Raw genomic sequence first — 1,108,691 nt, 5'->3', positions numbered from 1 at the left:
CACTTGCTGTGTTTGTCAATTTTGAGGGAGCATTTGATACCGTTTGGATCAAAGCGTTCTTGCCTCACATCGTCACAACTTAACTAAAGGAAAACACAACCGCACTGCTCGACAAATGTATTAGCATTAGTAGGGGCATATGATGCAAAAAAGCAAGCTTATGCAGCATCAGCCAAAAAAAAAAAAAAACCCTTCCACTTCACCCCTCCGTTCGTTCAAAATACCTGTCCAGCTGAGCCTTAATTTTATTTAGGCTATCAACTTCCACAACAAGGGATGGAAATCTGTTCCACCAACCAACTACCCGCTGGCTAAAGGCAAATTTCCGCACATCTACCCTACGTCTGTCTTTCCTCAATTTGAATTTATGCCCTCTCAGGTGATTATTCTGAGCAAGAGGCAGTACCCCATCAGCATTGAGCATGCTCAAACCATTCAAGGCTTTGTACACCTCTATCAGATCACCTCGCCGGTGCCTAGTCTCCAGACACTGTAATTTGCAAAACTTAAGCCTTTCTTAATAAGAACAACCCTTCATTCCGTTCACTAACCTTGTTGCCCTTCTCTCTACTCGTTCCAGCAGGCTCTACATCCTTCTTGAAATGAGACCTCCAGACCTGTACACCGTACTCAAGGTGCGGCCTGACCATTGCCTTATACAATGGAATAATCACCTCCCTATCCCTGCTAGAAAAATTCCTGTATATTATTGATAAGACACCATGAGCTACTCTTGCAGCCCGTCTGCACTGCTCAGAGAACTTCACATCTGCCTGCACAATTACCCCCAGGTCCCTTTCATTCTCTACCACTGTCAGTGTAGTACCACAGAGTTGATACGTTGCTCTGGCGTTCCTGTTTCCCATATGTAGTACTTTACATTTGTCAATGTTAAACTTCATTTGCCACCTCTCAGCCCATCTGCTCAACCTTTCCAGATCCTGTTGCAGCAGCAGCATAGCGTCAGTAGCGTCCTTTACAACCCTGCCAACCTTTGTATCGTCTGCAAACGTGGACATTAAGCTTGATATACATCATCAATATTATTTATAAATACAGAAAACAACAATGGACCCAACACTGAACCCTGAGGGACTCCACTAATAACATTAGTCCACGACGAGCAGTGTTCATTAATTACCACTCTCTGTCTTCTGCCACTCAACCATCCCTTTATCCATAGCAACAATTTGCCACCAATGCCACACTGCTCCAATTTGTGCAGCAGTCTTCCATGTGCAACAGTATCAAAAGCTTTTCTAAGATCCAAATATATAATATCAAAGCTATTCTCTGCATCCAATTCTTTTGTGACTACATCATAGTATCCAATCAAATTGGTCAGGCAAGACATTCCCTAACAAAACCATGCTGTGTCTGAGCTATAACTGAATTCTTCTCAAGATGATCCTGCAGTGCTCCTTTAACCAGTGCTTCCATTAATTTTCCCGGAACAGAAGTTAAACTCACAGGTTAAAATACATGTGTCACCTTTGATCCTCATTTGTGAATTGAGGTTACAATTGCGCATCTCCAGTCTGTGGTTACCTCCACTGAGTCCAAGGAAGCTGTCATTAATGGCTAACGGAATGCTTATTTCCTTTGACTGCACTCTTTTAATATATTAGGATAGATCCCATCCACACCAGTCTGTCCTTATATTTATCTTCAACAATTTCTCCTCACACTTTACTCTCATTTTATTAAAAGATCACTAAGCACAACATCAGTGTTACTTCATCTATGCATCACCTTACTGTATAACTCATCATGTGAATGTAGATGCAAATATATCATTTTAGTTTGTGTAGCTACTGAGCAAGGAACAGTTGAACTATCGATATCTAGTGGACAATCTGATTCATCCAACTTCCTTATAGAGTTTACATAAGTAAATGAACCTTTGCTGTATTTCTTATGCATCCTTTGCATTAGTTATCGTAAATGCCAGACTGACTATCTATACTGTAAACATTATACCTACAATACATATTAAGCTTAGTGTCACATGTAATTTTATATTTAACCATGCGTTGTTCTTCACTTTCACATTCTCATAGTCACACTTACACAATTATCATATAATGTGACATTATTACTTTGTTGGTATGATAAGCCTAAGTAGCTTCAAGATTAAATTGAAATAATCCATTTGTATTGTGCTGTATTCAATGAGTTAAACGTATTATTTATATTAAACTCAAATCTATACTCACATGAAGATCTTACACAGAAACTTACAACTTATTGATTAACTTGATATAATCACTATCAGCAATGTATTAACTATGTTCCATATTCAGATTCTAATGTAATCAAGATACTACTTTATAATCAATATGCAAAGATATTTCAACGATTTATCCAATTAAGACATTGTAATTACATAATTTGAATACACAATAATGAATTGAGTGGTTGTGCTTGAACCACACAAATTCACATATTTATCCATTACATCACCACATTATCAACTCAGATTACTGCCCAACACTATTCCATAACATTGCTTATAAACCATCAAGACTTGTACGTATACAATCTACATTTGATCTCCCAATCAATTACAACATATGTAACTCATAACGATACAACGCACCATCGAGCATCATGGCGTCCTTCATGGAGTTATTTTGAAATGTTTAAATGAAATAATAACTCAACTCCTTACATATCATGAGAGAGTTTGTACTCCAAATTCCAGTATGTAGTACTTGTATCTGTATACATTACCACCTCTGATTATCCAAGTCATATATCTGCTTGATATTGTGCAATCCTACTAATTACTAATTTATAATTAACCAAACTCCTATCAGCATTGTGTCACACGAATTATAACTCAACTTTACTTTTTCTTAGCTAACCCTAACACAACCCATGTTTATACATGTACCCCAATACTCCAGCATTCTCTGAAATACCTGCAATCTATTAATCCAAGCTGGCTAATTCAATAGAAGTCATTGCAAGAACACTTTCACCTCATGCAGTGCTACTGTTAATCTATTAGTCCTGTATCCCCCCAATCTAGCATTTTTCGGGCCACCTAACACTGCCTTCGATATCATAGCAAACATTGCACCCTTCTATTTAATTGTATCCATCTCTGTAGAAGCAGTCTCTCCTGTTAACAATGCGAAGTTACTGAACGAATTAGTTACTTTAACGAGTTGTTCATCTCTCGAAAACTAAATCCCGATTTGAAATCTAGTTATATATCCTTGTAGAGCTCTCAAAAGGCAACAATTTGTTGCTCAATTGTACACAATTGCGTACAATTGAGTTTTCTTGGGCGCATGCGTTATACTTGTTCTTCTTCCAATTACATAACTCTCTGAGGAGCTGTTTTGGACACCAACAAATTCCTCCAACTGCATCGATCGTGTGCTATACGAGCAGCATTGCAAAGTGTCATGCCAGAAGTTCACTGATCCCATCCTTCCACCTAGTTGCATATCTTCCTCTGCACGGCTTCCCCTCGGTTTTTCCTTCCATTATATTCTTCAACAGAAAGTTTTCCCTTCTTACTATATGACCAAAAACTTGAGTTTTCTTTTTTGATGCTATGAAAAAGAATTTTAGGCCTGCCAATTTTATTCAATACCACATCATTTGTTCTTCGATCCAAGTAAGCATTACGCAGTATTCTCCTGTAACATCACATTTCAAATGCCTCAATTTTCTTCCTGTCAACTCTTTCAGATTCCATCCTTCACGTCCAAGTGGCAACTGGAAAAATTAACGAATCAATGATTCGCAGTTTCGTCTTTAGGGGCAGATCATGATCTCTCCATAATTTTATCAGATCAGCGACCAACGTTTTAGCAATTGCCTGTCGTCTCTTTACATCGTTTGAGCAGTCACTATTTTATTTATTCTTGACCCTAAGTAATCAAATTCATCAACTTCTTCGATATCTTGCCCATTAACCTTCACCTTACTTGAATCAAGATTATCATCAATCACCATAATTTTAGTTTAACGCACATTCAGAAACAATTCTTGCCTTTTTCATGTTTTGGGATCCTTTTGGAAAGTTTCCCACTTCCCATTAGAATTACAGCCTTCAGCTGTAATTCTAATGGGAAACCAGTGCAGATTTAGACGCAGAAGTGCTAGACGTGAGACTATTGACTGTCTTGTGCCAAAATAATCGATTTTTTTTTTTTTTTTTGGTAGTTGTTGGCGCATCGGCTTCTGTGGCCATAATGCACCTCCCAAGGTTTTTGCAGTACTTTGATCCAAGCCCGAGGCGGGATTCGAACCTGCGACCTTTGAGTTGCCAGGCAGGCACTTTACCCACCTGGCTAGCCCGGTCGGCAAAAAATAATTGACATGAAAAGCAATATAATGCTTGTTTCTGTTGACTCCAGACAAGCCAGTCTCTTACATGTAGTTCTCCATTGGTGCTTTGAAATTTCAGTATGCTTTCTGGGAAATCTTGATTGCAGGTATTTTTTGGGAACGTTTTATGCAGAGGGATGTGACCATTCGTAACATAATTTTCTATTTCCTTTTGAGATGGAAACTCGGTAGTGATACATCCAATGTCAAGGCCTACATTATGATTACACCTCTCGTTTTCCAAATTCACTTCCACATACGCCTGTATATGCCTGTTTCTTTATGTTTTCCATTTTCATTTTCTGCATCTGCCCCTTCATCAAATTCCTGTGCATGATTACCCAAATCAACTGCTCCTTGTTTAGGGATGAGGTTTCTCCAACAGTTTCTTCTTGCTCCAATTCTATAGGTGAGTTTAATGAAAAATTTTTTGAAGCCGCACTTAATCCAAATTGAAAGAGCATTTTTTGACCCCTTTTTTCATTTTCCTCTCATTCTTTCTTGTCTTTTCTTCTCTGGGCTCCATTTTGGAGAATATACATTTGTAGAGATGATTTATAATTTAAATAAATAAATTTTCTGTTTATACTCCGGCACGACAACCAAATCAGTAGAGTTTACAATCAATCGTCAATACAAATATTTATCGTATTTATTAGTCACGGGCTTGAACTCCGGTCCACTCAAGGAACGCGTACTATGCAATCTCGCTTCTGACCACTCGGCTACTTCAGGCCTGTTTTTATACTTCTATATCTGAAAAAAGGAAAAAAAGACAATAAGACAAAAAATATTATATACTAATAATTTAGTAGTAGAAGAAGTTCTACTACACTAGTTTTAATAGTAGTACTAGTAATAGTACTGCTATAATTAACGAGATGTGCATTGTCATTTAAGAGAACATGCTACTGCAGCTAAGTTCAAGCAATGTCAACATCCACCAACAACGATAAAAGCCATTCCGATTTTTAATATTGTATATTAATATACACTTTACCTTTTCATGATTCACGTACAAATTGCATACCTGCTTAAGTTTCTTTGTAACATAAAATAATTGGCTTATCAGAATGTACAATATGTGCTGCATGATCTTATTGGCTTATCAGAATGTACAATATGTGCTGCATGATCTTTTGAATCATAGTTATCATCATTAGGCCACAAAAGTTCTATATATAAGCCATGAACTGTTGCAATAACGTGTAATATAGGTTACAGTAAATACTTTGGCTCCTTGCACCCCCCCCCCCATCATAGGCCCTGACCTCCTTTGTTACTTAATTACAGACAAGCTTATATCTCCCATAGGCTTCTGTATCACCTGATAATTTATATGCATTCCATACATTTTTTTTTCTTCTCTGCCACGAGTCTCATCAATTCATCTGAAATCCATTTAGGCCTGAACCTTGAACAGTATTTCTTAGTTTGAATGAAAAGCCTAGTAGCCTTCAAGATTAATCCCTGAAGGCTTCCCATTTAGAATTCAACGTTGGTAACATCATCAGTTGATCCACTGACCAGAAGTTAAAAACTGTCTGGGTCCCCTATAGTCACCTTTACGAAAGCAAAAGCACTTCCCTTTAGTCTTGGTAGTTACAATGCTAAAGGGAACGGCTTTTGCTTTCGTAAAGGTGGCTATAGTTTTTAAATTCAGTACAGTGGGATCAACTGATGATGTTACCAACGTTGAATTCTAAATTGGGAGCCTTCAGGAACTTAATATTGGAGGCTACTAGGCTTTTAATTCCAACTAAGATATACTCTTCAAGGTTCAAGCCTAAATGGCTGTCAGATGAATTAATGAACGAACGGAAAATCTACGAAGAAACTGTTGGAGTATTATCCTTCAAAATCGTTATTTAAATTCAAAATAAACAAAGAAGGTTGACTAGGACTATAAAGCTACTTATAGAAAATAATTTAGTATGACAATTAAGTCAATAAAACGGCTAAATATAATTAAAAATTTAGCGTTCGCCGGACCTGCAAAATCTTGTCCAACACGTGGATAACCTCGTACCCAAATAACCTCGTAATGCATTAAGAATCCCTCCTGATAATCATATCAAATGTATTACTCCCTCCAGTTGCCTTCTTGAACATGCTGCTGTATAAAACAATCATCCAATAAATCCACAAAAGCCTTGCTACTGGGCGAGGGACCAATCCACAAGTGTCAGTCAATATCTGGGAAGTAAAATTCCCCCATTATAAGACAATCTGGACAATAAGACAATTTACTCGCCCACTCAATTTCTCTGTACAGTTGTTCATTGCACTCATCAGAGTCATTTGGCCTATAACACACTCCTACTCTCAATTTTGCTTTCCCTGTGCTTATGTCACATCAGACTGACTCAACATTGCACTCTCCACCAATGTCAACTGGATGCACTTCCTTAGATTTGATGTGTTTCTTAACTAACAGCAATCCCCTCCTCCCTTTTTATCCTGTCTATCGTTTCTGTACACATTTTACTTCCCAAATTCCAATTCGGCATTCCTTATATTTGTGTGACACCATGTTTCTGACATCCCAACAATATCCGCCTTTGACATCTTGACCAGCACTTCGAATTCATCAAATTTATTTACTCCTAGCATTTAGTTACCCTAACACAGTCCATGTATTTACTTGTTCCATGATGACTCCCAGCAGTCCAGGGAATCCCCAGCACCTTGCTTTCCAGACTGCTGCTCCTTCCAATAGAAATAGTGCAAGAATCATTTTCACAACTGCCTGCGGCTGCTATTAATCTTTTAGTCTGTGATTCTCCCCAAGCTAGCAGTTTTCTGACCAAATGTTACGAAAAGCACAGAGTATACTGTGTATATCAGACTGTCTGCACGCGTAGCACAGTGGTATCGTCACCGTTCTTTACCTTCCCCCCACCGGGTGGAAAAAGCCTGGGTTCGGAGACGTTAATGACGCGAGGAATTTTAATGGGCTTTTTTCACTCCGTGGCTGAGTTAGTCGGTCTCAGCGTAGTTAGCAATGTTTTCCTTCCAGAAACTGGGGTATTTTGTCCAGCAAAACAGGAATCGACCAGAGAACACACGCAATTTACAGACACAAAACACATGGGTAGATGTAATCAATTAAGGGTGACTCTAAAAAATAATTTGATTTTTTTTAGAGATTTTTTTATATATATTAAAAATAATAAAACTGTATTGCCTAAGAATCAAATTCTCTTCTTTTTTTTTTTAATTTTCAGTAAATATTTTAATAATATTTGTTTTTTCAAGTCTTTCAAAAAACAGAAGGTATACGCTATTCCCCTAGAAGGCGTATACCTGCGTATACCTCCACTACAGCCTTGTTTTAACTTCTATTGGGGGATTTTTGGTTGCTGAGCAGTGGCGTAGCTACCATGTAGGCAGGCAAGGCAATTGCCTCCGGGCCCGGGTCCTTTAGGGACCCAGCGGCTTTGGTTGTTTCCTCTTTTTACAATTTTCATTAATTAAGTAGGGGCCCGAACATGTTCTTTGCCTCCGGGCCTGAAAAAGGGTAGCAACTACTGATGCTGAGTACGGCTCAAGTAGGAAAGCAGACCTAGGATTAACCCTTTTAAATATGCTTAAATTAGCATATTTCATATGGAGAACCTTAGGAAGTATAAATTGACAAGCAAATTTAAGGAATGTATTTTCGTATATTTATTTTCTGGGTTTTTTGGTTTTTTTTTTTTTTTGCTGCCTCTTCAGGGTCCTGAGCTGGATATCATCATTCTTCCCTTTCTTGGTGATTCCCTTCTACTTCTGACTCTCTCTTGGGGTAATTCAGATTTTTTTTTTTTTTTTTTTTTTGTTTGGCTGGTGCAGCATAAGCCTCAGGCTTCCTTGCACCATATGGCTAATAATAATAATAATAACAATACTAAAATTTAGCTGTTGGGGCGGCAGTGCCTCACTGGCTCACTTCACGAACCAGTTTTCGTTGCAGAAGACTACTCTGACTCTGTGGTTGCAGCTGCCAAATTAAGTTAATCAGTGAGTAAGCAGTAATCTTCGTTTATTTATTTTATTTCCGAATAAAATAAAATGACCTATGTGAATATCATATATTTTATTTTATTGCCATTTGTTTAAATTACAGATTACACCGTAGAAACAGATCATATTACAATGGGCATTTTGTTAAAATAGACTTATGACAAGCCCTTTGTCAGGATGTAAAATAATTCACAAACATACACACTTTTATTCATGCCTCTCTTATCACATGATGGTCTTATCTTTCGCTCAACGTAACTTTCCTAACAAACAAGTCTTTGAATATAATAAGACTGTACGGCAATACAGCCGTGTGTTGAAAGACTATTTGTGGTTCCAACTAGAGCCGCTTCCCCTCCCACTTTTAATGCTATCATTGGTTTCTTTGTTTTTATCACAAGTTTGGGTTAGAACTGTATATAATTAACAGACCAAAAAGCACGATCGATCACAGCGTGCGAGGGCGTTTTTGAAATAGGAGCAACATAAAAAAAAAAAAAAAAACGTGATAAAGTGGCTTTTATAATGTACTGTAAACACAGTTGCTAACAGTGGCAAGAATTGGTAAAAATATACCAGCGGTCTCTAGGCATCATAATCGTCGAGGGTAAACCTTAAACGAAAATTTTCAATTGTGCTTCCTTTCCTAATGTCTATCACTGAGTGCATCCACTTAATTTCATGCTAATGTATACAGTATACTGTCTGAAATTATATATGACAGATGAGATAATTATACTAATACTTGGGGTTTGTATCCGTAGTATTAGTACAGACAAAACTGTATTCAACTATTTTTCATATTAATGTTTTTAAAATTAGCATTACATTTAGAGATCTAGATCTTTATTGAAATATGCAGATATAATGTTCCTTTTACTGCAAACAGGAAAGCAGAAATTCATACATATTCTAATTGCATATTGATAGCAGTCATCTCAGAATTTTCTGAAAAGGGGGGGAGGCAGCTAAAGTAGTATTACATTATATATATATTTCAATCTCAAACTCGTAACCAATTCTTTTGATAACATTATATATATATATATTATTATTAATATTATTAGCCATATGGTGCAAGGAAGCCTGAGGCTTATGCTGCACCAGCCGAAAAAAAAAAAATTCTGAATTACCTGAGAGAGAGAGAGCCCAATGGTTTGACTTATGTGGAACCATGAAAAAAAAAATCAAAGGGAAATTCTCCTCAATTTCCTACCAAACAGAAAAAGAGAAGTTGGAACCACACTTTATGGTTTTACAGAAGATATTACTTTGTTATCATACTCTGGTAAAAAAGGAAAGGCCACTGTTTTTCATCTCATCAATGCACCACAGTAGCCAGACTGATCTAGCTACGAATAAACCAGAAATTATATCTTTTTACAATCGAACAAAAGGTGGTGTATACTCACTAGATGAAAAATGTTCTACAAGACGTCGCACAGAAATATAGCCGATGTCAATATTTTTTCAGAATTTTAGATGTTGCTTGCACTTATGCATACCTAGTTCACCAATCTCATAGGACCATTTCTTGAATGCCATAAATATCAAATTTTTTTAAACAACTTACAAGACATTGGTGGAACCACATATGAGAAGAAGGGAAGCAAATCGACATGTGCCTAGAGAAATAAAATTTTGCATACGCTGCGTTCTGGGTATTGAATATATAGCTGTTTTAGATCAGGTGGATGAAGACGTTCTGGAAAAACGCAAAATCTGTTCAATTTGTCCTAGTAAAAAAAGAAGAATGACAAAATACCTCAGAAATTCATGTAAGAAGCCTGTCTTCATAGGCTTCTTGCTCCTTTAAAGCATATGTCTTCAAAGTGCAAAAAGAGTGTGCCTCCGATGTATAGAAAATGTCTAAGAAAGCGTATATTTAGCGTTTGTACTTTATTTAGTGTTTTTTGTATGTAATGCTTACTTTGACTTTTTTCAACATAGTAAAAAAATTTAATCCTTATATTTGTTTGTTTAGGTTTTTTTTTTTTGTTTTTGCGAAATATGGTAGACATGAATTTCTTTTGTATTTTTGAACCTCTAAGTAATAAATATTTTTTTTTTCTCAAAAACAGTGTATTATTTTTATACTTTTTGTGGATTTATATTATCATAAATAAGTATATTATAAGTATCCAAAATATAATTGAATTTCAAATAAAAACAAGTATGAAAAAGTAATTTTATTTCAAGGTAGTCAGTCTCACAGACGACACGTCAGTAGATAGGTCCCAATACTTTTTTGTCAGTACATAAGAGTTAAAAAATGTGCTTTCTTCAATAACTAACATGCACACTTTAATTTCAGACTAGTACGAATCCATCGTATATATCTACGCTGTCTTGTTAAAATGTTTGTGGATTTTTTTTTTATTATTATTAGCCATATGATGCAAGGAAGCCAGAAGCTTATGCTGCACCAGCCAAAAAAAATTTCCCAGTTACCCTGAGAGAGAGAGAGAGAGAGAGAGAGAGAAGCAGAAAGGAATCACCAAGAAAGAGAAGAATGATGACATCCTCAGGACCCTGGGTGTGCCAAGCCCATACTCACCAGATGTGAGCCCTTGAGGTTTATTATTAATTCTATTTTTAAGTATTTCTGTATATAGAAATAAAAAATTAAATAATTAATAAATCAGTAACATACTCGTATATTGTACTGTGCTTTAGTTCACGTAAAACAGTATTAGCATTAGCAAAGGCACATGATGCAAGAAAGCAAGGTTATATAGCATCAGCCAAAAAAAAAAAAAAAAAAACACCCTTATTTCACCCATCCACTCGACTCAAATGTTTGTCAAGTTCTGCCTTGAATCTATTTAAGCTATCGACTTCTACAACGACAGATGCAAGTTTGTTCCACCAATCAACCACCCGCTGGCTAAAGGAAAACTTCCACACATCTATCCAACAACCGTCTTTCCTCAATTTGAATTTATGCCCTCTCAGGCGATTATTCTGAGCAAGAGGAAGAATCCCATCTGCATTGAGCCTGCTCAAACCGTTCCAGGCTTTATACACCTCTATCAGATCACCTTGCAGGTGCCTAGTCTCCAAACACTGTAATTTGCAAAACTTAAGCTTTTCTTCGTAAGAGCAACCCTTGGTTCCATTCGCTAATCTTTTTGCCCTTCTCTGTACTCGTTCCAACAGCTCTACATCCTTCTTAAAATGAGGCCTCCAGACCTGTATACAGTATTCAGGGTGTGGCCTGACCATTGCCTTATACAAGGGGATAATCACCTCCTTATCCCTGCTAGTAAAATTCCTATATATCATTGACAAGACACCATGAGCTACTCTTTCAGACCGTCTGCACTGCTCAGAAAACTTCATATCTGCCTGCACGATTACCCCCAGTTCCTTCTCATTCTCTATCACTGTCAGTGTGGTACCACAGAGTTGATACGTTACTCTGGGATTACTGCTTCCCATATGTAGTACTTTACATTTGTCAATGTTAAACTTCATTTGCCACCTCTCAGCCCATCTGCTCAACTTTTCTAGATCCTGTTGCAGCAGTGTACCGTCATTAACAACCCTGCCAACCTTCGTATCGTCTGCAAATTTGGACATTAAGCCTGATACCATCATCAATATCATTTATAAATACAGAAAACAACAATGGACCCAACACTGAACCCTGAGGGACTCCACTAATAACATTAGTCCACGAAGAGCAGTATCCATTGATTACCACTCTGTCTTCTCCCACTCAACCATCCCTTTATCCATAGCAGCAATTTTCCTCCAATGCCACACTGCTCCAATTTGTGCAGCAGTCTTCCATGTGCAACAGTATCAAAGGCCTTTCTAAGATCCAAATATATGATATCAAAGTTATTATTTGCATCCAGTTCCTTTGTGACTACACCATAGTATCCAATCAAATTAGTCAGACAAGACTTCCCCTTAACAAACCCATGCTGTGTCCGAGCTATAACTGAAGTCTTGTCTAGATGATCCTGCAATGCTTCTTTAACCAGTGCCTCCATTAATTTCCCTGGAACAGAAGTTAAACTAACAGGTCTGTAATTACCTGTGTCTCCCTTTGATCCTCCTTTGTGGATTGGGGTCACATTTGCACATTTCCAGTCCATGGATACCTCCCCTGAGTCCAGGGAAGCTCTCATAATTATGGCTAAGGGTTTGATTACTTCCTTTGCTGCCTCCTTTAATATAACTGGATAGATTCCATCCACCCCAGGTGCCTTTCTTATGTTTATCTTCAACAATTTCTCCTCCACTTTACTCTCAGTTATTACAAGATTATCTAGTTTACTGCCAGAGTGAAATACACATCTGGCATTCCCCTCGCTGAATAACTCCTCATGTGTGAATGTAGATGCAAAATATTCATTTAGTTAGCTACCTGAGCAGGATCATCAACAGTTGAACCATCGATATCAAGTGGACCAATCTGATTCATCCCCTTCCTTCTAGCGTTTACGTAAGTAAAGAGCTTTTGCTGTTTTTCTTTGCATCCTTTGCCAAATATTTTTCGTAATTATTAAAACTATCCCCAAATTATCTTCGCCGGAGATGGGGTCCGCCAGTAAGACTAAACTCTCGAAAGGGATACGCGATTTTTTTGAAATTTTAGTTATTTAACCTAATATTTCCTCAAAATACTAGCTTAAATAACTTAAATAATAGGTTTAATGAAAAGAATTTTTCGTATCAGATGTCTAAACAACGTATTTATGCTACATTCCTAATAGCCAAAATTATGGGAAACAATCAAATCATAAAGATAAAGTTTTAAATCGAAACATTGATAAATAAATGAAATTGTCATAAGTAAAACGATATGTTTCAAGTAATTAATTAACGAATAGGACAAGCATGTAATAGAAGTAAAGTACATACACAGTCTATTATTTGATCTTATGCATAGTAAGTTAAAAGCATTTTGTAAACATAGTACTGTTCTAAGATAAAAACATTCACCTTAAGCAGCTTATAGAAGATATTATTATTATTTATAATTATTGCTCTTATATTATTTCTCCTTGATTGGGGATTCCACCTCGTGACGGGTATTGCTACCAAGTACACAGGGTGGTTGTTATGTCTGGTGTTACTGTTGGTCGAGGAACTCTCTGACTGTCCTACTGGTGTTCAGGATTGCGACTTCCTGGAGCTCCTTGTAGGTGTTCGCTGGGAGATCTATTGCTGCTAGGGTCTTTGGCACCATGTCTTTGGCACCATGTAGGGTCTTTGGCACCATGTCTGTGGATGGTCGTTACTTGTTGCATATGCCACATCTCTTTTATCTCCTGTCTTAGGTTCGTGTACTTCCTGATTTTTCCCCATGGGTTTTCTGGACATTGCTAGTGTTGGGCACCGCTATATCAATCAGGTAGGTAGCCTTTTCCATCTTGTCCACAAGGGTTATGTCCGGTATGTTGTGCGGGATGGTCTTATCCGTTATTATGGCGCGGTCCTAGTACAGCTTGTGGGTTCGGGTCTATAGTACTGCCTGGTGTTCGTACTTGTATTATCCTTGCTACCTGGTCGTGTTTATGAGTGTATTCAGTCTGGGTGATCACCTTGCACCCTGCGGTGATGTGTTGTATCGTTTCTGAGGCCAGGTGGCATCGTCCACATGTGTCATCTGACATTCCGGTCTCCTTTGCGATGTATTTTCTACAGTTTCTGGTGTTGGTTACCTGCTCTTGGATGGCGAGCATGAATCCTTCAGTCTCGGGGAAGAGCGTCCCGCTCGTGAACTTGCATTGGAAGAAATTTTATCTATGTGATCTTGATGGAGATCATTATAGTGTCTGCCATGGAGTGTCTTCTCTGCCCATCTTACTAGTTTCGTTTGTACCTCCTGGTCGGGGGGAACTCCTCGCTTAGGTTGAGTGGGGTATACCGCTTATCTATCTTCCCTATGGCCTGGTGGAGTGCTGCTGTGTGTTTCTGGAAGTAATCGTTCAAGTTTACTATCGCTGTCTTCTGTTGCTCACTGAGATCTATCAAGCCCCTTCCTCCTTTTTCCCGGGCAATTGTCAGTCTCCCCACGGCAGATTTCGGGTGATGTTGGCGTCTTATTTATTATTATTGTTGCTCATATTATTTCTCCCTGATTGGGGTTCCACCTCGTGACGGGTATTGCTACCAAGTACACAGGGTGGTTGTTGTTATGTCTGGTGTTACTGTTGGTCAAGGAACTCTCCGACTATCATACAGGTGTTCAGAATTGCGACTTTCTTGAGTTCCTTGTAGGTGTTCGCTGGGAGAGACCTATTGCTGCTAGGCTGTTTTTTATAGGGACCATTATGTAGGGTCTTTGGCACCATATTTGTGGTTGACACGATGATTGGGATGGTCGTTACTTGTTGGGTATGCCACATCTCTTTGATCTCCTGTCTTAGGTTCGTGTATTTCCTGATTTTTTTCCCCATGGCTTTTCTGCAGGTTGCCAGTGTTCCGTACCGCTTTGTCAATCAAATAGGTAGCCTTTTCCTTCTTGTCCACAAGAGTTATGTCCGGTCTGTTGTGCTGGATTGTCCTATCCCTTATTATGAAGTGGTCCCAGTACAGCTTGTGGGTTGGGGTCTCTAGTACTTCCTGGGGTTCGTACTTGTAGTACGGTACACTTTCTTCGACCAACTGGTATTTTCTTGCTAGCTTCTGATGTATTATCCTGGCTACATGGTCGTGTCTATGGGTGTACTCAGTCTGGGTGATCACCTAGCATCCCGCGGTGATGTGTTGGATCATTTCTGAGGCCAGGTGGCATCATGGACATGTGTCATCGGATACTAAGGGTTCCTTGGCGATGTATTTTCTATAGTTCCTGGTGTTAATTACCTGGTCTTGGATGGCGTGCATGGATCCTTCAGTCTCGGGGAAGAGCGTTCCGCTTGTGAGCCATGCACTGGAAGCAATTTTATCTATGTGATCTTGATGGAGATCATTGTAGTGTCTACCATGGAGTGTCTTCTCTGCCGATCTTTCTAGCTTCGTTTGTACCTCCTGGTTGGGGGGGGACTCCTCGCTTAGGTTGAGTGGGGTATACCGCTTGTCTATCTTCCATATGGCCAGGTGGAGTGCTGCTGTGTGTTTCTGGAAGTAATCCTTCAGGTTAGCTATCGCTGTCTTTTTTTGCTCAATGAGGTCTATCAGGCCCCCTTCCTCCTTCTTCGCGGGCAATTGTCAGTCTCTCCACGGCAGATTTCGTGTGGTGTTGGCCGCTCTTGGTCATCATTGTTCTTGTCTTTCTCATGATATCCTCCAGCTCGGTGTTAGTCCAATCTATGACTCTGAAGGAATATGTCAGGACTGGGACTTATTATTATTATTATTAGTAGTAGTAGTAGTAGTCACATAGTACAGGGAAGCCTGAGGCTTTTTCTGCACCAGCAGATTGAAATTTCCGAGTTACCGAGAGGGGGGGGGAGAGAGAAGTAGAAGGGAATCACCAAGAAAGAGAAAAATGATGATATCCAGCTCAGGACCTGGGTGTGCCAAGCACATATTCACCAGATGTGAGCGGCGACTCCGTAGCCAGGTGGGAAGGAGCAGCAGTGCACAGCACACGTTTCTTGATTAGACCGGGGTTCGAGCCCGTCACCACCAAATGCGGAGGATGCGGAAAGGTCAGGGAATGACCACCGCATATCCCGGAGCAATATGGCCTGAGTTGCTAATGCTCCTAAAAAAACCAAATAACAAACAAATAACCAGATGTGAGCCCCTGGGGTATTTTAATATTCAAAATAGGGCATATAGAATCTTCAGACATGCATAAAGAATATTGTGTTATCAAATATCAAAACTAATTTTTTGATGTAATTAATCTTTGGCAAAGGAAGCTAAGAAAAACACCGAGGACTTCTTTGCTTATACACTGGTGTGTAAAACTTAAGGACCAACACTATTTCTAAAGGTTACAACCACAAAATCAAACGAAACAGCCTGTGGCGATTTGCATAACTGGCCGTTTAGTAGAAAGCTGGTGCACATGCAAAAATTTGAATCTTGATGAGTGAGCTCACATAAACAGGTAAAATCAGCAGTTATTTGCAAATTACCGAATGGTGACCACGATTGTTTCAGACCTTCGATTGGATTTATACAGTGCTAAAGGCAACGAAATGGCCAAGTAAAGTGTAAAGTGTTCGATGTCTAACGGCCCCAGGGGTTTCTCCCATTTCCGCGTTGTGTACTCTGTTTGTGTAGCACAGAACTCTGTGAAGGCCAGAGGTTTAAAAAGTGTAATGTGTGTGTTAGCGTTGTGTAGTGTCATGTTAAGTTGTTCTTCTGAGACATTTAGCCGTTGGGCCCCTTGTGGGACCCTCCGTTGCCCACACTTAGCCTTGAGGAGGCAGGTCAGGCACTAGAAGGATCGCTTAAGTACTCTGGCAGGCCCTGCCACCTAATTTCCGAAGATTTCAGAGGCAAGGGCTTTAAAAAAATAAAAATAAATAAATAAAAATAAATATAAATACATTTTAAAAAATAATAAATAAAATAAATAAATAAATTTTAAAAAATATAAAAAAATAATAATAAAAAAAAGCGAGACAAGTTAGAGTAGGAGTAGAGTCTGAAGGAGGGGGATAGGTAGAAACATGGGGATGATAGGGAGGACAACCCCAACTTGGTCAGTGGAGACAAGCCCCACCAGGAGAAAAGAGGGCAGCAGTGAGGGGAGACGAAAAATCGTTCCCCCCTGCCCAAGGGATGGGGATTAAAAGTGAACTGGGCAAGAGAGCACCGTTCAGGTCGCCAATGTCAGCAGTCACTGTCAGGTAATGGATCCATTAACCCAGACAAGAAGTACTTTCAGGAGGTTGGCATTTGGTGTTGCTTTCTCGGTTGTTTCTTGAACTCTGTTGTTATTTTGCCTCCTCTGGGTGTTTCTTGGGGTTTTCCTTGGGTCTTCCTTGCCTTATCAATGGCCATTGTCTGGAGAGGTCAAGTCCAGTTTAGGTGCCTCTAATAGGGCAAAGTCACAGTTAGGTGTTGATCCCTGTGTGTCTCATTGAAAGCATCATTATTTTGTCAGTTCGTCCAAATGGTTTGTCAATTTCTGGTCGGTGTTCCATGGCATGAATTTAAAAGGTCCATGTTAGTGTCCATGAGCTAACAGTTTCAAGTTCGGGGTTGTTAAGTTGGGTGATGTCATTTTTCAGTTACCTTTCATTAGAAGTATTTATTTTGTTGGTCATTTATGTCAGGTCAGTTGGTCTATTTCCGTTCAGTTTAGTCATATAGTCAATTCCATGGCATTCATAAGTAAGGCCCATGCTAGTGGTCTCTGTGGATGGCAATTAATGTCCTACGTCGTGCAAAACGTTCCTGTGCATACTTAGTAAAAGCCTTGTACTCTTCTGGTGAGTCGAGGAGATGTGATTCCAGATTCAGTGGGATGTAAGTGATTGTTGTCATTAACCGGCAGCGAAGGTCCTCATAATGGGTTCAGTCAAACAGCCAGTAGACAACATCTGAATGACTTTACCCGGGGTCGAATATTTGGGAAGCTCGAAGTGCGAGGAGTGTGGCTGCAGAGTTCGGTATCGCCCATAGCATCGTCTCACGTGCGTGGTCGGCCTAGAAAGATAGGTACAACTGTTCGAAGGACCAGTGGTGGTCCTCGAAAAAAACGCCCAATGATGACCGCTATATATTCCTACAGGCCAAGAGGGATCGACATCAGACAGCGGAATCCATTGCAAACCAGCTGCACAGGACGCAGGATATCGTGGTTTACTGTGGCCAGGCGACTCCACAAAGGTGGACTGTTTGCCCAACGACCAGTACGCCGTGTCCCGTTAACACCTGCCCATCGGAGACACCGTTTACAGTGGTGCATCGAACACAAGGACTGGACAGCAGCGCAATGGGGTAAGGTACTCTTAACTGATGAGAGTAGATTCAGTCTCGGCAGCGATTCTAGACATCAGCTAATCTGGCGAGAGGTTGGCACACGGTATTAACCCGCAAACATAACTGAAAGGGATCGATATGGCGGTCAAGGTGTTCTCGTCTGGGGAGGCATTATCTTAGATGGACGTACACAACTCCAGATGCTGGAAGGCGGTACTGTAACCGTTGCACGCAACTGTACAAGGAATCCTTCCCCACGTGCGTGTGTGCCGAGGTGTCATTGGCCTCGAGTTCGTGTTTATGGATGATAACGCCACAACCCATCACACTGCAGCTGTTGATATGCTTTTGGAAAGTGAGACATTGTTCGTATGGATTGGCATGCGAACGCTCTGGGGACACGCCTAGCGACACGTTCACACCCACCAGAAAATGCTCACCAGCTGAAGATGGCGCTGACAGAGGAATGGACAATGTTACCAACATAACTTATCAACAACATTGTTCTAAGTATGGACAGGCGGTGCAAAGCCTGCATCGACATTTGGGGTGGCCATATCCCCTAGTGAGGACCACCTCTTCCCTTTGTTCCATCTTTGGCAGTGATGCATCTGTATCATGGCGGCCAGTGCTATGTTGCCATTTTTGAATAAAGTCCCTCTGTACCGTTTTGGTTCCGTTGTGTCGGTGTCGTTTCCTTCATCATTTCTGGACTTCACGAGGTTCCTTGATATGCTTTTTCCATATCCAGGCCACTGCTATGAGAAGCTACAGGTGAAAACCTGACTGTTCCTTAAGTTTTGCACACCAGCGCATAAATTCTAGAAGGAAGAGGATGAATTAGATTGGTCCACTTGATAATCAAGACGGTTCGGCTGTTGATGATCCTGCTCAGATAGCTGACAAACTGAATGAGTATTTTGCATCTACATTCACACATGAGGAATGGAATTCGGAAAAATCTAACAGGTAATGTAAAAAAAAAAAAAACTCTAAAAGATAATCTAAAATCTCTGACAGGGAGCTAAACCATTTTGTAATAACGCAGAGTAAAGTGGAGGAGAAATTGTTGAGGTTAAACATAGAAAAGGCACCTGGGGTGGATGGATTCTATCCAATAATATTAAAGAAGACAGCAAAGGAAGTAAGCAAACCCTTAGCCATAATTATGAAATCTTTCTTGGACTCAGGGGAGGTCCCCATGGACTGGAGATGTGCAAAGGTGTCCACAATTTACAAAGGGGAAACAAAGAGAGGCACGAATAATTACAGAGACATGAATAATTACTGTTAGTTTAACTTCTGTTTACCAGGGAAAAGAATGGAGTCACTGGTTAAAGAAGCAATGTAGGATTATCTAGACAAGAAAAGGCAAAAAAAATAATTCTGATATCATATACTTTGATTTAAGGAAAGCTTTTGACACTATCGCATGGAAGACTACTGTACAAATTGGAGCAGTATGGTATTAAGGATAAGTTGCTATAATGGATAAAAAGGTGGTTGAGTGGGAGAAGACAGAGGGTGGTAATCAATGAACGCTTCTCTTCGTAGACTAATGTTATTAGTGGAATCCGCCAGGATTTGGCGTTGGGCCCATTGTTGTTTTGTATATTTATAAATGATAGAGGAGGGAGTATATGATGAGAGCCTTGTCGACCAATTCGGCCCTGGAAAGGTTGTGCAAGGCTCAAGAGGTAGAATTTTTTTCAGCCTGGTCTATACTTGTTAACAGGAGAGACTGCTTCTACAGGTATGGGATACACTTAAATAGAAAGGGTGCAAGAATATTTGCTGATGCCATCGAGGCAATGTTAGGTGGGTCGGAAAACTGCTAGTTTGCGGGGGATACAAGGACTAATAGATTACCAGTAGCCACTGGCAAAGGTGAAAGTGATTCTTGCCCTGCTTCTATTGGAATGAGCAGCAGACTGAAAAACAAGGTGCAGGATATTTCAGAGACTGCTGGAAGTCATTGCGGTACAAGTAAACACATGGGTGGTGCTAGGGTAGCTAAGAATACGAACAGGTACATGTATACTTGCGTGTACACCAATCCTAGGAGTTTAGTAAATAAATTTGATGAATTTGAGGTATTGCTCAAAACATCAAAGGCAGATATTGTTGGGATTTCAGAGACGTGGTGTCACACAGATATAAGGAATGCAGAACTGGAATTTGGGGAGTACAACGTCTACAGAAAGGATAGACAGGATAGGAAGGGAGGAGGGGGTTATGCTATTAGTTAAGAAACACATAAAATCCAAGGAAGTGAAGCCAGTCAACATCGCTGGACAGTGCAGTGTTGAGTCAGTTTGGTGTGACATAAGCATTGGGAGATCAAAATTGAGAGTAGGAGTGTGCTATAGGCCTAATGACTCTGATGAGTATAATCAGAAATTGTACAGGGAAATAAACTGGGCCAGTAATTCAGAGAGTCTTATAATAGGGGATTTTAATTTCCCAGATATTGACTGAAATTTGGGGGTTGGTCACTCGCGCACTACGAAGGCTTTTGTGGATTTATTGGATGATTTTTTTCTACATTAGCATGTTCGTGAAACAACTAAAGGGAATAATACTCTTGATCTGATTATCAGTAGTGATTCTTCATGCATTAAGAATCTGCAGATAAAGGAACCACTAGGTGGCAGTGATCACAGTGTGCTGAAGTGGAATTTACTCAAAGAGGTAACTACCATCAGGAGTAAAGGGAACGGTTTTTGCTTTCGTAAAGGTGACTATGGTGGTCTGAGACAGTATTTAAATTCTGTACAGTGGGACCAACTGATGATGTTACCAACAGCAAATTCAAAATGGGAAGCTCTTAGTTGGTATGTAAAGCTTGGTAGCTTGGAAGCTACCAGGCTTTACATACCAACTAAGAAATATTGTTCAAGGTTTAGACCTAATGAAATTCAGATGAACTAATGAGACATATGGAAGACAAGAAAAATGCAGGGGATACATATAAATTAATGGGTGACATGGAAGCCTATGATAGATATAAGCTGGTCTGGAAACAAGTCACAAAGGAGATTAGGCAGGCAAAGGCAGATTATGAGAAATCCTTGCCAAAGGATGCAAAGAAAAACAGAAAAGAGTTCTTTACCTATGTAAACTCTAGAAGGAAAGGGATGAATCAGATTGGTCCGCTGGATATTGATGGTTCAACAGTTGAAGATCCTGCTCAGGTAGCTAACAAACTAAACGAGTATTTTTCATCTACATTCACACATGAGGAGTTATTCTGAAAGGGAAATGCCAGAGGTGAAGTAAACACTGGCAGTGAGCTAGATGATTTTGTAATAACTGAGAGAAAAGTGGAGGGGAAATTGTTGAGAACAAAACATAAAAAAGGCACCCGGAGTGGATGGGATCTATCCAGTTATATTAAATGAGGCAGCAAAGGAAGTAAACAAACCCTTAGCCATTATTATGAGAGCTTCTTTGGACTCTGGGGAAGTACCCATACACTGGAGATGTGCAAATGTGTCCCCAAATCACAGACAAATATAATTATTTGTGTCAGCCATGTGTCATGGCTGACACAAATAATTATAGACCTGTGAGTTTAACTTCTGTTAAAGGAAAATTAATGGAGGTACTGGTTAAAGAAACACAGCAGGATCATCTAGACTAGACTTCAGTTATAGCTCGGACACAGCATGGTTTTGTTAAGGGAAAGTCTTTCCTGACCAATTTGATTGGATACTATGATGCAGTCACAAAAGAACTGGATGTCGTAAATAACTTTGATATTATGTATTTGGATCTTAGAAAGGCTTTTGATACTGTTGCATATGGAAGACTGCTGCACAAAGTGGAGCAGTGTGGCATTGGAGGCAAATTGCTGCTATGGATAAAGGGATGGTTGAGGGGGAGAAGACAGAGAGTGGTAATCAATGGACACTGCTAATCGTGGACTAATGTTATTAATGGAGTTACTCAGGGTTCAGTGTTGGGTCCATTATTATTTTCTGTATTTATTAACCAGTAAAAAATTATATTGATGATGGTATATCAAGCTTAATGTCCAAGTCTGAAGACGATACAAAGGTTGGCAGGGTTGTTAAGGACACTACTGAAGCTATGCTGCTGCAACAGGATCTGGAAAGGTTGAGCAGATGGGCTGAGAGGTGGCAAATGAAGTATGTATAACATTGACAAATGTAAAATCCTACATATGGGAAACAGTAACCCCAGAGTAACGTATCAACTCTGTGGTACTACACTGACAATGGTAGAGAAAAAAAGGACCTGGGGGTATTGTGCAGGCAGATGTGAAGTTCTCTGAGCAGTGCAGATGGGCTGCAAGAGTAGCTCATCGTGTCTTGTTAATGATATACAGGAATTTTTCTTGCAGGGATAAGGAGGTGATTATTCCCTTGTATAAGGCAATGGTCAGGCCACACCTTGAGTACTGTATACAGGTCTGGAGGCCTCATTTCAAGAAGGATGTAGAGCTGCTGGAACGAGTACAGAGAAGAGTAACAAGATTAGTGAATGGAACAAAGGGTTGCTCTTACGAAGAAAGGCTTAAATTTTGCAAATTACAGTGTCTGGAAACTAAGTACAGGCGAGGTGATCTAATAGAGGTATATAAAGCCTTGAATGGTTTGAACATGCTCAATGCCGATGGGATTCTTCCTCTTGTTCAGAATAATCACCATAAATTCAAATTGAGGAAAGACAGATGTAGGATGGATGTGCAGAAATTTGCCGTTAGCCAGTGGGTAATTGGTTGGTGGAACAGACTTCCATCCCTTGTTGTGGAAGTTGATAGCCTAAAGAAATTTAAGGCTCAGCTGAACAGGTATTTTCGAACGAACAGAGGGGTGAAATGGGAGTGGTTTTTTTTTTTTTTTTTTTTTGGCTGATGCTGCATAAGCTTGCTTTCTTGCATCGTATGTCTCAGTAGTATAAGGTTGGGGTTCTAACCGACTTCGGCTCTATGAATTTTGGCGTCAATTTTCGTGCGTGCTGCCGCGTCGGTCGCTTGTTTTGCCGTTTAGGTTTTGAGCGTCTGCCGGTGAAGCGAGCCGAGGTTTAGGTTTAGCGGTTGCGCCGAGGCTTAGTTGCGGAAAAATATATTTTAGTTCTTATTTCGCCCGCTAGATGGCGCCACTTATTTTCGCCATTAAATTAAAATTTTTTTTTTCTTTACCCAGGCTCGAACCCATGTCATTGCTACTGGTGGTCCGGTGCTTATCCCCACGGCTACCCATTCAGTTGTAAGAATATGTGTAAATGTCGGTCTTATAGTTAAGAGTGGTGTGAGTGTGACGTATGAAGTTGTATTTCGCCTTTTTCTGATTGGAGGGGGATATGAACCGATGTTCTGATTGGTTTGGGGGTATAAACCGACTTCGGCTCTGAGTCTACCGGTGATTTTCTGGTCTGTTGATGCCGTAGAAATCGTCTGCTTTTGCCGCGTTGGTTTTCAAGGTGGCGTTGGAGGGTGCGCAATGAATTGTGGGTTCGCGCACGCACACACACACAAGCCCGAGCTCTTGCGCTTGCGCACGCACACACACACACACACACAAGCCCGAGCTCTTGAGCTCGCGCACACACACACACACACACACACACACACACAAGAAAATAGAGCAGTAGACATTCTTTCCCAAGACAAAGGTTTTGGCGGGAAAAACGTGGACGTTGTAGACATACGGGCACTTGGGGGGGTCACAAAAGTTCGAGCCCAACGATGGCCACGACAACAGAAGCCCACGAAACAGTGCCGCCATCTAGCGAGTCATTCTGAAAGCTGAAATCAAAGATTTTATTTTATTTAAGGTGTTTAAATATATTTTTTTCCTAGGTAGCTATGACTTTGCCGTTTAAATATATTTCAGTGGCTTTGCAATATGTGGCGCCATCTGTGGAAGCAATCTGAAAGCTGAAAATTAAAAGATTTTATTTAAATATATATATATATTTTTTTTCCCTACATACTTCTTGAACGGAGATTGCCACGACATCGTAACAACCAAGAAAATGTGTCGCCATCTAGCGTGTCATTCTGAAAGTTGAAATTAAGGATTTTATTTAAATATATATTTTTTCTCTCACATACGGATACTTGGTGTCACAATACTTCTTGAACGGAGATTGCCAAGACATCGTAACTACCAAGAAACTGTGTCGCCATCTACCGATCTATTCTGCAAGTTGAAAAGCTGAAAAATTAAGTATTTTTATATGTTTAATGTTATGTTATGTGTTTTTTTTGATGGTTAAATTTTTATATGTATATATTTTTACCCATAACTATTTATGATGGTTCCTCTTCAAGTTGAATTTTGTATCCTGATGCTTAGTCTATCTTGAAAAAAAAAAAAAAAAAAAACCTGAAAAGTAAAATGTATTGATGTGTATATATATTTATTTACCTTCTTCGTGATATGGTGGTGCCATCTTCAGATTCTTTCCACAACTTTGAATTTTTTTTTTAAAAATCTATATTCGAAATCATTTCTTTCCTAAAAGTAAATTCTCAATTTTTTTTAAAAAAAGGTTATTGATTAATGGAAAATTAAAACTTAATTTCTACTTTCTACTTTCTAAGAAAAAAGACAGACAATATTTTTCAAATAGACATGTTTTTATTGGTAAGTTTTTACAGATGTTGTTACTAATCACAAAAAATCAACACAAAAACTTACATATGCACATTGCTTTGATCAGAACGGATACTTCATATATTTCGTAGTGTAAGCAGTTTGAAGTTCTTCGATCATCGAAACTACAGCATTGTACAAAGCATAATCGTTGAACTCAGTAACTACACCTTCTTTCGAGCACTTAGCAGAAAAAATTTTAACACTTGTAGATGGTTCAGCATTTCTTACAAAGTACGCATACACGTCGTTAAACGAAACATCGATAGAGCCAGTAAACACATCGTTCTTTATACGTTCTCTAACACAATCAAGATGCTCAAGTATAACTGATTGCATTAACAGAAATGCGGGTTTTTCGTCTTCTAGACGTTGAAGAAAAGAATCTATGTCTATGATTCTATTAGATATAGCTTCAAGTTCAGAAAGGTGGAGAGTCATTCGTCGTTCTGCAGATAGCGAGAATTGTTTCCACTAGAAATCACAAGCACCGACATCTGTATTGATTCGGATCCCCGGTAGATGGATTTCATCTTTAGATCTGGCTCTTACGGAAAGCAAGATATCAGTCATTTTGTTTTTGAATTCTTCCCACTGGTTTCTGGATAGCATCATGTGCGTATTAGTTGTCTCAATCGTAACATGTGGCTCGAATTCGTGACAATAAACACGAACTGTGCTACTATGGCTCAGACGTCTGTAGAAAGTTACATTTGGTCGTCTTATATCATCAAACATTTCGTGCTTTGGCATTTTGGAAAAAAACTGCAACAGTGGAAAAATCCACAACCACACTGAGAAAACTCCAAACTGTAATGTGGTCCACTGGCTATAGCATCATGTGATTAGAATCTAGTCGTGTTGTTACTGGCTCATAAGTTCGTGACGTGTCAGGAACAGGTAGAGGCATGTCGTACAATGGTTATATAATACCATATAGCTAACGCAGGTGTTGCTCCCAAAGTCTTTTGTTCAAATTTAGAGAGGGCTAAAGCAAAAGATAACAAAGCTAGTTCAACTTCAAAGGTGTGGGGTGATCACAGGAGGACACATGGCGTACAAAGGCTATATATCGTCATATAACTAAAGGAGATACCACCCCCAAGTCTGCGCCACCGTTCCCAAACCTTTGTTCAAAACCGCTCCCTTAGTCTTTGTTCAAATGTAGAGTAACAAAAAAAAGCAAAAGATAGCTCACCTTCAAAGATGTCGTTCGGGAACGGCTAGACACATGTCATGCAAAGGTTATATTTCATCATATAACTAAAGGTGATACCAACCCCAAAGTCTTTGTTTAAATTTAGAGTAGTAGTAAAAGCTAGTTCAACTTCAAAGGTGTTGGCTGGGAACAAGTAGAAACATGTACAAAGGTTATATAACTAGCGCTGTTATCGTTCACATGCCCTTGTAGTAACAAAAGGTAAAAGATAACTCAGTTTCAAAAGGTTACCTTCAAAGATACCACACCTACCCTTACTGATGTGTAAGGATTTCGCTCTCATGTCATGGTATTTTCCTATTGGCGGTGACTTTCACATACTATTGAATCTAAGCACTGATTGGCTGACGTCAAATGTTGTTTCAATCCACGAGTTTGCTTTAAAAAGGGGTCAACACGACAACAATTCACAAGTGCCTTTTTTCCTATTACAAGAAATCAAAATGAGTAGTGAAGATATTTTCTTTGGGGACGAAGTAGATTCGAAGTTCATAGATGAAGTTATCAGGGTAGAGAAGGATCATGAAGATGCTAGGATGATTGAGGCTGAGATAGAATTCTGCCAAACTTTGGTGTATTCGAGTGTAAGTATTTCTTTTTTCATTACTGAAAAATTTTTTTATTTGATTTTTTAAAAATGTTTATAGAATTATTGTTTGGTAACTGAGTTTCTTTTACGTTACCCTTTCAGAATGTGGAGTTCTTTGGCTATGGTGATGACGGTATTGAGCATCGACCAGGATGCTCACATGACAACACGTTAGAAGGTGCTGGGGGAGAAGAATTGGAGGCTGAGAGTCCGTCATTACTAGATGGATTTTTGAACGATGACGATGATGATGATGTAAGTATACCTATATATATATATATATATATATTTTTTTTTTTTTTGTTTTTCGCGAAAAACAAACCCCTAAAGCTTATGCGACGTTTTTTTTTAAATTTTAGATGGAAGAGAGAGAAGTAGCCGTACAAGAAAGTTTTGAGCAGTACTACGAAGTACAGGATGGGGTTGCACGTTATTCAAAAAAATATCAGACCTTATTTAAAACGTATGAGGTCCGGTTTACAAACATTGTAAACTTAGCAGACGGGGATCTGTTTTTTTCGAACTTTCGGCGGATGCTAGAAGAGATAATCGCCAATTTAAGTAATCAGGGTGATTATTCTCATGTTAGGTTGTGTTTAGACGCACCCAGTCTAAAAAATCCCATAAACTTGCCATTTATGCCTCTAACCGATCTGACATTTGACCGTGTGATGGCCGCATTTATAGCTGTCGACCAATCAAACAGTGAATTTATGATAACGGACGACTTGAGTCTGGACGTCATTCTTATTAATATCACGAATAGGGGGGATGGTGGTTATCGTTCTGAGAATATTAAAAAAAGGGCAATGTTGAATTTGAATGACTTTTTAAAAAAAAAAAAAGCTGTCATTCAAATCAACAATACCGATAGTTTATGTCTCGCCAGAGCATTAGCTGTTGGTATTTCGGCCCATCAGGACGATGCTAAAACATACAGACAGGTGCGAGAGGATAAGCGTAGTATGCAAACTATCAGAGCTACAAATTTACATGGTATCGCAGGGGTTGCCTTAGAAAGTTGTGGTTTGAATGAAGTTGAGTTGTTGCAGCGAGCGATCCCTGATTACCAACTGGTTGTAATTTCCGCTGAGTGCGGTTTTGAAGTTGCATATCGGGGCCCCGCTGCTGATAAACAGATATTTCTACTCAGTCACGACAGACATTATGATCTTGTGCGATCTTTGAAAGCTCTGTTTGGCAGTGATTATTATTGTCCCCTATGCCTTAAGGTTTTACCTACTCGAGAGAGATTAAACACACACAATTGCTCTTTCAAGTGCAATAGATGCAGAGCTGTCGCCGTTCATAATGAAGACAACCTTCTCCTGTGTAATTTTTGTAATCGTTTTTTCCAAGGCGAAGCATGCATTAACGCTCACAGGGCAAACAAAACCTGCTCTGAAGTGCATCGCTGTGGCGTTTGTATGTGCACTTTTCTTACCAACACAGCACACAAATGCATTGATCCCGACTTCTGTAGCTATTGTAAAACTGTGCACAAAACACAACATTGCTTTGTTCAAAAACCTGAGGACCCGAAGCACGATGTTTCTGTTGTATACTTTGACACAGAAACAGTCTTGCTGGATGGTGAGCATGTGGCTGTGCTCTGCGTTGCTTCTTTTGGCGATCAGGAACGCGTTTACTGGGGCCGCAATTGCATGGTGGAGTTTTTGGATGAGCTGTTAGGAACCCGAGAGACTTTGAAACGAGGTAGTGATGGCCGAAAACTTCGACACATAGAGCCAAAATATAAGAATGTGCGAGTAATCGCCCACAACCTTCGTGGTTTTGACGGTTACTTTGTGCTTTCTTATATTTTCGCAAAACACATAGCTCCTCACACTATCTATGATGGGTCAAAGATTTTGGGTATCTTTCTATCTTCGTTAAACATAGTCTTCTTGGACTCTTATTCTTTTCTAACAGTTCCACTCCGAAAACTGCCAGCTATGTTCGAGCTGCCAGAGGTGCGTAAGGGCTTCTTCCCTCACGAATTCCACAAGATAGACACATTAGATTATGTGGGAGCTTTGCCCGATCAAAAATATTTTAAACCGGAATTCATGAGCGAAGAAACCCGTACGGAATTCGTGTTATGGTACCAAGAGAAGTGTCACGAGATACATACAACCTGAAATGTGAACTTTTGGCCTATGCCTTAGACGACGTGAGAGTATTGCGAGATTCCTGCAATAAGTTCCGTTCTCTCTTTATAGCAGTCTCTCAAGTTGATCCTTTCTGTCAGGATATTACTATCGCCGGTGCTTGTAGTAGGATCTTCGCCAGAAACTATTTAGAACCAAACACAATGGCTATCCTACCACCTGGCGGCTACATAGGGAGTAACACACAGAGTAGGAAGGCGTTGGCTTGGCTTTCGTGGCAGGAACAACAGAACAACATTAAAATTCAACAAGCTCGATCACAGGGTGGTGAAGTTAGAGTAGGTCCTTTTTTATTAGATGGGGTATGTGGTAGCACCGCTTAGGAATTCTACGGTTGTTACTATCACGGGTGCAAGAATTGTTTTCGATCTAGTACTATACAGACACAGAGAAACAAACCTATGGGCGCTCTATATGCTGAAACCATGGATCGCGAGGCCTTCATTAGGTCTCGAGGATATGATGTGGTTTCCGTATGGGAATGCCAGTTTGACAACCAACAGAAAAACGACCCTGCCATGAAAGAATTTGTTGCAGCATTCATAACGTACGAATCGATTACACCACGTAGCGCTCTCAGAGGAGGTAGAGTTGACTGCTTTAAACTTTACCACCAGGTGGCGGATAACGAGGAGATTCACTATGTGGATTTCTGTTCGTTGTATCCGTGGGTTTGCAAATACGGCGTATTTCCTCGCGTTCACCCCGAAGTCATTCTTAGCGACTTTGACTATAGTCACAATGCATACTTTGGTATAATCCATGCTAGGGTGACAGCGCCCGAAAAGGAGTTCTTACCCGTCCTCCCAATAAGCTCCAATGGCAAGCTAGTGTTCCCGCTATGCGGTGCTTGTGCCGAGCAGATGTCTCCCACCTGTAATCACGAGGATCGGAGCTTTTCGGGAATCTGGTGCACGCCTGAGTTTTACCTGGCTGTTGAGAGCGGTTATAAAATTGATAACATCTACGAAGTTTGGCATTTCAAAGAGAGCCATAAGTCTTTATTTGGTGGCTACATAGACACCTTCTTGAAAATCAAACAGGAGGCGTCGGGCTGGCCCAAGGGGGTTTGAACCCGATGCATACATTTCCGATTTTAAAAGTAGGGAAGGCATCTCTATGGACAGGCACGAAATAAAGGCGAACCCTGCTAGACGTTCACTTGCAAAATTATGTCTCAATAGTTTATGGGGTCGGCTCGCAATGAGAACTAATAGGGTGAGCACTGCAGTATGTAACACTTACGAAAGCGTTGTACAGCTTTTTATGGATGACACAAAAATCATCCACGACGCCATGTTAGTGTCGGAAGAAATAATGCAAGTTGCATTTGCCCCGATTGATGGAACGGAAGAACCATACCATCGGGGTAATGCAGTCATTGGCTCTTTCGTCGCTTCCTATGGCCGAATAAAGCTTTACAAAGCTATGGCCCCTCTACGCCAATCTCTTTTATATTGCGATACTGATTCGGTGGTGTTTGTCCAAAAACAGGGGGACGAACGTCCACCCATAGGTCACTCGCTGGGTCAGCTCACAGACGAATTGTCTGGGGACCACATTGTTGAGTTTGCCTCGACCGGTCCCAAATCTTACTCCTTCCGCACCCAAGGGGGTAAAACAGTGACCAAATGCAAGGGTGTGACACTTAATGCCAAAAACGCGAAGTTAGTCAACATGAATGTTATGACCGCTGCTGCAAAAGGCCAACATGTTGACGTTTCTGTCGATGTACCGTTTTCTGTCCGGAGAGACAAACGTACTTCTCGTCTCCTTGAGTCCTCAGTAACAAAAAGGTTTGGATTTACTTTCGCTAAACGTGTGATAGGAGACGACACACGCACTTACCCTTATGGATATTTCCAAGACACATAGCGAAAGCTAACCACCTAGTCATCATACTATCAACATTAGAAAAAAACCCAGTGAAATCCCCATGTTTTTGACACTAAGCAGTTTTCAATGGCTACCTCTGGTGACGTCTCCTTTTTTTTCAGGATGTCGGCGAAGTCGATCGGGCACGTCTTCCCCATCCTATTCCCACCGACGTCACATTCGTGACGGCACTCGGATGGGAATCGCAGGGCGCCGGGGGGAATCGCGGCACCCCTCCCACCCATTACGTTGTGATGGGCGCGCGCACGGGGGGATCGCGGCACCCCTCCCACCCGCCACGAAGTGTCGGGCGCGCTTAGATGGAGGAATACACTTTTTCCGTGTCAAGAATGGTTTCATGGAAAAGACAACTTCCAAAAAAAACCTTTTTCATAACTCACAGTTTTTTAAAAAAGGAGACAATGTTTCGTTTTTCTGGAGACGTCACCTTCTGTCTTTACAGTTGCTAGTCCTACCTCTCGCATCGGCGCGCGAACACACACATAAATACTTGGTCCAGACTAGCGCGCGCTCATTTACATAATGTTTCACCATCCATTCACAGCTATAGTCTCGGGAGCAACACAGAGTGGAAAGACGACGTTTGTATTGTCGCTATTAGAAAATAGTGAAAGTTTAATTTCGCCACCACCTCAAAGAATCGTCTATTGCTATTCAGAGTTTCAAGATAAGTTTCGGTGTTACTCGCAAATCGAGTTCGTGGAGGGTTTAAACATCCCCGAATTCGATCCATCAGTAAAAAATTTACTTGTTTTAGACGATCTCATCAACCAAGCAAAGGATAGTATTGTCGTTTCTGAAATATTTATAAAAGGATCACATCATAGAAATCTGAGTGTTATTTTGTTAACACAAAACCTGTTTTCGCAGGGATCGCAGTTCCGTACTATCAGTTTGAATTCGCACTATCTGATTGTTTTTAAAAACCCTCGCGACTCAAGACAAATTTCACACCTAGCAAGTCAAGGTTTCCCCGGGAGATCACGTGTTTTAGTCGACATATATAAGCATGCAACACGCGATCCTCATTCATATTTACTGTTTGATTTTTGTCAGAACACAGATGATAGGTTGAGACTGCGCTCACACGTGTTACCAAACGAAGGACATACGATTGTTTACATCCCCATATGGCTCTGCGTCTAAAAAACAATGCTAACTTTATAAGGTATCTGTCGGAAGTTCGACCGAAACAGGCAACCGCTTTATTAAGGAGTTCAAATCAAACAGAAATAAATTCACTCTGTGAAATATGTAAAAACATAGTCAAAGGTAGCATTCCGTTGACAGACAGAGTGAAAAGCAAGTTACAACGCAAAAAACGTCTGCTCAGAACGCTAGCAGATAAAAAAGTAGCATTTAAAACTAGGCGGAAATTAATTCTTCAACAAGGAGGTTCACTGTTCCCCCTGATCGCAAGTATAGTGGTTCCGCTCATTACAAGTTTGATTAGAAGATGAGTGAATCTTTCCGTAAATTCTTGCTTGTAGCTGCACCGCCAGAACAAAAACAGATGCTCTCTTTAGACGAGAAAATGTCTGAAATCTTAAAAAGACAGGATTTGCAGCCCGAGTCTAAAGTTAAAATGTATCTTCAGATACTACAGTCATATTTAGGCCTGAAAACTAATGCCGCAAAACAAGTGTCCTCGTCGGCATCAAGCGATATCGAGACCAGCGTATCGAACGTAACGGCGTCGCTACCCACAATTCCCTCCTCTGAAGCGTCGTAGCAACGGTACTCCAAGAGCGAAGTTGTAAAGCCTCTTAAGCAGGTCAAGCGCAGATATACGGCTTTAATATCGCCTCGTCGTTTGAGACGTAAGCATACGTGGATTTCGTTGTGGTAAGTTTTTTTTTCAATAAAACAGACACTTTTTAAAAATAAATAAAATTTTATTTTGTAAGTAAAGGTTCAATTACTGTAATGTGGCTAACAAATCATTTGCCCACAAATCTTTACAATAATATTTGTTTACAATCTTTGACATAGAAATATTTCTACACCGATGAGTCAGGAAAAAAATACAATGTAGTCCACACGCTATAGATTCTGGATGTTGAATCACCACTTTGTTATAAGTCCATTTCTTACTGTTTTGGTTAAGGAACTCTGCAATGTCCGGTGTCGGTGGTCGTGCAAAGCTGTCGAAATATTGACTTTCTCTTTTTCCTAGGAAGATACTCACCTAGTGAGTACCTGGCATGTGTGCCTTGTCTGTATTGATGACTAGCAATGCTGGTTTCCTCTGTATTTTTGACGGTAACTCGTCCCTGGCACAGACACCGATCAGATGTTTTCTCGATTCACTGTCTGCTTCTAAAACCTTTAATATATCTCTAGTGTTCATAATTCACGATGATTGAACGGTCTTTAGTCACAGAAAGAATGTTTTCGAATTCGGCATACAACATCACTGTTACGTTTTCGGGAAGAGGTTCTGCGAATTTCAGTTCAAGTCGAACACCGCCTCGCCGTAAAGAAGTGATGTGCGTGCCAACAGCGTTACTGTCGGGAGTTAGGTCGAAAGCATAAAGCACATTCCCTTCTGTATAATCCAGGATTGATATGTCGTTTCCACAGTCTGAATTCCATTTGTTTAGCGATGTGAAAATAGACAGGTAGGACCGCGTATAATGTCCATTCTTATAATCGGGTGTTAGCGGAATGGAAGGATGCTGCACACCATCAGCCGTCAGAAGTAAATAGCACAAGTTGTAGTGACCAAAATTGAATGGGTTGGTTTTGAGGGAGCCGTTGAAACTATCACTGGACACAATACCGACTATTAAACGAGTGGGGATCTGGCCTAGATATATATTATCTCGGGTAGAGTCTGACATGCCTTTTGGTATTGAATAGTAACTTACATCAGCTCTATTAATAGGATATATAATAGGATGTTTTTCAAGAACACTCATGTGGGCTAACTGTATGCTGGGGTTAAGTTTAACTTTACGCACAAAAAGACAGGCTTCGCGTATATGAATTTTAGCAGTATTGTCGAGAGACAACAGACAGAACTTGGGCGAACTGCGAACCATTCTTAGGCGGAGCGATAAATTATTAATAATATATTTGTCTTGATGGCACAAATCTAGTCTGAGACGACCCAGAAGTTCCACAGTTTTGGTTTTCGAAAAAAACTTCATACGTTGATTCATACCACTGTCAGGCTGAGAAAACATTTGCGAAACATCCGAAAAATTGTCTTTTACGAACAGTTCTGTAGTGAGCTGTGATTTTTTTGCTCCTCTGTCAAAATTCAAAAGCGTTTCTAAATAAGCTCTATAGGGGTATGTGTCGCTGCTTGGATTAATTAATTTGTCTTGAACGAAAAGATTCACATGTTTAAACATGGAGTGAAAAAAGTTGTTGACAACTCCTACACTCGACTGTAATTCTTTTCCGTCGCTTTGAGTTAACTGTACTTTGAGTCGCAAATAAGTTTTTCCCAGGTCCAGATATTCTTCTGATGTCCCCGGTACGGAAAATTCTATTGGGCCCGGCGTATCCACTGAAGCTAAAGGCAAAAAAGTAATGTATGAAGATCGCTCGATGCATAGATTAGTGGCAGGCTGAGCAAACAGGTCTAGTTCTGACATCATAACTTCACCCATCATTGAAAGATGTCCTGATATTTTTTTTTCTTTCGACGTTTACCTCCACTCTGACTACGAACCTTTTGCTTAATGGCCTGTCCTACTTCAGAAGCTCGATTTATAAACGAGCGTTTCACGGGTGCTCCCGAAATGACATCATCTATGATATTACGACCTGCCGATAGCACTTGGCGACCGATGAATTTGGCTGCGGGCTTCAGAAGAGGAGAGAGAAATGTAAATGCTGATCTGAATATACTGCCTAAACCTTGACCTCTCTGGATCGCTGCTCCTACAAAGTAGGGATTTCCCCCCACTTGCACTGAGTAGTAATCAACGTACGCGTTCATTGGGGTCGAAAATGTAACTTAATTAGAGTTTTACCACCTCTGAATGGAAATAACTGACCACTGTCTGTGCGAATTTGAATAGAAATGGATTGAATGTTCGAGAGCAGTACAGGGTAATAATCCAAATGTAAGAATTCACCACTGCTTCCGAACGGTACTACTCGCAAAAGAGGCGCTCTGATATCACCCACGACCTGGTCTTCTATCACACTACTATAAACAAAATAAGAGCCTACACCTCTATTTATATCTCCGGGAAATTTCGATCTCGCTGTTCCTTCGAAACCATCGGGCATACGCTCAAAACCGAGTAACTCACCGAGTCCTGTCTCAGGGAAGCGAAGACGCACATCGCTTTCTATTTCGAAAGAAACAAAACCACGGGCATTAACAGAACCTTTAATTTCGGGGGCTATAAAAGTCATAACCTTTAGAATTTCGGAGATGCTACCGTAATTACCATAAGGAATTTTATGCTCGCGAACATCACAAGTCGGCTGTTGTACGAGTACAAGCTTCCTATCAGCACACTCACTGTTAGGCTTTAATGGTGGTAACACTATTTTACCTTTAGGTATCCACTTTCCTATGTACTCCCCTTTAAAAGTTCTAGATTTGTCAACAGCTTCACTCACTACTACTTTGTGTACTAGTCCTAGAATTCTGGCAGTTCGTAAAGTCATACGCAACTCACAGCCATTTTTAACGCGAATTGTAAATCTCACTTTGAATTCTGTCTCTTCTACTTTAAGCTCTAAATTGGTATTAAGACCACACATATGTTCAATCAATTTAGACGAATTTTCGTACTCATCGTTCAGTATGTAAACCTCAGGGTTCCTAACTGTCGGTTCTTTCTGCAGAATTGCAAACTCGGCTCAACCTTCGGAAATATTGTCCCATGACTTAGGTACGTGTATTTCTGCGAGTGCCACCTCCCATTTGCCTTTGAGAGGTATAGTGTCGGGCAATATAATAGTAAAATTAGCTTGCGTATTCTGGGGATGGAAATCCATGCATGCATTACTCGGTAGTGTTAAGAAGAACATCTTTAGTCGAAACCCAACTGTTGTAGGAAGCAGGGTATCCTAGCCACTTAACACGGAATTGACGTTCTCCTCCCACACGTCGCTCCTTAAGTACTTTTTCAATAAGATATGTATCCAGTGGCAACTTGTCGTGAATATTAACAAGTTGTAACTGTTGCTCATAAAAGGTACCTTCGATAGTGTCGCCTGCTTTGTCTTGTACTCTGTACACAACTGGCTTTCTTCGTTTCAATACTTGAGATATAGTAAAAACCTCACGCGTCCAACTGCCCCAGAATCCTTTGCGGAAAAGATTCGAACCTGTACTTAGAACGACACGATCCCCCACTTTAAATTTAGGAGTCTGTTCTTTGGTTTTTTTCAAGTACAATTTCCTGTAGACATCTTCTTCATTATGCAAAGTGACATCGGCAGGTGGCATTCCTATAGCTCGATGTGGCGTTCGATTATAAGTAGCTACAATGTCGGGAAGAACATGCACATATTTCTTCCTTTCAGAATAAGTTATCCATTTAAATATTTTTTCTTTCAGAGTTCGAATAAAACGTTCAGCGATTGCAGCCTTTTTCTCCGATCTAGTAGTATAAAAATTAATGTTGAGAGATTTAAATAGGGCCCTCACATCTTTGTTTATAAACTCTCTACCTCTGTCACTGTTAAGACTGAATGGCGTTTCTTCCTTGAAAATTGATTTGAATGCTTTTACCATCTGCTTCGATGTTTTATTTCTAAGTGTTCTCACCCAGGCGTATCTAGAAAAAGCGTCTATACAGACGAGTAAATAACGCACTCCACCATTAGCATCAGACAGATTGGAAACTTCTGCTAAGTCACACTGAAACGTATGGTGTAGACCAGGAACTATTATTTGGTTTCTAGGAAAATTAACTCTTTGAGGTTTGTGTCTGACATAAGCAGGTTGAGATGACAAATACTCTTTCACGATACGTCTGGGTAATTTTGTATGTTTTTGTAATGCATTAACACCACTAAAACTTCCAACGACGCGCGGATCGTTGTAATCTTGTAACATTTCTTTTTTTCTTTTCCAGATGGACTTCTACGAAAACCAGGAGTACTTATGGCGCGACCCCTGTTTCTTTGCATCTTATATGGCGAGTTTGGATGCTAATGGTTAAAGATGGGGTAAAAATAGCGATGACCCCACTATCTTGTAATTTTTTTTTTTATTTTTATTTTTTTATTTATTTTTTTTTTTTATTATTTATCAATAAACATATCTATTTGAAAAATATTGTCTGTCTTTTTTTCTTAGAAAGTAGAAATTTAAAAAAAATTCAAAGTTGTGGAAAGAATCTGAAGAAGGTAAATAAATATATATACACATCAATACATTTTACTTTTCAGGTTTTTTTTTTTTTTTTTTTTTCAAGATAGACTAAGCATCAGGATACAAAATTCAACTTGAAGAGGAACCATCATAAATAGTTATGGGTAAAAATATATACATATAAAAATTTAACCATCAAAAAAAGCACATAACATAACATTAAACATATAAAAATACTTAATTTTTCAGCTTTTCAACTTGCAGAATAGATCGGTAGATGGCGACACAGTTTCTTGGTAGTTACGATGTCTTGGCAATCTCCGTTCAAGAAGTATTGTGACACCAAGTATCCGTATGTGAGAGAAAAAATATATATTTAAATAAAATCCTTAATTTCAACTTTCAGAATGACACACTAGATGGCGACACATTTTCTTGGTTGTTACGATGTCGTGGCAATCTCCGTTCAAGAAGTATGTAGGGAAAAAAAAAAAATATATATATATTTAAATAAAATCTTTTAATTTTCAGCTTTCAGATTGCTTCCACAGATGGCGCCACATATTGCAAAGCCACTGAAATATATTTAAACGGCAAAGTCATAGCTACCTAGGAAAAAAATATATTTAAACACCTTAAATAAAATAAAATCTTTGATTTCAGCTTTCAGAATGACTCGCTAGATGGCGGCACTGTTTCGTGGGCTTCTGTTGTCGTGGCCATCGTCGGGCTCGAACTTTTGTGACCCCCCCAAGTGCCCGTATGTCTACAGCGTCCACGTTTTTCCCGCCAAAACCTTTGTCTTGGGAAAGAATGTCTACTGCTCTATTTTCTTGTGTGTGTGTGTGTGTGTGTGTGTGTGTGTGTGTGCGCGAGCTCAAGAGCTCGGGCTTGTGTGTGTGTGTGCGCGAGCGCAAGAGCTCGGGCTTGTGTGTGTGTGTGCGTGCGCGAACCCACAATTCATTGCGCACCCTCCAACGCCACCTTGAAAACCAACGCGGCAAAAGCAGACGATTTCTACGGCATCAACAGACCAGAAAATCACCGGAAGACTCAGAGCCAAAGTCGGTTTATACCCCCAAACCAATCAGAACATCGGTTCATATCCCCCTCCAATCAGAAAAAGGCGAAATACAACTTCATACGTCACACTCACACCACTCTTAACTATAAGACCTACATTTACACATATTTTTACAACTGAAAGGGTAGTCGTGGAGATAAGCACCGGACCACCAGTAGCAACGACATGGGTTCGAGCCTGGGTAAAGAAAAAAAAATTTTAATTTAATGGCGAAAATAAGTGGCGCCATCTAGCGGGCGAAATAAGAACTAAAATATAATTTTCCGCAACTAAGCCTCGGCGCAACCGCTAAACCTAAACCTCGGCTCGCTTCACCGGCAGACGCTCAAAACCTAAACGGCAAAACAAGCGACCGACGCGGCAGCACGCACGAAAATTGACGCCAAAATTCATAGAGCCGAAGTCGGTTAGAACCCCAACCTTATACTACTTGTCTCTACTAATGGTAATGCTAATATTGATGAAGGTATATAAGGCTCAATATCGAAATTTGCAGATGATACAAAGGTTGGTAGGGTTGTTAATGACAGTAATGGCAGTGCTACTGCAACAGGGCTGAGAAGTGGCAACTGAAGTTTAATTTTGAAAAATGCAAATTACTACACATAGGTAGAAGTAACCCCAGAGAAACATACTAACTGTGAGATACTACACTTAGGGTGGTAGAAAATGAAAAACATCTTGGAGTAATATTGCTCTCGGATATGAAGTTTTGAGCAATGCAGACAGGCTGTAAGAGCAGGTCATGGGGTATTGTCAATGATATGCAGGATTTTTGATAGTAGGGAAAAGGAGGTGATTATCCCTTTGTATAAGGCAATGGTCAGGCCACGCCTTGAGTACTGCGCACAGGATGGAAGCCTCATTTTAGGAAGGATGTAGAGTTGCTTGAGCGTGTATAGAGAAGGGCAGCAAGTTTGGTGAGGGGAATGAAGGGGTCCTCTTACCCAGAAAAGCTTAATTTCTTCAAATGGCAGCGGCTGTAGACTAGGCACTTGTGAGGTGATGTAATTGAGGTGTATAAGGCCTTGAATGGGTTGACCACTCTGAATTCTGATTGGATTCTTACGCTTGTTCGAATTACGAACCTGAATGGGCATAAATTCAAATTGAGGAAAGACAGTTGTAGAATAGATGTACGGAAATTTGTGTTTTGCCAGCGTGTGGTTGATTGCTGGAACGAACGTTCACTTGTCGTTGTGAAACTTCATAGCTTAAATAAATTCAAGGAGGACCAAGACAAACTGTTAGAGGGAATGGTTGTGTGAAATTGTTTTTTTTTTTTCTTCACTGTTGCTAGCTAGTTAAGCTCATACGCCTGCTTGATTGCTTGCTTGTGTTAAATGCCTCCCTTTCTATTTTTATTACTATTACTATTAAAGCAGAGCGAAGGAATTTGTAAATATTTTCTGCATTCTCTGTTTGCAACTCTAAAAATCGAACAAGTCTCTCTACAGTGTCATCGTTCTCTGTCACATAATGTAATGACAACGAAAACTGATCTACTATACTAATATCTATCTTGGAATCCACAATTGCTGCATTATATTTGGCATGTTTTTTTCCCCTTCAAATATTATCTTTGACTTCCGCTCAGCAACTGAGATTATATCAGGTCATTTTGTACTTCTGAGCCTGGATATGTGGCATTGCGGTCACTTTTCAAGAGATGTTGCTCAAACACAGAATCATGCTTAGCAAGTAGTTTAATTAGTTCCAAAAAGTTGCCCTCATTGATATCAGTGAGCTTATCACGCCATATTCACGGTACCCATGAAAAGCTGGATTTTGCTTTGCTAAGGTACAGTACATCTGTAATTCGTTTAAGTGTCATCCTGTTATTTTCTATCTTCTTTCTTTCTGCAGCCATCAAATTAGCCACTAATGTTTTGTCTTTCCGTAATCGAAATTAGGTCCAGAAAAGCTCTTTGTCTCCATTTTTGTGACTGGTGCATTTTTCGTGTTTTTCATTCATATTAACGCCTTTGATGAAAGCTTTACAACCAGTTTTGGGATTGCTCCACGAATCAGATCGATCAGCGAAAAGCCAACATTCAAAACCAAACATGTTGCCAGCCCTTGGTGAATACACTAGCCAGTATCACTTGAGTTCACATTCTCCTTTAGCACCCTTTAACGTTTTTCTCTTATACCGGTTTGCACTGAAATGCCGCCCATTGAAATCTTTCGGGAAATCTCTAAATTCGTTAGTATGGCCTGGCTGGCATGGGCCAAGCTCAAGTAAAGTTCTTATGAACTAGGCATTACATTTCTCATAGAAGAGATGTGGATCAGTAGGATACTTCACTTCTGTATTAATGACAGACTTAAAAGATTTGTAAATGGAACGCTTACATTCTGATGATTATGATCTTTACTCTGTAGAATATCTGCTTCAGGCACCTCAGCTTCACTGACATGTGGTCAGGGGTTCACTTCAGGCTGGTGCTCACGCACAAACCGATTAAGGGCAGAGCTGTGCCAAGGGTGAGGCGACCGAAGTTCTTGTCTCAGATTAAATGATGAAAGGGGCGTCAAAAGAAAGATTAAATAATTCCCAACATTGTCATGATTAACAGTAGGGCGTAATTTTTCATTCTTGCCTCAGGTACTAAAATGGTTCGGTTCGGCCCTGGTTAAGGGCAAGGCTACGCTCATGAATTTGGGGCTCTTATTAAGGGCTTGAATTTTGGGCTCTTATTAATTCAGGGTTCTTATTAAACAAATTGTCACCACTTCCTCCGCCCATTTCAGTAACAATAGCATGTCCGACTCATTCAGTGGCTGCCAAAACTGGACATTGGTGGGCTGTGTTCCAACGCTACCCTGGTTCAGAGAACGTAAAAAGCTGGAAAAAAAGTGAACCATCTTTGATATTTTTTTCTTTCTTTATTCGATGATTCGCTTTTACTTTCTTCCTCTCCCACCATGATAACTTGCGTTTTTTTTTCAATAACCGTACTTACTGTACCTGTGCTATTGTCACTACTTTTATTCTTTATTGTAGTCTTTGTTGGTTCAAATAGTTGGTCTTCGTTTTGTTTATCCATCTTTTTTTAAAATTTTTTTTTAATTTCAAAATTCCATTTTTTTTATTATATATACACTGTGCTGACATTTTATTAGGTACACCCCTGCTGTGCACACAAATGGCTTGTTCCACAACGTTGCAAGTCATATGACCACAGTTGTGGATATAAATGCAGCAGAATAACCTTTCTAGTATCAGTTAAGCGTGCAAACCATAGTAAGAATGGGGAAAAGGAGTGATCTAATGGACTTTGAACGTGGTATGGTAGTAGGTGCAAGACGTGCATGGCGCCTCCGTAGCCAGGTGGGAAGGAGCAGCAGTGCGTAGCACACGCTTCTTGATTAGACCGGGGTTCGAGCCCGTCACCACCAAATACGGAGGATGCGGAAAGGTCAGGGAATGACCACCGCATATCCCGGAGCAATATGGTCTTAGTTGCTAATGCTCCTAAAAACCAAATAACAAACAAACAACAAACAAAGCAAGACGTGCTGGACAAAGCATCTCTGAAACGGGAGTTCTCCTGAACTTCTCACGCACCACAGTTTCAAGGGTGTATCGAGAGTGGTGCAACAAACAAACATCCTCTCAACAGAACTCCTGTGGAAGAAAATCGCTTGTTGATAAGAGAGGCCAGAGGAGGATGGCTAGAAATGTGCAAACAAACAGACGGGCCGCAATGTCGCACTTGACGTCAGAATACAAACTTGGTGCGCAGAACAAAATATCGCAACGGACCACTAGTCGCACTTTGTGGCGAATGGGCTACGGCCACATCGCGTACCTTTGTTATCAATGAAGACCAAGAGAGCACGCCTCCTGTGGCCACAGCAACACCAGCACTGGACTATCGAGAATTAGGAGAGGTATGGCATCAAGGGTAAGCTGCTACAATGGATAAAGGGATGGTTGAATGGGAGACAACAGAGAGAGTGGTAATCAATGGACACTGCTCTTTGTGGACAAATGTTATTAGTGGAGTTCCTCAGGGTTCGGTGTTTGGCCCATTGTTGTTTTGCATATTTATCAATGATATTGATGAGGGTATATCAGTTTTAGTGTCCACGTTTGCAGATGATACAAAGGTTGGCAGGGTTGTTAACGACAGTAATGACAGTATGCTACTCCAACAGGAACTAGATAAGTTGGAAAAATGGGCTGAGAAGTGGCAACTGGAGTTTATCATTGACAAATGCAAAGTATTGCATACGGGTAGCAATAACCGAAGAGAAACGTACCAACTGGGTGGTACTACACTCAGGAAAGTGGAAAGTGAAAAAGACCTGGAGGTGCTACACTCAGGGAAGTGGAAAGTGAAAAGACCTGTGCAGCCAAATATGAAGTTCGCTGAGAAGTGCAGACGGGCTGCCAGGGCAGGTCATGGAGTCTTGTCAATGATATAGAGAAATTTTGCTAGTAGGGACAGTGAGGTGATAATCCCGTTATACAAGGCAATGATCAGGCCACTCCTAGAGTACTGTGTGCTGGTCTGGAGGCCTCATTTTAGGAAGGATGTTGAGTTGTTAGAACGAGTAAAAAGAAGGGCAACAAGGTTGGTGAGGGGCACAAAGCGGTGCACTTACCAAGAAAGGCTTAAATTCTACAAATTGCAGCGCCTTGAGCGTAGGCACCTGCGAGGTGATCTGATTGGGGTGTATAAGTCTTTGAATGGGTTGAGCAAGCTGAATGCTGATGGGATTCTTCGTCTTGCTCAGACTAAGATCCTGAGGGGGCACAGTTTCAAATTGAGGAAAGATAGTTGTAGAATAGATGTGCGGAAATTTGCCTTAAGCCAGCGGGTAGTTGATTTGTTGAACAGGCTTCCATCTTTTGTTGTGGAAGCTAATAGCCTAAATAAATTTAAAGCTGAGCTAGACAGGCATTTGGAACTAATAGAGGTATGAAATGGGAGGGTTTTTTTTTTTGGCTGATGCTAATTGGAAAAAAGTTGCTTTGTCTGACGAGTCGAAGTTTCTGGTGCATCATGTTGACGGAAGGCTCAGAATTTGACAAAAAAAACAACATGAATCCATTGACCCATCATGTCTGACGAGTACTGTGCAAGGTGGTGGGGGCAGTGTTATTGTGTGGGGAATGTTTTCTTGGGACACGTTAGTTCCATTGATACCCATAGATTCACGGCTGAATGCTACATCGTACCTAAACATCGTCGCTGACCAAATGCATCCGTTCATGTTGACAGTTTATCCTCAGTCAGATGCTTATTTACAGCAGGATAATGCGCCGGTGCACAAAGCCCGAATCACTATGGAATGGTTCCAGGAACATGACAATGACTTTTCTTTGCTGCAGTGGTCAGCTCAGTCTGCGGATCTCAATCTTATTGAACATCTTTGAGATGAGCTGGAAAGAACTGTTCGCTGCAGGCCTACACCTCCGTCGAATCTCAAGGAACTGCGTGACACACTCATGTTTGCATGGTGTTCCATTCCTGTAGAACATTTTCAGCATCTTGTTTAATCCATGCCTAGACGAATTCAGACTGTTTTGAAAGCTAAAGGAGGCTCAACAGGCTACTAGGTAGGTGTACCTAATAAAGTGGCAGCACAGTGTATATATTTTATAAACAAAAATTTGGATGATAAAATCCCAGTTGCGTTGAGATATAAAGGTTTTTTGAAAAATTTTCGTTTTATGCTACTTTTTCTATCTTACAGCTTTTGATACATTTCATTATCTATAAACAAATTGAAATAATTAAAAAAAAACGAATTATGATAATTGGGTTCCCTGTAAATGATTACATCTACCCATATATTCATTTTGTCTGTAAATTGCGCGTGTTATCTGGTCGATTTGCCTGTTTGCTGGACGAAAAAAACCCAGTTTCTGATGAAAAAACCTTGATATCTACGCCTGAGACCGACTAACTCAGCCAAGGAGTGAAAAAAACCCATTAAAGTTCCTGGCATCATCGACGGTAACACTGTGCTACTGCGCAGACAAGTGCAAATAATAAATAAATAAATACTAAAATACTGTCGGATTTGTCTAAATTTTAGAGAATAAGTCAATAATAGGCAGGTCCTGCCGGTGCCAAGCTATTAGATTTTAGGAAATCGGTAGAAATTGAATAACGAATAATACAAATGAAAAAAAGGGGCTTAGAAAATGGCAGACTGAAATTAAGGGTTTGTAATAATCCAGCATCTTCTATAAGCTTTCTACTATAAATGTAAACTAAAAATGATTTAAAACATTATGCATAGCTCAGAGTTTTCAATATAATAAAAACAGGCCTAGCACACTTGCATCTTCACTTTTCAGCATTCAGTGTTCAAAGTTTACGGCTTACTGCTCGCTCAATACTATTGCTAAACGTTCCAGTTGCTCCCTGGGATGGCATATTTGTAAACAAAAAAAAAAAAAAAAAAAATCGGCAACCGAAGATACGTCTTAAGGATTTATCAGCAAAGACTGTAATAAAAGTTTACTGACCAATAAGAAATGTAACTTTTATTTAAAGGACATTATTTTTTGAAAAAATTGTACCTGAATATGTTATTTTATTGCAAAACTTTCACTTTATGGGCTTTTATCAAGCAATAATTTGCTAAGCATAAACTAAAAATATTACCGTATGCCATTATTCAAATATCTTCAGATGTTCAGTATAAAAAATGGATTCGTTGGGAACTTGGGAAGAAGGCATAATCAGGCGTGGGAAGTAGGACAAAATTTATGATGCGGGGAGCATTCGCTCCCCTTGATACCTGGTTCCTGTTTTGGACAACTCGACGCTGTAATCCCTCTCGCTAGTAGACGAACCCACCGCTTGGCAGGTATATAGGTACACTGCATTAACATAGACGATAATTCCATGTCAGTATGGATAAACGTCGTGAGCTAACCGACTTTGAAAGAGGGATGATAGTGGGTGCCTGTCGCATGGGTCACTCTATTGCGGAGATTGCACTATCGCCGTTCGACAGTATCAAGGATTTATTGGGAATACGCCAATTTCAGAATAACACCTCATTGTGGACAGGGCTGTGGGCGGAGAAAGGTGGTGGATGAACGTGGCCGTCGATGTCTGCCTTGCATTGTTTCAGCAACAGGAGAGCGACAGTGGCACAAATCACCGCCGACTTCGTCTCCACCAAGACCAAGACCATCAGGCGATCATTAGCCGCAATAGGTTATGGGAGCCGCTAACCCACCAGAGTCGCATTGCTAACACCACAACACAGGACTCTACGCCTCAACTGGGTGAACGACCATCGGCATTGGACCATGGATGATTGAAGACGGGTCTCCTGGTCCGATGAGTCCCGTTTCCAGTTATTTCGAACGGACGGAACGGTGTGTATCTGGCGGAAACCGCACGAAGCTATGTACTCACGTCAAAAAGGAACTGCTCAGGCAGGTGGAAGGTCGGTAATGGTCTGTGGCGTGATCAATTGGCACACGTTGGGACCTCTGGTACGTCTAGACGCATCTCTGAACGGTCCAGGTTACATGTCCATTTTTGCAGACCTTCTGCACATATGCATCCCTTCATGTTCATCGTACACCCATAGGGCAATGGACTCTTCCAGCAGGACAATGCGCCTCACCACAGAGCCGCGGTGGCTAGAACATGGTTCAAAGAGCATTTCACAGATTTTACCACCATGGTATGCCCCCCGTTCACCGGACATGAACCTTTTGAAGCATCATTAGGGTGCTGCGGACCTACCCGTTACTCGGTAGGTATCCCATGATTTCTCTGCACTCCGTGTATATTCGACTCGAAAATAAACGAATGGGTTCTGCTCGAAAGCTAATTTGTTAACTCAATTGTTCTGAATGCATTTTAAGTAAATGTCCCCCTTCTCCCGAATGGATTGGTAGCTCCCAAAAGCGATGTTCGGTACTTCTTTCAGAGCGGAAATGATCATTTCATCTAACTAGAGTTAGTGGCACGTACAGCCGTGTTTTCGTGAAGATGAAATCTGATGACATTCAAAATTACCAGCGAAAATTAACATGAAAAAAGAATTTGAATTATATCGTTTCAGTCATTTAAACAGAATAATTTACCATGTTATTTTCGTGTGTATGTGTGTGGTTAGGGTCGTTAATAAGGAATGTCGAGTGTAATTTGTAAATTTCCCATCAGCAAAAAGGCTGATATGAGTAAAGTTAACTTTGCTTTTGAAATTTTATCAGTCCCTGTGATTTCTAAACATAATAACTGTGAATAGAGATATAAGGGTAAAAGTTAACTGTTGACGAGAGAAAAAAATATACTGTATTCTGTATAATTTTTCAAGGGGTAAAATATCCATTTTAATTCCAAAGAAGAGCAATATAAACAGAATAAAATCGAATTGTCTAGTTCTCCATATTCACAAATTACAGTTTTGGAGAAAAAACAATCATTGCAGATTAAACTGACAAGACTTCAAGCACACAGTTTTTATTTTCAGCTTTTGAAGAATAGGTGGAATTTTTGTTCAGAAAACTTTAAGAATGCAGATAGTTTTATTTCCAAATCTCAAAAACAGATGGAAACCACAAGGTGTTTTTATCTTTCAGGGAAAAAAAATTTTTTTTTTTTCATCCGCACACAAGGAAGCAACGGAGACGCGGGGCGAGCGGGCCGTGGTCCTTTCCCCACAGCATAAGCATCCCCAAAATACACATTCCCTATTAACACGCACAATGCATTGCCACAAAATTAACGTTAAAATTATTCACAAAAATTCACTATGACGTCACGATCGATACATTCTAAAGCTACATCTAACCCAAAACTAATGGGGGAACCTGCACAGTCACGAGGTAATGATAATGCTAAATCAGCAAAATAAGTCCTCAATATTTTGTTGTTCCTTCTCAAGTTGCAATTACAGCCTTGGAACGACAAGTGTTATAAGCTGACATAAATCTATTTCATCCATAATGTAACTAAATCAGGCACACAGAAGGTTCTGCATAATTTTCCCTCTTCCCAAATTGCCGAATGTATAAGTAAATTGCAATATGAGTAAATTTTGGAGTCCCTCTGTTCTGGTGAGTATGGGCTTGGCACACCCAGGGTCCTGAGCTGGATATCATCATTCTTCTATTTCTTGGTGATTGCTTTCTATTTCTGACTCTCTCTCTCTCTCAGGGTAACTCAGGAATTTTTTTTGGCTGGTGCAGCATAAGCCTTGTGAGGCTTCCTTGCACCATATGGTTAATAATAATAATAATAAATATCGTCTCGTGTACTGTACTTGTTCAGAAGAAAACACTACCACGATCAGGTTCGCTTAACGTAAATATGTAACCAATGTGAAGCAGTGCACGGTCATATCAACAGAACAACCGTCAGGCGGCGACACTTGTCAAACTAAGGAGTGTCGTCTGCTACTCCGCTTTCTGTAACGATAAGATTGGTAATTGTTCTGTAATAGAACGATGTCAAGATATATTTTTCATAATATTTGGTTCACCTTTTAATATTAAAACTACACTAAAACCAGCAAGAACTACTTAGTCGGTACTTGAAGTTTTATTAAATTTAATAAACTGGTCTTACTGCTCATAGCAGAAGAAACTTTCCCTTCACAATGAGTCACCCTGTTAAAACACGAGTTTCTAACAAACGGCATCGCTAAACAGTTAATCTGTCATTTCTTTAAAAGAAACTACTTGTGTGATAAGCAAATTCTGAAACAAGCTGTCAAAACAGTGTCTCATATTTTAAATAAATGGCAGTGGAGCCATTTTTAAAGTGTGTAATAAGAGGGCAACTCTTTAGGAAGACAAAGTTTATTCTGTTGTGAGTGATAAAACTAGGCATCAGCAGGAGTTAAATTCAATAAGGCCAAGGTAGTTCTCCCAAAGTAATACTATTTCAGTATAACCAAAAATAAAATTAGGTGTTTTATTATTTGCAGTTCTAATTTTGTATAGCTAATTTTAAACATAAGTGATTCTGTACCTTACAGTTTTATATATTTTTATTTTATAGCATAAAATAATAGCCATAGAAAATAAATATCATACAGAAGGGCACATATTTTGGGTTAACCAATTTTTCAGTATCTGGTTAAGTATTGTAACTAGTTCCACTGTACTACTCATTGGAGAAAGCGTTTTGCCCCTTTATCTTTTTCTTGGAATAGTTGTTTCACGAGGGAGATAAAGGGGCTGTAGTCTCCCCCCCCCCATATCAAAATAATGCGGATTTTTTTTTTTTTTTTTTTTACTGCTACATGATGATTGGCTAAAAAATCAAAATCACTGTGGTTTTCAGTGTAATTGCACTTACATATATGGAAACAGTTCATTCATTCTTTCAGTAAAATCAAAATCATTCTACCATTATTTGCATCTCGTACGCAAACAATTAACTGTAACCATACACAGAGATGTTAAATCATAACTGATTAATCGCGCGTTGGTCAACACTATAGTCGCAGATTAGTAAGATAATCTGCTCTTTGACTACAGCTATCAGTGCAGAGTATTAGTGGAGAGAGTACGGTAGTTCTTTAGTATTGCTATAATTTTGTATAACAGATTTTAAACTACACTAAATATTGATGCAATATGTCGCTCGCTTTGGATACGTCAACTTACAGATTCGAAAACCCTCCTCGAAGACGCACACTAAAATATTTGAAAGAAGAAGTGGAAAGAGCAAAAGTATGTTCTTTAGTTATGCTTATTGACATCTGATAAACATAAATAGCCAGTGGTGTTCAGGTTTCCACTTATGTCGGAATTAATTCGCAGTAAAACCTAAGCAGTTCCAAACAGGAGTAAGGGAATAGTATTAATTTCCGTTACAACGAAGAATATTTCAATGAGAATATAACAAAGATATTTCTAGTCCCGACAGACTTACATTATTATGCTATGTAAATGTCGTTTTACTAAATAGTTAACACAAAAAAAAAAAAAAATTATTATGCGGTTCAAATGCATTCGATTGAAACAAAAAAAGAGGAAGTTTTCAGTTATATTCATTCAAAGAAATTTCGGTATAACGAACTTCTCATTTAATTTCGTTCTAACGGCATTTTTTTTTATAGATATTTTCATAAAACAAGCAGATTTATTTTTATTCCAGCAACATATGCTAAGCGACGTAAAATACATTTTTATGAAAATGCATGCATTCAGAACAAAATTGAATAAAAAGAGTGCAGTACAATGTGTAATTTCAACAGTTTTGTTGAAGTTTCATGATACCAAAACTTTCTAAGGAAGTGTTTGGCATGCATTTACAATTTCAGTCAGCTGCACATTATTATATAACTTATTCACAAATGTTGAATATACAAATTGATCTTCCATAGCCCCTAGATGGTATTCAAATTCTTTAAGACTGGCCAGTGTCCTGTTAACCTGAAACTGCACTTGGTTTATTAGTAACTCAGCCTTCTGAAAAACCAAAGAGAACTTCAATGGCAAAAAGAAAAGTCGTGCAGAAAGTGCAGGGTTCTAAGGAATCCTTTAGATGTGTCCTTCAATATGCCTTTCACTTTTTTGGTGTCATTTTCCTTGCCATAATTCAAGTTTTCAAGATGTGTGACTAGGGATCTCCAGTCTTCAATGACAGCATTAACGGTTCTCACTTTGTTGATGACCAAATGTGCACTGTGTAATTTGTGTAACTTCAACAGTTTTCTTGATAGCAGTTCTGCAGTTTCTGCTAACTGCTTTTGCTTTTTACTGGATCTGTTATAGAAATTTAAAATTGCAATAAGGCAGTGATCAATTCCCTCAGTGTAAATACTTTAAATTATTTGAAAGCACTTAATTGCAACTTATGTGCTACACAATGTATAGCTGTGACATGTTTTACACCAATGGTTCCCTACCTTTTTTGACTCACGAACCCCTTTCAACACAATATTTTTTATCGCGAACCCATTTCAGCATAATATTTTTAATGCGAACCACTAAGCCTCTATTCTCTGAAATCATATATTTCTGAATTTTTATTATAAAATATTTCCAGTAATGCATTTTTATAAGTGACATTGCATAATAATAAAAATTATTATTAAATATTATGTATACTTTGTAAAGCAGTTATTAATCAGTCCAAACTAGATTTCGAACAGGCTAAGAGTAGAAAACTTGCTTCTTGACCAAATGGTAGCTGAGCTTTCTGGGTTTTGCTAAAGCTATTGGCCGCAATTTTTGCCCATCTCTGTTCCACCTCTGACAAAACCAGATGGTTCTGTTGCCACATCAGCCAAAGGTAAAGCTGAGCTGCTAGCATCCTATTTTCCTTCCAACTCATGTATTGATGATCTTGGTAAATCACCTCAAACCATTCCCAGTACACTCCATTCAGTGCCTCCTGTGGTCTTCTGTCAAAAGGATGTCAGAAGGATTTTTTTAAATTTTTTTTATTATTATTATTAGCCATATAATGCAAGGAAGCCTGAGGCTTATACTGCACTAGCCAAAAAAAAAAAATTTTTTTTGAATTACCTCAGGGTAATTCAAAAAATTTTTTTTTTTTTTTTTTTTTTGAGAGAGAGAGAGAGAGAGTCAAAAGTAGAAGGGAATCACCAAGAAAAAGAAGAACGATGTTATCCAGCTCAGGATCCTGGGTGTGCCAAGCCCATACTCACCAGATGTGATCCCCAGGGGTTATTTTGATGAATCTAATGCTAAGAAAGCTCCAGGTCCTGATGGTGTTTCTCCACTTGTTCTCAAAACCTGTGCACCTGAACTTACTCCTGTTTTGTGTCGTCTTTTTTCACTTTCTTATTCCAAAGGTGTTTTTTCTTCTGCTTGGAAATTTGCTCATATCCAGCCAGTTCCTAAAAAGGGTGTTAAATCCCTTCCATCCAATTATCGTCCCTTGCGATTACTTCTACTCTTTCCAAAGTAATGGAGAAATCAATTAACCACCAAATCTTAAACTGTCTGGAAATCTTTCATCTAATCAACGATCCCCAGTATAAATTCCCTCAGTGTCGTTCCACTGATGATGTTCTGGCTTATGTTACTCATTATGGGTAACATAATGGACAAATTCAATGGAAAAGTTTGGTGAAACTCAAGCCATTGCTCTTGACATTTCAAAGGCTTTTGATCGTGTTTGGCATAAAGGTCTTCTAAACAAGTTTCCATCTTATGGTTTGCTAACTGTTTTTTGTAATTAGTTATCCAGTTTTCTCTCTGACCGCTCACTGAGGGTGATGGTAGATGGCTCCCTGTCTTCTGACTTCTCCACTAATGCTGGTGTCCCCTAAGGTTAAGTTCTTTCCCCCACTCTTTTCCTCTTGTATGTTAATGACCTTCTTCCATTTACCGGAAATCCTATCCATAGTTTTGCAGACAATAGCGCATTGCATTCCACCTTCTAGTTTTAGAAACCTTGCCCTGCTCAAACACTTCAACTTCTCGAGTATCCACTGCCAAATCCTTAAATACCGATCACCAAGTAATTCTCCAGTGAGGCAAAGCCAACTTAGTTGATTTCAATCCTTCTAAATTCAGTCCTGTCTTTTTCTTGGCACAGTATAACCGCATTCGTTTTTGCGCCAGTAAAATCAAAATCAAATCCAAGTCCTGTTTTATATCTCACAGAAAGAATTCTTCTGCCCCTATGCGTATCTTCGATGATGCTTCGATTTCTAGGCAAGACCATATATCTCTATTGGGAATCACCCTGATCACCTCTTGGCATAAGCACATTACAAATATTGCTTCTTCTGCATCAAAAAAACTGGGTTATCTCTTTCACTCTCGGCATTACTTTATTTCCAAACAGTTGTTGTTTTGGAACCTAGAAGCCTGAGAGAGAGGTTTTGGCGGCGGTGCCCCCAAAATCTCTCTCTCAGGCTTCTAGGCTCCATTCTAAAGAGGGCAATTAAGTTAATGTCTCATCTCTAACAAAGTCTCTCCACTCTCTGGCTCATAGACTTTCTGTTGCATGCCTTTTCTGTAGACACTTGAGTGGGCACTGTTCTTCTGAATTGTCTTCTATAATTCCCACTCTCTCTTTCAAAGCAGTCAGAACACATGCCTCAACCAGTCAACATCCTTTTACTGTCCAAGTTCAAAATCACAGAACCAACTTTTCTTCTTTCTCATTTATTCATTCAACCTCTGTTTTCTGGAACAACCTTCCTTCATAAGTATTTCCTGAAAATTACAATCCACAGAAGTTCAAGTTTAATGTCAACAAGTATCTTCTTTTAACTTTTCGACCTTCAACCCATGCATGGTACTAAGTACTATAGGTTTTAAAAAAAAAGTACCTATACATAACAATGATCCTTGAGAATGATAAAAAGTTTAGTATGGAAAACATATTTATTTAACGTGATATACTGAAAGATAGTAAAATAATTATAAATAATTGTGGGAGAATAAGTATAAAAGAAAGAAATGTGATTTCTTTCTTTGGCAATTCTTTACTTTTCGTTTAATTTTATTTTACTTTATTGTTTATTATCAGTTATATTTTGTAGTTTACAATAATATACCTATGTAAATCTAAGCAGACGGCATTAAAGAATTTTTAGTGCGAACCTGCTGGAACACTTTCGCGAACCCCCATGTGTTCACGAACCACCGGTTGGGAACTGTTGCTCTACACAATCTGTGATTTTCCTTACCAAACCACTAACACCTCCAACCATAGAAGGTGCTCTATCTATTGCTAGTCCAACAAGACATTTTTCCTTTCTCCAATCCACGTGTACCTTCTTTAGTTCTTTGTCAGTGCTGTCTAGGTAGCTTAAAGCACTACTACACTGCTCAACAAAATTTACAGAACAAAATATTTTTCATGAATATATTTTGTGAACAGTGTTGCTGAAGGTGATTTGATATAATAGGCATCCTAGCATGCAAATTCTGAGTATCCATTAGAAATCGATGTGACACCCTACAGAGCCACACATTTTGCAATTTATTCATGCCTATAAAAATACTGGTTGTAACCACATCACTTCATTTCCCATTTTTCGCTTGCTCAGCGGGATAGTAGCATCTCCAGTACTAGAATGGTAAGTCAATATTGTTTAGATGATTCTTTGAGATGGCAGGCTGTTGGATGGCTTGAAGCAGGGCAGTTGCAGGCAGAAGAGGTAGATTGGCTTATGTGTTGTGCACAGTGTCATCTCGGCACTACAGAAGCAGTTCAGGAGACAGGAACCATTACGAGAGCTGGCCAAGGTTGCCCGTCTTGCTGTTAGAGCCAGAAATGTCTGGCTCTAACAGCAAGACGAAACCCTGTGATGTCCTGTCATCAACTGTCTCTTCAGGTTGCTGCAGCCACAGGTGAAAATGTTTCCAGCTGAACTGTGCTAAGAGGGCTCAATTCAAGTGGACTCTATGCAAGGAAGCCTGTGGTTCATATCCCATTAACCCCAAACCACTGTAGAGCTCATCTAAACTGGTGTCATGAACATGTGACTTGGGGTATGGTTCTGTTCTCTGATGAATCCAGTTTTAGCCTACAAACAGATTCTAGATGTTATTTCATCTGGAGACAAAGAGGAAGGCATTATCATCCCTCCAACATCAGAGGAAGGAACACTTACAGTGGAGGCAGGTTCTCGTGTTGGGCAGAATAATGATTACCAGCCGCACCCCTCTTCATGTTTTTGGTACTGTAACTGCGCAGAAGTACCAGTCCGAAGTTTCTCATTATCTCCTCACTTCATCGTTTTTCTACGGTACACTACCATATCAAATTTTGTTTCACTGTGTAGCTACACTAGTTACACAATGTTTTCTATGTGTTCTGTTAATTTTGTCAAGCAGTGTATTTTTCAAGGGAGCAACAGTCAGGAGTGACTCTCTGATACTGCCATCATTTATTTAAAATAAATCTGCAGCTATTGTCAACCCACTGTAGGATGGAGGCCTTCTCAACAAGTCATGTTGAGAGAAATGGATGGTCCAATGCAGATTGACCGTATTTAGCATTTGGACTTTTACCGCGGTCTACTCAAAGAGCATGTGCTATTGCACCCCCGTTCCTGATCACTCAGCTATGGAAGCCGCTATGCATCATTTATGTATCTTACATAAATTATTCATTCTTCTGTTTCTTACCTATCAATTGAGCCATCTAATAAATTGGAAACTAATTCTGATGCTCTGATATTGGCAGCAATACTTTCCTTTACATATGCGGTGTATAAATTCTTTACATTGATTGTTGTGTGGATCCAAAACCTCAATGTTCAGTTTGTTTGCTAATTTGACAGTGAATGGCTCGTTTCTGGCAATGTATTGTGATATGTTAAAACATATTTCCCAATAAGCAAATATTTTCTCTTTTATCTTTTTAACACACTTTGCAGTTGCATTATTTTCTGAATGTTCTTATTGTTGTTGTATTAGGGTTTTAAGATCATTAGTGACTAAGATCACATTGCTCCATATATAGTCTGTAAGTTACGTGTGTTCTGTGATAGAGTTTCTGTTTGCTGAACGAAAAACCTGAGTTTCTGGGAGGAAAAACCATGCTACACTTGCCTGAGATTGACTAACTAACTCAGCCACATTGTGAAAAATGGCCCATAAAAATTTGGATTCACTTTAGCTCCAATTCATTGGCAGGAGAACAGGTCTTGTAATGTTATATGATGTGGTGGCAACTGGGAAAACAATCAAAAATCAGTTAGGCCAAGTTGTGTTCTTTTTAGAACCGATATAAAGAAATGATATTTTTTCAGAAAGTAAAAAAAAAAAAATGTTCTGCATATATCAACATTGGTGAAATATGCAGGATTTAAACTATTAACAGTGGATATTTAAACTTGTTGCAAAATAAGGCAATTACTCTTTAAACTTGTGACAAAATAAGGCACTTACCGCTCTAAACTTGTTATGAAATAAGGCAATTCATTGTGGATATTGTCTTGTTATGAAATAAGTCAGTTGCCACTGTCTGCTATGCATTTATTTTAGGTTATCATATTGAGATTGACTGGCTACTTTGCTGCACACCTAAGCACTAACTATAAAATGATGCAGGCATATCATATCCTTTTATTATCATATTCCATCAGGATAAAATCAGTAAGATAATCGATAAAACAGGCATTTGTAATGACCAGACGTTCCCAATAGGTGTAATAAGTAAAGTAAAAATACAAAAAAATATTTATGACATAAATAAATGCCATAAAATTGGCATTACGTAAGTAAAACTGGCGATTAAACCAAAATTCCTCTTCTGATTTTACTTACCAACTAAAGATTTTCACTCGTCACAGACGAGCAGATGAGTACTTTTTTCAAGCCCAGCAGATGATATTTCGATGTCATGAAGCCAGAGAGCATAACCAACTGGAGGAAAGAGTGCATCAGTAAAGCCAGCTTGCTATCATTAATTGTAAATGAGAGATGCCACTCAGCATGTACATATAATTAGGTTTAACTTAATTCCTGAATTTTTCCTAATTGTGTAATTATTACCACAGATTTCTGAGATTTTCAATAGAGAAATCAAAGGAAATATATATAAAAATAGCTGTTAAAATATTGTATGGGGTTTCATTGATCCTGACTGTCTCAGAGTTAACAAGAGATCATTTTACAGTATTGTAACAGTGAAATTTAGATTAAATATTCATTTAAGTTTTCTAATTAATAAATAATACAAGTTCACTGTTTCATTTTCTGCCAAGCATATTTAAAATACACTTGGTGGAATATCAAAATGAGGTGCTAGCATATTATAAATTACATGTATTGTGTTATCTGTGTGCCTGTTTTTGGGGTGAAAAACTGAATTTTTCTTCAGGAAAAAATTGTGCACTTTCTCCTGAGATCAGCCAACTCCACTATAGTGTGAATAGTCAAGTCTAGTCTAGTCTAATTCCTCCCGTCTAGATGGGTTCCCTCTGTGACAGTGTAGTGGTTTTTCCAATTATCACCGATTCAGATAGGTCTCAGTTTGAATCTTGAATACTAGATAATTCTTAAAGCCTTCTGCAATTGGCAAGCTAGGTTGCCGATGTGAAGCAGAGGAAGTGGGGTTTATGAGTTATTTCCTGTTTTTTTTTTCAGTCTATACAGTCTATACAATGTGAAAATTGGCCTGAGGACATATGCCTATGCAGCTATTATACCAAGTTCAGTATATCATTAGATGCTATTGCACTATTTAATTAATAACAATTTTTGTGACACCACTGCATATAGGTCAAAGTCATGACTGTCTTAGATGAGCAAGCACCTCCAAGTTGTAAGTACTAGTGCACACAGTAGTGTTTGAAGTAATGGCAACGAAAACAGACTTGTTTCTTGGAATCAATCAGTAACAGGCAGAGGTGTAAGTGATACTTGCACTGTTTCTATTGGAACATGCAGAAACTTGTAAAACAAGGTATCGGGAATTTCAAGGCCCGCTAGTGATCCTCATTGTTACTGACAGTGATTGGTTGGTTGGTTATTAGGATTTTTATGGTGCATCAGCATCTAAGGCTATTGTGCGCCAAACTGACAGTGAAAACTGTTGCATATACAAAGTGGGAAAAGACAGAGAGTGGTTATCAATGGGCACTCTTTAGCATTAGAGGCATATGATTCAAGAAAGCAAGCTTATATAGCATCAGCCAAAAAAAAAAAAAACATTTCACCCATCAATTGGCTCCAAAAGTTTGTCCAGTTCTTCCTTCAATTCATTTAAGCTATCAACTTCCACAACGACAGATGGAAGTTTGTTCCAGCAATTGATCACCTGTTGGCTAAAGGCAAATTTCTGCACATCATTTGACAACTGTATTTCCTAAATTTGAATTTATGCCCCCTCAGGTGCGTAATCTGAGCAAGAGGGAGAATCCCATCAGCATTGCACCTGCTCAAACCATTCAAGGCCTTATATATCTTAATCAGATCACCTTGCAAGTGTCTAGTCTTCAGATGCTGCAATTTGCAGAATTTAAGCCTTTCTTGGTAAAAGCAACCCTTTGTTCCCCTCACCAATCTTGTTGCCCTTCTCTGTACTTCTGTACTTGTCCCAGCAGCTCTACATCCTTCCTAAAATGAGGCCTCCAGACCTGTATGCAGTACTCAAGATGTGGCCTGACCATTGCCTTACACAAAGATATAATCACCTCCTTATTTCTGCTAGCAGAATTCCTGTGTATCATTGACAAGACCCCATGACCTGCTTTGGCAGCTGTCTGCACTGCTCATAAAACTTCATATCTGACTGGACAATTACCTCCAGGTCTTTTACGATTTACGTTCTCTTCTCATCTCAGTTGCCCAACTTTTCTATATCCTGTTGTAGTAGTGTACTGTCATTACTTGTATTAACAACCCTGCCAACCTTTCGAGCATCTGCAAACTTTGACACTAAGCCTGGTATACCTTCATCAATATCATTGATTAATATACAAAACAACAATGGGCCCAATGCTGAACCCTAGAAGAATCCACTAATAACATTAGTCCACAAAGAGTAGTGTCCATTGATTACCACACTATGCCTTCTCCCACTCAGCCATCCCTTTATCCATAGTAGCAACATGTCCTTAATGCCATACTACTCCAATTTGTACAGTAGTGTTCCATGTGCAACAGTATCAAAAGCCTTCCTGAAATCCAAGTATATGATATAAAAATTATTTTTTGCGTCCAGTTCCTTTGTGACCACATTATAGTTTACAGTCATAGTGGTCAGACAAGACTTCCCCTTAACAAGCCCATGCTGTGTCTGAATTATTACTGCAGTCTTGTCTGGATGATTCTGCAATGCTTCTTTAACCAATCACTATATTATTCCCCCCCCCCCCAAAAAAAAAAACAGAAGTTAAACTAACAGGTCTGTAATTACTCTTGTCCCTCTTTTATCCTCCTTTGTAAAGTGTGGATACATTTGTACATCTTCAGTCAGTGGGGAACTTTCCCTCAGTCCAAGGATGCTCTCATAATTATTGCTAAGGGTTTGCATACTTCCTTTGCTGCTTCCTTTAATATAACTGGATAGATACCATCCACCCCATGTGCCTTTCTTATGTTTAACTTCAATAATTTCTCTTTCACTTTGCTCTTAGTTATTACAAAATCCTTTTATCTCTCTGTTAGAGTTTGATAAACTTCTAGCCTCCATTTCCCTACTGAATTCCTCATGTGTGAACGTATATGCAAAATACTCCTTCAGTTTGTTAGCTACCTGAGCAGGATCATCAACAGTATAACCATCGATATCAAGTAGAATAATCTAATTCATTCCCTAGCATCTAGAGTTTACATAAATAAAGAAGTCTTTGCTGTTTTTCTTTGCATTCTTTGCCAAGATTTCTTGTAATCTGCCTTTGCTTGTCAAACCTCCTTTGTGACTTGATTACAGACTAGTTTATATCTACCATAGGCTTCTGTGTCACCTGATAATTTAAATGCATTACATGCATTTTTCTTCCCTGCCACAAGTCTTATTAGTTCATCTGAAATCCATTTAGGTAGATCTATAGTTTGAACAGTATTTCTTAGTTGGTATGAAAGGTCAGTGGCTTTCAAGATTAATTCCTTGAATGCTTCCCTTTATTGCTATTGGAAACATTATCAGACAGTCCCACTGTATAGAATTTAAAAACTGTCTGATACCACTTTAGTCATCTCTATGAAAGAAAAAAATCCTTCCCTTTATCTCCCTTATTGTAGTTACTCCTTAGTTAATCCTTTAGTCCTCTCTCCTAGTTAATCTTTTCCCTGATGGTGGCACCTTCTTAGCCAGGTGGGAAGGAGCAGCAGTGCATAGCACACGCTTCTTGATTAGACCAGGGTTCGAGCCCGTCACCACCAAATACGGAGGATGCGGAAAGGTCAGGAATGATCACCGCATATTCACGGAGCAATATGGCCTTAGTTGCTAATGCTCCTAAAAACCAAATAAAAAATAACAAATAATCCTGATGGTAGTTACATCCTTGAGTAAATCCCACATCGATACTCTGTGATCACTGCAACCTAGTGGTTCATTTAGTTGTAGATTTTTAATGCATGAATAGTCACTGCTAATAATCAGATCAAGAGTATTACTCCCTCTTGTTTCTTTCTAATATGCTGCTGTAGAAAACAGGCATCCACATAAATCTTGCTGATGTGCGAGTGATCAATTCACAAGTTCCAGTCAATATCTGGGAAGTGAAAATACCCCATTATAAGATTCTGATTTACTAGCCCACTCTATTTTTCTGCACAATTGCTCATTAATCTCATAAGATTCATTAGGCCTATAACACACACCTACTCTCGTTTTCCCTTTCCCAATGTTATGTCATACCACACTGACTCAACATTGCATTGTTCACCAATGTCAATTGGATGCACTTCTTTAGATTTTGTGTTTCTTAACTAATGGCATATCCCCTCCTCCCTTCCTAACCTGTATGTCCTTTCTGCACACATTGTACTTTCCAAATTCTAATTCTGCATTCCTTAAATCTGTGTGACACTACGTCTTTGATATCCCAACAATATCTGCCTTTGATGTTTTGACCAACACTTCAAATTCATCAACTGTACTCCTAGCATTGGTGTACATACAAGTATGCATGCACCTGTTCTTACTCTTAGTTACCCTAACATGGTCCATCTATTTACTTGTTCCTTAATGACTCCCAACAGTCCTAGAAATTCCCAGCACCTTGCTTTCCAGGCTGCTTCTCATTCCCATAGAAGCAGTGCAAGGATCACTTTTACCTTTGCCTGCAGCTACTGTTAATCTATTAGTCTGTGAATCTCTCCCCAAGCTAGCAATTTTCTGACCCACCTAATACTGCCTTGATAGCATCAGCAAATATTCTTGCACCCTTTCTATTTAAGTGTATCCCAACTCTGTTGAAGCAGTTTGTCCTGTTAACAAGCACAAACCGTGCTGAGAAAAATTCTACCCCACAAGCCTTGCACAATTTCTCTAGGGCCGAATGAATTGGGAAGGTTCTCATCACATACTCCTCCTGTCGTGCATGATTTTTTTCAACATTGACCCACACTTGTTAAGTAAGTCTGCAGATCTCCTACTCTTAATGTCATCTCTTCTTGAACTAATTAGTGGAGTTATTAGTAGAGTTTCTCAGGGTTCAGTGCTGAACCTGTTGTTGTTTTCAGTATTTATTAATGATATTGGTGAAGGCATATCAGGCTTAAGGTTTAATTTTGCAGATGATATGAAGTTTGGCAGGGTATTTATTGACAGTAATCAGGGTATGCTATTTCAACAAGATCTAGAAAAATTAAGCAGATGTGCTGAGAAGTAGTAATTGAATTTGAACATTAAAAAATGCAAGATACTTCATAAGGGAAGCAGTAATTTCAGATTAATGTGCCAACTTATACCACAGTCAGGGTAATGGAGAAAGAAAAACACTAGGTTATATCTGACTGCACAAATGATAATTGTGCAATCAGATATGAAGTTCTTAAGTAATGCAGACAGCTTGCCAGGACAGCTCATGGGGTTTTGTCAATAATATACAGTAATTTTGCCAGTAGGAATAAGGAAGTGATTGTGTTGTACATAGTGTGCTTGAAAAGTTTTAGAACTGATTTTTTTTAAAACATTACTACTGGAACAATACTGTGTTGTACAAGGTGTGTCTGAAAAGTTTTGTGACTAATTTTTTTTAAACAATGCTACTGGAACCATACATTGGCCACTGTTGAAACTATTCACTATTAAGTCTGAACAGACTCTGGGACAAGTTTCATCAGTGTGCACTAAGTGTGTCTGTTTTACTGGAAAGTCATGTTTAACTTGGCACAGTAAAATCACATTATCATGGATTGAAGGACCAAGCAAAGAGTGGTGATAAAATTTTGTTTTAAAGCCGGAAAAGTGCAACTGAAACAGTTGCAATGGTGGATGCAGCTTATGGACACCAAGCACTATCATGATCGAACATTTTTTGCTGTTATGGGTGGTTCTCATGAAGGGAGGAAAGATGTTCGGGAGATGATGTGCGGCGTGGTCGCCTATCCCAGTCTTGTATGAACTTGATCATTGAAAAAGTTTAGCAGCTGTTAATGGAAGATCATTGCTTGTCTCTCCAAATGATAGCAGACCTGCTTCACATCAGCAACGATATTGTGCATTTAATTGTTGTTGAAGATTTGAAAAGAAGGAAAGTATTCTCACACTTTGTACTGCACACATTGATAGCAGAACTGGAGGAGGAATGAATTGCTGCATGTCAAGATTTGATTAAGATGCCCATAGTGTTTGGGTTGGGTTGCCACCGATGGTTTCCCACAACTGCGCCTTTGTTTTGTTGTGCGATAAAACAAACAGAACTCTGTAAAAGCCAGAAGTGTGAGTTGTGTGTTGGGTTATGTTGTCCATCTTACTTTCTGCTGCAGGGCCCCTAGTGGGACCCCACATTTCCCACCACTACCTCTGGAAGCCAGGTAGTCCCATATTCTCGGGTTGATGGCAAACAAACAAACTATTTTTTTTTTTAAGGCCACCCGAATAATTAAATTCATCTGCCCTGCTGTATGTCTTATGTCTGTTAACTGCATGTGTTCTATGGTTGATTTGTCTGTTTTGCTAGACGAAAAACCCCAGTTTCTGGGGGGAAAACCTTGCTATCTATGCCTGAGACCAACTAACTCAGCAACGAAGTGAATAATAAAGCCCATTAAAGTTTTTCGCATCATTGATGGGATTCGAACCTGGGCCTTTTCCACCCAGTGTGGGGAGGACGGTGACGATACCACTGTGCTACCCACTGTGCACAGACGAGGGTTGACGGCAGTGAGCCAGACTTTTTTTTTAAAAAAATCATTACTGGTGATGAATCTTGTTGTCTTGCATACGAAACAGAAACAAAAAGACGATCAGCTACATGGGCTGAAGAAACTCCAGTTCCAAAAGTCTCAAACCAAAATGATGTTGGTGTTTTTTTGAATGGCAAGGAGTTGTGTATAAAGAATTTGTACTGGAAGAACAGACAGTGGACTCTGAATTTTACAGAGGAGTGATTGACTGTTGAAAAGAATTTTACATGTTAGGACAGATGCAGCTGAGTCAGGTGTGTGGTTCTTGTTCATGACAATGCATTTTCACACAAAGTGATAATCACTTTGTGTGAAAATGCATTCTTTTCTTGCATGAAAGGGCTTTACAGTGCCTTGCCATCCCCTGTACTCGTCAGATTTTGCACCTGCTGATTTTCTGTTTCTCAAAGTGAAATCTCACATGAAGGGGCACCATTTTGCCAGTGTTTCAGAGATCTAAACCAGCGTAATGAGAGAGTTAAACAGGGTTCCACAAGATTAGCTCTACAGAGCCATCCAGAAATTGTATGACCATGCAAAGAGGTGTATAAAGTTACTAGGGATGTATTTTGAAGATTAATTGGTAATAAATTTTTTTCCTTGAGATTTTGATTTTTTTTATGAATGTAGTCTTCAAACTTTTCAGGCACACTTTGTATGAGGCAATATTTAGACTACATGCTATGAATTACATACAGGTCTGGAAGCCTCATTTGCAGAAATATGTGGATCTGTTGGAACAGGTGCAGAAAAGAGCAACATGATTATTGAGAGGAAAAAAAAAGGGTAATCTTTCCAGAAAAGACTTCAGCACCATAAATTGAAAAGGGCACCTTAGACTAGGCAACTTTGTGGTCGATTGAGGTAATTAAGGCTTTTAATGAATTAAGTGAGGCAGTGCTAACAGAATCCTTTCTCTCATTCAGATGGTTGTAGGATAGATGTGTGGAAATTTGCCTTTAGCCAACAGGTAGTTATTTGTTTGAACAAACTTCTATCTTGTGTCGTAGAAGTGGGTAGTTCGTATAAATTAAAGGATGAATTGGACAAAAACTGTTGGAGGCAATGGAAAAGTGATATCGATGGTGGTTCCCCCCCCCTGCTGTTTGTCAACAATGGTGTGCAGCATGCTCTAACTACCACTGTTAGCATGTCATCTGATGGTCTCCGCTTTTTGAAATTTTTCCCTTTATTCTTTAACTAGTTATACAATAATTTCATTTTTATTTAAATATAGCGATCCTCTTTTTAACATCCTATGTGGTTGGTCCTGGCCAGTTTCTCATTAATCCACGTTCAGTATAACAACATTGAAAATAAAAGGATTTCTCTATAACGACCATAAATTTCTACTCTTAATCTGAATTTTTACTTTTTTATTACAATATTCGTGTTTAAAAATAACAGAATGCTTCAAATATATTGAAGTAATTGACGAGTTTGCAACTTGACCATGAGAAATCATTTGTTAAGATTTCCCCTGCTCTTTTCTCACAGTGCAGTAGTGAAATGAACATCAGCTAGAAGTTAATTTCATTAGTTAGAGTGTATGTTTATTGGTATGGCTCCAAGAAAGTGGATAGTTTTGTCAATTACAGGTAAAAGTAGGATTTTGCAAGCTGTAGATAATGGTGTGCATTCTAAGATTGACATCGTCAAACAGTTTAGCATTCCTAAGAGTACTCTGTTTGCTATTCAGAAAGAGTATAAAAAGATTGAAAGCTTAGATAAATCTGCTGCACTGATAGGATTTGAGCATGTAAAGCGAAGTGTTCGGATCTTGAAAAGGTACTTTTGGAATGACTAATGATGATGCACACAAAAAATGTTCCCATGCCTGGTAATTCTTTAAAAGCTAAGGCTGGATTGTTTGCACGTCAAATGGATATTGAAGAATATAAAAGTTCAGATAGATAGTTCCAAAAATTTAAAACTTTTTATTGCCTGTCTTTCAAAAAAGTGTGTGGTGAAAGTGCAGCTGTGCACATTGACCCTACAAAGAAATGGAAATAAAATTGTTTAAAAAATGTTTTGCTGACATACGACCACAGTGACATCTTCAATGCTGATGATACTGGATTCTTATTTTTAAATTGCTACCGGATAAAATACTTACATTTAAAGGTGAGATTTACAGTGGCAGAAAAAAAGGCCAAACAATGGATTAATGTTCTCCACAGCAAACATGTCTGGCACAGAGAAGCTTCCTCTTTTAATCATTGGGAAAGTCCAGAATCCTTGATGCATTAAAGGTTTGAAGACATTACCAACTATGTATTGAGCAAACCAAAAGGCATGGATGACATCACAAGCCTACAAAGATTGGATCAGAGACTTAGATTGCAGGATAAATGAGAATAGAAAAATTTTACTGTTAGTGGCTAACTGCACCCCTCATTGTCAAGTAAACGACCTACGTGTAATCACTATCAAGTATCTACCACCAAATATGACGTCAGTTCTACAGCTACTTGATCATAGTGAATCCAGTGTTTTAAGAAAAACTACCGAAAAATGCCATTAAACAAAATTGTGCTGTCCTGGAAACAAAATTCAATGTGGAATAGACATTCTGCAGGCAATGTATTTATGTGTTTCAGCATGGGATGAAAAAGTGATCGGCAACTGCTTCAAACATGCTGGATTTACCGCCTTGAATGATGCAATGTGTGAAGCTTCGCATGCTTCTTTTGCGAAGAGCAGTCCGATAATAGGGAAGAAATATTTGAGAATGTTGTGCGTCATCACCTAAACTTATAGTAAAACTTAAGCTTCAAAGATTACGCAGAAGTGGATACGGACATTGAATATTTCAGGATATACATGAATGGAGAGGAACTCATTGCAGACATAATGGAATCTTTTGAAATTTGTAGTGATGAAGATGAGAAATCTCTTGTGGTTGAACAAGAAGTTTCAGTGAAAGATGCTCATCAAGGATTAGAACTTGTGGGCCAATTTTTTTTCAAGCACAGCCTAACTGCAAAAGTGAAATGACTGCTATTGCACACCTTCATAATTCTCTTTTAAAACATGCTCTACCATTGAAACAGCATGACATTATATGAACAGATTATTTTAAAGTATGAAACAATTCTATTGTTAAGTCTTGATAGGCATGCACCCTATGTAGTGAAATTTACAATTTAATTGTAACCTTATTACAATCTACAATCAATGCAAAATTGACAATCATAATTTTCTTGTTTAATACTGTAGTACATATTATAAATAAGATTACACTATATTGTATTAGTAGAATTACATTAATTAAGCTTTTACCTGTTTTGTTGCTGATTTTATGAACAATCGATTTAATGTTCTTCTGATATAATGACTGTTTTCGTCATTCTCCTGGGGGGGATGTTATATAGAGCTTTGACTGTACTATGCATTTGCTTCTTCTTCCAGTCACATAGTTCCCTGAGGAGCTATTGTGGCCACCAACAAATTCCTCCAACTGCATCATACTATGCATTCATCATCATCATCATCAGCCATTTTCAATCCACTTCATCCTTCATCCTTCGCAGGATGAAGGCCTCTCCAGCAACTTTCCAGTTCCTTCTGTTTTGAGCACTGGACATCCATTTACTACCCACCAACTCACGAATTTCATCTATCCATCTCCGCCTTTGTCTTCCAGGTTTTCTTCTAGCTCCTCTTGGATACCATTCTGTTATTTTCTTAGTCCATCTGTCATCATGTCTTCGAGCTATGTGTCCTGCCCAAGACCATTTTAGTTCTTTAGTTTTGATAAGAATGTCCTTTACTTGAGTTTGTTGCCTAATCCATGTGTTTCTCTTCTTATCTAACAGTCTGATTCCCAATATGATTCGTTCCATTCTTCGCTGTGCAGTTCTCAGCTTCTCTTCCATTCTTTTGGTGAGTGCCCAAGTTTCACTTCCATAAGTCATGGTGGGGAGTATACATTGGTTCATTATTTTACGTTTCAGACAAACTGGGATATTGCTCTTCAGTATGTGACTATATTTCCTGAATGCCATCCATCCAAAATTTATTCTTCTCTTGACTTCCAGCCATTTATCATTATTACAGATAATAACTTGTCCCAGATAAGTATATGACTCCACCTTTTCAATTACTGCTCCTTCAATCATTATTTCCCTTTCTGTGGCATACTTGTTCATCATTACTTTTGTTTTAGCCATATTCATCTTTAGTCCAAAATCCTTACTAACTGTGCATAACTGATTAAGATTTTCCTCTAATTCTTTGGGATCATGGCTTATGACCACAATGTCATCTGCAAATCGTAAATGGTTTAGGTACTCTCCGTTCACATTGACTCCTTTCTGCGACCAGTCTAATTTTCTGAAAGCTTCCTCAAGGGCAGCAGTAAACAGCTTTGGAGATATTGTGTCTCCTTGTCGAACTCCTTTCTCAATTTTAAATTTCCTACTGTCTTTGTCTAGTCTAATAAAGGAGGTAGCACTCTCATATATTTTCTTCAAAATCATAATATATGGGGTATCAATGCCTTGTCTTTCCAGTGCCCGAAACATTGCCTTATGCTGTATGGAGTCAAATGCCTTTTCATAATCCACAAATGCCAGGCATAATGGTGTTTTATATTCATTTGCTTTCTCCATTAGCTGTGATATTACATGAAGGTGATCCATAGTTGAGAATCCTGTCCTAAAGCCAGCTTGCTCTTTCGGTTAATTCTCATCAAGTATTCTTTCTAATCTGTTAGTAATGACCCTTGTGAACAACTTGTAGATGTGGGATAACAAGCTAATTGGTCTATAATTTCCAATTTCTGATTTATCTCCTTTCTTATGCAGCAAAACTATGATTGCATTATTCCACTGCTTAGGCGTCACACCTTTTCTAATGCACTTTGTGAAGAGCCTTGCCAGTTTTTGTGTTATGTCTCTTCCTCCCAATTTTAACAACTCTACAGTAACTTCATCTTCCCCCGGGGCTTTCTGATTCATCATTTTCTTCAATGCATGTTCTACCTCATCAGGAAGAATATTGGGTATGTCGTATGTGTTGCTACTTTGCAATCCATCTTCCCCACTGCAGGCATCATTCCCCTGCTGCTTGTATAATTCTCTATAGTAGTCTTCTGCTATTTGAATTATGCCTTCTCTGCTGTTTATAAGTACACCATCGCTATTCTTCAGTTTCAGTATCATTTGTCTTTCTGTATTACTGCTCATGGCTGCTGATTTAAATCCTTTGTTTTCCCTTAATGCTTGTTCTACTTTTCTTGTGTTAAATCTTCTTATGTCCTCTCTGAGTCTCTTTCTAATGGCTTTGCATAACTCAGTATACTCAATTTTCTCCCTGTCAGTGTTTTTCTTGCTTTTCATTTGTCGTCTTCGGTTCATCATGACAAGTGTTTCTTGACTAATTTTTTCTTCTTTGGATTTCTTTTTCCCTATAGGTTTCTTGGGCTTTATCACTTTCAAAAAGTTGTAATATTCCTCGTCGATATCTTGGTCCTCAGCAGTCTGCAGAAGCTCGTACTTGTTCTTAAGTTCCAGTACATACTGCTTTTTCTCCTCTTCTGTTATCTCAAAGACCTTTGTATTATTTACTCGAGTCAGTTTTTTCCTTTCCTTTCCTACATCTATATCAAGTGTACATCTTACCATTCTGTGATCACTTCCAACATTTACCTTATTCAGGACGGTAACATCATTCACAATATATCTTCTGTTAGTGAGGATGAAGTCAATTTCATTAGTAGTTAATCCATTTGGACTCTTCCATGTCCACTTTCTGTTCACCCTTTTCTTGAAAAAAGTGTTCATTACTGACAGTCCTTGAGATTCTGCAAATTCCACAAGTCTTTCACCTCTTTCATTTCTTTCACCAATTCCAAAATTTCCTATAGTTCCCCTTTCTGCGCTGTTTTGTCTTTTTCCAACCTTAGCATTGAAGTCTCCCATAATAATAGTGTAGTGGGTTTTCTGCTCATCTAGAAGACTCAATTTCGGTGTACATTTCTTCAACCTCTTCATCATCATGACTCGATGTTGGTGCATAAATCATTATAATCTTTAGCTTGTATCTCTTAGAAATCTTGAGTATTAGTCTTGACACTCTTGGTGATGTACTTTTGAATTCCAAAATGTTGTTTTTCTAAAAACAACATTTTGGAATTCAAGATTCTAATCTTTATGGACCAGAAACCCAACTCCACCTTCACTCCTTTCACTGTTTCCATTGGTGTACAGCAGATTTCCACTTGATAAACTTATAAGTGATTCATTTCTTCTTCTTGTTTTAGCCAAACCGATGATATTCCAATTCACATTTTCTAATTCCTTTTCCAGCTCTAATATCCTGTCTTCACCGATGAGTGTTCTTACGTTATAACAGGCCAAGTTCAGTTTCCGTGCATGGCAGCCTGGTCGTACCCAGAGATTCTTAGCACCTTCTGCTTCCACTCCGATCCTCTCGCTGCCGTAAGAGGGAGAGTGAAAGCTGCTGGGGACTGAGGGCCATTTGTTTCGTCGTGCTTTCATATTGCTGGAGGGTTTGGTCTTTTCCTCTTCACGCTGACCAGGCGTCTTGAAGAGAACCACTCTACAAGTTCGTTGCCACCTAAGTGACGTAACAGGGCTTACCATCGAGAAGGTGTGCATGAGTGGATTTTAGGGAGGCAGGCCAACCGGACTTCTCCTAAATCTTCTGTAATAGAGAGATATTGGATCCATCAGTGTTTTAGGCTGAGTGTCTGATAACACACAGGATACCTGTTCCCCTCTAAGCCCCTTACTTGTATACTATGCATTACAAGACATTAAATTTTTGTAACCCCAGGAGCTCACATCTGGTAAGTATGAGCTTGGCAAACACAGGGTCATAATTCTTCTCTTTCTTGGTGATTCGCTTCTACATTTGACTCTCTCTCTCTCTCTCTCAGGATAACTCAGGAATTTTTTTTTTTGGCTGGTGCAGCATAAGCCTCAGGCTTCCTTGCACCATATAGCTAATAATAAAATAATAATAATAAGATGCCAGGGAGCAAAAATATCTACTTTATGTCATGGGTTAAAAGCCTACTTAATTAATTTTTCTTTACTCAATTTTTGTCCTTTGAATATCTGTTTGGTGCCCTGTTTGATTTTACTTATCTGTATCTGGTCTCTATAAATTAATAAATAACTGCTATAAATAAAATTTTTCATTCATTCATGGATATAGTTGGATGTGAGGCAGTGTTTTATTTTAATAATCTGGAGCAGAAATAAAAGCGATAAATAAATAAAATAAATCATTGTTATTTATTATGAATTTGTAGTTAGTATCTACCTAAAAATTCATAATATATGAAATTTTATATATAAAATTCATATTTAACTATTGCACAATTTTTATTTTAGACAGAACTGCATCTTGGGGCAGAAAAGAAACGTCTTGCATTGTAAGTGTTGTGGTATTCTACCTCCTTGATGTTTATGGTTGTCAGTGTTATTTTTGACTAATGTAGAAAGAAGCTTGTTGATTTTTTTTTTAAGTGATTATTTCTAATTATTTAGTGATTGGCAACTGCTTCAAATTATTTAGTGCATGTTGTGATTAGAGTAAACAAAAACAATAATCCACACATCGTTTCTTTAAAAGCTCTTGACATAAATAATCTTGTATGTTTTTATATTTTTGTGTTTATTTTGTATGTACAGGGGGTCTCCGATATCAGAGTGTTCATTATCTGAGTCTCCACAGTTACGCGGTTACAAAAAATACATTAAAAAAAATACGAAAACATAAAAAAATATAATAATATCTATGTAACGCACATGGCATGCACAAATTGGAACTAATACAACATGCGCAAGTGATATACAGAGGGTTAAAAAGTTTACAAAGTTTATTTAATGTTTTTTTATATGATTGAAGATTTCAGTGAAGGGGAATCACATTTCACCATAATAATGTAAAAACAAACCGAATTCCAGCTGTCGGTATTATCGCAAATGCAATAAGATCAAGTTTTCTATCCTTTTATACATTGTACAACAAATTGTACAAACAAAAAAGCCCAATAAACTGAAAACTGCAAATTGTTTTTATTGTTTTATGGTGGTGACCTCCAGAAATGTGTTTTAAAAAAATATCGCAGAGATGTTCAAATTTGAAGCACTTGCGTCCTGTTGACTCGACTCCTTCTACCTACAGTCGGTTTCTCGTTTACTGTTGCTTGTAGTAGTTGCCTCTGATAATTTTTATGTTAAGCGAATTCTTAGTTTTCTTATTTTTATTAAACACGAGTTCAAAGCGAACTGCTGAAGATAAAACATCACGAAAAAAAAGACAATGCAAAAGTTATGGTTTAGTTGTTAAATTAGAAGTTATACGTCGTAAAAGAAGTGAAGAACGAGCAATCAATATTCCCTTGAGATCCCAGAAACAACAATTCACACCATCCTAAATAATGAAGGAGATATCTAAAGCAGAGCAAAGAATATGATTCGGCATTCTGAGGTTAAATTAATGAGAAAAAGGAGAAATGTATTAGAGATTATGGAAAGACGACTAGCTACCTGGATAGAAGCCCTTTATCAACAACACACCCCTGTAAGCTTAGCGCTCATACATGAAAAGGCCTTAAGCTTATACGAGGATATACAGAAAGAGAATGGAGAGAATGCATCCGAAAATTAAAAAATTTGTAACTTCTAAAGGTTGGTTTCATCGATTTCAAAAATGTCAAAATTCAAGGAGAAGCTGCTAGTGCAGATTCAAAAGTTGCAGAATCTTTTCCTTTCGAATTTAAAAGACTCACTGAGGAGGGGCAATATAGTCCTAAACAATTTTTTATGTTGATGAAACCGGATTAAATTGGAAGCAAATGCCTCAAGAATGTACATATCAATCAAAGGAAAGGCAGTACCTGGTTTTTTGAAGGCGTCGAGAGATCGCATAACTTTACTTGTTGGCGGAAATGCAAATGGCAACAAAAAACTAAAGCCTTTACTTGTCTACTAAAGCCTTTACTAAAGAGCTTTAAAAACATACCAAAAAGTTTGCTTCCAGTGATATGGAAGTCCCATTGAAAAGTGTGGATTACAAAAGAAATATTCCACGATTTGTTTATTCATATCTTTGTACCTGAAGTAAAAAAGTATTGTGAGGATTCAAATATAGAGTTCAAGGTCCTTCTTATTGTAGATAATGCCAGAGCTCATAACATTGAAGCTGACAATGACTTGTGCCTTAATGTTAAATTATACCTTGTGCCTTAATGTTAATTGACACAGCATGGGTTTGTTAAGGGGAAGTCTTGTCTGACTAATTTGATTGGATACTATGATGTAGTCACAAAGGAACTGGATGCAAAGAATAACTTTGATATCATATATTTGGATCTTAGAAAAGCCTTTGATACTGTTGCACATGGAAGACTGCTGCCCAAATTGGAGCAGTGTGGCATTGGAGGCAAATTGCTGCTATGGATAAAGGGATGGTTGAGTGGGAGAAGACAGAGTGGTAATCAATGGACACTGCTCTTCGTGGACTAATGTTATTAGTGGAGTCCCTCAGGGTTCAGTGTTGGGTCCATTGTTGTTTTCTGTATTTATAAACGATATTGATGATGGTATATCAGGTGTAATGTCCAAGTTTGCAGACGATACGAAGGTTGGCAGGGTTGTTAATGGCACTAACGACAGTACACTGCTGGAACAGGATCTAGAAAAGTTGAGCAGATGGGCTGAGAGGTGGCAAATGAAGTTTAACATTAACAAATGTAAAGCACTACATATGGAAAGCAGTAATCCCAGAGTAACGTATCAACTCTGTGGTACCACACTGACAGTGGTAGAGAATGAAAAGGACCTGGGGGTAATTGTGCAGGCAGATATGAAGTTTTCTGAGCAGTGCAGATGGTCTGCAAGAGTGGCTCATGGTGTCTTGTCAATTATATACAGGAATTTTTCTAGCAGGGATAAGGACTTTCTGGTTCAAGGTCAAGCCACACCTTGAGTACTGTGTACAGGTCTGGAGGCCTCATTTTAAGAAGGATGTAGAGCTGTTGGAACGAGTACAGAGAAAGGCAACAAGATTAGTGAATGGAACAAAGGGTTGCTCTTATGAAGAAAGGCTTAAGTTTTGCAAATTACAGTGTCTGGAGACTAGGCACCTGTGAGGTGATCTGAGTGAGGTGTATAAAGCCTTGAATGGTTTGCGCATGCTCAATGGGGATGGGATTCTTCCTCATCAGTAATTGCTGTAAATACTTCCATTTAAATACTTTTCTGTAAATACTTCCATGGGCATCTTTAATTTACTGCTTTCCCAACAAGTTCAATGTATGTTACAGTCATCATCCAATCTCCAGCTCCAACCTCACAGTAACAACTTTTTCTCTTTCTCATTTGTGACTTCTACTTTTGTGGAACAACATTCCTTCCCATGTATTTCCCCAAGAATTATAATAATAATTCAGTTTTATCATCAACAAGTATTCTTCAGTCTTCTCAGCCTTCATCCTGTGCACAGTACTAAGTACTGTTGGCTCTAGTGCCTTTCGTGTGTGGAATTTCTTGGAAAAAAAGGAAACTGATCAGGACAATAAGTCATTATAATTCTAAATCTGCTTTATGCATTTTCAAACTGAAAAGGTAACTACTGAAATATGGATGTGAAATATTCTGCTTTACCAAGTAAAATCAAACTGCATTTGTTTCCTTTTTTTGCATGCAAAATTTGGGTTTCTAGTTCCTATTTTTCCACTTTTCAAGCTATTAGATTATTCAGGGCCTATAAAACTACTCTTCTTTTTTTTTTTCTTTTTGTTACTTTACTACATTTATTTCACTCTATTTTCGGGCTTTAGTAATATATATAAAAAAAAAATAAAAAAAAAACAGCCACTTATTGGAACACCATTGTATACATGACTTCGGCTCTTTCCTTGTTAACATACACAAGGATAGGCAGATAGGATTCCTTCATTGTTTCATTTGCTATTTGCTATATTTTTACTGCCACGAATGACATCAGTAATGCAACCCATGGACCAAGGAGTTACTGCTCTTTTGAAGGCTTATTACCTTAACTTATATTTAGAAAATTAATTTCTGAAACCGATACAAGTAATGAAAATAATGTGGATGATTTTTGGAAAAGTTGTAATATTCTGCACAGTATGAAAATGATTGGAGAAGCTTGGAAAGAAATTTCATGTAGATTAATGAATAGCTCATGGAAAAAGATATACCCTGACGCTGTTCGTGAATATGAAGAATGCAGTGTGACCTGGTTACAAAATGAAATTGCAAGTCTTGCAGAAGAAGCGGGATTCTACGAAGCTGATGATGGAGATATTGCACAATTGCTTGAATCAAGTACCAAACCTTACAAATGAGAAGCTAGCAGAATTAGACAAAGTACCCACAAAAATGGCCCTCAGTCCCCAGCAGCTTTCACTCCTCCTCTTACAGCATTGAGAGGATCAGAGTGGAAGCAGAGGGAACAAAGAATCTCTGGGTACGACCAGGCTGCCATGCACGGAAACTGATCCTAGCCTGTTACAACCAAGATCGCTCATTGATGAAGACAGGATATTAGAGCTGGAAAAGGAATTAGAAAATGTGATTGGAATATCATCGGTTTGGCTGAAACAAGAAGAAATGAATCACTTATAAGTTTATCAAGTGGAAATCTGCTGTACACCAATGGAAACGGTGAAAGGAGTGAAGCTGGAGTTAGCTTTCTGGTCCATAAAGATATTAAAAACAACATTTTTGAATTCAAAAGTATATCCCCAAGGGTGTCAAGGCTACTACTCAGGATTTCTGAGAGGTACAAGCTAAAGGTCAATGTCAGTGCTAGGCTGGACATCGCCCGCCTGCAAAGCTGAAATGGGTGCCCCTGCATTGCAAGGTGGGCACCCCCAAACATACTAAACTTCATACTAACACTTCGAAACAGCACCCACCTTGTAGTGGTGCCAACCTGCAATGCAGGCCCGCTTCTGCCAGCCCTGCTAAAGGTTATAATGATTTATGTACCAACGTCGAGCCATGATGATGAAGAAGTTGAAGAAATGTAGACAGAAATTGAGTCTTCTAGATGAGCAGAAAACCCACCACACTATCGTTATGGGGGACTTCAATGCTAAGGTTGGAAGAGACAAAACAGTGCAGAAAGGGGAACTATAGGAAATTTTGGAATTGGCGAAAGAAATGAAAGAGGTGAAAGACTTGTTGAATTTGCAGAATCTCGAGGATTGTCAGTAATGAACACTTTTTTTTCAAGAAAAGGGTGAACAGAAAGTAGATGTGGAAGAGCCCAAATGGATTAACAACTAATGAAATCGACTTCATCCTCACTAACAGAAGATATATTGTGAATGAAGTTACCGTCCTGAACAAGGTAAATGTTGGAAGTGACCACAGAATGGTAAGATGCACACTTGATATAGATGTAAGAAAAGAAAGGAAAATACTGACTAGAGTAAATAATATGAAGGTCTTTGAGATAACAGAAGAGGAGAAAAAGCAGTATGTACTGGAACTTAAAAACAAGTTTGAGCTTCTGCAGACTGCTCAGAACCAAGATATCAACAAGGAATATTACAACTGTCTGAAAGTGATAAAGCCCAAGAAACCTATAGGTCAAAAGAAATCCAAAGAAGAAAAAATCAGTCAAGAAACACTTATCATGATAAACCGAAGACGACAAATGAAGAGCAAGATAAACACTGACAAAGAGAAAATTGAGTATACTGAGTTATGCAAAGCCATTTGAAAGAGACTCAGAGAGGACATAAGAAGATTTAACACAAGAAAAGTAGAACAAGCATTAAGGGAAAACAAAGGATTTAAATCAGCAGCCATGAGCAGTAATACAGAAAGACAAATGATACCGAAACTGAAGAATAGTGATGGTGTACTTATAAATAGCAGAGAAGGCATAATTCAAATAGCAGAAGACTACTATAGAGAATTATACAAGGCGCGAGGGAATGATGCCAGCAGTGGGGAAGATGGATCGCAAATTAGTAACACATATGACATACCTGATGAGGTAGAACATTCATTGAAGAAAATGAAGAATCAGAAAGCCTCGGGAGAAGATGAAGTTACTGTAGAATTGTTAAAATTGGGAGAAAGAGACATGACACAAAAACTAGCAAGACTCTTCACAAAATGCATTAGAAAAGGTGTGATGCCTAAAGAGTGGAATAATGCAAAAATCATAATTTTACTGCATAAGAAAGGAGATAAATCAGAAATTGGAAATTATAGACCAATTAGCTTGTTATCCCACACCTACAAGGGTCATTACTAACAGATTAGAAAGAATACTTGATGAGAATAAACCAAAGGAGCAAGCTGGCTTTAGGACAGGATTCTTAACGATGGATCACCTTCACGTAATATCACAGCTAATGGAGAAAGCAAATGAATATAAAACACCATTATGCCTGGCATTTGTGGATTACGAAAAGGCATTTGACTCCATATAGCATAAGGCAATGTTTCGGGCACTGGAAAGACAAGGCATAGATACCCCATATATTATGATTTTGAAGAAAATATATGAGAACAATATCTCCTTTATTAGACTAGACAAAGACAGTAGCAAATTTAAAATTGAGAAAGGAGTTCGACAAGGAGACACAATATCTCTGAAGTTGTTTACAGCTGCCCTTAAGGAAGTTTTCAGAAGATTAGACTGGTCGCACAAAAGAGTCAATGTGAATGGAGAGTATCTAAACCATTTACGATTTGCAGATGACATTGTGGTCATAAGCCATGATCCCAAAGAATTAGAAGAAAATCTTAGTTAGTTATGCAGAGTTAGTAAGGATTTTGGACTAAAGATGAATATGGCTAAAACAAAAGTAATGATGCACAAGTATGCCCCAGAAAGGGAAAACAAGATGCAGGGTATTTCAGAGACTGCAGGGAGTCATTGTAGTACAAGTAAACAAATGGGTTGTGTTAGGGTAGCTAAGAATAGGAACAGGTGCATGTATACTTGCATATGAACCAGTAGCGTAGCTACCCTTTTTCGGGTCCAGAGGCAAAGAACATGTGCGGGCCCCTACTTAATTAATGAAAATTTCAAAAAGAGGAGACAGCCAAAGACGCCAGGACCGGAGGCAATTGCCTTGCCTGCCTACATGGTAGTTATGCCACTGGTATACACCAATGCTAGGAGTTTGGTAAATAAATTTGATGAATTTGAGGTATTGCTCAAAACATCAAAGGCAGATATTGTTGGGATATCAGAGACGTGGTGTCACACAGATATAAGAAATGCAGGACTGGAATTTGGGGAGTACAATGTGTACAGGAAGGATAGACAGGATAGGAAGGGAGGAGGGGTTATGCTATTAGTTAAGAAACACATAAAATCCAAGGAAGTGAAGCCAGTCAACATCGCTAGACAGTGCAGTGTCGAGTCAATTTTGTGTGACATAAGCATTGGGAGATCAAAATTGAGAGTAGGAGTGTGTTATAGGCCTAATGACTCTGATGAGTATAATAAGAAACTGTAAAGGAAATAGAGTGGGCCAGTAAATCAGAGAGTCTTATAATGGGGGATTTTAATTTCCCAGATATTGACTGGAATTTGTGGATTGGTCACTCGCACACTAGCAAGGCTTTTGTGGATTTATTGGATGATTATTTTCTACATCATCATGTTCAGGAGGCAACTAGAGGGAGTAATACTTTTGATCTGATTATCAGGCGATTCTTCGTGCATTAAGAATCTGCAGATAAAGGAACCACTAGATGGCAATGATCACAGTGTGCTGAAGTGGGATTTACTCAAAGAGGTAAAGAGAAGGGTTTTTGCTTTCGTAAAGGTGACTATGGTGGTCTGAGAGAGTATTTGAATTCTATATGGTGGGACCAACTGATGATGTTACCAACAGCAAATTCAAAATGGGAAGCATTCAAAGAATTTATCTTGGAATCTACTAGGATTTACATACCAACTAAGAAATATTGTTCAAGGTTTAGGCCTAAATGGATGTCAGATGAACTAATGAGACATGTTTGGTATTTGGTTTTTAGGAGCATTAGCAACTAAGGAAATATTGCTCCAGTGATATGTAGTGATCATTCTCTGACCTTTCCACATCCTCTGTATTTGGTGGTCACAGGCTCGAATTCCGGTCTAATCAAGAAGCGTGTGCTACACACTGCTGCTCCTGCCCACCTGGCTACGGAGGTGCCCTAATGAGACATATGGCAGAGAAGAAAAATGCATGGGATACATATAAATTAATGGGTGACATGGAAGCCTATGATAGATATAAGCTGGTCTGTAAACAAAGCCACAAAGGAGATTAGGCAGACAAAGGCAGATTATGAGAAATCTTTGGCAAAGGATGCAAAGAAAAACAACAAGGAGTTCTTTTCCTATGTAAACTCTAGAGGGTAAGGGATGAATCAGATTGATCCACTGGATATTGATGGTTCAACTGTTGATGATCCTGCTCAGGTGGCTAACAAACTAAATGGGTATTTTGCATCTACATTCACACATGAGGAGTTATTCATGGAGGGGAATGCCAGAGGTGAGTTAAACTCTGGCAGTGAGCTAGATGATTTTGTAATATCTGAGAGGAAAGTTGAGGAGAAATTGTTGAAGATATACATAAAAAGGGTGCCTGGGGTGGATGGGATCTATCCAGTTATATTAAAGGAGGCAGCAAAGGTAATCAAACCCTTAGCCATAATTATGAGAGCTTCTTTGGACTCAGGGGAGGTACCCATGGACTGGAAAAGTGCAAATGTGACCCCAATTTACAAAGGAGGAACAAAGTGCGACACAATTAATTATAGACCTGTCAGTTTAACTTCTCTTCCAGGAAAATTAATGGAGGCATTGGTTAAAGAAGCACTGCAGGATCATCTAGACAAGGCTTCAGTTATAGCTCAGACACAACATGGTTTTGTTAAGGAAAAGTCTTGCCTGACCAATTTGATTGGATACTATGATGTGGTCACAAAGGAACTGGATGCAGGGAATAACTTTGATATCATATATTTGGATCTTAGAAAGGCTTTTGATACTGTTGCACATGGAAGACTGCTGCACAAATTGGAGCAGTGTGGCATTGGAGGCAAATTGCTGCTATGGATAAAGGGATGATTGAGTGAGAGAAGACAGAGATGGTAATCAGTGGACACTGCTCATTGTGGACTAATGTTATTAGTGGAGTCCCTCAGGGTTCAGTGTTGGGTCCATTGTTGTTTTCTGTATTTATAAATGATATTGATGGTGGTATATCAAGCTTAATGTTCAAGTTTGCAGACGATACGAAAGTTGGCAAGGTTGTTAAGGACACTAATGACAGTATGCTGCAACAGGATCTAGAAAAGTTGAGCAGATGGGCTGAGAGGTGGCAAATGAAGTTTAACATTGACAAATATAATGTACTACATATGGGAAGCAGTAACCCCAGAGTAAAGTACCAACTCTGTGATATTACACTGACAGTGGTAGAGAACGAAAAGAACCCGGGGGTAATTGTGCAGGCAGATATGAAGTTTTCTGAGCAGTGCAGACGGTCTGCAAGAGTAGCTCATGGTGTCTTGTCAATGATATACAGGAATTTTTCTAGCAGGGATAAGGAGGTGATTATCCCCTTGTATGGTGATTATCCCCATGTTTCCCTATATGCATCTATTGTCTTCATCATTTCCATCTGTCTGTGTGTCTAGCCTGATAACCCACCTGCACGTAACAACTCAACTCCTAGTGAATAGATTTTCATGAAATTATTTTTCGACTTTTACAAAAACTGGCAAAAATTAAGATTTATTAGGCCATTCCAAATTTTATTGAAATCAGACCAATAAGAATTCAACAATTATTATTATTATTATTTATTGTTATTTTTTTCCATTCTCATATAATAATTCAACTTCCAGGATGGATTTTCATGAAATTTTATATTTTGGACTTTTAGAAAGATTTTAGCATTAGTAGAGGCATATGATGCAACAAAGCAAGCTTATATAGCATTGGCCAAAAAAACCAAAAAAAAACCAACACCTTCCCATTTCACCCAGCCATTCACTCCAAAAGTTTGTCTAGTTCTGCCTTGAATTTATTTAAGCTCTCAACTTCCACAACGACAGATATAATTTTCATGACAGATGGAATTTTGTTCCGGCAATCAACGACCCTGGCTAAAGGCAAATTTCTGCACATCTATTCTACAACTGTCTTTCCTCAATTTGAATTTATGTCCCTTCAGGCAATTAATCTGGGCAAGAGGAAGAATCCCAACAGCATTGAGCTTGCTCAAACTATTCAAGGCCTTATACACCTCAGTTAGATCACCCCATAGGTGCCTAGTCTCCAGACACTGCAATTTGCAGAACTTAAGCCTTTCTTCTTAAGAGCAACCCTTTGTTCCTTTCACCAATCTCAGTGCCCTTCTCTGTACTCATTCCAGCAGCACTACTACCTTCCTAAAATGAGGCCTCCAGACCTTAATACAGTACTCAAGTTGTGGTCTGACCATTGCGTTATACAAGGGGATAATCACCTCCTTATCTCCTGCTAGAAAGATTCCTGTATATCATTGACAAGACAACATGAGCTACTCTTGCAGCATGTCTGCACTGTTCAGAAAACTTCATATCTGACTGCACAATATCTTCATATCTGACTGCACAATATCTTCATATCTGACTGCACCCCCAGGTTTTTTCAATTTTCACCTGAGTGTAGTACCACACAGTTGATACATTACTCTGGGGTTACCGCTACCCATATGCAGTACTTAACATTTGTCAATATTAAACTTCAGTTGCTGGCCCAACACTGAACCCTTGGGGGACTCCACTAATAACATTAGTCCACGAAGAGCAGTGTCCATTGATTACCACTATGTCTTCTGCCACTCAATCATTCTTTTATCCATAGCAGTAATTTGCCCTTAATACTATACTGTTTCCATTTGTACAGTAGTCTTTCATGTGCAAGAGTATCAAAAGCTTTCCTAAAATCCAAGTATATGATATCAAAATTATTTTTTGCATCCAGTTCCTTTGTATCCACATCATAGTTTACAGTCAAATTGGTCAGACAAGATTTCCCCCTAACAAAGCCATGCTGTGTCTGAGCTATAACTGCAGCCTTGTCTAGATGATCCTGCAGTACTTCTTTAACCAGTGCCTCCATTAATTTCACCTGAAGAGAAGTTAAACTAACAGGTGTGCAATTACTCGTGTCACCCTTTGATCCCCCTTTGTGAATTGGGGTCACATTTGCACATCTCCTGTCTGTGGAGATGCTTGAACTCAGGGGAACTTCCCAGAGTCTAAGAAGCTCTCATAATTATGGGTTCACTTACTTCCTTTGATATAACTGGATAGATCCCATCTGCCCCAATTGCCATTCTAATATTTAACTTGAACAATTTCCATGAATTTTTATATTTATCGTTCAGAAAGATTCTTTGAGCACATTCTCAAATTTCATTGAAATTGGACCAATAAAAATCTGGTTATTATTTTATTAGTTTTTTCATACATATCACATGGGTTATCCATATACTGAATATTGTAGCTGGAGCACTGGATATTGTTTGTTGCCATGTGCTGGTTGGAGGAATGAATGAGCAATGGCAGATGTGCGGAAATGAAATTTTCTCAGCTTGCACCTAAATGTTCTTGCTTTTTGTTCTTTTTTTTTTTTTTTTTTTTTTTATACACTTGGTGATCACTGAATTATGACTACCCCATCAGTAATGGTCTATGCTACATAGCTCCCAGTATAAAAAGCTGAAGAGCTTCTTGCACTAGAGCAGTGTGGTAATTTGCATTTAGTCATGCAAATCAAAGTGATAAAGTAGCAGTTATGGGATGTAGTAAAGATATCATGAAGTTTCAAAAGGGCAAATTTTTTGGGTGCTCTTGTGTTGGGTGCTCCATATTGGAAACAGCATGTCTTGTCAGTTGCTCATGGTCAACTGTGGTTAAGGTGTACAAAGAATTTTGTATGTCTGGCTTACATTGGGTTTCACAGCAGACAACCTAAGAGATGCCCTCTCCTCGCTGCTTATCATCATTGATGGCAAATGCTGTAGTGTCAACAATATGCTGGAGGACTGGAAACGAATGTGCTAGTTGGTTGAGTCCAAATACATGAACTTATACATCCATCGGCATGGTGCAACATACCGATGTATGCCTTCGTGTGTGGTACAAGCAACCCATGGACCCATCGTGCATAGTGCTCAATATCCAAGCAAGTAGCATTGGTTGCTTAATATGGGACATATTTTGTTAGCAAGAACTAGGATTCCTGGTGTGTATGGACCAACGTTTCACTGGTGAAGTCTACTGGCAGCTCTTAGGAGACCATGTGCACGCTGCCATGTTGCATTTTTTCCTGGACAGAAATGGGATCTTCCAAAATGATAATTTGCCATGTCATCAGGCCCGTACTGTGCATGAGTGGTTTGAGGAACACAGTGAGGATATTACCATCTTGATTGGCCTCCAAATTCACCTAAACTCAATCCAATTGAACACCAGTGGGATGTTTTGGAACTGGAAGTGAAGTGTACGGACACCCAACCATCATCTGTTCTTGTGCTGTGGAAAGTCTTGCAGACAGCATGGCTGCAGATCCCTACAGACATCTTCAGACATATAGTGGAGTCAGTGCCTAGGCAAATAGTGGCTGTTATCTGTGCGAATAGTGGCCCAACACAGTATTAGGTAGGTGGTCATAATTTAGTCATCACTCAGTGTAGATCATGAATTATTACTATTTGCTAACTCACCTGAAATGTAAATCACTGCATATATTAATTAACTTGTCTCACTTTAAGTTTATATTCTCTTCTGTGTATTGTCCATGGAAGAACAAGGATGCCATCTGCATTCAGTTTACTAAGTCCATTCAAAGTCGTAAACACTTCAGGTCTCCTCGCACCTGCCTAATTTCCAAGCACTGCAGTTTGCAGAACTGAAGTCTTTGGTGATAAGAATAACTCTTTTTTTAGCATTAGCATTAGTAGAGGCATTTGATGCAAGAAAGCAAGCTTATGCAGCATCAGCCAAAAAAAAAAATTTAAAAAAAATAAAATAAATAAATAAATAAATAAAAAATAACCACTTCCACTTCACCCCTCTGTTCGTTCGAAATACCTGTCCAGCTGAGCCTTAAACTTGTTTAGGCTATCAACTTCCACGACAAGGGATGGAAGTCTGTTCCACCAACCAACCACCCGCTGGCTAAAGGCAAATTTCCTCACGTTTATCCTACATCTGTCTTTCCTCAATTTGAATTTATGCCCTCTCAGGTGATTTTTCTGAGCAAGAGGAAGAATCCCATCAGCATTGAGCATGCTCAAACCATTCAAGGCTTTATACACCTCAATCAGATCACCTCGTTGATTTTCCGTTGACTAATCTTGTTGCTTCTCTCTGCACCTATTCCACCGTCTCCCCATTTCTTCTATTATGTAGAAGAGTTAAGTCTTTTTGAGATTACAATGGTCGTCATAGTAAGATCCAACATTCCTTACATTGTGAAGATAGAGCTTTAACCCTGTAATGGGTCCATATATTTCTTTAAAAAGATTACTCATGCATTTGAAAAAGGTAACCCATTTTATAACTTAAACATTGCCAAGAAATAATTCAGAATTGTTTACTTTTTGATGACATCTTTATTTTCAATCGATTGTGAACACGAATCTGAAAAAATACATTTTTTGTTTATTAAAAACACATATTTTTAATTAATTAGAAATCATTGCTGTTGCTATGTTTAGAGCAGCTGAAAATGTAAACCAGGGGTTCCCAACCTTTTTCAAGCATCAGTCCCTTACAAGAAAAAAAATTTCCATCGACCGCCCCTTTAAAACTTAATTATTACTATAACTCTAAAATATGTGTATACGATATAAACAGTGTTAAATTTAGATTTTGTTCAGATGGAAGGACAATCTATGTATGAGTAGAATTTTAAACTTTTTTTTTTTAGTCTTCAACACAAAATTTTTGACTTTTTTTTTAATGCCTAATTATCTTCAACAGAAACAAACAGGATTCTCAGAGTGGGCATTTCCCTCTATATAGCACCAAAAACACACATTGTTAAAAATTTCAAGATAATTATGACAAGTGTTTGGATTTTTTAATCAGTGGCGTATTATATTAGCTCTAATAAAATTTTGTTCGACTGATTGAAATAAGCAAAATGTTCCAATAATAATTTATTGTACAAAATAATATTACATACAGGTATGAAGTCAGTAATAGTAAATAGGAAATGTAAAAAAAGGTATTTAATGAACAATAGTACAAAAAGTATATAAAAATAAAAGAAAATAATATCATATTTATACTAGATCGTATGTATAGCTTAGCTTAATTTTCAGCACTCACCTCATAGTAATCCGCTTAGCTGGTGGCGAGTTTTACCACATACCTAGTGGTTATAGGATTCTAATAACTTACAGGGATTATGGGTTTAAAACTAAGTTATGGGCTATAAAAATTTTTTTAAGAAAGGAAAGTGCACCTTCCATTCTATAGTTGCCTAATTAAATTAAATTAAATGTTCGACTGATTGAAATAAGCAAAATGTTCCAATAATAATTTATTGTACAAAATAATATTACATACAAGTATGAAGTCAGTAATAGTAAATAGGAAACGTAAAAAAAGGTATTTAATGAACAATAGTACAAAAAGTATTTTTCTTCATTTAATTTAATTTAATTAGGCAACTATAGAATGGAAGGTGCACTTTCCTTTCTTTAAAAAAAATTTTATAGCCCATAACTTAGTTTTAAACCCATAATCCCTGTAAGTTATTAGAATCCTATAACCACTATGTATGTGGTAAAACTCTCCACCAGCTAAGCCGATTACTATGAGGTGAGTGCTGAAAATTAAGCTAAGCTATACATACGATCTAGTTATTATATTACAGCACATAAGGACTCCTTAAAAAATCAAGTATCATATTTATATTATTAATGAGATGGTTGGGCTTGATGTTTAGATATAATGTTTGAAATGTTTGGTTCAAAATTACTTAATATTATTCGTAAATCTCCGCGTTCTGATATATTTAATCTACTTCTACTTTTTCTTAATAAATTATTCAGGTGGCTAATACCTGCCTCCTAAATAAGAACTCGGAAAGGCTAACAATAAGGGTTCAAATATATGTTTTAATCCTGGGCATTTTTGCTGTATATTTTTTGAATTCCAAAATTTTGCATATCCATTTGTTTTGAACAAAACTTTTAATTCGAGATCTTCTCTAATTTCAATTAATTCTTCTTGTAAAGAAATATCTATTCCGGTTATGTCACATTCAAATGGCTCAACAATCCACGATTGTACATCCAAGTTTTCGAGATCTTTAAAGCGAACATTCATATCTTCTTTCAATTTTTTCAAATAATCTGTATATAATAGTATATCGTCAGCAGAAATTTTATCTTTTTCGAGAATAGACAGTTGTCTTAAATTTTCAAAATAACGAAAATCTAATTGGTTTAGTGTGGATAAAAAATGATAAATTTCAGAACGAAACCCAAGAATAATTGTCCATGCTTGAATAAGATTAATATCTTTTCCTTGTAACTTATTTTGGATATTGTTAAATTGGGAAAACATATCTGCTAAGTAAAATATATGCCTTTTTAAATCTAATAATTGCATTCCCATAAGTTCATCAATTTGAAGGAGAAATTCTACAACTGTATTGAAAATTTCAACTAATCTCTGTAAACAATTGTCTTTGGACAGCCAGTGCACATCTGAGTGAAACAACAAATTATTATGTATTTCGTCATTGCTATCACACAATTGTGCAAAAAGACGATCATTTAAAGATTTCGATTTTATAAATTTATAGTTTTTATGTACAAATCTAGAACATAAAGTTTTTCATTAATTTTTTTTGCAACTAAATGTTGTCTGTTCAAAACACAATGCACTGTTCGAACATTCTGGACTTCTTTCTTCAGATTAGCTAGAAATCCTCTATATTTGCCAATCATTGTAGGTGCTCCATCACAAGCCGCCGCCGCGGCACCTCCGTAGCCAGGTGGGCAGAGCGGCAGTGCATAGCACACGCTTCTTGATTAGGCCGGGGTTTGAGCCCGTGACCACCAAATATGGAGGATGTGGAAAGGTCAGGGAATGACCATCGCATATCCCCGGAGCAATATGGCCTTAGTTGCTAATGCTCCTAAAAACCAAATAACAACAAGAAGCCGCCGCAATTACATTGGAAATAGGTATTTTATATTTGTCTAAAAATTTTTCAAAACAATCAAAAATAATTACACCTGTCATGTAAGTCTCTAATTGCACAGCAGTAAGAAATTCTTCTGTTATTTCTTCTTTTCTTGGGCTATAATAGCGAACATAAATCATCAATATGCTCATTCTTCCGAAAGTTGCCTCGTCTAACTGAATGGCGAATTTATTTGTTTGTAGATCAAATAAAGACTTTTTAATATCCTTGACCATTTCATCGATGTGACGTTGCACTGTGTTATTACTCAGCGGAATATTTTTTAATATTAGATCTGGGTCTATCTTCATTACAGTACTTATTACCTCTCTTACTTCAGGTAAAATTAATTTTTCACCAACTGTATGAAGATATCCTCCTTTTGCAATTAAAAGTGATATGTTGTAAGATGCTTTAATTCCACCTTCAACATTTTTAGAAGTGGATGATTTAAAAAATGACTTAAGTCCCATTTTTGAACGTAAAAGAAATTTAAAAAAAAATTTTTTAAATCTAAATTATTTTCTTTTTTATTAGGATGCATTCTTTCAATGTGCTCTTTCATCTTTGATGGCTTCATAGCATCATTAGTAAATGTTTTTTCACAGATGAGACATAGAGGCATTGTATCATTTTCCGATGGAGAAATAAACCCTAAGCTTAAATATTCTTGGGAATACTGCCGGCACTTTCTTTTTGGTACTGACATATTTATTAAATTCCTTAAAATTAAATAAAAATAATCAAAAATAATGAAGCAATCATGTCTGACAAATAATTGTAAGTATATATATATATATATATATATACTAAATAGATACGTTATAGTGTAAAGTTAATATCTTTAAAGTTTGAAAATCCATATAGCCATAGTCCTGCCATATCTCCAGTATACATGAAAACCAAAATATAAATCATATTAAGTAAATTAATAAAATAATAAAATAATAAGCCCAACACAGGAAAATTATTTTGCAAGGAACTTTGTCGAGGGCTAAACCCTTACAAAATAACCAACCCATGCTAGACTGAGCCATCGGTTTCTGTTATCATCTGCCTGTATACTAACGCCAAAATAATATAATAGTGGAAATGTGGAATAATTTAGTATAACATTAACGTAAGATTTGAGACAAATGTAAGTCTAGAATGCCAAAACAACAAGTGTCGTACCATAATACATAACAACAATTTATAAATGATACAGGCTGGATGATATTTAGCCCGATATATATATATATACTTACAACTATTTGCACAAATTAATATATTTTTATAAACTGCATCTACCATAAAATAAATATAAAACTAATGTATGTTTAAATTTCGACCTTACTCGTTGCACTCTAAATCCATACTATAATTCTGGTCACTGAAACAAGAGAAATTGCACGTGATAGTCACGTGCGGGCTAAACAGTAGGCAGGCCTAAAGGGCCTATATTACATTGTACAACTTGCTAGATGCACAAAAGCACTAAACCAGACTTCTGAACAATACGAAAAATTTAAAATAAATGAATTTAGTTAAGAAAAATGTATAAAAAAAATTAAATATAATAATGCAACATAATCTTATTTAATTGATCCCTAGTTGACCACTAATAGTTCATCGACCCCCAAAAGATCCCTAAAGGTTCATCGACCCCCCAGGGGATCAATATCGACCCTGTTGGGAATCCCTAATGTAAACCATGAATCAAAAAGTTCCTCTCAAGACATCAATTAAATGCACGAATTTCCACTAATTTTATACATCTCATTGACAAATCACAAGAATCAGTTCACATAAATTCTCATAGATTGTATGAGATACATTTCATATTGACATTACAAGATACATTTTGTGTATTCTGATTTTACTGTATACTTGAAACTTGCACAACTGGCACATTCACAGTTTTTACATTTAAACAGATTTTTTTTTCAGAACATAACAAAATTTACCTATGTGTATGTTTACAAAATCATGGTGCAAAAGTAGATATTTATCTACTTTTGCACCATGATTTTGAAATTCACTTTATATTTGTTTTTTGTGTTTTCAGTTAAAACGAGAGCACAGACAAAAGAAAAATCTATTATTACTAGACCTAATTATTGGAGAAAGCAATTTTTCGAACATTAAAAGTATCATTGCCACCATCCATATTTTGTTCATGTGGGTTCATCCAAATTAATGCACACTTGCTTAAAATCATGAAACTTTTCTTGTCGTGACATTTATCAACTTGCGAATTTTTGTTTTAGCTCGAGATTTGTATTACCATTTGTATCCTGTATAAATGTTTACACCTGATATACTGTGGGGGGGGTGTTATTTAGAGAATAGTTTCTAGATTCTGGGGGGATAATTGTTTTTCTTTTTTATTATTATTATTTATTTATTTATTTATAAATCCCGTTATCCTTCCAGACCCACCTCTTTTAATTTTGTATTTCTCAATTAAATTTCCCCCTTAATTTACCTCCCCTCCACGTTAACACCTGACTTGTATACTGCACAGAAGATCACAGATTCTGGGGGAATAATAGTTCGTGTATGTCTCCTCTGGACTGGCTGAGTATTCAGAATGACTCAATACTACACATGATAAACATATACAAATTTGTTTATTTCACAGTATATACATTAAAGAATTGTATCATACAACATCAATTGGTATAATGTTAATAACTGGCATTATATGTGTGTTAAGATGTAAAATTAATAGCAAATGATATAATATGTCTCTTCGTGTCTTTCTGCTTTTTCTCCTTCTGGTTTAGGTTACATCTCATAACATTATTTTTACTTTCTAACAGTTAAACTTCCCAACTGGAATTACCTCAGTGGGCTTAACACCTCTATGGATATTGTCCTAGATTTATAAATCCCCGCTATAATCTTTCATTAATTTATCCCTTCCAAAATAATTCAATCTTAATATCTTGTAACGTTTCAAGTACATAGAACACCTTTACTTCTTAACTTAGAACATACCAGTCTCAAGTACATGTATCTAAATCTTCCTTGCTTTAACGTATCCTTGAGATGAAGTACATACATCTATGAACCCTTTTCTTCCTTTTATACTAATCAATACCAAATCTACTATCAACTAAATAAACATTTTTCTAAAGTCCTTCTCTTCAAATCTACTATCAACTAAATAAACATTTTTCTAAAGTCCTTCTCTTCAAATCTACTATCAACTAAATAAACATTTTTCTAAAGTCCTTCTCTTCAAATCTAGCTTAAAATTATTATCTCGTACTTACATATTAACTTAGGGAATCACTCTTTACACTACCTTTTCTCAGTTCAGGGGCGACTCATCATCAACAGCATAGGGCATCATCAGGCTCCAACTGGAATTATTCATCGGCAAGGGAACTGCTGCTCATCTACAGGGATTCTCCTACGTTCAGGAACTCGCTCTTCCTTCCATACGGCTATTAAATAAGTTGCTCCGGCCTGCTTTTTGGGCGTCTGATCAGTTCGACGAAACTGGGAAGCATAATAGGATTATCAGGACTCTTCTTACTGCTTTATTAAGAAGCCTGGCTATGTAGCTCTTCCTTATCGTTCTATGGTGAGGCTTTTCGATCCTTTTTACTCAACTCCAGCATAGGTGTTTCCATCTTTCAAGGATTATCTCCTTCCTATTTCAACAACTCTTAAACAGCATCTCCCACAACTCATTACTCTGGCCGCTACTTTCTGGCGATTCTCCCGGCACTTCTCGGGATTTCTTTCCAGCCGCACATCACTCAGGCATCTCCACGGGAACTCTCCAAACTTCCACACTGCCAAAACTCACAACTCTCCCACAAAAAACCTCCCTCACTCCTTTCTTGCATCTGCCTTTTGTTTCAGCCGCTCATTCTATTTTGATCCAATCGTCGTTCGTTCTCCATCATCTCATTATTCTCATTCGCTCTCTCCCACTTCTTCCGTTTTTCTTGGCCCTTCCCTCTCCTGGGGTAACTTCCTGTTTACAAATTTCCAGCAACTTCGATGAACTACAGGGCGTCTAGAAATTTCTAGATATTTCCTTGTGATCATTCCCGATTCACTTACCGCTATTAGTCTCCTCTGTTTCTTCTCTACCGCTCCTTGAAATTAGTAAGTGCTCAAGGAGTCGGTCTGTTTCATCTAGCGGCTAGCTATTTCTACATAGTGTATATCGCATCCAGGGTTTTCTTCACCCTTTTAGTTCTTAAAATCTTCCTCTCCACAAGGGGGAGTCGGTTCCCTTGTTCTTTTCTTCCAAAGAGTTGCTCACTTTCTGTTTATGCGACCATGAACTGGCCTTACGGTGCTCCCTTTGTACTAGTGTTCCAGTGCTCCCTTTGTCTTGTGTACCGTCCTGCTACTCCCCGTTGTTACGTTAATCCTCCCCTGCTTGACTGTATGGACAGAGCGATCGCAATCTAAGCTGAAAATCATCCTATGTAAATAATATTATTTACTATATACATCTTTTTTCTTGTTATGTTATAATATTTATAACATAACATTCGCTAGGATAAGTGTAAGAATTTTGTTCTTACAATACCTCATATATATATACAAGTTTGCATGATGTATGCAAATACAAGTTCTGATATATGTATCCATATGTAAATGTAAAGAACAAATAGACTATAGAGTACTATAGGCTCCAGTACTTTTTCTGTGTTTAGGGGCTCCCCATAAAAAAATATTATATTTATTTATATATCATAAAGGTAATTCTGTAATGTGCAATAAAAAATTTGCACATAAAATTTGAATATACAATATTGAATGTAGAACTCAGTAGAAGATCGCAAAATATGTGCATTATATTAGTAATAAGAGCCCATTTTCAATCTCAAAATATATACAAACTCTGTCTTTGTTCTTTCAACTGTCAGAAACACATCTGCTCTTTTAATTTTGGATTTGCTAAAGTGATTAGTTTCCCCTTGATAAAAAAGCATTTCACATCTTCCTTTAAAAAGTTTTGGGTTTAAAATAGGTTTCTGATATGTTGTGTGTGTTTGTGTATATTACTGTACATTAACATGATTTGTATAGTGGAGGTGTGCCATCAGCCAGCGGGTGGTTGAGTGTTGGAACAAACTTCCAACTGGCATTGTCGCAGCGGGCAGTTTGAATAAATTCAAGGAATAACTAGACAAATTATTGGTGGAAATGAACAGGTGATGTGGGATTTTTTTTTTTTTTTTTTTTTTTGTTTTGCTGATGTTTTGTATGCTTGATTTATTTTCATCAGATGCCACTGTTATTACTACTACTACTACTACTACTACTACTACTACTAATAATAATAATACACTCAGGATAATGGAAAATGAAAAGGATCTGGGGTTATTGTGCATTTAGATATGAAGTGCTCTGAGCAATGCGGACAGGATGCCATGACAGCTCATGGGGTTTTGTCAATGATATACAGGAACTTTGCTAGCAGGGGTAAGGTGGTGATTTTCCCATTGTGCAAGGTAGTGGTTAGGCTGCATCTTGAATATTGCATACAGGTCTGGAGGCCTCATTTTAGGAAAGATCTTTAAGTAGATCTTCTAGAGCCAGTGCATAGAAGGGCAACGGGATTATGAGAGTAATGAGATGGTTGCAGGATAGATGTGGTGAGGGTTGCCTTCAGGTAGCGAGTGTGTGCTTATTTGAACAAACTTCCATCTGTTGTTGTGGAAGTGGATAGTTTGAATCAATTCATGAAAGAATGAGACATTGTTTGGAGGGGATGGACAGGTTGTTGTTGTTGTTGTTATTTGGTTTTTAGGAGCATTGGCAACTAAGGCCATATTGCTCCGGGAATATGCGGTGGTCATTCCCTGACCTTTCCGCATCCTCCGTATTTGGTGGTGACGGGCTCGAACCCCGGTCTAATCAAGAAGCGTGTGCTAAGCACTGCTGCTCCTTCCCACCTGGCTACGGAGGCGCCGATGGACAGGTGATGTGGGATTTTTTTTTTTTTTTTTATTTATTTATTTATTTATTTATTTTTAACATATAATATACACAACAGGCATTCGCCCAGTTAAAGTGTATAACAGAGTAAAGGTTGTACAAACATAAAAATAAATGGTAGACTAATATACTTTGTACAATGGAAACGGGAAAAGTTCAATTCACAAAAATAAAAAGATATTCATGACGTCAAGTCCAGCGCTATGTTAACTCGCAGAAAGCAGTTTGCTGCAGGAGACATCATCACACACACACGAATTAATAAGGACATCTTTAGCCCAGAACTCATCCGTCAATCGGTCAACTTACTCCAAATAGTTCTGTGAAATTGTTTCTTGTTCACAGCCATATCCAAGTCAAACTTGTTCATGAGTGCCAATGTTCTTTTGAAGAAGGAGTTCCTGGATATCTCTAATCTGGAGTTTCTGATGTGGAAAGTAGTCTTCTGTCTAGTAACCACCGCTGGAGCGTGAAGGTCAATATGGCATAGAAGATCCGGCAGGTAAGTTGATCCAGCGAAGATGTGGTACAACAGTTTTAAATCAAGAACAGTTCGCCGAGTTTCCAGAGATTGAAGCTTGAAGTAGGAACAGAGATTCCGGTAGAAGATTCTGTGGTAAAACATGGGGTTACGTCTGGAAAGATAGTGGATAAATTTCATCTGGAGCGATTCTATTTGCTGTATCAAGTATGCATAGTGTGGGTTCCATACAGGAGAAGCAAACTCCACTATAGGGAGTATAGTTGTCTTAAATAGGAGCACAGAGAACTGAGGATCTTGAAATCTGTACGTCTGCCGTTTAATGAAGCCAATTTGTTTTTTCGCTTGGTTTAATATATTCCTAACGTGTTTTTCAAACCCACATGTAGCGGTAAAAGTAACTCCCAGATCTTTAACTTCGTCAACTCTGGAAATCGGCATCTCCTTGATGTAATATTCATTAACTAAAGTCTTAGTTTTCCTCGTAGCGGCAAAGGAAATAGAGCTGCACTTCATAGTATTAACCTCCAAACCGTTCAAAGCAACCCAATCAGCAAAAGAGTTGAGAGCAGTCTGAAGGTTAACTGCATCATCTTGACTGCAGATAGGTGAATATAGTTTCACATCATCGGCAAACATTAGTATCTTGATACCACCTCTCTCAACAAATTGCGGTAGATCGTTGATAAAGATGGTGAATAAAAGAGGCCCAAGAGATGATCCCTGTGGTACTCCTCTCGATGGAAAAAATTCCCTTGAGACTTCCTGTCCGATGATCACTGTATGTTTTCGATATGAGATATAACTCATCAACCAGGATAATAAAGGGTCAAGTATTCCATAGTGGCTTAGTTTTTGAGCAAGTTGATTATGCGGGACACTGTCGAAAGCCTTAGTAAGGTCTGTGTAGATCACATCAACCTGTCCCCCGCGATCGACTGTGTCTAGAACCTGTTGCCAGATGGTGAGAAGATTAGTGGTAGCTGATCGGCCCCTGGTGAAGCCATGTTGGCAGTCGCTGATGAAGTGATTAAAATATTCCATTAATCGGTGGTGAATGACAGTGTCCAGAATTTTTGCCAGCGAGTTCATAAGGCAGATGGGACGGTAATTCTCTAGTGAGTGGTTTGCACTTCTCTTTGGGATAGGAATAACATTAACAGTCTTGAAGTGAGTGGGGTAGATACCAGACTTAACGGAAAGATTGAATATATGCAATATTATATATTTAAGTTGTGGAAAGCATTTCTTCCACAAGATAAGTGGAATCTTATCTGGGCCTGCAGAAAAATCTTTTGTTAGTTTCCGAAGCGCTTGAATGATATCGTCTGTGTCCACCGAGAGATTATTCAGTGTATCATCCTTAATGACTTGAAATTGATAAGCTGAAGCAGCAGTAGCTGCTGTTTTCTCTGAAAAGGAGGAGAAAAAGGTTGCAAAAAGATCTGCTTTCGTTTTGTCACAGGTTATAGGCTTGCCATCGGAATCAATGATCTTTGTTCCTGTTGAGCAGTTATTAGAATTCTTTAGCATGTTCCAGAACGGCTTTAGGTCTCCATTTACTGTGAAACTGTGTTGAATTGATTGCATATAACTAGCGTACTGATTTCTGATCATCTTTTTAACGTTACTTCTGTGTTCCTTGAACAGTGCCATATATGATTCATCATGTCGTCCTAAAGAGTTTTCTGCACTGTTCTTTGGCTCGTATAATCGCAATTATGTCTGTCGTCATCCAATGAGGGAATCTATTCCTGTAATTTTTACTGAGAGGTATGAACTCTTGAATGATAGAGGAGATTGTGCTAATAAGATGATCGGTGACTGCGTCAAGGTCATTTATCCGTGGGAATGAGAACCAATCAATGCATTCGAGCTCACGCCCTAATAGTTGCCAGTCTGCTCTCCTAAAGTTCAGCTTGGCTGGAACAGGAGTTGTGCATCTATTTTTCTGTGATATGTTTATTTGACATCTTAAAGCCTTGTGATCAGACGGCAGAAATGAAACTGCTTCTAAAATACGGATCTGTTTGGATGCAAAAATGAGATCCAGCATCGCCTTGCCTCTAGTACAAGTATTGTTATACTGCTTGAGGCCCAGTTCTGACGTGATGTCATATAGCAGCTTAGTTGTAGCGGTTGACTTCTCGATGCCTAGTGGAGAGTGTTGAGTATTGAAGTCTCCAAACAAGTACACCTCATCCGACTGGTGAAAAAACGTTTCAAACTCACAGAGTGCTTGCGACAGCCTCTCCATAAGAAGAAGATCGACCGGAGGCGGAAGGTAGATAGCTGCAATGAGAACAGTTTTATTATGAACCTTCAGCTGACAAAAGATTCCTTCAATGTTTTGGATAGTCCTGTGCATTGTAACTGCAAATTGGTTTGAGATAATAATCGCGACACCACCTCCCCTAGATCCCCTGTCTCTTCTTAGGACAGTATAGCCCACTGCTGCCACTTCCGAATCCAGAATCCCATCGTGTAGCCACGTTTCTGTGAAGATATATATATATCAAACTCCAGAGAGCAGAGCGAGATTCTAAATTTGTCAATTTTATTCACTAAGCTCCTACAGTTCTGATAATATATGTGAAGAGATTGCTGACAGGCAACATCAGCTCTCCCTATATATACAGGATCAGTAGAGGCCTGGTAAAGAAAAGAACAAGAGTTGTTTGTGCACCGTGATTGCTAACTATCATTCTTCTCCAAATTATTTGTACTCTTGTTGTAGATTTTGAACGGCCTGATTATTAATCCGGGAGGCCAATACAGGGAATCCAGTAGTTTTCTTTCATCCAATGCGTTGCAGGTCACCAGGAAAGAAGCGTAGGATGGATGTTTAGTTTTAAGTGCACGAACTTCAGCAACCATTCCGATTTCGTTTCTGATGAATTCATGTAAAACTTCTACTTTTGTGTGTGGACTGAGCCGGGAAATAAATAACTTGGATTTGCGTGGTACTACAGTGAGATTGTATTTGCCTTTGAGTAGGCGATACTCACATTGAGAAGGTGCGTGTGCCGAAGAGAGATAATTGGCTGCACGATAATGAGCTGAAGAGGTGTTGCTATCAATTGGTTCCTTATCATTCTCGTAAGTTCTTCCACCAGTTTCTTTGTTATCATTCCCGTGAGTTCTTCTACTGGATTTTTTGTTATTATTCTCGTTAGTACTTCTACCGGTTTCGATGTTTCTGTCCTCTAATCTGCCTACGTCGAAATCCACCTGCAGTGCCTTATCCTTTGGAACTTTAGACACCTCAGACTCTGATCTCTTGTTACCAATAGGTATGAGATTACTGATGTTGGCTTCGCCTGCAGAGCCAGTTTGTTGTGGTTTCCTCTGTTTTCCTGCTTTAGCCTGAACATCAGACATTTTCTTCCCTTTCCTGAGGGTACTAACTTTTTCATCAGATCTATCGATCTTGTTTGAGGAGGACTGCGGTCTATGATCAGTTGATTTCTTAGCTGGCTGATTCCGTTTTTCTACATCGCAAAAATCTTCTCCTGAAGCCAGTGTGGAGTGGCTGTCAGCATGATTGCGTGCGCAATGAGGGCAGATTGCAATTAAGCTGGATTGGGCATAGTTTTTATAGAATCGGATAAGCTCAGTTGAATTAAGTAAGTTCGTCAGTTTAGCTGGGTCACCAAGATTCCTTAGTTCGATTTTGTTAAATATATCTAGGAGGATAAGTTTGATCCCCTTATTTTCCCTGTGCAGTACCGTGATATAGTCTTTCAGCTCTTGTAATTGAGCTTTAATAAGAACGTTTCCTTGCTCAGGATTAGTAACAAAATCTGAATAAACTTCATCATTGCACTTTCTTTCAGTTTCAAGTATTTTTTTCTCAGATTGCAGGAACTGAGTGCTATCATCGAGGTTGTTTGTCAGTGGCTTCCCATTATGAGACCCCTGTTTTGTCAACTCCATAAGTTCAATTAGTTTATTAGCCATAAGATCGGCTCTATTTAAATGATCTTTCTGGAAGTTGCGGAACTCGTTTGAGAGTTGTTTCACAGCTGTAGAAATCTGTGTTAATCCTTCGTCACTGCTCGCGCTCCGCGTGCCATTCCATGTTAACGACGGAGGGCATGTTAACTCGGCATCATCTAATGAGTCATCATTTATTGAGTCCTTAGACTGATCGCCACCCTTACATAACTCACATTTCCAGAATTTTTTTACTTTTTTAGCGAGTTTTTTCAGATTCGCGTAGGGAGAACAGGATCCGCAATAATGGGCAAGACAGGATGTACATTGAAGTGCATAGTCCACTTGGATGCTACAACTTGTACAGATTAACAATTTCTCCATAGTCTTGTGGAAAAGAAAACAGAAGAACAGAATATGCCAAGCAGCCCTTCCGATGCGATTCGTAGTGACAGTCAGTAATTAGCCGTGACCTTTAGCTTGTCCAGCATAGCTCTAGGGCTTGAAACGTTTGAAAGCATAACACAGTGTATGTAGGCCGGAAGACGCTAACTGCTGACCTTGACCAGCCAGTTGAATGCAGAAGAAAGCTCTTTGTCTGTATTACTGAAATTCGAAAAATGAATAAAATTACCTGAAATCGTCCAAGAGAATCCCTGTAAGTTGCCCAGAGTAGTCACAGCGAGTAGGTGAAACACTTTAACTCGAAGAAATGGAAACTCCTTAAGTTAGATACTTGTTAAAAGCACACTTTTGAAGAGCACAAAATTAAGACACCTGTATGCAGGCGCGCACGCGCAGTGATGCTTTATAAGCTTGCTTTCTTTCGTCAGATGCTACTGTTAATAATTATAATATATAATAAGTGCTATGGATAATAATAATTATTATTATTAACTATATGGTGCAAGGAAACCTGAGGCTTATGCTGCATCAGCCAAAAAAAAAAAATTCCCGAGTTACCCTGAGTGTGAGAGAGAGAGAGAGAGAGAGAGAGAGAAAGAAAGAAAGAAAGAAAGTAGAAGGGAATCACCAAGAAAGAGAAGAATGATGATATCCAGCTCAGGACCCTGGGTGTGCCAGAGCTCGTACTCACCAGATGTGAGCCCCTGGGGTTATAATATTCTGGACCTGATCATCACCTGTGATCCCGATGCTGTATTAACCTTTTTTTGAAAACCATAGTAATTCAGATATGAAGTGTGCTTCATATCTGAATTACTTTAAAAATTATGTAATTTTACTTCAGTTATTTTAGTTTCTATGCTTTATTTATAAAGCTTTTATACATAAACATAGAGAATTAAGTTGAATTCTGAAAGTTTAATTCCTTAGCTAATAGCAAATTTTAATTAAAAATACATGGTACTGTGGAGTTAAAATGTGAATAAATGAACGTTCCCAAGTTTCAATAACTAGTTTTAAATGAGTAGTGAGAAAGTGAAATATTGCTTACAAGTTTGTAGCAGTATGTAGTTATTTGTAGTTTTCTGAAATCTCCAGAATTTTTTGTACTGAATCCATGATCTTCACTTTCCTTTATGACTACATACTGCTAGAAATTATTTTTTATTTTCTTCCCATTAAAAAAAACTTTACACATCAGCTTTATAAATAAACTGAGGCCATTGTTTCAAAGAGTTCTCATTAGCAATAATTAGCAATGTAGGATAGATGTGCAGAAGTTTACCTTTAACCAGCGGGTGGTTGGTGGAACAGACTTCCATCCTTTGTTGTGGAGGTTGATAGCCTAAATAAATTTAAGGCTGAGCTGGACAGGTACTTGGAACGAATGGAGGGGTGAAATGGGAGCGTTTTTTTTTTTTTTTTTTTTTGGCTGATGCTGCATAAGCTAGCTTTCTTGCTTCATAATGCCTCTACTAATGCTAATCAGGCATAAAAATTAATGTGAAAATAAGTTTTTTTTTTTCCCCTTTTTAGAAATAAAGAAGTATGTGCAAACTCTGACTGGTATGAACTTGTACACAAAAGGTGGCAGAAAAAGATAGATGATTTCCACTTGAAAGCACTCAGAGATAATGAAGTTATAGCTAGTGAAACTCTTTTAGTGGTAAGTGATAAATTTGCTCTTTGTTTGATTACATGAGTTTTTTCTTATTAGAAAATTAATTAGAAATAGGATTAAAATTTATAATTTTATTTGCTTCTCTTATTATCAGTCTTAAAATCATTTTGCTGCTTCTATAAGTCAGCCTCACCTTAATAGTTCAACTATTAAGGTGAGGCAGACCTGAATATCTGATTGATGCTATTTTTAAATGGTTTTTCTAGTCAGAAGTTCTTCCTGATACCAACTTTTAAGAAATTCTTCCACAGATATAATGCTACTTCTGCAGAAGAATTTCCTAGCATTAGAGGATTCAACTCCAAACTTGAATTTAGTGATTATATGTGAAGTGATTATACCTCAGATTGTAACTCTCTGTGAAGTCCCTTTTTCGTGATGATCTCAGCATTATGATCTGTAACATTATGCCATCACTTATTTTTCTAAGCCTGGGTTTTTTCCAATAAATGTAATAAGACTATTCAAGCCAAAGTTAATGCATGCAACCATTGGCTTGCAACAAAATATACACTAAAACTTGTTTTAGATACAAATAATTTACAGTATTAATAAATTCAGCGTGATTTTGAAAATTCCTAAAATATAAAGCATACCTTTTGACTAGATAGCTATTTTGATAAAATCTATTGTTGTAACTTTTTTTCATCTTTATTGTTAACTGTTTTTCTAAAGGTTCCCAACCAGCTTGATATCTTCTTTGACTTGTTGGTAGAGGTTAGAAAAATGCTTGAATGGTATTGGTGATGACACGATTGTTAGGCACCTGACTGGCAAAAGGCATAACTGTAGTCAAGTTGAAAGTACAGAATTGTGTTTGAATCCACAAAGTACAGTAATATTTTTGTAGTATTTGTCATACAAACACCCCTTACAAATTCAACTTGAAAATGTATTGCTAAAAATAGCAGCATCTCTGGCATCCATTTGTTGATGCACAATGGCTTCACTACATTTTCATAGCGATGCTCACCGGCTCAAGCAACAAAACTAGTCCTGTTACATGAATGGCACCATGCTTATGTATATAGTAGTATTTTAAGATATATGTTTTCAGTATAAAAAATGCATTATTTATAGATGTCCTGTCTAGTGTTATAAGAAAGGGTGGCATTAAAAGTCAACAGTTTTGAATTATTACTTGCTTATTTAGGTTATAAAATGCTATATTTTATACAAGGATTGCCTCTGTTCATGGAAGTACCCTTGTATAAAGTATGGGGATTCACAGACATGAAATGTGTCTAAAGCCTCTCTTAACCCATTGGCAGGCATGCTAATTATTATCGGAGCAAACTTCCATTTCCTGTTGGTGAAATGGGTAGATAGAATAAATTTTTAAAGAAAAATTAAACAAATTATTAAAAAGGGATGGACAAAGACAAATTAAGTGAGCAAGTTTTTTTTTTTTTTTTGGATGATGCTTTATAAGCTTTCTTTTTAGGATCATTTTACTGCTGCTAATGCTCATACTATTTCTTAGTGCGAGAAATTTTGCTTGTTGGCAGTTTCCAAATTTGTGACAGCTCTTTGTAATACCAAATAGCCAACGTTTCAGACCACTCCAGATATTGTTGTATCATAACCTTATCAATAACAACAGCATTTTATATTTTAAAATACCAAATAGCCAGTGCCCTCATATTTGTATAATAAGAGGGCTGACACTTAAATTATTGATAATATATCCTTTCACTAAAACTAATTGTTGTGCTTCTAGCTTACATATACAAGAGCAGTCTGCATGACATTTGATTGCTTAAACTATGTTTATTATTGCATGTATATTAGGAATACTGTTGGAGTCTGTTTTCTGACTAATGGTCCTAACTTATTATAAAAACTAAACAGCAATTGGACATCAGTATATCTTTAAAGACTTATTTTAATCTTCTAGCCAATTGTACAGTAAACTAACAATACTACAAATGCTTTAAAATACATTTCATTTATATTCATTTGCTTTTGCAATCCCTTTTTATATTTATTCTTGATGTTAATGATTATTTTTTTATGAATTCTTTGGATAACATCAAATTATCTAAAATGCTCTTTTCTGAGAAATGTGTTTTTAAATAGATACTACTCAAAAGAATATAAAGAAATTTTTAAATATATTTATGAATAACTAGCATTTGTTTAATTGAAACTGCTTTGGAATACACAAGGTCAGAACTGACATACAGAAATGCTGATGGGATTCTTCCTCTTGCTCAGAATAATCACCTGAGAGGGCATAAATTCAAATTGAGGAAGGACAGATGTAGGATAGACGTGAGGAAATTTGCCTTTAGCCAGCGGGTGGTTGGTTGGTGGAACAGACTTCCATCCCTTGTCGTGGAAGTTGATAGCCTAAATAAGTTTAAGGCTCAGCTGGACAGGTATTTCGAACGAACAGAGGGGTGAAGTGGAAGTGGTTATTTTTTATTTATTTATTTATTTTTTTTTTTTGGCTGATGCTGCATAAGCTTGCTTTTTTGCATCAAATGCCTCTACTAATGCTAATGAGTTACTGCATTAACCCAATGGTGGTGGCAGATCACCTGACAGGTGATCCTCATAAATAACATTTGCATTAACTGTTAATCATGATTAAAAATCTTAAATTTTTTCTACCTTCCTAAATATAGTCAAACTTTTATTAAAATAATTTCTGAGGTGATTTTTTTTTTAGTTTTCATGCAGAACCTGCATGAATGTGGTATAACCTCCATGCACAAGCACATGGTGGGTGACCACCCAGGTGTGAACCAACATAAGCAGGGGTCGAGGTATGGTGCCCACACCACATGGAGGAATGCCACCCCTCTGTGTTACCAGACAATACTTGGTGGTAGATGACTCTCATCAACCAATGCAATACCACCACTTTGCTTATTGGATTCTTGAAGTGGTGGAACCCATGTTTAGTCTCCAGAACTAAGTTCCGGTCAACCCTTCCCCATCTCTTCCATCATGCAGTATGAGTGATGACTTTTGAGGTTAGAGTGAACATCGTGGCGAAATCCAATCTTCCTTACATTTCGAGGGTACAGCTCTAAAACGGTGTTCGCAGACCGGCCGCTAGTTAGTACACTGGACCAAACCTATTAGTAACTCTTTAGGAGGCTTCTGGTTCAGCTAGTGTATAATCTTGCTACCTCTACTCTGCCAGATAGTGACTGGAGGGAGTCAGAGTAGTGTGTATGCGGGGGGCATTGTCGAGGCCACGTTATGTCAAGGATCTGGATATATTCTTACCATGTGTAAGCCATATCGAAGAATTTCATTACTTCATACAGCATGTCCCCCCCCCCCACTTTTTCTTACTATTGAATACACCATGAATTGTCAAACTAATAGAGCAAGCTTATCTGCGAAAAGATCTAAACCTCCCAAACACTTCCTAGTTCATTTCACAAATATACATGGTCTCAATTCTAAGCTCAACGATGTCCATTTCCACTTGCAGTTTGCCAAACCCCATGTATTTTTTCTGACAGAATCTCAGTTATCGGTTGATTAAACCACTCCTCATCTCAGTTTCCCAAACTATTCGCTGTATGATTTCTTTTGCCTCAAAGATGGTACTTGTGTATATGTCCGTTCCGATGTTCCCTGTCAGAGACTTGATAATTTGGAATCTCCTCTTTTCGATCTTCTCTGGCTTAAAATCTCTCTACCTCATTGTGTAAAATTCATCTGTTATCTCTACCGTTCTCCCAACTCCACTAATCACTTGGAGCTCTTTGACCTCCTCTCTTTGCAACTTGACTTTCTCCAGTCCAACTTTCCTAACAGTGAGGTAATTTTCCTTGGTGATTTTAATGTTCACAACTCCAGCTGGCTTCCATTTTCTAATCACACCAACCCGGCTGGTCGAGATGCTGAGGCTTTTGCAATTACTAATGACCTTTTACAGATTGTTCATTTACCTACAAGAATAGCCGACAATCCTAACCATACAGCCAACACGCTTGATCTTTTTTTCACAAAGAACCCTTCTAAGTACACGATCGAAGTGAGTGGTCCTTTAGGCACCTCAGATCACAACTTGATGATTGTCTCTTCTCCAATAAAGCCTTTATCTCATGGCTATTCCCAACCTCGTATTGTTTGGCATTACAAGAATGCAAAATGGGATGACCTGCGAGATTTCTTTTCTTCTTTTCCTTGGTCTGATTACTGTTTCAAAACTTCTGATGTCAATTTTTGCTCAGATCGTGTCAGTGAAATTATTCTTGTAGGAATGGAATCCTTTATCCCACACTCCACTTTAAAATCTCATCCTTTATCTAAACCTTGGTTTTCCAATAAATGTGCTACGGCTGTTCAAGAGAAGAACGTTTCATATCGTAATTGGCTTGTTTCCAATTCTTCATTTTCATTTTCTGCCTGTACCAAAGCATGCAACAATTGTAAAGCAGACATTAATCAGTCCAAACTAGGACTGATTAATGACTGCTTTACAATTTTGAACAGGCCAAGAGTAGAAAACTTGCTTCTAGCCTTAATGGGAGCCAAGCATTCTGGTCTCTTGCCAAAGCTATTTTCAACAACTTTTGCTCATCTCTGCTCCCACCTCTGTCAAAATCAGATGGTTCTGTTGTCATTTCAGCCAAGGATAAAGCTGATCTGCTATCATCCCATTTTTCTTCCAACTCATGTATTAATTATCTTGATAAAACGCCTCCCACCATTCTCAAAACGCTCCATTCAATGTCTCCTGTGGTCTTCCGTCAAAAGGATGTCAGAAGAATTTTGACGAATCTTGATGCTAAGAAAGCTCCAGATCCCGATGGTATTTCTCCACTTGTTCTCAAAACCTGTGCTCCTGAACTTACTCCTGTTCTTTGTCGCCTCTTTTCACTTTTTTATTCCAAAGGTGTTTTTCCTTCTGCTTGGAAATTTGCTCATATCCAAACAGTTCCTAAAAAGGGTGACAAATTCCTCCCATCCAATTATCGTCCCATTGAAATTACTTCTACTCTTTCTAAAGTAATGGAGAAATCAATTAACTGCTAACTCTTAAACTACCTAGAAACCTTTCATCTGATCAACAACCACCAGTATGGATTCCATCAGTGTCAATCCACTGGTGATGTTCTGACTTATGTTACCTATTTATGGACAAATTCAATGGAAAAGTTCGGTGAAACACAAGCAGTTGCAGGTGCCTCCGTAGCCAGGTGGGAAGGAGCAGCAGTGCGTAGCACACGCTTCTTGATTAGACCGGGGTTCGAGCCCATCACCACCAAATACGGAGGATGTGGAAAGGTTCAGAGAATGACCACCGCATATCCCGGAGCAATATGGCCTTAGTTGCTAATGCTCCTAAAAAACCAAAAAAAAAAAAAAAAAAAACAAGCTGTTGCTCTTGACACCTCAAAGGCTTTCGATCATGTTTGGCATAAAGGTCTTCTAAACAAGCTTCCATCTTATGGTTTGCCAACTGTTTTTTGTAATTGGTTATCCAGTTTTCTCTCTGATTGCTCACTGAGGGTGATGGTAGATGGCTCTGTCTTCTAACTTCTCCACTAATGCTGGTGTCCCCCAAGGTTCAGTTCTTTCCCCCGCTCTTTTCCTCTTGTATATTAATGACCTTCTTCCATTGACTGGAAATCCTATCCATAGTTTTGCCAATGATAGCACATTGCATTCCACTTTCCATTTTGAGAAACCTTTCCCTGCTCAATCAGCTTCAACTCCTCGAATATCCACCACCAATTCCTTAAATGCCTTTCTCCAGGTAATTCTCCAGTGGAGCAAAGACAACTTAGTTGATTTCAATCCTTCTAAAACTCAGTCTTGTCTTATATCTTGCAAAAAGGATTCTTCTGCTCCTATGCTTATCTTTGGTGACACTCCGATTATTAGGCAAGTTGATATATCTCTTTTGGGGATTACCCTGACTTCTAATCTCTCATGGCACAAGCACATTACAAATATTGCTTCCTCTGCATCTAAAAAACTTGATTTTCTCTTTCTCTCTTGGCATTACTCCTCTTCCAGACATCTGTTCACTCTGTTCAAATTGCAAATCCACCCTACCATGGAATATTGTTCCCACATCTGGGGCGGTGCCCCCAAAACCTCTCTCAGGCTTCTAGATTCCATTCAGAAGAGGCCAGTTAGGTTAATTAATGACTCATCTCTAACAGAGTCTTTCCACTTGCTGTCTCATAGACATATGTTTCTGCTGCATGCCTTTTCTATAGATACTTCCATGGGCATTGTTCTTCTGAATTGGCTTCTATAATTCCCGCTCTCTCTTTCAAAGCAGTCCGAACATGTACTGTAGGTTCTAATACCTCTTGTGTTTGGGGGTTTCATAAAAAAAAAAAAAAAAAAAGTTTATTAGCATCTTTACTGTATTATTTTTTGTGATAATAATATTACATATTTAAATATTAAATATTGGTTACTTAAAAACTGTTACTTTACTGTCACATCGAGATGAGCCAAAATACTACTGTAGAAGCCTTCTTAACTGACACTTTCCCCTTCTCTTTAAAACATGCTGTCCAATGCCCATAGCACACCGCTGTGGGTACTGGTCCCATATGCTTGCATCTAGTAGGCTAGTGCAGTACACTGTGCCATCTGCCGAGTTGTATTCTTCCTGAGGGATCAGTTGTGAGTTTGTTCCAAATGTTTTTATTTGTTAATGTAATTAAAGTATGTAAATTAAAGAAATATGGGTGAGAAAAGGAGGAGAGTTATTTCTAAACAAAATTGTTGTTTAATTAGGTGTGAGCAAAGACAGCTGTAAAAGATTTTAAAAAAATTATGAAAAATCTATAAGGATTTTGCACTCAGTTTGTTTCACAGGAGTAGTAAAATTATTTCCCCAGTTTAAAGAAACCAAATTTTGCAGTTAGTGGACACTGCATAATGGATGTGGTTTATGTAAGAAAGACAACATGGAACTCCAATTAGCAAGCCCATAAAAGTAGCATCAAAAGATCAATGGTGCAGAAAGTTTACACTAAGTGATGGATGGCTTGGACATTAGAAAAAATGTCATGGTATTCATGTATTGAGTATTAGTGGGAGAGATATTATCCACTGATCAACCTGCTGCTCAGAAATTTACAGAAGATTTAAGGTCATTTATCAACAGAGAAAAATTGGTTTCTCTGTTGGAGAACAGAGAGAGAACTCTACAATATGGTTGAAACAGTTCTAAATTATAAGATATTGCCTACAAAGTGATGGTCAAACAAAAAGGAGAGCTTGTGGCACTAGGATACAAAAATTGTGTTTCTGCAGGCAGCTACTACTGTCTGCAAAAATGCAGCTGAGACTTACAAAATTGCTTCTTTGTTGTTGACAAATTAACTAATCCTAGAGTTATGAAAAATATAAATTGTTCATCTTTATTACCAGTTTACTACTGTTCATGGAAATCAGCATGGATGGACCATGCATTCAAAGGATGTTTTTTCCTGAATTTGTGCCTTCTGTAAAGAAATTGAAGAAAATAAACTTATTTGAAAATGCTATTCCCTTTCTCGATAACCCTCCTTCACATCCCAATTGTGAATGTAACATATTTGATCCAGCCTATGGATCAAGGGGTACTAGAATGTATAAAGAGATGACACAAGGCAAAAGTTTTTGAGCTCAATTTTGGAAAAAATAGAATATTTGAATATAGGTCTTATAGAATTGTTAAAAGTTATTAACATTAAAGAAGTTTAAAATACAGCACTAGCATGGAAAGAAATTCAAAGTCTAGCATTTACTAAATCTTGGAGAAAACTTTAGCCCAAGGTCAACAATGCTAATGAAAGTTCTAAATTACAAGAAAATAATGAATAACATAGCTTATTAACTGATTTCACATATCGAAGGTTCTTTTACAACAAGAAGACAGACAACAATGAATAATCAAACAGTGTTTTCCAAGAAATTATCAGTTTATCAGAAAGTGAAATTCTGGATGATGCAGAAATTGTACACTCCTGTGACAACAGACAAAGAGATTGAATCAAATCCAGAGCTAAAAATTTCTCCCGCAGCAGCCAAAAATGCCCTATATACAGCTTTACATTACATTGAACAAAGGTTGATTCAACAGTGAGTGATAATGATGCTTATTAAAGGAGGGAGTTTGTTGCAAAGAGTTATACGTATTTCATCATCTAAACAGATGAAAACGACTGATTTTATGTAAATGAATGTACATGTATATGTTTTAAGTGAAAATAAAATTCTTAAGGTACTTTTTTATGATTCCCCATTTTAACTAGTTTTTTTGATTAATTACTAGCCCTAATCATGTCAGATAAGAGGCTTCTACTGTAATCATAATTTAATATGTGATGTCATAGGCTAACTTGATTACTAACTAAATATTTTGACAGCTGTTGATGTAGCAGTTTACTTGCATATTAATATATTTTTAGGCACGGAGAGAAGCACTTAAACGGTTATATGAGCAAGACTTGAAACAGTATGAACAGGAGTTGAAAGCAAAAGGTTTAGCATTTTTTAAGGAAAGAATTTAAATCATAGAATATAAAATAAACCATAATTGCAAAATCTATTGTTCAGAAAAAAGTGACTAACAACTACAATTTAGGAATTTTCTATTTATATATTGCAGAATACTAAATTATAAAAAGCTAAATTAATATATAATTTATAAATTTACATTTTATTTAAAATAAAAAAGTAAAGGAAAACAGCAAGCAGACAGAATAAATTTCATTTGGTTTAGCACTATTTGATTATGAACAAGTATATTAATTTACTTATTGGAAAATGCTGTGTGTTAAATATACTGTAATTTAAAGTTTTCTACCAAAGTATAATTGAGGTTATTCATTGGCATAGGAGAAAATTAGAAAACCCTACCTAAGATAACCTTCCAACCAACACAATACAATCTGTGAGACCTTTTGCTATGCCAGGTTTGTTAACTGTGGACTTGAACTTAGTTCCATAGCCAGAAATTTTTCCTCTCATCAACTATCTATACAAATATCCCTAAACTGTTCCTCTGATATACTTAAGTGCTGTTAAAATTCTGTTTACAGTGGTTGAATTTCCGTTATGGAAAATATGAAGTATGTTTTATATAATGCAGAATATTAAATTATAAAAAGTTAAATTAACATGTAATTTATATTTTATTTAAAATAGAAAAGGGTTCTCTGAGTAATCAGAGAATAAATTTCAGTTTCTTAAGCACTACTTGAGTATGAGCAAGTAATTTAATTTAATTACTGGTAAATGCTGTATATGTTAAATATAATTTAAAGTTTTTCTCCCAAAGTATAATTGAGGTTTATTTGTTGACATAGGAGATAATTGGAAAGCCCTATCCCAGATAATCCTCCCCACCTACATAATGGAAATCTGCATGATCTTTTGCTACACTGGATTTATTAATGATGGACTGAACTGAGTTCCACACTCAGAAATTTTTACTCTTGTTAGCTGTATCTATATAAATAACCGTAAACTATTCCTCTGATGTACTTAAGTGTTGTGAAAATTCTGTTATGAATCAACAGGGCTTACCTTTATTTTTTGATATAGGAAGCTTCTTTTCCAACTCTCCTTGTCCAACTCGCTAATAATTCATGGGGAAGGCGATATCAATTTTGTAAAACATTGTCCTAAAGTTAGATTTTGGAGGTCTAAACGGGCTAATAATTAAGGATCGATTTTTCTTTTTGGTCCTGTGGCTGGAATTTTGAGTTAAATTTAGGGGTCTAATAATTGGGTAAGGGGCGGGGGTGGGGGGTAGGTGTTGGGGGTTATTCTCTACATTCCTTAAGTTGGACTAGAACTTTTCGGGGCATCATGTTCACAGGAAGAGAGATACTAGAGAGCTATTACGAGCACGTAATAGCTCTCTAGTATCAAATCTATTAAATACCATAGAAAATTCTGTTTACAGTGGTTGATTTTCTGTTATGCAAAGTATGAAGGTGGATTGAAAAGTTATAAGCATCACTGCAATTTATACTTTCTGCACTACACCAATTTCTTGTTTACAGATCATTCATTCTGTGCATAATGGACTATCTCAAAAAAAGAAGTGGGTATAGGTATTAAGTAGTATTTTGTAAAGGATTATCAGTGAAGGAAATTCATGATGCTCTGAGAAATACTTTGAGGACTAATTTTCAGTGAAATTTAGCTTAAACACTAAAACATTAATTTTCAAACAAAAATTTTCAGTTCTTTTTTGGAATTGGAAAAAAAGCCTATTTTGTAATAATATTTATTGTTATTATTATTAGCCATATGGTGCGAGGAAGCCTGAGGCTTATGCTGCACTGGCCAAAAAAAAATTTCTGAATTACCCTGAGAGAGAGAAAGAAAAGAAAAGAAAGGAAAGGAATCACCAAGAAAGAGAAGAATGATGATATCCAGCTCCAGCTCAGGACCCTAGGTGTGCCAAGCCCATACTCACTAGATGTGAGCCCCTGGGGTTATAATATAAATTAGCTGAAGACAGAGCTAATTTATATTGGATATGAGATTACTGCTTAAAAAATACAATTATATGGAACCGTATAAGCCACACTTAAGGGAGAATAAACAAAAAGCTTTAAAAATTTTGAAATCTAGGAACATACCATTATCAAAACAGATAAAGGCAATACAGCATAAAGCTGATCATATTAGCAAGTTAAATAATCTTATTAGTCTTAATACAGTATATTGGAAAATTAAAAAAGATTCAATAACCAGCAGAGAAAAAATCTCAAGGGCTACAAAAGACTTATTAGACAAAGGGATAATTCATAAAAGGACATATAGTTTCATCAGACCTACCAACAGTGAAGCACTTACTGTATTTGGCAAAAAAAATTCACAAAGAAAATAATCCTGTAAGGCCCATCATTAGCAGTAAATATAGTGCAGGTCAAAATTTAGGCAAATGGTTTATTTATAAAAAATTCAGTTGACTTCATCAATATTATATGTATTAAAAAAATTAAAACTTTAATAAAAGCACTATCATGGCAAGTATGGATGTGAATAAAAATGTTTACATACATGCCAGTTAGACTAGGCTGGCAAAGGCAGATTACAAGAAGTTAGCATTAGCAGAGGCAGATGATGCAAGAAAGCAAGCTTATACTGCATCAGCCAAAAAAAAAAAAAAAAACCTTAACATTTCGCAAGTTTGACTTCCGCTACAGCAGATGGAAGTTTGTTCCAACTATCAACCATCCACTGGCTAAAGGCAATTTCTGCACAACTATTCTACAATTGTCTTTCCTCAATTTGAATTTATGCCCCCTAAGGTCTAAGCAAGAGGAAGAACCCCATTAGCATTGAGTTTGCTCAATCCATTCAAGGCTTTATACACCTCACTTAGATCACCTCGCAGATGCCTAGTCTCCAGAAGCTGCAATTTGCAAAACTTAAGCCTTTCTTGGTAACAACAACCCTTTGTTCCACTCACCAATCTCGTTGCTCTTTTCTGTACTCATTCCAGCAACTCTACATCTTTCCTAAAATGAGGCCTCCAGACCTGTATACAGTACTCAAGGTGTGGCCTAACCATTGCCTTATACAAGGGGACAATCACCTCCTTATCCCTGCTAGCAAAATTCATGTATATCATTGACAAGACATGCCATGAGGTACTCTTGCAGCCTTTTTGCACTGCTCAGAAAATTTCATATCTGATGGCACAATTATCCTCAGGTCCTTTTCATTCTCCACTGCCCTGAGTGTAGTACCACCCAGTTGGTACATTACTCTGGGGTTACTGCTACCCAAATGCAGTACTTTACATTTGTCAATGTTAAACTTCAGTTGCCACCTCTCAACCCATCTTCCATAAATTAGGCCATAAAGAGCAGTGTCCATTGATAACCACTCTCTATCTTCACCCACTCAACCATCCTTTTATCCATTGTAGCAAATCACCCTTAATGCCATACTTCTCCAATTTGTACAGTAGTCTTCCATGTGCCACAGTATCAAACACTTTCCTAAAATCCAAGTATATGATATCAAAATTATCCTTTGCATCCTTTGTAACCACATCATAGTATCCAATCAAATTGGTCAAACAAGACTTCCCCTTAACAAACCCATGCTGTGTCTGAACTATAACTACAGTCTTGTCTAGATGATCCTGCATCGCTTCCTTAACCAGTTACTCCATTATTTTCCCTAGAACAGAAGTTAGACTAATAGGTCTGTAATTAACCCTGCCACCCTTTGATCCCTCTTTGTGAATTGGGGACACATTTGCACATTTCCAGTCCATGGGGACTCCCCCCCCCCGGAGTCCAAGGAAGCTTTCATAATTATGGCTAAGGGTTTGCTTACTTCCCTTGCTGCCTCCTTTAATATAATTGGATAGATCCCATCCACCCCAGGTGCCTTCCTTACATTTAACTTCAACAATTTCTCCTCCGCTTTGCTCTTAGTTATTACAAAATCACTTAGCTCCCTTAATCACTTAGTTAGGGGATAAACTTTTGGCATTTCCCTCTTTGAATAACTCCTCGTGTGAATGTAGATGCAAAATACCCATTCAGTTTATCAGCTACTTGAGCATGATCAATGGTCAAACCATCTATGTTAAGTGGACCAATCTAATTCATCCCTTTCCTTTTAGAGTTTTCATAAGTAAAGAACTGTTTGCTGTTTTTCTTTGCATCCTTTGCTAAAGATTTCTCATAATCTGCCTTTGCCTGCCTAACCTCCTTTGTGACTTGATTACAGACTAGCTTATATCTGCCATAGGCTTCTGTGTCACCTGATAATTTATATGCATCCCATGCATTTCTCTTCTCTGCCATGAGCCTCATTAATTCATCTGACATCCATTTAGGCCTAAACCTTGAACGGTATTTCTTAGTGGGTATGAAAAGCCTAGTAGCCAGGATTAAGTCCCTGAAGGCTTTCCATTTAGAATTCACTGTTTTTAACATCATTAGTTGATCCCACTTTATAGAATTTAAAAACTCTCTGAAGCCATTGTAGTCACCTTTACAAAAGCAAAAACCCTTCCCCTTACCCCTGATGGTATTTACATCTTTAAGTAAATCCCACATCACTACACTGATCACTGCCACCTAGTGGTTCCTTTATCTGCAAATTCCGTAACACATGAAGAATCACTGCTGATAATGAGATCAAGAGTATCTCTCTCTCTCTCTCTCTCTGGTTGCCTCTCGAACATGTTGCTGTAGAAAACAGTCATCCAATAAATCCACAAAAGTCTTGCTAGTGTGTGAGTGGCCAATCCACAAGTTCCAGTCAATATCTGGAAAGTTAAAATTCTCCCTTATAAGACATTCTGAATTACTGGCCCATTCTATTTCTCTGCAGAATTTCTCATTATACTCATCAGATTCATTAGGCCTATAGCACACTCCTACTCATTTTCCCTTTCCTAGTGCTTATGTCACACCACAATGACTCAACATTGCATTGTTCACCATTGTCAATTTGATGCACATCCTTAGATTTTGTGTTTCTTAACTAACTGCATAACTCCTTCTGTCTGTCCTTTCTGTACACATTGTACTCCTCAAATTCCAATTCTGCACTGCTTATATCCATGTGGCACCACATCTCTGATATCCCAACACTATCCACTTTTGATGTCTTGACCAGCACTTCAAATTCATCAAATTTATTTACTATTCTCCTAGCATTTGGTGTACATGCAAGTATACATACACCTGTTCTTATTCTTAGTTATCTTATCACAACTCATGTATTTATTTGTTCCATGACGGCTTCCAGCAGTCCTTCCAGCAATCCCCAATACCTTGCTTTCCAAGCTGCTGCTCATTGCAATAGAAGCAGTGCAAGAATCATTTTCACCTCTGCCTGTGGTTTTCATTAATCTGTTTGTCTGTGAATCCCCCCAAGCTAGCAGTTTTCCAACCCACCTAACACTGCCTTGATAGCATCAGCAACTATTCTTGCACCCTTTCTATTTAGGTGTATTCCTTCTCTGTAGAAACAGTCTCTCCTGTTAACAAGCACAGACCATGCTGAGAAAAATTCTACCCCATGAGCCTTGCTCAATTTCTCCACGGCAGAATTGATTGACAAGGCTCTCATCATATACTCCCTACTATCATGGCTGGGCAGAATTGCAGACACTTTCAAATTTAACCCCAGGCGCTCACATCTGGTGAGTATGGGCTTGGCACACCTAGGGTCCTGAGCTGGATATCATCATTCTTCTCTTTTTTGGTGATTTCCTTCTACTTCTAACTCTTGTTCTCTCTCTATCTCCCTCTCAGGGTAATTCGGAAATTTTTCGTTTTGGCTGGTGCAGCATAAACTTTAGGCTTCCTTGCACCATATAGCTAATAATAATAATAACCCTAACTCGTGACTTTTTTTCAACATTGACATTTACTTGTTAAGTAAGTCTGCAGATATACTCTTAATGTCATTAGTGCCAACATGTACAACAATATCACCCTTTGTGCCCTGAAAAGATGATATCTGCTCTGTGATGTGGGCAGCTGAGAGCTTGATGGGTTCCCAAATTTAAGTCCTTCAATGGCATCTACCCTGTCCTTTAAACTCTCAGTACAGCCCATTACAATGCTGATTTGGCTCCTAACTTCTTCACACTACTTACATTGAGCACACACACAAAGACATCCCCCTTGGCAACATCATGTCCCATCCCAGAAAGGTCTGCAAACATTTCCCAAGTTGCACATTTCTTTAGGCTGTGATGCTTTGGAGAATCTCCCCCTTTGGTTCTAACCCAAGCCATAGCACTCCCGCTACTTTGTGCATGTTGCTTTGCTGCTCTAGTCTGGGGCATGATTTCCATTTAAATATGATTTAATTAATTAACAATAAAAATTAATAAGGTTAATAAATTAAATTGATTAATTTACTATCCTATACTTGAATATACAATACTATACTAAGCTAATGCAGAAATACGTATTCCGCTATATAGTTTTACGTTATACCTTAGCCAAATACAAAAGTACAATATTTTGAAAACCTTCAAAATACTTATTTATTACAATTAAAACCCTAGTATTCTTCTATGCTACTGACTACGCTATGATATTCCAGCCAAAACACCAATACTTTGCTGTAAGAGTACCGAGTTGCAACTTGCAAAGTTACTAGCTAAATTTAAAAAATAAGTTAAACTCCACTAAGCCTATTTAATCTATTTGTAAAACACAAATTAATACGCTAACTAATTAGAAATACAATAAAATTTTAATGGAAACATCGGCTTGCAGCAGCTACAAAAGTCTACATCTTCACCAAGCGACACCTGGTGGCCAAATATCCAAAGTTGATGGCTAAGAGAGAAAAGAACGTTGACAAGGAATAAGATAAGTCAGACTGAACCCTTGTATAATGGTGTGGAGAAGTCTTAGATAACCCAGCTGATGTTGCAGATGAATTAAAAAGGTACTTTGCATCAATATTTGCAGGTGAAATTAACCTTCATGGTATGGAAAAATTGCAATTGAAGCTGGCAAGCATAAAATTAGTGATGTTAAAATTCCAGATTATATATTAGAAAAAATCTGATTCTAAAAGGTGAGCAAGGCTTCTGAAGTTGAAAGCACACACCCAGTAATTTTGGAGGGGACAGCAAGACAGTGCATGGAACCATTAAGGTTATTTATGATGGCATTACTGGACTTGGCAAAGATTGTAATGGACTGGAGTAGTGTATTGCTTTTCTTTCTAATACATAAAAATAATTTCCAAGAACAAAGTGAGTAACTACCGGCCGACCAGTCTGACTTCAGTGGGGAAATCATGGAAGCAATGATCAAGAGTGCAGTACCGAATCATTTAGGCAGAAATAGAATTCTAAAAGAAACATAGCATTGTTCTATAAAGGGAAAAACATGTTTAACCAACCTAGTTAGCTATTTTGATAGGCACTTGTGAGCTAAATATAGGAAATAATTTAGACATTAATTGCTTTGATTTTGGCAAATAATTTGGCTTGGTCCCATATAAGAGGTTACTATATAAGCTGGAACGCATTAAAATTACAGGGAAAATTTTTAGATGATCAGAAGTTGGCTGCAGGGTAGGAGGCAGAGGGTTGCAATTAATGATTACTCTTCAAATTGAACTAACATAAGTTAGATTTTGGTCACTAGGTCAAACTCTATAGGGATAACAGTAAGTAAAAATGATATAAAAGGTATATATTAAATGAGAGAAAACAACTTTATTGATTTTACATAATTAAAAACAGCTGACACATGATCATTATCAGATAAAATTTGAATGTATAAGGCGTGATGAAACGACTCAAACCAGTAAAATGTAAACTTCATTCACTGATATGAGCAGGGTCAAAATATGATGGATAGTGAGAATTGTACTGCAATTCTCAGGCATAGGAGGTTTACTAGCCTTCAGCTAAAAGGAATACATCAGATGAATGTTCTATATGAAGGTAAGCAAGAACAACTTTCTCCCTATGGTTCCTGTACAAACTAGACTGCCAAAGCTCGATTACAGGCTTTATCTGATAGGACTTGTTTGTCACCCACCTGCACCATGATTGTTGCCATTGATATTCTAAACCAGTACTTTTATCTGTCTGTAGTCTGTATAGGGGACTAGCAACTGTGATTGTTCTTGGGTTGTGCTGATCTAGTAGCAGCATCTGCCAAATCATTACCCCTGATCCCAGTGTGTGGCTTGGGATCCAATAATAGCAGATGTTGGATAAACATTCAGCAGGTGAATGTAGCATATGCTGAACCCAGGACAAGACTGGATGAGAATTATATCTCATTGCCAATAAGGCTTGTAATGCACTTAAATCTGCCTAAACGATATACCTTTGATAATTGTGTTTTAATGTTGTCTGAGGCTAACTCAATAGCATATAACTCTGCAGGGTATATGCTGCATGAGGAATATTCTCAAATATAGTGCTGTCTGGGAAGTGTTCCACAGGGTTCCTTCTGTTTTAACGTGTGTGCTTGCCTAAACAACGTTCTCTATGAATCACTTGGCTTCTGACAAGGCTGCACGCTAATATGTGTTTCCAGAAGACCTGGGTTTCAAATGATAGTCAAGTAGTTGGATTAGGACAAAAATCTTGCACCGTCAAGCCTACTCAGCCTTAAATAAGAGTAAGCCCGCAGCATCAAGATCACGTTGTGATTAACTCAAAGGTTCTCCTTAAGTTGAACCTTGAGCCCGCATAACTCCAACTCAAAATCTACTCAATAATTTACGTAAATTATGTGTATCAGAGAATTGTCATGAGGCAAAATGATCAACAAAACAAGATTTATTAAACATATAAGTCATATACATGATATATTTGAACTGGTCAAAGCTTTAGATTAATTTGTATGTAGTTGCATGGTAAATTAACTGAATAACAAGCATCACCTTGCTATCAGTAGTGTTACAATTTTGAAATGTTCTTCATGTGGCTTTTTCTCTAATTCTTTAGCAAGAATTCACAATAACTGATGACAGTTATGTCATACAATTGTTCCATTATTTGAATAAGAATACATCTGTCAACCTTACAATTAGTATTAAAACAACTAATTGGACAATTCGTGCTTACTGTTAACTTCTAACTATAAAATTCAATATACATTTGTCAGAATGACTTTAATGAGAAGAGAGGTCAGTGTGTGTGTGTGTGTGTGTGTGTGTGTGTGTGTGTGTGTGTGTGTGTGTGTGTGTGTGTGTGTGTGAGTGAATTTAAGGCAAGTGAAAAGTATGATTAATTTCGAATGGTTGCGTTTATGTTGTTTCAGAAAAAGGCTAATCACTTACCGACAAAATGTCTTTCTTTCTCGGCACTCCCTGGTACCACTGTTTGATCCATAATTACGACTTTGGGCTATCTTCCACGATTTTCTTTTTCTGCCGACTTAAACTTTCGCTTAGCTTCTTGAATCCGCTCTCTAACTTTTACAACCTGGAAAACTCCGAAACCTACAGTAAGACTGCCAAAAGATGACTCTCCCTATCCTCTTGTTTTCTTTCCCCTTTTCCTATATATATATATATATCTCTACATTCCCCTACCTTAATTTGCCCTGACCTGTTCTGACATCACAGGTCAATAATGCGGGGCAAAGAACTTCATTTGGAGACTGTCAACTTTGGGAATGGACACCACTAAAAATGAAATATTGTGAGAAGAAAGGAAATCCTGTGTTTTTGTAAGGCAGTTTCTTTTGTTTTAAAATCGCGTCATCGAACATAAATCGATATACTTTTACGAACAGAATTTTAGAATGACAGTCATTGGGTTTATTAGTTTCGATCTCGTAAGGAATTATGTCTCATGTTCTAATTTCTCACTCTCTTCTGTCACAAGTCGCAATCTGCTCTTTTCGTTCCTGAGGCAATTACGCAATACGCGGACTGCCCTTTGCCGCCGGGAAGAGGGGTGGCTGACGTCATTTAATTGCTCTGGGCACTAAACGCGGTGTATCGTTTCAACAACAACTTCCCCCTAGGGAGGCGACTGACCGCCGTTACGAAACTGAAAGTTAAATGGAGTTCATTCTGTCAGATTAATTGTATAGACTGTGGAAAAAGTATAGGACACTTTAAAGAGTAAGTGCTTCTTAAAAGCATGTGAAAGGGATAAAAAATTATAGCATTTTTTAACACTTTAACAGAAGACCTCATTAGACCCCAAGGTAGATCAACTTCAAACCATTGGGGAAGACAGGCAAGAAGTCAAAGTAGTCAACTCAATATGCAGATAGAATTACAGGTGAACAGAAGATGGTGCATTGGCCTTTTCCCAATTATTAAACGAGAAATTGCATGATAGGAGATGATTATGCCAGCCTGGAAAGGTTGTCTTTGTGAGTGTGCAACATTGTCTGCCGTGATGTTAAGACTAAAATCTCAGTATAGCTCTTGGACACAAATGTCAAAGGCCAGTTAGCAGGTGTTATAGAGATTTTCTTAGCATGGTTCAAAATTACATTTCCCTGTGTTGTTGTCTGACAGTGATTTTAGTTTAAAGGTATACTGTAGCGACAACTGCTTTCATTGAAGTCAATGAGATGGTTCACTTGATTCAGCATATAAACTCTGGAAAGGGTAAGTTAGGAATGCTCTAGTCACAATGCAGATGGCTTGATGGATCTAACTACCAAATTATGCTGTTTCTAGATGATACATACAGCTGTGACTTATAATCCAGTTTAAACCAAACAAGTGCACTATAGAGGCAAATTAAGGTGCAGCATTTGTTGCCTAGTTGCTGAATGAGATGGCATGTGGGTGGTCCAAACCCCTTATGCACTTTGTCTATGGTTGACAGATGCATTGGAGGAATGCCAACTTCTTACTGAATGCAAGCCCAGGAATTGTTTCAGGTGCTACTGGAACACCCCACAGGAATTGTTTCAGGTGCCCCCCCCCCCCCCCCCCCGACATATACACTACCCTGACTCCCTCCAGTCACTATCTGGCAGAGTAGAGGCAGCAAGGTTTTGAATTGTACTTATTTTTAAAACAAAATCTAAATATCATTACAGACTGGATGTCACACCTGACATGAGAATTTAGTTTTATACTATCACACCCAACTTTAAAGGACTTTGTGAGACGAAAAAACAACATTTTTCACACTCGTAGCCTATGAGGTATGATTTATTGCGTACTCAAATAGTGACAGTTTAATATTCAGTTATGTTTTGTGTCAGTCTGAAAAATGTAGATTGTGAACGATAATAAATTAGTTCTGAGATATAAATTTTTAATTTTGGATACATATCTTCTGGACACCTCATATTTAAGTGAGCTAGGATGTGAGGATCCATGGTTATTTTTTGAAGCCAAAAAGGGTCCGCAAGCAAAAAGGTTTGGGAAACACTGCACTAGCTGACTCAGAAGCCTTCTAGAGAGTTGCCAATAGGTTCAGTCTGGTGGACTACCTAGCGGCTGGCTTGCATACACCATGTTAGAGCTGAGCTGTACCCTTTAAATGTAAGGAAGATTGGATCTTGCCATAATGTCTATCGTAACCTCAAAAGACGTCAATCATACTGCACGATGGAAGAGATGTGGGGGGTTGCCGGAGCCTTGTTCTGTAGACTAATCATGGGTTCCACCACTTCAAGCCTCCAATTAGCAAATTGGTGGTATTGCACCAGTTGATTAGGGTCATGTACCACCTAGTATTGCTTGGTAACACAGAGTGGCAGCATTCCTCCATGTGTTGTGGGCACCACACCTTGATCCCTGCTTAGTAGAGGCATTATATTATGTTGGTTTGCACCTGGGTTATTACTCCCAGAGTGCTAGGTGCCGTATTTCAGGACTTGCACATGGGGATTATACCCAGGGTTACTAACAGTCCTACCATCATGAAGGTGCAAGCAGAGGATTTGGCTGTCACAGACTGATTGGACTTTGCCGAAATTAGGTCCACTTGACTTGAGTGTCACCCGAATATCAGTTCCATCAGTTCTGAGATATAAATTTTTAATTTTGGATACATATCTTCTGGATACCTCATATTTAAGTGAGCTAGGATGTGAGGATCCATGGTTATTTTTTGAAGCCAAAAAGGGCTAACAAGGGCAAAAAGCTAGCAAGCACAGCTTGGCATGCCTGAGAGAATGTCTGCAACAGCCTCAAGGACGAAATCTTGCATTACTACTTTAACTATTGATTCCACTCGATTATTTTTCCTGGTGCAGAAGTCAAAATTTATTGGTCGGTAATGAGGAGATATTGAGAGACAGCATTGGCCTAGATTCAAACAGTTTCACTGGGACTGCTTTGTCCCTGCAATTCCTTTTTTATATAGTTTCCAAGATCTGGTTCCCTTTACACAATGTCTGTGGCAGGTGATCCACCTGTCCTCACTCTGCATTCCTATGTGTAGTATGGAGTAACACTTCACCCTTTGAATCACCCTTGTGATTAGGTGATATGCTTATGGGATGTCATGTTCACTTTTAATTGCTACAATTTCTCTTTCATCTTCCTTTCAATTATCGTGAAATAATTTAACATGAATCAATATTAGATCACCCCATCTCTAAAAACTTCTATCCCTCATCTCTAAAAACTCTGTGTGGGAATGTAGATGCAAATTTTTCACAACTGTGTACAGGATTATCAATAATAATTATGCTATTCATGTCAAGTGGACCAGTGTGATTCATTCCTTTCCCAGAAAGTGTTAACATGAGCAAAGAAACCCTTGCTACTTTCCTTTGCACTCTTAGCCAAAGACTTCTAAAATACATATATATAATATCTGCCTTGCATGCTGGATCTCTTGAGTAACTTGAATCTAGACTAATTTATACCTAGTATAGTATTCTGTCCCCAATATTTTATAATCCCATGTCACTAAACTTATTAATTCATTTAACATCTATTTTGTTCTAAACCTTCAACAGTTTCTTTTAATTTATATAAAAGGTTTAATAGAATCTACAATTACTTCCCTGACCACTGTACATTTGGCTTTTGCATTTTTTAACATCAATTTATCCAATTAGAAACATCTTTGTAAACAATCTTGTGTTCACCTTTGTTGTTGTCGGGTTTTTAGGAGCATTAGTAACTAAGGGCATATTGCTCCGGGGATATGTGGTCGTCATTCCCTGACCTTTCCGCATTCTCCGTATTTGGTGTTCATGGGCTCGAACCCCGGTCTAATCAAGAAGTGTGTGCTACGCACTGCTGCTCCAGCCCACCTGGCTACGGAGGCGCCGATCACCTTTGTAGAAACAAAATCCTTTTTCTTTACAAGTAATAGAATTAGCATTATTAGAGGCATACAATGCAAGAAAGCAAGCTTATGCAGCATCAGTCAAAAAAAAAACCCTCCCATTTCACCCCTCCATTCGTTCCAACTGCCTGTCCAGCTCAACCTTAAATTTATTTAGGCTATCAACTTCTACAACAAAAGATGGAAGTCTCTTCCATCCATCAACTACCCGCTGGCTAAAGGCAAATTTCCGCACATCTATTCTACAACTGTCTTTCCTCAATTTGAATCTGTGCCCCCTCAGGCATTCAGCTTGCTCAACCCATTCACAGCTTTATACACCTCAATCAGATCACCTCGCAGGTGCCTACTCTCCAGGTGCTGCAATTTGCAGAACTTAAGCCTTTCTTGGTAAGAGCACCCCTTTGTTCCCCTCACCAATCTTGTTCCCCTTATTTGTACTCGTTCTAGCAACTCAACATCCTTCCTAAAATGAGGCCCCCAGACCTGTACACAGTACTCTAGGTGTGGCCTGACCATTGCCTTGTATAATGGGATAATCACTTCCCTGTCCCTGCTAGCAAAATTCCTATATATCATTGACAAGACTCCATGACCTGCCCTGGCAGCCCCTCTGCACTGCTCAGCAAACTTCATATTTGACTACATAATTACCCCCAGGTCTTTTTCGCTTTCCACTTCCCTGAGTGTAGTACGACACGGTACGTTTATCTTCCGTTATTGTTACCCATATGCAATACTTTGCATTTGTCAATGTTAAACTTCATTTGGCACTTTTCAGCCCATTTGCTCAACTTATCTAGATCCAGTTGGAGTAGCATATTGTCTTTACTGTCGTTAACAACCCTGCCAACCTTTGTATCATCTGCAAACTTGGACATTAAACCTGATATACCTTCATCGATATCATTGGTAAATATACAAAACAACAGTGGGCCCAACACCGAACCCTGGGGAACTCCGCTAATAACATTTGTCCACGAAGAGCAGTGTCCATTGATTACCACTCTCTGTTGTCTCCCACTCAACCATCCCTTTATCCATTGTAGGAACTTACCCTTAATGCCATACCTCTCCAATTTGTACAGCAGTCTTCCATATGCAACAGTATCAAAAGCTTTCCTGAAATCCAAGTATATGATATCAAAATTATTTTTGGCATTCAACTTTGTGACCATAGTATCCAATCAAAATGGTCAGACAAGACCTCTTGGTGCCTCCGTAGCCAGGTGGGAAGGGGCAGTAGTGCGTAGGACACGCTTCTTGATTAGACCGGGGTTCGAGCCCGTCACCACCAAATACGGAGGATGCGGAAAGGTCAGGGAATGACCACCGCATATCCTGGAGCAATATGGCCTTAGTTGCTAATGCTCCTAAAACCAAATAACAAATAGACAAGACCTCCCTTTAATTATAGTAGTTATTCCTTTGAATAAATCACACATCAATACACTATTATCACTGCAGCTAGTGGTTCTCTGACTTGAAGATTTTTAATAAATGATCAATTACTACTGATAACAAGATCAAGAAAATTACTTTCTTTTGTAGCCTTTCTTAAGAAATTTGTGCAGACAAATTGAATAGGTATTTTGCATCTAAATTCACACGAGGAATTCTTTAGGAAAAAGCAATGCCAATAGTTTATTGAACTGTAACGGGGAGCTAAATGATTTTTTTTTTTTTTTTTTTTTATGAAAACCCCAAACACGAGAGATATTAGAACCTATAACACTTAGTACCATGCTTGGGTTGGAGGTTGAGAAGATGAAAGAAGATATTTGTTGACATTAGACTTGAACTTCTGTAGACTGTAATTTTCAGGAAATATATGTGAAGGAAGGTTGTTCCAGAAAATGGCAGTTGAATTAATAAACGAGGAAGATGAAAAGTTGGTTCTGTGAGTTTGAAGTTGGACAGTAAATGGATATTGGCTGGTGGCGGCACATGTTCGGACTGTTTTGAAAGAGAGAGTGGGAATTATAGAAGCCAATGATGTGGGAACAATATTCCATGGTAGGGCGGATTTGCGATTTGTACAGAGTGAACAGCTGTTTCGAAGAAAAGTAATGCCGAGAGTGAAAGAAAAAACCAAGTTTTTTTAGAATCAGAGGAAGCAATATTTGTAATGTGCTTGTGCCAAGAGAGATTAGAAGTCAGGGTAATCCCCAAAAGAGATATATCATCTTGCCTAGAAATCGGAGTATCACCAAAGATAACCATAGGAGCTGAAGAATTCTTTTTGTGAGATATAAGACAGGACTGAGTTTTAAAAGGATTGAAATCAACTAAGTTGTCTTTGCCCCACTAGAGAATTACCTGGAGATCGGCATTTAAGGAATTGGTAGTGAATATTGGAGAAGTTGAAGCTGAGTGAGCAGGGCAAGGTTTCTCAAACTGGAAAGTGGAATGCAATGTGTTATCGTCGGCAAAACTATGGATAGGATTTCCGATCAATGGAAGAAGGTCATTAATATACAAGAGGAAAAGAGTGGGAGAAAGAACTGAACCTTGGGAACCACCAGCATTAGTGGAGAAGTTAGAAGACAGAAAGCAATCTACCATCACCCTCAGTGAGTGGTTAGAGAGAAAACTGGATAACCAATTACAAAAAACAGTTGGCAAACCATAAGATGGAAGCTTGCGTAGAAGACCTTTATACCACCAAACACGATCAAAAGCCTTTAAGAAGTCAAGAGCAACTGCTTGTGTGTCACCGAAATTTTCCATTGAATTTATCCATATATGGGTAACATAAGCCAGAATATCACCAGTGGATCGACACTGATGGAATCTATACTAGCAATTGTTGATCAGAAAGAAGGATTCTAGGTAGTTTAAGAGTTGGCAGTTAAGTGATTTCTCCATTACTTTAGAAAGAGTAGAAGTAATTGCAATGGGACGATAATTGGATGGGAGGGATTTGTCACCCTTTTTAGGAACTGGCTGGATGTGAGCAAATTTCCAAGCAGAAGGAAAAACACCTTTGGAATAAGAATGTGAAAATAAAATGACACAAAACAGGAGTAAGTTTGGGAGCACAGGTTTTGAGAACAAGTGCCAAATACCATCAGGACCTGGAGCTTTCTTAGCATCAAGATTCTTCAAAATCCTTCTGACATCCTTTTGACAGAAGACCACAGGAGGCATTGAATAGAGTGTGTTGGGAATGGTGGGAGGTGTTTTACCAAGATCATTAATACATGAGTTGGAAGAAAAATGGGATGCTAGCAGGTCAGCTTTATCCTTGGCTGAAGTGCCAATAGAACCATCTGGTTTTGACAGAGGTGGGAGCAAAGATGGGCAAAAGTTGTGGCCACTAAATATCTTTGGCAAGAGACCAGAATGTAATAACTGAGAGAAAAATGGAAGATAAATTGTTGAAGCTAAACATGAAAAAGGTGCCTGGAGTGGATTGAATCTATCCAGTCATATTAAGGGAGGCAGCAAAGGAGGTAAGCGAACCCTTAGCCATAATTATGAGAGCATCCTTGGATTCAGGGGAGGTCTCTATGTACTGCAGATGTGCAAATATATTCCCTTTTCATAAATGGGGGGGTCAAAAGTTGAGAAGAGTAACTTTAGCAGTATTTTGGCGCAGAAAACGCCTGAAAAAGAATTGGTATTGGAGCAACAAGTAGAACTTTTCTGTGTGGAGATGGAAATGTTTTTACTAACGAGGTTTGTACCATGACAGAGGTAGTGGGGGATGTTCAGGATGTGTCGTTCACGTACAGTGAAATATCTAAATTGTGGAAAGATATAATGAATTTCTTATTAGGAGAAACGAATAAAGTTACAAAAAAGGCTAGAGATATTATAATGGACAAATAGTCAGATTTGGAGACAGTGGCTACTGCGTTACTAATAGAGAGTGAGAGGCTTAGATCAATTAATGAAGAAGTAAATAAGCGTGCCCAACTATTGGACAACGTTTTGTTAATTTTTCCCTTTGTATCAGCACAGGGACAAATAGAATCTAATTTGGAGTTTAGTGCGTAAGATCACATACCAGATGAGTTACCTAAAGATAGAGATAAATTGTTAATGACTCAGCAGAGATCTTTTGTGGATGTTGTTAAAAAACCAATTTCAAGTAAACAGGATAATAATATAATAATATATAATATAATTAATATGAGGGGCCCGTCAAGCTCTCAGCGCCAGAGCTCACTCCTGGGCATCAGCCAACACAGCGGCAATCTCCAAGGCAGAATGCGCTGGTCCCAAAGGATCTAGTTATTGTTGACGACTCTATTGTCAGGGAGACGGGGAATATATTGTGTAAAAAGGATAGATGGAAGAGGACCAGGGTATGTCTGCCAGGGGCAAAAGTTGATGACTTTGTAAAGCATATGTCATCTTTTAAGGGCACAAAAGATGATATTGTTGTACACGTTGGCACCAATGACATTAAGAGTAGATTTGCAGATTTACTTAACAAGTACAGGTCAATGTTGCAAAAAAGTCATGAATTAGGGTTAATTTTGAAAGTATCTGCAATTCTGCCCAGACACGATAGGAGGCAGTACATGATGAGAGCCTTATCAATCAATTCGGCCCTGGAAAGATTGTGCAAGGCTCAAGGGGTACAATTTTTTTCAGCCTGGTCTGTGCTTGTTAACAGGAGAGACTGCTTTTACAGGGATGGGATACACTTAAATAGAAAGGGTGCAAGAATATTTGCTGATGCTATCGAGGCAGTGTAGGTGGGTCTGAAAACTGCTAGCTTGGGGGAATTCACAGATTAAAAGGTTAAAAGTAGCTGCAGGCAGAGGTGAAGGTGATTCTTGCACAACTTCTATTAGAATAAGTAGTGACCTGGAGCGTAGGGTGCTGGGGGTTTCAGGGACTGATGGCAGTCATCGTGAAATAGGTGGGTATATGGGATGTGTTAGGGTAACTAGGAATAGGTACATGTATACTTGCATATATACCAATGCTAGAAGTATAGTAAATAAATTTGAAGAATTTGAAGTGTTGGTCAAGACATCAAAGGCAGATATTGTTGGGATAGCAGAGACGTGGTGTCACACAGATATAAGGAATGCAGAACTGGAATTTGGGGAGTACAATGTGTACAGACGGGATAGGAAGGGAGGAGGTGTTATTCCGTTAATTAAGAAAAACATAAAATCAAAAGAAGTGCATCCAGTTGATATAAATGAACAGTGCACTGTTGAGTCAGTTTGGTGTGACATAAGCACTGCGAAAGCAAAAATAAGATTAATAGTGTGTTATAGGCCTAATGATTCGAATGAGTACAATGAACAGTTGTACAGAGAAATAGTGGGCTAGTAAATCAGAATGTCTTATAATGGGGTATTTTAACTTCCCAGATATTGACTGGAACTTGTGGGTTGGTCACTCACACGCCGTAGCCTAGTGGTTAGGCGCGCGGGTGCATAAGTACACGTGCCTTGAGTGACCGGGGTTCAAGCCCGTGACTACTGAATATGGTGCTGTTTCTTGTATTCTGTCTATCTTGTGAACTCCTCTGACCGTTTGGTCGTCCTGGAGTATAAACAGAAAATTTATTTTATTTATTTATTTTGTGGATTTATTGGATGATTGTTTTCTGCAGCAGCATGTTCGAGAGGCAACCAGAGAGGGTAATACTCTTGATCTGGTTATCAGCAGTGATCATTCTTGTATTAAGAATTTGCAGATAAAGGAACCACTAGGTGGCAGTGATCACAGTGTACTGATGTGGGATTTACTTAATGATATAATTACCATCAGGGGTAAAGGAAAGGGTTTTTGCTTCCGTAAAGGTGAGTACAGTGGCCTCAGACAGTTTTTAAATTCTGTACAGTGGGATCAACTGATGATGTTACCAACAGTAAATTCTAAGTGGGCAGCATTCAAGGAATTAATCGTGGATGCTACTAAAAGTTTCATACCTATTAAGAAATATTGTTCAAAGTTTAGGCCTAAATGGTTATCAAATGAACTAATGAGACTCGTGATAGAGAAGAAAAATGCATGGGATGCATATAAATTATCAAGCGACTCAGAAGCCTATGGCAGATATAAGCTAGTCTGTAATCAGGTCACAAAAGAGGTTAGGCAGGCGAAGGCGGATTACGAGAAATCTTTGGCAAAAGATGCTAAGAAACACAGCAAGGATTTCTTTACTTATATAAACTGTAAAAGGAAGGGATGAATCTGATTCATCCACTTGATATCGATGGTTCGACTGTTGATGATTCTGCTCAGATAGCAAACAAACTGAATGAGTATTTTGCATCTACATTCACACGAGGAGTTATTAAGGTTTGAAAATGGCAGAAGGTTATCAAATTGTAGCAGGGTGCTTACTGATTTTGTAATAACTGAGAGCAAAGTAGAGGAGAAATTGTTGAAGTTAAACATAAGAAAAGGCACGTGGGGTGGATGGGATCTATCCAGTTATATTAAAGGCGGCGGCAAAGCAACTAAGCAAACCCTTAGCCATAATTATGAGAGCATCCTTGGACTCAGGGGAGGTCCCCCATGGACTGGAGATGTGCAAATGTATCCCCAATTCACAAAGGGGGATCGAAGGGTGACACGAGTAATTACAGACCAGTTAGTTTAACTTCTGTTCCGGGTAAAATAATGGAGTCACTGGTTAAAGATGCATTGCAGGATCATCTAGACAAGACTGCAGCAATAATTCAGACACAGCATGGGTTTGTTAAGGGAAAGTATTGTCTGACAAATTTGATAGGATATTATGATGTGGTTACAAAGGAACTGGATGCAAAAAATAATTTTGATATCATATATTTGGATTTCAGGAAAGCTTTTGACACTGTTGCACATGGAAGACTATTGTACAAATTGGAGCAGAATGGTATTAAATGTAAGTTGCTACAATGGATAAAAGGATGGTTGAGTGGGAGAAGATAGAGGGTGGTAATTAATGGGTGCTGCTCTTTGTGGACTAATGTTATTAGTGGAGTCCCACAGGGTTCGGTGTTGGGTCTTCTGTTGTTTTGTATATTTATCAATGATATTGATGAAGGTATATCAGGCTTAGTGTCGAAGTTTGCAGATGATACAAAGGTTGGCAGGGTTTTAATGACAGTAATGGCAGTGTGCTACTGTAACAGGATCTAGATAATTTGGGCAGATGGGCTAAGAAGTGGCAACTGAAGTTTAACCTTGACAAATGCAAAGTACTGCATATGGGTAGAAGTAACCCCAGAGAAATGTACCAACTGTATGGTACTACACTTAAGGTGGTAGAAAATGAAAAAGACCTGGGAATAATTGTGATATATTCCTATATATCATTTTGTCAATGATATATAGGAATTTTGCTAGCAGGGAAAAGGAGGTGATTGTCCCTCTGTATAAGGCAATGGTCAGTCCGCACCTGGAGTACTGCGTACAGGTCTGGAGGCCTCATTTTAGGAAGGATGTAGATTTTCTTGAACGTATACAGAGAAGGGCAACAAGATTGGTGAGGGAATGAAGGGATTGTCTTACCAAGAGAGGCTTAAGTTCTGCAAATTGCAGTGGCTGGAGAGTAGACACCTGCACGGTGATCTGATTGAGGTGTATAAGTCCTTGAATGGGTTGAGCACGCTGAATTCTGATGGGATCCTTCCACTTGTTCAGATTACGAACCTAAGGGGGCATAAATTCAAATTAAGAAAAGACAGATGTAGAATAGATGTGCGGAAATTTTCCTTTAGCCAGCAGGTGGTTAATTGCTGGAACAAACTTCCATCTGTTGTGGAAGTTGATAGGTTAAATAAATTTAAGGAGGAACTGGACAGGCATTTGGTGGGAATGGTGTGATTTTTTTTTTTTTTTTTTTTTTGGCTAATGCTGCATAAGCTCATACACTTGCTTTCTTGCATCACATGCCACTACTACTATAATACTTAGAGCTTCTGATTGTAAGTCTAGTGCTGATGTAAAAAATTTAGTGACCAAAAACCCTTCAATCAGATTTAAAAAGTGTAAAATTTAAATCACAGATTAGTCCATAATCATGGTTTGTTGATTGAGACAGCTTCTAAATCTGATGTTCGGTCTATTTCAGGTTAAAGTCTTTAAGTTCTGCAGAATTATCCTCTGGGGTTCCACGTAAGGGTAACCCTTCAATTTTACTGTATGACATTCTGAAGGAGCTTGGGAAAGATGAAATAATTGAAAATTGATATATGAAGATTGTGGATTTACTTTAGAGGAAATAAAGCAAGGAACTTTTTGATTTTATACTAAAGCTAGAGTATCAGCTAATATCCATTGGGTTTTAAGTTTCACCCCAAAAATTTATAAGTGTATTTCATCCCTTGAACGATTATACATGACCTGGAGTTCTCAAAAATTTAGACCTTTTACAATAGTTACATGCTGCTTTTAATGTCTTGGTTATGGTCATACTACGCAGTTCTGTACTCACGAGTCTCCATTATGTGGTCACTGTGCTCGCAGTGGCTATGTGTTTGTAGATTGTTCTTACGAGGAAGAAGCTATTTGCATAAATTGTAAAAGAAGGAAGCAGGATTGGCACCATTCAGTTAGGGATAGTAACTTCCCTGAATATTTGAGAGCTTTAGAAACTGCAAGATTAAGGACCATGATGAGTAGTGGATCTAATTAAATTGTACATAAAGTAAATTTTATTTCTGAGGAGAATTTTGAGCATTGTAACGACTCTTATTCATCTGTACATAGTGTGAATATCAATTTCTCTAATAGTGGATCTGTGAATATTGACTTGAATTCTGGTTTTGGATCTTCTGTTTCAGATCATTGTAGACTTAACATAATGCAAATAAATGAGCATAGATCCAGAGCAGTTATGGATGAAATTAAGCTTTCGGCTGAGCAAAATTGTATAGATCTAATAACCATATGTGAGCGCTATTGTACTAAAGTGAAATTTAGTACGGACTCAAGGGTCTTGGGTTTTTCCTTGGCAAGTAGAGTCATCCAGCCTTTAAACAGGATCCCAAGAGTTGCATTGTTGTTTTGAATAAGCATCTGGAAATCATAATTATAAATGGTTTGTGTAGTAAATACGCTACTTGCATACACGTTACTTTTAAGTTGCTGAGCTTCTTTCTAATATCCTTGTACTGCCCACCATCTAATGACTTTGAGGACTCACTGAATTATTTAGAACATGCATTAAATGTTATAATTGCGGTGGATATTATTTGTTCTGATGTCAATGCTAAATCAGCTATGTGGTACAGTAGTTCCTCAGACTCTTGGAGTCAAGCTGCTTGGGATTTTATTATAAGTAAAAACCTTAGTATTTTAAAGACCACAACCTTATTTCACCTTTTCTAACCATTCAGTGAAATGAATATTGATGTCTCCCAGGTAAATTCAAGTTTTGCCAACTCCTGTTCGAGCTGGACTCTCCAGCCTTCTTGGACGTTAAGTGATGATTGCGCAATATCCTTTCAGATTTCTCAACAGTACAGGTCCAGAGCTACTTCGTTACAACCATATTTGATCTGCTTCTTGATAAAAAATGTTGATTGGCCTGTATTTGACTTATCTAAATACTGACTTTCCTGGTTAGGGTTCTTTACCTGCTGATACAAATGCCTCTGTTTCGACTGACATTATTCAGAAGGCGATATTTAAAGTATCGTATAAAGCATCCCAGAAAAAATGTATTACAATAAGAACGTGTCCTTGATGGTCCTCTGACCTGTCGGTTTAGGATTTGGTTTTTTTTTTAGGAGCATTAGCAACAAAGGCCATATTGCTCCGGGGATATGCGGTGGTCATTCCCTGACCTTTCCGCATCCTCCGTATTTGGTGGTCACAGGCTCGAACCCCGGTCTAATCAAGAAGCATGTGCTATGCACTGCTGCTCCTGCCCACCTGGCTATGGAGGCACCTGACCTGTTGGACCTTTGGAAGAGAGTTCATTGAGCGAGGAGGGCTTATCAGAGACATAGACTGGCACCACACGACGAGGTTGAAAGGTATTTTTCTGAATTTAGAGATATAAGGCATTATATTAATGAAATTGCAATTTGTAAAAGAAATACCTGGATTGATTTTGTTCGCGGAACTGGAAATGTCAATCCATGGGGTCTTTTATATAAGATCTCTAGAAACAAAAGCTTTTTGCTAAACTAGTGCTCCCATAGTCAGTGATGGATCATAACAGAAAATGTGCATCATCTTGAAAACAGTTCAATTGTGGCCTGATATTCATTGGGGCTTATTTTACTTTGTACTTTTCATCTTTAAATTATTGACCATCATTTTTGAAACACCCTGTATCATGAATAACTGCTATGTTGTTTTTCAAATATTGAAGAATTGAACCACAAAAGGCAGATCACCTTTCTTTGTCAACCTTGGTCAGAGATTGTTGAAAAATGCTTAAAGTGGAAGTTTGTTTTAAACCCAGCTTTTGCAAAAATCATTTCACAGATTTCCTTGGCTACAAATAGTCACTTCCTGTACAGGTGCAGTACTTTCAGGTGTCTTCACTGACTTCTTTCTGCCAACAATATACATTTTATTGTCTACTAAAGAAACAGATTACTTGAACATTTTTATTAATCTGAAAATTCTTCCTGGACCTTTCTGCAACAGAATTTCATGACTGACCTGCCAATTTGATTAAACGTTTTCACAAAAAAATTTTTGGGTCTCAATTCTGTTCAGTACGTGCATTTAGGGTTAAATATAACATTCTTAATATACATAAAACACAATTTTTTTTTTTCTTAAGTGTGCACATCAAATTTCAACATAATCTTTGTGTTCTTGGTACATTTTCTATTAAATGCCTAAGAATCCCTTTGGCACAACACCAATGGAGCTTTTACAAACCAAAGTTTCAAATTCATTCAAATTATAACTATTTGATAATTTTTTTTTTTCTTAAGAATATTGTCACAAAAGAAACCATACTGGGGTAAAACAAGACTCCTTGCTGGGTGCCCTGTTGTGAGCATCATTGCTCAATCATCTGTTGTCCCATTGCTGAGTTTTTTGGAGAACAGTTGGAAGCATTTGCAAGTACCTTTTTTATACTGCAGAGGATGTAATGTCTAGTGAATTGACTATTCTTCACTCTATGGGGGAAATATTCACAAAATTCCATCCTCTTTTCATAATACTTTGGAAACAACTTCAGAATATAATGAGGTTTATACAGTTTTCTTGGAGCTCCCTCTTCAGAATTACTTGCACTTCATGATTCTCTCTCATTTCATCAACTTTTTTGGATAATTTTAATCATGTCTACTTTATCAGTATTTTCTGTTAAGCTTGCTATGGTATATCATATTGATATTTTGACTTGCTTAAATGAAACAGTTAAGTTTTCGGACATCTTAAGAATTGCATTTTATTTTCACTTGTGCATACACATTTAGCATGGTATTCATTTCATATATAATTAAAATAAAACAATTTGTTTATTTGAAAATTTTTACTTTTTTTTTTTTTTTCTTGTGTATATAAGTAAAATGGAAAAAAAAAAAATAAAAATTCATGTTGTTCCTCTGTTATTGTGTGGCCTTGCACAGTTGGCACCTTTCATTCATTTTAATTAAACTCAAGTTTCGATTATCTAATTGAATATTTTGTTATGCATTTTTACCTGTAATCATTTAAAAAAGGAGTTGAGTTGGCAAATACAAGGTGATTGGTAAGTTGCATATTTGTCTGCACATACCAATTTTTTTTAAGCACAGGGTAGTCTGTTCAAGTTGTATATAAGCTGTCAAAGATTATGGTTGCCTTTTCATAAGTGCAACATATTTATTGCTAAACAATAGTTTTGTCTTTTTCTTATTTAGATTGCTAGAATTCATCTTTGAGTTTTCATGTTCTGAATAAATCAGAAAGTGATAAACATTGTAACTTTCTGAGATAATATATTGTTAGTAGGATTTCAGGAGTAACAATGTTTTAGCTAGAGTCTGGCGTGCTGTTTCACATTGGCAAGTAGCTGACCCTCTCTTTGTTCTCAGAGAAATTAACATTATTGGTCGCACAGCAATCAGTTTTAGTCACCCTCCTGTAAAATATTTTTTCTTGCTTTCACTTTAAAATTAACACTAATGAACACAATAGTGTTCATTCAGGAGCAACTTTTAGTGTTCCCCAAATAAACTTTTTGGGATTAAAATTTTAATTGAAAAGGGTCAAAATGATACCACAAGTTGGTAAATTTATTTCGTTATTTGGGGGGGGGGGGTATGAACGAGGCTGCCTCTTCCAGGAAGATGAGACACTTTTGTACGTTTCAAACTCAACAACGAGAATTTTGGAATATTGGTAGTTATTTCTAAGAATTCGTGGTACAAGACCTTTGCAGCTATTGTCACCTGATTTTTTTTTTTTTTTTTTTTGGAAAATTATGTTCATGAGGTAGACAACCCCAAGTAAATTTTATCCCTTTTATGCTATCTGTCTAGCTGAAACTGACAGTATCTTTCAAGAAGGGCATTTTCTTTAGTTTCTCTCTTAAAAATTTAAGAAATAATCATTAATTGTTGTGCAAAGAAAAATGTGACAATATTTTGTTTTAACAACCTCCTTTTTCATAAACTGTAATGTTCAGACAACTCATTTCTGTCTCTCCTGAAATATGACTTAAGATAGTAAATGCATGTTACGAGGAAAGCAGTGCTTATTTACATGCTTAGTAATCGAGTATGAGGTAGTATGTCCTGAAAAACTCCAGATTTCTGCAAATGATCCTTGAATTTTGTAAATGTATCTTATTATTTTAAAAGGCATTGTTGAAGTTCCATAGGAAATTTAGGTTTGCAAGATGGCTCTGTAGCAGAAAATAATAAATATACATTTTATTAAATAATATTCTATAGCTGTAATGGTTTGTGTGACTTTTGAATTGCTATACTAGAGTAGCTCTTCTAGGAAGTTATGTGTTCATGACTGTTCAAGATGGCTGCAATGTACTTACTGCTTCTACTACAAATAGCTCTAATTTTTAAGGAAACAAAGAATAATTGTTTTCAAGCATTTATTAACAGTGTGAAAACAAAAAAGGATTACTTACATAATAAAGGGAAAGTGAAAACAATGAATTTTTATGAAATGATCTATATAACATTACAAAAGTAATTTGATTTTAACATCATTTTATAAAATTTTAAACAATAAATAAGGAAACATTGCACCAGAGTAGTACAAATAAGCAGTATAAATTAGTGGCTAAGTATAAGATTAATAATGGACACAGGACAAATGGAATGCTAATGTGCAGTATATAACTATACTGGAATGCATTTTATTTTGGTCAGAAAGTTGGTGCAAAAGCAGTAGCTTAACACTACTCCTTCCACAAGTAATTAAAATATTTCTTTTTTTTATTTTATTCTTCTCCTGGAGGAAACTGGTAGAAAACTGGTGTAATTACAGCATCACTCTTATGAAATAACTCTTGACATAATAAAGTAAACTATCAGTGCTTTACTGTGGGACAAAAAATGGTACAATAAAATAGTGAGCCTAAATAAATATATATATATTTTTAAAACATTTTATTAGAAGTTGACTTAGACGGCTAACAGGTATGATGGAATATACTAGTGAGTCTTCAGAATTTCCTTCTTACATGCTGATTTTTATTCGAGTAAAAACACTTCAAAGTTGCCAAATGGTCACACTCAGTCTTCAGAATTTTCTTCTGACATGCTGATTTTTATTTGAATAAAACAATTCAGAATTGCCAAATGGTCAGCATCTAGTCTTCATAGCTTTCTTCTCACATGCTGATTTTTATTTTAATAAAAATTCAAAGTTGCTAGTGAAACTGATGATATTATTTTCTGATATAAATAACTTTTAATTTCTTAAATGCAATTCAAGAAGTATAAAACCATAATACAATTCTATGATTATGCATTAATATACTTATAAGAATAAAAGATAGCACTTTTATTCTTATAAGCATATTAATACATAATCATAGAAAATTATGCTAAAAAACAATTTTGTTTAACTAAAATGTAGGCAAACGTTTTAGCAAACTCCAAACAACTTACAAGACACTCTCTGAAATTTACTACAAGGCCGTTATTCATTTCTGTTGATAATTGGAACAGATTTCTATTTACTAGACCAGTCCTCCCCATTAGGTAATGTTTACCTTAATGGAGGAAATTCAATGATAAAGCATAGTTTCTGCTAATACCTTTCATACAGAAATTGTGAATGGCAGCATTGAGGAAGACAATATTTATTCTGATTATGTATATGTAGATTAAATTATGAGAGTGTCTTGTGAAATTTTGTTCTGAAGCTACATATAACAGGATAGATAGGTATCGTTTAATTACACTGAACTATTTTGCAATATCTTTATAGTTTAAAGTTGTACAATGGCTTCACAAAGAATATTATGTATAATAAGAAAACTTAGCCAAATTAGTAAACTAAGTGAAATGTAATTCAATTCAAAGTTTGCAAAAATACATCCTTAAGTAAAATCCTAAAGTTATTACTAAACCATTCATAATATGTAACTTAATGTATCAAACAAAATGTAATGAATCTGATACTAATTTTTTGTAGAACTTATCCACAATATTACAAGCTGTGATGTAATAGGTTTTCACTTTTTTTTAAAATAATTTAGTTAGTTTTGAGCCAAGCCAAGACATGTGAAAGCAGCAGTAAGCTTGCTTGGATAACCTTTAAAGGAGGTATTCTTGTGAGTCATGATAAAAATAGCTCTACAGAAGTAACACTATACACCACATTTAATTGTTAAACAATTTATTCTGGCTATTCCGAACATACAAGTATAATGTTCCAGATCATTGTTACTGGAACAAGATTATGAAGTTTTGCATGCTTATACTGTTATATTTGGAAAAAGAGCAATATCATTAATCAGTAATAGCAGATTACAGTACAGTTTAGGGCCTCAGGTTATGTAAAGAGTTTAACTAATGTACAAGTTACTGCATTTGCATCATTTCAGTACATAGCCAATTACTTAAGTAGTTATAAATTGGCATCATTAAGTATATCTTATATACTTAATTAGTTGGCTATGTACTGAAATGATGCAATTGCACTAACTTGTACAGTAATAGCATTTAACTTATTCTCAGTTCATTTGTTATTATTTCCACTGATATTGTGGACTTGCAGAGTTTGAGAGACTGGTGTAGAGTAACTACGATCAGTGGTCTGTTATATGCTCTGAAATATTGTGCTTATATATTTGGAAAAGCTAGAATATATGTTTAACATCCAGTTGTGGTTTGGAGTGTATTTAATAATACACTAGTCATAACTATAACTTATGATGCTTTTCGCATTAAAAATTGGATATGTTAAATTATTTCTGTTTTTACCAAGCCAGTCATTATTCATCTATGTTTTCCAGTGCTCATTTTTTAAGAATTATGGTATTGTGCTGTATATATGCACGCAACAAGTTAAAAGTTGCAAATATAACTGCCTAATTAAAATAATTTACATGTGCTCTATGCTTTTCCAGTATTTAGTATTAGTGAGTATCAGTTTTAAATATTTAATTTGAAAAAATGCATACATTTTAAATTTTTTTATTTTTATAACCCATGCTTGCTTAAGTAAGTGTATCTCACCATTGGATGAATTTGGTTGCTTTTAGCTATTTAAAATACTGTCTGATAATAGCTGACTTCAGTGCTGACTGGAATGTATTAATATTTTTTTATTTGGATTGAAATGATAAAATTGTTTCTTTAACAACTATGAGTCCAAATATCAATTCCTATGGAGGAGACAGAATGTGATACTCTTCAAACAAGTGAAGACAATGGTAGTATAAATGTCTCTAACGTTATACAGTATTCATTAAAAGCTACTATACATTCCTTTCCTAAAAATTAACAATGTGCAGACTCGCATAGTTCTTATAAATTTAGTTAACCTTAATTATATTTACTTAAAGGCTATGGAGATTTATCTGAAGAATTTTTTTTTTTTTTTTTGTCAGTCATAAAATTACTAAACAGAATAGTGGATGTGAAAATGTGAATATAAATAAAGTAACAGAGCAAAAATATATAAAATTACATTTAATAACACAATGATATTATTTATTAGGTCCCATGAAGCTGAGTATATGTCTAATATGAAAATGCTTGAATCTTAGATGAATACATGTGGAAAAGATTTGCAAAGATGACAATGTGGTGCTATATTTTTGATATATTACATTATATTGTCATCACATGAGTGGTTATTGTGGAAAGAGTAAACACTTTACAAAATGCTAAAAAATATGAAGGTAAAATATATAAACAAAAGGTCATATCAGATGATGTTTGCCAATTGCTTTGCATAAATAAATCCAGTATATCAATATGAATGTCTGCAAATTGTTATTTTTAGTTCAAGCATCACAAAGGATGGCTTTTGTTCCTCAAAACAAAAAACTGGCTGTTGGTGATGCAACAACACAATCTGCATATATTATCTCTCAATGTGCAGCATCTTGTTGCTGGTTTCTTTTAAGTTCCTTAAGGACAGTCTTCTGAACCGCTGTACATTTTCTAAATAAACAAATGTTATGCCAAGAGTCTGGCTAGTCATGGTAGTAAAGCAGCCTAAGTATTTGGGAGAGTGATATCATTTACACAACACAATCACATAAGTAACAACACAAAATAAAGTAAAATCCTAGTCAGTCGTTGAGCATTCAGCAATTCATAAATCTTAATATATTTATTGTCATACCACAGTGTTGTGAGCATCTAAGGCTGGTATGGCAACTTCCTTTGAAGTTCTTTCTTCTCATTATCCCTTATTGTAGTCCTTGATCTCTGAGAAACCAAATCAAAAAACAGAATGCATGATGTGTGGAAGTACACTACCAGAGGCAGACTGATCAGTTCCTGGTACACTATCACAAAAATGATAGATGGTGTTGAGCACTGTGAGCAACACAATCACTTCCTACAAATTTTATAGAGAAGGACTATCTTGATATGTTACATCATTAGGATGAGCCAACTGGCATTTCTGTAAATAAACAAATGCATAAACTTATTGTTTTAACTCTTGAAAAGCAATATTTTAATGTTGTTAGTCATAAACTATTACAATTTTTATTTTTTTAACAGTCCAATCAAAACAGGTCTGAACTTGTAAATTGCAAGAATAATTTATATTACAATTATAAAAAAAAAAAGATTAGCATTAGCCATATGGTGTAAGGAAGCCAAAGGCTTTTTGCTGCACCAGCCAAAATTTTGGCTCCCTCCTCATGTGTCTGTTTAGCTGACCTTGAATTTCCCCCAAGCCATCAGCCTTAACCACCCATAGATGTAACTTATTCCAGTAATTAATAACTTGATGGCTAAAATAAAATTTCCTGCAATTCAGTCTGAACCTCCTTCCCTATAGTTGAATTTATCACCCCTAGTTACAAGCTGCCTGTCTTTGAACTCTTTTGAGAATGTTAAAGCGTGAACGCCATACTTGAACACAGTTTTCTAAGTGTGGTCTTACACACTTAGAAAACTATGTTCAAGCATTGGATTATGACCTCCCTGTCTCTGTGAGCAAATGTTTGATAAATCATCAATAAGACACCATTGGCCCCTCCTTACCACCTGTCTATGTTGCTCAAAGAACTTTGTGTTTGACTGCATCATAACTCCAAATCCTATTCTTCCTCTCGTGTCTTTAATTCAACTACACCAAGTGTAAAAGTTATTTTGGTATTGCTATCCCAAGTGTGGGACCTTGCAATTTGCGGCATTAAAACATACTTCCAATTTTTCTGACCATCGTCAAAGTTTAAGTCATCTTGAAGAAGCTCTGCTTTGCACTATTCATTAACTACTCTACTGATCTTTACATTCTCTGCAAATTTTGCAATCACACCCTCTGTCTTTGTCAATGTCATTTAAGAAAATCAAAAACACAGTGGTGTCACTAATGTTCCCTGAAGAATTCCATTTATAAGAAGCCAAATCTAAAGAATAACCATTAATCATAATCCTCTGCTTCGCAGCCATCCTGCAATCCATCTAAGGATTTTTCCTGTGATTCCAACATGTTCCAGCTTATATAGTAACCTCTCATATTGGACTGGGTTCAGAAACTATGCTGAAATGTCAGGAGTGTTGTCAATAAAATGGCTGAATTTGAATTCCTGGTTTAATGCTGACATAATAGGTCTAACAGAAATGTGGTGCCACCCAGAAATTGAGGATGATAAGTTCCTCTATGGTATACATAATGTATTTAGGGAAGACAGAAGAAGCGTAATGGGTCATACTCCTTATCAAAAGCAGCCAGAGCATGAAAATAGCTTTTGGTGAGTCTGAAGTTTGGTTACATCTGCCAGCAGAGAATCTGTGTGATGAGAGTTAGTTGGAAGCAAAGGTATAATGAGAGTGAGAGTAATCTACATACCAGATAATTGTCAAGAATATGACAAGAGCCTCTACATGCATATGGAATGGGCAAACAAGCATGAATGTCTTATTATGAGTGACTATAATCTGTATCAGATTGATTAGAATATGTGGGAGGGGAACTCACCATGGGGAAATTTTTTTTCAAAATAAACTAGATGATTATTATTTGTACCAACATGCTATAGAAAGTACTAGATGTGAGAATATTCTTGACCTCATCATTACTAATGAATCAGATGACATCACAGCTTTTGTAATTATGGATGATTGTTTATTTGAAACAGGAATCATTATTAGGAAGTGATCATGCAATCTTCAGTTGGAAGATAAGAATGTTTCAGTAGTTAAAGGTAAAGGCACGGGTTTTACCGTATTTCCCCATGTATAAGACGCACCTTAATTTTGGGGCCTGAAATTAAAAAAAAAAAAAAAAAAAAAAAAAAAAGTATTACATAAAGTTATTGAACTCAAGTTTTATTCATCATAAAATTCATACAACTCATCACTGTCAAAACTCCCATCCATTAGCTTGTCCTCATCTGTGTCTGATGACGAATCACTGTCTTCATATATTGCCTCGTCCTCAGTTCCATCTATGGCATTTGAAATGCCACACTTCTTAAATGACTTGACAACGAGCTCAATCTTGATATTATCCCAGGATCTTTTCACCCAGGTACAAAGTTCTCCTATAGTTGGTTTCTTCACTCTTCCTGCTGGTGTCAAATTGTCCCCAGAAGACTTCATTCATTGGTTCCATTCGTCTCTCATGGCAGCTTTGAAGGGTTTGTTAATGCTGACATCAAGTGGTTGGAGCTGGGATGTCAAGTCTCCAGGTATGACGGCAAGTTTTGTTTTTTGCTCTGCAGCAATCTTCTTTGTGTTTTTTGTTATGTGTGCCCTGAACTGATCAAGCACCAATAGGGCAGGTTTGCGTAAGAGCCCACCTGGTCTCCTGCTCCAAACTTTCTCAAACCAGATCTTCATCCCATCCTGATCCATCCAATCCATATCATGAACGTGGACAATCACTCCTCGAGGAATGTCTTCTTTTGGCATTGTTTTGCGTTTGAAAATCTGCATAGAAGGCAGCTTGGTTCCGTCGGCACAACAAGCTAGAACAAATGTATAATGGCTCCTTTCATGTCCACTTCTCTTCACAGTTACAGTTTTCACCCCCTTCTTATCAACAGTTCTGTTACTTGGGACATCAAATTGAAGGGGGACTTTGTCCATATTTTAAATCTGTCCCAACTCAAACTAATGTGTCTTCCGACATTGAAATTCAAGGACCTTCTGCTCATAGCTTTCAGGCATCTTTTGGGCAAGGCTGGTGCGTGTACGCATGCTTAGTCCATTCCGTTTCATGAACCTGAAGCACCAATTGTGCCGCCTTTGAAATCAGTAACTTCTTTTTCATCAGCAATTCTTCTTGCCTCATGCTGAACCATCTTTGTGGACACAGGAACACCAATTGCCCTTTGCTCCTCAATCCATATCTTCAATTCCCTCTCTAAATCAGGCCATTTTGCTGACTTGCCTCTCATGGCCTTCTTCTGCCGTGTCGTTTTCAGTAGGGTTTCTTCTTCCCGTAGCCAGTCTCGGATTGTTTTCTCAAACTTACGTTCAGCAGCACGATTTCCATTCACTTTTGCAAACTGGATCACTTTTAACTTGAATTCAGCATTGTACGAAAATCTTTTCTGAGCCATTTCTGGGCAGAACGTGGCAAAACGTAACCTAATATACCGGTAACAAGTGCGAAACAATGAGCACAAAGACAAGCGCGAAAAACCAGGAAATGCAAATAAAAAAAAATTACAACCACTGTATAAGACGCACCCAGTTTTTAGACCCCAAATTTTTCGAAAAAAGGTGTGTCTCATACATGGGGAAATACGATAACTTCAGAAGAGGGGACTGACAGTTTAAGGCACTATTTGGCATCTATAAATTGGGTGGATTGCTGAGTGAGGCAAATACATTTGAATTAGGGAATACTTTGAAAGAAAAAATCACAGAGGCCATGAATGCATATATACTATTAGAAAAATATTGCAAGAGGAGGATGCTGAAATGGATGACTGTGAAGCTGGCCAGTCAAATAGAGCAGAAAAAGATAGCATGGGATAGTTACAGAGCGATGAAAAGTACTGAAGCTTACAACAGCTGCAAGTTGATCCGTAAAAGTACCATAAATAAGGTTAGGGAGAACAAAGTTGTATATGAGAAAGCATTGGCTAAGAGAGCAAAAAATGGGGACAAGGAATTTTCATGATGTGAATACAACAAAGAAGAAAGCTAATCAGATCACACACCTTGTACACTGGACATTGAAAAGTCTCAGATAATCCAGCTGATGTTGCAGATGAATTGAATAGGTACTTTGCATCATTCTTTACTGACAAAAGACCCTTCATGCTGAGAAGAGGCTGTGCCATATGAAATTAGTGATTTTGTAAATTATGGATGATTGTTTATTAGAAAAAGTTCTTGAGCAAAAAGGGAAGTAAGTCACCTGGAGTTGATGGCATATACTTGGTAGTTCGGAGAGACACTGCGAGAGAGAGTGTACTGAACCATTGAGGTTAATTATGAGGGTATTTTTGGACTTGGGGGAGATTCCTTTGGATTGGATAACTGCCAGCATATCACCAATACATAAAGGTTGTTCTAAGAGTAAAGTTGGTAACTACAGACAGGTTAGTCTGACTTCAGTGGTAGGGAAAATCTTAGCGGCAATATAGCATTCTGAAGGACACACAACATAGTTTTGTTAAGGGGAAAATCATGTTTAACTAACTTAGTAGGCTATTTTGACAGTTACTTCTGAGCTGGATGTAGGGAACAATTTCAACATAGTTTATTTGGATTTTAGCAAAGCATTTGACTCAGTCCTCATAAGAGATTACTGTATAAGCTGTAAGAGGTTGGGATTACTGGAAATATTATAAGATGGGTTGCTAGGGGGTTGTGATTAATGGATATTCTTCAGATCGGTGTAACGTCAAGAGTGGGGTCCCCCAAGGATCGGTTCTTGGACCACTGCTGTTTCTCATCTTCATAAATGACGCTGATGTAAAGATTGGTGGTGTTGTTGGCGATCAATGCCAAGAAGTGTGCCTTCAGGATGACTTGAACAGGCTTTAGGAATGGTCAGAAAAGCAGCAGCCAAGTTTTAACGTAGCAAAATGTAAGGTTTTACATTTGGGGAAGAGCAATCCCAAAATAAATTATACACTTGGTGAAGTTGAATTAAAAACTGTAGAGAAAGAAAGGGATCTGGGCGTCATGATACGGGCAGATATGGAGTTTTTCTGAATAGTGTAAACCGGCAGCTAGGAAAAAGCCCATGGTATCCTATCAATGATTTATCAAACATTATCTTGTAGAGATAGGGAGGTCATTATTCCACTGTATAAGGCAATTGTAAGACGACATTTGGAATACTGTGTTCAAGTATGGAGACCTCATGTGAAAAAAGGCACCGAGCTTCTTGAAATGGTCCAAAGATGAGCAACTTGAGTGGTGAAATCAGCAAAAGGATGACCGTATACAAGGAAAGACTGATTATGTTGGCTACAGAGCTTGGCAACCAGGCACACCTCACAGGTAACCTGATTGAGGTTTATAATGATCTGAGAGGGATTAGTGAAATCAATGAAGGTGGAATTTTCACTGTTATAAAGAATTGCAGAACTAGGGGCAACGAATTCAAATTACAGGGGTTGAGGTTTAGATTAGATTTAGGAAGTTTTCTTTTATCCAGTGAGTCATTGATTGCTGAAACAAGTTGCACTTGGAGGTAGTTGAGGTTTACAGTTTGAATAAATTCAAATGTCAACTGGATGTTACCTGTGTGAGGAAGGAAGCATATAATTTATATTTTCTTATCTACTTGATGTTTTTTCTTTTGCCAGTGTAGCAATAGCTTGTGGCTTCTTTGCACTATATGGCAAATACTATTACTATAAGAGTAACTGTCATCATCAACACTGAAAATTATCAGTCATATAAAATCATAATTTCACCAATCAGAAGACATTTCGAAAATTGTAGATCTCTTAAAGTACCATTTATAACTGACACAATATAATAGCATAGCTTAATTTATTATGATACTCACCTTTTTATAATCTGCATTGATGTTGGAATAAATTGGATGATAATTTTAAATTTAAGTTAGCATGAATAAGTTAGGATTTAAAAACAGAATTAAAAAGGAAGTAGAAGTACATGTCTTCATCCTTGGTTGTCAATGTTGAAATTTGAGATGATTTTAGTTATACGGTTGGAAATAGAAAGCCACTTGTTATGGCTATTGGCTTTCTGTTTCCAACCATATAACTAAAATCATTTCAAATTTCAACATTGACAACTAAGGACGAAGACATACTTCTACTTCCTTTTTAATTCTGTTTTTAAATCCTAACTTATCCATGCTAACTTAAATTTAAAATTATCATCCAATTTATTCCAACATCAATGCAGATTATAAAAAGGTGAGTATCATAATAAATTAAATTAAGCTATGCTATTATATTGTGCCAATCAGAAGAATAATAAAATTAATTGCAGACAGACAAAATCCAGTTACCAATGTTGAAATTATTAAAGAAGAAAAGAAAAATAGTTACTTAAAATCTTTTTTAGGGAGAGGAGGAATGTTTTGAATTAAAAGATTACGCTAATGAAATTATCATGCATAAGCAAGTCTACAAATACATACATTTTACACTTATACCTACAAAGCTCTAGACGGGACTCCATCTCCTAATCCCTCTATCCTGATTTCCAATATTCAGTAGTTTGTTTGTTTGTTTGTTATTTGGTTTTTAGGAGCATTAGCAACTAAGGCCATATTGCTCCGGGATATGCGGTGGTCATTCCCTGACCTTTCCGCATCCTCCGTATTTGGTAGTGATGTGCTCAAACCCCGGTCTAATCAAGAAGCGTGTGCTACGCACTGCTGCTCCTTCCCACCTGGCTACAGAGGCGCCTTATTCAGTAGTTATCCTCCTGACAATGATCCCTGTGTATATCATGCATCCATTAATCCCGAAATTATCCTACTGTGTGTGATCCTTGTGCAGTGTTTCGGCTCCTAAAACAGCGCCGTGTTCAGTGATCCTGTGTCCAGAAGATGCATCTAAAAACAATGCCCTAACACAAAGGAAGCACTCCTGAAATGGGTGTCCAGTGAGGATCCTCAAATCCACCCTTCCTGCATCCAGCTCACAAATGACTATCAAAATAGCTAACCAGGTAGTTACATGATTTTCCCTTTACAAAAACTTGCTGTGTTTTTTTTTTCCCCAGAATTCCATTGCTATCTAAATGAACCTATATTGCACTTTTGATTGTTGCCTAGCTGTGATTTTCCCCTATCAGTGAAGTTAGATCAGCATCAATTGATGTTACATTGAAACTTCCCTAATCCCAGAGAACTTTTACAGCATTCCAGTGATGCCCACATAATTAACCTTGATGTTTCAATGCACTTTCTTGCTGCCTTCCTCAAAATTCCATAGCATATAAGCAATCAACTCCAGATGGCTTACTTGCCTTTAGGCTCAAAAGTTTTTCTAATAACCTCTAATATCTTAATTTCTAATACATCTTGCTTTCGAGCTTCACTCACACAGTTTTTTTCTCGTTATAAGGGTCTTCTGTAAATATCAATGCAAAGTACCTGTTTAATTTATCTGCAACATCAGTTGAGTTATCAAAGATTTTACTGCACCCATTACACAGTGGTCTGATCTAATTTGTATTCAAGCTCCTTGTCTCTGTTCTTTGGTCTCTTAGTTGATGATTTCTCATAATCTTACTTTTCGAGCCTAACCTTTTCTGTAGTACTATTACAGTTAGATCAATTTTTACTTGTTATAGGCTTCATTACTTTTTATTGCTCTGTAACTTTTACTGCTCTATTAAACTGGGTAGTTCGTTATTTATTATTATTATTAGCCTTGTAGTGCAAGGAAACCTGAGGCTTATGCTGCACCAGCCAAAAAAAAATTCCTGAGTTACCCTGAGAGAGAGAGAGAGAGAGAGAGAGAGAGAGAGAGAGAGTCGGAAGTAGGAAGGAATCACCAAGAAAGAGAATGATGATATCCAGCTCGGGACCCTGGGTGTGCCAAGCGCATACTCACCAGATGTGAGCCCCTGGGGTTCTTCCATCTTGTGCTATATTTTCTTAATGGTATACCATTAAGCTTCTATGACTATAGCTATAAAGGTATACCATAATTCTAATTCTGTTGCAACACTCTGAGCTCTCTACCCAGTTGGTAGAAGCCCTGTTGCACCTTAGACTGTCATAATCTTCTTTCCTGAACTTAAAATCCATTCTTTTGCCTTTAACAACTGCTACCTCTCATTATCTCTGTCGGGTAATGATCAGGTCTAGAATATTCAGCAAGTGTTAACTAAATAACATTTTTAATTTCACAGAAAATTTTCCATGAAATTAGCATCATTGATCAGTTAGCTGGCAATCCAACTATAGAACATTTTTCTATTTTTAGTTTTCATTTGTTTCTCATACACATTATTTAAAGTCAACCTCACGTCACAACATACTAATATGATTTATGCATACAGGTAGCTGTCATCGTAATTCTTAGCAGCACACAGCTGGCATTACCTCAGCAACTTCATGAATTCTCTTTATATGAAACTACCTAATTTAACATTATCCCAGGCATACATAATTATTAGTGGAAACCAATCAGAGCTAAAAAGAGACAAAGATCATGGAGTTATATTGTCAACTAATTGACCAATTGCAACAATTTCTTGGGAAAGTTTTCCATGGCATTAAAAAAAAGGTCATTTAGTTGATTCTTGCCACTAGTACTTTCTGTGATATGCTGATATGCAAATAAATTTCTAAAAAAATTTTAAAAATTGTTCTCCATCTCAAGTTTCTCTCCCACTTACTCCAATCAAATTAGGGGGAAATTGAAATCACTCATAATAATACTTGCTTACCCATTCCATTTCCATGTAGAGGTTTCATCATATTCTCCACAATCTTCTGGTTACTAATGAATCTCATTATACTTTTGCTTCCAACTAACTTGCAATATCATATATAATTTCTTAATGTGGAAAAGTGTTGAGCAATATAACTGTGCTGCAGTAGTCAAATTGCACTATATTCAATTCCAACACTACATAATCAAACAAAATAAATGAAGCAAAAAATCTTAAAAATACAGTTTGCTGCAACATATGACATGCATTAATTTGCAAGAAAACTCTGGGAATGTCTTTCATTTTTTGATTACTAAAAGGTGGCAGATATGTAAGTGTTCAATTACATTACATAGAATGTATGGTATATGAGTGGAGGTGAGGTTATTCTGCACCAAAAAGAAATTTTGGCCCATTCTGATTGCATTTTGGATTATTTCCTAAATAGTGATGGTATTTTTGCCTATTTACAAGACCACCATTGAAGAAAATAGTCTTCCCAAACCAGAAAATGTTACTCATAAACTGTCATCTGTTCTCCGAATGTGAGGTCTGTACACCTTCCATTTTAATTTTCAGTTCAAAATTAACTGAAATGCATAACCTGCTCGCTGTTTCCCCCCACTTATCTGATAGCCTTTTGACTAGTTGCAAAAAACATTTTGTGCTGTTTTATTTTCTTTTTATGATAATCCCAAGCACGAGAAGTATTAGAACCTACAGTACTTAGTAGCGAGTATGGGTTGAAATTTGAGAAGATGAAAAAAAGATACTTGCTGACATTAGGTTTGAACTTCTGTAGATTGTAATTTTCAGGAAATGCACAGGGAGGTTGTTTGAGAAAGAAGAAAAGTTTGTTCTGTGAAATTGAAGTTGGACAGTAAAAGGATGTTGACTGATTCCAGCACTTGTTCGGACTGGTTTGGAAGTGGAAATTATAGAAACAAATTCAGAAGAACAGTAGAAAATGCACGTAGCAGAAACAGAATGTCTATGAGACAGAGAGGGGAGAGACTTTATTAGAGATGAGTCATTAATTAACCTAACTGTCTCAGATGTGGGAACAACATTTCATGGTAGTAGTAGTGGCATGCGATGCAAGAAAGCAAGTGTATGAGCTTATGCAGCATCAGCCAAAAAAATTTACAAAACAATTCCCTCTAAATGTTTTTCCAGTTCCTCCTTAAATTTATTTAACCTATCAACTTTCACGACAGATGGAAGTTTGTTCCAGCAATTAACCACCCGCCGGCTAAAGGCAAATTTCCACACATCTATTCTACATCTGTCTTTCCTCAATTTGAATTTATGCCCCCCTTAGGTTCGTAATCTGAACAAGTGGAAGAATCCTATCAGAATTCAGCGTGCTCAGCCCATTCAAGGCCTTATACACCTCAATCAGATCACCTCACAGGTGCCTAGTCTCCAGCCACTGCAATTTGCAGAATTCTAATAGAATAATTCTATTAGAATTTTATTATAAATCTATTAGAATAATTCTTGATTATTCTAATAGAAGTAGTGCAAGAATCTGGTAGTGCAGAGTGAATAGCAACTGCTTGGGAGAAAAGTAATGCTGAGAATGAAAGAGAAAAACCCAGTTTTTTTTTTAGATGCAGAGAATGCAAAATTGGTGATGTGCTTATGCCAAGAGAGATTAGAAGTCAGGGTAATCCCCAAGAAGTATATGATCCTGTCCAGAAATCAGTGTCATTGAAGATAAGATGGGAACAGAAGAATCACTTTATTTTTTTTTTTTTTGTGAGGTACAAGACAGGACTGAAATCAACTAAGTTATCTTTGCTTCACTGGAGAATTACACGGAGATCAGCATTTAAGGAATTGGTAGTGGATATTGAAAAAGTTTAAGTTGTTTGTGAAGGGCCACGTCTCTCAAACTGAAAGGTGGAATGAAATGTGCTATCATCAGCAAAACTAGGGAAGAAGGTCATTAATATATAAGAGGAAAAGAGTAGGAGAAAGAACTGAACCTTAGGGAACACCAGCATTAGTGGAGAAGTTAGAAGACAGAGCCATCTACCATCATCCACAGTGAGCAGTCAGAGAGAAAACTGAATACCCAATTACAATAAACAGTTGGCAAACCATAAGATTGAAGCTTAGAAGACCTTCATACCAAACACAATCAAAAGCCTTTGAAATGTCAAGAATAACTGCTTGAATTTTATGAAACATTTCCACGGATGGGTAACATAAGCCAGTATACCAGCAGATCGACACTGACGGAATCCATACTGGCAATCATTGATCAAATAGAAGGTTTCTAGATACTTTGAGTTGGCAGTTAATTGATTTTTCATTATTTTACAAAGAATAGAAGTGCAATTGGGGAGATTTGTCACCCTTTTTAGGAAATGGCTGGATGAAAGCAAATTTCCAAGCAGAAGTTAAAATATCTGTGGATTAAGAAAGAAAAAAAGGCAACAAAGAACAGGAGTAAGCTCAGAAACACGTTTTGAGAACAAGTGGAGAAATACCATTAGGATCTAAAGCTTTCTTAGCATCAAGATTGTTCAAAATTCTTCTGAAATCCTTTTGACATTAGGCCACAGGAGGCACTGAATGGAGTACGGTAGGAATAACAGGTCAGCTTTATCTTTTGCTGAAGTGGCAGTAGACACTGGTTTTGACAGAAGTAGGATTAGAGATGGGAAAAAGTTGCAGCAATAGCTTTGGCAAGAGACCAGAATCCTCAACTACCATTTAGATAACAAGCAAGGTTTTCTACTCTTAGCCTGTTTTAAGTCTAGTATGAACTGATTAATAAATGCTTTACAATTTTTGCAAGCGTTGGTGAAGGCAGAAAATGAACCTAGAGATTTGGATACAAGTCAGTTGCAATATGCAGCATTCATATCTTGAACAGTCTCAGGAAAACTGAGACTGTTCAAGATATGAATTATTGGAAAACCAAGGTTTAGATGAAGGATGAGATTTTAAGGTGGAATAAAGGATTTGATCCCTATAAGAATAATTTCACTGACATGAGCAAATGTTGACATCAAGGGATTTGAAACAGTAATTCAACCAAGGAAAAGAAATCTCACAGATCATCCCTTTTGCATTCTTGTAATGCCAAACAAGAGGTTGAGATTGGCCACGAGAGAAAGGCTCCACTGGAGAAGAGACTACCAAGTTCTGATCTGAGGTGCCTAGAGGATCACTTGCCTTAACTGTGTACTTAGAAGGGTTGTTTGTGAGAAAAGTTCAAGCGTGTTGGCTGTGTGGTTAGGATTGACTGGTATTCTGGTAGATAAATGAAGAGTCTGTGTGAGGCCATTAGTGATTGCAAAATCCTCAGCATCTCGACCAGCTGGGTCAAGATGTTTCTGTGTAACTAGAAAACTGAAGTTAGCTGGATTTGTGGACATTAAAACACCCAAGGAAAATTACCTCACTGTTAGGGGAAAGTCTAACAGTGAGGTAATTGGACAAAGTCAAATTTCCTAGAAAGGAAGTCAAAGAGTTCCAAGTGATTAGTGGAATTGGGAGAACGATAGAGGCAATACATAAATTTGACAGAATGTGGTAGAAAGATTTTAAGCTAGAGAAGATTCCAAATTAAATTTCTTACATGGAATATCAGAGCGAACATATGTACAAGTGCCACCTTTGAAGTAGAAAGAATCATACAGCATATATAATTCAGACAACTGAGATGAGCAGTGGATGAATCAACCAATAACTGGGATTCTGTCAGAAAAAGTACATGGAGTTTGGTAGAATGGAAATGGACAAAACTGAAATTAGAACTGAGACCATGTATATTTTTGAAATGAATGAGGAAGTGTTTGGATCTTTTGACAGATAAGTTCGTTCTATTAGTTTGACAATTTATCATGTATTAGAGTGTGGCACGGTGCCACATCTCGATCCCTGCTTACTTTGGTTTGCACCTGGGTTGTCACCTCCATTGTGCTGTATTTCAGGACTTGCACATGGAGTTATATATGGGGTTACGAACAGTCTCACCATCGTGAAAGTGCAGGTACAATGTAAATATATTTCTTAATCTCGGGGATCACTGTAGATAATTTTTGGTAATATTGGCATCACCTATGTGAAACTTACTTTGGATGGATATCTTAGGAAGAAGGCAGAGTATATTTTACCACTCACATAATTAGAGAATTCTAAGAGAATATGCTCAACAGTTAGTACAATGTTATTAGGATTTGGCTGTCACACCTGACCATACTTCGCCAAAATTAGGTCCACTTGACTTGAGTATCATCGAATATCAGTTACATCAGTGTTTTAGACTTCCAGATACCAAGCCCAGCTTGACATACCTGAGAGAATGTCTGCTCGAGGACCTGAGATGTGCCACAGTTTCTGATATATACTATTCATATATTGCTTCAAATAGGATTTTCTGATAAATTTAGGAATATCATTTTTATTACTAAATATGTTTCTTGATGTCAAACAGTAGATTTAATACATATAGCTTATTCTAATTGGTGGTTAAATTTGGTAAGCATATTGACTTTGTGTTAAAATAATAATGCTCAATGTTCTTAGGAAGAAGGCAGAGTATATTTTACCACTCACATAATTAGAGAATTCTAGGAGAATATGCTCAACAGTAAGTACAATGTTATATGTGATGCTATCACAGATTTTCTACCCCAAGTGGATAAGAATGAGTGGCATGGGCTGCAATAAACTGTGTTGTATGATTTCCTGAAGGACTAGTGACCATTGGCACCATCTCAGATTACATCTGCCTGAGTTTGTTTCTTGATCGCAATAAATTTTCTGCTACTAAGTCATACATCTTATCTTGTATTGGCACTACTTGCCTCCTCACACACAATACTGTTTTTGATTTTGCTGTGCCATCTGTTTTCATTTCCTGGGAAAGCATGTCCCCGAATCTAACAAATGTAAATATATTTCTTAACCTCGGGGAATCACTGTAGATAATTTTTGGTAATATTGGTATCAACCAATGTGTAAACACTGTGGGCTACGAGATTACTTCTATCTCCATATTTTGTACAGTAATCTGTTAGACCAAGCTATTTGCAAACTGGCCTCCGTAGCCGAGTGGGCAGGAGCGGGAGTGCAGTAGCACACCCTCTTTGAGTAGATCGGGGTTCAAGCCCCTGACTGCTGAATACGGTCGATCTGCCAACCTGCACTGGACCAGTGTGGCAGATTATGGTCCATTTCCCTCAGCATGAATTGTTGAGGAGGCTTCCATCCTGCAGTGGGTTGATAATGGCTGCACTTTACTTTTTTTTTTTTTTTTTTTAATTGCAAACATTTGAGGTGATCTTACTGTGGTATCTTTAATTGAATCTTTTCTAAGTTTTCAGTAAAATATTTTAAACATTACTGGAACCAGTCATGATCCTTTAAAAAAAGAAAGAATGCTCTACCAAGCTTTCAAAAAAATTATTCATTCACAAAGGGGTAATTAAATACTGAAAACAGGACTTGATTATGGATCACCCTATAAATAAATAATTCACCTGCTCTTATCACACTGCAGTATTAAGTTACACAAAATAAATAAACAAATATATAGAAATATACAAATGAAGACTTACTTGTTGTTTATTTTGCCAAGTTTTCATTGCTAACTTGTATTTTTCAAATTCATGACACCAGTCTGAATAGATCTTTCTGTACTCCACTTCAGATGGTGCATTACACGTTTCTACATTAAAAAAGAAGAAGCTGTTTTGATAGTTGGTGGCAGCAAAATCACATTCATAATTATTTGTGTGTCTCTCTATGTTAATTGGGGTTATAGTATTAGTTAAAAAATTTTTTTTTGCAATATTTTAGTTAACTAGGGCATTAGATCTGTACCAAAAATAACTGTGGTTCATACTCTTAACGATCTCATAGTAAGGTGATTGCAAATATTTTTCATATTATTTTATTTTATAACTAATTGTGTCAATTAGTTATAAAATAAACAGGGATTGAAAGAAGGTTGAATTTTTAGACCAAATTAATTTATTTTATTTACCTGCAATGATTACAGAGCTACAGGTAGTGCCCGACTTTACGAGTTAATTCCTTCCTAGTGCACACTCGTAAAGTGGGATTACTTCCCATAGTCATAATGTTAAAAACAGGGGTTACATTCTCAACAATGAAATTAGTTAGCTAATTACGGTAGTTTATCTTTAAACAATGATTGGTTTATCCAAAGAAATGAAAACATAACCTGTAAAATCAAGCAAATTATAATAATAAAGAAATTATTTATGACTTACAAATGTTAAGGAATGTTTATTCTTCATCATCATTGACTAAATGCACACTCATTGATCACTCGTTATTGGCTCAGCACTCGTTGGTTTGTTGCACAAGGAGTCATCTTCTTCAGAAAAGCTTTAGGAGGTATTTGTTTCCAAGATAATCTTCTCTTTTCTTTATAAATTCCATGATAGCATGCATAAGCATTTTTTAATGGTACACACAAATTGCAACTAACACGATTTGTGCAGAGTAACAAGTTTACGAAGCTTAAAAAAAAAAAGAATGAAGAGAAGATTCTAAAAATTTATTTACGTTTTTTATATAATTGAAGATTTCAGTAATGGGGAAACACATTTCGCCATAATAACATCGAGTTTACTACTCATTTATAACTGCTTGCACTAATAGAAAAGCCCAATAAATCAGAAAGTGCAAATTGTTTTTATGGTGTTGACCTCCAAAAATGTGCTTTAGAAAAATATCACAAAGGTGTTTAAAATTGATTCTTATAACAGAACATATAACAATGAAAGTGTAGTGCATTTTAATGATTTTAGTTGGTAACTAATACAATTTACATTATAAAATGACCTTTTAGAGAGATAAATAGCTTAGTAATATAGCGAAAATTTCAACTTCCGAAGTCTTGGAACGAATAACTAAAAAACGTGTTATTTGGTTCACATTATGATATTTTCGCAATACGATGGTGTCTCCTGAACAGATTAATATCATAAAGCGGGTGCACTGTATTGTATAGCTATGTGCGTGGTTTGAAATGCAGTATTTATGAATGTTTAACATTCATTTTTTTGTATTTTATAATTATCATAGGCTGTTATATGCTATCAATTCAGATATGTCAGTTGCATGGAAAGCTCATGTATGTAACTAAAATAAAAATAGGTGAAAATTGTAAGTGTATGAAGGAGTATGTACACTGTCCAGTCAAAACATTATGACTGCCTGCCTAATAGTGGATATGTTCTCCTCTTGCTGCCAGTATCACTACCACACAGCAAGACATGCACTCCACAAGGGCTTTTGAACGTTGCAGGAGGCATGTTGTATGATGCAGCCAGGATTGCATGGTGGAGGATCCAAATGCTATATCTCTTGATTTGTGTAATCCCAGAGATGTTCTATGGGATTCACATTTGGCGAATTTGGCACTGAAGGTAGCATCTGGAAGTCACTTTCATGTTTGGCAGACCACTCTCAAACAATACCAGCAACATGGCAGGGTATGTCATCTGGGAAGACAGTCACCATGAAGAGGTGTAACTGATCAGCCACAATGGTTAGGTAGTATTTAGAGGGCAGATATTTAGAGGTAGTATTTAGAGGGTATGAGGGCTCCAAGAGATACCTAGGAAAACATCCCCTACACCCATCACTGGCCTGTTTCTGTTGGACCAGGACATTGGAGTGATTCCTCTCCAGAGTTTGTTATTGTGTCCAACATCCATTATCCATAGCATAGTAGGAAACATGATTCATTAGAAAAGGCACCCCCCCCCCAGTTGTCAATGATCCAATTACACTATTCAGATGCAAACTTTAGGCATCATCAGCAATCAGTGGCCCTAAGCATAAGTACCTTGACCAGGCACCTTTATGCCCATACAGAGGAAGTTCATTGGATTATGGTCTTGGAAACACTACTGGTTGTCCCCTTGTTAAAGCCTGTGGTTAGTTGTTCCACCATTTTCTGTTTACTGGCTTGCACAAGGCAAGACAGCTTATGTTCGTCATGCCTCACCGATCATGTCCCTTTTTCATGTTGAGTAATTTGTATGGACTGCATGTGATGAACATGCATTATCACATTTACAAGTTTTCATCATGGTAAATTAAATAATTAAATATTGCAAAAATGTATTAAATACAAATAACAATAGTTAACAAGACAACAAATTTGTATTATAAAATTGGTATAAATTATTTTTAATCATAAAATTTCACTGAAATTTTATATTAAAATACAACATAGGATTGTATGTCTGTTTGACATTAACTGATTATGCTTCAAGAAAGATACTGTTGCAGACTACCTCCTTCAGAAATGTCAAGTCAAATTTATAACAATGATTTTCCTGTTTAGACTTGGCTGCCAAGAGCATTTGCAAAGCTTTGTCAAAAAAAGAGAAGGTCCATCTGGCTGAATGTCCTCTCAAGCTCAGCACTTCTATGAAGAATTCTTAAAATGAGAAGCATGGCTTGGGATAATTTTTTGTATTTCAAGCTTCTTTGTGTACTTGTCAGTTCTCTAACCAAGGACCATTTACCGCAAGTCTTTCTTTTTTAGTAATAGTATCTGGTAGGTTCTCATACTAACAGCATTAATACTGCAAAACTACAGAACTGATACTCCTATTTCTTTATCTTCAATGATATTGAGAAGTACTGGAAATTTGTCCGCAAAAACTTTCAAATTTGAAAATGATGATATATGGTGATTATCCGTAGATTAAACAATGTAATGGAACTGTTATGCCATATGAATAGTTCAAAGTTAGTTTATTAAGTACTTGTTACCTAATTACAGTAAATTTGACACAGAGGTGACATTTCAGAACTCTTGTCAGATCCTGTCATCAGAACAATACGTGAGCTGATATCAGCTTCTCACTCCATGGCTGTCAAACTAACTCTGTTTCCTCAGGCAAAACTTGATATAAGAGTGTTTCATTACATTGTTCAATCTATAAATTTTTGCTACTTTGTTACTTATAAGAAAGACAATTTTCGGTCAGAACTTGTGCATCATATAGTCACACACATTTTTCTCCCCACCAAACAAAAAAACAGAATTTTCTCCTCTTCTTTTAGACTCCATGACCTTGGCAACAGAAATACCTGTGACTAAGCCAGAATTGACAGTCGGTCTACTTTTTAAGTAAGTTAGTCTACTTTGTTTATTCACTTCGAAAATGGAAGTAGATTTAAGAAGCTGTTGGTGCAATAAATTCACACATTACATTTTTCAACATATCTAAGAGTAATGACCTTAGTCAACGGATGTGAGCTATGTTTGGATTTTCAAACACTGCCATAACATTTAACGTTTGCTTCTTGAATGCAAACTTGCATCCATTCAATTAGGGTCAATAAATGAGCATTAAAAAAAGAAAGTAACATGAAAGGAACAACTGATCGATATCGGCACAGTGGTTGAACCACATGCTATTGCATTATGGCTGGGATTTTCTTAGTGTCAATCGCACTGTTTAGAGTGCTATAAAAGCTGTACACTCGGTTCACAATTTCATATGTTCTTTGCTTATGTTGAAATTATCTTATCTAGTTTAGTATTTTCCACAAGAAGGAAAGATAAAATTTGTTGAAGATTATGCTTGTTGAAGTTTAATTCTTTAGTTTGTGAAAAACAAAACATCATCCTTAGTGTGTGTCTACTGATCAAATTTTGTGCAAAAAGGTGTTTTCCTATAATTTTTTTACCCTAAAGGGTTGTTATAATAAACAGGGATGGATAGTATTTGATGCTGATGACATTGAATCAGCTCTCTATGATATGTCATCTGATACCAAAATAGAATTATATTTAAATGATATGGATTCTTAATCTTGTTCAAATACATCTATTGATGTTAGAATGCTACAAACAACAGATGCCAGTGTTTTTGATGACTCTTCACAGATGAAATCCATTTACTATAAAGCACTGCATACTTGTTCCAGCACCCCACAGAAGTGCCCCTAGGCACACAGGGATGACCCTTGCAAATTTAAAAGACAGCAAATGTGTTAAAAGAAACAAGAAAATGGAACATGCTTAAAATGATCACCTTGCTTGGCTTGTTTAGGATTGCTCTTTATCTTGAGTTCATTAATTTTTCTTTCAAAACTTCTTTGGGATCATGATATGGATTTGGACACAATCTTGTGCTAATCACTAGTGATTGCTTGTACTTTTCAAATTGATCACTCTGAAAAGTACTCATATGGTTTTTCTCATCATTTCTAACCTCTTCTTTAAATAGAATTGTTGTGTTCTACTAGTGTAGGTAAATATTTAATCAAAGAAGCTCATGTGCACATGTGCTTTAAAATCATGTTTACTTTAGTGGCATGCATTAATTGAAACTGTTAAAATTTCTCTTTCCTTTTAGCACTCTGTTCTAGATAGTAATAAATGTTCAATTTCACCAAATATTCATCTGTTTTCACAGTAAGGAATGTAGGCCCTTTTTCAGACACAAATTAATGAGATGACTTTGACAGCCTGTTACCACCAATCTCCTTCCCTTGCTTACTCCAGTTTTTAGGCCTACCATAATGGGCATTGTCAACACTAACTGCCAGACAGTTTTTTTTTTTATAGGACTCTTGCATGTTGTCAGGTTCAGAAGATGCCCAATACTGTACCCTGTAGAGTCATCTTCCAATGCACTGAGAGCAAGTGCCTTTTATTTGACAACTTTTTTTTATATTAGGAAAGGTCACTACGATGAGATATAAATGGCACATTTTCCAGAGCCAATCCCTATCTCTTCCTTCCCTCTCAGTGCAATTTCAGTAACAATGCTTGCTGTTTTCATTCTTCCACTATTGGGAAACATATTCCTGAAAAACCTACATCTATGTGCTATGACAAACAATGTGAATGAACATTCAGTACGTAAGAGACAGTATTATCTTTATATTTAAATGCTACATCTATTTTTCATTTCTTTCTATGCAGTACATATTTCACATTTACACAGAAAATTTTGCATGTCTTCTGAAATCATCACATTTCTTTACTGAAGGGTGCTGTTAATTATATTTGCATCTCACATACACACAAAAATTATGAAATGCTGTAGTCATATGCAACAGAGAATAATTCTATCTGTATTCAAGATTTCACTGAATTTTTTTAAAACATACCAAATTTAATAATGAAGCTGTAGTTTTACTATTTTTTTTTTTTTTTTAGATTAGCACACGTGACAGTCAATTTGTAAATGAAAATTAGCAGAATTTTTTTTAAACCTTTGCAGTCCAGCATTATTTCCACTTTCTTTCCCATGCAGTCCAGCTCTATCAACCAAAAAACTAACTAGCTGAAATGTTATGTTCAAAAATTATTTTTGGTTTTATATGAGCTAATATAAAAAACAGAATGACAAAACAGCTTAAAAACTCTAATGTAATATTTCTTCCTTGAAGAAAATATTCACAGAACCTTCCAACTGGATAACTGACTGTTTTTTTACTTCGGAGCCCCTACTTTGAATTCCTTGTTTGTCCTTTTGTGGGTGGGCAGAGATGCAACATCCAAAATATCAGCAGAAATCTCTTCCTGCTAAATACAATCTTGAAAAATTGAATTCTGTTTGCCTATTCTTCAGACCAATATTCGCTACATCAATTTTTTTCATTTAGTCCTTAATAACTCAAAAAAATTCCTTTAGTTTGTTTAGTGAAATCTAAATCTAGTCACACCACATGGAACAGTCAGAAACTTCGACTGGTTCTACAGGGATGGGATACACTTAAATAGAAAGGGTGCAAGAATATTTGCTGATGCTATCGAGGCAAAGTTAGGTGGGTTGGAAAACTGCTAGCTTGGGGGGGATACATGGACTAATAGATTAACAGTAACCACTGGCAGAGGAAACTATCTTATTTGTGAGCACTTCCCTTTTTTTCTGCTCAGTTTCTTCATAAAGGTCTAACAATATCTCAATTTTGATATCAGAAAGGTATTTACTAGATCTTGATTGCATATCTAAATACTTCACTCTAACACAGAATATGTTACTTTGACTTCTACACTAAAAAAAAAAAATGCCACATGCTGTTAACAACTGAATATAAACATCAACTTGGGTTTTTGAGAACATTTATATGAAGTATAAATGGATGGTAGGAAGGAAAACAAATTTTATAATAGGAAATGCTGACAGTTGTGCCAGTTTTCACATTGAACTTAAGAAAAGAGGAGAAAAAAATAATAATAGATAAAAAAAATAAACCTGCCTACTATTGAATACAAACATTGATTTAGTTTTTCAGATTGTTTATATGAAGTATAAATATGTGGCAGTACAATAGTTGATCCAGTACACCAGGAAAACAAATTTCATAACTGAAAATACCAATGGCTAAGCTGGTTTGATTGAGACACTTGGACTTCAAGAAGAAAAAAAAAAAAAAACTGCCTGCTGTTAACAATTGAATTTAAATATAGATTTAGTTTTATAGATTCTTTATGTGAAGTATAAATAGATGGTAGTACAATAATTGAATCAGTACAGTGGGAAACCACATTTCATAATTGGAAACACTGATGTTATTGGTGCCACAACATCCAAGTGAAAGAGGACTTAAAAAAAACCAAAAAAAAAAACCGATGCCACCCTTGCTTAATAATTGAATATAAACATCAATAAACATGGAATTAGCTTTTCAGATTGTTTATATGAAATGTAAACAGATGATAATACAATAATTGCACCAGCACATCTGGAAAACAAATTCATAATTGGAAATGCTGATGGGCATGCTGGACGCAACATTCGACTGCAAAGGGTTAAAAGATACCCAAGTAATTTTACTATTCCCCCCCCTAAAAAAAAGAACAACTATATTACAACAATGAGGCAAAGAAGGGGCCAAAAAGATTGATTCTCCAGAGAGTTGGAAGGTATGCATTTTATTTGCTTTGCCTTATTTTTTTCATTTTAGAGTTATTTATACATGATCCTCCAATCCATATAAACTGTTAGTATACTTATATAGAAATGATGTTCTAGTACAACCAGCAGTGGCAAAGTGTTGCAAATCAGCAAAACCATGCATATGAATGGAACACCACTCAAGTTGGTATAGTGTGTGTGTGTGTGGTATACTATATGCATGTATAACTTGTTGATTGTGCACAAAAAACGTTTAAGCTTAGCAAACAGTTGACACTGTTTGCTAAGCTTAAACGTTTTTTGTGCACTAGTTCCACAAAATGCATAATTTACTGTTACATTAAAGTGGCATCATTGCCAGCATCTTTTAACAGATACACCAAGAAGGTAGGAGCATAATGGCTCATCCTAAGTAAGAAATTCCAACACTTAAAATTGGAAAAGCATGATTTTTAAAACTTTTCCTTCCATTGCTTTTCAGTCTTTTGTCAAATAATCAATTTGTATTGAAGCGGGCTTATTATGGGACACCCTGTACAAATTAATAACAACTTCTCCATTTGAACAGGTGTTTTATTTTTTTTATTTATGAACAAAAAAAAACTTAGGGAACTAGGAAATTCGTATTATTAGCAATAAAAACATTGAAGCTACTCCTAACCTGTGGTTACTATATTTTTAAGTGCTAAGTTAAATTATGCAACTACCCTTAATATTAAGTTAAGTATACTTTAATATCATAATTTGGTCAAGTAGCATGACCAAATTATGATAACATTCATAATATACAAAGGGTACTAGGAAAGTTTTGCAAAATGACGCAACAAAGAATCACAAGAAGCTGCTTGTTGCAGCATGTTGAGACATGTTCATACGTGCATAGTAGCCGCCGCGCCAAGTCGATGGGCTCAGTTATTCATTAGTGGTGAGAGTGTAAAGTGCTTGCGATGGCATCGTGGTCACGAAATCAGATAAGGACAGTTTTGCGGTATAATTTCGTGCGTGGTTTAACCATAGACCAGTGCTTAGAAGAAATGACTCTTGCACTAGATGATGATTGTCCACATCGTACAACGATATTCAGGTGGTATAGAGAATTCCAAAGGGGAAATTTCACTCTGGAGGATTCTGAGAGGCCGGGAAGGCCACGAACATCAGTTACAGAGGAAAACGTTACTGCTGTGAGGAAAATGCTTGACGAAAACAGGCGAGTGACCTACCAACAGATAGAGGATACTTTGGGCCTAAATGCACCAGCAATTCGTTCGATTCTGCAAGATCATTTGCACGTGAAGAAACTTTGTTCTCTCTGGGTGCCGCATCAACTGACTGAAGAGCAGATGACACGACGTGTGACTTGGTGCCGGGAGATGTTAAAAAAGTTTGATAAGGGACAATCTCGGTATGTGAACAACATCGTGACAGGTGACGACACTTGGCTGTACTATTACGATCTGCCGACCAAGGCTCAAAACAAAGTTTGGGTCTTTGATGATGACGACACACCCGTAATTGTCAGAAAATCCCGATCTGTAAAGAAGAAAATGATAGCTGTATTTTTCAAATCGAGTGGAATTGTGGAACGTGTCGTTTTGGACACGCAGAAGACAGTCACAGCTAAGTGGTATACTGAACAATGCCTGCCGAAAGTCATTGGATCTATGAAGAACCTGCGGCCAAAGTCAAGAATGGACACCTGGTACCTCCATCACGAAAATGCTCCAGCTCACCGCGCCAAAGCCTGCACCGAATATTTGACCACAACAGGACTGAAACTTCTCGAGCACCCTCCCTACAGTCCAGACCTTGCTCCCTGCGACTTTTTGCACTGTTCCCGCATGTGAAAATGAAGCTAAAAGGGAGGCGGTTTTCCAGTGATGAGGACCTTCTACGGGCATGGGACAACGAGTGTGCTTTACTCCCTAGTGAAACTTGGCAGAACTGGTTTAAAGATTGGTTTCGGAGGATGGAGAGGTGTATTGAATGTAGAGGAAATTACTTTGAAAAAATTAAATAAACAAAGCTGTATTGCAAAACTTTCCTAGTACCCTTTGTAAGTGAATTTCCTTTTGCATACTGATACTATTTTACTGTAATTTTTGTTGGGTTAGTATTAACTTTATATTTTCAGTAAATGATAGAACAAGCTGTGTGGGAAACATTATAACCCATAACCTTGATTAAATGGGGTAAAACGTTACTCCATTTATAACCTTCAAAATCAGCAAGAAATAATTCAAAATTGTTTATATTTGAGATGAGACTAATTTTTAATTATTGTTTTTAGGCACGTGCATATAATTTTCAAAAATAGGCTTGACTTGATTTTGCATTTTTCCTGTTTGTGTGATAATTAATAGAGATTTCTGGAATTTTCAAGAAATCAAAGAAAATACTTTTGTTGAAAAGTATTGGGAGTTTCAGCTATATGGATGCGGTAGATAGACATCACAGCATTGCCAAAATCATGCAGGGTCTTAATGCTTGTCCTATGCAAGCATTAAACCTATGTTCTTACAAACACATGCCAAGGTATAACAATGTGGATCATGATGGCAAAAGGAAAGAATGGCACACATGATGGATCCCAGTATATGCCATCCTGTGTCCCCAGAATGGGATGAATGATTTTATTCCCTTATTGCATTTTCTTCTTCTTCTGTTGCTTTGCTTGTTATTTTCTATAATTTTTTCCTTTCACCTTATTACAAACAGCACTGGTCGCATGTTTATACTATGTTGTTTTTCAAGTTTATAAAGGAGTATAGTAAAATGGACTAAAAGGGGGAAGGAGTGTCTTATTGCTGAATGTCCATTAAATCAAAAGTATTTTTTTTCTCTAGACCATTTGTATCCCAGATCATTGACAATTTAAACAGTTACTCTGTATACATACATATTAGATACATTGAAATAAAATCAAACAATAAAAAAAAAGTTTTCATTTACTTTATTGGTAGATTCATGGTACACAGTTTGAATAAGATAAATTACTGTGACTGTATAGCATTGTTTGGAAAAACTTAATTCAGAGCTTAAGAGCTGGGGCTAAGAACCTGGAGTTGAGGTAGTAGTGAATCTTCAGTCAGATTCCTTAAAACATCTACCACAGTTTGTTATATATGCTGCATACCTCATTGATAGGAAACAGTCAAACGAGAGTCTAACTTCTCTAATAGCTTTAATTTCTGCACAATATTCAGAGATGCATGTGCTTTCTCTTTTGACCAGTTTTATTAGGAACCACGATGATACACTGTAAGTGAAGTTATAATAAAGAAATAGGGCAAAGACAAGCACTTCATGTTATAATGGCGGGCATATCCATAAACAGAATGAGATGCTTGCTGGCACCTGACATCTCACAAGCACACTCTGGTGCCAGTCAAATTTTTTCCTTTGTTAAATTGAGGTCCACATGAATATCACTCTGTTTTCACTGATTTTATTATACTCTATATTTATTTATTTATTTATCTAATAAAGTGTAGATCAATAAATTCAGTCAGTTGTCAGAAGAATATAGTATCCTTATGATAGCCGACTCAGATATTTTATGAAAATGTGACTGCCATTTTCTGAAAGTGGTGTATAAATTGTAGCTTACTTAGTTCTGAATCAAAATAAAAAGAATTATCTTAAATATCACAGTCATAGTAGTGATTACCTCCAATCTCTATCCAAAGTCTGTTAAAAATTCTCAAGGATATACAATTTCAGAAATTGAGAAAGAAAACTTTTCTACTTGTACTTTTAATTACAAAAAAAAAAAAAAGAAGCTTACTATACTAAACTTCTAGCCTTAAATGGTGATCTGGCACAAGAAATTTGCAAATACAATTAGAAACTGTTATTTTTAAGTTAACCTTACTCAAAAAACTGTACATTTCTTATGTATTTAAAAGTAATCATGGCTCTCTGTTCTCCATACTTCAGTTCTTATTTCCTACTGTTTCCCCTCTGGTATATTAATGATCTTCCATTGACTGGAAACACTCATAAAATAGCCCTTAATGGTTGGATAACATGTTTATACTGTAGTTGCACGTACAGGGTGTCTCAAAAATATTGGTACAAACGTTTATGGGAGGTAGGTAACATCTAAAGGAATGTGAATCGCATAGGAACCCATAACCGGAAATGTCACCGTAAGTCGGTTCATGGCGCTGTTCATCAGTTCGCAAGAGGGAAAATTTCTCATTTACTCATTCAAGCAGTAGTCGCTGCATGAAGAGCATGCATCGATATACGAATTGTGAGCTGGCAGACATGCACCTAGTGTATGGATTAGCGGAGGGCCCCCATGCGGCACAACATCGCTTCGCAATAAATGTGTGGGCAGGTATGGTCGGTGACTGCTTAGTCGGCCCATACCTGTTACCATCCCGCATGAACTCCGCTAAATATCGGATCTTTCTTGAACAAGTTCTACCAGGGTTACTTGACGATGTTCCAGCAAATGTGAAACGTAACATTTGGTTTCAACATGACGAGGCGCCTGCCCATTATGGAAGATGTGTTCGTGACAATTTGAACAGGCGTTTTGGGCGTTGATGGATTGGCCGTGGAGGACTCGTTGCCTGGCCCCCATGCTCACCTGATTTATCGAGCCTTGATTTCTTTCTGTGGGGCCCTCAAATCTATCGTGTATGAATCGCCTGTGGAGACGGAAATGGATCTCGTGGCGAGACTAGTCTGTGCTGCTGCTATTGTCAAAGAAACTCCAGGTGTGTTCGACCGTGTCCGCCAATCCATGCTGCGTCTGTGTCACGCATGCATCGCGTCTCATGGTGGAACCTTCGAGCATCTGTTGTAACATTATGAAATGCATCCATCTCATACTCCATTGTTAATATTATGTCAAATAAATGTTTGCCACTAATTACTGTCTTGTGTCATTTCTGCTTCTTGTGCCTCTGTACTACTTTCCCGTGATGTTTCCGGTTATGGGTTTCTATGCGATTCACATTCTTTTAGATGTTACCTACCTCCCCTAAACGCTTGTACCAATATTTTTGAGACACCTTGTATATACACTTACTTATTTCACTGGTGTTTTTCCTTCTGCTCAGAAATTTTCTCACATCTAACCAGTTCCTAAAAAGGATGACTAATCCCTCCAATCCAATTATAGTCCCATTGCACTTACTTCTACTCTTTTTAAAGTAATGGGAAATCCATCAGTGTTAATCTACTGGTTTATGTTACACAACTAGGAACAAATTCGGTGGAAAAGTCTGGTGAAACTCAAGCAGCTCTTGACATTTCAAAGGCCTTTTGATTGCATTTGGCATAAAGGTCTTCTAAATAAGCTTCCATCTTGTGCACTGTTTTTTATAATTGGTTATCCAGTTTGCTCACTGTTTATGATGGTAATTGGCTCTCTGTCTTCTAACTTCTCTGTTCTTCATGCTCCAGTTCTTTTTTCCTACTCTTTTCCTCTGGTATATTAACGACCTTCTTCCATTTAACTGGAAATCCCATGCATAGTTTTGCTGGTGACAGCAAATTGCCTTCTACCTTCCAGTTTGAGAAACCTTGCCCTGAACAAACAGCTTTAACTTCTTGAATATTCACTTGAATTTTTTCTCTGTCATAGATATTTCTGCTGCAGGCTCCTTTTTTATAGATACTTCAGTGGCTATTGTTCTTCTCAATTGGCTTCTATAATTCCCCTCTCTTCCAAACCAGTCCAAACATGTGCTACAACTAGCAAGCATCTATTTGCTGTCCAACTTCAAACTCACAGAATCAACTTTTCTTCTTCCTCATTTATCCCTTCAACTTGCATTTTCTGGAACAATATCCCTTCACGTGCAGGTTATGAAAATTACAATCTACAGAAATTCAAGTCTAATGTATATGTACAGGTTCTAATACCTTTTGTGTTTGGTGGTTTCATAAAAAAAAAAGTTCTAAAAATACTTGTTAAAACATCCAAAGCTTTCTAAAAACAGTTTCTCTCTTCACTGGAATACTTGATATTAACCATCAGACCACATCCTTATAAAGGGGTCTGATGGTTCATTAGAGGTTATGCATATGCTGATTATAATTTCTTGGCAATTTTTGCTAAGAACAATTTGTGAGAACAATTAGAGAAAGAAAGAAAGAAAGAAAGAAATACATACTTGTATCTACAGTAATGTTGTAGCTACATAATGTGCTTGGTCCTAGCTTGCAGTCATAACGGCCACTGTCCCTTTCTGTCACTGACATTATCACTAATCCATGATCAGCAGTATAAATATATTTGTCTTTACGTTGTGTCACTTCGTATTTGCCCTTCTCTCTACTGTAGCGATACCAATGCATTAATCCACTTTCCATTCCTTCTGCTTGTGGTAAGTGAATTGAGCAAGCAAGATGTACACTTTGGCCCCAGAAAACATGAAGGGGTTTATTTTTTACACCTAAAAGATGAAATTTGGAAATTATAAACTTTTATAAAAACATTGGTATATTACATGAAATTATTCATTAACTGTATGACATTGAATTATAGATTTAAGTAATTTTATGTTCATATTAAAAAAAAAACAGTTTTTTGGACATTTGTCCATATACAGAAATATACTGTATATGTAATGGTAATCTTCTGGTTGAACAGATTTTGCTGAAATTAAGGAGCAAAATGTGTTCATCCAGAAGAGTACTGAATTAATTTTGGTACATCATTTTTATGTATACATTTTTATTTAATTAAATTCAGGTATTTTTATGATATCAATATGTGGTTGACATACAAGGTAGTTCAAAAAGTTACGATGATGATTTGTAACTGTACCTGGTTTAAGTACTGTATATCCTTGTGTATAAATTGAACTTTGATGCACTAAAAAATCATCTAAAATTTTAAGATTGACTTTTGCACCAGGTATAAAATCCTAAGCTTGAATAAAAGCATGTGCTTAGAATTAGAAAGACATGAATGTATTAAAATTTATTGAATATATATTTTTCCACAAATTGCACTGTTCTCACCTTTTAAAACCCAAGAATTTGTTCACCTTCATCAGTAGGTGTTATGTTTTTAGCTTTACTTTTGGAGTTGTAAATGTACAGTACTAAATCGGCAACACAGAAGAGCTTGGTTACATAAAGCCTCCCTTGCACAAAGTATCAATAAGAGCAATGTCATATTGTCACCTATGCCTGTAGGTTTTGTGAACTTCTACATATGGGAGTAATGTACGCTTACTGCTTTCTTTATAGTTTACTGTACAGCATAATAAAATATCACAATGTAAATGTTTACAAGAAAGAGCAAACAATTGAATTAAAAAGTAGACATTGCAGATTTTATTGTAAAGTAGAAGTTGACTTATATGCTAAGTCAACCTGTATGCCAGAATATAATGTGAATTTATACAATGTTTTCTTCAAAATACCCCCATCTCCCTTTCTGCTTCTACGCATTTTACTAATGTTGGTCATTTCATCTCCTAGAAGTCTTTGTGGAAATTGAGCATAGGACATTTGTATCCCTTGAAAATCTTAATTCATTCATTCAGCCTTAATTCATTTGAAGAGGTGAAAGTCTAGTAACGATAGGTCGGGAGAGTATGATGGCTAGAGATGAAGTGGTGTGCTGTCATGAAGCAGAAGCCAGTCCCAATCCCCCATAACTCTAACCCCACGCCCCAGTATTAGCCATATAGTATGAGAAAGCCACAGGCTTTTGCTGCATTAAAAGTACACAAGAAAATAGATAAATTATATGCTTCTCTCCTCACATCGGTAACTATCCAGTTGATTTTTGATTTTTTTCAAACTGTCAGCCTCAACAATTTGCCGACTAAAAGAAAACTTCCTACAAATCTAGTCTAAACCTCTTCCTCTGTAATTTGGATTTTTGGCCCCTAGTTCTGGAATTCTTTATGTAACACTGAAAATTTTGCCTTCATTCATTTTACTAACCCTCTCTCAGAGCCTTATAAATAAACCTCAATCACATTCCCTCAATTGTGCCTGGTTGCTAAGGCTGTAGCTCCACATAATTGAAGTCTTTCCTTGTGCATTGCCCTTTTGCTGATTTTCACTATGAGAGTTACTCAACTTTGGACCCTTGCAAGCTCAGTGTCCTTTAAGATGAGGTCGCTATACTTGAACATATTATACCAAGTGTGGTTTCATAATTGCCTATGGGATTATGATCTCTAGAGGCTATTGTTTGATAACTCATTGATAACTATGTGCGTTACTGGCTGCCTGTTTACACTCCTCAGAGAACTTCAAATCTACCTATATCATACCTCCCAAATCCTTTTCTTCCTCTACTGTTTTTAATTCAATCCCACCAAGTGTATAAGTTATTTTGGGATTGCTATTCCCCAAGCGTAAGTCATCTTGCATTTTGCTGATGACGTATACACGTATACAAATTTGAAAATATTTGTTTGGACTTCTCTCAGTTTTTGGTTCGACGTATTTCTGTGGGCAAATATTTTCAATCATGAACTATATTAAAAATAAATCAAGAAACCATCTGAACAATGTGAGTCTCTCAGCATGTTTAAAGATGAAAATTACGGCATACTCGCCTGATGTTGAGAGATTCGCTGAAGAGGAAAATTAATGGAGGCACTGGTTAAAGAAGCACTGCAGGATCATCTAGACAAGACTTCAGTTATAGCTTGGACAGTGCATAGTTTTGTTAAGGGGAAGTCTTGCCTGACAAATTTGATTGGATACTATGATGCAGTCACAAAAGAACTGGATGCAGGGAATAACTTTGATATTATATACTTGGATCTTAGAAACGCTTTTGATACTGTTGCACATGGAAGACTGCTGCACAAATTGGAGCAGTGTGGCATTGGAGGCAAACTGCTGCTATAAGGTTGAGGGGGAGAAGACAGAGAGTGGTAATCAATGGACACTGCTCATCGTGGACTAATGTTATTAGTAGAGTCCTTCAGGGTTCAGTGTTGGGTCCATTATTGTTTTCTGTATTTATAAATGATATCGATGATGGTATATCAAGCTTAATATCCAAGTTTGCAGACGATACGAAGGTTGGCAGGGTTGTCAAGGACACTACTGACACTATGCTGCTCCAAAGGTTGAGCAGATGGGCTGAGAGGTGGCAAATGAAGTTTAACATTGACAAATGTAAAAGTACTACATATGGGGAAACAGCAACCCCAGAGCAACGTATCAACTCTGTGGTACTACACTGACAGTGGTAGAGAATGAAAGGGACCTGGGGGTGGTTGTGCAGGCAGATATGAAGTTCTCTGAGCAGTGCAGACGGGCTGCAAGAGTAGCTCATGGTGTATTGTCAATGATATATAGGAATTTTTCTAGCAGGGATAAGGAGGTGATAATTCCCTTGTATAAGGCAATGGTCAGGCCACACCTAGAGTACTGTATACGGGTCTGGAGGCCTCATTTCAAGAAGGATGTAGAGCTGCTGGAACGAGCACAGAGAAGGGCAACAAGATTAGTGAATGGAACAAAGGGGTGCTCTTACGAAGAAAGGTTTAAGTTTTGCAAATTACAGTGTCTGGAGACTAGGCACCAGCAAGGTGATCTGATAGAGGTGTATAAAACCTTGAATGGTTTGAGCATGCTCAGTGCTGATGGGATTCTTCCTCTTGCTCAGAATAATCACCTGAGAGGGCATAAATTCAAATTGAGGAAAGACAGATGTAGGATAGAAGTGTGGAAATTTGCCTTTAGCCAGCGGGTGGTTGGTTGGTGGAACAGACTTCCATCCCTTGTTGTGGAAGTTGATAGCCTAAATAAGTTTAAGGCTCAGCTGGACAGGTATTTCGAACTAACAGAGGGGTGAAGTGGTTTTTTTTTTTTTTTTTTGCTGATGCTGCATAAGCTTGCTTTCTTGCATCAAATGCCTCTACTAATGCTAAGTTCAGCAGTAAAAGTCACATTAATTTGGTCTTGCATTTTCAACTTATCTATCACCATCCCTTTGTATAAAGCAATGGTCAGGCCACACCTTGAGTACTGTATACAGGTCTGGAGGCCTCATTTTAAGAAGGATGTAGAGCTGTTGGAACGACTACAGAGAAGGGCAACACGATTAGTGAATGGAACAAAGGGTTGCTCTTACGAAGAAAGGGTTAAGTTTTGCAAATTACAGTGTCTGGAGACTAGGCACCTGCGAGGTGATCTGATTGAGGTGTATAAAGCCTTGAATGGTTTGAGCATGCTCAAATGCGGATGGGATTCTTCCTCTTGCTCGGAATAATCACCTGAGAGGACATAAATTCAAATTGAGGAAAGACGGTTGTAGGATAGATGTGTGGAAGTTTGCCTTTAGCCAGCGGGTGGTTGATTGCTGGAACAAACTTCCATCTGTCGTTGTAGAAGTTGATAGCTTAAATAGATTCAAGGCAGAACTTGATAAACATTAGGAGTGAGTGGATGGGTGAAATAAGGGTTTTTTTTTTTGGCTGATGCTATATAAGCTTGATATCTTGCATCACGTGACTTTGCTAATGCTAATGCGTACCTAATTGGATTTTTTTCAGTATCAATAAATAATATTTCAAAATATGTATATTTTTTAATAAAACACCTTCCCACTCTATTCCGTTCCTTAAAAAACTCTCCACCCCCCCCACCTGAGGTATGGCTCTTCGGATTCTCTCTCTCTTTTTATTTAATTATATAAAAAATCTCCAATTTGATAGTATGAACCAGAGCTATAATGCTCAATACGTTCTACATTGATATCAATATTTGTAAAAGAATAAGAGACGTTTACCTCAATATTATACATAGAACACTTCCGTATGATACTCTCCAGAAATTAAAACGAAAACTATTAAAAAATTTAAAAAATCGAAAATCTTACATTACAGTAAAAAAAAAATTAACAATAATAAAAAATCAAATGAACACAATTAAAAATTAAGTCAAAAATTAATTTAACGAAATTGCAATTTTTTTCGTTAAATTAATTTTTAATTGTGTTAATTTTATTTTTTATTATTGTTAATTATTTCTTACTGTAATGTAAGTTTTTCGATTTTTTAATTTCAGGAGAGTACCATACGGAAGCGCTCTATGTATCGTATTGAGGTAAACTTCTCTTATTCTTTTACAAAAATCTCCGGCAAAGGTAAAGAAAGCTAACACGAGAATGACTAGAAACGTCGGATAACTTACGCGGAAAATTAGTTTCCTGATACGGCACTGTAGCACTGCTCGCTCGGTAAATAGACGGTAGGTGTTATCGGTTTGGAGCAAATTTGAGAATTATATATTGATTGATAGGTAGGCGTGGCAAACGATGTGCTGACTGGTGCGCGAACACAACACAACAGTAACATCGGGTTAGTATCATTTTAGAAGCACTAATGGTAATTTGCCCTAATGAACGCTTTCCATAATGGTGAAAAAAGGTCAGGTTACCTCCACTTGAATCCCATGGGAGCTTGAACCCCTCCCAAAGTGGAGGGGGTAACCCAGTGGTTTTCAACCGGGGTGCCACGTAATTTGGGTTTAAGTTACTTAAGCTTATTATTTTTTAAAATTTATGTTTATTTCATTATAAAAAGGTGTACAGTATCTTTTTAATTTCGTGGTGATCTATAATTGATGTTTATTTAGTACCTCTATATAAAGAATAAAATTATTATATACTGTATATATATAATTTGTATTATGAAATGTAATTTTTATAATTATATTGTAATAACTATCATATAACATATTTTAATATATATATATATATAGAGAGAGAGAGAGAGAGAATCAGATCTAACAGACAGAAAATTGAGTATTCAGTAGATTGAGTAGGGGTGCCGTTATTAAAAAAAGATTGAAAACCACTGGGGTAATCTAACCTTTTTTCTTTACAATCATGTGGACTAGCACATAAATTGTTTATTAACAAAATATTATTTTTTTATCACTGTACTTTTATTTTTAAAGACATTTGTGCGGATACACACGTATCATAACGTGAATCAACACCACCTCAACAGCTATTCACTATATATATAGAATCTCTCTTTCTTTTCTTATATTATTTCTTTCCTAACCTAACGTTTAAGGCTAGGTCACTAAATATAACGAAAAATAAAGAAACCTTTTCCTTTTTTTGTAACCTAAATCAACAGTATAGTAAAAACACTCATGAACTCCAAAAAACATAATGAATAACATAAAAATGAACAGAACGAAACTTTTATTAATTTAGTTTTCATCAAAAAATCAACCAACGTTTTATTTTCCTTACAAATTTCTTTCATCTTTAAAAGATTCATCGCTACTATTACCTGTTTACCGTTTATTACAAAACTATTATGCACCGTTCTTTACTCATAAATATACATTATAATGCCAACCAATGACTACACAGTAGCTCGTCCTCTGTCGCGCCCACCACTAATCATTTCATTGTTTGCCATGCCTACCTGTCAATCAATACATCCTTCTCGATTTCAGCTCCAGACCGATAACACCTACCGTCTGTTTACTGAGCAAGCAGCGCTAGAGTCCGGTGTCGGGAAACTAATTTTCTGCGATAAGTTATCCGACGTTTCTCATCGTTCTCGTGTTGGCTTTCTTTACCTTAGCCAAATCTCCAATACAGTGCTTTAAGACTACTTCCAAGGAATGAGTAAAATGTAAAATTCCCTTTGTAACATAGGTTTCCAGAAACATGGTGCTCTTTGATCCATCTGTGAATGTGTTTGCTTGTTAAGCAAGAAACACCACTTTTCATTTCTAGTAATGATTCTGTTTAAGATGGTGTAATCTGTAACTGCTTTAACTGAGATCTTGCTCTCTTCTGTTGCAAGTAAAGTAGTGTGGTATAGCATGTAAAATCTCTGAATCAGACAGTGTCAGGATGGGTTTGCATGAACCATCAGAGACTTTGACAGTTCCTTTAACACTCCAACAAATATCACACACACAATGTTTATTATGTCAATTTCTGCTCTACAGATTGGCTGGCTAGTTGACTCTTTTCTATTGCATATGCCCTATGTTTTCTAATTCCACTCTTAAGTATTCTTCATTACAAAGCCTGTTGTGATTTCTATGTTAATGTTTTGATTAACATAGCTACCCTTTTACTAGGGTAGCTTGAATTAAAATCATGAACCTTACTGAATTTTTTTAAATTTTTTTGCATTGAGCTGTAGTGATTAATATCTTCTACTTTCAAGAGCATGTTGTCTTCAATTTTTAATTTGAATTTAATAGTATTTAAATAACCCCTTTCCTCTATATCCATTTTAACTGCACAGTTCTCTTTACTCTCACCTAAACTAATTAGCTGAGTAGTCACAGTGAAAACCTCAAAATTATCCTGCTAAGACCTTCCAACTTTTGGTACACAGGTCTGAAAAATAATTCTTGAAATTAAATACGAATGAAATTCTAAGCTGTGTACCTTCAATCCTAATCTTAAATAACTTGACATGGTATAATGATAAATAATATAAAGTTTATATTAAGAAACTGCAAACATAGATATCATATTAGATCAACCAGAGGAGTCATCCCTGTATTGCTCAGAAAAATTTATATGCAAAGATAGTCTTATTATTAAAAACACTTTTGGCAAAAGTCTGCAAAGTAAGATCTATAGCAATTTAAAGCTTAACCGAGTTTCTAATTCATAACCAACCCATTCTGTAAAACCTTAATGTTGCAATAGCCATTAAAAGTCTTAATATAGGTGTTATATCATTCTTGGTGAATCTGCTTGACATAAAAAAAAAAATCCTCTCTACCTGAGTGCTTTGCAGAACTTTGTTCTTTACTTGAGTGGTAGTATTTGTATTTGTAGTCCTCTAACAATGGAAGGCTTCACTTATTCCCTGCAAATTCACATGGGAGGCATTCAGGGACATAATCATAGAAGCTACTGAGCTTTTTATACCAATTAAGAGATACAGATCAAGGTTTAGACCTAAATAGGTGGCAGAGAAGAAAAATGTGTGGAATGATTATATATAAATTATCAGGGAACATGGAATCCTACAGCAAGTACAAACCAATCATCAATCAGTTCACTAAGGGGGTTAGGCAAGATAAAGCAGATTACGAGAGGTCTTTGGCTAAGAATACAAAGAAAAGTAGCAAACAGCTCTTTGTTTATGTTAAAACTAGGAGGAAAGAATGAACAACATTGGTCCACTAGATACGAATGGCATAACCTATTGATGATCCTGTTCTGGTTGCTGACAAACTAAATAAAGATTTTGCATCTACATTCACTTGAAAAATTTCTTAGGGATGGAAACACCAGAAGAACACCTGGGGCTGATGGAATCTATCCAGTTATATTAAAGGCAGCAGCAAAAGAGGCAAGCAAACCCTTGGCCATCATTATGAGAGTATTCTTGGAGTGTGCAAATGTGTCTACTATTTGCAGAGGGGGGGGGGGATCAATGGACAATGTGAGAAATTATAGACCTACAAGCTTGACTTTTGTTTAAGCAAAAATAATGGGATCAGAGGTTACAGAAGTATTGCAGGATCATCTTAATAGGAATGGAATTACAGTGAAATCACAACATGGGTTTGTTAAGAGGGATACTGTCTGACCAATTTGATTAGGAACTGGATGAAAATAATAATTTTGATATGATAAAGATTTCAGTTAAGCTTTTGACACTATTTCACATGAAAGATTACAATACAAATTGGAGCAGTGTAGCATTAGGGGCAAGTTACTTCTATGGATAAAGGGATGGTTGAGGGGCAGAAGAAGAGGGTGGTTATAAATGGGTACTATTACCAGTGGAGTCCCTCATACTATTTACAGTATTTATTAATGATATTGATGACATATTAAACTTATTATTCTAAGTTTTCAAATGATCAAAAGTTAGCAGGGTAGTTAATGACAGGAATCGAGGCATACTACTGCAGCAAGGTCTAGATAAATGAGGCAGATAGTTTGAGAAGTGGCAGTTGAGGTTTAACACTGGTAAATGCAAGGTACTCCACCATATGGACAACAGTAATCCCAAAATAACATACCAATTGGGTGGTACCACACTCAGGAGAATGAAAGAGACTTGGGAGTAATTGTGCAGTCTGACATGAAGTTCTCTGAGCAGTGCAGGCAGGCTGCCAGAACAGCTACTGGGTTCTGTCAATAGGAACAAGGAGTTGATTATCCCATTGTACAAGGCAATAGTTAGGCCACATCTTAAGCATTGCACACAGGTTTGGAGGCTTCATTTTAAAAAAAGATGTGGATCTCTTGGATCAGGTGCAGAGAAGAGCAATCAGATTAGCCAAGAATGTAAAGGGATACTCTTACCAAAAAAGACTTTGGTTTGAGGAGACCTGAACAACCTGCCATTTAAAGCTTTAAATGAATTGAGTAAACTTAATGAGAGTATTCTAACCCTTTCTTAGACAGTGCATAGAAGGGGACATCTACTTAAACTGAAAAAAGGGTGGCTACAGGATTGATGTGTGAAAATTTGCTTTCCACCTGAGTGATTGATTATTGGAACAAACTACCCTTTGGTGTAGTGGAAAGGGGTAGTTTTAATAAATTTAAGGAAGAATTAGACATGTTATTAGATGGGATGTAGAGATAAGATGGGTAGTGGGGGATTTTTTTTGGCTGATGCTGTATAAGCTTGCTTCCTTGCATCATTTGTTAGTACTAATAATAAGTTATAAAATTTAACCTTTTTTATATTAACACATGTAGACCACAGAAATTCACTAACTAATTACAATTATTTTGACACACATATCAGAATGCCGACAGGGCTAGCTGGGTGGGTAAAGTGCCTGCCTGGCAACCTAAAGGTCGTGGGTTCAAATCCTGCCTCAGGCTTGGATCAGAGTACTGCAAAAACCTTGGGAGGTGCATTATGGCCACAGAAGCCGATGCGCCAACAACTAACTAAAAAAAAAAAAAAAAAAATCAGAATCTTTTCTGTTGCCTATAACAACATGCTGTTGTACTTTTTAACTTTCATGATTACAGTCAGTTCTGCTTTAACGAATTACATGTTCCTAAAAATCTACGCATTATGGTATTTCGAGCATTAAAAACAACAGGGCTTATGGGGAAAATAGGGATAGGGGCAGAGCACTGAAAAAAAAAAAAAAAGTTAGAAACCCAATAAAATTGCTAACTCAGATTTAAACATTTTAAATTTCTAATAAATAAATAAATATTACAGTAAATGTAATATTTACTGTAAAGTGCTACATTTACTACAGTAAATGTAGCACTTTAACTTGACAAGATACCTTGTATTGGTCAGAGACTGTGTACGCTAAGGTACAAAGCTTAATTAATACTGTAACATATGCATACTAATTGATATTTTTGTTCACTGACATTTTTTTTTTTTTTTTTTTTGGATTGTAAAATTTAAAACAGTAAAAAAGATTAGCAATCAAAAACAATGAACATGCTTGCACAAGTGAGGTATGGAGTAGCAAGTTTATGAAGCTTAAAAAATAGGAATGAAGAGATCATGGAATTGGAAACACATTTCACCATAATGTAAAATCCCACACAATTCCAGATATCGGTATTATTGCAGATGCAATAAGATTGAGTTTATCACCTGTTTATAATTAGAATTGCAAATTATTTTTTATTGTTTTATGGTAGTGACTTCCAGAAATGTGCTCCTGAAAACATGAGTCGGCCTGCAATATCACCTGTTATCTTGTAAATACAGCGAATGACAATGGTGTGTCTCCGACTACTACAACTACAGTAAATGTGAAATATATCTCTATACACATTTGACATTTTTTAAAGCTTCATAAACTTGTATGTATTGCTGTGCAGGTTGCTACATTCAGCTTGGTGCAGGGTTTTGTGTTCACCTGGTGTTACTTGCAGATGAAATCGTGCATGAGCCAACTCGACAATTGCTATGTTCCCTAATATGTCAGCTGCATTTGAGCAAATTCATGTTTCTAAAATGCAGGTTATAGCAGAACTAATTATACTTGGATTACAGGTACCTGTATGTGATCTGCAGTTGACCACCCTTACAAATGTCTAAAGCTACTGTAGCAAGTTACCTAAAATGACCGAAAACCATCTATAAAGGGGGGGATGCATTCCCAAGGCAAATTTTTGGACTCTCCAATTTTTGTTTTTAATGAGTATTTAAGTTTCAGTTAAATACTCATTAAAAAAAAGGCCTCCGTAGCCGAGTGGGCAGGAGCGGGAGTGCAGTAGCACACGCTCTTTGAGTAGACCGGGGTTCAAGCCCCTGACTGCTGAATACGGTCGATTTGCCAACCCGCACTGGACCAGCGTGGCAGATTATGGTCCATTTCCCTCAACGTGAATTGTTGAGGAGGCTTCCATCCTGCAGTGGGTTGATAATGGCTGCACTTTACTTTACTTTTTTAAAAACAAAAATTGAACCAATCAATATTAAAACAGGAAAGCATTAAAAATTATATACATATGTACTATGCTATATACATAAACATTTATTATTTACACACTGTATTAGTCATACCAAATTTTCATGTTTTAAGCCAAGAATAGAAGTTTGAACAGATATTTCTGCTGCTTCTCTTGATACAGCAGTGTAAAAGACTACTTAATCCTTAATTGAACTTTGCTGTTCCATATGTAGATTACCTTAAATGAGAATGGCCATTCTTTTGTCATGAGTTGCTTTACTTGTGATGCTGGCTGGTTTTGTCTTCCTCCATTACTCTTATCCTTTATTACTCCAAAACAATCAAATCCTTGTTAGGTCAGCCTTAGTATCTTCACCACATTACTTTTATCTACTTTGTCAATTCTACAATCTATACTGAATTTCAGGGACAGTGAACACTGAGGATGCACTTCTGCCACATACCATTCACCACATTCCAAGTGAATTCCCCTCCAGAAGTGAGCTGGTCCTCTCCATCTGTCTCAGTGATTAGCTGTCATATAATCCACCACACAAAATAGGCTTTGAATGTCACTTTCACTCCGTGTTATATCAGTTGCAACTGATAGATCATGGAGATGCATTTGTTGTTGACATGAAAATGACTTGTACATTGTCATCAAGTTTTTCAGTTAAGTAGATGGTGGGCACATTGTCAAAATTCTGTTTTCTACAACATTTCTTGAAAAGGGAAGGGAAGAAGTGTATTTTTTAAATTTTAAAATGAATAATTTTTAAATTAAAAATGTCATTGAAGTGGTATAATTAGTTCATCAGTACTACTGTAGCTAACATTATGTATCAAGCATTAACAACTGACAGTATTCATACAAATTACTAAGCCTAAACTGTTTTAATAACAGCTTTGTTAAATCAAGAAGCTCGAACATAGTTCTTTTCATTCTTCCAACACATCTTTAGTAAGAACATTAAGTTGAAGGAGCCCTAGTGGTTAATTTGAGCATATGTGGTTTGAATTTTCCTATTTCAATCTGTCCATTTTCCTATGTCGAAAACACATCATCTCCCTAATGGTCCATAAAGTTAGTTTCAAGGAAGCCTGTCACAGAGCTTTATCCTTAAAGACTTCAATAAATAGATTTGCCATTGGGGCAAAAGCAGGTTCCTCATTGTGAGACCTGATTTTCGAATATACATCTTACCTTTGAATTTGAAGCATCCTGCCTCAAGGGCTAATTTTGATAAATCAACAAGTATCCTGTTGGATAGCTGTTTGTTTGCATTATCATTAAATACCACTCTATTATCCATTTCTTACCACTCCTATTGCTTCGCTAACTGGAATGTTTGTAAAGATGTCCATGTCATATAGTTATCTGTTATTGATTTATAATGCTGATAAATTGTTTTTTTTTTTTTTTTAACATGGTTACATTTGAGGAGTTAGACCCACACAGGGCAGATTATGTTGATGAAATGGAAGAGCGCTTATAAGACAGGGTGGTTTACAAAGTAATTCATAAGGATGATTCCACAAGTAGATGGTAGAGAAAAATTACAAATGGCATAAACACACTACTCGATAAAGAAATTATAAATAAGAGGGCATGCAATTTCACTAGGTCCATGAAAAGCAAAGCTGCAGTAATTTTTGGCAACATAAAAAGGGGACATTTCAATAAGACTAATTATCAGTAGAAAATACAGCCAAATGGTTGGTGCATATCAACTCCTCTCAAATGTAACACACACACACACACCAAATTAATCAGTATTATAAAATAAGAGTGAATAATTAACAACATTATCTTAGCTACATGAACAAGTTGTTTATATACATTCTGGTTAATGAAGTGATAAAAAAACAGAACAGTGGAGTGACATGTAATGATAGCACAGATTAAAATTGGTGTTTGAGGTACGCTACTTCAAATTTGATATCAGCATGGGTAATCCACTTTCGTCCCTCATGGAAGACCTGTCTATGTGAAGGCCTTGGAGAAGAAAACTATTAGGCAGGCCCTTGATGCTGACGTTGTGGATGACAGGTTTTCAGCATGTGAATGTGGGTAAATCAAATCAGAAAAATTCAAACTACAGTAGACTGTCGAAATAGTGGCACCTCAAATAACGGAACATTGCGATTAGATGTTTATGTACAGCGCAGATGTCTTGCAATGCCTAAAAAAGAAAACGGCAAGTCACATGATTATTGTGTTTGTTTACATTTGCCATTTTGAAAGTGAATTCTGTAGTGATGTCACGGATAGCTCCTAAAGTTAATAAACCTCATACAGGGAAGAAAAGAAGAACAACATTAAAGCTTAGTGGCAAACTTGATATAATCCAAACTATTACATTAGGGTCACCTGGAAAGTTAATTCATATACCCATGTGTATTGTGTTTGTTTTCTAGACGAAAAATCACACTGACTGAATTCAAACCTGGGCCTTTTCCACCTGGTTTTTGGGAGGACGGTAACAGTACCACTGGTTTTTTTTTTTTTTTTTTATGAAAACCCCAAACACAAGAGGTATTAGAACCTATAGTACTTGGTACAGTGCTTGGGTTGGAAGTTGAGAAGACAAAAGAAGGTATTTGTTGACATTAGACTTGAACTTCTGTAGACTGTAATTTTCAGGAAATACATATGAAGGAAGGTTGTTCCAGAAAACAGCAGTTGAATGAATAAACGAGGAAGATGAGAAGTTGGACAGTAAATGGATGTTGGCTGATGGCGGCACGTGTTCGGACTGTTTTGAAAGAGAGAGCGGGAATAATAGAAGCCAATTCAGAAGAACAGTGCCCATGGAAGTATCTGTAGAAAAGGCATGCAGCAGAAAAAGTACATCTATGAGACAGCGAGTGGAGAGACTCCGTTAGAGAGGAGTCATTAATTAACCTAACTACCCTCTTCTAAATGGAATCTAGAAGCCTAAGAGAGGTTTTGGGTGTTGTGTTATTTGGTTTTTAGGAGCATTAGCAACTAAGGCCATATTGCTCCGGGATATGTGGTGGTCATTCCCTGACCTTTCCGCATCCTCCGTATTTGGTGGTGACGGGCTCGAACCCCGGTCTAATCAAGAAGCGTGTGCTACGCACTGCTGCTCCTTCCCACCTGGCTACGGAGGCGCCAGAGAGGTTTTGGGGGCACCTCCCCAGATATGGGAACAATATTCCATGGTAGGGCGGATTTGCGATTTTTACAGAGTGAACAGCTGTTTGGAAGAAAAGTGACGCCGAGAGCGAAAGAGAAAACCAAGTTTTTTAGATGCAGAGGAAGCAATATTTGTAATGTGCTTGGGCCAAGAGAGGTTAGAAGTCAGGATAATCTCCAAAAGAGATATATCAGCTTGCCTAGAAATCGGAGTGTCATCAAAGGTAAGCATAGTAGCAGAAGAATCCTTTTTGCGAGATATAAGACAAGACTGAGTTTTAGAAGGATTGAAATCAACTAAGTTGTCTTTGCCCCACTGGAGAATTACCTGGAGATTGGTATTTAAGGAAATGGTAGCAGATATTCAAGAAGTTGAAGCTGATTGAGCAGGGCAATGTTTCTCAAAATGGAAAGTGGAATGCAATGTGCTATCGTCAGCAAAACTATGGATAGGATTTCCCGTTAATGGAAGAAATTTATTAATATACAAGAGGAAAAGAGTGGGGAAAAGAACTGAACCTTGGAGCACACCAGCATTAGTGGAGAAGTTAGAAGACCTTTATGCCAAACACGATCAAAAGCCTTTGAGATGTCAAGAGCAACTGCTTGTGTTTCACTGAACTTTTCCATTGAATTTGTCCATAAATGGGTAACATAAGCCAGAATATCACCAGTGGATCGAACTGATGGAATCCATACTGGCGATCATTGAACAGACAGATGGTTTCTAGGCAGTTTAAGAGTTGGCAGTTAATTGATTTCTCCATTACTTTAGAAAGAGTAGAAGTTTGTTTGTTATTTGGTTTTTAGGAGCATTAGCAACTAAGGCCGTATTGCTCCGGGATATGTGGTGGTCATTCCCTGACCTTTCCGCATCCTCCCTATTTGGTGGTGACGGGCTCGAACCCCGGTCTAATCAAGAAGCGTGTGCTACGCACTGCTGCTCCTTCCCACCTGGCTACAGATGCGCCAAGAGTAGAAGTAATTGCAATGGGACGATAATTGGATGGGAGGGATTTGTCACCCTTTTTAGGAACTGGCTGGATATGAGCAAATTTCCAAGCAGAAGGAAAAACACATTTGGAATAAGAAAGTGAAAAAAGGTGGCAAAGAACAGGAGTAAGTTCAGAAGCACAGGTTTGAGAACAAGTGGAGAAATACCATCAGGACCTGGAGCTTTCTTAGCATCAAGATTCGTGAAAATCCTTCTGACATCCTTTTGATGGAAGACCACAGAAGGCATTGAATGGAGTGTGTTGGGAGGTGTTTTACCAAGATCATTAATACATGAGTTGGAAGAAAAATGAGATGCTAGCAGGTCAGCTTTATCCTTTGCTGAAGTGACAATAGAACCATCTGGTTTTGACAGAGGTGGGAGCAAAGATGGGCAAAAGACCAGAATGCTCAGCTCCCATTAGGGCAAGAAGCAAGTTTTCTACTCTTGGCCAGTTCAAAATCTAGTTTGGACTGATTAATAACTGCTTTTCAATTGTTGCGAGCTTTGGTGTAGGCAGAAAATGAAACTGAAGAATTGGAAACAAGCCAATTACGATATGCACATTCCTTCTCTTGAACAGCCTTAGCACATTTATTGAAAAAAAAACAAGGTTTAGATAAAGGATGAGATTTTAAAGTGGAGTGTGGAATAAAGGATTCCATTGCTACAAGAATAATTTCACTGATACGATCTGAGCAAACACTGACATCAATCAGAAGTTCTGAAACAGTAATCCAACCAAGGAAAAGAAATCTCACAGGTCATCCCATTTTGCATTCTTGTAATGTCAAACAACACGAGGTAAAGGCTCCATTGGAGAAGAGACAATGACCAGATTGTGATCTGAGGTGCCTAAAGGACCACTCACTTCGACCGTGTACTTAAAAGAGTTGTTTGTGAGAAAATGATCAAGCATGTTGGCTGTATGGTTAGGATTGTCTGGTATTCTTGTAGGTAAATGAACAATCTGTGCAAGGTTATTAGTAATTGCAAAAGCCTCAGCATCTTGGCCAGCTGGGTCAGTGTGACTAGAAAACGGAAGCTAGCTGGAGTTGTGAAAATTAAAATCATCAGGGAAAATTGCCTCACTGTTAGGAAAGTTGCAAAGAGAGGAAGTCAAAGAGCTCCAAGTGATAAGTGGAGTTGGGAGAATGGTAGAGACAACAGATGAATTTGACACAATGAGGTAGAGAGATTTTAAGCCAGAGAAGGTCGAAAAGAGGAGATTCCAAATTACCAAGTCTCTGGCAGGGAATATCGGAACGTACATATGCACAAGTACCACCTTTGAGGCGAAAGGAATCATACAACGAATAATTTGGGCAACTGAGATGAGCAGTGGTTGAATTGACTGATAACTGAGATTCTGTCAGAAAAAGTACGTGGGGCTTGGTAGACTGCAAGTGGAAATGGACGTCATTGAGATTATAATTGAGACCATGTATATTTGTGAAATGGACTAGGAAGTGTTTGGGACATTTAAATCTTTTTGCAGATAAGCTTACTCTATTAGTTTGACTATTCATGGTGTATTCAATAGTAAGAAAAAGTGGGGGGGGGGACATGCTGTATGAAGTAATGATAGTTTTGGATATGGCTTACACATGGTAAGAATATACCCAGATCCTTGACATATTGTGGCCTCGACAATGCCCCGCCCCCATACACACTACTCGGACTCCCTCCAGTCACTATCTGGCAGAGTAGAGGTAGCAAGATTATACACTAGCTGATCCGGAAGCCTCCTAAAGAGTTACCAATAGGTTTGGTCCAGTGTACTAACTAGCGGCTGGCCTGCGAATACCATTTTAGAGCTATACCCTCAATGTAAGGAAGATTGGATTTCGCCACGATGTTCATCATAACCTCAAAAATCATCAGTCATACTGCATGATGGAAGAGATGGGGAAGGGTTGACCAGAACTTAGCTCTGGAGACTAAACATGGGTTCCGCCACTTGAAGCCTCCAATAAGCAAAGTGGTGGTATTGCACCGGTTGATGAGAGTCATCTACCACCTAGTATTGCCTGGTAACACAGAGGGGTGGCATTCCTCCATGTGGTGTGGGTGCCACACCTCGATCCCTGCTTACGTTGGTTCACACCTGGGTGGTCACCCACAGTGCTTGTGCATGGAGATTATACCCAGGGTTACTTTTAGTCCCACCATCGTGAAGGTGCAAGCAGAGGATCAAGTCAAGTGGACCCAATTTCGGACTTTGCCTAAATTGGGTCCACTTGACTTGAATGTCAACCGAATATCAGTTCCATCAGCGTTTTAGACTCCCAGGTAGCAAGTACAGCTTGTCTGGCATATCTGAGAGAATGGCTGTGACAACCTCAAGGACCAAATTTGCTACCTGCACAGACTAAACTTGATAGGATAAAGAAAACAGAACTGGGTGTAAGCAGGAGTGTATTAATGGCAGTATATAATATTGAATGGTCAACATGTTAGTTTCTTATGTGCAGTTAATAAAATCACATTCTTAATCTCTCTGTTTCTTATTTAGCCTCATTATTTCTACATTAAATATATTAAAAATAAAACTTTCTAGGTAACAGAACAATCAAAATAACGGCACCTTGAAGGTGCCTTTATTCTGGAAGTCCACTGTAGTTGAATAACAAAAACAGGATAAATAACTTAAAATTAAAAGTTGAATAAAACACACTAACTTTCTTTGATGTTAAAATCATGAAAGTGGTCTAATTTCATGTGTGGTATTTTGACACTTGTGTCTCAGAAAGCAAAAAAAGAGATTATCAAAACATTCACCTGCACAGCAGAATTAGAAAACAGTACATTTTAAGCAAAACCAGGCTCACTGGAAAGAAGGTCACTAGGATGAATGTTTATATATATAAAAGGAATTTTAGATTACTGAGATCAAATAGGACTGCATTAAAGAAGTTATGTATATCAGAAAATTTCAAAATTATATGATTATTAATCATAGGTTAATCATAAACAGTAGGGGGTTATTGATGTAACATGGGTTAATCTTTTCAGCAATAAAGTGAACATGCCCATTGGATAACACTAATTAACGCGAGTGGGCAAACTGTGGAGTTGCATGATGTTGCTTCAATGAGCTATTCATTTTGTATCCTTTCTTGAAGTTATTAGCATGTGATCAAGCAGCTGTTTTGAAATGTGATACTCTAATAAAATTGTTTTTATTGTGGAGTGAAAGTGTCATTAATCACCTATTATCCACATGGAAGATTTTATACAAACATTGGAATGAGAAAACATTTTTAGTCATTGCCAAACCTGGCAAACTGTGGTCCTCATTTCACAGTTATTAATCTATTAATACCACCAAATGGTAGCATCAATTTTCTTGCTACTAATTAGGGCTGTATTAAACTGGAAATATACTAAGAAAAACATTAGAGGGCCTTGGTCTCCTGTGGTGCCTCACTAAATCCATCCAAACAGAAGTACCTGTATTTTCTCAAATGGCAGCTAAACATTTCTTGCTTCTAATCAGGGTTGAAGTGGAACAGGAAGACATCATGGAAAACTTGTGATGAGCTCACTAAGGTAATTGACACAGCCATTGTTACTCACAGATCCAAACAAAAATACCCTTTCTTTTCAGTTTAGTTCTTCTTCTAGTTTGTTGATACTTTCAAAGTGCACAATATCACATTATGATCAGATATATATTAGCATCTTTGGTAGTATGTTGCACAATACAGTTGGTGGTGAAAGCATTAATGTAACTGTATCCTCAGTGTTTCTGATATCATTAAATATTAAAAACTTGTCAAAAATTTCTTATGATACTAAGGTGGGGAGGATGATCAACAATAATAACTAGGAGACAAGACTTGGATAAATAATTAAGATGGCTTGGGAAATGTTCAGTTGCACACACTGGCATTTGGGTAATCCCAATAATCTCATATTAACATATACACAAATTAGCCTATTACGTAATAAGTAACAAATAGATGACAGTTGAAGGTAAAAAATTTAAGGTAACAGTATAATATAATACCATAAAGTTCTTTCATCAATATAGATGGCTGCCAGTACGGTACGTGAGGTTCTATCAATGATTACACAGGAACTTTGCCTAATAGAGACAGTGAGATAATGGTTCCACTGTGCAAAGCAAAGGTTAGGGCATATTTTTAGTACTGTATACAGGTCTAGAAATTCCATTTTAGGTTAATGCAGATCTGCTGGAAGGGATATAGAGGAAGAACAAGGTTATGTATTGAAATAGGCTCATTCCTATGGGAAGAGGCCTCCAGTTTTGGAAAGTCTAGAAATCATTAAGGATTTAAGACTTTAAAAGGGTGGGGTAATCATATTTTTCTTTCTCAGGTTACACAGACTAGGGACATAAATTAAGGAACAAAATTGCAACTAAACACTGTCCATTTAGAAAGCTTATAAGTTTATAGCAGGATTAGGTAGTTGGAAGAAACAAATTATAACTTGTAACTCGGGATACATGGTTGAAGTTTGTTTTATTTATATTTTTTAATGATAAAAAAAATATAATATAAATTTATATTTTATAATTTTTTTTTTTCAAAGAAGCAGAGCTGGTGTAGCATGAGCTACACCAGCTCTACTTTGTTGATACTAATGCATGTCTGAATTTCCTAAATCATTTAATGACTTACTACATGTGGTAAGATCAACTGTGAAAACTGGAATGTTGTTACTTCAAATTATATAAATTAAAAGATTAAAATATTTTTATTCATTTCTTTTATGATTGCAACTATTATCAGTTAAGAGACTAGTAAAAAAAGAAAACACTTACAGCTATCGCATATACCAGGTGTAGCATTTGTCACATCCTGTAACAGCCTGTTTTAGAAAAGAAGAAAAATAATTGAATCTTATTAGGTGGGGGAGAAAAACAAAGCACAAAAAAAAAACCCTACTGCAGAAAGCAATTTTCATAAATTAATTTTTTAGTCATAATGTAACATAAATTAGGTGGATGGCAGTACATGCATAACAGTTGGTAGTATCAGCTGCCTACAGAGAACAACAGTCGATTCAAAATGAAGCTACCTATTGTAGGAGTGGTCCATTATTCAGATTTGACCAATTCAGGAAGCTGTTGCCATGTAAGGTATAGATTCCATGACATTCCAGGATGTTAGTCACGTAGTGTTGTGAATTTCAAAGTGAATGCATAAATGTCACAGATTTTCCATGGTTGGGGGATCATCATCAAACATGTAGATTAATGCCCTGCATGTTTGATGGGTGAAGCTGCAAGGACTGTATATTGCGCTAGGTATCTCATATTAGCATTTTGCTTCAATATTGGAAAGCATAAATGTGATGAGCAAAGTTCTTTCACGATAAAATCAATAAATTGATATACTAGTGGGATAAGTATTTCAGTATTCATGGTGATTATCTGGAAAAGTGGCGCGTCTCCGTAGCCAGGTGGGAAGGAGCAGCAGTGCGTAGCACATGCTTCTTGATTAGACTGGGGTCTGAGCCTGTCACCACCAAATACGGAGGATGCGGAAAGGTCGGGGAATGACCACCGCATATCCCCGGAGCAATATGGCCTTAGTTGCTAATGCTCCTAAAAACCAAATAACAAACAAACAATCTGGAAAAGTGACTTTATTGTGAACTACAATCGAAATGTGTGATATGTTGGTTTTAAGTTTGATCTGTTACAAATAAAGTTATGAGAGTAACCATTCAATTCATCCTTGTGTGCATGTGTATTTATATACAGTAGAGCACCGATAATCCGAACTAATTGGGACCGGGGTAGTTTGGACTTCTAATTTGTTAGGATTTTCAAACTTATCAAAAATACTGTTCTGGAGATGAAAAAAAAAAAAAAAAAAAAAAAAAAAAAAAGGGTTAGTAAGTTTAGAAATAAAATCACCAAGTTGTACTTACGTATTTTTTTTTTCATAAGTAACAAAACAAATGGAACTTTCAGCCACAATAACACACATGTATAAGCTTTAATGAAAATAATTACATATTTTTTGATTCCCACACGTCAGCTAACATATAGCAGCTGTCTTTGAGACTGAGCTTTTTCGATAAAGCTATGATGCCTTCTGCTAAAAATAAACAACACAAGACTTATTTTTTGTAGATTCTCTTCAATCTTTTCAATGGATCTCTGGTCCATTGGTTGGAGCAGTACGGTAAAACATGACCTCAAATCCGTCGTCTATTCCATTTAATGCTTCCACTGGATGTGATGGCGCATTGTCTAGGATAAGCAAGACCTTGCTCATGATACTTCTTGACATTCAGAATAAAATTGTTGGTAAACCATAACAGATTACAAAGTGTTATGTTTAGTTAGTACTGTATGTATATCAATTAAACTATATATGTAAGTGTAACTTTCCCCCCCCCTAACTTGTGGATAATATTCTTCCAATTTTCATATATAATTTAATTTTGTTAATTGGTAAGGTAATAAAAGTGTAAGTTTGTGCTTTATATCTTCATTTTTATAGCCTGTGGATAATATTCCTCAGGTTTTCGCTTATTAGAATTGCCATTTAATAGAATCAAAATTCAATTCACAAATGTGATCACAATAACTGGCGCTTACTGTAATTATTTGATGGTACCAGCATTAAAAAAAAAAAAATAAATAATAAATGCTGGCTTGTTCAGATTTTCAATGCTCTACTGTATCTGTAATTAATATGCGCTGGTGTTCAAAGAAAGTGCATCACCCGTTAAAATTGTAATTGTTGTACAAATAATGTAAGTATATGGCAATATTTCTTATAGATTGCATCAGCCATTCCTTTCAGCTATATAAGCATGCTGTGCAAGATTTGCAGTCATTCCTTGCTTGTGTCAGTATGGTGATTTACATGCAGTTGACACCACAAAGAAAGAGTGCTATTGTTGCTTTACTTGAGGAAGGATGTTCTTCCCATCGTATTGCTTATAGAGTGTCTTGTAATCGGTTGACAGTGAGTAGATTTCTTTCCAAACTCAAGAATACTGGTTCTGCTGATAGGAAAAAAGGAACCGGATGTAAATGAGTCTCTATGCCAAAAGGACCATGTTTTGAAGCACTTATGCCTTAAAAATCATAAAGTTTCTTCATCTGAGCTGAAAAGAGAATGGGAAGAACATACAGGAGTGGTAGCAAGTGTAGTAACAGTCAAAAGACGCCTCTTCAAAATTGGATTTGAAGCCCATTGTCCTAAAAAGAAGCCCCTCCTCACACAAAAAATAAAAAAAAGGCCCGATTAATTTGGTGTAAGGAGCATGTCAAAAGGACACCCGAGCAGTGAAAGTCAGTTATTTTCTCAGATGGGAGACAAACGATTCGTCGTAGACGTAGTGAAGAATACCATCCAGACTGTATGGCGTCTACAGTGAAATTCCCTACCAGCCAAATGATATGGGGGTGCATTTCGTATTGCAGAGTAGGTTACCTGCAGTTTATAAAAGGTTCTGTAAATGCCAATGGATACCTGGCTATATTGTAAGGCAAACTGCTGCCAACCATTAGAGACCATTTCAACCCGCCAAGTAACTGCATCTTTCAGGATGACTCTGCTCCTTGTCATCGGGCGAAAAGTGTAACTAGGCACTTCTGTAGTAACTTTAGCTTCATTTCTGCATTAGAGGTTCAACAGTAATGTGTTTACATTTGTTACAGGTGATAAAATGGTTGGAAGAACAGTCCATTACAACTGTTGGAATTGTGTGGAATCTGCAGTTGCCAGAAAGAAACCAAAGACCCTTCGAGAACTTCAGGAAGCCATAATTCATGTTTGGAACCACGAACTATCAGTTGATTATCGTCAGAAATTGATCTTGTCAATGCCTCAACAGTGTGCTGCTGTCATCAGGGCCAGAGGTGGTTCAACTAAATATTAGTTTGCACCTGGTAAACTTTTCATTTTGTTTTCTATTTAAAATGATAAACTGAAGCAAACTGAGGGCTTCTGATAACATTTCAGCCATAATCGTCGTGTTTACCAAAACTGTTGTATAAAGGTTGCAAAAGCTCATTTTGGAATATTTTGAGAGCACCTGTCAAATATTACTTAGCTTTGCCTTAACTATTAATAAATATCTTTTGTTTATATTTATATTTGTGATGCTAGTCATTAATGTAACATACCATCGCGAAAAAAGGGTTACAAATGCGAAATTCCTAGGTGATGCACTTTCTTTGAACACCAGTGTATATAATATAAATTAAAACTAAATATCTGAAAAACAAATAACTAATACATTGTTTATTAATTTTCTTATTATTTTAATATCTTTCAGAAGTTAATCTTAATTTTTATATACACAAAGAAATCATTTAGCATTATTTTTGGGATGAATTCTTGTAAAACAGTACACTGAGAATCAAAAGCACAAAAATGCCCTAACTTTTTTTCCATAAGAGTGTTATAAATAAGAGAAGTATTATTTGAAGGAAGCCAGAAATTGTGTGTGTGTTTTTTAAATATGATTCTAACAACTGCTTAAATCAAATATTCCATTGCAATCATTATTTTACTTTGATAATTCCTAACGCAGTTGCAGTTAGTAGTGTTCTGACTTACTGTTTTTTTTTTTTGGCAGCTCAGCCAGTTATTATCATTGTTGAGAGACCAAGGAAAGAAAGTGGCCTTCTCCATTCTCAAAATGTTTGGAACTTTAGATCTCCACTTTTCAATATTATTCATTTCCCTTACGTCAGCCTTTATTCAAACTGCTAAGCATAGATGCAATACAGTTTTTAAGTGTTTTGTTACTGGTTTGAATTTTACACTGGCTGGACGTAGAGTCAATGTAAGTGTTGGCATTTGAATCCCCCCCCCCCAACAAACCACAAGGTTAATGTTTGGGAACTCACATGATGCTAAGAATGTTCATGAAGCAAGCAAAGATGGTCATAATGCATATAAATGTAAAACCAAAATAAGCACTGATGGTTAGTGTATTGAGGTATTCCTGTACAGTAAAGGATATCTGAATTACTAATGATTTCTTATGGGTTCATTGTATAATTTATCATTTAAACTTTATCCATAACTGTTCCTTGACTGCATGCACAACAGAGCACAATAATCTATGCACTAGATTGCATCTAGCACATAACCGATGAATTGGATACTAAGAAAAAACAATGGTGAATGCTGTTACCGATGTCACGAAGTGTATTCTAAAAAAGCAATCAAAAATGTTTATGTTTAGCTAAGTTAGTGGAACGGTGGCAACTGCTAACAAGTCTGCTTTTTTGAAAAAAAATAAATAAATAAAATAAAATGTCAGAAGTGGCGAGAAAAGCTATACGAGTGCTTTTCAAAGTTCACCTGAAAAGTACAACAAGCAAAGTGATTGGCACCGACTCATGTCCAAAATAAGTTTTGAAAGAATTTGATTAGCTTGAGAGAAAGAAAAAAAAAAACTGTACATATGAGGATAAGCAAGTTATCCTCATATGTACAGAAAATCTGTTCAGGTTCCTCTCTCCTGGCCTGAATAAAGCATTTCGCTTGTTCCTTTCAAATGATGTGCTAAGTTTGAAAATCCAGACACAGCTCTTCAAGCAAATGTGCCTCATTTCCATATACTTAAATCATTACTTCCTGATATGCAATGTGTAAATTCAGTACACTAATGGTTGTTAAGTTTATTAACATAGTAAATTAAACCAGAAGAATAGCTCTGACTTAGTCATAAGTAACTATACAGTCAATGTCATGGATAGTCTGAAATCAGAAGGGATTCTATTCTTTTGTTCAGCAAGGAAGTACTTTAATGATGCATATAACTACACATTGCACAAATTTCAGCAACTGACAGTGAATCATTTTCAAATTTGAAATTTTTTGTGGTCAAGTTTCCAGGGATTTTCAGTATATCTGAAGATAAAGCAGTAGATATTTCACAGGCTGATTTTTGCCAATTTCAGTGCAAGAAGAAGGAAATGATGTGAGCAGTCCATGGTTGGGGGAACTGACAGGAGGAAACTTGAAATATAATAAATTATATGAAGTCACTGGCATTTTAACAATTAATCACAGAAGTGCTACATGTGAAAGGATATTCATCCAGGTGAGGGAGTACTTCGGATCCTCTTTTTGATGAAAATTTCAAAATGTCCTAAACAGCAGAACCTAGCCCTAAACAAAACTTCGACCCATTTCTGAAGAAAGCAAAGTCTGCAACAGTATCTTCCTTGAAGCAATCATAATGAATTAGTATCTAACAGATAGTCCACAAAGAAATATCCTGTGTATGCTAATATTTGAAAGCAAACTGTACTGATAAACAACCTTATGGCTGTATCTTAATATAAAGTATTCAACTTTCAGTGAAATTTAATTTATATATATATATACATGCTGCTTTCCTGTGACGCATTCCTCCTGTTTCTTTCTTATAAAAATAAACCTAAGCATGCCTTCAGACAAAAAAAAAAAAAAAAAAAAGTGCATTTATGGTCTGAAAAATGTATACGATACTTGTGGCATCTATGAAGTCAGGCACCAAACTAGTTTTCCGTTTCTGGAGTGGCTCAGTTTTAGATTTAGATCTATATATATACTGATTATAAATTTGTACCATGCAATATTAAATAGGTGAGCACATACATATACAATTCAGAGTGATAAATAAATGACTTTGAATATGGCATGATAGTTGACTCGAGTATCCCCAAAACTGTAACTCTGCTGGGATTTTCACATATGGCTATGTCTTATGTATACAGAGATTGGTCCAATAACCAAATAACATCCAGCAAATGGCAAGGCTTGTGGACAGTAACAGGCTAGTTAGTCAGTCAAATAACCTGGTACAACAGTAGCAAAAGAAAAAAAAAAGCACTTCAGAATGCACAATTTGTTGTTTGTCACAGAAGAATTGCAGCCGATAATAAAGCTGTGTTCCACTCCTGTCAGTAAAAAATGAGAAGGTATGGTTATGGTGGACTAATGCAGGCAGCATTTAATGGTGCACACTGAGTCCCTTGATACTGGCTGAGCAACATTTTGGTACTATATGTTATCTGGAAATTGTTCCCAACCAGGTACATCCCTTCATATTTGCAAATGGGTTCTTCCAATAGGATAATGGACTATGTCACAAGACCAGAATTGTACAAAACTAACTATAGGAACATGACTGCAGTGGCCTCCACTTCATTCCCTGTTATGACCTTGGAAAGGGTGTTTCTGTACACAGAAAGCTAGTTCTGTTTGTCACTCAGCAAACAGAGAACAAATTTTGCAGCAATATGTCTCATGTTTAAATTTTCAGTTAAAATGTATTGGCATATACCTTACAATGTCATGTCAGAAATATTGTTAATTGTATATTGTCTGTCATTGATGGTGGATTATGCCCGAGCTCTCAAAATTTTCGAATGAAGTTTGGCCTGCTTGGAAATGTAAATACTACTGAGAAGTTTGTGTTCTACCCATATCATCACCAAATGCCTGTTTAAGCATTTCAAAAGTCTCCAGAGCTGTTTTCTCAAGTTTGACAAAATTTTATGCAAATATGCTATCTTACTCAGCTAAAAATATTGCAAGAAACACACTTAAAAACACCAATTGCACAATGTCCTACTGATGCAAAACTTGCTACACTAACTCATAACGAATTAGTTCAGCCCTATCTAAGTGCACTGCTATGTTACATGTGGTTAGCCCTCCATGCAGCCAGTCCAGAAACCTTTGGTTTGCACCTCGTACATATGTAATTTGCAAAATACATGGCCTGCCAACCAACTTCCCTAAATCTACACTGAACATCTGTGAAATGAAGTCAAATGTACAATATATGAATCCAACATGGGTTATCTAATTGTGGGATGGTCCACAGGCAGCATAACTGATCATGCCTCAGGATGTAATATTGTGACATCCATGTTTTCATATTTAGGCCAGTATACAAGGTCTGGCATGTCTGACTACAAACTGTACAATTAAAACATGTTAAGGCTCTAAAAAATTTTATTTTTGCACTTGAAAGCAAAAATCAAAAAAAAAAAAAAAAAAGTCAACGTAGACATGAATTCCATCACTTTATTAATCTGTGTATTCCATCTATTTCAGCTGACAATAGAACTGGTCTTTGATGGTTGTTTTGACTTAAATGGAATTTAAATCATTTTCAATGAACCAAAACCACGAAAATCACACAGTAACAAATCTGGACTGCAGACAGGGTATCTCAGTGCCTCTCAGCACATCTTTGGAAGTAAGGCCCAAATCCAGCTGGCAACATGTGGATGTGCATACTTGCCAACTCTTAAAATTTAGGTGTAAGTTTTTTGATAATCAGGTGTGTCTTCTAGTTTTTTTTGATAGTTTAGTTTTTCCTCTAATTTTCAGTCAAATTTGTATTATTTTTCTAAAATACTAATTATGAATTACTGAATTTAACAATGTACACTTGGGTGGGTTTTGGAATAGCCAACCTAAGTACAATGGCCCAAATCCAGTTACCCAAAAACCAGATATTAAGTTTTGTGTGAACTGACATATCAGTTTATTAAAAAATTAGTTGTCTGAGTAGCACTTCTGGTTGACAAGTTTTGTTCTTGAAATACAGTTATATTTAGCTACAGTCTTCCAAACTCATGATATAAAGTCAGCTGGCTGCCATACTAGGTTGAGAATTTTGGTCCCAATTTTTGCTTATTCCCAGTGTTCAAGACTACATACTGTTCAGAAAGATGGAAGGTTCAGTTTTCCTTGTCAGAAAACAATTACCATAACTTTTCCTGTAAAAATTGGGATCAAACATTTTTTCATTCCTGGGGACTGAGGATGTTTCCATTGCTTTCTTGACCACTGTCACATCACAGTAGTGGTTTTTGAGTAACAACCTTCCCCATACATATTGCTCTATGTCTTACCTTTCAGCAGTGAAAAACTGAATGAATGCAGACTGATCCATTCTGATGCTCTGTCTACTTACATTTCCACACAAATAACCCCAACAAAAGCAGACAAAGTGAATTGGGTCTCATTACAAAATACCAAGTCAATCCATTTGTTTAAGTATACGAATATCCATTATCCCTACCTACTGACTGAAAAATCTCTAAAACTTCTAATTAAACACGACTTTTCTTATATTTAATTTGAAGTTTTTTTGTGTACCTTTAACACCTAATGCTAAGCCATGTCTATCCTACACAGCAAAGTAGTAAAGTTTACAGAATTATATTTTAGTGCAAGCATTAAAATAAGTTAAAAGCATATATCCTTTGTTTATTATGGATTTAACTGGAAGCTTTTCCCCCCCACACATCACTTAGCTGCTCATTTGAATTCTATACATTATTTGCTAGTCAGCATAAATTTGTTAATAGAAGCCATCTGTTGTCCGATGAGAGATCAGTAAATTTCGAAGCAGGTGTAATAACAGATTCACTTTTTATGGTGATGATATTATAAACTAAAATCAATTCATGGATAATGGTATCATCTCTAATGTGAGCATAAGCACAAGCCATGAAGGTTCTATCTGTCACTGGAGGGAGGAGAGTATTTCAAAGACAGAAAATTAATGAAAAATGCATACAACTTTTGCATATAATATTAAATTATTTCACTGCCTGCACTGAAATATAATCTGGCAAACTTTATACTTTGAAGTAACACAAACTGCCATCTGATGGCAATGTATACTATGATTTATTTACAGGATCAAAATTAATCAGTAAAAATAATTATGCCATTCAGTCCAAAAAAAAGTTGGAATTAGTATGACTGGAAGTAAAATATAACTAAAACCTTATTAACACTTATAGACAGACATTACTCAGAAATTATAATAATAATAAACCTCTAAAAGGAAAATAATGTAATCACTCAAATGTTTAAAAGTAAATACCTTCAGATATATAAAAAAAGTTTATATTGAGTGGATGAAAGAAAAATTCATTGTATATTTACCCTGTGACATATGGTTTACATTCATTATGATCTTTATCCCAACCACAATATGGATCCTGTATGCATCGTAAACAGTTATCATATCTTCCTTTACACATCACTAAATCAAACTGTCGTATCAAGGAGTCTGATGACACATACAAAGACTTGTGCTATAAGAAGTAAAAACAATTTGCTTAATAATCTTTTTTTTAGAAAGAGGGACAGTTGATCAAATATTTGCCACATAAAGCTAGTTTACATTTATTAACAGTTACTTATTAGACTTCTAAATAAATAGGGTTGACGTAGCTGAGTGGTTAGGAGCGCAAGTGCAATAGCACACACTCTTTGAGTGGACCGGGGTTCAGGCCTGTGACTGCTAAATACGATTAACATTTGTTGTTGTTGTTATTTGGTTTTTAGGAGCATTAGCAACTAAGGCCATATTGCTCCGGGATATGCGGTGGTCATTCCCTGACCTTTCTGCATCCTCCATATTTGGTGTTGACGGGCTCGAACCCCGGTCTAATCAAGAAGCATGTGCTAACGCACCGCTGCTCCTTCCCACCTGGCTACGGAGGCGCCTTTAACATTTGTATTGATTGATTTATTGTAAACTCCACTGACAGCATAAGTCAATTTGGAAAATTTTAATATTTTCCAAATTTAAACCATACTATTACTAATACTTGCTATTCTTGATTCATCTCTGCTGACCTAGTCGAATTCTTGTTAGATTCTAGTGTGTCACAACTTGTGTGGAAGATTTTGTAGCAGAGATTTCACACAAGCTATGTACAGTTGGGAAAAAAAAAAAAAAAATCTCCATATTCCTATCTATTTTACCTTCACTGAGCAATGGCTTCTCTTTTATGCTGGCTTTGTTATAATAGTCTTCTGTAACAATTTATCATTATCAGCATGCATCTGCATCAAGAAATAACTCCTATTTTATTACGTGTAACTTTTGTAAATGTTAAATGTTATCAATGACAAACATGATAATACTGTAATGAAACTAGGCATAATATTTTAAGAGTTTAAGATTATCTATATAATATCAGCGTAGATACACCATAGACTCTTAAAAAAAAAAAACTAAGATAGTAGTGTAAAGGGCATAATTTTATCTGGATCTCATATAAGTAATGCTTCACTAATAGAGAAGACTATTGTCACTTATTCTCGGTGGGCACCACAATATGAGAGATGACAGAAGGTGTACGCCTTCTGGCATCTCTCATATTGTGGGATTAACTTCATAACTGGGTTGCCGTGTTTGCAATACCAGGGTACCTGCCCACCCACTGATGAAAGGCCAACAAGCCTTGAAATGGTGTCGTCTGGGTGGTGGTGCCCACTGAGAATAAGTAACAAGAGTCTTCTCTATTAGTGAAGCATTACTTATTCGATGTAGGGCAATACATGGTAACTTGTAAAGGATGAGCACAATATGAGATACAGATGAAATGATGCCCTTTACACTACTATCATAGCTTTTTCTTTAACAGTTGTCAATGGTGTATCTACACCGATATTATATAGATAATCTTAAACTCTTAAAATATTGTGCCTAGTTGCATTTAGTTTTATTAAAGTATTATCATGTACACCTTTTGGGATCTCTCATATTGTGGGATTAACTTCAAAACTGGGTTGTCATGTTTGCAATACCAGGGTAGTGATGCCCACCCAGAATAAGTAACAATAGTCTTCTCCAGTGCTTTTTTTGGGATGCAACGGTATGGCGTATTGGCACCTTTATCAGCAGTGACATTTGAATTTGGATTCAGTGCACTTAGAAATTTGTAATATTCTGTAAATTTTTTTCACATATTTACCCACTATTCAAAAAAGCTTAAACTAAATTTGCATTTTTCACTGTCTATTGTTAAGATATTTTCTATATAACACTGTATAATCATTTTTATAATTTTAAATTGCTCAGTCGGACCTCTCTTTAACGAAGTCCTTTTATAGTAAATTATTTTGAATTCCCTTTGGAAGTTACATTTAAAATACTTTCTATCGAGCGAAGAAAATTTTCATATAGCGAACAGATTAGGAGAGAATTAACTCGGTATGCACTGTTTGCATTTCTGGCCTTCAAGCAATTAGTGCTGCTGCACGAATTAAGAGCTAAAGGGATTACCATTCTACAACTTAGTGGTACCTGGTAAAACCTATCCGACCACCTGTCTCACATACGGAGAAGTTGCGCTGGTCAACAGATCAAGGGGTATTCCCAATGGGCTCTGGTCCACCCGTACAGGGACCATATTCAAAGTTAGATTTCTTTAGTGTGTTACATTTTCCGTATCTTGTTGCATGTAAAAGTAAAATTTAAAATATTTGAAAATTTTATTAAGTACAATACACAATTACATTTACTGAACAAAACATTTAATGAGAGCATTTTTTTGATAATTAACAAAATTTAAGATGCAATTTTAGTTCACTTTCCAGGCGGGCCGTAGGTTGGACACCGCTGTGAATCAACTGTAAGCGCCCCATTCGAGAATTAGGAGAGAGTGATGTTATTTTATGCTGACAAATAACCTGTTGTTTTGCAGAAGTGCATCCCCCCCCCCCCCCCATCCACATTTTTCCCTATCTCTGCTGGCATGGTCACAGTACCTGAATGACACTGACATTTTGGACAGTTTCAAAAAAAAAAAAAAAAAGAAAAGAAAAAATTCAAATTTAAGAACTAGTGACAATACCGACGACGAGAGAAGGAGACCGAGAGCAACAAAGGTATTAAACCTTCTAAACATGAATTGTTGGCATTTGGTGAAAGTGAAGTTAGAAAATTGTCAATTAGGTTACAGTTAAATGAATGAGATACATTCATTCATACCTGTGGATTTCGGGAATACCTAATTGAAAAGATGGTTTTGGAAGAATTGAAGCATTTGATGGACGCTCTGAGTATGATACCAATTTCATCGAGTGAATGTGAACAAGGATTTTCACAAATGAATCTGATCGCCAACCCAACCAGAGCTTCATTGATGACAAAAACAGGTTCTTCGCTACTGTTTCTTAAAATTGTAGGCCCACTGCTTTGTATGCTGACCCGCTTTGTTTCAGCAAAATATGTCGATTCGTGGCTGTTTTGGAAACTTCATTCAGCAAGAGACACACAAAGAGGAAAAAAAGAAGTCGGCATAGGGTGTCCGGATGAGAACTTAATAAAAATTTGGAATATTCTACAAAAACTGTATTACGAAATTATTTTTACTTATGTTATTTATTTTTATGGTCCGTAGTCTAACGAAGTAATGTAATGTCACTCGGTTGTCCATCTGTCAGTCACAGCATTATATCTCCGGAACCACTCAACCTACTGACTTGAAATTTTGCATGGGTTTGTACATCATGTGGGCCAACATAACGCCATATTGATCGTTGTTGACAAAAATTTGTCTGAGAAATGGGGGGGGTAAAATGTGTTGTCAACAACCTATAGCTTATTATACACCATTGGAAAGAGCTCAATGAGTAGGTTTAAAATTAAAACTGGCAGCGCCAGACAGGAAAATGGTTCATTTTCGTGTCCCCCACCCCAACCCTATATTTCCGTCACTAATGGAGCTAAAATTTTAAAATCACATTAGCTAAGCATTATTCAATGCTTATCAAGGGAAAACTATTCTGGTTGAAATCTATCATTTACTTTTTTGTGTTAAAATTAAAAAACCAATTTTTTATTGCACTTCGATAGCGTGCTTCTTTGTATTAAGTAACTCTCCTAAGTTGCTAAATAGTTAGCTAATAATTCTATAAATAAAGGCAATTTATAAATTTCGTGATGAGAAGTATTTTTTAACAATTTTCAAAGCTAGAGTTGTCATGACAGTGGTGGAGAGGCACCTCCGCAAAGTCTTGCATGAAGAAGTCTGAGTCGCTTCTCCACCTTTGTCATTCACAACAACTGGAAAGACTCAAATAATGACTGTTATTTATAATTTCAGATATATTACTGAGATGCAGGGATGTGAACGTTTGTTCCTGAAATCTGTATTTCTTTCACACCAAAAGATTAATATGTCTAGTAGTTAGGCCATTGCTTAGTTTCTAATTGTTCATTTCTTACTTGCCACCAATGTTTCTGATAAATTATTTGATAACTACCATGTAACTTACTGTAAAAAAAAAAACTGATTGAATTTGGAACAAGATACATACTGTATATACCTTATTCTCTTCTCAAATTTTAACAACTGTTTTATTGCTTTTACTTCACACATTTATTTTTTGGTGTAACTAACATATCAGCTACATCCTAGTCAAAACTCAAATAATGACACACATGAACAATGATTTTAATTTTTGTTTAATAACGCTATATAAATTTACAAAAAATTAATCTATTATAAATTAAGATTAAATGAATATATAGTCATTACACCTAAATTTAAAGCCAGTATCCATGTGTCATTGTGTGAATTTTAGCCACAATGCAGCTGAAATGTTCTTTACATCAAATTTCCAAGGCTCACATTCTCCCTCAAGATACCTTTTAGTTTTATTTTCTCCTGAAATGTATAAAAGATTTTATAAAAATTTAAAAATTATGGAAATTTAAAATTTCCATAAATTTCGTACTGTTTTTATCTCTTTCTTGACTCTAGTAGCCTCTTAGAGAAATAACCGATACAGAGACATGATTCATTACACATAATTAAAAAAGTGATTTAATCACAAGAAATTAAGTTGACAACTTTTTCTTGTCTTTAATTTGAAATGTATGTAAGAGAGAGATAACTGGAGGCAATAATACTGTATCCCATTGCTCTTACTAACAGTTATATAACCTTTTTCTTATCATACTTCAGAAATGGCTTCACACTCTTTTTACTTTAATTTTGTACTGCAATCTCAAATAATGTAATAAATTGGCAAGTTTTACAAAACATCACTTTCACACTTCCTACTTTCCTACTTTCGCACTTCCTACTGGCTTTTCTGCTATTAGAAATGTAGTCTATTTACAAATAAATTATTGTTTCCACTTTCTCACTATTTTGCTAAAACTATTGAGAAAATACACTAAAAACTGAGCAAAAATTTTCCTTAATGAAGGCTACTCTACATTCTAGAACTAATAAACATATTAGTTCTGGAATATAGAGTAGTGGAGAATTACTTTATAAATTTGGTAAATAAAGGATATGAACTTAGAATTTAATAAACTTACTTTACTGGAGATTTCCATAGCTCTTATTGGATCTGGTGTAGTAGCTTCAAATATATCTACAAGATTAGAATGCTCTTCCCCATCTCTATTATACCATTCTACTAGTTTATAGATAATGCCTTCATCTAAGAGAAAAAAAAAATTAACACTGTATTACATCTTAACTGGAAATTTGCAAGGTATATAATTTAAGTAAATTAATAAACTATTTAAAGATCCTACCCAAGATTTAAAGAATTAATTTCAGCATTATAAGCAAGCCTCACACCCATATGTAAAAATAATGAGTTGTCTCATGAAAAAATCTGATATACAGCCACTCACCGGCTTACGCAATACTTGACTTATGGAAATTCGACTTTATGCAAGTTTTTGCCAGCCAGTGCAAACTTAAAAAAAAATCATGGAAAAGTATTTTGCATACCATAGGTATAAATGGAAGTATCATGAAAATATCGTAATGTGAACTCAATAACACATTGTTGTTTTTTTTTTTTTTTTTTTTTTTTTTGGTAATTCGTTCCAAGACCTGAGAAGTTGAAATAGGGCTCACATCTGGTGAGTATGGGCTTGGCACACCCAGGGTCCTGAGATGGATATCATCATTCTTCTCTTTCTTGGTGATTCCCTTCTACTTATGACTGACTCTCTCTCAGGGTAACTAAAAAAAATTTTTTTTTTTTTAGCTGGTGCAGCATAAGCCTCAGGTTTCCTTGCACTATATGGCTAGTAATAATAATAATAATAACTAAGCTATTTATCTCTCTAAAAGGTCATTTTTATAATAGAAATTGCACTACACTTTCATCGTTATCATATGTTCCGTTATAAGAATCAATTTTGAACACCTTTGTGATATTTTTCTAAAGCACATTTCTGGAGGACTATTACCACAAAACAATATGCACATTCCGGTTTATTGGGCTTTTCTTTTAGCACAATCTATTATAAATGAGTAGTAAACCAGACCTTATATATTATCGATCGATAATAAGATATCAGTATTATTGCATTTGCAATAATACCGATAACTGTAATTCTGGGGGTTTTTATGTTACGGTATTATGGTTAAATGAGTTCTCATTCATTGAAATCTTCAATCATATAAAAAACAAATAAATTTTCAGAATCTTCTCTTCATTCCTATTTACTTATTACAATGGTGAAGGGAAAAGGACCAACAGAAAATGCAAGTGCTGGCAGTGCTAGGAAACAAAAAATTGATTTAGAAATGAAGATGATTAATTAAGAAGTACGAAGCAGGACCAAGTTTGTCATCTATTGCATGGAATTAGGTCTCACTGCTTCAACAGTGAATACTATTTTAAGGGACAGTGGTGTGTGTATAAAAGAACATGTTAAAGGATCAACACATTTAAGATCAACAGTGATCACAAAACAGCGTTCAGGTGCTATATGGAAGATGGAAAAACTTCCAAAACATTAACGTATGCGGTGAAGTCGCCAGTGCCGATTCTGCAGCTGCAGAGAAATTTTGTGATGTGTTGGTAAAAACTCCTTCTAAATCTCCACACTCCTCTATTTCTGCAGCGGCATGCTTATCAGGTGGAGAGTGAATTCTGGAAACAATGCTCGAAAGGTAGTAGTAGTAGTAGTGGCATGTGATGCAAGAAAGCAAATGTATGAGCTTATGCAGCATCAGCCAAAAAAAAAAAAAAAAAAAATCACACCATTCCCTCCAAATGCCTGTCCAGTTCCTCCTTAAATCTATTCAAGCTATCAACTTCCACAACAACAGATGGAAGTTTGTTCCAGCAATTAACCACCCGCTGGCTAAAGGCAAATTTCCGCACATCTATTCTACATCTGTCTTTTCTTAATTTGAATTTATGCCCCCTTAGGTTCGTAATCTGAACAAGTGGAAGGATCCCATCAGAATTCAGCGTGCTCAATCCATTCAAGGCCTTATATACCTCAATCAGATCACCGCGCAGGTGCCTAGTCTCCAGCCACTGCAATTTGCAGAACTTAAGCCTCTCTTGGTAAGAGGATCCCTTCATTCCTCTCACCAATCTTGTTGCCCTTCTCTGTACCCGCTCAAGTAAATCTACATCCTTCCTAAAATGAGGTCTCCAGACCTGTACGCAGTACTCAAGGCGTGGCCTGACCATTGCCTTATACAGAGGGATAATCACCTCCTTTTCCCTGCTAGCAAAATTCCTATATATCATTGACAATACACCATGAGCTACTCTTGCAGCCTGTCTGCATTGCTCAGAGAACTTCATATCTGACTGCACAATTACTCCCAGGTCTTTTTCACTTTCTACCACCTTAAGTGTAGTACCACACAGTTGGTACGTTTCTCTGGGGTTATTTCTACCCATATGCAGTACTTTGCATTTGTCAAGGTTAAACTTCAGTTGCCACTTCTTAGCCCATCTGCCCAAATTATCTAGATCCTGTTGCAGTAGCAGACTGCCATTACTGTCGTTAACAACCCTGCCAACCTTTGTATCATCTGCAAACTTCGACATTAAGCCTGATATACCTTCATCAATATCATTGATAAATATACAAAACAACAGTGGACCTAACACCGAACCCTGTGGGACTCCACTAATAACATTTAGTCCAAGAAGAGCAGCACCCATTGATTACCACCCTCTGTCTTCTCGCACTTAACCATCCTTTTATCCATTGTAGCAACTTACCCTTAATACCATTCTGCTCCAATTTGTACAATAGTCTTCCATGCGCAACAGTGTCAAAAGCTTTCCTGAAATCCAAATATATGATATCAAAATTGTTTTTTGCATCCAGTTCCTTTGTAACCACATCATAATATCCTATCAAATTTGTCAGACAAGACTTTCCCTTAACAAACCCATGCTGTGTCTGAATTATTGCTGCAGTCTTGTCTAGATGATCCTGCAATGCATCTTTAACCAGCGACTCCATTATTTTACCCGGAACAGAAGTTAAGCTAACTGGTCTGTAATTACTCGTGTCACCCTTCGATCCCCCTTTGTGAATTGGGGATACATTTGCACATCTCCAGTCCGTGGGAACCTCCCCTGAGTCCAAGGATGCTCTCATAATTATGGCTAAGGGTTTGCTTAGTTGCCTTGCCGCTTCCTTTAATATAACTGGATAGATCCCATCCACCCCAGGTGCTTTTCTTACGTTTAACTTCAACAATTTCTCTTCCACTTTGCTCTCAGTTATTACAAGATCATTAAGCACCCTGCTACAATTTGATAACCTTCTGCCATTTTCAAACCTTAATAATTCCTCACGTGTGAATGTGAGGTAAAACTTGCTGACGCTATGCTTGTCTCCTCTCTCTTTTTGTAATTTTTCCTGTGCATGAGATAAAAAAATTGAATAAATAATTCTATTTCCATGTTTGTCGAACGTGTAAATAGAATTATTTACTTTTTTGCTTCAATTAAATTCAATCAAATTTGCGAGTGCTGCATAAGCATTTAGGGAAATTCGACTTACATAGAGTTCCACGGTACGCAACCCTTACTTAAGTCGGGGAGTGGCTGTACAATAGGATTTATTATACACCCCTTCTACTTTGACTAATACAAGAATGCATTCCTGTGGGCTTCACTTTTGGTACCTCTGTAGCCAGGTGGGCAGGAAGCAGTACGTAGCACACACTTCTTGATTAGACCAGGATTCGAGCACGTGACCACCAAATACGGAGGATGCAGAAAGGTCAGGGAATGACCACCGCATATCCCCGGAGCAATATGGCCTTAGTTACTAGTGCTTCTAAAAACCAAACAACAAGCTTCACTTTAGTCATGTACACAAGCTGAATAATTTTACTCCAATAAGCAAAATGTTATAATGAAAGGTTGTGTACCTGATGGATGTCAAAAAAGAAATTAGCTATAAAATATTTATGGAAATGGTTTAAACCTTACTTCCCAAGTTGCTACTCATAAAAGATTGACCTAATCCCCTTAGCTCAGCAATTCTTAATCTTTAATTACCTGTAGGCCCCTAAGCATATATCAGTACTATTTAGGTCTAGGTTTAGATACTCCAAGCTTATCAGTATTACTTAAAATTTAAACATCTTAGCCAATTTTTGAATTCAAAGTTTAAGTTTTAAATGTCTCTCACACACACACACACACACACACACACACACACACACACACACACACTATAAAAATATGTTTACTAAGAAATTTCTGTAGAAACTCACATAATGGTAGCATCACTCTATTTTTTTTTAAATAAACAGGTTACTCTTAATCTTTTAAACACAGTAAATAAGAATAACAGTAGCAGTTTCCTTAATTTTTAACAACCAATTCTGCTGAACCAGTACAAACTAGGTGGGTGACACCACTGAACTTTTGTATTATTTTCTTTGTAAAATAATAAGAGAAGTTTACCTCAATATAGTACGTAGAATACTTCCGTATGATACTCTCCAGAAATTAAAACAAAAAACTTACATTAGAGTAACAAATAATTAAAAATCAATTTAACACAATAAAACATCAATTTAACGCAAATAAAAACAAGAAAATTAATTTAATTCCTGTGATCACATCATACGGTCGAAAAGCATTGTCAGCTTCAGGAAGGAAAATCGTTTTGCAATTTTTTCGTTAAATTCTTTTAATTAATTTTCTTTTTTTTTTAATTGCTTTAAATTGAGTTTTATTGTGTTAAATTGATTTTTAATTATTTGTTACTCTAATGTAAGTTTTTCGATTTTTTTGTTTTAATTTCTGGAGAGTATCATACGGAAGTATTCTACGTACTATATTGAGGTAAACTTCTCTTATTATTTTACAAATATTGATATCAATGTAGAACGTATTGAGCATTATAGCTCTGGTTCATACTATCTAATTAGAGTTTCTTCATCTGAGAACCCCAGATGAAGAACTTCCTTTATAACACTGTAATGGAAGAAGTAAAACTGAGGCGCCTCCGTAGCCAGGTGGGCAGGAGCAGTAGTGCATAGCACATGCTTCTTGATTAGACACGGGGTTCAAGCCCGTGACTACCAAATATGGAGGATGCAGAAGGTCAGGGAATGACCACCGCATATCCCCAGCCTGGATAAAGGGTGAGGGTTGGCGTCAGGAAGGGCATCCGGCCGTAAAAATTGCATGCCAAAACAATAAAAAAAAAACATGCTGACCCCATATATAATAGGAAAAAGTGAGGACAAAAAAAAATAGAAGTAAAACTCACCTGCTGTTGAAGGATAATTCCCAAAGTAACCAGATAAATTTAGGGGGGGGGGGGGAGAGAAGTGTGTCATTTCACCCTTTTGATGTTTGTGGAGCAATTAGGAATGGGACATGATATTCCCAAGGGGAATGTCTTTGTGTGTGCGTGATGTAAGGAGTGTGAGAAAATCAGGTACCAACTCAGTGTTGTTATGGGCCTATATGAGAGCTTGAAGGACAGGGTGGATGCCCTCGAAGGATTTAAACTGAATGGCCCATCAAGCTCTCGGCTGCCCACATCAATGCCAGAGCTTGTAATTGAACATCACGCGACACAGTGGCAACCCCCCAAGGCAGAATGCACTGGTCCCAAAGGAACAAGTTGTCGGTGACTCTATTGTCAGGGAAACGAGGAACATATTGTGCAAAAAGGATAGGCGGAACAGGACCAGGGTATGTCTGCCAGGGGCAAAGGTTCATAACGTTGTAGAGCAGATATCATCTTTTAAGTATACAAAGGGTGATATTGTTGTACACATTAGCACTAATGATATTAAGAGTAGGAGACCGGCGGAATTACTTAACAAGTACAGGTCAATGTTGAAAAAAACCCGTTAGTTAGGGTTGAATTTGAAAGTGTCTGCAATTCTGCCCAGACACGATAGGAGGGAGTAAATGATGAGAGCCTTGTCGATCAATTCAGCCCTGGAGAGATTGTGCAAGGCTCAAGGGGTAGAATTTTTCTCAGCCTGGTCTGTGCTTGTTAACAGGAGAGACTGCTTCTACAGGGATAGGATACACTTAAATAGAAAGGGCGCAAGAATATTTGCTGATGCTATCGAGGCAGAGTTAGGTGGGTCGGAAAACTGCTAGCTTGGGGGGGGGATACACGGACTAATAGATTAACAGTAGCCACTGGCAGAGGTGAAATTTACTCTTGCACTGCTTCTATTGAATGCAATTGAGCAGCAACCTGGAAAGCAAGGCAATAGAGATTCCCAGGACTGCTGAGAGTCATAGTGGAACAAGTAAATACACGGGCTGTGTTAGGGTAACTAAGAGTAGAAACAGGTGCATGTATACTTGCATGTACACCAATGCTAGGAGTATAGTTAATAAATTTAATGAGCTTGAAGTGCTAGTCAAGACATCAAAGGCAGATATTGTTGGGATATCAGACACATGGTGTCACATAGACATAAGCAGTGCAGAATTGAAATTTGGAGAGTAAAATGTGTACAGAAAGAATAGACAGGACAGGAACGGATGAGGGATTATGTTGTTAGTTAAGAAACACAAAATCTAAGGAAGTGCATCCAATTCATGTTGGTGGACAATGCAATGTTGAGTCTGTTTGGTGTGACATAAGAACTGGGGAAGGAAAAATGAGAGTAGGTGCGTGTTATAGGCCTAATGAATCTAATGAGTATAATAAGCAATTGTTGAGAAAAATGGAGTGGGCCAGTAAATCAGAGTGCCTTATAATGGGGGATTTTAATTTCCCAGAGCTTGACTGGAATTGTGAGTTGGTCACTCACACACTAGCAAGGCTTTTGTGGATTTATTGGATGACTGTTTTCTACAGAAGCATGTTCGGGAGGCAAGTAGAGGGAGTAATACTCTTGATCTGATTATCAGTAGCGATTCTTCATGCATTAAGAATCTGCAGATAGAGGAACCACTAGGCGGCAGTGATCACAATGTGCTGAAGTGGGATTTACTCAAAGAGGAAACTACCATCAGGGGTAAAGGGAAGGGTTTTTGCTCTCGTAAAGGTGACTATGGTGGTCTGAGACAGTATTTAAATTCTATACAGTGGGACCAACTGATGATGTTACCAACAGCAAATTCAAAATGGGAAGCATTCAAAGAAATAATCTTGGAAGCTACTAGAATTTTCATACCAACTAAGAAATACTGTTCAAGATTTAGGCCTAAACGGATGTCAGATGAACTAATTAGACGTGGCAGAGAAGAAAAATGCATGGGATACATATAAATTAACAGGTGACATAGAAGCCTATGATAGATATAAGCTGGTCTATAATAGTCACAAAGGCGGTTAGGCAGGCAAAGGCAGATTACAAGAAATCTTTGGCAAAGGATGCAAAGAGTTCTTTACTTATGTAAACTCTAGAAGGAAGGGGATAAATCAGTTTGGTCCACTTGATATCAATGGTTCAACTGTTGATGATCCTGCTCAGGTGTAGCTAACAAACCAAATGAATATTTTGCATTGACATTCACACATGAGGAGTTATTCAGGGAGGGGAATGCCAGAGGTGTATTAAACTCTGGCAGTAAGCTAGATAATCTTGTTGTAATAACTGCGAGTAAAGTGGAGGAGAAATTGTTGAAGATAAACATAAGAAAGGCACCTGGGGTCGATGGAATCTATCCAGTTATATTAAGGGAGGCAGCAAAGGAAGTAAGCAAACCCTTAGCCATAATTATAAGAGCTCAGGGGAGGTACCCATGGACTGGAAATGTGCAGATGTGACCCCAATTCACAAAGGAGGATCAAAGGGAGACACGGGTAATTACAGACCTGTTAGTTTAACTTTTGTTCCAGGGAAATTAATGGAGGCACTGGTTAAAGAAGCACTGTAGGATCATATAGACAAGACTTCAGTTATAGCTTGGACACAGCATGGGTTTGTTAAGGGGAGGTCTTGCCTGACCAATTTGATTAGATACTATGATGTAGTCACAAAGGAACTCGATGCAAAAAATAATTCTGATATCATATATTTGTATCTTAGAAAGGATTTTGATGCTGTTGCACATGGAAGACTGCTGCACAAATTGGAGCAGTGTGGCATTGGAGGCAAATTGCTGCTATGAATAAAGGGATGGTTGAGTGGGAGAAGACAGAGATGGTAATCAATGGACACTACTCTTCGTGGAGTCCCCCAGGGTTCAGTGTTGGGTCCATTGTTGTTTTCTGTATTCATTAATGATATTGATAATGGTATATTAGGCTTAATGTCCAAGTTTGCAGGTCGGCAGGGTTGTTAATGACACTAATGACAGTACACTGCTGCAACAGGATCTAGAAAAGTTGAGCAGATGGGCTGAGAGGTGGCAACTGAAGTTTAACATTGACAAATGTAAAGTACTGCATATGGGAAGCAGTAACCCCAGAGTAATGTATCAACTGTGTGGTACTACACTGACAGTGGTAGAGAGTGAAAAGGACCTAGGGTAATTGTGCAGGCAGATATGAAGTTTCCTGAGCAGTGCAGACAGTCTGCAAGAGTAGCTCATGGTGTCTTGTCAATGATATACAGGAATTTTTCTAGCAGGGATAAGGAGGTGATTATCTCCTTGTATAAGGCAATGGTCAGGCCACACCTTGAGTACTGTATACAGGTCTGGAGGCCTCATTTCAGGAAGGATGTAGAGCCGCTGGAACGACTACAGAGAAGGGCAACAAGATTAGTGAATGGAATAAAAGCTTAAGTTTTGCAAATTACAGTGTCTGGAGATTAGGCACCTGCGAGGTGATCTGATTGAGGTGTATAAAGCCTTGGATGGTTTGAGCATGCTCAATGCTGATGGAATTCTTTCTCTTGCTCAGAATAATTGCCTGAGAGGTCATAAATTCAAATTGAGGAAAGGCAGTTGTAGGATAGATGTGCAGAAGTTTACCTTTAGCCAGCAGGTGGTTGATTGCTGGAACAAACTTCCATCTGTTGTTGTAGAAGTTGATAGCTTAAACAGATTCAAGGCAGAAATGGACAAACATTTGGAGCAAGTGAATGGGTGAAATGAGAAGGGGGGGGTTTGGCTGATGCTATATAAGCTTGCTTTCTTGCATCATGGGCTAATGCTAATGATTAAGCACATCAGAGATTCATCAGTTTATAACAACCTTTCTATTCAACTATAGTGAAATATTTGCAGATTATCTCATTAGAATTCTTCATCACAATTTACGAGCGACTGAATTTTGTCATGCTGTGCTGCACATACCAAACTGTTACATTCTCCTGCTCTTGGAACCTGTCATCTAGTCGTGGGAAAATTTGAAAAATCAGTAAAAAATAATTCAAAATTGTTTATATTTTTGATCGCATCTATATTTTCAATATTTTCTGAACACAACTGTGAAAAGTCCAGATTCTATTTTAAAAAAATATATATATTTATTTAATTTTAGAAAATTAGAACTCCCTTTAAGACTTGTTTGTGAGTAAATGCAAATTTAAAAATCACATGCTTCAACGAACAGTTTGATTTCAGATGATGTGTCAATGTCACGAAGCCAGATAGCATTATCGATTGGAGAAAAGTGTGCAGCAGTAAAGAGAGTAGAATTTTTCCAAATTGTAAATAACAGAATTTTCTGCAGATAATTCAAAGAAAAGATTTTGAAAAAAAGCTATTAGGAGTTTCAGGTGTGTGGATGGAATAGAGAAAGCATGAATTGCTTAAACATTGTCAGGGTTGAACTGATCCCATGTGACTGAATCAAGGTTAACAGATAAACTCCAGTATATCTGTTAACCTTGTAACTGAGGATGTTCCTTATAGAATATGCTACCCTTAGAGAAAATCTTGGAAAGGCAAAAATACTCTACAGTCCATTCCAAATCAAAATTGTGCAAGCAACTTAAGTGAAAGAAAAGGGGAACTGATAAACTATAAAAGAGAGAATGCAGTTCTTCTAGCATATTTTATCCATATTTTCTTTGTTGATGGAGTTAGGTGAGTATAGTATTATGATAAGATAATAACAAAGAATGTTTCACATCTCAAGTATAGATGCACCCATGTGACAGTGTATACCAATTCTCTTAGTTATGCCACTCCATCCACCACAGTGATTATGCCATTCATCTGGTTCCTGTTGGAAGACAGAGTGATTTATTTGTCATTTACAGTAAGAACTAGTAAAGGACTTAGAGCTGTGAAGCTGTGGCTGAATTAATCAGTCAGCCTTTAGGAGGGGAAGAGTATAAAGTTATTTATTGTGGCAAGCAACCTAAATTTTACATCCTGTGAAACATAAAACAATCAAAGAATATGTACAATTTACAAAATATACTGACATCTCAGGACCTTAGTTGTCTTAGCATGTATTCAGAACACAACCCCATTTACCACTGAATTATGATTGAATGTAGCATAAATTTTTGATGGGCCTGTCTAATGGAACTATTACTACAATTAAGCAATAATTTTCATTATTATGATTCACTGTTTTCTATACAATAGATTTTCTTTGTCATCCAACAAAAAAAAAAGTAATTTCAATGCATACTCATGCTGGTCTATTATAATCAACAGCTAAATAAATCTTTTAACTTGAATACTTACTGGTCCCAACATAAAATACAGTAAAGTGAACACCGTCAACTTCTAGTCTGTCAACAACAAGACGAGTAAGAGTAATATCTCTCTTATAAAATACTGGTTTACCATTGTCATGAGCAACAGCAGAATCCATTAAAGGATGACCTCTAATAAAATTTAATACAGAATCAGGTAGAGTTTGGGTGTCATTAACACAGAGTCCTGGGCGAGGTTCTGGTACTTTGCTACTTAGAACTGGAAGCCAGGCAGAGGAGGATGTTGCCTGCTCTTTAAACTTTCCATTGAAGACCTCTTGTATGGATTCCAAACTGAAGGTGCACACTGCTGATCCCATTAAACCATTCCTGAAAAATCAACAAAGCTGATATGTTACTTTTCCTGGATGTAGGAGAGTAAATAAGAACTAGTTAATAATATTACAGTAGATAATAGCTAATAGCACAAACCATCAGAAAAATAGAGTTTTCTTAAAAGGCCTTAACAGAACATTACACTTCGATTACAGGTAACACTAGCTGTCTACTTATCAACACCAACCTGAAATGTTGAGTGAAAAAAACTCATGTGAGCAGGAGATCATATGACATTTACAATTATGAGTAAGAACATGGGCTCACCAGTAAAAACATATGAGTTGGGTGATCTTTATCCAATAATAAGCTGCTAGCACTGTGTGTTGTTGTTGTTATTTGGTTTTTAGGAGCATTAGCAACTAAGGCCATATTGCTCCGGGGATATGCGGTGGTCATTCCCTGACCTTTCCGCATCCTCCATATTTGGTGGTCACGGGCTCTAATCAAGAAGTGTATGCTATGCACTGCTGCTCCTGCCCACCTGGCAACGGAGGCGCCCCAGCACTGTGTGACCCATGTGGAAAGCTAATAGAAACAATCCTCTCTGAGGACTGTGCTTACTCATAACTGTAAATTGCTGAGTATTATCTGCTCAAATCCCTTCCTGTGTGTTGTATAATCTGTTAATTCATATGTGTAACAGTGAAAATTGATACACATAATACTGGTTTAAACAGGTTAATGCATTTGAAGCATTAGCCTGTTTAAACTAGTATATGTTTAAACTTTTAGTTTATAAAACGAAGGAATAAAACATTCTCTTCCTAAATGTGAACTTTTGGTAAGATCTGCAAAAAGGTACCTACTTTAGGTACCTTTTTGAATGAAGGCAAAATTTTCACTGTTATAAATGATTCCAGAACTAGGGGCCATAAATTCAAATTACAGGGCAAGAGGCTTAGACTGGATTGTAGGAAGTTTTCTTTTAGCCAGCAAGTTGTTAATTACTGGAATAAGTTATCTGCATGTTGAGGGAAACGTAGAAGTATAGCCACGAATTTTGACACTATGGCCAAATATCTGAAACGCACCTTTGTTTTCATAAAAATAATTAAATCTGTTTATTTCCGCTTGAAATTTATATATAGATTATAATTAGATTCCTTCTTCAGTGACTGCACAGACAGCAAATAAATGGGAATAGAGTCAAATTATTAATTACATAAATTTAAAATTAAAAAATAGATCAATTAAGGTTGGATATGATTATGGAATAATCATATCCAACCTTAATTGATAGAATATGTGCTTACTTGTTGATGCTGCCACTTCACCACTACAAAGAAGAGAATGACCAAAGATTTAACCTACATGATTTAACTAACCTAGGTATTAAATGGCATATACACTGTAGACATTTTCAGAGATATGTCTAATAATAATAATAATGCACAGAAGCATGGGTGCCAGCAGGATATTTTGCAAGATGCTGGAGAATGACCAAAAATTTAACCTACATGATTTAATTAACCTAGGTATTAAATGGCATATACACTGTAGACATTTTCAGAGATATGTCTAATAATAATAATAATAATGCACAGAAGCATGGGTGCCAGCAGGATATTTTGCAAGGTGCTGCATGTGGGAATAAATTTTTTGTTCACCAAAATTTCAAATACATCCAATATTTTAATTAAGTCAAGTTTGGCTGATTTACGTGTACAGCTGAGCCAACATTTCCTGATTGGTGGGAGAAAGTACTTGTGTTTTAATGAAAATTTGTAAAAGAATAAGAGAAGTTACCTCAATATGATATGTAGAACACTTCCGTATGATACTCTCCAGAAATTAAAATGAAACAATTAAAAATCAATTTAACGAAAAAATTGCAAAACGATTTTCCTTCCTGAAGCTGACAACGCTTTCGACTGTATGTTGTGATCACAGGAATGAAAATTACCAAATAGGGGTGAGCATAAAACTTAAATAGGGATTATTTGTCTTCGCGATCCTCGTAAAAGACCACGAATCGGAGATTAGATATGGCTGGCAAACATTAACAGAATTCTCATGTAATTTAATTTTGATGGTTTCTGTAATTAATAGTCTTGTATAATTACGTTGGACACTAAGTATTTTGTCCTCATTAAATAAAAAAGTATGTTTTTCATTAGCATCACGAAAAGCTACTAATTCTGATGCTGCTGAACGAGAAGCACGAACTGAGGCCACATGTTGATTCAGAGAAAACCGCATAGAACCTTGATAAGACAAGTTGAAATCGCAGCAAGAAATTATACCAGGTCATTTATTTGTGTTGCAAATGAGGAAAGGACTGAGCAATTTTTCAGTATAACGTGTAATTTCCATATTGGCCTGGCCACAATTTTAAATTCAGTATCTTTAGAGAATCTCTTAAGCTGTTTGTGCCACTGTTCAACACATGGGACAGAAATAAAGTATTTTTTGATATTACTATTGTTGGTTGGTGTATCCTGTCCTTAGCTTGTACTGTAATTCGGTTTATTGTAGCAAGAGGGTAAACCCCTGTTTAAGAATCTGCTGGTTAATATTTGTATTTCTGTGCCCAAAGCAGATTCCGTCATTGAATATTTATAGACATTGAGAAATTGATTAAAGATAATAGATCTTTTGTAGGTGAACGGGTGGTAGCTGTTATAATGCAGAAGCATACCAGTGTTTGTAGGTTTATGATAGATGTTAAATTGGATTTTATTCGAGTCCCGAGTAAGCGTGAAATTTAGAAAATTTAATGACATAATATCCATATTCTTCCTTTCCAATGTAAATTTGAGTCTAGAATGAATATTATTAAATGAATGTAAAATGTCTTGGATAGTGCTACTATCAGTAATAACTAGAACATCATCTAAATACCTCCCATAGTATGCGATACGGGGTAGAAAAGGCATCAAATGTATACGCTCAATCGCTGAGAGATAGATCTCCGATATTAAGCTACTCAGGCTTAATACCATTGGCAACCCAAAAATTTGTTTGTATACTTTTTCTCGATAGGTGATATAGTTGGCTTCAACTAAGAGTTTAATTAAATGAAAAATTTCCTTAATAGGAAGCTTCTTATAATTAATCTTTATCAAGTTATTATTTAACGTATCCCAAAGAATATCTAATGTGTATTCAACGTTTACATTCGTATATAACGAGGTAACATCTAGTGAGAATAAATTATCATTATCGCCAAGTCTACAGTCCTAAAGGTTATTAAATAATGTATCGTAGTTCTTAATCCCAAATTGTATCGCCTGTCTGAAAGTTTTTATAATGCTATATATATATATATATATATGTGTGTGTGTGTGTGTGTGGCCAAGGATGAAAATGCTGAGTTTCTGTAGGAAGAATAGGCCGAATAGGAAATCCAGTCTTATATAATTTCACCTGACCGAAAAGTGCAGGAATATTGAATGTTCTGGCCTTTAACTGAGCCATAGTAATGTAGTCATTTTTTCGATACGTGGTTAATGTTTTACTGTATTGATTGACCAAATTGGTAAATAGTGCCGGATCTACTTCAAGATAAGTGGAGGTATCTGATACAACTGAATCTCCTTTATCTGCCCTCTGAATAATAATGTCTTTATTTTCCTGAAGTTCACATAAAGCTGAACTGTCATTAGCATTCAATTTAGAAAGTTGAGTTTCTTTTATGTTATTCGTCACTTGGTTAACTTGTTGAATAAATAAATCTTTTTGTGGAACGTTACGAAGTCCAAATTCAATATCAGTTACGCACTGTTTTTTTAGATAGTTTCCAAGGTGGCAAATTATAATTTAATCCTTTGGATAAAAGAGAAATCTGGTCCTGTGATAGCGTATACGAGTAAAGATTTGTAACCTGTTGATATGTTGGCTCGTTGAATGTTGGGCGGGGGGGGGGGGGGTGTTCGTGAATTAGCATAGAAATACAAATATTTACCAGCAGATTCTTAAACAGGGATTACTCCCTTGCTACAATAAACCGAAGTAGGGTACAGGCTAAGGATAGGATACAAAACACTACACCATCCAACAATAGTAATATCAAAAAATGAATTTATTTCTGTCCCATATGTTGAACAGTGGCAGAAACAGCTTAACAGATTCTTTAAAGATACTGAATTTAAAATTGTGGCCAGGCCAATATAGAAATTACACACTATACTGAAAAATTGCTTAATCCTTTCCTCGTTCGCAACACAAATAAACAATAAATGACCTGGTATACAACATTTCTTGCTGCAATTGCGACTCATCTTATGAAGGTTCTAAGCAGTTTCCTCTCAATCAACATGTGGCCTCAGTTCGTGCTTCTCGTTCAGCAGCATCAGAATTAGCTTTTCATGCTGTTAATGAAAAACATACTCTTTTATTTAACAAGGCCAAAATACTTAGTGTCCAACATAATTATGAGACTATTAATTGCAGAAACCGTCAAAATTAAATTACATGAGAATTCTGTTAATGTTTGCCAGCTATATCAAATCTCCGATTTGTGGTTTTTTAAGTAAAAGTGCATGCGTGAAGACAAATAATCCCTATTTAAGTTTCATGCTCACCCTTATTCGGTAATTTTCATTCCTGTGATCATGACATATGATCGAAAAGCGTTGCCAGCTTCAGGAAAGAAAATTGTTTTGCAATTTTTTCGTTAAATTAATTTTTTACTTGATTTTTAATTGTGTTGAATTAATTTTTAATTATTTTTTTACTGTAATGTAAGTTTTTCGATTTTTTAAGTGTGTTCGTTTTTTTTATTTCTGGAGAGCTCATACGGAAGTGTCATACGCATCATATTGAGGTAAACTTCTTTTACAAATATTGATATCAATGTAGAACGTATTGAGCATTAGATCTCTGGTTCATACTGTCTGTTTTAATGAAAATATTAAAAATTGTGTATTACTTCAAAATTCAGAGGTGGTGCACTTGCACCACCTCTGAATTTGTACCTATGTACAGAAGGTTGTTCTAAAGGAGTAGTCATACTATTAATTATAATTCAGCTAAGGACTTCTGGTTCAACAGTGGCTAGTAATTATTATTATTAGCCATATGGTGCAAGGAAGCCTGAGGCCTATGCTGCACCAGCCAAAAAAAAAAAAAAAAAAAAAAATTCCCAAGTTACCCTGAGAGAGAGAGAAAAGTGGAAAGGAATCACCAAGAAAGAGAAGAATGATGATATTCAGCTCAGGACCCTGGGTTTGCCAAGTTGAATAAGCCATTCAAGAGTTAGTAATAAGCCTTCAGTTAATTTTTAAAATCTGTTTAGTTGTGGCAGGGGGAGCAAAGTCACATTCATTCTGGTTTTTGAAAAAGTTTAGTCAATCTTTAAATGTAATTTTAGCATTAGTTGAGGTATATGATGCAAGAAAGCAAGCTTATACAGCATCAGCCAAAAAAAAAACTCTTCCAATTTCACCCATCTGGTCACTCCAAATGTTTGTCTAGTTCAGCTTTAAATTTACTTAAGCTATCAACCTCCGCAACAACAGATGGAAGTCTGTTCCGGCAGTCAACTACCAGCTGGCTAAAGGCAACCTTCTGCACATCTGTTCTACAACTGTCTTTCCTCAATTTGAATCTATGCCCCCTCAGGTTCTTAATCTGAGCCCGCTCAAACCATTCAAGGCCTTATACACCTCAATCAGATCACACATCACAGGTGCCTAGTCTCCAGATGCTGCAACAGGCAGAACTTACGCCTTTCTTCGTCAGTGCACCCCTTTGTTCCTCTCACCAATCTTGTTGCCCTTCTTTGTACTCATTCTAGCAACTCTACATCCTTCCTAAAATGAGGCCTCCAGACCTGTATATAGTACTCAAGGTGTGGCCTGGCCATTGCCTTATACAAAGGGATAATCACCTCCTTGTCTCTGCTGGCAAAATTCCTATATAGGAGGGTGATTCAATAGAGAATTGCCCTCACATACTTCCACATATTGCAGAGTCATGATATTCTGTGTGTAGCATCATACATATCTCTGTACCAAAGGTGTAAAATTTCAGCCCTGCGTCTTAATTTGTTTTTCTCTTACAGAGCTGAACGTGTGATGAAGTAGCATCATGGACGAAATAGATGCCAGAGCTGTAATCTGTTCTTGAAGGGGAAATATAAAGAAGTCCACGAGGAGATGACTGCTGTATATAAGGATGAAGCCCCATCCTATGGCATTGTGAAGCACTGGCATAGACAGTTTAGGTGTGGTTGGGCATCAGCAGAATCTACGGAAATTGAGTGCAAGGTGGATTCCCTGATTATTGACTGGTTTCCAGAAGGCTGATCGACAACAGAAATCACAAGAGTTGTTAGCCCTGTGCCAAAAAAATGAGGAAGACTTTTTCTCCCGTCTAATCACTCAGAATGAAAGTTGGATACACCATTTCAACCCTTAAAGTAAAAAGCAGCCCATGGAATGGCAACATCATGGTTCACCCCCCCCCCCTTCCCAGAAGGCAAGGGTCCAAGCATCAGCAGGAAAGGTCTTGCTGAAAGTGTTTTGGGATGAGAAAAGCATAATAATGACTGATTACTTGCCGAAAAGTAGAACAATTACAGGTGCCTATTATGCCAACTTACAAAATTATGGGAGAAAATCAAAACATGTAGGCGTGGCATGCTGTGAGAATGCTTCAAAACAGTATCCCAGTTCACACTTCTGAAAATGCAACAACACAAGTGGCCACTTGTGGATATGAAATACTGCCCCATCCAGCCTACTCACCCGATCTTGCACCATCGGACTTCTTGGTTTCTTCCCTAAAATCATTTCTTTGGGGGCCCACTTCCCTGACGACGAGACACTCATTTCTGCAACAGAGTCATGGTTCAAAGACCAACCTCACCACTACTACAAAAAAGGTATCTGTAGCCTCATCCATCGATGGGGAAAATGTGTAAATCTGCAGGGTGGCTATGTAGAGAAGGACTAAAACCTGTGCCAAGAATCAACAGGCTAGGTCACGGCAATTCTTTATTGAACCACCCTCGTATTATTGACAAAATTCCATGACCTGCTCTGACTGCACAATTACTCCAGGCCTCTTTTATTCTCCACTCCACCTCCCTGAGTGTAGTACCACACATTTGGGTTACTGCTACCCATATGGAGTTTTGCCCATTCTTGAATTCCCACATATCTGCCACCCTTCTTCATGTCACATGGCATGATGCTGTTACTGAAGGAACTCTATTTCATGAAAAGGATAGGTGTACCTAATAAAGTGGTCACTCAGTGTATGTATATTATAGATAAGGGTAAACTTATGAGTAAACTCTAGCCTTAAATCTAAAACAACATATTATTAGTTAATAATAAATTTAATTTTTTTCATGTAGGCAACCCTTATTATACAGTTATTACTTACATGGATGTCGTAAACACAGCATAAAATTTTCGATCATCATCTGGATGTTTATAGATGTTCTCTGAAAGTTTTAAAATAATATTTCAGCGAATGCAAATAAATTTATACTATGTACCATAAGATAAAATGAATTTTAATGGCATTACAAAATATGACAATATAAAAATATTAGCAGATATATATAGCTTACTAATGATAATTTATTACCATATATATTCTTATCAAAATTATTAGGACAATAACAAATAAGCAATTTTACAAAGATCGTTATGCAAATATTATAAATGGTGGGGTAATGGCAAAAGGTAAAGGTGGTGTCATTTATAATCGATATGCTATTTAGAAATAGGATAAAAAAATTAACATAGACAGCTGGTAGGATGCTGAAGGGCAGGAATTAGCAAACAATAGATCCTGATACTTCTCAGCAATGCCACAAACTGGTGAAAGGCAGTTGGCCATTACAAAACTGAACAGCTGGCTATTGAGAAAAGTCATGCCAAAATTTAACAAAGAATTAGCCAAGGTCTGCAAATGTATAGCTGCTAGAACATGTATTGTAAAGAACATTGCTAGGGCAGATGCTGTTATAGCTTGAACCTACAGTCACTTGGTATTGCCTGAGTTACAAATGTTGTGTGTGCTGGTGTGTTGTCTTGATGCAAGATGACTTCTTTGGCCAATTTCTATGTCTATTGAGCTTCAATTATTTTCAGAAACTTCTCACTAAGTTAGAATAATACTCAGCTTTGATAGTGGCACCTCGTTCCAGGAAATCAACCACAATCACTCCTTCTGCATCCCAGAAGATGGGTGCATCCATGTTTCATTGACAATAATATAAGGACCCCAAAACAGAGCTTCATTATCTTTAAAATGATAAACCAATCTCATGACAACATCCCACTCTTTCCTGCTTCTGATCTTCATTTATTGCTTTAGGGACCCCACCCCAAAGAAACCTTCATTCCTACAACATTCACCACAATATCATGAACTCACTCATGGGGATGTTGAATGTTGTCTAAATATTATTCTGTGGTATTGCATGATGAGGTCATGAATGGCATCTATATTTGCAGATGTTAATCAGTAACAGGCTCCCACTGTGGGGTGAATCTTCAACACTGTCTCCTCCATGCGCTTAAATTTTGCAATCCAGTTTTTGACCATGGCATATGAAGGACAAGATTCCCCCAATTTTTACTGCATGTCTTCATGAATTTCTTTCATTGATCTTTCCTTTAAATAAAGGTACTCATGACTAAACAGTGCTTGATTCTCTCAACAGTCTCCTTCTACACTTCAACTTCCCTTTGTGAAGGAGAAGAATACAATTATACACTTGAAATTTTCTGTGAACACACAAGAAGAGTCATGGCACAGGTTGGCAATACTGGCTTTTACAAAAACCTTTGCGACCTATATTGGGTTAAAAAATTTAACTCCCTTTCAGACTGTTTTTAAAGAACTATACCATCCTGGCAGTATCAGCCTGCTAATACCTGATATTATATTGAACCAATGGTTTTACCGATGGTAACTTGCAAAAAGAGTGACACCCTCTATAGTACCATTCTTCCAATACATATGCAATTTTATGGCTCAGGATTGTACATTTTTCAAAGGGACAACACCGTAAGGTTCAGTATATGATAGAATGGGTTGGTGTGAATAATATGATAGTGGATGCAGTGGCCCAATCTGAGCCAAACAGAACCACTGGAATGAATTATAAAGATACATGGGCTCATCCATGGAGGCAATATCCCTTGTCTAATTGGAAAAATTTTCTGCAGGAGGAATGGAGAAGTACTTTTATTGATGAGTGCTGTAATTTAGTGAAGTGTTTCATAAAGATTATGTTCTGCATTATCGCTGAAAGAGGCCTCATGCCCTGTTAAAATCTGATATACACTGTGCTCTCACTTTATTAGGTACACCTACCTAGTAGCGTGTTGAGCCTCCTTTAGCCTTCAAAACAGCCTGAATTCATCTAGGAATGGATTGAACAAGATGCTGAAAATGTTGTGCAGGAATGAAGTACCATGCAGACAACATGAGTGTCTCACACAGTTCCTTGAGATTCAACGGTGGCATAGGCCTGAAGCGAACAGCCCTTTCCAGCTCATCCCAAAGATGTTCAATAGAATTGAGATTCGAGGACAGAGCAGGCCACTGCAGCAAAGAAAAGTCATTGTCATGTTCCTGGAACCATTCCATAGTGATTCGGGCTTTGTGCACTGGCGCATTATCCTGCTGGAAGTAACCATCTGACTGAGGATAAACTGTCAACATGAACAGATGCACTTAGTCAGCAACGATGTTTAGGTACAATGTGGAATTCAGACGTGAATCTATGGGTTTCGATGGACCTAATGTGTGCCAAGAAAACATTCCCCACACCATAACACTGCCCCCACCACCTTGCACAGTAGTCATCAGACATGATGGGTCCATGGATTCATGTTGTTTTTGCCAAATTCTGAGCCTTCCATCAACATGATGCGCCAGGAACTTCGACTCGTCGGACCAAGCAACTGTTTTCCAATCCTTGATAGTCCAAGTGCTGGTGTTGCTGTGCCCACAGGAGGCGTGCTCTCTTGTTCTTCATTGATAACAAAGGTACGCGATGTGGCTGTCGGCTGTTGTGGGACTAGTGGTCCGTTGTGATATTTTGTTCTGCGCACCAAGTTTGTATTCTGACGTGATGTGCGACATTGTGATCTGTCTGTTTGGTTGCACAATTCTAGCCATCCTCCTCGGACCTCTCTCATCAACAAGTAAAAAGAAAAGAAAAAGAAGAAGGCCAACAAGAAAACTAAGGAGACCATGGAGGCATGGGCTGCTCTCCTCTGCTCGGAATTTGTGACCCAAGATGAGGGGCAACCACTGGCATTGGCCCCTGACCAAAGCCCTGTTGCTGAACCCACTGATGCTGCTCCTCCTTCTGGGGCAATGGCCTCCACCCATACAGAGATTAAAAGCGTCGCCCAAACTATCACACCGACAGCCCTTGCCAACGCTATCGCAGCTGGGTTAAAATCCTCTCCTAGACTGGGGATACCTCCTCCATCTTGTGTCCCAGAAGGTGGACCCACTTCAGAGCCAGCTACCCTTCAACAAACAATCTCTCGACTTCGTAGGCAGTTGATCGCATTCCTAAACCACGACTCCAGTCGCTTCACCAGAAGTGCAGGTAACCGTGTGCAGGAGTTGTGGTCCACCCTTCAGTCAATTACAACTGAGCTCCTCATTGACAATGAGAGGCTCAAAGCTGTGAATGAAGAACTTCGGTCCAAAACTGTAGTCCTGGAAAAGGTCATTGATGCTATTGGCAGGCCCCAAAATTGTACTAATGCTGACCCTGACTATATTGAGACTCCGTCCCCCCCTGGGCCTGCTGCGGATGTCACTTCCTATGCTGCTGCAGTGAAGTTGGGACAGGAGCCCCTTGCCCATGGCATGATACAAATTCTCCATGTGCACCACCCAGAGAAGAAGCCACAGCATCTACTACTGTTGAGAGCAAGTGATACCTCAGAGCTCAAGACCAGCAATGATGTCAAAAATCTGGTGCAAAGCACTATAAGGGCTGATTATAAGAATCTAAAAGTGAACTCCCTTAGACCCATTAGGAACAAAGGAGTCCTACTGGAGACCGCAACAAAAGAAGACCTAACAAGTATTGCCACATGTGGTACTCTCACAAATGCAGGAGTGGTCATAGCTCCTCCTAAAAAGTCAAATCCGTCAATCATAGTGTATGATGTTCCAAAGCACAGTTCCAATGATGAATTACTTGAGGATCTGTTTCACAGAAACCTACAGGACCGGGGATTCTCCTGGAAGGAAGTTAAGGCTGAGATCACTTTTAGGTTTGCAACAAAATCAAAATCTAACTCTACAGAACACAAAGTAATTAGCTTCTCCCCACGGATTTATAGAACTGTCCTCTCTACAGATAGATTATTCCTTGGTTTCAGTGCACACCGATTTCATCCGTTTACAATTGTCACAAGGTGTTTCCTATGTCTGGGATATGGGCATACCTCCCAACGCTGCTCCCACAAATCTCCATCCTGCGGGCATTGTGCCAGGAGTGGGCATGTCCAAGCAGAATGTCCCTACCGTGATGAAGAGCCCTCTTGTGTGAATTGTAAAAGGAACAGGTGAGCACATAACCATTCTCTCCGGGATATTTTATGCCCAGAATACCAAAGGGCTCTGGAACTCGTAAGACTAAGGACCGCTGATGCCTAAACCAACAAGAAATACCAGTTGTGTCCCCGCTCCAGTCCTGCCCACTCTTTCTGGAAGCCTAAGAGGAGCCCCCGTATCTCAAACTAAATACTTGAGAATGATGCAAATAAATGGGCAAAGGTCCCGCACAGTTGCGGATGAAATACGCCAGGCCACTGAGGAGCATTCAATTGATGTTGTTCTGATTCAAGAGCCGTATTCTGCAAGAATACAACCCCATCCAACCTCTAAAATTACTGGCTTTTCCATACACACTCGAGTCATTCAACCTGTCTCAGTGGACCCTAAAACATGTATAGCAGTCATAAATAGGGATCTCGATGTCCTGGTTGTCCAGGAACTCTGCAATCAGTTCTCCACCTGTATCCAGATTACATCCACAGATCAATCATTCTACCTGATGTCACTGTACAGCCCTCCCTCAGGTAACATCAATGAAGCACTAAACTTTTTGGAATTCGCCCTGAATTTTATTGGCTCCAAACAACTCCTGGTTGCATCTGACTTGAATGCAAAATCCCCCTTCTGGCACAGTGCGGTTGCCGATGGCCGTGGCCAGCTTCTTGAGGACTTCGTCCTCAGCCAAAATCTTATTATCCATAACCAGCCTAGCCAGTTCACTACTTACTCTAGCTCCACCGGTGACTCTAATATTGACTTAACCCTCTCTACAAAGGACCTATGTCGGTCAGTTAGTTGCTGGGAGGTAACTCCGGATCTCACTGTTATCGACCATAGAGCCATACTGTTCCATCTTGACTTGGTTCCACCGAGAAACAACAACAACAACAGAGCAAGGCCAACTGACTTCATTAGATTCTCTTCGAGAAACGTCAATTGAGAAGCATATGACAGCTCCATAGAACTGGACTTTCCAAATCCAGACCCATCACAGATGGACTCGCTAAATGCAGAGGATTTGACCACCTTTATCCAGCACTCCATACTCAGAGCTTCATACAGGTCCTCAAGGAAGAAGGTGTTCCGCCCAGCAATCTGCCCATGGTGGACCCGGGAACTTACCATCCTTCATAAGTCAGTCCACTCTGCGCGCAGGAACTACCAGCAACACCGTGATTGACCAGCTCCTGATGTCGAACGCCTTCATAGGGATTATATCGTCAAAAAGAATAAGTATACCAAGGCAATTGCAGCCAGAAAGAGAGAAACTTGGGCAAATTTCGTAAAAGAAACCAACCGTACAAATCCATGGGGCCTGGCATATAAGATCTTGAGAGAGAAAACCTTCTCCCCAGAAATATTCAACACTGTTTCAGTAGACGCTCAGGAAACTAAGTGTTGGCAGGATTCTGCCAATCTTATTCTAGACAAACTGTTTCCACCTGATGACATCTATGAGGATCACCCAGAACATTCAGCAATTAGAGCTGCCAACAGCAATTATATAGCAAAAGAGCAAGCCGACCTATTCACACTAGAAGAACTGGGAGCAGTCCTTAAAAACATTAATGCCAAAAAGTGTCCAGGCCTTGACCTAATAGAATACATCTTCATCATCCGCTTTCACACACTGCGGCCGCACCATCTACTCCTTCTCTTCAATAAATGATTGGAAGAAGAATGCTTCCCAAAAGAATGGAAGTTTGCCCTCATTCGCCTCATCAAGAAACCTCACAAACCACCAACAGACCCCCGCAGCTTCCGGCCTATTGCCCTGCTGGCTAACCTTGGTAAGGTCCTTGAGCGACTCATGGCTCTCAGGGTTGTCTCCATGCTACAAATGCATGAATTGGTCTCACCAAGCCAGTATGGCTTCACCCATGGAAGGTCGTGTGAAGAAGCTCTTTTCGATTTGGTTTTACATATTGAAAGTTCTGAAGAAAAATTCGAATTGGCCATCTTCATAGACTTCGAAGGAGCCTTCGACACTGTCTGGTGGGATAGTGCCTTGGCACACCTTCGAACTGCTGCTTGCCCCCGGCAATTATACAGCCTCTTCCAGAATTATTTTTCCGACCGAGTAGTTATTCTCAAGTCAAAATTCCAGCAAGTCACCAGATCAGTAAATTGAGGTTGTCCCCAAGGGTCAGTCCTAGGACCCCTCATTTGGAATATAGTCCTCCAAGACTGGCTCTCCCGCACCTTCAGGAATGCAAAAATTGTGGCCTTTGCTGATGATCTCACAGTTGTGGTGTCAGGGCATTCACAGAAAGCCATTGAAGAAAATGCAAACCAGGTCCTCAACGATCTCTCAACTTGGGCCACACTTAATAAGTTGCATATCAACCCAACGAAAACTAAAATGATGCTATTTAAGAATAGACTGGATCTCAGGCGCCCACCGCAGGTAAAGATATGTAACGCTCAACTGCCAATCGTCACCAAAACCAAGGTACTTGGAGTGATTATTGACCACAAACTCAGCTTTCTCCCACATCTTGTTAATCTAAGAAACAAAGTTAAGAGATTCTCAGGAACCATCATACGCATCTCTAAGAATGATTGGGGACTCTCCAAAAGGTCCCTACGGTTGTATTACAACGCAGTATTTTTACCAATTGTGACCTATGCAGCCGGAGCCTGGTTCCATCGGGTAACTCTTGTAAAGATGCGAGACAAGCTTGGAACCATCCAGAGGTCAATGTTAATGGCAATCTGCCGAGTGTGTAGAACGGTCTCCACTCCTGCCATTCAGGTCATTGCGGGAGCACTTACGCTCAATCTACATGTCATCTTCCGAGGGTTGTGCTTCCAAATTACGAGAAATATCCCAACAAGGATCCTCGACATTGAGGTTAATCTGGATGCTGACCCCAAGGCTGAGATGACGCGTTGCTACAACGAGCTCTTCAACATTTGGCAAACTCGATGGCATAATTCAACACTGGGCATTGTGACAAAAAGATTCCTACCTGATGTAACCTACACTGCTACTAAATCTGTACAGTCTTGGTTCACCCCTTCACTAGAAACATCATACCTAATTACCGGACACGGATCCATGAATGAAAAATTACACCATCTGGGTCTCCACCCAACAGATCTCTGCCATTGTGGAGCCAAAGAGAACTGGTGGCATGTACTGTTCGAGTGCATTACGTATGCTGATCTGAGACACAACCTTGTCAGCTGTACACAGATCTCTGGCGAGCATCTAGAGCTCTTCCTACAGAACCCCAACAACCTCCCTGCACTGCAAACCTACTCAGCTGAAGTCTTTAAGCGCAGACGAAGGATTAACAGGCCCCCAGTGGCAAACATCGAGGACCCAGCAGTGAACTGAAACCAACCATGTATCCCCCCACCCCCCCCTAAACCTGCTACATGGGCTGTGGAGCTTGTTTCTGCGGCCTGTGTTCAGGAAGGAAAACACCATCTCTCTCTCCCTCAATGTTCTCTTATTTTTATTTTTTATTTTATTTTATTTTTTTATTTTTCTTTTATTTTATATATTTATTTATCTATTATATATATTATTTATTTTTTTATTTATTTTTTTTTTATTTTATTTTATTTATTTTTTTTTATTCTCTTCGCGTTCTACAATCAGTCACATGGTTGTTGTTTGTTTTTTTTTTGCGTTCTTCAGGGTTGCTGTCATCTTTTTTTTTTTTTTTTTTTTTGTTTCGTGTTTTACAGTGACATTTTTTTTTTTTTCTTTCCTTTGCACCACAGGAAAATCTAAATATATATATATATATATATTTTTTTTTCTCTCTCTCTCTGGAGTGGGCCCCTAGAAGAATCTGGCCCACCTTTTGGCAACATCAGGTGGATCAGAGTCTCGTATTGAGACAGTACGTGTTTAGCTGAGACTGGCCCACCTTCCCGTGGTGTGTACGAGTACCCAGAATCATCTGTCCAGGTGACTGATGCTTCTGGGTAGCCAAGTGGCCAGAACAGAACACACACATAATACTCACAAACCGACGTCACACACATATCTGGCCCATTTGTAGTGATACTGATCTTCACAGAGATACGAGGCAGAGTTGAACTAACGTTCTAGGAGTCACCCCTTACAAAAACACATGTCCACATCTAATCAACAAGCGATTTTCTTCCACAGGAGTGCCGTTGAGAGGATGTTTTCTGTTTGTTGCACCATTCTCGATACACCCTTGAAACTGTGGTGCGTGAAAAGTTCAGAAGAACTGCTGTTTCAGAGATGCTTTGTCCAGCACGTCTTGCACCTACTAGCATGCCACGTTCGAAGTCCGTTAGATCACTCCTTTTCCCCATTCTTGCTACGGTTGTATGCTTAACTGATACTAGAAAGGTTGTTCTGCTGCATTTATATCCATAACTATGGTCATGTGACTTGCAACATTGTGGGACAAACCATTTGTGTGCACAGCAGGGGTGTACCTAATAAAATGGCAGCACAGTAACCTATTAACCTAACAGTAATCAAAATTAACCTATTGTTAATTTTGATCTTAGTGTACAAATACGTAGTATGTCAAAAGCTAAAACTGTTGACATTGAGTTATTATTCCAAATAATTTTGTGACCTTAATTTCTAAGGCCCTAAGAATCGTATTCCATTTATGTTTAAATCAGTGACAGGCTTACTTCTGATGCTATCACTATTAAAATCTACAAGATCTTGGTTAGTTCTTGAAGGCAGTGTTTTTCAATCCCATAAAAGGAGAAAAAGTTATTTTTTTTATAATATTGATAATAACAGTAATTTTAAATAGTTATTGTTACATGTGTGGTAGATGACTCTCATCAACCGGTGCAATACCACCACTTTGCTTATTGGAAGCTTGAAGTGGTGGAACCCATGTTTAGAGCTAAGTTCCGGTCAACCCTTCGCAATCTCTTCCATCATGCAGTATGGTTGATGACTTTTGAGGTTATGATGAACATCGTGGCAAGATCCATTATTGCTTATATTTCGGGGGTACAGCTCTAAAACAGTGTTCGCAGGCCGGCCGCTAGTTAGTACACTGGACAGAGCCTATTGATAACTCTCTAGGAGGCTTCCGGATCAGCTAGTGTATAATCTTGCTACTTCTACTCTGCCAGATAGTGACTGGAGGGAGTCCGATTAGTGTGTACGGGGGGGGGGGGGGCATTGTCGAAGCCACGTTATGTCAAGGATCTGGGTATATTCTTACCATATCCAAAAATTTCATTATTTCATACATGTTGTATCCCCCCCCCACTTTTTCTTACTATTGAATTCACCACGAATTGTCAAACTAATAGAGTAAGCTTATCTGCAAAAAGATCATTGTCGAGGCCATGTTATGTCAAGGATCTGGGTATATTCTTACCATATCCAAAAATTTCATTATTTCATACATGCTGTATCCCCCCCCCCACTTTTTCTTACTATTGAATACACCACGAATTGTCAAACTAATAGAGTAAGCTTATCTGCAAAAATATCTAAACCTCTCAAACACTTCCTAGTCCATTTTACAAATATACATGGTCTCAATTCTAATCTCAACGATGTCCATTTCCACTGGCAGTCTGCCAAACTCCATGTACTTTTTCTGACAGAATTTCAGTTATCAGTTGATTCAACTACTGCTCATCTCAGATGCCCAAATTATTCGCTGTATGATTCCTTTCACCTCAAAGGCGGTATTTGTGCATATGTCCGTTCTGATATTCCCTGTCAGAGACTTGGTAATTTGGAATGTCCTCTTTTCGATCTTCTCTGGCTTAAAATCTCTCTACCTCATTGTGTCAAATTCATCTGTTGTCTCTACCATTCTCCCAACTCCACTAATCACTTGGAGCTCTTTGACTTCCTCTCTTTGCAACTTGACTCTCTCCAGTGCAACTTTCCTAACAGTGAGGTAATTTTACTTGGTGACTTTAATGTACACAACTCCAGCTGGCTTCCGTTTTCTAGTCACACTGCCCCAGCTGGTCGAGATGCTGAGGCTTTTGCAATTACTAATGACCTTGCACAGACTGTTCATTTACCTACAAGAATACCGGACAATCCTAATCATATAGCCAACACGCTTGATCTTTTTCTCACAAACAACCCTTCTTAGTACACGGTCGAAGAGAGAGGTCCTTTAGGCACTTCAGATCACAACTTGGTGATTGTCTCTTCTTCAATGGAGCCTTTATCTCATGTCTATTCCCAACCTCGTGTTGTTTGGCATTACAAGAATGCAAAATGGGATGACCTGCGAGATTTTTTTTCTTCTTTTCCTTGGTCGGATTACTGTTTCAAAACTTCTGATGCCAACGTTTGCTCAGATCGTGTCAGTGAAATTATTCTTGCAGGAATGGAATCCTTTATCCCACACTCCTCTTTAAAATCTTGTCCTTTATCTAAACCTTGGTTTTCCAATAAACGTGCTAAAGCTGTTCAAGAGAAGAATGTTGCATATTGTAATTGGCTTGTTTCTAATTCTTCAGCTTCATTTTCTGCCTACACCAAAGCTTGCAACAATTGTAAAGCAGTTATTAATCAGTACAAACTAGAGTTCGAACAGGCTAAGAGTAGAAAACTTGCTTCTTGCCCTAATGGTAGCCGAGCATTCTGGTCTCTTGCCAAAGTTACTGGCCGCAACTTTTGCCCATCTCTGCTCCCACCTCTGTCCAAACCAGATGGTTCTGTTGTCACTTCAGCAAAGGATAAAGCTGACCTGCTAGCATCGCATTATTCTTCCAACTCATGTATTAATGATCTTGGTAAAACACCTCCCTCCATTCCCAACACACTCCATTCAATGCCTCCTGTGGTCTTCCGTCAAAAGGATGTCAGAAGGATTTTGACGAATCTTGATGCTAAGAAAGCTCCACGTCTCGATGGTATTTCTCCACTTGTTCTCAAAATCTGTGCTCCTGAACTTACTCCTATTCTTTGCCACCTTTTTTTCACTTTCTTATTCCAAAGGTGTTTTTCCTTCTGCTTGGAAATTTGCTCATATTCAGCCAGTTCCTAAAAAGGGTGACAAATCCCTCCCATCCAATTATCGTCTCACTGCAATTACTTCTACTCTTTCTAAAGTAATGGAGAAATCCATTAACCGTCAACTCTTAGAACTACCTAGAAACCTTCTGTCTGATCAACGATCGCCAGTATGGATTCAGTCAGTGTCGATCCACTGGTGATATTCTGGCTTATGTTACCCATTTATGGACTAATTCCATGGAAAGATTTGGTGAAACACAAATAGTTGCTCTTGATATCTCAAAGGCTTTCGATCATGTTTGGCATAAAGGTCTTCTAAACAAACGTTCATCTTATGGTTTGCCATCTGGTTTTTGTAATTGGTTATCCAGTTTTCTTTCTGATCGCTCACTGAGGGTGATGGTAGATGGCTCTCTGTCTTCCAACTTCTCCACTAATGCCGGTGTCCCCCAAGGTTCAGTTCTTTCTCCCACTCTTTTCCTCTTGTATATTAATGACCTTCTTCCATTGACTGGAAATCCTATCCATAGCTTTGCCGATGATAGCACATTGCATTCCACTTTCCATTTTGAGAAACATTGCCCTGCTCAATCAGCTTCAACTTCTTGAATATCTGCTACCATTTCCTTAAATGCCAATCTCCAGGTAATTCTCCAGTGGGGCAAAGACAACTTAGTTGATTTCAATCCTTCTAAAACTCAGTCTTGTCTTATATCTTGCAAAAAGGATTCTTCTGCTCCTATACTTACCTTTGGTGACACTCCGATTTCTAGGCAAAATGACATATCTCTTTTGGGGATTACCCTGACTTCTCATCTCTCTTGGCACAAGCACATTACAAATATTGCTTCCTCTGCATCTAAAAAATTTGGTTTTCTCTTTCGCTCTCGGCGTTACTTTTCTTCCAAACAGCTGTTCGCTCTGTACAAATCGCAAATCCGCTCTACCATGGGATATTGTTCCCACATCTGGGGTGGTGCCCCCAAAACCTCTCTCAGGCTTCTTGATTCCATTCAGAAGAGGGCAGTTAGGTTAATTAATGATCAGCGAGACAGCGAGTCTCTCCACTCGCTGTCTCATGGCACCTCCGTAGCCAGGTGGGCAGGAGCAGCAGTGCGTAGCACATGCTTCTTGATTAGACCGGGGTTCGAGCCCGTGCCCACCAAATACGTAGGATGCGGAAAGTCAGGAAATGACCACCGCATATCCTTGGAGCAATATGGCCTTAGTTGGTAATGCTCCCAAAAAAACCAAATAATAATAACGCCGTCTCATAGACGTACTGTTTCTGCTGCATGCCTCTTCTACAGATATTTCCATGGGCACTGTTCTTCATTGGCTTCTATAATTCCTGCTCTCTCTTTCAAAACAGTCCGAACACATGCAGCCACTAGCCAACATCCATTTACTGTCCAACTTCAAACTCACAGAACCAACTTTTCATCTTCCTTGTTTATTCATTCAACTTTCCTTTGTACGTATTTCCTGAAAATTACAGTCTACAGACGTTCACGTCCAATATCAAAACAAATATCTTCTTTCATCTTCCCGACCTCCAACCCAAGCACGGTACTAAGTACTATAGGTTCTAATACCTCTCATGTTTGGGGTTTACATAAAAAAAAAAAAAGTACTCGTACTTAATATATGTAGTATATGTTAGGTTATTATAAGCATACTTGTATCTCCCATCACTGTTAATAAGATTGTTGCCTACTGCAAAAATAGCTGTTTTATCTTCAACTTCCAAGAACCATAGGTTGGGAGACTGCTTTATGGTATGCTAGTTTCATATTTTATTACTGCAGTTCTCTAATCTGCTAGAGGCCTTGAATGGCTGCTAACAATATTGTTTATCCCTGATGTCTGAACACTTATGCCTGTTGTGATTTTGGTGCAGACTATTAAAATTCTTTATATACTATGACCTTAATAGCTTCTCTAAGTGGTATTTCCAGTATTTTGGTTTCACATAGTAAGAACTTCTTGCAGCTATCTATTTAAATTTAACAAAGCTAATTAACTACAGGGTGGGCCACAAATCATGCTACAATTCCAAGTACAGACAGTACAGTAACATCATATCAGTTCTATTTTTTATTCAAGTTGTAGATCTGAATCATGGTATCTGTGGTATTTTAATTACTGTGGCTAACTAAGATTTTTTGGAAAGAATTGAAATTCCAGTGCTTTATTTCAGTGGTGGCGGGGTTGACTATATCATTTCTGGGGTCTGAGTAAGCTCAGGTGAATATTAGGTCTATGTGCTGTGAGTTGAAAAAAGTTGTAAAAGAAGGATCATTGCTGCAGTCTATTACAGGCCAAATAACTCCATGGAACATGATATATTTTTTTATCAACTTAAACGGGCAAAAGAGCAAGAGTAACTATAAAATTATCCCATACAGATTGGCAATACGCAACCAAAATCGTACACAGTACAAGGGTAACTAATATCCTTTTCCTGTTTCACACCAAAGATCCAAGTGTCATGCCCAAAATATACCAGTGTGGAAGACAATAGCAGGAGCCCTGATGACTATAACATTGAAAAATTGGTAGTGTTCAAAAATATTTTTCTGATGAAAGGGAAAGAAAGGTATGGGCTGCAATTTCAAGATGAGTAACTGTTAGTGAATAAAGGTATTTCTTGGGCCCCATTAAATGGTGTACGACTGCAAGTTGTTGAATACAAATGCATAATGGCAAAGATAATGGGAATTATTCTAAATCAAACACATCCTTTCCATGGGGAAGTTCTGCAAAAGAAGGATAGTGAAATGGATAATAAAAAAGTTTACAGGATTGAGTAAATAAAAGAAAAAAAAGCAGGGGAAAGTTACAAACTTTCAAAAGTCAGTGGAGAAGAGAGTTCAGAGCATGGACAAGAAGGTCTACTCATACATAAATACAAAAAGAGAAATATGTATGTCAGATACGTTCTGTACAAAATCAAAGTGGAAGCTCAAATAACACAGATATAAAAAATATATCTATGTCATCGTGGTCACACTGCTCATCATGGACTAATGTTATTAGTGGAGTCCCTCAGGGTTCAGTGTTGGGTCCATTATTGTTTTCTGTATTTATAAATGATATTGATGATGGTATATCAAGCTTAATGTCCAAATACGAAGGTTGGCAGGGTTGTCAAGGACACTACGCTGCTGCAACAGGATCTGGAAAGGTTGAGCAGATGGGCTGAGAGGTGGCAAATGAAGTTTAACATTGACAAATGTAAAGTACTACATATGGGAAACAGCAACGTATCAACTCTGTGGTATTACACTGACAGTGGTAGAAAATGAAAGGAACCTAGGGGTAGTTGTGCAGGCAGATATGAAGTTCTCTGAGCAGTGCAGATGGGCTCCAAGAGTAGCTCATGGTGTATTGTCAATGATGTATAGGAATTTTTCTAGCAGGGATAAGGAGGTGATTATTCCCTTGTATAAGGCAATGGTCAGGCCACACCTAGAGTACTGTGTACAGGTCTGGAGGCCTCATTTCAAGAAGGATGTAGAGCTGCTGGAACGAGTACAGAGAAGGGCAACAAATGGAATGGAACAAAGGGGTGCTCTTACGAAGAAAGGCTTAAGTTTTGCAAATTACAGTGTCTGGAGACTAGGCACCAGCGAGGTGATCTGATAGAGGTGTATAAAGCCTTAAATGGTTTGAGCATGTTCAATGCTGATGGGATTCTTCCTCTTGCTCAGAGTAATCACCTGAGAGGGCATAAATTCAAATTGAGGAAAGACAGATGTAGGATAGGCATGCGGAAATTTGCCTTTAGCCAGCGGGTGGTTGGTTGGTGGAACAGACTTCCATCCCTTGTCGTGGAAGTTGATAGCCTAAATAAGTTTAAGGCTCAGCTGGACAGGTATTTCGAACGAACAGAGGGGTGAAGTGGAAGTGGTTTTTTTTTGGCTGATGCTGCATAAGCTTGCTTTCTTGCATCAAATGCCTCTACTAATGCTAATGCTAATATATTCATGAACCAACTTATTGGAATATAATTGTTTTTATTGGAAAATAGTTCAGGAGCAATACATGATCAATAGAGGACATGCTGAAATTTATTTTTTCAGCAAAAAAAAACATAGCTTTATAAAAATTAAACATATGAATAATTTATAAATTGGCATTAATGTTGTTGGATAAATGTCAAAAATGTTTTTGTGGCATATTTTTTAACTATACTTAACATTGAATAATAAATAAAGGTAGCATGTTATGAAATTATTTTTGTGGCTAACTTTTGAATATCAAAGTTAACAAATAATACTAAAATATATGGGAAATTCAAAACTCTCCTACAGATCCTTCCTTCCCCCATTTTTATTTTCCTTTCCTGTTAACAAATCATTACTTCTTGTCATGAATTATTCTTGCCCATATTTCTTGTTTATATTTAAAACTTCGAGATCCAAAAAGCCTGATTTGACCAGTTATATACTTAGTGAATTTAGACTTTACTGTTCACTGATAAAAACCTCAAGGATATTTCTAAATATTTGTACTGGTCTTTAGAATTCTGTTAAAACAATGCATAAATTATATCTCAGAGTCAATTTCTCTTTGGATTAACTTTACTGCAGCTAATAATCTAAATATACAGGGTAATTCAGAAATTCATGTCATAAATTCTGTGGTGGATTCCAGACAACAATAGGAACCAAATGTTCTTAAGAGAAAACAAAGTTTTTAAGAAGTAATAAATTAAATCTTGTGATATCACTTCTGATATCTAAAAAATAATGATTATACACTGGAATACAGCAAATAATGTAAATATCCACAAGACATAATCAACACGAATTCAGAAAATAAAATTTGTTAAAAAAACATGAAGTGCCTATTGATTTATAGGGTACTACTTCTTACATTTAGTTTAAGATTATAGTGCAGGTCTTAACAAAAAAGTTATGTGCTGTGTTAATGTAATTATTATTCATAATGAAATTTAGCATGGAAAGCATTTGCAAATGGTCATGCAAATTAGAAAAAAAACTTGCACTATTTGGTGTGTTGCCTTAATTCATTCTATTTGAAGGGGGATTAATGAAACTGTATGAACTAAAGCAACAGCCTAACCTTTAACTCCAATTCCATAAGCACTCTCTTCATGTTGTGCATTTTGTGTCATTATGTCATTCTATACAATAAAAGGCTCACTGCCATTCATTCAAATGCATGACAATTTCAACTCTGTAGAGGCTTGCACCATCACCCTACAGATTAAATGTAAGAAGCAGTATCCTGTAAATCAATAGAGGTATTTAATGTTTTTTTTTTTTTTTTTTAAGATAAATTTCATTTTCTGAATTCATGTCAATTGTGTTTTTTGTTTTTTTCATTTGATGGATCATGGATGAAAATGACATAATCTAGTGATTTTGCATTAATTTCTCTGATGGTAGAAATTATGTCATGAAAACTTAACATAGTTTCTTAAAAAGCACACTGATTTTGAAAAACTAAGATTTGATTCCTTTTTTGCCAGGAACCTGCTGTGGAATTTATGATACACAATTCTGAATCATCCTGTATAAAAAATAAGAGATACACTAGAAAAATAAATTTTAGTTTTAATTTCAACTACATCACTTACGTATTTCATTGAAATAAAATGGAAACTCTCCAGGAATGGAACAGTTCAAACGAGCTTTCAGAAATGAAGCCCAATTTTTATTAAGGATATTCTTGCCACCTGTGTCTTTCTAATGAAAAAATAAAATAAATATAAATAAAATAAAGTTTTAAGGAGGAAGAGAAAATGGTTATTATTTTATAGCCATTCAGAATTATTTTTAGTTATTAGCATCATTAAATAAGTATTAGCAATCACCCCTGGGGGGGGGGAGACACTTATGTTTATAATCCTTTGTATATCCTCTGCATACCCCAGAAAGATTTCCCCACTACTAGAAATGGCATTATGCCAACCTGATATTAAACCACCTGACTCCTACAACTGCACTCATCTCTTGCAAAGGATAAAATATGATCCTACAATGAAATGTTTCTTAACTTGCACTTCTGGTTCCCCCCCCCCATTGAACAAGAAAAAATATAAACATTCTGCACACCCTTATTGGTGATCAATAACTTAGTTTTCTTCTTTGTTCGAGACTAGGTTTTGTGTTTTTAATTTATTATGTGTGCATTGCAACCTGCCCTCTCCAAGATGCAGGGTTGAAGATACACCTAAATTAAGGTGACCAGACATTTAATTGTTATGGTTTATCAATTTATGTAAACTCTAGAAGAAAGGGGATGAATCAGATTGGTCCACTTGATATCGATGGTTCAACTGTTGATGATCAGCTAACAAACTAAATGAATATTTTGCATCGACATTCACACATGAGGAGTTATTCAGCGAGGGGAATGCTAGAGGTGTATTCAACTCTGGCAGTAAGCTAGATAATCTTGTAATAACTGAGAGTAAAGTGGAGGAGAAATTGTCGAAGATAAACACAAGAAAAGCACCTGGGGTGGATGGGATCTATCCAGTTATATTAAAGGAGGCAGCAAAGGAAGTAAGCAAACCCTTAGCCATAATTATGAGAGCTTCCTTGGACTCAGGGGAGGTACCCATAGACTGGAGATGTGCAAATGTGACCCCAATTCACAAAGCAGGATCAAAGGCTGACACAAGTAATTATAGACCTGTGAGTTTAACTTCTGTTCCAGGAAAATTAATGGAGGCACTGGTTAAAGAAGCACTGCAGGATCATCTAGACAAGAATTCAGTTATAGCTCAGACACAGCATGGTTTTGTTAGGGGAAGTCTTGCCTGACCAATTTGATTGGATACTATGATGCAGTCACAGAAGAACTGGATGCAGGGAATAACTCTGATATTATATACTTGGATCTTAAAAAGGCTTTTGATACTGTTGCACATGGAAGACTGCTGCACAAATTGGAGCAGTGTGGCATTGGAGGAAAATTGCTGCTATGGATAAAGGAGTGGATGAGGGGGAGAAGACAGAGAGTGGTAATCAATGGACACTGCTCATCGTGGACTAATGTTATTAGTGGAGTCCCTCAGGGTTCAGTGTTGGGTCCATTATTGTTTTCTGTATTTATAAATAATATTGATGATGGTATATCAAACTTAATGTCCAAGTCTGCAGACGATATAAAGGTTGGCAGGGTTGTTAAGGACACTACTGATGCTATGCTACTGCAACAGGATCTGGAAAGGTTGAGCAGATGTGCTGAGATGTAGCAAATGAAATTTAACATTGACAAATGTAAAGTACTACATATGGGGAAACAGCAACCCCAGAGCAACATATCAACTCTGTGGTACTACACTGACAGTGGTAGAGAATGAAAAGGACCTGGGGGTAATTGTGCAGGCAGATATGAAGTTCTCTGAGCAGTGCAGACGGGCTGCAAGAGTAGCTCATGGTGTATTGTCAATGATATACAGGAATTTTTCTAGCAGGGATAAGGAGGTGATTATTCCCTTGTATAAGGCAATGGTCAGGCCACACCTTCAGTGCTGTATACAGGTCTGGAGGCCTTATTTCAAGAAGGATGTAGAGCTGCTGGAACGAGTACAGAGAAGGGCAACAAGATTAGTGAATGGAACGAAGAAAGGCTTAAGTTTTGCAAATTACAGTGTCTGGAGACTAGGCACCGGCGAGGTGATCTGATAGAGGTGTATAAAGCCTTGAATGGTTTGAGCATGCTCAATGCTGATGGGATTCTTCCTCTTGCTCCGAATAATCACCTGAGAGGGCATAAATTCAAATTGTGGAAAGACAGAAGTAGGATAGATGTGCGGATATTTGCCTTTAGCCAGCGGGTAGTTGGTTGGTGGAACAGACTTCCATCCCTTGCTGTGGAAGTTGATAGCCTAAATAAATTTAAGGCTCAGCTGGACAGGTATTTCGAATGAACGGAGGGGTGAAGTGGAAATTTTTTTTTTTTTTGGCTGATGCTGCATAAGCTTGCTTTCTTGCATCATATGCTTCTACTAATGCTAATGCTAATCAAGCATTTTGATCATCTCCATTTGCAGAATTCATTCGAAAGTGAATTTCTCATTCTTTCATTGTCAGGGTCTCAAATTAGATCTGCCAAAAACGATTATAAAAGACACTAGCATTTATAGTGTTGGAAAAATCACTTTATGCATAAGTTCACCAAAAGCTGATTCTAAGAAAATAAAAGTGATAACTGGTTATTTCTCTTCTTTTAAATGATCATAGTGGCAAATTTTGAGTGCACCTTCTGTGCCATCCTGCATAGTACCTGTGGACTAAAAGGCAATATTTCAAGCAGACTAGTTTTGCTGTGCAATGGAAGTGTATTCTCAGTTCATCAGTTCAACGGCATCATCAGTTCCATAACTTCATGCTGTTCGGCTTGAGAGAAACACAAAAGAATGTCCAAGATCCTGAATGCAATAAGGTACCCTGACTTTGTTTGGAACGTTGGTGATGATCTTAAGTGAATTGAATTATTCACTAGTCTGCAGGGAGTTTCTAATGCATGTGAGACAATTATACAACAGAAAAGAATTATACTGTGCAGTAATGGGAAAAGGAGGAGGAATTTTTATCAGAAAAAAAAAAAAAAAAAAAAAAAAACAATATAAATTTTGTTCCACTGATTGAACAAAAAAAGGTTCTTCTTCCACCTTTGCATATAAAGCTTGGATTAATGAATAATTTTGTTAAAGTTCTGAATAAAAAAATGAAGTGGATCCTGCTACCTAAAGGAAGAAGGAAAGAAAATTATAAATTTGTGGGATCATCTTTAATGCAATATTATAAAGATACTGGCTGCTGAATGCCTTTGAAAATTCATTTTCTTTATTCCTATTTTAGTTTTTATCCCTCAAATTTTAGATGTCAGCAATGAAATAGGGGAATGCTTTCATCAGGATATGTCCATGATGGAAAAGCTGTACCAAGGTCACTGGGATACTGCCACGACGGGAGAATTACTATTGGTTTTTTAAGAGGGAAAGCACAATGGACTATAAGAAAAACTCTTGAGTAGCAAACATTTTTAAGGAAATAGAATGTATGAAGTATATTATATGTTTGATTAAAGTATTTTAAACTGAAAAAAGACTCATTTTTATGAAATATTAGCTGTTCATTAAGTTACTAAAATTTCAGTATATCTTTTAATGGAGACACAGTAGAGACAATTTTGGTACTTTTGAAATCTGTGGATCAATGTCTTAAATTCTGCAAATTTTGCTCTGGAGGTACAAATTTTTTTTTTTTTTTTTTTTGTCCAGTGTATACTTAATTGTAAGTAGGTCTTTATACCATTTTCTGAATAAAAATAGCTTTAAATTAGTATTTTGGGTTTTGATATCTGAAAATCTTTTTAGTAACCCTATAAGGGACAGTATATCTATACAGTACTCTCTAAACATATCTGGATGCATACTGGTTTTAAACTGACCTCACTGCCATTCACTTAATTTATGGTAGGCTCCTTTGGCTGCTATGATGTATTCCATCCTTTTGGGTAGACTTTCCACCAATGAATTGCAGTGGCTATAGTCCTCCATACCTTCTGCAGAACACTGACCAGTTGAGTTACTCATGTGGTCTATGTTGGACTGGCTCTCATCCTACATTCCAGTTCATCCCATAGGTGTTGTACAGGGTTCAGATAACCCCTCTGTGCTGGCAATTGCAATTTTTGTATATTTGTGTCCATTAACGATTCTCATATAGCATCAGTGGTATGGCATGGGGCATTATTTTGTTGGAACAAACATGGGTCTGTACCAAAGAACTGCCACATCATAAAGAACATGGAATTATCCAAAATATTAAGGTAGGAATTCATGGTTACCTATACAATCACCAAAGGTCCCAGACTATATCATGAAAAACTGCACCACACCATATCTCAATGCCTCTGAACTTCACTGTTGGCACAGTGCACTCTGGCAGGAAAAGTTCTCCAGGCATCCTCCACATCCACCCACCTAATCAGAATGGGGTGTAGCAAGATTCATCACCCATAGAACTGATTTCCACTGATCTATGGACTAATTATGATGTTCATTGTAACATGCAAGGTGAGACCACTGATTGAGGTTGGTGTCACAGATGCTTTGAAAAGACACGGACTGCAGAACTAAATACAGTCTACTGTGATTGTATTTAGTTCTGCAGTCACATCCTTCTGAATGTCAAACACTATCACATCAGCATTCTTTCAATCTCAATTTCAACGCTAACTCTTGTCCCCAGTAATAATGTTATTTAGGAAACCACGTTTGCTATCATCTGTTTGAATCTTTGCAAGTATCCAATTGTCTGAGTTTTTCCTCATCACACAGTGGATCTGCACAAATTTTTCTTTTTTCCCCAAGTCTGTGGTAATTATCGATTTTACCAATTCTTTATTTTCGTTTAACTCACTATTGTTCTCAGTGTTAATCAGCACTCACTTGCTAGTAAATTGCACACTTTGTTCACCAATTTGGAGGTGCAGGTTTTCAGTTCGAGGATTGTTGGGACAGTGCCTCATCCCTATATGCTGTTTGTAGAATTTCATGTGTTTTGGTGGGACTTTTCCCAGGCTCTACACAAAAGTTGATGTTGATCTGTTGTTTCAATCTTTGGCTTCTGACAGTGATGTTAGACATGATGCACAAAGAACATCAATATAAAAAAGCAACTTATGGCCAACTGGTTCTGCCAAGGTCACACACTTCTATGTTTCTCTAGCACCTTCTCTTGGAGCAATATCCCCATTAGCCTTTTTTTTTTTTTTTTTAATTCAATTTCCTTTTTTGCAGCATTGTGTATTTCAGAAAGTAGACAGAATTATGAAAACAGGAGTGTCTGGATACTTTTGGAGGGAAATGTATTTGGTCTATGCCCTGCAAACTTATATATATTTCTTCCTGTTAAGATACCAAAATCTCCTATTGAGACTTCTACAATGGGTTATTCAGTGGTTTGTCTGCTCCCACATAAATAACTGACCAAATTTCATAAATTTACTTTGAGTGTACAGAGGATGTTAAGTGTATGTATGTGTATAATATAGCAACTCCCAATTCTCATTATTGAGTAACCTGGTAAGAAGATTTTTCAGTATAAAAATATACCCTGCCATGAACACAGTATATTACTGGTCTTTGGCACAATATGTTTATACATTTATATTTTTAAATCTTTTGTACAATAGGGTTAGTTTTATAGGCACATTTTAGCATGTATGCATAAAGCACCTGTTGTCTTTACTATATCTGTCCATTTTCATGTAAGAACTTGACTCCAAGTTATTACATTCAAGAAAATCCAAAAAAAATCGGATGGCTTTTCATGAAATTTTATATTTGGCTCTTTTAGAATGATTTGTAAAGTTTTCCAACATTACATTAAAATTGGACCAATGGAAATTCCATGATTATTATTTCTTTTTTTAATACATATGCTTTATCATACCTGAAGCACTGGATATTATGTTTGTTTCCACCCACTAATTGGAGGAATAAATGGACAATAAGGCAGAAATAGATGTTCCCAATTCACACATAAGTCTTTGCTTTTTTTCTCTCTTTTTTTTTTTTTTTTTGTTATAAATCATGAATTATTACTATTTGCTCTGTTTCTTTCTTTCTTGCTCACACAGATTATTTAAAACAAAGTATAATGTCAGATCAGTGTAGGCCCCCATGGCTAGCACAAGGATTGACTAGGGGTAGAGGAATTATTCTCCTTAAGATTATGCATGTTTCCAAAGCATGTTCTTGCCTATGTTGTTATCCCCCAGCCAAAACATAGAAGCTGGATCCACCCTTGATGCAATGGTTATGAGTGTTTTCCATCACACTTTGTAGAAAAGGCTTGGGGTCAATTTTTATAGTTTTTTTTTTTTTTTTTTTTTTTTTTAAACAGGAAATCCAGGTTTTCATTCAAAGTGTACATGCAATTCACGCGGGCAATATATCAATGTTAACTCTTAATGTACATTCTAAACATCCAATCAACTAACATCAGTGCAATTGCTATACTTTTGGTCTATTTTATCAGATTAAAAGCTTAGCAATTGCCATTTAATGAACAGTTCAAGATTTTCATAGTCCGTATTTTTCATATGGTAGATGCACTGATATAGATTGTAACACCCTTGCAGGTAGCAAGATGGTTACAACTGCTATCCTTTCCCACCCTTGTAGAAAAGGCCTGGGTTTGAATCCTATCAAGACAAGATGAACAGCTTCCTCTTATATAATTAATAATCTATACCAATAAATGTGCACAACCCACCCTCATGCATGCTAATTGGAATGGTTTTAAGAATACCACCACACAGTGCTGCATTGTAATGACACTGTCCGGTGATCAGGTGTGTCATTCCTTGGTAGGTGCAAACCTTACTATTTTTCCTGTTGAAATGTGATTATCAAAATAGCTACTTCTGATTCTATATTATATGCAGCAAAAATTACAGAAAGTTATCACAGTAACAACTATGCACTATATTGTCAATTAGGTGTTTTCATTTGAAAAGTTACGTGAAAACCATTGTGGATGGTGTTTATGTGAAAGTACAAGTAACACTGAATCAGTTGATGTTTAGCAAGCATAAAGTGTGTGCTTTGGTAAAACAGTGAAATGTGACAAAGAAAAGGCTGCCCCAATTATAATTATTTGAGCATAAACTGGGCACAAATGCTACATAATCAGCTTATGACATATGCATGGCATTCAGAGAAGACAGAGTACATTCCCAGCCCAAATGGTTCAAAAACTTTAAAAGAGATTTTGCTAAGTGTCTGGTGGCATATAGCTGGTGTGATCCACTATGCACTTCTGCCCTATGGCCAAACAATCACAGAAGATAATAGCATTTTTGTTAATTTTTTATGTGTTTATATTTTATCCTGAAAATTTCTGCTCACCTGATACTTAAGTTAGAAATGCTCTTATATACACTTTAAAAGCTAATTCACTGATTTTATAATGTAAATAAAAGGTTACTCAGTGCTGTAATTTTTAAATAATCTGATATGATATATGGATTAAGATGGCTTATTTTTAGAATAAAATGAATTTAGCTTAAGAAAGACAAAAGAAATTTTTTTCTTATTGCATTGTGATTCCAACTTAATAACCCATCTGGAATTCTTTTGAGCATTGCAATCAGCAGCACACCTCCCTACATTATTCCACATTAAACTAGAGTATCATCATGACCTAAGTCCAGTAAAAAATCAAAATACTGTAAGAGGTAATGATCTCATTAAAAATTAAAAAAATTTAAATGGCAGAGTACACAGAATTTAGCTCACCTTGCACACTCTGGCTACTCGAGAGTAAATATTTTTACCACAGTTGATGTACTCAACAGCACTTTCTCGAAAAAAGAAGAAGACATGTTCTCCAATATCATATGATCCTACAAAATTAGGCTCTGGAGAGTGAAATGAAAAAAGGTAAGTGAGTGAAGAGGGAGAGAGAGAGAGTTGAAAAACTTAAAAATTTAATATTTACAACCATAAAAAAAAAAAAAATCACACAGTTAAATGGCAATGTTTTTTCTTAAGATTTCCTCTATACCAATACTGGCCTTTAATAATGGTACAGAGAAAATCTTAAGAATTATACTGGTCTAGTTTTAGGAACTGGCAACCCACATAATGCATTGGCATAAAAAAAAAAAAAATTAGAAACTGCTGCCCTAAGATGCTTGTTTCTTTCCCCCACCAATACTAAAAAAGGATATGATTTTTTGACATACTGTTTAATATTTCATCCGAAAATATGAATGAAATACTAAAATATTTTCCCTGCACATTCATAATTCACTTAACAAATTTTTGTATTTACATTGTTGATAAATTAGGGATTAAAATTTGTAAATCTAGGAATAGCATGGTTGCTATTGCTAGATGCGTATTCTCTGTCAAATTCTTAAAATAACAAAAAGAAAGAGACTCTGTTGATGACATTTGCAAAACTATGTTTATTTAAAGCAATTGTTGTTATTTCTGGCACAAGGGCTACTTAGGTAATATTGCACCTAATTTAAAGCAGTGATGTGTCTGAAAATCTTAATCCCTTTTGCACTGTACGAGTATATAGTGCAATAAAATTAGCAATAAGCACGCAGAAGCATAACCATACTACTGCAATTGCTGGGGCCAAAGCCAAGTAAAGATACTGTATATTAATTTTTTAAAAAATATCTGGTTTCTGGCCACTTGGATAGAGACTAGGAGACTCAGATGGTTTATTTTTGTGGTAGGAACAATTTGTCTGTAATTATGCCACTACAAGCAGGCAAGCTCAAAAAGATTGGGGTGCTTCTCAAAAACTACAATGGACCTCATGGGATCTTGTTTTAGCACAGCTAAAATTTACATCATAATTACACTGCTTCAAAACAAAAAAAAAAATTTGATCTTTGTGAACATTTAAATTAAACTCATATTTCATTTTGTAATATGACTTATCACACGGGGCTGTTTGTTAATTTGCATTTTAGATCTTAGAGCACATCAGCACACCATTTTTATATGCTTATGGAAAGATCATTTATGAATATTTTTTTTATTGGATAATAACTAAAGCACTAAAAATAATCATTCATAACCAGGTATTAACACACTGGTTGCCAACCGGGCTAGCCGGGTGGGTAAAGAGCCTGCCTGGTAACCCAAAGGTTGCTGGTTCGAATCCCGCCTCGGGCTTGGATTAGAGTAGAAAATACAAAAACCGTGGGAGGTGCAATATGGCCACAGAAGCCGATGCGCCAACAACAAAAAAAAAAAAAAAACACACTGGTTCAATATCTAGGCACCACTAGCAAATATTTGTCTTCAGCTGGGGGGGGGGGGGGGAGATAATAGAAATGGAGTATAACAGTATATTTGAATCATATCATGGGGTGAAAATTATGGTATTTCTCTTGCCTTTTAGCATTAAATTTATATAATACCATCTCCCCAAAGCAACTGACATCAATTCACCTCACATTGCGATACTGGATGGTTCTTTGATAATTAAACAGTGAAAATTAAAAGCTTTTAAATTTCGTTACATGATTAACTTTTACTTATATGTTAAATTAACTAAAAATGATGTGGACTGCAGAATTAAATACGAAATACTGTTACTGTATTTAGTTTTGCAGTCAAATTCTTCTGAACGTCATAAACACTATCCAATTGGCATCCTTTCAATCTCAATTTCAACACTAACTCTTGTCCCCAGTAAATACATAACTATTATCAGTACACCAAAGCAACCCAAATCAAAAAACGCACAAAAGTAATAAATTAATAAATAACTGGATCATTCAGTGATCACTCTGCATTCAAACAAAATTCTGTAAGAAACACAGTATGTTCTCATGAATGGGCAATTTTTGAATATTTATTTATTTATTCTTTGATAAATTAAAAAATTATAAAATTTTGCAGTATCAGTGCTGAATGAGAAACTAATTATGAAATGCTCTCTGGGTAATTTGATTTGTACTATCCTAACAAAAACTGCATATGTGGTTGGGCTATTCTACATGTTCCTTCAACCAATAAGATTCAACTAAGATATTAGAAGTAAGCTTTCTTACATATCTGCAAGACATGCTAAACATAATGTATTATAAAAATTTTGCCTCCCTGTCTAAACACTAAATAAAAGTTATTAAAATGAATAGCAAAATAAACAAAAAAAATATTGAAAAAGAATAAGGCTAATATTGACTGTATTAACTGAAATAAAAAATACATAATTAATTAAAATACCCTGCAGTTAAACACAGACCACTTTTTGAATACCTTCCACAGAGAGCAAGCAACTATACCTGAATGAGCATTTATATAGAAAATGGACAATATAATTTAGCTATTTCAGGGGAGAAGCACTGAATGTCACTAAACAATTTGAGAGGGGGCTGTATGGGCATGAAGTGAAGTAGAGTACTGGTTTCATGCAAATTAACCTAATAGGTCCTAGTGCAGAAAACAGAACCTTCTTGAATAGAACAATTAAAAAAATTTTGAATAAAAGGCTCATAAAGTTTTTAATTGGATACTCTGGGTTTATAAATGTCCACCCTCATAGTTGGAGATCCCCAGGACTCCAACTATGAGGGTGGACATTTCATAGACAAGAACACATGGGGTTAAACAACACTTCTATTTTTTTTTGGTATAAGCATATTGTGTGTGTGTCAAAGGTCTCAAAATATCACATATAATTCACTCACATTGTTCTCTGAAAGAAATAAATATTATTATTAATCACAGACTAACAGAAAACTCTCAGCAAACAGTAATGATTCAATGATTTTTGATTCTTAATGTAGATTGTGCCCTTATGAACTCTATTTAGAGCAATAAGTACAGTGCAATCTCAATATAACGTACTGCCTCTTCATACTGCAGTTTTGGATATACTGTGAGTAAGATCATGTCCCCCAAAACGAATTATGAAAAACATAGTATGCTCAAAGAACTAGAAATTTCATATTGGAAACTGGAAAAAAAGTGAATACTACATATACTCATACCTACTATACATCCTACTACCGTATTACCCCCAGGGTCTCACATCTGGTGAGTATGGGCTTGGCACACCCAGGGTCCTGAGCTGGATATCATCATTCTTCTCTTTCTTGGTGATTCTCTCTATTTCTGACTGACTCTCTCTCTCTCTCTCTCTCAGGGGTAACTCAGAATTTTTTTTTTTTTTTTTTGGCTGGTGCAGCAAAAGCCTCAGGCTTCCTTGCACCATATGGCTAATTATAATAATAATATTCCCAAGAGGAGGAAATTAGCTAAAAATTGGCTGTATATTCAGTTGCACAGTAATTTGTGTGACTCAGGACTCATCAGAGATGCAATAAAAGAGTACATCGGTGGAATGCTAATTACAAACAGCTAACTCTGGAGAGGGAATACGGTACTGTTTGTCAAATGCATTATGCATTACAAAGTCAATTTTTGTAAACAACAGCACATGACATCCTTTCTTCAACTAGAAATTACATTTAGGACAGAAAATCTGCATTTCGTGACATTACAGCAGCAGAAATGTTTTGTGAATTTCTGCATAATGGGATTCAAGATGTGAATTCACAGAACAGCTGTACAACTGTGATGAAATAGTTCTGTACTATGAACTTCTCGCTGAAAAGTCACTGGATATTAAAAAGGCACCCAACAAAGCAGGGATGAAAACTAACAAAAAGAGAGTTACTGCAAAGACTGGAAATCACAAGCCACTGTGCATTGGTAAAAGTTGAAGACCCTGGTGTTTTAAGCATGTCGGCATAAAATCTCTACCTGTGATTTATAAAAATAGCTTCAAAACTTGGATGACAAGTGATATTTTTGCTTGATGGTTTGAAAGTGAGTTTGGACCATCAGTCAGATGCCACTTGCTTTCCAAAAAACTTGAAGAAAAGGCTTTGTTACTGTTGGATTACTGTCCAGTTCACCCTTCAGTTGATGTCCTGAAATCGAAAGATGGCAAGATCAGAGTTGTGTTTATTCCAAGAAACACAGCTGCATTAATTCAGCCCACGGAGCAGGGCATTATTCGAATCTTCAAAGCCTACTACTATCTTGGTGAGCTACTTGCTGGTGTTGTGAACTCAGAAATTCAAGTTCTAGAATTTCTGAAAGCATTAACACTAAAAGACATTGCATACAATATTGGATTAGTGAGAGAAAGTAAACTCAACAGATTTAAAACTTATGGAAATAATGTACTGGAAAAGATGAGATCACTAATAATAACCTTGAATTAGCAGCATTTTCAGAACAAGAGGCAAAGGCACTTGTAACATATTTGGAGCAAATGACCTGGCTGCTTGAGTTGAAGTGGATGCAGAAGCTCCAGCTGTGCATTACCTGAGTGTGGAATAAATTGCAAACAGAAGGCCAGTGACATGGAGAAAGGTTACTCAGAAGATAATATGGATAACTCATGTAAGGAAAGAGCACCTGAAATTAACAAAGTGCTTGAAAACATTAATGCAGTGATGACATGATTAGAGCATCAGAGTGATAGCAAACATCTTCATTTATTCCATCTGATCACTATTAAGAATTATGTACTGAAAAAATGCCATCATCAGTTTCCGCAAAGTAACTTACATGAGTAAGTGAGAAAGGATGCATAAAATGTAACTCCATAACAGTATTGTATATTAATAGAATGTAAAGGGAATGATATAACTTTAATATGTTGTCTTTTAGTATACTCTGTATACGGGTAGTTCCCGAATGTATGAGTTAATTTGTTCCTGGTGTGTGCTCGTAAAGCGGGAATTTATTATCCACAGACATAATGTTAAAAATAGGGGTTACGTTCTCAATGAAATTAGTTAGCTAATTAGTTTATGTTTAAACAATGATTGATTTATCCAAAGAAATGAAAACATAGCCTGTAAAATCAAGCAAATTATAATAATAAAGAAATTATTTATGACTTACAAATGTTAAAGAATGTTTATTCTTCATCATCATCATCGACTAAATGCACACTCGTTGATCACTCATTATTGGCTCGGCACTCATTGGTTTGTTTCACAAGGCGTCGTCTCCTTCAGAAATGCTTCAAGAGACATTTGTTTCCAAGATAATCTTCTCTTTTCTTTATAAATTTCAATAGCATGCATAAGCATTTTTTAATAGAACGCACAAATTGCAACTAACACGATTTGTGCGGAGTAGCAAGTTTAAGAGGCTTAAAAAAGAAAAAAAAGGAATGAAGAGAAGATTCTGAAAATTTGTTTTTTATACAATTGAAGATTTCAGTAAAGGTGAAACATATTTCACCATAATAATGTAAAAAACCACACAATATCAGCTATCAGTATTTTCGCAAATGCAATAACATGGAGTTTACTATCCATTTATAATTGCTTGCAGTAACAGAAAAGCTCAACAAACCGGAAAGTGCAAATTGTTTTATGGTATGACCTCCAGAAATGTGCTTTAGAAAAATATCACAAAGGTTGTGGAACAAAAAACAATGTGTTATTGGGTTCACATTATGATATTTTCACGATACGATAGTGTCTCTGGAATGGATTAATATCGAAAAGCAGGGTATACTGTATTGTACAGCTACGCATGTGGTTTGAAATGTAATATTTATGAATGTTTAACATTCATTTTTTGCAATTAATCTTCATATTTTCAATTTTGTTGATACTTGATAAAAAAAAAACTCATAAATCCAGGAACTCGTAAAGCGGGAACTGCCTGTACTCATAAAATATTAGTAAATAAAGTGTATTTATGTTAAAAAAAACTGAGATAAAATTGGCAAAATTTTTTTGGCTGTAATGTGGGTATTAAAGTTGTCATGACACCCATGTTATATCGAGAATGCACTGTATTTATTTATCAAAAGTTCTCATAAAAACACAATAAAAATGATTAGTTTCAAAGTTGCATTCTGAATGGTTATATTTGATAAGATAGACACTACATATTTTGTTCTCTTTTAGAAAAGTTCAGATTATAATGATGTTACAAAACATATATTAATGGAAATATATGTCAGAAAATACCTTTTGAAATACCTACTGAATAGTCAGAAAATACCTACTGAATAGCTTTTCTAATGGTAGCTACTGGTTACAACTAATTTTATGATTATTTAACAGATGGACATTCTTGTAGAACAACATAATGCTTAATGCATTTTCTGAAATAATCACGTTATTTAAAAAAAAGGGGGAAACACTTTTGAGCAGTTTCTCATTGGCACAAATGGTTCTTATTGGATTACCAATTTTAAGAAGCCTATTTTTTTTTATTTAATCCTTTGATAATCAAAGTTTGAATGATTGAATTCTTTCAGGCACTCATGCTGAGAAAAAAATACATTAGACAGATTCAGACAACATTTAGATAACTTCACTATTAAAATCTTGTCAGTCGAAAAGAGCTCTTATCCAAACAAAATATTTTTTTTAAATAAAAGTAACAGCTGTATCAAAATATTAAGTTTTCTTAATGAATCCTCTTTTAATGCCCCACACGTACAAAGACATAATTAACAAAATCCTTAAATTCATAAACTTGTTTGACAATACATTCAATTCAAACAGACTTTTAGACTAGTTAATAAACAATTACTTATTTTTAATCTTTGCCTGTTTCTGCATTTATTATTATTAGCTATATGGTGCAAGGAAGCCTGAGGCTTATGCTGCACCAGCCAAAAAAAAAAAAAAAAAAAAATGAATTACCCTGAGAGAGAAAACAAGTTTCAGAAGTAGAAGGGAATCACCAAGAAAGAGAAGAACGATGATATCCAGCTCAGGACCCTGGGTGTGCCAAGCCCATACTCACCAGATGTGAGCCCCTGGGGTTAATTAGACAGCAAACCTTGCAGTAAGAACTATAAACATATGAAAATTTATCTCTAAAACTTCATGTAATCTCCAGTTACCACTATTTAATTCTCTTTCTCTAGATCATTGTGCATTCTAGCCAGAGCAGCTTATGTGCCATCAACCCTCCCCACCACATCTAGATCAATTTTTAAAATTCTCTCTCTCTCTTTTTTTTTGTTACTTTGCTTCATGCTCACAACTAATACTATTAATACTTGAGGTGGTAAGACATGAAACTGCTATGTTTTATCCACAACGATAAAACAAAATTCAGGTAAGTACAAATTAAATAATTAGTCACATTACTAATGGTTCTTTATAAAGACCCGATAATAAATGAAAGTTATATTTCAGTTCAATTTTCCTTTTTTTTTTTTTTATCATTTTCTTCTACATAACTGTTATAAAAGATTTATGAAATATTTCTGATGCTAATGAGTAAATAAGGAGTGCGCAAATGCCAGAGATTACAATATCCAAAATATTGCTTCCTCTGCATAAAAAAAATTAGGCTTTCTTTGTTACTGTTGCATTACTTTTCTTATAAACAGCTCTTAATTCTGAAAAAAAAATTTGCCAAAGGAATATTGTTCTCACATCTGGAGTAGGACCACAAGAATCTTTCTTGAACTTGTAGGTGCTATTCGAAAGGCAGCAGTCAGGTTAACTAGCAATCATTCTCTTGAAGTTACTCAATTCCCAATCACATGAACATTCAGTTTCTGTTTGCATGCCATATGTACAAATATTTCCATTGGTACTTTCCTTCCGAATTAGCATTATAATTCTACCTCATTCTTTTAAACAAGTCCAAATAGTCTGGTGCTAAGTTAAATTATCTTTTCTCCTTTTCCCCCTTCATTTATCCCTTTCTTTGAAGCAGCCTTCTTATGTATTCCAAAAATTATAATCCACAGAAATTGAAGTCTATTGTTAACAGGTATCTTCTGTCTTTTCAAGTCACAAACCATATGTGGTACTAAAATACTAGATGTTCCAACAACCTTTTAGACTAGTTAAAATGAACAATACCAGATAACAAAGAGGTTTGGGTACAGTTGTTTTATGTGGCGAAATTCAATGTCCATCTACTTTTTCCATTATATGCAGTCATTTTATAAGAAAAAATCATAATGCAAAATAAAAACTACCATTTAATTATGTATTTTTGAAGTGTTTCCCAATGTTTTTAATAAATAGCATACTAAACTAAAAACAACAAACTGTTTTAATCAAAATATTCTCTGTGAAATAAAGAATTAAAGGGAAGATGAGACAAATCTATCTAAACAGTACATATAAGGAAATTTAAGTGCATCATTTTCCCATTGATAATTGTTTATACTTACTATCTAGCCATTTCGAGTCATATTTAATAGTTCGTTTGAAAGGATGAACCTGGTATCCAGTGGTTAAATTATACATATTTGTTCTGAAGATGACAGTATCAGCTTTTGTAAATTCTGCAACTGTTCCACTATATAAACCAGGAAGGCCAGATGGATTACCATGTTCTGAAAAGAAGGAAGAAAATTAAATGATATGCGACTACTCATTACCACAGGTCAAGATGTAAAAAAATATAAAATAAAATAATATCAACATTATGTTTTATATAATATGGATCTGTAGTCAGGTTTAAGAAGTATCAGTATTAAGTAATACATTTGTCATTCACATGAGAATGCACATATGGATGCAGTGAATCAAAGTAAATGATGCCAAGGGGGCAATGAGTCAACGGTACAATCAATCAAAAAATTGGAAGAAAAAATCCGCCATAGTGTCCGTAAAAACGCGCTAATTGCTTCAAAAATTTGCTCTGTAACTCGTGATGTTAAATTAGAAAAAATGCAAAAGGCTTTAAATCTGTGGATAGAAGACCGAACTCAAAATAAAATTCCGTTAAGTTCACTCATCATTTGTGAAAAGGCAAAACTCCTTTATCAACACTTTAGCGAAACTGGTGATAGCACTGGTGGGATAAGTTTTTTTTTTCTTCTAGCAAAGGCGCTGGTTTGAAAGATTTGTTCGAAATTTCTAATAAATATTACATTTAATATTAAATTGTTTCTTATTTTCATTTCGATGCCATATGCTTGCATTTCACTATGTACTGTCTATGTACATAGTCATATTATGAAGGTACATATAATACATACATAGACAAAATTTTTGACTAGTTTTTCTTATATATTTCATACTTTTGAACGGAACCCCTTTATTACTATGGAAGCCATAACTCAGTATTCGCGGCATTTCTCAGGAATGTAACCCCCGCGAATAGCGGGGGTTTACTGTATATGCAAATGTACACGCTGAACTGAAAATTTTATGTGATTGAACGGTTTTTTCCAACTAAAAAAATGGTCTTTGTTACAACTGGGGGACAGAGCCACACCAACCCGGTGGTGCAAGTGGTGTACCACACCAGGGCAGCAGAGACTGAGAAGCAGTAAAGCCCAATGTTCTGTAAACACTAAAAGAGATGGCAAAGACTAAGGAGACTAAAAGTTCATTGTATTGAAGAATGTGTTTTGTCATATTTTATATTAACAAATAATGAATTTTAAATTTAAAACTTTTTTTTCAATATATGTCAGATGTCTGACAGAAGAAAACATCATAATTCTCTAGTTATGAATACATCTATATGAATAATATCTATAGAAAGTGATATTTGTGATTCTTTAGATATAAAAAATATTGTGACTGATTTTGCTACAGCCAGAGCAAGACAAGTTAATTTATATGTTTTGTTATTGTTTTATTATTATTATTTTTATTATTTACATTTTAATTTTAAGTTTATATATAGTTTTATTTTATTGTCTGCAGCCAAAGCAAAATAAATGTATTTTTGTTATTTTATTTTATTTTTAACATATTTACTTCATGTATGATAATATACATTATTTTATGCTTAAAAAATAAAATTATATATTATTTTGGAAATATTATTTTAAATTCCCCAAAAAAAAATTGATATAAGAAAAATGACCGTGGTAGGAGTGGCAATAAGAAGTTTGAACCAGGGTGGCTATATAGCTTGGCACGGCCCTGACTGTGGGCATTACTACTGCAGGGCTAAAAAGTGTTTCATTTAATTAAATAATTCATTAATTATGTTCTTATTTAATAACAACAGGAATAATTAGCATAAGCATTAAGATGTGAAATAAGAACTATAAAACTGCTAAAGGTTTTTTACCATCCTTAGTAATTTGATAGCTCTTACTGAGACATTATTTTAACAGTGAAAATGAATTTAAATATTGAAGTTCAATAAATTACATTAAAAACCATTTCCAAAAGAGAGGTGATTTGGCTTTTAATTCATTTACTAAACATAAAGAAAAGAAGTAAAGCACATTCATAACTCAAACTCCTAAATGTTTTCTCTTTCTTCCATTCTGCCTGTAGCTTGAGTGAACTGAACATACAAGTAGAACAAAAACATGTATAAACATTCCCCTTATAAAGGAGAACACCTTTTAGGCTAGTTTTGATGAATAATTTCCACTTCCTTGGTTTGTGTGTACTGGAGAGTCTGTCATTAATCTAGAATTACTACTGCAGTAGACAAGTGAATGTTTCTGAGAAAAGTACAGAAGGCACCCCTAGCTGCAGCATCCTAACCAAGAAAATGATGCTGCATACATTTTCATGCTGAGAACAGTTACTATTGCCATATAAGAAGATTTTTCAAAATTTTAGTTTTGTAGATTATGCACGTGGCACATGAGCTAACAGAATAATGTAATGCAGTCACATGATCAATGACAAAACCTTAATTTTACTGATGTGAATTTGGGGAGAGACTGCGTAATAAAATAAGTATGCTTCTAGCTGACATAAAAATATTATCAGATATCATTCATCAGATATATTTCAATGAATTTAATTAGATAATAAAATCCTGATCACTATAATCACCACAGAACAATAGTCACCAGCATTAAGCCAAAATGTTAACCAGTACTGCCAGGTTCGTTTAGTGAGTAATGTATTTGCCTAAGAAATAAAGGTCATGTGTTCAAATCTGCCTCTGGTATGGATGTTGTGATTATCCAATTTTTTTAATACAGGGTATAAACAGAGTGATATGATTTTAGCATATACCGTATTATTAAGTACTATACAGTATATTAATACTGAATGTCTCACAAAATTATTTTATACATTATAAATACAGTAGAACGTCGATTATGTGAACTGTCAATTATCCGAACCACTGCCACCCTAAACAAAAATTATAGTATCTACTTTTAGTGCACTGGTTGTTATGCTGAAATATTACTCCTGCCGCTTAATGCATTCGTTTCCAATTATTTATTTGAAGATATATGCAGTATAGTATAGAAATAGTCTTAATTTCTATGAATTTCATTAGATAATAAAATCCATTACAGGAGTTAAAAATCAAATGTTGGCTTTAGCTACTGTGTGGACCCAGAACAGTCTCCAGTGACCTTGATGCACCATTGTCTGTTGTGCCGTTGTCCGTTATGAGTGCTGGAGGGTAGTTAGCTTTCACTCAGTCTGTTGCGAGCCACTGCAGTGTGAGGTTATTGCAGGCATTTTGTTTCTAATCACTCAATGTTCGAGTTTTTGTACCTGGCTATTTCATAGTGAAATACTGTGTCATTTTGCTTTTTAATTTTAATACTGCTGCCCCTTTGTGTTAACAATAACATCTACAGGCAAAAAAAAACCGCAATGAGTTGTCAATAGAAGACAAGATAACAATTATTAATAGACTGGAAAAGGAGAAAACAGGTGTATCTCTTGCTAAGATTTTTAATGTTGGTAAAACAACCATATCTGACATAAAGAGCAGAAAAAATGAAATTTTGAAGTTTTCTTCAAAGTTAGACAATGAAGATGGCTCTAAAAAAGGATTCCCGAGTTTTCTGAATGTGGGCAAGATGATGCAGAGGCATGTTTAAACAACGATGCTGATGATCCTGGTTATCATGCTTTAACCAAAGAAGAAATTGTTGCATTAGTCCAGGATGAAGAATGTGCTGACTTTAATCAAGGTGAGTCTGATGATGAAGAGGAAGTGGGGCCCACTCACGCAGAGGCCTTCACTGCGCTAGAAACTGCAATGGCATAGTGTGAGCAACAGTCTGAATGCAGTTCTACGGGGAGATACTGTTATTAAAGAGAATGAGAGACCTCGCCTTGAAAAAAAAGACAATCTTGCATGGTTCAAAGAAAATTTCAAGATTACATATTTTAAAAAATAAATCTTCCCAAGATTCATTATACTTTTATTTGTGTGCAGTTATTTCTATTTATGTAAAAAAAGTATGATTTATAGTTGAAACCATGTAAAACAATTAGGTAAGTTCAAAATAAATGTAATACACATTGTTTCTTCAAAACATTTTGGTTATTATTTACAAACCATTTCCTGAATCAATTATTTTTTATAATACTTCATATTTCAAAATATAGTAGTATACAATACAATACCTTGCATACGATAATTTAATTGTAGGCCTAATTACACTTTGTTTCATATAAACTGGGTATTCTCATGTATGCTTGATTATCCGAACTATTTGATTAACCGAACCAACCCTGGTCCCAATTAGTTTGGATAATCGCATTCTCCTGTATATAGTAAAGATGACATACAGCTAAGGAAATATGTAAAATAGAGAGAAACTGGCATTTGGAAATTATTAATGGAACACAATGCATAAATTTGGCACCTGCAGTGCTTTTTTAAACCCCGGCCAGCCTATTTTCCCTCTGCTTTTGTAGACTGACTACTCTTGGAGAAATATTTAAAAAGTTCTGGATTTTTGAATGCTGAATTTTTCAGGTTCTTCTATACATTACATTGCAAATTTATAGTGTAGGCACACCAAATCCACCACATGTAATGGTTCTTATATTGGATGGAGACTAATTCTATATCACATTCTGATACAAAATATTGTTTTCATTTCAGAAAAGAATATTTTGTATCAGAAAAACAGATAATAGAAAATAGCAATCATCTACATGGCTTCTCAGTTCACATCAGATCATGAGAATAGCAAAAAGGCAGTCTTTTACTAAACTTGACCATTTCTTTGTCTATTCAACATAAGTGTGGTAAACTTTGTGTGCAGCACAATTTATTTTGGTTACCAAGATAAATCCCAAATATGCACAATATGCTTTTTTGAAAAATTCTATGTTTTTCCTTTATTTTTATAGAGAATGTGTCAAGTTTGTTTATGTAACTTGTTATTGCCATACTGCACTTCAAAAGTTACAAATATGCAAAAGTAAACAAGGTTTTATTTGAATTATCTTGTGTGAACTAAAATGGTACACTTCCTAGCAGTCTGTAGTCCACTTATATGTATAACTGGTTTTTGAAAATACATGAGACTGTACCCATTATTTGGAAGTGGAACTGCCTAGAGTATTAGGAACAGTTTCCTTTTCAAAATAGTATCCTTCACATTCAATACACCTCTTGTAATGTTCTATCTACTTCTCAAACCTATGAAGCAGGCTGTGGCATTTTCCAGTTCCATATCACTTCCAAATATTTTACTTGACTCAAGTTTTAAGGTTGTTTTGCTCAAAAATTGTATGGAGTGAGAGTCTGTTTATAATCATACTATAAAAAAAATCATACTATAAAAAATGCAATAACTTTTTTGGCTATTTTATTCAAAAACATAAAGAGTATGACATTTTGCAAAAAAAAAATCTGTATATGATGGAGAAAAATGGATTCATTTTTGAATTCAGGAGTATACAAAAGGAGTTACCAAACAAGGTGATAATTAGCCAAACCTAAAACCACTGCTTTGATACTAATATTTTATACTAATAAATTGATACTAATATATAGTTTGATAAATATATTGATACTAATAAATAGCTTTGATACTAATATTTTGATATTATATTTCTAATTTTAAAGTTTGCACACTCAGCAGTTTTAAAATAGAAAAGTTGGTTTCACTGGAATACTGTGAAATTGTAAAATGAATATTAATTGATTTTATTTGAAATAAAAATATGCATTACTCTTTGTAAGATTTTTAATTAAGAAAAAATTATTATGTTCTTTAATCAATGCACCTTATAGTAAACAAACAGAAACATGACAGAAATGCAAAACAGGCACACGAATTTAAGTCATCTCATATGTTAACAAATGCAATTGTTTTACTAATGTAGAAAATTGCAACATGTCCACTGATATTATAAGGCTGCCAAATATGATGACATTTAGATGTGTAAATGTTATTTTTCATGTGCTGGCTATACAAGTTCTGGCCACCCAGACTTAAAAGGAAGAAATGTTAAAACATATGGCTATCAATTAAATAAGCATTAAAGACTAAAATATACAGTAAAAAACTGATTACTATTAGAACTAAATGTAAAAAATCATTTAATTCATAAAACTTTAGTAATATCATCAGTCTCTGACCACAAAACTAAACAGTTCTTAATCAGCAATGCCATATGTGGTATGATTTTAAACTAGGTTAAAAGTTGAATAGAAAGGCTAGAACACCATTCATGTTCAAAAAGCACATAAATATGTTAAATTGCAATTGGAAGCACCTCTTTTCATCTTAATGAATATTATATATTACTTACCAACCCACACTGCTGTAGAGTTATCCTCAGGGTCAAATGGACATTTTGCTATTCCATCACCAATTCCGGGAAAGTGTTCGTGGGATCCTACATGTGTCAAATTAGCCTGTTAATGAATAAAACAGCTTAGAGACTGACTGCTTTCAATAAATTAACTATAAAAAATAAAATAAATCAATATCTGTTTATACACTAAATGGCTGAGGCCAGAAGAGTTTACAACTTCATTGTAATGGTTTTATTACAGTCAACATAACAGCACAGCAGCTAACAACGGGCTGTGCAATTTTTGCTGCAGTACATGGAATCAATCTCATGAACTAAAGGTATAATCTGATTATATAATACATGAATATATAAATTTGCGAGGCCATCCAGACTTTTTTTCCACTGAGGTATCATTGATGACCTTCCATCTTTGAATAAAATGTGGATTTTGAGAGGTTCAAATGAGTCACAGTTGCATACACAGAAAGGCTATTGAGGTGGCATCCAACCATCACCATCATACGTTGAAAGTTCTGATCCACAATCCATACTGACTTCTAACATGCTGCACAAGAAAACATACGAGATTTATACTGGTATGGCTGAGTTGATATGCATGCTTAGGGGGACTTTTGGCACACTACACAATAATTGTGGAGAGCTATCCAAATACTTTTTGGCCATTTATATATAATTCATGTATTATATAATCACTATACAATATATATAAGATACACACACAAATACAGCAAAAGTTATATTATTGCTATAAGCTATTTTTTGGTTTTTTTTTAGGAGCATTAGCAACTAAGGCCATATTGCTCCGGGATATGCGGTGGTCATTCCCTGACCTTTCCGCATCCTCCGTATTTGGTGGTGACGGGCTCGAACCCCGGTCTAATCAAGAAGCCTGTGCTACGCACTGCTGCTCCTTCCCACCTGGCTACGGAGGTGCCTTATTGCTATAAGCAGTTGAGGAATTAAATGAGCTGACATCAAATTAATAAAAGGAATTTCTTTAGGTAAAACCTTTTTGTACTGTAAGTTTTACTCTTTCATTAAACAATTTTTTATAAGACATATGTAGTGTACTTATTCCGGTGAAGTAACATTCTAGATACTTTTACTGATACACAACTAAATCATGTCCTCTATGGCCTAATGAACCTATTGGATTTCAGTGATATTATACGATAATGATAATCAAGCCATATTGCATGTAAACTTTGTTTTTCAGAGGAGGGAATATATATAAAAAAATAATAAGTAAAATAAAAGATTGTACAGAACCTTATACAGACAGTACAGTGATCAGCATGTGGAAGAAACATTATGCATGTTCTAGTATACAAAAACTTATAGTTAGAAGGGAATCATTAATCTAAGTCATAATATGAATAATCACAGTGAACTTACATAAATAACCCAGTCCATGGGATTGTGAGCATTAGTACCACAAACATAAAGCTTGCTGCCATCTGCGATAGACTGGATAACTCTGATGTGATTTTTGCAGTCATAATGCTAAAAAAGTTAACAAATAAATGATAAATACATGTATTTTTTTAAATTTTAGATAATCAGAAAATAAATTATGAAAATCATACACATTTAACAAAAATAAAGTAGGTAAGTTATTAAGGATAACCACAGTCTTTTCATTTTATTAAAAAAAACTAAAAAACTAATTGGTATAATCTTGTGATGTTAAGATATACTAATTATAGCAGTTGAAACTTATGAAAAATCTTAAATTAAAAACATTAGGCCAATAAAAGTTAACTTAATTCAGTTAAAGAAAGACCTGACATTTAACAAATGACAGAAATAGACCAAGTGTAACTGCAATAACACAATACTGTATTCTATTACTGTTTTCTACTCTGTCTTACAATAAATTTGTGTACTGCTTATTTTGCACTTAGCTGGCAGAAGGCAATTTTAAACAAGTAAATAGTGTTTTATTGTTGGTACTTTTCAAAATCCTTTCAATGAAAATATTGGCATTAGTAGTGGCAATGATGCAAGGAAGCAAGTTCATACAGCAATAGCTGAAAAAAAAAAGAAGTAAAAAACAGTCACCTCATCTGTTTAACTCTTCTTTAAATTTACTCAAACTACCCACATCCATAAACTGAGATGGAAGTTTGATCCAACAATCAATTACTCTATGGCTGAAAGCAAATTTTTGCACGTCTATCCTGCATCCATCCGTTTTCAATTTCAGTTTATGTTCCCTTATATGCATTGCATCAGAAACAGTAAAGATGTCATTAGCATTTCACTACTCAATCCATTTAAAGCCTTAAACACTTATGCGATGCAATGTGTAAAATCTTTGGCCTCCTACTAGCTGTGAAAGGCTTGTACAACAATATTGTAGAATTTCTGCCACTGTACAATAAAGAAATTTTAATTAAAAAATTAACAAATGTAATCCCTCTGTGTATTGATCCCAAGTTGTATGGGTTTAACACAGGCTATTTGTTCATTTTTTGTACAAATAACCTGTGTTAAAAGCAGGCTAACCATTTTCATTTCAGTTGCTCTGTAAAGCTTCATCTCTCTAATATCATTAGTACAATAATATCACCTTTCGTGCCCTTAAAAGGTGATATCTGCTCTTCAACACCATCTACGTCTGCCAGGGGGGGGGGAAGAGTAGATGATATTGTAGAGCAGATATTTTGTAAGGGTACAAAAATGTGACATTGTTGTACAGGTTGGCACTAATGATATTAGGAGTAAGAGATCTGAGGACTTACTTAACAAGTACAGGGCAATGTTTGCAAAAAGTCACGAGTTAGGATTGAATTTGGAAGTGCTCAATTCTCCCCAGACACGATAGGAGGGAGCATGTGTTGAGAGCCTTGTCAATCAATTCGGCCTTGGAGAGAATGTGCAAGGATCATGGAGAAGAATTATTTTCAGTGTGGTCTGTGCTTGTTAATTGGAGAGACTGTTTTTACAGGGATGGGATACACTTGAATAGAAGGGGTGCAAGAATATGCACAGACTGATAGTTCAACTAGAGCCACAGGCAGAGGTGAAAAAGTGATTCTTGCACTGCTACTATTGGTACATGCAGCAGCATGGAAAGCAAGGTGGCTGGGATTTCAGGCCTTTCTGTGGATCATCATGGAACAAATGAATACATGGGATGTGTTAGGGTAACTAAGAGTAAGAACATGTGCATGTATACTTGCATGCACACTAATGCTAGGAGCATTGTAAATAAATTCGATGAAGTTGAAGTACTGATTAAGTCGTCGAATGCAGATATTGTAGGAACAGCACAGATGTGATGTCACTCAAACATAAGTCATACTGAATTTGAATATGGAGAGTATAATATATACAGGAAGGGCAGAGAGAACAGGAGAGATGGGGGTTATGTTCTTATTTAAGAAGAATATTAAATCTAAGGCAGTGCATCCAGTTGACTTTGGTGACGAGTGCAATGCTGAGTCAGTTTGGTGTGATATAAGCACTGGGAAAACAAAACTGGGAGTAGGAGTATATTATAGACCTAATGCCTGCGATGAGTATACCAAACAGCTATACGAGGAAACAGTGGGCCAGCAAATCAGAATGCCTCATAATGGGAGATTTTAACTTTCAAGATGTTGACTGGAATTTGTGGGTTGGTCACTCACAAACTAGCAAGACATTTGTGGATTTGTTGGATGACCGTTTTCTACAGCAGCATGTTAGAGAGGCAACACTCTTGATCTAGTTATCAGCAGTGATTCTTCATGCATTACGAAACTGCAAGACCCACTGGGTGGCACCAATCACAGTGTACTAAAGTGGAATTTAAGTAAAGACATAACTACGGTAAAGGGGAAAGGATTTTTTCTTTCATAAGGGTGACTACACAGGTCTCAGACAGTTTTTAAATTGTGTGCAGTGGGACCAATCAACGATATTACTAACAGCAAATTCTAAATGGGAAGTATTCAGGGAAGTACCGTATTTCCCCATGTATAAGACGCAACTTAATTTTGGGGCCCGAAATTTGAAAAAAAAAATGTATTACATAAAGTTATTGAACTCAAGTTTTATTCATCATAAAATTCATACAACTTCTCATCACTGTCAAAACTCCCATCCATCAGCTTGTCCTCATCTGTGTCTGATGACGAATCACTGTCTTCATATATTGCCTCGTCCTCAGTTCCATCTATGGCATTTGAAATGCCACACTTCTTAAATGACTTGACAACGATCTCAATCTTGATATTATCTCAGGATCTTTTCACACAGGTACAAACTTCTCCTATAGTTGGTTTCTCCACTCTTCCTGCTGGTGTCAAATTGTCCCCCGAAGACTTCATCCATTGGTTCCATTCGTCTCTCATGGCAGCTTTGAAGGGTTTGTTAATGCTGACATCAAGTGGTTGGAGCTGGGATGTCAAGCCTCCAGGTATGACGGCAAGTTTTGTTTTTTGCTCTGCAGCAATCTTCTTTGTGTTTTTTGTTATGTGTGCCCTGAACTGATCAAGCACCAATAGGGCAGGTTTGCATAAGAGCCCACCTGGTCTCCTGCTCCAAACTTTCTCACACCAGATCTTCATTCCATCCTGATCCATCCAACCCTTGTCATGAACGTGGACAATTACTCCTCGAGGAATGTCTTCTTTTGGTTGTTTTGCGTTTGAAAATCAGCATAGGAGGCAGCTTGGTTCCATCAGCATAGGAGGCAGCTTGGTTCCATCAGCATAACAAGCTAGAACAACTGTATAATGGCTCTTTTCATGTCCATTTGTCTTCACAGTTAGTTTTCACCCCCCTTCTTATCAACAGTTCTGTTACTTGGGACATCAAATTGAAGGGGGACTTCGTCCATATTTGCAATCTGTCCCAACTCAAACTGATGTGTCTTCCGACATTGAATGACTAAACGATGAAATTCAATGACCTTCTGCTCATAGCTTTCGGGCATCTTTTGGGCAAGTCTGGTACATGTACGCATGCTTAGCCCATTCCGTTTCATGGACCTGAAGACCAATTGTGTCCTCCTTTGAAATCAGTAACTTCTTTTTCATCAGCAATTCTTCTTGCCTCATGCTGAACCATCTTTGTGGACACAGGAATTCTAATTGCCCTTTGCTCTTCAATCCATATCTTCAATTCCCTCTCTAAATCAGGCCATTTTGCTGACTTGCCTCTCATGGCCTTCTTCTGCCGTGGCGTTTTCAGTAGGGTTTCTTCTTCCCGTAGCCAGTCTCTGATTGTTTTCTCAGTTGGAGGAGGACCAAACTTACGTTCAGCAGCACGATTTCCATTCACTTTTGCAAACTGGATCACTTTTAACTTGAATTCAGCACTGTACGAAAATCTTTTCTGAGCCATTTCTGGGCAGAACGTGGCAAAACGTAACCTAATATACTGGTAACAAGTGCGAAACAATGAGCGCAAAGACAACAAGCGCGAAAAAGCGGGAACTGCAAGTAAAACAATCTACAACCACTGTATAAGACGCACCCAGTTTTTAGACCTCAAATTTTTCGAAAAAAGGTGTGTCTTATACATGGGGAAATACGGCAATCAAAGAGGCTACTAGGCTTTTCATACCAACAAAGAAATACTGTTCTAGGCTTAGACCTAAATGGATGTCAGATGAACTACTGAGACACATGGCAGATAAAAAAAGTGCATGGGATGCATACAAATTATCATGTGATACAGAAGCCTATGGTGGATATAAATTAGTGTGTAATCAAGTCACAAAGGAGATTAGGCAAGCTAAGGCAGATTACGAGAGGTCTTTGGACCAAATAATGCAAAGAAAAACAGCAGAGACTTCTATGCTTATATTAGCAGTAGAAGGAAGGGGTTGAATCATATTAGACGACGTGATGTTTATGGGTTAACTCTTGTTGACCCTGGTCACATTGTGGACAAATTGAATAGGTATTTTGCATCTACATTCACACATGATTAATTCTTTAGGGAGGGAGATGCCAGAAGTTTATCAAATTCTAATGAGGAGCTAAATGACTTATATATCTGAAAGGAAAGTGGAGGAGAAATTGTTGAGAATGGGCATAAAAAAGGCACCTGGAGCAGAGGGAATCTATCCAATTATATTAAAGGAGGTAGCAAAGAAGGTAAGCAAACCCTCAGCCATGATTATGACAGCATCAATTAAATCAGGGGAGGTCCCTGCAGACTATAAGTGCAAATATATCTCCAATTCATTAAGCAGTATCAAAAAGCAACATGAGTAATTACCAACCTGTTAGCTTAATGTCTGTTCTAGGAAAACAATGGAATCACTAGTTAATTGAGGTTAAAACAAGTAATTGAGGACCATTTGGACAGGTATGCAATTATACTGCAATCATAGAATGGATTTGTCAAGGGGCAGTCTTGTATAACCAATCTGAGAGGTTATTATGATGCAGTGACCAAGGAACCAGATGCAAAAAATAATTTTGACATCATATACTTAGATTCCAGGAAGGCTTTTGATATTGTTGCACATAAAAGACTGCTGTAAAAAGTGGAGCAATGAGACTTTAAGGGCAAATTACTGACATGGATAAAGGGATGGTTAAGTGAAAGAAGACAGAGAATGGTAATCAATGGGCACTGCTCTTCATGGACTAATGTTATTAGTGGAGTTCCCCAGGGTTTAGTGTTAGGTCCATTGTTGTTTTCAATATTTATCAATGATATCGATGAGGGTATATCAGGCTTAATGTCTAAGTTTGCTGATGATACAAAGGTTGGTAGGGTGGTTAACGACAGTCATCAGGGTCAGCTACTGCAACAAGATCTAGGAAAATTCTGTCAATGGGCTGAGAAATGGCAGTTGAAGTTTAACATTGACAAATTCCAGGTACTGTACATGGATAGCAGTAACCCCAGAGTAACTTATCAACTGTGTGGTACTATACTCAGGGTAGTGGAGAATGAAAAAGACCTGGTATAAGGCCTTGAATGGTTTAAGCAAGCTCAATGCTGACAGGATTCTTCCTCTTTCCCAGATTAATTGCCTGAGGTGACATAAATTGAAATTGAGGAAAGGCAGTTGAAGAATAGATGAGTGGAAATTTTCCTTCAGCCAGCGAGTGGTTGATTGCTAGAACAAACTTTCATATGACATTGTGGAAGTTCAGAGCTTAAACAAATTCAAGGCAGAACTAGACAAACATTTAGAATGAATGGATGGGTGAAATAAAAAGTTTTTTTCTTTTTTTTTGGCTGATACTGTATAAGCTTGCTTTCTTGCATCATATGCCTCTACTAATGCTAATATGCTGAAATGGGTGCAGAAAAGGGCAACCAGACTGGTGAAGGGAAAACAAAAGGGTGTTCTTACCTTTAGTTCTCCAAATTGCAGCATCTCGAGACCAGGCACGTGTAGTGAGATCTGATTGATGTGTTTAAAGCCTTGACTGGACTGAGTAAGCTAAATGTTAATGGTATTCTTTCACTTGCTGAGACTATACACATGGGCAGGTATAAATTCATGTTGAGGAAGCATGGTTGCAGGTGATTGATCGTTTGAACAGGCTTCCATGTATTGTTGTGGAAGTGGATGGGTTGAATAAATTCAAGAGACAACAAGACAAATTCTTGGAGAGTATGGATGGGTGAACTATATATATATATATATATATATATATTTTTTTTTTTTGGCTGATGCTATATAAGCTTGCTTCATTTGCCACTACTACTATACAGCATTAGGTGTTCTTCAATTTGATGTGTTTTTCTTTCCTTAGTGTCTAAAATTGATGCTTACAAATTGTTCAGCTACTTTGTAAGTAGGTAATAAAACACTGTTCTCTTTTTAATATATAAGTTTTTAAATATACCAGTTGCATGAGTTTTCCAGATGGATGGATGGATGTCACATAGCTTGGTTTTTACTATCATTTGCTAAAAGAAAGGTAATAAACACCAGAGGAGATGTCTATTTCCGGTTTAAATTGAGAGCAACCTGTCTTAATTATTTTGACTTTATTCTGCCAACTACTGCTTTTTCAAATGCTCCTATCATTAATTTTTAATATATGATTATATATATAAATCAATGTTGCATTAGGGGAGGGGTGAGCTTGTTCCAATGACTTTAAAAAACAAAGTAAGACAATTTAATGAAATAAAAAAAAATTCAGTCTACCTCTGATTTTCCTTTTGAAACACAATTAGCTATATTGGATGGTTCCAGTATCATTGCATCACTCTGAAATTAAATATGAGAATAATATTGTAATCACTTCTTTACTCATTCAAAATTTGCTTATACGTTTCATTCATTTCAAGAAATTAAATTTTGTATAAGTAATGAAATGAAATGAAAAATACCATATTTCAAAATATTTACAAAACAAATTTATAAAACAAGAATCGTTTTATCTTATATTTATGAACACAGGCTTACTAGCAAATGCAATATGAAGAAAAGCCCTGCAAAACTCATTGGAAGGCCTCCCTTAGGAAAAGAATAAATGTAAGCACATTCTTTTCTTTAAATAGTACTATATTTATGAAACTATTTTCTCCTTTTTCCTTCAATGTGGGTTCTGCAGGGCCTTCCACTATACCACTGGAGCAATCATAAAATAATGAGTAAAATTGAAAAAAAAAAAAAAAATCATAAAATAAAATAATTTTATAAAATACAGAAAAGGCTACACAGTAAGAATTTTAAAGGAGTTCTTTTAAAGAATCTAAGGTGTTCTTGGGTGAAAATAATTTGTGAAGTCAGGTCACAAATCTCATGGCCAGATGGGATTTTTTTCTTTTCTTTTTTGATTAGCAATAAACATGTTAAAAGCATGTTAATTATGCAACTAACTAGGTAACAATTATTTATTTTCAAATATTTCCCACTTAAAGACCTTTTTTTTTTTTTTTTTAAAGTACACGAATACAAAGGAGAAATGCAATCATTCCCAGTCTTCCATATTAACATTTCCCTAAAACTGAATATATTACAAATTAATGTGACCAGATTTTTAGGAATCCAAAATGTGATCCTAAAAATTTAATTTAATTATCTCCCTTATAATATGAGCATTACAGGGGGGTTGGTGTTACTAAACGTGTTTTTTTTTTTGTTTTTTTTTTAACCACTATAAATTAAGGACACCCAGATTGAAAGACAGTATATTTATTTCCACTATCTGTGGAAATAAATATACTGCCATCAAACCAATATATTGTTAGTGCCAACAACATAATATAATATACTTTTAACTTACAAATCTCAGATCAACATATTTAAACAGAGGCCCCTTTTCTGCATCAGTAAAGTGACCAGAACCTTAGTATTTCATTCCAATGCCACACATCGATTTTACAACTACTCCCCCCCCTCCTAAAAACAATATACAGTACATATATATATTTTTTAAATTTTTTATTTATAAAAAATATTCACATAAAAATATAAATTAAATAGATATAATTATTTGAACTAAACTTATAAAATATAATTCTTCTGCAAATTTACAGTATCGTTTCTTCGATATGGTGGGTAACTCTGAAATTATTTTTTTAATTTAGAATTTAGATTACAAATAAACATAATGTAATTAATACATGTGTATAGTAGAACCCGGATAAGAAATTCCCACATAAGAAGTTTTCCCCTGTACTAGGTTTGGTTTCTTAACTCCCAATTTCAACTCTGTATGTTTTAATGTATTATTTTCCCACGTAAAAAGTTTTCCCGCATAAAATATTTGTGATAAAGAATACATAGAGTATTATTATAATGACGTTTTCCCACTTAATACATTTTATTAAACAATATAAACATTTGATAATCAAACAAGTTAGTGCCAAGCATCATTTTTGATATACATGTATCTCATATTGTGGATGCCTTCACAACGAGTTGCCCTGATATTGTACTACCTCCAATAAACAATGCTTCATTAGCATTAGTAGAGGCATACGATGCAAGAAAGCAAGCTTATTTATGCAGCATCAAACAAAAAAAAAAAAAAAAAACCCTCCCATTTCCCACCTCGTTCCAAATGCCTGTTCAGTTCAGCCTTAAATTTATTTAGGCTATCAACTACCCGCTGCCTAAAGGCAAATTTCTGCACATCTATTCTACAACTGTCTTTCCTCAATTTGAATCTGTGCCCCCTTAGTTTCTTAATCTGAGCAAGAGGAAGAATCCCATCAGCATTCAGCTTGCTCAACCCATTCAAGGCTTTATACACCTCAATCAGATCACCTCGCAGGTGCATACTCTCCAGGCGCTGCAATTTGCAGAACTTAAGCCTTTCTTGGTAAGAGCTTTGTTCCCCTCACCAATCTTGTTGCCCTTCTTTGTACTCGTTCTAGCAACTCTACATCCATTCTGAAATTAGGCCTCCACACCTATACACAATACTGTAGATGTGGCCTGACCATTGCCTTGTATAATGGGTAATCACCTCCCTGTCCCTGCTAGCAAAATTCCTATATATCATTGACAAGACTCTGTGACCTGCTCTGGCAGCCCCTCTGCACTGCTCAGCAAACTTCATATTTGACTGCACAAAGTGGAAAGTAACAACTGTGTCGTAAAAGTACGACACAATCAGTACATTTCTCTTCGGTTATTGCTACCCATATGCAGTACTTTGCATTTGTTCAATGTTAAACTTCAGTTGCCACTTCTCAGCCCTGAAACTAATGTTAACACTGAAACTAATGTTATATTCATGTTGCCGCCAGCTGCGCACAGCTCTTGTTGTACATGTGGGCTAAAAGTTAAAGAGCAACAGGTTGCCGACCCCTGCCTTATACAAAGGGATAATCACCTCCTTTTCCCTACTAGCAAAATTCCTGAATTGCCTATTTGAGAATCCATTGTCAAAGTGTTGCTTATTCCAGGTAGTTCAATATTGCAGCAACTTGTTGTGAAGGCATTCAGAATATAAGATATAACAGAAATGATGACATTTCACCTATTTTGGTGATTTACTACGAAATTAAATGATGCTTGGCTCTAACTTGTTCGATTAGTGAATTTTCTGTAGTCTGAGGCTTTCAGCGTTGAAACCTTTTTAGTATAAACATTTTAATATTATGGAAGTGACATATTGCAATTGTTTTCATCGATATCCATAATCGGATATGTAGACCACCTTAAGAATTATGTTCTGATGATTGTGAACAGTTCTGAACCTCAATCAGTGGATTGTTCTCTGTCTTATTGTAATTGTGATCTTTTAAGATATGTGAAACTCCAAAGGAGCTCATTCTTCCAACCAATTCTTCATTGGTAATGAGCTTAATGAACAGAATGTTAAAGCAATTAGAAATCCTCAGTTTAAAAATGTTTCCCAATGAATTCTGGAATAGTACTTAAAAATGATCCTTAACTTATAGTAGTAGTAGTGGCATGTGATGCAAGAAAGCAAATGTATGAGCTTATGCAGCATCAGCCAAAAAAAAAAAAAAAAAAAAATCACACCATTCCCTCCAAATGCCTGTCCAGTTCCTCCTTAAATTTATTCAACCTATCAACTTCCACAACAACAGATGGAAGTTTGTTCCAGCAATTAACCACCTGCTGGCTAAAGGAAAATTTCCGCACATCTATTCTACATCTGTCTTTTCTTAATTTGTATTTATGCCCCCTTAGATTCGTAATCTGAACAAGTGGAAGGATCCCATCAGAATTCAGCGTGCTCAACCCATTCAAGGCCTTATATACCTCAATCAGATCACCGCGCAGGTGCCTAGTCTCCAGCCACTGCAATTTGCAGAACTTAAGCCTCTCTTGGTAAGAGGATCCCTTCATTCCCCTCACCAATCTTGTTGCCCTTCTCTGTACACGCTCAAGTAAATCTACATCCTTCCTAAAATGAGGCCTCCAGACCTGTACGCAGTACTCAAGCCGTGGCCTGACCATTGCCTTATACAGAGGGATAATCACCTCCTTTTCCCTGCTAGCAAAATTCCTATATATCATTGACAAAACCCCATGACCTGCCCTGGAAGCCTGTCTGCATTGCTCAGAAAACTTCATATCTGCCTGCACAATTACTCCCAGGTCTTTTTCATTTTCTACCACCTTAAGTGTAGTACCACACAGTTGGTACGTTTCTCTGGGGTTACTTCTACCCATATGTAGTACTTTGCATTTGTCAAGGTTAAACTTCAGTTGCCACTTCTTAGCCCATCTGTCCAAATTATCTAGATCCTGTTGCAGTAGCACACTGCCATTACTGTCATTAACAACCCTGCCAACCTTTGTATCATCTGCAAACTTCGACATTACGCCTGATATACCTTCATCAATATCATTGATAAATATACAAAACAACAGTGGACCTAACACCGAACCCTGTGGGACTCCACTAATAACATTAGTCCAAGAAGAGCAGCACCCGTTGATTACCACCCTCTGTTTTCTCCCACTTAACCATCCTTTTATCCATTGTAGCAACTTACCCTTAATACCATTCTGCTCCAATTTGTACAATAGTCTTCCATGCGCAACAGTGTCAAAAGCTTTCCTGAAATCCAAATATATGATATCAAAATTATTTTTCGCATCTAGTTCCTTTGTAACCACATCATAATATCCTATCAAATTGGTCAGACAAGACTTTCCCTTAACAAACCCATGCTGTGTCTGAATTATTGCTGCAGTCTTGTCTAGATGATCCTGCAATGCATCCTTAACCAGCGACTCCATTATTTTACCCGGAACAGAAGGTAAACTAACTGGTCTGTAATTACTCGTGTCACCCTTCAATCCCCCTTTGTGAATTGGGGATACATTTGCACATCTCCAGTCCGTGGGAACCTCCCCTGAGTCCAAGGATGCTCTCATAATTATGGCTAAGGGTTTGCTTAGTTGCTTTGCCGTCTCCTTTAATATAACTGGATAGATCCCATCCACCCCAGGTGCTTTTCTTACGTTTAACTTCAACAATTTCTCTTCCATTTTGCTCTCGGTTATTACAAAATCATTAAGTATCTTGCTACAATTTGATAACCTTCTGCCATTTTCAAACCTTAATAATTCCTCACGTGTGAATGTAGATGCAAAATACTCATTTAGTTTGTTTGCTATCTGAGCAGGATCATCAACAGTCGAACCATCGATGTCAAGTGGACCGATCAGATTCATCCCCTTCCTTTTAGAGTTTATATAAATAAAGAAATCCTTGCTGTTTTTCTTAGCATCTTTTGCCAAGGATTTCTCGTAATCTGCCTTCGCCTGCCGAACCTCCTTTGTGACCTGATTACAGATTAACTTATATCTGCCATATGCTTCTGAGTCGCTTGATAATTTATATGCATCCCATGCATTTTTCTTCTCTGTTACGAGTCTCATTAGTTCATTTGACAACCATTTAGGCCTAAACCTTGAACAGTATTTCTTAATAGGTATGAAACTTTTAGTAGCATCCACGATTAATTCCTTGAATGCTTCCCACTTAGAATTTACTGTTGGTAACATCGTCAGTTGATCCCACTGTACAGAATTTAAAAACTGTCGGAGACCACTGTACTCGCCTTTACGGAAGCAAAAACCCTTTCCTTTACCCCTGATAGTAGTTAAATCTTTAAGTAAATCCCACGTCAGTACACTGTGATCACTGCCACCTAGTGGTTCTTTTATCTGCAAATTACTAATACATGAATGATCACTGCTGATAACCAGATCAAGAGTATTACTTTCTCTGGTTGCCTCTCGAACATGCTGCTGCAGAAAACAATCATCCAATAAATCCACAAAAGTCTTACTAGTGTGCGCGCCTGACCAACCCACAAGTTCCAGTCAATATCTGGGAAGTTAAAATCCCCCATTATAAGACATTCCGATTTACTAGCCCACTCTATTTCTCTGTACAATTGTTCATTGTACTCATTCAAGTCATTAGGCCTATAACACACTCCTACTCTTATTTTTGCTTTCGCAGTGCTTATGTCACACCGAACTGACTCAACAGTGCACTGTTCATCTATATCAACTGGATGCACTTCCTTTGATTTTATGTTTTTCTTTATTAACAGCATAACACCTCCTCCCTTCCTATCCTGTCTATCCTTTCTGTACACATTGTACTCCCCAAATTCCAGTTCGGCATTCCTTATATCTGTGTGACACCACGTCTCTGATATCCCAACAATATCCGCCTTTGATGTCTTGACCAACACTTCAAATTCATCAAATTTATTTACTATACTTCTAGCATTGGTATACATGCAAGTATACATGCACCTATTCTTATTCTTAATTACTCTAACACATCCCATATACCCACCTGTTTCACGATGACTGCCATCCGTCCCTGAAACTCCCAACACCCCTCGCTCCAGGTCGCTACTTATTCTAATAGAAGTTGTGCAAGAATCACCTTCACCTCTGCCTACGGCTACTGTTAAACTATTAGTCCTTGTATCCCCCCAAGCTATCAGTTTTCCGACCCACCTAACACTGCCTCGATAGCATCAGCAAATATTCTTGCACCCTTTCTATTTAAGTGTATCCCATCCCTGTAGAAGCAGTCTCTCCTGTTAACAAGTACAGTCCAGGCTGAAAAGAATTCTATCCCTTGAGCCTTGCACAATCTTTCCAGGGCCGAATTGATCGACAAGGCTCTCATCATATACTCCCTCCTATCGTGTCTGGGCAGAATTGCAGACACTTTCAAATTCAACCCTATTTCACGGCTTTTTTTCAACAGTGACCTGTACTTGTTAAGTAATTCTGCCGGTCTCCTACTCTTAATATCATTAGTGCCAACGTGTACAACTATATCACCTTTTGTGCCCCTAAAAGATGATATCTGCTCTGCAACGTCATCAATCTTTGCCCCTGGCAGACATACCCTGGTCCTGTTCCACCTATCCTTTTTACAAAGGATGTTCCCCGTTTCCCTGACAATAGAGTCACCAACAACTACTAGTTCCTTTGGGACCAGCGCAATCTGCCTTGGGGGTTGCCGCTGTGTTGCGCGATGACCAAGTGCAAGCTCTGGCGTTGATGTGGGCAGCTGAGAGCCTGATGGGTCCCTCAATTTAGATCTTTCGAGGGCATCCAACCTGTCCTTCAAACTCTTATATAGGCCCATAACAACGCTGAGTTGTCGCCTGATTTCCTTACACTCTCCTTACATCGCGCACACACACAAAGACATCCCCCATGGCAATATCATGTTCCGTTCCAGATAGTTCGGCAAACATTTCACAAGTTGCACATTTTTTTAGGCTGTGATTATTTCTTATATACAAACGGATTCTTATATACAAACAGATTAGGCGGATTATTTCTTATATACAAACCGTAATTAATTTAATAATGGATATCATACATTTGAGGCATACATTTTTTTATGTATGTGTATCTTTTCATTTTTATTTATGAAGTTAATAATTCATACCTTTAGGTCATTTTCCCTTCTAAGAAGTTTTCCCGCTTGAGAAGTTCTAAACCTCCAGTCCCTTGGAAAACTTCTTATCCGAGTTCTATTGTATTTGTTTTTGTTTTCCAAAGTTACAATTATCATGTGAAAACTGCAGCCAACAAACAATCTAACCTTCTAACCACAAACTTCAATCACAAATGCCAGATGACTGTTTATACAGCCAAGCACCATCCATGAGACAAAAGATGTCAGAAAGATGCAGAATAAAATAAAAAATGCAAAATCGTAATTCATGATATAAGTATTATTATTATTATTATTATTATTATTAGCCAAATGGTGCAAGGAAGCCTCAGGCTTATGCTGCACCAGCCAAAAAAAAATTGCCGAGTTACCCTGAGAGAGAGAGAGAGAAGTCGAAAGGAATCACCAAGAAAGAGAAGAATGATGATATCCAGCTCAGGACCCTGGGTGTGCCAAGCCCATACTCACCAGATGTGAGCCCCTGGGGGTAATATGGAGGCTACACATCCAATCCGGGACAGTTTGTAATGCAGGCAAACCACTTAAATTCTGGACTGCCCTGCAGAATCTGGGACGTCTGGTCACTTAATACATCACTCAATTGAAACTCAAGTTTCCTAATAATAGCATTCAAGTTTTTTCAGTATGCTTGCAGATGTTTGACCTAGCAAAAACCAATTGTACTCCAATTCCTCAAAATGTTACATACATCAATATAAATAATTCATGTTTCCACCAGATGCAAAAAAAAAGAGTCACATTTCCCAACTACATGAAAAGCTCCAGTAATATACAACCACTTTACAGGCTTTGTCTAAAATGTCACCCTCACTCCCACAGTACTGTCAAGTCTAGCAGTATGGCAGTTTAGCCAATGAAATAAAGTTGCCCATCTGTGAATTCATTTTCATTTTCAAAAAAACATTTTGAAAATGTCCATTGTTACTAGCGAAATGCGGATTATTTCTTATATACAAACCGTAGAAATATAGGCTATTTTATAAAGAGAAAAACACCCACGAGTCAAGAAAATGGACATCGTCTCCCTCAATTAGTTAACTTCGTAATTAAAACGTAATTAATTTAATAATGGATATCATACATTTCAGGTCAAGGTTGTGGACAAACATATATTCACGAATAGTTTTGTTAAATGTATAATATGCTGATTATTTACAAGTACGAAAAGTAAAAATAGCATGACATGTTTTATATTAGTATTAGGGATTCTTTTTTTTTTTTTTTTTTTGTGCCGCTACATAAGATACTTTAATCGTTCAGGTGCCGTTACATAAGATACTACATTTACTAATGCCATTGGCGCATTGTGCGTTGGCAGAACGTTAAGCTAAATACATGGCTTGACTTTGTGACTCATCTATCGAAGCGTTCGCCAATAACAGTGCTTAATTAATAATTAAAACACTTAACAAAACCATGGGTTATTCAGGGCCATCATGCAGACAAACATAAAAAAAAAAAAAGAAACAACAAAGAAATCGCAATAAGAAACATGACAGCATGCTTTTACTGTGGAAATCTTTAAAATAATAAAAAATAATACCTATTTAATTAGTTTTGTCCAATTTACTATACTTCTGTAACTTGAAATGTCAAATTAGCGCTTATGACGCCATTATTTAAAAACATCACAGGGGAATAAGAAGGCGTGCTGTTTATTTTGCACGTGCGATGTTACTGAAGTATCAAATAAAGGATAAGGTGCGTTTATTACACACAATGCATTAATTTATTAAACACGAGGAAGCGAGAGTGCAGAGCGAGCGACAAAAGTAACAAATGTAATCATTTACTTTCTTGGTGATTCTACTTCTTGTTTTCTCTCTCTCCCCCTCAGGGTAACTCAGATTTTTTTTTGTTTTTTTTTTTGCCTGGTGCAGCAGAAAGCCTCAAGCTTCCTTTGCACCAATGGCTAATAATAACACCCAGACAAAAATAAATAAATAAAATAAAATAATAATAAATAAACAACAAAAAAAATTTCCACTTCACCTGTCCATCCGCTCTAATAATTTCTCTAATTTCCTAATTCCTCCTTAAAGTTATTCAGACTACTCTCTAGCTGAAAGCAAATTTCCGCACATCTATGCTGCAACCATTCTTTCTCGATTCAAAGTCACCTCAATTAGATCTCCTCGCAGATACCTAGTTTCTAGACTCTGCAATTTGTAGAACTGAAGTCTTTCTTGGTAAGAGTACTCTTTTGTTTCCCCTTCATAATTCTGCTGCTTCTCTCTGTATTCGTTCCAACATATCCACATCATTCCTAAAATGAGGCTCCCAGACTTGTATAACAGTATATGTGCCCTTACCAGCCTTATACAGCAGAGTAATTACTTCTTTTATATTTTGTTTGTCGTGGCTGTCGAAATTTTTGACTTATTTTTTAGCACAGTACTGTAAATATATCAATATGTATGAGATAAAAAAAAAAATTGCACTTCTTTATGAATTAGTGTTTTATTATTAACATCATGAGATGTGGCAAGTTTTCTAAACCAGTGGTTTCCAAAGTTGGGTGTGCGCACCCATAGGGGTACGCGAGATAATCCGCAATAAATCAATATTTGTTAATTATGAAAATTTTAGTTTTCGAAACGTAACTGAAAATAAACAATAAATGTTTTTTTAATACTTCAATATGCGGCCTTATTTGATCATGCCATCCATCGTGCACATTCAAGTACATGCATTTTGTACTTGAACTTCAATTTAATTTTGTTCTGTATTTATGATCTTTTAAAATTATATGTGATTTTAGAAATAATGCCTTTCATGTAAATGATTTATAAATAAAGAAAAATATTAAACTTATATTCCCCAGGGGCTCACATCTGGTGAGTATGGGCTTGGCACACCCAGGGTCCCGAGCTGGATATAATAATTTTCTCTTTCTTGGTGATTCCCTTTTCTCTCTCTCGGGGTAATTAAGAATTTTTTTTTTTTTTTTTTTGGCTGGTGTAACATAAGCCTCAGGCTTCCTTGCCCCATATGGCTAATAATAATATTTAATTTTTTATTACGGGTGCCGCGCTAGTCCTTTTAAGAGTCCACTGTTCTAAAGTGCAAGTAATTCGGCTCATATAAAATCCTGCCCTGTTAGTACATAGGACTACAGAAATTTGTACACTCTGAGGTGGGATAAAATTTTACGCCATTAATCTGTCAGTTCACAAGTATTTATTAATTAGAGTTTATAAATGCTTGCATGTATACGAATGCTAGAAGTATAGTAAATAAATTTAATGAATTTAAAGTGTTGGTCAGGACATCTAAGGTGGATATTGTTGGGACAGCAGAGACGTGGTGTCACACAGATATAAGGAATGCAGAACTGGAATCTGGGGAGTACAATGTGTACAGAAAGGATACACAGGATAGGAAGAGAGGAGGTGTCATGCTGTTAATTAAGAAAAACATAAAATCAAAAGAAGTGCATCCAGATGATATATATGAACAGTGCACTGCTGAGTCAGTTTGGTGTGACATAAGCACTGCGAAAGCAAAAATAAGAGTAGGAGTGTGTTATAGGCCTAATGACTCGAATGAGTACAATGAACAATTGTACAGAGAAATAGAGTGGGCTAGTAAATCAGAATGTCTTATAATGGGGGATTGTAACTTCCCAGATATTGACTGGAACTTGTGGGTTGGTCAGGCGCGCACACTAGTAAGACTTTTGTGGATTTATTGGATGATTGTTTTCTGCAGCAGCATGTTCGAGAGGCAACCAGAGAAGGTAATACTCTTGATCTGGTTATCCGTAGTAATCATTCGTGTACTAAGAATTTGCAGATAAAGGAACCACTAGGTGGCAGTGATCACAGTGTACTGATGTGGCATTTACTTACAGATATAATTACCATCAAGGGTAAAGGAAAGGGTTTTTGCTTCCGTAAAGGTGAGTACAGTGGTCTCAGACAGTTTTTAAATTCTGTACAGTGGGATAAACTGACGATGCTACCAACAGTAAATTCTAAGTGGGAAGCATTCAAGGAATTAATCGTGGAAGCTACTAAAAGGTTCATACCTATTAAGAAATATTGTTCAAGGTTTAGGCTTAAATGGTTAACAAATTAACTAATAGGACTCGTGACAGAGAAGAAAAATGAATGGAATGCATATAAATTATCAAGCGACTCAGAAGCCTATGGCAGATATAAGCTAGTCTGTAATCAGGTCACAAAGGAGGTTAGGCAGGCGAAGGCAGATTACAAGAAATCTTTGGCAAAGGATGCTAAGAAAAACAACAAGGATTTCTTTACTTATATAAACTCCAAAAGGAAGGGGATGAATCTGATTCATCCACTTGATATCGATGGTTCGACTGTTGATGATTCTGCTCAGATAGCTAACAAACTGAATGAGTATTTTGCATCTACATTCACACATGAGGAGTTATTAAGGTTTGAAAATGGCAGAAGGTTATCAAATTGTTGCAGGGTGCTTAATGATTTTGTAATAACTGAGAGCAAAGTGGAGGAGAAATTGTTGAAGTTAAATATAAGAAAAGCACCTGGGGTGGATGGGATCTATCCAGTTATATTAAAGGAGGCGGCAAAGCAACTAAGCAAACCCTTAGCCATAATTATGAGAGCATCCTTGGACTCAGGAGAGTTCCCCACGGACTAGAGATGTGCAAATGTATCCCCAATTCACAAAGGGGGATGGAAGGGTGACACGAGTAATTACAGACCAGTTAGTTTAACTTCTGTTCCGGGTAAAATAATGGAGTCACTGGTTAAAGATGCATTGCAGGATCATCTAGACAAGACTGCAGCAATAATTCAGACACAGCATGGGTTTGTTAAGGGAAAGTCTTGTCTGACAAATTTGATAGGATATTATGATGTGGTTACAAAGGAACTGGATGCAAAAAATAATTTTGATATCATATATTTGGATTTCAGGAAAGCTTTTGTTACTGTTGGGCATGGAAGACTAGTCTACAAATTGGAGCAGAATGGTATTAAGGGTAAGTTGCTACAATGGATAAAAGGATGGTTGAGTGGGAGAAGACAGAGGGTGCTACAATGGATAAAAGGATGGTTGAGTGGGAGAAGACAGAGGGTGGTAATCAACGGGTGCTGTTCTTCGTGGACTAATGTTATTAGTGGAGTCCCACAGGGTTCGGTGTTGGGTCCACTGCTGTTTTTTATATTTATTAATGATATTGATTAAGGTATATCAGGCTTAGTGTCGAAGTTTGCAGATGATACAAAGGTTGGCAGAGTTGTTAATGACAGTAATGGCAGTGTGCTACTGCAACGGGATCTAGAAAATTTGGGCAGATGGGCTAAGAAGTGGCAACTTAAGGTTAACCTTGACAAATGCAAAGTACTGCATATGGGTAGAAGTAACCCCAGAGAAACATACCAACTGTGTGGTACTACACTTAAGGTGGTAGAAAATGAAAAAAATCTGGAGTAATTGTGCAGTCAGATATGAAGTTTTCTGAGCAATGGAGACAGGCTGCCAGGGCAGGTCATGGGGTTTTGTCAATGGTATATAGGTATTTTGCTAGCAGGGAAAAGGAGGTGATTGTCCCTCTGTATAAGGCAATGGTCAGGCCACGCCTTGAGTACTGCGTACAGGTCTGGAGGCCTCATTTTAGGAAGGATGTAGATTTACTTGAGCGTGTATAGAGAAGGGCAACAAGACTGGTGTGTGGAATGAAGGGATCCTCTTACCAAGAGAGGCTTAACTTCTGCAAATTGTAGTGGCTGGAGACTAGGCACCTGCGCGGTGAACTCTGATGGGATCCTTCCACTTGTTCAGATTACGAACCTAAGTGGGCATAAATTCAAATTAAGAAAAGACAGATGTAGAATAGATGTGCAGAAATTTGTCTTAGCCAGCAGGTGGTTAATTGCTGGGACAAACTTCCACCTGTCGTTGTGGAAGTTGATAGGTTAAATAAATTTAAGGAGGAACTGGACAGGCATTTGGAGGGAATGGTGTGATTTTTTTTTTTTTTTTTCCAAAAAACAGACATAATATATAAGGCGCAATATGACCTAAGTTGCTGATGCACCTAAAACTCTACAACAAACAAACATACCAGATCCTGTCCAGCCTATCTTACAATGTTCTTGATATATGAATTCAAGCTTTCAACAACCAACTAATGGGCATGTAGGCCAGCAGCATCTACTCCACGTACGAAAATATAACTTCTGAGTTCATGTGCCAAATTGCAGAACGGTCCCACTTGATCTTTAACAACCATATCAAACCAGCTGCCCGACCCTCATGGTGTGGAAGTTTCGAAGGATTTAGGTGGTGGGGAGAGGTTCATATCCCCTTGAACCACAATTTTGCCGTTACTGATACAAACTGTCCGTTGTCTGCGCCTCTGGCAATATATCTATGAACAGGGCTGTAGTGGAGGCGTATACCCTCTGGATTTTTTTTTTTTTTTTTTGGTGAATAGGGTATAACTTCTGGTTTTTGAAAGACTTGAAAAAACAAATACTGTATAATTAAAATATATACACTGAAAATTAAAAATGAGAATTTGATTCTCAGGCAATATACAGGCTGATTCACTACCAGTGCGACAAACTTGCAGGAGGTGTAGGGGGCACAAAGCCGAATCGGAATCACATAGCATTGCAGGGTCCGAAATGCCTTCGTCATGCGGAAGAGGACGTTGAACGGGAGGTCGCGTGAACAGCGATCCCGCTGGAAGTCAGCATTTGCGAACCGTTTCTGTTGAAGAAACCAAGTAGCAAAAGTCCTTCGGAGTGGATAATCCGCAGGCTCCAATGATTGGATGCGTTGCAGATGGTATGAACTCATTTGGTTTGTTGACAGTATCCTCCATACAGTGGATTGGGAAATACCCAATCGTTGGCCTATCGCTCGAGTACTCGGACTCGGATTGCCTTCTGCAAGACGTAGGACATTCTCCTCATTGTCTGGCGTCCTCGTCGTTCGCTCTCGATTCATGAAACCTCTCGTGAAACAACCAGTCTCACGTAACCTTCAGTGCACACGTGCGAAAATCGTATGATGAGGAGCACGCCTGTGCAGGAAACGTTCCTGGTACAAGCGCAGAGCGGCGCGCTCGTTACAGTTCAACGTTTGAATACTCGTCCATCCTACTGCCTTGGGAACCGGTTTGCAAATGCTGACTTCCAGCGGGATCGCTGTTCACGCGACCTCCCGTTCAACGTCCTATACCGCATGACGAAGGCATTTCGGACCCTGCAATGCTATGTGATTCCGATTCGTCTTTGTGCCCTCTACACCTCCTGCGTTTGTCGCACTGGTAGTGAATCACCCTGTATATATATATATATATATATATATATTTTTTTTTTTATTATTATTTTTGTTTTGTTTTTATTTAAATGCCTGTTGTTACAATTAGCAGTCGATGTCTGTCTATTTAGATGGCCAGACACTGACTGCTAATTGTAACAACATGCATTTAAATAAATACAAAATATAAATTTACTAGCTCTATCTTTGCAGCGGGCCGCAAGAGAGGCAAGTATTTTCGTACAAAAAATTGTTAAAATATTACTTATAAAAAATTTACCATTGAATTTACATTATATATATATATATATATACACACACACACACACATAGGTATGCGCCATATACCCTCTGGAATTTGATTAATAAGACAGTATACTCTCTGCTTACGTAACATTCATAGAATAAAAAGATAAAATGCAGCCATTATCAGTCCACTCTGCAGGATTTTCAGCCCGCACAACATGCAAATCGGCTCGTGAACACACGTGAAAGCTTGAATTCATATATCAAGATCATTGTAAGATAGACTGGACAGAATCTGGTATGTTTATTTGTTGTAGAGTTTTAGGTGCATCAGCAACTTAGGCCTATTGCGCCTTATATATTATGTCTGTTTAAATGCCCTTGGAGCTAGTTCCAACACTTATTGTAACCATATGTACTGTACATTTGGGGGGCCGAATATGGCCAAAGTAGCTCTTGCGCCAAAAAAATAACCAACAACAACTGTACATTTACCACTACTTTCACTCTAACCAGTATTCTACAGGTGCACAGGGACCTTTTCGCCGACTCTATATAATATTATTATTATACTACACACACGGATATGAGCGATAAGCTAGGTTGCGATTAAAACAATTCATATTTGCTTGAATTTTCGTAGTATGCTATGCCATCTTTCTCAGATAAATCTGGGCTCCTCTTAAATTCCATGGAACAATCAAAATCCGTTGAAACATACTAGTAGCGAATAGATGTTTGCTTCTACTAATATTCTCTACCATATATATACTAAATACACTAATCTTAAAATGCAACATTTGAATCATCTTGGTTATTTTGAAAACAATGGATATTTTGTAACTGAATTTTTAAAACTGAAGAACATTTTCCTAATTTCTGAATTTGGAAATTCAGAATTTCTGACTAAAAATATTTCAAGATTTTCAATATACAGTATATTAAAAAATTCTCAGGAGCTATCCAAAATGCGCTGCTAACATTTTTAGAGAAGCATTCTTCACGGGAACAACGACTTTAGTTTTTTACTGCACTGTGTGAAGTCTACTACTTCTAAGTATGTGTACAATTTTCTGTCCTTGCCAAAATATTTCGTGATAGCATTGTAAACTTCTTTAACACACCATCACTGGAAACTTGTTGCCAGTCACAAGTGGCAATTTTGTCTCCATTGGTCCATAAAATTAGAAAAAAAAGCCAAAAGGGAAGGCTCGTTAAGATCATTATATTGTGGTATGGTGACCTGTAAATTAAGTTTCATTCTTGAACATCTGCTTTATGGCTGAATGCCTGTTATAACGATGGATATAACGATGCAGTTTCACCAACATAAATGTGGTTGTGGTGAAATTCTCTCCAACATAAAGTTTCAAAGCGGATGTGCTCAAGAAGGGAAGTACAGAAGTTATATATATATATATATATACCGGGTGGTTATAAAATAAGTTTCTCTATTCAGGAGACTCTGGTGTCAAAACGGTTAGAGATAGCGCTGTGAAAATCGTTGGGTATGTCATTTAGGGTATGGGGGAGCGATTTGTAGAAGAAAAAATTTGTTCAAATTTCCGCCACTAGGCAAAAAATTGGCACTGTAACATGAGATGGTATACTTAACGCAGGATTAGATTTTAATATCCGAACTTTAGAAATCTACAGATATTGTTCTATGTGCTTTCCTTCACTAGAGATGACATTCTGAAAACGGACGACTGCGTGCGACACAGTTTCGCTTAGCATCTCATTGGGGATGACGGCTACATGCTGTTTAATGTTTGCTTTCAAATCGACAAGCATCTGTATGTCGCCACAGTAAACTCTGTCTTTCAGGTATCCCCATAGCCAGAAATCACAGGGATTGAGATCTGTGACCGGGCTGGCCAGAACTGCGGAAAGTCTCTACAAATGATGTGATCATTTCTGAATGTTGACCGGAGCAGTTCCTTCACTTGTCGACCAACGTGGGGAGGGGCCACCATCTTGCATGAACACTACGGACTCCAAGCATTGCCTTTCTTGCAGAGCGGGAATAATGTGATATCTTAGAAGAGCGCAGTACCGTGCACTAGTTACCGTACACCTTACGGGGCGCCCTGAGGTGTAGAATCTTCAAAGAAAAATGGTCCGATTATAAACTCTGCTGTGAATCCACACCATACTGTAATGTATGGACTTTGTAGTGGTTTTTCATGCAAGGCAGATGGACGAGAAGTTCCCCATAGTCGGCAGTTCTGTGCATTTACAGCCCCATGAAGAGTGAAATGTGCCTCATCAGACCACAAGATAATTCGAGCCCATGTATCGTCAAGTTCCATACGAGCCAGAAATCTCAGAGCAAAGTCTATTCGTTGTTTCTGATTGCTGATGACAAGACTTTAGTTCTTGTACGGGAACCAGCTTAAAATTATTCGAAGCACTTTACGTACAGTAGACCAAAGAAGGTTCAAGTCTCTTGACACACCTGTGGCAGCACTACTGACCGGAAGTGTTTCGCATTCTGACCTGGATGCCATTGCAACCGCCACTTCATCCACTACCTCCGTTCCAACATCCCCTGCCTGGAATTACATCTAACTCCCCGTTCGGTCGCTTCAAATTTCTTTATTAGTTTTCGAGGCCCCAGTGACATCAAAGGTCCTTTATGCAAACCTTTAAGTTTCCGATATTCGCGTAATGCTGCATTAGCGTTACTATTATTCTGGTAGAACAGTTTTACTAAAAGCGCACGTTCCTTTTTTGTAGGAGCCATAATGGTTACTGACGGTGGGGTTGGCCTTTCTGCTTTTATCTAACACCCCAGGGGCTCACATCTGGTGAGTATGGGCTTGGCACATCCAGGGTCCTGAGCTGGATGTGCCAAGCCCATTCTTCTCTTCCTTGGTGATTCCCTTTTATTTCTCTCTCGGGGTAGTTCAGAATATTTTTTTGGCTGGTGCAGCATAAGCCTCAGGCTTCCTTGCACCATATGGCTAATAATAATAATAAGAATGTCATTTGCGTAAGCAGCGTGTCTTGAAGTAAATGACAACTTTTAAATATGTGCAGCGCCATTTTCCCCTGGTGGCGGAAATTCGAACAAATTTTTTTCTTCTACAAATCGCTTCCCCATACTCACCGATTTTCACAGGGCTAACTCTAAACGTTTTGACACTAGGGTCTCCTGAATAGGAAAACTTATTTTATAACCACCTGGTATATATAAAGAAAAAAATAAGCATATCCAACCTAAAAAAAAATAATAATAAAATGTGAGTACCCTGTACGCACGAAAGATGATTTATGTGAAAACATCCTTAGCTTGGAAGAGGTTAGCGAAATCCATTTGTAGAATAGTCAACGTCACAATCATACTTCCTTATGATTGTGACATCGAGGCTACACTGCAGAATCATACTTCATAATATGATTGTGACGTCACATGAAGTATGACTGCACCCCTACAAATATTTGCATTGCTAAAAATGTGGAGATATGTAATAAAAGGTATTTCCATTACATTCAATTGTTAGGTGCCGCTATAGATGTTTTCATATCAAAAATAAATAAAAGTAAGCATAGATGACTTTCATCAACCGGTGAAATACCACCACTTTGCTTATTGGAGGCTTGAAGTGGTGAAACCCGTGTTTAGTCTCTAGAGCAAAGTTTCCGGCATCCCCCTCCCCCCATACTTCTCCTTCAACCCATGCATGGTACTAAGTACTATAGGTTTTGATACCTTTCGTGTTAGGGGTTTTCATAAAAAAAAAAAAAAAAAAAAACAATTCAATTAACTGCTCGATTTGTAAAATATGGTCACGTTTTTAAGAACGTTAGCATATACACTGAAAGGACAGAATTCCTGGATACCTGGTTCCTGGTCAACGGTACACTGTAACCCCTCTCGCTGGTGGACGAACCCACCGCTTGGCAAGTAAATAGGTATACTGCATTCGCGTAGACGGTAATTCGAAGTCAGTATGGATAAACGTCGTGAATATTGGGTGCCCGACGCATGGGTCACTATCGCGGAGGTGGTACAGAAATTGCACTATCCCCATTCGACAGTATCAAGAGTGTATCGGGGATACGCCATTTCCGGAATAACATCTCATTGTAGACAGCGGTGTGGGCGGAGAAAGGTCGTGGATGAACATGGCCGTCGACGTCTGTCTTGCATTGTTTCAGCCAAACGGAAAGCGACAGTAGCACAAATCACCGCCGAATTCAACGAGGGAGGTGTTTCTGCCAAGACCATCAGACGATCATTAGCTGCAATAGGTTATGGGAGCCGCTGACCCACCACAGTCCCATTGCTAACACCACGACACAGGACTACACCTCAACTGGGTGAAAGAACATTGGATGATTGGAGACGGGTCTCTTGGTGCGATGAGTCCCGTTTCCAATTATTTCGAGCGGACGGGCGGGTGGGTGCGTATCTGGCGGAAACCGCACGAAGCGATGCATCCGTCATGTCAATAAGGAACTGTTCAAGCAGGTGGTTGATCAGTAATGGTCCAGGCCGTGTTCAACTGGCACCCGTTGGGACCTCTGAACGGTCCAGATTACGTGTCCATCCTTGCAGACCATCTGCATCCACTGGGCAATGGACTCTTCCAGCAGAACAATGCGCCTCCCCACAGAGCCGTGGTGACTAGCACATGGTTCAAAGAGCATTTTGCAGATTTTATCACCATGGAATGGCCCTCCCGTTCACTGGATATCAACTCTGTGAAGCATCGCATCTTTGGGATGCTGTGGAAAGGTCCGTTCGAGCTTTGCATCTTCCACTCAGGAATGTGACGGAATTATGGACAGTGGTGCAGCAAGCATGGATGGAAATACCTGTGGAACGCTTTCGTGAACTAGTGGACTCAATCTTATCCTGCCGAGAAAGGTGGGCCTACTCGTTACTAGTTCGGTATGCCATGATTTCTGTCCATTCAGTGTATGCATAATACACCTATTGCCTTCTCCTGCCTGCCACAACTCTTCCCAGTGGATAGATTTTATACTGTATTTCGCTCTGTAAGAAAGATTTGTCGACTCTTCCTATGTTTCATTAAAATCATACCAATAGAATTCCAGCAATTATTATTAATTTTTCCCCCCATATATATCCTGGTGAAAAACCTCACGACTACGGCTATCCATATACTGTAGCTGAAGCACTGGATATTAGGTTTGCTGACATGCGCAGAAACGAAATTCTCTCTGTTCGCGCATAAATATTGCTTTTTACTGTAAATCATGAATTACTGTTTGCTAACGCGCCTGAAATGAAATGCTCTTCGCACATTAACAACCTTTTTTTTTTTTTTTTTTTTTTTGTAATGAACTTATATTTTGCATTAGGTGCAAACCCCAGCAATTGATTTTTGCTGAACAGCATAATTATTCGCATTTTAATCGATGGATTTTTAGCTGCAGCCGAAATCCACTGTCTTAGTGCATGCAATGTCTTTTAAGTCTTAGAACATGTTTGTTAAATAGACAAACCACCTTGTGATGGTGGCGCGTCTTCCCCACTAACCCCCTTCCCTCAAGAGTAAAGTCCGCAGCGAAAACGCTGCGAAGTTTAGTCTACTCGCGTCCCTAGCCCTATCAAATTTTAGTGTACCCCTCGTCGCGAAGGGCGGTTTGTCTGTTGTGAGGGGAAAACCGGAGTCAATCCCGGTGAAAAACCTCACGACCACGGTTTGAGACCACCAAACTCAATGCTGAATGCCCCTGGGAAAATTCCCATAAGGGTAGTAACTGGAATCGAACCTCGATCAGCTATTCAGCAAGCCGGCAACGTTGCCACAAGGCTACCGTGGTCCCGTATGCTATCGCTTTAATTTCAGTATTTGTCACCAGTCGCGTGGGTAGTGTGACGTCATTGCTAAACTTCTGTTCATTCCATTGTTAGGTCCGCTATAGATGTTTTCACATTAATAATAATAAATAAAATAAGCAGCTGCTTAATTGCCGCTCCAATCCAGTACTTTTCCCAGTTTCCTTTAATAACAAGGACAGCGAAAGGAACGTAATACATAGTGTGCGCGCGCGCGTATAACAATGCTGAGTCTGGAACAACTCGCAGCCAGTTGAGTATTATATTCTAAGTTTTCCGCAAAGTTATTCTAGTGGTTACAAACGTAATGACAAACACAGCGACTTTAAGGCGATATGCAGTCCCTACTGTGTATCGTTCTCTATTTTTCGCGAAACTCAGTGGCCAAAGGTATTTACCGAGGTAAACATCTGATTCCTGAGTGTGATTCTCCACTACTAGACTCAGAGTAGTGAGGAATGAAAAGGAGATCTGTGGGTAATTGAGCGATCGGAGAGCAAGTTTTCTGGGCAGTGCAGAAGGACCCATGGCGTTTTGGTCGATGATATACATCAGATAATGAATTAAAAATAGATTATCAATAAGCATGGCATGTCATAATGATAATAGGCAAAACAAGCCAAAAGCATGGGTACTGCTCCATATAATAAAGTGGCTGGCGGTGCGGGGGAGGGCGGGAAGGAGAGTAAAGGAGACTAATTTGTTGGCCCCAACTATAATCCGAAGCATTTTTCAGCTTAATTTTCATAAAATGAATCTTCTTCATGTGACAACTTCAGCACGCGTAGTGTTTGTTACCTTCCTGTAACTTTCGACAATCTTTTGTTTGAAACCGCTGGTAGTTTACAAAGTTGCTAAGCCACGTTTTCTCCGCCAAAATCAACCGATGAACAATAAATCCAGGCTTCGTAGTGGCCCATTTAGCGAGGGCTTCCAAATGGCTTAACTCATGATCCCTGATAATGTATAAATAAGATGAGATCTTGTTATAGTCAATAATCTTTATTTATATCGAAAGTTGCACGTTCGGGTATAAACTACCATTCTCTTAATACATACTGACTAACATTTATGCCAGTTGAATCAAAAAATAAATAGAGGATCGACAGGATTTTTATTTATAATGCTGGACCATGTGTCATGGCATGTGGAGGACTGTGCCCAGTGCTACAATTTGAAACAAATAACTCCAATATATAATTATAGAGAATGACATGTCCAGTCATCCGCTATAGTTTAAACCGATTAGGATAAACTGCAGGAACATTCTGGTCGAATAAATGCAATGACTGTGTTTTAATAACGCCATTTTGGGTTGTCCCAGAAATAAACATTACCCGTCTTTCCACTCCAGTAAATGGTACATTTGTCACTAAGAGCACATTACCACACTTTGGTATGGTATCAGAAGTGCAACATTTTGCCTGTTGCCTCGACTCTAACGATCACGTTTTCGTCTGATAACTCTTAAACCGATTATGGCCGATGGCTGAAACGTTTCATATCTCTTCTTGTTGTTGTTCGTAGTATTTGAGGCTCCGATGAAAGTGCAATTTTGTCTCTTGGAATGGCGAGTTTTCGATTCTTCAACAATCGCGCTCCTTCCATTATTGGTATCTTCTAGTTATTTGTTTGTCTTTCATAGACATATTACTGAATTTCTTCATTTATCATATATAAAAATAGTAATAAATAAATTCTTTTCGGAGGCGCTTCCTTTCCAAAGCTCTGAAAGTCGGATTTCTAACTGTTATTAATATGAAAACGAAGAATGATCACAACCAACATGTTAAAACTGAGAGGAGTTAACAAAGCTTTAAAATATGGGGTAGTAAGGTGATCAAACTTTTGTTGTAGCATGTATACTGCTCTGTTATATACTAATATAATGTACACGTGTCTAATTCGACAGTTAGTGAATAACAAAATTTAAGTCGGTACACAAGCTTTCGTGGAAGTTGATTTTTTTTTTTTTTTTTTTTAATATTAATATCAGCTTACGCACACACGTTCTCTTTTCAGGGCCAGCGGGTACCGGTCTCGATAAAAATTAGTCAACGAAAAGACGCATTGACCTGCCATTAATTGCGCCAGGCGTACATTGAATAGAATATAGAGATAATAATTAATTTGGTTGGACAGTTAATTAATTAAACATTTTTAATATTATTATTAGTCTTGTGAGTTCTCACCTTCTTCACATATACATTTTTTAAACTGATATTACTTATTATGTATTATCACGATATAAATATTTTTTATTCTTAATACCCTTCAAACTGATTATGACATTGACACTAAAGCGATTGGTTTATTCATGGGCATGTGCATCCAGTAATTAGGAAGACATCTTTCCGCCGGATGCGCAGTTAATAAATAAAATATATTAATTAAGTGTATTGTAATTTAAAATAAAAGTGCATTTTAAAACACAAAAAATGAATAATTATTCATATAACGGCCGTGTGAAGACCTTCAAACGCCTAGATGAAAAAAGAAAATGACACTCCTCCCTCAAAACATGAAAAGATCTCAATGTTCATTTTGTTTCCCCTAGTTCCTAACCATGAAAAAAGTCTGTGTTAGTTTTGCTGCCTCTCAGAGCTGGGGCTTGTATACGACCATTTCCAGAGTTCCATTTTGATACCGCCTTAATTCATACAGCAAACATCACGTACGAACGATCGGCATATCGGCGAATAATAAGAGACTGCGCTAGGTGTAGTGAATGATGGAGTGCCTGACCGGCGATAGGTGATCATCTCAAACAACTTTTATACAAATGATCATCGATGTAATGGTCTGGGGGAGTGTTCAACTGGTACACGTTGGGAACTCTGGTACGCCTAGGCCCATCTCTGAACGGCCCAGGTTACGTGTCTATCCATGCAGACCATCTGCGTCCCTTCATGATCATCGTGCACCCACAAGGCAATGGACTCTTCCAGCAGGACAATGCGCCTCCCCACAGAGATATGGTGACTAGAACATGGTTCGAAGAGCATTCCGCAGATTTTACCACAATGAAATGACCTCCCCATTCACCGGACATATACCCAGTGGAGTATCTTTGGGATGCTATGGAAAGGTCCGTTCAAGCTTTGGATCCTCCACCCAGGAATGCGACGAAATTATGGACACCGGTGCAGCAAGCATGGATGGAAATACCTGTGAAACGCTTTCGTGAACTAGTGGACTCAATGCCTCGCCGTGTGACTGCCCTTATCAGGGCGAAAGGTGGGCCTATCCGTTACTAGGTAGGTATTCCATGACTTCCGTCCATGTAAAACATTTCCGTAGGTATTCCATGATTTCCGTCCATGTAAAAGCAGTGTAAAACACGGCTTTTTCCAATACATTCGTCTGTATGGGTGAGACAGGGGATAATTGGAGAGAAAGAGATACTCGTGAAACACGTGGAAGGCAAGTGAAACTTAAGGAGGAGAAGAGATGGATGAAAAGGAAGAAAGATGAAGGAATTCTTTCTCTGTGGTCATAAATTATTAGTGATATTTATTCAGGTACCATATATATATATATATATATATATATATATATTAAAGGCGTATAATATTTAAGCCTCATATAGTTGGGGAGGACGTTATGTGGTTATTTGCCGTTAAGATTATTATTATATTTAATACCATTTTTAATTTCAATTAATTTCACGTGGTCTACGAGTGGTATTAATTATAGTAATAATCTTAATTTAAACCCCAGTTTTATTAAATCGCCGTAAATTAAGGATGTCCGAAAGTCACGTCCTCAAAACAAAGAATAACATAAAACTCAATTTATAACCGAAATCATAATTTAAAAATTAATTTCAGCAAATGGGAATTGGCGTCCTTAACTTCGTTAAATCACCGCACATAAGCTGACAACAGACAATTCAAGCATTAATATTCCAGACCGGTTTCTACAGTGTTGTAGCTAATACAGTGTTCCACAAACCTCTGGGCACTTCCGGAGTTAAATACCTAATAATTATTTGACCAAGGTTAATGAAGCGTATTCTAAAACTTCATTACAGCTTTATTATTCACTTAGAAATTTTACAGTCCTGCAAATTGTCTGCCACCTGGTTAAGTACACTTACAAGGTAAAAATGAAGTCTGCTGTCTTCAGGTGATGTTGGAGGCTGTTTAAAAACCTCTGACCTCCATTCGATGTACTTGTTCTTTCCAAGTACCCATAACCAATAATCACATGCAGGCAGATCACGAGAACGTGATGTGAGTCAATCGCCGGCCCACGTCTTCCAATTCTCTTACAAAGAAGTTCGGCGTCTATAAATGCACGTGCATCTAAACAATAAAGGGAAGCGTGCCAACGTTGTCAGAAAAAAGAAAACGCAATAACATACATCACCTGGTTGTCAAGATATTTATGAGATTTATTAGTAACCTCGTGGAGTGCATAAACAAGGGAATAATTTTTCATCCTGCGATTCTTATGTTATTGAAATGCATCCAAAAATAGCTAAAGTAGTCAACTAGCGTACAAGTTTGTACAATTGCATCTTTCTGTACGGTTCTTCTGCTCCTATGCTTATCTTTGGTGACACTCCGATTTCTAGGCAAAACGATATATCTCTTTTGGGGATTAACCTGACTTCTAATCTCTCTTGGCACAAGCACAAGCACATTGCAAATATTGCTTCCTCTGCATCAAAAAAACTTAGTTTTCTCTTTCACTCTCGGCGTTACTTTTCTTCCAAACAGCTGTTCACTCTGTACAAATCGCAAATCCGCCCTACCATGGAATATTGTTCCTACATTTGGGGCAGTGTCCCCAAAACCTCTCTCAGGCTTCTAGATTCCATTCAGAAGAGGGCAGTTAGGTTAATTAATGACTCCTCTCTAACAGAGTCTCTCCACTCGGTTCTGCTGCATGCCTTTTCTACAGATATTTCCATGGGCACTGTTCTTCTGAATTGGCTGCTATAATTCCCGCTCTCTCTTTCAAAACAGTCCGAACACGTCCCGCCACCACCAACATCCATTTACTGTCCAACTTCAAACCCACAGAACCAACTTTTCATCTTCCTCGTTTATTCATTCAACTGCTGTTTTCTGAGACAATCTTCCTTCATACGTATTTCCTGAAAATTATAGTATACAGAAGTTCAAGTCTAATGTCAACAAATATCTTCTTTCGTCTTTTCAACCTCCAACCCAAGCACGGTACTAAGTACTATAGGTTTTAATACCTCTCGTGTTTGGGGTTTTCATATAAAAAAAAAATATAAAAAAAAACGTAGCCAACTACTTAAGTAGCTATAAAATGGCATCATTAAGTACATCTCATATTGTGAACACCTTCACAATGAGTTGCCATGATATTGCACTACCTCGAATAAGTAACGCTTCACCATAGGAGAAGACTATTGTTACTTATTTCTCAGCGGATACCATCTGAAGTCGTCAAATAATTTATACTTGACTACTTTATAGTCAAGTAATAAGTGATTACTAAAGTAGTCAAGTAATTTTAAATTGTATGAAAATTAGTTATTTGTAAGGCCAAATGGTACAAGGAAGAGGACGTTTTCTGCATCCGCCAAAAAAATAAAATAATAAAACAAACAGAATATTCATACTAATCCCATTCTCGCAAGGCGACCATCTAGTTCGGCTTTGATTTCAGGCAGACTCACTGACACTGCTACGTTGGTGGATAACTTATTCCAATGCTCGACAATCCGCTGCTCACAGATAGACTCCATAAGATCGAAGCCTCTGTTATTCCCTGACATTTCATATTTATACTCACTGGTTCTTGTCTCACCTACGATGGAGAACAAACCTTCCTCGTTCATTCATTCTTTATTCATTTTAATCAACCCCTTCGGCGCTTTATACACCTCAATCAGGTGTCCCTCTTAGATGTCCAGTTGTCAAACGTTGCAATCCACACCTTCTAGGTCGTTCTTCATATGAGCATCGATTTGTATTCATCAATCAATGTACATATGTAGACCCCTCTCTAGAACTTCTATCTTTTTTTTTTAGGTGCGGTCTCCAGACATGAATACAATATTCCAAATAAGTCTAACCGTCATCTTTTATAGAGGAATAATGACATCTTTCTCTCTACTGGCAAAGATCTACGACGGGGCTCAAAAGGGCAGTTGTAGTAGAAGATTGAACAAGCATCATGTATTACACTTTTTCAACATAGTCACCAGACAAAATGACACATATTTGCCACCTCTTAATACACTTCTGCAGGCCAGTTTTAGAAGTCCTTTGACTACCCTTCAAACCACAATTCGGCAGCAGAAATCACCTCATCATCATCAGCAGCAAAGCGTTTTCCACGAAGAAAGGAGTTCAGAGCAGGAAAGATAAAGAAATCCGAGGGTGCAAGGTCGGGGAAATAAGCAAGATGCGGCAATATTTCAAACCCACTTTCGTGGGCACACCTCACTGCAGTTTGCGAAGAATGCGCAGGGTCGCAATCGTGGAACAGGCACTTATAGCAGCACGTAGATGGAATAATACACTGCTCGACAAAATTAACAGAACACGTAGAAAACGTGGTGTAACTCGTACAGCTTGCGATGAAGCGGGACAACATTTGGTATGGTCGTGTACCATAGAATAACGATGAAATTAGGAGAAAGCGAGAAATTTGGGACGGGTATAAGGGACATTTATATGGGTTGTATAAGAATTACCAAAAAGGTCACATTACAGAAGTTGATACAAGATGCTTGAAAATATGGCCAGCTCTTCTTGTAATGTTCCTGCCTCCTGAAACTGCTTCCATAAAGTGTAAAGTGTTAGCTGTCAAACGGCCCCAGGGGTTTTCCCCATCTCCGTGTTGTGTTCTCTGTGTACCACAGAACTCTATGAAGGCCAGAGGTTTTCAAAATGTGTAATGTGTGTGTGTTAGTGTTATGTTGTTCTTCTGATCATTTAGCCATTGGGCCTCCCTAGTGGTACCCCCGTCGCCCGCACTTAGCCCCGAGGAGGCAGGACAGGCATAAAAAACTGCTTCCATAGTGCCGAGACGACACTGCGTGACGCATTAAGCCAACGAGCCACCTACGCCTGTAACAGCTCGTCTTCAAGCCGTCAAACGGCCGTCATCCCAAAGAATCGTCTAAACAACGATGACTTGCTATCATCAGTACTGGAGATGTGGCCATCCCACTGAGTAAGCCAAAAAACGGGAATGAAGTGATGTGGTGGTAACCCATCACTTCATTCCCGTTTTTTTATAGGCATGAATAATTTGCATAATGTGCGGCTCTGTAAGGTAGTAGATCGATTTCTATTAGATACTCGGAATTTGCATGCCAAGATGCCTATTACATATATCAAATATTCACCTTCGGCGACACTGTTCACAATAAAATATTCAAGAAAAACATTTTGATTTTTTAATTTTGTCGAGCACTGTACTTCACTGTCACAGTACAGCCCTTTTTAAGGTAATCTGTTAGTACTGCACCATGCTGATCCCAAAAAACTGAGAGCGCCACTTTGTCAGCACTTGGATGCCTTTGCCGTTTTGGGAGATGGTGAATCTGCATGCTCCCATTGTTTTGACATTTGTTTAGTACACTTCAATTGCAGCATGTTTCGGGATTATAGTGGCAGACCTACGTTTCATCTATGGTGACTAGCCGTGAAAGAAACTCCTCTTGCAATTTCTAGCATATTGACAATATTTCATGTGTATGTTGCGCCCTTTTATTCTTCCGGTTAGGGGTCAGAAGTCTGGGAATCCACCTAGCAGACACTTTACTCATATGCAACTGTTGATGGATGATGTTCTCTACAGACCCTACACTAATTTGGAGCTCTGCAGCTAGTTTTTAGACGCTACCACGGCGCTCTTTCAGGATTAATGACAATCTTTGCAACACTCTCTTCTGTTACAACAGTTGCTGGGCATCCTGAAATTTCTTCATTATGCACTGAGGTTCTTCCACATTTGGTTTCCAATTGTTTATGCCAATGTGCAACAATACTGTACCTGGGCAGTTTTCTCCATAAACTGCAACTATTTTTTCATGGATTGTTTTGGGTGTTTTCCCTTGTAGAGAGTGGAACGGAATCACTAATATGTATTTCACTTTATCCAATGTGACACTTCACTTCATTCAGCACTACAAAAAAAAAAAAAAAACAATTGTCAGATTGAAACCAAAATTTGTGTGGTTGCTTAGAGATTTCAAGGTATCAAACAAAAACAATTCATCATTATATCACAACTACTTCTGGATGAATAAAAATCTTTTTTTGAATCCCCCCCTCGTATTTCTTCTTATCTCATCCACGAGGGAGAACAGATTCGTGTTCATATCCTGATGCTTTTCCATCCATGAACACTCGAAGTAAGCCGATACATTCAAATTTAATTTCATACCACTTTGGGACTGATCATTTCATTTCATTTCTTTTCGCTTCTTTCCCTATCCCCCTCTCAAAATGCATTTCTTCCTTCCATTTCAGTTTAAATTGTGGATTTAATAAAAATTAAATCAATATTTTCGAGCGTTAATGTATACCGTGGCGTAGTCTCAAGTCTATTGCTACTGTAGATCATAAAACTTACTCAGCCTTATAATTTGTGCCTTTTGTCTACCTAAGATCTGCTTATCTGTCCCCCTCTTCCCAACAGCCATTTCTCATTATCAGAGCGCTAGTATGCGTGGGTCCATAATTTTCAGTATATATCATTATTCTTATCCACACAGCTCATATGATTTATGGTTCTAAACGACGTGTAGCCAGTTACCCGGGAGTTTTTGTACTTTCAGGAAAGAAATAAAAAATAAAATAAAACAAACAAAAGAAATCCGATAATAAGGTGTTGGAGTCATATCCGGAAGATGCATATACGCCGATAAAGTGTCGGATAAAATCTGTGCAGCTTCAGTGAGGCAGAAACAAGAGTCTGATTAAAAAATGACATCGAATTAATCAGCTACGAATTGTTTAGGGGACGGGATGGTATAGATAACCATGACAAATCAAAGCTCTAGAAATTTATTATTATTTTAGCCATGATGCAACCTGCTGAGTTCCTCCCTACCAGTGTGGTGACATTGAGGAAATTCACCCATTCTGTAACTTTATCTGCCTGTCATTCAAGTGGGTGCACGCATGGCATCGTCACGGTGCCACGTTCACACGATAACCAGCACATGCCGAGAAAATCAATAAAAGCCATTCAAAACTTCATGCAAGTGTCTACTCAGCTTGGCTGGCTGGTTTCATTTATACTAATGCGAAACTTCTGTTGAACAGTTGGCTGAAAATTGCTTTGGGAATGGTATAGGAAAACATAGAGGAAGAAGGGGAAGAAATGGGCGAAGAGACGGGGGGGGGGGTGTAAAGAAGGAAGAAAAAGAAACATTTATTGGAAGACACAGAGGGAAGAATCGAGTAGGCTTTCCGACAGTGTCATTTGCGCGTAAGATCTCCGTCGATTATTTCTGGGATGCTGGGATTTCTCACTCAGGATGATGGTGATGAGTGAAGAAATTCGTCATCAAGTAATAATGTCAAAATGAAGTAGACAAAACTTTAAGTCGTTCTGCTGAAGAGAAAAGCAATAACTGGATGAAATTATTCTGTACGAAATTCTCAATATGCACGTCTAATGATTTAGATAGATGTCAAAGAATAATGTGAATCCTATGTAATTTTTAGTGTTTGTGTAAGCTTTCCAAGATTCATATTGTGGAAGAGTTAAAATTTCTGTTTTAACTCTTTCAGGTTTCATTATACAAGATAAACAATAGAACTTAATGAGAGAAGAAACAGAAATAGCGTGTATAGTAATACATAAAAAATAGATAAAAATCATTATTATTATTATTATGTTTGAACGGCATGTTGCATTATCTTGATGAAAATACTTGAAATGAGAGCACTTCCTGTATTTTGAAGTATCATTATATTGGAGAAAAATAAAAATAAGACGTCAGATTAATTGTCACTATTGAAGCTCCCCTGGTGTCAATTTATAAAAGTAACTATCTATTCGTAAATAACTATGAAAATTAGCAGAAAAACGTCATGAATTTTCAGTGCAGGATCAATTTATTTAAAAATACTATTATCAAACTAGAAAATTTAAAGAAACCATTAAACAAATGAGCTATTGATGGGCAAGCTCATGCTTTTACAGCAGTTTGCTTAACAACCGTTCTCGATACAGAACACTATATCGCTATAGTGTTCTGTATAATAAGCGGTGAAGTAATCAGTAGCATCAAAGCAAAATTATATACTACTACTGTTCCATTGAATATTATATGTTTACTAAGAGTAAGTAATAATCACAGGACCATAAACTTTTATTCGTTATTAGTTCAGTGAAGGTACTGGCTATGTGCTATTCCACGGTAATAAAGTGAAATGTTGACATACTTGTCAACATTTCACTTTATTACGGATGTAGATGAAACTACCCATTGCATCGTTGATAATGCTTTTAAAGGTGGGATGAGATGAGCATTCGTCAAATAAAATAACTTTTGTGTTTACAGTCCGATCCAACCCAAACTTGTAATCATGCACGGGAAGAGGAAGATTGAGATATTTTGACGAGAGTATTTTTATTTCAATCTGCCATCTTGAAAGAATGACATAGCCTGCACTCTTCGCCATTTCGAAAGAAATTTTTAATATTTTGACAATCTTTAGTTAGTCTGCGTTGTTGTATTTTTCATTTCTTCCCCTTCCCCGAAATGTTAGGACGGCCATTGCCGAAGTTCGAATATATTCGTAATTAATAGTGGCCTCCAAATATCAGAACGAATGAGACCTAGTGTATAATATTTGTATGCATTGGATAAACTTTTGGATAAAAATACATATTTAATCTCGTTTTGGTGACTAAATATCAATGTTCTGGTTGTTAATATTTCCTAGTTTCTAGCAATAATCACGAGTAATATGACTCATCAGCCCCTTTGTCTGGCGGCGGAATATTTTTTTGTACAGCTAAGCTTATACGAAACCCTATTATCTTTACAAACAGTAATAATTAACAATAATACATAAGAAAGGTTATACATGTGTACAAGTTAATTTTAAAAAATAAAATAACGGAACATATTCAACCCCCACCTCCAAAGGTTCGGCAGAACACTGAAAAGTCACTGCACTAGGCAGTTCTGAAACTGGGATATTTCTTAATGCGTATTAAAATAGTCAGTATATCTCAGAAATATTTATTCCAGCTGTGTTTTTTTTTTTTTTTTTCATTAAAAAAAAAAACATAAATCGTAAAACCTCTGTCTCATTAAAAATCATCAAGCTTTCAAGAACCAAGTTTAAACAGTTCCGAAACGGATGCTACCGACACGCACGTTCCTCACCACATTCACACATGAATGTGCAGAATGTGGTGAGGAGAACCGGCAGCGCAGAATTGAAAGAAAGGTGGCTGTACATAAAGGTTAAGTATCCTTGTTTATAACAACGCAGCGTACCATTTTTTTTTTTTTTTTTCTGTTGGGGTTTTTTCATCGGGTGTGAGAAAGCAACAAGGCCATCTGCGTGGCCAGGAATTAGGAGTTCACCGACAAGTCTTCCAACAACTGCATTTTTAATTCTCATTCAATTATGAAATGAACCCTTGGTTACAGTCTTGGTGAAATGACGGCCAACCACATGTTTCGTGAAAACGTGCGCAATTTTTGCAGTGACTGCTAATAACACATCCATTTAGATGGCGCCAAGTCTCGTCTGTGAAATAAACTGCGTTCAAGCTGTTAACACTATTTTGAATGCGCTACCGAACCACCGAGAATATCGTGATCTCTTTGCCATGAGCCGAAAGTTTGTAAGTAACTTGCATGCGATAAGGGTAAACTTTGGTAAGTTGTGTAACGGAGTTCATTCTACAACAATCAGGTTTGTGCTGAACAGATTTTCGAGTGATTTTCGCGGAGATTGTAACAAACGTGACTAAGCCAATGTTAAACAGTGATGGTCGACAAGATTGGTTCTTGCCTTACAAAATTTGTAATATGGCTAATGAAACGACATACTGATACTGTCTATTTTATGTGTGCATACTAGAATTCTGAGATTCTAGTATGCACACTTTGCACATGCGAGTAGCTCATCTTTGCTATGTAATATTTCCCACAAAAGTGACACAATAGCGAAAACCCAAGGTTATAACATACAATAATGTAGAAAAACAGAATGCATAAATACATCGTATTTTTCTTGGCTGTTGCTGCTTACAAACTGTTAATGCTTTTGCTATCCCACGTAGCCGAGTGGTCAATGCAAGAATGCACACATGTTTGAGTGGACCGTGGTTCAAGCCCGCATGACTGCCAAATACGGTTAATGATTGTATTTATTGTTAAAATAATTAACTCAAAACTCCTTTGATCTAGTGGTTGCCGGATTATAAACAAGAGCATCTTTTAGTCTACAGCGCAGTGATTATAATCACCGTTCTATTCACATCGGGTGGAAAAGGTCCGGGTTCGAGTAATATGGATGTAGTTGTGAAATACTTTGACTTACAAGCAACATTTCGGCTTTCTGGGGAGTCTTTTGGCTAACAGACCGCCGAGATACATCCAGTTAAGTGATTATCTGTTGCAATTGAGACTTGTAATCTATCATACCAATTCTGCACAAAATGTTTTATTTCGTTAAATTCTCATCCTATCAATACGCCTATTCCAACTGCTACCTGGATGTGGTTTTTAATGTCAAGTTTATATAATATACCATCTGGACACACTCAGGAGCATTTCTTCACATCCATTACCTAGCCATTATTAAAAATATATCTATACTACTAGAAAATACAACTTCAATCCTTTGTAGTGCCGGAATTTGGGCACCGATCTGCCTCATCTATCCTCAGACGATAATTCTGGATGTATCGGGTAAGTAGCCTGTACCGCCTCCCGCTACAACAACATACTTGTGTTATGATAAAAGAGGAGATAACCAGCCTGCATTTTAAAATTGCTGAAATCAAAATCTTGGCAACCATGAGGACTGTAACTGGAATGCCTTCTGAACCAAGTTTCTGGAAATGCTGCTTATGGATAACTCAGTCCTATGGCCAAGGCCAACTCCCCCCCCCCCTCTCATCCTTACCATCCGGAGGTTCCATCTTTCAGGTCTATTCCTGTCTAGCAGGAAGCTTCAAATAGCCCAACTGAATTCCGAACTAAACTGGTTCACGACTACACTTTAAACCGTTTAAATGCTTATTATATTTTGATGTAGGTCATCTGGATCATCCCACTTGCTAAGTTTTTCTGTTTTACTTTATTTTACCGACCATGACCTTTATCTACCAAAACGGACGCAAAGAAACAAATCATCTCGATGTGGGAGCAGTTTTGATTATCAGTAGACTTCCTTCCGCCCCCGCCAACTCTGGCCGTGAAGGGTAATTTTCCCGAGTGAATTATAATTTATTAAATTCCAGTTCGTAATTTTCATGCTTTTATTCTTAATTCAATTAGAATTGTACTTATATTAAAATGTGACTGTACATTTGTTTAAATTGATTATAATTAAATAATTGTAACGTGGTGTAATCATGCGCTCCTTTGCAATAAATAATAAAATAAAAAATTAATAAACAAAATAGTCTGATAGTACTGCATTACAACCAGAGTAAGCAAGTACTATTTAATTAGATCTTCGATTATAAGAGGATCCAGTCTGAATTTACTTTACCAACAATAAACATGCAATGTTAAAGTTATCGAAGATGTTTCTGCGTTTGCTTCAAATAATCCTAAAAGAAAACTGTATGGCCGGTGTCAAAGTTTTCGAATGGTTATTGCCATCGGGGCAATAACCATTCAGTACAAGTATTAGAAGCTTCATATTCCATTGCTGTATAACTGAATTAGCTTAGAAATGAAAATTAGAACCGTGATCGCTTCACAATTGAGCTATGCAGGTTTCTGACTACTGATGCATGTGTGTGGCGTCAATAGCGCTCAAACCCTGCCTCTCCCAATCATACATGGAAATGCTTTTATCATTATTGGAGACTTCGAAATCCTATAACATCGCACGGCCAGACAATACTATGTAATACAGCGACAGACTTGTGGATGCACAGACGGCGAGTTAATTCCTCCACAAAGCGTGGACTGTAAGGTACACTTCGCTGACACTTCGTATATCATTCGTTTTAATTTATTTTCAACGGATCTTCATCCAGTGATGACCATTCAGCAGCGGTTTCAAAGAATAAAGTAAAAGTTAAATGTAAACAAAGTTCAGAAGATTACCCACATCTCACCCAAAATTTAAATTCTCGCATACATCGAGTACCCTTCAAGGAGTGTGCATATTTCTAGGTGTCACATCAATCAGTAAGCTCTGAGTTATGGCCATCCACCTAATGACATGCTGGGATACTCCCGGCTTAGGGGGAAGTACAATAGTACACGCTTTTTAATTGACCGTGGTTCGAGCCTAAGTGACCGCTAAATTCGGTAATAGTCTTTTGTTCTCTATCTTGTAAACTCCTCTGACCACATATAGCCATCCCAGACTACAAACAGATTATTGTCATTTTCATGTCCAAGTACTGCGAAGCGCACAACCGCCATGCAGCCTGCAAAGCACTAATTAGGCTACAGCAGCCAGTGGTTGATCAATTTTACCGGCTATTGTAGTGTGGATGTACGGTGCAGCCCGTTTGATATTATTTAATCTTTATTGCTACTGATACATGTACAGAAAGAATTATACTCACCACAGCTTTAAAGCTAGACTTTTTTTTTTTTTTTAATGAAAACCCCAAACACGAGAGGTATTAGAACCTATAGTACTTAGCACCGTGCACAGGTTGAGAAAACGAAAGAAGATATTTGTTGACATTGGACTTGAACTTCTGTAGATTGTAATTTTCAGGAAATACGTATAAAGGAAGGAAGGTTGTTCCAGAAAACGACAGTTAAATGAATAAACGAGGAAGATGAAAAGTTGGTTCTGTCAGTTTGAAGTTGGACAGTAAATGGATGTTGGCTGGTGGCTGGACGTGTTCGAACTGTTTTGAAAGAGAGAACGGGAATTATAGAAGCCAATTCAAAAGAACAGTGCCCATGGAAGTATCTGTAGAAAAGGCATGCAGCAGAAACAGTACGTTTATGAGACAGAGTTGAGAGACTCTGTTAGAGATGAGTCATTAATTAACCTAACTGCCCTCTTCTGAATGGAATCTAGAAGCCTGAGAGAGGTTTTGGGGGGCACCGCCCAAGATGTGGGAACAATATTCCAGGGTAGGACGGATTTACGATTTGTACAGAGTGAACAGCTGTTTGGAAGAGAAGTAACGCCGAGAGCGAAAGAGAAAACAAAGTTTTTTAGATGCAGAGGAAGCAATATTTGTAATGTGCTTGTGCCAAGAGAGATTAGAGGTCAGGGAAATCTCCAAAAGAGATATATCATCTTGCCTAGAAATCGGAGTGTCACCAAAGATAAGCATAGGAACAGAAGAATTCTTTTTTTTGAGAGATATAAGACGGGACTGAATTTTAGAAGAATTAAATTCAACTGAGACTAGGGGTTTAACAGGAAAGTCTCACAGATACTCAATGGAATTGAGATCTGGGGATTTGATAAATTAAGAGTGGAGGACATAGACTTCTGCAAGTCCTACAAACCACATTTGTGCGAGTCTGGCCGGTGGGAAGACGCATTATTCAAAGATGCCATCGCCTTTGAGGGACCAATAGGAATATTAGCGGGTGTACTTGATCCACAACAACGTACACATTGCCTCCAACTGCCAAACGTCGTTAACAAAATTAACAGAACGCATAAGAAACGTGGTGTAACTGGTGCAGCCTATGAAGAAGTGGGCCAAATCTGTTATGGTGGTGGTGTACCACCACCACCATAACAAATTTGATACGATGAAATGAGGATACGAGAATAACGATGAAATGAGGAGACAGCGAGAAATTTCCGACAGGTATAAGGGACATTTATAGGGCGCTGTATAAGAATTACCAAAAATGTCATATTACAGAAATCGATACAAGATGCTCGAAAATGTGGTTACATGACATCAGTACGGCGTATGAACCCTTCCAACGGCTAAACAGGTCTGATAGCAGTGAACCGTGCTCAATATATAGGTGCCTATAAGATTCTGTGGCAACGAATCCCATTCTTCCACCAGTGCAGACCTTAGCACGTTAGGTTATCGTGCTGGCCACGGCAGTCGTTGGATATCTTCAGTGTCAAGATATTCCTCCACCACTTGAGCTCTATGTGCAGTGGAACTGTCGTACATGAAAAGAAAATCTGGGCCAACGGCACCCCTAAAAAGTCACACATAGGGTTCGAGGATGTGTTCTCGGTACCTCTGCGCATTTACGGTACCCCTATCAAAAACATGAAGAGGGGTACGGCCGTTGATCATTCCGCATACATAAGAACACCGCCAAGTGTCTCTTTCTCTGATGTTGGAAGGATGGTACCACATTCCTCGTTGCCTCCAATGAAATATCATCTAGAATCTGATTGTAGAATAAAACAGGATTCGTCAGAGAACAGAGCTGTACCCATTTGTCAGTGATCAAGTCGCACTTTCAGCACTAGTTTCGACGAGCTCTACAGTGGTTTGGGGTTAATGGGATGTATGTATTTGTGTAGGGCTGCACCTGGAACGTTAGTTGAAATCCGCCTCGTTTCACTGTAAAGATACAGAACTCTGTAGAAATAGCCAGATATGCGGCCATTTCTACAGAGTCCTGTTAATGTTATACAGACCACTGGCTTCCTTATGTAGAGTCCACTTGAATTGAGCCTTCTTTACACAGTCCGGTTGGAAATGTTTTCACCTGTGGCTACAGCAACCTCAAGAGACAATTGATGACAGGGCATCGTAGGGTTCCGTCTTGCTGCTAGAGCAGGAAGGCGGTCTTGTTCTGATTGACGTAGCCCTCGGGCGACCTTGGCCAACTCTTCTTGCAATCGTTCCTTGTCTCCTGAAACTGCTTCCGTAGTGCCGAGACGACACTGTATAACATTAAGCCAACGTGCCACCTCCGCTTGACCGGATTCAAGTCGTCCAACGGCTTGCCATCTCACTGAGCAAGCCAAAAAAAAAGGGAATGAACTGATGTGGTCTGGTCGCAACCCGTGTTTTTATAGGCATGATAATTTGCATAATGTGCGGCTCTGTAAAGTGATACATCGATTTCTATTGGATACTCGGAATTTGCATGCCAGGATGCCTATTATATCAAATATTCGCCTTCAGCGACACTGTTCATAATACAATGTTCATAAAAAACATTTTGTTCTGTTAATTTTGCGGAGCAGTGTATTAGAAGATCCAGACTTGCAGCAAAATTCCCTAGCCAACACTGCTACCAGTGTTTTCAACTGACCCCACGTGAACACACACGGCTGGTCTGCTACTTTGATTCTTTCCACAAGCTGTTTTCCCTAGGAAAATAAGAAGAAATTATTTTCTTCTTACTTCCCTAGGAAAGTAAGAAGAAATATATAATCATGATTTTTTGGGATCGTGCAAGTAGCAATTGACAGCGATGTGGGATTAATTAAGGAGGGGTTACTTGAACGTCTCTACCCCTCCCCCTTTACTGATTGAGAACACATCGTACTGTCCTGCAGAACATGGGTCTGAACTGTCCGATGTTATATTCCTCATCTGAGTGTCTCTACTATTGCTGGTCTATTGGTACATATTAAACGTTCCGCCATTTTGTAATCCTGTAAAAGGTAAAGTGCAGCCATTATCAACCCACTGCAGGATGAAAGCCTCCTCAACAATTCATGCTGAGGGAAATGGACCATAATCTGCCACGCTGGTCCAGTGCGGGTTGGCAGATCGACCGTATTCAGCAGTCAGGGGCTTGAACCCCCTGTTTACTCAAAGAGCGTGTGCTACTGCACTCCCGCTCTGACCACTCGGCTACGGAGGCCGCTGTAATCCTGTACATCCAACTTTCCTTTCCCGTCACGTCCCTTGTGATGGCTGATTGTGTTGCTCTAAATTTGCCAATCCGTCTATACCTTCACAACAGCTTGAGGAAAAAGTCCACTAGCCTGCTGTTTAGGGGGATTACTCTGTTGACACCAACAATCACTCGTATTTCAAACTCAGAAATTGCTAAGCCTTTCCACACTTCGTGCAATTATCAGTTTGCAAATTGCACATATATTAGCATTCGGCGAATGCCTCCGGCGTTGGAGTCTTTATTCTCTATCATTTGTGGCAAGTGGCATATTTCAAAGGCAGAAACGATGTGCAATGCCATCCTTTCAGAAAACATGGGAAATTAAACTTTGTGTTTCCGTTCTGTTCTATGGTAATTAAAACAAACAGTAATTGAGAAAATCAAATCAATTTACAACAACATGGAGTTCTAGTCGTAATTCATTATTCCACTCTGTGTTCATACTTTTTTTTTCTCCCCTTAATAGGACTATCCTTGTCGAGATCCCTTTTGGATTGTACAAGGCAGCTTACAAATTGCTATCTCCGTAAAGCTTAACTAATATTTATTGTGCTGAAATATGGAGAAAATAAACCCAGGGGAAAAATCACTCATAAAACTGAAGATATTTTGAATCATATTACTATTTTTCACTCCGTATCATTTAAAAGTCTCGATCAGATAATCAAAAATTAGAGGAGAAGGAAAAGGATGGATGAATAACAGGGGATTTCGTAATAAACAAAAATCGCCAGTTTAACGCCATTAGCGGAAAGCTTATGTAAATTAGTGACACGTAAGCAACAAGAAGTATCAGTGGGCGTTTCTTTCTAAATCCGAAAGCAGCAGGCAGTGAGAAAATGACGCATGGTGGTTGTGTGTCCGTCAGGATAATTTAAGTACAATTGAGTACGCCAAAAGGAAACAGAGGCCACAAAACATCATTAGCAGTCACCTTAAAATGTCACGAAATCCAACCGTCTGTCAACTGTGTGAAGTTTATCATTTAATCCATGAGCGCGAATGAGGAAGAAAAAAAAACAAGCGACTAATCCCATATCACAAAGTTATTAAAGATCCTGTTGATAAAACTGTCAGCGTTCAAATGTCAGTCCAAACATCTTCATTTAAGAAGAGAACTGCACGTGAACAAACATACACGATCCCTAGCATACCGTATGCCATATTGGTTGTAATCTGCGCACAGCACGAACATTTACGTGACCACGAAGCGGTACTACTTTCGTTGAGGTACGATAAGTAATCACACACGCCACAATTTTTGGATAATGATCTTGAACACGCAAAATTTGTACAAGAAACATCCTGCTTTATATTTATCGGATGGCGTCTTGCGATATCGTTCCTCCCCCCCACCTCTTCCATGCAGTCCCCGGGATAAATAACGGAACAGTCTACGGTAAATCGATAACTTAACACGTGAATTTGATCAGTAGGGTGGATTTTTGTAGGTGCAAGACTGAATGGAACTTTTTTTAGGCGTCGTTTAAGCATTGAAGTTGTCGCAAACAGTACTTCCTAAACGTTTAATATTTAGCTCTTTGTTTTTTTTTTAATGAAAAGCAGCAAAGTAGTCGCCAACCTTTTTTTTTTTTTTTTTTTTGTACGAGTGGATTGCAATGTATCTTGAAATTTGTGTTTTTAGAGTTGGAAATTTGGTGGCATAAGGTTGAAACCGTGCTTGTCACCGACACTTTCAAATATATAAATAATATTTTTACTGTTGCCAAGATAATACAGAAAAGCCCTTCACCGCCCCGAAGGCCAAGGGCCACAAATTATTATTTGCGAAACAGTTTGACTTACCAGCCATATATATCAAGTCCTGAAACTCCAAAGCCACCTTTGCAGTCTCGGAACTTGATATGTGGCTGGTGAGCTGGATTATCTACCGTTTAGAGTTCTAACTGTTTCTTCATTTCTTTTGGTTGTTGTGTGTTGCATTTCATCAAACGAAGTGTTTTTAGGCGGGCCGCGGATTTCTTCTCGATAGAGAAGAAATCCGCGGCCCGCCTAAAAGCACTTGTATGTAAATTTTTTTGTATGTAAATACGTAAATAGCCTTTTGTATTATATATTTAAATGTTTTATTATTCTGTTTTGTGTGTCAGCCTCAACTGCTCACGAGGTATGCACAGTTCTGCCCAATGTACATAGTGGGGGAAAAAAAAATCTCTTGGGTCTGATCACATTAAGAATTAACATAGCAGTCAGGGTGCCTCAGGGCTTTGAAGTAGAGGTATAATAAAGTTTCATCATATACATCCTCACAAATTTCATTTACTGGGTTCGACATGATTAAAAAAATACAAGGCTGAAAAACAATTTTCTATCAATAATATGGTTAACAGCAATGTATAAATATTTGTCGGTACTTCTGTATATAGTAGTTATTGGAAATCAGCTCAAGTTTTCTCTGCACATTCAGTTCCGTTGCATACTGACAATTATACAATGGCATTTACAGTTACGGAGATACTGACGTTATTAGGTGATTGCCTTTTTTAGTAAGCCACTTTCAGTTAACAGGCACTTTTATTTCCCTATCGACTCATCGATGCTTTCACCGACAGAACAGTCCACTACTGCTAGTCCTAATTGCTACACCCTAGTGACAGCACATCAGGTTTCTTTTCGTATTGCAATTAACGTGGTCTAATTAAATTCCCTCACGGGAATTCCTGATCGTTCTTACCCCCAAGTAGTCCAAAAAAATAAAAATAAATAAAAACAAAAAACAAAAAGAAAGCTCCTTCGGGGGTTATATCTTATATTTTTTGTTAAATCCCTTGGAATTGCCTAATCCAACGAGGCTCCTAACGGAGTTCTCCACCATTTTCCCTCTGTTTCATTGCAGGAAATAAGAAAGAAGGCTTTTTTCTTAACGATCCTTAATTCAAAATGTACCTTAAAAACTCTTTAAGCAACGACAGTTATTTAAGATCGAATGCAACCGCTATCTCGTAAGATGAGCAAAACTAAGAGAAAAGTTGGGCTGTATCCATTAAAGAACATGATTGGCTACTTTGTTGAGATTTGAATTCTATGTAGTATGTAGCTGGGCCAACAACCAGGTTACACTAAAATTCCGAGCCTCATATGTGAATGAGACAGAAGTATACAAAATCGGCACTGGAAAAGCAAGCGGTGGTCACGCAGAGCCAGCCTTGCATCGAGTTCAAAAGTGTTTAGCACGAAAGTCTTGTGGATCCAATGCAAGTCTTATTACTTCCATATCAAAATAGGTTAAACAATAACTTCTGTATCTCTGCAATAAATTTACAAGTTTATATGATGTGAAACTTAAGAAGACGTTGCTGTTAAGCCATAGATAAGGAAGTCAATTTCAGACGAGCAATTTGAAGGAACGATGACCACAGTGATTGAAAAAGAAAGTACGATTGGCTTCAAAAATATTTTTCACGGCTTATGTATTGGGCGCCTCCGTAGCCAGGTGGGCAGGAGCAGCACTTCTTGATTAGACTGGGGTTCAGGCCGTGACCACCAAATACGGAGGATGCGGAAAGGTCAGGGAATGACCACCGCATATCCCCGGAGCAATATGGCCTTAGTTGCCAATGCTCCTAAAAGCCAAACAACAACAACAGCCTTATCTATTATGAAACTATCCATTGAAAATATGATAAGTTTCAAAAATTTAGATGCAAGATGAACTTGATATTTCTTTAATCAGGAAAACCTTGGTTTCGCCAAGGAGGAGTAGGGTCAACGAATTCCACAAACGATATAAAGGAGTTGGAAAGAAGATAGCAAGCAGGGAAAGTGGAAAGTGTTTTTATATTTGCGTAGTGTAAACATAAAAGAAGACAAACGAACTTTATCCAAAGTTTAAAAACTAATATTCTTTTTTCTTCGCTTTGAGTTTTGTCCATTTTATTATAAAATAAAAGCAGAAGCTGTTTAGTATAAAATAAATAAAACTTAACAATTACGGAAAATCGCGTTTCCTTTAAGAAATAATTAATAATGCCACGCTAATATATCACTGGCTTTATTAATTCTTTTTCAGATGATGAATAATTACATAACTCCGCCTCCCAATTAATGTTTTCTTTTTTTTTTTTAAATTTGTGAAAAATCCGTACGTGATTAAAAAAAAAAAAAGTAAATTATGAAATCAGAAAAAAAAGTATATTACCATCATATTGGAATATAAACCTCAATGTACAAGTTACAATTTGCAGTCCTGTGTCCACATAGATTCCATTACGGTTCCCATACTTGCGCAAAAGCGTTTGAAGTATCATTATACCGTCGCGAAAGAAAATTCATCTTGCTCATGCTGTCAACGTCTTCATGTCATCATGAGATTCGAAATGTTTCCCCGGTACAGCATTCTTGAGGATTCCGAACAAATAAAAGTTACAAGGAGATGTGTCATATGCAGAATGACAAACGGACACCCCAATTTTGCGATGGCTTCTGATGTTTGGCGATTGTGTGCGGTACTGGCGTTGTCAAGTCGGAGTAACACGTTGTGCATATCCATATTTGGTTGTCGTCTGCGTACAGGACTTGCGTGATCCGCAAATTATCCAGTACTGTATATTGTATCAGTTCGTCGATCCTGTGTCGCTACTGGTCGTCCACGTCTCGAATTGTCATCCCGAGATATGTGTCACTACTTTCTCACTGTCTGCAAACTAAGAGCATCCTCTTTATAGGCTCGTGCATTTCAACAGGCGTTTCTCTTTTTCGCGGTTAAAAATTCGTTCACAGCTCTCTGCTTGTATTGCGGCTGCAACATAATTGCCATTTTCGATTGCTACAACATTGTCGTACTCTGTGGTAAGCGTGGAGTCGAATGCATAACTCTCAACTTTCAGTGACTACTCAACTACTCGCACCTATTTATTGCGCAATAGTTGTATCATTATTGATTTAAAAAAAAAGCACCATTAAAACTTTTGGGGTGACACTTGCCATTTTTATAGAATCGCTAACTCTTGTAATTTTTTGGAAAGGATTCCGCAAAAAATCCTATTTCATACAAGACCAGTAAAAAACATCAAACAATTTTTGTTTGATCTGGGAAAAATTATTTCATTTCGCCAAAATTTCTGTACTTCACACTGATGTCCTAAATACTACCATCAATACTCATCCTCAACGGCCATCATTCGAAGAAATGTGGGTTCGATTTGCGTCGATGAGTGGAGGAATTTCTAAAGTCCTTTTCATTTGAGGCTATAGTTAGCCAATCTCTGGAGAAGGATATAGGGTTTTTAAAAGAAATATACCATTATTTAAAAACAGCGGTGAAATTGCATATATTTTTAGAAAAGGTGTTAAGAATATAATTACAGGGATCAAAGTTGAACTATTCAGCTAAAAATCTTAGTAATATCTCATCCACGGCAATACTTTTCTTTTTATGCCATGTGTCGCGACACAAAATACGTCTTTAAGTTATCGGCTCGATACAATGAAGTGACAGCACACAAAGAAAAGCATAGTTCCGTAATGGGAAACTGGAAAACTTCTACATGAAAATTATAAGTAAACCAGTTGTTTTGGTCAACAATCGGAAACGGTTCCAGTGATGTCTTACGTTGCAATTGAAATGTAGAGGATTTGAAGGAAGTACTGTGGTTAGCTGAATTCGATTTACATTCTTTCGTACACACGGTAGAATTACAGTACAGTATATGGAAGAGATGAGGAGTTGTGCACAGTATGAGGGGGTGGCTTCATTATGTGACGCCTTTACTGTATACCAGGGATGGATAATCAACCTACCTAAAAAAATTAGCACCGACTTTTATTTCTTATTCTAGTAAAATTTAAAAGTGCCTGATAGACTCATGTCTATTTGCTTTTTATTATTATTAAATCAATTTTATAAGCATCGGGTTTCACCTCCTGTGCATCCCTGCGGCCAGCTGGATGAACAATATTGGAAATACATTAAAGATAAATATAATAATATAACACTAGATAATCACAGTTATCACTGAATGATATGCATCTCCTACTGTATAAAGCAACTGTAAGACCACACGTGGAATATAGTACTGCGTTAAAGGATGGAGACCACACCTAAAAAAGTGTATCGCGCTTCTTGAAAGGGTCCAAAGACGGGCAACCCGCCTAGCGAGATCGACAGAAGGGCGTCCATATGAACAAAGACTTCGAATATATAGGCTACAGATCTTGGAAACTAGGCACATAAGAGGACTCTTGACTGAAATGTATAAGGCTCGGAGAGGTGTAGTAAATTGAATGAGGGTGGAATTTTCGATATTAAAAATGATTCCAGAACTAGACACTATAAATTCAAATTACGGGGGAAGAAGTTTAGACTGGATTGCAGGAAGTTTTCTTATATATATATATATATATATATATATATATATATATATCATTAATTCAATAAGTAAAGAAGTACAAAAAACTGTTATTGTAGTCATACTCGATATCTATTTTCTAACAAGAGTTCATATATTATGTTGGAGGCGCCTAGCGTGCCACTTACGGGCGGATCTAGAGGCTAAAAGAAATTAATAATTTCTTTTATCCTCACTCATATTTTATTGTCTGCCCAATAAGATACGATATCTTATTGGGCAGACAATACAAACTATTTAGTTCATTCTTGGGATATGGGAGCAACGAAGTGATTTATTTTGAGCTTCGGTGTTTAATATTTTGCGTCCAGGTGCAGTAACGTAGCGATAAGGATTGAACGAAATTCTTCAAGATAAGTAAGTATAAACTTAAATGTGTAGGGGAGGGAAGTAATAATCACGCTGTATACGAGAACTTGAAATCACGATAAGGGATGAATCCGTCTAAGGGTGACAACTAAGAATGCAAAAATATTTCTTCGGTATGAACTTGAAACTTGGCACTGTGACAACAGCCAACATTTCTCACTTTTCACAATGGATTGCTTTTTTAAATTCTATATTCATATTTTAGGACTCTTTACTGCTCCAATCAATATCTGTTTTAGAGGAGCTTTGCTATGAAGCATGAATACGAAAGCACTGGACATTTTTAAGAGTCAGATGCCGTTCTTACTGAATATAAGCTGAAATATTATTGGCAAAAAAAAAAATAAATAAAAAATAAATAAAAAACCGGTAATATTCAATGCAAAGTTTGAATTGAGCGGAATACAAACTCTTCAGGTGGTTCCCCTCCCTTTCGTTATACTCGGTCGCACCCTCCGGGGTAGGCCATGTTCGTGCTGCATCTAAAATACAACCAAGAAATTCCTCTTGACTACCCGAACGTGTTTTCTGCCGACATTTATTCTAGAAAAAGACTCTTAAAAACATGTCAGGAAAATAACTGTAATGCATTTTCTTTTCTTTTCTTTTCTACATAAAAGAAAATCCCTACAAACTTGCTTACATATCTATGTTCGTGCCAGGTCTAGACCAGAAATGATTCTTCATAGGATGGGGCACACACGAGCGGCACTATCACCTGGGGAAGGAAGGGGCCCACCACGGCAGAAAGCAAGTCTTAAGTGTCACCAGAACCTTTACAGTTTCCATTTCTATGTTAAGTGGCTCCCATTTCATCGGTCCACCACTATAAAGTTTCCCGGTGTAGAGGACCGTCTCACGCGGTCATTGACGCATTCTTAATATCATCCTCAAGGGTAGCGCTTCTCGAGATGAATATCTCGAGCGGACAAGCGGACCCACCCGTATAGTTGGCACCTCTTTGGTGACGGTGGCACAGCGCGATTGCCGTACGATCAGCGGCTTGATTTCAGTAACGAGATGGGACTCGTCCCAAGTCACGCGTTCATAAGCGACTTAGCGCATCTTTGACGGCTGAGTGGTTCGACCGATCGTGCATCCAACTGGAGTGGAAGTGTGTGTAGTTAATGCCGTGCGAATGAAACGAGCTCGAGGGTTTTTATAGATGGTATGAAAAAATATTACTTGCATTACAGCAATTCACATCGGTTTGCATATAGCATTCATTACACTGCTAAGAGAGCAAGGAAAAACACACATGAGGCGACAAAGAATATTATTTAAGGAGTTAGTATTATTAAAGCCAAATGATGTAATGAAGAGGACTTTTTTACATCAGCCAAAATGAAATAAAAAAATATAACAAATAAAACAGAATATTCGTACTATTCCCATTCCCACCAAGTAATGATCAAATTTGGTTTTGAACTCAAGTCAGATTAACTGCATTAGGAGGGGCAAATTATTGCAGTGTTCGACAACCGGCTCGTACAGGTGAATTTCATGAGATCCAGTATTCTGTTGTACCCAAGATTTTATATTTTGTATCCCCCTGGTTCGTGTTTCACCTACAAGGGAGGAAAACCTTCCTCATTAATTTTTACTCAGCCACTTCAGTGCTTTATACATCTCAATCAGATCTCCCCTCAGTTGTCTATTTATCAAACCTTGCAGTCCATACCCTCTTATGTGCATCGATTTGCATTCATCACTAATCTCAGTGCATTATAGCCTACGTTGCTGATGCACCAACAAATCTAACAACAACAACATCACTAATCTGGTTGGCCTTCTTTGAACCTACTCCAGAATGTGGTTTTTTTTGTTTTTTTTTTAGATGCGTTCTGTAGACACGAATACAATATTTCATATGCGGTCTAATCATCGTCTTATATAGAGAGGGATAATGAAGTCCTTCTTCTTACTAGTAAATATCGTAGAAATCATGGACAAGACAACATATGCCTTCCTAGCTGTGTTTACACTGCACAGAAAATTTCATTTCGGAATGAAATGAATCGTAACACCTCTTTTTCCTATTGAATTATTTTTAACTTATACATAACTCCAGGATTTTTGTTCTCCAAATGCATAACCATATATTTAGAAGCATTCAGTGTGTATCCATTTTCCGGCCCATACATGCAAATGATCCAACTCGTTTTGGATTATTTCTTTATTTCCCTGAAATTTATAACAATTTTATAATAAAATATTTAGTCGACTATTTTAGTATGCAGCATATGCTGATTCTTGTTAAACTTCGGTGTCATATTTTCGCTTTTGTTGGACATAATAACCAAAACATCACGCATAATGGCATCTTATTTTTAAGAGAAAAATAAAGTTCAGATCGTTTCCTGTTAACAAAAGAGCCTTTGGCTAGAACTATAGAGGTGAAATAATCTAAAGCTAATGCAATAATAGGTGGATTCTGATTATCTGGTTCTTTCTCTCGAGTGACACGTACTGTAATTTCATCTACCATATAATAATTTTAGCGAACTTGAATTGAGAATGCTGCACATAATACCTGTATCCTAGTAGTTCACAACTGAATGTATTCCTTCTTCCTCCCATTTTAATATGAGTCGCAGCTGTCAGTGCCATGTTGAAGATATTTTGACAACTGTACTGTAATAATGGTTGGAATCAATACCAAACTCAATTTCTCACTAATCGATCACTTTTCGTACACCGTCTGGTCAGCCATGATGGGTCAGAAGTTCAGGTGAAATTGAAAACGTCTAGAAATATCAGGCCAGATGAGAGAATCGATCCCGATACTGACCAGGAGATGTTAATCGATTTAATTCAATCAGCTGAGGTTTCTTTCCTCTTCAGCTCACAGTGCATAAACGTAATGTCGATCAAAGGTCACGTGAAAAAGTGAAAGTGCATCCGCTGAATAAACCAAAGAAGGAGCAATTTCGTAAATCACCGCACAGATAAGCGAGGAATTTTCATTACTCACAGCGAGACAATGTTTGAATAACCAATGTGCTTCCGTAATTTATCACCACAATTTGGGGACTTAAGCTTATAAGGAAGCCACTTGAAAGCGGCTTATTTATATTAACTGTGACTGTATGTAAATGTTTGCGTGGCACTGCGGTGCAAGAGAACGAAGTTTCTATTTCCCTTCATTGCTAGATGGACGAATGGCCTTCTTCGCTGCAACAACCATTCCAAACAAGACGACCTGAAAAGCTTAAAGGATTTATGGTAAACGTTTTAATGGCTGTTTGCCTAGGTAAGCAGGTGAGGAGCTGCAATAACACAAATTTAACATCTAAAACAACAGCATCCTTTAATGGACCAGAAGCTAGTTACATGGCGCAGCGATTTGTCTGTTGGTTTGCCGCACGCAGACTGCGAACTTGTTGATTGAGATTAAACTGTGGTAACATGTGTATATAATTTTCCCCCACTCGATTTATTTCGTCCGATTTCATATGATAATAATGACTCTGTTTTTGTTTCTTAATGATAGCTTTCACTGTACTTCTCATCCTAATCGAATTTCACTTCCATTCGAGTTATAATTAGCGTTATGCATGGCTAAATGGCTAATTAATCAGGGCAAAATAATCTGCTTCCCCCTTTCTGGTGTTCTTTTTGTTGCAATAAATGTACCGTGTCGTCATTTATCAGCCCAAACTCATTCGATTACATACTTCCTTTGGTCTTTTGTGGAAATCATTCGGAGCATTAAAGAGGTGCTTCGGTGTCTGAGTTATTTAAATCTGACTGAAGTTGTTGAAAGGGTGTTACACTTTGAAAATAAATTCACAGTTCTTTTTCCCATTTTCGGGTGTGTGGGTGTGTGTGTTAGGCGCCAGGGCAACTAAATCTATGTGGTGTCGGTGTATTGTGGGTATTCTTCGGTCCATCTGCGGAATGAAAAATCCACCTTTCTGGGAGGAAAGAACTTTGCAACCGTTATCTGAGACGGACTACCTGAGACGCTTTTCGAAAAAACAGGCCATAAAAAATTTCTTACGCCATTGACAAGATTCGAACTCGGGCCATTGTAGGAAGACGGTGATTATATTCAATGTTAAACTGAGGACCATTTTCAGTTTATGTAGCTTTGGAAATATTCATTAGGGTAGATAAGTTCTTGATGGAACGGTGAGATTCCTCATACCAAATTCCAATCCTTTTCCAGCAGTATCAGTAAAATCTACTTTATGAGTGGGTATCATTTTTACAACAGAACACAGTAAGGCTGTTCAAAATAATTACGGTCGGTGTCTAGTATAAGCAGGATGTATAAATATTAACATATTAAGAACATTAAGGGTTAAGTCTTTGAAATATGATGTTATATGTTTTAGACAACAGTGGCTGATTGTTAAACAACGTCAGAGTTTTGTTAACACAGTATGTCGTTTCTTCTACTTGGATTAACGGAAGTAGGTTTTCCTTCGTTGTTTTTTGTATGTAAATCCAAGATTAGAAGTCTTCCCAGCTTGGTGGTTTGAACCCCGCCAAGATGGAAAGAACTGGCACACGACTAGCACAAAAAAAAAACCCCGAAAAGTCTAGATTTCATTTACGTAGGGATGGGAGGAACTTCTGGGATACCCACACTTCATGACCTTAGGTTTTCCCTTGCTCTTTCAAAATCTTTTGTGTCCAAAAAGTGAAAAATCCGAAGGATCCAGATGATGCGATAGGAAGGATGTAAGAATTGAAATTGAAAGTTTTAAAATGGTGTCAGCAGTTTTACTAAACAAGTAGCCTTGCTTTATCATGCTGCAACAAAACTCCTTTGCTCAGCATACCATGTCTTTTTGTTCCGAAAACTAGGCTTTTCATCATTTGTATCCAACCTTAATAGGTACTTCGCCACATTCTGCTTCGTTTTTATAGATTTCTGAACATTTTACCCCTTCGGCATATAAAAATATATATATATATATATATATATATTAACGATTCTCAATCTTGGCGCAGTTGTTAATAAACTATTCGTTCTAAGAGTGCAAGTTTTAACACTGATTACAAAACATTGTTACTAGAACACACGTTTTAACTATAATTCCAGTTATCCGAATATTATCGATTACCTAAAATTTTTCGCTTTTATTTTTTCCTCTAATTTTACTCAAAAAAATTGACACATTTTAATACTTAAGTGTAAGAAACGTGAATATATATTATCTCTAATCTCCACAATTGATTAATATATATATATATAAAACAAACAAACAAACCACGATTCCACTTATATAAAACTCAATGAAATAAATGAGAGTAAATTTATTTATGTAACATTCAATTGGTTTTATAGACATATTTTCAGTTAAGTTTTTATGCATCACATCGCTGTGGTTGACATAGAGTAAAAAAAAAATATGTTGAGTTGGTGTTATACAAAAGTGGCATGGATAATCTACCCAACCTACTTTGGTTTTTACTGACCCAATAAAACTTGATAGTTTTTTTTTTTTTTTCCCCTGATATGTTTACTTTTCCTGCTTACTTAAATTTTCTCATTTCCATGGGGATGAGAGGAATTAGTTAATTTTATAATAAATTATTTGGACTTTAAAAACAATGCACAAAGATAGAGACAAAGCATACGGAAATCAAGTCAGTAAGCGTTTAATGCCTTTCAGGTTACTATTAGATAGGCCGAATTTCAAATTTAATTGAATGTGCTAGCAATTGATGTGTTTGAATTAAAAACAGAATCCTGCAACGGCAAAAGAGACTGATATCTTTCAAGCAGGAAAACAATTATTTTTCGAGCTGTAAAAGCATGTATAAGCATTTGTAAGTAATAAACACAATATTGCTGTAATTTTCTTCCATTAATTTCTTTTCTGCTTACTTTTTATAATCTAGGCAGAAATTCGATTATATCCTCGGTCCCAACCGTTTCAGGTAACTGGGACTACTTGTATAAATCACCTTTGTATTACAATCACACAGTTAAAACCATATAATTTCCATAACGCTTATCATTTATGGTATCAATGTATAAGTACTTAAAAGTTAGTTTGTCTTTTATTATGTCTGTACGTGTGTTTACGACCGATTTGCCCTGCTGTGTGGGCTAATACACCAGGAATAATATACGGGTGTGGAGTTCTCTGCCTGAAATCGGCTAACCACACCACAATCGAAGACGCCGTTAAAATTTTCTCCAGTCTCCAACGGGATACGAACCCAGACCCCTCTCACATGCCAGATTTTTTTTTTTTTTTTTTAATGTAATACACATAGCTAAGTAATCAGGAATAATCTGAATTATGCATGTATTCTATACTTGGCATGCTAAGATGAGCCAATAGCATAATTTAATGCAGTCAGATGATTATAGACAAAATTTAAAACCTTGCCGATGTAAATTCTGGGAGAGTCTTCGATTGCATAATAAAACAAGTATGCTTTTGGCTAATTAATTTAAATATTGTCGGAAATCACATTTGGATAATTTTATTAGATAATACTGTACTGGTAGATTTGTTCCCTAATCTCCACAATCGATTAACCGTGAAGATCCCCAATTAACCTCCACCAGCATTAGGCCAAACTGTGAACCTGTGCAACCGGATTGGTCCAGTGAGCAGGCCATATCAGAAGTGGGGCAGTTGGCATGGGCCTACGATTTTGAGGGGGCCTACTCCTCCTGGTAGGTTGAACAAAATTAAGATGTGTTACTTAATATTGTTTTTTTTTTTTTTTTTTTTACTTCAGATCAGTTTTATGGGACAATGAAAAAATATGAAAGTGGTGCAGCAAAGAGAAAGCGTGTCAAATTGCAAGAAGAAGCTGTCAAAAAACCCAAATCAATTACTGACTTCGTAATTAGACATCACCATCAATGTGAATCAGAGAATGATCACGCTGATCTTGATAACCAAACTGTTGGACCAGGACCAGCTACAGATACAGAATGTAAAACTCCCAAAGAAACTGATGATAAACTGATAGAGTAAACAGTGGAACCACAACTGCCAACTGAAGCTGATAATAATGAAAAAGGGTCAATTGTAAAAGCCTCCACATCACAAATCGACATTGCATTTATTGATAGGAGGAATAGAATTGACACCGAATCATTTCTAAAAGTTCAGGACACTTAAGTACCAATTGATGTCCCCAAGGACAAGGATAATCACTGATTTCCAACTCGCCTTTTTACAGAAACATTGACAAATGGAGAGAAATATAAACGAGACTGGCTGTGTTGGAGTCAAGCGAAGCAATCACTGTATTGTGCACTTTGTTTTTTGTTTACCAAGGGGAATGTCTCTTCTAATGTGAGTGTACTAACCAGTCATCCAGGATGGAGTATTGAGAAAGGGTGGAGAAAATTAAAGGATCGCATTCCAAGTCATGAAAATTCTAACTTACACAAGGAAAACTATATTGAATGGAAAGAAGCAAGTAAGGCAGTAATGAGCGGTGCTTCAACTTCAATTGGCAATTATATTGTTGACCAGCTCAAGATTGAAAGTAATAAATGGAAGAAAATTCTTCATCGCATTCTTGATATCATCCTATTTTTATCAGAGAGGGGGCTCGCTTTCCGTAGTTCTTTTGAACAAATTGACGACAGACATAATGGAAATTTTTGGGGTATTGTTGAGCTGCTGAGCAGTATTATTCGAACATGTTGCAGGTGTACGGAATTCACAGGAGAAGGAAACACGGCTCCAGGTACACTACCTATCAAATAAAATACAAAATTATTTCATTGAAATCTGTGGATAATTTGTGCAAAAGAGCATTATTGAAGAAATAAAAGCTGCAAAGTATTTTGCAATTGCTATTGATGGAACGCCTGATTGTTCTCACAAAGAACAGCTATCATTCATCATCAGATATATGAAGAGGGAAGATATTAGTTTTTCAACTGAAGAACGCTTTCTTGCATTTCATGAATTTTCCAAAACGACGTTGAAGAAATTGCAGAGAAAATCTTAGACTTCTTAGTAAGTCTGAATCTGAACTTTGAAGACTGTGCGGGTCAAGCATATGACAATGGCTCCAATATGGAAGGAAAGTACAGTGCTGCGCAGGCCATCTTAAAGGAGAAGAATGAGAATTGCACTTTTCTCCAATTGTGCAAATCATACTCTGAATCTCGTTGGTACGGATTGCCACATTAGATGTAGAAAGGGACAACATTGATCAACTACGGGCAGATATCCTGAAACTGGGAGAGAAAGAATGATATACTGTACTTAAAGAAGCACGGCATGTGTCAATCAATATTGGTGTGCCAGACAGTTTTGCTACTCGCATGGGGTACCCAACTCAAAAGGATGCCGAAAATTACTTCAGGGTGAATGTGTTCTTCACTATAATTGACTTTGTTATCGATGGCCTTTCACGTCGCTTTTCTGCAGTCAGGGACATTTGTGGACTTCTTGATTTTTTGTGGCACTTTAAGCAGTTGGATGAGAATGAGTTGTTACAAAAAGCTAAATAGTTTCAGCTGCAATACTCAAGTCATATTTCAAGTGATATTCAGAGTGAAATGCTTCTTGTTAAAAGAATTTTTGATGTGAATTTCAAATTTGATGCTGCGTTACCGAAGAAAATTTATGATCAAATTTTAACTTGAGATTGGACAATGTTTTCCCAAATGTCCTTATCGCGTTGCGCATTTTTCTGTCATTGCCAGCAACAGTGGCCTCTAATGACAGGAGCTTCAGTGTCTTAAAACGAATTAAATCATACTTTCGGTTCACAGTGGTGCAAGAACGTTTGAATGGATTAACAATTTTGGGCATCAACAGTGACAAGGCAAAGTTGCTTGATTTTTCTGGTGTAATAGATGGATTTTCCCAAAGAAAAGCACAGAAAGCATTTCTGAATGTGAAGAAGCGATGGCCATTTCTGATCTGAAATTCTGAATACAAAATAAACATGAATGTACTATTGTATTTATTGCTTCTTATTACCGTACTGTACCCTATTGTCTTATATACATTTTGAATAAAATTGCTTGCCATTACCTTTTTTATAAATCATTCTAGTTCTTTTATTCTGTTCTGTTACTTGTAAGTACACCATGTACACTACATGTACATATACCCATACATAAATCATATGTATTTAGCATTGATTACAAAAATACTTAATGAGCAGTTTGAAATGGGGCCTACATTTCCCATCTGGCCTGGGCCTATTACCAGCTTTGCACGAGCCTGCCAGTGAGTAGCATGCTGCCTTAAATAAAGGTCGCGAGTCCGAATCGTGCCTCCGGAACGGGTGTAGCAATTGTCCATTTTTTTATTTTATTTATTTTATAATATGGCGCAATATGATTTCAATAATCGAATCGCCTTAAAGACTAAATGTTCACCACTACTGTACTATACTGTGAACTAGTACTGAATGTCTAGGAAAACGAATGATTTTATATGTTGCAAATACATTGTAACAAATGACGTATAATCTGGAAACATGTAAGGCAGAAATAAATTGTAAATTATTAATGGAAAACATAATGCTGAAGTACGGCCATCCTATTTTCCCTCTGATCTGGTACTGTCGACTATTCTCTCTTAATTCAAGATTTTTAATAAATGTTGTCTCCACACAGAATGTAAAAAAGTTTAGCAGTGAATTAAAATCAGTTAATCGTGGTATATTTTCATAGTCGTCCTAATTTTTTTTTTTTTCAAAGAGAAGTTTTCATGGAGGGTTAATAAAATCATCTGGATATTTCAGAACAGTACTGTACTGTTGATCTACCCTTCGTATGCAGAGGAAGCAAAAGAGAAACTTACTATAATTTTTCTTATTCGCTTTATTAAAATGCTTTTGTGATAAGAAAATTTCTAATTATGCAGTCAATTTTAAAAGCTGCGAAAGAGCAGAAGATTTTCAGACCTAAAAATACCAGGCAGTATTAGAATCATTGAACCAAAACACGAGGCAAAGCAGAAAAAAAACTTCTTGGCCATAATGTGGAAAGCATATGCGCCTATTTCCATGAAACATCGCGGCTACGAACTGACGAACGTTTGCTACACCAGCACTAATATCCGTACCATTCAAAGCACATCGCACGTCAATCTTGCATCCAATATGTGGACTCAAGAATTTAACGATTATCGAATTCTTAAACACACGGGCACACACACACACAATGGGTTAGGATTGTGCACACATAATCCTTAAGTATTCTTTCAATTTGTATATGAACGTTCACGAGATTAAATGCTTAAATATATATATTTTTTATAACTAAAAGCAATATAGTCATGATGATTCTCGACCGAAATCTATCATTTGCACATTACACCAACTTATCCCTACTCAAAAAAACACCTTGAGCTAAAAGTAGCGAAACTACAAATTTTCTCCTTCCCCGACGAGGTTCACGAACAGCTCCCCTGTGCTCTTTAACAATCAATAAAAACCAGCCACCCAGTCGGTATGGTAGTTTCGCCATATTTGAGTATTATTACAATAAAATCAATCGTACAATGAAAATTTTCACCAATGTTATCCGAGACCGTTTTGGACGTATGAGCCCCCAGTAAAGATTAACCTATAATCTAATTTTTGTAGAGATATAAAAGATAACTCTGCTATTCAGATTTATCCTTTAAAATTCTACAAAACTATTAGAAGGGCTTGTCTTGGATTTTAATTATATTATTTGTAGTCTTTTCTATATATTTATCTTCTAAAACGTTACATGAACCAAGTTATTTCTGATTTCAGTTCAGCGAGTGTTGCTGTGTGTGCGCGCGTGCACGTTAATGAATAATATGTTGTTAATTAATAATTAAAACGTCACTAGTATATACAAAGCTTACGTTGCTATCTTGTGTGCATAACACTTTGGTGACTAAATAATAACTTCTTGATTTACTCCGAACTTTGGATGCCTAATGCAATTTTATTATCCTTTGTAACCTTCCCTCTATCTTATTTGTTTCTACAGTTATTATAACTAGACAATTTACGCATGCGCGTAAATAAATGTTACTTCGATCCATACTTTTCCATTCTCTATATTTTATGCTTCTGTTTTTTGTTCTGTAATCTCTGTTAGGTATGGAATTTTCTCAAAAAGAGCATCTCTGTAGTCTCATTGAATATCATCTTAAATTTATCTTATTTAACAACGCCAAAATAACAGCTGGATCTTTTGTTAAAACTCAATTTCTTAACATAGATGATTATCTTAAAATATCATTTTTGTTTGAAGACAGAATGCAGTGTTCAATCCTATTTCAACACTACTATATGTATAAGTATTTCTTTAAACCACTTCCACTAGAGGAGTTTTTAAGATTTAGATAAATAAATAAAAGGTCCTAAGAAGTAACCGAATCGCACGAGCAGAGTGGTCCCTCTCAGAGAACACTCAACAATTCAGTATTAGCTTGATAATCTGAATGCCATGCCGCTTCTGGGCAGTCTATCTTCATAGTCTACAATACTGAAGTCTTCATAGCTGATCTTTCTGGAAATCGAATTGTCACGGTTGTGCAACTTTATGGCAAACGGATACCTACACATAAAGCAAAAATCCTCTGTGGAAGCTTGGTTGGCACGATACATCGTCGTTTGCAACTCATTTGGAGAAATCTGTAGTTTGATTCCCGTTGGTGACTGGCGCAATTTCTACACTATTCTTCAATCATAGCTGTAGTTAGCCGATTTCAGGTAGGGGGAATAAGATTTGCCCCCGTTAGTTATTTCTAGATTTTTCATCCGTAAGCAGCAAGCAAATCGACCATGAATACACACCTGTGCATATATAATATACATACGGATATGAGCGGTACGCTCTGGCGCCGTTAAAAAAATAAATAAAACAAATAAGTAAATAAATATATATGTACACACACACACATTAGTAATTACAGTACTTGTATGATGTTCACAGAATTAAAGATTGTATACGTAAGTGCAATAGGCTCCCAATTATCCGAAGTGATTCGGAAATAAATTTATCTGAATAATAAACCCCAGATAATTGGCAAAATGAAAGAAAAATAGTACAAAACATAAATTTATTTATATACATACTGTATTATATATTTATAAAAGTATACTACAGTGTGAGAAAATTTCACATAGCATCTAAGTTGTCAGCGAGAGCGACGTCTTCTTGTTTTTTCCAAAGTAGTCAAGCAGAGACTCATTAAAGTTGGCACTTTAATACCTTTGATGTTTACTAATGAGTCGAAGCTTCCGTTCAATAGAAAGAACTACCGTTTTTTTCGTTTAACATGATACACGGACATAAATAAATAATAATAAAAAAAAAAAAGATAATGGCGCACTTTACATGTTAATTTTATGTTTTCATATAGCCCTAAAGAGAGAAATATTTTATTCTCTTACAAATAAAAATATGTACTCTATTACCACATTTATTGTATAGTGGAGTTACTAATAGGCACGAGAGAGCTATTACATCCTAGGGAGCGAAACCAGACTTAACATTCCAGTATTCTGCCAATGATTAAAAAGAAATATGTTATTTTCTTCACAGAATATTAGAAATGTTTACCTTTTCTAAAGATTAATATAATAATCTCAAGTTCGTTCTGAAGATAAGACTACTCGTTTTTTCTTCTTTATCTTCGACTTCTTCCCACGTTTATATGGGGTCAGCACTACCCATTTACTTTGTCATTTTCAAATTGGAAAATATGATCATCTATGATATGGTATGCTATTTAAACTGTAAATAAGATGTATGTTATTTAAAGATCATCTATGATATGGTATGCTATATCAGCATGTGGTATAATATGCTGATATATGTTTAAAAAATGTGATGTCATTAGGCACGTTGGCATAAATACTAAAGCGCCCCCCCCCCTTTTTTTTTACCGTTTGTTTGTCTGTCCGTCGGCATGTAATAGCTCGACTCCTAGTGGATGGATTTTCATGAAATTTCATATTTAGCTCTTTAAGAAAGATTTTTCGAGTCATCCCAAGTTTCGTCAAACTCGGAAGGGCAGAAATCTGGCAATTATTATTTATTTGTACGTCCGTCTGCAGTTAATAAGTCGACTCTCAGTAAATGAAATTTCATGAAATCATATATTTGGCTGTTTCAGAATGATTTGTCGGGCCTTCCCAAATTTCTTTAAAATTGGACCAATAGAGATCTGGCAATTACTATTTCTTTTCAGGCGTATTAGCATATACTGTACTCATATTACCGTCCATGCCCATCCGTAAAAACTGGACTCTCAGTCAAGGGATTTTCGTGGAATTTTATAATTTAACCTTTTAAATAGATTTGCCAAGCCACTCCAAATTTTATTAAAATTCAACCAATAGAAATCCGACAATTATTATTTCTTTGTCCGCCCGTCCGCATGTAATAAACCAACTCCCAGTGGATGGATTTTCATGAAATATTATATTTCGCATGGTAGAAGGATTTGTCAAGCCTTCTCAAATTTTATTAAAATCGAACCAATATAAATCCGAAAGTTATTATTTATTTATTTTTTTGAACATATCACATAGACCAGTGGGTTTTAAACGGGGGCCATATGGCCCTCCAGTGGGCCATGCCGTACTTTTGAGGGACCACAGGTAAAAGTCGTAAAATTGGGGGCCATGGAAACTGTTAAAAGTGGGCCACGAAAAGTTCACTTCTAAAATAAAATTACTAATATAAAAAAGAAATTAGTGAGATCCGCAAGGATCTCACTAATTTAATTTTTTTTAGTGAGATCCGCAAGGATCTCACTAAACTAAGGGACAATAATATTATTGTAATATTTTTTGTTAGGAGCATACATGTAATTGTACATTGTGAATAAACAAAATATTATGAATAAAAATTTTATTATAAATAAAGATTGTAGTTAATAAACCCCTTTTTTATTATTAAATTCCTTATATTATAAATACAGTATTACATTTATTATAATTAAACAATATGAGGGGTGGGACCACAGAAGTGAATGAAACTCAGAAGTCGGCAACAAGCAAAAAAAGGTTGAGAACCACTGCCATAGACTATCCATACATCGTATATTGCAACTGAAGCACTGGATATTGTTTGTTGCAATGAGCCGTTAGAGCAATGTGGCGGATGCGCAGAAACGAAATTTTCTCAGTTCACACATAAAAGTCGTAGCTTTTTTGCTTATTCTTTGTTCCAAATCATGAATTATTACTATTTACTCACGCGCCTGAAATATAACGCACTGAGTACACTAACTAATTTGTTTTTTAAATATTATTCAGTTTTTAGATCTTTCTGGAATGTTCATTTTGTTAATAATATTCAGCGAACAGCATTCACTCTGCTTCATTTTCGGTTTAGTGGTTGTACAGCTGCCGGGTCACTTAACCAGCAACAAATATTTTTCAGTCATGTGTTGTTGTTTTGTTTTTTTTTTTTGTGCGTGTGTATGGTATGTACAATATATGGACACTGTTTCTGAGAAAATGTAATATATGTGAGTACTTCATCAGAAAACACTACGCGATTTATTTACATGCAGGAAAATAGGAAGAGGCCGACAAAGTGAGTAAAATCCAGAAGGAATGAACTTCTGGTGACATTGCAGCTGCGTCAGTTATGTTAAGGGTAATTTATTTCTCTTCCACCGTTCAGATATTTTCGTAAGTAGGCTAAGTTTTACCGTTGAGCACGCGCACACCTACTGAAGGAACTAGGTTTTGAGTTCCGCCCTAGTCTTAGAACAATATCTCTCCCACCACCACCTTTAGTACCGAGTCTAATGATACTGAAAATTCCGTCCAATCCTCTATCTCTCTCTCACTCACACACACACACACAGTTAAAAGAGATAGCGAAACAGGACACGATCTAATTCACCGGCGGGGCATGTGACCTCGTTTACGAAGAGTTTCGTCAGATCATAGAATCATTCATGAAAAATAAGAAAGTGGTAGACTAAAAATTCTATTGCAAACCACACTTTGAAATAGGGTGAATGCGAGGCGTACAGTGATTAATTTACGTCGAAGTTTCCAAATTTCTCTGTCGCTAATTATACATCGAGACCGCGCTGGTTGTTTGCTAATGCATATTTACTTAGCGAACATTGAGGATTACACTTTTTGTGTACTTTAACTTAAAAAGGAAATTCGGATAATTTATGAATACCTGTCTCGTTCGTTAATTTAAATAAGCTCTTTGAACGAAGTCTATTATCAGAAGAAAGTCAAATGAGAAATTAATCTTGTATGTCAACAAACTGATATACTTCTTAGGTGAGTGAATATATAAAGTGCGGTCAACTAATACAAGTTAATGACAGCATTCCCTGGTCTAGATATTGTTAACAGTGTTGCAGATAATGCTACTAGTCCTAATTCAGAGAAATTTTTATGTATTTATGAATCATTAATTATTCTTTAAGCGAATAACTTTTTAGTAATGTGTAAAGTAGATTACAAGATATTCCAATCGGGAAAAGCAGCTTTATATGTGGCTTGGCTTTAAGGATATATAGTTGTAATCCTAAACTAACAAAGGTGGTCTGGGCAAAAATAAATATTGTTTATTGTAAGGTGCACGTGTGCACGCAGGTATCCTGACTTTATAAAACCCTTCAAGACATTCAGCCAGAGATTAACACGCGGTAGATATACCATCTCGCCCGAAAAATAATATAGAGTGAGTATAACAGCTTTAACACGATTAAATTAAAGGAAAATTATGCATAAATAATATAAAGCAGATATTAACTTAGGGAACAACAAAAAAGAAGATAATAATACGTCCTCATACAACAAATATACAATATAATACAAAAAAAATATATAATAATAAATAAAATAAATAAATTAAAATAATATGTTAGTTTCCTTCAGTTGGGGTTTCCGTGAGATTCTGGCCCAGCCGGAACGATCTCAAATCATTTAATGGTTGTGGAATACAGGTGCAGACCTAGGATGAGACGTCTACTTTTTGTCATCAACAAAGTATTAGCGGTCGCAACATACCATTTTTCGGAAATATTATGACGGTCATTCATTGGCTTAGAGTGCTGTCAATCAAAACAGCACGCGTGACTAGCACTTGATGTTTGGTTGACAAAATTAACCAGGTTTGGTTATGTCATGTAACCTGAAGTACTGAAGCTTATAATTAACGTAGGCCATACGTTAAGTCAAATTATTCTGATTATAATAATTGTGTACTTTTGTGAAACTACTTCGCATAAGTTGCAATGTTGATTAGGTAAGGAAGTGAAGTCTTCCCTACAAGTCAAATAATGAGATGCATACCGAAAGCTTTTTGATTGACAGCAAACCAAGCTAATGAATGAGCGGGATTTTATGAAAATAACGGGTTTTCGCAATTGAATTCTTTAGGCTGTCGGGTGAACAAGGCTATCGTGTTCGTTTCTTTGTCTAATAAACAGCACAGAACAAGTTTTCCGTAACCACCCCCATTTAACTTACCACTTGGAACTTGCAATATTACTTTAATGCAGAATATTAAGTTTTGCAATATTTTTTCCTCTCTCTGAGATCTCCGCCATGTAATTATCCTACTACCCACCTCAAGTAAACTTCGCAGGTTTTTTGTAACGTTAAAATTAGGGCACGACTTTTTATCTACTTAACACTTATTTAACTTGCAGGGTATTATTTTTGGCTACGTACCTAATAATATCGTATCATAGGTGGAGTATAAATGATCTCTAGCTACGCGATGGTAACATCATAAACAGATTTATCCATGCCCCATAAATAACCAACATAAAAAGAAACAGGGTCATATATTCTCCACCAACGTATATTAAAACGACGTTGCGACTTTATCTGCAGTACGTTGTACTACAGAAAGCTTTAAACCAATGTGCTTTAGAACGATGCATATGCTTATTTCCACTTGATGTGTTTTTGGTGCAATTTAACAAAAGCAAAAGGCTCCTTAAAGATGCCATTTGTATAATAAAATTTTGCAAATAAAATCTAGGTTTGAAGAGCTCACAAGCTCCAGTGCGAGTGCATGATGGATAACTAACGGACTATAGAAGTAGGACCAAATCGTTATAGTAATTTAGGGAAAAAGATAAATGGGAAAGAATCCAAAACCGCGTTTCACTGAATCGTTAAGCCTTTTTGAAGCGAGTTTGATTTCGAACCTGAGTACAATGTATTTGCATATGGCGTAGAATTTTTATAGCAAAAGTTTTTTTTAGACTGTAAATATATCTCTGATTATCAGTCGAGAAAGCCGTCGTGAGTAGCACAGTTAGTATAATCACCGTCCTCTCCACACCGAGTTCAAATCTCGTAATAACGCGAGGAATTTTTATGGGTCTTTTTCGTTAGTCGATCTCAGGAGAGGACAGCGTGGGTTTTTCGTCAGGCAAACAGCAAATCGACCACGGAACACACGCAATATGGCCTAAATTGCCCATGCGCCTAAAAAACTCAGCAACTACCCAGTCGAGAAACTTTTCTGGGGAAGGGACAAACTCCTTTGTCCGAAGTACAACGTCATCGCAGAATACTGCCCCCAAATCTGGAGCAACGCCCTTAAAGCCTTCCTAAAAATCCTCAACGCAATTTGAAAGAGATAATTTATTAATAAATGAATATTTTGTGTGTCACAGACGTTCGGTTCCTGTTGCACGGCTTTTATATATTTATTTCTATAGGCACAGTTGGTTAGACTGCCATCTCCTTTTAATCTATGAAGACTTGTACGCAGCCAACTACCATCCATTTGAAGTTGAATTTTGAGATTCGTCAAATTATCTTTTCTATCTCTTCTTTTTTACTTCTGTTCTTTGGATCAAACTCTTCACAATCCCTGAAATAAGTCTGCAGAACTTCAAATTCAATGTCAAAAGTTTCTCCTTTTTCTCCATGAATTAAAAATGTTCACATATTGATAAATGAAATTTAAGTCATATGGTGATTCAAGATGAATTTGATCTCCGTAGATAGACACCAGTTTAAGCACCGATAAGTTCCACAATATATAGGAAACTAACCGGAACACAAGCATGCAAAACATTAAACGCGTTACATTTCAAGAGCGTTCTATTTTTAGGTGTGTTAGCATATATGTATAATGTGCCTATTGCCTTCACTATGTCTGTCCATCCATCCGTCCTCATGTAAGAACTCGACACCCAGCGGAAGGATTTTCATAAAATTTTAATTTTTTTATTTTTATTTTTTTCTGTTTATACTCCCGGACGACCAAACGGTCAGAGGAGTTCTCAAGATATACAGAATACAAGAAACAGCACCGTATTCAGCAGTCACGGGCTTGAACCCCGGTCACTCAAGGCACGTGTACTTATGCACCCGCGCCCCTGACCGATAGGCTACGGCGACTTTTATATTTGGGCCTTTTAAAAATATTTGCCCAGCCTTCCCATATTTCATTTTTTTCATTTAAACTGGTACAATATAAATCCGGCGATTATTATTATTATTTTTCCCCCCATCCATATACCGTATATTGTAGTTGAAACACTGGATTTGTTGTCAGTGCAAGTAGGAGAACGAATGGGCAATGGGGCGAATTCGCATAAACGAAATTTTTTCGGTTCGCGCATAAAATTCGCTTTTTGTTCTTTTTATATACGTATATATATCACGGATTAATGCCATTTGCTATCGAGCCTGAAATGTAAGGAACTGTGTAGATTAACCAACTTGTTTTCTTACACTTATTTATTTTTTCTGTGATCTTCGTTAAGTAAATAACTAATTATTGTTGTTACCAATTAATTATTGATTAAGTAATAATATATAAAAGTAACTGTTTTCACTTCACTGCACATACCTCACAACGTAATTTCGTTCAACATTCTGTAGTTATTTACTTATATTTTCATTACATACATTACAGGAGAAAAATTAAATTACAATGTATGCAAGAAAGATACATTGTAAGAAAATTAAGAATAAATACCGGAAATAAAACAATACGGAATATACGTGATAATGACAGCAGTGAAAACGCCAGAAAATTAAGTTTATCAGGAACTTCTTTAATGAAAAGGTGGGAGGGGGTAAAACATCTAAATGAAGGTGGGTGACCATTCAACTTTATTTATTTCCTCCTGGATTTTAATAAAAATTGAAATACAACCCTTATTTCACAGATCTGCGATTTCATAAAATAAAAAAAATAGCAAAGTGTACCTCAGCTCGTAGTATGTAGCCAACATTTTTGTAATGCACTTTACTTATTTTAGTTTGAAAACTGGGGTTGTCCTGGTAGTACTTAGGTAGAAGAATCGTACCTTGTCAAGTATAACCTTAATTTAATATTCATTTTTCTATCTAATGTGGTTATATCATGGAGAAATGACCACATTAATTTTTAGCGTAATGTTATAATTCATGAATTATTACTAATTTTATTCTTATACTGATTACAGCAGAAACGTGAAATAAGTGTTATCTTTCAAATGCTATTAAAATCTAGGAAACAGTAGAATTAATTTGCCTTATTATTTTTGTGGTATATTTAGTGTTCATTATTTTATTCAGTAGTCTTTAAGACATAACCATGTTATTGTTAAGAAAGTTATTTTTGATATAAATTAACATGGTCCTTTGAATTTTGATTTGTATGTTTCTTCTGTTGCATTCTTTCCTCCTTACTTTGAATGCTCACGACCACCCCTTGGTTTCTTCATTATGTTTTAATTTATTCTGGCATCCATCTGTTTTAAATACTTAAACGTATTTTATTTATTTATGTTAATTCTGTATATTATTATTTATTTTCAAAATTAGTTTGCATAATTGTGTTTGGTTTAAGCCCGTTGACTGGCCAGATAGTTGTTCTCATTTGCAATTCGTTTGTTTAATCTACAGAGGCAATGGCGATAGCATAGATTATGATTTCGAGTTAAGTTCATTTTCTTTCTGTGTTCGAATCGTATGGAGATATTCTTTGACATTTGGCTCGATAACAATTTCTTTTTTTTTTTTTTTTTTTTTTTGGAATTCACAAGTGCTGAAGTTCCTTTGAAGATGTGGTGCCTATGAGTCCCTGTATTTATTTCTTTATTTGTATTTATTATGAAAGCACCAATCATGCGTTGGTCTGTGTGAGGGGTTACGTCTTTTCTGGCGAGAGGCGCGCATTCGCACTACTAGGGGTGACTGTTTAATACAAGGGTTGCCTTGATACTTTGATAGCACCTCGCCAAGTATAATTCTAATGGCATTAATTTGCTGTATTGTTTTTGTGGTATATTTAGTGCTCTTTTTGTACAAGTCATGATTTATATATTTAATAAACTGATGACATATTATCCATTCATTCCTCCAATCAGCGCGCACTGTTTGCTTCAGCCATATACGGTATATGGATAGGCTATGTAATATGTCATGAAAGGGAAAAAAAAAAAAAAAACCAGAAATGATAAGTGTTGGATTTCTATTTGTTCTAATTTAATGAAATCGGTGATGGCTCAAAAATCTTATTAATAAACGTATTAATAGTTCACCAATTTATGGATCACTTCGGGATACAGCTTAATTGAAAACAATAACCGATGAAACAAGAATGCAACTGTTCAGCGTTGTTTACTAATGCAGAGCGGAAATGTGTACATAAAAAGATGGAAGTGGGCAGAAAGCAAACATTAAAATCAAGCAATACAGAATACTTCAATTTGACTTGCTGCTTTTTCTTAGAAAAATTCATCACTAAAATTAAACTGCCATAATGTTTCTGGAAATTCATACAAACCATTAAAAACAAATATAAAGAAAATATTAAAATCAACATTAGAAAATGGTTAACACTCTACTGTACAACAGTTGGATTTGTACAAGTACAGTACTTTATTTCATAACAACACCGACAACCACGAACTGTACGAAGTAACAACAGTAAGACACGCAACGTGTCGGACTTCAAGAACAAATCAGAATGTTAATCACTTCCACTGCACATGAGTACACCGCGATAAAACGTTAATATAAACTGACGCGCTGATTACAACAAACGTTGTTTTTTTTTCTATGAATTTGTATACGTCTAATGGGACTTCATAAAAGTGAAAATATTACACGAATAATAACATTATCAGTGATCACAATATGTGGTGTAAACGTATATAAAATTTCGTGAAAATCAATACACTGGAAGTCGAGTTATTACATGTGGACTGACGAACGGACATAGTGAAGAAAATAGGCGCTGCACGCATATATGCGAATCCACCCAAAAATAAATGTCGAAATATATCGCTTGAACCATTAGTACATACAACATTTGATGTAACATGATTACCTGGTTAAAATGCTCGATTAAGCAATTCAGTTCAAGTTCAAACTATAGATCAACAACCGACATGAATTAACAACATCCCCATTTCCGATAAATTAATATATATAGATACCGGGTGGTTATAAAATAAGTTTCCCTATTCAGGAGATCCTAGTCTCAAAACGATTAGAGATAGCACTGTGAAAATCGGTGTGTATGTCATTTAGGGTATGGGGAAAGCGATTTGTAGAAGAAAAAAAAATTAGTTCACATTTCCACAACCAAGGGACAAATTGGCATTGTAAACATAAGATGGAATACTTAACTTAGGTTTATATTTTAATATTAGAAATCTACAGATATTGTTTTATGTGCTTTCCTTCACTTGAGACAGTTTCGCGTAGCATCTCGTTAGGGATGTTGGCTACATGCTGCTTAATGCTTGCTTTGAAATCTGTATGCCGCCACGGTAAACTCTGTCTTTCAGGTATCCCCATAGCTAGAAATCACAGGGATTCAGATCTGCTGATTGGGCTGGCCACAACTGCGGAAAATCTCTAGAAACGATACGATCATTTCCGAATGCTGAACGGAGCAGTTCTTCACTTGTCGACCAACGTGCGGAGCGGCAACATCTTGCATGAACACTACGGTCTACAAGCACTGCCTTTCTTGCAGAGCGGGAATAATGTGATCTCTTAGAAGAGCGCAGTACCGTGCACTAGTTACCGTACACCTTACGGGGCGGGGCGCCTTGAGGTGTAGAATCTTCAAAGAAAAATGTTCCGATTATAAACTCTGCTGTGAATCCACGCCAACTATAACTATGGACTTTGCAGTGGTCTTTCATGCATAGCAGATGGACAAGAAGTTCCCCATATATGGCAGTTTTGTGCATTTACAGCCCATAAAGAGTGAAATGTGCCTCATCAGACCACAAGATCATTCGAGCCCATGAATCGTCAAGTTCCATACGAGCCAGAAATCGCAGAGCAAAGTCTATTCGTTGTTGCTGATCACAAGACTTTAGTTCTTGCACTACGTGAACCTTGTACGGGAACAAGCGTAAAATTATTCGAAGCACTTTACGTACAGTAGACCAAGGAAGATTCAAGTCTCTTGACACACCTCTGGCAGGCACTACTGACTGGTAGTGTTTCGCATTCTGATCTGGAGGCCATTGCAACAACCACTTCATCCCTTGTTGCATTAGCGTTACTATTATTCTGGTAGAACAGTTTTACTAAAAGAGCACGTTTCTTTTTTGTAAGAGCCATAATGGTTATTGACGGTTGCGTTGGCCTTTCTGCTTTTATCTAACAGGATGTCATTTGCGTAAGCAGCGTGTCTTAATGACAACTTTTACATATGTGCTGCGCCGTTTCCCCATGGAGGCGGAAATTTGAACTTTTTTTCCCTCCTTCTACAAATCGCTTCTCCATACCCTAAGTGACATACCCACCGATTTTCAGAGCTCTAACTCTAACCGTTTTGACACTATGGTCTGAATAGGGAAACTTATAACCACCCGTTATATATATATATATATATTTTTTTTTTTTTTTTGAAGGACGATAGTACCTTTTCACTTTTATTTGAAAACAAATCACAAACCGGCGTATCATGCCGCGATTTCGTGTCTCTAAGGCACGCCTTGTCATATTCGAAGATTGAAAAGGTACAGAATTGTTTTTGGCAATTCCAAGGAACGCTGATGCATGCTGTACTAGATTTATGAATTTAAGCATTCTGACGCCACTTGTTCTTAATGGCTGATTTAGAGATAACAAGGATATGCCTATTGCCATTCATAACTTAGGGCACAGAAACTGCTGTTTTTTAAAGCCTTGTATTTATCAGAATTTTTTTCTTCTTGTTGGAAACTGCGCTTTGGAATAGAGTTAACACTGTTTTATATAGAGGACATTTCGCTTTCAAGGCATTTTAAAGTTAATTCATTAAAAACACTTCCGTTATGCTTTTACAAGTAGGAGTCAAAAAATAATTCGGGGAAAAAAAAAAACTGAAAGTAAGTACACTAAAATTTTAGAAGAATAGGAACGTTGACCGTGTTCTAGTTTAACTCGAATACTGACCAAGCAAGCGAACTACAAAATATAAATGGTGTATTTTATGCAACTGAGAGTTTATCGACCCATGCTCGCTCGCTCTCGGAAAATAAATCTAATATATAAAAAAATTCTGCCTTTTGTTTATCTCATATGTATTCAGGGTCTGCCAAGGCAAAAATACCTTTGTAGGAAACCTATTTGGTGTAGAAAATCCACATAATTTTCGTCCTCCAGATCTGTTATGACTGCTTGCTGTTAAATATTCCGTTTCATTTTGTGGGTGAAGCTGCGCCCATTTATTTCTGATAAGTTGTCCTTCACCGTAGGACAACGCATTTTTTCCTATTTCTAAAAGTAAGAAACGATTTGCTTTGCGGATTTACCGCATCATGACCTTATTTTCGAATAAGAGAAAATGGTCACAAGTTTCGTTATATGGTGATTTATTTTAAAAACCTTGATATTCTTCAGCTGAATGGTGTGAATACTTTCAGACGTTTTCATCCTGTTTTTTTTTTTTTTTTTTAAGATGACGCTGATAACAAGAAGGCAGGAATTTTTAATACTGTATATTAAATTTATTTTCCGAGGGGCGACATCATGTATACTGAATGGAAATACTCGTTCGGTGTGTATTTCTAAAGATTCACACTACTATCAATAAATAAAAATCAAGTTACAGACTCTTCTGGGAAGAAGAAGAAACAGAAGGGGCTTCAAATTGTTTTAACAGTAAAAATGCTATGTAAACACACGCTGAATATCTGCTCAACGAATTAAAGTTGCGGCAGGAATGAAAGCGTAGCAATATATTAAGGTCAAAATGTAGTTCGAGACCGTTCAGTGACGGAGCTAGCAGAATCAAGTTGACCTGCTTGTGATCAATGTGCGCCCCGTCAACTTACGACAAGGAAATTGGTTCAGTTAGTCAGAGGGCAGCGAGCCACGAAATGACCGTCGTGATCAACGTTAGCCTCTCCTAGCAATCAGAAAGACGACCGAAACGGAGCTCCGTACATGAAGAAACCATGTCACAAAGGACGTTTCCCTTCCACACTCCACGGCTAATGAGTGGAAATGTGAGACCGAATCGTGGTCATTTTCCAGTTCATTTGCAGTACTTTCGAACACGGGCAGATCCCTTTGATCTCACCATTTTAAACATATTATCCGAATGCTTTAAAGAGAGCAAAGAAAAAAATTATACGATCGGTTCTGATTTTTAAACAGGGAGTTCTTATTTGTAACGGGCGCATAACCACAAAGGGGAGGAAAAACAGCGGTCAGAATTTATAACCGTATTCGTACTTCAGAATATGAATTGTACTCACGTACAATTCATATTCTGAAGTACGTCACAGTTATTCTCACTCTAGACTGTGAGAATGAAATGACTGTTATTAATTATATTCTGTTCTATTGGGATAAGATCAATTTTTAATTGAGTGGGACATCAAGTCAAGAACTAATTAAGAGTTAAATAAATGGGGGAAAAAAAAATTAAAGAAACTCAATCTGTTGTTGAGTAAGCATTTTTACTGAGTCCCAACAAGCTTATTATAAAATTAAAACTATCATTAATTTTTTTTTATTAAAGTTGGTTTTTCTTATATCAAAAGACAAAATTAATGAAAAAAAAAAATCTAATTTAACTGCGATTACTATTTCATGAATCCCTCTACCTTCTGGCAACTAAAGAAGCTAAAAATAAGCTAGGGCCCTAGAAACATAAGATCACCGCTTACACACTAAAACGTTAATGGAAATTTTTATAAAAACGCAGTAGGTTTCAAATTAAAACTGATTTTTATTTTTTATTTGTTTTTCTGTGATTAACAAAAGCGAAAAGTAAATAACTAATTAATCTACTTACTACTATTTAATTATTAAGTGATTAACATGTACCTCAAATCGTAGTAGGAGGTCACCGTTTATATTTCTGTAATGCGCTTTACTTATTTCCACTTAGATTTTAATAACATTTGAAATTTCTGCTGTGATTAACATACTGAATAAGCAAACTGATAACAAAAAACGAGCTCCTCAAAAAAAGCAACGGATTCATATCGCGAAACTAGAACTGAGTACCTCTTCTGTGCGTTCGCCATGCTGCTCATTCATTCCTCCAATCAGCGCACGGCAATAAACAATATGAAACGCTTCAGCTACAATATACGGTGTATGGATAACTTATGTGACATGTATTAAAAAAAATAAATAAATAAATAATTGCCGATTTCTGTTTGTCCTTTTTTAATGAAATTTGTGCGAGTTCGACATATCTTTTTAATAGAGCCAAATATAAAGTTTCATGAAAATCGGTCCGCTGGGAGTCGAATTGTTACATGTGAACGGATAGGAGGATGGACATGGTGAAGACCACTGGCATCGAAAGGGAACAATTTCATTCACGAGTCCTCTTTTTCAATACTAATACTATAATATTAAAACCACTGTGAAAAGTTTAAAAACTATTCCCATATTTTGACGAACTTCGGTAGCCTGAAGCCGAAAGGTTTTAAGTTAAGAGAAATTTTATAACATACTAGTAGTTCCAAGGCCTCATTTATGTAAGTTGCTAAATGGCGAAATTAATTCTGCTACAAAAGGGGGGGAAAAAAGAAAGAAAGAAAGCGTATCATACATCTCATATTGTGAATAAATTTCTTAATGATATGAGTGAAGAAGCCGCAGGTCGCTCGTAAACGAATATCGAGATCCTTAGCAAAGTCAACGTGCGGATCCATAAGAGTGCATTTTTAGGAGGATGTGCAGTGCAGGAGCGTAAGGCGCCTATTGTCTTCACTATGTCGAAAGGAGTCAACTTGTTTCATGCGGATGGCGAAACATATTTATATTTGCCTCCTTTAAGAAAGATCTTTCTCCCAAATTTTATTATAAAATCGGATAAACAGGAATCTGGCAATTATATCATATATATACAAACAGAGAGAGAGCATTTTGTATTAAAAAAAAGGAGAAAAGCGATGCACGTTAGAAAAGTGGAAAACACTTTGCGTTTTCCACTTTTCTAACTTGAATTGGTTATAGCTCAGGGCACTCATACCATTCTTTCAGTTAATACTGAAAGAATGGTATGAGTGCCCTGAGCTATAACCAAAAGAAAAGCCGTAAAAAATTAAAAAACTAACTACAATATTATTATTAAAATTATTGCTAGTTATCATAATAGAATACATTGAATGGTGCGTTATAAAGGGCTAGCACCATTTAATACATAAATAATAAACAGCAAAAGCTATCCGTTTCTGATTAAATTTCATTCTGTTAAATTTACTTTACATAATATCATTCATTTACATTCAGTGATCACTGAATTGTCACTACCTATCTAATACGATGTTGAGCCACAGTTTGCCCAGATAACAGCCGCTATTCACCTAAGCAATCAATCCACTAGGTATCTGAAGGCATCCGTAGGGATCTGCAGCCATGCTGCCTGAAAGGCTTTTCACAGTGTCGGAATAGATGAAGGTTACATGTCCATACACCTCACTTCCCGTTCCAAAACATCCCACGGGTGATCAATTGGATTCAGGTCAGGCGAATTTGGAGACCAATAAAGATGGGTAATATCTTCACTGTGTTCCTTGAACCACTCTTGCACAGAGCGGGCCCGATGACATAGCTCATGGTCTTGGAAGGTCCCGTTTCTGTCTGGGCAAAATGCAACGTGGCAAGGTGCAAGTAGATAGACCTCACCAGAGAAACGTTGGTCCATACGCACTAGGGGTCCAATTTTTTGCCAGCAAAACATGCTCCATACTAGGAAACCACTGCCTTTTGACTGTGAGTTATGCGGCATAATCATTACGGATGGAGTGGTCGCAATTCAACGATCACTGATTGCACATACCTTTATTTGTTCAAAATATGTTTCAATTATATATTGTGCAACAGTTTCCAGCAGCTGAAGTGCTGGAAACTGTTGCAGTGATCTGATTGGAAGAATAAATGCACAGTATGGGGGTTGCGCAATAAAAAAAAATCATGTTGCATTTTAATTTTATTAAAATCTAGTAGGAAATAAGTAAAATAATTTAGAAAAATTAAGTGAATTACACTGTGAAGTACGTACTGTGAAGTAAAAACAATTCTATGCAATTAGTTTATTAGCAATTAATTGTTGAAAAGTCAAGTACATATTTGTTACTTCTCTTGATCAAAGAAAATGAGAACTTTGAAATTAATTTTAAAAAAAAAATCGAACAGGCCTAAAATGTAATGAAACGCGTACATTAACAAACTTATTGTACTTATTAGTAATACTAAGGATTATATCACTAAAAAAAATGTAAAATCTTTGCAAGTTTTAAACAGCCTATTTCTATACAAAAAAAATAATAATAAATAATAATAATAATAACAACAACAAGAGCCCCACAGATAGCCGATTTTTCGCTCAAGTTACCTCATCCCTAGTTGATAAACTGCAATAGTTATATTTGGCTTCCCTTATTAATTTCACTCTGTACCTAGTATCTGTCGCTCCCCTTTGTACGTTTCTGGTTATTGCATAAACTAGTCCTCCGTGACAGTACAGTGGTTTCAGCTCATCAATTGTCACTAGTTTAGAGACATCTGGGTTTGAATCCCTTCGACGACTGCAGGAATTTTTAAAGTCCTCTTCAATCGAGGCTGCAGTTAGCCGATTTCAGGAGGCTGGAGTAGGGCCCCCCATGGGTTGTTCCGGGTTTTTCAGACCGCATCAGATGCAAATTGGCCCATGACACATATTTCTACAAATACAATACACAAATACGGATTTGGGTAACGCCAGGGGAAAGTTAAAATAATAATAGCTATTGTTATCAATATAATAATAGCCAAAAAACTTTTAAACAGATTTATGACACCGTTCATGAAATTTAGAAATAAGAAAGATTTATGATGAGGAGTGTAAAAGAACTAGAGAAAAGAATTTTTATTTTTTTTGTTTTACGATGAAGAGTGTAAAACGATTTTGATTTACGATGAAGAGTGTAAAAGAACTAGAGAAAAGAATTTTTATTTTATTTTTTTTTGTTTAAAGGTGTTCGCTCTTATCTTTCAATCTTGACCCAGAGTTCTTCATGGTTCCAAAAAACCGTAACCTGGGAACACCTTAACCCGACTAGGCCCTCATATTCGAGTCTGATGAACTCTGGTTTGGCTGGAACAATTAATCTCAGGTGAACACCGGGCTGAACAATCGTTGTGGTTCGCTTGGCTGGATTATGATGACGACCACAGCATATCAAACTTTCCACTTCCCTTTACAGCGCACTGTTTGCAAAACACTGTTCGAGAGAACTATTTCATGAAGACCTTGTAATAATACCAGTTTTCCACTGTGATAAAATGTAATCATATCAGTTTATGACGTTGGCTGCTTTTCTTAAACTCTGGTAATGACTTCAAATTCTTGACAATGGTCCTTTTTTATTGAGTAAGTTGAGAAGGCGAACAAAACAGCAGATTTGGAATATTATACAATACAAACTGAAAAGTATCAGACTGGTGTATCATAATGCTGGTTATTGATTTCAAATTTGTATTTTTTTCTATAAAATTCGCTGGTTAAATGCTGACCATTTCTGATAAAAGAAAGTGGAACTAATGTATTTCTACATTAGTAGCTTATCAGTTTATCGGTTTTTTCAGAGATTTTTTTCTATCGACGAAAGTTAAAAATATATACTTTGGGTCTCTTTCGATAATATTGTAAGTTAAATTCATATGTAATGAAATAAAGAAAAAAAATAAGTGATTTTAATGCCGATTCGCACACAAAATAACGGTCAAAGAGAGAAAGGAAAACGATCTGGTTTGGGGTGGAAATTATTCTTACGCACAGAGCCGAATGGAAACATTTTGAAGTGATCACAGATCGGAGAGTACCCAAATCTATCGTTTATTTATTCATTTTTTATATCCATCCACTTGGTTAAGTCGATGACACTTTTTAAAATTTTGTTTCTGTTTTTGAACTGAATTGGTTTTTAGAAGAAACAAGACAGGAAATAGTTCCAGTAAAACCAGTTAAGATAAAGTGAACAGTCAGAGTACTCTTCGTGCAAAACGTCAACAATCATCAGTTTCGTATTTAGACAGTAAGCAGCTTAAAAACAAATGAAGGATGGATTATTAATATCTAAGCATCATCGAAGACCTGATTGAATTACGTATCTTTATCTGACAGCCTTATTCCAAGGCGTTACTAGTCAGCTGAACTTACTTTGTCCACCTCTTATCCAGCTAGTTTTTGGAAAGTCACTTTATTATTTTTTGATGCAATATACGAAATCGTGCTTATTCCAATCAGCTAAAATATATTTCTTGATTTTTTTTTTTAAATGTCTTTTTTTTTTTCTTTTTAATTCGAAAAATTGCATATATTTATTATACAAGGTGAGCAAAGGTGGGTGGAGGAGGGTATAAATACATTACTGGTTCTAGCCGCTCTCCGCTCTATTAAATTAGTAATGAACAGCACTAATTAAAGCCTAGATGTGCTCATTAGGCCTATTATCGCGATGGATACTAATAGTGTTCAAATTTTGTGTGAAGAACGTGAAAAAAGAAGCTGAAATCCTCTAAATGTTGAACTGTATCTGGTGATGCTTGTTAAGTAAGGATGTCGTTTATTAGTATAGTATATGAAACGTTTCCAAAATGGCTGAGAATCTGTGCACCAAAGTTCAAGTCGATTTTCGACTTTAAGCAGTGATGAACTGGTTGGCATGAAAAAATTTGTTCTGATCGGTGATTAACCACCCAAGAAACTGCTGATAGGTATCTCTTTGGATCACATAACAGGCGATTTTGATCGAAAACCTTGGCATTTGTCGACTCCAGATAAAAAAATTTGTTTTAAGGTTGTTGAATGATGACAATAAAGGTATGCCGTTGAGAACTGCGAGGAGGTGAAAAGAAGGGTGGAAGTGTATCTGATTTTCATCAACTGCAGTGTTACTGGTAATTAAATTTAGATGTGTGTGTGTGCTCTGACCCCGAAATGAAATTCCAGTCGTCCCAGTGAAGTCATCAAACTTTATACTCCAGCCACAAAAAGCATGCCAGGTTCCGTAAAATGTAAAATCAACGTTGTTTGTTTTTTTCGACATTCAGGGTACCGTTCACTATGAATTTGTTCAGAACAGATAAATGTTAAACCAGGTCTATTATAAAGAGATTCTGATCCGATTGAGAGAGACAGGAGAAATCGCCACCGGCTATTTGAAAATGGTGAATAGTTTATTTTATTTATTTTTCCCCACCATGGCAATACTCCTGTACACGTAATGCACTTTCCATTCAAGAATTTTTCATTCTTGTAGTACTCCATCCTCCATATTTACGTAATCTTATCACGCGTGACTTTTTCTATTCCAAGTTCAAATTAAAGCTGAAAGGACAAAGATTCGATGATATTACGACCATCCATCGGGATGCGACAACAGAAATCAACCGACTTACGGCTGAAGACTTCAGCGAAGTATCCAGAAGTAGCAGGAACGAGGGGCACTAGTATATCAGGGCACCACTTATAAAATAGTCAGAGTTCTTGATAAGACCTCGTTGATTGTAATGTAATGTAATGCAATTATAATGAAACCAACATGGTATCATTACCATGTTGGTTTCATTACAATCAAGAAATAAATCTGGAAGAATATAAGAAAATTCTAGTTGCATAATTATTTTGTTTCGTATATACTGAGCGAACACACAACGGGAAAGAATCTATTCAGTGTGTCCACCTTTTAGTAATTGAGTGTACCTCTCAAGGTTGGGAGCCGCTGATCCATACCTATCTAGTAAATTAAACGATAAAGCATGGAATTTTTTTAAACTCGCTGATTTTTTTTTTTTTTTTTTTCAGATTGAGAGAAACTTATGTTTTTATTAATAAAAACAGAGGACAAACAAGTTTCCATAACCAAAAGAATGGCTGTTATTTTTTACATTCTTCGTTCCCAGGAACCGAGCAAGGAAAAGAAATATACGAGGTTTTTACCAAACCTTCCATCAGTTCATTGCAGCCTTTAGCCTGCAATGAACTGATGGAAGGATGGAAGGAATATCTTCAATGAAGACACAGGGCTCACATCTGGTGAGTATGGGCTTGGCACACCCAGGGTCCTGAGCTGGATATCATCATTCTTCTCTTTCTTGGTGATTCCCTCCTCTCTCTCTCTCTCTCTCTCTCTGCGTCTATCTGTCTGGGTAACTCACATTTTTTTCTGGCTGGTGCAGAATAAGCCTCAGGCTTCCTTGCATAACAACGACAACAACAACAATAATAATAAAGGGCCACGGCGGCCCAGTAGTTACGACACCAAACTACCAGCCTGATGGACCCGGGTTCGAGTACCGCCTTGGCGGAAGCGAACGTGGCTCCATCACACTGGGAGATTGGTATAATAATAATGATAATAATAATAAATTAATTAATAGTAATAAAAATTAATAAAATAAATAAACATCGTGAAAGTTGCTCCAAGGGACCTACCTACCCCAAGGTCAGAGTGGCGGCTATGGCAAATTGTGGCGCAACCTGGCGTCACTCCAGAGAACTACCACTGGACATAAGCCGAAGCTAAACAGGTCCCCCCTCCATAGATGGATGATGCCACAGAGAAATATTAATCATATTGCATCGAGTGTGGTGCAGGATAAAGTCACATGCATTCAGTCCTCGGGCAGAGGGATTGGTTCGAAAAATCAGAGACGGTCACCCGAGGAAGACAGTAGAGCGAGTGGCACTGTATAGATACCACAAGAGAAGGACAAGACCATCCAGCCCCACCAACTGGAAGTGCTTCCTGCAGAACTGCGCTAGTGACCACCCAGGATGGAAGAAAACATCAATGCATGAAGTGGAGCATCGAAATGAATACGTACATCATGCGAGCATACTACGAAATAACGAAGCTGGAGACCAATATGACAACTTACAGGGCAAGACTACATATCAAGTGGCTGGAACGATTCCCGGATATTCAGGTCACCGAACAGCAAATAGCAAACCAGAGAAGGACCATCGTCACGAAGAATCTGATAGCTCCTGCAATCTTGGAAAAAAATCAAGCAGGACGTGAGTGATCAACTACAAAGGATAAAGAATATGGAACCAGAAGAGGAAGAACATACCACTGCCGAACCAGAGCAAGAAGAAATGATAAACCCACAGCAGCTGAAGAGGAAACAGACGAGGTCATGATATCCAGAATACAGGACGACTGGAAGAAGGCCCCACAAAGACTCACGTGAAACCGAAGCAGAGGCCAAATAGAACCTTGTGGAGAATCACAGCCCACCTGAATCGGCAAATAATACCGCATTACCTCGACAGCAATGGTGCAACGCTGGAGGCCATCCACACCCATGTTTAGTCTCTAGAGCAAAGTTTCCGGCATCCCCCTCTCCCCATACTTCTCCTTCAACCCGTGCACGGTACTAAGTACTATAGGTTTTGATACCTTTCGTGTTTGGGGTTCTCATAAAAAAAAAAAAAAAAAAAACAGCCGTGTATTGGGCTGCTGTAGCAGCCACAAAGATTAATGGGAGAGAAGCGAGAGACCAGCAGCAGAAGAACCAAAAACAGAAGGAACCATCAGCTTCGGAAAGAAGACTTCTGCAGAAGATAGGAGAATTGAGTCAAGATAGGCCAATTGACCCAGTACAACGGGGCAATAGGAGTAAGAAATTAATTGGAAAAGTGAAGAGCATCCTCAAGAGAGACAGCGTCCACAGCAAACAGAGACAAAACATCAGAGAATAGGAGAGTACTTGGACATATTGAAGCAGAACCTCCTTCCGCTCAGCAAGACACTACGCCGATACAAAGAGAAAACAAAGCTCCCAGAGGAAAATAAACAACCGAATCTTCGATGAGGAGTAAAGAGGCTTCTACAGGAATCTCGGAGAAGACGGGAACGGACCACCCAAGAAGAAGACAATTGAGGAGTTCTGGGGAAACATATGGAACAGGGAAATAAGGCATAACAGCCGAGCGCTCTGGATAGAACTAGAACGCAAGAAAATCAAGGACGTACAAGAAATGAGAGGGTGGAAGATTCGGGAAGAAGAAGTAAAACAGACGATCAAGAACTCTCACAACTGGCGAACTCCAGGAATAGATAACGTCCACAACTACTGGTACAAGAAGCTCACTTGCACACACAAGCACCTGGCAGAGCAGTTCACCCGAATGATAACGCACCCACAGACAATCCCGAAGTTTCTCACTCAAGGAATCACTTATCTAAAGCCTAAAGACGAAGACACAAGAAACCCGGCGAAATATAGGCCAATCACCTGCCTTCCAACAATGTACAAGATCCTGACCAGCTGCACAACCAGGAAAATATTAGACCACTTGGAGAGCCAGAACATAATCGCCGAACAGCAGAAATGATGCAAGCGGCTGAGCAAAAGATGCAAGGAGCAATTAGCTATAGATGCCTACAGTTATGGAGAAGCGCCGCAACATGTACACAGCCTACATCGATTACCGCAAGGCCTTCGACTCCGTGCCTCATAGCTGGCTAATAGAGGCACTGAAGATCTACAAAGTCAATCCGATAGTGACAAACTTCCTAGGAGAAACGATGGCGAAATGGAGTACCGCCATTAAGGTCAAAAACATCACAACCAGGCCAATCCCCATCAGGAGAGGAATCTTTCAGGGAGATGCCCTAAGCCCATTGTGGTTCTGTCTAGCACTTAACGCACTATCCACCATGCTCAACAGTAACAAGTACGGATATAACCTCAAAAAAAGGAAGGCAGAACTTGTACATCCTCACCCACCTGGTGTACATGGATGACATCAAGCTCTACGCGGTAACCGAGAAGCACCTCCAGCAACTACTCCAGATCACCGAAGAATTCAGCAATGATATTAGGATGGAATTTGGTGTAGAAAATGCAAGACCCATGGATTGCACCAGGGAAAATTAGTCAAGCGAAACTACCAGCTGCAGACTGGTAAAGAGATCGAAGCCATGGCAGAGGGAGAGGCCTACAAATACTTGGGGATGATGCAGGCTCAGCAGTTACAGCACAAGGAAATTAAGGCCTGCCTGACCGAAAAATACCATCAGAGGCTCAGAAACCTGCTGAAAGCAAAGCTGAATGGAGGGAACACAGTTAAAGCCATAAACACCTATGCAGTTCCAGTACTAACATACTCCTTCGGGGTCATAGATTGGACTAACACCGAGCTGGAGGATATCATGAGAAAGACAAGGACAATGATGACCAAGAGCTGCCAACACCACCCGAGATCTGCCGTGGAGAGACTGACAATTGCCAGAGAAGAAGGAGGAAGGGGCCTAATAGACCTCATTGAGCAACAGAAGACAGCGATAGTTAACCTGAAGGATTACTTCCAGAAACACAAAGCAGCACTCCACCAGGCCATAAGGAAGATAGACAAGCGGTATACCCCACTCAACCTACGCGAGGAGTTCCCCCCCCAGCCAGAGGTACAAACGAAGCTAGAAAGATGGGCAAAGAAGACACTCCATGGCAGACACTACAATGATCTCCATTAGATAAAATGCTTCCAATGCATGGCTCACGAGTGAGACGCTCTTGCCCGAGACTGAAGGATTCATGCTCGCTATCCAAGACCAGGTAACCAACACCAGAAATTATAGAAAATATATCGCCAAGGAGCCCGGTGTGTCCGATGATACATGTTGACGATGCCACCTGGCCTCAGAAACAATCCGACAAATCACCGCGGGGTGCGGTGCAAGGTAATCTCCCAGACTGAGTACACTCATAGACAGGACCAGGTAGCAAGGATAATACATCAGAAGCTAGCGAGGAAATACCAGTTGACCAAAGAAAGTGTACTATACCACAAGTACGAACCACAGGAAGTACTAGAGACTCCAACCCACAAGCTGTACTGGGACCGCGCCATAATAACGGATAGAACAGTCCCGCAGAACAGACCGGATGTTTGTTTATTTGGTTTTTAGGAGCATTAGCAACTAAGGTCATATTGCTCTGGGGATATGCGGTCGTCATTCCCTGACCTTTCCGTATCCTCCGTATTTGGTGGTCACGGGCTCGAACCCCGGTCTAATCAAGAAGCGTGTGCTACGCACTGCTGCTCCAGCCCACCTGGCTACAGAGGCGCCTCAGAACAGACCGGACATAACCCTTGTGGACAAGAAGAAAAAGACTACCTATCTGATTGACATAGCGGTACCCAACACTGGCAACCTGCAGAAAACCCATGGGGAAAAATCAGGAAGTACACGAACCTAAGACAGGAGATCAAAGAGATGTGGCATATGGAACAAGTAACGACCATCCCGATCTTTGTGTCAACCACAGGTATGGTGCAAAGACCCTACATAACAGCCTAGCAGCAATAGGTCTCCCATCGAACACTTGTAGGATAACCAGAGTTCCTCGACCAACAGTAACACCAGACATAACAACAACCTCCCTGTGTACTTGGTAGCAATACCCGTCACGAGGTGGAACCCCCAATTAGGGAGAAATAATATAAGAGCAACAATAATAATATGAATGGATTTAAATAATGAGAGACTGGTATTTTACTTCTAATGACCACCTTTCATTTAAAAACCAGAATTTAAATTATAAAAAGCATATAATCTATCTTGTAAGAAAATAATCTAAATCTGGCTGCATACAAACAACGTATTCAGCCAGATTTGGATTGTGGCTGTATCTCGAATAATATATAATAAGTGCTCTCTCTCACTTCGATTACTACGCTATGTTCCTAGTACTATTATACTTGGGAACGAGAAAGCACAGTAATCGAAGGATTGGCACTTCTCCGAATTATACGTTTGTTACCATTGTGCTATATAACATATCTACAGAATCGAGAAATTAAATGAATACTTTTCTCACGTTGCGCCTCATTTAAACACTATGTTTCTGTACATCATCACGATTTGGCTGAAACAATTGGATTATTCCAATCGTTTCACTGTCTACTTCAAGTTCCACCGTTCAACACGCTGTATGAATTCACGTGTGAACAGTGACTAGGCCAATGGCAGTGCTCAGATGTTTTTACGGGTTTTCCATCACAAACACCTTTCATTAGCCGAGAATGTTTACTGAGGCTTGGCAAAAGGCCCTCTTCCATCACTGCAAACTTATCAGACTACACACACAGTTTCTTCACGGCACATATGAGGCACGGGAATTCGTCTGGTGTTGGCTATTTGCCAACCATTGGAAGGTGGGAAGCACTTTTATTTCTTTCCCCATCAACCTCAGTAGCCTTTATACGAAAGTAGGAGTTCGAGACTATTTATATTAGCATCCACCTCTATGACCTGGCGATTTCTCAGCACTTATAATACAGAATTCTTTTCTAATGAACGCTAAATTTGTTTGAGAGTCAGTTAAACTTTTAATATTTTATCCTCACGTAATTACTATTTGGTTAGGAAAAAATATGTTTTCCGGGACCGACTATGTGAAATTATGCTGAATTCTTAATATACAGTATATTTTGCCATCGTTTTGAGAGAAGTTGATCGGTGTTTTTATTTGATGAGCTGCACTTTGCACTTAAACTTTCGATAAAAGGACGAATAATTTTTCAGTTCGAAGTTCCCAGTGTTCAAAGATTAAATTTACACGGTTAATATTAGCGATAGAATTCACTAGAGATTTAAGTTACGTAGATGCAGTGTATTACTTTGGCGTGCACTTCAATATTATTTGATTAAGTAGCGTAGATGCCAACAATATTCATAATTAGCATTCTTCCATAAAAGCCTATTGTGTCAATTATATTAATAGGTATAAAAGCGTAGCTTTTATTTTTTTTTTATTTTTTAAGATTAGAGAAATTACCCTTTGCTCCGTTAATATATTAGTATGCATTACGATAGTATTTTATCTAAAGGTGATTGCATTAAATCCCACGAGAATCCATTATTCTATAAAAGAAGATAGCATTTCAAATACAACTTGTTAAGTGACTATTAAACTTTTTTGTTGGAGTATCAAAATCAAGGACAGTTGCTCTTGTAATGATTTAAAATTCACTGAAAAGTGCAAAAATACTTTCAAAGCACAGAACATTATCCAATTACCATTCATTTAAGAAAGCTTTCGCTTCTTAATGAAACGTGAATTTTTTATCGATGATAACTGCAAAAATTGAATTCAAAGAAGAATAAAACTGAAGGAGCATATTTTCTATAGTAACATGGAAAATTCTTCACAAGGTAATCGGACTCTGGTGCTGTGTTAAAATTCGAGATGTATTTATCTCCTTCCTTCACCCACCCACTCAACATGGCTAATTTTTGGGGCCAGAGGAAAAAGTTATTTATGTGGATCTAATTTTAATGAAAAATATAAAAAGGTCAAACTTTTTTTAAATAACATTCTTAGGATAAAGGTCAACCTAACTATTCTATAAAAAGGGAAATAAATAATACATTTCTTTAAAAAAGCGTTTATTTTTATTATCGAAAGGAGTATTTTGCTTATTACAGGACCTGCAGTCAATCCTATATAGTATTACTATTTAGCGAGAAATGGCCTTTTTATATACTGTACATAACTTAATATTCAAATATGGTTATTAACAATAAAAGTATGGTTTTTTATTGCAAGAACGCCTAACACACACCACAAAAATAGAAAGTTGAGAAAGAGAATACCCTGGTTAATGGCACACCACAACGTCCAATTCATCCACAATATCGTTTAGTGATGAGGGGTGAACAACAAGGTGAACCGTTCTTCAGGTTTTTTTTTTCTTTCTTTTTTTTCCAATTACCAGGAAACTTGGAATTTGCGCCATAAACGATTAAAGACAATGCTTCTCCACTGGATAAATGGACACGCCGGTACACAGGAAATGTCACTGGAGATAAATAAGGTGTCTTATTTATCTCCAGTGACTTCGTAAGGTGCCTTCTGCAGCCATTCCATAGACGATGTTCTGAATTGTCATCTGTAATTATAGCGGAGCATTATGGCCTTAGTTGCTAATGCTCCTAAAAACCAAATAACAACAACAACAACTGTAATTATAGATGACAATTCATCCCCTCCCCCAAAACCAATCTGAATAAATGACACTAGCCAACGTGGTTCGACTCCAAATTCAACGAACTAACAATTCTTCTTCTTCATTCAATCCTTCTATTTCTGTTCTGCAGCCATTTCATGGACGCTCTTCTGAATTGTAATCTGTAATTACAGATGACAATTCATCCCCTCCCAAATTCACCCCTTGCCCGAAACCAATCTGAATAAATTGACACTAGCCAACATGGTTCGACTCCAAATTCAACGAACTAACAATTCTTCTTCATTTAATCCTTCTATTTCTGTTCGTTGTACAGCATTCTTCTTTATACACAGAGTAATCCAAAAGTTATAGGCTTACGTCTGTGTAAGCCTATGACGTCTTCAATGGTCTTGAAATTTTTATTGCTGACAGTGATCACGAGTTTCGAAGGTAGCTGGCACACAAGTATTTAAGCATAATGTTTAATTACTTGTTACTTGAATTAATTCACTGAACGTCGCTGTTTTATAAACAGCGACGTTCAGTGAATCACGAGAGCAGGGCACTTTTCTCTTTGAATAAAGTGTGCAATGTAAGTTTAACAAGTTTTCACACACGACAGCCGTCCAATAAACTTATACAATCCTTTCAAGACTGGAATAGGAATTTTGCTAATACATTTTTTTTTTTTTTTTTTTTTTTGCTACATGATAAAAAAAAATGTAAGACCTCGTGCAAATAGTCAAACTGGGGAAAATAGGAGGACAGAATTTATTTTTAGAAAATGTTGGAGCCTAAAACCGTACAACAAGCTACAAATATTTCATCTAGCATCTTCTATTTCATCTTCAGTTATGACTGCACCTCTCATTTGAATAGACTAGGGAATAAAAAAGAAAAGTTAGAATCTGGAAATGTGGAAAATCACATGTTTTGTGTGTGTTTCCCCCCCACCTCCTCAGTCATGAAAGTTTATTCCGTTTTCCTTCGTGAAGAAACCACTGTTGCATTATTTTGAGTTGGTAGATAAGAAAATTACAAATAGTGCATATTCTGCAATAAATAAATATAAATAAATTTTAAAAATCTGTTTTAGGGACTACGATGTTAAACTGTGCAGATATAGATATGATACATAATGTTAGTAAAAACAACTTTGATACTTGTTTGTTAAAAAATAATGTTAACCCAAAATAACATCTTTTAAATACTACTTTGGACGCAAAGGTAGAACATAAGGTGAAAGACTAGATCGCAGCGAAAGATAACACGAACGTGCTCTGTTATGAAGCAGGCAAAGAAAATGGAGAGAAAAAAACGCAGTTCACAAGACCGTGAAGACAGAAAAAAAAAAAGAAATCAATCTCGGCTAGAGCCATATGTATTCCGTACACGAGTCGACCAGAAAACTTTAGGAAAGCAGGAATCGTAGCCTCAATAGGCTGGCCAATGTTTCCGAGGCACTCAGTGAAGGAGAAATGTCTTTGCAAACAAAATAAAAGCCGTATTCGAGGTTTACGTTTGTGTTCGAGTGTGTACAGCTGGCTAGTAAGATATCCTTGTAACTTAATTAGAAGACTGCATTCCGAAGTTTTCGTGGGTATCCTACGAAACATTAATGAAAATTATATGCTCTAAATCTTACAGCATTAGTAGCTTTAACTTTTATTAAATGTATTAGTGTTTTTTTTCCGAAAATTTCGAAAACGTTCAATAATTCGCATATTTCTGTTTATGTTAGTCTCAATTACGGACTGCATGTTTTTTTGACTATCAGAAAATCTTTTTTGTTGTGGCTGGTTTACTAGCTAAAAAAAAAATAGGTAAACCGACCATAACACAGATACAATATACTGACACCGCATAGTCAAACTGCCAAGGTGTAAATTCAAAACAGACGAAACGTTCGCTACTATTAAATGACCAAACATCACTTCGTCAAATATTTGATTTAAAAGATTAAAAAAAAAAAAAAAAACACCAGTTTTTATAAACTTCAGCCTATCTCTCAGACTGTGATTCTTACGCTGCAGTGTTACAAGTTGTGATACTTAAAAGTGTCTTGGTGTTACATAACAATATACGGAACTAAATCCTGAGCCAGCTCATTTCTGCCTCGGCGACCATTATCAGTATGTTACCTCTGGACTTCACTTTATTCCTTAATCTGTGTAGTCAGTGACGATTTAAACCACGATAAGATTCCAGATGGTGGTCGAATTTGCAGGACAACACATGTCGAAACTTGAGGAATCAATATAACATTGGTTGCTTTTCATTTCCTTGCCTTACTTCTAAAAATGAGTGTAAAATGAGCCATCTTTTTATTACTATACTTTAGGATATCGTTGAAGACTTAAAAAGTTATTCTTTTCAACTGAAAATTTGACCCCTATTTACAGTTCTTATCCTGCGATTTAAAAGTGTCACTAGATTACCAATTGCTGTACTGAGAAGATGGTTATGCCAGTCAAAACATCTGTTCGAATAGTGGCTCTCTGAATTATAGATAAATAATTATCTTATACTCCTTACATTTCTTGTAAGATCAATGGCAAAGAAGGGGTTTGATATACATTTATACACAATACAGAATGAAAACCATTTTAATTAATACGGTTTAATATTTTGATCGTAGAAACGCCTTTCTGTTTACCTCCAGATAAGTATTTTGGTCACAGACCAGCAGCATGGTTATCCGGAATCAATGTGCGCAAATAATTATCAAAATATTTTTTTTAAAGGAGGAGTTGCATCCAATCTCGACTTTGGATCCAGATTCGTCCGCAGGCAGAATTTTTGCAGTAATGTCAATCTTTTTTGTTGTTTCGTGTTTATTTCTATATCAATAAAAAAATAAGATTTCGTCTCACTTTGACAGAGTGTATCTAAAAAATATTTTTTCGATGATACTTAGTTCCATCTTACTTTTCTATCCTTCATAAAATACAAGTGCGATAAACAAGAAGCAACATAATTCGGTCAGAACATTAACATATATCGTATACCACCTCGCAATGAACCTTGAGAGATGGTATAGAAAAAAAAAAAAAAAAAAAATATATATATATATATAGCCTACAGCAGTTGTCTAATTCAATTACAGTTACAGTACAAGAAAATTGTAACTTGTACAGAGTGTTTGTTTTGTTTTCACACTAGAGCAACTAAGACTATAATGTGTCAATGTATTATGCATTTCCATGATCGGTTTGTTTGGCTAGATAAAAAACAAACAAACTTTGCAATCGTTCAAGGCTCTCTACCCTGCTTATTTTTGTTTGCAACTTGTATTTTTGACCATTTATATATACCACGACGAAGTGCTGACAAGCAAATTTGCAGTCAGTTCCATTAAATTTTCCAGGGTAGTTCATTTTTTTCTGATACTGGGCATACGTTTATATTTTATCCCTACACTGTATTGTTTATCTCTTTACAGATACTGTATTTGCAAAAAATGTCAAGGAATTTGAAAGTTTCTTTAGAAAGAATCGGGATTGGTAAGTGGCACACGAAAATCTCTAGTAAGAGAGGGCATTTTGCTCTTGATAAACAAAGTTTAATGAAACTGATAATGTGGCTGTTACATTCATATCAGAATGACCTACATCTTCCAGAAATGATGCCAGAAGAAAACGTGCTTTGAATAGTTTTCGAAACAGTTCTACAAAGCCGCTAAGGCGATCTTTCCTGAAACTATCTCTTTTCATGTCCAGCTTACAGCGAATGTTAAAGCATTTTAGCCTGAAAGTTTATTCTTCGTCCTGAGTTGCTACATGCTTTGAATAAAGATTATCTGATCGTAGACTGGAATTTTTAGCTGAATTCTTCATGGTTGTTGAAGTAGATTTTCTTCTTTTGTCTAATGAGGCAACATAAAGTTGAATGGATAAGTAAATCGCACAATTGTTTTTATTATGACACTCGGAATCCTGAATACTCCTGGGATTTGTGTCTGGCTGGAATTTGATCTAGCGGCATCATTAGACCTCCATTCTTTGTTGACACTTTAATGGGAGATAAGTTATCTAATGATGGTGAAACACGAGATAATTCCAGCTGCGATGAGATAAATGCAAAGAAGATTTCTTCATGCAGGACATGTCTACTGCGTAATCTTAGTAACGCGTATTTTTTTTTTTATTATTATTATTATTTTTTTTTTTAGATAAAATTCTCAAACCGCTACTGTGGTCGTCATGGTCACAGTGGCCTTCGCGATCATCAGGTTTCATTCTGCTTGATTCTGACTACCCACACTCCCCTTTATTTTGTGAAGTTCAATTAAGGATAAGGTACATGCAAAGAAACCTAAGACACTTTCTAACTGAAGGAATTTATAATTAAGGTATTAAATTACAGGCATTGAATTACATCGTACAATGGGCCTATGCCCAAAAAAGAATGCAGTTATGTAAAGATAAACATAGCAGTTACAGACTGATTTTATTTTAAATACTTTTGTTGAGTGAATTCCAAACCTATATATTTTAATGCCCGAATTAAAAAATAATGCATTTGATTCCGATTTGGTTTACTTACCACTGAACCACCTCGTATTTACTTACTAAGCTCAGCTTTGATTTTAAATGCTAAAGAAATAATTTTTAACTATAAAAAATAAACTCAATTAATTTAGGGCAAAAGTCTCAATTCGCATAGTAAACTAGGTTTGCTACTTAGTGCATTGATCTACACATACTGTTAAGGCAGTTCGCCACCAGTTTCCTTGCTACTAACAGTATTTTAAATAAAAAAACACTTCTCCAATAGAGAAGTACATTGCTATTTATTTAAAGTGTATGCCATTACCCAGCCCATGGTTTCGAGCCTGAACAACGTCTCCTCAATTGGTAGGTAGGTACTGTGTAGACCAGTGTTTCTCAAAGGGTGTGCCGCAAAATTTTCTAAGTGTGGCGCAAACTCTTTAAAAAAAACTAGAGTCGTTTTTATTTTAACATCATTGTCCAAATATTTTATTTTGGTTGTAAGAATTGTTTGCATAACACAGATATAATATAAGTATAAATAAAAAAATTGTTAATATTATTTTTCGTTCTATTTATTTAATTTAGAAATTTATTCTTCTTCTATGACTACGTAGGTGTGCCGCGAAATTTTTCTTCTTTGGAAAATGTGCCATGAGAGTAAAAAGATTGAGAAACACTGGTGTAGACCTCAACAACCACAATATGTGAGATCTGGAATCTCATATATTGTGGTAAATTTTGTCATAGTCAATTTGGAAACGATTAGGGATATCTAATTGCATTTGATGGAAATATACTATTTAGGCTTTTCAAGCTGGTCAGGCTGGAGCGTAGTAGTCCTGTCCTCAGTCCACTGGGATGTTCCTGACTTCGTATGAGATGATACCAGGTGGATCTGGTGCATGAAATCTAGATGTCAATAATTTAGCCAAGGTATGTATATTTGCCGGCATCTACAAGTTTCCACGGTGTCCACTCCATGCTTGTGTACAAAATTCCATTTGATATTGTAAAGACTTTATTTAAACACTTAAGTTGCACCAATACTCAATGTTTAAGAAAGTTTTTCATGTGTGTTTCCGGTGCTGATGACCAAATTACTGAGCACATAAAACTACCGGGGCCAGGAGCCTCCGTAGCCAGGTGGGCAGGAGCACCAGTGCGTAGCACACGCTTCATGATTAGACCGAGGTTCGAGCCCGTGACCACCAAATATGGAGGATGCGGACAGGTCAGCGAATGACCACCGCATATCCCCGGAGCAATATGGCTTTAGTTGCTAATGCTCCTAAAAACCAAAGAACAACAAAACTACCGGGGTAACACATCTCAGAATGCATTCCTTCACAAGTTTAGCATCATGGAAGACTCGCTAATTCTTATCTGGAAGTGCTGTTAAAGTTTTCTTCCTTATGGTGATGAAGTGTTTTGAGAAAGATAACAGGTCATCCAAAGTTACTCCCAGGTCCTTGTGCTATTTCACTTTCTGAATGGGCTGGCCATTAAAATGCAGTCACATTAAATTTTTGTGCTTCTCATTGGGTTTAATTTCAAGTTTATCGGTAAAGTTTATAATCACTGCTTTTATCACACCTCAATGAGCTCATTTCATCATTATATGCGTTAGATTATCTCGCTGTTAACTGACTTTTAAAAGTTATATTAGGCCTGACGTAGCCCAGTGGTTAACGCGTGATTGTAGCAGTATAAACGTTGGGGTTGACTGCGGTTCAAGCCTACATGATTGCTAGATACGGTTAATGATCGTATTCTGATCAAAATGATTGGTTATAAACTCCTCTGCTCCTCTGTTTTATATGGTGGTGTCAGAAGGCAGTTTTTTTTTTTTTTTTAATTCAGTTAAGCAACTAACCAAACTGTTTAGACAATTGGCTAAAGACTGTGAAGCTTATTTTATTAGCCAATACTTACTGAGATAATTCTTTTAATGAATTATAATGGTATTAATATATAAATTAACAATATTAGTCAAAATCTGCTACACAACTTTTTAAGTCTGATGTATATAAGATAATTAATACAAGTTAGATTAAACATAATCGACAAAGATTCACGTGTAAATTCAGAGGGAAATAGCAAAAGTCCATCCCATAAATATCACTGAACTGAAATAAGAAAGAAAGAAAAAACCTCCGCAATTCATAGCATGTTACTGACATACAAACAAATGGCCTGTAATCAGATAAGTTAATACAACATTTCGTTTCCGAACACCTGTTCTTAGTTTTTATCATTAATGGCATCTTTTAAAAGATCTGCTCTTCTTATGTACCGTAAAACATTCGAGTTACCTACGAACACTGTATAATGAATGCTCTCTCTCTGTCTGTATGATATATCGGTGAAATTTTTCTCATTCTGTTTTAAAAATAAGCCTTATTGATCGGACGTAAAAAATGCAAGGCAATAGACAACATGCAATAAAGAACATTATATACTGCAAATGGCCCACCCTATTTGATATGCAAAGTACACATTTCCTAGTCCTTATCTGTTTACATTACATATATGGTAATAACCATAAGGATAAGATAGAAATTGTTAGAGTTCACTTGTCTCTCTTGAATGGATAGCTTTAATTTTCTTTCCAGTCATTTGTTTTTCCATTATGGAGATTTGCCGGAGGATTTAGAGTTTTCAATTTTCAAAATCTTAAATTTTATATGACATATGGAAATTCCGGCGGTGTGCTTTAATAGGAAAGTAGCTTCTGTTCGTTTTGGGACAACAGGGTTTCCTCTACAAAAGCCTTTTATTTTTATTGTTTGCTATTCAACATTTTAGCTCGGACAAATGAATAATTCAGCTCCTACTACCAGGGTAACCCCATAACACTTCCTTTCAACCAAGTCCTGTCATTTTAGTGAGAAATATGTACGATATGTGCTACAGGTCATCTCTGTGTGGTGCTAAATAAGCTATTTCACGAATATGATATTTATGTTATCTGGTATAAATCAAAAACGTTGCATAATTTACATGAAAAACAGTGATGGTTACCATTGCATGTGAGATAAAAAATTCAAAATGCGCACGGGAAATGAGAAATTCTTCTGTCAGAATTAATCCGCAGCTTAATTACCATCAAAGGAAATTGTTGCTCACTAAAATGGAAGGTTTTTATATATCCCCGAAAAAGCGAAAGAAGAGAAAAGAAAGCTAAGCGGTATAAATGCTGAGCTTTTCTTTTCTTTTCTTTATTTAAAGACGCATTCACAAAAAAAAAAAAAAAAAAAATATATATATATATACATAAAATTCCCCCCCCCCCCCCAGTGGAGAAAATACACTTTCGTGTTTCAGTACTTCAACTATTTTCATTCGTAAAAAATAATTAAAAGAAATTTTATTATTTTTTTTAAAGAAATGTGCGTGCAGGAATTGAATTCGCAGGTTCTTTGGTAACCTTTTAAACTTCAAGCTGTCAGAACTCCAGTATTTCTGTATACGATAAAAGACTTCATAATGACAACTAGTCAGTAGCAGCACACACTTATAGAGAACAACCGTATAAGAGTGCTGAAGTTGCAGAGCAGAGGAGGGTGTGAGATTTCAATTTGGATATTTCCTTTCATCTTCGCTACCTGTCAGTATCAGATGTTATGTGTCACGTTCGCTTCTACTTCTGTTTTTTATTACAACATCATTACTCCTTTACAGTCTGGATACTGAATAGGAAATGCGAACTTCGAAGCCAATTCTAGTGAGGTAAGGTAAGATCCTATCATTCGAAAATCTAGCTCGCTCTCTCTCTCTCTCTCTCTCTCTCTCTCTCAATATTTTCTTTCGCTAGTGTTGTTAGATTAAACACGCACGTCTTCATCGGGTTGGTGTCTCCAACTGGTTTATGTATTTGCACTGAACTGTCAAAAGTATTCAAAAACACTCTACATTTGGAGAGCCATTCCCCTTCAGAGGCATTTCTAAACGATGAAAATGATTTTCCTTAATTTCCTGCTTCACTCAGCTTATACGATGTCGTTAGAGCGGGGTTAAGGTTATGGAAGAACTAAGACTAACTGGCCTATTATCTTAATGTACATGTGTACTAAAGCGAGTTAGGGTACAGTACTTCAATATGGAAGGGAGGAATAATAGGGCTCTGATTAACCTATGGCAGTGATGGTGAACCTTTTTTTGGGGGGTATAACTTTTTTTTTTATGCTAGTAAAATAGCTTCACGTATTACTTTGGCCCATTTATAAAACTGTATTTTTATAAACTCTGAAAACGGCATATAAACGGGGGTGGGGGTGGTGGTGAGGGGGGGGGAATCCACAGGACAAAGAAGGAAAAAAAACGTACCAGTAATTTGCGATTTCTTTTATACAAAAATAATAGACAGAACAACATGCTGTATGAAATATATATAAAAATGATAAGCAGAATAAAATGTTTAACTTAACTCATGATATCTTTTAAAGAATTACTGTCCAATATTCAGGCAGTAGTGTCGATATGCACTGGACCATATACAACGATACGTTTTTGGTACGGCAAAGAACAAGAGATCTTCAACTAGAGTCGTCTTGGTTGGTACGTGGGAAACTTCTGCTTTGAAGTTTTTGACGTACTTCCAAGGCAATACAGGTAATGAGGCTTCAGTGTGTGTGCCAACAGTGAACAAACTCGGGAAATCCAGAGAAAACCTTACATTTCCGCCTAAAACGTACTCATTCTATCTTCGAAAGCCCTCAATAAATTCATGAAATTTGAACAGTAACCTTACGAAACGGATAACACTGTTCTTTCCTGCCATGAAAATCGCGGTTTCTGTTTTTGTCTGCTTCTATCTCCGATTTTTAAACCCCCATGTTACTTTGCCAGATTTTGAAGTGATTACCGTGTATTAGATTCCTATATATATTTAAATCACATCACACGATTAACAGATGTGTCCCCCATTCAGTGTCATATTAAAAGTTTGTAGTGACTTTCTAGAGGTTCTATATGGATAAGCAGGCATTATCAAAAGCACCATCTAGGTCGTAATGTCTGAAATCTTTTAATGTCTAACAAGATTACCCATATGTAAAGTGTTTCGCGTAATTAAAAGTGCCATTCCTTCAATAAAATAACGATTATCTCAGTTTATGAGATAATTTTATACATATTTGCAACGTATTATCTTTCTCATCTATGAGATAACAAACTTAAAGACAACCAAAAAGGCAAGATTGTTATTTTCGATCAAATACAAGATAGGTCACATCCTCTTGGTATGAATGGCTACTCTAGCTTATCAGAAAGTATCCCACTGGAACCAGTTACAACCACCAAACACAGGGTATATAACAGCACTACGGGGAAGTATAGTTACAGTTTAACGAAGGAACACACTCAACGTAATGACTTTCGTGTTTTGATGGCAGCACGTTCTCTGGTTAACAATTACCCTATCAGTAAGTATGTTCTTATTGGTACGGATGATACAAAAAATTGTGTGTGTGTGTGAGATAAAGAGAGAACGAATGTTTGGAAGGATTATTAGCAGAAGGCATACAGGAGTGAACTCATTACTTAGAGTTTAAAACTTTGTTTTCAAACAACTGTTCCAATCAGAGAGAGAGAGAGAGAGAATTTTTGGCTTCTTGCTCCCTTGAAAAATATATATTCATTAACTGTTTTAACAGTGTTAATCTAGTACGTAAAGTTCCAGTGAAGAGTTCCATTCATCCATAGTTTTAATGGCTATGAAAGCTGGTGCTTCAAGTAAGGCGCCTCCGTAGCCAGGTGGGAAGGAGCAGATAGTGCGTAGCACACGCTTCTTGATTAGACCGGGGTTCGAGCCTGTCACCACCAAATACGGAGGATACGGAAAGGTCAGGGAATGACCACCGCATATCCCGGAGCAATATGGCCTTAGTTGCTAATGCTCCTAAAAACCAAAATAACAACAAACAAACAACAACAGCTTCAAGTAATGAATCATAATCGAATGATTAGTAGTTACTAACTACTAATCAGTCGAATATAATTCGAATGAAATAATTGAATAATATAATTCGAATGGTACAACGGAATGATTTGTAGTAATCGAATGATTTACTATAATTGAATGAATCATTCGAATGATATTGAGTATAATCGAAATCATCGATTGATTTGCTATATTATAAACTCTCGATTAAGCCATTCACTAATGAAGAGACCGACACTACTACATTAGCGTCCAAAATTTAAATAAAAAATCGAATAAATCGATAACTCTATCGTGAAAATAAAACATGGTACATACAATGATTAGCCAAATTAAATTAAAACTTTTTTTTTTACCACATAAGAATTTGATAATTAACAAGATATGTTTGCGAGACGATACCGTTACTTATAATCACGCTATATAATAATATAAACAAAAGAAAAAATACAAAAGGAAATAAGTTATCTAGCGAGAGTTGATACTCACACAGAGATGTATGACAACATGGAGTCCGACAAGGACAGGCGCAACTGAAGCCGTAATGATGCAAGGACTCCGCAACTCATGCGCAAATCTAAAATGCAAATACCGACACCTACACTAAGGAGAATAATAATACAAAAGAAAGGGGAAAGTATAGTAACCACTTCGTCAGGAAATCATCCTGAATTCATCCTGTTTTGAATTCCGAAAAGGCCGTATTTCTGTCATAGCCTGGTTGTAAAAAGCGAACTGACCATGGATGTCCCTATACGACCGAGAAAGACTGATGAAACTAAAAAGCAAGTGCTTAAATACGTTCGAGAACATATAAAATTCGAAACAACTCAAACAACATAAAATACGAAATGTAAATTTTGCGGTCCACCAGAAGAATAAGAAAAGTAAATGTAACAATCGACAAGCCTAATGCAACTAGACTCTTAACAACCCATACTAAAAAGCAATTTATTATGAAACATATCCACATACTGTGCAGAGTCTCCGGAACAATAGCGATTTGACTGTGCATGGATTTCAAGAGACATAATAATGTTCCTTCGAATATTGAGACTGAGATATGCGGACTGGACAGCATCTTTGTTCCTGAATATGGACCCACTCTGTACAAATGTGAGCCCCGTTATATCATAGAGCGTCCTAGAATACTTTTGTTTTTGTACCAAAGTAACCACCGCTGTTAGGTTATAAAATACACGCGATTTGCATGTATTCTACGGTAGGTTTGTCTGTTCTGCTGGGTCAATAACCCGAGTATCCAGAGATAAATATCGTGCAATCCTCGTCAAAATCGACTAATTCGGTCAGTGCCCCAAAAGTCCATATACATTCCTTCTGTCTTAACGGAATTTGAATTCAGGCCTTTCCCACACGGCGTTAAAAGAAAATGAATGATCGCAACTTCTGTGCTATCCACAATGGTCTTGCTGGAAGATACCAACAAAAAGGTGTGTGTGTGTGTGTGGGGGGCATAAAAGTTGCGATGATGAGGTTGTTGTATGGCGCATCAGCAACTCAGACCATACTGCGCCGTATACATTGTCTTTAAATTGTGAATTCTGTGGTCGATTTGCTGTATTGCTGGACGATAAACTCGAGATTCTGGGAGAAATAACCATGTTACCCTCACATTAGATCGATTAACTCAGCCACGTTGTGAAAAAGACGCATAAAATTGCTTGAGTCATTACGGGATTTGAACTCAGGTCTTTTCTATCCAGAGTGGGGAAGACGGCGATTCTACTAACTGTGCTACGAGCGAGGGCATCGTGATGATGAAGAAGCATTTAGATTACATAGATGTCTAAGCAGACTGTCGTCCAAGCATTGGTCCACGGGATGAGAGGTCAGCAATGCATGCTGCCTTCATCATACTGTAGTCATGGAATATGCACGATGAAACTGGAGGTAGGATTTGCCACATAAGATAAATGTCTACCAATCACTTCACTTTATTATGACGGTGAGGATTATCACTAGGATGATTGCAAAAGTTCGTAAGAAGGGTAAAAATTCTTCTTTGCTATCGATGTAGCCTGCAAAGAGGATAACCAAGAGTGCAGGCAGATGATGTTCCATTAGTAGATTTTTATCGAATATCAGAGAAGAAAAAAGAAGAAAAAAAAAAAGGTAAAAAAAAAACAAGACTTTCTCTTAGATGAGCGCCAGGTATGAGGTGCAAGAAACTCCCTTGTACATTACAGGAGTTATCTGCGGCGGTTCGCACACCCACCGCTGACAGGAAGTTTATGATATGCTCAGTGACTATAACGGAGTTAGTCGGTCTTGCAAAAGACGCATAAGCAAAGTTTCCCCCGGTGTTCTGGGTTTTATTCCCAACAAAGATGAGAAAAATAACTGGAGAAAACACGGACGCACACCCATGGTATCTAGATGTTATGAATAAGGTACTATGAGGGTTGCAGTTGACTCTAATTAAATTTGTGTGGACAACGTAAGGCGCACATTGAAGTGCTTTTTTATATTATCAATTCGACGTTCATCTCATCCAGACATTACATAAGCAAGCTTGTCAAATAGCAGCCTAGGTTGGACCATGACAAACGAGTCTGGCTTTTGGAATAGCTATACAGAGCTGTTACTTAGGCCGACAGGTCCCATCTTTGTCTAAATACCATCCTAACCAATTTCCAATGTTTTCGGGCGTCGACTGTTCGTTTTCAACAACTCGTGCAGAGCTGAAACTAGTTCTATGCTAAAAGTACATAAACGCATTGATTCTTTGAAGATAATTTGATCATCGTGATATATATGATGCTACGATATCTTTATTTGCTAGGTCGTAACAATACAACGTATTAAACAAAGAAGCAATTTGACACATGTTTCGTATGCATTACATTTTTACATTTATTGTGTTTAGGAGGTCTCAGCCAACCTTTGGAATCTGCACCATCTATCGTACACATAATTTACTAAGGCAGCATAAAGAGCCATCATCCAGGATCAGTCACAAACGTAGCACAATAAGCTAAAATCCAAGATAAATCGCTAAAGCAGCACAAATGAGCCATCATTTGGATTCAACCACCTGGCATCAATCACTAAGTTAGCACAATGCTCTATCATTCAAGATCAGTCGCTAAGGCAGCACAATGAATCACCATCCACGATCGGTCACTAAGGGAGCCCAATGGCAAACACAATCTTTCTATCACTGAAGAGACCGAGCCATCTCTGATTATCTGTAGTACTCAATTATTAAAAATATGATATTTTATTAACGGACGTTTCGTTTCGTAAAATTTTCTATTTCTAACCATGAGAGCACGATAGCTTTTTGGTCAGCACAAGAGATAAAGAACACGAAAAAATAAAGTTATCGAGGATAAAGGAAGCATTATAAGTGTTTGGATAGTCATAGAGGTTAAAATATTTAATCTCGATGATTTAAACTATGATCACCGGTGGTAGTGTCGTACTATCACTTATGGGCTTTCTCGACTGGACATGCAGTTAGTTTCTGAGGTTCAAGTTCACTAACACTTTTTATATATCTATTGCGTCGTCTTAATATCACTAATATTTTTACATTAGTTTAATATCCGCTGGTTTTAAATCAAGTTGTAGTCTAAGCTACCCGCTTTGCAATTACACATTAGTACATTTGTTTAAGATGACAGTAGGGAGCACATATGCAAATAAGACAATGTGAATTACAGCATTAATTGAGAGGGGAGAGAGTCTTTTATTATGCATCGGTGCACTTTTATGTGCAGGGTACATAAGTTAGCTACACTGACCACACCACGGAATGCGCAACTGGTGTCTCTTTTACGATATCCTAATACAAACAATGAAGTCATAAGTAATTTGTACCTTTTAATTTTTGAAGTGAAGAATTACAAATGAATTTTTAATACATTTATTACAAGAAATTTATCAATCATACAATACGAATGATGCAGAATAAGTACCTATTACAGTCATTACACGATAAGTAATAATGCCGAAATGAATACAAAATCATTTTTTATTAGAAAGTTATCTTGTGTTTCTCCGCTGAACTCAATTCAAATTTAGGAAGGTATGCCAAAAAGAATTAGCAAAGAAGATATTCAAATACTTTTATCAGCAATCTCGTTGAAACTTTGTCCTAAGGCAAAAGTACTTGTGGATACTGTAAATATAGCACCGTTTTCGGGCAGACGTTTATGTAAAATACTTGAATCGGAAAAGATCCGAACAGCTTTGCTCTCGGATGCTTAAACCCTTAATTAACTGTTGAAATTCAAAATAAATTAACTAACCTTAATTAACTGTTGAAATTCGAAATAAATATTTGGTTTGGAGCGAAGAGTATTTGAACCCAAGAGCAACGCAATTTCAACGGCAATGTTTTTTACACAAAGAATTTCGAATACATCTAAAGAATTAATTAGGAATCATTAAAGAATGGGCTGAACTCCTTTCATCATTGGACTCACCTCAGACAGTTAACCGCTTTGAAAAGCAGTAATATTTTTATACAGCATCATACAAAAGTTTAAGTGATGAAAGGAAGCATCCGTTAGATAAAGTTGTACTAAGGTTTACACTTTAAAAATATTAAATTATACGTTTATTAAACAGCATTTTCAGACTTAAAAATTGTTAATTAATTGCATATAACGTGCTGAAAGTGTCCTTGATTGTGTAGACATGTATTCCTCTTTCTTTTTTTTTTTTCTTTTTAGCGTTTTTGAAGAAACTGTACAAAGAATATGGTTGTAAATGGCAAGAATGCAATGAATAGTTGTTTTATTTGGTACAAGCCTAGTCGGGTATTTATTACTGAATGTCATTTGGCACCACAAAAGCGATTTGGATGCACGGTGATGTTCCAAAACAGACACCATTTTCAGATAATCCAATTGTAAATACCTTACTATAAACCAAGAGCAATCACTGCTCAATGTGTCCTATGTCTAAATATAATTAAAAATTCATAAGAGTTAACCTCTATTTTTCTTCATAGGATTGCTTCTCTTCCAAACTCTCCTTGTTTACGCACATATTCGAGTAATTTTAAATATTTATTATCGTATATTTATACATTCGGGGAATTTTAACGATGTTTATTTTTAAAAACTTTGACACAATGCGTTCAATTTCTCGGAGTTGTGAGGTGTTTTGGATGGATCTGGGGTCGGAGATTGGGGGCCTTCGGTTATGATCCCGGGGATGTCTAGGCATTCATGAGCTTAGAAAATTGAATGCATTTATTTAATTTTAAGGATAGTATATTTTTAATCATTTTAGATTTCGAATCGTGCGTAAACAAGGAGAGTTTTTTTGAAGAGAAGCAATCATATGAAGGAAAATAGAGGTAACTCTTTTGAATTTTTAATTGTAAATATCGTACTAAATACGAGTAGATGTTATCATCATGTATGGCATCACCGTCACTTCGGAGGTTCACAACCAATAGACAATAGTCACTTTTGTTTATCTTTGCTTCTGTGAATGCTCAAAACTTTTTCAATCCTTTACTGCTTCATTCCAGTTGTCTCTCCTCTCTCTCTCTCTCTCTCTCTGGTTCTTATACCGTTTAGCTTCTCTTCCAGAGATAGCTTATGCATTTCATATTTTAGCTCTCTTATGATGTCTCCACAATAACTGATTTTACACTCCTGTATTTTAATTAGTAATTCTCGTTTGTGTCACTGGCTTGTAGTATTAGTAATGCGCTACTCCTTAAATGCCACTGCTGTCACAATAAAACTGCCTTCTTAACTCGTTTAACAGATGGCGTAGTGTGCTCTGTTGCCATGGTATACACTGTTGATCAATGAGCCGCAGGATAAACGGTAACCCTCTATATACACAGTAATTAAAATTATTTTTGTTATTTAATAAAAATGTCACAATAAATTTTTAAAATAAACAATGAAGTAGACTAAAAAAGCGAGTTAGACTTACAAAGGGAAATTCAATCTAGTGAGTGAGCTTGATTATACTGTGCATCCATTTGCGATTTTATAGAGTTATTCAATTTCTTTCAGTGCATTTAGTAACATAACGCGTTGAAGTCTTGCAATAACCTCACGTATCCTTTCCTTTAAATATCCCAGTTGCTTGTAGTGTTGAATCATAAACTTTATTTTTTCTTATTATAAAAAAGAATAAAGTAAAGCGGTTTCTTTTCAAGTTCATCTTTATTTTATTTCATCTTTAAGTTCACCTCAGCCTCAGGCGGAGGCGGATTCCTTTTTTTTTTTTTTCATCTGATAAACAGGCAAACCGGCTTGAGAGCACACGATATTTTCAGAAACTACTAAGGATTTTTCTTAGTCTTGGCTGCCTTGAGCTAATTCATAGCAATTCCAACCTCTTATAGTGCACGAGGAGATTGTAATGGCAAAGTAATGAGGGCATGCAACGACTTTCACTGATTTAATATATGCTTTGGTCATCCGTGGTTAAAAAAAAAAAAAAAAAAAAAAAAAGACATCGATGATGAAAAGGATTAAGAAAAAAAATTGGAGACTGAATAACTCTCGTCAAGCTTTAGTTAGAAGCGTTTGAGTGCGCCAGGCTCACGCTTGAATGAGCTCTATGTATTTACTATTAAATTTTATTTGATACAATATTTTTATACGGAGAGAGAGAGAGAGAGAGAGAGAGAGAGAGAGAGAGAGAGAGAGAGAGAGAGATCATTAGCCAAATAATTCAGAATTGCGTTGCAGAAAACTCCAGCGGAACGGATTACTTGTGAAAAGTTGGTTATGCGAATGCGTTTGTTACTATATGGCAGCAAAGATAAAGTTACTGTCGCATGTTTCAAAATAGTAACATAACTATGTAGGCATAAGGGGAAAGATGCAGATGTCTATGGATGATGTGGAGTCGGCTGTCTTCTCTGATACCCCATTTAATGCATAGATACTACGAATAGTCCTACTGCAAAGTGCTTTGGATCGCTCCACATTGTACCTTGCAGTTCCCTTGCAAGTATCACAGTGGACATAATCACCGTCCTTCCCGCGCCGAGTAGAAAAGACCAGAGTTCGAATCCCCTCAACAGCGCGGGGAGTTTTTATGGCATTTTGCACAAAGTGGCTGAGTTAGTCGATCTCAGGCGAGAGTTGTATACATTTGGAAGGTCTGTTTTTTGTCCAACAAACAAGCAAATCGACCTCCGAATAGAAGCAATTTGCCGTTCATCTACCATCGATTTCGTACCATAGGTGTTGTGCATTTTTTTTTTTTTTTTTTTTGCCTGCCACGCTCGTATAATAGTAGATTGGGTACAGCCCACTATTAGCGCTGTCGCCAAGATGGAGATACCTCCTCATGTTGTACCAAAAATCATACCTCGTTATAAGTTCGTCATATCACAGCCTTTTCCCATGCTCGTCACATCCAATGCTATACTAGCCAAAACACCAACCACGCATCAACTGTTGACTGTGCTCATCCAGCTGTTTTATTCATATGCTGCAGTCTACTTTCTCTTGCAATAAAGACACTGTCTCTAAATTTGGAAAATACCACCAATTTTTACTATTGTAATGATTCATCCTCTTATAATAATTCAGTAAAAAACAAAATAAAACTTCTGCACCTGAATGTGTATTTTTATATGGATTATTACTACGTTCAGTCTTATAATACTTATTGTATTTTGCTAATTTAGAAATTTTCCTTAGCTAACAACAGTAATCCGTCTACATACGAGACGAAGTAATATATACATCCTATAATTTCAACTACATGCCACTACACCTACATGCTTTCTGCAACAAACGGGATAAACAATGCCAAACAATCCAACCATTGAAAATTGTTAACTCAGCGAACCAGTTTGGTCTACCCCGACAAGAAGCTAGTCTGATCTGGATTCTCTTAAATATAAATAACTTTAAAGGTGCATAAGAGGAAGGAAATATGTATCAACTTATTCACAGTCATAATAATTAGGAGTTACTTACAAAGCAATTCCAAGTCGAGTCAACCATTATCCATTGTGCTATTTGCACCATAGCATGGCGTGCGAATGATGTGTGCCGACCGGGTTAGCCGAGTGGGTACCTGCCCGGCAACCCAAAGGTCGCGGGTTCGATTCCCGCCTCGGGCTTGGATCAAAGTACTGCAAAAACCTTGGGAGGTGCAATATGGCCACAGAAGCCGATGCGCCAACAACTACCAAATCAAATCAATCAATCAGCGAATGATGTGTGTGAATTGGGGGGAGGAAATGATCCGACTATGTGCCACATGTATAAAACTTTGAACAACCGTTGAGTTTGTATATTCGGTGACTGATATCATTTACCAGCAGTTGGTTTGTAAGGAACTTTAATCGGCCACACTACTTGTAACCAATAAAACTTTTATGTATTACCAAATTGCCGGTAAATGATGTCAGTAATCGAACCTGCAAACTTAACGATCGGTAAGTTTCATGCAAACAGTCTTAAGTTTTTACTATTATTATTATCTTATATACATTCTTTGAAAACAAAATTAGTCCACCTGAACAATCAGCGCACGGTCCCCAAAATTCTTCGGACTTCACTGACTTACTAAGGATCAATCCTTAGAAAGATTTCAAACGACGAAAAATAATTCTAATCTGTTTTAGCTTATGAAGCTTTAATTCACATATGGAACAATACGGAACCTATAAACTACCAAACAGTCTCCAACATATCTACAGAAGCAATTTGAAAATATTGCTGGTGCGAAAACTGCCAATATTTGCGGTTTGAATTCCCTTATGAATGAGTAATAGGTGCCAGTAGCGTCACACACACTGTTATATGTCTAAAATATCATTTCCTAAAAGCTACAAACTTCACAAAATACTGCTTTCTTACACGGTTTCTTATATCTAATAGTGAGATTTAACACAGTTTAGAGCTATAAACTGCACTACTCAGGCGATGCACAAGGAACACAATCACCATATTTCTCCGATACCCATGGTACTAAACTAGTCATAACTACCTACAACGACCTGAAACAACCCATAAAATTTTTACTGCGATGAACGTTTTACTTGCTCTGCCAAAGGACAGACAAAGACAAAATCTATAATAAAGCACAAGTAACAAGACATTATGATATTTTACTGCATTAGGTTGCCCGCGGTTGTAACATATCTGGTGCAATTAGCTTTCGGTAACAAATAAAGCAAAATTTAAAACCTTTTTGGAAAATGAGGACACCTTGTGTGCTGAATAAGTTTTCTGAACCGGGGACTAGAAAGCACAGTCACAAGTACGATGTCAATTATTTCTGTTATGAAAGAAGGGGGGAAAAATCCATAAATACAAGTTCCGTCTGTAATACTTTACATGCAGCACGACCTAAAACATCTTCGTATGTCCCTCAGGGTAGCAAAGTATTCAATTATTGTAGATTCAGAAGAGTTCAGTTTGAATTGCCATTGATATCGTAGAAACTACAGTACAGTTACACAATATTCACGTTTACGTTATCAGAACCGTTCAATAGTCTTCAGGCTATGTTTGCTTTAGAAAAATAATGACAAAAATATTTTAGGAAGTCTTCGTACATCCATGTCGCATTCACCAACTTACGCAGTTAGCAAACATTTTGTAAAAGTTTTCTTTTTCTTTCTTTCTTTTCTTTTTTTTTTTCTTTCTTATTCTGCTGACTTGTCGGATTAATGAGAGTAAGAAGAAACTTGAAGGTAAAAAAAAAAAAGAAAAAAAAAAAGAAAAAAAAAAGTAGAAATTCAAAACAAAATAAAAATAGTTCTGTGTATAAAAGACCTTTTCCCTTATTATTATTTTTCTTCTGTTTTTTCTATTTTAATTTAACACGTAAGCTTCATCTTCAGCAAGTATTTCTGTGCTTCAAATAAGAAACTGTCCAACATTTAAAAATCCTTACTCTGAAGAGTTTTCAAGGCTATGCTCATATCACATATGCAGTTTAAAATAGCCCCTAAACAGAGGACGTGATAGTTCGCTTTCCTCTTAGCAGCACGAAATCATCTAATTGCAGAATTGAATCATAGAGAATTCCCTATTCCCAAAATGACTAGTTATTTTCATGTAAATGATGCTGTTTTAGCTTGGAACTAAACTACGCTTTTAAGCACGCACAAAAGAAAGTGTACAGTTCCAAAATACTAAAATACACCAACGTCTTTTCATCAGGTAATCCGTAGTACTGTATCAACCACAAATGGTTCTAAAGAACACTGTGGAATTTTCCATATTTTTATTATTTGACGCAGGTAAAAAAAAACAAAACATTAAGAAAACAAGATTATGCTTAAAGTACAAAAACGTTTCCACGTGCTATTACAGAAATTTATAAGTAAATAGCAAGTACTATGCTGATTTACTTTTTTTTTTTTTTTTTTGAAAATCACAATCCTCCTCACACCGGGAGGAAAAGATCTGAGTTCGAGTCCCGTCGATGACAGGAGGAATTTTTATGGGCCTTTTTCACAAAAGTGGCTGAGTTAGTCGGTCTCAGGCGAGGGTGGTATAGTTTTTTCTCCAATTCAGATTTTTCGCGCAGATTTTTCAGCGCAGCAAACAGAAAATCTACAGTTTACAGACACTATATACAGGGTGTCTCAAAAATATTGGTACAAACGTTTAGGGGAGGTAGGTAACATCTAAAGGAATGTGAATCGCATAGGAACCCATAACCGGAAACGTCACCGTAAGTCGGTACACGGTGCTGTTCATCAGTTCGCGAGAGGGAAAATTTTTGGTTTACTCATTCAAGCAGTAGTCGCCGGACGAAGAGCATGCATCGATATACGAACTGTGAGCTGGCAGACATGCACCTAGTGTATGGATTAGCAGAGGGCCCACACGGTGTGTGCCCCCATGCGGCACCACATCGCTTCGCAATAAATGTATGGGCAGGTATGGTCGGTGACTGCTTAGTCAGCCCATACCTGTTACCATCCCGCATGAACTCCGCTAAATATCGGATCGTTACTTGACGATGTTCCAGCAAATTGAGACGCAACATTTGGTTTCAATATGACGGGGTGCCTGCCCATTATGGAAGGTGTGTTCGTGACCATTTGAACAGGCGTTTTGGGCGTTGACGGATTGGCCGTGGTGGACCCGTTGCCTGTCCCCCACGCTCACCTGATTTATCGAGCCTTGATTTCTTTCTGTGGGGGGGGCCCTCAAATCTATCGTGTATGAATCGCCTGTAGAGACCGAAATGGATCTCGTCTGCGCTGCTGCTACTGTCAAAGAAACTCCAGGTGTGTTCGACCGTGTCTGCCAATCCATGCTGAGTCGGTGTCACGCATGCATCGCGTCTCATGATGAAACCTTCGAGCATCTGTTGTAACATCATGAAATGCATCCATCTCGTACTCCATTCTTAATATTATGTCAAATAAATGTTTGCCACTAATTACTGTCTTGTGTCATTTCTGCTTCTTGTGCCTCTGCTACTACTTTCCTGTGACATTTCCGGTTATGGGTTCCTATGCGATTCACATTCTTTAGATATTACCTACCTCCCCTAAACGTTTGTACCAATATTTTTGAGACACCCTGTATAAAATATTTAAATAGATAGAGCGATATGGCTTTAGTCACTAAAACTGTATTACAACTTTTTTGGCTGGGTAAATCCATTTAAGAGAAAGTTCGAGATAGAAGCAAGTTATGAAGGTAGACATCCGAAGTTGAAAGTGAAGTAAGAAAATATAAGTGTGCAATAATTTTTTGAGCTGTTACAGTAGACTTCCGAAATAACGGCACATTCAGGGATTCAAGGTGCTGTTTTTTCGATTTTTCCGTTATCTAGAAAGTTTTTTTTTTTTTTTTAATGTATTTAATGCAGATATAATGAGGCCAAATAAGAAATAGATAGATTAAGAATGCAGTTTTATTAACTGCACATAAAAAAACAAACATGTTGACGATCCAATGTTATATTCTGCCATTAATACACTTCTGCCCAGTTCTATTTTCTTTATTATATCAAGTTTAGTCTGCGCTGGTAGCACAATGTATTCAAAAGGCCCGGGTTCGAATCTCTCGATAACGCGAGGAACTTTAATAGGCTTTTTCACTCCGTGGCTGAATTAGTGGGTCCCCAGGCATAGGTGGCAAGATTTTTCCCCCGGCAAATCGAGCAGAGAACACACGCAATTTAAAGACACAATACACATGAGTATATGAATTAATTTTCCGGGTCCCTAATGTAACATTTTGGATTATATCAATTTTGTCACTAAGCTTTAATGTTGTTCTTCTTTTCTTCTCTGTATGAGGTTTATTAACTTTAGGAGTCATAGTGAGTGTTTTTTTAATTTAAAATAAATGTAAAACAGCGGTGTAATCCGTGATATCAGTACAGAATTCACTTTCAAAATGGCGAACGTAAACAAATACAGTAATCACTTGACTTGCCATTTTCTTTTTGGGGCACAAGAGATCTGCGCTGTGTGTATACAACCGATCTCAATGTGCCGTTATTTCGACAGTCTACTGTATATAACAGTAAATACATACTTCAACGTGTACAAAAGGCTTCAGTAACAGTGAAATAGCGCTGAAAATATTTCGAATAAAACTGTGATTATGAAACAAAAATGTATGATATAATGTTATTGTTATTATGTTGAGAGAAGGATGAAGATAATTGTTTACCACTTATTAATTAATCTACGCGATTTGTTGTTGTTGTTGTATTGGGGTTTTTTGGCACAAGGGCCTCTTGGGCCATATTGTGCCTGTTCAGGATTTGTTTGTCACTTTTATCACAGTCTATCATACAGATTTATGTGCTTCAAATAATTAAACAGTTCCTCGAAATTTGCTTCATTGCCAAGAATATGAAATAAGGTTAATGGTTCCTTTAAGTTGGACAGGGAGCTAAAGCTTGATTTTCTGACTGTTGAAAGTTGAGGACATTCTATGAGGATGTGTTTTATTGTTAGCTGCGACTGACAAAAGAAACACTGAGGAGGATTCTCTCCCATAAGCAAAAACAGGTGAGTTGGGTGCGAATGGGCGATGCGGAGCCTTGCTAGAATCACTTCTTGTCGCCTGCTTCTCCTGGAACTAGATGTCCACAGTTGTGGCTCTTTTTTTATCTGCAGTAGTTTATTATTGGTTTGAGTTTTCCAAAGGAGAGACCATTGTTTCCTGCATGTTGTTTTAATGACAGATTTGTGGTCGGTGTAGGGAACTTTTATTTGTCTGGAAGATCCAGCGTCGGGATGCTTTGCAGCAGCATCCGCATGTTCATTGCCTGAGATGCCAACATGACCAGGGATCCAGCAGAAGGTAACCTTCTGATTGATTGTTTGATAGTGAAATAACTTAGATCGGATCTCTTTAAGAATGGGGTGAGAGGGACAAAAAGTAGATTGAATGGCAGTGATTGCGCTTAAGGAGTCTGAATATATCAAGGATTCCTTGATATGGTACTTGTTTATATTGTCTAGAGCCAGTTTTATTGCGAATAATTCTGCAGTATAAATACTGCATTCAGTGGGAAGAGAAACAGCTACTGAGAAGTTGGAAGAGACTGCTGCAGCACCTACGGCTGTATCCGTTTTGGAGCCATCAGTATAGATATGTACTTTTGCTGAGTTTTCCAAGGAATGCGATTTATGGAGCTGTTGAAAATTTGTATTAGCCAGGGATGTCTTCCCCCATCTTAAAAAGAAATTGTCACAGAGAGGTACGAATTCAGTCCAGGGAGGTTCGGGAGTACAAAGGTCTTGGAAGACATTCTGAAAATTAATGTTCCAACTGATCATGAGCTCTTGCAGTCGAAGCCCTGCTGGGCGATTCTCATTAGGTTTATTTTGATATAGCATGGTGTATTTAGGGTCGAACAAGTGCTGCCAACTAGGATGTGATGGAATACTCTTAATCTTTAGTGCATAGTTACATAATAAGGATTTTCTCCTTAGGTGCAGTGGAGGTTCATTTGCCTCAATATACAGGCTGTGGATCGGAGATGTTCTAAAGGCTCCCACAGCTATCCTAAGGGCACTATGCTGTATGGTGTTCAGACGTAATAGGGAACTGTTCCTAGCGGAGTCATAGACAGGTGATCCATAATCTAAGCGTGATCTTATTAAAGCTCTATAGAGTTGAAGAAGAGAGCTTCTGTCAGCACCCCAGGACATGGCGGAAACGGCTCTTAGGATGTTCAGTTTTTTAAGACACGTGGTTCGAAGGTAAGATATATGGGAAGCAAAATTAAGTTTATTATCTAAATGTAGCCCCAACAGACGAAAATTGTTAGTGACAGGTATCAGGCTGTTTTTTAAAAATATTTCTGGATCCGGGTGGAGTTTTCGTTTTTTACAAAAGTGAATTGCAGTGGATTTTTTTTCGGCTAAAGAATAACCATTCCGCAGTGCCCATGATTCTATTTTAGCTATGGAAATTTGAAGTTGTCTTTCAATGATGTTCATAGTTTGGGATTGACAGGAGATAATGAGGTCATCGGCAAACATGTACGATTCTACTGTATTTGGTACTTCCCGTGTCATGTTTGTAATTCTTACTGCAAATAATGTTGGACTTAGAATAGAACCCTGCGGTACACCCTCCTCTTGTTCAAATGATTTGGATAAATTGTTCATATACCTTACCTGAAACGTTCTGTTGCATAGAAAATTTTGTATGAATTGAGGTAACTGACCTCTCAAGCCGAAAGAATGGAGATCTTTTAGTACACCATATCGCCAGGTGGTATCGAAGGCTTTCTCAATATCGAGATTAATCATGACTAGATGTTCTCTCCTTATAAAGGCATTTCGGATGTTTGCCTCAGCTTTTATCATCACATCTAGCGTGGACCGGTTCTTTCGAAATCCATACTGGCTGCTGTTTAGTAGGTTGTTTGCTTCCAGGAACCACGTTAGCCGCCTGTGAACCATTTTTTCAAGGACTTTTCCTAGACAACTAGTCAGTGAAATTGGCCTGTAGTTATGCGGAAAGGTACGATCCTTTCCTGGCTTCGGGAAGGCTAGAACAATTGAGTGCCGCCAGGAGAGTGGGTAGGTATTTTCTAAGAAAATACGGTTGTAATATTTTAACAATGTTGTTTTTGCTCTGTTGTCAAGTTGCTTTAACATTATATAATAGACCCCATCTGGACCAGCAGCACTATTTGGTGTTTTATTGAGTGCCCCTACTAATTCTGCTAATGTGAATGGATGGTTGTATGGATGTGAAACTGCCGTAGAAAAATTAATCTTACGCTTTTCTGCAGATTCTTTAATTCTTTGGAAGGTTGGGTTAAAGGTGGATATTGCTGATATGCTGGCAAATGATTCCGCTAAGGCATTTGCTATTTCTGCTGGTGATGACAACTCCTTCCCTTCCCAATTTAGTATTGTAGCTGGGGACTGGATATATTTGCCATTGAGCGTTTGAATTTTCCTCCAAATGATTCTACTATCTGTGTCCTTATTTATACTTGAGGAGAAGCTGATCCAGGCTTCTTTCTTTGCATTTCTTCTTATTTTGCGGAACTTGGCTCTTAGTCTTTTGAAGTTAATTAGGTTACTAGTTGTGGGGAATTTACGAAATAAATTCCAAGATCTGTTTTTTTCCCGTTTCGCATGCGTACAATCTTGGTTCCACCAGTAGTTACTGTGTTTCCGTTTCCCCGGTAAAGATTTTGGTATTGCAATGGTGGCAGCTAGTAATATTTGAGTAGTAATGTGTTCCGTGACATTTTCTATGGTCTGAGATTGTATAATTTTATCATCTAATTGAACATGAGAGGCATATTCACTCCAGTGTGCCCTACGGAATATCCACATGGAGCGACGTGGGGAAGGGGAGTTTGCTCGTGTTTGGAGTTTGCAGAGAATTGGCAGGTGATCACTGTTCATTGGATTGTCAAGAACAGACCACTCCATAATAGTATATAAGGAGGGAGAACACATCGAGAGGTCTATTGAACTCATGGATCCAGTCGAAAAATGAATGTAGGTTGGCTCGCCAGTATTTAAAATGGTGAGTTGATAAGCATCAAGAAAGGATTCTATTAGCTTACCTCTCTTGTCAATTGTTGGAGATCCCCACAGCGAATGATGTGCATTGAAGTCTCCGAGCAAGCAGAACGGAGATGGTATCTGGTCTATTAGATTTTTTAGGTCGTCTGAAGTGAATAAGAAATTAGGAGGGATATATATTGACGCTATTGTAAGAGTGATGCCAATTTCAATACGCACTGCCACTGCTTCAAAAGGGGTCTGAAGAGCAATATGTTTCGATGGAACGTTGTTTCTAACAAGAATTGCCACTCCTCCACGGGCTGGCGAGTCTATTCTCCTATCTCGTCTGAAGATGGTGTAATTTTTAATGGTGGGACACACTCGTGCATTTAAGTAGGTTTCCTGTAGGGCTATGCCTGTTAGATCATACCGGTCGATGAGATCATATAAATCGTCTTTTGTATTGCGAAAGCCTCTACAATTCCATTGGAGGAATCTTTCCATTAAGTGGTTTTGTTGTTTATTTTTGTTTCTGACTGCTTTTTAGTTGAAACTTGCTTAGATCGATCCAATTTCCCTTTCTCTTTTTTTGGGAAGTAGGGACGTGTGACATCCATCTCATCAGTCGCATGCAGTTCTAATATACCATCATCTGATTCATTGCGTTGGTCAACATCCATGCCCGTAGCAACTGGTGAGTTCAGAACTTTAGTTTCTGCCACTTTTGGTTTTGCTGTTTGAGGCACGTCGGTTGGAATGGTAATTGGGGTGTTACTGACTTGTTAAATTTTTTGTTGAGGAGGACACTGTTTGGAAGCAGAGAGCAAAGAACGTGCCCAATCAGAGATGGATAGATTTGGAGGAACTGTAACATCTGTTTTAATACCTACTGACTGAAATTGTTTAGCAGCAGTGGCATATGTACGCTTTGGTTCTGTTTTGAGTATTTCTCTTCTTGCCTCTGAGTATGTGACTTTATTCTCGACTTTATATTTTTGGATTTTTTTCCCTTGTTTCCATAATTCGCATATTTTCGAAAAAGCCGGGTGATTACCTTTACAGTTTGGGCATTGAGAAGTAGCAGAGCATTCAGATTGATTATGATCCTTTGATCCACAATTTGGACATATTGCCTCACCTCTACATGCAGTTTGGGAGTGTCCGTATTTTTGGCACTTATAGCACCTGATTGGATTCGGGATATAAGGACGCACACGGCAATGAAGATAGCCGGCTTTAACAGATGTTGGTAGGATAGGAGAACTAAAAGTGAGGATTATACTCCTTGTGGGAACAAGGATACCATCTTTCCGAGTCAGAATTCTCCTTGCTTGGATTACTTTTTGTTCTCGAAGTTCTTGGACTATTTCCTCTTCTGATACATTTAATAGGTCCCATTCTGCAATTACCCCCTTCGAGGAGTTTAGGGTGGCATGGGGAGTGACCTTTATTGATTGCCCACCAAAGGTAGTCAGCTTTAATAATTTTGCAGAATGTTGAGGGTTACTAGTCTCTACAAGAATATCCCCGGACTGAAGTCGCCTTACCGTTTTCGGTGAACCTGCAGCAGACTCAATACATTTTTGTATAAGGAACGGCGATAACTTACTCAGAGGCTGCTCTGAGAGAGAGTGTAGGATGAGGAATGATGGTATCTCCTCTTGGGGGGTTGTTCTCAGCCTCTTGGGTTGAGAGAAGTCATTATCATTATCATTTATGTTCTCTCGTCTTGAGCTCAATGGCTCTAAAGGTGGATACATATTTTTATCCATCTTTGCTCCTTTCAGCCCTGGGAGAGTGGATTTCTTCTCCCAGGTTACCGGCCCCGCCACGGGGAGGCAGGAGCAGTGCCGCTAGAGTGACCAAGCGGTATAAAAGTTAGTACGTTAATTTAAGGAAAAAAGAAGAAAGGTGTTTTTCCTTTCTTAAACTAGCTTACGATTTGTAAGACTAAGTTGCCTAATAATAGGAAAGTAAGAAAACTTTTATAACTGAAACAGAACTATATCTTTGAGAAGACGCTCTAATAATCACTCAGGAAATTGCTTGATCACTATAACGCTTGGCACCCGGGGCCAACGATTTGTTGTAGTAACTCCCGCAAAACTGAAATACTTATAATAACTGGCACCAACATTTCTGGTTGTTTATTGAATCCATCACACTTAACCAGGAAAGATCTGGAGGCTGTTCCTAACTTTATAATAGACTGGAACAGCCATCAAATCTTACCTGGACAGGCCTGATGATAGGATTCAATAAAGAATACAGAAACTTCGCCAGTTATTACGCAGTTCTATTGTACTATATATTATCATAAAAAAAAAACTTGAAGTTAGTTATTATTATTTGGTTTTGAGAAGCATTAGCAACTAAGGTCATATTGCTCTGAGAATATGCGGTGGTCATTCCCTGATCTTTCCGCATCCTCCGTATTTGGTGGCTCACGGGCTCTTGAAGTTAGGCGGTACTTATAGTTCACAGCAATTGGTGTCCTAGAGATTAGTGTTAAAATTTGATGTTTTATTGATTCTGGTGCTATCCCATCACAATGAAGAGCCAACCTGCAGCGTTAGCAAGCCAAACTTTGATGAGTTTTCAAATTTTCGTCGTTGCAGTAACTATTTCTATAGCTCGAAATGTAGAAAGAAAATGCGTCAGTCAGTTCGTATAAAAGCACAGCCACGAGGACTTGGATTCCAGATTTTGAATAAGAACTAAAATCACAATCCATGCTTCATGGAAGGTGTTCACAAAACATCGAGAAGCTTCCACTGAAATGAGAGAAAGCATTAATTATTTCAACAGGAATGGCCGGCTAAAGGACTTTCATTATAATCCCCCTCCCTGCAGTTACTGAAGCTTCACTTCGGGATAAACGACGAAAATTTACGGAATAATGAGCTTTTTTTTTTTTTTTTTTTTTTTTGCTTCCTGTTATTCAAAATAAAAAATAAATTAAACAATAAAATTATGATTGCGTAATCATGGGGAAGAATTTATGAGGAATTTAAGGGGAACAATTCATTCCTTTATCAGTGATTAGCATCTAAAAGAACATAACATCGTCAAACTCAGATCCAATTAGTTTCACAGTAGATCAAAAACACACCAGAACACCAAAATTGGTTCTCAGTCTTCTGTAAGCTTTTCTTTTACTTGGAAAACATGAAGAGTGATGAAAAGAACTTTGAAAGTTCTATCATCACCAACAAGAATAAATCATTCTAATCTGGTGACGGGAATCGAGCCTCTTTCAAGGCGAAAAAACTAGCGTATCTATTATACGGTTCATTCATTATGCAAGAATAAGCTATTACCATTTAATCAACTTTCTTTTTAAAAAAATGCACTTTTATAGCTGTTTTTAACTCGTAATTAATAAAACAATGAACATTTTCCAAAGCTTTTCGGCTGAATGTGACCCTGCACTGACCTGTAGAGACTACTCGATTATGCTATGACATGCACGCATTCTCAAGAAATTTCTACTTAAATTTTCATGGAACTGCAGCACTCCAGAAATGTCGTTAATTTGAAACTGCTGAATAATTACTTGGTACGTTGCCTGCAAAACCTCACATCTATTCTTCCCTAATCTGTCCTACTGTGTAATAAAAAGTTTATTACTTGGTAATTAAATGTTATCTGAAAGAAAGGTTTCTGATATTTTTAAGAAGAAATACCGCACAAAGAAATGGTTATAGGGGGTTAAGCACTGTCGATATTGGACGGTAATGGTTGTATGGCGAGGTGCAGTAATTTCGCGTACTTTTCGAAATGAGTTTTAAGTGCAATGATGGTGATTACGGAGTGGAATCTTATCAATTTATTTATGGTTTTAGTCACGAAAGAGAAAAAGAAGTGATTAATTCAATTATTTTCTCTCGACAGCTGCTGTGCAGCCTCCCAGATGTTTTAATCATAACTGTCATGTATAACAGTAAAATCTGTTAGGAATGAACATTAAATGAAAATAAAAGTTATTCCAAGGAATGCATGTCTACAAGAACAAATATTAAAAGAAGTTTACGTAGTAATCTCTGAACGCATTGCTCACTTTTAAAGTAAGCAACAGTTTTATATACAAACAGATTTCAGATCTGTTCTATAATACAACAGCTGGAATGTGATGTTGTAAGGTTTTATCAATGTCAGCGACTTAGACCATACTGCGTCGTATATAATATGCCTGTAAAATGTGTGTTTTCTGTGTTCGATTTGCTTGTTAGCTGGACGAAAAACCTGAGTTTCCTGAGGGGAAAAAAACCCACAAAACCCTCGCCTGAGACCAACCGACTTAAGCCAAGTTCTCAGAAAGTCCATAAAATCTCCTGGCGTCATTGACAGGTGCTTATATGCACTGTACCTACTGCGGGGACCCGGGTTGTCATGTATAACATAGAAATAGATTCTCATGTAGGACGGGAGCGGGGGGGGGTTGTGAAAAAATGTGATGACCAGTTTTTCATAAAAAATTAGCATCTTCCTGTAAACTTCCAATATCATAGGCATGACGAAGCACTCATAGCATCTTCGGCAGAAATACCCTAACTTGAATCAGATGTTATTTTGGTGATATAATACAATCAGAGACCTGCTAAAATCAAAGCTGAATGATGGGAACATGGTCACAGCCATAAACATTTACGCAGTTCCAGTACTAACGTACTCCTTCGGGATTGTAGCCGATCTGGGGGATATTATAGGATAATGATGACCAAGAGCCGACAACACCGCCGAAGTCGGCCTTCGAGAGACTGAGCCCGTAAAGAAGGAAGGAGGGGATTGACTTACTTCATTGAACAAGAGAAGGCGATTAAGAATCTGCAGGATTACTTCCAGGAAAACAGCACACAGCACTCAACCTCAAGAAGGGGACCACGCTCACACAGACAGAAAGATTGGCGAAGAAGATACTCCACGACAGACACTATAATGGCATAGATAAGATGGCTTTCAACGCTTTACTCATTTACGGAAAGCTCTTTCCTAAGACCGGAGGATTCATGCTCGTCATCCAAGACCAGGTAATCAACAACTGAAACTACAGGAAATACGCCGCCAAGGAACTTGGAGTAACAGATGACATATGTCGGCGATGCCACCTGGCCCCAGAAACAATCCAGCACATCACCGCAGGATGCAGGGTGATCACCCAGACAGAGTACACTCACAGACACAAGGTGGCCAGGATAATACATCAGAAGCTAGAGCAAAAATACCAGCTGATCAAAGAAAGTTTACCATATTTCAATTACGAGCCTCAGACCATACTAGAGACTCAAAGACTATACTGGGACCGTGCCATCATAGCGGACAAGATGATCCCGCAAAACAGCCCAGACATAACCCTCACTGACAAAAAGAAAATTACTACCTACCTGATCGATATACCGGTGTCCAACACCAGCAACCTCCAGAAAGCATACGAGGAAAAGATCAGGAAGTCAAAGTTATGTGGCATATGGTACAAGTAATGACCATCCCGATCATCGTGTCAACCACTGGCATGGTGCCAAGTAGCCTCCATAAGAACTTAGTAAAGAAAAGGTCTCCCAGAAAACACTTACGTGGAACTCCAGAAAACTGCGATCCTGAATACTTATAATTATTCCTCGTAAGTAAGAGAGTTCCTTGACCAACAGTAACAATAATAATAATAATAGTAACGGGACACAACCAACAACCCCATGCACTTGATACCAGTACCTGTCAAGTGTGGGGGGGGGGGAGAATCCCATAAAAGGAGAAAAAGTTTTTATAATAATAATAATATTGCTGACTTGTCACTAATGTAAACCCCACTAGCACTTTGCTGTCCAGGGGTGAGATTATGATCTCCAACTGAATAAATAAATAAATACAGAGTTACGTGATAACACAAAACGGTAACAATACTGTACTCTGTACCTTAAACTTCTCTGACCCTATGTGGGTATTCCGGGGTATAAACAAAAAAATATATATATTTATTATGCAAACGCAAACTGTTCTCGATAGCTGTATTTAAAGTCTAGACACGATCCATCAATGAGAATAGCAAGGGACTCATCAGTGTGTGTGTAAGATGGTGGTAAGAGGTTCTCTAGCCGAATCCTCCATCCGACAAAAAAAAAAAAAAGTGAAGGAGTGGGTTTTGGCATAACAGCAAGACAAATTTCATGCAAAAGGAAAGGTGTGTAATGTGCATTGCATACAGGTAACAGCAGTAAACGATGCAATGCTCAGAGTGAAGAGCATGGTCACTAAAAATGTCTATAGAACATTGTGTCAGGAAAATATATCCTTCCTTCCCCTAGTATATAGCAACCCATTCGTCTATATTGTGATGTTCTGCGTTTCCGGTTTGATAGGATCAGTATATAGTCTATTAACTGTCTGGAGGATGAAACCAGTTTCTGGAAGGGGAAACATGCAACCTCGGTCGCGGTGTGAAAGAAGCCATAAAGAACTCTCCCTTCCCAATGGGAATCGAATCCGACATTCTCCCACATGGTGTGGAAAAACATTGGTCGTAACCCTTATGATAACCGCAAGGGATTTTAAGAACTGAAATGCGTAATTGAAGTGCAGTGAAAATTTCGTACGTTTACGAGCGATGTGCCCTCCAGGTCACGAATGATTTATCGTTGGAAAAATCAGTTCAAGGAAACATGAAGTGTCAATATTTGAGTTGTTAAAGGTAAACGTTTGGTTTACGAAGGCTATACCCTAGACTAACTACATGTATCTGGAGGAAAAACCTCATATCTCCGCGCTGATCCACTGCCTACCAAATTAAATAAAAAAAAAAAATAATAAAAATATGCTGCCTACCAAATAAAAAAAAAGTTTTTACAAATGCTTGTCCACATTATTGGGTAATTCCTCCAGTCTGAGACGGTAATGGAACATCGGATCTTTTCCAAACTGGCGGTAGGAGAGCTTATCCACGCTGGCATGAAGCAGGAAATGTCAAGAAAAAAAAAAAAGCACCGGTAAAACTTCGAACAGGGTTTGTTAACCATTATCTGGTAGTGAGCACTTGAAAGGGCCCATCTTTGTTCATCAAGCTCCCAGTAAGTTTAAATGAGGACTGGCTTTCCACAGTAGTCATGAATCCGTTTTTCAAGTGCACCATTTCCAAACTTGTTTAACAGTAATTTTAACTCTACGGGAGCACAGGTTGTGAATTTCTGGCGGATAACATCAGACGCCGACCTTGAAAGAATTCATAAAGCTTTTATGCACAGCCCAGAAAATCTAAGCATGCAAGCAGAGAATCTCTGTTCTTAAATTCTCACGTTCGTTATCACACTTTTCCTCTATACATTTTATAACGAACCTAGCGAATCACAAGGAAGTTGGCTTTCATTATGTTTTGTAGAGTGGATAACGGAAAAAGGCAACTTTAAACTGCACAGAACAGCCGATAACTATAATAACTATAGGATTTGAATTTGGAGTTGAGAAACTCCTAACAGAACTTCAAAAGTGAAGGTGTGGTGTACCATCTTTCAAAATGAATTACTTGTCCATATTTTTACTTTTACAGACTTAAATGTCTACTCAAATATGATTTCATTGTTTATCATGATGGAGTCCCTCACCAATGGAGTCTAGAAGCCAGCAAGTTTTTTTTTTTTTTTTATAATTGGGTAGCTGATAGATCGCGTGCCTTCCTCATCCTCTAGCCACAACGCCACTTGATTTTTAATAGAAAGTTATGGCCAAACACAAGATGTCTATAAATCATTAAAGGCCATAACTTACAGAACTAAGAAATTGGATATGAAACGAATTATTATTTTTTTTTTTTTTGAAACAATAACGGGATAAAATATCGAAACGACTTTTGCAGGGCGCAAATCATTGAACTGTGAAACGTGTAATGAAATGTATTCCGTCTCTATCCCAAAGGCTTTCTGTAGTTATTGAAATTCTATTGAATTGGACGCTTATTTGCAATATCGCTTTTGTATTGGATGCTTGGCTTCTTCATATGAGATGCAATACTCAGCAAAATCGGGGAAAGGCACACATTCAGAAGTTACATAATGGATTAATTTTTTTCACTGTACCATCATAGCAGAACATCATCATCTGATTTCAAAATCAATATTTCAATCCAAAATATGATTTCAGCTTTCGGTAGTCATTATCCTTCATGAAAGGCTAACTATGAAAGTAATGTTTCAAGTTTTATTTTTACTTGAAGGAATATTACCGTGATCATACGGAGTCCACGCCAAGACGATTCGTTGTACTTCAAAGAACGAATAAAAGTCTGTATGAAACCTAGTAATATTCCTAATAAATTTTAAAGTACATGCACCATCAAAACACCGACATTCCCGAGTTTTATCATTGTTGCGTGTGTCATCTTGTACAGTGTTAATAAGTGGAATTCCTTTGATTTTGTCATTTCGATAATTTATTATTATTATTATTAAAATCAGTTTATTTCCCAAGAAACCTTGAGTCACTCCGGGACGGCTCTGTTTTTAGTTCAGTTCCACTCTCCTTTAAACTTATAAAAATGGCACCACGAGCAACATTCTCTCCTCGCGTAGGAACAAAGAAAGTGAAGCACTAATAGAATTACAGAAGGTGCAACTGTCTTTCGTACTTAAGAGGATTTTGTTTCCTGTGAAAAATGCAATACTGTAGCAATATACAGACGTGTTTGGATTCTTTGTAACTCTGAGTAAAATAATAAAATTACTTTTAATTAGCTTTTCTACTAAAACTTGATTACTTGAGGGCTGTAAGAAAAGGAAAGGACCAACACCTGGTGTCACTTACCGTAGTTCACAAGAAGATAATTTTATTAAAATCTAGAGAGTATTTTTATGAAACGCCGACATTCAATGGTTAACTCTTAATAAGATTTTCGTTTTTATAGTAAATAAATTATAATGTACAGATATTTTGGAAACAGCATTCACATACACTGCCAATTATCAAAATCATCACCTAATTGAAAGTTTTTTCCATACAAAAACACTTAGAGCAAAAAGAAAATGTCACTGTCAAATAAATTCTGAAATAACACCAGAAATTATGAGAATGGTTTAGAAAATTAGTGGATCGGCTTATTTGTCAGGTAAGATTAACAGCAACCCATTCGAAGACACTTTTGCTTATGATCTAGGGCAGTGGTTACCAAACTACTGAGATCTATGGAAACTTTCAAATATCAAAAAAGTTTGCGGACCCCTATATATAACATATGCACAAATTATATTCATATATATATATATATATATATATACACAAATTTGTGTGTATATATATATATATATATATATCTGATAATTAAAATAATATTTATTTTAATTATCAGATATAATTAGGCATCATGTGGAGGATGTGCATTTGCTGCCTCTAATGATAGCTACATAGCCATATTTATTTATTTTTATTACTTTTACCTAACTTTTACCTCACATAATATATATATATATATATATATATATATATATATATATATATATATGGGGTCCAATACCAGTTCCAGGGGGTCCGCGAAACGGTGGTATATGAACCCCAGTTTGGGAAAAGCTGATCTAGGTTTCATAAGACCCGATTTAGCAGGGATAATCTTAAAATAATTAAAAGTTCGATCAAAAAGTTCTGTGAACGATCTTATAATTCTTGAGCGTACGGCAGTACTAAAAGATTGTAAGCAAGGACAGGGTTGTATTCAGGGTGGGGCATATGCCCCCTTAACCATGCATATAAGTGTTGCTAGGTCTATCTAAAAAAAAAAAAAAACCTGCTCGTCGTAAAAACCTTACGATGATACCTGGATACGACAGTGAGCAGGACTTACAGCTGTGTTTTAACATGCTGTTTCGCGCCAATCTAGCTGCGTTTGTTCCAGGCATTCTGACTCGAAATCGAAGACAATGCAGTCCTCATTTCATCCGAGCTGTTCGAGAAAGCTATGTGGGATCCTGCATTTTTATCAAAATTTATAACAGATGATGAGCCTTGGGTGTATAGATATACACCCAAGGTTCAAAGCTCCAATTGAAAATAAGGCAACATCGTAGTCAAGGCAAAAAATAAAAAATAAATAATAATAATAATAATAAATAATAATAAAAAAAGAAAAAAAAGTGCGGCAATGAAAATCACTTGTGAAAGTCATGCCGATTGCATTTTTGGACCACAAAGGAATAGAAAAAGTTTTAAAAACTTTTTCTTACACTGTGTATTAAGCAATACACCGTAATCGATCCGAAAAATGGCGAATTGCTTGGCTCCTTAACCACAACAATGCGCAGTATCACACATCATTCGTAGTCCAAAAATTTTTGACCGATAAAAAACTTTTCCCGTTCGCACCACTTTATTCGCCTCATCTAACATCATACGACTTCTTATATTTTCAATTTCACGAAAGGAAAACGACTTGATTATTCAAGAAATCCAATCAAACACGATGGTTAGCCTAAAATCATTCAACAAAACAAGACTTATAAAAATCCCCAATTTTGTTACTCTAAAATATGCGAAATATTTACGCTAAAAGTGGCCTATTTACATGAAATTATATTCTAATAAGATAAAATTTGGTTGTTTTACATGTAAATATACAGTATGTAAAGAACCAAATCATTATTAATTACTTCATGATCCTGATTTTCTCCTTCTTAACCGATCATATCTCAATTTTGATTCTTCCAGCTATCGTGACCCTGATTTAACATAATACGCAATGAAGCTAGGGAGGGGAACTTGTAAGGGAGTGGGGGTAAAATCACTCCTAATAGAAACTTAACGATGATTAAGTTTCTGTTCAATTTGTATTTCTTTATTTATTTAAAATAGCGATAAATAATTTGATATTCCGAATGTGCTAATAAAATTCACTGCGCAACAGACCGAAGAGCGACTCAGTTTATTATGATATTGTTTTCACTTAATTTGCATTTATTTTGTGTTAATAAGCAGTACAAAACATGATTAATGTCTTTTAATTTGCACACATTGATGTCACACGATCATTACTTCCTTGGCTGTTTCGAAGGTTTCCTAGAATTCCATTGTGTGCGTCCCGGTTTCGAGATTTGAAAGCATGGTAACCCTTAGCGCTAAGGCAGTATCCCACTTTTCACAAAACAGGATACTTTCGTTGCAAATTCATTCCGCTGTTGATGTAACTAATCGGAGACGGCCTGCTTCACTTCCCTCTGGTTGACATCCCTTCACTGCCTATCCCCCTTAGGCTCGAACATATGAGAATCAGAGGGGGAAGGAGATTCAAACTATAAGGAGTATGTTCTAAAGCCTCCCAGTCTTGATAGGTTAGCTACATGCGGATGATCAGCATATACTCATGATTATCAACCAAAACTGTCGACATCAGTCCGTTATGGCAGTTTTGGCTACATACAGCTATACATTATCTGCATCCTGATGAATCTCTGCCAGTTAAAATAACCTTCCCTCACATAAAAAATGCCACACAACAGTGCTGACACACTATAATTTATGAACACCTCAAAGGTCATTCAGCTGATAATTTACTGTCGGGCATGAAACACAGCTAAATGACATCCGGATCTAATCTACTGATATCCATCAGTAGATCAGACCCGGACGTCATTTAGTGGCATGGGATAACGAGAGCGCTGACTCCGAATTTAAATTTTCTGTTTATATTCAGGGACCACCATACAGAGGAGCTTACAAGATAGAGAGAATGCAAGAAACAGCACCGTATTTAGCAGTCACAGCTTGAACCCCGGTTACTCAAAGCACGTGTACTTATGCACCCTCGTGCATGACTACTAGGCTACTGGTGTCCTCTGTCGCAGCATAGTGGTTTCGAAACTTCTCACTTGTTTGGAGAGGTGTGGGTTGTATGCCCTCATAGGCCAGAGGAATTATTAAAGACCCCTGAAGTATTCATAGAGGTTACCCAACTGGAATCATTCAGGGATTTGAAGTCGGCACAACATGCAAATCAGGCCGCGAACACACATACACTTCACTTGTACAGATATATACACACAATATGGCCTTAGATGTATAGCTAATTCCATAAAAACTATCCGAACTTGTTTCTATGGAATTAGCCATGCGATTTCTAAAGACATTACGAATGAATTTGCTTGTAAAACTTCGTTAAGATGTAGCTTACATGGTATCTCTGCCTCGCTTTTTTTTCTCCCCATTTCGAAAATACGGTTGGAAAGCCTTCCTTTTATATACAGTGCATCCATACAGAAGGTCAAGATATTGCGTATAGTACCACTCAGCAGCAAAATGTTTTGTGCATTAAACTCGTAAGAAAGTATAGTTTCAATACAGTTTTAACACGTAATAATCCAAAACTCAATTCCGTGTATACTGCATTAAATTTTCTGCGATGGATTTCGCTATAAAAGGTAATTACGTTTTTCAAAAGTTAAATAACGAACACCAGTAGCTGCACTCTTGTAAACTGTGTACAACAAATACAGCATAAATTAAATTAACTTAGCACCTGGAGCCAGTCTGGATAAATTACACTAATTAAGATTATTACAAGAAGCAATGTGTGTCTTTCCGGGAAATCTAGACATCTTATTGTTGATCTTTGATCGATGGAACGTGCGACATGCGTGGTTGTGAAGAAAACGAGTGATGCTGAATTAATTCTTGGGAGTTTTACGCAGAAAGTTGTAAATCGGGCAAATTAGAAACTACACTACTAATTTATTTCCTTAATTTTGTTAACTAAACAAGCCACAACATAGCGTATTCTAATAAGAACACGATTTTTCATTCTTCAGTCGAAGTTAAACGTGTTAGAGAAAAGTTTTAACGAATGTCCACAGAACTTGAAATCTAAGTATCTTCTGGAATGAAGCAAATCACAGCACATTTTTGAAGCGGAGATATGAAGAGAAAAAAAGCTAATGGTGAATTAAGACTTGGAATTACGAATGCCGAACATATACGTTAATGTGTAAAGAAAACTCCAACCATGCCAAGATACTGGGAAAAAAAAATAATAAATAAATAAAAATTCCAATATATAATACTTTATAATGGACTTTTTCTTTTGAAAGTGTTTTATTAATAAGATAATTGACGATTAGACTCCTTTGTTTTTGAATTGGAAGGAAAACTACGAAAGGTATGTTCTTACCTTTCCGGAAAAAAATTACTAGTGTTCGAGATTTAAGTCGAAATTATTTTTTAATTTTATTTTATGCTTCGATTATCAGGCCAAAACACGATTTTAAGCTTTGAAGCATGCAAATCAAGAGAATTAAATGAACTGTAAAGGCGAACCACTAGAACGTCACCACCTTTTCTAATCTAAAGCCTTGTGAACAGTGAGAACGTTTATGCATGAGAGTTCGTTGTGGGAGTTGTCATTATACGTTACCTGCCATTCAGTTTTGAGTAGTTTGATCTTATAGTATGAAAATATATGCGCATATTTCTTATTAAACCCATTACACTGAGGTTTATCATGCTCTTTCACAAAATATTTAATAGAATTCCATCAAGTATATATCTTTTTTATCTCAGGTTTTATGGCCGTCACTTAATTTTTGAACACACGAGTACATGAAATATCTTCAACGCTCAAAAGGTGCCCCTATACCCTTAGTATGGTAAGAGAATTACGTAATGTTTTTATTTTTATATTGTATTTTATTAGAAATAAGAGAGGCTCGATAACAACGTTTCTCAAGAACGTAGTCCCGCCACATGATTACTCAGGCATATCTTTCCTCCAAAATATACAGTAATAATAATGATAATAATAAAGGATGTCAATTTTGAAAAAAAATCAGCGTAACAAATTTAGGAAAGGTAATATATTAGAACAGAAAACCCCCACTTTACAAGTTTCAATTTTGAGGACTGGGTAAATGTTGAAATATACCCAGGTGGTGGTTTCTCTTTTAGGGAGTTGAATAGCTATGCCCCTGACTTCTGAAGCTTAAGTACGCTGCTCGCAGATGCCAATTTTTTTTTTTTTTAAGTTAGTTAAAGGAAGAACTTCCTCTAATTTTAAATTTGAAAAATGGAAAAAGAAAATATATGAAATAATCACCCAGTTCTGGATGGGTGCAGGATATTACGGCTAAGGAAGGTCTACTGACAGCTTAACTGATAGCCCCACACCTGCTTAAAATAACAGAAGAATAATTTAATGTGCTCTTTCTCGTTCCAGTACTACAGTTGGTCCATCTAGTAACTAACTGCTAAAAGTCGAAGTACAGAACTGATTTATAGTCGCTATTAGCTGGACCGGTTTTTTAAATCATTTTAATCGTACAGTAATATATCTTCTCGATCTGTAATTAATATCAATGAAGGAATTCAGGAAGTCTAAAACTCTAATAAGTTACATCAATTTTCTTACGTTATCTTATGGTTAAAAAACCACTTTAACAGCTACTGATTAAAAGCGACATTGAAATTATTGGCATCAATTTTTTTCTCTTTCTCATCTGGTCCCGTTAAGAAATCATCAGCTGTTTTTAATCCGTGGAAACTCTTCGCACTAGCAGGGGGGGGGGGGGGGGAATGGGAGGTAATAATATTTTATATTTTAAATTACTGCTAAAAATAGTCTTTAAATAATTATTCGCTGTTCTCTGATTGTCAACTGCAAACCCCTGAAGGGTTCGGGGTAGGGAAAGCGATATCTCGCTTTCGTATTCATTTTTTATACGTGTACATACAAGTAAATAAGGCCGCCGTAGCCTAGTGGTCAGGCGCGCGGGTGCATAAGTACACGTGCCTTGAGTGACCGGTGTTCAAGCCCGTGACTGCTGAATATGGTGCTGTTTCTTGTATTCTGTCTATCTTGTGAACTCCTCTGACCGTTTGGTCGTCCCGGAGTATAAACAGAAAATTTATTTATTTTTAAATACGTGCATATATATATATATATATATAGCTTCATGTAATTATCACGATGAAACGCGCATGCGCAGCCTGCATCTGCCCATGGCGAGTATCAGTTTTGTTCCGCGTCGTGGAGCGAGCGCGCAGGCACATAACATTTTATCCCTATTTCAGTTGACAACATTGCCACCTCACTATTCTAACAGTACTGTCCATTCAACTTAATTTATTGGATTTCCTATAGGCTCTGTCAGATTTACTTGCGGCTTTCTGTGACTGTCATAGCTTCATCTATCACATAACCGCACCGCGTATTAATGAATATATTTGTTCACATGCTGATTTGATTTGATTGACATGTTGGGTGGGCTGAAAAATCCCGATAATTATAGGAATCCGTATTCTCTCTGCTTAAATACACCTCCGAGTGAAGAGGCGTTTAAGGATTCCTCCGGTCGTCGACAGAACCTGAAGATAATCGAATAACCAGAACCAAGACTTCTTAAAACGGGCGACAAGAGGCGAAAACATTACATCACCCAGAACGATTTCATCTCAGTTTTTTTCTTTAAATTTATTCTGAATTTGTAATTCATTCCTTTATACCAATTATGAGTTTTAATCTTCCAAACAATTATAGAAGGAAGTCACTATTGCCTTCCCCGCTGATGGCACAGCCTTCGATGAAGATGAACCAGGATGCCTGCACAATATCGGTGAATGTCTGGATTCGGATTGAAAGAGGCGGAAGCGCGATTATATTTCTGACGATGGAGATTGAAAATGACGTAAGCCACTGATTACCACAGTAACCGACGCCTTTTCAAGCAACAGGTTTTGGTGATTACATGAAATAAATTAATGACCAATTATCCGTTTGCAAAAAATCATTAAAGTACTTTGTTAGTGGACAAACAAGTTAGTGCAAAGCATCATTTTAGTTGGTAGCAAATCACCGAAGTAGGTGAAGTAGCATCGTTTTTGTTACATCTCATATTGTGAACGCCTTCACAATGAGTTGCCCTGATATTGCACTACCTCGAATAAGCAACGCTTCGCCAATAGAGAAGACCAATGCAACCTATTCTTGGCTGCTACCACCACCCACACAGCACCGTTTCTAGACTTGTTAGCCTCTCATCGGCGAGCAGGTAGGTACCCTGGTGATATTAATTCCTAGGAAACTGATGCTACTGGTGACTTCTTCTAAAATAGGATCTTCAGTCAATGGTTTGTCTCCTGATATTGTAGGGATTCCTAATGGAGTTTGAGTTGGTTGGCAGTTGAGTAGGTTTGAGAAGCAGTTATCCTATACCTGAGGTGATGCTTTGGTGTCTTCTGAATTTACACTTTCATCCATTATAATCTATTTAATTAGTACACCAGGGTAGCTACCCGCCCACCGATGAGAGGCCAACAAGCTTTGAAACGGTGCCGTCTGGGTGGAGGTATCTGCCGAGAATAAGTAACATTAGTCGTCTCTACTGGCGAAGCTTTGCTTATTCGAGGTTTACTTCGATGACGGAAACTTGTGAAACCGTTCACAATATGAGATATAACAAAAACGATGTTATTTCATCTACTTCAGTGAATTACTACGAACTGAAATTATGTTTTGCACTAACTTGTTCGTCCAGTAAATTTCCCGTGGTCTGAGGCTTTCAGCCCTAAACCCTTTTTTAGTCATTACTGTACTTTGTTATTTACCTCATACGGTATGTCCAAAACACATATTAAATTATTTTTCATGCTATTATAATCAAATTATAATTAAAAACAGAAACAGAATTGCGTGATTGTTATTAACCGAGTGGTCAGCACAAGAGTACGTAAGTACACGTGCATTGAGTGACTGGGGTTCATGTTCGTGATCTGCTAAATACGGTGCTGCTTCTTGTATTTTCTCTATTCTATGAACTCCTCTGATCATATGGTCGTCCTGGAGAATAAACAGAAAATGTATTTTATTTTATTTTATTTATACATCCCAATATCAGCGAAATTGTCTTTTGTTACCACGCATTTGGAGGAAATTGTTACACGTACTCAATATCGAAAAAAAAAAAAAAAAGGTTACAACAGATCAGGAAAACAAAACTGTTCTTTTATGCTGATTCGTGTTATTTTACAGTAAAACAAATGGGAAATAATATGAACAGTGCAAATTCGTGAAACTGCTTTTATACCCCAATCTTTTCATCGAAGTACACGTCGTATTGATTAAATATCGCAGATTTAGCCGTATTCAACTATGCATAAACATGCACTGCTAGTATGCACTACTTTATCGTAGCATTTTCATTTTCTTTTTACTGAATCGCAGTTTCTATCCATTAAATTACATACCATTGGTTTGTTTTGTCACGCGCGCCACAAAACATTCCAGAAGTCAGTCGGTACTACAATGCGGCGAACAGTTGAAATGCGAATGTCAAGTGCTTACGCCGAATCCCGAAGTCGAATGGAAGGATCTAATCAGAATTCTAACCAACTTTTAGTGCACCCTTACAAATACTGGGCCGGCTCTTAAAGGGGTAATTGAGGCCACAGTGTCTCTTGTTATTTTGTCATGGGAAACGTTTCACGGGAGGTAACGAGCAGTTCGGTCTGGCGGCTTTCAGCGTCAAGTGCAAGATATTCAATACACGTTGCCATTGTCTAGCACCACTCAGCACAGCCTGCGGGAGACATCTTGCCCCGCTGTAGCTAGTCAGCGTGGAACCAATGGCAGAATCCATTACGAAACTAGACGAGTCTTGCCCAGGCCATTCTTCTGCAACAAAGTCAGGAATAGCTAAAAGGATGTCCGCCAATTTTTTGCGGATTAGTTTTTTTTTTTTTTTTTCCTCTGTGGTCAGGTTGTAATCGGAACGAAATTTGTAAACAGACAGAACATTTTAGAACATGCTTCAAAAATTTAACAAGTTCAGGTATAGGTAGTTTCTTTCTTTATGCCAAGTGTGTTTAGAAATAGCATTCGTTAAGGGGTGCCGAATCGATACACTGCAAAGGTCAGGTGATCTTAACACCCCCGCATCCAGTTACTTCATAAAGACTAGCGCCCGTCTTACCAGTAATTGGTATTCAAGACAACGGTTGTACATAAAAGTTTTTAGGGTCTGATATGCCGCTGAGAGTAGCTTAGTAAAAGGACTGGTTTTCGAGAGAGAGAGAGAGAGGTATATCTGCAATGATCACATATTTTAAAGGAATACGATTCACATATATATAACACTGTACAGGACAAATTTAAAGAAGGAAAATTATTAAAAATAAATCAGAGAGTAAATTATCGGCCACATTCACTGCCATCATACATGGAATTGAACACTGCCCAGTTCTGCATCTGTCCAGAACAGTTTATTTAAGTAAGAAAGAGAGAACAAACTAAGTTAGCCAATAACCGAACGACAAATAATATGTACTTTGGGTGCATTAAAGTGCCATCATCCTAAAGGAAAAATTTTCTAAATATATAAAAAAATATATATAATATATATATATATATATATATATATATATATACTGAAAGGACAGAATTAATGGGATACCTGGTTCTTGGCCAACGCGACACTGTCAGCCCTCTCGCTAGTGGACAGACCCACCGCTTGACAGGTACACTGCATTCACGTAGACGATAATTCCATACCAGTATGGATAAACGTCGTCAGTTAACCGACTTTGAAAGAGGGATGATAGTGCGTGCTCGACGCATGGGTTACTCCATCGCGGAGGTGTTACAGAAATTGCACTATCCCAGTTCGACAGTATCAAGAGTGTATCGGGAATACGCCATTTCAGGATAACATCTCATCGTGGACAGCGCTGTGGGCGGAGAAAGGTGGTGGATGAACGTCTGTTTCGCATTGTTTCAGCCAACCGGACAGCGAGTGGCACAAATCACCGCCGACTTCAACGAGGGAGGTACCAGAAACATCTCAACCAAGACCATCAGGCGATCATTAGCCGCAATATGTTATGGGAGTCGCTGACCACCAGAGTCCCATTGCTAACACCATGACACAGGACTCTACGCCTCAACTAGGCGAAAGAACATCAACGCTGGATGATTGGAGACAGGTCTCCTTGTTCCGATGAGTCTCGTTTACAGTTATTTCGAGCGGGCGGGAGGGTGCGTATCTAGCGGAAACCACACAAAGCTATGCACCCGTCATGTCAACAAGGAACTGTTCAGGCAGTGGACAGACGGTGATGGTCTGGGACGTGTTCAACTGGCACACATTAGGACCTCTAGTACGTATAGACGCATCTCTGAACAGTCCAGACCATCTGCAAGGATTGACATTGTACTGTAAGTATTAACACGTCATGTTGAAAACATGACGTGTTAATACTTACAGTACAATGAACAAAAATGGGCGGATGTGACACCTATTATAGTAGAGAGGATTCGATGGATGGGTCAAGGTCGTTCACGATTTATTCCGCGCGCATTCGCGCTACAATTCCACCCTTTCTCATCAACGAACAGTTGATCTAAGAAACTTACTGATTACGTAAGCAGTGGGTACCACGAATTATATGGGTGAAAGGAACACGGAATAAGAGAGCAGCTACCGAATGACCTACAACCGCCTCCAGAATTTCTCTCCACTATAATATAGTATATGCTCTATGTTTGAAACTTATAATAACACATTGCGTACATAATAATGTACGCAATGCTTTATATTTCAGGCGCATTTGACTTCACCCCTCCTTAAATTATCTGAAATTTCTTTTTCTGTGATCAATAGAAGTGAAAAGTAAATATATAGTTATCTCCTTGAGAATTAATAACTAAGAGTATAACTTTATAGAACACTTAAGCTGTAGTTTTACGTTCTCTAAACTTAGCCGTTCAGTTGAATTGCAACTATAATATTTATTGCTCTCTCTCTCTCTCTCTCTCTCTCTCTCTCTCTCTCTCTCTCTCTCTCTCTCTGTACCTCTTCACAAGCGACATAAATAAATACATTTTCTGTTTATACTCCGGGACGACCAAACGGTCAGAGGAGTTCACAAGATAGACAGAATACAAGAAACAGCACCGTATTCAGCAGTCATGGGCTTGAACCCCGCTCCCTCAAGGCACGTGTACTTATGCACCCGCGCGCCTGACCACTAGGCTACGGCGTCTCATCACGTTGTTGTCTTGCATAACAATATACGCGCAGTGTGCACGGACTTCGTGTATATTGTAAAGATAGCATAATGCATTAAAACTACATTTAATCTATGAATTTCCTTTTCCATACAAATTACAAAAAGCCCAAATACGAAATTCATGAAAATCCGCACACCGAGAGTCCTCTGTTACATGCGAACGGACGGACTTGGTGAAGACAATAGGTGGATATATACAAATTTCCATCTGCATAACTGACACGAGATTCTTTACATATAAATAAATATGTACAAATAACCTGTGTAATAAATAATGTATGGAAAGTATTACAAGTAAATACTCGTAATATATTCTCCAAACATGTATTAAGACACTGAATGAATTTTTAATAGAGAAATGGCAGGTTCATCACATTATTCTCCTCACAGACCGTTGTACTGACTGTGCTTTGTGACAGGGAGAGCTTTGTTGATACAAATACGGCAGCTCTCCAAAGAAATGCCATAACTCAGGTAATGCAGCATTCACGGTTTCATCAATGAAAACAAGTGGACCATGTCCAAATCTCTAAGAACAGGTCCACTATTAAAGTTCATTGTTGATGCAATACAATCTGGGTGAAACCATTCATTGAACATACGGAACATCCATATTCGTCTGTCTATCTGATGCTGAATTCTGTAGCGTGATTCATAATGCCACATCATATTCGGCCACTACTGTAATGTTCATTGCTTCCGTTTTGTTCCACATCCACAGCGTACGTCACAGGCGGTGACGTACGCTGTGGGTGCTAGCTAGCTTTTGCTTACATGCAGGAGCGCGAAATTCTATGAAGTGTTTTTCTGATGGTTGTTGGTCTTACATTTATCCCAGTTCTATCAACTTTCTCTCGAGCCAGCTCATTAAAAGTGCCTTTGCGATTTCCTTTCACTTTCCGTCAGCTGTTATATGGTCCGGGAGTTATTAATGTTGGTCTACCTGGCATTCGGGATTGGTTGCATTACTTTCTGTGTTACACTGGCGAACGACGTTTTCCAACAATTGATTTCTGATGACCCATACATCGGTCTAGTGAAATGGGCAGGTCCTAGGTCCTTTTGTGGTCCCATTCATCTGTAATATTGTGCATACTTTTATATCCCCACACAAATTCCTCCTCTTTTATGGAGAATAGTATCAACAGATACTCTCCATGTAAGCTTAATGTTTGAGTATATATATAAAGAATGTATGGCCTACCTCGTCAGATTCTCCGATACACATCCCTTGAGGAGGAAGAAGAATGCCAGGAAGGCCAACCAAGAGATGGCTGGAGACCGCAACAGGTCACTAGGCCTGCTGATGATGACAGCCGAATACGCGCCATATTCCTATCTCATCTCAGATGAAAAAAAGCTATACTCAGCCCTCGCTTGTAACATTTCATCATTGCTACATTCTGTACTTCTCACACATCATAAACCAAACTTTCACCTCAAAAACCTTAGCCGATATCCGTTCTATCTTTTTTTCAGGTCTCGCCCAAATAATAATACGTACAAATAAACTCGGATTTCACCCTTCAGGCGGATTTTTTAGTTTTCCGTAATCACTGATGTCGTGAGTAGTTTGATCCACTGAGAAAGCGAATGGCAGCCTGCTGTCACTTCAACGCGTCACTAAATTGGCGTGACTGGATTATACTGGGAGACAATAACTCAATACACTTTTAGCGGGGGATGCCACAGGTGTCCTCGACTGGCACTAGACTTCTAATATAATAACGATAATATTTCTTTCTTAAATAAATAAATAATAATTTATTTCCGATGATACAGGCAAGCCCGTCACAGCCTTCTGGTAACATACTGAAGCAATATTTCATGCATAGAAATTGGTTATGTGCGCTGAATGGCGTGATAAATTCAGTTAACGCACTTCGCCAATAAAGCTTTATGTAGTCGAGTGGTCAGGAGTACACGCTCTGTGGGTGGATCGTGGTTCAAACCCATGACTGCTACATACGCTTAACGATTGTATTCAGGTTAATTATTCCAGATCTGTAGGATTTACTAGCGAAAAAAAAAAAAAAAAATAATTAATAAACAAATAAAATAAATAAATGCGACAGGTGATTCTACTGTTGGTTTATTAGTTGAAATGCGGATTTAGGGAATGGTTATACTGACCAGACCTTCTGCCAACCAAAACGTGATACTTCGTCCTAGCTCGACCGCGATATAATTAGGTGTCCCGCCCGCCTCCAAATTTGTGCAGAAATGGTTCACCCCGGCAATAGGAACCTTATTTTTGATCACAGACCATGGATCGATGAATGGAAAATTGTATTAACTGGGCTTACGTCCTACTGACCTCTGCACCTGTGGTTCCAGTGAAACTTGGTCGCACATCCTCTTTGAATGAGCCGTCCACGACGATCTCCGTGTATATTTGGCCACCTGCATTCGAATTTCTGATGAACACCTGGAGCTCCTATTACAGAAACCTGACAATTTCTGAGCACCGCAGGACTTTGCAACCAGGGCCTTCAAACGTAGAAGAATGATGCACAGAACCCCACTAGTTGCCAATGAGGGTATGGCAGCAACTTTTTGATATATTTTTCTTTTTTTTTTTAAAGTCTTAGTTGATGCTGATAGCGCCTTTCAGCGCGCTTTGTGCAGCACACAAATAATTTTTGTTTTCCCGCTGCGGGATGAATTCTTCCTCCCCCTCTGATGTGTCCTCCTCCCTTTTTTTTCCTTCCTTCCTTTTCCTAACTCTTCTCTTCTCTCCTCTGAAGTGCCCCTATCTTTTTTTTTTTTTTTTTTTAATTACACCACGGGATTTTTTTTTAATACTTTGGAATATGCCCAAAGAGGAATTTGGCCCACCTTTTGGCAACATCAGGTAGGTCAGCGTCTCATATTGAGACAGTACATGTTCCATTGGGACTGGCCCACCTTCCCGTGGTGTGGACGAGTACCCAGAATTATCTCTCCAGATGACTGATGCTTCTGGGCAGCCAAACGGCCAGCACACAACAGAACACACACACACAAACCTATACTAATCTGATATCTGGCTCTCTTACAGTGGTACTGTTCTTCACAGAGATACGAGGCGGAATTGAACAAACGATCTGGGAGCCGCCCGTTACAAAAACATGTCCCGCTCTTGTCTCTTGTAAATATAACATAAGGACGCCTATGAAGAAACGGAAAGTTGGCTTTTTACCATTTCCTATTTAATTGGATCGGTAGCTCAAATTTTATCTACCATAGAACAAAATACGTTCAATAGATGCATTAATGCCTAATAAGCATAATACGTACTCCACTATCCGTTTTAAAATTTAATGAGGCATTTCATTTTTTTAAAAATGCGAAAATATAACCACCCAGTTCATATCGGTTTACGTGATTTTGGTTCCATTCTGAAATCCACAATGTTTGATTGCATTAAAATACTTGTCTGAGTCTAAAACAGACACTGTATTAGGTAGCAACATTAAGCTCCACCAAGCAGCAACGCGAATGAGTAGCCGATCAAGAGAAACAATAGGTCGAAATTGAGAGTCAAATGATGAGGTGAAAATTGCAAGTATGGGCAGAAGGCTGAATACTGGAAGTTGACTAATTCTAATATTAATAATGTATTTAATCTGTATAATGCATATTATGCTAGATACATGGAGAAAAACCCTTCTTCTCCCACCTGAGATCGGCCAACTACAGTCCCGACTGAAATCGAGTTAAAGAATCCTCTAATCACTGATGGAATTGGACCAAAACAGCTACATACGGGCAACAAGTGGCCAAACCACTATCCTGTTATCCTGACCATCACTGGGATATCTGGTATAAAAACACTCCATCCTTTTGTTACATATTTCGTTCAATCATTTGTAGCCTTAAAATTAAACAGTTAATTCAAAAATAATTAAAATGAAGTCAGTTAACATACGCAGTGCATTACAGGCGCATTTGATTTTTTTCCCCTTAAATTAATTTGAATTGTTTTCTTTTTCTGTGATTAACAGACGTGAAAAGTAAATACAGTTATTTCATTATCAATTAATTAATAAGATTACAATTTTATAGAACGCTTTATAAAACTATATACGTAGTTTTACGTTCTCTAAACTTAGCTGTTCAGTTTAATTACAGCTATATAATATTTATTACTTTTCGCTCATACACTTTTAGTCTTCTCTATATGTAATCGAATACCATCTGGTTAAGTCCTAAATACAAGCTTTATATTTACGCATATTTATAACTTTTAAAATTGCTATTCAGATTAAGTCATGTAACTATTTTTGAACGGAGGCGTTTAGATAGCATTATTGTTACCCACTTGATACTTAAATTTTCCATGATACCTAACCGTTTATACTCTAGAAAATACTTCACGTCCTCAAGCGGGATCATTTTGGAAATCGCTCCCAAGGGAACAAAACTGAAAAATGTGAATACGAATATACCGCAACCAATTGTCGCAGATATTAAGAACCAGAATAATGAGTATGCGAGACTGACAGAATTAAGCGTTAATCCCTGGCGTTACAATAAATATTGTCCGAGGCTAACTTGCTGCTGGCTTTCCATCTACTAATGTCAAAAGATAATTACTTCCTCGGCATCGAAGTAATTTCAGGAAATCAAAATTATTCCTCTGATCTCGATGCAGGCTATTAAAGTAAACAAGACACCTCATTTTCTTTCACAGCAAAGCCACATGGAGACTGCACAATGATTCATCTAGAAAGCAAACCAATATCTAGAAACAGGGATAATTATCGGTCTGCACAGTACAGCAGTGAAAGCGAAAATTTACCAGTACAGAAGATTCCATCATTACGTATTGTTAAATATGTATTTCTTGTTTTTATTTTCGTGATCCAGTGATTAACATGAGCCACATCAAGAAGGAGGTTGCGTGTTCGAGCTCATACCCTGCTACAAAACAGGAATGCTTACGGTGACTGTGAAGCTGAATAATTCCATATATATGCAGTCACGATGAATTTCTAAAAACTCTTCTGGCTCTGTGTCCGTAGAATAAAATGGAAATTTCTTTTATGTATTATGTGAGGTATAACCTAAAGTAGAAGACGAGCAATATACTAAATGAGATCCGCTTCCTCAAAAATTAAGAAATAATAATAATCTATTATTAATTAAAGATTAATCATCTAGAATTTTCAGTGTCGGATCTGTGAACAGAGCAGAGGAAGTATCACATTGCATTCTTCTAAGAACAGAATACCAAGTATCACTATAATTTCTAGTAACGACCGACAGACTGGTTTAAGTTAAACTTTATTTAAATAAATAGATATATACATAAATAAAGCACCAAAGCAGATATAAAATAAAAGTTTTAAAATACATAAAAGCGTTAAAATGTATATAAGTAAAGAGCAATAAAATAGAAGCTTTCGGGGCGAGGTATCCCTTCATTAGCTAGTCGGTGTTCGTGTACTGAGCATATACATTGGGTAAAACAACAGAAGAGTATGGGTATGATCGTAAAATCACAACTCTGGTGCCGGTAACTCAGTATTACGTATGCATAAGGAAGGTGCAAGGAAGCCTGAGGCTTTTGTTGCACCAACCAAAAAAAATTCTGTTACCCTGAGAGTGAGAGAAGAAATAGAAGGGAATCATCAAGGAAGAGAAAAATTATGATAATAAAGCAATAAAACAATTTTATTGCTTTTTACTTATATGTTTTAACGCTTTTATTTTATATCTTTTTTTGGGGTTTTATTTATGTATATATCTATTTATTTATTTTAATATAAAGTTTAACTTAAACAAGTCTGTCGGTCGTTACCAGAAATTATAATGATATGCAGCCCGCCGCTCAAGGCCTGTTTTCTAAAGAATACGAAATATTTTATAATCGAACCCTTTTAAAAGATGGTTACTGGATTTGTAAATTATATTTCATGCACTTTCCATTACTTTATTGAAGTATAACCTACATATTAAATACATGGAACGCAAAACGGTGTTGCTTTTCAAACTGTACCAAGTATCAAGAGACTGATCCTTCAACGAAGATTTCTGAAAAGGAGCAGTAACTCAAAAGACTGTAAACAGAGTAAACAGGGAGTTTCAGGTGAAAACTCTACGCTATCAGTATCATTAAGACGTGGAAACATTATGAGATATTTTGCGATAGTAAAAAAAAAAAAAAAATTTCATTTGAACTAAAAGAAAACTTCTACAATCCCATTTATCGCTTCCGTAACCGAGGAACAATCGCGTTTAGAGAAGCGTCAGCCAATGCTACTCGCGAGCACATCAGATGGGGGCAGAGAGAGAGGAGAGACTTCTTTGTGCAGGTCACATCTCTGATCTAAAGCTACAAACCGCAGCTTACATCTACGACTGTTCTGTTGTTCCATCCAACACATAATCTTGCCAATCTTCACAAATGGCGTCTGGCGGCGACAATCCGCTGTCGAGAGAGGACATTGTCGAGCCATTACTAGACCACCCCCTTGTGGCAGAGATACCAGGAGGAAATAATGTTTCGTTCTGCTCCGTCTAAGGAAAATTGTACTGCGATGGGGATAGAAATAAATGGCGAAGGGTAGATGGCACTGTGCTACATCGTCCCGTTGTATAAACTCAGTCATTAACTTCACTGATCTCTGGCGGGTTTGTTCTGTAACTGTCACCTGCTTTATCCCACGCCTCCCCCCCTCTCTCTCTCTCTCTTGAAAGGTAAAACATCCCAGTTGAAAGATATCAGTACGAATGCGATGGAGAAAACAGCATTGGTAATGTCATATAAATCCCTCCCGGATATTAAAGTGGATCGCCACTGGTAAAACACAACAAACATTATGTCTAACCGTATACTTAGACCAGAACTTACAGATACAAATCAGTGAATCCACCCGCCATACCACTAGGCAATTTGTTTTAATCAGAGATTTCCCCTGTCGCTTCTAGCAGCTTAAGCGAATTTTCTGAATGGGACATTATAAGCGCAATATTCCAAATCGCCAATAACATCGACGCCAATCCACGATATATCGTCTTGCAGTGAGCAAAATTAGGAAATTTCCCCGCCGATGTAATTCAAACAGCGCCATATTATGTGCAAAACCCAGAAACTCATAAATCAACCATTTCTATATTATTCTGAGGAAAACCAATATTCGGGACATACTTCCCGGTGCATATTAAAACTATAACTGTAGGCCGCTGAATATGAAATATGGCGAAAATTTCTGTCAAAAATAAAGGCATACGTCTACCAATATACAAGGCGGTAATAAATGCGAGTTCTTGCAATATACCCGTTGTGTTGAAATGCAAATAAACAGTCAATGGAAAATTTCTTTTCACCGCCTCCGAAGGAGGTAAACAGTGTACAGTGAATTCAAAACACTGCGAATTTAGAGAGGGGATTCAGAGATTTTTGATTAAGCACATAAATCTTTATATTTAATACCGACCAACGATTCTTTTTAAACATGAAAAGAAAATGGATAACAGAAAACTTCTGGCGAGAATTGGAAGCATACATGGTAAAATTGCTTCTACTTGGGGGAAGAAGAAACACGAAGAACTGCGTGTGGGCATTCTTCCTATGCATAACCATGTGTTATTGGGTATTGGATGTGGTTGCTGAAATGAATCCACTGAAACAAGATATGAAAGCTAGTCAGGGCTGGAGCAGGAAAACTAGGGATGGGATTTGTTTTCCTAGCTATTATATATTACACAATATTATCAAACATACTACTTTGGTATTGGATACTAAGCACATCTTATAAACCCAAAACATCCTATATACGAAGTATATAGGATGTTTTGGGTTTTCTGCGTTTAATACAGGAGATGTAATTACCTGTGCATAGAAAGGATTTGTGGGCATCTCTTTTCCATAAAATCTTCTCTCCCTTCACCTTCCCTACTGAATCGACTAATCGAGCATCTCTAAAATCTAGCTAATGTGAAATATTCCAATAGCATATCCTCCGCTGTGAATTACTGTGAATAGCTGTTTAATCTAGCTACTAAGAGTTTTTAGAATATCTTTATTTCTATATTCACATGAACTTCACAATTAGGCCTAATATAAAACGCTGTTTCTGGCAAAATGTAGATATATAACTACTTCTCCTCAGTGGAAAAATGATAGTGGGTAAAAAAACTTAGTAATTATTGGTCAACGTTTTCAGAATTTTTCATTCGCTCTACTTCTGCGTCAGACACATGACGCCAAAAAAAGGGCGTGATAAAGAAAATATAAATGTACTATTGTACTGCGATTGCACTAAGGATGGTAAAAAGTAAACTTCAGCCATTATCAACCCACTGCAGGATGGAAGCCTCCTCAACAATTCATGCTGAGGGACATGGACCATAATCTACCACGCTGGTCCAGTGCGGGTTGGCAGATCGACCGTATTTAGCAGTCAGGGGCTTGAATCCCGGTCTACTCAAAGAGCGTGTGCTACTGCACTCCCGCTCCTGACCACTCGGCTAAGGAGGCCTGGCTAAGGATGGTACAGCTATGCTAAATGAAACTGTTCGTCCTGATTACAGCTACCTGAATTAACATCCGTGTGCAATGCCTGTAAATTGAGTATGTTCTGGGGATGGTTAGTCTACTGTGGAATAAAATGATCCGAGAAAAATTCCAGGATAAGAATCATTCACCTCCGCCTGAACCAGCAAATGTTTGAAAAGGTCTATACTTTCATGCAAAATATCAAGTGAATGATCTTCTTTCAGGAGATTAACACCAAAGGATTTCTGTTTATGGAAAGAAGGACATATGGCATTTGTCTTTTTTTTTTTTTTTCGCGCGAATGTCCCGGAATTTTGCGTCTAAAGTCATGATAATTAAGAAAATTTCACATCAACAATCATATGAAAAATGGGTAAAAGCCTCAAACTATGAAAACTTTAAAAATGCATAGTAGATGTCGGGCGTGCCACTTAATGCATGGATCTCATATCGTAGAGGCACTTCGCTACGTACTCTAAATAAAAAAACTATACTGCTATTTATAGTTTTAATAAAAATAAAATAAAAAACTATACTGCAATGGAGAACTATACTGCTATTTATTTAAAGTGTATGCCAATTTGCACACCATGATTTCGATCTCGATTGGGACTCCTCGGTGGGTAGGTCGGTCGGTGTTCGCAGTGCCTACCTATCTATCGAGGAGACCAATCAGGGTCGAAATGAATACCAGTATACTTCTCCACTAGAGCAGTCTTTTATTTAGAATAGTGCAATACCAAGGCAACTCGTGGCGAGGTGCCTCCACAATATGACATCGATGCACTAATAGCAAACTCAGTTTGCTCAAAGTTATGTACAGAAAGAAGCTATAAGGTCTAATAATAATAATAATTATTATTTTTTTTTAATTGTTTTTTTTTTTTTATTTTAGTTGTTTATTTTTATTTTTATTTTATTATTTATTTATTTTTTGCTGTCGCTTGGGTCTGGGCAGCCCAAGTGCGGGATGCTGGCACCTACCTGTATTGCACTACCTCAGGTGGGTGCGGGATTAGTGTTTTCACATACACAGTTAGTTGAATTAAGGCCTGCCTCCTCGTGGCTAGGGGCGGGCACCAGGCAGCTGTTGCCCAGGTGTTGACTGCTCCCTGGTGGCTATGGGGTCTGAACCAACATATACAACACACACACATTTGCTACACAAACATAACATATATTCAGGCCTTTTACATAGTTTGTAAATAAGACAGTATCACAGGTGGAGATGAACGTTAGTCTAGGAGCCACCCAACCACAATTATACATATACATACTTTCTATAATAATAATTATGATTAGATCTTATATACTCTTTTTGTAAAAGACTAATTATAATTAGTCTTGTTGAATTAGCTTTTAAATCTGCCGTTGTCATTTTACATAAGATGGTTACTGTCTGCAGCTCTTAGGAGCTTTAGGTAAAATACTGTTAATAAAATAAAATAAAAAGTTATACGTGGTGTCATTTTGTACACGTAAAAATATTATAAAAGAAGAGTATTTTTCACTTTTTACTTAAAAGAGAGCGTGAATTATGCTAAGATGAGAACTGTGCTAGTAAACATGGTACCTAATATCACGAGACTCCTCGCACAAGTCCGGACCAAGGATTAAATTGTATAGATCGACGGACACAGATGTGTCTGTGCGAAAAAGATAATTAATGTCCTGCAGCAACCTTTTTTCACACAGAAAAAATAGTCTGGACACTGGAGGAATCGATACTAAGTAACTGACTGGGCATTAGAGGTCACGTTAAGTTCTCCAATAAGCAATGCACTGCGACCATGGCAATCGCTTTGAATGGCTCTAGTGACGTTTGTGCAGGAAATTATGCACCTCACTTTATACAAAGAGCAACAAACAAAATACCAAAACATCTTCATGCTTTTTTATATTGGCAAAGAATTTTGTTTAGCGCAAACTAATGTGGTTCACATTCTCGCCATTTTTAGGTGATAGACAGAAAGATCAATTCTACATAAATGAAAAAGATATCCCAAACAAGTAACTAATGTATAAACTTAAAATAAACAGTTTAACAGATATCTTAAAAGCTCTGTAATGAGATGTCACTGACGTGAAATCCTCAAGGTTCCATCAAGGCAGAAGACCTGACTGGTGTTCACTATCATACATCCGCCACAGATTCAGTTATTAATGATCACCAGAAGCGGAAGGGGAAATAACGATACCAGAACTTCCCTGGTCCGAGTCCGCGGCATATGGGCGGCACCATTTTCTCCTGTTATCCTACAGTCATCTGTCTCTCAAGCACTCCATTACCTGAATGCGGGTTTGCATGACGGCCACCATTTGATGCACTGCACCTGCTCAGAAAGTCGATATGACCGCTCCGACAACTCCATATATCATCCTTCTAATGGGGTGCTTTCTTGTGGGATACTGTCTGGGACGGTACATCTAGTTTAGATTTTGCCGTGATTACAACATACAGAAAATGAATGCCAGACTTAAATAATGAGAGTAGACGTGAAGATTTCCTTTACAAGCTTTTATTTTTGTTCTCTATTAGATATCTTTTCCATCCTTGTTATTATTCCTACGTCCAGAAAATTTCTTCAGTTCAACCTCATCAGCGGTTTTCAAGTGTGCCGTGAAAAGATGGGGTGGGGTGGGGAGCCATCATCTACTGCTAATGGTATTCCACTCCGTCATCCTGCATGACCGGCGTAAAACAAAAAAAACAAAAAAAACTTTTATGAATGCTGGTTTAACTCTAGCTGGTCTTCTTAGTTTACTTTCCAAAAAATGGGAAGTGGGCATAGGAGATTACCATGTATGTTAGAAACTCACCCCAAAACCAAATTTACAACTTAATAGTTCTTGCTAGTAGGAGTTTACATTAGGACAGCTGGATAGTCTGCGTACTTCTAGAAAAAAAAAAAGCATACGTGAAGTAGTTGGCCATCCTTAAATATTTCTGGCGGTGTGAAGAATGACAATTTGTGTGCGGTGCTGACCATGAATATTCTACTTTTCTCTTAATTTTATGTCTGCGATTGATATAAAACTAATCATGTGATCACGGAGTCGTGGATTCTGCGAGGCAATACAGCGGTATTTGTCATTCGTGTGAAGAGCTGCATTCGAATCCCGACAGATAATGGAGAATTCTTTAAAGGCCTCTTCAGTTGGCCGATCTCAGTCGGAAGAACCAAGGTTTTTCCATGAGTTATTCCAGCTGTTCAGCCTACACAATGCGGTTTTAAATGCTAATATGCTATGCAAACAACAGTTTAGAGAGAAAGCTAAATGTAGCTGAAGGAACGCTTCCTTAAATACTGTACTGTGCTATCGTTGGTAGCTTAAGCAGCTGTTTATTTATTTGCTCATATTTTATATCTATCCTTGTTTAGGATTAGAAAAATGTCTTTCCCTAAATCCTTAAGAGTTTTCTGGCCCTAGCTCAAAGTGAAATAAGCAAAGTACATCTAAAGGCACGATTCCTACTGAAGGTAAGTTCTTGATTTATGATTGGTCTAAGGATATAATTTATTGAGATACGTACGGTTTTTGTGAATTATCCTGTAACTTAGGTGTGTGCATGTGTTAAGCGTAAAAGTAACCGAGGATATGAGTCGTCAGTATATTGTGTGTATTTCCTATCAGTTTGCTGGACGAGAAAACCATGCAACTCGCTCCTGATACTAACTCATGCAGTCTCCAAAAAAAAAGCCCATAAAAATTCCTCCCGCTATTGATGGAATGCTGGGCTTTTCTACCCGGTGCAGAAAAAAGGGGATTTTAACCACTAAGCTATTCGCAAGGGCATCCTGTAACTTAATAGAATTCACTAATTTTTCGCCTGTTAAAGTATGAAATCCCGAGTAAACTCTGAATAATCGCTGAAGTGGCCACACGAAAAAGACAAGTAGTAAAATTAAAATCAAACAGACAGGAGACTGCATAATTTTCTCCCCTGTTCTTTTTCTCTTTTCTACTCCTCCTCCTCTCCTCTACTTGGAAGCAAGATCTCATCCTCGAATTTCGATAGATCGCAGCGTAAGGTTTACTGCGATCGTTAAGGGGAGAAACTGTGCACAAAACTGTTAATAATTGATTACGATGAGTCACGCGACCTACAGACGAATAACAAACGGGACTCTTCATTACACCATCGAGAGGGAGGGAAAACACTAAAATTGTGGGAACACAACATTCGTTAGCAGAGGGAGGCCGAATTATGGGAAGGGAGATTAAAGGCTTAGTGCATTCAAGAGTCGAATCCTACTGAATACATTCAAAATCCACAAACACTTTGACGAAAAGAAAATTATCTTGTTTTAATTAAACAAAGTCTTTTGGAAATACGACGTTAACTCGGCTACTGAAAAGCATTTCCTCGTAGTCCTCTGAAAAGAAATCAAGTTACTCTGAGTTGTCGAAGGAATATTAAACCGAACGTACGCAAATGGTCTTCATTTCCAGTGAAACACAAACTGAAGATCCATCAATAGTACAAATGATTTATAGAGCGCGTTTTAAAATAATTTCAGCGGGTTCATAGAAAAGAACTTTTTTCCCTACAGTGTTATCGCAGCAAAAATCGCAATATGTAGTGAAGAGAAAAAGAAAATTTTCTTTTAGAAACATTTTAAAACATTGCCGCGAGCTCTGTTTTAACAACATCTTTATTATTAAGACACATCTGTCGGTTTCTTATTGGGCATCTGCTTTCTCTCGTTCTATTCCACGTGCTGTGTGCTGCTGAGTGCACTAAAAATCCATACCGACATTTCCATTGAATAAACAACAGGAGAAAAAAATCGAAAACTTTTTAGTCTGTTCGTAACAAATCTGAAAACAAAAACACTAAAAGTCTGTGGTTATAAATAAAATACATAAAGAAGTTATTTCGAGAGTAAACTGTTTCAAAAGTTGCATTCTTTTAACGCTCTTCCTATTTCTGACTGGAATTTTTTGTACCGGTTGTTATTTTAAACTTGTACGGTTTTCCTACTGGTCTTTTTCTCTTTTCTACCTGGACAGCAGAACTTAAACAATGCTCGGGCATTTTACCACACTACTGATTAAACATAAATGTTCTGGCATTTCTTTTAAGTAAGACACTTTTTTATTATAAAAACATGCCTGAAATTATACTGCATCTTATACAATGAAGGGAAGTTGATCAATTAAAGTGTTAAGTGCGTGACTATTCATCTGGTGAGCATGCTAACTATATAAACAGGTATACCTTACTTAATGTTGCATTTGTGCTCTAAAAAAAATATGTTAAGCGCAACTACACTAAGTAAAAATGTGTTTCTCTTGTATTTGAAAATATAAATTTAGGCGTGTTTCAGAAAAGAATTTCGCAGCTTCTAAAATCCAATACATCAGTTAAAATCAGCATTAGAGCAGAGTACACGTTTCGCCGTTACAAAGTTAAAAAAATTTCGAAAATTCAAAATTCGTAATCTACAGTTTGCATTTCCAGGTGCTCAGTTAGAAAAAGTATCTAATAATGAACAAATTTAATATATTAATCTGATGTTATTTGTACAAGAAAACTGCAATAGTAGTCTTAAAATATTTGCTTAATTAAATAAAATATAAACAGTCTACAAGCAAAGATTTTTAATTCTTGTTTACAATGTAAGGTAATTTGATACCCTCCGCGACCAGTAATGTTACCAGAAAAAGTGGGCCCCTGAAAAATAGGCGCGATAGTAATACTATACTCAATAATAATGACTCCCCCAATAAATGGGCCCCTATTTGACTTTGGCCCCGCAGACACAAATCCTTAAAAATTGCCCTGGAAGCAGCAGCTATGCTAATACCATTTCACCTCTATTCACTGCAGTTTCGCTTATGCTGTGCAGCTATCTATTAATGAACATGCTTCGTGTGAAAAAAATTATTGTTCGTAAACATAGTAAATTTTATCATAAACATAAATAAAAAACTTACATTTTTACTCAATTTTTTTTTCTGTTTCGGGCAGGAGGCCCCCAATGCACCGCACTGGCTACATTGGTATAGTTATACCACTGCCTGCAACCTTCCATAGTGGCAAGTATTAAGAAGTTATTCCGCAAATATAAATAAAATACCCGTTTTGTATTTTAATTACAGAATTATTTAGGGTTTATCCCACATACCGAAAAAATACAGTAGTAACACTAATTGGGAAATCTGTTCTCTTACAAGGTTAAAAAGATATATCAGAAAATATGCAGAAACAAACTTGATATTGGAATATATAAGAATATTTACTGTGTATAATAAATTTAAATTTTTTTAAAAATTGTGCTTGAAGGAAACGTGGAGGGTATAATTTAAGTACAGTATCCTGGAAACAAGCTGCAAGTTATTCTGAAAGACACGAACAACAACAGAGCTGTACTATAAAAAAAAATAGCTCTGATTTAAATAATTAAAAAGTAAAACACTCCAGTATCTAGATATGTCTAAAATTTTTATTTACTCTTTAAAGCTAAACTTTTATTATTATTATTATTATTATTTTAAATTCTTTCTTTTCAAAAGAAAAAAAAAATTCTCTGGAGGGAGAGGTACCAAGGTTTTTAAAGAAATTATTCTAAACAGTTAATAATCGAAAATTTTCTGTAATCACTAAATTATGATTTAAGTTACTTTTTTTACTGTGTTATACTCGGATTTGATTTTCTCCATATGAAAAGGCGAGTTATAGTAGTGAGAATACTTTATTAAGTGGAGCAAAATAGGAAAATTATTTCAAATAAATTTGATTGACTGCAGCTCTTTCAAACTATACCTCTTTTATTAGCTTTCTTTCACATCCATTATATTTAGGAACCAGTATTTCTGTGATGTGAAGCTGTTTTTATACGAACTGCTGTGTCTGCCATCTAATTTTAAAAGGTATTTACAGTATATTTTATAGCATCACATGGCTTTATCAGACTCCTTATCTACGAAAAAACGCATAATCACTGTCAATCAATACCAACAGTTCAGTTACCTGTGATCGCTACTTAGCGTACCACTTACATGCAAAAGAGGCACTTGTTCATGCTTCAGTGCTTAATAGAATCTTCCGTTTCATTAATTAAAAAAAAGGGGGAGGATGATCTCTAAGATTTACTTCAATGCAGCACCTTGGAATGCATGAAACGGCCATGAAAGCAGGTCTTGTTATTAATAGAGAAGTTTTCTCTAAGTTCTCAAATTTGTCAATATGTCGAGGACCATCTACCAGTTTCATGTAATTTTGCGGTCCACTTACTGATTTTTCGGCCCACTTATTTAGCCATAAAGCAATTTATTTCTATACTGAGGATTTAGTTTGATGTGGCGCACCTAGAAATATTGTTTATCTTTATAACATCGTTAAAAAAAGCACCAGAAAAGAAGTACTAATGCAGCTGAAATGTGAACTAAATTCTCAAAATCTTCATGCATTGGAAGTAAACCTAAACTTCTTACCTCACAACGGGTCCTGTTAATGTTGTTGAGACTGACTCGGAAAATTCTGTCCCTGAAAAAACAAAAATGAAAATGTCAATATTCAATGGGCTAAACTTAGAAGGGAAAAAAAAAAAAACCCTTACTGTTATATATATATGTACCTGTATGTTAATGCAAGTCTGGCCAAATTCTACTCAGCAATTAATAATAATAATAATAAAGGTAAAAACAGGTAACTGTAATCCTTTGCACGTGTACCACCAGGTGGCACGCCACAATATTTTCTACAGCACATGAGTGATAATTCATATGGAGAGTAAACAGCAGAAAGATTAATCTTTATCTATTTTTTTTTTTTTTTTTTTTTTTAATTCACTATCTGACACTATGATGTTCATTCATTAAAACGAATTTCTTGACGGGTCTAGTCATTAAACGAATGGACTCCTATTTCTTTTTTTGAAACAATTTTGGTTATAACACAACAATTTTAAAGCATTTAAACATGCTCGAAATGTCATAAAAGAATAATTAAAGATATATCATGGATTAATATCTCGGTAAGCATTACTACAGAAAATAATGGAAAAATGAAATCATGTACCATTAGTTACGAATATAGATTTCCTGGGAAACTTGACAACTGTTTCTTTTCCTTTTGTACAATTTTTTTTACTTTTGGCTATTTTGGATTCAGAAACCTTTGCTGGTTGAGCTATATTCATGGCTTAGGCAATACGACGTTCACTTTTTATATACTGAAGTCTGATGGCAATGCAAAGATAGAGCTGATAAAATGCAAACTTACTTTATGCACCAAGTTTCTAGTAATGGGAATGTGTACAAAGTTTCTTGGATACAGAAAATAAAATAAATTGCATGGTAGGGCAATAAACAGGGAAGCAAGCACACTTAGAACTACTGAAAAGTATATCTTCAACCATCAACAAAGAAGTTTGGAAGAAAACGAAATTCAATGAAGAAAAGAAGAAGGAAAAAGTAGTGCTATTTTAAAGAAAATGACACTACTTAAAAGTAAATATATCTGGCAATGGAAAATTAATTAAGCGTGATATGTTTGCCATCAGCAAACTAAATCTAGAAGAAGTGAGTAAATGTGGTGAAAACAAGGGCTCACCAATGTACACTCGACCATTCTGACCATGATGCATGTCACTGGTTATCGATCGGACGAGATGAGATATATTGCCTATCTATCAACAAACACGCGTATCTGGCCATCTGTCAGCATGGACTTATTAACGCAGCAGTCATCAATAGGGATGCGGTACATTACCTCCGCGTCGCATGTGCTTGCAACATTTTCGGCAAAGCCATAATATAACCGATGGTCGGGATGCTGTCTTTATGCGAGAGTAGGATGCTTTAACGGGATGTTCTGTGTTGCCATCTGGTACTCTGGAGAGCGGCAACTTACACCTGGAATTGGGGAAATATGACAGTCCGCCTCGCGCTATTGAAAACAGTACACTGGCTACCATTTGGTGCTCTTACCCTTTAGCAACAGCACACTTCAGTAGTCTTGTGGTATTTATTTCCTTACAACTCCATTTAAGCCCAACAGCATGCTTTGAAAAGTTGCGTAGCATAAATTACTGTCAAAGTAACACAATTACTACTTTAAATGTCGCAGCTAGTTTATTCGGGTTCTCTATCCTCGATAACAATACTAAATACGAAAAAGGACGAGTTTTATTATATACAAATTAAGGAAGGTTCAAGAACTTTTTCAAATATTTATCTGTAACCAAGACAGAGTAATGCTCTCATATTTACGTTGTGTTACGCATTAAGAAGAGAAAAATGCGACTTGACAACTCTATCCGGTGTATAATAGCCGGAAAGAATTTTAATCAGAAGGAAACAAAAATTGAAAATCTCACAGTTACCACATATAGTGCAATCAGTTCATTGTGCACTATACTTCGAAACGTTCTCTTAAATTTTGAATCTGCTGTTCTAGCAATTACAGAATTCGTCATTTGAGTTAGTCTCTCCTTCTCCCCCACCTAGTTAATAAACTTCTACTTTTCGGGGATGGCGTTATCATTATATTTATAGGAATATACAGTGTACATTGCATCGTGCCATTGTATAGATCTTGGTGGAAATAAATAGGCTCGTTGTTGTTATCAGAGTCGGCGTTTGCAACTGGTACTCTTGGGAATCGTTCAATCAAATTTATACTCCGTAAGAATTTATTTTCACGGAAAATTGAAATTGTTTAAAGTAATTTTATTAAAAATATTATATATATATAAAATTGGGCACCGACTTCGATCATATGAAATGTGTGCACTAATTAATTCTCTAAAAAGTATAAAATAATAGTCTCATTGTAAGTCTGGGCATCGGCACATAGATCCAGGAGAGGGCTTTCACTTTTCTCCTGAATCTGGAAAATTTACTTATTTTTAGGCGTGCGGTATTGTCAATTTAAACAACGACAAAAGAATATATTGTTTTCTGTACTTTCATTTAGAAGTCGGGTCGTACTACTTCGCATGGAGTTGGTTCCTAACGCTGTAATCCCATTCGGGGCAAACACAAAATTTGCCTGGAAGCGCTTCAGAGGAAATTCGTTCACTGCCTAGTCTCCAACTTGCAGAGAATAAATGGCCATGTTCTTTCACAAGGAACACTATTAGGATCGATTGTGAAAACATTATAACTTCTTGCCGCTTAAGCTTAGTAGAAACATGCATTACTATTAACTTCTCCATAACATTTCTGGTTGTTGGATTTTAACTGAAATCGTACGATTTCTCTCTCTCTCCCCCTCCCTCCCTCTATGTTCCTAAGCTGACCCAAAAAAAAAAAAAAAAAAAAAAATTCATGTCCTAAACCTTGAGCTAAGTATAAAGCTACGTCAAAACTTCCCACCTTGTTAAATGCTGCAATCTGGATTTGTCAACAAACCTTTGCAATCAGGAACCAACCATCAATTTACCTTCTGCCTGGATTGCATTTCTGTAACCACTGCAAGCACTATCTTAAATTTCCAGCCTCTACTTTTTTAATATGTATGTATTCAATATAACAATAAGACATACTTATAAGAGATGGAGATCCATTTATGTAATCTTGAAACAACAGAATGTAAACAACCATCAGAGCTTGACAGTAAATAAGTGTTCCGTTTTTATATGTAATAACGGGCATTTTCGTAACAGCATTTTTCATTAGTACTTGATTAGTGATCCACTCCTTCCCTTATGTAACTTATAATAAAATTTCTTAACTAATAATGTCAAATAGTATGTAAATAATGAAAAAATTCTGTAAATAAATATAATCCAGTTTGAATAGACACATTTCGGATTAAATTTAATTTAATCCTAAATGTGAATATTCCCATGAATATTCGGCGTCATTTCTAAATATTGCCGGTTTTGTTGTAAACGGCTCCTACAAATGCACAATTTGTTGAAAATAAGAACAGAATGACATTTTATTAAGTATTTCCCCACACAATGTAGTTTAATTTAATAAATTTTTGCAATTATTTATTTAAAATCAGGGAACAAATTCATATATCGTATTTACGAAGGTTAAAGAGTCAAAGATTTAAAAATTGGTAAATCCGGTTTACTGCCAGTTCTAAATGCAACGCTTATCTTAAAAAAAAAACAAAAACAGAAAACAATTGTATACCAGCACTGTGTTCAAAACTATACTTAAATAAAAGGATGATGCGATTGAAAATCTAGATAGTTAAAACTTTAACAGAAATCTTGTTTAAAAAAAAAAGAATTGCACCAAACTGACTCATATAGCAATTTTAATTTGAAATGCGAGTGGTTAGTGCCTTTTCATTCCAACGAATAATCTGCATCTGGACAAACAATCCTAAAATAATAAATTACCGGTATATATGTTTTCATTTATTTATAAGCTACGGTTTTCGCAATTCATTTCATTTAAATGGAAGCATTCTAATCACTTGTTATGATCGTAATATATTTTCAGTATTAACACTGTTGCTACGTGAACAGCGGTACCCTAAATAAATCCTAAATTTGAATTGATGATTAACATCAATTCTCATTATTATTCACTGGATTACCCATATCCTGGTGAGATGTATAACACTGAGAACCACGTTGAATGCAGACCAATACGCAACCAAACGCTCAAAAAAGTGATCTTCGTGATCTAAGCCGAAGCTGGAAACAGAGGCGGTCTTATAGGAGGGATACGATGCATTCGTTCTAGCATAATATATCATTCGGGCAGGCAACAGGGGGTCCAAAACATACTTTTCGTATTACGATAATGAATTGCTTTGGGAAGAGGAAGTCATACTCTACTTTCGCTCTCCCTCGACGGAGGAATATCCCTGGTTGAAAACTCCCAAAACAGCAATCTATACTGTTGTATAGTACCTGCTGATACATGGACTGTTATATTTTAAGCTCAGTTTATTACTAACCGTAAGAAACTTTGCAAGGGGGATGGATACCTTTAACAATGCTATTGCTGGCTGTAAAACAATACTGCGAAAGGTCAGTAATTCGAGGAAAGGTAATTCTTAACAGGTAAAGTCAATTACTCTTACTGGAATAGAATGATTAACATATTTTTGAGTCCCTCGAACTTTTTTTTTTTTTTTTTTAATTTTTAAGAAGGCAAAGTAGTTAGTAACAATCAACTACAGGACAAAATTAAGTCATGTACACAACACGCATCTTTACTTGAAATTTAGTTTTATTTATGATATAATGCGTGATAAATTAGTATTACAATAGGCAAATGGTGCAAGGAAGCCATTCTTCGATGTATTCTTTACTTTAATGTATACATGAGACTTTATTTCCTAATTACGGTACACTATTATACCACAGCAAAAATAAAGTATGTTGCGCTATGATGACAGGTGTCAATAACGTTTAATTCCGAAATCGGAATTGCAATTTGATATATTAATGTCAAAACAGTGCGCTGTGTTGCCAGTTTGACATCAATATATTTAATTATTGCAAATATAAGTCTTTTCTGAAATTTCCCAGGTGTAATAATGATGTATTGTAGTACTGCACTGTATATAAATTAATAAATATGATCTTTACTGTAAGGTGCAAAATGTATACGCAGGTACTCTGACTTTACCCCTTCACGGCACTAAGCCAAGGGTTTCACAAAAACATTTTCTTCCAATAGTAGACAAAGCTGGAGGTTCGGTGCCACAGACGAGTCCCTGCCCCTCGCTTACGCTACCTCCATTTGTAATTCAAACATCCATTGTTAAACAATTCCCAGAAAATAATTATTATTTGTGGTCTCGCTTCTTGGTCTTACAAAAGTCCAAGACAGTCCTGATGCTAGATTAAGAACGAAATATGTAGTAGTAATAATCATTTTAAAAACAAAATTTACTGTATTTTAAATATAAGATATGTACGATATACGTTAAATATACAATGACGAATATATTTCATTCTCATTCATTTTACTTTCGAAGGTAATGTAATTTCGCATATAACAATTCGGCTCCCAGTGAACATATTTTCATGAAATTTTATATTTGGGACTTCTAAAAAGATTTGCAGTGCTGGCCAAAATTTCATTAAAATGAGACCAACAGAAATTCGGAATTAATTATTTTTTGTTCGTCCGCCCGCAAGTAATAATTCGACACATAGTGGATGGATTTTCATGAAATTTTATATTTGATTCTTTAGGAAAGCTTTGTCAAGCTACCCAAAATTTCATTAAAATCAGACTAATTGAAATTCGGCTAGCAACACTTATTTTAAATTAATACATGTCGCGTAGGCTATTCATACACCTTATAAATAATAATAATAATTATAGTAACTAAATTGTTTTTTTTACCATTGTAAAATGGTTAATAATTAATATGAAAGATAATAAACACTGATTTTTAAATTTAAATTAGAATTACATTTTTAAAAGAAAATTTTTAATTTCAAACTGGTAGCTGTAATGATTAACTTTTTTTTTGCAAGAAGCAAATTTTATGCGTTTATTTTTATAATATTATAATATAATATTCAGGAATTTTTTATTCATCTTTTACTCATTCATTCCCTGTATACTTTGCGTCGGCAACAGAGCGGAAATTTAATACTGAATTTTAATGTGTGTGTGTGTTTTTTTTTTTCCATACTAGGATTCGCCCCGAAGTATTTTCCTTCTTGAATACTAATTTTGTCATGTCATTATTTCTATATGTGATTCCTTTTTCAGGCTCATTCATTCTTTCTTTCTTTCCATTTCTCCGATGAAACTACATCTGCCAACATTTGATATTATATAAACAGTAACTCTGAAAAAAAAAAAAAACTATGAAATGTTTTCTTTTTATTAATTTTCCCTTTTTGAGAAATGGTAACCAGTTTAGCTGAAAGTAATCATGGCAAAATGCAGAATTTTAGCAGAATCCAGCACATTCAGCTAAAGCACAGTATACTCGTATTTCTAATGACACTAAAAAAAAAAAAAAAAAAAAAAAAACTTATTTCCGCCCTTAATTTATCTGTTTAAGATGTACCAGCTGAACCCCTCGCCTTTATTAAAATGAAGAGAGTGAATATATAAAGGCTCACCATAGCAGCAACTTGGTGCAAAAACTATAAGCATCTGTTTGCTTGCCGAACTCGTTAAATATTCCCCTAATGAAGTTGTTTCAACAACCGACATGAAGGAATATTAAACCTAGCTTAAGTTGCAGCTGGAAACATTATTACTCTGTTGTGTACATATAGTGAAGTCACTTTATTAACGTTCAAAATCGAGAGATTTTAATTAAGAACTAAGAAAACTTCTGGCGAACTTTTATTTCTTTTTTAGAAACTTTATTGTAACATTTTTGAATTCAGCAAATCACAACTGCGAGACTTCGAAAGAGAGCACCTCAAGCGCAAGTCACGCTGCACTTTATGAAACACAAACAGACAGAATGACTTTTATTATAGATTAAGAAAGGCAATGGAAATTGTGGAAAGCTAACCTAAAATGTTTATTCTTTGTTTATTGCTAAGTTTAGTTTCGTTCTGATTAAATGACGGAAGAATAATTCAACTGAAGAATAATGGACACCCATACAAGACAGTCCTTATTATCGTTTCCCACTTTCTGTGTCTACTCTAATGATTTCTCTAATCTACTAATAATATTAGTAATAACTAAATTTTACTACTGCAATAAACCATCGCGTACTACTACTACTACTATTATTATGTAATAATAATAACAAGAGGGTGTTTCAAAAATAAAGCCACGGGCAAGTTTGGCCAGGTAAAGGGAGCGCGTTTCCAGTTTCCTCATTTGACCACTTGTGTATTGTATCGCCATTGCAAGATAAGATCACCGGACAAGTAGTCAAATATAGAAGTGTGCAGCGTGATCCGATTTCTGCATATTGAGGATATGAGACCGGCGGAAATTCATCGCCAACTGGGCGTGTACGGACCAAACGTCATGTAATGGAAACAGGATTGGGTTTGGTGCAATACCTCTGTTAAAGGCATTGCACTGAACAGCAGCGATATTAAAATGTGTGACACTGCAAGCAATATCTTACTAGGTAGTGTGTACAACGTCGCTCATGAACTTCTAGACTACAGAAGGGTTTGTGATTTCTGGGTACCAAACAAGCTCACAGAGATGATCACAAAACACTTTCTCTCATGCATTTGAAGCGATACATACAAGGGGAAGGGAATATTCCCCTATAACGATGCCTGCAGAGCATCAATTATAGGGGAAGAAACACAGGTGTGTGTCAGGTGATACCATGAACAATAAAAAGCCTCTATGACACCCATTATCTCTTTCTGCAAAGAAATTCAAAGCAGTAAAAAAAAAAAAAAAAAAATCATAACAGCTTTGGGACCACAAGAGCTTGTTGCTTGTTGAGCTACTTACCCAGGGACAATGTGAATGCTCTACCAGCTATAGATGGTCGTTGGGGCTATTGGTTGCTGAGAGAAGAAGAAGTCAAACATGTTTCGCAATACCCAAAGTCAAGCATCAATCTCACCTACAATTTGCTACGATTGGGAGTTCTGGATAACCCACCACACGGCTCCAATCTCGCATCAAGTTTTTTCCACCTCATCTGACTCCCGAAAGAACACCTGGCTGCCAAAGCGATTTGCAACTAACGGTGATACAGCACGCTGTAGTTTCCTGGTTAAACATAATCGACCCCGATTTCTTCCACGGTGGGAGAGATACTAGGTAGAATAAAGATTTAAACATGTGTGTGTGTGGTCATTATGTGGAAAAGTGATGTGTACGAAAGCCTTTTTTTTTTTTTTATGTGTTACACGTATGTGTACGTAAGAATAAAGTGTTTCACGTACGAGTGCTAGTAACCTTATTTTTTTTTTTAAACATTTGTAATCTAGCATACAGCAGTGCCCATGATATCGAACACGTTGAAGAATGATATCTGCTGGGAAAAGTAAAGTAAAATGAAGAAAATTCCGCGAATTTAAATTCAAATTAAATTACTATAAAATTTCACGACCGATGGAACATTAGAAACTTGCTAGGCCAAGATCTATAATAACATTAGAAAAAGGAGCAGATATTTTTAACCTAATTGCCAATGTTCATAATTCTTCTAAAATTATCTTTCAGGAAGGCAAAAACACTTTACTTTCTAAAATATTTTGCCTCGTAGATATACTGTATATTATCTACTAAAGATTTATTTTTTGCTTTTTATCCAATCGAACCACGCCGTTTTTTTTCATCGATTTTTCACCACACTCCATTATCTTAGCTGTAAGCTGTCAAAGCTCCAACGTTTTCTTTATTAAACTAAGAAAGAACGAAGCCATCAGTTAAATTTATTCAAGTTTATTCTGAGAATGCCCGTTTTATGCTATACGAGCACCTTCAGTAATTATTTCAATCTGTCACCAAATGATAACTTAATGTTCGCTCTCCAAAGCTAGTGGGACTTCTTTTGATCCATTCTGTCATATTCTCCGTCTTTTATTCCTAAAACTTTGACGATGATTCTGAAGGCGACGTCATAGACAAACAGTGTGCTATGTTTAGAGGATAACGTGCCAGTTTATTAAATCATCACGCTATGTGAACTCTCTCTCTCTCTCTCTCTTTCTCTCTCTCTCTAGCGATATAATGCCTGCGCAGTGAGACGGAACAAGGCAGTGTACATTCACAGACTCGCAAAAAATTGCTTCTTATGTTGATTCCAATTTCGAAATAATCTCATACGTAGTGAGTTTACTTCCGGGGCTCGTTGGAACAAACAAGGGATGCTCCGAAAACTATATTAACTATCGACCGGTTGTAACCCTCAAGATATTTGTCTGTGCCGCGTGCGCGTCACAACACCGGAGCGTTCCCTCTACTAAATTACAAGTTGAACCCAATCCGCAAGAGAGTCCAGTTTCAAAACAATTCCATAATCCAAGACAGTGTCCGAACCATATCAGTAGCCTATACCAGCATTGCGATATCCTCCCATTTTCTTTCCCCTCCTGACTCTTCTTTTCTTTCGCTGATAGCAGAGGAAAAGACGCCACCTGGAGCCTAGCATTACAGAGCCGTTGGAGCAAATGATTGCTGGGGAACTGGCCGCCACGGTCGCTACTGACGCCTCTCGGCTACAGCTGAGTGAGGCTTCAAATAGAGATGAAAAGTATCAGATGTTCCGAATGAAAACAACAAATGAACCTTTCATCTTAGCAGACTGTGATGGTGCCTGGGCATTGTATGATGGTACTTAAAGGTGCGGAAGAAGTTTAAACACGCCTGTCTCTTGTAATGAAATATATTACTAACTTGGACATCCCACGTGTGCTGTCTGTTATTTGTAATTTCAAAAATTTTACTTTTAAAATTCCCATGTGCTTTGGATAACTACCGGATGGTAGTACTCTAAGAAAGTAATCAGTTTTAAGTTAAAAAATTAAATTTAAAAAATATGCTGAATTGTTGATATAACAGTCAACTGGATATCAGCAGAAACATCAACAGTTTATAAGTTACAGTATTGACAAAGTTTAATCTGTCTAAATTCTGCACGATTCGTCCGTTTTTGATAGGATTTGAATCTAGGCTTTTCCAAACGATAGTTAGTGGTGAGCTAGTTATGGAAGACCCAAAAACCTAAGTATCCTTCGGTACTGTGGTTATTAGAATAAAAGTCAGCTCCCCCTCCCCCCAAAGGAAACTGTAACTTGAAAGCCCACACAGACAAGGGGTCGACTTATTTCGGTTCGACATCACGTTAATGCAGTACTTTCCAAATTATGGAGTTTGGAAAGTACTCCGGGGTCGCTTATTCTGGTAGCACCAAAAACTCATATCTAAGTGAACTTATCGAAAGAACGCAACATAATGAATAAAATATCACTCTTTAATATAATGCAACATTCTTTTATAACCTTAGTGATTATGGGTGCATCCCCAACAGGACCCCAAATAGATATTTCTGTGTTGAAGAAAAATAGTCATGATCAAATGCAGACTGAACAAGATTAAAATTTGATGGCCGTAGGACAAAATAAACATTTCCGCTCAAATTATAATAAACTATATTTTTTATTCATATGCATAATAATGAAATATTAGATGCTAATAAACACAAAATGGCAAAACCATGATAGATGCACACTCCAACCAGAATATGTGCTGAATTAGTTCATGGAAAACAAAAATTTATTTAGAGTTTTCAATTAACTGGCTGAAACAACCCCTGGCTTAGTGCCGTGAGGGGTTTTGTAAAGTCAGGGTACCTGCATGTACCTTTGCATCTTATAATGAAGATCATTTTTATTATTTATTTAAACTTTTCACATAGCCAAGGGTCCAGCACTCTGGACCGTTGGCTATAATATAAATTACATTTTTTTAAATTTAATTTACATTGCTAAACTTTTACCAATGTATTTTCTTGGTCCTTATGAACTTTAAAATGATTAAAAATATATGAATAAAATAGTATATTCCATTGTTTGTAAAAATTGTTCAGTGTGAAGCCAGTGCAATCAAATTTTCGCTGAACTAGAAGGGAAGCTGCTTGCTACATAAAATTTAAGAGATCACTGAGTGGAGGGGAAAAAAAAAAAAAAAAAAAAAAAACTAATACAAGTAAAGTTTCAATTCAACATAGTAAACTGAGCGGTCAGCCATAGTCGTTGTTGACCACTCAATTATGTTGAGTGGTCAGGGTTAATTTGTATAAAATGATTTTTCTCAGGTACACCCCTACTAGTGCGAATTTTAAGAAGAAAAAAGTTCATTTAATGATACAAAGCTTTTTGTTTTAAATTTTTATAAAATGAAACCTTTAAATAAATATTCAGATTATTAATTCGTTATTTAACAACCCCTGTGTGCAGTTTTTTATTAGTAAACTAATAAACTGCGCACTGAAGGAAATCGATATTCGCTTTTTATATCTTAAAGAATAATAACATAAAAAGGAGTCCTCTAGAAGGTAAGATTACTTGTTCTTCAGAGGCACAGGAAAAGACAATCACGGCTAGTGATGAGTTGTGAAATTAGTTTCAGTTCGTTGGCACGATTTCCTGTGAGCAGACGACCAGCAGGCCTTGCGCATCTGGCTTTATGTGCTGCCGGTCACTACTGCCAGATACGACAAGCCCGGTAATGGGCGACTACCCCACGTCTCCCCGATGACCGGAGTAAACAGGCAAAGTAAACTTCGCTGTCGCGAACTGTCGCAAAGTTTCGTTAGGTGAAAAGTCTCGTTACGAGTTCGTCAGGAAGGATAAGCGGGAAAGAGAGGACACGAAGAAGAGCTTAAATCTGCATGTGTCAGTACAACCGAAAGGCGCAGCGGTGTTAGCTACGCTCAGAGTACGGCCATCAGGGGAGTAGAATCGTTCCTGCACTCTCTTTCCACGTGTCACTCAAAAGTATGTGAGGTCGTCCATAGTAAATGTCATGAACGCATTTCCCAACTCCCAGGATGTGTAATTCAAGCATATTCCGGAAGTGTGCCTCGTGTCACGAACCACCAGCGCAGTACACTTATGGCAGGTGTCCCAAAACGTACGGTTAGCGCACAATTAACGAACGCCGGCCTTCTTGAGTTGATGTTTCTATTAAAATAAAACTTTGCGCGAATAAATTACAGCAATATCCTTGGTCAGTCAACGTGCATCAAGAGAAAGCTGAAACGTATATCCAACGCTGAGGCAATTAGTGATGGTTTAACACTAATCATATTTTTATGGGAAAGAAATAAAAGTGGATTCTGTAACATACTTATAAAATTCATCTCTTGTACCTATAGATGCTCCGTGATTTTTCAGATAGAAAATTACCCTTTATTATCAAACAAATAGGAACTTTAAGGGATGACTATTTTTTTTTAGTCATCCCTTAAAATTCCTGTTTTGGAGTTAGATAGATTTCGAATGCGTACACAAGTGTCCCAAGATTAATCAAAGCTAAGAACATTAAAGGTTGGGATTTGTATCAACCTGTTTTAAACTGAAGGTGAGACGTTCCCGCTATCTGAACTTTAAATTTTTTTCGCAGCAAATGAATTTAGCATTAGGCCCTGTCGAGAGAAAAAAATCTCCTCCTGGGCTTTCAAGGTTAAATGAAGATGCCCATTATTTATTTTTTTTTTTTTTACAAATATGACAAATTATATCTTCAATTAAAAATTAAAACTACAGACTACAGAAAAAAAACCTAAGTATTGGTGTTGACAAAACAACGGGTTGGCTGCCGATGCATCATCTAACCATATGCAAAGTACTGTACATATGACTAGATGATGCTGAAAATCGAGTGCTCTGTCAGCCATTTATAGTCCGGTGGTGATAAAACCAGGAAAATAAACAGGATACAGAAAGTACCCAAAAACGTAATTTCAAGAAAATCAATCATTGTTCTTATGGAATTTTCGTTGGCGTGTTACAGGAGCTTTAGCTGGTCAGCTACAATATGAAATATGCTACTGTTGGAGTTGGAAATATCTCCATTTACTCGGAGGAAACCATTTAAACGATTTGAGGGGCCATAGAAAACGGCATATCGGACGTGATTGTTAAATCACGACAGATCAACGTAAAATATTATTGAGAACGTTTAGAATGTAAGTATTAAATTTGATAAACATTGGCCCGGACAGCTACCATCAATATCGACAATCAAGAAAGGGCATAACTATGAAGAATTTATAAAAACCTTTTCAACCATCGCTAAATCTGGTGACATGAGCAGAAAATAAATAAATAACCAGACATACAAGAACGCATTCTGCATCGATTGAGCTACTGAGGATAAGTAGACTTGTTATTAACCGCAACAATTTTTAAACATCGCAAAGTATGGGTTAAGCAGATAATCAAACCTGAATACTTTTGGTGGTCGGTAGGTTTTACTGATGAGTCGTTTCCAGCAATTTGCCTCCAATCGGCGTACACAGGTTTCGTGAAAGTAATGAAACGGCACTGGAACCTGCCCACTTGCAGCCAACCGTTAAATACGGGGGTTGCAAGGTAATGGCATGGAACGCTATCTAGTATAGTGGCCGAAGTGAGTCGATTTCCATCAACGGGCGGCTCAACTTCGCCAGATACATTTAGATCTTACAACAAGCTCCCATAAATTATTTGAACAAGGCTGTCTCGAATTAACAAGCACTGACTGCAAGAAGGCGGCGCATTATGCCACAAGTCAAAAACAATATGCAGTAGACGCAGGAAAATGTGTTTCAGCTCCGCCTGTAGGCCGTGCAGAGTCCCGACATGAATTGTTATATAGCACATCCGAGAGCACTCGAACCATGAACTACGCGTAGTTGTCATAAACCATCGAACATTGGATAATCTCAAGCAACGACTTAAATCTGGTCATTATTGGATTATGCAGTGATCAGAAATCTAACTGATCAAATGCCAGCCCCTGTCCAACTACTAAAATACATTCATGAAAAATGAAAATATATGGCTTTGTATGAAAATAAATCATTGGCTTAATACGAATAAATAAATAGATATGAATTAAATTAATATATTAATAATATGATACTAGGGGGTTTCGTCCCTGCTTCCTTAGCTCGCCCATCCCCGCGTACGCTTTTCTACGTAAAAAGTAGAGGTACGGAGTAAGTCAAATCTTTCTACGTAAAAGACCTGTCGAAACGCACTGGTCGATATTAATCAGGAAATGACCTATGTAATTATTTACCTGTGCATTTGTAGTGAGTGCCATTCTCAAAGTAGAATAAACATCACGGTAAAACTCCAGAACGATGTACACCCTCCAACATGGCAGCTAACAAAACAATGGGAAAGCAGTGATTGGCAGATGCGACTGCTTTCCCCGCCCACTGTCCACCTAGGCTGTTTTCCTCCACATTTGCCTGTTTTTAAACCGGGAACTTGTTTTCCCATTTTAAAACAGCGGGATGTAGAGATAAACACCCTAGCTAACCCCTCCTCCTCGACGACACAAAACAATCAGAAAAGGGAGGTGCCTTCACCTGTCAATTATCGCCGTCTTCTTCACTTTCATCGATCTACCTGCCGATGTATACTATCCTGGACTTCAGCCAATATCACTATGTAATTATAAATTTTCTGTTTATACTCCGGCACGACAACCAAGTCAGTAGAGTTTACAGTAAATCGTCAATACAAATATTTATCGTATTTAGTAGTCACGGGCTTGAACCCCGGTCCACTCAAGGAACGCGTGCTATGCACCCTCGCTCCTGACCACTGGGCTACGTCAGGCCTTTAAAATTTTCTGTTTATACTCCGGCACGACAACCAAGTCAGTAGAGTTTACAATAAATCGTCAATACAAATATTTATCGTATTTAGTAGTCACGGGCTTGAACCCCGGTCCACTCAAGGAACGTGTGCTATGCACTCTCGCTCCTGACCACTGGGCTACGTCAGGCCTAAATTTACCTGCGTTTACATAGGTCACTTAAAAAAAGGCCTTTTGCTTCGGATTCCATAATACACGAGGAATACTGTTGCATTCCTCGTGTATTATGTACTAAAGAGCAGGACTAAAATATTTAACTGATATATTTACAAGCCATACAAATATTAAAAAATATTTGCAAAATACAATACCACAGTCTTTATAAATATACAATATTCATTAATATACAAAAAACGTTACAATGGAACATCAAATGTTAGACAGAGAATCACATGCACGAGGCTGGTGAACGTTATGGAGGCAGTTGTCAATAATTAATTGCATTTGTAGTAACTTAATTGCCTCGCCCTCTTCTCCCATTGGCTCGAATAAATATCACTAGGAGGAAACTTTTTTTAATGTATAGAAAGATAATGATATTATAGCATATTATCATCCTTTATGGCTACAAGTCAGGGGTTCAAGAATAATTTAGATAAACCAATAAGTCGAAGAATATTTTTATTTTAAGCTCTTTGGAAAAGTAAAGAAACATTATAACAGAAACTAAACCTTTATTTAACAACCCCCACAAAAAAAAAAAAAAAAAAAAAAAATGTATGATCGTGTAGAAAGGTGTGTAAAACTTCAAAATGGTATAATTAGCCTTATGGTTTATTTAAATAAACCCCCAAAACCCCATCTCCCCTCAAAATCGGCGGGGGTAAATCTGTTGACTGGACAGCCACTTGATAGGTCCATGATGTCTGATCCACTTGTTTGGCAATTTTCTTTCAGAAATTTCCTAATATTATAGGAGATAATCCTGCACAAAAGAAGTATTTTCTTTCAATTTTAAGATAAGAAAACAGGGCAGTTTAATATCTGTTCAGTTTGGATATTAAAAGTCTCATAGCCCAGTTAAACATGCCAAATTTTCATTATTTCAACACATACGGACAACCTTTTCTGCAAATTCATTTCCGTGACGCAATTTTGGCAATTTTGAATGCATCCAGAATCACAAAATTCTTCTTCTGAAGTTTCGGATATTTTTAGTTCACTTGAACACCTTCTTCTGGTGTTTTTTTAAATTTTTATTTTTGAGAGGGGATTTGATCCAGAATTGCTTAACACACACATAGCATTATTTTCAGTTTGAGCTGAACGTGGTTTTCTCCTTCTAGGGATATTAACAACACTTCCGCTCCCCTAAAAACACATACCTCTTTCACAGCATGTTTTGGGGAAGATGGAGAGTTAGAATACTTCACTTTCAATGATCATCACACCTGAGTGTTTATAATAAACTTTTAATAGAGAATTCTACGCTGGGCTGTTATTTACGCTATGGTGCATATAAAAATGTACTTCTTGCTGTAACAACAAATAAAAAAAATAAAAAAAACCTTAGCTTTCTAAATATAATATTTTAAGAATTTTGTTAATGTTTATCCTGATTTATAGCTCATCCTGTATGTGTTGAAAATGAAAAATACAGTCAGGCTGTCAAGCGGACAGTGTGCGTAATATCACCACATACTTACTTCTGGGAATCAGTACACTTCTGTTTTATTTAAAATTTAGAACTATTCAAATACAAAAATGGAAAGATTATTTCTTTGTTGCTACATCTGATAATATTTTAACAGGAGAACGTTGTTAACATTTTTTCTGTGTGTTCCTTTACTGCTCATTAAAATAAGAATCAATACTGACAAGCAGGTTTCTAGACTTCTCAGATGTACAGCTGAAAAGGCAGAACAGGAGGAGAGGAGGAGCTAAAAACAAAAACGCATTTTCCTTGCATCCGTTACTCCGGCTGCCCACTTGACAATTCACTTCTTTATTGTAATGCATGTCGAAAATCTAAATACAGTTTTTTGTGGTTCCATAATTAGGTTATTTTTGGAATTCACAAGTGTCGCATTATAATGTTTTTGTCCAACGTTTGCCAGCTGAATTATAATTAAAGAGTTTTTTTTTTTTTCCATGGCCTCTGTTCGCAAAATGTCATGCAATGTGTCGAAGGTATTATTGTATTAGTGTATCGTAAATGAACTGATTAGAAGTGCATTTTTTTTTCTAAAGGGAAAATTGGTTTGCTGACTATGTCGTGAAGTATTCTAACTTTACCAATCATACCAAGCAGAATTCAGTTTCGTGCTTTTTTTTTTTTTTTGTTTGTTTTTTTTTAACCTTCCAGTGACTGTTAAGTAAAATATATTTTTAATTCGTGAAACTCAAAAAGAAAATAAATTGCAAGAAATAATTTCCGTTAACAATAAGCATTTAATAAAAACACATTTCGCATGCAAATATGAAATTAATATAACGCCAGAGATCAGAGTGCCAATAATTCGTTGTTAATATGTGACAGAAAAGATGACACCTCCAAAATCGTAAGCACAAGTAATAATATTCAGTATAAATGCTAACATTCAAAATAATTTGAATGTATCACAAGCTTTTCCGCTTTTTTTTTTTTTTTTTTTTCGAAAATAGAGCACTCACTAAGCATAAAAGGGGTTTAATTTTTTTTTTAGATATAACGAGCTTAGTGTTTTTCTATCAATGAAAGTACTTACTTCAAGTGTATAATAATTCGTGATTTAACTGTTCTTACTGATCTATCTGTATATCTTTATCATCCTGTTTTTCAGCTTATTTGCTAGTTTCTATATCCATTTCTATTTCTATTTTCTGATGTTATCTGCGGTTACCATGATTTTATTCCAGTACCTTAGTCTTTAGCCATTAGCGCTAGGGTAACAACAGTGGCGAAACTACTATATCACCATGTCCGCACCTGCACCGGGGCCCGGAGAGTTTGTTTTAATTAGTTGTTAAGAAGCGCAGGGCCCCGAATTTGTAGTTTCGCTGGTGGTTATTAGGGTCTTTCTAACTTTACCAATCATATTCACTAGTGTTCAAAGAGTGCATCACCAAGGAATTTCACATTTCTAACTCTTTTTCGCGATGGTACATTACATTAATGACTAGCATCACAAATTGAAATATAAACAAAATATATTTATTAAGACAAATTTATTATATTTATTTATTAAGACAAATTTATTATATTTATTTATTAAGACAAATTTATTATAGTTATTTATTAAGACTTTGACTTTTAAGGCAAAGCTAAGTAATATTTGACAGGTGCTCTCAAAATATTTCAAATGAGAATTTGCAACCTTTATACAACATTTTGGTAAACACGACAATTATGGTTGAAATGTTATCAGAAGTCCTCAATTGCTACAGTTTATCATTTTAAATGGAAAACAAAATTGAAAAGTTCACCAGGTGCAAACTAATATTTAGTCGAACCGCCTCTGTGTCCCTGATGACAGCAGCACACCTTCGAGGCACTAACAAGATCAATTTCTGAAGATAATCAACTGATAGTTCGTGGTTCCAAACACGAATTATGACTTCCTGAAGTTCACGTAGGGCCTTTGGTTTCTTTGTTTGTTTGGTTTGTTGGTTGGTTGGTTGGTTTTTAGGAGCATTAGCAACTAAGGCGATATTGCTCCGGGATATGCGGTGGTCATTCCTTAACCTTTCCGCATCCTCCGTATTTGGTGGTGACGGGCTCGAACCCTGGTCTAATCAAGAAACGTGTGCTGCGCACTGCTGCTCCTTCCCACCTGGCTACGGAGGCGCCATTGGTTTCTTTCTGGCAACTGCAGATTCCACACTATGCCAACAATTTTCTATAGGATTCAGGTCCGGGCTGTTTCCTGGCCAGCTAACAGTTGTAATGGACCGTACTTCCAACCATTTTTTCACCTTTAACAAATGTAAACACATTACTGTCGAACCTCTAATGCAGAAATGAAGCCAAAGTAACTACACAAGTGTCTACTTACACTTTTCGCCCGATGACAAGGAGCAGAGTCGTCCTGGAAGATGCAGTTACTTGGCAGGTTGAAATCGGAACCTTTTATAAACTGCAGGTGACCTACTCTGCGATACGAAATGCACCTCCATGTCATTTGACTGGTAGGGAATTTCACTGTACACACCATATAGTTTGGATGGTATTCTTCACCACGCCTACGGCGAATTGTTTGTCTCCCGTCAGAGCCATGCGGGTTGAATTTCATCTCATCCGAGAAAATAACTGATTTAAACTGCTCGGGGGTCCATTTGACATGCTCCTTACACGAAATTAATCGGACCTTTTCGTTTTTTGTGTGAGGAGGGGCTTCTTCTTCTTAGGACGACGGGCTACAAGTCCATTTTTGAAGAGGCGTCTTCTGACTGTTACTACACTTGCTACCACTGCTGTATGTTCTTCCCATTCTCTTTTCAGCTGAGACGAAGCTTTACGGTTTTAAGGCATAAGCTCTTCAAAACGCGGTCCTGCTTTGGCGTAAGCTCGTTTGCTATCATTTTTGGTTTTTAGGAGCATTAGCCATATTGCTTCCGGAATATGCGGTGGTCATTCCCTGACCTTTCCGCACCCTCCGTATTTGGTGGTGACGGGCTCGAATCCCGGTCTAATCAAGAAGCGCGTGCTACGCACTGCTGCTCCTTCCCACCTGGCTACGGAGGCGCCGGCTCGTTTGCGCCCGGTCCCTTTTTCCCTATCAGCAGAACCAGTATTCTTGAGTTTGGAAAATCTACTCACTGTCGACTAATTAGAGAGAGACTCTATAAACAATATGACGGGAAGAACATCCTTCCTCACGTAAAGCAACAATAGCACTCTTTCTTCGTGGCGTCAACTGCACGTAACTCGCCATCCTGACACAAGCAAGGAATGACTGCAACTCTTGCAGAGCGTGCTTATAAAGCTGAAAGTAACAGCTGATGCAATATTACATCATCACCTACGCTTGTCAATCTTATCTGATGCAATCTGTAAGAAATATTGCCATATACTTACGTTATTCAGTTGACAATTACAATTTTAAGCCGACCGGGCTAGCCGAGTGGGTAAAGTACCTGCCCCGCAACCCAAAGGTCGCGGGTTCGATTCCCGCCTCGGGCTTTTTTTTTTTTTTTTTTTTTTGAGAACCCCAAACACGAGAGGTATTAAACCTATAGTACTTAGTACCGTGCTTGGGTTGGAGGTTGAGAAGACGAAAGAAGATATTTGTTGATATTGGACTTGAACTTCTGTAGATTGTAATTTTCAGGAAATACGTATGAAGGAAGGTTGTTCCAGAAAACGGCAGTTGAATGAATAAATGAGGAAGATGAAAAGTTGGTTCTCTGGGTTTGAAGTTGGACAGTAAATGGATGTTGGCTGGTGGCGGCACGTGTTCGGACTGTTTTGAAAGAGAGAGCGGGAATTATAGAAGCCAATTCAGAAGAACAGTGCCCATGGAAGTATCTGTAGAAGAGGCATGCAGCAGAAACAGTGCGTCTATGAGACAGCGAGTGGAGAGACTCTGTTAGAGATGAATCATTAATTAACCGAACTGCCCTCTTCTGAATGGAATCAAGAAGCCTGAGAGAGGTTTTGGGGGCACCACCCCAGATGTGGGAACAATATTTTCTTTAAATCGCAAATCCGCCCAAGGCAGGGCGGATTTGCGATTTATACAGAGTGAGCAGCTGTTTGGGAGAAAAGTAACGCCGAGAGCGAAAGAGAAAACCAAGTTTTTTAGATGCAGAGGAAGCAATATTTGTAATGTGCTTGTGCCAAGAGAGATTAGAAGTCAGGGTAATCCCCAAAAGAGATATATCATTTTGCCTAGAAATCGGAGTGTCACTAAAGATAAGCATAGGAGCAGAAGAATCCTTTTTGCGAGATATAAGACAAGATTGAGTTTTAGAAGGGTTGAAATCAACTAAGTTGTCTTTGCCCCACTGGAGAATTACCTGAAGATCGGCATTTAAGGAATTGGCAGCAGAATTTCGAGAACTTAAAGCTGATTGAGCTGGACAAGGTTTCTCAAAATGGAAAGTTGAATGCAATGTGCTATCATCGGCAAAACTATGGATAGGATTTCCAGTCAATGGAAGAAGGTCATTGATATACAAGAGGAAAAGAGTGGGGGAAAGAACTGAACCTTGGGGGACACCGGCATTAGTGGAGAAGTTAGAAGACAGAGAGCCATCTACCATCACCCTCAGTGAGCGATCAGAGAGAAAACTGGATAACCAATTACTAAAAACAGTTGGCAAACCATAAGATGGAAGCTTGTTTAGAAGACCTTTATGCCAAACACGATCAAAAGCCTTTGAGATGTCAAGAGCAACTACTTGTGTTTCACCGAACCTTTCCATTGAATTAGTCCATAAATGGGTAACATAAGCCAGAATATCACCAGTGGATCGACACTGACGGAATCCATACTGGCGATCGTTGATCAGACGGAAAGTTTCTAGGTAGTTTAAGAGTTGGCGGTTAATTGATTTCTCCATTACTTTAGAAAGAGTAGAAGTAATTGCAATGGGACGATAATTGGATGGGAGGGATTTGTCACCCTTTTTAGGAACTGGCTGGATATGAGCAAATTTCCAAGCAGAAGGAAAAACACCTTTGGAATAAGAAAGTGAAAAAAGGCGGCAAAGAATAGGAGTAAGTTCAGGAGCACAGGTTTTGAGAACAAGTGGAGAAATACCATCAGGACCTGGAGCTTTCTTAGCATCAAGATTCATCAAAATCCTTCTGATATCCTTTTGACGGAAGACCACAGGAGGCATTGAATGGAGCGTGTTAGGAATGGTGGGAGGTGTTTTACCAAGATCATTAATACATGAGCTCAAAGAAAAATGGGATGCTAGCAGGTCAGCTTTATCCTTGGCTGAAGTGACAACAGAACCATCTGGTTTGGACAGAGGTGGGAGCAGAGATGGGCAAAAGTTGCGGCAAACAGCTTTGGCAAGAGACCAGAATGCTCGGCTACCATTAGGGCAAGAAGCAAGTTTTCTACTCTTAGCCTGTTCAAACTCTAGTTTGGACTGATTAATAACTGCTTTACAATTGTTGCGAGCTTTGGTGTAGGCAGAAAATGAAACTGAAGAATTAGAAACAAGCCAATTACGATATGCAACGTTCTTCTCTTGGACAGCCTTAGCACATTTATTGGAAAACCAAGGTTTAGATAAAGGACGAGATTTTAAAGTGGAGTGTGGGATAAAGGATTCCATTCCTGCAAGAATAATTTCACTGACACGATCTGAGCAAACGTTGACATCAGAAGTTTTGAAACAGTAATCAGACCAAGGAAAAGAAGAAAAGAAGTCTCGCAGGTCATCCCATTTTGCATTCTTGTAATGCCAAACAATACGAGGTTGGGAATAGCCATGAGATAAAGGTTCCATTGGAGAAGAGGCAATCACCAAGTTGTGATCTGAAGTGCCTAAAGGACCTCTCACTTCAACCTTGTACTTAGAAGGGTTGTTTGTGAGAAAAAGATCAAGCGTATTGGCTGTATGATTAGGATTGTCCGGTATTCTTGTAGGTAAATGAACAATCTGTGCTAGGTCATTAGTAAGAATCTTGGATCAAAGTACTGCAAAAACCTTGGGAGGTGCAATATGGCCACAGAAGCCGATGCGCTAACAACTACCAAATCACAAAAAAAAAAAAAAAAAAAAAATACAATTTTAATTGGTGATGCACTTTCTTTGAACGCCAGTGTAGTCCAATGTGCTTCTAATTGTCTATTTTTTTTTTTTATCTATTTGTTTTCATCTAAACTTAATAGATGGAAAACGAATATATAAAACAAATATTAACATAGTAACAGTATTAATATAAATTATAATCTTCCTTGTGCACTAAAGTATATTTCCTGTTATATTTCAGACAATCATATTAGGGCCAATCTTTTAAATACTGTGCTTTATTTAAGGTAAATAATGTACGCACATTTCTCATGGGTGTCTGGTGTGGTTATCTATGTTTTCAAAGGTATGCTATTTGAATATTAATTTTATTAATATATGTTGATACTTAATACTCGACAAATTTGATATATATATATATTTTTTTTTTCCTTTGGTTCCACCAGTAGAAATTACTATGTTCTGTTTTTAAACCTGTAGGTATAAAAATTGAAGGCGCCTCCGTAGCCAGGTGGGAAGGAGCAGCAGTGCGTAGCACACGCTTCTTGATTAGACCGGGGTTCGAGCCCGTCACCACCAAATACGGAGGATGCGGAAAGGTCAGGGAATGACCACCGCATATTCCCGGAGCAATATGGCCTTAGTTGCTAATGCTCCTAAAAACCAAACAACAACAACATAAAAATTGAATTAGAAACACGCCCTAAAATGTGTGAACAAAATTAAAAGAAGGGAAGTTTTTGCAGACATTCAGACTTTATATAAGTTGCTAGTGAAATAAATGCAAACATCTTAGCCTTCTAGGAAATGACTCCCTAAATGACCACATAAGTAAGTTGTGCCGCATGTTTTGTTTCTTAAGAGGTTGATATCTGCAAAAACTTATCGCTTCTATGGACACACAGTGCCTCTGTATCTCTTTCATCATATATTTATTGAAAAGGATATAGCTAGTTTTCACTGAACCTTACATGTGTTACCCATGGGTGACTGCTGCGCTTTCACTGACGCTTCAAATTCCCTACGTTGATCGTCATTCAAGCTCCCATTGCACTTGTACACCTGTCACCATGGGTTGATCCGTAGTTGCCGTTTAACGCTGTATTCTTTAGGATACAACCACTGCTTGCTTACAAATAAATCGAGCTCCTTGGCCTTCAAATGGAACCGCTTTTTACTTACTCCCGAAATGCGCGCATGCATGTCTCTACTTTTATAAAAGCTCACATCACTCGTTTGTTTTTCTTAGATGTGACAGATGTTTCTTATATTCTAACAGGCATGTAAGAAAAATCATACTTGCTTATCAACTAATTGTGACATTGCATTTGCACGCAGTGATCTGCACTAACTCTTCTGTGAGAAAGGTCAGAAACAGAGGAAAATGAAATAAGTGATAGATAAAGGTGGATACTTGTAGAGCTTAATTAAAACCAACTGTCAGAAAAGGCAATTCACAAACCTTGCAATACTTCTGCCCTCATAATACGGAGAGAATTAGTAACGTTTGATTTAATGAAAATTTACATCACTGAAATTGTAAGCTTTTGATTAGTTCTCTCTCAGAGTTCATTTCGTTTAAAAATACAGTAGAACCCGGATAAGAAATTCCCGCATAAGAAGTTTTAGAAACCCTGTACTAGGTTTGGTTTCTTAAGTCCCAATTTCACCTCTATATGTTGTAATATATTATTTTCCCGCTTAAGGAGTTTCCCGGGTATAAAGTTTTCCAGCATTAAAAGTTCGTGATAAAGAATACACAGAGTATTATTATAATAACGTTTTCCCATATATACGTTTTTTAAATATAGAAATTCTTTATTTTTAATATTAAAAATGATTAAACAATATAAACATTTGGTAATCAAACAAGTTATGCCAAGCATCATTTTAGTTCGTAGTAAACCACCGAAGCAGGTGAAATGGCATCGTTTTTGTTGTCTCATGTTGTGAATGCCTTCACAGCGAGTTTCCCTGATATTGCACTACTCCCAATAAGCAAAGCTTCACCACTGAGAAGGCTAATGTTACTTATTAACGGATACCACGACCCAGGGGTGGTGGTATCCGCCGAGAATCCACTGGCATTCGAGAATCCAGTGTCGAAGCGTTGCTTACTTCCTTATTCTAGGTAGTTCAATATTAGGGCAACTCGTTGTGAAGGCATTCACAATATGAGATATCACAAAAACGATGCCACCTACACGGTGATTTACTACGAACTAAAATTATGCTACGCACTAACTTGTTTGATTAGTCAATTTTTCGTAGTCTGATGTTTTTAGCCTTAAAGCCTTTTTAGTATAAAGATTTTGATATAACGAAAATGACATATTGCAATTGTTTTCATCGATATCCATAATTGGATAGCCTCGAGCACGTGAAGCATTTGCCGTTAAGTTCTGATTTTCTGAACAGTTCTGAATTACTTAGTGGATTGTTCTCTGTCTTATTGTAATTGTGACCTTTTAAGGTATGTTTTAAACTCCAAAGGAGCTCATCCTTCCAACTTGGTAATGAATTTAATGAATAGAATGTTAAGCAACTAGAAATCCTCCGTTTAAAAATGTTTCCCATAGGCAGAGTAAAATATTTATAAATTCTGAAATAGTACTTCAAAATCATCTTTAACTTATGTATGTGCATCTTTTCATTTTTATTTGTGTAGTTAATATTTCATACTCTTAGGTCATTTTCCCTTCTAAGAAGTTCTAAACCTCCAGTCCCTTGGAAAACTTCTTATCTGGGTTCTACTGTGATGGATCATATTTAGCCGTTTTAAAGTAGTGCTCCTGGCAGAGTCATACACTGGACAACCATAATCTAGCCGTGAACGGATTAAACTTTTATAAAGATGCAGAAAAGTATACCGATCAGCTCCCCATGACATCGATGAGACCGAACGAAGTATATTCAAATGCTTTATACAAGAAATTCTCAAATAAGTGATGTGTGCTTGGAAATTTATATTGCGATCTAATATTAGTCCAAGAAATTTAACGGTATTAACAAGCGGGACTGGAGTATTGTTTATTTGTGGCTCAGGTTCGGGATGGAGAGCTCGTTTCTTGCAAAAGTGAGTGAAAGTGCATTTCTTTTCTGATAGTCGGTAGCCATTCCGTGAAGTGCAGAATTCTATTTTGGTTATGGCAAGTTAGAGCTGCCGTTCGATGGTATTCATACTTTGAGATTGACAGGAAATGGTAAGGTCATCTGCATACATATAAGTTTGAACGGTTTTTGGGATATCTCGTGTCACGCTGCTAACTTGGATTGAAAACAGTGTTGGACTAAGTATTGATCCATGCAGGACTCCCTCTTCCTGAATGTGAGATGTAGAGAGTACGTTTTTAAATCGGACCTGAAAAGCAATTGCAGGAAATTTTGAATTATTTCAGGCAAATGGCCCCTAGGCTCCAGATGGTAAAGGTCCATAATAATACCATGACGCCATGTAGTATCAAATGCCTTTTCAAGATCTAAATTGGCCATAACTAGATTTGCCATTATCTAAATTAAATCCATATCTAAACATTATCCATAACTAAATTGGCCATAACCAGATTGGCCATGACATGACAAAGGCATTCCAGATATGATATTCGGCTTTGATGAGCACGTCTAGGGTTGATATATTTTTTCGAAAGCCATACTGATGATCTGGAAGGAGATTCTCTGACTCCATCCTGGAGTCAGAGAATCAGAGTTGGAGTTAAATTTCCATCTTTTTTACTCATGATTCTTTTCACATTTATTACCTTTTGACTACAAAGTTCTTGGAGTATTACAAAGTTCTATTCTTCTTCGGAGACTGATTAGGTCCCATTCACTGATCACACCTTTTAATGAATTTAATGTTCTGTGGGGAGTAACTGATACTGTCACCCCCCCCCCCAAATGATGTTGTGTTTAACAGCCGCTCAGAATGTTCTGAGGTGGCTGTTTCAATTAGGAGGTCTCCGGATTGTAGTCGCTTCACCATGTTCATGTAGAATCATGGTCATTGTCAGAAATTTCTTGTCTTGGAGCTCGAAGGCTCTAAAGGTGGATAACTATTTGTATCCATGATAGCTCCTTTTGGCCCTGGGGGTTTAACTTTATCACCCAGGTTACTGGCCCCGCCACAGGGAGGCAGGAGCAGTGCCGCTTGTGGCCAAGCGTAGAGGTTAGTACAGCTAGTAAGACAAATTAAATTAAAGAAAAGGTACTTTCCTTCTTCTGGGCTCTCTTCTCAGTGCTTTTAAAAAAGTAGAGCTACTTAACGGAAAAGTTTAATAAGTAAAGGAGAAAACAAAAGAGAACCTAGTCGCTTAGAGAAAAACGCTCTTCAATCGCTTGGCCACGGAAACGCTTGGCACACAGGGCCCGTTAACAGCGTATCCTCCCAATAGTTGTGCCTACTAGAGTACTATACTATTGGTTTTAACAACTTTTGATATATTTGCAATCGCCATTCAAAAAGAAAAAAAAAAAAAAAAAAAAAGAAGAACAATGCGGAAACGAAGGGCGTGCACCTCGACACATTAGAAACTTCAAAATGTACACTGAAATTTTTTGCTTATACAGCATGTCATGTTAAAAGTTTCTGTTTCTCATGAATAATCATGAAAAGAATAGCGGATAATATCAATCCGTTCACGAGAAGCATAATTTTTAGTGCTCATACACTGACGTCTTTATGGCAATAGCGGAGTCGGTTCTTTGTACGAATGATGTGATGAAGCTAAAGAAGGGGGAAAAAAAAAAAACAACCCCAACGAATAGGCATGTCAAGTCAAGAGGAAATAATGTTAGCATTAGCTGTGTATTAACACTGCAGCAATTATCTGCATTTCCAAATCGGACTGGGGACTAAACAGGAAGGCTCTTACTATATTATACAGCAGTATTCGTACCAATAACAACATATCCTTTGAAAGTCTGGTTTCATAGAGCCGTTAATGTTAAACTTCGTTCCAAGCTTATCTCCATTCAACGGATTATGCTCCTTGCCATGCTCCGGGCCCCAAGAACCAGCAGAGGACACTGCAGGACAGTGTCCTCTGCTGGTTCTTGCTGGAGTCTTTCCACTAGATCTGCATTTCATCTTCAAAGGACTGCGCTATCGTTTAAAGCACGGAATTCCTGGCGACGTTCTGGGTATCTCATGTAACCTAACTGCTACATCAAAAACGAGAAACGGAGAATTTGGAATGAACTTACCAATGTGTGGCAACCACGATAGGATTCCAGCATTACTGGTCAAGTCACCCGCTCTTTTATTCCTGTAGTTGCCTTCCCTCTCAACAAGAACGTTCGCAAATGGTTTTCTTCCAGCTTCAACGTCATCTATACTTACTGGGCACGGCTCCATCAACTCCAAACTATTTCAATTTGGCTAGTCGCACCAATCTCTGCTTGTGTGGTGCTGCGGAAATCTGGGTGCACATTCTGTATCACTATAACCTATACCACAACGACAGATCTACACTACAAACTGCTGTTAGCAATTTTTCTGAAGGAAATGAAGTGGCACTGACTGAAATTTTCTATCATTCTCAACTCTACAACAATTCTCCTCTGCTGTTTGTTTTCACCAAAAGAAAGCAACTTCTTTCGAGTCTATCATCATCTCAACAAGGAACGGACCCAACTCCTGCAACGTCTATTGATATCTCTAAAAACTGACGTCACCTGCCATCTTATTATCTACGTTATAGCATCCTTGTTGTTTTAAATCAAAACCGTTACAAAATGCACTGCTACACTCACCTTCCATTCCTTTTTTTCTCCTCTTTCTGTTTCTTTTATTTTATTTATGTTTTTCTCATTTCTATTTATTTATTTATTTTTATATATTTTTTTCTCTTTTTATTTTATTTCTTTATTTATTTTTATTTTATTATTTTTTTAAATTATTTATTTTTATTTTTGCTGGTACCCCAGTTTGGGCAGCTGTAGGTACGGGATTTGCTGGAACCTACTGGCATAGCACTATCTCCAGTAGGTGTGGTTTTTGTCCTTCCTAGGGCAGACAAAAACCGGAGGGGTCCACCTCCTGTTGGTTAGGGATACACTTAGTTGTGGCCAACCTCCCTGTGGTGTAGATGGACATTCGGCATGCTTTCCAGGTGATCGCCTTCCTGGTAACAAAGAGGCCAGAAACAAGTAAACAACACACACACTGCAAGAATATAACATTACACGCATTTCTGGCCGTTTTAGAGTTTCTGTTCACAGAGTACCTGGTCGGAGCTAAACTAACGTTCCGGAGCCGCTGTACATAAGATACTATACATGTCTACATGTGCATTAAATGCCGAAACAAATAAGGCTATGGCAAGCAAAAATCAAAAAGTAGAATCAGTCAGTACCGCTTGCTAGAAGATAAAGGTAAGCAGCTGTACTGCAATTTATAACATCCCAGCGTCCGAAGGGAAGAGATAGCCGGTTTCTGTGAACGGATAGTGATCGTTGGCTCAGTGAAAACGTAATGCAGTGTAAAGAATTTTCTTCCATGCTGTTTACTACCCACGGACGGTGCGGACGGGTGCATAATGCCTCTGGATATAAAGCGGTGTATCCAGGGGCATTATGCACCCGTACAGGACTCTGGTGACAGCATTCTTACCTAGAGAGAAAGGGAATATCCCAAAGGTGACAAAGACACTGCGCAAATCACAATATATACATCTTCCTCGGCTACCACAGTCCCTGTATTTGAATTTTAATTGAAAACTTGTGGAATCATGTGGAAAAATATGCACCGGAGAGTACCATATTAGTTGATTCTGCTGTACTGACTGCTAAATCAATGCCAAGCAGGACCGCTACTATGATTTTCAACGAAGAAGGGTGAACTCATTGTTAACTGCATTCTTCAATAATATCGAAGACTCGTAGTACCTTAAAAGTCATTCCTACAGTGACATGTCCAGGGTTACTAATCGTCCTTAATGTGAAGGGGTAAGAAGAGATATTGGTTGCCTCAAAACGACTTGACTTTGTTGAATACTCACCACAGTCTGCACTATGGCCGACTGAACACAGCGGACACAATGTTCGAATTGAGCTGAGTTTGGTTGAATTGGGCTATTCTGGATTTGTTCTAAGACAACTGATTACATAAAGCAGCAAATATTTCAAAGTCTAAACTGCGTGTGTTTTATGACCGATACGTCTGTTTTGTGGATGAAAAGTCCGAGATACAAGTGGATGTAAAAGACCCATAAATTTTTTTCCCGTCGAAATGGAACCAGAACCAAAACCTTTTCCTGACGGTGTGGAAAGACGGAGATAACCACTGCACCAGCCGCAAGAGTTGTATATGCCCCAATACAGCCTCCATAAGCACATTCAGATTTCCAAGTGACAGCTTGGTTTAAAATCGTGGAAGGCAGTATTTAGTAAAATGTCTACTGAGAACAAACCTGGTTTGTAATATTCTTAATTTTTCACTGCTGCATAGTGTGGCACATCCCACTGTTAAAAACATAGTGACTGAATACTTTGTTCGTGCTGTATAAATACGAATAACAGGTCAACATTTTTGTAGCTGTTGATGGTCAATGTTACTAACTTCATCTTGAGTAATGAAAATTTTTTTTTTATTTAAACGTTTTTCTTTTTCATTATATGAACTCTCTCGCTTGCTGAGTATCTTTCTGAGTTTCTATCGAATCAAGAACTCACAACGAAACATGAAAAGATTTGCCCGACAATTGTGCTTGAATTGAGAAGTAAAAAGAAGAGAAACTGACGGAATGTAGCCTCAGGCTCGCGACATTCCGTGAACAAAGAGGTAAAGAAAAAACAGTTAATTATAATTCAACAGGCATGGAGAGAAAGAAAACCGAATAAACTGTCACGTTGAATCGAAGACGTAACTTAATTAATAAACTGCGGAAGCAGCTACGGTCGTCGTACTGGATTTTTTAAAAAATTATTTGTGAATGTTCTTATCAGTGAAATTTGTTGGAAGATAGCCATTTAACGTTCTTGTCAAGTTGACCAATGAAAGCCCTTTACATTTCGATATATCTGTTGGTTAATCTATAACCTTTTGTTTTTAAACACACTCTTGGAGATATTTACATAACAAAAATCGTTTAGTGATTGAAATTAAAAATTGCTTTTCTTGGGTTTAAAAAAAAAACAAAAAAAAAAACAGGAGGTGGATTACGTGGTAGCACATGTAACTCATCAGCCGATTTGAAAGTGTCGGATTTGAACCCAGATGATGACATCAGGAAGTTAATGAGAGGGTTTTCATGCTGGACTGAGTTAACTAATCTTAGGCGGAAGTGTAAGATTTCCCTGCTATTATTTCCATTTCAGTGTTTTTCGTCTGGAACTCAGCAAACTGGCCTTACAACACACGCCCTTGACAGATTTACAGACATGAGACTTTGTGGCATCAGTGTTTCGTCTCTAAATGCAATTTTGTTATCACATGGTGATTACAAAATTCCAGGAGTGAAATAAACAAATGTCACCTTGCTGGTTATTCCATGCTGTCACTCTAGAAGTAGTCCTTTGAAACTTAATACAACCATTTTGTTGTTGATGAGAGCATTTCGATAGCCTCTGCTTGTAATATTCTCCAGTAGGCCCCGAGATTTTTTCGTGGACATCTGAAATGGCATGAAATTTCTGTCCTCTGTAGCGTCAGAAGGTACAAGCTTTTTTACTTCTGTTTTTTTTTTTTTTTTTTGTGAAACAAGAAGAAATCACAGGGAGCCAGTTGAAGAACACAGCCAGGTTACGCCTAGTATTAGTAGTAGTAAATTATGCAAGAAAGCCAGCTCTTGGCCAGGAACTGTTATACATTCACACTAAAGTGAATGTATAACAGTTCGAAGGAGACTCGTTGTATCAAGTCTCATTCGGAGTACTCTGGAAGTAACAGCATGAAATACATGGTAAGGGACTTTTTTTTTGATTTGTTTTTTTTTTTTTTTTTAAATCCAGTGCGGAAAAATTTTAATCACACCTCTTATATCAGGGCTCAACAATTACTTTTCTTCGCGATCCGTAATGGAAAAAATGTAACTCATCGCAGTCCATCTGCATACACTTATTGGACCACCAAATACGGAGGATGCAGAAAGGTCATGGAATGCCCACCGCATATCCCCGGAGCAATATGGCCTTAGTTGCTAATGCTCCTAAAAAACTAAATAACAATAAAATAACACACATATTGGCATAAATTAATATTACAATAACATATTTTTATTTCCTTTTATTAATTAACTCAAAACGCTTAAATATAATATTTATAATTATACTGCAAATGTATATAATTAATATCAAATAACTTTTGTTATATACTTAAGTCTCACGCATATGCCCAGCGACCTACGGTGAACCATAAAAATATACATACAGGTAAGAATATATCGCTACTCTTCACTAATATTACTGATATTTCAAAATTTTGTAGCGTCAGAAAGAAACATTCAATATGAAGCATGATCGACTGTTTTTTGAATGTCACACATCATATTAAGGGAACTTACAAAGACAAAGATAACTGTTGTATGTACAAAGCAATGATATAGAACCAGTTAAAATCACTGCTAGTCCATGAAAAATCTTTGTTACTCCAGATGCGGACAGTCAATTGGCGATTCATAGCCGTATATAGTAAATTAGGTAATAGTTCTGTTAAAGAAAGCGTGAGTAGAAATAAGTTACCGAGTAATATAACCTTGGTGAGAACTGGCTCACAAAAGGTTATATTACCAAGCGCGAGGAATCCACAATTTCCTGGTATGTTCCATCGTTTCAGGACTATTATTAATGGTTTCAGAGCTTCAAAATGCGATTTCCGGGTCCGTCTTGCGTGGTAATACGCGTCACGTGGCCTCACACAAAGTAATCTAATAGTGCGAGGTCAGGTGACCGTGGTGGTCATTATATATTCTGTTCCGACCATAAACACTCATCGGTTATTATACTTTTTTAATTTTTATTTTTTGTTTTTTATATATATATATATATATATACAGTATTTCCATTTGCAATGTTTCCTCAGCCTACAAGCTATTTTTTGGTGGTAATTTTTCCCCGCCAGAAAGTGCGGTTCAAGGTGTCTTGGTCAGTTAGACCTCGAGCTGTCATGAACCGCACTTTCTGGCGGGGAAAAATTACCGTATTGCTCCGGGGATATGTGGTGGTCATTCCCTGACCTTTCCGCATCCTCTGTATTTGGTGGATCACGGGCTCGAATCCCGGTCTAATCAAGGAGCGTGTGCTACGCACTGCTGCTCCTGCCCACCTGGCTACGGAGGCGCCGTGCACTCCGTACTCCATCTATCCATGTCTTCCTAGGTCTTCCTCTTCTCCTTCTTCCTAGTAGGACCCGTTCCAGGATTGCTTTTGAATATCTGGTTTCTTGCATCTGTTTTACATTATACTTCGTTTTTATATTTCGTATTTAAAAAGTCAGACACATCACGGGAAAAGCTGGCTGGTTCATCGCTGTGCATAAACCATATTCTCTGCCGATTTGTTAGGGGCACGTCTTCCAATCGTTCCCACAAATTGTTCTGCAGAAAATGTAGGTAAACCATTTCTGAAAACCTTTCTGGTAAATCAATAAGGATTAAACATTAAACACTAGAGGAAAAGTAAGTTAATAAATAATGAGTACTATGTATATAAAGTGCTTAGCATCATAAGGCTCTAGCCCTAAATGCGCCTTAGTCTAAATAATGAGTACTAATAGACATGTGGATTTTCTTCGGGCCAGATATGAGTGTTTCCAGAGTTGAGAATCCTATTTGTTTTTATACATAATTCATTTGTAACCAGAATATGGCTGAAAAACTGAATATGAAATTGTACATTTTGTAATGTACAAAATGTCTGCGTTTATAATGTTTTGTAGCAATAATTCTTGTATAGGAGTACGGTAAAATGGATGCAATGACTGTTCATGAATGTCCTCCATTCGCTTGCGGAGGAAACATTTACTCGACAGAAGTATTTGTTGTTCAACACTTGCTGTTTTTCAAAATCGCCCCTATCAGTTTAAATAACTAGTAATGGTTTCAGACCACTTAGAGAAACAGCGAACTATTTCTCTAAGTCGTCTCTCCATAGCAACATACTGAGGTTTTAAGGTTTGGTACTCATCGGGTTGGAACATTTTTGGCGTATCTACAAACACAAGCTACGGAATTCTTCTCAACCTCACCATAAATTAAAATTATATCATTTAACTCGTCAAAATTGAACTGATTTGTCAGTTTAAGAAATGTATTTCTATAAACAGCCAGTTTCCGAGGGACTTGATACTCAAAGACACGTTGATAATGTAGTAAGTACTCTTATCTACCTGTTACTCACAACTGAATATGCGGTTTCTGTAATAATAGTAGAACAACACTGTCGTGTCGGTGTTGGCTCTTACGTTTTGTACTGTTTCAAGCCCGTTTTACAGTCATATTTTTATGGCTGTGTAAAACTTAAACATAAAATGTTTTTTTATATATTTTTTGCAGTTTTATACAGTTTTTTTTTTTAAATTTATAATTAATGTTTAATTTCGTGGAAATAAATACTTTTGACATATATTTATAGGATTTTTTTTAGTGGTACAATATCATCTGAAATTTTGCAATTTTGAACCACACTCTTTTCATATACATATTTTTCTACCTCCCCGCTTTATCTATCAAGGCAATTTGTGAAGTTTTATTTGTACTATACAGTACTTAGTTTAATGTTATGCAAAGTAAGCAGCTTCCACGAACTTTCCTCTGCTTCGCACTAATGCTTACTCTCTACTTTCACAAGCTTGACTCACCCTGCGGCTCTTGTGATGTCTTCTTAATTGACATAGTATCGTAGCCTTCCCTCTGACTAAGTCAGCTTATGCCGGTAAATTCTGGAACAGACGTCTCTTGATTATATTTTGTCAGACTTTTTTGAGATACTAGATGTTTTGGTGAAGATTAAAAAATAAAGAAGAATGGAGTAAGATCAGTAATTGAAGGATCCATAGAGAAAATTTCCCCAGGAAAGAACGGCCGTAAAATTTTACAGATTTAAGTGAGGTTCTTTTTTTGCACATTATATTTTGGGAAATGCATTTTAATACTTATTAAGTAGGGTGAAATTAAAATTGTCAATTCCAGACGTTTTTATTTGTGACTCAATACTTGGAAAATTTTCAGCAAGCATAAAAGAAATGCTTGAGAGACAGAGAGAGGGGGAAAAGAAAGACGGAAAATTTTATTTTATTCTTCAGGCAGGCCTAAAGGAAAATGGAAACAAGTGAAATTTTTTGAGAGGTTTCTGTTCTTTGCGGGTGATTAAATTAATTTCTGCTGTAATTAATGGTACTGCCACAAATGTGTATATGGAAATGAGCCGTTATATTTATCAAACGTTTTACAAAATCTCAACATTATTTTCGAATCAAATGTCAGAACCTTCGTCATAAACATATCAAAACAGAAGAAATCATCGATCTAGTTCAGTTCCTGAGGCTAGTCTTATTTCTTGCAATAACATAACATGACCAAACATGTTAAACATTCCACAGATAAAACCAAAAGTATTACAATGGGACTGGCAGGAGGATAGAGGGCAGTGGTTTTCAACCGGGGTGCCGCAACAACATTCTTGGGATGCCGTGTAATTTGGGTTTAACTTACTTAAAGTTATTATTATTATTTTAATTTATACATTTATTTCATTATAAAAAGGTACGGTATCCATTGTACCGTATTTTTTTAAAATTTTGTGGTTATTTATAATTGATCTTTATTTAGTACCTCTATATAAAGAATAAAATTATTATATAGGTATATATTAAAAGGTCGAAAACCACTGTGTTAGGTATTTATTTTGGTCTAGGGGTGCCGTGAAAAATTTACTGGGACACTAAGGGCGCCGTGAACCGAGAAATTTTGGGAACCTCTGATATAGAGGCTGGTTGGGTTTAGGGCAGTGTTGAGCAACCCTCTTTTGGCACATGGACCAATTGAGGAGGGAAAAAATGTCTGCTAACCGCATTATAAATGAAATCTTATAATTTATTTATGATTAATGTCATTACAAAGTCACCAATGCCATCAAGCTTGTCAAGTGCCTATTTTTTATGTAATATAAGTGACCTATATATACTTGAGGTCACTTATATTATATAAAAAATAAAATTTATGAAAATGCTTACATTTACGTCGCCATTTTGTTGTTATCCGGAACGTAAACCCAGACAACAAAACCAAATACAAGAATAGTTATCTTTATGCGAGATGAAACTTTTTTTGATTTATATTTTCATGTTAAAACTAATAGTTGTATTATAAGTAATACGTCGTTTAATAATATTTTATAAGAATATAATTATTATTCGTCGATTTATTATTATTTTTTTTTGTTACTGAAATTAGATTCGCGAGCTTCGTTTTCTCATCACTGGCTTAAAGGGCAGAATCACACTACTTTCCTCCGATGTGGGCAAAACAGATAACATTTAAACTGAGAAGAATATAAAATATTCGATAAAACTTGTCCGCACCAACACTCATATACTGCACTCCTTATTGTTCCTCTAAGCGCCATCTCTCGGCGCAAAAGGACAAGATTCACCTTTGCTTTCTTTTAACCCAAGAAACATGAAAGTCCGGCTTTATTAGACTTGTAAGCGGAAATTAAAATTATCGATGAGGGTGAACTAGGTTAGGATCTGCATTTTGATTAAGATGTTATACCAAAATTAATTAACTGTGATTGTGCATGTATATTTTGTGACAGCTCTACAACCGTTAGCTCGCTAATAATATTTTTCCAGATATCTTTGATATCTGGAAAAATCATTAAATATGCAGTATTACGCCTGAAGCTCAAATCTTTTCTTTTATTCGCTGTGGTGAATAGTACAGAATTCAGAATAACGGAATGCATATGGATATATATATATATATTTTTTTTTTTTTTTTTTAAAGCGCAATAGTATATATAACTCGAAAATTTAACAGTGAGAATAAGGGAAAACGAAAGTTCATTAGTTTAGCAGAGATCAGGTTTTATAAATCATCTGTTTCAAGTTTAAACGAATGAAAGGACCAAGTGTAAAAAATTTTCGTAAGATCAAAAATTCTTAAATCTGATGTTCGTAACTTGGGAGCTCATATTATAATTAAAAGTAAGTCTGTTTATAATATCAAAAAAATAAATTAAGTCGATATACAAGCAGAATATGACAATGCAATGCGTATTATGTGGTGTAATACTTGTACATATAGTCAGAGGTGCTTTTATTGCTGAAGTAAAAGAGTCAGTAATAATAATAATAATAATCCTGAACACCTGTAGAATAGTCAGAGAGTTCATCGACCAACAGTAACACAAAACATAACAACTACCCTGTGCACTTGGTACCAGTACTTGTCATGTGGTGGAATGTTATTTCCCCCATCAGGGAGAAATAATATAACAACAATAACGATAATAATAATGCCAAATGCAAGACCCACGGATTGCACCAGGGGAAATTAGTCGGCCGAAACCATCAGCTGCAGACTGGTAAAGAGATCGAAGCCATGAGAGGGAAGAGCCCTACAAATACCCGGGGATGATGCAGGCTCAGCAGTTAGAGCACAAAGAGATCAAGGCCTGCCAGACCGAAAAATATCATCAGAGACTAAGAAGCTTGCTCAAAGCAAAGCTGAACGTACTCCTTCACTAACATACCAGTGCTAACATACTCCTTAGGGATCACAGATTGGACTAATCCTGACCTAGAGGATATCATGAGAGAAGGCAAGGACAATGATGATCAAGAGCCGCCAACACCACCAGAAATCAGCCGTGGATAGACCTCATCGAGCAACAGAAGGCAGCGATAGGTAACCTGAAGGACTACTTCCAGATAAACATAATAGCACTCTACCAGGCCATAAGGAAGACAGATAAGCGGCATACCCCACTCAACCTAAGCGAGAAATCCCCTCCCGCCCAGACGGAACAAATGAAGCGAGAAAGATAGGCAAAGAAAAGAAGACGCTTCATGGTAGACACTACAATGACCTCCATCAATACCACATACATAAAATGGCTTCCAATGCATGGCTCACGACCGGGACACTCTTCCAGAGATTGAAGGATTCATGCTCGCCATCCAAGACCAAGTAATCAACACCAGAAACTACAGAAAATACATCCCCTAGGAGCCCGGAATGTGTCAGATGACACATGTCGACGATGCCACCTGGCTCCAGAAACGATCCGACACATCACTGCAGGATATAAAAGGTAATCATCCCAACGGCGTACACTCGTAGACACGGCCAGGTAGCCAGGATATACGTCAGAAGATAGCGAGGAAACATCAGTTGATCAAAGAAAGTGTACCGTATTACAAGTACGAACACCAGGCCGTACTAAAGACCCCAACCCACAAGCTGTACACGGATCGCGCCATAATAATGGACAAGACAATCCCACACAACAGACTGGACATAACCCTTGTCGACAAGAAGAAAAATGCTACCTATCTGATTGACATAGCGGTGCCCAACACTGGCAACTTACAGAAAACCCATGAGGAAAAGATCAAGAAGTACGCGGGCCGAAGACAGAAGATCAGAGAGACGTGGCATATGCAACAGGTAATGACCATTGCGATCATCGTGTCAACCACCAGTATGGTGCCAAAGACCCTGCAAATAGTCAGAGAGTTCCTCGACCAACAGTAACACCAGACATAACAACCACCCTGTGCGCTTGGTAGCAGTACCCGTAACGGAGTGAAAATCCCCATTAGGGAGAAATAAAATAACAACAATAATAATAATTAATGTAATCTTTCAGCGTCATCACAGAAGCTAAATAAAATATTGTAAACAATACACAATACGTTTTACATTGGTCTATTAAAAACACGTTTCAAAGGTATACAGTACAGTATATACAAAGTGATTTCTTTTACTCTGATATTACAGTACTCTTCGGGGTAATATGCAAATTCAGTTCGTGCATTTAAACTGAAAAATTATCTTGATAGGGGCTATTATCAACAAACAAAATTTTAATATTGAATACAGCACTTGAATAAGTAGGAATTACTGCGAATAAATATTATACAGCATGAAAATAAGTAAATAAAAAACAGGTCATGAGGTTACCATATAAATGGAGAGAGTGACTAATCTCTCTGATACATTTGAATTATGTAATAAAACTGAACGCCTAAACAATTAACGATCCTATGTACAACCCAATGAAACACAGACGTTTCAGGTCACCCCCTCCCATCCTTTCACTCCTATACCCAAGTCGCTACCTATTTCTTATTGTTTCCGAATACTTAGAGAAAAAAACGGGCGCAACGTAACCTAGTGCCCCTCCTACAACACATTTTACATCCGCTCTCTCCTTGGGAGGTGTGCCCCTATTATAACAGTACGGAAACAAAATCCCTCCCTCAGTCGTTTTATCTTCTTAAATGCAATTGTGTACAAACGTGGCAAAAAAAAAAAAAAAAAAAAAAAAGAGCTCAAAACCCGAGACCGACTAATTCAGTCACAGCGTGGAAAAAGCCCATAAAAGTTCCTCCACTTCGGATAACAAGTATTTCTCAACTGCAGTTAGCGACAGGAATCAAACCTGGCTCTTGTCCAGATAGTTTGATAGGGCAGTGACACTAAAGTCTTGTTTACACGGGAATAACTGGATCTATGTAAACCTACGTTTCAGCAGGCCTACAGGGATCCGTCTAGGAGCTAGTAGATTATTGGATTCCAGAAGAGGTTCCAGCCAAGTGAATAGAAAGCCTGTCTATTCACTCGTGTACTTGTTTCCCCCATCATGACACAATTTTCTCACGTGATCCTCAACTAAATGCCTGTGAGTATTCATTCTCATAACATTTCCTGTTGACTGCTTGTGGCTCATGTAACTTTAGGTGGTGTTGAAAAAATAAGTGTCAAAGTGGAGAGCAGACACCGCTGTGAATTTCGTAGAATTCACACGAATGTTTGTAGAACATAAGCATTTTACAGTATAGAAACAAGCAAGCCTGAAATGATATAATAGAAAGGATAGGCTTTGTGCAGAGTTCCCTTTAGAAAGGTATATACGACGATGTTATTTCCAATTTGATTCTCGTTGGTAAAGCATCTCTCATTTACAGTGTCAGAGCGTTGATTTAAAGAAGCGACTAGGCTCAAGGCGCTAAAACTTTGTGGAGACGCTTGATCACATTTTGTATTCTTAGAGATTTTCTGAATACAGTTCTCATTTTGTATTCTTAAAGATTTTCTGGATACAGTTCTTTAAGAAGAAAAGCAGAACCTCCACGCATAGTTCTTAATATCCATTTCCTAACCCAGAGGGTTTTTTTTCTTTTTCATCTCTTCTTCAAGGTTATCCAAAATTTCAACTTATAGCAAGGCAGAAACATTTTTAATTATCTTACTAAAACGGAGAATATCCACTTTCTCACATTCACTTGGTGTTGAAAAAATACGAAATGTTTTTCAACACCCCTACTAAGTCCGTGTAAACAAGGCTTTTTAAATCACTGCGTACATATTATTTTAAAAAGAAATTACACGTCACCACGAGAATCCCAAGTTATTTTTTCTCCTCTTATAAGATTTCTCGAGGCGAAGTTGGCAATTTTTTATTTTATTTTATAATTTTTTATCGCGGGTAAATACTGTATATGGTTTCTGCAACATGCGATGGGCCAATTCAAAATTCTGAATGAAAATTAAAAATATTGTATATTCTCGATTATTAAGAAGTTCATATACTTCACACCCCATATTTATACATATACAGAAGTCCGTTTTTAGATGGGTAAGAACGTGGTGAATAGAAAATCCATACATTTATTAGAAAATTTTCTCTCTTCAAATGCAGTATAATGCTAGGTAGCATTATTGTTTAAAACCAGTTTTCAACGTGTATATCCTCAAATGTAACTGTTTGCTTTTCGGTTAGTCATCAAGTCTAATTCCCCCCCCCCCCCCACACACACACTTCTTTTTTTTTTTTTTATTTGCTTTCCCATAAGTTTTTTTGTGCTAATCCCATAATGCTTTTAGAAACAGAAGTCACAACTAGCAGTAAACTCCGCAACTTAAAGGCTTATTTCGTTTTATTTTTAATCTTTGGATACGGCCATTCCAACTTTAAATGGAAGTACTTCGACTTTAAAGATAATGGCCACTATTTCTCGTCTGAGCTACTTTCCAGCTGCCACCGTCACAACAACGAACTAGAATAGTTTTTTGGGGTTTGTGTTCTCTTTCTTTTTCGTTATTCAGAGTAAGACCAGTTCGAAAGGAAACTATGTGAACTGCTCATATTGCTAGCTGAAGAATTTTGAAACGTATATGGAGAATCGAATAAAACAGTAATATTCATCTTCGGATTCTACTTGAGTAATCCAGATTGAAGATAGTTATAAGGTCTCCCCTAACTCAACGTTTTCTATTAGTGAACTGGATCAGACTGATCTGTTTACCGTTTGGCCTCTAGGAATGGAATAGCTGTAATTTTATTTCAGCAGACATAGTAATTCCTAGACACTGCATAAACATTCTTTAAAAGTATGCCCCAAAAGCTATTATATGCAGGAACATTGTTACGTTTATTACCAGTTTGTTAGAATCAAATGAATAACAATTTCTTTGTGTCAATATGTAAAAAAGTAGCAAAATTATTAATGGAATTTTAAAATAAAGATTATTTCGTGATTTGTGCGTAGAATAATCTTTGCTACAGTAAATGACAATATATATAGAGGGTGTCTCAAAAATACACGGCATAACTTCAGGAATGAGTTCCTCATATGTAGACAATAAAAATATTTTATATCAACATTGTTCCGGAAATGTTCGGTTGCCGAGTTATTAACCGGAATGTCTTATCTCCCGCAGGTGATTTCCTTCATCACAAGGTACTGACAGAATCTGGTGGTTATCCATTCCTACCATGTTCTCAAATGAGGAGCAAGCGGATATACACTTTATGTATGGTTTGGCGGACGGCAATGCTCTGGAGGCTCGTCATTTTACCAAAAAAGGTTCCCAGAACGAAGATGTCCAGACAGGAAAACGTTTGAGGGTATCCAACGCCGCCTTTGTGAACATGGGACCTTCACACCCCGTGCTTCCGACAGAGGACGACCAAGATCTACAATTCCTGAAGTAGAGGGGTGGACGACTGCCTGGCCTCCATGTTCACTAATTTAAATCCACTAGATTTCTTCTTGTGGGGTCATTTAAAGTCATTGGTGTATTCGACTCCGATAGCTGATGTGGAAACTCTCCGCAATCGAATTGTGGCAAGTTGTGAGACAATACGAAACATGCCAGGAATTTGGCATCGTCTTCGCGAGTCCATGAGACGTCGATGTGAGGCCTGTATTCAGCCAGAAGGTGGACATTTTGAACAATTACTATAACGTGATGTGAACAGTTAAGTGTCATAGTCAAACCTTCAAAACTCGGAAACCAAGGATTTCCGGAACTATGTTGATATAAAATATTTTTATTGTCTACATATGAGGAACTTATTCCTGATGTTATGCCGTGTATTTTTGAGACACCCTGTATGTGTGTGTGTGTGTATATATATATACACACTGAGTGATCACTGAATTATGCCCACCTACCTAATACGTCGTAGATCCTTAGTACAGCAACTATCAGAAGTGGCATTGATTCAACAAGATGTCGGAAGCGTTCGGGAGGTAACGCTAACCAAGCTGTGCGTAATGCGGCTAGCAATACAGGTATGGAGGTATCCACACGCCTGATGTGCCTTTCCATAGTATCCCACAAGTGCTCTATGGGAGTGATATCGGGGGAGTTCGGAGGACAGTCAATATGCTGGAAGTCAGAGCATCGTTCCTTAAACTATTCCTGCACAACAAGTGCCCGATGGCGCGTCGCATTGTCATCTTGGAAGATACCATCGCCACTCGGGAAAAAGTGTAACGTAGTGGGGTGTACACAGTCATCAAGCAGTTGACGATTGCGGAGACCTGATACGTTGTTCCACCCGCACAAGGGGGTCCAAGTTCTTGACAGTGAAACATGCCCCACACCATACAACTGCCTCCATCGGCCTGCACTTTTGATACCATGCATGATGGATGAAAAGCCTCATGTTGTTGACGCCAAATCCGTACACGACCATCCACGGTGTGGAGTAAATAACGTGACTCATTCGACCAGCACACCTTCTTCCAGTCTTCTAACGTCCAACTTGCATGCTCTTTGCACCAGGCGAGTCTTTTACGCCGATGAACCTTGGTTAGGAGAGGATGCCGTAGGGGTCGTCTGCTGGTATAGCCCATACGTACGAGCGTGCGACGCATGGTCATGCTAGATATTATTCCGGGTTGGCTCATGTTGTATTGGGTAGTCAACTCTTCAACAGTGCTGCGCATATTCACCTGTACGAGTCGTCGGACTCGGCGCTCACCTCTAACATCAACTTTTCGCTGATCTTTGCAGTTTTGCCGTCGGGTTGTTGTTTGACCATTTTGACCAGTCCTGGTACACTTTAACAACGGCGGTTCTCGAACACCCCACCAGTTCAGCTGTTTGGGAAATCGAGGCACCAGCTCATCGAGCTCCCACAATCTGTTCTTTATCAACGTTCGATAAATCTTTCCTTTTACCGATCACGCTTGGAATTTTACTTCCTACTGAACCATTGACATCTTACCTATGCTACGTAGTCGACTAACTGTGCACTCTCGTACCTCACGTGGTCAACGGGTCGCATTCAGTTTTTATAGGGGTGGTCATAATTCAGTGATCACTCAGTGTGTATATATATATATATATATATATATATATATATTTTTTTTTTTTTTTTTTTTTTATGTGGTGCATAGTAAATTTATGGTATTTGATTGTTTAGGATCATTTCAAAGACAGAGGACAATCTTTCACATTATCAAGTTTATTTCTTATTTTCTCTACGATGTCTCCAGGGATGGTTGAAATTTCTGACTGAACTTTCTGTGCCTGTTCAACTGCATTGCTCGAAGAAAGTCCCCATGTTTCAAGTTCGATTATATAATTACCAAAAGATCTTTATATGATTTTTAAAAGATTTTTGAACAGTAAAGGATTTTTAACCAGAGATTCGGAAAGAATTGCCTTAACGGTGACAATAGCTACAGTATCCCAAGCCATAAATGTTTTTTTCTTTTTTTTTACAGGATCAAAATTTTGGAAAGGAATAATGCTGCACATGGCTATGTTCCTCATCTTCTTAAAATAAGCCCTGGTGGAAGAGGAAGGCTAATTTGTATATCTCTGTAAATAGCTATGCGTGTAGATACTTTTATGAAGATTTTTTTATACAAGAAATAAATAAGTTTATTAACTTTGCCAAAAGTCTGCAAATTTATTTCTACAAACCTATGTAAGCCATGGGCTAAGCAAGTAACATGGATCAGATTTGTTCAGAAAACCCGTAATGCAGAAATTGCTTTTATCATATATGAAGCAACAGTTAAACAAAATTCAGACTTTTTCCGCCATGCATCGATTTTCAATCTGGCCATAAAAACCCCAAAGAATCATTCATAAATCTTGCAGTTGTGGAATGACTTACGTTCTCGAGAACTTTACAAGCAAGGAAATGCAGATGAGATTCTTTCATCAAATTTTCCACGTACCAAATACTCAACATAACGGCCACTAGCATCTGCCGTTTCATCGGCGAACATCCAGATGCATTCTTCCCTAAGGCAGATTTCGTCTGGAATGTTTTAATTTATACAATATATTTTCGAAAACCGTTTGAAAACTGGATTACTTAACTATGAAACGGGCAATACTGCTGCTAGTTAAGGCGACATAGTTCCTTTGAAAGATCACATTTCTCTTTCCTTGATATACATGGATTTTCTGAATACAGTTGGTTAAAACGACATCTAACAATTTTTCCTTGCTTTTCCTTTTACTGCTTCATATGTACATCTACAAATGCATATAATCCGACGCATTTGTGGATGTGCATATCAACTAGTAAACACATATCACCACAACCAAAAACGTGCATTCAAATAAGACAGACGTCACTTAACTACATTCAATAGATAATTTCGTTTCCATTTTATACTCTGAACCGTTATGTATCTAGGATGAATTACTGGCACGAGTAAGTTGATAGAATTAGCGCTTCGCAGTGTATTACTGCAATTTCCATAATGTTAAAATTCTCTGGTTGGTTTGCTTACCTGCTTCGGAAGAGTCTAAGAGTCTACATTGTCCAGTCAAAACATATGACCACCTCCAGTGTTTTAGCAATCGGTCGTTTCTTCCCGTCTGGTGGCATAAGTGTCGCGGTGAAAACCGGTAAATGTGATACTGCAGCTTCTTGGTATGCCGGCAAGGACTGCAATCTGACGGACTTCGAAAAGGGATGTTTATCGGTTGACGGGTGGCAGTATTACGGAAAAGTAAGAGTCTTGTGGGCTGTTCTCGGAGTGCTGTAGTTAAGGTGTTCCAAGGTTGAATGGATAGTGGACAGCGCAGCAGTCGCCATGCCAATGACAGACCTCCACACCTCATCGATGATTGTGGTGAAAATAGGCGGTCCTGCCTTGTGCGACCCGATAGACGGAAAACTAAGGGGCAGCTGAGACTAGCGGTGTTTCCAAGAATACGATCCAACGAACCCTCCTCCATATAGGCTCTCTGGAGTAGGTACCCGGTAAAAGTACCCATCGCCAAAGACGCCTAAAGTTTGCATCTGAATGGCGTCACTGCAACACTGACCACTGGAAATAAATTTGCCTTTTCCGACGAATCACGTTTCCTGCTATGCCGTGTGGACGGGAGATGGAGGGTACGGCGAAAACCTGCAGAGAGAAATCACTACAATGTCCTGGTCCAATAGAAACAGGCAGGTGGCGGCAGTATTTTGGTATGTGGAATGTTTTCTCTTGAAGCCCTTATACCCCTAGACCGCACTCCGAATGCTAAAAAAAAAAAAAAAAAGCTATTCATTGCAGCTGACCAGGTAGATCATTGGTGGCAGCCTTTCCGGATGGTACAGGTGTATTCCAGCAGGATAATGCGCACTGCACGTTGCGGATATTGTTCGAGAGTGGTCCACCGAACACGAAAGTGAATTTCAGGTGATACCTTGGCTGCCAAATTCACCGGAATATGACTCTGGGATTATGCGGGTCGACAGATCCAGCATTTGGAACCTCCACAACGGACAATCAAAAATCTACGAGGTATGTCGTACCATGTCGCCAGAATTGCGACATGGTACAACATACCCCCAGCAACGTGGAGTCCATGCCTCGCCATGTGGCGGCGGTACGAGCAGCAAGAGGAGGACATACCCACAATTAGGCAAGTAGTTATGAGAAATACACTGTTAATGGACATTATAGTGTTTGGAATGATTTGGTATAATAAAATAATAATATAATCTCGTATTATGAGTCCAACGAACTCATCTCCATTTGATTTAAAAGAAAAAAAAAAAAACGTAAAAAAAGTGTTCTACTTTTTACGACAGCGATCCGAATCCAAATTATTTTCTAAACTGACAGAAAGCCAGAAACTCACTAAGCCATGGAGGACTAGAAACACCGCCACAGTACTACGTAGAACCACTATTTGGCTCCACATGGATTTCCCAAGATGATGGTAACAATCTTCTCGTACATCATATTCAGCCAATGGTGTGGGGAAACTCTTAAGTCTTGAGGTTGCCGGGATGTTTCGGTTTTAACATTTCAGGTTAATCAAAATACGTACAATGTATAAACAACAATAAGTGGAGTTGGAGCGGCGTAAAATATGAGGTTGCAAACGAGAAAAGGCTGCACAACACCACAATCAAAATATTCAGCAATGCAGACTAGACGCGTTCCCCGGTTCCTGGATCCACGCAAGTAGCTTTTTCCACTGCATTTCACAAGTGCTCTATTTGGTTGATATTTGTGGATAGCGTGAACTAGTGGAGTGCAGGTATTCCACTGTCATACTCCTGGATATACCTGCACACTACGGACCTGCATTATTCACTATGATAAGTCGCATGGGTTTACCACAATAATTGGACTAGTGTTCAGACAATAGCTCATAGGTATCGACTGTCCTGCGCTTTTTTCATGACACTACTTTCATTTGGATTGCAATATTTCTATCAATATTTCTTCTCCATACTCTCGTCTGCCATCTGCATTATGGAACCGGAATCGAATTCGTTAGACCAGAAGATCCTTTTCTAGTGTCTGCAAATGTTATTTGTTAAAACAATGCAATAACGTACACTACAGCTACTGTAGTCTACACTGGGCAATGGTCTGATGCACTGTGACTGGAAATAGCTGCCGCCGTAGTCCCCTGTTATACTGCAATGCTGTTTTGATAAGTATAGCTCATTTGCGCGTCAGTGCAATTCTAACGAGCGTCCAGTGCATTATGACGTTCAACAGTTATCTCAACTCACACGTAGTGTGCAGACAACTCGTTTTCTCGGCTATGAACCCTTCTTGCTTGCAATCACACTATTGTACTAAACCTATCACCACAAGCACTGCTGGTGATATTGACATTCCTCCCCCGCTACCATGCCTATGGTAGCGGGGGGTTGAAAAATATGGAAGAAGTTATATATGATATTATCTCCCTATCCTTCGGATTTTTCATGACATACTTCTGTAAACACAAACTGACGCTAGTTTTCAAAACAGTTATCTTCCTAGGAAAAATTTAGGAATTTCCTTGACCCCTATTATCAATCTGCATTCAAAACCAGTTTAGTTTCATCGTTTATCCATTTCGTGGAGATGTCTACTTTTTCAACCAATATTCCCAGACACAGATCTGTGACATGGCATGTAGTGGTGATTCCTACTTCACTTGGGATAATGGTTTACCTAAATATGAACTTTTCATCCAAATTCATTGCAATTTCTAACAGTGACTAAATATTGATAGATGCAATCAACAGACTTTTGCAGAAAGAATGTCTGTGCAAAGACGTGCTCTGATAACTTATTTTTTGAAAATAATTTCGACCGATAGTTACTAGCACTTATCAATTTCGATTGTAATGGCATTATCCCTTTTTTATTCCATCAGATATGCCGTTTCATCGAACTTCGAGCCTGACATACGTGCAAGAGAAAGTGAAGGTTTCTAAGAACGAACTGTATTATCATAACAGGATAAAGATTCCTCATTGTGTATTCTTGACTAGATTTTTCAACTCCTTCATTAAGCGATCATAAGAAAGGAAAATGAATATTATAAAAGCTATCATCATAATTCTCTTTTTAATATTTTTTCAGATTTTATATCTAGAAATCGAAAATCTTTTACATCCGGAAAACGATCGATCGAGTTCAATGGGAATATTTTCCTGGAGATCATTTTTTGTGAAAGATTACAGCAGCTCATGCGCGCGTGCACTACTTTGGTACAGAAGAAGGAGCAGAATCAGGTCAAGAATGACATGCCTTACTGTCTTACGTTCAGTTCCATTTAACCTGTTTGATTAGTACTTCAAGAGATTAGAATCAGTTCCACAGTGCGATTGTACGATTTAGTGCTGATACCATTAAACTAATTTAAAAAGAAGTACTATAGTTATGACAATAGATCATGCAAGGTGAAGAGTTAATTTATTATTATTAAGTTGTGTTTACTGCAGTTCATGGGCATCATCAGGGGGATCAAGCGAGTCAGTCCAGCCATCACCGTACAGGAAGATTATTATCCATATCATCCCAGTTATGAATAATAGCTAATTTTCCTAATTCAAATTTATCGATAAAACACCAAGAAAAATATCTAGCAACCGGTCGTAAAGATTTAAGAATTTGAGGTCCAACTGAACGGGACCTCAAATTATAGATATTAAAGATGAGGCAACGGAATGCCGAACCATTGAAATTTCATTCCACATTTTTCTTCCCTCATACATAATTCTGAAGAAGAATTCTTTATTATATACAGAAGGCATATTGCTATATACAATTCCCTTCACGGCTGCAAGCCAGGGTAAAAGAAGGTAAACCGCAGCCATTATCAATCCACTGCAGGATTCATGTTGAGGGAAATGGACCATAATCTGCCACACTGGTCCAGTGCGGGTTGGCAGATCGACCGTATTTAGCAGTCAGGGGCTTGAACCCCGGTCTACTCAAAGAGCGTGTGCTACTGCACTCCCGCTCCTGACCACTCAGCTACGGAGGCCTGTAATTCTGTTATCAGTCCTTTTCTGTGTGTGTGACAAATACCAATAACATGGCATAATTCAGGTGACAAACAGTAATTACATATGCAAACATTGCATTTTCTGTCAAAGGATGAAAGGAATTAGTAGTTCGATCTGAAACATTCACAAGATTGAATTCGAGTATATCATTGTTAAAGCATGATGCATGCATCATTATTCAAAATAAATAAATAGATAAAATAACGTTCCAAACCTTGATATTTAACTAATATTTTCCATGAATTTGGGCTTCTTTTTTTTTATGCGTCAAAGCAACTAAGACCATGAGGCGTCAGTGTATTATGTGGTCGATTTCTTTGTTTTGCCGGAAGAAAATTTCGAGCTTCCTGAAATGGGGAAGATCAAGAAATCTCTGGAGAGGGTTGACTAACTCGGCCATAGTAATAACTACTGCGCTACCGCAAGGGTTCTGGGCTCCTCGCGTGTCATCTTTAAACAACTGTGGTGTTTCATGTCGTAATAAAACTTTCTAAGAACATAATTCATTCTCAAAGTCAGCGAGAACCAAAAAATGTATCATTATTTTTCTTTAATGCTGCGTTTTACAAATATGGAATGCCTTATTAATAATAAACAAAAAACACGGAAAGAAGCGCGCCCGCACACACACACACACATCGTTCAAAGCTTTTTCATAGTAACCAACATGCCCACTTTTTAATTTTCCCGCAGGCAATGAACCCTGGTACCTTTTCTCTATTTTCCTTTCTGTTTCTGGACGGACAGCAAAAAAAAAAAAAAAAAAAAAAACACACCCGAATTTAGGGGAGGGGAGGATAATCACAGTTTGTTAAGTGAACCAGTTCAACAACAGATTCTTGTTTTCAATTTAATTTGTTGAATAGCTGCCAACTAATCTGGATAATATCAACTCGTAATGGACAAAACGTCGCTAAAGGTGTTTTAGTGTGGAAGTCAGGACAAAAGGTAAAGCAGACACGGGATCCTACGTATAGTAATTATCCTACGTAAAATAATCTGATACAAAAACACGCAAAGTAAAATATAAATATTTATATCCTGATGTACACACAAACACGTACAATTCTTAAAAAAAAAAAAGGTTCCTGTTTAGTGGGCTACATACCAGTCATGAAATAAAGCACTACGTGCTGTTGAAGCGGTAGCTTTAGTCTGAGTCACAACTTGGTACGCGGTTGACAACTATAGCTTATTTTTTCGTTTACAGTTATAGGCAAACTCGCTGTCATCGCACGGTTGTGGAATTCGAGCACTATAGAGAAGGAAGAGTTCACGACATTTCATAATCTTAAATGTTTCTTATGCACAATAATACATTTTAAAAGAACTTCACATAGCAGCCTCCAAATTTCAGTACTGTACTATTTTTTATCCATTGGCAAATGAAAGAAAGATATGATGTAAATATTATTAGGTGGAAAATGGAAACAGAAATGAGAAATATCTTGAAAAAGAACTGGAATGAAAGATTCTTTGCCCTTAACCTGCCATTATCTCGCACCAACCAATGCAATACATCAATGAACAAGCAGCGCATTTCATGCTGAGGCTTCAGCATAAAATGCACTCCTTTTTCACTGACAAGTAGAGTATACATTTCCGTCTTTTTGTTCCTGAATTGTTAATTTTCATCATCTTAACGTTCCACCGCTAGCCGCCCAATGACATCGTTTAAAATACGTTAAAAATTAATTTGTGGGTTATATTCGACATCATCTGCCGCATATACTAGTCCTGTATGACATCACTACATAAAATCGGGCGTTTTCGTGTTAACACTAATAGAGCCTATTAGCGTAGTATTGCTGCAATGTGGGTAGCGCATAATTGCCGATAACTTTCAAGTAAGTCGTGGACTTCATATTTTCAAGAACTATCATCAATGGAAGAAGATACCATCAGAACGACAATACCAAATTCTATGGTTGGAAAGATACACTTCCACAAAAGAGGCTCTTCCGGAAATCTTCACACCCAAACACGTTCAGCTGGATATATTGGTTAGCGAAATCGACATTACACAGCACCTCCAGCCAGTGTTCTAGAGTCCGCGAACGCCAGGAACGACATCACCTCTCCAAACACCGTTTCACATTGATAGACGTGATATTGAGTTTGGACGCAGCGGCTCTACTACTGAATCCAAAGCCATGCAATTTCCTACGCCACAGGAACATAACGACGGATGTTCCTGTGGCGCCTTGAACCTTCTCGGTGAACTACTCCCCCTACATATATACATATAAAAAATATACACCAGAATACCTAAGCAGGGAGTTTGTTTTAACGCGTTTCATTTGTAGGCTGTCCAGAACCTTTTCTAGTTGCAGCATCATCTGTTATCTTTCATCTTTGAATAACATCCGCTATGGCGAATTTTGGGAGGTTCAGACTCGCATTTAAGTGCGAAAAAGGTGTTACTGATATGGCATCCAACCACTACCTCACGTTGAAAAATCTACAAGTTCCGATTCCTTGCCCATACTGACCTCTAAAGTACGGCAGTGCTGTATAGACACATCTACGAGATTTATACTGGTATATCTGAGCTGATACACACGCACAGGGGAATTATGGCACGGTATAGAATATTCGTGAAGAGAGGTACTCGAACACTTTTGGTAATATAGTTTATGTATGTTGGGATCGCATTTGCCGAAAGCCGTTCCATGTATTTCAGAACAACTGCACAAGAACTGTACAACCAATTAACATTTTTTAGCAGCATACAGACTGGGAGACGTAAGAAAAAGGTCGCCTGGCGTTAAAGATTAAAAGCTATCTAGCAGGCACACCTTTAGTTTTAGAGAAAACGAATAATTGGATTACTCACTCTTCCTCCCCTCCCCTCCAAAAAGTATGCTTTCTTCATACCAAGGTTCTCCCACCACCCCAAGCTATTTCACGTCTCGTTGATGGCTCATCAGGAAACTAGAGGTGAGGTGAGAGAACGAAGCTGGGTGGGTTCTGTTGAAGTGTTAAATCACCTCGGAAAGGTGGGAGAAACCAAGGTGAAGCTTCCATTTTTGGAGGACTAATAAACACTCATTTGCCCAACCATAAGATGCGCTCTATCCGATAGCCTCTGAACCTCCTGATTTCAAAGAATTAAAATTAAAATTAAGTTTTAATTTTAATTTTATTATTATTTTTTTAATTTCCTCACATAATTAATGAACGTAACAACATTCTAAACTAAGGTTTAGGAATAAGTAGAGTTCCAAACTTTGCATGTTTACTTTATAGGTGGACAAAGACTATTAACGATAATTTAATTAATATAATTTTTTATTAAGCCATGATTTCAAATAACAAAATGTAATTATTTCTACCAAAATGTAATTATTTAAAATTCCAAGCCATGATTTCAATTAACAAAATATAATTATTTCTACCAGAAATTTACCACGTCCTCCTTAACTTTTTAGACTACGTATAAGAATTAAAATGAAATGAGGTAATAAATCTTTATACCTATGGGCCATCATTGCAGGGTACTCAAATTTTATTCAGCAAATGAACACCATCTCCGTTATTATCAGATTTCAGGAACAAACCAATGGCTACAGGAAGATAAAAGTGACCGACGAAGGAGTAGGTACGCATGAACAAAGAAGTAATGTTTGCAACGAAAGGGCGATACGTTAGTATTTTGATAATTTATTAAAACTGTCATCTAACAATTAATTACGTAATGTTCCTTCGCTGTGACACCACCCCGCGGTTGACGACCGTTTTTGCTTTGTGATAAATCTTAAAGTAGGTCACCGTCTACAATCGGTACGAGGTGTCTCCTTGTAATGATGAAGGAAAGGGGAGAGCAGTTTCAGCTAAACGACTGGTGTGGTCACCTTCAAAATAATGGCAGAGAACAAAGGAGCTCTTTTGTTACTGCTTGTTGGCTGTTGACGTTTCTTTTCAGACACTAGTTGCTTTAAGAACACTTTAAACGAGGTATAGATTATTTAAAAGAAAGCTGTGCTGTACTATAGCTTACACCTGGTTTATTATTTATTTATGGCTAACAAATACAGAATTTAAAAGCACTTAACTTGGATAGCAGCGAAAACTGGTACATAAAAGGCACATAACAAAATATTTCCTCAAAATAATATGTAGCTGTAAGTTCATTTAATCCTGTGTGTGTGTGTGTGTGTGTGTGTGAGAGAGAGAGAGAGAGAGAGAAACATTTTATTTCCTTGTTAACTAACATTGTATCATTGTACCATGGCAGCATTGTACCATTTATATACAATTTAAAATGGTTATGAGTTAGAACTTTTATTCCAATATTCGGATATAATTTGAAGAATACAAATAGATAGTTGTAGAATAGATGTGCCGAAATTTGCCTTTAGCCAGTGGGTGGTTGATTGCTGGAACAAACTTCCATCTGTTGTTGTGGAAGTTGACAGCTTAAATAAGTTCAAGGCAGAACTAGACAAACTTTTGTAGTGTAGTAAGACGCAGTTAACGTGGCTGGGTGAAATTGGGAAGTTTTTTTTTTTTTTTTTTTGGGAAGGGGGAATGATGCTGTATAAGCATGCTTTCTTGCGTTACATGCTTCTACTAATGCTAATTTTTAATTAGCAATATTGTGTAAACTTGTTGCTTTCCCCTAAACAAATATTAATATTTAAAAGTTTATATGTAATGTTTTCCTATTTTGTCGCTTTATAAAGTTTCTCAAGTTTAATAAGAGCTAGACTGAATTAATGATTTATTCAGTTTATATTATTGTTGTTTATTTCGCGTTTTTGTTATAGGTTTCAGGAACATCAGCGAAGATATTGTGCCACTGTGTGTTATGCCTGTACAGGCGTGTGGTTCACGGGTCAATCTGCATGTTTTGCGGGCTGAAAAACCCGTAATAACTCAAGGGGTAAAACGCCCACTCCTTTCGCCTGAGATCGGTTAATTACAGCCTTGGTTGAACAGCACTTGAGAAATTTCTGTAGTCATAGAGGGGAATCGAACCAGACCTCTCCAAACGAGGATTTTTTTTTATTGTACAAGGCAAGAATGTTGGTTTTCTTTCTTTTCTTCTTCTTCTTCTTTTTTTTTTTTTTTTGTTGTTGTAGGGGGGAGCAATAGAAAAATTAATATTATTAAATGGAAACCTGCTACAGATTGCACTGCAGTTTTTCTATTCTATTTCTCTTCTCCACTCCCATTCAGATGGAACAGCATAGTGCGTCCTTATTGCACACCAACGTCATATAGGCTTATGTTAAAATATGAGAGCATCTACACTACCTCTATTTACACGTACAACGAAAAATCAATTATTTCAAATGGAAAAGAGATGGTCCTGACGCTTTGGATGGATTAGTCTGCAAAATATGGTTATGGTCAAGTGATTTCCCATCTTTTTACCATTTAAATCACTAAAAAATTACTTGTACTTGCTAAATCAAAATTACAAAGTAATTACCATTTAACTACAAGTAAAAACTGAGCTAAAATTGTGAATTTGATTTATTGGATACCGAGAATTTTTGTTACACTTACTGACTAATAAGTCAAAATGAGTAGGTTCAGTATTCAACCACTGACAATCTTGCTTAAACAATAACGTTTCGAACTCAACTTCGTTATCCAGTCATGAAAATACATCTGCTGTGTGTCTTAAGAAGCTAGAGGTCATTTCGGTCAGTCTAACCTAGGACACCATGGAAATCACTTGCAAGACTGTCAGAAGCTTTTTTCAAGACTTGATAACGAACTCCAAAGCAGAGTTCGAAATGCCGTCAATATTAGACCAAGATTATCAATGGCCGAGTACGAAGCCTACTTAATTGACTCAATAAATAAGCAGGCTCTGTCAAAATCTCTCAATTTAACCAACTTACTTTAGTCATTTAGAATATTCTACGTAAGACTTTCACAAATTTAATACTTTCGGCAGATTTTGATGCCTTTAAAGTAGGAAGCACATCTCCATAAGAAGCTAATTTCCTGAATACTGTGTATTAATGTTTATTTTTGAATAACAGAGAAGAGCTTACCAACAGTTAAGAGAGAACGTTTGAGGCAGTTAACAGCAATATCTCGAGTACTGCTATTTGCTGGCGAACAAACAATTTCGTTGACATCACCTCGATTTTCATCCACCAACAGTAGTTTAAGCCGATTTGATCCTAGAAAGTATAAGGGAAACTGATCAGTTGAACATACGGTCGACTGATCCTCTAGGAAATTGACTTCAATCTCTTCTGGGAAAGAATCTGAGTTCTTAAGATGACGCTTTCCTATCAGGGAATACTCTGTTTCCGCCAGTGCATAGGCACATTCGGATAGGAAGAGATCCTTTTAATTTTAAACCTGACTTAGAAAGTGTCGTGGACATTTTCCAATTCTTTCACTATTGTTTTTGCAGCTGTTTCTTATTTGCGGTTGTTTTCTGCTCTGCTGCTGAAAATTTCAATGAGAAATCTGCTGAATTTTTGAAAACAGGATGCCATTAATTTGGAAGGATTATATACAATAATGAATGATCTTTATATCAATGTTTCCAGTTCTATAATTGTTTTCAAAACCGCTCTTCCAGATTAACTATTATTTTCCATCGTTTTTTGAAAGCATTAATTAATTTACCTACGGGCAATGAAGTTTGTCCATATCCAGTCAATTCCTAAGAAGGGAGATAACATTATATTCCCCAATAAATCAAGTAACTGAGAAATCTATTAATTTCCATCTGTTATACAAACCTCAAAATAAATCATCTGATCAATGACCACCAATATATGGGATTTTTTTTTTTTTTTGGTAGTTGTTGGCGCATCGGTTTCTGTGGTCATAATGCACCTCCCAACGTTTTTGCAGTACTTTAATCCAAGCCCGAGGCGGGATTCGAACCCGCGACCTTTGGGTTGCCAGGCAGGCACTTGACCCACCCGGCTAGCCCGGTCGGCAATATATGGGATACAAACCATGCATTATCAATAGGAGATTACTTGCCGCATGTTACTTATCTTCGAACAAACTTCCACACAGTATAGAAATGTTTGTGTTTCAATCCCATAAAAGCAAGAGGAACTTCTATGGGTTTCCCTATAAAAGTTCAACACAGGGGGGAGGGGTGACCACTTTGGACAAATTTCATGGAACAGTTTGAAGATCCTAAACAACAAAATACTTTTATTTTCTGGGAGGAACTTTTCTTTTCAGTAAGACTCTCGCATTCAAAGGACAAGAGTCTGACTTTTGTCCTTTGCATGTGAGAGCCAATTTCCCTCTAACCACTCAATATTGCAATAATAGATAACCCCTGTCTTTACACCTCTCAATAAATGCTGGAGTACTTCAAGGTTCTGTTCTTTCACCTATGTCAATAGTGATTTGCTGGCCTAAAGCCAGTGGGGGAGAGCTCGATTAGCATCAGTCTTTTTAAAACCCAACCAATCCTGTGTTATCTGAGGAAAAAAAAAATTGTTCCATCTATGCTTATTTTCAACAAAGCTCAGATTTCTACACAACCGAACATAAACATCGCTTCATTTGCATCTAAAAACTTAAGTTTTTTTTTCCCCTCCAGAGTTAGTTTTTTTTCTCATAAACTGTTTAATTCTATACAATTAAAAATTACTGCAATAAGAAATCCTGTTCCATCATCTGTAGAGATACTTTAAAATCTCTTAAAAATCCTCGTCTCTATCTTAAAACTTACTAAGTAGTACGGTATACAGGTAATGAATTATGTCCCCATCACACAGACGTTCACTTTCTGAGGCATAATTTTTTACAGATAAAATCCTTAGGCGGGTACGCCATTATCTTTGACTTGATAGTATTAACTGACTGGGGAAATTCGCGAGGAGAGAGCAGCAAATAACAGGGCAGAGAAAATTATCCAGAGAAACCCTTGCAGAGATTATTCTCGTTAGTATGCCTTTCTAAGTCTAAAACTTTAGTTTCCGATTAGTGATAAGTGCTGACAAGAAGCTTAAAACGCCATCATCAATGCTGCAGTGCTGTTCAAGCAGTGTCAAGGAGCAAGCACTCGCAGTGTTGAATGCCGCTTCACTGTTGAAATAAGTTAACACTTCCCCTCTTTAAGTTCAAACGCAGTCAGCATGGAGTTAGGGAACAAGTACAGTAATGGATATGGGAGAAGGTTCTTCTCAAGTAGATTAAGCAGACAGCAAGAATTAGATATTGGACTGTACTGCTTCAGCATATTTGGACTGCGTACTTCAGCAAGATGTTTAATTCAATTCTAAGTATTCCACTTCTTGGAAAGGTCTTGCGAAGGCACGGTTTTAGGCACTGCAGTGAAAATCGCGATCAATGGCTGTATAATTTTGTCTAGTTTAGTGTGAATTTTTCGTTTTAGATTTGAACCACAAATTTATAGTCGATAGGAGATTAACTTCTTACGCTCTTAACTCTGAAAACGCTGTTTCGAAATATGGGAAACAGTAGAACTGGTGTGGATGGAAATGTAACCAGTCATAACTAATTACAATAATAAAGTTAGGCAGCGGTCTTGCCCACCTGAATAACTGTGATTTCAATCTCTACACAGGAAGCTAAGCAATAACAGATCTGTTCAGATAATGTCGTATGAAAAAAAAAAAAAAAAAAAAAAACAGTACACTCGACCACATAATTAATAACTCATCAAGTAACTAATAGTCCAGAAATGATTGAACAAAGCCGAGGCAGGGAATATACAGAAAGATAAACAGCTGACATGTGCCGGATGCTTTATATGATCACATCATAAACTATGATACAGCACCACCAATTTCAAGTATACTCTGCTAAGGTTAATAAATAAATGTGGCGTGCCACGATCGGTCTACGGTAATGGCTCACTTCAAAACTGTGATTAAGAATTGGACTCTCTAGTCGTTATTTATGATGTAAGTACCACTGCTTTGCATCTAAATGGACACTGGAACAGCGAAATCGCTCCACCTTATCTCGATAAGGTTCGTTAATATGTGTTAGCGGTGGTAAATATGAGTATACAGGCAGACCTGAGGAAAGAGATCCGAGAGTTCAAGCGTATTGCTTTTCATGATACTGAATTTACAGCTACAGATTATAAAATATGTTGAGGATCACATCTGCCAAGCTTCCTTGGGGAAGACGAATATGCTCCTCATCTCTGGAGGTACTCTTAATCGAACTGCATACACGCTCCTCAGTGTAAGTGACAAGTGAATTAATAGCTTTATATAAGTTTATTTGAATTCATTCAAAGGTATATTGTTTTAGAAGCTTGCATCCAACGTTACAATTGCGACATATAGGATTTTCTTAATTGATTATTATAAATTATGGAAATTTTCTCCTTGTTTAAACAAGATATGTTAAAGGATTTTTTTGATTGAATTACAGCGGTGCGGAGATGGGGGAAGCGGGTTTGTTGCTAAGCTCCAGAAACGGAAATTAGAGCTATAAAGTTGTGAAAATTAAATCTGGTAATTAAAAACAAATTATAATTATGCAGAAAATTAAGTTTCAAATAGATTTCGGCTGGGAACGATGCAGTTCAGTATATTTCTTAATGAAGCCAGTACAGTATCGTATTGGTTTTGCCAATTGTGTAATGTCATTAATTTTCGTCTTACTAGATATGTTACCAGAGCTTAAGCAGTATGGTGCAGTTTTCATTATGTCAACTTGGACTACGCTTGGACCATGCTAAATACGCCATGAACAAAGTTCTTGAAAATTTCTTCACTCTATGTGCTGATCACAGCCCCCCCCCCCCCCTTTTTTTAATTTGGAGATCTCAGTACCACTACCACAAACTGTGCAAAGGCAAGCAATATTCGTATATCAGTAGTGAACATATATGAAAAAAATTAAAAATTTCCTCTTCACCAATATTTTTTCTATTCAGTTCTGTATTTTTTAGGATTCTGGAGCCAGACAATTTGGGCAGTGCTAATAGGAATACTTTCTTTATTTTTTTCTTTTTCTTCCCCCCCCCCTTCTTTTTTATGGTACAGTATCTGCTAGAAAGGCCTGACCTTAATCTTGGGGATATTACACAAGTTGTATGGGGAAGCTTTCTACTGCCTTCTGCACTTGTCCTCTGCACCTCCGCTTGTGAGCGGCTAAATCAAAATCGAGTGAAAAAAGCAGTAAGAAATTCGTTCGGCTTCGGACTTTCTAAATGGGTGCCAAGTGCTGCGCATTATATTAACAGGAAGGTTAATTTTTATAAATAATAAATTAGATAAAATATTAGTTACATATCTAATTAAAATGAAAAACCATAAATAGAAAATAATAAGAGTTGACTTTTATCCAAATGTGGGAGATAGATTTTAATTTACCATTATTTATTATTTCATCTCAATTTGTAACAAAAGTGCATTTCCTGAATCTAGCTGTGTTAACCTCCACACCAGGGGTTCTTAACTTTTTTTGTGCTGGCACCTTTCTCCCAATTTTCGATTTTGAAATCCTCACTTCTCCTCGTCTCCCTAGCTCCCAGGTTAAGAAACCCCTGCTCTAGACTGTAATACATCTCTACCAACCTGAATGCATAAAAGAGTCCTTCTGAATAGATGTATTCTGCTAAAATTTGATATCTGAGATCTTTAATAAAATTCACCAAATTCAATTTGTGTATATACTGGCTAACATGGAATGCACATCACTGTCTTGTATACATTTTATCCAATTAAATAAACATTACAATTGCGTCAGTTTAATAGCTTCCCATGAAAACTCTATAATCTTGTTTTTGGGTACAAAAACAAGATCTAAACATATACCCACACACACACACACACAAACTCTCACTTCAACCATTCTATTAAAGTTTCAGAAATTTGCTAGAAATAATCATTAACTTGTTCCGCTGTTAAACTACTTTAATGACTTAAATCGGTTCAGCTAGCAAGTAAATGTAGATTTAATATCAAATATTTATAAAAGAGAAGCTATTTTCGTGGTTACCTGGTGTGCTTTGTGCTCCACCACGAATTATAAAAAAACTGTTATGAATTTTTAAATGCGGTATTTGGAAAAATACCGCATTTAAAAATGAAACACGCCATGACTTCGTGGCGCTGAACGACTTATACTTTAGCAACTACTCGTAATTATTAACGGTAGCCCTGCATTGGGCCTCTTAGTTATCCCAAGATTTTAATTACAGTATGTTGTAAATGTATACAGAAGTATATGCATTGTATATGCACATTACGTAATATGGAATTCTCTATTACTAGCATCTGGTGATTTATAAACGTACGAGTAGTCTAGATTTGGTGAAAACTATTTCAAAAAAATGCATTGCAATAAAAATAAGTAATTTGAATCCTAATCTATACTCAGTGGCTAAAACATTAGAAACCTTTTGCAATTTCCGTCAACAGATAATTAAACGTACGGTGTATAAGTTGTCATAAGGTATGATCACAAGTTCAAGTTCCCTGTATCAGGAAAGCGTACGGTATTTATATACTGTACGCTTTCATGAGGCTTCTTAGTAGATCCGTTAATGGGGAAGACAGGTGATCTTTCCAATTTTCAGAAAGTTGTTATTGTTCGAGCACGTTTAACAGAAGCCACAACTGAGAAAACATGAAATCAAACGATATCAGTGGTGTGTCGAAAGCAACTATCTCAAAAGTGTACAATGAGTGGAGGACGAAAGGAGAATGCACATCTAAAACGAAGAATGTGGCAGAAAGTCCGCACACTCCAAGAAAGAAATAGCAGGGATTTAAAGAGAATTGTGCGTCAAAATAGAAGGCCCAGCATGCAAAAAATGACTGAAAAATTCAATACAGGCAAAGAAAGGTCTATTTCCAACCGAACTGTGCGGAGTGAGTTGAAAAATCTGGGATTTCGTAGCAGTATGTCTAAACGAAAGCCACTTCTTTGTGTAAAAAATCGAACGATTCGACGGGAGTGATGTCGCCAACGCAAAGACAAAACCTGTGGAACAGTGGAAAAAGATCATGTGGTTTGACGAGTCTCAAGTTACATTCTTTTGCGCCAATGGTAGGATGCAAGTGTGGCGTGAGCCTCATGAAGCTGTGCATCCAGACTACCTTGTGTCCATCACTCAAGACGCTGGAGGCGGTGTTATCCTGTGCTATGTTGGTTTCAATGAATATTTTCCTGTCGTATTGGACCACTTAACCCCGCAATGCTTCATTTCTATCGGGATTGAGATGGATCCTTTCAAGACGGCCATGCAACTATCCATTGTGCAAAAATTGCATCTGAATGGTATGAGGATCATTCCCAAGATTTCTAACATCTAACCTGGCCGCCTAATTCTCCTGATCTGAATCGAACTGAGAGTATCTGGGACATGCTGGAAAGGGCAATTCGGCAATAATTGTACATACTGGAAAGGGCAATTCGGCAATAATGGGACATACTGGAAAGGGCAATTTGGCTTCGCAGTTCTTTACAGACCATAATACATTAGCTGCCAAATATCCTGATGGAAGAATGGTCAAATCCGTAATTAGACTCCCTCGGACAGCCAGTGGAATCCATGCCACAAAGCTTACGGGCTGTAATTCGAGCAAAAGATGACCCCAGTTGACACTGAAGGACTGGACTGCGGAATAAAGGTTTCTATTTTTTTGGCTAATGAGTGTATTATTCTGCAATGAAAGAATTGATAAATTCTGAGATGCAACTGCGTCCTTTAACTAACTGCATTTAAAAGCTGAAATAACGAAGTTAAGTAGCAATGTTTCATTTTAACGAAAATTAAAAGAAACAGTTCTGTGGAAGACAAACATAAGAGCATTTTATTATAGCTTTTTTTTTTTTTTTTTTTGGAAAAAGTATACCAATTAATGGATCTTGAACGCGTTGGATGCAATTGCGACGGATTTTTTTATCGGTCGGTTTATCCAACCTTAACTTTCCAAAGACTGTCTCTGTATGTATTGTGTATATTTACGTATTCAATTTAATCTTGAATAACAAACGGTAGTTCAAAGTTTCCAAGTCTAAACAAAGCATCTGCAGATCGATAAGAGGAACTCGGATATTCTGAGATGACAAACTTACTGCGCATCATTATGTATAAAATTCCCTACTTTAGATAAATATAAAAGCTTCAGCAAAACAATTACAAAAATTGCTGACAAATTTCAAAACTGATTTTAGCGTCTAATATAGCAGGTCCTTATCACCTTGCATTTAATATAGTAGTAGTTCAAAGAATTGAATGAATTCTTTGAACTGCTGTTATATTAAGTCAGTGACAAAGAAAGGTATTTTTGTCATTATGCACAAAGCTGTTATGATGGGAACAAATAACTGCCGTACTGAAAATCTAATTGTAATAAACAGAACAATGGAATGGCAACAAAGCTGACGGAATTTTTAGGTACGTCTTCAACTGACTCTGGATTGGTGGAATAACGTCACGCAGTTACTAGAATTTCTAGACAGGAAGAAACCAATCTGGTCTCTTAACAAATATTTAAAATAAAGTAATGTAGATATATATTTTTAAATCTGATAAGTTCAACAGAGCTCACCAAGCTACTTCGCCAGACTCTAAACAGTCAGTCAAAGTCAGGAGTACATAAGGTGGTGGATCCGGGTAAATGTTTTCCAAGGTCAAGATTGCTACATATTATTCTTGACGACACGATTTCTTATATTAATCCCAAAATGAAGTATGAATTTTAAAAATACTTTTATTAAAAAAAACAAAAACTCCCGTCACTGCCAATATACCAAGGTACATCGAGGTAGTGATGTGTTCCGGACGACTCGTCATTGCGGGGGGGGGTAAAAATACTTTGAAATCTCTGATTTATATTCAAGATCTTAAAAATTTAATATCTTTTCTGTCTCTCTCTCTCTCTCTCTCTCTCTCTCTCTCTCTCTCTCTCTCTCTCTCTCTCTCTCTCTCTTAGAAAAGTAAACAACGGTAATCAATACAATAAAAATTTAAACGGATTATTATTAAATTACAAAATACACTAGTGTGCAAAATATAAGGACCAGTCCGGTTTTCACCTGTAGCTTTTCATAGGAATGGCCTTGATATGGGAACCGCACACCAAAGAAACCTCGTGAGGTACAGAAATGATGAAGGAAACAACACCGGAAGCAAAACGGTACGGAGGGACTTTATTCAAAAATGGCAACATAGCACTGGCTGCCATGATACAGATGCATCACTGCCAAAGATGGAACAAAGGGAAAAGGTGGTCCTCAGTAGGAGATATGGCCACCCCTAATATCAATGCAGGCTTTGCACCGCCTGTCCATACTTAGAACAATGTGGTTGATAAGTTCTTGAGGTAACATCATCCATTCCTCTGTCAGTGCTATCTTCAGCTGGTGCACGGCACCTCCGTAGCCAGGTGCGAAGGAGCAGCAGTGCGTAGCACACGCTTCTTGATTAGACCGGGCTTCGAGCCCCTCACCACCAAATACGGAGGATGTGGAAAGGTCAGGGAATGACCACCGCATATCCCCGGAGCAATATGGCCTTAGTTGCTAATGCTCCTAAAAACCAAATAACATAACAGCTGGTGAACATTTTCTGGTGGGTGTGGACATGCCGCTAGACGTCTCCCCAGAGCGTCCCATATGTGTTCGATGGGATTTAGATCGGAAGAAACGGGCAGACCAATCCCTACGAACAATGTTCCTCACTTTCCAAAAGCATATCAACAGCTGCAGTGTGATGGGGTGTGGCGTTATCATCGTGTTTATGGATATAAATACGAACTTGGTGCCAATGGCACCTCGGAACAGACGCACATGGGGAAGGATTACATCAGAACAGTAGCGTGCACCGGTTACAGTACCACCTTCCAGTATCTGGAGTTGTGTACGTCCATCCAAGATAACGCCTCCCCAGATGAAAACACCTCGACCGCCATATCGATCCCTTTCAGTGATGTTTGCGGGGTGATACCGTGTGCCAACCTCTCGCCAGATTAGCTACGTTCAGAATCGTTGCTGAGACTGAATCTACTCTCATCAGTAAAGTGTACCTTAAGTAAAGATTTTGTGGTTGTAGCCTTTAGAAATAGTGTTGGTACTTAAGTTTTGCACAACAATGTATATTAGGGTGGCGTGCTGTTTAATACTGTCAAAGGAGGGGGGGGGGGGGTTTGAGAAATAGCATCCAGCAATCTGCACCAACATAGAAATCGATCGTCTGAGGGTCTCCATTTTATCGTGAAAACAAGTCCGAGAGAGAGAGAGAGAGAGAGAGAGAGAGAGAGAGAGAGAGAGAGAGAGAGAGAGAGAGAGAACTGGTTTGTTCCTTCGATCTTATGAACTTATCCTAAGTTATGGAGATAAATACTAGAAGTTGGGCAGAGATTTGACTATGCATAAACAGGAACTGACTAAATACATAAAGCCTACTGAGGCGTACAATAAATGCACTATATGTAGTAACCTCCACACAAAGAACTAACAACAGAAATAGCTATAAAGGTAACCCAAGCTAATAAAAGTTGGAATGCACAATATTCAATAAGGATATCTTCGTACATGAGTTTCAAGTGGAATTTGTTATATAAGAAGAATATTCTACCACTTATGTTAACCATTTATTTTGGAAAGAATTATCCATCTTCCGGAGAAAAGTCTCTCACAAGGAGCACTGATGCAGATCGTACCTCATCCAATATTAAAGACAGACTAAGCTAATAAGGATCGCGAAAAGTGTAAAGTTTCCTTGAAATCAGAATACATAAAACCCTTGAAGTTCACTAAAAGGCTTTTAGCCTTAAAGACACCATAGCAGGTAAATCTATCGAGACGGAACGTGTAGCAGACCTTGCAGTGTCATTAGAGTTGTTTTAGTGTTCGTGCTTTTATTATGTCTCGCACCAATGTAAACTCCACATTGGTGGGGAACTTCTCACGCGAATCAAACAGAATGCCCTCGCTGGGAGAACTTGGAATATTAACAGGTACATTTCATTCTGTTTTACCTTCATGAACTCCGTCTTCTAAGGGCTTAGTGTGTGGAGTGTCCCCTTGCACATTTCTCCTCTTAATGCGGCAGTCAAAGGCAGAGAGAAACATAAGCATCCATATAACTTTTACAGCTGACAACATCTGCGCACAAAAACAAATTTCTGCAGAAAGAGAGCCCCGGCTGCTTTGTGCAAGCAGAATTAGCAGTAAGCATTTTCTTTACGCTGCCGTAGTTAGCGGCATAAATTTCTTTCTTTCGGAGGTGACATTATCGAAGTTTCTCTTGCGGTGATGGATCTGTACTTTAAGAGCGTGACCAGAGCAGAGGGGAAGGGGGAAGGATCTCCACATATCACAGGACTAATCATCGTTTTTCTTCTTTTTTTATTTTTTTTTCTCACCGGCGTTCGTATATGAAAGATAAATAAAGCATCAATCGTAGGGAACCATGGAGGTGCCACCTTACTTCTATGTCTCATTACTTCTTGAGACAAGATGAAAATAATTCATAAATATTCAAAGTTTCGCAATAACGTGCTATGCGTATTCTAGAAAAGAAGCAAGAGACGAGTGTTTTGAAGTGCAATCGCAAGGTAAACAACCATATCCCTTCCATTAATTATAAATAAGGTATCTTCCCATATCAAAGGATATTACTATCGTTTCTCAGCGCGGCTTTTTTTTTTTTTTTTTTAACTCAACAAATTCTGTTCCTTTTCCTATGGATGAAGAAGTTAAAGAAGAACATCTCTGGTCTGCGGTTTTGAAGAGATCTCATTATAATATGTAATGATCATTGAACATTTCCTCTCTCTGAAGACTGCCATTATGATGACACTTCCAGTTTAGATTTAGGAATACATAAAAGTTTCATTGAAAATCATAGATGACATGTGTGTGAGAGACAGCTGAATCAGCGTAACTGATCCTTGCAGTTTTTATTAACGTTTGTAACTGTGACAAAGAAACAAGGCTGTGGAATAACTATGAAACAAGTTTTCACCTCTTTTACTTGTGTAACAAAAAAAAAAAAAAAAAAAAAGGGGAAAAAAAAAACAGGAACTAAACTAGTTTTAAAGAAAAGATTGTAGGCGAAAGAATTTATATTAGACTAACAAAAGAAGCGTGCAAATAGCTGGCGTGTTTTACGTGCCGATGCTTTTTAGCAAATTGTAAATTTTTCTATGGCGTGATTCAATATGTTCGCAGGAGATTTTTTTAAGTGAAAAAATATAAGGAAATACAATAAAAGCACATCTACCGACAATGGGGGGGGGGTGAGTGAGTTGAGCAACCTGTTCTTAGCAATTCAACACTGGGATAATCTATTCCTTTTAGTGACAGCATCACTTCTAGGGGGTTTTGACGCAGCGGCTGAATTAGTTGGCCTCAGGCGGAAGTATAAGTAAGGTTTTTCTATTCGAAACCCAGGTTTTTCATCTCTGTAAACTAATTACAGAACGGCTGAGTCAGCTTTGAACAAAAACATATGGTTTTCCCTAATAGATCGGGTTTTGCATCCGTAAACAGATTACGGAACACGAACCAGTTATACTGACACCTTGTACTTTTTAGGTGTTCTTGGCGCCTTCCAAAATAAATACTATGACGAGAGCAAGCAAAACAGGAGCTTATTAACTGTAATATCTTTCAGTATTCCTATTCACCAATGACTTATTATTTATCGTGTTTTTTTTTTTTTTTTTTATATGCGTAATGTGGTTGCTATCTTCCACATTTTTGTTTGTCAGGATGTATGAACTCGACTCCCTGCGGACAGATTTCGACAATTTTATAATTGGATTCTTTAAAAAGTTTTGTCGCATCATCCTAAATTTCATTAAAATAAGACCAATACAAACTAGGGTTTTTTTTTTTTTACCGTAAACTTTAGTTTCTATGGAAGCAAGTTTAGGATGTTTAACCATAACCCCATATGTGACAGCAAATTTTCAGCGTATTATTCACTTAATCCATGGGAAGGTTTCAGGATGGATTCCGATTTGATATTCCTCAAATTTCTCCCCTTACAGAAATCTATATTTGCCTTGGATACTTTGAGGAGACAAAAATGAGATCAACATCAAATTTTCTGCGTATATGTCTTTGGTACCTGGGAAACGGTCAAACCCGGATACGATTTCACAGCCCCCAATTCCTCTCCACACAGAAATTTATGCAAAAGAAAGAATGTTTTGGTCATTACTCGAAAAGCAAATATCGAGTAGAAACTAAATTTCATCCATGTTTTGTTAAGCTTTGAGAGGTCTTAAGGACCAAATCCGATTTCATAGTCCCCACCCCTACAGAAAAGCTGCAACAAGTCTGGAACAGCACCTCTGAATCGTTTTCATAATTTCAGCACTTATTCAGAATATTCTTGTGGCGCTTTTCAGTATACACTCAGTGACCACTGAATTACGATCATCCCATCCGTAAGGGACTATGGCATACAGCTCGCGGTATAAAAAGGCTTTTTCCATATCGGAAAAGGGCACGTTTTTCGGTTTCCTGCGGCCCATTGTTGTTAAGGTGTACAAAGAATGGTGTAGAATGGGTCAAACCACTCCTGCCGACAGAACCGTAAAGGATTACACAAGGCGGATGTTCGTGGTAAGCGAAGGATGCAGCGCGTTGTTCGGACTCAACGGCAGTCACTATGCGACAGTTGACATCGCAATACAATATGGAGAATGTTGTTGTTGTTATTTGGTTTTTAGGAGCATTAGCAACTAAGGCCATATTGCTCCAGGGATATGCGGTGGTCATTCCCTGACCTTTCCGCATCCTCCGTATTTGGTGGCTCACGGGCTCGAACCCCGGTCTAATCAAGAAGCATGTGCTACGCACTGCTGCTCCTGCCCACCTGGCTACGGAGGCGCCATGGGGAATGCAAGAACGCTTTCAATATGGGATTTTTTTTTTTTTTTTTTTTTTGATTTGGTAGTTCTTGGCGCATCGGCTTCTGTGGCCATATTGCACCTCCCAAGGTTTTTTTTGCAGTACTTTGATCCATTCAATATGGGATTCAACAACAGACGACCCAAAAGACACCCTCTCCTCACCGCTAATCATCGTTGACAATGAATGCAGTTGTGTAAACAACAAGCTGGTTGGACATCGGAGGATTGGAAACGAGTGTACTGGTAGGATGAGTCAAATACCTCGACCAACACGTCGATGGACACCGTCGTGTGTGGTGAAAACAACAGGAGTCCATGAATCCATCGTGCTCACTGTCCAGGGAGGTGGCGGCAGTTGCTTAATATGGGCATGTTTTGCTAGGAATAACTAGGATCTCTGGTGAATAAGGATCAATGCTTCACTGGTGAGGGTTACCGGCAGATATTAGGAGACCATTTACACCCTGCCCTGGCGCCTCCGTAGCCAGGTGGGCTGGAGCAGCAGTGCGTAGCACACGCTTCTTGATTAGACTGGGGTTCGAGCCCGTGACCACCAAATACGGAGGATGCGGAAAGGTCAGAGAATGACCACCGAAAATCCACGGAGCAATATGGCCTTAGTTGCTAATGCTCCTAAAAACCAAATAATAACAACAACAACAGCACCCTGCCCTTTTTCCAAAACAGAAACGGAATTTTTCAAGACGATAATGAGTCGTGTCATTGGGCCCGCACTCTGCGCGAGTTGTTCGAGAAACACAGTGAAGATATAATCCATCTGGATTGGCCTCCAAATTCGCTTGACCTCTACCCAATTGAAAACCTGTGGGATGTTTTGGAACGGGAAGTGAGGCGTATGGACACGCAACCCTCATATTTTCCACCACTGTGGAACGCTTTGTAGGCAGCATGGCTGCAAATCCCAAAGGCCGTCTTCAGACATTTAGTGGAGTCAGTGTCTAGACGAAAAGCGGCTGTTATCAGTGGGGAATTTTTATGAGCCTTTTTCATAACGTGGCTGAGCTAGCCTGTCTCAGGCGAGGGTAGCATGGTTTTTTCTCCCGTCCCGTAAACTCGGGTTTTTCGTCCAGCAAACAGAAAATCGACCACAGGACACACGCAATTTTAATATCGCCTTAGTCGCCGATGCTCCTCAAAACCTACAACAACTACACAAGTCTGGGCTTATCATCTGGTAAGATTTTGGTACTCTTCTTGAATGCAGTATAAGAAGTCTTTTTTAACCTTTGAGGTAGGCTATTTGATAATAAAATCGCGCTTGAAATGCAAACGTAACGCTTACATTACCTAATTTGTTTCTACCACTAAACAGAAACATTGTTTGGAACCACAGCTTCTTTCTGTGTTCAAGATGAAAGGAGGGACAGTGGCTTCCCCATCTTTGGGTTGAACTTAGTCAAGCACGCAGTAGACAAATTCTCAATTGCAGCACATAAGTATTAAATTAATAAATTATTTCTATGGAAACGTAAATATAAAAGTAATAATAAAAAATACCTTTTATTGCTGGCTTGCACTGAAATAGTTCATCTTCAAATTTTCACGCTCTGTAGTTTCTTATTATCTTCAGGTATTTGAAAAGCATTTCAGCTTAAGATAAAGGTTTCTTAAAGTAAACAAATTCTGATTGAAATTTTTCAGCAGAAGAGAAATTTATTGGTAAAAGCTGGTATACAGTCAAACCGTGACGAGATCCAATAAATAAACAATTTCGTTAGCAGAAGTCAGATTAGAGAACTCATTGTTTTCGTGATAGGTTCTCACTGAAAGGTTCTTTAATACACGTATTCGTGTCGGAAAGGTGACGGTTTTCCCGAGGCAAAATAGCAAATAATCTTCCCATTGGCCACGTCTACAAAATGCCGTCTGAATAGTATTACTCGCTATCTGGAATTGAAGTACATATTTTGCGTTCAGAGGCTTCCGTATCCAATACGTCCAGACAAATTGAAAGATGGATTAGGCTGGGAGATACGGGAATAGAAATGGACAGAAATTAATGACGCAGGCTGCAGTAATCTCCATCCAGCAACGTATCAATAATGCACACTGAGAGTTAAGCTGCTTTACTGCTCTTCCTAGCCTTGTTGTCCAGTATCGATTCTATAATGCATTTTCTTAGATACAGAGGATTCATATATATGTATTCTTTAGTTAAGAAAGCTGCAGTAAGCAATGTCAGTGTGCTTTAGTTATGTTTAGATTAGTGATGCTATCAGCGAGATAAGGTAAAATTTCTGAGGAAGAGAGAGTCATATCTGCGAAAGGGATAAAGTAAAAAATGAAAAGAGAGCTTCTTTTATTTTTATTGCCGAAAGGTACATCTGTTTCTGGTCCATCAAGATCAAAGTTTCATACTAGGGAGAGTTTCCGCCCATGGACCTAATTTGAAAGAGCGCATTTCTCCCTTATGACACTCTATATGCCATTCAAGCGTAACCAGCGGTTCTTTTCCTTGGATTATTTTGTAGGTTAAAGGAAGCAGCAGAGAAAGAAAGAAAGATGGGGAGGAAAGAGGGAGAGAGAGAATCGCTGCAGTCAAGATTTCCAGTTTTCTTACTTCACCGATTCTTTTTGTTCTTTTCTAAAGGTTTAGGCATGACGTTTGCTGCTATACGAAAATCTCTTGAACTGTGACGCTGTTCTCCGGATCTCGCAACGATAACTGACAGCCGTTAAGTCCACAGGGTTGCAAGATGTAGCGAAATGATGAAAAAAGATTAGAATGCTATGACTTTTCAGCTACAATGGTCACTTTCTACTTTGGAATTCACTAGTTACTTCAGCTACTTTCCATTCAAATGTTTTCCGACAGAAATCGTAAGTAAGGTGAAAATATTTTCTTTCCTGATGAAATAAGTTAGGTACACATCGTACAAGCATTGTTGAATGTTTTTCGCATATGGCTGTAGTTTAATCAGAGATTTAATTAATGTACAATTTTTGTTTTTGTAAAAATTAACTACCATCCCTTTCTTTTCTTCTTCCGGTATCACGTATAATCTCGCAGGATGAGATTTTCAAGGTAGTCAGCGACGCTAATCCACCACGTGAAAAAATTAAGTTGCTTTACTGAAAGGCTACAAAGTTAAGTGATCTTACTGAGGTGTGTTCAATTAGCTTTGTAATATTTTCAATAAAACAGCTTAATATTCATGACATATGTCATTCCATAAGATAGATAACCACGTAACGCCCCTCTTTCAGCTAACTAGTAATATTAATCACGTAAGGGAATCGATCAATGAACGAATAAAAATGACTGAATGAAACTCAATGAAATTCAGAAAAACGAGCAGCAGAAAGTTAAAAGCCCATTTCATAATAAAACTCTGTAATAATCCTGGGCAAATGGAGAATTTGGAGTACAGAGAGAACCGTAATCACTACATTATTTATGACATTCTTGGAGTTCAGCTTAAAGGGTATAAATGTGAAGGAGGCAGGCGGGCTTCATTTGTAGCATATTTTTAAATGTACCAATATTAACTGAGATGCCCCAAGAAAATATTTGGCCATAAAAGATTCATGCCTTGGGCGGAAAGAAATAAAAATTTCAGAGTGTACAATTAAAGGCGTGTGTTTCCATCCCTATCATCATCAGCTATTTTAAAACCATCCTGCTCTGCCAATACATTACTTACATTACTTCTGCACTTGCCAATATTTTAGAACTATATTTTCAACAGCACGAATTACTCAAATTCCTATATCTCCTGAGCTTGCAAATGGTTACTATCTACAATACAACGAGTGTGGCGACTCTTCAAGTTGTAACAATAAACTTCATCCGCTATTGGATTTTCCCAAGTAGATTCAGTGCCTGTATTTCATCATAACAGCTTTATGTTTTATGATTCAGAGCAGTGGTTTCAGTAATTGTTTTCCAATTTGGTGAAAGTAAATGCAGTACGGCCAGAAAGAATTCCTTGTTCTGTGGTTACTGCTAGTAATTGCAGTAATTTATTCTGAATGAGATATTGCTGCAGGCCATATCAACATTTCTAGTTACACTTCAATGAATTCCACGCATCAGCGCACATCTTTGCTCCAGTTTCCTCACTGCTACAATGGACATAAGCTTTTCTAGTAAGAACGGTAATATGGCGCATTTAGGGTTTCCCTTGCAGATGGGAGAGTAATGGGTTCACTATCACTCGCTTTGGAGCTAATGACGTTACGCTAGTGGAGAAATGATGCAAAATGAAGCCACATACCAACAACTAACTGCTTTTCACATAAGAGAGCTCATGGCTTCAAATAGATACACTGGTAAGAGCGGTAAATTGACAGGTGCAGCCTAGAATTGCGTTTAAATAGCTCACCGCATTTTATTGCAATCTCCCATGCACCTGGTACGATCTCACTAAGTGGTCTAATCAATAGACACGCAAATTAAATAAATGAGAGTGTGGAGGAAATTGGCGCTGCCCTCCTTACTCTAAATGCCTGTCGCTATTTCAAGTACTTAGATTAATTAAGGCGACACTGCAATATCTGATCAGTTATTTCATAACAGATGTCAAACTCACCGAGAGCTGCTGAACTAGCATCAAGTAGACTCTTCTCGGAATCTGTCCAGAGGGACTTTCTATTACTTGAGAAATTATATATTTATTTTAATGAGTTTAAAGTAACGCTCACATTCTGATGATTTCCCGAGATAGCATTTTACCCTATTTAACAAAGAGGTTCATATAAGTCTTGATTCAGGAAGGGAATAAACTTCTCTTAAGTGCGGTGTTTATCAACTTCGTGTGATGGAAATTCTGAGGAAGGGGGTGAGAAGGAAATGGGGATTAAAAAAAGAAGTTCGTTACTTCTAAGAACTTATAAATGCGATTAGATTTTCAGTCACATGGCGTACCATCCTGTTTTGCGTAATTTCGATCGTGGTATTGCTGGGATCCTTAAAACATCACCTTGAAAGAACGTCTGTTTTCTTTTCTATTCTGCTTTTTTTTTCTTTCTTTTTTCCCTACTTTTTATTGGAATGGATCACAAATGCCAACGATAGAGTTGTTTAGAGAAAGTTTTCTTCTGTTTCCAATCACCGTGGCCGAATCGTAAACTGTGTTATATTTCTTGATAAAAGCCTCACTTCAAATCCATATTAACCGTGTGTAGTGGGAAAAGAGGGATTCATCCTTTGAAATTTTACCAATAATGCACATTTGCCTTCTAAATCAACGTAGACGTGTCGTCATTTATGTCAATTTTAAGGTAGATGGTAATTTGCTCTCTAGTCCTTTGACTTTATTCACATTGACTTACACGTTTAAAGAGCTAAAAATAAATTATATATATCTGTAACTGTATTAAAAACCTTGGGTATTCTGTCCGAATTTCTTCTCATGCACTAAATATTTGCTATCATTTTTTTTTTTTTTTTTTTTTAAATACAGGACGTTTCAAAACAAATAACCTGTACTTTCAAGATCGATTCAGAACTTAAAAAAAAGAGAGAAAAAAAGTTTCTATAAGTATTTGTTCGATTCTGAACGGTTATAAAAATATGGCTATTCGAATTTTAAAGTAATGGTTATGGAGTTTTCAGTGGTAAAAATAATAAAATAATAGATAAGGATAAGCACACACATACCTAGTAAAATGCTATTTTTTTTATTATTTTTTACCATTGAAAACTCCATAGCCATTTCTTAAAATTCATATAGTCATAGCTCTGCAACCGGTCAAAATAAGACAAATATTTATATCAACTTCCTTCATCGTTTTCAGGTTATGAATCGATATCCTGAAGGTACGGCCCGCATATTATAAAACACCCGTATATTAGAAGAACAAAAATTCTTATCTACTTTAAAATACAACAAGCCTCAAGCATCCTTTCATCTGACGGAGTAATTTCTGTAAAGTGAACAATTTTCCGGATAATTGCAAATAATTATCTGCAAATTGCCGCCACCAGTCATTTAGAAAACCGGCAGTTTAGATTGTACTCTGAAGTATACTACTACGTCTTCCTCCTTGTCTGGAAAAGGATATGCGGGCTACCGCTTCCTTTGTAGTGCTGTATCACTGAATGCTACGGGGAACAGAATTCGACATAGGTGACACACGTAACTCAGAGATACAAAAAAAAAAAAAAAAAAAAAAAACACCATTACAAAGCCAGAATTTTCTTTAGGACAAGTCTTACAAAGGAAGGATTCAATTATGTTTCAAATATAGTCACTAAGTACATTTTGATCAACTGCTATAATTAAAGCATATCTAAATCAAATAGTTTATTTACACGAAGTATTTTATGAGCAGATTAGGCTAGAATTCCATTAGGAAAATTTGAGATTTATTAATCATCGTGAGTAGCAAACAGATATTTACATCCAAAAAAAAAAAAAAAAAAATCCGGATTTACGCAACCAAAATGTCACAATGTTTCTTGCTTTTGCTGCTAAAAACGGCATGCAATCTTAATTACTCAGGTAATCCAATAATTAACGGGTTTTTTTTTTTTTTTTTTTTGTTCTGACTTTAATAGCGACAGGAAAAGTGTAAGGATTATTTCGGAAGAAATCTCAAAATATGATATAAAAACAAGTAGTGAATTTAATCTACCCTTCATGATATTTAAGCTCGTTCCTGTTCAGTTGGAAAATGTACGTTAACTCGCTTGTATCTTTGTATCTTACTTCACATACATTGTAATTTAAATAAATAATTTAGGCCATGCCGGTACTGAACGTAGTGAGCACAATAATAATAAACACAACTTCAACAAACACTAGCTTTATTTTTTTTAAATTAATTTATTTTTTTTAATGCAAACCCAAACATGAGAGGTATTAAAACCTATAGTAGAACTCTTTATTGCATACAAAACGCACATGCCATACACAATACCCTTCACGGCTACAAGCCAGTAACTCCCAGTAACTTCACGGCTACAAGCCAGTAGTACCGTGCTTGGGTTGGAGGTTGAGAAGATGATGAAAGAAGGTATTTGTTAACATTGGATTTGAACTTCTGTAGATTGTAATTTTCAAGAAATACGTATGAAGAAAGGCTGTTCCAGAAAACGGCAGCTGAATGAATAAACGAGGAAGATGAAAAATTGGTTCTGTCAGTTTGAAGTTGGACAGTAAATGGATGTTGGCTAGTGGCGGCACGTGTTCGGACTGTTTTGAAAAAGAGCGAGAATTATAAAAGCCAATTCAGAAGAACAGTGCCCATGGAAGTATCTGTAGAAAAGGCATGAAGCAGAAACAGTACGTCTATGAGACAGCGAGTGGAGAGACTGTTAGAGATAAGTCATTAATTAACCTAACTGCCCTCTTCTGAATGGAATCCAGAAGCCTGAGAGTTCTGGGGGCACCACCCCAGATGTGGGAACAATATTCCATGGTAGGGCTGATTTGCAATTTGTACAGAGCGAACAGCTGTTTGGAAGAAAAGTAACGCCAAGGACGAAAGAAAAAATCAAGTTTTTTTAGATGCAGAGGAAGCAATATTTGTAATGTGCTTGTGCTAAGAGAGAGAAAGATTAGAAGTCAGGGTAATCCCCAAAGGAGATATATCATTTTGCCTAGAAATCGGAGTGTCACCAAAGATAAGCATAGGAGCAGAAGAGTCCTTTTTGTGAGATATAAGACAAGACTGAGTTTTAGCAGTATTGAAATCAACTAAGTTGTCTTTGTCCCACTGGAGAATTACCTGAAGATCGGCATTTAAGGAATTGGTAGCAGATTTTCGAGAAGTTGAAGCTGATTGAGCAGGACAAGGTTTCTCAAAATGGAAAGTGGAATGCAATGGGCTATCATCGGCAAAACTATGAGGATTTCCAGTCAATGGAAGAAGTCATTAATATACAAGAGGAAAAGCGTGGGGGAAAGAACTGAACCTTGGGGGGGGTCACCAGCATTAGTGGAGAAGTTAGAAGACAGAGAGCCATCTACCATCACCCTCAGTGAGCGATCAGAGAGAAAACTGGATAACCGATTACAAAAAACAGTTGGCAAACCATAAGATGGAAGCTTGTTTAGACGACCTTTATGCCAAACACGATCGAAAGCTTTTGATATGACAAGAGCAACTGCTTGTATTTCACCGAAAATTTCCATTGAATTTGTCCATAAATGGGTAACCTAAGCCAGAATATCACCAGTGGGTCGACACTGACGGAATCCATACTGGCGATCGTTGATCAGACGGAAGGTTTCTAGGTAGTTTAAGAGTTGGCGGTTAATTGATTGTCCATTACTTTAGAAAGAAGTAAAGCTTCCTGCAAGTCGGTAATTACATCCACTTGCTACCCCGCGAGGGCCTTCAGTAGAATTTCTGGAGATTATTGGATGGAAGAAGAGGGGCGGTGAAGATGTAACTTAATCTGTGACTATGAACACGTTACTTTGTAGTGACCTTTAATATAAATAAAAGTGATGACTTTTTTTGGTAAAATTAGAGTAATCGATATTGTATCTGAATTTTACGAATTACGAAGTTAATTCAGTGTGTGTGTGTGTGTGTGTGTGTGTGTGTGTGTGTGCGCGCGCGCGCGCGCAGAGGGGATGAGTTTGAATTGTTCTCACCGTTTTTCCATCATATGGTGCATCCCCAGTTTTTCCATTTTCACAACAGATCAAACCTCCAGCATTTTGAGTGAGAAGTGCCTTTGCATTTCGTGCTGACAACTGCTTTTTCTTTATTTGTTTATTTTCATTGTAGGCATTTTTAGTGCCTATTATAATGCATATGGATGAAACCATGAAAATCATCATACACGCATATTAACTCAATAATTTCATTCACAAATGATTAAATGTAAAATTATCATGTACCACAAGATACATATGTCCTGATATCCTTAAAATTATCTCATAATCTCTATGCACATTTTAAAATTTTAAATTTAAATTTTTATTAATATCACTTTGACAATTGTCTAAATTATAATAATATGGACGATTTCTTAAATACCGTTTTATATTAATACCGTGTTTTACGGTATATTAAATAAAATTTTCAAATGATACATTAATCAAAATATTTGATTTTGATCCTTATACAAAATTTTATCACATATAAAAGACGATACAAAAAGTGCTATAAAACTTAAAAACTTACTCGGCCTGACGTAGCCAAGTGGTCCAGTTAATGTGTGCACGTTTAGATGGCCATTTTGGGAGACCATATGATCGCTAAGTACAGTTACCGATATTGTTTCTTTCAAAATTTCAATTATAAACTCCTCTTATCTGTGTGGTCTTGCCCAACATTTATTAATTTTATTGAAGATGATATACTCTTACGATGCTCTAGTACGAAATAATCATATATATACAAGATAAAATTGCCCTGTAATGTAAGAGCTGCTACCCAAACGTTTTGAGAATATATTTAAAATTAAGGTTTTTTTTTTTTTTTTTTACTTTAATTAATATTACATCATGTCCCGTTAAAGTACTCTCCTAGGAAGTTAATACATTGAGTTAATACTTTCGGTCAAACTGTTAATCAGATCAGCGTCATGTGTGTTGAATCTTGAAACTACCCAAACGTTACTGCTTTTGATAAAGTTTGCTCGCAGTGTCATGTTTCTAAAGCTGTTTTAAAACTTGATGCAAACACTTGGTTCTTTTGAATCGTTCACTTCAAAAAAAAATTGCAGAGGACATTGCACTTTGAGCAACTGGTTCAAACCTGCATAACTGCTAAATAAGGTACTGTTTCTTCTATTATCTTTTGTGAACTCTCTGACCGTGTGGTCATTCCGGAGTATAAACAAAAAATTTAGTATTTATTTATTTTAAACAGCTTAACATGCATATATCAGCAATATTTGAATGAAGACTTAGGTATAGACACAAGAAGTTACCAGGCTCACAACCAAACAACCATACTATGCATAATTCAAAATCACTACAGCAGAATCAAACTACAAACTACTCAGCCTTGTATCTTCTTGGCCTGCAGGGGCACTAGTGAAACACTTCTACACTGCAAAGCATACCTCTACCTGGATGCGGTATCCCCAACGTATTGAAACCACAAATAATGAAAGGAAAACCTGATTCAGACCCGCCATTAAGTCTAAGTTTGGGGAGGAACATTCCGGTTATACTGAACAGGACCTTAAAGATTCAAACACTCTCATAGAAGCTTGCTTGCCAGAGACATGATCACCCACCACAAACGCCTGCAGGAAGACATATGAAGATTGAGGTGAGAACTACCTCCAGAACGAACCATAGACGATTGATGAAGGCCATCAGAGCTCCAACAAGGGCATACATCCAAACTTCTTTAATGTGCACAATTTTCTATCAAAATACTAGAAATCTGAGAAATAAACTTCAGACAATGGAAATTCTTCTCTTGTCAAGGTTGTATGACATCATTTGTATCACAGAGACATGGCTGTCCCCCAGTGAAGAAGACCTCGCATTCTCTCAACCCACTTGCTTCTCGGGCATTTTTGCTTCCAGGGAACGGACGACTGGTTGTGGTGTAGGCATGCTCTTCAACACAAAAAAAACCTCACTGACTAGCTCAGCCACTATAAAAACAAAACTGTTTGAAGCTGCAAGAGCCTCACTCAGCATTCAAGGCCACAGTCTACATCCTCCCCCCCTCCCACAGTAAAGAACACTTTACAAGAGATCTCCAACTGGATCATTAATCAATGCCACCCTAAAGCAACATTACTAGTGTGTGGAGACTTTAACATTAGCTCAGGCCAACACAGTCTTCGCAAATTGTTATCTTCTAATCTGGCTTCAGTAGGTCTGACCCTCCAGAATTTTTCCCCTACTAGAGGTGCTAACCTGTTAGACCTAATATTTGCAACAGACACCCTCACCGTTGACAGCCAACCGGAAACAGCCTTCATATCATCTACCATGAAGAGTAGCCAACTACAAGTAGCCCTCATTCTTCCAATCACTTCCAGGACATCCTGGCAACTTCAGGCACCAGTTAAGAATACAGTGATTAGCCCTTCTCTCCTGAATCCAGAGAAATGCTGCTTCGCAGCATCCATTTTTCCTTGGGAAGCCCTAAACCAATGTCATCCACAGCTCGGGCTGCACTTTCTTACCTACTGGCTGCAGTCTATTGCTCGAACTGCAGGGGCAAAAACAGTTTCAATCTCCTGTCGAAGCAAAGCATGATCCAGGATCTCAGCCTTAAATTTCAGAATAAACAAAGACTACATGCAAAATGGAAAGCAAAATCAGACCCACTAAACAGAATTGCATACTCAAGAGCCCGTGCCCAGTTCAACAGAAGCAAATCTGAAGCCATTAAAGCCTACATCGACAAAACAATCAAGATCGGGAAGGCACCTTTTAAGGCAAGGCATGATGAATTACCTCAACAACTTAATACAATTGAATGGTTAGACAACATCACAAGATTTAAGCCAAAGTCAGCGTCAGACCTTAAGAGCATTCACAACAGTTGTCAGCGAGATGTCCTCGCTTCCATCATCATCACAAAAAGAGAGCTTATCCAGGCCATCAATGATAGCCCACCACTGGATACGATGGGGTCCCACAATTCATTCTTAAGAGCGTTAGTGTTTTCATCATTGATGCACTCCTAGGTATCTTCAATAGAATCCTCACAACGCAAAGTTTCCTGACAGCCTGGAATCAATATATTGTCCGACCAATCCCCAAAACACAAGGAGCGACATCAATTTCACAATTCAAGCCAATAATGAAAGCCTCGTGTCTCTTCAAAGTCATGGAGAAGTGCCTTCTTCCCATCCTAACCAATCAGGTTCTGCCATACATTCACTATGCCTTGAAACGCAGGCCCACCATTACCAACCTACTGCAAACCACCAACACCATTCTGGGGGCTCTACAAGATAGGGTTGAGATGGCAATTGTTTATCTGGATATCCAGTCTGCATTCGACAGCATAGACCTACAGCCACTCCTGCAACTTTGTGAGGATGGATACCAGATAAAAGGCAATATACTGGAATTCTTGAAGTCGCTACTTACGACCAGGGTCTTTCACTTGACCGTGAATAAAAAATCTTTCACAAGGAAAGTTTGCGTAGGTGTACCCTGCGGCGGAGTTCTCTCAGGGCTCCTCTTTACAGCTGCCATCCACCCATTCCTGTGTCAGAAAACAGAATTTATCAGTTATGCAGACGACTTGAATCTCCTCTATCGGATCAACGGGACCACCCGACCTGATTCTGAAACCATTATCAACAGCCTTAAGAATCTGATTACATACTTGGCACAGTTTTCTCTTAAGATAAATCCAAAAAAATCTGTACAAATGGTATTTTCCCTCAAATCAAACCCAACGCAACTAAACCTGAAAATCTACGGAAGCCCAATCACCGCAGTCATCAAGCACAAAGATCTCGGCGTTATATTCGCCCCTAAACTCAGTTTCAAACACCATGTTGCAGACATTCACAACAAGGTCTGCAGAGCAAGATGGCTTGTCAAACAACACCTCCTTTGTGTCACAGAGCCTGAGTACACGCTGCAATACATATACCGGTTTCTGCAGCCAGCCATCACCTACGGGTCAGAAATCTGGGCGTCGGCAACGAAAACCACGCTAAAAACCATTGCATCTGATGAGTACTGGCTTCTTCCGTGGGTCCTCTTCAAGCATAAACTGCCACCACTCATACATACTTCAGATATCACCCAACTTCTAAATTACAGAAAAGTCTTCGAACGAATATTTACCCTCCACTTGCTTGTGTCAATTAAAATGATAGCGGGTGAAGTCAATACGCGAAATTTTTGGCAGATGTGCAATTGGAGGATACTTCCAAAACCCTTAAGAGCCCTCCCCTCTCTGCAGTCTGTGGCGTGGAGGCTCAGAATAGGGGAGAGATTCCTGCCCATGAAGATTCCCCACAACGTCCAGGAGATAGATGTGGACTACAAAAAGTTCATAGAGGACAAATCGTACAGAAGACGCATCATCACGGACCAGCTTTCGTCTTCAACCGAGTGACTGCCATCGTCTTTTCATCGCTTTTCATGTGTCTTCATTTCACATGTTAATATTAATTTTATATGTAAAATATGTAACTATACGTTTTATGTCCTAATATATGTTTTAAGTAATTTTTCTTGTATTAGTTATTTAATGTTAAACCCCTAGCATTGTCGCTGTCGTGGGTATTACTGCATCAGGCAATCATGTAACCAATCACTGCCTGCAATAAAGATATTTATTAACAACTTTTGAGATAGCCACATCTTATGGTAAAAGAGTGAATAAAAAGCATGGAAGAAAGGAAAAACTGAAGTGAAACAGGGCAACTGCAAGAAACAGTCACGTATTTCTAGAACTGTTCATGAATTATCATTATCAATTTCGTGTCCATTCTTAGGTTTTGAATTATATTTCTAAAATCAGTCGAATACTGTTCGCACGTCTACCTATTTATGATTAATTTCATAATCTTCATCAGTTTTACAAAATGCATTTCCTTCAGGAGCAGCAGCATTTCTCAATGGGCAGCCCACATCGAAGACTAATTTATTACATCACTTTAATAAGTTTCCATTCACACACAAATAGACCTAAGTCACATCTGCTGTGCCACCTTAGAAATCCTCTTTCTCAAAAAGCTTCGACGCATCTCATTGCATTTTCTGATAGATGCAAGAGAAACAACTAAGATAAAAACGAAAAAAAGTTTGTTGACTGACTCTAGACAGAGAGAAAAATTATTCAGTCGATTTAAGGCTCCACGCAACCGTCACGAACTGTCGGCTTTTCATAAACGACAATGACATGGAAGAAGTCAGTGAAAAAGAAAATATGTCAATGATTTTTTAAAACTACACAGGAATCGTTTAGAATGTATTTTATTGAAAAAAAATGGTGCGGATGAGTAAAAAAAAAATACTACTGAATTCAGAATTTCGAAAATTTGAAAAGCAATAAGAAACCAGTAAAGTCAATAAAGCAAAACGAAACATCTCGATATAATAAAAATAAAAAATGAAAATTTTTATCAATTTAAAACAATTAAGAATTTTGTACGAAACAAATTATCCGTACGCTATATAATAATTCTTTTGTAGTTTTATAGAAAAACACCTACTTTACTTTATAAAATTGGTCAATCACATTTTCATAAAATCCAAATATTCCGAATTCCTTTATCTTGTGTTTGCCTAATCATATTTCGTAAATTTCATACTGATCTATATATATATATATACAGTATATGTTTTGTATAATGATAAAATTAGAAGTAATTAATAAAAAAATTAATTCTACTCATACATACTATATATACACACACACGAGGGGCATTCAAAAAATAAGTTACACTTGTCACCATTTCTTGGTATAATTACGCAACAAATGTGGTGCCTGCGCGGCATGAAGTTCATATCGCGCTCCCCCTGGTAGGTGAGTCTCGTTGACGTAGCGGTAACAGTTGTGTAGGAGCAAGCGTTCATAATGGCACGTCAGCTAGAACGTTACTCAAAGTTCGAGGTACGCGGAACAGTACGATTTTTGTGGGCAAAACGTCTGAATTTTTCCGAGATTCATCGTGAAATAACGGCGGTGTATGGGGAAAATGCAATGTCGCGTCCAACCAGAGTGAAGCGCTGCCAGCAGTTTGAAAGTGGTCGCACAGAATTGACGGATGCTGATCGAAAAGGAAGGCCATCAACGTCAACCACTACAGACAACGTGATGTAGGTTGATGAAATGATTCGCAATAATCGAAGACTGACAGTCGCAGAAATGGCAAAGAAGTTGGATATTTCGATAGGCAGTGTTCATTCCATCGTCCGTGAACAACTTGACTATCGCAAATTGTGTGCACGATGGGTTCCTCGTTCACTGACAGACGAATACAAAGGTCAACGTTTTTTGCCTTCCTTCAACGCTATTCTGTGGAAGGCTATGACTTCTTACGACGAATCATCACTGACGATGAAACGTGGGTGCACCATTTCACCCCAGAAACGAAGAGAGCATCTATGGAATGGAAACATACAACATCGCCTGTGCAGAAGAAATTCACAAAGTTGCACCATCAGCAGGAAAGGTCATGGCCACTGTGTTTTTCGACTGTGGAGGAGTTTACACGGAATTTATGACAAAAGGCACAACAATTAATGTTGCCTCATACTGCCAAACATTACAGTCTTTGCGGACAGCCATAAAAAACAAGAGGCCTGGAAAGTTAAACAAAGGTGTTGTTCTCATTCAGGACAACGCCACGGCACACAATGCACGCACAACACGACACTTGCTCCAAAGTTTTGGATGGGAGGTAAGGTAACATCCGCCGTACAGATCTTTCGCCTTATGACTATCAAATTTTCTGCAAGCTGAAAGAAAATCTAGGGGGACAACGATTTGCAAACGATCAGCAGGTGCAAACAACAGTTCTATGGTGGATGAATGACTAAGGAGTGGATTTCTATCATCAGGGAATTGAACGTTTAGTCACACGTTCCGAGAAGCGTTTACACCAACTCGGTAACTATGCGGAAAAGTAGTGCAAGGTATGTGCTTTCTGTTGCATAATGTTATATGTCTCAATAAATGTCTCTTGGGCTACAATGATCAAGTGTAGCTTATTTTTTGAATTACCCGCGTGTATATATTACTTAGAAATTAATCTAAGTAACTATTACTTAGTAAGAAGCAATTGTAATTTTTAATATTAAATTAGTAGGACGCGATTTCACGAGGACAACAGGGGATCTTGTGGGCAATTAAGGTATGCCTCAGAAGATGAATAAATAACTGCCAGTAAAAACTTGCTACCATTAATATTGTCTTCCCTTATGCCATAATCAGCTCATGTACATGGTTTCACTGATTGAGCGCTCCACAAATAAACCTACAATTTATCTACCGGTGCTATGAGATAGACAAGTAAAATTTCAATAACACACCCACATGCAATATGATGAAATCCAAGTGGATGGAAATTCATCCCTCCCCTCAATACACAAAGTTTGAAAAAACTGCGATATGATGTTCCTGAGATTTTATGACCTTCCCAGCTGGAAATATATGAAATTCACTGATTATATCAATGAACATCCCCTAATTCCAAGACAATAAATGGCAAATACGGCATACAGAGATAAGTCGGTTGTAATATCCATTGTTTAGCGTACTATATATTTAATATCACTGCATATTAGGAAATTCTATCGCAATAAAAATAAATTACGAGGTGCGTTCAAGTTATATGGTCTAAAAACGGAATTAAAAAAATTTAAAGTATAGTATCGTGTCGAGACTGCTTTAAAAATAGCAGGAAAGTAGTTCAGAATGTTGTCAAACGATGAGAGCATGAAATACAGAATGTTGTCAAAAGATGACAACATGGCCATCGATTGCAGCGCTGCAAACCGCATAGTATGTTTGTAACACTTAAAATAGCAGTCTTTAATCATCAAGAATAACGTGTAATTATCCGGTATTTATATTTAACCTGGAAAACTTCTATTTAAATTCATTGTGAGAAATGTCGAAAGTTTGTATTGGCATCGTTAGGTGTGAAAAATGTGCGTAGCTCGGTGCTAAGGATTCGCGAAGAACAGGAATGTTGCAAGAACAAAGATCGTTAACCAACACCTCGAACTTTGAGAGGCCAACTTTGTGAGCCAACATCTGCCCCGGGTGGAGGAAATTATTTTGTGCAACTGGATAGTGACAATGGATGAAATTGCAACAGCTACACGCATTTCTGTTGGATATGTGAAAAGTGTCAGTTAGATGGTTTCAGGGTAGCTTTCCCAGGAACAAAAACACATTCGTGTCAATTTGTGTGAAACAATGCTCACTCGAGATACTTCAATGAATGGTTCTTTCTTCTCCTGGATTATACTGATGGATGAGACATGGATTCCATTGTTCAAACCTGAAACCAAGCGTCAGTTCGTCCAGTGTAAATACAGAGTCCCTGCTGCCCAAAAAGTTCTGCGTTGCTGCAAATGTAAGCTGAAATTTTTTTTACGAAGGAAACAAATTCGGATTACATTTTATTAAATGCTTTGCTTAATGATATAATAAATAATAAATTCCCCCACTTAGAGTGTTAGTAAAATTCGGGATTTTTAAAAATAAAACAGTGGTTACAAATAATCAAATTGAAAAATTTCTGTTTAAATAACCACTATTATACCACGTGAGTTATTAAAGGTTAATTTATTTAGCCTTACTGACTAAATGTACTATACAATTAGCTAACGTTTCGTCAGCCTTGTCGAAACTCATCATTGGACCATACTTGGCTGTACTGTTCACAGCTTCCTGCTGGCTGAATGACTAAGTCTCCTTCATTCAGTACTATAACTGTATAGCACATTTAGTTAATAAGGCTAAATAACCTAAATTTCAGGAGTGGTATAATAGAGCTTATTTTAATAATAATCCCCAGGTGATCTCTGTTATTCATTAGCAACGAAGCGATAAGTGATATATAATCATATAATTATAAGGGGTAAATCAAAAAAAAAAAAAAAAAAAAAAAAAAGACTGGATACCACTGTTGAACACACCTACTTATACTAAAGAAGCTGATCGACCAAGTAAGCTCGGATATACAATTAGAATTGTCGAGCAGCTGACTCTGGTGCAATCCAGCCCTCTTTAATTACTGTTTCCAGAGCAGTTCGGACCTATCCTTACTTCTTGGAATGAGATATTCTTTGTAAAACAGTGGCTTCATAATTTATGCTCGATTTGGGTTACGCCAAAGCCTAACCAAAATGGAGCATAAATCATGTTTTTAATATCGGATTATTTTTCTCTACAAAACTACTGCATTTAAAATAGCAATAATTAAATGAGACACTGGCCAATAATACGTACGATTATTGTCATAAACTTTAAAAATATAACGCCTTATAGAGAGAGGGCATCGTGTTTTCCCTATTTGTGAAATGATATTTTCATATACTGTATTTTAATTTTATTAAAATTTTTTATTCGCGTTCCAAACTATCTTTTCTAAGACCTATAATGAATCAACACCAAGGAAAAACCTGATGATGATACGCAAGTGCTAATAAAGTAGACTCCTTTAATTTATTTCTTTGATTCTTTCTATATCGTTTCCAATTATCTTGAAATTTCTCTTGTCTAATTTTGGAAATTGGGCATTTCTGACTTATTCGCTATTTATTATAACCGTCTCCCCGCATAATTAAGGTCACATTCCTTTTTATAAATTCCATCTAGGCCTGGTTTTTGTAGAGCATCTTCTCTTAGTTTTACTAGCCAGTGAGGCTTAAAATTAAAGGAAAAAAAAACATATATAAAAAAATAAAAATACACACCTACGACAGGTTTTGAACTCTTACCACTGCGACTGTAAAGCAAAGTCGTTATCAATCATTCAACTGAAGCAGTCATACTACATTGACCTCAGCCAGCTTTCTGCTCAGAATTCGTACCATGGAAGAGATCTACAAACAATCTTTTCGATTTTTTCAAAACTGTGTTCCTGTCATTATACAAATAGGAACACATATCACTATATAAGAGAGGGAAATTAATAAATTTATTGAGATACATTATGTATGTGTGTGCGTGTTATGGAGGTTTAATGGCGCATAAGCTTCTGGGGCTATAGTGCCCCTTGAGTTACGTTATGTACACACAATACCAAACGCGCATGGGCATCTGAGTGTTACTTGCAAAGTGTAATTCTCTAAGAAAGCCTGACTTGATCAGCTTCTTAGGCCGACCGGGCTAGATAGGGGGTAAAGTGCCAGCCTGGTGGCAACCCAAAGGGCGCGGGTTCGAATCCCGCCTCGGGATCACAGTAAAATGCAAAAAAAACTTTGGGAGGTGCATTATGGCCACAGAGCCGATGCGCCAACAAAAAAAAAAAAAAAAAAATGTTACAAGAGTCCGAATTATCGCAGCGCAATTAATTCTATGAGAAAAATATGGTGTGTGGGATAAACTGCGAAAATAATTAACTAAAGGCATTAAATAATCCATGATTGTAAGAAGGTTGATAGGACTAACTTTTAACAGCCCATGCAGAATAAACCTTTTATTTTCTTCGTATTCCATGGTGATAGATATGAAGATAGAAATACGCTTGAAAACTTTTTTTTTTTTTTCTTAAGGTTTAGACGTGATGTATTGATAGTTCCTACGAATCACGTGTCCTTTCTTTACAATTCGACAAAGGAGTGAGATAAGGAAAGAACAGAAGATTAATGAAATGTTTAATCATTAATCACACTGAAGAAATTCAAAGTCAACTGGCAGAGACTTTTATATGGTTATAATGAAGTAGTTATACGCAGTCTTGTGAATGGGCATGCCTATTATGATTCGTATTAGTGAAGAAGTTAGTTCTTTTCAAAACAAAAGGACAAATATTCTTTACTTGAGAACTGTTATTTCACCTAGAAAATCAAAGAAAGTTAATGGACTGAACGTACGTTGCTTGTAGTCTGCATCTATCCAAAGGGTTACAAAAACGTAAAAGAAGTCGTCTCTGATTCAGCTTTGATTGCACATTTGTTTCTAAAGAATTAACGGGTTCTGAAATGTATTGAGAAGGGCATAGAGGAAACGAAAGAACAACAAGAGAAACACCTTCGAGTTCAGAGGCTTTTATTAGCTTAAGAAAAATGGCTTAAACTGTAATCAAATGATTTTATTTTTCTGAATCCTGACAGACAGGTTTCGTAAAAGTGCCGTGAACACAACGAAGTTCAATGGAAAAAGAAATGTTAACAAGAGGCTTCGCTTGCGCTTTAGGGAAAGAGGAAAAGTTCTCACTACGTAATAAATGACGCGGAACACGCAAAACGAACAAGTAAACTTCATTATGTTGCGTTTATGCTTGTCTGCACAAGCCGTCGGGGACACAACTTGGATGGTGCACACGAGTAAAAGTTAATTTAATTGTTCTATATGTTCAGGTCCAGGTAATCGAGTCTATCTTTACAACAGTAACTTGATAATCCTTTCGAAATGGCAAGGAATGGGATTATAATGTTATGGTCACTGCTGTAATGCAACCTGTAAAGAGATAGAGAGGCGCCAAATAGGTTTACCGTAACTGAATAAACGAAATAAGAAAAAATGAAATTTTTATTTTTACGGATTTTTATTATCGAAAGCACGATTCTCTGTACCTTAAGCAGGTACAAAATGCTGATGCGCTTTAAAACACCACTACACAAAATGTGGATACTCATACCGATTGAGCAGCAATGCAACTATTCAAACAGCCGACCGCGTTGTCTTTATGGAAAATGTATTAAGAACGTCATAGGAAAAAAATTAACCGAAGTTCCCCCCCCCTCTTCTTTCGCAATACCCTGTGGCTTGCGAATGATGATCACAACAGAAGAAATGTCGGATTTCCACAAAACAAATTAAACACACAACACTTGTCTCCTAAGCCAGCCTTCTTCCCCATCTGTATTGGATTTCCCTGACTGCATCAGTAACTGTCGGGCCATCATCTAGTGGTTTCGTGAAACTTAACACATATTAAAATGGCAAAAGTATACGGCCATCTCTGGAAATTTGGGAAAAGGTGAATCGCATGTGACGGATAGGTATAATAGCAACTGCGTTCACGCTAAAAGTAAGCCAGTCAACGAAATCAACGATGGATTAAGACGTTGGGCTTGGCGATTTACAACGGTAAGTCATTACAGAATGACATATTAGCAATCAAACTATTCGAACCATTGTGACCTCGCTGTAGCTCAGTGGTTATCATCGTCGTCCTCCCACAATGGATGGAGAACGTGTGTAAATTCGAATCCTGTTGATAACGCAAAGAACTTTTATCGGCTTTTTCATAAGCTGCCAGAGTTAGTTAGTTGGTCGGAATGGGATTTCGTCTCAAAGAAACTAGGCTTTTTGTCAGTTTGATTCACCAAACGGACCACAGAATATACGAAATTTACAGACAGAATGTACTTATAGCAGTAGTTGTTTTGGTGCTTAACACACAAACACACACACACACACACACACAAGACTGCATGCAGCAAAGAAAGCTGCAATACTCCGGATTAATTCCTTTTGTTTTAATCACAAAATGTAAACGTTGTAGCGCTAAGACAACAGGGAAATATTAGCATTAGTATAAGCATATGATGCAAGAAAGCAAACTCATACAACATCGGCCAAAAAAAATCCCATTTCACCCATCCATTCGCTCTAGAAGTTTGTCCAGTTCTTTCTTGAATTTATTTAAGCTATCAACTTCCACAATGACAGACGGAAGTTTGTTCCAAATGGAAGTTTGGAAAAAGTTGAATCACATGTCAAGGATATAACAGCAACTGCGTTAACGCTAGAAGTAAGCGGATCAACGATGGCCAAAGCTCGCTGGCTAAAGGCATATATCCACACATCTATTCTACAACTGTCTTTCCTCAATTTGAATTTATGCCCTCTCAGGTTCGTAATCTGAGCAAGAGGGAGAATCCCATCAGCGCTGAGCCTGCTCAAACCATTCAAGGCCTTATACACCTCACCTCGCAGGTGCCTAGTCTCCAGACGCTGCAATTTGCAGGACTTAAGAAGCCTTTCTTGGTAAGAGGTTACCCAATCCAGTTACCCTTCTCCGTACTCGTTCTAGCAACTCTACATCCTTCCTAAAATGAGGCCTCCACACCTGTAAGCAGTACTCAAGGCGTGGCCTGACCATTGCCTTATACAAAGGGATAATTACCTCCTTTTCCATACCATCAGTGTAGTACCACACAGTTGCTAGGTTTCTCTGGGGCTACTTCTACCTATATACTTTCCATTTGTCAATGTTAAACTTCAGTTGACACTTCTCAGCCCATCTGCGCAACTTTTCTAGATCCTGTTACAGTAGCGCACTACCATTACTGTCATTAACAACCCTGGCAACCTTTGTATCATCTGCGTATTTGGACATTAAGCCTGATATACTTTCATCAATATCATTGATATATAAACAAAACAACAGCGAGCCCAAAACCGAACCCTGGGGGACTGCTCTTCGTGAACATTAGTTCACGAAGAGCAGTGTCTATTGATTACCACTCTGTCTTCTCCCACTCAACCATCCTTTTATCCGTTGTAGAAACTTGCCCTTAATGCCATACTGCCCCAATTTGTACAGTAGTCTTCCATGTGCAACAGTATCAGAAGCTTTCCTGAAATTCAAGTATATGATATCAAAATTATTTTTTGTATTCAGTTCCTTTGTAACCACATCATAGTATCCAATCAAATTGATCAGAAAAGACTTCCCCTTAACAAAGTCATGCTCTGTCTGAATTATTATTGCAGTCTTGTCTAGATGATCTTGCAATGCTTCTTTAACCAGTGACTATATTATTTCCCCCTGAACAGAAATTAAGCTAATAGATCTGTAATTACTCGTGTCACCCTTTTGACTCCCCCTCCCTTTTGTGAATTGAGGATATCTGCGCATCTTCAGTCTGTGGGTTTGCTTACTTCCTTTACAGCCTCATTTAATATAACTGAATAGATCCCCATCCGCCCCAGGTGCCTTTCTTATGTTTAACTTCAACAATTTCTCCTTCACTTTGCTCTCAGTTATTACAAAATCATTTAGCCCCCTGTTAGAGTTTAATAAGCTTCTGTCTCCACTTTCCAAAAGAATTCCTCATGTGTGAATGTAGATACAAAATACTCGTTCAGTTTGTCAGCTATCTGAGCAGGATCGTCAACAGTCGAACCATCGATATCGAAACGTTCCGATAGACTGCAGAAATTGAAGGAAACAGACCGGAGGACCTTAGAAGAGTGATATAGCTCCTGTCATCCTTCATTGAATACAGTCAACCAAGAGTTCGGGTAGGCCAGAGGAACTGATACTAGTACAAGGATGATACGCACGGAACTGCATAACATCAATTTTAAAGAAATGCCGCACACAAACTAAACATACTGCACGCAATGCACAACGTCGACTTGGCGCACGACCCATCATAATTGGTTCTTGGGGCGCTAGAAAGCTGTGTTACGGAGTGACGAATGACAGTACATGGTTTTCCGATCTGATTGCCGTGTCTAGTTCTGGTGGATGCTTGGAGAAAGTTATTTACAAGAATGTGTCGTCCCAAATGTGAAGTGCGGTCACGTCACTGTTTGCGGTTGTGTTTATCGTGCTTTGGGCTTGGACCAGTGGTCGTTGTTGGAACAAGGAATGCCATGCGGTACACTGACTTTCTTGGAAATTCCGCTCTTCCCACGCTGTAGAAGCAGAACAGAGAGGTCCCTTTTCCTTTTCAAATTTACAGTGAACCATGTAATATCGCTCAGCGACCTTGTTTGGATCCTTAGGCGTGCAAAAACTTCACTGGCCTGCCCATGGCTCCAATCTTAATCCCACTTTGGGATGAACTTATATGTCTAGATCGGGTCAGATCTTCCTGTTATCAAAAGTTGGTCCGGAGTCTGCCGACGAGGCCACAGTATGTAACTAAGACCAAAGGTAGGCAAACACGTAAATAAACATTGTATCAATAAAAGGTTCGTTTAAACATGCAGGTGTCAAATTACTTTTGAAAATGCAGTGTATAACAGTGATCTGAGATAAAAATCATATCATTGTTTGTTTTGGCGGTCCCTTGAAGCACCAACTACTTGGGTTGATAGGTCACGGACCACCAAATTGGATGTTTCGTCATGGTGCACAAGTTCATTTGGTATTAAATGTGTTTTTCTCGTATACTGTCTGTTCTTGTGATTACGAGTCGATCTGCACATTATGTGGGCAGAAAAACACACTTCTCGCAGGAGATCGGCTAAGTAAAGCCCTGTGAAGAAGAAACTTAAGCATTTGTCCAGTCTTCAACGAGATTCGAACCCAGTTTTCCAAACGAATAAAAGTGGTGAAATAACTGAACTGTCACGGAAGACAGGCCAATTCATAATCAACAAAGCATTATTTCAGGCGCTATTCAAATAGTATCAATTTAAACTTCCAATAGTACTTGAAATAGAGACTTACAACTTGACAAAATCATGATCATAACAACGCCATCTCGATAAGAATCCCACTCCAAAATAATAAAATCAGTTTGATGTTAAATGTATTTCGTGAAATATCTTGTGATTTCGTTTGACGAAAAATAAGGACCAAATATTCGAAAGAAATACTAAATGGATGTTTGAATATGGATTACCTTAAACATTTTAAAATTTCAGCGGTACACTGGGGAGGTCAAATTTTCAAGCGAATGACACCAATTCGTGTATACCTCCTGAGGCTGACACACATTAATTACAGCACAGGTAAGTGAAGCAGCGAACAATCTGAGGAAATTTCTGCGTGGACTGGAGCTGACAACCCTCAGATAACGGCTGAATCCTGTGGGACACAGGACTTCCTACTGAATAGAAGAAGTGGCGCGCTGCGAAACATCATTAATTTTTCTGCACCAAAAACTATGACATTCGACGGCTTTACGGTGCCCCTTTTCGATAATGATGAATTGCAGGTGGTGAGGCCATTATTGAAACATCTGGTGAACAATTAAATTTCGCTGTGTGCAAATTATAAGCAGCATTCCGCTGATTAGTGTCCCCACTTTCTGTGGGACCGAAATTACTGGGTAGCAGACGCATAAGTAGTAGGAAGTCCCCATCGCCAAGGAGATACAGGAGTAGTGTACACTAATAAACGACACCTTCCTCTAATTACGGTCTGGTCTCATAGCTCACTATTGAAATATTCGGAGAAGCGGAAGGAAATGCTGGTAATGACACGTTCGCTGTGACGCACAGAAGAGAAAATGAAAACCCGCCACCGGATGTTTTTGTGTACAACGACACGATCCGTTAATTTGCGGAGAATGAAGTGCACGTCGGGACAGCGCTATTACGACTCTGTTAACTTTCTAAAGACGAAAAGGTCGGACGTGTCTTCCGTACGCAGTTGTTATTTACTTTTAGGGAAAGAGCCTCTCCTACACGCTCCGAGTTTTATTCGCCGGTCATTATCACTTCGAACACTTTCCATCTGCCTCCGCTTCCCTCAAGTGTGCAGAGATCGTCCTGACATTGCTTTGGGAAGAGGGATAAGCCTGACACTTATCACAAATGCTAACACGCTGTACTGTACTGTATACATAAACTCGGCTGGCTTTATTTTATTTTTATTTATGCCGCGACTCCGGTTGCAACTAAAAGTTGAAAATGTCATTCTCCTCTGTGGAGAGCCTCGGATCAAATTATCCCATGATGGATGGATCCGTAACTGAACTCGAAGCTCTTTATGATTTAAACCAGGCTAGAAATTCATATTCTTTGTAGAGTCTAGCATCTTTGGTTATAAAAGCGAGGGTGTTATCATTTCTCGTCACCCAAAATATATTTTCCTACCACAACGAAAGCAGTTTCATTCTCAACACGCAAGGATTATAACATACTCCAGAGTATGAAGCGAACAGATAGTTATGGATGTTTTCCACTTTTGAAACGAAGAACGACCTCCAGCGTATTGAAGAAATAATACGAGCCGAGAAAAGAAAGGAACATCAATACCACTGTAAATCATTTTAGGATTCTAAATATTAAACACTACAGGAGCACTTCTCTTAAAAACAGCTAGTACTAAAACAAGTGACTACCAAAACAATTACCGTATTTTTCGTTATATAAGACGAACCTGTTTTCAGATGCACTCTTAAAAAGAAAACTATTTTCTGGTTTAAAAGTGTTTACCCATTTTATAAAACTGTAAAGATTGGTTTAGTTAGCGCTATACATATTGCTATTTGAGAGTTTTATTACTGCAACTGAATTACAATTTTAGTAATAAACTCATGAGATGTTCATGTGGTTTCAGGCCATTTTAAAAAATAACATTCAGGTTATTTTTGAGTTATTTCAGCTTATTCTTTCAGGTTATCCAGGTTACTTTGAGCAATGGAGATGGGGACGTATAATGATACATAACTTCTCATAGTGATGGGTATAACAGAGATCATAATCGAATATAATAAATCATTCGATTATTTTGATTAACGCAAATCATTCAATCACTTCATTCGAAGTATTCGAATCGTGGAAATTATTCGATTAGGTACATTACTAATTTCACGCAACGCACCATCGATGGCTAAATTAATAATCCTAGCGGAGCTATAATTTCTTATGTAATTTTAAATGAGATTGTCCTTGAAAGATACCAAATTACAAAGTGGTAAGGATTAGAAATTAACTGCGCTCTTTTTTAATGTTATTATTACATGTTCAACTGGTTTCGAAAAATAAAAATCATGCAAGTCCCACTCGAAACGGATTTATTTTGTCTCAAGAGAGGCTTGTATAGTTTTTATTTTAAAGGTGCATATGGATCACCTTAAACCTTATGCACCTTTTATTTTAGTTTCAGAATTTTGGTTTCAGAAACTTATTTTATGACTTTATACAAAACTTACATTGTACGAGCAGTATTTTATGAAGTTATTGCATACTGATGATTTCACATGATGGGAAAAGATGTATTTTCTTTCTTTTTTTTTTTTTTTCAGTTACTACAGATCAAATATACTTTTTTTACGATAATACTTGTACAAGCGAGCAATGCGTTGATAAATGAACTATTCAAAAGAACGCGTGCACTGACAGGGAGACAGTATCGCATACAGCAATTGCAATGCTGAACTGGATTCCCTGGAACATTTTGCAGAATGTCTTTATAACAATTTCTGGAATTATGTATCAAATATTTAACATAACATGTTACGTTCCGTGTATATATATGCTGCAACAATTCAAATGCTGTCGTATTTATACTTGTATAAACTCCAAACACAGTAGCGTGCAGCGATTAGCGTAGTTATACAGCATTTATGTGCTACAAAGTTACTTTTATAACGATGCTCATTAAAAGTTTGGATATTTTATGATGCAGATGTTTTCATGCATGGTTTACGACTCGTCAGAGAGAGAGAGAGGAAGGTATGTAGAATTCACCCTTGAGTATTTACATCAAATTTCCTTTTTAATCCTTATGATCCGTTTTAGAGACGTTTCCCTTGATCTCCTGAAGTGTGGCGTGAGCATAAAACTATTCCCACTTTGTTACCTCAGTCACTGATAGAAGCATTCATTGTTTTATTGCAATAAACAGCAGAGCTGTGAAACGCATGAAAAGACGCGCGGCTTACCAGAAAACCCAGTATGCGAAAATTTTTATTCAACTACTGTTCTAGAATAAAGAAAAGCCAAAATGGCTTCTTAGAATACTCTGCTATAAAACAATGTTAAAATCTTCGAGATTTTCGCATTTCAAGCCATAGTACATCTATATTAACGTTTACAAGAAGGTTCGGACAATTGATACGCAGAAAAATCGAAAGAAAAGATGCACAGTAGTGTAGGTGCATGAAATTTTCTTTTCGTTTTGATCCCAACTATTGCTTGTAAACATTAGGAGTACTTAAAGTTATAAGCCAGAACACCCCAATATCTGTATTATTGGGAAATCCCCAGCATTTATATCTTAGTGTTGGTTCTACTTAAGGAAAAGTTTCGCTTTCAATATTTTGTGCCTGCATTAGTTAAAAATCAGCTAAAAATGTGGGACTTCGATTTTCACATTTTTTCAGAAATAACAATCATGTTCCAGATTTTCAAGCACCAGTGCCAGTTTGTACTGAGGATCATCTCCACCAGAACATTGTAAACTGCTAATATTATTCTTTATAGCCTTTAATAGTGTCATTTACATTTAAATGTAAAAGCTTCCACACACATTATTTTACTAACATGTAAACGCGTTGCCAAGTTCTCACACATTGGTAACAGCAAGTCTATATTTCTCTCTAGCGTTAAAACGAACGGGATGACCTCAACTTATCAGTGAAAACCGCGCTTCGTAAACCACGCCACACCTGGCGAGCACACATCACACAGAATGAAAGCGATACTGCGCACGCGCAGAATGTTTCCACAACTCCACGATGAACATATATGAGAGCACTTGTAGTAGTGTTCGCAGTTTTTAGTATGTGCGATTCGTTCATGAAACAATTTTAACAATTTTTAAGAAGTACGATTTTTATATAACTTATGTTATGCTATCAATATTATATTTTTATATTATTGAAAAAATTAACAGCCAGAATGCTAACATCTGGCAATTAAATTAAGGTTAAATATATTTTTTGTCACAAGCTTATTCAACATGCAAATGTTATACAACAATCTGCATGGCTTTTAAAGTTCGGATGACGCCACGATTAATTATGAGTGCACTCATACTTGTAATCGACAATTGCTATCTTAACATTTCGGAACCTTTTTTGTGAGGTTTAACAACCGGAACGCTTTGAACACAGTTTTAAAAATTCGAGCACTAATTCCTCATCAACAGAAGTATTCAAGCCTCTACTGATAAGTATGATCAGTAGGTAAAAGTAAAGTAGCCGAGTGGTTAATCACGAGGGTACAGTAGTATGTATATGCGTTCGAGTTGACTGTAGTTCAAGCTCACGTGACTGCTAAAACGGTTATGTTCTTGTATTCTCTTTATATTGTGAACCTTGATCCTACATGGCTATACAGGAGTATAAATAGAAAATTTATACTGTACTCTGTTTAAGATTCGGATGAAAATGGTTAATGTTATGACAGCCTTTAGTTGCGTGTGAAAAAAAAGATATGACTCATTTAGCAGTAATTTGAATCTGAAGATAGAATTTTATGATAAGCTATATTTACATTAGAAATCAGCATTAATTCGTAATGAGCTATCGATAATTTGCATTGTAAAGCAATATAATCAGAAATACTACCAATCTGTTTTATCTAAAAAATTTGCAGATCATTACGAAATAATGAACTATGAATCTTTTAACAAGAATCGGTGTCTTTGTAAACTGAACACCTCAAAGCATCCTTGTATATTCAGCAACAGCGTCCCTAATAGGTATTTTCTTTTAGTATCTCGAATACAACCATTGTCATCTAAATTACCATCATGTTACTTATTTATGTTATTTAAATTATTTATTTATTTATTTTATTTTTATTTTTGTTTTTTTTTGTACTCGCATTCTTAGGAAAGTTTTTCCAATATGGCGGTGATCTTCAGGTCACCGCTACATTTCAACTCAGGTCTTTTCCGGGTGGAAACGACCTGAGTTCGAGCCCCGTCGATGATGGGAGGAATTTTCATGGGCCTTTTTCAAAACGTGAGTGAGTTAGTCGGTCTCAGGCGAGGGTAGCATGGTTTTTATCTCCGGAAACTCGGGCTTTTCGTCCAGTAAACAGAAAATTGACCTCAGAATACGCAATTTACACACAGTATATACGGAGCAATATGGCCTTAGTCGCTGATGCTCCTAAAACCCTTGGCGCATTATAGCCTAAGTTGCTAATGCGCCAATAAAACCCAAATCAAACTCAAACTCCTAAAACCCTACCACTACCGACACACTTTTCGTCGTGTGGTAATATATAAAGAAATACGTACTCAGGAATTGAATAATGAATGAACTTGTTCACAACTTGTACATGCTTCATGTTAATGAATAAATTTCATAGCTACTAAATTCAATAGGTAGTCTCTCAAGCCTAAGTTTTGAAAGACAGTCAAAATATTTTAATTATACTTTAAGTCAGTTGCCTTTATCACAATACTATACGCTGTATCCAACTTAAGAAACTGAAGTGGAATGAATTATTGTTGGAAACTTGTTGATACCACAGATACAAATTCGAAAGCGGTATTCCTGTGCAGCTCGTAAAAAGTATCGGCGAATTTCTGTCCTAAGACTGTCATCGTTCATCGATTTCTCTGTAGGTAGGACTGTTAGACACATACAAGTATACGCTATATTCTTATCCAAGAATCAGCAAACTTTAGAGGTACAGGCCTAACCCAAACTTTCCAAGGTCTATAATGAACGCGCAGCATTTGCAAGTTTGGAAAGACCCATATCATACAGACGACATTTTTCCTTTTAAAAGATAAACGTAACTTCCGTAACTTATTCAGATCGGAATGCGGAATACGAAGACTGACTGACGAAAGAGGATCGAATAGTTTTCGGCCTTCTGGTAAACTTTAAACTTCGAAGTTTTACAACTCGGGGAAAAACAGCAAAATTCTCCGGTGCATGCACGTATCCAAAACACAGTTTTTTTTTTTTTTTTCAGGAGGAGCGTATTGACGAAAAAAGATATAGAAAAAAAGAGAGAGAAATTACAGTGTAACGACTACACTTTATCGACGAACGCCAACTGGCAGCGAGTGCTGAAAGCGAGAATCAGGCCGAATATAAATCAGCCAGAAATGGCATAAGTGAAGTACTATGTATGAAGGTGATACCTCGGCAACGTTAAAGAGATAGAGAAAGATGGCCGAAGAGCGCCCATGGTGCGGGTGTGTCGTTTCGAATCTAGAGGAAATTTTTAAAACCGGAATGCCCATAAATCTGCTTAATGTTCAGTCTCGGTAAGCCATCCTTCCATCCGTTCGTGCTCTGACAACTAATGGAGTTTCATCACTTACAACTGAGGAAATTTTTGCTGACAAGTAAACGCTGGCAGTGATCGACGTAAAACAACATATTCCAAGATGAAAACGACTCCTATTGTAATTTGTTTTTAAATTTACAGCGTATAATACAAGTTACGGAGCCAGGCAAGAACAGTTTAGTGGCTACAAAAGTTATTATATTTTCCCTACTGAAAGGCACGTGTATTCAGTTGCAATAAAACTGTCGCTTCTCCACGTGACACAATGAACACTGCAAAGGACTTCCCTGCTTTATTGTGAGGGGCGCTCCATTACGATTGCCCTAATTTTCATCCAGAGAAGTTACCTTTACCTGCAGCAATTATTCTTGATTGCTGTGTGAAGTTCTGGAAGAGAGTCTCAACTACTATAAGGATTGACAATTTTCTGTTTTCAGAAGGGGGGGGGGAACATTTTGTAAATCAAATACTCATTTTTACATTTTACATTAGTGAATAAAAAAGAAGTCGTAAACTGTATGGAATTTCGACTTCAGGTAATTACCGTGTCTCATCATTTGCTAGGCGTTTAAGAGAGCATGGAACAAAATTAAATGAAAGTTGTTTTTCTTTTATTGAAAGAACTCAGCAGCAATGAGAAATATTTTTGTTGAAATTTTCAATGCAATGGAAAATCTTTCTGTTGGCATTTTCAATGTTGCATGCTGTTGTTGTTGTTGTTATTTGATTTTTAGGAGCATTAGCAACTAAGGCCATATTGCTCCAGGGATATGCGGTGGTCATTCCCTGACCTTTCCGCATCCTCCGTATTTGGTGGTCACGGGCTCGAACCCCGGTTCGGTCTAATCAAGAAGTGTGCGCTACGCACTGCTGCTCCTGCCCACCTGGCTACGGAGGCTCCCAATGTTCCATGCATTCATCTGAAGGAGCTCAGATGAACGGATTTTTTCTGGGCTACCGCTTATGAAATTTAGAACTGTAAAGAAATGGTAGAATCATTGTTTCAGGAAAAACCCTTTTGTTGCTGTATGCTACAGAAAAGAATGCCAACTTCTGTACGAATCAGATGAAACTCTGTGCTGTGGGCGCAAAGTTACTTTGGCGCATCGTACAATTTTTGAACTTTCTGACTTGTTTTTACAGATCAACACTAATCTACAAAAACATGGTTTGTAGAGCCCACAACACCACAAGAATTATACGCTTCACTTTCTCTCTGAAATGAAAGAAAGCGAATTATACGCTTCGCTTTCTTTCATTTCAGGGAGTTTGAATACTTACCACACTGGCCTGAATTTGAAAAAAGTACCAGTGACTCTGTTTACCTAAATTATGTATTCATTTCATACTGCGAAGCACGCAATGCATGCTTCGCGGCCTTGATTGCACTTATCCTCAGTTTAGTATACTGTACTCATGTTCCAACGAAGCATTCGCATATCTAGGCGTTCCGTCAAATGAACAAACAAAAAACCCTCTTTTTTTTTTTTTTTTTTTTTGTAACTACGTAAGGTGAACCATTATGGTATCCTTCTGGACAATGCAGGACCACCCACTTCAAGATTAAACTTTTTCAGCGCTGTCAAGGATAGATAAAAATGTATTATCTTTAAAGTACATCTCCAGACTTAGAGAAGCACAATGCCCTAATTATCATATATCATTAGATAATTATGTCATTACCTAAGTACTATCATTACCTAATTACCAATGTCCCAATTATTCTATTATGACTGCAGTACGGATATATCTTAAGTCGCTACTTAATGGCCTAAAAATTTAAGCTTACGGCTACAAGCAGAACTTTGAGTCTGGAAACTTGTCTAAACCCTACCCACGACAAAAACATTAAAGCTACAAGTACGATAACTGCTGAACACAGAATCATTTATAGTGTGGGGTAGAAAGGAGGAGTTTTTTTTTTTTTTTTACATTAAGAAATAAATACATTCTTTAAAGAAAAATCTTAATAAATGAATAATGATGTGGAGATTTATGATAACCATACTAGGAGCTACTTAATCACTTGCAGGGTGACCTAATAGAATTAGAGAGAGAATGATTAGAGAGAGAGAGAGAGAGAGAGAGAGAGAGAGAGAGAGAGAGAGAGAGAGAGAGAGAGAGAGATGTGGCCCTAAAAACTATTTTTGTTGCAAATCATTAACGATATTATTTGAAAAACAGTTCGTTTGGTTAGTTAATTTGAGAATTTTTCTGACCATAATGATTGATATTCTCATCAGCGGAGATGACCTGACAGACCTGGGAATCACTTTGAGAACACCTGTAGTGAGACTTAGCTGCTTTGCATCATTACCGTCAATGAAACGTCAGTGTTTATGTTTCACCCTCTGAACAGTAGTAGTAGTAGTGGCATGTGATGCAAGAAAGCAAATGTATGAGCTTATGCAGCATCAGCCAAAAAAAAAAAAAAAAAAATCACACCATTCCCTCCAAATGCCTGTCCAGTTCCTCCTTAAATTTATTCAACCTATCAACTTCCACAACGACAGATGGAAGTTTGTTCCAGCAATTAACCACCCGCTGGCTAAAGGCAAATTTCCGCACATCTATTCTACATCTGTCCTTTCTTAATTTGAATTTATGCCCCCTTAGGTTCGTAATCTGAACAAGTGGAAGGATACCATCAGAATTCAGCGTGCTCAACCCATTCAAGGCCTTATACACCTCAATCAGATCACCACGCAGGTGCCTAGTCCCAGCCACTGCAATTTGCAGAACTTAAGCCGCTCTTGGTAAGAGGATCCCTTCATTCCCCTCACCAATCTTGTTGCCCTTCTCTGTACACGCTCAAGTAAATCTACATCCTTCCTAAAATGAGGCCTCCAGACCTGTACGCAGTACTCAAGCCGTGGCCTGACCATTGCCTTATACAGAGGGATAATCACCTCCTTTTCCCTGCTAGCAAAATTCCTATATATCATTGACAAAATCCCATGACCTGCCCTGGCAGCCTGTCTGCACTGCTCAGAAAACTTCATATCTGCCTGCACAATTACTCCCAGGTCTTTTTCATTTTCTACCACCTTAAGTGTAGTACCACACAGTATACGGACCAAAGATGATCTAAAGCTGGTTTGTCTATTTTCAGGAGAAGACAAGAGAAAATCCTGCGCCTGAAATTGACTATCTCGGTCCAGCTTGACAAGGTACTGCATCAGTAAGTTCCTCACGTCATGGACAGTGTTAGAACGTGCGCCTTTCCAAATTTATGGGAAATAGCCTGACGTACGGGAACAGAAGTAGATGAGAAATACTGTGTTGTAGGATAATGTAGATATACAAATTTAAGTACACAATTGTCTATATTCTTTACAAATAAGGACAGTGAGCTAAAGAAAGTTTGGCTGTTTAACAATGCCCACCATTGATTCCATAAGAAGCACGCATGTTGGCCAATAGGTGTCAGTGGCGTTTAATCATCTACTAGTAAACAGTTATTAGCGCATGTTTTGCTCGCGAGTGGGGAGTGTATGGTTTGATTTCTGTAACAAAGGAATCGTTTTAGATCAGAACGCTGTTTTGTTCATATTCGCGATAAATGGTAAGTTATCTACATTAAAGGTTAATATATCTACATATATTACTATGTATAACTTACATATTCTTTTACCATAAGTTATAAACAAATTTTAAAAAATATAAGCAGCAATATAGTGAGGGGGAAAAACTGTGGGAAAATCTCAATTTTCCTCTTAGCTACAATGTTTACCTGGGACTTATTCGGAGAAAGCTCTCAAACAAGGCCCGGAATGATATTGGTACATGTCCCCTTGTAAAAATAAAATTTATATTTAAGGGTATTTTCTAAGATATGATTGTTCAAATTTGAATTATCCGTATTTTGTTTTCATTACGTACAAGATGAATCAATCAAGAATACGTCAGTCGTTCATGGATAGATCAAAAACGATATCACAGCTGTAAATAAAGGTCTAGCGGTAAAGAGTGCTGCAAAGAAATTCTGAATTACCAGGATAACTCTCAAGCGAAGTGGAAGTGCAAAGCATGAGTGATGAAAAAAAACCCCTACTGGAAGATTTAAAAAATTTTATCTAAAGATACTTCGGACCTTATTTGTAATCACGCGCTTTTAATAAGGCACATTTACTACATTAATAAAACTATATACCACACTTAAATACTGAACATTTTTATTCCACCTAACGATATTCTTTGAAATTTAAAATATTCAATAAAATGTAAGTAGTTTGTAACTTTTCAAGGTGTACTAATCAAATTCTATAAATAGCATATATACCAAACAAGGCCAAACCTTAGAGTTGAAGTTTGCTAGTTCTGGAATAACGGTAAAAGTAGGAAACAATCCCACAAGAAAATTGTGTTAGATATGTAAAACTAGAATAAATCGGTTTGGAAGAGTACTGAAATTCGCCTTGTTTACTAACTCGCCATCTTAAAAGATTAAGAATTCTTTGAACAACCTAAATTTTAAGATAATATTAATAAATAATCAACTTAAATTACGCGATCCATAATTTAAGTTGCTTATTTAGGGGCTTCTGTAGACCGAACTAATAGTTGCACCCCATTACAATCTGCATATTTCAATGGATGTGGAAAAGTATAAAAATCTTTCTAAAGGTTTAGTAACACTACCAGGGACAAAAGCTTATAAAGATACGTAAATTAACAAATTCTGCATCACATTTTAAAGTGGATTTGCAGAAATAAAAGAGAGGTTATCTGTCTGTATTCATTAGTAGTGCTTGTTGCTCCGCAAGGTAATCCTATCTTCTGAATTAAAAGGAAGTGTGCTGCCTTGTAAAGCTGTTTCGTTCGAACCAAAGCACTGCAACCCAATCAGTGAAAGAGAATCGAAACCTGAGAACTTTGTGATGAGGTGTCCGATAGCTGCGAAGGCCTGAGAAAAATGATTACTAAATTTGAGGAAACAGGACACTAGACACGAGCACACAGAAAAAAAAAAAAAAATCCATCCACATTTTGCAGAGATAGCTGTCATGTTAGGCGTCCAGTGCACAAGGCTGGCTTGGCTTTGGTTGATTAGAATGCAGCATTAGTGTAAGGTCTATACATAGCGTGTATTGTACTCTGATGTCTGGACGAAAATATTACCGGACAAAAAATTCTACTCCTTGAAGAAAAAATTCTGCATATCAGATTAACTGTAACTGCAGAGATCATCCGTAGAGAAAATCTGTCTGTCTATATATATATACTTAACTTATTTATACATTATTACTTTTTAAAATTATGGTACTACTTGGGAGCATCAGGTTTGTAGTGACCCCAACCTACCCGCTAGTTATATATAAACCTAGCCCTGGTATGGACAGCCTTATACATAAATATATAACATAGATACATATAAAAACAACAAAATTAATGTAAATTTAAAGAAGATTAGAGACTTTTAGAGAAAGTTGGAGAATTAGAGAATACTGGAGAAAATTAGCGAAAGTTAGTGAAAATTAATTTTCTCCCTCATTTAAATTTAATATTTAAATATAATTGTCATTAGATATAATTCCTATATATATATACAGTATATATATATAATGCTCATAGACTTAATATCTGCTATGGTTAATTTTAAGAAAGATACAGCCAAATTGCTGAAACAATCATACTCTAGAATAAATGAGAAATAGGGACATATATTACATATTTTTTCATTTAAGAGCAAGTTAAACAACTTTTTTAATTATTCAACCCCCCACACACACAAAAAAGCATATATTTATTTCGTTATAGTACAAAGGAAGTCTCATATCCAGAAATCTAAATATTGTCTACCTTCACGCAATATTAATAAGAGGGTTTTTTCCCCACATTTTCATTAATGTATATTAGCAATTTTAACAGCCGAAGCATGAATTTTAACGAGAACAGTAAATTACCCATTAATGAAAAATCTGAACGAATATCATCCAAAATTTAATTGAGAGCAAAAACGAGAATGAGCACTAAAAAATCTATGTCTTCTGGAAACAATTCTGTATTGAGTACTGGTGTTAATTTTCTCAAATATTTTGCGGTTGTGGTATACATCCTATTTAATTTTATGGAATACAACAAGCAAGCTAATTAGAGAACATTAAATTGTAAATAACAACCCGATTTTACTTTTTTGTCTGACATCATCGTGTTATTATGGTATTGGTGAACTCCTAAGAAGAATAAAAAGGAAAAAAAAAAATTTTTTTTTTTTTTTTTTCAATGAATACTGAACATATGCAACGTTAAGAATAAATACAGTAAAGACGCTAATCAAAGTGCTTTTGCTTCAAAATTATTTCTCGCCAGGTTTTCTTCTTTATGTCCTGAGATTTGTAATGTGCTTATTCAGGTCAAATAAAGGAACAAGACTCAAAATTTAATCAATTACTAATGTTTGACAAGTTTAGAGTACGGTAATTAATGCTTATTGCGTAAAATCCCAGTGCAACCGCTCGAGAAGCAAGGACAGCTCAATTGTCACATCGTAATTTGTGCCTGCGTGTAGACAAGGACGAGTGATTTCTTTTTCCAGCAGTAGACGGTCTCGAGATAAACTAGCAACGTGCATATAATAATCCATATCGATTAATATCAGCTCGAGTGTGTATCAAAAGAATACAACCCAAGTCCAATTTTTCTGTTCCTAAGCACAACTCTAATGACTTTACCCACTGCTAAGCAAGTTTTACGTGTTCTGGTAGCTTGATTCGTCGGCAGAACACAAGGAAAGAGAGATCAACTGATAAAATCCTATTATCATGCACCACCCAGGAACTTTGGTAACAAGCAGAAACAATTGTAACTTCTCTCGCAAAGCTTTGAAGAGCTGAGGCATCATTGTTTCGGGATTCGCGGCCTTTTGTTTGCCTAGACGAGCTGTTTTTTAAACATCCTGTCAATATCTAGCATGTGGAAAGAAAGTAATTAGTCCTGTTTTGTGGTGTTATTTGGAAAGAACGTTATAGATTACACCCTTTTTGTTCTGAAACATTTCAAGTACTGCCTTGAAAGATTTAATTTCCTCAGCTTAGAAACGAAGATCCTGTTAGTAATTCGCAAACTCATTTACAATGGAAGCACCGAGAGATTTTGTGGATGCGGAAGGAAGAAATGAGTACGTAATTGTATATAGAGAGGTAGGATAGAAGGTGGAGAATTTTTAAAGATCGAGAAGTATATGCGGTATGGACTTCAAGTAGTACTAACAACAAGAAAAATTTGAACACTTGACATCGGATATTACTAGAAAAGTTTCTCTTAAATTTTAATTCATACAAAGTTCCTTTCTAAGAACAATCTTTTAAATAAAAAGTGGTAGTTTAGTACAGAAAATAGGCGAAATTTTCATTTCTTCATTTCTTCCTAAGCTCTTTATAATTACTTAAACATGACTTATATGATTTATTTTATGTATTTCAGTTTCACCCCCACCCACCAACAAGGATGTACAACGCTGAAATATACATACCTTAAATGTATATTTAAGGTATGTATAAATTATACATACCTTCCAACGCGTATCCGAAGACACGCCGGTTTTACACTGACGTCATGCCACTCACTTCAACAGCTTGTCAATCCCCGATTTCCGCTGACATATTCCTTCTTTTTCGGTAGGCTTTTACCAAAGAACGATAGATTACAGCAGAACATAGACTTCCATTCCTTCTGCAGAACAGTGACCACTTGGGCTACCGATGTGGGATACGTTGATCTGGCCCTTATCCGACGTCCCAGTTCGTCTCATACGTGTTTCATAGCATTAAAATCGGAACCCTGCATTGGCCATTCCAGCTTTTGTACATTTATATCCATGAACCATTTCGAGCAGCAGTGGCAATAAAGTATGGAGTATTATCCTGTTGAAACAAATATGGGTCTCTGGACCCGCAAAATGGGATCCAAAATGGTAAGACGGTGGTCTGAGTTCATCTTTCCGAGCACAATCACCAAAGGTCATACCATAATAAACAGCGTCACATCATAACCCTACCCACCGCACTTCACTGTTGGCACAGGAAATTCCGGCAGCAGACGTTCTCCAAACACACTCCACACTCGCCCATCTGATCAGAATATAGGGTGTAGCAAGATTCGTCACTCTATAGAACCGATTTCCACCGTTGTATAGGCAAGTTACAGTATTCGTTGTACCACGCAAGGCGAGACAATTGATTGCGGTTGGTGATGATTGACTTAGGCGTCGTAGGTCTCCGCTGAAAATCGAGGAGGCGGGGCTCCGCACGTAGTGTATTCATAAAGACCTCAACCCCTATTGAAGCCTTAAACTCCTGGTTGATGCTTCAGAGGAATGTCCGAGTAGTCGTCAGTCACGTGCAATATGCTTTCGTGGTCTTCTTTTACGTTGTTCATGGTAGCAGTACAGTCACAGTTCATGACAATACTAAAGGCCGACTCTGGATGTATGTACGCTGTGAGCAATGTGACATCCGGCAAAAACACCCCTCTCGAAGTCATTCATCTTGGCTCTGCATGCCACGACGAGAACCACTAACTTCTGTAGTTCATATGTGTTCCTTATTATATCTGGCAGAGTCACCTGTTTATATGGGAAAGTCAAATGACTATGAAAATAGGGGTGCCCACATACTTTTTGAAGGATAATGTATAATACGCGATACTTAAAGGTTAAAAATTTTGCCTCACCTAAATATCTCTCATGATCCTAAAACGATTCAGTACTGTATTTCGTAATAATAAGAATATTTATAATGCTTTTCCGTATTCCTCATTTAAGTTAAGACAAATCGTTAATCTTTATTTATCTTAATAATTCCCGTTCTTTCCTAATAGGCTAATTGCTCGAGCTTAGGTAGATAGTCAGTAAGTTATTTGCCCTTATATACAACAAAAAGAGTCGTCAAAAAAAAAAAAAAAAAAAAAACAATGGAGGCGAAAGAAGCCACATGCTTTAACAGATTAACAGACTGCATACTTCGTTAAGCCTAAAACCCATGTAATGATATCCACAAATTAATTATTAAGCCTGGTTCTGGTGAACACAAGAGAAAAGAAAGAGGCAGGATGCATTGTCATTTGTTCATTAACAAAGATTTCTCGCATCCGACCAGACTACCTGAAGCCGACTCCTGCTGTTACGATGTTTGCGTAATCCAAACATTGTATGTAAGACATGAAAGAAATATTAGCCTGATCCATCACCTTATCCAACTCATTAGGAAAGTAGAAGGATGTTCAGCTATGAACGAAAGAGACAGGGCTCAGGACCAAATTGCATTATACCGTACACAAATCAGTGTTAGCTTCGTGACCTACGTCGGGAAAGCAGATAGCTGCTATAGTTTACAGAACTGAACATTCAGGGATGCAAGGCGTTTGTCACCCTAGCTGAAGGAACGGAGAAATTATTTTGGATCACAAAAACAAATGCAATGGTAGCTCCTACAACACACACACGCTCGCGCACACACATACACACACGCGTATACATCAGCACAAGTTAGTCGAGTTTAATTTTTGTGTTTATGCATCATTAAAAAGATTTCAGGTATTACAGACTACTTTAAATCCAAATTTCTCTTTAAATATTTGACATCCTCCCCCACTCAGCGCAGTAGATAATTTTATAGATTTTGTAAAGGATAGGAACATTCTGTTTCTGAATTGTCACAATTATTTATGGGGACTGAAATTACACCAAGAAAGGGTTCGATTTATAAAAATTTCCAAACCAAAAGGTTCAATTTAAACATTTACTGAAAAATTTCTTAACCGATTTTACTCGAAAAATTCTTTGTTGGCAAGAACTAATAATAATCAATGTATATTGATCTCAAACTATAAATTTTACAGTAAAATTAACTCATTAAGCTCTTAATCATTAAGAAGTTAGTTTTACTTAAGTCAAGTATGTAAATCTCATTACATAATAAGAATCAAATCTTAATTAAATCTCAAATCATATAACCATATTATCAAATATTGTCTCTCTCAAACGAACTTAAAAATAAAAAGCTCGTTAAGAAGACTATTCTTACCAAAAAAATTTCTGATATCAGTAAATATGAAATTACAAAAACTAGTATTTTTCTTTTCCCTTTCCAAAAAAAAATCAAAATAATAATAAATTTTGTTGTATAAGTGTAAATTATGTAATTTTCAATTGGAGAGGTGTGGGTTTGAATCCTTTCGGAGAATTCTTAAATGCCTCTTCAATCGTGACTGTTGTTTTTCTCTATGAGTTTTCTTTATGTTGTTTTTCCTCTAGGAACATGGTTTTCTGTATGAGTTATTCTGTTTTTTCAAAAAATCTGCGAGTAGATATTTTATTTATATAATGGAACAATCTCTTTTTGTGTCCGCTGAGGCTTAGTTTTATTTCAATTTTCCGAATGCTAGTTTACTTCTAGACAGCAAAGCGAGGATTCGAAATTGGCTGCCAGTTGTAGTGCTTTCGAATAATGTATTTTCTGCCGATTATTCATGTATTTAAACTTAACTATTTTTTTTTTTTTTTTTTTTGGATCACTGATCCAGACGTATTCTATAATTAGAATAAAATCGGTGAGAAAACTGCACGGCGCCTGCGCATTTGAGACCCCTGTTTTATGTTGATGAAAGATCATATATTAGTAAATCATGTAATATGAAAAATGTTTATAATTTTAAGAGGTTTTTCTCTTTCGTTTTTGTGCAAAAACCCTGAATTAAAAAAATAAGATAAAAAGAAGGAAACTAAGAAGCTAACATAATGCATTAGCATCAGTGAACTGAAGTGGATAGTGGTGTAAACTTCTCGCATTTCTGTCACATTTCTTATGTCTCTAGATACGTGTCAAATATGAAGTACTTCCGTGAAATTTTGGTCTCGCGCCTATATTTTATATTTGTGAGATTTCTAAATTAGCAGGACTGGGAAGTAATACAACACTTATATACTAGTACACGCTTCAAAAAAAAAAAAAAAAAAAAAAAAAAAAAGATACAGAAGTTTGCGATCATCCAATTTTTATTTCTTTTCTCTTACAGAAAGAATCAACCTTTCTGAGAGTACATTACTTCACCCCATCCTTTTTTCACCTAGAATTTCTTCACTCTACAACCGACAGGACGAAGGCTTTTCAAAGCAGCCTAAGATGATGACGTGATCATAGAGTACTCGCTCGTTGTAACATATTTCGATACTTGAAAATGTTGGAATTTGTAGAGAAAATAACATCTCAACCGAGAAATCTAATGTTTATGCGCATAAATTTGGTAAAATATGAAGACGAAACAAGCAAAAACCAACGTTCACTGACAAGAAGTAGAAAATTTCAAAATAAGTTTATGGACAGATGCTGAAATTGAGCGGAATTTGCAAAGAGTTGTGCTGATTTCGAATGCTAAGAAATATATTTCACAAGTTTTCTATATATCTCGAAAACTTGAAAAATTCTTCGGATTTAGAAAACCATCCATTACGAATCAAATTGAAGTGCATGTAAATAGAGATGGAGATGCGAATGGATCGATAACTGACTATTTGGTCACAAAACATGCCCAGGAAGCGTGCACATCTGGTAGATAACAGTGATGAAAGAAACAGGTACGTCAATAAATCACAGAGAGAATGGAAAAATCTGCCTAGAAGAAAAGAGAGTCAAACAAAAATAGCACTGTATTAAAATAAAAATTAAAAAAAAAAAAAAGAAAAGAAAAAGAAAATTAAGGTAGACAATGAAAATCAGAGTTTTGCCAAATTAGAACAAAACTGAAGACCATAATTTAAAACGTGGAAATTATTAATGGTAAAAATTAAACTGGTAAAGAAAATGGTTCGTGAGATAATGAGTATTATAATATCAGACATCCTTTCAGTGCATCAGTGTGTAACAAATGGCTTCAGTACAATAACTCAAAATATAACGAAGCAAGAAGTAACCATAAGAAACTAATTAGGAAAGTAAGAAGAATAAAAAGATGCTGGGAATGTGATGATTAAAAATATGATTAACAATGGCTGTGTTAATGGCATTACAGTTCCGAAAGGACAAAAGACAAAAAAATGGGAAAGAAGAAGAATCAAAGAAATATAAGCCACGTAAAAGTAAGTAAGAAAGAAAGAAAAAGAAGCAAAGGTGCAACGACAAGACTGAGTGAATGATTAACGCTGCAACTAAGGCCAGAAAACTTGATAAATTAAGAAGACAAAAAACTGGAAGAAACTTGGTGGTTTGAATAAATGGTAGTTATGGAAGGAAGTTCGCGGTAGAGATTTTTGTTTTGGGAATATGATGCCATAGCTACTTATTTACAGCGTTAATTAAAATAGAGCATTTGGAAAAGCGTTAGTTACTGGAAGTGAAAAATTACTGTCCTAACAAAAAAAAAAAAAAAAAAAATACAATTTTTTTTTTTTTTAACTGTATTCAGCTTAAGCGCCCATAACCAATAAAGGTAGTGAGAAATGAAGTGGAAATTTGGCTATGACAGTCTGCCATTCTTAACGATCCACAGTTTACTCAAACTTGCAGAATTAAAAATTCTGATAACACTTTTGCAGATAAACCCCAACGTTCGCTGTTATCTACATTTATAACGATAGAAAACCTAAACTGAAACATAAATCATAAAGCTAAATAATTGTTTCTTTTATTGACTCACTAATGAATCAAATAGTATTTCAACATTTGAAACTTTTAAACAGCACCATTACATAAAATTATTAAAAAAAGTAAAATGTTTTCTGCCCAGTCACATTTTCCAGTTGTAATCTGCCCTTTAAATTTTCTGCCCTTTAAAATGTGACTGGGCAGAAAACATTTTATTTTTTTACTAATTTTATGTAATGGTGCTGTTTTATTGTATATAAATGTCAAAACTTGCTAAGTTTATTTGAATTTTTCCAATTATGCGAAAATAGCAAATTTAGGGGGAAAAAAAAAACTAATAGAAAAATTTCGAATTAATGCCGTAGAAATATATGCGTCAATTTTATCGTATTTCCAACTCCACTTGAGACAACTTTGGGTTAAAATATTTGACTCTATTGCAATACCCATAGTAGGGACTATCACGTTCTGAAAAGTAGAAAAGTTTCATCTGTCTGTGAATAGCGCTGACCCATGGAAATGAGTTTAAATGAATCTGAGTGGGCCTATGTATGGCAACGGTTTTCCTCGGTATCAAATTTTGCTTCGCGCATGGAGGCAGCTATTTTCATAGTCACGGACTTCATGATTACGTTATTACTTTCCAATGGGATGTGTGTGATGGGATTTCCAGCTATAACTTAGTCTCCCAAATGCTAGAAATATCTTCAAAGTATCTTCGAGACTGAAAATAAACCATAAATCATATCAAAGTGCCAGCAGTTCTAGGTAGGGTGAGAGCAAAACATGAAGTTGCTAATTTAAAAGGACTTCTGTTCAATTCCCTGAATGGCTAATGATTAAATACTGTCAAAAAGCATTTCACCTTCCTAAAAGAACACCGGATCTTTTTATATCCTTGATAGGCAATATATCGCTGGTGCAGGATCAACAGAGATGATTTCTTTCCCTTTAAGGAATAAAAGACAGTGTTCGCATAGAGTGGTAAAGCTAAAATTTATAAAAGCTGAAGCAGATGTTCTTAAAAAGAAGGCGAGTGTTATTTGCATATAAATGTGATCTAATTTTAATATTATATTAGTAAAATGCAGAAGCACCACCAAAAGGTTGAGACATCGGTATAAGCAACTTTGACTACGTAAAACCTAGTTAAGATTTAAACTACTATTTTTCAGTATAGTTTATCCCTTGCTTTTGGCAATCAGTTGCAGAACGAGCAAGCAAGCCAGAACGAGCATATTTAGGAAATACTTAATTATAAAGTAGTTTAATAATACGAGTATATTAAATATACTTTTAAGATAATTGCATTTATATTTTGCTGTGATAATAGATAAAGTTTTATTCTGATTTTCCAACTTGAGGATATTTTTGGAGTTTACAATATAATGGAATTATGTTAATAAAATGAACCTCAAGATCTATTGTAAGGTTGCTTTCAAAGTTACATGCGTATAGTCTGAATTTTTATGAATACTACTTGAGTAGCTACTGAATTATACAAAAATGCTGCAAATGGGTTTAATTTTTTTTTTTTTTTTCAGTGTATGTTTTAATCGGAAGTTTGGTCAGAACTGCTAAATGAGCTGAGCACTATTAGAAAGTGCAAGAGAAGAGTGGTTTGAGGTTAATTAAGCTCTTGTAATTCTGTAACTTGGGAAAACATTTTGGGCCCATAATTAAGAAAAACATAAAATGCGCGCTTTATATAAATTAGATAAGCAATCAGATTCAGGAGTTGAAAGGTTCACGCTTACTTGTGCACATTATATTATCTTCTAGAACAAATAGTGAAGAACAAATACTACAACATAAGGAAAGACTTAGACAAATTAGAAAAGATCCATCTTGATCCATTTATACCACAGATTACATATTACGGAAGATATCTTGGACGACATCCTAATCATCACAGACCATTCGACCATAAACAATATTCTACAGGTTTTTAATAACATCCATCAGAGACTAAAATTTGAATTAGAAACTGAAGCAGAATCCCACTCCATAAATTTCCTTAATTTTACCATACACAGATTAGACCAAAAACTAAATTTCAGCATATACAGAAAACCCACTAATAAAGGGATGCTTCTACATTTCCACAGTTACCACCCCCAACCATACAAAAAATCGGTCATGCTGAACCAATTTCAAAATGCCTATAAATATTCTTCCACCCAGATTTCTCTAACCACTGAAATAAATGAACTAACAAGAAGATTCTCAAATAGGGGTTACCCTCTAACCTATATAAACAAAGTCAAAAAAATAGCCCGTGATAAAATAAATAACAACAACCTCGCAACAAACATAGCAAAAAAATCCGACAAGACCAAAAAAATATATTTCATCACCATCCCATATATCGAGCACTGGTACAATAAACTTAACCAAATATGCAAGGGAACCGACATGAAAATCATAGCAAAACCCATGAACAAACTATACACATTCTTCAGAAATCGGCCTTCAAACAGCACATTCCAATCACAGCATGACCTCGTATACAGTATACCATGCAAAAATTGTGACGCTGTCTACGTAGGATCCACCATGGGAGTGGCACAGCTTCGAGCAAAACAACACGAAGCCTCGGTGCGGGCGGGTCGTTCAAATGCATCGGAACTTTCGTTCCACGCAATAAATGAAAGACATACTTTCGGCTTTACGGAAACAAAAATTATAAATATTCAACACAACTACTACAAACTACTCATTGCAGAAACCTTAGAGATGAAACTACATGAAACTTCAATCAATATCCGTAGGCCATTCCTATTGTCCGACGATTGGTCACTTATACGCATGCGTGAAGAACAAATACTACAACATAAGGAAAGAAAAAAAGAAAAAAAGTTTCGGATTAATTGTGAGTAACTCTCTTCCTGTGAACATGATGCCCCGAAAAGTTCTAGTCCAACTTAAGGAATGTAGAGAATAACCCCAACCCCTACCCCCACCCCCGCCCCTTACCAAATTATTAGACCCCTAAATTTAACTCAAAATTCCAGCCACAGGACCAAAATGTAAAACCGATCCTTAATTATTAGCCCGTTTAGACCTCCAAAATCTAACTTTATGACAATGTTTTGCAAAATTGACATCGCCTTCCCCATGAAGTATTAGCGAGTTGGACAAGGAGAGTTGGAAAAGAAGCTTCCTATATCAAAAAATAAAGGTAAGCCCTGTTGATTCATAATATAATAGAATATAGGAATTATCGAGCACGTAATAGCTCTCTAGTATCAAATTATCTTCTAGAAACGTGCCTGTGATTTGGTAATATCTATGTCAAGGACACAGACTACCTTCTAATTAAATGTTTAAGTACTCACTAGTTTATCTCTGGTTAGTTCTGTTCTAATATCCTTATTTCTAGAGATAAGTGCTGCAAGTTTGCATCTGGTGCTGTTTCCTGTAATTTACACGTTGCCGTTCCCCCCCCCCCCCCCAAGGGCATTCGAATTGAATTTTTATTGCTGTGAATGAGTAGGTAACACCTGCCAGAATCGGCTTTGCTAAAAATGTAACGCCTGAAGTAATATGATAATCATGATTTACATGGCGATATGACCCAATTTTTACACCGAAACTAGTAAGCTTACTTATAAAATTTTTATGACTATAGCATAACCACAAGACTCAAAGATACCCACAAGAATTTCTTGCTACGAGTATCTTTCATTCTTTCTAAATCTTATATGCAGCTTCAAAAAAAAAAAAAAAAAAAAACCCCTACTTCACCACACTCTTTAAAGGAATATAATTCTCTGGTTACCAGTATTGGATCCAAAACTACCTCGCCAATTATTTATAAACCTCCCTTAAAAACAGGTAAGAGGTGCAAGCATTGTATTTTTCTAAAACATCGTTTCAAATATGAACGTAGGTTGCTGGTTGGGGGCTCGTTAGTACCTGAAAGGCACTTTTGTGCTCCTCAGAGGAATAAACGATCAGGTCATAAACTTTTGAAGGGGCTGGTTTCTCAGTCCTTAATTTGAAACTGACCAGAGGGAAAGAAGCTGGTGAGTGGCACCTGCTGCATATCAAACAGCACACCAAATAGCAGGGTGGACTGAATAATCTTGTGATAGTTCACTAGCCGAAAGCTCAGACTGCTTATTTGTGGCACAATTCAGATTGAAACCCGCGAAGCGAAAAAGTCCTTATCTATACCTTATCACGAGGCCACAGCTGGTCCCAATAATGCAAGAGCATTAATTGCGCATGGTGGGATACACTTCCCTGGTTTCTTTTCTTCTTACATGGAATGACATGGATGTATATATGATATAGTATTAAAAGTCATGGAGCACACCCTCTGATTGCAGGAAATGGTGTGTCACTATGAAATATCGAAGTATTTTGACCTATAAAGGTGATTAGAAATGAATTCTGGTTAGCCCAGAATCTATTTCAAACGTATGAGCGATGAGTACATGGGAAGAGCGAGCACAATTTCAGAGGGGAATGATAATTTGACATCATGAGAAGGAAATGTCTCTGCGTGCTACTACTCATGAACTAACATTCCCAAATCGACAAGTGGCAAATAAAGTACTAAAGAAATGAATGTCCACGGATAATACCGAACCCAAGTTTGTTTGTATAAGCGTTTTATGGCGCATCAGCATCTTAGACTATAATGCGCCGAGCCAACCGAAGCTCAAGAAACGATCGGATAAATGGAAACACTGACACGAGTCGACGGGCCTGAAGCTGTTGATTAGCTCATTTCACTACTAGAACCTAGAACAGAGGTCGGCAACCTAGGGCACTGGTGCCAAAGACCGCACAGACCAGAGAGGCTATGCCAAATGACACCACTAGGCAATTTCATTTAATTATTCCAATAAGGCATTTTTACGAACGTCACAAAGACCTCAGGGGTACCATGTACCAATTTAAATTCAAAGTAACCTTCCTGAAAATGCATTTCAAAATCTCCCAGTCACCTTGCACGCATCCATTTTTTTGGAAATTGGCAATAACTAACTTCCCTACACACGACCCCCCCCTCCAAATTTAAAGAAATAACTACTGGCAGAATACCCAAGACTGGAGTGAACTTGGTACGTCTGTTTCAGCATCATAATGAATTCTGCATAATTTCCCCGAAAGGTTGCTGACCTGTTCCACATAAATCTAAGTCTCAAGCTGCGAACGGTCATAGACGAACTTGTGTTTTCACGAGAGCCGCATGCAATGAATTTTCATGCAAGAGTTGGAGCCCACAAGCTTTTGATATGATAACAAAAATACGTGCGTACCGTCAATGGGATGGTGCAAGTGCAAGACCCATGAATGAAATGAAACTGGTTATGTGGGGTAATGAGTCACGTTACATGCTATTCCAGTCTAATGGATGCGTTTCGTACAGAGGATGCCTGGATAGCGCATACTACCTGAGTGTATTGTCCCAGTTGTGACTGGGATGGGGAGGTGTCATGATCTGGGGAATGTTCGTCGTGGTCAACCCAGCCCAAACCACGCTTCCCATGGCGTTGATTAGGTTCATTCGCAATTCACGGAACCATAATTACTGCGTCCTACACTAAAGTTTTGGACACTTCTGCGCGCCGTACAATGCGGCAATTTTATGGAAGTGGCCCTACTTCTCCCAATACGTGAACGCCTGTTCCAAAGCAAGGGTGTGAACGCGACATTTAAAAAAAAAAAAAAAAAAACATGGAACAGTACATTGGTCAGCATAGTAAAATTAGTACAAGGCTAAGTAGGCGCTTTTCACAAATGCTTTCTATCAGAAATTAGTAGCAAGTCTTCCACGACAAGCTGAAAGAGTCATTACGACCAAAGATATGCCAAGACGATATTAATTTCTTTGAATAAATATGTTGTGTTCATAACTACAAGTGTCTCGTGACTTTTGGAAACATAGTGTATATTTAAATAAATAAATTTTCTGTTTATACTCAGGAACGGCCATATAGCGTTAGAAGAGTTTTTTAATATTTTTTAAAATATTTTTTAATTTTTTTTACTAGGCGTTCCCTGCCAAAAACTGGCATCCCCGCCATATCATTCAACACCTTACATAAAGACATTGATGAATCCACTTATTCAATATACATAAATACACAAATAATACATATATTTAAAACACAGATCCAGTTATTCCAGGCCAGTAAAAGACGCTCAGGAACTACAATCTCATTAGATAGGAAGCTCACTAAAACGCCATCAGTCCATCGATTATAAAAAGTGCACATTGATGAAGTTCAGACTTAAGAAGATGCAACCAGAAAGAAGAATCCAATGTTAGCTGACTTAATTCAATGAAGTCCAAAAGAATTCATGGATTAACCAAAGATGTGCTCTCCACATGAGGTACATCTTGGCAGTTTACAAGATAGAGACTACACGAGTATTACCACAGTTATTTGTGATTCGAACACGTAGCATGGGTTACACTGTACTTGAAATCGTCATTCAGCTACAGCCAGGTGATTTGGAGAATTAGAAATTGTAGCGTCCGCAGAGAACAACTATATTTTCAGAAACGAGATCAACATGCTCCATCTCTAATAATCTTTAGAAACATCTTTGAAAATCTTTAGAAAAATGCAAGGGACATTATGTCTGCATACAAAATGAAGAATTATATATCTTTAAACCTTCAGCTTCAAATCACTAAGAATTCTAATGTTCATTATTATAGAATACTTAAGTGATACAAATCGGTATCAGACACTCCTTTCCTTCTGACTAATGCAGGTATTGTCAATGCACATTAATGATATTACAGTCTGAACAGCATAGCTGCAAACTTTTTACTTTCGAAAAACTGGAGATTAAGCATTTGCAAGCAGGAGGAAAACAGGAAGTTTTTGAGCCAAAACGGCCGAAAAATTTGTCCACAAAAAATTTCAAAACTGAAAATGATGCACTGCCAATTGACGAAATTTGTGCTACTTTAGCATTTATAAGAACATTTTTCAATGGAAACTTGAACATCATGTAGTCAAATACAGACATAACATACTTCCTCACTGAGCCTGCCAATTGTATATACAGGCCCACAACTAATACCTAACATTTCGTAAAACATTATTTACGGTAATCCCTGTGTTTTGTTGAACATGAGGTTGCTGGACGGTGTAACCGGTCTTAATCGAATACTCCTGTTCAGTAAGTTCTCTCGGTTTTACAGCAGTTTTCAATGCATCAAATAATTAAATTTTGAACATTTTCACCGATTTGTACTAATGATAGCCATAATCGAGAGATCATAATACAATAATCGGTTATGTCCATCACTAATTTTTACGGATTTTTTCTCACTTTTGAAATTTTCCACCAACTCGTACACATTTTTATCCAAAATACTGTTTTCTCCGTAGAGCTAAGGAAGGATTCATGTGAGAATCTTGAAGGTGTTTCATTCCCTTGGACCACAGAAATTGGCCCGTTATAACATGTTATCAGAATTTAATATGCAAATTGCATGTGCTTTTTGAAATGCTCTCCAAATAACTTTTGATTTCGAATATCTCCAGCGCTTATCCTACAGGAAGTACCAAAAAATGTTAAAATCACTACAAGTGACTGCAGAGAGATATATAACTGTGAATTTTAAAAGGCAGTTCATAATCATCCAGTACATACATATCTGCACTCCATTGTAAACAGTGATTCCTAATTAAAGAAAATTCCTTCGGCAAACTTCTGACAGCACAGGACAAATTAAAATGTTTAAACCTGACTCATCAAATGCATCGTTTTTATGCTATAGAGTCATAATTTGAGATTCCTGTAGTCAGAATAGATTATAACCAGTGTTCATTCCCCGTCACACCAAAGAGTAATCACTACTTCTACTTTTGTTAGTGTAGGCCATGACCTGAAGACCGTGCCTCTTTCTCCTTGTCCATATATCGTAATTATCTGAAATGATAATTTACGATAATTATGTTGATATAATTATACTTTAAAGAAAACTTTCGTCTACAGTAAAGAATGATTTATTTATTTACTGTAATAATAACGCAATTTTTCTTCCTCTCTCAAGGATGAAAGGATATAAAATTCTAACACAAAAAAAAAAAAAAAAAAAAAATTTACTTGAACTGAGGGCGCCTCCGGAGCCAGGTGGGCAGGAACAGCAGTGTGTAGCACACGCTTCTTGATTAGACCGGGGTTCGAGTCCGTAACCACCAAATACGGAGGATGCGGAACGGTCAGGGAATGACCACCGCATATCCCGGAGCAATATGGCCTTAATTGTTAATGCTCCTAAAAACCAAATAACAAACAAACAACAACTTGAATTGAGACAATATTTAAGGAATTTTCTTGCAGAAGTTTACGCTTCAGCTCGTAAGGGAATGAATATTCACTGGTGTTTAAAATACTGGAATTAAATAGCAAAACGATTGTGAGTTGGATAGAAAATTGACCTAGGCAACTAAGCCGATTGACCGAGGCAACTATGCGAGAGGCTGCATTATCTACTGAGCTATCCTCGAAGACATAGTGATGCAATCACTCATAATAATAACGTATTTGATGATTTATGATGGACTAATTTTATAGCGATTAATTAAATTCTGAAAACGAATAACTCCTTCTTTCGTAATAAAAGATCATCTTTATTTTCTGAAAACAGATATAGAAAAATAAGGGTTTGTTGTTGCTGTTGTTATTTTTAAACTCCAACAACTGGAAATGCCTTTTATTGCTGATATTAATAACAACAAGGAAATTGAAATCTAAGAAAGGAAATGATAAACTATTTATCATCCGCTTTTTTTTTTTTTATTTTGTTTATCTTCCGCCTCCAATTACGTTAACTTTTTTTTTTTTTTTTTAGTGCTGAATAACTCTAGTGTTTTGGCACGTGAAGCAGCTTCTCAAAGAAACTCTATGTTACTTCATATCTTCCGTAATGGGAAACTACGTGAGTATGAAAGTGTATAAGAGGTTCGAGAATACGGAATATTTTATTCAGAAACTTTCTTTCATTTAAGAACATCACTATGGAAGAGAAACGATTAAAACCTGTTACAGATGCAGCAAAGTATTCCAATGTCTGAAAGAAGCATTCGTGCAAGTAATGGTTAATGGAGGAGAGATAAAAAAAAAAAAAAGCAAGAGACTCTGAAGAAGTTTCAGATGATTAATGTACACTGCTCATGGTAGTAATGGTGTGTCAAAAGTCTATAAACTGTAACATGAATTATAATACGGAACAAGACGATAGTTAAAGGTGCACACTGGAAGAATACATACTTGTGCTTTTAGTTTTATAGAGACTTATTTACTTTCTATTTTAAGATGTGATACGAAATCAATGTTCTTAAAACTTATGATTGCGTAGTGCGTGAGAGGAAATTTATATCAATAAATGGCAGAGTAAAACACTCCTTTCTTTCCGGAACAAAGAGGAAAGGAGCAAAAAAGCTAAAATAGCAAGTAAGTGAACCAAGAGAGTTTCCAATAAAAGTTCAAGTGTATCTTTTATCAACACAATAACGAAAGAGCTAGAATAGGATTTCTTGTTACAACAATACAATCAAATTAAAGTGTAGCATTCGAGACGATTGAAACACAATAGTTTTGAAGGGGGAGAAGAAAAAAAAAAAAAAGAAAGAAAAGTAGAGGGCCGCAGCTGTTGGAAGCTTTTCAATCAGTTATCGATACATTGAAGGTAATATGTTTCTTTTCTGAAGAAGAGACTTATTTACTGCTAGAATTCTGACACTTCTACTATTTGATTAAAGAATGGGGGTTATGAAAGGATTTTTAAAACCTTCAAATTATTAAAAAGTGTTTGATTAACACTCCTTTTTATAATATGTCAGAGATTTTTTTTTTTAATTTTCATTGTGCGTGACCTCTTAACTGTAAGTTCAAAAAAAAAAAAAAAAAGAAAAAAAGAAAATGAGGAAGTTATTCTTTTATTTCTTTTGAAGGCAGAAAAATTTCTATTTTGTTAACTGCCAGGTGGATCCACTATGTTCTTTATTATAGTCTCGTAAAGGACCACATTAATTAAATGGAAATCATCACGATTTTTAACTTACTTCATATTATTCCTAGCAGGAAGCAACACATAAAATGTTACGCAAATTCTATTTCTATAACGGGTATCGTTAAATGAGGAAATCATTTGGAAACGAACTCTTTACTTGGAAGATATGGAAAACTCACAGTTCAGCGAGTTTTCCTCCACTTTTGAATAAACTGACTCCTTCATTTTGATATTTCCAAATGAATTAATTACTTAGCAATCTGAATCAGCTATTCTTAGTAGTTTAAAACACTGGTTCTGAATCGGTGTATCCCGCTTTGGTATGCAGCGAACATAGCGTCTTTTAGACACGGGTGACAAAAAGGAAGAATTGGTTACAAGACGGCTTCATGAATGCTAATAAACATACAGGACACAAAAATCGATTGAAAAGGTCTGGGTCTGGGTTCTAATCCTGTTGGAGACTGGAAGAGTTCCTATCCTTCTCCCCGTGAGTTATTCCGGGCTTGTCACTCTGCATAACATGCAAATTTGCTCTTAAACACATATTCATGAATTCGTACGTAGCAGGTCGGTGCAATATGGCCTTAAGATGGTGACGCGTTATAAAACCACTACCACCAACAACTCAAAAAAATCAAGAAATATATGTTGCAATGTTGAAACATAAGACAAAATTATGAAAACTCTTGGAATGAAAACTGTGATTCTAAAAAATGTATTCCATTATTGTTATAAACAACTGTGTGGAACAAGATGATTGATCAGGTCCAAAACTGAACAAGAAAACTAAGAAAGCAAACATTATGCATCAATGCTTTGTGTATCCTTCACGGTTGGATATGACAGACCTTCCCCAAACAGTATAATCTAAGAAATTAATGACCACGTCATTTGAAGGTCAGCAAAGAAATCGATTAGTAGATAACTGGATCGTTAGAAAGTGTCCCAAACGAGCTCGATAAGGTTTAACTCCGGTGACCGAGCATGCTATCCCAGAGTGGAATTTCTCTCTCTTCCTCTAATGCGTCTGCAGTCACTCAGCGGAAGTAGAATTTAGCATTATCGTGCATAAACGACATTGTGGACTGCCAGCACCGGAAAATGAGCGGACAACAAGCAATAGAATGTTGCTTCTAGAGACAAAGGTCTGCGCGGATGCGGATATCCGCATTAAAATGCCCACGACGGATAAATTTTTGTTATTTGCGTGAGTAGTGGATAAAATACAATACGAATACTCAGAGCTAGATAATTAATTTTTCATAAGCCTGTCTCAAATAGCTGACAAGTTAATTAGCTATTTATTTAGAAAACACTCTCCTGAAAGAAGTTAACAGGTTCGACGTTTACAATATTAAGCTCTTTACATTCGAGCATAATACACACACTTGGTCAAAAAAAATAAGAACCTCTGTATTAAGACAGTCACAGAATCTCTCACAGAAATAAGAACCTCTGTATTAAGACAGTCACAGACAGAAGAAACGCAAATAAATGTGAATAAATGTATACAGATGGAAAGAAAACTGTGGCGTGGGGTGATGATGTTTTGCGTCATTGAGTATAAAGACTGTACAGGCTGTTCGACTGCAGTTATCTGAAGCCAGAATGGTGAAAATGCGTGATCTATTAGACTCTGAGAAAGGTCTTATAGTGGGTGCACGTTTAGCAGAAGCCACGATTCAAGAAACGAAAGACATTACAGTACTAGTTTCTCAAAAGCATCCATCTCAAAGGTTTTTAATGACTGGAAAGCAAGCAGTTTTTCCACATCTCAAATGCGTCAGAGAAACAGTACTTCAAGAGCGAAGCCGTCGTTCTCCAAGGAGGACCGTACCGAAAAAATAAGTCATCTAGTGCAGCATCTGAATTCAACCAAGTCCAGGATTGACCTATTTCAACCTATACATGCAGAGAGAATTTAATAAATTGGGTATTGGCAGTCGCCTAGCTATTTGGAAGCCATTCGTTTCAGTGAAAAACAGAAAAATTCGCTTGCAATTTTTTGATAACGTCGTGATTTGACAGTGGAACAACTTAAGAAAGTCATGTGGTCTGACGGATCACGATACACTTTGTTTTACACTGAAGGTAGGCAGAGAATGTGGCGAGAACCTCACGAAGCGATGGACCATTAAGACAATCCAAGAATCTCGAGGTGGTATCATGGTGTGGGGAATGTTTTGGTGGCACGGACTTGGTCCACTGATACCGGTGGAAGGTCGAATGTCATCCAGGAACTACCCGAATTTTGTATCAGTTCTACTATACCCTGAAATGTTATACTTTTATCCCGAAGGTGATGGCCACTTTTATGGATGACAAAGCAACAGTACATCGTACAGGAATCGTGCAAGAATGGTTCGGAGAATATGACATGGAATTTACCATCTTCCCTAGCCCCCACATTCACCTCATGCCAATCCTGCTGAGAATGCATGGGATATGCTGGAAAGAACTATTCAGCAACGAACTAAAACGAACTAAATCAACTTATAGAATCCACGCCGCGCCGCACACTTACTGTTATTCGAAACAAGGACGGACAGCTTCGATACTGAATAAAAGTTCGTATTTTTTTGGCCAGTGTGTGTATATTTCAATTTTCGAAGTGAATGCTAGCTGGCCTTATTTCGTATAGATGCAATAATATTTGATGCAAAAATTCTTATAAGCATATTATAATTTTTTTGACTACCATCTAGTGATGGTTGCTGAACTTTCGCCATGTGTGGTTTCCGCTGTCAATGGATCGCCATCAATACTCTATGATCCTTCCATTACGTTCAAAATATAGGCTTGATTTGCTTTTCGTAAATGTTGCACAGGGCTGTTCTAATGTAATTCAAGTATATATTATAGTGTTTAAACTAACATAATCAAAGCATCCCATGTACACATATAGTATCAGTAAGAGACATGTCACATAACCTATGAATTTCGGTTTCTTACCCTTCTAAATAGGGAAGTTCTATATATGCTTATCGCTTTCTTTACTTAGTGTGTAATAAAATGTCACGCTGTAAACTTTTATGAGGAACAACATAGCAAAAATAACTGAATTAAAAAGTACAGTCGTTTTTAATGCAGATTTTATTGTAACACACACCACCACGTGCGCGAGATGTGAAAGCCTTCCAAAAAAAAAAAAAAAAAAAAAAAGGGAGGGGGCGGACTCAACTAATAAGGAAAATATACGATTAAGCAGAAATTTTCAAGGCAAAATGTAGAAATAGACATATACACTGGAATATACGGTAAAGCTCAACTTTAAATCCAATTCTTATGAAAGCTTTTATTATGGTATTAGAGGCAATTTTCAAAGAGGGAAAGTAACCTTTCTACATCATGAATATTCTACAATTCCTTTTAGCCAAAGGGATCAAAATTCAATAAGTTAGGAAATGTACGCAGTGCGTTACATTTCAGGCCCTTTCGCATATACTGTATATGTAAAAAGCATCGGTTGTCTTTACCGTATCTGTCCACATGAACTACCCAACTCCCAATAAACGGAGTTTCACGAAATTTTATATTTGGTTCTTTTAGAAATATTTGTCAATACATCCGAAATTTCATTAAAATGTACAGAAATCCGACAATTATAATTTTTTTTTCTTTTTATCACACTTATCACAGAGGCTATCCATATATTGGATAGCCTCTGTGATAAGCCTCTGTTGGAAACTGTAAGCCCCTGGCTTTATGGCCGTGAAGGGTAATAAAGATTCTCTCTCTCTCTCTCTCTCTCTCTCTCTCTCTCTCTCTCTCTCTCTCTCTCTCTCATATTGCATATTACAGTTGCAGCACTACGCTTTTATGTTTGTTCCTATGACCTGATTAGAGGAATGAATAGACAACATGGCAGATGCACAGAAACAAAATGTTCTCAATTCGCGCATAAATGCGCTCGTATTTATGCGCGAATAAATACGATGAGCTCGTATTTTGTTATCAGTTTACTAAATATATAAATCGTGAATTATTAATTTCTTATTATATTAATTGTAGAAACTTAAACTTAAACTTAAACAGAAACTTAAAATACATGAATATTAGTTGCTATTATATGCATTACAAAAAAGTTGAATGATAAGATCGGAGGTGCGTGCGTAATGAAGTGAAAACAATTACTTCTACATATTATTACTTAATTATTAGTAATTCACTGTAACAAGTTAATTATTTATTAACTTTTCACTTCTATTAATTTTTAATTTCTATGTCACTTCTATTTCAATTTCAGAGAAAATGAAAATTCAATTAAAAAAATCAAACGCATCTGAATTTACGTAATGCACTGCGAATATCTACTTTGTTCTCTTTGTCATTAATAAGAAGTAAAAAGTAAATAATTAATCAATTAATTACAGATTAATTAATTTTTAATAAAAATTGAAACACAACACGTATTTCATGGATCTTCTGTATTGTAATAAAATAAACAGATAGCAACCTGTATCTCAGATCGTAGGAGGCAGCCAATTTTTTTTCTATGAACTTTACGTATTTCCTTCTGGATTTTAATAACGATTAAAATATAACACATTATTTCACTTTCTGAAGCGCTTAATATAATAAGCAAATAGTAATAATTCATGATGCATGTATATATTCAGCAAACTGATAGCAAAAAACGAGCTCTTTCATACGTGCACTGCTAACCCCAACAACATTTCTTTTCTGTGCATCCGCCATATTGCTCATTCATTCCTCCAATTAGGTTATGGTAGCAACATAATAGCCAGTGCTTCAGCTACAATATATTGACAGCCTAGGTCATACGTATGTATGACCTAGGCTATCAATATATAATAATGATTGCTGGATTTTTGTTTGTCCTATTTTAATGAAGTTTGGGATAGACGAAGAGATCTTTCTAAAACAGCCAAATATAAAATTTCATAACATTATTCCATTGTACTATATGCGAAAGCACCCAAAAATCACTGAATATACAGTAATACTGTAATGCTATAGCAAATAATGCAGTTCTGGAATATCCAAAACATTCGCTAAACCACTAGACTGTAAGGTATCTTCGCACTGGCACTCCATGCGACGGAAGCTACTTATTTAATCCTCAAGCAAACATTAAGAAGCCATTTCTTCGTTTTCCTTTATATACGTTGTATTATTTTGTATGCTCTACTTTCCGTAATTAATACCTGGGCCAAATCCTGAAAAAGCAAATGCGACTTTAAAATAACCTTGAAATAATTAGGAATTTGAATAAATTCGGTTAAAAATTGCCTATATATATATATATCCCCTTCCTCCCGCTTAAAATATAACCCAAAAAATATAACTGAACCGAACTATACCAAAAAAAGTTTCACTTCGGGACTGATATTATTATTTATTATTTTTTGATGGACAGTTTTCAGAAACTTCTTTACTATCTGGTGGATAAACTGGCAAAAAAAAAAAAAAAAGCTTTTTTTTTTTTTTTTTTTTTTTTTTTTTATTAAAATTTCTCTACCCGTTTTGTATAAAGTGCCAGATAATAGAATATACTGATAATAAGTCAGATTCTAAATATATACAAGGGTTGAGGGAAAGTACTGGTAACCAGGTAACCAGGCACAGATAATAACCTTTTCCCCTACAGTGAGGGTTCCTCATTGTAGATGGAAATTTCCATCTACAATTAGGGTTCCTCGATATCTTCACAACTAACGTATGACATGTAAGACACTTTGTCTCTTTTCAAAATGCCGGCCCTGGAGAGGTTTCCCCATTTTGGAGAAATGTCGCCGTTACGTAAAACAGTGAACAGCATCACAACCATGTAAGGCCATAACTTGATCCACGAATGTTATTCAAGTTTGGTAAACATTGCTTAGACTGCTGTATTCAACTTCTGTTGAATATACATCAAATTTTATTAGGTTTGTTCTTCAGAACACTTCTGGATAAATAGTAGAAATTTCTTTTTGCACTCGAAAATGTCACAAGTTTGCTGATTTCGCTTGTAAAGTTTCCTATATTTATACCCAAACAGAATATTACAATATATATATATATATTTTTTTTTTATCAGTATGGCCTGATATCATAGCAGCATATTTAGCGTTACGGATACACAAAGTTCATTACCATAACGGATTTTTTTTATACTGAATGTTTCTGCTCTTTTTTTTTCCCCTTTTAGATTTCTTTTATTTCTTATTTACCGTGATATTTGCAATTCACATTGAGAAATACTTCAGTACCCCAGAAGCAGATCGCTATAAAAAACTGTTAATAAAGATAAATTGCTTTAATTTTATTATTATTATTAACAGCTACAAACAGCAAACAAACGTGCCTGAGGGTGCAGCTACAAAGCATTATTACACAGCTTCAAAGCAGAAGCTTGGAGTATATATTTCCCAAAGTAAAGAGAAAAGTAAATGTACATAAGAAGATTAGTGAATTGAAATGTACAGATAAAATAAAACTAAATAAATAAAAGTAGGACTGATCCGTCCTATTTAAGTGAACAGGTAGGAATGCATGCTTGTGAATAATTTATAATTTTAGGAAAATTTGGTGATGAAAACTTAAGAAGAGTTAGTTACTGCTTATCCAGCAATGGGCAGAAGCACTCCAGAATCAAAATTGTGGATTCAAACAAAGCCCTCAAATCCTGAATGAAAGTGGGAGGAGCACACAAAGACGGACATTTTGAGATCCAACAGAAACTTTCTTTCTTTACACAAGATTTTACAAATTCAATATACATTTAATAATAAATACAAAGAGGCTATGGTAATTTAATATACAGTATTTAGGAAAATCAAGAATTTACGAAAGAGAAAGTAATCTTTCTTGAAAAGACTAAGGAATAAAAGACCATAAATGAAAGTGATGTAGTTTCTGGGGTATCAGATGCGTCGACATTCCAAACGTTGAAAAAACACATGCAACTGCCACTAGCACTAAATTTCACTCTTTTAATCTAGGGTTCTGGCATGAAGTCCACCTTTTGCCGTGATAATAAAACGTTAAGGAGATCGACAACTCACTTAAGTGCTATGAAGGTGTGACCGAAGCTGCAGAAATCCGAAATTCATTTAATACTTTTGGGACTTGAATTGCCGGGGATATATGGCGCCGATGAATCATTTAAAGTTTCTTCGGCAGTAATTACGGCAGTTATATATCTCCTTACAGGTCACTCCAGCAGGAATCAGTTATGACAAAGTTGTAATAAAGTTGGAAATGAGAAGAAGTTGCAGAAAGTCTGAGATATATATCGGCAAAGCTAAGGAATAGGGGAGAGCCTTTTACGAGCGGCATGAGTATTAACCAAGTGTTCACTCCAAGCCCATTAAAGAGGTAGGACGCACTCAGTAGGCACCAAATTAGGAATAAACTCTGAAGAATGTGACGAAGTGTGCAGCCAAACTGCACCTCCAATACGCTTTTGCTCGGGTACGTCCACCGTACTATTAGCACGATTTAACTTCACCCCGAATCTCAAGAGAATAGCTTCATCTACACAGCCCATTTCTAGATGGTTGGCCATCTTACTGCAACCTTCCCATTTCCTTAAGGACTTCGTAACAGGCACAACTGCACATCGAGCGTGTATCCGTGCAATAGGGGATGCCTTTTCAGTTTTTCTGTTACTTTTTATTCATTTCCGATATAACTGAGTGAATTTTAGCGTGAAAAACACAAGCAGGCGGTTGCTATTTCATATTAGGTGAGCACCGTAAAAGAAGAGGGGAAAGAAAGATGAGCAAAATAGCTACACAAGCAAAATGAAATATTCTATAGTGCCCGTCTGTAGGCCAATAATGAGGCTATGGATTATTACAGTAACGCAAACTCAGGAAATAAAATAATCAGTATGGGAGGCTTTACACTGTGAGTGAGAGAGAGAGAGAGAGAGAGAGAGAGAGAGAGAGAGAGATTAGCTGATTAAAACCTGCATTGTTCCTTCTAATATTTTCTTGTGGGCCACAGCATTCGTACCATGGAAAAGAATTAGGTTCATCACATATTGTATTTAATTTTACCATAATATTTATTTTTTATTAATAAGAATTATAAATTTTCGACTACGCTGTAATGTACAATAACGATAATTTTAGAGTATTTAATATTTAAATTACAAAAAGGAAGTTTATTTTTTTAAACTGTATACTGAATTGCCACTTTGTTAGGTATACCACTCCCTCTTCATAAAATGGAGCTCTTCTTCAGTATCAACATCATGTGTTTGTACTATGTGATATTAAACAGGTGGACAGACACGTAAGGACGCTGTATGTGTGCAATTCACTGCGACAATGATGGAAAAACAAAAATTCAAGTGATTTTGAACGTGGTGTAGCAGGGCAATCCGAAGTGGGTGCCAGACGCACCAGTATGGGTACATTGGAAATTGCAATCCTGCTGCGGTTTTTCCCTTCGAATGTCTCGGGTGTATTGAGATAGGTCCAATAACCAAATAACATCCAGCCTACGGTGATCCTGTGGTCGGAAAGAGCTCGTTGATGCAAGAGGCCAGCGGAGGTTAACAAGACTTGTGCAGGGTAACAGAAAGGCTTCAGTTAGTCAAATAACAACGCAGTACAACAGCGGGTATCCAAAGAGGCATTTCAGAATGTTCAACTCATTGCATCTTGCCACGGATGGTGCCTCACAGTCAACAATCGAGCAGAGGCTCCACTCATGTCAGCATAAAACACGAATGTATGGTTCCAGGGAGTTCAGAAACACTAATGCTGGATAGTGGAGGACTGGAAAAACATTACCTGGTGTGACGACCCCTGCTTCCACACGCTGATCAGAGGACCAATATAGCGTGTAAAAAAATTAGTATATTGATCCATCCTGCTAGGTATCAACAATACAGGCTGATGTTGCTGTTGCTGGTGGCGTAATGGTGTGGGGAATATTCTAGTAGTTCCCCCTTTAACCCAAGTAGTGTAATATTTGTATGCATATGTTTTCTGGAACCGTTCCCGACCGGGTGCATCCATCATAGTTGCCGTGTATATCTGCGAATGGGTTTCTTCCAAGAAGATAATACGCCACGTCACAAGACGTGTACAAAATTAGTTCCAGAAACATGAGAGTGAATTCAGCCTACCGCGGTGGCCTCCTCAGTTACACGATCACCAAATTGAGTCCTTATGGGATAACAACTGAGTCAACACAGACCAGCATTCCTGTGGCACGCTTTCGACACCTCGTTGGATCCATGCCACGATGAATCCAGGTCTGATTGGGTGCAGGTGGGACCTACTGGCTATTAGGTATGTATACATAATAAAGTGGCCATTTAACGTATACTGAATCTGCGTAAATTGAAATTAAATCCCCACATTATTCGGTTTGGCGTTGATTTATTTTTATTTACTGTGTTTCGATCCTTGTTTTCGAAAGCAAAGGTCGAACCCGACGCTTAAGGAATTGGATACTAACCCATTCCAGGATATAATAAAGTGAAATAGCAATTTAAGTGATCCGAAATCACTTTCTTAGAGAATGTCAACGTTCCAAAATAAATATATAAATAATAAAAAATAAACATTAGAATCGTTTCATTTATGGTAAAGAATCCGAAATTTTTATTTACGGTTGGTATCCATCATCCGTACCAACGTACTGCAATGAGAATTGAACCCAAACATGCGTTGAATTGTAGCGACAAGTACTACAAAGAAGTTTGAGTGGCCCGGAAATTATTCGAAATTGCTATTATAAATATGGAATCCTGTTCATACTAGAAGCTCACATGGGATAGAGGAGTTTCCGACCACAGCGATTTACAACTGTTTGAAAGTAATTTGTGGCATAACGTGGATTCTATTAGGTGGCATGCTAACTCTGTACTAGCAAGTTGATCTCAAGGCTACTGTTGAGATTGTAATAAACATGATACGGAAATTAGTGAGAAAATAAGCACTTCAATCTCCGTAGAGTGCAAATCGTCTTTAATTTCTTGAAGGGTTACAGATTATTCTCAGCCGGTTTCGTGGTGCTTCTTGCAGCACTTCTTCAGTGAATGCTGTCCTATTACACCATCAGTCTCAACATAACCAATACTTTTAATTTAAAATGTTTAGGAAATCAATTCAGTGCTTACGAAATCCAATAAGAAATGCCAGAATTTCCTGTAGATTTTAAAATACAGTACAGTATTTCTTTGGTTTGTTATAACGAGTATTTTTTTTTTTTTTGGGCCTCTTATGAAATCATCGTGGGCCTGTATGTCATGTGTTCCTGCCTCCAATAACCTTTTTTTGCGTGTTTCTAGTTAATAAAATCGAAACCAAATTTGCAATACATATGAAGTGATATTAAGGTATCCTGTAGGAGTGTTTTTATTCCCACAGAGCCATCTTTAAACAATATGGTTACTACTCAAATTATATATGAAGGTATCCTACGGGGATCCGGAGAGTATTTTTATTCTGATCCAGGTAAGAACTGAAGTAAGAATTTCTTACTTATGCACGCCTCTTCTATCAGTTGGTGTTGAGCAAAATAAAGCTAGCAGTTGTTGGTGTTGAGCAAGATAGAACTAAATGGAGTGCACTCCATTTAGTTCTATCTTTAGTCATATCAAAAACCTTGTCCTGCAATGCCTTTCTTTGATGTTATTTTCCCACAGCCGTGTGGGTAATCCTCTTAATTTAGTTTCTAATGGGTTTCCAGCTTGTCTGTAATATCTTTTTGTTCCATGCGGTTTATGTGTTCAAACTACTGCAGCTTCTTCAAAGATTGTTTTAGATGCTCCGTTTTAATGGTTGTCTTGTCAGTGTCATTTCTTATATAATATCTTCTTGCTTCATTTTCCATTTACCTCATTTATCGGAGGTATTGTGTTTACACTGTTTGATACTTTCATTCAAGTATCCAAGACTCAAAATTGAATGTCAGTTCTAGGTGTATATTGAATAGAATCTTTAATTACAGTATAAGATATATATACAATTAATCCCATCACAGCATGGTAGTGTTAAGGGTTTATAAATACATATATAATTAAATAATTGCATTAAACTAATAAATAAACTCATAAACTGGCATTGAGATATTATTACTGCACAGTATTAGAGACAAGTTCTTATAGAATAACTATGACGTTGTATACTCTTAGTGTAATAGTCCAGGGTCGGAACTGGAAAAGCGCTCTGATTCCTGGTAGTGTCCCAAACGTGGTCGACCGGGATCACAGTGCAAGGAACGATTTGCATCTCGAGGGCATGTCTGTATTTATCAAGGCAGGTAGTAGTGACACCCTTCCATTTTTAGCGCAGTTGGCTGGGATGTGGCGTTATAAATTTTCTGTGTGGCCGAGGATTTCACACTCTGTATTTTTTGTTGTCTACCACTTCTTGGAAGTCACTGACGATCTCTTGGAGTGAGGGGAGCATTTGTTTAGGCAGGAATCTACTGGTGAGTGCTGGCCAGTTATGGCTTGCTAATAACTGTGGTGAGGACTGCAGATAAGGGGGAGGAATTTGACAATAGAATTGATTGCAGAAATTCGGCCATCGTGATCATGAACAGTGGCCTTCTTTCTCCGACGTAGGACCGCAACCTGCGCGTTTTTAAAGTGAAACCTCTTTAGGCGCGCCCCAGGCAGTTTACACATGGAAGTAACTTGGTCCGTGGACTGACAAAAATCGCAACGAAAATGCGACACTAAATGACGTATGCCGCACGTAGCAGCGACGTATGACGCAATCAGTACCCATACAGCGCGGCCATGGTGTAACTCGCACGCGTGTCCTGTTTACGTTTTAAATCGCTATATCTCAGCTTCTAGCAGTCCAATTTTAAAAATTTAAAAACGAAAATATTTCTTTCGTCATTCTCTACCGTATTTCATAAAATATTTCGACGAAAAACCCCTTAATAATTCAACATGCCGAAGATTAATAGTGAGCGTTGTAAGGCGTATAGAGCACGTATATGTGCAATGCGACCACAGAAACCACCTCCATTGAGCACAAAGGAGATCTCTAAAAACTTTTTAATAAACTTGTAAAACAATTGCAAAGTACTGAACCACTCTAACATTCAAATAATAAACGTTTCAAAAGATTCTAAAGAATTTCACTTAACTTCCGCTATGCGTGCTCGGCACACACACAACAGACACACACTATTTTTTTTTTTATACAGTTAGCATATGCGTAGTTAGGAATAACTTCAGTTTCATATAAATATTACTTATTTTTAAATGACAAATTTCAGATTCTAGTCTTAAACTTTTCTAATTAACCAACTTTTATATCGTGTATTAAAAAGGTGAAAATTAATATTTGCGAAGTGTAAAATCATTCTTTATATAAGGTGTATGGCCATTGAGTTACTGACAACTGTTCTTATTAAACATGGAATTATATAAATCCCAAAAAATATATTGTTTTATTTTATTTATTATTTTTTCCGTTTAAAGAAATTCAAACTGCAGCATATATTTAAATATTTGAAGCAAAAAGAACACCGAGAAAAATTTTCGGGGAGGGAGAGGTGGCGATATCAAAAAATTATCCTTATATTTTCTTTTTTATTTTTTCGAATTCGTTCCAAATCTTAAATCCAAGTGAGAAGGCCATTACGACAAGGGATGACGCTAACGAATAAGGAACTTTCATTATTCAATAACATTTCAGATTAACTAATTTGAGGAATGTGTTACATCTAACGTACAATCCCATTTCTCTCTCTCTCTCTCTTCAATGATTGACTTTTTTTTCTTTTTTTTTTAATTGCTTGCAATACTTATTACTAGATGAATACAACAATTTTATTTCTCCTTGAATATTTTCTGGAAAAAATAAATGAAACGTACACTTGAGAGAAGAGCATACAGTTTCGTGTGTGTTGAAAAATGAAGTTAAGATATCTAGAGATCCATCACGGAATAAAACGGAGGAAATAGAGCATTCGAAAGACGAGAAGGGGAGGAAAAGCGGATGGTCAAGAGGAGGGGGAAGGGACGAGTCTGCCGTCAGTCAGAAGCATTCATCGTGTACTTCAGGAGCCTCTAGAAGCCCTGTTGTATCCATATCCTAAATGACGACGTCTTCGACATAAAGGACCTAAGTATTTGCTGTCTACGACCGCTTGCAGAGCTCAATCTACACGACAAAGCCATCTGATTTGACAAGTCTATTTTTCCGGCTGAATGACCATGTCAATAGCGTAAGTACAAGTTATCGAGCCTCGGGGAATCCGAACAAATACGAAGTGGAAGAGAATGTTCTTTTATGCGCATCACGTTCACAAAAGAAACTAATTCTTACTTGTAAGCTTTGCTAACAACTCTATGTTACGGGTCCCATTTGTTGTCAGTTAAAAAAAAGTTCTGTGATCTTGCACGTCATAGGAAAACAAAAGCCCTTACCACAACTGCCTTTCGGTATGCGATGAAGCGTTTCGTGGATTAGAGAGTGAGGCCGAGGAAATGGTCATTCTATTTTTAGCGAACAACTGTTACCTTGTTAAGAAAAGAAACTTAAATCACAGAAGTGAGGAAAAGGTGAGAGACAATGGAAGTACAGAAATATCCATTTGAAAGAAGATGCGAGTATTGTTTAAATTCTTTGCTGCAGTATGTGTACGACAATCTGAAATAAGTCGTGAGTTGGGTTCGCAAATGGTAACGTTCTGCCGGTGGAAGATAAAAGTTTCTCTTGGTTCGTTCAGTTTCTACTGGAACAAACGATCTTTACACTGTAAATCGTAGTCCTGTGTAAAGCTGATACACGCATATGTACGGCTCATATTCGACAAGGTTTCCAGCAGACGTGAGCCTTTTACGATTCTTCTAGAACAGATGTCTTATTTTTATTTTATTTTATTTATTTTTTTCTTTTTCGGAACTGCTCAGGTGATTGCGCGTTTCGTATAACCCGAGGCAAAGCGTCCTTGAGCAGACTAACACAAAACTCTATTGGAAAGAGAACTGTTTTAAAATAATGGATATTTGCACAAAAGTTTTAAAATGTGAGTCAAAGCGAGCGCCGAAAGGAAATGATCTGAAATTCGGAAAATCCAAACGATAGATTATTTGGAATCTTAAAGTTTAGTCGAAATTTTAAATTAAGGTACACTGTAAGGTAGAGTTCGGAGTCTGCGATGCTTCTTTTGTTTTGAAGTGGGAACTATATTCAATCCATTTTTAAACTTCCCTTAATCACAAGTGGGTATCATGATCATTGAGTATACTCAGAAAGATATGCCTCAATTCTAGATAATCACCCATCGACTTTATCTGAGTTAAGTGCAATTTTGTATGATGTACGTTGTGGCAATCCTGCAGAGACAGTTAAGCTGTAGTAAGCACTTAGGAGTAGAGAACTTCCATGATTAAAAATAGTACCATCTGTTCCACCAATATAAAATTCCCACACGAATCTGCGCATGTTTATTTCAGTCGATCCCATTTGTTTTATTCGATTGGTACGTTTATAAATAGTTTCTATTTTCGCCATCGAGAATTGCTAAAGATAACCAGAAATAATTATAAATATATCAAGTGCAAGGACTGCCCACTGCTTTCGCTTCATTTCTTCACGTGAACTATCTATTCAGTCACTTAATTACCAAAGAATATTTAAGCTCATTCGTAGACAATCAAGGCTAATGATGTGCTTCATTCACCCATACAGTATTTTTGCGAAGTACGTAAATAGTCGGATTTTTGGTGGCCATCAACATCGACATTTCCATTGTGTGAATTAATGGACATTGTTTCTATAGAGATGCTGATGGATACAGAAGTAGCAAGAGTCATTAGCCCAGTGAGTGTGTTAGTTAATCATCAAGTTCGATACTTCTGGCACGTGCCAACAGCAATTATGAACAGGTGGACCATCACCGGAAACATTTCAGGCTCGAGGCGGTACGGAATTATTGTATATTTTATTCGCAATGCAACGGGGACTAAAAACAGCAATATTAAAATAAGATTATTTATTATCAACGATTTGGGAGTGGTCATATTCTAATACGCAAATTTAAAGTTTATCCAGTTCGGAAACAAAACAGCTGTTAATGGCAAGTATATGCAGTCGAACATACCAAGCAACCTTTATGTGAAGTTGTCGTGGATTTAATCATATTTAAACCGGTATCATAAGAAGAATATCTTCAATGAACAAGAGGTTTTTTTGTTATGTACGACAAATTCAAATTATTATTGTTCAATGGCACGGATCTTGTAGCGTATATCAGTATCGTGTTTTGTCTGTATAACTGCACATTCAAGGGTGAATCCACATGTGCGTGCTGAAAAACCTGGAATAACTCACAAGGAAAATCTTACTCCCCCACCGCCTTGAGATCAGCAAGTACAGCTTCGACTGAAGAGGACAAGAAATTCCTCCAGTCATCGATGGGAATTGAACCTGGACATCTCTATTAATTAAATTAGTTTCACGTGGTAGCATACATCATCCTTTCTTATAGAAGTTTTCAAACATACAGTCCTCCACTTAATTTCCTCCGATCCTACAGCGACTTTATTTAAACTATAAAATGTGTTCCGATTTAGTGATCCAAGAAATTTATAATTTAACAGAAGGTTCATTATGTTTTTAAAATTGGCTACCGCAATGGTAGTCAATACAGGAGGCTCCTCCATTTTGCTGTTGAGAAGCTAATGAGCATTCTGAATTCTTCAGCCTCTACACGACAATTTTCCACATGGCAAAGTCAACAGACAGTTCTGTTTTGTTGACTTAGCAGAATGACAAAGAAACCAACAATGAAGTAGATCTCTTGTTAGTTTGTTCGCTGCGTCGCCTATTTCTCTTTGGAGTTGTTTGAGACTCAAGTGTTTCCAGCACAGGCCTACTGTAAAGTTAGGACGAAACGTCCGGAATTTTTTCCATTACTTTTATAAGTTAAGAATAAAGTCATCGTTCTGCGAAAAGTGCCTTTTTCTTTTAAATTCTATGTAATGGCTTCATTTAAGAAATGTATGATTAAACATTATACTACGTATTAAAAGTAAAAATATTATTATAGATATTATTTGGTTTTTAGGAGAATTAGCAACTAAGGCCATATTGCTCCGGGGATATGCGGTGGTCATCCGTGACATTTCCGCATCCTCCGTATTTGGTTTGGTGGTCACGAGCTCGAACCCCGGTCTAATCAAGAAGCGTATGCTACGCACTGCTGCTCCTACCCACCTGGCTACGGAGGCGCCAAGTAAAAATAAATTAGAAATCAAACGTGGGATATACTTTATATAAAACTTGTGTGCAATTATGTTATTGATTACCGATCTTGTATGTTCATCTAACACAACTTCCAGAAACAAAAATTTCGCACTTGATTCTTTGATTTTTTTACGTTCTAGTGAGCAACATAAAAATTGTTAAAGTTTTTTAAATATGTGGTATTTTATTACTGCTCTGAAGTTTAATGTAAATCTTAGTAGCAACTTCTAGTTATGTTTATTCTCTGCAGTATCATGACCCACCTGAACTATAAAGATATTCTAGTGGTTCAACAGAATGTCTAATGTAAACTAATGCCAGATAATTATGTATATAGGATTATTTACCTATATATTAAAAATAAATTTTCTGATTATATTCCAGGACGATCACATAAGATCAAGGAAGTTCACAAGACAGAGAGACTACAAGAACATCACTGTATTTCAAGGCTCATTATCATCATTAAGGCTTGACAGTGTTTATGAAAAGTTCAACTGTCAATTAGATGCAGGAGAGACTTCCTTCCGACGGTCTGTTCTAGAATATTTTAGCATTCGACAACAGAAGTTACTTTTAATTGCATTTTTAAGAAGTGGCAAAATGATATACATGCAAAAAATTTAACAATAGTACATACGTTCTATTGCTATACCAGACTTGCAAACCAAAGTTTGTTGGGGGGGGGGGGATTTACATAAAAATACAAATGATACAAATAAACAGCATTTTACTCTAATATGAAGTATTATTAACGTCAATTATAAGAAAATAACACTGATCGTAGGTAAAACTGTTAATTAGGCAGTCGAAAGGGTGCATAAGTACACATGCTTTCAGTGACCGGGGTTCAAGCCCATGACTGCTGAATACGGTACTCTTTCTTGTGAACTCCTCTGACCGCGTGGTCGTCCCGGAGTATAAACAGAAAATTTATTTATTCATTTAATGAACGCTTCAATAAAACTTTAATTAAAAATTAACCAACACCCAATATATGCCTAAACTATATTAATGTCATTAAGAATAAAATTTTCTTCAATTTTTTTTCAAATTTCATTACTAGTTTTAAAATAAATTAAAATTTTATAAATAAATTAATTTTTTATTATGTATTATGGGTCTATGTATTGTATCCTCTTGAATGTCGTTCAGTTATTCTATTTGAGAGTCTGTTCTACACACATGCTTGAATGCAATGAGCTCGATTCAAAATGTATTCCACTTTCTTCGGTTTTTTAGGCAATTGAGAGTCAACAAGGACCCCCGTCAAGTTCCATTATTGGAGATAAGTAACTGTATATTTTCCTAATCGACATTATTGTAAGTAAAGATGCGTGTTATATGCGACCAATGTTTTGACTACGTGGAACTGAAATCATATAAATATAAAATTGTCCCAAAAGGGTTCACCGATTATCGCTGACCAAAAAAACACGGTAAGCAGTATTCAAAAAGTTTCTTGTGAGTCTGCAAGCTTGACGGCCTACCCAAATTACATAACTCAGATGGACGTCAGCTGATAACTGACCTTATTCGAAACTTGTATTGTCTATCAATGTCGGAAACTTAGACTTGCTCTCTGCCTAGAAAACACTTTTCTTCGAGGACAGGAAGCCAAGAGAAGGTAGCAGTCTTTCTGCCTGATCTGACGCGAAAGGAATCTTTCACGCCTCAAACGAACGGCTGTTCTTTTTATTTACTTTCCTCACTCCCATCACATATCTCTTTCCTGAGATTTTCCATTTTCTCTACTACAGAGGATCATTTCTTGTTTTTCTTCGAAACAGAATAAGAAACTACTACAATACTCGTAGCAGCTACACGATGATGTTATAATGGAGATCTGGTAGAGAACTTCGACAATCAGAAATATCCTGTATATGGCCTGTGGGGGTCTGTTCCTGTCTTCGGCTGTCTGTAACAGTCCTTCATTCAAATCACTTGTCTCTCATGGGATAACCAGAATTCCATAGTAGAGAGAAATTGAAAATATCCCCTAGCAAGCAGACTTCCATTCAGCCTATTTTTGGATTTCTTTCTTCTAGAAACATTAACATTAAACCATTCTATTGAATGGAATCAAAAGGAGATTGTTAAAAAAATACACGATTCATTTTCGCATGGACCTCCTATTTCATATTCTTTACTGTCCGGTTGCCTATTGGTGCATCACATTTTTTTTTTTTTTAATCCCAGGTCTAATCAATATTTATAATACTAGCATTTTGACTAAGAGACTGTTCAGTCAGACGAATGGAAAAACAGTAATAAATATATGTTTTCTAAAACTCTAATAAACAGAAATATATTGATTTGGCACTATATGTTGATGCACACGAACACAAAGGGACTGTACAACGTGCTGAATGATGCATGTTCGTGTTTCTCTTGACTTGCAACGATCGAAATATCTCGTGCTGTTTTAGTTTTGTTAAATTCACATCTCTTGCTGAAGTGCACACGTTACTATTGATGTATCTCCGAATGCCTTTATTTTTTTTTTATCGTAGTACCAAAGAAAAAGAGAACAACAGTATCGCAACCAGAGGTATTCTTTCTTCTTACCAGATACGTCAACTTCGCACTGGGTAGACATGATAGGGGTTTTGTCGATAACTGTTTCCGGTAGCTCAACTTCAGACCGGCTACACTTGTTATAATGATGTTATTGCGATATCTAACTTAGCAGGAAAGTAAACATTGTAGTTTTCATAAGTTCATAAAAATTTATTTGCAATTCTCTTTTCATTTCCAATTTCGCATCCTGATTTGCAATTAAGAACAAAGCATTACATTCATTGTTCTTCCACACCAATTTACGATAAGAAACTGACAATCTCCAGACGTTGCTTATCGAGAAGTCAAAAAGTAAACTCAAAAACAACTTCCGACGAATTACAGGAACCGTTTTGGTCTCTAATGAAGAGGAACAAATTTTCAGGCTTTAAAAGGCGAGCAACAATGCATTTGTATAAAACTTTGTAAGCGTGTTGATATTTAATTCATATCTTTCTAACTCTGAGCACATGAATTCGATACTTGGATGTAAGTTTACCTTAAAATATCAGACGACTTTTAGCACTTCAAAGGTCGATTTATACGCAGAAATATACGTACTCGGGCGAAGGTCGCATGTTTTTTTTTTTTTTTTTTATTCTGCAAATAAGCAAACAAACCAACCAACACAATTTACAGCCAGAACATAAAACAACGTCTCACAGCTTTAGTCATTTCAGCCTTTAGTCTAATTCCCCCATCCATCCCCGGAACAAAGCAATTAGCATGAAAAGATACTATACTAAGTCTGACCAAAAATATACTCAGAAACATTAGTGATACTTTGGGAAACAAAACTTACCTACGGGTTGAACCTTTCTCTCAATATGTTCCTTCTTTAGTCACATACCTCTCAACGTTTCTGCTATTGGATAATCTGAAAAACGTTGTCCGGAATCGCTAAAAGCTGCCAAATCGAGTTTTGTTTTATGATTTCTGTATCGTATGTTTCTCCGTTCACGGTTTCCATTAGTTGCGGAGAGAGAGAATAAAACAAAATGGGGCCACAATAATGAACTGTTAACTCCAGCCTTCAGTAAATACATCGTTTGGACAAAAATTGCTACATAAGTTGTGGACAGGCTCGTTAGATCCATCAGAGTCTCATCCTCTTCTTGTAGTTTTACTTAATTGTATCTTGTCTACAGAAGTTCTATTTCTGGTATCTTTCGGGCAGTGAATTGTCTATTACAGTATTTTGGATTAAAGTGAAACGGCTGCCTAAGTTTTCGTCTTATTTTGTTAAACCGACAAGGCCATTCAAATATTTTTGCACAGCTCGCAGAGCAGCCTCACCAAATTCCATTTTAAGTAATTCGTATGCTTTGGTTGCCGTTTTCACGATTTTTATGCACGTACGTTGTTCCGGACACTCAGACATAACAAGTTGCGACGCGAGACACAAACAATTTTACTACTGCGCACATCGTATTACAACTGCTGATCATAAAAGGACTAAGCCACGGGACGTCCAATCTTTAGGAGACCAAAACCAACAAAATGTTGAAGGTCGAGGGTAGCATGGTTTCTTAAGGAAAGCGAGCAGCAAGAACAGGTTCTTATCACTAATTACACATTTTTCTAAATAGATTTTATCATCAACGTTTATATTTACAATTTAACAATACAGAAAACGAATATTTCAAAACTATGAACTGTGATATGCTAGTTTTAAACTCAGGCGACACACCACACAGGGATACCTACATGGCCTCAGGGTAGGACATCCCCTGGACTAAAGACACAACAAAAGCTACAGGCTTTTGTTGTGTCTTTAGTTGTGTGTCTATAGGCTACAGTACGAGCGAGAATGTACAGAGATCCTTTACCAGCCTAGTAACAATAAATACACATTCCCTCACGATCCTTTTAAAGAAACCACCTATACAAGGTAAGATTCTTGTACTCTCATCTGACCCTATGTTTAACCTTTATAAAATATAAATATGCCAGAGCATAAACAAAAAAGTATATTATATATAGAAGTTGTTCACAGGGAAGTCAAGAGCTAATGCGGGCCTCGGTACAAAGTGCATGACGGTTTCCCCTCTTGTTTGTATATGTGTTTGCGTACTAGGAAATGTGACGGTTAAAAATCAACGTCGATTCTAGCATCATAAATCAATAAGATAAAAGCATTTTTATTATTTTAACGTTGTAGATTTTCTCCGATTTTTAAAAATGAATTTAATTACTTAAAAATGTAATATTAAGGTCTTGGCTGGGCCTCTTGAAGAAGTGAGGACCCGGGCACTGTACACTCCAATCCCCTTCTCGTGTGCATGCAAGGATGAGAAACCTGAAAACGACACTGCTGTTCTCTATTATGTGATAGCCTCTGAGAAGTATTGCTTAAGGCTCTATGGACTGGACATAACACTCCTGACTGTAACAACCATCAACCCAACCATGACAGACTCTAGAATGTGATATCAGCGATTTTATCTTCGAGTGTTACATTTCTGATCTAGCCGTAGTCATCACAGAAATCACCTTCTTCGTCCCTTCCTCCTTTTATACGGCGGAGTTGCCAAAGTGGCTGGGACCTCATAGTACAATTTAAAAAAATAAAATATAAGTAAAACCGTAATTAATGCAACCACATAAAAATACATAAATTCTCCATGGAGGATTGTATAACCCTTTTGAAAAAGAAGGTGGACCTTAATTTCATATGAGACAGAAGCCCAGGTGACTTTGTTTTTTTCTTTTTTTATTATTATTCAGTTGAACTAGCAAAAATAATTTTAAAAAGTAGCGTTAATATTTTAGTGCCATCTTCTGGCCCTGATCGCTGAACAATTCACTTAAATTACGAAACATTAAAACCTGTATGATTCGAGTTGTTTCGCATTTAGTTTAACTGCATTAGATTCGCTGGTATAACTCCAGGGAACATCTAATTAATGTGAGACAGATGAACTGTTACTGCCATGTCTGCATGTGATTATGTGGCCATGCAGCTATTAGTTATCTTACCAGAAACATTAATATTGCCTCGCTGATGCTCACCAGACTGTCAAAAACAAGGAAGTTCTGCATCAGGAGGAACAATTAATACTCATGAGTTTCACCACTACGTCTGCGCCAGCTCTTTACCAAACTTAACGTTTTAAATTTATATGTTGCCCCCGATAATTTAGCGTTGACAAATGAGGAAACTGGCGTAACATTCTGCCTAATTCTACCACAACAACTCCAAGTTTTCTAAAATCACCAAAACATCAGGGTAACGGCGTAAGCCACGTTATTAAGAATAGCAGAGGAATTTCCGAATGACAATCTCCATCGAGAACATTTTACAAAATACATTTTTTGGGGATGAAGTAAAAAAGCGTTACATCTAAAAATGCGATGTGGAAGAGTGCTATGTTAATGAGGTTAGTCATGCGCTATTTAAATGAGGGATAAAAATAACTGTGAAACTTCGCTCTTCTAAAACACGAGCTGAAATGATAATGATAAAGGGAGATTTTAAACGTATAGCATTCGATTTTGAGGAGCAAAAAAAAAAAAAAAAAAGAGAAAACAACAGCAAGCAAGCATCCATGCATGGTAATCGCAAAGACAGACCAGAGGGATAGTTAATGAAGGAATTCGAATCGATAATATTTTGGAATATTTTAAAACGAGAAGCTAAGTAACTTAAACAGCTGCTGCCAGTGTTAATAAAGTCATGTGAAAAATAAAGAAACGTATTCAATGCAGTTCTAGTTTAATCCATTCTCGACAACGATGAAGCGCTGCTTTACTCGATTAGCGCGGTACACGCATCTACAAGAACGACACACATAAAATTACATTAACAAAAGAGGAGATTAAAACTTTTACGAAATGCAAATTATGCGAAAATAATTTAATTTACATGTTTCACTTTCCACGAAACTTGTCCGAAATAAGGAAACTCTTTTCGTATGTATTCTACAATATCTTCTCAAGTTGAGGATGACTTGTTTTTCAGTGAGTCTGCAGTTTTCATTTTTCTTTCTGCATTTCGAATTATCGAGTCTTCAAAAATGTCGTAAAAAACGAACTGATAAAACTTACAAGCGTGCATAGAAAATCAAATCCTATTAACAGCTTTTCTAGAAATCTGACTGAAAAGAACTTCTGATAGGATAAAATTAAAGTTCTTAGCATAAATTAAGAAATATTTCTTTTTTTTACTGCAAGCTTTTCTTTCTTGATTAATATACGAATATAAAAAAAAAAAAAAAAAACTTCCTTTTCAATAGATTTCTCTCCCATAAGTCCTTTCACACAATTCATTGTTTCAAGTTTTTTTAATTTATTGCTTCTATTATTGTGCATCTTCCAAATCCATGGCGTAATTTCCTTCTTCCTTTCATCATTCCGTCTAGCGACTGTTTCGCCTTTAAGTTTTGAACATATCCCATGCCAAAAGACATAGTTTCCCCTTTCTCAAGTGACTCATTAATCTTCCCCTTCAATTCCATTTCTTTTTCTAATTCTTCATTTTCTTATTCTACTACTCTTGTCCTCCTCATACATCTTGTCGAAAAAGACATATCGATTTATTTTGAACTTATCTTTCAAATTTTTTTTTTTTTTTTGTTTGTTCATATTTTTAGTGTCTGAAATCGGCGTGTTCTATCAATTACCGCTGAAAAATACATGCTTTAACTATTTCCAAATTTATCCTTATTTCTCTGTGATGAAATTTTCCTTTAATTCTTCAACTATACTATACTATATACATATATATATATATATATATATATATACAAAGGGTACTAGGAAAGTTTTGCAATATGATGCAACAATGAATCACAGGAAGCTGCTTGTTGCTGCATGTTGAGACATGTTCATACGTGTATAGTAGCCGCCGCGCCAAGTCGATGGGCTCAGTTATTCATTAGTAGTGAGAGTGTAAAGTGCTTGCGATGGCATCGTGGTCACGAAATGAGATAAGGACAGTTTTGCGGTATAATTTCGTGCGTGGTTTAACCATAGACCAGTGCTTAGAAGAAATGACTCTTGCACTAGATGATGATTGTCCACATCGTACAAATATATTCAGGTGGTATAGAGGATTCCAAAGGGGAAATTTCACTCTGGAGGATTCTGAGAGGCCGGGAAGGCCACGAACGTCAGTTACGGAGGAAAACGTTACTGCTGTGAGGAAAATGCTTGACGAAAACAGGCGAGTGACCTACCAACAGATAGAGGATACTTTGGGCCTAAATGCACCAGCAATTCGTTCGATTCTGCAAGATCATTTACACGTGAAGAAACTTTGTTCTCTCTGGGTGCCACATCAACTGACTGAAGAGCAGATGACACGACGTGTGACTTGGTGCCGGGAGATGTTAAAAAAGTTTGATAACGGACAATCTCGGTATGTGAACAACATCGTGACAGGTGACGAGACTTGGCTGTACTATTACGATCTGCCGACCAAGGCTCAAAACAAAGTTTGGGTCTTTGATGATGACAACACACCCGTAATTGTCAGAAAATCTCGATCTGTAAAGAAGAAAATGATAGCTGTATTTTTCAAATCGAGTGGAATTGTGGAACGTGTCGTTTTGGACAAGCAGAAGACAGTTACAGCTAAGTGGTATACTGAACAATGCCTGCCTAAAGTCATTGGATCTATGAAGAACCTGCGGCCAAAGTCAAGACTGGACACCTGGTACCTCCATCACGATATGCTCCAGCTCACCGCGCCAAAGCCTGCACCGAATATTTGACCACGACAGGACTGAAACTTCTCGAGCACCCTCCCTACAGTCCAGACCTTGCTCCCTGCGATTTTGCACTGTTCCCGCATGTGAAAATGAAGCTAAAAGGGAGGCGGTTTTCCAGTGATGAGGACCTTCTACGGGGTTGGGACAACGAGTGTGCTTTACTCCCTAGTGAAACTTGGCAGAACTGGTTTAAAGATTGGTTTCGGAGGATGGAGAGGTGTATTGAATGTAGAGGAAATTACTTTGAAAAAATTAAATAAACAAAGCTGAATTGCAAAACTTTCCTAGTACCCTTTGTATTTTTTTTTTTTTTTTTCATATTCATTTTAAACGCCCTCTCTTGGTTTTGGTATTTTTCAGACTATATTTATCACCCACCACTATATTCATCACCACCTGATCATCACCATCAGAAAACTTGAGTTTAAATGCGTGTGGAATTTTCCATTCCACAGGCAGTCAGGAGACCTTTCTCGACTATAAAAACAGTTTTTTGCTTCATTCTCACAGAGTGATTATACACAATTAATAATCGCTTTATTAGGTAAACTAAATTAATAGTCAGTAGGACCCTTTTGAGCCTTCAGACAGTCTGGACTCGTCGGGGCATGGACTCAACGAGGTGGCGAAAGTGTGTCGCAAGGATGTTGATCCATGCTGACCCAATTGCTTCCCACAATTTTCGCAAACTGGATGGCCGCAGATCTCTATTCTGAAGAGCTCGTTCCACCTCATCCCACAGGTACTGAATTGGATTGGGATCTAGTGACTGGGGTGGACCACTGCAATAGGCCAAATTCACTTTCATGTTTCTGGGGCCAGTTCTGTACCATTTCTAGCCTTTGGACATAGTGCCTTATACTTTTCGCAAATGGATACAATACAGCCGGATTGAAAACAATTTCTAGATAATCGGTGGCAGCATCCCAATATTGCTCCATTAGTATCAAGAGGCTCCAATGTGCACTACAAAAACACTCCCCACATCATTACACCGCTGACACCAGCCTGCATTATTGACACCTAGCACGATGGATATATGCAATCAAGGTGTTTACGTCATATTTTGGTCCTATCAGTATGAAACAGCAGGAACAACCGGGATTCGTCAGACAAGGCAACGTTTCCCCCAATTCTACAATGTCTAGTGCTAGTGTTCCTGAGTTTGCTATAACCGTACCTCCCTGTCTTTTTTATTTTTTTAAAATTTTATTTTTGCTGGAGTGGAACCTAGTCGGCTGCGATATTACATCTATGAACGAGACTGTGCATTCTAAAAGGCCTCGTTAGGTATCGAAAAGCCTCTCACAGTTGTAGCGAATTGTTATTGAGTGACTGCAGCATTCCTCTCACCCTGCACAAGTTTTGTCAGCCTTCGTTGGCCTCTCGCTTGCACGGGCTGTTCTTGACCACGGGATCGCCGTTGGTTAAATTTTATTTGATTACTGGAAAAATCATGAGACATAGCCGTACGTGAAAACTGCAGCAAGGTCACAGTTTTTGAGATACTCATATAGGCGAGTCTGGCGCCGACTACAGACCACGTTCGATCACTTAAATCTTTCGTACTGTTCTTTCTCGCACTTAACTGCGTACATACAACTTACTTACATATATGCTCACCTTCTTTATATTTCATGGTACTAACACGTGATGATGTTCCTGAAGGTGAGCTCAATTTCATCAAAAGGAGCGCGTAGGCCTTAAGTTAAATACACCACTCGGTGTAATTTAACTTAAGAAAAAAGGAATTTAATATTTACGTCTAGGCCTTTCTTAAGACCTAGGCATAAGCATTACATTCATATATTTTAGTCGATCTGAGGTTGTTAAAGGGTGTACAGGTTTTCAGTAAGCAAGAAACGTTCACAGTGAATAGGAAAGCGCGGGGGGGGGGGATCAAGAAATGAGAAAATTTCCATCACGCCTCTCTCAAATATATTATATATTAAGCATAGCACATGGAAATCGGGGTAAACAAGCGGAGAATAGCAATGATCTCTAACTCATATATAATTTAATTTTATATATGCACAAACTTAGTGCTCATTATGCTCTCCGTGTTTTATCCTCTCTTCCCTATTATCTACAGAATGTTTCTAAATTAAGTAAGTTCCTTTTAAGGAATGATCTCAGAGGCCTAATCATTAAGGGTCACCAAAAACATCGTTTTGTGCGTTTGGTAATGTTTTTTCGGAATGGTTGTCGTTGCTTTTTCTTCCTCCTTGTCGTAATGACTAGTTCCATTTTTGCTGCCGTGTGCAGTACGTTGCACAGCGCTGGCTATTATTGACCTTCAGATATTGAAGAGTAAGCATGGTAGGTAGCGAGGTGCATGTATTTCAGAAGAGTTTTCTGTTACGCATATGACAAATGGGTAGGAAAGAAAATGTCCAAACAATACAGAAAATATTATGGCATGGCATGGCAGTTCAGTATAGGCTTTTAACAACAAACTCTATTCGCTGTTGCCACTTAATAAGGTGAGACTGTGTATATGTTAACTATTGATTGGTCAAGACAATTTCAAGCAAGTACTCTATGATCCAGACACCAAATGAATTAATGTTTTAGCTATTAATACATCTGCCCAGATAATGGTTCATCCACTTTGGAAACGAGGATTCCGTCCTGTTTATGGCTGGAACTAATGTTTCGGCAATGGTATTATGTTAGGAAATTGTGGACAGTGAAAGAAACTTTAAATACCGAGATGTGGACAGGTCATCTTAAGAAGCTCGAGTAATACTGTAAACTATTCCCAGTCCTTGTAACTCCAACATTGTAAACACAGTAAACATCGTTGATCCATTACATTTTTTTTGCATTCAAATGGTTTCGCTACTTCTAACAAATGGGGAATGACTGGACCGCAGGATGGGTTGTGGCTAAAACTGCCAAAAAAATCAAAAAACACATTGTGTGCAAGCAAATTATGGTACTGGTGGAAACCAAACACAACCAAAACTGAACTGCTTTATCCAACTCCATTTGCATAAAGCAGTTAAGGGTTTGTTCCTTTGAGTGCATTTTGAACTGCTATTTTCCAGTATATCCTCTAGCTTGGTATGAGTTCTATCACTACTAAAGGAGGACAAGTAGAAATATTATCACTTGTAAAATGATATTTCAGAATTGACTCTTAATTCTAGTTTCTCAAGTACAATCAAATTTTGCAGATACACCCCACCTTCCTCTTCTGCTAATCCATTCAGATCAACACTCAGTTACTGGGTTAGAGTACTGCGTTAAGCGTCAAAGGCTATGAGGGATCAGTATATCGTGACTGTATTTGGTCGGTCGGTTTGCTAGACGAAAAACTTCCTGGTGGGGGGGAAAACCACTTAACCTTCGACTGAGACCGACTGTAAAGAAAGCCCATAAAAATTCCTGGCCTCATTGACGAGAATCGAACTTGGGCCTTTTCCACCTTGTGTGGGATGACCACTGTCTACCGCTGGGGCCAGTTATTAGGTAGAAGATATATAAAATAATTCATATCAGCAATATTATGGGCGAATAAACCAGAAAATGATATGACAAAGAGCAAAGAAGTAAAATTTACTGAAACAATTTTGATGAAACAATTTTAATCAGTTTTCGCGCGAGGGAAAAGCCCCTTTCAACCATCTCAATGATTGCTATTCTGGAGCGTGAAGATTTCGAAGGACCAAAATTCAGCTCCTCTTTTTGAGGAGCGAGATTTCGTTGGCATGTGACCAAGGTGGTTGGTTATATGCTGACAATTAATATAATCATTAAATCATTAAATTTTGAACTGTAACATTTCAATCAGGCAGGCGAACTTGTGCCATTCAATTTTTAAAAAGGAAAGAAGGTTAGTTGTTTGTAGGGGGAGGGGGTACCTAGAACATCGGCTACTTTTAATCAACATCAATACATACTTGCTAGAGGTATACGATTCGAGAGTCCGAGTTTGACCCGGACCCGGATACTTATGAGCGCCTCCGGTTTTAAACAATCATTTAAAAAATAAAAGATGATTCACATGACTGTAAATTGCGAGAGATATCAATGATAAGATGACGTTCACCTACCATGAGATGTAACATGATTGATGATTACAAACACGTTTATTTTTTACCTTTACTTCAAAAACTGTACAGTACTGTATATAGGACCCTTTTTTTTATCCTGAAGAAAGATGTCGTCAGTCGAGTTATTGAGAGACTCAGACTTAGTAACTAGGTGCTTCTGTTTCCCTTTTTCAATAAGGACATATTAAGCGACATATTTTTCGAAAATCGTCAGTGTCTCACAACAGAAAATTTTTTAGAGGTTCTATGTCCAAAATTATTTTCTGTATGTATTTAAGAAGTTGTAGAAATAGGAAATAACTTTATAAACAATTATTATTGAAGCGCTCAGTTTCGTAGACTTACGATGACACCCTACCCCTTAATCATGATTTCTTCCAAATCCTTGAATTCTACCAGTGTTATGTCAAAATAAAAACAGATTTTTCTGTGAGAAAATTATTGAGATTTATCCACAAACACTGGCGAACCACAAAAGTTGAGACACATCGCTAAAATGTACCGTTATTTAATAATAATAATAATTTAATTTATCATTTATTCATTATCTATTTCTGAAAACTCCCTATCACTCCTTCCGTTGAGGGCGTTGTAATAATTATCTGCATTTCCCACATAAAAGTTAAAGTTATATATATATATATATATATATATATATATATATAAAAGAAGCAATATATTAATGAAACCGGAATTTATAACGGTGAAAATTTCTTTTTTTTTTTTTTTTTTAACACACAGCTTTAAACATATAAAGTGTGTTGCTTTTGAATTAACATTCATCTTTTATTTTTGTGCTAGGAAAACACAGATTTATTTCCATCTCAATTTCTAATCTGATCATTTAATCGAGAACAATTTACTTATAGCATGGAGAGTCGAAATGCGTGCGATCGAACACTTGAACTAAGATGAAAGTTTGTGGAAACTGCCTTTCTCCTTTACTCTTGCAGTGTCTTAGATGTGAGCAGGTCGACCGTAAAGGAGTAGATGGCCATTATGAAAGCAATACGTTAGATAGATAGACAGCAAACAGTTTGCAGAGCGAAAATAAATTTCACTGTCGATGATCTCGTGTTATGCGGACCATCGCATGGCTACTGTTCAGAGATGCCGCACCGTATAATTTTTTTGTATAACAGGACGAAGTGTAGTCTCCAGAAAATAATGCAGACCTTTTACATGCTTGTAGGAGTACACGAAATTGTGTTATAGCTCTTATAACGCGAATTTTATTCTAAGTTAGGAAAGGATAAACAAAAAATCCGACAATTTAGCGAGGAAAGAAAAGAATTGTTGTAGAATCTTTTACAACAAAAGCGATAGATTCGTGGATAACGATCAGTACAGCCATGAAACAAGTTAAGCCGTATTCTGAAAGAATGTATACTACACAATTTATCACTGTTATTGTTAAATGTTGGAATTTCGTGGTTAAGGCTTAAGAACAAAACTGACTACTGTACTTGTTCTTGTCTCCCCCCTCCCACAAATCATCACACCCACACACACACACACACACAGCAGCAGCAGCAATGGCAACAACGATGGATCATTTCGACATTTTTAAGTAATCCGGCATCCATTTATATTGAGAGCTGAAAATATCTGATATTCTCATAATAATCATAAAATAAAGAAATAAATGAAAGTTTGCAAAGATGACATATCTAACGAGTTCGATTAACATTAAGAAGCTATTCGGTAGCTTATTAAATACCATTCTTCTAATTTCCGGACCATAAGAAGCATTTTTTTTTTCTAGAAATGTTTTCTAAAATTTCCGTGTGTCATATGTTTGAAAGTTGTTGTTGTTGTTGTTATTTGGTTTTTAGGAGCATTAGCAACTAAGGCCATATTGCTCCGGGATATGCGGTGGTCATTCCCTGAATGACCTTTCCGCATCCTCCGTATTTGGTGGTGACGGGCTCGAACCCCGGTCTAATCAAGAAGCGTGTGCTACGCACTGCTGCTCCTTCCCACCTGGCTACGGAGGCGCCATGTTTGAAAGTATACTAGGCACACGCAGTAATGTCGTTATTCTAGTGCAGGGGTCGGCAACCTCTTTGAGTGAAGAGCCACTTTTTGATCTAATAAAAAAAAAAAAGAGAGAGTATGAAGAGCCGCACTTCAGCTCGAGCTGGAGGGGGGGAAGTTTTTTAAGAAATGGAATAGAGTGGGAAGGTGTTTTTTTTAAAAAAAATATATATTGAAATATTATTTATTAATAATATTTCTAATCTTTAGCGAGTCTTTCAACGTCAGGGAAGTATGCCGTAATTTTCAACTTTAAGCATGCTGAGAGACTCATTATTCAGACGGTTTCTTTTGAATATAATTTATGTTCGAAAATATTTGTCCGCAGAAACGTTGAACCAAAAACTTAGAGAAGTCCAAACGCAAATATTTTCAAAGTTATATACATGTCCGGTAAGCTACTCCACGCATCAAACACAATTTGGTCTTGCTTTTTCAACTCATCTATCGCCGTCCATTTGTGTAGAATTGCAAGGGCAGCCTTTTGCCTCTCCAAATACTCAATTTCAGTTTTAAGGCATTTTAGTCTTGCACTCCACATGTCCTTTATTTTTCTAAGTCCTCTAACTCCATTTCAAACTTTGCTTCATGTGGGCTAAAAGCTAAAGAGCCGCGGGTTGCCAACCCCTGTTCTATGCTATAAAAATATGGTCATTTTGAATAGAAAAAGCATGGTCGAAACATTCATATGGTCTGAGAAAACTTAGCTCTTTTACCGTGTGATCATTTCATATCACAGAACAATAAAGGCATCAAAAAGGACGGTTGCTGAAATAAACACGGGATTATCTGTAATTCCAGGAGGCTTTGGACATTTTATTTAACAACCTCTTAAAAGTTTTCATGGTGACGAGCACACCAAATTAACGGATACACCAAATAATCACGATTTGATACCAACAGGATGGATGACACGATCAAGTATTTTTCAAGTGTGCAAAAAATTAGTGAGAACGCGATTGCTGATTTCTTAATCTAAATTACAACTAAATATAAGAGTATATAGTATTTTCATACTCTCTGGCAGATCGACACATAATAAATCAAAAAGGTCCTCAATGAGATCGAGAGTAAGATAAATATGTAACGTTCTTCAGATACTGAAATTTAAAGGATAAGTGGAAGAAATTTCAGGCGTGAAAACTCCAACATTTCGGTGAGACGATATGGTTCCTTTGCCAATTTATAGTTTTCGCAAGATAAAATTATGAATTTAGAGATAGAATAAAATAAGGTCAGTGTAATGAAGTACTAATGGAAGAGTGCCGTACCTATTATTCTTAGAAAATGAAAATCATTTTAATAAATTTGGATTCCAATATTTACCATAAGTAACTTGAAGAGGAATTATTATATTTTATCTTCATTAAAGACGTTGTTTACAGGTATTTATATTTGGGTTCGCGCGTTTTTCGTTTTGTTTCTCATGGTTTTATGAGTTTCACTGGTCGGAAATGTGTTTACCTATTGGTTTTTGTTGAGTGGCTAGAGCCGCTCAACCAGACCCTTGCTGGGATGAGGGGTTATCGAAAGACCGTTCTTCCTTCGTCAGCTGGGGATGAGGTGTTCGCCATCTAATTCCCCTCCTACTCCCCCCACCAGATATTCCATTTCTCTTTTATATATGTCACATTTCCTCACATATTTCTTCATGCAGACTCTATTTTATTTTTTCTCTACATTTCAGCTTTTCATAGCTTTAAGTTGGCAAAGGATACATATCTTCTTACCAACATCTTGGGGATTTTCATTTCAATGATTTGGTAGAGGACACACACCGTCTCACCAAAATTTTAAAGTTTTTCACGTCTAAAATTTCTTCCATACTTTATATTTGAGTACCGTATATACAAATGGACTTTATTATTTTACCTGCTTAAATTACTATTTAGTTGCAAAACTCTGTCAGCATATAGAGACACCATCTCAGTTGAATTTTCTAACGTCATTTTCCGTGTGGCAGGTTCGGGAAAATATATTATAAATAGACTGATTCATATTTATCAGAAATACTAATAATACGATTTTTCCCGAATTAATGAAAACAATTACACATAAACTGTATGTGGTCCTTGATATTTTCCTTCACTGTACTTATTCATGACACAGTTCAGAGAAATTCTATTTTATTCAGAGATTTCCAGAGGACAGGTTTCCGCAGTGATGGCTCCTGGACGTACCAATATATAATGAATCTACTTATTGTTGCATTTTATTGTGGATTACACATACATATGCCCTCGTGGGATAGCACAGTTCGTAGGATTGCCGTTCTCTCCACATCGTTTGGAAAAGATCTGAGTTCGAGTCCCATCGATGACAGGAACAATTTTTATGGGCCTTTTTCACAACGTGGCTGAGTTAGTTGGTCTCAGCCGAGGGTAGCATGGTTTTTTCTCCAGGAAACTCGGGGGTTTTACGTCCGGCAAACAGAAAATCGACCACAGAACACAGGCAATTTAGAGAGAATATACACGGAGCAAGATGGCCTTAGTCGCTGATGCTCCTAAAAATTACAACATACGTATATGTGGTATAACCCCTGGCATGGTGCCGTGAAGAGTTTTGTAGTCATGGTACCTATGTGTAAGTGTGCAGCTTACAGTAAATATCGTATTTATTACTGCCTATTTTTATGCGATCTTTGTTATTTTATCTATTTATCTGCATAATATTTAGAATAACTATCATGAGGGTTTTTATCATTGATTTTTTTATATTTGTATATAATTTGTGTTTATTATTTTCAGTCATTAGATTTTTTTTTTTTTTTTTTTTAATGCAATTCTTTGTTGTTTGGTATTTTGCAAACCCAACCAGACTTATGGAAATTCCCAAAAATAAAGTATATTTATCTGCAACAATCCTATTTAACTAACAACAATAACTCTGACCGGGGCGCACCCAGGATAACAAAGCAGGGGTTATAATCTTAATGGTGCCTTTCTCTCCATCCTATCTAATTATATCTATTTATATCCAAAAGTTATTAGCGATTTTGTCTAATGAAAATAGTTTCTAAATACGGATTTTATAGAAGCCATTAATAATTTTTGTGAGGTAAATATATAAAAAGCATCTTACAACAAAGTACTTTTTTGCAGTAAAAATGTGTGATTTTTGTGATAAACTTGCCAAAATAAACTTTCCTAATTTTATTTTTCGTTACAGTATACAACCTATGCCAATGCCGTTAACCATAAACCAAGCATTTTCTTAGGAACCTCAGTCTAAAGCCATCGAAAAACTTTAGTTTTAGCACCAACTTTTTTTTCTGTAATAGAATATGGTATATAATAGAATAAAGGATAAATGGTTTAACTTATTTTTGTAGATTTTTTTTAAATGTACTTATTTCTGATATTAATTATGAGATCAGAAAAATGTGGATAGTATGATTATATTTTCAAATTGTATCACTGATTAAGAATAAATAAATGCTTAAAATGTTTTCATAAAAATTTATAATATAAAGGCGACGCTAGAACGTACCATGTGGCCAAATTACCTTTCTCTTTGAAGCAAAGTGGCATTACATAGCTAATTACAGTATTAAAAACTAAGGGCGAACTACAAACTTAGTGAATAAATACTGTATTGTACAGTTAACACTTGGGGGTGTTTTAATGTTTTAGTTTCTGCAATAAAACTAACTGAATTAAATAACCATATTTATTAAAATCAGTTTATCGTAAAAGACACAATTGTGCCTTTTTTTAGGCCGATTTTAGCATGGACAACATGCAATACATGTTGTCCGTGCTAAAATAGGACTAAAACAGGTAAAACAGAAAATATATATTTTAGTAAGTCTTTTTAAATATGTTGTTGATGCTACGCCATATGCACAGTGTTTTATTTAAAGACAATTCCGGATAAGAAATTCCCTCTCTTCCAAGTGAAAAATTTTATCTCGGGAGATTAGGATAAAATGTCTTAGACTTCTATTATTACTTATTCTATATCACAGTGTTTCCCAAACTGTGTCCCGCGGAACACTAGTGTTCCGTGAAAAATCGTAATTAATAATTAAAAACAAAAAAAAAATTCTGTACCAGGTACATAATTGTCCTTCCGCTAGCATATTTAATGTGTTTACATTTAAGGGTCATCGGCAGGCGTTAAAAACGTTTTGATTTTCAGATATTAATAAAATTCATGGATAATATAACAATGTTTTATTAATAATAATTACATATCGGTTACTGAAAGTATTGGTCTGTGATGACTAAAGTAGGATATATAATTTTTACATTTTAGATCACGACTAAATACACCATCTGTAGTTGTTCCATTGCATGTAGTATTTATCGAAATATCTGATGACAAGTGCAAGTTTAAGAATGTTTTCATAAATGTGCAGAACTAGATTTCCAGCCTCAGAGTTTAATTGTAAAGAAAAAATTACAATCAAATCTGAAAACACCAGTTGACTTGAAATCAGATGCGTTTTCGAATTAACGCATTTCCTAGTTTCCGGAAGGGTTTTTTTTTTTTTTTTTTTATCTTAAAAACTTAATATTTCTCGTTTCTAAATTCCTTAACTTTCCAACGATACGCTATACGTCCATATTATCCCGTTTATTACGTAAGAAAATTTCCTTGATTACATGTTCATATTTTCCACTATCCTGGAAAAACTACTGCAATTTTCAGAGGTTTGAAAGTTTTTCTTCTAGTATAGAGCTAATATGAAGCTCCGTGCAAAATTTCATTAAATTTGGTCTAGTAGAACTGGAATAAATTTTCGTAACGCTTTTCGCATGACGGTTTTTCGTTACAAAATTTTTGGAATAACTCCAGTAAAAACGTTTGCAACGTCAAAATAAAATAAATAAATTTTGCTTATTTGTAGTGTACACCACTTTTGTATCATTATAATTTTTAACGTAATTTTTTTTTTCCGGTTAATGATATACTAACGTAGACTAATAATCAAATAGACCGCGGAACACTATTTTGGCGGGCTTTTGCATAGAGAAGTATACGTAGAGATTATGACATCTACGAAAAAGTAGCAATGTAGTGATCTAATATGCCATTCGTATGTGATTTAGCCTGGAGTACACGGGTTGAAGGAGAGGGGGAAGCGAACCGATATCATAACTAAACTCACTTCCTTGTATAAATTTTTTTTTGATAATTATCAGTATTTATAAATATTATTATTAAAATAAATGACTATGGATTTGTGGTTGAAATAAGGAACTTTAAAACGAAAAGCAAGTACTTCTAGTAGTGCAACTGTGGTCGATGAAAACGAACACAATATTGTCGCACTTCAAAGTGAAGATGAAAAATCGCAGCCTTTTGTTCCCGAAAATTCCGAAGTGAAAAAACAGGTACCAACTAATAAAAGACTAAAAATAAAGTATGATGACAATTATTTGAATTTCGGCTTTACATGCTTTGGAAATAAAGATGCTCCTGATGCACACTCCGTCGTATGTAATGAAATATTAACAAACAGTTCTTTGGCTCCCGCTAAACTTGTGTTCCGTAAATATATTGAGATGAAAAGTGTTCCATAACTTAAAAAAGTTTGGGAAACGCTGCTCTATCACATTTAAACTATCCCGGTTGAAAAAAAGTCCGCATTTAATATTAGATAAGCATCATCCAGATCTTTACGAGAAAACAAGGGACCTTTCCACACAACACTACTAATCTGCAGCCTCTTCCACTCTACCGAAATGCCGTCAAAGTATCGGGGCTCGCAACACTTATTTCGAAATGTAATCGGTTTGGCCATAATGGTCGAAGCCAGGTTTTCAAACTGATCCAAATCAACACAGTTCCAAACACGTTTAATAATAAACGTATTCCTAAGCAGTAAAGTGGCTAGCAATTGGTGTATCTGGTTATGATGCTCTGTGAAAGAAGCAGCAATATATTTTCCTCATAGCGATAATTTTCCGGTCAAATCAGAAATCAAGTTAAAAATCATCCAAGAAGATGTCAACAACTAGGTTTCATCAATACATAATACCCATCAGTGATGCCAAGATCAAGAATAATGACAACAGGCACCTTTTGATTCCTTCTTAAAATGACACATCATTATGTTAAGATCGACAGAGTGGGATGATCGAGATCCTGAGAGGTTTTAAAATATTTTCTCACTGTAGTTGAAGAGTGTTTGTACGTCGTGTTACAACTCTTTTTAAAGCCAAACTAGTTACACACTTACTTTGGTGACCTCTTCAGCTTCATGTACTTAGCCAGTGCCACCTTAAGTAAACAGCCAATTGAGCCTCAATTTAGAAGAGGGACTAGAAATTTTTAGAGGAAAAATATATGCATTCAATGCTGTAAGAAATCATATAGGTGGCAACTATTGTTATTTCATAATCAATGCAAAAATATGATAAATAAGATGGGGCAACTCATAGTAGTAGTAGTGGCATGTGATGCAAGAAAGCAAGTGTATGAGCTTACGCAGCATCAGCCAAAAAAAAAAACACAATTCTCTCCAAATGCCTGTCCAGTTCCTCCTTAAATTCATTTAACCTATTAACTTCCACAACGACAGATGGAAGTTTGTTCCAGCAATTAACCACCCGCTGGCTAAAGGCAAATTTTCACACATCTATTCTACATCTGTCTTTTCTTAATTTGAATTTATGCCCCTTTAGGTTCGTAATCTGAACAAGTGGAAGGATCCCATCAGAATTCAGCGTGTTCAACCCATTCAAGGCCTTATACACCTCAATCAGATCACCGCGCAGGTGCCTAGTCTCCAGCCACTGCAATTTGCAGAACTTAAGCCTCTCTTGGTAAGAGGATCCCTTCATTCCCCTCACCAATCTTGTTGCCCTTCTCTGTACACACTCAAGTAAATCTACATTCTTATATATCATTGACAAAACCCCATGACCTGTCCTGGCAGCCTGTCTGCATTGCTCAGAAAACTTCATATCTGACTGCACAATTACTCCCAGATATTTTTCATTTTCTACCACCTTAAGTGTAGTACCACACAGTTGGTACGTTTCTCTGGGGTTACTTCTACCTATATGCAGTACTTTGCATTTGTCAAGGTTAAACTTCAGTTGTCACTTCTTAGCCCACCTGCCCAAATTATCTAGATCCTGTTGCAGTAGCACACTGCCATTACTATCATTAACAACCCTGCCAACCTTTGTATCATCTACAAACTTCGACACTAAGACTGATATACCTTCATCAATATCATTGATAAATATACAAAACAACAGTGGACCCAACATCGAACCCTGTGGGACTCCACTAATAACATTAGTCCACGAAGAGCAGCACCTAGTGATTACCACCCTCTGTCTTCTCTCACTCAACCATCCTTTTATCCATTGTAGCAACTTACCCTTAATGCCATTCATAGCTTCCAAATGCTTTAAGACAGTTCTCACTGTAGCTCATGGTACTTTCATGAACCCTCTAGTAGAATAACTTAGTCACTTGGCACCCGTTTATGAATGTCATGTTTCAATTCCTGTCTTAAACTGAAGGAATTTATTACGTCCTTTTTTGGAAGGCAAAGATGAATTCACCATATATAACATGCAAAAATTCCCAAAAGAAGTGAAGTTTTCGAACGATACATGTTTTGTTGGTAGTAATGGTGAGTACCATTACTACCCAATAAAAAAATCACTTTTACGTGAGCGTAAAAGTGATTATTATTTTTATTTTTATTATTTTCTTGTCATCATTATTATTTTCATGTCAACAACTTAATGAAAATAACACTAAGATCAAGGGAAATATATTTATGCTGTGATTTGACGATGTAAAACAAAGATTCTTTTTTTCCCCCTTCCTTTATAAAAATTCTTTTTTCACTGGCTGGTGTGAGGAAGATTTTGGAAAATAAATTCTCATCAAGTTTCCAAGCGACACCTTGGCTATGATTTCCTATAGGAATCAAAAATAAGAATACCGCCAGCTGACGGGGCGGAATATATTTTTCGCAGTTGACAGTGTACCAATTCAGACCATGAATTCTGACCGTAATATATATGTAAAATGGTCGAATAAGACCACCAAGAGAGAGAGAGAGAGAGAGAGAGAGAGAGAGAGAGAGAGAGAGAGAGAGAGAGAGAGAGAGTACGGCGTCCGCCGGATGTAACTCTGCACGGAAGCACTTCTGTCAAGGATGGCCGTGAAGCCTTGAGTACTATTTTCTTTGAATCAGCTATTTGGTGTTTGGCTAGCAAGCCTGAGTGAAAATACACAGTAAACATTCTAGGAATAGTGCCGAACGAGGACTTAAAACGCATAAAAGAACTCTTCATAGTTAGCAAACGATTCTATGAAAGACAGAGGTGACACTTAGCAGTAATGCGAAGTGCTAGAAGTAGAAGAACAATGGATAATTGTTTTCTGAGTTCAGAGTTCAGTGGTTTTTGTCGGTTGATGCAGTTGCTATCCGTAGCACTTAGGGTACTTTAAACTAAGAACTGACAGCTCAGCAGGAACGTGCTGCGAGAAGCAGATAGAGCACACATACACATACACACACAACACAGTAGCTGCTGCTGCTGCTGCTGCTGCTGGCTTCGTTATCAACGCTGCGTTAACGTCGCGGTTTTAATTACAAAACCCGCCAATCTCGGAGTTATAAGATTTCTGAAGGGATTAGTTTGGCAAGATTATCAGGAAAAGTTTTTCATTTTATTTGATACTTCCTGAATTATTAAAGCACCTAGAAATTTTGTGTCAGGGAAATGGAGTGCCCCAACAGTGGACAAAAAAGAAAGAGCGAGAGAGGGAAAAAAACCCATCAGCGTATATTACTGTTTATATAGGGGCTGTTTGAAAGGTAAGGTGTGTCGAGGTGGAACAATATCTTCTCTAAGAGGAGATTTGGCATAAATAAAGGCACAAAGTAAACAGCCTTTTCTTTTCTTTCCTTTTTTTTTTCCCTTCCCCATAAGGGGAGGAAATCAAAGTGAATTCTGTCCTACTTAATATTGTCATCAATGCTGTCCTACTGAAAACGGGGACAATTGAACCAGTGCGCACAGTTATTCGATTTCTGCAGGCCAAAGGAATTTAACCCACAAAAAAATTCATCAGCAACTTTCAGCTGGTTGTGGCCTAATTCATGTCGAAGAAACAAATCTGTTTTTGGTGTGAATAGCAACGCAACACAATGTCATCTGCACACCACAAAGTTTAGTGTTACGGATGGGACGTACCAAACTTGCCCCTCCCCATTTTCATCCGTTTAAGTCTTTGAAAAGAAATAAACACATCTGGCAGGAAACTATGAATGGGAATGTCCGTGAATTTTTTGACGTAGGTACTGATTGCACTTAGTGACACGTTGGAACAAATTCTTGAATGTGATGGATAACCATGTTGAAAAAGTAGTCCATTAATGCGCCTATATTTATTTGTCGTTTCACTAACGTCCTGCGATTAAATTCCTTTTTGCTGAAACACCTGTTATCACTGAAATGCAAGAACCTCGTGTCTAATATAAATGGTGTAGTCCATTAATTTTCTATGGAAATCAGTTTATCCATAAGCAGAGTTGCATATCCTCGATGTTATCGTTAATGCTTTACTATGTGAAAATCAGGAAATATCAGAGAGTACACGAAAGGACTGATGCCAAAGTAACTACGACTATGAAGCGTGGAGTGTGCGTGTAAATTACGTGTATTCTGTGGTCGGTTCTGAATGAAAAACTGGGGTTTTTTGGGAGGAGGGGAGGGAAAAGAATATGTGGAACCAACACCCGAGACCAAATAACTCTGCTATGGTATGAATAAAAGTCCCAACAGAAATTCCTTCCGTCCTGATAGGAATCGAGCCGCTGTTTAGACACAGCGTGGCAGGACAGCGATCGTAACCAGAGTGCTATTTGCGCGAGTGATCTTTACGGCACTGTGATGTATGTATCGGTGCAGTGTGTGTTAAAGGTCTGTAATCAGTAGTACCGTCCGTAGACAGAGAGAGAACTCGAATTGACGACAAAAACAAAGGCGGCAAAAAAGATATTTGGCGATCGCCACAAAATGTCTTTCCCAGTCCCGAGTGAAAAATACATTTTTGTAGTAGTTGTGATGGCAATGGTTGGTGGAACACTGAGAACGTGAAATGTAGTCCAACGAGTCCTGTTTTACCTTGTTTATCAACGACGGATGATGGGGAAGTGGCTACTCGAAACAATGTATCAAAAGTACACTCGACCTTATTTAGGTGATCACGTACAGGTGTGAACGATGTTTTCATAGCAGGTTACTGATCCTTATGCCATCCTTGAGGTCCATGTCAACTGTGCCTAAATATTGGTGCATCGTTGACACTGTATACATATGATAATGGATGTTCAGGATTCTAGTGCTACTGCGCACAAGGCTAGTATTATATAGAGATGGTTGGAAGTGAACTCCAAATATATGGGGCATCGTCTTTGGCTCATACAGTCCAGAGACTAACAACAGTGCAGGCGAATGTGGAAACCTGTGCATACTTTACAAAATCCAAGCTAAGAAGGTCTGTTGCAGTTATCTTCACTAAACTCTAGGGTGAAAAGGAGTGGAACTCGATTTATCGGCATTTTTGATTAGAGTATAATTTGGTGTCCAATTCCAACTGTCCTTCCTTTTTCTTTATGTTAAAATGGATTACTATTTCAGTTTCACGATAAAAAAGACAGGAAAAAGATATGACAACTTTCAGAGTTTGAAATAAATTGTATGTGATAAGAACATTTCAAAGCATTAATACAAAACAGTTTTGGGTGTGGAGAACAATATATCACGGTTCTTCACACGACTACACTGTGCTAATTTTCGCAGTGATCATCAATCAAAACACCTCGTTATCTCGAGATCAAAAATTTGCATTTACTCTTGTTCTAGTGTAGCGCCTCTATACGACTTCACGACAACTGAATAAATGAAGAGCTCAATCATAGACCAGCAGACAAACGCTTATTTGACACCACTGTACGTGAGTTCTTAAAATAGATTATTTTTATTTTATTTTTTTATTTATTATTATTTTTTTTTAACTAGGGGAAACATTTACAATGTGGCTTCAAGGCAAGACGCTGGAGCCAACTATCAAAACTTTATTACAGGATAAAATTTGCCAATGATCTGTCAAAGTCATATCTTAGTCTCAATATGCTTGCGTATGTTAAAATTTTAAAATAAGAAAATATTTATAGTGCTTCAGCTGACTGCTCATGATTCTTCAAGAACTTACATTTTCATTCAATTTTCGGAGAAGCCTGCCTATTTAAATATGCAATATTTGTGTGTGCGCGCTGCATTACTACTTAACTTTGTTCCATGAGTTCTTTAATTCTGCGAATAAGCGTTCCAGTTTTTTTTTCATTATTATTATTATTATTATTATTATTCAATTACTTGAGGGGAAATTATAAATAAATTCTTTTCTCTCTCTCTCACACACACACACACACCTTATAAAACAATAAGATTTGTGATTTGTCAGTGTATACGTCATCCTTCAAGTGGGTTAAAGGATACAATGGATAAAGGGATTAGGTTCGAGTTACAAATTGCAAATATATAATCAACAGAGTGCACCATGCATTGCATTGTTCACGCAAAGGCGTGTTCTGTTCAATGATGAAAATAATACAGTGATGATGGGTCTAAGCTGCCTGTTTAGAATTTTTAAATTGGCACAAATTCAAAAAACCAATCCAATCTCATCATGCACTGCACTATTTTCACTAGCGAACGTCAGTATTAACATGGCCTCAATTAATGAGTTACATTATTTAAGGCCGTGGCGTCAAGCATATTGTGTCCATTAATTGCAAGTATTTTATGATCTATTTAAAACAAATAAAATGCCAATCGATCTGTGAACAGATATATGCATGCACGTAATATACTGGTGCGATACGACCGAAGTTGCTGATGCACCATAAAACCAATAGAAGATCAGCGAATGATCCATTTCTTTTATTTTGGCGACGATGCGAGCCTCTCTCAAGACAGATTAACTCAGCCAGAGTTATGACACTACCAAATGCACACATGCGTATTCAGTTATTCCTCGTTAAATGTTCGAAGACTGCATTATCAGCAGGATTTTCTAGAACCGGTCATCACATTACCGATATTAATCAACTGTACTATTCCTATGTGGTTATTGAAGTTGCAAGTATTAACAGTACAGGCAGGAGGAGATCAGATTACGCAAAACAGTTATAAACTTACCACTTGCTTACGAGTTTGGTGTGTATTGAAATGATAGTTATTATGAGCGGTTAAGCGAAGAATTTGTGAACATAGGCATTTTTATTTTACTTCATTTCATTTTTGCACTTTCACAAACGCACACAAGGGGGTTGTAATCACAGTCTTTCACATCGAGTGGAAAAGTCATGAGTTCAAGTCCCATCAATTATGGGAAGAGTTTCTATAGGCTGTTATTATAAAAAAGGCTGAGTTAGTCTGTCTCAACTGTCTCTCTCTATATATAGCATAATTTCATCCGCAATTCCACAATACTTATTTTACCCTAAGTCAATGGAATTTTGCAATGTAATGTCAAATTTGTAATGCAATAGTATTTCGCTCGATGGCATCATCTGGTTTAAACCATCTACAGAGAAAATGTAAAGCATAGTAAACTACATCATTACTGATCTACCATCACTTGATGCGTACTGATTTCCTCTGTTCAGGAAATATCTTCGTTCTGGACTGCCTGTATTTAGTGCATATAAGTATATTCTTTTACATCCAGTTTAGGTATTTCAGAGTATGCTGCAGAACTCTTTTGACAGTTGCTGTTGAACTTTAAAAGAAACAAAAGCCTAATGATTTTAATGATTCAGCATTATTTTTTTTTATTTTTCTGACACATACTGAATGATTCGAAATTTAAATTCAAAAATATTTGGAAGTACTGCAAACCAAATCTATCTCCACCTCCATTCCGTGCTAATGATCTCACGGCGGCCATTTAACCTTCTAGAAATCTGTAATAGAAGTACTTTGAAAACCTTTTTCGTAAACAACAAGAATGCAATATATTATTTAATACTTAAAAATGTGAAAAGCAGTTCTTAATGGGAGTTAAGCATAAATTCCACTGCAACTCCGTCTTTGGTTACACTTTCCATTCGCCTTCGGGAGATTTTCAAGTTAAGCGAATAAACGTCATTTACCGCTAATGCGTTTATTCCCTTGTCCATTAATGCAACATTGTTTTCACTCATAGTTCCAATACCAAATACAAAATCGGAAACCCACTGACGTATACACACCTCATAAATCATTCAAATATGTATTCAGCTAAAGTAAGGCCTGTAATTATGATTAAAAAAAAATAGCGAAATACCAAATGAAAAGCTTTCCGTTTCACAGATATCCCATTATAATATGAAATAAGTTAGAGTTGTTTATATATAATCTGTAGCGAGATATAATGGGGAAGCAATTTTCCATGAAGAGAATCTGGAATGAATTCTGCTTTAATGCAAAATTTACATTATTTTAGTTTTAAAACAAACGATTTTGTACTTCCATTTATCACAATCATTTTGAAGAGCACAAATAGCTTTTCTTTAACATTGCAAAGAATGAGCAAATAATTTTTAAGCAGCTTTAGAACCCTTTCTTTGTATCCATGAAAACTTTCCATGCACATACGGATGATTTTATGCTTTTAATTTCTTCAGACTATCCGAACAAGCCCAAAGAAATCATTGACTAGACAAAGAAGACCAAGAAAACTGGAATCTTCACCAGCGAGTAGTGATCTAGCCCTTCATAAAGAGAAATCAGGGCAGTTAATGTTCCAAAGTGAGATAAGGAAAAATTATACACCTGTTGAAACTAAAGAAAGTAGCCAAAGTCGAATGTCGTATTGATATAGGTCCCTTCTGTGTGAAAATCTCAGGTTCAGTGAACATATTGATGTTAGAAAGCAGTAAGTCTATGCCGCAATGTGGATTCTCAAACAAAATTTAGCAGGGGTGAACATACACAATTGGCAGTCTTATATTTAACATCACTGGCATTATGCGCATCTGCGATCTGGTCATCAGGCTTGTAACAATGAAGATGTATGAAAATAAATCTTTAATAAATATTTGATCATCAGGTGGTTAAGCAGGCTGACCAACAAAATATCCAACCAAGAATTCCGTGGATCAGTTTTCACATATCCTGGCCACAAAAAGCTGGCAAAGATTGTGAAGTCCTGGGACTTATGTCCCTATCACGAATGATATTAACTAGGGAAATCAAAAACCATATTTTCCGAACGCGGTCCTGCCCAACCTTGTTGGATAATTATTATTTTATTTATTATTTTTCTATGAACTCCCATGCTTTGAAGATGTAGAATACCGGTCTTGAAAGATTTGCAAGTAACGTTCGGCATTCTCTGGAATGTCATGAAAGACTGGTCCGACAGTTCCAGACAAAAAAGCTGGAAATTAAGAAAGAAAAACAGGAGGGGGAGCACTCACCGTGCACATTCCTGGAGAAAATGTGTCTTTATGAGTAAGCGGGAATTTTCTGTGATTCGAACTCGCATACTCTGTTTACTGCAGTCTCGGTAGAAGTGGGATTCATCAATGAACCAAGTGTATTAGATGTGCTGTAACAGTTGTTTTACAGTTGAGCAATTTCTTTTTGCACACATGTGTAATGGTATCAGCGTCCTGATATTTATTTTTGATAACTAACTCCCTTTTTATTGTTACACACAGTGCTAATTTCTTGAATCATTTTGATAAACCTTTTAATTGTTGAGCTCCCTAACATTCTGTCTAAGAAATCTTAGAACTCATGCTATTACACCAACTTGCTCATTGCTGCTCAAAGAATTCCCAATTGTAGACGAGGACTAATAAACTACGAAGTTTTGCATGTCTTGTGATGCAAAATTAGTTAGTTAAAAACAATTCAAAGTACAGCGGGTATTGTTTTTAAACTTATTCCTAATTGCTGTGAGGGAAAGAGAACTGATTTCAGTGAACTTCACTGCGTCCCAACACTATTTACGGATTCTTCTTCTTCTTCGGCATTTTCAAGATTGTCCAACACAAAACCCGTTTCTTTATATTCTTGTACCGTATTAATAAAAAGTTTGGTGAAATACTATTCACACCTTTAAAATCTCTTTGATAAGTGTTTTATACCCGGATTTGATAACTTTTTCTTTTTTTAACCAAGCGGTTAAAAAGATCTTAATAATAAATATTTCTTGAGCTGTTCCTGCTATTACAGTAAAACAACAATGTAAAAACGTACCACCGAGTTAATTTAGACAACAGGGCCAAAAAATCACAACTTATTCCTTAAATAACTGTGTGATTAAAAAATAAATAAAAGTTAGTCGTTTCGCAGTGACCATGTATTTTATTTTATTAAAAGAACAGCAAGCAAAAAAGAGTATTATGAACATTGTGTATGTTTTAAAGCTACACAGATTAAACCATCTCTCTCTCTTCTTCACCTTTTCTATACAAGTTTTCACTGTATATTTAGCGAGATATTGACTTCCATGGTTTAGAACAACTGCTCAAGTGAGAAAACTGTTAGCGTCAGGGAGTTACCATTACAGAGCATAATCAGTAATCGGACTTTTTATTTCCATTATTAATCGAGCGACGCTTAGCAGGAACTTACGTCTTTGACACAATCGATAGAAAGTAAAAACATGGCCAGGTTTCCTCCGTCTTTATATTTTAATCGTCATGCTGCGTGGTTACATTGCTGAACAAACAGAAAATTCATTACCAGTCCTTTCATTAATTTCACGCGTTTTGCGAGTTTTCACAATGCTTTTTTCATAAGGTTTTTCATCTATGCTTCATGCGTAGAGCCAGACGTATAATCAGCAATTAACATGTTTTTAATGGCACCAAATATTTTTCCTTTATCTTTAAAGAACAGACACTAATTTAATTCTTGCGCACTCCCAACTATGCATCTTGTCAATGGAGAAAGGAGGGGGAAGGAGTGGGACTAGAGAAATGAGCTTTACTTGATATTAGGACAGCTGGTTGAAAACTTCCTTAATGTACTGTGTTTAGTATGGGTTCTGTAAATGGCTAATTATGTGAATGCCGGAGCAGAGCATCAGCAGGAATTTTAATGTTTAAGAAAGGAATCACAGAGCACACTAATGCTGCGAAAATATGCTGTCGCCACAATCACTATATTCTCCCAACCATCCCAAAATAGGCTGACGTTGCTTGAATAGACATGGAGTTGTTAGCAGAAATACAAAGAAGTAATTTAAAACAAGAATAAAATAATTACGTGCCCTTCTGTTTCGTTATCAATAATTGTGTAATGATTCTAATAATATTTGAATGCATGTTAATCATACTTTATAATCTGGGGCTTCATTTAACAGATTCATCATAATTTGATTTTTATATTCCTTTCATCGGAATTATTGAACATTGTGTGACAGTATCATATTGATAAGCATCGTGCTGGTAGCACTGCAGATTTGGAAAATGATAAATAGACAGACGAAAAGTAGGCTATACACACAGGAAAAAGAAGTTGCTGTGTGATAACAACTCGTATTCCAATGGATTCACTTGTTCTTTGGGTTCTAATTCCGATTTATAAAAGTCACAACAGAAAGTAGTATTCGTTTAGATCAATCATAAAAAAGTCTAGAATATACAGTATATATGTATAGTATAATGCTCATAACATGTAGTGGGACACCTCATTCCTGGGAAGTAACGGTTAATTGCAGAAGCCATATGACGGGTAGATGGCAGTATCAATTAAAAGTAGGATATAAAGAAATGCGCATTTAATGACAAGTAGATGGAACAGAACAGTATAAGAAAAGGACCTAGATACTTTCACAATATGGCCAATAATGGGTCGTTACATAGTAAGTATGCTCATTCACCAGATAACCGGAGTGGAACGCCCAAAATCAACTGCTGGAGAGACATAGTTAATTTCCTCAGGAAAGATCTGCAGCAGTCAACTCACCCAAGCTCGGAGAAGCCTCAGTTCCAACTGTCCTCACACACTCAGACTTTGGGATTGTCTTCGATACATTCCTTAAGTGGAAAGCAAAAGAGAATCTACATCATGTCTCAGAGAAGAACATAACTTTGATGTGTGAAGACTGTTGTTTGTCTGCAATATTTTTAAACGGCTGAAATCTAGGCATATACAGTGGATAATCCACAAACATAGGATTTCCCTCCAGCAATAGTCCTGGCCTTAGACAGCGCAAGGCTTTTCTCTTTCACTGAAGAAAGATGCTGATTGAACTCATCATATTTCCTTTGTTCTGGGATTTCTGTAGTACCTGGAGGATAGCACCTGGTAATCTCAGGCAAACCGCAACAATCTCCTCTCTCCAGTCTTGTCTGCACCTATCAAATCGTTTTTTCACTTATGGGATGCTTGAAATAGTTCGGAAAATCAATGCAGACCTCAAGAACTTTTGCACTAAATGTCCTTACAAAAAACTATTTATTAGGGTCACCCAGAAAGTTATTTCATCTACCCATGTGTATCGTTGTCTGTAAATTGTGTGTATTCTCTGGTCGATTTTCCTGTTTTGCTGGTCGAAAAACCCCGGGTTCGGGGGAGAGTTAGTCGGTCCTGAGACCGACTAACTAAGCCACGGAGTAAAAAAAGCCCACAAAAGTTCCTAGCGTCATCGACGAGATTCGAACCCGGGCCTTTTCTACCCGGTGTGGGGAGAACGGTGACGATACCACTGTGCTACACGCGCAGATACTAAATGTCCTTGCAGAAATCACATCCACAGGCTCGTAAAATCTTATGCAACTGAAGTGAAATAATGATTAATTGTAGAAGTTGTATACCACACACACGCCAGCTCCATCTATCCCCAGCACGAACTACTGACCCACCATGTGACGGCGATGTCCCAACACGACACTTCCCACTTCAGTCTTCTTGACACCAAAATTCCAGATCATGATTGTCGCACAATGAATATCACTAGGGGGTGGGGGGGTCTGAACCACTATGCAGATTGTAGAGAATTTTCTGAGCTACAGCCAGCAGAACTCTTCCACCGTCTTTAAAACTGCCATGAACGCTCACTCAAAGCATGAGTCATCAACTCCGGCAACTCGTTCGCAGGAGTTCTGTATCTTCATGTTGAACTCACCTCGGATCTCTCTCTCTCTCGTATGCAATGGAAGACATAAGATAAAGCGACCATATATCCCGTGCTAGGCAGACCCTGTTAATGACTCGTAGAGCATGTCAAAATAGTGTAAGAAAAGCGCAAAGGCATCCTAAATTAGCCGACTCTAGAGAAACTTCGCGGAAGTGAGATAAGTGAAGGACCAACAACTTGAACTTTACTACTTTTCATGACTCAGAATGGAAGCCCTGCATTGCTAGAACGTGATGAACCATGCTACACAGTCCAGGAAACAGATGGATACACTTGAATGTAGCCCAAAGAACGGTTTTATCCAGATTGTAGATGCGCCAAATAATGAAGTTTGTTGGTGCATTTACACATAAAACGTGGGCCCGTTTTATGTGGTTTAGGCTTGGTCCACTAGCTGTAATTGAAGAATGTAGCTGTCTATTATGACATTCTTAAGAATTCTGCCATAGCTGCATTATGGAAATTCTTTAGCGTGGGGACGTATTTGCATCAACATGACAACGTTATGCGTCACAAAGCACGACTGATAGAACAGTAGTTTGAGGAGAATAATGTGGCAAACTGTCCTCATTATTCTTCCATTTCCAGTCGAGTCCTTACGAGAGGGGTTGGGGGAAAATTAGTCTCCACCTATCAAAAACTTGTTGAAAGTGTCCACTCCAGAGAAAGAGAGGAGTTCTAGATGTCGTTAAAAGCACATTGAGGATTATACTTGATATTAAAAATTATATATATCCCCCCCCCCCGACCCATAATATGCGGGCTGTAATTTCGGGATCGATTCAGGGCCTGGAAACTGAAAAAAGTTCATATAAACATGTGTCCATTCTGAATGGCCACAGAGATATGGCTGTTTTAACTGTAAAATGATTGTAAATTGTACACTATGCCTATGGAATTTTCAATTAAAAAAAAATAACAAAATAATAAAGTATAAAATAATAATAAACAAGAATAAACAGACACATACCTAATAAAAGGTTTATCCGTACTAGGTACATTTGCTTATTCTTATTTTTATTTTATTTTTTAAATTTTTTTATATATATACAGTTAAATTACATTAAGCAAATTAAATTAAGAATAGATTATCGGAGTGTGTAGGCTCTGGGAGGTACGAGTACGAATACAACGAAACCTATTCGTAATTTAACTTACATTATGTTCAGGCGAAATGAGGTTGGTTATGCTCTGCGGCCACCATGCTTGTCTTTACTTTTATTTCTCTTTGTTTTTTTATTCTTCGGTATTCTTTCAATTATTAGTTTTAGTAATGCTCATATGGTGCAAGGAAGCCTAAAGCTTATGCTGCACCAGCCAAAAAAAATAAAATAAATAAATAATAATAATAAAATAAAATAAATAAATATTTAATATATAATAAGAGAAAAGAAAATAGATAACCTATGCATTTCCCTCCTCCCGTAGGTAAACATCCAGCTGCCCCTTGAATTTCCCCAAACTGTCAGCCTCTACTACCCATGTACGTAACTTATACGCTGGCTAAAATAAACTTCCTGCAATCCAGTCAAAATATCCTCATTCATATTACTGTTGCCTCTCAGAGCCTTAAACACCTCAATAAAGTCGCCTCTAAGGTGCCTCGTTTCCAAGCTGTGAAACCCACATATTCGAAGTCTTTCCTCATAAGGATGTCCTTCTGCCGATCTCATCAAGCGAGTTACCCGTCTCTGGACCCTTTCAAGAAGCTCGATATATTTTTTTAGGTGCAGTCTCCACACTTGAACACAGTATTCCAGGCGTGGTCTAACAATAGCCTTATATAATGGGATTATGCTGTCCTTATCTCTACTAGGAAGTGTTCGATAAATCATCGACAGGACACCATGGACCTTCCTTGCAACCTGTCTACAATGCTTGGAGAACTTCATATCTGATTGTATCGTAAATCCCGAGCCCTTTTCTTCCACTACTGACTTTAGTTCAACTCCACCAAGTATATAAGTTATTTTTGGCTTACTGTTCCCAAGGTGTAATTCTTCGCTGGATTAAAGCATACCTGCCACTTTTCTGACCATCCTTGAAATCCTATCTAGGTCACTCTGAAGAAGCTGTGCTTGGCGGTGATCATTAACTACTCTACCAATCTTTATATCACCTGCAAATTTAGACATCACGCCCGCTGTCCCTTCATCGATGTCATTTAAGAAAATCAAAAACAACAGTAGTCCAATACTGATTCTTGGGGAACCCCACTCCATCCATTAACCCAATCTGAAGAATAACCATTTATCACATCCCTCTGCCTCCTGCTCTGAAGCCATCCAGCTATCCATCTAAAGATTTTCCAAGTGATTCTAACTTGTTCCAGCCTTTTAAAGCTGGAACAGATTGGAACAGCTTATTTTTAATTCTAGCCCGAATGCAATTCATGTTTTATTTCAATTCATCCAGACTGTGTGGTTGATTTTGTAAGCCTTATCCTTAAGTACATTCCACATACAAAAATCGGGAGGGAGGTGACAAATTAAATACACGTTATTTTCAGGAAAAGTCCATATAACAAACTGCACTAGAAAATGCTATACTATTCCTTAAATATCTCTGTTGCCACTTGTATAAAAATATCTCACTCCATATTCGATTACATCATGTGCTCTGTTCCTATAGTTACTCCAGTACACGCTGTTGACTAATGAGTTGCGCAATAAATGGATAACCATGTATAAAGAATTAACACTTTTAATATACAAGCCTGATGTGCAATAACATAAAATTAGTAAGTTATGATATCACTGTTCCAGAATTAGGAAATTAGGAAAAGCACGTACCAAAATGAAATTATACAGTTTTCCATTATTTATCAATACATAACAGCCAGTACAGAATGGGGATTATAGTAAACGTTTGATAAGAAAATGGTTGAAATTTTCAGATACTGTAAGTGCATTAAACGTACAGCTGACAGGAGAGAAGACAGTACATAGAATCGATGGGATATTTAGGAAAAAGAAACTGTCTAGACGGAACAAACCCAACAACCAATGACTGGTGAACCGGTAATGGCGATAATTATTTCTAAGAATCAAGAGATAATTTGTATGAAGGTTAATTTATTTTAGAGCATTTGAGACCAAACAGAACAGCATATTTTCAAGGCCAATGATCTACGGTAAAGTCGAAATTTCCCTAGTTGCTGAATGACTGGTGTACATACATACCTACCGTAAACAACAACCACAATGGCAACCTATTATCCACTCCTCTTACAACACTTGCTCTACTTGGCAAAGAGGAAAATGACCTGTTGGTTACCGAGGATAGTAATTATTCAGGAAATGTGTCTTGTCGATGCCAGCGTCAAAGGTCTAGTTAATCAGGCGAACGGGGCTCGACTAACAGTCAGCCGTTGCAGTATGGGTCATTGCGATAATTACCCCTCCGCCCCCCTTCCGGACATTAGTGTGGGTCTACTGTAATGGAGATCCAATAGCAATCCGGCAAGGAATTAAGTGAAAGCACATTCTAGCTGCATACAGAGCTGCACTACCTTGAATAGTCGAGAGAGAAAGTGTTGTGTGTATGTGCGTAATATTACCACGTGCATGAGTCACTGAAGCGACATTTAAGGACATAATGGCTATTCTTGCTATCAACTAAATGAATGGAGACTTCACTGAATCTTATCTTTCTCAACTTGTCCTCCAGCTACAGATCAGAATGCAATCTGTATTTCAGTAAGCGAGTTTCTTATTACAATGAGAGTTCCGGATGGCTGGTAATAACATCTCCCTCCCCCTGCCCACCTATCTGCCAACGAAGTAAAATTATTCACAAGAAATCGCCAAGTTTTAGCTTCTTCCAATCTTTGCCATATTCTTTATGAAAACCCCCTCGAGTAATGTATTTCGCAATATAAAGCGAATATGTAATAAGCATAGCTAGAGCTAGCGGTTGTTATGATAACTTTTGTACCCAGCCATACTGTGTGTTTTTTTATACACAAATCAGAACAATTGCGTAAAAAAGCACAAGGATGTATTTTAATATATGCATTTCAGATGCTTCACGTAGTAAGAACTGAAAGAGCGAACAAACTGAGTGTGAGAGAGTGAGCGAGAAGCAACGAAAAACATTCTCCAATCAATGGCTGGAACTATCATTTATTATTTACAGTGTTTACTTCAGACAGGTATAAAATAAAAATATGACATCAAAATGGCGATTACGGACTACATTCGACTGTTATTTTCATTTTCAAAACGAAGAGACTGTTATCATTCAGAATGATAATGAAGGCAGCAAAGTTAAATTAATTAATTAACTGACAGCTTTAATGAATGAACTGGCAGGACATTTGTCAACACCTTTTCAGTAATAATACGTAACTTACCGTTCGCTGGAATAAATTCCAATCTAACCAATAGTTTCTTTCATCTCACGCACACAAAAAGAGCACTTTTTAAAAATAATAAATTAATTTAAATAATAAAGAACCCCCAAAAAACGAAAATTGGCAACAACATAATAAAGTCATTAACTAAAGGTAAATATCTAATCAAAGTGAAACCATTTAATCAAATCTAAAGCATTTAAAGTCCTATTTTATTTACCATAACGATATGCACGTGCAGTAAACATGAGGTAAATGTATCTAACTTTTATTTTAGTATGAAAAAAAAAAAAAAAAAACTACTTTGCTCTCTTTCTGGTGCTATCGCGATTCATACTATCAATAAGTAAAAAGAAAAAAGAGAGGAAGAGGAAGAACGAAAAGGAAAAAAAAAAAAGAAAGAAATGGCCCCAAGATAAAAAAAAAAAAAACTTGATATAACGGTCCGAAAATTCGTTTATCTTCAGGTATAGAGATGAATAGAGGTCATGTAGCGTTTACCACAACGGCAAACGGGTAGGAAAATTGCTCCTTTTCCAATGACGTACTTTTTTCTCCCCTTCGTAAACACGCTACTCTATATTGGCATCATTTATAACTCTGCCATGTTATTGTTCCCATTGCAGCTCTTCCCAAGCGGTATTAGGCTGCATTTTCACGTTCAAATTCATGCGTTTACTGGTATTCATCCACCAGAATATCAGAAGCGTTACCTTTTGTATTATAAATGTGTCTGTATTTATTACTATTAAGACAGACGAGATCCCATTTGTGAAAAAAAAAAAAATAAATAAATAAGAAAAAAAAAGTAGAACATCAAGTAAAACTTTAACTTACATGGCCCCGACGTACAGCACATCTCTCTTCGTGTCGATGAAGTACGTCCTGTAGTAGAGTCGGCCGCAGCTGAACTCTCGTACGTGCTCTGAAAAAGTAAGAGGAAAGAAAAAAACATAAACATCGTGATGCTTTGTCTGCGCTCTTAATGAATGAGATCAAATCAACACCTCAGGGATCGCGAACAAAGTAATCCATAGCCAGATGGCACAGCAGGGAACACAAAGGAAAAACAGAGTATGTAACTTATACAATGAAAACAGAAACTTAGACGTTTGAATGGACAAAACATAGTAGGGAGTCTGATTACGTACATTATTTGAAGCACAAGAGAATTAATGGCGAGTGGCGGACAGAAATTTTGTAAACCGCGTAATTTTTAACTTACGGTTTCTAACAAATGGAAAAAAGTTTGATGACGCTGAACGTACACCAAGTACTGTCGCATAAAGTATATAAATATTAGGCATCTCCTGAAACTAGAATGCCAATTCACAATATTCATTTATGACAAGATTAATTATGTAACGTCTTCAATTCTGGAAATATAGACAGCATTCGTGACATGCACGTTAACTTAGTCCTCTAGGGACCTTGCGGAACTCGGCGAAAATGTTAATTTTTCATTTCATAGAGATAAAATGCGTACATCATTTATCACATACTTATTCTAATACCGTCATTTAACCTAGAAGAGGATTCTCACGGAACAGCGGTTATCGGCTGGAAACTGCCGCCCTACAGCGTAACAATGAGTGTAAAGTTATGGAGTTTGATTTCTAGAATCGTTATCTGGTGGCCAAATGTAGACAAGGAACTAATGTCTCTAGCTATATTTCTGGTTTTTTTTTTTTTTTCTGTAATTTATCAAAAGTTAATGACAAACAATGTTTATCAACTTTACTGAAGTGTTTTTGAATAAACTGTTTGCAGGTGTTGCAAACAAAAGTGTAGATAAATGACATGTGCATTGTTACGGTATGTCAAGAGGATCCACCTGCTAAATATACTTTGTCATTACGCATTCAAAATTAATAAGAAACAATCTAAATGCACAAAATATATGCTCGTCTCCTTATTATAAATTTCATGTAATGTAAACTACAAATAAACAAGTCACCAGTGTATTTTTGCAAGGACTCAGATACTTCAGCCTCATTTTTCTCAAAGAAGGAGCTCCGTTCCGGTTGTTTTATTTGCTCTTCTTTCTCATACAGCTCTTTGTAACAGGCAATTGCATTTAAAACTATCAAACCATTCCATGAGCAGCATTAAAAACTTCTTCATCACACTTTGGCCAAATTCTTACTTTACATGCATATGAAACTAGGCGCCTTGTGCACATTTAAATAAATAAATCTTTATTTGTCCTACCAAATTTAAAATATAGGTGTACATTGGTAAGTGACAAATTCCCTTCACGGCAGACAATGCCAGGGGATTATCATAAAATGCGAATAAAAGAATGTCTAAAATATACAAGAAAGGTTAAATATACACGAAAAGATGACATTTAAACTACATTACTCTTCACTACATTTCTGTCTAGAGTCCTGGCAATTGTAATACAAAAGTTCATCTTAACATCACATCCACTGATCAACTTGTGCGAGATATACATTATTCAACTGCGTACACACAGTTCGACAGAAATTCACACAACTACTAGGCAACAGTAGCCTCAGCGAGCCACACTGCGGTTTGTTTCCTATATTTCGGGTCTTCTATGAGCCTTAGTAGGTCAATTCCGATATGTGTTAGGCACTGAATTGATTCTAACGCACTGGCGGGTATAAACCTGTCGGCCATCTTCAGTCTGTTGGTCTTCATTCTCAAGGATTTTGTACCTCTTGATGTAGATGGCGGGATGTGCCACTCACAAAGCTGCCAGAAGCATGGTGATGATATCCTCATACCAATAAATACCGCTGCTATCATGGACGGTGAGGAGTATCACGTGATAGACAAATCACGTCGAACGGTGAGAACTTCCTGTACATAAGTTTAGATACAACAAAGAAAATTTCACTTTCAAGAGGTGTATGTCAGAAATTACACAGTTCAATTAAACCACAGACGTCTTAATTATAATAATAAAGATAATTATTCACTGCTGCTATTAAACAAGTAGTTATATATATATATATATATATATATATATATATATATATATATATATATATTGTTGTTGTTGTTTCACTGCGCGAAAGCTAGTGTTCATTCTACATTCTACAGCATTAAACGTAGTTTTGAAACGTTTTTACGACTGAGGTCAGTAACCTTCTTCAAAGAATTAAATAACCCTTTTATGCTCTCTTAGAACCAGTCATCCCTTAGAGGAGACCGAGTTTGAGAACTCTTACACTAAACTAGCAAACAAGGCAGTACAGATACATAGGCACATCCAAGTGTGCTTGTTTTATCCGAATTGTTAGTTATTCAAAAAACATCCAGCAGTTATCAACTACCAGGTTTCTACCCGCCCCCACACGGCATCGAAAGCTGTTCTGTGGTTGTAGGAAGGGGGAAGAAGAATTGCTACACCATGATAAATTAAAAATATTGGTGTTCATTACAGCTGCCAAATGAAGGGTATGAATAACGTCACGCTTAATACTTAATTAAATTTAATTCGCGGCATACTGCAATTGGAAAAGACAGCGCAATACGTAAAATCCAGACATGGGTAGGTTACGTTTTAGAGTCAACAAAGTTAAGTTAAATTAGTTGGCCGACAGAAGTAATTACGCTTATTAAAAAGTTACTGTGAGAGAAAAAAAAAAGTAACCTAGTTAACGAAAATTAACTCAGTTACTTTCAATTTTTTGAAGCTAAAACGGTTTTACTGGCGTTATTCCAAAAGTTTTGTAACGAAAAACCGTCATGCGAAAAACGTTACGGATGTGACGTCATCATCTGCTTCCGCCAGAAGCGAATTATTGTTACTTGTATTGTTGGACTCATGCTCGTATGATGGCAACAATAATTTATCTTCTACTGGACCAAATTTAATGAAAATTTGAAAGGAGCTTCATCTTAGCTCTATACTAAAGGGAAAACTTCCAAACCTCTGAAAATTGCAGTAGTTTTTTCAGGATAGTGAAAAATATGAACATGTGATCGAGGAAATTTTCTCATGTAATAAACGTGATAATGTGGACGTATAGCATATCGTTGGAAAGCTAAGAAATTTAGAAACAGAAATATTAAGGTTTTAAGATACAGAAAAAAAAAAAAAAAAAAAACCTTTCGGAAACAGAAATGCGTTAATTCGAAAACGCATCTGGTTTCAAGTCACTGGGGTTTTCAGATTGAATGTAATTTTTTCTTTGCAATTAAACTCTGCGGCTGGAAAAGAGTTCTGCACAGTTATGAAAACATTCTTCAAAGTTGGACTTGTCATCAGATCTTTCGATAAATATTACAAGTAATGGAACAACTATAGATGGTGTATTTAGTAGCGAACTAAAATCTCTTCAATGTAAAAATTATATATCCTACTTTAGTAATCACAGATCAATACTTTCAGTAACCGATATGTAATTATTATTAATATCTGAAAATTAAAACGTTTTTAACGCCTGCCGATGACTGTTAAATGTAAAACACATTAAATATGCTAGCGGCAGGACACATTATGCCTGGCACAGAATTTTATTATTATTATTTTATTTTATTATTTTATTTTTTGTTCATTTTTAATCTTAGGCCACCAAAAGAACTTGAAGGCCTCAGGCTAAGAGAGTTGCAGAATATAATTGCACACACCCTATTTAAAATGGGGAATGCCATTCATTTTAAATAAATATAATAGCTGCTTGAAAAAATAGGAGCACAGGAACCTTCGTATGTGACTACAATCAAAGATTTTCTGGAAAAAGAATATATATATATAGGAGAACATTCGATAAAAACAAAAATATATATATATGGTCCAATAATTTGGAAGAAAAGTGCTGCTTAAACTACACTGTCCTAACTCTACTGCAAAACTAGAAATTCAAAATCAACTGAATCTATTTCGAAAAAAAAAAAAAAAAAAAGCTTTAATCTCTAATTACTGCTGCTAAAGATTCTGCGTAATCAATATTGCAACTCTTGCAATAGTTAAAATATTTACAATCCAGGATATGCCAAACAATCTTCTAATAATGACTTAATTCAATTTTTCGTTTCGATTTATTTTTCTTAAGGGTAAAAATTATAACTGCTAGCCAGAAGTTATTAATTTTGAGTTTGACCAGACCTCTCCTATGTTGTTAAAACGCAATAGATTTTATAGGTGACACATGTTACTTTTTATAGGTAATATGTGTCACCTATAACCTTTTATAGGTAATATGTCTCCCTGTAGCCGAGTGGTCAGGAGCGGGAGTGCAGCAGCACACGCTCTTTGAGTATACCGGGGTTCAAGCCCCTGAATGCTAAATACGATCGATCTGTCAACCCGCACCGGAGATTAATAATAAAAAAAATAATAACCATAACCAGCGTGGCAGATTATGGTCCATTTCCCTCAGCATGAATTGTTGAAGAGACTTCCATTCTGCAGTGGGTTGATAATGGCTGCAGTTTACCTTTTTTTTTTTTTTTTTTTACTTTACTTCGGTCAAAATTGTGGTAAATAATACGCAAGGGATATTTTTGCAATGCTAAAATAATTAATTCTTTAAAGACAATTTTAATACAAAAATACAACCGCGCAATTTTATTATAGACCAACTGGCATTAAGGTGATGTTGTTGCACAATTTTGTCTTTTGTGGCTGTATTGGACTATACCCATTAAACACCAGTGTCTTAAACAATAATGGAACTAAGAAGGCCTGACGTAGTCGATTGGCCAATTCGAAAATACGGAAACACAGTTCGAGTTGCCCATATGACCATATGGTTAACGATAAAATTCAATGTACAACTGGCTAGCTGTAAACTCCCCCGGATCTACGCAGTTGGAGAAGTTTACAATACTCATAATAATTTTAAAAAATCATTACGATTGGCAACATGCTCGTGGAACGGTTGTAGATTTCTGTTTCTTTAAAAAAGAGTTCACCAGAAGTATAAATTTAAGAAACACTGCCAGAAACTCAGGTACAGTTTGCGGACTAGATGCAGATCATATGCGCGGGGCCTAGCATTCCAGTGCATAGTAAAATTTTCAGTATCTTTATTAAATACTTGTCCACCCGCACAGGACTGCGTGCGCTGCACCTCCTGCATTTACTTATACTTACAGATACCACTGTTTAAATTCAAAAATAAACTGTTCTACACAAATGAGGTTGGAGAATTCATAAACTTCCAGGCAAAAACTCCATATCCCAGTAATTTTATTTGTTTATTTATTTTATTTTATAGGTGAATGCGCTAATCTAGTAGGTGGAGGAGAATTCCCCCTCCTGTTTCCGATGATTAAAAAATGCAGAACGTTAAAAAATAGGTCATTCATTCAGAAGTCAAGCAGCATAATAACTCATCTTTACAACAGAAAAAGAAACCTCCATTTCGATTTAAATTCCTTACTTTTGAAAGTGCGTGCTACAGGAAAGAACAACAAGAAGAAAGAAATGAACTTGATTTTCATCAATCAAGTTGTTTTTTCTCACAAAAAAAAAGTTCAGTATAACAGTTTTTATCTTTTCTTTATATTTGTATTTCTTTCAAATATCTTTTTCACATAACACTCAAGTAGACACACAAAGTTCAACATGCATCTTCATCTAGCCAGTTGGGCTTAATTTGTTTTGGGTGTAACGTTCTCTTTTAGCAAAGAATATCTGCTACAGTTCCCCCACCCATATGAACATACACATATATGAAACTATGGAAAATTGTTGACAATAAAATTATTATTATTGAATGAATTAATAAGGAAATTGAATAAATATTTAATAATGTATAAATTAAAAGTTTTTACAGCTAAATTCTTTTAAAAAATCTCTTTATTATTTACAAAAAAAAAAAAAAAAAACACACTTAGTTTCAATGTCTGATGTAACTTGAGCCAGTTTATAAATATCAGATCCTCTATCTGAAGGATTTAGTCTTTAATATCACACACACGGGTGTCTAACCAAATCAGTGCAAAGCTTCTAACATCTTGATTGAAATGAGATATATACTAGATCACAGCCGCAAGACGACCATATACAGAAAAATACATGTCTAAGTGACGTATTTTACACAGTTTCAGAATTCCTCTGCTATTATTTTGATTTGAATGATTTTTTTTTTTTTTTTTAAGAAACTGGTATTCTTCTTATTGTTAGTAACAATAAGAGGAGTGACGTCTTTTCACAAACAGTTCAAATAATATTTTGAAAACAATGTCACTTCACAATGGGAATATACACCCATCAATTCCTGTTCACAGTTATTGTTTGACCACACTGTGTTCATGACAAAGACGAATACGGAAATTTGAAGCACGTATTAGAAAAGATCAAGCATGACCGGTATAAATTGGATGTCTACGGGGACTTCAGGATAATGGGGTTCCATCTGGGTTTTTAAGGTGGTTTCACTAAGTTCTTTGCTTTCTCTACCTCTAAGAGAACAGAATGGTCTGCCAGAATTGATTTGCCACCTGGCGTAAATAATCCCTTAGGTACAAGAAACAAAATCGTGCTTTCACCACTCCATATCAAGATGAGACTGGTCAAATAATTTTATAAAGCACACTGAATTCTCAATATGACACATTCAAGAATATACAATCTAAGTTTTCAAGACTGTCTGATAAAAGTAAAAGGTGGAATATTTATTGGCTTCCTCAGAACTTGAAGACAAAATGGTGACTGACTGATGCTGTGGGATATGCTTGGCAGTTGTTTTGTCTTGTAGTGAATGTCTTTCTTGGTAACATTAAGAGTTTTTTTTTTATTTTATTTTATTTATTTATTTTTTTTATGAAAACCTCAAACACGAGAGGTATTAGAACCCATAGTACTTAGTATCGAGCAAGGGTTGGAGGTTGGGTTGAGAAGATGAAAGAAGATATTGACATTAGACTTCTGTAAACTTCTGTAGATTGTAATTTTCAGGAAATACGTACGAAGGAAGGCTGTTCCAGAAAACGGAAGTTGAATTGAGGAAGAAGAAAAGTTGGTTCTGTGAGTTTGAAGTTGGACAGTAAAAGGATGCTGACTGGTTGCGGCACGTATTTGGGCTGCTTTGAAAGAGAGAGCGGGAATTATAGAAGCCAATTCAGAAGAAAAGTGCTCATGGGAGTACAGTATATATAAATCTATTGAAAATGTATGAAGCAGAACGTCTATGAGACAGTGAAATTTACATGGATTTTTTTTAAAACCAAATCTGGACGGCTAGTGAAAAACATGGAGATTCCACCAGGTTCATGGGTCGGGATGATTATACTAGCCATAAACGACAAATACGTTCGAACGTACATTTTTGAGATTTTTTGATTAACATGAGGAGGATTTCTATTTTCGAATTTATGATTTTTTTTTTCTTGTTGTATACTTGTAGCAAAGAAATTCTTTACTCTCTATATAAGTTAAACACTATTAATAAATTTGATACAGAATTATTGCACATTAATTTTTCATTCTTTTCGGAGCAAACCAATGATATTATCCAAAAACTAATATCGGAATCAGAATACCTATATTCAAAAACCAAGAATGTAGATAAACCGAACCGCTGAAAATTTGCTATATAATGCGATCGACTGAATATTAAGTTTTTTCTAATGCTGGTTTCATTTGTTTGAAAGTTTCCTCTCGGTAACGCGAACAGTCTAAGAAAACTATAAGCAGCAGTCAGGAATCGAATTGCGCCTTACTCCCACTCAGCAAGTCAATAGCTCCATACTGATGATACATATCTCAAGTGACACACCAAGATATATCACAATCCGGACTTCGCACATCCTCACACTCATTTCATTCTCTTTTCCTCGCCTCCATTCTGGCACAGCCAATCACAAAGTTATTACAGCCACTTGGACAGCGTCCAAACCAGCAGAAATTTGTCAAACTAGACAAAGCTCTTGATTCAAAGCTTTTTTTCCCCCTTTCCTCCGATAACCTCGAAATTCTTTGAAATGCGACAATAAACATTTCATTCGAATGTTTATTATCTCATTTCAAAGTGCCAAATTTTATGATCTAATGTATGAGAGGCATGACTGTCGCGATAAGAAAGTGTGTTCCACAGATTCCAGTTAAGTATAATTCCTTAGCATTTTGCCTGGGCTAAATGGACTTCAATAATCCGCCACCACTATATCATGCTACTCTGGGTAAGAGTAGAACGGATAATACTGTTTTGACAGAAAATCTTAACATTAAATTCATTCTCTGGGATTTTGTGAATAATGAGAAAATATTTAATAACATCGTATGCTACAGCATGCAAGCTTCATAATATACACAGCATACAGAACTGATACCATTTCCAGTGTGGCAAATTCTTCTTTTTCCTAGCAACTACCATGAGATGAGGAAAAAATTCGCGCAAGGATTCCCCAAACAGGCCAGGTACGTACGAGTATATATTCGTATTAGGTTTTTTTTTTTTTTTTTTTTTAATATACTGAGCGTCCCCGTTTTGTGTATCAGTCACAACCAGAATGCATCGAGTTTGCAATTATTGTCCGACAACATTAACCACATGCCCTTATTGTGAACGTCTGGCAAAGCTTTTCTTCAAACACTATTAACCACCTCTTATCTCAAATTACTAAAAATAACGGTCAAGCAACTCGTTTGCAAAATATCGCTTCACTCTGTTTTGGTTAGTGCATAAGTGCTTTTTCTTTTCTTTTAAAATATTATTTGGTTGGACTGGTTCACTGTAAGACATTGATTTCCTCCAAAATTTACATAATGTTCTGGGTGGTCCAGAACATTATGTACATCAGTCACCAGGAAGCAAATATGAGTTTTCAAAAACTCACACATCTGGATATTATGTACACGAACTTCCTTCTCCAGTTGTGACATGCTGCAGAATCAAACAAAAGTACAAAGATAATGTTACTATTGGCGTTTATATATTATATCTCTTTATGCCGCATGGCTTTTAAGAAAATGAACTCTCCAAAGACATAAATCTGCATACGCAGGCCTGCTGGTCGATGTCAGTTATTTGTGAAGTATACCTTCAGACATAAGTTCTTTGTTATGCTCTAAATGATAAGTCATAGAAACTACAAAAAAAAAAAAAAAAACCAAATTACTGAGCCACAGCTTTGTATAAATAGCTCTGAATCTAAAGCAAAAAAAAAAATGAAGAGAGATAATTTTAATTCCCCGTGGCACCCAAATTTAAAAAAAAAAAAATAATAAAAAATAAAACTGAATATGATACAAAAAAAAGCATAGACATGATGAAATATAGGAGAGGGTTCAAAACTCATTAATGTCCTTTGTCAGTCAAGGGCAGATACTTCCGCAGAAACACATCCCACCCACATCTCTGTTATCTGTTAATGGCACTACTCATTTACAGTCCAAAGAATAATTGTTGGGATGCCCTGCCATCATGTTTACAGCAGAGCACTAGCTCAGCTAGTTTTTAAACTGTGTAATCTGACCAATGATATATAATGAGAAATATGACCTCGTTTAACTGCAAAATTATGTAGTTGAGAGAGAGAGAGAGAGAGAGAGAGAGAGAGAGAGAGAGAGAGAGAGAGAGCGTGATTTCTGTGAGGTATTACTGTACCTGTTTAGCGCACATGGTAATTCACTGTTCAGTTAAGTTCAAAGGTTTTCAGACTATACTTTACTAGCGGTTTTTCTCATTTAAAATTTAAAAGTACATATTACTATTTTTCAAAACATTGGGGGTTCAGAGATCAGAAACATGGGTGAAAAGCACCGATCTACTAAATTACCGCTTGATCTAAACCGTAGTCTCGGCATAGTGTATTATCGAGTTACATACATGTGAAGACGTCCTAGGGTGTCTTGATAGGACCACGTTTTCATTTCAGTTCCACATCTTTATAAACATGAGGGGTATTAAGTCCTATAAAAACCAAATTTAAACTTGGAATGTCCTGAGCGGAAAGTTTTATTTAGCTCAGAATTCTTCAAAAAGGTAGTGGCCAATCAAATTATAAGAGGTTGCCAGTTCATTCAAACCAAATTAATAGATAGGAAAGAGTCATGGAGTATCATAACGTGCATTTATATTTGTATTTATTTGCATTTATATTTCACCTTGAAATAAGCCTCACTCCACTATCAAGGCCAGATAGTGGAGTGAGGCGTAGCCCAGTGGTCAGAAGCGAGAGTGCATGGCACGCGTTCCTTGAGTGGACCGGGGTTCAAGCCCGTGACTACTAAATGCGATAAATATTTGTATTGACGATTTATTGTAAACTCTACTGACTTGGTTGTCGTGCCGGAGTATAAACAGAATTTTTTTTTTTTTTTGCCGACCGGGCTAGCCAGGTTGGTAAAGTGCCTGTCTGGCAACCCAAAGGTCGCGGGTTCGAATCCGGCCTCGGGCTTGGATCAGAGTAAATGCAAAAACTTTGGGAGGTGCATTATGGCCACAGAAGCCGATGCGCCAACAACTAACCAAAAAAAAAAAAAAAAAAAAACTTCGCTATCATTAAGCAGTATTACACCAAACTATAACGATGTTTTTTGAAGCACTAAGGACAACTCTGCTATTTGCCATTATAAAGCAGATTATTCCTGATCTATTCAGAATAGGGTAAGTGGAGGCGAATTGATCAGGAAATGAATTGGATCAAGCTAAGTTTCCAGTTCATTTTAAACAAAACGAACAGCTTCACATTTTTCATACAAGGTAGAGGCGCAATATATTGCCACATCACTAAAAATTGGAATTTTTGGTATATTCGGAAGAGCGTTCCTTCCATTACAAAAAAATCAATTCAATCGAGCATTTCTTTCTTTTCTTTTTTTTTTTGTTTAACATTTTGTTTAACATGATTGCCACAGATCATATTTTAGCAATTACATATTGCAATTAAATAAATTTATGTTGATTTGGAAGTTTATTCATTTTGTTACGCGTCTTGTAATCCATTTAGTGGCTGTTTACAGTACACCAGTCTTTTTTTTTTTTTTTCAGATATATGAGTAAAAATGTGTGAATAGAGGGTGAAATGGATCACCTATCGAATATGAAATATCGATAAATAATTATTTTGTTGATTAACTGTAAACGTAAATTGTTCTTTCAGTGGGGTGTTTGAAGTGTTAATAAATAATTTTATAAAAACAATTCCAAACTTTTTTCAAATTTTACAATAATAACAAAGTTTAAATAAGATACGGCTGTATAAATGGTACATTTATATCATTCCAGAATATTTAGCAACATGCGATGGACATACAAACCTAGCACATAGAATGGTAATTTAAAGTGATCAAAGGGATGACTTAAAACCAGCAGTATGGTTATAGCAAGGGGAGTTAAGATGCAAATTTCACATACAGTATAACGCTCCTTTACCATCATGTAAACTAAATGATTATAACAAATGCAATGAGCATAAAATTAAAAATAATGAAACAGAATCTCAAAAACCTATTGAACCGGATTTCAATGACTACCACACGCTTTCTGCTGATAATTAGTAATCATCTCAGATTACATGATAATCAACTCTCCTGTTCGTGCATGTCATTGTTTCACAAGTATTGCGCTGGAGTCAAAAGAAAAGAAATGCATAAGTGAAAGGTGTACAATATACTGAAAATAAGCTGTGATCCATTTTGGCGCTTAAGGAGTAGATGAAATGTATTATAAAACCTGGTACAATTATTCCAATTATTAATATCAATGCCTGAATAACAGAACAAATATATATAGTTGATATTAATTTAGTAAGAAATTTCTGTACTTAAGAAGTATTTATTAATAATTATTTTTCTTGAAATGATGGCATTCGCCAAGAGTGGACTTCATTTTATTTTAAAGACTATTCAATTTTTTATTATTTTTTTAAATACAAATACATATTTTTATTCCGAAGTTGCAAAGCAAGTTAGTTTAATTTTAAATCCGTGGGGTGAACACTTAGTAAGAGCATATCGCTTATTAAGTATAACGGAATTAGTTGGATATTCAGATTAGGTGATAACTGTAAAAAAAATAAATAAAAATTATGTAGAAAGTGCAAGACTCCCGATTACACGGAGTGGTTGGGAAATAAATTTTCTTCGGATATTCCACAAAATGAAAGAATAAAACTCATAAAATGTGAGAAAATTTAAATATACTGTATTTACATATATCATTTATATATTAATACTTTTTTCACAAAGCTCTTAACCTGGATTAACAGAAAGTGATCACGATCGATTAAAGTACGGTATTGTAAAAGAATCAATTATAAAATTTTGGTAAAGTGTATTTCGTTTACGGTATTCACCTTTCGTCCGTTAAAACAGAGCAAGGAAAATGAAAAACTCTAAAAGTATTTAAAAGAAAGTGGTTTACCAAATTTTTTTAGTCTTTTATGTTAGATTTTTAACAGAAATGTAAGCTAAACGTTTAGCGCCTAATTTCAAATCAACAGAAAAATTTCTTCTATCATTCACAGCTGAAATAAGACAAATGAGTGCACTGTAACAGAAGGTCAACGGGGTATAAGGAGATTACGGAGATATTCTAAACATGCAATTACTCCATAATATAGCGTTGGTCATGTTAAGTGTGAAACAAGATCTCCGGAGAGGTTTCCGAAAGTCTTAACTTGAGCCATGAAGTAAGAGTGCTGATAAGTTGAATGTTTTTACACACTTACAAAGCAGCAGGCTTTGGTATTCTAAGAATTTCGTTGCGATGGGAAGTTGTTGCCAGAAAACAGCTGAAAGACCTAGAGTGTGCAGCAAGAATACTCGAAATGAGAAAAGGAGACGAAGGAAGGAAATGACATTCTCTCATTCGGCGGAGGGTTTCAGACTTATTTCATTCCAGAAACGAGCAGTCGGAATTAGTTGGATATTCAGATTAGGTGATAACCGTAAGAGCACAGGAAATATTTTTATCTTACGTAGTTCTTTTCGTTTTTACCTCTCCATGTAAAGGAAAACATCTAATAACAGCAAAGGCAGTGGGAGGAACCTGTAGTTGTGGGTTTAGGAATTTTGATAATTTCGGTAAACAATGTGCCTTCCTTACTATGATTCTGATTGTGTGTGTCAAGCTATTTTAATCGGCAGTACAAGTTAAGGTACAGTTTGGCTCAAATATCCAATTTCCGATATCTCTATTGCTCGCTAAACGTTATTCTTCCTTCTAATCTCAATAGATGAGGAATAAAGACGCATAGTTTCTTACTTTACAACCGAAACTGAATGTATACAAGAGATGAAAGTGATTTTCTGCTACCATTACCCCCGGCAGCAAAACTATTTTTCACTATCTATCCAATTTCGTTGCTTCAGAGCACACGATGTCTCGGATATCAGACCTTAATAAAAATAACGCGCATCTTGTGAAAAATCTTCTCTTCTTTGTTCACTTATCTGTTACTGCCAAATAAATGTTACTGCTGCTTACGTTCAAATTAGTAATAGGATCTGATCTGCCATCTAGCATAATTTTCAACAAGTAATCATTTAGATAAGGTTTTTTTTTTTTTTTTTTTTTTGTATTTTTCTTTCAGTTGAATGTACCATAAAAACAGGAGAGTGCCACTTAGAAACATTACAGAACTGATCTCAGTGAGGGTTATTTGCTTAGTTTCTGTATGGGTGCCTGAGGAAATAAGAGATGTCAAATTGCATATCATATAAAGTAATCGCATCTTGACAATCACATCAAAAGCACTCACTCTCCAAGAAAATTGCATTTCTTTTTTTCTCATTCAGTACATATAACTCTTGAAAATATCTTAAATCTCTATGTTTGGGAAAGATAACTTTATCTATTATTTCATCTTCTAGACAGACAGGATATCGGTGGTTTTGTAAGGAGCATCAAATTACCATTTCTCTGATGATACAGAACTCATCGGGGTGTTATGAAACACACCGATGGAAAAACGAGTAATGAATGTAAATGTGCCTTACAAGCTTGCTAAAGGTGCATACCAAATCAGTCTTACAATCCATTAGTTATCTAAAGTGGATATTTTCGTGAGTAAAAGAAGTGTGAGATTAGATCCATCGACATCGTAGAGCTAACAAAGATGCATGTTAAATCTTGCTCAAGACTTACAGGCATGCTTACGGCTGCCGTCAACGAAGGATTCTATGCTGATCGCTCCGATTCATCTGTCATACCATATCTGCAAACTCAGATGAATTCTGTTTGTTTCTACTTGTGTACTAGAACAGGTGTTATATGTTAAATTGGACTGAGCGCTTTGATAAACAACAACGGAAGACAACATCCAGAAAATGTCAAAGCAGAAAATTGTTGATCTCAATTTTACACATCACACGGATTCTACAAACAGCAGAGCAAAAGAATTGCAATGTACTTCTAAACATATATACATGTATGTATAGATATATATATCTGGTTTCCACATTTTCTCATACAGTTTTCATACCTTCTACTATTTTTATTCACTTTATTCGTATTTAATGTGCATGTGAGTGTCAATTATGTTTTTTAAACACAAACACACCCCACATAATGAATAACAGTAGTGGCTTAAACTGAAATACTTTTACCACAACTATCATTGTGCGAGTAGTCCTAAAGAATTCAAATGTACCAGCAAAAATGAAAAATCGACAAGTCATGCATATCAGATTAAGTGTTTATTATAGTGAAAATACAAAGTAAAATACTGTATACATATTAATTCAAAAATAATGAGTTTTAAGATATTTGATATTCTAAAAAAGAGTAACTGTAAATATAAATAATCAAAAATGTCCAGGTAAATCATATTGGGCACTGCTGACCCTGGTCTTGATTATAGGTCCATAATAAGAGACCATCTGGCAAGAAAGTTATCATAAGAATAGAAAGAAATTTATTAGACACCGTTTTAAATTTAAGTTGTTAAAATTTTAAAATAATGAAGAAAGTCTCGACATCTTTTACTTATGCCTTCTGAATCGTCGGAAATTTTGGATATTGTCTTGTCGTTGTTATGGGTTTTAGGAGTGTTAGCAACTAAGGCCAAATTGCTCCATATATACTGTCTGTAAATTGCTTGTGTTCTGTGGCCGATTTTCTGTTTGCTGGACAGAAAATCAGAGATTCCAAGAGACAAAACCATGCTAACCTCGCCCTGAGACCGACTAACTCAGCCACGTTGTGAAAAAGGCCCATAAAGATTCCTCTCGTTATCAAAGGGAATCGAACTCAGGTCTTTTTCACCCAGTGTGAGAGGACGGCGATTCTACCAACTGTCCTACTCAAGAGGGCGGATATCTTAAATAAACTATTACCTAAGTAGGACTGACTTTGCAGTTACTCTCAAAGATAAATTTTAATTGTTTTTCCTTATAAAATTACGATTCATAAATGTATTAAAAACGAATTATAGACGTGAACAAATTTTTTATACTTTTTATATTTTAACCGTGCGTCAAAGCTTTCAAATGAGCTGGATTTGGATTGTTCAGAATTTTTCTTACATCTTTTTGGATCTTCGCGGTAGCACAGTGGTTATAATTATTATCCTCCCACCCGGTGGAAAAAAAAAAAAAAAAAAAAAAAAGCCATGGTTCAAATCTGTCAATGACGCGAACTTATGGGCTTTTTTACTCCGTGGATGAGTCAGTCGGTCTCAGTCGAAGAAAGCAAAGTTCCCTCACTCCAAAAACTCGGGGTTTCATCTATCAGAACAGGCAAACCGATCAGAGAACAAGAACACATGCAATTTACAGATATAATACACAGGGTAGTTGCGGTAATTCTTAAGATCAAGGGAAGAACTGAGTGGACTGTTTTCTGTGTTCATGTTTTCTTCTGAGAAAGTATTTTTAATTTACACATCTGGGTTTTTGCCAGTAGGGATCTCTGAAAGAGCATATTTTAAAATATAAATTGGCCTGAAAAATTGTCAGAAAACGTATATCATACGTTTTCTCAATCTTTTCGAGATATACGAGTGGTTATAATTTAAGTTTCATTATTCAGGAGACCCTAGTGTCAAAACGGTTAGATTTAGCTCTGTGAAAATCGGTGGGTATGTCATTTAGGGTATGGGGAAATGATTTGTAGAAGGGAAAAAAATAGTTCGAATTTCCGCCACCAGTGGAAAACGGCGCTGCACATATGTAAAAGTTGTCATTTACTTTAAAACACGCTGCTTACGCAAATGACATCCTGTTAGATAAAAGCAGAAAGGCCAACGCCACAGTCAATAACCATTATGGTTCTTGTAAAAGAGGACCGTGCTCTTTTAGCAAAACTGTTCTACCAGAATAATAGTAACGCTAATGCAGCACTACGTGAATATTGGAAACTTAAAAGGTTTGCATAAAGGACCTTTGACGTCAGTGGAGCTTCTAAAACTAATAAAGAAATTTGAAGTTACCGGGGAGTTAGGTGTAATTCCAGGCAGGGACAATCACGTATTGGAACGGAGGAAGTTGTTGTTGTTGTTATTTGGTTTTTAGGAGCATTAGCAACTAAGGCCATATTGCTCCACGGAGGAAGTGGATGAAGTGGCAGTTGCAATGGTCAGAATGCGAAACACGACAAGTCAGTAGTGACAGAGGTGTGTCAAGAGATTTGAACCTTCCTTGGTCTACTGTACGTAAAGTGCTTTGAATAATTTTACGCTGGTTCCCGTACAAGAACTAAAGTCTTGTGATCAGCAGCAACGAATCGACTTTGCTCTGCGATTTCTGGTTCGTATGGAACTTGACGATACATGTGCTAGAATGATCTTGTGGTCTGATGAGGCACATTTCACTCTTCATGGGGCTGTAAATGCAAAAAACTGCCAAATATTCTCGTCCATCTGCTGTGCATGAAAGACCACTACAAAGTCCATACGTTACAGTATGGTGTGGATTCACAGCAGAGTTTATAATCGGACCATTTTCCTTTGAAGATTTTACACCTCATGGCGCCCCGTAAGGTGTACGGTAACTAGTGCACGCTACTGTGTTCTTCTAAGAGATCACATTATTCCCGCTCTGCAAGAAAGGCAATGCTTGGAGACCTCATGCAAGATGGTGCCCTTCCCCACGTTGGCCGACAAGTGAAGGAATTGCTCCGTTCAACATTCGGAAATGATCGCATCATTTCTAGAGACTTTCGCAGTTCTGGCCAGCCCGGTCGCAGATCTCAATCCCTGTGATTTCTGGCTATGGAGCTACCTGAAAGACAGGGTTTACCGTGGAGGCATACAGATTTGAAAACAAGCATTAAACAGCATGTAGCCAACATCCCCAATGAGATGCTACGCGAAACTGTGTCGCGCGGAGTTCTCCGTTTCCGTTTTCAGAATGCCATCTCAAGTGAAGGAAAGCAAATAGAACAATATCTGTAGATTTCTAAGTTCTGAGATTAAAATCTAATCCTAAGTTAAGTATTTCATCCCATGTTTACAGTGTTAATTTCTCCTCTAGTGGCAGAAATCTGAACTATTTTTTCCCTTCTACAAATCGCTTCCCCATACCCTAAATGACATACACACCGATTTTCACTGCACTATCTCTAACTGTTTTGACATTAGGGTCTCTTGAAAAAGGAATCTTATTTTATAACCATGTGGTATATTAAAAGAAGAAATGCTATAGCTTTAGCAAATTTCTTTGTCTAACAATTTTAGAGATAAACCTTGAATTTTATCTGTAAGAAACAATACCCATAAAACAGTGGAGTTTTATATTACTATTATATTTCTAATAAGGCTACGAATCATGAAAAACGATCTTAATTTGACTTTTGTTCAGTTCAATTTCTGTGGCTATTATTCAGACTAGTATCTAGTTTGAATCATGACGACCAACAGTGAGTAGCTGGAAGAATAAGAAATGGTCGAAGATTAAGATTGCGTGTTTTAATAACTAAGTACTGAAAATAATTTCTGCGAATATTCCGAAGTGGAATAAATTATCAAAGCGGAGCATAATTTCTTCCCTTTCTTTCTTCCAACGATGAAAGGCGAGGGAACAAAATAATGGAACAAAACAACAAAACAAGTAAAGTTCGGTGCCTAATAAGCACCTTAAGTAACACATTTGTCTTGCTGTTGAGAACTTGAAATCAAAGAAGGTGAACTTCTTTTCCTAATTATTCTACCAAACCAAGAAGAGCAGTTAGGGTTTGGCAAAAATGTGTGCATATGTTATTCTTTCGATGTAATAAGAATTGTACCGTGTAGCTAAGTTATAATCTGAACTTAATTAAATCAACGTATTCTTACGTTATTAATTAATGTTTTATGAAATCCTGCAGAATTAAAAGGCGGCGTCCTTTATATAGAGCCCATGGTAGCAAATCCTTTTAACAAAGAAATATTAATCTTCTTACGGCAAACTTACTGAAGTTAATACTATGCCGGACACCAAAATGCTCATACCATGATCAAAGATTTATTCTTTCATCAGAATCTGTGCAATGTCTCCAGGTAAATTTTAAATCACTTCTTTGAGGAAGACCTCTGTGGAGTCGCAGATATTTTAGTGACACTATCACATCGTGAAAACTGGAGAGAAAAATGTTAAGAAATTCCTAAAAGCTGCTGGCTGAATCTTGTAAAAGTAATTTACTCCGAAGTACCGAAACTTTTTCCTTAAGTCAGTACAAGCAAATTTATTCAGAAACAAATTTCAGATAAATAAGTTACGTTGAGTTCATTCACTTTAGTGATGCATTCAGTACTTGTATCAGATTTCTAAAACTAATCTGCTATTTGAAAAATAAATATGCCAGGAAGCAAAATAGGAGGATCGCCCAAATTGAAACCGCACAGATGTTAGGTGTGTGTGTGTTAAACGCCAAAACAACAAAGGCTATGAGACCATAGTATATTGTGCCTGTAATTACGTGTATTCTTCGGAAACAGAACATCAATGGCCAGACAGCTTAATTCACTGTGCTTAAAGGGGGGGGGGGGTATCTGGCGTAACACACCATGCATGTTTGCAGTATTGTCAACTCTCTGTCAATGTTGGTGCTTCTGCTGGTACGTTCTACCATATCTTAAATCGTTAACATGGGATAAAGATTAAGATGGTAAATTTGATGCCAATTTAAAAAATTTTTATCTACACGCTAAAAATTTCAATAACTTCAAAAATAAATTTAAGGACTAAAGTAAGGAGTAAGTTTTTATTACAAAGATATTTCTTGACATACGTTCTTGAGAATTCATCTGACTATCTCTTAACTATGACATGATTACGTATACATAACCGGACTGTGTTAAGAAGGCTCAATTCAAGTGGATTCCATACGAGAACACCGCCTACACCGTAAGTGTCTCTTTCTCTGATGTTGGAGGGATGGTACCGCATTTTTCGTTGTTTCCAGATGAAATAATGTCTAGAATCTGCTTGTAAGCTGAAACGTGACTCTTCAGAGAACGGAAGTGTGCCCCATTTGTCAGGGCTCCAAGTCACATGTTTATTGCACCAATTTCGACGAGATCTGCGGTAGTTTGTAGTTAATGGGATACAAACCACTGGCTTCCTTGCATAAAATCCACTTGAATCGAGCCTTCTTAACACAGTCCGGCTGAATAGTGATCAACAGCCACACCCCTCTTCATGTTTTTGATAGGGTACCGTAATTACGCGGAGGTACCGAGAACAGATCCTCGAACCCTACGTGCGATGTTTTACGGGTTCGGTTGGCCCGGATTTTTTTTCCATGCAGGACAACGCCACTGCACATAGTGCTCAAGCGTAGAGGAATATCTTGAACCTGCAGATATACAACGACTACCGTGGCCAGCACGATCACCAGACTTAAATCGGATCGAACATATGTGGGACACCCTTGGGCGTCGCATTGCAAGCCGACAGCCAACCCCTCGGTCGCTTGGTGAGCTAAGGTAAGCTGGGCTGGTGGAAGAATGGAATGTTGTCACAAATCTTATAGCACCTTTAAATCAAGTATGGTTCACCGCTGTCAGGCCTCTTTAGCAGTTGGAGGGACCATACGCTGTACTGATGTCATTTGACCATATTTCGAGCATCTTGTATCTATTTCTGTAATGTTACCTTTTTTTTTTTTTTTTTGGTAATTCTTAGTATGAGGATATACTGATTCCTTAAGGCATCAGTTGGCACAGTGCAAAATAATGGAACACAAATAATGTACTTTGTCCTCCCTGACAGTAGTTTCACCACTTGTCACTCGTTTGGGGAAGCCTGAGTTAGAATCCCGTGGTAGTTTGAAGGCATTTCTAAAAACTTCTTCAATCGGAGCTGTAGTTTGCCGACCTGAGGTGGAAGGTGAGTTATTGCGATATTTAAATCCCGCATAATATCACGCAAGTCGGCCCGTGTACACACGCTTGTAGAGCATATACACGCGATTTTATCTAAATCGCCGAGGCAACTTAAAAAATATTGTATGCATTTTGAATACAAATCGATCCTTTTACGGATAGATTTACAAATCAAAAACATATTCTAGCAGTGAGTGCATGTTAGTAGCTTTAGGCAACGGTGGTCCTGTGATTCACGATCGTGGCCACGTTAAGGATTCCATAGCTCGCTTATGTCAAGCTATAGTACTGTCAAAATAATTGAATGTAATTGGATATGTTCACATCAGTTTGGCCACACATTTTAGTTACTACAGTCGTATACAATTATCACGAGGCGCCCCCGTAGCCAGGCGGGAAGGAACAGCAGTGCGTAGCACACGCTTCTTGATTAGACCGGGGTTCGAGCCCGTCACCACCAAATACGGAGGATGCGGAAAGGTCAGGGAATGACCACCGCATATCCCGGAGCAATATGGCCTTAGTTGCTAATGCTCCTAAAAAAAATAACCATATTATCACGAGAGGAATTAATCAGAATCAACCTGTTGAAAATTATTTCTATCTTAAACAAAATATGCTGGTGTATCGTTCTAATTCTTTAAAATGACAAAAAATTTATACTAAACTTTAAAACTAATTTACGCAAGTAATTAATGAGATGCCCAGCATTGGTGCTCTCCAAAAAATTAAATTATATTTTATTTTTATGCACTGAGATCGAAAAATATATACTTTGCGATCCACCAGTCGATCGAGATCGACCATCTGCCAGTCTCTGCTGTAAGCGCATTAAGAAACTTTTCACGATGTTCGACAATAAATCTCTCGCAGTTCACGTTTCTATTATCTTCTAATTTATTGTTTCTTGTAGAGAAAGGTCGCACTGTAGAATCCACAGGTATTATACCTGCTAACGATGATTCTAATTAATAAAGGGCGTAAAACATTTCAATTATTAATTAAAATGAGCGGTACACGGAACAGGACGAATTCAATTCTACATTAATTAAACTTGTTGTTATGCACATAATCGGGTTGTTGTTATTTGGAGCATTAGCAACTAAGACAATATTGCTCCAGGGATATGCCGTGGTCATTCCCTGACCTTTCCGCATCCTTCGTATTTGGTGGTCACGGGCTCGAACCCCGGTCTAATCAAGAAGCGTGCACTGCCGCTCCTGCCCACCTGGCTACGGAGGCGCCACATAATCGGGACGAGAAATTAATGATTTTGCAAACTATATCGAGTACTGAAAGTTTAGTTCCCTGAAGGACAAAGTTAAATTTTATATTTCTTTTAGTACTCTCGTCCATCCAAAGAATAAACGTCATTAAGAGAAATTGGCAGGGGAAAATAAAAGCGCATTTTCCGAATTACACAACTGCATTGATAATGAATTAATTTTTAATTATTTTTAACTGATGACTAACTATCCACATTTTCGACATAATAAAATTTGTGAGCTATATGGGCTGGAGGTAAACTGCTATTTATTTAAGATACAATTTACACGTATCTTATGTAAACGTAGACAGAGAGAGAGAGAGAGAGAGGGACTATCGATTTCTTAAGTAAAGTATTATGGTACTTCAGAATGTCAGTATTTTCAAGGCTGCAATATTGAGGATAAAACCATTTTAAATTCTTCTGGAAATGCAGAAAACTGGATTAATTCTTCAACAGTTTTGCTTGAAACCATCGCTGCGAAACTAGAACATAAGCCATTTATGGGCCCCCTTCTTTAAAATGATACATATATAGTTTTACTTACTGAAAAGAAGTTCATAGCTGTCCATGATTCATGCTTTACATAAATTATTCGTATGCAAAATACATGCTTTAATCCTAAGAGAAGAAATATCTTTGCAATAATTTCATCCTCACATTGCTGTCTTGATAGAGTGATTATGTTGTCCGAAAGGGAAAAGGAAGTAATGGTCAAATGCTATTGTATTTCTCAATCGAAGCGCTTTCCACAAATAAGAATATCGAAATCTTCTAAGCAGGGTAGAAAATGGGATTTGTGAAGCTTGAGTTTCAGAAAAAGTATAAAATAACGAAATTATTTCTCCACGGTAACTGTTAATGCCACAGTCAGCGACCATTTTATACGGCTGCTTAGCTGCCGTCAGTAAGTCACTTTTCTCGTTCAGGAGAGGTAAGAGTGGTGTCCTTCAAGACGACTTGGAGAATCGATTTTAACAGATGATCAACTGTCCAGTAAGTTACAGTGCAGTAACTAGTGTTTTAGCAGGCTTTATATCAGTGCAGTCAGATACAATGTGTTAGGGTAAAGTGTTCTCCTTTGTCGTGTTATAATGACACGGCCGATTATCTAAATACAGCAGCTTTCGATGATTTTGATGGCTCATGGTTGACATATACAGTATATTGTAAATGATCATTGCAGACAGTATATTAATTAAAGTATACGTAAAATCATGACTCAACTCTCGACTATTAAGCAGCAGTATTGTTAAATTGCCTTTAACTATTTCTTAATTTTAGGTAACAGTGATGATAATGAATAAATATTCTGCCCGTAATCCTGGGAATTTTATAGAGGCTATAAGCAGTCGTTTCCCATTGCTGTCCGTGCATAGCGTCCTCCTGACACCGGGTGGGAAAGGTCTGAGCTCGAATGCCGTAAGTGATTGAGTTAGTCGAGGTTTACATGGTTTTTCCTCTCGGAAATTTTCGGATTTTTCGTCCAGAAAACTGACCACAGAACACACGACGCAATATGGTCCAAGTCGCTGATGCGTCTAAAACTCAACAACGTGTACTGATCAGGTTGAGGGGAGAAAAAACCCCGCAACCATGCTTGAGGCGACCAATTGAAACACGAATGAGACGGTCGTAAGAAATTCCTCCAGTCTAAAATGGGACTCGATTTCAGACTATTCGAGAGAAGAAAGGGCTGTAATTGAGTCCTGTTTCAGACCAAGGATAATGTCAAAGGGGGGAAAAATTATCAATTCTGTAAATGTATTTGTCATATCTAAATAAAAATGTATAAAAAAAAAAAAAAAAAAAAAAAAAGAACGCGAATAAAGAAACGAGTAATGTACCAGTAACTATACAATATTTCCTAACTTGGAAATTTACAACAAATATGGTGAAAAGGAACTGCCAGAAAGTTCTATCGAATAACAACTTGATTGTATGCAGTCTTACTGAACGCGAAATTACGCATAAAAATAATTTTCCCAGAACTAAACTTATTACTTGGGTCTAAACAATTAGGCGAACCTTTCAAATCACACAATAGGTGATTGTATAATAAAGGAAGTAGAGGTGGGGAAGGATAACCTTGCAAATCGAACTGTCTCTAGTAGGTGAACATGGTAATTGCCTCCTTATCAACTATTTTCTCTTTGCCAGTCAGAGCGCCACTGCTATTGTCGTCATCCGGAAATAAACGAATTCAGATAAAAAAAAATATATATCACACATAGATTGGAAGTTCTGAACAAATTCTTCTCGAAAGTCTAGTTACTTGACTATTATTACTGATCAAAGGAAAAGGAGATCTCAAGTTGCTTGTTAGACTCCTTTGAATGACGTATTTTGTTTCCTTTCTATAAGATGTCGGATAAAACCCAGTGTTTAATGCCCATTAAAGAGGATAAAAGAAGAAAATAAAACGCAAGCCACGGTTATTTCTAATGCCAAGACTAAGCTTCAGGTGACTTTAACTAGTGGAGTTGAACGGCGAAAGTAACATGAGTGACAGGTACTGCAATGTGATCTACTACAGGACTCAGTTTCGCTCCAGCACTATCGTTCGTTAGTTCTTACGCTACAGATATAGCCACGCTTTAAACCACAATAACGGTAATAATTCATTTCGCTAACATAAATTATCTCTTCAGAAACTGCCATATTTCCAACTATACACGGCAAACACAAAACCCGATCCACACCCTGAGAAAAAGCTCTCCGATCACGAGAGCTGGACGACGGGTCACGTAGCGTTTCCAACACACTGCAGCAAACACGGACACTGGCGTCGTGCAGTCCTTCGGGCCGACAGTGAATTATAGTAGTTGCTACAAGCAGTACCGTAGTTGGAGTTCACACTACGCACGATTTCTTCATTAACCTCCATTATTAATTACTTGGCCGCAGCTCTCGCACCGCACCTGGCCAGTGCCCAGCAAATACACGGAATATGCAGCTAAACTATCACCCCACACCGCAGGAGAAAACTGGGCTGTCCTCAGCGATTAAACATATTCTGTATTTGCAAGCTGCTAATATGCGGAGACATGCTACCTCACACCAAAAGTGATGCAGCAACAGATAACCTCTAATGACAATGGCATAAGACTTTCTTTCCCTGCCTTCCATTTTTTTGAGAGAATGGCATTAGAAAAAGTGAATATGTCATTTACCTACAGTACGGAAAAGGCTCTTCAGAATTTAAAACCCTAAAGGTATTTATGCAAACAGATTTATTATTTATCAATATTTTATTTACAGCAATGTGAAAGATACAAGAAGACTGTATTTTTTTTTTTTTTTTCCTTTCAGAAAACAGGATGGTTACTAAAATCAGAAGAGTAACTCTGACTTCCATTCCTTCGTATGCAAAGAAATGGGGGGAAATAGCAAAAATTTCCCCCCATTTGTTATGAGCCTATTTCAACTGTCAAGGAATAGCGCATTGGTTTTTGTCTCGGTCTATCATATTTACATAGGTCAAGAGAAAAAGAAGAGGTACGAATCCTGATTGTGTATATTAAGAACATAGTAAGACCTTTCATTTATTACTCATAACGTGCGACCTGCATGAAGAGGAAAGTTCGTTGGTAAAGATCAGTAACTTGAACGTGTTCGCCGAACAAAGCGGTTGAAATAGGTAGCGGAAACGTCTATACCATTTCCTTTTTCTTGAGATTAATAGAATGAAATCGTACGTACTCTTAGTGGACTGGTTATGACAAAACTGCAGAAACCTCAAGGATAGCGAACCCGGATACACACGTGGATAACCCGAAATCTAAAGCAGCCAATAATAACACGTTGCAACATGAAATATTAGTAGAAGGTTCATTGTTATAAAATAATAAATAATATCTCTACACAAGCCAGACATGATTTTAATCTGCATTACAACCATCCACTGGGCACCTCCGTAACCAGGTGGGAAGGAGCAGCAGTGCATAGCACACGCTTCTTGATTAGACCGGGGTTCGAGCCCGTCACCACCAAATACGGAGGATGCGGAAAGGTCAAGGAATGACCACCGCATATTCCCGGAGTAACATGGCCTTAGTTGCTAATGCTCCTAAAAACCAAAAACAAACAAACAACCATCCAGAGAAAAACAAAATCTTATGTTTTCAACATACTCTTATACTAAATTAAGCTTCCACTTACCAGAAGTAATTTGAATTGAAGAAGTTATGTATAAGAGCCATTATACCTGTCTTTACCCTTTTTTTTTTTTTTTTTTTTTTAAATATTGATTTATTTATTTACGAGTATTTTAATAAAATGGAAAGAGAGTGGATTCATTTAACTGCAAGTTATGCATATCTAAATTCGAGGGTTTAGTGTCAGACAACGTTAACTGTAAAACTGCATTTTTGTTTTGAGACAACTTTATACAAATAACAATGCATATCATGTCATAAAAGTGATAAAACTTTACAAGTTAGCTTGGACTATAAGCACTTTTCCGGTAAACAAAAAAAAAAAAAAAAAAAAAAATGTCAAATGACTTTTCTGAGTTAATTATAAAAACGTTTACTACAAAATGATTTTGTAGTTAACATTGTCTGACACTAAACCCTCGAATTGTTAATTCATGTTTATTCTCATATAATAAATCTAAGCATACAAAATACGAAATTATAACGTACAGTTGTCACCTAACCATCACGAGAGTTTTTTTTTTTTTAATTCCTACAATTTATGGAAAAAAGAATGAATTAGAAACGTCAAGAGTATGCTAGCCAGGTATACAAGATGTACCTTGAGAAGAAGCAATGAAGGAACGTATAGTTAAGAATATCATTTGAAGGTAAATGCACAGTTCCCGAAAACTCTTGTGCCATTTTTACAGATTTTGCTTCTTTTTTTTTTTTATCTGTTTCGATCATAAACAGATAAAAAAGACGAATCAGCTTTTAATTGTCCATACTTTTTCTTTAATAATAAACTGCTCGTAGTTCATAATTTCTGGTGAGAGTGGAAAAAGAATTATCATTATGGATTTTCAAAACTCTAGAGGTTGTTTCATAATAAGATAGAGGCAAAACTAATAAAAAGTTGAACTTGTAATCTATTGGAGTATTATATGATAACTAGTCACCATCGTTCATCCATAGTGTCATTGAGAGAAAGGCAAGCTTTCAGAATAAAGAACAAAACATAACTGTTCTCCAATTCAGCTTTGCGACTTCTAAAGTGTCAGTTTTTTTTATTTTTTTATTTGTGAGGCTTGTACAAAATGCAGACTGCCAAACATCCAACACGAAAAGAAATGTCTTCAACGGCTGTGAACAAGTCTGATCAGAATTAACATCATTACAATAGGATTTAATAGGCACATTATAAGAATGCAGGGATCTCTTAAATGCAAACAAAGCCAAAATTTTTCGTCGGGATATCAAAAAAGCGTGATTCAACCGCCTTCCAAAAAAAACCCCACATTGTTATAGTAGGGAGGAAACTACAGGCAGCTCACGGTCACTCACTAGGCCTCTTCCATAATGTTAGTACGGAGAAGGAAGCAAGTAGCCTTGAGTTGTCAGTGTTCTACTTCCTGCTTTGGTGCGTGAAAGGTGGAACTACAATACGAGAGCAAGAACTATGGAAATCAGAGAACCCTCAAGGTTGCAAAGCCAAGAATTTTACGAAGTGGCGTTTACTTTTGAAAGGAATAGTAGGTTTGCGAAGTCGAACTGCAATCTACTACCAAGAATACTTTCAGTTTGGGTCGAGATCAATCCATATCTGTAGGTAGCTGTAGTAGGGTTTTTTTAGGAGTATCGGCGACTAAGGTCATATTGCTCAGTGTATACTGTCTGTAAATTGCGTGTGTTCTGTGGTCGATTTTCGGTTTGCTGGAAAAAAACCCAGTTTCCGGGAGGAAAAAACTATGTTATCCTCGTCTGAGACTGACTAACCCAGTCAAATTGTGAAAAAAGACCCATAAAAATTCCTCATGTCATCGAGGGGACTCGAACTCAGGTATTTTCCAAGCAGTGTGGAGAAGACGGCGATTCTACCAATTGTGCTACCCATTAAGGCCATATCTGTAGGAGCAACGGATAAACCTGATTTAGACTCTTCTGTACTGACGGCAGGAATAGTGTGCGGAGACAACAGCATCAGGCAAAAGATCATTGGTGTTCGTATAAGTTGCAGGAAGTGGAATAACTGTGTGTGGGAGGGGTGGATGTTCTCAAGGCATCGATTTGTTCCACTGATGTACGGAAGGAGGAAGACTAACCGCATACTTAAGATATTTTTCAGATTACCCAAACCCTGCAATATAATACGATGCCATTACAGGGCAGTAGCTCTTTGAGAGTGGTTATACGAGTCTTTGCGGGATGCTATTGCAGCTCTTTGCGAGTGGTTACAGGAACATGATGGTGAATTTCATCATCATTCTTTACCCCCTCCTCTCCCAAGTCTCTAGATTTGAACCCTTATTTAAAATCTGTGTGATGAATTAGAATGTACTATACTGGCGCGGTATCCATGCTGCAATTCAGGCAGATAAGGTATTGCAGATTACGAGGTTGTTTATATCTTGGCCCGCCAGTGAATTTGCTTGTTAAAACTGCATTAACTGCTATATCACCTTACATTACCAATAACAATATCATAAACTTGAATTACTAATAGGAAGGACCTTAGTGATGAACAAGTTACTCACATGACTATTTCAGCATAGCTCAGGTGATAAGAGTTCGCTTCTTTTGATCGTTATTATTAGAAGTTAAGGTACGATGTAAGATATTTGCTTTCAATAATTTTCTCACATAAATTAAATAAAGATTCATGAAAAACAAAGTTAACCAAGTTTTTAATTTAGATCAATTCTGAATATACGCCGACAAAGAAAGAACCAAAAGTTTTGCCTATTGCCAAAGTACGGTACCTGTTATGTAATGCAAATTCCCAATCTCATTGTGTACAGTAGCGAAGATTCATAGAAATATCAAAGGCTGTCCTATTATGTCTCGAAATAGGATTTACTATTCATGAGAAAACGAAACATGTTACGCTTTGGCGCAAGAGTTATCTGTTCTGACCTAAATAATCGATTCGACATATGACACTGAACACATGACCACGCGACTATCTCTTTTATATGTTAATATGCATTTGTTAAAACGGATTCCTAAGGCAGATGGCTGCCAATATTCTAATACTGTCTAGTTCTATTTCCCCAACATCACCAATAACTCCATTAAAGTATCTGGAATCCTTTCACAAGAAATCGTTTATGCAAACAATGTTTATGTAGTTTTCTATACACCTTAGTGCAGAAAATACAACAGCAGCAGAAAGTTTGTCGAAAGCTATTTATGAAGTTAGCTTTTCCAGTCACCTCACGTAGCACAATTGTCCATCAAAAAAGAATGAAAACTAAGGCCAAAGTACATTTGGATTCTGTGAAAGTTTCAGGCATAATTTTCGGAATGTAAGAAATCGTTTGCTTGATTAAGAACACCACTTCGATTAGTATTTTAAAACATGAATAAAACGTTTTAAGATTTTAAGTAAGATTAAATCCAAAATAAACAGAGTACACTGCAAAAGTTGTGGTCTCATTAACGATGCAAAAATAATCTTTCGGAGACTATTCTCTATTTATATCATTAGATATAACTAAAGAATGACAGATTAGACAAAAAGAATGATAGATATAATAAAAAATAGTTTGGTGTGTCATCAGGACTCACCTTTATTTTTGAATAAACGGATTTAACTTCTCAATATTTTATGTTTTCCGGACAGAATATAGTAGAGAACTTTGTTACTGTTAAGTTATTGCGGTGAGTTAAAATTAAAAAAATAATAAAAATAAATAAAAAAATAAGATAAATGAATTATAAAAGTTATGATATTTTTGTAAATTTCACTCAAATGTGAAATTCAGAGATGGAGATTCAATTTTTTCTCAACCCATCTAATGAATTTCAAGAGTTTGGAAGAAAAAAAAAAAAAAAAAACATGATAAAAGAATGAAATCTACCATCCATCTTCCACATCGAAATTTCCGTATTACCACTTCCATTTTAAATTACTTATATTAAAACTTTTCCTTCAATTTTATCCTCACATTTCACTGTGCAATTACCTTTTCTTTTCATTTAACTTAATCAGCCTCTCGGCAAGCAGTGCAGAGAGAGGTTGTTAAAAGAGAACAAAGAGCACCACGGAGCCCATCACTCCCACAGGGCAAAACGTTTCGCTGTACGTGCATAGAGTATTGATTAAAGTTGCCGGATAAGTCAAATTACGTCAGTCTAAGCTAATAGGAGATGACAGTAATTTAGTAAACATACACATGCCTTCTTCCGATACACAATGCAAAACGGACAATTTACATACTCTATTGGGAATGGTATGGAATGAAGTAGAGAGAGAGAGAGAGAGAGAGAGAGAGAGAACTGCAATAAAACTAGTTTAAAAGGAACTTTGGTTAAAATAAGAAATCAAGTACATAAACAAAAATTGAGGGTACTGAGGGATAACAGCCAGCTTCAGTGTTTACCATGAACACAATTTTGAAACTATATTTTGAAGGGTTAATGACAGCGATAGGATTAATATTTTCTGAAGATACTGAATTATTTACACTATTCTGGAAATTTTGGACAATTGAACATTTCAACGTTTACCAGAAAGATATTTTTAAATTCGACAAATTATGTAATCTGCAGTTCCAAGCCTATTTAAATAGCCCCACTACATATTATTTTCATTTCATTCTGAAGCTATTTTAAAATCTTATTGCGCGTCTTACAGACGTACAATACCATTACGTATGAACTGTATAAGAAGTGTATAGTTTTTCGCATCACGTTCTTTTGCTAAAAGTTCGCAAGAAATAGTTCTTGTTAGAATTTCTTAGTAAGCATCTTGAAAGAGTGATGGGTTGTCTGTGTGTATCCAGATAGATGCCAGTTGAGACGATGGCACAAGATGTATTAATGCGGAATTGGCATATGATAAGCGTCTTTTCAATTGACAAAGAACCGCGTAGCAAACTAAAACAAAAATACGTGAGGGTGTAGATAAATACACCTTTTACCGGTTTTAAATTTCCCCTTCGGCACTTAACACCGCCGTATCCATGGGAAACCGCCACCGCCCAACGTGACATAACAGCAGATCGGTTCTGTAGATAGCCTTCGGAACGTACTGGGCCCATTCAAGTAAGGCGACTAGCGCCATTTGTTTGCAGAAATACTACTCCGCCTGTAGAACGTGATGTGAAACACTATATACGATTTGTGGGTAGAAAGGGGGCATCCAAAAGCATATTAACCCTTTCGATGACGCTAAGTCACGTCTTTCATGATTACATGCTGGCGTCACTAACTAAATCATAAAATAATCGCTATGTTTTTGACCTCGACTAATTTGATTTTCCCATTTTCGCAGAGCAGATAATTGATTCGATATAACCTTTCGTTAACAAGCTGGATAAAGCTCAGTCTTTTCGTACTTTCTCAGGGCGCAAGAATCTTTTTTTTTTCCCCTCTGTGTATTAGTGGGTCACTGGCGGATGTGATTAGCTATGAAGTAACAAGGTTTCAAGAATTAATCTCAAAGAGTTAACAACACAACGAGAGAGAGAGAGAGAGAGAGAAAAAAAAAAAAAAGTAACAGTGGGATAGTGTTCGCAATTAACTGTTGTTTAAAGGTATTTTTCGTCTTCAAGGAGCTTTCAATTACAAAGAAAGGAGAAAACAAGAGATTGCAGGTAGGTTAATGACTGTTTTGATTTCATAAAGTCTCCTCTAGTATGATTTATGGAGATTTTAGAGTCGGCAAGAAGAATACGTAATCTCTGGATTACCTAAAGTAAAAGATGGCTCCACTGCCAGCTTAAAAACTCGTGAAGTAGATTGTGTGTGTGTAAAACATAGTAGTGTAAAGACAACTCAGACCATCATGAGACATCGTATTGTCTGAAAATTGAATAAGATAGTTCTGAAAAAGATAATTTTAATGCTAACTAACAATTTCAAACTGGTCAAGCCGAATGAGAGGGGAGAGAGCTTTATTTTCACATAGATTAGTATGATTGACAGAATCATCTGCTTATATCAATTATCTTGTTAGCTAATATAAGACGTATTAAGATGTTTTCAGGTAGTAAAACTAACCGACCACAGATGCAAACAGTCAATAGCATTTAATGCCTCTCAACCGACGTATCCTACAACTCAGTAGTACGAATAGAAAAGTTCACCATTCACGCGAACTCAAACCACTAATAATCACTATGACAGTATTTACGGTGGTTATCACGATTATGGCTGACCAATCCATTACTACTTGTTCAGTTTAGAACAGTTCAATTAATAAAATATAGATGACTGTCTCTGGATTCTGTTTTGCAATCCTGTTGTCAGGCTAAAAAAAGGAGATTCTGCTACAAACTAAAGCTAACAAATAATGACAACGCAGAATCCAAAAACGTATCCAATGTACAAGCTATACTTAGATTGGATTGTCTATTGGATTGTCGATACGTAGATTGGATATGTTTCTATTGGGTTCGAAGCTTAATTATACGTTGTATTATTAAGCTTTTGGTAATTGAAATGTAATTCACGTCGCCATGTCGTCTCTTTATTACTGCTATAGACTGCATAATGTTCTTTATTAGAAACTTGTGAAGATTCGTATAACCGATGAATATTTATTGGAGTTTTATAACATTTTGTTTGGCTTTTCTAGGTAATATTGAAATAGCGCAATCAGAGTGTGACGGATGCAAGGCTACGTTTGCACCCTCACCAAGACATTCTCAGACAGTTTTATATATACTTGGATTTCAGGAGAGCTTTTGATACTGTTGCACATGGAAGACTACTGTACAAATTGGAGCAGTATGGTATGATGGGCAAGTTGCTACAATGGATAAAAGGGTGATCGAGTGGGAGACGACAGAGAGTGGTAATCAATTGACACTGTTCTTCGTGGTTGTTGTTGTTATTTGGTTTTTAGGAGCATTAGCAACTAAGCCCATATTGCTCCGGGGATATGCGGTGGTCATTCCTTGACCTTTCCAGATCCTCCATATTTGGTGGTCACAGGCTCGAACCCCGGTCTAATCAAGAAGCGTGTGCTACGCACTGCTGCTCCTACCCACCTGGCTACGGAGGCGTCGTTCTTCATGGACTAATGTTATCAGTGGAGTCCCTCAGGGTTCGGCGTTGCGCCCGCTGTTGTTTTGTATATTTATCAATGATATTGATGAAGGTATATCAGGCTTAATGTCCAAGTATGCAGATGATACAAAGAGTGCAAGGGTTGTTAGTGACAGTAATGGCAGTGCACTACTGCAACAGGATCTAGAAAAGTTGGGCAGATGGGCTGAGAAGTGGCAACTAAAGTTTAACATTGACAAATGCAAAGTACTGCATATGGGTAGAAGTAACCCCCAGAAAAATGTATCAACTGTTTGGTACTACACTTAGGGCTATACTAGACGAGCGCTTGAAGCGTGGCGTTGGTGACGCCTTCCAACGCCCAGTTTTACAGGAAGCAGAGGGTAAAGGCATGCGAACTAGACGTACACTTCGAACGCCGCGTAGTACGATAAGTTGGCGTAAAACGCCTGCCAACGCCTTCGGAAGCGTTACAAGAGTGTACGCCTTGGTGTTTGCATAGACTGAGGAGACATTCTCCCGGCATGGGGTGGTTAGCCTTATTTAGTTTGTTTAATATAGTTTGGGGAAGATGATGTTTGACACAGGAGTTTATTTGTGGGGTGGAAAAGAGGCCTCCCTTGTACAACACGTCATTAAAGGACTACTTCAGCAAAGAAATAAAGGCAAAGTGTTGTATTGAAATTAGAAAATAAATGTTTCTGAACTGGGATGAACTATGTAATGATGAGAAGAATCAGAAAGATCAGTTCTGAACCTTATATTTATTGCAAATATTACTTCAATTTTAGTACTGTTTCATTAGTTAACGAAATACAAGTTTGTTCACTTGCAGAGACAATTTATTGGTAGATTACTCTGGTTATCTGTGTACCGAATCACATTTGTATATACGTAATTTATGTTAATAAAGAACCTTATTATTATTAAATAAGATTAAAACAGTAATCGGAAAACTGCTGAAGAATATCCACTGGAACAGTACGTACAACTAATGTCGGCGTTAACAAATTGAGAATCATGTGCGGTCTCTGTCTTCTTCCAAAACGAATTTTGAAAACCTTTCGTTTCAAACATAACTTCGGTGTCTTCTTTTTTGAAAACTATTGTGAAAGTAATGAAAGTACGCAGTAAGCCAAAAAGTACAGAGTCGTTGCCAGCATAACGCAGGAGGGAAAAAAATAATAATAAAATGCACGGAACTGTTTCTTGGTATAAAAAGCACCAACGAAGAATTTCAACGGATTGTTTTTGTAAAACGAAAAGATCGTACTTCGTTTCTTCAATGTGTATTGAATCTACCAACACAAAATCGAGGAAATTCCTCTGTTGGAAGCCACACTAGAAAAGGGAAAATCTGGTGTAACACTGCAATGCGCATTTGATTAAAAAAAGTTTAGTTTATTTTAATTGTTTTTAGGGATCAATATCGGTACAGCACCTTTTCTGGATGTATATTTGATCTTCTAACGAAATTTCAAGAAAATATATTTCTACTGATAGCTGCGTTACAAACTTCGAAAAGTTGTGTCTTCTCATGAACATTCGTAAAATCAAACAATTCTTTACTGAACAAAAAGTACTCCGTTAGAGTGTGGGTAGTAGAGAACGTTTTCTGATTCAAAAGAATGGAAGTACTGGTCAATATTCCATCTGGAAATAACGTCCAGTGGTGGAAAGACAGGAACATAGGTGTTTTATTCTGAGAAGTCCCGTGCGGTAAAATCAAACTGGAAGTTACCCTTTATGTTACCAAAAGTAATTCTGTAAGACACCGAGTCTTACAAATACCTTAATCTCTGTATAAGAATAGCGAGTAGAAATAAAATAATTTTACAAACAAAGAAAACATTTCAGAAATATTTCAATTAGTGCGAGTTGGCTTGTCGGTACAGCACATAAAGCATAGATGTAAACATCGGTACTGACTTCCGCCGCATCAGTATCAAATTTTGCTTTTTTTTTTTTTTTTTTCACAAATTGACATTAGAAGTTCATGAAAACTCTGTCTCGACATACTGTAAAATAAAAAAAATAAAAAATTCTCGGGAGACTTCCTGTGTGTGTGTGCCAGACATAATTAATATAAAACTTCTTTTTTTTTTTACATATTTGAATTTGCTAGATGAATCCATCATCGTCGTTTTCTCTTTCTACTCGCAATCAACACTACAAAAATACGCAATACATCCAACTTGAACAATATCCATCTCCAAACTGGGAATAGACAAAGTGAATCGCTAGTGATATCCAATGAAATGTTAGAAGCGCCCCGTCTAGTTTGAAATGATCTGATGTCAGGAGCGCTACGTGTAGTTTGTTGTTTTAGAGACGTTCACGACGCCAGCTTATGCTCGCGCTTCAAGCGCTCGTATATGTAGCCCTTAGGGTGGTAGAAAATGAAAAAGATCTGGAAGTACAATTGTGCAGTCAGATATGAAGTTTTCTTGGTAATGCAGACAGGCTGCAAGAGAGGGTCATGGGGTATCGTCAATGATATACAGGAATTTTTCTAGTAGGGAAAAGGAGGTAATTATCCCTTTGTATAAGGCAATGGTCAGGCCACGCCTTGGGTACTGCGTACAGGCCTGGAGGCCTAATTTTAGGAATGATGTAGAGTTGCTTGAGCGTGTACAGAGAAGGGCAACAAGATTGGTGACGGGAATGAATGGGTGGTCTTACCAAGCGAGGCTTAAGTACTGCAAATTGCAGCTGCTGGTGACTAGGCACCTGCGAGGCGATCTGATTGAGGTGTATAAGGCCTTGAATGGGTTGAGCATGCTGAATTCTGATGGGATCCTTCCACTTGTTCAGATTACGAACCTAAGGGGACATAAATTCAAATTGAGGAAAGACAGTTGTAGAATAGATGTGAGGAAATTTGCCTTTGGCCAGCGGGTAGTTGATTATTGGAACAAACTTCCATCTGTTGTTGTGGAAGTTGATAGCTTAAATAAATTCAAGGAGGAACTGGACAAACTTTTAGAGGGAATGGATTGTTTTTTTTTTTTTTTTTTTTTTATTGCTACATAAGCTTATACGCTTGCTTTCTTGCATCTCATGCCTCTACTGCTACTACATACACATATGTTACTATTACCAGTTCAACTGCACCATTACAAACGTTTTACTACCACTTGTACTACTACTAACCACCTTTAATATACTATCAAAAAATTAAAAGTAAATTAAACTTAGGAATAGTAAATTAAAATAGAAGTTGATTTTTTGTATGTGCGATTATAAATAAATTAATACAGAAGATATACCATACTGCACCCGAACACGATCTGCTCTGAGAACTTAAAACTTCTGAATTATGAATTTCTAGTTGTGCTTCTGCCACCACAGACCACTGTTTCCATGTGAGTATGCTACTATGGATTTGTTTATAGTAGCATACTCACAAGTTGTCATTACTAGGCCGTGCAATAAATTCGTGAAATTTGGACTGCATGCAACCCAAAGCCAATGTTTCTCACCAAAGTAATATTATGCAAATCAATATAAATGTCATTACTTCGATACCTGTATTTTGGTATTCACTGCCTATACAGAAATTTTAGTTATCAATAATCGATCAGTGGGTATTCTAAACAAAAAAAAAAAATAAAATAAAATAATAAAAACAGGCAAATAAATAAAAATAAAAGCACTGCAGAGTGGTCATTAGACAAGTACAGAATTAAGTCGGTCGCGCATCTGAATGCACGTGATACCGCAAAAATACAGTAATATTTTTGTAGTCGTCAGTAATCTTATAAACTGCGGAGTTTACGTGCAGTCCCTGAGTATAAACAGGAAATGCATTTACTTTACTGGGATATTTAATGTATTTATTAAATATCCCAGTTTATTTGAAACAACTGTAAACAGATCCACCGGCAGAGACGAGAAATTAACAATATTATTCTTAATTTAATTTTAATAATACTAATTAATAATACCAGTTTTATTATTAATGGAATGGAGAATTGCAACTAATAGCTTGAAACACATGACAATTGCAAGAATTACACTTTAAAAATTATTATTCTCAACTGAATGCATCATTTGAGAATAACAAGTTGTTAAAGTGTAACTCTTGCGGTTTAAAGCTATTAATTGTAATTCCCTCATTCTATTATGCTCTTTCAGTATGCAGAACCATATGATTGCATATTTCCTGATCCAACTGGACCTAACTGCTCTGTAATTGCAGCGGCTATTCGGGACCTAACCTGTTTAAGAAATTAGAACAATGACTAAAGACCAGCGGCGAAAAGACCGAGGAGGGAAGTGAGGAGGTGGGGGGGGGACTGTTACCAAACACCAGCAATAAAGCAGCAAAGCAATATATCATTACCTATTCCGTCAACGCCCAAACCTCTCAGACTTCACACCTACAACCAATCCACGTGGGGGCGGGAAACAGACCTGTTTATCCAAGAAAAGACCAGCGGGAACTTAGCTGACACGATCTATTCCAAGTACTTAAAATTTCCATCACCACTGTATTCTCTTGCACATCACACCGAGCTGTCTCGTGCAGCAGCTCGTACGTGAACTAACCTGTTCCGTGCCTAGCGACCATCCCTCATGGCATCACGACTAATGTCTGGCCCGTCTCATGAGAACTGCTCACATTTCCACGGGACTATCAATCTCCAGAAGCCGTTAATGACCGGCCGAGGTGGAAGGATGCTGCTAGCGCAAATAAGCGCTTCACCCACATCAATAGAATCCTTTAGCTAACCACTTAGTGGAAAGTCCACGGATTCTCCCTCAGGACTACGCCCTCTAGAGAGAGAGGACATATTGTAGTCAACCTTTGAGTAATGTCGAATGCCTACTTAAGGAGAACTTCAATAGACCGAAAGTGTCCGGTACGTATTGCTCTTCGAGGCAGTTACCCGGAAGTCCAACTTTCAGCTGCATACTATGAGAGGATTTTCGCATAAAGCCTTTATTACAGGTAATTCATATTTTAACTCAAATGACATAATCGATTTCCTATATTCGCAGTATTACGTTCACGTAGCACTAAGCGATAAGGCTTTTAGATATGTCTTAAGTTTTATGGTGAAATGCCAAAACAAGCATAAAGCAGGACTGAATTATAAACTACTGCAGGCATATACACGTATAGGGAAAAATTATAGAGTGCAAGTAGCGCGCGGGCACACACACACGATACAAAATTGAAGAAACCCTACCCCCTCTCAACTGCATACGTAAGCCATTATGAGATCTTATGCAGAGACGGTCCCAAGATTTTCTAAAGGGGATCGAAAGCAGTATTACAGTGTTTCAATCATTAAAGCTTTAATCATCATGTAGCAGTGTAAAAAAAAAAAATCCATATTATTTGATCACAGGGCAACAGCCGCCCTACTTGGGACCGCCTCTGATCTTAAGTATCTGCGCAATAAATCGACCTATATATTTTATAATTCGTTAGTTGACAATAATGTATCAGAAACTAATGCTTACGATTAAATCGTGACATATTCAAATGTTTGTTTGTTTGTTATTTAGTTTTTAGGAGCATTAGCAACTAAGGCCATATTGCTCCGGGGAAATGCGGTGGTCATTCCCTGACCTTTCCGCATCCTCCGTATTTGGTGGTCACGGGCTCGAACGCCGGTTAATCAAGAAGCGTGTGCTACGCACTGCTGCTCCTGCCCACCTGGCTACGGAGGCACCATATATTCAAATAATGAAATAAAAAGCTTACTGTGATTAAGTGCGACCATCAGTTTTAATTACATACCGCAGATTTACTCGGATGAGTAAAACGAAATTTTTGAAATTAACTTTTAAATCTGAAACAAATTCCGTTAATGGGATCAAGTTGATATCATGTAAGTGTTTTGAGAGAAAAAAGCCACGTTCCGTAGAAGAGCTGAACGTTACAAGGAATCACGTGGCTTTCGGAACAAATATATGCTGTATAAAGTAATCTCACGATTTACAAACATGCGTTCAACACGTAAAAAACGTGATGTAACTCGTGCAGCTTGCGATGAAGCGGAACAAAATTTGGTATGGTGGTGTACCATAGAATAACGATGAAATTAGGAGACAGTGAGAAACTTCGGACAGGTATAAGGGACATTTATACGGATTGTGTAAGAATTATCAGAACGGTCACATTACATAAGTAGATACAAGATGCTCGAAAATATGGTACATGACATCAGTACGGCTTATGATCCCCTCCAACCGCTAAACAGCCCTGCCAGCAGTGAACCATGTTCGATATAAGGGTGTTTATAAGATTCTGTGGTGGCAATAAATCCTATTCCTCCACTAGCACAGGCCTTAGCTCACCAAGTGACCGAGGAGTTGGCTATCGGTGTGCAATGGGAAGGCCAAGGGCGTCTCACACATGATCGATCGGATTAAAGTTTAGTGATTGTGCTGGCCACGGCAGTCGTTGGTTATCTTCGGTTTCAAGATATTCCGCCACCACTTGAGCTCTATGTGCAGTGGCGTCGTCGAGCACGAAAAAAAATCTGGGCCAACCTCACCCCTAAAAAGTCGCACTAGGGTTAGAGAATCTGTTCCTGGTACCTCTGCGTAATTATGGTACCTTGTCAAAAACATGAAGAGGAGTGCGGCCGTTGATCACTATTCCGCTCCATACGAGAACACCGCCTACACAGTAAGTGTCCCTTTCTCTGATGTTGGAGGGTTGGTGCCACATTCCTCGTTGTTTCCAGATGAAATAATGTCTAGAATCTGCTTGTAGGTTAAAACGTGACTAATCAGAGAATGGAAGTGTATCCCGTTTGTCAGGGCTCCAAGTCACATGTTCATGCACCAGTTTCGACGAGCTCTGCGGTGATTTGGGGTTAACGGGATACAAATCTCTACCTTCCTTGTGTAAAGTCCACTTGAATTGAGCCTTCATAACACAGTCCAGTTCGAAATGTTTTCACCCGTGGCTGCAGCAACCTCAAGAGACAGTTGATAACAGGAGACATTGTAAGGTTCCGTCTTGCTGCTAGAGCCAGATGGCGGTCTGTTCTAGTTGACGTAGCTCTCGGGGGACCTTGGCCAGCTGTTCTTGTAATGGTTCCTGTCTCCTGAAACTGCTTCCATAAAGTGTAAAGTGTGTTCGCGTCTAGCGGCATCAAGGGTTTTCCCCATCTTCGCGTTGTTCCAATTGTAAGTGTGAGACAGTACTCTGTCAAGGCAGAGGTTTAAAAGTGTGTGGGCAATGTATAAGTTTAGTATATTGTACCGTTGTTCTTCTGGCCATTCAGCCATTGGGCCCCTGTTGGGACCCAACTTTTCCACACTTTGCCCCAGGGAGGCAGACCAGGTTACCCAGTAGATTTATATTTACTCTGGTAGGCCCTGCCACCAAGTTTCCTATTTCAGTGTTAGGAGCCTTAAAGGGGGGGGAACTCTAGAGGTATAGTTGTGCTGAGGTGGTAATAAGACTGTTAGTTAAATGTTAAATTTTGAGTGTGGAGTACGATTGCTTGGGCTTGGTTGAACGCTGTCCATGAAAGTTGAAAGAGGCAGGGCCCAAGTACTCTTTAAACTTTCCCCTCCAGACTGAAGGCTGAAAGAGATAGACAGAAAAATGGGATCAATAGGGAAGACGACCCCAAGGAGTCAATGGAGCAGGCCCAAGCCCCAGCAGAAGGAAAGAGTGGTGGGGGACGAAGACCGTCACCTCTTCCCCCGCCAGGGTGAGGGAAATAAAGAGAACCCGGCAGGTTCAGACCGCCAAAACGGCATGTGGGCAGCAAGGCTGCACTTCACTTTACAGGGTGTAGGTCCAGTACGTGTAGATACTCTTGGGTTCACAGCTAGGGTGGCCAACCGTCCCGATATGGCCGGGATTATCCCGATTTAGAATTTTAAGTCCCGCTATCCGATAATACCATCATTTGTCCCGATAAGAGAGGAAAAACCTGTTAATTTATTGATTTTACATATTTTTAATTAATTCTTACTGGAATCTAACGGATGTGTTTAAAAATTAATTCTACAAGAGAAAAATGAGAATCTCTAAAGGAAATTAAAATACGTAAAGGATGATGCGTGTTGATAAAAAAATGGGTGCAATTTTTCTCAAAATTTCCGGGGACAAATAATTTGTCTCAAATTGTAAGCTTCCTATTAAGCATTCCACATTCAAATGCTTCATCAGAAAGAGTTTTCAGCTTAATGGAAACTGCTTGGTGGAAAGAGAGAAACCGTATTTTATTAGAAAATTTAGAAGAGAACTTTTTTATGGTGAAAGAAAATTATAACATGTCCTATTCAGAATTTAAAAACTTTTTAAAATCTTCGGAAAGAGAAGAAATTTTAAAACTAGCAAAATCTAAATAATAATAAATAAAGTAAAAGTAGCTTCCTCGCTATTTTTAAAATAACTGTTATAAATAATATTATAGTTTATATAAGGCAAATATATTAACGACAGTCATATTACAAATACATACTATGACTGATTGATTAAAAAAATTATTTTAATTGCAATTTTATATTTTTCTATTACTTTTTGGGGGGGAAAATGCTATAAAATATACTACACATTTCGTTTCAAGTTGTCGCGCTTACCAATTTTCAAAATATGATCACCCTGTTCACAGCCCTTTAGGAAAGTCAAGCATGGCGCTGCGTCCCGTCCATCCATGTGGTCTTCATGGGATCGCGTCCTGTCCAGGGTGAGTCTGTGTCTCATCAGGGGTTAGGTGGAGCGTGGGTCGTCGACCCGTCCAGGTTTGTTCCTTCAGGTGCAGCTAGTTGTATGTGCTCGTTGTGGCTTTGTCATTTTGTCTTGTTACTGTCAAAAACCTTGGTGTGGGCTCAGAGGGTTCTTGTTAGTGTACCCTGTGGATTGCGTTTGGGGTTCCGCGTCGGGTGAATAATTCTTGCGCATACTTAGTCAGGGTCTTATATTTCTCCAGTGAGTCCAGAAGATGCATCTCATGATCCTTTGGGAGGTAAGTGATTTTCGTTATTAGCCTGCAACGGAGGTCTTCATAGTATGTACAATTCATGCATGATGTGAGTCCACGTTTCAGCCTCACAGCATATAGCGTGGGTCATCCAGGATCCTAAATGAATTTAATTTCGCATTGAATGCTCCATGACCTGTTAGCAGGTAGGTCGTGTAGAGGCCAGGTTTGAACCAGGTTGGGGGACAAAGGATATACGCTATCAATGTTGGGTAGGAACTTTTTTGTGATTTCTTCTTGGTTGTTGTGGATCAGCGGTCTTGCCATGGCTGCTGTAGATGTCTTTGGGGTCTGTTTTTTTTTCTTTTTCTTTTTTCCCAGTTAGCTGTTAAGTCCACTGTGAAGTTCATGAAGGTGCAGGGTAATCCTTTGGCATTGTGGTAGGAAACTACTTCCATGGTGCGGAGAAGACTTCATGACACATTTAAACCAACCTGCCACCTCCGGTTGCAACTTCCCGGCTTCATGTCGTCCAATGGCTCGCAATCTCAAGGAATTATCTAAATAACGATGATTGCCATCCTGAGTAGTGGAGATGGGGCTATCCCACTAAGCAAGCCACAAACAGGAATGAAGTGATGTGGTCGAAACACGCGTTTTTACAGATATGGATAATTTGCATAATGTGCGGCTCTGTAAGGTGGTTGATGGATTTCTATTGGATATTCGGAATTTGCAGGTCAGGATGCCTATTAAAGCAAATATTCGGCTTCGGCGACACTGTTCAGAATAAAATATTCATGAAAAACATCTTGTTCTATTAATTTTGTCGAGCAATGTATTATATACTGTATATATAAAACATATATTACATATACAATACATACGCGCACTTTATCTTATACATTTGTATATACCCTACAGTACGTGCAACACAATAAAAGTGAATCAGTAATGCTACTGTCGATAAGGTTCCATTTCTTCCGAAATCTAGTACTGGTCTGATTCTTATATTACCGTATTTCTCCGTGATAGCTTATTCAGCGTAATACATCGTCGTCTACCACTAGTTTTGCAGGATCTGGGTTCCCACAGTCATCGACTGGGGCTTCAGTTGAGGCTGTAGTTAGCCGATCTCAGGCGGAGGGAGTAGTGTTTATCCTGGTTGGTTACTCTGGGATTTTCAGCCCGCACAATATGCATATCAGCCCGTGAACATACATTTCTACAGCCGAAACCTATATTGATATCAGCGACAAGCCAGGTTTATATCAGGTTTAATGTCCAAGTTTGTAGATGATACAAAGGTTGGCAGGGTTGTTAACCGTTAAACTAATAATTTGAATTCGTACTATAAATATCAGGAAGAAAACGTTTCCTTAAAGATCACCAAGAAAATAATAAATTAAATAACAACACTTAATTTTTTAGAAAAATAAAAGTAGTGCACAGTATTTTGTATGTGTATTATTACTTCTTTATCAGCTGTGCACTGGACTCGCATGCTGGAAATCGAATCTTTGAGAGAGCGATCAAATTAACGGTGCCAAATATGTACAAGTTTTTCAAGACATTTCCTCTTTTGGCTTTGGGAAGCCAACGCTTTTTTCGACAGGATTGAGAACAATTATTAGGTTATTTTATTCAAGAAAAATTACGTTGTTGCAAATATATATATATATATATATATATATTATCTAGAATAAGTTATATTTCTACAATATTGTTAGAAAATCAACATTCTGTTGATTTATGAAATCAAGTTTAAAAAACATACAGTATTTCTTTGAAAGATTACATACTGTGGAGTTATTAGGAAAAATCCAGTTATCCATTTGATGGAAGAGGTGGGCAGGAGCGGCAGTGCGTAGCACACGCTTCTTGATTAGACCGGGGTTCGATCCAGTGACCACCAAATACGGAGGATGCGGAAAGGTCAGGGAATGACCACCGCATATCCTCGGAGCAATATGGCCTTAGTTGCTAATGCTCCTAAAAACCAAATAACAACAACATTTGATGGAAGCAATCCCTTCAAACGAGCACTCAAGAGCTGAATATAAGCATCTGCATTTACTATGCCTGTCACAAAGTGAAATATCCACACACCCATTATGGATACACAAGAATTTCACTGTTCCTTAATAACATTCAAGATGAAACTGCAACCTTTTTTGCAAAGTGACATGCTGCACACCATTACAGTCATGGAGGATTAAACTTTCGGTCGTCCGCGAAGAAAACAAAGTCTCATTAATTGCTAGACTAATTGACATGTTCTTCAGCTAATTTCATTCGAGCGTCACATGCTTTTTTTTCTTTTGTTTTCTTTTCTTTGACCAGATGGAGCCTTTTTCCAAGAGGATACGTTTTCATTCCTGCACTATATAACATTAAATGACTGATTCACTTTTCGGCAGAATGAAGCAGCCGCACGGATTTAAGAGAAGGCAGGCCTACACAAATAATGATCAGAGTTGGGAGTAGAATTTTTTTTTTTTTTTTTTTTTATATATATATCTGCTGCTATCTTCTAGTCACACATTGCCCGTTTCTCGAAATTTGGTTATTTTATTAAGAAAATTATATGATGACGTACTTTTGATGATGCAGTTAACCTTTGAGGACAATCACCAAGGCAAACTGCTACATTATTTATTATATATATATTTTTTTCCCGTGGCCTTACTCGAGGTGTTTTATCACCACTTAGTAGTAAACAAAAGTAATCCATATTTGTCCATACGAACCACTAAAAAAATTAAAAAACGAAAGAAAGAAAATTTGAAATTCTTTACATATCTGCAAAATTTAGAAATGTTGAAAGAAATTCTGCAAAGCTAGCATAGGATGTTAACCCTATCCAAAATTTCAAGAACTGGAACTGGTAATAATGATACAGATTCATGGAGAAGCTGCTATTTTCAACATAAATAATTGCTTCTAACTTCTTTAATGGTTGCCACAAAACACTGCCATGTCACTGATGTGCAGTATTCCGTTAAATCAGGTGTGCCCAGCTGGATTCCAAAGATGAAGATTGAATGATTTGTCTTCATGTTCCAAGCAGGTCTGAACACGGCCTTATGTAAAGTTCTGCTTGAGAGAGAGGGAATAAATGTTAATGCAATGGCTGAAAGCGAGTGGCCTGCTATAGTATAGGAACACAAAACATTTTGAAATAGTAAAACTTCTGTTTTGGGGAGCTAATATAAACATTAGAGATGAGGAGGAAAACACTCCTCTGCATTCTCAGGTAGTGTTAACATTTTTCAAACTGTTCCTTGACAAGAGTTGTGAACTCACAGAGAACGTGGGGATACACTTTTGCATGTAGAAGCAAATTAAGACAGATATGAATGTGTTGTATTATTTCTTGGGCATGGAGCTGATATTGCAGCAAAGAGAGAGAGAGAGAGAGAGAGAGAGAGAGAGAGAGAGAGAGAGAGAGAGAGAGAGAGAGAGAGAGAGAGAGAGAATACGTTCCCCTTAATGTGCTATCCATATCAGAGCTCTCACTCTCAGACATGATGATCTTCTACCATCCATATCCTTCGGTTAAATTAAGAATTTAAAACTGAAATTTCTCAACCTGTACACAAATCTGAGAGAATACTTTAGAGACATTTCTCGGGGAAAGCAACAGAACTCAATGAGCGTGCCAACGGTATCGATGATGAGCCATCATCTAATGATTTCCTTTATATTATGAAAAACTGAGTGACATTGAATTTTTTTTTTTGGATGCTCGTTAACTATGGAAATAGCAATCGTTTTATCAACCACCTTTCCTTGTACCATAGTATTAGTGAAACTTCAATAAGTTAAATTTCTTCAAATAGCTGTTTTTTTAGCTCGAGGGATACTAGAGCCTTCAAGGATTAGGGTTTGAAGAAGTTCAGGATAATCAAATACATATGTTTTACATGTGGTTGTGGGTTCCATAGTGCAATGACTCAAGAGAAAATTCAAAAAAATCTAGCTAATTACTATAATCGACCCAGATCCTCGGAACTAAAAATATATTTCTTTGTAATTTCTGTTTAAAATATGAAATAATGTTCCGGGTATTATAAATTGGAAGAACTAAACACTAAATGAATATGTATTTTCTATCTGCATATAAATGGATCAAGTTTATCACTAAGGGGATAGCATAAGCTTATAACATTATTAAAATGATATTATAAAATATATGTATTGCATAATACTTTGTAAAGAAATTATGTGACTATTACCGTGATGTGATTTATATAGCGTTTTTCAGACATGTTAGTATATAAGCATAGTTGTTGTCCTCACCATGTCCGTCTGGCTGCATGTAACAAATCGACTTCTAATGGATGGATTTTTCAAGAAATTTTTCATTTGGGTCTTTTAAAAAGATTTATGGAGCCGTTCCAAATTTCATTAAAATCAGAATATAGAAATCCGGCAATTATTATTTCTTTTTATCCCCTCTCACCCCATCCTCATGTAACAACTGGACTTCCAGTGTATGGGTTTTCGTGAAAGTTTATATGTGAGCCTTTCAGAAAGATTTCATAAGCCATTCCAAATTTAATTAAAATCATAATCTGACCAGATCCGACTTCCAGTAGCTGGATTTTCATGATGCTATTTTATATTTTCCTCTGTTAAAAGGATTCGTCGACCATTCCCAAATTTCATTAAAATCAGACCAATAGAAATTCAGCAATCATTATTTCTTTTTGTTTCATACATATCACATAAGCTATCCATATACCGTATATTGAAGCTGAAGCAAAGGATATTGTTTGTTGCCATGAGCTGGTTGGAGGAATGAATGCACAAACTTGCGCACATAATTTTTTTTTTTTTTTTTTTTTTGCTGTTATAAATGTACTATTACTATTTGCTAACGCGACTGAAATATAACGCACTGCGTGCATTAACTAACTTGTTATTTATTATTTTTTATATGACTACTGCACTCAAAAATGTGAATAACACCGCCAGACTTGGCAGTTTTATCTGCATAAAATATATGTTTTCTATTTATTCATTTCACTGTGCTGTGTCAGTACAGTCAAGTAATTGGTACTTCTATCTTTTGTATATTACGCATATTGTTAATGCACAGTCAACGGGAACACGACGTTTCAAAAATTAAATGTATTTTGATCTGTATTGCCGTTGACTATGTGCATTAACAATATGCGTAATATACAAAAGATAGAAGTACGAATTACTTTACTGTACTGACACAGCACTTTCACACCAATACATAGAAACTTATGGTAACCCTACTAAAAACAGTAAACTAAGAAATATTTATAACATAATAATTGGTGAAATATCTTACTGTAAAATTTCTGTACTGATTGGCGAACTGCTAACAAAGCTAGCACAGTCTCCATTATATACTGTTACGTATAAATGGGTGTTATATGACCAATTAAGTCAACGATGGTGGAAAAAAAAAAAAAAAGAAGAAGAAACCAGTCCCGTACATTAAGGATAGGTGCGCACTGGTAACTGAACTGTTGTGGTGTTGATCAAGTTGCTGATGGTGGCACAATGAGAATGCACGCACTGGCATGGAACAGGGTGCTAATATTTGGGATTTTTTCCCTAGTTAATGGACTTCACAAAGATATGTGTATGTGTGTGCTTTTCTCCTCAGGACGAGGGAAGTACGACGGAAAAAACAATACTGAGTACATCCAATATTTAATCAGAATTTTAAAGGGGGCAGTTTCACAAATCGTACAATAAAAAAAATAATTACTCTAAAAGACGATACGACATATCAAAATACTATAATTACATGAACTAAATCTGAATACTATACAACAGCGAAAAATTACGATCCATTTGAAAATCAAACATAAAGTTTTAAATAACATCATTTTACATAACGAACTACTTCATTACATTTCTTACAAACTCCCCTCACAAAATTTTAAGCGCATCTCCAGTTATCTCTTGGCACCTCCGTAGCCAGGTGGGCAGGAGCAGTAGTGCGTAGCACACGCTTCTTGATTAGACTGGGATTCAAGGCCGTGACCACCAAATACGGAGGATGCGGAAAGGTCAGGGAATGACCACCGCATATCCCCGGAGCAATATGGCTATGGCCTTAGTTGCTAATGCTCGTACAGTATAAACCAAATAACAACAACAGTTCAACAGTTATCTCTTCTGATTTTTCAAAACGACTACGGATGCAACAGTCCTACCACAGATTAGCACCGGAGGCATAGCTCCAAGGATTCAAGTCCCTCCCCATTTACTCAAGCCAACGGTGAACAAGAAGCTTAACGACGCTATGTAATAGGTCATAACTCCCACCATTTTAAAATTTCTGCGTACAGCATATTGCTGCACTACTTACCGTACATTAGATTACTGATACAGTATTTAAGTTTACCGAATGCTAATAACCTGGATCCATTTTTACCATATAATTTTTTTAATCAGTGAAATTAATGTTCAGTGTAGTCATATGAATAATTTTTATTACTATTTTAAAATTACAGTATTTGATATTTTATAACATATTTAATTATTTAAAATACGTTATAAAGGTAATATTGCATATTTATAAGCATTATGGATTTTACCTTGTTTTATACAAAATTTTTATTTTATTTATTTATTTATTTTAAATAAGAGGATTTAAGCAACTATTAAGAAAATGTTTTAAAAATATTTTCTCAATGCGAATCTGTTTCTACTTGCTGGATCGCAGATTGCTTCTTCTTTTTTTTTTGATACTGAGCTGGTCTTCTTTCCACCTCGCGAAATAACTACAACAGGAATGGCTTTGTGATAAAAACACCACTATACTGCTGTTGTTGGGTTTCAAAAGCATCAGCGACTAAGGCCATATTGCTGCATGTATATTATTTGTAAATTTTTTGTGTTTTAAGGTCAATTTTCTGTTTGATGGACGAAAAACCCAAGTTTCCGGGAGAAAACCCATGCTATCTTCGCCTGAGGCCAACTAATTCAGCCACGTTGTGAAAAAGACCCCCAAAAAAAATTCCTCACGTCATGGATGGGACTCGAACTCAGGTCTTTTCCACCCGGTGTGCGGAGGACAGCGATCATACTAACTGTGCTTTTCACGAGGGCCCCCACTATACTCGTATATACGCAGAGAGCAGCTGTTTCATGACCAATCTACGTGAACATAGCCAAACATATGAATCCCATTTGATACAAGCAACAGTTTCGTTGTTCCAAAAAACAAAGCCGCGGACTTTCACATAAAGCAATAAGTTCCATCCCAAACACACGCGGCCTATAAGTTAAACGCAACAGGAATATCCACTCGTAGCGTGCTAGCACAATATGATGAGTAGCGTCCTCGTCAATAAAAATAAAATAATAATAAAAAAATAAAATAAAAACAATCTAATCGGGATAATTACTGTCATTTGCATAGTTCCATCATCTAACTAGACGAAGCAAAAAAAAAAAAAAAAAAAGCGTTTGATTTTTTTCCTTTTTACCTACGCCGAGTGAGCACTATTATAACGACTTGCAGCTCTATTAAATATGGCGATGTTAATATTTAAGTCACTATACTTGAGGAAGGCGCTGTACAGAAAACTCACAGTCAGCGATTATAATTACATACCGCAAGTTAATGTCCAAAGTCGTTTACATTGTCTATTCATAGATAATGCTCCTAAACATTAAAGAAGACCTTCGGATCTTGGTTCTTGAGAAAAGCTGGCGTTCAAATATGTGTACGGAACGTGAGCAAGCCACGAGTTCTTGCTAATCCTGCTTCTCATTACACACTTTATCTTAAATATGACGTCATTATGTATTGTCTGTCTCAGTCTTAAGGCTCCGGGAACTTATCACATCACATCGCTGCTTTTACACAAGAGCAGAGCGTTAATTCTTCCATATCCTTATGCAAGCATTGTTTAGTGTAACAGTTCAGTCACGTTCTCTTTCACTGCGACTCTAATTATTTTCTAATCTCGAATCAAATAAATGGAAGACGGTTTTGACAAAGGTAGGAAACAATTGTCATTTGAATGACCTTCGTAGAGAAATATTAATATAAAAGAAAGACTTGTGTTACTATGATTTTTTAGCGTTTCTTACCAACCATTGAAGTAAAAACGAAATCCAAAATCTTAAAAAGCTTAATATTAAAATTAACAATAAATTTACAGTAGATCAAACAAAATAAATGTGATTATACAAATAAAATGTTACTGATAATAAAATACTGAATTAAGATAGAATAAAACAAATGTAGTTTACAGTGAATGTACAAATAAAATGATAATAAAATACTGAATTAAAATATATATATATATTTTTTGGTAGTTGTTGGCGCATCGGCTTCTGTGGCCATATTGCACCTCCCAAGGTTTTTGCAGTACTTTGATTCAAGCCCGAGGCAGGAATCGAACCCGCGACCTTTGGGTTGCTGGGCAGATACTTTACCAACTCGGCTAGCGCGGTCCGCGCAATAAAATATACTAGATTAAAAGCGCTAAAATAACTGAAGCTTTCAAAGGCTTCTGCCGTCTTTCTCAACAGTTGAGAAAGAAGGCAGAAGCCTTTGAAAGCTTCAGTTATTTTAACGCTTTTGAGAAAGACGGCAGAAGCCTTTGAAAGCTTCAGTTATTTTAGCGCTTTTAATCTAGTATATTTTATTGCATTTTAATTCAGTATTTTATTATCATTTTATTTGTACATTCACTGTAAACTACATTTGTTTTATTCTATCTTAATTCAGTATTTTATTATCAGTAACATTTTATTTGTATAATCACATTTATTTTGTTTGATCTACTGTAAATTTATTGTAAATTTAAATATAAAGCTTTTTAAGATTTTGGATTTCGTTTTTACTTCAATGGTTGGTGAGAAACACTAAAAATCATAGTATGAATATACCCAACCCCAGAGGCCTATTTGAAGAAGAAGAAAAAAAAAAAAGAAAAAAGACGTGTTCTTTTGCTAGACGGTTAGCAAAGGATTAGGAAAGTAAACTCTCCTATGGAAAAGACAAATAAAAATAACAAATATCGGGGTCTGTTTTTCCATACTCAGTGTTATAAATTGGGGCTCTGTTCCTAGCACCTATTTTTAAGTACAAACGGCTTAAAATATGAAAGTAGTTATTCTCATACTGTATTTATATACCAAATTTTAAATAACAGAAAACCAAATATTCTCATACTGTATTTATATACCAAATTTTAAATAACAGAAAACCAAATATTCTCATACTGTATTTATATACCAAATTTTAAATAACAGAAAACCAAATATTCTCATACTGTATTTATATACCAAATTTTAAATAACAGAATACCAAATATTCTCATACTGTATTTATAAACCAATATAGGTGCTAGCCTCAAGATGACCGTTTCGATAGTTATTGCCATCTCATCGATGAGAGGTCACGCACTTTATTACTTCAACTCCTGGAAACCCAGGGGTGATATAATTCAGATGATTTGGCAAATGGTGTTTTCAAATCGAATTTAAAAAATCATAAAAGCTGCATACATACTGTGAACAGACCAGAATTTGAACAGAATTTTATATATGGAAAAGACACTCTTTTTATAATACAGCAAGATTTCATTTTTCAGGCAATCTCAACAAGTGCGTCTCTGGTTTGAACTATAAATAAATAGTACTTCTCGTAATAAAAACACGATGCTATTTCTGATAAAAATGTCCATTTTGAACGCCATTACCCGACATAGCGTACTAATTATAAGAGTTGGTAATAATCATCTTGCAATACGCGCTTCGAGATAAATCCTTTATCAAGCATAGCCATATTTATCAAGGTTAACGCGGAAGATTACAAACACAATCTAGATTCTAGATATTTTAAGTTACAGTTCTTGAGAATAAAAATTGCAGCAGTGACAGGTCGGCTGGTTGATAACCCTGTATTAAAATAGCAACACATTTCCTAAGGAGTAGCGTTAATTATGTGTAGAACCGTCGAGGTAACTCGTTGGCGGCTTCACAATACGAGAGAGAGAGATTTGGTAACAGCCTCCAAGATGCATGAAATTTTTTTATAACCTCTTTTTCTTTGCTTATGAAACAATATAAATGAGAAGTTATGCTGACATTAATGACTTGAATTTTATCAAATCTATGAAGTCATTTTCATTGAGTTTTGACCTTTTCCAAATGGAAATTGGTTCAATGACGGTATAAATCACGCGTGTGTTTTCCCTAGATGAATCAAGTTTATAGCCAGTGTAAATATTTATGCAATACATATTTATTGCATTTGATTATACCTACACCACACCGACACGTGTTTCAAGAACAGGGAACTCTCTCCTGTTCTCTACAGAAAGATAATTATATCTACTACAATGAAATTTCAACTTGTCTCAAAACTATAGAAGCTCTGATGCAACCTTCAAAGTGCTATGTGGCTGCCTGAGGTCAAAGGGGAAGATGCTTAAGTCCGAATGGAGGTGAAGATGCTAAGTTCATACATTATCGTCATTAAGAGGACTGATTAACTGAGATGTGCTGACTTGAGTACGTTGTGAGAAACCCATGCAAGTTTGAAGGCTCATTCTCCCAGATGCAAATGATGCAGGTAAGTACAGTTTGTATGTCTTTAGATGAAGTTAGTACAACTAGAGAAATTTCCAGTTTTGAACTAGAAACTAAGCATGGTGTGATTCGTAATCACCAAACGAATTAGAACTGAAGTGAACATAATACAGTTAGAATCACAGTTAAGTGAACTGTTAAACTAAGCAATTCAAGTGTAATACGAGGACCAATATGTGGAGACAATCAGGGATAATTATGACGATGGCTGTCACGTTTCCGAGGCAGTTAATTATATAAAGTGCCAAAATTAATATAACTGAATAAATTAGTTATATCGTTGTATATATTTTTTCATTATATATATCTTAACTGATTAGATTTATGTCTAAACCTCGTGTCATTATATGTATGGCCAGGTCGAGATAGCATTATTGTATCGATTTTATTTTGTACCAGTTTTTTTACCAGTATCAACTTTGCCTCAAATAGCAATAAATTATATACGATTATAAAAGCCATAAAATATAATGCATATAAAAATATAGAAAGTACAAGATAACAAAATTAAGAAAATAATTACACATTAACGGATGATGGTGTAATAATTTTTTGAGGCGAAGGAACTGTGAGGCATTGGTTTTAAAATAAATATCCCAGAATTTTCGTATAAGGTTTAGTTTCGCATTCGAATATTACAACGCATTTTCTGAATTACAGAAAACTCAACTATGACAAGCTAGAATAAACAAGCTAATATACAGATGCTTACGAGTGGATTGCAGCAACATAAGATGTATATCCGAAGGTTATAACGCTGGTTTCATATCTCATAAAGAGAAGAGAGATTAGCAATGACAATCTACCTGAAAGGAGAAAGTATGTTTGCAGGCATGTTGCCAGCAATATTAAATAAAGGAAGCCTGTGGCCATTCTCAAGGTGGTTTGCTCAGCACAAAATTACACAATGCAGAACACAGACTATCTCATATTCAGAAGGAAATTCTTATGGATCTAAGGAGAGAAAATATTTTCGGCGAAATGTAACAGATAATAATGAAGTCTGATTATATTTATTTAAATAAATATCCTAGTTCATGGATATTTAGCTTAATTTACTTTAGGGGAGATCTAGATCATTTGTTATTAAGTTTTCTGAATTTTCCATATATTGCCTATAAGCAATATATAAGGAGTAAGATTGAAAGGGAAATTCAATCAATGATATCTTTGTTTTTACATTTATTTATTTCGTATGATGTGATCAATACACGAAGGAACCAGTTTTTTCTTGCTTCCTTCGTGTATCGTGGCCTAGATATCCAACCAACCGGTTGGTTCGGCACCATCGTGATATCCAGCCCGAGGCGGGAATCGAACCCGCGACCTTTGGGTTTCCGGGCAGGCACTTTACCTACCCGGCTAGCCCGGTCGGCTGTTCTTACATTGAAGTAGTTTAAAGATAGTATTGAAAGTTCTCACCAGGCGCCTCCGTAGCCAGGTGGGCAGGAGCAGTAGTGCACAGCACACGCTTCTTGATTAGACCGGGGTTCGAGCCCCTGCCCACCAAATAAGGAGGATGCGGCAGGTCAGGGAATGACCACCGCATATTCCCAGCCCGATTAAAGGGTGAGGGTTGGCGTCAGGAAGGGCATCCGGCCGTAAAAATTGCATGCCAAAACAATAAAAACGCTGACCCCACATAATAATGGGAAAAAGGCGAGGGGGGAAAAATTGAAAAGTTCTCACCAAAGGTTCTCTCTGCTGTCTCTTATTCGTGCCACGCGACTGCTATGGAGTGCTAAACAGCATCTACAATACATACATGACAAATCAACAGTGGTCAAGTACAACATTCCTGTAATCTATCCACCAATCCTGTATGCAGCTGAAATCTGAACATCAGCTGCTCCCACCAGAAGAAAAACCAATCTTTTCAGCAGCATTCTGTCTCCTGAAATGGTCTTTCTACAAAAATAAGCTCTCACCTTAATTCGGAGCAGTTGCAATGTCTTACATTCTGTTCATATAACGACTGCCGGATCTTATTCACGGTCAAGCTCCTCAACGACCTTATTTCTTCGCCTTCACATTCTGGAACGCCTGCGGTAGTAGAAACCCTTCTGTTACTTTCCGAGCTTTCCCTAAGCTCTGCTCCTCTCATAATTGCCATCATCTTACTAACCGGTTTCCACTGCAACAAGCACTCGATGCTGACCTCATAAAATTCGCCAGTGACTGAGTGTGCAGAAAGGTATCCTTCGTCAGCTTTTCCAGACCTCCCTTCATGCTGACTCCTTCAGCTATCTGTAATCCATTCTGATCCATCGGTACCAACAACTGTCCTAAGCATGTCAAGTATCCGTTCACAGAGTTCCACGGGAAACATCCATGAGGCTTGCCTTTCCAACTAGGGTGCCCAGCGAATAATCGGAATGACTATTTAAAACCCTGTTTGAAATTATGTGATTACTATTTGTTAATTACTGATTATTATTATTTACTCATTACACTTTCAATACAAGTAAATATTATGTCGGCTAATCTTGAAACCTCTATGTAAGACTACCGATCTTAAAGACACGAAGGATTATAATATAATATAATAAAGAATTAATTTTCGTTTTATCGGTTTTGCTTCAGTTTTGTATGATTATACTGTATTTATAGTTTAATAAGTGATTTTCTCGAAATTTTTTTTGGGAGTTTTTGATTATTCAGACAATCATGAAACTCAGAGCCATGAAGAATTATTAAAGGACATTTAATAGAAATCTGTTCAAAAGCACTTATTTGTAATCGCTTAGTCTCATAATATAAATTAAGTAATAAAATACTCTTATACTGGGTGAATAATTCAAAGTTAAGTTAGTTTATTAAGGACCTCATTATATTAAATTTTATACAACGGTAACGTTTAAAAACCCTTTCCGAATCCAGTAGATCAGATCAACAGATGCGCTGATAATGGCTCCTTACCCCATGGCTGTCCAACTAAAGATTACTGCATCTAATTTGGGAAACTATATCTACATTTAACTTTCGTTTTTTTTTACTGATAAAGTGTTCTGGTTCTTGTATGCGATGGACCGTGTTTTGTCCGTACCTATATCTAATGTAATTTGGGAAGGACAGCTTTGGAGTTAGGTACTGTTAGCAGCTCCCGTGTCGGCCCAATGATAGGATCCGGGAAGGGCCTTAAAACATCACTCTGTATCAAATTTAGTGTATATTATGCCATAAGCATCTAATAAACTAACTCTGAATTGTTCACGTGGTATAAGAGTGTTTATATTACATAATTAATCTATGCATAATCTCCAAGTATCATCCTTTCAAAATTGCATTATAAGATACATTCGTTTGAGAGGTTTTACCAGCCTCATTCAATAACTTGATTTCTTTAAAGATAAAAATGACAGATTAAACTATTTTGATAAGCAAAAAATTTATCTGTTTCAAGCAAATTCAAATCTAGAAAGTTACAAACAAGATTCCTATTTGTTAGCGGGGAGTAGGATTAAAGGTTGTAAGTGTATAACGACTAAAGAAAAGAAATCGCTTGGAGCGAGACGCAAAAGTAAGCTTGTTTACCTACCAGTTAAAGTAAATAAGAAAAAAAGAAACCCGAAGATTCCTGCGAGTTGGATGAATTCATAATTGGATTCGAATGGAAGAAGAACACAGGAGCAAGCTCTCTACTGTAGATCAGTGCATTGCAGTGAGTATTCTCCGAAAATATTACTCAAAAATCAGATTCGTCAAGATAGACAGAAAATTATACGTAGGGGAGGACTGAATAGAAGGGGGGAAAAAAAAGAAATTCCAAAGTTTAAAAACTTGTCTGAGATGAGATATTTAAGAAGTATACGTGGCAGTTATTAAATGTAATATTTAAAGGAGGAAATATTTGTCCTATGAATTATAAGTCGAGATAGAATTTTGGGACTTATTCATAAGTCCCGAAATTCTATCTCGATGAAAGATTTCTAGCTGAAGAGGTGTTTATTTAAGAACTTTCAATACGATCTTTAAATTAGTACAATGTAAGAACGTTCAGATACCATAGATATAAAACAGACCGAATTATACAGCATAGCAACAGATTTAGTACACTCTTTCACTCGACGGGCGAACCACCCATCCCCATTTGTCCCATGCTTGTTATCGCAAAAACAGTCGGTGGCGCTATTTTTTAATATTTACTTCTTTAGTAGTTAGCATTAGTTTGAGCTAAATGGTGCAAGAAAGCCTGTGGGTTTTACTGCACCAGCTAAAAATAAATAAATCTTTTGTGTGTTTCCTTCTTCATGCAGGTGTCGATCTAACGAACTTCGAATTTCTCAAGTTTCAGTCTCAACAACTACCCATGGAAGTAACAACTTATTCCAGTACTTACCAACTTGCTAAAAGGAAACATCTTAAAATCTAGTTTAAAATTCTTCACCCATAGCACAGTTTGTAGAATAGCCGTCCTCCCACACCGGGTAGAAAAGACCTTGACTGAGTTCGAATCCCGTCAATGACGTGAGGAATTTTTAAGAGCCTTTCTCACAACGTGGCTAAGATAGACGGTCTCAGGCGAGGATAGCATGGCTTTTTTTTCTTCTCCTAGAAACTCGGATTTTTTGTCCAGCAGCAAACAAGACAATCGACCATTGAATACACTCAATTTACAGGCATATTATATATGGCGCAATATGGCCTAAGTTGCTGATGCCCTTAAAATCCTATAACAATTAACCAACCAACCTTCTCCCATAATTGACTCTGCGGCCCTTTATTCTAGTATTATTTATGACTGTGAAAATTTTACATTCATTCATTTTAATATCCTCTCTCAGAGCCTTATCGGTCTCCATCAGCTCCTGTAAGGTACTTAGTTACCAAGCTCTGTAGCACACATATTCGAAGTCTTTTTTTCACTCTCACTAGGCGTGTCGCATGTCTTTTGACCGTTAAAAGTTGACATAGTATTCCAAGTGTTCATAGTATTCTTAGCAATGCCTTATACAGTGAGATTATAACCTCCCCATCTACAATAAAACGTTCGCTAAATCATCGATAGGAAACGACGGGCCCGCCTAAACTGTCTACGTATACTGCATAGAGAACTTCATGTTTACCTAGATCATAACCCCTAAATTTCTCTCCGCCTCTATTGTCTTTCACTCAACTCCCTCCTAGTATATAATTTACTTAGGAATTATTTATTTGTGAAGAGAACCTTGCACTTTACAGAATTTTTTTACATAGTTTGCCAATTTTCTGACAATCCCTGAAGCCAATTCAAGTCGTCCCGAAGGAGCGCTATTTGGCACCACTAGTCATTAATCACTCAACCCGATCATCTGAGAATATCATCTGCAAATTTTGACATCACACCTTGTATCCCTTCGTTAACATCAATTAAGAAAATCAAAAATAGTGCTCCCAGAACTCATTCTTGAAACATCACTTCTAAAGCTAGTCCAATCGGAAGGGCAGTTATTACTTTACTCAGTCAAGCACTTTTCTATCGTCTTACGCACTTTAATACATAATGTAGGATCTACCTAACACAAATACAATGCAAGTTTAATAAAACAGAAACTGGATACTGGAGTAAAAATTAACCTTCAATCAAAGTTATTACTTGCAAGTTTCACTGTCATAAGTAGAACTGTTGTAAAAGAAAGAATCACATTATTTATTAACGAAATCATATTAACGAAATTAATTACAGAAATCCTATTTAATCGCAGTCAAATAATTCCAAAAATATATAAGTTGTATTTTTGAATTTTTCTAAGAATTGATTATAAAATCAGATTAGTAATGAAGAAGGTCTTAGAAAAATTCATTTCACACCTACTCTGCTTTTTGTTTTATAATAAATTTTGATTACACTTCATGAATAAACACAATGCGACTGTTGTAGTATAGGTAATTGCTTGTACAATCTGTTGCCATGTAATAAGGAGCAGTGATATATGAAACATATAAGATTAAGCATGTCATAATTATTATTTGAATTCTCTGCGGTTAGTAAACGACGTATAGCAATACATTGTTCACGCATATCAACACTGTTTATCAAGCAAATTACTGCGATCATTTCCTGGTATGTGTTTATTAATTTCAAGATGTCACATAATATTCATATAAAAAACAATTACTAAATAGTCTCATATAATAAAGGGTTGTCTTGTTTCGTTATCAAGTCCCAGAAACACGGTACATAACTACAGCGTACAGCTAATTGTTAAAGATCGTTGCACGCTTATATTACCCAAGCGCAGAGGCGGAAAATAGAAGGAAAACCAGTAATAAGGTCTATTGTTCAGAGCTCTTATGACTTACATACTCACAACACACCACTTCTCTTCGTACACAGTTCTCTTGTTCATGAGGAACCACGCAGACAAACAGGGCGTACGCGACTAGTATCAAGGTCTAGTTCAAAGACCTTTGGTTTCAAGTGTGCCCTAGTCATGTGAAGGAAATAAATACAACTTCATCCAAAAACTGTGCAAACTGGGTCAATGAAAACGAATATATTTTATTTTTCATATTGTAGTTTTAAATGTTTTCCACCAACCTTATGTAGAAATAAAACACAACGAAAACGAAAGCTGGAATCTTGATAACTATGTACTGTATTTATAATAAATTATATTTGCCTGTATTTACAATAAATTATATTTAACTTTACAAGTAAAATATATAAAATATACATTAAAATATACTCGGTTTAAGAACAATAAAACCATAAAATACATTAACATATACTAAATTAAAAGCGATAAAACGAGCTTTCGAAGGCTCCTGCCTTCTTCTTCAGCGGTATTTTCTTTGTTCTGCGGTGCATCTTTAAATACCAGCAGGTTTTCATCACGTGTTCCATTCCCACGTGTTCCGTTTTCTTGTGTTATGGAACCGGAAGTGACTCGGGAGTGGGTCATATGGAACCGTTCATCCGTTCTGAGGATAGTAGCTTCGAAGAGGGGATGGATCCGCGTTCCTCTATCTCTATTAATGTTCACTGTGGAACAGATCCGCAAACTCTCGAGCCACTTGCAGTCCCAGAACTTATGTGCCCGATCGGTGATGATAGCATCATAGCATCGGTGATGATAGCATATTTTATTTTTCAACCAGACGAACTAAATAACGGTTAGCTAAGACCATTTTATTTTCGTAAGGTATTATTTTTATTTTATTTCTATTATCATTCCAATTGTATAACCCTTGGTCTTCCAATTCTTAATGCTGGCTTCACGATAACCAGAATTCACGAACACTGCTGGCTTTGGAAAATTTAAATAGTCTACTGCAGAAATCGATAAAATACTGAAAAGGCAACCGAAATTCACACCATTTCGGAAAGCTGTCAGCACCTTACTGCGACTCATACTGGCTGCCACAGATATTCTTTGTGTTTCCTGCACGCTTTTATACCTGTTTAATACTTTTAATACTTCAGATTACAGAAATGAAAAAGAAAGCAACAGTTTCTTAACAGATTAAAGTTTAAGTGAAAGATTATGGAGTAGAGAAATGCCTCTTTTTATTATTACAGTGATTAACCAGAGTCAGTGCTGTGGTTGTGCATAAAGAGATTTAATAATCACAACGGGAATAGGGTCTCACTTTCACTGCTAAAATAACTATTGTAATTTCGGGGCGTCATTTGTAAACTAATCCTTTTTAATGATACTCTACCATACTTCTCCGTTATTAAGCACGGTATCTTAAATTTTTTCGAATGAATGTAGAGTTGCAATATTCATTCCGAAACGCCCAGAGATGGTTGGGGGAGGGGTGAATGAAAACAATCCTGAATTCTTTTCACATAAAATACTCATGTTTAGATTCTTTTCTAACTGAAAAAAACCCAACTTATTAAATGTTAATTATCAGAAGAAAATTATTAAAAGGGATTTTGTGATAACTATTTACTTGTACAGATTTCAAGTTCAGGATCTTCTCAACGCCATAGTTTAAAACTCAGAAAATGGCCAATCACAATACATAGATATAAAAAAAATAATAATAAATAATATATATATATATATATATATATATATATATATATGTTTTTTTTTTATATTATATTTTATAAATATACACACTGATGTTCAAAGAAAGTGAATCACCTAGGAATTTCACATTTCTAACCCTTTTTCGCGATGGTATGTTACATTAATGACGAGCATCAGAAATAGAAATATAAACAAAAGATATCTATTAATAGTTAAGGCAAAGTTAAGTAATATTTGACAGGCGGTCTTAAAATATTCCAAAATGAGCATTTGCAACCTTTATACAACAGTTTTTGGTAAACACGACAATTATAGCTAAAATGCTATCAGAAGCCCTCAAATTTGCTTCAGTTTATCATTTTAAATGGAAAACAAAATGAAAAGTTCACCAGGTGTAAACAAATATTTAGTGGAACCGCCTCTGTCCCTGATGACAGCAGTACACCTTCGAGGCACTGACAAGATCAATTTCTGAAGATAAACAACTGATAGGTTGTGGTTCCAAACACGAATTATGGCTTCCTGAACCTGAAGTTCACGAAGGGTCTTTGGTTTCTTTCTGGGAACTGCAGATTCCACACGATGCCACCAGTTTTCTATAGGATTCTGGTCCAGGCTGTTTCCTGGAAAGTTAAGAATTGCAATGGACCGTTCTTCCAACGATTTTTTCACCTGTAACAAGTGTAAACACATTACTGTCGAACCTGTGATGCAGAAATGAAGCAAAAGTAACTACAGAAGTGCCTACTTACACTTTTCGCCCGATGACAAGGAGCAGGGTCGTCCTGAAAGATGCAGTTACTTGGTAGGTTGAAATGGTTTCTAATGGTTGGCAGCAATTTGCCATCCAATAAGCCAGGTATCCATTGGCATTTACGGAACCTTTTATAAACTTCAGGTGACCTACTCCGCGATACGAAATGCACCCCCATATCATTTGGTTGGTAGGGAATTTCACTGTAGACACCATACAGTCTGAATGGTATTCTTCACCACGTCTACGGCGAATGGTTTGTCTCCCATCAGAGCCATGCAGGTTGAATTTTTTCTAATCCGGGAAAATAACTGACTTCCACTGCTCGGGAGATTTTGATTTCATTTTGTTTTACTTTTCTGTATTCCATGTGATTTACTCCTCAATAGGTGTAAGGTCACTATGTAATTTGCAGTATAGATAAATTTTCTTAAAAAATCTAATATTTAGTTCTTTCCTATATAAAGGTCATGATATTTTTTATTGCCATACTGTGCAATATACTGTAAACAGAAATAATCTGCGACGTGTGTTAACAGAAGACAGATGCCTAAATTTGTTCATATTTATGAACTGCCGAAATACGAAGCCTACGTAAGGAAAATTGACAGCGTATATTTCGTACATGGAAAATTTCGTACGAAAGTTGAAAAAAAAAAAAAAAGTATCTCGATTCATTGAAAAATTTATTATTTCACGCAATGTTACCACAATAATTCTTTACGAGCGACTCACATTGCCATATTTCAGACAATCAATGCATACTCATTAACAGTCTCTAAAGAAACCTTTCTACCAAAAGTGAAAATTTTCGTTTTGTGTACACAACTAATGAAACAGAAGTTTCTAGAGAATGGGCATTCATGCCATGAACTGAGAAAATATAGTTCAAGAAAGCAGGAGAGCAGAAAGGATTATCAGTAATTTTGTTCGAGTGAATGCACTTTGTACCGCATACATATCGAATAACCGCAAGTCGCTAGTTATCTCAGAGCAGTCAGGCGTCCAGTCGAATCGTTACAAAGATGAAACAGCCATTGGCTTTTAAGTTAAAGTGTCTTCTTTAAACATCTTCTACCGTTAAGGGTTCTGCAAATAGAATGAACTCTAATGAAGTTGGTAAGGTAATCTTTGCCGTCTCAAGATAACGTGGAAGATGATCCCTAAAAGGTTTGAGATAAAAGCAAGTTAGCCATCTCATAAGTTATCAATTAATACGTGTCTCTTATTCTGTGATTGAGATATTTGTCTCGTAGGCTTTTACTTCATTACATAACGTATATGCTGTTATAAAAGAATATGAATTATTAATTTTTCTTCCCCAACGAAATGTTTACGCAGTTAAAAAATAACTAAAGTGATACTACCTGCACAAACTCTGATGGAGAAAGTATAAATAAATAAATTTTGATTTCACTTTTTTTCTATTTTATAAAAATTATTCAGTTGTTTCATCAATGATGGAAGTGGCACAAAAAAAATATCCCAGAGCCAAGGTACAGGCATCTAAGGAAAACGAACAGAGCGTCGCAGAGAAGGTTATGGTAACAAATATAGAAGTTGAACGGTATTTTTACAATAGTGAAGTCAAGACCGACTATAGTGAATATGGATTCATCATGGATTTGTAAAAAAAAAAAAAAAAAAAAAACAGAACAGAGTTTGATATGATGAAGTCATCTGCAATATGCATGTAAGTTAATGCATTTGTGCTTGTAATGGTGGTATCATCTAGAAGGTCGAATCATATACTGTACACTGAACAAAAATTGTATCAAAGGGCAGCCATCCTATCTTAAATAAAATACTGTAAGGCTTTCCACCTTATTTCTGTTTAGAATTTAAATGAATTTAAGCGCAGATAAGCAGTGGCTGTGTCGTCAGCTGAGCTCAAATGCGGTTCTATTACTTATACAGGGTGTTCCCAACAATAAAAGGAATCGCAAATATTTTTAAGTGTCCCATTCCCTGAAAATATGGTAATTTTTGAGAAAAACTGTATTAAATATAGAATCTTTAATTGCGGCAATGATAGAATCTTTAAATAGAATAGAATCTTTATTTTTTTACTTTAAGTTTAAAAGTTTAAAATTTTTTTAAAGTTTAGCGATGTCACCGGTATCAGAGAAATGGTTGCAAAATTATATGATTACACTGGAACAGAGTAAACAACAAAAAACACACAAACATTACACTTTCGAAGTAGATTTAAAAAATAAAATTAATTTAAAAATTAGAAATAGCTATTCATTTATAGGGTGCTGCCCATATTTAGAGTGTAGGAAGATGGTGTAGGTCTTGTTAGACACAAAACCGTCCGCATTTGAATGATAGAAAACATTTCATTACATAAAATGACAAGTGAGCAGCACACCTCAAATAGCACAGCTGTTTTTCTGATTTTTCAACATTCCCCTTTAAGTATGCTTGCTGCAAGCCGCACCGTCATCCTACAGACTGAATGTAGGAAGAGTACCCTGTAAATCAACAGGAATTTCAAGGGTTTTTTTTTTTTTTTTTTTTTTTTTGGTAAATGTATTTTCTGAATTCACATCAATTGTACTGTATTCTAGTGTGATAATGTCGTTTTGCATCCATTTCTCCGATACCGGAACATCAATGAAAGTTTTTCTTAAAAATTACGTCATTTGCAAAAAATCTCTCCTATGAACCTTTTCATTCCTTTTTGTTGTTAGGACCACTATAGTATGCAATTCTGAATCAACCTGTATATTTATATATATAAAAAAAAAATAAATAAATTTTCTGTTTATACTCCGGGACGACCAAACGGTCAGAGGAGCTCACAAGATAGACAGATTACAAGAAACAGCACCGTATTCTTCTGAGGCTAAATAGTTAAACTAGATTAAGCAGATGAAAATATGTTTTATGCTGCACTAAATTTTTTGACCGTCGAAATGCTTTGCGCTTCCATAAACTATTGCCATTCTGTGGCTTTTTGAAAAGAGCATGCACAGTGGGTTATACTGTTATTAATATTATATACCTTCTTAATTGTGTGTAAATTAATTCCTAAATTTACTTGATATTTTTATTACAGCATGGTCTATTACAGGTCTAGTGCCTCTTTCTATAAAGTTGTTGTTGAGTTTTTAGGAGCATTAGCAACTAAGGCCATATTGCTCCGAGGATATGCGGTGGTCATTACCTGACCTTTCCGCATCCCCCGTATTTGGTGGTCACAGGCTCGAACCCCGGTTCGGTCTAATCAAGAAGCGTGTGCTACGCAATGCTGCTCCCACCTGGCTACGGAGGCGCCAAATATATATAGTATATCGCTACATAATCAATTATACGTAATACGTAAAATACAATTTAATTTAGAACTATTACTAAATAACATTCTTATATTATTGCAGTGCGTGCTTAATGACAGTTAGTAAAAAGTTATATTAAATTTCGGTTTAGAGATAATCTTCTTAACAAAAGAATTCTCTGCGTTTGCAAATCGAAACTTTTCTTTTAAAATCAGATGTTATTTCTTGTGGATTTCCCATCCTGACCTTCTTGTAATTCCATAAAGTGAATCTGGGCGATGCGAAGAAATTCTGTGATTTGAACTTTTTCCATTATTCAAGGTGTAACGAACATCGTAACCGTGTACAGTCGCTATCAACGTTTGCACCAACTTGTTCCACAAAGCGTTATATAGTAAGCCTACAGTCTAAACACCACAAGGGACACTGCAGCGTTGTATTAAAAATTAAGGATTCGCAAAGTTCCTTACCACTAGAACCTGAAAGTGCTGACTCAATTATTAAAACATTTTGTGAACGAGTTCAAATTGTTTATCTGCTGCTGACATATAATTCGATCAAAATCTTATTTTTGGAAATTCTTTATAGGTTAATCACAACGCTTTGGTTAATGAATTCACTACTTCAGCTGAAACACTAGATGTACCTCCCTCCCCCCAGATATTCCCTTTGTACCGTACCTTTATTTTCACTGCGTACAGAAGCTGGGTTGATGTCTTTTTATATTATTAATTTGGAGACTCGTGTCACCAGTCGTTAACACGAAAGAAGAACATTTACAATAGCAATTTTGTGGAAAAGCGTTGTCATGGCAACCCTTAACGATGCTTCTGACATGCTAATATCTTTACAGCCAGCAATTTCGTAAATATCTAATACTCTGAATGTATTGATCTGCCTTAACATTTAATCCTATCTGCACTATTCCCCGAATTTCAATTCAAATATTTGTATAACGAGTTAAAATACAATCATTAAAATCGATAACTGAAAGAAAGTACAGGTGGCTTAAGTTTCACTTTTGCAAAGATGGCTTTGTGGCCACCACATAATAATTACTCTGTTTGCAGTTATAAAACTGTTGTAATTCAGTTATAAAACTAATTTTCTAATGGACACTAATGATATGAGATATGGAAAATTGCTACAGGAAATAATTATACAGTTTTTACCGTTAATTCAGGTAAATGATCTAGAATACAGCGCAATTTGCATAAATAACTGAAACCGTTTCAATGCCTCCTGCTAAAACCAGAGCGAAATGGTTTTAGAGTGCATCCAAGATGTACTTAAAAAAATCCTAATTACTCTATTAAGCTTTGAAATGTAATTGCATCACACCTTTATTCCAGGAAATAGGAAAAGCGAAACCAAAAATAAAAATAAAATAAAAAGACATTATCACTAAAGTTAAAAAATGAAGTGGTGGCAAAAAAAAAAAAAAAGAATTTGCTTAGTCAAATAAAATGTTCTGCATTCCATCTACAGAAAAATAGCATGTTTTTCTGTAGACGTGCTTAATGTGGTGGATGAATACGATTGCCAAGCTATTCTTGCAACATATGCATTCATTACACTCAATGCAAATTACAGTTAATTAGTGTGGCGAGCATTTAAATGATATAACAACAGCTGGCAGTGGCATTAATTCACATAATGAAGTGATACATTCGAAATCTAGCCTCTGTCAATAACGTAATGAAAGGGGAAAAAAAATTAAACAGTTTTACTGTCACTGTACATTAGGATTACTAACAGTGTACGATAGCAAGAAAGAACACTGTAAAGAGCGCCTTGGTTGCTGCAGTTATTTTTATGTAAATAGGACGTGTCAAAGACAAGAACAGTATTGTTATGGGAGTAGGTTTTAACAGCTTTGTAAAATAAATTCCAAAGGGGGAGGATCCTAAAGCAAAGTTAGACCAGAGAAGTCCTTTTTTATTGATACTCTCTCTCTACATCACAAACCTGTCAAAGGAAATTAAGATTTAATTTAAAGACACGAAACTGCGAAAATGAACTCACAAAATCTTATTTTATTCACTATAAAAAAAAAGGATTTTAAGTAAAGTACAATTTCATAATAATGAGCTATAAACGTAACACTACATGTTAGAAATCTATTATACATTATCAAAATCGTTCTTGAATATGTTTTTCCTGATATTAGCCTCGAAAAGAAAATCATATATTATTCGAAAAATCCCACCCGGAGAAGAGTTCATGATATTAACCAGAATTTAATGAGTTCATTTTTAAATAATATTTAAAAATCATACATTTGCATAAAAGGCTACCAGATAGTGCAAATCAGGATATAAATAAATAAATTTTCTTCTTATACTCAGGTACGACCACATAAGGTCAGGCGAGTTCATAAGTCCAAAGATAACAGTTGGTTATCTATTACGCGCGCGAGTAGTTTAATGGATAAAAGAGTTTGATGCATACTTTTATTATTTCGGGTATACGTGATTAAATCCTAATGAGGACATTTTTCCCCCCACCTAACCATTCTTTGATTCTGTTGATAGAAAAATTAAACGAAGTAATATAAATGAGTGTTAAAAAAATAAATAATAATAATAAAGCATGTCGCCGAGAAGAGCATTTACTGTTTTAAACTAACTGCTGAAGGTTAAAACCGGAACCTTACTTTGACCTATATGTTACATCGTTGATGTAGTAACAAAGTATATTTGAAAATTTTACTTTATTAAAGGATATTTGAGAATGTGTACTGGTAAATATTACGAGTTATATTCACCAGAAAAGCTCGGCATTCTTTGGGAAAAAACTTCATATGCCAGGCAATACTTTAAAAGAATTGAGTCCATAACTGAATGTAAGAACCAAAGGAATAAGAAATGAAACAATAGAATAACTATAAGAGCTGCAAAGCTAGTAAAATCGTTTAATCCCAACTCAACCAACAGCAAACAAAAGTAAGTTTAACACACCAAAACCTTAAGAAGATTTTGAAATGCAGTAGGCAGTTCTTAGACTGGGTGACACTGATTTCCCAGAAGAGCAGCTCTCTTCTAGCTTACCAAAGTTTTATATTGATAAATGGACTCAGTATTCGTAAACGATGCATTCTGCTTTTAACAGTTTGAAATTTCAATGCAACACTTAATCCGGATTTAAAATACATATGGCAAGATTTAATATGGTAGCAACACGTGTAAAGCAGCTATTCAAAACCTTATCGAAAACAGATACACTAAGTACTTTTCACAACCGCAAGAGGGTAGTCCAAATCGGAATATGTGTAAAGAGATTTATGAGTTATTATAGATTAGGACAAAAGAAACTCCTGGTACATAGTAAAAAAAAAAAAAAAAATTCTATTTATACTGCGGCACGACAACCAAGTCAGTAGAGTTTTACAATAAATCGTCAATACAAATATTTCTCGTATTTAGTAGTCACGGGCTTGAACCCCGGTCCACTCAAGGAAAGCGTGCTATGCACTCTCGCTCCCTGACCACTCGGCTACGGTAAACCTACATATACACCTCTCTGCATCAGTGTAGTAAGTCTGTATATTATGAGTGTATTCTTCAAGTCTGCTTATCTGTTATGTAAAGTTGAGCTAAACAGTATTGGAAGGCAATTCAGGTTTCTGACGCCAGTGTGTCTATAAACTGCATGTATTCCAAATTTCAGGAATACTACACCTCCTACAACAGTTAACTCAACACCACTTTGAAATGGTCCTGAATAAATATCCCGTGTTGCCAACTTGATTCCAACTCGGACGTTTCCAAGCGGGCGATGTTATTTAGAATGAAAACTCGGAATTACTGGACAGAAACTTTCAGCGTGGTTTATAAGAAACGTTTTACTCGTAAATGATGTGATTGATACCTAGACCTTATTTGCCAAACAAAGTTAGTACTCATTGCCAATACCAAAGATTGCTCTCGGGAGGAAGTGTGCGCGCGCGCGTAGGAGAAAGAGGAAGAGAGAGACAGAGATTGTCACGGATTAGTTATGGAAGGATATTCTCTCAAGAGCAAGTTCATGTTGATCATTAATGAAAGACACTTTCGTGGCAACTGATGTTCGTGCGACAATTAATACTTGTGTTTTATCTGCGCCTTCTTTCTCTTCTCTCTCTCTCGGAAAATCAAACTTTGGTATATGGCTTGCGGATTTATCTCGAGTAACATAATTCTTCAATAAAACTCATTTTCAGGCCTCATCTTAGTGAACTTGTTCATTATAAGATCGGTCACTATCCATTACTGTGATGATCTCTCCAACTGGCATTATATGGAGCTAATGGCGTCAGTTTTTGCAATGAGACAAATGCGCCTCTGTGAAAAGACAACCAGCTCTGTCATCATTCATTGTCTACAAACTGCTGCCTTTATGATCCATGCGCTACAGTGAGCTTGTACGATTCGACAGCTACCTTTTTCAAGACGTCGAAAAGTGATGATTCTTCTGGCATCTTCCCGTTGCTGTTCTTATTTTTAACATTAGTACCCCCCCCCCCCTCCGTATATCATACAAGCAGAATCGGCAGTATTATTCGCTTTCTGCACACTGATTTTCGCTATTCATAAAAGTATACTTTATTTATAACAAATCTGTGACTCAAAGCAATGACACACCAACTTACTTGTATTCATTTGTGAATATGTATAATAAAAGGAATTCACTTTATTCACTAATAAATGGTGATGATGAAAGTTGTAAGGAAGGTGAAATGTAAAACAAAGTGCATTTTACTTTTCGTTTCGTACTGGTATAAACTGGAGGTACTGTTCCAGTCAGATATGAGCAACATTTTTCGTTTAATTCCTGATGACGATGATGACGCAAACATTCAGTAGAAAAGGTACTTCATGTATGGCTGTCATAACTATTTAATTGCACTTTGTATTAATGCCGGATTAGTTATTCACGTGCCAGCGTGTCGGCAGACTACATTAAATTAAACCCCAAGGTGAAAGGACACATGGAGCAACTATGGATGCACCATGTATTAATGATGTGTCAAACAGAAATTGCCCTTATGTAAACAAATAAAGTGGTATATCACATTTAAGTCCCTGGAGCCAGCAAACAAGAATAAGCTGAGCAAGGAAACCAGACACTACATGGTACTCATTACATTACACGAAGAAGGGGGCGGTGAACTGTGCTCCAGTACATATCGCAATTATTACAAGCAACCGATCAAGAAGGGCATTATTAACTGCCAATGCTAACGTAGGCTGAACAATGAACTGTAAGAAGTCCGAATAAATCATTCTACCAGGTCACACTGAAAATACTTTACTTCGATGGCACAAGCTGAGATATTATATAAATATTAACAGCAATGGGGTATACGGGTTAGTACTGCCAAAGTGATTACAGAAAGCAATCTTTTGTGAAACATTGGTCTTTAAAAAAAAAAAAAAAAAAAAACTAATTCTGCACAACTTAAAACCATATATATACATCAATAATATTTTTTTATTTCATCTAAAGTATTAGTCTAGTCTTCTTTTTAATTTAAATAATTATTCCAGTTTCACAAGATTATTTTACATTTATTAGCAGTAACTAATTACGCTCTGATTGAAAGAAAATTTCCTTATATATAATTTACAATTATTCTCTCTCTCTCTCTCTCTCTCTCTCTCTCTCTCTTTCTTTTTTGCAAAACTTTTGATGTGGCCTGTCCCTTGCGATCCAACGATCGTCTTCAGTGTCCTCAGCGGCCACTGAAGACGATCGTTGGATCTCAGAAGGTTCCGACATGGCTTGAACATATAACGTAAATATTGCGAGATTAGAAAACGCAGATGATCTTACAATTGGGCCATTATGTCCAACGGTGGATCCATGCACAGCACGTCAACCTCATCCCCCTAGATGCACAATGGGGTTGAAATCTGAAGAACTGAGAGCCAAGAGAATTGGATATCTGTACACGTCTCGCTCGACAGCATGATACATTTGTCTGTAACAAGATGTCATTGTATGATACAGTTCTTTACGACATTGCGTAGGACCTGTTAATTAACAATAAACGCAATACACAGTACGTTGGATAACAACATAGTCTGTGTTTGTGTGAATTGATTTAGATGCCACTGACGTTAGGGAACAGTGGGAAAACTGGCGGATTTAACATATGCTGAACAAGTATATCTACATGTACGTGTTCTACATGTGGTTACGCTTCACTGGTGTATGTACATTTTTCTCAACAATATTCAGTACGATCATAGGATGATCACGACGCAAATTCTCATCATGTTGCAATTGAACCAGAAGACGGGAAAACATTTCCCACACCATGAAAGCATTCCACTTGTTTCTCACAGTAGCCATCCTGGAATGTCGCTACCATACATATTTGGTCTGTGACCTCACTATTTTTGCCACATACCATGTCTACCGTACGCATAGTGCAAAGGGAAACCTGATTAGCCAGATCACCACTCCTTTTTCCGATGTTACAAGCATTTTCCTGCAGGAAATAAGTCTGAATTTTCTCGGCGTTATGTGATTGTCTCCACAGATTATAATTCACTAAATGTTCTGCCATTCATTTCCTCATTCCGAAATCCATTTTCTGTCTGTAAACACAGACGGAAGTAGTTTTTTTTTATTTTATTTTATTTTTTTTGCAGGCACTGCAAAATTGGACAGTGCGGGATGAATACACTTGCGGGCTTGAGTGGGAGTATTTCCCCCTCTCCATTTGGGTATTGCTTACTTTGTTTTCCACTACCTATTGTGGGTATGTTTTTTTGTTTTTTTTTGCATTTCTTTCTTTCTTTTTTTGCTGGCTCCTAGGCCTGGACAACTTGGGAGCGGGATTGCTGGCACCCTCTGGTCTAGCACTTCTACCGGAGAGTGCGGGATTTTTCTTGCAGTAGCACAGACAGATTAGTTGACCCGGGTCAGGCTCGGCGTGCCTGGGGTCGGGCGCCGGGTAGTGGTTGCCAGGGTGTTGGATGTTCCCTATCTACGTAAAACGAAAAATAAAGTACAGTGACAATAGGTGGATTTGGTTTAGGGGCCACCGACGACTATAAATACATACATAGACTGAAAGGAGACATAGTGATTAGGAAAGAAAGTCAGCTGCACTTCTGTCACAAAAGAAAAGAAAAAAAAAAAAAAAAAAAAAAACGCCTCTCAAACTTCAAAATCGCAGTTGTTTACCTCATGTCTGATCCGATTTTAAATTCATAAGTGCTGCACATATTGGCATATAGCGTATACTCATAACAGTTTATCGTGGAAAGTATATTCCAATGATCACTAGGCATACAATGGAATAATTACTTCTTAAGTCTATGCACCATCTACAGAACCCAGCGTTCATAACAACCTATCAGAGAATGGCGTGTCAGACGGTATCATATCCCTAAATCTTCTTCGCCTTCAACTAGCTAAGGTTTATTGCTTCTTGCCAATAGTTTAATTATAGATTACTACTATACGCAGGCAGGAGCTCGCATTTAACAACCATATACCTCAAACTGCCATTTTTGAACTCATCTAAATAATTTATCTAGGTCTTTAAAGCAGCACATCCTGGTTAACGTGAACTATCATTCCCATCTGCGTATCATCAACAAACTTTAACAATAAACTTGTAATCTTTCATCAATGTCATTAATGCACAATAAGGGTGGACAATGGTCGCTGATAACCACTATGTTTGGCACGGTTTAATGATAATTTTATCGACTGCAATAATTCCTTACCTATAATGGAAGCTTTGCAAGTACTGTAGGCGTTCATGTGACACTACATCAAAGCCTTATTAAAGTGTAAGGTAGACTCAGAAACAGAACAACAAAGGTATCGGAAAGACCCCCCTGTTAGCAACTACTAGTTTCAGGAACCTAAAACTGTTTTGAAATGATAATAGTCTTGCGTGTGATTTACGTTTCAAAATTACTGACTAAAAAGGTTTTGCCACTATATCAATTTTTCCTCTAAATTAAGAAGTATAGAAGAATGAAAACAGTGGGAAGTGGCATTTTGGCACTTCTGATAACGTTTTTCACCCGACATCTCATCTGTGCTACATCATCCAACATAAAAATGTGGATGAAATTTTAGCAATTGCTCAAGCTTATTTTGAATCAGCGATAACCGAAGAGAACTATGGTATATGTATTTTTGTTTATTATACCAGACCTGTATTAGAATTTTAAAGGGTTTTTTTTTTTTTTTTTTTTTTTTTTTAATCATCAAACCTCAACTTTTTTTGCTACATATATTTTTCTAACCCCCATGGTATCGGAAACGAAAATTTAAAAGACTAAAGTACATATTTAGAATTTATGTCCGCAACTTTGGAACCGACATTTTAACCACAAACAACGTGATAGTCTAGTATTCATCAAAATATATATTAACAGTGAATATAAATATGAGCCATGCACAGCTCATCTTCATATTTTGTCAGAAATGACACTTTAAGAATGTTTATCTTGTTTCTTCATACGTCAGGCGTGCGTATGGATGGGCGAGCCCAGCAGTCCGTCCCTTCTTCCGATAGAAGGCAATCCGTTTAAATTATTTAACGAAACTTCATGCAGTACGTAAACAAACTCTGCACAAAACTTTATCTGCATTCTAACCACAGAATTTCTACAGTTTTGCAGTACTCTTTCGCATTGATAGCTTTCTGCTGCATACTTGTAGCAGAAAGCCATATTTGGCATATTTGTAGTTAAAAAAATAGCGTTCCGAAGTTGTTAACGTAACTTCCAAATATAGTCTTTTAAATTTTTAGTTCAGAGACTGACGAGGGAGTGTAAAATTATTTTCAACTGAAATGGTGCGATGGTGGTGGTTGGGTCGTACCCTGTAAACGTAATTTCATTCGTCGCATTTTTTATGCGTTTCTCTAGTATAAACAAGAGCTGGGTGAATTTTAATTAATTTATTTTCAGTTCTACACTGTTGTCATATAAACTCCTTGCCGAGACATTAGAAATAAAGCGAATAAGTATCTCTTGACATCTCGACCACTGCGAAATTAGTCTGTAAGGGCATGCACTGAATGGCAGATATGAACATCTTCGACACACACACAACACGCGTACAAGGACGACGTGTACAGATTTTAAACGGTTGATGTTCCATTCTCCTAGGTCAGAATGATATAGAAGTGAAGGGACGAATGATAGCAAACATTCATGATGGAATATAAGCAGTATTCAATGCGACCCTTAAGTTCCAATCGGTTAAAATTAAAGTGAAAATATAAAAACAAAGAGAAAAATTTAAAATAGCGTGAGAAAAGTTTATTGATCAATCAAAATATAACCATATATGTTCAATTCTTAGTAATCGTTTACGTCAGTTCTGGCTCCATCATGTGCAGTAAAAAGTTGTGTGACGTCAGATTTCGCTGGATGCACTTCTTATAAATTTACGAATGACGTTTTTGGTGATGCAGTGATTGATTTGTTCAAACATTCTTCCAAGAGGTTCAAGATTGGCCTCTTTTGGTGGTTCTCTTCCAAAACGTAGTTAAAAAAAAAAAAAATCATCTCGCTCGATATCCGAAAATGTTACTCTTATTTCTGCTTTCATGGATTCAAACATTCTTCAATCGTGAATGGATTTGTATTCCGGCTCATGTTCACTAACTCACTGATTTTTATTGGGGGGTAAGAAAGATAGTAAAAGAACTACCTCAGCGTCTTAGTAATGATTTTTTTTGGGATATGGAGGAGAGTCGCTTGAAGGCATTAGGAACAACTAACTATCTCAGCACTACGGCAGATTTTTAGTAACTTATATGACAGCCAGTTGGGATTAATGGCCTCCATCGACAAGAAAGATTAAACTAACATGAGGAGCCATGACCCACTAAACTAATGTACACTCAATTACATTGTTTCATTGGATATAACAAAAAAATCTCTTCTGTAATGAATACGTCTGCTTGGACGAATATTTTCCTATTTATTTATATTTTTATAACCGGGACCTCGAAAAGTAAACGTCAATTAAGAAAATCTTAAATGCTTAAAATCTTAATGAAAAGAAAACTGCCCAAATGACCTTCACCAACAAAAAGAAGAAAAATGAAATTACGATTTTTGTGAACAATACCAGAATCCAAAATTCCCCCGCACATGTTGACCTTGGCCTTAAGTGGGATGAAGGATTAAACTTCATACCTCACTTCGAACACATTAGGAAAAAGACATACGCAGCACTGTGAAGCACTAGACAAGAACTCACCGGTCTCCGAAGCCCTCATCTTATAATTCAATACATCCTTAAATGCGTTACACCGATTCCGTTGTACGCATCGACTATCTGGTCATCAGCCCCTGAGAGCAACATCAAGGCCTTCTTAGGAGTAGAATACTGGCTCCTGAGATGGCTAAACAAGATTGCCGGGAAACCGTTTACCATCTCAAGAGCGGTCTTGTCTGCCAATCTGGACATCACACCCTGGAAGTATATCATCACAACCAGAAACATCTTAACTCTGGCAAAGCTACTAACGGAGAGAACAGATTCGCCGAAAGTGGGAAACGTGATCACTCGCCCCCGGATGATACGACCGAGAATAAAGAGGGAAGAACCAAGTCTCAAGTGCCAACTGACTCAATTGGACTCTCTGGGGAGATTTTTCCCAGCAAATACTGTGAATTATTTTAATAATTTAAATATAGATCCAGAGAAACTATGTACAGACAAAATGTATAGGACAGAAATCTTTGGTAATGTGTATCGGCAAGTATAAATATAATAAGACTAATTTAAAATAATTTATATAATAATATTTAGCATTTAACAACCATTTGCAATTAATTAAACCAACTTAACAATTAATTCATTAACCACATATTCTGTGTTTTTACATCTCCAAATTTTGTAAATAAGTTCATGTAAACATGCTTGTAAATACTATAATGTAACCACACCCTCTAGCCACGTGCTGTCTATGGGTGTCTCGAAAGAGAAATAAACAGATAATAATAATAATAATAATAATAGTCGATAAATTGTGAATTTATGTAATTTGAAAAGCTGTTCAACTGAAGTGACCTGGTGCATAAATATTAGTTGTAAATAATAATGTAGTTTATAAGGTCGGTTTAGTAACTAGCTATGTTGTGAATTTGTATTAATACTTTATCTAAACTTCAGGTATAGTTTTAAGTAAATATAAATATCTAAAATTTAAATGTTTAATAGTCTAAAATAAACTCCTATTTTGTGAGTGTGTTAAAAAAATCGCTTGCATGCTGGAAACTCAGGATGATGTACGCTTTGTCACACAAAAACATTCAAATATTCATACCTTTTGCATTCAGATTATTCTATTTTCAGTTGGATCGGTAGATCTAACTGAAAATAAAGTAATCTAATGAAGCGAACTGACATTAGTCCACAAATAAAACGAGTAATTTGATGAAATTATAGAGAGAGAGAGAGAGAGAGAGAGAGAGAAACGCAATCTTTGCCAATGGAAATACCTCGCCAGTCAGCTGCTGTAACATACAAGTGACAATAAGTATGTGCACCGTCCAACGCCCGCAATCCTCTCCCATTCTCCTCCCTTTGCTGTCACTCTGTCTGTTAGAGTGAATTCCACTGTCAAAACTTTATCCAGTGTGTTCGTTTTTCTTTATCTCGATATCAGACAGGAGTATATAAATATGAGCCAACTCTAGACAATCACGCCAACTGTCGACAGCTAATTCTTCAAAATGTGTGTGCGTGTGTGTACGTGCTTCAAAAGTTACGCAATTCGTATTTTCAGAATGGACATCATGCCGTGAGCTGCTGCAGGCTAACTTTTAGCCTTTTGACATCGTTGAGAGTTACACTTTATTATGAAAATAATGTATTAACGTATGAAATTCGAACGTGTCTTCTATGAAGAAAGCGTTAAATTGATGAATCTTGTGAAAAATATTAAGGAGAATATTTCAATTGATAATGCAATAAAGCTGTAATACAGTTAAATGTTGCGAATTATCTTGAGTTTCCGGTATATGTACCAAATGCATTACTGGGCGAATTACTTAGGAGAATACAAATTCTGGCACGCCTTTGGCTACGAAAAATCATGCTTATTTGAACAGAACAGTGTCTCCACATTAGCACTGCACCTCGGGTGTAGTACTACTATGCAGGTGAATTTTCAGAGCAACCTGTTTTTCACGAGACAGACATGCAGACTGATGGATGAGACTAGAAATGGGGACACCGTTTAAGACTAGTTAGTAAGTCTTGCAAGAAAACTGGCTAAGCTAAAAAAAAAAAAAAAAACCAATAATCCTGAGATTAAGTTATTTGAGAATCCTGCCATTTTAATGCTATCAAATGTCAAGTCGTTTGTAATTCTAGCCTGGAAAGGGTCCCTCGAAATATGCTCTTAATAAACAGACAGACAATAAGATAGCATCTTATTGTCTGTCTGTCTGCTTATTAAGAGCTTATTGTGGCAAATAGATAGGCATCCCTCCCCACATCTTAGTCTTACACAGTACAGCTGTAAGCAGTAAGTTAAGATACTCTATGCCTACATATTTTAGGCGCCTCCGTAGCCAGGTGGGAAGGAGCAGCAGTGTCGTAGCACACGCTTCTTATTAGACTGGGGTTCGAGCCCGTCACCACCAAATACAGAAGATGCGGAAAGGTCAAGGAATGACCACCACATATCCCGGAGCAATATGGCCTTAGTTGCTAATGCTCCAAATAAACAACAACAACGTACAACAGCCTACATATTTATACTGCTGCAACTACTGAAAGAAAGGTATGAAGTTAGAGACCTATCTACGTCACAGAAATCTTGATTATAAATATCACAGGGAATTTTGTAGCATATGATTGTTCGCATGTTAAGTATAATTTTGCTCTTTCAAATCGTCAGATGTAGTGTTTATTAAATATGAGTATGCGTCATTGTACAGATCCTTGCTAATGGGGTTTGCTGTGACAGGCCCAAGAGAGCCTACTGTTAGATTTTGGATAGTTCGCAGAGGCCGTTATGAAGACAGTTTAAGTCTGACACGTAGCTGGTCTCGGTCAGTATAAACGACGTTATTAAAAGTACTGCAACTACGAGAATATTGAAATTTTTAAGAAAACAACGCCTTACAAACCATATGTTAATATCCCAACGGAGACCACTTCTGACTAACCAATAATACAACGTGTAGTATTCGTACAAATTTTTCTAACACGTTTCACCACTTTATGATAAGTGTCAACAGAAATATTTTCCCATTCCACAAGCAGAATAGTTTCTGGGTGACTGACATTAACTTCCTTGGATTAGCCGTACACGTTTTTCCACAGTGGTTTAATTCTCTCAGACTGTATCTGAGCGAGCCAGTCAATCAGCGTTACATTTAATCGCCCCAACACCATGATATAATGAACTCTCAGAAATGGGCATTGTTCTGCTGAGAAAGGCTGAAATTCTGCATTGTCCTGCCGAGTCCTATCTAATCGATATCTAGTCCAAACCATAAAACTATGCCAATTTCGGAATAAAGGCATTTTCAGAATGGCTCCATCATCTGTTTCTACGGCAAGGTGCTATACACAAAAACCATCGGTCCAATCTCATACCAAAAAGCAGTCCCAAACCATCACAAACCTCCACTGTGACTCAGTTGAGAGCATTGCAGTGAAATTCATCGGTCCTGAGAGTACTTTTCCGTTTCTCCAGGAGCCAGTTCCTCCAATCATGAGGCGCCTCCGTAAACAGGTACGCCTCCGTAGACAAGCAGCAGTGAGTAGCACACGCTTCTTGATTAGACCGGGGTTCGAGCCCGCCACCACCAAATACGGAGGATGGGGAAAGGTCAGGGAATGACCACCGCATATCCCGGAGCAATATGGCCTTAGTTGCTAATGCTCCTAAAAAAAAAAAAAAAAAACCAAATAACAATAACAACTCTAATCATGACACCACTACATCAACTGCTGTGCGGTATCTTCCACGTACAAAAAGTTTGTAGGCAGCAGCAGCAAGCTCTGTGGAATCCCTGTTGATGCAACGCTCTGTACACAATGTGGACACTACGCTGCTCTAGTGCGTTTCTGGAGTTCCTGGATCTGTTCTGTAATTCTTTGGAAACTTTGAGCGTGGTTTTTCCGACGAACACGGTTAATAGTGTGGAGATTTATTGTCAAAATACGTGGCCTATTTAATCGATGCTTTTTAACTTTGGAATGTGCAACTGCCTTCTTTGCACCTACGGAACCTCGAGAAGCTCTGAAATCCATCATACGCTAGTTCCTGTCCCATCCCACCTGTCTACGTTCAAATCGCTGATCTCGTTCTGTATGATAATTTTCTTTGTAAATGGCATCTCTACCTTCTGAGGCTTCATATATATCTGAATGCTACTGCTCAACCTCTACAATATTGGCATAATCAACAATTTGTGTAAGACGTGCGATTCGAGTCCCAGTATTTTTGGTAATAATGTATAACGAGTCCACTGTTAGTCTGATAGCACACCGTATCTAGTGCTATGTTCATTTGGACTTACAAAAAACACAAAAAAAAAAAAAAAAAAGGAACAGGGTTAGAAAACAGATAATTTGTATCAACAAACTGATTGGAAACATCCTTGAATAAAAAGGCTAAAAAAATTTTAAGACAGCAATTGTTATAATTATACGCTTATCTTTACCGTGATTCAGATGTTCATATCATCATTAATTATACGCTTATCAGAGCAAAAAATAGTTATATGATTCTCCTTCCTCGATGGGAAATTGCAAAATACATGTTGAAATAATGTTATTGCCACACAGGAGAGTTCATTCTAAGGTTACATTTAATGCCCTACAATACCGTCAGGGCATTAAACGTAACCTTAGAACTCGTTCTTTGGGAAATAGCTTCAATAAAAAGAACCGCTGTTACGGAACTTCTCTTTGTGGTCTCTAATTGTATCAATTAGAATCAAGTAGCCCTTCTTGCGTAACGATAGATGTGCTCGCTCACCCTCTTATTTTTATATATTTATTTATTTATTTATTTTTGTAGCTATCACCACCACCAGCTCGTTCTGTTCATTTTGCTGAAAACCCAAGATCTGATCTGAGAGGCAAATTTTGACATCTCAAATAGTTTCCACTCCACGTTTAGCCAGATCTTGCACACCATCAAATTATTTCTATACAATTAACACACACACACACACACACACACACACACACACACACACACACACACACACACACACACACACACACACACACACACACACACGAAAAATAATAATAAATTAAAAAAAAATAAAAATATATAAAAAATATAACTTTCGTTCCAAGAATACATGAGCCGATCTGAGCGCAGCTCTATTTCAATGGAACACGAGAAAAGATGTTTCCAACAGAACTACAATATAAAAGTTCATTATTTAATAACAGTAAATGCAAAACCAGTTATCATTATGAGTGATAATGATTCCAGTTCAGTTTTTTAAGTAGAACTGGAAGATACACAAGCTTTTAATTTAAGATACGCAAAATGGAAGCTTCTCTTTAACAAGACATTTTTGTAATTTTCGAATTTCATCCCTTTCTCCCAAAGGAAATGCTAAACACTATATGTGTAATTGTATCATTATGTTCCTGTATTTTCCCTGTGCCTATGACGGTTTCATACCATATTTAAGTAGCTTTAATTCTATCCTAGGAAGAATATTTTATAAAACCTATCATAGCTGGTATCATTATATTATTCTAACGGTCGAAACAGTATTAGCTGAATGGGGAAAAAGCAACAAGAGCATGTATGTTTTTTTAATTAACTCCCCAATGGAAGTCTGGGTTCTCTACGGAGTTTCTTTTTTTTCTTTTTTTTTTTTGCAGGAATTTCTCTCTGTATCCTCACTTTAGTCTGTATTTCTCTTTCTGCTGTTGATCTAGGTGAAACATTAAAAGAGAAAAACGAAGCCGGCTGTTGTAACATCTCTGAAATAAACAATCTTTATTCTGCAGTCAATGGATTATGACAAGAGAACGAAAGACTACTTTGGATTCATTAAAATAATTCAGTTCCCATTTATTGCGTTCTTTGGATCGCAGGAATGGTACTTACGGACAACAATAACTACCACGAAAAACTGATTAAGAATGTTATCATATTACTGTAACACGAAACAGAATTCGATGTTTATCGTTTATGACGACATGGAAGGTTCAAAACAACAGCGCCGGAAAAACTCCGTAAATTGCTCCATAAAAATGGCTAGCAAGCAATACAGGCAAGCTCACTACTACTTACACAGAAACTCAACATCTGTTTGCAACACACGAAATGGAAGGAGAAATGAACACTTGTGTCGTTCATCTTTCATAGAAGCAACATTACTGCCACCAGTAGTTACTATAGACATAGTTTGTGTTTTCTGTCTATCCCACGGGCACTACTTTATAACCCGATGTGTCCATTTATTATCGAAGTACACGATTTATCAAAACGTTGAACTTTACCAACTGGTATTAGGAAGCACGCTTCTCACAACAACGCGAAATTATCACGAAAATCATCCCCACAATACTGTGTTAGGCAGGAAACCAAAGCAAAGGAAATGATACTCCCATGGGCAACTTTAATTGGTTTATGCAAATAGCGAACAAATTTATCGTTGTTCGTAAATGTGAGAAATGTGGTTTTTGATAGAAACTGCAAAACATAACTCGTATTTCAGTGTCACTTGGATAGCACACTATTCGTGCATAGATATATTTTTAAATATGCACAAATTGACAGCCAACATTCGAAAAAAAAAAAAAAAAAGAGGAAAAAGAAATTCAGAATAATTTCGAACAAAAAAAAGTCTAAAATCTAATTCACAGAAAACGCACAATAGATAATTTCCGTACAAAGACATTAAAACTGATAACGAAATACTGGGTTACTCAGGCAATAAATTAGGATGTTGGATGATATCATCCGAACTACTTCTAAATAATGTACAAGTACAACATTGTAAATAAAACCTAAGAGAGTAGTGTGTTATCTTTTTGCACAGATCGACAAAAAGATGCTCATGACACCATCAAAGCTGAAATAATATTCCGTCTGGCAACCCATCAAAACCCATTCTTAACGCATTGTCATAAGCTAAGAAGGCACCGTAATAAAGTTCTGTTTAAGTAAAAACAGCTGGATTTTCTGAAATGCGGTGACTAGCACAAAATCTATGAAAGACAACCAAAATTTTGGATGACAAGCTATGTAAAAATAAAGTAATTAAAATATACTGAATAATAAAATTAAATAAATAAAATATAACCGGCAAGTATGGGTATCAAAGAAATCAGAAACAATGAAGAAAAGATTGAAACCACATTAGTGGCAATCATTTATTTACTTTTCATATTTAGGCATTCTCATTGCCAAAACTCTTACAGATTCCATGTATTGTGTCTGTAATAACGTATACTCTATGGCCAGTTTGCTTGAGGTAAACAGCTCAGTTTCGGGGAAAGAACCATGCTACCCATTGCGGACATAAAATTAACAATTTTCTGAATGCACTTTCTGTTCTACGAAGAATGCCAATATGAAATGCAGCAAAAGTCTTCTGTTTCTTCTTCCAGTTAAGTCATAAACATAACTTTCTCCCTACATTACATTATTTCTGTTCCAGTTAATGAAGAATTATCACTACACAGTAGTTTTTTTCTGCCTCCTACTTCACATAGAACAATTCTAGATGCAGTCTGAATTCTCGTGGAGTTATTCGAAGATTACCATTTTGACGCTTCGAATCCTGCTCTTGCAGACAGGAGCTGAGGGAGGCAATAACAACGTAAGATTGCCTCTCGGATCAACACTCCCACGGCAACTTTCTCATCCCCGTTTGACAACCGCTTCAAGCCCCTGCCACTTAGGTTCCCACTACGCCACACCCATAAATGGAGACTATTAAAGAGATTGCAGAAGTTCTGCACCGTAGAAGCAAGGCTTTTTGAGTGTCAGGACCATTTCAACTATATCCCTACTGCGCTGATGCCTGACTGATATTTACAGAGAATGTTACGTATAACTCTGCTAGAGATAAGTGTGACAGGAGAATTTTATTATTATTCATTTATTTATTTATTATTATTTTTTTCCTTCAAATTAATTTGTTTAGGGCGGTGTTCAATAACTTCTGAAGAACATAATAAAAGAGCGTGCAGTTTTCCTTTTTTTAAAAAAAACTTAAAATCATGTGTAATTATGATTGGGACCATTTTTTTTTTTTTTTTGTAAATTAAGGTATAAAGTATGCAATAAAATAAGGAATCATATTAATACGCCTATATTCACTACAGGTCAACCATAGCTGTTTCTTGTATTCTGTCTATTTGTGAACTCCTCTGACCGTTTGGTCGTCCCGGAGTATAAACAGAAAATTTATTTTATTTATAGGTTTTCTTGGTTTGCATTTTCCTAAATTCTTAAATACAAATTTATAAAAGAGAAATCGTAGGAAATGCCGTAATTTCCGATATATCAGACGAACCATGCCTAAAAATAAAGCTACTTTCAGATTTCAACAATCATGGATGCAGTACTCAAACTCATAATGTAAATTTGTTTACCATCATCCTCATATATATTTCATTTATTTATATTAACATAGCATCCATGATCAGACTACTGACATTTCGCTAGTTGTTTTAACACACACACACACACACACACACACACACACACACACACACACACACACACACACACACACACACACACACACACACACACACACACACACAGAAATAAATTTCCTGTTCATACTCAGAGACGGCCACACAGGATCAGAGGAGTTTACAAGATGGCATACAAGCAAAAAATCTCAGTTTCACATCAATTATATTATGCAAGTATACTACATGCCGCTTTATTAAGTAGATCTTCCTATTATCGCCTTCAGAATAGCCTGAATTTTTTGTGGCATGGAATTAACAAGATGTCGAAAGCGTGCTACATGGATGCGGATACATGTTTATTCAACTGCTTCCCACAGTTTTTGCAAACTGGATGGTTGCAGATATCTGCTCCGAAGAGTTTGTTTCACCTCATCCCAAAGGTGTTTGTTGGGTTGATATTTGGTGATTGATGAGGTCATCTGCATTAGGCTGAATTCGCTCCATATTCCTGGAACCAGTTATGTAATTCTGGTTGTCTGACATGGCGCATTGCGCACTATCCAGTTGGAAGAACTCATTCGCAGATCGATACGCTGCAGCCATAAAGGGATGTATCTGGTCGGAAAAAAAATTCCAGATAACCTGTGACATCCAAATGTTGCTCTGTTGATATCAAAAGACCCAATGTGCACCATGAAAACACTTCTCTCACCATTACACTATCGCAGGCAACTTGCACTTGACATTACACTACCGTCACCATTGGCGACAGCCTGCATTTGACACCTAGTAGGTTGTTGTTATTATTATTATTTGGTTTTTAGGAGCATTAGAAACTAAGGCCATATTTGCTCCCGTGATATGAGGTGGTCACTCCCTGATATTTCCGCATCCTCCGTATTTGGTGGTCACGGGCTCGAACCCCGGTCTAATCAAGAAGCGTGTGCTACGCACTGCTGCTCCTGCCGACCTGGCTACGAAGGCGCCACACTTAGTAGGATGGGTCTATGGATTTATGCCTTTTCGCATATTCTAGTCCTCCTCAGCGTGAAACCGGGATTCGTCAGCCCAGGAAAACGTTTTTATCCGTATTCCACTGTCCAGGGTTGTATTCCTGAACCCAATGTAACCGTACATTCTTATTTGCTGACAGGAGTGGAACCTGGTTCGGCTATCGGCTGGAATACCCCATTCATGACAAAGTACGGGGAGTTCTACGTTCTGAAACGCCTCTTTGGTTACCGTGTTTACTGGATTGTTCATGTGGCTGACTAGCCTCTCGTTACCCTGCACAAGTCTTGTCAGTCTCCGTTAGCTTCTTGCATCATCGAGCTGTTTCTTCTAACCGTAAGATCACCGTTCATTGAATGTTAGTTGGTTATTGGACCAATATTGACACACGTACGCTCTTCTTGGCGCCTCTGGTACCGACTACTATGCCATGTTCAAGGTCATTAAACCTTTTTTCTTACCCTCGTGACAGTATAGTAGATCTGCCACTTAGCGCTCATTTGGAGATGTTCTACTATAAACTGGAGGAATTTCTAAAGGTCTCTTCGATCAGGGCTATAGTTCGTTGATCTCAGACAGAGGGAGTAGGGTTCACCCAGTTATTCTGGGGTTTTCAGCTTACAAAACATTCAAATCGATCGATCGGTAAATTCACACCTGTAGAGATATAATACACAACGGCGCAATATGATCTAAATCGCTGTTGCGCCTAAAACCCAACAGTTCATTCTCGCACTAATTGCACACACACACACACACAGTCCTTACATTTCTAACCACCTGCTTTATACAGCATGGTACGAACACGTCATTCTGTTACTGAAGGAGTGCTCCCACACATTAAAAGGGTATAGGTATTTATTAATGTGGTCATTTAGTGTATATACAAGATCGGACTAAAAGAAACGGAAGTTTATGAAAATTTCAAAGGACGAGGCGGGTGGAGAGCCTCGGCTTTGCTAAGGATCACAGATGATAAACTGATTTTAATAATAATAATTCTAATAAAGTGGCCCTTTTTTTTCTTTTTCGTCGGGGATCCTTTTCTTTCCAATACAATTAAAACATAAGTGAGATACACCTATTTATATGAGCACACTTGCACTCCACTTAAACTAGAATTGCCTTCTTTCTTCCTAAACATAGGGAGAGGGAAGGACATGCTTCTAAGATACAGATGCCGTATTTAGAGATTGCAAGAAAAACAGTTTTATTGATCTGGAATATTAATGCAAGTTTGTGGACGATGATATACGTAAATCCATAAGTGCGATTATAATGATCATATTAACAGCACTGCACAGATGTGCCATCACAATGAGATATGTACGATCTGGAAAAGGACAAACGACGCACAATCGTCTCGTTTCCAATAGCCAATAAACCGGGATAGTGACTTGCACAAAGAATATAAGAGGACGCTGCACTTACGTATATATAAAGACACGATTTCTAATATCCCACCTTATTCACCTAAAAAGCCCAAACAGTTCTCATGGGCACGAGAGAGAGAGAGAGAGAGAGAGAGAGAGAGAGAGAGAGAGAGAGAGAGATGTACCCGGAATTACTCACTTTGCCTTGCACCCGTTGGATACTTAGGGAACATTAATGTTGCCGAGTCACCGACCACTAAATGTCACAGTGAGTGACCAAAGAACATAATAACTTCTGCGGAAAGATACGCGATGGATTCTATTCTTCAGATAATAGCAAACTGTCTCAAGAGAGTTCCGGATTCTAATGGTTTATTTCTGGCATTTTCTCTGTACGATAATCATTCCGGACAACCCACTAATACATTAGATTATATGTCAGACGACCAAGGAAAAGAATGGGGAGGCTAAACTCGCTTGCTTATTGAGGCTTGTGTATCTGTAGTTATCGAACGTCTGTGGACATTCTCCCAGTTGTGCAGCCACATTACTACTGAAGTGGCTGACAGACGCAATATTTGGTGAAAACAGACAACCGTGTGAGACAAAAGTGTTGCCTTCAGAGATAATATCTTTCGGAAGTTTATCCCTTTCATTCTGATTGGGTAGCGCTCAGGATGGTCGATCTGTTAAAGATTTTCGATAAGACAATTCTCCTTCTTAACAGGGTCACAGTCCCTTTTATAGTTTCCACTTCAGGCATTCCGAATGCGCAAACACCAAATTGATAATACGCGAAATCCATGATATTCGTCCTATGGGACGAGTAGGAGGAGGTAAATTTGTACAATCCAGTGACGAGAATATATATATATTTTTTACTTTCTAGAAAACCGAAATAAAAACAAAAGCAAAACAATATATATATATATATATATATATATCCTTTGAAACAGTCTCTGCACTGAGTTAAAAATGCTTATGGCACGATGGAAACTTAAATTTATGTCAATAAAATCATTCTTAAACAAAATTATATTTCTCACCACCAGTCCCAAGCTTTTCGAATATCACCAGCAGCAGAGCAATCGTTGCTCTTTCGTAATCACTGTTCTGAATCAGTGTTTTTCAAGTGGTGATATCTAACCGACGTCATTTGATCGGTTAGGTATTCTACTCCAACCATTTTCAACTACCAAGCCAGGGATCCAAGGAGGGATGGATTTTTCTTCCCTAGCCACGAGAATTTTCAAATTCGATTAACGATGCTACCAAGAAGTGTGAAAAAGTTGGAGAATTGCCGCTATAAATGATGTCTAATCCGCTTCAGTTCAAATACAGTTTCATATTATACATAATAATCTTTTATTTGGTAACTGAATCTAAGGCATAAAAATCAATAAGCCATGAGCAAAACCTAAGGGGTAAAACCGAAAGATTGCAGCAATTATTTACAATGCTAACACAAGGAAGGAATTATCGTTAAGGCATAACAGCTGGTCCACTGTATGCTAAAATAACCAGTCTGTCGTTACGAAAAGAAACAATTTTGCTTTCCTTCGTAATATCTCCCCTATCCCTTCATATTGGATGACTAACACGGGCATGTCTTTTGGCTGTATAAGGTGCGCGTGTACATGGCCCGATTTCTGTGTTGTGCGGACAGTAAAGCTTGTTCATTGCACCTGAGATTGGTTAACTACCAAGAAGGAAGAGGTCAAAAGAAGGAATCGAATCCACCCCTCTCCAAACGAGTAGCACGTGATGATGACTCGTTGGGACGAAGCAGATACGTAGGACAGTTGTGAGTATGCTTAACTTATTGAGCTACACAGCAAATACTGTGAAACCAAGATAGTTAAAGGTCTATGCCTAATACTATCTGCCATCAAGAAATATAAGGTAAGGTAAATACTGACTTCAACTAGCAGCATTGCTATAACGAAATATAATGTAGTCAATAAATAATAGCTTTAAATTATTCATATCACTGTAATGATTTAATGATCATTACAATGATTTAATGATCATCACCATGTGATGATTTTAACTAAATTGTTTTTGAAACTTTTCGTATGTGGAACCCTTTTGTAAATGCACTCTTTTCGCCGAAAGCCCAATATACAATAAACAAAAACAGCAAAATTATAGAAAAAAAAATCAATAATGAAAAAAAAAATTAAACCCCTAAGATTGTTATTTTGTTGTTGTTATTTTGGTTTTTAGGAGCATTAGCAACTAAGGCCATATTGCTCCGGGATATGCGGTGGTCATTCCCTGACCTTTCCACATCCTCCGTATTTGGTGGTGACGGGCTCGACCCCTAAGATTACCGAGGGATCCATAAAATACAGGTTGAAAACCACTAGTTTAAATAATTAATTTATGCAATGTTCTCGGGTACGTTAAAAAGAAACAAACAAAAACCTAATCTTTAATGTATATACGGCAGATATTACAAAGTAAATTTTTATATGAAACTAAAATTCTTAGTCAAATAATTTCAAGTTATAAAAGCTAATGGAAGCACATCTCCTGTGAAAATGTTTAATTTTTGGCTTTACGTGGAGGTATTAGGAAAACTGACTTCGTTTAGTAGAACTTCATGAAAAGAAAACCGAAATCCATGATGTGATTAAAGCAGTTTTTCTCAACCTAAATGAAAAACTGTCCTTAAAAACTGCATGATTTTGCATGATTGCAGGGTTTTACAATCAGCAAACAAGCAAGCATACCAACCAAAAAATACAATTTACAGAAACTAAATCGTGATATCTCATTGCCTTAGTTGCCCCAACACTTAATTCTACACATCCCCCTTCTCCCTTGCTAATTTTAACGAATTTATGGATTATGTTTCATTGTTTTCTCTGTCACTCGCTTTACTTGCAGAAGAACCAGTGTTAATTTAATTTCATCTATTCCGCGGACACTACATAAATAATTTTTTTTTTATATATGAAATATTCCAGGAATACATCAGAAATGTTTAAAGCAAGAGCAAGTACAAATCGTAAAATAGCATAATACTGTAGTTATCAATACTGTAAGCATCATGCACTGTGAAGCTATTACGCCGTACAAACAGCACAAAGTTCACTTCTTTGACAGCATAACACATCACAGGGGAAAATTATACAAACCTGAAACCAGTTCTAGTGGACAGAGGATATCTTCATATTTTTATTCACCAACCAGAAAATTGGGACGATGCTGTAGATACCAGCATAATAGCAAAACTGTAATCATGGAGGAATTTACCAACCTGGAGAAGGTGCAGTGCGTACTTTGGTTCAACGAGTTGCAGTTTGTCACAGCTGTTATGTGTAAAATTCGAACATGGTTTAAAAAGAAGCCACGGAGTAGACCTACAGTTCTGCAATGGTATGGAAAATCCAAGGACACCTGCTTGGGCAATCATCCAGGCCGAGGCGGTGGCCGAACAAAAGTGGGGGCGCAGTGCAGCTGGTTCGAGGAAGTTTTACGCAAATCCCAAGGAACCGCACACGGCGTGCCAGTCGTGAGCCAGTGTGTAACGCGTTATGTCGCCGTCCGAGGATGAAACAATAGAAGTTACAGCTCGTACAGAAGCTGTCGACAGACGACAAAACAAAAATGATGAAATTGTGTTGGTAAATTCCACCATGATTACAGTTTTGCAAATATGCTGTCATGTACTGCTGCGCGCACATTTCCTAGTCGGCGAATAAAAACTTGATGTTATCTTCTATCACCTGGAGTAGTTTCAGATTTGTATCATGTACCCTCTGCACGCAATAAGTAAGTAAACGTTTCAAAAGTAGAGGTCAAAATAATAATAATAAATTGTGTGTGTGCCGAGCATGCATAACGGAAGTTAAGTGAAACTTCTTTAGGCGAACATTTATCACTTGACCAAGGACCCCGTATTGACTGTATGAATGCCGCAAGCGACAAACCTGCATGAATGAAGGCCTTGGAGATATGAGACATTCCATTACCAAATCTAGTTCCGGCAAGTGCTGTGGCATCAGATAATATTTAAAACCATTTGACTTCGATAAAGACGGAATCAATTTATTCTTGGGAGAGCCATGACAGCTGTTACAGGGCGACATTTGACTTACATCCTCATTTGGAAATACTGTTTGAAAAAGATCTCGAGCTGCTACAATCTTCACATCGGTCTTGAACCAAAGCCAATCACACACGGAACAGACCGAACCGAAATCATTATCCAGGAATGAACGTTTAAGCTGAGCCTGGATGCTTCGGTGTTTCTTAAAATCCTGTCTCTGTTCCTGCTGTGTATTACACCCGTACAAGTTGAACGATTTGATGGAGTACTTATGGCAGTCGGTTTTGGCTCCTTCGCGACTGCGCTTTGAGGACTTTTCATCGTTTTCATTTGCATTATCAACTTTCATGACTCCTTCCAAATCCACTTCTAACATTTCTGGGGAGATGTAAGGCTCTGAAGATGTGGATGGGCCTTCTTCGCCTTCTTTGTTCAACTCCATAGCACGCTGTAATTTCTTCAGCTGTCAAAATAGCTTAGATCTCCGCTTTTTACTCAGTGGAAGTGGTCTCGGTGGTCGCATTGCACGTGTGCTATACGCTTTACAATGCTCACTACAGTGGACAATCACTGTACGATAAAATCACTTTACGATGGACACTCCATAACAAAATAGCGTTCACTATACGATATGTAGTAAGCGTCGGTCATTGTGATCACGTTTACGAATTGAATTTTAATTCTATTAACGGCGATTCTAATAAGCGAAAATAGGAGGAATATTATCCACAGGCTATAAAAGTAAAGATATAAAGCACAGTTTTACACTTTATTACCTTACTAATTAAAACTGCGCGGGTAGCACAGTGGTATCGTCACCGTCCTCCCCACACCGGGTGGAAAAGGCCTGGGTTCGAATCCTGTCGATGACGCGAGGAACTTTAATGGGCTTATTTCACTCCGTGGCTGAGTTAGTTGGTCTCAGGCGTAGATTAACAAGGTTTTGATAACAAGGTTTTTCTCCCCAGTAACTGGGGTTTTTTCGTCCAGAAAAACAGGCAAATAACCCATAGAACATACGCAATTTACACACACAAATACTGGTTAATATATTTAATTACGGGCAACCCTAAAATAACAATAATTTTTTTTTTTTTTTTTTTTTACCAATTAAAAAGAAAGGAAGGCAAAGAGTCAACTACACCGGGTATTCTCAGGTGGTCACCCTCCCAATTATTAACCTGGTTAATCTAACGCTGCTTAATTTCGGTTATCGGACGAGAACCGGTGCATTCATCCTAGTATGATAGTTGGCTGTTCAGAGCACTTCTAGTGAGTGTACTTATGGCTTAGTTTGTTCTGTTGCATTTTCGTTGCGTTTTTTGTAAATCCACGAACGCAAATTACTCCCATCTGAAAACGGACTGGAGCGCGCCGAAAGAAGTTGCACTTCAACAAGACAAATTCCAAACTGGAATGATGTTACGTTTACTAGTGTTTTTTCAGTTGGTTATGGTTGAGATTAACCATAACCAAATGAATAACAATCGAATACAAACAATCGAATTGGCAACGTCAGTAAATCAAGCAAGATATATAAATATTTCAGGTATAGAGAAGTTAAACTACAAGAATTAAGCAACATGGATTTGGAGCATTCTATATATGGTAAAATAAATAAAGTAACTGAGCCGAATATTCGAATTTTACTTTGAATTAAAAGATCCTTCCATATATACCTCATCACAGCTGACCTCCAAAGAATACCAAATACACATTTCTATGTATATTAAAATCTAAGATTTCAGAACTACATTTAAAAAAAATAATAAAAAGTAAACAATATTTCCATGTACTTCCGTGTACCTTACGGTGTGATTTTAAACGTTTCCAATAAGGATTCAGGATTTTTTGTTTGTTTAATACATTTAGTAGAGTTGTTTAAGTATGTCAGTTGGAAGCTTTCTCAAGTAATGTTGGCTAAAGCTGCACATAACTCGCGTCTGAATTATTAATTTTAAAACTTTAAAACAACCGCATCAGAAAGCAAGGATGGCAGCGAAACAGGAGCTTATGAAACTTTTCTCCTAATGGTTACTCACAACATTAAAAAAGTAGAACTTTTTCGAAAAAGACAGGATACTTTTTAAATTGCCTTGCAGTTTGGATGTAGGTCGATAATTACAGGATATCATAAGAACTGAGGAAATATTAATCCGAGTAGTGGATAAATACTGCTACATACTACAACACTCTGGTATTTGTTAGAATAAAAATTACCAAGTGAGAACAATATTCGCACACAAATATTAAATTATCACTAATAGTAATAGTAACCATTCTGTGTCTCGATACCAATTACAGTAAAGCCTGCTTAGTAAAGTACATCACGATTCAGCAATGCGTTTTACCATGCTTTGGTAAAACTTTGGAGATGGTTTAGGGTTGACTGGGGGGGGGGTCTCCTACTACTGAACCTAAGTTACTTATGTACCAGTTCCTTTTAGAAAGGAATTGATATTAAATTCCTTTATTATATGTCGGGAACAGGGCATCTACAGCTACTACGTACCCAAACCACTTCTTTATCCTGGAATAGTGGATCTTGAGATGGCTAAATAGGATTATAGGATTTCAGATAATTCTTTTAAAATTTCAAGAGAAATTTTCTACACGAACCTGCACGTCGTTCTGTGGAAACTACAGAACTGCAGATTGAAAATTCTGTCTGCAGTTTGCAGAACTACTGATGAGGAAAATGATGCATCTGACGATAGGTGATTTCTAGACCACGGTTAGCTAGGACAGCAGAAAATCCTCTACTACTGCTTAGTTTTAGGTTGCAAAACATCACACGCCTGGGATGCTCAGCAAGCTGAAAACGAATACATCTCAATATTGTCAAACACAAAAATATAGAAGCGACTTTTTTCACCTTACACAATATTGTTATCACTAGAACGAAGGTTGTTGGCCGTCAGGGAGCGCAGATGGGACTTTGACGAGACTACTTCTTTAATGACTGTGACAAATTGTTGGGACGTTGACAACTTTGTGATTGTGTTTATTGCAATTAGTAACAGACGCAGTTTATTGCAATTAGTATTTATATTTATAAATATCCATATATGTACACCGAGTAGCCGGTACTTCAGGCCGTTTAGGGTGAACGCTGAGTTGGCGATAAAATGACAACGAAGAAGAGAATAATAATAATAATAATAATAATAATAACCATCCCGACCATCGTGTCAACCACAGGTATGGTGCCAAAGACCGTACATAACAGCCTAGCACAATAGGTCTACCAGCGAACACCTACAAGGAACCCCAAAAAGTCGCAATCCTGAACACCTGTAGGATAGCCAGAGAGTTCCTCGACCAACAGTAACACTAGACAAAACAACAACCACCCTGTGTACTTCGTAGCAATACCCGTCACGAGGTGGAACCCCCAATCAGGGAGAAATAATATAAGAGCAATAATAATAATAATAACTGGGGGGGGATTTGCCGCTGCTCGCCAACCCCCCCACCCCCCGGCATGCTTTTCTACGTAAAATGTGGAGGTATGACGAAGTAAGTCAAATCTTTTCTATGTAAAAGACACACCTGTCAAAATGCACTGATCGATATGTAATCAGGAAGTGACCCACATCCCTCTTCTCCCGTTAGCTACCCCACCACGCGGCATTCTCAAGGTCGAATAAATATCACTATGGAATTATTTACCTGCGTTTACATAGATCACTTAGGAAGAGGCCTTTTGTTTCAGGTTCCATTATGCATGAGGAATATTGTTGCATCTGAAAGAGCACGACTAAAATATTTACAAAATATACAAATCAGGTAAGCCTCGGATAACATGGTAGTTAGGTTCCTATAAAATGTGTTGTGCGAAACCGTGTTATACGGGACTAAGAAAAGGTACAAACAGGGGGTTAACAAAACTAACAAAAATACACCATTATAGATTTCGTGTATCTGCTGCTCCCTTTAAAAAAATTAGTAATCTGGTTTAGTTTGCTTTTGTTTGATAACTCTGTGAATTTCATTGTATGAAACTAAGCATTTTTGAAGCTTCCTTGTGAACTTAGGGCTCCTTTCATTCAAGAATCTGCATTCAAAAAATAAGATTCTGATTTCTCGGCTAACTTTATGCCTTCCCGTACGCTTTTTAGTGTAAATTTTGAAAGTTTAGAATATTCATCTGCGCTATTATCCTCTGAATAGATTTGGTTTATCTACGATGCCATTTCCACCAAATCTGCTTCGCCAGCCAGCCTCTTTTTTCTACAACTAATTTTTGAATGCCTTCAGTAATCATATCTTTTCTTATATTTTTTTAATTTTTTAGGAGCATCAGCGACTAAGGCCATGTTGCTCTGCGTATTTTGTCTATAAATTGCGTGTGTCCTGAGATCGATTTTCTGTTTTGCTGGAAGAAAAACCCAATTTTCAGGAGAGAAAAAAAAAAACCATGCTAGCCTCGCCTGAGCCCGACTAACTCAGTCACGTTGTGAAAAAGGCCCATAAACATTCCTCCCATTATCGACGGGATTCGAACTCAGAACTTTTCCACTCTGTGTTGGGAGGAGGGCGATTCTATCAACTGTGCTACCCACGAGGGCTTCAGTAGTCATATCATCAAAACCTTCCTCCCTACTACCGACGTAGCAAGTTCTACTATCGCAGCGATTCCATTTTCTGCCGGTTCGACCATATTTCCTGAATGAACTGGCTCTGGCCATACATTTTTCCACTCGCATTTAACGTTGACGGTTTTACTTCTTTGAGCGATAAAGCTATGATTTTGATACAGTCCACAATTGAGAAATGTTTCAATGCCTCCATTTACTTCAATAAATTCGGAATCAATTTTTTTCCAAAACCCACTGTAACGATTTTCTGATGTAATGAATTTTAAAGGTGGATATAATGCCTTGATCTAATGGCTGAAATTCGTGAAAGAAGTTTTATTAACCGAGTACAACTATGGTGGTAGCAACATAACTTCAATGTTTCGATGATTTAAATCTTTTGGATGGTCTGGCGTTCTATCAAATAGTAATAAAACTTTGAAATCTAAAATTTTCCACAATTTCAACAAGCATAAGTTCAATAACACAGAACATAACATGGGGATTTGCCAACAAAATAAAATACAGGGATTTCTAAATATTTTTTTTTTTTTTTTTTTTTTTTTTTTGACTAGCGAGTCAACAGCGGGGATTCAAAAAGAGTGGAAATGTTGAAAAATTACATCCAACATAATAGCAGGGTTTTCCCTGCACAAAAGCTCAAAAATACCGTTAGGCAAGGTTTGCCGATATCCTCTGAGCAAAACCGTGTTATATAAGTACCATGTTGTGCGAGGACTGCCGCAATTTATCAATCGTGTTAGAGGGAAACCGTGTTGTAGAAGTACCGTGGTATGCGAGGGTTGCCTGTATTTAAAATATTTTTACAAAATACTAAACTATTCACAAATATACAAACTACATCGTGACGATGGGTCCCTTCTTATTAATATACAAAAAATATTAAAAAAGGAACATCAAATGATGCCGGGAGTGTTCATGTATTAGACAGTGAAGCACGTACACGAGGTTGGTGAACGTTATGGAGGCAGCTGTCTAGCAATGCGGCGAACGTTGGTATGAACGTTGGTTCTAATCCTTCAGTTTCATTTTCTACCTATACCAGCGCTCACAAAAATTGTAAAGCAGCTATTAATTAGTCCAAACTAGATTCTGGATAGGCTAAGAGTAGAAAACTTGCTTCTTGCCCTAACGGTAGCCGAGCATTCTGGTTTCTTGCCAAAGCTATTGTCCATGGTGTTTATCATAACCTCAAAAGATATCAATCATACTGCATGATGGAAGATTGACTGGAACTTTACTCTGGAGACTAAACATGGGTTCCACCACTTCAAGCCTCCAATAAGCAAAGTGGTGGTATTGCATCGGTTGATGAGAGTCATCTACTACCTAGTATTGCCTGGTAAAACAGCATTCTTCTGTGTGGTGATTTTGAAAAAAAATGCGTCCCACGTACGCACTCTGATTCTGTCAAGTAATCCATTTGTATACCTACCATTTAACGTTCACCAACCTAGTGCACATACTTCACTATCTAATACATGACCATGTCCGGCATCATTTGATGTTCCATTATAACGTTTTTTGTATATTAATGTCAGCTGACGAAGGGACTTATCGTCCCGATATAGTAAGGTATCATTGTAAATAGTTTAGTATTTTGTAAATATTTTAGTTTTTTGTAAATATTTCGTAAATATTTTGTAAATTATGTAAAGAGTTTTGTTATTATTTGTATAATAATAACATTATACTAATATTATAACGCACTGTTCGAAATCTAATCAGGAAATTACCTATGTAATTACAGGGTTGTTAAAGTATGCCTATGTAGAGGGCTCTGGAGCGAGTTCCAAGGCTCGTACTGAAGAGCAATTTGGAAAACAGGTACAATAGAAGTATAGTAAATAAATTTGATGAATTTGAAGTGTTGTTCAAGACATCAAAGGCGGATATTGTTGGGATAGCAGAGATATGGTGTCACACAGATATAAGGAATGCAGAACTGGAATTTGGAGAGTACAATGTGTACAGAAAGGATAGACAGGATAGAAAGGGGGGAGGTGACATAAGCACTGCGAAAGCAAAAATAAGAGTAGGAGTGTGTTATAGGCCTAATGACTCGAATGAGTACAATAAACAATTGTACAGAAAAATAGAGTGGGCTAGTAAATCAGAATGTCTTATAATGGGGGATTTTAACTTCCCAGATATTGACTGGAACTTGTGGGTTGGTCAGGCGCGCACACTAGTCAGACTTTTGTGGATTTATTGGATGATTGTTTTCTGCAGCAGCATGTTCGAGAGGCAACCAGAGAGAGTAATACTCTTGATCTGGTTATCAGCAGTGATCATTCGTATATTAAGAATTTGCAGATAAAGGAACCACTAGGTGGCAGCGATCACAGTGTACTGATGTGGGATTTACTTAAAGATTTAATTACCATCAGGGGTAAAGGAAAGGGTTTTTGCTTCCGTAAAGGTGAGTATAGTGGTCTCAGGCAGTTTTTAAATTCTGTACAGTGGGATCAACTGACGATGTTACCAACAGCAAATTCTAAGTGGGAAGCATTCAAGGAATTAATCGTGGATGCTACTAAAAGTTTCATACCTATTAGGAAATATTGTTCAAGGTTTAGGCCTAAATGGTTATCTAATGAACTAATGAGACTCGTAACAGAGAAGAAAAATGCATGGGATGCATAAATATTATCAAGCGACTGAGAAGCCTATGGCAGATATAAGCTAGTCTGTAATCAGGTCACAAAGGAGGTTAGGCAGGCGAAGGGAGATTACGAGAAATCCTTGGCAAAAGATGTAAAGACATATATAAACTCTAAAAGGAAGAATATGAATCTGATTGGTCCACTTGACATCGATGGTTCGACTGTTGATGATCCTGCTCAGATAGCAAACAAACTGAATGAGTATTTCGCATCTACATTCACACATGAGGAATTATTAAGGTTTGAAAATAGCAGAAGATTATAAAATTGCAGCAGGATACTTAATGATTTTGTAATAACTGAGAGCAAAGTGGAGGAGAAATTGTTGAAGTTAAACATAAGAAAAGCACCTGGGGTGGATGGGATCTATCCAGTTATATTAAAGGAGGCGGCAAAGCAACTAAGCAAACCCTTAGCCATAATTATGAGAGCATCCTTGGACTCAGGGGAGGTTCCCACGGACTGGAGATGTGCAAATGTATCTCCAATTCACAAAGGGGGATCGAAGGGTGACACGAATAATTACAGACCAGTTAGTTTAACTTCTGTTCCGGGTAAAATAATGGAGTCACTGGTTAAAGATGCACTGCAGAATCATCTAGACAAGACTGCAGCAATAATTCAGACAACAGCATGGGTTTGTTAAGGGAAAGTCTTGTCTGACAAATTTGATAGGATATTATGATGTGGTTACAGAGGAACTGGATGCAAAAAATAATTTTGATATTATATTTGGATTTCAGGAATGCTTTTGACACTGTTGCGCATGAAAGACTATTGTACAAATTGGAGCAGAATGGTATTAAGGGTAAGTTGCTACAATGGATAAAAGGATGGTTAAGTGGGAGAAGACAGAGGGTGATAATCAATGGGTACTGCTCTTCTTGGACTAATGTTATTAGTGGAGTCCCACAGGGTTCGATGTTGGGTCTGCTGCTGTTTTGTAAATTTATCAATGATATTGATGAAGGTATATCAATCTTAATGTCGAAGTTTGCAGACGATACAAAAGTTGGCAGGGCTGTTAATGACAGTAATGGCAGTGTGCTACTGCAACAGGATCTAGATAATTTGGGCAGATGGGCTAAGAAGTGGCAACTGAAGTTTAACCTTGACAAATGCAAAGTACTGCATATGGGTAGAAGTAACCCCAGAGAAACGTACCAACTGTGTGTTACTACACTTAAGGTGGTAGAAAATGAAAAAGACCTGGGAGTAATTGTGCAGTCAGATATGAAGTTTTCTGAGTAATGCAGACAGGCTGCAAGGGCAGATCATGGGGTTTTGTCAATGATATATAGGAATTTTGCTAGCAGGGAAAAGGAGGTGATTGTCCCTCTGTATAAGGCAATGGTCAGGCCACGCCTTGAGTACTGCGTACAGGTCTGGAGGCCTCATTTTAGGAAGGATGTAGATTTACTTGAGCGTGTACAGAGAAGGGCAACAAGGTTGGTGAGGGGAATGAAGGGATTCTCTTACCAAGAGAGGCTTAAGTTCTGCAAATTGCAGTAGCTAGAGACTAGGCACCTGCGCGGTGATCTGATTGAGGTGTATAAGGCCTTGAATGGGTTGAGCACGCTGAATTCTGATGGGATCCTTCCACTTGTTCAGATTAAGAACCTAAGGGGGCATAAATTCAAATTAAGAAAGGACAGATGTAGAATAGATGTGCGGAAATTTTCCTTTAGCCAGCGGGTGGTTAATTGCTGGAACAAACTTCCATCTGTCGTTGTGGAAGTTGATAGATTAAATGAATTTAAGGAGGAACTGGACAGGCATTTGGAGGGAATGGTGCGATTTTTTTTTTTTTTTTTTCTTTTTGGCTGATTCTGCATAAGCTCATACACTTGCTTTCTTGCATCACATGCCACTACTACTACCAATAAAGAATACGCTCGCCATTTATTGGAAAAAAAAATTAGTTACAAAATTTGTCACTGTATGGCGCGTACCTATCTTAGTAACGATTATGCAAATAACTTACGTTTTTGCAAAATCGTAAGTTATTGGAACAGCGCCACTACTGTACTGTATAAAAGCAAAGCAGTCTCTTCGAAATCATACAGTAGATGCCTGCACTACTGCGACAATGCCAACAACGTTGCAGGAAAAGGCGCTATTAGTGAAGCAGAACAGCAACAATGCAGCTGCGGCTATCAGAGAATTCCGACGTCACAAGCGCATAAGCCGTGGACCTATGATTGTCTGTGCTGTCCGCAAAATGATTGCGAAATTGGAAGGGACAGGATATCTTGGTGTTCAACCAGGTACATGTGAACATGTGTTTTTGTAAAGGGCGGCTCCTAGAACGTGAGTTCATCTCCGCCTCGTATCTCTGTGAAGAACAGTATCACTACAAACGGGCCAGATGTGTGTGACGTCGGTTTGTGTGTATTATGTGTGTGTTCTGTTGTTCTGTTCTGGCCTCTTGGCTACCCAGAAGCATCAGTCACCTGGACAGATGATTCTGGGAACTCGTCCACACCACGGGAAGGTGGGCCAGTCCCAATGGAGCAGGTACTGTCTCGATACGAGACTCTGAACCACATCATGTTACCAAAAGGTGGGCCAGATTTCTCTGGGTGCCCACTCCAACAGAGAGGGGAAAAAAATAAAATAAAACCAGGTACAGGTCGAAAACGAGTGGACTCCTCTCGTGTTGAAGATGTGGCTATAGCTGTCGTGGATTTATCAAGTCAATTTTAATTTGTTAGTGTTCCAGCTGTTTCTCTTGAAGTGGACATGCCGTATTCCACTGTAAGGCTAGTAATGCATCATGTGTTGCGGTACTATCCTTACAAGATGCACACGCTACAGCAGCAAAAGCATGGTGATGCAATACAGGGTGTTTCAGTTAAACGTTTCAGAACTTCTAAGAGGGGTAGGGTACATCCTGACAACTCGAAATCATATAGCAATGTGGGGTCGGAAATGCTTTCCTGAAGCGGTGTTGTACACAGAAGCACCATAAAGAAAAGAGACCGTAAGTGAGAAATCGTTTTAATAATACATGAAAAGAAGCAAAAGGTACATGGATTAAAGTAAGTGTTCGAAGTTTCTTCCACGGGCTACAATGCACGCCTCACATCTCCGACGCATGGACATCCGAACATTCTGGAATACTCCAGGCGAATTTCGAATTTCTTCGGCAGCTACTGCGATTCTTGCAACCAGCTCCTCAGCATTGTCAACAGGGGTGTCATAAACTAGCGATTTCATATGACCCCAGAAATAAAAATCAAGACATGATAGGTCGGGTGACCGAGCAGGCCAACGCACGGGACCACCATGTCCGATCCACTGTTGACCAAATGTGACATCCAGGTAGTTACGAACATCTCCGCTATAATGGGCAGGGGCTCCATCGTGTTGGAACCACATTGTGTGTTGCGTCGATGCAGAAATCTGTTCATCTCTCAAAAGTTGTGGCAATACTTGCTGCAGAAAGATCAAGTAGATAGGTCCGGTTAGACGACATGGTAACAGGTAAGGTCCGATGAGGTGATCTCCCATAATACCGGCCCATACATTGACCGAAAATCGAATCTGTGCTGCACGACGTCGTATTGCATGCGGGTTCTCGACCGCCCAGATATGGTCGTTATGCGTGTTGAAAATTCCTTCCCTTGTGAAGGAATTTTCACGGTCATATGAAATCGCTAGTTTATGACACCCCTGTTGACAATGCTGAGGAGCTGGTTGCAAGAATCGCAGTAGCTGCCGAAGAAATTCGAAATTCGCCTGGAGTATTCCAGAATGTTTGGATGTCCATGAGTCGGAGATGTGAGGCGTGCATTGGAGCCCGTGGAAGAAACTTCGAACACTTACTTTAATCCATGTACCTTTTGCTTCTTTTCATGTATTATTAAAACGATTTCTCACTTACGGTCTCTTTTCTTTATGGTGCTTCTGTGTACAACACCGCTTCAGGAAAGCATTTCCGACCCCACATTGCTATATGATTTCGAGTTGTCAGGATGTACCCTACCCCTCTTAGAAGTTCTGAAACGTTTAACTGAAACACCCTGTATTTGTTTCACATACACACTTCAGTTTCTGGCGCGAATGAATGTAGCAGCTAAAGCATGGTGATGCAATATTTGTTTCACATACGCGTTTCAGTTTCTGGCGCATATGACAGTGGATATCACTTGGCCATAGAACATTCTTTGGAGTGATGAAGCCCACTTCTGCTTAAATGGACAAGTGCATACGCACAACTATTGCATTTGGGCAACAGAAAACCATCGAGTTATCCAAGAGATCCCGTTGTATTCTCCAAAAGTGACAGTGTGGTGTGTATTTACAGCCACATTCATGATTGGACCATATTTTTTTGAACAGGTAACACCGATTGCACCATTTACCTGTTCCTCACTGGACAGCGATATTATGAAACGTTGGCAAATTTCGCAATACCAGAGCTGCAACAACGTGGGTGCCTTCAGGATACCATATTCTTGCAAGATGGTGTGCCACCCCACATACACCGTTGTGTCCAAAGATTGCTAAGGCAACACTTTACAGACGAACGGGTCATCAGCCGTTGTTTCCAGACATATTGGCCACCCCGATCATTGGACCTAACCCCATGCAACTTCTGGTTGTGGGGGTTTTTGAAGAATCAGGTGTATCGGGAAGGATGTCAAACTCTGGCAGATCTGAAGGACAGCATTAGACGTCATGTGCTGGCTATTCCAGATGACATGTTACGTTCTGCTGTAGAAAATGCTGTTCTTCGAATGGAAACCGTTGTTGACCAAAAATAGAGGACACACTGAACAATTGTAGCGCTGTTCAAGTGATTTGTATTGCCACAGCGCCATATAGTGACAAATTTTGTAACTATTTTTTCTCCAATAAATGGCGAGCGCATTCTTTATTGTACCTGTTGTCCATTTTTCTCTTCAGCACGCGCCTTAGAACTCGCTCCAGAGCCCTCTACATAGGGATACTTTAATTTTAACAACCCTGTATTTACCTTCGCATTTGTAGTGATGTAACTGGCCCACTCTCTTCTGCCATGGGCTCGAATAAATATCACTAGGAGGAAAACTTTTTGATGCATCATCTGTTCAGGTGTCATATTGCGCCAGTTATTATAGTACTCCACCTAATACCCTTTGTCATGTATTACTACATTTCTACAAGTGTGTGTTCACATGATGATTTGTACATTTTGTGGGGTAAACCAAAAAAAAAAAAAAGCAGAAAATAATTCACAGAGGAACCGCTGCTTCTTCAACCTGGATTAACTAATAACAGTCCCGACTGAAGAGGCCTTTAAGAATTTCTCCACTTTTAGGCGGGATTCGAACCTTTATTGCAAGCAGTGAATAGTTACATGATTGCCTGATGCAATAATACCCATAACAGCGACAATGCTAGGGGTTTAACATGAATTCACATCCCCTCTAAACGGGTGATAAATGCTCAGCCCCGCATACTTTCACAGAGAACACGATTTAAGATTTTTCAAAGTTACATCAGAAAACAGTTTTCAATCGACATTCGCTCCTCCCAACATGTTAGTTTCCCTACTTCTCAAGGGGCAGGGAACCTCCCAACATGTTAGTTCCCTGCTTCTCAGGGGTAAGGAACCTAACACGTTGCAAGCCATTTGAAACTTTAAAAAAAATCAGTTTTATTTATTTCGTATGATGTGATCAATACACGAAGGAAGCAGTTTTTTTCTTGCTTCCTTCGTGTGTCGTGGCCGGGATATCCAACCAACCGATTGGTTCGGCACCATCGTGATATCCAACCCGAGGGGGGAATCGAACCGGAGAACTTTGGGTTGCCAGGCAGGCACTTTACCTACCCGGCTAGCCCAGTCGGCAAAAAAAATCAGTTGATACTCTGATAGCCAAAACTTTAACCTGTGCGAAAATGTTAACTAAGCGAGGTATGATTTAGCTTTTTATTTTAATTCATCAAATAAATAATGGATCTTTGGTGAATTTCGTTAACAAAATGTGTTTTGCTATGTTTGACTCCAGTTCACACATTACAAAGTATTTACCCTAATTCAATGTAATGCACTGAATTAGGGTAAATAGTTACTACTAGAGCATGTTCTAGGCATGCACAAATATCACTAATTGCTACCTAGAAAAAGTCATGTCTAGACTGGATAAGAAGTGGAAAGCACTCTAATTTTTAATTAGACGTTTATCTCGGAGTTTTTATGCAATTTTAAATGGTTTACTGAGTCCAGGGCTCGCACTGGATAGCCGTTCTGGCTCGTTAGAAGCATCTTTAATGTCATCTACACACTTGGCCATTAAAAGTAAGATATTTTATTAAAGAGCGTCCTGATCCGCAAAATTTTCCATTTCGACCGCTGATTGAGTTCTCTACAGTAGAAAAGTATAAAAACTTTAAAATCATTTTTGGCTCAATATACTAAATAATAATGCACTTGGTAACAGGTTTAATTTTTGGGACTTAATAAATCATTTAAATTTGTAAAAAAAAAAGTCGAGAGAAATGTTTAATTTTTAAAACTTAACAGTATGTTCGTAAGGTAGGAACAGTAAAGCCAAAACACTGAATTTACTACTAGAGCGAAAACAGTAAAGCAAGGAACATAATTCCTTAGAAAAAAAGAAAAATGCCCTACTGCCATTAAAAAAAAATGTTTTCTCTAATATTTGCTTCTTTTAATAATATGAAAAATGGTCCCGTGAAATCAGATTGTGCCCAACATATGGCATCTTATACAAATTTCACGATTGTTAATCTTAATGAAAACGAACGGGTGCGAAGGTAAAAATACAGGTTATTCGTAAATTTAATAATTTTATTTCTTTCTATAACACTGTAATGATTGACATATAGCTGTATACTTTTATGCATGTTTTTGTAACCACACCACAACCTGAACAACTAGTTTGTTTTCGTCTAACTGCACAGAATCGATCTTAAGAAAATAAAAAATAACTGTTTTGAAGACTCCTAAATGCAACTGACTTCGCTGAAGTATGGAAAGTCACGTACTGTACGAGAACACTGTGTGTGTGTGAAACCAGCATGGCTTTCCACACAACAGATGCCTCTGATGCGCATTTCTTCTCTAAGAGTATTAATTTTTCTGCAGAGACAGTGCGGTTGAAAAATTACCCTTTCCACCAATTTTATTTCAGGAGAGATGAACATGGATTGTTTCCAACACACGCACATGCCAGTGCTAGAGAAAGCAGGAATCGCTCAGTGACCGTTGTTAGAGTCCACCACGTGATTTCAAAAGGTCTAAATTATTAGTAAGCTTTGATTCAAAGGTCACTGGAAGGCAAGCAGACTTTCTCCTCTGGGATTTCGGAAGCTGGAGAATTACAAAAGGTGACAATGTCTTGGGATACACTAACAATGCATCAACAAATCCGATAGTTGATATCGGAAGAAATATTTAAAGAAACACAACTCAGCATGCATGTTCGTTTACGTACACTAATATTTTCAAATACTGTAATGTTCGATACAGCAGCAAAATATCGACTTTTGAAAACTGCTAATAATATGAAGGGGGGAAGGAGCACAGACAAAGATACTCAGTTTAAGAGGAGACCTGTAATTAAAAATAATTTATTTTACCAGAGTCTTGAATACAGGGAGGCTCTAGGATAATCTCTACTCTTCTCCTCCCTTTTCCTATTATTTCTGGGTGTATACGGCACGCAACAGAAGTTACTCTTAAGTCACTCCTAGGGAGGGGCTGGTAGAAAGAGCTTTCACAATATGCTGATACTACCAAGAACAGAGCACCATCACATATGCAAAAACATTTTTTTCAGTAGGCCTGGTGTAGGCAATGTTGTTGACAAAGCCTGTCACCGAGTCGGGTTAGTGAAGTGTGTAATGAAACTCGAGGCTTACGTCTTCATCAGGGCTTAGTTTGGCATCGCCAATGGAGAAGTTGAGGGATGCGGGGAATGTCGTAAGCAGTACTATGTTAGTAACGCAGAGTCGTTTGTCAGAGTTCAGAGACAGAGGACTTGCACGTGCAGTGACACTCGCAGCTCTCAGGTCAAACCAGCAGCACGCGGGGCTCCAATGTCGCGTAATTCTCTACACGAACGCGGTGAAGTTAAAGAGACATCTTATCAATTAGATGAAGAACAGTTTACAAGACTGACACTCAATAAATGGCTTTCAGACTAACCACATGACATTAATAAAGTTGCTCTTACTAACTTCCAGAATATTTCAAATGGACCTGAAAAAACATAAAGTAATGTTGACAGAAATATTTATTTTAATGCACAAGCTAAGCATGAGAAACCGTTTTTAGGATCGCGTTGGTTGTTTTAAAAGCCTTTTACGGAATGTCATTCTTTCGCACCATTCTTTAGTTAATTGATGACAGTTTCCTGTAACTTTGCACAAAGAACATTTTTATGTGACACGAGCAGATAAGTGACTATTTAATTACTATGATTATTAAAGGCCATCAGTTAATTAAACAGTTCTTTTGAGCTCGTGTGAAGTCAAGGTAGATTAATCCTCCCATTCGATAATTAGTTAAATCTCTCCCAAAATGCTCTTCTCTATATTATCATCATACTCGGGAACAAATTTACGAGAAGTATCTAATTAAGTAAGTATTTTATTAAATAGCATTATATACATAGTGTGCGATCTTGTAATTAAATTTAATTAACGTTATATAATACTTGGGGAAACCTAATAGCACAAAGAATATCATTAATTATTATTTTATTTTATTTTTTAGGTGCAAGAGCTTAGAAGTTCACTGCTGAGCGCACAGTCGGTATTGAACATATTTTAATCAGTAAGTAACTGAAGTTTTCATTAGAAAGTGATAATTCTTCAAATGTAAGTACATGTAGTTGGAAAATGTCAGATGTTGGTAGAGTGCTATTAAACTCAATTCGGAAGATGCGGCGGATAACATTTTTGACTATTTTTAGTTATGTGAAAGTGGGTATATAATTAAACGCTGCTAAGGGGAAACTTTCAATAATCCATAATCTAAATAATCTAAATCATTACCACACCACCTCCCCTGTAATTTGAATTTATGGCACCTAATTCCGGATTCATTTATAACAGTGAAAGTTTTGCCTTCATTTTATTGTCCTCTCAGAGGGCCTTATAGACCTCCACTGGTCTCTTTTAAATAAATAAATAAATAAATTTTCTGTTTATACTCCGGGACAACCAAACGGTCAGAAGAGTTTAGGGTGCCTGGTTACCAAGCGCGGTAGACCACATATTCGAAATCTTTCCTCATAATGGTGGTCTTTTGAAGATTTTATCAAGCAGATTTGCTTGTCGTTGAACCCTTTTAAGAAGCTCAATGTCGGTTTTTTTTTTTTTTTTTTAAGGTGAGGTCTCTGAACTTGGACACAATATTCCAAGTAAGGTCTTAAAATTTCCTTATACAGTGGGATTAAGAAATCCCCATTTCCATAAGCAAATGTTCGATAAATGATAGACAAGGCACCATGGGACTCCTTGCCGTCTGTCAGCACTGCTTTATGTCCTACCGTATCATAACTCCCACAACCCTTTCTTCTTCTTGATTCATAATTCAGTGATCACACACTGAGTGATCACTGAATTATAACCACCTACCTAATACTTCGTCGTAGGTCCTTTTGCCCTAAGTACAGCTACTATCCGACGTGGCATTGATTCAACAAGATGTCGGAAGCGTTCGGGAGGTATGGCCAACCAAGCTGTGTGTAATGCGGTCAGCAATGCAGGTAAGGAGGCGATTGGTGTATCCAGACGCCTGATATGCCTTTCCACAAGTGCTTATGGGATTGATATCGGGGGAAGTTCGGAGGCCAATCGATATGCTGGAAGTCAGAAACGTGTTCCTCAAACCATTCCTGCACAACAAGTGCCCGATGGCTCGGCGCATTGTCATCTTGGAAGACACCATCACCATTCGGGAAAAAGTGTAACATAGCGGGGTGTACACAGTCAGCAAGCAGTTGACGATAAAGGAGACCAGTGATAAGTTGTTCCACATGCACCAGGGTTCCAAGTTCCTGCCAGTAAAACATGCCCCACACCATACAACCGCCTCCACCTACCTGCATTTTTGATACTATGCATGATAGATGAAGTGCCTCATGTTGTTGACGCCAAATCCGTACACGACCATCCACGGTGTGGAGTAAATAACGTGACTCATCAGACCAGCACACCTTCCTCTAGTCTTCTAACGTCCAACTTGCATGCTCTTTGCACCAGTCGAGTCTTTTACGCCGATTAACCTTGGTTAGGAGAGGATGCCGTAGGGGTCGTCTGCTGGTATAGCCCATACGTGCGAGGGTGCGACGCATGCCAGATATTGTTTTGGGTTGGTCCATGTTGTATTGGATAGTCAACTCTTCAACAGTGCTGCGCCTGTTCGAGTCGTCGGACCCGGCGCTCTCCTATAATATCAACCTTTCACTGACCTTTGCAGTTTTGCCGTCGGGTCGTTGTTTCACCATTCTGACGCCAGTCCTGATACAATTTAACAAGAGCGGCACTCGAACATCCCACCTGTTCAGCTGTTTGGGAAATCGAGGCACCAGCTCGTCGAGCACCCAAATCTGTACTTTATCAAAGTGATAAATCCTTCCTTTTACCCATCACGCTCGGAATTTCACTACCTACTGAACCACTGACACCTTATCTATGCTACGTAGGTCGACTAACTCCGCACTCTCTTACCTCACGTGGTCAATATATAATATATATATATATTTTTTTTTTTTTTTTTTAAAGTATATTTCTTTTTCTGTATATACTCCTATTCAGGAGTATATACAGAAAATTTATTTATATTATTATTGTTCCCACAGCTGAACACTCTTGGAGGGCAGCAGTTTGAATTTGTTGACATTGTAGTGCTGGTAGAAGCTGGTCAGCTACTGACCACTACAACGCGAGTAGAGCGATCAAAATTATCAGTCACTGGTGTTCCGATGGGTACTTATAGCTTTTTTTTTTTTTTTCTTTTTTTCCCCCTGCCTTCAGTATTGCAGTTTCGCCATTAAAATATGACAAAAAAAAAAAAAAAAAAAACACTGTAATATGACAAAAAACCCATAATACAGTGTGTGTGTGTGTGTGTGTGTGTGTGTGTGTGTGTATATATATATATATAAAATCAACGTTCACCTTAAACATCAACAGGTCGAAAGTTCCATTTCTATCAATACGTAGGCCTTAAATTCCGTCCTGATTGGAAAACGTCATTCCTTGACGTGTTCCAAAAAGGGTTGCTAAAGTACAGATCCATAGTTAAAGCTAAAAGTACGGAGTACAAGGGCATATAAGAGAGACATAATGACATAGAATGCATGTCTCCGAAGCTCTGCGACAGTGACTATTGGCACTGGCTGGAGTTTTGATTGCCTTCAGTAAATCGTTACTCGCATTCGTTGTCAAAATTTTCAGTTCTCTTTACAATAACAACCATACTTAAAAATGAAAAATACTCATTAGAAGCGGCTAAACTGAAATGCGTTCAGAGAAGCAAAATACCCTCTTACAAACGAAATGAAGGTTGCGCTTGTCACTTTAAAAGTCATTAAATAGACAAAACAAGGATTTGTCCAAAAACATGGCAGCAAATGTTCCACAAGTTATTAACTACTGTAATAAACACTACTGTTCATTATAATACGCCTCTCCTCCTCTGCAAATAACTGTGTACACGAAATGAAAATTTTCTGGATACACCACTGGTTAGTACCACTTGATGCAGATATTTATTAATCTGGCAGGGCTGTATAATATCTTTTTGCTGCAGGTAACAAAAAGATCATACAACACTGCTCTGGACATTTTTTTTACATTTATTTATACACACAATTCTATATACATTCTCAAGATTTATATACATCCATTTATATATACATGATACAAGATTTATATACAATTTATATACATTCTCACATATATATCCATTCGCGACATGTATACAGATAAAGTGTATTTGTAAGTTATTAGCGGCTTCCAGGGTTTCCCCTATATCCGCCGTTTGTTAGGCTTTTTGCCAAGTTGCCGGCTTAGAAAAGAACTTAAAAGAGCATCAAATTTTCACGTATATATTTAACACAAAACAAAAAAAAAAAAAAAAAAAAAAATGCATCTGATAGATGAAATATGTAATTAGGTGTGCATTAGTGTTGTGTTTGCGTTGTGTGTTAGCCGGCACCTGGCATTTAGCAGTAGGGGGCTGTGGCAGGTTTGTGTCACAGCCCCTCACTCCCATCCCTAGCCACATGGAGGCAGCCAGGATCTACTGTATCTTAAGAGGACACGGACTGATCCGGTCCTGTGGTTAAGTTTTTGGACGTCTGATGTCCCATCAAGTTAATCCTGTGTGGCCGGGTAATGCATCAGGGAAGGTCCCCTCAGAATTACCAGGGCACACTTTTTTGGTTTTATTTCCCCTTAGATATGAAATAAAATAAAATAAAATAAAATAAATAAAACAATTAAAATAAAGTAAAGTAAAATAAAATAAATAAAACAATTAAAATAAAGTAAAGTAATATAAAATAAGATAATTAAAATAAATAAAATAAAGTAAAATATATTAAAATAAAATAAATAAAATAAAATAAATTAAACTATAATAATATAAGGACTATCATTTACTTTTCGATATCCCTATACCCCATCTCTCACAGGGCTCAGTCCTGGCCAAGAGTGGGAGGGATGTACTATTCCATCTCTTGCAGGGCTCAATCCTGACCAAGAGTGGGAATGAGGGGACAAAGTTTCTTCTCTTCCCCTTCCCTTCTTCTTTGTTGTTGTTCATGTCTCAATCTTTGCTTGTTGTCCATGTCATACTATTGTGACCTGGGAATTTAACCCCATTACCTCTGCTCTGGACAAGCGAGATTTTAGGAGGACGTTTTCATAAGACAGCAAAGCAAACTATACACGGAAAGGAAAATGAATGGGAGGAATTTAGGTTACGCCCTTCTTCTGGTCAAAAGTCAATGGGGAAAAACGAAACAAAAGGATACTAATAAAATGGCACATAAATAAAATGAATGACTTTTAAAAGAAAAAAAAATTATGGAATAAACGAATGGTGAAAAGGGCCAGAACACTTGTATTTTTTGCATTACATTGAATTGGTGAAATATAGTGGATGACGGGACTGTTTGTTTGTTTGGGGATTTATTAGGCGCATCGGCATCTGTGGCCATAGTGCGCCAGACGACGGCATTAATGGAATGTTTATTATCACTACGGCCAACCGCAGTGGATGCGTACAGCAGTACCCACTTTTAACATCTCGCCAAAATGCTCAGTCACTAAAAGCGAAAATCGTACGTATAGGAGCACCTTACTTAACATTGTGGTGCATTCCTGTAAAGTGTAACGTAAACTACAAAGAGCTTAACCAGAGGTTAATCCTAAGGGATTACGTTTCTGAATCCTATAAGGGTCCCCTCAGAGACCAATTATTTTCACTTACACGTCACTAATGCACCTCGAGAAACACAAAATTATTTACAATACTTTACTGTACCAATTATAACACAGTACTTAGGTTGCATGTTTGCAACAGTTAGCTTTCAGTTAGGCCTACGATCCAACTAATTAACTCAGGCTTCACTGCATTCAAGGCTAATTATATAACTAGTTCCAAGAAATAAAGTAGTAATACTTCATTAGCTTTATTAGATATCGACAGCACTACCGGCACAATGGGTATATCAGGCATCAGACTGAAAAATTCGTTTTAGCCTTCTCCAGATGAAAATTGAGTTATCATGTCTGTGTTAGTCAATTTTTGACTTCTATGCGAATTTGAAATTAGAAAAGACTTGCATTGGCTTATTCTTGCGGTAAATCACCTTAAAATACGGGTTTTAATTCAAAAACTTGCCCTACAAACACAGCTTCTGTTTCTAAACTTGCAATAACCATCTGATCAATGGAGGGACTCTTTTCTCTGTCATTCTATAAGATGTATTCTATTAATGCTTGTTAAGGATTACTTTTTAACATTGCTCTATGTCATTTCCTGTTTGTTTTTGTAAAAATAGTTATTCTAAAAAGTGAAAGTGTCGTCTCTAAGTTGGTCTACAGCTGTAAGGAATGCAAGATTCTTGGTATAGCGTCGGCTCCACAAAGCATGAGGAGTACAGAGAATACAGGGTGTAGTGTGGTTTTTTTTTTTTTTTTTTTTGCGAGGCTCATGAAGCCGCTGAATAAGTGTATTGACATCTTACGTTTAGGGCCCTTGTTTGACGATACTGTGACTATATTATTATTATTATCTGTTTATTGCTCTGCTCTAGAGCCCCCCACTGGACAGCAGTAAGCTAGAGGGGTGATTATTACATTCAAAGGTTAAAGCAGGGACATGTCTGCTTAACCTGAAAGTAACAGTACAGTATTTACAGAATTCTTTGATTACATACTTAGAAAATTGTGGAATACCGTAGTATCCCGAACTAAGCAAGCTAATATTTATTCAAAAGTGCTAGACAAAACGTGAAATATACATGTATGTACAAAAAGGTATTTCCTTGGTTTAGGCAGTCCATATTTTCCTTCTGGTGGTGTTCCTGTGAGTCATAACGGTGGGGTTGTGTATGTGTCCATTAGCTTCTGTAAGTGTGCTGCTGGCAGAATTTATCGATATGCTGGAAGGTCGATAGTTAGACTGTTTATTAAATCAAACGTGTTTCCTGGGAACAAGTGTCTCAGGCCTTTGAGGTTGCTGAAACTGATGCTCATCGGGAGCCTTGTGTCCACTTGACTTGCGGCAATACATGGAATTTTTATTAGATCACTGATATCAAGGGCGTCAAGTCGTCCTGTGATTAGTCTGGCCAGTGTAAGAAGGTTAGCTGCCACAATTCGTTGTTTCCATGGTGTGACTTCGTGATTGATGGGCCATAGAAATAGCGTACTGGTTGCCAGTCGAGCCATTTTAGGAACCAGTATTCCAGGCTGAGGAATTTGTTGAAGTGTGTTGTAGGGGCCGATGACCAAATAGTTGGTGCATAAAGAGGAATGGGGTAGAGACATCGAAGGGCGTGTTTCTTGACCAATTCAGCATGGTGTATCCCCGTTAGTTCAAGGCGTATTGCCCACATAGCAGAATACATTTTTGTTTTCTTGTTTAGGAGGTATGCCTGGAAAGTCAGACCCTCATCCCACACTAACCTCAGATTCTTGTGCACTTTAACTTTTTTAATGGGCGATCCATTTTGATGGTAACGTTGATATTGTGTGACTTCTTCCAGGTGAATGACATTTGAGCTGTCTTTGCTTGGTTAGCCTGTAAACCGATCGAGGACAAAAATTGTTCAAGCTGATGGATTTTTTTATTTGCCTGCAGAATAGTGGTAAGAACCTTCTTTTTGTTAGAAGATGTAACGTCAAATTTCAGGTCATCAGCGGTTATTGTTATGGTTAGAAGTGACATTGGCGGTTTGCATGGAAGGCCAGAAAGTTACAGGGAGCTGTGAATGCAGTTGGTCAGTCTGTTGAAAAGTGAGCACGCTCCACTCTTTAAATATTCCTTCTTTCATAATGATTTCCTTGTGGCTCTGTTTTTGGACTCGTTTAGGTTTTTTCGGCTTGTTCAGGGCAAGTTGGTTGTAGGCTAGTCTTTTCTGTCTTAAAAAGAGAGCGCTTGCTTTTTTGTATGCGCTGAAGTCTTCTGCATCTGTAGATTTCTCTACCTTTGGTAGGCCTTCTGCTTCTGGAGGAACGATTCTTTGATTGTTCGGTTAAATAACGCAGAGGTTCTGGAGGTGATGCAAATTTCTTTTGCAGCTCCCTCTAGCTTACATAAAGCTCTTCGGCTAGAAAGCTTAGAGCTACGTCCGGAGGGACATTGAAAAGGTGAGTCCAGTTGAATGTTCTGAGTCGTCTGAGGATAATCCCTGGTTTCGGGAATTTAGTGGAAAAGATCAGTTCTTTCTCAGGTTGGTTTCCTATTAAATTAAATTACATTTTCTGTTTATACTCCGGCACGACAACCAAGTCAGTAGAATTTACAATAAATCGTCAATACAAATATTTACCGTATTTAGTAGTCACGGGCTTGAACCAGGGTCCACTCAAGGAACGCGTGCTATGCACTCTCGCTCCTGACCACTGGGCTACGTCAGGCCTTCTGGGCAAATGAAGATTGTGATTTTCCTGTAAGGCGATTTCACATGTGATTGGATTGTGGTCAGAGTAAAATTTAAAGGAAGAGATGATCACAATAATCACAGAGATGCTGTTAAGATTATGGAATAGCAGATCAGGTATACTATTGCCTCTGATTGGGCTAGTAATAATTTGAGCTTGAGCGAGACCTAGGGAAGCAAATATGGGGTCAAGTTCTTTCCTGGCTTCTTCATGGCGTAGTGTAGGCATGCTAAAATCGCCTGTCCCTACGGTTTTGAGGCCTGTTTCCAAGTTTATGATGTTGATTTTATTTTTCAATTTCATTGAACACAACGAAATTGTTTTAGTTTGGGCGTACAACTTTAATTTGTACACTGAATTTATAGTGATTGTATGGCAATTTTTTCATTTACGATCGCAAACATATGTTTCAAACTTTTAATGCATGTAAGCAAACTTTTATATATATTTTTTATATTAGCTACTTTTATCATTTTTCGTTTTTATAAGTTCATTGCATTTCTATTACATATATTTTTTTTTTTGATAATTTCAGTTGTTTTATTAAATCAATCATAAAATCAGTTCTCCTGATTCAAAATCCATCTAATCCAATCTGACAAAATCCCAACTCGTCTTATAAGTGAAATTTATCGTAATTTATAGTAAACATTTCTATTTCTCGATTTCAGTTTAGTTCAGAGACAATAATTTTATAAGTTAATTTAAAATAGTTGTAAAAATAGTGTAAAATATTTGCAGTAAATTTAAATTAAACTCAATTAGGTCTGGCCAGATGTGCAGTTACCTACTCGTGGCAGTTACGTTTTTTTTTTTTTTTTCCCCCTATATTTATACAACCCTTAATTCAACAATGCCATGCTTAGCATACCATTATTCGATTACAACTATACTGCACCATTGTCACTTCATGTTACATAAATCCTTTTTTTTCCCCCCTTATTTGGATTTTATTTTTTGTCAGTCACGTAATTAGATATATTTGGTCAACGAAATAAAAAACGGTGAACTAAGCGCAGTTATGCATGGGGTCTCCCCTATACTCGGGTTTAGATATTGAGGCGGCGCTATGCGATACTATTTCCGGTTATTAAAAAAAATGGCTGATAAGTGACGGACAGCAGTTGATACCATACTCCTAGTTCCAAAATCCTACCTCTAACGCTATATTTAATCTTTAGAAATCGTCTTGCTTTTGACGCCAGGATTTATGTCGTTAAAAGCAAAAATAACAGTTTAACGTTTCATCACTGCAGAGAAACTATTTTCTAAATACTAACGTATTTAGGCTTTGCATATATAAAACAGCATTGGGAGAAATTAACAAAAATACAATAATCAATACAAAATTGGTTTAAGTGTACAGTATATGCTTTGTACACACCATGTACAAAGATAAGCCTGGACAAAAAAAAACGGAATGTACAAGTCACTGTTCCAGTGAGACACGTCATCTATAAAATAAAATCTAAACAGAACACGCGTAAACTGAAAATTAACGTACAAATAGTAAATACTGTACATATCAATGTAATGAAACTGTAAATTAAAAATTTCGGAACACCAACCTGTACAGGCTCTCTGAAAGTATACTTAGGTATGCTTAAAGCTGAAACGGATATAAGAGAATGTGTTAACTTTACAAATGAAATTAAAACAGGCTCGAACTTTGATGTAAATATAACTTACAGGGTTAAAACATCTAAACACGAACACTCTCGAAGCGAGCAACTTTTCGATGCACAAATTTCCAATCGTTGCTATGGTATCAAATGTAATATAAAACTCCAGCGTCGCATTATGTAAAATAGGTACGGTTACGTCATCTCGCGTGTTTGTAAAGAACAGATACGTGTTAAACGCACGTGCCACAGCAGGCGTCAATAATTTTACAACCATAAAAAAAATAAAAAATAAAAAATCTTTTCTATTCAAAATATATATATTCATGTCAAAATTATGATTTCACGATTCACGATTATAATAAAAACAAGTCTAACACATAACATTAGTGCTACAATTGAGCCATTAGAAATAAGTTATTTGAGTATTGTCACGCAAAATAGTTCTTTTTATATTCCAATCCCCAAGGCGAACAGAGGAGGCTACATCTCTATTTTATGGCAACCGAAATGTAAGCACAACAGCCAACATATAAGCCATGATTTTTTTCGCCGTACAGATTCGATATCGCAATACAGATACCATCCCACAAAGTTAGGTTTTTCAGAAACGCGTCTATAGCAGAGTTTTTTTTATATTATATGGTTGTTGGAAAAAAAAAAAAAAATGTAACCCACATCCAAGACCAACTAACTCGGCCACCTTTTAAGAAAAAAAAAAAAAAAAAACGATAAAAGTTCCTCCCGTTTAGACAGGGATTATAAGAGAGAGAGAACGAACTGGATGCTCTCTGTGGCAATATCGCCATTTTTTTGAACATTTCGAGGAACTTTTGTGGTCCCCCCACACAAAGTAACTGAGTTCGTCAGTTTGGACGAGGGTTGCATGGTTTCTTCTCCTGGAAACTCGGTTTTTCGTCAAGAAAACAGCAAACCGAAAAATACAAGCAATTAAAGACACCCTAATTGCTTTGGCGTAACACACACATACATAAAAAATTAACAATAACACTTATTTAGAGAGGTCTGGGTTCGAATCCAGTAAAAGGATTGCGAAATTCTTAAAGACCTCTTCAGACGGGGTTGTAGTTAACCAACTCTTAGTTTTTCTAGTTTTTCAGCCCGCACAACATGCAAATTGGTCGGTGAACACACACACACACACTAGTACGAACATAATACAACTGGCACAATAGGTATTAAGATAATACCTATTGTGCCAGTTTTTGCGCCCCAAAACCGTTTTTCATTCTATCTCTGAATTTTGCCTTTTCAAATGCATCCAAGAATTGTTTTGAGGAAGTGATATCTACCTGTATTCATTTTCTCAATACTTAGGTATGCTCTATCGGATAGCCTTAAGGTCCACTGCTAATCTCAGTACATAACTTTTGATGTTACTTTGGTGAAGTGTTTTTTGTTTGGTATAAATGAACTTAAAAACTAGAAGAAAGATTGTTTTCCCTTTGATGGGTTTTTCACTTCCTCTGTAAGAATATCGACATTCAACACTGGTGAAGATTTGCCCGTCCCCTCCCACGCGCACACAATATACCCGTTAAACTCTCATTTACATATTCTTTAAGAGAAACAGAAAAACAACTCATACAAAAGAGAAGAGAGGGAAACTGAGATGCAAACTACTGAGCCAGACCAATTCTTGTAAATATACCTTTCGTTCCTCTGTACGCGTCCTTACTTTTTTTTTACGCTAACGTAATCTTCCTACGTCTTTGCACACATTACTTGACATCAACCGTCTCTATGGGAATAAATTTATCAAATTTTACAGCTTTAAGTCAGCTTACTACTTACAAGCTGTAAAACATGCTTCAAGAGCAGAGGTGGGGGAGGGGATAACAGTACCTGCTGCGCGTGCTCTGTAAATGAACTGACAAAGCCGTGTGAACTGTAAATCGATACGGGTCTATTACAACCAAGAGAAGCGAAAACACACATACACACATTGCGTATACTGCCTGGGTATTGCAAGCCTCAATCGAGGAGTAAAAGAAATAAAGGACAAGCGTTGTTAGTATATGCTGTAGAATGTTGTTGCACTCTTTATAAGATGTGATGAGAAAACTCTTGTTGGAAAGTTTGCTGACGCTGATTACAAAACTTGGGAAGTTCGCTGTTAAGCATGTCTTCCCCACATTTCTCTCCCCTCCCCTACTTCTTTTCTTTGGTTCTGTTTTTTCTGTGAAACAAATTCAGCAGACAAATTCCCCACGTGTATGAGGAAAAATGAAAAAAAAAAAAAAAAAAAATGATAATAATTTTTAAGCAAAAATATAATACCACACGACACGTCTTAATATTGGTTCATTAAAACTTGCTACGAGTTCGTAGCTGTGGGGAGGTGTTGGAAGGTGTAGGGGAGGAGTATTTTCCATTCGTACTGAATGCTGAATAACCGTGAAACTCATCTCGGAGTAATCAGAATGATTTATTTATTCGTAAGAGATCAAATGACATTTAACTTCTATTAGCCAAACTTAAGATTTGTTTCTAGATAACGTGAGCTTTCACTTTATAAAATCTAAATTTCATCATTACAATCACATTTTAATAACGTAGTGGCCCCAGCAGATTAGCTAGAGAAAGTCGGATAATGCTCAGATTAATGGAAATTTCCATAGTTCCCACTTGTAGATTTGAAGAGCATTACGTGTTTCAAAAATCCCACTAAGCTACGATAGCAACGCTTGGTGACTCTGGTCAAAAGGAACTTCAACACTTGTATTACAACCTACATCTTTCTTCTACGGAAAGCAAAACCAATATGATAAAAAGCTGCACCAAATTCTTGTTTAATTTTTCATTCCTTTTCTTTCCGTTCTATAATTGATGCTATCCGGATTATGTGCATGAAACGTAAAGTTGTTGTTGTCTTTGTAGGGTTTAAAGAGCATCTGCGACTAAAGCCATATTGCTCCGTGTATATTTCTGTAAATTACGTGTGTTCTGAGGTCGATTTTCCGTTTGCTGAACGAAAAACCCGAGTTTTCGGGAGAAAAAAAAAACAAAAAACATGCTACTCTTGCCTACTGACAGCCAAGTTGTGAAAAAGACCCATAAAAATTCCTCCCGTTGTTGACGGGATTCGAACTGAAGTCTTTTACACCCAGTGTAGGGAAGAACTGCGATCCTACCAATTGTTCTATCTAGAGGACGAAACCTAAAGGGCGGGAGATGTGGGGGGCGGGGAAAGACATTTTTCAACGGAAATAACTTGCGAAGCCTAGCTACTCCTCAAAATTAATAATATGACAGTTATTATAAGAGTAAAAATCAAATAAAGTTTACGAGCCTAATCCTACATAATACAATATAATATCATCTTCTTCAGCCATTGTCGACTATTGCAGGATGAAGGCCTCCTCAACTCGTTTCCGGAAACTGCGGTCATGTGCTTTCTGTCGCCATTGTATACCAGCAAATTTCACAATTTAATAAAATGTATGTCTTAGGAAAAGGACGATAGCCTCGTCGTTTCTATTAATTTTAAACATAAAATCGTATATTTCGAGTATCGCGACAGGAATTAATGGAAGAAGTCAGATGGACGAAAGTCAATGAAGACCAAGAATTGCGATGGAACATTAAAAAATAATAATAATAAATAAACCATGCTGCAGTTCGAAAAAAATACACTGTTAATAAGGTAGTCATATTTTGAAATGTAGCAGTAATGATATATACGAAAGGCTGAAACAAGATTTGAAACAGAATTACTGAGCAGGAGCATAGGATTTCCTATTTAATACTTTTAAAGTGTAAGACCTGCGCTGTCACTTTATCCCTCATCTCAACTCAACGACCCACCTCTGTTCTCGTAAGATAACGTAAGATAGCTTCTACAGATCAATATTTTAACATTACTTGTTTTCGCTCTTCTCAATCCTTTTCGACAATCTTGGAGCTGGAAGCTAGTGAACAGAGCTTTATAGATACTGGACATTTAAATAAAATCTAAAAAAAAAAAAAAAAAAAAAAAGAATTTCTCCTCTTCCATCAAGTACAACTGCTGCTTTATTCGTGGTACCCTCACCGTGGTCCTTTGTAACTCGGTGTTTCAACCTGCCATATCCATTTAGTCGATTTTGTTCAGAGTCGTGGAATAAGGCTATCAGAGTTAATCTCCTTTCTGGGAAGGAGAATTCTGAACAACAGACAGTAGAGATTTTTTTTTTCTTTCTTTCTTTCTTTTCTTTTTTTTTTTTTTTTATCCTGTATAGCGTAATAAGACACGATCATTGCCGTTTCTCGTTTGGTCCCATTTTTGCTTCAGAAAACATTAACTACATTCTGTTTTTCTACATCTGCTCTTGTGTGGCGCCTGCCTGAATCACCCCAATAAATAGAAATGAAAGCTTTTTTGTCTTTTTTTATATCACAAAAATTATTTTTTAAATCACATTTTTGTTGTTTGAATGAAAAAAAATTCTTATTTAAATTTATAAGAAAATTATTTTTTAAATCAATTCACGTGCAGTAAAATTCAAAATAAATTTAAAAACCCTGAACCCTGAAAGAATTATTTACCACTTTTAAAGTGGTGTAAGGATGATTGCAGAGTTTTTATGACTTGGTATTCCAATTATGTTTTATCGCAAGTTAGAATTATTATTACTATTGTATTATATCCTACTCTATTGAATAATAAACTCAATTAAACTCCAATTAAAACAGGAACCAAAGCTTCGGCGCTCTAGCGTCAGAACAGTGCGAAGAGAAGAAGTGGTACCTGCACGGGCACGAATAGGACACATATCTGACTCACCTTCATCTACTCACAGGAGAGGATCGTCCACACTGTTCAGCACATTCAACAGTGATACATATCCTGATTGAATGTCCACAGTATCAACATGACAGAACATCCATCCTATTTTCCTTTACAAATCTACGAGAACCGATGACATTACGGCATATTACTGGCGAGGATGCAAACATCAATGAATTTTTCTCTTTTCTAAAAATATTGGATTTTATCATAAATTCTAACAGATATTGGTAATAAAATGAAGGGATTAACATCTGAACTCTGTTTTTAGCTTTTTCCTATGAATAGGTTCATCGCCATCAGCTTCAGAAAACAAACTTAAGCAGACAAGACTGCCCAAATTTAACTTCAAAGTGAATCCACATAAAAAGTCTGATTGGTGTTTTAATGGCGCATGAGCAACTTAGGTCATAGCTAGAAGTGTTTCCACTCCTGTTTGCACCAATTTTTGCAAAATAGCAGCAAGCAGTTTCCTTACAGAGCCACCTGATTTTAAAAATTCACCACTGGCACAAGAGACCGCAACTCCACATTACAGTAAATTTGGCACATACCTCTAAAAGGATGCTGATCCCTAACACAGTATGTGGCTGTGCAGCTGGTAAAAAGTTATCCCATTTAGAAGTCAGTAATAAAAAAAAGAGGGATATTTTCAAACATAGTTTGAAATTTATAAACACATAATCGATATAGTTTTCAAAAGGCTTGGTATGTTTAGAGCAGAGTCATGCTAACGTGGAGGTGTGCAAGTGGCCACACCCACAGGCTAGCGCTGAGGGACAGTGAAATAAACACAAACCTTTCCAAGTTTTAGTAGAAGGCAATTTCTTGTTCGCATGCAGGAACTTAAGAGCCTTGACATGGTTCAGGTTTAAGTAAACGTCATGAGATCCAAACTTCTGTTACTCTTCAACAATTTTGTATTTGTGCCGCCTTGTTCTTCTCTTCGGTCAGTGAAAATATACCTCCCTGGTTCATTTTACCAATTCCCTTCAAGGTCTTATATACTTTTATCACGTCCCTCTTAAGATGTCTAGTTGCCAAGCTTTGCAGTTTTTAAGCTGTTCTTCTTATAGACATTGATTAGCACCCTTACGAATCTAGTTGTCCTCTGAATCCTTTTTAGAAGGTTCTATGTCTTTCTTCAAGTTGTTACCTGTTCATAATGATCATTCATACACAGTACTAGCGATACGCCAACGCCATTAGCGATTCATTAGTGAAATCCAACAACATATGTGTTGGGGGGAGCGAAGGAGAACGATCGAAAGCGGGCACATAACATACACATGCCAAGTCCTCCTCTTAACCATTGACCACTTTCCAACGAAACTGTTCCGAGTTTTTTTATTAAAAAAAAAAAAAAAGAGAGAGAGAGACAATTATTACTTCCTATTCGTCTCAAACATGCATCAGTTCACAAATGAAACGAATTCTCATACACATTCTACGCTATTACCTGGTGCTCACCAAACACTTATGTCGACGTTTAAGCTTTTACAGACCTTTTACAAGAGACTGACTTGGTTGTTTCTCCCCGCATCAGTGATGAGTAGCTAATGACAAGGCTGTTTCGTCCTTCAATCGATTGCACAAAGAGGTTGCTTCATCTCTAGAGTTTCAGACACCTAAATCAGACTAATGAGGATTCCCTCGAAACGACCATCTGAGATAGCAGAACAGCTCTGACACTTAGCATGCAAGCATCCGTGTATATTATATGCATTATGCGCAGTAACAGAAAGGTTGCATGAGAAGGATCCACGTGCAGTATGAGTGGCTATTTGAACTTCATAGACATACTCGGATAACGTGAACATAGCGTAGTTAGTTTTCTGCTGAGTGGCCAATAGATTTATTACAACGAGAGGCATCACTTAATTAACGAGCAAACTAAGGGAATGGCTAAGAGTCCATTTAGGAAGAGGCTTCACGTTTGAACTGTTATTACTATATTTAACTTGTGAATTCAGCAATGGACTTCTCCGATGACGAAGTTTGTCATCGGAATACACATAAAGAACATTTCCATGCATTTCAATGACAACTAACAATTGTGCGAAGTTCGAACTTAGAAAACAAGAGATAATTACTGTGGTTATAAACTCAAAGATTTCTCAAAATGCATGAATCGCATAACGAATAAACATCCATAAAGATATTTTATTTACAGAACTTTATTTTGAAACTAACGAATGACTGCATGAATAAAAATATTTTGCATGATTTCAGAGCTAATGGAAGACAAAGGTTTGTATCCAAGATCATTGCAGAAATAAGCAGTGGCACAGCGATAGGGTAGGGGTGGGTTTAAAGTCACTCCAAGGGCATTTTCTTTTATACAGGGTGTCTCAAAAATATTGGTACAAACGTTTAGGGGAGGTAGGTAACATCTAAGGGAATGTGAATCGCATAGGAACCCATAACCGGAAACGTCACGGGAAAGTAGTAGCAGAGGCACAAGAAGCAGAAATGACACAAGACAGTAATTAGTGGGAAACATTTATTTGACATAATATTAACAATGGAGTACGAGATGGATTCATTTCATGATGTTACAACAGATGCTCGAAGGTTCCACCATGAGACGCGATGCATGCGTGACACCGACGCAGCATGGATTGGCGGACACAGTCGAACACTTCTGGAGTTTCTTTGACAGTAGCAGCAGCGCAGACGAGTCTCGCCACGAGATCCATTTCCGTCTCCACAGGCGATTCATACACGATAGATCTGAGGGCTCCCCCCCCCCCACAGAAAGAAATCAAGGCTCGATAAATCAGGTGAGCCTGGGGGCCAGGCAACGGGTCCACCACGGCCAATCCATCGGACGGCCAAAACGCCTGTTCAAATGGTCACGAACACACCTTCCATAATGGGCAGGCGCCCCGTCATGTTGAACCCAAATGTTGCGTCTCACATTTGCTGGAATATCATAAAGTAACCCTGGTAGAACTTGTTCAAGAGAGATCCGATATTTAGCGGAGTTCATGCGGGATGGTAACAGGTATGGGCCGACTAAACATACCTGCCCACACATGTATTGCGAAGCAATGTTGTGCCGCATGGGGGCGCACACCGTGTGGGCTCTCTGCTAATCCATACACTAGGTGCATGTCTGCCAGCTCAGAGTTCATATATCGATGCATGCTCTTCGTGCGGCGACTACTGCTTGAATGAGTAAACTAGAAATTTTGCCTCTCGCGAACTGATGAACAGCACTGTGTACCGACTTACGGTGACGTTTCCGGTTATGGGTTCCTATGCGATTCACATTCCTTTAGATGTTACCTACCTCCCATAAACGTTTGTACCAATATTTTTGAGACACCCTGTATAATATAATTGTATTGTTATATGCTGACACTTGTAAAAGGATGCCAATGTGGAATTAGACAACCCCCCCTTCCAAATAAAATTTCTGATTGCGCCACAAGAAATAAGAACACAAATTATACCACAAAACTAAATGCAGAAAATTAAAGCAAGTATATCTGTAATCGTTGAATTAATTTGTTAAATTCAGTTCCGCGGTATAAATAGTGTTTCTTACTTCTACAATAGCCTTGAGATATAGCCACGTTTGTCTTAATATTAAAGTTGAAGTTTGTATTTTCGGATTTCCCAGCTGACTTTCTTACACTACGTTGGTTACAGCTGCAAAGTTGCCTTGGAATTAACCCTAGAGACCTAGAAAATTACCCACTTTCCAAACGATAAGTTTACGCTGTTTATCCTTTACCATGAGAATCAGTGCTCTTTAGTAGTAGTAAACTATTATTTCTGATATATCTATACATCGTAATATCTATACTACGAAATCTGTTCTGTCGCTTTCTTTTATTTCACTTTTTTTAACAGGTATTTTATTAGTTTGCGCACCTCTGAAAAGTATGCGCAGAAGGTGAAAATAGGCGATCAATAATATTGCTGTCACATGGAATCGTTTACCTACATATGTGTGCTAAAGGTGGCATACAAGCTATTCTGCTGCTTATATATAGTAATTATATATATAATTATCACTACTAATATACTTTTAAATAAGAAGAAAAGTAATTTAAATATCTGTAAGTGGTAAGTACTCCATACTCAGAACAGAAAAATTTCTGGGGATTCTCAATCAGTCCGCTAATGAAATCTCCCTATACTCCACATGGACACCACGGCCGCAGAACTGTTTGTACGCTGAAAGGACAGAATTCATCGGATACCTGGTTCCTGGGCAACGCGACGTTGTCATCCCTCTCGCTAGTGGACGAACCCACAGCTTGGCAGGAATATAGGTACACTGCATCACAACATTCAAGTAGACTGTATTTCGATGTCAGTATGGATAAACGTCGTGAGTTAAGTGACTTTGAAAGAGGAATGATAGTGGGTGCCCGACGCATGGATCATTCTATCGCAGAGGTGGTACAGAAATTGCACTGTTCCCGTTCGACAGTATCAAGAGTGTATCGGGAATACGCCATTTCTGGAATAACATATCATGAACAGCGCTGTGGGTGGAGAAAGGTGGTGGATGAACGTGGCCGTCGACATCTGTCTCGCATTGTTTCAGCCAACCGGAGAGCGACAGTGGCACAAATAACTGCCGACTTCAGCGAGGGAGATGCCAGAAAACGTCTCCACCAAGACCATCAGGCAATCATTAGCCGCAATGCCCCGACCCACAGAGTCTCATTGCTAACACTACGACCCAAGAACTCTAAAGCCTCAACTAGGCGAAATAACATCGGCACTGGATCTTGGATGATTGGACGGGTCTCCTGGTCCGATGAGTCCCGTTTTCAGTTATTTCGAGAGGGGGGAGGGTGCGTATCTGGCGGAAACCACACGAAGCTATGCACCAGTCATGTCAACAAGGAACTGTTCAGGCAGGTGGGCAGTCGGTAATGGTCTGGGGCATGTTCAACTGATTAGTACGTTTAGACCTCTGGCACGTCTAGACGCATCTCTGAACAGTCATCGTGCACCCACTGGGCAATGGACTCTTCCAGCAGGACAATGCGCCTCCCCACAGAGCCGTGGTGGATAGAACATGGTTCGAAGAGCATTCCGTAGATTTTACCACCATGGAATGGCTTCCCCGTTCACTGGACATGAACCCTGTGGAGCACCTTTAGGATGCTGTGGAAACGTCCGTTCCAGCTTTGGATCCTCCGCCCAGGATGCGACGGAATTATGGACAGCGGTGCAGCAAGCATGGATGAAAATACCTGTGGGTGTATTTCCAGGGGTATTCAACCTTTGAGGACCAAAAGAGATAAAATAATGAAGATCGTGGGCAGCATGCGTTCTCACGGACAGCGAGTCACAAAGAACAGTTTCTTAACAGGAATTATGGTAAGAAACTACTGAAAATGGGATTTAATTTTGTTCACCAACGGTTATATTTACAGTTTAATTTTTTAAACATATTAATTAAATACGAAAATTCAATATTATTATTACATTGCACTAATAACAGTCTTACTACATGATTGTAATAATATTGTTAAATACTGTTTAAATATTTAAACGTCATAAAAAGGTAACACAGAAAAGTCAAATATTATAAAAGAGATATTCTCAAAAGTCACTGCGAAACGATACTTTGTGACATAAGTTTTAAGCCCGGAGAGGGAGTGGCATGTCACCCAGAGCTGATTACATAGCTGCACAATATGAAGAAATGAGTCACACATGGACCGCGAGTTGGACATTCCTGGAATAGGCCAAAGTGATCTGTGCCAGGAAAATGGCAGCTGGAGTATATGAGTACTCAAGTAATACATAATTTTCAGAGAAATAACCGTTGCTGGTGAAGCAACGGTTATTTCTCTGAAAATTGACATCATATGGTGTCCTAAACTTCATCTGATCCGCCTTCTAGTTACTTCTGACTGTTTCACACCAAGATCAATTTATTCATTTAATATATCACATGCACAACAGTAGATAGGGCATATATTTTCTTTCATCCCTCATCTTCCTTTCAGAATGGGAAATATTATACAATTTTGGCTGATTATAAACAAATTATCATCGTTAAAATTGAAACTAAGTTGCTGTTGGTGTTGCAATATTATTGCAATATTGCAACACCAACAACTCCATGGAGCATCAATTACTTTAGTCATAGTGAATCAGTGTTGCAATAATATTGCAACACCAACAAGAATTCCATGCAGCATCAATTAATGTGATCATAGTGAATCAGTGCAGTTTATTGTGTCTATATGTGTTCACAGGCTGATTTGCATATTAAGCATAAAACGAAGCCCGAAATGCCAAGCACATAAAATAAAAACAGATAAGGAGTCGAATCAAACACTGACGCCAATTATCATTTATCAAAGGATAACAGAAATAGCAATAGTCATAAAAGGTGTGCACTTTCCAACAAGGCAAAGACTTTTACAGAAGGATTCAAAGACAGCTCCAAACATTAGATATGAAGATGGTAACTGCGGGTAGAAAAATTACAATATGATGGAGAATAAGACTAGGTAAGAATGATTTATTTATTTTTATATTATTTTTTCTTAAACATGATATAAAATCCGTACGGCATTTGGCATGAACCCTATACAACCTGTCGAACTTTTTAGTAGCACACATGCCTGATCAAGTTGTTAACAATTTTCACGTTGCATGCATTTAACTAAGTTTCGCTGATTGCCGGATTGCGTTATTCTTGAATAGCCAGAATTTTTCTGCTTGATTTCTGTTGTATTATCCGAAGAGTAGGACCAGTAGACACAGTTAACTTGGGTGGGATATCCCAATGTAATGTGATCAATATTTCAATAGCAATGCTCCGTATTGGATATACCAAAGACGATTAGATTACGTCTGTATGAAAAATTTTCATGGGCATTTTCTGCACGATGGTAAGTTACGCTAGAGTTATTTCCATAGATTTTTTTTTTTTTTTCTGTTATTAACCTCAAGGAATGATCAGAACTAAGATATCTCAGTTATCAATAGCAGACTACGGGGACGTCTGGAAATCCAGTTCCAGAAAGAAAGAAGACAATCCATTTCCAGAAAGAAGTCAGCCCATTTCCAGAAAGAAGTCGGCGAAACAACTAGAAATTCCTTCTAAAGAACACAAACTCATCTTTTTATTACATTTGCACACTGAAAGAAACGTTTCGGATAGTTTCCCCGCTCCTCTAACGTACACGGAAATTGAAAACCCTCGACATTTACTTTCCAGTTTAATATAAAAATATTGACGCTGTCTCTACTATCAACACACTTATCTTAATTCTCCAATAAGGTTATTCTTCTTAATATCATAAAGCGACGTGCACTCAATTTCAACGCACAAGCCCCATAGCGTGTCATTCAATTCCCTCAGCAGATATTTGTAGATGCTTTATGTATCTCGTTTCAAAATAACTGTCTCATCTAGAAAATTATAAATTTACTACGCGTGCCAGGCAGTAATACTGCATTAGAAAATGCTTACGTAATCCCCTTAACCCCATAATGGCTATCACATATACCCCTGAGATTTCTCGGTTGTCTCTGCTGTAAAGTAATCGTCGCAATTTGTGGACACGGAATTTAAACATGCAGTGAGATACTGCAGCATCCACAGCCCTTCCTCTATGAACTGATTACAACGAACAGAATGTCTATATGGCATCACAGCTCTCTATCACTATAATCACGGCTGAAATCTTCAGTTCCTCGCTAACTACACACCTCACGTCGTTTGGATTCTTGTAATTACAGCACTCGACTGCTACATTAGCTTTTGAATTAGAAATTTTATTTTTATTTAAAAGTTACTGCACTGATGTGTCGTGATGCTCCAGTACCATGACGACTTTAATATTCTTTAGAAACTGCACTGGCTTTTGTATCGATATTCCCTGCTGTTCGTAATAATCAGTTCTGGTTCACTAAAGAGACAATATTAAAGGATTATGGGTTTAAAATGAATGAATATTTGACGTTTTCCGCCTTGGAAGGATGGACGCCATTTTTTCTTCAAAACAACAGTTGGAACGCAAATTTTTAGAACCAAAACGTGCAGCAACAGAAAATAATTATCATCAGGTATATCTGAGAGCTTAAGGACTGGTAATCATCAAAATTGTAGAAGTGGACCCAAGTGAAAGGCATGTAAACATTATATACTGCCATTTATAGAATATCTTCCCACCTAACAATTTTTCCCAAGTGTAGCTGTTGGTGTGAACTACATTTTTAATAACATCCGCAGAAAGGATTTATTTTGTTATTTTTTATTATTATTATTTATTTTTTATTTTTTTATTTTTGGCTGGTGCAGCATAAGCCATAGGTTTCCTTACACCATGTGGCCATTGCTAATACTAATACTAATTTCACTGAACAACAGACATATTATTTTCTTAGTAAGTTGATAACCTATGCAATTGGCTTTTAGAATGTCTGCGTTTACTGGTAGATGTCAGCGTTAATACGAAACAAATAATTGACTTTTGGAGAAAGCAAATAAAAGTTACTTCGGGGAAAGAGGGAATGTTAATTCAAACCATCAGATACTCTCAGTGCGCAAGTGTGCCATCAACGATCTCCTCTAACTTCACCGCTGGGAATGTTACCACTAGAAGGTGCAACATAAGTGACGAGGTCAGCGGAAGGTAAGTATCAAGAAGCAATATTCTCCCCTACCCATTTGCCAGAACTGTCACATTCTAATGATGAAATGCTGCTCTACTGGGGCCAAGAAGCAGAACTAATTCGCACAATTGCTTGACAGTAACTTCCACTTGACTAAGATCTTGCAAGGATCGCCTTTGGAATCCCATCTTTCCCTACTCAAAGACACAACAGACAGGATGATGCACTCGCAGTGTTATATCCACCATATCTTCTTCAGAGGAGACTCCCTGAATTATGTGATAGAGAAGCATTCGGCATCAGATCTAATGCAGCACTAAATAAAGCTACCTTCCAAAAGGTTCTATTTAACATGGATTAAACGGATTTAATAATGTAAACTGAACAGCGAACAGTACACACTATCAATTACAAACCAGATGAACAAGGCAAAAAAAAAAACCTTCTACTGGGAAAGACAAAAGAAGAAACGTCTTTATTAGCAAAGCGGATAAAAACTTTATTACGTGAAACATGGATTTACAAGATTGCTTTTCAAATAACGATACCACTTCAACATACTTCTGTAGATTTCCTGGTTGCACCGACTTCAGCTAAGTACACCGTCAGCTTCGAGTATATCAGCTTAAACCGAATGCATTATTAATATCTGGTACTGTAAGCCGGTTACTTCGAAACATCAAGAAAGGAACTAAATACATTATTAATCTCTCGGCATCATGCACACAAAATGGGGCTATGGCTACACTCCCTCCATGTAATATTCCTCCCTTACCGAATTTATTGAATTCTCCTTTTTTCAAGCATGTACATTTTATAAAACAGATCAATAATGTCTATAACGCCTGGCTGTTTAATAAACTATACTTCTATAAAATCTACATAACTTTACAAGAAACTGCTATGTGTATCTTGGGACAGGTGAAGAAACATTTACGGGAAAAAGAAAAATGCTACAAAAAATACTTTTAAGATCTATAAATAATAATATATATGACTATATTTGCAATATCTAACAAAGTTCTACCGATATGCTATATGGAAATTGTGTGTTGCAAAAAATATTTTTAATCTTTAAATATACTTTTCGACTTATGTAATGCACTGTTTTCGGTTCCAGTTGCCACATAACATTAAAATGCCCAAAACAAAATCAAAAGTATGCAGACGCATCCTTTTGAACATCTGTTGACAATGTTCCAAACAAAATGTCTCAAATGTTTTATTTTGGGACATTTTAATATTAAAGTAACAACTTTGTTACTTTAATATAATGAATGTTTAAGTTTCTGTAAAAAGACACTCTGCGGTTTGGAATCATGAAAAATACGATGAAAAAACTGGGAGCAACACTGATCTAGAACTTCAGAAAAGCTATCATCGCGATTCGCGAAGATAAATTTTGACAATTTTACTAAGTTTTCAGAAATGTTACTTGTTGTTGTTGTTGGATTTTAGGAGGAGCATCGGCGACTAAGGCCATATTGCGCCGTGCATATTGTCTGTAAATTGAGCGTGTTCTGAGGTCGATTTTGTGTTTGCTGGACGAAAACCAGAATTGCCGTGAGAAAAAAAAAACATTCTACCTTCGCCTGAGACCGACTAACTCAGCCACACTGTGAAAAAGGCCCATAAAAATTCCTCCAGTCATCGACGGGATTCGAACTCAGGTGTCTGTTTTCCACTTGTGTGCTGTCCACGAGGGCAAATGCTATTTAACATAACATTTCTGAAAGACAACAGATATTATTCATGCTGCATAATCTAAATAATGTGATGCTATTATTGGGCTGTAAAGCCCAAAAATATAAATGCGATGAATGTAAATAGAAAAAACATGTTTTAATCTTTCAAATTAGCATATTACAGTAATTAATTGGAATTCATATTCCTATTCAGCTTTGGCATAAATATGTACTTTTAGCCTCTAGAGGGTGTCCGAAAAGTCTGGTACCAAAATCCGAGATCTTCGTCATCTTAGGGAGAGAATTACCAATGCTGAGAAGAATCCAAACAAACAGGGTACACACACGTTGAACACATATTATAAATGAGAGTAAGATACGTAGTGTAAATCTCATTGGGTCCAGACTTTTTGGATATCTGTTGACAACATCCATAATAATTTTCTGAAAAATAAAGAAATAAAAATAAAAATTTTATTTTTAACTGTTTGGAGGGTTTTTTTTTTTTTTTGGTTTTTTTTACGTATCAACTAAAGGATCATTCAAAATTAATACTGGCTAATCACAGCCTTTATTGAAGAAGCCTTTAAGAATTTGAAGAATTCTTAAAGGTTTAAAATATAACGGGTTCGAATTCCGTCGGAGGCCGACTGAATTCGAACCCATTATCCCGTCTACGATTGAATTTCGAGTAATCACAGATATAGTCTGCCCCACAGTCATTTGCATTTTAGAATTATTCTACAGCAAAATTACAAAATTTAGATGAAATTTGAACAAGAAATAACTTAGAAATGAGCTTTATAAGTAATACGTCAATGCTACCTACAACACTTTAAAAAATTGATATTTTTAAAGGTATAAATAAGTTAAGATGTTATTACTCCTAATGCGTTATTTTAAGTAGTTTAACAAGGTTAAACGAACGATTCACTGACAAACGCAATTAATCCAATTAATTCGAATGAACTAATCGAATGTTCCCAAGCACTAAATGTAATCGATTCCAAGTTATACAATTGCGAGGTCCATTACACTGTAGGTCTCATTTATTGTAGTTAACAAGATAGTCTAAGTGACTGAAAGAACATGGTTTCTTCATCTGGGAGATAAACAGCTAAAGCTTTCCGTACAGGATTATTGTCAATGAAGACCGGTGGAAGAAGAGGAGCGGAAAATCAAGTGCTCTGAAGAGTAATCTCAAATAAGATTAATTATTGAGAGACCTATACGAAAATTGGAAAATAAAATAATCGAATAAGCAGCTACACTGATACCATTACCAATAAAATAAACGGCTAGCTATTTGGTTAATTTCCTAAATTTAAATCCGTTTAACTTCGTGGCCTTCAGCTTTTTGACATGAAAAAAACTGGCATTTAATGAGGAAACCCAGTGTATGTGTGCGCGTGCGTGTGTGATTAATGCAGTTCATGTTTATAGTTATCTTACTTCTTTCGCTGATTATATTTCCTTTGTCTTCCTTCTTCTCTCGCCATCAGCAGCTGCTGTAAAGCTATTAAAATTTACTCGCACTTTCTCCATTTGGATGTGAAATAGAAAATACCATTAGACCCAGAACCAATCAAGCATTCTGTGCGCCGGTGGTAGAAATGGGGTGAAATATTGCGGGTTTGAGATTTCCCGAGTGCTTATTTTCGTTGCCAAGACAACGACAACGATTGAGTTTTCCCCGGGTGCCTTCTTAGAATTGGTCATATCTCTCGATATTTACTTTAAAAGCAAAGTAACTCGCATCAGCTGATGAAATTAATTATCGTACGACACGAATAGAAGTCCTTGCAGATACGGAGTTTGTTTCACAGACTAATCTGTATTTCGGTGCGAGCTCCAAATAAAACTAAATTAAGGCCACATTTCAGTTTCATCGTTACCTGATGATATTTAATTGACGAAAAACTTGCACAATTGAAATTTGTGCATTTATTTTACATATCTACTTCTTTTTTTTTTTAATAAAAGCAAAGGGCTTATCGGCTGAACAACAGAATTTAATTCATTTCATATAATTATACGATTTCTTTTTTAGGATAATTATTTGTTTAAAAGTAACAAAGTAATCAAAATTCCGTGTTCCAAGATATAAATAAGACATTATTACACAACGTGGATGATATTTATTTAACTGAATATGAAATAGACTGCTTAAAATACGATAATTAAAACAATATTATGACAGATCAAAAAAGAACCAAAATTTTTTTCAGAGGCAGAGAGAGAGAGAGAGAGAGAGAGAGGATATTCTTATAAAAGTCAGGTAAATAGCTCATGATATTCTCCTTATCAGATAGGAAGAATGTCACAAGAAAATTGGATTTTTAAAATTTAGACTTTCTTAATTTTTAAAACAAGGGACGAGAGGCAGTGTAGGTGAAGATATATAACCCGACAACACGTAGTATTATTTTATTTTAGGCAAGAGTTCATTCAAAATAGGGTAAACCCCGTATCCAAGTTTTTCTGGGGACTGGCGAAAAAAGGTGCAAATTGCGGGAAAGTGTAAGTTAAGGGAAATAGAAATAATATTGATTTTTAATTTTAATTTTTTATTATTTTTATTTTTTTTTATGAAAACCCCAAACACGACAGGTATTAGAACCTATTGTACTTAGTACCGTGCTTGTGTTGGAGGTTGAGAAGACGAAAGAAGATATTTGTTGCCATTGGACTTGAACTTCTGTAGACTGAATTTTCAGGAAATACGTACGAAGGAAGGTTGTTCCAGAAACCGGCAGCTGAATGAATAAACAAGGAAGATGAAAGGAAGTTGGTTCTGTGAGTTTGAAGTTGGACAGTAAATGAATGTTGGCTGGTGGCTGCACGTGTTCGGACTGTTTTGAAAGAGGGAGCGGGAATTATAGAAGCCAATTCAGAAGAACAGTGCCCATGGAAGTATCTATAGAAGAGGCATGCAGCAGAAACAGATCTATGAGACAGCGAGTGGAGAGACTCTTAGAGATGAATCATTAATTAACCTAACTGCCCTCTTCTGAATGGAATCAAGAAACCTGAGAGAGGTTTTGGGAGCACCACCCCAGATGTGGGAACAATATTCCATGGTAGGGCGGATTTGTGATTTATACAGAGTGAACAGCTGTTTGGAAGAAAAGTAACGCCGAGAGCGAAAGAGAAAACCAAGTTTTTTAGATGCAGAGGAAGCAATATTTGTAATGTGCTTGTGCCAAGAGAGATTAGAAGTCAGGGTAATCCCCAAAAGAGATATAACATTTTGCCTAGAAATCGGAGTGTCACCAAAGATAAGCATAGGACTAGAAGAATCCTTTTTTGCGCGATATAAGACAAGACTGAGTTTTAGAAGGGTTGAAATCAACTAAGTTGTCTTTGCCCCACTGGAGAATTACCTGAAGATCGGCATTTAAGGAATTGGTAGCAGATTTTCGAGAAGTTGAAGCTGATTGATCAGGGCAAGGTTTCTCAAAATGGAAAGTGGAATGCAATCTGCTGTCATCGGCAAAACTATGGACAGGATTTTCAGTCAATGGAAGAAGATCATTAATATACAAGAGGAAAAGAGTGTGGAAAAGAACTGAACCTTGGGGGGGGGGACACCAGCATTAGTGGAGAAGTTAGAAGATACAGAGCCATCTACCATCACCCTCAGTGAGCGATCAGAGAGAAAACTGGATAACCAATTACTAAAAACAGTTGGCAAACCATAAGATGGAAGCTTATTTAGAAGACCTTTATGCCAGAGACGATCGAAAGCCTTTGAGATGTCAAGAGCAATTACTTATGTTTCACCGAAACTTTCCATTGAATTAGTCCATAAATGGGTAACATAAGCCAGAATATCACCAGTGGATCGACAGTGACCGAATCAATACTGGCGATCGTTGATCAGACGGAAGGTTTCTAGAAAGTTTAAGAGTTGACGGTTAATTGATTTCTCCATTACTTTAGAAAGAGTAGAAGTAATTGCAATGGGACGATAATTGGATGGGAGGGATTTCTCACCCTTTTTAGGAACTGGCTGGATATGAGCAAATTTCCAAGCAGAAGGAAAAACACCTTTGCAATAAGAAAGTGAAAAAAGGCAGCAAAGAATAGAAGTAAGTTCAGGAGCACAGGTTTTGAGTACAAGTGGAGAAAAACCATCGGGACCTGGAGCTTTCTTAGCAACAAGATTCATCAAAATCCTTCTGATATCCTTTTGACGGAATACCACATGAGGAATTGAATGGAGCGTGTTAGGAATGGTGGGAAGTGTTTTACCAAGATCATTACTACATGAGTTGGAAGAAAAATGGGATGCTAGCAGGTCAGCTTTATCCTTGGCTGAAGTGACAACAGAATCATCTGGTTTGGACAGAGGTGGGAGCAGAGATGGGCAAAAGTTGCGGCCAATAGCTTTGGCGAGAGACCAGAATGCTCGGCTACCATTAGGGCAAGAAGCAAGTTTTCTACTTTTAGCCTGTTCAAACTCTAGTTTGGACTGATTAATAACTGTTTTACAATTGTTGCGAGCTTTGGCGTAGGCAGAAAATGAAACTAAAGAACTAGAAACACGCCAATTACGATATGCAACGTTCTTCTCTTGAACAGCCTTAGCACATTTATTGGAAAACCAAGGTTTGGATAAAGGACGAGATTTTAAAGTGGAGTGTGGGATAAAGGTTTCCATTCCTGCAAGAATAATTTCACTGACACGATCTCAGCAAACGTTGACATCAGAAGTTTTGAAACAGTAATCCGCCCAAGGAAAAGAAGAAAAGAAATCTCGCAGGTCATCCCATTTTGCATTCTTGTAACGCCAAACAACACGAGGTTGGGAATAGCCATGAGATAAAGGCTCCATTGGAGAAGAGACAATCACCAAGTTGTGATCCGAAATGCCTAAAGGACCTCTCACTTCGACCGTGTACTTAAAAGGGTTGTTTGTGAGAAAAAGATGGAACGTGTTGGCTGTATGATTAGGATTGTCTGGTATTCTTGTAGGTAAATGAACAACCTGTGAAAGTCATTAGTAATTGCAAAAGCCTCAGCATCTCGACCAGCTGGTCGGTGTGACTAGAAAACGGAAGCCAGCTGGAGTTGTGAACATTAAAATCACCGAGGAAAATTACCTCACTGTTAGGAAAGTTGGACTGGAGAAAGTTAAGTAGCAAAGAGGGGAAGTCAAAGAGCTCCAAGTGATTAGTGGAGTTGGGAGAAAGGTATAGACAGCAGATGAATTTGACACAATGAGGTAGAGTAATAAGACTTGACGTCCATGGGTTAACCATTGATGACCCTGCTCAGGTCGCACACAAATTGAATAGGTGTTTTGCATTTAGATTCACACATGAGGAATTCTTTAGGGAAGGGGAAGCCAGAAGTTTATCAAACTCTAACGATGAGCTGACTTTGTGATAAATGAAAGGAAAGTGGAAATTGTTGAAGGTGGACATAAAAAAGGGACCTAAGTAGATAGAATCTATCCAATTATATTAAAGGAGGTAAGCAAGCCCTTAGTTATAATTATCATCAGAGGGGTCCCTATGGACTGGAAATGTGCGAATGCATCCGGAATTCATAATAAATAAATTTTCTGTTTATACTCTGGGACGACCAAACGGTCAGAGGAGTTCATAAGATAGACAGAATACAAGAAACAGCAACGTATTCAGTAGTCACGGGCTTGAACCCCGGTCACTCAAGGCACGTGTACTTTTGCACCCGCGCGCCTGACCACTAGGCTACGGCGGCCTAACCTAATTGTGGATCAAAAGGTGACACAAGTAATTACAGACCTGCTAGCTTAACGGCCGTTCCAGGGAAAAATGGAATCTGTTTAAAGAAGTAATGCAGGACCATCTGGACAGGCATGTCATTGTACTGCAATCAAAGCATGGATTTGTTAAGGAACGGTCTTGTCTAACCTATCTGATAAGATACTATGATACAGATCAAGGAATACAAAAAATAATTCTGACATCATATACAGTACTTAGATTTCATGAAGGTTTGTGATACTGTTGCACATAAAAGAATGCGGTACAAACTGGAGCAATGTGACATTAACGGCAAGTTACTACTACGGATAAAGGGTTGGTTAAGCGGAAACAGTCAGAGATCGGTTATCAATGGAGTTCCTCAGGGTTCAGTGCTGGGCCCACTGTTATTTTCAATATTTATTAATGATATTGATGAAGGTATATCAGGCTTAAGATCTAAGTTTTCAGATGATACAAAGATTGGTAGGGTGGTTAATGAGAGTCATCAGGGTGAGCTACTGCAACAAGATTTAAGAAAATTGGGTTGATGGTATGTTGAAGGAACGGCAGTTGAAGTTTAACATTGACAAATGTAAGGTACTGCATATGGGTAGCAGAAATCCCAGAGTAACTTATCAACTGTGTGGTGCTACACTCAGGGTAATGGAGAATGAAAAAGACCTGGGGGTAATTGTGCAGTCAGACATGAAATTCTCTAAGCAGTGCAGAAATGTTGCCAGGACGGGCTCATGGAATTTTGCAAATGATATACAGAAACTTGTCTAGCAGGGATAAGGAGGTAATTATCCCTCTGTAAAAAGCCATGGTTAGGCTGCATCTTGAGTATTGTATACAGGTCTGGAGGTCTCATTTTAGGAAGGATTTATATTTGCTGGAACTGGTGTAAAGAAGGGCAAACAGACTGGTGAAGGGAATAAAAGGATGCTTCTGTCTTCAAGACTGCAAACTGCAGCGTCTCGAGACAAGGTACCTGCGGGGAGAACTGATTGAAGTGCTTAAAGCCTTGAATGAATTGAGGAAGCTGAACGTTAATGGCATTCTTCCACTTGCTAAGACTACGCACATGAGGGTGCATAAATTCAAACTGAGGAAGGATGGTTGCAGGATAGATGTACGAGAGTTTGTCTTCAGCCAGCGGGTGGTTAATTGTTGGAATAGGCTTCCGTATGTTTGGATGTGTGAACTGTGTAGGTTTTTTTTTTTTTTTTTTGCTGATACTATATAAGCTTGCTTTCTTACATCATTTGCGATTTCTGCTACTACTACTACTGTGATATGAGTAGTAAATACATATCTCCATTCTTCTGGAAATGAAATTAGAATATACACTATGGGCTTCTCATTTTGCAAAGTCAAAGGCAAACCGGTGGTCATGTTTTTTTTGTTTTTTTTTTGTGTGTGTGGGGGGGGGGAAGTGGCAATAGCATATGAAAATCGTTCTGTATACAGAAAATGCGTCAAGCGCTTCAGATCCTGTCAAAAGTATGCTCCTTCAAGATAACATACATCATAACTCCAACTTCCTAATGCATATATTATCATTTTAACAGAAAATGCTAATATAGGCATTAGCAAGATTCTATCAACACCTTTGTACTTAAAGGTCGTTCTTCAAATTATGATAAATTAATACTCTTCTACTTGAATCCATATTCAAATCTATCACTAGTAGAACAATCATACTAATTTATAACAAATTCCCTTTCTAAACTCGTTATTCCACAAGGAGAAAGGTTGAAAGCATTATTCCTTTCTGTTGGAATTAAGTCTCCGAATCTCCATCCTTTTTTTATGTGCCTCAACTCATAAAATTCCATACAGTATGACAGTGGCTGTAAGGGCGGTGGGGAATACTGATTAAAATAGCTAAGTAACTGTTCTAAAACCATTGAAACCCGGCTTGATAATATATTTAGTCTTTTGAACAAAATTGGTGTAGGCGTCAACACGATTGAAGCAAATAGACTTCTCAATAAGTCGCCGGGTCTGTTTTTTACCAAAGGCAGCAAACGAGAAAATTTAATTATTCCAATAAGAAATTATTAAGAGAGAGAGATTAGTAACAAAAGAAACAGATCTTACTGCCCAGTCTCTTTATTTTTCTATCAGAGTGTGCCTGCTTTCCATTTCGCAATGAGTTGCCTCGGTATTATACTGTTTCCAGTAAACAGCTCGGCCCTCGTGGGTAGCACAGTTGGATCGCTGTCCAAGTCTTTTCCACCCGATGTGGGGAGGATTGCCGTCCTCCTCACCTCACACCGGTGAAAAAGACTTGAGTTAGAGTCCAATCGATGATGGGAGGAATTTTTATGGCCCTTTTTCACAACGTGGCTGATTAATCGGTCTCAGTCGAGGGCAGCATGGTTTTTTCTCCAGCAAACAGAAAATCGATCTGAGAACATGCTCAATTTATAGATAATACACACAGAGTAATATCGCCTTCCTCGTCGATGCTCCTACAAAAACAGTAAACAGCTCTTCCCAAAAGAAGATATTTGATATTTACTTAAAAGGCGATGCTACCACCTTGACAGCTGTTTCGATGGTTCTGCCATCTCTAAAGAGCACGAGTGATTGCTACTTTAGTGCAACTTAGTTTTCACAAAGTCATCTGATCATCTGCGGAGATCTATTTATTTGATACAATCAGAATTAATTTATACTACTAAAATCTAAAGGGGACATCTTTCAGTGTGTGCGTGTGCGCGCAAACCGCCGACAAACAAATATAGGAGAGCGAGAGAAAGAAGTCTTCCCAACGCTTAATTTCATTTAATTTCCACATTCTGTTAATTAAACAAAATTCAAAGATTTTCTGCATTTTCAAGAATACAGTCATGCTTCCATTTACATCGATATTTTGTAAAATCCCCTGCACCGCTATTGGTTGAGTGATAAAGCGAAGCATTACTTCTTTTTTTTCACAACAGATCCTAAAGTTCTAGAGTCATTCTGGTCGACGGTAAAACACTACGCAAAGCAGCGTTATTTTATAAAATTATTTCAATTCAATTTTAATCATAGAAAGAGTCTACCAAATTTATTCTTTGAGCTTCAGCTCGTTAGAGATTTTAATCCTTCCGTGAAACAGCTTTCAGAAAGATTATACGAGTCTAAATTTTTAGTTTAATGAAATTTTCTGTAATTTTAATCATCCTTTGTACTCCGTTAAGTTGGTGTACTACTGTAATTAAAGAAAAAATATATTTTACAGAGATAAAAAAAAATTCCATTACATGCTATAACTTAGTAAGCATGCTCTGCAGATGCAAAGTTGATACATTTCAACTTATTTTCTTCTTCATGACGACTACTGAGCAAGTTTACTATATTTTAAAGTTGTTTCTTCGAAATCTCAAAGCTAGTGATGCACTGCGAATGTTTATTTTCAACAAGGGAACCAAGGTATTCAAAAATTCATTTTATGGAACGAGTGGTCTGGGCGTACAAGCTAACTCTACTTTGCATCCGGTTATCCTTTTGTTTACTCCTGTGTGAAGGACGAGACTAGACAGCAATCAGTGAAAACGAATATTTTTTTTTTATTGATATAATCTAAATATGTACAGTTGTATTGCTGTTTTTATCACAATATGATAATCGTTATGCACAGATAATGTGTATTACGATACTGTGTTAGACGATTATCATATTGTGATAAAAACAGCAATACAACTGTACATATTTAGATTATATCAATAAAAAAAAAATATTCGTTTTCACTGATTGCTAATAATCTGTACTGATGACTGATCTCAGGCATACAACTTCGAGGGGAAACTACTGGTAATATAGCTATAGATCCTTCCATGAAAACTGGTTATCATTCTGCATACGATAAGAACTCTGTGTCGGTATGTAAGCACATCTCCGTAATAAATAAAATTTTGTATTTGGCCAGCAGACTAAATTGCTCATTCTCGTGCAGAATACTACCATGTTAGAGCATAGACTGCGTATATAGCTAAGGTGTACACAGAAGGAAAAGGACTGGGCATGCTTAACACAGCATCTTTCACGTATATTTCGCAAATAAATACAACAATATGTATATAAGAGTTATAATATTATTTTATACACCATACAATGTAAGCATTTGTCCCACTGATGGATGAGTGCAATGTCTCATTTATTAAACGTCGTGTCCACTGCGGAGAAATCGCTGTCAAGAGACTGCAACCAGGCATCATTGCTTGTACAGCGCCATTATCTGCAAATTTCTTCCTCACTATACGTATTTCTTTTCACTGACACAACATGGTCATCCAAGTTCGTAAAAGGTGTGAACTATGCGGAGGATGCGCCAAAACCTCCTACCCACACCACTTGCACGACTGGGTATGCATAATAGAGTGCAACACACGTTGTTGTGAAACAAGATCGCACATTTTTGTAGTACAGTAGTACTGGTTTCTTTCGCGTAGTATCTGTCAGTTTATTTAGTGAGCGGCAATAACGGGCAATACTGATTGTCTCTTCATTTCGAACATCACAGCAATATCTGTAGATATTAAATACATGTGGAGTGCTCTACCGGCTGTTATCCTCTCTTACTATACAGAAAACTATGCTTTCTAAGTGTTCATTCGTTTTCTAGTAAGATACCTTTGAAGTTGATTATCAAGACACTCACACACCCCCTGAAAAAAAAAATCTAATGCTCAGAACTACCAATCAGATGTTGCTTTATCTTTCAATCACAATTTAGTGCCTAAAAGATAACACAAGATGTTCGACTCGGTAAAGACTCATGGATATCGACAATATCACGGAAATTAATAAAAATTAAAATATCACGGAAACCAAAATGAACCGGAAACGAATACAGTACAGAAAATATGCACTGAAAATACCTCAGGCTGTGGAAGAGCAAACTCATAAAAAATGTTAGCATAATATCCTAGCGCACACACACACAAACGAAGCTGCAATTCTGGAAAACCTGCAACATGTCTACCAAATACAGTGTTTCTCAACCTTTTCGAACTACATGCTCCCACATCTCAGACAAATAATAATAACACGGTAATACATATCAGGTTCACAGCTTGGAGTAATCCTGGAGAAGCAACTATCTCAGGCTACACTTTTTCAGGGGCAGCATATAGCCAATTTCAAATTTCCTGAATAACAAAAATTATATGGAAGTAAAAATTAAACAATACTAAATAAAAATAAACATAACAAAAATTTTGTGGAAGTAAACTAATAAATAAATATGATTTTTATTATAAGGTACAATAGTGCACGCAGGTATCCAGACTTTACAATACCCTTCACGGCACTAAGCCAGGAGTTAATAAGCGGCTGAGATATCATCTCGCCCGAAATATAATCTAGGATAAATAAACATAGAGCAGATTATATTTCTTAAATATTAATAAAATAAAATAATAATACATCAAATTAAAATAATAAAATACAATGGTTTTCTTGAATTCGGTTTTCCGTCACAAATTCTTGCCAAGCCGGGGCGATCTCGCATCAGTTGATGGTTGGGGAACACGTGCAGATCTAGGATGAGCCGTCTATACTTTTTGTCATCGACGATATTTAAAATAATTAAAAATTTAAAAAGCTTAACTTATTACACATCTTTATATGGGTGTAAGACTAGCAGTCTTAAACCCATACAAAGATTAACTTCGAAACGTTTGTATGAAGCAGAATAACTTACTCAGTTTTTATACCTAGAATCCCTTCGTTATAAATTGTTCATGGATGCAATCAAAAATGCACAAAAATTATGTTTAAGGTGTTTTTTTTTTTTTTTTTTTTCAATTCCTACTATTAGTTCACACTCTCCCTATATATATTTATATATCTTGTTCAAATTTTCAATCGTTAATAAAATACTTTTTATTCATCCACTCAAGTTCAAATACATTTTTTTAAACATGTAGTGGATGACACTTGATGTTAATACAGTTTTTTCAAATATTAATTCATTAATTAAATTTAATTAATTAATTTTAGTTTTATATGGGAGAAAAAATTCTCTCTTATATAAATTTAGGAATAAAATTGAAATCAACAGGCAGTAGCTCAATCGGTAAAATGCAAGGATTTCAGTATTTTTCACGTGAAGGTGAAGAATGCGAGTTCAATTCTTGCGAAAATCAATAATTCTTTGATAATTTTTTGTTATTCATCCACTCAAGTTCAAATACATTTTATTAAACTTGTAGTGGATGACACTTGATGTTAATACAGTTTTTTCAAATATTAATTCATTAATTAAATTTAATTAATTAATTTTAGTTTTTTATGGGAGAAAAAAAATTCTCTTATATAAGATATTTAGCAGGATATAAATTTAGGAATAAATACCGTCAGTGGCGAAGCGTGTAGATCGCTGGAAAGAAATTTCTTTTTCAGATTCTTTTTTCATTCTGGGTTCTAGTCTGAGTCAAGGAGGGAACAAAATGGAAAATGAAACATGTGAATAAAAATAATAGTCCAACACCATATATAGAAAGGAAAATGGAAAATTGCAAGGAAATTCGCTTTCTATTTTGCCACTTAATATTGTGATTCTGTCATATGTATATACATATTTATATTAATTGTAATTATTGAATAAAAAGTAACTAAAATAAAATTTTTCTTTGTTGACCTAAATAGGAATTGACTTTAAAAATTTTTTTTTATATTACTTGTTTATAATTTGGTTACCAGCAATTGCTCTAGCACACTTTTCTTGCATTAATAATAATAAGCCATGGACAATTTTATATATTTTATTTATATTATTTTAATTTAGAATACATCCTATTTGTATGTATTCTTATTATTATAATTATTAGGATCCACAATGTTACAGGAATAGTTGTTAGTGGATTAAAAAACCAAGTTAGTTGATGTACGCAGTGCGTTACATTTTCAGCCACATCAGAAAATAGTAATAATTCAAGATTTATAACAAAATAAGTCAACCCAACTACACAAAAAAATTGTTACAGGATTCCTAAAATATTCCAAGCATTGAAATTTTGAAATCGATAAGAGTCCCCACTGCAAATTTAGAGAAACATTTTTGTACGTGGAAACTGCGGGGGAGGGATGATATGAAATCAGAATTGAACTTACAACCATCCCGGAGGTCAACAGAATATACGCGGGAAATTCGGTAGCAATCCGCACTTTTCTCGTCGATTAATGCGAAAACATACTTTCGTTTATGCCGATTTTGTAAGGGGGAAGGATTGAGGGTTATGAAAAATTCCCAAGGACCAATAGAAGAACATATGTTGAGAATTTGGCTTCGATCCGGCTTTTCGTTCTAGAGTAATACGCGAAATATATTTTAATTTATATAAATATACAGGCAATCAATCCCCCGTATGGCGCGGCACTTCTACAACACGGTTTCGTTCTAACACGATTGATAAATTGCGGCAATCCTCGCATAACACGGCATTTTTGAGCTTTTGTGCGGGGAAACCCTGCTATTACTTTGGATGTAATTTTTCAATATTTCTATTCTTTTTTGTGATCCCTGTGTTAGGTTTTCTGCTATTGATCTTGTGCTTGTTGAACATGTGGAAAAATCTAGATTTCAAAGTTTTATTACTATTGGATAACGCGCCAGGCCATCTAAAACATTGAAGTCATCCAAACGTTGACGTAATTTCCTATACCCTACTACAACTTCTTTAGTTCAGCCGTTAGATCAAGGCAATATATCTACCTTCAAAACTCATTACATCAGAAAATTGTTACAATGGATTTTTCGAAATAATTGATTCTGAATCTATTGAAGTGATGAAGGCGTGGAAACATTTTTTAATTGTGGACTGTATCGGTATCATTGCTTTATCGCTCAAAAAAGTAAACCGTCGACATTAAATGCGTGTTGGCAAAATGTATGGCCAGAGTCAGTTGATTCAGGAAATATGATCGAACCGGTAGAAAACGGAATCAGTGCGATAGTAGAACTTGCTAAGTCGGTAGGAGGAGAAGGTGCTGATGAAATCACTACTGAAGCCCTTGTGAATAGCACAGTTGGCAGAGTCGCTGTCTTCCCGTACCGGGTGAAAAGACTTGAGTTGGAATCCCGTCGATGACGGGAGAAATTTTTATGGGTATTTTTCACAACGTGGCTGAGTAAGTCGGTCTCAGGCGGGGGTAGCGTGGTTTTTTCCTCCCGGAAACTCGGGTTTTTCGTCCAGCAAAACAGAAAATCGACCTCACAACACACGCACATTTTACAGACAATATACACAGAGCAACATGGCGTTAGTCGCAGATGCTCTTTAAAAAAGAAAGAAAAAGATATGATTACTGAAGGCGTTCAAGATTACTGGTAGAAAAAGAGGCTGGTGAAGCGGATTCGATGGTAATGGCATCGGAGGTAAACCAAATCAATTCAGAAGATGATAGCGCAGATGAAAATTATGAACTTCCAAAGTTCATAATTAGTTAGCCGAGAAATTAGAATCTTATTTTTTGAATGCAGATTTTTCGACTGAAAGGAGCCCACAGTTCAAAAGGAAGCTTCAAAAATGTTCAGCACCATACGATGAAATTTACAAAGACATGTCAAGCAAAAGCAAACAAACCCAGATTACTGATTTTTTAAAGAGGGCATATGATACACGAAATCTAGAATGGTGTATATTTGTTAGTTTTGTTAACATTTTGTTAACGAAATGGTGTATTTTTGATAGCTCTTGGAATGTAACACGCCTTTTTTGTAGTTGTTATTAGTCCAGTATAACACGGTTTCGCACTACAAGAGATTTTATAGGAACCTAACTACCATGTTATGCAAGGGTTACCTGTATTTGGTAAATGAGCAGGTCGAGGGGGGGAGGAGATTTGTGACTGATCTTAAAAGTTTTCCAGGTACAAACGAAATATAAGCTGAAAATATGATATCGATTGAACCTATAAAGTAATGTTTAAACATCCGATAACATACTTCCACATAATTTACAGAACACTTAATAAAACTCTCTAGTTTTACGTTCTAGAAATTTTCTTTTCTCTCTCTCTCTCTCTCTCTCTCTCTCTATATATATATATATATAACAAAGTGCAATACCTAGAAAGTACATATATATATAAGAAAGTGCATTACCTAGGAATTTCGGATTTCTAACCCTTTTTCGCAATGGTATGTTACATTAATGACTAGCATCACAAATAGAAATATAAACGAAAGATATTTATTAATAGTTAAGGCAAAGCTAAGTAATATTTCACAGGTTCTCTAAAAATATTCCAAAATGAGCATTTGCAACCTTTATACAACAGATTTAGTAAACACGATTATGGCTGAAATGTTTCAGAACCTCTCAATTTTCTTCAGTTTCTCATTTTAAATGGAAAATAAAATTATGAAAAGTTCACTAGGCGCAAACTACTATTTAGTTGAACTGCCTCTGGCCCTGATGACAGCAGCACACTGTCGAGGCATTGACAAGATCAATTTCTGAAGAAAATCAACTGATAGGTCGTGGTTCCAAACACGAATTATGGCTTCCTGAAGTTCACGAAGGGTCTTTGGTTTCTTTATGGCAACTGCAGATTTCACAGGTTACCAACAGTTCTTTATAGGATTCAGGTGCGGGCTGTTTCCTGGTCAGCTAAGAGTTGTAATGGACCGTTCTTCCAACCATTTTTTCACCTGTAACAAATGTAAACTACATTACTGTCGAACTCTAATGCAGAAATGAAGCTAAAGTAACTAAAGAAGTGCCTACTTACAATTTTTGCCCGATGACAAGGACCAGAGTCATCCTGAAAGATGCAGTTACTTGGCAGGTTGAAATGGTCTCTAATGGTTGGCAGCAATTTGCTTTCCAATATAGCCAGGTATCCATTGGCATGTACGGAACCTTTTATAAACTGCAAGTGACCTACTCCGCTATACGAAATGCACCCCTATATCATTTGGCTGGTAGGGAATTTCACTGTAGACACCATACAGTCTGGATGGTATTCTTCACCACGTCTACGGCGAATCGTTTGTCTCCCATCAGAGCCATGCAGGTTGAATTTCTTCTCATTCAAGAAAATAACTGACTTCCACTGCTCGGGGATCCACTTGACCTGCTCCTTACACCAAATTAATCGGGCCTTTTTCATTTTTTGCGGGAGGAGGAGTTTCTTCTTAGAACGACGGGCTACAAGTCCAAATTTGAAGAGGCGTCTTTTGACTGTTACTACACTTGCTACCACTCCTGTAAGTTCTTCCCATTTTCTTTTCAGCTCAAACGAAGAAGCTTTACGGGATTTTTTTTTTTTTTATGAAACCCCAAACACGAAAGGTATTATTAGAACCTATAGTACTTAGTACTGTGCTTGGGTTGGAGGTTGACAAGACGAGAGAAGATATTTGTTGACATTAGACTTCAACTTCTGTAGACTGTAATTTTCAGGAAAGACATATGAAGGAAGGTGGTTCCAAAAAACGGCAGTTGAATGAATAAACGAGGAAGATGAATAGTTGATTCTGTGAGTTTGGCTGGTGGCGGCTCATGTTCGGACTGTTTTGAAAGAGAGAGAGGTGGAATTATAGAAGCCAATTCAGAAGAACAGTGCCCATGAAAGTATCTGTAGAAAAGGCATGCAGCAGAAAGTACGTTCATGAGACAGCGAGCGGAGAGACTCAGTTTTTACTTTCAATTAAATTTATTCTACGTATTGGTTAAAAAATACTGTCCATAAAAATAACCCAACTAGGCGTGGTATTTCACGTAAATATAATAGTTTGAGTAACCAATTTTTGAGCCAAAGTGATTCAAAGTACCCATTTCGAAACACATATATATTAGTAAGTATTTAAGTGTTCCCGCAATTTCCTCAATCCCCATGATAATGGTGTAAATATCAGTTCACACAACCGTGGTCGTTCGGATTTCACGATCTGGCTCCGAACACTTCCTTGTGGAACTCTGAAAAGAAAAACATTCCTCATGACATTAAGGATCTGAAGGACCATAGCAAATTGTATTCTACATATTCATGCTGCACTTCACCACAATATTAAACGTTGTGTCCGGATAACGGCAGTAGACATTTCACTTGGATCTAATTTCACAGTCGGTTGTGTTCCACAATGTTTTCCACGTATCTCCAAATATCTTAAGGAGATAAACGATTTGGGGAATCGACTTTCTACTGTATATGCTATTATTAGCAATACACCCATTAACCTTTCTACCCTCATGGTATTGTTAAATTTTGTATATCGTATAACGAAATGACCGAAGAATTAGTACTTCATTCAAAATAATATATTATGATATTTCTATGCCTATAAATTTTCCTACTATTATTTATTTTATTTTATTATTCTTTTTTTTTTTTTTTCCAACTATTAAAAGAGAAATAAAATATCTGATTGATGGCCTTGTGGGACATTTATGGCCCGAGTTATTATTATTATTATTTTACCTGATAAGCGAAAAATGTAATCAATCTCAATAGTTTATAAGGCGTATTTAATCAAAAGAAGCAGCAACATATTGAATTTGCTAAAACTAAACAAGGGCATTATTTTTAAAACTTCACGAATCATAAATGCAAAAGAGGTATTACAGGGTAATTACAAACTACCTGGATGACAACTGTAAAACGTTTTGCTGTCCACGAAAATTTACATTCTAGGGTTTATATTGACTGCACTCCCTACATCTGCGAGGTCGATGTAGGGAGTGCAGATAGGCTCAATTCACGCAGGTAGGTTTAACGAAAAGTCACGTTCGTAAATTACAGAGTCTCACGTTAAAGCGGGAATACACGTGATCATGAAGATATCCCTCTGTTCACTGGAAATTTTACGATAGGGAGGGAATTATAAATAAGGTTTAAATGACATTCAGTGCCTGGTCGAAATGCAGTGATATCTTTAACTCCCAAAACTGCTTGAAAAGTTTGTGTCGCTGATATGTAGCACTCCAGTTGATGAAGAGTCACGTGCTTTGCGTGCTCCCAATCTTTGACACAGGCCGATGATCGGGTAACAAGATTTGCAGCCATTTCCTGGTCTCATTAGAGGACTACCGCACTAGACGACAGGCAAATGTTGCCATCGTCTTGATGTAATCAGTGACAGGTAATGTCATTACCTGGAGTAATCGAGTTTCGTATTAAATACGGTAGTCGGATACTGAAGTGCGGTCTCGACACTATATTAGCTACATACCGAGCTACTTTTTGGAGCAATTAACCATTCAGATCAATACTAACTGGAGAAACGCAAGAAAACTTCTTTTCGTGGGAAGGCCGACTCATAAAAAATTAAAACAATTATGAAGAAAATGAAGTCAGTTAGTATAAATTTAATTATACCGCAGTGATTCTTAACTACTACATGTTTCGAAATGTCATAATGCATGCAGAGATTACTGATTAAAAGGGATACAATGAAATACTATGTTAATAACAAAATCAGTTTATTAAACAACTGGACTCCGAGGAAAATACTTACAAATGCCTTTAAAATTTATTTGTGTTTAATAAAGCACTGTTTTTTTTTTTTTTTTATTACTACCTTAGCATTTCGATATATTCTGTTTAATCAGTATTACATATTCGCATCGAATATTAAAATACTTTGGTTACATCGAATTATATGAAACATGAGAAAGCATACAATCTGACACTATTGTCACCATACAACAGTCAGAACAGGGTGTCAAATGGGACGTCCCAAAAGGAGATGAAACCCACATTGTTTTCATTAAATACTAATCAGTAATGCAGTTAACTACTGAAATGCTGCTACAGGTGGATGTTGATCAGGAGATCTTGCCGAGAGCATGAGCGAGCACAGTATTCTCTTTCTCACTTCACTATCCGATCCTAAGTACATTTCGGGCCGACCTTCAAACATTTGTACAGCTAAAGATTAATGTAATACACCGAGTGGCTAATTAGCTGCACTGATCCAACAGTGAGGAAACTGCACTTCCTTTAGCCCTCAGAGAAAATCGCCTAGAGGCATGAACTCCACGAGATGCGGGAAGCGTTTTGTAAGGATGTTAGTTTAACTTCTGTTCCAGAGAAATTAATGGAGCACTGCAGGATCATATAGACAAGACTTCAGTAATAGCTCGGACACAGCATGGTTTTGTTAAGGGAAAGTCTTGCCTGGCCAATTTGATTGGATACTATGATGCAGTTACAAAAGAACTGGATGCAGGGAATAACTTTGATACTATATATTTGGATCTTAGAAAGACTTTTGATACTGTTGCAAATGGAAGACTGCTGCACAAATTGGAGCAGTGTGGCGTTGGAGGCAAATTGCTGCTATGGATAAAGGAATGGTTGAGTGGGAGAAGACAGAGAGTGGTAATCAATGGACACTGCTCTTTGTGGACTAATGTTATTAGTGGAGTCCCCCAGGGTTCAGTGTTGGGTCCATTGTTGTTTTCTGTATTCATTAATGATATTGATGATGGTATGTCAGGCTTAATGTCCAAGTTTGCAGACGAAGATCAGCAGGGTTGTTAATGACAGTATGCTGCTGTAACAGGATCTAGAAAAGTTCAGCAGTGAGCTGAGAGGTGGCAACTGAAGTTTAACATTGACAAATGTAAAGTACTGCATATGGAAAGCAGTAACCCCACAGTAACGTATCAACTGTGTGGTACGACACTTACAGTGGTAGAGAGTGAAAAGGACCTGGGGGTAATTATGCAGGCAGATATAAAGTTTTCTGAGCAGAGCAGACGGTCTGCAAGAGTAAGTAGCTCATGGTGTCTTGTGAATGATATACAGGAATTTTTCTAGCAGGGATAAGGAGGTGATTATTCCCTTGTATAAGGCAATGGTTAGGCCACATCTTGAGTACTGTATACAGGTCTGTAGGCCTCATTTCAAGAAGGATGTAGAGCTGCTGGAACGGGTACAGAGAAGGGCAACAGGATTAGTGAATGGAACAAAGGGTTGCTCTTACGAAGAAAGGCTTAAGTTTTGGAAGTTACAGTGTCTGGAGACTAGGCACCTGCGAGGTGATCGGATTGAGGTGTGTAAAACCTTGAATGGTTGAGCATGCTCGATGCTGATGGGATTGTTCCTCTTGCTCAGAATAATCGCCGAGAGAGCATAAATTCAAATTGAGAAAAGACAGTTGTAGGACAGATGTGCGGAAGTTTGCCTTTGGCCAGCGGGTGGTTGATCGCTGGAACAAACTCCCATCTGTCGTTGTAGAAGTTGATAGCTTAAACAGTTTCAATGCAGAACTAGACGAACATTTGGAGCGAGTGGATGGGTAAAATAAGAAGGGTGTGTGTGTGTGTGTGTGTGCGCGCGTGTTTTTATTATTATTATTTTTTTTGACTGATGCTATATAAACTTGCTTTCTTGCATCATGTGCCCTTGCTAATGCTGGCCTATGTACTCGGTGGCATCACACAGTTGCCTTACACTGCACAGCAGTGGAAACTTCCTACGAAGACCAGTTCCACCTCGTCCAGCAGGTGCTTAATCGGATTGAGATCGAATGACTGAGCAGGGTAATGAAGTATAAGGTCATTCCCGAACGACCCGTGTTCGTGTGATATGCTGGAAGTAGCTGTTACCAAATGGATAAACTGGGAGCATGAAACTTGATTGACAATTCAAGTAGACTACTTAACTATTATGGCCACCCGAATAATTAAATTCATCTGCCGTGCTGTGTCTTATGCCTATTAATTACGTCTGTTTTATGGTCGATTTGTCTGTTTTGCTGAACAAAAAATCTCACTTTCTGGGAGGGGGGGGGAAACCTTGCTATCTACGCATGAGACCGACTAACTCGGCCACGAAGTGAAAAAAGCCCATTAAAGTTCCTCGCGTCATCGACGGGATTCGAACCCGGGCCTTTTCCACCCAGTGTGGGGAGGACGGTGACGATACTACTGTGCTACCCACGCAAACAATTCAAGTAGACTGTGAACATTCAGACGTTGATCAACCGCTATCAGGGGACCAAATGTGTGCAACGAAAACACTCCTCACACCATCGCACTTCTTCCGCCAGCTTTTAATGATAACTGCCATGATGAGTTCACTGATCGATTGGTACAGCAATCAGCATGGAACGACTTGAAACGAGATATGCCAGACCAGGCTATTTTTATCCACTTCTTAAATGTCCCAGTATCGATGTTCCCACTGCACCTATTTGACTATTTTCCGATACCCCTGCTCCCCCTTTGCTGTACAATGCTGTCATTTGGTTTGTGTCCAGTCTGTTAGAATGCACGATTCCTTTCACTGTTCGTTGGCGCTTCTAACGTGAACAAGCTTCTCGCGCAAGAGGAGAAGTTGCTCACGTTGGCCGATGTTTTCTGGTTGCTGGACCATTCTCGGTAAACTGTAGACTAAGGGGTTCCAACCAGCGACCTACTTCACACTGTGCTATTCCCAGTCAAGTCATGTAAGCAGCCCTAAGTATTATGCGCACCCCCTCGAGTTTTAAAATCTAGCGTGTCACAAAATAGTTTCACATTGACTTTTGAATATTTACAGTTTTATGAATATTCTAATTTTTGTGTTGCTTTCTTATGCTGTTTTATATATTTTATAATATTATTTAAACAGTATAACGAAAATGCTACTAGTGTTATGCAATAATTGTTGGATTTTCGTGTTTATTAAATGTACAAAAAGCTAAATTGTAAATATATAACAAAAGTTAAATTTTATTTCAAAAAATGTGTAATTAGTGATAAGGAAATGTTCTTGAGGTTCGCCTACTGCGAGAACCCATGCTGCTGATAACCTTCAGCATTTTATGTTTTGGCCCCAGCTAAAAAAGGCTGTACATCCGTGATGTTCCCCCTGTTGTGTGTAAACACTTCGTGATACCTGTGGCCCACATAGAACATCACAACGCGCAACTCACTCAATTGCAGGAACGCTCACACACTCACAATTCCTCGGTATCTGACTACTTGGTAGAGATGTGACACTATCTCTGGCGGAGCTATCGATTTCTTGGATGATTGGAGTGTACTACACAAACTGGCCACTCAGTATACACACAAAACATAAATTAGTTCAAATTAATAGCCTTCAATAAACTAAACCAAGTGGCCCAAATAATTTACCACCTGAACAAAAGCATTCAAAATAAACAAGAACCTGAAGATAAAACTCACAGCAATGCAATGTAAAACCAAGTACTAATACAGAATGCTCTCGAACAATGACCTGTCAGCGGGATGGATGAGACACAGTGCGTCAAATGATGGCTTTATGTATGTCAAAGCTCGCATATGATTTACTTTTGCAGACAGCTTTCTGGGGCGAGGGGCGGAGGGAAAATCTTTGCGAAACTCTCGATTATTTCTTCTCTAGCTGAAAGAAAGTTAGGATGAAACGATGAAAAAGTCATAGATTCAAAAAGACACGTGAAACTTCCATAGCATATTCTCTAGAATTTGTGAAGGCCAATATTAACGATTTGGTCAAAATTACACTGCTTACCCGATATCCATGAATTATGCACAAATTATATCCTAATGAAGAGGGAGCAGATGGAAAATAAAAACCATTACGCTTCTAGCATCCTATCATTAGGCCAACACACACAAACACATTTCATGCATCGCGAATGAATATTCCCCGATCGTCTACCTCCTTATTGCTATCACCGTACGTGCACCAGTGAAGATAATGATAGGCAGCACGTAAAGATCACTGTTGCAGTAACTCTAACAGCCCTTTGCAAATTTACTGCTTTTACAGACAGGAACACCGCCACGTTTTCCCATTCCATGTATGCGTGCACGTGCCTACCTGTCTGTCCGTCGCTCGTACCAAAATTGCCAATACTTTGGACTGTATACAGTGGATGATTATTCCAGGATTCGTGGACAAATACAGCACAACAGAAAGGGAAAAACAAATGAGTCGATTGGGGAAAGTAGCCCTTCCTAATTAACAAGGAATGTTACATCTTTTATAGCAGTATAAAGAATGGAAAAATCATTAAACAAAGTGCTGCTCTGCATATAAAGTTTTACTTCGTTCCGGCTACAATCTGGAATTTCCAAACGTTTTGATACCATCTGAGAAAAATATAAGAAATGACAAGAAATTTAACTGAATTTTTCAATCGCCACACCACCATCTATTTACCAGATCGGCTCCATTTACAGCACTCTGATATGCACTAGAATCGTCAACTGATAATGTATGTATATGGGATAACAGGCATGGATGGAAAGAGAAAAACTCATACAGAATATAACAAGGAATAAAACGAGAAATATTCTTGAAGGAGGAGAAACTGATTGGAAAAATCAATGTTGAAACTATTTAAGCATATGAATCAATACAATCCTTGGAATTTCTGAATTCGTTCATTCACTACGAACAAAGTGAAGAAAGCTGCTTGCAACTCTTAGGGAGGGACAGAGTTCAATTCTGTAAGTCAAATTAAACTTACAAAAGAAAGAAAGAGTGGGAGTTGGTTGGACGAGGAGCACAGTGGATTACACTAGAGATTTCTCGAGAAAGACTCGGTGCAATTACAAGTTCAGTTCACTTATGGTATCGGGTTTATTTTAAAATGACTGAAATTTTGCATTCTGTTCGGAGTGTTTAGCTTCAAGATCGTGTACTTATCAACTAAAAACTAAAGTCAAAGTTAACAGTAAGGGTTCTTAACCTTTTTATACAGTTACCTCCTTTCCAATTTGTCCTGACATCTCACCTTCCTTGTACTAGTTTTAAAATTTTTAAATGAAGTACATGGTCAGAAAGTTCAATTTTTATATTAATAAGAAGACCTTGTTTAAAGCCACATTCTGTGCGTTATTAATATGTTGTAAAACACAGGCGAAGTGAAAAAAAACAAAAAAAAAAGTGTTTTGGGGAAAGGGCGTCTAAGAGAAATAAAAATTTATGACGTCATTATCTGTATTAGATGATTCTGGACTTTTTAGTACAATAGCACAAAACAGTTCAAAATAATTCCACTAATTTAATCGAATAAAATTAAAAATTATTGCAGTGATTAAAATGGTAAAACCGGATGTCTTATTTTTCATATAAAATTTCTTATTTTTTTATTCAGTAAAGTAAAATTGTACTTATTACTAATTTTAGCAGCATTAATTTCAACATCTGCCGGTTGTCTTCTTGTCAATCTTAAAATAAAATAAACTTACACCTGACGTGTTTTTTTTTTTTTTTTTTTAAGAGACTTTTTCTCCTTGCCCTCGGCATTATGATTTAGGATACGATAGCCTTTAATGTTATCATATTTAATACTAAAAAATGACATGCATATTTTCATCTTGCACAGAGAAACACACGGTTCCTGAATTATTTTTATTTATTTATTTATTTTTCCTCTGAGGAGGAGATTCATACGCTCACTGTGCAAATGCAGAAAGTAAAAACAATTTGTTATTATTAAATTTCATACAAACACGTTAAAACCTCATATAATGCATGCGTTATGATACACGACTGAAAAAACAAGGCATAAAGTAATATCAGTTATTTTAAAAAGATAATAAAAACATTACATTAATTTTAATACTATTTATATTTAACTGTAATTCCACAGATTTTAAAATATTGTATGGTTTAGATTTAGATGGGTCGGTATTATTAATATTCAATAAATTTAACCATCTACAGATAGGACTATTGTGTCCACAATCAGTTCGAAAACTGAAATAAAATTGTGTGGTACTTTATATTAAATATAAAGGAGCAATTCATCATTTAAGATGACGTTTGTTGTTTAAAACTTTACACATACAATTTTAATCCCATAATTCTTCGACATTTGACAACTGTATTAGTTTAGCTAGAGCTTGAAGTAAAGCGACAAGTGATAAGCTATTGCTAAATAATTTAATAATTCTTCGACGTTCTAATGAGTTCAGATTTAGGTCATGTAATTGCAATAATTTGGTCTGATATTCTAAGATACTGTCTTTGAGGGTAATTGAGTTCTTTATTGCTTTTCTCTGAATTGCTTCTAAGTGTTCTACATATCTTTTTTTTTTTTTTTTTTTTTTTATGGAGGACATATAGGAGACCCATATTCCGCACTGAAACAACGACATCACATCTAGCACTACACTGTCAGGTTCAGTGTCGTTTATCGACATAATATAAACGCATGTCTCGTTCATATATATATATATATATATATATATATATTTATTTTATTTTATTATTTTTTTTTAATCCTAAGTAGTTTTAAAAGATGATTAAAAAACAGCCTCCCCTTTTCCACCTTCTGCCAGTGGACTCATCTCTGCCAAAGCAGAAATACAGTAATTCACTACAAGAAGGCCAAGAACCATGAGAACATCACATTGGGATATCACCATTCCAGTGTTAAGGTTTAAAGATGGTCCTAGCCTTAAAAGCCAGTTAAAAGTAAAGCGCCAAAAGATGCTTTGTTACTTCAACAACGTAAAGTTATAACCATAAAAACAGTTCAGTCTTTACTACAAAGATTTGTTTGTCTCTAGGGGTGTTTTTTTATAGCACCAACTGTAAAACTCCATTCATCTCTCTCTCTCTCTCTCTCTCTCGTGTGTGTGTGTGTGTGTGTGTGTGTGTGTGTGTGTGTGTGTGTGTGTGTGTGCGTGTGTGTGTGTGTGTGTGTGTGTGTGTGTGTGTGTGTGTGTGTGTGTGTGTGTGTGTGTGTGTGTTCCCCTTATTCAACCATAATATGCTACACAATACTATGCTTCATTAAAAAAGATCACCATTAAAACCATATAGCTTTTTTCGTGCACGTTTCTATTTATGTTAAAAGGAATTCGGGTAATTTTTTTATTATTCTTTCTAAGAAGTTTACTTTAATGTTTGCTTGTCCTTTGTTAGAGATGCTGATGAAGCAATTTACACGACAAAGATATATTAAGTGTTCCAAATGGTCGTCCCTTTTTTTCGTAGCTATACATCCATTCGCATCTAATGCACACACAGTAATAAGTCTCATTTCTCGCAAAGATATAACACTGGACATTATGCTTATAAACCTTTAGCTGAATGTGGCACATTAGCATGAGACACATAGTACGGGGGCAGCAAGTCATAAAAGTTGATTTTTATTTTGTTTCTACACGAATCGGCCTAACCCAACGGCAGTATGACTGGGTCAGGTTAATGTTCTCTTTGAAATGACAGAAAGGCTAATGGACATTGTGTCCTCACTAGTGGAAGTACAGTTGTTATTTTCCATCATGTGGTATCTCTAAGCGAAAGAAATGACTATATTATACAGTTGCAGTCGGGGAGAGGGGTAAAAACTTATTCAAACGAAATAATTCATATAATCTTGAGAATAAGGAAACAAACAATAAGAAACATAAGCATTTGTGTTATTCTAACGCTGGTTGAATGCCATTCAAAATATTTAATTTCCATAAATAATTAAAATGACAGGATTTCCTCTTTGGTTTATGATGGGGTCACGCCAATTGTCATTCTTGGGGGTTCTTAAAGGCTTCAATCGGGGCTGTAGTTAGAAATCTCGGGGTTTTCCCGAGTTTTTCATCCCGCTCAACGTGAAAATTTGATAGAAGTTCGTGGTATCATTATGCAGCAAGCATCCTAATGCAATTAATACAATTAGATATTAGTGGTTTTAAAATTGAGTAGCGCATTCAAAAGTTTTAGCACGAAAAGATACAAATGGGATAAGAAAGACTTAATTAGAAAAAAATAACATATAATATAATCTTGTTACAACAGGGGCCGACAAACGGTCAATCGCAAAGCATATTGTGGTTGATCGTGATGCACAGAAATAAAAGTAGACTTTTCTGGAGAAACAAAAGTGTTAAAAATCTCATTAATTACTTGACTAATTTAGTGCTTAAGTTTATTTCAATTTTTTGTGAAACTACTTAGTGTGTTTTTATAATAAAAATATAATAATTCTACGACCAGCATAATTTATTTAATATAGTGATGCACTTGTGGAAAAATTGTGATAGACAAATCTCAAGACCGTGTTAATTTCAATGGAGCTTATATGGTGAAAAAGGTCTCTGATCTACAAGAACTGGAACTATCGGAAACGAATTTTCATGCGATGTTCTGCAATGTGCACTTCAGTTTAATGATTCGTTATCTTGAGGGTTACTATATTATCACAGTACACTAATTAATAAACAATTATAGCTCAGTGTATTTATATCTAAACATTTTATCAATATATTGTATATATATCTATGAAGAATAAAATTGTTTTCTTCTGATTTTTATATGGACTACAAATTAACAATTTGGAGAACAGCAGGTTTTTTATAAGAAACATCGTTCTGACAAAAGGTATACGGTAATATCGTTTCAATCACCCGCCACTGGAAGTTACCAAGGCGGAACAAAGTTGGTGCATAACTGCTAAATAATAATTAACGTAAAATAAATGTATATAACTTCATATTTGTGAATTAATTTTGATATTTATTATTAATTAAATAGAACAGCATAATAATTTTAAAAAATCCATTTAAAATTTTTCAATAAAGTCCAGCTAACTCTTAATAGCATGTTTGTAATTGCCTAAAATAAGAGCTTCCGTTAAAATTTATTTTATTCATTCACCAGCAAAACAGCATAAAAACCGAATAGTTAAGAAAATGATCGGAAGGCACGAAAATATTTTTGCCAGATTAGCATAATATAGTAATTGTCAAACGAGGATACTTAAAAAGAGTAAATTTAATTTTCAAGTTAACTTCATTTAATTTGTATCTAATATGCATATATTATCCGAGGTTGTTTAAAAGTTTTCTTTCTCATTTTATATCATCTTATCTCATGATTGATAACATTAAAAACAGGAAAATTTATAAAGGGGCCACTCTTTAAAAACCTCTAGTAAAGCAAAAGGTACCATCGTTCGTTTACGACAGAATTTAGTGTCCACGTAAGATTCGGGACTGCTTTCAGTATCATCCTGAAAGCAGCCCCTGATCCATAATTCTAGCCCAGATACAGGCATTTTTCATTTTTGTTTGTTTGACTATAATACGACCGAAACATTCTAGGATCCGGTGAGAATCAAATCCAAAGGATTACTGGAATTCGACTGCATTTGGAAATTTACATATTTTCAAACAATTTTTATAAAAGTCCAAAAAATTCTAAAGTATTTTGAAAAGTTTTAGTGAAACAGAGCATAGAAATGAAGTCGATTTATTAATTTATGCCCCAGATTACTAACAGATAAAAAAAAATCGCTATTCCGTAGCTTTCACAATTATAGCAGTTTGTCAGAAAATGGCATCCCGAAAACTAGGATCACATACACACTATCTGGTAACGGTGAACAAAACCACCTAGAGTGAGTTCTTCGCGCTATTCGCTTCACCAAACAAACTCATTACAAGCCGTGTTAAAGTGGCAGCAGCGGACTTGTGATGGATTCCTATTTTAAAACGTTCTCTTCTCCGCCGAGAGCCTCCATAGGTGCTGATGCCATAGTTTCTTTTCAAATCGGTCGGTTATTTCTAAAACAACGATTCAACAAATTCCCAGAGGAAAGAACGCACATCTGAGAAGGTAACTCCGGTTGACAGGGCGATATCCAAAGCCAGTGGCGATAAGTTTCACACCTTCTTCGTGTGCTGAATACCATCAATTACTGACTTTCGCCTTAGTGCACCCTGATATCCCCACCTGCTTCACTAGTAGTAGCAGCCCACCTGCATCCTGTCTGTAGTTTCCGGATGTAAGTCCCACGAGTTTAACCTGATGCTGAAAGTGTAACGCAATACTAACTTAATATAATTCCTACACATTAAAAGTTTACAGATACGTTATAAAATAAATAAACAAGACAAAGACAGTTTCGAATAATACAATTTTCAAATGATAATGTCCTCAAATATTAATCATTTGCAAAATTTAAACGCAAAACTTCAACTGTCATCTATTTAAGGAAGGAGAGTCTGTGTGTGTTGATAAAACTATTTTTAATGTCTTTAATTTCTATTATTGTAGAGAGGATTTCTTAAAAAAAGTAATTAATTTCATCCAATCTATTTTAAATAACTTCTAAATAATCAAAAAATAAAATATTAGTATGCATTTTTTTCAATTCCACATTAAGAAAAATTTCATTATCACAGAACGATTGGACTTCACCGAAATTCAGTCCAACTGATTAGCAAATGGAACCTGGACATCAATTCCATCCAAATTATCAAGCTCTAGCCCAGTGATTTTCAACTGGGGTGCCGCAACAACATTCTTGGGGCGTCGTGTAATTTGGGTTTAAGTTACGTAAAGTTATTATTATTATTTTTTTTTTCTTTTGAAATTTATATATTTATTTCATTATAAGAAGGGTACAATATAAAGGGTACGGTACAATATCCATTGTACCGTATCTTTTTTTTTTTTTTTTTTTTTGTGTGTGTGATCTATAATTGATCTCTATTTAGTACCTCTATATAAAGAATAAAAGTATTATATAGGTATGTATTAAAAGGTCGAAAATCACTGTGTTAGGTATTTCTTTTGGTCTATGGGTGCTGAAAAAATTACTGGGACAGTAAGGGCGCCGTGAACCGAGAAAGTTTGGGAACCTCTGCTCTAGCCTATTATATACCTGCAAGAATGCCTGTCACATGAATGACGTCCAGGATGGGACCTAGACATCAGTTCCATCCAAATTAGCAAGCCCTAGCCTATTATATACCTGGAATAACGCCTGCGACATGCCACAGGGATCAACCAATTATTTCTTTTATCTCTACTGGCAAAGTTCCTGTATATCACTGACAGTATCCTATAATCCGGCCTTATTACACAGCTGATATAATTTCATATCGGACTGGATTAAAACCTTCAGATCTATTTCATCTCAAAAATGTTGCGTGTACTACTTCCATCTAGACAAATAAACCTGGCATTACTGTGACTCACGTGCAAAATTAATGCTTGCATTTACTAGCATTGAAACCTAATTGCCGTTTTAGACCAATCTTGCTGTAGCAACATACCCAGATTCTCGTAGCTAAACAGCCCTTCCCACCATAATATCATCACCATATTTTGTCACGAAACTTGTAATAACCATCAATATCATTAATGATTATTAAAAACAAGAGCTCTAGCACAGAACTCCGAGGGGCGTTACTAATAACTGGTCCATTCGGAGCATAGCCCATTCACAAGTCTTAGTCTTCTACCAGCTAACCATCCCTTTATCCAATAAGAATCCTATCTCAATGCTGCACTTTTCAAATCAACACTGTGCTGGTTGCAGTAGGATTTCAGGCGTATCAGAAACTTAGACCATATTGTACCGTATACAATATGTCTGTATATTGCTTGCGTTCCGTGGTCGATTGCTGTTTGTTGGACGAAAAACCCGAGTTTACGCAAGAAAAAACATGCTGTCCTTGCCTGATATCGACGAAATCAGCCGCGATGTGAAAAATACCCATAAAAATTTCTCATGTCATTGACTGCGTTTGGAAGTATGTGGGGAGGACGGTGATTATACCAACTGTGCTACCCATGAGAGCAGGACTGTGTCAAAATCCCTCCTAAAACATAAATTACATCAAAATTATTCGCTGCATCTGAATCTAGATCCTTTTTAACTACCTCATAATACCTTACTGGTCAGACAACAGTGTGACAAAATCAGAAGCTAGTGTGGTTTATTTGGATTGTATGGCGCATTAGCAACTAAGGCTATAATGCGCCAAAAACAAGTTATATGAAAGTTAACAATTAAAAAGATTTCAGTGACGTAACGAATTAGGTCACTATGTCAAAATATATTGACGATAAAAATACGTGAAAAGGGTATAAAAGATACATTTGAAATAAGAATAAGAATTTTTAATGATTTTAAATAACTAAAAACGACTGACACTTGGTCATTATCCGATAAAATCTGAGTGTATAAGGCTCAGGTAGATGACTAAAAGTAGTAAAATGTAAAACACGTTCGTGTCTATAACATGGAAATTCGAATAAAATATGTCGAATGGTTAAAAAGGTGTCACAATTCTCACACATAGGGGCGTCATCAGCCCTCTGAAGAAAAGAAAGCGTAAGATATGCGGAGAGCAGAGCTCTAAACTGGGAAAATCGCCTCACTCTATTCTAATTGTTGTAGCGCGCAGAACATGACTTTAAACAACAAAATCATTCCAAAATTGAATATTTTGACCATGCATATCATTTACAACTCCAGAAACTAGAATAGGGAAGGTGAAAGACTGTTAAAAATTAGAAGGGAGGTGACTGTAAAAAAAAAAAAGAAAAAAGAAAGGTTAAGAATCCCCTATGGTAAGGCATTTTCACATCAGCATCTCTTAACAAAACCCTGTAGTGATTCTCTTATAATATCATTACTATCAAGGCGGCCCAAGCCTAAATCCTTAATCTTGCCTGCCACAGAAGTCAAAGAACATAACGGATCGAATTACTTCCGATCACTATGGAGCCGCATTTGTGCATGGGAAAAGATATTTAGGTATTTCCAATCTTCTGGATTATCACTAGAGTCTAAGGATGACTCCATTATATAATAGATAGGTGTTTACTGACATCGTTGGCCTCCTCTTTAGGTATAATTGGATAAACGCCATCCACTCTGCGTGCTTCATTTTTAAACCTGATAATTTCTACTTCAGAATATTTTCAATGATCACAAATTCATTTCATGCCGAATAATTATTAGCCGAACTAATAATCTCCCTTTGAAAAGTACATTCTTGAGCGAATACAGATGCACAAAATTTGTTTAACTCATCAGCCATCTGCTTGGAATCATTTATACTGATTCTATAAATGGGTTTTCGACACCAAGAGATAAATTGTTCTGTTCCGATCCGACGAGAAGTAGTCCTACGGCACTTATACTGGTTTAAGAAAACAATCGGGCTGCTGCTTCCTGAAACCTGGGCATTGTAAAAAGAAATTCGCTTCAGAGTCCACAAACTACAGTATAATAAATATTCGTATTTCAATATCACGATCGCAACCACAGATTAAGGACTTAAAAAAAAAACCCTTGTTTATTTAATAATAATAAATAATAATCATACTAAAAATAAAAATTGAAAAAAAGTTAGAAAAGAAACATCGGAAAGCGAACATCTAATACCAAGTCATGACCATTCAACCGTAGCATCATTAATATAAACCAGGAGGAAAAGCAGGTAACAAAAACTTACAGCTGAAGTAAAATCCACATGTGCATTTTAACAGTTTAACCCGTTGTAACTATGAGATCTTACGATCTGTGGTGCAAGTAATTCTGAATGAAACTGATGTTTGTAAGCAATCCATTGCACAAAAACAGAAATTGGCTTACAAAGATTATGTGGGTGATTGCGGAGGCAGAAAATACCTGTCGAATATATGATTACAGGGTAGATGATTCTGCCGACATATTTAACGCTGATATTCGAATCAAAAATATGCAAAACGCGTTTCTTTATTCGCCATCTCTTTGGCGAATAATGAAATTTGGGATGCCTGAAACTCGGGCATCCGAGTTTAAGGCATCCTTGAATGCTGATATGCCGCATAATCGTGAAAAGTAAAAATTGCGATAGGTAACAACACCACGCAAAACAACACAAACTCTTCCTTTACGGTTTGTTAATTCCTATCCATCAATTTTCTTGACCTGACTAACTGTGGCCTAACTGCCGTAACATCTTTGATCTTCCATCTTACAACATCAGCCATTGTTCATTTCCAATGGATCAAATAGTCTACTGTAGCACGCACCGACAAATTACTGATACAGCAACTGCCAGGGTCTGGCCCAAAATCCCGACGACCAGAATTCCGACAGCATCTACTATATTGTAAAAATATAATTCTATATATTTATTAGTAAGTATTAGATTAATTTTGTAGAAATAATATAAAAAATAAGAAAAATTTTAACGACAAATACCTCTCAATTTGAAGATCATGTTTTCTGTTACAGAAACAAAGAGTTTTAAAATACGATCAGCAAATAAAAACGACTTAATTAATTTTACTTTATTATACTGTATTTAACAAGTAATTTTTCAAGTCGAATTTTGGTATTTGTATAGGGCGTTTGAGCAATAATTATAGGAATCGCATTGAAATGATAAAGATAAAAAACTTTAAATAAGAATATTTTCGGGATATGAAAATTTAGAGTAATGTATTTTGGCAGTTGCTTCATAAATATCATTAGCATAACTAAAACTATAATTATACAGGTATTTGTTATTAGCTGCACTTTCACGAATTTTTTTACAAGTACATTAAGCATGACCATGGGCGCTGGCAGGATATTTTGAAAGGGGAAACAGGAAAAAATATCCCATTTTCTTATTATTATTATAATACTTAAGATTATTTAAGTATTATTATTAAGATTATTTAAGCATTATTATTAAGATTGTTTAAGTATTATTATTAACATTATTTAAGTATATTAAGATTATTATAATACTAAACGTTTGATTATAATTTGTATGATTTTTTGCAAATTTTAATGTGTGATTTTGATATAATCAAATTGTGACTACTGTCAATAATTTGGTTTTTGTGAACTGATTGTATACTGTTAGTATATATATAAGTGTGTGTTGTTTATTCATTCATATGACATAAAACATTAACATTATCATATACTGTTTGTATAACTGCAATGTACATGTTCCATGTGTTCAAATAAAATTGTAATGATTTTAGTGGCCGTTTTGATTATATGAAAAACTTTTTTTATCGCAAAAACAGTTTCTAAGATATAGACTCTTAACTTTGTTTTTTTAAATACAATCGGTATTTCGACATGTGGGGATTTTGGGTGGCACCGCAACTGCCAATCATATCCCTTTGGAAATTCCATCATTCCCTTACTTCGCCTTATTAAGACTGCAATTAATATGTTATGTAAGAATTCATCAACGTAAATTTTTAGAGTCTTGAAATAAACAATATTATTGTTAAAATTGTGCTTCTGAAGTCCGGTTCTTCCCTTCACATTGATACGAGGAAGAAAAAGAATGAATGAGAGAAAAAATGGGCATAATTAATGAACAAATAGCGGTCAGGATAAATTATCCCTGCCTACTTGATGCTGGATTAAATCTACTTATGTACTAGACCAATTTAATTCAGATTCATGTACACCTATAAAATTTGCAAAATAATATGACACGATTGTAGCTGGTTTTGAGTAATGAATTCATTACAGTAGGTAAAAACAAGACAAAACAAGTATTTAATACCAAAGAAAAACACTGATATAAATGGTAGTTGGAAGAATTATTTTCTTGCTATACCATGAGATAATAATACTCTCATTGTACTGTTACTGAATAGCGCTACTTTTATTCTTGTTATATTGAAAGGAGAGAGAACGTTACCAAGAAATTTAATTAAAAGCAAAAGAAACAAGTTGGAAAAAGAAAGTAAAACAGACTTTACGTTGCTATTACCGGTACCTATTTTATCTCTAAATAAAGAGGCACATTGATTCACAACTGGGATGTTCGTGTTTCCCCGAAATGCAGAGCGCATCCTCCAAAACTAGGGAACAAAGACTGTAAAAAGGCGGAAGAACACAAACAGTTTCTGGCAGTGTGTGGGTATTCACTGGAGGAGGGCGGAGGATAATTGGCGCTAAAAGTAAGAAACAACTCTCGTTTCTTGAAGTAAGCAGCTAGAATCATTAGCTTTAACATACAAACATGAATAGACAAAAATAAAATCCAAAATATCGTAAAATGGCAGAAGAGGCAAAAAAAAAAAACAGAAGTTCATGAATCAAACTTGGATTTCTGAAGATCTTCAAACGTCTCTTTCTTTTTTTTTTTAATCCGATTAGGTATCTTATTCACTATTTCAGATCTCACTTTATAATCTTATCAAATGTGCTATATTTATAGGTTCTATGAAAGGCTGTGTAGATTTCTCCACAGCTGACCAGGTAGGCATACCGCTGATGGATCCACCTGTCCAGGGAAATTGATTGCCGTGGGCGCATGAGTGGATATGTATGAATAGTCGTCGATCACTCTGTATGAAACGATAAGAGCACTTGGAAAGAAAATAATGGAATTTTTCCGAAGCGGCTTCAGAATGACTAGCTGAAATGTAAAGTGAAGATCACATAAATCGCGAGAAGAATCAAACCAAACCAGAGAAAATGTGTGTAAGCCTAGGTGTGTGGTGTGTGCGCGCGCGCTCTCTTTCTATGCTTTCCTTTCTTAGGAAATTGATAAAAAAAAAAAAAAGACAAGTCAGGTTTCTAGAGTTAACAAATAATAAATAAAATAAAGAGCTCTAAGAATGTTTACAATGAACATTATGATTTTAATTGACAGCAAATAAGAATGGACACAAGTTTCAGAAGGGGGGGTTAAACTTTCTGGCGTGCGGAATTTTCCGAATTGAATTCAAGCAACTTGGTAAATGATTGAACAATTCTGGTTATTTTTAGTATATAAATATTAGCTGGAGAGTCCAGTCACGGTATTTTATTGAAACCAATTAGAGAATTACACGATCAAAGTAAAGAATGAGTATCAGATAGAACTTCAGACTTGCAAAAGACAATTTATGGAATCATTTATTCGTTCTAATAGCATTTTAAGGTGTTTATGAATGAGTATTCACCATTCGTAAATGTTGAAAATCAGTGAACTGGAGCCGAATAACAGCCCAAGATCGCTGTTAATTTTGAAACCAAAGAAACTAAGGTTCTGTAGCTTAACTGCAGACTGCATGGATCCTATAGTCAGTTGCCTGTTTTTCCGGAATAAAAACCCGAGTTTGAGGAGAATGGGGGTGTAGAACCCGCGCTCAAAATCGACCAACTTGGCATAGTGTATGAAAATCTAAACATATAGACAAATGATTCAGAATTCAGTTTTCAAATTATAAATTTTCTAAATAATTCCGAATATCTTAAGGAATTTTCGTAATTTTTTCGTTTAAAGGCGCTAACCAGTTTAATACCTGTACTTGCATTACATGGAGAATTGCTATAAGGCGAACTAACTAATTTTTAATTTGATTTCTTACATACATATATATATATATATATATATATATATACCTAAAGCAATCATTCCAAGTGGCGCTTAACTACAGAGATTATTTCTAAAGTGCTATTCTAGCCGAAGAAATTCCAGCTGATATTCAACTGAAACGAGCATGTGTTCAGCTTTCTTACCTTCCACATCTTAAAGGTCGACGACTAAGGTTAACAGGATGGATTTTCTGCTCATTGGTGCGATAAGGCAGGCAGGTGGGCGCAAGTGTATTCGCTTATGCCCAAAGCAATATTTATTCCATTTAAAGTATTCTGATATATTATCACTTACTCAAAATATTAGCAGATCACTGGAACAGAGAAAAATAACAAAGTGAAATGCATATATGCATATAAAGGACCTCGTCAGTTTAATAATCTTAATTCATATGGTTGCAAGAGAGCTAGGAAAAATGAATAGAACACATCATGTGAAAGATATGGAAAGAAAGTCAGTTCTTTCTTATTCTATAAACATTTGCAATGTATTTCTTAGCCGAAATCAGTTTAAAAGAACAAACCCATTCTTTACTTCGTTAGGTTTTTCATTTCTTATTCTCTTAAACATTGCCATGACAGTCAATTCTGGATACGACAAGCCAAATAAGAAAAAATATAAATGATTAATTAAACATCGTCACTGAACTCCCCAAAATATTACAAATAATATACAGATTAAATTATGGCACACGATATTCGCCGAATCAGTTAACAAACGTAACATTTTTCATTTTAGCTTCGTCATAACCCATTACATTACTCCTGCTGAACGAATCTATAATTAATTTATGCATATTAACTCAATAAAAGAAGGGTAATATGGGAACGTGACCACTCGGATAAAGACCACATCACTGACATTGAACTCATTACTAGGATGAACCGCTGTCATGAAAAAATAAAATAATGAAAATTATGATCATATCGCTAGAGCTGGCATAAAAAAGAAAATAAGAAAATTAAAAATAAATACATAAAATTGATCTGAACATACTATTAGAATGTGATCCTATTTTTGCAGCGAAAAAATCATTGAGTATATGAACACTTTTATCCTTAGTGTTTCCATTGTATTTAAATATCTTCGGTGGGTATTATCAAAACTTTTTTCCAATCAAATCAATACACTATTGGATAGGCCAGCTCAGAATAACAAAAGTATAAATTATCGATTATAAATCGATGTGAAATCAAAGTTTTTTTCAGTTCAGCAAAAAGAACGCATATGGAAGTTCATGCCTCTGTAAAATAGTGTAAAAAGTTCCTTAATCTAGATATAAGCCTGAAAGATATTTGCATTCCTCCACTACAGACAACAACAAGTAGCCCTCGCACACACCAAAAAATCTTTGAAGGAAAAATATTTATGAGTAGAGTCTATATTAAGTAATACTCAATGTAAAAGTATACTAGCTTAACTAAAGCTATATGAATGTGGAAAAAATAATGACGTAAATGCTAAATTTACGTCATTATTTAGAGCAGAATGTTTCCTTCTACAGAAGGAAACATTCTGCTCTAAATATAAATTTAAAATTATACAGCATTGTTTCCATTTAGAAAGAATTAAAGGGGTGTAAAGGGGGTACGCAACTCACAGTACTTTGCATAAGTTCAGTCTAATGTTGTCTCATCGAAAGTAACGTGTGTGTGTGTGTGTGTGTGTGTGTGTGTGTGTGTGTGTGTGTGTGTGTGTGTGTGTGTGTGTGTGTGTGTGCGTGCGCGAGAGAGAGAGAGAGAGAGACACACACACACAGAAAGGAGTCAGGGTACAGAGAGTACTTGTAGAGGATTTGGATCTTGAAAAAAGCTACAAGGTTACGCACAAATAAAGAAAGGACGCTTCAGCAGTGCTCCGTAAAATTTTAAGAGCATTCTAAAAATCTTCAACTACTCCAACGTTTCGTTTCCACTGCTAAAGAAAACACGGCTCTAAGGAAGGTAAAGTTTCAAGAAATCACAAGATTGGCCGATAGACTCTTCAGAAACATTCTTACCGCTAAACCTCAATTACAGTGCCATGTCACGCACTTGCACATCTTCTTCCCCACATAACAAAGAAGACCTACCTCTGAGACTAAGCTATGAAAGAACTGCAGTTTTTTTTATAGTTCATAAACATCAAGAAGGTTGCAAAAAAAAAAAAAAAAAAAAAAAAGGGCAAAAAAAGTAGTTCTTGTGTACATAATACTTTTTGATGTGTGATTTTCGAAAGATGTGTTTCGCCACGATACCGAATTCAGGAGAGTCATTAAAATGCATCCTCACATCATGGTTACAGTTGCATCGTTAAGATAAAAATGGTTTCAGTAATATCGTCGCCGCCATCACGTTCACATTTTCTTTTGTAGTTAAAAGAACCAACCAAACATGACTTAGATACCAGTACATCAATATAACACATCCACCAAGGTATAATGTTTAGGACTTGCCAAACTGAAAGTAATACTTTTCGGACGAAAATCTTTCCAACAAGCTAAACAGGACTCTTTTAAGAACAGAAAAAGACGTCTCCTTAGAAATTGTTGTAATTTTCTGAAAGTGTAAAAATTTTGTCCGAACAACGAATATTAAACAAAATCCGAAGCGGCTAAACTTATTCAAAACTTGGGGCGGAGAGGGGAGGAAAATAAAGCTTCTTAAAAATGCTGGTTAAAAGTGGCTTCACAAAATGAAAAATTTATGGTTTAAAATTAACAAAATAATAAAACTTGCATCAAAAAAGCATTCGCATTTACAATCTGTGTTCATTTGGCAGTCACGACAGAATTAAACACAGCATATTTTCTTCCATCTCTGTAAACTTCTCTGTTGCTCAGTATATGTACTTCGCAACTGCAACATGCAACTATAATCGTGACGTACGCATTTGTTTAAAATAAATTAACACTAATCAGTCACGTTTATTATTTTAGAACAGTGCAGCTTTAAGTGAATCATATAACTCTCAACTCAACTTAATGGGAGGGAGGACGTTTCATGGGATTTGCATCGCATCGTGTCACATAACACAGCGTTGTAGAGCAAAGCAAACAGAATTCGAAAGCAGCATTTACATTCTAGAACAATCTTACTCGTTCCAGCTTTTTAAAAATGCTGGTAAAAGTGGCTTCACAAAATGAAAAATTACAAAGTTTACTCTTTGTAGTTGAAGTTTACACTAACAAAGCACAAGATTTTTTAGAGAAGGATATCGCACCAGTTAAATCACTCTTCCTATTGTATTAGAATGCTAATAATTTGTGTGCTCCCAGACACATTACATTCGAACAGAGCCAATCCAAGATACGGTTAAAACCAGCCCAAAATAAGTAGTAGTTTATTATATTTGAGGCTGGCTGCGATCCTAGGGTAACTTTTGTGGACATGTATGTGTTGCTTAAAAACCGCTCTATTATAGCGGTTTTTAAGCAAATGGTTAAGCAACCAGCGAAAAGCGTTTTGAAATTAACACAAAGTACAAGTTATATAGGAACTATATAACTTTGCCACAGAGCAAACGAGTTTTGGTTGTTAAAATGGAAAGCAACACTTCCACAACAACAGTCCTGGCAATTTTGATGGAGATGCAGCGGATCCTTCAACTCATTAAGCGACAGCGGCTTCTCTGTGAAGATGCAAATCAGGCGGATCTCGGCACCCTTAATTTGGGACAAGTGCTGCTGGTTCATTCCATCGCCTGGTCTTCGCTCCACTCCAACATTGGAAACAACCAAAACCCACCTACACAGACGTTCATCCCTTATGAAATGCTGCATATTGTGCAAAGGCTAGCTGTGGACCTACTAAAATTTGCCTTTGACGGCACCAAAAGGAACAGGATATTAGCATCTGGAGCCACCACTCCTGTTTAAGGTACAAAATAAATCAAAGGCCCTCTGACCTCAGTGTTATTAAATCATCTGCCACTCTCATCGGAGTCCAGTTTATTGACAACCATCCATACTAACAGTAATGTGACTTGAAACTGTTTCTCTATTGCTTATGTCTAGTTGAGGTACTTCTATTATAAATTCAATTTCCAGTGCACGTAAAATTACACCATCTGGATGCTATGCTTTGTCAATAAATCGTTGTAAATTTTCAATTAACCAGTAAACTTAATGCACATGTTTTATCTCAAAATGTGATCTGTGAACCATGGCCATTTGGCCGTGATGAGATTATTGTAATCACTTTGTATATAGAATACGGTGCTGTTTCTTGTATTCTGTCTATCGTGTGAACTCCCCTGACCGTTTGGTCGTTCCGGAGTATAAACAGAAAATTTATTCTCTCTCTCTCTCTCTCTCTCTCTCTCTCTCTCTCTCTCTCTCTCTCTCTCTCTCTCTCAGGTATAGTAATCCCTCCACTTTTTAGAAAGGACGGTGCAATGGTATCCTGGAATTCTGGTGTATGGCCAATTGAGGCACCATCCCCTATCTTTTGCTACAGCTGTTTTAGCAAATGTTTATGGAACTCCTTCTGTGTGCAGGCTAGTGCTTTTCATCCATTTGCATTCACTTTTGCACTGCAGAGCAAGGCTTTAATAACAGTTTACTGGGCCTTGAACTAACAAGATCGCTGTTGGTCCGGGCTCCCAGTAACCTTATTTTAGAGCCTCTAAAAATGTGTGCAATACTATTGGCATTTCTTCAGACTGTCCAAAAAAGTGACAAGAGTAGCGAGATTCTTATACTCTGTTATATAGTACAGAGTTGTTTCGGCCTACCAGTCTATGTATGCCACAATACGTGCAATACTAGTAAGAAAAAAATAAGTCTATTATTATTACGTTCCAGTATAAAATGCTTTTGCTTTGTTTTTTTTTATCGTGGATGCATATTTTTAATTTTATTGTTAAACAAGTTTTCTTCATTCCTCCTTATATTTTATTCTACCCTTTTTTCATCTCATATATTATTAAGGTAGCTGACAGCTAAAACCTTTAATTTCATACTATTTCTCGCCTTTTCCTCACATAAAATAAGAATCACAGAGAATTTTGACACGTGCTGCTGTTAAGCTAATCACTCAGTGCATCCCATTTACCTGTAGTATAGAATGGTCACGTCTTTGACACAGAAGAGGCCTCTGTATCTACCTTAGTTCTTCAAAGCTCCAATAGTCGAAAAGGAAGGGCTGCTCCCGCTGTTAAAAGGGAAGGCGTAGACAATGGATTAACTGAAGTTCTGTACTCTGCGTTCTGGTTCAAGTTTTCAGGCTCGTTCGTAAATTCGAAAAGCACCTAAAAGCGTCAACGTGTCCGTCCGCAAGTAATAGTTCGACACCCAACGAAAGAATTTTCATGAAATTTTATATCTGTTTCTTTTAGAAAGTTCTGTTAGTTATTACAGATTTCATTAAAATTGAACAAATAGAACTCCGACAAGTAGACTTTTTTTCTCCCCCCCCCGTATAGGCCGAGTTATCCACATGTATTAAAATCACCCAAAACTCTGGAAGCTATTTATTTGGTTTTTTAGGAGCATTAGCAATTAAGGCCATTTTGCTCCGGGAATATGCGGTGGCCATTCCCTGACCTTTCCGCATCCTCCGTATTTGGTGGTCACGGGCTCGAACCCCGGTCTAATCAAGAAGCGTGTGCTACGCACTGCTGCTCCTGCCCACCTGGCTACGGAGGCGCCAACTCTGGAAGCGTGATGATTAAAGTAATGAGTGGACAACATGGCGGTTACACAAAACAGAAAAATTCTCGGTTCAAGTACTGTACACGCCGCTGCAGCCGAGTGGTCAGGCAAGAGGGTGCTTAACTACACGTGCTCTGAGTGATCGGGGTTCGAGTTGATGACTGCTAAATACAGTACTGTTTCTGGTATTCTTTGTATATTGTGAACTCCTCTGACTGTGTGGTCGTGCCGGAGTATAAACAGAAAATTTAAATTTTATTTAAATTAGCAGCCTAAAAGTGGATACTTTTAGACAGTTTATTGATATTAAATTAGAAATAATATAAATAAGGAATTATTATATGTTTATTCTATTAATCCACTACATATTCCACTACAAAATACGTGTTGTATTTCAATTTTACTCAGAAAAGAAAAAGTACAAGCAAATCACAAAAAAAAAACTAATATATGCGCAGTGAGGTGAAAACAACTGCGATTCAACTGGTTGGTATTGTTAGTATTGACTGTAGAAGTGCGAGTTCACAGATCAATTTACACGCTGTGGGGCTGAAAAACTAACTCAGACCGCCTGAGATCGGTTAATAACATCGCCACTGAAAAGGTTAATGGAGGAATGTTCAGTGGGGGTATTAATAACACCCCCAATGAAAATTCCTCTTGATAACTCAGGAAAAAATAACATACCCAAAGCTAGTTTTTTTTTAGTATTCAATGTAACTGGATATTTTTTTGTATCCAATTACATTGGATACTATGATGCAGTAACAAAGGAACTAGACGCAAAAAATAATTTTGATATACACTTGGATTTCAGGAAGGCTTTTGATACTGCTGCATATAAAAGGATGTTGTACAAACTAGAGCAATGTGGCATTAAGGGCAAGTTACTGCTATGGATAAAGGGATAGTTGAGTGGGAGAAAACATGGAGCGGTCATCGATGGACACTGCTCTTCGTACACTAATGTTATTTCGTGGAGTCTCCCAGGGTTCGGTGCTGGGCCCATTGTTGGTTTCAATATTAATGATATTGATGAAGGTATATCAGGCTTAATGTTAAGTTTCCAGATGAACAAAGGTTGGAAGGGTGGTTAATGAGAGTAATCAAGGTAAGCTATTGCAACAAGATCTAGAAAAGTTAGGCCGATGGGCTGAAAGATGGCAGTTGAAGTTTTAACTTGAAAAATGCAAGGTACCGTATGTGGGTAGCAGTAATCCCAGATTAACATACCGTGTGGTACTACACTCAGCGCAGTGGAAAATGAAAACAACCTGGGTGCAATTATGCAATCAGATATGAAGTTCTCTGAGCAGTACAGACAGGCTACCAGAACAGCTCATGGAGTTTTATTAATGACATACAAGAACTTGCGAGCAGGGTTAAGGAGATATTATCCCTTTGTATAAGGCCATGGTTAGGCCGCAACTTGAGTACTGTATGCAGGTCTGAACGGCTCATTTTAGGAAGGATTTTAGATCTACTGGTAGAGGTACAGAAAAGGACAAGGAGATAGGTGAAGGAAATAAAAGGGTGCTCATAACAAGTAAGGCTTTAGGTCTGCAAATTGCAGCGTCTGGACACTAGGCACATTCGAGGAGATCTTACTGAGGTGTTTAAGACCCTGAATGGATTAAGTAAGTTCGATGTTGATGGCACTCTTCCTCTTGCTGAGACTACATACATAAGGGATAATTCAAATTGAGGAAGGATGACTGCGTGGAAGTTTGCCTTTAGCCAGCGGGTGGTTGATTGTTGGAACAAATTTCCATCTATTGTTGTGTAATCAGGTAGTTTGAATAAATTCATGAAAGAATTAATCAAATTCTTGGAGGGGATAGGTGGGCAGATTTTTTAAAGTAAAACTTCTTTAGGTGCGCTCCAGGCAGTTTTCGGATGGGAGTAACTTGCGTTCATGGATTGACAAAAAACGCAACGAAAATGCGATCGTTGCCATAAGTAAACGCATTACGGGCACTAAGCAGTCGATTATTGTACTAGGCTAAATGACCCGGTTTTCGTGTGATTACACTGAAGTTAAACAGCGTTAAGCACCGTTAGTAATTGGGAGGGCAACCACCGGGAAATACCGGTGTGATTGCCTTCCTTTCCTTTTGTTAACCTGTGGAAAATATTCTTCCGATTTTCAGGTATCATTTAATTTTGTTAATTGGTAAGGAAATAAAATGTAAATCTGTGCTTTATATCTTTACTTTTATAGCCTGTGGATAATATTCTTCCTATTTTCGTTTATTACAATTGCCGTTAATAGAATTAAAATTCAATTCGTAAACGTGATCAAAATGACCGGCGCTTACTATATATCGTATAGTGAACGCTATTTTGTTATGAAGTGTCCCTCGTAAAGTGATTTGATCGTAGAGTGAACCAATCGTAAAGCGGGGGTCCACTGTAGTGAGCATTGTAAGGCGTATAAGCACATGTGCAATGCATCCGTGGATTGACAAAAATCGCCAAGAAAATGTGACACCATTGTACCACTCCGTATCAGGCACCAGCGAAAAATGACCCAATCAGTACCCCTACTGATTGCGTCATGCTATTTCTTTCGTCATTCTTCACCGTATTTAATAAAAAAAAATTCGACGGAAAATAATTTATAATTCAATTTGTTGAAGACTAATATGTGAGCGTTTTTTTTTGTGAGCTAATTGAAGTGAGCGTTGTAAGGCGTATAGAGCACATATACGTGCAATGCGACCACCGAAACCACTTCCATTGAGTACAAAGCAGAGATCTAAGCTATTTCGACAGCGGGAGAAATTATAGCGGGCGATGGAGTTGAACAAAGAAGCCGGAGAAGATCAATCCACATCTTCAGAGCTTTACATTTCCCTAGAAATGTTAGAATTAGCAGCTTTATATATGCTATACATGCATGTATAAAGTAACAGCAGCTTTATACATGCTAACGCCTAAAATTAATTCATATGCAGTCCTTTACAATTCCATTAATACTGTAGTTATAAATATAGAAAATATTTAAAATAACTAAATGCACAAGGCATAATACATTAAGAGTTTAATATCTATATAATATCGGTGTGTAGATACACCATAGACAACTCTTAAGAAACTACAAAGTAGTTGTTGTAAGCATCATTTGCTTTTTCTTATATTGTGCTCTGCCTTCACGACGAGTTGCCATGATATTGCACTACCTTGAATAAGTAACGCTTCACTAATAGAGAAGACTATTGTTACTTATTCTCAGTGAGTACCACCACCCAAACATGTTTCAAGACTATTGGTGTCTATGGTGTATCTACACACCGATATTATATAAATATAGAGTACCAATATTTTCAAGCAATGGTGGCTTGCACTACGAATACCACAGTGAAACAGTCATACGGTGTCCCTCCCTTCCAAATAAGAATTCATACACAAATACCTTTATTCCATGTGTTATTAGTGAACACAGCCATTTAAAACAAAGCTTATGGTCATCCGCGATTGACTGGTCGATCGCAAAGCATATTTTGATCGATTGCATATGAGGTGTTGGTTTTGATCAAAAACAACACCTCAAGCATTCTATCAAAAGTTAACATCAAATTTTGTAGGTATTATAAAATTCGTTCCTGTATTAACATTAAACACTACACTTATCGAATATTACTCTTTGTTACTCATTTGTTCGTCAAATGTAATGTTTGAAAAGTGGACAGATACACTCGTTAAAAAAAAAAAAAAAAAAAAAACATGTGATTTTTGACTGCTCAGTTGGTGGCCTTTCAGACAGGCACTCCGATGTTGAATTACCTTGCTTATTGTCTGGCGTTGGCCCATTTTACAAAAAATGGAAAAAAAGTTGTTTTTTTTTTCTTGTCTTTTTTTTTTTTAGGATTATAAATATTGTATTCTTTAAATCGGGAGATATGCGGTACCATTTTTAAGGTACTTCAAATCTAGTTAAATGCACGAATTGAACTGCGCGCTATTCATTAAATCGGTTAGTGCTAAAAGAGAGAGAAAAAGAACAACCAGCTCTGGTCACTCACTTTGCTTCACACTCCGTAATAACAAAGTGTGAAGCAAAGTGAGGAGAAAGCCTGGTGAGCGACTTTGAGTTGCATGTTGCAAGCAAAGTGTGAAGCAAGCAAAGTTAGACATGATTTGAGACCGTTACATTTAGCATCAATAGACCTTCAGAAGGCTTTTGATAGCGTTAGTTATAGTGCCATCCTTGAAGCCTTGAGAAGGAAGCATGTCCCGGTGACATTTCTTGTGTGTTTAAATTGCAAGAATTATGCTCGACACAGTTGAGGTTTAATGGCGATATAAAGAAAATAACGCCAACTAATGGGGTTACACAAGGAAACCCTTTGTCTCTGAAGAGAAGAAAACTTTTAATTTGGTATTAGATGTGTTATTTTTAAAACTAACCCCTTATATCGGTTTTGATATGGGAGGATTTCAAGTAAATGTAATAGCATTCGCTGATGACGTCCTCTTAGGGGCATCAACGCAATCAGGACTACAGTGCCTTCTAGATAATATAGTACTAATTACCTTTTTAAAGTGAGAGGACTGGTTATTAACTTAAATAAAAGTTGGATAAAAGTTAAATAAAACTTTAACTTTGGATATATTTGGATAAAGAGAAGAAAACTAAGGTTGAGGGGCGCACTTTTATGATAGGTGATTCGGTTTTACCTGCGGGTGAGCTATTGCGAAATTGGAAGTATTTGGGCATCAAGTTCGATGCTACTGGTAAAGTTCTCCCAGATCTTACCTTGGAGGATTTGTTAGGATGGTTAAAATCAGCTCCTTTGAAGCCGCAACAATGCCTGCTTATACTTGAAACTTATCTTTTACCTAGATTTTACCATCCATTAACATTTGGTAAACTTACAGCAGCTAGGTTGAATAGAATAGATGTACAAGTGAGATCAGCGGTAAGATTAGGGTAGAGGCTACCGAAGGACACAGTAATATCATACTTCCATGCTGACATTGTGGGTGGAGGTCTTGGAATCCCATCGTTTCGCTGGATAATCAAGAAGAATCCTTGAGAAATTACGACAATCTCCCTTGGAAGTGATAAAGACTGGCTTTTCCGGGCACTATAAAGAAAGAATTAAATGGGGGGCGAAAAGATTACTGAAGGATGGAGCAGAGAAAATGGATACTAAGACATTGATAAAGAGGGGATGGAGAGGGCTCTTGAACTCCTCTTTTGACGGTAACTGTTTCAAGAATTTTGCACAGGTGAAGTCAAAGCATCGGCGGGTGGGCGAGGAACCAAACTGGTATCCGGTCATACATTTATTGACCTGGTTCGTACCAGAATCAATACCCTTCCGACCCGCTCTAGAACATCACGAGAAAGTAGTTCGGATCGGAAATGTCGGGCTGGATTCAATGCAGTCGAGTCGCTTCTCCACATAGCACAAAGATGCCAACGTACTCATGGAGTGCGAGTGAAGAGGCACGATGCTGTGGTTAACCTTGTTGCAAACAGATTACGTATCTCAAAAGGAGTGAGAGGTTCAGAAGGAGCCTCGTTTTTTTTACACAGGTAGGAGTGCGGAAGCCTAACCTCCTGTATGTGAGAGTCCCTTCCGTCTTCCTCTTAGATGCACAAATAGTGGGTACGGGAATTGAACTTGAAAAGGTGCATAAAATTAAAACAAGATATTATGATCTTAATAGTGATTTAAAACAACAAATAATAGATAAGGTTGGAAATTCCCCTTGTGTAAGTGCCATAACAGTATTATATAAAGGGGTATGGTATAAGGAATCGGCTGACCAACTCCTAAAGATGGGTCCTAGCTCTTCAGACTTAAAGATTATTTCTTTGAGGGCACTGCAGGAACTCTAAGCTGCTGGGGAGTTCATCAGCGTATGACTTGAAGCTATATGATGACAGATTACGTAGCATGGGTTTACTCTTTCACCGTAATGAAGTAGAAACTTGTAAAAAAAAATAATAATAAATAAAAACAATTTAGTGAACTGTGCGCTATTCACTAAATCGGCTAGCGCTAAAAGAGAGAGAAAAACAACAGCCAGCTCTGGTCACTCACATTGCGTCACACTTCGTAATAACAAAGTGTGGAGCAAAGAGAGGAGAAAACCTGGTGAGTGACCTTGAGTTGCATGTTGTGCTTTTCCCTGGTATAACCAGTTTCATTTTATGGTAATATCCTAAAGGAAATAGAAAAAAGTCGTCAATTTTAAGGAAGTTTGATTTAACAAGCTGAAAGTTCTAGGTACAGGGAAAAGCATTCTCAATAAGCTAATATGCTTATCTTACGTATAGTAATTGTACTATTATCTTACTTTAGAGTGATAATAAATCTCCAGTAAGTTTTCACATGATATATCGATAATTAAAAGCCAACTAAGTTTAACTAAGAGCCAACTGAGCTATGACTAACAAAGTTTCGCAAAAAGTAACCGTGTAAAAAAGAGCTAATACCGTCAAATCAATTCCTAAAAGCTAATATGCAAAACATATATTTAATTCTTATCAAAATTTGACAATGCAAGCAGGTTTAGGGCAGCTTAAATTAATAGTACTCGTATCATCCGTCCATCCTTTTCTCCCTCCCCCCATTTATGAGCTGTTCGTTTTCTCCTTGAGATAAACAACTTACATTTATACCACGTATTAAAGGGGGAAAAAAGAAAAAAATATTTGCATGTTCCCTTAATAGTGATGGTTTTTACTAATAGTTAATTGTCTCCAAAATAAAATGCTTTCTACAATTTCGCCTTTAGTAAACTGAACTTTCAGAAAGCGATGACGTGCCCGACAGTGGCTGAGAAGAGCTACTCCCAATCACAATTTTTATTTGTATAGAGTTGCCGTTAACCGTAAGGCGCTCAACTCCACTGAGGGGTGAACGAGGCGAAAAACTGGTAATCAGTAAGTACTAGAAGTGTTCACCAATGATGGTATAACATGGAATCAAAAGTCTGTTGTGATAAAGCCACTTGCAACGAAAATAAGCTGGTAAGCAGGATTAAAATGCGCCAAATGCCATGTCTGTTTGTTTGTTGTTTGTTATTTGGTTTTTAAGAGCATTAGCAACTAAGGCCATATTGCTCCGGGATATGCGGTGGTCATTCCCTGACCTTTCAGCATCCTCCGTATTTGGTGGTGACGGGCTCGAACCCCGGTCTAATCCAGAAGCGTGTGCTACGCACTGCTGCTCCTGCCTACCTGGCTACGGAGGCGCCTCAATGCCATGTCAATTGGTGTGATAATCAATAGGACGGTGAGTTTTCCTTCCGGACGACTGGAAATGAGGCCCGTGCAATTAGTTAATGTTAAGGGTGGATTTCTAATAAATGGTAGGTAACTTCGCTCTATGATTGGCACAATGAAAGCAGATGTTAATATCCAGTTCCTCATATAAATACACTAAAGGAACAATGTTCATCAAATTAACACAGCAACTGCATTTTATAAGATGAACTTTGCAGATGTCATAAGGCTTTATATATAGAGCCTTCCCCCACCGCCACAGACAACCTATTTTCATCTTCGCGCCTTGTCACACACAAACATAATTATATAACTTGTAATGGGACAAAGATTATTTGTGATAATCTTGTTTAACTTTTTAAAATGGTCTGCTAGCAGTTTTGATCTCAGTCCCATCTGGGTCTCTCTTATATTAAACATTTTTATTTTTGTTTATTTCAATTGAAACTACAACTTTGTCCCTAAAGAGAAGATTGTGCACTAAGGAGGTTCACATTATATCCAATATGTCAGCACGATATGCAGAAGTATTACGAGAGAAAAGTGGTCAAATCAAGTACTGTACTGTACTTTATTTTATTGAAAAACAGAATAATACAATGATATTGGTGTTTATACATAGTAATATATTTCCGTTCGCATTTTCTCTATATAATTATAATGATACTAATGCATTAGTTTTCATCCAAATATCGCATTATATTAGTATTATCGCTGTTGTAAAGATATAAATAAAATAATTATCAAAGCTAAAAAAAAAACCCGCTTTTTTTTTTTTTTTTTCATTAGTTCACGAAAGAATCTGTTATGCATCGACGACAGCACATGTTTTAATATTCTGCCAGTGGTTAGTAAACAACTATTTTTGTACGAGGATGAATCAAATATGCGGCAGGCTTGAAATGTGCGCTTCTCTCTTTCTACTTTAATTCCACGTTTGTGTTCTTTTTTTTTATTTAATAAAGAAAAAAAGCAAAGAAAACCATAATCTTTGGATATTCAAATATATCCAACTGTTTAGCATAATAAAAATGCCTTTCTTTCCTATTGCATTTATTTTTAGGATTATATAAAATGAATTCTTGAATAATGAAAAAAATTAAATCAACTTTTCCATTAACATCAAACATTTCGGTTATATATATATATATTGGATTTTCAGTGAAGTACAGAGAAGTGTATTCTGTGAAATGAAATAATTACTTCATTGCTGCTCTCAAAGCAAAGGAAGTAGTACCACTTCACATCAAAGTTATAAACATCTCGTGGTTAAAAGCCTCTCGTTCATAATTTGGTATTCAGTGCGGTACGTTTTAAGTCTAGAAAGAAACATGGTCAGATTTAATGAAGCCTTTAAGCTAACGTTTTGCTAGAATCCGGAATTCAGCAGACCGAGATGGGAAATTCGATACAGCAGAGATGTCTGCATCTTTTACCTTTAAATGATCTCCCCCTCCCCTTCAGGCGATTTCCTCCAACACTTAAAAACAAACAGCACACTAACAAGTTTACACTAATTGCTCCTGTACTTCTAACTAAATTACGTATGGCGTACTACCTAGAGATAGACATCCGACTAATTACCATCCACAAACTTCTTCAAACAGAATGGAAGAGGCGCGTATTAAATTTTCATCTGCACGCATTCATCTCGAGAACAGTAAGAGATGGGAAAACTTCATCCAATCTGCATCCTTAACAGCCACATATATTTAAACAGATTTTCGCCATTAAGCAGCAGGTCTCTTATCTTGGGAAATCTTTTCTTTCAATGGCCGCATGCTACATCGAAGATTTACGTTTAGCATTACGTTTCATCCGAGCATGAGGAGTGCCTGAAACAAAACACTTTTTCTTTATTTCATTTAATCTATCTTCCAGCAGCTGAGGTCACGAAACAAATATATTCGAAGGATTCTAATTTGCACTTTTCTCTGATCCACTCCAACGCTACGCTTCTTAAAAAGAAAAAGAAAAATAATAAATAGAAAGAAGAAGCGAAAGATGTAATGAGTTCAAACAATAGAAATTATACAGTACACTGTATTATGATAACAATCAAACGAATATTCTGGCTGAAATTAATGATTTTTAACCAATACGCTGAATTGGATTAAGATGCGGTGATCAGTAATGTACCTTGGTATTTTTAATATACATTGAAAATATTGGGTACACCCATCTAATAGTAAATAGGTCACCCTTCCTTCTTTGGGCCTCAGAACCGACTGGATCCTTTGTGCATGAACTCAACGAGGTATCGAAAATTCACAACACGAATACTGGCCCACCGAATCCTTGCTTCCCAGATTTCTTAAAAATTAGACGGTTGCAGGTCTGTATTCAGAAGAGCTCATCCCATAGGTGTTCAAACAGAGCGAGAGCTACTGACTGTGGAGGCTACCACAATAGGCTGAATCAGTTTTTCAGTTCCTGGAACCAGTTCTGCACGATTTTGGCCTTGTAACATAGCACAATACGTTGTTGGAGGAACCCATTCCCAGATGGATACACTGAATGAATGCACCCGGTCGGAGAAATTTCCAGAAAAAGTGTGGCAACCAAATGTTGCTCCACTTGTATTAAGGGGTCCAATGTGCACGCAAGAAAACACTCGCACACATCATTACACTGCCACCATCAACCTGCACTGTTTACGCCTAGTATGATGGATCAATAGATTCATGCTGTTTTCGCCATATTCTGGCTATATCATCAGCGTGAAGCAGCAGAAACCGAGATTCGTTAGACCAGGCAACGTTTTTCCCAATCCTCCACTTCCCAGTGGTAGTGTGTTCCTGAGCCCGATAAAACGGTGACTTCTCCTCATTTGCTGACAGGATTGAACCCCGGTTCGATCACTGGCTGCGAAAACCCTTCTGTAACAAGGGGTAGCGAGTTATGAGTTCTGAAATGCCTCGTTGGTTACCGTTGTTGTACTGGGTTGTTATGTGACTGACTAACTAGTCTTTCTAATTACCCTGCATAAGTCTTGTCAGCTTCCGTCAGCCTCCGCATCAATGCGCTGTTTCCAACCACTAGATCTCCGTTTGCTGAATGTTATTTGGTTATTGGAACCAATCTCGATACACATAAGGGACAGTCGTACGTGAAAAACCGAGAAGAGTTGACGTTTCCCAGGTACTCTAACTTCGCGTCTGATAGTGACTACCATGCCAAATTCAAATTCAATTAAATCTTTCGTTTATCTATTATTATTATTATTTATTTATTCAGTTTCTCTTATACAATCAACCCCTGACAGCATGCAAGCTAGACTTTTGCACTCTTTAGACCTGAAACCGTCTAAAGAGTGCAAAAAAGTACTTACAAATGTGCGTACAAATGTATAAACGGGACTTTAGCTGGGAGAGTTCTAGGAATGCAAATTGAACGGTTACTTGTTTTTCACATTCTCGCTCTGAATTTCACATATATAGCATGGCCACCTTTTTTTTATATATACAAAGGTACGAACACGTGCTATTGTAAGCGAAAGAGTGCTCCGTTTCAGGAAAATTGTTGGTGTACCTATTAAAGTGACTATTCATTGTATTTTACCCTTTTTTTTTATTTTTATAACAGTCCGGGTTAGATGACATCTTTCGTTTTGGAAGCAGGCAGGCTTCACGGATCTTAGTTGATTATTTGAAAAACATACTTCCAATATATTTACAGAAAACCACCTCGATCCCATTATGGTGAAACCCATTACCTGGGAGAAAATGGACAGGGACATAACATTTCGCTGTTACTAGCACTGAATGAAATCCTATCACTGACAATGGATGTATGGATGACACCGTCAAGTTTTCAACAAAAAATCCAAATCATTTATAAAATGATATAAAAATGCTCAATAAAACTGAGATATTTTGAAAATAATAAATAGGTAAAAAAAAAACAGAATATTCCTAAAAAATTATAGAAACGAAAGAATGTGAATCTTTTAAGTAGAAATAACTCCTTTAAATTTATTCGTTTTAACTTTTATTTTTTTAAGACCTACTATTATTATTTCTACTACTACTCTCTTTTTCTCGTTCTCTATACATGTGTGTTTTCCTTTGTTTCAAACCGTTGTATTATATTGTCTACTTGTATTACTGTATTACCATAATAAATTGCACAAACTTGTGCAAGCAATAAGACTATTTCAAGAGTGGAGCCCAAGTCTTATGATGCCTCAAGGAAGAGTCTGACTGCAGAGAGACAAACAAACCATCGTATCAGAAGAAAGAAATCCACATGAGACCTTCAATTTCTCTAAGACACAAGTTTGCCAGTGGCATCACTTAACTATGCGGGCACAGTACTGCTTGTTTAATGGTAAACAGAGAACACTTTCAAACCAAATGCGTTTCCTTAAAAAGGATGTTTGGGTTATTTGCCATCTACTGCTTGTTAAAAAATGATATTTGCTGCAATGATTTTATAGCAAACTTTCAACAAGCAATTTTCCTACTTCTTCTGTTAATAAGAACAAAAAAATGAATCCTTGGAGCGTTTATTAATTTATTATTAAGAAATTCGATTTTCTATTTAATCAAACTTTTATACTAGGAACACATTTTACATTGCCACTGAAACACGCTTCTTGATTAGACCAGGGTTTGAGCCCGTGACCACCAAATACGGAGGATGCGGAAAGTCAGGGAATGACCACCGCATATCCCCGGAGCAATATGGCCTTAGTTGCTAATGCTCCTAAAAACCAAACAACAACAACAGCCACTGAAACCGGCCACCTACTAATACTGATGCGACTATGTCCGTACGTGTAAACCCGGTGGGAAGCACACTTTTCCTCCTCAAACCGGGTTGAAAAAACCTGAGTTCGAATCCCGTCAATGACGCAAGGAATTTTTATGGGTCTTTTTAATAAAGGGGCTAAGTTAGTCGGTTTTAGCCAAGGGTAGCATGGTTTTTTCTCCCGGAAACTGGTTTTCCTTCCAGAAAACAGCAAATCTACCACAGAACACGCGCAATTTGCAGACATTATATACAGGGCAATATGTCCTTAGTCGCTGATGCGCCTAAACCCTACAACAACAAATGTAGGCATATTTATAGAAAGGCGTATTTCTTTCGAGTAACTTAAGTTGCATAACGGGACTGTTCCGTTTTGAACAGAATCCAGAACAGTATAATTCCAAAAAGTATAAGATCTGTATCCTAAAAGATATACAGAATTGTAAGTAGTATTTTTTTTTAATAATACCTACAGTTCTGGTTCAGGTAAACTGAGCTAACGAGAAATACCGAAGACATAATTTCTGAAACAGTAACGAGAATCATTTAAAAAGGATAATTATCTCACGTCTAGCAAGTCGATCATAATAACATGATGATAAAGTCTCAATTAATCCTATTTATTCTTAAATATTTGTACGCATTCAAAATTATAGTGATACCACTATGGCATTCAATCACTCTTTCAATTCTACAAATGATGGAATTTTACAAGTCAGGATAACAACATATCTTACTGAAATACTACAGGAAAAGATCTATAATGTTCCTAATGCCTATGCAAAAAAGATATGAGTATATTAGTTTTCAGTATACTAATGTACGATATAGAAATGTTAGTAAGAAAAGTCCATTGGACTTTTCTTATTGGAAATGTTAGTAAATTGGAAATGTCAGTCCATTGGAAATGTTAGTAAGAAAGCCGTTGGACCTTTTCCTAATTTCTCGATGATTTACTATTTTTTTACGTACTTAATATATCAGCTTGAAATTTATGTACACTATAAAAGTATATGGTAAAATTACGTGGAAATACTTTTAAACAAACAAACCGTAGTTGAATTTTTTGTTTCTTTTTCATATACAATATTTAATGAACTCAGGACTGTACCATTTTATACCTTTGAATGTACCTTTTTATCTTCTCAAATCTGATTACTTTTTCAAATTTTAATAACTGATTTATCACCTTCACTTTGTACTTTACATTTCTTCGCTTTTAGTTTTCCCCTTTTAATTCACACTACTTTGCACTTTCACTTTTCATTTTTCTTTTTTGTACTCGATCAATAACAAACGTCCACTGACCTCACTCACAAAACTATTCTGCATTTATAGCACAATAGAATATTTTGGAAATACTTCAAAAAGGTTGCGGAAAGTTCATAAACGTGTCCCTATAACAGGTACTAAAGATAAAAACATTCTGTTGAATTCAATTGTATTTGAAATACTGTACTCAAATAAAACTTCTAAAATTTTTGTAGAAATTCATATTTTATGTATTTATTTTAACGGATTGCGTAGAACTGAAATTTATAACCACAAATTTCATATTACTTCTACCTTTTCTCGATTATAGCATCCTCTGGCAGTGTTACAGATACAAAGACAATTCTCATTATCATATAAGCTTAACCAACTTCTCCAAAGCTCAATTGATCAAATATCTGCGTAGAATCGCCACCTTAGTTTTAAAAAGGGAGAAAAACTGTGCATTTCGTAGCGACTTGCAAAAAAATATCATATTTGTACTGACTAGCTAGTCGGAAATGAACACAGGATACGTCGTCAAACATTTCAAATTTGCTGTTGCGAAATTAGGCCTCTTTTCATGACAGGCAAACCTTAAAAAGTTACATAATAATACAGTCACATAATAATAATAATACAGCAAATTCAGGCTATAAGAAAGAGAATTCTCTACACAGAAAAGCGGAGACCTTAATCGCAGCGGGATTCGCATCAGTTTTGTCAAATGCGTGTTTTTGTTCTATTTTAAAACCTGTTCTACTGCATGATCTAAAACCAAATAATAAGAGAAAAAAAGGTCTGTCATATTCATATATAAACAGGAAGTCTTCCGAAAAAGAAAAAAAAAAAAAAAGAAAAGAAAAAATAAATAATATATATTCCACGTTATTAATCATTTTGGAGGAAAAAAGTCCTTGAACCTTTACTCAGCTTTTGGCATTGCATCAAAAGATGTATGCAGGAATCGATGAGTCAGAGAATAAAGACATCTAATGACAACCTGTTTTAGGAATTAGCGTGTAGAGTACTTACTTCCTCAGAAAATGAATACTCTAAAATCTTGCAACATACAATCAGAGGACAGAGAAATGTTGCTAGGTATTGCAGGGGTCGACAACCTTTCAGTGGTGGTGAGCCGGATTCGTTCTGGTGTGAGCCTCTGGTACTGATGTGTGTGTGTAGGGGGGGGGGGGAGTGTAATACATAATGAAAACACTGAGCATTGTTTTGCAAAAATAAGTGCACACAGGGTGTGGTGGTTTCTGAAATGCAATCGAAACACAGACACAATTATCTGTCTTCTTTCTATGACTCTTTTCAGAAATGACTGTGACTCTTTCCAGAAAAGAAACTGCCTCATGGTATCACTGGAGAAAGTCCCAGATGCAGATTTGGGGATCTAGGTACATAATATATAGATAGACGTTTACGATTAAAAACAGGCTAAAAGCAAATTATTAGAAATTCAGGGCTCATAGAGTCCCGTATAATTTGACTTCATATATTATAATCTTGTAATGATACGTTGTACTATGAACTCATGATATTGAGCGAATGTTGCCAACTCAAATGTACTCTTTCAGCTAATCCAAGAATATTTCCAATTGCTGAAGAATCGAGGAATAACACTCATTTCACTGAAGGTATGGAATGTGGGCGCAGAATGGATTTGTAGAAAATAAGATTATGTACTCTTAGGTGAAAGAACCCAGATTGAAACGGCTGGCCCCTTTGCTAATTGATTCATCAATTAGTAAAGAGATTTAATATAAATAAATTAACAGGATAAAAAAAAAGTAATTTACTACAATTATCAGAAACACTAAAGCCTCGCAATAGGAACTAAGGCAATATTAATTTTGTAGGAGAATCCAAAATTAATATTATTATAATTAAGAGAATGTAATAATAAAGCAAACATTAATGGTAAACTGTGCAAAGTAAGTGACTATTTTCCTATATTTTACAGAGTGATGTCATATCAATTATATCGAGTAATGTCATCAATTATATAGAATGATCCATATCATTCAACCCCAATTGACTAATAATAGATTAAAACCCTAACTGTAGATGTTTAATGTAAAATATTAAAAATATACGGTTATAGAGCTTTTTAAATCGTAATAATTTCCATATATTTCAATTAGTACCCCCAAGGTAGTTCCTTTATTAGCAAAGAATCACTTTACAAAATCTTTACCTGTTTCATGAACGAAAAAGACAGTTGATAACATTATAAGAGAGTCAATGGCCATCCAGTCATTAAGCGGGCAGGCTACGGCTCAGCCCTGTCGAAAATCTAAGGGTTAGCATCGAAATAAGAAAACAGTGCAGATTTCGTAAAAGTATTAATAAAGGTATCGTGCTAAGTGGAGTGATTAATAATTCTAAATGTAAATAATTCGCAAAACTAAAGTAAATCAAGTTGCTTGTTAGCTGGGGATTGCAGGATTAGAGATCTATATTTCTCCTCCTGTTCCCCACTGGACATGGTACTTTTGTCATGGTCTATGCGTGTTATGTTTGTAGGAATGTGCGGTCATGAACTGATTCGTATGTTGTGAGGGCTGAACCCCCCCCCCCCCACATAATTCACAGGGGTAACCCTACTCCGACTAAGATCGGCTAAGTACAACTTCGATGAAAAGAACTTTTTATTTTTATTTGTTTATTTAAGAAGGCAGTCCCAGCCAGCTTTCCTAGCAACCCCACCACCTATTGCAATACTGTACAGGTTTCAAACATAACGTATCCTACCTGGTTTCTAACATAACGTATCCTACCAGGTTTCTAACATAACGTATCCTACCACTAATTGGTTAACCATAGCTGGCGCATGGAGATGACGCCATCATATACAGCACCAATATAATATCCCCAATTTTGAGGATATGTCAGTTCATTAGTTCGTATTTCAAAGAAACAGAAAATACCGCATCAATAATGGTACTCCCAGTTTGTAGGGTATGTCAGTTCATTAATTCATATATAAATGAAACAGCTATTTTGCACTAAAGCTGATCATGAGTCTGCTGGTCTTGATTAGAGGATAAGTCTTTCTCACAAGGAAATATGAAATATTTTACTGTTTCACTTTACCAGACAGTCGACTTTTGCACTTCACTTGGTAACTTTGTAACTACAACAACATATGTAGCTGATGTACCCATCACATAGAATGTTGAAGCCCAAACAAGAACAGCACTGCGATCCATATACAAGTCCATGTAGTAATGGAATGAACGGGGGATGTAGCATTCTTTCATTAACTACTAAGGAATACGCAACTGAGTAGCAGACCAGCCTGAACCAACATCTTCAAGACGCAAAGCAACGATTCGCTATTCAACCGTCACCATCACAACCGGCAGGCTTTCCGTGGTCTAATGCTCCAGAGGAGCCCGGACACGAACCCAGCCACCCAGAGGTGATAGGATTGAAAAAGATTACAGAAATTCCTCTAGTCTTCGACGCGAATCGAACCCAGACCTCTCCAAACGAGTAGAACATGGCGAAATATCTTGCTGACGAGGTTGCCACGGAGGACAGTAACCTATGACATAAACGTCTTGTTTAAAGTCATGATTACGGAAGGAAATTTAATTGGTTAATATCTACTATGCACTATAACTTATCTTTTGAATTAAAAATGTAAGTAGAGGGATTTCCATTTACGTCCCATTTATTTACAATATGCAATTTGCAAAGTTTTTCTCAAGATTTTTCCGCAATTTACTGTGTAAGTCGCAATACTGAACGGAATTCGAACACTTCAAGATATCAGAAACGGAATGCTAATTTTTGCCTGGATATATAGCTTCCGCAACTTTGTATCAGACTTTGAGACACTTTCTTGGAAAGCAAAATACATGGTTAAAGTTGCCACAACATGTTACCTAATGAAGACCAACAAAGTCACAAGGGCGAGGTATAATATTGATAAATGAGTAATAATGTCCCTGTTACTGCTTTGCTAATTGCGTTCAGCCTTTTTAAACGATTAAATTTCACAATAAAAATTATACTAATGTAATTAGAAATAATTTAGCTAATGACAGAGGTAATTTATCAATTTTCCATTCTAAAGTAATACCAGAATTCTGTTAGGATTACCTGTCACATCATTAACTTCCATTCTTAGCAAGTATTTTATGCAAGTCTTTTTCACCAAGGCAAGGAGACCGTTTCGGAAGTAGCCACTTACTCAATGAGACCTGCTTTTGTTTAGTGATAACAAAAACAAGTTTCCTGGTTTAAAAAAAAAAAAAAAAAAAACACAGAAGAAAAGTAAATTCCTGTTTTTAAAGCGATTGTTTCCTAAATTCGCTTCAACATTTAAAATTGACTTTCACAACACAGCTGAAAATTAATAAAATCAAATACATGCAGGAAAATAAAAATGATCAAGATCAAAAGAACTGTGACTGATGGACCTGAATGACTTCCTAGTTTCAATCACTGTTTCCGGAACACCGTTTCGGTTCGTCGCATGCATCAAAAATGTCATGTACATTTTGATTATTAAAAATAAGACTTATTTAACAAGATCTGGTTCGTAAAATTTCAGATTTCAATTCCTGGTTTTTTTTAATTTAGAACACAGTGTTTGCCTGTCTACCCTCGCCTCCTTTTTTCTTGAAGCACGGTATCCAACATTTCTTTTTGCGGCATTCTTTACTCAATAACTATGAACTGCATCAAATAAATTATCTTGAATAAGTTTGAATAGTTAAATGTTCTGTTTTGAGGATAGATTTCTTTCTCTACAGATTAATATCTGATTTTAGAATTTTCAGTGTCCTATTTAGACCAAAGATCTAAATTAGAAATATGATCATTTGAAATATGGCTTAAATTGCTGATAGGCCTAAAACCAGCTGAATCCTCTTATCAATGCCTCGTGGAAACGCAGACAAATTAGCCTACTTTAGGTAGACTAACTTGGTAAAATATAGAGTATAGTCAGAATCGGCAGTATAACTTCGTAATTTTTTGTTCTTTCCTGTCACTGTTTGGAATGGTTTTACATGGGTAACACAGGGCGGGTGGAATCGCTAATTTATGCTGGAAAGTGCTTATGTTTGACCTACAGGATACGTGTTTAGTTGTCCACAAACTGAGTATTATTCAATGGTCATTTTGATGGATGGAGGATGAGAAAAGCCTGTTCGGAGACAGACTTCAATCTCAATTTTAGTCTAAAGTCCACGGCCTGGGGCTGAATCAGTTTGAGCACAAAACAAAACTTCCTAAGCCTGCTAAGCTGTCTGTTTATCAATTCTTGGGTGGTACTTACTCGTGTGCATAACAAATATTAATAACAGCAGCTAAAAAAACTAAAATTCCTTTGCTGTACCAATAGAGAAGTAGAATTCCACTGACATCAAAATGGATTTATATTGTACAGTAATACATGAGATAATACATCTTGATATCAGTGGATCACAATATTCTCAAGTGGCCCGAAGGGAAAGTCCTGGGAGTTCACGATGTACTGTAATAAATTAAACTCACAAATAACTTAGTTTGTTAATTCAATGATGTTACTATGCTCAAAAGAGTTGTCAGAAGCGGAAAGTGAGAAATGCAAATAAATAATTGAACACATTCATAAAAGATCATTTTTTTCCTAGTTACACTGAAGTGATGGCTCCCTTCATAGAGTTTATGAAACTGAGGCTACTTGGGCCTACTAAAGAACAGAACTGAGAGACTGTAGTCGGAATACCTCCATGTCAATAACAGACATAACCATTCTTGAAGTATTTCTTTAATGGACACATTAACGATTAAACATGAAGCTCTTCCAAATGTGCAAAACCGAAGGAGGGGGCATACAATTTATTGTATTACTGCTAAAGGCGGCACCTGAGATATCCCTGAATGGCACCATGAAATGATTCGATTTGATCACAGACAGACGTGCCCGTGAACCAATTTAATTCCAAAGAGAAGACTCCAATGTATTTTAAATCCCCCTCCCTGCCACTCGTCCTATGACTCGACTTCCAACGGGTTCACGTCCTTACACATAAAACCCCATCCCGCCAATTTCAAAAATGCGCTACTAGCATCGGCAACCGCTCACCAGAGTGAAACTGATACAACACTTGAAAGGTTGCTGGCCCCTGTCCTCTGCGAATGTACAAGGTTAGTAGCTTAGCTTATTCAAGTTATTTTCTTACTTGAGATACTTTTGGAAGCAAAACCAGTCTTACGCTTAGCCCAAATGAATAGTTCAGCAGTAATAAGTAACAGAGTAAAGGGTGGGGGACTGCCATATCGGAAACAGATGCTGTGTTAGCCATATTTCGCATTTTTTTTAATAAGTAGCAGTAATAACGTTCTTTAAAATGATGTTTTGACAACTAAACAGCTTTACAGCTCAAACGGAAAAAAAATGTGCCTGGAAAAAAAAAAAAAAAAAAACATGCAGCCGAAATTGACAAAGACAGAAAGTTGGAGGTAGTAAGCGCTGGGAGAACTTTTTTACAATAAAAAAAAAAAAAACACGGATTTAATGTTTAAAACAGGGACTCACTTTCCTAGGGAAGGTGCTCCATGGTCCGAGGGAGATGAAGGCTTCTAAAGATTTTTTCCCTCCCTCTACTTATGTCCTTTTAACGAGGTGATGTGGCAAAGCAACATTGGAAGAAAGGCGACTTTAAAAAAGGTAAAAAACGCTTGTGTCAGATCTATTTAAAATGACATCATGATAACTTGTGGATGATGGTTGGGGGGGGGATAATAAAAAAATGAGGCTTTTGCTGTATTATTATTATTACAGCAAACGCTTCATGCTATAATAGCTGTAAAAGGTTATGTACAAGTATGGCATAGCCTCACTATGTAAGTAGTAAACTAAACTAGATTGTTTACTCTAGTTTATTAGTAGTAAACTAGCTACTCTATTTGCTACTAGATTTACCATTGATCTCATATTGTGAAGGTCCTTCATCATGAGTTTCCGCACTGTTGGACTTCTTTTTTTATAAAAAGCACTGCTCCGAAGCAGAAATATATTACTATTTATTTATAGTGTCATTACCTTTCTTTCTTTTTATCTGCTATACCAGCTTGCATCTAACATACTGTGAATATATCTTATCACTGGGTGCTTCAAGTCTTCACGGTGTCGTCTTACCCACCGATAAGACCCCAAAAAAGGGGCGAAGCTGCAGTGAGAGACCCATCAGGAACTAAACTAAGATTCTGATATTGATCAAGTTTATTCTAATCTGTTTCAGGCTGATTTTTTTTCTGTCTGATATCTATCTGCTCTTTCCTGTCTGCAAATTGCTTGCTTTCTTCTTGCTCTCTATCACAGGCCTCGTTTTTGAGATTGAGTTTTTTTTTTTTTTTTTTAACCCGAAAAACTGTGGTACGGGTAATAATATACACTTCAAATAAATAACAACATACTTCTCCACTAGAGCAATGCTTTTTAACTGAGAGTAGTGCCATACCGAAGCAGCTTGTACTGAAGGGCCTACACAACAGAAATTGAGCTTGTTTGCTCATTGTTACTTACAAAATGAGGTTATACCCTACTTGTATAAAAATAAACATACTGAGTATGTATATTTTAATAATCAACATTATGTTACTAATCACATATCACTATATGTTATGTATGAAATCTGTCAATCTTTTTTTTGAAAGTTATATTTTTAGAAAAGTATGAAAGTTTCCCACTTTTACTATATTATTTAAGAACTCTCAAATAACTGATAAGTTTCAAAACATACACAATAATGTCTAATGAATTTTGTTATAGCGAAGGGGATATTTTCTGGATCCTGAAATACTGGATTCGCATACACTTAAATACAGATATACAAACCAAGAGTTGTCAAGCAAACTAAAATAGAATGTGGATATATATATTAAGCTTAATAAAAGTATATTTGCTATCAAATTTGTAAACACACTTACATTTTTCATAAGAGCCGAATTGGTTTGGGAATTCATTACAAGTGGAATGCAAAACACTAATCCTATCAAAGGGCGGATCAGCCTACTTAATTCAGCCTAATCTTCAGTTATTCAAAGTACTGGCAGTTAATCCAATCGAGATGCATTATTAAGCAAGAAATGAATTTGAGACTGGGTTAGAATTCTATCTGAATATTTGGACTGAAGATGACCCTTGGTGCAGAAAGACACTTGGTAGCTGAGATGACAGAGAAAATTTGCTGTTACTCTAACTGAAGAGGTCATGATGAAGTTCATAGACCAAGGGTTCATGATTAAGTTCCCTATAATTACTGCATAGGGAATTGTTGTATGACCCAAGTGTCAACTTTTATTTCGTAAGAAATAAAAGCTGACAATTTGGGCGCGCAACAATTTCTCATGGATCTTAAATTTCTGAATTTAAGGTCCATGCATTTTTTAAAGTTCAGTAAATTAATTCTATTTGAGAAAAAAAATCAAATTTTATTCATTTATTTTTATATAAAAAAAAACAAGTTTCATTGGTCAACAATGGCACCGAATTTATGCTAATAATACTTATATAATAATATCTATTATTTTAATCAAATCAAAAGGTACTGGTGATCTGCACAAAATCTATTCATCTGAAAGGTGGTTCATATTGAGGGAAGGGAAAAGAATTATTGGCCTAAATTTACAGGATATTTATCTTAATTCCAACCTTTGGTTTTGAAACTGCGATGTTCCTAGTTAGAACACAACCACTAGTGCTATTGCCGAATAAATAATGAATGAAAAAAGAATAAATTTTATACTATTTTGTTTATATAATGATTTTTTAAAACAAAATATATAGAAGATACATGTAAATAAAAATAATAAATCAATTACATTATTTCTACTGATAGTGGTTGCCCGTTTGTCGAAATTCTGAAGAAAAAATGTTAAACGAGGGGAAAAAATCCTTCCGATAAGAATTTCCAGATACTAATAAACAATGGAGTGAATCAAAGGATCAATAAAGCAATCTCCGAAGTCACACTCCGTATGCAAAAATTTTGGTCCTATTAAAAAAAAAAAAAAAAACGAAAGGGGGAAGTCGCTGCCAAAGATCGCCGTGTCGAACCAGACTTCATAAATTAAAATACAAGTGTTATTTTATATTATACTCACTGACTGAATCGTAGCTGATACAGATGCAGCTACTATGGTAACCACCATACGTTATGATTTATCTGAGTTACAGTAAATGGTAATTGGTTAAACAACTTCAAATTAACATGCAGCTGACAAAATTTCAAATATACATATCATTACAGAATAATATTAAAAGTATATACAATTTCTCTTAGTTTTCTGGAACTGAACAAAGAAAGATCGTAACAAATGGTTAGCGCATAGTTAAAGTCAAAGTTCCAACTGTAATCCAAGTCGGTTCCTTTCATTAAATGCATTTTTACATACGCAATGAAATGTTCTCATCATTTATTCATAACCAACCTTAGCAAAAGATGCCTTTTCTCGTATTGTGATTATTACTGTTTTAACATATATAATCTGTAACTTTCTCGGTTTAAAAACTCTAATATGTGTATAATGAATACTAAACGAGTAAAAAAACCAAATCTATCCTTACAGATGCGCGTAATACGGCTATTTTAATGAGAGCAGTTTTTGTGTAGAAACGAGTGCTTCTCTGTTTCTCTCTTTCTTTTTCGTACGACGTCAACAGAGAAAGTGGTAATTAAAAATAATACTGCTATTTATTATTTATTTTGCAGTTCATAGTTACTCTCCGTAAACGTGATGCATTAGGATAGCTTAGTTTAATTTAATTTTGAATCTAAAACGCTTTAATTTATACATTCTACATTGAAATTCGAAATTAATAATGACAGAAAAACGCAAAACTTCATCCACAAATGATGGCTCTGCAATTAGTGACTTATAACTACTCATAGGCGCACTCAGAGGGGAAGGACGACTTAAGGAGGCTAAAGCTACCCCATGAACATTTTGTTTTATATCATATAATTGTGCTGTCACGTGTTGATGCTTGTAAACGTTACTAGTATGGAACATACAACAAGTTTTCCACACCCAGCTCCCCACAAAAAAAAAAAAAAAAAATATATATATATATATATATATATATATATATATATATATATATATATATATATATATATTTCAGGGTGTGCCACTGTAACTACTAATGTGGGTCCTAAAATTTTACAAATGCTGCAGTACAATTATTGTACAATTATTCTTCCGAAATTATTTTAAAAGATTTTTAGCGATGGATATCATTCATCATATGCAACTGAGACCACTGCTGTTTTTTAATGGTATACACAAAAAAAAACAAAAAAAAACGCTGCTCTATTTCGTTATAAAATTGCGTTAGTAATCCGCAGAATACAATAGACATATATACTGGCGTAATATGCCCAAGATGATGAGCCTTGAAAGCGAACAACAGCAAAGTCACGTTGCAAAACTAAAAATTTCTCAATGAGCCTCATTTTTATTTCACTTTTGCTTTACTTCACAATGTATTCTATAATCAATTAATCAATTATCAATCAATTAATCAATAATCAATTAATAATCATGGGTTAAAATATTTCTTCAAAATTGGCTTTAAACTGATTTCATCCATTGTAACTGCTTTCAACAGAGACTTAGGGAACGAAAGCAAAATAACAGTTAAACAATTTTATCCAACTCAAGAGATAACTTTCACCTGTATATTTTTAGAAGAGCAGTGCTCCTACGTTATTCTGTTACTTTGCAGGATCAAAGTATCTTAACCTACCAAATATCCACAAAAAGGAGAGGAAATTTTTCTATAACCTTCTATAGTACAGAAGAAAAAAATGAAATAAGAAAACACGCGCAAAAACAGTTGCCCGAGGTGTGTACTGTCTGTCTGGAAGGCCTAAGGCCAAAGCACCTGGCGAGAACAGACGTGTGCTCGCGAGTCAGAGGGGACCACACGGCAAGAAAACGGTTTCATCAATTTAATTAGTTATTGAGACTAGTCTCGCAGCGTAGACAAAAAATATCCACACAGCGATTCGTGTATGTTGTATGTGTACGTGCTCGGAAATAACAATTCGATGGTCAAGAGACAAGATCACCCTATGATAAGCTGGACAAAGAGAGAGATTCATTGTGTTCGTGTTTCTCGAAGAACTGCATGCAATAACAAGAATAGCAATACTAAGGTAAGCGTAGTGAAACTAAAAACCTATACACCGGCTTGAATGTATGATACGAAGCAGGATAAAATAACTGAAAATATACCGTACCTTTGTGATGCCGAAGCCTTCCGCAACAAGCCTCCCCAACGCCCCACGGATATCTGCCGTGGTATCTATGTCCACTTGCCTCAGTAACATGGCAACATAAAACAAACAGGACTAGGACGGCCAGCATTGTGGGGACGGATGGATGTTGTCCAGCCGTCACGTTACCTTCATTGTTAATGGCAACACTTTTGTCCCAATTCTAGTGCGTCCTGTTCTTTATGTCCGTACTCATGAACGAAGTCTCAAGGGGAAGAATGTTCTCCGAACACAAACACACACACACACACAGACACGTAGATGGACACACGTTAGCTTGCTTCTACAGCTGCCAGTCACAAGGTGTGCTCGGCGCGCGTGCAGCCATCGTTGTGAAAGCAGACACACCGCCGTAAGGCTACAAAGACTGAAGCTGGCTATGCCCGGGCCTCCACGCACGCGGCGTCTCGACCAATGGCGATTCGTAACAGAGCGATCAATAGGAAGCACATATCACATTTCCAGAGGCAGTGGTTGTTACGGCTGTCACGGTCAACAAAGGCCGCGTGCTTCGGCCGGCCACCGCTACGATAGTGCCAATCACGGGCAAGTACTTGGGTTAAAAATTCTGGTTGTCAGTGGTCCGTTTAGTGTGGCCGTAGAGGCAGCTAGTGACAGCTTGCCGAAAACATCGAAGTAAGCCTGGAAAATTAAAACTCCACAAAAGAGGTGACTGCAAGTAACGAAATACGCAGACACACGCATGTGCGGCGTTTACTTGCGTCAATGTACAGGACGCTTGACGCGGCCCTTCGCCCCCTTACACAAATTTCTAAATAAACAAAATAAGTAAAATTACCTCCAATTATTATCACGAGTGTGATGTTAACAATTATTTTAGGAGGCTTTTTAAGTTCTCTTCACTGTGAATGTGTAGTATCGCGCAGCAACACAACAGAAATATGGCTTTACCGAAATTCGTTGCGCTATTGTCGGTGCTAGTGTTGGTTCCTAATTAGATACTCGTCTTTGCTCATTTGCGAATATTGCTTAAATGTTTAATGAATACATTTTTGTATTTAAAGCAAGTTCCGCGCATTTTTTTTAGTGAGCTTATTTTTTTTTTTTTTTTTTTTTTTGTCCTGGAGCTAACTAATGATAGAACCGTCAGACAGAAGGGAGAGAGAGTAGTTATTTTGATCAAAGCAGAAGAGTCGAAGGTCATTTAAAATATCATACCATGCAACTGGGTCAAGCAATGCAAAACAATGTTCCCTTCACGCATATGGCAAACAAATGTTACTAAAGACGTAGCCAAGCCTGACGTAGGCAGCTCTATACCGCTGCAGAACAACTCGGCTTGGAAGAACGTTTCCTAATAATAGATCATCCCTTTCCTGTCTCTGTATCTTCAGTCTTTTGTAAAGAACACAACTGCCAGGTGCATTGTGTAGGAAATATAATACGTATATGCTTTTTTTAAGGATATAATATCGAAATATTTTTTTAGAATAACAATTTGTAATTAAAAAGGAATAATAAAAAAAACAAAAAAACAATGTTCGCGGAGGAAACAGCTCATAAGGTAAATAATAGTAACTGCGAATAAAGTAACTTTTACCTGCACAAATTAAAATATCAATAGTAACACAGAACGATTTTAATTATGGTTATATCTGCTGCACAAAAAAATTCCTCCCGAAAGTAAGCAGAAATTATTTTAACTCGTTTAATTTAAAATTCAGTTTTATTTTTATTTATTATTTATCTCTGAGTAAATAATAAATAAAATTTATGCATTTGAGTCATTGGAAATTATTTAAAATATAAATATACATATATCGTTTAAAGTCAGTAATTTTTTGTTTAATGAATATTACACATTTCGAGTTTCAACTGATGTTCGGTTGGGGGAAAAATTCCTTTCTATGGCATTTCATTGATATAACAAGAAAACACTAAATTTACTTTTTTAAAATTTTTTAAATTTTTATTAAATTTTCTAAATTTACTTTTTTATTCTAAAATGAAATGTTATTTTTCATTCGTTTATTATTACGGTTTTCGAAATGTTCACATTTTCACTATATAATTAGAATATGTTTCCCCTTGTATATGAAGAATGAACAGGTGTCCACATGCATCTTCTTCTTAAGGAAATTGGAATTCCAATTAACGAGATCCTCTTAAGTTGTTAAAATGGGTAAGGTATACCGAAACTAACCATGCACTTCGGTCCCAAATATCGTACCTCAGCATGGACATAAACTCGACAGTCCTCCATGACAGCAAAATGGGGTTGTTCACTTGTTACTCGTTTGGAGAGCTCTGTATCGAAATCTTGTCAGTAACTGCAGTAATTATTGACGGCCTCTTCAATCGGGGTTCTAGTTAGTCGATCTTCGGTGAGTGGGTAGGGTATATTACTGGGTTATCAGCTTACCCAGCATGCAAATTGGCCCATGAATACATAATACTCTGTAAACCATCTGAAGCTATGAAAATTCATAAATTCCTTATCACAAGATATTAGTCAAAAAGAGAGATTCCCAACTGTCATTGCGGTATAAATGATAGAGTATATAAACGTGAAAATCAAGCATCTTCAATCAAGAATTCAAACTAATACATTAACAGTTGTTACATATATCTTTCATCCACACCATGCAACGATAAGCCATTCTGCCTAATATTTAATAAGAAACAATGGCTGATAGTGGCACCACTCACTGTGGATTGTCTGAATGTTTCATATACATTTCATATGAACTGGTTTTGGTCAAAATTGACGTGAAAGAGCTCTACCTGTGCCAGAAGGGGGAAGAAGGCATTGATCCTCGGCTTATTTTCACACGGTCAAATCTATCATCGTGTTAATAATTAATATTATAAAACTTAAACCGTGTAAATTATACTTTTAGAACAGAATTTACCTTGTAATTGTCAAAGGCAAATTAAACAAAACTAGTATTTTTTTTAAATTATTATTTACTGTGGAACTAGTAAGTAAATATTACTAAAATCAAAGTAGTTATTCCTAAAACAGTTAACAATCGCTAGTGAACAGCAGTTTTGGTTTTGATATTTTACCTCAGGCTAATTAAATAAAAATTGATGATACTATATTTCATTTATGTGATTTATGAGAACAGGGGCTCACATCGGGTGAGTATGGGCTTGGCACACCCAGGGTCCTCAGCTGGATATCATCATTCTTCTCTTTCTTGGTGATTCCTCTCTCTCTCTAGGTAACTCGGGATTTTTTTTTTTTTTTTTTTTTTTTGTTTTGGCTGGTGCAGCATAAGCCTCAAGCTTCCTTGCACCATATGGCCAATAATAATAATAATAATAATAATAACAACTGCTGGCTATACCAGACTTGAAAAAAAAAAAAATCAAGTTATAACAGAACTAAAAGAGAAACCGATGACTGAATACATACAAATTATAGAAGATGGAAAGATCACGTGCAAAAGAATGGATAATCAAAGAATCTCAAAAGAGATAAGATACTACACTAAAAATCAACTAGGAAGAGATCAGTGGGGAGACCTCAGCGGAGTTTCCATGGGACTATTAACATGCCTAAAGCCTAATACTTATAAAGAAGAAGAGGAAGACTACACCTCATTAAAAAAATAAAAATAAATAAATAAAAATTTATACTTCATTATACCTCAATAAAAAAAAATAAAATAAAGTGATTAGTTTACAGCAAGTAGACGAAACCTTTGTCTTCAGCACGTTGAGTTTCAGCATGATGAGTTACCCTTGCATTTAAGGTGTGTTGAAGCTTACTAACCCATATTGAAGTCGTTCCCTGCTACTGGACTTATTTGTACTTCGGCTCTGACCTTGTGGAGCAAAGCGGAAATAATAGTACAAAACCAGTCTGTTGTGTGGAGAAAGTCGCCACAGTAAAGTCTTTCACTAGTACACTCCCTTGGGCATTTACCGTGTCGACCCGAACAGGCGGCAACGCATCGTCCGAGGAAGCGAGCGTCCTTTACTAGAAGGGTGTGAAGCTGGTGTAACAATAACACAGCACGACCCCGTACAATGACCTTACTCGGTACACCTTAGCTACAACTAAAGCCAATAAAGAAAACAAATTCTGAAATAAATATAACATTAATCATTAACATTTATAGCTTCCTTCTAAAATCTAAAATATATATTTTTGCGAAATGTAGGTAGATTAATTGGAAAAAAAATCAGGAAAAAGAAAAACCACTGTTTCCTATTTTTGCGGCATCTGGTCTGTAATCAGTCTAGCTGCCCTACCTACTCTCCTAATGACTTTTGTTCGACTGCCATCTGCTTCTAACAAACGTACAAGGACATTAACAAGAAAAAAAAAAAAAAAATAATAATAAAAGTAATAATAAATAATAAAATAAAAAAAGAGAGAGAGAGTTGTACTGTATTTGTATCACGGCGGATTTGTCAGATTTTTTTGGCTAGGGGCCGCTTTACTCAATAAATGAAAAAAAAAAAAAAAAAAAAAAAGAATGCATTTGTATCACCTTTTATTTTAGAATACCGTATATGAAAAAGAATGATTTTCTTTAACGCAAAATTATTTAGAGAAATAATATTTTGTAAACAAAGTTTTCTGCTTTTCTTAAGACTGCATCATAGTAATTATGTTTTGTGCATTAATGCACTAAAGAAGTTAAACTTAACACTCTATCTAACGCTTTGTTGGGATTAATTAATGTTTTCTTCACATCAACTTCTTCATTTAAAACAACACTGATGCAAAATTAGTTTTAAAATTTTGAAAATACATTCTTTATTGATGTTGTTCAGACTGAAGGCTCAAGAGATATATTCCTCAAAATTAAAAATTACAGTTTATTTGCAGACCTCGTTGGAAGTAGAAAATTATAGATATTTGCTTTCTGAAGAGGTGAGATTTCTTCCCACCCAATTTCAGCTTTATAAGTAGGCCGGCTTTATATTTAGGTTGTGTGTTGGGGGGGGGGGGGATTTCGCAATTTTAATTTTGCAATCAGGATGCTGTCCTCTTCTACGTCATCCATCCAACTTTTCAGTGGTCTTCCTTTTGCCCTCCTACCGGCAGGTTTCCATTTCATTATCCTCTTAGTTGTTCTGCTGTCATCCATTCTCATAACATGTCCCAAATAATCTGAGATTAGTGGTTTTAACCTTGGAATGGAGCCGTAAATGGGTTTTAGTTAAAAGTTATCTTCTCCATTTTGTAATACCGTTATATTTATTCATCAGTCTCATAAAACAGGTTTTGTTGGGCTGCCTCAGTGACTCCTGATGTAAATTCGTTCTTCTTGACTCTAAGAGCCGGGTGAAATACCTGGCACCTAGATTCCTATTCGTTCTGAGAAGAACGAATATTCATCTAGGAGCCTGGTATTTCACGGTATAAAACTAATTAATCTTCAGAGGATTGATATTTTTATTCCCAAACATTCGTTCAGGAAGATGATCTTCGGTGGGCTAAAATAATTTTTCTTTAATTCTATTAACCTATTATGATCAGCTCAAGACTAACCAAGGGTATTTAGCCTCATAATCTTTATGATATTATTCATATGTCATTAAATGTGTTGTTCATAGCTGTAAATAGTTGAATTTTATTGATTACTGTATATTCATTTAATTATTTTGGATTTCTGCATGCAGGTGAATTACTGTTAAGCATTTTAATGTTGTTGTTGTTGTTGTTATTGGGTTTTAGGAGCATCGGCGGCTAAGGCCATGTTGCTCCTTGTATACTGTCTGTAAACTGCGTTTCCGGGATAAAAAAAAACCGTCTACCCTCGCCTCAGACCTACTAACTCAGCCATGTGTCTGCGTGGGTAACACAGTGGTATCGTCACCGTCCTCCCCACACCGGGTGGAAAAGGCCCGGGTTCGAATCCCGCCGATGACGCGAGGTGTGGGCTTTAGTGGGCTTTTTTCACTCCGTGGCTGAGTTAGTCGGTCTCAGCCGTAGACAGCAAGGTTTTTTCCCTCAGAAACTGAGGTTTTTTTCGTCCAGCAAAACAGGCAAATCGACCAGAGAACACACGCAATTTACAGACACGAATACGGGTTAACGTAATCATTTACGGGTAACCCTAATAAAGTAATTTGATTTTTAACTCAGCCATGTTCTCGGCCAAAGTTTTTAAAAGAAGACAAGAGATTAAGAAATCTATCGCCTGACGTAGCCCAGTGGTCAGGAGTGAGAGTGCTTAGCACGTGTTCCTTGAGTGGACCGGGGTTCAAGCCCGTGACTACTAAATACGATAAATATTTGTATTGACGATTTATTGTAAACTCTACTGACTTGGTTGTCGTGCCGGATTATAAACAGAAAATTTATTTATTTATTTATTTATTATTATTTTATTGCAGGATACCAATTAAGCGAAGTGCTGCACATTTGACGACAGAACGCTTCGTGTTATAGGATGTTTCTGGTTTACAGTGGGTTATTAATGTTATAGGATGTTTCTGGTTTACAGTGCGAGTTGATCTTCCGCTCCTGGATACCCAAATGCAGGCTTGCATTTCTGGATGGACTCTAAGTGGAGATACTGTTCAACTAAGTGTTAATGTTTTCTAAGTGTTATTGTTAAGTTAACATCATTCTAAGTGTATGTATGTATTTGCTATTTACATGTAAATAATTTTATAATGTTGCTGTTGTTTCAACAAGTATACATTGTTCCTAGTTGGAATTTTTTTATTATTATTATTATTTATTATTTTTTTTGCTGGCCTCCAAGTTTGGGCAGCCTTGGGGGCGGGGTTTCTGACACCTACCAGTATAGCACTACTTCCGGTAGGTGCGGGATTTGTGCATTACAGCACACACAGAGAATGATGATCCAGGTGTTGGTTAGTCCCTGGTGGCGAAATGGCCTGACATAACACTCTTTTTTCAGGCCTGTTTTGCAGAGGTTCTGAGCTTTTACAGGAGTAATAGGTGGAGAGTGGCTTATGTCTAGGAGCCACCCTTCATATCAGGACACACACAAGCAAATGTGCAGAAAGACTACAGTATATATAAGAGTATGTATATAAATCTTGTATATAAATTGATTAATATGTATCTTGAGAATGTATATACAATTGTGTGTTAATAAATAATAAATAAATAAAAAATAACTCAGCCATGTTGTGAAAAAGATCCATAAAAATTCCTCCTGTCATCGACGGGATTCGAACTCAGGTCTTTTCCACGCAGCGTGAGGAGGACGGCGATCCTACCAACTGTGGTACCCACGAAGGCACATCTTAATGTATGCACTATTCCAAATAAATACTAAAAGAGGCTTAAGAATATTTTACAAGCATGAAGAATGTTGGCTGGAGGCGGCAAGTGTTCGGACTGTGTTGAAAGAGAGAGAAGGAATTATAGAAGCCAATTCAGAAGAGCAGTACAAATGGAAGTATCTGTAAAAAGGCATGTAGCAGAAACAGTACATCTATGAGACAGCGAGTGGAGAGAGTTATGTTAATTAATGACTCATCTCTGTTAGAGATGAGTCATTAATTAACATAACTGTCCTCTCCTGAATGAAAGCTAGAAGCCTGAGAGACGTTTTGGGGGCACCGCCCCAGATGTGGGAACAATATTCCATGGAAGGGCGGATTTGCAATTTGTACAAAGTGAACAGCTGTTTGTTAGAAAAGTAAAGCTGAGAGCGAAAGAGAAACCCAAGTTTTTTAGATGCAGAGGGAGCAATACTTGTAACGTGCTTGTGCCAGGAGAGATTAGAAATCAGGGTAATCCCCAAAAGAGATATATTATCTTGCCTAGAAATCGGAGTGTCACCAAAGATAAGCGTAGGAGCAGAAGAATCCTTTTTGGGAGATATAAGACAAGACTGAGTTTTAAAAGGATTGAAATCAACTAAGTTGTCTTTGCCCCACTGGAGAATTACCTGGCGATCGGCATTTAAGGAATTGGTAGCGGATATTCGAGAAATTGAAGCTGATTGAGCAGGGCAAGTTTTCTCAAAATGGAAAGTGGAATGCAATGTGCTATCATCGGCAAAACTATGGATAGGATTTCCAGTCAATGGAAGAAGGACATTAATCAGTCAATGGAAGAAGGACATTAATATATAAGAAAAGAGTTGGGGGACACCAGCATTAGTGGAGAAGTTAGAAGACATATAATCATCTACTATCACCCTCAGTGAGCGCTCAGAGAAAAAACTCAATAGCTAATTACAAAAAACAGTTGACAAAACCATAGGATGGAAGCTTGTTTAGGAGACCTTTATGCCAAACATGATCGAAAGCCTTTCTGATGTCAAGAGCAACTGCTTGTGTTACACCAAACTTTTCCATTGAATTTTATCCGAAATTTAAACAAAAGAATTGGAAACAAGACAATTACGATATGCAAGGTTCTTCTCTTGAACAGCCTTAGCATATTCATTTGAAAACCAAGGTTTAGATAAAGGACGAGATTTTAAAGTGGAGTGTGGAATAAAGGATTCCATTCCTACAAGAATAATTTCACTAACACGATCTGAGCAAACGTTGACATCAGACGTTTCGAAACAGTAATCAGACCAAGGAAAAGTCATCCCATTTTACATTCTTGTAATGCCAAACAATACGAGGTTGGGAATTGCCATGAGATAAAAGCTCCACTGGAGAAGAGACAATCACCAAGTTGTGAACTTAGGTGCCTAAAAGACCACTCACTTCGACCGTGTACTTAGAAGGGCTTTTTGTGAGAAAAAGATCAAGCGTGTTGGCTGTATGGTTAGGATTGTCCGGTATTCTGGTAGGCAAACGAACAATCTCTACGAGGTCATTAGTAATTGCAAAAGCCTCAGCATATCGACCAGCTGGGTCGGTGTGACTAGAAAACGGAAGTCAGCTGGAGTTGTCAACATTAAAATCACCAAAGAAAATTACCTCAGTTAGGAAAGTTGGACTGGAGAAAGTCAAGTTGCAAAGAGAGGAAGTCAAATAGCTCCACGTAATTAGTGGAGTTGGGAGAACGGTAGAGACGACAGATGAATCTGGACAGAATGAGGTAGAGAGATTTTAAGCCAGAGAAGGTTCCAAATTACCAAGTCTCTGACAGGGAATATCGGAACGGACATATGCACAAGTACCACCTTTGAGGCGAAAGGAATCATACAGTGAATAAAATGGGCAACTGAGATGAGCAGTAGTTAAATCAACCGATAACTGAGATTCTGTCAGAAAAAGTACATTGGGTTTGGCAGACTGCAAATGGAAATGGATATCGTTGAGATTAGAACTGAGACCACGTATATTTGTGAAATGAACTAGGAAGTGTTTGGGAGGTTTAGATCTTTTCAGATAAGCTTGCTCTATTAGTTTGACAATTCATGGTGTATTCAATAGTAAGAAAAAGTGGAGGGGGGGGCAATGCTGTATGAAGTAATGAAATTTTTGGATATGGCGTACTGGTATTTTGGATTTTGGATTTGGGTATATGGTAAGAATATACCCAAATCCTTGATATAACGTGATCCGACAATGCCCCCCGCATACGCACTACTCGGACTCCCTCCAGTCACTATCTGGCAGAGTAGATGTAGCAAAATTATACAGTAGTTGATCTGGAAGCCTCTTAGAGAGTTACCAATAGGTTTGTTCCGGTGTACTAACTAGCGACCACCCTGCGAACACCGTTTTAGAGCTGTACCCTCGAAATGTAAGGAAGATTTTATCTCGCCATGAAGTCCATCATAACCTCAAAGGTCATCAGTCATACTGCATGATGGAAGAGATGGGGAAGGGTTGACCGGAACTTAGCTCTGGACACTAAACATAGGTTCCACCACTTCAAGCCTCCAATAAGCAAAGTGGTGGTATTGCACCGATTCATGAAAGTCATCTACCACCTAGTATTGCCTGGTAACACAGAGGGGCGGCATTCCTCCATGTGGTGTGGTGTGGGCGCCACACCTCGATCTCTGCTTAAGTTGGTTCACACCTGGGTGGTCACCATGGTGTGGATGCGCATGGTTGTTATACTCGGTATTACTAACAGTCCCACCATCGTGAAGGTGCAAGTAGCGGATTTGGCTGTCGCAGACTGTTCAGACGTCGCCGAAATTGAGTCCACTTGACTTGAGTGTCACCCAAATATCAGTTCCATCAGCGTTTTAGACTCCCAGGTAGCAAGTACAGCTTGTCTCGTATATCTGAGAGAATGTCTGTGACAACCTCAAGGACCAGTTATCATACTCTGATAACTGCCATATGCTACTTTGGTGTGGGTCATCAGTTTGTTCAGGACTAAGTTTTGATTGGGTCGCTAGTTTTCTTGTTTCCCCTCCTAATCTGTATTTTCAAGGCTTCAGGTTTATATTCAACCTTGTCCTCGATCTGGTGTGTATTTGTGCCATTTTGCTAAGGCATCTCAATAGCCAATACTTTGCTGTCATGATTTTCTGAATCTGTTTGGAGGAGAGATGACCATCTAACGGCCCGATACCTTGCAGCAGAATAAAATATATGAGAAAAAATATATTAGTAACTGGGGCTTTAGTGAGCCCTGTCACTTCTTGTCTAATATTTCACCATGCTTTCTACACGTTTCGTTTTAATTTTTCTACCTCTATGCTTGCTAAAAGTTAGGTTAGACTCCGAAATAAGACTTAGATCTGTACAGTATTTAACCTGTCAACAAGCTCTCTACCGGTTGCTACTTGGAGGACTGCTAGCTACTTATTTTGGGTGAATGTTATAAGTGCCGTTTTCTGTACGTTGACTTTTAGATTTAATTCCCATAAGTAATTTTCCAAGTTATGGAAAGATTAGTCTGTTTCCTGCTAAAGTACCTTCTCGTCTGTATTTTCATTCGAAAAAACACTTTGAGACCATCTGCATGTGCGACAATGTTATTGTATTTCACTTAACATAATGAATACGAAAACATTATATCTGGCTCTAATGCAACAGCGAATAGGAAGGCCGAGAGAACTTCTCCTAGCAGAAGGATGCTCATGACTTTCGTTACCAATTAAAGGCTTTTTTCTTTAATATTAAAGAAAAAAGCCTTTAATGTAACACTGTTAACACAGAAGCCATTGGACAAATTCCCTTAGAATTTGTCCAATGGCTTCTGTGTTAACAGTGTTACATTCAACTAATATATCCAGAAACACCATATCCAGTTATAACTTATTATGAGTTCTGAATGAATCTTCCTAAATGTTTTGAGCAGATTAGTAAATGTGATTCTGCTCTCTAGTACTGAGTGGCGGTGGTGCAGCGCAAAGCATATGCTGTGAGATCCCTGCGAAAACCCTAGCCCTTTTTGACAGATCAGTCTGATGGCTATTCTGTCCATTTAGATGGAAGTAACACACTTTTATGTACTTATTAAATATAAAGATTAATATACATAAAATGTATAGACTACAAATTTTTATAATAAATAGGGAGAAAGTTATTTTGATGGATTCCATTATAGGTTTGTTTTAATGTTAGTATTAGTAGTGGCAAATGATGCAAGAAAGTAAGTCTGTAATGCATCAGCAAAAAAAAAATCCTTTCTTCCCACATCACCAGCCCATCTCCTCCAATAGTTTGTCTAGTTCTTCCTTGAATTTATTCAAACTTCCCACTTTCACAGTAACAGATGAAGTTCGTTTCAACAATAAACCACCTGCTGGCTGAAAGCAAACTTCCGCACATCTATGATGCAACCCTTCATCCTCAGTTTGAATTTATGCCTCCTCCTCATGTGAGTACTCTGAGTAAGAGGAAAAATGCTTTCAGCAGTGAGCTTGCCCAATCCAATTAAAGCCTTAATCACCTCAATTAAATCACTTCGCAGGTGGCTAGTCTCCAGACGCAGCAGAGAATTTGCAGAATTTAAGCCTTTCTTTGTAAGACCACCCTTTTATTCCCCTCAGAAATCTCGTTGCCCTTCTCTACACCCGTTCTAGCGTATCTACATCCTTCTTTTAGGAAGGATGAACGTGGAAGTATGTAGATCCTTCTATTTTTCTATTCCTGGATCCTTCAACTTTCTTAAATTCCTAGATTCCTTCAACATTCTTTAATCCCTAGATCTTTCAACATTCTTCAATCCTTAGATCCTTCTATTCTACATCATTCCTTTAGGAAGAATGTAGAAAGGATTTAAATGAGGTCTCCAGATCTGTATGCATTACTCAAGATGCGGCCTAACCATTGCCTTGTAGAATGGGATAATCACATCCCATTTAATCCCATTAATATGGAATTAGTGCTACCCATATGTCGTAACTTACATTTGTCAATGTTAAACTTCAACTTAAACTTCAGAACAAGATTTACAGACCATCTTGAACGAAGTGGACATAGAAAGCCAAGCATGGGGGCTACGAATCAACAAAAAGAAAACAAAGGTGATGAAGGTCAGCAGGACTGCAAGCAAAATCACGATCAAACTAAACAACGAAAAATTAGAGCAAATACACCGCTTCAAGTATCTCGGAGTGCTCATTGATGACCAGCTGAACCATGAGGCCGAAATCAAAAGCAGAATTGAACAAGCCAGGCAGGCATTCACCAAATGGAGAACCCTCCTCACCGACAGAAGCTTGAACATCGTGCTCAAATTACGCACATTGAAATGCTACATCTGGCCAATACTGCTCTACGGTGTAGAAACCTGGACTCTAACATCAGCCACTACAAAAAAGCTCCAGGCCTTCGAAATGTGGCTCTACCGAAGAATGCTGAAAATTCCGTGGACAGCCAAGATAACCAACGCACAGGTCCTGCAGGACATTCACACGGAACGGGACCTGCTCAAAACCATCATCAGCAGGAAATGCAAATACCTAGGTCACATCGCTAGGAACCAACAAAAATATCACCTACTACCACTCATCCTGGAGGGAAAGATCGAAGGCAAGAAACGCCCAGGCAGACCGAAAATGGCATGGCTAGATAACATCAACACCTGGCTTCACATGACAACAGCACAAATTCTACACGTAGCGCTAGACAGAGAACAATATCAAAACGAAGTCGCAAACGCCATTCGGCAGCATTAAAGAAGAAGAAGAAGAAACTTCAACTGCCTTTTCTCAGCCAATCTGTCAAATTTTTATAGATCATGTTTCTTCTCTAAGACGATACAATACCTCGAGGAATTCCTGACCTGAGTTTGGTATTTTTTAATTTATAACAGATATTAATTATGAACAATCAGAAGTGAACATGAAGGATCGACGCGACTACTCCAATAATTCAAGACTTTCTCGTTCCAGTCAATAGCTCATGATATAATCGGCGGAGTAGAAACTAATGCTTGTACTTCTAGCATAAAGCTAAGAATACGATTCTCCATAAAATTGGTGGTATTTTTGTACCATATCTCAGTTGGCTGACGTTTTTATTGATGAAAGTCAGGGTTTTTTTTTTTTTTTTTTTTATAGAACAGTTTGCAAATGAAATATAAATTTTCTGTATATGCATATTCTTCTTTCCTTCTTCAATAGTAATTAATGTATCAAATCATGAGTTTATGGCTAAAGCTATACGCTACGAGAGCTATATGTGAAGTCATTGTACAGTACATGAATGGCATGGCATGGCATAGCCTCATTCTATACAAAGCGTTCAGAAAACTAAGTTTGCTGTTTAGTGCATCGATCTCATATTGTGGAGGTACTCCATCACGAATTATCTTAGTACTGCACTATTTCACTATTTCTCCACTGGAGCAGTGCAACGTAAGGCAACTCATTATAGGATGCCTCCACAAACAATGTGAGATCGATGCAGTAACAAACTTAGTTTTCTCAACGCTACGTATAGATTCAGGCTACGCCCTTCATGTAAAATGACTTTATAACGCTTTTTTCCATAAACCAATTTTACTTCGTTATATTCATTGTGCCTTCTCGTATTTTACATATGTGAATATTTTCTGTCATTGGTTATTGAGGTCTTCACTGTGTGGAGACCTGGATCTGGAGACTGGTCATCCAGAACCACATTAACTTCAAAAGAATCGAAACTTTGGTATTGGAAAATTTGGGCCCACACTGTAAATAAAACGCAGTATACTTTTCCACTGAGCAGTTCGTTTTATTTAGAGGAATGCAGTATCAAGGCAACTAGTTATGGAGAATCACCACAATGTGAGATCGATGCACTAAGTAACAAAGTTAGTTAGCTCAACGCTATGTACAAAATGAAGCTTTGCCATTCGTGTACAAACTTTAATGTTTAAGATTAATGCATTATAATTGAAATACAAACCAAATTAATGTATTAAAATTGTACCACATTATGAATTACGAATTCAAATTATTTTAAGATTTTGTTAAATTCATTGCACATATTAATCTTTCATAATCTAAATCTGACAGTAATTCGGTACAACTGAAATGAAGGTTATTAAAATTCACATCATATTTATTCCCTTTAAATCTATTTTGAGAGTTTAAAGATTCCAATCGGAAGTTGGAAATGAGTCTTGAGGTAACTTTGCGCAACAGCATCCCTTACAAGTGATATATGAAACTAAATAGTTTTTGATACCATATGATATTTTACCGGACTTCGCTCTACATGTGTGTGTGTAAACACATGCATTCCATTTGATGCACGAATTCCAAGTTTCCGATTAAAAAAGATCTTAAAATTCTGTTGAAACAAACATATTACGCATTTCCTGAATATTTTCTCCCAAGTGTCGCATTCAAGATTTAATGGTGACTGCAAAACAGTTTCATTAAAAAAAAAATCGAAAGAACCAGTCTAGACAGAAAACTTATCATTTTTATAAGGAAAAGACCTTGAGAGGTAAGCCCTAATTATTTATCAATTTGTTATCTAGCACGTTAATCGTTGATCGATACTTCAATATGCTACATTCAAACATACGGTTCACTGAAAACTTAGAAATGTCTAGTCTCATATCTACAAGCTTATTTATTTGTGATGAACCGACAAGTTCTGATTAACAACTATAATTGAAAGGACAGAATTATAAATTTTTTACTTCAGTCAGAGTTGTATTTTCTGGAGTGAAGATAATGAGATGCGTCTCGTCATAATAAATGAGCCAATTTATAATTAAAGTGATTTTGTCAGTATTGGAAACTAACCCACAGTATCTAACGAAAACAAACAAAAAAATGTATGTACAGTATATATTAATATCCGAACCTAAGCTAAAAGCTGCAATTATTCATTTCATTTTATTTTCGGTTCATTTATATAAATTGCGCCAGCAAAGGTCAGATTTTCTTAATGCGTAAGGCTTAGCTCGTGTTCTTCGAATAGAAAGAACAGGAAGAAAAAGGGAAGTTTAAAAGGACTATAATTTATCACGCGGGATAACAGAGAAAGCCTGAGGGGAAATTCATTTTAGACATTCTATTAATAGATCAAATTATGGTTGTAAACCAGTTGGAGCAATAGTTATTTCTATATTATTATTATTATTATTATTATTAGCTATATGGTGCAAGGAAGCCTGAGGCTTATGCTGCACCAGCCAAAAAAAAAATTTATTCCCAAGTTACCCTGAGAGAGAGAGAGAGAGAGAGAGAGAGTAACAAAATGCCAGTTGTTTTTGTTGTATTGTTTAAGAAATCATATTACGCCAAATATATATACAGTACAACCCAGATAAGAAATTCCCGCATAAGAAGTTTTCCCCTGTACTAGGTTTGGTTTCTTAAGTCCTAATTTCATCTCTATATGTTGTAATGTATTTTTTTCCCGCGTAAGAAGTTTCCCGGGTAAAAAGTTTTCCCGTATAAAAAGTTCGTGATAAAGAATACACAGTGTATTATAATGACGTTTTCCCACTTACGTTTTTTAAATATAGAAATTACTTATTTTTAATATTAAAAAATATTAAATAATATAACATTTGGTAATCGAACAAGTTAGTGCCAAGCATCATTTTAGTTCATAGTAAACCACCGAAGTAGGTGAAATGGCATCGTTTTTGTTATATCTCATATTGTGAATGTCTTCACAACGAGTTATCCTGATATTGCACTACCTCCAATAAACAGCGCTTCGCCAATGGAGAAGACTAATGTTACTTATTCTCGGCGGATACCACCCCTGGGTGGTGGGGTGGTAGTATCTGTCGAGAATCCATTGGCAAAGTGTTGCCTATTCGAGAATCCATTTTCGAAGCGTTGCGGTAGTTCAATATCAGGGTAACTCGTTGCGAAGGCATTCATAATATGAGATATAACAGAAACGATGCCATTTCATATACTTCGGTGGTTAACTACGAACTAAAATGGTGCTAAGCACTACTCCTGTTCGATTAGTGAATTTTCCGTAGTCTGAGGCTTTCAGCGCAAAACCCATTTTAGTATAAACATTTTTATATAATGGAAGTGAAATATTGCAATTGTTTTCATCGATATCCATAATTGGATACGTAGACCACGTTAAGCGTTAAGTTCTCATGGCTATGAAGAGTTCTGAATTACTTAGAGGATTGTTGTTCTGTCTTATTGTAATTGTGACCTTTTAAGGTACGTTGACACTCCAAAGCAGCTCATTCTTCCAACTTGGTAATGAGTTTACCAATAGCAGAATGTTAAACAATTAGAAATCTTTAGTTTAAAAATGCTTCCCATAGGCAGAGTAAAATATTTATAAATTCTAAAATAGTACTACTTAAAATCATCTTTAACTTATGTATGTGTATCTTTACATTTTTGTTTGTGTAGTTAATATTTACCCTTAGGTCACTTTCCATTCTAAGAAGTTTTCCCGCGGAAGAAGCTCTAAACCTCCAGTCCCTTGGAAAATTTCTTATCCGGGTTCTACTGCATATGCACAATGCTATATACTTGCCAATTTTAGATAAAAACTTTGGATTTTTGGCTCAAAAACACGTTTACATGTTTTTTTTTTTTTTGTTTTTTTTTTATGAACAAAAAGCTGTAGGCACGATGAAATTCATATATTTAGGCCAACTGACTGAAGAAAATATAGATTTTACAAAAAAAAAAAAAAATTTGCAATCAGAAAATATTAAGAAAGCAATTCGGCGAGTATATCTACAACTAAGAATTAAGAATCCATGCAAAAAAGAGTGACATCTCTTTCTTTCACTGTTATCGCTTATTCAACTTCCTAATTTGTGTAACCCGCCTTGCAAATCACAGCAATGTGGCTGGTCGTACAGCGCTAGCGTGAGCCGGTGACCAGCTTAATGTCACTTTAGAATACGCGAGGGCGAAGATACAGGGAAGAGTTAGTGAATACAGCTGGTAAGATATATGCTTCATTAAATTCATGGTTAATCTCAAACAGCGACTGACGCGCACAAACAACAGATTTAATTTAACACAATCAAGGTTTTTTCTCCCTTTATAACTAGCCATACAACTTTAAACTACGCAAGCAAGGCAACTTATAACGGCAGCAGAAACGAAACTTAGCAATCTTTGTTTTTACATGCGAGAAATTAATTGAATTTCTGCACAGTGCATTATTAAAATAAAAATGCCGTGCAAATTGATAAAGACTGCACATAACTCGTTATAATTATTCATGAGAGTTTATAAGATGGTTGGTATTCTTAAATATTTTAGATGGAAGAGAATTACAAATACCCCGAGGCGACAAAAACAGCGACTAGCCAAAGTATTAAGGCGGCGCTGATTGCAGCATCAGAGTCTCCGGAAACTGGGAAACGCTTAAGAACTTCCAATGCAGAAAGGATGACTACTGACTACTGTAAGGGCAAATGAAACCCATGAGCACACTAAAGTCAGACGTGCAGTTGACAACGCCACAGCAGAATTACAATTCAGTGTAAGAAGAGAATTCAGAAGGAACAGATAGAATCAAGGAACAAACTAGACCAGACAATCAAGAAAATACACATTGGGACAATTTCAAAATTCCAAAGAACCAAATATTAAACAATAGATTTGTGGTCGAACGACAACTACTTGTGAGTTCCGCAACTAAGAAAATTTTTCAAAGAAAAGCCTAGAGACAAAAAAAAAATCAGCAGCTGTTTCTACAAAGGAAAATTAAAAATCAGACTTATTTTCTTGAACTAAAGTTAAATTCAAACTGTCACATTTTAGAAAAGATATTAGAATTTACCACAGCGCTATATCATTTGCTTCACTGGATGTAACTCTGATAGCGAAAACGCTGCTACAGAAGTTAATTAATTAAATAATTAATTAAATAATAATATTAAATATTAAATAAAATAATTAATTAAATAATTAATTAAATAAATAATTAATTAAATAATAATAATGTAAAATGTTTATAAGAAATATACTTGACATAGGACCATATACTGATATATATTTTTTAAATATATTCTCATAACCTTTCTGTAGTCCCTTGTATGCAATCAGCACTAGCTAGAAGCATGAACAGGATATGAACTCGGTCTCAGACTTTTCAGTTTCATTTCCGTTTTACAGAAAACTAACAGAGTAAAGTAATATTAGTTTGATGCCGTAAAATAAAGTTTCACTCCTTCTGATTATGCAATTTTAACAATAAAATAGATTCGTTTATTTAAAATAAACAGAAGAGGGGAAGAGGATCAAAAATTCACCAGTACGAACGAAAGCGTTGATGAGAATAGTCCATTCTATAGTTTCAAGTTTCAAGTTTAAATGTTTCGAGACTATCTGAAAAAAATGGGGTGAACCTGTAAATGCAAGTGAAGTGGTGTGCGCAAATCAGTTACCCGGGCATTAATCTACGGCTTGGATTCATATGAACTGAAAGTGAAGATAATCCTTTATCTCGGTGCATGTTGTTTATCTCGAAAATTTTATCCAGTGGTACCATGGAAATAAAGCGTCACTAGTTAATTAAGTCGGAGTCGTTTAGCGACAAAAATTTATTTTAGCAGTGGTGTAAATTATTAAGGTAAAAACAAAATCACACCTACTGATAAGGCAAAAAGCTACAAATTATGCGGCTGTAACCGTATCACAGAAAAGGGTGTCTCACATTAACAGCGTAATAATTATAATTTGAATATTTAATAAAATACTCTTAAACCAAACATGACATCTCTGAGGCAGTTGATAAAACATAATTAAGAATTCCAAAGCACAAAATGATACAGCATACTGTTCCAAACATATTTTATGTAACAATTGCAATTATATTTATGAATAATTTACTATTATTTACATTAAAAGATATACGGAACTTGCTGTTAAACTGAGAAAATGCAGTGTTACATGCGAGTATATGCACTACATGCATATGTACAACCATACAGCATTAAAATTATATAGTATTATACTGTAAGAATGTTAAATTAATAAAACTTATGTGTACCATTCTGTAAAGAAAACAGTAACGGTTATTTTTAACTATAAATGAGCAACTGCTCTATGAGAGATTACCGTTTGGATGTAGTAGTAGTAGTAGTAGTGGCACGTGATGCAAGAAAGCAGATGTATGAGCTTATGCAGCATCAGCCAAAAAAAAAAAAAAAAAAAAATCACACCATTCCCTCCAAATGCCTGCCCAGTTCCTCCTTAAATTTATTTAACCTATCAACTTCCACAACGACAGATGGAAGTTTGTTCCAGCAATTAACCACCCGCTGGCTAAAGGCAAATTTCCGCACATCTATTCTACATCTGTCCTTTCTTAATTTGAACTTATGTCCCCGTAGGTTCGTAATCTGAACAAGTGGAAGGATCCCATCAGAATTCAGCGTGCTCAACCCATTCAAGGCCTTATACACCTCAATCAGATCACCACGCAGGTGCCTAGTCTCCAGCCACTGCAATTTGCAGAACTTAAGCCTCTCTTGGTAAGAGGATCCCTTCATTCCCCTCACCAATCGTGTTGCTCTTCTCTGTACACGCTCAAGCAAATCTACATCCTTCCTAAAACGAGGCCTCCAGACCTGTACGCAGTACTCAAGGCGTGGCCTGACCATTGCCTTATACAGAGGGACAATCACCTCCTTTTCCCTGCTAGCAAAATTCCTATATATCATTGACAAAACCCCATGACCTGCCCTAGTAGCCTGTCTGCATTGCTCAGAAAACTTCATATCTGACTGCACAATTACTCCCAGATCTTTTTCATTTTCTACCACCTTAAGTGTAGTACCACACAGTTGGTACGTTTCTCTGGGGTTACTTCTACCCATATGCAGTACTTTGCATTTGTCAAGGTTAAACTTCAGTTGCCACTTCTTAGCCCATCTGCCCAAATTATCTAGATCCTGTTGCAGTAGCACACTGCCATTACTGTCATTAACAACCCTGCCAACCTTTGTGTCATCTCCAAACTTCGACATTAAGCCTGATATACCTTCATCAATATCATTGATAAATACACAAAACAACAGTGGACCCAACACCGAACCCTGTGGGACTCCACTAATAACATTAGTCCACGAAGAGCAGCACCCATTGATTACCACCCTCTGTCTTCTCCCACTTAACCATCCTTTTATCCATTGTAGCAACTTACCCTTAATACCATTCTGCTCCAATTTGTACAGTAGTCTTCCATGCGCAACAGTGTCAAAAGCTTTCCTGAAATCCAAGTATATGATATCAAAATTATTTTTTGCATCCAGTTCCTTTGTGACCACATCATAATAACCAATCAAATTTGTCAGACAAGACTTTCCCTTAACAAACCCATGCTGTGTCTGAATTATTGCTGCAGTCTTGTCTAGATGATCCTGCAATGCATCTTTAATCAGTGACTCCATTATTTTACCCGGAACAGAAGTTAAACTAACTGGTCAACAAACATTCTTTCGCGGAACAAATGGATTCACTTGTCATTAATATTTCTGACCCGTTTTGGTCAGCCTACAATGATAATCAGCCATCAGCGAGTTGAATTTTCATTTTTATCGCTAATAAAATTCGTTTTTATGAAACCCTAGGATAAAATAAGGGCTAGTGTTCATTCGGTTATATTTTCAATAATTTAAAAACTTGCGTACCAATAATACATATAATTTTATACATATACAATGCTTATAGTACAGTGTTCCCCCCAGGACTTATCGAATGGGCGAATTTAACTAACCGCCCAAGTAAAATTTAAGCAATTCTCGCCGTACCGTATAATACTGCTCAGTGACCTCGATTAATATTAATTCGAACATACTATGCGATCGAGTTCAATGCGACAGGAGTATATAATGTTAAATTACGCAATTAATTTTTGCTCCGGATCGCTTAAGTCACATTTATAAATAACAGAAAATTTTATAATATTGCGAAGTATTACACTTCCCACCCGACTACTTCATATGATACTCGGACGGCAAAATTTTAGGGGGAGAACACTGTATTACTTTTATAACATTACTAATTCTTTAATTTTTATTGTTCGAAAATTACATTTCTGAGTTTTCTAACTTTTCAGAAATGTAACCCCCCCCTTTATTGCTTAAATTTTTCGACTTTCGCGAGATTGCTTACCCTAAAACAAGTGATCGGCGAGGAACACCTATGTGTGTGTGTGTTTTCATTTATATTTTCTTCGTAGAGAGAATTTTTTTAAGCAACAACAATAATTACATTCGTTAGAGAAATGCTTACAGATTCGGGGATCTGGAGGAAGGACCAATTTTCTGAAGTTTGAAAGAGCAAGCTAAGTGAGCTGCCATGTGGCATACTATGATCTGGCTACGGCTTCATCACTGCGGGAGGAGCTGAGTATCTGAATATGACAAGAATTCAGAATTTGCTTTGCGGTGAAGAAATGTGTTAAGGGGTAAAACAAAGTGGGTGGCTCAGAGGTCTCAAACTGATCCAATTATATTTCTAAGGAAATAACAGTATTCTTGGTATGAGAATCGCATACAGTTTTGAACACATATTCTCAAATACCACTTTAAAACAACTTAATTAGGCCATTACGATTCTTTCAATATTCCTTGAAGTTTAGTAATAATATTTAGTTATGCATTAAATATTATTATTATTATTAACTCAAGGTTCACCCCCTGTACAGCTAGTGGGCTAGGAGCGTGTACAGATGTTTTGAAATATATATCATACACTTTTATACAAATTTTCAGATCTTTACAATATAATTAATGTATTTTATTATTAAATAGATAAATACATTTACTTAATTAATTGTATTCACTTTCAAATAAAATAGATCTTAATAACTGAAGAGAAAAATACACAAGTTGACTTATATATCTTTTCTTCAGCAAATAACATAACAGATTTTTTTTTCATTATATTATTGAATTTAATTGTGTATATCATACAAATTTCTGATAAAAAAAATCTGCTCAATTTTCACAGCAGTCCTGGTGATTTAGTCCAGATTTGGTCTATAATTTGGGTTCTTAATGTTTTATTGATTTCAAACGTTACCGGATCAATGGAGTTACATGGGAACAATCCTTTTAGGGAGTCCAAGTTAGACAGCTTCATTCTAAGTGGGGGGTGTCTTCTATTTCTTGCTCTTGTTAGTGCAATAATATCTTCTATCGATGGGGCATCAATCTGGCGAGTTAGCAGCTGGGTGAGTGTTGACAGAATTTTTTTTGAGGATAGTGAGCTTCCAGGAGGTCATGCCTAGTTTGACTAGGAGAATGGATTTCGAGATGCTGAACGGGTTTCCTTCCAGACGGTTCAGCCACCGCAGAATCCAATATTCCATTGATAGAAATTTGTTACATCGAGAGGTAGATACAGAGGACCAGATTTCTGAGGCATATAGTGTGAGACATCTATTAATGTATTGTCCGATCAATTTGGTGTTGTGATAACCTGCGAACTCCTGGCGGATAGCCCAGAAAGCAGCATAGGTCTTCTTCTTTGCCTTTAGGAAGTGTTCCTTGAAATTTAAGTCTTCATCCCACGTTAGCCCCAGGTGAGATGAAACTTTGGGGATTGTCTCACTATTAACTGTAACTCGAATGTAATTCTTGACCTTCCTCTTCGTGATTGTCATGTGGGCTGACTTGGCATTGTTTAGTTGGAGTCCAGCTCGCTGTAAGAAGTAAATCAACTGTTGAATTTGCTTGTGGGTTTCATTATTAATTTCTTGTACCTGTTTGGGGTCTTTTGAAATGATAAAGAATTTTAGATCATCAGCGAAGGAGCTAAAATTTGGATTTTTTGCGAGGAATGGTTCGAGTAGGATTGCAAAGAGGGTTGTCAACATCACCCCACCTTGAGGTACGCCCCTCCTTGCATAGGTTGTTTTCCGGTGAGTTCCATTGGCTATAAGTGTCTCTGCTGTAGTAAGGACTTCAGAATGCTGACAATTTGGTTAGATACTTTGAAATATTCTATTAAGATGCCTATTAAGAGTAGGAATGGAGACAGTATCGAAGGAAGATTATGTCCAGTTGGGCTCTGTCATTCAGGGCTTTTTGTGCTCTGAAGAGAGCACAAAAATCGAGGAGATTAGAGGTCGTAGACCTGTGGTGCAGTACTATGTGGAGGTAGGGTGGTCGGTGAGCAAAAGAGTGTTGAATAATCACTGGGTGTATGAGTTTTTCAAATATCTTTAATAATGTGCATCCTATGGAGATTGAACGGAAGTCCTTAGGAGTCTTGGGGTTTCCAATTTCAGGGACTGATTTGGCATAATAATATTTCCAGATTTCCGGTATGGTGCCTGTCTTTAGAATCTTCTGGAAGGTGTTTAGGAGGAGTTGAGCTGCTGCTTAGAGATAATTACATCATCCATGGCAGAAAAGTTTTCTGGTTTACACTAGGTAGGGTTGAAATTTCATTGGTCGAAAGATATGCGAGTCCACTTCTCAAATAGCTTTTCATCCATATTGAGATGGTTGTTGCAATTCGGAAAAATTCTCCGGGATTTGGTAATTTGGGATAATATATATACTGTTCATGTGCTCTTCTCTTGAAGCGAAGGAAACGAGCTCTCTCTCTTTTAAAAGTTTCGTGGTCTGTACTGCTTCTCGATTTTACCCATTTTCTATATGCCCTCTGTTCACGTCTAAACGCAATTTTCATATCCGGATGGACCCGCCGCTGGGTACTCTCAATAATTCTGACTTATTTAGATGCTCCGATCATGACAATATGTCTCAACTGCTCAGCTAAGCTCTAGATTGCCTCTTCAACAGATAGTGAAGATAAGTTATCCCAATAAATGGTGGGGAGATGGTTAATAGCTATTTCAGGTTTCAGGAATTTTGAAGAAAAAATTAGATCAGAGTGAGTATCTGAATAGTAATTTCTAATTTGCTTTCCCGATAACGTTGAGATGGAGAAGGTACAAGTGATAGGCGAATGGTCTAATGGGAATGATAAAGGACTGGATATGTTATTACAGTTGAGGAATTGTGGAATATTAGGTCTAAAGCTGGACCTGCTCTCGTTGGCGGTATGATATGTCTCCTGAGGTCTAAAGAATTCAAGGTTAATGTTAAGTCTTGTAAAGCTTTTATATGCCTTGGGACTGGCATATTGAAGTCTCCACCTACAACAGTTTGTTGAGTAGGGGCTAGGCTTGTGACTAACCAGGTCTGGAGTTCAATTCGTGTAACATCGGAATGGTCAGGAGGGAGGTAAACCAAACACTTGTATTTTCCCTTGTCGGTTCACCAGTGTTACACACAAAGTTTCAAAGTTGTTAGACTGGCTTCGTTTAGCTCTTGTCGCCTGCCACTGGATTGGGAAGAATATTTGAACGCTTCCTCCTCTTCCCATACCTCTACAGTTTCCGATACCTTTGTAAGGGGTAGTTTGAAGAAGTATATCAATTTGTTGCTCATTTGTCAGCCAGGTCTCCGTTAAACATATGAGATCAGTTTCTCTGAGAGATAAAAGCGTTTGGAGAGAGTGGAGCTTCTTAGATAAACTCCTGACATTATGTAGGAAATATCGCAATTGCATAGTTTTTGATTCAGTCGCCAAACTAGCCATTAGTTCCTATGTTGGATTAGATTGTTGGTTTTGTCTGTGCGCCCTCAAAGGGCGTCTTTCTTTAAAAGTCTTAACCAGTGTTCCTGGAGGCCAGATTTCTGGTTCATGACAGTATTAGTCGCGTTAGATGTGCATATCACTAAGAAGGAGGCATAGGATGGGGGTTTGGTTCTTAATTTCTTCACGTCCACTTCAAACTCATATTCCATCAAAAAGAGAGTTTTGATACTCTCTGTTCTTGTTTCAGCGGCCCAGTCTAGATACGAAGATCCTTTCTCTGGTGCGAACAGCTAATATTATTAACAGAACAGTTTTCGAAAGACCATGGTTACGTTTGTAGAAAACGTCAGCTCTCACTGTAAGCCTATCTCTTACACAGAGTAAACGTTTTCTTGCAAGTTTCTAGTGAGCGTCCAGTTATGGTGATCTACTGCATTTCTTTGAAATATATTGAGAGTAAGTGGCGTGACGTCGGGTTAGCTAACACCATAGTTCATGAATGAAGTGAGGTATTATTTTAGCTGGAATGGTCTATCTATGCGCCCGCGTCATCCTTATGATCTTCCAATACCCTCAGACGGCGAGACTAGTTTTCGATCATAATTTTTTGCCCACAGTTTATTTCCGTGATTGGGAAACATCCCTGGCAACATCTGAACATTCCATTATGACTACTGTTATGATAACACTGGCCTCAACCCAAACCCTATTATTAATCCCAGTTCAAAATCAATTGGGCAGCGTAACTTGTCCATTTTACTGTCCTAAATATATCTTAAGATACATCTTAAGATATATTTAGGATGTCTATCCGAGATGTCTTTCTACACAGCAGTAGACATATAATGCTGGCGGGAAGTAAGTAATACACTTGGTTCTCTCTTTCAGAGCAGTGGTGTTTCTAACAAACTGCATACACCACCGCCACCACCACGGAGGGCCAAAAATTGATGCAATATTGTTAATACTAATTATCTACTAAAGCGAACTTTATTAGAGTTACATTAGTTACCATAAACCTTCATGGTGCTGGTTTATGACAGAGTAATATCATTAAGCAAGTTGCATGACATCAAAATGTAGGCTGTAATGTGAGCTATAAAATTATAAGTTACCAAGGTCGCGTTTTTCCAATTAACAGAAAGAACCGACAGTGAGAGTTTCACAAATGATAGTGGTGGACCATTCAATTCTAAGTAATGAGATTAAAAAAAAAGAAAGAAATCAAGACTCTTGGAAAAGATTATGCACCTACATGAATTTTACTACAAGTAACGTGTTTAAACATTTATTTATTTATTTATTCAAGTAAAGGAAAAGGAAAGGTTACATCTACTCCTAGTAAACGTTTATGTTTACCCTACAGCAACATCTACCCCTAATAAACGTTTATGTTTACCCTCCAGCAACATCTACCCCTAATAAACGTTTATGTTTACCCTCCAGCAACATCTACCCCTAGTAAACATTTATGTTATATTTACCTTCCAGCAAACATTTGCTAGGTGGGTAAACATAACTATAACAGATTGACAATATATACATTAATATAAAGGAAACTGATCAAATTTATTACAGCAGGCTAAGGACAATGTTCAGGATAAATGTTCTAAATAAATTCAGCATCCCTCAAAGCACGGTGCGGGAGGGCAGGCAAGTTGTAGAAGGCTGTCCGGAAAAGGAGGGAGTGCAGTTTGTCCTCAAACACAGAGGAAAAACTGCACTACGGAGCGCGGAGGAGACTTAAAACATCTAAAATTGCAGTATTGCGTAGGTATCCGCAAAGACTTTGGATCTGTAGGTCTTGTCCACTCAAATCGCCTCGGGGTTAATATTTAGGTCATTCAGGAGACCAATCGTGTTTGCTGGAAACATATGACTGAGCCAAATGATTTGGTTGAGGGCACGTCGGATCTTAGATGTTTGGTGATTAGTTGCTCTTCTGTTATCTTTGGGTAGAATGATGAGCCTATTGATGATGGGAGTATCTAGTCTACCCGAAATAAGCTTGGAGAGGGTCATTATACTGCGAGTAGTGATTATTTGTTTCCAAGGGGTCATTTCATGCAGTGAGTGCAGTATAGCCCTAGAGATAGTAAGGGGGATGTCCTGAAGACCTATTGAGGGATCGCAGCAGCCAATACTCAAGCCCCCAAGAACTGCTGCAGGTAGGTTGGAGGAGCGGAGGACCAGATGTCCGACGTGTAGAGAGCCATGGGTACAACACAAGTTTGGATAAATCTAGATATTAGCTTCTTATTGCCGTAACCAACCAGTTCCTGACGAGCAGACCAAAGGGCTGCATAGAATTTGTTTCTTGCTTCCTTGAAGTGCACCAGAAAAGACAGATTCGAATCCCAAAGCAAACTGAGGTCCCTGTGAGAGTTGACAAACTTAATTTGATGTCGGTTTATAGAGACGTGCATTGGGATTATTCTTTTCCTCTTTCTGAACGTCATCCGGGCAGATTTTTCGGCATTTAGCTCGAGTCCAATGTAATGCAGAAAAGTGTTTACGTCATTTTTTTGCTTTATTGCAGTTCTTTGGACTGAGAGCGCTTGTTCTGGCTGACCCGAATAAATTGTTTGTTTGTTTGTTTGTTATTTGGTTTTTAGGAGCATTAGCAACTAAGGCCATATTTCTCCGGGATATGTGGCGGTCATTCCCTGACCTTTCCGCATCCTCCATATTTGGTGGTGACGGGCTCGAACCTCGGTCTAATCAAGAAGCGTGTGCTACGCACTGCTGCTCCTTCCCACCTGGCTACGGAGGCGCCTCCCAAATAAATGAAGAGCTTCAAATCATCGGCGTACGAGATCATGTTTTGGAAATTTGCTAGCCAAGGTTCCAAAGCAGCTGTAAACAGTGCTGCTGCCAAAACGCCGCCCTGTGGAACTCCTCTGCAGTCAGTAATGGAACGGGAGAGACCATTGTACTCTACAAGGAGCCGTCTTTCCTGCAAAATTTTATTGAGTGCGGTGAGGAGGTTATCGGAGATCCTGAAGTAGTTCTTCAGGATGTTAAGTATGGATGTGATGGAAATCCCATCATATGCAGCTTTGACGTCAAGAAAAATTATGTCAAGCTGAGCTCGAAAATTCGAAGCTTCCTGTATGTGAAAAAGAGTGTGAAGGCGATTTCAATAAAATGTTTTATAAAAAAACAAAAGAAAGTTAGTTATATAAACCAAAAAGCTTAAAATAAAGGTTTCAGTGTTCCAACTGCGCCAATGATTCTGAACTGGGTTGTTGCAATCTTCTTAAAAGGATGTTGTGAGATTAGGGAGAAAAAACTCAATTCAAATCAATAATTGTCACTTATTAATGCAAAAACAAAAAGTTTGAAAATGGGTGAACAAGGTGAGTGCTCTAATAGTCTGAATATCACACCTTCGATGAGATCTGTCTGCAAGTGAAAATTTATGTACAGCAAAGCTTTTTATGTACAGCAAAGTTAAATGTACAGCAAAGATTTTTATGTACAGCAAAGTTAAATGAAGTAAAAAAAATGAACACAACTACCAAATGTTCTGAGGCCATAACTAACCTAAGTTAACGTCATGAAAAAATACTGTATCACCTGAAATATGTGTGTACATATTTATCTATTTATGGATCTATTTTTATCCACGCAGGGCTCGGAATGGACAGGAAGCCATTCCTGTTCGTAAGAGGTATCGTTAATGTCATGTATATGTGTTTAACTACCCTTCTGCTCTATTGTATTAACGAGAATTCCGTTTTGTAAAATATTTCCATTTTGACACTTCGACGAGCATTGCGTTTCGTAAAATTTTCAATTTCGAGCTCTGCTTAAGTGCACATGTGATAAACTTCCGAATCGTGTGCATGCATGCTGGGTAATTAAGGAAGTCACCTGTGATCATTGTTGTTGTTGTTATTTGGTTTTTAGGAGCATTAGCAACTAAGGCCATATTGCTCCGGGAATATGCGGTGGTCATTCCATGACCTTTCTGCATCCTCCGTATTTGGTGGTGACGGGCTCGAACCCCGGTCTAATCAAGAAGCGTGTGCTACGCACTGCTGCTCCTTCCCACCTGGCTACGGAGGCGCCTCCTGTGATCATCTTACACTTTGGAATGAAAACAATACAGTATTGTCAACGCAACTTGTGAACTTATTGTAAACGTAAATTACTTATTTAGAAATACTCTTTACTACATGTAAAAGAGCATGCCAGTATGTAGTAGTAGTGGCATGTGATGCAAGAAAGCAAGTGTATGAGCTTATGCAGCATCAGCCAAAAAAAAAAAAATCACACCGTTCCCTCCAAATGCCTGTCCAGTTCCTCCTTAAATTTATTCAACCTATCAACTTCCACAAAGACAGATGGAAGTTTGTTCCAGCAATCAACCACCCGCTGGCTAAAGGCAAATTTCCGCACATCTATTCTACATCTGTCTTTTCTTAATTTGAATTTATGCCCCCTTAGGTTCGTAATCTGAACAAGTGGAATGATCCCATCAGAATTCAGCGTGCTCAACCCATTCAAGGCCTTATACATCTCGATCAGATCACCGCCATTGCAATTTGCAGAACTTAAGCCTCTCTTGGTAAGAGGATCCCTTCATTACCCTCACCAATCTTGTTGCCCTTCTCTGTACACGCTCAAGTAAATCTACATCCTTCCTAAAATGAGGCCTCCAGACCTGTACGCAGTACTCAAGGCGTGGCCTGACCATTGCCTTATACAGAGCGACAATCACCTCCTTTTCCCTGCTAGCAAAATTCCTATATATCCTTGACAAAACCCCATGACCTGCCCTGGCAGCCTATCTGCATTGCTCAGAAAACTTCATATCTCACTGCACAATTACTCCCAGGTCTTTTTCATTTTCTACCACCTTAAGTGTAGTACCACACAGTTGGTACGTTTCTCTGGGGTTACTTCTACCCATATTCAGTACTTTACATTTGTCGAGGTTAAACTTCAGTTGCCACTTCTTAGCCAACCTGCTCAAATTATCTAGATCCTGTTGCAGTAGCACACTGCCATTACTGTCATTAACAACCCTGCCAACTTTGTATCATCTGCAAACTTCGACATTAAGCCTGATATACCTTCATCAATATCATTGATAAATATACAAAACAACAGTGGACCCAATATCGGACCCCGTGGGAGTCCACTAATAACATTAGTCCACGAAGAGCAGCACCCATTGATTACCACCCTCTGTCTTCTCCCACTTAACCATTATTTTATCCATTGTAGCAACTTACCCTAAATACCATTCTGCTCCAATTTGTACAATAGTCTTTCATGCGCAACAGTGTCAAAAGCTTTCCTGAAATCCAAATATATGATATCAAAATTATTTTTTGCATCCAGTTCTTCTGTAACCACATCATAATATCCTATCAAATTTGTCAGACAAGACTTTCCCTTAACAAACCCATGCTGTGTCTGAATTATTGCTGCAGTCTTGTCTAGATGATCCTGCAATGCATCTTTAACCAGTGACTCCATTATTTTACCCGGAACAGAAGTTAAACTAACTGGTCTGTAATTACTCCTGTCACCCTTCGATCACCCTTTGTGAATTGGCGATACATTTGCACATCTCCAGTCCGTGGGAACCTCCACTGAGCCCAATGATGCTCTCATAATTATGGCTAAGGGTTTGCTTAGTTGCTTTCCCGCCTCCTTTAATATAACTGGATAGATCCCATCCACCCCAGGTGCTTTTCTTATGTTTAACTTCGACAATTTCTCCTCCACTTTGCTTTCAGTCATTACAAAATCATTAAGTATCCTGCTACAATTTGATAACCCTCTGCCATTTTCAAACCTTAATAACTTCTCATGTGTGAATGTAGATGCAAAATACTCATTCAGTTTGTTTGCTATCTGAGCAGGACCATCAACAGTCGAACCATCGATGTCAAGTGGACCAATCAGATTCACCCTCTTCCTTTTAGAGTTTATATAAGTAAAGAAATCCTTGATGTTTTTCTTAGCATCTTTTGCCAAGGATTTCTCGTAATCTGCCTTCGCTGCGTAACCTCCTTCACCTAACTCCCCTCATGACTACAAGTCACAGGTTTACACTAATAATAATAAATTACAACTGCCCTTGCCACCATCCAAAATGTATAGTGCATGAAGTAAAAAAAAAAAAAAAAAAAAAGAAGTAAACTGCAGCCATTATCAACCCACTGCAGGATGGAAGCCTCCTCAACAATTCATGCTGAGGGAAATGGACCATAATCTGACACGCTGGTCCAGTGTGGGTTGGCAGATAGACCGTATTTAGCAGTCAGGGGCTTGAACCAAGGTTTACTCAAGGAGCGTGTGCTACTGCATTCCCGCTCTTGACCAATCGGCTACGGAGACAATTGCATGAAGAGCGCACATTAAGTAACCCTACAGAGATTTCGATATTCAAAAAAGTATTCATTAAGAGAAGTTCCTGGTTATTCTAAAATTAGCAGAGAGATAATTATCATAAGATTTATGGAGTCCTTATTAATTTTTGACTATAGCTGCATTCTGTGTGGATATTTGGAATGAAGTACTTTACAAATCACAGCATACATCCAAACACCATTAGAATGCCAAAACCAGAAGAGTGGAACGAACCCTCGATCTCTCAGGTTTTATTACATTTGAAGCGAAGAACTGTTGTACTTGAAATTATCTCATTCATTTTATTGCTCTTGGGCTGTCTGGTTCTCTTCTGGGTACTTCGATTTCCCATCTCAGAATGGGAAAAGTCGACCTATGATTTTTGTGTTACGTTTCAACACGATCTCGATTTGTTTGGAACGTTTACAAAGTAGGAAATTATCTCTGATAAACTCTGATACTCGTACCTATCCTACTACCTTTTAGCTGTAAAGAATAAAACTGCAAGGCTTTCACTGGCGTATCCTTTATTAGATAATAAAAAGAATTTTTTTTCTGTGATAAGAATTATCACAGAAATGCAATTAACTTTTCATACATTCCGTAACCCTTCGTATTTCCCCCAGAGACTGCTACTTAGGTTGTTCAAAGACGAAGTAAGGAATAAGAAAAACAATAATAGTACATCTTCGCTTACTAAAGTTCTAGAAGTAAAGTGACCTCATGGGTCTTCATGCAAAGATTGGAACGCTTTTTTCTTTGAATAATACGTCCTGTCGAGCTCTTCTTATTGAGTAGTTCGAGGGCCAATGCACAACTAACAAAATGTGAATCTTTCTTAGTTTTCCCAAGATTTAATATTAAGGCACAATAACGAGGGCCACTTTTCACAAAATTTAAAGTTTCTTTCGTAGAACAGCTTCAATATTAGGCAGTTTTGGGTAAACATAATCCTACATAAATCCTCAGTTCCCAATAAATTATTATCGTATTCAGTTTAAAAGACTTTTTTCCTGGCTTATAACTGCATAGGGACATAGTTATATTCTATTTTAATCGCACTTCAGGAAGATCTACTTTCAAAACTTACATTCGCATTTACATTTTTATTTTCTCCTTTTTTCCCGCTTTATGGATATGAAGAAGAAATTCACACTGGATCAGAAATTATAACATATTATCTGAAGCTAACTACTATATATTCCGTATTCTATCAAAGTGTATGAATATTTTAGTTCTTATTTGAATTAAAAAATTTTAGTCTTCTTTTGGGGATTTTTCTTATTGCGTACATTTACCTATCTTCCATGTAATCGTATTTTTTGCTTCCTCTGTTTCACTGCTGTACGAGGATACTGTTTGGTTTTCAATCTTACATCCACAAGAAACATTTTTTTTTTATTCTTCTGTTTGTTTATGTTGCTCTAGGAGTATACTTAAGTTTTTTATCTACTTTGTTTTGTTTGTCTGTCTGTTCTCAAGCGAGTTTCAGTTATATTAATCCCAGTACTGGTGTTTTCTTTCTTTTTTCAAAGTAAATAAAGCAGTGCCTTCAAAAGTTTTCCTTTATTGTTGCTAAGAACTGTTACAAATGTTCTTAGCTGAAAAGATAAATTTTACTAAGTCATGTTCTGTGCAAAAAATGCTTAATGTGAGATTAATGCAATGCGTTAGGGACCTATGAAGTTGATATTAAAACTCCTGCCGCATTTTTCCAATGGATGATATATCAAGAATATGCAATGTTTAGGTCGTCCGAGTTGTTGGCCAGAGCCACAGTGTGACAATGTTACGTGGACAGTGCACCTCGAAGGAATTCTCTATAGACATTTCTTCCCGGGGAAAAAATCGCCCCTATTCGGGGAGGGGGGGTGTATGGGATTTTGGCTGCGATATGCAAACCGGCCTAGAAGACACCTAATAGCCCTATATTTTATTTTCTTAGCATGACGTAAACAACCCAACCAAATCTGCTTTGCGTTGGGCTGAATTATTGGCAATGCAATTCAAGCCATAATGCCTCAGAACATCGTATCTGTAAAAAATTCGGTGATCTATGGTAGAGTTAAAAAAAAAAAATGCCGCACCAAGGCTTGATGCAGACTAAGTTAACGGCTTGAAAGACCTGAAATTTTCCCATCAATGACAGGATTTAAACCTCATCCAAGAGAAGCAACATGCACCCAGCAATATTATTCTTACGATTTATTATTCCCCTTTCTTACGATCAGCATTCAGTGATTGTAAAGCTCATTACACCGATTCGCTTAGTGTTTTTTTTTAACTTCTTTATTCCTTTAAAAAGAGATTTCGTATCCTGCCTGGAAGATATGAAATGAATAAAATGAATTGTAATTTAATTTCATGATTTGCAATAATCACCTTAATTCAGCGTAGAGGGAGAAGTTGTTTATTTTCACACATCTGAATAATATATACGAAAATACCTCAACTTCATTATGTTTTTTCCTCTCATTAATTAATCAATAACCAATATTAAGTTCGAGAAGAAGAAGAGATTATCAAGAAGTTTATTCAAAACTGAGGATGCTGTCAGTGATGTTCAGCGATGCTGTCACTTATTCGTCAGTAAGGTTCTAGTGAATGATTTCCATTTTCAGTTTCCAAACAGAAATCTGATTGCATATCTGTCAGTCACAGAAAGCACAGAGTAACTCAGTTTGTAAGTGTTCCTAACGAAATCAGAACTTCGCTTATGGCAATTGACACCTACCTCCAAATTTAGAATTCTAGAAATAAGAGATTCGGCAGCCCTTTCTTTAAACAATGAATCTTTAAGTGATAAAAATCTTTTTTCCATTTACGACTCACTTGGAATTGTAAAGATGAAATATGATAATTGGTTTTGTTGCTTAAGCGCAACGTACTTCCAGTTGTAAGCAGAGGTTCAGTCCCAAGAATGATCAAACTGTTTACTTCTCTTCTGTTCGAGAATATCTGTCACTTTAATCACAGTTTAGATCATCATCTTTACGCTTAACGAAGTGTAACAGAGAAATTTCTACCAGTTTCACAACTCTTGGCAAACTTCCATAATTCTAATAAGAAAAGTTTTTTTTTTCCTCTCGCTCTCTCACGTTTTTGTCACAAAGCTATTTTCTAGAGATATTAGCATAAGAAAAATAAATATGTTACTAACATGTACTGATGAAGTTCAAATTTATATTGCTTCTACAGGTTATAAAAACAATTTTTTTTTATATAACCAGCTAGAATTTTGTTTTTAATTTTCTCTATACATTTCTGCTTCAAGAACTTTTCTTTTCCATGATGTACCACTCACAAGCACTGCACAGTAAAAATTTCTTTAAAGAATAGGAAATAACCTGCCATCAGATTAGTAATGATGAACTGTTTTTAATGCTTTGCAGAACACATACTAATATCTGCTTGTATAGGCAGCATATGCAGGCTCTACGTGTAGGTAAGGATTATTATTTAAATAAGCATCACTTATCATTATAGAATAACAGATAATATTCTTTACTAACTGATGTTATAAAGCATTCTTCAGTCAGAAGACTCTAACATTGAAGTAACAAATGCTGACTAAAGCTTCCTCCAGAAAGCTACAGTAGGTAACAACGCACACATTTCCAGTTTATTCCCCACTTGGGTATTGTAAATAAGTTATTTTGTATGCGCTATCTGTACAATACGAGCAAGAGGAACACGAGTACTGTTTATTTTATAATAACCACTTTATAGCATAGGAAACTGCTGACTAATTTTTGATATAAATCGAGGATTCTGGGCCAACTAACGAAAATGTCTCCCGATAGTGTCTGTTAGTAATAAAACTGCTGAAGTGGGACTGTTTATTTCGTGCAGCAGGAATTTGAGAGACATTACGAGGTCGCTCAAAGAATACTTTGTTATTCCGGTTCCCAAGACACGCCAATTCCTTTTATTGCCCCGAAAGTTTCCACTGCTAGCTGCATTGTTGCAGAACTTCTTGCTAAATCGGTATATAGAAAACGTACTATATAAAGAAAATTATTTTCCATTGTAGGATGTATTTTACTTTCTTCGCTTTGAAATCCCCGTTCTATGCTTTCAGAGAACAAAAAGAAAGTTTAAATATCATTGAGGACTTTCACATGGCTGCTTTTGAACCGATGTTGCAAAATTTTGTATTCTGTATGAGTAACGCAAAAAAATCATCTGCGGCTTGCAGCTAGGTAACAGAATTAAAAAGGAGAGAGAGAGAGATTTTCCTCCTTTAATTTAAAATATTAACTTTTGAAAAAGGAGTGGCTTTAGTCACAGATCTTATCTGAATGCAACGGATCTTCAGAAGAATGAAGGCCTCTTTATTCTGCTTTGAAATTTATGAAAGCTTCTCCGGCTGAAACGTACATAAGAAAAGTCTGTCTATTGAGAGACAGTTATTATGAGAATAACACAGAATGAAAATGGAATGAAAGTGGAATGGTGAAACAGTGATACCAATATACGAAGAGATTAATTTAACGTAAAACTTTTTACCCTGCATATCTTATTTGAAAAACTATTCGAAAGTAAATTATAAATGATCTTTATTAGGTTATGAAACATGACTGACCTGTTAATTAAACATCATTTAATTAATAGGACACGCACTTTTTTTGTTAAGTAGACACTTGACAAAAGAAAACACAAAGGTCTCTTTAAATAGCAATAACCTCTGATGTCGTGAAGTCATGGATAGGAGTAGACTCAGTGTTATGCCACAAATAAAAAGCGCTTATCCTAAGAGAAGTATTACATTTCTATTTATTTATGAGGTGATTACCATCTCATCGATAGGTGATCGGTCATCCCACCAGCACTCTGGCAAACCAGTGATGATTTAAATCCCAAGATGAGAATTCAAAAGGTGTATTTAAAAGAGTATTCAAAAGGTACCGAAGATCTCAAATAGTGTAAAAACTCTAACTAAATGAGCGGTGTATCATCTCATGATGCAGATGGTGCAACAACACCAGAGCCCTTAGATTAGGGAGGATTCAAAAGGAAAAAAGAATACAAATTACGTTACACCAGAGGTCAATCTCTTGATGATACGTCACTACACCAATGAGATGACAATAATCACCGAAATTATGATTATAGTTATCTCATTTGGGAGTAGTACCCCACTGCAAAACAACAGTACTTCTCAGAGAGGAAATGCTGTTTATTTCATTGAAACACTGATGCAGTTCTTGGCGACAGTCTCACATGAGAGATCAATTACTATGTTAAAGCTTTCCTCTCTCTCTCTCTCTCTCTCTCTCTCTCTCTCTCTCCACCTATTCGATGTGAAATTGAGGCAACTGCTAAGAAATACAGCAATTTCACTACAGACAGACAAAGAGTTCTTCTATTTTCATTTTCTTGAAAGAACAGCAGAAACCTTGATATCAAAGTTAAGTTATTAAAGCTATTAAGGTGGTTCAAAATTAAATTCTTACTGAGAATTCTATCTCTGGATCAAGCAGTAACGTTTCATTTATTTTGAGTGGATGCTATACATCAAGCATACTCGCACATACACACACACAAAAAAAAAGGAACGATTTATGGAAGAAAATGCACTGTAGGGTGTCATGAGATTGTACTGGTAAATATCAAAGAAAAAAATTGTGTGCACGCCGAGTAGGCATAGTAGAAGTTAAGTGAAACTTCTTTAGAATCTTTTGAAACATTTATTATTTCAGTGTTACAGCGGTTTAATACTTTACAATTATTTTACAAGTTCGTTACAATTTTTATACAGATCTCTCCTTTGCACTTAATGAAGGTGGTTTCGGTGGTCGCATTGCACGTATACGTGCTCTATACGCATTATAACGCTCACTTAGTCTTCGGCATATTGAATTATAAGTTTTTTCCGTCGAAATTTTTTATGAAATACAGTAGGAAATGACGATAGAAATATTTTGGTTTAAAAATTTTTAAAATCGGACTCCTAGAAGATGAGATATAGCGATTTAAAACGCAAACGCGAAATGCGTGCGAGTTACACCGTGTAGCGGCAATAATTGCATTCGCGTCGCTGCTACATACGGCGCCGAGCGCTCATGCCTAGTACCGAGTGGTACAATGGTAGGAAGCGAAGTCATTTCGTGTCGTATTTTCGTTGCGACTTTTGTCAATCCACGGACGCAGGTTACTCCCATGTGAAAACTGAAGTGAAAAGCAGTTTCACTTGAAAAGGAATCAGTCTCCTCTTACCGAAGAAAATCACACAACCATATATTAAAGAAATCCTGTTCGGATATTGATAAAAATATTTTAAGCTTCAAATAATTATACTTTCACGTGGTTGGACAAATTTTAAATAAATACAGTTTTCTCTCCAACCTGCTCAAATACAACACTCCTGTTCTCAGATCGCAAAGTTGAGCAGGCTCAATTCTAATGGGATTTTTCCTCTTGCTCAGATTACCAACCTGAGGGGGCATAAATTCAAATTGAGGAAAGACAGAGAATAGATGAGAGGAAATTTTCCTTTCGCCAGCGGGTAGTTGATTGCAGGAACAAACTTCTATCTGTCGTTGTGGAAAGTGATAGCTTAAATAAATTCAAAAAGGAAATGGACAAGCTTTTAGAGGGAATGGATGTGTGAAGTGTTTTTTTTTTTTTTTTTTTTTTTTTTTGGCTGATGCTGCATAAGCTTGCTTTCTTGCATCACATGCCTCTACTACTACTATACTACTAATAGATTATATCGTGGATGTTCATGTTCCAAATCAATAAAACCGTCATGCTAACTTACTGTATTTCAATAATCGTTATATAACAGATTTAATGTTACTTCTCACGATCTGTGATGATTGTTTTCTCTAACAAAGATATAATCGAATATCAATTTTAAACATTTTTATACTCTACCCTAGTGAACGTGTAGGTTTTTCGTTTTGATAAAATGTGTTAACGAAAATCAGGCTGTGCGTTTGACATATTTCACTCTTTCAATCGTTACCATAAATGGTAATGCAATCATTAATTGTGACATTTTCACTGGATCTAAACGTTTCGTAATTATTCCGCTCTCCATTTGGCAATTTCAATCTGTCTTAGATTAATTTAACAGGCGGCAATAACAAACAAATGATACTGACTGCTTCATTTAATTCTCCAAAGAAATTCCATTAGCATCATAATTTATGATAATGCGTTTACTTATGGCTTAGTTTCTGTCCGGGACATCTCCTGCCCAGAATACCAAAGAGCATTAGAATTAGTACGGCAAAGGACCGCTAATGTTTAGTCCAACCAGCTCTACTCTTTGAGATGGTTCCATTGCTAGCCCCCTCCTCTATACTGATAATTCACCTTCTATACCTGGATCCCGGAGTCTAAAGATTATGCAAATTAATGGGCAGAGGTACTGTGGCAGACGAAATCCGCCTTGCTGCAGAGAGCCACACTGTCGACATAATCTTGATTCAGGAGCCGTTTGTCACTAGGATCCATTCTCTTCTCTCTGCAAAAATCACCGGGTATTCCATTCACACCCGCATTAGTCAACCTGCCCAGGCAGATCCCAAAACATGCATTGTGGTGCTTAACATAGATCTGGATGCCCTGGTCAATCACGGACTCTGCAACCAGTTCGCAACGTCAATCCAAGTCACATACTCTGAACAGTCTTTCTACCTGATGTCACTCTACTGCCCCCCATCAGCAGATATCAATGACTCCCTTAACTTCCTGGAGTACGCCCTGGATTTCATCGGCCCCGAATCATTCCTCATAGCCACTGATGCCAACGCAAAATCACCATTCTGGTTCAGTTCGACTACCGGCACCCGGGGAATGCTGGTTGAGGACTTCATTATCAGCAGGAACCGACCTATCCACAATCAGCCTAGTCAGTATACAACCTACATCAGCTCCACTGGAGAGTCAAACATTCATCTCACATTTCCACAAGGAAACTTAGCCCCTCTAGTCTCCAATTAGGAAGTAATTCTCAACTAGACAATTAGCGATCACAAAGTTATCTTGTTCTCCATAACATTAACTACAACCATAAACAACAATGAAACTAGGATTCCGGACTTTGTCAGATTTTCCATCAGAAATGTTGACTGGGAAGCTTTCGAAGGATCTATTGTCTCAGATTTCCTTCTCATGGATCCAACCCAATACAGAGTCTGCACTGCTCACGAATTTGTTACCACCCTGCAGCAAGCTGTCCTGAAGGCCTCTTATAAATCCGCCAAGAAGAAAGTCTTCCATCCCACTGTATGCCCTTGGTGGACTCGGGAACTCACCTCGCTTAGATGATCAGTCCACCGAGCCCGCCGATCGATTTTACCAGCGACACCGTGACTGGCCAGCCCCAGAAAAAGTAGCACGACTATACAGCGGCTACATCGCTAAAAAAATGAATACAAAAGGCTATTACAGCGAGGAAGAAGGCAACATGGTCTGACTTTGTCAGAGAATCTGGTACGACGAATCCGTAGGGCCTAGTCTACAAGATCATGCGGGACAAAACCTACACTCCGGACATCTTCAGCATAGTGATTAGAGACTCCCGGGAGACTTCCAACTGGCAGGACTCAGCCAATCACATCATTGATAAGCTATTTCCAATAGACGACACTCCTCCTCAGGACTTGTCTGAGCATACTGCTGTTCGTACTGCACACAACAGTTATAAATCAGCTGAAACCACAGAACCTTCACCTTGGAAGAATTATCGGCAGTTCTCCAAAATATTAACATCCAAAAATGTCCAGGATTAGATCTCATCGAATACAGTTTCATCCTCCGTCTCCAAAAGCTTCGGCCGGAGTATATACTCTTACTGTACAACAAATGTCTTCAGGAGTGATGTTTTCTTGTGGACTGGAAGATCTCGCTACTGAGACTCATTAAGAAGCAGCACAAAAACCCTACTGACCTGCGCTATCACTTAGGACCACATCTTTCTTTCAAGCACGGAACCTGCTCTCCCCCTGCCAGTATGGATTCACTCCAGGACGATCCTGTGAGGAGGCTCTCTTTGATCTAGTTCTGCACAGAAAACACTGAAGCAAAATTTGAACTTGCCATCTTCATTGACTTCGAGGGCGCGTTTGACACTGTCTGGTGGGGAAGTGCTCTGGCACGCCTCCGGACAGTCTCCTGTTCCAGCCATCTCTATAAACTTTTCCAAAGCTACATTTCAGATAGAACGGTAATTCTTAAGTCAAATACCATCATGTTTCCAGGCCAATCACCCGGGAGTGCCTTCAGGGCCCAGTCCTGGTACTTCTAGTGTGAAAAATGATCGTACAATCCTGGTTTTCCCGCTCCTTCGCCAATACCAAGATTGTTGCTTTTGAGGATGACCTCACCATTGTGGTGTCCGGCCGCTCTCGCAAAGCCATAGAAGACAATGCTAATCGGGTCCTTGACGACCTCTCTTCCTGGGCTGCACTAAATAAACTACGGATAAATCCAAGCAAGACTAAAATAATGCTCTTTAAAAATAAGATGGATCTCAGGCGGCCTCTGCAAGTTAAAGTCTCTGGGGTACAACTTCCCATTGTCACACAGACAACTGTGCTTGGTGTGCTTCTGGATCATAAATTAAGCTTTCACCCCCCACCTCATCCCAGTGAAAATTTTTTCTCCTCATCTCGGTGAAAATTTTTTCAGGCTCAATCATCAGAATCACCAAGAACGAATGGGGCCTGTCCCAGCGGTCGCTTCAGCTGTACTATAAAGCCGCCTTCCTTCCGATCGTGTCGTATGCTGCAGGTGCTTGGTTCCACCGAGCTAGATTGGTAAAAATGATAGGCAAATTGGGATCTATACAACGGACAATGCTTCTGGCTACCCATAGGGTATGCAGGACAGTATGTACTGCTGCTGTCCAGGTCTTAGCTGGGACCCTTCCACTGGACCTGTATGTAACCTTCCATGGCCTGAGCTTTAGAATCAATCAACAAGAAAATTCCGACCAAGATCTTGAACAATAAGCGAAACCTGGACACTGACCCAAAGGCAGAGAAAACATGCTGTTATAATGAGATGATAAACATCTGGAAGACAAGATGGGACACTACCACCAAGGGAGCAGTTACAAGGAGATTCCTGCGGGATGTGACTTTCCCCTCCTTTAAGTCAGTGCAGAAGTGGCTCTCTCTGACTCTTGAGACATCATTCCTAGTCACTGGGCATCACTGAACGAGAAGTTCTTCCCACTAGGCCTAATACCCATAGACGTTTGCTACTGCAGGGCCGGGCCAAGGAGAATTGGTTCCGCCTTCTCTTCGAGTGCGCTCTCTACGAGGACCTGAGGCAAGACCTAACAAATACTATCTCTCTCACACTGAAAATCAACTGCACATTCTGTTACAGACACCAGAAAACCTGGCTGCCTTCCAGAAGTTCTCGACGCAAGTATTCACGCGCAGGAAAGCCTCCTACAGAATAACACAGGCTACGAATGGGGATCCCCACACAGCAGCTAAAAAAGTTTATTTTACTAATCTAAAATTTTTAATTACTATCTATATTTGTTTTTATTTTATTAATTTTTATTATTTTTATTTTTTTCTAATTTTATTTAATTATTATTTTTTTAAATTTTTTTCTCATTTTCTTTTCGTGCTCTGCACTAGCGTACTTTTTTTTCTCATCCCCTCCGCTCTCCACTAGTGTAGCTTCTCTCTCTCTTTCGTTTTTTTTTATTACACCAGGGGATTTTTTCCCCCTCCCTCTCTTTTTTGTTTTCTTTTTTCTTTTTCGCTCTTCCGATGGAATGGGCCCCCAGAGGAACCTGGCCCACCTTTTGAAAACATCAGGTGAGCCAGAGTCTCTTTTCAGACGGTACGCGTTTTAATGGAACTGGCCCACCTTCCCGTGGTGTGGACGAGTACCCAGAATCATCTGTCCAGGTGACTGATGCTTCTGGGAAGCCAAGCGGCCAGACACAACAACAGAACACATATATAATCTTTAATTATATATTAAATTACGGATCAATCCCGACAATATGGAATCACTATAGGATACAACCCATACCCAAAAGAAGAAACCCTAAGGAGCCTAAGGACTTCAGACCGATCTCAGAGGGCTGTTCTCTATTAAAAGTGTTTGAGAAAACTATCTTATCAGCACTGATCGACCAATGCTTCTCTCATAGACCCAAACATCTGCATACTGTGATCCCAAAAGATCTACATATACAAACCTACTAGACACCCTGTAAAAAATTCAAACTGCTGTCAGCAGTAAATCTCAGCTGGACGTCATCTTTCTTGATATATCATCTGCTTATGATAAGCTCTCATTTACATTCTGGAAAAATACTTTGGCATTACAGGAAGCCTGTTAAAAGCCATCAACCTCACCCTTACGGCAAGATAACTCATCATCAGCCATAAATCCTTCAAAAGGAGCGTGTTATAACGCGGGGAGTACCGCAGGGTACTCCCCACAGGACCTCAAATTATATGTAAATTCAAAAGACCCTGAACAAACCCACCTGATAAATAAGCGAGCCGCCGTCCTGATCAACAGACTTGTAGCCTATCTAATGCAGGTAGGTCTGGAGCTAAACATATCTAAATCAGCCAAAATCACATTTACAAAAAAGAGAATCAAAAATGACATCACAGCCTATCACAACAGAGTACAGATAAGGAAAGTGAAGTTTCACACCGACCTCGGCTTGACTTGAGACGACAGCCTCACTTTTCAAAACCATTTTTCGACCATGAAAACTAAGACTTTCTCGGCGATGTGGGCAATTCGACAAGATCTGACGGGGTTACTCCACGTCGATGTAGTCGGAGAATACGACAAGCGGTGCCTACAACCAATCGCACTATATGCATCACCAATCTGGTCTTCTGCACCGACCTCGTACATAAACAGATTCCTGGCAATCGAGCACTGGATAAGGCGAGGGATGAACAGAGTCACGGGCAACGCATTCACCATCTCCAGGGCTGTTTTATACAGGGTGTCTCAAAAATGTTGGTGCAAACGTTTAGGGGAGGTAGGTAACATCTAAAGGAATGTGAATCGCATAGGAACCCATAACCGGAAAGTTAAGGGAAAGTAGTAGCAGAGGCACAAGAAGCAGAAATGACACAAGACAGTAATTAGTGGGAAACATTTATTTGACATAATATTAACAATGGAGTACGAGATGGATGCATTTAATGATGTTACAACAGATGCTCGAAAATTCCACCATGAGACGCGATGCATGCGCGACACCGACGCAGCATGGATTGGCGGACACGGTCGAACACACCTGGAGTTTCTTTAAGAGTAGCAGCAGCGCAGACGAGTGTCGCCACGAGATCCATTTCCGTCTCCACAGGCGATTTATACACGATAGATTTGAGGCCCCCCCCCACGGAAAGAAATCAAGGCTCGATAAATCAGGTGAGCGTGGGGGCCAGGCAACGGGTCCACCACGGCCAATCCATCGACGCCCAAAACACCTGTTCAAATGGTTACGAACGCACCTTCCATAATGGGCAGGTGTCCCGTCATGTTGAAACCAAATGTTGCGTCTCACATTTGCTGAAACATCGTCAAGTAACCCTGGTAGAATTTGTTCAAGAAAGATCCGATATTTAGCGGAGTTCATGCGGCATGGTAATAGGTATGGTCCGACTAAGCATTCATCGACCATACCTGCCCACACATTTATTGCGAAACGATGTTGTGCCGCATGGGGGCGCACACCGTGTGGGTTGTCGTGAGCCCACACATGAGCATTGTGCTGATTGAATAAGCCTTCCCGAGTGAAATAAGTCCCATCCGTGAACAAAATAGGCTGGAAAATTCAAGTCTTGTTGAACACTTTCTTGGAGAAACCACTGCGTAAAAGCCAGTAAGGGGGGTAAGGAATCGTCGTGCCAGACACGCTGTACACTGCAACGAGACACTCCTAAGGCAGAAGCAACGGCACGTGTTCTGGTAGTAGGATTATTCTGGACGGAATCCAACACACTTTCTTCCATGGCCGGAGTTCGTGTCGAACGTGGTCTGCCCGCACTACTCCTGTTACCTCTAAATGACTCATAATCGCACAAATTTTGATGCACACGCGCAAACAAACGGTTCGGTACATGTCTGTCTGGGAAGCGTTCTCCATTAATTCGTTGAGCAGGCTCGTCCATTGCCCTCTGCTAATCCATACACTAGGTGCATGTCTGCCAGCTCACAGTTCGTATATCGATGCATGCTCTTCGTGCGGCGACTACTGCTTGAATGAGTAAACCAGAAATTTTCCCTCTCGCGAACTGATGAACAGCGCCGTGTACTGACTTACGGTGACGTTTCCTGTTATGGGTTCCTATGCGATACACATTCCTTTAAATGTTACCTACCTCCCCTAAACGTTTGTACCAATATTTTTGAGACACCCTATATACCAAATTAAATATCACTCCCTGGAGAGTTCACATTGCATCCAGGAATATTCTTCTTCTGTCTCAGATGATAACTGGTGTGATTGACGCCCCCCAGTCTTCACGGAGTTATCGCAACTCCACGTGCTGGACGCAGTAATGACAATCCTACTTACCATTGCATTCTACACTGTCCAAAGAACTTCTTTCCGAACATCGCAGCCCCCCCCTTTTCAATTCATTGGCAATAGACCCTGTGAAATACTGTGAGTGGTGAAGAGCCTCTCTGAAGCTTACAGCTTGCTTGAACTATAGAAGTATAAAGAAGCTTGAACTACAGAAGTATAAAGAAGCTTGAACTACAGAAGTATAAAGAAGCTTGAACTATAGAAGTATAAAGAAGCTTGAACTTTATAAATAGGAAGGAATGACGAAAATATAAAATAACTGTTGGACATCTACTTTTATATGATACTGTGAATAATTTCCTCTTCTAACGTTGTCGATAATTACATTCTGAAAATAATGCTGTAAATGATTCGCACTTTTGTAAATAATGTAAACATGTTTTGTAAATATTCTATTGTAAAAATTGCCATTCTTGCATTTTTGTACACCCTACTAGCAGGTCGGCTGTGTAAAATGGGTGAAAGCAATCACTTGCTATAATAATAAACGGATTTAATAATAATAATACACACAAACCTACGTCACACACATATTTGGCCCATTTGTAGTGATACTGTTCTTCACAGAGATACGAGGCAGAGTTGAACAGACGTTCTAGGAACCGCCCTTTACAAAAACACATGTCCACACATGGTTTAGTTTGTTGTGTTGCATTTTCGTTGCGATTTATGTCAATCCACGAACGCAAGTTACTCCCATCTGAAAACTACCTGGAGCGCGCTTAAAGAAGTTTCACATCAAAAACCATGCTACTCTCGCCTGAGATCGACCAACTCAGCCACCTTGTGAAAAAGGCCCATAAACTTTCTCACGTCACCGACTGGACTTGAACTCACTTTAATAGGTTTCATTTGTAACTGTTATGCTATTTATTTATTTTTATTATGTAACAGTGCAAAGGCTTAAGATTCTGACAAGATGGGCACCTTGTGAAAATTCCATCAGGCCCTCTTAAGAGGAAAATATAACTATCGCTAGTGTTTCATATAAATATGCTTAGGCCTACTAGTTTCTGTGTTATCTATCCCTTTCAGAAGCAATCCATTCCGATACACCAAATGCATAGTTCTCAGACATGATATGAGTTCGAAATTCCTCCTCCTTTTATATGCACTAGAGTACAATATGTTGTATCTGCATGCAGAAAATTGTGAAAAATGATGAGAAGTGCCTAATGATCAGAAAGCTGCATAAAAATGCGTATATAAATCCACTTTGCTTGTCTGTTAGAACAGAAAAATACCTCCTACCGTTACCACCAGATGACTTTTCGGTGGGGGGGGGGGGGTAACGCAACCTATTGGCTTTGCATTCAGCTTTATCCCTACACCTTTACGTAAAACAAATGTGCTCTTACCCCTGTCTTCGATAACGAACGACACTGCAGGGATGGAAACATACTCCCAGCCTTCCCTTAGGCCTATACAAATCTGACAGCTAAGATAAGCGCTTCGATAGTGGCGTTTCATTCCGGCTATTTGTGACCTGTGACAGCTAAGTGACATAGGTCCACAGTCACCTCTGAACATCTTTATCGATTACAGCAACAACAGAGACTCTTGGTGGTTGGCAATATTCCCTATAGATTTTCCCCACGCATTAAACAGGGCTATCGTAGCAATGTTGATCTTACCAAGCCAAAAAACACCTTCATTTGCTCACTCTTGATAACTCAGCCAAGTCGGAGAAGCGACAACCATCAAGTGACAAGCTGCGTAATCCATTTCGAATATTTACCATACATTAAAATAAAAGCAGAGGCCAATTCCCAACAGGCCAGCAGAACTTCAGCTTTGGACGGCTTTAGTAACAACTCTTCCCACTTTTTAGTCGAGGCGACAATGCTGATGTCAAAAGGCAATATACGCATATAAGAATCCTATCCAATCCTCACGCGCTTTGTAAACTATATACGGATCATTTTGTGATCCTACAGTATAAAATCATAGTTCGCTCGCTGGGTATTTATCTCTCTACACATTAAAAAAGTTTTCCTCCTAGTGATATTTATTCAAGCCAATGGGAGAAGAGAGCGAGGAAATTACGTTACTACAAATGCAATTAATTATTGACAACTGCCTCCATAACGTTCACCAACCTCGTTCTTCACTGTCTAACATTTGATGTTCCATTGTAACATTTTTATATATTAATGAATATTGTATATCTGTAAATACAGTAGTTTAGTATTTTGTAAATATTTTAATTATTTGTATAGTTTGTAAATATTTCAGTTAAATATTATAGTCCTGCTCTTTGGGAGGCAACAATATTCCTCATGCAATTTGAAACCTGAAGCAAAAGGCCTTTTCCTAAGTGACCTATGTAAACGCAGGTAAATAATTACATTGTGATTGAATGCAGCGTACTACAAATGCACAGGTAAATAATTACACACATTATTTCCTGATTAGATATCGATCATAGTGACAGGGTGTTTTTTGTCTGGCGGCACCGAGGGTCTTCCCCAACTCCGCGTTTTTACTCTGTGTAAAATGCAATATTCTGCATAAGGCTAGGGTGTGTTTTATGAAGTATTAGTGTGGGTTGTGTTGTTCCTCTGGCAATAGCCTGGGGACCTGTGGAGAGCGCCGTCTCCGTAGCCAGGTGGGCAGGAGCAGCAGTGCGTAGCACACGCTTCTTGATTAGACCGGGGTTCGAGCCCGTGACCACCAAACACGGAGGTGCGGAAAGGTCAGGGAATGACCACCGCATATCCCCGGAGCAATATGGCCTTAGTTGCTAATGCTCCTAAAAACCAAATAACAACAACAACAACAACTGTGGAAAGCCATTAACACCCGCAGTTTCCATCACTACCCCGGGGAGGTGGGCCAGAACACATTAGGAGAGAAGAAAGCTCTGGCGGGGTGAACCCTAGTGTAGCCTAGGCATCCAAGGAGAGCTCAAAAAACTTTTTTTTATTGGACAGGAGATAATGGGGAAATAGGAAGAGGATGGGATAAAAGGGGCAGAGAACACAGGGGGAAGTAGCTGAGGCACTCGCCTGATTTTAAAGGGAAGACAGTAAGGGAACCCCTTGGTACAGGATGCTCATCTTGGTCCAGAGGGTGGGAGTTGAAAGTGGTTGGTAGGGTCCACCCGATGTGTGAGAAGGGGATTGTGGGACACTCAATCACCTCAGGTGGTACAAATAAAAGAACATAGGGAAAGAGATTCCTATGGTAGAGTGTGCTTTTTGCAGCTCTGTCCCACACTGGCCTGGGGGTTACCCTAATTGGCCAGTGTCAGCATCCCACACCATGCCAGTTAGGAGAAGCTACAGCATGGCATCAGCTTGGATAACCATGAGGCCCCTGAGGGCCTGCATATCCATCAGTCTGTCCACTGAAGAGGCTAAGATAGAACATGCAATTAATAATAACTTTAATTCACTCAACATTCACATAATTTTACTTTTTATAGTTTTTTCCTTACATTTTCTATTTTCTCAAAGTAAAGTGCAAAGTGTGTTTGGTGTCAAGCGGCACCAGGGGTTTCCCCCATCTCCGCAATAGCCTGGGGATTTTTTGCATTGTGATGGGTGTGCCAGAGATTTAAAAGCGTATGGATATTGTACATGTATAGTGTTGTGCACCGTTGTTCATCTGGTCATTTAGCCGCTGGATCGCTGCGGAGGCCCAACGTTGCCCCACTTTCGCCCCGTGGAGGTAGACTAGGTACACCAGTATTATAATTATTTACTCTGGCAGGTCCTGCCACCTAATTTCCTGAGATTTCGGTGGCTAAGACCTAAAAAACAAAAAATTCATTTAATTAGTTTTATTTCAATTGCAAAGGGTAATGTCGCTTGAACAGAAAAGGCCCAGAATATAGGGGAAAGTTAATTTGAACGTATTTAAATTTAGGTGTGTGGGGCATTCGCTTGCATTAAGATAGAAGGGGGGAAGAGAAGACTGGAGGGAAAAGAGAGAAATATGGGGGCAATAGAGAAGTCACTCCCAAGGAGGTCAGTGGGGCAGGCCCATGCCCCACTGACCTCCTTGAGGGTGACTGTGAGTGCAGGGGGGTATTTCTGCACTTAAATTAAGCTCCGCCAGGATGTTGAGGCATGGGACAGAATCCCGTCCAGGTTTGTTTGTCACAGTCAATATGTTTTTCTTTCTTTCCTTCAAAGCATTTCTCTCTTACTTCTTTCCTTGTACTTTATTCTTTCCCTTTTCCTTTCTTTTCTTATTCTCTCCTCTGGTTCTTGTAGCGTATTGTCTCTTAAGAGTTGCTGGGTTTTGAGGATTTGGACTGATCGTTGTGGGGTTGTACACTTGCTGAGAAGCCACGCCTGTAGTTTTACGAGGTGTCAGTGTGTGGTTCTATGGTCGTGGAAGAGTTTTTTGTCTTGAAAATAGCTCCTGCGCGAAGAGTGTTAAGGCACGGCAGTGTTCCTCATTTTGCAACACGAGGTGTTCTTGATTCCTGAGTGCGAACTGGGTCTTTGTCATGAGAATGTGGCGCAGGTCCTGGTAGGTAGGACATTCATGTATGAGGTGGTCCCAGGTTTCTTCCTCTCTACAGTGGCACTGCGGTAAATCTGAGAGACCAAAGTCGTAGAGTTTGGTCTCTCAGAAGGAAGGTCTCTCTTCAGGAAGAAGGACCCATATCCCGTGAGGAGAAAGGTGGTATGGAGCGAACCATGCAGTCTTGCTTGGATATATCCGGTGTACATCTGGGGAGAATTTCCGTGTTATGGCTCCTTTTGGGGAGTCAGATCATCGGGCCTGCCAGGTCTGCAACAGGTGTGTCGTTAGACGCCTCTTTTCAGCACTTGTGTTGTTTGTTGGATCGGTGGTGAAGCCAATGCATGTGGCTGCTCTCCCTTTGGACAGTTGGTAAAGCAGCCCACAGCGCACAATTTCCAGGTCCAGGAGAAGGGATCCAACTAGGACCCTGAGCGCGTGGGTACTAACCGTACAACACGCTTTGGAGATAGTCAGGAGGATAGAGCGGTGTATGGTGTGTAGTTTCTCCTTTTTACTGCAGTGATTGCTTTGTTGTACCACACACCTGCGGCATATGACAGCGCCGGGATGAAAATAACCTTGTAGAAAAGGGAGAGTGTTCTCTTCTTCAAGCCCCAGTCCCTTCTGGTAACTCTGGAAATCATAGCGGAGTAATTCCTGATTTTAGTACGTAGGTAATTGAGATGTGGAGTGAATGACATGTTCTTATCCAGGACTATCCCGAGATATTTTAGTTCCATTTTTAACTTTATGGTTGTTCCGTGAATTTTTATCTGTGGGGGCCTCCTAATATCCAGAGAACCCCTCAAGAGGATTGAACTCGTTTTTTCCGGCGAAATTCTGAGCTGGTTTTCTTGGGTACAGTGCAGCAGTGTTGAGATGGCTCGATTTGCCGTTGCTTCAATTTGAGCTCTGCTGTTTGCCTCAAGCATCATTATCAAGTCATCGGCGTAGGCTTGCGTGATCAGTGCGTTTCGACAGGTGTGTCTTTTACGTAGAAAAGATTTGATTTACTCCGTCATACATGTTACGTAGAAAAGAAGGCGCAGGGTTGGGCGAGCAAAGCGAGCAAGAGGCGAAGCCCCCTAGTTATTATTAAAATATTATAAAAAACATATAAATGAATGTAGGAATAGCTTTAGAAATATCAGCATAAGTCTACAGGTGAAACAGCTACCGTAACGTATTGTTATAGAAGACAAAACGAAAAAGAATTACATAGATATAATGCCCTAAGTTCTGCACTACTGTAATTGAAGAGGAATTCTTTTCATTTATGTCGCCATATTCTTATCCTTATTAGCTAATAAGTTTCATATATAAATAAATAAATATCTTTATAGTTTAAGCTAAGAATGGTTTCTTGTGATATAATTTGAGAGAATGTTGCACTCGCTTGTATAACGAAAACGAGACAGAAATTCAATATGGACTGACAATGAAAATTAAGTCACACTCCTATCAGTGGAGGCCAAACACAACGGATTTGTATAAGTTGATTATATTGAATGCTTTTGCGTTACTACATGTTCATGTTTAATGTTTTAACATTTTATGTTGTAAAACCGTTTACAAAAATGATATAGGCAGTATTTCAACGTGTCTGCATTTTTATTTAAAATATCGTATTTGCACTTGCTCAGCTATATGATGTATACAACCTTATAAGCAAACCATTATTTATAGTTACGCCTTCAAATAATCATCATATTGAGGTTTTAGACATCCATTTTATAAAATAGTTAATAAATTTAAGAAAATAAACCATCTGCTTAATTATAACAGTTATTACACCATTAAAAATTATAACAGCATATTTAGTAAATTTAATTATTTAAATCTAAGAAGTATCATAAATGATAGTTAATTAGGAAAAATAGTTATAAATAATAGTTTTAAAAGTTGCTGTGTAATTTACGTGTATCACTACATTTAAAGGACAATGAATAAGACCATCTATTCAAGTGAGAGTAGGTGGGTTGCGACTACTGGGAAAAAATTTCTGCAGAGTGAATAGTCAGCAATCGATACGGGACAGATTTAGACATGCTTAGGCCCAAGTCAAAACATTTGAATGACTTCCACAATACGTAATTATACATTTTTAACCTCACAAAAAGAAATGGCAAGTGGCTCCCTCGGATAATGAGCTGCAAGCCACTGCTTATTTGGCTTATACTAATACATTGTATATCGGGCACTGAATTGATGCGCGTGTATGCGTACAGCTGGCACGTAGTGTTATATGTGACGAGCAGGAAAGAGGCTGCGATATGACACACTTTCAGTGAGGCATGATTCTTGGTACAAGCTGTAGAGATTTCAGAGACAGCGCATCAATGGTGTTTTTTTCTTGACCTATCGTTGTGTGTGTGTGTGTGTGTGTGTGTGTGTGTGTGTGTGTGTGTGTGTGTGTGTGTGTGTGTGTGTGGTACACAAGGAACAAAATAACCAGTTTGCACAAAACCTGTCGCGCAAAACTGTTGGCTCTTACGAACCTGTCGCGCAAAATAGTGGCTCTTACGAACCAACAGAGCAATCACAGTGGTGCAACTGACAACAGCTACAACGAGGGGCAGTCCTGAACATTCATCAGCAGGACTATTCGAGGTGCTCATCATTGAATGGGATATCGACATCCAGTCCTGACTACAGCTACAGATATCCTCGCTTCACCTGGTGCCGAAAACACCGCGGTAGCATAATGGAATCTTCTAATCATCCAATTATTGAATGACTAGAAGATGCGGTGGCTGGACAAATCGCGTTTCCTTTTCTATCATGTCAAGAATGAAGGGCGTGTGTGCGTGGCAAAGGCAAAGAGGCGATGGGCGTCAAGTGAATGGTACGGAGAGTGCAAGTTGGTGGCGGTGTTCTGGTGTGGAAAATGTTATGCTGGTTCACTAATACGTACATGTATAAGGATGTTTAACAGAGACCTATCGCACTACAGCCGCCGACCACACACACAAGTCAATGTTCCTGCTGTTACCTGACAGTGATGGTGTCTAACAGTAGAATAATGCACCATGCTATCGGGCCAGAAGCGTGTAAGAATGGTTTGCTGAACACTAATCGTGTTCAGCAAACCATTGCACATGCACAGCTGCAGATACACAGCTGTTAATTATCTGGATTTACAGCAGAGGATCCGCCTTTTTAGCCATCACTTTTTTACAATAATATAGTTTTCCTCCGTCTTTTTCTTTTCGCAAAAAACGTAAAACTACGTTAAAATCGAATTTTTAAAAATTCTGTGAATTTCTTATTTTCACAAAATATTTGCAAGAAACGAATTTTAAACCAATTATTCAAACTATACCAAAACTTTTGTAATGGTAGCACATATTCAGCGCAATTAAAGTATACATATTACAGAGACATGCAATTTAAAGAGCTTGTTCATTCAAAGAAATAATTAAAGTTCAAATTATATCGCAGGAAATGCGCCTATTTTAAGTAATATGGTACTTATTTCGGAAGCTTTCAGACCAGGTCCATTAAAGCGAAATAAATCAACTACACTTTATTTGCCTTCCAGCATAAAATTGCAATTAATTCTGTAATTCATACACTTATAAGTCAACGTTCTCTTGGATGAAAACTAGAACCTCTATCGAAGTAAACTTTCAATTTGACAGGAAGTTTAAGTTTACTGCTTAGGTGTCAGTCACTAACGACTCGCCATAGTTTCGGCGTCGCTTCCGGAGAAATTACCTGTCAGGCCATCTCCATCGTAGCACAGGTATCAAGGCCTTAACACACATTTTTCCATTTAAGGGATAATTTGTCATGAAAGCGATTACGAAACGTTACTTAGCTCTACTGCAGCGTGAAATTCTGCGCATGGCTGCCACAGAATATTGACATATTTAAATTTTACCTCATAGCGAGTTGGATTTTATAATGCTCTCAAAAAGGTTTCTGAATTCATAGTTTATGGTATATCTTTTACAGTTTAGCTCTATACTCAGTGATATGTAGTGTGTGTGTGTGTGTGTGTGTGTGTGAGAGAGAGAGAGAGAGAGAGAGAGAGAGAGAGATAGCGCATACGATGATCTACATCCTAAAATGTAATGTAATTACGAATCCTGTACGGGAAAAAAAAATACTTGTAAGCTGTAAAATGTATAAAACATTTATTGTCGAGTTTGCATTTACCGGTTGACAGAATTTGAAAACAAGCATCTTTCTCATTATCAATATTAATTTTGGTTATTGCCAAAACAAAATTAATATTTATCTTTTTACTGATTTGCGGAAGACTCCTTCCCAAAAATGGAAAAGGTTTCAAAAATCAAAATATTTCAATAAAGAAATGAAAACTAATAGAGTTCCCTTACACAAGAGAGGAAAAAAGGACAGAAAAGGAATATTCAAATAAGTTTCTGATTTCAAGCTAGTTGGAAGTAATTATCGAATTTTAGAAATAATAGTCATTAAAGTTTTGTGATGCCATTTTCTTTGAAGGATACATCGTATAATTTGTAAAATATTTAGTATTTTGCAACTTCTGGTAACAAAGTGTAACATGAAGATGATCACGTAGTTTTAAGAAAAAGAATTTTATTATTCAGAAAGAGAGTTCCTCTGAAAAATACAAATACACCTCTCTATTGACTTACGCGAGTGCATTCAATAGAGAGAATTACTCGTGTTACTTGAGATGGCCTGGGGGAACTACTATATGACTATGCAAAACAGGAATACATGCAACAGCTGAAGAACAGTGGCGGCGATTTCTAAATCTTAACACATCATCCAAATCCGTGTTTACGTAATGTGTGCAGAAATATTATAACGGATTGTAGAACATTAGTACAGCTTAGTACTTCTGGAAAGTATGGCGGCAATGTCATCGCAGAAGATAAAGAGAACAGTCTTGACGGGCCGTCGACCACCCCTTGTCCAAATCTCTGCCCGTAAAGAGAGTTTCTGTTATTAAGTATGGCTTGTATGGAAGAGTGAAATCCTTATGCACCACAACAGGTGTAAGGAGATAGCAGCTGTTGTGGTACATAAGGATATCCCTAACAATTTTAACCGATGGAGAGAAAAAAAAAAAAGCATTTTGACACCTTTCTAAAGCTGCGATTTATTCCATGGTTTACTGCGTGCTGTGGACGAACGAAGCCAAAATTGCTAGAGTAGGAACTGCATACAATGTTACTTAATTTCTGCATGCCTCACACTATTACACAAAAAATTTATCAGAATGAGCTCAGTGTCAACTTTTGAGCAGATATTTTGGGATACAAACTATTGCATCTGAGCACTTCGCTAAATGCGAATATGAACGCAACCTTTCTTGGCAAGACATTCCTCAATTCCTTATCCTCTTGTAAGATATGCTTCTTAGTATGCGAATAATTAAAAAGATTTGGGTACAACATGATAAAACCCCTACTCATTATGGCCGAGATGGTAGATCATGGCTGAATATATATCTCCAACGATCGATTGCCTGAAGTGGTCCAATGATGTGGCCACCGTAGTATCCAGATATTATTCCTATCGATTTTTTATTATGGGATTCATTAAAGAGAAAAGCTACATTGTAAGAAATCACAAAAGAGACCAGGAATTTAAAATGTTGCTGCCGATATCCTCAACAATCCACATTAACACTTGCAAATTTCTGAATCTGTTCTTGACGTCGAACGTGCTTCGAGGATAAGGTAACCACTGGAATATTTTTAAGCTGACCACTCGAATCTAAGAGTATTTACTCTCAAAAGGTTAATAAGAAACAGAATAAAAAATTAACAGGATATTTTTATCAACATTTATCTATTTACAAAATCATTTTCACATTAAATTTAGTAGATGAATTTGCAAATCTGCCTATAGTTTTTAACAACTTATACGATTGTCAGACAAGCAGATGTGACGTCACAAAACATTAGGCAGTATTATCTCTAAAAGTAAGCTTTAAGGAAAAAACAGCTAAGAAATTTCGCTTCAAAACTACTTCCGAGATTTTCTTAAGTTATACAGCAGACCAACAGCACACGCATATTCCGCATGGAGAAAACAGCCCACAATCATTTTGCCAACTCTGCCTTTCACAATTAGCCAACAAACGTCAGGTCAACTTGTGTATCGTAAAGAAGTTAATGCCGGTCATGTGACAGGAAAAAAAAAAAAAGAAAAGAAAAAAAACATTTAAAAATATATCTGAAAGAAGATAAAGCGCCACAGTCTTCAGGAAACGGTTAAAGTTAATTAATATTGATTTATATCTAACTTTAATCCCCTACACGTTTCTTAATCAGATAAAAAAACAAAGGCTACACGCTACGTTCTTAATGTACAGAAAACGCAACTGTACTTCCTCTAACACTACAGTATACAAAATTGTGGAGCATTAATCGACAGTCGTCCAGTTAATTCTATTCTCTAGCAAGTGAAGGCTGACAATTATCCATATTATATAATTCGGACTGGTGTTTCGTCACACTGGTGTGCGTACGCACGTGTTAAGAACAGAACTGCGATTAAAGGAATTCTTTCTTTACGTTTTATCAATATATATATATATATATATATATATATATATATAAAATCTAACTATTAATAAATCTAACTTTAAAAAATTGTTATATCTAGATTTACTAAAATACTGCATAAGATCAGCATACAAACATAATATACCGGTTGAAGCTTATCACATGTGGTTATTTACAATGCTTAATATCATATCTAACAAATATAATCAATTGAAATTCATACAGGATAATCTATATAATCAAATTAATAAATAGGCAGCTCAAAGATATACATGAACATTTTATAATAACTCCCGTTGACAAAGCTGCTTGCAATTATGCAATCATATGTAAATCATATTATATAGATATTATAAAAAATGAACTACAGTCTAGCCGTACATATAAACAGATAACATCTTCCTCTAATATAATAATCAAAAAATTAATTGCATCGCATAAAAAATTAAAGTTAAAGTATAATAACCTAAAATATCCATTTATATATTGCATACCCAAATTTCATAAATCACCCATTGCTTTTAGATTCATAACATCATGTAGAGATAGTTATGCTAAATTTCCCGGAAAAACGTTAGAAAAGTTACTTAAAATTATATTAAATAACTTAAATAAAACTATTATAATAAATAATAACTTACCGATTATAAATGCTATAAAAAATAACAATATTCATCAAATACAAACATTTGACTTTAACAGTCTATTTACGAGCATTAATCTTGATAATTTAAAAGTCGTCCTCCAGAAACTATATTTAGAAAATAAAAATGCTATAAAGGTTGATTTAACCTATTGGGATTCTCTAATAAAATTATGCATCTTTAATAAGATAGTATGAATCAGAGCTGTATGAATCAGAGCTGTAATGCATCTTTAATAATTATGTATAGGACGGAACTTCGTTATACTTACAAGTGACTGGCACCCCCTATGGGAAGTCCAGCATCAAGCATAATCGCAAATCTTTATCTATATTATACAGAAAGAGAATTCCAAGATAACCTACTTATATACAGATACGTAGATGATATATGTGTTTTTAATTGTCCACATTTTGTCCAGGATTACAGTAAATTATATCCAGTAGAACTTGTATTGGAAAAAACTAATAGTTCCGATACTATAGCAAATTACTTGGATCTTCATATAGAAATATTCCATAATAATAAAATAGACGTAAACATATATAATAAAAGAGATGCATTTAATTTTAACGTAGTCAGCCTTACAAACTGGAAATCTAATATATCAAAATCAGTGCATGCTAATATAATTTTATCGCAATGTCTAAGGATTGCTTATATCTGCAATAGTAATAAAAATTGTTCAACGGGCTTAACAGCGTTGTACGGCAAGTTGATTAATAATAATTTCCCTATCGCTTACCTGAAATATCACTTCAGGAAAGCAATAAGCATAATTAATTTCAAAAATTTGTTTTCTGAAGCTATTGTTTCAATATAATTTTCAATATAATTGTCATATTTAGTGCTATGTATATATGTACATAGGATACACTTTGCATTCTTGGTGTCTTACGGCGTAGAAAACTTGTACCCACCGGCTTGCAAATTACAGTGTATCATTTTTTTTTTTTTTTTTAATACATATAGTTAAATTCATTTAAATTTACTTAAATTCACGCTGAGATAACATGCAAATTCAGCTCAGGGTCCTACTATAGGAACGGGTTTGCAATCCCGGGCATACCCGAGCCACAACTTATATCTTGCAATGTCTTTAAACTGTCCTACACTCTTTATTTTTATTTCTCCGAAATTATTAGGGCAATCCGAGGACGTAGGAGAAACTATTTCTTATCTATACCACTATTTTTCGCCTTTGTGGAGTTCAGGTTCTATTATTCCTACTCCTTTAGTTTTTCTTCTTACTATCTGCATGTTTCTCTTTGCGTTAATTTAATTATTTATTTATTTTTACCGTATCCATCACATAGGGGGCACCACATATCATTTTGACGACTATTACATTATGTCCTAGATACGGTCAAATGTAGTATGTATTATATATTTAATCTTATTTTAATCATTAAATTACGTTCTCTGTCGGGTCAACGATGATTAATATATGCTTACATTTATATTTTACTTATATTTTTTACCTTTGATTCTAATATTTCAAAATTTTTCTTAATTTTTATCATCATTCGATTTATTCATATTCGATTTATATTTGACCTATACTGGTTTATATTTGGTTTAGATTTAAATTACTTAGCATATATTGATCATCACAGAAACAGAGAACTTCTTGTCGTTTTTTGCCTTCATTCTGGGTGGTTGGCCCCAGTTGAAGTCATCTAGATTGTCGGTAAAAAGCGATAATAATATTTTTTTTTTTTTTTTTTTTTTGAGTTTTATTAGGTCCATGATGGTATTATTATTGGATTGATTTACTTTTTCTAATAATATTCTATAGACCTTATGGGTGTATTGCATGATTGCTTGCAACTGCATTAACCCATAAATATTAGTTATTGTCTTTTTAGTTATTGTCTTTTTAACTTTCTTTCTTTCCTTTTTTATCACTAATATAACTATTAATATACAAGGTGTTTCAGTTAAACGTTTCAGAACTTCTAAGAGAGGTAGGGTACATCCTGACGACTCGAAATCATATAGCAATGTGGGATCAGAAATGCTTTCCTGAAGCGGTGTTGTACACAGAAGCACCATAAAGAAAAGAGACCGTAAGTGAGAAATCGTTTTAATAATACATGAAAAGAAGCAAAAGGTACATGGATTACCGTAGGTACATGGATTATCAAGTAGATAGGTCTAACCGGACCTATCTACTTGATCTTTCTGCAGCAAGTATTGCCACAACTTTTGAGAGATGAACAGATTTCGGCATCAACGCAACAGACAATGTGGTTCCAACACGATGGAGCCCCTGCCCATTATAGCGGAGACGTTCGTAACTACCTGGATGTCACATTTGGTCAACAGTGGATCGGACGTGGTGGTCCCGTGCGTTGGCCTGCTCGGTCACCCGACCTATCATGTCTTGATTTTTATTTCTGGGGTCATATGAAATCGCTAGTTTATGACACCCTTGTTGACAATGCTGAGGAGCTGGTTGCAAGAATCGCAGTAGCTGCCGAAGAAATTCGAAATTCGCCTGGAGTATTCCAGAATGTTCGGATGTCCATGCGTCGGAGATGTGAGGCGTGCATTGTAGCCCGTGGAAGAAACTTCGAACACGTACTTTAATCCATGTACCTTTTGCTTCTTTTCATGTATTATTAAAACGATTTCTCACTTACGGTCTCTTTTCTTTATGGTGCTTCTGTGTACAACACCGCTTCAGGAAAGCATTTCCGACCCCACATTGCTATATGATTTCGAGTTGTCAGGATGTACCCTACCCCTCTTAGAAGTTCTGAAACGTTTAACTGAAACACCCTGTATATATATATATATATATATATATATTGTGCCCACCCACTGTAATTGCGTGTATTCTAAAATTAGTTTGAAGTAACAAAACTCGAAGACAGGTGCCCTTCCAAATGAGTCATGTGTGACAAGCCACCTACATCACGGAGAACTCAAGCTATATCTTATATTATTATCAAATGGTACAATTCATTAGTATTTAACCTGCTATAAATGCAATTAAAAATGGACTGCTATGTGTTTAAAAATGTAGAAATTACAACCTCAGTAGGATAACAGCATCGCGGTAAAATCAAAGCCCCGCAGTGTTCGTGAACAGGTTGAGAAAAGAAACGTGTGTAAAATATGAATGAAGGGAGCGAGAAAGAGAAAAATGGCAATAATGACCTCGAGTAGAAGAAAGAGACATTAGGATGGAAAAAGTTGTTAAGAAGTGTAATATTTTGTTTCTGTGGGGTACAGTGACTATAAAGAAAGACGGGCTGCACCCTTAAATATTTTCAAAGCTCTAAAAGCTCTACTTGGTTCAGGTTTTCAGAGATATTATTTCTTTCACACTAAAATCATTTCATGAAAAGAATAAGATGAGGCACGTAATGCAGAACGGAAGTTTTAAAAACAAATGTAGCATACAACTTGCTTTTTCGAATGGTATTAGCATTATGTGTGGTTTGCGCTCTTATTGACAGAGTACATCATCTATTTGCACCAAAATAAGGAGGGTTTTTATGTAATCCGTTGGGAACTAGACAGATGTTATGATAGCTAATTATTCTTCCTTCCAGGTAGTTTCGTTTATTATTCGATTCTTTCCGAAATTCCCGCCCTCATTCCCTCTACTTTTTATGGTGATTGGAGGTAAAAGAGAAATTAGCAACTGAGTAATCTTGGAATGCTCAAATCAGAATAATTGAAGAATAACTGATTAATAATAGAGAGAAATGTTAAAACTTAATTAGCAAATCTGCTTTCTTTGTGAACAGTTCTATTAATGTCGAAATTTAAAAGATCGCGAAGAAAAGGCACTATTCGCAAGATTGCAAAATAACTGAAAATGTTTTTTGTGTGTCCAGTCTGATGAAGCGGCAAAAGAAACCGTGTATCGAATCATGTCTGCTTGAATAGGGGGTTGTTCCGATAGTGGAATCAAGGCTTTTATCCTCTACCAGCGCGCATTTTAACGGTTGGTTCAGATTCTTAAGGGATTTGTGAATTTTTTATTTTTTTTAACTATGCATTAGGAACTGTAGACGTTAAAAATCCACTGTCATGTCAACAGAATTTTGGAAAGCATTTCTAACATTCATGAAGGTAAAATCCCCAAGCAAAAATCTATATTACTCTTTAGGATAAAATATAGAAAATCTGAGATAACCAACGACGTAGTCCTTCAATACTTTCAGAAATCACATTAGGTGCTAGCGATATCCTTAACATCGAATGGGAATAAGTCAAAGCAGTCCTGTAGGATGAATAAATTCTAAATTGTCATCTACAGAATCGGGGATTTACAGAGGCAGGAAGTAACCATTCACTGTCAGAAGGGCAAAGGTAAAATCCATAAATCATTCTTTGTGATTTGTTGGAACAACAGATTCACTCTTTCACCTCGATTTCAGAAAAGAGATATTTCACTTTGTGTCAGAAAATATTTTTGCACTGAGTTTACCGACAACTCTGGAATATTCCCTGCATTATATTATACTATATATAAGGTAAGGAAAAAACTCACTCAAGAAAATAATACGAAGGTCTTTGAGATAACAGAAGAGGAGAAAAAGCAGTATGTACTGGAACTTAAGACAAGTTTGAGCTTCTGCACACTGCTCAGGACCAAGATATTGACGAGGAATATTACAACTTTCTGAAAGTGATAATGCCCAAAAAACCTATAGGTAAAAAAAAAAATCAAAAGATAACAAAAGAAAGAGACTCAGAGAGGACATAAGAAGATTTAACACAAGAAAAGTAGAACAAGCATTAAGGGAAAACAAAGGACTTAAATCAGCAGCCATGGTCTGCTGATTTAAGCAGAAAGACAAATGATACTGAAACTGAAGAATAGCGATGGTGTACTTATAAATAGCAGAGAAGGCATAATTCAAATAGTAGAAGACTACTATAGAGAATCATACAAGGAGCGAGGGAATGAGACCAGCAGTGGGGAAGATGGATCGCAAATTAGTAACACATACGACATACCCGATATCCTTCCTGATGAGGCAGAACATGCGTTGAAGAAAATGAAGGATCAGAAAGTCTCGGGGAAAGATGAAGTTACTGTAGAGTTGTTAAATTTGGGAGGAAGAGACATGACACAAAAATTGGCAAGACTCTTCACAAAATGCATTAGAAAAGGTGTGACGCCTAAGCAGTGGAATAATGCAATCACAGTTTTGCTGCATAAGAAAGGAGATAAATCAGAAATTGGAAATGATAGACCAATTAGCTTGTTATCCCACATCTACAAATTGTTCACAAGGGTCATTACTAACAGATTAGAAAGAATACTTGATGAGAATCAACCGAAAGAGCAAGCTGGCTTTAGGACAGGATTCTCAACTATGTATCACCTTCACGTAATATCACAGCTAATGGAGAAAGCAAAATGAAGAAAAAACACGATTATGGCTGGCATTTGTGGATTATGAAAAGGCATTTGACTCCATACAGCATCAGGCAATGTTTCGGGCACTGGAAAGACATGGCATAGATACCCCATATATTATGATTTTGAAGAAAATATATGAGAACGCTACCTCCTTTATTAGACCATACAAAGACAGTAGCAAATTTAAATTTGAGAAAGGAGTTCAACAAGGAGAAACAATATCTCCGAATTTGTTTACTGCTACCCTTGAGGAAGCTTTCAGAAGATTAGACTGGTCTCAGAAAGGAGTCAGAGTACCCAAACTATTTACGATTTGCAGATGACATTGTGGTCATAAGCCACGATCACAAATAATTAGAGGAAAATCTTAATCAGTTATGCGGAGTTAATAAGGATTTTGGACTAAAGATAAATACGGCTAAAACAAAAGTAATGATGAACGTGTATGCCACAGAAAGGGATATAATGATTGAAGGAGCAGTAATTGAAAAGGTGGGGTCATATACTTATCTGGGACAAGTCATTAGCTGCAATAATGATAAATGGCTGGAAGTCAGGAGAAGAATAAAAAATTTGGATGGATAGCATGGATTAGGCAGCAAACTCAAGTAAAGGACATTGTTATCAAAACTAAAGAACTAAAATGGTCTTGACCAGGACACATAGCTCGAAGACATGGTGACAGATGGAGTAAGAAAATAACAGAATGGTACCCAAGAGGAGTTAGAAGGAAACCTAGAAGACAACGACGGAGAGGGACAGATGAAATTCGTAAGTTTGTGGGTAGTAAATGGATGGCCATTGCACAAAACAGAAGGAACTGGAAAGTTGCTAGAGAGGCCTTCATCCTGCAGTGGATTGAAAATGGATGATGATGTATATAAGGTAACTGTACTCAATATGGACTAGTTAAACTTTATTATTTTGTTTTTATTTTTATTTATTTTTGTAAAAAGATTTCTATTCAAAATTACTTAGGCATTTGTGATGCTTGGGCAGAGTAATGAATTTAAGTCATTCTTTTTGGGTTTCGCGAACTTTGAATTCCCTGTAGTGCAGAGAACTGCCGATACAGAGAATTATTCACAACGTAATATACTTAATGTACTAAAAATATGACAAAGGTGAAGTAATATGAGTCAGATATTCTTCTTAATATATATTTAGAAAATGAAAAGGTGGATGCGTTGGGAAATTATAAATAAATGTTCAACTGTCGTTATCGGCCAAAACGCTGGCCCGTTCTGCTAAAATTGCATGCAATAAAATGCTCTTTTGTAATGAAATCCTTAACACCGGTTATCGTTTATTAATTCGTGAAACAATAACAATTATCATCTCATATTTCGCTTTTCCTGCTTAAGAAAAGTGACACTGAGAAGTTAATTACTCATGTCACTATTTTAAAAGTGCACGCCGTTATGACTGAGGTAGCGGTTAATTTTTAATGTTTTACACTTCGTAAACTGTTTTCCGGCTAATAAAATCAGTTCATAATGTACATGAATCTAAAGAATTATATTCGCTTTCCGACTGATTACACAAATTAGTATTAAACTAGCTGTATGACTCTGTATCACTACGGATAACAACGTTATAAACATATAAAAGCCCGTTTGTGCCCCAAGTCTTTATGATGACTGCACTGAGAACTATTTTCATCAACAGTTAATCGTCACTGCTTATGTCAGAACAGAAATTATATCATTTATCGTAGTGCGGTTGTTTCAGAGAGAGAGAGAGAGAGAGAGATAATAATGACTTAAATACTGCCAGAAACAAGCTGTTTCGTAATGGTCTCATATTTCATAGAGTATTGCAGCTTGCTACCAAGACCCCTTAATCAACCTTATCACTAATTATCGTGGCCCGCCACCTGAACTCTGACAAGATTAACTACCTCCTAATGTTCCTGCTCTTCCCTTCCTTTTTTTATTACTGATTCTGGTTTTCTTTTTATTAAAATTTTTCGTTATTTGAAACAGCTGGTTTTTTGAATATATCCGATTAGTACTTACACTTCCTTCTTGTTTATCCTTTCCCTCACACGATTGCGAATTCATACTTATGCACAATCCAAATCTTCATTAATATATCTTTATATCTCAAGTTTTCTTATTCTTTTTCTCCTTCTGTTCTTTATAATGTTTCATTTTGAAGACTTAGTTCCTAAGTTTCGAATGTGTGTGTGTGTGTGTGTGTGTGTGTGTGTGTGTGTGTGTGTGTGTGTGTGTGTGTGTGTGTGTGTGTGTGATATGTACGAGAGATGGCGAGGAAATTTAAATATTACCAGGACTTTATCTTATTCTTATCTTTAATCGCACAGTTACCACATCAAAATAAATTTATAGTCACTTCTTGAGGTGCTCTTCTTCCTCCAGAAGGAATTTGTTCCAGAGTTCTTTGAAGGGTTTGTATTTTAATTCTGAAAAAAGGTTTAAGTTGATGCCGACACCACTTTAGGACTGTATTTTTCACCTCATCATGCGACTTGAATTTCTTGCCTCCTAAGTTGGCGATAAATTCAATCGCTAACACGATTAATCACTGTAGTCATAGTGAGATACATAGTGAAATATGCGAACGGGCGTTGTCATGGAGAAAATAAACACTTTTAGAGATAGACATTGGCCACTCCTTCCTAATGCAGGTGTCAGAGAGTATTTAATGAGATTACTGCATTAATCAGCATTAACTGCGCTACGTTGTTCTGCAAAAATCAGCATGAGTAACAACACCACTAGTTCCAAAGCACAGTGACTATCACCTTGTCACTAAGCCATACTCTTGAATTTTTTCAGCTTCCATTTTTCAGTCTTCTTTACATACTGTAACGTTTGTTTTCGGAAGTAAATTAAGGGATTCATATTGTATGCGATTCAAAAAGCCATCCCCTCTCATCTGAAATCATTCATTCAGAACTCAGGAATTATGAATTTCCATTGCTTTTGTTCTATAACATCAATTTGGGCATCCATCTTGCACAGACTTTACTAAATCCCAAGTTGATACAGATTAATATCAGTGTTGGTGGTGTCAGACATTATAATTTCATACCACGAATTCAATCACTGCTCTTCTTCTGTTATATCATATAAGTTCATTATCCGGCACGGCTGTCACAGCATTAATTGCAGTCGTTGTCCTTTCTTTGTGGTCGTTTGCGCGTTCGCGACCTTCTTCAATAATTTACACAATTTAATCACTGAAGACAGCGATTGGCAATAATTTCAACACTGCACTCGAAGCCTCTGATAAATTTCAGTCCTTTTCACACTTTCCTTGGAGAGAACTTAACAATAATGCATTGTTGCCTGAACTAGAAATATGAACTATGAAACCTATACAAACGTCATCTTATTTCATATTGATACTGGCTACTATAACAACCAACTCAGTGCCGCTTTACAGAGCTTACATTATATTTTATAATAATATAGGGTGGCTGTATGTCAATTTTCTGAGAGGAAATTCATTTTACTGAGAAGTAAATTACTGCCAGCAGTTTGAAAAATAAATTTAAATAGCATCAGTAAAGTAATATGGGCATGAAACTAACTACAGGATTTAAATTGTACAAATTATTTCTTGGTAAACTGACGTATGGTCGACAAAGTGAATACGCGTTGTCCTGTTATTTTGTATTCTTGTGCATGTCTTCAAAAATTATTATAAAAATCTTTTTAATACCTGCACGAACATTAATGACTAGTTAAAATATAATTGTTAAATAGCTGGAGAAGTTCATGAGACATCACCTGAATCAATTAATGCACTCACGTAAAAAAAAAAAAAAACTACATCATAACAACAATGCTTTTCTCTAACCGAGAAGGATAAAATTTCCTCATTTATAGTTTACGATTTTGCATAAACCTATATCATATTTGAAGCTGAAGCACTGAGACAGTATCGAAAAAGTTTGAATAAAAGAGTGACCTCAAAGGTGAAAACCTAAAAAGTTTTAGAATCTCTTTTGACAACCTGCTTTACTAAAGAAACAAACAATCACTTCCAGAGCACAGCAAAATCCCTAATCATGCACTCCAGTATAACCAGTTTTTCTCGTAGAAGGATGTGTCTTGTTTCGCTTGTTACCATGGGTGGATATCAAGACAAGTAATGCAAGCAAGAAAGAATGGTAGTTTTAGAGGAAGGGGTATAGGCGAGGGCGGCTATTATTGCCAAGGGATAGGCAAGAAAAGCTGTAACGATGGGTCTTCGATATCCCAGAAGGATAGGGTGGAGTGCCATTAATATTTTATGACTGATGGAACTAATATTAAGATTAATGATACCTCAATCTATTAAAGACACAAAAATTAACACTATTTTTGTAGTGCATTTTTATAGCGTGTTTAAAAATGAAATCGCTACATTTTAAGCTATTTAGAACAGTATTTTTTTATGTGCTGACTGTATAAAAACCCGATGGATGATGCATGGGATTTAGTTTAGAAAGTTTAACACCGATGCGATTTTTGAGAAACTGCTTCAAGCCCAAAAGTATAATTATATTAAACTTAACAAAGACTTTATTTTATTGAAGGTTTTCAAAACTTTATTCAAGAGAGTTAGATTAAGTAAAATAAATTCATCTCTAATTTTAACCAAGTTTAATCGATTGAATCACACATTTGGAAAAAAATATTAGTAAGTACAGTATTAACTGATATGTTTTATATACCGAAGGATGCAAAGAGTTCTTTACTTATGTAAACTCTAGAAGGAAGGGGATGAATCAGATTGGTCCACTTGATATCGATGGTTCAACTGTTGACGATCCTGCTCAGGTAGCTGACAAACTAAGTGAACATTTTGCATCTATATTCACACATGAGGGGTTACTCAGGGAAGGGAATGACAGAGGTAAACTAAACTCTCACAGTAAGCTAGATAATCTTGTAATAACTGACAGTAAAGTAGAGGAGAAATTGTTGAAGATAAACACAAGAAAGGCACCTGGGGTGGATGGAATCTATCCACTTATTAAAGGAGGCGGCAAAGGAAGTAAGCAAACCCTTAGCCATAATTATGAGAGCTTCCTTGGACTCAGGGGAGGTACCCATGGATTGGAGATCTGCAAATGTGACCCCAATCCACAAAGGAGGATCAAAGGGAGACACCGGTAATTACAGACCTGCTAGTTTAACTTGTTCTAGGGAAATTTAATGGAGGCACTGGTTAAAGAAGCATTGCAGGATCATCTAGACAAGATTTCAGTCATATTTCGGACACATCATGGGTTTGTTAAGGGGAAGTCTTGTCTGACCAATCTGATTCGATACTATGATGTAGTAACAAAGGAACTGGATGCAAAGAATAATTTGATATCATATATTTGGATCTTAGAAAGGCCTCTGATACTGTTGCACATGGAAGATTGCTGCACAAATTGGAGCAGTGTGGCATTGGAGGCATATTGCTGCTATGGATAAAGGGATGGTTGAGTGAGAGAAGACAGAGAGTGGTAATCAATGAACACCGCTCTTCGTAGACTAATGTTATTAGTTGAGTCCCTCAGGGTTCAGTGTTGGGTCCATTGTTGTGTTATGTATTTATAAATGATATTGATGATGGTATATAAGGCTTAATGTCCAAGTTTGCAGACGATACGAAGGTTGGCAGGGTTGTTAATGACACTAATGACAGTACGCTGCTGCAACAGGATCTAGAAAAGTTGAGCAGATGGGTTGAGAGGTGGCAAATGAAGTTTAACATTGACAAATGTAAAGTACTACATGCGGGAAGCAGTAACCACAGATTAATGTATCAACTCTGTGGTTCTACACTGACAGTGGTAGAGAATGAAAAGGACATGGGGGTAATTGTGCAGGCAGATATGAAGTTTTCTGAGCAGTGCAGACGGTCTGCAAGACTAGCTCATGGTGTCTTGTCAATGATATACAGGAATTTTTCTAGCAGTGATAAGGAGGTGATTATCCCTTTGTATAAGGCAATGGTCAGGCAACATCTTCAGTACTGTATACAGGTCTGGATGCCTTATTTTAAGAAGGATGTAGAGCTGTTGGAACGAGTACAGAGAAGGACAACAAGATTAGTGAATGGAACAAAGGGTTGCTCTTACGAAGAAAGGCTTAAGTTTTGCCAATTACAGTGTCTGGAGACTGGGCACCTGCGAGGTGATCTGACTGAGGTGTATAAAGCCTTGAATGGTTTGAGCATGCTGAATGCTGATGGGATTCTTGCCCTTGCTCAGAATAATCGCCTGAGATGGCATAAATTCAAATTGAGGAAAGACAGTTGTAGGATAGATGTGCGGAAGTTTGCCTTTAGTTAGCGAGTGGTTGATTGCTGGAACAAACTTCCATCTGTTGTTGTAGAAGTTGATAGCTTAAATAGATTGAAGGCAGAACTTGATAAATATTTGGAGCGAGTGGATTGGTGAAATAAGGGTGTTCGTTCAGGGTCGTTCGAGAATAGGGCTTGCAAATCGGTTTTCATATTGAGTTGTTAAAACCGAAACCGAGCTTCTAAAACCGGATTTGAATATTTTCTTAGTTAGCCCTCGAATATAGTTTTTTGTTACGCACATTTTCTTTTGTTTGTTCGTTTGTCTGGATCGTTCAACTGCTTTATGTTTTAAACATTTTTTTTATTTTATTTTATTTGATTTTATGTTTAGGTACGAATCTCATGGGCAAGTGGCCCAAATCTAGGAGGGGTACCTTTTATCTTCCCACCTGTATCATGGCACGATGCAGGTGTACTCATTTACGACTGAGTGAGTCGGGGCGATAGCGTAAAAGAAAATGCTCAAAATTTCTCCGTTCCATCTATCTTGTTCGCCAGGCAAGTTATGGAACGCGCATTATTGATGGTTACCCACTAGGAACAGATTCGCTGAATATTGCATCAAATTTCAATCGTAGAAAGTTTTTTGCTTCTTTATTCCTATTAAATTTGCGATCAAATGTTCTCCAAAAAGCAGCTTCACCAAATTTAGCTTTTATGTAATTTTGAAAATACAATAGATTTAATTGGGGGAAAATATTGCAAGATAAAAAAATTAAAACTTTCTTAATTTTGAAACTTGCCTCGTTTAGACTTCATTCAGTGCTTGCAGGAGTGACGAATAGTATTGTGCCTTTGTTGCCTTCAATATTTTTATTTAAAATTGTCGGTGATATAAATTCCTACTAATTAATATTTATTACTCTTAATATGTCTAAGATTAAATCAAATGTATGGAATTATTTTGCTCTAAAAAGCAAAGATGAAGCACAATGTTCGAAATGTCAGAAAATAATGAAGTCGTCTGGAGGATCTACATCATCTTTGATGTTGCATTTAAAGAAAATGCATCAGATTGACATTAAACAAGATAACAGTGAACCTCCCGTAAAAATGGTAAGAACATTACAAAACTTTGTCGTTAAAAAATCTATGGAAGAAGAGATTTCAAAATTAGCCGCTTTAGATGGATTTTCTTTTAATTCAATTGCCAAGAGTGAGTTTATACAATCAAGCCTTCACCTTCAGAGAAATAAATACGATAAATTACCATCAGCCTCAGTGAATGGAATTAAAAATATGGTTCTGAATTATTATAAAACTAAGAAAGAAGAACTCATTCAGCATTTCAAAAATTCATTGGTTTTGGGTGCACGGTATTCATTGACTCTAGACGAATATACGTCTATACAAAATAAAAGGTATATGAATATAAATATGCATTCAAAAGACAATCATTGGGCGTTAGGTCTTATTGAGATTAATGGTTCACTTGATAGCAGAAGAACTGAGCAAACTGTGAATGGACACTTGAAGGAATTTGGTTTGAACTTGGATGAGGATATTGTTGCCTGCACTACTGATGGAGCAGCAATGATGATTAAGTTTGGCAAGCAATTTACGCCTAATCATCAACAATGTATAGCCCATTGTATACATCTGTCAGTTATAGATGTGCTTTATGAAAAAGCAATCAATTATGGTGCCACAGTCTTTGAGTCTCCCAAAGACAATGAAAAAAATGAAAATAATGAAAAAGTAGTGATGATGAAGAAGTTGAAGAAAGACAGCAAGGCATGATTTATCAAACCAACTTTACCGATGAGCTCATTTATTTCTTCAATCCAATGGCCAATATTGCACAAACTATTAACAAAGTCAGAAAAATTTGCAAGCATTTTCGAAAATCACCTACCAAAAATGACATATTGCAAAATTTAATGGGAAAGAATATAAACTTATATTAAATTGCAAGACTAGATGGGATAGCACATTCTATATGATTGAGAGATTTTTGAAATTGAAAAATTGCATTCCAAATGCTCTATTGTGCAGTACTGTCAACTGAAGCTGTGTCTGACGATGACTGGAAAACACTTGAATTGCTATGTGAAACTCTGCGACCAGTTGAAATTATTCTGAAGGCTATAACCTCAGAAGATACAGACTTACTTAAAGCAGAGTCTTCATTAGAATTTATGATTGCTAAGCTATATACAGCAGAAAACCCATTTCTTTAAAGTTTCACCAAAGCCTTTTGCAGCGTTACAATGCAAGACGAAATTGCCAAACTGTGGCTTTGCTAAGCTATCTACACAACCCCAAAAAGTTTAGGAAAGAACATTCAGGTTCAAGAACTTTTGATTTCCCAAGTAAGCAAGTTTTGAAAAAGCATGCTGAAGAGATTTATCAGAGATTATTTGCAAAACATTCCGAAGGAGTCTTAGCGTTGAATGAAGAAATTGAAAATAAACGAACTGTTCTTTTAGAAGAAAACAAAGACTCATCTAGTTCCGATGTTGGAGATACACTCATGCGAGAGTATGATAGTGTAATAAAGAGATTAACTGAAGAGCCTTCAAAATATCCGAGTGAATTAGAAATCATCAAAGAATTTAAAATTTTGGAGGCAACTAACAGTAGAAGTGAAAAGCTGGAGAAAGTTTACAGAGCGCTGCTGACCATTAAACTAACAAGTGTCCAATCTGAGAGAGTGTTTTCGATCACTGGTCTCTTTAACACAAAAATAAGGTCAAGTCTCTCAGGAAAAATGCTTAATATACTGTGTTTTTTAATGGATCATTTTCAGAAAAAGCTGAGCAATAAATAGTAAAGTAATTTCCCCAAGCTGTTTTTTTTCACATTATTTTTATTTTATTATTATTATTATTATTGGGCTTATTATTTTTTTGTTTACTATAAGAGAAGATAGTTTTTATTCAAAGGATTTGAATACAATTTGTAATTTTGTATAATCTCAAGCTGGTTACTTTTTTGGAGCATTTTAATTTTTTTATTTTTTTTACTATAAGAGGTGATAGATTTTGTTTAAAAGATTTGATTACGATTTGTACAATCTACCCAATATACTTGTGTTATAAGCTTTTAATCATTTTCCATAAATCTGAGAAAATCGGTTTTAAAACCGGTTTTAAGAGTAAACTTCGGTTAAACTCGGTTTTGAAATTTCTGGGTTTTATGCAAGCCCTATTCGAGAAGCTTTAGAGATTCGTGAGGAAATTCCGAGGAATTCGTAAGAAAATCTAGGAATAGCGTTTTTTCATTTTTTTTCTAAAGCTATATCTTTTTTTTTTCTTTTTCCATAACTACAGTACACCCCACTGTAAACCTGAATTGCGTATGTGAGCAGCTACATATTCCAGTCGAGAGGATAAACTTATTGTTGCAGAGATTCGCAGCTGTACAGTTTACAGTTATCCATTCATTAATTAAAAAAAAAAACAGTCAAGTACATTACTGGTACTGTACTGGACCAGATTCTGTTTTGCGCGTTGTGCCGAATTAAATGTTATTACTTCTCTCATTTACGTATAAACAGTCTGTTTTTTTGTTTCCCATGGATTGTCGTTTTAAAACTGGAATTGCTAGGAAGAGTGATATTGAAGCACGAAATGAGAATTTCTATATAGACCTCGTGATAATGTTACAAATTCGGCACAAGATGAACCTAATCGAAAGGTCAATTACAAGTATCCATTTAAAACTCACCTATAGTGCTATACAATCAAGAAAGCGGCCGGCTTTCATAAATGCAGTTTTAAGTTTAGTTTTTCATTTAAGTTAATTGGGGATAAAGAGAATCCTCAATTGTAGCGTGTTATCTGAGGATAGGTATTTGCAAACAGCAAAGTGAAAACGTTTCTTCTGTGTGGTCATTTATTTAAAAAAAAACAGTTAAAGGACTCGCGAATAAAAAGAAATCTTGACAGAAAGTTTGGCTGATTTTGGTTGAAAACTTCATTAAAGATTACTCTCTAGTGAGCTTCTGGTTGTCTTTAAAGCAAAGCTAATCACCTTCTTTGTGGAAAAAAAATCGTATAAATTAATTAGGAGTATGAGAAATTCTTTTTGAACTTGTAAAAATAAAAAATAAAAATAAATAATAATTTTCTGTTTATACTCCAGGACGACCAGAGGAGTTCACAAGATAGAGAGAATACAAGGAACAGCACAGTATTTAGCAGCCACGATCTTGAACTTATAGACCCTCGAACTGACCACTCGGTTACGGCAGCCTTCGCCTCGTGGAGACAAAATAACTCAACTGACTTGATGCAGAATAAGATTTAAGACCATGTTACTCTCTTCTGCTGTTCACCATTTCATCAAGACCTGGGCAACTCCCTTCAAGGAAAATCCTCAACTCACCATGACAGAGACCATTGGCTTCTTGTTCTACAATGGTTTCTTTTACCCAGTGTACTTTAAACAGTAATCCCTGATGGATTAGGGTTTAAATAACCTGATGGATTCATTTTTATTGTTTATTAGAGGATGCTTGTATCCAGAGCTGTAGTTGAAGGTATACGCGGGTATCGCAGTATACCCTCTGGATATTTTTTAGGTGAATAGCGTATATCTTCCAGTTTTTGAAAGACTTGAAAACACAGCTATTATTAAAATATTTACAGAAAATTAAAAAATAAACTTATTAGAATTTGATCCTTGGGCAATACTTATAGTTTTATTATTTTTAATATATACGCCGTGCACACACACACACACACACACACACATATATATATACGTCGTATACCCTCTGAAGTCTGGAATTCGATTAATAAGCCAGATATGCGCAGTATAATCTCTGCTTTTCGTAACTTTCATAGCGTATACCTTCTGCTAATTTCACGACTACAGCACCGCCTCTATCTGCATCCCCAAAACTTCTGAGGCTTGACATTTAATATTCATCGTCCAGTTGAGCCTTTTTAAATTAATAATAATAATTATTTTTATTTATTTTTTAATTTTATTATTATTATTTTAAATTTTATTTATTTATATATTATTATTATTATTATTATTTTGTCTCCATCCAGGAAGCTCAGGCGACCCTCGCGGAGACAAGCAGGGAATAATGGGCTGCCTGGCAACCTCTTAGTGCTGTGTGCGGGCAACCTGGGCTCCAACCAGGGGCCCTGCGGCCAAATTCAAGGACATAACAACAGAACCCATATAATACTACACATTCAGCACACAACATTTTCCTGGCATTCACAGCAGTAGTGTATGTTTTTCACAGCGTATATATGGCGCAGATGTCGGAAACCACAGGTGCCCCTGACCCTAACACTATGTTCACAATGTTCTTCAGAATGGGTATAGAAACTCATTTACTTTTTATGTTACAGGACTTGCCAAGTGTAACAAGACCGCACAAGACTTTCTTGTTTATGCTGACGAACACAGTGTATTTTAATACACTGTGTTCACAGTGTATTTTAATACACTGTGTTCCTAATTACTGCCGTATCCAGGTATCATCGTAAGGGGGGACATCATCATCATCATATTTAGACTCATTGGAGCGTTCCCCGAGCAAAAGCTCAACAACGCAAATTAACTATTTACATCGACCTATTTGGCCTTCCAAGCTGCAAGGACTCGCCCTACTGCTCGGAAGTTTACCATCCCTAGCCCCGTGGAGGCAGGTCGATACTACCCTTATAATTTGCACCATATTTAAACTCTCTAAGTGTATAGAATTCAGATTGCTTTGATCAAACCACAATCTAGAAAACTATGTCAATTTAGAGTCAAAAATTTTACATCAATTTGAAGTTCAAAAGAACCATGTACATAATATACAATAAGCAACGACAAGCAGTTGCAATATAAAACTAACATCCGCAAGCATGCGGGAATAAAATGAACTTATTGGTTCAAGTAGTGCCCTGAGCACTACGAATAATATTTACATTTTTTTTAGATACATTATGAAAACTTTATATATACTTCGTTATTAAAGAGCTCCCGCATCTCATGAGGAGAGGCTACCCCTAACTGGCTAAGAAGCCTTTGCCTTGGTATGTCATATAATTGACATTGGAAAATAACATGCTGGCTATCCTCAATCTGCCTGCAATGACAGCGATCACTGTCCGCAAGGCCTAGTTGATTTAGCCGCAACCGAAGTCCGTGTCCAGTTCCAACCATAGCCTGAAAAACTCCAAGCTTAGGCCACCTGCGTATCTGTTCTAACCTCGAGATGTCAGGCATCATCTCGTACGTCACTCTGCCCTTTAAGGACGTCGTCCAACGCTCTTGCCAAAGTCGATGGACTTCCAGCGAAATTCGCTTGCCCTCATCCTTCAAGTCAAGTCAGGTCTGCCGTAAGTTCTCCCCACATCGGGGCAACTACGGACACCCATCAATTCCAAAGGTAAGTTATTCTTGGTTCGGTACCTTAGGAGTCTCTCCAGGATCAGGAGGTCAACTGGTTCTGCACCTGCTATAATCTGTAGGGCTTCTGTGGAGACAGTGCGGCAAGCTCTGGTCACACCTAATTGAGCAGCCATCAAGTGGCGCCTCACAAAGCAACTGTCAATTGCCTGACCCCAGGCTCCACAGGCATAAGTTATAATAGGGACAAAGAGGCACTTGTAAAGTACGTGCAAGTTCCGTCCTTTGATACCCCCAGTCTGCTCGGGTGATTCTCCTGAGCTTCCCATACAGCTTCTTGATTTTATCCCTCAAGTACTTCGCATGAGGAATAAAGGCCAGTTTCTGATCCAGATTAACTCCCAGATACTTGATCACTGGTACAAATCCCAAGGAAAGCCCACCAAGGCCTACTGAGGGATGTCTATTCGGGCTAAAGAGCCCCTTCAGCATCATGCACTGCGACTTCGTCGGTGATATCATTAACTTGTGAACCGAGGCCCAAGTCTGTATCCTGCTCAGTACCCAACTGGCTTTTTGCTCCAGTTCTAATCGGGCGTCACCACACACAAGTACGGCAACATCGTCTGCGTAAGCTACAATCTCCACACCATTCCAGTCTTGGTTTAGTAATTCGTCCAAGACGAAGTTTCACATAAAAGGGCCTATAATGGAGCCCTGCGGAACCCCCCCCCCCCCTGGAGACCGTGTAACATACTTTCTCGAAGCGGTTATAGACCACGTAGGGGGGGGGGGGGGCACGGCGACCAGGTTTTTGAGTGTTTTTTTTTAGATAGACCTAGGAAACACTTATACGCATGGTTAAGGGGGAGCATTAGCCAACCGGGCTAGCAGGGTGGGTAAAGTGCCTGTCTAGCAACCCAAAGGTTGCGGGTTCGAATCCCGCCTCGGGCTTGGATATTACGATGGTCCCGTACTCTCCGGTTGGACCTTACGGCCACGATACACGAAGGAAGCAGGAAAAAACTTGTTCCTTCGTGTATTGCTCACATCATACGATAAAAGGGGAGGCATTCCCCCTCTGCCCACACTTGAATACGCCCTGTGCCTAAGCGACGAGAAATATTAGAATTAAGATTTTATTGTAAACTTATTACATGTTACAAAAACTTTGATTCTAATCAATTCAGTGTGTTTAAAGAGTCATTTTATTTCAAAACATTATTAACTATTAAAAAGGGGTTTGCAGAGAGAAAAAGGTTAGGATCACTACTATAGCATAAATACCGAAAAGGCTTGAGACATCGGTGCATCATATCCAGTAATCTTTGGTCAATTTTCTTGCCGGAACTTGAGACCGAATCAAACACGGTGTGAATACAAAAAAAAAAAAAAAAAAAAAAATTATATATATATATATATATATATATATATATATATATATATATATATAAGATAAATGAACCAATTTATTTAGTGCAGATATAATATATGATAAAAGGCAGAAGCAAAGAAAGTACAGTGCACCCCGGTAGCGAAAGGCTGTGTGAACGAAGTAGGGGGGGGTAAAGAATTCAGCAAGGGTAATAATTGAAAGAATATGTACCAAGTGAAAATTTGAACAAACGACCAAGGAGGAAATACATTGCCAAGTCTTTCATAATTTTTGTGTCTTCGTCAGAGGTCATCCACCAAAATTATGAAAAAATATATAGCAATGCTCTTACTTCTGTAAGAATATAGCAATGCTCTTACAGAAGTAAGAGCATTGCTATATATTTTTTCATAATTTTGGTGGATGACCTCTGACGAAGACACAAAAATTATGAAAGACTTGGCAATGTATTTCCTCCTTGGTCGTTTGTTCAAATTTTCACTTGGTACATATTCTTTCAATTATTACCCTTGCTGAATTCTTTACCCCCCCCCTACTTCGTTCACACAGCCTTTCGCTACCGGGGTGCACTGTACTTTCTTTGCTTCTGCCTTTTATCATATATTATATCTGCACTAAATAAATTGGTTCATTTATCTTATAGACATTATGGCTGTAGGGTACTTTTTGCGATAGCAGTGTCCCTGAGCCATAACTTATTCTATTATAACTCTGTCTTATCTCTTTCTGCTTTCCTACATCTTTTCTATTACTTTATTATTATTATTATATATATATATATATATATATATCTCCTCCTACCAGAAAGCCGAACCCGTGACCATCGTACTGCCGCAAAAAGCAAAGCAGAAGGAATGCCAGCTTACTTATAGGAAAGTGCAAAGATCCAATTATTAAAAGAAAACATCTGTAGGCATACTTAGAAAGCATGAGGGTCGCAATTTCAGAATGCTCTTGTTTACACTCCAGGTCAGTAGAGTTTACAGTAAATTAGCAATACAAACGTTAATCATATTTAACATTAACGGGCTTGAACCCTGGTTCACTCAAAGAGCGCGTGCTACTGCACTCTAGCCCCTGACCACTCGGCTACGTCACAGATACGTATGCTAAAAATCGCTTTGTTGCCGAGCTACAACGCTTTCTGTTTTCCAGAAATTATCCGGTAAAACACGCTTGTTTGTCGTTTGGTAGGCAAACCACATTACAACAGCCACGTTAGTATAAAAGTTTATTAGTATTCAGATGTATGGTTTAAATTGATTCTGAAATGGTATTTTGCTGATCGTAACCATAACTTCTTACTTTAAAACCACTTCTAAGAACCTGGCGCATTATGACCCGCGTAGTCCATGCGCCATTAAACCTCAATACAAACAAACTTCTAAGAACAGTTAAATGGGGGGGGGGGAACGTATAAACTTTTGTGTTGGTGATTGCGTCTTTAATGTGAGAACAGAGACTTCGCTGGTATATTCAAACCGAGTAATAAGCATGCATCTCATGCATAGACTTGCCAAGTGTAACAAGGCCGCAGCAAGACTTTCTTCTTTATGCTGACGATATTGAACTTTTCACATCATGTATAAATACATGATCAGTGCAAGATTTACAGATTGCCATCACCCAATTCTACGATTTGGCTGTTCGAAGCAACTTACGCAGAAATACTAAGACATGCAATATTCTAATATAGCAGACTGCGAAATAACGGCACCCCAAATAGCGGAACATTCCAGCTAACAGCACATTGAGATTGGATGTTTACATATAGCGCAGATGTCTTGCAGTGCTGAAAAAGAGAAAACGGCAAGTCACGTGATTACTGTATTTGTTTACGTTCGCCATTTTGAAAGTGAATTCTCTACTGATATCACGGATTATACCGCTGTTTTACATTTATTTTAAATTAAAAACCCCACACTAGGGGGTTTTAAAGTTAATAAACCCCATACAGGGAAGAAAAGAAGAACAACATTAAAGCTTAGTGACAAATTTGATATAATCCAAACTATTACATTAGGGTCACAAGGAAAGTTAATTCATATACCCATGTGCACTGTGTCGGTAAATTTCGTGTGTTCTCTGCTCGATTTGCCTGTTTTGCTGGACAAAAATCCCAATTCCTGGGGGAGGGGGGAACCTTGCTGTCTACGCTTAAGACCGACTAACTCAGCCACGGAGTGAATTAAGCCTATAAAGTTCTTCACGTCATCAACGGGATTCGAACCCGGGCCTTTTCCACCCGGTGCGGGAAGGACGGTGACGATACCACTGTGCCACGCAGACTAAACTTGATATAATAAAGAAAATAGAACGGCCGTAAGTAGGAGTGTATTAATGGCAAAATATAACATTGGATCGTCAACATGTTTATGTTTTTTATGTGCAGTTAATAAAATTGCATTATTAAAAATCTATTTCTTATTTAGCCTCATTATTTCTGCATTAAATATATTAAAAATAAAACTTTCTAGATTTTTGTGCCGAAAAATCGAAATAACGGCACCTTGAATCCCAGAAGGTGCCGTTATTCTGAAAGACTATTGATCCCGCCTCGGGCTTGGATCAAAGTACTGCAAAAACCTTGGGAGAGGTGCATTATGGCCACAGAAGCCAATGCGCCAACAACTACCAAAAAAAAAAAAAAAAAAGACTATTGTATACAGAGATCAAAGAAAAAATTACATTAAATAACAGAGTAACCATTATATAACATTTAGGAATCACTTTCTCAAGTTTGTTTGTTATTTGGTTTTTAGGAGCATTAGCAACTAAGGCCATATTGCTCCGGGGATATGCGGTGATCATTCCCTGACCTTTCTGCATCCTCCGTATTTGGAAGTCACGGGCTCGAACCCCGGTCTAATCAAGAAGCGTGTGCTACGCACTGCTGCTCCTGCCCATCTGGCTACGGAGGCGCCACTTTCTTAAGTAACTGTTCCTTCAATAAACATGTTCATAATATAAAAAAACAAGCTTAAAATAAAATTGGATTCATCAAACGATTTGCTTCCCCCTCTGAACAGTTCCAAATCAACATTAACGCTATATACTTCTCTCATGCTCCCAACCTTAGAATTTTCATGTTCCATGTGGTCTCCATGATCACGTAACATTATCGACAAAATTGAAAAGAAACAAACCAGAGTATTAAAATACATCCTACACCAAGGTGGTGTATTTCACTAAAAACGAAAAGCTCCACTACTCCTACTTAGCTAAATATAACATGAAACCGCTTTCAAAACATAGACAAATACAAGGTCTAAATCTTATTTATAAAATTCTAAATAGTCAATGTAACAACTTTAACCTCCTAACGGAGATTTATCTCAGAATACCAAATGAAATAATTCGTAACTCACTTGTTCGAATTCAATTTCAGAACTGATTACGGTAAATACTGCCTACTATAACCTGTTGGGTCTATTTGCTTCAGAATACCAAATAAAAGATATCGTAACAAACACCTGTTTGAACTTAATTTCAGAACTGACTACGGTAAATGCTGCTCACTACAAAACTTATTGCATCTATTAGACAAATAAAAAACAGACCCCACTTCATAAACTACTGTAATTTTATAAAGCAAATGAAATATAATTATATAGAAATTCCCATAATATTTTTTCTTACCTCCATTCGTTACTAGCGATGACCATAATCGAATGATTAATAATTAATTATTATTAATCATTCGTTCATGAAAATTATTCGTTTATGAAATGTATATATACTATATCTATAGTTAAAAAAAAAAAAAAAAAAAAAAAAAAGGGACTATTGGCCTAGTGGTGACAGCACTTTATTAGGCGCGCTCGTATGCACCTATTGTCTGCACCACGTCCATCCGTCCGTCTGTCCGAATCTGCGAGGGTAAATTATCGTCCTTCCCACACCGGGTGGAAAGACCCAAGTTCGAATCACGTCAATAACGCAAGGAACTTTTATGGACTTTTTTCAATGCATGGTTGAGTTAGTCACAGGCGTGGACAGCAAGGGTTACTGCCGGAAACTAGGGTTTTTCGTGCCAGCAAGAAATAGGCAAATCTACCAGAGAAAATACGGCATAATACACTTGGGACAGTTAAGATAGCGCTTGAGTCTTGAGTGGCCCTAATGTGACATTTTTTTTTTTTTGTCCGTCTGCCCGCAGTTAACGAAGGGGGCTCCTATTGCAAAGATTTTCATGAAATTTTATATTTTAGCCTTTTAAAAATGATTGTTAATCCATTCTAAATTTCACTAAAATCGGACACAGAAATCCGGCAAAATATTATTTATTTTTTTTCCATACCATCTGTAAAAAATGAAATTCATAGATTAAATGCAGTTTTAATGCAGTATACTTGGCTTTAGATAGTCTGTGCATGTTTCATGTGTCTTGTTATGTTTCTCGTTGTCGCTTATGAAAATATATATATATAATATTAAAAATATTGCTAATAAGTTAAAAAAAGCGGAAATAAAGGGAAAATAAATACAGACTATTTATTCAAATTAGATTCAAATAGTCTATGAATATGAATATTCATAGACTGAATATGTCAAAAAATATATATAGATATATATATTATAACATACATATCTATATATCGCACTTATATTTCCATTGCTGAAAAGACTGCGCCTTGCTGAAAGGCGCCGAAAGATCGGCTAACACTTTGTTTGGTGCTAATATGGCGGATCGAAAACTGAAACCTGTGTGCATTTACCACTATCAAAACTCTCGTGACCTTAAAGGTTACGACAGGTCGTACATGTCCCTGTAGTGGTACTCAAACCCTAAAGGGTGGATGACTGCTGTTATTTTCAGAAGTTATCTTGGATCTCAGTTACGACCAGAATTGGAAGTGTTTTGAAAGGCAGAAGGAATTCCATTCAACATCTTACTTAGTCATGATAATGCCACAAGCCATCCACCCAGTACTGTTGATGTCTGTTCTAATATCAAGATTGCTTTTCCCGGCAAATACAACCTCAATACTGCAGCCTATAGACCAACAACACGTGATTAAATCTTTTAAGGATCAGTATTTAAAGTACATTCTGGCTGATCTAATTGACAAGGCCGACCCCGAACAGACCGTGCAGCAATATTGACAATGACAAGCCTTCAATATAAAAGATGATTTAAAATTCATTGATGCTGTATGGTGTGAAGTTCCACATAACTGTATTCAAAGTTCGTGGCATACATTGTGTCTAGATTTTAACGACTCCTTTAAAGGCTCTGATACCGATGAAGCTCTTGCACAAACTAAAGACAAATGCGTGAAAATTGCTAAAAAGATAGGGTTCACTGAAGTGGAGGCAATTGATGTCGATGATTTAATTGATTCGCATCATCAAGAATTGTCAAATGAAGATCTATTTGCACTGGAGCAGCATCGCATTCAAGAGAAGGCAGCAGCGAGCGAAAGCCCAGAGCTTAAAGAAGAACGGAGCCTGACAGTGAAAGGAATATCAAAAGTATTAAATCTTATAGATGAAGGCTTAAATATGTTAGCTGATGAAGACCCTAATCTTGAAAGAAGCTCTAAAGTGCAATATAAAGTTACGGCAGAACTTTGTTGTTACTATGAGTTGTTGCGTAAGAAGAGGCAATGAGCAAAGCAATTTACTCTGGATTCCTTTTTCAAGCGCTCAAGGGAGCAGTCAAGTGAACCCTCTACCTCACGGGTCAGCGTAACGCCCTACCTATTTGATCCAAATCCGAGGGAACGGAATCTGACTATTATTCCCTTCCCTCTTATCCATTTGCCGAAGGCTATTCTCCACCCCAATCTCTCTCTCAATTTTGTTTGTGTTGTACTGTATATGTTGGTTATAGTGAACACACTTTTTCTTACGGTACAAAAAAAAAAAGTAAATCAGTAAATCTCTTCGGTTGCTCATCTTTATTTTTTTTTTAGAGTTTCCACGTTTCCCAACCAAAGAAAACGAAAGGTATGTATCGGTAGCTTAGCTAGATTCTAATCCTGGCTGTTGTTGAGTGAGCTGGTATAAATTTATCAGTAAGTCTGAATTTAGTTAATCACGCTGCAGTACTGCAGTGGAAATAAGTACGTGACCGGGTACGGGCGCCTCGGTAGCCAGGTAGGCAGGAGCAGCAGTGCGTAGTACACGCTTCTTGATTAGGCCGGGGTTCGAGCCCGTGACCACCAAATACGGAGGATGCGGAAAGGTCAGGGAATGACCACCGCATATCTCCGGAGCAATATGGCCTTAGTTGCTAATGCTCTTAAAAACCAAATAATAACAACCTGGGTACATGATAACAGAAGCCTGTATCATGTAATGCTGCGGAAAGAAATAATTCCTACATCAACTATGTTATGATGGTCAGTTTTTAGAGATGATTTTTTTTGCCAACGCAAATGAGGTTAAGAGGATTCTCTGTATTGTGGTAAATACTTTTTGTAATCTCTAAAGAACAAGAAACTGCACCCCATTTATCAGAGGAAGCAAACAAGGCAATCAAGAAGCTGGAAGAATATCTGCACTACATTGGCCTGAAACTTAATGAAAAGAAAACTGCCCAAATGACCTTCACCCACAAAAAGAAGAAAAATGAAATTACGATTTTTTTGAACAATACCAGAATCCAAAATTCCCCCTCACATGTTGACCTTGGCCTTAAGTGGGATGAAGGATTAAACTTCATACCTCACTTCGAACACATTAGGAAAAAGACATACGCAGCACTGTGGAGCACTAGACAAGAACTCACCGGTCTCCGAAGCCCTCATCTCATGATTAAATACATCCTTAAATGCGTTACACCGATTCCGTTGTACGCATCGACTATCTGGTCATCAGCCCCTGAGAGCAACATCAAGGCCTTCTTAGGAGTAGAATACTGGCTCCTGAGATGGCTAAACAAGATTGCCGGGAAACCGTTTACCATCTCAAGAGCGGTCTTGTCTGCCAATCTGGACATCACACCCTGGAAGTATATCATCACAACCAGAAACATCTTAACTCTGGCAAAGCTACTAACGGAGAGAATAGATTCGCCGAAAGTGGGAAACGTGATCACTCGCCCTCGGATGATACGACCGAGAATAAAGAGGGAAGAACCAAGTCTCAAGTGCCAACTGACTCAATTGGACTCTCTGGGGAGATTTTTCCCAGCAAATACTGTGAATTATTTTAATAATTTAAATATAGATCCAGAGAAACTATGTACAGACAAAATGTATAGGACAGAAATCTTTGGTAATGTGTATCGGCAAGTATAAATATAATAAGAAGACTAATTTAATAATTTATATAATAATATTTAGCATTTAACAACCATTTGCAATTAATTAAATCAACTTAACAATTAATTCATTAACCACATATTCTGTGTTTTTGCATCTCCAAATTTTGTAAATAAGTTCATGTAAACATGCTTGTAAATACTATAATGTAACCACACCCTCTAGCCACGTGCTGTCTATGGGTGTCTCGAAAGAGAAATAAACAGATAATAATAATAATAATAATAATACACCGTACTCTACGGTCGACTTCCAGTTTTGTTATATAAAAAATCCGAATTTCTGAATTTTTCATATAATTCAGGGCGTGAAGAATCGTGCGCCCATCCTCTGAGACCATTTTATGCCGTAAACGGATTCCGACCGTAAAAGGTTATATCTTTTTCTAATATGGACGGTAAGTGTAAGTGTTTTCAGTGTGTAACGGCACCAGGGGTTTCCCCCCATCTCCGCGTTGCTTTTATTGTGGGTGTACCAGTTCACTGGGAAGGCCAGAGATTTAAAAGTGTATGGATTACGGAAGTGTGGTGTTTTGTACCGTTGTTCCTCTGGCCATTTAGCCGCTGGACCTCTTCTGAGGCCCAACGTTGCCCTACTTACGCCCCGTGGAGGCAGACCAGGTACCCGATAGTCTTTAGTTCACTCTGGCAGGCCTTGCGACCTAATTTCCTGAGATTTCAGTGGCTAGGACCTTAAAATAAAAAAAAAATAAAAAAATATTTTTACACATATGTATAGATATATGTGTGATATCTCTCGATTTTGTAGGGTGATGTCGCTTGAATAAGGAAAGACCGAAATATGGGCGTAAGTTAATTTGGATTCATTGAATTTATGTGTGAGAGGAATTCGTAATCTTGTGTAAAGATAGAGAGGGGGGCGGGGAAGACTGAATCTATCTATCCTCTCTATCTTGGGTAAAGAGAGAGAGGGGGGAGACTGAAGACTGGGGGGTTAAAGGAGGAAGGATAAGGCCAATAGAGTAGGAGGCCTCAATTTGGTGTCAGTAGGGCATAGGGCATGCCTATGCCCTGCCAGAAGGAAGAATGGGGGTGGCGTGGAGGGCAGGAAACAGTATGACCGTCTCCTCCCCCCTGCCGGGAGTGGGGGTAGAAAGGGCCGGACTAGGGAGCCGGCACAGGTCGCCAATATGGCGTGTGTGCAGCCTGGCTGCAGAGTGGCTAGGTCAGCAGGTTCAGAACAGTATCACGACACTGGCCCCACCACAAGGTACATCCAGGGACAAGGTCTCTACCGACTTGTTCACAGATCGGTTGAATGCCGGCGTTGGTCATGGATCAAGATCTCATCCAGTTTGGTCGTGGTCATGGTCCTTCTATTTCCATTTTGGGTGGTCATTGTTGGTATGTGGTCACTTTCACTGTTTGTTCTGTTATCTGGGCGCCGATGCAGTGTTGTCACTCCTCCATATGGTGATTGTCACATTCTAGGGTAGTTCGTTGGGAAAATTACATGCGCTGTCGGTCCAGTCCAGTTGACAGGGTGTCCGTGTTTGATTGTGATGTTCGTGGGAGCAAAGTCCCGTCCGATATCGTGGTACTTTGATCTTTCTGGTTCAGTTGACAAAGTAAGGGATGATGAGTTGTAGTTGTAGTCAGGTCCTGCATCAGGCCTGGGGAGGTTGGGTCATTGCCCTTAGCCGGGTAAACAGCTCATGTGCAAAGCACGAGAGGGCCTTGTAGTGTTCCTCCTCATGTAATATAAGGTGCTCCCGTTCCTTCGGATTAAAGCGCATCTTTGTGATGAAATGACATCTGATGTCCTCAAAGAGGGGACAATCGTGCATTAGGTGTAACCATGTTTGGTTTTCTCCGCAGTGGCATAATGGGGAATCCCTGATGCCGAAAGTTGACAGCTTGGCATTAAAAGGGTCGTGCCCTCTTAGAAAAAAAGGTTGTGTAGAGCCCCGGTGAGAACCAGTTTGGCTGTTTGGGATGAACTTCCGGGTTATCTCACCTTTAGTTGAGTCCGCCCATCGGGACTGCAGGGTTTGTTGAAGATATTTGGTTAATATTTTCTTTTCTGTGTTACTGTTGTTGGTCGGGTCTGTGGTGAAGCCAATGCAAGTTACACTGTTCCCTCTTGATAGTTGATATAGCATGCCACAGCGGACAATCTCCAGGTCCAAGGGTAGGAGCCCCACAAGGGCCTGCAGTGAGTGTGAGCTGACCGTGCAGCATGCTCTGGAGACGGTGAGTAAGATGCTGCGCTGTATCGTTTCTAGCTTCTTTTATTGACTGCGGTGGTTGCTTTTTTAAACCATATCCCTGCTGCATAGCTGATGGCTGGAATGAAGAAAGCCTTGTAAAAGAGGGTCAGGGTTCTTTTCCTTAAGCCCCAATCCTTTCGCGAGACTCTTGCTATGAGAGCTGAGTAGTTTTTGATCCTTTTTTTTTGTAGATATACGAGGTGAGGGGTGAATGAAAGATTTTTGTCAGGGATGATTCCTAGATATATTTTAATTCCGTGATCAGTTTTATGGTTTTTCCTTCTATTTTTATCTGAGGTGGCCTGATATCAAGGGATATCAGGAGGCCACCTCAACACTTTTAAAAGTATTGAGGATGTCTTATAAGGTGATATTCTTAAGTGATGATTTTTTGACCATTTTTGGAGGGTGTCTATGGCCTGGTTTACAATAGCCTCAAGTTGTGCACGATTGTCCACCTCCAGCATCAGGACCAGGTCATCTGCGAAGGCTTGAGCATCTGCTCCGTTTAGAGCCTGGTTGAGGAGGAAGCCGTCCAACACCAGGTTCCAGAGGAGAGGGCCCCAGGACTGATCCCTGTGGGGATCCCCGGAACACCGGCGGGGTGAATTGGCTATAGGGTGTAGATACTGAGATCCTTCTGTCCGAAAGATAGGTTTAATGCATTGGTATAAGTTGCTGGGAATGTTTGCCTCCCGGAGTCTGCCGAGGACACTTGGCCACCAAAGTGGGTCAAATGCCCCGGCAAAGTCGATGGAGATAATAAGGAAGTATTTACTATTGCTGTGTGTAGCTGCATTTATTATACGTTCCAGGGCATCAACGGTGGAACATCCTCGTCGAAAGCCAAATTGCTTGGGAGAGGGGAGGCCTGCTTCTTGGTAGTGAGCTTGTATCCTGCTGTGCAGTAGGTGTTCATACAATTTACTTAGTAGTACTGGCAGTAGGGCTATGGGTCTGTATGACTCCAGGAGTTCCTGTGGTTTCTTCAGTATTAGTCTAATTCGTGCTGCTCTACAATCATGGGGAAAATATCCTGCAGATATGCAGTGGTTTAATATAGTTGTTGGGATATATTTCACGGCCTTTTTTACAATTACAATTCGGACGGTAATGAGTTTGTAAAAAGATAACACAGACAAGGAAGAAACTAATTCGGTATCTCTGCCACATATCCTCGCCTTTTGACTAATTACCGCCGGCGTGGGTGTTTTACTTTTACATAAAGTATACGCCCACAACGCGCTTGTTTTATGACTACAGCCATTTGTGCAACGACAGTGAGCATAACCACTGTGCTACAGTGATCAGCCTCTTCACAATTATTGTATCGAATAGTCATGGCAAATTTAATTCAGACTCAAACATTGGCTTCCTCTTCTCCTCATCAGGAAGACGGGCAATTACATTTTGCTGCATCGCGGTAATGGGAGAAACCCCTGGTATCGTTTGACCGTCAACACACACTGCATAGAGCTTAGAGAGTATGGTGCGGTCCCACTACAGCTTGTGGATTGGGGTCTCTAATACTGCCTGAGGTTCGTACTTGTAGTATGGTACACTTTCTTTGGTCAACTGGTATTTCCTCGCTAGCTTCTGATATATTATCCTGGCTACGTAGTCGTGTCTACGAGCATACTCGGTCTGAGTGATCACCTTCAATCCCCCCCTGAGATGTGGATCGTTTCTGAGAGCAGGTGGCATCGTCAACATGTGTCATCTGACATTCCGGACTCCTTTGCGATGTATTTTCTATAGTTTCCGGTGTTGATTACCTGGTCTTGGATGGCCAGCATAAATTCTTCAGTCTCGGGGAAGAGCGTCCCGCTTGTGAGCCATGCATTGGAAGCAATGTTATCGATGTGATCTTGAGGGAGGTCATTGTAGTGTCTATCATGGAGTGTCTTCTTTGCCCATTTTTCTAGCTTCGTTTCTTGTGCCGCCTGGGCGGGAGGGGCTCCTCGCTTAGGTCGAGTGGGGTATACCACTTATCTATCTTCCTTATGGCCTGGTGGAGTGGTGCTGTGTTGTTCTCGAAGTAATCCTTCAGGTTAACTATCGCTGTTTTCTGTTGCTCTATCAGGCCCCTTCCTCCCTCTTTCCGAGCTATTATTAGTCTCTCCACTGCTGACTTCATGTGGTGTTGGCGGCTCTTGGTCATCATTGTCCTTGTCGTTTGCATGATATCCTCTAGCTCGGTGTTAGTCCAATCTATGACCCCAAAGGAGTACGTTAGTACTGGAGCTGCATAGGTGTTTATGGCTTTAACTGTGTTTGGCGTTCAATTTTGCTTTCAGCAGACTTCTGAGTCTCGGACAGGCACTTCTTGATTTACTTGTGCTCTAACTGCTGAGCCTGCACCATCCCTAGGTATTTGTAGGTCTCTCCTTCTGTCATACCTTCGATCTATTTACCATTCAGCAAATGGTAATTTCGGCCGACTAATTTTCCCTGGTGCAGTGTGTGGGTCTTGCATTTGTCTAAACCAAATTCCATCCTGATGTCCTTGCTGAATTCTTCGGCGATCTGGAATAATTGCTGGAGTTGCTTCTCGGTTACGACGTAGAGCTTGATGTCATCCATGTACATCAGGTGGGTGAGGGTGCACAGGTTCTTTTTTCCTTCTTTGAGGTTATATCCATATTTGCTGCCATTAAGCATGGCGGATAGCGGGTTGAGTGCTAGACAGAACCACAGTGGGCTCAGAGCATCTCCCTGAAAGATTCCTTTTGTGATGGGAATTGGTCTGATTGTGATGTTCTCGACCTTAATGGTGGTACTCCATGTCGCCATTGTTGCTCCTAAGAAGTTTGTCACTATCGAATTGACCTTGTTGCTGTTGTTGTTGTTTGTTGGATTTATTGGTGCAATGGCTACTAAGGCCATAATGCACCTATTTCAGTCTTATTTGATACATGATTGTTATATTAAATAAAAGGATTCAGATCAGGTGATATTTGTTTATCATTTTGAGGAAGGTAAAAACATCATTAATATCTTGTCGGTCTCCGAGAATCTGTTGTAAGGTAAGTTTATTAGAAGAATATAGATGTGAAGAGAAAGCTGTTTTTCGGATATAATGGACATTCAATGATCAAGTGGTTTACTGTGAGTTGAGTTTGACAGTTGCTGCATAGTGGAGGGTCATCCTGAGTGAGTAAATAACTATGAGTTAGGTGAGTATGTCCTATTCTAATTCTAGCAAGTACTACTTCTTCCTTTCTATTGCCTCTTAGGCAATACTACTTCTTCCTTTCTATTGCCTCTTAGGCTTGATAGCCACTTCTTGTGATCGTTTTTAATTTGAAAAAGCTTATTGCTTTTTTCTCCCTGCCAAATGGATAGCCATTTTTTTCTAACATTGCTATGTATGATGCGTTTTAAATCTGTGTAAGGTATCTGCATGTCTGATTTTATGTGACTGGCGTTCTTGGCTGCAAGATCCGCTTGTTCGTTTCCTTTGATTCCAGAGTGCCCAGGTATCCAACAGAAAATTAATTTTTGCCTGTTTGCAAGAAGCTGCACTAACTTGGTTTGAATTTGTTGTAGAAACGGATGACTGGAAGGAAATTTACACTGAAGAGCAGATACAGCACTTAAGGAATCGGTGTAGATAATAGTTTGAGGATATAATGACTGTTTTACATTGTCTAGAGCCATCAGGATAGCATACAGTTCTGCGGTGTAAATACTGTACTCCAAAGGGAGCTGCTGGGATATTGTAACGTTTGGTAGAACTGCAGCTGCTCCAACTTTACTATCTGTCTTGGAACCATCAGTGTAAATTTGGGTAAAACTAGAGAACTGAAAAGAGTGCGTTGCATGGATCTGCTGAATACTGAAATTTGGAAGTGCATTCTTTCCCCATTGTTGGAAATGTTGGTCAACATTGGCCAAGGGTATTTGCCATGGTGGCATAGCCGTGCTAATATCTAGAATTATGTCATTCATATTTAGTTCCCAGCACGTAGTTATGCTTTGTAATCTAATGCCACATGGTTTATTCTGCAAAGGTTTATTTTGGTACAAATTATGCCATTTTGGGGTGAATAAATACTGCTTTATAGGATGATGTGGGAAACTTCTGATTTTTGCTGCATAACTTAATAACAGAGCTTGCCGACGAAGAAATAGGGGTGGTTCGTGTGCTTCCGTATAGAGACTCTGAACTGACGATGTACGAAAAGCTCCCAGTGCAATTCGGAGAGCATTGTGATGTACTGGGTCGAGCCATTTTAATACACTTTCTCTAGCTGAGGCATATGCAGGTGACCCATAGTCTAGTTTGGATCTTATGAGCGACCGGTATAAGTGTAGCAGCATGTACCGATCTGTACCCCATGACATAGCGGAAATTGCCCTGAGGAGATTCAGCTTCTTTAGACAGGTTGTACGAATGTGCTTAATATGTTCTAAGAAACTAAGTTTTTTTATCCAGAATTAGTCCAAGAAAGCTAATACAGTGAAACTTCTCCTAACGGACACCTCTCTACAACGGACATTTTCAAATTCCCCAACTCACCTCCATTGGTTTTAACTTGTTTGCAGCTTCTGTCTAGCGGACATTCTCTCTAACGGATGCGGACAGGCAATCTGCACTGTTTCGTTTAGATTAGAGCGAGCTCACGGCCCTTTTTCTAGGAATTTTCTTCCACGTATTGCCTCAATCGTGTGTTTATTTTCTATTTCCGATTCTCTGAATTTTATCAAGGTTTACGTCGCGGTTCCAAACCCTTTTTCAAGAATTTTAAGGCACGTGTAAAACTGCTGATGAATTCGGTGTGTGCAAGGGGGGGATATAGTCGGCCTTTCGTCTTTTCAGTTCCGTTCAGTGTCGTGTGAAGTGCACAATGTCTTCTCGTAAGCATTTAACTTTAAAAGATAAAGTCGAACTCATTAATGCGTATGATCGGCAAAAAAATAGTGTTCGCACTCTCGCTGCAAAATTCAAAATCGGGAAGACGCAGGTAAGCGACATCCTAAAGCAAAAAAAATGAACTGCTCAAACAATTTTGGCAACACGAAAATGATCAGGTTCAAAAATCATTCCCGAAAACTGTTGGACTTCAAATTGACAATGTTACGTATGAGTGGTTTTGTCGCGAACGTGCTAAAAAAATTCCCATTAATGGGCCTATTATTAGGGAAAAGGCTTTGGAGGTTGCGAAATCTATGGGAGTAAATGAGTTCAAAGCTTCTGTGGGATGGCTAGACAAGTTCAAAACTCGGCATAAAATTTCTTGGAAAACCGTAAGTGGTGAAGGTGGATCTGTTGATACTGGGGCTGTAACAGAGTGGACCGTCAAATTGGAAGATTTATGTCGTGATTTTGAAGCTAAGGATATTTACAACTGTGACGAAACAGGGTTGTTTTTTAAAGCTCTTCCTGAAAAAACAATGAGTCTAAAAAACAGAAAAGTGCCAGGGCGGAAAAATTTCTAAGGAACGCTTGACTGTACTATTGTGTACAAATATGCTGGGAGACTTTGAAGAACCTCTTGTTACAGGAAAACCACAAAATCCTCGTTGTTTCAAGGGCATAAAGTTGAATCTTGAATGTTGATTGGAAGTCTAATAAAAAAGCGTGGATGACACGAGATATCATGAGCGAATGGATAAGTCACTTTAACCAAAACATGATTCGTCAAAACAGAAAAATTATTCTTTTCATGGATAATGCTGCATCTCACCCGCACATTGAATTGTCCAACATTCAAATCGTTTTTCTGCCACCAAACACATCTGCAGAGTGTCAGCCCTTGGATCAAGGGATAATAAAAAAAAAATTAAACTTCACTACAGAAAACGTGTTTTAAGACATCTCATTGCAAACATGAACGATGTAACATGTGCGAGTGACCTTGCAAAGAAAATCAGCATCCTAGATGCGCTTCAATGGGTTTCCTCTTTAGTAAACGCAATTAGAAAACAAACTGTCGTGAACTGTTTTGTAAAGTCTGGCTTGTCAAACGCAAAAATTGAAGTTGTGAACAGCAATGTGGAGCACCACGAAGAACAAGAACTTCATCTATTGATAACGTACGATACTTCAGCTACAAGTGACCCTGGCTACAAAGATATAGACTCGAACCTCACTACAGAAGATGGTGCTATAGATATCAACGACATTATCATCGATATTTTTCAAGAAGTTCCTCATGAGGATGAAGAAATGGAAGGAGGTCATTACGTCGAAGAACATATTAACGACGAACCACCGATGAAAATAGAAGAAGCGCTCATACAAATCAATCGTTTAAAAATGTTTGTCGCCGCTGAAGTATCTTACTGAAGGACTTTCGATGGTTTCTTCACTCCAAACAAATGTTGAAAACAAAATTATCAGCCGGAAGAAGGTGCAGAAGAAAATAAGTGATTACTGTATGTATTTTTCTTAAGATAAAGTCATAATATGCAAAACACAATTGTATGTATATTATTTACAAAAATATTGTGCAAAATTTGTATATAATTTAATTTAATTTTACATTAAACGTTTAACGATTTTTCTTTATCTCTTGTGTATGTAATTGTATATTTACAAAAATATTGTTCAAATTTTAATTTAATTTTACATTAAACGTTTAACGATTTTTCTTTCTTTCTTTTTTTTTTTTCTCCCTCAGACTTCTTGTTAGCGGACACTTCTCTCTAACGGACACATTTTCGTTCCCCATGACTGTCCGTTAAAGGGAAGTTTCACTGTACTCTGTTGAAAAGAAATTGGATGAAAATCAAGATGTAAATCGGGATCTGGATGTAAATCCGTTTACGGCAAAAATGAATTCCTGTTGTTTTTTGTTTTGAAAGTCTGTATCCATTATTTTTGGCCCACTGAACAAGCTTGTTAATTGTACCTTGAAGCTGCCTTTCAATGAAACGCATGTTTTGTGAGTGGCTTGAGATTGCCAGATCGTCGGCATACAGATAAGTTTCAACTGTGTCGGGAATACATTTGGTAATGGAATTAATCCTGAGAGAGAAGAGCGTGGCACTAAGCATAGAACCCTGAGGGACCCCCTCTTCTTGAACAAATGTTTGCGAGAGAGCAGAGTGAAATCGTACCTGAAAGGTCCTATTGCTCAAAAAGTTCTGGATAAATTTTGGAAGATGACCACGAATACCGGATTCATAGAGATCGTGAAGAATTCCATACCGCCATGTTGTATCAAAAGCTTTTTCGATGTCAAGACATATCATCACTAGGTGTTCGTTCCTGAGAAATGCATTTCTGATGTTTCCTTCAACTTTGACCATAAGGTCAAGTGTTGATCTAGTTCTTCGAAATCCATATTGATTTTGACTTAGAATGCATTCAGTCTCTAGGAACCATGTCAATCTGGCATTAATTATTTTTTCTAATGCTTTTCCTATACAACTAGTTAACGCTATCGATCGATAATTTGCTGGATCTGAATGGTCCTTTCCTGGTTTTGGGAAAGCTAATACAATAGAATGACGCCAACTGGTAGGGTAGTAGTCTTCGCCAAAGATTCTATTATACAGTTTTAGCAGAGCAGAAAGGGATTCTTCACTCAAGTGATATATCATGGCATAGTACACTCCACCAGGGCCAGCAGCACTATTTTTGGATCTTGCAAGTGCGCTACGTAACTCTGCCATGGTAAGGGGTACATTATATGGATGCTGTCAAGAAGTATTGAAATTGAGATTATATTTTTCTGCTTGTACTTTATGCGCCTGGAAACTTGGCTCAAATGCGGTGACAGCGGAGATTTTTTCAAAGGTTTCACCTAATGTATTAGAAATATCGAGAGGATTGCAGATTTCTTCGCCTTTTAGATATATTATCGGAGTGGTTATAGGCGGATATTTTCCATTAATTCTTCGAACTTTAGTCCAAACAGTTCTGATATTTGTGGTCCTGTTTATAGAGGAGGCATATTTAGACCATGTCTCTTTTTTGCTTATTCGTTGTATGTGACGAGATTTAGCTCTAGCTTTCTTGAACTGTATGAGATTAGCTGTGGTTGGGTATTTACGAAATAAGTTCCAGTATCTATTCTCTTTTTTCGTATTGCTACAGGCTTCATTCCACCATATTTTTGGGTGGGAGCCAGTTTTCATGGATGATTTGGGTATACTGGTTTCTGCAGCTGCTATCATTTGCTGAGTTATGTAGGTTACGGCAGAGTCAATGGTGAGGGTCTCAATAGTCTGAATATCTAGACGTGCCAGCTCTTGATATTTCTTCCAGTTAGCTTTGTCGAATTTCCAAAGTTTTTATCTCAGTTTAAGGAGGAGGGTTAGCCGATAGTGCGCATATTACTGGAAAGTGGTCACTATTTCGCAGGTTATCAGTGACCGTCCAATCAATAAGAGGAAGGAGGTTTGGCGAGCATATTGAAAGATCAATTGCAGAAGTTGACCTTGAGGAAAGATGCACGTACGTGTGAGTCCCATTGTTTAATAATGTTAAGTTGTGCCTTTCAAGAAATTTTTCAATTAACTGACCTCTCTTATCAAGGTGCGAGGAACCCCATAGGGGGTGATGCCCATTCCAGTCACCCAATATACAGAAAGGCGGTGGCAGCTGGGTAACTAAATCATTCAAATCTGCTAGAGAGTATGAATAGTTTGGCGAAAAGTATATGGAAACAACTGTTACTGCTATCTTAACCATAACTCGAGCAGCAATTGCTTCTAAAGTTGTTTGCAGTGGGACTGGTCTGAAAGGAGTTCTGGAGTTTACTAGCAATGCTACAACTCCATGTGCTGTATTAGAGTCGTTCCTATCCTTTCTAAGCATTATATGATGTTTTATACTCATAGTTATTTTAGGGGTCAGGTTTGTTTCCTGTAGACAAAGAACAGCAGGCTTATATTCGGTAATTAAGTCATAAACATCGTCCAAGTTAGCTCGGAGTCCGCGACAATTCCATTGAATGATTCTATGCATTATTGAGGATTATCGGGTGTGTCTGCTTGCTTACGGGATGTGGTCTGCTTGCGCCTGTCTAGTCTTTTTTCCCTTTTTGGGAAATTTGGTCTAGTGACGTCCATGTCCTCCTCTTCTGCATGAAGTTCAAGAAGTGGATCATCTCGGTGTAACTTTCTATCTATGTCCATGGTATCAGTACTGGTTTTCTGATTATTTCTTTCAGAGCTTGTTTCCTTAACTAGCTGTTGTACAGAATTTTTATCTGGCGGTATTGCCAATGGTGTGTTTACCGAATGAGTTGATTGCTGTTGGGTAGGCTGTTCTTTTAGTGTAGAGAGGACTGACCTGGTCCAATCAGAAATTGAGATGCTTGGCGGAACTGAACAATCTGTTTGTACTGTTATGGAGCGTGGCTTTTTTACAACTGAAGAATAAGATGGCAATTTATTTGAAATTAAACAATGTCTTTTTGCTTCTTGGTATGGCACCTTGTGTTCTACTTTGTACTTTTGTATATTCTTTTCAGTCTGCCACTGGATGCACTCCTTTGAAAATGCTGAATGATTCCCCTTACAGTTTGGGCAGCTTTGTATTTCAGTAGGGCAGTCTGTGTGAACATGCTCTTTTGAACCACAGGAGGCACAGGTGGTTACAACCCTGCAGACTGCTTGTGAGTGTCCAAAAATTTGGCATTTAAAACACCGGACTGGGTTTGGAATATAAGGTCGAATTTTGCACTTTAAATATCCAGCTTTAACAGTTGTTGGTAAAATTGGTGTTTTAAATGTAAGAATGACCGTTCGGGTAGGATTAAGAACCCCATCTTTCTTAATGACTATCCTTTTGGCATTTATTACATTTTGATCGCCTAATTCCTGAACGATTTCCTCCTTAGATACATTAAGGAGATCCCACTCAGCTATTACCCCTTTAGAGGAGTTTAAGGTGGCATGCGGGGTAACCTTTGTGGGAATTCCACCAAAAGTCGATATTTTTAATAGTTTTTCCGAGTGTTTATTCTCGTTCATCTCCACTAGAAGGTCTCCGGATTTTAATCTTCGAACCATTTTTGGTGGGCCTGCCACATTCTCAAGACATTTTTGTATTAAGAATGGGGAGAGCTTACTCAAAGGATTGTCAGTCAAAGAATGCAGTATCAAAAAAAGAGGAGCAGGGGTTTCTGTTCCTTCTTTTTTCTGCCGTTTTGCGTTACCTGCATTTAAGTCTTCTCTGTTTGAGAGATCTGGATCATGAAAACCATAAGTGGCACGTCTATTTATGTCCATCTTTGCTCCTTTTTGCCCCGGGAGAGTGTTTTTCTTCTCCCAGGTTACCAGCCCCGCCACGTGGAGGAAGGAGAGGTGCCACCAGTGACCAAGCGGTTTAGAGGTTTAGTTAGATTAGTACGGATTATATATATATATATATATATATATATATATATATACACAAGGAAAGAAAGGTGTATTTCCTTTCTGGATTCTACTTCAAAGCTTTTAAGTAAAGAATCACTTATGATAAACAAGAAGAATAGTGACACTAGAAAATAAATATAACTAATCCGCTGAGAAAGAACGCTATGTATCGCACGAAATATCGCTTGGCACTCGGGGCCAATTGACCTTGTAGATCTTCAGGGTCTGTATTAGTCAGCTATGAGGTATGGAGTCGAAGGCCTTGCGGTAATCGATATAGGCCGTGTATAGGTTGCGGTGCTCCTTGTAGGCTTGCTCCATAACTGTGGCATCTCTGGTTAATTGCTCCTTGTATCCTTTGCTCCTCCACTTCCTTCCTTTTTGCTGTTCGGCCATTATGTTCTGACTCTCTAAGTGGTCGGATATCTTCTTGGTTATGCAGCTGGTCAGGACCTCGTACGTCGTTGGGAGGTAGGTGATTGGCATGTATTTCGCCGGGTTTCTTTTATCTTTGTCTTTGGGCTTCAGATATGTGACTCCTTCACAGAGAAACTTCGGGATTGTCTCCGGGTTCTTTATCATTCAAGTGAACTGCTCTGCTAGGTACTTGTTCGTGTGCAAGTGAGCTTCTTTTACCAGTAGTTGTGGATGTTATCAATTCCTGGGGTTCGCCAGTTATGGGTGTTCCTGATGGACTGTTTTACTTCTTCTCCAATCTCCCACTCTCTTATCTCTTGAACGTCTTGGTTTTCTTCCGTTTTACTTCTATCCAGGAGGCTCGGCTGTTATGACTTACTTCGCTGCTCCAGATATTTCCCCAGAACTCCTCGATCGTCTTCTTCTCGGGTGGTCAGTTTCCTGCTTTCTTATCTTCCCCCAGTTTCCTGTAGAACGCCCTTTGGTCCTCATCGAAGATTCGGTTGTTTATTTTCCTTTGGGAGCTCTCTTTGTATCGGCGTAGTCTCTTGCTGAGTGCGAGGAGATTCTGCTTCAGCGTGTCCAAGTATTGTCCTATTCTCTGATTTCTGGTATCATGTTTGCTGTGGACGCTGTCTCTCTTGAGGATGCTCTTCACCTTTCCAATCAATTTCTTACTTCTATTACCCTGTTGGTACTGGGTCAACCGATCTATTTTGACTCTTAATTCTTCTATCTTCTGCTGAAGTCTTCTTTTCCAAGCTGGCGGTTCCTTCTGTTTTTGGTTCTTCTGCTGCTGGTCTCTCGTTTCTTTTACATTAATCCTTGTGGCTGCTGTGGCAGCACAGTATACGCTCTGTGGATAGCCTCCAGGGTTGCACCATTGTTGTTAAGGTAATGTGGCATTTTTTGCCAATTAAGGTGGTCTGTTACTCTCCACAGGATTTTATTTGGCCTCTGCTTAGTTATCACGTGGGTTCTTGTGGGATCCATTCCTTCGAATTCTGTTAGGGCCTTCTTCCACTCGTCTTTTATTCTGGATATCATGACTTCGTCTCTTTGCACTTCGGCTACTCTGGGTTGTGTTTCTTCTTGCTCTTCCTCCTCTTGTTCCGTTGTATGCAGTTCCTTCTCTGGTTCCATATCGACCATATTCTTTGTTCTTTGTAGTTGAACGCTCACATCCTGTTTGATTTTTTTCCAAGATGGCAGGAGCTACATATTAAGTTCTTCGTGACGATGGTCCTTCTTAGGTTCGCTAATCGCTTTTCGGTGATCTGAATATCCGGGAATCGTTCCAACCACTTGGTATGTAGTCGCGACCTGTACTTCGTCTTATCGGTCTCTAGCCTGGTTATCTCATAGTATGCTCGCATGATGTACGTATTCATTTCGATGCTCCGCGTCATGCGTTGGCATCTAGTTCCTTCCTGGGTGCACTAGCGCAGTTAGCACTTCCAGTTGGGGGCTGGATGGTCTTGCCCTTAATGTGGTAGCCATACGGGGGACAGCACCATTTGCTCCACGTCTTGCTCGGGAAACTGTCTCCAACTTCTCGAACCGTCCCCTCTGCCCAAGGCGTTTACGCCAGTGACTTTATCCTGCGCCACACCCGATGCAGTATGATTAATATTTCTCTGCGACATTATCCATCTATTGAGGTGCACTTGTTTAGCTTCGGCTTATGTCCAGTGTTTTTTTTTTAGTTATCGCGAGTCACACCAGTCGCCACTATATGTCTCAGCCGTCACTCCGACCTTGGGGAAGGTAGTCCAATGGAGCAACTTTCGCGATGTTTTTATTATTATTATTATTAATCTGTTTATTTCTCTTTCCAGACACCCATTAACAGCATTTATCTAGAAGGTGTAATTACATTATTTCAATATTTACAAGCACATTTACATGAACTTATTTACAAAATTTGAAGATGAAAAAACACAGAGCATGTGGTTAATAAATTTGTTAAGTAGTTTTAATTGATTACGAAGTAATTGTTAAAAAGTAAATATTATTATATTAATTATTAAATATGCGTTCTTGTTATACACTGGTGTGCAAAACTTAAGGACCAACACTATTTCTAAAGGTTACAACCACAAAATCAAATTTGAGAACTATCTTGATTGCATCGGGCTCTGTATTAATGCACAGAAGTTTGTCCAAATGACCATAACTTACAAGCAGAATAAAAATGACATTTCGATCTCTGTGAACGGGTTTAGTGTGTAAAAAGTGCACTCTCACCTGGACTTAGGTCTTAAGTGGGATGACAGACTCACCTTTGCGCAACACTTCGCTCATATGAAGACAAAAATATTCGGAGCTCAATGGACTACTAGACGAGAACTGGTAGGAATTAGAGATCCCCAGATAGCGAACAATTACATTTTAAAGTATGTCCTGCCAATTGCAATGTACGCAAATCAAATCTGGTCCTCACCTCCCGATTCACATTAAAAGTCCGTCCTTGGGATCCAGTACTGGTTCTTGGGATGGCTTAACAAAGTTGCTGTCCATCCTTTTACTATCTCAATGGTCGTTCTCTACTCAAACCTTAACATCACACCCTGGATGCAGCGGACAATTAACAGGAACATACACACTCTCGCACAAATGCTCACAGGCAGAGTGGATAATATTCTAGTCAAACCATGTGCCACTGCTAGACGTTGCGGAGTAGTAAATAATCCACTGCGTCCAGTCCTGAACAATCTTAGTAGCCTGCAAAGATTCTTTCCATCAAATTCAGCAAAAATATTTAACTCTCTGCATACAGATGCCGAAAAACTGCATGAGGATGCAAAATACCGGAAAGAGATCTTCCAGAATTCTTACAGACTTACCGAAATATGAATCGGCTGCAAAGTACCAAAGAATTGAGAGTAAAAGTGAAACTTTCTTCTTTAAGAACAATAAAAATTTCGTAAGCTATTGACTGGTAAAACCCCTAACAGTTGTGTAAATATATAAGTTATAGATGGAATTATTAGGGAATTGTAAATATATGATTTGTATAATGTATGTACAGAATCATTAATGTGTAAATACTGTATATATTAAACATCAAATGTGCATATAATATTTCGGGACGAGACTACGTGTTCAGTATATGTACCCCACTGCACGTAGTATATCGTACCCTGATATGTACCTAGCACCCTCCTGGCGCTTAGCCGTCCCGGGGTGGTTTCCTTATGGAAATAAACAGATAATAATAATAATAATAATAATAATAATAAAGGAAACAGCCTGTGGCGATTTGCATAACTCTGTCCGTTCAGTAGAAAGCTGATGCACATGCAAAAATGTGAATCGTGATGAGGGAGCTCACAAACAGATAAAAGCAGCAGTTTAGCAGTTATGTGCAAATTACCGAATGGTGAGCACGATTGTTACAGACGTTCAATTGGTTTCATACAGTGCTACAGACAACGAAATGGCCAGTAGACAACATCTGGATGACTTTACCCGGGGTCGAATAATTGGGAAGCTCGAAGTGCCTGCAGAGATGGGTATCATCCATGGCATCGTCTCAAGTGCATGGTCGGCCTTCAGAACGACAGGTACAGCTATTCGAAGGACAAGTGGTGATCGTTCAAGAAAAACAACGCCCAATAATGACCGCTATATACTCCTACATGTCAAGAGGGATCGACATCAGATTGTGGCCAGGCGACTCCACAAAGGTGGACTGTTTGCTCGATGGCCAGTACCCTGTGTCCCTTTAACATCTACCCATCGGAGACACCGTTTACAGTGGTACATCATCGAACACAAGGATTGGATAGCAGCGCAATGGGGTAATGTACTCTTTACTGATGAAAATAGATTCAGTCTCAGCAGCAATTCTGGATGTCAGCTAATCTAGCGAGAGGTTGGCACACGGTATCACCCCGCAAACATCACTAAAAGGGATCGACATGGCGGTCGAGGTGCTCTCGTCTGGGTAGGCGTTATCTTTGATGGACGTACACAACTCCAGTTACTGGAAGGCGGTACTGTAACCAGTGCGCGCTACTGTACTGAGGTAATCCTTCCCCGTGTGCGTCTTTTCCGAGGTGCCATTGGCCCCGAGTTCGTGTTTATGGATGATAATGCCACAACCCATCGAACTACAGTTGTTGATATTCTTTTGGAAAGTAAGGACATTGTTCGAATTGGATTGGTCTGCCCATTCCACTGATCTAAATCTCATCGAACATATATGGGACGCTCTGGTGAGACGGCTAGCGGCACATCCACACCCACCAGAAAATGTTCACCAGCTGAAGATGGCGATGACAGAGGAATGAACAATGTTACCGCAATAATTTGTCAACACTGTTCCAATTATGGACAGGCGGTGCAAAGCCTGCATCGACATTAGGGGTGGCCATATCTCCTACTGAGGACCACCTCTTCCCTTTGTTCCATCTTTGGCAGCGATGCATCTGTATCATGGCAGCCAGTGGTATGTTGCGATTTTTAAATAAAGTCCGTCTGTACCGTTTTGTTTCGGTTGTTGTATCAGTGTTGTTTCCTTCATTATTTCTGTACCTCACGAGGTTCTTTTGGTATGCTTTTCCCATATCCAGGCCACTCCTATGAGAAACTACAGGTGAAAACCTGACTGGTCCTTAAGTTTTGCACACCAGTGTATTTGTACCTGCCGGTACACATTGCCAAAGATTTCTGTCCTATACATTTTGTCTGTAGATAGTTTCTCTGGATCTATGTTTATATTATTAAAATACTTAACAGTATTTGCTGGGAAGAATCTCCCCAGAGAGTCCAACCAAGTCAGTTCGCACTTGAGACCTGGTTCTTCCCCATTTATTCTCCGTCGCGTCATCCGAGGATGAGTGATCACAATTCCAACTTTCGGTGCATCTAGTCTTTCTGTTAATAACTTTGCAAGAGTTAATATGCTTGTAGTATGATGATATGCTTCCAGGTGTGATGTCAAGATTGACATACAGGACCGCTTTTGAAATGGTAAACGGTTTCCTGGCGATACTATTTAATCTCAAGGAGCCAGTATTCAACTCCAAAGAAGGCTTTGATGTTGTTCTCAGGGGCCGATGACCACATAGTTGATGAGTACAACGGAATTGGTGTAACGCATTTAAGGATGTATTGAATCATAAGATGAGGGCTTCGGAAACCGGCGAGTTCTTGTCTAGTGCTCTAGAGTGCTGCGTATTTCTGTTTTCTAATGTATTCGAAGTGAGGTATGAGGTTTAATCCTTCATCCCACTTAAGGCCAGAGTCGACGACATGTGCGGGGCTTTTTTGAACTCTGGAATTGTTCACAAAGGTCGTAATTTCGTGTTTCTTCTTTTTGTTGGTGAAAGTCATTTGGGCAGTTTTCTTTTCATTCAGTTTCAGACCAATGTAGTGTAGATACTCTTCTAGCTTCCTGATTGTCTTGTTTGCTTCCTCGGGTAGATGAAGTGCAGTTTCTTGTTATTTAGAGGTAACAAAAATTCCAAATCGTCTGCATATGTACTTAATTGTTCACAGTTTTGGGCTAAAAATGGGGCAAGTGCTATTGCGAAGGAGGTAGCGGAGAATACGCCCCCTCTTGGTGCTCCCCTGAAGATATGGTAAGTTGCTGTTTGTTTCCCGTTAATTGCGATAAAATATCTTTCTTCAAGGGTGGTGGTGGTAAGAACTCTTAAAGTGCTTCCTATAATGAGGAAATACTCCTTCAGGATTACGTTCATAGCTGGAATAGAGATGTTGTCGAAGATTGCTGCCACATCCAGGAAAACGATGTCTAGCCGTTGATTATTATTTAATGCTCGCTCTATCCGTAGTAGTCTCCATTAAATTTGTAATAGTCGACATTCGGGGAAGCACAGAATGCAAGTATTCTGGCCTGTCCCCAAAACAGTGCTGATTGACGGTGTTTAGGATTGCTTTTTCAAATATTTTTTGCAGAGAGCATCCGATTGCGATGGGCCTGAAATCTTTAATGGTTATAGGATTCTTTATTTTTGGAACTGGTTTTACATAATATCTTTTCCATGCTTTCGGGATAACCTCCTCACTTAGTATTCGTTGGAAGAGGTGGTGGAGCGGGTCGATTATGTATGCAATACATATTTTTACCATGAATAACGGGAAATGGTCCGGCCCGATCGTTGCTTTACCGGGAAGCGAGTTAATACCTTCCCTTACGTTTTCCCTGGTAATATTAATTTCACGTAATATTATGTTTCTAGTTCTAGCTTAGTTGGTGTCAGTGATATCCATGTTTTTTAATCATTTCTGAATGTCGTGGATGTTTTCCTCACAATTTTTCTGGTTTTCATTCAGAGGCTTTCCGAATGTGGCTTCTATCCAGTCCGTCATTTCTTTTTTTGTTGTTTTTCTTGCTTACTATTGTCTTTCCGTTTTTTTAGTTTTTCCCTCATAACCTCAAAGTACACTTGTCTTTTCATTCGAATAATGAGGTACTATATGATGAGGTACCAGCCAGACTCGGAACAGACTTTCATAGCAGTATCTCATCATTTAAATAAAGGTCACATTAACCTTTTGGCGGTACCATTTGTTTGAAAGAAGCACAATACCAACCAACTCGTAGTTGAAGCAGCTTCTTTAACTAAGAGTGAACACGGTGATATGTTTGTATTCTCTCACTATCTTATGAACTCCTCTGATCCTATATGGCCGTTATGGAGACAAAACAGAAATTTTATTTTGGTATTAATATAATCCAAAATACGAATCCTTTGTTGCTTAATAAGCACAGGAACCATTTCTCATTTTTGGACTTTTTTTTTCTGCTTCAAATTGTTGACTGATTTATATAATTTCTGATTTAAAAAAATTATAAAATCAACAGTATGTCAGCTAGCATTCAATAATTTTTCAAATAATTTTTTGCAAATATTAATTTGCAAAAAATAATATTAATAATATTAATATTATTTTTTAAAATAATATTTAGCATTCAATCATTCTTGCTCGAGCACCTAACTGCTATTTTCTGAAAACAATTACAAGTTTTTGCCTTCGCAATTAGCAGCAGATGTATTGTAGTATATGCCTCACAACCTAAACTTTGTCTTTCAGTCTACAAGGCTTTTTTGCACCGTTCAGACATTTTTATAATGTAATCTAACAACACACCACACAGATTCATTTATTTGGACTGATTCTCTTCCCGTTTTCGAATGCTTATCATTGTTGTTGGCCCTGTCTTTCTTCGTGTGCCTCATTCATTATGACTTGTCAAAAATATCCCCAGTAAGATCTTTATATGCAGCCCGTAATTAGTCACGCTGTGTGTGTGTGTGTGTGTGTGTGTGTGTGTGTGTGTGTGTGTGTGTGTGTGTGTGTGTGTGGGGTCCCTGTGGTATCATATACACAGTATCGCTGAGATGAGTAATTAGTGAGTTTCCATGAGCAGCTTTGCGATAGGCCTTGGCTGATAGACGTGTGGAGTGGCTGCAGCAGAAGCAATAAAAAAACTGTCTTCTGCACCTTGGTTTTCTAATTAAGTTCTTATGGATTGACAGGCAGACGTTTCTTTTCAGCAGTCGAACGAGCTAGCATAATTTTACGCGTGTACAAGCGGAAAGCAGTTCATGTTAGCAGGAAGCACCGTGAAGTTTCTTTCGTGAGTTCCTCTCTAAGTCTCTCTTTTACCCATACTTTCTCTACTAACACTCTTACCTCTCCAACACACACATCAAATCAGTGCCCTAGTGCTCGCGAAGTGTTCATCCACAATTCCCAAAAGGATATGGCGAATTATCTACCCATTTAGCATTTACTTACACACACACACACACACACACACACACACACACACACACACACACACACACACACACACAGAGAGAGAGAGAGAGAGAGCAGAACATGAAATGATCATGGAGGTATCGAGGTTTCCCAGCTTGCAAGAATAATTATCACCACAGTTTGTCGTATTTTTCCGTTCGGTGGCAGTAACAATTCTCGACAGGACGATGTCAAAAACTTTTAATTTTCTACAATACTTAGCATAATTCGAATATTGCTTTCTTCTAAACTAGATTACCTCTCTCCGAAGTTACTGTCATCGTCTATTTTTGTAAGGATTAGTAAAACAAGGGAGAAGGCAATAATCAGTTTCTTCGTGTAGAAATTGGCACAGAGTGAATCCTAATACAGAGTTTAAGAACAAGTGGCATCACTAACTAATAAAAATGGTAAATCAATTAAAAAAAAACAAAGAGATGCCGCCTAAAAGTGAATTCAATACGAAGTTTGTTTAATCCTACAAAAAGGGAACAACGTATGTTTAAATAGTGTGTGCGGAGAACAGGTAATGAAAAAATAGGAATAAAGCTGTAAGATATACAATCTTAGAAATGTATTGCAAATACATTTGTAAGATTGTGTATACACGGTGTCTCAAAAATATTATTATTATTATTATTATTATTAAATCCGTTTATTAAAAATAGCAAGTGTTTGCTTTCACGCCTTATACACAGCCGACCGGCTAGAAGGGTGTACAAAATGCAAGAATTGCAATTATTTACAATATAAGAAGGGTGTACAAAAAGCAAAAATTATAATTATTTACAGTATTTACAATATAAGAAGAGTATTTTTGTAAGTTACTGGTGGCATCCAGGGTTTCCCCTATGTCCACAATATAAGAAGAGTGGTGTACAAAAATGCACGAATACAATTATTTACACAAGTGCGTATATTTACAATATTGTTTACAAATTCACTCAGGCCGCCGTAGCCTAGTGCTCAGGTGCGCGGGTGCATAAGTACACGTGCCTTGAGTGACCGGGGTTCAAGCCCGTGACTACTGAATACGGTGCTGTTTCTTGTATTCTATCTATCTTGTGAACTCCTCTGACCGTTTGGTCGTCCCGGAGTATAAACAGAAAATTTATTTATTATTATAGTTGAAGTAAGCTGTGCGCTTCTGAGATGTTCTTCACTCTGTACTGCTTGCTTTCGGAGTATTTCACAGGGTATATTGTCAATGAATTGAAAAGGTTCACTGCGTTGTTTGGGAAGAAATTCTTCAGACACCACAGGTTGCACAGTATAGAATGCAACGGTAGGTAGGGACTGTCATTACTGCGTCCAGTACCTGGAGTAGAGATAAGTCCTCGAAGACTGGGGGCGTCAATCACACCGGTAAGCATCTGAGAAAGAAGAATATTCCTGAATGCAATGTGAACTCTCCAGGGAGTGATATTTAGGTTGGTATTTAAAACAGCCCTGGAGATGGTGAAAGCATTGCCCGTGACCCTGTTCATCCATCGCATTACCCAGTACTCGACTGCGAGGAATCTATTTATATACGACGTCGGGGCAGAAGACCAGATTGGTGATGCATACAGTGCGATAGGTTGTAGGCACCGGTGGACGTATCCACCGACTATATCGACGTGCAGTAACCCCGTCAGCTCTTGTCGAATTGCCCACATCGCCGAGAAAGTCTTAGTTTTCATGGTCGATAAGTGGTTCTGAAAAGTGAGGCTCTCATCCCAAGTCAAGCCGAGGTCGGTGTGAGACTTCACTTTCCTTATCTGCACTCCGTTGTGATAGGCTGTGATGTCACTTTTTATTCTCATTTTTGTAAATGTGATTTGGGCTGATTTAGATATGTTTAGTTCCAGACCTATCTGCAGTAGATAGGTTACAAGGCTGCTGCTCAGGACAGCGACTCGCTGATTTATCAGGCTGGTTTGTTCAGGGTCTTTTGATTTTATATATAATTTGAGGTCATCTGCATATGATGAGAAATCAGTGTACCTTGCGAGGAAGGGTTCAAGGGCAGCGGCGAACAGTACACAGGATAGGACACCTCCCTGTGGTACTCCTCTCGTTATAATGCACTCCTGTTGGAAGGATTTATAGCTGATGATGAGTTGTCTTGATGTAAGGATGCGGTTGATAGTTTTTAGCAGGTTTCCAGTAATGCCAAATTACTTTGGCAGAATGTAGATGAGAGCGGGAATTGAGAGCTTATCGTAACCAGATGAAATATCCAGGAAGATGACGTCCAGCTGAGATTTACTGTTGAGAGCAGTTTGAATTTTAAATAGGGTATCCAGTAGGTTTGTATATGTAGATCTTTTGGGGATCACGGTATGCAGATGTTTCGGTATATGAGAGAAGCATTGGTCGATCAGTGCTGATAAGATAGCTTTCTCAAACACTTTTAATAGAGAGCAACCCACTGAGATCCGTCTCAAGTCCTTAGGTTCCTTTGGGTTTCTTCTTTTGGGTATGGGTTGTACCCTGTAGTGATTCCACATTGTCGGGATTGATAAGGACTTCAATATGCGATTAAAGATTACAAGAAGGGGCTCCACAATGAAGGCATTACACACTTTAACCATGAAGAGAGGGAAGCCGTCAGGACCAATTGTAGATTTATTAGGAAGTCTATTATAAGCTCATTATAACAGACGAGCGCTCAGTGACCGCTTTCTCCCCAGGGAGATGCTCCCTACAATCCTTTCAATTGACGGCGACCTCTGTAGGTTTGAGAAGGATCGGAGGTACCGAAGACAGATCCTTAAGAACCTGACCTTCGCCAGGCAAAGTGCACATTGATAAGGGCAGCATAATAATGCCCAATATATTGTAAATAATGTTCAAAGCACGATGTCTTTATGAATGTGTTGTAAATAAAGTGAAGAATATCTTTATGATTTCATTGTAAATACTGTCAAACGCATATATCCTGTAAATAATCTGACACTGATTCTATTTTATTGTTGGCTCCGGGGGATGAGCCCGAACTTCGATGTGGGCTCCGTCTCCCCAAGGCTATTGTCCACCAGCCAATGTAAAACCCCTGGCATTGCTGCTGTGAAGGGTCTATTGTATATGCCTTGTTTGTATACAAGAAAGATTATATATATATATATATATATATATATATATATATATTGATGGTATTTATAAGGTGTTATTTTGTTAGCGTTATAGTCGAAAGGGGCTGTCTAAGTGATGAAATCACTTAGGTTTGGGGTTTTTGGGTCTAATGCCAACTCGTTGAAAGTCAAAGATACCCATTCCTGAAATACCTTCTCATCGATATGGAAATCTTTGTTGCACGTTTCGAGCGGTTTATTCTGTTGAGTTCCAGCTGCCGGATTGCATTTCGTTTACATTTGAGGAAGGTTGTCAGCTCTTTCTTGTACATCTGGTAGTCAGCTGAGTTATGGTACGTTTTCCATATTCTGAATGCTTTTTGTTTCCTCTTGAATGCTACTTGGACTTCGGCATTGAACCATGTATCGGATCTATCAGAGAGTTTTAATTGTTTGGAAGCTCCTTGGGAGGCAATTTCAAGTAGCTGGTTAGCCAGGTTAGATATAGCAATGTCTATTGATTCTTGCTGTAGATCCTTCCAGTTTATTTCTGTGAGACGTGCAAGGATGATCTCTGGGTTTAAATATTTGATGGAGAATACTGTGTTGGTAATCTTCTCGTTCCTGAGAGCTTCACCAGCGTTTGAGTTTACAGTGACGTTGAACTCAAACGTGATGGGAGAGTGATCAGAGGGGAAGCTGTGGTGTTCAGTGGTCGGATCTAGGTGTGGGAGATTGTGGAATAATAGATCCAGCATCTGGTTTACCCCGGTAGGAGGTGTGGTTTGGTGAAATAAGCCAAATGTGCCAATGGCTGATATGAGATCCTCAGTGGCCTCATCATGTCTAGCCGTAAGCATGTTGAAATCGCCTATAATGAAGGTGGGGATATTGGTGGCTATGTTGGCTGCTATCCATGCTATCAGTTCACTTCGTGAATCATCTGTGACTGCTTGAAACTGGATGAGTACAGTAACGCAACACCTCCACCGCGTCTGCTATCCCTGGAATTATGGAGGCTGAGGTAATCAAGAGGTTGACCTATGACATCCAGTTGCCTTCCGTGAGATAACCAGGTTTCAGTCAAGCAGATGAACTGATATTCCGCTAGTAACATGATGGTTTGTAGGGGGTGTAGTTTATTGCTGATACTGCGTACATTTTGGTAGAAGCATTTAAGGGGAGTTATTGAGCCAGGTTTGCATGAGGCTGACGTTGGTTGCTATCCCTGTGTTATTGTGGATCTTGTGCGGTAGGATGTGGAAGATGTCCGTTCTTTGTACATTTTTACTAGAATTCCTGGTGGCCAGGTGCTGGTATCTAGCACTTTTAGTTCATCCTGTTTTTCACAAGTAATTGTGAATGAAGAATAGGAGGGATATCTTGTTTTCACAGGTCTCACAGCCACCTTGATCTCTATTTGTTCTTCAAAGAATTTAGATATACAAAATTTGTATTTGCATCGGTTGTATTGATACAAATATTTAGGGGAGGTAGGTAACATCTAAAGGAATGTGAATCGCATAGGAACCCATGACCGGAAACGTCACGGGAAAGTAATAGCAGAGGCACAAGAAGCAGAAATGACACAAGACAGTAATCAGTGGCAAACATTTATTTGACATAATATTAACAATGGAGTACGAGATGGATGCATCTCATGATGCTACAACAGATGCTCGAAGGTTCCACCGTGAGACGCGATGCATGCGTGACACCGATGCAGCATGGATTGGCGGACACGGTCGAACACAACTGGTGTTTCTTTGAGAGTAGCAGCAGCGCAGACGAGTCTCACAACGATATCCACTTCCGTCTCCACAGGCGATTCATACACGATAGTTTTGAGTGCCACCCACAGAAAGAAATCAAAGCTCGATAAATCAGGTGAGCGTGGGGGCCAGGCAACGGGTCCACCACGGCCAATCCATCGACGCCCAAAACGCCTGTTCAAATGGTCACGAACACACCTTCCATAATGGGTAGGCGTCCGTCATGTTGAAACCAAATGTTATGTCTCACATTTGCTGGAACATTGTCAAGTAACCCTTGTAGAACTTGTTCAAGAAAGATCCGATATTTAGCGGAGGTCATGCGGGATGGTAACAGGTATGGGCCGATAAAGTAGACACCGACCATACCTGCCCACACATTTATTGCGAAGTGATGTTGTGTCGCATGGGGGCGCACACCGTGTGGGTTTTCGTGGGCCCACACATGAGCATTGTGCTGATTGAATAAGCCTTCCCGAGTGAAATAATACTCATCCGTGAACACAACATAGGCTGGAAAATTCAAGTCTTGAACACCTTCTTGGAGAAACCATGGCGCAAAAGCCAGACGTGCAGGATGTTCTTGGGGAGCAGTAACTGAACCCTTTGGAGATGAAATGGGTGTAAGGAATCGTCGCGCCAGACATGCTGTACACTTCAACAAGACACTCCTAAGGCAGGGACAACGGCACGTATGCTGGTAGTAGGATTATTCTGGACTGCATTCAACACACTTTCTTCCATGGCGGGAGTTCGCGTCGATCGAACGTGCTCTGCCCGCACTTCTCCGGTTACCTCTAAATGACCCATAATCGCACAAATTTTGATGCACACGCGCAAACAAACGGTGGTCCAGTACATGTCTGTCTGGGAAGCGTTCTCCATCAATTCGTTGAGCAGGCTCGTCCATTGCCCTCTGCTAATCCATACACTAGGTGCATGTCTGCCAGCTCACAGTTCGTATATCGATGCATGCTCTTCGTGCGGCGACTACCGCGCCGTCTACTGATTTACGGTGATGTTTCCGGTATGGGTTCCTATGCGATTCAAATTCCTTTAGATGTTATCTACCTCCCTAAACGTTTGTACCAATATTTTTGAGACACCCTGTATAATCTTACAAAAGGGAACAACGCATGTTTAAATAGTGTGTGCGGAGAACAGGTAATGAAAAAAATAGGAATAAAGCTGTAAGATATACAATCTTACAAATGTATTGCTTTTAGAGAAAATATACATTGCGGCATGGCACTTCAGAAATAGAAAGGCAGAAAGGCAGGTGTGAGAAAATAAGACTGGAAAGTAGTTTTCGAAATAAACAATTGACAATAGCTGGAGCGAAGACCTTTGAATTCTTAAAAGGGGGAAAGTATAGAGTTATGAGTAAGAAAAAGAAATAATAATATTAAAAGGCACCTAAGGAATTTAGGCAGATGAACAGATTAATCTGTAGCGTACACCACTACTTTGGGACGTAGACAGTTAAGCTGTTTTGGGTAGGGCGTCGGAGTGTAGTAGCCTCATTCACACTGTCAGCGGGAGGCTGACAGTGTCAATTTAATTTTCTATTCAGTGAAAGTGTCACTGAATAGAAAATTAAAACACCATAATTTTGACGGTGAAAGGCAATGTGATTTCGATAGCACAAGAATTTAATGAATTTAATTTGAATTCTCTGAAATCTGTGAAAAAGGTATTCCTATTGTGGGAACCAGATAATATCACAATAATCAAAAATGGGAAGTAAAAGCTGCTTGTAGAGAAGAATTATAACTTTGTCACTCATGAAAACACAGGAAGAATGCTTGATTAATCCAAAAGTTCAGAAGTGTGAGATATTATATGATCAACGTGGGAAGAGGGATGAAAGTCAGATCGAAATAGGCACCTATATTAATGTCACTTACTGTATTGCATCGCCATAAAATGAATAACTGTATAATGCCTCTCTTTTTTTGAAATACTTAAATATTCCTGTTAAAAAAAAACCCCAGAAATAGTTATTGCTTTCCCCGTCATTACTGTAATGGTCTCTGAAGAACAGAGTTTGTAGAAAACATTACAGTTATCTTACCAATATTGCTGTCGTCTTACCAATATTCTTGGCCTAAATATTGATTTATAATAAGCTGTTATCGTGTACTAAAATGGAACTTTCGACATTGCTTTACTTCTCATTTACTTCTGTAAATCCACCGGCATATGGAGAAGACGGTTTGTTTCTGTGCCTGCTTCCTTTATTTTCCATGTGGCTCTCGTTTTGTCCATTCCATTCTCATCAGTGACTTGGATATTACATTGTCATAAGTGTTTCACCATGCTTTTGTAATAAAAACCCTATTAAACAAAGAAGCTAGCAATAGCACAAGCTTTCCAATATTTAATACTATCTGATTGCTACAAACAATTTTTTCGAAATTCCTTATGCTCAAGGTATTCAAAAATGGGTTTTGCTTATTTAGATTCTCAAACATGTTAAAACTAACTTTAATTTATTATAAAAGCTAATTTCGTGCTCATCATATAGCTACGTTCAGGAGCAAATGCATCTTTCTATCTCATCCCATTGATTAGCTCTTGTAGATACAGAAGGCTTTCTACTGTAAATAAAATTATAATTGTCCTTAGGAGATTACCGAACATCATTTGCCATGCACTATTAAGTAATACGTTTTCCTTGTATCACTCTCATACCATGCAAGGGATGTGCCGACTATCTGTAATATAGTACCTTATAGGGCAGCAAGAAAGAGGTCTTTGTCCGAAAACAGAAAAATCCACCCGCTTACAAGGATTTCACTGTTTTGTATTATTATAAACTTATTATAAGCATTTATTAAGAGTGATTATCTCAGCTGAGTAACTCAAGCCCTGACACTCGAATCTCCTATCTACAATTTACTGCAGATTCCTAGGCTCCTAATAATTTATGTCTTAATTAATTCCATATCTGTCTATTAATAAATCTTATCTTTTGTCAAATGCATATGCGATGAGCTGCTGGAATCTCCTCCTCTCCTCCCCTTGTTTTCTGTCTTATTCTCGTTTCTTTTTTATCACACCATGTCCTCTATTGTGTAATCAGTTTTCTTATACAGCTATTACTCGCCTTTGATCGAGGTGACGCCTGCAGCCAGTCAACTTCTTAGTCTCTATCACTATATCGATAAACTTCAGTTTGTTATCGAAAGAATCCATTAAGCGCTCCTCTCTCTCTCTCTCTCTCTCTCTCTCTCTCTTGTAATCATTTTTGATGCTGTTGTTTTCTTTGATGTTTAAGCTTCGGAGATTTACTTAGTTTTATCTGCTCGGTTTGTTAAAGCCCATGTTTCTCTCTATCTATTTAATCTCTGAATACTATTATTAATAATCTAACTATGAGGATTATTAATTTAAAAGCAGGTTTAGTTTATTTTTCAAGACTGCATATAAAAAAATAATAATTCCCTCAAACCCACTTTAGCATTAACTCCTAAACTCTTCATGGATATTATATTACTCTTCACTACCTCCCTGTGGAACATGCAGTGTCTTTATAGTTCCCGTGCACTATAAATATGTTTCCAGATTGTTGAAAATAATCTCTGAATACTATTATTAATAATCTAACTATGAGGATTATTCATTTAAAAGCAGGTTTAGTTTATTTTTCAAGACTGCATATAAAAAAAAAAAAAAGACTACAGCAACTAAACAAGTCTTGTGTTGTTGCACAAGAATATAACCGTAGTCCCGCCATTTCCCTGCATAGAAAGACATTAGGGAAAACATACTGTATATATAGCTACCAGATGTGGATTAGATGTCATTCAGCAGAAAAAACTTCAGAAGATAGAAATAAAATGCTGGCAAACATATTTAATCAGATCCATATATTAAGCTACTGTTGTGTTGTTGTAGTGGGGTTTTAGGAGCATCAGCCACTAAGGCCCTATTGCTCCCTGTATATTGTCTGTAAATTGCGTGTGTTCTGAGTTCGATTTTCTTTTTACTGGACGAAAAATCCGAGTTTCCGGTCAAAAAGCCACGCTGCTCTCGCCTAAGTCTCGACTAACTCAGCGACGTTGTGAAAATGCTTATTCATTTTCACAATGTCGTTCTCCCGATTCCTCCCGTCATCTACAGGACTCGAACTCAGGTCTTTTCCACCCGCTGTGGGGAGGACCGCGATTCTACCAACCGTGCTATCCACTGGGGCTATATAATTTAAATATAAAATAGATTTAAAAATTTTCAAAAATTAACCACGTTTTATCAATGAAGCAGCTTTAGCAACATCAGCGACCCCCCCCCCCCCCATCTTACATTTTTCAACCTCAGAAAAAGGGAGCAAGGTAACTCCTGAAAAACAGTTGGGAAAACACCCACTCCCCTCCCTCATTATACCTTATATGTTACCCTTTAAATATTTATACAGATACAACTCTTTAATTTCTCTAATAAATTTCACCACGATAATTTAAGCAGTCTTGTGTTCTTTTATATGCTATTAAATTTTTTTAAATATTTAACAAAAACATCACCCTTAGCATTTAGACATGTGTCCAACTGCTTCACTTCAAAAAATTGTTTTGGCTGTAGCAGTAGCAATTTTCTGGCATTCTCCAAACCTACCCTCGACTATTTGAACTGAACAGTGTACACAGCGACTTATTCCTTTATTGAATTGCTTTTAGCACCAGGGTCCAAGAACAATGCGCACCACTCCAAGAGACGTAGGCATTTGTCAGAGTTGGCTTCTACTATGGAAACAAAGACCGTGCAATTTCTGACGAATGGCGCAACCATTTAAAAGTACTGCGATGATATTCAGACCTTCAACCTCACTGTCTTGTTGAGACGACGGTCAGGATCACAGATCTATGCTCGACAGCTCTTCACTTCCTGCCCTAACAATATAATTGTCGCAGTTCGCCATCTGTGATCTGTTTGGAGAGGTCTAAGTTCGAATCCCGTCAGAGACAGGAAAAATTCTTAAACGCTTCTTCAATTCCGGCTGTAGTTAGCTGATCTTAAGTGGAAGGAATAAGATTTTTTCGTATGAATAAGTTCAGATTTTTTAGCGCACAAAACAATGAAATTGGCAATTGATCATACATTTGTACAGATATAATACATGATAAACCATATGAAGTGGCGCATTCTGACCAAAGTAATCGATGCGCCAAAAAAAAAAAAAAATAAATAAATAATAATAATAAATAAATAAATAAATAAAAAGAAAAAAAAAGCCCCACAATAACAACTAACTCTTCAGGGATCACCGATTATTCTTTATAAAAGTATTCCTTCCGGTTTTGTGACTATTATATCGCATTATTTCTAAACATTTTCAAAACGTCCACTGACATTTATTTTGTGAGGTTCAAAAAGAATTGTAGAACCATGCAGCGACAAACGACTGATATGAAGTCTCACAATAAAAGCTCTAAAACTACACAGCTTGCATTGTGACTAAGAGTGGCTGTTAATGAAATCCTTAGAGATACCTTAAACTCTATTCCTCATACACACGGACATTTATTTTGTGAGGGGGGGGGTGTGGACTGTGCACAAATAAAGCTTGGCTATAGTCTTCTCCCTGAAACCATGCTCAAATTTAATAATCTAAAAAATCCCCTTTTTCATTAAAAGAATCGTACATACAAATCTTATTTTCTTTTATATTTCAGGAGCAATCACAGTGAATTTTTTTTATTATTAGCAGGAGAAAGTGTATACATTTACAAGTTTCAACCATAATTAGTGGAACTCCTGAGGTGCCTCAGCTGATCTCATTTTGAAAAATGCTGTAGGACAGATAATTATTATCATGAATCAACAGGGCTTACCTTTATTTTTTGATATAGGAAGCTTCTTTTCCAACTCTCCTTGTCCAACTCGCTAATAATTCATGGGGAAGGCGATGTCAATTTTGCAAAACATTGTCATAAAGTTAGATTTTGGAGGTCTAAACGGGCTAATAATTAAGGATCGATTTTACTTTTTGGTCCTGTGGCTGGAATTTTGAGTTAAATTTAGGGGTATAATAATTGGGTAAGGGGTGGGGGTGGGGGTAGGGGTTGGGGTTATTCTCTACATTCCTTATATGCAAATATGCAAGGGAACCGACATGAAAATCATAGCAAAACCCATGAACAAACTATACACATTCTTCAGAAATCGGCCTTCAAACACCACATTCCAATCACAGCATGACCTCGTATACAGTATACCATGCAAAAATTGTGACGCTGTCTACGTAGGATCCACCATGGGAGTGGCACAGCTTCGAGCAAAACAACACGAAGCTTCGGTGCGGGCGGGTCGTTCAAATGCATCGGAACTTTCGTTCCACGCAATAAATGAAAGACATACTTTCGGCTTTACGGAAACAAAAATTATAAATATTCAACACAACTACTACAAACTACTCATTGCAGAAACCTTAGAGATGAAACTACATGAAACTTCAAGTTTCATGTAGTTTCATCTAATATTCAATCAATATCCGTAGGCCATTCCTATTGTCCGACGATTGGTCACTTATACGCATGCGTGAAGAACAAATACTACAACATAAGGAAAGAAAAAAAGTTTCGGATTAATTGTGAGTAACTCTCTTCCTGTGAACATGATGCCCCGAAAAGTTCTAGTCCAACTTAAGGAATGTAGAGAATAACTCCAACCCCCACCCCCACCCCTTACCCAATTATTATACCCCTAAATTTAACTCAAAATTCCAGCCACAGGACCAAAAAGTAAAATCGATCCTTAATTATTAGCCCGTTTAGACCTCCAAAATCTAACTTTATGACAATGTTTTGCAAAATTGACATCGCCTTCCCCATGAATTATTAGCGAGTTGGACAAGGAGAGTTGGAAAAGAAGCTTCCTATATCAAAAAATAAAGGTAAGCCCTGTTGATTCATAATATAATAGAACATAGGAATTATCGAGCACGTAATAGCTCTCTAGTATCAACAGCTAATTATATACATACGTAGTAAAATTAGTATGGCAAAAATAAGGCTAAAATTGAATGGCGAATATTCGTACCTGCATATGATACCTTTTTTTGTAAATAGTTTTAATTGAATTAATACATAATTATGAATTTAATCATTATTTATTGTAAACTGTCCAGCTAGCAACATTGTTAGATTTTTTTATCGTGTGTCTGCAGCCACCTTGGAACAATTCTTATGTACTCACGACTTGAATATTTTCAAATGCTTCACTTGGCTTTTTTTATTATATGATGTTCTGTTACAAAATTAATCAATTTGTTCTGTCAAGAATAGAACAAAATCTAGTTTTTTTTTTTATCTGGATATTCCATGCGTTCAAATAATTCAGTACTTATCTAGGTATTTAAAATAACGATCCCCACTGTGATGAATACACATAAAAGGGAATTTCAGAACAATCAATTAATATATTGAAATAGAAAAATACTTCACATAGCAAGTGTCTGTGATTTATAAGACCGTAAGATCTTCAATGGCTTTCCCATTTAGGCATCACCGATTTGTGACATGTGTTGTAAGCAGGTGCGCAATATTTTTGATTTATTATAGTGGGGATTCTCCACTTGGATCCTTTTATTTGCTTGATTGGTTCGTTCTCTGAAAGATCAGTGATTCCTTCTCTGAAACTCGTAATGTAACTTGTTTGTAGATTTTAAAGAACTTTGCATCAAATATGATGATTTCAGTGACTATAAAAGCATGCAATACAAGTTATGAATATGGTGCCTCAGGAATACAAGCGAATATTTTTGATGGGTAGATTTGCTTGAATTCAAAACGAAGAGGAGGTGTTACAAAAAGAACTTCGACTTCACGTTCTTGAAGGGATAAAAAATGCAAAATAGAAGAAATGGAAATTCTACTAAAAATAATAAATCAATGATAAATGTCATTTAATTTAAAATTTTGCAGTATTTTCATAAAAACCAGTATGGCACCACAGAAATGGTTAGATTGGCAATGCATGAGGAATAAAAGAAAGGAGACAAGAAATTTTACATGTACTCGTACGCAAACAGAAAAATGCAAATAGATATACCCTTAAGTAATGGATAACCCAGATGGTGTAGCTGATAAACTGATTGGGTGGCTCGCTTTGACCTTTGTGTGTGTTATGGGTGTTTAATGGCGTATAAGCTACACTGGCTATAGTGTGCCTGTCCATAGAGATGTGTTAGGAAATAATTCAGAACTGAAGGTATTTCAATTTCATTTTAAAAACTATTCAGAAGAGATGATATATTCCAATATTTTTCAAAAAATAGAAAAATTCATTAATGTTTGCCTGGTCGCCAATAATATACTCTAGTGATATTAGTTCTTACAGTTTAGTCAGAGAAAGCAGGACTGATGTTCTGTCCTGGTTATATTGAGGACAGTAAATAAAAATATGCTTGACTGTTAGATATAACTAAGCAGTGTGCACACTGAGGAGGATCATCACCTGTGAGTAGATGGAGGCGGGTTAGATGAGTATGTCCTATTCTTGCCCGTGCAAGTACCACTTCTTCCCTTCTAGTTGTTTGGATGCTTGAGTGCCAAAATTTTGGTTCTTGTTTCAACTGGAAAAGTTTGTTATTAGTCTGGGTGTGCCATAGCTCTTTCCACTGTTCAAAATATGCTGCTTTTAGGATGATATCATGGTCAGAGGTTGGAATATGGGCAGAGGTCAAATCTAATGTGGAGGGATTTTTTGACGATATATCCGCCAGTTCATTCCCCTTTATCCCTGAATGTGCTGGAATCCAACAAAAGTTCACTAATTGTTCACGTTGTTCAATTTTCAAGAGCAACTTCCTGATTTGATTTAAAACCGGGTGATTCGTATAGGAGGGATTTTGCATTGTTCTAAATTGAGCTGAGAGTCTGTGTAAATTAAATATTTTGAAGATGGATAAAGATTCAAATTTTCTAGAGCTAATTTTATTCTATGTAGTTTTGCAGAAAAGTTGCTATACTCAGGTGGTGGAAGGGAAGCTGAAATAATAGCGAAGGGAAACACTGCTGCTGCTCCAACGGCTGATTGAGATTTGGACCCATCGGTATATATTGGCAGGAAATCAACATAGCTCTGAATATGACTTGCATGGAGTTGTTTCAGGTTGAGAGTCGGTAGAAGATTCTTACCCCATTGAAGAAAATAAGTATCAAAGTTCAGTTGAGGAGGGGAAGTCCAAGGTGGATGAAAGTAATTCATTACCTGTTGACTATTGTGAAGAGGAACTTTCCAACTCTGTGATATTTCAAAAAGCCGTAGGCCTGCGGGCCTTATTTTATTAGGTTTATTTCTGTACAGATTAGTTGGTTTAGGATTGAAGAGGTATAGGTGAATAGGATGCAAACAGCAACTTTTTATTTTGGCTGCATACTTCAGTAGTAACATTTTTCTTTCTGCGGAGGTGCAAAGGGGGTTCGTGAGCTTCAATATATAGACTGTGAGTTGGAGATGTCCTGAAGGCTCTAAGTGCAATCCGTAATGCACTGTGTTGTACAGGATCCAGCCAGCCAGTAGACCGGAGCACTATAATCCAAACGTGATCTAATCAATGCTCTATATAGTCGAATCAACGAGGTACGATCTGCTTCCCAAGAAAGTGCGGATAAAGCTCTTAGTATGTTTAGCTATTTGAGACAGGTATTACGTACGAATTTAATATGTTCAAGGAAGTTTAAATTCTTGTCAAGGGTTAATCCCAAGAATCTGATGTTGTTGTTGGCAATCTGAATGGTAAAGTCTGACATGTGAAGTTCGGGTTCTGTATGTAATTTGCGTTGATTGCAAAAATATACAGCGACAGTTTTCTGTTGTGAAAGACGATAGCCATTGAGCACTACACACTTTTGTATTTTATTTAGTGATATCTGCAATTGACGTTCAATAGATCTCATGTTCTAAGAATGCTAAGAAAGAGAGAGATCGTCAGCATAAAGGTAAGCCTCAACAGTATTTGGAAGTTCTTTTGTAATGGGGAAAAAGGGTTTCACTCAGTACATACCCTTGCGGAACTCCTTCCCGCAAGAATGTCGTAGAAAGGGAGTTCAAATACCGTACTTGATAAGAACGACTCCATAAAAAGTTCTTAATGAATATAGGCAGGTTGCCTCGTAGACCAAGGGCATGCAGGTCTCTAAGAATGCTGTGACGCCAGGTAGTATCAAATGTCTTCTCTATGTCGATGGAGACCATAACAAGGTGTTCGTTTCTCACAAAGGCATTGCGAATTGCGGACTCGGCCTTGATCATCAGATCAAAGGCAGACCTGTTTTGGCGAAAGCCATGTTGCCTATTACTCATTAGATTTTGGTCTTCAATTATCCAAACGAGTCGTCTGTGGATTATTTTCTCAAGGATTTTACCGGAGCAACTGGAAAGGGAAATTTGCCGGTAACTAAACGGACTGGAGGGATCTTTACCGGGTTTCAAAAAGGCCAAAACTGTGGCATGGTGCCAAAACGTAGGATAGATGTTTTACAGAAATATTCGATTATAAAATAACAGCAGCAGCTGCAATAGTTTGTCATCAAGGTGCTGTAACACGATTTAATATATTCCATCGGGCCCTGCTGCACTGTTGAGTCCTGTTCTAGCGGCTTGTAGAAATTCCAAATACTGAAGAGGCTGGTTATATGGTAAGATTAGAGAGGTGTGAAAGTTTGTGGGTCGCTGTTCAGTGACGTACTTAATTTTCTGGAATTCCGGGGAATAGCTTGATGCCGCTGAGACTTGAGCATAGGTTTTACCCAAGGCATTTGCTATAGTCAGAGGAGCAGAGAGTCCTTGCCCATTCCAGGAAAGGATTGTAGAAGGGATGGTCGGAAACTTTACAGAAAGCTATCTAATTTTCTTCCATATTAATTTGCCGTTAGTGTTTCTATTTACAGTGGACGCAAACCGAGACCAGGAATCCTTCTTGGCTTGTTTTTGAATGAGACGCGCTCTTGCCCTTAGTTTCTTATAGTTAATGAGATTAACTGTTGTTGGTGATTGCTGAAATAAATTCCACGCTTTATTTTTTCTCTTTTTTGCTTTCGTGCATTCTTCATTCCACCAGTAGTTAAAATGGCGCCGGCCGTAGGATTCGTTAAGGGAATAGAGTTTTTAACTGCTGATAACAAGTGGGATGTGATATATTCCATTACCTCATCAATGGGCTGTAACCGTATAATTTCCTCATCCAGGGTTGATAGGTTTCTTGCAAGCTGACTGAAATTTGACCCAGTTGGCAAGAGAGAATTTCCATTTCCGGCACGGTTCGACTGATGGTGGTTGTGCAGTGAGCATATTACAAATAATTGGGAAATGATCGCTGCCAATGGGATCATTCATAACAGACAATTCCATGACTGAAAACAGTACCGGGGAGCATACTGAGAGGTCAATTGCAGAAGTTTGTCCAGTTGGCAATTGCATGTGCGTAGGTTATCCTATATTAAGAATAGTAAGATTTTGCCTGCCCAGAAGAGGTTTCAATCAGTCGGCCATGCGTATCTAATTTAGAAGATTTCCACAAAGGGTGGTGACCACTGAAATCCCCCAACAGACAGACAGGGGAAGGTAACTGCAGTAGAAGGTTTTCCAGATCTTGGTAAGAGAAGGTATGATTTGGTGGAAGAGAGACTGAAACTAGTGTTGTCGCAATCTGAGTAATGAAACGTACAACAACAGCTTCAATTTCAGTTTGAAGAACAATTTGCTTCGCTGGGATCTGCGAGTTGATCAAGATGGCCACACCACCACGGGCAGTATTTGATGTACATGTATTGCGATTTTTTCGATATATAGGGTAGTTCTTTATGGAGGTGGAAATTTGGGAAGTTAAATAGGTTTCTTGCAAACAGAAACCCACTGGAGAGTAGCGATGAATAAGGTCATAGATATCGTCGATACTGCTGCGAAATCCTCTACAATTCCACTGTAAAATATAAGGCATTAGTTGAGATGAGCAGAAGGAGCTGAATTTGACTGCTTTTTCAGTATGGCAGTTTTATGTCGGTCAGACTTCGATTTGTCTTTTTTTGGAAATATAGGCCGACCAGTGTCCATTTCTTCCTCCACATATATTTCTAAAATCGGTTCTTCCTGGTTGGATGAGTAATTAGTATCCATGGAGGTGTCTTGGATATAATTTTTTTTTTAATTGGAACTTTTACTATGTGATGCAGTAGCAATCATTGGTTGGGAAGGAGATGTCACTGGTATTGTAAGAGGAGTATTAAATGCCTGTTTTGAGTGCTCAGGGATATTGGACTGTTGCTGAGAGAGGACAGATCGAGCCCAGTCGGAGATTGATATGTTTGAGGGGACGGTAATATCAGTTTCGGTGGACACTGATTGTTGTTTTTGTGTAATACTGGCACAGGTACGTTTGGGCATAGTAGGAGCAATTATTTTTCTGGCTTCTTGATAGCTTATATTGTTCTCAACCCTATATTTAACAATGTTTTTCTCAATTTTCCATCCGTCACACGTTTTGGATTAGGCAGGATGGTTGCCTTTGCAGTTGGGACAAGTTTTCTCTGTCGCCAAACATTCAGATTGAGTATGATCAGAAGATACACAGTTGGGACTTACTGTGTTTCCTCTGCATGTCGTCTGAGAGTGGCCATAATTTTTGCACTTGTAACATCTCAAGGGATTGGGTACATAGGGACGAACACGGAAAAGTATATATATATATATATTTTTTTATGTAAACCCCAAACACGAGAGGTATTAGAACCTATAGTACTTAGTACCGTGCTTGGGTTGGAGGTTGAGAAGACGAAAGGAGATATTTGTTTACATTGGACTTGAACTTCTGTAGACTGTAATTTTCAGGAAATACGTATGAAGGAAGGTTGTTCCAGAAAACGGCAGTTGAATGAATAAACGAGGAAAATGAAAAGTTGGTTCTGTGAGTTTGAAGTTGGACAGTAAATGGATGTTGGCTGGTGGCGACACGTGTTCGGACTGTTTTGAAAGAGACAGCGGGAATTATAGAAGCCAATTCAGAAGAACAGTGCCCATGGACGTATCTGTAGAAGAGGCATGCAGCAGAAACAGTACGTCTATGAGACAGCGAGTGGAGAGACTCTGTTAGAGATGGATCATGAATTACCCTAACTGCCCTCTTCTGAATGGAATCAAGAAGCCTGAGAGAGGTTTTGGGGGCACCACCCCAGATGTGGGAACAATATTCCATGGCAGGGCGGTTTGCAATTTATACAGAGTGAGCAGCTGTTTGAAGAAAAGTAATGCCGAGTACGAAAGAGAAAACCAAGTTTTTTAGATGCAGAGGAAGCAATATTTGAAATGTGCTTGTCCCAAGAGAGATTAGAAGTCAGGGTAATCCCCAAAAGAGATATATCATTTTGCCTAGAAATCGGAGTGTCACTAAAGATAAGCATAGGAACAGAAGAATCCTTTTTGCGAGATATAAGACAAAATTGAGTTTTAGAAGGGTTGAAATCAACTAAGTTGTCTTTGCCCCACTGAAGAATTACCTGGCGATCGGCATTCAAGGAATTGGTAGCAGATTTTCGAGAAGTTGAAGTTGATTGGGCAGGAAAAGGTTTCTCAAAATGGAAAGTGGAATGCAATGTGCTATCACGGGAAAACTATGGATGGGCTTTCCAATCAATGGAAGGTCATTAATATACAAGAGGAAAAGCGTGTGGGAAAGAACTGAACCTTGGGGGGGGACACCAGCATTAGTGGAGAAGTTAGAAGATACAGAGCCATCTACCATCACCCTCAGTGAGCGATCAGAGAGAAAACTGGATAACCAATTACTAAAAACAGTTGGCAAACCATAAGACGGAAGCTTGTTTAGAAGACCTTTATGCCAAACACGATCGAAAGCTTTTGAGATGTCGAGAGCAACTACTTGTGTTTCACCGAACCTTTCCATTGAATTAGTCCATAAATGGATAACATAAGCCAGAACATCACCAGTGGATCGACAGTGACGGAATCCATAGTGGCGATCGTTGATCAGACGGAAGGTTTCTAGGTAGTTTAAGACTTGGCAATTAATTGATTTCTCCATTACTTTAGAAAGAGTAGAAGTAATTGCAATGGGACGATAATTGGATGGGAGGGATTTGGCACCCTTTTTAGGAACTGGCTGGATATGGGCAAATTTCCAAGCAGAAGGAAAAACACCTTTGGAATAAAAAAGTGAAAAAAGGCGGCAAAGAATAGGAGTAAGTTCAGGAGCACAGGTTTTGAGAACAAGTGGAGAAATAATACCATCGGGACCTGGAACTTTCTTAGCACCAAGATTTCAAAATCCTTCTGACATCATTTTGGCAGAATACCACAGGAGGCATTGAATGGAGCGTGTTGGGAATGGTGCGAGGTGTTTTACCAAAATTATTAATATATGAGTTGGAAGAAAAACGGGATGCTAGCAGGTCAGCTTTATCCTTGGCTGAAGTGACAACAGAACCATCTGGTTTGGACAGAGGTGGGAGCAGAGATGGGAAAAAGTTGCAGCCAATAGCTTTGGCAAGGGACCAGAATGCTCGGCTACCATCAGGGTAAGAAGCAAGTTTTCTACTCTTAGCCTGTTCAAACTCTAGTTTGGACTGATTAATAACTACTTTACAATTGTTGCGAGCTTTGGTGTAGGCAGAAAATGAAACTGAATAATTAGAAACAAGCCAATTACGATATGCAACATTCTTCTCTTGAACAGCCTTAGCACATTTATTGGAAAACCAAGGTTTAGATAAAGGACGAGATTTTAAAGTAGAGTTTGGGATAAAGGATTCCATTCCTGCAAGAATAATTTCACTGACACGATCTCAGCAAACGTTGACATCAGAAGTTTTGAAACAGTAATCCGACCAAGGAAAAGAAGAAAAGAAATCTCGCAGGTCATCCCATTTTGCATTCTTGTAATGCCAAACAACACGAGGTTGGGAATAGCTATGAGATAAAGGCTCCATTGGAGAAGAGACAATCACCAAGTTGTGATCTGAAGTGCCTAAAGTACCTATCGTTTCGACCGTGTACTTAGAAGGGTTGTTTGTGAGAAAAAGATCAAGCGTTTTGGCTGTATGATTAGGATTGTCTGGTATTCTTGTAGGTAAATGAACAATCTGTGCAAGATCATTAGTAATTGCAAAAGCCTCAGCATCTCGACCAGCTGGGTCGGTGTGACTAGAAAACGGAAGTCACCTGGAGTTGTGTACATTAAAACCACCAAGGAAAATTACCTCACTGTTAGGAAAGTTGGACTGGAGAAAGTCAAGTTGCAAAGAGAGGAAGTCAAAAAGCTCCAAGTGATTAGTGGAGTTGGGAAAACGGTATAGACAACAGATGAATTTGACACAATGAGGTAGAGAGATTTTAAGCCAGAGAAGATCAAAGAGAATAGATTCCACATTGCCAAGTCTCTGACAGGGAATATCGGAACGGACATATGCACAAGTACCACCTTTGAGGCGAAAGGAATCATACAGCGAATAATTTTGGCATCTCAGATGAGCAGTAGTTGAATCAACCGATAACTGAGATTCTGTCAGAAAAAGGTACATGGGGTTTGGCAGACTGCAACTGGAAATGGACATCGTTCAGATTAGAATTGAGACCACGAATATTTGTGAAATGAATTAGGAAGTGCTTGGGAGGTTTAGATATTTTCGCAGATAAACTTGCTCTATTAGTTTGACAATTCATGGTATATTCAATAGTAAGAAAAAGTGGGTGGGACATGCCGTATGAAGTTATGAAATTTTTGGATATGACATACACATGGTAAGAATATACCTAGATCCTTGACATAACGTGGCCTGGACAATGTTCCCCGAATACATACTACTCGGACTCCCTCCAGTCCCTCCAGAGAGGGCGCTGACTCTCTTTAAAAATTACAGCTGTGAGTTACAGGCTCCGAAAAAACGATGTGTTTGCTTTTTATTTACATAATTGTTATTTTATATTGTACTTAATACGTAGTGTTATAGTTATAGTTACGCTGGTTATTTTTATTTTAATTTAGATAGAGTTTTTGTGGATTAATACTTCATATAGGTAAAACCGTTATTTCTTTTGAATCTTGCAGTCATTGTTTTTGTATATAGTGGTAGCGAATTCAAATTTTGAATTAAGGTAGCTAGGTAGCTCTAACATATAATTATATAGAGTAATAAGCTTCACTGTTTCTATTAAATAGCGTAGTATTGACATTTAATTAATTTAATTTATTGATATTATTAATTTAAAGTATCATGACCCAAACTAGAGCAGCAAAGCAATGGACACAAAGTGGCAGGAGTGCTGTGACCCGGGGGAGAACTGAGGGGCGATTCTCCAACGCATCACAGCCTAAAAAAATGTGCAACTTGTGAAATTTTTGCCGAACTCTCTCTGGAACGGAACATGATATTGCCATGAGGGATGTCTTTGTGTGTGCGCGATGTAAGGAGTGTAAGGAAATCAGGCAACAACTCAGCGTTGTTATGGGCATATATGAGAGCTTGAAGGACAGGGTGGATGCCCTCGAAGGAACTAAATTGAGGGGCCCATCAGGCTCTCAGCTGCCTACATCAACGCCTAAGCTTGCACTTGGTCATCACGCAACACAGCGACAACCCACAAGGCAAAATGCGCTGGTCCCACAGGAACTAGTAGTTGTTGGTGACTCTATTGTCAGGGAAACGGGAAACATGCTTTGTAAAAAGGATAGGTGGAACAGGACTAGGGTATGTCTGCCAGGGGCAAAGGTTGATGACGTTGTTGAGCGGATATCATCTTTTAAGGGCACAAAAGGTGATATAGTTGTACACGTTGGCACTAATGATATTAAGAGTAGGAGACCGGAAGAATTACTTAACAAGTACAAGTCACTGTTGAACAAAAGCCGAGAATTAGGGTTGAATTTGAAAGTGTCTGCAATTCTGCCCAGACACGATAGAAGGGAGTATATGATGAGAGCCTTGTCGATCAATTCGGCCCTGGAAAGATTGTGCAAGGCTCAAGGGATAGAATTTTTTTGAGCCTGGACTGTACTTGTTAACAGGAGAGACGACTTCTACAGGGATGGGATACACTTAAATAGAAAGGGTGCAAGAATATTTGCTGATGCTATCGAGGCAGTGTTAGGTGGGTCGGAAAACTGATAGCTTGGGGGGATACAAGGACTAATAGTTTAACAGTAGCCGTAGGCAGAGGTGAAGGTGATTCTTGCACAACTTCTATTAGAATAAGAAGCGACCTGGAGCGACGGATGTTGGGGGTTTCAGGGACGGATGCCAGTCATCCCGAAATAGGTGGGTATATGGGATGTGTTAGGGTAACTAGGACTAGCAATAGGAGCATGTATACCAATGCTAGAAGTATAGTATATAAATTTGATGAATTTGAAGTGTTGGTCAAGACATCAAAGGCGGATATTGTTGGGATAGCAGAGACGTGGTGTCACATAGATATAAGGAATGCTGAACTGGAATTTGGGGAGTACAATGTGTACAGAAAGGATAGACAGGATAGAAAGAGAGGAGGTGTTATGCTGTTAATTAAGAAAAACATAAAATCAAAAGAAGTGCATCCAGTTGATATAGATGAACAGTGCACTGTTGAGTCAGTTTGGTGTGACATAAGCATTGCGAAAGCAAAAATAAGAGTAGGAGTGTTATAGGCCTAATGACTCGAATGAGTTCAATGAACAATTGTAAAGAGAAATAGAGTGGGCTAGTAAATCGGAATGTCTTATAATGAGGGATTTTAACTTCCCAGATATTGACAGGAACTTGAGAGTTGGTCACTCACACACTAGTTAAGACTTTTGTGGATTTATTGGATGATTGTTTTCTGCAGCAGCATGTTCGAGAGGCAACCAGAGAGAGTAATATTCTTGATCTGGTTATCAGCAGTGATCAGAGAGAGAGAGAGAGAGAGAGAGAGAGAGAGAGAGAGAGAGAGAGAGAGAGAGTCTTTAATGCCCTTCACGGCCAAAAAGCCAGGTGTTTACATTTTTACAGACTCCCGAAACTTCCGGGAAACTCGAACAATTATTTACAAAAAAAAAGTAATTTTACAAATGAAAATATATTTTGATACAAAGGAGAGAACTCCTTATGAAAGTTAAGTTTGATTGAGCTGACTTAACATCGAGATAAGAGCACGAGCTCAATCAGACAGGAACAGATGCAAGGTACACATCAGTCATTGCTGATTAGTCCTACTAGTCATAGTTTTTTTCCGGTAAGTCCGGTGAACAGTGAATTTGTTCAGGTCGGCGTCAAGTGCTTGGGTTTGCTTGAGCATTTGCTGAGGGAGAAACCTGTCTGAGAGATGGAGTCGTGCTGAATGCGAGTAGAGCTCAGGAATAGCCCTAAGGGCAGCAGGGGGGGATCCTCCAGCCACAGGTATCCCAGAATGAAGGTGTTGCGATTATGCCTGTTATCATCTTGACTGTTGCTAGGAGGCGTTGGTCGTCGACTAAAGTGGGAAGCCGTGGAATCCAGAGAGAGTCGGCAAGCTGCGTGGTACGAATCAGAGCTGGAAGGTTGTGCTTCCTGTTGGTCCACTTTAGGAGCCAGAATTCTGTGGCAAAGAGTGGTTTCTTTATTGACGGTGACGCTGACGCCCAAATTTCAGCAGCATAGAGTAAAGGTGGAAAGATAATTGTTCTTATGTACCTCACGGTTGTCTTTTTATCTCTGATATGAAGGAGATGCTGTTTTGCTATCCAACGGAGTCTTGAAGCACGTGTGAGGAGCATGTCTATGTGGGCGTTGAATCGAAGTTTAGAGTCGAATACAACGCCCAGATCACGATGGCTGGATAAAATTGGGATGATGGTGTTGCCGACCGAAGGCTGAAGAGAAGAAGGAGTTTGCTTCAATTAAAACACCATGAATTCGGATTTAGTAGGATTGATCTTGAACCCAAACTGGCAGAGGTAAGATGTGACTGCAGTGAGAGTGTTGTGTATTAGGAATTTGCAGATAAAGGAACCACTATAGGTGGCACTGATCACAGTGTACTGATGTGGGATTTACTTAAAGATTTAATTACCATCAGGGGTAAAGGAAAGAGTTTTTGCTTCCGTAAGGGTGAGTACAGTGGTCTCCGACAGTTTTTAAATTCTGTACAGTGGGCTCAACTGACGATGTTACCAATAGTAAATTCAAAGTGGGAAGTATTCAAGGAATTAATCGTCGAAGCTACTAAAAGTTTCATGAGACTCGTAACAGAGAAGAAAAATGATGGGATGCATATAAATTATCAAGCGACTCAGAAGCCTATGGCAGATATAAGCTAGTCTGTAATCAGGTCACAAAGGAGGTTAGGCAGGCGAAGGCAGATTACGAGAAATCCTTGGAAAAAGATGCTAAGAAAAACAGCAAGGATTTCTTTACTTATATAAACTCTAAAAGGAAGAATATGAATCTGATTGGTCCACTTGACATCGATGGTTCGACTGTTGATGATCCTGCTCAGATAGTAAACAAACTGAATGAGTATTTCGCATCTACATTCACACATGAGGAATTATTAAGGTTTGAAAATAGCAGAAGATTATAAAATTGCAGCAGGATACTTAATGATTTTGTAATAACTGAGAGCAAAGTGGAGGAGAAATTGTTGAAGTTAAACATAAAAAAGGCATCTGGGGTGGATGGGATCTATCCAGTTATATTAAAGGAGGCGGCAAAGCAACTAAGCAAACCTTTAGCCATAATTATGAGAGCATCCTTGGACTCAGAGGAGGTTCCCACACACTGGAGGTGTGCAAATGTATCCCCAATTCACAAAGGGGTTCGAAGGGTGACACGAGTAATTGCAGACCAGTTAGTTTAACTTCTGTTCCGGGTAAATTAATGGAGTCACTGGTTAAAGATGCATTGCAGGATCATCTAGACAAGACTGCAGCAATAATTCAGACACAGCATGGGTTTGTTAAGGGAAAGTCTTGTCTAACGAATTTGATAGGATATTATGATGTGGTTACAAAGGAACTGGATGCAAAAAATAATTTTGATATCATATATTTCGATTTCAGGAAAGCTTTTGACACTGTTGCGCTTGGAAGACTATTGTACAAATTGGAGCAGAATGGTATTAAGGGTAAGTTGCTACAATGGATAAAAGGATGGTTAAGTGGGAGAAGACAGAGGGTGGTAATCAATGGGTGCTGCTCTTCGTGGATTAATGTTATTAGTGGAGTCCCATAGGGTTCGGTGTTGGGTCCGCTGCTGTTTTGTATATTTATCAATGATATTGATGAAGGTATATCAATCTTAATGTCGAAGTTTGCAGACGATACAAAGGTTGGCAGGGTTGTTAATGACAGTAATGGCAGTGTGCTACTGCAACAGGATCTAGATAATTTGGGCAGATGGGCTAAGAAGTGGCAACTGAAGTTTAACCTTGACAAATGCAAAGTACTGCATATGGGTAGAAGTAACCCCAGAGAAACGTACCAACTGTGTGGTACTACAGTTAAGGTGCTAGAAAATGAAAAAGACCTGGGAGTAATTGTGCAGTGAGATATGAAGTTTACTGAGCAATGCAGACAGGCTGCCAGGGCAGGTAATGGGGTTTTGTCAATGATATATAGGAATTTTTCGAGCAGGGAGAAGGAGGTGATTGTCCCTCTGTATGAGGCAATGGTCAGGCCACGCCTTGAGTACTGCGTACAGGTCTGGAGGCCTCATTTTAGGAAGGATGTAAATTTACTTGAGCGTGTAGAGAGAAGGACAACAAGATTGGTGAGGGGAATGAAGGGATCCTCTTACCAAGAGAGGCTTAAGTTCTGCAAATTGCAGTGGCTGGAGACTAGGCACTTGCACGGTGATCTGATTGAGGTGTATAAGGCCTTGAATGGGTTGAGCACGCTGAATTCTGATGGGATCCTTCCACTTGTTCAGATTACGAACCTAAGGGAGCATAAATTCAAATTAAGAAAAGACAGATGTAGAATAGATGTGCGGAAATTTTGCCTTTAGCCAGCGGGTGGTTAATTGCTGGAATAAACTTCCATCTGTCGTTGTGGAAGTTGATAGGTTGAATAAATTTAAGGTGGAACTGGACAGGCATTTGGAGGGAATAGTGTGATTTTTTTTTTTTTTTTTTTGGCTGATGCTGCATAAGTTCATACACTTGCTTTCTTGCATCACATGCCACTACTACTACTACTATTACTATCTGGCAGAGTAGAAGTAGCAAGATTATACATTAGCTGATCCAGAAGCCTATTAGAGAGTTACCAACAGGTTCGGTCCGGTGTACTAACTAGTGGGCGGCCTGCGAACACCGTTTTAGAGCTGTACCCTCGAAATGTAAGGAATATTGGATCTCGCCACGATGTTCATCATAACCTCAAAAGTCATCAATCCTACTGCATGATGGAAGAGACAGGGAAGGGTTGACCGGAACTTAGCTCTAGAGACTAAACATGGGTTCCACCACTTCAAGCCTCCAATAAGCAAAGTGGTGGTATTGCACCGGTTGATGAGAGTCATCTACCACCTAGTACTGCCTGGTAACATAGAGGGGCGGCATTCCTCCATGTCGTGTGGGCGCCACACCTCGACCCCTGCTTACGTTGGTTCATACCTGGGTGGTCACTCACCATGTACTTGTGCATGAAGGTTATACCCAGAATTACTAACAGTCCCACCATCGTGAAGGTGCAAGCAGAGGATTTGGCTGTCACAGACCGTCCGGACTTCGCTGAAATTGGGTCCACTTGACTTGAGTGTCACCCGAATATCAGTTCCATTAACGTTTTAGACTCCCAGGTAGAAAGTGCAGCTTGTGTGGCATATCTGAGAGAATGTCTGTGACAACCTCAAGGACCAAAGTAGATAACCAGCTTTTACTGATGACGGTAGGTTTGGGGAATTAAACGTAAGGATAATTTTCTTGGTAGATGTAAGGTTATCGTTTTTTTTTTATCATGATTCTTTTTGCCGCAATAACATTTTGATCTTGAAGCTCTTGAGTTATTTCTTCCTCCGTCATGTTCAACAGATACCAGCTGGATATAACACCCTTAGATGTATTTAGGGTAGCATGGGGAGATACTTTAACTTCTATCCCAACAAAATTTGAAATTAGTAAGTGTTTCTCAGAATGTCTACGGTTTGCTACCCTACAATCTGGAGTAGGTCTCCAGATTGTAGCCTCTTCACAGTCATAGGAGATCCTGCAATACTCTCCAGGTGTTTCTGGATGAGGAAAGGAGATAATTTACCGAGAGGTTGTTCTGAAAGTGAATGTAAAATTAGAAATGCAGGACACTCTGTTGTTGGAGAATTTGTTTTCAACCTCTTGGGTTGTGATATGTCAGTTTGTGGCCGAGTGCTTGTCGGCTCTAAAGGTGGAAACACATTTTGCTCCATATTTGCTCCTTTTAGCCCTTGGCAGTTCAACTTTTCTGCCAAGGTTTCCGGTCCCGTAATTGGGAGGTAGGAGCAGAGTGCCTGGTGTGACCAAGTGGAAGTCAATAAGGATTAGTACTTAGGAAAGAAAAATATAAAAGAAAGATGGATTTCCTTCGCGACTCTCTACAAAAATGTTTTGGTAGAAGAGCTTCTATGAAATAAACAGTTTTTTGAAAACGCTGGAACTTAAAAAGAACTACTAGTCGCCTTATGAAGATCACTTACTGAAAGATCGCACAGATAATCGGCTGGTCACAATTCTCTTGGCACGCACCCGGGGCCGCTTTGACCTTTAGAGATGAAAAAAGAAATATTCTGTTTATAATGGGGCAAGACCATATAGATCACAAAAACTTACTAGTTATTTGACAAGAGCATTATCATTAGCCGTATGCAGAAATCACATGAAATTGAACTACATTCAGTTAAAATGCGTATACTACTGTACTACAGCCTATGCTGTAGTACAGTAGTATACTCGGTTATGTCAATCTCTTCATGGCAAGGAGATCTGTGGCAGTGAATATGAATACTGCAAAATTAGCAACCGCAAATTACGGAAGATTTTCTACTAAAAAAACTTGAGCCTGAAGGCAAATACGTTCTCTAGGGAGGATTACACATGACCAGTTATTTTGACGAAAACAGTTATATAGATCACAGATAACTTGGCAGGCTGTAAGCGTAAGGATCGGCAGCATGCACACTGCATATGGGAAATTCTAGTTTGTAATAAAAACTGAAATCGCACACAAATATGCTTTTCCGTGTAATACCTACAATTTCATTAAGTTTATTACAATTCCACAATTTGATTACAATCTTACTAAAACGATTTTTAATTATTCAAGCTACTAAAAGCTTTTCTGCGAGATTTTACTATAGGGCTCGCGAGAAGAAAAAAGTGCTGTTTTCTAGGGAAGCATACATTTGGAAAAGAAACTTCAACAGTTCTTTCTTATCCTCTGCAGCCCCCGTGGCAATATAGCAATATACGATGATCTGTCATCGATTTAGAACAGGTCAAGATTCAATTCCCTTCCCAGACGAGGAATTTTTAACGCATCGATTAGTTTGGTTATAATGTGATAGTTTATGCATGGTACTCCAGTTCATATAGTTTACCAAATATTAAGTTTAAGATATGTACAAGTGCGTGTGTGTCTAGATTTCTCCAAAAGAAAAACTGGCGAACCCACTATACGGTAACAAAGAAATTGATTTTCTCACTGGAATTAATCAGTCTCAAGCGGAACACGCTTCTTTTCACATAGATGAAAACTGAACCATAATGGCGGCAATTTACAAGAACATGCTATACTGGATATTCTGACCACATACCCTTAACTGCCTTCGCACATACTTCCAGCATCCCAGTCCAAATTCAACATATTCTAATGTACAGATATTTCCCTATGTTAACAGATGAAGACAGAGAGATCACCCAAAAATTCAAAATTCTATTTCTGTCAATGTCATAAGCTTTCGGCAGTAGTTGTCTAATTTAAGCAACGATAAGATTAATAACTAGACCATTGCATTTATTTCTGTAATCAAGCTAGTTAAAATCATAGGACAACAAAATTTATGTACAAGAAAGGTTATTCGTTTGTAACTGTAGATATTTAAAAGAACTGTAGCGTTAATCTTTATCATTGTATTTTGCAAAATCTTCGCAAAAACATAATGTTAAAATTCAGTAGTTTCAATTGCCTCCTCCAGCAGATCAACAATAACAACTATATGAATGTTGACTGAAACAAAATGGAAACATTAACATATCACAGCGCTTTTGTCAGTACAGTAGAATATTTTTATTGAATCATGCCAACTTTATTCACATGTCATTACATGATTCTGCTGCTGCTCCCGGCCAGATACTCTTCCTATCCTTTTTTTTTGGAAACGCAGGATCTGTTTTTTTTTTTTTTATGAAAATTCAAATACGAAAGGTATTAGAACCTACAGTACTTAGTACCATGTGTGGGTTGAAAACTGAGAAGACAGAAGTATTGACATTATACGTCAATTTCTGTGGGGAGTCATTTTTGGAAAATACATGAGAAAGGAGGTCGTTCCAAAATACACAAGCAGAAGTGACAAATGAAAAAGAGATAGAGTGGAGTGGAGAAGAGAGGAAGAAGGAGGGTGGAGAAATTCTGTAATAGATGGGCATTAATTGACCTGACTGCCCACTTTTTAATGGAGTCAATAAGCTCGAAAGAGATTTTGGATCACTACTCTAGATGTTGTTCTTTAGTAATCATAATTTATCTGTTGTTGATAATTTATCAGTTCCTTTTACTCTAACATAAAGTACCTCATAAGGTTCTCTATTAGGCTCTCATTTGTGCATACTCTATCCAAACGATCTGTCGTCAATATTATAGCCTGCTAACATCGAGTGGCAACTTTGCAGACGAACTGAAGCTTTACAAAGTAATTCATCCTCTGACAGCACAACATCCTCCAGAGTCTCTCTCTCTCTCTCTCCAGTTGAAGAAAAGCAACCTATTTCTATTTTCAAGTTCCTCTGAAATTAAGATAAAAATCTAAACACACTTCAACTTAAACAATAAACTTTACTGAAGGCCAATGTAATATGTTACGAATGTCCCCATTTGAAATGTTACAAATGGCCCCGCGATGTCATTACTGAAAAATACTTCGTCACTTTAAAACTACCAAACTGAACCGACTTAAATATAAATGTAAATATTAAAAGAGGAATGGATTCAACATGTTTTAATATAAAATAGCACAGTAGATTTTATCTGCAGTATAACAATAAGAAAAGTTCAGGGTGTTTAGTTGTATCTGAACTAAATCCCATTTCTTGGAGTCACACTGAATTACACAGCTAATTCTGGAATAACTTAAGACAAAACAGTTTAACAAGCTACTGTAACAGATATGAAGTAATGTACCTTACAACTTATTAAAATAAACTGAGATTTTGTCAAGTGGAAATATTGTCTTCCCTTCAATCACGCAGAAATGTTTATTTATTTTAAGTTAGTAAAGTCAGTCTTTCTGTTTTCAAAGAAGTTTTTTCCTTTAATATTTTTACGATACATTACTTTCCACTATTTAGTTATATTTTATACACAAACCAGCTAGCATATAATTATTTCACAATCTCTGAAAATGTATTTTATGATCCACAAAAGGGCGATGACCACCAATGTGTGCACCACTGAGCTGTACAATTGCAAAACAAACCGCAGACCTTGTTACATCTGTTCGTATGGTAAAAGGACCAAATTCCTAAAATTGGGTTTTGCAAAATAATAAAAAAAAAAAAAATTAAAAAAAACTAGAAAAAAATGTGTAAAGACACATCCTATTAATAGATGATTAATAATAATAAACCAAATTCAAAGTTTTTGTGTTTATTATTATTATTCTCGCCTCTCTCAACAAAGAATGCTCCATTTTTATATTTTAATGCTCATCACATATTTTCTTTCGGCAAGCGTCTATTACGAAATTATTAGCGGAAAAATTCCACAAATTAATAAAGAAACCGGAAAACAAACTCCACAAGTTAACAAAAAAACTCAAAAAAAAAAAAAAAAAAAGACCGTATTTGAATAATAATAAATATGAGTTTGATTAATTTGCTGTCGCTGTTTTAAAAATATTTGGTTTTAAAAATGGGACATATCAAACAAACCGAGATTAAAGTACAATACTAACAAAGAATCAATTTTTATTATATTAAATGAAGAGGTCATTGTTTGGCAATTTTCACAAAGTACGAGATTTCTATTCGAAATCGCATATTTACTGAAATTTCATATTCCAGAGCAGCCGCATGTTACAATCAGGATTAAGTTCTTTTATTATTATTACTACAGAAATATTTTTTTTCCATGTTGTGCCACAGAACTGTCAACTGCGTGTATTTGCTGTATACATGCTAGATTGAAAAGAGTAACTGCACTCGGCTGGATGAAAAATGACTTTTGCTTCGAGAATTCGGAAGTCGGTTGAATGACACAGAATAATCCAGAACTTCCGTGCAAAATCGTTTTGTGCAGAAGTCGCCACAAAAGATGAAACGTAAGGGCGGATAAAAAACGACGAATGACTTTAAAATCTCATTTTTGTTTCCTACAAGGCAAACAGTAATCAAGAGAACACCTCAATCTTGCTTGGCTTGCAGCGAACTTGTTTTATTACATCCGGTGCAGATGGAGTAATGCTATATTGGGCACTGCTTCCAATTGGAAACAGAATGTTATTCAAGCTCCATCGAGTTGTTTAACAGCGAGAAAAAGAATCCGTAACTTGGAGAATATTGACAATCGTCTTGCATTTTGCTCACTGTCTGTTTTCGTCAAACATTTACTTTTCTCTGATCATCAGTAAAATGGTTTTGCAAATTGTTAGAGTCTCGGTCCTTTATTCGAGCTGTTGTTAGCGAATACTATGCGTGTTCACTATCACTATCATCCCGTATGCCATTTTACGCAGCGCTCCCTACTTTTATGTTTCTTCTTATTTATTTATGTGTTCGAAAGAAAAAAAATAAAAATAAAATGGAACGAGGTATAAAAGTATAACAGCAAAATTAATATTTTATTAAGCATTTCGGCACAAAGCTATACAAACAGTTCCTTCTAAAAATGAGAGATCAGGAAAATAAAAAAAGAAATTTATTCAAGTTATAATATTTTTAAAATGCTTAGAAAAATCATAAATTATACATGAAATATTTATTTCATTCAGTAATGTTTGGTTTCGTAAGCAAGCATCGCATAATTAAAACCAATGGCTTCATTGTATCATCAAGCTAACAGAGCCCATGATTGGGCGGGGGAAGATTTAAATTGATTTTATTATGAATGCTTTTAAATCGCCATCAGATTATAAATAATAAGCGAAAAATATTCTTATCTCAGGACATCTGAATTAAACTTCGCAACGGAACATAATGATTCCAGTTCGGCCGGTGGAAAAATAAGGCGCTTATGAATTTCAAGTTGGAATATTTAAGATGTATAGCATTAGAAACATATTTGAAACCTATTTACAGTCAGTTTTACCATCCGTGTAAATTGTCGGCAGTTTCTTTCAGTAAACATCTTAGTCAGACTATACGGTTCTCAATCAACAGCTAAAACGTTTTCTTAATATTGATAAGATGCTCATTTCATTGCGCATTTTTTTGAACAGATATTATTTTCATATAGCCTTTCAAATCACTGCAACGTTTTCCCATTTGGAAGACTTAGCCAATGTTTCTGAAGGCAGAAACAATTTTTGGGTTCAGTTAATTATTGCGTAAATTCTGTCTGTTACTTCATGTACATCTCCGTTACGATGAGTGGCAACAAAATTTTAGTGACAGTTTAAAATTTTACAAAGTAAAGGGAAATTTATATCTTTCTACTTGTTAGGTGGTGCCATCCGTCAGTTAGGGATCTGGTTTATCTACCTAATCCTAATGGTCGAAAGATTTTCTTTTTACTCTCTAAAACCGCATTTTCAGAGAAAATATGATTATCATATTTTCTAAACCAAAGGAGTTTGATGTGTGGAGATATAGGTAGGAAAGAAAAACGATAATGGTAAATATTAGGTTTGGAAGTTTTATTGAGGGTGTAGGATGTATTTCTGACTGATTTCATTCTAATTTTATTCAAATTTTAAAGATTTTTAATATTTTATTTCCTAAAATTGTTATTTGAAAGTTTAGAGATTGTAGAGTTGTTATAAAGTGTTTCGGAATGAAGTGGTACTGAGTTGTCTGAGGCATTCCTGTACCGTGATTTTAATTTCCCGTGTTCTTACGCTGGTTTGTCTCAAAAAAATAAATAAAATAAAAAGACTGAACCGAACCCTACACTTCTGCTTGAAACCGGTTAATTCAGCCATGCTTAAAAATGTTTTAAGTTCTTGACATCATCAGAATTGGAACCTGAACCTTCCTAGAAAGGTGGTGAGCAACAAATCCATCCCGCCGCTGCCTGGATAAAAGGAGACAATTTTGGTTCTTTTAAGATGAGATTTATTGAAGGGGTCTCGTAGTCTATAATACAGAGAAAACAGTGCTGATATCAAATATTTACAAATACAGTAATGCTTAATGAGCATGCATGCATAAAGGACATCAAAAACACAAATAACCACTATAAAAGTTCGGATTGGGGAAAAAAATATTAAGTTCTGCCGTTATAAACCCGAAAATGCCCATTACTATTTGTTGCAAATGTTTTTGGGATATTTTAAACAGTATTGAGCAAATTCCTCGCTTTTTGTGATGCAGCCAGTCTGGAATTAACCCCAAGGGCTCAACATCTGGTGAGTATGGGCTTGGCACTTCTCTTTTCTGGTGATTCCCTTCTACTTTTGACTCTCTCTCTCTCTCTCTCTCTCTCTCTCTCTCTCTCTCTCTCTCTCTCTCCTCTCTTCTCTCTCTCTCTCTCTCTCTCTCTCAGGGTAACTCGGGATTTTTTTTTTTTTTTTTTTTGATAGTGCAGCATAAGCCTCAGGCTTCCTTGTACCACATAGCTAATAATAATAATAATAATAATAATAATATACAGCACATACAGGCAAAAACAAACGATGTCACTAAATGTCGAATATGTACATTCCCTGTTCTTTTTTAATTTATTCTTCTCAAATAATGCCATCAGGATTTTTTCCCAAGGTTTAGAATGATGTTCATGTTAAACCAGAGAAACAAGTCTGAAGTTCTGCGCTGTTGGTGGATGAGTTAATAACTTTGTAAAGCATCAGATCATATGCGAATATTTCATCTACGTCTGTAATGCAGACGACAAATCCTTTAGATTTGTCATCCGCGTTCTATAAATATATGAGGACCTAAACGAAAACCTTGTGAGAATTAAACGGAACTGAAGCTATAACTTCCAACGATAACAGACGATGCCAAAAGCTATTCAGGCAGATTCAGTAAAGAGAAGAAAATACCATAGCCATAGATACTTTAAAGAGATGAATATAGCAATGAACAGAATCAAATGCATGAGATAATCAAGAAATCTGTTTACTTTTATCAAGGTGGGTATATATGAAGTGGATAAATACGGCAAGACTGCAGAGAGAGGATATTAGGAAGAAAATTTTACTGTCAACTATGGACAAAAGGATGCAGGTGAATACAGAGATATTTGAAAATTAACGTGTAAAAGATTTTGACGACAGCGAGGGGCGATAATTAATAGGATCGGATCTAGTATCCTTTCTTGTGCAAATTAAATTTACGTGAGCGTGCTTAAAAGCGGAATAACAACCACTATGGAATGACAGTAGACCAAAATGTTTAAAACGGACGGGGAGGGGGGGAGAGATATGGAGAGAACTGACCTCTCCTACAAGACTGTTAAATATGGCGATGTTATTGTATTCTCTATATCTTGTAAACTCCTCTGATCCCATATAGTCCCGGAGTATAAACATAAATCTTTTATTATTATTAATCACAGAAAAAATGAAAAATTAAGTCATTTAAGAAAAAAAAAAAATCTAATCGCGCATGAAATACAGTATAATGCACTGCATATATTACGTAGCTTTTTTTCGTTCTGCAAAACAGGCAAAGTGATCACAATGCACTCAATTTACAGACGGTATTCTGACATCGCATATCTTTAGAATCTTCAGTGAAAAAACAAACAAGACAATAACATCAGTTTGGTCGGTGCAAGAATTTCCGTACTGAATAACAACAATTCATTATAGAAATCAATGGAAAAATGTTACAGTTACCCACTGTTCTTCTCTATTGTTAAGTTGAAATCTATTAAGAGACTGGGGTGGGGGATTCTATGTTTTATTTATGCAGTAAATCTACAAAAAAAAAAAAAAAAAAGGACGGCTATTTAAAATGGTCTTTTAACTAAAAGAGGGGGTGTGATTTTTTTTTCCGTACAGTTTTGTTATGTGGCAGCAATCCATAATTTCGCATTTCAGTAAATTTATATATAAGAACCAATTGAACACTTGCGCAAGGAAATTATAGGAAAAATCAGACTTGTGATCACTAGTTAGGTTTGAAAAGATGCCATTCGAAGTTCTCATTCTTTACATAGACACCGAATGTCTTATAGAAGCTCATGACTTACATTCTGTTTTAGCAATAATGATGGAAGGAACTTATCTGAGACATTTTTAAGCCACATTGAGTTAGCCATTCACGGACGGTACAGAGGGGCTACCAGGTGCCAAAAGATAAACCAGCTTTACAACATATGCAATTTAAAAACTAAAACGTTGACGCCTTGGACTCCGTAACAGCATAATGAATTCATTATTTATTATGTGTTTGAGGTGAAATCTCGTTGGAGATTGGAACACATAATAAGTAACGAATTCAATATACTGTTACTGAGTTCATTATACCTCCTCAATCGGGATTGAGGCAGTATAATGAGGCGGAAGAGGAAGTAACGTCCTTTCTCTGATTTATTTCGAGTTTTACTGCCGCACAGCATGTAAATCGACCGACCAGTGAACACAGATATATATTGACAATACACGTTAAAGATCGCATTTTGTATCACATGGAACAGGCACAGTACGACCGAAGAAGCCAAGGGATACCATTCACCCCCCCCCCCCCACACACACAAATAAAAACAACCAATCAATCAATCAATCAATCAATCAATCAATCCAAACGCCTCACAATGTTGATTTTTTTTGGCAATAACTGAAATAACACACCGTTTTAAAAACGGTAGAGTAGTTCCCAACTTCACTAGAACAACGATTCTTCAACTGTATTCCATTTCAACTCTATTTTCTACTTTCGTGCGTTGGTGCATTTTTAGTGTTGATTATGAAACATTCATCACGAATTCAGCCGCCTCATTTTCTTTTATCAGACGCTGAACAGGTTACACACCTAATATAGCACTTCTGTTCCATAGCAGTAAAATTTCTTCTGACCCAAGGTATCTACGTAATCTAAGGTGAAAAATGCAATTTCCTCTCGATATAGCCTTTAACACGAGTTCGGCCTGTTATACTGGCATTCCATTTTACAAAGAAAAGAAAGTACAATACGGTCAGCAACTGTTCAAAGGGATCCTTATCCACCGAATATTGATCCTTCACCCTTGCAGCAATTTCAAATTCTGATTTCACTTGTTCTCGATTTCACACGACGCTTTTAGGAGAAAGGCAAACTATATTTTGGCCTTTATCGCCGTCACACAGCAGTTTTGTCCCTTTCCTCGCTGAATGGTGGGATGTGTTATTGTAACGCTGCGGTAGAGAACATTTAGGAAGATTTTTCTTGAAAAAAAAAAGTATCGAACCATGCAGGTTTTATTTCTCCTTCCTTCAAGCTTTATCTTTTATATTATTATTTTGGTTCTTTAACATTCAGGACACAAAATTAGGAAGGATTTAACACTGCTTGTATACTAAGTTTTTCTGATAATAAAGTCAAGTCAGTGCACTTCGCACTAAAACCACATAAACATGATTATAACTACATATATTACCGATGTTCTTGGGGTAGTGAAGAAATTTTATTTCTTTAGCAAGTTTATAGACATAAAAGTATATTAGTACCGTAGGAAATAAGAAAAATTCTTTGGGATTTAGGAGGATTCAAAATGTGTTAAGTAGAGCAGACTTAATCTGCCTTTACTGCGGCAGTGCGTATGGATAGCAACATGAATGCAGGGTTATTGATTTTTTTAATGCAATGAACACTGTTTATGCTGATTGCTAATGTTATGCTAGGTATAATAGTCATCCCTCTCGACTTTGAAGACTATTCAAATTTCTGTTGTTTAATTATATGTTTTGTCCAAAGGAAAGGAAGGCTTAATAAAAAATCGATATGGAAGGAATTTATTTCAAATACTTATACACTCGAAATGAATCGCTTCCATATCGATTTTTGTTAAGCCTTTATTTTGTGTCATTGAATGTTTTCCTGTAGCCAAATTGTGTGGAAGAGAAGAGAAAATTAAGAAATAAATACTGTAAATAAAAAATAAAAAAAAAAAAACAAATAAAAAAAGAAAAGGGATACCACCGGTTATGAAACAATAGTACGTTCAACTGTGTATATACTGCTCAAAACCATTAAAGGAAAGAAGTTGTTCATTAGCACTGTGGAATTCGCTTCTATTTTGGTATGGTTTTATTTACTTCACGTGTTATTTGTCTTCCCAAAAGAACCCAGGTCTTATTCTGCTTCTAACAATCCCTGCTTTAATCAGCGCTTCCTCCAGCTTCATAAATCAGAAAAATTCTGGAATGTGGAGAATCGATTTTTTCCCACGTAATCATCAAAAGGCAGCTAATGAAGCTGCTCACAGCAAATTTATGTAGTGATGATAAGCGTCCATTCTCTTGATTTACACGCCTGTAAATGCAGCCTCCCTTCTCTGTTTCTCGCCGCTTACCCCAGAAACCGTTAACGGGCGTTCGGAGACAACAAAAACCTAACGCAGTTTTTCGTGTACTTTAGGAGGCGCTATTTATTAAGGCTGGACAGGATGTTAAATACGAACTTTCACTCTTTTTGTCTGCTCTCTCCCCACTCTCCCCACACGGCACTAAATACAAACAAAGAGAATGGAGAAAACTTCGCAAATAGCTAGTTCAATTTATTAGGTACATTTGAAGCCAGAGTTACCGTGTGGCTCAAGCATGGTGTAAATCCAAAAAAGTAGACAGATGTGGTTTAAATAAGTCTTTACAGTGTGTTCGTCTCTTTTTAGTTTTTCGAAAGCTTTCGTCAATTCCTTATTTTCTTCAATTGGCAGAAGCATCGAGTAGAAGTTTACATTATGTTTAAAAGGTACTGAGACTGGACTGGACCTTAAATACTGGGTGATTATTGACTGCAGAAAATTCAGCAGTTTAAGTGATATTCCTAGTTAACTATCCTCAAAATTGATATGAGCGAAAATACATACCTTACTGCAAAAAGTAACTGATTAGCATATACAATTTTTCTAGAAAACTTTCCTTAAAATAGGAAATTTTTAGATTAATAAAATTTTTTTAAAAAATTTAGATTAATGAAATGAGCTTTACATGGGGAGTAGCTTCACAGGTAAGTGAAACAATTTTTTTTGACATTCAAATTGAAGAAATAATTTCAAGAATTCTTACAAATACTGTTCACTGAATACAGCTACTACTACTATTCAATCGGAATGTAATTAGCTGATCACGGGGGGGGGGGTTATCTTTTTTTATACGAGTTATTCCCAGTTTTTCATCCCACACAACATTCAAATCGGGCCAGGAACACACATATATTGTGCCGACATAATACGCTGAGGCAAAATAGCCTGAAATGGTGATTCGTTGTAAACACAACAAAAAGCTACAAAGCAACTTGAAATCCAAAAATATTACTTATATAAAAAAAGCATAAGGTGTATTTATACATTCACGGGAATAATCAGATATAATCATCTAAACATATTGAATGGTCTTGAAAAAACTATCAAAGTTATAAGAATTAAAGTTACTTATTATTTGCATCGACCGGTAAGCAGTGGCGGATCCAGAAAAAAAATGACAAGAGGGGCACCATTTTGTGCCTTGAACAAATATGACACTCAAACATAATGTGACTGGCAGACACACACAGGCACACAGCTAAAGTCTGAATTACTTTGAAGTAAACATTACGCACGACAAAACTGCGTGACGCCTCGAACTAAAATGGCGATCACATCAGCATCAGAGTTGCCAACTGTCGTCAGGTGAAAACAGCTGAGCCACAATGCAAAAATAGACAAAATCCTATGTTAACAATGAAAAAACAATATATATATTTTTTTCTTAGCTAAAGGGAATTTAAACGATTGGTGTATATTCTCCGAAAAACTACAGGGGGCACGTTCCCCACCCAGTGCCCCTACCCTGAATTTGCCACTGCCGATAAGTAAACTTTTGAAAAGATATGACTCCTATAATTTGAACACTGCAAATCACTCAAGCCGTCTAGCGTTTCCTCGGCCTGTTACGTTTCAAGAAAGACAATACAGTCTTCCGTGACAGTAAAGTACTTTCACCAGTTGTAACTCATTTGATGAGGTGTGAGTTAGATTACCGTCCAAGACTGGAGGGCATTCAGATCGACCTGTGAACACACACACTTACAAAGATAAAACACAATGGCGCAATATGGTCTAATTCGTTGATTCGCCCTAACCCCCCCCCCCCAAAAAAAAAAAAAACAGAATAGTCACATACAAAACAATTTCATTCATGGAATTTCATGCGTACCCTGTCCAAAGTTGTTAATGACAGCAGGAGCTGAATTCACGTTCTTTCAAGCAGTGTTTCTCAACCATTTTAATAACACAGTCCACCCAAACTTCGAGAAATTTCTTGCGACCAACCATTATACATTAAAATATTTTAACCAATCTACAACTTTTCGGGGACCACCTTAAATTCCTTCAAGAACTTAGAGAACTATTTAAATCCAGGGACGGGAAATAGCACACGAGACTTCCTTGAATGGTAACAAAAGAAAATTTCACGTAATCACCCAAACAATGTACAGCCACAAAAGTGACCACAACGACAGCTAGGTATGCCCGTGTTCCCATTTAATTTCAAAGTGAAGTTCCCCTTAAATGCGTCTCAAAATCTCCCACTCGTTCTCTGTAGACAGATTTTTGCAAAATAGTTGCGGGTAGCTAACTTCGGTAAACATAAATTCCGTAATATCAAATCTTCACAGAGTTTCTAAACTAAAATAATTGTCCTACAGGTTCGTGTATTTTATTTAAGAAACTGCTTTATAGCTTGGGTAATGTAAATTATCAGATAAATACAGTAGTTAAGGTAATCATATGAAATATTTATTGGGCATAACGTTGCAGTTCAAACAAGAATACAACAGCGATTAGCACATGAAAAAAAAAATCCTTGAAATACGGTATTATTATTATTATTATTATAAACTTTTCCCCCCTTTTATGGGATTTTTACCGCCCCGTGACGGGTACTAGTACCAAGTAGGAGATTGGTTGTGTCCAGTTACTATTATTATTATTATTACTGTTGGTTGAGAAAATCTCTGGAGTTCCATGTAAGTGTTCTGTCCTCTGCGGCTTTCTGGAGTTCCATGTAAGTGTTCTGTGCGAGGCCTATTATTTCTCCCTGATGGAGGATTCCAGCCCGTGACTGGTACTGTTTACCAAGTGCTCAGGGTGGTTGTTATGTCCGGTGTTACTGTTGGTCGAGGAACTCTCTGACTGTCCTACAGGTGTTCAGAATTGCAACTTGCTGGAGTTCTTGTAGGTGTTCTCTGGGAGACCTATTGCTGCTAGGCTCTTGTGTAGGGTCTTCAGCATCATACCGGTGGTTGACACGATGCTCGTTACTTGTTGCATATGCTCCACCTCTCTGATCTCCTGTGTTAGGTCTGTGTACTTCCTGAACCTTTCCTCATACCGGAGCACAACACACTGGACAAGGGTTATGTCCGGTATGTTGTGCGAGATTATCTTGTCCGTTATCAGGGAGTGGTCCCAGAACAGCTTATTGGTTGGTGTCTCTAGTAACAGCCTGAGGTTCGTACTTGTAATATATTACACTTTTTTGATCAACTGGTATTTCCTCGCTAGCTAACTATTAACTTATTATTCTCTCCCCCACCCGTTACGTGGTGCTGGTACAAAGTGCAAGGGGTGGTTAGTTGCGTCTGGTTACTATTATTATTGATATTATTACTGTTGGTCGAGGAAATCTCTTACTATCCTACAGGTATTCAGGATTGCGGCTTTCTGGACTTCCATGTAAGTGTTCCCTGGGAGACTTATTGCTGTTATGTTCTTATGGAGGCTCTGTGGCACCATGCCGGTGGTTGATACAGTGATCGGTATGATCATTACTTGTTCCATATGCCACATATCTTTGACTTCCTGTCTTAGGTTTGAGTACTTCCTGATCGTTTCCTCGTAGATTTTCTGGAGGTTGATGGTCTTGGGCACCGCTATGTCGATCAGGTAGGTAGCCATTTCCTTCATGTCGATGAGGATTATGTCTAGTTGGCTTTGTGGGATCGTCTTGTCGGTTATTATGGCACGGTCCCAGTATAGTCTGTGAGTAGAGGTTTCTAGTATGGCCTGAGGCTCGTACTTATAATACGGTAAACTTTCTTTGATTAGCTGGTATTTTTGAGCTAGCTTCCGATGTGTTACCCCGGCCACCTGGTCGCGTCTGTGAGTGTATTCCGTCTAGATGATCAGCCCGCAACCTGCGGTGATGTGCTGAATCGTTTCTGGAGCCAGTTGGCATCGGTGACATGTGTCATCTGTTACTCCGGGGACTTTGGCGATGTATTTCCTACAGTCCTGGCGTTGATTACCCAACTTTGGATGACGAGCATGAATCCTTCCATCTTGGGGAACCGCTTTTCTTTCTTGAGCCAAATAAAGTCATACGCTATAACAATTCCCGTGAATTGTTATAAAATATACATGTGATTTTATTTGTAGATATGTTTATAGCGTATATTTTAAGCGTATAGGTCATTAAATTTTTAAAGAACTATAATCAGTCACTGGGAATTATTAGCGGAATAGTTGTGCTACTTGATAGCTTTGCGGTAGAACTTTTCAGGATACCAAATTGTATGTAAAAATACTCATGCGTTTCTGAGTTATTTATTACTGTTATTTTCAAGAGTCAGTCATTTTCATGAGATAAAAGAACTACAGCAGTGCCACCTGCTTGTTCAGTGGGATTAGAAATTCGGCATAAATTGCGTAAAATTATTAAATTGCGACATCACCATTGTATAAGAACTACCATTTCTATATAGCTGCGTAAGGCTTGGCAGATCGGCAGCTTAAATCCCTAGCCCGGAGAAATGGTGAGATGTTGACGTCAGGAAGGGCATCCGGTCGTAAAAACTATGCCAAAACAAAAGGTGATTGATGGAAAGTAGATGTGTCAGGGCTATCGAACAAAGGACGGGTCCGGTTAAAGAAGTTAGTTCAGCTAGAGATGAAGAAGGAGTTGAAAAGTGTTAGAATAGGAACATTGGGACGATAAATGGAAAGAGCAGAGAGATTGTGGATTTGATGCAAAGAAGAAGAGTGAAGATCCTATGTCTACAAGAGACTAGGTGGAGGGGAAATAAAGCAAAAGAGCTCGGTGAAGGGTGTAAGTTGTTCTTTAGAGGAGCGGATGAGGGAGGAAGAAATGGAGTATTATGCCGACCCCATATGAACGTGAGAAGGCGAGGACAAAGAAGAAGAAGAATATCTTTATAGCGTATACATGTGATTTTATTTGTAGGTATGTTTATGGCGTATACACGTGATTTTATTTGTAGGTATGTTTATGGCGTATACAGTTTTTAAGTGTAAACAGTCCACCGAGCATTTTCAAATAGATTGTTTTTTATAAGTTTAAATTTAGTGTTTGGCAAATACATAAGAATATAATAGATGTGAAACGAAGTACAAAATTAGATAACAGAGGACCCGCCTACCCGCTGCTAGAGGGGGTAACTGCCCTAGGAAGGCTGATTTATCAGTCGATGGGGAGGGTTAAGTGGTCTAAGATAAAGGTTAATGTAATTTTAAATTATATGTGGTTTGCGTTGATGAGCATCAGCTCATGAAACGCTCAAGTATAAATGATGATGATTCCCAACATTCAGCTTTGATTTTAGCAGGCTTCTCAAGTCTGATGGTATTTCTCAGTCAGGCAGGTCTTCATCTCCTCGTGTTCTAACTGATGGGCCTGTATCATTCCTAGATATTTATACGCCTCTCCCTCTGTTATGGCTTCAATCTCTTCACCGGTCTTCAGCTGGTAGTTCTGTCCAACTGGATGTCCTTGATGTAATCCATGGATCTTGTATTTGTCTAGGCCAAATTGCATCGTGATGTTAGTGCTGAACTGTTCAGTGATCCGGATTAGCCGTTGGAGTTGACTGTCAGTTGCGGCATGGGTTTGATGTCATTCATGTACATCAGGTGAGAGGGTGTAGAGAATCTTCCTCCTTTATTTTAGGGTATAGCAGCACTTGCTATCACGATACACATAAGAAGCAGAATCTTCTTATGTATATCGTGAACATCAAGGTCGTGATGTTCTCGACCTTGATGGGGGTCCTCCATTTTGCCATGATTGCTTCTAGGAAGTGTGTCAGGGTCGGGTTGACGTATTATTATTATTATTATTATTAGTAGTAGTAGTAGTAGTAGTATTTTAAACATCTCAAAACCTTCTAAGTGTTAGGGAATTACATGTTAGAGAGATGTGTTCTAATGGTTCTTTTATCAGGAAATTTCAATCAATTTTCCATAGCGTCATCATCTAATCAATATTTCGATTAGATTATTTATATTTTGATTTGCATCATCTAATCAATATTTGTTTAGATGATGCAAAAATGGATTCAATATATAAATAAAAAAAGTAAGTACTGTAATTATAAATAAAACAATTACGCTTTCGGAAACTTTCTGTTGCCAGCAGGAACGGATTGAAAGTGTTGCACCACGGATGAATGCTGTTAGTGGGCCCAAAGACAGGCCTTACATCCTCTTAATTTGTTCACTGAAATCCGAGCTTTTTCGAAACGTGATGGTGTTCGAATATCCTTGGAAGGGTAGTGATTGTATACAAAATACTACATAGTAGTAAAATGGGGTTGAAGAATTATATACGATGGTCACCCCAGTTTTTTTTTTTTTTTTTCCTATCCCCTAACCGTTATTACAACTGCTATGGAAAAACGGCTTCGAGAAAAGAAATATTATTTACATTCCCTGCAGCTGCGGGTATACTTTTCACCTCTACCGCGAGGGGATACTTGCACGTAGCAAGTGAAGAGTCGGTAACAATCAACAAACTTTTCATGTACTGTACGAAGAAAACCTAACACCTACATATGGCTGAAAATAACCGAATGTAGACATGCATGACGCGTCACTCCAACATAACAAAATCAGGCCACACACAATCATCAAGCATAGGAAGACATTGCAAAGATAGGATGGCTCTTCTTTCTCATCCACTATGTGCTCAGATCTTGCTGCCTTTTACTTTTATTTGTTCAGACAGCTCAAGGATAATGTGTAAGGGACAACGTTTCGAATCTGATGAAGAAGCGAAGACAATGGCTGATCGTTTGCGACATGAACGCAACGAAACTTTCTTTCACGACAGCAAAACAGCATTGTATCCGCATTGGTGCAAATGTGTGTGGAAACTAATGAAGACCATGTGGAATAATAAATATTGATGTCAATCACATAAAAAGAAAAAGTCGAAGGAAAAAAATTTAAATCAGTCCTTTCAGGATGGTCCTCATATGTTATGATTCTTATGTCAAGAAGTACTCAAATTATGAAATAGTTTGAGTGCTTAACCATCATTTTATTCAAGTCACTGGGTGTTGGGACGGACTATATTCTATGATGGAGTAGATTTGAGACTTGTACAGAGATAACAGTTCGAAAGAAAATTTTATTTCACACCGGTATAAGTGTCAGAAAACATGAAAAGAAACATTAGGTGGGAAAAACTGATAGATCTTATTCAGTAAATACCATTTTCCAAGGTGCAATAATTCATGGCATTTTGATCAGGAAAATATACCTTTTAGAAATCCGAAAGACATGAACTAAATGAGAGTTCTAGTTCAGCATTAATCTGAATATTTATCAATTCCAAATCCAATTTTTTTTTATTATAATACTTCAAATTACATACTTCTGACTTTCTTTTGAACTATCATTTTATAGGCCAGACGTAGCCGAGTGGCCAGGAGCGAAAGTACAATAACACGTTCTTCGAGTGTACCGAGGTTCAAGTCCGTGACTGCTAAATATATGATTAATGTTTGTATTGATGATTTATTGTCAACTCCACTGACCTGGTGTTTGTGCAGGAGTACAAACAGGAATATTTTTCTCATCATGTTTTTATTTTTTAAATTAAAATTTTTATTTCACAAAACAAATTAACAAGAGCACTGGCCAGGTAAATATATAAATAAAAGACAAGCTGAAAACCGAAGGTCTGGAATGGAACGACTGTGTGGATACGGGGGTCTTCCCAGGGGTGGATCCAAACTTTTTTTAGAGGGGACGATGTAACGATGATGATCGATTTCGTAAAATAATAATGCTAAATGTTAATGATGTTTTCCATTGTGCAAGCAGAAAGGCAAACATGTACCTCAGTGCTGCTCAAGGTTAACGTGCCCAGAAAGATATGCAGTAAAAAGAAATCTTGTATCACGCATCTATACTTCATCCTATTTGTTATGACAATTTACTGATAATTTAACACTGATTACGTATGAGAATCATTCACTATTTCTCTTTAAATTAGGAGGTACTTTGAAATAAAGCTAAGGGCGTAATAATCATACTGGCAGTGATACATTTCTGGTCAGGGAGGGGTCACGTCACAAAATTTCGTGCCATTCTATATTTTATGTCACGCCTCTGCCGAAGGCCAAGAGTTTCAGTGTTTCTGTACAGAAAATCTGAAACAAATATATTAAAAACTGCAAGGGATACCGAGTCAAAGCAGCTGTATATCTGGTGAGTTAACAAGAAAACACAAACTTTAACCGCGTTTGGTGAATGTCAAAAAAGAACAGAATACGTAATCATATATATGAGGGTGTGCGCGTGTAGGTAACACACTGTATATAAGGAACTGTTAAAGAGTGAATCAGGTTAGATGTTTCTCTTTGTTTAATAAAGTTAATGAAATAATTGGGATAATTATTAGCAGAGATTTTAAATAAAATTTCTAGAATGACGTCATGACTGGTACGCCAACTCGCTATCATGCGTAGATAGCAAAACCCCCTAGAAACGCTGTTTTTAGCAAAACAGGCAAACGACCAAAGAACATACACAATTTATGGACACAGTACACATTGGTTTATGTAAGAAATTACCGGGTGACCCTAATATAATAGTTTCGGGTTTTTTTGTTTTTTTTTTTTTAATTATTTATTTATTTATTTTATTATTATTATTTATTTTTATTTATTTATTTTTTTTTTCATAGCAACAGACCCTACAGGTTCAAGATCCCAACAGTCACTGATAAAAAAAATACTGGGAAACGTTTCTTCAGTCTGCTCCGACTCCAATCCAGGATATCTTTCACCAGATATTACTGACTTTTTGAAACTTGTAGTTTACACTTTTGCCTTCATTTTATTATATAATTCTTAACTGTTACTTTATCAGTGTGTTTTGCTTATTATAATCTATTAACCTACCATCATTGTTAATCCCTGACCTTATTCTGGGCGTGAAGGGCTTGTGTAACAATACTGTTAAATTTCACTCGTTATACAATGAAGAATATTTATTTAATTTTTATGTATTCAAAAAAATAAAGCAAAAAATGGCAGCTACACTGTACTCTGACGGAGAATAGGCTATGCCATGGTACCATTTTTTGTTCATTGTCGTTGTGATTGTTATTATTATATGTTACCACCACACCTCAGTATTGGTTTCCAGGTATCCAGTGAGTAAGAATATATTTTTCAAAGCTTAACCTCATTTTTTTTCTCTTTTTGTACAATTTTATTAAAAATGCCTGCTGGCAATGACATGCATAATGATATACTAAAATACACAACAGCTAGAAAGTAATTTTTGGGCGCGTGTGTGTGTATATACCGAGTGGTAATAAAATAAGTTTCTATATTCAGGCGACCCTAATGTCAAAACTGTTAGAGTTAGCGCTGTGAAAATAGGTGGGTATGTCATTTATGGTAAGGGAAAGCGATTTGTAGAAGAAAAAAATATATATAGTTCAAATTTCAGCCACCAGGGGGAAACGGCGCTCCACTTACGCAAATGAGATCCTGTTAGATAAAAGCAGAAAGGCCAACGCCACCGTCAATAACCATTATGGCTCTTACAAAAAGGAACGTGCTCGTTTAGCAAAACTGTAGTAACGCTAATGCAGCACAACGCGAATATCGGAAACTTAAAGGTTTGCGTAAAGGACCTTTGACACTGTCAGTGGGACTTCAAAACTAATAAAGAAATTTGAAGCTACTGGGGAGTTAGATGTAGTTCCAAGCAGGGACGACCACATGTCGGAACGGAGGTAGTGGATGAAGTGGCTGTTGCAATGGCCTCCAGGTCAGAATGCAAAACACTACCAGTTAGTAGTGCCTGCCAGAGGTGTCAAGAGACTTGAACCTTCCATGGTCTACTATATGTAAAGTGCTTTGAATAATTTTACTCTGGTTCCTGTACAAGATTCACGTAGTGCAAGAACTAAAGTCTTGTGATCAGCAACAAAGAATAGACTGCTCTACGATTTCTGACCCGTATGGAACTTGACGATACATGGGCTCGAATAATCTTCTGGTCTGATGAGGCACATATCACTCTTCATAGGGCTGTAAATGCACAAAACTGCCGAATATGGGGAATTTCTCGTACATCTACTGTGCATGAAAGACCACTGCAAACTCCATAAGTTACAGTATGGTGTGGATTCGCAGCAGAGTTTATAATCGGCCCATTTTTCTTTGAAGAGTCTACACCTCATGACCCCGTAAAGTGTACGGTAGCTAGTGCACGGTACTGCGCTCTTCTAAGAGATCACATTATTCATTCTCTGCAAGAAAGGCAATGCTTGGAGACCTCATGCAAGATGGTGCCCCTCCCGAAGTTGGTCAACAAGTGAAGGAACTGCTCCGTTCAACATTCGGAAATGATCGCATCATTTCTAGAGACTTTCCGCAGTTGTGGCCACCCCGATCAGTAGATCTCAATCCCTATGATTTCTGGATATGGGGATATATGAAAGACAGAGTTTACCATGGGGACATACAGATTTGTAAGCAAGCATTAAACAGCAAGTAGCCAACATCCCCAATGAGATGCTACGCGAAACTATGTCGCACGCAGTCCTCCGTTTTCAGAATGTCATCTCAAGTGAAGGAAAGCACATAGAACAATATCTGTAGATTTCTAATTTCTGATATTAAAATAGAAGAACTCTTTATTGCATACAGAAGGCGCACGCCGTACACAATACCCTTTACGACTAAAAGCCAGGGGTTTACAGTAAAGGCTAATACAATGTAATAAACATGGATGAGATAGGAGAAAAAAACCCAGTATTATTACTAATTATACAAGTGTAGGATTAAACATGTGAGAAAAAAATTACAAATTTACATGAAAATATGTACACAACAGAATGTATCAAGTTAAATTATGCTCCAGGAAGCAGTCCTTTTACAATGTTGGAGTCATCTGAGCAGGCGCAGATAGTTGGAACAAAGTAATGATGGATCGATCCATGGCAATGATGAACAGGTTCTAATGTCCTGTGACGTGGTCCTGAGAAGGAAGTCGATGGAGTAAGTTCTGACTATATTTTTCATCGACTGCGAACTTGTAGAGGTCGCCGTCCAAGGAATGTATGAACTGCAGCATTTGCACTGGTCGGAACCGATCGGATAACTTTAACCGGTTTGGGGTGGCCTGAAGGCTTGGAATTCTCCAACCACAGTTAGCCCAATAGTCTGGTTCCGAAATAATACCAACCATCTTTTTTTACAACAAAGACGAGTCTTCTCTCATGGATAATGGCAGGAAGATGTCTGATGTTTAGAGCTGCTGCCATCTGGGTGGTCCTTGGTGCAGTGGGAAGCCGAAATTTCCATATGGCCCACTTCAGTAGCACAAGCCTGAAGTGGCCAAAATTCTCCCGCGAAAATCTGTCTCAGGTGCGTTGTGGCAGTTGATCCTAAGTTAATTTAGGAGCTCAACTGGCCTAAATATAATCCTAAGTATTCCATCTCATGTTTACAGTACCAATATCTCTCCTGGTGGCGGAAATTTGAACATTTTTTTTTTCTTCTACAGATCGCTTTCCCATACCCTAAATGACACACCCACTGATTTTCACAACGCTACCTCTAACAATTTCGGCACTAGGGTCTCATGAATATATAATTGACATTAAGGAACTTGTTTAATGCTTAAAAAGTTTATTTTGTTTTCGTAAAGACGACTGCCTACAATTACATTTGCGAAAGGCACTGAGCATTTAATGATTAATTATAAATACATAATAATACAGTACTGTATGTACAGAGCGACACATACGTCAGTTTACCGAGAACAGCATGCAATTTATATAGAAGTAAATGACTTAAATACCGTTTGAAGAATTCATTTAAATATCATAAATATAATATTAATACAGTAATATGACTACAAGGTTAAAACTCTGCAAATTATTTCTCAGCAAGCTGATATACACTGAGTGATCACTGAATTATGACCACCCCTATGAAAAATGAATGCGACCCGTTGACCACGTAGGGCACGACAATGCGCAGTTAGTCGTCCTACGTAGCATAGATAAGGTGCCAGTGGTTCAATGGGTAGTAAAATTCCAAGCGTGATGGGTAAAAGGAAGTATTTATCGGATTTTGATAAAGTACAGATTGTGGGTGCTCGACGAGCTGGTGCCTCGATTTCCCAAACAGCTGAACAGGTGGGATGTTCGAGAGCCGCTCTTGTTAAATTGTACCAGGACTGGCGTAAAAATGGTGAAACAACGACCCGACGGCAAAACTGCAAAGGTCAGTGAAAGGTTGATGTTAGAGGTGAGCGCCGGGTCCGACGACTCGTACAGGCGAAAAGGCGCAGCACTGTTGAAGAGTTGACTATCCAATACAACATGGGCCAACCCAAAACAATATCTGGCATGACCATGCGTCGCACCCTCGCACGTATGGGCTATACCAGCAGACGACCCCTACGGTATCCTCTCCTAACCAAGGTTCATCGGCGTAAAAAACTCGCCTGGTGCAAAGAGCATTCAAGTTGGATGTTAGAAGATTGGAAGAAGGTGTGCTGGTCGGATGAGTCACGTTATTTACTCCACACCGTGGATGGTCGTGTACGGATTTGGCTTCAACAACATGAGGCTCTTCATCCATCATGCATGGTATCAAAAGTGTAGATCGGTGTATGGTGTTGGGGCATGTTTCACTGGCAGGAACTTGGACCCCTACTGCATGAGGAACAACGTATCAGTGGTCTCCGCTTTCGTCAACTGCTTGCTGACTGTGTACACCTTGCTATGTTACACTTTTTCCCGAATGGCGATGGTGACTTCCAAGATGACAATGCGCCGAGCCATTGGGCACTTGTTGTGTAGGAATGGTTTGAGGAACACAGTTCTGACTTACAGCATATCGATTGGCCTCCGAACTTCCCCCGATATCAATCCCATAGAGCACTTGTGGGACACTATGGAAAGGCATATCAGGCGTTTGGACACACCAATCACCTCCATACCTGCATTACTGACCGTATTACACACAGCTTGGTTGGCATACCTACCGAACGCTTCCGACATCTTGTTGAATCAATGCCACGTCGGAAAGCTGCTGTACTGAGCAAAAGGAGGACCTACGAAGTATTAGGTGGTCATAATTCAGTGATCACTCAGTTTATATCCCACTCAGTATATAATGAGGGCTATATATTCATATCTCATTCCATAAATAATAATATATGAGGGAAGCCGTATTTATATCTTGCAACCCTCTGAAAAGTGCATATAAGCATTGCCGTCCCCACACCAGTAGAAAAGATCCAGGTTCGAATCTCATCAATGACGCAGGGAATTTTTATATTTTATTCATAATGGCTGAGCTAGTCAGTATCAAGAGAGGGAAGCACAGTTTTTTCCTCCCAGTAACATCGGGGTTTTGTCAATAAACAGGCAGAACGAACACGAACACATGCAATTTACGGAATAATGTATACGGCGGAATATGGTCTAAATTGTTGATGAGCCTAAAACCATATGATAACAATATCATATCTCGCCTCAGACGGCAAAATGTCTAGGCTCTGCCCTGGTTGTAACACGTGGTTATTTGCATAAATCTCAATGGAAACCACTACAAATTACCAATTACCGCCCAACAGTAAATGAATGGTTTCCATTTACACCCTGCACTTCTCGTAACTACAATGGCAATGCCACCCATCGTAAAATAGTTTAAAAAAGTCTGTTCATCTAGTAACGTTCTTTCCTAGATCATTACAAATGAAATTTAATCATCTTTATTTGACATAAACGTATTCGCGTCCACACATCAAAATATTGGATTAATGATTCAGAGATAGATTAATTGCTTAAAAGTTCTTATACTACAATGCGTTGAGGAGCTTCAGTTTCACTTTAACTACTGTGGCTTCCAATACAGTATACTAGCGCTGCGGTTATCATTTGGACTGTGTAGTTTTTGTGGACGAAATTGATCTCGCAAAGTGTGAATTTGCATCCGCATAGGTTATCCCAGCATAACTGTCAAAACGAGTCAAAATATCGCACAGCGCATACTGCGCTGTGCGATATCTTAGCAAGGTAGTCCTGTTTGTTTTTTATTATTATTAAATAATTTTCGATAATTCACTTTAAAATGTTTTTTTTTTTTTCTTTTTCTTTTGTGTGTGCGTGCGTGTGGTTGTAGACGTAACAATAAATTCAGTTTGCCAAGGTAATCTGCTTTAACATTGATTCTGTTTTATTGACAATCTTTTAGTCTCGGAAGAGGTGGTTTTTTTTTTTTTTTTTTTTTGTCAGTGGGAAGACAAGATGGAGATTCATCCCATACGTGTAATATGCAATCCTTCCTAATTTCTTATTATTGTTTGCGAGATGAATATGGAAGAACCGAGAAAAAAAGAACTATCTAGCAGAAGAGTGACGGGATAAAGCAGAAATAAAAAGAAAGAAAGCTTCTTAGACATATTCAGTGAAACATGAATAAACGGTTTTATTGAAAAGCCTCTCTGGAAAATGTGCTTTGCTAATGCGTTACTTAAATTCATAATGTATCTAATCTTCTGTTCAACGCTTATTCTATTTATTTATTATTATTATTATTATTTATTTTATTTATTTTATTTTTTTTTCACATTTATTAAGTCCATATACAGGATGTTTAGCATTTCGGTATTTACGTACCATTGTTAATGTTGTCCTGGTGTGAATTATAACCGCGCGTTCTTTTAGACAGAACGATGGGGAGGGAGATCCGTCACCGTCGCCCAGTTAAAAAGGACTACAGCAATCAATAGCGCGGATCGTTGGCAGCTCATAAACCATGTAATTTAGAGAATGTCAGGGAGGCAGCTACCCGAGCAGCGCTTTCAGACTGACTAAAAAATTTACGGTAGCAGTAGCAGTTTCGACTCCATTAGGCAGAGGAGGAAGGAGGGGAAGAAAACGCACGTGCAAACCCGCGCGGCATCACGCGTGGCATCTATTTCACCACGGGGACGCTTTCTTCCTCTTCCATCATTCTTGCTGAATGTCAAGCAGATGAAGAGAACCCGCTCAGTCTTGTACGACCATCGTGGGGGGCGTTGAACCCACCTGATTACCACACCAGTCAAAGGGATATCCCGGGTGATGCGTTCCTCTTGCAAACGTACCTAAGCTATAATTGTCTCACTTAGTCTCTCCAGTGATGATATATTGCCAGTGTCAGTTTCAGGTATGTGTCCCACGAAGATATTCGGTAAACATTACCCGAAATGTAGGTTAAACACGATAGAGCACAGCTGTAAGCATAAACGCGAGTGATGCTCTTCTCTGTGCGGGATTACAGGCTAACTCAACGGAACATCAAACTAAACTACCTGCTTTAACGGTTGACCTTCACGATTACTTGAATTGGAAGACCTATCGTTGGTAGGAAGCAATGTAGGCATTTGTACTGCTTCATTAATAGTCATATATCGACCACCAATAGTATTTTATTTGTATTTAGAATTCTTCGCATAACTTAATCAACATGAATATAATGCTTCTTTGTGCATTTTTAACCCAAGAGAGTTCTTTTTTCTTAACAGACAGACAACTACGAGAAAAAAAACAACAAAAAACCTATTATATTAGGCCATCCGAATATTTAAATTCATATGCCATGCTGCGTGTCTTATGTCTGTTAATTGTGTGTATTCTATGGTCGATTTGCGTGTTTTGCTGGACGAAAAATCCCAGTTTCTGGGGGAGAAAACCTTGCTATCTACGCCTGAGACCGTCTAACTCAGCCATGGAGTGAATACATAACTTCGAAGGGAAGAACAGTGTCGCTCAGCTACGTATAAAATTACAGCTGTCAAAATATTATCCAAATCATAATTTACTAATATATGTACCTCCAACTGAAAACATCATAAGCCCGAATGGCAAAGTAGGTGGAGCATGAAATGAATCAATGCTTAGAAATAAAATACTAAATATGGATGGGCCAAGAAGATTCCCAAAAAAATTCCCAAAATGTTCTCGCAAAACACTTTTGGAATACAGAACAAGCTACATGTACATACAATAAAATTCAGTTTGGATGTAAGGTTATAGGGTTCAAGGCGAAGCAGAGAAATACATCTTCTTGCAATTATAAAATTACAATTATTAAAGGTAGGCAATATCTTAATGAATGTGGTCCGATTCAGTGTGACAAAAATTATTATATTATGGTCACCCGTAATTGATTATATAAAGCCGTATTTTTTGTCTGTAAATTTCGTGTGTTCTCTGGTTCAGTTGCCTGTTTTTGCTGGACGAAAAAATCTTGCTATATACGCCTGAGACCGACTAACTCAGACACGGAAAGAAAAAAGTCCATTAAAATTCCTCACGTCATCGACGGGATTCGAACCCGGGCCTTTTCCACCCGGTGTGAGGAGGACGGTGACGATACCACCGTGCTACTGGCACAGACCGATTCCGTGTGACAGTCAGAAGTAAGCAATACAGATGAAAAGTGAGAATGACAACGATCTAAGTGAGATGGAACTATTAATTACCGCTGAACATTCATAAATTGAGAAAGGCGACACACACACACTTAAATAAAGATGTATATGTTAATCAGATGTTTTAAAATGTAGGTATATATATACAATGAACTATTTAAGAAAAACATGCATGGTTATTTATATGAATGACAGAATTTCTTAAAATTTAACTAAGTGATACTGTATATTACTATGTAAATGCTGAAGAAATATTTGTTTGTAAATAATGTATCATAATCTGTAACCATCATTCTAGCTATACCAGGGTATCTTATCAATAAACTTATTTTAATAATAATAATAATAACAACAATGATGATAATAATAATAAAGTGGGTTTATTAATGACTGAATTATATGAATTTCAATGTTGTTGTTTGTTTGTTTAAGGGCTCTACGGCGCAAGGACAGCAAAGGCCATAATGCGCCTGAATTTCAACGTGCTTATAAATGGAAATATGATGGCATACAGTTAATCCTATCCGGGTAATTTTTACACTGCAGTTCGTAGGAGCGGTTAATATTCTTGTAGTTTTTTTAAATAAAATATAAATAAAAAAACAATTGCTCCTCTTTGTGCACATCTTCTCTTTTATTTTACTGAAGGATCGAGTTGCCGCTGACACCTTCGGGTGTGGGATGCCAAATGGCGCTCCTTTTTGCAGGGTTCTCTGTCCTGCAAAGTTTTACTTTCCCTGGGCTTGGGTGGCCTTTCCGGCACAGGGGGTATCCAACCCTTCGCTCCTTCCCTGCCTCACTCATCTGGAGGACGCTTCCTTTTCTCGTTCTTCTGTCTTCCTCCCCGCTTTGACTCCCACACTTCGACTACCACCTTGCTCACGCTTTTTTTTGGACTCCATTCAGGAAGCTCAGGAGTCGAAGACCAGCAAGAGAAGGATGGGCAGCCTGGCTCACCTCCTAGTGGTGGTGGCGGGCAACATAGGGTCAGACTTTGTGGCCCTGCGGCCAAGTAGACAGAGAAACAATAGAACCCAACACAATACTATACTCATACAACATGCCACACATTTCTGCCATTTGAAGAGTTTTGTATACTTCACTAGAGTACTGATGGCGCAGTTGTGGGAGATCACCGGTGGCGCCTTACTCCCAAACACTATGCTACTATGTAGGATCGAGTTCTTCTTTTTTGAGGAACTTTAATCTAATATCAAATACGACAAGACATTGTGAATAGCTCTAAAGATGTCTATTAAACTTCCAAGCCCTTCGGGAACTAAGATAATTTATTGTTTTGATAACTTAAAGTGCAGTACAATGGGTGTGCTATCCTCAACCAAAAACAGCTTCTAAACCAAATTAAAGAATAGTAATATGATTCTTAAAAATAATGTTGGCAAAGCAACTTCTGAGCTGCGTTAATCAGTGTTACTCTTTTTCTTCAGATGGGAAAGGCAGCGGACTTCAGCGAGTTTGACAAAGGTTAAATTGTAATGGCCAGACGACTGGGTCATGTGTGTGTGTGTGTGTAAACTGTGTCGGGGTGGTTCCCAGGCATATGCCCATCTCCACCTAATTCTTTCAATAAAACAGAAATCTGTAAAATGGGCCTGAAATATAGCTAAGAAGTTGAATATTCAAACAAAATTTTGAGGTAGATAGATGTATCCAAATATAAACAATCAAATTTTGTATAGGAAAGATTAAAATTGTGTTAAAGAAATGTTTGTGAGCTTAATATGTTGTTTATGTCAGGTCACTCTGCCATCAGAAAGCAGCCAATATCTTCGGCTGCGATCTGATGCCCGTCCCCGGCACGTGGAGCCGGACCTGTCTCTACTATTTTATTCTGAAGTGCAAAGCACAAACCTGCACCCAACAGAGGAAGTGCAATACTGTTGGGTGCCAACATCCCTGGTCTTAGGCCGCCCAAACCCAAGAACCAAGGAAAAAAAAAAAAAAAAAAACCACCGTAGTGGTACATGTTCAGGAGCCACAGACCGGACAAATAGCTTCCCAGACTGAAGCTCCCGAACCCAGATGCAATCAAGCATGATTCACATATGCTGCCAACTCCACATCTGAAAAGTTTCTTATAACTGTTCTTTTGGCAAACACAGCAGCAGCAAACCTCTGCAGAGCCTGGAAGTGAGATGCATCACTCAAAAGGACCTCCACGTTGATCTCAGTAAAGGGAGAAACCTCTTCAAAAAGTTGACGACGCTCTGATCCATAAAACGGACAAACAAACAACACGTGTCCAAGTTTCTGCATCACCACACTAACACCAAGGGTCAGGCTCCAATCCTCTTGAGTAAAGTTTGTCTCTAAAAGATCCATGTCCGGTCAATATATAACTTGTGAACATCGATGGACAAAACCAAGAAGACACTGTCTTTGATAGCAAAATCCGCCATAGGCATAATTGTTCTTGTTATCTCTCCAAATTCAGAAGAACTCCACCTAGTCCTCCATATAGCAATGAGGGAATTCCAAATTCTGGCTTTTTCTTCTTTAAGATTAGCAGTCAGATTAATAGAGATGTCCAGGCACTGAACTGAAATACCTTTTCTTAATGCATATAATAAACCACGGTACAATATATATAAATCAACAGGAAGAGCCCCTGCAATCACCTGCAGTGCTGCCGTAGAAACAGTCCTAGGAGCATACAACAATGCTAGCAACATAGACCTCTGCAACGACATAAGTTGATTTTTAATTCTTACCTTAATCACAGCCTTCATCCAAACTCCTGCAGCATATGCAACAATCGGCAAGAATATAGTCTTATAATATAATAACATAGTTCGTTTATTAAGACCCCACTCTTTCCTAGAAATGCGCATCACAAAAGAAGTAAAATTCCTGAGTTTATCCCTCAAATGCGACACATGCAGATGAAAACCCAGCCGATCATCCAGAATCAAGCCTAAATGCTTAACACTGGACACCAAAGGAATCTGACGTCCATTCAACAATACTCTGGGTGGCCGGTTATAGTCAAAATGCTTCCTAAATACCATCATCTTGGTTTTCTTAGATGAGATCTTTAATTTGTTTAACACAGCCCACTCCGATAGATTGTTCAGAATTTCCTGAATTTTCAACTCGAGTACGGCTCTGGAACCACCAGCAACTCCCAGAACCACGTCATCCGCATAAGCCACCTGTAAACACTGAGAAGCCTGTGATCTGTTTAGCCATTGATCAAGAACCGAGTTCCAGAATATCGGTCCAAGGACAGAACCCTGTGGACATCCCCTGTTGACATACTTGCTAAACATAAGATGTCTGGCACAAACTCTCACAAGCCGATCACTGAAGTAAGAGCGGATAACTCCATAAACATGTCTATCACACCCAGATCTCCTCAGAGACATTAGCACACTCTCCCACCAAACAGAGTCAAAAGCACCCTCAAAATCAACAAATACAGCCAGCACGTACTTCTCAGGAGAAGAAATAATGTAATTAATTAACACTAGAATTGCTTCCTCAGTTGAATGACCCTTTTTAAAGCCAAACTGAGAATCTGACACCATGTGACCCTCCGTTAAACTTCCAACGATTCGAGGGACCAACAGTCTTTCAAATAATTTCCCTAGATTTGCCAACAGAGAGATGGGTCTATATGCCCGGGGATCAGCCCTAGGTTTCCCAGGCTTATGAAGGATCTTGAGCAGTGCTATCTTCCAGGATCTCGGGAAGGTCATCTCAAGAAAACATTTATTATACATTTGTAATAATATTTGTGGACAGTGATCAAAGAACTTAATTAACATTTTATTAATAATCCAAAACGGTGGGATGCTCACGGTCAGCCGTGGTCAGTACCTACCGAAAGTGGTCCATGGAGGGGAAACCCACGAACCGCCGGCAAGATGTTGGACGACCACGGCTCATCGATGCTCAAGGTGAGCGAAGGCTGTCCCGGATGGTACGTGGCAACAGAAGGGCAATTATGGCGCAACTCGCCGGTAAGTGGAATGCTGGTGACAGGAGTAATGTGTCACAACACACACAGTAGATCAAACCCTGTTGAAAATGGGGCTGCGTAGCAACAGGCCGCTCCGAGCAACAGGCTGCCCATGCTGACCACGGTTCACCGGTGACAGCGCCTACAATGGACACGCGAGCATCGAAACTGGACCTTGAGTGATTGGAAGAAAGTCGTCTGGTCAGATGAATCGCGTTTCCTGTTGCACCATGTGGACGGCCGGATACATGTGCGCCGTTTACCGGGGGAAGTGATGGCGCCTGGATGCACCGTGGGACGAAGACAAACCGGTGGCGGCAGTATCATGCTTTGGGCGATTTTCTGCTGGGACACCCTCGTTCCAGTCTCCAGGCCCCTGCTGAGGCCCGACGTTGGGGCAACGTCGGGCCTCAGCAGGGGCCTGGTCGCTAAATGGCCAGAAGAACAACGGTACACGACAAACGGTACCTTTACAGCGAACTGTATCATCACACAAAGTAAACTATGCGGAGATAGCGGAAACATCTGGTGCCGTTTGACCCCAAATACACTTTACCTAAACATCAAGTGGCGCTACTGTTACTTTCAGGAGTTCCTGGAAGAGTTCCTGTAAACTCCCCCATCACGGTCCTGAATCAGCCTAACAACCTCCTGACTTTTGTAACACCATGGTGGAGACAGCCATAGCTGTGACAATGGCTACCAGAAACACAGCAAGTAATATTAACGGGTGGACAGTGCATGATGCATGAACCACATCAGACCATCAAGGTATCACCTTCCACCTCAACCACACAGTTAACCAACCTCCTCTCACAAGGCAGATTCATTAACGATTCTCCATCCGGAAGGCAAACTGGGAGACCTTTACGGCAACACTTTATGACTGCTAAACAACAGAAATATCGCGAAGAACTACTGACCGAACAGGACTCCAACATATTACAAAAAAGAATCACAGTGTTGTTCACACGAGCTGGCGAAGCGGCAATACCTAAGAGAAATCGAGTCCCTGGCACGGTACCCTGGTGGAGTAGGGAACTGCAGCGACTTAGGAAGGAGACCCAAACTAGATGAAAGGCTTTCCAAAGCACAAGACGAACCTGGTAGGCCGCGGAAGTAGAGGTCATGAGGCGAAATTACAGGACCTCAAGAAACACATACACTGCCCAGATACGAAGAGCCAAACAGGAATGCCAAGACTCGACGCCATTTCAACTGTTTGTGGAATGAGGAATGCACAAAAGCGAAGAAAGAAAAAAATAAAGCATGGAATATATTCCGTGGAACTCCAACTACAGTTAATCTTATTAACTACAAGAAACTAAAGGCAAAAGCTCGTCTCATTCAAAGACAAGCCAAGAAAGATTCTTGGAGTCGGTTTGCATCAACTATCGATGAAAACACGAACCCACGATTAATATGGAAGAAAATTAGGCAGCTTTCCCGGAAGTTTCCAACTGTTCCTTCCCCAGTTCTTTCCTGCAATTCTCTAGACGTCTCTACTCCTCTGGATATAGCAAATGCCTTAGGCAAAACTTTGGCTCACGTCTCAGCTGCTTCCACCCACACTCTGGAATTTCAGAAAACTGAGACCACCACAGAACAGAGACACATCAACTTTCGAACCTCACTACTACTTCCACATAACCAGCCGCTCCAATACTGTGAACTTTTTCAAGCCATCAGAACAACACGCAACAGTGCCGATTGGCCAGATGGGATATATTATGTTAGGTTACAGCACCTTGATGAGAAAAACTTACAAATGGTGCTAGCCTTCTTTAACAGAATCTTCCTTGGAAATCTTTATCCCACCTCTTGGCGCCATGCTACAGTTCTGGCCTTTTTGAAACCTGGAAAAGACCCGTCCAATCCTAATAGTTACAGACCAATACCTCTCTCCAGTTGCCTCGGTAAAATTCTTGAAAAAATGATTCACAGTCGACTCACTTGGATCATTGAAAGCGAACATCTACTAAGTAATGGTCAGCATGACTTTCGCCAAAACAGGGGCAATTTCAGATTCAGCCTTGATCTGATGATCAAGCCTGAATCTGAAATTCGCGATGCCTTTGTTAAAAACGAACACCTAGTTATGGTCTCTATAGATATAGAGAAGGCATTCGATACTACCTGGCGTTATGGTATTCTCCGTGACCTCAATAATCATGGTCTCCGTGGCAAACTGCCTATATTTATTAGGAACTTCCCAAAAGCAGATCTTTCCCGGTCCGATATCAAAATTCCCTTTCTACTACATTCTTGCAAGAATAAGGAGTACCACAAGGGTCAGTTTTGAGTGCAACCCTGTTTGCCCTCAGAATTGATTCCATCACAAAAGAACTCCCAAATACTGTAGAGGCGTACCTTTACGCTGACGATCTCTCTCTTTCTTGCCATTCACAGAATATGAGATCTATCGAAATGCAATTGCAGATGTCTCTCAATAAAGTACAAAAGTGGGCTGAGCTCAATGGATACCGTCTTTCCGAACAGAAAACAGTTGCGATCCACTTTTGCAATCAACGCAAACTGCATACGGATCCTGAACTTCGGATATCAAATTCCACCATTGCGATTGCCAGCAATATCAGATTCTTGGGACTAATCCTGGACAGTAAGCTGAACTTCTTTGAGCATGTTAAATTATTACGTACTATCTGTCTCAAAAAGATCGACATGCTAAGAGCTTTATCTGCCCACTCTTGGGGAGCAAACCGTACAACTTTGCTGCTCTTATATAGAGCATTGATTAGATCCGTTTAGATTATGGTGCTCCAGTTAATGATTCTGCCCAAAGGAATGTACTATGCTGGCTGGATCCTATTCAACATAATGCACTACGGATTGCAATTGGTGCGTATAGGACATCTCCAACTCATAGTCTATACATTGAAACTCATGAGCCCCCTCTGCATCTCCGCAGAAAAATGCTGTTACTTAAATATGCAGCCAAAATACAGACTTGCTCTTTGCATCCTATTCAGCCATATCTTTTAAATCAACCACTAGTTAATCTCTATAGAAATAAACCAAGTAAAATTCGACCAGCTGGCCTACGGCTCCTTGAAATAACACAGAACTGGAATGTTCCTCTCCACAATAGGCAACAGATAAAGAATTACTCTCATCCACCGTGGACCCCCTTTCCTCAACTGACCTGTGATACTCATTTTCTACAATGGGGAAAGAATCGCCTACCAACACTGAATGTGCAACAACTCCATGCTAGCCATATTCAAAACTGTGCTGACTTCTTGTCGGTATATACGGATGGTTCCAAATCTCTTTCAACTGTTGGAGCAGCAGTGTTTCCCTCTGCTATCATATCAGCTTCTCTTCCACCTGAGTATAGCAACTTTTCAGCAGAACTGTATGCAATACAATTAGCTCTAGAAAATTTGACTGTACACACATCTGCAAAATATATAGTTTACACTGACTCTCTCAGCTCAATTAGAGCAATACAGAATCCCTTTCAAAAGAATCACCATATTTTAATGAAAATCAGGAGTTTGCTATTGCAAATTGATCACCATCAACAACTAGTGAAGTTTTGCTGCATTCCGGCACATTCAGGCATAAAAGGAAATGAACTGCTGATATATCTGCTAAAAATCCATCAACCTTAGACTTAACCTCTGTCTTCATTCCAGCTTCTAATTATAATATAATTCAAACAGCATACCACGCACAGTTGACAGAGCTATGGCATAAAGAAACAAATAAACTTTTCCAATTGAAACAGGACCCAAAATTATGGCACTCATGCACTTAGACAGTTTGGCGAGAAGAAGTGGTACTCGCACAAATTAGAATAGGGCATACCCATCTGACTCACCTCCATTTACTCACCGGCGATGATCCTCCTCAGTGTTCACACTGCTCTGAACATCTAACAGTCAAACATATTTTGATTGACTGTCCACACTATCAACCACATCATACTTCAACACTTCAAAATCTGGCTAATCTTCAAGAACCGTTGACATTACATCATATCATAGGAGAGGAGGTAAATATTAAGGAACTTTTTTGATTTTTGAAACAAATTGGAGTGTATAATCTTTTATGAATAGGTTTCAAAACTGAAAAGAATTTGAGCTGCTGCGTTCTTAATTATTTTCTGATATAACTACGAATAGGCGCACTATAGCCATAGCAGCTAATGCGCCAATAAACAACAATAACACACACACACCCCGGCAGGGGGAGGGGACGGTATCTTCCGTCCCCTCACCTCCTTGCCACTCCCCTCTTCGCCTGGTGGGGCATGGACCTGCCCCGCCGATTATCTGGGGTCGCCTTCTCTATCGTCCCCATATTTCTGTCTTTTCACCCCAGCCTTCTGTCTTCCCCCACCTCTACCTAATACGCAAGTGTATACCCCACATAACTTAAAATTTAATAATGACTAAATTTAATTGCGTTCACACTGAACTCATTTGGCCTTTCTACACAATTTTCTTAACCACCACTGAGCGAAAATTTCATTTTATTATATATATATATTATTTTATTTATTTATTTTTTTTAAGGTCCTAGCCACTGAAATCTCAGGAAATTAGGTGGCAGGACCTGCCAGAGTAAATATTTCAATACTAGTGTACCTGGTCTGCCTCCACGAGGCATAGTGTGGACAACGCTGGGCCCCAGCAGGGGTCTAGCGGCTAAATGGCCAGAGGAACGACGATACACAACACTACACTCATACAATATCCATACACTTTTAAATCTCTGGCCTTTACAGTGAACTGTTACACCCACAATGAAAGCAACGCGGAGATGGGGGAAACCCCTGGTGCCGTTAGACACGAACACACTATACACTACACTACACACACACACATAGCCAAACAGGAATGCTGGGAGCACTTTGTTCAGATCACCGGAAACGGCGACCCTTGGGAACTTGTGCATAAAGTTACTACAAACAAACTTCCCAGGGGTGAGGAAGTTGCTGCAAACCGACTCCTGAGTGGAGACATGACAACTACATGGGCGTGCTCAATAACAAACATCCTAAACAGTATTCGGCCCTGCAGTCTCACTGTCAACCCAGGAGCAGAAGCATCACTGCCAACAAAACGAGGCCTATCAGACCAGGAAGCAGAACCATACTTCACTGAAGAGGAACTCACTGCAGCCGCCTCACTGATAAAATCAAACAAATGCCCAGGACTGGACCTGCTTGAATCAGAAATTATTGAAAAAGTGGTCAAGATCGCGCCCGACCTGCTCCTCAATCTCTATAACAACTGCCTTCAAACAGGAACCTTCCAAACAGATTGGAAGAAGGCTAACGTAAAATTAACCTTAAAGAACTCTTCCAAACCTCCAACCTTCCAGACTCATACAGGCCCATCGCCCTTCTCACTGTAATAAGGAAACTACTAGAATGCCTTCTATACTCCCGACTCTTGAAGAATTATGACAGGGCTGGGCTTTCCTCCACGAACCAGTTTGGTTTCAGATGGTGGTCCTCGGAAATGGATGCGCTTCAGCACCTAGTGGATAAAGTTGCCACACGCAACAAAAAATACTTCCTCATGATCTCTGTGGACTTCGCCGGGGCGTCCGATTTCGACTCCCTTTGGTGGCTGAGCGTCCTGGAGAGTTTCAGGGCCTCTACTGTTCCGGGAAACCTCTACAATCTCATCCAAAGCTACCTCTCAGACACAGAAATCACAGTGAAAGCCCCCTTCCAGACACTGACTAGGAACATTTACAGAGGCTGCCCGCATTGCTCGGTCCTGGGCCCCCCTACTGTGGAACATCGTACTGGACGGCTTCCTTACCAGAATCATCGCGAGGTCAAAACTCAGGCTTTCGCCGATGATCTCATCATTACCATTAAGGCAAATTCACAAGCAGAATTGGAAAGCATGGCCAACGTCTCCCTGGAAAAACTGCAGCAATGGGCTCGACACAATCAGCTGCACATCTCCCCGGCAAAGACCAACTCAAGGTAGCTCAAAGGCACCCTACAAATCAGACGGCCCCCACAAATAAAAATAAACAATACAACCATTAAATTCTCTGCAGATATCAAATATCTGGTTGTGATCCTAGACACCAAATATGTTCCCTTTAGGGAACATATAAAATACATCCGAAAAAAAAATCAGATTCTACACAGCCATGATTGCGAGAGTCACCCGAAAGGATTGGGCTTCACCCGGCGCACTCTCCATCTTTCCTACTCGCTTCCAAGAAGCGAATAATAGACTCTACCCAACGAACCATACCACTGTTCATCACCCGTGCGTGCAGTACTGTCAGTACTCACGCTCTCCAAGTCATTGCAGGAGTATTCCCACTGGACCTGGAAATAGTCAGACGAGGACTTCTATACCACCATACCAAGAGCATCTCGAAAACCTGCCTGGACTTCACAACCGACCCGGACGCTAATCAGAAAACAGAGAAGAAGAGACTGAACATGCATCTAATACAGGTGCGGCAGGAGAGATGGCAAAACTCCAGTACTGGGGAACATCACGAGAAAATTCATACCTAATATGACTCGGGTATACCCGTCGTCACCCAACTGTTTCTCCCCTGGGTTACAATCAACCTATCTATTCACAGGCCATAGGGCCATTAATGCAGAGTTATCACTCCCTGGGATCCAAGACGACCCCAACTGGGTTTGCAGAGGATTAGATAGCTGGCAGCACCTCATGTATGACTGCCAGCTCTATGGCGACCTACGCAACACCCTAATCACCTAGATCAGATAACTACCAAGAGGCCTTAAACAACACCTCCTGGACACCAAAGATGAGTACCTAGCGTTCACTGATTTTGCCAAGAAATTGTTTTCAAGACGGAGAGCCAACTATGCCACTACCCACAACTGAGAACACTCCCATGATAAATTCAATCCTGACTAAAGTAACTGGATCAGGATAAATCTAAGCCCCTAAGCCTCAAGGTGAATTAATAGGAAACCCCAGTGTCCTATCAAAAACGAGACCCCGACTGAGGACAAATGTCAATTCACGAAGCAGGCGAACAGCCTTCTACTATAAACACAACAAAAGAACAGATAAACACTCGGGGACTAGACCCGCACGGACGAGACCCAGACTAAAAACAAACCGGACTGGACCATAGGTACATCGACTGTGACAATGAAGAAGGAAGAACAAGGAGTGAACTTAATAATGAACACCCACGAGGTACACGACTAGTCGCCTACAACCACAAGAAGAATCTGAGGACATCCACGTAGCTGGAACAAAGGGATCCTTGCTCCTGTTCCAAGACAAATGCCAGACCGACAACTCGGACGGAGTTGAGGTGTGTGACACGCAACCCAGCTGCCGACGCCACATGGCGATCTGGTGTGGGAGGGCCCCCACCCCTCCTTTCCTTCTGGTGAGGCATGTGCATGCCTCACTGATCTACTGGGGTCGCCTACTCTATTGTCCCCATACTTCTGCCTTACTCCCCCCAGTCTACAGTCTCCTCCACTTCTATCTTTACGCAAGCGTATGCCCCCACACCAAAACCTTAAACAACTCAAAATTAACTACGCCCACTTTAATATTATATTTTCCCACACAATTGAAGACAAGCATATATGTACATATTACAGACATATATATTCTGTGTGTGTGTATATATTTTTATATACTGTATACATAATTTTTTTTTAGTTCCTAGCCGCTGAAATCTCAGGAAATTAGGCGGCAGGACCTGCCAGAGTAAAATTAGTCTACTAGGTTCCTGGTCTGCCTCCACGGGGCGTAAGTGGGGCAACGTTGGGCCTCAGCAGGGGTCTAGCGGCTAAACGACAGGATGAACAACGGTACACGACATAACACAAATTCAATACCCATACACTTTTAAATTTCTGGCTTTCCCAGCAAACTGGCACACTCACAATGTAAGCAACGCGGAGATGGAGGAACCCCTGGTGCCGCTAGACATCAACACATCTTACCTAAACATCACGAACGATTTGACATCAACCACTGGAGCATGACGGTCGACAGACGGACAGCATAGTCGGACGTGACACTGATGGACTGGTACCAACGTGACATTGACCTCATCACAGACCTGAACACCTACCAGAACCAAATGTTAACCAACTGACGATGACATGAGGCGGTTTGTCAGTGGCACACCACATGAGCGATGTGCTCCGCGCTCCCCTGCGTGGTGCCTTTACTCCTGTTCCCTGGCGGAGGAGAAAACAGTTCTTCCCCCCCTGCTTCCCCTGTTTCCTCCTGCTGGGACCTGGGCCAGCCTCACTGACCATAAGGTCGCGTTCTCTATCGTCCCCATATTTCTACCTCTCACCCCCAGTGTTCGGTCTCCCTTCCCTACTCTACCTACACTAGCGTACGCCCACACAAGTTCTAAAGTTTAATTACGTCCAAATTACATTGTTTATAAACCATTTGGTTTTTCCAATCGTAGCGCTCATCCCCACTATTTTTTTTTTTTTTTTTTTTTTTTCCACATAGGCACTAGCCACTGAAATCTCAGGAAACTAGGTGGCAGGGCCTACCAAAGTAAAATATAGAGCTACTGGGTACCAGGTCTGCTTCAACGAAGCCAAGTGCGGGAACGGTGGGTCCCAATAGCGGCCCAACGGCTAAATGGCCAGAAGAACAATGGTACATAACACTACACATATACATAGCCCACACACTTTTAAATCTCTGGCCTTAACAGTGAACTGTGACACCCACAATGAAAGCTACTCGGAGATGCGGGGAAACCCCTGGTGCCGTTAGACACGAAAACTTTACACGTTACCTAAAACATCATTGCTGACCAGGTACACCCTTTCATGGCAACGGTCTTCTTCTCTGGCGGTGCCGTCTCTCAGCAGGATAATGCGCCATGCCACACCGCCCGGATTGTTCGACACTGGTTCGCAGAACATGAGCAAGACTTCCAGGTATTGCCCTGGCCTACAAATTCCTCAGACATCAATCCCATTGAGCATCTGTGGTTTGTGTTGGAACAGCAACTCCGATCTGCGGCGGCTGAACCAGGAGCTAAAGGATCTGCTGGTTACGGGTTGGTTAAGCCAGATACCACAAGACACATTTAGAAATCTTGTAGCGTCCATGCCTCGCCGGATACGAGCTGTTTTGACTGCACGTGGAGGACCAACATTATATTAGGTAGGTGGTCATAATGTTTTGGCTCATCGATGTATCTACATATTTTAATACTTATGGAAAATGAACAAGTGAAATCACAGCACTACAGATTCAGTTAAGAGACTACAAGACAGAATGCTGCAAAAAGTCTACAGAATTCGATAATCAGTACTCATAGGCAAAAGATATATAAATTCATGAGGGGATAAATGTTAGAATTCACAACATCATATCAACACGTTTTCCGTTAACCTGAAAAATATTAATATTAACTTTTTTTCTGTATTAATAATTGGGCGACCCAATGCAAAAGCACTAGCCAAGCAAGTTTTCCAATGTGTGCTAAATCCAGAAAAGAGCCCTCCAGGTGAGGGTCTTTATTCAAAAGGTTCAACTTAAATGTATATTAGTACAAAGAACACAGGAAGATTCCCAATCAAGACACAAAAAATATTTTCAGGAAGTGGCTAAGTTTTAATCGAAACCCAGGTGTTTAATTTCTTTGGGCATCGTAACACAACTTTTTAATTCCACACACCGAATGGCAGACAGGTGCAGAACTGAAATTTATGGTTCACCGCCTGACTATGCAGCGAACTTTAATTATCTAAACTTTCCACGTTTTCCATTCTACAGTCACGGAACGCATGCTTTTAGCGTGGTCGATTAATCGAATCATTCCAAGATTAAAAATAACGGCCGAGAGCAGTTTTTAGAAAATTTGTTTCTGCCTAAATGTTTTTATTTGCAATGCAGCCTTCCTCAAATAAAGGCATCAACATCTACCTATTTATTTCGACTGCTTCACGGCACCGTTATGTAGATATCTGGCATCTTTTCAATATATTTCATTTTAAACAATGGACAGGGTGTCAATTATTCCACGCTGTTGTACTATTTTGTGCAGATTAAATAGACGCCTTCCCCCCTCCCCCAACTGAGAAATATAGCTATGCCATAGTAACGTAAAACAGTGCATTAAAAAAACCAAGTGTCGTTACAACAACAATAATAATAATAATATATTATTGTTATTATTATTTTTTTTATTTAATAACAAATGTTTCGAAAACTGTTTTATTTGTAAAATTATAAATTGTCAAGAGATTTAATTTTCTTAACAAGTTTATTTATTGTAAACAAATTTTTTGATGAATAAATTGTATTTTATTGTATTATTATTATTATTATTATTATTATTATTATTAAGAAGAGCACTAGGATTTCACTTGGTGCATATGTAAAGTCGGCATAAAGAGAAAATCTGCAAATCTTATATGGAAATGAATGCATTTCAAATGTCATGCAATCGAATCTTCATTTTGTGATTTTTAGTAGTTCGAAATTCTACTTCTTACTTTGGGATAGTATTTATTATTTTGTTTTTAATTTATAATTTCATTAATTAGCAGCAGCAATATTCAGGAAGAATGACAGCAAAGAATCAAATGCTCCATTTCCAATATTATACGAAATAGAAAGCGATTATTGTAGGGCATTCATTTTTCAGTGAGTTGAATGTCCCCCATAAACGATTACTCTCCAGTTTCCTACAACAAAGGCAGACCTGATTATGTACACGCTTACAATGTGGAAGTTCATATACGTCAGACAAGGTTTAGCCTTGACAAGAAAAAAGAAAGCATTGTTGTATTTTATAGTAATGAGTACGATTTCAAAGTTCACGTTCTGAAAATTAAGATCAGACACTGATCTTTCGCATTGCAATCCCCTCTCCCAAAAAAAAAAATTCTTTATGCCCTTGATGTTAAAGTTTGTCTCCCAGAAATTTTTTTTCAAGGCACTCATTAAAACAGACCGATCTATGGCAATACAGCTTCAAAAAGGCTCCAACAAAGAAAATAATCCAAAGGAAACTTGGAAGCCAGATACACAAAACTTATCTTTCAAGTTCTTCTACCAAAGTATCATGAACTAACTTTACTCATCACAAGCTATATTTTTCTCAGATAAATAAGATTTTATGTATAACAGATTGCTGTTGACAAACGACAGAAAACAACTCTATATTTACTTATTTTAATAGGCAAGAGCAGAAATGATCAAAAAAGGGAGATGTAGAGATCAAACAAAATAGCATTAGGCTTACGAATACGCAAGACAGCAAGTCTGGCAGTTATGAAACAATGTTTTACGTTTGAAAAAGATAATCTTATTCAAAAATGTCTAGTTTACATACCATCCAATCACATGGACACAGCGACCTGCAATCCAACGAACAGCTAGAGACGAGGTGAAATCTTTTATGGAGATTTCAACTTGCCCCTACCTAGCACAGTCGTATGGTTAAGCCTAGGTACAACACCAGATGTTTTAGGTTAGTTTACCGTGTTCGAGCCCACATACCGCTAAATACCTATTGTTCTTGCATTCTCTATCTGGTAAAGCCCTAACTAATGCCAGTTCGAAACGCAACCTTCCAGAAGAGGATCAGCCACAAGCGAATCATCCACAACCTCTTTCAGACCAAATTACGGCACTACTTGTAAGTTCATTCTTCTATTGTTCGTTCATTTTTCTATCAGATTATTCTTCCGCTGCCTGTAATTTATACTGATAGAAAATAGAAAGAAATTCAAAAATGAGAAAGATGAAAATAGACTGATTTTTTTTTATTAAATCCACAAACCAACCATCAACTAATCAACTACAAACGAAGCTTCACAATAATGAAGATGAGTACAGGTAGTTCTCGCTTTACGAGTTCCCGGGTTTACGAGTTTTTTTTTTTTTTTTTTTTTTCAAAGTAACAAGCATAAACAAAATCTAAAATATGAACATTAATTGCAAAAAATGAATGTTAAATATTCATAAATAACGCATTTCAAACCACGCGCGCAGCTATACAATACAGTGTACCCAGCTTTACGATATTAATCCTTTCCAGAGACACCATCGTATCGTGAAAATAACGTAATGTGAACCCAATAACACATTGTTTTTTGGTAATTCGTTCCACGGCCTCGGAAGTTGAAATTTTCGCTATATTACTTTTAAAAGGTCGTTTTTATAGTGCAAATGTATTAGTTACCAATTCAAATCATTAAAATGCGCTACACTTTCATCATTATCATATGTTCTGTTATTAGAACCAATTTTGAACGCCTTTGTGACATTTTTCAAAGGCACATTTCTGGAGGTCACGACCAAAAAAAAAAATAAATAAATAAAACCAATTTGCACTTTCCTGATTATTAGGATTTTCTGTTACTGCAAGCAATTATAAACAGGTAGTAAACTACATGTAATTGCATCTGTGAAAATACTGATAGCTGGAATTGTGTGGTTTTTTTTTTTTTTTTTTTTTTTTTACGGTTCTATGGTGAAATGTGTTTCCCCTTTACTGAAATATTCAATCGTATAAAAAACGTAAATAAAATTTTAGAATCTTTTCTTCATTCCTTTTTTTTTTAAGCTTCGTAAACTTGTTACTCCGCTCAAATCGTGTTAGTTGCAATTTGTGCGTTCCGTTAAAAACTGCTTATGCATCTATTGAAATTTATAAAGAAAATAGAAGATTATCTTGGAAACAAACGCCTCTTGAAAAATTTCTGAAGACGACGACTCCTTGTGCAACAAACCAACGAGTGTGCAATTAGTCAATGATGAAGGAGAGACATTCTTTAAAATTTGTACATCATAAATAATTTCTTTATTATTATAATTTGCTTGATTTTACAGGCTACGTTTTATGTTTATGTTTAAACAATGATGGATAAATCAATCATTGTTTAAACATAAACTAATTAGTTAACTAATTTCATTGTTCAGAAAGTAACCCCTATTTTTAACGTTATGTCTATATGGGATTTAATTCCCGCTTTACGAGAGCGCGCTAGGAACGAATTAACTCGTAAAGTCGAGAACTACCTGTATTATGCTAGAAGGCAAGTACTTAATCCTGGGGATTTCTACAGGATATAAGGGGTGAATTCTAATTTTTTTCCGCGCCTGCATGTAAATAAATAAATAAATTTTCTGTTTATACTCCGGGACGACCAAACGGTCAGAGGAGTTCACAAGATAGATAGAATACAAGAAACAGCACCGTATTCAGCAGTCACGGGCTTGAACCCCGGTCACTCAAGGCACGTGTACTTATGCACCCGCGCGCCTGACCACTAGGCTACGGCAACCCTAGTGAGTTCAAGCCAGTTTCCTGCGCTTGAAACTGGCTAACTCAAACTTCAGTGAAGGAGCCACAACGAGTTCATCCTGTGTAAAATGCAACTACACTTGTGTTCAAAGAAAGTGCATCACCAAGGAATTTCACATTTCTAATCCTTTTTCGCGATGGTATGTTACATTAATGACTAGCATCACAAATAGAAATATAAACAAAAGATTCATTTATTATTAAGATTAGATTTATTAATAGTTAAGGCAAAGCTAAATAATATTTGACAGGTGCTCTCAAAATATTCCAAAATGAGCATTTTCAACCTTTATGCAACAGTTTTCGTAAACACGACAATTAGGGCTGAAATGTTATCAGAAGCCCTCAATTTGCTTCAGTTTATCATTTTAAATGGAAAACAAAATGTAAAGTTCACCAGGTGCAAACTAATATTTAGTTGAACCGCCCCTGGCCCTGATGACAGCAGTACACCGTCGAGGCATTGACAAGATCAATTTCTGAAGATAATCAACTGATAGTTTGTGGTTCCAAACACGAATTATGGCTTCCTGAAGTTTACGAAGGGTCTTTGGTTTCTTTCTGGCAACTGCAGATTCCACACGATGCCAACAGTTCTCTGTAGAATTCAGATTCGAGCTGTTTCCTGGCCAGCTAACAGTTGTAATGAACCGTTCTTACAACCATTTTTTCAGCTGAAACAAATTTAAACACATTACTGTCGAACCTCTAATGCAAAAATGAAGCTAAAGTAACTACAGAAGTGTCTACTTACACTTTTTGCCCGATGACAAGGAGCACAGTCGTTCTGTAAGATGCAGTTAGTTGGCAGGTTGAAATAGTCTCTAATGGTTGGCAGCAATTTGTCTTCCAATATAGTTAGGTATCCATTGGCATTTACGGAACCTTTTGTAAACTGCAGGTGACCTACTTCGCGATACGAAATGCACTCCCATATCATTTGGTTGGTAGGGAATTTCACTGTAGACACCATACAGTCTGGATGGTATTCTTCACCACGTCTATGGCGAATCATGCAGGTTGAATTTCTTCTCATTCGAGAAAATAACTGACTTCCACTGCTCGGGGGTCCATTTGATTTGCTCCTTACACCAAATTAATCGGGCCTTTCTCATTTTTTTCGTGAGGAGGGGCTTCTTCTTAGGATGACGGGCTACAAGTCCATTTTTGAAGAGGCGGCTTCTGACTGTTACTGCACTTGCTACCACCCCTGTATGTTCTTCCCATTCTCTTTTCAGCTCAGACGAAGAAGCTTTACAGTTTTAAAGGTATAAGCGCTTCAAAACGCGGTCCTGTTTTGGCGTAGAGACTCGTTTGAGTCCGGTTCCTTTTTTTTTTTTTTTTTTTTTTTTTCCTATCAACAGAACAAGTATTCTTGAGTTTGGAAAGAAATCTACTCACTGTCGACTTATGCCTCTGGCGTATGGTATCACAAGGCTACTACCGCAGTCAACCGACGTATCATCAACTCAACCCAAAGGTCGATTCTACTATTTACTTCTCGTGCCTGCAGCACGGTGAGCACCCACGCTTTACAGGTCTTGACCGGAGTCCTCCCCCTTGATCTGGAGATTGTGGGCAAAGGTTTACTTTACCATCTTGCAAAGGGCACCTCAAGGACCTGTCTCGGATATACAACTGACCCAGCAAATAACCGCACCGCTGAAAAGAAGAGGCTCTACGCTCACCTGCTGCAGGTGTGGCAAGAGAGATGGACAAACTCCCATACAGGGGAGATAACCAGAAAGTTTATACCTGACGTCGGCAGGGTCTACCCTAAGTTCCCAACGTGGTTCTCAACTGGACTCCATGCAGCATACCTTCTCAACGAACATGGCGCCATCAATGCCAAACTTTGCCTTTTGGGAATTGAAGAGGACCCTACCTGTGTTTGTGGTGGTCTAGAGAGCTGGCAACATCTAATGTATGATTGCCAACTTTATGACGACCTCCGCAACATCTTAATAACAAAGACCCTATATTGTCCTAGAGGACGGGAACACAACATACTGGAAACAAAACAAGAGTACCTGGCTTTCTCCTGCTACGCCCAAGAGCTCTTCGCAAGAAGAAGAGTGCTCGCTGCAATGGAGCAGAACTGAACCCTATACATGCCAACCAGGAATAACAACTGAACCTACTTAATAAAGGACAAGAACTGACTTGACTAAACTGGACGGGACCTTGTCCCATGAGTGATATCCCAAATGGGAACACCAATGCCACTGAAGACCAACTGCAGCTTGCTGCTCGCCATCTTGGCTCTCAAACCATGCTCCCTTGCATGGTCCTATCTTTTCCTCTCTCCCCCGGCAGGGGGAGAGGACGGTATCTTCCGTCCCCTCACCTCCTTGCCACTCCCCCTTTGCCTGGTGGGGCATGGGCCTGCCCCGCAGATTATCTGGAGTCGCCTTCTCTATCGTCCCCATATTTCTGTCTTTTCCCCCCAGCCTTCTGTCTCCCCCCACCTCTACCTAATACGCAAGTGTATACCCCACATAACTTAAAATTTAATAATGACTAAATTTAATTGCGTTCACACTGAACTCATTTGGCCTTTCTACACAATTTTCTTAACCACCACTGAGCGAAAATTTCATTTTATTATATATATATATATTATTTTATTTATTTATTTTTTTAAGGTCCTAGCCACTGAAATCTCAGGAAATTAGGTGGCAGGACCTGCCAGAGTAAATATTTCAATACTAGTGTACCTAGTCTGCCTCCACGAGGCATAGTGTGGACAACGTTGGGCCCCAGCAGGGGTCTAGCGGCTAAATGGCCAGAGGAACAACGATACACAACACTACACTCATACAATATCCATACACTTTTAAATCTCTGGCCTTTACAGTGAACTGTTACACCCACAATGAAAGCAACGCGGAGATGGGGGAAACCCCTGGTGCCGTTAGACACAAACACACTATACACTGTCGACTGATTACAAGACACTCTATAAGCAATATGACGAGAAGAACGTAAAGCAACAACAGCACTCTTTCTTCGTGGCGTCAACTGCACGTAACTCGTCTTCCTGACACAAGCAAGGAATGACTGCAACTCTTGCAGGGCATGCTTATATAGCTGAAAGTAACAGCTGATGAAATATTACGTCATCACCTACGCGTGTCAATCTTATCTGACGCAAGTTGTAAGAAATATTGCCATATACGTTATTCGGACGACATTTACAATTTTAAGCGGTGACATGTGGACATGTGTTTTTGTAAATGGCGGCTCCTAGAACGTGAATTCATCTCCGCCTCGTATCTCTGTGAAGAACAGTATCACTATAAACGGGCCAGATGTGTGTGACGTAGGTTTATGTGTGTGTTCTGTTGTTCTGTTCTGGCCTCTTGGCTACCCAGAAGCATCAGTCACCTGGACAGATGATTCTGGGTACTCTTCCACACCACGGGAAGGTGGGCCAGTCCCAATGGAGCACGTACTGTCTCGATACGAGACTCTGAAACATCTGATGTTGCCAAAAGGTGGGCCAGATTTCTATGGGGGCCCACTCCAGAGAGGGAAAAAAATAAAAAATAATAAATAAACTAAAAACAAAAATATATTTCCAGTGGTGCAAAAAAAAAAAAATAAATAAAAATAAAAAATAATAATAACTAAAAAAAAAAAAAGAATAATAAATAAATAATTATAATAATTCCCCGTGGTGAAAAAGAAAATATATTAAATAAATTAAAATAAAATATAATAGTAAAAAATAAAATAAATAAATTCTCTGTGATAAAAAAAAAAAAAAAAAAGGAAGAGAGAGCTGTCTGGTACCAATGACAGCCCAAATCCCAGGTGTCAGAACAGAGTGCGAGTGAAAAAAAAAAAAAAAAAAAAAAAAAAAGAAATGAAGCTAAGTAAATGAAAAAAAAATAATAATAATTACAGAATAAATAAATAATTTTAATCCCACAGTGAAGAAGAAGCCGACAGGGCTAGCCGAGTGGGTAAAGTACCTGCCCGGCAACCCAAAGGTCGCGGGTTCGATTCCCGCCTCGGGCTTGGATCAAAGTACTGCAAAAACCTTGGGAGGTGCAATATGGCCACAGAAGCCGATGCGCCAATAACTACCGAATCAAAAAAAAAAAAAAAAAGTGAAGAAGAATATGTAAGTCGGGGTGCCAGCAGAGAGAGAGTAAGAAAAAAAAAATGGGAGAGTGGTTATCTATCCTGCACAGAGTGAGAAAGAAGAAAACAGTGCAGAACGCAGGTTAGGGGGAAATGGGGAAAAAATAATTAAAGAATAAATAAATAATTTTAATCCCACACCCTACAGTGAAGAGGAAGATGTAAGTCGAGTGCCAGCAGAGAGAGAATGAAAAAATAAATAAAAATATGAAAAAAAATGGGAGAGTGGTTATCTATCCTAAACGAGTGAGAAAGAAGAAAAGGTGAGCCAAGGCTGCTCCTAGTTCTAGGGTAGGACCCGGAAACAGTGCAGAACGCAGGTTAAGAAAAGAAAAAAAAAGAACAGTCAGTAGAAGGAGTGACTTTTGTAGGTGGTAGATGACTTTCATCAACCGATGAAATACCACCACTCTGCTTTATTGGAGGCTTGAAGTGGTGAAACCCATGTTTAGTCTCTAGAGCAGTTTCCGGCATCCCCCATACTTCTCCTTCAACCCATGCACGGTACTAAGTACTATAGGTACTTAGTACCGTGTAAAAAAAAGTTGGCAGTGGAATTGTTAATGATCGGCATTCCCACGTCGGTGATTGGCGATCAGTGTTCTCCTCCAGGCAAAAACCTCAGCTGCAAAGGTCTGGAAGGCTTCGAGGTTGTTCTGGGTACATATCAGTTGATGCAGATCTGAAGTGGTGATGTATTTTCTTTTAACACCAGTGTATAATAACATAGACCAATCCAAACGGGTACCGCCCTCGTGGATAGCACAGTTGGTAGGATCGCCGTCGTCCCCTACACCGGGTGGAAAATGACCCGAGTTTCAGTGTCGTCGATGACGGGAAGAATTTTTATGGATCTTCTTCAGTCTCAGGCGAAGGTAGCATGGGTTTTTCTCCTGGAAACTCGGGTATTTTGTTCAGCAAACAAAAAATCGACCTCAGAATATAGACAATATACGCGAAACAATATGGCCTTAGTCGCTCATGCTCCTAAAACCCTACTGCAACGACAACAACAAACGGGTACCGACTGAAAAAGTCACTATATTGACAAGTAAATAAAAAATTTAAAGATGACTACCAATTGAGCAGCCAAGGTAGTCCGAATCACTCTCTAGACTTCGGCATGGTTTAATTCAGAGTGTGATACGAACTTTTGAAAGCGTAGCTCCCGACTAAAAGACTACCACAAAAAGTACGAAAAATAATCAGATGTATTAGTTATAACGTATAATTAATAAAGAAGTGGAGCTGTTGTAATGTGCTCTTTTATAGTCCACCATTTTATATCATATGTTTGACGACATATAAAGCGTCGGGTTATTAAATTACATCAGGACGTCAAATTTCATGTAACAGTTATACGATTACGACTAAAAAAATAAAATAAAAAAAACATTACTGGGGATTAAAACTTTTGGGTATTCATGTGTAGCTGAAGTAAAAGCTATCTATCAGAGACACTTGGTAAACTGGATTTTATAATTCCAGTTTGTTTGTTGTTTGGTTTTCAGGAGCATTAGCAACTAAGGCCATATTGCTCCGGGAATATGCGATGGTCATTCCCTGACCTTTCCGCATCCACCGTATTTGGTGGTGACGGGCTCGAACCCTGGTCTAATCAAGAAGCGTGTGCTACGCACTGTTGCTTCTTCCCACCTGGCTACGGAGGCGCCTATAATTCCAGAAAAGTTCCGACAAATTCTTAGGCCTATTCACATGACAATTGACTGAGATCACGGGTTTACCTACCTTCACAAAAACAAATCTTGTATTTTATCTATTTATTATTTATTTTTTCCACATAAAACTGTTTCTCTTTGATCGTTCTGCCTTCGGCAAATGCGATGTAACTGTATTTGTTTCAGATACAGTTATCTGTATCTGAAACAAATACAGTTTAGTGAGAAATCGTTTTTTGTACCGAATCAGTCCGAAAACACTGGTTCCACTCGTCTCTTGCACTGAAAGCCAAAATGATGTTAGCTTAAAAAAGGGGGGGGGGGGGAAATCGCAACGCAAAAACATCTCGAACATTTTCTACAATTAGCATTTCAGATATTTCAATCAAATAAAAGAGATACAGGCATCATCGATTCCTCCTTTAAAATTGATCCTCGTATTCAATAACTAAAGATGTTAGTAATATACAAATATCCTCTTAGTCCCAAACTTTAAATATGGTTAGAAATCAAACAAAGTAAGGTACCTCGTGAGTGGCTACTTTATTTGCTTTACATTTGCTTTTTGAAAGTCTTTCAGTTACTTCACTACTGTATTCCGAAGTATGAACCTCGTCATTACATTGTCCCCTTTATGGCCCTTCGTTCTTAGCGCCCCCGCTGATGATTGGAGTTCAGTTTATGGCATAATACCCTTCCATGTGTGGATCTTTGAATACTTCTACTACGCATGCACAATGGTTGGTTAATGTGGAAGGAAAAAATCAGAGCATTCCAGAAGGAAGACTCAAAACTACGGCCTATGAACATGATCCTCTGAAAATTTTTGAGACAAAATTTCCTCATTATTATCAGCGGACGGTCACTTATTCTCTAGCTGCTAGAGAATCTGCCAGTGGTTCCCAATCTTCTGTCACTCAAGTCACACTGTAACTTAAAAGACTAATATTAACAGCACCCCGAAATAGTGACTGTCATTGAACTCAATGGAATTTTTCCTAATCTCGCGGCATACTTGAAAAGGGTCGCGGCACACCAATATGCCGAAGCACACCGGTTGGGAATCACTGCGAGTCTAGCATCTTGAACATCAGTAGCCCTCTCTCATATAGTTATCTAATGCCATTATAGAATATTATGACAAAATGAACTGGCTCATATAGCTTAAAAACTCCTCTACCCTGTCCTGAATAAAACCTCTTCTGTTGCGAAGAGGTTTCATGGTGGAATTTAAAACAAAAATGTCTTCCTTGCCTGAAGTTATAGTGAAAACACTGGATAACGAAAATATTACAATGGTTGCTCCTCTTATTATGCGAGAGTGATCAAATTCGAACTTCATCAATTTTGAAAAACGTACATATACAGGTTTCTTATTATCCAGTTGCCATGCCGATCGCCTGGTTTTGGACGTAAAACCAGGATAGAAACGTTTTTGCACTTAAAACGGTGAAGTCGGTAGAGGTGTGGGATCCTTTCTCTCTCTCTCTCAGAGGCTAATATAGGCAAAACTACTCTTACTAGTGTTTCGTCTACGCACCTTTATGGCGCGGACAGGGAATTTTAATCTGGGAAGGAGGTCAGGGGAAGAGGGATAATGTGTCGCCTCAAGCCGAATAAAAAAAAAAAAAAAAAAAAGAACATTCTGTCTTGATTTTTCCTTTATGTTTTGTCCTTGAGTACTCTTAAGATCCTTGTACCTCCTAAAGACATCAGTGTCATTGCCCCAAAATCACGTACGAAGATTACTACTAACTTAGATTCTCTGAAGTAGCCGAAAGGTGCATTCCGAGGTTATGTAAGCAATAAGCTTACCACTGACTTAGGGAAAGGGGGGGAGGGAGAGTAGATAAAAAAAAAACATTTTCAGACAGATGCAACAAGATGTTTGCAACCTCAGCCTAAAGGGGGGGGGGGGTTCGCTTAAATTTAAAATTTTATATTATAGACCTTTCAACAGCAGGGCATCCCCACACTCTTTGAGCAACGTCTCCTGAATTATGCGGTTTTGTGGTCTTATAGTTATACCACGATTTAGGAGGAATTTGGTTTTTTTTTTTTTTTTTTGCACACTCCGTTGCGCCAAGTCTATACTAGAATAGGTGCAGTCCTCCCAAGTTTTAAATGTATAGTGAAGTTAAGACTTCCAAGGAATAAGTCTTGTAATCACGAAATATTCTGTTAACAGAGCTTAATTCTCAGGGTTGTTAAATTGGGGATATTACAAAGAATTAGGTCAAATCAAAATCAACGTACGAACAAGAATTGTCTTATTATAATTGTTCACTGTTCTTTCAAACAACAGTTTTAGTATTGAAAAAGAAAAGATTTTAAATGCACCATGCTCCTAGTCGTAGCATCATTTGTAATGAAGTAATGAAGCGGTAAACGACATTCGGAGAAGGCGGCATGACAATTAGTAATTCAAACTTATCTATTTTTAGGTTTTATTAAACTCGTCCAATCAAATTAAATAAAAAAATATTTTCAACTTTTTTGATGAAGAAATTCTAACAGAAGTGCAGACAGGCTGCAGAGTAGGTCATGGTATCTTGTCAATGATATACCTCAGTTTTGCGAGCAGGGACAGGGAGGCGATTATCCCCTTGTATAAGGCAATGGTCAGGCAACACCTTGAGTACTGCGTACAGGTCTGGAAGCCTCATTTAAGGAAGGATGTACAGTTGGTAGAACGAGTACAGAGAAGTGTTCTTACGAAGAAAGGCTTAAGTTCTGAAAATTGCAGCGTGTGGATACTAGGCACCTGCGAGGCGATCTGATTGAGATGCATAAGGCCTTGAATGGATTGAGCAGGCTCAATGCTGATGGAATTCTTCCTATTGCTCAGATTACAAACTTGAGGGGGCATAAACTGAAACTGAGGAAAGACAGTTGTCGAATAGATGTGCGGAAATTTTCCTTTAGCCAGCGGGTAGTTGATTGCTGGAACAAACTTCCCACTGTCGTTGTGCAAGTTGATAACTTAAATAAATTCATGGCAGAAGTAGCCAAACAATTGGAAAGAATGGATGGGTGAAATGGGAAGGTTTTTTTTTTTTTTTTGGCTGATGCTGAATAATCTTGCTTTCTTGCATCATAAGCCTCTACTAATGCTGATGCTAAAGTGTACATATATTATGAGTGACAGCAGAGTAATTTTAACAGTATTATCAGGGTTATTTAATAACAAACCAATATAAAATATGCTTTTTATTCCTAAGAAATACTTAATGTTTTTCGCTCTATCGCAAAAACTATATTTTTCTTGAGAAATATTCCAATGCCAAAGGCAAAATAATCATACAAAATATGACTTTTTTTGCAATGCAAGATTATCTGTTCTTATCTCTGGTTTTTTTTTCAGTGAAACGTTGACTCGATTGGTCGTGCTTTTCAAGGAAGTTTAAGACAGAATCGGTACAGCGCACTTTCGCGCACTTCGCGAAATTTATCCTCCAGAAATCACCAGAATCTAGTTCCAGAGTCGGACAGTGCGATTTATAAAAATACAGTTTCTCGGTCATTTACAGTAATCTGTAAAAGACCAAACTTCGAAGTTGACAGTAGATGGACTCAGATGTCCCGTGTGGGCCTGACAAAGATAAACTTTGTCAGACTTTTAACAGCAGCAACGTGAGAGAAATGTCATAAATTTTGTCGGTTTCATAAATCACGAAGACCTTTGGCTGATTCCAATCTTTCTCAAAGCTAAATTTCTGAGGGAATGCAAAATAACACGAAAAAAGTATCAATGTAATGAAATATTAATATAAATCACACAAAAAAAAATATTTTTCACACGTTATAATTAAAAAAAAAAAAACATTTTTAGAAGACAAAATCCTCGCAATGGTAGTGCCATCTATCGGAAGAAATGCAAAACACAAAGGTCAATTATAATCTAATTATCTTTTATTTTCTACAAGAGTTTCTTTTTTTTGTCTAAGAACCATTTTTAATTCACACCAAAACAATAGGTTTTAACGCGATGCAACCATGATTGTTTTAGAACACGCTAAAACTGACTGGGTAAACTTTACCTTTAAATTGTGATAGTTTCAATTAATGCCATACTCCACAAGATATTTTATTGATCACCTAGTGAAAAAAAAGTGAACTTTACCCGTAACTGGTCTCTCTCTCTCTGTGTGTGTGTGTGTGTGTGTGTGTGTGTGTGTGTGTGTGTGTGTGTGTGAACTTTGAGTTTTGATAACGTATGTAAACAATCTTTCGAAAGTAGCAATACTAATCAATTAACTGAGCCAGCAGATACATCAGATGCCAGCACGCCTCCATTATTTTAAAATTTTAAATTTAGGCATTAAAAATTGGAGAAATTTTATGAGAGTATAACATTTTAGGAATGAAACTTAAACTTATATCAAATCATTTGGTATATAGAAATAACGGCTTTATTACGGGAATGAAATATTACAGTGGAGTTTATGTTAGTTACTTCAAACACGGAAACCAAGAATGGAACACGAATAATAAGAATACTAATTTATACAGCTTTTACATGTATACGATGAAAGGCTATCACGTATAGTATACAAAAGAGATTGGAATAATGACTTGAAATGAAAGAAATAGTTTAAGAAATACCGGATGTCCAAAAATTAATTGCTGGCCTGAAAAAACATTAACTGCTTGGCCTGAAAAAACATTAATTGCTTGGCCTGAAAATATGCAATCAAAAATGCATGATCCGCAGAATGAGCAGACGGGGTATATACAGAAATCTCATCTAGAATGGGCATAACTGATTTGGGTCGGTGTAGGTGAAGGGGAGTAGATATACAGTATATAAAATTTCCGCACCAAAAAGTGGTAATAACAAACAGAAACGTGAGATCTCATAAATTGTGAAGTTTCATAAAAGCTAACTTTCTCAATGGGAAAATTTTCCTTTATGAATTGTAAGCCTTTTATTGATGAAAGAATAAAAAGTATAGTTATTTTTTTATTTCAATTTTGGGGAAGGAGTGGTCGTTCCTTGAGCCTTCCTTTGCATACGATGTGAATGTTATATAAAGGGAAAAAATAGATCACCTGTCGGTTCTAAGAAATCATGAACCGTTTCCTCATAAGAAATCCTGTAAATTTGCCACCTGGAATATCACTTAGTACAATTCCTTTGATTAATATGGAGAAGTGGTTATCGTAAAGAGACAAAGCTCGTTCCGCACGGCGCGTGGTTAGATCTGCAGGACATTAGAAAATACGAGGTGCATTTTTGACAGCGAGCGCCATGTATAGCTGTTGTAAATCACTATAGTTCAAACCCTTCTTGTTCTATGTGGCGTTCGGGAATATAAACAGACTTCTTTTAGTGGAGATATTATCCAAAGGGTTTCTCAAAATGTCGACTTACTTAAGTGGATATGATTATTTAAATCGTGTAAAACAGTAGCCAGGTCTACGCGCTTGACAACTCCAGAGAGAATCAATGAAAGACCGCTGCCATTTTGTGGCAGCGGTCGTTCATTGGTTCCTTTGAGATAATATTCAATAGTGTGTGTGTGTGTGTGTGTGTGTGTGTGTGTGTGTGTGTGTGTGTGTGTGTGTGTGTGTGTGTGTGTGCGTGTGCGCGCGCGCGCACACACACACACACACCTGCGCGTGTAAATTTCCTAGATCAGGTATAAAATGTTTATTACATGCACTGGCTGTACGAGCGGAGAGGATTCAAAAAAGATTTATATTAACTCAGTAGCTGTGATAGAAAGATGAAATTTTTTTGCTTAATATCTTGAAATGTCTATAGAAATCACAGAAATTTTGGTTTCGATCAATTTTTTTTCTTTGAATGATGTGAATGAAGTGAAGTATCACAATGGATAAAGTGGAATACAGATCAATAATTCGGTTCCTCTTTCTTCAAGGGAAAACATCCAAAACAATCCACAAAGAAATGGTCGCTGTTTATGGAGAAGACTGCCCAGATTACAGTGTTGTTGCACATTGGTATAAGCAATTCAAATGTGGAAGAATCTCAGTGCCCGATGAAGAAATCCCAAGATGCCCAGCAACTGCTGTAACAGAAGAGTATTGCAAAAATTGAAACATTAATCCTGGAAGATCGCCCTATTAGCGAAAAAGAACTAGCTGCAGAGCTCCAAATTAGTGTAGGAGAGCATCATCCATTAATAGTTGCATATGAGTAAAGTGTCTGCTAGATGTGTTCCCAGACTTCTGACTCCTCACCAGAAGAAGGAAAGGGCATAATGTGTAAATGAAATGCTGTTGATGCGCCAGGAAAAGCAGGAGTTTTTTTCACGAAACTAAAGAAATGTTAAAACAATGGAAGCATGTAGAATCACCACCCCAGGACTGCCTCGACCAAAGGACGATTCACCCACAGATTTGTACCAGATGTCTCCATGACCTATCCGAACCCACCACCTCGGTACTCTCCTGGCCTGCACGTTACATATATATTAACCGGTCATGGTTCCTTCAAAGCCAAGTTAACAGAACTAGGAATTAATGATAATCCTCTCTGTGTTTGCGGAGAAGACGAAAATTGGGAGCATATGCTTTACGACTGCCACTTTTACCATTTCCCCAGAAGCCGCATGCTCACCTCTCTACTGTCTCGTCCTCGTGGTGCTCATCACCACGAGGACCAGACAGTAGAGAGACTTGTTAACGGAGATGAGATCAGGCGGACAGTTTTATCACAGCTCAGCCAGCGCCAAGACCACTAAACTAATTAAAGGAAACTCACTTGGATTAATTATTGAAAACACCTGCCAAATGGTGTCCCTCTCTATGAGGGCACTTTAGTCTTGCAACTCTCCTGTCTACTGGGAGTGCCCCCAGAACAGGGAGAAACCCAACCTTCGTCCTTCACCTACCTATCTCAACCGAAGAACGCCTTCCTTCCTCCTCCTTCTATCTTCCTCCCGACTATGAATCTCGCTCTCATGCTATTTAACCTCATTTCTCATTTTTTTTTCTCACTTGGTCTCCGTACAGAAAGCCCAGGCGACCATGGTGGAGACCAGCCAGACTATAATGAGCAGCCTGGCTCACCTTCCAGTGGTGATGGCGGGAAGCGTAGGGTCCCATTAGGGACCCTGCGGCCGAGCAGCCACAAGATGGAGAAACAAGTCATTTCGCGGTTGATTTCATAGTAGGATGTTGTTGTTTTAGGGAGGGTTTTAGGAGCATCAGCGACCAGGGCCATACTAGTTCCTATGTACTGTCTGTAAATTGCATGTGTTTTGTTGTCGATTTTCTGTTTGCTGGAAGAAAAAGCCGAGTTTCCAGGAAGAAAAAACTATGCTACCCTCGCCTGAGACCGACTAACTCAGCCACGTTGTGAAAAAGGCCCATAAAAATTCCTCACATCATCGAGGACCTGAACTCGTGTCTTTTCTACCTGGTGTGGGGTGGGTGGCGATTTTACGAACCGTGCTATCCACGAAGGATATAGTGGGATGTGTTTACACGTCTGTGTTATTTGTTTGCTGTTATATCATTACAGAATTTTTCTAATTCTTTATTTACTTCATTAAAAATATCAAATGTGTCTATGGAAAACACTCTATTAAGGCACTCAATATTTTTAAAGATTTTCCTCTCATTTCTCTTCGAGGACCTTGAATTATGTTGCCCAGAACTAGGACATCTATACTTTTAGTGACAATTTTAGCTAATACTTTTATGTTCTGGTAAGTGGCCCTCACTCTCTATGGAATGAGATGTGAGGTTGGAAAACAGGATTGTCCTGGTATTGTAAATTGTTTCCTTTATACTCTGTTCATCCATCTCATAAGTCAATATTCCCGACTCATATAGTATTGAATATAACTGGAAAAAAAATAAATAAATTTCTGTTTATACTCCAGTATGATCATAAAGACAGAGGAGTTCACACGATATAGAGATACAAGAACAGCACCGTATTCAGTAATCATGCGAGCTTGAACCACGGTCACTCAAAGCGCATGTAATTCTGCACCCTCGTCCTGGACTATTCGGCTATGACGCAGTAGCAACCCGCAGCAGTTGTCCAAATAACTCACTATACACAGAACTGAAAATATCGAACGCAGACATCATGACGACAATGTCTGTCGCGCCCTGGTCAAACATATACGTATGTGAAGTTCATAGTTAATGCAAGGCTGGCCTGAATATTTCAATTTTCGGTTATCCCCAAGTTCATTAGATAAGGCGTATCAAGGCATACAATAAGTACCGCGAAGCTTATGTCCAGAAGAGTCTTTCAATTGCACACAGCAGAACGCAAGCATCTACACTTTATGATTATAAGTCGTGCATTTTAAATATACGCGGCCGTTGAATGCACACCAAAGCCCCAAAAGCCCATATTCTATGTTTTCGTTGCATTTACATACAAAAGTTAGTGCACAGTTTAACAAATGAGTTTAATTAAAGCTGTTTAAAGGCATATTTCTCCGTAAGGATTAGTTTTCTGTGCGCCTTGCCTATGCAAAGCATGTGCGCTCTAGAGCCAGATATTTCATTACCCGATATAGCCAGATACAACGCTGAAGTATATTGGATTCCGAAGTTTAGGTCTTAAGGGCAGGAGGGGATTTCCCCGATTCCTACCTCTAATGCGTGGAAAAGAAAATATTTCCTAGATACCTGTGGAGTCAATCTGTCTTAACATAAACTTGACAAGGGTAATGAGATTTATAATTAACTTGATATCTCCATGGAATGACATTAAGGCTGGTGAACAGCATAGATTTGATTAGAGTATGTCGAAGGTCTGTTATCTTGTTGAGCCGTTTTAGTAACAGAATTCAATGCTCAAGAATTCTGATTGATATCCGATTAAGGCCGATGACTACGTAACTGATGCTTAAGGTGGTAATCGCAAGACATTCCAGGATATACTGTGTTATGAGGTCAGGGCTTTGACAACATGTTTTCTTTTTGGCATTATTAAAATGGTGTAGGAAAGTTAAGTCTTTGTCCTAGATGATTCCCAGGTCATGATGATGTCCTTCTGAATCTTTCATTGTCTTGACCAATATGTGCGCTTTCATGGGCTAAGGTGTTCACTTCTTCGTTACTGTAACTTTGTAAGAACTGGTGCCAGCCATCTGTACAAACATATATGTTTTAGAAAAAGTATGGGGTTAGAAGTTATCCGGAGTACTTGTATATAAAGAACATACCTGCATTATTAGTTTAACATTTAAAGAATTACAATTTTGCTTTTTTACCTCTGCAGTATTTGGGAGCACGAGATTATTTCAATTTATACGTATTTTAAGTTGTTTTAATGATCCGTACGACTATTATAGATTAATCCACAGAGATTTTACAAAACTCGATAGAGAGGTGCATACTTTGCTCTTTATAAATCTTGGATACCTATATATTAGTAAAATATGATTTTAAAGAGCTCAGCAGTCTGATTGAATTTTGGTTTGTTTAAACTCACATACGATCTGCGGGGTGTCAAGTGGTCACATTTTATTTTATAGAAATCTGGAGAGATTCATAAGAGAGTTTTGTACTGCTTATTAATGTACGGTTGCTTCATCTCAATGGAAAGGCTGCTTACAATATGCATAACGTTGAAAGAAAACAACGTCGCTAAGGCACCGGCTGGAGTCATGCTTGGAGAATGAAAGTGAATCATTTCGCTTAATTTCTTCACTTATGTTTTCCATGATATTATCTGGAGCGTCTGCTTTTGCATGATGAACTTGGCAGAGTGTCGCGTTATAAAATGAGTAACTTCGAGTTTTAATTGCCGATGAATTACGTGACAATTACGCAACATGGCTATATTTAGCATTGAAATTCAATCCCAATTTGAAAGTTGATGAAAATTTCCTTTTATAAGACCTTTATAAACTTAGATCAAATTTCTTCTAAATGGTGCGATTAATACGGATAACCCATTTATGGATAAAGTCAATTCGAAGTGACTTTTCACTTAACAAGGTGAAAGTTTAGTAATATGGTGCTTCAAAGTCAAAGAGCCAAAATAAAACTGGTGCATTTTAATTTTTAAGGGCGTGGATCGCACAGGTTCAAACTACATTCAATAACTGCTGAACGATACCCCGCTTCTCCTTCTGAGGATCACATTATCCTGAATCTTCATTAAAGAGGCAAATTAAACCAGATCGTTTTCATATGACGTAACATTCTTTTTATTTTCTTTTGGAAGGAAAAAAAATACAAATAATTACGGCCTAAAATGCCAGGGGTTTAACCTTGAAATGAGTAGAATGTGTTACAACAGTATATACACTGTGCAAAGAAAAATGATACAATAGTTTAAACCAGTGGTCAAAGTGGGGTGCGCGAGATGATCCATGGAGTGATTTGGTAAGCAAAGCGAGCGATGCAATCCTTCCACTTGGATCAACGTACCTATGTGGGGTGACTTTCTCTGCTATGACTATTATTAAAACCACGTTTAGAAATAAACTTAACTTGGAACCAGATATTCGGGTAGCTGTGTCCCAAAATATGAAAGCAAGATAAACAGCAATAATGAAAAATATTCAAGCACATTAAAAAATGTGTCCCACTAAAAAATGCTATTGATTTGATTTATTCCACTTTGTACTTTAATTTCAATTTTGTATTTTTGCATAGAATTAGACTGATTTTATATATGTGATTCTAGATATAATGCATACCATGTAAATTATTTATAAATGAAACAAATATTATTACATTATATTTACTACACTTGTTACATTAATGATTTCATATCATTTTGTGCTTGAACTTCAATTTAATTTTATTTTCTATTTGTGATCTTTAAAATTATATATGCTTTTATAAATGTGATTTTAGATGTAATGCCTTCCATGTAAATGATTTATAAATATATATATATATATTAAACTTATATATTTAATTTTTTCATTCCAGGGTGCGCGTTAGTCCTTTTATGTAAAATAAGGGTGCGCGACCAAAAAAGTTTGGAGACCACTGATCTGAGAGAGAGAGAGAGAGAGAGAGAGAGAGAGATGAGCTGCACATTTCTTTCCCATTAGTACGAACGCTCCTTCTGGGTATAATACTGGGTATACTTCAAAAGTTTCTGAAACGTAGTTTATCACTGCATCCAGCTCATACGTGGGATAAAAACATCCATTATTTGTGCGAATAGTAGCATTCCGAACGATATATTCATTCTTCTGCTGTTTATCAATTCATTTTTCAGTATCATGAAATTGCTGACTGTAATGGAAATTATATTTCACAAATTCATTTTTCGTTATTTTATTATTATTATTATTATTTTTTTTTTTTTTGGCTAATTAATTTTCCGTTAACTGCAAATTACGGAGAGTTAGGCAATTTTGTATTATCTCTAGAATACGACAATTTTAATTCTGCCACCCTGTATATCACTCCACAGAAAAAAGATTACAAAAGGGACACTTCTGTAAAAAAAAAAAGAGACATTTTAGTATTTCAAAATCATAGTGAATATTTTGAATTTTATAATTTTTATCTCCGCTCTAGTGAGGTATAGAGTACTCTGATAATGAGTCCCCGCACTTCAACGAATATACTACTTCTAAGTAGCAGGAAGGAAATAAGACAGGAAGGAAGGACAGAATCAAAAGATTGCGTGATCTTAGTTGTCAACTGTAAGGGAAAGTGACAATAGGTGTTGACAAAGTGCTCTCTTCGCACGAATTTTAAACTTTCATCATTATTAGGAACACCTATATAGTTTCCACACGTCATGCAATCTTGACGCAATGCTCTGCGTCAAGCAATGCTCTCTTTTCAATCTCTGAAAAGTATAATTGGAACAGCTACTATAATTACAGCGGAAACTGACACTATCTCCATCTAGTGGCGTCATTTTACAACACATGTATAAACTTGCATTCTGTATTATTCACGAGAAAGAAATGATTTTGTTTTGACTACTTGCTTACAATAAGAGTAACAAAAGTAAATATAATCTTTAAAATGAGTTGATAAATAGACACTTCTCATTAAAAGCTCAATTACTTATGGAGTTTCATACAATGCACGATACATGCAAAGTGAGTGCTTTTGCACAGGAAGACTGTAGAGTCGTTCTACAGTCTTCCTGTACACAGGAAGACTGTAGAGTCGCTACCTGTTTTTAATATGCTGTTGTAGGAGTGCAAAATCATACCGAACATTTATTCAAATTATGTTTAGAATTTTATACCATTTAATATTTTTTTCAGGCTACAGCGGGACTGTTGGGATATAGTTAATAACAGAAAATTATAAACGTTATTACTGGTACAGATGCAACATAATTTGAAGCTCGATTCGCTGTTGTTGCGTTTTAGGGCATGAGTGATTCGACCATGTGGCACAGTATATATTATATCTTAAAATTCCGTGTGTTCTGTGGTTTTTAATGGACAAAAGTTTGCTATTTAATGGACAAAAGTTTCCAGGGGAAAAAACCGTACAACCCTTGCCTGAGATCAACTGAGCCAAACTACAGGAGGGGGACCTATAAAACCCGGCCTTTTTCACTAGGTGTGGGAAGGACGTTGCTTAGATGCAATGTGATATCCGCGACTCGATTCGCTAACTCGTTTCTTGTGTTCCTCAATGTCAGCACGATTTTCACAATTTCGAGAAAATTAAAATCATTCCCTATAATTCCAAGTTCAAGTTGGACACCTTCCAATAGTTTTTCAATCTGCACAGGCATCTGCAACCTCAGTCTCATTGAGCAAATCCGCTGACCCGGTGCGTAATGTAACTACGTTCTCAACTGACCTGATCAAGGCAAATGTTATCCTTACCGAACTTAAAAGCATTCAATTGGAACAACCTCTACTCCAAACCTGTGGACGAAGCAATAAATGTCCTTTCTAATGAATTGAAACGCGGTACGTCGAAGGCATTTAAAATCTCCTCAAAAACCAAGCGGTGGTTCAGGCCTGAGGCAAAACATGCTTTCAACCTAAAACAAAAAGCCTACAGGGATTTGGAAAACGTCTGGATCCCCGCAAGACCACATCTATTACAACAAACAAAGAGCGAATTTCCTGTGCGTAAGGAGGAGGGCCCATCTTCTGTATATCCAAAGAAGGCTCAGGCATTCTAAACGCATCGCTACGACAAGTGGATGTCAAGTGGTAATGGATGAAGAAACTTTCAAACAGTGGGCACATTCAACCTTCCACCCTGATCTGGAACATCCTACCCTCCTTGTAACGACCATCACAGATACAGTCAGGTCGTCACTTTCGCATGTTAAGATCTCGAGAGATATGATAATGAAAGCGATTAACAGCCTACCCGACAAATCTAGTTGGTCCCAACGGATTTCCACTCTTTATTCTAAATATTTGCAGTGTCTACGTGATCGACATTTTGCATAACATCTTCAACCGCATTCCCCAGTCTGGTTTCACACCGACAATGTGGAAGATCTATCGCTCCCTACCAGTACCAAAAACTAACTAACCGAATGGCCTAAAATGCTACAGAGCAATTTCCATGTCCTTTGGGCTGCTAAAAGTTTTTGAAAAACTCTCCAACCCATCTTAGTCGAACACCGTTTCAACGGACCACCACAGCATCTCCATACTGTTATTCCTAGAAGGTCCACATTGTCTAATCTCTTAATGACCAGCTGGGAAATCCAAAAAGCCCTAAATGCTAAGAAACAACTCGAAATCGTATTCTTGGACATACAAGCAGCTTTTGACACACTTTGCACGACAGAGCTGGTGAACATTTTGAAACATTATTTCAGAATCTAAGGAAACCTACTTGTTATTCTATATCAACTTCTTAACAACAGAAAAATTCCTATCAAATATAACCATAGATTGGAGAGCACCACCACGACATCTGTCAGCATCCACAAGGGGGAGTTCTTTCCTCATGGTTCTTTGCCACAGCTTTAGAGCCCTTCCTTGCGAAGCACCCAAACCTCTTTTTATATGCTGATGATTTCAAGATGCTCGTCACATAGATGATCCAGCAAAAGTAGATGAAGTCACCTTTGAAACACAAACCGTCCTGATTGAACTCCAGGATTATCTACGATGTTTCAGGATAAAGTTGAATCCTCAGAAAGCAGCTCAGATGACCTTCACAAAAAGGAAGACAAAGAATAAAATAACACTCAAAATCAACGGGACCGTTATTGAAAAAGTTCATTCTCACACCGATTTGGGGTTGAAGTGGGATGGCAGACCGACCTTCAAAGACCACCTCAATATAGCAAGGCTGAAAACGCTCGCGGCTCTCTGGGCAATCCGACTGGAGCTGGTCGGCCTGGTCGGCTGGACGTAATCCAAGATTACGTTTCTCTTGGATTACGTCCAAATAAATTTGATCCCTGCACCGCTCTATGCATCTGTGCTTTGGTCAAGAGCCTCCTCTTCTCAACTCAAGAGATTTCTTGGGACAGAGTACTGGCTCCTCATATGGTTAACCAGGGCGGTGGGCCACCCTTTTTACCATCTGTCGGAGCGTGCTGTACGCAAACCTCGCCATGAAACCAACCATGGGAAACCATCATCAAGGAGAGGAATTTTCACACCTCGGCACAACTGATTTGTGGCCGAATGGATTCAAACATTTGGGGAGTGACGACAAACCCTCGGAACACCGAACGAACCCGGTGCAGTGCAACACCTTGTTTTAGATCTTCACTACAAAACCTGCAATAGCTAGAATTAGTGTTTCCGGCGAATAAGTTCGGACCATATAACTTCCTGGAAATTGATGCCTCAGCTTTCAGCTCGAAGCGCTACAGACAGGACATCCTGAAGGAAATGTATAAAGTAGACCTATTGAATGTACCACTTTCACAGTTTTGAAACTTCAGTGTCTATGTGAGCTTACTTGTAAATATAATGTTTTCCTTTCTTTTAATTCAATCAATGTAATCGAACCCTCTACTCGAACCAGGCTGTTCCGGGGGTGCCCACTGATGTGGAAATAAAAAGATGTTAATAATAATAATACATCGACATCTGCCGCCCTTATAGAGAGGTCTTGTTTCCATTCCCATCAACGACTGGAGGAATTTCTATAGCAATGAAAAAAGTTATAGGCACTTTGGCACGCAAATAGCGTCTCCATCGTGGCGCCTCAAAAGCATGATCCCTTTCTGGTCACATATCCTAAAATCGCCCCTGTCCACACTTGCCCATTGGGATTTCTTACCCTTGAAAGATTAAAACAGTTATTAGGATGATTAACTAAAAAAAATATAAATAAATAAATCACAAAAAAGAAATATTGCGTCCAATAGCAGTGTTTCTCAACCTTTTCAAATACAAGGCCATCTTTACGCAAAATATATTGCTCCAGGCCCACCTATAAATATATACGTTTAGCAAAATACTCGTATATATAAACGTTGTAAACCATGAAAAACTAATAAAGGGTTATTAATCAATAAAGATTTATTAGATAATACTAATAACGTATATTAATTCATTAAATGCATGCAATATCTAGACACCACATACTATTTCTAGTATTCATTGGCTATTATTTATTTCCCCCCCCCCGCTATATTATATTACACAAAATCTGAAAAAAAGTTCACTGTGAACACAATAAATACCATAAGTTTTTTTCAGTGGACATCGCTATTTTGTAAAGCGCTTTCACTGGAAAACAGGTTTAATATTTACCTACAGTTTTTATTTGGAAATCTATACTCTATGTGAGGCAGAAAGAAAGAACTAGACATTCTGAAGTGTGCCAACTACACTGGTAACAGCCATTTACTATATTTATTGATAATGAGCTATTTATTTATTATTCTTGTTTTTTTTATTAATGCTATTATACTTCAGATATTTATGCTCCTGCTTTCCAGCGTTTACCGGGTAATATAAAAGGTGACAGTCAAAAATTAGTGGCACGGTATATCAGACCATAAAGCTACTGGTTATTTGGTAAAGTTAATTGATAAGATCTGCTATTCCTACACATTATTACATCTATATTAAATATATATATATATAATTTAACAGGAAGAAGAAAAAACAGGCACATTCTTCTGACAGTTTCAAACTCCAGGAATTCCTCACATTCCAAATGGTAATAACAGATCTAGTGACCACATTCATTAAATGAAATGCTATAGTTTCCTATCGAGGCAATAAAATAGACGCGGTTAGGGAGAAGAAACGAAGCTACAATTGACTGTAATCCCATCATATCGCGCACGCACCTAAACACACAAAAGAAAAAGTAAGTAATCAAGTGGCATAAGTGAATACAGTAACTTCCTCTATCGACGAACTTTTACTACTATTCCTTCTTCGACGAACGCTCATCGAAGAAGGTATAATTTCATATCGTAAGTGAATCGAGGATAGATTGTAAGGTATTGTGCTCGATAGTATTAAACTATCGAGGATAGTTCGTAAGGTATTGTGCCAAGGTTATTAGGCGGGTAAACCGAAAGCATCTAAATGAAATATTTTTTTTTACATTTTCTTAGCTAAATGCTCATTCATTCATTTCAGATGATTCTGGTTTATACACTTATATCGGAATTCAGAATGTGCAACTAGAATCTCAGATACGGTGAGTTATGTACGTTTTTAGATTTTGAAATTTTCAACTGTCTGTTTATATCAGCATCACCATTTCATTATTGATATAATACCTCGGGTAGAAATCGGGAGCTATCAGATCGAATGAACATAGCAATCACGAAATGTCATTTATTTAGAAATCAATTTGTTGAGAAAGTGTTGTTGTTTTAGGGTTTTAGGAGAATCAGCGGCTAATGAAGAAAGTACTGCATGAGTGAGAATGCCATTATGAGCAATGCTCATAGTTATTCTAATCTACTGAAATCGTACACGTTTCGTCTTTGAAATTCGGGAATGAAGACGGTCATTTCAAACCATTATCTGAAGTAACGTCACTGGCGCACCCTTAGATCCTTAAGATGCAAGACTTCGGAGAAAGGCGGCGGGGATTTTCCTATGCCCACAACCAACAGTAAGCAAGATTCAAAAGTACTTAATAATTCTACAAATAATAAAGCACGAGGAAATGTAAGCTCGCACTTCAAACAGATCATGCGGTGTAATGTAGCTGGGTGCCAGAGGAAACATCAGACATAGCCTCAGTTATCTCACAGTGAATCCCAACAATTATTGTCAAAAGCACAAACAAGCTTGAACCCAGGTCATTCAAGGCATACATGAGTACACGTACTCTCGTACCTGACTACTCGGCCATGGCAATATGCCAATCAATAAAGGTATATCACGAGAAGCTTCCAATTATGATATCTTATCAATAAATAAATAATTTATTGGTAAGATATAACTAAAATACAAACTATCAATTTCAGTTTGTATTTTTAACTACGGTATAACGTAATACTCTTTTGCTCGGAAAGCGCTAAAGAAAACACATGGTGTCTTCTTCGAAACAAAACTTAACTAAATTGCAGCATTTAAGCTTAATAAGAAAATATTTTAAAAATTCTATATTCAAATATGAATATCAATAAGGGAAAATTAACTTATACTATTTCAACTTTTAGGAATAATTTCGAAGCACTTGCAGCTGCCACAATGTGTTCATCAAAATTAGGCTACGCATGATATCTAAACAGTCTTGAAGTTGATGGCTATCATGCGAAGCTATAGTTCCATATTTTGCCTCTATTCTTTCGCGGACCAAGTAAAACCTTGTTGAGGACTGACCACCCGAACTTTCAGCATCTCTGGGCCGTCCTTTCAGCATCTCTCATTTATATCAATAATCTTTCATATTGGCTTTCTCATTTTAACTTTTTTTATGAAAACTCCAAAGAAAGACGGTATTAGAACCTATAGTACTTTTAGTACTAGCATGGACTGAATGCCGAGAAGACAGATGAAACTGTTAAACTTGAATTTTTGTAGATTTTAATTTCTGAGAAATGCATGTGAAGTACGGTTGTTCCAAAAAACAGCAGGTGAAAAGATAAATGAGAAAGAAGAAAATTTAATTCTGTGAGTTTGAAGTTGGAGAGTAAATAGATGTTGACTGGTTGTGGCACAAGTTCGGACTGGTTTGGAAAAGAATGAGGGAAATCAGAGATGCCAATTCCGAAAAACACTGCCCATGCAAGCATCTATAGAAAAGGCAGACAGCCGAAACTGAAAAAAAAAGAAGCAGAGATGGACATACTTTGTAACAGAAGGGTCATTAATTGACCTGGCTGTCACATTTGAATGGATCCAGAAGCCTGAGAGAGGTTTTCAGTGCACCACTCCAGTTGTGGGAATAATTTTCCACGGTAGGATGGATTTAGAATTTAGAGTCAGTAGCGGCACAGAAGAAAAATAACGCCGAGAACGAAACCCCTCCCCTTTTTTTTGAGATGCAGAGAAGCAATATTTGTGATGCGCCTATACCAAGGGAAATTAAAAGTCAGGGTAATTTCTTATAGAAATATGTGATACTGTCTAGAAATCGGAGTGTTATTGGAGATGAGCATAGAAGCAAAACGCACTTTTTTGCGATAAAAAAGACGGGACTGAGTTTTAGAAGGACTGAAGTTGACTAAGTTTTCTTTTGCCACCTTGGAGAAGTACCTGGAGATCAGAAATTATGGAATCAGTGGCGGATATTTGAGAAGTTGAAGCCGTTAATGCATGGCAAGGTTTCTCAAACTGGAAGGTGAAATGAAGTGTGCTACCATCAGTACAACTATGGACAGGATTTCAAGTCAGTGGAAAGAAGGTCATTAATATACAAGGGTAAAAGAGTGAAGAACAAAAATTTAACCTTAAATGAATGCATATAGGGCAAACGTGTCTCAAGACCAATGCTAACGGGAATTCGTAAACTGGTTTTGTCTTCCAGTTTAAAATAAAATCTGGGATATAAAAGACTGTAGTGTGAAGTAATTATATATATGCCAGTCACAAACTGTTCCCTTCAAATCAAGAATATACACAAGAAAGAGAAATATGCATAAACGTTTAAAAAAACGCATGAAAGGAATTTTAAATCCGGGCTATATAAAGTGCAGCGTATGTCTTCGATATTTTTGCTTGTCTGGGAAAGCGGCTAAATTTCATTACGCTTGAAACTCACCTGGAATTTTAAACATAAAATCATACTGATATAACTAGGTTTCGGGGATTTGTTTTATTGTTTAAAGTTTTAAGAAACAAATGCTTCCTGGCTGTTCTAAGAAACAAATACTTCAAGGCTGTTTACCCATGGTATTTTCCTGAAAGTTTAGTCGATTACTATTTGAATATTTTTCCCATTCTACTTGCTGCCGACTTTTTAATTCCCGTACCCTGTTAGTTTACTAAAATACACATTTACAGTCTGGTCGTTCCATTTACTGTCTACCCTGCATGTTTGCGTTCAAACTTAATGTAAGCCATTTTCAATTCTAAATTTCTAGTATTTTATGTTGTTTTCTAAGGAGCTGTGGGCGTCTGCGGATTATCATTGCCAGTGGCAAAATAAACGGCGCATCATTATGTGAAAACCTCTTTAATGATGCTATTTACTAGTCTCGTATACTATTTAATGGTCTTACGATTTTAAAGAACAATCTGTTTTTAAATTACCTTAACTTGAGATGTTCCTACATATTCGAAACTTCGATTTCTATTCGTATTAAATGTAATGGAATTCTGAACTTAAGTATCTTGGTAATGTTTCGCGATTACAAGCAAATTTCTTTCTTTTTTACTTGATAACTGGGTGTGAACACGCAATATTCATCTCAAAATAAACCCTTTGCTAATTTTCAATATTCAAAAGTAGGAAACATATTTTTGGATATTATGTACAAATTACATATTTTGTTGGATGCTCACCTTAAACTTCGAAAACACAGTACAACTCCTTTGTGGATTTTAGTGTTGCAAAAAATACGCTATCTTGTTAGCTTTCATTAATATGCAGACAAACTGAGAAATGAAACTACAAAATATTACTGAATAAGTAAAGATATTATTGATACAAAAAAACTACTGACTACATATTTTAACTTCAGGAATTAAATAAAAAGTGCTTTCCTTTATATATTATTGTTATTCAGCTGTGATTGAATTACATTTTTGAATTCAATTTCGGTATATTATTTTAACGGCGGCGGAGCTTGTTGCACATATCCGTATATGTATTTATCTCTAGAAGTTTATGTGCACAGGCCGAGATGCATATTGTGCAGCTAAAAATCCGGAATAATTCACAGGAGAAACCCCTACTCCTTCGCTTGAGATCGATTAACTACAACCTTGAATGAAGAGAGCTTCAGAAATTCCTCCAAGTTACTGATGGAAATCGAACACACACATCCTCCAAACGAGTAGCAGTGAACGATTTATTGAAGCTACCAAGGAAAACCTCCTTTAATTGCATTAATCGGAATATAAAATTATTGAAAATGTTCCAGAGTAGGACTTTCAAGTATTTAATGCAACTGGATTGTAGGGTCGCACATTATAGCTGAATTAGAAAGAGTTTAATTACGGTACCATCTTAGATTTTTATATCTCAGAACAAAGACTCAAAGATTAAATTTCATTAAATTAAATTAAATTTTATTACTAAGACTTGCACTCTTTAAATAAAAATTTAGAATTGTTATCTGGTATAATTTATTTACTATAAGTGTGTTTTGCAAGCGAAAAATACCTGAAATAGAGACACCTTTTATCTTAATTACAGAACTGAATATGGCAACAGTTCGCTCAACCAGCGGGTTACAGTCCCTCCTCCTCCTCTATCTCTTCTTCATTGGAAGGTAACGAAAGATACTTTGGGTAGTCGCTAAGTACCAAAGGAAATTAAATTAGAATCTCAAAGAGAAAGGGACTAAGCGTATTATAGCAAGTAAGGGGATTGCATAATGGTTGAGAATTATGATTCGTTTAAAAAGGGTGGAAGGGGGATCACAAGAAGTAGACGATTAAGTATGAGAAAGTGAGCTCCATTTCTTTGAATTAAAGATTTCAGATCGATATGTATTTAGGAAGGAAATTAATTTTGTCTGTTATCAATTTTATCTGATTCTGTCATAAAAAAAGTGTTCTGGTTTAATAACCGTTTTAATTAACTTACAACTCAAAGTTCTACGTGAGTTAAAAATAGGTGGCAGAAACCTGTAATATGTGTGCATTTTATAATATAGGCAAAACATTTTTGTTATAAATAAATAAATGCTTTATATTTTCAGAAAGTCAGAAAAGCGACTGTTTTTTTTTTTTTTTTTATCTTTAAAGAGAATTATTTCTCTTTACTGTTTGTTCCTTTTCCTTTTTTATTTTCTACTAAGTATTGATCTCTTCAAAGGAGTTAAATTTTTTTTTTTTTCGTAACAAGTAAAAATAGCTTCCTATTTCTACTGTTTTCTGTAACACTAATCTCAAGCATGCAGTATCCTACTTAGAGTGACTAGTGATAACTAATTCCTCTGCCCTCGAAGACAGCACAATGATTATAATCGTCATCCTCCCAAACTGGGTGGAAACATCATGAGATCAAATCCCATTACTGATGGGAGGAATTCTTATTCATTTAAATTCACGGATGACCAACTCACAGAATATAGGAACAAAAGGTGGCGGAAACTCCATTTAGGGAAGCCTCTCGACTGAGACGGCATTCAGTTTCGGTATACGTTTATTTAGTTTCGGTTCAATATTGCATTTATACATTAGAGATAAAATTTTAATACAAAAAGTTCATCTGTAATGCATACATGCAATAATGCCATTCAGTAGCCATTACTCTGTGGTTTAAATTTATCGAATGGCGAACTGCGCATCAGTATACCAAATTTCTATCAGCTTGTTAGAGATTCTACTTAGCACAATGACACCCAACTTTATTAAATCATTGCTAACATATAGGTTAGTGCAATGGCATCAGTTTAATTCGTAGCCATCTACCAAAATAGTTAAATTGGCATCGTTTTAATTATATCTCATATTGTGAATACCTTCACAACGAGTTGCCATGGTATTGTACTACCGCAAATAAGTAACACTTCCCCAGTGAGAAGACTGTTACCGCCGAGAATAAGTAACATTAGTCTTCTCAACTGGTGAAGTGTTACTTATTCTAGGTAGTGTAATACCATGGCAACTCGTTAATATGAGATATAATTAAAACGACGCCAATTTAACTACTTTCGTAGATGGCTACGAATTAAACTGATGCCATTGCACTAACCTATACGTTAGTCATTCAACCGCGTAGCACGAGGCTCTTGCCCTAAAATACTTCATAGATTAAATAATTGCGTATGGTTAAATTAAACTCTGTATAGGTAGTTTTAAAGGCGGCAGAAGTGGTTTTCATCTGATATTGGTGCAGTCGCAAGGGACTTTCTGCCTGCAGAAAAGGAAATTAAAAAGGAGTTAATGTGGTTTTCGCCGGGTTTATATGGTATGTTTATATTAACTGGACATGGAAATATAAATACTAAACTTCACAAACTGCGACTTTCACCAACACCATCTTGTTTATGTGGCCAGGAAGAAACTGTTAACCACATTCTTCACCAATGTCATTATTATAACGATCTTCGACGTGACCTACTTAGTGCGGTTCCTAACTTAAGACTCCAACAACAATAAAATTCTGGTTAAATCTCAGACAGCTTTTAATGCTTTGAATGTGTTTGCTTCTCGTGCATTTAAAAGAAGAAACGAAATTAGATCCTAGTTTTGCTGCGCCTGTGATTTCTTAGATCCTTTATTGGATTACAAAATAAATATCTCTTATCTTTGATTGGATTCTACAGTTGCACGCAACTGATTAGTATCATTAAGGGCTTCACGTTCTTGAATTTTATAATAGACCTGTACTTGATGTGGAACTGTTTTCAGCAGAATCGTTATCTACTGCATAAGGAATTTTGCTCTACTAATCGAGATACTATCTGGCCTTTAGTGTTTTAGTTTTAGAATTAATTTACTTTTGTGAATGAATTTCACTGTGACATTTCATATTAGAGACATTTCCTGGTAACTCTGTTATTGACTGTCTTGGATGATAATCTTAAGACTTTTTTTTTTGGGGGGGGGGGCTCTCTTGGAGCTCGTTTTTAGGCAAGAACTATTTTAAAACGTCATAGTTTAGAACCCTGCCTAATGTGATCTCATCTAGGATTTATACCTCTCTTGGACATGTATATTACTTTTGCGTTAACCCTGAAACATTTTATTTATTGGGCCTGGTTATGGCATTACTTTGGTTTTACACTGAACGTATCTGTACATAGTGTATATTCTGCTGTGTTCCTGAAGAAGAGGATATTGTACATATTGCACATAGTGTCTTTCTATGGAGCTTTTCAGAATTCGTGGAATTAGAATTCACTGTGTTTTTGTTAGATCAATTATTTCTTCTACAAGTGAAGTTCTGCCTACAAGGGGTTAGGCAAACTGTAAATTAAGAAGTTTTGCTGATTCTAGTTCCTAGGATGGAATTTTCCATGGGATAGGTTCCCATGGTTAGAGACGTTAGTCCACTTCTCCACTTCTTGCTACTCTATTCTTGCTTTACTTCTTCTCACTTCTAATTATTGGAGGGTCCCTCGATTAACCCTCCTCTATTCTATCCTTTTACCTCCCCAGCTCCCAAATTTCTCCCTCTGTATTCCTCCTTTTCCACTTCATTCTTTTTCGGGCACCCTCAGGTCTTATTCTCTGGGCTTGCCCAGCAAGAGATAGTAGATCCTGGCCGCCTCCACGTGGCGGGGATGGGACGTAGTGACCAGGTGTTACTGCTTCTCACCTGCTAAGAGCCACGCACCGGCCGAAAACATAACAAGAGTACATCATGACACTTACACGCCCAATACACTACATACAAATGGCCAGTTTTGGCGTAAGCTTCAAATCAAGAAATACAATAGCGGTTAATGGGGGAAACCTTGGGGTCCACCACAACACATGTTTGTCCGTACAGTAAGTGTTCCTATTACCTAAACGGTTAGTTCTTAAAATTTCCCATCCATCAGACAGGCAGTCCACCCCCGAAATGGAGTAAAAAAGAAAAAAAAAAAAAAAAACTTTCCGCCAGCAAGACAGCAAACCTTAGTCTGATAAAAGACAAGAACCATAACCGCCTTCATGTTGGGAAGTGTTTCACAGGTCAGCCTGATAGGGTAGCTCTCGGTGATCACGTTTCACATATACAATAGTGAGAGATCTATTCCTCTGCCTGTGGTGATTCCCCTTCATTCCCGCCGTCACTAGATTGTATACCCTAATACTGCGTATTTTTCGTTGTACCAAAAAATAATTTATTTATTCCTATTTATTCTTTGTTCTCGTTTCTTCATTCACGTAAATGTCCCACAGAAACCGGTGACAGATGTTCCAACAGAAACGAGCCTGAATTTCTGTATGTTTGTAATATGAGTAACCCCTTTAGGAAACTATAATCGCATTAAATTATTTCTTCAACGCAGAACGGGTATTTTCCATTACTCGTTTTAACCTGTAATGACCTTCAAAACCTATATAGCTTTTAGAGGGGTTACGTGTACTTACGGATTGAAGAAATACGAAGGTAATTGGAAACACCATTCATATCATTATCCTAAAAACTGATTACACTTTTCTACATCATTTCTTTTATAGTTAAAGAAGTAATGGAAATATTACTTCAGAATACGTTTAAAATCAATCCAGATGGAATTGCTAGTCCGTTTTACTTTTATAGTTATTAAGATCTTTCCGTTGTCATAGCAATATCTCATCCTGTTTTTCTTAGATAAATCTCATCTTAATAAATAAAAGATATGCAGAGCTTGTATTATTAGGAGTCTTTTTATTGTTATTTTTATATGGCGATTGCAAACGAAAGACGTGTTTCTTAATTTCGTGATATCCATGCCGCGGTGTGTTAAAGCAGTAATCAGTCACGAGGAGGTCCAACACATTCTTCGGTGGGTGGCCATAATTCAATGGCAATTAAGTATAGATGGAGTTACAGATACTAGTGCTATGACAGAGTGTGTGTGTGTGTGTGTGTGTGTGTGTGTGTGTGTGTGTGTGTGTGTGTGTGTGTGTGTGTGTGTGTGTGAGAGAGAGAGAGAGAGAGATCGCTGAATAACCTTGCTCTTTGAAATAGTATTCAAGATTTGTAGAGATATTTCGTTTGGGTTCGACTCTTTTAGTATTTTTAATTTTACTAAATTCATGAAGGATATCCAAATACCGTCAATGTCGAAAATCAGCTTAAAATGTGATAACACATATACACTTACTCAAGTCATCCATGACAATACATAGTGTGCATATAGGGGCAGGCGCCACCTGTGGTTTCCCACATCTGCGCCATATGTACGCTGTGAAGAAATACAGAAAACTGTAAATGTCAGAAAAGTGTTTATTTATTTAAATCAGATTATAATCAGAAATACCTTACCCCGGAAACGGCATACGTAGCCAGGAGTTTCTTGCTAATATACAAGGAGAGTAAGATTTAAGTGATTGTCCCAGTTCAACAGACATAGAATTTTACAAAATTACTTAAATGAATCATTATGAATATATAAATGAAACATGAGTGAATGTAAAAGATAAATAGGAGAATACATAAAAAGTCGCATGATTAAAACACAAGGAGAGTGACATTTTAGAAATAAAACGACATAGTATATGACAAAATTACTTAAATGCATATAATGAATATAGAAACAGGGAAATAGTCACATGATTAATTGGTCAGGACCTTTCTTTTACCAATCTCGATCTGGTAGTTGTTTGGCAGGATGGTGTACACGCGATGCACAATCCAGTCTGGTAGTTATTTTCTTTGTGAAATCGGTCACAGTCTACGTCCAAGGTGAGGAACATACCCATAGTACTGGAAGGGAACATCCGGTCTACAGATTTTATCCTGTTCCTGGGTGGCTGCATTGTACTTTGGCTGTGTCAACAGGGTCTGCTGGAAGTTGGGTGGTGAAAGACTATCACAGCTATGCTAGGGATGGATTTCTATCTTATTGATGATGAGTTTTGAGAGGGTAGAAATGTTCATTTTGATTAGTATCAGTTTCCAGGGTACCCAATCTAGATTTGATTGAAGGGTACTTCTAGAGGTGGTAAACTTGTTTCCTAGGTAGCGGTTTACCCACTTCAGGATCCAGTATTCAACAATCAGGAACCTCCTGAGATTTTCAACTGGTGCGGAAGTCCATACAGGGGAGGCACATAGGGCGATGGGAGAAACGCATCTCACCACATAGCGTGTTACGACATTAGAACTTCGTATCCCTGTCAGTTCCTGTTTAACACGCCACAGAGCCACAATGGTTTTCTTTCTTGCCTCTGCGAGGTGAGATTTTCATTCCATATCATGCCTAGGTCTTTATATTGTTGCACTCTCTGAACAGGATGCCCATTGAGGACAACGCTGATATCATTCTTCAGCCTTTTCATAGTGAATGACATTTGAGCGATCTAGTTCGGGTTCAGAGCAAGTCCAATGTCATTTAAGAACGAGGCAAAGTCTTCAAGTTGTCTGGAAGCATCCCTTGCAATTAACTGTGGATTGCGATCATCAATGAAAGGAATGAACATCTTTAGGTCGTCTGCATATGAAAGGAAATTGTCATATAGCGCCAGATAGGGGTCAATGGCGGCAGCAAAAAGTAAAGCAGAAAGAACTCCGCCCTGAGGGAGTCCTTTGTTCAGGGTGTATGTTAGGCGTGTATTGTCATGCAAAACTTGTGTTTGCCTGTTGGTTAGTAGAGCTGCAATTGTATAAAGAAGCGGGTTCCTGATTGTGTGTTGAAGACGTCGTATGATTTTGTTTTCTGTTGTGTGTCCTGGCATTTGGCCGTAGAGCCCCTGGTGGGACTCCACATTGCCCGTACACACCACTAGGAGGTAGCCAGGCTGCCCATTATTCTCTGGCTTGTCTCCGTAAAAAAAAAAAAAAAAAAGGGTAGAGACGAGGAAGTATAGGTTTACGCAAGAAAGGAGGATACAGCTAGAAATATGGAGGATGTAAGCGAAGGCATCCTCCAGGTTATCAATGAAGCAATAAGCGCCATCAGGTAAAAGGGGAGGAGATTTGTTTGTTTGTGTGGACTTTACGGCACAAGAACAACATAGCCATAATGCGCCTAACATGGTAAAGTTTAGTGCTCTGTTTTTTCCTCCCCAATTTGAATTACAGTTAAAGTTTACAGTGTTATACAGTTTTATCATTAGCATTAGCATTAGAAGAGGCATATGATGCAAGAAAGCAAGCTTATTCAGCATCAGCCAAAAAAAAAAAACAACCACTACTCCCATTTCACCCCTCCGTTCGTTCGAAGTACCTGTCCAGCTGAGCCTTAAATTTGTTTAGGCTATCAACTTCAACAACATTAAGGGAGTCTATTCCACAAACCAACTGCCCGCTGGCTAAAGGCAATCTACATTCACACATGAGGAGTTATTCAGGAAGGGGAATGTCGTAGGTGAAGTAAACATTGGCAGTGAGCTAGATGATTTTCTAATAACTGAGGGAAAGTGGAGGAGAAATTGTTGAGGATAAACATAAAAAAGGCACCCGGGGTGGATGGGATCTATCCAGTTATATTAAAGGAGGCAGCAAAGGAAGTAAGCAAACCCCTAGCCATAATTATGAGAGCTTCTTTGGACTCAGGGGAGGTACCCATAGACTGGAGATGAGCAAATGTAACCCCAATTCACAAAGGAGGATCAAAGGCTGACACAAGTAATTATAGACCTGTTAGTTTAACTTCGGTTCCAGGAAAATTAATGGAGGCACTGGTTAAAGAAGCACTGCAGGATCATCTGGACAAGAATTCAGTTATAGCTCAGACACAGCATGGTTTTGTTAAGGGCAGGTCTTGTCTGACCAATTTGATTGGATACTATGATGTAGTCACAAAAGAACTGGATGCAGGGAATAACTTTGATATTATATATTTGGATCTTAGAAAGGCTTTTGATACTGTTGCGCATGGAAGACTGCTGCACAAATTGGAGAAGTGTGGCATTGGAGGCAAATTGCTGCTATGGATAAAGGGATGGTTGAGCGGCAGAAGACAGAGAGTGGTAATCAATGGACTGCTCAACGTGGACTAATATTATTAGTAGAGTTCCTCAGGGTTCAGTGTTGGGTCCATTGTTGTTTTCTGTATTTATAAATGATATTGATGATGGTGTATCAGGCTTAATGTCCAAGTTTGCAGACGATACAAAGGTTGGCAGGGTTGTTAAGACACTACTGATACTATGCTGCTGCAACAGGATCTGGAAAGGTTGAGCAGATGGGCTGAGAGGTGGCAAATGAAGTTTAACATTGACAAATGTAAATTACTACATATGGGAAACAGTAACCCCAGATCAACGTATCAACTCTGTGGTACTACGCTGACAGTGGTAGAGAATGAAAAGGACCTGGGGGTAATTGTGCAGGCAGATATGAAGTTCTCTGAGCAGTGCAGACGAGCTGCAAGAGTAGCTCATGGTGTCTTGTCAATGATATACAGGAATTTTTCTAGCAGGGACAGGGATGTGATTATTCCCTTGTATAAGGCATTGGTCAGGCCACACCTTGAGTACTGTATACAGGTCTGGAGGCCTCATTTCAAGAAGGATGTAGAGCTGCTGGAACGAGTACAGAGAAGGGCAACAAGATTAGTGAATGGAACAAAGGGTTGCTCTTACGAAGAAAGGTTTAAATTTTGCAAATTACAGAGCCTGGAGACTAGGCATCGGCGAGGTGATCTGATAGAGGTGTATAAGGCTTTGAATGGCTTGAGCATGCTCAATGCCGATGGGATTCTTCCTCTTGCTCAGAATAATCACCTGAGAGGGCATAAATTCAAATTGAGGAAGGACGGATGTCGGATAGATGTGCGGAATTATCTCTTTAAGGAAAGTGAAGATTTTGTCCACATGCGGCGTATCTGCTAAAATATGGGCAATACTCAGAGTATTCGTGGCTGAAAATGAGGCAAAGAGAGTTTTTCGCTCACTGTTGTAAATCGCACAATCAATGAGTATACGATGGACTGTAAGTTGGGTGTTGCAGTTTGTGCAACGTGGTGGGTCCGCGGCCGTAAGTAGATAGAGATGCGTCAAGTGTGTGTGGCCTATCCGTAATCGGGCTAATACAACTTCTTCCTGTCGGTTCTCACGAATACTGGACTTCCATGGTTTGAGATCTTTTTTAATGCCGAGTAATTTGTTATTGGCCTGACTCTGGAAAATGTGTTGCCATTGTTCAAGACATTGTTTTTTTATAATGTACTATAGTTAGATGCAGGTGTAGTAAAGGTTTGGGCTATATGATCGGTAGCAGTTTTAGCAGCTAGGTCGGCCTGTTCATTTCCAGAAATTCCAGCGTGACCAGGGAGCCAAAATAACAGAACTTGTTGTTTCTTCTGGTTTAACTCAGTCAAAGTATTCCAGATCTGTCGAAATAGGGGATTATCATTCTTTGGGTTCTGTTGTATAGTTTGGATAGCACTAATGGTATCTGTATATATAACACTGTGCAATTTGGTTTTTGAGAATGCACAGTTTAAGGCTATGTGGATAGCACAAAGTTCTGCAGCATAGCTGCTACATTCAGTAGGGAGTTTCTTGGATATAGTTGTGTTGGGAAAAACTGCTGCTGCACCAACATGATTGTCAGTTTTAGATCCATCTGTGTAAATTGGTGTGTACTGGCCGTCCTGAGTTCTCAGTGCTGCGTATGTTTGCAATATGTTCTGTTGGGATAAGGTGCGTTTTCCCCATGCTGTCAACGAAAAGTCACACGGTGGTATGTAGTATGTTCATGGTAGGACTATATGAGAGACAGTGGGCTATATCTTACTAAGGTCAATTTGCCAATCTGCCTGCAATGAGCAAAGACGTATCCCGGTTAGTGGATTTATTGAGGGATAGGCTCGATATAGGTTTTCCCATTTAGGAGAGAAAAGTCCGTTCCAAGTGGGATAGTTTGGATGCCCTTCGAGTTTTGTTGCATAGTGTAATAAAAGAATTTGTCTGCGTAGCTGCAGGGAGGTTTCATGTGATTCAGCATATAGGCTCTGGACCGGTGATGTACGGTACGCCCCCAATGCAAGACGACGAGCAATGTGGTGCACAAGATCACGACACCGTCTAAACGAGACCGTATTAAAGCATGGTACAACTGTAGTAGTGTGTAATGGTCAGCTCCCCATGTTGTGCTGATAGAACTCTTAAAATGTTTAGCTTTTTAAGACATGTAATCCTGAGTGTTTTTATATGTTCCAAGAAGGTGAGTTTTTGGTCAAATATCACACTAAGAAAGCGGACACTAGGGACCACTGGTATGATTTGATTTTCTAGTCGAAGTTCTTGGTGTGGATGTAGGTTATGAGAAGTGTATACCGACAGTCTTTTGGGTTGAGAGGCGAAAACCGTTGCGTTGGGCTCATTTTGCTACTTTGTTTATGGCACATTGCAGCTGTCTCTCTACCATTCGCATATTAGGCGAATGGCAGGCGATACTGAAGTCATCGGCGTACAGACTAGTGGATATTGATTGTGGCAGGTCCAGTGTTATTGAATTCATTTTTATATTAAAGAGGGTAGTACTTAGCACTGATCCTTGTGGTACCCCTTCTTCCTGTATGAACTTTGAAGATAAGTGGTTGTGAAATCGAACTTGAAATGAGCGGTGGTGTAGGAAGGTTCTAATAAACTGTGGTAGGTATCCGCGTAATCCCAGATCGTATAGATTTCGTATTATACCATATCCTAAGCAGTGTCAAACACTTTTTCAATGTCAAACAGGACCATCGCAAGATGTTCTTTGCGTACAAAGGCGTCACGGATGTTTATTTCTGGGTTAATCAAAAAGTCAAGAGTGGCTCTACCTTCACGAAAGCCATTAAGCACTGGATTCATAAGGTTATTTCGAGCTAGAAACCAGGACAGCCGGGCGTTGATCACTTTTTCCATAACCTTGTATATACAACTAGTAAGTGCAATAGGTCGATAATGCTACGGAGTTGTAGGATCTTTTCCAGGTTTTGGAAATGCCAAAACATAAAGCATGCCGCCATTTGTCAGGAAAAGTGTTTTCTTTGAATATTCTGTTGTAGAGCAGTAATAGTGTCTTGAGTGCCGGTTCAGTAAGTTTTGCTTTCATGATGTAATGTATTCCATCTGACCCTGCTGAACTGAGTTTAGTGGGGGCTAGAGCATGATGTCATTCTGACATTGCGAAGGGGAGATTGTACGCAGCACTGGATGTTGATCTAAAATTAATTGAATGTTTTTCAGCTTGTGCTTTGTGTGTCCGGAATTGTGGCGAGTATGATGTCACAGCTGAGATTTCCATGAACCATCTACCTAAAGCGTTTGCAATCTCCTGTGGTTTTGTAATATCAGAGCCATTAACATTGAGCATGGGAGAGTTGACACTTGGATGTTTTGCGTACATACGCTGAATTTTGGCCCAAATTGTTTGGGTTTTTGTCGTTTTTGTAATTGTGGAAGCGAAACGCATCCATGCTTCCCTTTTGCTGGTCTGCCTAATTCGTTTTGCTTTTGCCCTTGACTTTTTAAAGCAGATGAGGTTTTCTGTTGTTGAAAACTTTCTGAAAATGTTCCATGCTCTGTTCTTCTCTTTTTTAGCCGCACTACATTCATCATTCCACCACACTTTAAAGCGGGCCGATATTTTAGTGGATCGTTTTGGGATTGCTTTGTCCGCTGCTTGTAGTATTTTGTTAGATATATGTTCTACTGCCAAGTTTATAGGTGTTTGTTGGACCTGTTTTTATTCTAGTGTAGCTAGCTACTTGTACACGTCCCATTCAGCTTTGGAGAAGTTCCATTTGGGACTTCGGTAAGAAAGATGGGGAACGCTTGTATCAGTGCAACATATCACAGGGTAATGATCACTGCTCAGTGGGTTGCTGTGAATAGTCCATCCGAACAGAGGATATAGGGTTGCTGAGCATAAAGAGACATCAATAGCTGAGGTAGATCCTGTAGGAAGATGTGCGTATAAATGTGCGCTCCATTATTAAGAGTTATCAGATTGTGTTGATCAAATAAGTTTTCGATAGTTTGTCCACGCTTGTCCAGGTTATGGTTTCACCATAGCGGATGGTGACTGTTCAGGTTTTCTAGCATATAGTAGGGTTCGGGAAGCTGGATCACTAATTCTTCTAATTCAGCATAGCTTATGTTTTGGTTAGGTGGCAAGTATAATGAGACTATGGTTAAATCAAAGTTAATATTGATTCGTGCAGCAATTGCTCCAAGATTTGTTTTAGTGGGACTGGTTTTGAGGGTATCTGGGAGTTGATGATCAGCGCTACGCCTCCATGTGTAAGATTGTTCAGATTGTGTGCAACACGATCTTGCCGATGTATTATGTATTTCCGAAGGGAAACAATTATATTTGGTGTTTGATTGGTTTCTTGTAGACAGAAGGCAATAGGAACATATTGTGAAAGAAGATCTCGGATGTCAGCCAAATTACTACAATAGCCACTACAGTTCCACCGTAAGAAAGTAAGCATTATTTGGGTTTGGTAGGGCCCTCGATTTGTTTTCGAGGTACAGAAGATTTACATCGCTCAAATCTACCTTTTCCCTTCTTTGGGAAATAAGGTTTCCCTGTATCCAGTAAACAGTTCTAAAACCTGTTCATCTTGGTTTGAATTATCTTCTGAATCCATGTAGTCTGTTTGGTTTGAGTCGGGAGTGGTAGATACTGTAGTATTCTGCTGTTGAGTGGCATCTGGTTGCACTGTGATCGGCGTATTTATTGCTTTGCTTTGTTTGGGGTGTTGGTACTGGGGACAATATTGACCTTGCCCATTCAGCTAGCGACTTTGTTGGTGGTATGGTTACTTCCGTTTGGGTAGCAATTGATATGTGATATGTGATATGTGATTTAAAGAAGTCCATCCTATCCTTTGGATACGCCGGATGGACTTCTTTACAGTTAACGCAGTTTGGTGTTTTGGTTGTACAGTCACTAGTAATATGTGCAGTGGATCCACATGTGGCACAGACAGCTGCTCCTCTGCAGAGCGTCGGTGAATGCCCAAACTTCTGGCACTTATGGCAGTGTAATGGATTTGGGTTGTAGGGTTTAACTTGGCAGTTAAGGTAACCGGCTTTGATCAATGTTGTTGGCTTAGGATTGTCAAAAGTAAGGATTATATTCCTTGTAGGAACTAATATATCATCCTTCATTGTGCGAATTCGCCTTACATTGATGACTCCTTCTTCTCGTAATTCTTGTTTGAGTTCTTCATCTGAAAAACTGATGAGGTCCCACTCAGTGATGACACCTCTTGACGTGTTCAAGGAAACATGTGGTGAAACGGTAACCGAAATTCCACCAAAGGATTTTAATTTTTCTAGTTGTTCAGACTGTCTGGCAGTGTCAACTTCAACCAGTAGGTCTCCTGATCTTAATCGACGAACTATCTTGAGAGTACCTATTATACTTTCTAGGCATTTTTGCACTAAGAATGGGGAGAGTTTTCCAACTGGTTGTTCTTGAGTTGAATGAATAATCAAGAAAGCTGGAGTTCGGATTCTGCCTACGTCAGTCTTTTGACGTTTTGCTGCGACAGGACCAGACTCTCTTGTTCTTGCCTTGTCAGGGTTTCTTCTGTGCACCCAGTGTTTTTCTGGGTTTTATTAACTTCTTGTTCCATTTCGTCCTGGAAGGGAGAACTTTTCCCCTCCAGGTTACCGGCCCCCACCACGTGGAAGCAGGAGCAGTGCCACCTTTGTGACCAAGAGGTACTAGGTTAGTAGTAATATGCAAATAAAAGGAAAAAAGAAAGAAGGTTACTTTTCCTCCTGTTCAAGTAAAGTGATTTCTTTACTGAAGCTTATTTAATTGATTGCTAATATAATGCTGTAAATAGAGAAGACGATTTTATTTATTCAAGACAGCGCAAATTCATGGCAAAAACACTTGATCACAAAATCGCTTGGCACCTGAGGCCCCGGGGAGGAGGACAAATAAAACACAACAAGAGAGCTGCGTGTAAGTCGCCACTGGTGAATCAGGTGGCCAGTGGGCCAGTTAACCATACGTATCCAGGTTAAGATCGGTTGGCCAGTTGGGTAAGGACCAGATATTTGGAGTGTTCCTATTCTGAGTTGGCAATAGGATGCTCCCTCTTGTGAAGAGGGCTTTGCAAACTTGGTAAACTCATAGTAGTAGTTTTCTTCTGTGATGAATAAGTGTTCATTTCCTTGAGGGTTGTCTTGTATACGAGTAAACATGATGCTGCGGAGGTCCTCATAGCGTTGACAGGTATAGCTAGATGGTTCCAGTCTTCTATTTCACCACATGCACAGTAGGGGTTGTCAATAATTCCCATGGATGTTAGTTTGTGGTTAATTGATCCGTGATCGGTAATAAAGTAGGTGGGATAAAGACCAGGAAAGAACCAATTTGGAGTCTTGGGAAATACGGCATTCACATAAGGTATAAATTTCTTGGTGACTGGGCCCTTGTCGGTAGCAGTCCATCTGTCCTGTCAAGTCTGAAGTAGTAGGGTGGCAATTTGTTTCTTTTCCTGCCTGATTTCATTCGGGTTATTGATGGAGTGTCCAAGGATAGCTGCTGGTATTTCACAGAACTCTAGGTAATTCGGCATACACCACACCGCATTACAAATCCAAGGCTTCCAGATGCAGAAGAGTCTTCCGCCTAAGAAATATTGCAGTTGGAAAGCCAAGAAGTTCTCCTGTTTATCAACTAGAATTGTCTCGCAGCCTTCTGCCATAAGATTGAGATTACTAGCCCGAGATACCAATTCAATTCTTAGATCGCTGTAGTCCTCACAGTTGTACATAATACGTTCCCATGATTCCCTTTCGCCACAATGGCACAACTAGATCTTTCAGTAATTCCTAAATCATGCAACTTTGCATTAATCGAACCATGACCAGTTAATAAGAACACAGCTTGTAAGTTTGGGGCAAACCATTTGAATTTTATAGAGAATGCATTTAAATCTGGAAAAATTTTGTGTAATCAGCCTTTTATCACAAACACTCCAACGCTCTTGCCAGACTTTTACCAAAGCATCCCAAATTCTTGTCCTTTACTTCCTGGGATCTGCCAAGATATCCACCTGTATATTCAGAAAAGAACAGGGAATGCCACGGCGGATGAAATAAGCCAATGCACAATACAACAAATACAGATCAATAGGCAATTTTCCAGTTTCCAGTCCAATTCTCGACACCAGCTTTGCAGTCACAACTGCAAAGCTGGGGTCGAGAAGACTGGCAGCATGTTCTTTTCACCTGTCCATATTACTTGGATCTTCGTCAGCCTCTGTCTTCTCTGTGTCAACCATTCTCCCCAGGCAACGAGTCTTATAGCTTGAACTCCAAAGAAAAATTTCATCTTCTGCAAGATTTTGCACATAAAGCCTTTGTCAGACGTTTACAAATCGTGAGTAGTGCCCCAATTTCAGGAACTATTCCTATTCCAGCTCTACCTCCAGTCCAGACCAGTATCTCTATCATCGCCATCTCGTGATACCACCATCATCGTCACTGTCAACAGGAGAGACTGCTTCTACAGGGATAGGATACACTTAAATAGAAAGGGTGCAAGAATATTTGCTGATGCTATCGAGGCACTGTTAGGCGGGTCGGGAAACTGCTAGTTTGAAGGGATACAGAGACTAACAGATTAACAGTAGGCACTGGCAGAGATGAAAGTGATTCTTGCACTGCTTCTATTGGAATGAGCAGCAGCCTGGAAAACAAGATGCAGGGTATTTCAGAGACTGCTGGGAGTCATTGCGGTACAAGTAAACGCATGGGTTGGCTAGGGTAGCTAAGAACAGGAACAGGTGCATGTATACTTGCGTGTACACCAATGCTAGGAGTTTGGTAAATAAATTTGATGAATTTGAGGTATTGCTCAAAACACCAAAGGCAGATATTGTTGGGATATCAGAGACGTGGTGTCACACAGATATAAGGAATGCAGAACTGGAATTTGTGGAGTAGAAGGTGTACAGAAATGATACAGAAAAGGTGGAAGGGAGGAGGGGTTATGCTATTAGTTAAGAAACACATAAAATCCAAGGAAGTGAAGCCAGTCCACATCGCTGGACAGTGCAATGTCGAGTCAGTTTGGTGTGACATAATTATTGGAAGATCAAAATTGAGAGTAGCAGTGTGCTATAGGCCTAATGACTCCGATGAGTATAATAAGAAACTGTACAGGGAAATAGAGTGGACCAGTAAATCAGAGAGTTGTTTAATGGGGGATTTTAATTTCCCAGATATTGACTGGAATTTGTGGGTTGGCCACTCACACACTAGCAAGGCTTTTGTGGATTTATTGGACGATTGTTTTCTACATCAGCATGTTCTTCGGGAGGCAACTAGAGGGAATAATACTCTTGATATGATTATCAGTAGTGATTCTTCATGCATTAAGAATCTGAAGATAAAAGAACCACTAGGTAGCAGTGATCACAGTGTGCTGCAGTGGGATTTATTCAAAGAGGTAACTACCACCAGGGGTAAAGGGAAGGGTTTTTGCTTTCGTAAAGGCGACTACGATGGTCTGAGACAGTATTTAAATTCTATACAGTGGGACCAACTGATGATGTTACTAACAGCAAATTCAAAATGGGAAGCATTCAAAGGACTTATCTTGGAAGCTACAAGGCTTTACATATCAACTAAGAAATACTGTTCAAGATTTAGGCCTAAATGGATGTCAGATGAACTAATGAGACATATGGCAGAAAAGAAAATGCATGAGATACATATAAATTAATGGGTGACATGGAAGCCTATGATAGATATAAGCTGGTCTGTAACCAAGTCACAAAGGAGATTAGGCAGGCAAAGGCAGATTATGAGAAATACTTGGCAAAGGATGCAAAGAAAAACAGAAAAGAGTTCTTTACCTATGTAAACTCTAGAAGGAAAGGGATGAATTAGATTAGTCCACTGGATATTGATGGTTCAACAGTTGAGAGTCCTGCTCAGGTGGCTAACAAACTAAACGAGTGTTTTGCATCTACATTCATACATGAGGAGTTATTCAGGAAAAGGAATGCCAGAAGTGGAGTAAACTCTGCCAGTGAGCTAGATGATTTTGTAATAACTGAGAGGAAAGTGGAGGAGAAATTGTTGAGGATAAACATAAAAAAGGCACCCGGGGTGAATGGGATCTATCCAGTTATATTAAAGGAAGCAGCAAAGGAAGTAAGCAAACCCTTGGCCATAATTATGAGAGCTTCTTTGGACTCAGGGGAGGTACCCATAGACTGGAGATGTGAAAATGTGACCCCAATTCACAAAGGAGGATCAAAGGCTGACACAAGTAATTATAGACCTGTGAGTTTAACTTCGGTTCCAGGAAAATTAATGGAGGCACTGGTTAAAGAAGCACTGCAGGATCATCTAGACAAGACTTCAGTTATAGCTCAGACCCAGCATGTTTTGTTAAGGAAATGTCTTGCCTGACCAATCTGATTGGATACTATGATGCAGTCACAAAAGAACTGGATGCAGGGAATAACTTTGATATTATGTATTTGGATCATAGAAAGGCTTTTGATACTGTTGCACATGGAAGACTGCTGCACAAATTGGAGCAGTGTGGCATTGGAGACAAATTGCTGCTATGGATAAAGGGATGGTTGAGGGGGAGAAGACAGAGAGTGGTAATCAATGGACACTGCTCATCGTGGACTAATATTATTAGTGGAGTCCCTCGGGGTTCAGTGTTGTGTCCATTGTTGTTTTCTGTATTTATAAATGACACTGATGATGGCATATGAAGCTTGATGTCCAAGTCCGTAGACGATACAAAGTTTGGCGTGGTTGTTAAGGACACTACTGACACTATGCTGCTGCAACAGGATCTGGAAAGGTTGAGCAGATGGGCTGAGAGGAGGCAAATGAAGTTTAACATTGACAAATGTAAAGTACTACGTATGGGAAACAGTAACCCCAGAGCAACGTATCAACTCTGAAGTACTACACTGACAGTGGTAGAGAATGAAAAGGACCTCGGGGTAAATGTGCAGGCAGATATGAAGTTTTCTGAGCAGTGCAGACGGGCTGCAAGAGTAGCTCATGGTGTCTTGTCAATGATATACAGGCATTTTTCTAGCAAGGATAAGGAGGTGATTATTCCCTTGTATAAGGCAATGGTCAGGCCACACCTTGAGTACTGTATACAGGTCTAGAGGCCTCATTTCAAGAAGGATGTAGAGCTGCTGGAACGAGTACAGGGAAGGGCAACAAGATTAGTGAATGGAACAAAGGGTTGCTCTTACGAAGAAAGGCTTAAGTTTTGCAAATTAGTGTCTGGAGACTAGGCACCGGCGAGATGATCTGATAGAGGTGTATAAAAATGGTTTGAGCATACTCAATGCCGATGGGATTCTTTCTCTTGCTCAGAATAATCACCTGAGAGGGCTTAAATTCAAATTGAGGAAAGCCAGATGTAGGATAGGTGTGCGGAAATGTGCCTTTAGCCAGCGGGTAGTTGGTTCATGGAACAGACTTCCATCCCTTGTTGTGGAAGTTGATAGCCTAAATAAATTTAAGGCTCAGCTGGACAGGTCGAACGAACGGAGGGGTGAAATGTTAGTGGTTTTTTTTTTTTGGGCTGATGCTGCATAAGCTTGCTGCTTTCTTGAATCATATGACTCTACTAATACTATCACCATTTTTTTTAGCTCAAATAGCATTTTAACCACCATCTTCGACTTGGACAGTTGGTTAACATACTTGTATGACGCCGAGTGACATCACTGTGTCTTCTTGACTTCTATTTCCTGCTAACCTCAGGTTGGTGCTGAGGCGGGGTCATCTGCTGGTACCACCTTCACTAGTGCGGGATGATTTTTTATTTTATTATTATTATTTTTTTTTTTTTTTCTTCCATTTTATTTACTTATTTTTATCTTTATTTTTGCTGAATTTTATTTACTTATTTTTATCTTTTATTTTTTTGATTTTTATTAATTTACTGTTAAATTTAATTTTATTTGCTCATATTTTGAATGATTTCGACATTCAGTACGTGACACTCGAGATTTGCTGTGGTTCGCGCTCAGTTGTGGCCCATCTCCTAGCGGCTTAGACGGGTATCAGGACGCACTACCCTGGTGCTTTTTGCTTCCTGATAGCAAAGCGCCCAGAAATAACTAAACAACATAACAAACACATGCACGGCACAAACACAGCATTACACACATTTCTGGCCTTTCTGCAGGGTTTTTGTAAAATCAAAGTGTACCACGGCGGAGTTGAACTAGCGTTTGGGAGCCGCCTTACATAAGATACTATACATGTCTACAGTTCTGCATGCCATGCACATCCTAAGGAGCATTACTCTTTGAATGGAACTGAGCTTTCTGGTAAATACTTTTCCACTTACACGCTCAAACCAAATTGGTGCACCATACGTTACCATGGTGATAAATACACATTCATACAGAAAGTTCAGCGCCTTACCTTGAAAATACAGTGGCTTTGTCACTTGTCAAGGCTTTTGGAGAGGATTTGAATTCCATCGGAAACTGGAGGAATTCTAAATGCCTCTTCAATCGGAGCTGTACTTAGCCGAGCTAAGAAGGCGGGAGTAGAGTTTTTCTCATGAGCAATATGACTTTAGATGCTACAGTGTACAAATGATTACAACGACAACACTAATTCACTGAATATAAACTTGAAATAAATATATAACCAGAATCATTCTTCGAATGTAGTATAAATATTAAGATTTTTAAAATTCATCGATATTCATGACCATCTGGAAAGTACCTTAAAATGTCCATTGAGCAGAAATCACGACAGGTATTATTAGTTACACATATTAAAATGCTTGTTTTCAAAATCGTTAATATGAAATGATATAAAAGTACCGCTTTGTAACATGATCCTTACATATTGCAGATATTGCACACCATTGACTCCTGTAAATGTGATTGATAGTATTCAAATTAGAAACATTCTGAAAAGATCTCAGATGAGTCTTCTGCTTGAGAATAGTCACGGAACGATAGAAGTGGGGGGGGGGGGGGGTAGAGATATGAGTATTGGATTTATTTCCATTTCTGACAATGCTGGATATTTAACTGCTGACATTGTTTCTTAAGAGGAAAGCGTCGGTCAGATTGATTGAGAACTTGACTTTCCACAATACTCCACACAATCCCTAATAGACTGCAAAGGCATGATTTTAGATTTTAATTATTTTGTCACCGTATGCTAAGCACTAACTATCAACATACAATCTTGAATAATTTCTATTCTTGGTAGCCATTGGCCCCATCGAACAAACTGTGATTAGTGAAAATCTATATTCCCGCTTTTAATAGTGAATCACAACTTACAAATGAAACCAGTTTATGGATATTATATTCGGGGCGGTGTGTATACCTGCAAAATACTGCATGTTTACATAGTTTAGCTATTTACATAATCTGAGAAAATATCTATTTTGGCGGCCGATGTTTTTTTTTTTTTTTTTTTTTTGTTTACTGACTACTTGATTAATTAGTATTAACTGATAATTTTCCCACGTAGAGAGTTCTTTCAAAGCTCTTAGACGTAATTTAAAATGATTAATGATGTGATATCTTACGCAGTGTCGTTATTTCGTGTGCAAGCCTGATAGTCACTTATCATTTCGTTACTCATCATTCTATCTCCAGCCATTACTGAAACACACGTTCGGTTTAATAATATTTGACCTGACTCCCTTTCATTACATATTTGTAACCTTGTTTTGTAACCAATAATTAAACCAAAAGGCAAGTTACTCTAATAGGATACGATTATAAATATGGCACGTTCTGTGGTCTTGACATTAAAAGTTGAATAAATGGTTTGTCAAAACAACTACCAACTACTATCAGTAGAATTCAGCAGCACATGAAATATGAGGCAATACAAAGAAAGTTTAATGATTATTGGAGGTGGATTTTACAGAGACAAATGACATTTAAGCTAGTTCGATTAGAGTTTACCGAGAGAATAGCTGGTTCTGCCAAAATATCTGTGTGCGTGCCAATCTAGGTACTGAAATTGTAGGCTACTTGTTACAGAAAACATTTGGTGATAACAGGACATACGGTTTGTACGAAATGTAATCAAATAGCGACAGAACTATGATAAAAGATGAGATTTAGTTTAAGAACTCAATATTTGCTATTAATGTTTTCGAAGGCAACTTTCTACAGCATTATTTAATTAAAATATTCTCAATCATAAAACATGTACAGGAAGATAAAACAAAAATATGTTAGCGGAGGGAAAATGCTGAAAACAATTGCAGCAACAAGACAAAGCAAATTAAGTAGAGGACATCCTAGGTACGCGTGCATTAGATCAAGCAAAAAACCTCCGTCTTAATACAGAATTTGTTCACTTTATAATCAGCGTCTAACATCTGCATTGTTATTCTAAACAATTCTGATGTTATGACAGAAGTGTTTCAGCATACAGAGACAGATAATCACGAGAAAAAATGGATTGATCTAAGGTTGACATTCTACCTAGCAATTCAATTCTTCCCAGAGATGAATTTAAGAACAGGCCCATGAGGCGCTAGCTGGGGCGCACAAAAGAGTAGAACTCCCTTGGAAAGATGCTTGCAGGGGAGCCCACCTATTATTTTTGCACCTCACTCCCCCCCCCGGGACAGCCTAAATCCATTGGGTACTTACCTGCTTACCTGCGCGCGCAGGTAAGTATGCAACACAGCTAAAAGTGCTTCTGATAACTACCAAGAGAAGCTCTCAGCTTTAACGTCCACAAATGCTGTAGGACAGAAACTGCAGAGAGGACTGAATTCGAGTAGTAGTATTTTTCGACTATACAGTACGTTGTACCTTCAAATGAGATGTGGGGCCAATGGAATGCACATACGACTTTCGTTTTGTGGATATAGTTTAATTGCCACGGCAGTATTGATTATTTTATTTATTTTTATTTTTATTTTTTTTTGATAAAATGCAATTGAAATCAACATATTATATATGATGATTTCAGTTAAAAAATTTTGAAAAGAATGCACAAAATATGAGAATAATAGCATTTTAGCACAGTTTCTTATGATATGTGGTGGTATAGTGGCGCAGGTATCTATCTATGATGCCATGAGTTCGGAATCATGGTATCAAAGATAGATACCTGCCCCACTGTACCTATCTTTGATGCCATGAGCTCGGAAATCAGTGACTTACATCACTGACTGGCACACAAGAATTTTGTGACACACTGTTTACACTAATTTGGTTCGTCTTTATACTTCCGCATCAATTTTGGTCATGACACCATACCTTCGAATGGAACATTCATCGTATTTTTATAGTAGCATTTGTGGCTTTGAACATAGTATATCAACATAGAAAGGTGAAATTCCTTTTATATAAATTTATACAATTTATGGACTTCATTAAGAAATAATGTATACCTTGTAAAAAACCACAAATTAAGCAGCTCTGCAAAATTCAAAACCGAATCACAATATTCGTTACAGTTCTTTTCAGATTAGTATTGGCTATATGGTACAAGGAAGCCTAAGGTTTATGCTGCACCAGGAAAATAATAAAAAAGGTAAAATAATAAAATAAAATAAATAATTAATAAATAATAAAAGAAGAGAAATAGACAACTTATGTATTTCCCACCTCCCGTAGATAACCTTTGAATTTCCCCAAAACTGTGAGCCTCTACCACCCATGAAGGTAATTTATTCGAGTAATTTATAACTCGCTGGTTAAAATAAAAGATTCGCACAACCCTTTTAGTTCTATATTTCAGTAAAAATTATTTGTTAATAGGATGCTAACAAGTACGTGCGATGTTTCATTTTCTTGAGTAACTTCATCCTGATAAGGGTTACTGATATCTGCAGAAGATAATGGGAGTGCATTCTCTGCATGCTATTTATCCCTACCCACCAGAGAACCAGTCTCAATATGTGTCTTAAAAACATGCTGGCGATCCTCGTGGATTATTCTAGTCGTACACAGATTCTTATATAGTGTGGAAAAGATTATATCGACAAATTCGCTCGACACTGGATCGTCGATAAAAGTTTGAGTGAAACATTGTTTTTTGTCTCTTTGAAGGGGAAATAATTTTATTTTTACTTTACGTTAACTTTCTCTCTCTCGAAAGAAAAATGTTACATTTGTACAGTATTATTAAAAATAAGTTTCAGTATAGAAATGCAACAGTTTTCATATCTTTTTATGTCTATAGTATAACCGCCCAAAATCCGGAAAATGCCCAGATCCTATAAGGATCAGGTAAAGAAGTTTCTGTAATTGGGAAGTTCGACTGTAAGCGCAAAATGTTTACACGGGCTCAAAAACGTGAATCCCTTGAGTGAAATATACACTGCTCCTAGTAATCCAAAAAAAAAGCAAGCGTACTATATATACATAAAGCACCTATTGTCTTAACCATGTCTATCCGTCTGCTTCTAACTGAAATCCTAGTGGATGAATTTTCATGAAATTTTATGTCTGACTCTTTTGAAGATTTGTCGAGCCATTCCGAATTTAATTGAAACTGGGCTAATAGAAATACGGCAATTATTAATGTTTGTTTATCTGCCCGTCCACATCTAGTATCTGCTACTTCGATGGATTTTAATGAAATTTTATATTTGGCGCTTTTAACGATTTGTTCAGCTTTCAGGAATTTCAATAGAACCGGACCAATAGAAATCAGGCAATTATTATTTATTTTTTTTTCTTTTTCGTGTCGTGTATATCATATAGCGTTTATGCTTGTTGCTGTGAACTGACTACAGGAATGAATGGGCAATAACGTCGGATGCGCATAGAAATTAAATGCCCTCGGTTCATGCATAAAAGGCGTTTCTTTTTGCTCGTTTTTTTATAATTCATAATTATTACTATTTGGACTATGTATATAAAGTGCTTAGCATCATAATACACAGCCATTTCTGAATAAACAGAAAATTTTTTAAGGCGGCATCGTTTTAGGTTATATCTCATATTGTGAATACCTTCACAATACCATGTGAATACCATGAAGGTATTCACAATATGAGATATAACCTAAAACGATGCCGCCTTAAAAATTTTTCTGTTTATTCAGAAATGGCTGTGTATTATGATGCTAAGCACTTTATATACATAGTCTAAATTTGTTCGCAGCTTGAGGCTCCAGCCCTAAATGCGCCTTAGCCTTATTACTATTTGTTAACGCGCCTGAAATGTAACGCATTAATTAACTTTTTTATATTATTTTTGCTTTGGCTATCATGAATAATGTTCATCCGAAACCCCAACAATTATCTTTAAAAGTTTACAGCTACTATCACTACTTTACGCATTAGATGTAGCATCTATTGCGACCAAGATTCTGCGTTCTACTCTGTCTTTGTATCTTTTTTTCAGTCTTACTGCCTTTTGTTATCCATTTGTACAGTTTTTATTAGTACGTGTTCTTCTGTTCTATATTTCAGTAGTTTAGTTTTCTTGTTGCTGTCCATTTACTTATCGCCTGTACGTTGCATTTCCCTCTGATTAAAAAGTATCCAAGAGAACTCTCAAATATGAGACCAATCATATCGTTCTAACCTTTGAACTTCTAAATGTCGTGCCCACCTAAATTTTTCCCTTGCGCACACCAGTATTCGACGATTTTACTTCCAATCCATGCGACGCTTGTTGTGGTTAGTAAATCACTTCTCTAATAAGAGAATTTCGTTTGACTTCCATAAATCATTTATCTTAGCTTTTCTAGTCAATGCTAATATCGCTGAAAATATTTTGCTCGGCAATTTCTAATATCTGACTGACATTACGTCAGACTTTTCAGTTTTAAACCGGCTTCCAATATATTATAATAAAGGTGCTAAGTGAAACTTAATGTGTTTTCTAAAAAATAGGTCGATGACATTCACTATTCATATTAATACTGTACTTGGCATACTTGTATTCCGCTTCAGACAGCAAAGCACGGAGACACTAGCAGTGCCCTCAGTTACATCTTTAACGTGTATACAAATTATGATCAAGTATGTGACGATATATACAAATTAATAAATGTAAAGCTTATAATGAATGTGGAGTACTACCAGGACTCTGACCATAATCAAGAGACGTACACATTAATAAAACAATAAGAAGAATAAGAAAAAAATTCATTATTGTAATTATGCTTTAAATCCTCTCCTTTTCTCCATATGGAAGAGTAGAGCAAATGTAGAAAATAATCACAACGAAATAAAGAAAGTGACCTTTCGTTTCGATCATTTTAAATTCACCACTTAAAATGGTCACCTACTATATTCCGCAATGTCCTTTAAATTACGAAACTTATACGGGATAACCTTTCGAAACTATTTCGAAAGGTTACCAGTTTCTTTATCACAGGTACTACATACTCGTATATGCAGCAAAACATGTTAAAAATCCAGTCCTTTCTGTTCGGACTATTTTATGAATGCTGTACTCAGGGCCGTCTTTATCCGATCGGAGGCAGCCAGCACTCAGAGCCACTGAGGGTAGCCTCCCGTTTTATAATTTGTAACATCGTTTGTAAAGGACTCTCTACTGTGTTTAAAATTTTAAAAAATTTTTAAATAATATGAATTATTATTATCATTATTAACAATAAAATTATGTATATATTAGAGTGTCTATTAAAAAATCTGAACGATTTCAATCACGAGTGAATCGGGGGGGGGGGAGAACCAAAGGGTGTGGACAGACATATTTCATTAATATAATTTCTTATGATCTTTGAAAACGTTAAAATGAAATACATATTTTGGCTAAATTACTTAAAATACCTACCCTTCGGACGATCGTCATACCAGCTAACTGGCTTACTATCAACTGTAATATCTACTTCTGGCTTCCTGGAATCGGAGAACCAAATCATGGGCCATATAGGAAAGATGAATCTAACAGTACTGGCCCATGATCTGGATCTACAAAATAAAGTGGATGGCCATTTTAAATAACAGACTGTCTTGTGACTGTATGTGTGACATTAACTTCATTAGAAAAAAAGGCCTTGAGCTTCGGGCTGCATATCACTACATACTTTCTAGTAACAACCGACAAATCAACTTCATTCACAAGACAGTCTATTATTTATAAAATAGGCAAATAGCAAATTAAAGTTTGCGGAAAAAAAGATAAAAGCCTCTTCGTATGGTACTGATCTCTGATAATTGAGGAAATAGCAAATGATGGAATATGCACCCATCGAAGAGCTGAAAACAATAACAGACAGTCGTCTGGGGTAGAATGGGACTATATTACAAACAAAAAAGCACTGCAGCCTCATCTTAGAGTGACGATTCTTTTTTATAGTGCAACGTTGAGGCAACTCATTGCAATACCCGTACATGGTGGGAGATTAATGCCAAAAGTGTCTTATGAAAATTTTTCATATCTTGCTTGTTCTGTAATAGACGCGAGTTCCATATACACGTGTTTTGGTGATGTCATGCAGGTTGACATCGACAGTACTAAGCGTAAATAACGTCACTGAAAGGTCAGAAGTATATAAAAGGCATCCATTGTATTTAGTATCACAGAGCCATTCTAGATCTTTCTGTCTAGAATTAATCCGGTATTTCGATTTTTCATATAATTTCTAGTAGTTACTTGTAGGGCCTATGTTCACAGAACTGGAAGTTTCCCTATGTTTTCCAAAACGTTGCCCTATGTAAATCAGTAATTTGTGTTACGTTACAAAATAAAGTGGATGCCATTTTAAATTATGGTTGAAAATGCAATTTCTTAAACCAGGAGATGAGAAAACGTCATTTAAAGAATCTCTTAGGTAACAACAATTTAGATAGTACTCAATCTTGTTGGGTGAATACAAGACAGTAATATTCAAAAGAATTTAATGAAGATAAAAAAAAAAAAAAAAAGGAGGAAACTAGTACTAGCGAATCAATGGAATGAATTCTCGTGTGTTGGATTAGGAAAACAGCAAGATCAAGCTTAAATTAAAATTAATTCTTGATTAAATATTAATTGCATTTCTTATGACTCCTCTTTCTCTTACTAGCTAAAATATCTAAACCAAGCGTTTAATTAAACTGAAAATCCCGATCAGTTGATTTCTCATACGACTGAATTTTCAGCTTAGCCAATTCACGAAATATTTAAGAGATTAAGCCTATTCAAGAAATATTTAAGAGATTAAGCCTATTCAATGTCGATTCTAACGTATTTTAGGGATTCGATGAAACTAAGCTACAGCATTTTAGGCCATTTAAGTAAAGTTGGTTTAAAGACAGTTTCTAAGTGGTCCTAATGCAAGGATTGGTATGCTGTCTGATTGCACATAATGTAAAAGTTTTAGGCACTCAGTGCCACATGGACAGTTTCGAAAGACGAAACGAAACATCGAAACAGAACGATGAGCGGAGGTTTCATCAACGACAAATGAAAGCTGTTTCGGTTAATGCTGTAGGGTCACAATAGACGCAACAGTGACAACACACAAAAGTTCTATGCATGTGCAGCGGCGCATGGCTCTAGTACATGTTTTTTTTTTTTTTTTTCCTCTCTCTTTACCCTTATCGCCAAGTAACGGTGCAGTGATTTACAAGAGCACTCAAGCCGCGGTTTTAACGATGAGCTCGCTGAAAAACGGCGCAGTCTGCCGGGGATTAGTGTCATCACGACGCTGAACAGAAGGCGGCTGTCATCAGCAGTGTACAGCTGTGGAAATCTCGAGGTTATTGGAGCTTCTGGCATCGCGCGCGGTCAGAGAACAAAAGCACACACACCAAACCAGAGAACTGGTAATTTATCGCACACATATCCATTTTTTTCATGGTTCCCAGTCGCATCTTCAGTCAAAAATAACCGATCACTCACAAAATATGTCATGCTGTGTCACAAAGTACCTAAAGATTTCTTTTTTATCTTGAAAAATTTACAGCATCCTCTGAACAAGCCATTGAATAGATATGATCTGGAAATTTCTTCGCACTTATAGCTTGAAAACATTATTAAAGAATTCTTTAAATATAAATGCAGAGTAAGGCATATTATTTTTATTTGTGTTAACCGAACTAAAATCAACAAACTATCTCTTTCGATTTTGCTTTAAAAGATTACTTCTATCAGTACAGCAAACGAAGCAAAACGTTTTCTATGCATATTTATAGAGATTCATCGATGTCAGTAAAATCTAAAGGAGCATTAATGGTCCATGCATTCAATTATTGGAACGTCACTAAAGGAGACTGAATCTGTGCCAGATAATCTCAAACTAGGTAAACCCACAGAGAGAAAAGAGGTTCACATTTGTGTTGAACCAAGGCAGTCTCAACTGCACACATATTTTCCTCCTTCCATTTCTTTTTATTTAAATCTATATAATTTTAAAGATATTACACAAAACAAACATATCGATTTTACAGAACACTTACCAATGGGTAAAATGTAACGATTACCATGAAATTCTCTACTCAATTATGTAAAGATATCGAATGATCAAAGTTCATGCAGTTAAATTAAATAATGTAAATTGCGATGTTTATTTTGAATAACTAACTTAGTAGCGATTGAAATTACCTAAATCGTTTCAAATATTTGGCTTTTATTTTATTTTAACATGCAAAAGAGAAAAGAAAAAACTAATAGTTAATCACTGATGACAAATTAAAGAACATAAAATCAGCGCTTCTTAAACACATGGTTACTATTCCAGAATTTCACTGTTGCAAATACACTAGTATTATAGTTGGATAAAACGTTGTGTCTGTAAAATGTGCTTATTCGCACGCTTGAATTATACTTCAATTAAAAGTAGCTCATGCATATCTCTACAAGTAGGTCTACTTGTAAAGAATATGCGTGAGAGTTCAGTAATTCTATAAAATTAGAGTTAGTAATTACTAATAACTACCAAATTACTAAGTTTTTAGGATCGGGAAATTTTAGTCAATTTTTAATTGTAGCACTTTAAGTAAAGTGAACTGTTAGCCTGACGGGTTTTATCCGTTAATATTCACATGATTTTTTTCCATTTCTTGAATTCTGGTTTACCAAGCAAATATCTAAATTCAAATAAGATGTAACGAGAGTAATTATACAACACATAATTAAATAATAAATTCAGTCATAACAACTATGAAATTATCTAAACCACAAATACTAAGAAATGAAAAAAAAAAGCTATTTTTCTAAGACTTGTTAAACATTTGTTAAACGTTTTCACTAGAGCAGTTTCGCTTTCTTATTTTATTCTACTGCTAACGATCTATGGAAGCGCATGCTGCAGTCAATTCCCCAGGTACACCGTAAAACGATACATTGTGAATCTAATATTTATTTTCATTTTTGCTTGGATAATCTTCCTTGCTCTTAAACACTGCTTGAGATGCAGCTAATGAAGATCCGCATTTTCATAAATATTCAAACACAAACACCAGTTCGCAATTATTTTTAAAAAGTTGAAACTAATTAAGTCAGTCAGGATGATATTCTCGCGAATCTTACTTTACACAAGCCGCATCATTAACTACGCACCAGGCACGTTTATTTTTAAATACAATGTAAAAAAATTAATAAGTGCTTATCAACTACGGTGCATATCTTGAAAAGTTAAAGAATAAAATCTGCGTGTACAGCCTTTTATTTTTTCAGTATTCTTGAGGAGTTATCAATTGCTTGTTTCCAACCAAAGAAGTACTTATTATAACAACCGCCATTATTATACATAAGAAAGGGTAGATCGCAGCAGTTATCTATCCCTTGGGAAGTGAGTTTGAAACGTACACACCCAGTCAAAATTGTAATGCTATGTCGCCCAAATGGATTTGAATGATCAAACTATCCCGATGATCATCAGCATATGCACTCATTAAACTGTCACGGAACAGATTTCGAAATTAATGTATTCCTTTTGTCTTATTGGAAACTCTAAGGCTAGTTATATTACGTTTAGAGAGCTGTAAAACTTGATTCTGTTGTTGCATAAAAGCATTTATGGAGGTCACAGACAAACTGTCACGGGACAGATTTCGAAATTACTGTATTCCTAAATATATTGGGAATTCTAAGGTTTAATCTTTTTGGCTCAGTTACTGGTAGAGGAATCACACACTGTCGAAGAGTACCTATCCCTTGGGACTCACGAAGTCTATTAAGTGCAGACGCAACCAATAGCTAGCTTATTCTTTGAGGGGAATATCAGGATGGCTGTTTAATTTCTCACACAGAATCTAGATTCCTTATGTTACGGAATGAGATAATGAGAAAAGAATAACGTGATCCTGGAGTAACATACACAAGCACTGGTACACATATTGTGAGACTGAGACCATATGATGTCACAATAAATTTCACGGCCCATTGAACTGCTGTATTAGTTTATCTTCCGAGATAAAACATTGCGATTAACTTACAAACTCCTCTGGCTGCGGTGGCCGTACAGAGTATAAACGGAAATTTATTTATATATTTATTATACAAGTAATTCCATATTCAGTAATACCACGGACTATATGGGGATAAGGCCAGAGGCTTCCAGGGTTTCGAGAAGAAATTAAACATCATAGAAGACCTGTTCTATGGTAGAGCCAGGACTTGACTGAATTGAAAAAAAGAGAAGGTGCAGGTTGATAGAAGAGAGGCTCCAAAGTCTCGTAGGCTAAGAATGCCCCATAAACCCCGATTATCTGTAAAGGTTCAATAATTCGAAATTCGTAAAGATGGATTGGAAATCGGAAAAAACCCACAGATTCCGCACAGCAGAGCCAAAATGACGACCCCGACGTCATAGACCAACAACATTCGGACGTCTATATATATATAGACGTCCGAACCCCATTCGGAACCCCCTAACAGGAAAACGCAAGTATAGAAAGACAACACCTAATCTGGAGCGGGAGAAGCGCTCCCAAAGTAAATCAAAAGACAAAACAAAAAACCAAACAAACCAAAAGGACGCCAGCGAGGACAAGCCACCGGATCCTACCGTTCCAGGGGGATACAGTTCACGAGAAAGTCTCTGTTCCTTAAAGCTGCCTTGGAAACCTTATTTAAGGAGCAATCTAATAGGTAACCACAGGGTTAAGGGCTCAAATCGTGAAACTGCGGAACAAGCTGGACACTCTCTTGACGGGAACCTACCTCGAGATTGAGTGAGCCAATGCAAAGCTCCAGACATACATGGAGTTCATTTTTGATTTCATTTTAATTTATTTATTTGCTTGCACACACACACACACACACACACACACACACACACACACACACACACACACACAAATTTTATGTACAATTTCAAGATAAATATACAATTAATTTATACACAAGATTTATATAAAATTTTATATACATTCTCAATATATCTATCCTAATGGCGTACGTGCGTTTCAGTGTGGAGTAAGTGTGTGTTGTTGTTGTCATATGGCACCGGGCGTTTCCCCCATCTCTGCGTTGTTTTCTTTGTGGGTGAACCAGTTCGCTGGAAAATTCTAGATTTAAAAGTGTGTGGGAATTGTTCATGTGTAGTGTTCTGTACCGTTGTTCATCTGGTCATTTAGCCATTGGACATCTACTGAGGCCCAACGTTGCCCCACTTACGTCCCGTGGAGGCAGACCAGGAACCCAGTAGCCTTAGATTCACTCTGGTAGGTCCTGCCGCTTAATTTCTGAGATTTCGGCAGCTAGGACCTAAAAAAAAAATATATATATATATATCTGCACTATCGTAGGGGTAATATCGTTTAGGTTTGCTAGGACGAGTTTTGGGAGTAAGGCCAATAGAGTAGACAGACCCAGTTTTCAGTGGGGCATGCCCACTACCCACCAGAGTGGAAGTTTGGGGAGAACAGACAACGCCCCAGAAGGAAGTGGGAATAATAGGTGAAGTGGGCTAGGGTGCCCTCTTCAGATCGCCATCAGGCTGTTTGTAGCTGTGCTGCATTTTGTCTGTTCTATTTTGTCACACATGGGACAAGCCCCGTCCTTGCTTTTCTTTTCCGTGTGATCGGCACTCTTTTTGTCCAAGTACTGAGAAAAACACTGATAGATAGCTATCAGTGTTTTTCTCCTGGTGAATAGGTCTTGCGCATACCGGGAGAGCGCCCTATATTCCTCCTCAGTGTCCAGGAAGTGGTGCTCCAGTCCTTTTGGCAGGTATCTCAATCTTGTTATTAGTAGCCCCCTCAGGTCTTCATAGTGTTGACAATCGTAGATTATGTGGCTCCAGCTTTCGCTCTGTCCACATATGCAATTGGGGTCCTCAACGAGTCCAAAGCCAAACAGCTTCTCCTTGTAGAGAAGCAGCCGACCTGGGAAGTACCAGGCCAGCTGCTTTGGGTATATTTTCCGGAGGTCTGGTAGAAATCTTTTTTATTGCTTCGCCTTTTGTCTGTAGCCTAATTTTTTCGTTTTTTAGGTTGCCCGCCGAGTCAGTCGTGTATCCTTGGTGGGTGGCGGCCTCCCCTGGCCAGCAAAAACAATAGCCCTGCCCGAACAGCCTCCTGGTCCAGGGGGACCGCTCCAGCAAGTACCTGCAATGCTGGGGTACTTACTGTTCTGTAAGCGCGCGTTGTTGATAGCAGTATGGTCCTTTGGGTCATTTCTAGTGTTCTTTAGTTGACTACCAGTGTCCGTTTTGGATACCAACACCGCTGTTGGGTAGGTGATTGCTGGCAGGATGGTTATTTTATAGTAAAGCACAGGGTTTTTTTCCTTGAGTCCCCAATCTTTCCTTGCGATTCTGGTTACCAGTCCTCTGATTTTTCTTCTTATATATTTCAGATGCGGCTGCAAGGTCAGGTTGTTATCTAGGAAAACGCCCAGATACTTCAGTGGGCTCGCATATTTGATGGTTACATTACTGATTTTAATTTGTGGGGAACGTCATAGTTGTAGCGTCCCCTTTAGGAGGATTGATGAGGTCTTGTCTGACGATATTTTCAGCGGTTCTTTGATGCCCATTGTTGCAGCTTCTGCAGTGCCCGATTTGCCAGCGTCTCAAATTGGGCCCTAGAGTCCGCCTCCACCGTCAATGTCATGTCGTCCGCGAAGGCGTGCGCTCCCACAGAACCAGGCCCGTCGTCAGGAAATCATTGTCCACAACAGAGGTCCCAGCACCGACCCCTGCAGACATCTTCTGTGCACCTCTCTTGTTATTTTTTGATAGTGTATGATGATTTCCACTCTTCTTTTTGTTAAATAGCTTTCAATTACTTTGTACAGGTTAAGCGGAACCTCAGCCTACCTCAAACTCGCCAGCACGATTCGCCACCAAAATGAATCAAACGCCACAGCAAGTCAACAAAGATGAGCAGCAGCAGACACTTTCGTCTACAATCCTGGAATATCCTTAGCAAGTTTCCCAGTGCGTCCACAGTTGAGGACGCTGTTTCTGAAGCCATACTGGTTTCTGGCATGTAGGCCTTTGCTTCATAGTGTTTTATAACTCTTGCATGGAGCAATCTTTCAAACAATTTGCTTGCCACTGGGAGCAGTGCGATGGGTCGATATGAAGCTGGATATTCTCGATTTTTGGTAGGTCTTCCTTTCAGTATTAATTTTAAATTTGCTGTTTTCCATGCAGTTGGGGAAAGTCCTTTTTCCAAGAATCTATTACATAGTGTGAGGAGTAGGTGAGGTATAGGTATAGGTATGTTGAGAGTCTGACGGCTCCGGGGATTTCTCCCATCTCCGCGTATGTTCTATGTATCGAGTGACAATACCCTGTCGATGCCAGAGGTTTAAAAATAATGTATGGGTCATGTGGTATGTAGTTTGTTGTGCCCATTGTTCATCCGGCCTGTTGGTCGCCGGGCCCCAGTGGGACCCGGCGTTACCATACCTAGCGACGGGGACGCCGGCCGGGTGTACCAAGAGACTAATTATACTCTGGAAGGTCCTGCCACTTACTTTCCTGGGATTTTGGTGACTAGGACCTAAAATAAAGGTTGGAGTTATCGCTGTTGATTTAAGTAAAATTGCATTTAGAAAGCGCTGCTGGGGTTTTACGCTGAAAGAACTATTTATAGAGAGCCTAAAAGGTCGGGCAAAATTTGATGTGATTTAAATTTGGACATGTCGGGCAATCGCTGTACAAGAGAAAGTAATGGAAGGGAGTAGGTGAGGTTTGTATTCCACGGTTTTCTTGACTACTTCAGGCTCAACAAGATCGAGGTCGGGGCATTTTCTATTTCTAACCCTATTAGCGGCCACGCTGAGTTCATCCAGGGTGAACCGGGGCTCAATCGCCTGGTTACAGTAGTCATCATTTTTGTCACATGTCTGTTGCTGAATTGGCAAGGTTGGCATAACTAGTTTTTGATATACAGGGTGTCTCAAAAATATTGGTACAAACGTTTAGGAGAGGTAGGTAACGTCTAAAGGAATGTGAATCGCCTAGGAACCCATAACCGGAAACGTCACGGGAAAGTAGTAGCAGAGGCACAAGAAGCAGAAATGACACCAGACAGTAATTAGTGGCAAACATTTATTTGACATAATGTAAACAATGGAGTACGAGGTGGATGCATTTCATGATGTTACAACAGATGCTCAGGTTGTTATTGTTTGTTATTTGTTTTTTTAAGGAGCATTAGCAACTAAGGCCATATTGCTCCAGGATATGCGGTGGTCATTCCCTGACTTTTCCGCATCCTCCGTATTTGCTGGTGACGGGCTCGAACCTAGGTCTAATCAAGAAGCGTGTGCTACACACTGCTGCTCCTTCCCACCTGGCTACGGAGGCGCCGCTCGAAGGTTCCACCATAAGACGCGATGCATGCGTGACACCGACGCAGCATGGATTGGTGGACACGGTCGAACACACCTGGAGTTTCTTTGACAGTAGCAGCAGCGCAGACGAGTCTCGCCAAGAGATCCATTTCCGTCTCCACAGGCGATTCATACACGATAGATTTGAGGGTCCCCACACAGAAAGAAATCAAGGCTCGATAAATCAGGTGAGCGTGGGGGCCAGGCAACGGGTCCACCACGGCCAATCCATCGACGCCCAAAACGCCTGTTCAAATGGTCACGAACACACCTTCCATAATGGGCAGGCGCCCCGTCATGTTAAAACCAAATGTTGCGTCTCACATTTGCTGGAACATCGTCAAGTAACCCTGGTAGAACTTGTTCAAGAAAGATCCGATATTTAGCGGAGTTCATGCGGGATGGTAACAGGTATGGGCCGACTAAGCAGTCACCGACCATACCTGCCCACACATTTATTGCGAAGCGATGTTGTGCCGCATGGGGGCACACCGTGTGGGCCCTCTGCTAATCCATACACTAGGTGCACGTCTGCCAGCTCACAGTTCGTATATCGATGAGCGGCGACTACTGCTTGAATGAGTAAACCAGAAATTTTTCCTCTCGCGAACTGATAATCAACGCCGTGTACCGACTTACGGTGACATTTCCGGTTATGGGTTCCTATGCGATTCATATGCCTTTAGATGTTACCTACCTCCCATAAACGTTTGTACCAATATTTTAGAGACACCCTGTACTGCGTCGAGTATGTTATTCATCGACTGCTCCCAGGTCGGGGTTTGTTTGTTTGTTTGTTATTTGGTTTTTAGGAGCATTAGCAACTAAGGCCATACTGCTCCGTGAATATGCGGTGGTCATTCTCTGACCTTTCCGTATTTGGTGGTGACGGGCTCGAACCCTGGTCTAATCAAGAAGCGTGTGCTACGCACTGCTGCTCCTTCCCACCTGGCTACGGAAGCGCTTCCAGGTCGTGGTAAGATCTCTCTACTGCCAGTACTGTGTGTGTGTGTGTGTGTGTGTGTGTGGAGAAAATGAAATGCCACAGCGCACGCCCACATATGCCCAAACGCTGAGAACTACAACGGCAACGGAGCGACCTCTAACATTCCCTGCCCCCGACAAAAAAGGACCCCTACTCCCAAGACCCAACCTGGTCATACTGAAGCCAACAAACGCTGAGGCTCTTTACAGAAGTGAAGAAGTAAAGAAGGCTGTAATCACTGACCTTAGCGATGAATTCAAACAACCAGAATAAAATCGATAAGGAAGACCGGCAAATGTCGCCGTCATCATCGAGACACAAACAGAGGAGGAGGCCAACAAAATTATAGTAAACCGAAAATGCCGTCGCTGGGCCTACAAGCAGAAACTCCCAAGAACAAAGGACCAAGCATTGCAATCTTTAATACAGGAAATGACCTCTCCCCAACACAATTGCAAGATGAAATCTATCGCAGAAACCTTCGGCAAGCGTTCTCGGATACGGACCCATGGAATCTGATAACACCCAGATATCAGATAAAACCCAGAAATAATAACTCAACTAACTGGGTGGTAGAACTAGCCCCCAGGGCCTGGAAAGTACTAACGCAGCAGACATGAATATACATCACTTGGGGCAAGCGAATATACATCGCTTCAGAGAGCACGTGGATGTTCCAAAGTGTTTTTTTAAATGTTGCCGATTTGGCCACACAACACACACGTGTACCCAACCGCAAACCTCTCCAACCGGTGGGCACTGCGCAGAAGTAGGCCCTAATTACAACTCCTGCCCCACCAGTGCGCGCAAACTGCAAAGCACTCAAGTTACCGGCAGAGACAATAACTGTCCCGTGTACTTAAATCCAAAGCACTCAACAACAAAGGTTATGTGAACTCTATGTAAATATAAAGATTCTAACACCGTGAAATTTGCACAGCATAATGCACAACGGGCAATTGCAGTCACTGCGGAATTAAAGAAAAAGGTAGACGAGGACATCCTATTCCTCCAGGAACCCTACACGCACCAGAAAGAGGTGAGAGGATACCCACTCACGTACAAAATTATACAACACAACGGCAACACCCCATTGCAGCTCTGGTCGTCTGCAACCCTCACCTCACAGTTACTAAAATAACGCACTTTTGCAACGAATGGGCTGCCTGTGCCCAGATCAACTCCCCATTGGAAGAATTCTGTGCCATATTGCTATACTGCCGACCCGGCGAAGATATCCTCCCCACAACGTATACCTGCAAAATGTCCTCTACGAGCTCCCTAATGCTAAAATAATCGTTTGTGCAGATGCAAACTGCAGGTCACCAGGCTGGCACAGTACAACTCCCGACCTAAGGAGTTATTCAGGGAGGGGAATGCCAGAGGCGAGTTAAACTCTGGCAATGAGATAGATGATTTTGTAATAACTAAGAGGAAAGTGGAGGAAGTAAGTAAGGAAGTAAACAAACCCTTAGCCATAATTATGAGAGCTTCTCAAGACTCAGAGAAGGTACCCAAGGACTGGAAACGTGCAAATGTGACCCCAATTCACAAAGGAGGATCAAAGGGCGACACAAGTAATTATATACCTGTTAGTTTAACTTCTGTTCCAGGAAATCAATGCAGGCACTGGTTAAAGAAGCAATGCAGAATCATCTAGACAAGACTTCAGTTATAGTTCGGACACAGCATGGTTTTGTTAAGGGAAAGGCTTACCTGACCAATCTGATTGGATACTATGATGTGGTCACAAAGGAACTGGATGCAGGGAATGACTTTGATATCATATATTTGGATTTTAGAAAGGCTTTTAATACTGTTGCACATGGAATACTGCTGAAGAAACTGGAGAAGTGTGGCATTGGAGGCAAATTGCTGCTATGGATAAAGGGATGGTGAGTGGGAGAAGACAGAGAGTGGTAATCAATGGACACTGCTCATCGTGGACTAATGTTATTAGTGGAGTCCCTCAGGGTTCAGTGTTCGGTCCATTGTTGTTTTCTGTATTTATAAATGATATTGATGATGGTATGTCAAGCTTAATGTACAAGTTTTAAGACAATACGAAGGTTGGTAGGGTTGTTAAGGACACTAATGACAGTACACTGCTGCAACAGGATCTAGAAAAGTTGAGCAAATGTGCTGAGAGGTGGCAAATGTAAAGAACTACATATGAGAAGCAGTAACCCCAGTGTGACGTATCAACTCTGTGGTACTACACAGATAGTGGTAGAGAACGAAAAGGATCTGGGGTTAATTGTGCAAGCAGATATGAAGTTTTCTGAGCAGTGCAGGCGGTCTGCAAGAGTAGCTCATAGTGGCTTGTCAATGATATACAGCAATTTTTCTAGCAGGGATAAGGAGGTGATTATCCCCTTGTATAAGTCAATGGTCAGGCCACACCTTGAGTACTGTACAGAGGTCTAGAAGCCTCATTTCAAGAAGGATGTAGAGCTGTTGGGACGAGTACAGAGAAGGGCAACAAGATTAGTGAACGGAACAAAGGGTTGCTCTTACGAAGGAAGGTTTAAATTTTGCAAATTACAATGTCTGGAGACTAGGAACCTGGGAGGTGATCTGGTGAGGTGTATAAAGCCTTGAATGGTTTGAGCATGCTCAATGCTGATGGGATTCTTTCTCTTGCTATGGACGCATCCTAGAATAATCACCTGAGAGGGCATAAATTAAAATTGAGGAAAGACAGATATAGGATAGATGTGAAATTTTGCCTTTAGCCAGCGGGTAGTTGGTTGGTGGAACAGCCTTCCATCCTTTGTTGTGGAAGTTGATAGCCTAAATAAATTTAAGGTTGAGCTGGACAGGTATTGGGAACGAATGAAGGGGTGAAATGGGAGCGGGGTTTTTTTTTTTTTTTTTTCGGGTGATGCTGCATAAGCTTGCTTTCTTGCATAATATGCCTCTACTACTGCTAATGCTAAAAACCGGGATTATCAACCATAGAAGCAGTCCCAAACCTTATATTCAAAGCAACCCAATGCGACAGGAAGTACTTCCTAGTCATCGCAGTGGACTTCGCCAGGGCGTTCGATACTTTATGGTGGCCGAGTGTCCTCGGCCGGCCCCGGGAGGCAGCGCTGGATCGGACCGGAGACCCATGCAAGCCAGGCAATACAGGTGTTACAGGATTCTTTTTGTTCTTTGTTGCGGCCTCCAGGTTTCCCCTATAGTCCGGTGTTACAGGATTGGGCAAAGCTACACATGTTGAAGATCTCACCCACGAAGACGAACTCTGTTCTACTGGAAGGGGTGCTCGACATCCACAGACCACCGAAAATAAAGATAGCAGTAGCAACCATCAAACTTACAAAACAAATACGATACTTAGGAATTACAATCGACAGTAATTTATCTTTCACCCATCCACCTGAAAGAAAAACAAAGGAATTACGCAGCATTAATAGCAAGAGTCTCCCGCAGGGAATGGAAATTAAACAGAAAAACTCTGTCCCTGTACTACAGAGCAATTTTCATCCCAGCCATTACCTACGGATCCCCGATATGGTACAAAAAAGCAGAAACAGTAATAAATAAAAGACACCTGGACACAATCCAGCGTAGCATTATGCTCATCATCTCTCGTGCACAGAGAACAGTGAGCACGCACGCCCTCCAGGTCCTGACAGGAGTCTTCTCACTGGACCTGGAGGTGACTCGCTGAGGGCTGCTGTATCCCCTGTCTAAGGGCACAACCCACTACAATCTATGGACTCACCCTAGAACCAAACGACAGCTGCAAAACAGAAAGGCATAGAATCGTGACTCTCCTGCTACAGCTGTGGCAGGACAGATGGACAGCGTCAAACAACGGCGAAGTGGCGAAGAGATTTATACCACTGGTTGCCAAGACATATCCAAAAGCCCCCCCCCCCCCACACACACACATGGTTTACCCCAGAATTAAATGCGACTTATTTACTAACGGACCATTGCCTATTCGAGGCAAAATTGGACACGGTGGGTATAACGGAGGAGCTAACTTGCACCTGCGATGAGCCTGAAACATGGCATCATATTATGCACGACTGTGAGTGCTACGAGGAACACAGATACATACTAATAACTAAAATACAATACATACCAAAAAGCCAAGAACACCATCTCTTGGGCACAGAAGACGACTACGCGGCTTTCAGCCGGTTTGCACGAGAAGCTTCGACCGAAGAAGAACGGAAATTGCCATCCACAATGAATAATAATAAACTGATACTCGAAGAAAATCGACCACCCTACAAGACTGCAAAGGGTGAGATGAAATCAAAATGAGAATGAAAGAAGACAACCCCGACCGTAGTGAGGTCACAAACGGATCAAAAAGGACCAAACAGGGAATTACAAAGATAAAAGAAAATAGCAAAGTGACAAAGAACCTGGTTACACACAGCCACAGGAACTACCCGACGAAGATAAGTGCATGCAAACAAACCAAGTGACAAAAAACCCGGATCGGACACAAATGCGGGAACTACCTGCGGTACGCCATATGGCGATCTGAATAGAACGCTCTAGCCCTATTTACCTTTACTTCCCAATCCCATGGCAGGGGGAGACGGTTTCCTGTTTTCCTCCCTCCCCTGCCACTCCCTGCTTCTCTACTCCTGGTGGGGCATGGGCCTGCCCCACTATCTTTGGGGACACCTACTCTATTGTCCCCATACTTCTGACTTTCCCCCAGTCTTCAGTCTCCCCCCCCCTACTCTGTCTAACCACCAGCGCACGTCCACACAACGTCAAAAATTAAAACATGTCCAAAATCAAACCACGCACGCAAAACCCTTTCGGCTTAAACCTTTTCAGCGATTATTCCCCACAATTTTTTCATAGGCCGTAGCCACTGAAATCACAGGAAACTAGGCAGCAGTGCCTGCCAGAGTAAAAATTCAACTACTGGGTACCTGGTCTGCCTGCACGAGGCCAAGTGTGGGCAACATTGGGCTTCAGCAGGGGCCTGGCAGCTAAATGGTCAGAAGAACAACGATACACAACAACACACTTACATAATCCATACACTTAAATCTCTGGCCTTTGGAGTTAACTGTTACAACAACAATGAAAGCAACGCGGAGATGGGGAAACCCCTGGTGTCGCTAGGCACGAAAACACTTTACACTTTTTACGGGACTCACATTCAACTGCCGTTCACCTCTGTGGCACACACAAAAAAAAAAAAAAAAACTATTATATTTAGGTCACGCGAATAATTAAATTCATCTGCCGTGCTGTGTGTCTTATGTCTGTTAAGGTTGTGTGTTCTATGGTCGATTTATCTGTTTTGCCGGACGTAAAACAGCAGTTTCTGTGCAAAAAACCTTGCTATCTACGGATGAGACCGACTAACTCAGCTACGGAGTGAAAAAAGCCCATTAAAGTTCCTCGCGTCATCGACGGGATTCGAACCCAGGCCTTTTCCACCCGGTGTGGAGAGGACGGTGACGATAGGCCTCTGTGGCACAGCGAGACTCAGAAGCGTAGAGGCTCTAGAAACGAGCAGCACATGGAAGAATTCTTGGCCAACAGCAGCTTTGTAGTCATTAATAGCGCCAACAATCTTCCGACACTCTGGGAGGCCACCCTGGATGCCACTATGGCCACTAGATCTCTAGCTGGTCACCTCAACGATTGGATGGTGCAAGAGCACTGGACTACTTCCGACCACAGGGCCATCACCTTTCTTATGCATAGGTCACTCCATCGAATCCAGATAAACAGCTACAAAGAGGAAAGATATGCTGTCAATAAAGCAGACTGGGGTAAATTCAAAGAGGCCATCGCCATAAATGTACACAACCTGGAATCCAACCAGCTTCAGAAACAGACCCCTGACCAACATCAAAGAGCTGTAACCAGTGCCATAGTCAATGCGGCTAATCAATCAGGAGGAGGACTTCCCAGCCGGGAGCTGTCCCGTGGTGGTCGCAAGAGCTCGACCAGCTGAGAAGAGCGATGAACCAGAAGAGACGCGCCTTTCAAAGAGCCAGAAGGATCTGGCAGCCCTCCTGAGGTGGATACTCTCAGACAACAGTACAGAGAGGCCAGGAACACCTATACTGCGATGATCATGCAGCGGAAAAATCTGTCCTGGGAGCATTCGGTCTCTACTGTCGGCAACTCTGATCCCCTGGAACATTTTCTACCGGATAACCACAAAGAAGCTGCCTAGGGGGAGGTAACCCCTTACACAGTCACCCCACAATGTGTCAGGAACAACAACTGGCATGACAGTTAATAACGTACTAGACGCCACTTTCAAAACCATCGAAGGAAACAACACCCTTGAACAGCAACTGCTATGCCAGGCCAATGACGTATACAAAAACCCCAGGATGGAGGAGCCCTTTACCCACCCAGAACTACAATCTGCCGTAAGCAAGATAAGAAATAGGAAAACCCCAGGGCTAGATATGGTTGAGCCAGAGCTGGTTAGGAAAGTGGCTGAGTACACCGCAGACCTGCCCCTGGACCTTTACAACCACTGTTCTCCATCCAGGCTGTTTCCCTCTCGACTGGAAAGTGGTAAACATCAAATTGATCCTCAAAAATCCATCCAAACCACAGCATAAACCGGACTCCTATCGACCAAATGCCCTTCGGTCTGTGTCAGCAAAGTACTGGAGCAACTGCTCAGACAGAGGATTGAAGTGCGTTACTTCACTGCAAGCTTAATAGCAAACAAACAATTTGGATTTAAGCCAAGAAATTCCACCTTCGACGCACTGGAATCCATCCTTAATATGGCGGAGAGCTGCGGAAAAAATATTTTTTGCTCATCTTTATTGACTTTGCGCGGGTTTTTAACGCCCTTTTGTGGCCGAGCGTCCTCGCAAGACTCAGGGCTGCCCAACTGCCGACAAACCTCTGTGACTGCATAAGAAGCTATCTGACCAACCGACGGGTCCTAGTACAGGCCCCTTATTACAAGCTTTACCGACAAATACACCAAGGATGTCCGCAGGACTCTGTCTTAGGTCCTCTCCCTCGACTTAGGGGAGGGGCGTACAGGCTTTGGCCTATGCAGACGACCTGTCCCTGGCCCTTACTGCAGATTCAAGAGCCCAACTAGGAACTCTTACGAATGCAGCAGTAACCACACTGCGAGAATGAACGGAAAGACATCGACTCACCATATCGGTCACCAAGATTCAATCCATTTTACTTAAGGGCTACCTAACCCCAACTAGATCGTCGCAAATAAGAATCAACAATAGAACAATTAAGATAGCCACAGAACTAAAGTACCTGGGAGTTATCCTGGACCGTAATCTGTGTTTCACTGCACACCTAAAATATATGCAGGCTAAAATGGAAAAAATATGCAAAAATATGCTGCCATGCTCGCCAGAGCCACACGTCGCGACTGGGGCTTAAAAAGGCGCACCCTTGCGATCCTTTATAAAGCAGCCATTATCCCGGCAATCCGGTGTCTGGTTCTAAAGCCTCAACAGTGGTAAACAACCGCAGACGACTGGACATTATACATAGACCCATCCTACTGACCCTCACCCGAGCATGACAGTCTCTACCCATGTACTACAAGTGATCACGGGCGCTCTCCCACTTGATCTTGAGGTGACTCGCACCGGCATGCTTCAGCAACTCAGACGTGGCAAAGCCAAAACCTTCCAGGACCACACCACGGACCCAGCAAATAACTGTAAAGTTGAGAAGTACAGGCTGCAAACCTACTTATCATCAATACAGCAAGAACGCTGGACGAACTCTGACATCACAATGGGACGTCACTCGAAGGTTCATTCCGAACTTGCAACAGGTGTACCCAAAATATCCGACATGGCTCTGCCCCGGTCTTCGTGTCACCTACCTTCTCACAGGATATGGAGCTATCTGCCACAACCTAAACCTCCTCGGACTGACAAATAATCCAGCTTGCGCGTGTAGCTTCATCGAGACTTGGGACCACCTGCTACACGAGTGTGAGCTGTACGAAGATCTGAGTGGACACCTCATCACACGAGTCCGGTTCAACCCCAAAAATCGGGAGCACTACCTACTGGAGGACGAGGCAACCTACAATGCCCTCACCAACTTTGCTCAGTGCCGCTTTGCAAGACGCCAGACTCTACCTTTGCAGGCAAACAATAAAAATACAAAGTTTTGGTTCTCATCCAATTTATACACCTTATTCATCTTAACGGGTCATGGCTTGTTTATATTATGAAATGATGTTTTTTCTGATAACCGACACATTTTTGAAAAGCAATTTTATGTAATCCAGTTTCCGGAAGAAACAAACACACACTTCTCTTCTGAGATCGATTAGCTAAGCAACTTTTCCATCTAAGACTAGAAAATTCTGGTCTCTGTATATGCGGCATTAAAAGAGTGGCTTCAAATTTAAGCCTGTTATATTTTTATCTTCTTATTTCTGGACATGAAACAGAACATTAAACTCATTTATGGCCATTTTTTCAGAGTTATGTATTATCACAGTGTACCGTGGCAGGCTTGTACTAACGATGCAAAGCTGCCCCACATAAGATCCAACACATGTCCATCTTATTGTGCACCGTGACGGGAATGAATAGTAGTTCAGAGTGATGATGTCTCTCATTTTAAAATATAAAAAAGAAAAGTGAGGATGTCTTGCCCTTTGCGAGTAATTAAACCAACGAAAAATTTTTTGGCATTTGTATTGCTATATCTCTCTGAGTTTCTTGACCCATTTTCTGAAAGTGAAATAAGTATAAAAAATAAAAAATATAAAACAATGAAATCGCCATATGCTGAATTCATAAACATGTAAAATTTCTTTCGTAGACTAGGCTTCCATTCTTATCCTTTTCACATTTATCTAAAACACGAACTTCAGTAAAACCATTTCTTCTTGCAATTCTCACTGTGTCAAAGACCTTAACTCCTGCATCTTTTATAATCTCCAGCTTCTCTTCAGTGTGTCATCAGAAAATACATTTACTGCCTTGGAGACTGCCTGTCAATTTGTTGTTCAAGGTAATCGCACTCTTACCCACTAAGTTATCACTAAGTGTAATGTTCGAAACCTCATGTTTCCCGTCCAGAAAGGGATCTGATGGTAGCTTTATCAAACCAAGGATGACATGCGACGAAGACACTGCAATAAATCTGCTTCAGAAAAGTCATTTCAGTGCCTAGTATCGTTCTTAAAGGAGGCCAACTGACGTTATGAGTATTATGGAAGCAGCTACGTGAAATACGTGCCAGAAAACATGATTTTTTAAAAGTCAACTGGAGCCCAATATGTAGTTATAGGCTTACTGAAGTTTTCAGCCTGCATAGTTTTTCTTTTTGTGGTGTTTACAGGAAAAAAAACCCCTTATAAATTGTATTTTAAAAGTACACCAAGGAAGTTCAATCATGTACAATTGGATAACTTAAGCATTATATTATTGGCATAAACACAAGAGCTGGAGTCAATTCCACATAACTGTTGTTATGAGAGGGAAATTCAAAACATCATCAATATTGGCCATTCTCTGTGATGGCTAAGCAAGAAATTTTCTCTCTACATACCGTATTTCCCCATGTATAAGACGCACCTTTTTTCGAAAAATTTGGGGTCTAAAAATTGGGTGGGTCTTATACAGTGGTTGTAGATTTTTTTTACCTGCATTTCCCGCTTTTTCGCGCCTGTTGTGTTTGCGCTCATTGTTTCGCAATTGTTACCGGTATATTAGGTTACGTTTTGCCGCGTTCTGCCCAGAAATGGCTCAGAAAAGATTTTCGTACAGTGCTGAATTCAAGTTATGAGGAGTTGTATGAATTTTATGATGAATAAAACTTGAGTTCAATAACTTTATGTAATACATTTTTTTTTTTTTTTTTTTTTTTTTTCAAATTTCGGGCCCCAAAATTAAGGTGCGTCTTATACATGGGGAAATACGGTAGATTTCTTGGTTAGAACAATTTAAATCTTTTTATAAAACAGAATAACAATTGTGACGATTCGGTTGAAAGTTTACACCGCCGATCATGGATTTCTCGGTTTGAATATCTGATCAGAAGTTTCATGAGATTTTCCACTACATAGCTCACAGTGTTTCAAAAGAACAGAAACAACGAGCAATTACATTTTAAACTACAGGGTTATTCAAAACTCATGACGGTCATTTGACTTTGATTAAAATTTAATTAAAAATGAAAAATCACACACACACGTGCTTAACAACGCATCTCTGCCATTAGTATACCTTGGCAGCAGTGGAAAAATTGGAGTTTCTTATGGATGCAAAATTTTGCCCATATAAGCAGCTTAACTAAAGAAACTGAACAGAAATCTAATCCAGTAAGAGCATATGGCAAAAGTTAACAAACTAGATCTAGATTAAATAAAACTAAATTAAACTTAATCAGATTACCGTTACAAAAACCTTAAGAGAGGTAAGGCATTATCTTTCGTTTCCTTTTTTTCGTTATAATATACTGCTAGACACAAAGCATTGATTTCCAACAGGGTTGAAATTTTCTTAAACCGAATACGTCATTCTGCAGAAAATCAATGTTACACTGGTATTCAAATCCAAGAAATATATATATATAAAGAACCAAATTTAAAAAATCTAACCACATAAGGTAGCGCGATAAATGTTAAAATGGGTAATCAAACTGGGTAATTAGATAAAAATAGCCTTTTTTCGGAACTTATTTCTATTTCGTCGCTTGCATTACTGATTTCAGGAGAGCTATAATTATGAAAATATCACAAAGGCACCGTTTGGATGATTCTTTGAGGTTGAGAGTAATAGGGAGATGAAGGAAACACAGTGAAGTCAAAGTAAAGTCAAGGTGGTGAAATGTGACTCACTGCATTGAAAGCAGAAAAAATGCAATCTGTTTCCCGAAAACTGTTCGAGTCCATTCTCGTGTCACCTCCACGCAAGATAACAGCTATCTACGAAGATTATAACACTATCTACGAAGATTATAGAGACTTCGCGGCATAGCAACTTTCTTCAGAACTTGCCGGGTCTACAAGACTTATATCCAGATATACCAACAACAGAAGATTTAACGAGAAAGGTATTTAAGTGTGACGAACATCTACCTGTATTTCCTGTAATCCAATTCACAAAACAGCCCATTTCAATTGATGTGGACAGCATGCTGACTAGAGCCATTTAAAAGCTCTACCAGAGGCATTACTTCCGGCTCTGATGAGTCGAAAGTAATGATGAGTCAATATAGTATTTTAAACAAATTTTTAAAGTACTGTACTTTCATCTGTGGAGAATGGGAATTCAGATTATATCCGCTAGCATCACAGAAAGAGGCACGTTTGGAGATGGTCGTTTACTAGTGTGGTCAGGAATAACTGTCAACGGCCGCAGAGGCAAGCTCATAATCGTAAGGTGTCGAGATAAGATCTCCGATCCTTATGTTCATCCCCTGACTGCAGCAATTGATTCAGACTTTCTTTTAATAAGCGCAATACACTCCCTTAAATACAGCTTAAATTAATTTTCAGTATCTTGTTATAAGCATTGACACATTTCATTATTCATCCGTAACATTAACATGAACTTTTTTTTTTATACATTCATAACGAAAGCAGCAGCCATTATCTCTTATTCAACTTGTCTAGATAAAGTAAAGTAATCTGATGCTTTCGTTGTGCCATGAGGTACTCAAAGACACAATTCGTTCATTAATTTTTAAAATCAGGAAGAAAATTTATATTTCATGATTATCTATGACTAAAGGCAATTCTTTCAATTATAATGGACAAATTAACAAAAACCTAACAGAGATTTTTCCTCAAGTTTCTGTTACAAAATGAGATGGCTTATTTAGTCGAAAGACAGAACTGACCTGATTGAAGGAATAAAAGGTTTAATATATACGAGAAAGATATTCATGGAGAGTAATTATCCGAATTGCCATTTGTAATCTGCCATTTTGTTCTAAACCATCAGAATCAATTTTTGTAGAGAAAAGGGTGGGACACGATCCATTCGCCTTGAAATTCTTTAAAGGATTTCAAGGCGAATGGATCGTGTCCATTTAGAGAATTTCAAGGGAAATGGATTTTTATTCATCTCCATTCAATTCCTTCTATTCTTTGGAACACTCTACCTTCATACATATTTTGTACTAATAATAAGCTTGAAAATTAAAACCTACAGATACACACAAATTCTTAAGGAGGTTTTTCTTACATTAAAATTATTAACCCAGTCCAATATTATTCTTTTTACGAATATGGATGTTGTTAAAATCCTAACTTTTCATTTTTGGAATTAACATAAAAAATTCTAGATACTTCGAACCGCAATCACAGCTAGTGAAAAATATTTGAATTCAGTAAAAGTACATTGCTCGATAACCAGATGGTGCATCGCTAAATAGGATCAACACCGTCTGACCACTTAACTAGGACTACGAGTTTCCAGTGTGATGGACAGTCGTTGGCTTGAATTACTGCTCAGATGCATCATCTGTTCGATGACCGAAGTGTCATGGAGTCAAAAAAAAAAAAAAAAAAAAACTGTTGAGAATAGTAACATGATGAATACTGAACATTTCCCATAATAAAACTGTTCTCAATTCTTTGAATAATGTGGGAGGATCGTCGGTTATTGTAGGATTTTAGGCGCATGAGCAATTGGGGTCATATTGCGCAGTATGCAATCTGTCTGTAAATTGCGTGTGTTCTGTGGTTGATTTGCTGTTTGATGGACAAAAAAAAAACGATGCCTGAGACTGACTAACGTACCCAAGTTGTGAAAAAGGCCCATAAAAATTCCTCGCTTCATTGACGAGTTCGAACTCAGGTTTTTTTTCTGTGCAGAGGACGGTGATTATACCAACTGTGCTACCCACGAGGACATCTGGAAGATTACAGTGGCAAACACATTTCCAGTTCATTCTACAGGGGATTAGGCTGCCAAGGCAGATGCTTGAAATCTTTCCTGAGCTCTTAAAACCAATTTGGTGCAATGAATGGTTGTCATCTTGAAAGAACTCCTTGTTAATAAAAATGTTTAGATATACCCTCGCAGTTTTTTTTTTTTTTTTTTTCGTAGTGTATGCCAGAAAAAACGCACGTCCGACGTTGTTATACCACCTCCTAGGAGTTCAAAACTGTCAGTACAGCACAGGACGGTTTTAGCAGTTTGTATGGTTTTCTTCATAAGCCACTCTTTCCAATAGATGCTGAAAATCATAAATCGGGACTCATCAGTCCATATAATATTCCCAGTCCTGCGCCTATGTCCATCCGTTGGAGTTCTGGTGGTACCAACACAGCCGTATTTTCTGACTGGAGTCTAAAACCAGTGGCTTCACATTAAGATCCTTTTTTTTTTTTTTTTTTTTTTTTCCCCTCGCATCGAGGAAAAAAAAAGCTCCAAAAGTCGAGCAAAATGTTCCGTCACCTTACATTTACCGCAGTAGCTGGGCCTGTTCAGGATGTCTTATGGGCATATTTCATTCACTAAAGGCTCAAATGACAGTAGTCACTGAACACTCGTTCAATGACTACTGTCATTTCATCTGCTATAGTGCCTTCATTTAGCAGGTGCCACAACAGTGCCCGTGACCTGATTTGGGCACTAGTAGGGTCACACGGCTTTACAGCGCTTTCCTGAACACATAACCTCTTTGATTTACATATATTTGCATAAATTGTTAGATATAACCCGTATCTCTGTGTTCCTAATAAAGTGATCACGCAGCGTAAACATACTTGTTTATGCAATGAAGCTCCTAAAGTTATTTAAGTACAGCCTCAAAGCAGATTCCGTATTTTCTACGAATATATTAATCAATGAAATACTGGAGTGAACAGTTTCAAATGTAAACAATTTCACCGGGACTGAAATGTAAGGCTTATAAATCACTTATACGCATAGAACGTATGTACACATCTAAAGTTAAGCGCATGCACCATCTCTTCAATCCATTTTACATTAGCTGAACGAAGCGCTAATATGTAGAAAGATAATCTGTGCGTCACTTATTCAACATCCTACCAATGTCATAGGATAAACGTTGAAGGAACCCTTCATGATTAACACAGGGAAGCATAATAACCGAGTCTATGAAAGGTATTCATTTTGATATAGGTCAAGATGAGCTCGGAACGTGCATACAATCATTTGGACACTGTACAAATTAACAACTGTATTTTTTTTTTCTTATAACTAATAGAAATACACCGATTGGACGCGTTATTAGGCACACATGCCCCCTTTTTATGAAATGGAACGCTCCTCCAGTAAGATCATACGTGTTCGACATAAAGAAGTTTGGTAGATATATGGGGATGCTGTATGGAATGCAGTGCGAGAATGGGCAAGGTGAAAGATTTATTTGACTTTGAGCGTGGCAAGGTAGGCGGAGCAACGTGCCGCTATCAGTATCTCAAAAACTGCAACCATGTTGGGGGTTTTCATGGTGCTACTGTGTCTCGAGATAGGTTCAAATAACTATATACCATCCAGCCAACGGTGATCCTGTGCTGTGGAAATAAACAGCTCGTTGGTGCGAGACGCCGAAGCAGACCGACAAAACTCGTGCAGGGTAACAGAAAGACTACAATTAGATAATTAGTGACCCACTACAACAGTTATAACCAAATAGGCATTTAAGAACGCACAACTCATCGTACCTTGTTACGGATAAGGTATAGCAGCCGAAGACCGAAATCGGATTGCACTCCTGCCAGCAAAAAAGTTTAACTTTTTTTTAAATACAAACCCAAATATGAAAGGTATCAAACTTATAGTACTTAGTACTATAAGTTTGATACCTTTCATGGTTTGAAGGAGATGGAGATGCTGGAAACTTTGCTCTGGAGACTAAACTTGGTTTCACCACTTTTAGGCTCCAATAAGCAGTGGTACTGCATTGGTCAATGAGAATCATCTGCCATATAGTGTTAGTATTATTAGCGGTACTGGTTAGTATTAGTACTAGTAGTACCGTTCATGGGTTGGGGAAGATGGGGGGGATACCAGAAACTTTGCTCTGGAGACTAAACACAGGTTTCACCACTTCAATAAGCAAAATGGTGGTATTACACTAGTTGATGAGGTCATCTATCACCTAGCAGATCGCAAGTATACTACTAAAATCACATTATTAAAATATATATCATTCATAATCACAGTAAAAATCATCATTAACCCTTTTAAAAAAGAGAATAACTCCGGAAAATCTTGAAAACGGGCATTTGTAGTTACGATTTTCAACTTGAATAAATGAATGAATAAATTATATTTCAAAAATCACATTTTACCACCTGAATAATGTTTTAATTAAGCTGGTAAATTTTATTTTAATCACTGAATACTTCATTGAATAATTCATTTAATACGATAAGAATTATTTATTGGGACAGATTGTGGCAAAGTTTTAATAATTTTAACTAATAAACTAATTAAAGCAACATTCATATAGCGAAATGTGATTTCTCCAATTAATGTCTTCTAAGGTTAACGTGCTACAGAATTCCCAAAGTCAAAATATATGCCATTCATAATCACATTAAAACTCTCCGCTAACCTTTCAAATATTATTTTAGAAAGGAATAACGCTGCGCTATGTTCACCACTAATGTCACAAATAACCTACACTTGAATAACTAAATGCAGCTGCCTAGAGTAAATCCGGAAATAACGTTTAATATGCAATAAAAGCAGACGAAAACTTTTAGTCGCTATTAAATTCATCAGCGTTCGACTAGTATTGACATGGTAACTGATTACGTAATTGCTCATGTCCTCACCCTCTCTCTCTCTAGAATAAATTTGTAACCTAACAGTTTTACAGTCCACAATATAACGTTATGAATTAAGTAAGAAATATTTGACAGTAAAGTGAAAATCCAATTATAGAACAGAACTAAGCCTCATTATATAAAAAAATTATAAAAAAGTAAATAAAAACAGAATGAAAGAGTAAAAAATAAATTTCTATAAAATATAAAATTACTAGTACAAACAGCTGGTAGAAATTTGTAATCTAACGGTATTACAGTCCACAATATAAGTTTATAAATTATGTAGGAAATGTTCGAAAGTAATGTAAAAAGAAACCAATTAGATTGAGAAAAAAAAAAGAAGATAAAAAAGTAAATAAAAACCGATAATATCGTTCTCTAATGTAAGCGTACTACAGAATTACCAAAGTTAAAATATATATCATTCATAATCACATTAAAAGTCACCACTTACCTTTAAATAATATTTAGAAAAAACACAACTCTGCGCTATGTTAATCACTAATTTCATAAATAACAAACTTCACTTCCCTTTATGTGAATGAACTCTACACAGTAGAGTTCATTGATTCACAGTAATTGTGTTAATTTTAGAATGCCAGTGACAGTAGTTTTTCCAAAAAGCGCACTTTGTTAAATTTTGACTAATCAAACCCAAACAAATTTAAATCAAACTAAAATAAACATAATTAGTTTAAAAAATGGAAAAACAACAAAACTAAATAACCGAATGAAGGAGTTTTTAGTGGGACAGATTATGGCAAGATTTGAATAACTGTAACCAATAAACTAATTAAAGCAACATTCATATAGTAAAGTGCGATTTCTGCAAATAATATCCTTCTCTAACGTAAGCGTAATAAAGAAATGACAAATTTAAAATATATATCATTCATAATCATATTAAAAGTCACCACTTACCTTTAAATATTATTTTAGAAAAAGAATACCTCTGCTATATGTTAACCACTAATTTCACAAATAACGAACGTCACTTGAATAACTGAAGCACATAAATAACTAAATGATTCTACCTAGAGTAAATCGGGAAATAAATATGCAATAAAAGCAGACGAAAACTTTTAGTCGCTATTAAATTCATCAGCGTTCGACAAGTGTTGACATGGTAACTGATTACGTAATTGCTCGTGTTCTCTCTCTCTAGAATAGACATGTAACCTAACGGCATTACAGTCCACAATATAACTGATGAACTAAGTAGGATATATTTGAAAGTAAACATAATTAGATTTTAAAAGATAAAAAAGTAAATAAAAAACGGGATGAAAAAGTAAATAACCAAATAAAAATAAAATTCTTAGCAGAAATTTGCAATCAAATTAACAGTATTAATTAAAGGTGTATGGATTTTTTATATGTGTAGTGTCGTGTACCGTTGTTCCTCTGGTCATTTAGCCGCTGGGCCCGTAATGGGACCCAACTTTGCCCATACTCCGCCCCTTGGATGCAGACCAGGTACACCAGTATTATAGTTATTTACTCTGGCAGGTCGTGTCACCCAATTTCCTGAGATTTCAGTGGAAAGGACCTTTAAAAAATTGCTATAGAAAGGGGTCAGACAAAAGGAGTACTAGTTATGCGATTTGAGGTTATTGGGAGCAGGGCTCAAGCAATTTAGAGATGATTCGGACGCTAGTTGTAAGATAGAGAGGGGGAGACTAAAGACAGAGATGCGGGGTTCATAGAGAAGATGACTCCCAAATCAGTAGAGCAGGCCCATGTCCAACCAGAGGGAAAAGAGGGGTGGTGAGGGGGAGGAGACCAGGTGGTTACCTCCCATCCCGCCCGGAGAGTGAAGGCAAAGGAACAAGCAAGGGAGCGTGGCTAGGAAGGCCCAATGGCAACAGCTGAGTTGTGCTGGTGGTTGTGCCACTCCTGGAACGAACCAAGGAACGAGTTGTACGGCACTATTCCCGCGGAGGTTTACGGTTGAGGTAAAGTTCGTTGTCTGGCAAAAGGTCTTGAGCAAACTTTGAAAATGCGCGGTAGTGTTGCTCGTGTTCCAGAAGATGGTTTTCTTGATCCTGCGGAAGGTAATGAATCTGCGTAATGAGAATGAGTCGGAGATCTTCGTAAAGCGGGCAGTGGTAAGGTGGTCCCAGGCCCGGAGAGAACCATGTCGGGCATTTTGGATAAACTGTTTGGACTTCTGGAAGAAATTTTCGGGTTATGGCCCCCTTTGTAGATTCCGTCCACCTAGTCTGCCAGACCTGTGTTAAATGGGTGATAAGTCTCTTTTTTTCTGCAGTCCTGTTGTTGAGTGGATCAGAGATGAAGTCTAATACTGTACTGCGTCCGATTTTCATTTAGAGAGTTTATAGAATAGACCTGTGGGGACAATTTCTAGGTCTAAAGGTAGCACACCCCTGCTAGGACTTGCAGGGCATGGGTAGAGACTGTGCGACAAGCTCTTGTTATTGTTAGGAGAATAGAGCGCTGGATGATTTCTAGCTTTCGGCGATTGACGATGGTCTGAGTCTTTGCGAACCACACCCCGGAGGCGTAAGTGATGGCAGCGATAAAAACTGCCTTTATAGAAGAGCGACAGGGTGCGTTTTCTGAGGTCCCAGTCCCGTCGGGTTACCCAGGTCACTAGGTGTGTGTGTGTGTGTGTGTGTGTGTGTGTGTGTGTGTGTGTGTGTGTGTGTGTGTGTGTGTGTGTGTACATTCAGTGACCCAAGCATCGTTTTACCTGACATCTGTGGGAAGTAATCACTTGCTAATTATGCTGTTTGTTTACTGCTTGTTGTCTTCCCTTTCTGTGAATGAACTCTACTGTGCTGAATGTATGGGCAGTAACTGGGTTAATTTTAAAATGCCACTGACAGTAGTACTTTCAAAAGCACGCTCTTTAACTTTTGACTAATCCTTTATTTGCTCAGTGAAAGTTCTAGGCTGTCGTGTAAGACGTTAAAAAAATGCTTGGTACGTAATAATTTAATCTTCATATAACATTTTAATACCAATTTCAATTCCAAAATAGTAAGTATTAAAAATGTGCTTTCTTCGTTAATATGCGTACTTTAATTTCAGACTGGTACGAATGCACCATACGTATCTACACTGTCCGTCAGAATGTTTGTTGATTTGTATTATTACTTCCAGTTTTTTTAGTTATTATTTCTGTATATAGTATATATGTATAAAACTTTTATTATATATCAGCAAAGGAATACCACATATTATACTGCATTTGCTCTAGTCTAGATTAAATAGCATTATTAAAACTAGCCACAATTATCTTTGCTCGAGAAAGGGTACGAGATTATTGTAAGTTTTAGAAACATTGGTATAGTGGGTTCCCCAAATGTTGCTCGTTTCAAGAAGTCTTCTGGGTTTTCGATACGTAACTTATGCAAATAGCCTGAATGCAACAAACGAAAAAGATCACCTGTAGAGCCATATAAATTCTGTACACAATAACTACAGTACGTAATGGGCCAAGAAACTTCGAAAATTACTAACCAACCAACTAATCCTTAGTTCGCGTTGTTCCTGTCTTCCTCTGTTCCTCCTAACCAATGACGATTCAAATATTCTCTGCGGCCATCCCCCTCTTCTGTATACGTTAACACCATTTCAATTTTGTTCTTCTGTATATGTTTACACCATTTCAATTTAGTAGCTTTAATTCCTTAACACTTTATTGATCGACATTTTTCTGTATTTCCCCGCCAATTCTAACTTTATCCAGTTTAGTCTTTTTACATTTCCAAAACTTGGTTTCTACCTGGTAGAGCTTCTTTCTTAACCGTTACTGTAATTACACAAGTGATATACTGACATCTTATGACCTTAGTTATCTCTGCGCTTACAGGAATAACAACCAAACCTTTAAATATCTTTATCCCAAGACGTACTTCTTTTATTCCTTTCTCTTATGCAGTGTTCAGTTTTCAAAACTTCTCACTCTCCAATTCCTCGGTCAGCTTCTTCATGATATCCATTGATTATGGTGGTTTACGAATACCAAACAGTGGATAGTGGAGGATTGGAGAAAGGGGTCTTCTGGTGTGACGAAACCGGTTTCTGCAGTTTTACGCTTACAGTAGGAGGACCAGAATACGGCGTAAACAGCATGAATCCATGGAGCCCTCCTGGTAGGGTTCAACAATGTACACTGATAGTAAAGATATAATCGTGCGGTGACTGTTTTCGTGGATTTCGTGAATAAGTAATAACAGACTTCTCTACTTCGAGGTACTGTATAAGAGATAGCAACTGGTTGTGAAGAATTTCATTATTTGAAATGTATAATGATGCCCATTATGCAGACTTTGGTTTGTAACTAATTACGTGCAAAAATGATGCAAAACCTAACTTGTACGTCACAGAAATGCTACCGTGTGTTGGGATAATAGTCCTAAATATTTTTAGTCTTTTTATATATTATTATGTTTATAATATATTAATTTATTTCTGCGGTTTTACTGCAGTGCCGTGTTAATAAAATTTCAGAAAAATAAAAATTTGGATGGAAGGATAAAATACCATAGCCCTAGGAGTGCGCCTATGCGCAAAGGCGCAACTGACAAAAATGTTTGCTTATCATATTTGCAAAATTATACAGAAGAAATCCTGAAATTTTCATAAAAATACGACCAAAAACTAGTTAGAAATGAGATATGACTGGTTCAAGAGGCAAACGTTCCACTGTGGCCTGCTTGTGTCTTTTTGGCATCAGTTCCGCAGGTCAGCAACCTGGTTTAGAGCCAAAATGCACCAGGCCTGTGAGTAAAACAAATGGAGGTACTTCTGCAAAAAATCTTCGCTTTATTTCAAAGCGGAAGTTTAAATTAGTGAAAGAAAAATTGCATTCCTTCCTTCTTTTTTCCCCCTATTCCACAGCCTTGGCTACACCATTTTCATGAAACTGGAGGGTTTATTTAGTTAGTGTTAACTTTTCTTTCAGTTTGGAGGCGAGGCAAAGGATTTCATTCCGACAAGTGTCTTTAGTTTGGTTAAACAAAAGTAAAGTTTCCTACCATCTTAGCGCCTCCGTAGCCAGGTGGGAAGGAGGAACAGTGCGTAACACACGCTTCTTGATTAGACCGGGGTTCGAGCCCGTCACCACCAAATACGGAGGATGCGGAAATGACCACCGCATATCACGGAGTAATATGGCCTTAGTTGCTAATGCTCCTAAAAACCAAATAAACAAACCTACCATCTTTGTTCTTAAAATGTCTCACAGGTAAAACTGCTGAATGTCAGGAAGAGAAATTTTACGTATATTTTGGAATGAAAATTAGTATGGATTTCTTTCCTCCAACCCTGCTACTGAAATAATTAATTTCTCCTTCTTTTGAGAAGCGGATGTCTGTCTCTTGCAACGTCTTCTAGGTTACAGTCATAAAATATCCATCAGTCTGAAACCGACTGATACCTAATTGGAATCAGGTTCCATTTATTATTCTCTTTCTCTTACGCACGCACACGCACAGGAGAGAGAGAGAGAGCGCACCTGCTCAGACTGTTATACAACTTCTAAATAAGCCACTGCCATTTGTGCAAATAGCAAATGATACCACTGTACTTAAAGGCTGAAAGTGCAGGTTCACTTAGAAGACGTTTATGATTACCATTAGTTCCTCGCTTGCTGCCATTTTTTAACAAAAGATCTTTAGCGAGAAGGCAGCTGCATTAGTTGCGGCAGGTAGGCAGACATAATGTAAAACGAACAATATCCACCGAACTGTTGCACACCACAACGTCACTTATCTTTCGTCCTAAACGAATCGCTCTATTACACTGATGGCCCATTTCGGCCTCGGTATTTATTTGTGGCTCTACTTATTTTTTTTTATTTATTTATTATTTTTTTTTCCCGGCGTAATTTTTACAAACTGTTTTTGCACAGTTTGTAACTGAAGTAGAAATGGTAATGAAGATGAAAGTCCTCCGAAGAATTACCATGTTTTGAAGTAGCGCTTTTTGTTTTTGAATAATTTAGAATGTTGAAGCATTAGTAACATATTGAAAGAATGCTAACACAGTTTTACGCACATGCTAACAATGCGAATGTTTCTGCATGGCGAAGCAGAAAATAAACGTAACGACTAATAATGAAGGCAGTTCGAATTCCTTATCAGATTATACGTATGCTGGGTAACACATTTTTTTTTTTTTTTATTCCCACTGCAATTTCTGTTCAACTAATTTTCATATGGAACGAATACGCGAAAGTAATTAAGACAAAATGAATATTCAGTACATTAAGAGCGGGTGGGAAGAATAAACAAAAATGCGTCAACTGCTCTTCAAATTCTTCAGATTCAGACTCAGTCAGAAAACATCTCAACGTTTTATGACGTCTGAGGTTTTCTAACGTCAAAGTCTTACTCTTAACCAGAAGCGCTCGTACAGCCGACGTTCCGTTTAACTGGGATATATTAAGCTACATCTGAATTGTTTAAATGAAGAATGATCGAAATCAGCTCATTATATACAATCAAAGAAATGTTAATATAAAGTTCATATGTTGCTAACACAAATGTTTACTTTTTCCAGAGAGAGTAAAGTGAAAAATCGAACATGCGTAGGTTCGAAAATATTTGGTAGTAGCGAAGTTTAATAATTTGAAATCTCTAGAATTGCTGAAATTAATCGTGGATCACACACACTATTGAAAGGTTATGTTCCGTTCCGTCTTCTGACGTATGAATTCCCTGCCTTCATAAAAAGTTTGCGTTTTGTTCTCGGCGGACTATCCAGTTGCATATAATTACGTGTGTGCAATGTAATTTATTATTTTTTGTGTAAGTTTCTCATTTTTCCTTTTCTCTTTACAAACCTACTATGTTCAGGGTATTGGTGTAGTCACATCCCCCATCCATGCACTACAGAATGATATTTTATTTATTTATTTATTAAATCAGTTTATTTCCCAAGAAACCTTGGGTCACCCTGGGACGGCTCTGTGCCAGAAGGGTGTGAATATTTACAGACTAAGGTGCGAGGAACACAATGTACAATAAACAAGAGTGCATATGTGCTCGACTCGAGACATTTACAGGATTAAATATACAATAATATACAAGATATACAGTAATATACAAACAAAAAAAAAAAAAAACAGTCTGTCATATCCAGGAGCAGGAGAGTATTATAATTTCATAATCTTGTAGCAGTTATTCAGGATTTCCTTCCTGTAGGGCTTGTCTTCACATAACCTATCAGGGTGGATCCTAAATTTATTGAAGATCCGAAGACAATTGGCTGGAAACATGTTCCTCAGGGAATCAATGTTTGACAGCATAAGACGTAGAGGGAGACAGGAGTCGGGGTGCTCCCCCCTTGCCCTCCTCGGGCCAGAGATTAATGTGGATACAGATGGAGCATCAATTCGCCTCGTTAGAAGCCGTGCGAGCGTGAAGACATTTTTTGTCATGATGATATGTCTCCAGGGAGTGGTGCCCAGATTTGCTTGTAGGATAGATCTGGAGATAGTTAGGGGGTGGCCTACCACCCTGTTCATCCATCTAAGCAACCAGTACTCTAAACTGAGATACTTCTGAAGGTATGAGGCAGGGGCAGATGACCAAATTTCTGAAGCATAGAGAGGAATCGGCGAAATACACCTCAGGATGTGCCGAACAAGCAGCGCTGGCTGATGCACACCAACGAGTTCTTGACGCACTGCCCAAAGAGCAGCGTACGTCTTCTGCCTCATCCTGGCAAAGTGAGGCTGAAAAGTGAGTCCAACATCCCAGGTCAGGCCAAGATCAGTATGAGAGGTCACCTTTTGCACCGGTTCCCCACTAACAAAGATTTGGATATCATTTTTGACTTTCTTCTTGGTTATCGTCAGTTGTGCTGAATTGGAAGGGCTCAGATGCAGCCCAATTGTGGCAAGATAACTTTCCAAGCTTAATATCTGCCTAGAAGCTTGTTCGTTGATATGTTGAATCTGATGACTATGATCTGAGCTCACGTAGAACTTCAGATCGTCGGCATAAGAGACAAAGTTCGGATTCTGAGCAAGGAAAGGCTCCAAAACTGCTGCAAACAGGATAGCTGACAGTACACTTCCTTGTGGAATGCCTCTTGAGACGTCAATAGTTACTTGAAAGTCATTGTGGGTCACAGACAGACAGGAAGTAAAATAGACTTCAAAATTTGAAGTAAGGTATCTGCCAGGCCGAAGTAGTGTTTCAGAATGGTAAAAAGAGCTGGGAGGTGTATTCTGTCATAAGCCGATTTTATGTCGAGGAATATGATATCAATCTGTGATTTGTTGTTAAGGGTGCGCTGAATTCTGAAGAGGGTATCCAGAAGATTGGTAGTTGTCGATCTCCTTTGTAGAACGGTATGCAGGTACTCGGGCCTGTGTGCAAAGCAATGCTGGACAATTGTTGGCTGAATTACTTTTTCAAAAATTTTGAGTAAAGAACAACTGATGGATATTGGTCGCATGTCTTTAGGAGATTTGGGTTTCTTGATCTTTGGAATGGGCTTATCATGATAGGTTTTCCAAATTGAAGGAACTATTCCAGATTGCAGAATTTGTCGGAAAAGGTGAAGGAGAAGGTCGATTATATATGGGCTGCAAATTTTGATAATAAACAGTGGGAAACCATCTGGACCTACAGTGGCTTTGTTGGGTAGTTTATTGATGACATCAATTAGGGTCTCTTTAGTTATTTCTATTTCAGAAAAGTAACCAGTAACTCCAGGTAACCAGTCCTCCTGAGAGAGAGAGGAATCAGAGTCAGGAAAATCTGCCTGCTGGAGCTATTCTACTAGAGCTATTCCACGCGTTCAGTTGCCAGAGGCATGTATAACTAACAAGAGTTCTGTCCATATTGGGAAATGCAGTTTTATTTGGCTGGAGGAACTCCAACGGCAAAATGTGTTTACAACTCAAGTTCTAACGCTCTAAGACAAAACAGTTTTGTTTCATACAGTATTCGAGTTAACTGCATTAAGTTCATGGTCGAAAAACGCTTCTCGTGAAGCTTTATCAAGGTCAACCAGATCCTGGGTCAACTTCAACAAGCTCTCGTCTTCTTTTGAACTCTACCAACCATCTTACAACAGTGACAAAACTGGTTGCCACTGTTGTAAGATGGTTGGTAACAGTGGCAACCAGTTTTGCCACTGTTGTAAGATGGTTGATACTTCCAAAAACATTCTACATTCTTTCATGAATTTCTTTACCATTTCCACCTTCTTTGGTCAAAAATTTGATCACTAGGACTACGTTTTACGAACGGATGGACATGTTGAAGACAATAAGCGCATTACGTAGCTATATATGCAAAGGAACCTAAAAACATATCCAACCCTAAACAAACAGTTTTAAATTGAATACTACCATACCATATTTTATTTGCGGAATTTACTTCTTTCCAGATACTTTTTTACAACAAACATGAGGTAGGGGAAAGCAGCCCTCATGGCTAGCCCAGCAGTTACAATATTTTTCCTCCTACACAGCATGGGAGAACGAACTGGATTCGAGTAGCGACAGGAGCAATATTTGTGGGATATTTTCACTCAGTGATCATCATTTTAACCTATCTCGGTGAGGATTACAAGTTTTATTTCCAAAAAATTCGGAGTTTTCAACAACCGCAGGAAAGGCGCTAGAATAAAGCAATACAGCAAGTCATGGGTTCAGCGGTCTCGGCGAAAAAAATATTAAAAAACAACAATATAAAGAATAGTTACGAAACCAATAAATCATTGCTGTTTTTTTTATATTCAGATATCACATAACGCGTGAAAGAACATTAGTTACTTTTACTTTTTTAAAATCCTATTCTAACCGCAAACCAAAAAAAAAAAAAAAAGAAAAGAAAAATAGGTTTCATTACCTTGGTGTATATTTTCTGAGTTGAAATAAGTTTTCAAGTGACTTCACTCAGAATGAGAAGGTTTCAAATTAGAATTATATCAACTTAATCCAGACATCGTACATAACGTGCGAAAGAAGGTTGGTTAACTTTTATTTTTGAATACTATTCTAAGAACTAGTATAACTAGAAACAAATAGTAGCAGCAAGTCTTATTATAACATAATCTCTCACTTGTTGCTGACAAATCTTGTTTTATTTGTGATAAAACTTGGAGCTTCTATTTTACCTAGAGGTATTGCGGAAAGGGAGTTCAAAGAAGAACGCTTATCAAGAAAATGAAACGAAAAGTCATTAAGAGAAACTGAGGACCCCAAACAGATCTGGGTTGGTTTCATATTTTTGATCATAGAGTTCAAGCATGGAATTAATTTCAGTTTCAACTGCTCTTCTCTCTTTCAATCACATTCTGAAAGTAATCCAGCTCTAAATATCCCTAGGGCAATGATATCAGTGAAGTACCCTCAAACTCATTAAGGAAGCACAAAACTTGGGAATGAGATTAGTAGCAGGAGAATAGCAGGCAATACGATGAAAGCGAAACTTGCTACCAGTGTTCATTGTGGCTGCATACGCTAAAGGAATCAGTTCTTGCATAAAGTTAAACTATTTACATATTTATGGAGAAACGCTATTCATGAAAATATAAGTTAATTCTCTGATTCTGGAATCGGCAGAGAAATTCTTAAAATCATATTGCATATAATGGCATTGAATAAAATGAAAGAGTAAAAGTCCCTCAATGAACATGATGCTTCATAAACAGTGTCCTACTTAATATTTTCAGCTTCAAGTACTGAGCAGCATTTGATCAATGCGCGACGGATAAAAATTGTATAAATTACCACAGCCAAATGTTCTAATTTATATATATTCTCTATTATATTTTCGCTCATATATTATTTTTACAGGAATTTTTTACATAATAACGATAATTTATTTTTAATTTTAGTATTTTATTTCGTAATACGCCGCTCACAGGTATTCCGACTTAAGGACAATCTAAATGATTGTTGATATGGTAAAATTACAAGTATAGGTTGTAGTATTTTGTGCCGATACAACTGCCATGAGGCGTCAGGTATTACAAAGGGTACTAGGAAAGTTTTGCAATATGATACAACAATGAATCACTGTTGCTGCATGTTGAGACATGTTCATACGTGCATAGTAGCCGCCGCGCCAAGTCGATGGGCTCAGTTATTCATTAGTAGTGAGAGTGTAAAGTGCCTGCGATGGCATCGTGGTCACGAAATGAGATAAGGACAGTTTTGCGGTATAATTTCGTGCGTGGTTTAACCATAGACCAGTGCTTAGAAGAAATGACTCTTGCACTAGATGATGATTGTCCACATCGTACAACGATATTCAGGTGGTATAGAGAATTCCAAAGGGGAAATTTCACTCTGGAGGATTCTGAGAGGCCGGGAAGGCCACGAACTTCAGTTAAGGAGGAAAACGTTACTGCTGTGAGGAAAATGCTTGACGAAAACAGGCGAGTGACCTACCAACAGATAGAGGATACTTTGGGCCTAAATGCACCAGCAATTCGTTCGATTCTGCAAGATCATTTGCACGTGAAGAAACTTTGTTCTCTCTGGGTGCCGCATCAACTGACTGAAGAGCAGATGACACGACGTGTGACTTGGTGTCGGGAGATGTTAAAAAAGTTTGATAACGGACAATCTCGGTATGTGAACAACATCGTGACAGGTGACGAGACTTGGCTGTACTATTACGATCTGCTGACCAAGGCTCAAAACAAAGTTTGGGTCTTTGATGATGACGACACACCCGTAATTGTCAGAAAATCCCGATCTGTAAAGAAGAAAATGATAGCTGTATTTTTCAAATCGAGTGGAATTGTGGAACGTGTCGTTTTGGACACGCAGAAGACAGTCACAGCTAAGTGGTATACTGAACAATGGCTGCCTAAAGTCATTGGATCTATGAAGAACCTGCGGCCAAAGTCAAGAATGGACACCTGGTACCTCCATCACGATAATGCTCCAGCTAAACGCGCCAAAGCCTGCACCGAATATTTGACCACGACAGGACTGAAACTTCTCGAGCACCCTCCCTACAGTTCAGACCTTGCTCCCTGCGACTTTGCACTGTTCCCGCATGTGAAAATGAAGCTAAAAGGGAGGCTGTTTTCCAGTGATGAGGACCTTCTACGGGCTTGGGACAACGAGTGTGCTTTACTCCCTAGTGAAACTTGGCAGAACTGGTTTAAAGATTGGTTTCGGAGGATGGAGAGGTGTATTGAATGTACAGAAAATTACTTTGAAAAAATTAAATAAACAAAGCTGTATTGCAAAACTTTCCTAGTACCCTTTGTATATTTGAAAATTGTGCGTATTCTGCAGTCAGTTTGTTTGCCCTTCCAGATTAAAATTCAAGTTTCAGAAGAAAAAACTGCGCATCTTCGCCCCAGGCAGCTAATCGGGTTATAGTCTAAAAATAGTCCTTAAAATTTTTATCTCATCTCTATTCGAACGTATCTTCTTTACGTAGTGCGGAAGAGCAGTGATTTTAACCGCTCTGCTGTTCACAGAAGATTATACGGAAGGATACGGTTCCAGTACCAAATTCAGAGACATTACAAAAAAAATATTAATAAAATAAAATAAATAAAACACGACTGTGTCAGCCGTAAAACGAAACGTGTCATGGAAGGTAAAAATTTTATTGCAGAATAAGAAAGAAAGACTTAATTAATTTTTTTAATCAGGTCATCGCATGTGCTACATGAAATGGGTCCACAGGCCGTGAGTTCCCATCTCTGCTTTATATAAAGTATGTCTAGCCACAGCGAGCACAAAGGCTAAGCGTTTTCCACACTGTGTGCTAGAAGGTAACATAGAACCACTTTTATCTGATGATACGGGACAAAGTAATGCTTGCACTCACCTCAAAGATTCTTGTTTTTTGCTACAACAGCCGATGCTGGCAAGATGTTCTGAGGGTAGAAACGGTTCAAATAAGCGGGATGATAAAGATAGAGAAACAAGTCTAAATAACTTTAAGGGGATGTATCATGTAGACTATGTCTACATTACTGTAGACATAGTTAAGACTATGTCTACAGTAATGTTAGAAGTGCTGTTAATAAAATGGTTGAATTTGAACTCCTGGTTAGGACAACTAATGCTGACATAACAGGGTTAACCCGATTTGTTTCCGTTGGGATGTGTACCCACCCCCAATGGGTTCAAAAATAAATAGGATGACCCTATGATCACTCAGCGTCCAGTCAGGGACAGTGGCCCCGTCAGTGATCTGGGACCTCAGATGGTTGGTGGTGATAGTAATGTTAGATTGCCCAGTAGAACTACAATAAGTGGGGAGTTTATTTGGTTGATTGTGGATTGCCACATTCCGGATGAGAATAAGATCCTCCAGAGAAACCCAAAAGGATCTAGGAATGGCTGTACCAGAATTGGAATTTTGCATTGACGTCGGAGGTCATACGTATGGATTTAGAACTCAAAAAGTCCAGAGCAAACTCAAGGTAGTTGAGATGTCCACGGAAGATGGACAGTAGAGTGAAATTAGGTAAAACATGAACGAAGCATGAGTGATTGGAACACAGGTAGCAAACCTATTGCAAAGGCCATGGATGACCAGGACGTCCAGCTCACTGTTGAGGATCACTACACGTCTTTGGGTCATCAGTGGTGGGCTCGATTACCCGAGTATGGAGGCAGAACTCCGTGACTTTGAACGGGTTACCAAGTTTCACCCTGGAGACATAGGGTTCTTGGATTGATATTATATCTATAGAGTGCTCCTCCGCTGCACTTCGGATCTCATCAGCGACAGTCCGGGATCTGTGACCATTGATCTGCATGACTAAGTTTCACACTGTGGTTATTGCTGGTGTAACTAGGGATTTGTGGACTGGAAGGAGAGGAACTGCACTGTATACGTAGGGGCTGCGGTTGAAGAGCATGGGAGATGGCCACTGCGCCCGCAGTGGCCATGTTCTTGCAGAGTGTTGGGATGTATGTTCGTATCCGAGACACAAAAAGCATTTAATCACAACGGTGAACGGCCGGAACTTGTGAGCGCTACACCAAAAAAAAAAAAAGATTCTGTCAAGGGACATGATTATTCAAAAGATTCTAGTTGACAGGGTGATGACCTGGTGGACTGTGGGACTGGAATTAGCTTTGGTGTGAATCTGAAGTTGGTATCCTGCTTTATTTCCTCAAGGGTGATCTATGATCAGCAAGATTCTTGTATAATAAATCCTCACTTGTTGGAAGATCATACACCAGTATAGATAGGTTGGCGCGCTTGGGTGGGAGGGATTCACATTGACTCCAACAGTGTGAAACGGGCTGGCAACTGCGATAATGTCCAGATCCTCCTTGGTTGTGGTTTCAAGAAGAACACCCTGGTTTCTAATTGCTCTCAGTGACTTGATCTTGACCGTCTTGAAGTCGTTCTTTAGAGTACAGTATTGTATTCTGTACCATTTCTTTCACCTTTCCACTAGTCTTCAGTTCTGACTGTTCAGATACACGAACTAGAAGATGCTGAGGTTTCTTGGTGTCGGCTTTAGCTTGTTGTGGGAGGAGAGACAATCCTTGGAATAGTGGAGCAGATGTCATCTTGGCGGACGAAGCATAGGATCTGAGAGTTCGCTCACTTTTCTGTGAAGAGGGTTCCAGTGCAGGATCAGTTGAGGTTGCAAGGAGCTTGGAAAAGGTATGAAGCACCTTTTCAAGGATGGTTGTCCGGGACCTGATCTCTTCATTAACTGCCCGGGGCATTTCATTATCAATCAGGGTAGCAGTGAAGATAGTCTCCAGACTAACCCACAGCTCCTGCACAGTATTCGATGCAGACTTGGTAAATCTGTTATTGTCGTGGTTTAGAAATGCCACTAGATTTTTATGCAAAGTAGAGATCACTTGATTAAGGGATGAGGGGTAAGCAGAATAACCACCAGCAGGGGCAGAGGAGGCAGGAACAGCAAGCCTGTTCAAGGATGGGAGTCCTAATGCAACGTAGTTGAACAGTCCGTTCAAGAGCAGAGAGTGATAGAGTAGCTTTTGGAGCTGAAGTAGCCAGATTGCAAGAAGAAAAGGAAGTAAGGATGGTTGGGAGAGCAAAAGCTGGAGAGTATGAGGCTGCAGGATGAGCTGGAGCGGAAAAAGAAACAGAGACAACTGGTCGGATGGATGAAGATGGAGCAGGTTGTGCTGCTCCATCTTGGTAGGCAAGCGATTCCAAGATGGAGGCAGCAACTGGAGTAGAGATGCCGAAGTCAAGTTTAGCTGCAATCGATTGTTCGAGATCAGCAGAGGGCGCTCTGCCATTACCATCAACTGGGAAAGGATTGTTATTGGAGCAAATAGGGAGGACCCTGGATCGCTTTTTACTCTTCCTTTTCCTTTTCCGAGATTGGCTGGTATTATTATTATTACTTTTTTTAATTAATTAATTTTACCTGTATTTTATTATTTTTTTTTCTACTCTTACCTGTGGAATGGGCTCCCAGAGGATCTTGGCCCAATTGCTGGCAAGCAACACCAAGTGGTTCAGAGTCTCTTTTGAGACAGTACGTGTTTTTCTAGGACTGGCCCACCTTCCCGTGGTGTGGACGAGTACCCAGAATCATCTGTCCAGGTGACTAATACTTCTGGGAAACCAAGAGGACAGAACAGAACAACACATAATTCACACAAACCTCCGTCATTCACATATCTGGCCCATTTGTAGTGATACTGTTCTTCACGGACATACGAGGCGGAGTTGAACAAACGTTCTAAGTGACACCCTTACATATACACATGTCTACATGTATTCGAAATGATTAAGCTCTGCCTACACAGTCACACACTATCAGCTAATATTAATTTATAACGATATTAATTTATTTGAAAATGTGAATATCAAAATTTATCTAAAAGCTGATTCAACTCCCCACACAGTGATATGTGCTTCCAGGTTCTTAATGTCATAACACAACACTGCTTTACATCTGTATTGCAAAGGGACAATACCAGTCTCTCCTATTTTAAATCATAATATGTGGCAAACCTGGCGATATCCTATTTGCCATTATTTTCAGCACCAACGATAACAGCTAACGTGAATCACGTTGTTACTAATGCTACAGTTGTAAGCCAGCATACAACGAAGAGACAATATTTAGAGACCATGATGGCAAAGGGTTATATCACTTCATGAAAAAAAATATTCTTCAATGAAGCGAAAAGGAAAACTGTGCACGAAAAATTATTTTTATTTATATTTTTCTTAAAAAAGTGAGAAAGGACTGGGTAGAAAAATTTTTGGGAATTAATAAGATGAACTCTTCCGTCATCAGTAATAATTTACTGAATACGGAATATTTCATCTTATTAATTTCTTTTACCAATAATTTCATCTCATTAGTAAAACATAACTGGTGTAGGGCATCCCATTTGTCACTCGTGTAAATTCAAACAACAAAAGACTGAACAGTAATGAGAAAAGGAGTTCTATAACAAAAGGATGTCAACGTTGAGTTCGTTGGTAAAAAAAAAAAAAAAAAAAAAATACTGTCATATTAGGGTGACTATAACTTCCTATACTCAGCCGCGAGATGAAAAGAGCCCAAAACGTTCCTTGCCTTGCATCACTGAAGGATTCGAATATGTGCCTTTTCGATTAAGTGCGGAGAGGATGATGATTATAACCACTATGCTACCCGCTAAGACAGGTTGTTGGTAAGGGAAAATAGGAAGTGTTAGGCAAGTGATTAGTATTATTTGGTATTCCACTAAGTGAAAAGACAACCTGTTTTGCCATTAGTTTTACGACTACTTTGGCATTCTGCCAGCATAGTCAGGACATTTTGAAAATAGAAACGAAGTTGAGGTTAAGAACGTTAAAATCACCATGAAAAATCGCTTCCCTGTTAGGGAAATTACAACGCAGAAAACTTAGATTCAAGAAAGTAAAAAAAAAATAATAATAACAAATTCTGAATGATTTTGACAATTGAAAGAGATCTATATTACATAACTTAAACGAAAACAAATCAATTTGACAGAATGAGGTTAAGAGATTTTGAACAAAAGATAACACAGATTAGAAATCTTTGAGAGAGAAAATCAAAGCTGATATACACTACCCTACCATTAATATCCGAACACCTGTATATCTCATATATATACACTCGTACATGACCTTTACTTTTAAGAAAACTAATAAAGTGTGCTGAACCCTTTACGAGAGCCTCCAGTCTCCGTGAAGCACACTCCACCAGATTTTTTTTTTTTTTTTTTTTGTAAACGTCCACCGATATTTTCCGCCATTCGGCCTTCAAATAGGTGGTCATTTTAGCTCAGTTTTTTAGACAGTTTTTCCTCACAAGCACACGACAATCCAATTCGTCTAACAGGTTCTCTATAGGATTGAGTTCGGCGTTCTAGGCTAGCCAGTTGAACTTTTCGACGCTGAGATCCTCAAACCAGTCCGTCACAATGTGAGCAGTATGGTATGCAGCAGTCACCTACTGACGCACTGGGCATCACAGAAGGCTCTGGCTGTGCCTGCGGAGAACAGGAAACATGGCAGTATATTATACATGAGTGTGAGTTGTATGAGGGCATTACAAGCCTCCAAGCCTCCTAATCACAAGGATCCAATACGTACCGAACAATGAGGAACACAACCTACTAGACACGCCCGAGTTCACAGCCCAAACTGAAAAACCCGAGGCTAAAATGATAGAGAGCACACAGACATCCAGCAAAGTACAACACGAAAACTCAATGACCAAAGATGGGACAAACCCCCCACAAGAAACAGACACCATAAAGCCATGTTACGAAGGAAGAAGAGAGAGACAAAATCACACTTGGAGGGGACCTGGACCTGGCATGTTGTGGTAAGCCGGACCCAACAAGCCAGCAGAGACACTGTCGTCACGTAACAAGACTTATCACACCAACTGGACTAAGTTCTACTCCAGGAATTAAACCATCAGAGAAACAGACAACTACGCAGGACTAGACAAATGCAGCGACGCTGCAAAGGTGCCATATGACGACCTGTACCGTGCTCTAGCGCAGTGCCTTTCCTTCCACACTCTCCCCCAGGCTGGGGGAGAGAAAGCCTTCCGCCCCTTCCCTTCGCCGCCCTCCGTTCCCCTCTGATGGGGCACGGACATGCCCCACTGGCAACTCTGGGGTCGCCTTCCCTATTGACCCCATATTTGTGTCTTCCCCCCAGCCTTCAGTCCCCCCTACTCTGCCTAAACAACGTACGCCCACACAGCTATCAAAATTCATAAGTACAAATCTAACTGCGTCCATTTTATCCAGCGATTGGCCAAAAAAAAAATTTTTATATCATTATTATGGTGGGGCAAGGAAGCCTGAGGTTTTGCTGCACTACGTGAAAAAAAAAAAAAAAAAGAAAATTTCTGAGTTACCCTGAGAGAGAGAGAGAGAGAGAGAGAGAGAGAGAGAGAGAGAGAGAGAGAGAGAGAGAGAGAGAGAGAGAGAGAGAGAAGAATGATGATATCCAGATCAGGACCCTGGGTGTGCCAAGCCCATACTCACCAGATGTGAGCTCCTAGGGGGATGGCCACTGAAATCTCAAAAAATTAGGTGGCATGACCTGCCATAGTAAATATTTAAAACTACTGGGTACCTGGTCTGCCTTCGCGGGGCTGACTATGGGCAACGTTGGGCTTCAGCAGGGATCCAGCGGCTAAATGGCCAGAGGAACAACGATACCCAACACTATACTTTCAAGATCCACACACTTTAAATCTTTGGCTTTTCCAGTGAACTGGTACACTACAAAGAAAGCAACGCGGAGATTGGGGGAGCCCCTGGTGCCGTTTGACACGAACACACTTTATACCTATGATACAGCGAATGTTTACGGGCCTTCCTAGATGTGCTATCACAATGTAGGTAACACATTGTCCAAGATGTCTGTCTAGACATCTTGGACAATGTGTAAGGTTGCCATTCGTGGTTTTGTCAAAAACAACTAATGATCCGAGGCTAAACCACGGAAAACATCCCCAGACCATTATGCTGCCTTCATCAACTTCACTGTCGAGACGATCCAGTCCGGCACGTAGATTTCTCCAGGCATTCGTCACACGCAGGCACGACCATCATACTGGTTGACAATATACCATGACTCGTCACTGCAAAGCACAGTTGATCTAAGTTATAAGGACGTCGGCCTTACCCAAACTAGACGTCATCTAGTTTGCTGTAAGAAGGATTCTTCTGCCCCTGTGCTTATCTTAGATGGCATACTGATTTTTAGGCAAGATCATATATCTCTATTGGGGATTATCCTGACTTCTAATCTCCCTTGGCATAAGCACATTACAAATAATGCTTCCTCTGCATTTAAAAAACTTGGTTTTCTCTTTCGCTCTCGGCGTTACTTTTCTTCTAAACAGGTGTTCACTCTGTACGATTCGCGATTCCGCCATGGAATATTGTTCCCACATTGGGGGCACAATCGTTGGGGCAGTGTCCCGAAAACCTCTCAGGCTTCTGAATTCCATTCAAACGAGAGCAGTTGGATTAATTATTGACTTATCTCTAATAGAATCTCTCCCCTCTCTGTCTCATGGACGTTCTGTTTCTGCTGGTCGTCGCACGTGTTCGGACTGCTTTTAAAGAGAGAGCGAAAATTATAGAAGCCAATTCAGGAGGACAGCGCGCATGGAAGTGTCTTTTCTAAAGATACTTTCATTCAACTTATGTTTTCTGGAACAACCTTCCTTCATACGTATTTCCTGAATATACCAATCTACAGAAATTCAAGTATCTTCTTTCATCTTCTCAACCTTCAGCCCATGCACGATACTAAGTACTATAGGTTCTAATACCTCTCGTGTTTGGGATTTTCATAAAAAAATCTGGTATTAGTCGGGGTGATTAGTAGCTTGTGAACGGCTGCACGACCGTGGTAACCCATATCATGCAGAGTCTTGTGCACTTCATCGCTGCTGACGTGTGCCAATCATCTCACTGAGAACGTGTATATGCTGCGACAACTTTGACCTGCGTTTCGAGCGGACAGTTCTTTGCACGGCTCTCCTATTACTTTCCTTAAGCTCCGGAGGTTTCCGGGTCTCAGCAGCAGTCCGCTTCTATTTGCAGATCACATCACCAATCGTCACCTAGGAATCTTCAGTGCCATTGAAATGTCACGTACACACCGATGCTTATGTGGCACTCCTATTGTCATTCCACGCTGGAAGTCTTTTAACTCCGTCGATGGTGGAATCTTGCATTCACGATCGTACTACTGTCCCTCGACGGCCTACCATCATGTTTATAGTTGTGACTAACACTAGATGCTTGGGCAGTCCCTAACCAGTAATCAACGGAAGAGTGCCCAGATAATAATGGTAGAGCCGTATATACTTGTTTGCTTGTTTTAACCCCAAGGCAACTAGAGCCATTAAGCATCATATATTAAATTTGCTACCTACGTGAATTATAATCGGCTTAACTGCTTTACAGGATGAAAACCCAAATTTTCAGGGGAAAATACATAGGTCTAAACTGAAACAGGTCTTTTCCATACACCATGTAAGAACAGCGATTACAGCAACTGTACTATTTGTGAGGACATGGACATATACAAGAGTACGATCTGTAAAACGCATGAAATCATAACGAATAAGAGAGAAGTAGTTAATTAATCAGAATCATACCAGTTTGAATTCATGAATGGGAATGAGCAGTTCAAGCAAGCCCTCGCACATAGCAAGTTAATAAAGTCAGGCGTCATCCTCACACTGGGTAGAAAAGACGGAATTCGAATCCCATCAATGATGCTCAGAATTTTTATGGGCTTTTTTTCACAACGTGGTTGAGTTAGTCGGTCTCAGGCGAGGGTAGCAGAGATTTTTTCCCCAGAAATTTGGGTTTTTGTCCAGCAAGCTGGCAAATCGACAATAAAACACAAACCCACACAAATTACAAACAATATATACGACACAATATGGTCTATGTAGCTGATTCGTCTAAAACTAGACGAGAGAAGGCAAAGTAAGTGAGATGGAAACATATCTTCATATTCTTAAGTTAGTCCTATCCCCGATCTGTGATGGATTTTTCCAAACTGCAGTTTGCTATTTGTGCAGGTTGGAAAAACCCATCTTTCCAAATTTTTCAGGGGCTAATTTAAGAATATGAAGATATGTTTTTGTTATACTAATAAACAAACAAAGTTTATTTATTAGTATAAATAAATAAACTAAAATGAAAGATATAAAAAATACCATGAAAATGAGATATAAAAAATACCATGAAAATCAGGTATAAAAAGGTACTATACAAATCAGAGAAAGGGAAAATGTTAAGTGAACACTGTTATGACTGACATAAGGATATTAATCCATAAGCAGATCAATTATAAATGATATGCGCGATGGGGCTCAATTTAGTTGGAGCCTAGGGGAAATGTCTAGGCGAACTCGTGTCCGAAGAATGGCACAAGGAGGATTTTCTAATTTAGTGAAGTTACAGAACGGTTAGTTTGTTGCAGAACACACAGAACGGTTTGCGCGTTATAGAAAATGTATGCTTAATTCCTTGATATACCCAATCTTTTCAGCAACAGACTGACAGCGAGATTATTCGCTATTTGATCCAAGGCCTTCCAAAGAGTTACTATTATCTTTAGAAAAATCTGCTCTCTTGTGGCAGGCCGGTGAATTTACTTTAATGTACGTTGTAAAGTGGTTTGGTTCTCATCATGATGCGTATCGTAATCTCAAAAGACATCGCTGATATTACATGCTTCACGAGACAAGAAAAGGCGAAGACTAAACCCTCTTTTGTCCTACTTGAAGCCTCCAATAAATAAGGTGATATTTAGTATCGTGTTGAATGATAACAATTACTAGATGGTACTGTCTAATACCAAGTAAGACATTCCTTGGATGTGAACTCTATACCCTGACGATGGTGCACGTCCTACATACACAAGTGTATGTCAAGGTAGTCACCTCCAGTACACTATGAATTTATAGTTAATCGGAATATGGATTATCTCAATTAATTAGGGATTGGCCAGCTTAGATAACCAATTTGTTGGGATAAAAACGAGATTCAATTTTGCAACCACTCTTCCTTTTTATGTTTAAAACTGTTGATTGCCACTAACACCATTCTTAGATTTTTCAATACCAATTTTGTCATTGATAGATAGCACTACAAGTTTATATTTCGAGCCTTGTCTGCATTTCATCCATAACGCGACGCCCCACAATTCATTCAGCCAACAGGTATAAACAGCAGATTACAATACAAGATCTCACCTAAAATATTCAATATGTTAAAAGACTTTATAAAGAACCGAAAAGGAAATTAACGTTATCTTGTTTATTATGGTCATACATTAGCGCAAGCCAAGTTCCCAAGGAAGAAAAATTTCTCGCCCTATGGTACAGGCTACGTTTTCTGCAAGCAGCATTCCGAACATCAATAAACTTTCCTATGTCATAAATAAATTGCAATAGAAAGCCAGAAGCATCAATCGTGAATTATTAACTGCATGTCACTGGTCTTAAAATAAAAATACTTCGCATTTGAACTTCGCCACCTGACACTGATAAACAAGAGCATGTCCAGCGATCTCGTCAAGTGTGAGTTAAATCCGCTTTATTCTTTAAATATTTTAAGTGATGTAAAATAAACTGTATGCGACACATATGGGCGGTGCTACCTGCCAGTTTTTCCCCCACCTCTTCTTTTTTGTTCACTTAAATTAGCGTTCGGGAAATTGTCGTTTTATTGCAGTTTTTTGTGCCTTTCACACGAGAAATATACTCAACCTCGCCAGAGTTTAAAGTATATGTAGAATTGTATAAGTTGAACGTAAGCGAACTATTAGCGGTTTAGATTCTTAAATGAAGGAGTGGTTTGGCACTAAGATATGCGAACATACCTTTCCCTGTTATTATTTCCGAAAGAATATTGCACAACCAACTTCATAAGGCAATCACTACAAAGCAAATAGTGCATATAAAAAGTTTATGCTTCTGCACGACACTAGGTCAGTGTAGTTTAAAATTATTTTGAGAATGAATACAATCATTAAACATAATCGGCAGTCACAAGTGCTTGACAAGGGTCCACTCAAACGAGTGTGCATTATTGCACTCTCTGCTCAAAACTCGGATATGTCGCGCCTAAGCTTATGTATTATCAACGTTGGTTTCCTAACATTTCTTAAAATCCCTCTGTCTCGGTTTCAAAATATTCTGCAATAAGATTTTGATTAACTTTCTGGAAATTAAGTCTTCTCGCAAACCCATACGGGCACTGATTTAGTGAAGTGACCTAGAAACCACTTCGACAGCTCTATAAGAAATGTAAGAAATCTTTATCGCAATAACAACAACACATTATGAAAACTTACATAGGGACCCACATCTATATAAGGGCACTCTACCTTTTTATCTGAAAGACACGTCAACATATACAGAGAGGGGTTAAATAATGATTAAACTAGGAAAATATCATACACTAAAAGCGAGATACAAAATATAAATATATGTACACATTAAATTTTGTTATTAAACGAGTTCAACAGATTACTCTTAAGGAAAAGCTAACAGTTTCACGATTCTGGGATATTCCAGAGCGGCAGCAGTCATTGGTGGTAAGATCGATCACTTCTAAGGGCACTAAAGATCGTTTCTTTTTCACTAGAATCAAAATGCTGCTTATATTTTCGTATAATACGTTCATACCTCTTGCAAAACAAGCAGTTCATACCTCTTGCAAAACAATTTTGCTATATATATATATATATATATATATATATATATATATATAGCAAAATTATTTTGGGCCCTGTTACCCTTCCATTCTTGAATTTCTTCACTCCCCCTACTTTTTGTCAGCGTAATTCAACTATCAGTAACACTGGATTAAACTGGGACACCCCCAATTTAATCAAAATTACTGATAGCTAAATTAGCCTCATAAAAATAAAGTTCAGTTTAGCTATTCCCGCCATAATCACTAGTTTATCGATAAGCGTAAAGAAAGAAGAGAGAAAAAAAAAAATAAAAGAGAGAGAGAGAATCGATCGCAGCGTTATTTTAATTAAACCTAAAATATTCATGCATAGATATACGCAAGTCTATGTATATACGAGTATGCTAAGGGCACTAAAGATATTTTAATTAATGGCATGAGCACCTGCCTGGAATCGACTTCAGTGCTGTCATTCAGGTCCATTAGTTCTATTCTTGTTCAGTATAGTCATCCTACTGATTTATGACCATAAGTGAATATTATTATTATTATTATTAATATCAATTTATTTCCGAAGAAATGTCCTTTTACAGCTATGCAGCTAGAGGACATGAGCTATATACAGAGAAAAAACATAAAATACAGGCATATGCATTGCATACAGAGCCAGATACAATATACGGCCTTAAACAGCCACTGGTGAAGATACAAAAACATAAAGTTATAACAAATACAAAAACATAAAGTTACAACAAGTACAAAAACATAAAGTTACAACAAATAAAAGTGCATCCGGGTACACCGAAGCGTGGATATTGCGGTATCACAGAGAGTCCACCTAGAGCATGACTAAGGCATACATGTCTGCAAGAATGGAAGATCTGTAGGTTCTGTCCTTGCAAAGTTTCTCAGCGTCTATGGCTAATCTGTTAAATATTTGGAAGGAGTTGTGTGGAAACATGTTGTCCAAGGAGGACATGCTACGCAGCTTCGATCTGTATGGGGAGGTGTTGGACTGGCATCTTCTCCTGTCAGACGGTCTGGCGATCATATCCCAAATATCGGGTGACCTCAGTTTTCCGGATAGAAGCTGAGAGAGGGTAAGAAGGTTCCTAGAGATGATGTGATACCTCCAAGGAAGCGTATTAAGATTGGTGACCAGAACAGATTTTGAGATTGTAGGTGTTAGCCCGGCAACCCTATTTAGCCATTTCAAGATCCAGAATTCCAGGGAGAGGAACCTGGCTTGGTATGATGAGGGTGCTGAGGACCATATAGTCGAGGCATATAATGGAATTGGGAAAATACAACGAAGAATGTATTTGATGATAAGGTCCGGGTTATGGAAGTTGGAGATCTCTTGTTTTACTGCCCATAAAGCCGAATATGTTTTCGTTCGAGTGGCATTAAAGTGAGGCAAGAAGGTGAGGTCTTTGTCCCAGATGATACCCAAATCTTTATGTTGGGTGACTTTTTTAACTGGAGAATTCGCAATAATGATGTCCACATCGTTGGTATTTTTCTTCTTGGTGATAGAGAGTTGTGCAGTTTTCTCTTTATTAATGGAGAGCCCAATCGCATGAAGGTAGTTTTCCAGTTCATGTAGCTGTCGGTTGGAGCTCACAGTAATAGACTGGAGAGACTGGGGGCATTTTGTGATGACAAAGAACTTAATATCATCTGCGTAGGTGGTAAAATTAGTACGGTTTGATAGGAAGGGTTCTAAAGATGCGGCGAAGAGGGCGGCAGAGAGAACGCCCCCTTGGGGGAGCCCTCTGGAGCAGAGAATGTGGTGATTATGGTTTTGATTTCTGATCCATAGGATCCTGGACTGAAGGAGTTTCCTAAGGAGAACTAAGATGTTGCCAGAGATTTTGAAATAGTTGCACAGTATGGTACATAATGCATGGGTGGACAGATTGTCAAAGGCCGCCTTAATGTCGAGAAACACAATATCCAGTTGCTCTTTGTTGCTTAAGGTACTTTCAATTCTGAACAGTGTGTCCAAGAAGTTGGTGATCGTGGAACGTCCAGGTAGTACACTATGGAGGTATGGAGGTTTGTGGCCGAACATGTGATGGATGAGAGCAGGAAGTATGGCATCAAGCAACGTTGCTACTAACCGAAGCACAGTCATCACAATGGCTTCCAATTCTCACCAAGCCAGGATAATGCAATCAAATTCGATTATTCCAAATAGTATTAAAATAGCAATTCACACCCTCTGTGTAAGATTTTTACAATATACATAGGAATATACCCTCTGATTGTGCCGCACTGTTTTTCTTGGTGGGTAGATTTATGTATAACAGTGTTCCAGAGAGGAAGAGGATGTAGACATGGACAGTATCTTATGTAGGACGGCACCTGAACGAAAGTTCAACTCCGCCTTTATACATTGCGATGGTAGAGAGAAAGAAGATGTGGACATGTGTTGCGTCTTACGCAAGGCGGCCCCTAAACGTTAGCTTATCACTGCCATGGTTCTCTGCGATGATATACAATGGCCAGAAATGCGTGTAGTGTTATGTTTGCGTAGTGTGTGTGTGTGTGTGTGTGTGTGTGTTTGTTGTTCAGCTGTTTCTGGCCGCTTTGCTACCAGGAAGCAGCGATCACCAGGAAGGCTGCTTCCCAGTACCCATCCACGCCACGAGAAGGCGGGCCCAATTATACACGTACTAAACTAAATGTAATATTTCAAGCACCCATAGGATAGGAATAAGCGCAAGTCATATGGTTGCAGCAGTCTCCTATAATGACGCACGGTGGTGATTACCACAAAGAATCCCGCATCCACTGCAGAAAGTGTAATAGCAATGGATGCCAGCAGTTCCTGTACCGAGGAAGCCCAAATCTGGGTACAAGCAGTTTAAAATCCGTCTCTAATAAACTGGAGACCAGCGAATCCTAAGGGGCTAGCAAAACAAAACAAAAAAAAAAAAAATTAATGGACAAAATATTATTACGTTTCAAAAAATAAAAATAAAATTAATAAATAAAATAAAGAAAAAAAAATAATAATAATAAATTAATTAGATAAAATGTTAAAATAATGATTATTATTAAAAAAAACGTAGCTTTGTTGATTATAGAAGTCAGCTCAGCAATCCGCGTCGTCTGTTGAAAACCTATGTGGCAAATTCCTGTAGAGCTGAGAAGGCATTTTGGTTTGCAATAAGATATCTTTCATTTCCAGGAGAGAAATGAATCTTGGTAAACTGGGTAGAAGAATAAGCCATGACTCCAGTCATGGGAGGTGCCGCAGAAAAAGGTATCTGATGTTGCTAGATTGAATTGAAGAAGACGAGCGTTCAAAGAACCGTCACCAGTTAGAATGTATGATGTAACAAGGTAGAACCAAAACTGATTACTTTTTGAGGTAGTGAATTTAATATCAAAAATAAAACATCTGGTCACTGCTCCTTGGGTCGAGGAATTTTCATCTCACTTGCCATCTTTTATGAAGCTCAGTCCAACATTTCGCTTTTTTATTCTTTGGATCAGCAGTGGGATCACAGGTCAAATCGGAAAAAGTTAAGAGAATATCCTTTACGAATACAGTAAACAAAGCCTTTGTACGTAAGATACAGATCCAGAGGTAACAAGCCTGCGATGGCTTGCAAAGATGCAGTTGAAACTGTTCTACAAGTTCTCAAGAGAGCTATCAAAAAGGTCCGTTGGACACTGTCTAGTTTGGTTTCAACTGTAATAAGTTTGGTTCTGTGAAACCATATGCTGGCTGCATATGTAACGATTGGAATGAATAAACACTGTGTAGTGTAGAATTCTGAGGGTCCCCTTTTTTTAAACCCAGTCCCGCCGAGAGATTTTGAATAACATGGCTGTAAAAGTTTTCACTTTTTGTAAAGGTTCTGGATGTGTGGTAAAAATGACAATTTTTCATAAAAAATAATACCAAGATGCTTATGAGTATCTTGGTAACACGTGGCAGAGATACTCCGTTAAACTTGACAACCGGAGGTCTATTATGGTCTAGTTTTCAGTGAAATATCATCATCTTGGTTTTAGATGGTGACACTCTTAATTTATTTTTCAGAGTCCAATCCAGCAAGTTATCGAGTACAGAGTTAGCCCGTTGTTCCAATTTGGAACTGGAGTTACCATGTACTAAGATGGAGAGATCGTCGGCAAAGGCAATCATTCGCACATCGGCCGTGTTGGATGGAGAGGAAGAGGACATAGTGTTTTTGTCAAGCGGTTCCTGTGGTTCCCCACAAATCCGCGTTGAGTACTCTGTGATCTATACACAACATTTCAAGGCCAGTCAGTGTGGGTTATTTGCGAGTAGTGTGTTGTTTGACTTGCCTCTTAGTTACTGGGAGGCTCGATCACCATGGAAGGAGCCTTTCAGCATCCGTCCACCGGCACGAGGAGCCGGGCTAGGAACGCCTGACGGGCTCTCTCCCCACTTGCAAAACAAAAGAGGAGAGACCAAGTTAGAGGAACGGAGCGAGTTGGACAGGAAAGGTAAGAAAAGGGGAAGGAAGCAAGGGTAGGCAAAGCGGAATGCATCTCCCAGCAGAGGGTCAAACGGCCAGATGATCCCACGCCTGTCAGTTGACCAGCGTCAGCAGAACCCCTTCGATGAGGATTCATCGAGAAGGAAAGTAAGACGATAGTGGCAACGCATTTAGATTCAGGCGCAGTATTTCGGCCTACAGTATTTCGCCACTGCACAATATATAGCGAAGGGTTGTGGTTCAACTGTGGTGGAAAATTGTGGTTCAAGCCCGTGACTACTAAATACGATTGTATTCATGATGTATTGAACACTCTTCTGACCTGGTGGTCGTGTCGAAAATAACCAATAAACAACATTTACAGTACAATCTCATAAATCCTACATTCTCAGGACACAGCACATGCCGGATTTTTGAAAATTCCGATTTTTTTTTTTGAAAGTTATGCACATAGTCTAAGTATTTATACATAATTCGTATCATTTATGTATTCTATGCCCAGCAAGATCAAATAAGCCGACTGAATAATTTAATGCAGTCGGCTTATTAGAAACAAAATTTTAATTTTACCGATGTGAATTCGGAGAGAGCTTTCGATCGCATAATAAAACAAGCACGCGTTTTGCAAACTAAATAATCTAAAAATATTATCGGAAATAACATTTGAATATTAGCTAATTGAGATAATTAGAATTAGATAATTCAGTAGCTATGATCCGTATAATCTCCACTGAGAGAGAGAGAGAGAGAGAGAGAGAGAGAGAGAGAGAGACCAGAATAAAGCCAAAATGTGAACACTCGTACTCTCGTATTGCCAGATTGTCTGATGGGTAGCATGCTTGTGCAAGATATAAAAGTCGCATGTTCGAATCTTGCCTCCTGCAAATGGCTGTTGCCATTGTCCAATATTTTTTTTTAAATGAAGTATAAATTGTGCAATATAATTTCAGCAATCGAATCACCTTAAAAACTAAAACCTACTGTACTATTAAGTACTATCTGTGAACTAGTACTGAATGCTGTAGAGTGTAGCAATAAGAAATATATATATTGCAATTATTATATATTGCAATATATAAGAATTATTATATATTGCAAATACACAGTAACACTGTGTATTTGCATGGTCCAGTCCAGGAAACACGTAAAACAAAAAGATATAGGTGTTTGGAAATTATCAATGGAACAAAATGCATAATTTTTTTTTTTTTTTTTTTTTTTTTTTTGAAGTCCTGCAAGCTTATTTTCCTTCTGCATTCATATGGGCAACTACTCCCGGAGAAATATTCAAAAATGCCGATTACTGCCTTTATGACTGTCAAGAAAAACTAAGGAGTTCGTGAAAAGCATCCAGATGAATATAAATAAAATAATATTAAACAGAAGCTTGTCTCGAATCATTTCTTAGTTTCTTCAAACTAATCAAAACGGAAGCGGTCTTTTTACTTGTACGGAAGAGTATAACCGAACGGTTTGTTTTAGTTGTAGGAAACTGAATTATTTAACCTAACAGTAACGTGGCTACAACAGAATTAAAAATATACCTTCCATACCTATTAGGTGGAAGCAAAGAAAACTTGGAGATGCTTATGAGTTTTATCGTGACCGAAGTACCGAGTCTGCCTTTACTGAGCTGCATGTAATTCTTTCTCAGTATAAATATTTATGACACAATATGCTATAGCGAGAATGCTCTCGAGCAGCAGTGAAAACTGCCGTGCGCGCACATCTGATACTGTAACTCTTGATATCGCTTCAGGTCAAATCATCAGTCAGTGGGAGGGTGGTCGATTGGCGAAACCTTGGGGACTGTGATGTCAGCGGGATAATTCCTCATTCATGAAAGAAGGGGAAAAAGGCGCATGCTTCACCACGCAACACCGAAATTATAGTGACTCAAAGAGACAACGAATAATGTGGAATATGCACGTTGGAGGAGAAATAAAAAGAAAAAAGAAATGAAAAAATCGGGTAGCAGATAGTTCTACGCGATTTCGTTCTGTCACCTCATAGCATCTCACGATAGATATACCAGGAGGGCGGCCTATGTTGCCATTCTATAAACTAGTAAATATAAAAGAAATGAAACCAATTCAGCCGCGCTGTTATTTTGGAAAAATAAGGGACCGCACATTACACTGAAATAACTGTCACCTGAATTCATGAGTATGTTTATAATACCAAAAAAACAGCTGCAAAACTACAACGCCTCTGGAATCCCTTAGTTTCCTGTATAAACCTATTTTATACACATTGTTACCTTTTCTACCGCGAAAAGGAGATCAATAAAAAACCAAGCAGAATTTTCACATTTTAGAATTCTGAAAGTGTGAGTTGAATAATTCATAATTCTAAAATATAGAGATTCATGGAATATTATAATGATCTGGGTAAACAATTTTGATGCACACCAAGAAAGAAAAGAGTGTGCTATTTATGGGGGAAGTCACCTCGCACTGCTAATGAGGTTTGCCGTGTACACGTGTTGGGTGCGAAACGCATTAAGAAGTTCGAGTACACCACCAATATAACAAAAGAGCCTTAATACTGTTAAGGTCTGTTCCCAGTATAGAATTTTAGATAAGGGATTTTGATTGATGGGAAAGAAAATGTGCGTGGCATCGATTATCACAAATGAGAGATTTAAGGCAGCTGCCATTCTAAACGGGGTAACTCCTTGGAAAGGCATAAAACAATAATAAATAATGTATAATAATTTAATGTAAATGTCATTAGAAAGTGAATTAATATTGTAATTTTTGGAATATCTAAAGACTCTTGAAAATTATTTTGTTCAGCATTTTTATTTCAAAAGTTCAGGCTCATAGTTATGCCCAAGATTTAAAAAGACAATTACTTTGGTTTATACAGGGTGTTTCAGTTAAACGTTTCAGAACTTCTAAGAGGGGTAGGGTACATCCTCACAACTCGAAATCATATAGCAATGTGGGGTCGGAAATGCTTTCCTGAAGCGGTGTTGTACACAGAAGCACCATAAAGAAAAGAGACCGTAAGTGAGAAATCGTTTTAATAATACATGAAAAGAAGCAAAAGGTACATGGATTAAAGTAAGTGTTCGAAGTTTCTTCCACGGGCTACAATGCACGCCTCACATCTCCGACGCATGGACATCCGAACATTCTGGAATACTCCAGGCAGCGTGTCCAGACACAGCAACCGGAGGATTATGCACCTCGTATTGCTTTCGCACAGTGGTACCTTGGAAAATGTGCTACAAATCCCCTTTTTCCTGCTGAAGTGTTGTTTTCCGATGAGGCATCCTTCACAAGGGAAGGAATTTTCAACACGCATAATGACCATATCAGGCCGGTCGAGAACCCGCATGCAATACGACGTCGTGCAGCACAGATTCGATTTTCGGTCAATGTATGGGCCGGTATTATGGGAGATCACCTCATCGGACCTTACCTGTTACCGTGTCGTCTAACCGGACCTATCTACTTGATCTTTCTGCAGCAAGTATTGCCACAACTTTTGAGAGATGAACAGATTTCTGCATCGACGCAACAGACAATGTGGTTCCAACACGATGGAGCCCCTGCCCATTATAGCGGAGATGTTCGTAACTACCTGGATGTCACATTTGGTCAACAGTGGATCGGACGTGGTGGTCCCGTGCGTTGGCCTGCTCGGTCACCCTACCTATCATGTCTTGATTTTTATTTCTGGGGTCATATGAAATCGCTAGTTTATGACACCCCTGTTGACAATGCTGAGGAGCTGGTTGCAAGAATCGCAGTAGCTGCCGAAGAAATTCGAAATTCGCCTGGAGTATTCCAGAATGTTCGGATGTCCATGCGTCGGAGATGTGAGGCGTGCATTGTAGCCCGTGGAAGAAACTTCGAACACTTACTTTAATCCATGTACCTTTTGCTTCTTTTCATGTATTATTAAAACGATTTCTCACTTACGGTCTCTTTTCTTTATGGTGCTTCTGTGTACAACACCGCTTCAGGAAAGCATTTCCGACCCCACATTGCTATATGATTTCGAGTTGTGAGGATGTACCCTACCCCTCTTAGAAGTTCTGAAACGTTTAACTGAAACACCCTGTATATTTATTGAAAATGAACTGCAAAACCTACTAAAATCAATGGTTTCAACTATGAAATGCACTGCAATTCAGTCAGTAAATTATTATTATGTTTGCCAATAATGTATCATTTTAACGCAAGTAACCACTAAATAGGGTACTAGCAAACACATATTGGGCTGTGACCACTGTTCTGTCACATCATATGGTAAAGGTATGGATTCGATTTCCAGAAGGACGAGAAGAACTACTGGATTTTTCCCCTCCACACTGCATATACTTACAATCCAACCAAAAAACACGGTATCGTTATGATAATCATTAACGCCTCCAATAAATTTCAAAGGTAAAATTAATTGCCTCTCTTGATAAATCTATTTGTGAACATACACTGGTCAAGGTTAATCTTCAAATTGTTACTGAGGAAAAATATTTCGGTCCTGTCTTTACAATCCTCCTTATAGTGATTTTGCCTTTCGTCTTGTAGAAGTCTAGGGTAATTGGGAAAGACCGGGGTAATGATGTCATAGTTTTAACACTAAATTACTGTAATATTCAAGCATATTCCATTATTTTGGAAAAATAAGGAATTCCAAAATAATGGAATTCCAAAATTCCATTATTTTGGAAATCTTCATAACTATATTTATTAACAAACTAAATTATGTAATTTTCATTTGTTTATTAAATTGTATATAAGAAATGTATGTTCCCAAGCACACAATTTCAACGGGTAATCCCCTTATGAAGGCTATGTAAAAATAAAAATATAAATAAATATAAAATTGTCTATTTATTAAGGACTTCTGTCCAAGTTTAATTTACGTAATGCAGAACAGCAATTAGAAAAAGGCTTTCAGTAGTCAGATGTTAAACGAAATCTGATTACTGAAAGCCTTTTTCTAATTGATGTTAAGTATTTATTAGGTAACATGTTAACAGTGTAATTATCCGCGCAAAAAGGATGCTTTATCCTCGTGTAAACCAAGTTACCACAAAAGTGCAGCACACTAAGTTATTATTATTGTTTTTATAATAAATCACGTATATTCCACGGTTGGTTTGTATTTTTGTAGGATGATATTTGTCTATTTTGCTGGATGGAAAACTTGTGCTTCCGAGAGAGAGAGAGAGAGAGAGAGAGAGAGAGAGAGAGAGAGAGAGAGAGAGAGACGTTCTTTGAATCACATTAAAAGTATGTTAAAAGTCTCAAAAGGGATAGATATGTGATCTATCTAGAAAATTACATAAAAAATGCATATCGCAAATTAGAAAATTATGTTATTAAGTGAAGCAAACTTTATCTAGTACTGCCAAACCTGAACCGCTAGAGCATGAACAGAGAACACTTCAGTAGAGCTGTTAGTACGTAATTATAACGTACGTTAATATTGATATTTGTCAGCCGTCAGCTAACTGTCATCACAAGCCGCACGTACGACAACACATGGTGAGCTGACCAAGGTACGCGTCTGCCACGCAATAGACTGCCCTCGTCATCTCCACCTGACAAACAATATTCCCCCAGAGATACATCATTAACTACGTTTACCCCATCACACTATTAATTCAATATTTCCTAGTGCGCCTTATAATAACAGCCACTTCTCTCTGTGTATAAATATATATTCGTAGTTGGCTAATGGCTCTCTCTAGCCGGTAATTGGACATATATATATCCAGAATGACAACCCGAGTTCCAAAGTGCGTATGTCACTCTCAATAAGCACTTCATGGAAGCAGCGGGAAGCACAATAAACCGGTTTATAAATCGGCACATATAATCTACCAAAACACACCCATTGTTATACTATAATAACCCTTTTCTTGCACCCACAATCTACCAAAATAGACCATTGTTTAACCATAACTAACCTCGAGCAATTACAAACACAATTAAGCTTAACTTTAGCTGCAATAAAGCGTAAAGGTACGGAAAACGTTCAAGATATTGAATGCCATCTATGTTTTGTCGACATTTCATTTAGTTCTATAATTTGTGAGATGGTGGCAGGCCCTGAAGACAAAGAACAAGTTCACTTTCCTTCTATATTTCCAACAGAATAAGAGAAAACGTCCAGCATAAACCAGTGTCACATATTTCTCCTACACGATGTCCTCTTTATACTTTATCACAACTGCTTAGGTCAGCGGAGTTTACACTACTCATTTTGCCAATAAATAAAATCATTAACCGTATTTAGCAGTCACGTGACCTCGAACCATGGTCATCTAAAACACATGTGCTATTGCATTTATATTCTGACCACTCGGCTACGTCAGTTTCTATATGAATTCTAACTGATGTTTCTCGTAAGCTTGTATTTTAACCTTATGGAGATAAAACAATTATTATTAACAACGAGTCATATAGAATAAAAAAAGATTTTCTTTTTGAATAACCGCATTAACTTTTAATTTTATTCGTTAAAATTAAAAATTAAAAGTCAGGCTTCGTTACTCATTCACTCTAGCATTAGGAAACTATATTCAAAATAGATATATTCGTATATCCTTGATATATAAGAGAAATGGAAAACAGAATATTTTATTTGTTTATTCTTCCCCCCCCCCCCCCCCCCCCATCATGCGGAATATTAATGCAAGCTGTTTCGCTCTTGTTACATACACTCGATTTCAATTCAATTTGGATTTAAATTTATTTCTGCTACTGTTGCCTTATTTTGTTTCGGAAACGATTTACTTTCGCTTCATTTCCATGGCAACAGCTTTTGTCAACTGTTTTGCTATTCAAAAAGTTACTTCTACAATCCGTTCTCTGCGCTGCTCTACGTTGTGCGTATTCCCACTATAGAAGAGCTTGTTATTTGTAGAGACAGAAAGTTCTAATGAGTAAATTGTCTATTCCAAGAAGTGCATATAACTGGTGTATTTTCCAAACACAATCAACAACTTACTAACACGCCGCCGAAATTACTTCCGCGTATACTAGAAAGTCTCTCTCTCTCTCTCTCTCTCTCTCTCTCTCTCTCTCTCTCTCTCTCTCTCTCTCTCTCTCTCTCTCTCTCTCTCTCTCCCCCGTGCACATGCACATCCTTCACCGGAGTTTTCGCGAGAGGCAATCACGCTCCTAAACCCAGAGGCACAAAAGAACAATTTTGCATTTTCCTTTGGAATTCTAAAGCAGGGCAGTGCTGCGGGCATTGGCTGACTACTGTCAAGGGATCGCGGAAATCGTGGTTGAACGTCGGTTCCAATAGTCGACTAACGAAGAAATTGAAGTGTTCCCGCTAGCGGGATACATACGGAGAGGATACATCGCAGTCTCAAAACACAATCCATTGTTGACTATTCCAGTTTCGTGTGATTTATTTTATTAATAAAATAATTACTTAACGTAATAAAGAATCACGTTTTTGACTTGAGCGCAACTAAAAATCATCTGGCGCATTATAGCCATCGCAGCCAATGCACCTGTAAATATTTTTAAAAAATAAATAATAATAATAATAATTGCACCATTTTATACCCGATAATTTTCACTTTTGTTTCCTGGGAGCATAATCCATACGAAAAAAAAAAAAATCACACTTGCAAAACTAATCTTGCTATTCCTAGATAATCACAAGTTACTGCTAAATCCGGTTTAACATTTTATCCGCGACGGAATTAATTCGAGTTGAAATGAATTGTCAAAAAAGCAGTGAAAAATTTTTAAAAAAATTAAACGAAAATAAGTAGAGACCGACTGGGAATAGTGTTAATATATGAGTAAACAGTAATTTTCAGATTGAGATTTTTAGTTTACTATATACAGGCCTCCGTAGCCGAGTGGGCAGGAGCGGGAGTGCAATAACACACGCTCCTTGAGTAGACCGGGGTTAAAGGCCCTGATTGCTAAATATGGTCGATCTGCCAACCCGCACTGGACCAGCGTGGCAGATTATGATCCATTTCCCTCAACATGAATTGTTGATGAGGCTTCCATCCTGCAGTGGGTTGATAATAGCTGCAGTTTACTTTTACTTTATATACAGTTTAGGCCCATTGAATAGAATGGTAACATCAGTCCTGTCCGAAGACTCCATCCATAACAGTTACATTGTTTTCCTACGTTAAAGTAAGAGATTGCAGTATAGTGGTTAGGGCGCAGGTGGAGGATTCCGCACATCACGTGTTCTAGCTTGCATATTGTCAAAATACGCAATTCGAGAGTAACAAAATCTTCAGAACTATATGTATTAACAAACTAAATGATGTAATTTTCATTTCTTTATTCAATTGTATATGAGAAATGTATTGTTCCCATTTGTCGATGGGGAATGCTCTTATGTGGGCCATGTAAAACTAAAAATATAAATAAATAAATATAAAATTGTCTATTTAAACATTAAGGACGTCTATTTAACAAATTTTATCCGCTATTCTGCTTGTAATTTCCTAGCTCATATCGCTGAGACGAATAATAGAGATTCAATCATAATAATAAGTATTATTGTTGAATGCAGTTATTTCGAAAACCGTAAGAAACAAAATTAAAAAAAAGTTCACGTTTTTATGTATGAAGCTCTTCAACGTAAATAATATAAATATATATATATATATATATATATATATATATATATATATATATATATAAAATTTCTGTTTATACTCTGGGATGAGTATAAACAGAAATATGGTCTAAACAGATCACTCCAAGGTCCAATGCCAATAAGTAGCTTTACCAGGTCAGTAGATACCGAAGATACTCCTTTAGCAGAAGGAGATATTAAATATCTACAATGGCTTCCAAAATTTCTGAATGGTCGTGAAGGGATAAGAAGGTCCCGAGAGTAATCGACCTATGTTCTTCGGGATTCGGATATAGCAAAACTGAAAGTCTCCCAATCACACTATCGATATGGATGAGTATTATCTTTAAATTACAATAATAAATATTAAATAAATAAATATTTCGCTAATATGGATCGGAGGCTGTCCTATCCCTGTACTTAAAACAATGAAATTCCCAATTCTAAACCATGGAGTTCATGTGCACCAATTAACAGTAATTCCTGCAGACACTATGGAACTTTGTATTTTGAAAATGACTTCATGAACCTATTGCCCAATTGATTCAGACTTTACTCTGAATCAGACAGGAGATAAATCATGTTTCACATTGCCACTAAATCAAAACACCTGTAGATTCATACCGTATAAGTAATCTCCATGATCCTGATCGAAGAGATTGGATCTCTAATCCAAAGTAAATGTTCCTTCCATGTAGCTGAAAGGTGGGACAAATGGAAAATGTCATAAATTGTTGGCATAAAGCACTTGACGCATGCGATTTTTTGTGATGAAATCAGGCAGATATCAAGATACCTGTGCATGTATGGAGCTTAAGTGTTAGCTGATAAATAACGGTCTTGGACTGAGTTAGTTGCCTTTTGTTGTCCTTGACTCACTGCTACAGAGTCGCTACGAGTTTTAATGATATCTCCAGTAAAGTATGACTCTATTCTTATGACCCTTGATTGGTCATCCTCTTAGCAGTCAGGTTTACATAGCATAGACCTGAAACAGCTTCGAATGTAATTTTCGATATCACCCTTCTTATCCAATGCAATGCATACAGAAAGAAGCCTTGGGTATTTCATGACATCTACAGAAGGAGCACATTTATAAAAGAAATTCGTTAAGATTCAAGTGATCTCTGGAGTGCAGGGAAGCTTGTATACAGAATAAACTAGCATCTAGGTTTAGAGCATTCTAAACGAAAAATGATCGCAAAAATTTGCAAATATTGTAAAAGTCAGTTAGGAAATGACGAACTCCTTTCTTGGTTCGTACAAGTAGTTTCAACAAATAACTCAGACAACACGTAGTCAAAACTATTGATGAACCTGTTCTCTTGGGTTATGAATAATCAGGTAATCAAGCTTTTTCTGTGACTTTCTTGTAACTATAAAAAATTGCACATCAAAAATCAATAACCTGACATGGATTACGATGGGAAGAATAGTAGTGAATTTTCAAGGATCTACTGAATGCAGAGGATCGATTGTTCGATTCCTGCCAACTGCTCGCTGAATTATCTTCTGAGCCTTTTTCTATTTTGAGATAGCTGATCTAAGCTTATAGGGTTTTCATAGAGAATTCAAAAGGACAGAAAAGATCGAAGGTTCTCCTCCTGGATTTCTCTCTCTCAGTTTCCTCCATCGGATACTAAACAAAACAATCTCTTCCAATTAATTTTCAGACAGTGCGCGCGCGCACACACACACACACACACACACACACGAACGACTGCAGCCAGAAAAAAAAAACAATCATACGGTCGTGAGTTTGCGTTCGAATACTCCACCGAAACCTGGTGAACTAGTAAAAAAAGGTGGGTGGGTGGAATAGAATAATCGGCAGTCAGATTTAGAAGTATCTACAAGGATCTTGACAGCTTTCGCTTTTTTTTTTTTTTTTTTTTAATTAATGTTGATGTTTTGTTTTATTAATCAACCTTGCTGCAGCGGAAGTATTTAAACAAGAAAAAAAAAAAAAAGAAAGAAAGAAAGAAGGGGAAAAAAGCCTAAATGAGATTACCGAAAGCTGAAAAAAAAAAAAAAAAAAACGCATTTTATTGTCTAACGTCAAAAATTTAATGCAGATTTTTTGCTATTTAATATCCCAAATGACTACCATCCTAATACTAATATACGCATAAAACATCTAAAGTAATCTGCACTGCGCCCGTTTATTATTTATTTATTTGTGTTCTTTTATTCCACTTTGTTTGAATGTTTTTCGCTGAAATGTATTTCATTTAAAATGTATGATCGCTGTTCATTTAATCTAGAAACACAGACCAAATTTATACTATAAATTTCGTCAGTGTATTCATATGCACACAGATCATGCATGTTTTAACATTCATAATAAAGCGACTGACACCCTAATGCAACTTCTAGACGACTTATAAAAATACCGTAAATTGTATATTGTAGGTATCAACTAGCAATTTTTCCTAAGAGTAATCTTGTTATTTCTATTTATTTTATTCTTTTTTACAAGGGCCTTCATTATTAAAAAAAACGCAACCTATAGCCATTAGGCTATATTAGATTAATATATATATATTAGATATCATTCAAGATATTCTTAAAAATGCATATAGTATATTGTTATTCAATACTTCAAAGATAAATACTTGATCTGCTAAAGTTCTACTGTTCAGTAAAGCTTAAACCATTAGAGATTCAACAATGCAGTTCAAAATAATCAATTAATGAGTGGTTAAGACAGAACCAATAACCAGTTAGTCGAATTATTGATGTTCACAGCTGGATTTGGCTATTGAATATATCTCTCTCACTCTCACTCTCTCTCTCTCTCTGTATGTCAGGTACCATCACGAAGTGCTGCAAAGTTACTCTAAGAAAAAAAGAAAAATAAAAAAAAAAAAACAAATATCGGAAAATGCAAGCCAGTAAATGAACCTGAACTGAGGCTTTGTTATGATTTATAAAGTACAGACAAAAGGCGAGGGAAAATCGAGATGAAAATCTCTCATGTTATTTCAAAATTAACAATAAGAAGTCCTTACGTCGCGTAAATGAGCTTGGGTAGTAATTTTGCTATCTGTTCCAAGAGAACAATATCCAATTTTGTGTATTAAGATCTAGATAATTATTGCTGATAACAGAGACTGTGTTAACGGTGGAATGTGAGATTTAATTACCGCTTGCCAACGTTTTCCATGTTCCCCACTGAGAACATTCCATTGTCGCAGATGCTGATAATGGCAACATTCAGTGTCGCTGCGAAAATGTTTTAGGAAAAGGTTGACTTGCAGCACAAGAAGAACATGTCAGGCTATAGCTTGTGAAGACATAAATCATCGCACAGATATTATTTAACATGGAATAGTGACAGTCCTTCGCTGCTGGTGAGGGCCTACGGCGGTTATGAAAACACATTATTGTCATTGTGACTAATATTAAAGGGAGCACCACGCTGAAAGAACCATGAAGGTTATGAAGGGTTTCTTAGAAGATTCCCATCCTGTAAAAGGGGGAAGTAAAAAAAAATTCTAAAGATTGTGCAGAAATCAAGGCAACTACTATATAAAGTTTATTTACGAAATAAAGAAGTGGAAACTATAATTAATAATCGTTGGAGAGGATGACATCAAAAGAGATTCGAGAGCGAACGAAATCCTTTTATAGAGAACAATCATTTCAGAATTCTTTTTTAAGTTGTTTTAAAAATGTATACCTTGCGAGCTACTGGTGTGGTGTTTTTATTGAATAATACGCAGTTTGGGGTGGACTAGACAAAATCGTTATTCAGATTTTGTGTCGAAGGAGCTAAAGCCGCTAGAATATTGTCTCTCTAAACTGCGTGTATTCTTACGTCTGATTTTCTGGTTTTCGAGATGAAACCGACAAAGCAGGAAAACAGACAAATAGGAATTCGAAGCTCAGTAAAATGGCAGCCATTAAATTTTGTGTTCGCTTGATCTTCTCAATTTTACATATATTCTAATACTGGAGGTCTTACGAAAGAAGATTATCTTGGTTGGTCGTTGCATGGTTTTAGGCGCATCAGCAACTTAGACCATATTGAGACGTATAAAATATGCCTACAAATTGTGTGTTCTGTGGTCTATTTGCTGTTTGCTAGACAAAAAGCTCGAGTTTCCGAGAGAAAAAAAAAAACATGCTACTCTCGCATGAGACCGACTAACTCAGCCACGTTGTGAAAGGACCCTTAAAAATTCCTCGCGTCATTGACTGGATTCGAACTCAGGTCTTTTCCACCCGCTGTAGGGAGGACCGTGGTTAGACCTCCTGTGCTACACACGAGACGAATTTCTATCATTGGCAGAAGTTTTCAGGTGGTATAGATAGTTTTGGAAAAGTCAGTGCAGTAGAAGGAAAACTATGCCTGAAGCTTACCATTTAAGTTCCTTTAAATACTAAAAGAAATTAATAAAATCTACATCAGAAACATTCTCGAGGAATATATAAAGTCCTGTATTATACTGTACATGGGACTGTTTTACCACAAAATGCTGTGTAATTCAAATAAAAAGTACCTCTTAACCAGTCTTCCTTTCGGACAAAAAAAAAATTATGCTTAACATGTTGATGCACTGTAAACTGACAACAATATCTTGAAGCACCATATCTTCTTCTTCTTCCTCTTCTTCTAAAAAGAGAATGTTTGTGAAAAAAAGCTTAAAATAGTCTACTTGATAAAAACGATTCTTCGGCTCATTCTTAATGTATGCTTTAAGACCATAAATTGCATTTTTCCAATGTAATTTATAGTTGTAGTGTCAGAATTCTAAAGCTGTTCAGCCTAGTATTCTAAAAGGATTAAAACTAACGATTTATATTACTTTAAGAATAGTTAAGGTGAGCCTAACAGAGTGGAAAAACGGTTACTGAATCCCAACGAGTTAAATGCTCCGAAAACTACGCTACGTAAATACTGCAGTAAATGAATCCTTATCGGAAAAAGTGACAACGTCTTTTACAGTTTGTTCGATTTATCGGAATACTTTTTAAAGTATATGAAGCAAACTTTTTTACTACGATCAAAAGATTAACAAGGGAGAATATAACTGAAACATTATTAATACTGTTTTAAAGGTACAATATCGCTTAAAGAAACTATACACCTTTACTTGTTATCATTATTTTTTAAGTTTCGCAACTGACTGTTATTTAACTAGCTGTTAGGCTATTGAGACATCTAGTAAATAAACAGTGTCAGTCAAATCTAGTTAAATATGAAAACATTCCTATTCGTGATACAGTGAAGTGAACTGGAAGTCTCTGAAATGACCGAAGCAAACTGGGAAACAATTATTATCAATAATGGTGTTAGAAGCTTCACTTTCTCAGGCTTCCGGAATATCCAGAATTCTCTAGCTATATATAGAGAGCATACAAAAAACGAGGACATACTCTTTTTGCAGAAGGAAGAATTCTCAGGAAATTTGCCGTTATTTTCCCTTTCATAGCATTACTAGAGTTAATATACTTTGCTATCATCAGACAACGGCCCGATGTTGCACACCAAGACAATGAAATGAAACCACAACAACTGCTCTGGTCTCAAGAGACATCACTTAGCGAGGTAATGTGGTCGGCTTGAACATGTATACTGTACGAACACGTTCAAGGAGGAAGACTTTTAGTAATACGCATGGTCATTGTATACCTTCAGTTTTCCCTGGTGGGTAAAACAAGCTTCAAATATCTTAGCTAACAGCATGGGCACAGCAATAACGATGCCACGTACCATTTGGTAAGAGGTCTTTCAGAGACTTCACCATTTTCAGTATCTTCGGTAGTTCAAGAGAAAATAAAAGAGCCAGAAAATAAATTCACAAATTTAGCTGAAAGATATGAAATATTCAGGGTATATCATTTAAAATTTTCTGGGATATTCTTCTTATAAGATAGTTAGAACAAAAGGTACAGGCTCCAAAAAAATTACCATGCACCAAGATAATAAGACATCATTGAACAATACTGGTATGCAGCTTTTTTCAGTTTATACACTGATTGGTCACTTTATTAGGTATACCAAACGTTTTCATCAAATGGCGCGCTCCCACAGTAACATCACGAGTTCGTACCATGTAATATGAAGCAGATGGGCAGATACGTACGGATACTGTGCAATTCATTGCGAAAATGGACAAGACGAAAGATTTAAGTGACTTCGAACGTAACAGGGTAGCCTGCGACAGATACTTCGCTATCTCGAAAAGTGCAATCCTGCTGGGGTTTTCATGTAAGTATCGAGATGAGTTCAATAATCAAACAGAATTCAGAAAACGGCGATCGTATTGTCGGAAACAGCTCGTTGAGGCGAGATGTCAAAGGAGGCAGACAAGACTTGTGCAAAGTAACAGAAGGGGTACAGTCAATCAAATAACAATCCAGTACAACATTGGTTTCGCGCATAACAGCCTTTAGCTACCGTTTATGCCGTAAAACCTCCAATAACAACCACAACAACAGTGGCAACGAAAATGGTGTATCAGAGCGCAGAACTCCGTCGTATCTTGTCACAGATGAGGTATCACGGCTGACGACCGAACCATGTTCCTTTCCTGTCAGCAAAAAGGCAGAAGGTACGGTTACGGTGGGCGGGCTCAGTAATACTAGCACTGGAAAATAAACGATTGGAGATACGTTGTGTCTGGTCTGACGAATCCAGTTCTTGCTGTTTCAGGCTGATGAGAAGACCAGAATAAGGAGAAAACAGAATGAATCCATGGAGCCGTCCTGCCCGGTGTCAACAACGATTGTGTTGACTATTCACACGAACGCTACTAAAAAACAAAGAATGTGAAGCAGTATGGTGCTCTCAAGTGTTATGGGTAATGTGGAGAAACTTTAAGACAATGAAATAAAAAATCCTCGATTAAAACTACAATACCTAATTCGAAATTGGATACTTTCATGAGGATTATTCTATGAAGAAAAATTTGTAAAAGAAGCCGTGATTATTCTGGACAACGCACCTAGATATCTAGTTAACTTATAGGAGCTAGATGATAATGTTCAGATTATGTTTTTGCCTCTAAACGCAATTTTACTGTTATAGCTGTTAGACTAGAATATGTTTTCTCGATGAAGACGTAATGCCGGCACAACCGCATTATAAGCCAGCTGAAAGCTGGTACAGACAATGGCGTACCTAAGAGTAGATGACCAATGATAAAATCTTGCTGAAGGCCTAATTACAGATGCATATAAAGTTGTGGGGGGGATACTTTGGATTTATGGTATTTTTACACTCATGTTTCCCTGCTGTTACCCCACTGAGCACAGATGCAAACATAAACCGACGTGCTACAAATTATTTATTTATTCATTTATTCAATTAAAGGAAAGGTTACATCTACTACTAGACAGCAAACATTTGCTAGGAGGGTAAACACAACTATAACAGATTAACAATATATACATTAATATAAAAGATACAGATCAATTATGGAGAAGTAGCCTCCTTATAGGAACGCATTCCCTGTTTATACCAATCATTTAAAATGATTGGATTTAAACTGTTCTATTTATATTTAATAAGAATGCATCGCTATCGTAAATTGAATGCTATCCGTATATGTGAGTACAAAAGTTATAAATTTTTTGCTCTGCGTAATATATATTTTTTTTCTCTCTCTCTTCTAGAGGTTTTTTTGGGTCTATATCCAAGGAAATGACCTCGATAGCCTTGAATCAGACTGATGGACGATAAATGTAATAAATATAGTACAATTTTTATTAATTGTAATACATCAATTTAATTTATCTTTCAATGCACGTATCACAAAAAAGTTTTTGTGATACTTTCTGTAAGATAAAATTCCTGTAAGATATGTGAATACAGTACCTTTGTATATGCTACAGATAAACATCGCTGCATATGTAAAGGTTAAAAATAGTTAAAAAAGATTATAAAGTCAAATAATCGTAATACTGAGTTTTATGGATAATACTCAACGATAATTTTTATATCAATTTTTCGGTATATAAATATTTTTTTTTAAGAAAAAGGAATTTATCTAAAAGACATAAATTCTGTATCATTCTGGTGTTAAAAGTCGTGTTCAGAGAGGGGAGGTGAATCTAAGAACGATCTTTACTTCGCCAAAATTTAATTTAAAATAGCATTATATATATATATATATATATATATATAAAACAAAGACCTTACTCGTGCATCGGGAAATGGTAGGTAGGGAATAATGGGCGATGATATGCGAATTTACTTATTTTGATCGGCGGTAGTTGCCGAAAAACTACATCGGTATTCAATACAAATCTGCTTTTCGCATTTTAATAGCATCGGATAATATCTTATGCGCAACGTGTTCTGCTATTCTGGTGGTCGAGACGAAGTGAAACAAATCTCTAAATATGCATGAAGGTCAAAAGAATCTTATACGCCACTAAGAGGACAGAAACAGACCGTTACAAGTTTTTACTGGAAGGTGCGGTACGTTTAGATTATTGGCAACACACGCAACAAAAATAAACAAAGATGAAAGGCATGTTCACCTTGACCTTGTACGAAAACGCTTTCTCAGTTTCATCCAGTGCTAAAATCACTCGCAGCTAACGCAGTGGACAAATCCACTATTTCACAAAGGCTTGAGTTTAAAGTTAATAGGAAATTATCGCTCTACAAACAAACCCAAAAGAATAAACAATAATCATTAGAACAATATTCTTGTTGACACGACCAACCAATGTAACTTAAAATTTTTAAAATCGTAAAATAAGTACGACTATATAGAAAAAAAGGCAGTGAATGGTATGTTTCTTATCAAGTTTATGGTTTCCAAATGAAAAACTAGAATGAATGAAATTTTTCACAAGTGAAAACTCCGCAACACAAGTGAGATAATATGTCTCTTTAATTGGTTAACGGTGTCACAAACTGAAATAAAAATTTTGAGAGAATAAAATGAAGATCACCTAATGAAAAATAAACGAATATACCTGGGAAAGAATAGAAGAGGAATTCGACAGTTAATACTCTATATATTCAAGGGGAAGTTATAAGGCACTCTAACGGGCGAAGGAAGAACGTAGTGTTCCATAACCCCTCAACCCAGAAGAGGCTGAGTTGAGCGGCTGTAGCCCTGACACTACGGCAACCAATAAGCAAACAGTCCTGGATAGCAAAGCACTTAAAACCGTGAAAAAATGAAATGGCAAATGCTGGAATAGAATATAAATAATCTAAGGCAGCACCTCTAGTGAGGATAAAATATCTGGAATTTCAAACTTAAAAAGTTATAAAGTTATTCCATCATTATAAAGTATAAATATATACTAATAAAATTAATTTTGAGAAAAAGAAACCAAGGGTTAAGTTGGAATATGTTGAAAATAACGGATGAAATAAAAGCAGCAGCAATGTAAATTAAAACAAGAAAAGTGCGTAATAACGAAGTTTAAAATAGTTAAACGCAAGTTCACGTCCTAATATGAAATACACAGCCAGAATAGAATGGAAAGTCTGTTAAATTAAACTAGAGAAGAGGTTTTCCAAACGGCTTCCAGAGCTTCGCTCACCAAGATTGTGTTTGCTGAAAACAAGATGGCCGCCGCTCAGATCGTATACAATACCAATACATTTAAAACCTTCACTACTTGACAGTTGGAAGCAAACAAAATTACATATAAGGGAGAAGGGAAGGTCCTTGGATTTTCTAAAAGGGACATTTTATTTCATGCTGCGATCTTGAATGGAGAGTGAAATAGCCTTCCTTGTATTTCTAAAGTTTTTCTAACTATTGTTAATATTCGATTTAAATTTTTTTATAACGTATCGTATTTCTTACATTTCTTAACGTATACGTTAAATTATTTCTGAAATCGTACTTCCTTAACAATAACGATCTACATTACACATCACACTCTTCTTCCCTTTAAGTTGCAGAGGAGTGTAGTACGTATCAAAACTGATTTAAAATGCACGTTGTAAATATGTTTTTCCTTTATTCATTAAGTTATTTTGTTTTTCTGTTCTTTATTTTGTTTTTCTTTATTCTGTAATTAAGTTATCACAAATATTAAAGAGAGTTTTATAAGTAACCTAGATAAACAAGCCGGCCTACATTTATTTTTAAGCTAGAATAATGTTTCGAAAGTTCTGCTACTGTATTTATCAAATTAATACTCACGTGTCAGCTGCGAATCTTTTTATTCTTCTCCTTAAATAATTCCTGGATTTCTCTTCAATTACTCAACAATTCTTTTTCTTTTGTTGATTAGACTAATTCGTACTTTACATGTTTTTCTATGTGTGCAATGTGTTACGTTTTTAAATAGTAAACAATGACATAATTGTTTACTATTTAATATAATGATACATTATATTATTATATTCACTGCGTTACATTTCCAGGCAAGTTCGATTATCAAAAAAAAAAAAAAAAAAAAAAATTAAGATGTAAAAACTTGTATGCTCTACTCAACCACTGTTTCACAAAAAGCCTTACTACAAGATGCTCACATGATGAACATCCGAGAGATGGAATTTATATACCATTTGGGGGGGGAAGGAAAATGGGTATAGAGGGGATTATAGGTCTATCGACATGAAATATGGTACAAAGGAATCGGAATTGGATCTAAAACCTCTCCAGGAATCAACACACATGTGCTGAAAATTTCGCCAATCTCTCTTTTCATACTTGAATAATGCCAGAAACATCCTTATATATAGGGAAACAGAAAGGACGCTGAAATCGCAGCCGGTCCAGAAAGCTTCTGAAGGATAAATGAAACATGCGCTGAACCGAATTTTTCTTTTCGCGCAATGCTCGACATCCTACTCTAGGTCTGAAGTAGCAAAGTGAATAGCGCGCGAGTAAAGTAGCACATGTTTGAGTTGACTGTGGTTCGAACTCATGTGATTGCTAAACATGGTAATGTTATTGTGGTCTCTATATTGCAAATCATCAGGCCATATGTGGTCATACCAAAGTATAAACAGAAAATGTATTTATTAATACAGATTTCTGTAGAGAGGAAACTGTGGAGAGATCGAATCAAAATCCATTTAACTCTAACAAGGACATTAAAGAACATTAAAGAACATAAATGTAAATTTAGTCAGTCTGAGTTCGTTATCGAGCAATTCCCTAACATACGAAACACACTTCCATTTATACATTGTTGTTGTTGGATTTCAGGTGCACTGGCAACTTACTGCACATCTTTACGGGTTGATCTGCATGTTTGGCGGACTACAAAACTTTCCAAAATAACATACAGTGGGAAAGCCCTACTTCCTTCGCCCGAGATCAGAAAACTACATCCGCGATTGAAGAGTCGTTTAGAAATTCTGCCAGTCATTGACAGGAATCGACCCCAGAGTTCTCCAAAATAGTGAAAAACCACTACACTGTCAATGTTGACTCCATATATGGAGTAACTGATAATTGGAACAAAAACATCCATCTGATGTAGCGGAGGTTGGTATTTTGAATAACTTTAAGGAAGGATTAAATAATTATTACAGATGAAGTGGTGTTTTTTATTTATTTATATATATTTTTTGCTAATGTTGTATAAGCTTGTTTCAGAGTATCATTTGCCATTACTATAAGTAAAAAAAGTAAAGTGCAGCCATTATCAACCCACTGCAGGATGGAAGCCTCCTCAACAATTCATGCTGAGGGAAATGGACCATAATCTGCCACGCTGGTCCAGTGCGGGTTGGCAGATCGACCGTATTCAGCAGGCAGGGGCTTGAACCCCGGTCTACTCAAAGAGCGTGTGCTACTGCACTCCCGCTCCTGCCCACTCGGCTACGGAGGCCGTTTACTATATATGGCAAACGGAGGCCGTTTGCCATTACTATATAGAGAGATAACTGAAAATTTCATTAACAAAAATAAAACTGTCGAATTTATACTGGTCTCATTTTAATGAAATGCGGTATGGCCCGAGATATATTTCAAAAAATATCTCTGGGAGTCGAGTTGTTACATGCGGACGGACAGACAAATATGGGGAAAGACCATATGCGCTTTATGCATATCCGAACGCGCCTTTATGAGCACTATAATTCAGATCATCAAACGCATTTCCAGTGTTAATTCTTTCACATTCACTTGTACTGTACACATGCAGGCACATTTTTATTTCCATTTAATAAATATGAAAGAATGAACGAGATGGAACGAATCACCGTATATAAAAAGCTTACATGCTTAATATTTATTTACGTGATTAGGTTTGCTCACTACCTTTACGGCTAATTTCTTCTAGTTAAGATAACCGAAAAATAAGAGTCTATTTTGTGATGAGTTTATTATGATTACACATATGTGAGCTTATTTCTGTGGTTCTGTTACATTTCTTACGGTAGCTGACTAAAGGTAAATCAATTTTCTTAATTCAAACAGCCGTTGTACGTTTTCGTAAGAGAATTTCAGAGCAATTATGTTATTACAGTAATGAAGCTAAGTGGCAGATTTGCTCTCTCAGTGTAGTGATGGTGTAATTACTATTAACGCTTAACGGAGAAAATGATCTTAATAACAAATATGTTAGGAATATCTTGCCAACAACTTTCTGCTTGGCTTGATTTAGTTATGGCTGAACGTGCACCAAGGAAAGAAATGCACTTAGCTAGTTTCAAAGTAAATGTTACATAGAGTGCGATACGCTTCACTAATGAAATTAGAATTCGGAAGGAAAATTTTCTGCTCAGAAGAGAAAGCAATAGCCTACGAGCAAAATGTACAACCAGTTATGCAAATTTCAACATCAAAAGGCACGTAGGTGCTTTTTTTTTAACTGTTATTTTCTTTTCGAAAGAAAAGACCTAGATTTCGACGTTCATAGTCAACTTGTGGGATGTATATATTTATCGAAATTTCATCCATTTGTATCGTAGTTATAAGTCGCATCATTAGATGAACTTGGTTAGAGAACAAAGTTTTACTCCGTCGCAATTACAGACTGACGGCTTAATTACAGTTAGATGGTTGTCAGTTTTCGGTTCGGAGGACTACACCACAAGATCCATTGCCTATAAATTATTCCTCCAAAAAATTTCAACAAATTTTTAGGAAAGACAAATGTTCCAAGTCAGCTTCATTATTTTAAACATCATTTCGTGCAAGAATATGCAGATAACATATTAATAATAATTATCAAAACAGCTTCTCCAGATTTTTTGACCTTACGGGAGTTCTTTAACTTAAGAGAATGTTCTTACTGTGCAAATTCTTTAAGGAAGGAATCCGGAAAAGAAGGGCATGACAAATCTTTTCGCATTTCTAAGTATTTTTTAGTTGCTACTTATTTAGGTTTTTTTATTTGAAACACTTTTATATCAAATACATTCCTCTGAGGACCTCAAAGTCGAATCAGAGTCAATGGGTCATTAAACGCATAGAATCTGCATTGTGATGGGGGAAAAAATTCGAGAGTCACGAAAAGTGATGAATGAGGCATGTATGTATGTGAGAGAATTATTTTTAATTAAAACTAAGACAACTTAGACCATGAAACGTCAGTATGCCATGTTTCTATAAATTGTGTTCTAAGACCAGTTTGTCTCTTTGTAGAAAAAAAATTTGAAACATGCTGGAGACAACTTGTACCGTTATTCGACACAGGATAACTTAAATCCATCTGAAAATACTTAGTAAATTGTCGTGGTAAGGTCCTGGAGTTAAATCGGGACTTTTCAAAACAACTGGGAAGCTCATATCCACTAAGAAATCTTACAGAATACGCCACTCTACACATTAATCCACAACACTGAGAACACTTTTAGATCGTGGCTAAGCATCCTGTTTAAGTAGCTCACGAAGGATGTGCGGCTTTCCGGCTAAACTGCACATCCCCCTTGGCTATTACGCTTCCTAGGTCTGGAGGCCTCATTTTAGGAAGGATGTAGATTTCCTTGAGCGTGTACAGAGAAGGGCAACAAAATTGGTGAGGGGAATGAAGGGATCCTCTTACCAAGAGAGGCTTAAGTTCTGCAAATTGCAGCGGCTGGAGACTAGTCACATGCGAGGTTATTTTATTGAGGTGTATAAGGCCTTGAATAGATTGAACACGCTGAATTCTGATGGGATTCTTCCACTTGCTCAGATTACGAACCTAAGGGAGCATAAATACAAATTGGGGAAAGACAGTTGTAGAATAGATGTGCGGAAATTTGCCTTTAGGCAGCGGGTGGTTAATTGCTGGAATAAACTTCCATCTGTGGTTGTGGAAGTTGATAGCTTAAATAAATTGAAGGAGGAACTGGACAAACTTTTAGAGGGAATGGTTGTGCGAATTTTTTTTTATTTATTTTTTATTATTATTATTATTATATATTTTTTGGCTGATGCTTGCTTTCTTGCAACACATGCCTCTATTACTATTACTATTACACTCGAGAATTACAATTAAAATATGGAACATAAGGGTTGTCACAAATGCCAAGCGCAAGGAACTAATTTCTGTCCCCTTCGAGCCGGAAAGATATGCAAGTGGAGAATACTTCACCAGGCGCTGTGGATAAACTACGAACGATCTAATCTTCGATGTTGCCGATCTTTTTTTATTTATTATTATTATAATAAGCGCTAAGGCTATGCAACGTCAATATAAATATCTGCAAATTGCGCGTAGAATACTATACGGCGGTTTGACTCTTAAGCGGGGTGTAAAACCCTACTCTGCTTAGCAGCTTCAGTGCCCTCGCCGTGCATAACATCTCTACTCTCAAATCATGCGGAAAAGGCCGAAAGTCTATTTTTGTCAATGGCTGAAGTAGAAAATCGTTATCACTGTAAGAGGATGGGAATTTTGCTTTTTCTTAGCGTATACGAGTTATGTCTCGGGTGAGGGTAGCGACTCGAACTGACTACAGAACACACGCAATTCACAGAAAATACACTGATGCCTCATGGCCATGAAGAGATATCTGTGGCAGTGTGTTTGAAGCCTAGTACATTCAGACCATGTCGGGACTCATTGTGCAAGCCCGAAAAACGTCGTCTTGTAATTGGACAAAAATCTGAATTTTCGGGAATAAAACCATGTTATCGAGAGAGACCGACTGAATCGACCACAAAGCTAAAATATCCTCTCGCCCTATTGAGAGGTAACCGACAACTTCGCTCCAACAGAAATCGAACTCAATCAATTTTTACTCTGTGTAAGAGGGCAGCGAGGTTATCTACTAAGTTATTCGCGAGTTTGCGCGCATGGCCTTAGTTTCCTTTGCGCAAATTCTAAACGAACTCAGAATACATTAATATCTTCAATAATTTACAGCTGATATTTTGAAATTTTATGTGTTCTTCAAAATTTACAATTAAAATATTTAATACTACAACACTCAAACACAAGAGCTGCAAATACAAAATTCTACTCGGAATGTTTATACAATCGATGAATAATATGAAGCGCTGGCAGAAATGCGTCAACCTTTCTGGTAAAAAAGCGTTAGTACACGTCCAGTTACTATTGACAATATCTATTTTCATACATGCACTTTGGTTTTCCTGTACAAAAAATATACTCATTATTTTTATAAGAAACTTTTCAACTGATGCCAAAGACGCATTTACCGACTTTGGCTGCCACCAAGTACCTATTTCGATATTTCATTTGAATAAGTATTTTGAAAAAGTTTCGGTTAACAGACTTTATTAGACAGCGCCTAAACATTAACAAACTGTTTAGATGTACTGAACGAATGCAATACATCTGCACTGTTATACTCTGTAACAAGCTCTGCAAGCCGACCGAGCTAGCCAGGTGGGTAAAATGCCTGCCAGGCAACCCAAAGGTCGCGAGTTCGAATTCCGCCTCGGGCTTGGATTAGAGTAAAATGCAAAAACTTTGGGAGGTGCAGTATGGCCACAGAAGCCGATGCTTCAATAGCTAGTGTTCAGGAATCAAATATAACTGAATGTGCCGACCACACTCCCTTTCTTCCATAGAATTTAATTGAAGTGATACCACAGTAAAACAAGCTTCTGTTACGTATTTTTGTATTTGTTACGCATTAACACGTAACCCGCATCGCTCTTTTCCCATTGGCTGAATAAATATCACTAGGAGGAAAATTATTTTAATGTATAGAAAGATAATAAACAAAAAAAGATAAATGAGAATCAGTTCCGTTGCCAACATTGTCACTGAATACATGAATTACATAAATCATGGAGAGAAAACATAATTAACGGAAATAAGAAAGAAATGAGACTCCAACTACTGCTCCATTATTTACTCTGTTTCAGCCTTCCATTACTGTCCGAAAAGAGACATACCAAACACAAAAATTACCTTCACATATTTCGCATCATTGAAGAAAGGTTATTAGCCAGGGCTCACAATAACAGTTCTTGTGAGTCATTATAGGTGACGTAACATGAATCTATCACTTATAATTAAAAGAAAATAGCCATAAGGATGTCCATTATTGTTCTAAAATTACTTTTTACTAGTTTAGAGAAAAATAGGAAGAATAATTAAAAGCACTTCTAAAATTGAAATACAGTACTTCCTTATTTAATAACCATGGTATGGATATTTCTTTTAAGAAAAAAAAAAAAAAAAAAAAAAAAAAGAAAAAAAATTAAAATTAAAACTACCGCGCGTGTGCCCAGCACGCGCAGTAGTTGGTTTTATGTCAAACATCCTTGGCTTGAAAGGATGTTTAAATAAAGCTGATTCGGTAGAGTAACTCTTGCAAAAAAAATGAAAGTTTTAAATGTATAACTTCGTACATTTGAACAATTAGTAACTATTCATAGATGTCAAGTTACAATATGAATGAAGAATTATAATGAACTTACTTTAGTTAAATTTCAAAGCATTCTTCCTCCAAACTAAATGCACGGAATTTTTCAAAGGGCCCAACCAATGTTTGAACTGAGACCGAGATAAAAGTACAGTACGTCAATCTCGATTGTTAAAGTCATCATATTTCAGAGCACGTACTTACAGAAAGAGGCAATGATGTCAGAAAACAGAAAGAATTAACAGAAAAAGAACATTTATCCATTCAGATTACCCACAATATATGCATCTTACATACTGTGAATATAATATATTATTATCAGAACGGGTGTGCCAATCTGAACGAATATATCAGTTACCGGGCTGTCAATTCTTTTACTCGTGACGACTTCTCAATAGTGTGCATAGTGTGTTTTTTTAGGCGGTTCCTGTGGCTTTCCCACATTTGCTTCTCAATATGAGATCGATGCATTTCGTGGTAAACTTCGTTTACCCATAGCTACACAAAACTGAAGCTACTGCTCTAGCAACAACATTTTATAGTTCTCGCATGCCTCAAGTTTTTGTCCTAAATTTAGGTGTGCGAATTATACGAAATGTTTTGGAAGGTTTAATTTTTCTCCTTGGACATTGAGTTTCAGAATTTAAACTCGTCACAATAGTATAGAATGATTTTATTCATTCATTTTTTGAAAAATATCTAAATATCAAATGCTAAATAAAAATCAAGCAACTACCAATTAAAATAAATTAGGCATCGAGCAACATACACTTCAGATAAGCCCTTCACTACCGCTATGTAAATTTAAACATTTGGCCTTAAGAGCTCTATTATATTATTAGGCTCAATTAAGAACTACATTTAGTAGATGGACGACGTGAGCAGGAAATCGTTAGTAGATCAGTAACAAGGGAATCATCACGACGATCATAAATTAGGCGGGAAGTTAGTTTCAAAGTAATTTAAAACTAAATGGGAGTTAAGTTTAGGACTCTATTATGGAAATCAATTTTGGATTTTCCGAAATTTTATTTACAACTATTGCGTGCTTTGACACAGGCAGACAGTGAAGTTGGGGATTTCAATGTAATTAAGTCGTGTACTGCGTTATTCTTATCTCGGACAACCTTGGCATATTTGTTTAAAAAATTACGGCTTGAAGGAGATGGGATGGGAATTTTGGCGAAATGAAGGTTGGGGTATTTCAATCCTAAGAGAATGGTTTCTGCGATAGTTTTGGAGCAAGATCAGAAGAATTAAATTAGCAATCCAGTCAAGGAAAGGACAGATATAAATTACGCAGATCATCCTATTCGACATTGTTATAATGCCAGACAAGACGGGACTCAGAAAGCCTATGGGGATGGCGCTATGGGAGAAAAGATCAATACTAAGTTATCATCTGAGTTACCTAAGGGAGAGCTGATTTCTAGGTATAATTGGAAGGGCTGTTGGTGAGAAAGAGGAAGGGAGTTCTAGGTCTGTTTAGGGTGATTTGTGGTTATAGTGGGCAAGGGAACTGTGCTAGATCATTAGCAATGGCAAATACTTTATCATATGGATTGCTCTAACTAAAATTGAGCCAGTTGATACACTGAACATTAAAGTCAAAAAGAGGCAATGACTGTTCTTAAGGATGGCTGTAGAATACCAAATTTTAATGAAATATAATTCGAACACTAGGAGTGCTTTACAGAGTTGGAGAACGACAGACAACAAATGACACCAAGGAAAGAGGGATAGGAGCGGGGGAAGTGAAGAGGCAAGACAGGAAGGAGGGGAATTGTCTAGGGCGAATGTTTATGCTGGAACGTGAAAGAATGAGCTATTTGTGTTCAGTATGGGAGTACATCATGACTACAAATGACATAGGATACCGGCAAAGAAAAATAAAAACATATTTTTGGATCGAATTTCTTAAAACAATTCTTTAAAATGTGTTGTTTCCAAGCAACTAACAGTACGCTTGTTTTACATCCGTGGCACCATCTAATACCACAGAGAAATACATCGACGCGGTAGCTGATAAATAAGAGAGAGGTTGAGCACCGCTGATACCAGCGAAAGAATCAAGGGAGTGAGTAATTTGGTGGCAAGTGAAATACGTGGTGGTTACGTAAACCATCAGCTGACATTCAGCTGAGGATATACGAAGTTTGGAAGACAGCGGATGACAGTAGACTTCGTGGAAGATGAAATAAGACCGCAAATTCTCGCTATTTGTGAAGCAACTTTCAATGTTATTTGAAGGTGACATTCTGAATGGTGGAAAGTTAAATCCGTTTGTTTGAGCAATTATAGTTAATTAAAATAGAAGATGGGAAAGGCAAAGTATAAACAATCGGTGCGTGAAGGGTGACACTGAGAAATAGATCTAATCCCTCCAGAAAGCGTGACATTGGCAATGCCCCTAATACTTCTCAAGCTATTTTCAAGCATGATTTGAGAGAATACTAGGAACAAGATTATACAGTAATCAGCGGCCGCTTACAGTGCCTGTTTCACAGCTGCAACTTTAAAACGGAAGTGATAAAAATCCCACTATACTGCCGCAAAACTTCTCGAGAAATGAATCATCACTATATTTGATCCTTTTCATTAATGTCTTTCATTAAAAATTATAAATAGTTAAACAACAGTATGGCATTATCTTCAGAATAATCTTACATCAATTTCGTGTCTGTATGCGCAATATCGAAGCTAGACAACTTTGCTTTAGCTAAAGGCAGGTTGGAAAACTGACTATAAATCATGAAAGAAAATGATAACAAGCAGCGACGCTCACAAACAATAAGAAAAAAAAAAGTTTTGTAATAAATGACTTCATGCCATGACTGGGCTCCTTCCTGTTCTTAACATGTAAATAGTTTAACCGAATGAAAAAAAAATATGCCTGTAAATCAATTTAATTATGTAGACACTACTTAATATATAAAAATAAAGCCGACTGGGCTAGCCGGGTGGGTAAAGTGCCTGCTGCCTGGCAACCCAAAGGTCGCGGGTTCGAATTCCGCCTCGGGCTTGGATCAGAGTAGTGAAAAAACTTTGGGAGGTGCATTATGGCCACAGAAGCCGATGCGCCAACAACTAACAAAAATATATATATATAAATAAAAATCTATATATATACGTTTATATATAAGGCTGCTGTTGTAGAAGAGTTTCAGGAGCATCAGCGACGAAAGCCATATTGCTTTATGTATATTGTCTATAACGTGCGTGTTCTGAAGTCGATTTTCTGTTTGCTGGACGAAAAACCAGAGTTCCCCCCCCCCCCCCCCGAAGAAAACACCATGCTACCTTCGCTTGAGGCTGACTAACTCAGCCACGTCGTGAAAAGAGCCCACAAAAATTCCTCCCGTTGTCAACGGGACTCGAACTCGGGTCTTTCCCACCCGGTGCCGGATGAACGGCGATCCTACCAGCTGTGAACTGTGTTATCCACAAGGGCTATATATAAGGCACAAGTTACTTGACCAGTTAGAGTTCATACTGTAAATACGAGAAACTAATTACTCCGATATGATTCTGGTATTTTTCATTTCTGTCAGTTAAAATAATAGATAAATTATCTGAAATGTATAAATTCATGCATGGTGGGGACAAGACACACACGAATTTGACAAACTTATAAGAAAACTAGTTTTAGAAAGCAGACTTAGAACAGGTGACAGTTAAATTATTTATTTTATTTTTTTTTTTGAGCACTTTCTTTAAAAAGTCGACTTCTATGAGATTAAGGAAAGGTTTATGTTTTTCCACTACAATAAAATTTAATACATTAGATCTATGAATATCCGTTAACAATATTCGCGAGCTGCAATATAAAAAAACAGCACTGCTGCTTCCAGTGCTGTTTTTATATTTTGTATTTACAGTGGATGGACGACGGACAGTGGGAGAAGTATAGAGTAGGTAATAGCTGCTTTACAGAATTATTCCGTGCACGGCAGTGCACGGAATAATTCTGTAAATAAGTGCACCTTTGGAAAGTTATAGGAGATGTAGGGAAGGCGTAAATGGGTGCTAAGCGCAAGGCCCATCGTCACAGGCTCGGCATATAGAGAAAAATCATTACTTCTGCCCGCTAATACCAATCTCTCTTCAACACCAACAAGTGCTTCCGTGGATCTAGTCCATGTTAATATGAGTAAATGGATAGAGCCATATACAGGAAAACCGCCTCAGTTTTCAGAAGAGACCGGAAGCAGAATAATATATGCACTGAGATACAGTTTGTGAGTCGCCTGCAGTATCATCGCGGAACACTTTGGCACATACATCGAAGGAACTAAACAAGTGTGTTGGGTTTTTTTTTTTTTTTTTCATAATCAGCATCGGAGATGTATGCTCACTGTTTGTTTCGAAATTCATACGTCACTAGAAGCAATTCATCCCACAAGGAATTTTGTTCTATACACAACTTATAAGCTTGTTCGTTATCAAAAGTTAGTAACAGAATACAGTTTTTCACAAGGATTGCAATTGTATAAGGATTTCAGTGAAAGTCAGCATGCAGTGTACGAGTATACCAACTCTACACGCATCATTAATTTTGCAGAACACTGTAGACACCTACAAGAATCTCATCATCTCATTTGTTTAATTCACAAAATTATGATATGCTCTCCTTCAAAATTTTTTATTGTGGATCTCACATGCTAATAAAAATTTTGCTATTGCTAAGGCAATTACAATATTGCGTAACGAAACAGAATCCTTGTTATTATTTTGTTCTGAGGCCCATGAAATAGGAATTTTTTCTGATCTTCCTTGTAAACTGTCGCACGATATAACTATACATGGTCTCAACTGACATAGCACACGAAAACAGACTATATCACGTGGGCACCTCAATCATCCTACCAATGCCACGGAATATCAACCAAAACGTTAGTGTTCAAATTATGGCTACAATCACCCGACATTATCTACAAACCATGATACTTATGAACATATACACTGGTGTTCAAAGAAAGTGCATCACCTAGGAATTTCATATTTCTAACCGTTTTTCGCGATGGTATGTTACATTAATGAATAGCATCACAAATAGAAATATAAACAAAAGATATTTATTAATAGTTTAAGGCAAAGCAAAGTAATATTTGACAAGTGCTCTCAAAATATTCCAAAATGAGCATTTGCAACCTTTATAAAAGAGTATTGGTAAACACGACGATTAAGGCTGAAATGTTATTAGAAGTCCTCAATTTGCTTTAGTTTATCATTTTAAACAGAAAACAAAATGAAAAGTTCACCAGGTGCAAATTAATATTTAGTTGAACCGCCTCTGGCCCTGATGACAGCAGCACACCGTCGAGGCATTGACAAGATAAATTTCTGAAGATAATCAACTGACAGTTCGTGTTTCCAAACACGAATTATGGCTTCCTGAAGTTCACGAAGGGTCTTTAGTTTCTTTCTGGCAACTGCGGATTCCACAAGATGCCAACAGTTCTTTATAGGATTCTGGTCCGCGCTGTTTACTGTCCAGCTAACAGTTGTAATGGACTGTTGTTCTTACAACCATTTTTTTTTTTTTTTTTTTTACCTGTAACAAATGCAAACACATTACTGTCGAACCTGTAATGCAGAAATGAAGCTAAAGTAACTACAGAAGTGCCTACTTACACTTTTCGCCCGATAACAAGGAGCAGAGTCATCCTGAAAGATGCAGTTAGTTGGCAGGTTGAAATGGTCTCTAATGGTTGGCATCAATTTGCCTTCCAATATAGCCAGGTATCCATTGGCATTTACGGAACCTTTTATAAACTGCAGGTGACCTACTCCGCGATACAAAATTCACCCCCATATCATTTGGCTGGTAGGGAATATCACTGTAGACACCATACAGTGTGGATGGTATTCTTCACCACATCTACGGCGAATCGTTTGTCTCCCATCAAAGCCATGCTGATTGAATTTATTCTCATCCGAGAAAATAACAAACTTCCACTGCTCGGGGGTCCATTTGACATACTCCTTACGCCAAATTAATCGGGGCCCTTTTAATTTTTTGTGTGAGGAGGGGCTTCTTATAAGGACAACGGGCTACAAGTCCATTTTTGAAGAGGCGTCTTCTGACCGTTACTGCACTTGCTACCACTCCTGTATGTCCTTCCCATTCTATTTTCAGCTTGAACGAAGAAACTTTACGGTTTTTAAGGCATAAGCGCTTCAAAACGCGGTCCTGTTTTGGCGTAGAGATTCGTTTGCGTCCGGTTCCTTTTTTCTTATCAGCAGAACCAGTATTCTTGAGTTTGGAGAGAAATCTACTCACTGTCGACTGATTACAAGACACTCTATAAGCAATATGACGGGAAGAACATCCTTCCTCACGTAAAGCAACAACAGCACTCTTTCTTCGTGGCGTCTATTGCACGTAACTCGCCATCCTGACACAAGCAACGAATGACTGCAAGTCTTGCAGAGCGTGCTTATATAGCTGAAAGTAACAGCTGATGCAATATTACGTTATCACCTACGCGTGTCTGGCAATATTTCTTATACATGCAATGTGTAAGAAATATTGCCATATACTTACGTTATTCGAACGACAAATACAATTTTAAGGGGTGATGCACTTTCTTTGAACACCAATATATATATATATATATATATAGATGCACTAATTCGTGATATATTTGAAGAGTATTTGGATGCCTGCCAGTTATGAACCAGTGTGTGTGTGTGTGTGTGTCCTAAAAATTTCAGAAGGTCTTATATCTCTGCTGAGATATAAGACCTTATCCTACAATTCAGATACAAGTAAGAAGATTTTATAATTCAGAAGAAAAATATTATATGATTACATGTTCTCTACGGAAGAGGATGCAATCGTGTAATACTGTGTTTAAGCTTGGTTAACACCAAAATTTTAGCAATGTCAGTGTATGTTTTGCGTTTCAGATGGATAATTACCCAGCTCCTAGATTTGCCGCTGATTCAAGTACCCAGCATAAGTTTAGATGTTTTCACTTCAGCGAATCAGTCTAGTAGAATTTTTAAAAGCCACTTTCAGATGCTTTTGTGCTTATCCTAGTACGTCAGTAGCAGAATTCAGTTTTTAGAAGTGAAACCGCATAAAGATTTCTAACCAAGCAGGCACGCAGTGTGTGAAATCATCAGCAGTTTCTTCTTATTTACATCTTCTGACATCAAAGAAAGTGTGCAATAATGGATCAATTCTATTGTTGCTCGCTCTCTCTGGCGAAATTGAAAATGTGCACATCGAGGTGCGAACAAAAAGTTTCCGGATTGCATTAAAACTGTCTGACAAGATTATAATGCAGTAAACAATCTCCAGTAAGTTATTTTTCCTATATTTTCTTAACACATTTTCCCTTTCTGTAGAGCGGCTTGGTACAAATACCGATTAACAGTTTGGCTCAGTGGAACGAAATACTGACGCAACATCCCGTCGACGTGAAAAATAAATAAAATAAAATAAACACAGATAACGAGGTGTAACCAAAAAGTTTCCGGATTGCATTAAAACTGTCTCTTCCACATATAGCTGATATTCTGATGCGGTAAACAATCTCTTGCAAGTCATTTTTCCAACATTTTCGTAACATACTTTCATGAGTAATAACATCACTTAACTTGCTATCTCTAGACCTTTTTTGGAAAGGGGATTCGTTAAGTAGTGTTAATTCTGAGAGCCCCTTGATATAATTAAAAATAGGAAGTGGGGTTAAAAACCAATCCCTCTGATTCTATTCAATCCCATTTCTATATTTTACGAAGAAAAAAAAAACTTTTATTCGAGATGACCCGGCAGGTAATGCCGAAGCAGCCAATAAATCAGGATGGATAGGGGAAGAAACTTTTTATCAATAGATTCATCATTTTCAAATTTTGCGAAGCCTAAAGAAAATAATACAGTGCTACAAACACTGCACAATTACAACTTAAATTTATCCATCCAAATTATTGATTTATACAAAAGCAATTTCCTTACCCCTTTTTCTGTTCCACAGCACAGGTCTTACAAATTTCATGTTCTATTTTTGAATCACTTTTAAGACGTATTTGAATAATTCAGCTGATCGGTGATCGAGAAATAACCCAGGTAAACGTATGACCATGTACGATTAACAAGGCATCATAACTTTATCATTTCCGCTTGCAATGACGCCTTCAAATGCAATACTTGGATTTTCTTATGCAGGGACCCTGTAACATATTAACACGGATCCCTAAAGGTCTGTGGACCCTCGGTGGAGAACCACTACCCTAATGACAATTTTAAATATAAATCCTGGAATTAACTGATGACGTCTCACATATGGGAAATTTTAAGCTGAAAGCAACTGATTTGTAAAACAAAGTATAAACTTTAAAACCACTTAAATGTAAATAAAAATGGAGTAATGTTATGAATAGCTTCCAAAATTTTTTTTGGTTAGCAAAATAAAATCACACAAAGGGAACTGACAATGGAACAGCAACTATTGTGGTGTTACTGCAAAATAATTGAAACTACTCGCGACATACAATGCTGCACATCCTCAAAAGGTTAAAAATATATTCATGTAAAATGGTTCCACACCACACAACAATGGAATCAAAGAAAATTATATATCTCCTCACTAGAGAAGAAAGCAGTCATTCTGACATTTTTTAAAAAAATAGCCGATATTGTGAATAAGATGATGAGACAGAGTCTGCTTACTGTAGGGAATGCTACAAACCCTTTTCGCAGAAAGAAATGAACAACGCTACTCCAAAATTCTTTTCCGAAGAATGTGACATTCGAGGTTTATTAACTGGAAGAGGAAATTGTTCGAGCCGAAAAAGCCCCCCTTTTTGTAAAAGATGGAAAAAATAGAGCTGAATTTCAGAAGATGGTGACAATACTTGATGCAATTCGGTGACTGAGCGGTACCTAGATGCGTTCGCATCTGTGAAGTGCTTTCGGCGTGCAAGTTTCAAGAAGCTGCTGAAACTAAGGAAGAAAATGAAAAAGAATTTGATAAAGAATAAGCTTTATGCAATTTTTACGAATATGTCAAGGAAGCTGGCGCCAAAAAAAAATGAGACAGCAGTTTTCAGAAACATACCTATACAGCAGAAGTACTGCGCAATAACAAAAAATGAATGATATTTGCGAACTGAAAGCAAATTTTTATGCAACGAACGTTGAATAGTCATAAAAATGATAACACTGGTGATTGTAATGCTTTCATTCTATAATTTGTATTCTTTAAACATATTAAGAACAGAAAAGAGCAGCAGAAACACTAATGAACACCTTTCGGATTGTTTGTTCCACAATATAGTATTACTTTCTTTTCTAGAAAAAGTCTCTAATTAGATTTTAACTTTGGTACATCACTGTTTCTTTATACACATAGTAACAATAGACATCAATCATAATTATGTATTAGTATAATAGCTTCTCTCCTTGGAAAACAGAGTAAACCGCTTAAATATTATTGAAACGAACTTCAGGTATATTTTATCACAGTGTTCCTCAACCAGATCCAAAAGATGTGTAAGGGAAGGTGAATAACACTTCAACCTAAGTAAAATAAAAAAATAAACCTCAAAGGACAGGAGGGTTGGAGTGATACATTAATGCTGTCCTTTTGGAATTACAGTATTTTGTAAATGGGCCAACACATCGCAGTTCTAATTTATGCAGTATATATACATCATAAATTGGAGGTGATATATTCATATAATCATGAAATTTTTAACCATTTTAAATACTGTACATTATTGCTGTTCCGTTAACTTTGAAGTAGATACTGTGCACTGGGAAAAAAGTAATGCGATATGTTAAAATCTTAAGGTCATCCATCAAAATGTTGGTCGGTCCCTACCCAAGACAAAAGCGGACCCGAAGGCCAGATTCCTGTTATTTTCCAAACCCCTCCTCTATACTGCGGGTGTGAATGCTATGACCGTATTAATCTATTTCATGGTTGAGTTAATGCAAAATAGGAAGGGCAAGAATCCTGTTCTCTACCAATCCCCTCGTTTTCACCGGGGCCCGGGTGTGAATCTTATGCCGGTCAAAGTATTTCATGTTTGAGTTAATGCAAAACACAAATGCGATACAGATATAAAATATTGTAAAATTAATAATTCATTTCTTTAATTGCGTGAATAAAAATTGCATGAAGTTTGAGCACGGCATCATCCATAGTTTAAATATAGTTAAATATATCAACACAAAAATGAAATACATTAAAGAGTATATTATATCTCCATTACTCATCATAATTAGAACATCATCTATATCTGATTGGGGTTTTAGTCCTTCAATGGCATTTAAAATCGCAAGGTAAATGCATAGTTTTAGAATTCCATCGAGTACTATGAAAACAATTGTATTTTTATAGTACAATTTCAATAAGTTACACGATAACCTCGTGTTTTTATTTTCATTTATGCTCGTACTGTAAGACTAGCTTCCTTAGTAATGGAGAGGGTTTACTACTCGCACATTAAGAACATGATATAGACCAGAAAAAAACCACATTACTGAGAGACAAATTGCTGTCCGTCTGTTCAGGAAGTGGGACTGAGAGACAGATTACGGTGCAGCTCACCAGCGGTGCTTTGTTTCGTTGTTAGAGATTTGCCACTTTAGAATCCAGCACTTCGCTGGAATCCTTTCTGTCTAAAGAAATGGAAGAATTATTGCATTGCTGTAACGTTAAAGATTACGGAATGTCCGTGTTCCCTTGGATCGGAATGACTAATAAAAAAGTAAGTAACATTTTTTTATGAGCTACAAATCTCAAATAAAGAAAAGAGAATAAAAAGAAATCCCGTTACGATGGAATTCCTCGTTGTCCATTTTCTGTTTACTTGAAAAAAATATATATAAAATTTCGATATTACATGTTTTTGCATCAGTATACGATGAAAATTATTTTCAGTTTGGATTTCATATATTTTGTCCATTTGCCTCTTTTTGCCAGCAAATTTTGTTATGCAAATACGGTGACATTGTACAATTGTACATTGTACAATTGACATTGTACGGCGAAATGACATTGTACTCACTCGATGGTGCATCATACTCTACTGTTTGGAAAGACCTAATTCGAATACCTTCAATGACTCAAGGAACTATTTCTCTTTTCATCCGATACTCGGTGTCATGAGAGGCACTAGAATATAGACGTCCAATACGTTAGCCAGATGTGGCGAATCGCCTACAGCATTGTGGCTAATGCCTGAATAAATAAAAAGAAACACTTCAAATTATATTTTCGACTTCAAAGAGAAAAATATCAAATATGTACATATGTCAGTGCTTGAACGGTCTATCTTCTTGCTGTATAATGTGCGCCTGAGCAGCGTGCGTGATGTGTGGGGGAGGAGAACAACAGAGTGATGCAAAAGCTCTTTTTTTTTTTTTTCTTAGCGCATCGGCTTCTGTGGCCATATTGCACCTCACAAGGTTTTTGCATTTTCTATTCTGATCCAAGCCCGAGGCGGGATTCGAACCCGCGACCTTAGGGTTGCCAGGAAGGTACTTTACCCAACCCGGCTAGCAAGGTCGGCTGATGCAAAAGCATGCATAGGCAGTGATAACTAACAAGTTTTATCAATTTTTGCTACTACCTGTTTGTTTTTATTGCTTTTTCGAATATTGTATATTAATTTAAATGCCATGGGTATGTATTTTATTTGTTGTTAATTATTTATTATTTTATCTTTAAAAGGTTTTGTGAAGTTAAGTATTAAATTATTTTTTTTATCTTTATTGTCTTTACGACATGGATAATTTTGTAAATAGGAAACGGGAATATGCTGCCTCTGCTGAGCTAACTAGTAACGCTGAAGCTTCAACAAGGAAAAAGAAAAAAAAAAAAGAAAGAAAAAAAAAAGAGAAAGAAAAAAAAAAAGAGAAAAAAAATTGGAAAAACGTTAATCGTAAATTCCATGATGAATGGCAGTTTGCTGTCATTAAAGTAAATGAAAAAAACTGCGTGTGCGTTGTGTAACAAAAGTTTTAATGACAACAAAGTGGACAATTTTAAAAAACACTTTCACAATATGCAGAATGAATTTGATAGGAAGTTTCCTTTTGACAGTCATAACGGATTGGCGGAAATTACTTGTCTGAAGTCAAAAGTTTAACCAACAGCAGCGTGTGTGTGTGTGTGTGTGTGTGTGTGTGTGTGTGTGTGTGTGTGTGTGTGTGTGTGTGTTTTTAAATTACAACATCTGCTCTGTAATGAAATTTTACTCGAAAATTATGAATTGAAGACAAAATATGGCATTATGCAAAAAGTACAAATCTGCAATTGAGTCACCAGATAATTTCTCGTAGAATACAAGATTTGGCGCAAAACATTGAAGGCCAACTGTTTGAACATTTGAAAAACTGCGTGTCATTTTCTTTAGCAATGGAGGAATCATGTGATATTTAAGACACTGCACAGCTAATTTTCTGGGTTCGTCTTGTTTCAAAAAACTTTCAGATTCGTGAAGAAATGTTGCCTAAGAGACCGAACTCGTGGTGTCGATATTTTTAATGCTTTCAAAGATATTGCTACAGAATATGAATTTGATATGACAAAGTTAGTTTCTGTTACGACGGATGGTGCTACAGTGATTATGGGACAAACATCTGGATTTGTCGAACTTTTGAAACAGCAACCTCAAGTGAATATTTTCAAGTATGGCTACCACTGAATTTCTATTGGACACCGCCACACTACATTTTATTTCGAGTTCGCACTGCTACTAGAATGCTGTTGTTGAACTTTTTTTTTTTTTTTTCTATTACTCTTTTCTTTATAAAGGGATGGCCCAAATGTAAATAAATGCGTTCAAAATCGCATAAAATAATTATTAAACAGAACTGCTATTTATTGGTTAAAACTACACATGCATAGAATTCATTTTAAAATACTGATTTATAAATATTTTGCAATTCGAGCACTCGTGAGAGTGACATAATTATGGTTCCATATATGAACACTATCCGAGACCGGTGTTTATCATATGCCACTTCTTTTGCAAAATTATTTGCAAAAATAATTGCAAAGGATTTGCAAAATGAAACACCATTATATCAAGATATCAAGAGTAATGCTGAAGAGATTCCAACTACCACCTTCTTTAATGCAAAAATTAAAAATAAGAATACGAAATAAAATTAATAAAATTAAAAAAAAAATAGAATACCGAGGTTAGTTAGTGTGGACTTTCCTTGCTCGTTTACAGTAGCAGTGCTATTCTTTAAGCCGAAGTACCACATTGGTGGATGTAATCGCCTGCCAGATTTATTCTGTATTTTTAATTTTATATATTTTATTTGATTTGGTAATATTATTTTTAATTTTTGCTTGAAAAAAGGTGCCAGTTGACACCACTTCAGTTCACAGCCACTTCCCTTGCCCTTTTTGGCAGCCCAACTAGATTAGCAGAAACACTGGTTAATGGAAGTGTGAAGGATGAGCCAGGTTCTAGGGTAGATACTATTTAGAAAAGCTGGTTACTCATATATTTAAGTTTCTTTTGAAATGAAAAGAACTAAAAAAAAAAAAAGCCTGAAAAATGGCATTGCTTCTTCAGTTAGTTCGGCCTTGCGTATAGCTAAATGAAGTGTACGAACTGTTCGCGTACTTCCTTGCAAATTCAGTCCAGGAGCCACTGAAACAGGCCTGATGAAAAAAGGCCGTAAAGCAGTGTATTGCCGGAAAGTCTATATTTGTTTAAGTTTGACTAAGGTGTTTTCAACTTAATTGCGCCATTTCAATAATAATAATAATAAAAATCTATCACGTGATATATTAGTGTACCATTATTTATTCTCAAATGATGAATAATCATGTGGCACCCTACTTCCAATTAAGTAGTCATCAGAATGCTTGCTTCAAATGCGGTTTTTATTATTTATTTATTTATTATTTTTTTTTTTACGAAATATTCTGATGAAAAATCTGAAAAACTGGTTTATGGCTTGATTTTTGCCGACTCCTAATGGATAAGTCTGAAATTGAAGGTAGGTACTTTGTGCACTTCAAGCCCAAGCAAGCAGCACTAACTTCATCTGTCAGTCGGTTTCTTTTGTCCGTTTTAATGTTGTTTAACGACAAGAATAAGGTCTCGCAAGAGTATGTAGAGGGAAAAATTGTGAGTAAAGCCATTGCTAGATTTTTAAGGGTGCTAAAAGTTTCCGGTATTCGGTTCCAAGCATTCAAAATTTCTTGTTCGTAGTGGCACTCTTCATTCTGCAGGTGATTTCTTTCCAGATCCTCAAGTTGAAACCTCAGGTCGACAAACACTTGAGTCCACCACCTTAACACCACAGCATTTAGAAACAACAAGTTTTAATGAAGAAATTAATAAGGTGTAGGTTCCCGATTAACCCCAAGGACAGCATCAATCCGTCGGAACACTTTGGACTAGTTCCTTGCAGCAGGCTATAGGAATGTGTTTCCATTTCTTCTTCAATGCAGTCGCTGCAGAAAGAAGGGTGTTTGGCCGCTTGTGTGTGTGTGTGTGTGTGTGTGTGTGTGTGTGTGTGTGTGTTTTTATGGCGTATGTGCAACTCAGGCCAGGATGCATACTGGCCGCCACAACTCTGATCAAATGTATTCAGTAACATTCAGATTTGAATTTTAGGCAGACCGGATGAATTACTAAACTTTGTTACTTTAGTTTTTTTTTTTTCACTGGTCATTTATATGGATGAAACATTAATTATCGTGTTGGAATGTGGAAGGCCACTTTCCACAGAACTGAAAGAGTTTGGATATCACGAAATTGTCCAAAATCTCAGTGTACGACTCCGTTTAGTTTCTGGTACTAAAATCAAAAGTTCCAATGAATCACAGGTGCATTCACTGAAGACATTCGCCTCCTCCGAATTTCGTCATGAGCACAACCACACTGCAGTAGACGACGTTCACCGGGCATTTTCTACACCAGAGGTGATACTCCTTCCGATGTGAAAAAAAAAAAAAAAAAATAATAACAATATATATATATAATAACGTAAAAAATTACAAAACCGATGATTTGAAAATTCAAAAATGAAGCTAAACACACAATTTAAATTACACTTTTATCGCCAGAAATTATGACTCAGGTTTCAAGGTGACGGGAACTCACGGTTCATATATTTGATCTCTTTTTAGCGTTAATTTAACACAGGTATAAACATAAATTACTTTATATATATAAGAAACTTTAACTAAGTAAGCAATAAAGAAAATATAAAATGGAAAAATAAAAAAAAGAAAATACGTATAACAAACGTCAATGGCTGCAAAGCATCCACCACATGTTGCAGAAACATAATTTAAATAAAAATGAAAAATAAATAAAATATGTGCCAGTTGCATGGCAGGCCAATTGAGAGAAGAATAGAAGATAAACCAGCACGTAACACAGCAACATACAAGTAAGAAGGGGACGGGGAGGAGTGTATAAATCGAGATAAAGGGCACTGCAAAAGGAAAATGCTCCTAAAATAATTTAGGAAAAGCCAACTGATAAAAATTACAAATACCAAAAATTTACAAAAATGCCAATTATTAGAGGTGTCTCATGATGGCACCAAGTCGGAATTATATGAAACATAACTATGAACGGAGACACGTGAGCAACAAAAATGAAACAAAATTAAATAAAAAAGAAAATCCTGTGCCAGGTACATGTGTCCTGCCGCTAGCACATTTAACGTGTTTTACCTTTAAGAGTTGTAGGCAGGCGTTAAAAATGTTTTAATTTTCAGATATTAATAAAATGCATGGATAATAATATAACAATGTTTTTATTTTATTAATAATAATTACATAGCAGTTACTGAAAGTATTGGTCTGTGATTGGTATATAATTTTTACATTGAGTTCACGACTAAATATCTATAGTTTTTCCATTACGTGTAGTATTTATCGAATCGAAAGATTTGATGACATGTGCAAGTTGAAGAATGTTTTCATAAATGCGCAGAACCCTTTTCCAGCCTCAGAGTTTAATTGTAAATAAAAAAAATTACATTCAATCTGAAAACACCAGATGACTTGAAATCAGATGCGTTTTCGAATTAACGCATTTCCCAGTTTCTGAAAGTTTTTTTTGTATCTGAAAACCTTAACATTTATGTTTCTAAATTCCTTAGCTTTCCAACGATATGCTATAGGTCGACATTATCCCGTTTATCACATGCTCATATTTTCCACTGTTCTGGAAAAGCTACCGCAATTTCAAGAGATTTGAAAGTTTTTCCTCTAGTACAGAGCCAAGTTGAAGCTCCGTGCAAAAATTTCATTAAATTTGGTCCAGTAGAAGATAATTTATTGTTGCTATCATACAAGTATGATTCCAAATACAAGTTACAATAATTCGCTTCTGGCGGACGTTTAAGATGACGTCACTGCCGTAAAGCTTTTCGCATGACGGTTTTTAGTTACAAAACTTTTAGAATCACGCCAGTAAAAACGTTTTTAACGTCAAAATAGACTGACCATTGTGCTCCATCCCGTCGCAGGACCACAAGACTAACAATGGTCGGGGAGTCACTGCAATATATTAGAGAAATCCAAGCATCACCGAACTGACACACAAAAAATATTAATCAGCCCAGCAATGTATTTTTTTTTTTTTTAATTTTTTTAATTTTTTATTTATACTTTAAACATTCGGCGATGCCAAGAGCGGATTAGGAAAGAGTGGGAGGAGTACTGATTCCGGAAGCTTCTGCATCCGCCTCTAGCTGGCGTGCCACACGTTTAAAACATAATATGTGGAACGCTGCAGGAAAAGATTGACCACGCCGAATTACTACTGCACAGGACCCGCTTCCGTTGTTCTCTGGTCCTAGAACGATAGGGCAAGGCACCACTGCAAAGGACGTTTGGCGTTCGTTGGTATGATACCATGGCGGCTTGTGAGCAAGGTCTTCCTTGAAATTCATGCCAAGCAACTCCTACAACAAGGACTACTCCTTGTCAGTGTTGCCATTTTAGCGGTTTTCCCGCTAGATTTAGCGGAATTGCTTCAGGTTTAGCGGATAAAAATATGAAATAGCGGATAGCGGATTTTTTAGCGGGAAGAGTATAAATGTTCAGCATTTTATGTATTTTGGCAATGTAACATTTATATTAAGAAATATTCATTTAAGAAATATTTAATTAATTGTTCAATTAATTATTTAATTAACAATAAAAATAATTCATAATTGAAATAGTAGGGATATCATATTTCATAGTTTTTTTTTTATAAAGCGAAGAATCGGTTTTATATTATTCTGGATTTTCCTGAGGAGAACCCCAACAATTTTACGTAGTTACGCTCGCGGTCAAACGACCTGATCATTGGGTCATAGCTTTAAATTGTTGAATCAAATCTAAAAATGTGGAAAAAATTCTAATGACGCCTTTTTTTGAAACAGCGAAGGAATGGCATTGGATAATTTTTCTTCGTCCTATTTGTTTGGCTTCCAAGAAATGCGATCCGAATTACCGACATCTCTTTCAACGTTTCTAATAACCACAGAGCAATAAGTAATAAGTAATAATTATTTCTAATAACCACAGTGTAATAATATCTTAGTATAGTCAGTCCTCGTATAGCACGATAGTTGTATTCCTAGCAACCCTCGTGCAATGCAAAATCGTGCGTTTAGTAAATCCACCAGCCAACAAAATCAATTTAAATATTTATACAGTGCCATAAACGATGGTGCAGATCCGAAAAAGATAGTTCATTCGTGTCAAACAAGGTGGTTATCCATTGAAGTTGCTATAACAAGAATTTTAGAACAGTATATTGAATTAAAAGCCTATTTTGAAATAACTCGTTTGACTGACAAATGTTATACTGCAGAACTTCTTTATTCAATGTTCAAAGATGAAAGTAATTTAGCATATCTTTTATTTTAAAATCTATCTTATCTGAAGTACAAAGAGTAAACAAATCTTTTGAATCAAATACTGCCGATCCTACATCATTACTACATGATTTAAACATGCTATTGTCGATGATTGCCAATAAAATGTTTTTACCAAATACACATATTGAAAGGATAGAAGAAGACATTAATAATTATTTAGACCCTAAGCCATATTTAGGTTACCAATTTGAAAGAAAAATAAATGAGTTAATAATGAATAAACTTATCAGATGAAACGGCAATAAGAGAGAGAGGTCGTAATTTCTTGATTGATTTGTATCTACAATTAAACCAACGCCTTCTGGACAACATAAAAGAATTAGAAAAAATATCATTAATCTCAGTTAACAATATATTAAAGCAACAAAAAGAACCACTGATAAATTTATTACAAAACTTAAAATTGTCTGAAGTAGAAATTGAAAAAATTGAGTAAAAGTATATAAACATTACTCTCGTTAAATGGGAAAACATCAACAATACAATGAAGTTTTGGTCAGAAGTTTCAAATTTTTCGAGATGCAAGCGGTAAAAATCCATTTAAAGAAATTAGCGATTTGCATTGGGTATTTTAATTTTGCCATTATCCAATGCAGATGTGGAAAGAATATTCAGCAACTTAAATCTAGTAAAAAACAAAACACGCAACAGAATGAGTGTTGGCACGGTTAATGCAATCTTATCAGTACGATACGGGCTCGAAAGAGTTGAAAAGTGTTGTAAAAATTATGTTTTACCTGAAGAAGTGCTTCGCAAAATAGGTACACAAGAAGCATATGATGAGGAGGTATTGAATTTCGAAATTAATTTAGATTTTTAGATATTGATTTTATATTAAAAACAGAAAAATAAATAACTATTTATATATACTATTTGTTTGTTTGTTTTTATTCACTACAAAGTACGAACAAATGAAAATTCAAAAAATTTGGCGGGTCAAGTGCTAAAAATAGCGGATTTTGAGTATGCGGCTAGCGGGAAATATTATTAAGAGTTGGCAACACTGCTCCTTGTGCTGAAATCTTCTGGAGTTAAATAGTGGCTCTTTGTGCTGCTCAAAACAGATATGCTGCTAGTTCGTGGATCATTTCTATTTTTAGAACCCAAAATGCGACTATTTGTGCTGCTGATTCCTGAAACCATGAAGCGAAACGCAACTTCGAACTACTGTCTTTTAATGTCCTGAATCTGAGTTGGGATTCATTTTATAAGTATGGTCTATAATATTTACCTATATAATCATTTACAGCAACCTAGATATGAACTTTATGGTACAACCAGCTCCTGAACTTATGTAGTGGGAAGGTCCTAATGCTCCTACTTATCAATTCTTTATTTTCATAAGCATCTATAATACCAACTTATGTAACTATTGACAACAACACCCTTGATAAGAACGTTATTATCGGTAGTGAAATTCATTACAGTCCGAACAAGGATTTTTGTATAGAACGCAAATGCCACTGCTTGGAGGGCTCCTACACATAATAAATAAAAAAGTAAATGTGGAGAGATTAGCATTTTTTGTCCATGTGTGTGTGTGTGTGTTTTAACTTTTTATGCACAACTACATATCCTTAATGCGGCTAGGATTTGTTTTTGGAAGACTGAATCGTGTGGCTGTCACAAGAAATAATAACTGCTGATATTGCTTATACCTCTGAAAATCCGAAGGAGCATACCATGACTATCACCAGACCACTTTTTAAACCTGATCCTGGTTTGAATAAATCTCGTTCACTACATTGGGAGGCATGTCCGAATACTTTTGGTAGGATGATGTATGTTGGGTGATTGAGTTTTCGTTTTGGTTACAAAAATTTTTGCATTCAGCTTTTGTATTGTAATTCGATGCATAGAGTAATAAAGGTAGAAAAGGTTACAGACATAGCATTCTAAACGAATATATAGTACAGTATTTTTAATTATGATTTCAAGCTTATTTATCTACTTTGATACACTTGTACATTGTAAATACAAGAAGGAATTATGGTGAATACATAATCATTATTTCATAAAATAAAAATCGCGTTGTTCACTCTTCTTTTTATTGTCATATTAACTAGCAGACTGGTTGGCGGCCATATTTTATTTCAATTTAGTTGAAATTCACGGTGACACACAGCTTCCCATGTTTAGCTGTCGCATATTGTAAAACAATATGGAGTAATTGGCACAGCATAAGGGAAGTTAAAAAGTGTGATTACGCAGAACAATAATTAATTTACAAGCATATGGCAATTAAGAATGATAATTACCATTGGTAAATGGATTGAAGTGTAATTATGTAAGAATAATTAATGCACAACAGTGAAGAAAATAACTAAAAATTAATTAAATATTGATTTGAAGTTTTTATTACTAAAGAATTATAGCAGACCCTCAATTATCCGGAGTGGTCGAGACAAAGTATGCTCAGATAATCGAAATCCCAGATAACCCTCAAAATAGAAATAAAACTCTTAAATGTAACGACAATGTAAATTTATTTACATAAATAGTGTATTCATATTTTATGAAAGTAAGCTACAACGTGAGAAAATTTAACATAAAATATATTTTCTGATAAAAGAAAAAAACGAAGTTCGCATCCCCCCCCCCCCCCCCCCAGTTTGCCTTTCTGCGATTGGCACTAAGCAAATTCCGAATCGCCGTGTCAGCAAGAGCGGTGTCTCTTTGTCATTCCATGTAGTCCAATAGAGACTCATTAAAATCGACATTTTTAGTACCTTTATTATTATTTTATTTATTTCATTTTTTTTCCATATTTATTGATAAGTCAGAAATTAAGTCTAATTGAAGTTTTTTTTGTTTAATAGAAAGGACAATCCTTTTTCTTTTTAACATAACAAACACATATGGAAGTAAATTAAAGTCGAAATTAAAATTAACTGTCCAGTAGTAAAACTGAAGGATTACTAAAATATGACTAGCCCATTTCATTCATGTTTCTATAATCCTATTAGATAAAAAGCAAAAATGTGGAAAGCAGTTTCTGAGTAAAAAATTCAAGGGTCTTGTCTATAGGAAAATTACAAAATGTAAACAAACATCTGGAAGGGATTCCAAATATTTCTTTTTTTTGTTATCCGAATTAAACCAACTTAAACTTCCCAAAGACATAGACACTGGCTAATCCGCGAAAACTTCCTACAATCCAGTGTATAATTCTTTCCTTTTGGTTTGAACTTATGCCCTCTGGGTTCTAGTATCATTTAATACAGTGAAAATCTCCCATAATTTATGTTACTGTTCCCTCTCAAGCGTTATTAACATCAGTTAGATCCCTCTAAAGCACCTTGTTACCAAGCTCAGCAGCATATGGAATTTCGTATGCTGCCGAGTATATGGAAAAAGTTTGTTGTCTGAAGAGTATACAATTTGCCACGGCTCAAAAATAAGAAATGTTTATTTTTGGAGCGAGGAGAACCCACACTTCTTTATAGAACTGAAGCACAATCCACGACACATTATCACATAGGATGGAACATTGGCATGCAATTGTTCAGCCTGTATTTTTTCTGATGGTCACGTCAACCAAACGACTTACCTCAAATGATCTCTGTATCAGCTAGATTGTTCGGGACTACTTGGGCAGGCATAGTTCCAATAACACCGGACCCCGGTTTATTTTGCTATCAGTGTACGACGCTACTCAACAAAGTTCCGAGACAAAGGAATTAGCCGTGGCTCGCAAATTTTACCTGCCTCTCTTTCCAATTCGTTACAAAGCTCAGCTCTGTCATGTGATAATACGTTATAGAGGTCATTGAACAGAAAGTGGTCCAGAGGCATTACCACACTATTGAGGCACTGAAAGAAGCTGTCAAAGATTCATTTTGTGCTGACAATGCTGGTTGATTCTCACATCAACAATTGGGGGCGCATAATTGCGTTACCCTCACACATCTTGGATGAGTAACCGTTGTTATTGACTTTTTCTTTCATTTACATATGTCACATTTCATTTTAATGGGGAGGATTTGTAACAGAGCCTCACAACACCTTGACCATTTTTGTCCCGCTGAAATAAAAAAAAACCATGCATACTAATTGAAAATTGCATTTTTTTATAGAAATACTTTGAATAATAACTCTGAATTAGAGTTATTATCTGATATCAAAGTATCTGATATCAAAAATTCAATTATGAGTTAATAATCAATGAGAAACAGCAAATAAAACAAACAGTTCGCAAATTAAAAGACAGAAAAGAAAAATTAAAATAAAACCAAACAAAATATGAAAATGTACTCTTAATTTTATAAGTCGAACTGCTGGTCTCGTAATATGAAGGCAACTATTCGGGAAACATAGATAAATAAAAGTTTGTAAGAGATTTTTTGGATGACTGAATGTGATTTTGTAATTTTGGTGATTTCGGTTCCTTGCTGACATAACTGCTGTTGAATAAACTTTGAGCACAACAAGTAAATCCATTAAAGTGCATTCGACAATAAAAAAAAAAACATTCAAATAAAAACTTCATTTGTAAGAATCATTACGACGTTTGTCTTTCTTGGAAAAAGAATTCCAAGGTTTAACGGCAAATAAGCTGATTTATTTTGATTTGCTTTCCTCACTCCTCACAGTAGATGATGAAACTGTACTCGAAAAGCTACAAATGCAGTTAGAGGATTTTCAATGTATCCCCCAGATGAAATGAAAATTTAACGAACTACCACTAATGGAATTTCAGAAAAGCAATGTTTGCCAGGTTCCAAGATACAACTTCACGTGCACTATAAATGTCATCGCTGATGACTATCGGAAAAGCTTCAGAAACTAATTCTATCATAAGTACAGGAGAAAATGTTGCAAGGGGGGGGGGGGGGGGGAGGTGAGACTAACAAAGGACTCTTTAACGTAATTAATAACGCAGTTGAGTTTATACGTGTTTCCATTAACATGCTGTTTATATAAAAAAAAAAAAAAAAATATATATATATATATATATATATATATAAAATAAAATATTACTCTGTTTCAATTCAGTATGCAGCCCGCGCTCACAGTAACGATGGCTACCAGTTCAAAAATACTGAATATCCGTGATGCAGAGCCAAACTTTAATAGCGAAATGACGCATAGAGGAACTAACAGTGGTCAAGCTTTGCAGCTATAATTCTGTCTAGCCCAGCAATTTATCAGTCAAAGGGTGGAAGAATCACGTAGTTCAGTGCATCAAATTTACTAGGTAAATAGCTCGTTAAACGGAGAATGCGTATGCTTAATAACCACGGTGAAGCGGTAGCTTCCGGCGTCCATATCCACCGTACCTCGCTTCACTTGAGTGGCTTTCACGTCCAGGGAGTGTCGTTAGCACGCAGGTACGCATTATCACATATGATGATTAAAGTTACATCATAGTCTAAGGAGGTATCCGTTACGCCACCGGAGAAGACGAACACCTTGGAGAACTGTTAGTAACTTCGCGCGCTGGCTGCACGCCTCTTTCAATTTAAAACTCGCTTTATTTCTATTTTAAATAGTTGGCTGAGCTGACACTTAATACCGATATTACTTGCACACCCTTTGTCTCGTAGGACCGCGTGGATAAATGATCAAGGTGCAATTATCGTTTGCTTCCAGTCAGAAAGTTTATAGAAGAAGAGCTGCAGCATGCTAAGAATTCCGGCAGTAAATGCAAAGGGAAAGGATGTCAGGATCGGTTTACACACTAAAACAATTTCTGTTGCCTTTCACAAAAGTCGCAGGAACCAATGCCATTTTCTTGCAATTTACGAGTTTTCTGAATAAAATTGAAATTTCAAACTACATCAGTTGCAACCAACCCTAGCACGTTTTAATTATTTCCATTTGTCACAGATTAATTCCACCAACATTAACTGGACATGTATGGTCAGTTCATTTCTTTCGTTCTTCCCATGTCATAAAATATTATGCGTGGGAAAGACCTACGCTGGAATTCTGTCTTTACGAGAGGAAATCATGTACTGTATTTTAATATACACTGTTATTTACGATAATTGATATACTTCCACCTC

The 1,108,691-nt window shown here is 37.5% G+C and overlaps 1 protein-coding gene across 1 annotated transcript; it reads right to left on the bottom strand.

Annotated features, from left to right (window-relative positions):
* Positions 1–135,267: 135,267 nt before the first annotated feature.
* Positions 135,268–779,400, bottom strand: LOC150083360 (semaphorin-2A-like). The gene is made up of 17 exons (XM_090377991.1): positions 779,034–779,400; positions 583,719–583,806; positions 409,389–409,440; positions 263,467–263,529; positions 256,746–256,853; positions 255,342–255,447; positions 249,065–249,229; positions 240,643–240,764; positions 232,954–233,062; positions 216,227–216,287; positions 208,545–208,885; positions 198,049–198,173; positions 192,864–193,015; positions 183,743–183,789; positions 163,588–163,869; positions 150,146–150,255; positions 135,268–136,179 (listed from the first exon to the last, which is right to left on the bottom strand). Exons 1-17 carry the CDS (start codon positions 779,158–779,160, stop codon positions 136,123–136,125), a joined length of 2,115 nt encoding a protein of 704 aa, XP_090234117.1. The 5' UTR covers positions 779,161–779,400; the 3' UTR covers positions 135,268–136,122.
* Between the last annotated feature and the right edge of the window lie 329,291 nt (positions 779,401–1,108,691).

The sequence above is a fragment of the Mastigoproctus giganteus genome, chromosome 7 (assembly GCF_048544385.1).
Source record: "Mastigoproctus giganteus isolate SK-2022 chromosome 7, ASM4854438v1, whole genome shotgun sequence".
In the NCBI taxonomy this organism is placed as follows: Eukaryota; Metazoa; Arthropoda; class Arachnida; order Uropygi; family Thelyphonidae; genus Mastigoproctus; species Mastigoproctus giganteus.
This window is presented reverse-complemented; position numbering and strand designations above follow the sequence as displayed.

What these genes read in the sequence shown, in the direction of transcription:
- LOC150083360 (XM_090377991.1), bottom strand. Translation starts at nt 779,160, where the DNA reads ATGCTGGCCGTCCTAGTCCTGTTTGTTTTATGTTGCCATGTTACTGAG. An exon ending in TTAACAGGACCCGTTGTGAG is followed by an intron (nt 263,530 to 409,388) that starts GTAAGAAGTTTA and finishes ATTTAATTTCAG; the next exon opens with AGTGATGCAATGATACTGGA. An exon ending in GAGTAGCCAGAGTGTGCAAG is followed by an intron (nt 233,063 to 240,642) that starts GTGAGCTAAATT and finishes TTTTTTCATTAG; the next exon opens with AAAGACACAGGTGGCAAGAA.